The sequence below is a fragment of the Vulpes lagopus genome, chromosome 2, assembly GCF_018345385.1.
Source record: "Vulpes lagopus strain Blue_001 chromosome 2, ASM1834538v1, whole genome shotgun sequence".
Classification (NCBI taxonomy): domain Eukaryota; kingdom Metazoa; phylum Chordata; class Mammalia; order Carnivora; family Canidae; genus Vulpes; species Vulpes lagopus.
Window position 1 is genome coordinate 123530220 of NC_054825.1, and position 1153433 is coordinate 124683652.

The window sequence follows — 1153433 nt, forward strand, 5'->3', positions numbered from 1 at the left end:
TATTCTTTAGAGTTTTCCTATTTTCTCTACTTTTTTTTAGAGACTTTAGACTTAGCTGTACTACCTCTAAAAATACTGTTAATATTTCTCATTGTGATTGTGTTGAATTTATAAATTAACATCTTGATAATGTTCAGTTTTTTCATGTAAGAACATGACATGACTTAAACTTGTTCAGTTTTATGTCTCTCATGAGTGTGTCTAAAGACTTTTTTCCATATTAATCTACACATTTAAATTTATTAAATTTATTCCTAGATATTTCAGTCCCTTTGTTGACACTTTAAATGGGAACTTTTCTTCCAATATATTTATCCCTTTATGCTTCAGATTGTTTTTTACATTAAAAACTACTTATTTATAGATAGTAATTTAGTACATGGCCAGTTTATGAAATTCTCTTTTTAAAAATTTTCTAAAGAGTTTTATTTTTTACAGTGTATTTTACTTTTTAAAATTTAAATTCAATTAATTAACATAAAATGTATTATTAGTTTTAGAGGTAGTGGTCAGTGACACCCAGTGCTTGTTACATCACATGCCCTCCTTAATGTCCATCATCCAGTTACCCCATCCCCCAACCCTTTTGTCCTCCAGTGACCCTCAGTTTGTTTCCTGTGATAAAGAGTCTTTTATGGTTTGTCTCCCTATCTGATTTTGCCTTGTTTTATTTTTCTCTCCCTTCCTCTATTATCCTCTGTTTTGTTTCTCAAATCCCACATATGAGTGAGATCATATGATAATTGTCTTTCTCTGATTGATTTATTTCACTCAGCATAATACCCTCTAGTTCCATTCCACATTGTTGAAAATGGCAAGATTTCTTTTTTTTTTTTTGATGGCTGAGTAGTAGTCCATGATAGAAATATATACATACCATATCTTCTTTATCCATTCATCTGTCGAAGGATATCTGGGCTCTTCCCACAGTTTGCCTATTGTGAACATTGCTGCTATAAACATTGGGGTGCAGGTGCCCCTTCAGATCATTACATTTGTATCTTTGGGGTAAATACCCAGTAGTGCAATTGCTGGGTCATAGGGTAGCCCTATTTTCAACTTTTTGAGGAACTTCCACACTGTTTTCCAGAGTGGCTGCAACCAGCTTGCATTCCTGTCAACAGTGGACAAGGGTACCTCTTACTCTGCATCCTCACCAACATCTGTCATTTCCTGACTTGTTCTTTTTAGCCCTTCTGACTGGTGTGAGGTGGGATCTCACTGTGGTTTTGATTTGTATTTCCCTGATGCTGAGTGATGTTGACTGTTTTTTCATGTATCTGTTGGCCATTTGTTTGTCTTCTTTGGAGAAATGTTTGTTCATGTCTTCTGCCTATTTCTTGATTGGATTATTTTTCCTTTGGGTGTTGAGTTTGATAAATTCTTTATAGATTTTGGATACTAGCCCTTTACCTGATATGTCATTTGCAAACATCTCCCATTCTGTCGGTTGCATTTTGGCTTTGTCCACTGTTTCCTTTGCTATTTAAATCTTTTTATCTTGATGGAATCCCAATAGTTCAGTTTTGCCTTTGTTTCCCTTGTTTTTGGTGATGTGTCTAGCAAGAAGTTGCTGTGGTGAAACTCTCTTTTTCTTTGCAGGTACCCCTTTAGTGTACTCTCTCCCATTTTCCAGATACCATAATACCATCTGCAAAAATAATATCTCTTCCTCACTGACAATTCTATGCATCTAATTTCTTTATCTGTACTAATGTAATTGTATGGTACCTGCAAAGAAAGTTAAATGATTAAAATGATAGTGATTGTTTTTATCCTATAGTTGGCTTTAAAGGAAATGCCCTTAAGGTTTCTCCCATTAAGTATGGTGTTGGCATTTGGTTATAGAAAAATAGGTCTTGGGCAGCCCAGGTGGCTCAGTGATTTAGAGCCGCCTTCAGCCCTGGGCGTGATCCTGGAGTCCCGGGATCAAGTCCCGCATCAGGCTCCCTGCATGGAGCCTGCTTCTCTCTCTGCCTGTGTCTCTACCTCTCTCTCTCTCTCTGTTTCTCTCATGAATAAATATATAAAATCTTTAAAAAAAAGAAAAATAGGTCATATAGTATGCATCCATATATTAACCTCTTTATAAAGATATTTTCTTGAACCCAGAATGCTTGTATTCTTGATCCAGAATAGAACAGTAATTTTCACCACTTCCCCTTTATATTAATGTGTTTGGAAAGTTGAATAATCAGTGATCAGAAGAACATAAATAAAATGACAGGAGTCAAGAAGTTATATCCCGCTGAAGGATATTCAGTGTGGTCCATACCAGAAGTAAGCCTCACCTATGACCTTCTGGGAAACGGGTTTCTAATGATGCTAATAAGAAGACTTTCCAGATGTACTGCTTATATCATGAGGCCATTATTTTCACTATATGTAGGTGAAATTCAAACTGTGGTTGAAATATATAGAAAGTTGTTTCTCTCTCAGGTGGAATCCATAGGTAGGAACTCAAGTTATATCTCGTGGTTGCCCAATTTTCTGGGATTCATGCAGTCTCCAGCTCTGTATTCTGTTAACTCCAAGATGGAATCATTGCCCATAAGCATTGAGATGGAATTATAGCCATCACATCTAGCCATAGAATAGAGGAAGGGAGGAAAAAGTGGCCTATCCATTTTTTTTAAGGGATACATGGACACCATTTCCATTCATATCCCAGTGGCTGGCACTTAGTAATGTGGCTGCTTATACAAGGGATGCTGGAATTGTATCCTTAATTCTGGATATCCATGTTTCTGGCTAACATTAAAGGATGAAAGAAAACTGGGAATTAACTGGGAGTTTTTGCCAAAAGGCTGGCTTATTCTATTGGATACATAGGCACACTTCAAGCTTCTTCCTTGCAACAGAAACTTCTACTAAATGGATCATTTTTTTCAGTATATAATAATATTTACACATTATTTTAAATCCTGGTACATCAATCTTCATTATTTGTACAATACATTAAGAATTTTTTTCAATGAGGAGGGAGTGGCCCAATATCATTGGTGATATATTTTGTAATCACAGTGTAGGCTAGGAAACTCCTGCAAGCTTTTTGTTGACAGTAGTTTTATCTATACTATTATAGGCCATTTTAACCTATTTTTTAGATTCTGACACAGGAGTTCCAAAATTCAACTATTTTTAATGTTAGCTAATGTATCAAAGACTAGTTCAATATCCTCTGCATGGAGAAAATTCAGCTCTTTAAGGCATTCTATTCCTTCAAATTGTTATCACTGGGAATTTTTTCTTTATATTTTTGAAACTTACACATCTGAAATTAAAACCTATTAGACTGTGTCTTTTCCTCTAGGCTCTAGAGATATATGATTCAAAATGGGGACTAGAAGTTTTTATTTCACTAAACATACTAAATAAATGTTTCAAAATTTCTTTCTTAGCCTTTGGTGAGAGATAACTGATGGGTAACTGAAGTTTTCATTCAGGGACCTGTGTTTAAACATTTTCTAGAAGACTCACAAGATTCAGCATGCAATTCTACTCATGGCTAAGGTTCTTTGTGGCGATGTAGTAAGCATACACAGCTGAACAATAAGGGGAAAGACAGAGGCAGAGTCTGGAGGAACGCATGTGTAGATTCCCACATGCTCTTTCCTTCCAATGAGAGGTCACACAGAGTGCACTTTCCCCCAGTAACAGAAGTACAGCAATATGTGTGTCATGTTTCTGCCCAGGGATGCCCATTAAAGAGGCAATGCCCAAGCTGTTTACTGGGAGCTAGTCATGTACGAAAGTTCCAGACTCTACAAGGAAAGCAGATGTTGAGCATAAACCATAGTGTTTGCACAGTCTAGGTACAGTGAATCACTTGTCATTTTACTGTTGACTAGGAACTTTGAGAGCCAAGTAGGCAGATGCCAGCCAAGGGCCAAACTACAAGCAGGTTTATTTAACAATAGCATTCTCAGGTTTGCTATGTAAACCCTTTTCTACAGACATAGGTGACTGCCCATACCCATACATTTCTGGGTAATTACGGTCAAGATATATGTGTAGGAGGGTATTTAATTTAATAGGCACACAAACACAATGTAAACCTAATAGCAGCTTTATGAAAGGGTTTAAAATATTTATTCATTCAACAATAGAATTTTCAACAGTTTTTTTGGACTATCATGTGGATAAGAAACTTTTGATGATGCTATTCGTAAGACAGGCACCTTATTTTCATTGGTAAGGCCTTCCCATCTTCACTATGTCATTTTCAGGGAAAAGAGCAAAACATGTTGATGTGCTGAGATAAAAGCAAATACCATGACTTCTTCCTCCATTTCCCAATAAAAGCCTTGCCACAATCTCAATCCCCAGCTTTGACACAATGGCTTTCCTTCCTCCTTGGACCTGTGTACTACTTGGTTGCTTTTCTGTTTCTTTAGCAGGAGCATCTAATTTCTCAGATCTGTATCCCCCGCTGTGGAAGAAAAGTGCTAGTCAGTTCAGTGACTACAGGGTAAAGAATGGAAAGTACATTATTGATCCCTGGGTATATCCTGAGAGAATGGGGATGTACAAAATCCTAGTGAACAAGACAGCAAGATATTTTGAAAACATTCTATTAGACAATGAACAAAACATTTTATGGGGGTTACCTCTCCAGAATGGCTGGCAATACAAAACAGGTAAGAATGACTCTTGTTATCATCCTAATGATCTACCAGTATAACCACGGAGTAATAGGGAACTAAGACTCTATAGAATTTGAGAATTGTCTTTGAGAATTGATCCTTTTCTTTTTTCCTCTTCCCCCCTCATAATCATATTTCTCTACTTCTACTCTTCTTCCTCCATAAATCCTTCTTTTGTGTGCTTCTGTTTTGACTAGAAATCACAATGGTGCATCAGGCATAGCTGCCAAACAAAAAGACATCATGTCAGATCTATTGAGAATTCTACAAGTATTTATTGAACTCCTGCTAGATGCCAGATGCCATTCTAAGCACTTAGATGAACAAAACAGTCAAAAGGATATATGTTAAAAACAGAAGGTGTTGTCAAATTAACTTGAAATTTTTTGAAGTCCCAATTGTGATTACCTAAACATGGAGATAGGGCTGCTAGGCAAGGAGTGGCATCTTGCTCATGACGATGTTTCTCTGCAAATGATTGACTCATTTTGAAAATACATTCTAACATTTAGTTAGGAGATATACGCTCTGGGCCAAGGATTCATAAATTAGAAAGATATTTTTGTTCTGGCTGACAGAAGCAGCTCATGAAAGCGAGTGGTGCTTCCTTGCCTACTCCATACCGATAACACCACCAATAAGGAAATTTCATTGTTGTATTCCAATGAAAAAAACTAGAAGATCACAGTTTATCTTAAGTCTGAGCAGTGATCAGATTCAGGAACTCCTGTGGTTGACAAGTCACGCATCTTTGTCAGGGAATGTCCTGAGACCTAAATCTACTCCTATTTATCTGGCTTTCCTTGGCGTCAAAACAACCCTAGTTCAGAAGAAATCAGTGAAATTAAGTCTACTATGGGAGGCAGCCCACCCTCAGGGGAAAGAGATGGAGTCTGAAAGGGCTGGTGGATTAATGCCCTTCTGACTCACTGAATTCACACATCAGGGTCAAGCTTGGCTAAACTCTTCCACTGATGAACTGATAAGTGTCCAGCATTTGCTAAGAGCAGTGGGGAGATGGGGTGTGAATAAGGACTTTCAGACAGTTTCCCTGCCATCAAAGAATTTACAACAACACAAGTGAAATGGGAAAGATAGCAGAAATTAAGTGGAAGAAAATACACAACAACTCTTGGATAAAAGTTAAAAGTGCCAAACGAGGGGTAGAGTGGAGGAGTCAGCTGGAGTAATCAGGAAAAAAAAATGAATTTAAACTGAGGCTTGAAATGTGGCTGAAATTTTACTGGGGAAATGGAAAGGAAATCTATTAGGAAGTAAACAAATAAGCTAAAGCAGTGTTTCTCAGCCGTGGCTGCATATTGAAAATAACTGCCTAGTTAAAAAAAAATATCAAGGTGTAGGTCCACCATGAAAAATTCTATTCTAATGTGATAATATCAGAAATTAAGCCAAAGGACAGAACCTGGAAATGGGGTGGAATAGGGACATGTGATTGAGTGTAGTGTGTGTGTGTGTGTGTGTGTGTGTGTGTGTGTGTGTGTATGTTTAAGGAAGGGACAAGAAAAGGAAGGGAGAAGGAGATTGAGTGGAAGGGAGTAGTTAGGGATCAATGAAAGAATAAGAGACCAAATTAAAGCAAAATATTTATTGATACTCAAGAATGTTATTGTATAATGAATAATCCCTGCACCCCCCTCTCTCTTCTTAGGAAGATTAGCTGATCCCAGAAGAAGGACCGACTGTGGCTATGACTCTGATCCTCTGTGTGTCTCTGTGGACAGTTGGTGGGCTGGTAGGTTCATTTAAGTGGCAAAACAGGTACTAACCATCCCCCAAGGAAAGTGTTCCACCCGAAACCTTAGGGACGGAGAGAGGACAGTACTAGTTCTTTCTAAGAAGGAATCTGTTTCATCGTGCACCTTGTGGCCTTGGTGCCACATCCTCGAATTGGACAGCCGTCGTGTCAGTAATGATTCCCTGGGACACGAGCTTGTCACGGAAGCAGAGAACAAGGGCCGGGGAGGGACCAGGGCCTCTGCAAGCCCGGCCTACCAGGGAGGAGGGAGGCCGACGTGAGGGGGGGTCTCCAGGATGAGGGGGGATGAGAAAGGAGGGAACAAGTGAATAAGGCTTTTTCCTCATTTCACCCCAACCAAATGTGTTTGCCTTTCATGCTCTAACATGTCAGGGTGGGTACCACAAATCATTTTTCAAATGATTACTCATTTTATCAATCAGTAATCAAAGGCGTCTGTCAGACATTCAGTCCTAAAATAACCAGAAGACATTTTCAAATTCTTTAATTCTATTTTGTGTTTTAGTAATTAAATTAATTTACCCATATTTCATTAGAGACATTTCCCGATAAGAGACAAGCTTAGGGTGACACACACCACATACACCTTTACATATTTTTTCTTTTTCTCTCTTTTTTTTTTAACATATTTTTTCTAATACCACACACACTGGTTCTTTTCAAAGACCCACGAATAGTCACGGTTTGGAATTCAGGGTTCCTTATCCCCAGATTGATTCAGGAGTTTGGAGCATCAGGCTGCTCGACTGGGGCATAGGATTACGTTCATAAATGCGTGTCTGTGATAAAAAACATTCTGCATCACCAGTGAGAATCAGCCGAGGCTTTACAGCCCTCTAAACTATAATGTCTAAATCTGCTGGAATAGGTTATATTTAGAGAGAAATGAAAAACAGCTAATTCATTGTCAATTTAATCATCCAGAGATCTACTGTCAACACTTATCCAAAATGTGGGCTTTAAAAACCTAATCTGAAACCAGGGCTTTGTGATATCACAGTTGCACATGAAACTTGGCTAAATACAAAGTACGCAATGTCAACACTCTAACCACACTAAAATGTCTTAGAAAAAAATTACATTTTATGAAAAAACTTCAATTAGAAGTGTATCATTCTGTGCACAAGTAGAGAACTTCCTTCCTTTTTTTACTTAATGCTTTGAAAAAAAATATTAAATAATATTAAATTAATATTGAATATTACATAATATTAACTTAATATTAAATATAAGTTTTTATTTAAAATATCATAGACAACTGCTTAAGTCTATGTCTATGATTATAGGGTTATTTTTAAAAAAGGTTTTATTTATTTATTTTAGAGAGAGACAGAGACAGAGAGCACACACACGAGCCAGCACAAGCAGGGGGAGTAGCAGAGGGAGAGGGAGAAGAAGCAGGCTCCCTGTGGAGCCGAGAGCCAGACACAGGGCTCCATCCCAGGACCCCAGGATCATGACCCGAGCTCAAGGCAGACGCTTAATGCAATGAACCACCCGGGACCCCTGATTGTAGGGTTATTAACAAAAGCATATTAAAGTTATGTAGATGATCTTTAGGGAGATTTTCAATTTTTTTTTTGCTAGGTTTCTGAATGTGTGATTTTTGCCTACTGGTTTACAGATAACTTAAAAATATTCTCTATCCCATTTGTTAGGATTTGCAGTAATAAGTATTTTGCTGTTACAGATATGAATTACTTTCTATGTGCATTGCCCTTCCTTGCTGCGGTTGACTCTGGCATAATGGGGATATCATCGGACCAAGTCATGCTTTTGCCACCACCCAAGGACCAGACAAAGTTTTGTCTTAATGTTTCTAGTTGCCGGTCGTCCTTTCCTGAGATAATGAGCAAGTGGAATGCCTTTTACCAGGTTGCTTTTTAAAGTTTTGTAATTTATTTTCTTAGGAGGTGGTAAGAGAATTTTCTGTTTTGTATAGTGCTTTTTGCCTAGGTTTTTGTGTGCATCGTATATTTCCTAAGTGTAAAAACGTAAACTGTCAGGCGAATTATATTATTACATTTGCAGCGGGGGTCAGTAGGTGGGGCGTTTGTTCCCTCTGAGCCAATATGGCATTAACACAAACTCGATCCTCTCATTCCAAATGAATAATACATAAATGTGAGCGTGCATAAGATATCTGACTAAATGCAAAAGATTATTCTGTTTAATTGAATCTGCATGGCAACGAAGAATTAACTTTTAGGAGAAATACAATTATGGAGTTGGTTATTAGAAGAGTCAAATAACTTATTCCAACTGAATTAATAAATGATCATATAGGTAAAACTAAACAATTATGTGGCAATGAAAACCAAATATTCAATGAGCAAAATGTGAACATTGGTTAAACATAGATGTGGGCTAAGGTGCACAATGAAAAGATGGATTCACTAGTTCCACAGATTATTAGTTCACTACTTTAGATATGACTGGATTAAAGATTCTAATAAAAATGTCCTCCTTTTCTTAAACTTTAGTGGTAACTTTTGCTATGGTAGCAGAAAAACAAATGACAAATCAAAAACAAAATCCAGTATAAAATACTGACTCCTGGGAAAATTGTTGCAGCTCATTTCTTATAGATGTGTTCAATAATATTATTTATAATAGATATTTATTATATTCTTTTACAAAGTGTTAGTCACTGAGAGCTTATACAGTTCTTAGAAACAAAATTCTCCTCTCATGCAGGATATTGCTAAATTATGTATGGGAGTAAGATTAAATTTTAAGGAGAGAAATTGTTGTATTTTCTCAAATATGAATAAATTTCTCCTCGCTACAGCATTTACAGTATCCTTCCAGTACCTTTGAAGACCTGTTGAAGTACTTATGGGCTGCACATGTCGCAACCATAGATACTGTTGGCAAAATATTTGAAGATAGGTAAGAATGCATCCCAAATCATTTCTATTTAATATGGTAAATGATTTTGGGCCTCACTTATGCCTTTTTATTCCTCTTCTAAAGTGGTACTCAATGTTCCTATTAAATAATATTAACCATTGGGTATTTTTAATGATGAAGTATAAGTATTTTAGAATGATTAGACTTAGAAAATATTTTTTGAAGAAGCAGCAAATTTTGAGAAAAAAAAAAAAACATCTGGTGCTAACCAACTATTTCAGCTAATGAAATAGCTAGCCAACCAACAAACAAATGAAACATATGACCAATTTCTCTATATAAAAAAGGAAAGAAATTGTCTTCAATATATTTTTTTTAAAGATTTTACTTATTTATTCATGAGCGACACAGACTGAGAGAGAGGCAGAGATACAGGCAGAGGGAGAGGCAGACTCCCTGTGGGGAGCTCGATGTGGGACTCCATCCTGGAGTCCAGGATCACACCCTGGCTGAAGGCAGGCACTAAACCACTGAGCCACCCAGGGATCCCTGTCTTCAATATTTTGATCATGGGCATAGTACTGGTAGGTACTTATACTGTGGAGAGTATATACTGGAAAAAGATCAACTAGCATCAGGGTGAGCATGCAGGGTAGCTCAGAAGATTATCAAGCACTCTAGGTGTACATCTAGAGGTTATTATAGACTTAGATAAGAAGGTGCAAGAATGATTTGTGCTTAGCTGTGAATGATACTATATTAGTCAGGGTTCTCCAGAGAAACAGCCCCAATAGAAGATAGGTAGGTAGGTAGAGAGATGATAGTAGATAATAGATAGATAAATGATAGAAGATGATAGATAGATGATAGATAGATAGATAGATAGATAGATAGATAGATAGATAGATAGATGATAGATAGATGATAGATGGATAAATAGGTGATAGATGATAGATAAATAGATAGATGATAGGTAGATAGATAGATAGATAGATAGATAGATAGATAGATAGATATAGAACCAGGAAGAGCCTATGTTCCAGTTTGAAGGCCATCAGCCTTCATCAGATTTCCCCCTAATTTAGGGAAGGTCATCTTTTTGTTCTATTCACACTACCAACAGATTGAATGGAGGCGATTCGCACTATGGGGGGCAATATGTTTTACTCAGTCAACTGGTTTGAAAAGTGAGATTTCCGAAAAACCCTCATAGAAATACCCCCCAAATAATGTTGACTAAATATCTGGGCACCCTGAGGCCCAGTGACGTTGACGTATAACATCAGCCATCATCGACACTATCTGGGGGTGGGGTCAACCAATTGGAGAGAGATTTGGGGTGGAAATCTGGGTACGGTGCAAAACAGGAACCAAAAATCAGGGTCCTTGGTACTGTCTGAGTATACAGGTGAATCCAGGCAGGAACGTGGGAGTGTTTCTTACTTATTTCACTGATTGTCTCTCCCACCGACTCCGTCCTTCAGTATAGTAAATAAATCAGCTACAGTAGCAGATTCAAAACACATTTCCTCCTTTACTTATTGATATAGCTTCAAAAACTAGATATTAATTGGAGGATGGAGGAGTTTTCTCCCATTGGAGCATTTGTAATTGGATTTGGAGCTGAAGCCAGCACAGCAGTTGCAATTCAACTGTTCTTTCCATTCTGATGACAGGAAATAGGAATGAGATTATTAGACAACGATTTCTGTCTCAGATTGCCAACCTCAAGATTTGACAGATAAGAAGTCATCTCTCTAGACTACTTTTTTCATTTACAGATGTTTCAGGTTCATATCCAAAGATAATTCACTAGGGAATGCAACTTTGTCCCTTAGAAATATGAGAGTCCTTTAGCTAAAGTTCAAGGAGATTGCAGAAATTTTTTTTCTTACAGGTACATTTCTTGTGTCTTATGGGTTTAGATTTTTAATCTTTTTGTATTTATTCCTATTTATGTCATGGAACTGTTTTGAAAGAAATATATTTTTAGCAGGCCAAATTTATTTAAAAACTCTAAAATCACAGAGCATATGAATTTTTTCATGAAAAATCTTGAATAATTACATGATTAGTTTGATCACAAGCATATGACCCAAATTTTTTTTCTGATACTATTAGAAGCACTTTCCTCACTAATTATAACCAAAAAAAAAAAAAAAAAGATTTTTTATTAACTTTTTTTATTCTCTGAAATTTGACCTTCTTACTTGACCTTCTATTTAGGTGCAACAGGTGACTCTCTCGAATGGATTTTTTAAGTAGCTTCTGTTTCTCAAGTACAAGAAATTTCACGAAGTATCTTCATGTAATATCTCACTTTGAAATACCTCAATTTTTCTAGATCCTGAGTATGTGGTCGAGCTGTTTAGTAACTTGCTGAAAATCTTACAGCTAGTGAATGGCAGGGCTAATGTTTAAATTTCTCATGACTCCATAGCTCATCCTCTTACCTGTAAGCTGTGCTGCCTGCAGTGTACACGGCCTACAGACTAGTTTTACAAGGTCAGTAACTACCAAAAGATAGTAAAAGACATTAAAATGTTTTAATTAAAGAAGACTCTCACCTTTTCAATATATAAGGAAGCGGGAATAAAATATAATATTCACTTCCTTGATAAAGAATCTTTTAATCCTGGGGCTTAACAAAATATAATTGAGCTGAACAAAATATCATTCATACCTCTCCTCTCTCCCTCTCAGGTAGGTTAGCAGGCAAGTGAGTGTGACCAGGGTCTCCCTGTCCTAGGAGTTAGGGTAGTGGATGGACAGTCCTTAGAATCTTAGAATCTTAGAAGAATCTAAGATTCTTCAGAAGATTCTTTCCCTCCTTCCTTCCTCCTTTATTTCCTCCCTCCCTTCTCTCCCTCCCTCGCTCTCCCTGTCCCTCCTTCCTTCCTATTTCTTTATTTTATATATTGAACTCAGGTGTGCCTCCTTATTTTTGTTTTGGATTATTTTTAGTTTGTCTATGATCCATTTCTTATATGTCAATGATTTAAAGAGTCAAATGGAAGCACTTGAGTGGCTCAGTCCGTTAAGGGTTAAGCTACTGCCTTCAGCTCAGGTCTTGATCCCAGGCTCTGGGATGGAGTCCCACCCATTTGGGGCTCTTTGTTCACTCAGGAGCCTTCTCCCTCCCCCTCTGCCCTCTGTCCCCTCCCCGTGCTTATAATGTCTCTCTCTGCGTCAAATAAACAAAATCTTGAAAAAAAAAGACAAAGAGTCAAATGGTTCTATGAGGTTTTGCCATCCCTCCCACCAAAAATACATAAATAATTGACACAGCTGTATCCAGGGAGAATGCCACTATAACCGCTGGTTACTGTGATATTTAGTACTATATTTCTAAAAAAAAAAAAAAATCCTATAACATTTCCTGATTGCAGATTTAAGTATCCTTTTTATTACGACCATAGGAAATTACCACTCAGTTCCCCTCACCCCTACTCCACACAAATTCTTCCCACTTACCACTCTTTCTGTATAATTGTTTAATGATGTGGATTGAGTCAATGTTCAGCGGCTACATTATTTTAACTATCAATCACTATTCACATCACGCGTACTAAACTGATTCTAATTATTTTTCTCATTATCTCATTCCCTTTAGAGTTGATCATTTTTTTGTGTGAATTTTTGTTTACTTTCTATCATACACAACGCTAATTACTTCAAATTAGCAAACCAAACAAGTTTCTTCTTAAGGTGTTTAGAAGCATCCGGAATTATATCAATTTCTTCTTCTCGTAGAGGTTTCGTTCAGAACTGTGGACTTGCTCTGTTCTGCCCAGGTGGTCAGATGAGATTCTTAGGTCTCTAGGATCTTTGTACTAGATTGCCTTTGTCTCTTCTTTATGTTGACTCACCCATTTCCAGTATCCTGTATTGTTTTATTTCCTGGATTACTTTGTTGGTTAAGACTTACATACTAGTCGATTCAGAACAGTTGTATAAGAAGAAAAAATTGCAGGTAATTTGCATTCTTAAAATATCATTATTCTTTCACGATTTTTGACTGAGGTTGAGTGAATACAGAAACCTAGGCTAGCAATACTTAAGAATTTTTGAAGGCATATCTCCATTAGTTTTTAGCTTCACTTTCACTGTTGAGAAGTTGCAATTTATTAGGTGTGTTGCCCTGTATTTCATTCATTTTTTTTTTCCCACGAGAATGTAGCACGGTTGATAACTACAGAATCTCAGCGTCTATACAGCAGTGCTTATTCCTCACATGTTTAAGATCCAGTTGGGCAGGTCTGCTGATCTTCCCCGTGCTCACCTCATGTTTGCTGATTTGATTGGCAACACAGGGATGAGTGGAGAAGCTCAGCTCTGCTCCATTTGTCTCCCATTCTCCAGCAGGCAAGCCTGAGTGTTTGCCATAGTGATGGTAGAATGGCAAGGGAGAGAAACCAAATTGTGAAAACACAGTTCAAGCTTATGCGGTGTCAAGTTGGCTAATGTTCTATTGGCTAAATCAACTTATATGGCTGAGCCAGGGTAGAAAACCTCTCTCCTTGCTGTCTCCTTTCTATGTAATAGGGAAGGGACATTGAAGAGACCAAAAACCAGAGATATAAAGACTTTTGAGAAATTGAGGCCATGTTTGCAATCTACTACATACTGGGGCACTTCCTTCAAATCTCATGTGTTACCTTTTTTAGGTAAAATAATATATTAGAAAAAAAGAGAATATATTAGAGTCTTTTATTTACTTGAGACAGTCCTGACCTCTTTACAGTCTATGTCTACTTAAAGCTCTGTGGTCTTGTATCCTAAGATTGGCTGGTGCACCTATAACTGTATTTTAAATTAAAATGAGCTTTAAAGGTGTGTTTTTATTTATTTATTTATTTTTACTTGACTCTCTCTTAACTGACTTATTAGGTGAACTGTCCAATAATATATTCACTTAAATCATTTAAAAGGCTTCCATTGGATCTGACTTTGCTAAACACCTCTGTGCCTTTAAACACAGCCCTCACTTCTTTCCTAGTGTTTATTTAAGCCATTGTTCTTAGGGCTTGAAGTTTATTTAAGCCATTACAGGTTACCTAAGCCATTGTTCCTCACTTGTGATGAGCACTGGGTGTTCTATGTAAGTGATGAGTCACTAAATTCTGCTCCTGAGAACAATATTACACTGTATGTTAACCAATTAGAATTTAAATAAAGACTTGAAATTCAAAAATCAAAAACAAAAGAAAGAAAATAATGAGGCTGAAATTTGGAGTGGATTAGTTGCAATTGTACCTGTTTCTACTTGTCTCTTAGGTTGGAGTATTATTCTAAAGCCGAAGCAAATTTTGGAAGAAATTGGTGTGTGGCTGTGGATTATTTAGCTGCTTCCCTCTTTCCTACAACTTTGGTCAGAACACATGAATTCCAGGAGGGCCTGCCACCACGAATGCTTGTTAATGGGGATAGAGCCCCCTTTATCAGCGACTTTACTGAATTTCAAAACACTGTCCTGCTCCTTCTAAGTTTTCTTTCCCAAGTGGATAACTTTCCAGGTAAGGGCCTTATAAGCAATATATTTTAATGAAAATTAATATTTCATTGAATAAGGGAAGAAAAAATGATTTTATCAGATACAAAGATTGTTATAATGCATACTGTTAAAGAAAGTCATGGTTCTCCATGGGTATCCATTCCACAGTTTTTGGTCCTTCTAATCCTGGTCTGTCCCTTCTTTTTTTTTTTTTTTTATTTTTTATTTTTTTTTTATTTTTTTTTTTTATTTTTTTTATTTTATTTATTTTTTTTGGTCTGTCCCTTCTTATGCATCTTTATTGATCCATGAAGCCACCAGACTACTCCAAGTCCGCTTTTCATCTGTAAACCCATATATAATCCTTTGATGCTGTTATAGTAGTCCTTTTTTTTTAAAAAAAAAACTTATACATTGCTCTTAATTTAGAATGAAATAAATAAATCTCAAAAGAAAATCCAGCATGATTAATGGGAAAAACTAGCAAATTGACTTATGGGCGCTCCCTTCATCCAGCCTTACTAGCTGTGGATGATATATTCTGCTGGAGCTCCTCAACTATAGGGCTTCCTATCAGAATGAGAAACAGAAGGAATCTTTAGTTGTACATTTGAATTACCACATCATCTCAATTTTCCAGGTATGCTCTTATGCAGTGAACCAAGCTGAAAACAATTAAAATATTACTTTTTTTAGGCTCCCCCAAAGAATCTGATAGATAAACAAGCCAAGTAAACATAAATACATTAAATACATGTTTTTGAAATCTTATTTGAGTTAGAGTAAAAAATAAGCCCAAACATTTAAGGCCTTCATGCAATTGCAGTTTCTTCTTGCTGTAGTAGTGGTTCCAGTGCAGTATTCTCAGTCAGTGGCAGCTTCCCTTTACACAATGAGGAGAGAACTAAGTCTCCTCCCAGCCTCTGGCTTCTATATTATCTACATCTCACCAGTACAAAGATGCTGTCATGTTTGGAGAAGTGAGTGGGCTAGGGAATTAAATTATTGTCTAAGAACTATTTTGTGTGACAAATTTATACCATGAAAGGAGAAGAATGACTTTTGGTAACTCTGCAAATGATCAGATGGTGTAATTGCATTGTATGTCTGGGTTGCATAAACTGGATCTTTCCTCTTAAGATATATAAGGTGAAGAACTGAGTAGATAATGGAAGTTGAAATAACTTTAAAGTTTGAAAGTACCGTACCACAAGATTTTTACAAGATTTAAGTTTTACTGAAATCTGGCTTTATATCACTTAGTTTTGAATAGCTTTCACAGCAAAAAAATGGAAGATTAAATGTTGAAAACTATTGGTGAAAAAATGATCAGCCTTGATAGTATAATTGTGTAACGTTGCATAATAAGGCATTCACTATCATCTAGTTGTCATTCTCTTGGCAACCACTCTCCATGCTCCCATTGACACTCAGAGTTCAGTCACAGTATCAAAGGCCTTGGAGTTTTCAGATAAGCAAAGAATAGAGAAAACAAATATATTGAAAACAAAACATGAGTGAAAACCAAATATTGATATTTAAAAATGAGCATTTTCAATTAATCTTTGGTAACATATGTATACATTTACAATAAGGTTTCAGGTGTCATTTAGCTACTTTTTAGTTTCCAGAAGTGTTTTCCACAAGACACTTAAGCTAAATTCACTAGATGTAATCTACAAAATAAAATTAACCTTTTCTGGCTTCTTTAACATTTGCCGATTGTAAGAATTGGAATGGGGTTTTTCATTTTTAATTACATAAAATTCTCAACCATTTCTTTGCCTATAGTGGCATCAAGTTTTAATCCTTAGCTCTATATATTCTAAGAGTAAAGCTCATATTAAAGTTGAAAAATATTTTTAGGTATTAGATTTTATTTTATAATAATATAATATTAGGTGTAAATTAGTGAGAAAACAAAGCTTGCCTAGTTTTATCATTTTTTCCATGAGTGACATTTAAAATAAACAATGAAGACTGAGTGAAGATTCAAAACTATCAGAAGCTGATGCTTCATGTTAATGTAATTTAAAATGCTTAAGAAAACATTGGTGACATAGGAAGCTCCTGAACTTACCTCCTTTCATGAACACACAAAATCTACAGCCGCAGACAGAACAATTCACTCTGATACAAATCCAGAAACTGAGTGACTGAACATTTCTGGAAAAATGAGAGAAAAATCCACATTGAGGCAGGAAGGAGAGGCTGAGACACAATCTTGTCATAAGTCCCAGCCTTGACGAAGTGACACACTATAGGGAGGAATCTCACAATCCCTAGCTTCTCCTTAAGGAGTGGTGGTTTTGGACCTCACATCTGGCACCCCAACTTCTAAGGCTTCCATGTGAGAGATTGGCTTCCAAAACATCTAGCTTTGAAAGCCAATGGGGCTTGCATCAACAAGACCCAGAAGGCTACAGCAAATGAAGAGACAGTTCTTAGAAGGCTTGTGCAGACTCACTGTGGCAAATTCCCAAGGATCTAGATCAGAGGCTGCAAATTGAAACACACCCAATCTTTTCATTAGAGGCCTGTTTGTTCATTTCAATAGCTACGGACTGAGGGAGGAGTCTTAATACTGCAATACACTTCAGAAACCACGAACTTGATAGGTGCCATCTTTGCACTCTCCCTTTGTCTTGCTTCAGGATGGAGGTATCTCCTGTAAAGGAACTTACACACACATCTGGTGCCATGTTTCATTTTTTTTTTTCAGTTGTCACCCAGATGATACTTCTTGATTGCATGGCTCTGATGGCCAACAGGGCTTAATTAAATTCATGTGTTCCATAGGACTGTAATAAACAAAAGTTGCTACCCAAGGATGCAGCTTAAAATCATCTGGCATCCAGGTGTTGACTGAGCTCTACCTTTTTGGGACACTGACAGGTCTTGGCCCACTTTCAATGACTGGGGCCGTTAAGAGCACACTAAGCAGTTTCACAAAGGATTGAAAGACAATCAAGAGCAAGGGCAACATTGAATAAGATTTATCTATTATTCAGAGGCCTCTTCTTCAAAACTGGAAGAGGTGGCTGTTTTGTCTAATCCATAGAAACCAGCAGAGAAAGGCAAGGAAAATGAAGACCCAGAGGAATGTGTTCCAAACAATAGACCAGCATAAAGCCCCTGAAAAATACTTTAATGAAATGAAGATAAGTGGTTTCCTTTATAAAGAGTTCAAAATAATGGTCATAAAGATGCTCTCTGTGGTCAGGAAAATAATTAATGAACAAAGTAAAAATTTCAATAGGGAAATATAAAATATAAGAAAGTACCAAACTGAAATCACCGACCTGAAAAAATGTAAAAATAGAGCAGAAGAATTCAATAGAAATGTTCAACTGCAGTCTAGTGAAGCAGAAAACAGGGTCAGGAACTTCAGCACAAGGCAACATATCTCATCCAATAAGAGGAGCAAAAAGAGAGAAGAATAAGAAAGGAAGAAGATAGCTTAAAGATATTTCTAGCACAACATCAAGTGGGCCAATATTTGTGTTCTAAGGGCCCCAAAAATAGAATGGAGAGAGAGAAAGAGGCATAAAATGTATTGAAAGAAATGATGAGTGAAAATTTGTAACTTGGAGAAGAACACAGACATACAGATTCAGGAAACCTAGAGAGTTCCAAATAAGATGGACCCCAAAAGACCTACACCAAGACACATTATAATCAAATTGTCAAAAGTTAAAGACAAAGAATCTTAAAAGCAGTAAGAGAAAAACAATTCATTATGTACAAGAGAACCACCCCCTCCCCGCATAAGACTCAGCAGATTTTTCAAGAGAAGTTTTATCAGCCAGAAGGGTGGCATGATATAATTGAATGCTGAAAGAAAAAAATCCCAACCAAGAGTACTCTCCCTGGCAAAATTTTCCTTCAGAATTAAAGAAAAAACAAAGAGTTCTCCAGATCAGCAAAAGCTAAAAGGGTTTAGCTCTCTACTAGACTGGCTTTATAAGAAATGTTTAAGGCAATTCTTTAAGCTGAAACAAAAGTGTTCCTAATTAGTAACAAGAAAACATATGAAAGCATAAAGCCTACTTCTAAGGTAAAATATAGTTAATGTAAGATAATCTAACATAATGGTGGTAGATTCATAGCCTCTAAATTCATAAATTAAAAAAATAATTCCATTTACAATTACATCAAAAGGAATACAATACCTAGAAATTAATTTAAGCAAGGAGGTGAGAGACTTGTACACTGAAAACTGTAAGACACTAATGAACGAAATTTAAAAAGACAGAAATAAATGAAAGAAATTCCATGTTCATGAATTGGAAGCATTGATATTGTTGAAACTTCCATACTCCCCAAAGCAATCTGCAGACAATGCATTTCCTATTAAAATTCCACTGTCATTTTTCACAGAAATAAACAATCCTAAAACCTGGATGCAACCACAAAAGACTCTGTATAGCCAAAGCAATCTTGAAAAAGAAGAACAAAGCTGAAGGCATCTCACTTATAAATTTCTTTTTTTTTAAAGGTTTTATTTATTCATGAGAGACACAGAGAGAGAGGCCGAGACACAGGGAGAGGGAGAAGCAGGTTCCCTGTAGGGAGCCCAATGCGGTACTCGATCCTAGGACCTCAGGATCACGACCTGAGCCAAAGGCAGACACTCAACCACTGAGCCACCCAGGTGCCCCTCACTTATAAATTTCAAACTACACTGCAAAGCTATAGTTAACAAAACAGTAAGGTACTGGCATAAAAACAGACACAGAGATCAATACAACAGAATGGAGAGCCAGAAATAAACCCACACGTGTATAGTCAGATACTTTACAACAAAGGTATCAGGAATACACATGGGGAAAAGACATTCTCTTAAATAAATGGTGCTAAGGGAACTGGATAGCCACCTGCAAGAGAATGAAAATGGACCATTATCTTAACCCAAATGCAAAATAATTAAAGACTTGACAGTGAGACCTGGAACCATAATCCCCCAGGAGAAAACAGAGGGTAAGGTCCTTGACATTGGTCTTAATGAGTTTCTGGATTCTACACGAAAAGCAAGGGCAACAACAGCAACAAAATATAAGTGGGACTATATCAAATAAGAAAGAAGCAAAGGAAATTATCAAAAAAAAAGGAAATGGTAGAAGTTGTCTGCAAGACATGTATATGATGGGGGATTCATAGCCAAAGAAAATAGTAACAATCTGATTTAAAAATGGGCAGATCTGAACAGATATTTTTCCAAAGAAGACAACAGATGGCCAACTGGTGCCTGAAAATGCGCTCAACATCATTAGTCATCAGAAAAATGCACAGATCAGGGAAAACCACAATGAGATACCATCTCCTACCTGTTAGAATGGCAATTATTAGAAAAGACAAGCAGTAACAAGTGTTAATAAGAATGTGGAGAAAAAAGAACCCTTAGGCACTGCTGGTGGGGAAGTAGATTGGTGTTGCAAGTATGAAAAATAGTATAAAGTTTTCTCAAAAAATTAAAAATAAAACTACCATATGATCCCATAATTCCACTTCTGAGTATTTTTTCTGAAGGGAATTAGGTCACTATCTCAGAAAGATATTTGCAGCCCCATGTTCAGTGCAGCAGTATTTACAATAGCTAAGGAATGGAAACGATGTGAGTGTCCATCAGTGGATGAATGGGTGAGGAAAATGTGATACATACATATATATATATATATACATACATAGGTATCAATATGTATAAAATGGAATATTATCAGCCATAAAAAAATAAAATCCTATCAGTTGCCGTGGTTCATGGATGAACCTTGAGGGCTTTATGCTGAGTCCACCTTCTAATTCTAGAACAAAGTGGATTTTGCTGCCTTTCCAGGCACAAGGCTGCTAAACTAGTTAGGAAAATAATTTATTTCAGGCAGTTAAAATATATGGTAATTTAAAAGCCTCTGCTTATTAGGTTGATCAGCCGAATTGTTAAAGTCTGACATTTTTAGAAAAGGAAATAAAATGAACAATTATACAGCTGCTCTGTGGTCTGGCGGAAACGGCTTCTCCAGCAACAGTACCAAAGTAAATAATAGTCTTTTTTAGCAGGTCCACCGTAAAAGAACACATCTTTTCTTTGAGAGTCCTCGTGTTCCCAATCCCCATAGTTTGCCTATTAACATTTGACTTTCAATACATGAGTCTCCGTGTAGGTAAGCCCAAGTGGTAACTATTTCCAAAGCAGCAATTGTAGTGACTTCTTAACTTAGAGGAGTGTCTCGTAGTTGCTGACATTAACTCCCAAGAAATAACTATCTACTACTTTGAGAAGTAAACCTGTTAAAAAACAAAGTTTTGATGATAGATTAAACTAAAAACCTAGTGACATTTTAGCAAAACAGTGACAAGAGCTTTAGACCAACTTAAAAATCAACGTGTTTCAGTAAACTGATGTTTGGGGAGTCATGATCATTGTTTTCTATTTCAAAAGTATTGGGTTTAGAAAGCAGTTGTATGATAATGCCTTGATATGTTTGTCTCTTCCCATGCATTTTTAAATAACCAGTAATCAATACTTTAATAAACATTTTTCTTTGGTGTAAAAAAAAAAGAGTTATTGCCAATCTCTTACTAATAAAGAAGCGGGTTTTACAAGTTTAAATAATTCACCAACTGGTAAATAAGAAATTTGCACCCTGGTGTATTATTTTAAAGCCCATGCCCTTCTCCTGAACACACACCATCCTCTTACATACTGAAATGTATTTTCTAGAAAAGTCTGAAATCTAGTGTCAGCCCTTTGCTTTCTCTTGGAATGTGTTGACTGACTCAGCATTAATCAAATCTGAAGATTGCAAACTAGCGTAACTTGCTCACTAGTTTAAATAGAAGAGAAAAATATTAAGTAGAAGATAGCTTGGGTCTCGGGACTTTATTTTTATTTTTTATTTTTTTGGGTCTCGGGACTTTATAACAGATTAGCTGTAGCCAGAGGAAAAACATGCACCCAAGGCTCTCGCCCACAGATCAGGAAACATACTCTGTCTCCGTGGAAAGGAGTGAACACTGGTGAGAGGGATGGCTCAATATGGAAATTAAGCATCATCTGCCCATCCCCAAAGAGTGTGGGAAGAAAACAGAAGTAGACCTGGGGCCAAGCATTCTGGACACTTTCAAACCCTCACCTCCTGTACATTAACAGATCTAACCTGAAATATTTCTTCTCAAGAAAAATCATTTTAAAAACTCATTTTTCCCCTTTATTTTAAAGGCATTTTAATTGCTGTGACTTCTACTGATTTATCTTAAAGCATATTTAATATATTCAACCTTAAAAAAGCCTCAGTGTATCAACATAGTAAAATTTTTTTAAAAGATTTTATTTTATTTACTTATTAGACACACACACACACACACACACACACACACACACAGGCAGAGGAAAAAGCAGATTCCATGGAGAGAGCCCGACGTGGGACTCGATCCCAGGGGTCTCCAGGATCACACCCTGGGCCAAAGGCGGCGCTAAACCTCTGAGCCACCAGGGCTGCCCTCAACATAGTAAATTAAAATTAAAGCCTTCTTCCCCACCTCTCTTCATTTATATCTTTGGCCCCTCATTCAATTTTTTTCAAGTGGTGCAAATTTCCGGAATTTGTACATAAAACAGTGTATAAATGAATAAATAAAACCCGTGTTCTTTGCACAAATGAGATCATGCTGACCGCTCCGCACTGTTTTATTTTTTTACTGGAAAATTTTCTTGAAATTCTTTGATGTTAGGATATATTGATTTGAAGCATTCTGCTTAAAGTATATGTAGTATGTCATTTAATAAATTTACTATAACTGTAAGCATTATTTTCTGTTATAAGCTACTGGCAATAAGGCAACAATGGCATCTTAGGAATGTTTTTCAGGCAAAATTTATGATTTTACAAATAAATTTGTAGAGAGGAAATGAATTAAAGTCAATGAGTCATATATTGCCAAATGATACTTAAAATAGTTTTCAGGGGTTTATATTTTTGTCATAAAACTGAATTAAGGTTTCTGTTTTCTCTAAACCACTGTCACAGCAAACTCTATAACTTATGTTAGCTCCTTATGTAGAAAATGCTACTTCACTGTTGTATGAATTTATGATTCTTTCAGTGTGTTTATGCACTTTTCCTAGTTTTCTGATTACTTATATTTGTTACTGATTTTTTTAAAAGATTTTATTTATTTATTCATGAGAGACACAGAGAGAGAGGGAGGCAGAGACACAGGCAGGGGGAGAAGCAGGCTCCGAGCTGGGAGCCCCATGCGGGCCTCGATCCCAGGACCCCGGGGTCACACTCTGGGCCGAAGGCAGGCTGAGCCACCCAGGGATCCCTGTTACTGATTTTTATGTGAGGAATTGGTCAATAAAATTTAAATATATAAACTTCGTATGTATAAGTATCATGTAATGAACATATAATTTTATATGCAAAATACATAGAATTTGGTTGAAAAATAAACATTTTAACAACTGTGTATTAATTTGAATTTACATGTAATAATTTTATATCTTTTACAGGTTCATTTTCACAGACCATATGGGAAACTTTAATGAAGACACATTTTGTAAGGAAGCAAGTTCTAGAGCTTTCTCAAATAATCCTTGAAATCTTTAATCCAGCATTTCGGGGTGTTCCCATTTAATGAACTAAAAATCTACAATTCTAATTTGTTGAGCAACAGTAATTTCAAAATTGTAATCTGAGCATGACCATACGGTTTCCTCGCTTCTGATATTTTCGATTTATGCTCATTTGTGCGGATTTTTATCCTTGCATTCTAACTTTAAACTCAAATTAATGCTATGATTATCTTGCTCGATTAATAATTCTTGATTTTTAGGCTTATCAATACTTAATAGGTTTAGGATCTAAAGAAAATGACACCAGGCTATTATAAATCCCCGTGAAATCAATAAACAGAAATTAAATGTATTCGGCTCGTTTGTTGTTTTCCTATGTAGCTTAATTTCGTGCAACTTAGAGCAATATGTCTTGCTGATTTATAACCAAAACCCAGAAAATTTTATTTATATTTATATTTATATTTATATTTATATTTATATTTTATTTATTTATTTATTTATTTATTTATTTATTTTTAGTTTATTTTTTATTGGTGTTCAATTTGCCAACATATAGCATAACACCCAGTGCTCATCTCCTCAAGTGCCCCCCCTCATTGCCCGTCACCCAGTCACCCCCACCCCCCACCCACCTCCCTTTCCACCACCCCTTGTTTGTTTCCCAGAGTTAGGAGTCTCTCATGTTCTGTCTCCCTTTCTGATATTTCCCACTCATTTTTGCTCCTTTCCACTTTATTCCCTTTCACTATTTTTTATATTCCCCAAATGAATGAGACCATGTAATGTTTGTCCTTTTCCGAGTGACTTACTTCACTCAGCATCATACCCTCCAGTTCCACCCAGGTCGAAGCAAATGGTGGGTATTTGTCCTTTCTAATGGCTGAGGAATATTCCACGTATACATAGACCACAGCTTCTCTATCCATTCATCTTTCGATGGACACCGAGGCTCATTCCACAGTGTGGCTATTGTGGACATTGCTGCTATGAACATCGGGGTGCAGGTGTTCAACCCAGAACATTTTAAAATGAAATACTGGTGGTCGACTAAAATCTTTAAAGCTCCTACAGCAGAACTGGCACATAGAGTAGGACACCCACCTGCTTTGTGTCTTGGTGCTCGTGTGCTGCCACCGACTGCAGTTTGAAGCGCTCACACGCAGATCCCCCCTCTGCTGCACAGTTGGTAATGTAGACTTGGGGGCTCCAGCTTGTCCTGGTGCTGGCTTTCAGGAGGGGGTGACTTCCAGGCCTGAAATCAAAGTTTCATGGGCAGGTTGTCCTTAGGGCCTCACCCGCAGCACATCTACCCTCTAACTGTTGGAAAAGAAATGCTCCTACCCTCTCTCTCTTTCTCTCTTTTTAATTTATTGAAGTTCAATTTGCCAACATATAGCATTGTTATATCCCTTGCTCATATTTCCCAGTGCTCATCCCTTGCTCTCTTTCTGATGTAAGTGGTGTCCACATAATGGCCCGAGGGATCCTTCCAATTATACGTCAGATCATGTTTCTGCTCTGCTCAAACCTAAAGTGGCTTGCTACCTCTCCCAGGGCAAAACCCACAGCATTTCCACACATGCGTGTGCTCACACCACTGACAAGATCTGGGTCCCTCACTGCCTCCGCCCGGCTCCCCCCTTCCACACTGGCCTCCTTGCTCTTCCTCAAACACTAAAGCACACCCGGGATGCAAGGTTTTTGGAGCATTGTTTCCTTTGTGTGAAAAAAAATAAAATGCTCTTCCCCCGAGTCACTGCCTGTGTCACCTCTCCACCTCCTATTGGTCCTTTTCCAATGTCACCTTCTCTGACTTGTCAGGATATTCTTGGACTTTTTGTATATTTTTGCGCCCACTCAACACTCTCTATCCTTTTTATGCTGTGGTATTTTTTTTTCCCTTCATCATCACTTATCTCCACCCATCACACGCTGTGTTACTTTCTTTGTTTCTTATCTGCCTTCCTGCACCAGTGCGGGAGCTCTATGATGGCACAACTTTATTTTCTATCATAGCTGCATCCCCAGGACCCAGGCCAGAAGTTTTAGTAAGCACTCAAATATCGTCTTATTTGATTGACTAAATGAAACAAACAAACAAACAAAACCCTGAAAGTTTCAATAAATAAAAAAGAATTGATGGAGGTTTCAAATGCTACATAGAGATTTGTTTTAATAGGACAACTATAGGCATATGCTATGGATACTGGAAAAAAAGAGTGGAAATCACCTGACAAAGTGCATAACACATTTCAGAAGACAAAATCAGAGTAAGCGAGGCATTGTTGCTGTCCCATCTGATCACCAGTACATAGTTCAGGAAAATACGCAAATAAAGCAAAAGTAATAAAATGGAATAGGACAAAAAGTAAATGAATTAACTATAGTGGGTGGAGGGAGTAGCATCCCTTAGACGCCTCTAATACAGTGATCTTTGGAAAAGCGGAAAGTACTGGGGCCACGGCCACAGAGGGAGCAGCTAGGAAGTCACACTTGTCTGCGATAAGTGACACTGATGCGTGCGGGATGGGGGCCAGCTCTGCCCAACTGAGAATTCAAAAAAAAAAAAAAAAGAATCATTTTGGACCCATAATACACTTCATTGCAAAGATGCAGAGAAAGGTGAATGAATAGAAAGTTTTTCAGTAATAAAACTGTGTTTTTCAAACCGTGCTTTTATTTTGTATGTGCTATATTATTCCTACACGTATCAGCTGGCTGCAATTTGATCTGTAGACTCATTAGTACAGGGATGATTCTGTACTGCTCCTAATTAGTGTAGAGTATGTTCTTTCTGCATTTAAAGGAGGCATAGAACTAATAAGTGAGCCCCCCGTTCCTCTCTGCTCCTACGCCCCAGTCATGTCCTTACGTTCGGACTCCGCTTCCATAGGCCGCACGTTGGTCTAATGGAATCTCAAGATCCTGTATGATTTCAGTCAAAATGAAGGAAGGAGAGAGAGAGAGAGAATCACAGGAAGAGTGATTCTGAATTGGTTTATTGTTTTAGGATTTCGCACCAGAACCTCATCTCCTGAAGTCCTTTTAGTCCTGAGTTTCTGAGTGTGTGTATCTGAGAAATATGTATTTAATTAATTGGTGAACAGAGACTGAAATCAGAACCTTTACAAATTAATGAAATAAAGTCACACCACCCACCTAATATCTAAAACTGATGGAATTCCAAGGAGCAGAATGTTTGGGGTGCTTAGCCTTGCATGCTGGGACCTGAAGCCACGCACCCATCTGCAACATGCCTGGCATTTCTAGGGGTGTGCATCCCTTCAGCGTTCTAATTAGTCCTAATGAACCATAAGCTTCGAACCTATTCACTCCTTGTTTTACCTTTTGGGCTCCCTTTTGGCATTACACCCACATAGTGTGAGAATTACACCCAAACAGACTATGGGGTAACGACCTCAGCCACACTTTTGATGGAATGAGCAACAGCCTGGATTAGCAAAGAGTTCCTTTGGCTAAAGTGATGATAATCCAAATCCAACTAGCTGGAGCAAAAAGGGGGAGCTAATGGAGGGACGCCTTGTTGTCCAACGTGATGAAAGGAGAGTTGTTTGCCAACCCTGGGGCCGTGAGCACAGCCAGGGCTCTCTGTGCCAGCCTCTTGTCTCTGCTTCTCTGTTTTCCAGCTTCATTTTCTTCCCTATTAGAAGCTTTGTTTTGTTTTTGTTTTTGTTTTTGTTTTTGTTTTTGTTTTTGTTTTTATTTTTTGCCCTGTCTCCCACATGTTGCTGCTCCTTCTACCAAAGGCACTAGCTGGCTTTTCCTAATTCTAATTGGAAAAAAGCCCCAGGAAGGATACCGAGCTACTCTTCTTAGGTCATAGCTCTACCCTTGATGGATTCAGCCGAGGCAAAGAGGCCACAGTGTCAGAGTGCCCCAGTCTGAGTCTGGGGCTCAATCCTGCCCTAGTTAATATATAGGATGTGCGGGGGCTTGGAGATCAGATCTGGAACAACGTCTCTGTTCCCCTTCAAACCCTGCGGCCTAACTGCAAGGGGAGGCAGCTCCATGAGGAAGGAGAACCTTGATGTAGAAGTGCTGCCAAGTGAACCAGGCGCCTACACCTCTATGGGGAGATTCTAAGGAGAGGGAGGAGGCCTTTCTGCTTCTCTAAAATTGGGGTCTCAGGTGCTTGAGGTTTTGAAATTCCATACTAGTGGTCCATACATTTCTTCGATTCGAGGTAGCATCCAAATTAAAAAACAAATAGGGGCTCCTGGTGGTGCAGTCGGTGGAGCGTCCAAATCCTGGTTTCCCTTCGGGTCATGATCTCCGAGTGGTGGGATGATGCCCCTCATCGGGCTCTGTGCTCAGCTGTGAGCCTGTTTAGGATTCTCTGTCCTCTCTATTTGGTCTCTCTCCCGCCTCTCTAAAATAAATAAATCTTAAAAAACAAAAAAAACCCCAAACAAACCCAAACACCAGAACTAGTCTTGGAGGAATGTGCAGCCTCTCAGAGTGGCCTGCCCAAGAGTTATTTTATTCCATTCATTTTCCTTAGGGATAGAACCTGCCTTTCTTCATAGAAGCTGGAGAGTCCCCAGAATCGACCGCCTTTTTTGGTTAGTTTATGGTAGGCAGCTAGCAAATGTTGAAGAATTGAGTGGTTAATGGAGACCAGCTGCCTAAGGAGCCCCAGCACTGCACACTGAGAGGCCATGAGCCTGGGGATCAAGGCCGCGTAGTTGGGAGTCATGTGGATGTTGATTCAAGTCTCAGTTCTGATCTTGGGAAAGTCAAAATTTGGAAAACATATGCACACTCAAATATTTTATATCAAAATGTCTGGTAGAGTGTCTGGCACATAATAATAATAGGACCTAAGCAGGTGTACTGAAGAGCCCGGGAGTATGTGCTCATCCTCACCACGGGGTCGGGGTCTTCCTCCAAGCCCCGGGGCAATGGCATTGTCCTTGCCCAGGTCACCTGTGCCTGGTCCTTTCTCTTAGCTGAGCTGAAGATTTAGAAACTCAGCTGCCAAAAAAAAAAAAAAAAGAAACTCCGCTGCCTCTGACTCCTCTCAAGAAGGCCAGTATTTAAAAGGAGAGATTTATTGGGCTCACTGACAATCCTGACAGGACCCCACGCTTTAGCTGAGTTAGGTTTATGATGGGAACCACATTGGGCTCTTTCCTCAGAACCTCTGTAGTGTAATTTGAAACGGGCGGATAGGGTAGGGAAAGGCTGTGTCCTAATCCATTTTATGAACCAAATGTCTGATACAATGTGGCCTTGGTGTCCCCTCTGTGTAGGACCGTCCCAAGTAAGTAGACTCTGCTGGTGAGCGTCTTTAGATGAGGGCCCTGATACTGATAAGAACTCCCCTGTGGATCTTTGCATCGGAGACCTCACAAAGTTGCCTTGTTTGTCACATCCACTTCCCATATTTTCTGCTATACTGCTTCCTGTTGGAAACCCACAGGACCCCCAGCTTCAGGAAAACTTGCAACCTATACTTTTGTGAACATCCGCCATGCTTCTTGCAGGCATGAACATTTCTAACTCCCCTTATTCTCCCCCTTGATCTCTTCTTCCATATTAAGTGCCTGGAGCCCTTTCTAACTGTCCTCTACCAAGATGTGGAAGATTGAACAATGGAAAGACCAGTCTACCCACTGGAGTGTTGTTCTTGCTCCCAGAGCCTGAGATTAGGGCTTTTGCAATAGGCTACAGTCCATTTTTCCCATACCTAACTTTTTTTTTTTTTCTGGGAACAAGTGTAAGGCAAATCTAGGATAGAAAGTTAGCCTTAGAAAATGCAATGTAAATCAGAGGAAGAGGCAGAGATAATTTTCACATAGGAATTATATGTGAAAATTACCTTAGGAATTATACCTTTTGGTCGCTACTTGCTCCCCTGTAGCTAAACCCATAATGCTAGGTACTTAGAAATTGGTGAAATGGAACACTTGACAACTTGTACCAGGGCAGGAGAAGAGGCATGAACTTGGGAGGAAGCAGAGGAATGGAGGGACATATGGAATTATGGTCAGTGGATCCAGAGAGGAAGTTTTCTTATTCTCTAATAATTACAGGGGTAGCATCTATGTTGAGTAGTCTTCAAACCCAAAGTATCAAGCTCTTTGGGATGGCACAGGGTTTGTACAGAGTAGAAAAGCATATATCGATGTCGAAGATGTGATTAAAACCTGAATCTAAGGATTGTTTTACACATTCCTCTAGACTCTAAGTGTGTGATAAAGAAACAGATTGTTCGGGACACCTGAGTGGCTCAGTGGTTGAGCATCTGCCTTTGGCTCAGGACATGATCCGGGGTCCTGAGATCGAGTCCCACATCGGGCTCCCCGCAGGGACTCTGCTTCTCCCTCTGCCTGTGTCTCTGCCTCTCTTTCTCTGTCTCTCATGAATAAAAAATCTTAATAAAAAAGAAACAGATTTTTCAATATGGGAGTTTGGGGGCACCTGGGTGACTCAGTCAGCTAAGCAGCTGCCTTCCAGCTCAGGTCATGATCTCGGGGTCCTGGGATCGGTTGGTCTGCGTCATTGTTGTTGGGCTCCCTGTTCTCCCTTTTGCTCTGCCCATCCTGCTGATCTTGGGCTCACGAGTGCTCTCTAAATAAATAAATTAATAAATAAATAAAATCTTAAAAAATATGGGAGTCTATCTCCCCTCTTTTCCACAGTTAGTCCATGGAACCAGGTTATCCGTATACAACTCTATCAGTCGTGCACCATCCATCTCCTCTTGGGCTCTTCCAATACATTCTGTGAAGAAGGAAACTTGATAACCAGGCTTCTGACAGGATTTTCTCAGCCTTACTGCTGTGCCATGAAAGGCTACCAATAAGTTTCACCAATTCTCTTCTGAATCAGCTCTTGGACACCTTGACCTTTATGAAGCCAGACCTCTGGGGTACACCTAACCATATGATTAATAACCAAACCATAAAGAAAGAGAAACATACTCCTAGAAATTTGTGAATACCACAGGTGCCTAGAGGTGCCTTTGGTGCTCTGGTTTCTCCTGACAGCTGACGTACTAGATCTGGAATGATCTTCATAACAATCCTGAAATCATTGTTTATCTAAACAATACATTTTATGTGGCTTCCTTGCATGACCCCTGGACCAAGTGTTTTGGGAAGATTATAGCAGCACCATATTTGGGCCAACGCTGAGAAATATAGACCTGAAAGACTGTACCTGAATTTTCTGGGACTGCTCCCTCTGTTTGAATCACATGGAGAGCATCAGACAGAGTCTCAATTCACTTGGAATGAAAAGATCCCCAACATACTAAGAACGGCCCATAAATCCTTGATTTCAATAGCTTTCCACATCATTTTCCAACTTTACTTCCATGTTTCATGTTTATTTAATTTTTTTAATGAAAAAAATAATCTTGACCAGATCATAATTGTTTTTCTACCTTTGGTGACATTAACTTCAAGGGTCTCTAAAGTTGGGATTATTCACTAGGGTTTGTTCTAGTATTTCTGTGATTACATATCTTTAAACTCTCGGAATCATAAAAAAAAATTTTTTTTTGCACTGGTACGTGATTAATTTTGCTGAGATAGTGATCCACTCTGATTTTTAGTCACTTAGTCCAACACTTTATAGAAAGATCAAACTGCTTTGAAGCACTACTTTTATCCTACGCCCAATCATTTCACATACTTGGGTCATTTTTGATCTATGCTTCATTTATCTGTTCTTTCACCATTGCCACATATTTTGTCAATCTTCTGATTTCTTTCTTTAGGTTCATCTTTTTTCCCCCTCAAATACGGGAAAGTCTTAATTTTTCTATTTTGATTCTAGGAAACAGTGGCTATTTAAAATCCTTCATCTGAGGTAATGGTTCTTTTATTATCTTTGACTTCCTAGGTAAACCATCTTATCACTTGTAAATCATCACAAACTTAATTCTTTCTTTTTCATATTTATATGCTATTGGTTTCCTTCTCCCCTCCCTCTGTCTCTCTCCCTCCTTCCCTCCTTCCTTCTCCTTCTTCCTTTCTTCCTTCTTCCTTCCCTGGCTAAAACTCCCTAAATGATGCTGAACAAGGGCAGGCAGTGATATAATCTTATCTCGCTTATATTATATTCTTCATAGCTTAAATGTGTATCACTAGGTTTGGTTTTGCTTTTGTTTTTTTCCTTTACGTAAATATCTGCTATTGGTTTCATTTACTCATACACCTTCTGGGCCAGATGCAAGACAGGAGTGATAGCTTGTGAACCTTGTATCAGCATCTACGCACTTCCACTCCATGTGTGTAGGGCAAGGGTAACGCCCTTGCCCTTCTCTCATCACCTGCCCGGCTTCAGGCTCAACTTGTCTGCATTCCTTGCACCTTGGAGCTTAATTGTGTTTCAAATCTCTCTAAAAACTGTCCATTGACTCTCCAAGTGGGCAGTTTACCACTCCCCAAATGAAATTCATCAATAGCATGGCTTCTAGATTGCTTGGAGTCCTCTTGCTCTGACTTCCCGAATTTCTTTTCCTTTAGGATTTCAATGGGAAGATAGTGAAAAAGTCAGTTCAACCAACCACTTGGAACAGTTAACAGTTCTTTTAAAAATAAAATGTATTCAATTTTCTGTGTCAAAGCGCAAATGAGTCTTCTCTTAAGTAATAACAGATGGATGGAAACGACATATTAAAACTCAGCTCCTACCACAGGTCAGTGATGATAACTCCTTTGTACTTGTTATCCTGTTTGGCTAAATTAACACTAGTTAATTGGTTCCAGAGTGAGAATATGGATATGAATAGGTCGTCTCTTCCTCCAAAAATGTGAAAACTAAGCACTTATGTTGAAAGAGTGCTTTTCATTCCATTTATTCTAAAAATTCTTTTTCTTTTTTTCTTACGTTGGCAAAGAAACTTCCAAAGAAACACTGTTGGGTTTTAGATCAACACTGTACACTAATTAGAAAAAAAAACACCCAAAACTCTTATTCTTTGCAAAAAACAAATATTTATCCCACAGGACCACTGCAGGTTTGTGCAGTGGTCCTGATTTCTCAAAAGGTTTCAAACTCTGATCAGTGTTTTGCTGCATTAGGTCTCATTCTTTCACAGTGAAACGTCATCATTGTTCGGGTCACATTCTGGGCAGGGTGGTGCTGTTACATTCTCTAGGAATTGACAGAGGCTTCGAGAGAAGAGAGATGGCTCTTTTTACCTGTTTACCTATGAAGCTATCAATCTGAAAATGAAGAGCTGCAATGAGAGGCAAAAGAGCAGTTATTTGGGATTAAAGAATTGCCATTTGGGGAGTACGGATTCCCACAGAAAAGTATCTGCGTTGTGGGGTGAAAACAAGGAGTTTTTATGAAAAAAGAGGAAAGGGGACAACTATATGATTTGGATAAAGAAAAAAAAGTCATCTATTGTTAGAATTGCTTTTGGTGACACACAGATTGGATTTTACGCTCTAAATCTCTTCTGGTTTTTCTTTCTTTTTTTTTTTTTAATTGAAATATATTTGACAAGCAATATTATGTCAGTTTTGGGTGTACAACCTACTCTCCCGATTTTTCCTTATTTCACTCGACCAGTTCTCAGATTTCTATGGCCCAGGTCCCTGATTTCCAAAGTAAAAGCCGGCTGGTCTGTCAAACTGCCTTTAAATCTAGCCATAGTCTTCTTTTTCTTTATGCACATTATTGTGCATTATTGTGACTCTTTGTTAAAAATGTGATAGTGTGAGGGGTTTGTGTTAATTTTCAGGGCCTAAATACTTATTTTGATAAGACTCTGCTCTAACTAGCTTGGGCATTTATACTGACTGCCACACTTTCCATCCTATTGAAGATGATGTATAACTATTGTGTTATTTAAGAGAGAGAGAGAAAGAGAGTCTTCAAAGGTTATCTCCTTCTTGACCAGCTCCAAATGGAAGTAGCTTAACATCTTAAAATTCTAAAAGGTCTTCAAACAAATAGTCTTTAGTGACACAGACTGTGCTTGGGATTTACCGTTTTGGTAACTTGTCAGGCTGACAGAGACTTTTTTTCCAAGTGGGTAGCTGTGTGCCCCCTGATGGCAGGTTGCCTCTCTGATCTTGACATTGCTGGTAGGCTCATCTCTTCCCTAGAACTATTTCTTGGTCCATATGGCCAGAACCTTCTCTAGATGGCTCTTCTCATTTGTCCATTGCCATATAGCTTTTTATATGCAGGGCATGTAGTTTTGCAAACAAAAGTGCCAGATGAAAGGAACGGAATATCTGGGTTCTAGGCCTGACTCGATATGTGACTTTGGACAAATCAAATATGTCTCTGGACTCAACCTCAGTTTCTTAGGATATGAAATGAGTGCTTAGAACTTTATTTCATGTCATTTGCCGCTTTAAAGTTTAAAATTCTCACACATCTCAAGGTGACTACTTTATTCCTTTATGACTTATTATCATGATCCATTTGCTGTTGGGAGAGGCAGTAAGGCAGCCAGGGTAGCTTTCAGTTCAAAGTTTCCTAGACTGCTGGGAAATTTAATCCCAGACGGATATACGTGTTTTATTTTTCTCTTCTAGATGAAAGAAGAGAAAATCTCCACCCAGCGATTAAAAGTTGAAATAGAAACCCATACATGCAGAGGAAAGGAATTGTTTTTTATAAATTTATTTTTTTTATTGGTGTTCAATTTGCCAACATATAAAATAACATCCAGTGCTCATCCCATCAAGTGCCCCCCTCAGTGCCCGTCACCCAGTCACCCCCACCCCCCGCCCACCTCCCTTTCCACCACCCTTAGTTCGTTTCCCAGTCAGGAGTCTTCCATGTTCTGTCTCCCTTTCTGATATTTCTCACTCAGTTTTGCTCCTTTCCCCTTTATTCCCTTTCACTATTTTTTATATTCCCCAAATGAATGAGACCATAAAATGTTTGTCCTTCTCCAATTGACTTATTTCACTCAGCATAATACCCTCCAGTTCCATCCACGTCGAAGCAAATGGTGGGTATTTGTCATTTCTAATGGCTGAGGAATCTTCCATTGTATACATAGACCACATCTTCTTTATCCATTCATCTTTCGATGGACACCAAGGCTCCTTCCACAGTTTGGCTATAGTGGACATTGCTGCTATGAACATTGAGGTGAGGTGTCCCAGAATTTCACTGCATCTGTATCTTTGGGGTAAATGCCCAGCAGTGCAATTGCTGTGTCGTAGGGCAGATCTATTTTTAACTCTTTGAGGAACCTCCACAGAGTTTTCCAGAGTGGCTGCACCAGTTCACATTCCCACCAACAGTGCAGGAGGGTTCCCCTTTCTCCACATCCTCTCCAACATTTGTTGTTTCCTGTCCTGTTAATTTTGCCCATTCTCACTGGTGTGAGGTGGGATCTCATTGTGGTTTTGATTTGTATTTCCCTGTTGGCAAGAGATGCAGAGCATTTTCTCATGTGCGTGTTGGCCATGTCTAGGTCTTCCTCTGTGAGATTTCTGTTCATGTCTTTGCCCATTTCATGACTGGATTGTTTGTTTCTTTGCTGTTGAGTTTAATAAGTTCTTTATAGATCTTGGAAACTAGCCCTTTATCTGATTCGTCATTTGCAAATATCTTCTCCCATTCTGTAGGTTGTCTTTTAGTTGTGTTGACTGTTTCTTTCGCTGTGCAAAAGCTTCTTATTTTGATGAAGTCCCAATAGTTCATTTTTGCTTTTGTTTCTTTTGCATTTGTGGATGCATCTTGCAAGAAGTTGCTGTGGCCAAGTTCAGAAAGGGTGTTGCATGTGTTCTCCTCTAGGATTTTGATGGAATCTTGTCTCACATTTAGATCTTTCATCCATTTTAAGTTTATCTTTGTGTAAGGTGCAAGAGAGTGGTCTAGTTTCATTTTTCTGTATATGGATGTCCAATTTGAGGAAAAGAATTTTATTATGTCAAACCCAAATGATAAGATTCCTTGGGGGAAATGATACACAGTCTAGGCCATGTTTCATAACAGCCAGTTTCAGATACTGATTGTCATGGTTGGACTATAGAATGAGCCTCCTCTCCTGATCCTTGTGGAAATGACAGGGACTGGGGCTTACCTATTTGGCCAGAAAATCAGAGAGGAAGTGAAAAAAATCTATGTTCTGAAAGACAATAGAAAGAACTTCTTCTTCAGCTGACTCAAAATTCTTTCTTAATAAATTGAGGAATATTTTCCAATAACATACTAGTTTCATGCGTACAACATAATGATTTGCATTTATTATAAAATGATCACAATACGTCTAGCTAACATCCATCACCAGACATAGAATTACCAAATATTTTCTTTTCTTTTCATGAGAACTTTTAAGATTTACTCCCTTAGCAACTTTCAAATATACAATACAGTATCATCATTAGTTCTAGTTCTAGAACTCTACTGTAATTAGCAACTCCGCATTCCTCCTTCCACTCAGCCACTGACAGCCATCACTTCACTCTTTGATTCTGTGAATTTGACAATTTTAGATACCTTGTAAAAGTGAAGTCATTCAGCGTTTATCTTTCTGTGACTAGCTTATTTCACTTAGCATAATGTCCACAAGTGCGACATTTTATTTATCCATTCATTTTTCGATGGGTCCTTAGCTTCTTTTCACGTCTTGGCTACTGTGAATGGTGCTGTAATGACTATGAAAGTGCTAATATCTCCTGAAATTCTGATTTCAATTCTTTTCTATAAATTTCATGCCTAGAAGTGGGATTTCTGGGTAAAAAAGCAGTTTTTTTTAACGATTTTATTTATTTGAGAGAGAGCAAGCGAGAGAGAGAGCATGATGGCAGGGAGGGGCAGAAGGAGAGGGAGAAGCAAAATTTCCACTAAGCAGGGAGCCTGATGTGGGGCTTGATCTCAGGACCGTGGGCCATGACCTGAGCCAAAGGCAGATGCTTAACAGACTGAGCCACCCACGTGCCCCAAGCATGACAGTTCTATTTTTAATATTTTGAAGAATGTCCATACCGTTTTCCATAGTGACCTCCCAGGTTGCATTCCCACTACGTGTATGAGGGTTCCAATTTCTCCAAATTCTTGCCTGTACTTGTTATCTTTTTTGTTTGTTTGTTGGTTGGTTTGGTTAATAGCCATCTTGACAGGAGTAAGATTCTCATTATGGTTTTAATTTCCATTTCCCTGATGATTAGTGACACTGAGCATTTTTCAAATTGAAATATTCAGACAATCATAAAATTTAAAAAAATCAAAGACTAATTTATAAAAGTATTGCTCAAAGTCACTTTGGATTTTTATTTTATTTTTCACAGATTTTTATTTTATTATGCATTATCAGAAACACTTAATTAAAGGGAGGACAAATAAATTTCAAAATGTTTATAAAAAGTTTTCTTGCAAAACATGGAAGCTCATTAAAGTTTCTATATAGCCAAAGACAATGCTCCAAAAAAGATAGTAAAGATGTTAAAAAGTTACAAGTCAAATTTAATTTTCCTCTTCAAATGTTAAAAGTTTGAAAACAAAATTCAGTTGTACTAATTTAATTAGTGCAAAATTATTATAAGTTCATGCCCTTTTAAAAATAAAAACTAAATATTGATGTTTAAAATTAAGTTTTCTGCTTCAATACTCAACTTATAAGAAACATAAATAGGTAACATGAATAATGCTGTATATATATATACAATCACAATTAAAGAAATTAAAATCCATAAAACATTGAGATGCCATCTCTCACATAGCAAACCAATAAAAATTGAGAAATTTACTGATACTTATTGTCAATGGCTATGGGGAAACAACAATCTTAATAAACATTTCATTTGTAGCAGGAAAAAAAAACCCTCCTATTTCAATTTCTATTTCAATTTCTATTTGTCAAAACCCAAGCCTTCAATCTTTTTCTCACTAATTGACTCTATTAATAGTTCCTCAAATAAAGCTGATAAAATTTACATTTCAATTACATTGAAAGTCACTTCTGCATTGTCTGCAAGAGTATGGAACTGGAAATAATGGAAATCCATTTGATGAGAAGCTATATGTTCTTTTAAGAGAATGATGTATGTCAATACAGAGCAATATGAAGAACATAATCCAATTTTTGCAAACATAAAAGGCTTTATTGGTTTAAATTCATTGTGTACTCACTTGTGTGTATTTAATTTTATTTGCAAAAGGGAGCGCCAGATTTTGTTGAAAGGTATTATGTGAAGAACCAAGCCATGTAGGTCAAAAGGTGGTGTTAGAAAGGGTAAGTTTCATTTCATTTAGTAACTTTCTCTAGACTTTTATTTATTTTTTTTTTTTCTCTAGACTTTTAATTTTAAAAATAAAAAGCATTCAATATACTCTAAAATAAATAGTAAAGAATTACCACTCTTGTAAATTAGGTACTTTGGAGAAATTTCAAAAAAAAGTGTGTAGTGTATAAAGTGATTTTGAGCAGAAGAGACATGTCAAGATAGTTAATTGCAAGAAATAATAGTTCTGCAGGATACAAGACGTAGGCCTACTTCTCTTTTTTTTTCCCTCTTGGTGGAAGTAATGTTTATTTACTATTGTTTTTGTTTTTTTTTTCTGTAGGATAGTATTTCCATAAATAGCCCTGAACCCTTTCCTCATACCTCATTTCTCTCCCTGAATGTGGATCAACATATCTGTCGGTGGATAACAATTGAAGTTTACTCAATTCCAACTTACTCAATTCTGCAACTCAAGTCTCTTATCAATTCCAATGCTAAATTTTATAAATTTGGAGATTATAAAAATCAAGAGATGACCAGCAAATTACCAAATTTCGTGCCTCTCTTGTCAGTGGTAAACAGACAAAAACCAACCTCCCCAGCTCCCATCACCCACCTAAGCAATTAGGTGGTGTCATATGAATAGTTCTATACAATATTTTTATTTTTACTTTGGTTCATCTTCTACTTTTCAATTTGATTTTAAGGAAAATAATATTTGAGTATATATGGGTGTGTATATGTATAAAGTGTATATCATATGTATGTATAAACCAACTGGTCACGTCTGGTTCTAGGCATTTAAGATGAGGTGGTTGATGCTGTTTTTTCATATCAGGCAAATTCTGCTGAAATGCCCTGGATACCAGAATCACTTACCATGGAAGAAAACCTCCTGACATTGGGTAAACATCCTTGAAACATTATTTGAACCAGAACTGGAATTCCATTGAGGTAAGCCATTAAAATTTAGAGGGTTATTTATTAAAGCAACAAGTGTTACCTTAAGTATTACAGACACAATGTTTTTTAATGTAACACACAAATGCTTTTACATCCCTTTTGGTGTATCTCTTAATTTTGGATTTCATTTTGGATTTTTTCTTTAGGGAATAAGGATCATATATAGGATAGAATATAAGTATATATAATATAACTTCTAAGACAAAAACCAATCAGAGGAAGAAGCAATATGTGGGCTAGATCACACAGACACCAACTGCGAATGAGTGTGATGCCCTCCCTAGGTGGTCCCGCCGCCCTCTTTGCTGTCACAGCTGCTCTAGGTCCCCAGGACTGCACTACACCACAGTGCCAATAACAGAGAAATATCATTCTTAAAATTTAAACTTGAATAAACTATACAGTTACAATAGAATCCAGAAATTCTGCTTCTGGGGATATACTCAAAAGAACTGAAAGCAGGAATTTGAATAGAGACTTGTACATGCATGTTCGTAGTAGCATTATTCACAGTAGCCAAAAGGAGAAAGGAGCGGTAAGTGTTCATCCGTGGAGAGGTGGACTCAACAAATATGGTACATACCATGCGGTATGATTCAGCCTTAAAAAGAAGTGAAATCCTGTCAGATGCTTCAAAGTGGGGTGAACTCTGAAGACAGTCTGCTAGTGTGGAAATCGACCAGTCTTCTAGCTCTGCCCTTTCAAGACCTTCTATAGGATCAGCAGACCTACGATGCTCAGAGACTTCCTGACCGACATGACTTACCCTTCTTGGAGAAAGTGCTGAATTCATTACTGACTTCTTATTCAAAAATTGAATGCTGATCTCACCAGACTTTGAGAGTTGCTATTAGCAAAGCTATTTTATTTTGAGATTTGGTTTTGCATATCGGTGAGAAAGGCCATGAATGAAGACAATATTTTATACCCCCCCTTTTTTTTCTATAAACCGTCATGACTTTCTGTCAGTCAAGAGCTTGATGCTGACAACTTCTTGGCCTAATAATCTCGCCCATCCTTGACAGCCATCAGAAACAGGATGAACAGTTGAGTCTCCGCTATAGACGGTTATAATGGCTTCAAGCCAAATGCAGCTCACAGGCATGACAAGAAAATGAACTCTTCCATTGTCTGATCTGAAAGCTGTCTTCCAAGAGACAGCAAATGCAAAGCGTTATGAATCTTCTAACCCTGTGACTTATAGGAAATGATGTCAGTGGGAAAGACGATAGAGATTAACCAGAAGTCTCCAAACGTGAATGTTACCCTTTACACATGTTGTTAAGGTGAGTATCTTTTCTCCTTTCTTTGTCCTTCTGCCCCATGGTTCTCCTACCAGCATGACAGGTACCACTCCTTTTTATATTGATTAAATCCCAATAGTTCATTTTCCCCTTGCCTTCGTAGATGTATGTTGTAAGAAGTTGTGGCCAAGTTTAAAAAGGGTGTAGTCTGTGTTCTTCTCTAGGATTTTGATGGATTCTTGTCTCACATTAAGATCTTTTTAACATGGGGGTGGTGCGATGGGTAATAACTCTCCTCCCATTCTGGTTGCACAAGTCTGAGGACCCAACAGGCTCTTCCAGATGTTCAAGGTAGCAACGGAGGCACATTGAGATGCTGAACAAAGGATTACTGTAAAAAAATTAATCTTTAATGAATGCAAGGAATTTGAATATGTAGTAGAAGACTTTTACCTTCTTTCTTCTTTCACCTCACCCTCTGCCTTCCTTTCAATGTAAAGGCGGGGCTTCTCTTTCTCCCAGTTGCATGCGTGAGCATAGAGAACATCAGGCTGATGGGCCAGCTGCTCTCTCTCAGTTCCAAATCTGAGAATTTCAACATTCCTCTCCTGTGGTGCAACCTCACTGCGCGCTGAGGTGAACACCTGGCCCTCATTGCAACACCCCATGGAAATTAAGGCATGAGGCTCTGGCACCAAGATGTTCTATGAGTAACGAATGTCTGTTTTCTGATCCAGAGGCACCTTGCTTCCTGCCAAAAATGTAAATACATGAGGCACTAAAATACACAACTACACACATCTATATGAAATAATTTTTGGATATAAGGAAGATATTCTGCACGACACAGAGAATTGACAGGGATCATGACCCACATGCCACTTCCTGCTTAACTGACTCCCAGGTATGAGGAACACAGTCTCTCTGAAGGGTTTTGAATCTCTTGATGTCCTGAATTGAACTGATAACCGATAAATTCATAGGAAACAAACAAACAAAAAGTACATGAGATTAGGCTTACAGGACACACTCATATGGTCTTTCTTTTCTTTCTTTCTTTCTTTCTTTCTTTCTTTCTTTCTTTCTTTCTTTCTTCTTTTTTTTTCTGCAAAGTTTGCTTAAATCTATTGGTTAAATTTGGCGTATCAAATAATGCAATCACAGCTACAAAGAGATTGTGAATTTTGTGTAACTATAAAGTTTTTGTGTTCATTCATCCTTCTCTAAATCATTGCAATAAATAACTGTGGTTCCAAAATAATTTTTAAAAAATTGTCTATATTGGGGTGCTCAGCAGTTGAGCATTTGCCTTTGGCTCATGGCGTGATCCCGGAGTGCTGGGATCAGGTCTCACATCAGCCTCCCCACATGGAGCCTGCTTCTCCCTCTGCCTGTGTCTCTGCCTCTCTCTCTGTATCTCTCATGAATAAATAAATAAAATCTTAAAAAGAATAAAAAATAAAAATAAAAATTGTCTATAAACCAAAGCTCTCCTCCTACCTCCATACTCAACAGTGTCATCTTTCCTAAATAAGCTCTAACTTGCCAATTTCTTCCTCATTGAACCCAACACTTTCCACTTCTCTAAAGCAAATGTCTATGAAATGTCACTTTCCTGTGCCCATTATAGTCAACTGAGACAATTAACTTTTTCTCCCACTTAAATTCTCTGCTTTTTCTCCATTTCCAAAACCATTTCACCAAACGATAGGCCAGCTATTTGGTAAAATATTCCGCAACATGGAATATCTGATGTTTGCTCATAATTAGATTTAGGTTATGCATCTGTGGCAGAAATATCACCTAATTTGTACTGTGTTCTTTCAATGCATCAGGTAAGAGAATACAGTTTTAATTTGTCTCATTACTGATGATGTTCACTTGTTTAAGGTTGTGTCTGCCAGGTTTCTCCAATGAAATCACACTCTTTCTATTTATCATATATTTATATGCTTATTAATGTTTTATTTTATTGTTATTGTGTATGTTTCATATTGCTACACTTCTTTCACTTAATATGTGAATATAGTATATATGAATATTTTTATATGCTGTATGTTATACATATGTATTATATATACATATATAAGATTGTGTAAGTTTACGTTGTAGGTACACATTTGATTTTATAGATATGTATTTGGAAGGTGTTTTGAACCTACATAAATATCTTGTTTAAATGTATTCATTCATTTATTTATATCCCTATATATTCTTGTTTTGTTATTTTATTCAATGGGTTTTAATACTGTATGATTGATTTTAATGTTCCATTGTCTTAGTATTGGCCAGTAGAAGCCTCTGTTGACAGTATATCCATCTATTTTAGAACACTTTTCTTTCTGGAATAACAAGACATTCTAAGCTTATCTCTTCCCTTACCTGTCTCATACATAACCAGCCGTTTTTCTAAGGCATCCTCTTCCATTTATTGGAAAATGGCATTTTGAAGTCAAGATCTGAGTGGTAGATGTGTTCATCATTTTGGTGATGCCTCTACTCACAATCTCGTGTGTTTCATCTAATCACACCTATATCAAAAATCATGAATTCACTCCAATACCTCCAATTCTAATCCAACAGCATAGGGGTTATTTTAGTTGTCATACTTTTCATATTTGTAATGTCCTTCTCTAATAGTGAAAAACTCACTTCATTAGCCTTAAATATGTGTGTACTTAATTTTTCTGTGCAGGAGTCAGTCTGTCATCAATGCCGTAACGTTGTACTTTATATGGATGGATGCCCTCTTCACCCTATATGGGCTTCAATATCCCATGCCAGGTGGCTTCTATCAGCGAATTCCCTCCTCACACAATTTGAACTCAGGCTGTTGATGCTGGGCCTCTCATCTCTGGGAACACCATTCTATCCAGGCTTAGACTCTTTGCACATTAAGACTCCTCTTTGTGAGCACACTTTCGTCACTTCGCTTGGGCTTTTGACCTTCAGGCTGAGGCAATGACTCCTCTTCTTCTGTGCCCAGTTCCCATCTTGCCTTGCTTCTCTAGTTAATTCTTCACTGAATTGTTCAGGAAAAAAAGAGAAGGGAAGGGAATCATTTATAACATCTTTTTTCCTTTTATACTCCACACCTAATCTGTTAATAACATATCATGTTGGCTCTGTATTCATAATATATTCTGAATATGATCACTTATTACCTTTGCTGTACGATCCAAGATTACAGCATATTTCCTCTGGATGATCTCACTAGCCTCCTTACTGTTTTCTCATTACTTCTATAGTCTAGTTTTAACCAGAGAAGCTAGTTTGGTCATTCATCTACTCAAAAGCCTTCTTTTTGTTTTCTATTTCATTGCAAGGTTTTTTTGTTTGTTTGTTTGCTTGTTTTTTGTTTTTAAATAATAATCCTTACAATGAACTACAAGAAGCTATATTATTTGCCCTTGTATCTGAGTCCTAGCCCATGGCCTCCCAAATGCAATATTACCCTAACTATACCTTCTACTTCTTTTCACCTTGTTTAATGGCCTTTTTCTGCTCTTCCAAAAATACCAGGCCTGCTTCCAACTTCCAACTTCCAACTTTTGTGCTTGCTCTTCCTCATGGTCTGGGATGGTCTTACACCGGATATCCTCAAGGCTCATTCCCCTTTGCCTTCATCTTTGTTGAACTACCTCCTCCTTAGCAAGAGCTCCCTGATGAATCTTTTTAAATTTAAGATGCTTGATGCATTTTAGCACTCCTTATCACTTTCCCTAAGCTATTATTTTTTCTTTGCACTAATATTTACTAAGGCTATGAGGTTTGCTTATCATCCAATTCACAACTGAGAATACAACCTCCATGGGGTCACAAATTTCTACTTTTTCTGTTCCTATATAAGTATGGTTAAGGACAGTGTCTCTCGTGTAGCAGGCACAAATAAGTATTTTTTGGAATGAATAATTTTTGTGTGTATTAAATGAAATAAAAATTTTGATGCATAAAGTTTTTAAAAAAATACAAACTATAGTCTAACTAATCTTCCTTCTTCATTAAATCATAAATCATTCCAGATAAGGGAAAACATATTATTCATTCCTTCCCCCCCCCCCAAAGTTGCCATAATTAGAACTACACTTTGCTGTTCAACAGCATTTATTGTTCTCTTTATTTATTTGTCAGTCAATCTTGAACTAGTGACATATCAAAACAGTGTCTCCTAAATTCTGTCGCATTTGCTAAGATTTCATGGCTGTGTTTTCTTAAAGTTCTTGTTTCTCTGACACACTGTGGTGTCAGTGAGGGTCCAAGGATTTTCCCATAACTGCTAATTAATAATAGTTTTGATGATGCAAGAAAGACTCATTATTTTGTTTTCTTCCTTAAGTACCTTCTCCTTTGTTTACTTTCACACCCTTCGTCAGATTACTTTCTTATTCTAAGTTGTATGATTTTCAGTAGATCCTAGTGTCAGAAGAATCAGAAAAATTTCCATTAAACCAAATTCCTAGAAGGGTTCAGTTTTGCTAGGGTATAGAGGAGGCAAAGATATTTGCATTCAACAGTACTGAAAAATGGAAATCTTCAACTTTAAAAATATAATTTAAATTTTTTTTTTTTAATTCTAAGAGTATTTTGAGTTGAGTCTTCTGGATTTGTATGCCGAGGTGGAGTTTGGGGGCACAACATAGTTATAGAGATCAACAACCTGGAAGGAAGAAGGGAAGTAAGTAGAATTGGACAGAGATACTGGTCAAGCTGTGGTGCAGGTCCTACAAAGCCACAGCCAATCCAACAGGGATCTTGGGAGGGAATATTGTGGAGAGGATAGAATCCATGAAGCCTCAGATTTAAAGGCACTTCCTATGCAACAGAATGTTCTTCTTCATGGATCTTCCTGGGTATTTGCTAAAATTTGGGGACAGGGAGGAACTGAAAAAGCTCCATCTTGGTGTGTGCCTGGAGGACAGGAGAGCAGCAAGAAAGGCACACCTTACTCAGAGCTTTCTCCTCATATCTACGCAATGGTACAAAATCCTTAATCTGCTGGTAGAGAGACAGCAAGTCTGACTCCCATGTTCAGCTGGGAGAAAGTACAGGAAAAAAATTCCTAACCCTGTGGGAGAGGCAGGTAATCAACCTGTATTTAGATCATTAGAAATCCCTACCTTTAGGTGGGATTGCAGTCATTGCTAAAGTGCTAGCTTGGAGACCCAGCAAAGCAGGACCTTCATTTTTTTCCCCATAATTTTCATTTTTTTTCGATAAGTATATTGAGGTACAGGAGAATTTTATAAATTGCTTAGGATTAACCAGTTGACATTGGCTGGAAAATGACAGAGCTTAGATGTAAACTCAAGTCTTTCTAATATCAGTGCCATGTTATTTTACCATACTATCTGCCTTTTGGCCCAATTTATTCATTTTATTTTTCCAAATAGTTTGTTAGTGGATATGTTTTGCTTGTGGTTGAGGCCCTATGTAAAACCTGCTATCAAGTTGCATAAAAGCTATGGAAGGGAAGTCACCAAGAGGATAAGCAGGAAGGAGTGACACCTTCCTATCAGTGCACATTGTATCCTCTGAAAGGAGAGAAATTTGAAAAAAAAGAAAAAAAAAAAGAGAGAGAAAGAGAAATTTTGCCCTCTGTGACCCGAAGGTCCTTCATGATAGGTGTGGACTAAAAAAAAAAGAGAGAGAGAGAGAGAGAGATGTTCAGAAAATAATTTTTCTAACTTTGAGAAAACTAACAAACCTCCAAGATATTGATGGATCAGGTAATGCATTCTAAAACAATAGTTCATTTTTAAATGCTTTAGAAATCCAAATTCATCATCCAAATTTTATTTAAAATCTTTTGCCTCCTGTCTATGGACCATGAAAATCTATTCCTCCAAATTCATAAAATTTATTTAGATAGAAGAACATCCAAAATTTCAATCAGGTTTTATGACCTTTATTAAATCATCAACATTTGTTTGTTATTCAACTGAATCTACATTAAAAAGTACACATTTTAATTATTTATACTTATTCACTAATTATTAATTAAGCAAATTAATAGCAATATATAAATTCAAACTTTTAAATATAGACATAGACAATGACAAAATTACGCACACATGCAAGGACTAATTTCTGAGATTATTGTTCTTCATAAATTATCATTGTGGATTTTTATTTTATACAGATTTCCAGAAGCATTTAATTAAAAGAGTGAAGGATGAATTCCAAAATCTCTAGAAACAGTTTCCTTGCAACTGGTGACTTCATTAAAGTTTTCCATAAAGTTAAAGATAGTGTCCCTAGAAATATAGTAAAGATATGTAAGAGTTTTAGGTAAAATTTTAATTATTATCCTAAGTGTTAAAATTATATAAAACAAAATTCAATATAATTCAATGAAATTAGCCTGTTTTCATGTACATCCTTTAATAAAGCAATATTTTGCTCTTTAAAATTATGTCTTAAATTTTTCCTTCTTATTCAAACATGTATACAGAAGTAACTAAAGAAAATAATGAATACAGTAGTGACTGAAGCAATGAAATCCCACAAAATGAAGTGTTATTTTTCACATATCAGACTCTTGAAAATTAGAAAGTTTGCTAATATTCATTTTTGGTGTCTATGCAGAAATATGAACTTTAATAAATAATTTGTGTTTCTTTTATTCTTGTTTTGACAAGAATGTAATCAATAGCACACTGTGAATTGCTGCTTGGCAAATCAGATCCATGAATTCACTCCTAGTAATATAATCTGTCACTATCCCAACAAATTAGACTAAAAATCACACAATGAATGCCACTTTTACATTACCTAAAATTAATAAGAATATCAATCCATTCAATGAAAAGTTATATATTATTTAGAAATAATGTGTGTCAATATTTGCTGACTTGTGAATATCTCAAGTATAAATGACTAATGAACAACTTGTAGCACTGAGCAGTGCCATATATATAATCTTTTATGCAAGTTGCACAGTTTTTAATCGAATTATTTATTTATTTTATATTTACTCACTTGTTCATATAAATTTTTTTGTAGGAATAGGCCTAAAACTTAATATATATTTTAATATATATATAATAACTAACTTAATATATATATTTTAATATATATTTGTATAATAAATAACTATCAGGCTAGGAATTAAGGTGTGGAAGTTAAAAGATGATGGAGAGAGGGGAAGTTTTACATGTGCTTAATAACTCTCTGTAGTGTTTTAATTTTTACCAAGAGGCATATATTGAACATATTGTTAAAATAAGTGTAAGCAAAATTATAGCCACAAAATGAAATATTATTAAGAAATGGAGAAAAAGTGAAACGACAAATACCCACCATTTGCTTCGATATGGATAGACCTGGAGGGTGTTATGCTGAGTGAAATAAGTCAATCGGAAAAGGACAAACATTATATGGTCTCATTCATTTGAGGAATATAAAAGTTAGTGAAAGGGAATAAAGGGAAAGGAGAGGAAATGAGTGAAAATATCAGTGAGGGTGACAGGACATGAGAGACTCCTAACCCTCGGAAATGAACAAGGGGCAGTGGAAGGGGAGGGGGGCAGTGGGTTGTGGTGACTGGGTGATGGCCAATGAGGGGGGCACGTGGCGGGATGAGCACTCGGTGTTATGCTATACGTTGGCAAATTGAACTCCAATAAAAAAATTTAAAAAAAAAGAAATGGAGAAAAAGTATTTAGTACTGGTATGAATTTTCAATAGGACAAGTGTATCAGAAGGGGTTGATAAGACAATGAGCAAAAAAGAAATACACAGAAGTCCTGAGTCTGAAGCTACTGCCCCTTTTCCTCTATTGATTCCCTGTTAGGAAAAGCATGTTTATTTTCCGTTGCTTTATTTCATGTACAACTATTTCTATTAAAATTCCTAGACTCTTGCCCCACTGTTAATTCCTCTCCAGGGAGGTCCCTAATTGGTGGCTGACAATTGGTTGGAGCTTACATGTCAATAGTTTCAAGAGTCAGGAATCGCTCGCAGAGCACAATGGCTAAAATATACAGAAACGCAGTCCAGTTTGCAGTAAAGCAAAAGCTGAAATTTTCTGATGTCAAAAAAGTAGCCAAATGTCACACTAAAAAGTTTGTGCAAACCTATGTTTACTGACTATAAATCAAACATGCTCAACTGTGAAACTATTTTTATTAACGGTGTGCTATTTTTTTCTATACTCGAATAATTAAAAATATCTGCCAGGTCTTTGAGCAGTTCCTGAATTCTGAGTACCAGTGAGTGCATGCAGTTAGTAGAGGAAGCCAGGAAGCAAGGTAGCTAGTTTAACTACATTCTAAGTTTTCTTTTTTTCCCTTTTTATTGTAGCGTATAGAGTCAAATCAAAACTCCTTTACAAATCCAAAGCCTATTTTAGTAACACTGGAACTTACAGAAATCTAGAGATCTGTTGTGTGCAATCTTTAAAATGTAATTAATTCTAACCAGCCATTCAGCGCCTCACTCTACATTCTAGGCTAGTAGAGTTTGTTCGTATCATCTGAGCCTGGATTGGACTTTCTGGGTCTGACATTGTGGCAGCGATGACTGCCAATCAACGTAATTTATGATTCTCTTAACAGTGGGGGTCAAGCAGGAATGAACTTTCCCAATTCCCTCCTATGCCCCATCTAGTTAGGCTGGAGGACTTTTCTTACCAAAGGTATGTGAGATATAGTTAAGTTTGTCACTTCTAGTCTAGGCATTCCAAAGAGGGTCCCCTTCAGCTCTTTCATTCCTGTGAATTACTTTAGAAGGAGGATACAGTAGTGAAGCTTGGAGCCGAACACAGAGATATCCTAGGTTTCTGAATTACCATGAGGAAAGCCATTTACCAATTGAATAAATATCCTACATCATTACAGGGGCCAGAATTTGAGTCTTGCCATTACAGTTTGAAGAACTTATTCAAAGGTTGAAGATTTGCTTATTAAAACAGTGAGTTTTACCCTAAGTAATACACATTTAAGTATATTTAAAATATAATGCACTCATCTTTATTTTGACTCATATTTTATTTCTGAATTCTGCTTTAAGGAATCTAAATTAAAACACACATATGTACGCACACACACATAATTTTTTTCCCTCAGTAGAACAAGGATAAATGGTATTTGGGAAATTGAATGATATAGTCATTTTCAAATTTACCATTATGTAATTTCTTCTATGTTTTCCACTATTAGTAAACCTAGGATTTTGAAATTTTGGAGAAATATATCTTCTTCAAAACTAGAATTTGGAGAGGGGAGTCAAAATTTTTGTCTTTGTGTCTATAATTATAGATGATGAGGATGAGGAGAGTTCATATAACAATTTATTTCATGGTTCTGCTAGCCATGGGAAGTGTCATTATTATGTTTATTATCTGTTGCATTTGAAAACAAAACAAAATAAAATAGCAAAATGTGTCCAAGAAAGAAATAGAGATTTCCATCGTCTCCTTGTGAAATTAACATATGGTGGCATTGATATGCTTTGTGGAAGGGTCGCCGAGGAGAGGACATGCTAAACAAGGAAGAGCCTGTAGTATGTGCTCATTAAATGAAGCCAGTCATAAATCCATAAGGATTATTGTTAAAACGTTGAAACAGATATCTTAAGAAGTCAACATTTTCTTCTTTAGACAGTCTGTTGTAATGATTTATGATTCTAATGGTATTTAATTAGGTCTGAAATCAACACAACATACAGAATTTATAGAAAGAAAAAAGGCCTCTGCGTCTCTTACCTGTATATTTATGCACTTTGTGGAGAAGATTCAAAGCAAACAGGACTGTGTTCTGAAAGCCACTAAAATCACTGATGAAGGGGGCTCGATCTCCACTAACCAGCATGCGTGTTGGCAGCTCCTTCTGGAATTCATATGTTCTAATTAAGGTCGTAGGAAAGTTTGGTGGAGCTAAATAATCCACAAATAAAGCCCAGCTTCTTTCAAAGTCAGCTTCTTGTTTAGAATAGTATTTTAATCTAATAAACAAGTGGGGAGAAAAGGATACATTTTGAATTTGTCTTCTCAGAATTTTGCCAATTCAATTTTCAAACCAGATAATTTGTTAAAAATGGCATTATTCTACTTTTTAGAATATAGATTATAGAAACTTGGCTTTGATTTTAGCCCAGAGATTTGAATTTTTTTTAAAGATTTTATTTATTTATTCATGAGAGACACAGAGAGAGAGGCAGAGACACAGGCAGAGGGAGAAGCAGGCTCCTCACAAGGAGCCCGACGTGGGACTTGATCCTGGGGTCATGCCCTGAGCTGAAAGTAGATGCTCAACTGCTGAGCCACCCAGGTGTCGCAGTTGAGATTTGAAAATTTGAAGAGATGTCATTAAATTTTTATTTTTAAATTTTTAAAAAAGGTTTTATTTATTTATTCATGAGACACAGAGAGGGAAAGAGAGAGAGAGAGAGGCAGAGACACAGGCAGAGGGAGAAGAAGGCCCCATGCAGGGAGCCCGATGTGGGACCCAATTGCGTGTCTCCAGAATCAGGCCCTGGGCTGAATGCAGCCACCAAACTGCTGAGCCACCCAGGGGTCCCCTGTCATTAAATTTTTCAACTTGAAAATTTTCATCTGAGAACATGTTTTTTATATCACATTTTTCCCCTTTTCATAAAACATTTATTTACATTACTTACATAAACTCTGAAATGTGACCAAGTCTCATTATTTTAAAATGTAAAGATGGGGCACCTGGGTGGTTCAGTTGGTTGGGCCTCCAACTCTTGATTTCAGCTCAGGTCATGATCTCAGGGTGGTGGGATTGAGCCCTGCATCAGGCTCCACACTCAGCTGGCAATCTGGTTGGGATTCTCTCTCTCCCTCTCTCTCTGCTCCTCCTCCTTCTCTCTCTCTCTCATTCTCTCTAAATAGAATAAATGAACGAACAAATTAATGAATGAATAAATAAATAATAATGAAAGTAAAGACAAAAGTCAAAGAATATTGGCAAAATTTCTGCTGAATTTTGTTCTTAAAGAACACATAACTTTCATTTCAGGCAACAACTAAAAATGAAGTAACATTTTTTCTTGCTTTTAGGTAGCTTGGTACTTATTTTCGGGTGATATATACTAGAAGGCTAACTTGTCTTTGTTTTTTTTTCAGGTGTATAATGTAATGATATGATATTTGTGTATTTTTTTAAATGTTCATCAGAATAGGCCTAGTTAGCATTTGTTACCAAACATAGTTACATTTTTTTTTCTTGTGAAGGGATCAAGATCCACTCTCCTAGCAACTTTCAAATACGCAGTACAGTGTACCAACTATAATGACTATGCTGTACATTACAACCCCATGAACTATGAATAACTGCAAATTTATACATCTTGACTGCCTTTGCCCACTTCACCCAACACACACACACACACACACACACACACATATATATATATGCCATTATACTATATGATACCAGTAAAATATATATGATGATATTACATATTTTTTATCCATTCATGTGTTGATGGATACTTAGATTGTTTCCATATTCTGGCCATTGTAAATAATACCAGAATGAACACGCATACCTTTTCAAATTAGTGTTTTCATTTTCTTCAGAAAAATACCTAGTTATGGAATTGCTGGATTATATGGTGGTTCTATTTTTAATTTTCTGAGGAATCTCTACACTGTTTATCCCATGGTAGTTGCAACAATTTATATTCCTGCTTTCTCACTAAGAAAGAAATTTTAATTTTAAATTTTTAGTGAATAAAGTTATTATTTATTTATTTATAGCACACTTACAGGGTTGGGGGGGACAAAGGAAGAGGGAGACAATCTTAAGCAGGATCCTCATCCAGCAGAGAGCCCAATGTGGGGCTTGATCTCACCACACTGAGATCATGGTCTGAGCTCAAATCAAAAGTTAGATGTTGAACCAACTGAGCCACCAGGCACCCTTGTAGAGAATAATTTATATATATATATATAATTGTATATATATACACACATATTCATACATATATAATTGTATATATAATTACATTATATGTACAATATACACATATTGTATTTGTATAATTATATATATGTGTGTGTATATATATATATATATATATATATATATATACACACACAAAATCTGTATCACTTGTTTTAGCAATCTTCTGACCATATAAGCAACTTGCTATTCTGAAACACTTTACTTTCTATTTCTTGCTTATCACACCCTATGTCCTTCAAGGCTTCTTATGGAAGTTATATGGTTTGTTATATTCCCCCGGGAATTACTCTAAGTAATACAGACATCAGGGTCTAGGTATTATGAATTCAGAAAGTAGTTGGAACATGTCCCCTGGTTAGCATCTGTGAAACATGCCTGTATACACATGGTTCATATAGTGCTATGGGAATACAGAGGATGAAATAACTAACCTGTCCTTGATTATAGAAAAATTTGTTGGCCCTCCATGGTCTTATCAAATCACAGCCAACTCTCAAGTTTAAGAAGGAGAAAACATGAATATATAAGGATATTCAGTAGGGGTCACACAATTTTAATAACAGCACAACTAGACATTGCACAGATTGTAGGAGAGCTAATAGTACGTAAAAGAGAAAAGAGATAAGTTTTCAGTTCTCTCTGATAGTTGCCTAGGAGGGGAATTGCTGAGTCACATAATAACATTCAGTTAACATTTTGAGGAACTGTTAAACTCTTTTCCAAAGTGGATGTACCCCAAAGATGCAGAGGGATGGAAACAACGGGACACCTGCATCCCCATGTTCAGAGCAGCAATGTCCGCAATAGCCAAACTATGCAAGAAACCAAGATGACCTTCAACAGATGAATGGATAAAGAAGATGTGGCTTATATATGCAATGGGATATTACTGAGCCATCAGAAAGGATGAATACCCACCATTTACATCGACGTGGATGGAACTGGAGGGTATTATGCTGAATGAAATAGGTCAATCAGAGAAGGACAACTATCATATGGTTTCACTCATATGGGGAATATAAGAAATAGTGAAAAAGACCATAAAGGAGGAGGGGGGGGAGGGAAACTGAGTGGGGAAAAATTAGAGAGGAAGACAAACCATGAGAGACTCCTGACTCTGGGAAAAACACCAAACTGTTGCAGAGGGGTTGTGGGTGGGGGATGTGGTGACTGGGGGACGGGCACTGAGGAGCACACACAATGAGATAAACACTGGGTGTTATACTATATAGTATATAGTAAATTGAATTTAAATCAAATTTTTAAAAAGTGGATGTACCATTTTCCATCTTCACAAGCAATATGTGAGAGTTCCAAATACTCTATACCTTCTTCAAGACTTGTTACTGTTTATCTTCTAGATTTTAGCCATTCTAGTGCTTGTAAAGTTGTATCCTATATTTTTGGTTTTTATTTCCCTAATGGCTACTCATTTTAGCATCTCTTTATGTACTTATTGGCCATTTGTATATTTTCTTTGGAGAAATACCTACTCAAATCAATTTTCCATTTTTAAAAAATTGAGTTGTCTTTTAAAATTGACTTGTGAAAGCTTTAAAATATAAAATTAAAGTGTTTCAGATGTAAATCTCTTACAGATATATGATTTGCAAATATTTTTCCCATGCTGTACCTTGCCTTCCACTTTCTTGATGATATCATTCACAGCACCCAAACCATTTAGCTTTTATGAAATTCATTTTATCTATTTTTTTCTTTTGTCTCATTTGCTTTTAGCATCTCATCTTAGAAGAAAAGGCCTAACCCAAAAGCCAAAAGCTTTAGTTTGAATTCTATAGTTTTCGCTCTTACATTTAGGTCTATAATGCATTTCGAGTTAATTTTGTTGTTTTGGAGGAGATAAACTTCATTCATTGCATGTGGATTGCCAGTTCCCCCAGCACCATTTGTTGAAAAAACTATTCTTTACCCACCAAGTTATCTTACACCTTTGTTGAATATCAACTTTTGTTTCTGGACCCCAATTCTTTTCTACTGATCCGTAAGTCTATCATCATGTAGTAACAGTCTGTTCTTGATTACTGTACTTCTGTAGTAAGAGATTAACAGAGATTACTTGGAATCTGTAAATGAATTTAGGGAGTGTTGCCATTTAAACAATAGTGTCTTCCAATCCACAAACACCGAGGATTATCCTTGAAATAATTCTTTCACTTCTTCCAAAATATCTTGTATTTTTCAGCGTAACCAAGTTTTACAGTTCTTTAGCTACGTTTATCCCTATATATTTTATTCTTTCTGATACTGTTGTAAATGTGTTTGTTTTCTTAGTTTCATTTTAGGATTTTTTTTATTTCTAGGACACAGAAAGACAATTTTTGCATGTTGATCTTTCATCAACATGAACTCATATTAATTATAATAATATGGTTGATGAACTCATATTAATTATAATAATTCTTGTTTGGATTTCTTAGGGAAAAAGTATTATTTCTTCTCTATCTAGATTACTTTCATTTCTATTTACCCTGGATGGAACCTCCAGTACAATCTTGAATAGATGTGGTAAGAAGGGACAACCTTGTCTTGCTTTCCATTTTAAGGGGAAAGTACTCAGTCTTTCACTGTTTGATGTTGACTCTAGGTTTTCCTAGATGCCTTTTATCAAGATGAGAAACTTTTCTTCTGTTCCTAGTTTTTTAAAATGTTTTTTTTTTATCAAAAAAGAGTTTTATCAAATGTTTTCCTGTCTATTCTGATAATTTTGTGATTTTTGTCCCTTATTCTACTAAAATATGTTGTATTATATTCACTGATTATCTGATACTAAACCAACCTTGCATTCTTAGAATAAATCCTGTATCATCACAGTTTATGATCCCTTTTTATATGTTGCTGGATTCTGTTTACTGGCATTAAATTAAGGATTTTTGTGTTATATCCATAAGAAATGTTGACATGTAGTTTTTGTGTAATGCCTTTGGTTTTGCTGTCAGAGTAATATTGCCGATTTGCTATCTATTCTTATGTCTTATGTATTTGTTCTCTTTTTCTTCATTACTGCCTTCTTTTGTGCTAAATGGATATTTTCTAGTGTAAAGATTTATTCCCTGTGCTTTTTTTCTATCATCTCTCTCTTTAAACTATCTAAATATTAATTTCTTAGCTCTTCCTCTTCACTGATAAGGTTACAATTACTATGTCTCTTAAAACAATGTAGTGCATATTAACAGTAATTTATTCTAACCATTTACATAAAAGTTGGCCACAATATAGTTCCATTCCTACTCTCCTGCAGGTCTGCCAAGCTCTAGTAATCTTTCTTCATCCTTTTTTCTTTTTGTTTCTCACACTGGGTAATCTCAATTTACCTATATTAAAATTTACTGATTCTTTTTTCTCCCAGCTTAAATCTGCTTTTGAATCCATCAAGCAAATTACTCATTTTTGCTATTATAATTTTCAACTGCAGAATTTCTATTTTTTCTATACATTCTAACTCTATTCATAATCTTTTTTAAATTTTTAAAAATGATTTTATTTATTCATTCATGAGAGACACAGAGAGAGGGAGGGAGAGGCAGAGACACAGGCAGAGGGAGAAGCAGGCTCCTGCAGGGAGCCCAATGTGGGACTCGATCCCAGGTCTCCAGGATCAGGCCTTGGGCCCAAGGCGGTGCTAAACCGCTGAGCCACCTGGGCTGCCCTATTCATAATCTTTACTTAGTAAAACATTGTTGTCATACTTCTCTTAACTCTTTAGATATGGTTTCTTTACTTTTTTAAACATGCTCATAAGAAGTGATTAAAAAATTTTGTCCATCATCTGAGCTCAGAGGAACAATTCCTATTGACTCATTATCTCTGTCTAAGTGTGTGTGTGTGTGTGGTGGAGAGGCATGCATGCACTACGTTCCTGGTTCTTTGCATGTCTCTCTCTCTTTTTTTGGACACTTGGACAGTTCAGACACTATAAAGTAGAAAGCATTAAAATCAGATTCCCATCCATACCAGGGTTTGTTGCTCTTTGGTTTTCTTGTCATTATTTGTTTATTGCTTTGCCTGGACCAATTCAGTTATTCATTCTGTGTTCTCTGCAGTGAGTCATCACTGAAGTCCCTGCTCAGAAGTTTAATGGTCAGCTAATGATTAATGATTTTCTTTTTTTTCTTTTTTTCTTTTTATTAATGATTTTCTTAAGTTCTTTCAACCAGTAAGTCTTCCACCTTTTGCTAAGGGGCTCTGTGTAGGTATAGCAGTATACCTTCAATGCTGAGGCCTTTTACAACTCTGCCTAAGCCCTTACTTCCTATTTATTCAGGACCTTGGGGTAACCAGAGGTGAGACATTTCAGTCCTCTCGGTTCTTCGGTTCTTGCCTGGGTATACCCTCAGTTCCATTCATGTTAGTGGGTCTTAGAAAAAGACAAATACTTTGTAGACATAGTAACAAGTAGCCACCAAACTGTTTTCAGATTGACTTCAATCCATCAACAAAAACTTGCTTCAGTGACCAAGTTTTTGCAAGCATCCAGTAAGTGAATGCCCTCATTTCTGAAAGTCAGCCAGTCAGGAATGGACTCCTCCATAAACATGCCCCTAATGCCAATTGACAGCTATCTCACCTGTGTAACCCTCTTATACTGATGACTCAACCCACTTAAATCCCTAAGAACTCAGCATCTCCTAATAACCCATCTCAAGATGAGAAGAATGCTCTGCTCAGTGATACTGTGCATGACAGTGTAGCTGCCCCTTCCTAGAATTGTATTAAATTCAGCTTTGTTGTTCAGTTTCCAATATTGAGGGCTGATCTCATCATCCTTTGAGGGTTGCTATGAAAAATGCTATTTTTCTAGAAGAATTTAGTTTTGCATGTATTTGGGAAAGTCTACAAAATAATATTTTATAAACTACTTTCTATGAACTATAATGACTTAATCTCAATTTCAGTTTTGATGTTGACAACTCCTGTTTACTTTGTTGATTAATAATCTCTCTTCCCCTTGGGAGTGATCAGAATCAAGCAGCTGAGTCACAACAAAAAGATATTATGATGGGTACAAACTTAATTCTTCTCATAGACATGCTAAGAGGATGAACTCTTCCTTTGACCAGTAAAAATCAGCCTTTGAAGTAATATTAAGAAATAAAATATGCCAAGCAATGTAAGTTTCCTGACTGATTTATCTTCACTGGACATGGGATCAGTGGGAAGGATAACAATATGTGGTCAACAAGAAGTCCTCCAACATGAGTGCTTATATTTTTATGTGTACTTCAAATCAGTCACCCATCCTTTAGTTCCTTTTACACCACGTCTCACTCTGGGTGGCAGGTACCACCCCCAATGCAGTGTCATTTGCTTCCATACCAAGCCATACTCATTCAATCTCGTTTGCTATAAGATGGGCAGAGTTCTGACATTTTGACTATATGGCATGGTAACCAAGATGCTTCTTGGATGCTTGCCTCCAGATAGGTGTCAACCATGCTATTTTTTTCTGATTGAAGTAATGCAGAGGTTCTATAATTGGGTTTGCCATCACATCCATTTTGTTTACAGACACCATTTTTTGTTAAAAAAAGCTTTAAAAAATCCTCTTGTACTTCAGAATTCATTTTGTTTTATTGCTGTTTTGTGGTACAAATGCACTTTTCTTCATATTTTCCTCTGATACTTGTGACATAGTTTTGAGCTTTATCTAGTAAAACATTTCCTGTCAGTTTTTTCTTTGTCATAATACTTCCTCATATTTGACATATTGGTGAATAGGTAAGTTAAAAAAAGATTTCAACGAAAAATATAGTATAAGATGGAAAGATTGCTAACCATATTTCAACTTAATTATTTTATTTTATTTTTAGAGAGAGAGAGAGAGAGACTGTGAGCGGGAGGAGGGGCAGAGGGAGAGAGAGAGAGAGTCTCAAGTAAGCTCCATGCTCACCATGGGGCCCAACACAGGGCTTGATCTCATGACCCTGAAATCCTGACCTGAGTCAAAATCAAGAGTCAGGTGCTTAACCAACTGAACCACCAAGTGCCCCCAAACAAAACAACTTTAGATCCATTCTTACCTATTCTGAAAAATTTTACGAGCAACCTTCAAAGATGAGACATGTGCAGCCCATAAGTACTCCAACAGTTCATCAAAGCTACTAGAATGTGACTTTACATGCTGTCCAAGACAAACAATGTTACTGATATTTAGGCAATTATAATAATCTCCTTGAAAATCAATTCTATTTACAAACATAATTTTTCAACATTCTAATTGAGGGGAGAACTTTTTTTTTCTAAGACTTTATGAAATATTTAGTGCTTAACACTCTCTACAGAGCTTGATATCAGGTATTTTAATTACTAGTGATACTGAGTTCATATGAAAGAAATAAACCAAGTGTTTTAGAAATGTTCAGGATTTTGCACTGTTCAGAACCAGACCTTTAGTATTTTATGTATGTTTTTTTCTCTTGCCATGTAATGAACTTTCCACCAAGTGTTAAGGTTAAGAGTGTTTTATCTAATAATATGCAAATATGATGAGAAATATTCTCTAAAGGGAAACCCAGTCTTTGGTCATGTACTCTTCGCCCATGACACCTTACTGTGGACATCAATATTTGATTCCGACTATCAAGTGCTCATTCAGTCAACTCATGTGATTTATCAAGACAGTTGAAATAAACTGATCAAATTGACTACAACCTATTACACAATTGTATTTCTATATCAATTATTGCTCAGGTGACCTGAAATTATGATGAACTAGGATACTTCATGCACTGTGAAGTCATAGTTTCTCTGGGCCCATGTGTGTGTATATAATTTATTTGGAATGAGGATAGTAGATAGTGTGGCCTCGATACACTATTAGTAAAGAGGATGCCAATAAGGTATGATGTCATACAGCAATCCACTCATACTAATACTGTTGTCACCACAATATTTTCAATTGGGAACTTTGTTCCTTAGGAACACATTGCTCAATGCATAAAAAAATATCTATGTTAAGTGCTCTTCAAAACTTATCTGGTTACCCTTGAAGAGTATTAATTAAAATAGTAAAAAAAAAAAAAAACCTGGTAAAATTCATTCCACTTTTTCATTGCTTCTGGAAATGATGAATGACAGCTAGAAACATTGTAACAAAAATTCATCTGATCCTTGGATGGTGGCAGAAAGGTGACATTGTCTGATGATATCCCCATTATGCCAGAATCAACCGCAGCAAGGAAGGGCAATGCAGAAAGATAATAATTAAGGTCTGTATAAATAAAAAGTTATTAATAGTGTTAGCATATAAATGATGTTGTTTTCAAAATAAAGATATCTATCATAAAAGTAAACCTAAAGATCTAGAAATGTGGTAAAACTTTAGCAATTTAGGGAGCTTTGGAAATTTTATATGCAACTTGAATATGCTTCTCTTAAAAATTCTACTCTCATAAAGCAAAATGGAATTATCTTGTAGACTTATTATTTATTTATTCCAGGGCAGATAATCATTGCACTGGAATTCCAAAATGCTAATTAAATTCTAAGGCATAGTAAGTGAAAAGTTTAGAAATTAGTAATAGAATTAACTAACTAGAGTTTAAAAACTTGAAACCAAAAAATAGTAACATAATTCTGTACTTTCCTAAGTTTTTATCCTAAGTCTGAAAATCTGATGCAGCTTTAAAATATTGTAATATTTAATCTAAGTATTTCTCTTGTTAACAAGGTTTCATCTGATAATATAACACAAATTCTTATTTCGGTCTTATGTATTTAAGTTTTGAGGTGACTAACTTTCCCTAATTGATATTTTTGTAATTGGATAAACTAATCAGTAAATTTAAAAAATATCTATCTCAAAACCCATTTCAAAACACCCAGATTTGGGGCAAACAGATGTTTTTTGTAAAAGCAATGGTCCTGGATTTTCCTAATCAGGATCCCAGGTTAAATTGATTTTTTTGTGGAAAGATCATCAATTTGAGGTTTGGTCACAGTGAACTCACCAGCCCACCAACTGTCCACAGAGATACAGAGGCGATCTCCAGAATTATGGCCACAGTCTGTATGTTGGGTAGGATCAGCTAATCTGCCTAAAAGAGAGGAAATCCAGAGTTGGGTTCACTAGGCCCCTTTCTAAGCTGTATGTACGAAATGGAACTCGGTACATTATGTGTATAGGCATAAAGAATTTTGTCAGCCTTCCCATCATTGTCTTTCCTTCACTTCATGACTTTCTGCTTCCCATCTCCCATTCATATTTTTTCCTTTTCCTTCATATCCCTACAATTATCTATTCTCTCTCGTAGGCCCTGTGTTTTCAACCTCTGTAGTCTGCGTGTCTTCTATTACTAACTACTCCTTGTCTTCAATATCAAGGAGTGAATATTCATGCATAGTAAACAAGATCCAGGCTCTATTTGCTTAAAAGCAAATCCTTTTTCATTGCTTACCTACTTACTGCTTGACCCTGGATAAATAACATAGGCCTGCCTCAATTTTATCATATACACACTTGGAGAGACTAGTAATAATCACTTCAGAGAGGCTCTGGGTTGCTCAGTGAAGAAGGGTGCAAAAAGTGTTCAGCTCAGAGAACATGTGCTTCTGTAAATATTAGCCATTATTCTATTTTTATATATTTTTTTGTCATCCCCTCTTATCTCCTACTTTTAAAACAACCCTTTCTGTTTCTTTCTTTTTGATTTTTCTGTACCGTCTGCATATACTCCCCGCATATCCCTTCAGCTGTCTCTGGCTCTATGCCCATCTCATGCCCCATTTCCACCATTTTCACACTGGCTTATTCTCTTTACTCCTGCTAACTTTCTCTTTTCTCTGGCTTCCCCCTCATACTGTTTAGGTTCTTCACTTGCCACTCCAGCTTCTCTCTTGCCCAGTCCTTGCTCACCTATCAGGTGCCTCTCTTTCTTTTCTTCCAATGCTCTTTTCCTGCAACATTCATATTTTCTTCTTTCTCGTTCCCTTCCCCTACATTCGCTGTGTTATTTATTTTCACCAGTTCTGTGTTTCCCATAAACCTTTTCTGTTTCCCTCTTACATCCTCATTCTAGTCTCTCATTCAGCTTTTCTTGACCTGCTTACCCTTTGGGGGGCAAGAGGAAAGACCTGGGTAGTTGTGCTAATGCATGAAAATTTCTCAAGATTGTTACTCCTTGTCTGAACTGGAATAATACTCAAGTATGTGAAACATGCCTCTCTCTTGGTTCTTATGTTTTTGCCTCAGTTGGAAGTTGTTTTACATCTGTTTCTAAGACTCTCTGTCCTTTTAAAACCACTCAGTCTCTGAGAACATTCGCCCATGATGCTAATCTAAGGATTTCTTTATGTTGCCAACTTTCTTGTCTTCCACTCCAAGTATTCCGCTGCGCTCCAGTTCCATTCTTGGCAAATTCCCACAGAACTCCTTTATTAGTGACTCCACGTCATCACCCCCAAGTGTGTGTGCTTGGAACCAAGCCCTTGATCTTGACAGTCAAGGAACATTGCATCACGAACTTTCTGTTATTTGTCAGAGGAGTTTCACTACTGTTCCGGACATCTTCAGCACTTTCTCTTTCTTTACAGCCAAGCTGCACCTGCTTACTGCTGTTTTATGTTCTAAGGAAATGTTTTTCCTTGCCTTCCCATAGCAAGAAATACCTCACCCTCAATAACCTTGACCAAAATTGTTTTCTGTCACACTTGTTTTTCCAGAAAAAAATAATGTTATGTTTGTCACTATTAAAATAAAAAAAAATTTTTCCTGAGAATTTACCATATTTTCCAATTATATTATTTCTGCAGCATACAATGTATATATCCTGTCCTCCCAACATTTCCCTCTCTTTTTGTCTTTTTCTCTCTCAAATACCAAACTAATGTTAAACTCTGTCCTTTAGTTCACTCTCTATCTTTCTTCTTGGATTACTTTTTGAAAAAGCCCATCAACACTCTGCCTTTTTTTCAAGATTAACTCCAAATGTTACTCTATTCCCAGATTATTCCAGTTTACAACATTCACTTTATTCTAGTGTCTTAGGATTCAGCTCTTTTTTTGTCTTATGGTTGTATAATTTCTAATTCTCCTTTTTAAAAAAGATTTTATTTATTTAATCGTGAGAGACACACAGAGAGAGGCAGAGACACAGGCAGAGGGAGAAGCAGGCTCCTTGCAGGGAGCCTGACGTGGGACTCGATTCCGGGCCTCCAGGATCGCACCCTGGGCTGAAGGTAGGTGCTTAATCACTGAGCCACCCGGGTGTCCCTCTAATTCTCCTTCTTAACCATGTTGCAAACCCTTCAAAGGAAGGCAATGACATGTACTATCAATTTCTTGTACGCTTGCCACAATCTTCCCTTTTTTAAATCTATGTTTCTCTTTGGTGTTGCTTCCTTATCCTGCTTCAGACTCCCAGTATTTTCATTCAGTTCAAACATTATTCCTTAAAAAAAAATTATATATATATTATATATATATATATATATATATATATATAATTTAGATAGATAGAGAGAGAGCAGAGCAAGAGAGCAGGGGTGGGGAGGGGCAGAGGGAGAAGGAGAAGAAGATGCCCCACCGAGCAGGGAGCCTGACGAGGGGCTCGATCTCAGGACCCCTGGGTCATGACCTGAGATGAAGGCAAACACTTAACTGACTAAGCCACCCAGGTGCCCTCAAACATTATTCTAATTAAAATCTTGGCTAGCCAATAAAAGTGAATAAATATTAACATCTGCAACTAGATAGATGAATCTCAAAATAATCATGACAACTGAGATAAACTAGACTAAAAAGAGAGCACCCAACTCTCTATATGGAAATTCTAGATAATGCAGTCTAATCTGCAGTGATAGAAAGTGGATCAGTGGTTACTGATAAAGTTGGGGAGTGAAGGGCATGAGAAGTTAGGGGAGTGGGGAGGACTGGGAGTGACCAGACACAGGGAAGTTCATGAAGATGAGAATACAAAGGAGAAAAGAGAATTTGTAGAATGACATGTATGTCCTTTATCTGTGGTGATGAGTTCAAGGTTATGTACATATATCAAACTTACCAAAAATACATTTTTAAATGTGCTGTTTATTGTATGTTTATTATATACAAATAAAATGATTAAAAAAAAAACCTCTGCTAGGCAATCTAGTAGCAAACATTTAGTGTTTAAGTATTTTGTGAAAAAAAAAAAAGTATTTTGTGAGCATTAGACACTTGTTCCTAAACTAAACCATGTTGCTTAAGGGCCCAATTAAAACTCCCTAGCCCAACTTTATTTTTATTTATTTATTTATTTTTTTTCCTAGCCCAACTTTAAAGACATCTCTTCAACAGATCCTAGTTTATCTTAAAATTACCACCCACTGCTCTTTCACATTCGGGTTCTCCTGCCAATATGGTAGTCTTCGTCTGGTACAACTTGCTATCATTGCCATTTTTGTAATTTGTATTCCAGCAATTACATTCTAGCAATGATTCCATCAAGTTCTTTGGCTCTACTTTCTTCCCATAATACGCTCAGCCCATGGTTGTCACTCTCTTTCCTGAACTACTCTTGTACTTACAGTCCTTACCTCATCTTTGAGAGACTTAGCATACTATTGGTGAAATACTTTTATGGGTTACTTTCATAATTTGTAATTCTGTATTGATTTTCTCTAGTTATATTATGGAGTCCAACTCAATGAAATACTAAATAAAATCAGCCACTTAAGAAACAATAGAATCCCATTTATTGTATTCTAGAATGGAAATGAAATTTTGAAAGTACCTTGTCCAATATTCTACTTTGCTGTTCATTCATGACTGGACCCAAGACTGAAAATTTTCCTAGAAGTAGGTGTGTGACCCCTTGGGGAAGTTGGTTATTGTTTCCAGTGGAATTTATCTTTGGGCTCCTCCAGAACCATGTCTCAGGGATTCAAATATTGTTTTCCATGCCATGGACAGTCTAAGAATGGAAATTATACTGGATGCTGGGAAATTCCCTGACAAGCTTGGTTGTAACATCTGCTTGGAATGTCATCACAGTCCAGACCTGCAGTCTCTTCTTCTGTCTTTTCTATAATGCTACCAATTTTCTCACTGATTCCTTTCTTCCAATACTGTTTTCTAGACATTGATAGTGAAGGTCCCTTATTTCTTGAAACCCGTTAAAAAAGATACCTTGGCACTTTCAATATTTTTGTTCCAAAACATATTTGCTTTCATTCCTCAGTGTAGATGCTATTTTCGGTAGGGAAAACAGAGGTTTTTCTTCTCCTTTGTCATTCCAATCTATATGACTGCAGTCCAATCATGTTTAGAACTATAGATAATGCAAATTAATTTTATACACCCATGTGTATTTAATGTATATCACCTTAACTTTTTTGCTCCTGGATGTACACTTCCTTGCTTAGAACTAAGTTTGGTACCAATAGCACATCAGTTAATAGTTATTGATAGTGAATGAACTAGGTCTAATATGCTGTGCCTCGGTCAATGTGGTAATCACTAGCCATTTGTGGCTATTAAAATATGTAAGTTAGTTGAAATTAAACAAAATTAAGAATTCAGTTCTGCAAATGCATTAGCCATTTATTTTTTTCTTTTAAAGACTTTATTTATCTATTCATGAGACAGAGAGAGACAGAGAGAGAGAGAGGCAGAGACACAGGCAGAGGGAGAAGCAGGCTCCATGCAGGGAGCCCAATGTGGGACTTGATCCTGGGACTCTGGGATCATGCCCTGAGCCAAAGACAGACTCTCAATCGCTGAGCCATCTAGGCATCCAGCATTAGCCATTTCAACTGCTCACTAACAATATGTAAGAATATGAGAGCACAGTATGGCTGTTACTATCGTACTGAGTATAGAGCAAGTTCATCATTGCACACAGTTCTTTTGGACATTTCTGTGTAACAAAACCATGCATGCAGGAGGGTATTCCATAAATACTTGATAAGGATTTGACAAGAATGCAAACAGTGGAAAAGTAGTAGGAAAGAGAGAAAGAATCAATTTCAAAAAGATGATGCTAAATGTGCAGATACTACTTCCTAATAAGTTCACACTTAAATCAAAGGATCATTGTAATGAAAAAGAGACATTCTTACCTGTATGATATTGCCATCCATGATGTACAGGCAGTCCCCATAAAATATTTTGTTCATTTTCTGGTGAAAATTTTGCAAAATACTTGGCTGTCTTGTTCAGTAGGATTTTATACGTCCCCAGTCTCTCAGGGTAATGCCAGAAGTTGATGATATACTTTCCATTTTCTATCTTGTAGTCACTGAACTGACCAGGACTCTCCTTCCACAGAGGGGGATACACATCTGAGATATTAGATGCTTTTGCTATGGAAGCAAAAATACAACCAATTATTACACAGGCCCAGAAAATATTGAAAGCCATAGTGTTTAGCCTGGAGATTGAGGTTATGGCAAGATGTCTATTGAGAAGTGGAGGAGGAAGCTGTTTTGTTTTTTTGCACCTAGGCTAATCAACTCTTTAAATTCCCTTCCTTGGCAGTAGGAAGGTGGAGATAAACAAATGTCTTACCAAAGAGATTAGGGCACCTCCCTTGTTAATCAACTCCCAAATTAAAATAGTTGATAATGTATCAGCCTCTAGAACTTTTAGTAAGACTGGATATCTTCCTAAGCTTATTTTTGTCTCTATCTTCTGATATGTCTCTCATATTAATTATAATAATAAATTGTATGTATTTCCTGGAGTTACTTGAATTTTAAAGGTCAGCTATTTATCCAATTTAATATCTAATTAGTGAGATTTCAGCCGTATAAATGGTTAACCAAGCAATTTTAGATAGAATTTGTAAGAAATTTTAGTGTTATATGGGACTTTACCAGATCTCTTTGAAATTTTAGTCCATGTGTTAGTCTAGACTTGTATGTCAGACATGTCAATTCGAATTCCACATAAGCAGGATCTGAGCCAAAGGCTTGTGTGCAGACATTTGATTTATTGTTATAGAGTAAAGTAAAAGAGGGAGAAAAAAAGAAAGAAAGGAATAAAAGTGAATATAAGGAGAGACTATCAGTTTACCTCCACTAAGTTTATCGGGCACTTTATGTTGTCTAGGAACTAACCAGGAACACTATCCTGAAAGAACCACTGGCTTTAGGGGATGGAATTGTAAAACATTTGTTCTTTTGTAAAAAATATTTTATTTATTTGAGAAAAGGAGAAAGAGTACAAGTGGGGGGTTACAGAGCAGAGGGATAGGGACAAATGGACTCCCCACTAAGTTCAGATTCCCACTAAGCTGGATTCCAGGGCCCTGTGATCATGACCTAAGTCAGGGTCAGATGCTTAACCAACTGAGCCACCCAGGCACCCCAGAGAAACATCTGTGCTTATCATTCACTTGTCAAAGGTGACTCAATGGTTGGGAATTCTCTTGCAATTCAGGTTACACAGACCTGTGTGCCAAGTGGACTCTTGCAAGTGCCTCAGGTCACAGCAGTGTACAGAAGCCCAGGGCGGTAGATACAAAGGAAAAGCAGATACTGAAGCTAAGCTGTACATTGCACTTGCATGAAGCAGGTCAGAGCTCCAAGTGGAACTGTCCTTGTAGCAGCGGCCACAGTCAGAAGGGAGGCCAAGAGGATTCAGGAGTGAGGCACAGGAGACGTCCTTTCAGAGCCCCTGCACTGTGACCTGAATCATGGGCCATGATTGGGAAGATGCCGGCCATGGCCTCATGCAGGCCCAGCCCTTCTCTTCCCGCATGTGCTGTGTGTTTATTATAACCACAGTGAGTTGACAGGGAACTCTTTATCAGATAATTAATCCCAAACCTCAGACTTCATTCAACAGATATTGATTGAGCAGTGTCCCCATTGCTGGTGCTGCATCACCCCTGCTCTGCCACGGTGAGCAAAACAGGAGAGATGCTTGTCTTTGAGATGCTGAACAAAGGATTACTGTAAAAAATGAATATTTAATGAATGCAAGGAATTTGAATATGTAGTAGAAGACTTTTACCTTATTTCACCTCACCCTCTGCCTTTCCTTCAATGTAAAGGCGGGGCTTCTCTTTCTCCCAGTTGCATGCGTGAGCATAGAGAACGTCGGGCTGATGGGCCAGCTGCTCTCTCTCAGTTCCAAGTCTGAGAATATCAACATTCCTCTCCTGTGGTGCAACCTAACTACGCGCTGAGGTGAACACCTGGCCCTCATTGCAACAGCCGGTGGAAATTAGGGCATGAGGCTCTGGCACCAAGATGTTCTATGAGTAACTAATGTCTGTTTTCTGATCCAGAAGCACCTTGCTTCCCGCCAAAAATTGTAAATACATGAGGTACTAAAGTACACAACTACACATATACATATGAAATGATTCTTGGATCTAAGGAAGATATTCTGTACGGGACAGAGAGTTGATGGGCATAGTGGACATAGTGGCCAAACCATATGGTCAACTGGGAAGTATACAAGACTACTTTTTTTTTCCTTTTAAGAAAGTGGTTGGAGGTGGTTGAAACAAGTAGCCTAAGTGAGACTTTTGGTTTTGTTTCCAAGTGGAGCAATAACATGTCTACAGATATTCAAGTTAGTGTTGGTTTTGTGCAGAAAGAAAATATTAGAAGTTCATTATTTGTGTTCTTCCCCAGGCTGGAGAACGGGTCAGGGAGTCGCAAGAGCTGGTATGAGGATTTATATCGACCACAACATCAAAAGCCAATGGAGGTGTTTGCTTTTGTTTTTGTCGTTTTTTGGTTATACTTTTTTTCCAGGTAGGGAAACAGGTCAAGTAATTCAAAAGCTAATGGAGAGCTTTAAGTGGCCTTAAAACTATGAGTGTCCTACCACCTTGAAAACAAATATGACTTCTTTCTGATTTGGAGACATATACCCTGCGGCCCTGCAATCCTCTGCTTCCTCTGCACAGACCTCAGCTGCTCCAAGGGTTCGAGGTGAGGCCTAAGTCTCCTTCTCCTTAATAGAACCGAGGGCCCTACGTATGCTGAGGAACTCCAAAGGCAGGGAGACATGGAACTCTTTGTAGCTCTTTTGGATACTGGGGCCCAAGTCACTATCTCGCTCAGCTCCATATGAAAAAGTGACGCTGAGCAGAGGTGGCCAAAGCCATGAATTCTAGAGTAGAAACCACAGTAGCATGTGAGGGGGGCAGAAATAAAGAGCTTCTGAGCCAGAGAACTTTCTAGACACTGAGAAGGACACAGTGAGGAATCAATGAGGACAAAATGCTTCTCCAACAGCTCCAGCCATCACCTGTAGTCTAACCCACCTGCCACTTCCTGCTTCCCTAACTGCGAAGTAGGAGGTCACACAATGTCCTGAAAGAGCGATTGGATCCCTTGAAATGCTGAATTGAACTGATAACAGATCAGTCTGTAAGAAACTTTCTTTTATCAGAACATCATTCTTAAGCCTCACGCCTAATTTGACAGGGATTTATTGAGCAGTGACTTTTATTCTTGGTGCTATATCAGCACTGGCTCGCCATGGTGAGCAAGGTAGCAGAGATGATGGTCTTTGAGATGTTGTTGGGTCACAACCCTTTCAGGAGCTTCCCTGGTGGTCTTCTAAAACATACAAGGAAGGCAGGGAGAGATGGAATAAAGAGACAAGCCACTCCAGGTTGGCAGATGGCAGCTTTCCTAAGCACCAGAAACTTGCCTGGGAGGCTTGTTATGAACAGCAGCAAGATGAATGTATCCCTGCGCTCACCTACCAAATCTCAAGATTGATAAAGAGGCCTTAACTGTATTTAGTCACATATATCATGGAGGTATTTTCAATGCCACATCCCTATCTCAAGGCAACATCCTTGGAGTAGTAGCTGGGAGTGGGAAAGGCAAGTGGAATCCATATTTCAAAGACAGAGGGACAGAGGTGGGGGTGAGGAGCCTCTGGGGGCCAGAATCCAGCTCATGGGTCAACTAGTGGTCATGTCTGTTTTTCCCCCATGTCTTTTTGATGTTTTGCCTCAACAGATGTTTAACAAAGGATCATTATAGAAAAAAGAAGGTAATTCTCTTTGTGATAGATGAATTTTACCTTCAATTTGATTTTTTCAAGTTCTATTGAAGTATAATTGACAACATTTGTATATATTTAAGATATGTGATGCCTTGATACACATATATATTATAAAATGATTACTACAATCCAGCTGATAGCCCTTCCAGCACCTCCCATAGTTACTGTTTCGTGTGTGTTTGTGTTTGTGTTTGTGTGTGTGGTGAGAATACTTAAGATCTACTTTCTTAGCAGATTTCGAATATAAAATGTACCATTGGCTATACTTGCCGTATTGTACATTAGATCCCCAGAACTTATTCATCTTATAACTGAAAATGTGCATCCTTTGACCAAGATCTCCCCATTTTTTCCACTCTCCAGTCCCTGGCAACATCATCCTATTCAGCTTATGTGAGTTCAACTTTTTTAGATCTCACCTTTAAGTGAGATCATATATTTGCCTTTCATGTGTCCAGTTTATTTCACTTAACATAATGTCTTCCAGGTTTATCTAGGTTGTCACAAATGGCAGATTCCTTTCCTTTATGTAGCCAGGTAAAATTCCATTGATAAGTTCTTACAATTTATATTTCATTTTATTTTATTTTATTTATTTTATTTTATTTAATTTTTTTATTATTATGAGAGAGAGAGAGAGAGAGAGGCAGAGACACAGGCAGAGGGAGAAGCAGGCTCCATGCACCGGGAGCCTGATGTGGGATTCGATCCCGGGTCTCCAGGATCGCGCCCTGGGCCAAAGGCAGGCGCCAAACCGCTGCGCCACCCAGGGATCCCCCAATTTATATTTTATACATAGAAGAGAACTAGGTGCATATGCAAGGCTAGAAGACTGCAGAAGGGGAGGAAGTATCTTAATGTCTGAGAATTCTGACAGTGGAGTAAGAAGCGTTATGCATAATTTATGAGGTCAGAAAAATATTTTTTCAATTATGATATATTTAATAATATTACTTTAGTCTTTTAGGCAATGTTGGCATTACTTATCCTAAGAACTCAGGATGGCATTTTTAAAAACATATTTTATTTATTTATTCGTGAAAGACACAGAGAAAGAGAGAAAGGCAGAGACACAGGCAGAGGGAGAAGCAGGCTCCATGCAGGGAGCCTGACGTGGGACTCGATCCCGGGTCTCCAGGATCACGCCCTGGGCTGAAGGCAGACGCTCAACCGTTGAGCCACCCAGGCGTCCCAGGATGGCATTTTTAAACTGTTTTTGACCTTATGAATCTAGATGTAGTGGAAAGTTTAACATTTTATTTTTTCTGGAAGAGGGACCACATGTACATCACATTATATATCTTCTGGTTTATCCATTTTTTCATAGATTCTTTGACTAACTATCCATTTACTGAACATCAAGTAAGTGCAATATACTATGGAGAATGAAAATTTTAAAGGAAACATTTCATATTTTTTCAAGAAAAAAGTCTCAAAAATTATGAAGTTACAGAGGTTCAGAAAAGGGAGTAATATTTGTAGGTTTCACATAGCTATGGAATCATCAGATAAGAGAAGGTTTTAAAGAGGAGGTGGTGTATGAGTTGGAGCTCATATACTGAGTTCTATGAGCAATGAATGGTCTGTCTTCTGATTCAGAAGCATCTTGATTCCTGTCAAAAACTGTACATACACGAAATAATGGAACACACAATTGTACACATATATAAATGAAATAATTCTTGGGGACACACATAGCTTTATCTTTATTTACACACGTAGCTTTATTTAATACACATAGCTTCTCTTTCCATGTAAGTTTTTCAACTCTAGTAAGACATGTTCCAGAAGCAGTTGAAAATAGATTGTGGTGAGAAGAATAAAGTGATACGCACAGCATGAGGGAGAACTGATTTATATGTACTCAGTTGAATTTTAGGCATAAGTTGGTAGTATGACTAAAGGCTACATCTAAATTTTTTTATTGCCCTTCATGGTTATTAGTTCTCTTGAGTATATGCCAGTTTCACAATTCTTGAAATGAAACTTGATGTCTGTCAGTGCTCCTTGCATTGGGTAAAGAGAGAGGCCTAGAAAAGTTTGGCTACTAATTGTTACCTCCTTACTTATGCAGAATTTTAATATAACTTGGCAGTGAAATCAGTTGAAAGTTTGTTTAATTGCCAATATTTTTTTCTTGGTTGACTATCAATAAGCATCTAATAAATATTTTCAAATTGTTATTTGTCAAATACAATAGGTCTCCTATCACTGATTTTGTTGAAACATCTTCAGGTTTACTTGAAGTTGATGCTTTATATAAAGGGGATGATATAGTGATATAGATTCTTGCTGACACTGAAACAGAAGTAGCCAAAGAATTATTTAAGGACATCACTGTAATTTTCCAGGACATGAGGTGGTTTACTCCATCACAGACACCAGGCACAAAACTAAGATTCCTTCACTTTTGCTATATTTCTGTTGTAAAATTCAATAGAAATAATATAAACTAATTAACCTGCTTGTAGCATGGTGTGGCCTTCCATCAGAGGTGTGTGCAAGTGTGTTTGTGTGTGTTACCATTTTGATATGCTTCTAGGTTCATTTGTATATCTTAAGATTCAATTTTGATTTTAACCTATATTCATTGAATTTTATTTTTTAATTTAATTTCAATTAATCAACATATTGTACATCATTAGTTCCAGATGTAGAGTTCAGCGATCTATCAGTTGTATATAACACCCAGTGTTTGCCGCACCATGTGCTCTCTTTAATGTCCATTACCCAGGTACCCCAATCCCCCACCCAGCAAACCTCAGTTTATTTCCCACACTTAGGAGTCTCTCATGGTTTGTCTCCTTCTCTGATTTAATTTATTTTAATGTAATTGCTAACATTTTAAACACCAAAACAATACAAAAGATAGACTTAAAATTTCATTCCTTTTCCTACCCCTTCCCAGCCCATTTCCATACAAGATGGATGAACCAATTGCAAGAAGATGAACCAACTGCATAATTTCTGGTTTATACATTCTCAGGAGGTTTTATCTTTTTGTAAAAAAATCAACCTATTTACCTATCTCTGTATTTATGTATCTATCTCTACTTCCCCTTCATTTCTTCTATGAAAGATAGAATACCATATATACTCTTTATATACTGGACATCTGCAGGCAGTCTAATACACAGGCAGGAGCAGTGGCTGGAGAAAACCTCAGGCCGTTCCAGCTGCCACTCCACAATTAAGGCATGAGTGGGTGGTCCCATCCTCCAACAGGCCAGTGACATGAAGACCCCCTGTGTCTCTATGACCTTCACACCTGCAGCATTTGCCCCTACCTAGATGGTCCCTTGGTGACATTAGGTGCCTCAAGAAAGTGACTTCTGCTCCTGCAGATGGGACCAGCAGAAATTGAATGGAAGCCCAATAGCAAGAGAAGAACACAACAGACCAAAATAACTTTGTAAGACTTGAGAAAGCTAAACTGTCATTGGAACCAAGCCCACAAAAGTTGACTGGAATCCATAAGCCAAGCCTACACAGAGTGATTCCCTGCAAAAATGATTTATATAGGATTAAGAGTATCCTAACATGATAATCAAAATGTCTAGTATACAATCAAAATCATTGCACATACTAAGAACCACAGAAAAAGCACCATTTTAATGAGAAATTACACTTAACAGATGCCAAAATTGAGATGAATCAGATGTTGTAATTATCTGCCAAGGATTTTAAAACAGCTATCATAAAAATCCTTCAGGACTTAAGGGACATTTATAGACACTCCGCCCAACGGCAGTAGAATAAAAATTCTTTTCAAGTGCCAGTGAGAAAGTCACAAAAATAGATCACTGCCTGGACAATAAAATTAACCTTAACAAACTTAAAAGAATTTTTAAAACAGAGTATGTTCTCTGACCACAGTGAAATTAAGGTAGGAATCAATAACAAAAGGATAATGGGAAAATCACCCAGGATAGAAGATGAACAAGCAAAAATCAACTGCATTTCTATATACTGAGAAATGTAAAGTAAAATTTCTGTAAAGTACCATTTACAATTGCTCTAAAGAAGATGAAATACTTAGGTTTACATCTTAAAAAAAAACACTATGCATAAACAAAGGAATTCTTAAAAAAAAGACATCAATACCCGTAAAGATATACCATATTCATTGTTTGGAAAATCCAATATAGTAAAGATGTTAGTTGTCCCTAAATTTATCTATGGGTTTACCACAAATTTCTTTTAATATATCAGTGAGTTTTTTTCTAAGTATAAACAATCTTATTCTAAACCTTAGATGGAAAGGAAAAGGCCCTAAAATAGCTAAAAACTATTTTGAACTAGAAGAGTAAGTGGGAGAAATAGTTCTTTCTGGCTTACCACATAGCCACAGTAATCAAGTCAGTGTGGTTCTATTGGAGGAATAGACATATGGATCAGTGGAACAGAACAGGAAAACTAGAAATAAATCAGCACAAATATGTGCAAATAATTTTCAGAAAATTGCAAAAGGAATTTATTTATTTTTTATTTTTTATTTATTTTTTTTTATTGGTGTTTAATTTACCAACATACAGAAAAACACCCAGTGCTCATCCCGTCAAGTGTCCACCTCAGTGCCCGTCACCCATTCCCCTCCAACACCCGCCCTCCTCCCCTTCCACCACCCCTAGTTCGTTTCCCCAAGTTAGGAGTCTTTATGTTCTGTCTCCCTTCCTGATATTTCCCAACATTTCTTTTCCCTTCCTTTATATTCCCTTTCACTATTATTCATATTCCCCAAATGAATGAGAACATACACTGTTTGTCCTTCTCCGATTGACTTATTTCACTCAGCATAATACCCTCCAGTTCCATCCACGTTGAAGCAAATGGTGGGTATTTGTCGTTTCTAATTGCTGAGTAATATTCCATTGTATACATAAACCACATCTTCTTTATCCATTCATCTTTCGATGGACACCGAGGCTCCTTCCACAGTTTGGCTATTGTGGCCATTGCTGATAGAAACATCGGGGTGCAGGTGTCCCGACGTTTCATTGCATCTGAATCTTTGGGGTAAATCCCCAACAGTGCAATTGCTGGGTCGTAGGGCAGGTCTATTTTTAACTCTTTGAGGAACCTCCACACAGTTTTCCAGAGCGGCTGCACCAGTTCACATTCCCACCAACAGTGTAAGAGGGTTCCCTTTTCTCCGCATCCTCTCCAACATTTGTTGTTTCCTGCCTTGTTAATTTTCTCCATTCTCACTGGTGTGAGGTGGTATCTCATTGTGGTTTTGATTTGTATTTCCCTGATGGCAAGTGATGCAGAGCATTTTCTCATGTGCATGTTGGCCATGTCCATGTCTTCCTCTGTGAGATTTCTCTTCATGTCTTTTGCCCATTTCATGATTGGATTGTTTGTTTCTTTGGTGTTGAGTTTAATAAGTTCTTTATAGATTTTGGAAACTAGCCCTTTATCTGATATGTCATTTGCAAATATCTTCTCCCATTCTGTAGGTTGTCTTTTAGTTTTGTTGACTGTATCCTTTGCTGTGCAAAAGCTTCTTATCTTGATGAAGTCCCAATAGTTCATTTTTGCTTTTGTTTCTTTTGCCTTCGTGGATGTATCTTGCAAGAAGTTACTGTGGCCAAGTTCAAAAAGGGTGTTGCCTGTGTTCTCCTCTAGGATTTTGATGGAATCTTGTCTCACATTTAGATCTCTCATCCATTTTGAGTTTATCTTTGTGTATGGTGAAAGAGAGTGGTCCAGTTTCATTCTTCTGCATGTGGATGTCCAATTTTCCCAGCACCATTTATTGAAGAGACTGTCTTTCTTCCAATGGATAGTCTTTCCTCCTTTATCGAATATTAGATGGCCGTACATTTCAGGGTCCACTTCTGGGTTCTCTATTCTGTTCCATTGATCTATGTGTCTGTTTTTGTGCCAGTACCACACTGTCTTGATGACCACAGCTTTGTAATACAACCTGAAATCTGGCATTGTGATGCCCCCAGCTAAGGTTTTCTTTTTTAAAATTCCCCTGGCTATTCGGGGTCTTTTCTGATTCCACACAAATCTTAAAATAATTTGTTCTAACTCTCTGAAGAAAGTCCATGGTATTTTGATAGGGATTGCATTAAACGTATAAATTGCCCTGGGTAACATTGACATTTTTACAATATTAATTCTGCCAATCCATGAGCATGGAATATTTTTCCATCTCTTTGTGTCTTCCTCAATTTCTTTCAGAAGTGTTCTATAGTTTTTAGGGTATAGATTTTTACCTCTTTGGTTAGGTTTATTCCTAGGTATCTTATGCTTTTGGGTGCAATTGTAAATGGGATTGACTCCTTAATTTCTCTTTCTTCAGTCTCATTGTTAGTGTATAGAAATGCCATTGATTTCTGGGCATTGATTTTGTATCCTGCCACGCTACCAAATTGCTGTATGAGTTCTAGCAATCTGGGGGTGGAGGCTTTTGGGTTTTCTATGTAGAGTATCATGTCATCGGCGAAGAGGGAGAGTTTGACTTCTTCTTTGCCAATTTGAATGCCTTTAATGTCTTTTTGTTGTCTGATTGCTGAGGCGAGGACTTCCAGAACTATGTTGAACAGCAGTGGTGAGAGTGGACATCCCTGTCTTGTTCCTGATCTTAGGGGAAAGGCTCCCAGTGCTTCCCCATTGAGAATGATATTTGCTGTGGGCTTTTCGTAGATGGCTTTTAAGATGTCGAGGAAAGTTCCCTCTATCCCAACACTCTGAAGGGTTTTGATCAGGAATGGATGCTGTATTTTGTCAAATGCTTTCTCTGCATCTAATGAGAGTATCATATGGTTCTTGGTTTTTCTCTTGCTGATATGATGAATCACATTGATGGTTTTACGAGTGTTGAACCAGCCTTGTGTCCCAGGGATAAATCCTACTTGGTCATGGTGAATAATTTTCTTAATGTGTTGTTGGATCCTATTGGCTAGTATCTTGTTGAGAATTTTTGCATCCATGTTCATCAGGGATATTGGTCTGTAATTCTCCTTTTTGGTGGGGTCTTTGTCTGGTTTCGGAATTAAGGTGATGCTGGCCTCATAGAACGAATTTGGAAGTACTCCATCTCTTTCTATCTTTCCAAACAGCTTTAGTAGAATAGGTATGATTTCTTCTTTAAACGTTTGATAGAATTCCCCTGGGAAGCCATCTGGCCCTGGACTCTTGTGTCTTGGGAGGTTTTTGATGACTGCTTCAATTTCCTCCCTGGTTATTGGCCTGTTCAGGTTTTCTATTTCTTCCTGCTCCAGTTTTGGTAGTTTGTGGCTTTCCAGGAATGCGTCCATTTCTTCTAGATTTCCTAATTTATTGGCATACAGCTGTTCATAATATGTTTTTAAAATCGTTTGTATTTCCTTGGTGTTGGTAGTGGTGTCCCCTTTCTCATTCATGATTTTATTAATTTGAGTCTTCTCTCTCTTCTTTTTAATAAGGTTGGCTAATGGTTTATCTATCTTATTAATTCTTTCAAAGAACCAACTCCTGGTTCTGTTGATCTGTTCCACAGTTCTTTTGGTCTCGATATCATTGAGTTCTGCTCGAATTTTAATTAACTCTCTTCTTCTGCTGGGGGTGGGGTCTATTTGTTGCTTTTTCTCTAGTTCCTTTATGTGTAAGGTGAGCTTTTGAATTTGAGATCTTTCCAGTTTTTGAATGTATGCTTGTATTGCGATGTATTTCCCCCTCAGGACTGCTTTTGCTGCATCCCAAAGATTTTGAACGGTTGTATCTTCATTTTCATTAGTTTCCATGAATCTTTTTAATTCTTCCTTAATTTCCTGGTTGACCTTTTCATCTTTTAGCAGGATGGTCCTTAACCTCCACGTGTTTGTGGTCCTTCCATATTTCTTGTTGTGATTAAGTTCTAATTTCAAGGCATTATGGTCTGAGAATATACAGGGGACTATCCCGATCTTTTGGTATCGGTTCAGACCCGATTTGTGACCCAGTATGTGGTCTATTCTGGAGAAAGTTCCATGTGCACTTGAGAAGAATGTGTATTCAGTTGAGTTTGGATGTAAAGTTCTGTAGATATCTGTGAAATCCATCTGGTCCAGTGTATCATTTAAAGCTCTCGTTTCTTTGGAGATATTGTGCTTAGAAGACCTATCCAGGGTAGAAAGAGCTAGATTGAAGTCACCAAGTATAAGTGTATTATTATCAAGGTATTTCTTGAGTTTGGTTATTAATTGGTTCAAATATTTGGCAGCTCCCACATTCGGGGCATATATATTGAGGAGTGTTAAGTCCTCTTGTTGGATAGATCCTTTGAGTATGAGATAGTGTCCCTCTTCATCTCTCACTATAGTCTTCGGGGTAAATTTTAATTTATCTGATATAAGGATGGCAACCCCTGCTTTCTTTTGAGGACCATTTGAATGGTAAATGGTTCTCCAACTTTTTATTTTCAGGTTGTAGGTGTCCTTCTGTCTAAAATGAGTCTCTTGTAGACAGCAAATAGATGGGTCCTGCTATTTTATCCAGTCTGAAACCCTGCGCCTTTTGATGGGGTCATTAAGCCCGTTCACATTCAGAGTTACTATTGATAGATATGAGTTTAGTGTCATCATATCTATTCAGTCCTTGTTTTTGTGGATTGTTCCTCTGAACTTCTTCTTAAAGGGGAATTTTAAGAGTCCCCCTTAAAATTTCTTGCAGAGCTGGTTTGGAGGTTACATATTCTTTCAGTTCCTGCCTGTCTTGGAAGCTCTTTATCTCTCCTTCCATTTTGAATGAAAGCCTTGCGGGGTAAAGTATTCTTGGTTGCATGTTCTTTTCATTTAGGACCCTGAATATATCCTGCCAGCCCTTTCTGGCCTGCCAGGTCTCTGTGGAGAGGTCTGCTGTTACCCTAATATTCCTCCCCATAAAAGTCAGGGACTTTTTTTCTCTTGCTGCTTTAAGGATCTTCTCCTTATCTTTGGAATTTGCAAGCTTCACTATTAAATGTCGAGGTGTTGAACGGTTTTTGTTGATTTTAGGGGGGGATCTCTCTATTTCCTGGATCTGAATGCCTGTTTCCCTTCCCAGATTCGGAAAGTTTTCAGCTAGGATTTGTTCAAATACATATTCTGGCCCTCTGTCCCTTTCCGCGCCCTCGGGAACCCCAATTAAACGTAGGTTTTTCTTCCTCAGGCTATCATTTATTTCCCTTAATCTATCCTCATGGTCTTTTAATTGCCTGTCTCTTTTTTCCTCAGTTTCCCTCTTTGCCATCAACTTGTCTTCTATGTCACTCACTCGTTCTTCCACCTCGTCAAGCCTCGTCGTTAGGACTTCTAGCTTGGATTGCATCTCATTTAATTGATTTTTAATTTCTGCCTGATTAGATCTAAATTCTGCAGTCATGAAGTCTCTTGAGTCCTTTATGGTTTTTTCTAGAGCCACCAGTAGCTGTAAAATAGTGCTTCTGAATTGGCTTTCTGACATTGAATTGTAATCCATATTTTGTAACTCTGTGGGAGAGTGGGCTGTTTCTGATTCTTTTTTTTGAGGGGTTTTCCTTCTAGTCATTTTGCTCAGTGCAGAGTGGCCAAAAACAAGTTGTATTGGGAAAAGGAGAAAAAGAGAGAGAAGGAAAGAAAAGAGAAAAAGAAAAAAGAGAAAGAAGAAAAAAATAGGGGAAAAAGAGAAGAAAAAGAAAGAAAAAGAAAGAAAGGAGAAAAAAGAAAAAAGGGGGGGTGGGGGAAGCAATCAGAAATCAAGAAGAAAGAGAGAAAAAAAAAAGCACAAAACAAAACAAAACAAAAAAAAAACAAAAAAAAAAACAAAAACAAAAACAAAAAAACAAAAAACAAAAAAAACCACGGGGGAGTATCTTCCGATTCTGTGTACTTTAAGTCCCTTGACTTCCCTTGGACCTGGTCCGTGTCGCTGGTCTTCTGGGGGAGGGGCCTGCTGTGCTGATTCTCAGGTGTTGGCACTTGGGGGAGCTGCTCTGCCCCTGCCTGGTGCAGGGCTCGGTGGGGGTTGTTGACCCCGTGAGGCCCCGGGAGGAAGCCACAGTGGCGGGGGCAGCTCTGGGACCCTGGAGTCAGCCCCCGCAGTAGCTCCGGGGCTCTCCTTCTGCAGGGCCTGGGGGCTCCGGGGCGGGGCCGCTGATCTGCTCAGTTCCAGGCAGGAGCGTCCTTGCTGTCCTGGGCCCTCCCGGCCTCTGCCTGTCCCGGGGGAGGCCGGATCCTGGGCTGTGTCCCGGCGCCCTGTGCTCCGGGGCCTGCGCTGTTGGATTCGCGCTCCCGGCGGTGCAGCCCCCTCCGCGGAGCCGCCGCCCGAGCCTCTCCGAGCTGTTCCCGGAGCCGCGCAGCCCCCTCCGCGGAGCTTCTTCCTCTGCCCGAGCCGCCGCCGCTGAGCTGTTCCCGGAGCCCCGCAGCCCCCTCCGCGGAGCCGCCGCCCGAGCCCCTCCGAGCTGCTCCGGGTCCGCCGAGCGCTGCAGCCCTTAGGGAGCTCGGGCACTCTCCGGGGCGCAGTTCCTGTGTTACTGTCCCCGGGAGCCCGAGGGCATCCCCGCCTTTCTGGGGATCCTGCTCCAATTCCCGGGGAGCCCCTTTCCGCGGGGAAGGTCGGTGCAGCTCCTGCTCCTCCGGGACGGGGCTCTCCTGTCCTGGGGACACTCGCCCCGGCCTCAGCCCGGCTCCTCGCGGGGCCCCTCCCCCTTGGAGGCCTTTTGTGTCTTTATTTCTTTTTCCCCGTCTTCCTACCTTGATAGAAGCGCGAACTCTTCTCACTGTAGCGTTCCAGCTGGTCTCTCTTTAAATCTCAGGCCGAATTCGTAGGTTTTCAGGATGATTGGATGGTTTTCTAGGTAATTTGCTGAGGACAGGTGACCTGGAGACCCTACTCCTCCGCCATCTTGCCCCTCCCTCGCAAAAGGAATTTAATAGGGATAGCTTTTTGGATAAATAATACTGAAATATTTGGACGTCTATAGGCAAACAAGTGAACCTCCATCTGATCTACATACCTTATACAAAAATTAAAGTAGATCTAGGACATAAATATAAAACCATAAAACTTCTAGAACAAACAGAATAAAATCTTTGAGACCTAGAACTAGGCAAAGAGCTCTTAGACTTGACTCCAAAATCATTTAAAGGTGAAAATCCATAAAAGGAAGTTGAGAAATCGGATTTACCAAAAATAAGAAGGATTGTGATTCAATTAAAAAGATAAAAAGAAACAAAAGATAAAAAGATAAGCCATAAAAAGAAAAATGATCAATTGGATTCACCAAAATTTAAAAAGATTCTGTTATGAGGATGAAAAGATAAGCTACAGACTGAGAGAAAACATATGCAGATCACGTATCCAACAAAGGGCTTGTATTGAGAATATATACAAAAAAATTCTCAAAGCTCAACAACAAACAATCTCATTAAAAATGGCCAAAAGACATGAACAGACATTTTGTTGAAGAAGAGATACAGATGTCAAATAAGCACATGAAGAGATGTTTAACATCATTAGCCACTGAAGACATTGAAAATTAAAACCACAATGAGGTATCGCTAAAAGCCCATTATAATAGCTGATGTAATAAATAGCAATAACATAAATGCTAGTAAGGTTATAGGAAATCGGATCATTCATATGCTGTTGCTAGAAGTGTAAAATGGTGCAACCCCTTTGGAAAATAGTTTGGCAGCTCCTATTATAGTGAAAGATGGACTTACTATAGACATATGACTCTTAGGTACAACTAAACTTTTAGGTACACATACCAGGGAAATGATCATTTATTTTAACACAGAAAATTGGACACAGATATTCACAGAAATTTTATTTGTAATAGCCTCAAGCTATAACAGCTAAAAACCCAAATAGCTTCAGTCGATGGATGGAAAAACAAGCTATACATCTCTGCCATAGAATATTACACAGTAATAAAAAGAAATCGTACTTGACCTTTGAACAACATGGTTTGAATTGTGCAGGCCACTTATACGTGAATGTTTTTTCAAAAAACACATTGGAAAAAATTTTGGAGATCTGCAGCAATTTAAAAATCTTCACAGATGAACTACACAGTCTAGAAATATTGACAAAAATTAGGAAAAAGTTAAATATGTCATGAATGTATAAAATATATGTAGATACCAGTCTATTTTATCATTTACTCCCATTAAAATACACAGATCTATTATAAAAAGTTAAAATTTAGTAAAATTTACACACTTATCCACTGTTCATGGTGCCCTTCCCAGAAGAGAGAAATGTAAACAAATGTTAAAATGCAGTATTAAATCATAACTGCAGCTATAAAGCTACACAAGCAGGAGTGAAAACCTTGCACTTTTGGTGAAATACCTTTTCTATCTCGTATTGAAAATGAAGTTTTTCATTTTCTTTTCAACTTTCATTTTCGTATTGAAAATGAAGTTATATAGGTGCAGGATTGCTATAAGAAAGGAATGTCTATGGAATCTAATTTGATTTGGAAAAAAAAGCAAAGTTATTACATGACACTTAAACAAAAGGAAGGTGAAGGATCTAAAACTAGAGAATTTAATGCCAGCAAAGATTGTTTGATAATTTTAGAAAGAGGTTTGGCTTAAAAAATGTCAATATGACAAGAGAAGCAGCTTCTGCCCACCAAGAAGCAGCAGGCAATTCCCAAGTGCTACTAAGAAAACCACTGAGGGAGGGGTGGGGAAAAAAATAAATCATTGAGGAGAAGGGATATCTGCCTGAAGAGGTTTTTAATACAGAAAAAAAAACCCTATACTGGAAAAAATGCTACAAAGGATATTTGTTAGTAAGGAAAAGAAGTGAGCACCAAGATTTAAGGCAGGAAGGGATAGGCTACCTCTACTGTTTTGTGGAGATGTGCTTGGGTTCATGATCAGGATTTTCCTTATCTATAAAGCTGCCAACCCCTGAGCCGTGAACAGAAAAGATAAACCCCTACTGCCTATTTTGTGGTTGTACAACAAAAGGGCCTGGACAACAAGAACACCTTTTCTGGATTGGTTCTACTCATGCATAGCCCTGAAGTCAAGAAGTACCTTGCCAGGAAGGGACTGTCTTTTAAAGCTCTTTGGATGTTGAACAATGTCTTTGACCACTCAGAACCTTATGAATTCAACACCAAGGGTGTCAAAGTGGTCTATTTCCCTCCAGAGATAATATCTCCAGTTGGGCCTCTAGATCAGGAGGTCATGAGGACCTCATTCTACACAATACTCTATGGAAAGGATTGTCAATGTTATGGAACAGAACCCCAGTGGAGAGAATATCATGAAAGTCTGGAAGGATTATAATATTGAAGATGCCAAGATTCTTATAGAAAAAGTCGTGAAAACCAGCAACCCCCAAACAACAAATTACTACTGGAGGGAACCATGCCCAGATGCTGTGCCTGCTTTCCCAGTATTTATGATGGAGCCAATCAAGAATATCATGAAAGAGGTCATGGATATGGAAAGAAAAAAGGTGGATTGGTAAAGAGTTTCACAATATGGATCTTGGAGAAATTCAGGAGCTAATAGACACCACATCAGAGGAATTACCAGGAGATGATTTGATGGAGATGAGCACTTCCAACCCAGGGCCAGGAAGTGAGGAAGGAGACATAGGACAGACAGTGCCAGAAAAAAATCGGCATTAGACTTTCTGGCAGAAAGGTTCTGATTATTTGAGACAGCTTTTGGTTTCTTCTATGGCATGGACTCTTCTATGAGGTGGACACCGAAAGTAAAGCAGGTGATGGAAGGATTGGTAGCATCTAGGCACATTTTTAGAGAAATCAAAAAGCAAAAAAGTCAAAGATTATGATTGGTTTTTGGAAAGTTACACTGAATGTGCCTGCCCCTCCTGCCTCCCCTCCTACCTCTTCTCGCCCGGCCATCCCGGAGACAGCAGCACCCAGCCTCCCTGCTCTTCCACACGGTCCTTCTCATCAACCCACTTGCTGTGAAGATGAAGAGGATGAAGATCTTATGATGAGCCACTTCCGCTTCATGAAGAGTCAGTGACCATCTTGCTGGGCTCATGAGTAAATGTATCTATTCGTAAATTTATCTGTTGTGTGTGTTTTATTCTCTTTGCATGAAAATCTAATCACGGTAGGGCAAGAACTCTATGGGACATTTTTGTGTTATCATCATTTTGTCACCTGAGAATTCACCATGTAGAGCCTCATGAGTAAGGCTGGTGTGGAGTGGACAGCCTGCCCTTTCCTATGCACATTTAATACAAAACTGATAATATATTCATTTTCATACTGTTTTACAACTTTGCTTTCAAAGAATGACAGTACTGTGCAGCACACCCCTCTCTCATCATTGGAGAAACTGGGTATCAGCCTATCAGAGCAGTTAAGTGGTTTTTTTTAAAAAAGTGTAATAATGTTTCCAATACTGTATCAGGAATATGACTATAATAGTGCACGCCATAATGACCCGTTCGTTAGTTCACAGGCGAGGCTACCATGAAGAAATTGTGCAAATTACACTAGGCTACCATTAGGCAATGACATTGCCTCTTCTTCATTTTCAATGCATGAATCATTTATCTGTAAATAAATTTAAATTTCTTTTTCATACTATCTTCCCACTGACGGTGTTTTGTATCCTAGACAATACTGATGTAGGCACTGACAGACGATTCATCGTGCCAACAGAAGATGTAAACTTACGTATGGATAGAGAACGGTAGATGTAAATGTATTTTTTCTCCCTTATGACTTTCTTAATAACCTTTTCTTTACTCTAGCTTACTTTATTGTAAGAATACAGTATTTATTACATCCAATATGCAAAATACGTGTTTGTTAATTTACTGTTGATGTTATCAACAAGGCTTCTGGTCCACAGTGGACAATTAATAATTAAGTTTTTAAGGAGTCAAGTTATAGGGGTGCCTGGATGGCTCAGATGGTTAAGCGTCCAACTCTTGATTTCAGCTTATGATCTCCTGGTTGTGAGATGGAGCCCCGCCCCCCCATGTGGGGCTCAGCACCGGGCATGGAGCTTGCTTAAGATTCTCCTCCCTCTGCCCCACCCCACTCACGCTCTCTCCCCTTTCTTTGTCTCTCTAACCACAAATAATAAAATTTTTAAAAAGGAGTCAAGTTGTACATGGATGTTTAACCATGCAAGGGATTGGCGCCTCTGGTCCATATGTTGTTCAAGGGTCAACTGTATGTATATACAACAAAACTGTAACAAAAATTAGCTGCCATTCATTTTTCCCGACAGGAACAACAACAACAAAAAAACCCAAATGCATCGAAATTTCTTTTGTATTTAAGAAAGCAACTGTTTGTATATAAAAATAAGTAAGGCATTTGGTGTATTGCACTTCACATTTCTAAGAATTGAGATTCCCATAAAGAAAATGTAGGTTATTATTATAATATCGTTAGTATAGAGTGATGTATCATTATTAATTATTTTCTGCAAAATATTAACACATACTCATCCATTCTTTTCTTCACAAATTAAACCTACAGCCACACATCTTGAAGGATGGAGAAAGAGGTGCTTAGGTTAATTGAAATTTCAAGACCGCCAAGGCTAACCCTCTTTGTATAGATATGATTGTGAAATTGGTTGATCAGAAACAATTTGTGGTATTTAAACCTGAACATTTGTTGGTCAAAAGTAGAAAGCAGACATGGTCTAAGTTTGATTATGGAAAACACAAGTTTACTGCACTTTTATGTAACTCAGTTTTGAGGGAATATTATTAGATTAAAAGCTGTATTTTTTCCTCAGTTCTCACAAGTGCTCTCATTCTAGCAGGAAAAAAAGCTTAAGCACATCCCCCAAATCTGGTTTTATCCTTTATGAATACTGATCCGCTTTGAAAGCATTTCTGCTCATTCTTCCAGATATATATCTAATACTACTGAAACTCTTTCCTGTGCTTTACACATGAAAGATTTTATATATATATGTGACAACCACAAACGGTGTTCTTCCCTCATTTATAATATTGTAAAATTATATGTGTAAAATTTTCAGTGAGAGGGATTTTACTGATGCATAAATATTAATCAGATTCTTCCCCGTGGTTTAACATTTACAAGCATCTTCTAGGAATTTGATTACCTATTAGGAACTAATGGACTGCATATAGTTTGTCCCTGGAAGTTGCTGGCAATATTTTTAGTGATGGGTAATACTGGATTTTTATATTACTCTAGATCATCTTTTCTACTTGATAAAAAAAAATACTTTCATTCCTAAATTTTCCTGTAGAAATATTAAATTTTCCAATTTACCTATATAATAATTGTTGAGGAGGCAAAAAGCAGAAAATATTATATAGCATTCAAAAATTAAAATAGGCAGAAACCTATGTGTAAAAAAAAAACCAGTCATATACTCTCCCTCCAAACGCAAACAATTAGAAGTCCATTTATCACCAATTTCTGTGTACAACTCTTGAAGACGCAATGGAAAATAAATGTCTATACATCTGAATATTTTTAATCACAGAACTGAAATATGATTGGATCACTCTCGAATCAAAACTAGCATTATGATATGACAAACGAGGCAATGCACAAGAGCCAAACAGGGTTACCTGGGAAATCACTCCCCAGCTGGGTGTTATACTATATGTTGGCAAATTGAATTTTTTAAAAAAAGAGAAGAAAGAAAATCACCCCTAACATACAACATATAAGCACAATACAAAGGTATTGATACATGACCTAACCTGGAGCAGGCCATCAACTATCCAGAGTGAGATGGACATGCATTAGGAATAGAGTATCCATAGATAGTAGTTTGCTTGACAGGGAGTTTGCCTGGCAAATTTTTACTTACAAAATATCCAGGTTTGGAGGAGAAATTACGACACTCTAGACCATAACCTGGATGGAAGTACAAGAAACAAAGAAAGAAGGTATTACTGTTTGTATGAATATATAAATCCAGGCATGGATGTTTGAGGAATGTCGATACATGCTATTGTTTATAAACAAGCTGAGTGATTATATAACATGTTTAAATGATAAAATCAATTCATAGAAAACAAGATTAAATCCATGATAGAAATTAATAGTTTATAATACTAAAACACAAAATGATAAAAAATGTTAATTGAAAAACATACCATTCATAAATTCAACTAACATAAAGAAAACCAAAGCAATAACAGTTGAAGTGGAAATATTTACCAAAAGGAATAAAGGAATGACAAATATAGGCACCAACACAAAGTTAAGGATGAACTTACTTGAGTAAAAGACACTATATAGATAGATATACAGCTTCGAGGCTAAGGGATCTCTGACCTGGATGCCTTTTGAGGATGAGATTTATCGCACCAGGTTCATGGGGGCTGAAATCCAAGTTCAGCTGTCCCCGAAATATAGAGCAAAAGTTAGGGTGCAAAACTTAATCATAACCATCAGTCACCAGTTTGTCCTCGCTCATTAAATCTACCAAAAAAAAAAAAATGTACTTACATTGAATTATTGTGCAAGTTGCCAGGGAAGGATATTGTGCAAAACAAAAAACAAACAAACAGAAGTCTCTTTCTGCAGTTCTTACATTTCAGGTGGCTTTCTGAGCCTATTTTTTAAAAAGGATTTATTTATTTATTTTTGAGGGGGCAGGGAGAAGGAGAGGGAGAGAGAGAGAGAAGCCCAAGGTGACTCCCCTCTGAGTGCACAGCAGGTGGCGGGGTGCTATCCCATGACCCTGAGATCCTGATGGGAGCCAAACCCAAGAGTCAGACGCTCAACTGGGGGAGCCACCCAGGCACACCTTCGAACCTATTTTTCAATGCCAATTTTATTTATTATAGGTATAATTTATTTAATTTAATATTTAATATTTAATAAAATATTCAAATATTTTATACATGGATGATGCAATGTGTTCTTTTCCCCAAACTCTGGAAAGTCAATAGAAGAGAATTTAAAAAAAAAATTCTGTCATATTAAAAATAAACTACAAAAGTTTAGGGAGGGGGATTCTAGAAGGATCTTGCACTCAGATTACTTTCGAAGGATCCTCAAACTTTAGCTCATTTACAGAAACTTATACAGGAAATTATAGGCGTTGTGTGGTTAAGACAAAGACAAAGCTGAAGTCTAACCAACCAAGCCGAGGGAAGGCTGTGGCTAGGAGCTGAACACTGGCTAGTACACAGACAATTTTAAGTTAGAATAAAATAGTTAAGTCATGTTTCTATCTATGTGTTTTATGGTTCTCTCTCCAATTTCTTCAAATCACAGATCAACTCCTTATTCATCCAATTGTGGCTGTAGGAAGACTGAATTTCACTTTTGCTTTTCTGTGCTCTGCGTCTTAATCTGTGTCATCCTTCCTCTCTTCCTCTTTTTTTGTGTTGCCAGCAACCCGTGCAACTTACTTCATGTCTCGAAATCCTTTTATGCAGACTCTGCAGTCCTTACTAAATTCACTTGTAGACTCACTATTCTACTCCCCTGTGTTTGATCAGTAGCTGTGGTATATTGAAAAAAGCATTGGCCGACACCATATTGGGGAAGAACAAAGTTGGAGGACTGACACGGCCTGACTTCAAGACCTACTCTAAGACGGTGTGGAATTGCTCAAAGAATAGACAAATCAATGGAACAGACTAGAGAGCCCAGAAAGAACCATACAAATAAAGTCAACTGATCTTTGATGAAAGAACAAAGAAAACACAATGGGAGAAAAAAAGATTGCCTTTTTTAAACAAACAGTGCTGAAATAACTGGACATTCACATCCACAAAAATGAATCTATCAACTCAGAATGGATCTAAATGTAACACACCAGGGGTTAGGGTAGAAGGCAGCATGAACAGTTGGAGCACAGGGAATGTTTAGGGCAATTAAACTACTCTATACAATACTGTATTGGCAGATGTATGTCATTACACATTTGTCATAATCCATAGAATGTACAACGCCAAGAGTTAACCCTAATGTAAACTATGGATTCTGAGTGCTAATTGTGTGTCCACGTAGGTTCATCACTTTGGGACACAACTGGATTTTGAGTGATGATGATCTATCAGTGTAGGTTCATCAACTGTAGCAAATGTTGATGGTTCATCAACTGTAGCAAACGGGCACAGGGTGTAGATCACAGGGGAGGGTGTGCAACTATGGGATTCGGAGATAGATGGGAACTCTGCACTTTCCAAACAATTTTGCTGTGAACTTAGAACTATTCTAAAGATAAAGCCTATTAAATGAGCAAAGGGGGAGCACTGAATGCTCCCCAAGGGCCTCCTGGGGGGAGGCAGAGAATGTGTGCTATTAGCATCAATTTCCAAAGGGAAAGCAGGCACTGCCATCTGGGTTATGTTACTGTTTGTTCACCATTAAGAAGCAGGAATGAAGCAGCTACTGTGTAAGGGAGTCAGTCTGGCTAGTTAGGGACTCGGAGATGTGGAGAGCAATGAGAATCGAGTCCTGGTTCACTGCATGGAATGGTGAGCATCAGGACACACTACCCCCCAAATGTGTCACCTTTGCAACATTTGTTGTTGAATGCAAATGTTGAATATTTCAGGCGGAAGGAATCTGAAAAGTGGCTGTGGCAGGAAGGACTTTCTGATGCTTCCCGAAGCAGGTCACCCAACCCTCACATGAGAGGTGCCCTTTCTACACCAAGAGGAAAGGAACATCCTGATCTCCCAGACAAGGGGAATATGAACAATCCTATTAAGAAATTTCCCTCAGTTTAGTATATTTACCTCTTATCTTTTATCTTATTGTCTTATCTTATCTCTTGTCTTATTAAATCTTTCCATTCTTCCTCAAACCCAGCGTAAAACCACTTAGGTTTAGCCAGCTGGATTTTCATTTCCTGATGAAGGCTCTCATGTCACATAAAACTTATATTAAATAAATTCGCTGAGGCCTCTGGGTGGCTCAGTCAGTTGAGCTTTGGACTCTTAGTTTCAGCTCAGATCATGATCTCAGGCTCTTAGGTTTGAGCCTCCATCAGGGAGGCTGGTGGAGAGTCTCTCTCTCTCTCCCCTGCCTCTGCCCCTCCCCTTGCTCACTCTCTTTCTCTCTTTGTCTCTGTCTCTCTCAAATAAATTAATACAAAAATAAATTCACATGCTTTTCCTTTGTTTTCCTGTCTTTTGTTACAGGGGTTGCAGTCGAGAATTTGAAAGAGTGGGAGGAAAAAGATTTTTTTTTTACCTCCTATGGGAAAAATAAACAGGTAAATAAATAGTCCTTAGGGGGTGAGAAGTATGGCGGAAAAGGAGATGATTAACTCAGCTCTGGGGGCACAAGGAAGCCTCCTTAAGATGACATAGATCCCCAGTCTTAAAGGATGGATAGGATTTAATCTCATGAAAAAAAATTAAAAAAAAAAAAGGATTTCATCTCATGGAAATTAGTGTCAGAAATAATAGGACGCAAAAACAAGGGCAGGGAAAGCTCCTGGTGCATGCTGGACAGCCGACAGCACTGGCATAAGGATTTACCCAGTTGCAACACTATTCACTCACCTTAATAGTTACTTATTTATTTTTTTAACTTAAAGTCTCCCTTGAAGAATCCTGTCCTTTGGATCGAAAAAGTTAGCTTTTGGGGGAATTGCCACTTGAAAACTGTCACACTTTTAAGAAGGAATTCAAGTTCTATCTCAAGGGTGCTTCACATTCTACATGCTCCTTGATTTTAGTAAAACAGCTCTCCTTGAAAGGTTGCCGGATTCTAGCAGAAATTTTGCCTCAGTTTCTTTGCTTTTTGACTCTGTTTCCAGCATTGTTTAGTCATGGCTCTAAACGTTGCTTTTACCTGGTATTGTGTTATACTGAGCATTATTACATGGGGGAAAAATAAGTATAAATTAAACATTCGATGAGAAAATCTTTAGAAATTTAAAATTCTGATAATTTCATTTCATATTTTCAAAGAGTGAAGCTTAAGTCACCAATGTCTCCCAAAGTATTTATTCTACCGAGTGAACTCATGTACTTGATTTGATGGCAGATGCTATCTCATTATCCTAACTCGAAAATTAAGGAAGGTAAGACTCACAAAAGTCAATCACTCTACATTTATTTCCACCTTATCTTTAATATTTTAATATTATGAAGCTGAACAAGCAAAATGCTGGTCCCTCTTTGTGAACTGCAACACTCATTCCTGTAACGTTGATAAAAAAAAGTTCTCCTAAAAGACCTCTCAAGGTGGGTTCTTATTACTGGAGATAAAGACCCCTTCCTAGTGGCTTTGCTACCTTACAGGACAGCGTTGTCTGATTTATGTTTTCCCCACAAAGCCCCTGATTTTACAGGTTCTCCAGATTCTTTGATACATTTTACATTGTACAGCCTGGACTGGTAACAAATTAAGATTTATACAGATATAAATCACTGTGATACATAATTTAATAAAAGGAAGTGTGACTTGCTCTAGAGATGTCATCTAGTGTTTCTGCAACAAAGGTACTGGGCATCTTCACGACCTTCCTACACCCATCCTGCTCTTTCCGTGGGGTTTTCAGGCAGTGGACCCTTTGGACTTTCACTGACCTGGAGGTAATAGGAAGCCTCTCTATTCCTTTCCTGGGGTTCATGACTTTTGCTGCCTCTGTTTCTGTTGAATAGAAAAAAGTCAAGCGCAAATCCTTGCCTGACCAGTGGAAACAATAATTACAATAGTTTTACCAGAATTTTGCCTGTCAAGTTCTGTGGATTTCAGACATAGCCCCAAATCCTTTTCCCAAATCCTAACGTTCTGTACCAGGCCTTCCTCAGCTCCCGGGTTATACAGAAGCACGCTGCAATTGAAAGTTTGAAAGTTACTCATTTAGCCTAGTTCCAGAATAAATAGTCCTGCTGGACCAACTTAAAACATTATTATTGAATCATTTGTAATCCTCAAGGCAAAAGTATCCAAATTAATATGGGTATGGAAGGAGGCAGGTTATACCCATTAATTAAAAATTATGCTAAGAATAACTTCATAGAAATCATCCCTATATTCTAGATTGAGGTTGTATAAACTAGTTATTACCTTTTAAGATATAATTAAAAGAGATTGAGTGGTGAGTTCAAAGCATTTTTTTTTAACTTGGAGATGGTACAAGTTTTAGCTTTTTATAAGCTCTGATTTTACTGAAAGTTAGCATTGGATTAGATATTGTGTCTGGAACACATTTGTGAAGAAGCATAAGGTATAGGATTATCGAATCACTATGCTGCACACTCGAAGCTCAAATAACATTGTATGCCAACTATACTTCAATAAAAAGAAAGAAAGAAAGAAAGAAAGAGAAAGAAAGAAAGAAAGAAAGAAAGAAAGAAAGAAAGAAAGAAAGGAAGAAAGAAAGAAAGAAAGAAAGAAAGAAAGAAAAGTATTGGTGCAGAAAAGGGAGAAGCAAGCTTTGGAAAAATAGAGCTGCTTAGATTTATAAACTAGATGACTAGCAACATCTAGTGGTCATTTCTATAATCAAGCCCTTCTTCATTTCCATTGTTGCTTAGCATCCAGTCACATGACAAAAGTTTGGGCAGGGATTTTGAATTAAATAAAAATAAAATAAAAAAATGAAACAGCTTTTCACAAGCTCTGTAAATTGCCCTTCTTCTCAGCTATCTGTCCAGCTGTTGATGATGGTTCTCAAGGGCCAGCATGTCTGCCATCTGCCCCTTTACCAGGACTCCCTCTTCTGTACTGAAAGCTCTCCAGGCTCAATGAAATATTACACACTGCCTCGAAAAAAAAAAAAAAAAGTTAGTTAATTCCTAAGATATTTTATTTATAGATAAAATTATAAATTTTTGCATCATATTTTAAAATAAGAAAAAATTAAATAGGGGCACCTGAGTAGCTCACTCAGTTAAGCATCTGGCTCTTGGTTTCAGCTCAGGTCATGATCTTGGGGTCATGAGATTGAGCCTCAGGGGTTGTGCTCCTCCCCGCTGGGCAGGGAATCTGTTTGAGATTCTCTGTCTCTCTCCTTCTGCCCCTCCCCACCTCTCTAAAATAAATAAGTAGATAAATCTTTTTTTAAAAATAAAATAACAAAATAAATATGGGAAACAACGTAAACCTCAATCTAAGCATTAGTTTTAATACATATGTACATATAGTATACACATACACTACAGACACCATTATTTATAACTTTGGGTATATGAGCTATAGAATTTAAAATATTGAAATGTTAAAGAGTGTTCAGCTGCTTTACCTGTCATTAGAATGGTGGTAACTTTGCTAAACACAGGAGACTGGACTTAATTTTGCCAACATTACCCCTAAAAATTAAACTGATATTTTAAGATTCCTGCTACAGATAATGCTCCATTATTCTAACTGATAAAAATGTCACAGATTTCAAATCATTGTTTATTCTATTCAACTGTTGGAAATCAGGTAATAGGAATAACAGGTTTCGATCCTGGATAACACATAATCCGCCAATGAGGGCTCATACACATACAAAGAAATAATAATAGCTAATAATCACTTGGCACCAAAGTATATTTTTGTGTTTTTCATGGTCAATCTACAATTAAAAATCAAAAGTTGGATAGCAATTAAAAAGTGTCAGGAAACAAATGATTGCTACTAACATAATTCATGCTCTAAAAGATTATTTCCAATATTGCTGATATATATGTTATTGATACTGAAAACATAAGCAGGATTGCAAGCTAAAGACAGAAGGGAAGTGAAGAAAAGAGGAGAATGTTGACCGTGTACATTTCAAGTGCCAGACACTGGGTGGTGTCTATCTGCATCTGCTGTCAGTCCTCATCTCCATGACAACTCTGGGGATAGATGTCAATAGCTCTTGCCACCCACCCCATTTTATGGGTAAAGAAATGGACTCCCACTCCTGTGATCATGCAACTAGTAAGTGACAAAGGTGGATTTGAATTCAGCTCAATCTGACTTCAAAATCAATGCCGTTGTAGACAGTGCTGCCATAAACATCGAGGTGCATGTAAACCCTTTGAATTAGTATTTTTGTATTCTTTGGGTAAAATCTTAGTGCAATTGCTGGATCATAGGGTAGTTCTATTCAATCTTAGCACAATGAACACATTCTGTATTATTTCAATCCTTTAAAAGATTTGCCTTATGACCCAGTATGTAGACAATTGCACAAAGAACATGTTCTCAATAAGTCCATTTCATCAAGTTAATGAAAACTTTTTTTAGGGGCACCTGAGTGGTTTAGTCCCTTAAGTGTCTGCCTTCTGCTCAGGTCATGATCCTAGAGTCCTGGGATCCAGCCCCACTTTGGGCTCCCTGCTCAGTGGGGAGCCTGCTTCTCCGTCTCCTGCTCCCCTTGCTTGTGTTCTCTCTCTTTGTCAAATAAATAAAATAAATATTTTTAAAAAACGTTTCTTAAAAAATCAGCTTCTTCTACTATAGATATTGGTATATTAAAAATCTCCCATTATAATTGTAGAATTTCCTATTACCATTTCTGCAAAATCTCTTGCTTTATCTATTTAAATCTAAGATACAGAAGGTAAAAAACTTACAGTTGTTAAATATCTGTCAGTGTGTTAAATTTATAGTCTAATATTTCTATTATAACATATAACCATTTTATTTTTGGCACTCATTTGGCCTTAAATCTTTTTTAAAAATCTGATTCCAATAAAGCCATACTAGCTTTCAAACTAAAAAAAATCAAACAAAACCAATGCTCTCAGTGCTTATCAAATTTTCATATATACACACTAAATTTATGCCCTGGGCAATATGTTCTAAATATAATATCAACAATTTTTTAGTTCTCTCATTTTTTCACATGTCTTGTAAAAATGAATCCAGGATCACACATTGTCTTGAACAATGCCCCACTGGTCGAGTTTGACTCTTATTCATCAGGGAACAAAGTTCTTCATTTCACACTTTTGTTCAACTATTATGTTAGGCCCTCGAGACAAGAGAAAGCTCAAGATACAAATCTAAGTTAAAAGCAACATACTATATTGAATTTACACAGCATTAGAGATTCATCTATTTAAAAAAAACGTGTATTGTGCATTTTACAATGTGTCACTGCAGATTCAAAGACCTAACTACCAGGAACCCAGTGAAAATATTCACAAGTATTCACAACACTGAAGACACGTTATTGCACCATATGTACTATATTTAATGGAAGGGAAGAGGTAGGAACGATGGTGTCTGCTTGAATGAGTCTTGCAGAACTTACTGAAGAGAGGTTTGACCTCTGCGGTGCACTAGCCCAACTGAGATGGGATGAGAGGAGTGGGTGTAAAGGCAAGAAAGAGATGGAGAGAAGTACATGGACTTCAGAAGGTAATAATACATCATGGGTAATGACTCTTTATGGCGTTAGAATAATGGGAAATAGACATCGTCACTGGGATGCGGGAGATTTTGGTGCAGAGAGAAGGAGCTGTGGACTCCTGGACATTAGTCGGTCCAGCCTTACATGTTCCCTCCCACGGTATCATTCCCAAAGAGTTATTAATCGTTCATCTCTTATTTTGGTAACACTTTCTATTTAATATAGTTGTACCACTGTCCCTTAGTTATTTTTGACACTGTGAGGTATTTCTTGCCGAAGTTGAACTATATGCCTCCATAATTTAGATCCTCAGTCCTTGCTTTGCATGGTGGCAAGGAACCATAAAAATGATTGTGTAAGCTGGGATTGTGCAGTGACCTTGACAGTCAATGAGAACCTTTAAAATGGTCCCATAACCTTTGCAAATTTTGACTAAACATGCAAACAACTTACTATCTGTCATAAATGTATAAGGAAATGAAAATAGCAAAACTAATATTTGTCTAATACACCGTTAAGTGAAAGCATTGGGAACCTGGGGAATTAAGGTGTCGTATTTCTTTGTAAAAGAATCATGTGGCCGGTCCTTGCCTCTTTCTCCCGGTGTCTCTTACAATACAGAGTGAGCAAACCTTGGTGAATTGTCATTTTCCTTTCTAGGTTTGGATGGCTTCCAGTGTCGCATCCTTTCAATGTTGTGAAATATCTCAGAGAGTTCCTCTAACGTGCAGACCTGTGCAGTCACCACCTCCTCCGCTTCGTTCTCCTTCATGCTGTTGGGGTGGCCTTCACCAGGTTGCCTGGTTGGGTGCTTACAGTCTTTGATGGCAGCCACGTCGACCTTCCCACCCTCACCTGCTGTTCCCAACTGCATTCATGTCCCACTCAAATTTCACTGCCAGTGTTACTGTCTTTCATTTCTTTGATGAACATGCATTTTTGTTGGCCCCTTTGACACCTATTTTGAACTATCTAATTTTCTAAAGTGTCAGATGAGTTTATCACTGGGGGACCAGGAAGCAGCACGATTACATGCTTTGCTGTCCTGTCCTGTGTGAACACAAGGAATAACAGATGTGCAGTGTGTGAGCGGCCACCAGCATACTTCCAAAGAAGTAACGTGATTAGTCACTGATCAATATATACATGTGTGTTCTTTACATAGAGATTTGCAGAATGAATAGCTGGCAGCCCTGTTTGCACTTTGTACACTTAGCTCACTTACTGTGATTCTAAAATTTTAACCATGTTGTTAGGGGACTGTTATTATTTGGTGTATTTAACTAAATCATGGTAACTGAAAATTGTGTATAGTGGCAGCATGCAAGACACACACATACAGAGGATTGAACATACACCATGATATGGAACAACTGGAAATCCCATACGCAGCTGATTGAAATGAACATAGGATAATTTTGGAAAAATTATTTTGAGAGTTTCATAAAAAATTAAATATATACCTACCGTATGACCCAGACATCTTATTCCTAGATATTTATGCATTAGAAATAGGAGCACAGGGATCCCTGGGTGGCGCAGTGGTTTAGCGCCTGCCTTTGGCCCAGGGCGCGATCCTGGAGACCTGGGATCGAATCCCACGTCGGGCTCCCGGTGCATGGAGCCTGCTTCTCCCTCTGCCTGTGTCTCTGCCTCTCTCTCTCTCTGTGACTATCATAAATAAATAAAAATTAAAAAAAAAAAAAGAAATAGGAGCACATAGCCACAAAAGGGCTTGTAGACAATTGTTCCTAGTAGCTTTATTTTTAATAGCAAAAAACTGGAACTAATCTAAATATTCATTAGGAGGTGAATGAATAAACAACTTGTGGTATAGCCACACAGTGGAATACTACTCAGTAAAATAAAGGTTAAACAATTGATACATGCAATACAGCATGTATGACTCTCAAAATAATTATGCTAATAAAAAAGTAAAAGAAAAAAGTATAGACTCTATGACTCCACTTATTTCACTGGAATATACAAACTGACTTATAGTGATAGAAAGAAGACAGAAAGGAGGGACAGAGAAAAGTAGGGGGAGCAAATGTAAAGGTATGCAAGGAAATTTTTTGGCACTATGGGTATGTTAATTATGTTTATTGAGGTGAGGGTTTTAGAGCTTAAACATATGTCCAAATTAATCAAACTTTCCATTGTAAATATGTGCAGTTTATTGTATGTCACTTACATCTCTACGAAGCTGTTGTGAAAGTAAGTAAATACAAAAATATATTCCATTTTTCTTTGTTTTTTTTACTGTTATTTACTTTGCATATACTTTAAAATTGTATTGCTTTGTACTTGTTCAATGGTGATAAATTAATTAAAATAAATTTATTTTAATATTATTTTTCAAAATTTATTCTGAGCTTTTGTATTATAAGACAAGAATTAATTGATTATTGACACAATATGTTGTAAGTTCCATGCCATTCTTATTGTCCAGAAAATTTCTAAAAATAGGTAATAAAAAAATAAATGAAGAATAAAAATAGGTAATGAAATCTAAAATATTTTTAGATTTTTTTACCCTAATTATGTGACTGATAGATTAGTATAATTTTATCATTAAAAGTACTTAATGAAATCTAAAAGATTGTTAAACTTTTTATCTTAATTGAATGGCTAAATAGATCAGTGTAATTTTATCATTAAAAGTAATTAACATAGCTGCCAGCTGTTAGACTAGGAAGCTAATTGGTCACAGAAACACTTAAAAATAAAAATTGAGCTTCCTTTTTTCCACTGAGGAAATTTTTCATTTAATTTAGAGAAAATAAATTAGGGCATTTTAAAAGATGGATTATAATTCTGGGCATATTATTTATTATAAAAATCAAATTTAAAAAATTTTACTAAAATTCCCATTTATGATTGGTTTAAATACACTCTGTAGAAATGACATAATAAATGGTTGGTATCCTGAAATGAATTGATTGAGCAAGACATCTGAAATAATCTTGAAAAATAAATACCATTAAGCTTTATACTTGCAGAAATCAGGGGAAAAACGTAGGCCTTCTCTTTCCTTCTTCATAACTTATATTTAAACTTATGTTTTGCCATAACTGAGTCAAATTTTAAGCAGGATGTATCTATGAATCAGAACAGGAGCATATAGGAGAGAAGTGACCAAATCTAATATTGATGTTTTCTTATTGCTGTTGTTATATTGTAGTTGGGTGTTTGTGGTTCTCATTGCTGTTCCTGATGAGGCATTCTTGCTAAAAAAATAAAATAAAATAAAATTAAGAAGTTTATATGTGTGGTTTATTTTACACAAATTGATGAATAATGTTCCAAGAATATCAAGTTTCATAAGCAAAAAAGCCTTTAGTTGTCAATTTTGCCACATGATTCTGTGGAGGAGTACTGTTGACCTCGCTCAGAGGCTGGACTATTACAGTGTCTTAGTAACACTGCCTGGCCTTTCCAGGGATTAAATATTTGCTCTAAACTGTAGCTCTTTGTAGCTACGCTAACAGAAGAAATGCACAAAAGAAGACAGAAATGTTGAATACCATGACATGAAATCAGAACCTGAGCTAAAATCTAATACAGCCTAAGCAATATCAATGGCAAGACCAAAATCCAGCAGACAAAATATTTTCACTGTTCAAATGGAGTCAATAGGAAGCAAAATGTACCCTAACAACTCATCTTAATAATTCAACCAACATCGATGTAGCATTTTCTATGCCTGGAAAATTTGTCTCAGAACAAAGATCAAGATTACGGATGAGGACAATTACTGCCTTGTGTGTTGTAAAATTTTATTTTAAGAATTGTTTAAGAGTTAAATAATAAATAATTGTGTTATTATCATTTAATTTTTGATGATTTTTATTTAACATTTATTTTGTTAATGTTCCCTTCTTTAGTTTTGTTTCTAATAATTAAATATCTATTTCAGGTAGACATCATTTTTACATTTTATCACAATATATTTTCTCTTAAGAATAATAACTTGTGTATTTATTATCATATCTTTATTGTTGAACTGAAAACCTCTGAAACTAAAACTCGGTCACACAAAATGATTCACTATTTATTATTATAGACATTCATTATTATTTTCAAGCATATAAATTGCCATTTTAAAATATAAGAAAAACTTATGATTTGGAAAATTTCCCAGATTTCCCACAAATTCCAATTTCCTGTGCTTAAACTCCCAGTATTAGTGTCTATAGGGAACTTGAAAGCACCTGGTTAGCGGTTTTATTTATTCCCTACTTTAACAGTCCTAGGTATATAGATTTATTTGAAGTCTACCTTCACCTCTAATTTCCATGTTTTATGGGTTACCAGTCCTGAGTTATCAAGTTATTCCAAGACTATAAACCTATGTTAAAAATTTCCCTTCCCCATGACTTTGTTGTGAGAATAGGACATAGTGGTATTTTGAGTATATCTTTCTATACACATACCAAAATGAAATAATTCAATTACTCAAACACAAACTGCAATGACAAAAATCACCAAGTAACATAAAGCAAAATATATGGTCTAATTCCCACTCTCCTAAGGGAAACATATTTGTAAGTGAATTAATATTTTAGACTTCTAGAATCTAAAGGAGAAAAAAATATATGGCTACTTTTTACCTTTTTATACTTTAGATGTAAAAACCGATAGTCCAGCTGAAATTATCATCAGGCAATTGTTTCCATGTAATGAGAGATGAGAAATGATTCGGCCATTCTCCTCCAATAGCTCCAATTACTCTAGTCAAGGATATGACCACTTAAAACATTTCTGCTACTATTTCACTATGAACCTCTAACTTAGAAATCAGAATCCTTCATTATCTTAACATGCGATGTAAGCATTCAACCCAAGCTTGAGGTTTCCTTAGGATACACAAAAGGAAATCAAATCAGATCAATTAAATATCAGGGTGTCCAAAAAGGCATAAATATTGTATTTATTAAATACCTTGATAACACTGACTAAAGAGTTCAGCTTTTGCTTTTGAATACTGCATGAGATAAGAATTTGACATACAATGTAGAAGGCATTTATTTTTAACAAAAAGATTTGGGGGCATTTTAAGAACCATGCTGAAGAGAATGTGTTTCTTATCTTTTATTAGTATGTGGGATGAATACATGAAAATATTTATGAGATTATCCCAAGGGAAAAACGCGTTCCAGCAAGATAAAAGTATATGCCTACTCACACAGTAGTCGAGCAAAAGCGGAGCAAACATATGTGCCTCCTTACGTTACATATGATTAAATAAAGTGCTCACGGGGAATTTTAATGTCTACTTGGAAGGAGGTTTGCTGACTGTGTACTTCCTCTGTTGGCCAAATCAAATAGCAGTGTTTTCCTTACATCAGTTTTCTTATATTCATCATGAAATATTTCATATATGTAAAAACATAGACATATAACATATGATATTATATACATGCCATATACATACATATAAAGAATAAAAAAACATCCACAGACCCACCAACAGGCATAAGAAATAGAACATTACCAATATATTTGAAGGCCCTTAGATTCCCATCCCAATCCCTCCTCAACTTTTACCCCGGGGGTAAGTACTATTCTGAGACTTATTCTCATCATGTTCTTGTTTGATCACACACATGAGTGAAATGCACCACTGCTTCATGTAAAGCTGGATGACCTTGTGCCTATGTGTATGCCCACGTACCCAGGCCATAGATGAAGATTTGTAACCTTTCTGGTGCCCCCGAGAAGTTCTCCTGTACCCCTCGCAGTCACTCTCACCCCCAATGCTGCATACTTCCTCCTATTTAACAAAATGGTATTGTCTGTTCTTAAAATGAACATAAATGGAATCATACAGCATATAGTATTTTTTTCAGAGGTACAGGAGGGGGAGTCTAAAGCAGGTTCCGTGCCCAGCGCAGAGCCCAGTGCGGGGCCTGGTCTCACCAACTTGAAGTCATGACCTGAGCCGAGATCAAGAGTCAGATGCTTCACCCACTGAGCCCCCCAGGCGCCCCCAGCTTATGCCATTTTGGTGTCTGACTTCTACCATTCAGCATTATGGCTTTCCAATATCTTCATGCTGTTGCGGTATCATCGTTGCTGCCTCAATTTCCACAATTTGTCTGCTCTACAGCTCGTGGGCATGGATCGTTTCCAGTTTGGAACTATTATGAGCCAGGCTGGTACGAACATCTCTGTGCAGGTCTCATTGGTGAGCGAATGTGTCAGTATTGCTGGGTTTACACCTAAGAGTGGAAATTCTGGGTCACAGGTCAGGCTAGGCTTCGTTTGAGGAGGTTCTGTGATTTGCCAAAATAAATGTATCAGATTAAACTCCCATCAGCAATAAGTGTGAGATCTGATTGCTCCACACTTTTTTCAAAACTTATTATTTTTTTACATTTTAGCCATCTGGTGGGTTTGTAATGGTATATGTCATTGTGGCTTTAATTTGCATTTCCCTAAAGACTGCTGTGATTTTGAGCACATTTACATATGCTCATTATCCGTTTGGATATCCTTGTATATGAAATGCCTGCTTAAGTCCTTTTCTTCTCTTAAAATTAGGTTGTCTGCATTTTACTTAATGGTTTGTAGGAGCTATTTATATGTTCTGGATATAATTCTTGTGTTGGATGTATATATGGCAAAAATCTTCTCTCATTCTGTAAATTCTTTTAATATACCATTCCTTCTTGATTCTTAGATCTTTATTTCTGGATGTATTTTCCTTTTTGGAGTACATCCTTTATGTAGCTTTGTACTGAGAATTCAAGTTATGGCAAATCCTTTTTTTTTTTTAAGATTTTATTTTGTTTTATTTTATTTTATATTTTTTATTTTATTTTATTTTATTTTATTTTATTTTATTTTATTTTATTTTATTTTATTTTATTTTATTTTATTTTATGTATTAACGAGAGACACAGAGGGAGAGAGGCAGATTCACAGATGGAGGGAGAAGCAGGCTCCCTGTGGGGAGCCGGATGTAGGGAATCATCCCCAGGCAGGGATCAAGCCCTGAGCCAAAGGCAGATGCCCAACCACGGAGCCACCCAGGCGGCCCAAGTTACTGCAAATCCTGTTTTTTGGTTATTTGTGAAAGCCTTTATTCTTCTTTTTAAAAATTATTTCATTTGGTTCAAAGTTCTTGAAAATCAACCCCCCCCAGAACCCCAGCTTCTAGCTTCTGTTTTGACCTTAGAAAAGTCTAGAGTTTTCCCAATTATTGCCCTAGCCTTATCTTTGTATTCATCTTCTCAAATTTCACTATCATATGATGTGTTGGGAAATTACTTTTTTTTATCTTTCTTGAGATAAGCTATACTTTTAAAATCTGAAAATTAGAATCATTTATCAATTCTAGAAAATTCTCACATATCATCTCTGAATATTGCTTCAGCTCAGCCTTGCACGACTCTCTTTATTTCTCCTGGTTTAATTAGATAAATGCTAGGTCTTCTTAAACTCATCTCAACCTCTTTTAACATCTCATTTATATATTTTATTGTCTTTCTTTGATGCTAAGTGAGAACTTAAGGTTTACCATCTCATCAACGATCTCTTCGGTTGTGCCTTTTTTTAAATTATTAATTATTTATTTTTATTTTTTTAATTATTAATTTTAAAAATATTTTTGTTTCCTTTGTCCTCTTGCAAGGAAAATACCCCTAAAATGAGTTTCACGTTCAGGTTGTCAATCAAATATGCTAGACACAATAGGCTCACCCAGCATTAAGCTCATTTAGCTTTAATAAAGGGAAGAAAGCAGATTGGAGCACTATGCAGGGAAGATAACCCTGGAAGCTTCAGACATCCAAGTGCAGCATCTCATGTGCCCAATCATTGCATTGCTCTAAAAAATGACAAAAAGGTGATAAGAGTGTCAGTCACATCAGAATAGAGAAGACAAAGAGGCTCGACTGCCCCTCAGTACAAGTATGTTTCCAGTCACCCATGGGGTATGTAGCTAACTCCCATTCTTTTTGAGGCTTCAGAACCCTAATGATAGAATATGTAATAAACAACAGTAACAGTCATGGACAGAGTGCTTGAATTGATCCTCTCATAAAGTAGGTCAAGTAATACACAGAGCCTTTTGGGCCAAGTTTATCTCACGGTAAGTCTACTGGTTCCATAGACAGTAGCAGTGGCCGTTACCTCATTTCTCAATTTATAATAAAAACAGACATATATAGTGGCCCTTGGAAGCATAGCAGAGGTCCCTTGGCCTGTGGAGAAAGAGCTAGTCTAGTCGAAAGAGCTGAGATGAATCCTTTGAGTCCCTTCTTCTCTTTCTTCTGACCAATATAGAGCACATAAAACAAATCATATCCCAGCTGTATTGGCATAAACCAGTGCCCCCCCTCCAGGATTTGAAGATTTATAGTATGTTAGGTAGAATCAATTATTAAGGAGAAAAATAAAATAAAATGTGGAAGGAGTTAGGAAGAACTAGGTAGAGTTGAGGTTATGATTTGAGGTAGTGTGTTCTGGTTGGGCATTCGCACTCTGAGGGAGTGACCTGTGTGGATATCTGGGCAAAAAACATTCCCAGAGAAAGAAAATGCAAAGACCTTGAAGCAAGACCATCCTGGCGTGTTTGATGAGCAGTGGGGAGGCCAGCATGACTCGAGCTCAATGAGTGAGAAGAGAAGAGGCCAGAGAGGTGACAGCAATAAATAATGTAGGACTTCGTAGATCATTTTAAGAATTTTGGCTTTTACTCTTGAGTGAAGTGGGAAGCAATGTGGCGTGACATAATACGTGTTTTAATGAGATCGTGATGGCTACTTCATTAAGAGTAGATTGATTGGCAGGGAGAATAGGGGAAGGGTTAGTACAAATCGAAGCAGTACAAGTGGTAAAATTGTGGAAATATTTTTACACTTTCATTCTATTAGATTCAGTTTTTAGTATTCCAGCCTATCAGGATATATTCCCATGAATTTTATATATCCCTTTACTTTTAGAAGTACATGTGTCTTAAGCCTTTGGATAGACATCCGGAAGTGTCATTATTGTGGACTTTGATCTTAAAACATACACTTTGTATATTAAAGTCCTGATTATAAGAGCTGAACACATCTCCAAAAAAAGAATACTTTCCTTTGTCCATTTCTCACTCCTTTCCATCCCCCTCCAAAACTATTTGCCTGATTCAGTTAGGAGGAAGGCAACATTAATAATTGGGAATCTTGGCAGCTATCTCTACAGCCTCACCATTCTGTGAAATTTGGTCATTGTGTCCAGTATTACAGGTCCCTGCTTGTGGCCGAAGGGCAGGAGGACAGTATCTCTCTCCTCTTGGCTTCTTTAGCACGTGTGGCCTTCTTCTTGATAGTGAAGAACTGATTTCAATTGCAGTTCAAGAATTTTAACTTAGTTTTTATGAGAAGAGAATTATTCCATAGTTGGACATTAATAAACACACACACACACAAACAAGTGAAAATTAGAAAATTTATTTTGAACCTTCTAAAAATCTTCCACAGATGAGTGAAGTTGATGAACATCTTTCAATAGCAAGAGAGCTGGAAAGCAAAGTACCTAAAAGGATTTGTATTAAGTTTAGGGTGTTTATGTATGATGTCCACGAGAAAGACCCCGAGGGTTTCCAACCAAACTAAGACATGCATTCTCTTGATTTTCCAATCAAAGAACTGGGCTTACTAAAAGTAACAAATAAAAACCACTAATTATTCACAGTTGTTTGAAAAATAGAAAACTGGCCTGTGAGTTTCAGGAGTTTGCCAACATTGCTGAATCAGGAGAGGATTCTCTATGGAATTCAATAATTAAATGTGAGGACATAAGCTTTGAAAAATTCTCGTTATAGGCACAAGCCAGCAAGAGAAGTAAAGGTGAAACCATCTCAGAAAATTTTTGAAGTTGTAAATAACAAACTATAGCATCGCATCAAGTCACTAAACACTCTTTAGGGTTTTGGAAATCAGGATTCATTTCTGCCTAAAAAGAAAAAAAGGTAAGAGGATGTAAACTGTCAGAATATAAACATTTTGAGAAAGATCTCTTACTGTAGGCTTTTTTTTTTTTTTCTGTTGAAAGATGTTTCATCATTTGTTTTCTTTAGAAATTCTTTGGTACCAGACCAATGAATAACTTTTATATCTAATAAAATTATGAGATGGAAGATTAGCCAACAGTGTTTTGTACAGATATGACCTATGATCAAAGCCCAAAGCTTGCCATTAAATTCCTGTGTAACTAACAAGATAGCTCCTCTCTCTCTTCATTTTGCTAGAGGCAAAATAATATTGTCCCTGCATACTTAATACATAGTGATACATAAATGAGATGATTTTCCCATAATCCTGACAAGCATTGGTCTAAAGGGTTATCTGGTATACAGTACATAAAATACTACAGCATATTGTCAGATCTTTGGTGATATTTCCCTCATGAACTCTGGTTGTTAGGATGCAGGGGAGAAAGTTCTAGAAAATCCTTGTGACTCAGGGTCCCTTTGGCTGTTAAGCCTCAAACACTTATTTACAGACAAACTGAAAATGTGAAGTCAAACTCGTTTTCACAGCCCCAAGGAAATACGATAAGAAAGTGGGGTATTTTAAATCACTCTCAGATATAATTATTTTTTAAAGTTATTTTTAGCAGGCATGATGACAATTCTGGCAAAACGGCAAAACAAATTCTGAAAAACTGAAAATATTTGGTGAGCTTTTATCCTATTTCCAACTGGTTTTTACTCAGGAACTGAAATATAAAATTACTGTTCAATTGCTTCATGGTTGGAAGGGGAAACAAGAACCACAAGAAGTATGCACATTAAATAAATATGTCCTAAGTAACAAAAAAACATATATATACAAATTTGGGCACAAAGGAACAGACCATGTGAATTCCATATCGTAGTTTTCTGTTAAGTATAATCTGTTAAAACTTTCAAGGTTGGTTTTTCCCCTCCTCTGCAGTGGCCAGTTTCTACTGAGGTCTGTTGAGGAATTGTTTTCAGCTTGAAGGTGAAGCTTACTTTTCCATTGCAACATTTATGTTCACTGCCCAGCTGGCTTCAGTCACATCTCATTATTTTTGATGTTTTTTGCTTTTGGAGATTTCTATAAGTAAAGAAAAAACAGAGGAGTTCATCAGAAATGTGTATTGGAAATAGCAGGAAAGAAAACCATGTGCTTTCAAACACCGTTTAACAGTACACTCGCATGCGTGTATGTTTTTTGAAAAATAATTGGGGGCAAAACAAGAGGAGGCAAACACACACAAAAAAACAAAACAAAACAAAACAAGGAAGAAATATAAATTCTTTAGGAATAAGACAGGTATTTCTTCTTCTTTTTTTTTTTATATTTTTTTTTACTGGAGTTTGATTTGCCAACATATAGTGTAGCCGCCAGTGCTCATCCCGTCCAGTGCCCCCCTCAGGGCCATCACCCAGTCACCCCATCTCCCGACCCACCTCCCCTTCCACCACCCCTTGTTCATTTCTCAGAGTTAAGTCTCTCATGTTCAAGACAGGTATTTAAGAAATAACTGTCTTAAATCTGTAAAGTCTTTCTCAATTTACAAAATGTTTTTCTTTGCATTTTAGTATCTCTTTCTAAAATCTCTAGAACACAGGCAGTGAAAGGTAAACAACTGAATTCGCAGTGAAGAGACTTGCCCAGCAATCACACAGCGAGTAAGAGACTGAAGCTTGATTGTGCCCTCAAAGTGTCTGATCACAGACCCAACACCTCGGCTGTGAGCAATGCCTGCAAAAAGGAGCCCAAACCTGCTGGCGTTGTAAAGACTGCAGAGGAGGAAAAGAATATCTATAAATTAAACCAAAGGAAAAGCAACAGGTTTCGAGCCTAAGCAGAATGACCTATAGCTTCTAATGAGCATGTGCGGATTTGACCTGAACATAGAATAGCCTCATGTCAAAGCCTCGAGTAAAGCGAGCTGCACTGCAAGTAGGACTTCTGTGTTCAAGCAGGACACCTCATTCCTTTCCATTTGGCTTTGTGGAAGCATGGCGGGTGCGGGGGGGTTGCTGAAAAATTCCTGACAGCATGCACTATAATGGTCAAGAGGTGCAGAAAAGCCATCCTCTCTTGCTCCCCCATACGTGGTCTCTGAATGGCTACCACGTGGCCTGAAGAGGAACACTTGGAGGCTCTTGACATTGAGTTCTCACTAGCCTATGACTTCCTTCCTTCATTCTTTTCCTCCTTTCCTCCTTCCTTCCTTCTTCCTTCTTTCCTTCCTTCCTTCTTCCTTCTTTTTCCCCCTTCTTTTCTTCCTTCCTTTTTTCCTCCTTCCCTTTCTCTCTTCTTCCTTTTGTTTTTTCTTCTATCCCTCCCACTCCCCTCCTTTCTCCTCTTTTTCCTCTCCCACGCAGCCTCCCCTCCCTCCTTTCCTTCCTTCTCTGCTACATACTAGCTCTGTAACCTTAAGGAAGTTACCTAACCTTTATGCACCCCATTTCCTCATCTTTAAAAAGAAGAGAAGAGAAGGGGTAATACTTCCTATTTTACAGGCTCATGATGAGGATTACGTGAGCCAATAGATATAAAGAGTTTTACATTTAACACTAAAGAGCTTTACTGTCTTACCAACTGTTAGCTATTTTTATTATATGTGTGAGATACAAAGACAAAAGAGAGTGTTGTGACCTCTGAGGAGCTTGCAGACTAACTGGGAAGGAAGACAAGAGATGTCGAAGCAGAAAGACGTGGGGTTTCCCCACACATTGCGTTAATTTCCCTGGAAGTCTCAATTTTCATTCCTGTATCAACATCTCTTAGAGCCAAGTGGGGCTGGGGGTTGGAGATGCGGGGTGGGGTGGGGTGGGGTGGGCTAGTCAGTGGCCTAATGAGAGAAAGCCTGGATTCCGTGCTTTTCTTGATTTCATCCTCTCTCATTATCCGTTTAGCCCCAACTGCTGCCTTTATATTTTTAGGTCTTCCTCACATCACAAACAACAAAAAGATCACCCACTGTCGAATATACATTATAGATGAAAGAACACAGACTTTTTAGGCAGTACGCCCAGATTTAATTCCCACTTCTATCACCTACCATCTTTGTGACTTTATCTGTAGAAAGGGCTAACAACATTATTTCTCCCTCACAGGATCGTTTTCCGTGGGGGGAGAAAGGGGTGAGGGCAAATGACATCGAGATATTGTAGTAGAGAGAAAGGGACTCTGAAGAACTGGGTCTGATTCTTGATTCTAAGACTTCCAGACCGTATGTCTGGAGGAACATCTCAGTTCCACTTCTCTATCATGAAATGAGTTGTGATAGTAATAACTGAATCACAGAGTTGAGGAAATATCAAACGAAATAATGGCCCTGCAAGTGCTTTGTACAATGGAAACTGCTACAGAAATATTACCTGTTACTGTCATCTCATGTTCACATAAAACTATTATAAGCCTGTAGTCTGAAAGTTCAATCTGTCATCTTGACAGTTATTAGTCTCACTCTCCCTTGTCAATAAACTGATTTAAGGTAGGACATAGTTAAGCAGGAAAATGGGAGGTGAGGGCATTAGAATAATCAGATTATCTCAGTATAAAATAATAGGATTTAAATAATCATATTTTTGGAAGGGACCTTAGAAGTTGCCTTTCCTTGCCTGATCTGGCCCAATTTTCCAGCCGGTATAAGAAGACCCCAAATAACACCTGTGTTCTTGTGGCCGGTTGGAGTTGACAGAGTGGATTTCACATTGAATAGGAATTGAGTTCTTTGTGGTGTTACCTTTAAGAATCTCAAAATGTGTAGGAACTGATTTTTCTGACAATAATTTAGATTTTAAAATTGAAAATGCTTTAAAAGCTTCAACTCTTTTGGCATTCATCAACCATTCCTTTTGGAAATGTCACAAACTTAATATGGAGGTGATGTTTCTTACATTGAACTGAATGTTCACTGATTGCTTCTGAATTCACATTTACTCAAATGATCAAATTAACTGAGGGGCATAGCATCTCACACACCCCTTGGAGACCTAGTCAAACACTCCATCCGCAGGAGAACAGATAAACAATGCAGTTTGGTTTTGTTTTTCTCTCTAAAAAGTATCTTTTCGTGGTTAAAATCGACATCCTTGTAAAAATAGCTTACTATTCAATCCACAAAATAAAGCTTTACATACGTAAAATAGGATGAGTTTTTTGAATGAGAAGATAAAGATGAGAGGAAAACTTCCATTTCCTCTTACTTTATAGGAATCCAGTTCAAGTCTATCTAAAATTGCTTTACATTCCCTTCTAATACTGATGCTTCCTAAAGAGTGAATTTGAACCACCACTAGTCACACCCCACTCACTTTCCCTTTCCTGAACTTGGGGATCCAGTCTCTTCAAACTCCCCAACCGGTTGATGAACAGTAGAACCTGCAGTGAGCATATCCACTTCTGGCAGGGAACAGCTTGATTGTGAAATGCAGTTTCCTGGAATCTCTTCTGTACATTTTCAACTGGATTTTCACTCATGTACCCACTCTCACATCTGTACCCATCCTCTCCTCTCCTTCCCTTAAGGCCTTTTGTAATTAAGTCATTGGAGAGATTGCAATAGCTGCTTTATTCTTCCTCTCATCACATTGCACCCCTTTCCAGAGGCGGGTCTTATATTCCTACTCCTGGCAACTGTTTCTACACACAAGAAATGCTTGATAGTTGTCATGTATTATCTGTCAAGTACAAACTGGGAGTCTGGTGCTCATTTCTTTGGTAAAGAAATATTTATCAAGAACCTACCACCAGCCAGGCACTCTTTTAGAATCTAATGATAGAGCAACCTGATAGAAATCCCTGCCTCCATGGTGCCTTCAGGTGGGAAAGGTGACCCCTAATCAAAGTAAAGAAGCAAAGTGTACAGCATGTTGGAAGGCATAAGGGAGACAGGTAGCCCCAAACAGGAAGGTTACAATTTTAAATGAAGTCTCAACAGAGGGTATCACTAAGAAGGTGGTGGCTAAGGAAAGACCTACAGAAGATGAAGCTGGAAGTCACGTCACTCTCCAGGGGAAGATACACCACTTGGAGAACACAGTCTGTGTAGGTGTTGAGGATAGAGTGCGTGGGGAGTGTAGGAAAAACAGCTGGAAGCCAACGTAGCTGGGTGGTGAGAAAGGATGAGGAGTAGAGAGATCATTGGAGGGTTTGGAGGAAAGGAGTTACATGAGCTAAGGTTTTCACACATTCTCCTTGGCTGTTGTGTTGAGAATGAACGGTATGAAGCAAGGGCAGAAGCAGACTGACCGGACAGGAAGCCAGTACAAGAATCCAAACAAGAAACGATGATGACTTGGATTAGGTTGACAACAGTAAACATGGTAAAAAAAAAAAAAAAAAAGGCATGTTCTAGATATTGCTTGAGGATAAAACCAATAAGATTTGCTGATAGAGCGGGTGTGACAGTGTGATGAGTGGGAAGAGAAAGTTGTTCATAGTTCCTGCAAACTGCCTCATAGTCTTGCAAAAAAACATGTCAAAGTTGATTCCTAGTTTCCATCTGAGAGCTACCAAATCAGACTGTTTAGAGCAGAGGTTAGAAGATTTTTATTCTAAAGAGCCCGATGATAAGAGCCCTATTTGAAAGAGCCCTATTTTAGGCTTTGCATATAGTCTCTGTCAAAACCACTCCACTCTGCTTAGACAATATGAGAGCCATCATAGGTAACATTAAATAAATGAGTGTGGCTTTTGTTGCAAGTCAACTTTATAGGACCTTGAAGTTTGAATTTCATGTAATTTTCATGTGTCAGAAAAGATTGTTTTCTTTTTTTTCAAATTTTAAAAAATGAAAAAAAATATTCTCAGCTCGTGGACGTGAAAAGCAATGGGGACAGACTCTCTTGTTGCCAGTTTGCCCATTTGCTCTAGAGAGCAGATTCCAAGAAAATGTATTTTTAACACACTCATGAAGTGACTTTTTTTATATACAAGAAGTTAAAGAATCACTGCAATGAGTTTTGAAAGTTATTGTCATCTGTTCCTTTTTCCTTTGCTTTGTTCATTGGTCAGAATAAAGACAGGTTTCTTTAAAAAAAATGAGAACCAGAATTGGTTTGGAATAACGGATACAAGCAAGATTCTCACCTGCCAACCAGAACAAAGATTAGGAGAAAGGAGAAAGGAAGCTTAAAATGATAAGATTGAAGGTTATTTATGAGGGTAAATAGGGAATTAGGGAAAGACTCCAAAGCTTATTATTTAGAAGTAAACTTGAGTTTAAAATTGCATTTACCATTAAAAGGGATCAATCCATGATCTGTGCACGATTCCGTAACAGTCAGAGGCAGAGGTTACCGTACAGATGCAGTTCTCTGTTCTACACAAGTTAACATACTGTCCTCGGTCAGGAGAACAGTATTATTTTGTCCTATGAAAGAAAACCACCCATCATTTGCTTCGACGTGGATGGAACTGGAGGGTATGATGCTGAGTGAAATAAGTCAATCGGGAGAAGGACAAACATCATATGGTCTCATTCATTTGGGGAATATAAAAAATAGTGAAAGGGAATAAAGGGGAAAGGAGAGAAAATGAGTGGGAAATATCAGAGAGGGAGACAGAACATGAGAGACTCCTGGCTCTGGGAAACGAACAAGGGGTGGTGGAAGGGGAGGTGGGGGGGATGGGGGTGACTGGGTGACGGGCACGGAGAGGGGCACTTGATGGGATGAGCACTGGGGGTTATGCTATATGTTGGCAAATTGAGCACCAATAAAAAAAAGCTCAAAAAAAGGAGAAAGAAGAAAGAAAGAAGAAAGAAAGAAAGAAAGAAAGAAAGAAAGAAAGAAAGAAAGAAAGAAAAGAAAGAAGAAAGAAAGAAAGAAAAGAAAGAAGAAAGAAAGAAAGAAAGAAAGAAAAGAAGAAAGAAAGAAAGAAAGAAAGAAAGAAAAGAAAGAAGAAGAAAGAAAGAAAGAAAGAAAGAAAGAAAGAAAGCCATCTATTGTAAGCTGCACACCACGCACGCAGCTCACCTCTGCTTGTAAGCAACCCTGTGGTTTAGGTCTGAGTTATTATATGAGTTTGCACCATAACATATCTTTTTTAAATTCGATCATCTGATGCTTTGATTGCTCTCTCTCTCTGTTGTCTCACACTCAAATCATAAAAAACATGGGGGAAACAAGAAAAAATTAATTTACTTGAACAGATCTCTTAATCATAATCATAGTACAAAAATCGTGATCATTCTAGGCTTAAAAATTTGACTTTGATTTTTCACTTAGTATTTCTCAACTTCATCGCTACTTACTGGCACTTTATTATCTTCTTTGTCTTTTATATATTTTTAAAAGATTTTATTTATTTATTTATTCATGAGAGATGCAGAAAGAGAGAGGGGCAGAGACACAGGCAGAGGGAGAAGCAGGCTCCCTGCAGGGAGCGCAATGAGTGACTTGATCCTGGGACTCCGGGGTCACGCCCTGAGCCAAAGGCAGGTGCTCAACGCCTGAACCACCCAGGCATCCCTCTTCTTTGTCTTAAGGTTTGATTCATCCAAATTTTATTTCTGAGACTGAATCAAATAGAAATTGATAGTTTTTATTTCAGAGAAAATATTTTTTGAAAATAGAACCCAAATGCAGTGTCAAGTTCTAGGGGGGCGGGTTCCGGGATCGAGCCCCGCATCAGGCTCCCTGCAGGGAGCCCGCTTCTCCCGCTGCCTGTGTCTCTGCCTCTCTCTGTGTGTCTCTCATGAATAAATAAATAAAACCTTAAAAAAAAGAAATTTGGTGAAAAAAATGATAAGTTTTCAAGTGTTAGTGAACATTATGAAAACTATATGAGTAGAGGGAGCAGGAAAAAGAAATGGAGAGTAAGCTAGGACTTCAAACAGGCTACCTCAATAAACCATCTTGGTTTAACACTCCTGACTCCTAACTGCTGGAAAACATATTTCTTCAAATTTCTAACAGATTCCTCAGTAAGCCCATATGAGAAGCGGTTAATATGATGCCACTGCCATCAATACGGTGCTGAACAAAAGCTGTTGATTGACTCTGTAATAATAACGTTTTTAGTGTCTGCTCTGTGCCAGTCTCATTACACAATTTCATGTGAGGCAGGTATTTTAATTCTCATTTTACAGATAAAGAAACAAAATCACAGGAAAATGTGACACTCTTTGAAATAAGAGTTCAGGCCTGGGTCTGCCTGGGTGCAAAGCCTGCCTGCTTCCCTCTGCGCCTCCCCGTCCTGCAGGAGGCTTCCCCTGGCCTTGGTGCCCCAGTCCAGCCACAGGCCGAGGGGAGAAGGAGTGAGGAGACAAGAGAAGAAACAGGTTGCTTTGCCTGGAGAACTGCTTTTCCTTTTCAACATGGTATATGATTTTGCTTTTATAATTAACATTCTGCTGATGAGATCTCCCATTGGCGAAGGCTGACGAGTCAGATTTTCCGTGAAGAGCAAGCACTGCAGGAAATAAATTAATCTCCAGGGAAGAAGAGGGGCAAGGCTGTCAGCCCTCACACAACTGCCTGATATTTCGAAACTGTTGAAAGAATGAAAGGACTGTGGGTTCTCCTTCCAGCATGTTCTTAAACATTTAAACCTTCCGAGAAGAGGGAAATAGGTTGCTATAAAATGAAGAGCGATCTTAGAACATTTCACTTTAGGCTGTCAGTACTTCCAAACTGAGATAGTATTCCCTGGAAATGGGAAAGAACTTCTGTCAGAGTCGTTGTTTTGTTTGTTTTAATGAAAAACCTCCCTGGTGTTAAATGGGAGGATGAATGATAGTCCAGATTTTCTGATGACCAGGTTGGAATGACCCAGTATTTTATATACAACCTGTTCTCCAGGCTTCGGAGTAAAAGTCATTGTTGTGCCTGGAATTACATACAACTTACAAGAATGCTGAATTATTGGAGTGTTCCTTTATTAAAATTGAGGAACAGGAACATGTTCTATGATACGTGAAGGACGTGTCTCTTGATGGCGTGCATCCTGTCATTCGCCAGTCAAGGTCTTTAAGACAGAGCACCAATGTTGTCTAATTCTCTAAGTAGTTCTGATAGAGAACCTCCCCATGTTCTATTTCTCATAATAATAATATAAGGAAAATCTGAAGTTTAGATTAAATATTAAGCTTAAAAGAAAACTCGGTATAAAAATTCCTTGGGACATCTGAGTGGCTCAGTCAGTTAAGCATCCGACTCATGACTTTGGCTCAGGTCGTGATCTCAGGGTCATGGGATGGAGCCCCAAGTGGGGCTCTGCTCTGAGCACTGAATCTGCCTCAGATTACCTTCCTCTTCCTCTCCCTCGGCCCCTCTCCCGGCTCACACTCTTTCAAATAAATAAATAAAATCTTAAAAATTTCTTGATTTCCCTATAGATCCGTTCTTCATTTGTAGCTCCTACTTTGACCTCAGTGATGAGTTTTTCCATGGAGCTTGTTTTCTCTCCCTTGTTGAATTTAGTGCAATATGTAGGTTCCTACGTGCGGTCAATCACTTCTATGTGAGTCTTGCTTAAAGATGATCAGCAGTTTCATTGCTTGATGTTATCAGAAGAGGCCAGACTCTCATGCTTTCAGAACTGACAGGGCACAAAGATTACTTGGTAGACTTCCTATTTTGGTGAGGAAAGCATAACTTAGGAAAATGAAGTGGCCTGTGAAGGGCGAGACCTCTCAGTGTGGTGAGCTGGGTCTAGACCTTAGGGTACCTGCTTTTTGTTTTCTGGCCTTGGGCTCTTCTCACTACTCGACAGGTTGAATTTATGGAGGAAGAGTCATGGTATGAATTTAATCTAAAGATGGAGGAAGACTTAGAAGGACATAGCTGAAACGTCCAAAGAAAGGAAATCCCATTAGATAACTTTCTTCAGGAGGCTATAAAATTTGCTCGGTAGACAACAGTCATGTAGGGCAAAACCAAATAGGCATATTTACAAGATTGTCCTTTCTGGCTGAGAAGAGACACATGATGAGGAAACCCCAGTTTAGCCAGTCAGACCACCAGAAGCAATCTCTGCAATTAATGAGTGCCCTACGCAATAGCCAGAGCCTCTTCAAAACTGACCGACCATCTCCGGATCCCAAATGGCTTTGCTCTCAGTTGAAGGAAGCCACCTCACCCCCGGTTCTGCCTCCTCAGGAGCCACAGTACCCAATGCCTGACCCATGCAGGTGCTACAAAGGCCTGGCCCCTGGCCCCTGGCCCCCAGCACAGGACAGCTCTCAAGAGCCACACCAGCTCCAGGGCTTCCGGTGGCATCAGCTAAGGTCTCTGTTGTGACTGTATTATGATTCAACTTTCCCCTCTGCCTAGACCTGCTTTTGTTCCTCAGCTTTCTGTGCTGTTCCTGAGGTCACTTCCCAGTAAATGTTCCACATGGAAGTCCACCCAGGGAACTAGACATGAAACAACTGAAAACAAACATTTGCACTTAACACGTGTTGTCTACTAAAAATAGAGCTTAAACTGAATAAACAGTGAAGGCCTGTGCTCTTCCTTGAGCTGCCGCAGCTGAGGTAAGATGGCGAAGGTGTCCATCTAGGGGAGGCCAGGGCTTCCAGGCCTCTGCAAAATTGCACTATTTCTTGGACTCAGAGGAGTCAGTGACTCGTCTCCAAAGAAGGTTTCCAATTGACTTCCATGACCATGGCATTTTCAGGGGCCATGAAGTTCCCAGGAAGATACAGTTTTCAAAGGGAAAACAAGTGGAAGCAAGTAGAAACCCAGAAACTGTAGGAGCACAGCAGGTGGTCATGGTCAGCACTTTGCAGAAGGTGCTGTCTGGAAGCAAAGTTTTTCTTGGCAATCAACCCCTGGAGATGCAGAAGTTAGTTAAAATGGCTATGGTTCAATTGGAGTTTATTATGTCCTGTACCAACTTTAACCTATTTCATCTAATGCAGTCCTCAAAATAGCCTATGGTCTGGCACTATGATCGAGCCAATCTCAGAAAGAAAGAGACGGAGACATCAGCAAATGGCTCGTGAAACAGGTGGGAGTCACGATTTAAACCCAGTGGTTGGAGTTCAGACTCCAAAGGTTAACCACTTAATCAACCTGCTTTCAGGGGACTGTTCTTTTAGTAATTTATGGACAAAACAATGTACAGACCTAATAACAAAGCTCCTAAAATAAGACGTGGGCTTTGCCAAGCTGCCAAGTGACCAGAGCGAGATCGAGGACCCGCAGAAGAAGGTCGAGCAGGAGACTGGGTGAAGTATTTTCATTAGCTGCTCAGAGAAGAGGAGTCGGGCCTGAAGCCCCGACCCAGGGGTACAGGTTACGGCTCCTGCCGCAGAAGAGCAAACTCTCATCACATGGGGTGCATTCAGCCGTTCACGGCGAATCTTCTAGTTATTTACGTTCAATTCCAAAATAAAGAATTCCCTTGGTGTGATTATTAGACACATGTTTGAATTGGTTCTACTTCATCTAACCGGAAGAATAAGATCTGGGTGCCCAGAAGGAGCAAACCTGGAGAAGCAGCACCCCAGTCTTTTTTTTTTATTGGAGTTCAATTTGCCAACATATAGCATATCATCCCACCAAGTGCCCCCCTTCAGTGCCTGTCACCCAGTCACCCCACCCCTCACCCACCTCCCCTTCCACCATCCCTTGTTCATTTTCCAGAGTTAGGAGTCTCAGACTGGATAAAAAAGATGCAGTGGAGCACCCTGTCTTAATAAGATTTTTGTTTTTGTTTTTGTCTGTGACTTACTACACAGACTCTAAAACTACCATTCTTACCCAAAGAGAATGTAGGAAATGACTGACTTATGTCTAAGCACTCACAGACAGGAAAGTTCAGAAAATTGCCCCCTCCTGAGTTCCATGGGTGCCATGGGCTATTCAGAGGTGAGCTAGCTACGCTACATGGTAAATGTTAACTAGAGATCCAATGAGTTTTTTATTTTTTTCAAATAAAGAGGCATCTATTGCACAAGATAAAAATGAAGTCTGAAGAATTATATTCTTGTGACACCTAACTTTTGCATTTTTACGTATGGAATTGTTACACACTCTAATTCATAGGGAAGACAGATTCTGTGATTGATTGTAATTACAAATGAGAAGCTAATGAAGATATTTCCCAGACGAGCATACTAAACAATTTCTCAATAAATGCATGTTGAAATTCACCTGAACTCTTCCTTAATAAATTTAGGAGTCTTACTTGCTTAAGGCCACTACTTCTAGGGGCGCCTGAGTGGCTTAGTCACTTAAGCATCTGCCTTTGGCTCAGGTCATGATCCCAGAGTCCTGGGATCCAGCCCCAGCCTGGAGCCCCGCTTCCTCGCTCGGCAGGGAGCCTGCTTCTCCATCTCCTTTGGCTGCATGCCCTGCTTGTGTTCTTTTTTTCTCTCTTGTTCTTTCAAATAATAAATAAATAAATAAATAAATAATAAATAAATAAAATCTTAAAAAAAAAAAAAAACACTACTGTAATTCCAAGTCTCCTTTTTCTTAAGCTATCACTTACAGGCAACACATCCAAGCAGGTGCTGCCCTGGTCTGTAATATACTCTGCACTATTCATTCAGGGTACAGAGCTGGGGATGTCCCGTACCATCCCAGGAAGATGCACACGCAGGAGTAGATCAGATAAGGTGGTTGTTGTTGTTTTTCCTATGATCGAAACAAAAACTTTGATCTCAGGAATTTTGTTATCTGGTACTTTTTCGGATCCCATAATCTTAAGGAGGAAAAAAAAGTTTTCCATGAATTAATAATGGCTTGAAATTCAACTCGCTGTAGCAATATTTAGTGCAGTAGTTGTTTCTTTATAGTCACGCTTGATTAGTATTTGAAATTTGCAGGAATTGCAATATGCATGGTTTTCAAAGCCCTTTGCAGAATTTCATTTTTATCACTCAGCAAGAGTCAATGAAAAGGCAGTAAGAAAAGCTCTATGGGATATTTTTATAGGAGTGTCAAAAGCCAGTAAGCTAACTACATGAAAGAACCCAGATTGTACAGACAGAGTTTGAGCAGAAACACTTCAGAGGCTTTATATCTAGTATTTTGACTTTTACATGCCCTTGGAGGAAAAAAAAAAAGAGTGCTAGCTACAAAACCAAATAAGGAAGGGAAAGGAACAAACCATATGCTTAAGAATAATTACAGTTTCCATTTTCCTACAAATGAAATGTAAAGTTTCAAAGATAAAGTGTAATAGAAATTGTGCTGCTTTGGTGTGTCTAAAATATTGCCAAGAAAGAAAATTCTCATTTCCCTTGCTAACTCATCCCAGATTTCTACAATATGGAAGTTAGTCTATCAACCTCTCCACAAGCCCATTTGTTCTTGTTTTGCTTTTAGTAGAGATGAAAAATATCAGATCATCATCTCTAGAAACAAAACTCTCATAATTCAAAGGTACATTAGGTTACTTATCTGATACATCTTTAAATTAAAGACATCTCAGTTACTGTAACCTCTTCTCAAGACATTAATCCTTCTTGTTAATTCTAGCAAAAATGTAAAAAATATTATTCTCTTGATAATACAAGCAATAGTAAATACTTCCTGGCCATGAAAACCATAAATGAAGAGAAAACTCTAATAAGAAGGAAAAGTGAATGGACCTATCATTATTGTGTTTATCATTTCACTGTAGTTAAGACACTACATTTATTTTTTTTTAAGATTTATTTTTATTTATTTGAGAGAAGGAGAGAGAGAGAGAGTAGCAGAGCAGGGAGGCGGTGGAGAAGGAGAAATAATCCTGAAGCAGACTCCCCACTGAGTGTGGAGCCCCACACAGGGCTCGATCTTTAGCACCCCAATATCATGACCTGATCCAAAATCAAGAGTCAGCTGCTTAACTGACTGAGCCATCCAGGAGCCCCCAGAACTACATTCCAATGAGATTTGCAGCTGAGGCAATCACTTTTTTTTTTATTTTTTTTTTGAGGCAATCACTTTGACGGAGCCTTATGTTCCAAGCAAAGCGGAAGTAAGAATCTGTAAATTAGGCCTGTGGCACGTAGGCAGTTAAAACCAGTATTATGTGGCTTCACCGACCTGTGGGTACATTGGTGGCTGCTAGTTGAGTTGCCCCACTCTTGCTTCTCTCTTTCTCCAGATTGGGCAAATCACTTTGACAACCACCTGGTGCTTTTGAATCCAGGCCAGCTTGATTTGAGTGCAGTTTCTTGGATATGTCTACATGGAGACTCTGAAATGATACAGGACAGGCCAGAGTGAATGATTTCACGAGTAAATTATCAGTCAAAAACAAATGCTTCCCAAAGATAGGACAAGGATAAACATTTATCATATGGCAAGTTATGGTTTGTGTATCTGAATCAGAATATTCTTTATGTCAAGGGGAGTTACAGATTACATTTTCATCAATACATTTTGGTAATCTAGGGGTGGGATTTTTGAGAAATTCACCCAAGTGACTAGAATAAGTCATCTCAGTCTCAGAAAATCCGCTTCAAATTCCGTTTGTGCATATCATTTTATTCTTGTGAAACATATTTTTCATTTAAAACATTTTCACTCAGATTTATTATTACAGTTGAATGATCCAGCATTTCATTATATATCACATAATTATATATCATATAATGAAGAGCAGGTTTCATTTTTGCATTCTCTGTAGCTTTTATATGAAACAAATCATAACATCTACTTGAAATTAACCTACATTTTTATCAGCATTATGCAAACTTGACAAAGCTCTTCTAGTCAATTTAAGAATAATAATTCATCCTAACAATGAATTATTAAGGCACAACATCAATGGACCCTAAAACACGTCTCCCATATAAGAGATGTCATAGTATTTGATGTTAGGCTAACATTGTATGCTTCAAAAGGATCATCAGATAGGAGCAAAAACTAAAGACCTAAATAAAAAGTTGAACTTTCAGCACTTTGCTTCTATTCAAATTCAGGCTAGCTTTGTTGTTGTTGTTGTTGTTGTTGTTGTTGTTTTTAGTTTAATATGGATGCATAAAATTCAAAGGTTCATAGAGTCAAAGTTACCCAGTCAACCATTTTGGTTCACTAAAGGATAGGATGATTAACAGTTTTCCTTAAGTTCCTCCTACAGACTGTGTATAGCATTAAATTTATTAAAAGCTTCACTGAAAGCTTGAATCAAAGGCTTTTAAAGCTTATAAAGGGCCAGTAAGGAAATTGTGGTCTATGATAATTAAATAATTGGCCCAAATAAACACAATGAATGGTGCCGAGCCTCAGGGATATGTCTCCTGACTCTTAGCCCGGTGCTCTTCACGCCACTCTACAATCCATTTGTTCATTTATCCATTCAATGTGGTGCAATGGTTGACCTGATGGCTCCCATTCTTCATCTCTCTCTGTGTCTATGTCCTTCCCATGTAATCTTGCCATGCCCTCCTACTCTGACTTTTGACTCATCCATGTGACTTCTTTGGGATCAACAGGATATTGGCATATGCGACACAGAGACTTGAAAGATAATTGTACAATTGACTTTGGTCATTTCTGTCCTTTCACTACACCACGTAGACATGCCTAGACCAACCTCCTGGAGGTTGAGCAGGACAGACAGTAAAGTCAGGTTACCCTAGTCATCAGGGCTGAGATAACCAAGAGTCAATAGAAACCCAGACATCTGGGTGAACCCAGACTACATGAGTTGAAACTAAGTCAAGTCAGCTGAACCCCACAGCCTTCATGAACTAGGTAAATGTGTTTTTAGCTATATGCATTAAGTTTTTCTGGTGAGTATGCAGCATTGTGTGACTAGATAAATGATATCTCCAACAGCCATTTATCTATAGAATCCCAGATACTGGGTATGTGTGAGAATGCAAATCTAAATATAACATAGTCTCAGATTTCAAATTGTTCAAACGTAATTTCTTTTTTTTTGTAATTTTTTTTTATTGGAGTTCAATTTGCCAACATATAGCATAACACACAGTGCTTATCCCTCCAAGTCCATCACCCAGTCACCCCAACCACTGCCTACCTCCCTTTCCAAACATAATTTCTTAAATTGTTTAAGTGTAGAATTAATATAGAGTGTGGTAAGTCATTTGTAGATAATTCTCAAATTCCTTCTTTAATATCAAAAGATGGGATCCAGGTGATAGATACTATAGAGGGCAACTGAAAAGATCAGAGTTAGAATGTTAATATTAAACAAAACAAACCACGACTCCTGTTTACATGTGACTCATCCACAGCCCACAAAAATGTAAGTCCATCACTCAGTATGAATTTTTAAATTTATTATCAGGCCTGACACATAGTTTGTCTTAACACATATCTTTGAAAAAAAAAAGCAGATTCAACCAGCATTTAAGTACTTCCCTGATTTTGATATTAGATGCATTTGGAAAATGTATTATTATTTCAAATTATTAGATGACTACTAAATCATAGTTTTTCAGGACTGAGCAATAAACTGGATTAAAGAAGAAATGTAGCTTCTTGCTTTTTCATATCAAATCCAATTGATAATATTAAAACATTGAGGGGAAATATAAGGTCATGAAAATTATGTGTAGGATAATATATCCCAGATTTCAAAGAAGAAACACAGAATTTGAACAAAGCTCTTAAACCTGAAATCTATAACGTGAAAGGCTGAGCAGATCTAGGCTGATGGTTTGATCATAATGGGTCAAGTAACATCCCCGGTGCATCTTGGCAAACCCCTGGAAGATTGGGCATTTTTTTTAAATTAATTTTTATTGGTGTTCAATTTACCAACATACAGAAAAACACCCAGTGCTCATCCCGTCAGGTGTCCACCTCAGTGAAGATTGGGCATTTTATAAACACATTAGGGTTTCACTAAGAACCACATTTTGCTAGAGGCACTCCCCACACTGGGCTCTCTTCTATCTAGTCAAGCCATGCCAAGTTTTCCAACCTCTCCTTCACTTTACTTTTTATAGCCAGGCTCCTATTCCCTAGTCCTTCACATTAGGACTAGGGAACAGGAAGGTAGATGTTTCTTAAGCTACTGACCCTGCCATAGTCTCTCAATCTTGTTTACTTATCATCAGTACCTCCCTCCAGCACCCTGGCTCTCCAAGCCATTGACAGGTATTGACCTTCCCTACAGTACTCCATTCTTCAGTGCTCAACTGCCATCCATTAAGCATCAATCCCTTCCTTTTCCTCTCTCTCTTCCTTGGCTCTCAGAGTCCTCCACCTTGCTGAGAACTCTGCTCCATAGTGTGCATTTTTCACTACATATTCAGCTTCCTCTTAGAACATTGTCTCTACCTCCCTACCTTGACTAAAATCCCATTCTCTATTGAGGATAGCACTTCTCCCGCAAACAGAGATGGCTGCTTAGTCTCCCACACCCTAGATACCCTCAGGTTGGTGCTATTCTGGCCCATAGTACTGTCTGTTTCATCTTTACCTCCTTGCTAATCCCTGCGGCTTTGATATCCCTGCCCGCTAGCTATGCTTCATCTCCTCTCTTGTTGGAATCACCCATCTATTAATCTCTAGTCACAATCCATCTTTCACAAAAAGACTGGGTTATTATTTGCCCTGCCAGCCCCGTTGCCTGGTTGGTGTTCACATCTTCACAGACATTCTTTTCAGCACCTTGACTGGATCTCATTATAAATGAACTTTTCATTTCTCTACCTTAGACTTTCATTCCAAGAATCACACCTGAAACCTGTTATGACAACCTTTTCCACCTCCAAAATCACCAAGTGTCTTTCTCTCTCACCTCATCTCCTATCCTTTATTATCTATAGCCCAGCCAAGCTCCACTGACCCCTTGCTTTCTCCGTACCCACCAGCTTTCTAGGCTCATTTCCCTTTGTTCTCTACACAACATCAATCCCAATTTGAAAACTTCAATCTGGCCAGTAGCATGTCAGACTTTATTTACCCTGCTTTACCCCTCAGCAGCATGTGATGTGTCTAGCCACTCCTTTTCCTTGGCCCAGCATCCCTACTACCACTCTGACTACTCATTCTTGCTCAGCCCCCTTTGTTGGGTTCAACCTTATTTACCTAAACATTAACTTTTAGGACATTCTCAAAGTTTTGTCCTTGACCCAGTTTTCTTCATACTATCCTGGATAATTCCAACAGTCACGTGGCTTAATTTACTGTTTATGTGTTTACGTCTTCAGAAGTGAGGGGAGATTTATTAAATGCGATGACTATAGGCCTGTGTGCCATGATCAGCACTCTAGACTCCCATTTTTATGTCCTTTAGCTCTACAGTTCTACCACTCTTTCTTCCTATCTCAAGGCTTAGCTCTTCTGTTTGACTAGAACATTCTTCACAAACTCTTCTTCCTTAATTTTACTAAGTCTCAGGTTCCTGCAAGTTTTCCCTCACCACGTAACAGTTTTGCCAGCACTCTAATTCTCTAGTCTTTGATGACCTTGAAGTTTTATTGGGATGCAGTTTTTACAATATAATTAAATAATACCTGGTATTAGTGTTTAATGTCTCTCTGTTTCAAATAAAAACCTACTGAGAATAAGGACTATGCATGTCCTATTCATTGTTCTCCTTATCTCAGTGTTTTAAATATAGTTTGTATTAAATAACTACTTACTAAATTAATGGAGAAATGAAGGAGTAAATACAGACTTAATTTTTAAGACTTTTTCTTTGGCTAGCTTATCAATGGCTACTACATAGTTACATTTTGATATGTTAGAAGTGATATCCAGTCACTTTTGACGTAATACTTAGTATATATTTGAAAGGAACACCTATTTTAACTTGTTTTATCCGTAAAAAAACACACATTGCAAATTTTATGCTTTTAAATAAATTAACTGTTGCAATCACTACAAACACTTTAGTTATATGGTATCCCATATATTTCTGTGGCTCAAGTTAGATCGGTTCCTATCTATGGAAATTATAAATCCAAGAATGGTTATGCTAGGGAAATTGAGAACTTAGTGTGTATACACAGTGGCCCCATATTCCCCAGGCATGAGATTGTGACCTGATATTAATGGAAGAAATAAAACTCTGTCAGGTACTGCTTCAATGATATCAAGCTTTCAACCTGGATATCAGACCCAGAGGAAAATGAGAAAAATAAAATGCGTGTAAAGAATAGAGAAGCACACGGATAAATTTGAACTGGCATGCATCAGGCCTTTTTGACCACTCTACAGTTGCAGTTCAAAAATAAACCCTGTTTATTTTGTATAATTTCCACTTCACTTGTCATTGAAAATGAGTCATTATAATCCTGTCTGCTAATATAAAATGACTATTAAATCATTTTTCATGTTATTCTTAGCTTGTAGTGTGCGTATTGCTTTTAGTTCCCGCTGAAAGCTGTGATCCAATTACAAGACGCTGAAATTTTTTCTTATGAACAAAGAAAAGAACAAATAAATATTACCCCAAAAAAGTATTTTTCTTTCTTCAAATCCGTCTTTCATCTCATACCTAAGGCCATATGGTTGGGGGGAAAAATAATCCTTTTCCAAACAATCCACTGAGATTCCTGGTTTGTGATTACATTTATTTGTGTTCCTTCTCCCAAGGGCGAGGCTCGCTTTTCTTTAGAAAGTCACATAGGACCTGTCTTGGCCCAGGGACTAAACATCACTCACATTTTAAACAACATGAAGTATCCCAGATAACGTCCTTTACTTTTTTACTTGGTAAAAAAAAAATATAAAAAAGAAAGAAAAAAATCAATCACTCTCCTAACAGACTAAAAAAAGCATCCTCTTCTCAGCTTATATAAACAACTGCTTCTTTCCACTGCCTGTACTTTTTCACTTCAGAAAAGTGAATCCAAGGGATACGTGGGAAGACATTTCAAGTGATATTTGGGAAGAAATTTCCTATTAAGTAACTTTCCTCCTCAGCATTAAATTACGCTTAAAACAGGAACAGTAGTAATAGCAATTCAGAAGCTATACATTAAAATAAAGAAATGAGGTTCCAAATCCAATCATAAAAAACACAGGTTTGCATATTCAAATTATCGTTCCAAGAGAACATGTAATCCTCTATGCCATCTGTCTTTTAATGTGTGTGTGTTTTCTCTTTTTGTTTGTTATCTGGTTGAATTACCATAAATAATTTAGAAGGTTATTAAGTGGTTTTGAAAAAACTAATACATTTCTTATTGTGCATTATAAAGTCTCAATTAAATGGAGGCAAATGTTTGGTTTTACTGAGGAGAATATTTAAATAAGCAAGAATATAAACTGAAAAATAATTTGAAGTTGATCATCCATAGAAACACTCCTCTCTTTCAGACAATAATCTGAGGTTTCACGTAATCATTCATCTGTACTAATAACCTGCCTTTCTACACAGAATACGTTCTTTATACCAACTGCACGAGAGGCCCTTTGAGCTTGTTCTATCCAATCCCAACAAACCATCTTTGACCCCTTGCCTGTCCCTTGAGGCCTTCGTGGTTTGCAGGGGTTTTGCCCAGAGCCATGGTTGGCAGGCCCCATCAGAAGCCCACTGCCTCCTCTTCTGCTCGCCCCAGGGTTCCAGAACATGGCCTTCCCAGGTGAGACTCTGCTGGCGCCCTTTACCCTCTGCAGCAAGCACTCTTCCTCCCTCAACCATGCACACCTTCTTCATACGGGACCATTCTGGGTGGGCTCTGAGCAGTTAGCTAACTGGGACCTGAGGAGTAAAACCAGGTGCTTGCATATGGCTTGACACTTAGACACTCTTGCCCCAATTATAGCTAACATGGGGGCAGATCCTTCTCTCGCCTGCTGCAAGTACACCAGAAGTTCAGGACATCTCAGAGTTGGGAGTTTTCTATCTTTCCTGCCCTTTCCTTTGGACAGAGACCAGGCAATAGGCCCATGGAAAAGGAATGTGCCTACTCTGCTTCCCTAGTTGTTCTGATAAAAAAAAAAAAAAAAAAAGACAACTTTCTATCTCAGCCCTCCAATGCTGAACTTACTGGGACCAGATCCAAGAAGACAAATCCCTGCTGGAACTATTAGAGATCTTATCATGCATCATATATCAAAGATTGTTCCTTGTTCTCTGGTAAAGAAATCATTTACTATTAAGATGACGTTAAGCCTTCATTTTCAAAGACATCTTTCCAGAACATATTATGTATTAAAGAAAGATATCATAAGTATGCATGTATTTCAGTGGCTTCTTCCTATTTCTTCGCTGCTGAAAACAGGGAACTTGACAATTTGACATCTGCAAGTGCTACCATCCTGATTTGATGTTGATTTGACCACCCTCTTGGGAAAAATCAAATCCTAGCTCACGAGAGCAGAAGAACTCAATACAATCACCCACTTTGATTTAAACAAGTTTAAGAATTTTCCTTCAGAGTACTCAGGGTGAAGAACCTCTTCACACCCTTTTGTCAAGCTCAATCCAATCTGCTTCTTGCTATTCGAATCTTCCATAAATGTAGCCCAAAATGAAATGGACACTTGAAGCAAGGCTTAGCCAATATATCTTTATTGCAAAATGAGGCCAGAAGCGACAGCTAATCTGTACATTTGTTAATCGTAAGGAGATAAATGAGAAGTCCGGCTGCCCTCCAGCCCTCAAAGACGTTAGCGGTGTCACTCCAGATAACGGACAAGCACGCACAAGGGTTTGCTGTTTTAGAGCTGCTCCGGCAAGGGCATCCCCTACACAACACCAAGGTCGGCTCACTTATAATGTTGATGCATGGATGATGGAATAATTCTGTAGAGAAATAAATTTTCTTCTTTCTCTTTATTTTGCCCTCCTGCCAATTTTAAGATTATTAATTCATATGACTATTGTTATGACTTCCATAGCTCCTGCTTTAATTGGAAAATCATAACTCTTCGACTCCGTGGGGGCAGTCTGTGACCAAAGTACAGGAAAATTAATCTTAGTTTGAATTATAGAAACAGAAATTACAGTAGAATAAAGCACGTGACATATTTTTTTGTTTAGTTTTTCGTGAAATTAGTTTTTAATCAGTAGACATATGAATAGCATTTGAAAAGTGTCCAGCAGAGCAACGCTTGCTGCAGATGGCAGATGGGAACTGCAGTGTACCATATAATAGTTCTGTATCGAGGAAAAGTACTCTAAATTCATTTCTTAAAAATTACATTTGAAATCATTTTAACCTTGTGGGTATTAAAGCACAGCCTTCCGTATAAGTCTTTGAAAGGTATCCATCCTGGCAACCTGATATAAAACACTGCCATATTATTATTTGAGCTAGAAGTGATTTTGATGAGTATGATTCATCTCACTGTTTCTTTAAGTATTCCCATTATATAAAATGTTAAATGGCATGTTTGCCACTGAGGTGTTGCTAAAATGTAAAAATCTCATGCTATTTTGAACCAGCCTCTAACACAGGGTGCAGTCCTTGAAGGCTGCTTCCCACCTCTTCACCTCAACTCAAGCCTGGCAATAATTCATGCAAACCCTTTCCATGAAGGCTGTTCTTCTCTTACACCCTGTTTCCCGTGCCCTTTGTAAAGCACCATCTGGGTCTACCGTTCCACACCTTCTCTAAATTTCTACAGAATCCTGACATGACCCTATAGTCATCTCCAGGATCCCACTTTGCTCATAATGCGCTCTTCGGCTCACGTCCTCCTCTTGGTCATTCCTCTCCCGTCATGACATCAGAAGGCCTTAACGTTTACATCTCTGCAGAACTGTTTTCCTCCTCTTTTTTTTTTTTTTAAGCCTCTTGTAAAAACAATCAGAACTTGGATCTCATGGTCCCTCAGAATTGCTCCGTCATCAAGATTATGGATTTTACCATGCTCCTCTGTGCTCCTACTTTCTTAATACCAGTCATCCCTCTCAATTTGCAATCCATTTCTGCCTCCCAGCCTCCTTGCCTCACTTTGTCTCCCCACCCAAAGGATCCTTAGAATATCTTTGTTATCATTTTTCTCACTGTGGTCGTAAGATCCTCACTTCCCATTCTATTCTCATTGCCAGTCCTCCAACGGTGCTTATTGCTGATTATTTTTTTTAAAGGCTGATAATTTTCCCATTTGTCTCTAAAAAATTTATGTTCCCTGGTGATATCTAGGTCCTCAAGTTTGCTCAGTTATCTGAGGATCTCTGTTTCGGTTCCTTGTGGGGGGTCCAGAGATGATACTTCAAATTTTTTCCTCTTTTTAGCAAGCTCGCAGTCACAGCCTGGCATTCCTCAATCTTAGGAGGTCATTTAATCATGTCATTGATGGAGATTGTGGACATCTGAAATCAATTCCCACAGCTTTCCCTGTTTTGTCTTAGAAATGCACTCGAGCTCTCATCTTTCTTAGGAAGGGTCCTGTCCTCTTTCTAAAGCCAGTGCCTCCCCCTTTTGACTTCATCCATTATTCTACCCACTTGCACTGTATTCTCTGACCCTGCTCTCCATTGCCTCATTCATTTTCTGCCAAGCTTTAGTAAGAGTGATCTATTCTTATTGCTCTTTTTCTTTCCCTCCCACTCACTTATTATATGGGTATTTACAGAATGCAGTCTGGTTTCTGTTCTTACCACTTGATTGAAAATATTTTCACCAATAACTTTTTAGCCATCAGTCATAAATCCCATGGCCTTTTCTCAGACCTCACAGTTCCTAAGCATTCTGCTGAATGTAACTCTGATAACCATCTCATCATCTGAAAAAAATGATTTTCCTCTCAATCTCCAGTAACATTGTTCTCTCATCTTCCTTTTTATCTCTTGGATCCTTATTTACTCATCCGTTTTGCCATCTTTTCTCTTTCCTGCCAACCTCTACATTGGTGACCTCCGAGCCATTCTGATTGCATGTTCTTGATGAAAACTTGAAACATTAAACAGAAATATCTCACGTGAGATAGTTTTATAAAACTATGTGTGTGCTCTACTACCATGTATGTAACTATGTACATTTACTCTACTAATAATATATCCTGTGCATTAAAAAAGCAGACATTTTAAAATGATAAAGTTGAGGTAAAAATATTTTAAGCAAAATTATTTGTTAATAATATTGAGAAAAATGGTTGAATCATTTTCATTACTTTTTAAATCTTGATTAATGTGATACAGCAATTCAGTTGTTTGTTTCATAATTCAGCCAATTGATACACTAAGTTTTAGTGGCTCTCACTGCTAAAAATGATATACTTCACAAAGCTACATGGATCCAAATGAAAAAGTACATTTTCAGTTGCTCCAAGTCATGATACATATTTTCAATGATGCCTACTAATTTTGCAAAGATATTGTTGAAATTGGCTAGTAAATTCCTATCTTCCCTGATGTCAAAGTGATAGTTAATATTTCAATATTGGATTTTTTTCATTAATTAATTAGTTTATTTGAAAGAGAGAGGGAGAGAAAATGCTCATGCAGGACGGGTGGGCAGAGGGAGGAGAGAATCCACAAGACAACTCCCCAGCTGAATGCAAAGCCCAATGAGGGCCTCCATCATGGGACCCCAAGATCATGATCCGAGCTGAAGTCAAGAGTCAGCTGCTTAATGGACTGAGCCACCCGGGCGCCCCTCCCTATTGGATTTAAACACACAGATATTCTGTGGAAGCTTTTATAAATGGTTAGAAATTTTGTTTGCAAGTTTTTAAAGTTTGCAAGATGAGAAGTTGCATTGTTTCCAGCAATGGAAGCATATAACATCAGAAATATTTTTAAACAATCCATTTTCAAAATATTCTATATAGGATGATTCTTTTGTTACAGCTATTTTTGGTCCTTTTTGATCGAAGGACCAGCTCAAGGACGCACGTGGGCATTCCTCTGGTGGCAGACTACTGATGGGCACTTAGGGCGTAGATTGACAAATTTGAACTCTCAACTCTCAATCAGGGACACCTTAGTAACACTCTTACTGAAATTTAATTTTTTTGTAAAATGAATCTTAATATTAGCACATCTTTAACTTGGAGAAAAATGACTTGTCCTAAGACAATCAGAAAATCTTTAAATGGTACAAAAGAATACCCCGGTCATTCCTCATTTCACAAGGTATTATGAAGATCCTACTATATTTTATACTTGTGTTTCTATGAATTAATCTCATATTTAAAACACCATTCAGAACTTTGTAAACTTCTGGCTACAGGTTCTTGGTTGCCTAACCTGCCTACAGTGACAGTGGGAATCTATTTCACAGGTAGAGTCCTATCTTTAATATTCCTTTAGAATCACTTAGAAAAGTCTAGACAATGCAGTTGCCCCATGAGTAGTTGTACTTACTCAGTTCCTCCATGAGGCAATGCTTGTGCTAAAGAGGTCAGTAAGGGATAGAAGAGTGGTTTCTCCCATGCATTAATAAAAATACTTCATGGATTTTATTATCAAAGCACAGTTTAACAAATACAATAGGCACGTATGTTGGGAAAAAAGCAAGCTCTAGTGCAACTTTGCAGAAAATCTCCCTTACTGAGTCATTTGTCCATACAAATAATGTTAACAACTAAGATTTATTTTGTGCTTAGCAAGTGCCAGGTACTACTTTATGCCTGTTACATGTGTTAGCTTATTGAATTCTTCAGCATTTTTTTCCTAATCACCTTCCAAGAGTATTTTCAGGAAAAGAAATGGTTTTTGTTTTTCACCATATTGCTTCTTTATATTATTTTAGCCATTTTTAGGGAAGACTGGTATACCTAATAATATGTAGGGTTTCTTTTTCTTTATCTCTGTTACAAAAAAAAAAACCCTAAAAAATGTTGAACATTAATTTTAAGGAGGTTTATTTTTTTTTTTAAGATTTTATTTATTTTCTCATGAGAGACACAGAGAGAGAGGCAGAGACACAGGCAGAGGGAGAAGCAGACTCTATGCAGGGAGCCCGATGTGGGACTTGATCCCTGGTATCCAGGATCACGCCCTGGGCTGAAGGCAGACGCTCAACCACTGAGCCCCCCAGATGTCCCTTTAGTGAGGTTTAAAGGTAATGACGTACTGTTGCTTATAGCATAAGAATAAATAGCACTGAAAAACTGTAGACGATTGTCTTCACATTCTTTTTTGCTTAGTTTTCAAAATACATTGTTAATCATGAAGGCTTCATCTTCCCAGTTGCTAACATCACATAACACAGTATAAACTATGGTGAAATTCACTGTCACTTAAATCTTCATTTCAATTGTCTTGAAAATTTCAAATTTTTGGCTGACATCTTGATGGGTATGATTAGTTCATCTTCTCATTTTTCCCCTCCTAATGTGGCTGATAGAGAAGCATGAGAAGTGTAAAAACTGTCAGTTCTACTTTTCTTTTTAATCTCTGTTGTCTTTTGCTCATATTATAAATATAATATTTTGATAAATTTATCTTCTGAAGTATGTAATAGTTTTAGAAAAAGGCACAAATCATAAGGACAGCTCAATGACATGATATACATTGAATGCATCTATGAAACTACTACCCCGATTGAAACGTAGAATATTAATAGGCCCCCTGCAGCTCCACCCTGCCTAACCCATCACATTTCCAACCCTTCTTCCCAAAGCTAACCAGTATCCTGACTCCTACAATCATAGACTAGCTTTCTCTCTTGTTTGGAAGTTTTAAATACTTTAAATCATAGGGTATGTCTTCTTTTGTGTCTGGCTTCTTTCTTTTTATCCCTAACTTCAGAGCATCCTATTGTATGAATATACTAAAATTTATTTATCTGCTCTACTACTGAAGAACATTTGAATTGTTTCTATTTTTTTAACTATTATAAAAAATGCTGCTATTAATATTTCTATACATGTATTTTTGTGCATGTATTTTGTCCCTTTTCCCCCCACATGTGCGTATGCTTCTGTAGGCATTTAATTGTTGGGTCATAATGGGTATGGATGCACATTAGATTGCACAAAGTGGTTTTCTGGAATATATTCTCAGAAGGAGTACACAAACTTCCAGTTTCTCCACAATCTTGCTATGATTTGGTACTGTCCATCTTTTTACTTAATCATTCTATGATTCTGTAGTATCACCTCATTGTGGTTTCCATTTATATTTCCCAGATGACAAAATTAAATAGTATTTTAGTGTTTTATTGATCTTTGTGAAACATCTATTTTGTGAAGTAACTATTCAAGGATTTTGCCCATTTTCTCTATTGTGCTGTCTGTATTTTTGTCATTTATTGGTAAAGTGTTTTTTTTTTTTTAAATTTTTATTTATGATAGTCACAGAGAGAGAGAGAGAGAGAGAGAGAGAGGCAGAGACACAGGCAGAGGGAGAAGCAGGCTCCATGCACCGGGAGCCCGACGTGGGATTCGATCCCGGGTCTCCAGGATCGTGCCCTGGGCCAAAGGCAGGTGCCAAACCGCTGTGCCACCCAGGGATCCCGGTAAAGTTCTTTACATATCTGAATACAAGTCCTTTTTAGTATCCTTTCTCTGTTTCGCAAATAAGCTTCCCCACTCTGTAGCTTGCCTTTTCTCTCCCTTAATGGTGTCTTTAGTAGTATAATCTTTCATTGATTTTTTTTTAATTAAAAAAATATTCGTCCATTTTGTCAGATTAGATTTTGCTTAAAGTAAAAAATACAATTTTCAAACAACTTGACGAGGCTCATTGAATCTACAGCACAGTGCAATGCTATCCAATGAAGGGTGCCTAGTCAGGGTCAGGGTCCCATTCTCAGAAATATTCACTCTCTGGAAGGCCCTGGGCTGAAGGCAGTGCTAAACCGCTGAGCCCCCCGGGGCTGCCCTGGTAGCTGCTATCTTTATAAAAACAAACAAACAATAACAAAAAACAACCATATGCTATGTATCTCCTGATAGAAAATACATAGTACTCATGATGGAGTAGTTTTCCCAGAAGTTCAGATCTGAATCTTTGAAGCTTCAAAATTTAACTATCAATTCACAGAAAAACAAGTCCAAAGGACATCTCGATAGGAAGCAATTCACAGGCAAAACAATTCTAGAATATATGACATAAAGAATATATATTTTCTAGAATATATGGCATGTGATAGACCAGGAAAGAAACTGATGTACAAAAATCACAACAGTCCAGTTTCTACACAAGTTTCTCCAAATAACTAACAAAAGGAAACCATTTCTAGTCCTCCTCACTGGCAATCACAACCAACATGACTTATGTTTTGGGAAATTCTATAGAATTCTCAATTCTATGGAAGTAAGTCAGTTTCTCCAACAAATTTGAAAAAGAAAAACAAAACAGGAAGAACCTTTTACATTATTATTTTTTTTGGAAAAACCTTATACATTAAAAGACACTTAAAACATATCATTCAGATGCAATGTGTGCACCTTAGATCCTGACTCAAACTGTAAGAAGACGTTTATGAGACAAGCAGGCAAACCCGAATCCTAACATGATATTTGATATCCTTAAGGAATTTTGTTTTTAGGGATGATGACTATATTGTCTTAATAATCTCTACCTTGCAGAGAGATTCAATGAAGTATTTGCTGATAAAATTAAATGAAATGATGTCTGCTCTTGTTTTCTCCCCAAAATATCCAGTCGGTCTGAATAGTGAGGGATCTAGGCAGAACAAAATTAAGTCTTGAGTTGATAGTCAATGAGGCTGGGTGATGCATGTCTGGAGGTTCGTTACGCTATTCTCTCTACCTTTGTATGTACTTGAAATTTTTGAGAATAAAAAGTTAAAAAAAATAGCTTGGTCTACTTGAGATCAAGACAATAATAGACTTATGTACATCTGAGAACACACAAAAAGTATAGTGTATTCCAGAGAATAGGCTAGAGTTTCTTAAATCATCTCATCTGCCTAAAATTGGAGTTGGTAGTTAGCACTTACTTGGCTGGGAGGACATACATAGCTGGATCCCAGAGACTTGAACCCTACCTCTCCAGGCAGTCTGGACAATGTTGCAGGGAGTTGAGGAGGGGGGTCAGAGTCAGGAGTGGGGATGCAAGCTAACAGCAAGGCTGAAAGGCCTGGAAGCATTTGATGGAAAATAACACAGACCAGATCCTCCCATGTGGCCAAACTCACCATTCAACATGGCACTTGCTTTTGGTTAACTATAGGGAATAAAGAGAGAAAAGAAGAAGGTTTGAGTCCAGGTGTCTTGTCCTTCCATACGTGAAATTTTCACTTGATAAAGAACTGAGAATTTAGATGTATCTCTTGATGGTTTAGTAGTAATGCACATCTAAGGTATTGCATTGAGAGGAAATTAGTTTTATTCTCTATAACTTGTAGATTGAGCAGAGAGATTTTGAATTCATACTTAGAAAATACTGAATATGAATATCGTTCACACACACACGCAAGAATGCATATATACATTGCATTTAAAATCCTACAGAAAATGCCTCAACTCACTCCCACGTTACTTTGAAAAGAGAGAAATCTGGTGGATAGTAAATTGATAATAAGGGGTATGTAGGAGCTGAGCATTTATTGATATCTTTATAACACTGAAATCTAGCCTCAGGATCATATAAGCACCTCAACTGCGTTGACATCTCTACCTAAGCACGTGCGCATCTGCCAGTATTGTCTCCAAATGAAAACTCAGCTGACAGAGAAACAAAGCATCAGAGCTGAGAAATGAGACTCGAGGCCTGAAGCAGCTGACAATATCCTCAAATGCAAACCGGGCTAGAGTCCAGGCTAAAGGCTCACTCTTTTCAGACCTGTGTCCAGATTCTTTTTTTCCCTTGCCATTTTATTCATTTCTCTAAATCCCTGACTTCCCAAAGTCATCAGAGCTGCGTATGACGTTGCCCCTCTTGTAATTACAGAGTTTATGCCCGTTTCTGAAAACTAGGAACTGACGAGTAGGGAAAACTGAGTGACCAGATAGAATGAAAGCAAAATATCTGTCATTTGTCATTTTCTTCTTCTTCTTCTTCTTTTTTTTTTTTTTTTCACCTGCCAGACAAAAGGTAAAACAGAACAAGAAACACGATAGCAGGGATAATCACATAGCTTTTGATGCAATCATGACTCAGGCGGTGTTTGAGTTAAAATATCATTTCATTTTGCTCTAAAGGGTAGGCTGTAAACAAATTGGTGACAAAGCAACAGGGAGCGTGGAACCGGATTTTAGCAGTGATTTCATTTTCCCACCAGATGGCAGGTCTTCCCCGGATCTTTGGAGCTGCTTCCAGAATCTAGCTATTTCGTTGCTGACAGAGCAGTGAGATTATATCTATGGACTCGGTTTGAATTTGGGAAATCTGCCAGGACTCTGTGGCTCCAGGATTAAATGTCTCTTATTTGAAAAGAGACTTCCACGGGCAGAGGTTTTTTTATTTATTTATTTTTTAAGTCATACATATATCTTCAGGACAAAGGCTATTTACATAAACTCCCGGCTTAGGCTGAGCTTCCCAGGATCTCTGCTGGCACTTCTTCCTTGATGTTCAGCACCCCAAGAGGCTGGTAAATGCACTAGCGAGTGCTTCAGAGTATTGTATTTCTTAAAGCAGAGCCAAGTAAGAAGTATTCAAATGCCACCCGTATCTCAAGCATTCTCATCTAATCTCAGCTCCTGGAGTATTTACTTAAAACATTTTCATTTTCCTGGCAAGGAGCTATGTAAATACATTCAATTTTTTACCTTTTTAAAAAAAAATATATATATACATATGTCCTTGAGACATTTTGACTAATGTGTTACTTTGGAGAATTTTACTCTCTAACTACATGTGCACAAATATATCACAAACTAATTCCAGAATAAAAGGCTTATCTCAATGATCAGTGACATTTGCATTCAGGAATTATAAGCAATTGAGAATTCATCTACTCCCTGTGTTGCTAGAGAGACACTTGATGCATTTTCAACGTATATATTTTTAATTTGTGTTTCTAACAAATTCACATCCCTGACACAGATCAATATTAGTGGACTACTTTTTCAATACACAACCCTAGATGCCATCTGCACCTTCCATAGGGAGCAGGTAGGGACATTCTCGCAGGGGGCCTGCATAAGGCAAAAGGTGTGGCTTTGGGGAGACTTCCCAGGAGGGGAGAGCATGGGGGTGACCCAGGGAGGCACGCCTGAGGTGGGACTCTTGTCCTTCATCAGTCACCTTGGCTTTTTCCTACTGGTGGGCAATAGAAGATGCCTTCCCCGAGCATGACGACTGTAGGAGTCCAGGATATGCCACCCCCAAAGAGGCCGCTTTGGGATACTGATTATTTTGAGCTGTAGGCATTGAAAAAAAAAAGCAAACTGCAAGGAAAGACTGTCCCTGCACCCCCTTTAGCTGCCTAGAGACAGACCCTCCATCAATCAGAAAACAGACTCCGCACAGAACAGACTAGAAGGTGACATCACACCCAGACAAACTTTGTCACATATTGCCACATGTCCCATCTACTTTTCTAAAGGCCCATTCGTTTTCCCAAAAAATTGTTTTTAGAAATCATTCTTCCCGAATAAGCCTGCTTCCCCCAATCCCTTTGGCCATTAGGATGGTATTTAGGACTAAATGTAAAGCTGCCTCTTTGTGTTACTCAGTTCCCCTGGGTGTCTCCCTTGTATACATGAGGTCTACGTGTCAGTAAACTTCTGTCTTTCTCTTGTTAATTTGTCTTTTAGGATATGAGCCTCAACCAGGAACTCAGAAGAGGAAAGGAGAAATCGCTTTCCCTCAGCTACGCTTGTACCTAACAGAGACAGGCGTGAGCTAGTGAGCAAAACTGTGGGTGAGTTGTACCCTGCCCTAAATCCTCATTCTCTCATTCTCTCCTCTCAACCCTACGCCACACAACGCAGTCTGCTGCAGACCTAGAGAATCTAAACTACTTTGCATAGTTCATACGCATTGCAAGAATTAGAATTGACTATAACTTTGGTTTAAAAAAACCCCCTCATTATCTGGAACTAAATTCACAGCCATTCACAGAGAATAGGTCTGGAATCCAGTTGCCAAGTAATGTAGCATATGTGGATACGATTATGCATAGAGAAGGGAAATTTTCTATGGATGGGGAATTGGGGACAAAATTATTTAAGTAAACAATCCAACAGGGGGAAGCTGCAAGTATTATTTGTGCTAGTTGAAAACAAAGAGTTCTATTTCAAAAGTGAAAAGTCCTTGGTTTTTCATATAAAATTAGACTTTTCAAAAAAATAAAAATAAAATTATAGTTTTCAATTTAAACTCTTTTTGCATTTTTATAAATTTATTTTTTACTGGTGTTCAATTTGCCAACATATAGAATAACACCCAGTCCTCATCCCATCAAGTGCCCCCCTCCATGCCCGTCACCCCGTCACCTCCCCTTCCACCAACCCTAGTTCGTTTCCCAGAGTTAGGAGTCTCTCATGTTCTGTCTCCCTCCCTGATATTTCCCACTCATTTTTTCTCCTTTCCCCTTTATTCCCTTTCACTATTTTTTATATTCCCCAAATGAATGAGACCATATGATGTTTGTCCTTCTCCGATTGACTTATTTCACTCAGCATCATACCCTCCAGTTCCATCCACATGGAAGCAAATGGTGGGTATTTGTCATTTCTAATGGCTGAGGAATATCCCATTGCATACATGGACCACAGCTTCTCTCTCCATTCTTCTGTCGATGGACACCGAGGCTCCTTCCACAGTGTGGCTATTGTGGACATTGCTGCTGTGAACATCGGGGTGCAGGTGTCCCAGCGTTTCACTGCATCTGTATCTTTGGGGTAAATCCTTAAACTCTTTATTTAAAATTCTTCTGTGGCCCAAAGGATTAATCCAGACCCCTTTCTGTGACCTTTAAGATTAGTACACAGCTCCATTTCAAGGCTCCCCTTCTCTGCTTTGGCTCAGTCGTTTCCTGAGTGGGCTATGGGTTTCTTATTTTCAAGTCCATCCTGCTAGATAATATGCTCCTGGCCATTTTTCTGCTTGCTTACCTTTGACATTTTCAGTGAGTCCTTGATATATAGGTGATGATGTAATCAATCGATTAAGCAACCCATGGTTATTTTTTTGACTATGCTGTCTCTGTAAAATTCCAAAATGCCTGGGAAATATATGCCTGTTCATTTTCCCCTGGAAAACCCTAGACTACCTGTGGATTATATTAGTTCCCTAGGGCTGTTGTAGCAAACTACTACAAGCTGAGTGGCTTAAAGCAGCAGACATCCGTCCTCTAAAAGTTCTGGAAGTTCAAAGTTTAAAATCACAGTGTCATTCCAGGTGCTCTTCAGAGGCTCTAGGGGAAAAACCTTTTTTTGCCTCTTCCAGCTTCTTCTGGTTGTTGACATTCTGTGGCTTTCCTTGGCTCCTGGCTGCACTACTCCAATCTCCGCCTCCGTCTTCATATTGTCTTCTCCTCTATGCTTTTGTTTGTCTAAACTACCTGTGTCTCTGCCTCTCTTTCTGTGTCTCTCATGAATATATAAATAAAATCATTAAAAAGATTGCATAAATGGCAATTAGGGTCCACAAGTTAATCCAGGATAAAATCCTCTTCTCAAGATCCTTAGCTTAATCACCTCATTGCCAGGTAAGGAAATAGTCATTCTTCTGCCTTATAAAGTGATAGTCAAATTTCAGGTGATTAAGCTGCTTTTTAGGGGCCACATGTAGCCCACCACAACCTGGGAGCAAATAGTTGAGGCCATGAGAATACAAGGTCAAAATTGGGTCCAGGGTATCTACCACCAATGCAGTATTTTCTTGGCGAGACCTACACCAGATGTTTGTATACCTCTGAGATGGAACCTTTACAGCTAGTACTCAGGTGGATTGCTAATGCTGAGTGAGCTTTAAATAAACAGACATTTCCTAAGGAACAAAGGGATGCAGCAGGAGACAACACTGAAGACGACTCTGGTGATAAAAAGGTAAATTGGGAGACAGACCTGGGAGGCAGGCCCAGGTGTTGTGAACGTCAGGGGATGGAGACCTCAAACGCATAGAGTCCAGGAAGAATCATTTGGAAGCTAGATCCAAAAGGTGGATCAGAAGCCCAAGCAGAAGACTTAATTTTCACTTCCCAGTAATAAAGGAATTGAGAGAGCAACAGTGAGCAAATAAAAATTACTTCCAACTACCTCCAAGAGCTCAGAATAAAGGAAGCACCAGTCAGTGGGAAGGACGAGGGGCCACGTGAAATGGGGAGGGCGTGGGCAGCCTCCTCAATGCTGTAAACCTCACAAACTGTTCCAAATACGTAAACTAAAATAAAGTTTTTATATGAACCTGCAGTCTGCCTGCCACTTTACCAATATTCTTCTACTCTGAGATTCCATGATACTGATCGTTAAAAACACAAAGGGCTCACATCATTTTGCCATCATTAGCTGCAGGGCTCACATTCAGCTGGTGTGCACCAGTACTGAGCAGACCAGCACTGGCTCAAAGCATGTTCTGAACAGTTAGCTCCTGTATTGATTGTTTTCTGGTATTGTCTCTGGTTGTATGCATGGGCGTGTAGGGTAGGGTTGCAGAAAGAACCACTGGTGAAGGGATCCCTGGACCTCAAGGAAGAGATTCACCCCTGACTCCTCCAGGGACAGAAATACAAAAATAATCAGAGTATTGGCAATAGGAAACTCAATTTTTCTTTTTCCTGGGCAGGTAGGAATATTTTATCACAATGGACATCTAAAATCATTACAAATGCTTGTCAAATTAGGTGCTGGAAACTCAAATATGAAGCAGGGCTCAAAACAGAAAAAAAAAGTGAGGACTGTATTTGTGACTGAATCCAGGATTGAAGTTACCAGTTTGTCACCCCTGATTAATGAGAGTATCTTGTCAGACAAACCTACTAGTTTGGAAGGCTCTACTGGGTTTGAACAGTACTAAAATCTTTATTGGATAAAGTTCAAAATAAATGTTCATAGTCATAGCCCAATGATTAAAAAAAAATAGAACAGAAGTGATTAATTAGGTGATTTTAATCAAACTCAGCTTCCTAGCCAATCCAATTGATTCTTTTAAAAGTCTCTTAATTGGGCTAAAACCTCCCAGTGTCATTAAAAAATGGTGGCCATATGTAAGGGCAGCCCCATTTTGCTAAGTTGCTGCAAACAGACATGAGATCATAAACAACTTGACCATTTTTTTTTTCTGTTGCTATCAGAAAATAAAGCTAGTATGTGGTTACAAATGGCTGTGGAGAAGGAGATTACTTATTTATGGAAGCAACCTGTGATGGACGTAGCATTATTCCTCCAGAGAGCATTTATGAGTTACTAGGACTCCAATATACAAACTATAAACCATTTACTACAATATTTTTTAAGAGAAAAGAAATAGGAATTTAGGGGGTATATATATATATATATATATATACATAAAAACATATATATATATATGTTTTATTTTGGCAGCAAGTGTTCAAACTAAAAATCAAAAGCCTTTTTAAATTTTCTGCTCTTGTAATCATGTTTGAAAATATTTCCACCCCTTTCTTCCTCTCATCAAACATACAGAGACATGCACATTTGTTTGCCCATACCTGAAACGTACTTAAATTTTATATATACCATCTATGAGAAACCAATAAAACCCTACAAATACTGTAGCTCTGTAGAAAATTCAGTTTTAAATCTGTAAACTACTACCCAGCTTCACTATTTCTCAACAAACATGTAGTTAATAGACACAGGAGAAGCAAAAGATAATAGTGTACAACACGTAAATTCTAAACCTATAGGAAAGATTACCATTTTCTTTAAACTTTGCCATTAAGTTTTCTGTTGTGTTATCTGAACTTTTAAGGGTCAAATAATGACCTTCACCTCATTTAAATATGAAATTATCATTTTTATTTCCTTTTACGTTTCTTCTGATCTTGAAAAGAGCTCCTTGAATCACATTGCTGTTGCTTATCAAATTTCATTTGCAATATTATAGACTTATAATCATTGAGACAGAACCTCCCAGATAGGATAAGTGTTTTATCCCATAATGGAATAAAGATGCAAAATGAAGTGAGGAGGATAAGTCATGTAAGGAATGATTTCTCTTTCTTTCTCTTTCTTTCTTCTTTCTCTTTCTTTCTTTCTTTCTTTCTTTCTTTCTTTCTTTCTTTCTTTCTTTCTTCTTTCTTTTTTTTAAAGATATTATTTATTGATTCATGAGAGACCCAGAGAGAGAGGCAGAGACACAGGCAGAGGGAGAAGCAGACTCCCTGCGGGGAGCCCGACGTTGGGACTCGATCCCGGGACCCCGGGGTCATGACCTGAGCTGAAGGCCAACGCTCAACCCCTGAGCTCCCCAGGCGCCCCAGTAAGGAATGATTTCTCAGGGCTTGAAGCATAAAAAAGTCTAGAGACACAGCAGAAAGTGTTCTGCTAGGAATTTAGAAACTATTATAACCAGCTTCTCTACTTTCTTAGGTGACTTGTGGACGTCATGTGTGTTTACTCTGCTCTCCAGTTAATCCTTTACTATACCAATTCTCGTAATAGACCTGCTCATCTAATCTATTTCTTAATCTGCAAAATGGGAATCACAGCTACCGACTGGCCCCAATGACAGGTCCGGGTGACATGAGGCTGCTCAGGCTCGAGAGGAAACAAAGAAATCACTGGAGCTCAGACACTTTCTGTCAGGTGACACTTAATCCCCAAGCAAATAATAATAACACCAGTGAAAAATGACAAAAGAAATGACTGCTGCAGAAAAACAATTTAAAGAAGATCTTTGCAAGACAGCCAGGACAGACACATTACACATGGGAGGGAAGGGGGAAGGGATATGGATCATTGTGGAAAACACAATGGTTCCTGAAGAACTCGAACATAGAATTACCATACGAACCAGCAATGCGACCTCTGGATATTCGAATCCAAAAGAATTGAAAGCAGGGACTCAAAGAGCCACTTGTACACCAGCGTCCATAGCCGCGCTATTCACAACAGCTAAAAGTGGAAGCACCTCAAGCATCCATCGACAGATGAATGGAAAAACAAAATGTGGAATATCCACACAGTGGACTATTGTTCAACTTTAAAAAGAAATAAATTGATGACCCATGTTACAGCGTGGATGAACCTTAAAGACTGTCTGCTAAGTGCAAGAAGCCAGACACAAAGGGACACAGAAATACTGTGTGATTTCACTCATGTGGGGTACCTGGAGTCATCAGATTCATGACAGACAGAAAGGAGGTGGCCAGGTCTGGGGGAGTGGGGGGATAGGGAGCTACTGTTGAATGGATACAGAGTTTCAGTTTGGGAAGAGAAAAAAAGTTCCGGAAATGGACAGTGGTGATGGTTGTACTACAATGTGAATCCACTCACTGCCATTGAACTTTACACCTAAAATAGATGAAAACGGTAAATTCATATTATATTTTATCACAACGAGGGATATTTCTTCCTGAGTTTTGAAAAGCTGATTTATGAAAAAGGGCCACCATGTAAAAGAACAAATTATTTTAAAAATAATATGCGGGATAAGAAAGGTGATTCATAAAAGAAAAGAAAATGGGCCATTCTCTTGAGGAAGTTCAGCAAGCTAATAAACGGTCCAGAGAGGGGTACAGTCACCCCCAGGTGACTGTCTTCTCCAGATTAAAACAATGATATCTCAGTTCTGAAGATAGTTTTACATTACAGCCTCTTAATTTCACGTTTATCACTTGGCTGCTAATCTTCAGAGCACCAAACACTCCAGATATGAACTCTAAGCCTGAGAAAATGTCATCACCCTCAATTTTTCTCCCACCCAAAGCCTACTTAAATGAAAAAGCCGGCTTGGCATTTAGAAATTTGTGGATGTGAATGAAATGAAGGAAGTTCATGTTAGAAATGTGCTTGGTGTTTAAGAGAAGTTAAAGGATGAGATGTATGGAAAAAGAGTAGAGCAGGATTGAATTGTTCGGAGGATCAGCTATTCAGTCCTTAAATGTAATGGGGATGGAGTATAAAAGGTTTCATAAGATAGAATCTCTTAAAGAAAGATGTACTCGTGCTTCTTAGTTGCTATGGTATTGGCTTTGTGGGCAGATGCGGAATTCAAACAAAACTACAGACATCTATCTACCTTATTATGCCCCAGGCTACTTGACATACATGGTGATGAAGATGATGATTCAATGAATTCCTTTCATAAATCTTAGCTCAAATTTCCCAAGTACATAGTCACAAAAAAGAAAAAATATCACAAAAGCAAATCTCATATTTAGAATAAATTCTATTGAAAACAACGTATAGTGAAAAGCAAGTCTATGTTTTTTAATATTATTTTAGTCATTTCTGTATTATGCCTACAGGTCTATCCTCAGGTAAAAGAACCACAGCTCACTAGTTTTACTTCCAAGAATCTAATATGTTACCCTTTGAAGATTGCTTTTGGCCCAGAAAAAAATAAAGCTAGACAGTAAAGGCAAGTAACTGAGATTTCAAAATAAAACTTTTATTACATCATTGAAATTGGCCAACCTTCCAATATCTGACACAGGTACATTGACCAGAGTTGCCTCTACAACAATAGATTTTTCATTGCCTGCTCCAGGCAATTATCCTCCAATAAGTTATAGAAGCTGCAAATGTCTTTATTGGGTTTGCCGGGATCATCTGGACTTAGCTCAGGAAGTTAAAGAGGGGTTGATCTTTCGGAAATTTCAGTGGAAACAAAATTTGTCTTTAGTAGTCTCTCTTGCTTATTTTCCCTCTTTCAATTCCCCAAATCCCCATATTATCTTCATGTTATCCCAGACCCTTCATATTGTATCAAACATATAATTTAAAAGCATGGAAGGAAAGACTAACGCAAAGAAATAAAACACAGTGGTGCTTACATCACGATGGCTCCTGAGCTGTAGAGATATTCAAATAGAAACCTCTCTTTAACTTCACAAAGAAATCAGCCAAAGTGACCAAAACAACACTCTTATACATTCTAGCTTGGGAGAACTTAAGTTATTCCCCAAACCTTTATGAAAAGCAATTTGTAAATATGTATTAAGGCCTTTAAATATTACTATACCCCTTGACTGATAATTCTACTTGTGGGAAATATGCCTCAGTAACTAATCTTAAACATAAAATGTTTTATACAGAAAAATAGAAAATAATCATTCAAAAAGCAATTAAAATCCCAAGTAATGCAGAAATAACTAGGAAAACTGTAGTGAATCTATAAGGTAGATATTCAAAGCCATTTAACAAGATGATCTATAATACTTATAGATATCTTCGTGCTATATAATTCATATGGAAAAAAGCAAATAACAGTACAGGTATATTACAGAATGCATTTGCATTACAGTATCAAATTATATGTGCTGACCGGTTGATGTGAACATAATAGATTAGTCATTTACCCTATTATTTGGATTTGGGTCCCAATTCTGATTCAACATATTTAACTATGTTCCTTAAAGTTAAAAGTGCTTAACTGATTGTCTACATCAATTTGTCTGTATTTGTATATAGAAGAATATGGGTGGAATGTATATGGGCATACATTGTATATGGGTAGAATGGTCAAAGATTGTTCATACTACTAGAATAAGATCTGAAAGTATAAAATCCCTAAAGGTAACACCCAAACATAGAACATTGAAGCTGTTTGTTTCAAATTTGGTCTCTATCCAGCTATTTCTATCCAGCTATTTCTTCCCAAGTTATCCTTTTACCCTCTTTTATTTCCAGCAGGTAACATTCTATCAAAAGCTACTAGGTTGGGCTACATGTGAGAGAAAACCGAAAATATTAGTAGCTCAACGGAGAGATTGTATTCCTTTTCCACAGCAAAATATAACAGAGGTACACTGTCCAGGGTTGGTGTGAACCGACCAGGATCAGGTTCGCAGGCGTCTCTCTCTTTCCTCCTCCTTCTCCTTCTCCTTCTCCCACATCTAACACACTCAAACTCTTGCTTCCTCCTCAAGGCCATGATCACTGCTGAAGCTCTCAGATGTCACCGTCACCCCAGTGACCAGTCCTCCACCCTCCATTGTAGGGACACTTCTTGGCGTTTATGGTATCATTTCGTGCTTATACCTGGCTGGTTATACCTTTGTCACATAACCAACGTAGATGCTAGGAAAAGCTGGGAAATATAGTGTTTAAACTGGCAGCCATATCCTAAAAACCAGGGATTCTAGATTACTGAGGAAGACGTACAGAAGAACAATTAGAAAACAATTAGCCATTGGCCACATAGCCTTACTCTCCATTATATTCTCAAGGCTTCTATAACAGTGCTTTGCACAAAACAGATGTACAATGAGTATTTCATTAATAGCATCTTTAAAATTTAATTCAACTGATAGAGATTATTCAGCCACAAATTTGGGAATACGATCTAGAAATGCCACTTCTAGTCATTTATACTAGGTAATAAAGCAAAGATGTGCTTAAGGATTTAACAAAATACACTACTTATTAAAATATTGTCTTCAAGACTAAAAAAAATGGGAAATAATTAATGGCCAACAATCCAAGGCTGATTATGTACATTACTATAGATCCCTAAAACATAATACTATACATGGAAAATGTTGGCTTGATATTAAATTAATTGAAAAGAGCTGATTACAAATCAGACTGAGCAGGGAAGAAAAAATCTGAAAGAAGATTTATCAAAATTATTAAGGTAATTAACTAAGTAGTGATTGATAGGCAAGCTTATGTTCATGTTGGCTTATCCCGCTTTTAAAATATTTTTCTCATATGTGTGGAATCCAAAAAAAAAAAAAATCAGTACTAAGCTCATAGATACAGAGAACAAACTGGTGGTTGCCAGCATGGGGGTGGGGGGTGGTGCAATGGGGGAAGGGAGTCAAAGGGTGCAAACTTCCAGCAATAAAATCCATGACTATGATAGTTCTGTGTTGCTTATTTGAAAGTTGCTAGGATATTATGCTGAGTGAAGTAAGTCAATCAGAGAAGGACAATCATCATATGGTCTCACTCATACAGGGAATATAAGAAATAGTGAAAGAAATTATAAGGGAAAGGAGGGGAACTGAGTGGGAAAGATTAGAGAGGGAGACCATGAGAGACTCCTGACTCTGGGAAATGAACAAGGGGTTGCGGAAGGGGAGGTGGGTGGGGGGATGGGGTGACTGGGTGCACTGAGGGGGGCACTTGACGGGATGAGCACTGGGTGTTATACTATATTTTGGCAAATCGAACTTCAATAAAAAAAAAGACAGTTTCTAGTACAGTAGGTCTTCATCACAAGAAAAAAAATGTGTGACTATGTATAGTGATGGATGTTAACTAGACTTATTGTCATGATCGGGTCACATACACACAAATATCAAATCGTTGTACTGTGCATCTGAAAATAATATAATGTTTTTGTCAGTTATACCTGAATATAAAAAGGAAACAAGGATCTCAATCTCAATTCTGTTACTACGACTACATAACCTTGGGAAAGTCACAATTTTTCAGATACTTAGTTTTCATGTTAACCAATTATGATATATGGTACTTAGCTTAAAATTTGAGATTTGCACTTGAATTATTTCATAGTGAAAAGCAGCCTTGGACTGAAAGCCAGGAAATTAAAAGTCCATTCTTAGTTCCGGTTCTAATTTCTTATTGATTCCAGGCTAGACAAGGTATCAGGAGCTAAGAGCATATCTGTAAATGAAGGTGTAGGATATGATGGACTCCAAAGTTTCACTGAGTTTAATATCCCATGATTCGTTGAGCATCGCCTCTATAAATATTGCATATGTCAGAATATTGCCATTGGCAAAAATTTCCTCATGTGTAAAACCTGATCCAGCTCTGAGGATATTATGCATTGACTCTAGAGCTCACTACAGTGTGAAACCTATTCTTCCTTTATCTGGAAAAGCATATAATTATTCAGTCTATGCCCCGCACAGGGTGGGTAACTTCTCTAGTCTCTCTTGTTCAAAGGTGACAAGAGCCTAAAAATATATGGTGATTGTAAACCAAGCAACTGAGTTTGATATTCATTCAAACCCCAGGATTGATGTTTTCTGTGTTAAGTTAATGGGGGAAGAAAAGTCTTCACCAAACTAGGTATGAAGCATTGCGCCTCAGCAGCTTATTTTGAAAGAAGATCTGAAACAGAAAAGAATGATTCATATTCACAAAATGGCTTTATCACATTTTCATTTCTCTCTTAGGATTTTTGCCGCATGTTCCATTTGCCTTCCTGGGAAGTGGCGTCTCTAATGTAGCAGGAAACCTACAGGTGAGTCTGTGATAGATGCTGTGATAGGACCAGAGACTTTTTAGAGAATTTGTGAAAAGAGGTTAAGACTCCAATTAAGTAGTCGTATTTTGTAAGGCCCGGACAAAGCATTACCAGGCCATAGGGTTAAATGTTCCTGGACCTTACTAGATTGAAGATGAGGTTTAAGCCATAAAATAGGCCTCCTCCCCTGCACATGTAGCTGAACTGGAAGTTTATTAGAGCATCATACATCATGGAGAATTGCGGCCAGCTCCACTGACCACAGTAATACCATGTCATGAGTTTTGCAGAATATAGAGATGAATTTGGAATTTTGAGTAGATCAAGGTATTAATAAAAAAGCACTTTGCTTGATATTTTCTGGGCCACTAATAAAAAGCCATTCCTAACCTGTGTTCATTTCTTTATAAAATGAGGACACTGTTGCCTAGGGCACTTGAAAACACTGATCAGAAATGTTCTGCATAAACAAAGCACCAGTGTCCTCATTATAATCCTTGTTATTAAAGGGTGTTACCATAGGTCTGTCTAGGTCTCACCCAACAAACTTTATTGGACCTGGGTTGTGATAAGAAAGCTGTCCTCACAAGGAAGAGGAAAAATTACAGATGTCTTTTCTCAACTAATAGCGTATTCTTATCACCGGCAGTTGATTTTTTTCCCCTTAAGTGGGAGAAAACAAGGACATGTTATAGCTTATATATCATTATTTTGAGTCAGGAATACATTTTTTTGTCAAAGCCTTGGCCTACATGGACAGTATCCCTTCATATATGCATTTCAAGCACTAATTCTGTTCATTGATGTTTATATACACCGCATACAGTATTTTGTACTGTTAACGTGAAAAGGAAAACATGAAATAACTGACTAATTATAGACATAATTTCGTGAATGCCTGATCACAAATTCTAAACCAGGATGCCAAAGTATTATTAATATAAGAGCTGTTCTTCCAACACCCTGTCTGGATGTGGATTTCCAAACAGTGGCACAAGACATGGCCAAACTAGACTTTTTATCTGATTGAAGGAGGGAAAAATTTGTTCATTCTAAGACTGACTGGATAATTACTCGTAAGAACTTAAGTTAATGGTTAAAATTTATGCAAAAGTTAAAATATAAAGAAGCTGCTTAATATTTATTTCATATTATTTAAATGCTTTACAAATTTTTGATTACTTAAATGCTTTACAAATTAAATGCTTTATAAAACACGCAGTCCCCAACCTGTGAAGGGATTGTATTTCCACATTTGAGTAAAGTGATTCAGAGAATTTTTCCTTAAAAGCATTCTCAAGCCTATGCTTAGGCTTTAGGACTTCTTCACAACAGTTGCTTTAATGTAATTGAACTTTAGTATCAATAATATTTTTTAAACTTATATTTAATATGTCATTCTTATGCTGAAATGTGTATAAAGTTGAGGCACGATGCTGTGGTCCAGTGACGCTGTCATGAATCCATAAGAGTCTCCCCACTCTGTCATTTTTAGCATGTCAACTGGGTCCATCAGCCATCTCCTCCATGGCTAGAAGATAGCTACCAGCAGAAACTCAACTAGATGCTTCTTAGTTCACATCCACAGAAGATGGAGAAACCTCTCCCTCAACTAAGGAATATAATGTCCTCCCTTCAGTCTCACTGGGCAACCTTGGATCAGGTGCCCAACTCTAGACCAATAATCATTGTTAGAGAAATTGCCTTAACTTAATCATGAAATAACCCTGGAACTTGAGACAAAGGTATGAAAAAAGAGCAGGTTGGGGTTGTATGAAGAAGAAGAAAAACAGCAATGTATTCTGGGCTTTGGGATTTGGGGTGCAGCTTTAGGGGTCTGGGAAGAACGGCACTAGAGACTATGAGAACAGATGAGGAAAGAATGGTGAATGGTAAAAACTGTTCAAATTACTGAATTCTTTATAAGTTATCTATTGACAATTTAGGGAATATTCATATTTTCATAATTGAATATGTATGTATTCATGTTTCCAGAAATTATTGCAACCCATTGGAGAATCTTCCCAAGAAATCAGGCTAACGGTTATCTTAAAACTCTATCACATCTGTTCTTTTCAAGAGATCTCCTTAAAAAAAATTCTAGTTTCTGGTATGGAAGGCATCTTTCCTTGCAAACTGCCAACATCTAATGCACATTCCTTCCAGGAACACATAACACTCCAAAATTATATCTGGCATTAGCATTATCATTACCAATTAGACTCAGACAATACAATTTGAGCCATAGCACATGATGGGCAATCACTCCCTAAGTAAAAAAAGACCTACATACTTTGCAAATTAAATGTTATAAGGAACTGATTCGTTTGGCTTCTCAGTCTAAGCAAATTTTGGATTTATACTGAGAAACCAATGGAGATGTCAATGAGCAAGAATTATGAGGTTTCCAATACAATGTTTGACATTCATGTTTTGATTCAAAATATACATTTTTTCCATCATCCTACAGAATGTTGGAAAAAACCATAGAGCATAACAAGATACCATTTTTAAAGGCTTTTTTGTTGTTGTTGTTGTTTTGTTTGTTTTGTTTTGGTTTTTACCTTCAGTGTCAATGTACTATAACTTTAAATTGTGGGTTGGGCAAACATTCACAATCAAAGTAATAGCAGGAAATAAGCAATATTCTCATCTTACATGTGATGCTTTAGCAATCAATATTCAACACTACCTCATCCAAGTACAAAAAAGGACTCATGATAGGTAACAAAGGTGTGTCCTTAAATCATACCCTCCCCCCCCTTTTTTTTAAAAAAACAGAAAGTTCCATCATCATTTTCTTTTTTTTTTTAATTAACTTTTATTGGTGTTCAATTTACCAACATACAGAAAAACACCCAGTGCTCATCCCGTCAAGTGTCCACCTTAGTGCCCGTCACCCATTCCCCTCCAACACCCGCCCTCCTCCCCTTCCACCACCCCTAGTTCGTTTCCCTGGGTTAGGAGTCTTTATGTTCTGTCTCCCTTCCTGATATTTCCCAACATTTCTTTTCCCTTCCTTTATATTCCCTTTCACTATTATTCATATTCCCCAAATGAATGAGAACATACACTGTTTGTCCTTCTCTGATTGACTTATTTCACTCAGCATAATACCCTCCAGTTCCATCCACATTGAAGCAAATGGTGGATATTTGTCGTTTCTAATTGCTGAGTAATATTCCATTGTATACATAAACCACATCTTCTTTATCCATTCATCTTTCGATGGACACCGAGGCTCCTTCCACAGTTTGGCTATTGTGGCCATTGCTGATAGAAACATCGGGGTGCAGGTGTCCCGACGTTTCATTGCATCTGAATCTTTGGGGTAAATCCCCAACAGTGCAATTGCTGGGTCGTAGGGCAGGTCTATTTTTAACTCTTTGAGGAACCTCCACACAGTTTTCCAGAGTGGCTGCACCAGTTCACATTCCCACCAACAGTGTAAGAGGGTTCCCTTTTCTCCGCATCCTCTCCAACATTTGTTGTTTCCTGCCTTGTTAATTTTCCCCATTCTCACTGGTGTGAGGTGGTATCTCATTGTGGTTTTGATTTGTATTTCCCTGATGGCAAGTGATGCAGAACATTTTCTCATGTGCTTGTTGGCCATGTCCATGTCTTCCTCTGTGAGATTTCTCTTCATGTCTTTTGCCCATTTCATGATTGGATTGTTTGTTTCTTTGGGGTTGAGTTTAATAAGATTTTGGAAACTAGCCCTTTATCTGATACGTCATTTGCAAATATCTCCTCCCATTCTGTAGGTTGTCTTTTAGTTTTGTTGACTGTATCCTTTGCTGTGCAAAAGCTTCTTATCTTGATGAAGTCCCAATAGTTCATTTTTGCTTTTGTTTCTTTTGCCTTTGTGGATGTATCTTGCAAGAAGTTACTGTGGCCAAGTTCGAAAAGGGTGTTGCCTGTGTTCTCCTCTAGGATTTTGATGGAATCTTGTCTCACATTTAGATCTCTCATCCATTTTGAGTTTATCTTTGTGTATGGTGAAAGAGAGTGGTCCAGTTTCATTCTTCTGCATGTGGATGTCCAATTTTCCCAGCACCATTTATTGAAGAGACTGTCTTTCTTCCAATGGATAGTCTTTCCTCCTTTATCGAATATTAGATGACCGTACATTTCAGGGTCCACTTCTGGGTTCTCTAATCTGTTCCATTGATCTATGTGTCTGTTTTTGTGCCAGTACCACACTGTCTTGATGACCACAGCTTTGTAGTACAACCTGAAATCTGGCATTGTGATGCCCCCAGCTACGGTTTTCTTTTTTAAAATTCCCCTGGCTATTCGGGGTCTTTTCTGATTCCACACAAATCTTAAAATAATTTGTTCTAACTCTCTGAAGAAAGAAAGTCCATGGTATTTTGATAGGGATTGCATTAAACGTATAAATTGCCCTGGGTAACATTGACATTTTTACAATATTAATTCTGCCAATCCATGAACATGGAATATTTTTCCATCTCTTTGTGTCTTCCTCAATTTCTTTCAGAAGTGTTCTATAGTTTTTAGGGTATAGATCTTTTACCTCTTTGGTTAGGTTTATTCCTAGGTATCTTATGCTTTTGGGTGCAATTGTAAATGGGATTGACTCCTTAATTTCTCTTTCTTCAGTCTCATTGTTAGTGTATAGAAATGCCATTGATTTCTGGGCATTGATTTTGTATCCTGCCACGCTACCAAATTGCTGTATGAGTTCTAGCAATCTTGGGGTGGAGGCTTTTGGGTTTTCTATGTAGAGTATCATGTCATCGGCGAAGAGGGAGAGTTTGACTTCTTCTTTGCCAATTTGAATGCCTTTAATGTCTTTTTGTTGTCTGATTGCTGAGGCGAGGACTTCCAGAACTATGTTGAACAGCAGTGGTGAGAGTGGACATCCCTGTCTTGTTCCTGATCTTAGGGGAAAGGCTCCCAGTGCTTCCCCATTGAGAATGATATTTGCTGTGGGCTTTTCGTAAATGGCTTTTAAGATGTCGAGGAAAGTTCCCTCTATCCCAACACTCTGAAGGGTTTTGATCAGGAATGGATGCTGTATTTTGTCAAATGCTTTCTCTGCATCTAATGAGAGGATCATATGGTTCTTGGTTTTTCTCTTGCTGATATGATGAATCACATTGATGGTTTTACGAGTGTTGAAACAGCCTTGTGTCCCGGGATTAAATCCTACTTGGTCATGGTGAATAATTTTCTTAATGTGTTGTTGGATCCTATTGGCTAGTATCTTGTTGAGAATTTTTGCATCCATGTTCATCAGGGATATTGGTCTGTAATTCTCCTTTTTGGTGGGGTCTTTGTCTGGTTTCGGAATGAAGGTGATGCTGGCCTCATAGAACGAATTTGGAAGTACTCCATCTCTTTCTATCTTTCCAAACAGCTTTAGTAGAATAGGTATGATTTCTTCTTTAAACGTTTGATAGAATTCCCCTGGGAAGCCATCTGGCCCTGGACTCTTGTGTCTTGGGAGGTTTTTGATGACTGCTTCAATTTCCTCCCTGGTTATTGGCCTGTTCAGGTTTTCTATTTCTTCCTGCTCCAGTTTTGGTAGTTTGTGGCTTTCCAGGAATGAGTTAATTTCTTCTAGATTTCCTAATTTATTGGCGTACAGCTGTTCATAATATGTTTTTGAAATCGTTTGTATTTCCTTGGTGTTGGTAGTGATGTCCCCTTTCTCATTCATGATTTTATTAATTTGAGTCTTCTCTCTCTTCTTTTTAATAAGGCTGGCTAATGGTTTATCTATCTTATTAATTCTTTCAAAGAACCAACTCCTGATTCTGTTGATCTGTTCCACAGTTCTTTTGGTCCCGATATCATTGAGTTCTGCTCGAATTTTAATTAACTCTCTTCTTCTGCTGGGGGTGGGGTCTATTTGTTGCTTTTTCTCTAGTTCCTTTATGTGTAAGGTGAGCTTTTGAATTTGAGATCTTTCCAGTTTTTGAATGGATGCTTGTATTGCGATGTATTTCCCCCTCAGGACTGCTTTTGCTGCATCCCAAAGATTTTGAACGGTTGTATCTTCATTCTCATTAGTTTCCATGAATCTTTTTAATTCTTCCTCAATTTCCTGGTTGACTTTTTCATCTTTTAGCAGGATGGTCCTTAACCTCCACGTGTTTGTGGTCCTTCCAAACTTCTTGTTGTGATTAAGTTCTAATTTCAAGGCATTATGGTCTGAGAATATACAGGGGACTATCCCGATCTTTTGGTATCGGTTCAGACCCGATTTGTGACCCAGTATGTGATCTATTCTGGAGAAAGTTCCATGTGCACTTGAGAAGAATGTGTATTCAGTTGAGTTTGGATGTAAAGTTCTGTAGATATCTGTGAAATCCATCTGGTCCAGTGTATCATTTAAAGCTCTCGTTTCTTTGGAGATGTGCTTAGAAGACCTATCCAGGGTAGAAAGAGCTAGATTGAAGTCACCAAGTATAAGTGTATTATTATCAAGGTATTTCTTGAGTTTGGTTATTAATTGGTTTAAATATTTGGCAGCTCCCACATTCGGGGCATATATATTGAGGATTGTTAAGTCCTCTTGTTGGATAGATCCTTTGAGTATGAGATAGTGTCCCTCTTCATCTCTCACTATAGTCTTTGGGGTAAATTTTAATTTATCTGATATAAGGATGGCAACCCCTGCTTTCTTTTGAGGACCATTTGAATGGTAAATGGTTCTCCAACCTTTTATTTTCAGGTTGTAGGTGTCCTTCTGTCTAAAATGAGTCTCTTGGGGATCCCTGGGTGGCGCAGTGGTTTGGCGCCTGCCTTTGGCCCAGGGCGCGATCCTGGAGACCCGGGATCGAATCCCACGTCGGGCTCCCGGTGCATGGAGCCTGCTTCTCCCTCTGCCTGTGTCTCTGCCTCTCTCTCTCTCTCTCTGTGACTATCATAAATAAATAAAAATTAAAAAAATAAAATAAAATAAAATGAGTCTCTTGTAGACAGCAAATAGATGGGTCCTGCTTTTTTATCCAGTCTGAAACCCTGCGCCTTTTGATGGGGTCATTAAGCCCGTTCACATTCAGAGTTACTATTGATAGATATGAGTTTAGTGTCATCATATCTATTCAGTCCTTGTTTTTGTGGATTGTTCCACTGAACTTCTTCTTAAAGGGGAATTTTAAGAGTCCCCCTTAAAATTTCTTGCAGAGCTGGTTTGGAGGTTACATATTCTTGCAGTTCCTGCCTGTCTTGGAAGCTCTTTATCTCTCCTTCCATTTTGAATGAAAGCCTTGCTGGATAAAGTATTCTTGGTTGCATGTTCTTTTCATTTAGGACCCTGAATATATCCTGCCAGCCCTTTCTGGCCTGCCAGGTCTCTGTGGAGAGGTCTGCTGTTACCCTAATATTCCTCCCCATAAAAGTCAGGGACTTTTTTTCTCTTGCTGCTTTAAGGATCTTCTCCTTATCTTTGGAATTTGCAAGCTTCACTATTAAATGTCGAGGTGTTGAACGGTTTTTGTTGATTTTAGGGGGGATCTCTCTATTTCCTGGATCTGAATGCCTGTTTCCCTTCCCAGATTCAGAAAGTTTTCAGCTAGGATTTGTTCAAATACATATTCTGGCCCTCTGTCCCTTTCAGCGCCCTCAGGAACCCCAATTAAACATAGGTTTTTCTTCCTCAGGCTATCATTTATTTCCCTTAATCTATCCTCATGGTCTTTTAATTGCCTGTCTTTTTTCCTCAGTTTCCCTCTTTGCCATCAACTTGTCTTCTATGTCACTCACTCGTTCTTCCACCTCGTCAAGCCTCGTCGTTAGGACTTCTAGCTTGGATTGCATCTCATTTAATTGATTTTTAATTTCTGCCTGATTGGATCTAAACTCTGCAGTCATGAAGTCTCTTGAGCCTTTTATGTTTTTTTCTAGAGCCACCAGTAGCTGTAAAATAGTGCTTCTGAATTGTCTTTCTGACATTGAATTGTAATCCATATTTTGTAACTCTGTGGGAGAGTGGGCTGTTTCTGATTCTTTTTTTTGAGGTGAGGTTTTCCTTCTAGTCATTTTGCTCAGTGCAGAGTGGCCAAAAACAAGTTGTATTGGGAAAAGGAGAAAAAGAGAGAGAAGGAAAGAAAAGAGAAAAAGAAAAAAGAGAAAGAAGAAAAAAAGGGGGAAAAGAGAAGAAAAAGAAAGAAAGGAGAAAAAAGAAAAAAAAGGGGGGGGGGAAGCAATCAGAAATCAAGAAGAAAGAGAGAAAAAAAAAGCACAAAAAAAACCAAAAAAAAAAACAAAAACAAAAACAAAAAAAACAAAAAACAAAAAAAAACCCACGGGGGAGTATCTTCCGATTCTGTGTACTTTAAGTCCCTTGACTTCCCCTGGAACTGGTCCGTCTCGCTGGTCTTCTGGGGGAGGGGCCTGCTGTGCTGATTCTCAGGTGTTAGCGCTGGGGGAGCTGCTCTGCCCCCTGCCTGGTGCAGGGCTCAGTGGGGGTTGTTCACCCCGTGAGGCCCCGTGAGGAAGCCACAGTGGCGGGGGCAGCTCTGGGACCCTGGAGTCAGCCCCCGCAGGAGCTCCGGGGCTCTCCGTCTACAGGGCCTGGGGGCTCCCGGGCGGGGCCGCTGATCTGCTCAGCTCCGGGCAGGAGCGTCCTCGCTGTCCTGGGCCCTCCCGGCCTCTGCCTGTCCCGGGGGAGGCCGGATCCTGGGCTGTGTCCCGGCGCCCTGTGCTCCGGGGCCTGCGCTGTTGGATTCGCGCTTCCGGCGGTGCAGTCCCCTCCGCGGAGCCGCCGTTCGAGCCCCTCCGAGCTGTTCCCGGGGCCGCGCCGCCCCCTCCGCGCGGAGCTTCTTCCTCCGCCCGAGCCGCCGCCGCCGAGCTGCTCCCGGAGCCGCGCAGCCCCCTCCGCGGAGCCGCCGCCCGAGCCCCTCCGAGCTGTTCCCGGAGCCGCGCCGCCCCCTCCGCGGAGCTTCTTCCTCTGCCCGAGCCGCCGCCGCTGAGCTGTTCCCGGAGCCCCGCAGCCCCCTCCGCGGAGCCGCCGCCCGAGCCCCTCCGAGCTGCTCCGGGTCCCGCCGAGCGCTGCAGCCCTTAGGGAGCTCGGCGCACTCTCCGGGGCGCAGGTTCCTCTGTTACTGTCCCAGGGAGCCCGAGGGCGTCCCCGCCTTTCTGGGGATCCTGCTCCAATTCCCCGGGAGGCCTTTCCGCGGGGAAGGTTGGTGCAGCTCCTGCTCCTCCGGGCCGGGGCTCTCCTGTCCTGGGGACACTCGCCCCGGCCTCAGCCCGGCTCCTCGCGGGGCCCCTCCCCCTCGGAGGCCTTTTGTGTCCTTTATTTCTTTTTCCCCGTCTTCCTACCTTGATAGAAGCGTGAACTCTTCGCACTGTAGCGTTCCAGCTGGTCTCTCTTTAAATCTCAGGCCGAATTCGTAGATTTTCAGGATGATTGGATGGTTTTCTAGGTAATTTGTTGAAGACAGGTGACTTGGAGACCCTGCTCTTCCGCCATCTTGCCCCTCCCCCCCCATCATTTTCTTTTTTAAAAAAGCTAACTGTTGGGTTCCCTGGGTGGCGCAGCGGTTTGGCGCCTGCCTTTGGCCCAGGGCGCGATCCTGGAGACGCAGGATCGAATCCCACGTCGGGCTCCTGGTGCATGGAGCCTGCTTCTCCCTCTGCCTGTGTCTCTGCCTCTCTCTCTCTCTCTCTCTCTCTCTGTGTGACTATCATAAATAAATAAAAATTAAAAAAAAAAAGCTGTTTAAGTTAGCTTTCGCAATATCTAAATGTAAAACAATCAATATGCAAAAGGTAGACATTTGTATGATTTCTACCAGAACAATTGTACAGAGCAGCCGCCAGGTTATAAAGGTAGCACGTGCACATCTCATTAACTCGTAGATCAATGTCACAAAGGCCACTATACTATCATGGACAACTTTTACTATACCTAAGGTTATTACAATCAATTTCACTTTTGCAAAAGCACAAAAGATGAAAACCCTTTATGACATTCTCTAACAGAATGTTTCCATGACCAAGTTCAATGTTATTCAAGATGGTTGTATGCCCACTGCTTCTAATGACTACTTCTTACAAGATGATAAAAATAAAGAGGTCAAAATGATCAACATACAAAACATTTCAGAAAGCATTCAGGCATTTTTATTTTTTATTTTTTTGTTTTTTTTTTATGATAGGCACACAGAGAGAGAGAGAGGGAGGGACTTGCATTAATTCTTTCCCTCCCATTTTTAAATGAAGCTTTTGGCTTTTTCCTCTGACTCTGTCACTCAAATGCATCCTCTAGTATTTTTCACTAATTATTAGTTATTTACTAATATTATAGCTACTTTATTTAGCTGAAGAAATAAGGCCTAGAATGATAGTGTATTTTCTAGTGTTTTAATATGCTAGCCGAATTAATTCCAAAAGTGAGTTTCATCAGAGTGGTTCATTGTTTAGCCTTTATGAGGGAGCAGTGACGTCACTTTGAACCCAAAATGTGCGTGCTCTGCCGTCCAATTATTTATATCCCAGCAGGAAATGCTGCCACAATTAATCTTGGGACTTTTTTTCCTGTTAAGTGGACAATATATAGTGACTTTTCTCTTTTTTCTTTTTTTTTTGGTCATGTTTAAAAATTTTATTTTTATAAATTTAAATTCAATTTGCCAACATACAGTATAACACCCAGTGCTCATCCCATCACATGCCCTCCTCAGTGCCTGTCACCCAGTCACCCCATCCCCTCGCCCACCTCTCCTTCGGCAACCCTGTGTTTGTTTCCCAGAGTTAGGAGTCTCTCATGGTTTGTCTCCCTCTCTAATTTTTCCCACTCAGTTCCCCTCCTTTCCCCTATAATTCCTCTCACTATTTCTTATACTCCCTATATGAGTGAGACCATATGATGATTGTCCTTCTCCAATTGACTTATTTCACTCAGCATCATATCCTCCAGTCCCATCCACGTTGAAGCAAATGATGGGTATTCATCTTTCCTGATGGCTGAGTAGTTACAATGACTTTTCAACTCAGACATTTCCTTATTAGAATGTTCCTGCCAACTTGTGATTGTTGTGCAATAATAATAATGAAATAGTTCCATAATTTAAAAAGTAATTACCACCTTATATTAGAAAGGAAAAGCAGCAAATCAAAATAATCTGTACTGCAAGTAAAAAAAAATCTTCTATTAAATGTTAGAGCTTTCTAATGGAACTTTCTGGGATGATAGAAATGCTATATATCTGTGCTATTTACTACATCAGCCACTGGCTCCATGTGGCTATTGAGTTCTTAAAAGGTGACTGTTTGAACTAAGGGACTGTATTTTTAGTTTTAGCTAATTTAAATTTAAATAGTCTCACATGACTAGTGGCCATGTAAGCCAAAATATATGGTGTGATATGTTATTAGGTTCTACAATTATTGTCAGAGTTACTGATATATCTAAGCCTTTGATAATATATATACATTTATTCTTGAAAAGACAAAAATGTACTAAAAATGTGACAAATTCTAAAAGCACCAATGTTTAGGTACTTTATATTTAAAGGGACATCAATGTACTCATCACATAGATTTAAACATATATACATACATAGACATGTATACACACTTATATGCATGTATGTATATATATTAGTATCAACTGTATTTGCTCAAATTAGTTAGCTGTGATATCAACAACCACCAATTCTTAGGAGTTTACAACAATAAGACTTGTTTCTTACTACTGCTTCGCAGGATTCAGCTATAACTAGGCTCTGGAACCAAGCTAAAGGAGTGGCTACTATCAAGAAATTATCAATTTCTTGGCAGAGAGAAGAAAACAATGGTGGAACCAAGAACAGGCTCTTAAAGCTTTTGCTAGGAAGCGGCGTTTGTCACCTATGTCACGTTTCATCAGCCAAGTCAAGACATATGGACAAGTCTGATATGAGTGGTGCTGAGAATATTATCTTCCTTCAGAAATAACCTAGCAGAGAAGGATGTGATAGAGAAGGGCAGGAAATATATTATTGTCAAAATAATATATATGTGTATGTATATTCATATAGATACAGATATAGATACACCACAATAAGTATATGTATATACATACACATATATGTATCTATACATATATCTTCATACAGCTTCATTACAAAAGAGATTTAAATCACATATGTATACATATATACAACAATTATATATAAAACCACTGGAATACAAAAAAATGAAGACTTCAGAATACAAGAAACATAAGGTATAGTCAAAAAAGAAAGAGTATATAAATAGCAAATCATAGATCCTTTACAATTGATAGAGTTGGATTGTAAAATGGATTCTAAAGTTTCTAGTATACCAAAAAAGGGATATATAATAAATCCTTACATTCATATTAATCATAAAATAAAAATAAATTAATTTCCTAGAGAAACATAGCTTTTATTGGTAAAACAATTTACAAAAGCACTATGTGATAATGAAAGAAACTACCTCAGAATAAAGGTATATTATAAATATATACCAGTCCAATAAATAAATAGCCCAGATGCCTAGTAGGCATTTAGTAGATACTGAATGAAAAAAAAAAAGGATGTTACGTTTCCTAAGACAGCATGATAAAAAGTCACTTAATGTGTAATGTTAAAACTCAACAAAATAAATATCTTCTATAAGAAGGCAAATATATAAATAATTATGTGACTTGATACAAGAAGCTTAGAGTATAAAGAAGAAAGAATGGGTAAGATTATTTATGTAAGAAAGAAAGAATTATTAGATCATTTCATGGAAAAAGAAACTGGTTCTTTTATTAAGTAACATCAGAATTATAATAAAAGTTTACAAGAACTTTTAAACTAAGTTGTGTACTTTAAAGTGGGTACTTAGGTAGTTGGTGCAGTTCTATGCATGTTTTAAGGACTTATAAAATACCTAATAAAAGAATTCAATGCTAGGGATGCCAGGAAGTCTCAAAAGAAATATACTGAAGGATTGAAATCACATTAGATATTCCCTTTTAAAATATCTATGTGTCACATACAGAAATTGGTTATATTTTCAGAAATTAGAAATTTCCTAAACTGAAAAAGGAGTTTAACATATAAATAATAAATTTACATGTTAAATTATAAATGCTTATAAGCAATAAATTATGATATGCTTATTTACATTATATTATATTTATTCATAATAAATTATAAATAATAAATTTATATGTTAAAGTATGAATTTATATAGGGAAGCTAAATGCATACTAAAGGACTAGGGTAAGGGTTAGGATGAGGGTTACAGAATTAGAGATTTCTTCCTTTAGCTTAGTTATTTCTCTCTTTCTATAGATCTGCATTATCCAATATGTGACTACTAGTTGCATGTGGCTATTGAATGCTTGAATGCGAGTCTGAACAGAGATGTGTGTAAGTGTAAGACACATGCTACATTTTTTTAAATTAAAAAAAATTTAACTTAAAAATATAAATGATCACATTAGTAATTTTATACTAACTACATATAAAACAATGAAATCATTCATATTTTGTAAGTAACAGACTAAAGTATATAAACCAAATTAATTTCATCTGTTCTTTTTTTGTCCTTTTTTTGATATGGTTACTAGGAAACTTAAAATTGCATGTATGATTAACATTTGTGGTGTACATTATAGCGCTATTGGATAGATAATTCTCAGAGGAGACATGCTAGAGCAATCTTATACATTCCTAAAAGCTGGCTCAACTTAAATTTAATTAAGAAAGAGATAAAAGAGAGCACAAAGTTATCTATCACCAGTCTAGAAAGACACAGGAACAAGTGTGCACCATAATCTGTATCCCAAGATTCTTTGATAGAGGCCTTAATTATTGACAACGTTTACTGAGTACTTACTAAGTACCTGACATAGTACGTAATTTATCCCATTTAATACTCATAAAACTACTATGAATGAGGTAGAGATGAAATCAGGACCAAAGGCATTTGCTGTGTATTTTTCCATGGTCATCTGCCAAAAATCAGCTTGTCTTTCTTTTGTGTTTCATTACAGTCTGCAAACTTGGGGCTCTTATATTTCAGTAGTTTTCCTTTTGTTTTCTGGTAGAATTAATAGTAAAGAAATGTTAAAACATTAAAAGGTAAAGGTGGTTATGACATGCGTGTATGCAGAAGGACCCTGTGATTAATGAGATTAAAATACAAAGGAAACTAATTGGTAGGTATATATATAGAGAGAGATCATAGCCTCATCATGGGACTGGGGGGGCTAGTCCATGGACACCTTCCCTGATCTGCCCCTAGACTTTTTAAGACCCGTGGGTCATCGTGCTGTGATTCAGTAACAGACTGCACATTTGCCTTACTCTTGGCATTCTCCCATTCCATTTTGAGGACCTTTATGTTCTCACTTCTTATTTAAAATTTCCATAAGTTCCAATCCTGCTTTTCCCGAAAAGTTTCTTATAAATGTTACTGTTTGTTTTGCTCTCTCTCTTCTATGTATCACAAGATCAGACCCCCCAACTGCAGTCAGACTTCATTCTTCGTTTTGTCCTGACATCTCCTCTGTACAGGACACCACCAGCGAAACCTCATTACCTGTGAATTTTAAAGCTTCGTATAAACTACAAGTATCTCAGAAATCTAATCCTGTTAGAGGAGACCTGTGCACTCTCAAGGGATACCCCCTGAGACGTTCAAAAACTCTCAAAGTCAAGAGTGCTATTATAGTACATAATTTCTTCCTTAACAATGCAATAACGCAGAATGAAAGAAAATATATATAAGTGGATCTCTTCAGACTCATAACAGTTCTACAAACACAAAGCCAAAATCATGGAGAAAGCTATTTGAGAGATAAGAATGATTACTTTCTTAGCTCTCTATACTGCTCGGCAACATTATCATCCAGTTACTTTCTGGGAAATATTTCACAAAGCAGCAAAGTTTGCAGTATGTCACAAGTGTAAGTATTTGGAAGATGATGAAGAGAGAACAATAAAGCCCAAGTTCACATAGATTGCCAGCTAGAAAAAAAATGGATGGGGAAGTTAACTTTAGCACCTACCTTTAGAACATGAGATTCAATTTCAGTTGTGGTGAATTACAAATTATTCTATGTTATTTTGCACGAAGATTGCAAAATAATGAAAAGAATTTTGTAACGCCAAATGTAAAGGATTGCTCAAGCGATTTAATTGAAACTGGATTGTATTGGGGTGTATTTGGATGCTAGTTGACCACTGCAGCATTCCTTGGAAAACATCTGTCGTTATTCTTAAATCCTTATTTAAGCATCCTTACGTATGCAGTCTAGAGCAAGGTTTTATTGAGGGGCTAATGTAGAAGCACACAGACCAAAATTTAGCACCCAAAATTCGGAGCACCTGCCCACGTGACTTTCAATTTGTGGGACATATCTGAAATCACGGTTTCATTTTCTCTGTCCATGGCAACTTCATATGAGAATTCCAATAAAGTCTTGATCATCATCCAATGAGCTCATTACATTTCTAATTTAGCCCTTGTAATGATTGCTTCTGTCTTTGTGATGCCCACCAGGAATCCCCTAAGTGAATTTCACACATCCCATGTAGCTTTTCTGTTTGTTTGAAGCAACAAACAACAGATTTATTGAATGCAGCATGAACTGTGAATCAATTTTTGGAAATCTTTGTTTTTAAAAATGTTTACTGATACTCTTGGTAAAATAGTTGGCTATTAGACCCATATTTAGCTTCTTTTCTATTCTACTTCTAGAAATAAGAGAATTCCCTCCCTCAGGTAAATAAAAATGCAAAAAAATAAGTTCAACAACTCCAATATCACAACTGATGGGTTCTTTATTAATGGCTTATGATAGAGCCTCCAAATATTCCAGAGTACATCTTCCCCGTCCTCCTACCATCTCTCTGCCCTGTAGCACACAACTGCACACAAACACACAATTCACTCTGTTTAATTCTAAGCCTAGGTATTTAATGATTTTTCCGTTCATGCAGATTATAAATTGGTAGAATATGATGTTTCTTTCATTTAATTAGAGAATTACACTTGCAGAGCAAAATAAATGTTAACGAACATTATTTGTATTCCAGGGATTCATTTCCCATCCCTTCTAACTAACTTAAATGCCATGCTGTGTTTCTGGATTTGTTAACAACTCCAGGCACATTTCCCTCCACTTGCCTCTGTCAACCCAGCAAGCTGTTCCTTCTGACTTCAAAGTGTGATATTTTTTGCTTCATCATCAGTTTTGTAGTCTGAAGGGAGAGTTGGCTTACCTAAAAAGAAACCATACTTTCCAATGAAAACAATAGACTAGGGACGCTAATTACCACTTCCTTTTAAAATACGTATGCCTTTTCCTCCAAAAAGAAAAAGACAAGGGAGCTCTCTCGTAGAAGAATAAAAGCAAAGTGTAAAAGAGATCTCCAAACAGTCTTAATTATATTTTTTAAATTCAAAATATTAAAATCACAACACAATGATGAGCTGAATTATTTATGTATTCAGACAATTATTCCGACCAGAAATTGAACAGTTTCAAAAATATTAAAATGTTTCTAAACAAAAGTTCCCGAGTTGTTCATCATTTCTACAAAGTTACCTGAATATAGCTCAATGCTGAATGCAAGCGTATCACGTTGTATTCATCCTCTTTGCTCTGCTTTCTTCTAGCAGCTTCTAATCCCATTGGCAGTCCTGGTCTTACCTGCCTATGGCACATAATCAATCTTGCTTGCCTACCACATAGCCAACCCTGAAGAATCTTTTCTCCCTAAATAACAACACAAAGTTGAGCTCAGTCTAAAATGCAAATATTACTGTTTCAAATACAACATCAGAAGACAACTCATTTCCAATTCATTCTCCTGACTTTCCTAAGTGGCTCTCTCACTGAATTTTAGTCAACTCGTGGCTCTGGAGGGAGATGGAAACATTAATTATATTCGGAAAAATCGTTCAATTTCTTAAAGCTACGCTTCAAATGAAAGGTTTAATAAGGAAATAGACTGAAATAAAACTAATATTTTTAAGCATCCCATTAAGTTGGGTAAATCATTAGAGTTCGTGCTCCTTGGCTTTCTTCACTTTGTTCTAATCAGTGATTTAAATTTCTAAGTTAGTAGTATTTATTGTGAATAAATGAAAACATGCACCAGTATCTGAGGACTTATGTGCTTGGTAGTGTGTGAAATGTTTTCCTACAATATCTTCTTTGATCTCCCCTGGGCATTTATAAGGTATATATCATGTCTTCATTTTATAAGTGAAGAAAGAGTGGAATTAGAGGTGAAGCAATATGTTCAATGTCACTAAGCCCATACACTCAGGCGTTGGTCTCCACTGCCAATCATGCTTATTTCCCTAGCTTAAGAAGATTTTATTTCTGCTCCATTAGATAAAGGACCTTATAAACTACCTTTATATTCCATAGCAATTACTAACATCACATTGAAATTTGGAACTGAAAAAGTGTTTAATTATTTATGGTTCACCTAAACATAGTTTAATTACGATTCACCTAAGCATAGTTTAACACCAAGGATGCGATTCTTTTAAGTCGCACATTGGATTTTTCCCCATTCTTTTTATATCTGCGTAATTACAAAATGAATATATGCATAGCCCTTACTTCACTATTTCTCCCTCCTCCCTCCCCACGGTCACTATATTCAGAATGACATGCATGTATCATGTCACATATGTGTATCAGGATATAAGAAAGATCATAAACAAATGAGTAGTTTTGTGATTTTTTCTTTTTTTCTTTTTAAAAAAATATTTATTTATTTATTCATGAGAGACACACACACACACACACACACACACACAGAGAGGCAGAGACACAGGCAGAGGGAGAAGCAGGCTCCATGCAGGGAGCCCGATGCACGACTTGATCCCGGGTCTCCAGGATCACACCCTGGGCTGGAGGTGGTGCTAAACTGCTGAGCCACCGGGGCTGCCCAATTTTTTCAATAAATGGAAAAATACTGTGCATTTTGTTCTACAATTTTCTTTCTTTACTTCATAATACATCTTGGACACTTACTTTTCACTGCATCTACATCTCATTTTTTTAAAATGCATAATATGGATATTTTTAGATTATATAATCATTCTTCTATTAATAGACCATATATTGCTTCCATATGTTCATTATTTGAAACAATGCAACAATGATTACTCTTATGAATGCATACAAGGAGGGATTTTCTAAGACATATAATGAGAAGTGGAGTTGCTAGGTCAAAAAAGTGTTCATAGAGAGTATAAGAGAAGCTATTTCCTCATACAATCTGATTAACTTTTTTTCTTTCTTTTTTTTAAATTTTGCCCTTGATGAATTAAAATAGCTTATTTTAAAATTTGAAAAAAATTATCTATAGTGGGATTAATGGCTGCTTTATGTACTTATTGGTCATTTTTATTTCTGTAAGTGTTCTATTCCTATAATTTGTCCATTTTTCAAAGACAGTTTTCATCTCTTCATGGAGGATTCTTAAGGAAGAGTCCTTATATTTGAGCTAATAAGTATTTTATTAAAAATTTAATTGGTTGAAGATTAGGTTCTTGGGGTCATTTTCTGGGAAAAAAAAAACACTTGGATGTGATGGTTCATTTCTGTATATCCAGAATCATTCAAATATCTTCCATTCCATAGATTATACTCTCCTTTTAATAAGTATTTGTGCCAATGGATTCTAATTCCTATGGCCTTTTTTTTTTTCTGGAAACAATAGCAATATCTTTGAATTCTAATGTGATTTTGATGTTTCTACTCCCAGAGAAGTCTAAAAATGTAAGCAGTTCTAGTGAATGATTTACAGGTCCAATCTTTTTGCTTGGGTGGTTCACTAAAAGAGGAGGAAAACTCAGTCTTCAAGGAATTCTATAAGAAGTACAATGTGTTTATTAGACTCCTCTTGGCCCTGCCAGCCATCATGTACTTAACAGACAAACAAAGTTATACTAAATCAAGTCGATACCACTGGATAAGTTCCAGAATTCAGTCTGTCTGCGTATAAAGATATGCTGATTCAAATGATACACCTAAAGCCTTGGAGTTACTTGTAGCATGATTTTGATGATAGAAAAATAATTAAGAAGCTATAAGTAATTCTAAGATTCTGCTGATAAGAGAATAGAACTTTGACCTAAAATGCACTTCCTTGGGGGAAAGGCAAAAAAAAAAAAAAAAAAAAAAAAAATGTAGCTCATTAAAACGGCCTCACATAATTAAGCTAATGTGGAAGCCTCAAGACTTAGAATGTTTCTGTCAGGGATCACTGTTTCTGATCATCACACATACTCTGGATATATTTCAGCACTACTAGTATGCCAAGTTGTACACTAGAAATTTCCAAAAGAAGAATTTACATTTTTAGAATGCTTTTGAGCCTCTTTATCCCATTTTCCACCATTAAAAAGAGAACAGTTAAAAATACTCAGAGATATCTTAAAAGATCTTTATGTATTATTTTTAAAAAAGCCAACCTGCTTTCCTATGACTGATTAGTAGCTACAAATTTAAACTTCCACTAAAGGATTTTAAGAGATTTTTTAGTGACAACGAGAAGATTATGGATAGTTCCATCACACACATGACATCTGGTGTCTTCTTCCTTGCCAAGATCTATAAATGGCTTAAACTGTCACTTAACTTCGTAAAAAGCAAACTTTTTTTTTTGAAGCCAAACAACCTAAAGAATAATAATCAATACAGCAACAACTGTAAAAGCCTCTAATATTAGTGGTTATGCAATCACATGCCAGAGTAAAAGGCTTAAGATGAGCTCAAGTTCAAAATAAGAATACTACAGTAGCCAATTTATCGATTTTATTCTGTAAAATCTTTCATGTTTATACATGGTGGCTTGTGTACATGTCCTAGCTATCTACCGCTGCATAACAAGTCATCTCAAGAGGTAGTGGTTTAAAATAGTATTTTAGGATCTCTCCGTTCCGTGAATCAACTAGGCCTCGTTTCCTGTGCTGTTGTCTGGGTCTGCAGTGTCCACGACTGGCGTGCCTCACACTTTGGTGGAAAAAGCTAGACTCTGCTGGGATGCTATGATGATGGACATCCCAGGTGTCTCTCCAACAAGAGAGCATTAAGTTCCTGGTATGACTTCCCCAATGGTCTTCATGACAAACAGTCTCCTCTGTCTCCCAGAGCCTTTCCCTCATACACTCCTTAGATAAAATTCCTGCGAAGCTCACCAAAAACTCACTTTTTTTTTTTCCCGTTTAAATTGACTGATTTAATCTTAGTCTGGAAACCCCAAAGCACTCCACCCTAGGGCCCTAATTGAGGCAGGTGCACCCGGTCCTCCCCCCTTTGCTGCACCTTGCCTTGATGTCTCCGTGTTGTCTCTCCAGATTTGCCCCGTATTTTCTCCAAGACTTCTCTATTTCCGTTCTCTTGTGGTCTTTTGTTGCACCGCAGCTCACCATCTGACACCCCAGTGTTTAACTTAACAAATGTTAATCTAAAAAAATTAGGACAGGGGCAATCTTTGGAGACTAACTACCACAGTTAGTCTTCTGGTCAAAGATGATACACATCCCTCCCATTTCCAACTGACACTTACTAGACTCCCTAAACTCTCAAGGTTTCATCCCATTTCAACCTCAGGATCACACGTGCACTCTGGGATCCCATGATGTAAATCAGGTTCAGGTGCAGTTGAGGTTACTTGTGGGGGGCCACCTCTTGATCAGAAGACAGTGAAGTAAAGAAACAAGCTATGTGGCGCCCACATACCCGACCTACAATGAGGAGACAGGATCAGGAGAACCGCAATAGATGCTTCCACTCAAAAAGAGGAGGAAAAATAGGAGCAACATAGAGTCACTGGCCTGAAAAATTACTGAGATGTAGCAAAGCACAGTTGTCATTTCACTTTGCTCAGAAGGCAGGGGCATGTTGCTTAGGATCAGATGATGCTCTCTGGGTGGTTCTCCATGGCCGTTGGCCTGCCCTGGAGTCTGGACACTACCCTCTCACTCATCTTCCTTCCTTATGAACTAGGTCATGTTTGCAGATGAGGAGTGTTCTCAGCCTATTTCCTGCCAGGAGGAAGTTTGGGGTTCAAAAGTCTTTTTGTTTTATTTATTTATTTATTTATTTATTTATTTATTTATTTAGCCTTTTTGTTTTAAATGCTCTGTTCTTTTCTGTCCCAAGTTTTTTAATTCCTTAAAACCTGAGGGTTTGTTATATATAAATTATAATGAAATTATCACTAGACAACAGTGATAGTCACATATTTTCTGAGTGGGGTTTTTACTTTGGGTCATGGGAGGAGCCACAGGCTCACAACAGAGAGATTTTAAAAGCCTTACATGTGATTTCTACCGAGAGAAAAAATGAGACAGTCTTTTACGATTTCCTGAAGCCTCAAGAAACTTCCAGCCACCCTTTTGGTCTCATCGTGAACTACACAATGCTTTACTGGTAACACTGTGGCTTTGATTTTTTTCCCCTAAATTAAAAAAAAAAAAGTTCTATTACCCCCTCACCCCCACCTCAAATAATTTCTTGCTCCATTACAGTCAATGTCTCCTACCCCTGGCAACAAATGATCTGCCCTCTGTTACTATAGATCCATTTTGCCTTTCTAGATTTTATAAAAATAGAATCATTTACTGTTTACCCTCTAATTGCTCTGGCTCAGCTTCGTGCCTTTGAGATTGATTCAGGCCTTTGCATTCTTTTCTATTGCTGAGTTATATTCCATTCGATGGCTCTACAACAGTATGTTTATCTATTCATGTGGGAAAGATATTTGGTTGTTTCTTGTTTGGAGTTACAATAAATAAAGACTATATACATAGTCCTGTACATGTCTTTGTGTGGATGTATACTTTCATTCCTCCTTGCTAAGTTTCTTCCAGTGGAATGGCAAAGTCTTACAAAAGATTTATAAAGAATTTCTTTTACAAATCTGTCATACAGGGGCACCTGGGTGGTTCAGTTGGTTGAGCATCCAGCTCTTAGTTTTGGCTCAGGCCATGATCTCAGGGTTGTGAGCTCAAACCCCACATGGGGCTCCAAGCTCGCGCATGGAAGGGGGGGGGGTGTCTGTTTGAGATTCTCTTTCTCTCTTCTCCCTCCCCCAGGTGCCTCCCACCTCTTTCTCTCTCTTCTCTCTAAAATAAACATAAATCTTTACAAAAATCTGTCATACAGTTTCTTTTTCAAAGTTGTATCATTTAATTCCCATAAACAGTATAAGAGAGTTCAAGTTCCTCCACAAGCATACCAAAAGCTGATCCTGTTCATCTTTTAAACTTAAGCGATTTGCTAACTTGTGATTTAATTACTAGTAAAGATGATTTTAAACGTAGAGCAGGTTTTTTTCAAATACTTATTGAGCATTTTGAATGACTTCCTTTGTGAAATGCTCAAACATTTTTTCTTTTCTTTTTTTTCAGTTGTGTTGTCTTCTCATGGTTGAGTTGTAAGTTTTTTTTTTTAACATACAACAGATATAAATGTTTTGTTAGTTATATGTATATAATATTTTCTTTCAGACTGGGGCATTTCTTTTTTTTTAAATTGTTTTTATTTTATTTTATTTTTTATTTTTATTTTTTAGATGGAGGTATTTCTTTTCAGCTTTGATACAGTATCCTGAAAAAGAAGTTTTTGAATCTGATGTCATTCAATTTTACTTTTTAAAAATGATTCATTCTTGTTGTGTCTTAGTTTTAAAAAATCTTTGCCTTCCCAAATTGTAAATATTTTATCTTTCCTTCTAAAAATTATATGAATTTAGCTTTTTGATTTGGGTCTATGATTCATCTTAAGCTATTTTTTTGTGTGTATGGTGTGAATTTAAGATCAAGGTACATTCTTTCTTCCCAATTGATATCCAGTTGTTCTGTAAATACTAGTTGTTTCAAAACCTTTGATAAAAAGATTATCTATTTCCATTGAATTACATTGACACCTTTGTTGAAAATTGGTTGACTATTTGTACGTGCATTTATTTCTCTGCTCCTTCATGCTGCTTTGATCTTAGGTTTATTTTTATTCTAGTCCTACAATGTTTTGATTGCTGTGGATTTATTAGTAGTTTTGAAATGAAATAACATTTGTTCTATAACCTTTTGCTTTTTAAAAAGAAAGTTGCCTTGGCTATCTTAGGTCTTTTGCATTTGCATATAAATTTTAGTATTAGCTTGTGAATTTCTATTTTTATGAAATTAGCTGAATTTTTATTGGAATTGGGTTAAACGTATACATCAATATATGTTATATATTATAAATTATCTTTTCAGAATGATAAATCTTTGAAAGTTTTGTATCTAGTATGTCCTTTAGATCTGAACTGGTATGATCTTTACTATATGAAAGATTATTAAAATGCAAAAATTAAAATATCTCAGTTGAACATTAGAGATGAAGAAAAATTGCTGAACCAATATAGGCATTTTTTATTGCTTATTAAAAAATCAGAGGGTTTAGAATACTAATACACACAGCCCCAAACAAAAGAATATCTTTAATGAAAGGGATCACTAGGAGTATTGTGCTTAACATATGTATTTTTTAACATTATATTTTATATATACATTTTTTTTAAATTTAGGCTGCATGCCCAGCATAGAGCCTAATGCAGGGCTTGAACCCATGACCCTGAGACCAAGACCTGAGTTGAGATCAAGAATCAGATGATTAACTGACTGAGCCTCCCAGGAACCCCTATTATGCTTAATATATTCATAGAATACTGAGCAAATAACTAGTTACATTTCATAATTAATTACTACTGCTAAATATTCTGAACTAGCCATTTTGGTTTTACATTAAACTTATTCATGGAATTCCCATGTACTTTCTCTGATAGGCTGGAGTTTGCTGACATTTAAGGCACTGAAAGAGCACTTCTAATATCCATTCTCCCCTAGTAGGGGATGTCTTAAGGAAACATCTTTGTCATCAAAATTTAAAACATTTTATAAAAACATCAATAACTTGGAAAATTCTAGGTATTTCATAAAATATCATAAATTTTATATTCAATCCTAAGGCAATCCTCTCAAAAAGTCCTATTTTATAAACCATGTTTCAAAAAAAGCACGGAGGCACCTGGATGGCTCAGTCAGTTAAGTGTCTTCCTTTAGCTCAGATCATGATCTCAGGGTCCTGAGATGGAGCCCAAGTCAGGCTTTCCACCCAGTGGGGAGTCTGCTTCTCCTTCTCTGTACCCCTACTCCATTCTTCTGCTCTCTCTCTCTCTCTCAAATAAATCTCAAATAAATAAAATCCCTTTTTAAAGAAGTACACGCATAAAAAGGTTTATTTTTCTGAGATAACAAAAGGCAAGATTACCCTGTTTTAGTATGGTTTTCAGTCTGAACAGTTCTGGGAATATTCAATATAATAGAATGGAAAACCGCTGCTGTGGTCTGATACTTTGTGGAATATAATCTAGAAGTCTGCCTACCCAGATAAACCAACTAAAAAATAAAGTGTGACTTATCTTGTGAATATTAGACCAAAATTTAAAAAAGTAATAATAAAAAGTAGGTTTGTTAACATCTTAACTGATGTATTTTTTTTTTTTTTTTGTAATGATAGTCACAGAGAGAGAGAGAGAGAGAGGAGCAGGCTCCATGCACCAGGAGCCCGACGTGGGATTCGATCCCGGGTCTCCAGGATCGTGCCCTGGGCCAAAGGTAGGCGCCAAACCGCTGCGCCACCCAGGGATCCCTTAACTGATGTATTTTAAATGAATCTCCTTGATTTTAATGGCAGGTGTTTATTGGGTGTTTGTTATGTGCCAGGTACTATTCTCGGTGATTTTCCTAAAATAAACGTGTTAATCCTCACCACAACTTTCTGAGGCAAGATATGATCCCTGTTTTACAAATGTGAAAATGGAGAAAAAAGGAGGTTAAATAATTTGCCCAAGGTCAACAATTAGGAATGATGGACTAAGGGCCTCCGAAACTCCACTCATCTATAGAAGCAATGGACATTGGCAAAAATCAATAGGATTAATTTTTTTCAGAAGTCTAGAATTAACTAAATATCTTCACCAACCCAAGAATATTTTATTCAAAAAATGACTTAATCTTGATGAGAACTGCAAGCTTTGTGCTGTCTTGACTTGCTTTCCTCCCATTCCTTCCCCCAGCTCTGTCGTAGCCTCAAAACTCAGCCAACTTGCAATCACCCACTGGCACACTGAGTTTGGAACTCCTTAGAGAACAGGACAGAAAATTCCTCAAGCAATTAAAGACATAACTACCATATGATCCAGCAATCCCAAATCTAGATATTTAGCCAAAAGAATTGAAATCAGGATCTGATAGAGAAAGATGCATTCTTATATCCATTGCAGCACGAATCACAATAGCCAAGATGTGAAAACAAGCTAAATATCCATTAGCAGATGAATGAATAAAGAAAACGTGGTATATGCGTTTAATGGAAAACTATTTAGCCTTAAAAGAGAAGAAAATCCTGCAATATGCGAAAAATATTGTTGAATCTTGAGCACATGATACTAAATGAAATAAGCTACCATAAAAAGACAAATACTGCATGATTCTACTTATGTGCAGTATCTAAAATAGTCAGATTCATAGAATCAAAGAGTGGAATCATGGTTGCCAGAGGCTAGAAGGAGGGGAAAATGGACTTATTAATCAATGGATATAAAGTTTCAGTTAAGGAAGATGAGTAAGCTCTAGGGATCTGCTATACAACATCGTACCTGTATTCAACAATACTGCATTATACACTTAATTTGTTAAGAGAGTAGATCCTTTGTTAAATGTTCCTACCACAATAAAAAAAAATTTTTTAAAGCCTCATTCTCAGATTATTATCACTCTTACACCAATCTCTCAGCTCCCTGGAAAAGCTCCTTTCATAGCCTGACTCCAGCCAGTCTGGGAACAACCCTAACATGAGGCATTTATAGAAAACAATCAGCAGCAATTATTTAATATTGCATCTTCCTAAGGCTGTGATGCTAGTTGTAGCAATCAAAATGTAAGACATTAGGTTAACTCTCCATATTATAAATCCCCCCAACTTACTTGTTTTTTTTTTTTTTAACTCTGACTCTCTCCAGCACTCTTGCATGTATACAGCCCTCCCCTCCGCCACACACACCCTATATTTTTTCTTTAGCCAGAAAGGAAAAACCTTACATCTATCTATCTACTCATGCAGATAAAAAGCCCCAGAAATCACCAATCCATGGCATGTGCCAACATGACACTTGGCTATAGTTGCCATGTCCTTTGTATGACATCATCCTTCATAGCATGTTTCAATGAAATTCAGACTTATCACTGCTGCCAAGGAAATGCTTTTGCCTATCCATCTCAACAGCCCTGCCAGCATGTGTGTGTGAAGGACTCCATACTTATACATGTGCTACTTCTGGGATCTTTGTTAAATGTATCATAGAGAACCGATGACATACCGAATATCTTGACAACTAACACAAAATGAATTTCATTCCCCATTAGTATGAATATCAAAATGCGTGAGCCTCATAAAGGGAAGACATCAGTGTTCAGTCTGAAGTTTAAGGGTCTGAGACAATGCTTGTAAGATAAGAAGTCGGCCTGTCACACTCTCTGGTAGCTAGGTAGATGGAGGATAGATGATGATTGATGATTGACTGATTGATTGATAGACAGATATCCTGACAGGAAACATGACATTTCTAGATCAGAGCACAGTTTATTATCACAGAGAATCTCAGCACTGGTGAGGCTATAAGAGGCATCACTACTAAAATTCTGAATAAATGGCGTTGATATAATTGGCTAATTATTTGGGGGGAAATGAGGATTTTGTACAAATAGGATTGTACCACGGACTCACAAAAGTATGACACTCAGAGGTTGACCAGCACACTGTCCCCTCTTCCCATCTGGAGAGGGAGAGGCTTTTATTCTGGGATAGAAGCAAATACTACAGGAGAGGGACGTCTCTGAATCTCTCTGAAGTAATAAACTATCTCTATCTTGCAGAACATGCTTCCTCTTCAGTCATCCTTTAACCAAATTTGCCAGTGGTCATTCCCCAGAACATTGAGACCATGAGGGAACATGAACGTATTCAGAGAGAATCGCCTTCTAACAGTCAGACCTAGGGATTGAAGCTCAACAGTCTAGTGACCTTCACTGATTTATTTTACAGCTTTCTAATCCTGAATAATGAAAAGATGGGTAGACTAATGTTAATGGGGAAAAAGAAAGCAAAATGTCTTCTTCACCATTATTGGCATCTTGATTAAAGAAATCAATGACATTCATAATTATTGTCTTGCTCTACACCACCCGAACCTTTAGAGTAATCACTTACTGACAGTCACATGGCACTAAAATATATTTTCAGATTGTAGTTCTCTGAAAGGAAGGATGTTTTGTTTTGTTTTTACATTTTTATCCCTAAATCTTTTCTTGAAAACATACGACTAAAACAATCGTGCTTCAGAGAGTCTCCCTTGATATCACTGAATAGGCAATAAATTTTTATATCTTACAAATTCTGTTCGGACCAGGTTACTTTACTTAATCCCCATTACTTTCTGTCCACTTGCCCAGAATACAGCAAAAGATTAGGGAAATAAAGCTGACTTCATTTACCTTGATATAGCAAAGATATTTCCAAATAAATTTCAAAATCAAAACAAAATGATCCTAGTATCTAGATCACACTTTAGAAACAAAACTTCAGTGTCCTGAGCATTACTAATGTTAATCATTTAGGACCCTCTCACAGCCATTGTGATTTTTTTAAAAAGGTTTTATTTATTTATTTGAGAGAGAGAGATTTATTTGAGCACAAGTTGAGGGGAAGAAAAGGGAGAGAAGAAGCAATGCTCCCCATTGAGCAGGGAGCCTGACTAGGGGCTTGACCCCAGGACCCTGATATCATGACCTGCATCCAACACAGACACCAAGGTGCCCCCATGATGATTCTTTTCTTTTCTTTTGTAAGATTTTATTTATTTATTTATTTATTTATTTATTTATTTATTTATTTACCAGAGAGAGAGAGCACACACAGGGGAAGCAGCAGAGAAAGAGAGAGAGAGAAACAGGCTTCCTGCTGGGTGGGGAGTCCTACTCAGGGCTTAATCCTAGGACCCTGGGACCATGACCTGAACTGAAGGCAGGTGCTTAACCAACTGAGCCACCCAGGCACCCCTAGTGATTCTTTTGAAGTATAAATCATGTCATGCCACATCTCTGCTCTTCCTTTTGATGGCTCCTTATCTCGGTCATAGAAAAAAATCAGAGTCCTTTTATTTTTTTTTATTTTTTTTAATTAACTTTTATTGGTGTCCAATTTACCAACATACAGAAAAACACCCAGTGCTCATCCCGTCAAGTGTCCACCTCAGTGCCCGTCACCCATTCCCCTCCAACACCCGCCCTCCTCCCCTTCCACCACCCCTAGTTCGTTTCCCCGAGTTAGGAGTCTTTATGTTCTGTCTCCCTTCCTGATATTTCCCAACATTTCTTTTCCCTTCCTTTATATTCCCTTTCACTATTATTCATATTCTGCTCACACTATTATTCATATTCCACTCATATGAGAACATACACTGTTTCTCCTTCTCCGATTGACTTATTTCACTCAGCATAATACCCTCCAGTTCCATCCACGTTGAAGCAAATGGTGGGTATTTGTCGTTTCTAATTGCTGAGTAATATTCCATTGTATACATAAACCACATCTTCTTTATCCATTCATCTTTCGATGGACACCGAGGCTCCTTCCACAGTTTGGCTATTGTGGCCATTGCTGATAGAAACATCGGGGTGCAGGTGTCCCGACGTTTCATTGCATCTGAATCTTTGGGGTAAATCCCCAACAGTGCAATTGCTGGGTCGTAGGGCAGGTCTATTTTTAACTCTTTGAGGAACCTCCACACCGTTTTCCAGAGTGGCTGCACCAGTTCACAGTCCCACCAACAGTGTAAGAGGGTTCCCTTTTCTCCGCATCCTCTCCAACATTTGTTGTTTCCTGCCTTGTTAATTTTCCCCATTCTCACTGGTGTGAGGTGGTATCTCATTGTGGTTTTGATTTGTATTTCCCTGATGGCAAGTGATGCAGAACATTTTCTCATGTGCTTGTTGGCCATGTCCATGTCTTCCTCTGTGAGATTTCTCTTCATGTCTTTTGCCCATTTCATGATTGGATTGTTTGTTTCTTTGGTGTTGAGTTTAATAAGTTCTTTATAGATTTTGTAAACTAGCCCTTTATCTGATATGTCATTTGCAAATATCTTCTCCCATTCTGTAGGTTGTCTTTTAGTTTTGTTGACTGTATCCTTTGCTGTGCAAAAGCTTCTTATCTTGATGAAGTCCCAATAGTTCATTTTTGCTTTTGTTTCTTTTGCCTTTGTGGATGTATCTTGCAAGAAGTTACTGTGGCCAAGTTCAAAAAGGGTGTTGCCTGTGTTCTCCTCTAGGATTTTGATGGAATCTTGTCTCACATTTAGATCTCTCATCCATTTTGAGTTTATCTTTGTGTATGGTGAAAGAGAGTGGTCCAGTTTCATTCTTCTGCATGTGGATGTCCAATTTTCCCAGCACCATTTATTGAAGAGACTGTCTTTCTTCCAATGGATAGTCTTTCCTCCTTTATAGAATATTAGATGACCGTACATTTCAGGGTCCACTTCTGGGTTCTCTAATCTGTTCCATTGATCTATGTGTCTGTTTTTGTGCCAGTACCACACTGTCTTGATGACCACAGCTTTGTCGTACAACCTGAAATCTGGCATTGTGATGCCCCCAGCTACGGTTTTCTTTTTTAAAATTCCCCTGGCTATTCGGGGTCTTTTCTGATTCCACACAAATCTTAAAATAATTTGTTCTAACTCTCTGAAGAAAGAAAGTCCATGGTATTTTGATAGGGATTGCATTAAACGTGTAAATTGCCCTGGGTAACATTGACATTTTTACAATATTTATTCTGCCAATCCATGAGCATGGAATATTTTTCCATCTCTTTGTGTCTTCCTCAATTTCTTTCAGAAGTGTTCTATAGTTTTTAGGGTATAGATCTTTTACCTCTTTGGTTAGGTTTATTCCTAGGTATCTTATGCTTTTGGGTGCAATTGTAAATGGGATTGACTCCTTAATTTCTCTTTCTTCAGTCTCATTGTTAGTGTATAGAAATGCCATTGATTTCTGGGCATTGATTTTGTATCCTGCCACGCTACCAAATTGCTGTATGAGTTCTAGCAATCTTGGGGTGGAGGCTTTTGGGTTTTCTATGTAGAGTATCATGTCATCGGCGAAGAGGGAGAGTTTGACTTCTTCTTTGCCAATTTGAATGCCTTTAATGTCTTTTTGTTGTCTGATTGCTGAGGCGAGGACTTCCAGAACTATGTTGAACAGCAGTGGTGAGAGTGGACATCCCTGTCTTGTTCCTGATCTTAGGGGAAAGGCTCCCAGTGCTTCCCCATTGAGAATGATATTTGCTGTGGGCTTTTCGTAGATGGCTTTTAAGATGTCGAGGAAAGTTCCCTCTATCCCAACACTCTGAAGGGTTTTGATCAGGAATGGATGCTGTATTTTGTCAAATGCTTTCTCTGCATCTAATGAGAGGATCATATGGTTCTTGGTTTTTCTCTTGCTGATATGATGAATCACATTGATGGTTTTACGAGTGTTGAACCAGCCTTGTGTCCCGGGGATAAATCCTACTTGGTCATGGTGGATAATTTTCTTAATGTGTTGTTGGATCCTATTGGCTAGTATCTTGTTGAGAATTTTTGCATCCATGTTCATCAGGGATATTGGTCTGTAATTCTCCTTTTTGGTGGGGTCTTTGTCTGGTTTTGGAATGAAGGTGATGCTGGCCTCATAGAACGAATTTGGAAGTACTCCATCTCTTTCTATCTTTCCAAACAGCTTTAGTAGAATAGGTATGATTTCTTCTTTAAACGTTTGATAGAATTCCCCTGGGAAGCCATCTGGCCCTGGACTCTTGTGTCTTGGGAGGTTTTTGATGACTGCTTCAATTTCCTCCCTGGTTATTGGCCTGTTCAGGTTTTCTATTTCTTCCTGCTCCAGTTTTGGTAGTTTGTGGCTTTCCAGGAATGCGTCCATTTCTTCTAGATTTCCTAATTTATTGGCGTACAGCTGTTCATAATATGTTTTTAAAATCGTTTGTATTTCCTTGGTGTTGGTAGTGATGTCCCCTTTCTCATTCATGATTTTATTAATTTGAGTCTTCTCTCTCTTCTTTTTAATAAGGTTGGCTAATGGTTTATCTATCTTATTAATTCTTTCAAAGAACCAACTCCTGGTTCTGTTGATCTGTTCCACAGTTCTTTTGGTCTCGATGTCATTGAGTTCTGCTCGAATTTTAATTAACTGTCTTCTTCTGCTGGGGGTGGGGTCTATTTGTTGCTTTTTCTCTAGTTCCTTTATGTGTAAGGTGAGCTTTTGAATTTGAGATCTTTCCAGTTTTTGAATGGATGCTTGTATTGCGATGTATTTCCCCCTCAGGACTGATTTTGCTGCATCCCAAAGATTTTGAACGGTTGTATCTTCTCATTAGTTTCCATGAATCTTTTTAATTCTTCCTTAATTTCCTGGTTGACCTTTTCATCTTTCAGCAGGATGGTCCTTAACCTCCACGTGTTTGTGGTCCTTCCAAACTTCTTGTTGTGATTTAGTTCTAATTTCAAGGCATTATGGTCTGAGAATATGCAGGGGACTATCCCGATCTTTTGGTATCGGTTCAGACCCAATTTGTGACCCAGTATGTGGTCTATTCTGGAGAAAGTTCCATGTGCACTTGAGAAGAATGTGTATTCAGTTGAGTTTGGATGTAAAGTTCTGTAGATATCTGTGAAATCCATCTGGTCCAGTGTATCATTTAAAGCTCTCGTTTCTTTGGAGATGTTGTGCTTAGAAGACCTATCCAGGGTAGAAGGAGCTAGATTGAAGTCACCAAGTATAAGTGTATTATTATCAAGGTATTTCTTGAGTTTGGTTATTAATTGGTTTAAATATTTGGCAGCTCCCACATTCGGGGCATATATATTGAGGATTGTTAAGTCCTCTTGTTGGATAGATCCTTTGAGTATGAGATAGTGTCCCTCTTCATCTCTCACTATAGTCTTTGGGGTAAATTTTAATTTATCTGATATAAGGATGGCAACCCCTGCTTTCTTTTGAGGACCATTTGAATGGTAAATGGTTCTCCAACCTTTTATTTTCAGGTTGTAGGTGTCCTTCTGTCTAAAATGAGTCTCTTGTAGACAGCAAATAGATGGGTCCTGCTTTTTTATCCAGTCTGAAACCCTGCGCCTTTTGATGGGGTCATTAAGCCCGTTCACATTCAGAGTTACTATTGATAGATATGAGTTTAGTGTCATCATATCTATTCAGTCCTTGTTTTTGTGGATTGTTCCACTGAACTTCTTCTTAAAGGGGAATTTTAAGAGTCCCCCTTAAAATTTATTGCAGAGCTGGTTTGGAGGTTACATATTCTTGCAGTTCCTGCCTGTCTTGGAAGCTCTTTATCTCTCCTTCCATTTTGAATGAAAGCCTTGCTGGGTAAAGTATTCTTGGTTGCATGTTCTTTTCATTTAGGACCCTGAATATATCCTGCCAGCCCTTTCTGGCCTGCCAGGTCTCTGTGGAGAGGTCTGCTGTTACCCTAATATTCCTCCCCATAAAAGTCAGGGACTTTTTTTCTCTTGCTGCTTTAAGGATCTTCTCCTTATCTTTGGAATTTGCAAGCTTCACTATTAAATGTCGAGGTGTTGAACGGTTTTTGTTGATTTTAGGGGGGGATCTCTCTATTTCCTGGATCTGAATGCCTGTTTCCCTTCCCAGATTCGGAAAGTTTTCAGCTAGGATTTGTTCAAATACATATTCTGGCCCTCTGTCCCTTTCCGCGCCCTCGGGAACCCAATTAAATGTAGGTTTTTCTTCCTCAGGCTATCATTTATTTCCCTTAATCTATCCTCATGGTCTTTTAATTGCCTGTCTCTTTTTTCCTCAGTTTCCCTCTTTGCCATCAACTTGTCTTCTATGTCACTCACTCGTTCTTCCACCTCGTCAAGCCTCGTGGTTAGGACTTCTAGCTTGGATTGCATCTCATTTAATTGATTTTTAATTTCTGCCTGATTAGATCTAAATTCTGCAGTCATGAAGTCTCTTGAGTCCTTTATGGTTTTTTCTAGAGCCACCAGTAGCTGTAAAATAGTGCTTCTGAATTGGCTTTCTGACATTGAATTGTAATCCATATTTTGTAACTCTGTGGGAGAGTGGGCTGTTTCTGATTCTTTTTTTTTGAGGGGGTTTTCCTTCTAGTCATTTTGCTCAGTGCAGAGTGGCCAAAAACAAGTTGTATTGGGAAAAGGAGAAAAAGAGAGAGAAGGAAAGAAAAGAGAAAAAGAAAAAAGAGAATGAAGAAAAAAAAGGGAAAAAGAGAAGAAAAAGAAAGAAAGGAGAAAAAAGAAAAAAAAGGGGGGGTGGGGGAAGCAATCAGAAATCAAGAAGAAAGAGAGAAAAAAAAGCACAAAACAAAAGAAAAAAAAAACAAAAACAAAACAAAAACAAAAACAAAAACAAAAACAAAACACGGGGGAGTATCTTCCGATTCTGTGTACTTTAAGTCCCTTGACTTCCCCTGGAACTGGTCCGTCTCGCTGGTCTTCTGGGGGAGGGGCCTGCTGTGCTGATTCTCAGGTGTTAGCGCTGGGGGAGCTGCTCTGCCCCTGCCTGGTGCAGGGCTCAGTGGGGGGTGTTTACCCCGTGAGGCCCCGGGAGGAAGCCACAGTGGCGGGGGCAGCTCTGGGACCCTGGAGTCAGCTCCCGCTGTAGCTCCGGGGCTCTCCGTCTGCAGGGCCTGGAGGCTCCGGGGCGGGGCCGCTGATCTGCTCAGTTCCAGGCAGGAGCGTCCTTGCTGACCTGGGCCCTCCCGGCCTCTGCCTGTCCCGGGGAAGGCCGGATCCTGGGCTGTGTCCCCGCGCCCTGTGCTCCGGGGCCTGCGCTGTTGGATTCGCGCTCCCGGCGGTGCAGCCCCCTCCGCGGAGCCGCCGCCCGAGCCCCTCCGAGCTGCTCCGGGTCCCGCCGAGCGCTGCAGCCCTTAGGGAGCTCGGCGCATCTCCCGGGGCTCAGCTCCTCTGTTACTGTCCCAGGGAGCCCGAGGGCGTCCCCGCCTTTCTGGGGATCCTGCTCCAATTCCCGGGGAGCCCCTTTCCGCGGGGAAGGTCGGTGCAGCTCCTGCTCCTCCGGGCCGGGGCTCTCCTGTCCTGGGGACACTCGCCCCGGCCTCAGCCCGGCTCCTCGCGGGGCCCCTCCCCCTTGGAGGCCTTTTGTGTCTTTATTTCTTTTTCCCCGTCTTCCTACCTTGATAGAAGCGCGAACTCTTCTCCCTGTAGTATTCCGGCTGGTCTCTCTTTAAATCTCAGGCCGAATTCGTAGATTTTCAGGATGTTTGGATGGTTTTCTAGGTAATTTGTTGAGGACAGGTGACTTGGGGACCCTACTCCTCCGCCATCTTGCCCCTCCCCCCCAGAGTCCTTTTAGTGGCCTATAACAGCTGCTTTTTTGCTTCCTTTGTTTTGTCTTGTTATATCTACATATTGGAACTAATTGATGGAGGATTTGATAAATTCAGTTTGATTGGCATGTGGCCTAGAAATAAGTCCTAGAGTAATGTAGCTTTGTATTGAAATTGGATAAATTCTGTATGTAATCTAAAGGGTTTTCCCTGGGAGATTTTTTAAGTGTCATGGAAATGTGCTCTCTTGTTCAGCCCCAGACAAAGACTTATTAAACTTCTTTTGAGGACAATCATACACTCATGCAAGACACAGTATCTGCAGAACAGACTATCCCAGGTCTCACAAAGGAGATAATCTGTGTACACCAATATCAATATTGGCAATGTAGCAAAAGAAAAAAAAAAAAGGAAATCCTAAGGAATTCCAAGGAAACTAGTCAAGATCGCTCTATTACTTGCCAAACTGAAAGATTCTCCTGAGTGAAATGAGGAGTATCTAGAGATTTAATTCTGCTCGATCTCAGAGGAAGACAAAGCAGAAGTAGGGTGACATTAATTTTATAAAGTTTAAGCAAAAAGTGGGTACGGATGCCTGTGCACTATTGAGGTATATTGACTTAGCAGCATCTTTGCTTACCTGGTTAGCACAGAGAACTACAGATTGAGTGCAGACCCAGCCAGGAATATGGTTGCAATACCCGTCCCTCCAACAACATCTCAGCAACGCCACTTTTGTACAAAAAGAAAAACAGGCTTGTTTCTAGACATATGCTACTAATTTACCTAATCGCAATGCCTTTCAATGAAAGCAAATGACTTTATTTCAGATCATGAATGTTGCATACAAAATTGAGCTTTTAGGTGAGGTCACGTTAATCCCCTTTAGATAGGGCTTGTTTTTTTTGTTTGTTTGTTTTTGTTTTTTTTTAAGATAGGTGTTTTATTTCTTTGGATTTTGTTTTTCCAACCATCCTATGATGAAAGTGCTATTGCTCTGTTTTGACAGTGACAGAAACAATAAGCATGGATATAAAGCAAGGAGCAACAGAGCAGAAGAGTTGCTAGAGACAATCCTACACCACCTTTCTGGGAGGTGACATGAGACCATGAAGAGCCCACCAGAAAGGCCCACCCTGACATTGACTACAGTCTAGGAACTTTGGGCAACTCTCTTCAGCTATAGTGTGGAGACAAGGAGACCTCCACCACAAGGTTGTGTTCCAGGAGCTAAATGGGATGAAGTACACAAAGCCACCGTGTGCTGTTATCACAGTTCCTAGGAAAGTACAACTTAAAAAAAAATTGTTATATATCTATCAATAACCCAATGTTAGAAAATTCTGAGAATCATCATTTTGGATTGTGTTTCTGGCTTTCTCAAAATGCTTCCCATTTTGAACTATTCCCTGAAAAACCTATGTTGCCAATCAAATCTGAATTACTGCTGACCCCTGCAGACCACTCTCTTGAAGACTGATTACCTTTTAACTATGATTTGAGATTTAGTTTTCATAATAGGAAATAACAGTTTTGCAGAGTGGCCTGGCAGGGCTTTATAGAACAGCTTCAGTCAGGCTGACATGTGCTTTTATTAACCATATTTCCTGTAGCTGCACAGACAATGAGAAATCCACTTCTGTGAGCCGAACCAATTATAACTGAACAGGTACACTTTTTCCCCAGCCTGGTCATGATGTCAAATGTTTGATTAGAAAGATCTTGTGCTTTTAGCAAAATGGGGGTGAATATCTTTCCATTTGCAAGAACAACCTATTTCAGCCTTCCATTTGGTAGTTTCTTAGTATCTTAATTTTGGTCTCTCGATGTCAGATAGGGTTGCAAATGCAACGCCCTTGAGATGGGAGAGAAACAATATTGTTTACGCATTTCAAAACAGACTGAACGAGCTTCAAGGAGGAAGAAGTTGCACCAGGGCACAGAACCAGATGTAGTGTGTGATATAAAAGAGAACAGAGACAAGGTACACATGAAGAATATATGCCCCAGGGGAGGCAACAGGAGGACAGACCTGGAAACCCTAGAAAGCTCTTCTCAAGGAGAAGATCAGATACAGGGAAATGTTAAGATGAAACAGATAAACAAGTGGATGGAAATATTGCCTTGTGCATACGTAATACAGTGATCCAACCACCACAGATCAGGTTTTAGAAGCACAGGACTGAAACAGGAAAGGATAATCCTGAAAAGACGCAGGAAAATCCTTGCACAGAAGGTTAAAAAAGAGAGAGAGAAAAAAATGGGAACCCAGTTCTCTCTAGCTGTAGGATCATGAAGACAGAGTAGGCCCCGTTAAATCAAGCATTACAAACAAGGGCCTGTCTTCAGCTGCCAGAGAGAGAATCTTGCAGCAAACGTCAAGGGCAACCACCATCCCTTCAAAATACTGTAAGTTGGATACTTCCCATTTCTTAAAAATTCTTCAGTTATAGCAAAGCATTCTGTTGATATTTCAAGGATCTCCAAGGAATATTTGTCAGTTACTTTTAACTCTTTACTGACCAGACTACAGAGACAGAATCACAGATTGGTAGACTATTTACGCTAAAAAAAATTAACATCACTCATTATACTCTAACCTTGTTTTACAGTCAAGAATGGAGAATGCCGGGATCCCTGGGTGGCACAGCGGTTTGGCGCCTGCCTTCGGCCCAGGGCGCGATCCTGGAGACCCGGGATCGAATCCCACGTCGGGCTCCCGGTACATGGAGCCTGCTTCTCCCTCCGCCTGTGTCTCTGCCTCTCTCTCTCTTTCTGTGACTATCATAAATAAATAAAAAATTAAAAAAAATTAAAAAAAAAAAGAATGAAGAATGCCAAGATTGCCTCATACCACGTGGCAAACTAACAACACAGCCAGGATGAGAATCACATTCTCCTGATTTCCAAACAGTATTTTTTCCCACCACAGCTCTCTAAAATTAAATTTTCAGTATTTTCAAAAGAGAATTGCACCTATATAAAGTCCAAGAGAAGAAAATTCTGTGAATAAGAGAATCAGATCGGAATAAGCTAAACTGAAAAGTTCAGCAGCAGAGAGTTATAAGATGAAGATTCTTTAATGGAAGTAGAAGGAGAAAAATGCACCCCAGATAGAAGTACCTTTTGCTTTGCCCCCTACAACTGACCATTTTTTTGTTACCCCCATTGTTATCCTGTTGGCCCAGGGCAGCATCATATATAGCAATGTCCCCCTACTGGTTTCTCTGTTTCCATCCTTGCTCCCTTTCTAGCAGCAGCACAGAAGTCAGAGTGAGTCCTGTAAAGTGTAACTGTCATTCCCCCACCTGTTCCTCCAGGGGCTTCTTGTCTCATAAAAGGTTAAGCCAAACTTCTTACAATAACCTACAAAGACATACACAATTTGTCTCCCCCATTTCATCTCTGAAATCATCCCCTTTTGTCTCTTTCTTCACTATATCCCAGCCCTCGTGGCCTTCCAGCCAAATTTTGGGTACATTAGTCACACCCTTGCCTTGGGGTTTGTACCATCTCTTTCTTCTGCATGGAACACTTATCCCATCCTCTGTCTGCATAGCTCATCTTATCCATTCAAGTCTTTGAACAAGTGTTCTGTTCCCAGCAAAGCACACGATGACCACCCTATTTAAAATTGTTCTATTCATCTTACACTTTTTAAAAAGGATTTTATTTATTTATTCATGAGAGACACAGAGAGAGAGAGAGGCAGAGACACAGGCAGAGGGAGAAGGAGACTCCCTAGGGGGAGCCTGATGCAGGATTCAATCCCAGGACTCTGGGATCATGCCCTGAGCTGAAGGCAGATGCTCAACCACCGAGCCACCCAGGCATCCCTCTTCTTACACCCTTGATCCTACTTATCTTGCCCTATTCTTTTTTATATAGTACTTACCATGCTCTACATTGTATGTACTTCCATTAGAATCCTGAAAAGATGCAGTTCCTGGGAAAATCCTTGCACAGAAGGTAAAAAAAGGGTAGAGAAAAAAAAAGGGAACCGAGTTCTCACTAGCTGTAGGATCACGAAGACAGAGTTTCAAGCCACATACCAAGATGTTTTGTTATTGATGCATGTGCCGCATCTAAAACAGTATCTAATATATAATCATCAAGAAAAAGCCTCTGAGTGACAGACTTGTCTAAAAGTAAAAGTCATAATCTCTGGTTTTATTCAAATGGAAATACAGAAGTTCTACATTGGAGAGAGTACCACACAACCGAGTGTTCCTATCTCTGAAGGAAGGAGTCTAATATGAAGAAATGGCAACTTGAAGAAATGTCAGAAGTACATCAGAAATTATTATAAAGACAGTGCTCACTTCAGCAGCACATATACTAGAATTGGAACAATATAGAGATTAGAATGGCCCCTGCACAAGGATGACAAATTTGTGAAGCATTCCATATTTTTTAAAATTGTTATAAAGATATATAAGAATTTAATTACAAGATTTAACTAAATGGAATATCAAACCATTTGCCAAGATGGTAAAATAAAAATTCATATTCTTCTAAATTAATATTTAAGTTTAATAGAATTCCAACCAAAATCCCCCCTAGATGTCTTTAGAAAAATTAATGAAATGGCTTAAAAGTTCATTTGAAAAATAAGGAGCTGAGAACCTAAATAATTAATGCCAAGAAGAAAAAAAGTATACCAATATTATAACATATTAGAAAATACTACTTGTGAGCTACTCGTTTAAGAAAAGCCAGATAAATAAAAAAAAATAGAATAAAAAATTGGGAAACTGCCTTCAGAACAGATAAGGAATACTTAAGTAAATATATGGAACTGGGAAAATGTTTTAAGCATCTACTTAATTTTTTTAATACAATATACAACATACAAAATAAATTCCTCATGGATTAAGCAGTTAAATATGAAAATAAATACAGATTTAGAAAAATTATAAGTGGGTCTGATCGGAAGGCAAATCAAGCTCTTCAAATTAAGATTACATAACTAAATTATAAGATGAGCATTTTTAATGCATTAATAATACTAATGTTGTTATTGCTGTTACTAAAAAGCAAACAACCAACAATATGAGATGGTCCTAGAAGGAAAGGCATTAATTCTGTGAGATGAAAGCCTGAGGAGGGTTATGGGTCAAGGATTAATTATTATTATTAGGGTTTAGAACTTCTATTTTCATTTTTTTTAACTTTTTATTTTTAATTAAATATCCCAGGAGCCTGAGATCATGACCTGAGCTGAAGGCAGAGGCTTAACCAACCGAGCCACCCAGGCGCCCTGGAATTTTTGCTTTCTGTTCCTAGCTGTTATCACCAGATCTTCAGCAAATTCATTTTACACACAAGTGCATTGTTAGTAGCTCCCTGAAAAACCAAAGAGAGTAAATTGAATTCATGGTTTGGGGCACTAAAGACCAGAGCAATCTGATGCAAGTTGCAGCACCGGGACTGAGACAAAAAATAAACATGAAGTAAAATTGAAAAGCAATAATAAAGGGGATGGCAGGGGATCCCTGGGTGGCGCAGCGGTTTGGCGCCTGCCTTTGGCCCAGGGCGCGATCTTGGAGACCCGGGATCGAATCCCACATTGGGCTCCCGGTGCATGGAGCCTGCTTCTCCCTCTGCCTATGTCTCTGCCTCTCTCTCTCTCTCTGTGACTATCATAAAATAAGAAAAAAAAAAATACCTATAAAGGGGATGGCAGGAAACTTTTGGAGGTGATGGACAGTTTAACGCCATAGACTGTGTTGATGGTTTCATGGGTGTATACTAATTACTAAATTCACCAAGTTATGTACATTTATCATGTATAGCTTTTTGTAGATCAAAAATATAAAATAAAATAATAAAATCAAGAAAAAGAATGAAGAGCAAAAGAACAAAGAAGACCAAAGGGGAATATATAAATCTCCCACATAAATTTTTGAAAATAAAGGAGGAGGACACTGGAATGTCAAAAATTATATGAAATTGAGCACTTGTTTAATTTTATTTGGACCTTAAAAAAAAACTTGATATCCCAAAGAATGACTGGAAATAACCACATTGCACATACCCCCATTTACCTATTCATATACAGAGACAATACACACATGGGTGGACAAACACACATAGTTATATAAACAATTTATTGAACAAGTTGGACTTGATAGAATATAAGAACGAACCAACTTCCTTCTTAAATCCCTTCAAGGTTCTGTAACCTGGTGGTTGTTGTTCTAACTCGGCATAGAATCTTAAGGCAATCCCATAGCTTTTAAGGAACAAGTAGTTCATAAAAATCCACGTTTGCATATTAGCCACTTAGATCCAGTCCAGTTTAGTATAATAACCAAAGCTCAGAGAGCTTCTCCAAGGCATACAGCTTAATCTCCCTTGAGGCTTCCAAATCTACAAATAGAGAAGAAAGTATGGCTGACTTCTTAATTATTATCTCTTTCCATTTCCTCCCTCTACTCACTAATTCCTTTATTACTTCTCCAGCACAGGGTCTAAGGAGAAAAGATAATCGGGAGAAAGGGTACACAGTCTTGGGTTGCTCCTAGCTCTGTAACTTGGGCGTGGCAGATGTGACAAACTGACCCTACCCATTCCTGGGATACTTTAGCATATCACTTGGAAACCATCCCAGTTGGGAACCACACTGTAACATCTTTGCCCAAGGCTAGCCACGTACAGCCATCACCCTCAGGTCCTGGACTTCGGGAAATGCGTCTTTTGTTTAAGATCCCCTCCTCTCCCAAGGAAACACACACTTGCTCTGCCATTGATAGAAGTGTAGTTTACTCTCAATATCGCTTAACCCGGAAGGGGAAATCTCCAGTAGTAGCCTCTTACCTTTAGACTTTGTAGATATGGGTCAAATGTCAGTTCTCATTATGGGTCAAATGTCAGTTCTCATTATCCTCAAATTCCCACAGCTCAATGACAAGGCCCTCAAATGGTCCCTTGAAGACCCCATTACATAACTTGCGATTAGAAAGAAAAATTCAACTTTCTTTATTCATATTGTCGGGGATAAAATCTTCACAGGGTATGATTAACTCTGAAAAAAAAATATTTCCTTGACTTGCTAAACTTCTCAACCTTTCTCTTTCTTGACTTACGATGAGGAGACAAATGCCCTAGCACTTAGAGAACATTTGCTCCTGGCTTCCAAGATGTAAGACTGCTAAGACTGTTGGCACCGAACGTAGGACCTTCGTCTTTCAAGCCCTGCATCAATAGTTTAGCAACTCACTTTAAACTCTGGAGGTTCATGGGCTCACCCTCAGGTCTGGGGTTTGGGGCCTCTGGAATAGTTGCAGGACAAGGAGTCAAATGTAATGATCTGTTACGCTACACACGTGATTACATAGGCGTGTATGCCCATATATCACTTTATCACAGACAAAAACAGAAGATAAATGTATGTGTGCCTGAGGCTAATGAATAACGTAAATATAATGTTTATAGGAAAAATATTAAAGTGGTAAGATTACTGGTGATTATTTCTTCTTTTGTTTTTCTCTATTTCCTAAAATAACATGCCTTACTCATAAAACCATTTAAAAAGTGTATCTATAGACAAACACATAGTAATGTATCCTATTTTAAAAATGTAATCTTGATTCAAAAGTAAAATAAAAGATCACTGAAACAGGTTTTTATATTAACAAAGTTATTACATGCTAAAAAAAACATCCAAAAATTGGGAAGAACTACTTAACAAATGGTAAAGAGATATTTTGGAATTACTTTCATAATAAAAGTCAGATGGGAGCTCAATAGTGTATAATACATATTGTAAGATATACACACATGCACACATGTATAGTAAGTATATACAAGAAATCAAATTTTAAAAATATTAGAAGTAGAAGCTCCTGGGTGGCTTAGGCAGTTAAGCCTCTGATTCTTGATTTCAGCTCAGGTCCTGATCTCAGAGTTCAGAGATCAAGCCCCACGTTGGGCTCTAAGCTCACCTTGGAGTCTGCTTAAGATTCTCTTTCTCTCCTTGCCCCTCCCTCCTACACATGCACTCTAAATAAATAAATAAATAAATAAATAAATAAATAAATAAAATCTTTAAAAATATATTAGAACTAAATAGAATTTTACAGGATCAATTTAAAATCAATAAAAGTAAGTTTAAAGGCAATAAAAATAAGCACAAGTGAAAAGTTAATGGGTTTGGCTTCATGAGAATTTCAGACTTCCACCTAGAAGTATTAAGAAATTTGAAAATACCCCAAAATGTGACAGGTTTGCAGACTCTTTTTCATATATGGACTAAAAAGTTTACTTGGAGAAAAATAAAGTTTCTTCCGTCTTCCCTCCTCTCTTTCCTTCCTCCCAATAAGAAATACTTATTGAGTGAGTGCTCTGAACCAAGAACTTTAATAAAACACCAGGGAAAGGGGTGCCTTGGCGGCTCAGTCGGGTAGATGTCTGCCTTCGGCTCAGGTCACAATCCTGGGGTCCTGGGATCAAGCCCCCCATCAGGCTCCCTGCTCAGTCAGCGGGAGAGCTCACATGCACACACATGCTCTCTCTCTCTCTCTCTCAAATAAATAAATAAAATTTAAAAACCACCAAATAAACAAGTATGAATGTGTGTGTGTGTGTATGTGTGTGTGTGTGTGTGTAGATACATCTCCATATCCCCAAGCCTAAAGAAGTGCAGTAGCTCATTAGTATGACAGATAAGTAAGAGAGCCAGTGTAACACTTTATGGTAAATGGAAACCCAAATTAGGAGCACTAAACACAAACTTGTGAACTAGAGGATGGAGGCAGAGAGCCAAGGAAATTTCCTTAGAATAGGTAATGACAGAGTGTAACTTAGATGAAGGATAAAGGATAAGTGTTGAATTCTTGCTCTAACAGTTACCGAGGCTCTCTTTCCACGGATAATTATTCCCTGAGCCTCAGTTTCCTGGTCTATGAGTTGGGAATGATGATAACATTTACACGGACACTGAAAGGATTAAATGAGAACTGTTTAGTTATTTAGAATTTAGTGAGTCCCCAATAAACAGTTGTTAACTATAAACAAAAATAACAAAATTCATTTGGAAAGTTGGGAACTCAGGAGAGAATAAAGTCTTTGCAAACTGCAAATTCAGTACCGTGAAAATATAAATGTGAGGTCTGGTATGGAGAGAAGTAAGGCTTGAGAAACAAATAAGGGACAGATGATTTTTAAAAAAAATGTAAAGGAAAGCCACAAAGAATTTTTAGCAAGAGACTCACACAGTAAGATTTTTCTTTTATAATGTCAGTGATGTGAATAATTAATTTGAATATAGTAGGACCAAACATAAAAAGACTAGTTGGGAGATGATCTAAAAAATCCAGAAGAGAAATGATGAAGACCTGAAGTAGAAAGGTATACATTCAAAAATGGTAAAGAAGTAGAATCCATAGGATTTAATGACGGATATATGGGAAGAGGGGGGAAAAATTGGAAGAACTGGTCTTTGATGTCTGCTTTAGGCTACTCAGTACATGCTGGTGGTCTATGCAAAGATAAGAACCACAGAAGGAGCATGAATATGATTATCTTTTAAAGATGGTATAGCTGCCCCTTTATGGTTCACTATTGTTTGATTTCCCTCTACTTTGAGGAAAAAGGGAAGGCTACACTCATCCCAAGATTGACATAGACACTATAATTTTACATCATATATAAATACAGTGGATATAGCTAAGTTCACGGTTCTCTACCTTCTCTTATGCAATGAAAACTGGCCAAGTTCCAGAAGAAAGAGACTCCCTCCATATGGGTCCCTAATAGAGGATGCTATGTTTCAGAAAATTTTCCTTCGACAGTATATAGTTCAATGAAATTTTAATTCCACACCAAATAAGAATATTGATGATTTCCACAATTTTTTTTCATGAGGAGAAAAATAAGCACCAATCAGCTGTAACTTGAATTTTGATGCTAATCACAAATATTCTCCATGGCACTGAGTCTCTTAAAATATTGCTCCTTAGGGGTGTCTGGGTGATTCAGTCTGTTAAGCATCCAACTCTTTATTTCAGCTCAGATAGTGATCTCAGGGTTGTGATATCAAGCCCCACATTGGGCTGTCACTGGGGATGGAACCTGCTTGATTCTCTCTTTCCCCCTCTCTTATTGTCCTTCCCCCAAAAAAATAAAAAATAAAAAAAAATAAAATAAATTAATCCTCATTATTTCTACTGAAGGCCAATAATACAGACATTTGGCCTTGGAAAGTTACCCAGTGTTGATAAAGCCTTAATCACCTGTAGAACTGGGTTATAATCTTGAAAATTACATTTGGGTTTTCCTGAGGATTGAATGAGTCTACACATGTAAAAAGCTTAAAATAGCACCTGATTCACTGTAAGCACCTAGTTAATTAAGCTCTCCAGCTGCTTATTTTTATGCTTTTTTATGTATTTCTTTTATCCCTTATATTTCGGGTTTCCCCGTAGAAGTACCTCTTTTTTTCCCCCCTCATAAGTGATACACTCTCCAGCTTCATCTCATCCTGTCACAGGACATCATTTACCATTTATATTTGCTGACACTTGAAACACCAAATTCAGCCTGGAATTCTCTCCTCAACTGTAGACCATCATTAACTTCATACTAGACATCTCAGCTCACACGTCTCACAGACATTTTAAACTGATGGTACTTTAAACTCTTATCTTCTGCAAAACCACCCTTCTGTCTGTTTCTTGAGCTCCTGATTTAATGAATTTCACCAACATCCATGATGATGGTTATGTCAGAAATCTGGATATTTTCCTTATTTTGTGACTTTCCTATTCCCTACACTTCCTCCACCATGTATCATACAAATACCACCTCCTAAAAACCTGAATATTTGTCTTCCACTCACAGAGGCCGTCAGCGCTCTCACTGATATTAGTACATTAGCTTTCTAACTGTTCTCTCTGCTTCTATTCGAATTCATTATCTGCTCTATAATTAGATTTTCCAAAATGGACATTTTAATAGATTTATTAAGGTATAATTGATGTTTTCACCATTGTAAGTGTACACTTCAGTGAATTTAATAAATTTAAAGGGATGGGCAAGCATCCAGATTTAGAACTTTTTCATCATCCGAAAAGTTCTTTCATGCCTGTTTGCAGTTCATCTCTGCTCCTACCCACCACTCTAGACAACCACCACTCTAGGCAACCACTTATCTGTTTTCTGTCTCTATAAATTTGCCTTTTCTAGATGTTTTATATCTAAAATAGAAATTTTGTTATTATTTCCTTGCTGGAAACTCTAAAGTACCCTCAATTTTTCCTCTACCCTCTGTAGAAAGTACAAATTCCTTAAAAAATAGACCAGCTTAAAGAAGGACTAGTCTTTTTTTTTTTTTTTTTTAATAGGAGTACAACTGATTTTGTTAGTCTTCATTCTTTTCTGTGCTAGAAGAATGAAATCCAATATTTCCTGTAGGATGGTGAGGTGAAAATGGGAACTAGCTTGTTTCAGGAACTAATGCTTTAGCTGTGGACTTAATGGGGCACCTGGGTCTATTGTTAAAAAAGGAATGGAAGTACAGAAAATAAAATAAATAAAATAAAATAAAAAACAGTACCTCTTGGCAAAATAAAAAGAAAGGAAGTAATAACTAAAAAGAATAAAGATAAGGGATGGTATCAAGAACATAGTTGCAATCTTTAGGAAATTAGCCAAGGAGATACGACAGGTCCACAGTCATGCAATCACCTGGTGGCTGAACCAGGCAAAGAAGAGATGCAGTAACGTGAAGACTGAGGCCTGAGCACCGGGAGAGCATAGTGTGGCAGGGAACCTAGCAAGCTGATATGGAGGAAGTCGCATTCCTCATTTGGGACAGTATGACTAAGAAGTAAACCAAACTACTAAGGAGCCTGAGCTAAGAAATTTGGTAATTTCCACGCTTTTCCTGATCTGGCCCTCTTTGCTCTTCCACCCTCACAATATTGCTATGCACTGCAGCCATTATAAACCTCCCCAGGATCCTGATAGAGTTACCTCTAGACCCTATCACCAGCCCCTAGTGCTCCTTCTGGCTACATCACACTAAACATTGCTCTGCATCTAACCCTAATTGTCTAAATTCACTCACTTCAACTGGGACATCTAAATATCCTTTTTCTGAGCTCAATCTCAATTTTTGATAAATCATAGTAAATTGTCCCCCAAGTCCGTGCACTTTCCATCTAATAGCACTCTTCTCTCTGGTTTTCATACTGAGATTATTTTCCTGTGTCTAATCCATTAGACAGAAAGTCTCCTGAGTTTAGATACTGTGTTTCATTCTCTTAATGGGTCCCCAGTGCTTATCACAGCAAATGGCATGCAATTAAGGCTTTACCTCTAAGGAGCTGAAAGAAGTGTAAATAATTATAATAATAACCATTATTTTAACATTTTAAAAAATAATTATAGGTATAAATAATTTAAAAGCATTTTACAGGGGAAGTCCTGGTGGCTTAGCAGTTTAGCATTGCCTTAAGCCCAGGGCGTGATCCTGGAGACCCAGGATCGAGTCCCGCGTCGGGCTTCCTACATGGAGCCTGCTTCTCCCTCTGCCTATGTCTCTGCCTCTCTCTGTGTCTCTCATGAAAAAATAAATAAAATCTTAAAAAAGGTCATTTTACATACAATATGCAATTTTAAGTGATATCTAAAGAAATGCAAACAATAGATTTTTAAATCTTTCTCCTCAATCTTTATTGCAACCATATAATTCTAGTTTTCCTCGATGTAGCAGTAATATACTCCAAATTTTCCTTGGCTTATTGTCCTTATTCTGAGCTCTTTAACATATTGATATTTATTACTCCTTTCTTTGATAGGGTCATATCTCCCTTGATGAAGAAAAGGCTTGACAGCCTTTCTCGATCTTGTGTTATCACCTACTTGAAGTGGAATTCCAAAATTATTGGTCCTAGTCCTTGTTTGAGGTCCAGTTCCTTATGTTGATTTCAGTGAAACTTGAATTGTTACTAACAAGCTTCTTTCTGCTGATGCCAGGAAAGGCCTTAGGCCTTCCCTAAAATTCTAGCATCTCTTACATAGTTTGTGGTACTCTCCAGCTTTTGCCATCACTAGAGCAGTTTAAAAAAAATCCTAAGCATGATAAACCTACATTTACAAGAATAACATCAGAAGGAAGTGTCTGTCCTCAACTGATCACTTCTCTGACCTCTGATATCTGCAACAGACACGACACAATGTCGCAGGCTCCTATCTCTCAAAGACTCAACTTTCTTTAGAAGATGACATCTAAGTACCTTAAAGTCGATTTTAAAGGGAATGGATGAGTTCATTTCCGGTTGCTTTTCTTAATCAATCCATACATCATGTGACTAATTCTGAATGCCGTTTTACAGGTATAAAACAAGGAATCTGTGAGTAGGGACGGGGACTTACAAAGTGGGCCTGGATGGAGAAGATACTAAGGATTAAGCTCTAAAGCACTCAGATACTTACAGTTAAGGGAAACCACCAGGGAGAAAGTCAGTCAAAAAATTCAAGGAGGATCAACCACTACAGTACAAGAAAACCAGAAGGGCATGATGTCCCAGAAAACAAAGAAAGGGTTTCAAAAATGAGGGAGTGTTCAACTATACCCTTTACTGCTTAGTATTCAAGTAATAGGACTTTGAAAGAAAAAAAAAAAGAAAAAAGAAAGAAAAAAATAGGACTTTGGATACCAACCCTCTGTTGGATAGGTCATTTGGAAATCTTCTGTTCAAGAGGTTACCTTTTAGTTTTGTTTATTATTTCCTTCACTGTGCAGAAACTTTTTTTATTTTGATGTGGTCCCAATAGTTTATTTTTCTTCTATTTCCCTTGTCTCAGGAGACATTCTAGAAAAATGTTGCTACAGCTAATGTCAGAGGCATTACTGCCTGGCTTACTTCTAGGATTTTTATGGTTTCAGGTCTCACTTTCAGGTCTTTAATCTTTATTACATTTATTTTTGTGCATAGTGTAAGAAAGTGGTCTAGTTTCATTCTTCTGCGGCAGCTGACCAGTTTCCCCAACACCATTCATTGAAGAGACTTTTTCTGCTTGTCTATCCATTCCTACTTTGTGGAAGATCAATTGACTATTTAATTGTGTGTTTATTTCTGGGTTTTCTATTCTGCTTTATTGATCTACGTGTCTATATTTGTGTCAGTGCCAAACGGTTTTGATTACTAAAGCTTCATAATATAACTATCCTGTGATCCAGCAACCACACTACTGGGTATTTACCCAAAAATTCAAAAATACCAATTCAAGGGGATAAATGCACCCCGATGTTTATTTTAGCACTATTTACAATAGCCAAACTATGGAAGCAGCCCAAGCGTCCATTGATAGACAAATGGACATCTTCTTAGATGTGGTGTATATACACAAAGGACTATCATTCAGCCAGGGTAAAAGAATGAAATCTTGTCATTTGCAATATGGATAGAGCTAGAGAGTATAATGCTAAGTGAAACAAATTAGATTTTACCCATATGTGGGTAAAATGAGCAGCTTTTTTTTTTTTTTTTGTGCTGCAATAAAACTTTATTTACCCCAACAGATGGTGACGGGATTTGGTCCGTGGACTATAGTCCCTGCCCATCCCTACCCTAGAGGAGAGAAGGGGGGGCTTTCCTAAGTCACTCCTTGAACACCTCTGTATTTCCCCCTCCCAACGCAAGAACCCTCCTTTTGCAAATCCATTCATAAAATTCATATCAAAATGAGCCAGCAGGCAGGTGTCCAACCAGATGGGCGGGGGCAGGTTCCTGGAGTTGGATGCAGGGCACTCAGGGGCTCACCCCAGGCATGTTTCAACACTTTCCAAGATACAAGGTTTAAAACATGAAATTTTATAGAAGAGGGAAATCCCTTCACACACACACAAAAAGCACAAGCAGAAGCCAGCAAGAAGCTGGGGAACCTGGGACCCAAGTCGGCGATGTCACGCGTCTCCTCCCGGGGGGATGCACCCTGCAGAAAGCGTTGGCAGATGCACAGGCGGTGAAGCCTGTGGGGACCGATACTCACGACCAATAGAGCAGCATGAGCAGGAAGGGGCAGATGATGAGCAGCATGAGCAGCATGAGCAGGAAGGGGCAGATGTGATGATTTTACCCATATGTGGAATTTAAGAAATAAACCAAATGAGCAAAAGAAAAAAAAAAGAGAGAGAGAGAGAGAGACAAACCAAGAAACAGACTCTTAACCATAGAAAACAAACTGAAGGTCACCAGAGAGGAAGTAGGTGGGGGGATGGGTAAAACCGGTGCTAGAGATTCAGGAGTGCACTTGTCATAATGAGCCCTGGGTGATGTGGGAAGTGGTGAATCACTATATTGTACACCTGAAACTAATATTACACTGTATGTCAACTGCACTGAAATTGAAAAAAAAATAACATGTGGACTGAGCATTGACCACAAAATTTGTCAGACAAGATGCATTACATAACTTTCAGCCTCAATCGCCTCGTCTGCCAAATAAGGATAATAACAGAACCCCTTTCATGAAGCTGTGTGAAGGATTCAATAAGATAATAATACGTGAAAGCACCTAGCATCCTGCCAGTCATGGGCAAGTACAGAACACTGAGTAGCTTGGATCATAGACCTTATAATATTTTATTGAACACAGGATGCCTGTCAACTGCATGAGAGCAAATTGGGCTTGAGAAGGGTCTAGTGCGAAGGGAAAAATACAGAAGTGATTATAGTGCAGGGGAGAAGCTAGAACCAAAGACAATGAAGAGAAAAATATCTTGGGTAGGGTAAGTCCCATCCTTGGATTATACAATTCGTATGACTTTGTGTTATATCCTATTTCACAACTAGTAAGCATGCACTATTTAAACATTAAGGTTTGGAAAGCATTTGAAAACAACAACAAATTTCCATGAAGAACAAATGGTATATGAAGTTTATTTTTCTAAATAAGCTTAACATCACAGATTAAAATTACATTCTGATCTCTTACACTAGCAGAACAGATATTTCTTGCTTCTGATACGTTGTGTAACTCCACAATTTTATGATCAGGCCTTTTCAATTCTTTGCATAGATAATGATAGATTTATTATATAGTTCTTGTGGTCTGTGATATACATAGATTTATTCCACTTGGCTAATTTTGTAGCCAATGGCCTTATGATCTTATAGGATTTCCTCTATTTTTTTTTTCTCGCCTCACCAGATTTTCAATGAGCTATGTGATTGGTCCACGGTAAATGCCTTAACCAATGGCATATCTTACAAAATAGCTCAAAGCAATTTGTTCTATTAGAAGTGCGTATTGATAATAAAGTACTGGGTAGAGATTTTACAAGACATCATGATCATATTTAAGTTAGATTCTGGGTAAAGTATGATAAAAAATAGAATTCAGTGCTGTAATAAGCTGAGTTTGTCCTTAAATAATGCATTAGTGTGAATCATTTCCTTCTCTTTGAATTTTTAGAGTTTTTATGGACTCTCCAGTCTTTAAATTCTCTGTTCATTTTTGCTTACTACTCTCTTCTATTATTGAGATAAATCTCTTAAGTTTTCTACTTTTCCAATTTAAAAAAAAAAGTCCTGATTTTAGGAAGCCTATCCTTATGCATTCTTTCATAGCGCTCTTGTGCTTATTTTCTGTCTTAACATTTACCCAGGAAATTTGGTTTGGGAAGCAAAACATAAATGCTTTCATTTATATAGGTCTGGAAACACGACCAAAAGATTAAAAGTAATGGTTCACTTGCAAGAAACTGAGTTGTAGCAAAACTTATTTGCTCAAATATATAGCTTATGTCTTATCAATTTATTCTAGGTAAGGTTTTTATTCTAAAATAAATTCAGAACTGATATAGTAATGGAAAACTCAGATAAATCAGTTTCTGAAACTGCAAAGCCAGCTGGAATTTACCTCCTCTACATTTCTCCAACTACTCTTTTAGATTTTTTTTTTTTTTTTTTTTTTTTTTTGGAAAATTTAGAAAACAAAACTGAAGGTAGTGAGTTCAAAGAACAGAACTTAAATACCTAGTGAGCCCACACTCACCTCGGTGAATCAATGAATCCCTGTACGGATTATAGGAAGTTGGCAATTCAAATGCCCTTACTTTATACATAGTGTGTGCTGAACATTCCAAATTACTGATTATTCAGTGATAGCTGGCCATTTCTAAACAGAGATTTCCAGGTTCTGAATGTTTAAAAAAATGAAAAATATCCTAATCTTCATACAAGCCAGAAATCTAATGCTAAACGATTTCCCACAAATATCATTCAGTCAATTGCCAATCCACTGGGAAAATAAACAAAATTTTTAAATGACTTTTTTTGCAGCTAAAAACTAATAATCACTAACACAGACTCGGGACATGTTATCACATGGGACACATCATATGTGTCCCAAATCACATATTTGGTGGTCTATTTTAGTTCTTGACTCCACAGACGGGAGAGGGAGGCAGGGAGGAGTATTCACTAATGTTTTTCATCAGTCTTTCCTCACTCCCCTGTTGAGAACATTGTCAGTTGAAAACTCAGAGAGGGTCAAAATTTTAGTTAATTCAAGTATTTCCGAGTAGGAGTACACTTCAGCCTCCCAGAAGGAAAACAGGGTTCTTTGGACATAAACTCTCCAGAGAAAATGAGCATTTTATTATTATTATTATTATTTTATTATTAGTTGTATAACTTTTGGTAGCATTTATTTTTTTGGTTGACATTTCCTGAAAATCAGGCCATGTCTCCTAATACTTGATTCTAACCATTTTTTTTTTTCAGTTAAAAGTCATTTAAGCCATTCTTTGACTATCCAGCTACAAGTATTAGTATAGGACATATTATGCCAGAGGAACACTTAAAAGTTCTGTTTACCCTCCTACTTCCAGAAGCACACAGGGAACGTGTAACTATTCCACACTTTCCTCTGGGTACAGAGTTCTGTCTGCAAGGTTTCAGCTGGAACTTGACTTTGGTTGATTTTCAACTTAGCACTTCCTTTATTCATCCAGTCCCCTCACCTCTCCCCTTTTTCACTTGCTCCTACTACAGTGGGCTGTTTACAGGCTCAGGCCTCAACTAGGCTACAAATCTTGGGCAACTCAACACCCATGGCATCTTAATCTGTATGTGCCTTAACCTTGAGGACAGCTCAATGTCTGCTAAAACTATGCTAAATTTGTCAGCTTTTTAAAGGATGATCATAAGTTCCCTCTTTCTTATTTCTCAGATTTAAAATCCCAATTTTTCAGGTGTGTCCATGTTCTGCCATCTTTGCCTTTGGCCTCCGAAGGCTGCCAACACATTACTTTTCCCTGTTCTCAGGGAAACAGCCTTACAGCTTGTACGTCAGAGGGAGAGAATGCATCGTGAGGAGACAGATAGCAATCCTGGGAAGTGCAGAGTTGCTTACAAATCCAAACTACATCAGGTCAACAAAAACAAAAGCAGAGGATATAGCACTATTCTCTAAGGATCTAGGTTCACCCTGGGAGCGTAGAGTTTTCCTTTTCAGCCACTAATGGTCTCAGCAGGTCAGAAGCGAGTCCTGGCACCAGCAGCAGCTGGTGAGCGTGCTCCCTGCACCTCCCAGGAACTACTGCCTTCCTCTGCCTTTCTCAGCCCTCACTCTCATTCTGGTACCGGGTTTGTTTTCTGCTCAATTCACACTACCCTGCCATACTGCCTCCCTTGCTCTTTGCCTTAATGTCTCCTGTGGGTGTTCTTGTCCGACAGAAATCTAGAAATTCTGGCGGCAAAGTGGGCACTTGGGCATTAAATGGCCAAACAGAGTTAGTGAAATGCAAGATTTCTGGTCCCAGGTGCAGTCTCTGAAGCCGTGGAATATCTCATCTTTCAACCAAAGGTTTGTTTTTCTATCTGGTTATAGGCCCTTTCATCCGAATGCAGAAGTTACATTTCTCCTGTGTGGCACTCAGAAGTCATAGCCATATATATCTATGACAGGCGAAACCCCCAGTGAGTCCATGTTCTTTCAAAGTCTCTGAAACTACTTCTGACATAGGAACTAACCCTCAGGAAAGGAGAGTCAGCCCCAGAACATTCCCATTTAGGAAACAACTTTCAGCCCATTTATTGAGTCACTTTATAAATTGTTTTCATCTGATTAAGAAACAGAATGCAAAGATCTTACAGATATGATGTCTACATTGTCATAAGCCCAGAAGGAACTTGGACAGGTCACTCAGGATGTTCTCATCCCTTTGTTCAGTCCCCATAAATTATTCCCCCCTCACAGCTACCACATTTTCAAAACGACAAAAAAAGTCCTTCCACATAAAGCTTCCTAAGCCCTGCACTGTACTGTCATCTCCTGGCATCTACCCCACACCCCCCTCACCTGCCCCTGCTCATATCCATATTGCGATTCTCAAAGTGCTACTACAATCGATTCTTTGTTTTAGGCATTGCTAAAGGTAGAGAGCAGTTGGGATCCTACCCAGGAAAACAGTTCTTTCTATGTAGCCTCGTTTCTATAACCTGTCTCCATATATTCTCAATTTCTGAACTTCTTAGATGAACCAGTAGGGTTTATAACTGATGATGGATACCTGTGCTCTTCGGTGGCACATGCATCCATCCTGTGGTTTAACACTGCAAGAAATGATCTCGTAAAACTAATGGCCCACTGGGAAGGGGCAGGTAAACTTGCATCATGAGGAATCTAATACTCTTCTCTACATATATAATAAGTTATTTTAATGAGTGAAGTGGGTTTGAATACTTAAACTCTGAATAGGCCTTGCAAATTGTTCCCTGAATTTAAAGCAATATTCCATATGCAATTCAAAATCTTAGAGGCTTGTTTTCAATGGCTGCTTCCTGCCTGTGGAGTATAAAAAGTGTTCGAACCAATCACTTCTAAAAGCACACATAGATAGAAGGGCTTTAATGTAGATATCAGAAGAAACATAAAAGAAATATATGAAAGGATGACATTGTGATGATAAGAAATAGTTGGTTGCAAGACTTTTCAAGTAGATTATGCAGAAGCTGGCAGAGCTTCTGTTTATATTCCAAAAATGATCCACTAAGCAGATTTCTATCTTCATGGTAAAAAAAAAAAAAAAGTGTTGAAAATGAGGTCAGTAGGTCCGAGCACAGGTAAATTATAGCATTCTCTGACATTTTAAAGTGATTTCAGAGAAAATACAGTTCTTTATCTACCACAGCAGCATCGATGAAACCAATTATAAACAAAGAATTATAGACCTTTCTCAACTGACTGATAAACTTTCAACCAAGCAGAAGCGTCCTGATAACATCACTGACTTAGGGTTTCCTAGCTTCTTTTTTCACCTTTTCAGTGACAAGAAATCTGTTCCAACATATTATTTCAAAATTGTCCTCCCATTGACTCTCAGTCAAAGTTGTAATGGAAAATAAGAATGTGCTCTTTGCCACACAGTGGCTCCTTAAATGTGTACAATAGTACCGGCCAGCACCGAGTCATTTCAGTTTAGACTGTCACCCAGATCCCTCAACTGTTTCTCAGGTGAAAGTAGCTCCTAGACTTTTAAGCATTTTAACAAATGACTCAACATTTAACAAACTTCTACTAATCAATATTCTTTAAAATGGGGCTCAGAGGGGCTCCCGAGTGGCTCAGTCAGTTAAGTGTCCTACTCTTGGTTTCGGCTCAGATCATGTTCTCAGGGTCACGAGGTTGAGCCCTGTGTCAGGCTCTGTGCTGGACACGGTCTGCTTGTGATTCTCTTTCTCCCTCTGACCTCTCACTTGTGCTCTCTCTCTCTCTGAAATAAATAAATCTTTAATAAGAAAAAAAGAAATGAGACTTAGACGAAACCATGTGGGGTCTAACCAACCAGTGAAAAAGCAATTAGGAATTATCAAGTCGATCTGGAATCCTACACGTATGAATTCAGTCAAAGGTTGCATTAGTTTCATTTTTGTAACTGTGAGATCCTAAAATATATATATATATATTCTTGGTGCTTGACATGGGTTCCTAAATTCCTTGGAATTACCTAGGTGACAGGAATATACTTTTGTTCTACTGAGGTGACTCTGAGTGGGCTTCTGCATGGGAGCTGGTCACCAGAAAAAACCACCCCACAACCAGAAGCTTAGAATTTTCAACTTCTCCCCCACTGTCCACTCTGGAACTCTCCAGAGAAGGAAGAGGGACAGGAAATGGAGTTAATAATTGATCATCCCTCTGTTAGAAAGCCTCCATAAGAATCCCAAAAGTATGGGGTTTGGAGAGATACACCAGGAGGGTAGAATGTCCAACTGTACAGGACACACACTTCTGTGCTCAGGACCCTACCAGACCTTGCTCTGCTTATCTCTTCCTCTGACTCTTCATCTGTATCCTTTACCATATCCTTTAATAAACAAGTAGGGGATCCCTGGGTGGCGCAGCGGTTTGGCGCCTGTCTTTGGCCCAGGGCGCGATCCTGGAGACCCGGGATCGAATCCCACGTCAGGCTCCCGGTGCATGGAGCCTGCTTCTCCCTCCGCCTGTGTCTCTGCCTCTCTCTCTCTCTCTGTGACTATCATAAAAAAAAAAAAATTTAAAAATAATAAACAAGTAAATGTAATCCCTGAGTTCTCTGAGCCCTGCTTAGGGAACTCATTGCACCTGAGAAGGGGTTGTGGGAACCTCCAATCTGTAGCCTTCTTAGACAGAAGTTCTAGGCAACTGGAAGACCTACTACCTGCAATTAGCATCTGAAATGGAAGGCAGTCTTGAGGGACTCAGCCCTCAACATGTGCAATCGGTTGCTAGCTCCAGGTAGGTAGTGTCAGAATCGAATTAAGTTTTAGGACATCCACTTGGTGTCAACAAATTGCTTGATGTCAGAAACCCCACACATCTGGTGCCAGGAGTATTATGAGTGTGGCAGTTGTGTGAGAGTAAAGGAGAAACTCAGGAGAGGCATCTGGAGGGCTTTCCAAATCAGTAACCTAGGCATAACTGGTTGTTCTGTGAATTTCTCTCCTAATAAAACACTTTGATCGTTTTCATTTGACGTTCTGTGAAATGACATTTTAAAAACTTTTAACCTGTTTTTTCTATGACTGTGTTCTTAGTAGTTGAGAATTTTCGACTCCTTCCTTTCTGATTATAATGGACAGCTCCAGATCTTCACGTACTGTTCCATTAAGTCTACAGCTTGAGAGAGCCAGTCCTCGTTCCCTCCCCCATTGATCTTGGCTGTAGTTGTGGCAGCCAATGAATTGATTGAACCAGGAGATGGGCATATGCTCCGAAGTCCCAGTTGTTTTTTTTTTTTTTAAAGAGATGCTATTCTCATCAAGTGGTGAAACTATAAGATGCTGGACCCATCATTGTAGTATGCCTCGTATGAATAAAACCAGTCTGTGATGAAAAGCAAGACCTGCTTTGGCCATGTTCAACATCCTGTGTCCAAGTGTCCCTGAGGTTTAGCTGCACCCTCAGGTTCTCCAAGGGTGCATGAACTCGGAAATTCATTAAAAAGAAAAAGAAAAGCCACTTTGCCAAAAACAGCAACAACAACAACAACCCACAAGTCCTAACTGATATATAGATTTTTCTATGTTAAGCTTTTACGTATTCCCCCCCACTCAACCGATGTCCTGTATGAGCTTTCTGCTGCTGCTATGACACAGACATGGTGCCTGGAACAACACACACTCATTATCTTACAGTTGTCCAAGTCAGAAATCCTACCCAAGCCTCCCTGGCTAAAGTGAAGGTGTTGGCAGGACCATGTTCCTCGCTGGAGGCCTTAGGGGAGAATGTTTTCTTACCTTGTCTAGCATCTGGGGACCATCTGTACCCCTTGACTCAACTCTCCCTGCCTTCATCTTCAAAGACAGCAACCCGGCCTCTCTGTGACCATTCCTCTGAGTGACATCTCTCGCTGGCCCTGACCTCAACTGGGAAAGGTTCTTTTAAGGATTTGTGATTCAGTGGGACCTTTCTGGTTAATCCAGAATAATCTCCTCACCTCAGAGTCCTTAATTGTAAGCACACTTGCAGAGTCCCTTTTGCCATCTCCTGTAACATCCTCACAGGTTCTGGAAGCTGGGCATGGACATCTTGGGAGGGTGTGGGGGAGGATTATTCTGCTGATCGCTAAAGATGAAGCCAGTATTCCATCTCTCACATCAGTCATTCAGCAATGCGAATATATTAAACAGGAGAAGCCAGACACTCTCCACATTAATAGCAGCCTGTTAATCAACATTATTTGAGACCAACTGTTCAATTTAAAATGACTCCTTCAAGATCATTTTTCTGGAAAGGCAGTTTCTGCTGCTTTTATCTTTTTTTCTGAAGATGAGCTGGAAGGTTCTTACTGGATGTATCCGGCCTACACTCAGAATGCAATCTTGGAGATGTAAAATTAAAAGTATTTTCATACCCACAGACTTGAAGCCTGCGGCTGCTATCATTCCTAAGTATAGAGAGTAAACACAGCATCTCTCTTTGTTTTACTAATTGCTTTGTTTCCCCAAGCTGCTAGCATAACATCTGCCGGGCCAGAATGCACTCCTTGCACACACCAGAGAACCACTGCCCGCCAGATAAACGACCTACGCTCCACGGTGTGAGGGCAAGTGCTTTCCAGGCACTCAGCAGGCAGCTATCAAGAGGCAAAAGAAGAGAGCTATCAAGTAGAAATAAAGCTGACACCCCCACCCCTCCCCAGATCTTTACAATGGTTATGGAGCTGTTGATTCTGTTAGGATCTCACACTGTCTGCGATTTTATTGATTTTGTTTTTCAATAGAACTGTTAAAGATTACAATCCTCAGATAGGCAGACTGTGGGCAGATGCTCATATGCTCACACACAGTTCTGCCAAGATATTTTTACATCTTTCTGCACATAAAACAAAATGAAGACATGTGTTAGAGATGAATGCTATTGGTAACCCCCTCGAAGATAGGAGTTTGTTGTATGCTCATTTCCTGGAGGAATTACTAAAACAACTCCACCTAGGAAAAAGAAGAGCACTTCCAAAGTAAGACAGATTAGCTTCGGAGGCACCTTATAAAACATCCCTAATTACTAAAAACCCATCGAGACTGCAATTTGGGTCATCATATCCAAATGTCAGCCCTGCTATTTCTAATTCAATGTAAACTTCTTGTCACATCTACTGGTTAAGCATCAAGATACAAAATGCTGCAACAGCTTATGCTCTATTGATGTTCATTCATCTACTGGGCATCAGAAAGGCTCATTTCAAATATGGCATGAAAGAGAGAAGTAAGCAAAAAAACACAAACTTGAAGGAGACTTGGAATAAATTGCCTCAAGAAAAATGCTAAAAAAGGAAAAAGCACAAAACCATAGCCTTACCTTGGGAGACTTAGGCGGTCCCACAGCCCTGTCTTCGGGGAAGGTGAGTGGGGTTAACTTTGTCTCCTCCACTGAGGGATGTTTGGGAGGGCGAGGTGGGGGGTGAGAGAAAGAGCTTTCATATCTTCGCATCATGTAATATTGTTCTTCGGTGATCTCTTCTACCAAAGTCCTGACGAGAAATGATCCTGTGTCCCTAGAAAAACTATTGACTAACTGAACAGTCATATTTAAGCGGCTGACAGGAATTTCCCAGCACTCCCTGGGGTTGGCAAAGCCACTGATGAGTAGGTAAGAGTCTGTGATAGCTTCCTCCAATCGCAGTCCCGGGGTAGCTGCCAAAATGTCTTCTTCAATGGAAAGGTCTCTCACAGATACCTTCACGTTGAAGGGCAAGCAGAACTGTGCACAGAGCTCAGAGATCTGGTACTGTTTCTTATCATGAATCACCTCTACGAAACCTCCTTCCATGTACAAAGGGAGCAGTGTTGCCTCATAGGATTTTTTGAGGATTTTTTCACAGGCCAACACATTCACCACTTTTTTGATTCCCTCACAAAGGACTTCAGTCGTCTCTGAGTGATGCACTAGGAACTGGTCCCCAACAGATACGGATGACAGCTCGTCATGAGGGGGATGAAAGGCTTTGGTGGCCACCACGTGGAGAGGCTCCTTTTCACTCTTTGCTATCTCAAGGTCATAGGCAGTTGGGAACTCCCGAGGTCGCCGCTTGAATTTGCCTTTATAGCTAGTGGGGATCAAGAAGTGCCTTTTAGGAAAATTGCTTCGAATTTCTGAAGCTAAGATCCTTGATGCCTGGTACTTTTTATGGATCACAATGGTTTTCCCAGGCTTTAAAATGCTTCTGGGCAGCTGGTTTCCTTGAGGTGCCTCTATGACTTCAGCCACTATGGGGAACTCTTTACTGGTCATTTCATAGAGATCTTGTGTAGATAATAGCTGAAGAAACCAGTTGGCATCATAACTGTCAGTAATGTCTTTGACTTCAACATCTAAACTGGGGAGGATGCGGACTATATCCTTTCGGACTGAAAAAAAAAAAAAAAGACTATGATATTTTGTCCACCAAAATGTTGCTCTGAGATAGTATTAGAACCTCTCCTGGTGCCATAGATAAATTCCATTAAAACAAAAGTCAGATGTTCATTATATAACATTTCTTATATATGACTCTCTTCATCTCACATTTTAAAATGAAGTAGGTCATATGTAAAATCAACACCCATAAGCTCACTTGTGGGTGAGCTTAAAAAAGAGGTATTAACTGGTCCCTTGGAGCCCTGTGAAGCTTATCAAAATCTCAACCTCCTCACTACAACCTGAGGGTAACCATTCTCCTGATTCTAGAGTTGATCATTCCCATTTTAAAAATAGCTTTAGCATGCATGACATAGATAAATATATGTGCATGTGTACAAATGCATATCTTTGTGTGTATATATCTCTTTCAGAAGGTTTATAATATCATTTGAAGTCATGCTCTTGAGGTCCAGCCATAACCTATGAAAGTATCTTAGAGGACGGTTTCAGTACTTCGAATAAGACCCTTCCTGCATAAGGCCAAAAACATGCATTCTTTACACGAAATTGTAACCTCTTGCAGAACAACACTGCAAGATCAGGGGATATAAGGTACTTATGATTAATATATGGAAGTGAACAAGATGAAATCCTTTTCCAACGTGATAGTTATTCTTTCTCTGCTAATGTTCCATTAATACCTGGATAAAAAAGGAATGTCACAAGATGGGTCACAGTCAGAGGAGCCATTTAGCCATTTAGATATGCTGGTGGGGTGCTTACCAAATGTATTCTTTGCCTAATGTGGCACGGGGGACTAATAAATCTCGAATTCTTTCTAAGCACCCACTATCCTAAAAGTCTTTGTTTGAGACTACAGAGACACTTAAAAGACTGTCCTAAAATTAGTCATCTGCTGTCTATGCACTATCCCACATGGATGGTTATGGTAGTTTTGAATTAGAAATAAAGTTACTATTAAGAGGATTGTATAACAGTTTATATTTTCTTGACATTTCCTACCACCAGCATTTTCATGATCCATTGTCTTTTCCCAGTATCTCCAGCCACCCTTCTGTCAGCACACTTTCTGCCTTGCATGCTTTTGGAAACAAATAATTTGAGATTTTGAAGACAGAATTTTCTCTTAAAAAGCATTACCTATATTATTATTTCTTATATTATTAACTTTATGCACCATTTGGAAACTATAACTTTATAATTTGTCATATTACTTGCAGATGCTGTGTAAGAGTTCCTGAGGACATAACACGAAAAAGCATTATTTTATTTTCTTGAATAGAGAACAGAAAAAAGAAAAAAAATCAATGATTGTCCATAGGGTGAAAGTCTGTAAAAATTCTTCATTTAAAAAGATAAAAAGAAAAAAATAATAAAGAGAGAAACGCCTGGGTGACTCAGTGGTTGAGCATCTGCCTTTGGCTCAGGGTGTGATCCCAGTACAGAGAATTGAGTACTGCATTGGGTTCCCTGCGGGTAGCCTGCTTCTCTCTCTGCCTGTGTCTCTGCCTCTCTCTGTGTCTCTCATGAATACATAAATAAAAATAATAATAAAATAAAAGTACAAAGATAAAAAGAAGGCTAAAAGAACACTTCTTACCTTGGTCAATTCATTGTAGATAGTCTAGTATACCCAAACTATTAAGATCATTGATTGCTACAGACTACCTTACCCCCCAAGGTAATTAAAAAACTCTAAACTCTCAGCAAGTTGGATAGACACGAATGAGATTTAAGAATTGTAGAACTAGCACTAGGTAAGGATCATAGCCTCATGCCGTTTCTCAAGTTGAGGAAACAGCAAAACACTGGCAGAACAGATAACATTAAGGACTTTCTATGGACTCTAAATAGATCTATCAAAACACAGGGACCCTAGTGTAACCTAGACCCCAATCTATATTTGAGCACTATAGGTATTGTAGGTACAAGAGTCTTTGATTATTTTGTTGACCAATATAACACAACATCGCGAATGGTGCCTGGTACATAGTAGGTATTCAAAAACTGAATTGAATAAATTAAAAACTATTACCAGATCAATGTCCATGATTGAGTATTAAAGGATATGACCTGTTAAATAACTAGGCTTCTACATAACATTTCATTGGTAAAAAATGAATTTCTATGGCTAATACATCATAGAAAGTATTGTATATTTAATTTAAAGCCTATGCTCCGTTAGGTTGTAGTTTATCTTACTCAATGGCTTATTCGGTGCAACAAATATTTTTACTATTTAATTTCTACGAAACAACAATCTAGACATTTTAAGGTATGAAAATAATCACCATGAATATACCTTAGTAGAAGATTCAATAAGGAAAAAATAGTACATGCAGGAAAAATAAACGATTCTTCTTAGATCCACTAAAGAACTGAGGTTACAGGGCAAACTGTCACCCCCAAAATGAGAGAAATAGGTGAATATGGACTTACAGCTTATTGGGAGCAGAAAGTACCACTGGATCCAACAACTACTAAGAACACATTAAGGGTAATTAGCTACTTGCCAGAGACAAAGCCTAGACAACCTTGAAAGATAAAGCTTCTGGGGTCCAGGTTTAGGGGGATCCTCCCACACTTTCTTGAGTTTATTCCCAAGAGACCCACCAGTTTCTCAGTGTGAAGATCAGAGAAAAATCCCCTCATGCTTCTGGCAGAGTAATGGAAAAAGCCATAGCATTCAGTTTTCCTTAAGAAAGGTCTACCCTCAAGCAAAACTTTTTTACCACAGCCTAACCAACTTGGGTTTTACCAGAGTTTAACTGATGTAGAGGAAGGGAAATACCCAATTATAACTTCTATCTTTCCACATGAGGGAAGGGAAATACCCACCTCCAGCCCCCACTTGCCATATCCTATCTCATCTAAGGAGGCATGGGGAAGAAAGCGGAGAAGCACTTGTGAAGGGCACAGGGCACAGGGCCACTAAAAGAGCAGACTTAATTACAGGATTATAGAATGCATCTCCTCCCCTACACCTTCCTAATCCTATCAACAAAACCTCTGTATAGTAACAGGGGATTACAATCGAAGCATTTACACTTCTGTTTAAGAAGAGATCTCTAGGGAAAGACAACAGGGGAGACAAAAAACAAGGACACTGCATAAAATTTTAGCCTCTGACATCTAAAGCTACAGAAAACAGTAAATACAGACTAACTCACAGCAAGATAAACATAAAGCCTCACATTAAAGGCCTATTTGTCTCGTTTTCTTTTATCTGATACATCATGTCTAGCTTTCAACAAAAAATGATGGAGTATATTAAAAGGCAAACAAACAGGGTAGTCTGAAGAGACAAAACCAAACTCAGATATGCAGGGATTTTGGAATTTTCAGATTGGGAATTTAGAATACGATTAATATGTTAAGAGCTCTAATGGAAGTCATGGCAGAAAAGACGGGTAGCGTAAGCAGAGACATGGAAATTTTGTAAAGAATTAAAAGGAAATGCTAGGTATTAAAAACGCAACAGATGTGGTGAAGAATGACTGATGGGTGCGTCATTAGAGTGGACATGGCTAAGGAAAGAATCAGTGAGCTCGGAGATATACCAAGATATATCAATACCTTAACTGAAAAAGCAAAAGAAAAAGAATGGAAAAAAAATGTACAAAACCAAAAAAAAAAAAAAAAAGAATGAAAAAAAATGGAGGCTACCTAAGCATTGTGGCGTAACTACGAAAGGTGTAACATGCATACCATAGGAATGCATACCAAAAGGAACACAAGAGAGAAAGGAACAGAGGTGATATTTGAACTAATACTGATGGAGAATTTTTCCAAAATTGAGGAAGCTTAGAAAACAGTAAGCTTGATAAATACCGAAAAAACCTACACCGAGGCATATCATATTCAAACTGCAGGAAATCAAAGAAAAAAGAGAAAACCCGAAGGAGACAGAAGAAAAAAAAAAATCTTACCTCTAGAGGAAGAAGGATAAAAATTGGATTGTACTTCTCTTCAGAAACCATTCAAGCAAGAAGAGAGTAAGAGGCATATTTATGGTGTTTCCAGGAAAAAAAACCCCACTAATCTAATATTCTGTCTCCAGCAAAATTATCTTTCAAAAGTCAAGGGTGACTGAATATGCCAGCCCCAAGTAAATCACTTTGGCACAGAGATTATTTTAAGCTAAAAGCACCTGAAAAAAAGCAGGTGCAAGAAGGGTATTCTAATTTCTCTTTTGCTTCCTGAAAACAGAGATAAAGCTCCCATGTGAGAGATGCCTTCCCCATTCCAGGAGAGAAGAAATCTCCTTCTACAGAGAGTTAGAGCCCAGCGAATTCCGTCCAAACAGACCTGGTTAAAATAACTCTTACCTTCCGTTAGCCTCCTCACGTAGTTAGTTCAGTTACTTCACGGTTGCCTCTTTTGTTCAAACCAGTATAGAAGGATGTAGGTTTTGCCCTTTTGGGGGCTCCCCTTTCACATAAACATATAAATCCGTCTACTTTTCTCTACATCATCTGACTAATGTCAGTCTAATTCTCGGGCCCAGCCAAAAAGCCCTAAGAGATGATTGTCTCTACATATTTCCTTGAAAACGAGTTTTGTCAATTCTAGGCTTGCAGTTTCTCAATTGCTAGTTCCTCCTACATTATTATCTAATAATAATAATAATTCATATATCTGTTGGAAATTGTCACTTTCTACGTTTGATTTCTCTGTCATTTACTTTCCAAGATTATACTTATTTTTTCCTCAAAAGTGTTTTCACATCAGATTGCTCAGGCAATTGTTTTGTTTATATTTTTGTATCACATTATACTCTTTACTATATAGTGATTATTAGATGCACTAATAATTTCCAAGCTTTGCCTTATTCTAGGCTTTTAAATTAAAATTTTCTTTATAGTTCATCCATTTGGTCTCAGTTTTCTTTACAAATATTCTGTGAATTATCTTTCCCCCCATTTATTCAACTTCATTTCAGCTTAAGAGAAACTATACTGTAAATTTCCATTTTTGTTAGCTAGTTCTTCCCTGGTCCTACTGTTGTTTGTATTTATGAATAGAGAAAGTGCCTTTTGGGTTGCTCTCTAACATTTGTAGCAGAAAAAAAGTGTCATTATGACCTTCACTGAGAAATCAAGAGTCATTTAAAATAGATAAACTTACATTTAATATGGGTTTATTTGTAATACTTTTTCTTATATATTTTTATATAATTTATAAAAAAATGACTAGCCGTTTTCTTATACTGGATGATGCATGTTACCGAGTGTTCTTCATTGATTTTCATGATGGTTATTTTTATGTATCAACTTCACTGGGCTCTAATACCCAGTTTTAATCAAACACAATTCTAGGTGTTTCTGTGAAAGTATTTTGCATATGTGGTTAACTTCTAAATCAGTTGACTTTGGGTAAAGGATGTTATCCTCCATAGTGTAGGTAAGATTCATCTAATCAGTGGAAGGCTTTAAAAGCAAAAACTGGCATTTCCCAGAGAAGAAAAAATGCTGCCTCAAACTACAGCATCAGCTTCTGTATAGCCTTATAGCCTGTCAATCTGTCCTCTGGATGTTGAACTTATTAGCCCCCATAATTACATGAGCCTAGTCCCTAAAATTAATTAAGTAAGTAAGTAAATAAGTAGTACGTAATTTTTTCTTTAGTATACAATATAATTATATATAATATTATAAATATCTTCCGTTTCCCTGGAGAAACTTGACTGGTAAAATATTTACAGTTGGTAGTATAAGAATAAATATTTATAGTCGGTAGTATAAGAATAAATAAATACATATCTAAACTGTACCTTATACTGTTTGCTGTTTGATATTTCTATTAGCAATAGAATTACTTGCCTAAAGGAAGAAAATGAAATGGAAGCAGGTTAAAGTACTCAGTGGTTCTAAATATCATATTAAGTCACAATATTTTCCTAGGCACATTAGGAGAAGCATCACTAATAAAAATTGAACCTATTATACAAACATAAATGATATCAACTTTGAAGTGATATATTCATTCATATATTCATTCACTTCAATGAAGTGAATATTCATTCTCCTTAGCTATTAAATTCGTAAATATGTTATCATAATAAATCAAATCTCGATATGGTGAGTGAAAAAGGAACTTTGTACTATGTAGTATATATACACAGAAACAAGTATTTTAGTTGCTTCATTCATTAATTCATGTATTTGATTTGTTCAATATTGAACACTTATTTTATCTCATGCATTGAGAAAATAAAAATAAATACATCAGAGACTGACTCTCATATAAATTATTGAAGATCATGTTTTGTTAAAAATATTGTTTATAAATTATACTTGGTTTTTTTTTTAAGACTTTATTTATTCATGAAAGACACAGAGAGAGGGTCAGAGACACAGGCAGAGGGAGAAGCAGGCTCCCTGTAGGGAACCCGAGGTGGGACTCGATCCCAGGACCCCGGGGTCACAGCCTAAGCCAAAGGCAGGCGCTCAACCACTGAGCCACCCAGGGGTCCTTAAATTATACTTATCTTTTAGCAATATTAGCAACCAGTTCTTTGAAGATTAGGTCCAGGAAAAGCTCTAGGCTGGGATTAGTTTAAGTAAGTAGTGAGGTTTATAGTTGAAGTATGTGGCTTTCCAACACTTTTTTCCCTCAAATTTACCATGAAGGCAAAAAAAAATAAAAATAAAAAAAGAGAGAGAGACAGAGAAAGAAGAAAGAGAATGAGATTCAATGAATCTATAATGGACATCTGTAATTCTCACACTGAATGAAGATAGAGTTCAGATGAAAGGATGGTCAAAAATTTGGCAGAAGAGAAAAAGGAAAGCTACGGAGCCACAGTTCAGTGAAAAGTCAGCCTTTTTTGCCCCATGGGACCTCCAAAAGACCCATAAATTGGAGGCCTAAGGCCCCTCTGACTGTGGATGAGAAGCTAGGAGTTGCCTGGATTCTGGAGAGGGCTTAACCACATGCCTCCAATTCTCTCCTGGGGAAGACAAGTGGTCACCCCCCCCACCCCTCTTTGAAGGAAACCGTAGATACAGAGTCCCAGAATCTGGAATCTAGGAGGGGATGGGCAGAGGAGAAACAAGGGACTGAAAACCAGGAAGTCTAACCCTGTGGGGGAATGGTGAAACCCCAAGCTACTACCCCACAAGTTCTCAGAGAGACTCTTCTCCGCTGAAACTGAACAAGTCCTAGAAGAGAGGCTCAGGAGCCTGAGTGAGGGGATGCTCTGTATCAGAACTGGCACAGGGAAGCCGAAATTTCAGAAACAAAGAGCTTGTATGTAAATAGCACCTCACTTGTAATTAAAAAAAAAAGTGTCTCACCTATAGATATGAACAACTGGTAAATAATCATCAGGCATTTTAGGAAAACAGTCAATGAGAGTAACAGACCAAAAAAAAAATTTTTTTTTTTGAGAGAGAGAGAGAGAGAGAGAGAGAGAGAACGAATCTTAAGCAGGTTCTATGGAGCCAGGATGGAACCTGACTCAGGGTTCAATGTCATGACCTAAGCAGAAATCAAGAGTGGAACACTTAACCGCCTGAGCCACCCAGGCACCCCAAACCTTTTTTTCGAAAGCCCAAAAAGAGGCAGATAAAAGGCAAGGAATACAGAAAACTTTAAGAAATTGTACAATATTCTCAGGGAGATAAGATATTGCATTCTGAAAACAAGAACAGAGTAACATTTAAAACATGATGTAAGATATAACTCTTGGAAATTAAAAATATGATAGCTGAAATTAAAAATTCATTAAAACGGTTGGAAATGCAGTTGAGGAATTTTCCCTGAAGGTAAACCAAAGACAAGAAAGATGTAAAATAGGGAAGAAAATAGTCCTAGATCAGTATGGGAGCTCCAACACAAGATTAGAAGTTACAGAAGGAGAAAAGAGGGAAAAAATAGTTGAAAGGAAACTATCAAAGAAATTATCTTAGAAGTGAAATATCTGAGTTTCCATACTAAAAAATGCCATCACAGTGAAAGAGCAGACCCAACCAGATGGTTTTGAATGGAAGTCCCAGGAAAACACTAATATAGATTAAATGCTTTCATCCCCCAAGTATTCATATGGTGAAACCTTACTCCCCAGTTTAATGGTATTAAGAGGTGGGGCCTTTGGGGAGTGATTAGAATTTGATGAGGTCAGGAGAGTGGTACTTCCATGAAGGGGATTAAAGTCCTCCTAATCCTGTAAAAAGTCAATGTCTTGAAAAATAGCAATATCTTTATATTACTTGGAAATTTAAATGCCAATACAAAAAGCAGGGACAAAATATTTAAAGCAGTTACTTCAAAGTAGCAGAATGTGGGAAAATTTGGGAATGGCCAGGGACATAAGATGTACTAATCACTTTTCTATAAATCTTATTACGACTATTTGACTTTTTGACTTTGATAAAAATCTAGATTACTTTTTTAAATAAAATGAAAGAAAGAAGAAGTATCAGAATACTGAAAGATCAGTGTTTGGGGGGTGGTTTTTGCTATTGATTTATCATTTATCGTACAATATTCGGAAACTGCTCTTCTGATACCACCTTTCTGCTTGGGTAAGATACGTCATGTATCTAAGCAAAAACGGTACCCTTAAATTTTGGAAGGCATTGAGGTTTTTACTTGAAACGAAATGCAGATTTTCAAGTCTTAACATTTTCATCAGGGGAGAAATGATTATCAATCTGTGCATCAAAACATAACACAATTACTAACTTTCAACCAGCTAGACTTCTGATTTTCAGAAGCAGCTCTAAATAGCTGACTCAGTTTTTCATTTGTAAATATTATGCATTCCATTTGCCACACTAATATGAATGGTATCTTCCCATGAAAGGCACCAACAGATCCTGCTATAACTTAGATGAGACTAGTAGTTAAAGGTCTCGCGTGGTTATTTATATCTATTTTCCAAAGACATAGAATGTTTTACACATCATGAAACATACAGTGAGAGTCAGAAGGGCTTCAGGCCTGTAATGGGGATTATGAACAAGAGTTTCCAGGAACTAACATTTCATTTAAACATATCCTGCTACTTTTTTATGATGCTTAAATTTTCACATCAATAACATACTAAAAAACTAACACCAGGACTAGAATATGGTATATTCCTTCTTTTCTCTATTTACTTACTATGTTCCCTTTTCAGCAAATCAATTTTTCAAAGCTTTTTATAGTTCTCAATCCTTTTCATCTTGCATCCACCCCTAAGGTTTCTCTAAAATAGTCTACCCCTGTCTCAGACCTATTCTTTTTCTTGTCCCTTTAGAAAGGAAGGTCTTGAGACAAGAGGGTTCTCAACTATGCCTGACACTCAAGGCCATTGGAAAGTAACTTAGCAAGCAATATGCGACTTCAAGGCAAGTTTGAATCTTTACTATAAGAAAGAAGAAACTAAAACAAGACCACAATTGATTTAAAAAAAAAAAAAGCCTACATTTATATTTAGAAGAAAACTTCCTACAACCATAATTTTTAAAATTGGACTGTTTGTGTTGGACACCCATCCTCCATTTCCAGGGAATATTGTTCAGTCAGTACACATGCAAAGCAGTGCCATATAGCGTCTGTCCTGAAGTTGCTATACAAAAAGAACTAATGTTTAAAATAATCCCTAAGAAATTAAAGATCCAAAAAAACTTAAATTCAATGTTAATAGCATTAAAGAATGGAAATTGAACTAAAGAATTTTGGAAAGGACTTTATTTCAACCAAAGGCTTTCTCCTGGGACCTTGGTTAGCATGAAATCACATATAAATCCCTCTAAGCAACTGTGTTAATATGTCGTGTTCATCTGGCAATGTTTATATTTAGTAAACCGTATCATCATCCAACTAGATCAAGCCAGAAACCTGGGATCAGGTTGGCTTTTTTCTTCCTTCCCATAGACATCCAAATCTTGCTGGTTGTACTACTTAAATACCCATTAGGAGCAAGTGTCCTGCTGATATCACTGTTGTATTAACCCCCAATAACCTGCCATAAACCCAATGGCCTCCTTACACTCCTTTGACCCTGTCCCTTTGACTGAAATCCTGTATTAATTTCCTCTTTTGACAAGTATTAACCCCTTAACATATATTTCAGTCTCTCCATGACTGATTCCACTACTCCGTTGCATGTTTTGTCTCAACCTGTCCTCTCTTTTCTCATACCTGCTACGCTGGAGCTCCAATATCTTACTTACTTGCCTTCCTGAAAACTGCTATCACTTCCTGCAATGTTGTGCCCTCTTTCTTTACCTGATAATCTCCTGTTCATCCGCCAGGTCTTAGTTTAAATGTCATTTCTTCAGAGAAGCCTTGTTGATCCCTAATCTAAATTCATTAAATGCAGCAACCACCTTGTTCGCATGCTTAGGTTCTGGGTTGCTCTACATTTGCAGCTATATAATAGGAGATGACAATGATTTTTAAAAATTAACAAATTTTAAAATGAGAAAATGCGATATCCATTATTTACAAAAATTGAGGAAAATTCAAATATCAATTTCAATTACACATTTTGGGATAGCTAACAAAACACTAACGTGAAGTCTAAAATTTGCTACAACTTCTGTTTTTTGCCATATTAAAAAATGATCGTGCTGTGGCCTCAATTTTTTGCCATAAGTATTAAAATATAATCACTATGGAATTCCTTACTTGTACCTTTAATTCAGATAAATTAATTAATTTCTGGTTAAATTACTTACATGTAACAAAATTTAACATGTAGTTCTAAAACCTACACAAAGGTTCACATCAGGTTTTTTTTTTTTTTTCATATTTATGTAAGTGACCAACAGTATCTATGGGAGCAGAGATAAATAGAATTTGAGAGAGCCAAGAGATACCCTCTGACCAAAAACATTTTTGCATACTGCTTTTTTTCCTCCAATGTCTTATATTTAGTACCTTAACACAATCTTATTTCATTCTCAAAACAACCCTTTGTAGGCAAAGAGCTGTCATCATCCCTTTTGCAAAGACACAGTTTAAATGGCTCAGCCAGAGTCACCACCGATTAAGTTATTGACTGAGAGTTAGAATCCAGGACTTTTTTTTTTTTTTTTTTTTTTTTTAGAATCCAGGACTTTTGACTGCAAATGCAGAACTCTTTGCTCCATGGTTGCCCACTGATGTACCATAATCTTGAAAACTCAAAATATTAATTCCTTTAGGGTAACAATGCTCTCTCTGGCTATTCCTATTTTTAAATGCAAACAATCCTATATAGATTACATATTAAAACACACACTTATGTGTCAATTAATTTGTCACATCATTTCCTGTAAGTCAGAGGGACTCCCAGCTAATAAGATCTATGACCAGTGATGAATAGCCCGGGGATAAAAAAAGCTATCACAAAAATAGCAGTAAGGGACATATTAAGGAAACTATGTATCTTTATCACTTTGTTGACCACCTCCATATGAGAAAGTCTCTTTCTAACCAAATAGGCTCTATCTTTAAAAGTGGCTCTTTTCTGACCATGTTTAACCAGCAGTGATAGAAATGAATTGGTAGTTTAACCTGTCTGCACCTGCCAATTACCGCAACTTGCATTTGGGTAGCACCTCACAATTTACAGTACGAATTTATACACATTATTCAATTTGATCCTTGTGCCAAATACATGGTTTACTTATTTATAGATCAGAATCTTACTCTCAGGAGGCTTAAAGGACAAGTCAGGGACAGGGTCTCATTCTTCAAACTCTAAAGCCTTCCTCTTTCCCAAAACCCACAGTGCTCACCCTCGTAGAACAACATTCTCAGTGGATACTTACATTTCATCACACCTTGAATTTCATAAACAGGCTTGAGAATCAGAGCACCATAAAAGCCTTTAGGGAATGGATTTGTTAAGTCCCACTTATTTGAAAAACCTGTAAGCTTCACAGTCCGTGTTCTGTTCTTGGGTATCTTCCATTCAACAATCTCCTTTAGGGTATAAATATGTTCATCTTCACACTCATAGAATTCTCCTTCTTGTGACAAAGGCAAAGTAAACGAGTGATTTTGGTGACTCCTTACCACTCCACAGTTCACCATGATTTCTCCACTGATCTCTTCAATTGAGTTGAGCGTGATTTGCTCACCCTGCTTTATAGTGAGATTCTCTAGCTTTAGGTCCTTCTGATGATAGAAGCAAGGATGCCCTAGTCTACTTGATCCAATATGAATGGTCCGTGTTATTTCTTCCATAGTGAGGTATGGAGTTTTATCAGCCACAATCTTAAAAAGACCTAAGAACAGAAGAATTATGTAAATTAAAGAGTTGTGAGTTACAAAACCAGTACAATGTAGCTTTTAAAAAGTAATATATTTGTTTTAATCCTGAATTCCTCTGGTTACCATGGTAACGCATCATTTGTAAATTACTGGATCATCAGATGGAAATAAGGGGAAAATACCTAGAAATAGAAAAGCCCCTGTTCTTGAAGTGGGAAATAAGAACGAGATCCTGACCTGCTGTATCCTGACTAGCTGTGTCATCTTGAGGAGGGCATTTAATCTCTCAAAATCACACTTTCTATCTTTAATTTTTAAATTAAGAGGATTGGATTAGATCAGTATTTCTATAACTATATTTTCTGGACATATTCTGGAAGATATTCTGGAAGAAAACTGTTTCATGGTCAAATTGACAAGCACAAAGTTATCTACCTGGAAGGAGACGGTAATGATGGTTATACAACATTGTGAATATAATTAATGATGCCAAATTGTACATTTTTAAATGGTAAATTTTATGCTGTGTGTATTTTACCATAATAAGAAATACCTACATATTTCTAATTAAATACTTCTCAGAAAATTTAGATGCAGCACTGCTCACAAGAAGAGACTATAACGTGCAGGACTTTGCAAATTTGATTATAAAATTCTTGGGGAAACATCCATTGATAAATTACAGCATGCCATACCATAATATATTGGTGCTCCATATAACTCTCCTAGGAAAAGGCCAGGTTAGGTAGTTGTTCTGGATTGAATACTTTTGGTTATATATCATTCTTCTCATTGCTTCTCTAATTTTGCTAATTTTCACTACTGGAAAATTTTTCCTCTAATACTATTGGATAATCACTAATACAATTAATTTTTTACTATTTAAGATATAGCTTTTTAGGCTTCTGTGTTTAATTCTCTTTAAATTACTTTTATTTTATGGGCACATCTGCCTTGTAGCATTTTCAGAAATGAATTTATTGAAAAGTTTTTAATAAATTCCAGAGAAAATAAGAACAAAGGAAAAATTAGGTAATTGCTTTCTTAACACGAAAGTAAATGATTATATTATATACTAGCATAAACTAAGAAGATAATCTTGCTAGATACTCATTAGACAATGAGAGAATCTTACTACAATTGGATATAGCTTGAGAAATCATTTATTACTTTACTCAACAAATATATTCCAATTAAATTCATCTACATATCAAATCATTATTAACCAGATTATAATGTCGCATGTCTATTCTGGGTCGCTGCACAAAGGTTTATGATCCATTACTATTGTAGCTGATCTTTGTTCAAACAAAAAAGGATTTGAGTTATTTTTCGACAGAAACATCCTGAGAAAGTACGTGTCATGCAATCCTGGCAAGAAGTAAGGTAGCATGTGCCACCTGTCCTGAAAAGCTTCAGAAATTGACTAGTGTTCACTCACTGTGTGGTGTGCCTGAAGCCAGTGTAAGGCAAGAAACATTGACTTCGAAGGAATTTCTTTTTTATTAGATCTTGCATCAGGGAAAATCCAATAAAAGAATATTCTGGAACTCTGCACAGTAAATGAATCTGTGTGTACGTGTGCTTGCGCATGTGCATACATATGTTTTATCTCATTTGTTCACGAAGATTTTTTGCCAATCATTATCAGGGCATAAAAAATTCACCAATGTTTGTGGAAAGTTAACAAAAATAGTTAGCTACCTAGAATCTCACAAATGGCACATAGTTTTATTTCTATTCTAGATATATTGATGATATAAGTCACAGAAGAATTAATTCAGTATCTTCTTTCTTGGGGAATTGGGTTCACCTAAGGTAATAACAGACCTAAAATGCTATGAAGTAGAAAAATCCTGAAACCCTAAGGGCCACCGTTATTTCAAGTTAATCACACACTTCAGAGCTGTCTTGTTGGATGTCTCTATTGCAAGAAAAATCTATGAATCTGTGTATTTTCACTTAGAAGATGATTAAGTACACAGTTTAGCATACTAAGTGGAAGATACAGGAAAATATCTTTGATGAACTTATTTCTTCATCTACTACTGCAGCCGATCCAAAGAGCCCCCCCTTATAAGCAGCCAGTTGATACTATATAAACTAGGGCAAGTTTATATCATATATATATAATGCATATATATATATATAATATCATACTGAAACTTCAATTTCATAATAAACTAAAGCACCATAGGCCTGATCAGCTTTAAATTTTATCAAGTTTTCCTATATCTTTTCACAAAGAGTACAATAGTTTTACACTGGAGAAAATGTAATTTGCTGCTCTATCAAAAAGAAAGCCACACATTTCAGGAGCTGAGTGATCATAATGGTGATTGGAAAATAAGGCAATAAGTAACTTTCATAAAGTAAGCTAAGAAGTAGAAATAAAATATATTTCAATGTCCAGATTCGACTGTCACCTATTAAGAAGGATATTATTACTTTTAAATTAGGAGAAATTATTCATAAAAAGCATGCACTTGAGAAACAAAATAATTAGGAAATGCAATTAATTGACCTATTGAAAATTAACTGATGAGCGAATTTAGTCTTTAAGATCCTGTCTCTGAATCTTAAGTTTTTGGAGAGTTTATAATTTTAACCAATTCTTAATGATCTTCAATTAGTAGTAGTAGTAGTAACGATTGAAATTTGTTTGGAAATTTAGAAGTTTGAAAGATTTTTTTCATGCATCATTTATCTTGACAATAATCTTTTAAGGACAATAAAACCAATGTTATTACTAGAAGATATAAAAATGGTCATGATTTTCATCGTCTTGGCTCTAGAATCTCAAATCAGGTCTTTGACATCCAAGCCTTATGTTCTTGCCACCCCACTTAGGTGCCTTCCTGTCCTGCATATAACTTACAAGGATTGCTCAGGGAAACATGTTTATTCCAGTTCACAAATTATGTACATGAGTCTCATTAGCCAGTTCTCCCTTTGCATGAATCAGCCTTTCCAGAGCCTCCAGTGTAAGAAGAACAAGAGCAATTTCCTGGTTCACTGTGCATATTTTATGCTCATCAGACTTTTTTTCTACTTGTTTTATCTCATCAGTTCCCACTCAAATAGGAAGTAATTTTAAGAATTAATTTTTTTCAATTTAAAATTACAATATTCTTTCCATTCTTTTTATTTTTTAAGGTTTTTTTTTTAAGTAGGCTCCATGCCTAATGTGGGGCTTGAACTCATGACCCAGAGGTCAAGAGTTCCATGTTCTAGCAACTGAGCCAGCTCAGCACCTCTATAATATTCTTTATCGTGTATGACATAAGATCATCATGAAAATCTTCACAGTCTTTTTCATAGACTAATCTCTAACTTGCTTTCCCAGTTCCAACCAAAGATATTCCCTCCCTCTCTGAGATAAGGAATCTTAGAGTGAACTTTGCCTACTAATTCTCTGAAAGTAATGGCCTAACACAGTGTAAATGATCAGATATTCTGTTCTATAGAAGCTTGGATTTGTCCCGTTGTTAATCGCTACATCCCTAATTCTAAATCCTATGGTTCGCTCTTCTCTGAAATATCCAAGAAATTAAAAATTAACATTCGGTAACAGTCATAAGTATTTTTTCTCCTATTCATTCAAACACACTATTTATTTTGTTAAAGTCAAGCCGAATGATCTGTTGAGAGGTAAATGATAAATGTCAAGCATGAAATATGTACACATTTTCCACAGTGGATGGCAGCATAAAAGTCACAGGCAATACCCCTGACTGAAATCTCACTGTACAGAGCATAACACGGCAGAGTTATGATGTACGGGGAGGAATCAGCCACCACTTAAGAATGCCAAGGGCAAAACATTAACACCAGATTGTTGTTGTATGCAGTAATATAGCTATGTTATATACACTGACTAACTGGAATCTTTGGGTCCCCACTAACCAGACATTTACGAGGCAAAAAGGGGAATGCACAGAACAGTGGTGAGGATATGTGCTTTGCTGAAAGGCTAAAGAGCACTATATATTGCTAAGGGATGAGAAAGTCTTCAAAAGACTGCATACAGATATGTAAATTTTACTATTTACATTTTACACATATATTATCAAAATGATCACAAAACTGTATTTGAGAGGAAAGGCAGGTACCCAAAGAGGTGAAAGACCTACAGTCCAAAAACTATAAAACACTAATGAAAGAAATTCAAGATGATGCAAAGAAATGGAAACACATGCCATGCTCATGGATTGGAAGAACAAATATTGTTAAAATGTCTATACTATCCAAAGCAATCTACACATTTAATGCAATCCCTATCAAAGTACCAACAGCAGTTTTCACAGGGCTGGAACAAACAATCCCAATATTTGTATGGAGCCACAAAAGACCTTGAATAGCCAAAGCAATCTCGAAAAAAAAAAGAAAAACAAAACTGGAGGCATTACAATTTGAGACTTCAAGTTATATTACAAAGCAGTAACAATTAAAACAATAGGATGCTGGCTTAAAAACAATGCAGAAATCAATATAACAGAAAAGAAAATCTAGAAATAAACCCACAGTTATATGGTTAATTAATCTTCAAAAAAAGAAGAATATTCATTCATTAATACAACAGGGAAAAGAGTCTCTTCAATAAATGGTGTTGGGAGAACTGGGCAGCCACGTGCAAAAGAATGAAACTAGACCACCTTCTTTCACCAGACACAAAAATAAACTCAAAATGGATTAAAGACCTAAAAGTGAGACTTGACAACTACACAGGCACAGTACTGTCTCTGACATCAGCTGTACCAACGTGTTCCTAGCTACATATCCTGAGGCAAGGGAAGTAAAAGCCAAAATAAACTATTGGGACTACATCAAAATAAAAAGTTCCTGCACAGCAGAGGAAATAATCAACATAACTAAAAGGCAAGGAGAAGATATGTGCAAATGATATATCTGATAAAGGGTTAGTATCTAAAATATATTTAAAAATGTATACAACTCAACACCCTAAGAACAAATAATCCAATTAAAAATGGGCAGAAGGCATGAACAGATGCTTCTCCAAAGAAGACATACAGATGTTCCAAACACACATAAAAATATGCTCAATGTTACTCATCATCTGGGAAATTCAAGTCAAAACTACAATGGGCTGTCACCTTACCACTGTCAGAATGGCTAAAACTAAAAACACAAGAAACAAAAGTGCTGGGAGGATGTGGAGCAAGGAACCCATTGTTGGTGGGAATGCAAACTGGTGCAGCCACTGTGGAAGACCACATGGAGGTTCCTCAAAAAGTTAAAAATGGAATTACCTCCTTACAAGCCAGGAATTGCACTACTGGGTATTTACCTAAAAAATATAAAGATATTCATTCAAAAGGATGCATGCATCCCTATCTTTATAGCAGCCTTATTTATAATAGCCAAATTATGGAAACAGCCTGAGCATTCATTGATAGATGAATAGATAAAGAAGGTGTGGTGTATATACATATGTTGGAATATGTATAATACATACATATATCATGTAATATCATTCAGCCATTAAAAAGAGTGAAATCTTGCCATTTGCAACAACATGGATAAAGCTGGAGTATAATCCTCAGCAAAATAAGCCAGTCAGAGAAAGACGGATACCATACTATTTCATTCATATGCAGAATTTAAGAAACAAAACACATGGGCAAAGGAAAAAGAGAGAGAAATCATAAAACAGACTCTTAACTATGGAGAACAAACTGATGGTTACCAGAGGGGAGGTGGGGAGGGGGAGGCGTGGGGGAAACAGGTGATGGGGATTGAAGAATACACTTATAACAAGAAAAATGAAAAAACGGACAAAAAATAAAATTAAAATATGCAGCTTAGAATGTGCTGGAAATGTACATGTATGATATTTAATTTTCATAATTATAGGATGAGGTATAGCTAAAATAAGATATGAGCATTTCACAGATAAAAGGACATGAAAGTTTGAAGAGATGCCATAAATCTTCTATCACGCCATAGCTCGCAAAATACAAAGTAGGTTCTTGTGTCTCTAAAGTTCAAGGGCTTCATCACAGAGTGACCCATTCAACCTTTCATTGGTGTAAATCATAAACTGTCTAGACTTTCATTAGCTGGTGGAGAAGTTTCCCTCCTTGTGGGTGCAGACCTTTTATATCAAGCAACATAAGAAAGTGAACTTCACTGGTATTTGAGGTGTTGACTGGCACCAGTCTCACTGCCCATGTGTCAGAGGGCCAGATGCCTGTAGGCGTAAGCGAGGCCCCTGAGGGGGGCCTGCAGGCGACAAGGCGACACCCAGTAAGTGCGTGGACAGAGCTGCCCGCACAAGCTCATGCACTCCCCGTGCGCTGCGGGTCACCTGGCCATAGATAAGTGGGTTTTCAAGATTCATTATCGTCGTTTTTAAAGAAAGCAATTCTCACAAAATGGATAAATGCCTTTAAACATTTCCTACAAAGAAACCATGTATGAAAATAAAACTAATAGAAACACGGGTGAGCAAGAAAGAAATGAAGGAGTTGACATTTCTACTCCCACTCAAGCTTTGCTTCAGCCAGATTTGGAGGTAAAACAATGATACTCTAGTCTGACAATATACAAAAAGTGCCTGAAACTTCTTTAACATCTCAAAGTTACCAACAATGTGGATTCACGTCCATTATTATTACAAAGAAATTTGCCTTTAAAATGCAGGTGAAGATATGTCAAAGACACACATACAATTTTAAATAAACGCATAGATACTTGGGATGAGAGTTCAAAAATTTCTAATGAACTGTGCTACGTGAAGAAGAAGACTTGGAGATGAATGAGACCGCTGCATATTTTGATTTTGTGTCTTGTCTCTCTGCCAATGATGCCAAGCGTGTCTCACTTATTTCTGTGGGTGTGTGCTTCTGGCTCTTTAAAAATTTTAACTGCGCTCTCTTCTGCAATCAAATTCCTAAAGAGCCTTGGTGTTTTATACTTGTCCAAATAGACTTCCCATTTCACATGCTTCCTGTGGCTTTTCTATCATTTTTGTTACACGTCCAAGACACTTTTTAAGGTTAGCATACCCTACAAAAACTTTCTTAAATACCCCAAATCCAGTATTTCCATGAGAAATTCCAGCTCAAGCATCTCAATCCAACTTCAGATTCAGATTGAAATGGGGTCCATGAAATACCTTATCAAAGCAAAAACTCAAAATTCTTGAGCAAAGTATTGAGATATATAATGATAATGTCCAAACCATGAGAAAATCCTCCAGATTTCTCAATAATAGGATTATTATTAAACATCATCAACAAGTGAATGACTCCAAACATCTTGTTAGAAGAACACAGAAGAGTCTTGCCAGAACAGCAGAAACAAGAAATGTTAAGTGAAGTCAAAGTTCACGATAAGAACATTTTGCATAGTGATTCTCCGAGTATTTGGGGGAGCCGGAGCCATGTTAAAGATCGTGACCACATTTGTTCAATGTTGGATGATATCGAGTGAGACTGCGGGCTTCCTGTGTCCACACGCCTTTACATTCACAACGGGCTCCAAATAGCCTGTCGAAGCTTCTAGCAGTGTTTTAATAGTCCTTTTATCTGGAGATAACAAAGAATAACTCCTAAAGCCTTTTGATTCATCTTCACCTTTCTGGTTCAAACTTTGTATTAAAAAACAAAACAAAACAAAAAAACAAACAAACAAAACCAAAACAGAAAAGCAAACAAGCAAAATATTTTCCCAATGACATTTAAACTCCTTGAGAGGAGTGGCCACATAATGTTTAACACATTTGGGTTGTTTAACAAATAATTTACACGAATACTGTTAGGTCTTGAAATCAAATAATAGAAATTGGTGTCCTGCCTACGGCGCTGGAATACTCTCAGGTTCCCAACAAATGGGTTATGCCTGTTGCTGGGTCCGAGCTGGCTCAGGCCTAGGTGGTGAGGACCAGGGGCAGGTGGGAGGAGATGAGAGGACGTGAGAGCGCCGGGGGAGCCTGGCCAGAGCCTGGCCCCTGGACTGCAGGGCACTGCCCCCTGAGCTCTCGGAAGGCTCAGGAGCTCAGGCCTGAGAAGCACCCCCAAGGGCTGCACGTGCTGCACCATCTCTCACTGGGCTTTTTTAGGAAGTTCTACAAGAACGCTGCACATCTACTCTTTCTGGCCTCGGGGACTCAAGGCAATAGAACTTCAAGGCGAGCAATGCCCAACTGCCCCAAGAGTAAGATGGAATGGTCTTAAAAATATTAATTGTTCATTTCAACAGCCTGGGTTTAATTCTGGCTTCAGTCCCTTTCATCACTGTGTAAACTCAAGAACTTACACCCTCAGGGCCACAATTAATTGCCTTTTCTGCATAATGGAAAAAACTCTATCATCTACCTCATAAAATCATTGTGATGATTAAATGAGTTAATATGTGTAACTTGCTTAGACAATACTTCACACGTACCCAGAGCAAGCGCCAAAAAAGCAAAATAATAATATTTCGAATAACATTATTCTCCCTCCTTCTTTTCTTTTTACTCTGGAATTCTAAACCTTTGTGCGATGCTTATAAGGTCAGAGAGATTAGTATCTCCAGTGCCAAAGAGGACAAATATTCCCATCTGGATCAAATTAGCTGAGACAAGATATATAGAATCTATAATTGAGTATCTGACACAGACCGAGCAACAAAACCCTAGCGACAATCATTTCTCCAGATTTTGCCAGAGTGTTGGAACATGGAAATGAGCCCCAGGTGACCTCTGAAGGTGGACTGCCTCTGCTTTGAAGAGCTGTCTGACCCCGTGCTTTGACAAATTGCTGAGAATTTAACCACCATAATTTCATGCCCATAATGAGCAGATTATAGGGAGACGTAAACACATTCTAAATGCAAATATTGTGCCGCTTGTAGTTTATTCACAAGGTATGCATTAAACACAGTTGCTGAAGTTCCCTTGAACAAAGGAAACAGCAAAATGCCAAAGCATTTTTGAAAATGTGTTTTATTCATGGCCCTGAAAGGTAGTCGAAGCCAACTGACTGAGGAGTATCCCCTCCCTCTATTTTAATGATCTTAATCCCGTTAATGGAATGTTAGTGGAAGGAGTTGGGGAGCCATGTGGCGCTGATTGCGTTTTTCAGTATTGCTGTTGCCTGCAAATTAAATGTACCTAAGTAGCCACCTGTTTATGCTTACGATTATGTAAAGCCCCATATGTTTCCCTCTCTGCACATGGGAGGTAAATATTGAAAAAATTATTCTGGTGTGAAGGGTGAAAACAGCAGCAATTCTTCTATAACTGTCAACATATGCTGCGGTATTTCCTTTAATGTTGTGCTTTGTCTGACATATTTGCTGATTTTTACCACGCGGTGTTCAAAAATATATGTGACTTGTGGTTATACAAAACAATTAAAAATCAGTTTACATTAAATTCAAATTAGGAAGAGATATAATTTCCTGATGTAACCATAAGTTCTAAATGGATTTCAGAGTTTAGGATTTAAATAGATTTTGATTTGCACGGTAAAGAAAACTGATTTTTTTTGTTCTTCTAAATCCCCCTGCGTAAAAAAAAGCAACATTTTCTTCCTAGGCACATCCTTTGGACTCCTTATTACGAAGCAACAGAAAATTAACTTGAATAACGTGAATGTGAAAACTGTCACTGGGTTCTTGAGATGGCTGGTCCAGCTCTGTGCCCACTGGACTTGCTCTGGAGGGGAGCTTGCTGGACCCCATGCAGAAGATGTGACCTGGAACCTGTCAACAAGAGTTCCTGAGACGTCCTGAGAGAAGTTTCCTTACTGTGAGATCTGGTGCAGGAAATGCCTGTGGAACTGCCTCAGGCTATTCAGAGATTGGCCCAGACGGAAGCTTGTGGGGAAAGACCAGAGGGACTGGACTTGCTATTGTTGATTACTTTAGACACTGAAGATAAATGAATTAGAGTTTTATATGGTTTATATATGATCAAGAGGGATTTAAATATCAACTGTCTAGCAGCCTAGACATGAAAGTCCCTAACTTCTCTTTCTTTTGCAAAGAGACGCAGAGTGTGATAGAAAAAGATGAAAACTTATCTTGCCATCAAAAACTGAGAATAATACACTAACTGCCCCCAAAAGGCAGAAGAGTTACTTTCATAATAAGGAAGACAGAGCTGAAATAAGAACCCCATACTCAGTCTCCTGAAACAGAGGAGCCCCTCTAAATTTTTTATTTTTATTTTTTATTTTTTTTAAAGATTTTATTTATTTATTCATGAGAGACACAGAGAGAGAGAGAGAGAGAGAGAGAGAGAGAGAGAGGGGCAGAGACACAGGCAGAGGGAGAAGCAGGCTCCAGGCAGGGAGCCCGACGTGGGACTCGATCCTGGGTCTCCAGGATCATGCCCTGGGCTGAAAGGAGGCTCTAAACTGCTGAGCCACCCAGGCTGCCCTAAATTTTTTAAAGGTAACAAGATTAACAATAAAGAGAATTAAAATCATAGAGTAGTTTCTATAGACCAATGTCTATAGTATGCACTTAATGAGCACTTCATTTATTTAATTCTTGGAAGAATTTTAAGACATGAAGAACACGAATATTTCCTGACTTTACAAATAAGGAAAGGAAATTAGTAAACGAACGCACCAAAACACATTAAGGAGATCATCCAATCTTTTAAAACCTTCGTACTTTTTTCGTTCTTGACATACATATCAATAGAGACAGAAATGTTTTAACAACATTGAAACTATATCATACACATTCTTTTGGATTCCACTTGTTTCATTAAACATTGAACCATGATTAAACCTCACATTTTAAAATATTTTTTGTAAATACAATTTCTAATGACTGTAATAATATGTAGTAAAGAATGTATCATACTTATCTTTTTCTGCACTATTGGGCATTTAAATTGATTCCATTATTTTGCTATTACAAATAATTCTAAGATGATTATTCCCTTAGAGTTCATTTTAATATGTGGAGCCACTGAAGAAAAGGCCCTTTTGCAGCTAGACTACTAGCTCCAGGAGACCAGGGATCAAGACAAAAGTGTATCTCTGTCATCAATCACTATCTCTGTACATGCACAAAAGAAACATTTGCCAAGTGAGTGGCAGATGGCTCTCCAAATAGAATATCAAATTTAGGTTCAGAAAGGTTGTAACATTCTATACACCCTTCAGCTGGGTTTGAGAGTAACCATTTGACAGTATCTTTCTCCATTTTGCTATCATAATTATAAAGCTTAGTTAATAAATACATGGAAAATTGTCATTATTGTTTTAATTTACACCGAGTCCGAACTAATTTCTATGTGGTTATAAGCCATCTGGGTTTCTTCTATCCTTTGTTCAATTCGTGTTTTCCAATTAGCATTATACTAGACTATTTAATTGATTTGTTTTACGTTCAGGGATATCTACTCTTTTGGAAATTGTGTCAGTTTGTTATTAACCTTTTTTTTTTTTTTTTTTTTTTACTGTTTTTACTTTTCTGATATGCAGAAAGTTCCATTTTATGCAATAAAATACACTGTTCCTTTATGGTTTTTCATTATATTTATGATCTGAAACTTTTTTCAAATAAAATAGTTTTACTTAAAAGGTAACTTTTTCATCTACTTCAACTTTCCTTTGCTATATGGTATTAAGATGATGATCAATTTCACTTATTGTTTTCTAAATTGATAACCATACTACTAAATATTCACTAAATAACCTTTCCCTAACCCCAGACGTGTAGTACCAGCTTCATCAAATACAAAGTAATATTCTATACCAAGGTCTCTTTCATAGCTATAAATGAATGCTTAAGTGCAGAGTCACTAGAGTCGAATTCAAAGCATTGCTTTGGCGCTTCTACAACTAGTACTACTGCTATTAATTCAGCTTTTGATTTTCTATAAGTGACATTTAGTATAATTTACTATGGCTTCCCATATTATAATCATAATTATTATAATCACAATTATTATGTTGGCTCTTAAGAAAGTAATTCTAAGGCTTATTTGGGGAGAATAAACAAGTGAAAATATTCAAGAAACTATTTTAAAAAACAAAACAATAATATGATTATAATATGGGAATTCTGTTTCCATTGTGTTAATGTCACAAATTAATTCATGTCTGATTGAAATATACATATATATATATACAAAAAATTCAGTTTTCTGATTCAAGCACTTAAAATGTCTTTATTTTTAATAAATAAGGATTTACAATATTTTTAAGTAAATAAGTAAATCATAAGTTAGTCTTATATTATTTCTTATGCTGTGTTATAAAGATATTAAGCCTAGTTGTTCTATGCTTTTACCTTGATATTTTAAATAGATTGTCCTTAAGAATTCTAAATGGTTATAATAGGGACATTATTACTATGTTACATATTCTTCTATATATCAATATGTATTTATTTATGTGCATATTTTATATATATTTGTTTTCTAGACATTTTTTACTGTCATCCTGCTAAACTCACTTGTACTGAGGACGGTGTGACCTTCTGACACCCTGTGTCAAGCCCTCCATTTTCTAGGATTTTAAAGGTTTTTAAACTCATGTTGCTAAAAAACAAAAAGAAAAAACAAAAAATGAAGCTGAGATAGGGATACTAAAAACTACTGAATTGCATGCTTTACACAGCCGAATTTTATGCTATATAAATTATAGCTCAGTAAAGCCATTAATTTTTAAAACTTGAAGGGGGAAGGGATAGTCAAGTAGCAGATTCAAATAAGCAGTAAGATTGATCCTTTCATTAGGTCCTGGCAGAATGTAAATTGGCAGAGTGCTTATGGAATGTGATTTGGCAATACACATCAAACCCTTTAAAAACATTTTTATTTCTGAAGTCATAATTTCATGTATATGAAATTATTATAATAAGCAGACCTACAGACAAAACTTCAGTTAAAAGGCTGCTCATAATAGCATAAATTGCATAAGTGAACATGTTTGGGTTGGATTTACTAATTACAGTATGTACATATGAAAAACTATTACACAGAAAATAAAAACTACATTCTAAAGAATACTGAATGACACGGACAAGTCCCCTGAAACAGGCCCGTTTCCCATTACGTTGGAACATATGTCTATATGCATGCTCGTGCACAATGTACTGGAAAACAAAGGAAGGAAGTGTACCAAATACTAATGCTAGAGAGCTCTGATGATGACATGATAGGGAGCTTTAATTCACTTCCCTGCATTTCCTTCCACTTTCTAACGTTCTTCAAGATATATGTGGTGTTTGTAAAATTGAAAAGAAAAATCAATGCATTTTGTAACTTTAAAAAGTTGTGTTCCTTATGTCCACACAAAAAAACTTGCACATGGATGTTTACAGCGGTTTTGTTCAATTGTCAAAACTTAAAAGGAATCAGGGAGCCCTGCAGTAGGTGAATGGATGAATAAACTGTGGTACATCTGGACAAGGGGATGTCATTCAGCTTGACAAAGAAACGGGCTAGTAAGCCATGAGAAGACATGGGGGAAACTTGAATGCGTAACACTGAGTTTAAGAAGCCAATCTGTAAAAGTCTACATACTCCAGGATCCCGACTGTCTGACATTTTGGAAAAAAACAAAACTATGGAAACTGATCTTTTGATGAGTGGTTGCCAGGGGTTGTCAGGGAGGAAGGATGAACAGGAGAAGCACAGAGGGTAACCAGGGCAGTGACAATACTCTGAGTTACTTCTGTAATGATGGATGTAATGGGTATATATCATCATACAAGTGTCTAAACCCATAGGATGTGCAACCCCAAGAGTGAACCATAATGTCAACCATGAACTCTGGGTGTTCATGATGTGTCAGGTTAGGTGTGTCGATTGTAACGAGTGTGCGGCCCTGGTTTGGGGTGTTGATAATGGGGATGCTACATCTCTGTGAGGGCAGCGGGCACATGGGAAATCTGTGTGCTTTCTCTTCAACTTTGCTGTGAACCTAAAGCTGTTTTTCCAAATAAAGTCTATTTTTTAAAAAAGTTTTCATTCCAAGGGCAGAACCTCTAAATCGCTAACACATAGTATTTGTATAAACCTGGTCCTGTGCTTTATCACTGTTCAGTTAAGAGTCAAGGAACTGAAGACCTGGGTAAACAGTTTAAGGACCACCAGATTCTTCTGGTGAGAGTACCTGTCTGGCAATACAGCTGAGATGGCACCGCAAAGACCGAGGGAGGAATTACGCACATAGACAAGTGGGTGGTAAGAGCGAAATGTGAGGAGACAGATTTTTAGAAGATGTACATAAAATAGTAATACAATGAAAACTTATAGAACAGTGCCAGTTGTAGAAAAGCCTATCTTAAAATCATCTTCCTGGTAGAATTCAGGTGTGATGCTAAAATGTCCATAGGTGAGTGAAAAGAACATATTAACCTCAAACCCTCTCTTTGTCTTCTTCCAGATAATATACATTTTAGTTAATCCAAAGAGCACAAGGCTTTAGAGAAATAATTTGACCCCATGCTAAAGAATAGAAGAAAAATAACGCCTCCTCCTCCAGGAACTGGAAATTAATGTGAAAGTCTGAATTTCTTGTGCACTTAGATTACTTCAAATCTTCTTGCACAGTTTATCCAGAATATTCCTTTTTGTTACAAAAATATTTTGTATAATAGACATAGTTCAATTTATTTTGCTTAAGTGAGCACAGTGGGAAGAGATGCCTTAAGAGAAGTTGACCCAGAAAATTTGGAAGACTACCCCATGATTCTCGGAATAGCAAATTATCCAAAAGGCAAGAAGCCCTATTTAGGGCTTCTCTGAATCATATGCCATTATAACATCCAGATGGAAAAAATAGGAGCAATTTATGCCCTATATCTTGCTTCTTTTAACAAAAGTCCTTCAAATAAACAAACAAAAAAGATTAAAAACGTTATTCAGCCATAAGTCTATTAAATACATTTTAAATATTTTTCACATGACAATTTTTCCTATCAGGTCCTTTTAGAAACTGATATTTTAGTCAGATAAAAAATACCTACTGTCATAAAATGGCCAAACCTGAAAGATTTAGTCATTTCAATGGTATATAAAACACAAAATGAATGACCACTGAATGTGATATTATATGTTGTCTAGCAATTAAGTATGTAGTTTCACAAATGAAACAATGGGAAAATCCATTTTAAAAAAGTGAATGTATTAAGTATTTTTCATAAGGCATAAAGGAGCAAGTTTTATAAATTCTAGGCATTTGATCTTAATTGATTTCTTGAATAAATAATTATATTATTAATCCAAGTTTTGCCACTGATTATTCTAAGCACTTTTCCGTATTTTTCACATTTATATTTAAAATGATTCTGAAAAGAATCTTACTGTTCAGAAAAGACAGAGATCCTTTGGGAGCTAATTCTCCATAGCATGTCAACATCTTCAGAAGATTGTTTGGTTTCCTGACCAGTATAAAAATGGTAGGGAATATCTGTCTCCTGAGAGACATTCGAGGATAGCAAAGTCTTCTTCCTTCTCCCTAAAGGAGAGTTTCTTACATTCCAGGATAATAAAAATGATGTTTTCTAGAAGGCAAGATGGGCAGGTTGGCCAGCAGCCCCTCACACATTTGGGACTTCCCACATGTAGCATTTCTCTGCTGTGCATTTAGCACCCACCTGCCCTACTCTATCATCGCCCCGTGAGACATGGGGCTTAGGGGACAGTAAGACACGAAGATGATGCAGACAGCATCATCTGGGCCATGGGAATCAACCTGCTGTACTCGTCCCTGACCGCGTTTCTGGAGGTGTGGGAACTCAATGTGGCAGCTTCGTGGCTGCTTAGGAATGCAGCCTGGACAGGTAAAATCCATTTATCCATTTATCTGATATGATAGAGATTCTTCTAAGTAGGAAGCACCGCCTGAAGCTTATCTTTAAACCATGACTGAAATCCATTAAACATACGAAGGAAATTTTATATTTACTATCAGTCATCTATAAATTTCTATTTCATGTTATTTTAGGAGAAGGATCGACTTAGATCATTTTAATATTACAATGGTTACTGCATATACCAGGAAAATTAGGAAGGATGCCACATATCCAAGAAATCTGTGGATCTTCATCCTAACACTGATGTTGGTTGACAAAAAGACCATTTCACTCCTTTTCTATGATTAAGCATGAAGTGCTTCGGAGCACAGGCTCTGCAGCCGTACTGTTCCCATCTGTATTGGTGCTCTCCCACACGACACCACTGCTGGAGGTGCTGGACTGAGCATTTGAGATGTGGCTACTTGAATTTAGCATAGCCCCAATCGAGATGGATCTAGGAGTGGAAAGCACATCTGGATTTTAAAGACTTGGTATGAGAAGAATGCAAAATATCTCAATTTTTTTCACGATTACACATTAGAAGGATAATATTTGAGATATATATTTATAATAAAATGTGTTATTAAAATTAATTTCACATCTCTCTCACTCTCTCTGTGTTGTCTTGTTTTGCTTTTTATAGATTCATTTATTTATTTAAATGTCTGTGTCAGGTAGCCTCCAAGATAGCCACCAAGAATTCCTGCCTCCTGTCAGTCACACTCTTGTGCAGTCCCCTCCTAGAGCATGCCAGCATTTGTCTGGGCGATCAAAAGAATACAGCGGAGGTGATGGTCTATGTCATTTCTGAGATTAGGTTATAGAAGACTGGAATTTCCATCCTGAGCGTTCTCTCACTCTCAGGATGTCCACTCAGGAGGGACTTTATGAAATGGGCATGTGCCCAAGAACTGAGCCTCTTAGAACAGCCTTGTAAATGAACTTAAATGAAGGAACATGAATGTGGCTTCACATTATATTTTATATTATATTAGATAATGCTAGCATGAATTCAATGAAACCACTTACCCACTGTTTGGCCTTGGGCAAAGTTCCTCATTTTCTCATATGTAAATGTGAATTCAATTCATTATATATACACATATATACACATACACACCTATGAATAATATATACATGTACATAAAAGTTTTTAGAACACTTTTATATGTAAAAGTACTTAGAACAGCGTTCAGCAAGTTATCCGGGTTCTAATTTGAGTGTATGTAGAGTAGTAGAGAATGTTCCATCTGTAAGCTTTACTATCACATTTCTTACACGCCTCCTCCTTGCAGCAATATTATTCCTATTCCTATTTAGTAATAAAGTTCACAGAATTAAAATTCATGCCTAAAATTTCAGTCTGTCTATGTAATTTTAACAGTGGTTTTACAGATGTAACCACAACCTTTCCTGGACACGGTTTAGAGACACTTATGTAAATTTGCTGTTTGGGGGGGGGGGTGGGTTGAGGGGACTCTGATTATCAGAAAAATGTATTTTTTCTTTGTAACACTTCTTTCCAGGAAATTTCTTATGTCTAAACAGAAGGCATTTAGTATTCATGCTTCATAATGGTCTTTCCAGGAAGTAATCCAGAAAGCTGGAACTTCACTGCAACTCAAACATTACACAAGTTACCAATCTATAATGTAATCCACTACCAAAAATCAGAATACATTTTTGTTGTACTTGGCAAAAATGGCACATTTTCTGGCTCAGAAAAAGGCTTAGTCAAAAGGGCTATCTTCTAAAAGAGCAAATTGTACTTCTAAAGTAGTATGTCTATGTCCATAAAGAACTTAAATAATTGCTTTTTATTTTTTAAAAATATACTCAACAGTCTCTGAAGTGACAAAACAGAGATATATGGAAATATATCATTAACATAAAATGCAACCAGTGACATATATTGCAAGTTTAGTTCCTCTTTTTTGGTAAAAATCAACTTCCAATTTGTCCCCTAAAAGTATCCTCACCAAATCTCTACAAAGCTTTCCTTTCTTGACGGTTACTTGAGCTTCCACTTGCTAGAGCTGCATCTATGAAGTTATGTTTACTGATCAAAGCCTAGGTATTTTTTTCCAGTAGAATATTGTTATTTACAAAAATTATTATGGGAACCCTTATCAAGGTTTTGACCATCTTTCTCAAAACTTTTAAATTACAATGAGAAATTAAGGATCTCTGTTAATACCCTTTAATATAGTAGGGTAGGTGTTGTTAGCAAATAAGGTTGAATAAGGACCTCTGAAAATCATCTCCTCTTTTATAAGAGCAGTGGAGAAACTGGTTAAAAATAAATGGTCAGAATTAATTTTTTCAGAACTCTGGAAATTAGCCAAAGGATTGCAGTAATCTGGGGGGGCTTTATTGACCAAGAAAATGACTGAGTCTTGGTAAGATCAGCAAACTTTTTGACATTTTAACTTGTGGTATCTCACTCCTCCCACCCCATTCAACTTCGTACTGAAAACTAATAGCTTGCAGTCATGGCAAAACCAACACTGCTGCCGTCACAAGAGGGAGCAGAAAGGAGGTGGAATGGAATTCCTTGAAAGTTCATTCTCAGGGAACTGTTATTTTTTTGACATTTCTGATGACTCCCTGGAAGATTCTACTTGCAACATTGTCTTTATTTTATCTCATTTTGAGCTCACTCAGTAGGAAAAGACTTTTCCTAGGGAATATTTGTCAAAAACAGGAAGAGATAATTATTTAATTTCTGAGGCTGCCTGCAGTTATGTGTAACAGTTGGGGGGAAAATAGGTTAACCTAAACAGTTTAAAAGGAAAAGCTGAGAAATGAGATATCCATAAGAATTTTGAAAAGTTCTAATATATTCCTGGATCTAGAAGACCATACACATGCGTAGGACTGTGCACATGCTTCAGATTGTGTGTATGCTCAGGAAAGAACTGAAAATGTTCTCAATTCTGGCTGAGTTTGAGGCTCCACATGAACGAACAACAGTTTTTACCTGCCTGATTGAGTGTTGAAGGCAGCCCCCAAATGAACACTGAGCCCCTCGACAAAGACTGGGAGATTTTCTGGTTCCAGTTGTTTAAGGAAATCTTTGTCCAGGCATTACTTGCCCACCAACCCACCTGAGCAGAGATTTCAAAGGCCCCACATGACAAAGAATACAGATTTTACAGATACAGTTCAGAAAAGTTACCCAATAACCAGCAATAACAACAAATCCTGAGGAGGAGAGAAAATCAAATTTCTAGATTTACCACATTATCTTGTTTAAAATATCAAGCTTTGAACAACAGATTATGAAACAGGCAAAGGAACAAGGAAGTTGGACCCATCCACCGTGGGGTGCAGGGGGGAGCAGTCAATAAAAACTGTTCCTGAGGAATGTTCTAACAGACATTAGATTTCCTGGAGACAGGAATTTATGTATTTATTTTTAAGATTTCATTCATTTATTCATGGGAGACACAGAGAGACAGGCAGAGACACAGGCAGAAGGAGTAGCAGGCTCCCTACAGAAAACCCCCCTCCAGGACTCAATCCCGGGATACTGGGATCACAGGGAGCCAAAGGCAGATGCTCAACCACTGAGCCACCCAGGTGCCTCGAGAAAATAATTTAAATATGCTATTTTAAATGTGTTCAAGGAACCAAAGAAGACTTTGTCTAAAGAACTAAAAGGAAGTATGAAAATGAAGTCTTACTAAATAGAGAATATAAATCAAATTTAAAGATAGGTCAGTCGAGATTATCCGATCTGAGAAATAGAAATAAGAAAGTATAAAGAGAAATGAACAGTCCCAAAGATATATGTGACACCATCAAGCATATCAATATGTGAATAATGGGTGTTCTAGAAGGAGAAGAGAGAGAAAAGCATAGAAAGAATATTTAAAGAAATAATAACTAAGCCACCAGTGTGACTCAGTTGGTTAAGCATTTGCCTTCAGCTCAGGTCAGGATCCCAGGGTTCTGGGATTGAGGCCTGCATCAGACTCCCTGCTAAGCTTCTCCCTCTACCCCTCCCTCCTCTTGTGTTCTCATTCTCTCAAATAGTCTTTTTTTTTTATCTTAAAAAAAAGAAAAAGAGATAATGACCAAAACTTCCAAAATCTGATGAAAAACATTAACTTATACATTCAAAAAGCTCAGCACATTCCAACTGGATAAACTTGGAGAATCATGCCATTCTGATCAAACTATTGAAAACCAAAGACAAAATAGGGAACTTTGAAAATAGCAAGAGAGAAGAGACTCATTAAGTACAAGCATTTCTCAATAAGATTAAAAGCTACTTTCTACTCTGAAACTATGAAAGCCAGAACTCACAGGGATGACATGTTTAAAGTGTTGAAATAAAAGAATTATGAACCAGTTCTCTATCCAGAAAATTTATCCTTTAAAAATGAAAGTTTCTTTAAAAATTAAGAATGGAAATACCACATGATCCAATAATTCCACTATTTACCCAAAGAAAATGAAAACACTAATCTAAAAAGATATGTGCATCCCTATGTTTATTGAAACATTATTTAAAATACCCAACATATGGAAGTAAACTAAGAGTTCATCAACAGATGAATGGATAAGAAAGATGTGGGATGGAAATATATATGTTCATATATATCTGATATATATATTATGCAGCCATATTATGCATATATTATGCAGCCATATGGGATTGTGCCATTTGCAACAACATGTATGGACCTAGAGGGTATTTTGCTAAGTGAAATAAATCAGATTGAGAAAAACACATACCATATGATATTGCTCATATGTGGAATCTAAAAAACAAACAAACAAAGAGCAGAATGAGACTTGTAAATATAGAAAACAAACTAATGGTTGCCAGAGGGGAGGAGTAGAGAAGGATGGGTAAAATGAGTGAAGGAGAGTGGGAAATGCAGGCTTCCAGTTACGGAATGAATAAGCCACAGAAATAAAGGGCACAGTATAAAGAATGTAGTCAATAATATTGGTAGCTATAGTTGTTGCAAGCACAGCATAATATGTGAAATTGTGGAGTCACTACATTGTACACCTGAAACTAATGTAGTATTGTGAGTTAACTACATTCTGATAAGTAAATAAATAACAAAATAATGGGGAAATTAAAATATTTCCAGAGAATGAAAACTGAGAGAATGTATTATTATCAAACCTGCCACACAATAAATCTTAAAGGGAATCCTTCAAGCTGAAGGACATAAGACAGTAACTTTATCCTGTGTCAAGAAATAAAAAGTAACAGCAAAAAGCACTATAAAGGTAAATATAAAAGAAAGCTTACATATACTTTTCTATTTTCAAATATTTTTTCCTAACTTAAAAGATGATTGCATAAAGAATAATCATAAATCCAATGTTGATGCACACATAATGTACAAACATGTAATTTTTATGATAATAACAACTAGAAAAATAGAGTAGGGAGTACAACTATAAATGAGCCAAATTTTACATACTCTTGAAATTAAATTAGTTAATTCCAACTAGGTTGTTATAAATTAAGATACTAATTATAATCCCAGGCAACTACTAAAAAAAATAGCTAAAATTATATTTGAAAAAGAAAAAAGCATTGGACTTCTGGTTTCTAGTCTGGTACATAAAATGTTTATAAGTTGTTATTCTGTCTTGACAAAAAGTAAAAAGCCAAACAAACTGAAAAATCAACAACTATTCATAAATCCATTAAAGAAATGAGGTCAGAAGATAAACTGATACCTCCAAAATTGGAGAGACAGATAGGCAAGTACAGAGAACCACAATTTACCAAAGAAACCTCTACAAGGACCAATACCAGACTAGAGAAATCTGAACTATAATTGCTGAATTGCTAGAAGCTCAGAATGGACAACTCCAAGAGTAAAAACTCCAGGGTCCTAATCATAAGGGAGCTCCCATAATTTTGTAAGTTTTACACTTAAGACTTGACAAGGCTCTCACAGTAAATATCAGAGAAAAATCTTATGTTTCTGGCATGGGGAGGGGAAAAAAACCCAAGCATTTCAAAATAGGTCAGAACATTCTATTCTTCTTAATAAGTCCTGCCTTTAAGAGACATCATTGGTGTTTTATTAGGACTAACTGACTTGAGGAAAGGAAAATATACAATTAACACCTACTCTAGCCTTCCACTCAGAGGAAATGTACAACTAAAGCCCACTCTAGTCTTTCCATTTAAGGAAATGGAAACATGCAGGTCTGGCTTGCTCTAGTCTTCCACATATGAGAAGGTAAATACTCAACCTACCTTAGCCACCTTTTCCCAACTAAGGGGTGGGAAACAAGACTGAAAAGTTCTTGTGAAGTTCACAGTTCAGGCACACAGATCTATAAAAATACTGATACCTAATCAGAATGTTTCCTTTCCTACCACAACTTACTGTTAGATTACTAAAGTCCTATTAACCACACTGTCTTCCTACACAGTACATCACTTCTGGCTATTAAGAAAAAATTACCAGGCACACTAAAAGACAAAAAAAGACAATTGAAGATGGGACACCTGGGTGGCTCAGTGGTTCAGTGGCTGCTTTGGCTTGGGTCGTGATCCCAGGGTCCTGGGATCGAGTCCCTCAATGTGCCCGAGTCCCTCAATGTGCCCCCTACAGGGAGCCTGCTTCTCCCTCTGCCTGTGTCTCTGCCTCTCTCTTTGTGTCTCTCATGAAAAAATAAATAAAAGCTTTAAAAACATAAAATAAAAAATATAAACCCACAAAAGGCAGAAAATGTATAGAAGACAAAAATAGGAACAAAGAACAAAGGCAATAAACAGAAAATGGAACCTGCTTGAGATTCTCTCTCCCTCTCCTTATGCCCCTCCCCCTCTGCTTGCTCTCTCTCTCTCAAATAAGTAAACAAATCTGAAAATAAATAAATAAATATAAGGACACATATAGATTAAAGTAAAAAGATGGATTACGATATACCATGGTAACTCTAATACCAAGAAAGCCGAAGTACCTATATTAATTTCAGACAGGGCAGACTTCAGAACAAGGAATGTTATTAGTAATAAAAAGGGGCATTACATCTTGATAAAAGGCCACTACTCCAGGAAGACATAGTAATCCTTAATGTGTATAGGCCTACCCAAAGAGTGTCAAAATATGTGAAGCAGAAACTGGAAAAACTGCATGCCAAAATAAAGGAATCTAATATCATAGTTGGCAACTCTATATTAGCAATGGATAAATCCAACAGGTGGAGAACAGTAAGGACATAGTTGAACTTAACAGCACCATCAATCAGTAGATATAATTGACATCTATCGACACTTATCCAACAGCAAAGTACACATTCTTTTCCATCTCACATGAAACATTCACCACATGCAGGGCAACAAAACAGACTTTGACAAATTTTTAGAAATAGAATCATACAATATCTGCTCTCAGACCAGAGTGGAATTAAACTAGAATCAATAGCAGAAAGATAACTGGGAAAGCCTCCAAGTATGTGGAGATTAAACAACACTTGGGGTCAAAGAAAAAAATCTCAACAGAAATTTTAAAACACTTTTAACCAAATAAAAATGAAAATACAACTTACCAGCTGTCAGAGGGAGTGAATGTAGTGCTTAGAGGGAGACTGAATTAAATGTATATATTTAAAAAGAGAAAAGATCTAAAATCAGTCTCTAAGCTTCCACCTTAGAAAACTAGAAAAAAAGAAAAACAAATCAGAAAGGGAGACAGAACATAAAGACTCCTAACTCTGGGAAACGAACTAGGGGTGATGGAAGGGGAGGAGGGCGGGGGGTGCGGGTGAATGGGTGACGGGCACTGAGGGGGGCACTTGATGGGATGAGCACTGGGTGTTATTCTGTATGTTGGTAAATTGAACACCAATAAAAAATAAATTTATTATTAAAAAATAATAAAAAAATAAAGGGTTAAAAAAAAGAAAAACAAAGAAAAACAAATTAAATCCAAGTAAGCAGAAGAAAGATATAATAAAAATTACAGGAAAAATCAATTAAGATGGAAAAGAAGAAATCAATAGGAAAAAAAACCATTGAAAACCCAAGATTTTTCTTTGGAAATATCAATAAAATAGATAAGCCTCTAGCCAGGCTAAGTAGGAAAAGAAAGACAAGACATAAATTACTAAAATCAGAAATGAAAGAGAAGGCTGCATTATCCACCCCATGGACATTAAGAGGATAACAAAAGAATATTATGAACAACTCCATGCCTCAAATTTGATAACCTACACAATATGGACCAGTTCCTTGAAAGACACAATGCACCAAAACTCACACAAGAAGAAAGAGCAATCTGGCCTAAATCTACCAGTGAAATTGAATCAATAATTAATAATCTTCCTAATCAGAAAGTGCTAGGCCCGGGTGGGTTCAACTGTGAATTCTACCAAACACTTAAGAAAGAAGTCATACCAATTCTTCACAATATTTTCCAGAAGATAGAAGCAAAGGGAGTACTTCCTAACTCATTCTATAAGCCAGCATTACTCTGATACCAAAACCAGACAAAGAGATTACAAGAAAAAACTACATACCAATATTTCTCATAAAGGTATATGCAATATCTTCAACAAAATATTAATGAAGCCAACCCAACAATGTATAAAAAGAATTATACACCACAACCAAGTGATATTTACCCCATTATGCAAGGATGGTTTAGCATCTGAGAGACAATGTAATCCATCACAGTATTAGGCTAAGGAGAATATATGATTATATCAGTAGATGCAGATAAAAAGTGACAAAACCCAATATTCATTCAAGATAAAAACAACATTAACAACAAATCTTTCAGTAAATTAGGAATGAGCAAAACTGCTTCAGCACAATAAAGAAAATATTTTTTAAAAACCCTACAGATAACATCATACTTAGTGTCAAGAAACTAGTTTCCCACTATGTTCACGAATACTATGGTTGTATATGTATAAGATCTGAAAGAATTGACAAAAAAAACCTCCTCAAGTTAATAACTGAGTATAGCAAAATTGTAGGATAAAAGGTTGATATGCAAAAGTCAATCACTTTCCCATATACAAACAATGAACAAGTGGTTTTAAAATTAAAAACAGAATACTATCTACATTAGTGCCCCAAAATAAATCTAACAAAATATGTACAAGGTCTATGTGAGGAAGCTTACGAAATTCCGATGAAAGAAACCAAAGAACAGATGGATGTTACATGTTCATAAAAAGGAAGACTTAATATTATTAAGATGTCAGTTTCTCCTAATTGAATCTACAGATTCAATGCAAAGGCAATCAAAATCACAGCAAGTAATTTTGTGGATATTGAAATTGAAGCTGTATTTTATATGAAGACAGAAAAAGGCCCAGAATAGCCAACACAATGTTGAAGAAGAACAAAATCAGAGAACTGAACTACTCAGCATCAAAATTTAATATAAAGCTACACTAATCAAGATAGTGTGGTATTGAGGAAAGAATAAACAAGCACATCAACAGAACAGAATACAGAACCCAGAAATAGACCCATGTAAGTACAATCAAATGATCCTTGACAAAGGAGTAAAAGCAGTACAATTTTAAAACAAAAATTTTACTAGAGACAAGGAATACTAAGTAACAATAAAAGGGTCGCTTCATCAAGAAGAGATTACAATTATGAGCACATATACACCTAACATCATAGCTCCAGAATACATGAAACAAAAGTTGACAGTAATAGTTGGAAATTACTTTCAATAAGGGATACACCTAGACAAAAGATTCTCAAGGAACTAGAAGACTTGATCAACACTATAAACCCACAAACATCTGTAGGGCACTCCACCAAACAACAGCGGAATACCCATTCTTCTCAAGTGCACACAGAACATTCTCCAGGATAGGCCATGCACTAAGCCATAAAACAAGTCTCAAAAAATTTCAGAGGATTGAAGCCATACAAATTATGTCTTCTGACTACAAGAGAATGTAACTAGAAGTCAATAACAAGGGAAAATTTGGGAAATTCCCAAATAAGAAAGGATGTTTAAAATATATATTAAAGTACTTTTTGATTTTAATTTCTGAGAGTTTAAAGTGACAGCTTTAGAGTATAAATAAAGAGATGTTTCTGTTGAAATCAATATAAAAAAAAAGTTACTGGCCTTAATTTCTCTTTCTCCCTGGTGCTGAGTCTTCTTTGAAAGAAAGTATATTGTAATCATCACCATCATTTTATTCCTCCACTCCATTACATGTAATCCCTGATTCTTACATTAAAACTAGTTTTGTAAATAAATTTTTCTAATTGTGCTCAGTTGATACAAGCTTATCATGTCAACTGAAAACTCAAAACTTATTCTAAATAGCAACTCCCTAAATTAAACTGTTAGACAAAAGCTAAATGTTTCAGAGGGAAATTTGGCTCTGCAGATTTTGGATTTGCCAATCTCCATAATCATGTGATCTAACTCCCTATAATAAATATATAATATAATATATATTCCCCCAAAAAAGCTAAGTGTTTTCACTACTCTCACAAGAGATACTCCTTCTACTAATTATACTTCTACTAATAAGATTCTAATTATTTTAACTTGCTAATTATTTATTATATACATCTTCTCCTAAACACTGTGGCGATTATTCCAGTAAATGAGATTCAGATTTTGTTGTCAGCAACGTTGTAATCTGTTAAGCAGTTGGTCTTCAAAAGACAAGCATACAAATAACTTCAATTATATTCAAAATGTGATAAATGCAATCATTATGACGTGAAAGACTGTAGTTATTCAAAAAAGGAATTGTTACATCCAACTGGAATACTTAGGGAAAGCTTCTCATAAAGCAATGGTTTGCAACCTTGACTGCTCATTAATATCACTCTAGTATCCTTGAGAAACTTTGGTAACCAGACTTCATTCCAGAATAAATAAATCAGAATATCGTAGGCAAGTGGTCTGAGCATCAGGATACTTTAAATCTCCTTAGGTGATTCCAGTATACAGTCAAGTTTGAGAACTATTTCTGTAAAGGATGGCAGGTAAGGAAGGAGTTAAACAGAACTGAACAATGGGTAAGATTCCAGTTGAAAGGAAGAAGATACTGGAGAATCTGGAAGAATGTTCTCTAATTTATTTTCATTCTCCAAACCTGAGCTCGAGTATAACATCCTTTCAAAAGCTTTGAAAACCTTGAATCCACCAATGATAATAAAGGTAACAAAACCTGACACTTTTTATAGCCTTTTCTATAAGACAAGTACCATTCTGAGCACTTTAAATATATTTCAATATTCAATCCTCCCTGAAACACTAGAAGATAGAAAGTATTATTATTCCCATTTTACATGAGAGGAGAGTAGGACACTTGGCAAGGTTATGCAAGTAACAAGTGGCAGAGTTGGAATTCAAAAATAAATAATGACTCCCAAGCCATGTTCTGAAACATGACCAACTAGAGTTAGATATTCCTTATCAAGACTCTCATGGAACCCATGCATGTTTCTCCTCCTCCTCCTGCTCCTCCTCCTCACCCTGCTTCTTCTTCAGGAACCTATGCATATTTCAGTCACACCATGAATCACATCATACTGTAAGTGTTTGCTAGACTTTTCTCCTCCACTAACCATTTATTCACTCAACCATCCATTCAAATAAATGACTACTGAATAAGTGCTTCGTACTAGATATACAAAGTCATATATGTTATACTTCACATGTCAAAAAATTTAATCTTAAGGAGAAGTCACCAAACTATAGTTCACAGGCCAAATTCTGCTGGCCACCTATTTTTGTAGATACATGTTTATTGAACCACAGCCATGTTCATCGGTTTATGTACCATCTATAGCATCCTTCACGTCATAGCATCAGAGTGAAACGGCTGTGACAGCAATCATCTGGTGACAAAGTCTAAAATATTTACTATCTGTGTCTTTAAAAAAAACATTTGCCAACCCCTGGTCTAGAGAATAAGACAAATAAGAGAATCATCAATGACTACCCAATAAGGTACATGCTATTGGTGACCAAGTTATTATGGAAACATAAAAGAGAGATATCTAGAATAGGTTAGGGCATCAGCAAAAGTATTCCAGAAGATATTAAGCTATGATATTTGAGCTAATTTTGGAAGGGTGAGTAGAATTAACTAGACAAAGAAGAACAACCAGACATGTCAATAAGATTAGACTGTGAAGTTTAGCAATTACCCAGGGAGCTAAAATATTTGCAATAGAAACAAAGAGCTTACATATTTTTAAGAGCTATTAGTCCTACATAATTTTGGAAAACATCTTTGATTTCTCCATTTTCACTAGCATAACAAGTAAAGCATACAGTTAGAACTCATTAAGTATTTGCTAACAGTATTTGCCAGTAAGTTCTAAGTAAGGGATATTTATTAAAAGGAGAGAAAATATTTGTCTTCTATTGGTCGTTAAAATCACTAATGTGGAGAAAAACGAACTCTCCTGCAATATTGGTGGGAATGCGAATTAATGCAGCCACTGTGGAAAACAGTATGGAGTTCCCTCAAAAAATTAAAAATAGAACTTCCATGTGATCCAGGAATTCCACTACTGGTTATTTATCCAAAGAATACAAAAATACCAATTCCAAGAAATGCATGCACCCCTTATGTTTACTGAAGTATTATTTACAATAGCCAAACTATGGAACTATGGAATCAGCCCCAGTGTCCATTGATTGATAAATGGATAAATAAGATGTAGTGTACATATACTGGGATATATATATATATATATATATATATAAATTTATATATATATTTATATATATGTAAATTTGTATTTGAATATTATTCAGTCATAAAAGGATGAAATTTTACCATTTGCAACAGCATGGATGGATATAGAAAGTATTATGCTAAGTGAAATAAGTCAAAGAAAGGCAAGTACTATATGATTTCACTCATATGTGGAATTTAAAAAATAAAACAAGTGAAACAAAGAAATAAGAGAAAAAGCAAAAAACAGACTCTTAACTATAAAGAATAAGGGGGAGGTAGAGGTGGGGGGGTTGGATGAAATAGGTGAAGGGGATTAAGAGGACACCTGTCAAGAGGAGCACTGAGTAATGTATGGAACTGTTAAATCACTATATTGCACATCTGAAACTCATATAATACTGTAGATGTAAAAAATATATATAAAGAATTCTAATTTTTTTCACCCATTACCCTAGAGTGAAAAAAAAGCTACCACTTTTTTTATTATTTTCAATTGTATAGATGTATATTAACAATAGTTTTACAAATGTGAAATGGTTGCAATATACTGTACCTGGAAAATTCATAGGCAGCTCAAATGGTTGTAGAGACTCACAACCCTCAGTGTGCTCACAAATTTCAGCTATGATCTTCTTAATTTTGAGACCAGTAATTTTAATCACTTCTCCTGTTGACAAACAGCATTCATTTCCAAACATTTCATAAATGGAACCTTAAAAAAAAGGAAGAGTTAAAACAGCGTTTTAAAAGAGAAGTTAATAAGAAAGAACAAAGTAGGAGCCTGAAGCCTCATATAAAGTGTTTTTATTCAGTTCCTCTCCTAGCTACCTACTAAACAGAAATTTAATCAAACTTGGCAAAAGGTACAGCATGTACGAAGAAAAATATTAGATTTTCACTCCATCCACTGGGCAAAGTATAAACAACCTTATTTTTGTTATTATTGTAAATTAGATTTATGGTTTCTTCAGCACCTTTAGCTCATCATTCCAAGGTCGCACTACAAACATGTCTTCCGTGGCTGGGATTTATGATCTATTTTTGCTGGGTCACAGAATTAGGCCCATATGAGTCAACAATAATCTAAGTACGTCTTGCAAACAAGGTTGTAATACAATCCAAGATCCAAAATCAGAGTCCATACACCAGGGCCTTATATTAAGAGCATCACATCTATTTATTAAACCTGTTTCTCTTCATCATCATAAATATAAGACTTTCTGTCCATTTTATCTCTTGATTTTTGAAAAGTTGGAAATATCTCTTGGTATCTTTATGGCAATAGGGGGCAGACCAGCCCAGATAAACTGAAAAGCTTAATTTTAGTTCAGAATTTCAGTCTCTTTCCTAATAAACCTCTTATCGTAGACACGAAAGCTAAGCTTCATCCATTTATTTTCCTATGTATCTCCTGATGGAAGAAGAGTGAGCAGTGAAATAACCAGAAAATGAGCAACAGTAAAGAAGAGAGGCCAAAACTCTGGATGCTCTACCCCCAAGTAAAAACGGAACAACCCCAAAACTACACTTCTAAGATATTATTACTTTACAACTGAACAGTAAATGAAAGGCTGATGTAAAAAAATAATTACAAAACCGTGGAGATTTAAACATATCCATTTCTCCCTACCTCAAATATGATGTATATCTTCTTTACCACAGTAAGATGTGAACAATAGAAATATGAGATTTCAGGTAAGTTTGCTTTCCGAATTCTTCTCTATTGAACCCCTTCCTCATAGACTCTTACCTGATACATAAAAGATTTTTGTAGCATTAATGGTTATACCATAAAAGTTATTAAGCCTGGCATCCAATCTAGCATTAAACAACTCCATGATTATATCAGAGTGTCAACAGGGAGCAGGGGCCACACTCAAATTAGAATAATTTAAGGGGATTTTAACAAAGGGGCAATTTACACAGAGGCACAGCCAGTTCTAGGTAGCACAAGAAAATAAGTATCCTGACCTCACCCCTCTCCCTCCGCTTGATCCTCTGCCAGGGTATCTTCCTTTGGCCAAATTCAGCCAGAAGCCAGAGGACGAGGGAGCTGCGGATGCCACCACAGAAGTCAGCCTCTAAGGTGGAGAGTGGGAATGGAAGTCCAGCACACCATCCTTACTGCCCACTATTTAATGAGGACTATTTTTGTAAATATGCTAGTATATCCGCTCCTCCAGTTCTGGGTATGTACTTCCATAGCTCCCTTCTTTTCTAATACTATTCCCTCAACTCTATATGTGTTTATGTCTTTCATGAGCTCCCATACGTAGTGCTGTTAGCTATCTCAAACCTTTTGTGGAACAACCGGGATATTAAAGACATAGCAGTAAATCTGTAGTGCCATTTTCTTCCAATGAGCTTAGAAGAGTTATTTTCTATGATCCTCATTTGGCAATCAATCACGTACTAACGTTTTATATCTTCAGTATTATTTCATCCTGTATTTAACTTTTTATGACTCTAGTTTTTATTACCCACAATTCAAACTTCATGAAAGAAAATACTGCATTATGCTATTGCATAACTACAACACATCAACTGTCCTTCCTCATCCAGTCAGCAAACTTTAATGGAAACCTACTATGTGTCAGGCATTGTTACTGGCAGTAGGTAACAGAGATAAAGTGCATAATCTCTTCCTCCCAAGGAGCCCTGTCTTGAAGCAAGCAGATAAGTACACATACACTACAATAGATCATAAAAAAGTTATAACCTAGGAAATACAGGGCATTGTAGGAGACTATGGGAAGTATTTAATTACAGGGTAAAGAGACTAGGGAAGGATTACTGGAGGAGACTACAGCTGAGCTGAGTTTTTTTTTTTTAAGATTTATTTATTTATTTGAGAAAGAGAGCATGTGAGGTGGAGGGGGGTGCAGAAGGAGAGGGAGAGAAAATCTCAAGCAGACTCTGTACCCAGCGTGGAGCCCGCTGTGGGTTGGGTGCATGGGCGATCCCATGACCCTCAGATCACAACCTGAGCTGAAACCAAGAGTCAGATGCTTAACCGACTGCACCACCCAGGTACCCCTAGCTGAGCTTAGTTTTAAAGGAAGCAACACAAGATGTTGAGACAGGCAGAGGAAATAGTATTTGAAAAGGTACCAAGATGTGAAAGAGCCTGATACATCCTGGAGATTTCAAGTCGTTTGTTATACCTCAAATGTAAAGTAGGAATGGGATAAAAAAGGAGACTAGAAAAGGAAAGGAAGTCCAGATCATACTGCGTCTTTACGAAATTGCCAATAAATAAAAAGGTCAAAGTCTGATGCAACCTCAAAGTCAGAATCTTAATTTTCAGTCATAGTGGTCCAGGAACTAATACCAATTTAACGAGAGGACGTATGGGTGCTTGCTATCCAAAGTGTGGTCTACTGTTTCACCTGGGAGCTTGTTAGAATCTTGGCCAGACCCCAGATCTGCTGAATGAGAATCCACATTTTTAACAAAATCTCCAGACGACACATAAATACAGTAACATTTGGAAAGCAGTGATCTGGGCCACAAATGTATAACTGAAAATGTCTTTGTCCTGAGACTGTTGCAAAACTACCCAGAAAGGGAAGGACATGCCATATAAAAGCATTTAGTGTCACTGAGGCAGAAGATGTTATAAGTAGGGATGGGGAAAAGGTAAGATTTTAAGTAGGGAAGTGACATGGTAAGCTATTTCTTTGTCACATGAAGTAGAATATTATTAGCTGAAGCCCATCAGGCTTAATTTCAACGCAATGAGAGCAACATACATCAAACTGACTGTCTTGGATTCCTGCCTTTCCCTCAAAGGTTCCATTGGAATTCAAAATTAAAAGATGAATGTATGTGAGATTACATGTCAGTTTACAGGAGTAGAAGTCAGAGGATTCTATAAAGAGATAATTCTGTGAGTTTTAGTCACCACATGAAAAGCTTTTGACTCTTAGGTCTCCTTCCAAGAATTCCTCCTTTTGAAAAAAAAAAGAAGAAGAAGAAGAAGAAGAAGTCACTTCTTTCAGCCATATAAGGAAAAGAACCTCATGCAAATACTAATCTTTTACAGTTATCCTTAATTATTTGTGACTTTCTATTTTTTTCTAAACCAAGAATGCTGTTAATTCATTTTTTTAAAGGTTTTATTTATTTATTCATGAGAGACACAGAGAGAAGCAGAGACACAGGCAGAGGGAGAAGCAGGCTCCCTGCAGGGAGCCCATGTGGGACTCGATCCCGGGACCCTGGGATCACGTCTTGAGCCGAAGGCAGATGCTCAACCACTGAGCCACCCAGGCGCCCCAATGCTGTTAATTCATTTTTAATGAACAAAGTGGTCACTGACTCAAACACTAGGAAGTTATGTCCATGAAAGGTGACAAGAACATACAGCAAATCTCAAATCCCTGAAACTTGAAGGGTTTCTGTCCTTCTCTATCACCAACATAATGTCTCCTACAATATATTTTGTCCTCAGAGAAAATATAAAATGGTTAATTTTTAAAATAGCCAACTTTCATGATCTCAGAATAAGCAAATATAACATATGTAATTGCCTTTTAAAAATTTGCTGAGATATGCCTGAACACCATGTTTATGTATAATACAGATGTAGATTTTAATATCATTTTCATTTCATTTTAACCATGACATGTATTTTGAATATGCAAATCTCGAATCTATTAAATCTTTATAGACCGATTCTTTCCAAGTCAGAGCATATGTATTCGGGATAATGCCAAACATCAGAGAAAGCTGGAACAAAGCAGCCTGTTTTCAGTGATCAAACATTGCCCCTGAAGGCTGTAATGAAAGAGCCGTGTGCCTTTGAAATCACCTTTTCTGTAATGCTACTTTGCTCAATAAAAACGACACATTAATATCCTTTTATGAGCTCATCCCTTATTTGACAATCTATACGAACAATGCTATGATCACATTGGAACAGTCAAAACAATTGATTTTCTTCCATTTCCAATAAAAAGTTAAAAATTTATGTTGTTTAGAGGCTGTTTTTCTCTTTACTCAAGATGTACCCATTCCCTCCATTCCCCCACTTCCTTCCCCTGCCCTACCAGGCCACTCACTTCCCCCCTTACCCCCACACCTCTCAAAGTTCAGCCAATCCTAAAGATTCAGCTCATATCCATCATCTTCTTCAAAGTCTTTTTTTTTTAACTTTATTTATTTATTCATGAGAGACAGAGAGAGAGAGAGAGAGGCAGAGACACAGGCAGAGGGAGAAGCAGGCTCCATGCAGGGAACTGGATGTGGGACTCGATCCCAGGTCTCCAAGATCAGGCCCTGGGCTGAAAGAGGTACTAAACTGCTCAGCCACCCAGGCTGCCCCAAAGTCTTTTTTGATTCCTACACCTACGTGAGAATTAATTCTCCCCTCTCTTCTCTAAAGCAGTTTGCATGTATCTCCATAATAGCCCTTGTGTGATTATTAACACAGTCTGTTATTGGGATATCATTTTCTACCCATTAATATTATGTCTATTTTAAAATTTATCATGAATTTCTAGAGGTATCTCTTAACTATATTTATACCCATCCTCACATTACACACAACCAGAAATACAGTTTTTGCCACTTAGTAGATAGAGCCTTAGTGAATGTTGAATTCTATGTTGAATTATTATATGTTGAATATATGAAATATATAAAGTGTTGATTTTTTTATGTTGAAATATGAACTATATGAATATATGAAATATTATATGTTGAATTAGTTTTACTGTAAAATGACAAATTATTGTGAATGTAGTAGAAGGCTTAGTCAACCAAAGCTTTTGCATGAGTTATGTTTTCATTTGGTATGTTTTTTTTTAAGATTTTTTATTTTTTTATTTAAGATTTTATTTTTTTATGAGAGACACAGAGAGAAAGAGGCAGAGACTCAGGCATAAGAGAAGCAGCCACCACGCAGGGAGCCTGAAGGGGGACTCGATCCCGGATCCCCAGGGTCACACCCTGGGCTGCAGGCAGCGCTAAACTGCTGCACCATTGGGGCTGCCCTCATTTGGTATGTTTAATAGCAAATGTACAAGCATATATAAGATTAGCTAGACAGGGCATATTAGAATGAGTAATTCTATAATCTGAATCCCTTACTTGTTGAGTTTCCCACTTTACCATTAAGTTTACCATTTTTATATTGCTGAGCTTAAGGGTAGCGCTCCTGAGATAATCTGAGCTAGATGTAGAAGAGCTAAGAAATCACATGTACAAATTTGATTGATATTGTATGATAGTGTATGTAGAGCCATGTCAGGTTGGGGTTGCCAGTGAAGATGTGTCTTTGCTCCTCTTACACAGGTGTGATTACTCTTTCTTTGCTTTAGGATTGTGTAAACTACCAAGATGCATTCCCACAAAGGAAACAGGTAAGTGTGAAATAATCTTACTAGCAATGCTGTCACTAGACTTGGTGCTTGATAAGGCATTCAGAGACCATTAGGTGATAAGTTCAATTTTCCAAATGAATCTCTAGGTAGTTTACCATAGACATTAAAACTTGAAGTGACCTATGGCTGTAAGAGACATTTTCATGCCTTGTCTTCCATAAAAAGACTGCCTCTATCCCCTGCAGAGCAAAGTTATTCCCACTATATGAAGAATATGCCTAAAAATAGATGAGAATGATAGTAGAATAGCAGTGTGGAAATAAATAGGCATGAAAAAACAAACTTAGAATTTTACTAGGGTTGGATCCTACCAGTTTACATTGCATATGCCACAGAGAAATCTGACGTTGACAGGAAGTGATACTGCAAGGTCATACAAATTCTCTTAAGCCGTTGCCAAAATATCAATATAAAGAGGGCAAAACATGGGCATCAGGTAGTAAGGAAAATGATGGCCACACTAAGAAAAATTAAGGTGTACTCCCTCTCACCTATAAAAATATAGGGTTCTTCTTATGAAGAGGGAATTTAAGTGTTATTCAGGAAGTCAAGCTTAAAAGCAGGAATATGCTAGAAATTATAGTAAATGTTGGTGAGTCTTAAAAAGAATAAACATGGAGGGATGCCTGGGTGGTGCAGTGGTCAAGCATCCAACTCTTGGTTTTGGCTAAGGTCATGATCTTAGGGTTGTGAGATCAAGTCCTGCATTGGGGTCCACACTCAGTGTGTGTGTTGCGGGGAGAGTTTGCTTGAGATTCTCTCTCTCTTCCTCTCCCTCTGCCACTGCTCCATTTGTGTTCTCTCTCTCTCTAAAAGTAAATAAATAAATCTTTTTTTAAAATAAGTATATACATGGAAAAGCAATGAAAACCACAATAGGTTGGAAAGGCTGAAACCTGAGAGCCAATATAGCAGATTAAAATAATAGTGAGGCCAGAAACCAGAAAATGTCCATTTTTCAACCACTCTGTGTGAGTGTGTGTGGCATTTAAATGAACACTAAATAAGTTTTAGTGGCTGAGGAACAAAAATGCATAGTTTCCTATGCTAGCGAAAAACTTGATGCTTGTTTAATGGCAGAGCAATTTAAGAGATTCAATAAAACTGTAATGAGAGTTTGCAAGTTGGGTATTAGGCTAGAAGTCATCATTGTGACTCAATTATCAGAGCAAAGGGATTTGGGATGTGTATATATGAAATGAATATCCCTCCTACACACTGATGAAATATTTCCCTATGATGATGAAACAAATCAGTGGTTCTACATCTCCTGACACTACTATTGACCAATTATCCCCACATTTTACCCATTTTTAACCCTCAAATTGATATCATAAATAGTATTGTAATATTTTTTACATAAACAATGTTGCATTGAGAACTGGCTTATAATTTACGAAGAACTTGGTTTCAAGTATGTTGTATATATTTTAATTTAATTACCTTTGCTTTATATCCTAGATATTTAATATAGCTGTGACAGACCTCTGTAGCCATTTAAAATAATAAACCTGTTCTCTTCATCTCATTTAATGAATATAAATATACTGATTGAATTGATTATACATGGGCTCCAATGCACTATAATGTGTTCATCCAATGCATAAAAATTAAGCTCCAATGTATTATAAATTCTCCTTAAGTTCATTAGCATTGAGTACTTCATTAAGTATTCTGCTTATGAAATATGATTTAGATAATAAAGTTTTAGAAACTTTTTAAAGAATTTTGAAGTCATTTTATGTCCACAGAATTAAATAGTAAAGAATATGCTTGTATTTTGTATGTCTTTCATTTTTTAATATCATTTTTACAATAATTCATTTATATTGCATTTTATTAAAGTACCAGTCCATAATGGATTGGGAAAACAAAAGAAATTGGACCTTCACCAAGATAATTTGTCCTAAACCATTGAGTACATATGTAAGACCATAGTCAGTGCAAGGAGCCAGGATGTAGACCTAGGAAGTTAGAAAGTTAGGATGAAATTTGAACACACTGGAAAAAGAAAGTTATAAACTAATCCACTAAGTCTTATGCAGTATTATTAACTCATCTATCTCAATGTCACCAGCAGCCTGAATGCCCTGACTAAAAAACACAGGAATTTTAATCAACTTGACAGTAATTGTCCTAATTGAAAATTATTACATTGGCATTCTAATTTGTACATTATAATCTTTTATTGTATGAGGCAGTGCTTGAACCAAATTGACCCTGGATGCTTTGAGTTTTTGAACCTACATAGCAAAGGTCCAAAGCCGTGAGCAGGTGAAGTGCCCTAGAAGATGAATGCCAAGAGTTCTATCTAACTAGAGTGCCAAGTATTCTGCATGAGAGAGATGGCAGATATCTAGACTATATTCTAAATATAGAATTTTCTCTTCTGAGCACTAATCACCCATGGCACATTTCCAGCTGAATCCACGTGAGGTCTAATAACCCTCCCCAACATGAAGTTCCAGGTGACTGTGCATTAGCTGAAGATGGCATGCCAGGTATGAATCACTTCCAGCCCAGTCCCACACTATGACTTAACTTGTTTTAAGCCTCCTTGGTTGATATTTATTTATTTATTTATTTATTTATTTATTTATTTATTTAATATTTCTAAAGATTTTAATCCTCAGATCAAGATAATTTGCTACAAAGGCTTAGTTATAAAGAAGAATACAGACTCCCTGAACCCATCTTTTTTTTTCCCCCTAGAGCATCTGTCTGAATTGAGGCATAAAACCCTTAACTTGATAACAATCACAACTTCGTATAGCTGGATGACAGCCATAGGATGAGTTTCAGTTTCATTTGCATCCCTAAGCACAGTGTGGCTAGTTCTAGTGATCTCTTGCCTCACTGAGTTTCACTGTCAGACAGGAGCTTTCATGCCATCTTATCCTCTTGACGTATTACAATGACTAAGTCTGTAGAGTATCTCTACCAAGTAGTTGTCCGGACCATATTTGAACACTTTCACTGATTGAATTCCAATTATTTCAAGGTAAACTACTCTACTTTTGAGCAATTCTCACTGTTATAAACCTCTGCATGTTAGTAAGTTCAATATGCTGTCCTGGAGGATATGCACATTAGAACTATTTTTAGCCACTGGAATAATACAGTAAACAATTCCTTTTTTTCCCCTTATGTTTTATTTACTTAAGTAATCTCTACACCCAACATGGGGCTCAAACTCACAACTCTGAAATCAAGAGTCACATGCTCTTCCAACAGAGCCAGGCAGGCACCCCACCCCCCAACTGGATTTTCTACATCGTCTTAAACAGTCTTAAAATGTTTCAAGATAGCTGTCACAGTTGTCCTTTCTAACAAATCAATCTTTCAAACAACTGACATACGTTCTGGGCCACTCCTTGCAGCATAGGTTTTCCCCATGATAAAACTACTTATAGCTCAACTTACATAGAGGTAAATGGCATCCTCAGAGTTGTGCGACATGGGAACATGACTCTCAAAAAGTGTTCCCTTGAGTGTTCCAGGGGAAAGTCAATAGAGCCTATTTAGGATGAAACTTGCCATGAAACTAAAAATCTTTGTAGGAACAATAAGGCAGCCATTTCACACTAGTAACATTTGACTTTGCCAACCAGTGATTTCTATAAAAGCAAAAGTAAAAATGTTCTAAAGCTGAGTAGTAAACTTAAGGAAATAATACCTCATCAGTAACTGGATTCTTCTCGGCATTTCTTCCACCATGAAAGCCAAGACATGAAGTTTATTTCCCCAGTCAAGGAAAGAGATTTAGTCATTATTTAGTTCTGAGATCCAAAGACTATTGCAGTATTGGGGAGATCATAGTCCTGAAAAGACAGATTTTCTTGGATTGGGACAATGGTGTGCTGTTGTTGTTTTTTCTGTATTTCACAACTGCCAAAATCCTTTTATGTGAATATAAGAATCAAATAATGGGAGATGATCATATAGTAGATTGTAGACAAGGAAGACTCACCACATGACATAAAGGAATGGCCTGTCTGGTTGCAAAAAAATAGGATTTTTTTTTTTAAATTGCAAAGATGAAAAAATCCAATGTCCTATTTTTTATTTCCAAAATTTACACTTTGTGCCGTACCAGGAAAAAAATTAGTTTTATAAGTCAAAGCTTTAGATTTATAAGAGCTGTTTCTTACTGAGAGAAGTAAAAGCCAGGTCCTAAAGAAGAAAGTCACAGAATTTATGCTTCAAAGTACAGAATAGAAGAATCTCAAGCTATCTTTTGGGAGGCCAGCTGGGAAGGGGAGAGATGAGTTCAATGGAGAGTCATCTTGGAGAATATTAGTTGGGGAGATGTACAGAGACTGCCTAAATAGTCTACACAACATCCTCTATGATCAACTCCAGAAATCTGTGACTGAAGTCTGGGACATTCGGCCATTCCTATAAACACTACATTAACATGAAAAAAATAAGCTCAGTTTCTCAGCTTCTCACTTCTAAGAGCCTCCTTCAATAGCTTCCTGAATGTCCAGCAAAAATGAAGTCTATCCATTTATATCAGAGGTCTTTTTTTTTTTTTTAAGATTTTATTTATTTATTCATGAAAGACACCAAGACAGAGGCAGAGACACAGGCAGAGGGAGAAGCAGGTTCCATGCAGGGAGCCTGATGTGGGACTTGATCCCAGGACTCCAGGATCACACCCTGGGCCAAAGGCAGACGCTCAACCACCGAGCCACCCAGGCGTCCCTATATCAGAGGTCTTTACATCCACCTTCAGGTTTGACAACTTACTAGAAGGACTCATGGAATTCAGAAAAGCTGTTGTACTTACAACTAAAGTTTATTAGAGACCAACGATACGGATTAAGATCAGCAAAGGAAAAAGGAACAGAGGGCAGACTCCAGGAGACAAGTTTCCAGTTGTCTCCTCCCAATGGAATCACATGAACAAAATTTAATTCTACTAGTGGATGGCAGCATATACAAATTATTGCCAGTGAAGGAAGTTCATGTGAGCCTCGGTGTTCAGAGATTTTATTAGAGGTCAATCAAATAGGCATGGAGTCTCCATATGACTGACCCTAACTGCTCAATGTTCAGTACTCCCCTCAGAGGTCAAAGTAATACGGCATGGCTCAGGACCCCAGCAAAACAGTGACTGGCATTTACCCTAAGTCACATCATTAACATAAGCTATCTATAATAGCCCAAGTTCCAAAGTATAAACTCTTACCAGGCAGGATATTCCAAAGGAGCCAAAGGCCAACCCTTTCTTTAGATTGTGCAGAGTTTGAACATCTGAAGACTGCAGAGTTAACCCTTTACTATACACCATTATGTCAAGACTCTGTTAAAGCTCGTCAGAAAAAAAGTTGTCCAAGTTGTCCTGGGTGGCTCAGTCGGTTAAGGTCTGCCTTTGGCTCAGGTCACAATCCCAGGGTCCCAGGATTGAGCCCCACATCAGGCTCCCTGCTCCATGGGGGGGCTGCTTCTTCTTCTCCCTCTGCCTGCCTCTCCCCTTGTTTGTGTGCCCTCTCTCTGTCAAATAAATAAATAAAATCTTAAAAGAAGAGAAATAAAAAATTTGTCCAAGACTTGTAAAAGCAAAAAAGGATAATAGTTGTCCTTTTAGTGGAGAGCTGAATATCATCTAGTAGACCTTTTAGAAATGGTCTGAGTCTATAGAGATATGCAGATTTGAATGACATTTAATTGACTTAGAGAAAATTGACAGAAATGTAAATGATATTTAGCTATCATAATGAGTGATTATTTTCCATTGAAATAAAAATAAATTTTTCCACCACACATAAAATTGACCTATGCCTCATAGAAAAGATAGCCCTAAACACTACATATTTAAGGATGATAATCAGATCTGAATATTGGAAAATTCATTTCAGTATTTCTTTTTTTTTTTAATTTTTTTTTTTATTTATTTATGATAGTCACAGAGAGAGAGAGAGAGGCAGAGACACAGGCGGAGGGAGAAGCAGGCTCCATGCACCGGGAGCCCGATGTGGGATTCGATCCCGGGTCTCCAGGATCGCGCCCTGGGCCAAAGGCAGGCGCCAAACCGCTGCGCCACCCAGGGATCCCCATTTCAGTATTTCTGATTGTATTTTTGCACATGTGGTTCTCTCATTTAGTGATTTAAAAAAATATTTCATGTGTTCATCTTATGTTTATATGGGAGTGATGCTTTTATCTTTGTGAAAAATTTGTACTGCATCAATCTCACATTAGTTGCACAGTGTTTGCATTCTCTTTTTAATATGTCTAGTCATTTGTAACAGAGTGGGATCCTGGATTCCCAGAAGTGCATTGATAATCAGATATGGAGAGTATTCAATGTCTATATTTGGTGGAAATGCAGTGTTGAAACTCATGCCACTTATATTTGTAAAGTGGTGTATATGACTTACACTGCAGATTTCTTCTCTTTCTTTCTTTCTTTCTTTCTTTCTTTCTTTCTTTCATTTCTTTCTTTTTGTTTGCCCTGCTTTCCCTTCCCCTGTTTTCTGATTTACTGAAGAATTAAAAAAAATAATTGATAGGTGAAGAGAGAAGATTAAAGATCTATATTGTCTTCAAAATATATTAAACCTACTCAAGTCCTTCTGTAAAGTACAATATGCATTATAAAGTCCCTACTCAAAATGTCTATAGTTTTATTCAATGAGAAAAAAAATTATTTTTTTAAGTTTTTATTTTAATTCCAGTTAATTAACATGCAGTGTTGTATTCGTTTCATATGTACAATATAGTAGTTCAACACTTTCATATATTACCCTGGCTCATCACAATAAGTGCCCTCCTTAATCTCCATCACCCATTTGATTTACACCCCACCCCCACCTGACTCTCCTCCCCTCTGATAGCCATCAGTTTGTTCTGAATAATTAAGAGTCTGTTTCTTGATTTGTCTCTCTTTCTCTATTTTCCCCCTTTGCTTTTTTGTAAAATTTTAAAAATAAACACTGATTAACATCATTATATAGTTATGTGACTTAATATAATTTATTTTTGGAGATCAAGTTATTTTTCTTTTGTCATTAAAATAAATCTGCAACAGATAAAATTTCAGTATCATTTTTTAAGAATGGCATTTTTTACGGAGTGTTACATGCAACTGATGAATTATTGAAAACTATAGCTGAAGTTGATATACTATATGTTGGCTAATTGAATTTCAATTAAAAAAAGAATGATGTTTTTAAATTTTATGTTCAAAAGACTCAGACTGAGAAATTATAAAACGCAATAGAATTCTAAAGTCTATTCTAAATATTAAATCACTATGTTAAAGAGTTCACTGTCCTCATAATTTTATAAAGTTTTGAGAACAATGAGGAAAGTTTCATACTTAACTGAGCTAACAGGCATAATATTGAAGAATTTCCAGTATTCAATCTTATTAATTAGTAACTATCATCCACTGAGATCCCGTACAATTCAGAGAACAATACCAAAAAATAAGATACAAAGAGCCAACCAACTAACTAAATAGACAAAAACAAAAGATTTATTTTCTTTGAGTTTACATTCTAGGTAACTAGAAATCGAAGGCACATACAAATGGTAAAGAAGGAAAACAAGTAAGCTAGTAGACACTAGTGCTAGGCATGAAGAATTGTGGTTAAGCCTCCAAAGTTTTTTTGATATTTAATAGAACAGATATTAGGTAAGAAAAAAATGAGTTTCTGTGCTATAAAAAAGGAAATGTGACTACGCTCTTTCTGAAGACTATTCCTTCCTTCTGGATGGAAATAAAAACACGAAGAGCTCCTTTTATTATATAAACCATTATTGTTGAAAAAACTCTGAGGCAACCACTGACTTCCATTCAGCTCAGCTTAGCTGAATGATTTCTCTGTAATATTAATTGATTATGTTTGAGCCAAAAGTCTTTCTCTACACTGAGAAACAAGATAATGAATGGTTGTGAACCCACCCCAAGAAACTCAGTTCAGCTGCTGACACAAACTGCAAAACAGCTGCTTAAACAAACAAACAATATGTATACTTCTCTCTCAAATAGTAATTCAGTGTTAACTTATCAGGATTCACATTTACAGTCTTTATTGGTTCCAGCTTTTCTGTATGTTGCTGTTCTTACCTCTTCAACGTGAGACTTCCCTCATAGGTTCTAAGTTGGCTGCTCCTGTTCCTACTACCATGTCTAAAATTCAATTAGTGAGAAAGAAAAACGAGAAAGAGAGATGGCTTGCAATATATATTTCCTTTGTTTTAGTGACTTGCAATAGAAATTTTACACATTGAATACTTTCACAACCCACTGGCCAAAACTAATCAAATGGCCAAAAATAAACTTCAGAAGACATGTGCAATGTCCTTTAAATGGACAATTGTGTTCAGAGCCAAGACCTTTGTTACTACAAACAAAGGAGAGACTAGATATAGTTAGGGGGACAGTTAACAGACTCTCATCCAAAAGGTGAGGGAAAGGTACTTATATTTCATGATTTAAATTAAGCTGCACTGTGCCTGTAAATCTTACATTTCAGGGGTGGAAGGATGTATATTTTTCTTTGAAACACCAAAGCCAGGAAGCCTGTTGCAGAGGTGAGAGTGCAGATTGGGATTCTAGGGCTGATCTTGATCTCTGCTGAAGAGATAACAGCTATCAAACCTACACACATACAGACACCAACGCATGCATAAAATTCCTCTCTCCATTCATTCCTAGGCATTTAACTAGGTAAATATCACAGATAAGAATGCCTCTCTAGAGTCAGATTCAAATCCAGGATCTACATTTAATAGATGTATGATCTCAGGCAATATCTTCATCTGTAAAATGGAGATAGTACCTCAATTTCCTATCTTTAATATGAGAATTGTAATATTACTTTAAATAGCTACTCTGAGGATCAAATAAGATAATTTTTAAAGGCATATGGATCAGGCACCTGGCATCTATATAGTGATAAATAAATATTAGCCATCATCGATATCATTGTTATTATTCCATGTGATGTTAAAATCAAACAAATCAGTATAATGTTATATTATTATAAGCTGGTGTGATTTTCTTGACCAAGATAAAAGTATGCTCTTATGGATGAGGGTAGGATTTTCCCTGAATAAAAGATTGATACTTCTTTGTCAGTCATTCTAAGAAACAGAAGATTGTGGAAGAAAAGATAGAAATTTTGAGAATTGAGAATGGCAATGAACTTTATTTCCAACTTTACCAATAAAACTTAGTATGCCACAGATGGGTTACGAGGGTACCAACACACTAAACTCCTTATTCCTTGAAGTGACCAACTGAGGTAGGTCTGGGATGACTAATGACTTTGGCTGGTAACCTCTGGCTGTAAGTCGCCTTATCTATTTACCCATGTGCCAAATAAATATTCCTATTATGTATACATGTCTGACATAATTTAAAGAGTTGGGAGGAATGGTCACTCCTAATGGAAAAGATAAGTGCTTTCTTTTTATGGAAGTTGGCTGAGAAGTAACTATTACAGCTAAAACATTCAAAAAGGCACCCTGAAAGGCACTTTATTTGTATATTTATCAAATTATTCATTTTTTAATCTATTCAAAAACCTAACTGAATACATGCTATATGCCAGACAAAAGAATTACGGTAAATGCTACTAATATAAAGATGAGTAAATGACATGTGGACTCAATCTTCATGAAATTTTTAATATACTAGAATGTAAATATTAATAAAAACATCACACAAATACATGATTATAAAATGATAACTACTATGAAAGAGAAATTCATAATACTAGGATATAGGGCCTGGGCTTCTGGGCTCCATGAATAGTACATATGTATTATATTTATTTATTAAACCATTCAACAAATATTTATTGAGTATCAGGCATACTAATCTCAAGGTTACAGTAAAGGTTTATTAAAAGATTTTAACTGGGACTTCTATTTCTGGGAAAATGAAGCAGACATAAATTTTCCTAAACTCATATATCCCAGTCTAGAAGGTAAAGAAGCTGGCAACCTAGAAATGCCAATGGGTACAGACAAAAATAAAGCAAAACAAAACCTCAATAAATCTTGTTCTCTCTAGCTAGATAATAAGGAAAGGAACAGCCCAGTAAGAAAGAAAACTTTTTTTATGATTACCATTACACCACAGAAAATAATTTGGTTCCAGGAAAGGATGAGTGGAGACCTTAGAATCCCACCCTTGATGAGTATAATTAGATACTCACCCACCCATTGCTGGGATGGTATCAAAAAAGGCAGAGTTGAGATAGGACTTACATCTTTGTAAGCCAGTAATAATCCCCCACCTCCTGTAAGGGAAACCTTGTAGAAAGAGCCTGGACTTTCTCAGTCCGGGAGTACTGAGGCGCCTTACCCCTCACCACTTGGGTTATGTCACAAGACGTCTACTGAAAAATCAGGACTTTCACTACTGTGTAATGAAAGAGGCACTTCCCTAGCATAAAGTCATATGAGTAATAGTGATGAGTCACTACCATCCCTCCCATCAAGAGTGGTGTCAGTGAAGCCCTACTGAGGAGCCAGTACTTCCACTCTGACCAGCAGTAATGAAGACCCCTTCCTCTTCACGTGTCAGTAGAGGACAAAGGGGGAGCCTGAACTTGTAAGCCCATCTGATAATAATGAAGCAGTGCACCCCATCCACTGCTGAAGAAACAAAAATTAGTAACCAAATGGAGAACTAGAGATATAATGATAGATTTGAGTCTTGATATAGCAATAGTTATATAATGTAAATAGTCTAAATATATCAATAAAAAGAGGTTGACACAGTAGATTTAGAACATGACTTGATTATATGCTACCTACAAGAGATTCACTTCAAACGTAACAATATAGGCAGGTTTAAAGAAAACAGGATGAGAAAAGATAGATCATGCAAACATTTATCAAAGAAAAGCAGAAGTAGCTATATTAACAAAAGTTATGGTAAACTTCAGAGCAAAAAACAATTACTAGGAATAGAAAAAGACATTAGATAATAATAAAAGGATCAATCTAACAGGAAGATACAGCAATCCTAAATGTGTATAAACCAAATAACAGAGTTGTAAATACGTAAAGCAAAAACAGATATAACTGAAAGCAGAAATAGACAAACCCACATTTATAACTTGGAGACTTCAACATCCGTCTCTCAATAGTTGATCAACATATTAGATTATCAGAAGGATAGAGAAGAACAACAATACCATCAAACAGGATGTAATCTATATTTACAAAAACACTATACCTAACAACAGCAAATACATATTGTTTTCATGATTTTCTTTTTTTAAGATTTATTTATTTATTTGAAAGAGACAGAGAGTGGAAGAGAGGGAGAGGAGAATCCTCAAGCAGACTCCTCACTGAGCATGGAGCCTGGTGCAGGGCTTGATCCCAGGATCCTGAGATCATGACCTGAGCCAAAATCAAGAATCAGATGCCAAACCTACTAAGTCACTGAGACACGCTTACACATGGTTTTCAAGTGCTCGCCAGGACATATACAGAGATATTTTGTGCCATAAATCAAATCCCAACAAAGTTAAAGAATTAAATCATAGTATTCTCCAACCACAGTGAATTAAAAATCAATAATAGGAAATTCTCCAAGCATTTGAAAACTGAATTCTATACCTCCAAATAAACTGTAGACCAAAAAATTTTTTTCAAGGGAAGTTTTTTTTTAACTTTATATATATATTAAATTTTGAAAATTATATGTTTTCATTCAGAATTATTCAGTTCTGAATGAAAATGTAAAATTCAACATATCAAAGTTTGTGGAATTCAGATAAGGAAGTGCTGAGTGGGAAATATATATATAGTGCCAAATGCTTAAAAAGGGAAGGGGCACCTGGCTGACTGAGTCAGAAGAGCATGAGACTCTTGATCTCAGGGTTGTGATTCAAGCCACATATTGGATGTAGAGATACTACAAAATAAACAGACTTTAAATAAATGAAAGAAGAAATAAAATAAATAAAAATTAAAAAGGGCAACAAGTCTTAAATCAATAATATAAGCTCTTGAAGAACGTGGAACAAAAACAATTTTAAAAAAATCAAATCAATGATTCAAAGAGAAGATTATTTGAAAAAAGTCAATAAAATTGACAAGTCATTAGCAATTCTGAAAAAGAAGATACAAATTACCAATAAGAACACTAAAACAGAGGAGATAGCTACATACCCTCCATCAGTGTGCAGAAATCCATTCCATTCCTATACACCAATAACAAAGCAGCAGAAAAAGAATTCAAGAAATTGATCCCACTTACAATTTCACCAAAAACAATAATATACCTACAAATAAACCTAACTAAAGATATAAAAGGCTTGTTGTACTCTGAAAACTATAGAACACTTCTGAAAGAAACTGAAGAGGACACAAAGAAATGGAAGAGCATTCCATATTCATGGATTGGAAGCATAAGCACTGTTAAAATGTTTATATTATCGAGATAAATCTACATATTTAATGCAATCCCTATCAAAATATCACCAGCATTTTTCAGAGTCAGAACAAACAATCCTAAAATTTGAATGGAATCACAAAAGAACTAATAGTCAAAGCAATTCTAAAAAAGAAAAACAAAACTGGAACCATCACGATTCCATATTTTAAGCTGTCTTACAAAGCCATAATCATCAAGACAGTATGGTACTGGCACTAAAACAGTCAAGCAGGTCAATAGAACAGAATAGAGAACCCAGAAATGGACCTACAACTGTATGGTCAACTCGTCTTTGACAAAGCAGGAAAGAACATCCAATGGAAAATAGGACAGTCTCTTCAATATATGGTGTTGGGAAAACTAGACAGTGACATGAAAAAGAATGAACCTGGACCACTTTCTTACACATTACACAAAAATAGACTCAAAATGGATGAAAGACCCAAATGTGAGACAAAAATCCATCAAAATCCTAGGGGAGAAAACAGGCAGCAATCTCTTTGACCTCAACCATAGCACGTCTTACTAGGCACATCATCAGAGGCAAGGGAAACAAAAGCAAAAATGAACTATTGGGGCTTCATCAAAATAAAAAGCTTCTGCACAGTGAAGGAAAAGCTCAACAACACTAAAAGGAAGCCTGTGGAATGGGAGAAGATATTTGCAAACAACATATCTGATAAACGGTTAGTATCCAAAATCTATAAAGAACCTAAACGCTTTACCCAAAAAACAAATAATCTAGTTAAGAAATGGGCAGAAGATGTGAACAGAATTTTTTTCCAAAGAGTCATCCAGATGGCCAACAGACACATGAAAAGATGCTCAATATCACTCATCATCAAGGAAATACAAATCAAAACCACAATGAGATCCCACCTCACACCTGTCAGAAGGGCTAAAATGAACAACTCAGGAAACAACAGATGTTGATGAGGATGTGGAGAGAGGGGAACCTTCTTACTCTGTTGGTGGGAATGCAAACTGGGGCAGCCACCCTGGAAAACAGTGCGGAGGGTCCTCAGAAAGTTAAAAATAGAGCTACTTTGTGATCCAGCAATTGCACTATTGGGTATTTACTCAAAGGACACAAAAATTCAGATTTGAAGGGGTACATGCTCCCCGATGTTTATAGCAGCATTATCAACAATGGCCAAACTGTAGAGAGAGCCCAAATGTCTACTGATGACAGCGATAAAGAAGATGTGGGATATACACTTACATTCACACACGCACACACTTACACACACAGGAATATTACTCAGCCATCCAAAAGGATGAAATCTTGCCGTTTGCAACAACATAGTTGGAGCTAGAGTGTATTGTGTATTGGGGTAAGCGAAATAAGTCAGTCAGAGGAAGACAAATCCCCTATGATTTCACTCATATGTGGACTTTTAGAACCAAAACATGTACATATTGCGGGGGGGGAATAGAGGGGGAAATGAACCATAAGGAACTCTTGATGATAGAGAACAAACTGAGGGTTGATGGAGAGGAAGTAGGCGGGGGTGGGGGGGTGGGTATGCTAGGTGATGGAGATTAAGGAGGGCACTTGCTGGGATGAGCACTGGGTGCTGTATGTAAGTGATGAACCACTGAATTCTGCTCCCGACACCAATACTGCCCTGTATGTCAACTAATTAGAATCTAAAAAAAAAAATGTGAAAAACAAAACCAGGAAACAATTTTTGAAATGAGAAAATCATAAAAATGCTTAACGTATTAGTAGTTGAAAGGGCTTAAGGAGGGGATGGGGGAAGTGGGAAGGAACTGGGTGTGGCCACAAAAGGGCACCATGAGTGATGAGATGATAGAAAGGCTCTGTATATGGCACAGATCCATATCAACCCCCACACGGCGGGAGTGTGCAACCGTTGTACGAGATGTTACAACTGAGGGAAACGGTGAAGCACACCTGGGATCTCTGTCTCACTGCTTATGGCTGCAGGTGAATCCACCATGATCTCAAAACCAAGAGTTTAACTCAAGTGTGTGTTTACTTGCCATCATCTCAAAGGAGTTCAACCGAGTACGTGTGTGTGTGTGTGTGTGTGTGTGTGTACCATGCAGGCCCTGCAGTGCACCTTTGCACATTAATGACAGAGAAAGCCTGAGTCAAACCCAGAAACACATCCAGACAAGGTGGAGGAGCAGAGGCAGCCTGAAGCAAATGTGGGGCCGCAGAACTGCAGGCAGCCTTGGGGAGCACGCCGAGCCTGGGGCGGGGGTCCCCTTGCACCGCAGAAGACCTAAGCCTCATGCACCTCTGGGTCCCCCTGAGGCCCTCAGGAGCTGCGGCCAGCAGACTGTTCCACAGTGAACTTAAATTTTAAATTTACTTACTGTATTTTCTGTGCAAATAGCCACACACGGCTGGTGGCTACTAGACGCTACAGAATTGTCTTTTTCTACTGAAAAATGGGGGAGTAGGGGGGCCGATGTCTTAAATGAGGGCCTAGATTTTGTCAGGGGGAAAGTGCTCCCGAGCTCTGCTAGCTCGGACGCCCTTGCAGCACCTCGATTGCCCTCTCACGGGGGTGAAGACACCTTCAAGTGCAATCCCAATCCCACAAGTGTGCAGCAGTCCCCCCGCGATTGCGGCCCAAAGGATCTGGGCGGCTGCTTAGTGACAGTGAGGGAAAGGGCACTGCGGGAAGAGAACAGGTCGCTCTCCAGATTGCAGTGGACGTGTGCTAAGGATCATCGGACAGCAAGTTTCTTTTTAAGGCGGTGCGACCGCAAAATAAGAAGTCAGTGGCGGGAGAAACCTGGACAGTAGGTTGGGACTGCGGGCCCCACACGCCTAGGCCCTGGGCAGAGGTGCTTGCAGACCCCAGGGCCAGGCCGGGGAGATGTGACCAGGGCCACTGCACCAGAGCCTGGGCAGGAGGGCCAGGGAGGCAAATCGGCCACGGGAGCTGCAGGCTGTGAGGCTCCCTGGATGCTGACCTACTAACAACACGAAACCCCAGAGGGGACAAGGAGCTCAGTTCTTGATATGTCGTTTCTGTTGCCAGATGCTCATCCTTAAGCAAAGACCGTCCCCTCCAGTTCCTCTCAGACCACTCTTTGCCGAGAGGCTGCACAAAAATTAATTGGGAAAAATGTAAAAGGCCATACTCTTGCGCTATACTTTAGAAATTCTAAATCTGATCCTCCAGGGTGGAGCCCAGGAATATGCATTTTTTTTTTTTTAAGGTCCCTAGTAGATCCCAACGTTGACTTAGGTTTGAGAAATACTGTTACACATCAGTTAAGGAGGTAGGGAAATGAGGACTACCTAAGTCCCTAAGTCAGCCTGAGAAATCACACCAATTTGGGACTTAGGGAAGACTGGAAGAGCAAACACAAAACAAAAGCAACTCTAAGGGTAAATCCCCACTGAGAAGTAGAACAACAAAGCAGCTGGAGCATGTGTGAAGATGAATGTTTCACATTCCTGCCCATAGCTCCTCTAGAGAAGAGATGAGGAACACGCTACCATCTGAAGTACAATAATCAGAAATATAATATATAATCAATAATCAGAAACATAAACCCAAGGCGACTAGTTAATACTCAACAGGGTGATCAGAAGCCCACATGCTTTAAACAACTACCGCATGTCTCACCTACATTTATCTCCTATTAACACAGAAGTTTCTTCATTAGAATAGTGAATCGGTAAGACCATGTCAGCGGTGAAATGAGTGATGTTGAAACTATGTTGATTAATTCTAACGGTGACACGGGCATGTCTGCCTTGCAAAGGGGCCTAAGAATCTAGTAAGTTCTACATAGGCCCTGTTTTGCGGCCCTGATTTAGTGTCTGATTCAAAGCAGTTTTGACATTAATCGGAAAGGTAGCTGGATTCTACTTCTATGTTTTTTTTTTGTTGTTTGTTTGTTTTTTGTTTTTGTTTTTGTTGTTTTTTTTGCTGATGCCTTTAATGAACCATTCCTGCAAGGTGCTATCAGAGCTCCTAAACAAGACGGACAACGGGGATGACGTCATGCTGACACCCAGCTTGGATAACTGCTTTTTTCTTTTTTAAGATTTTTATTTATTTATTCATGAGAGAAGAGAGAGAAGCAGAGACACAGGCAGAGGGAGAAGCAGGCTCCCTGCAGGGACCCCGACGTGGGACTCGATCCCAGGACCCCAGGATCATGCCCCAGGCGGAAGGCAGGCCCCAAACAGCTGAGCCACCCAGAGATCCCAGGATAACCGTTTTTATGCCTGGCTGCAAAGATGTGTTTTACATTTGGCAAAATTTGAGCTAAGGGTGTCTTTTACTGCACGTGACCATGTGTTTCCAAGGGTGGAAGGCAATCCACATCTGTCAAAAATAACCTAATAATGGTATGTGGCCAAAGCAATTCTGGTCAGTTTGCAACAGAAGTCATATTCTCCAGCAAGTTTGGCATGATTTTTTTTTTTTTATTCTTATTACATAGCATGAAATTAATATTCATCAATGGGTTACTCTAATAAATAGGAGTTACTGAATTTTAACTGAGCAGTGAGCCTATATTGTTGTTGTTGTTGTTGTTGTTTTAATCATGGTGTTTTCTTAATAATTCTTTTTTTTATTAAAAGGAATATACATCAGAAAAGCAACCAGCACGAAGCCCAGCAGTAAGAATACTAGGCCACAGGTCACTTGCTAGATGAATCTATCAGTAGTTAGTTTCACCGGCAGATTTTTAATGAGAATTTGCAAGTGACCAGCTTAGTCATCCAAGTAAGAAGAAAATGGGCCTAGGAGCAGAGGCGGAAACTTCCCCCGAGACCTCTCTCCTTGGGGTTACCCCGAGCGCTCATTCAAGCCGCGAAGCCCTCACCCGCAATCCTGATGCCACGTCCTCTGGAAGACACGTCGGCTTCAAGGTGAGCCCGTCCACACGGAAACAGGAACTTGTCGTAGGTAGAGCATCTGAAGCTCAGGCGGCCCAAGGTGGGCTCCGCCGTCGGGGTGGCCGAGCTGTGGGTCCTGCCGCCCCAGAGCCGCCGCGGGGGGGGGGACAGCGGGGGGGACATGGGGGGACATGGGGGGACATGGGGGACAGCTGGGGGGACATGGGGGACAGCTGGGGGGACATGGGGACAGCTGGAAGGCAGCTGAGGGGACATGGGGGGACATGGGGACAGCTGGGGGGACATGGGGAGGACAGCTGGGGGGCATGGGGACAGCTGGGGGCAGCTGGGGGGACATGGGGACAGCTGGGGGCAGCTGGGGGGACATGGGGAGGACAACTGGGGGCAGCTGGGGGACATGGGGGACAGCTGGGGGGCAGCTGGGGGACATGGGGAGGACAGTTGGGGCAGCTGGGGGGACATGGGGGGCAGCTGGGGGCAGCTGGGGGGACATGGGGGACAGCTGTGGGGACATGGGGGACAGCTGTGGGGACATGGGGGACAGCTGGGGGCAGTTGGAGGGGACATGAGGAGGACAGCTGGGGGGCATGAGGACAGCTGGGGGGCAGCTGGGGGCAGCTGGGGGGACATGGGGGGCTACGCGGGAACAGCTGGGGAGACATGGGGGGGACATGTGGGTACAGCGCCGGGGGGCTGCGCCGGAACAGCTGGGGGGCCCCTCTAGGCAAGGCCAGCATCGCCCCTCCGGGTGCCGCCGCAGCCCGTAGGGGGCAGACTTACTGGAAATGCAGAAGATTACTTTTTCTCATTAAAGTGGACTCATTATTGGGGGTGCCGCTTCTGCCTGCTGCCGCGGCTGGGCTTGCGGCGGGAGGGGCCGGGGCCGGGGGTTGGGGGGCGGGTGGGGGCGGGCGGGGCCGCGGGGTGCTCCGCCATCACCTGCCGCGGGTCCCGAGCGGGGCTTCCAGGGTCTAGAAGCGCGTCCGCAGAGGCCGGGCCTGCGGCTCACAGGCCACCCCCCTCCCGGGACCCCCCGACCCCCGGGGACTCGGAGGCGCCCCTGCATCAGCTCGCCCGCCGCTGCCCCGGCTCCACCGGGTCTGATGCGGTCACTAGGGTCACAGGCGCCGTGTTCCCTGATGTTTCAAAGAGCGCAAGCCTCTAGCGGATGGGGCTACACGCGCACACACACACGTACAAGTCCTCTCCAGTATCGTGCACCCCCACCTCGTGTTTTACTACGGTACATACGGGAGAGCATCTGTAGGGGCGGGGCGGGGGGGGCAGGGCGTGACCCGGGTCACGGGATCGAGCCCCGCGTCGGGCTCCCCACATGGAGCCTGCTTCTCCCCCTGCCTGGGCCTCTGCCTCTCTCTCTGTGTGTCTCTCATGAATAAATAAATAAAATCTTAAAAAAACAGAGCGCCTGTAAATGTACCCGATGTGATTCGACTAACCTACAAAAGGGAATGGAAGGGAGGACGGGAAGGGTAAGAGCGCCTGCTTCTGACCTCGGTCAGGTTCAAATTTCCGCTATTGTCAAGATTCTATCAGTTCTTTTATCCTGCTAAATGGTAGCAGATTTTTTGACTTCTGAAATAAATGCACACACCATATTTAAATAGAAACATGTTTGGATTACTACGGTATCAGTGTTCAAGGGCAGAGTGGTGTCTCTGACGACGCACAGTTAATTCAAAACTCACATGATTTGATTTCAGGAGTTCTGGAAAAAATTATTTAAATATGTTTCGAGCTTTTTCTGATGTCAATTGAGAAGTAAAAAAAAAAAAAAAAAAAGTGTTCTTGAGTTTGTGGTTAGAATTCACACATTGTTTATGGGTCAGGGGTTCGTTCCCTAACCGACACAAATGCTGAATCACTAAAACCAACACTTCTAACTAACCTGGAGTAAAACTCCCGAAACCTAATTACTGTTTATAACAATCAGAAAATTGGATACCCAGTTCTATCACACAGATTGGCAGAAAACTTAATCCATTTTCCAATAAGCTATTTTTCTTTAAAATAAAATCTTGCTAAATAATGGCTGTTCATTACCATTTAAAAAGCATTATTTCATGGAAAATAGATACATGAAATTTAAGTGAATTTCATCTCATTTAAGTAAATTTCATCTCATGGTTTTTGCTAAAATCTTAGTTTTAAAATGGTGCAGTGATTCCAAATATTTTTTAGGAGTAAAAATAGATGTCCCAATTAAAATGAAAAGTTTTAAAATTCAAGAATTTGGATGTTGCATCAAAGACATTTCTAAATATAATTTTTCTGATTTTTTTACACATTACTTGAAGTTACCTTCTCTTCCATCCTCAATACTGCCTAGGGGTCATTGAGCAGTGTCGAACAAAATCTATCAGTCTCATACTTCTTTTTTTTTTTTAATTTATTTTTTATTGGTGTTCAATTTGCCAACATATAGAATAACACCCAGTGCTCATCCCATCAAGTGTCCCCTCCGCACCCGTCACCCAGTCACCCCCACCCCCACCCCCACCCCCCGCCCACCTCCCCTTCCACCACCCCTAGTTCGTTTCCCAGTTAGGAGTCTCAGTATCAGTCTCATAATACACAGAAACAAACTACTGCACTTCAGCCAAAAATTTCTATATTCTTTTCCTTTTGCAAATCCCGTTCAGTGTGAAATAACTGACCCATAATTGGTACCTATTAAAATGAATTTATGTAATTAATATCCCAAACCAAAATGTCCATTTCACAGCATTTGAAAAGCTAGCAGACAATACAATTTTTACTTAGCTTCTTGCTCAGTCATTTCTTTATTCTTACAAAACAAAGTAAGTATATGAATAATCTATATTTATATGATTATATGCAAAACATATGCCAGCATTCCATTTTTTTTTAACTTTGTATTGCACAGTCCAGGTTGGCACTTCACAATAAATAGGTTAGAAGTGTTTAAGTGTGAGCACTCCACTGCAGATGTGAATAATGTACTCCATTGTACAAAAATGTCCACACTTTGGAACGTCTCCACTTAGTAAACACCACAAAACATTTTCTGGCAGTCATCTGCTCTGCACCTTTTGTATATAATACAACTGAAATTACTCTTTTCTGAGCTGCTTTGCTTGTTGTTAATGTACCTATTTTAGGACTTTTTCCTAAAATATAGCCTGTTTGAGCTAAAGTTTAGGGGGGAAAAAGTATTCCATTCAAGCACACAAACAAAAAAGCATTGAACTTGTAAAATTCTTTTCATTTTTTAAACCTCAAATGTTTTTATTTTTTTAATGTAATGTTTAATTATTCTGAAAGGGGAACTTCTTATTGATCGGTAGTGTAGGGCCTGAAGGCATTCTAGGAGACAAATTATAGAGTAACTGGAATGTCAGGTCTGAGATAACAAAATATGGTTCCAAAATTTTTACAGAAAAAAATTAAACATCATTTTAAACACTATTATGCCCTAAAAGAATGTAACTACAAATGGAGTTTTTGCATATTATCAAATGTAATTTCAATATATATTTTGATTTTGATTTTTAAAAGATTTTATTTATTTATTCATGAGAGACACAGAGAGAGGCAGAGACATAGGCAGAGGAAGAAGCAGGCTCCTTGCGGGGAGCCCCATGCAGGACTCGACCCAGAACCCCTGATCACAACCTGAGTCCAAGGCAGACACTCAACCGCTGAGCCACCCAGCTGCCCCTCGATATATATTTTTCAATGAAACCGAATATTTAAGTTTTCCGAATTCTGTTCTGGTAATAATTTTAGTTTCCAACCAGATGCCACTGACACAACAGAGCACATTTATATTTATTTAATAAATCATTATCAATTTTAAATTTGAGATGTAACAAGCTTTACTTCATTTTAAAGCTCAGATATAAAAAGTTTTACAATTTTCAACATCTGTGAACCTAGGCTGTCCTGAATCTCAGCAGCAGTTTCATACCTGTGAAGCTCAACAGAACATGTTACAAACATGCAGAAAAATTCTACTTCAGAAATGCAATCCCTGTCTTTAATACATATTTATAAATGTACTGGGGTGTCTCGGGGCCTCCATTAGTTAAGCATCGGACTCTTGGTTTTGGCTCAGGTCATGGTCTCTGGGTCATGAGATCTAGCCCTGCATTGTGCTCCCAGTCAGTGGGGAATCCACTTGGGATTTTTTTACTCTCCCTCTTCCCCACCCCCTCACCATGCTTTCATATGTGCTCTCTCTCTAAAGTAAATCAATAAATCTTTTAAAAATATGTAAATAAATAAAAATATAAATATATAAGTTCATGTAGATAAATACTGGTATCCCGTTTTCATTTAGCTAAAATTTGTTTCTAAAAATGTGGCAGGAAAAAAAAAAATAAAAATAAAAAATAAATAAATAAATAAAAATGTGGCAGGCCATATTTCATTAGATTTTTACATAATGTAATTTCTCTAAAGTTCACATGAACCAGTATCGATGTTGTGAATACATATGAAAAAAAGAAAAAGAGGTTTTTCTTATCTGAATATTTAAAGCCTATGAAATATGAATAAATGCAAGTTGAAGGCTACGCTATAATTTTCAAATTTGCCCTGATTTTACTACTGTGTCCCTAGCTGAGTAAGCCTGAAGAAAATTAAGTTCAATTAGCTGTAAAATAATTATGTTGGCATTAAAACAGGTGTAATTTTTTGCCATATGAACTCTTGTATATGCATCAAATCCATAAAAGTCATGTTCATATAATGCACAATTCACCAAGTATCATTATTCAGGGTACTTATTTAACCATTTTTAGAGTTAATTATTTAATGTCATACTGCTCAAATTATAATCATGGTCATTAATCAGTAATAAGTTATTAAAAACATTGATGATCTATAATGATAGGATTCACTACAGAATTTCATAAACTCTTCAGGTGGGCAGAGCAAGAAAAATTTTACTCTAAATTTTATCCTTGGGCCGGAGGTAGGTGATACGACAAACAGGTGACCTTGAAAATGGAAATAATAATAATAATAATATCACTAGATACCTCCAAGGATTAAGTATCTTTGTAACTATAATGAATTAAATAATTTAAATAGGATTACATGTGTACATGTATACATATGAACACTAAATTTGTGTACAGATGAGCATATATAAAGTTTCATTTATTTATATATGTTGTGCTAGATATATTTAAGTAGAGACAATTACATGCATAAAATATGTTTATTATATGCTTACACACCCAAACCTATATACAAAGGGCATAGTACAGTGCCTGGCTCATAATAAGCCTTCAGTATATAGGGCTATAATTATAATTAATAACCTACTGTATACTATGTACCAAAAGCAAACATTTATCCCTGACATCTCTTAATATAGGGCTGTATGTCATTTCTTTTCACCACCAAACTACCCTACTTGTTCCTGCTTCTCCTCCAACAAACAAGAAGGTTCAGGGGTCCTGCGGGGGGTGGGGGAGGAGGTTGTTGTTGTTGTTGTCATTTGACTTGACAGGTTCCTCCTCTGTCTGTACCTCCAATGTTGATGTTCATTGAGACCAACATATTTCTTTGGACCTGACGTATGGACTATAGGGTAATCCCTGAAATGACAAGTCTTCTTTCATCCATTTACAAATTTGTAATGATAAGCCTGACAAGTTTACTACTCCTCTTAAGACAGTTTTGGTGGCTCAATGTTCATTTGCATCTGAATCTTCTACCAAAGGCTTCAAACTCATTGGACTATAACGGATTCGTGCCTCCATCTCCAAAACTACTGCTGCTCTTGTAATAACTCTTTAAATTAGTATTTTTTTAATCATCTACTACATTTACTTAATACAGAAAGTTCAGGTTTGTCGTCACCTTCTGCCTCTTGCTCACTGCTTTTCATAAATTGTCACATTCAGAAGATTCTACCCAAAAAGACTATGGATTCTGTTTCCTAGATCTATAGCTGCTTTTAACTTCTGGTGTTTGTCTCACATCTGGACAAACTAGCATGGATGTGAGAAGATTCTTTTGCCTTAAACATCTCAGAAATTCTTCAGCTTTTTCTGCAATTTTCAGATTATTTATAATGAGTATGTTCTACTTTTGTAATCAGAAAAACACACTATAAAAATAACAACTTTTTATAGATCCCTATTGATTACAGAAAAATCCAATATCCTTATTACAGTTCAGAAGCCATTTGAAATATGTCCACAAATTACCTGATTATCTACTATTCCCTGAGCTGTTCTTTTTTATATATATATAAATTTATTTTTTATTGGTGTTCAATTTGCCAACATATAGAATAACACCCAGTGCACATCCCATCAAGTGCACCCCTCAGTGCCTGTCACCCAGTCACCCCCCCCCCCCCCCCCCACCTCCCTTTCCACCACCCTTATTTCGTTTCCCAGAGTTAGGAGTCTCTCATGATCTATCTCCCTTTCTGATATTTCCCACTCATTTTTTTTCCCTGAGCTGTTCTTGGACATTTTGAATGTTCAGACTTGTACACATTCTAAGCACTTTTCTCTGATTTTGAGAACTTCTTATGTATCTGATTATCTTCCATACAGGCTGCAGGCCCCAGCAAAAAATACCACAACCTCTTGTCAAGCTTTCTCTGACTTCTTGGGTAGTAAGCTCTGCTCTCCCCAGTGTTTTCAAAATAGTTCTTGTCTAGTAGAGCACATTTTGCATTGCTTCATAAATACTGATTTTAAAAAATCAATATCCTTTTACTGACCTATGGCATTCTCAAGGACAAGAACCAGACTTTATTCATTTATAAAGGAAGAAAAGAAAAAAGAACAGAGGAAGAAATGAAGGGAGATAAATACGTACTTTTAAGGAATAATTTCCATGATTTCAACACATTTTGGAAGGAGAAAGAATATAATATTTAATATACTCAAAACATGGTACTTAAAATTTTTACCTCCCAAAGGGGAAAAACATCTTCACAGTATTTTAGATTTGGTCTAAAAAACACTTTTGAGCATTATATTTATGGACTCACTGAAGCAAAACGCAAAACTATGCTTTGGCTTCTGCAAATGCATGGTTTCATCAGCATTTTCCCTCTTGATAAACAGTGAAAAAAATGAGTGATGGTGTCTAAATTCATTGTAAAGAGGAGAATCCTAGCATTGTTTTAGTTGTTTTTTTGCTAATTTAGATCAGTATCTCCACGTTCCCAGTCCTTTCAAGAGTAAAACTTTTGCAATGTCCAAAAGGCCCTTATATGGTTCTCCACAATTTCTTCTCTGATATAATTTCTGATCACTCCCCCCTTCCTTCCAGTCTCACTGGTTTCTCACTTTTCCTGAAATACGTATCCTTGCCATAACATTTGGCTAAAAATGTTCCCTCGAATTGGAAAGCCATTCATCCAGATATCTGTTTGAATAACTCCTCACCTCTCTCAACTAGAGAGCCTTTGACCTGAGTTGTTCCCAGCATGCTTTGTAACTGTGAAGAAAGTGAGATGGTTCTTCTGTAACTTGAATTTAAGGCCTTAAAAAACTCTGGCTAACTCAACTAGATTTTAGATGTAAAGATAAGAGATAAAATTCTTCTAAAACTATGCAGTAAAGTGTTGGAATGATCAAACCCTCGCATTCTGAAGAAAGGACTAGCTCTTTGACAGACTTTTAAGAGCTAACACCTAACTCCTTGGAATGCCTTGCTAGAAAACAGTATTTCTGTATATCTGGGTTCTTGGACTAGACCAGATAGCGTATGATAACAATGTGATTTTATGGTGAATGCCTGTTTTTATTCACATGAGTCCTGGATTAGACTTGACCTCTTGGAGAGGCTGGAGACTCAGTCGCTAAGAGTCTGTTACACAAATACTCCATGCCTGTGTTACTGCTCCAATAAGAACCCGAGACACAAAGGCACAGATGAATTTCCCTAAATTACAAATACTTTGCGTTGTGACATATTAGTGCTAAGAGAATTAAGCATACTCCATATTGTCTCCACTAGGAGAGGACAACTGGTGCCCTACAAGCCTTTTCCTTTGCTGACTTTAATCTGTATCCCTTCCCTGTAATCTGCCACAACTCTGAGTATAACAGCTTTACCGCGCTCTGTATTTCTAAAAAATCATCAGAGCCAGGGGTTATCTGGGGAACTCCCCCAACACAAAGCACAGGAAGAGACTTTTGTGATCTTGGGTTAGTAACATGAGAATAAAAGCAGGAGCCTTAAAGAAAAAAAAATTGATAAATTAGACTCCATCAACATTTAAAATCTTTTTGCTTCAAAAGATAACATTAAGAAAATGGAAAGACAAACCACAGAAGGAAAGAAAATATTTGCAATTGTATATCAGAATACAGAAATAATTTTTATAACTCAGTAACAAGAAGACAAACAAAGATGGGCAAACAATTTGAAGAGATATTTCATTTTTAGAGAAGGACAAGTTGCTATTAAGTGCAGGAAAAAAATGTTCACCATTTGTCATAAGAAAACTCAAATTAAAAATGCAATGAGATACTATTGAGCATAATGTAAAAGACTATACCAAGTTTCAGTAAGGATTTGGAGAAACTAAAATCATAACACATTCTAAATGTAAATGTAAAATGATACATTATTTATAATATCCCCAGAAGGGAATAATACAAGTGTCCTTTAACTGGTGTTGGATCAACAAAGGTAGTATATCCACACAATAAAATACTATTTAGCAATAAAAAGGAGCAAAATACCTACACATGCTACAACATGGATGAACCTCAAAAACATTATGCTAAGTAAAAAGAGCCAGATGCAAAAGACTGTATATTATATGATTTATTTTATACGAAATGTCAGGGAAGGGCAAATTTATAGACCCAAAGCAGATCAATGGTTGCCTGGGGCTGGAAATGCAAGTGACAGTTATTGGCAAAGAGACTTCTTTGAGGAGATGGAAATGGCCTACCATCAGTGGTGGCTGCACAACTCTATGTTACCAAAAAATCATTTAATTGTACACTTACAATGGATGAATTTTACAGTTTAGAATATTATACCTCAAATAAACTGTGAGAAAAACCTCATAGAAAAAGACAGAAAAACAAACAACAAATAACTTACATAGGAACGTAAGAAAGAGATAGGTGTTTTGCTACAAATAAAACGAAAAACATAAGAAGGATAGGGAGTATAGGGGAGGAAGGTAGAAAATTTTCAGTATCATATAGGGTGAGCAGGGTAAGTCTCACAGATAAAGGAGTTAGCCGAGATGACTTCTGGTAGAAGAACTTGCCAGCCCACGGGAAGAGCATGAACAAAGCTCTATGTCAGGAGCATACCCTCAAGTTTGAGGAATAGTGAAGAAGCTGATGTGGCTGGAAGGAGAAGACTGGTAAACAAAGAACTCAGTTAAATAATGGGAGCAAGGATAAACAAATACAGGGCCTTGTTACCCACTGTAAAGTTTTTATTTTAAGGAAAAATGGAGAGCCACCAGAAGCTTTTTAACCGAGTGGCATAATCAGATGTACGACTTCAAAGGGTGACTCTGGATGTTATGCTGACAATAAATTTTAGGTATGAAAGAGTAGAAACATGGAGGCCAATTAAGTGTGTATTTTGATAATCCTGTTAATAAGTTATGGTGGCTTGAACCAAGGGGGTAGGAGCTTGAGGGGGGTGGTGGGGAACAAAATATGGGGAAAGGTATTTTGGCATCAATTTTTCTCTTTTTAAAAAGTTAACTCAGAATTTCATAAAAATTAGAAGAGAATACATCAAAATATTAATAGTATTTCTCTGATGAAGTCATTGATAATTTTGCGTTTCTGCATTTTCCAATTCGCTAGCCACGTGTGTGCAATATTTCTATAAAGCAGAAAAAGAAGTGTTTCAAAATCCAGTTCACTAGAACATGATAATAATGCAAACAAACTTTCTGTTTTGCCAAACTTTTAAGTCAAAATGGTTACATATGTGAAGCGAATGGTGATAAATGGTAATGTTAGCAATACGGAGAGTAGTTAAAGAAGCAACAGGTAATGTTTCCTGACCACAGAGCAGTGAATTCACTTTCCCATGAACATGCAGTAGCATTATTACCAAGTAACCTTCCTGGCATTACAGGACTCTCCAGTGTATATCTCTATGTCTAATTATTTTAACTGATAATAAGTACAGTTCTAATCATAATAAACATAACCTGTATCGATCAGGAAAGTCAAGGTTATGCTCATATGACGAATAGTCTCAAAGTCTTAGAGATTTAAACAATAAAGGTATATTTCTTATTACACTACTTGTCCACTACAGTTGGAGGAAGGCAAGTTATCTAATAATTGCAGTCATTTAGGAACCTAAAATGTCCAAGGCTCCATGTTGACATGATCTACCATGATAAAATGTGTTAAATCATGAACTGGTTCGTAAAACGCTTCCCTCCAAATGATATACATTACTTCTATTCTTATTCCATTGGCTAACGAAAGGCCTGTGGCTATAAAAATCAGGAATTGCAATCCTATGAGGTACTCCAAAGGGAAAATGAGAATCAATGAACGCTAGTTTTTTTTTTTATATATATTCTTCAAATTTGTTCCTTGGTGATAAACTATTCTTTCAAAGAATTGAACATGATATGATGACACAGGTCAAGTTATCTACAATTATAATTATTCACGAACTGGCTTACCTACTGCTTTAATCTGGGATTTGTGATGGTAATTATGTTATCTCCTAACACAGATCTCTAAAGTCGGCTACATGTTCCATAAAGTATTATCAGATGTGAGATAAGAGAAGAAAATATGAGCTTCAATTCATGTTCATTTCTACATAAAATAAGAAAATTAAGCTCTACTACTAGTTAATGTAAATGTTTTCTGAAATTTAATTTTAGTTTTTTTCAAGTTTTATTTATTTAAGTAATCTCTATAGCCAACATGGAGCTTGAACTCACAACTTGAGACCATGAGTTGCATGCTTTTCCACTTGAGCCAGCCAGGCATCCCTGTAATATTTAATTTCAAACTTACTAATAATTACTACTAAGAAATCCTAATTTATTCCTACATCAGAGGGTCACATGGCATATATAGTTTACATTATACTGAATCAGATTGGGAATTCCAAAAAATGAGCGCTAAAAGAATTGTTCTAATCAAGAAAAAAGAATCTTTGTTCACCTTTGGTGAGAATGCAAACTGGTGCAGCCACGGTGGAAAACAGTGTGGAGGGTCCTCAAAAAGTTTAAAATAGAACTACCCTATGATCCAGTAATTGCACTACTGGGTATTAAGCTAAAGAATACAAAAACACTTACTTGAAGTGTTGTATATGCAGCCCTATGTTTAAAGCAGCATTATTTACAATGGCCAAGCTATGGAAACAGCCCAAGTGTCCATCAATAGATGAATATGGTAGAGAGAGGCAAAATGGTGCTAGAGCAGGGTTCCTCCTTTCATCTGATCCCCCAAATTTAGCTAGATAACTTTTAAACAAGATGTGGTATATATACAATGGGATACTATTCAGATTTCAAGAATGAAATCTTGCCATTTGCAACAACGTGGATGGATCTAGAGAGTATAACACTAAGTGAAATAAGTCAATCAGAGAAAGGCAAATACCGTATGATTTCACTCACATGTGGAATTTAAGAAACAGAACAAATGAACAAAGGGGAAAAAAAGAGAGACAGAGAGACAAACCAAAAAACAGACTCTTAACTCTAGAGAACAAAACTGATGGTTATCAGAAGGGAGGTGGGTGGGGGGATGGGTGAAATAGGTGATGGGGATTAAGAGCACACTTATCTTGATGAACACTGAGTAATATAGGAAACTGTTGAATCACTATATGGTACACCTGAAACTAATATAACATTGTATGTTAACTATACTGGAATTAAAATTTTATTTTATTTTTTTTATTTGTTTATGATAGTCAGAGAGAGATAGAGAGAGGCAGAGACACAGGCAGAGGGAGAAGCAGGCTCCATGCACCGGGAGCCCGACGTGGGATTCGATCCCGGTCCCCAGGATCGCGCCCTGGGCCAAAGGCAGGCGCCAAACAGCTGCGCCACCCAGGGATCCCTGGAATTAAAATTTTAAAAAAATTGTCCTAATCATTCATTTACTTGCATTACTTCCATACAATGAATTTTATATGCATCAAGTTAAGTTGATTTAAGAATTGTTATAACCTGATTTTAACGACGCTCTCACAAAATAGACAATAACTTTGCAAGATGCTCACAAAGACACTTGAGAGTTGAAGACTGCAGAGCCTACCAAGAAGAAAATGGCAGAGTGACACATCTATTCCTAGTACAAACCTGTCATCAGCTTCATACAGTTGCTATCTAAAGAAACTGCCAAAATCAGATTTATGAAGATTATTTCACATATAGATTGATAGCCACCAACCTGAGGAAAATCTGCTCTAAGTATGTATGATATATTCTGCATATTGTCAATTTGATCCTCACTTTATTCTCTTACAATTTTTATTACTGTGTGTGTTTTGGAATGGCCATCAATAGCAATAAAGAAATACATATAATAAGGATACGTGCTCATTTTTTTTTAACTGATGAAGTTTATGATCAAATAAAGTCCTGATCAATTAGGTCACAGATGGGGCATTCCAGCCGTGAGCTCCCTCTGCAGCCAAAACTGGTTTTTCAATTCTCTGCTTGAAATTGCTGCTTGGATAAATACCAGATATTTCTATTTCATGTGACCAATAAAGAACTGCTGTATCCAGCATGGAAGGTCCCTTCCCCTGGTCTCCACAACCACTCCGTCGAATGCACATCTATCTTCTCTTATCACTTTCCTTTCTGCTTTCTTCTATATGTTGGGGGTGACAGGAATACTTTTCTCTTCCTCAGACAGATCAAGCTCTTTTTGGTCTCTAGATGTTTACATGAGCTTTTCACTCATGAGTCTGGAACCTCATCTCCCAGATCTGTTCTTGGCTAATTGCTTCTCAACACCGAGCCTCTGCTCCTAAATCAGCTGTGTAGAGTGGCCTTCCCTGACCACCTTATATACAGCCCTCCCCCCGCCCCCCGCTTCCTCACCCTGCAGAAGGTTAGGGATAGCCAGGGCCTTCAGAGCCTGCAGAACCGGTGCCTCCCCACGTCCTCAGCCACATCTCCCAGCATCCTCCCCTCGTTGCTCTGCTTCATTTTCACTGGCTTCCTCAGAGTTTCTCAATTAGATGAAGAAAGCCGTTATGTGGTTTACGTGTGCTCAGTCTCTGCAGAAATGTTCTCCCAGATATGTGCAAGGGCTCATTTCCTCAGTTTACTCTGGTCCCTGCTCAAATTTCATCTCATCAGAGATACCTGCCTTAATCACTCTACCAAAAAAAAAAAAATCCCTTCTGTCCCCCTCAGTTTACTTTCTATTTACTTAGTCTTTCATGGCCCTTGTATATATTTTAAATCTTGCATTTGTTTGTCATTTGTCCCATTCACTGGAATAGAGGCTCCAATAGGATAGGGGCTTTGTGTTTTTCCCCACTAAAATTCACATTATATGTTGATGCATATTGCTCAACTGATTCCTAGAAAGTCTATAATGGTTTACATACCCACTGATCATGCCTTCTCTCATTTCTGTACATTCATGACTACAGGTTTTGTGAATCTTTTAAATATCTGTGATCCAGGAGGATTAATAATGATTTATTACTTATTTGCATTTATAAAAAATTAATAAATAATAATATATTTATATTATTATATAATTTATAATAATAAATTAATAAATTCAAAATGTTTATATGATTTCTAGCATGTGAATTGTCTTTTATATATTTCTCCCATTTTAAAATTTTTATTCTTTTATATTTATTGTTATTAATGATTTTATTCACATTTATATATTTTTTAATAAGAAAGTTTTCTACTCTACAAGTTCAATTTTTCATTTTTTTAAAAACCCCTAGTTAAATATATTCTTCTACGGTTTCTCTGAGTGTTTTTATTGCTAATATTTTAACTTTTAATGTTTTTTCTCCATATTTAATTTATGTATGTACATGTAACAGCAGTGGAATTCAAATTAGTTTTATTTTATTTTTTTAGAAATTGTTGATCAGTGTTCCTCATTATATACCAACATTATGGTAATCATAATAATGGTTAGGATTTCCTATAAGATTTCTACAGGCCAGTCATTTTGCTAAATATTTTACATACAACAGCTTAATTAATCTACATATCAATCTCCAGGGTTATGATGAAGCCTATTTTTCTTAAGAGAGGGACATAGCAAATGTCAAATGCTGTAAGTTGACCATGAAATCATCTCTCATTTTGAACAGCTAGGAGGTACAATCTTGAGCTTTAATCCACAGTTTTATGTTTCATATCAGTAAGGCCATTTATAAGTTCTTGAGCAACATGTTATTAGAGTATCATCCTGCCTATTATTCCTGTGTTAAGTTGGGAGCATTCAAACCAGTAAGAGTGAACTGCATGTCAGCCTTTCTCAATTTCCCTCAAACCTTCCTTCCCCCCAAATCTCCTCTCATGGAGTCATGACCACAAGATGGGCAAAATCTGGTTCTGCTTTCTATACTATTAGCAGAAGCAAAAAGAAGATAAAGAATATGTTTCAAAAAAAAAAAAAAGAATATATTTCCTTGCACTAAAAACAAAAGACACTAAAATATTCAAAGTAGATGCTTAGAAAAAGATAGTTCACAAGAAAACTAGAGAAGTAATAATATTATCCAACAAAATAGAACTTAAAAAAATATAAGAAAAAAAGATGATAAAAATAGGGTCAGAATATATAACCCTCATTAACATGAAACAACTCAACTTCAAAAACAAAAGACAGAAATGAGGAATAAACTAGATAAGTGAACAACTGTTGAAGGATTTCTTTTATATAATCCTCTCAGCAAATGATAGGTAAAGCGGATGAAAAATAAGCAGTGAAAGCGAGATTGGGACAAAACAATTAAAAACTCAAGCTACTTGGTATATATGGAGCAATCTTATACCAAACAACAAAACATATGCTTTCGTTTAGCACATGTGAAATACTTCCAAAGTAGGATATATTTCATACGATAAAGTAACGGAAGCCTTCATCAATTCCAAAAAACCCCCAACATAATACAGACTATTGCTTTCTAACAACATACAATAAAATTACTAATTAAAAGCAAAAGAATACCTAAAGAAAATCCCATAGTATCAGTAAATAGATAAAATAGTCATTAGATTGAAAAGGAATAAACTGTACTATGAACCTCATAATAGAACACTACCTGACAAAAATCACTAGAAACATTTAAAGAAGTACTTAGAAGAAAAATTACAGTTTTAAAGTATAATCAAGAGAATCAAGAAATGTTCTAAAATGACTACTGATTCAACCTAGGATACTAGACATAATAAGCAAGGGAACAAACAGAAAAATGAAAGAAAATAATGAAAATCAAGTCAGGAATCAATGAAAAAAGCAAAAAAGGAGAGCATATTAACAAAATCAAATTCTGATTTTCCTCCCAAAAAATTCTGTCATCAGTCAGTAGTTCTTACAGGAGAATTCGTCTAAATTTTAAGGAAGAATTTAAACCTTTTTTTTTTTTTTTTGCAAATTATCCAGAAAATAGAAAACAACAAAAATCTCTATAGCTATTTTTGGGAAGCTAGTGTTGCCTCAAATCGAAAACAGATGAATTTATTGGCTCATTTCAAATATGAGGGGCTCCTGGGTGGCTCAGTGGTTGGATGTCTGCCTTTGGCTCAGGTCATGATCCTGGGGTCCTGGAATTGATTCCCGCATCAGGCTCCCTGCAGGGATCCTGCTTCTCCCTCTGTCTGTGTCTCTGCTTCTCTGTCTCTCATGAATAAATAAATTAAATCTTAAAAAAAACCACCAAATATTATTAAATGCAAAAATCTTAAATACATTATCAAACTTCTACACTGTATTTTGAAAATGTATATATAACATGAAAGGATTCTTCAACTCAAAAATTCTTTTTTAAAAAAGATTTATATATTTAGTTTTTAGAGAGAGAGAGAGTGCAGATGTAGGAGTGTGCAAGTGACAGGGCAGGGGCAGAGAGAGAATATCTTCCAGTAGACCCCTGACTGATTTGTTTCGAGAACTCTGAGCTCATGACCTGAGTCAAAACCAAGAGTCGGACACTTAATTGACTGAGCCACTTAAGCGCCCCTCAACTCAAAAATTCTTTAAAGGTAATGTACATTAACAGACTAAAAAAAATCAAAGTACATTATTATCTTAATCAACGAGGGAAAAATTGAGTTCAATACCTATTTATTATGAAAACACCTAGAAAGTAGGAATGAATGAAAACCTTCTTAATTTAGTGGAGGTTAAATACCGATTTAAGAATATCACACTTAAAGAATTTTTTAAAAAAGATTTTATTTATTTATTCACGAGAGACACAGAGAGAGAAGCAGAGACATAGGCAGAGGGAGGAGCGGGCTCCATGCAGGGAGCCTAATGTGGGACTGGATCCCAGAACTCTGGAATCACGCCCTGAGCTGAAAGGAATTTTTGATGCATTTCCTTTATGATTAGGAATTAGACAAGGATTTCCATTACTGCTTGTATAGCACTGGAGGCCAGGCCTACACTATAAAGATAGGGAAGAAAAAGTTGTAAACATAGTAGGAAAGAGATGCAACTCTTGAAACTTTCTGATAATATCAATATCTATTGGTTATAGGAAACCAATGAAATAAAAAACGTAAGCTATTAGAATTAGTAAGAGTTCATCAGCATTGTTGATATTTACTTGCATTCCTCTACCTCAGTGATACCCAATGAGAAAACAGAAGAAATACAATTGTAGCTATATATATATATATATATGTATGTATGTATATATATGTATATATATATGTATATGTATGTGTGTGCATTCTAGGAACTAGTCTAGGAGACATTTTATTGAACTTTAGTATCTAGTCTAGAAGATAGGTTTTCTGTTTTTGTTTTAATGAGAGAAAAACTATGCTCATAGATAAGAAACCTTACTGTTTAAAAATCTGAAGTCATAATTAAAAAGATCTCTATGTTATAAATGCCAGCTTGGAATGGTTTCATTTGGAAGTCTACTAAATATTTAAATGAGAAGTAACTAAATTCGCATATTTTTATAAGAATATGACTTTAGAAGAAAAAGACTCTAGCCATAAAGTTATATTAAGTTCAACATAACTCAGTACAAAAATATGGCTAGGACATTAGAAGAAATAAAAATTACATGGTAATTTCATTCCCTAAGAGAGATACAAAATAAAAGAATAAGAATAAGAATAGAATAAGAATAAGAATAAAAAAGAATAAAAAGAATAAGAATTAGTAAACCATATTTAGTGATCCCAAATTGGTTCTATTCCATAGGGAAAAGGCTTATTCAGCATTTTAAAAATCAATCAATATGAAAAAATATAATCATCACAAAAGTCACAGAAAGAATAAGTGATAAACATACATTCATGATTTTAAAAAATCTATTTTTAGAAAGTTAGAAATTTCTTTAACTTATAACAAACATACTTCAAAATGAATTATTGAAATCTTCTCTCTGGTTGTGAATGAGATAGGGAGGCCTTTTATCATTACTCCTATTCAGTACTATAGTAGAAGCACTAGTCAGTTTTTTTACTGAAGAAAAAAATACAATAATTGGCAAGAATAAATGAGATCCATCAATATTCATATAGCACATGAATGCATACATAACAAATACAAAATAATCTAAAGATATTATTTTGAGAATTCAACAAAAACAACAAAGAAAATGAAAGTTTCAAAAGGTACTATTTATAATGGAATGAAAAAAAATTAAATTAAGAAAAAAGGAAGTACAAGAACGCCACACAAGAAAAGCCATAAAATGAAGAGATCTATATAATAACTAGGTAACTGTCTCAGATTTATGGATCAGAAGACTTGATGTAAAGTGATGCTAATTCTCTCTAAACCAAGAGCAAAATGCCAAAAGAACTTTTATGAAAGTTCATAAGTTAATTCTAAAATGTATATGAAAATTCAAACTTCCCAACTTGAGGGAGAATAGTAAATTGGAAGAACTTATTCTACAGTGTAATTCTCAAATTTGGCTGCATGTTATAATCATCAGGGAGACTTTTCAAAACCTGATGGTGATACCTTATCTCTTACATAATTAAATCCTTATCTTTGAGGAGAGACCCAGCATCAATATTTTTTATATTTCCCAGGTGTTTCATGTGCAACCAAGTTTTAGAACCACAGCTTTTGCAGCATCATTATCATATCATTATCATATATAATATAAATTGTATATTGTTCCAAACCTGTATTAATTAAGAAGGTAAAATTAATGTAAGGATAGTAATTAGTTGAATGGACAGAATAGAATGGAAAGAGACCCACACAGGTAGGGACACTGTCTATTACTAATGTAATGCAGTAAGGCAGTAGGAAAAAGGTAGTTTTTCAGTCAAAGTTACTTCACCAATTGGTTCCATAGAAGAAAAAAATAAACCCTGATCTCAACAACAACAACAAAAAAATCAATTCTGGTAGACTGCAGATCTCTACCAATAGAGTAGATGCTAAAAGAATATCTTTATGAATTTAGGATAAAGAAAATCTCTTTGACAACCCACAAAAAGGAAAATAGTTATAAATTAACTACATTAACACTAAAATTTAAAACTTCCATCATCAAAAGTTGCCATTTAAAAAATGAAATGTCAGTCTAGAAGAGAGGATATGTGCAATATAAGTAACTGACAAAAGATCAGTACTATACACACACACACACACACACATATATAGTCTAATCGATAATAAGAATTTATAAAACCCAATAAAGAAATTAGCAAGAGACACAAACAATCTCTTCATAAAATAGCATTTCTGGGGCGCCTGGCTCAGTCAGTAGAGCATGTGACTCCTGATATTGAATTTGTGAGTTTGAGTCCCATGCTGTGTTTGGAGATTACATAAAAATAAAATCCTTAAAAAATAAATAAAGTAGCATTTCCAAAAGGCCAATAAACACAGAAAAGGTGCCCAACCCCATTAGTCACCAGGGAGATGCAAACTAAAACCACGAGCAAACCATTATACTCCAACCAGAATAACTGCAATTATGAAGACTGATAACATCAAGTACTGCCAAAGACATGGATCAATTGGGATTCCCATACATACACTGCTCTGGTGGGAATGCAAATTCGTATAACTACTTTGAAAACTTGTTTAACATTATCTATCAAGGCTGAACATACATGTACCACGTGACATGGCAATTCCACTTATTTATATACCCAACTAAATGCACAGAAATGTGAACATACGTGTATATACGTGTGAACATACTCGTACAAGAATGTTCCTGACAATGTTACTAGGAACAGCTCCAAACTGGAAATAATCCAAATGCCCATTAGCAATAGGATGGATAAATAAATTGTGATATAGTTAACCAAGATACTATTATACACACTGAAAGGAATAAGCTATATAGAACATTGTGGATTAATTTTACAAAGGTAATATTGAACATATATGCCAACCTGATAGTATGATAGAATACAACCATCTGATAGTATGATAGAATACATACTATCATTTTTCTTTTTTTTAAAAGATTTTATTTATTTATTCATGAGAAAGAGAGAGGCAGAGACACAGGCAGAGGGAGAAGCAGGCTCCATGCAGGGAGCCCGACACGAGACTCGATCCCGGGTCTCCAGGATCACACCCTGGGCCGAAGGCAGCACTAAATCGCTGAGCCACCTGGGCTGCCCCATTTTTCATTTATATAAAGTTCACAAATGGACAAAAGTCAGGATAATGGTTACTTTTGGGGAAGCTGGTGGATAATAATTGAGAAAGGGCACAAACTAGGGCTTTCAGAATAATATTTGTAATTTTCTATTTTGTGACTTGTGACATATAAATGTGTTTATTTTGTGAAAATTCATCAAGATGTACACTCCTGTCTCTTAATTGAAGTATAACATAGTAGTAAAGTATTAAAGAATGAAGATGATCAGAACACGTGGAAAGACATGCTATGTTCTTTTGTAAGGCAACATAAAAATGCCAAATCTTCTCAAGTTAATCTATAAACTCATTACAATCTGATGCAAAATCTAGTAGGATTTATTCTTTTTTTAAAAGATTTTATTTATTTATTCATGAGATACACACAGAGAGAGAGGCAGAGACACAGGTAGAGGGAGAAGCAGGTTCCATGCAGGGAGCCCAATGTGGGACTCGATCCTAGGACCCTGGGGTTATGCCCTGAGCCTAAGGCAGACCTTCAACCGCTGAGCCACCCAGGCATCCCTCTTCTGGATTTCTTAAGTAACAAATTAATTTCTTTGAAAACTGATTAAAAGGTCTATGAATAGCTAAGTCGATTTAGAAAAAAGGAGTAAAAAACAAGGGGCTGGTCTATACATGAAATATATTTTAACATTTAGCCCAGAACCAGCATTATACTCACAGGGTGATTTGGGCACAACTAAAAAAAAAATAGAGCAGTGGAATAGGAGAAATATTTCAGAGACAGACTAGTCCAGATGTGAGTACAAAATAGGATTTAAAGTAGCAACACAAAACAATTGGGAAAGGATGACTAGCTTAGTAAATGGTCCTGGGAAATCAGGTTTTTTTATATGGAAAAATCTAAAATTGGATCCCTCTACCTTGCATCATGAAGCATCCTCCAAGCGGGTTAAAGACTAAGTGAGAAATAAAAAAACTGTAAAGTTTATATACAGTAATAAAAAATATCTTTGTAATTTCATATGCAAAGCTTCAAAAGCACAAACTATGAGATAAAAAATGATTTGGGGCTTGCTTAGGAACATAGATAGATTTAATAATATTGTATAGATTTCAAAATATTTCACATAATTTACAAATGAATTAAACAAAACTGCATTAAGCTGATGATGACAGCAGGTGAGTGTGTGTGTGTGTGTGTGTGTGTGTGTGTCTGAACTAGATGTGACAGTTGTCAATCTTTATTTCATAATATAATATAATATCTAAAACATTACTTTGTCTATGAATGGGAAAGATTTGCCTACCAACAGCTCTTTGACTTAATTTCCCAGTAGTTCTTCTGGATCTAATTCTACCACTATTGTGACCAGAAACGTATTTTCCTAGAAAATAACTCTTTGTCTTGCGTGTATTCAAACTCACTCCTTAAAGATGCGAGGGTATATTTTGTAGGTTTTATCATTCTTTTACTTACTGAATTTACATAGTAAGTCACATCAAAACACACTAACTCATTATTTGAGAATCTTAATTGAACTCTGACTTTTTAACATAGATTCTTAAAAATTATCTTGTGATTGGTAGACACTAATTTTTATACCCTCAAATAAGAACATCATTATTTAAGGAATTAGGATTTAGGCCACTACAGAAAAAGTGAGAGAAACATTGGTATAAGCACATTGGTATAAGCAACATTGTGAAGTGATTAAGAGGCTGGTTAGTTTTTCTTCCTAAGCATTGTGGTTTTAATAATTGCTTTAAAAAGATCACTAAATTTTATTTTTTATATTTTGGAAACATAAACATGAATAGTAACTTTCCACTCCTGGAGTAATCACTCATTTCAAAGAAGAGACAAATAATCCACCATTCATGATAGACTGTTTGAAGGCCTACAAAAAAACCCTCAAAAACCTTCACTCAATTCCTTTTCCCTACCTACCCCAGAATCCTATCTCGCTTCTTCTCTGGAGCACTCTTGGATCATAACCCTTCGTCAGTTAATTACTTCCTATCTTGGGTGATGATGACCTTTCTTCCCATGGAACTCATATATTTTCTATTAAAATTTCCCCCCTCCAGATCCCAAGAGTGCAAGCCTTCTAAGCACTTTCTTGCCAGCCAAGAGATGGGAGGAATTAGACAAAATAGATGCCTTACCTTCAAAATAGATGCCTGACTGGACTTCTAGGACTCTTGGCAGGGTCCTGAGGTCGAGGGAGTGAACGAACTCTTCCAAGGACAATGCCATTGCTCTGGCTTGGGTCTTGTGCAGACCTGGCACTTACAGAAGCTTCTGGCGTCGGGGGGTCACTTGTTGGCAGGTGTCCTGGCTTATCATTCCTCTTTCAGGCAGGTGAGGATGTCACGCTTGAGTCCAACTGGGGTGGAGTAGTTCGATGTGGGGAGGACTGTGAGGAGGGAGGAGGAGGCAGGGGACAAAAGGTGTGATAGCTCTTTTTGTTCTCATTGTGGCTTCATTTCCTTCTGACACTGAAGCAGAACAGGATGGGGGGGGGGGGGACGTGGTAAGCACGTCTGAACAGACAATGCCAAAAAAAAAACCAAAAAAAAAACGAGAGTTGATACAAAGCTCCCTCTGTGTGTGGCGAGGCCAGGTGTGCATGCACAGCACGGGCCACACTGTTTGGAGGTGGGGCTGCTTGTGGCTGTTGAACCAGGAAAGAACAGGAGAACAGGCCTGGAGGCTCATCTCCAAAATGGCACCATGTTCATTCCTGATGTCTTTAGCTCATTTCCAAAGTCTGGCTTTGCGCCTTATTTGCATACTCTCAGTGCTTTCATATTAAATTTGGTTACAAAAGTGCCTTGTGTCAGCTCTTTTGAGAAATCTGATACTCTGAGGAGAGAGGATCGAAACCACTTTTTATTCTTCTGCATTAGAAATATTGCTGAATCTTAAAGGAGGTGGGGGAAGGGCACAATATGCAAAGTGATGCAGTAAATTAATCCGGCAAATTAACATGAATTTAGTGATCACCACAGTATAGTGAAAGTGTCTGAATCTGTTGTAAGGAAACTGGGTTTCCTGGATCTAGCTCCGCTTTTGGTGTACACACCAAGGTGATTTCAGCCTTGTCTTCTCGGTTCTTCATTTGGGTCAATGATTAAATGAAAAGAAAAACAAAAGGAGAAGGAGTCCAATGAATCCAACGATTTGTTCCCAGGCTGAAATTCTGCACGTCTGATTCTGTGGCCCAAATTTTCGGGAGAGGAAAATGCCCAAAGTCAAAGGAAGCAAGAGAAGCCTCGTTGAAACAGATCTCAAAGATCTCCTCCCTCTCGGCCCTTTGCCTTTAGCTGAAACAACGGGTGAGACCTAGTGTAGACAACTCAAGCTGCTATTTTCCAAGCCTCTTTAGGGACGACTAAAGGAAGACTAGTTGGTAGGGATACAAGTGAAAGATGCCAAAAAGCTGCACATTCTCCTTATAAATTGGACTCCTGGCTCTCGGTTGAGCAGCTGTCACAGCCTCAGGCTGCAGGGAGGATACCCAGACAGACGGGGTCAGGGCTCCCCAAGCTCCACGTATGCTTCACACAAATGACCAAGAGATAAAAACACAGCCCTATGTTGGTACAGAGCTTGCAAGACACTTTCAGCTCTTATGATCATATTTGACATTTGCAGTAAGCTGCGTGGCTTCATTTCTTTCTTGGCGAAATAGGAATTTACTTAAGGGTCATGTTAATGGTTTTTCACTAGTAGCTTCCTAATCCCTCACTTGCAACTATTTTGTCCCCCAGAACTCCTCAAACTCGATCAGTGTGCCTCCCGAGCTCAGGCTCTTCAAATTGGCTGCAAATACTGTTTACAGCCTAACAGCACATCTCGCACCATAGAACAGGTTTAAGAAAGGCTGCTGGGTGTGGTCTGGTCCTTAAAAATCATACATCCTTTGGAACTGGTGTTATGAGAAATTTCATTTCATACCTACTCCACTTGCTTCACTTGACCTCACTTGCTTTTTTTTTTTTTTTTTTAATTTTCCCAAGTCAACATTCTTTTCTACCAGCCAGTAAAGCTTTTTTTTTTTTTTTTAATCACCAATATCTTACCATTCTCTATGCTACCCCTGCTTCTGATCTTTCAACACATGACCCTTGGTTTCTGTTACAACCCAATTCTCTTAGATTATAAATCTTAGTTAATGATGCTAACATTCTCTCAGTTTCCCAAACCTGAAGGCTACATCATGGGAGAGGCCATTTCTGGCCTCCAAATCCCTCAAGCCCTATACTCGGTCTCACTCATTCTGCTCTTGTTCAGTATCTCCACTGTTACTACTTTATTTATTTATTTATTTATTTTTCTGCTGTTACTACTTTAGTCTAGATGGAAATCACTTCTAACCTGGTAAGCAAGGAAATCCTGACCAGAACAGCCAAGACAAAACTGACAAAGTATGAAAAGGTACTTGATTCACCAGGTAGTAAAATAGATGGCTAAAGCTGAACTTAAATAAAATCTTAAAAAAAAAAAAAAATCTGGTTTAGACAGAGGAATCTTTAGCAAGGTCACGTTGGATGGCTTATCATTAGTAATTGACTCAGTTGGGATCCCTGGGTGGCTCAGCAGTTTAGCGCCTGCCTTCAGCCCAGGGCGTGATCCTGGAGTCCTGGGATCGAGTCCCAAATCGGGCTCCCTGCATGGAGCCTGCTTCTCCCTCTGCCTGTGTCTCTGCCTCTCTCTATGTCTCTCATGAATAAATAAATAAAATCTTAATAAAATAAAATAAAATAAAATAAAATAAAATAAAATAAAATAAAAATAAATAGGGATCCCTGGGTGGTGCAGCGGTTTGGCGCCTGCCTTTGGCCCAGGGCGCGATCCTGGAGACCCGGGATCGAATCCCATATCGGGCTCCCGGTGCATGGAGCCTGCTTCTCCCTCTGCCTTTGTCTCTGCCTCTCTCTCTCTGTGACTATCATAAATAAATAAAAATTAAAATAAAATAAAATAAAATAAAAATAAATAAAGCTGAACAACTTAGGGGCATTTGAGTGACTCAGTTGGTTAAATGCCTGTCTTCAGCTCAGGTCATGATCCTGAGGTCCTGGGATCCAACCCCACTTCGTCAGGCTTCCTGCTCAGCAGGGAGTCTATTTGTCCCTCTCCTTCTGCTCCTCTCCCCTGCTCATTCTCTGTCTCCCAAATAAATAAAATCTTTAAAAAAATAAATCACAAAAAAATAAAGTTGAACAACTGAAACAGTAAATTACAAGTGCAATAATAACCAGTTTAATGAGAGCTTAGAAACAAAGCAGAATGCAAACAAGAATGTACTAAATGAAAAAGGTGAAATTCCAAAGCAGTAGAAAAGAATGTCCTATGCAACAAACAGTTGTCAAATAAATTTTTGAATACAAGTTAGTTCCCTAAAATCCTATGCAACAAAATTAAATTTAAATAAAAATTTAAAAAAGGAAAAAATAGAAAAATGTCTGGAGAGAGCAAGGCAAGAAGCTTTTCTAAGTATTAATGGAAGTCTTAAAGGAGAAGACTAATAGATTTGATGACAGACCTAGGAAATAGGTCTCTGAATCAAAAAGAAGCCTTAACAAAATAGGAGAAAAGCACATACTTCAAATTAAGAGTTGGCATCCTGGATGTATAAAGAGCACTTATTAATCAATATACAAAATAAAAATATTCAAGGACTTCTGCTCCCGACTACCAGCTTGTATCTGACCAACTCTCCAACCAAGGGCAACTAGAAAAGTAAATGATTTTTTGACACTGTTTGAAGGCACCGCAGAGCTATCAGAGCAGGTGGGACTGGAGAGGCCAAGACCAGAAAGCCAGGGAAACACAAGGAGGGGAACCCAACCTTCCGCATCTCTTTGCATTTGTAGATTAATAATTGGCATCAAGAGAGGAGCCCAGGAGCAGAGCCTAAGTGATGGTTGAGGGGGAAGGAAGTTGAATGTTAAGCAGTTTCACACAGCCAGGGAGAGAAAAATTGGAAAGTGGGGCTAACAAGGCATCCAGGGAAACAGAGATATGAGTGGTTCAGTACCACTTTTCCCCTTCAGGGTTTGGCTTGCCCATTCAAAACCAGTACAGGGTTGGTTGTATGAGACCAGTTAGAAAGTTATCGCTAAAAGGCTGACAAAAACTAAGCAGCACTTCCTAGCGGTCTCTCTGGTGGGAAAAGAGGGCCTGCTAAGGGGGAGGAAGGATTCCGGTAAGTGCCCTGGGTGTTCAGCTGGGGCCCCTGAGGGCTACTCGCTAAAAGGCAGGGGTGACTATTAATAGACAGGCCTTGTGAACACCCGGGGCCCAGATCAGTTAGCTCAGCCCCCATTGCAGGAAGGTGATCTGCCCCATTTGAGCTGTGGGACAAAAGCAAAAGGCAATCCTGTCAGTGGGGAAAGCCACCAGAACCCTATAGTATTTTTAAACACAATGTCCAAGATCTAATAATTCAAAAAGCTCAGATACGGAGTCATGAGACATGCCGTTTAAAATCATTTAAATTAACATGTGGGAAACTAGAAGACAAGAAGGAGAATTTCAGTGGAGAACTGCCATCTAGTTTTTAAAAAGTAGCAATTGAGGGGCCCCTGGGGGGCTCAGGGGTTGAGCGTCTGCCTTTGGCTCAGGTCATGACCCCAGGGTCCCGGGATCAAGTCCCACACTGGGCTCCCCTGAAGGAAGCCTGCTTCTCCCTGGGCCTGTGTCTCTGCCTCTCTCTCTGGGCCTCTCATGAATAAATAAATAACATCTCTTATAAAAAAATAAAATATAAATAAAGGTATCAAACGAAATTCTAGAGTTGAAAAGTAACAATAATTGAAATGAAGAACTCAACCATTGGCTCTCACAGCAGATGGGACACATAGTGAGAGAGGGTGCTTGACTGGCCATGGGGAAGAAGAAAACAGCCTGTATTGACAGAGAGATGCAGAGAGGTCAGCACCCCATTCCGGGATGACAGGGGAAAGTCTCCGGGAAGAGATGGGGGCCACCCACCCCGGAGTCCCCCACAGGCTGCCAGGGCCTTCTGTGTCCCAAGGCTCACTGTCACCCGAGGGACAGAGCCCACCAGCCCTCTGAGGTCAGGGCTCCTGCAACCACTAGACAGCTTTCTAATGACCCTGGAGCCCACTCCTTAGCCAGGGACCAAATGCACACAGTGAAGCTTTTTGCAGCCAAAAACATAAAATACAATAAAAGCGTACAAGTGGACCAGTGCAGTTCGAACGTGCATTGTCCAATGGTCAATTGCACCCAATAGGTAAGAGAACTACCATACATTTAATTCATCAAACCCATGGATGGCTCAGGGTGGAGTAGGTCATCACAGGCACTGAGAAGTGAATCTATCCTGAAATCAGTTTAATCGAGTGATTTTACATCTAAACCTAATCAGATACACCACACAGAGTTATTTATACCATTGATTGAGGCATTTATTACTTTGACAAAAGAAAAGGGGTGGGGGGGAATCTAAAGTGCAAGAATGGAGGTTATCTACATAAGTTATCCCCATGATTGTAGGCTGCGCTGCCACTAGAAAGCATGTTTTCAAAGAAAAGTGTTGACATGAGAAAAATGCCAACAACATAATGTTAAAAATTAAGTAGAAAGGAGAAACAGCACAGGAAACAAAGTCTAGAATAGGTACCAAATGTTATATGTTTAATATGCTTGAGTGGTTTTATTAGAAAAATTAAAAAGATTCAAAGCCAATGAAATACTGTTTTCTTTTGCATAAAGAAAGATTACTTTTTTAATTCTGTCATTTCTAACACTTTCATTTCACTGCTCTCACCTAAGCTGCCTATTACTCTATCCCTCTTTATTATCTGGTGGACGTTTTCATTGTCTTTATCTTACCTTTATACTCATGGCTACGTTCTTTTCCTTGAAATACTCTCTTTACTTGGCTGGCCTCAGTTTTCATTCTATTTTTCTACTTGCTCCTTCTAGGTCAGATACATAGCTTCCTTTTTCCCTTCCTTTTAAATATTGTCTTCTTGCTCACATTTATTTGGGGTATTAAATGCAATTTTTACCTTAAATGCAATCAATGTATGATGTAAGATGAAGCACCAAAAGGGCCAAGTTTAAGAAAACAAGGTTTCTTGGACAAAGGGCCCAATGGAGAGCAGGCTGTCCCATCTCTGGCCAATTGTTGTCAGGAAAAATGATAAACCCTGTGGTCCTGGCTTTTAAAAATAATAATAAAAAAAAGAATGATGTTTTCTTGTGAAATTACCTTCACATGCTTGCAGTTAATTCGCATTTTTAAAAGTGATGGCCAAATTAATACTTTTATGTGAAATTACCTGATGTTTTTACCAAAAGTTTGTGACTTACTCTCAGAAAAGGAAGTATTGACCAAAAGTAAATCAATTAAAGGGCTCTCCATTATGACCTCTGACCTGTACCAGAACAGCGATGGCTTCTAAATATGTGTCTCTGGCCCTAATTCTTTACTGAGATCCAGACCTATATAAGACTTTTTGGATATTTTTCAAATTTTATATTCAACATGCCCCAAATTGAATGTTTTGTTTCCTCTGCTCACCACCCTCCACCCCCAATATCTGTTCTGTCCTCCTATACTCTCTCTCTCAAAATAGCAACAACCTCCATCCAATTTTCAAGCCAGAATCCTAGGTCTTCTCAGTGACATTTTCCTCTCCATCATACCCTCTATCAAACAATCAGTGACGACATCCAGGTGTATTGCTGGGATATTTCTCCCATCTTCTACTTCTCCCCAAGGCTATTTAGCACCTACGTGATGAAGGCCACCACCATCTCTTGCCTACATGAGGGTAAAAGCTCTTAGTTCCTAAACAGCCTTCCTCACTGTGAAGTCCACTTGGCCTTTCTAAAGTATTAATCTGACCAAATTCCTCCCTTCATTAAAACACTTCTCTGAAATGAACATAACATTTTTTTTTTTTTTGTCAACCATACCTCAAACAACAAAACTTTAGCAGTTTACTCTTCAGCGGTTATTATTTGGGGACTCTCTGTTGCAAGAAATAGATTGTACGTGACAGGAGCTCAACTCAAGCAGTGTGCTCCACAGGACTTGTGGCCACATCCTGTAAGCGACATTTGCCCCTTTCTTTTAGGAAAAGTAGGAATAAAGACTTGTGGCTGAAAGCTTTTGTAAGCATCGCCAGTGGTTGAGGGCATCTCTCTCAGAAAGATGCATTTCACGTTATTCCAATAACTGCAACATGCTTGGAAAGTTTCCTGCAGAGAAGAAATCTCTGTTTAAACCCTGAGCTTGCCTCTCGATGTTTCTACCAAAGACCAGAGATGGCCTTGCCCATTAGCCCACCTAAAAGGAAAGAAAAGACAGAGTTACAGCTAATGCTATGGTTGCTAATCATATCTGCCCTAAGAGAAGTAGCGTTGGAGAAAAAAGAAAGAAAAGCTAAAAACAAGCTTTGCTCAAGGTGTCCATTCCTTTGTTAAACGCTCAGCAGCTACTTCGCTAAAAAGTGAGCAGAACTAGCTGAACATAAAGACCAACAGATAAACAAACAAAACCTCCTGAGACTAAACTTAGAGATGGATCGTCCTGACTGGCATCGAAATCCCTTGATTTTCTAAAACATTCTCCTCGTTGTTTATTTCTGAAGTGGCAAGAAATGAGGCCTTTCCTAGAAAATAGGAATCGCTCCCTAATTTCGGCTTAGCTAAAATGTGGAATTTATTGCTTCAAGTCATTGGTGAGTTAGGAAGCAGTTGTAGCTACAGGATGAACTGCTTCTGGCTCCTGGTACCTCCTCAGAGCTCCTTCTGGTGTTGGGGGTGCATTTCAGTGAGTTGGTGCTGTAGGGGCAACACCTGACAACTCAAGCCCTCTATCTCCACAGACCCAAGGGTGATGGAAGGAGCACTCCTTTCTCCTAGTTGTGCCAGCGGAAGTACCAGGAGAAGCTCTGACCGATTCCAGCTGGGCCGCATGTCCACCTCTCAACAGGACACTGTGGCTCAGGCATGGGAAATGCGCTGGTTGCCCAAGTCACGTTCATGGATTTTTATTAGGCTGTTGTCCCAGATAAGTCACGAAAATAGAGTTGGGAGAAGAGAGGTCTCAAAGGAAAATCGGTGTGCTGTCACCAACAAAAGGAGACAGAGGTGCTTGAGGGGCAAGCTCCTGGGGTGCCCACCGTCGGGGCCCCAGGAGCGATACCTGGTTCCCCACCTGCAGTGCTCGAAGCACCTCCTTCTCCCATCTCCAGCTGGAGAGAGGATTATGCACATTTTAAATTTATAGCAAGTATGAATTATTTTAATAATCTAGAAAGTATGTTAATAATTAAGAAAGAAAATTAAAGCCTGCTGCAAAACTACCTCTTCATATTGTCCAGATCCACAGGGCACGTCATTAAAAGGCTTGCTCAATCAAAACCTCTCCCTCCCTCCTCTGGGTTCTCTGCATAAGCATCTCCCAACCGGTGGGTGTGCACCTTCCGCAGGGTCCCGGTGTCAAAGCCCCGGCTCCCAGCCTGCTAATTCATCTTTTGAGTGAAGCTCAATGCAGGGCTCACGTTTCTTCCCAGGTAGCTTTCTCCTTGTGGTTATCCTTTTCTCTACCCTAAGGCTTAATTGTCTTTTTCTGTAAACATTTGTTGAACCTTCCTCTGCATCTGTCATCATAAAAGGCACTAAGGGCATAAATAGCCCTCAGGTGAAGTTGCATTTTAGCAGAGCATGCACAGAGCTTGAGAATCCGAGTCTAGTGTATACAGCTCTCCGTGGGGGTGAACAGGCTACTCTATGGGAACACACAGGAGGGACACCCAGCCCGGGGGCTGGAGTACGGGATGGGGTTCCCCAGGGACAGTGTTCCTGAGGCTAATTTTGAGATGTAAGTGGTGGTTGGGTAGCCAGCCCTGCTCACCCTGTGGAGGATTTCCTCAAAGGATGACTACTTTTCCATGGACTTCGGCCCATCGCCAGGTCGTGCAGAGCCAGGGCCCAGGCTGACACGTGGATGCTGCAAAGAGGGACCCTGTGGATGGGGGCACCCCGCGAACCCTGCACTGACATTTTCCTGGCTGCAGAGCTCAGCCCCTTCCTTCAGAACCGTAATGACGGATCAGCATGAAAACTCCTTCCTCATAAAAGCTATATTCCATTTTCTCTCTCCAAATGCTGAAGTTTCTGGGATAGAACTCTACGGTTTTCTCCTGACATTTACATGGCATTATTCAGCAACTGCAGGATGCCTGTAGAAAAGACAGTCACGCTTTACCACTTCTTTTCTCTTTCTCACGTACTTGTTCTATGGGAAAGATAAGCAGGGATGTCGTTTACATATCAGTGGGAGAGCAGAGTCTCTGAGAAACAACTCAGTCTGAAGCATCCAAAAAAAATACATTTTAATAGATTCAAAATAATTTTGCATTACAAATTAAATATTAAGTTCCAGTTTCTTTAAAAGATCAAGGTTTTCATTTCAGACTTAAAAATGTTAAATTATATTAAATATAAATTATAAAATAAAATCTATTAGAAAAATGAAATACTAAATGCATGTTACATGTGAATTATTTAGTTTGGTAAATTTAACTGAGGCTGTGTATTTCTTTAATCCAAGCCAATTTTGTGAGCAATAGACCCTCTTCATAACCTGCCAGATATACATATATTGTTCATTTTAAACTTTTTTCCAGCTGGTACCACCAGACTGAGAAAGGGACCAGTTGACTAAAACTCTGGAGTATCAATAGCAGATTGATTATAGGGAGAGTGATAGAGACACCAACAAAGATAAGCAAATATCTAAATATAACATAATGACCAATGCCTCTCTCTCTCTCTCTCTCTCTCTCTCTCTCATATATATATGATATATAAATATATCATATTATATATCATATTATATATGATATATAAATATCATATTTATATATATATATATATATAATATGGTGAGTGTTGTAGGTTGGTCAGGATTCCTACTTCCTGAAGTATTTTAATAACTGAAGACAGTATTTTGCTCACTTGGCAAATAAGCAATATGTATGGTTGAGGTTATTATATTTCTCAAAGTTCCCCTAGTCTACAAACTAGGCACATAATAGACGAGCTGAGATAATTTCTGAAGTTACAAAAGTTATATATCTAGTGACATGATAACCTGAGTCAGGAACTACTTATGGAAAGAAACCAATTTGTTGAGAAACCATACCTCCCCCTACCCCAAGTAAAAGTCTCAAAGAAAGGGATTAAAAGGATAGCAGTGTGAGACATTTACAGATTCACTTTATATAAAAAGAATGACTTTAGATTTTTTTACTTTTTAGCACATCCAATTTCTTTCCCTTTCTTTCTCTGTCTTTCTTTCCCTCTTTCTTTTCTTCCTCTTTCTTTCTCTCTTTCTTTCTTTCTTTCTTTCTTTCTTTTCTCTTTCCTTCTTTCTCTTTCTTTCATTCATTCTGTTTTTTCTTTCTTTTTTTCTCTTTTCTACACATGAAATCCTTAAGAACAAATGAAGTAAAAGGCTTATCTTATCTTCATCTCCCTCAGTATGGCTATACTATTCATTCATACATAAATATGTGATACAGTTATATAATCACTGTGTCCATAATATACATATTATTCATAATAATAGAGTTAGATTCTTTTGTCAAAGTGTGAGTTCCATCCTGGAATTCTTGAGGAATTATCACTTTTACGAGCTCTTTATCACCTAGCAGTGAGATGCCTCATTATCTTTTCTGAGATACAAAAGAGAGACTGAAGAATACATATGAGTGCTAAAGTCCAAGTTAATAATTATGTTCTGCTGTTGTGGAAGTATTCAAATACATGCTAACATATGAATATGTACAAGAACTGGAAAAAGAATTTTAAACAATGGTAGAATGAATAAGTGCATCAGGGTCTATTCCTGCATTCAAATACCATGCAGAGTGAAAAACAAATTACATACAAATGTACACACCAACAGGAGTGAATTTCAGAGATGAGAATAAAAGAGGTCACGAAAAAATACAAATATAATAACATCTAATGCAAATGTATATTTCAATTAATATATAGTGTTATAAGCGAAGAAATAAGAAATACAAGAATCAGAATACTACAAAAATTGTAGAGAAGCAGGAAAGAGATGTGTTGTGTTCAAGGACCTCGAAGTTAGTGGTAATGGACTAGTCCTTAAGCTAACCAGGTGTTCATTATGATTAATATAATTATTATTGTAATTCATTAAATTTATTAAATAAGTTCATAAGCTTATGGACTTAGTTGTCTAAATAAAATTATAAAGTTGAAATAACCAAAGCAATATACTCATTTATTCATTTATTTGACAGATGTTTGCTGCACTTGTACCATATGCCAGGCCCTGAGCTAGTTGTTAGAGATTCTACTAACCCCAAACAGGCCATGATCTCTTCACTCACGGAGCTAACAGACTAATATTTGTTTATTTGCCAGCAGTGGACAGTCAGATATGCTCGCAAAAAAATGTCATGAGCTTAGCAGCCATGGACAAAGCTTATTCCCCCTGTCTCACCTTCCTTTGGAAGCCCTACTCCAATCCAACCCTGAAGCATGTACTTAGCTTAAAAGGATGGAAGAACTATGGAAGTCACCTTGCTGTTTCCAAGCTTCCATATCATCCCAGAATCCCTTATGTCCAGGACTAGTCTGGAAATCTGAGCCCTCCTTTGAGAAAGCTTAGACATCTAGACTATGACTTGCTTCTGTGGTCTAAGTTGAATTATGAACAGACACAATATATGACTGGAAAACATTGAAAAGCATTAAGCCAATGTAAAAAGAAAAGCTATGATCTTCCTGAAAATATGACAAGTGTCATATACCTTTTGGTATTCTAGAACTTTCCTACAAAATCTTTGTTTGTCTCACTAAGTCCAACCTGTTTAGAATGGAAGTTAAGGCCTCCAGAACCCAGCCTCCAGAACTCCAGGGCTCCTGCCATGAATCCCGTCATTTTGGCAAAGTCACCCTCACTCTTTTGGAGCACGTGTCCCTTATGGGGTGGGAAAGATGGCAATCGCCTGCATTTCTCAGCAACCTGACCAAGTTAGGCATTCACCCCGGAACAACCTCGGTGGCCACGTGACCGCAGCCCTATGGCCAGGTCGGGCCCCAGCCCCATTCCCACCCTAGGAATGAAACAGCTGGAGAGACGGGGAGGTAAGAATGGATTCCTTAGAGAAAGGCAAAGAGATTCTGGGTGGGAATAAATAATGTCTCCTATTGTTCATCATTTTAGTTCCAACTAGGATTCTTTTACCTCCATGAAGTCTTTTTTGACATTTAAACTATTTTCAAAAATCTCTTCTTTCATAGAAGTCTCAGTAACTGACCATCTCTTATTATGCGGCCTCTTGTATCCTTTTCTCAGTTTCTGGATTTAAAATTCTGAAGGGAAAGGTCCACGTCCAGTTCAGCTGCAAGCACTTCACAGCTCCAAGTACTGTACTAAGTATATTTTCTAAAAAACAACCCAAATAAATGGCCTTCATGTATTTGTTGTACCTAATTGAAAAATTTGAAACTGATCCAGATGAGGTTGTGCCTCCACCCACCTCTCTTTTCTTCAATAGGAGAAAACAGAGTGAAGTTGTAGCCACATCTGGCCACAGGTCAATGCAGGGCATTTGTCTCATCGAGAGTCTTCTCTGTTGAAGCAGGACTGGAAATTCAGAATCTTAATCCGCGGAGCATTATTTACTCTGTATTTGAAGTAAATATTGACCACATAAAGAGGCTAAATATTTTTTTTCCTGAGCAAGATTTTATAGCTCATTCCTGAGAATTCAGCCATATGTACTGTATATTCCTAGACTACTGCTATTGAATTGGTAATGACAATCAAGGACTGTGTTATTTCCTTGGACTTAGTCTAGAGGAAATATTGCTCTCAAATTCCTTACTGAACAGTACAGAGAAATGATAGATGGTAAATCTTATGCTGTGATTCCTCTAAGGGCATATCTGTGAAGATACTAGGGAAAATGTATATTCCTTTTTCTCGTCACTTTTTAAATCTCTACAACATGAATCCCTTATTCTGTGAATTATTTCACATAACGACAGAGTTTAAGGAATAAGTAGAACCTCAAAACATAACTGTATGACCTCTACAAAGTCATATTTTGCTTGAAATAAAGTATAAAAAATCCCAAGTACAATATTTTATAAATGCACGTAGTTTGGTTAGAAGAGCAACTGACTCGAAACATGATTTGACCTTCTTTATGCATTAGTGAACCTAAAGAATTGTTACATTTTGGCATTGGATTATTTTGAGAATTAGCTATGTATTATTTTTTCCAGCTTTATTGAGGGATGATTGAGATATGAAACTTGAAGATGGGCAATGTGATGTTTTGATAAATGAATACATTATGAAATGACTAAGGCAGTCATTAATGCAATCACACAATATCCATCACCTCAAATAATTACCTTTGTATGTGTGTGGTGAGGACACTGGAAATCTACTTTCTTAGTAAATATCAAGTATACAGCACATTGTTATTAACCAGAGTCACCATGCTATCCAGTAGGTCTTTAGAACTTACTCATAACTGAAAATTTGCACCTTTTGATCAATATTTCCTCTTTTTCCCTTACCCTCCCTCCCCCAGCTGATAACCATCATTCTACTCTCTTATATAATCACTTTGCCTTTTTTTTTTCCTTTAGATTCCACATATAAGTGAGATTATGTGGTATTTATCTTTCTGTTTCTGGCCTATCTCACTTAGCATAGTCTATACCAGATTCATCCCTACTGGCATAAATGGCAGAAATTTTCTTCTTTTTTGAGGCTGATTCAAATGGAACATTCAAATGGAATATATGTGGAATATCTCACATCACATATTTTAATCCATTCATCCATCAGTGGACACTTAGGTTGTTGCCATATCTTGACGGTTGTGAATAATGCTGCAGTGAACATGAGAGCACAGATATTTCTTCAAGATCCTATTTTTATTTCCTTTGAATATATACCCAGAATTGGGATTGCTAGATCATGTGATAATTCTATGTATAATTTTTTTAAAGGAACTTCTATAGTATTCTTTAATTCTTTTGCCAATTTACATTCCCACCAACAGTGCACAGAGTCCCTTTTCTCCACATCCTCACAGGCACTTGTGACCTTTTGACTTTCTGGTAATACTCATTCTAACAAGTTTAAGGTGATATCTCATTGTGGTCTCCATTTGTATTTTCTGATAACTAATGATGAGCCTCTTTTCATATACCTGTTGTGCATTTGTGTGTTTTCTTTGGGGAAATGACTACTGGTTCATTTACCCATTTTTATGTTTATTTTCTTCTTCTTCTTCTTCTTCTTCTTCTTCTTATTATTATTATTATTATTATTATTATTATTATTATATCTAGTAAGCTCTATACCCACTGTGCGGCTTGACCTCACAACCCTAAGATCATGAGTTGAATGCTCTACCAACTGAGCCAGCAGGTGCCCCTCATTTGCCCCTTCCTTTTTTCCCTGAAATATTTATTTATTTAATTTTAGAGAGTGAGGAGGGGCAGAGGGAGAGGGAGAAAGAATCTCAAGCAGGCTGCATGCGCAGCACAGAACTGGACGTGGGGCTTGATCTCATGACCCTGAGATCATGACCTGAGCCAAAATCAAGAGTCAGACAGTAACCAACTGAGCCACCCAGGTCCCCCTCATTTGCCCATTTTTAATTTGAGCCTTTTTTGTTTTTTTGCTATTGAGTTGTCTGTGTTCCTAACATATTTGGCATTATTACCTCTTGTCCAATTTATGATATGCAAATATTTTCTCCCTTTTTGTAGCTTCCCTTTTCATTTTGTTATGAATCCTTTGCTATGCAGAAACTTTTTAGTTTTAAGCAGTCACGCTTATTTATTTTTGCATTTGTTACTTGTGTTTTTGGTGTCAGATCCACAATATCATTGCCAAGACCAATAGTGAGTAGCTTTTCCCCAAGGTTCCCTTCTAGGAGTGTGATAGTCTCAGATCTTTTTTTTTCTTTTTCCTTTTTTTTTTTTTTTATAGTTTCAGATCTTATGTTTAAGTCTCTAATTCGTTGTTAGTTGGCTTCTGTGTAAGAGAAGGATCCAGTTTAATTCTTTTGCATGTGGATATCCTATTTTGCCTACACCATTTATTGAAGGGACTATCCTGTTCCTATTGTGTAATTTTGGCCCCTTTGTCAAAAAGTAGTTGACTGGATATGTCTGGGTTAATTTCTGAGCTCTCTATCTTGTTCCATCAGTAATATATATATATATACCTTTTTATACCAATATCATTCTCCTTTGCTTACTATAGCTTTGTAATATAATTTGAAATCAGGAAGTGTAATGTCTCTAGCTTTGTTCTTCTTGTTCAAGATTGCTTTTGCTATTTGGAGTGTTAGGTGGTTCCATTCAAATGCAAGATTGTTTTTTCTATATCTGTGAAAAATGCCATTAGAGTCTTCATAGGGATTTCATTGAATTTGTGTATTTCTTTGGGTAGAATGGGCATTTTAACAATATTAATTCTTCCAATCCATGAACATGGGGTATCTTTCCATTTATGTGTGTCTTCTTTGATTTCTTTGTGTTATAGTTTTCAGTATACGAATCTTTCGCCTGCTTGGTTAGGTTTATTCCTCAGCATTTTATTTTCAACCTCATGTTACTTTAATTTTACATATATTGAAGTCCCAGTATGATAGTACCTTACTGATGGTACCATTTTTTTTTTTTGTCCTTTTTATGGGAAATCTATTTTTAGAAGAACCACAGAAAAACCTTGTAAAGCTTTCTTTGGAATGTTGAATGGAGCTTATCGTACTTTCCCTTTGGGAACAAACAAAATTAAAAACAGACATTAGATGCAACATGATGATGCTAGTATTTATTTGTTGTTGTTTGTTTCTTTTAGTATAGCTGGGCTTGAGAACATATGTGTGACTATTAGCTACAAGCGGAGCCTCCAATTACCTTCCCCTAAATCTAGAGTTTGGAATTGACAGACAAGTGTTGAAGTTTCAGATTCTAAATTTAGGAAAATTCACAGCCCCCTTTACAAGTCAGGCTTTCAGGACTATCTCTATAAAACAGGCCTTAGGCCTTGACTTGATTATGCTTACCAATTAAAGGCAAGGCAGAGAGACAGTGATCTGACTGGGGGAAGGACAGAGAGACAGACAGAGGGGGAGAGAGAGAGGTAAAAACCACACATGAACCTTTATCCCAATCTAACCAAAAATGAAGCTGCTTTTATGGGAGGAGCAAGCAAGTAGGGGAGAAGAATGGGCAAACTTTTCTCCCAGCATTTAAAATAGAGTGCAGGGGATCCCTGGGTGGCCCAGTGGTTTGGCGCCTGCCTTTGGCCCAGGGTGCGATCCTCGAGTCCCAGGATCGAGTCCCACGTCAGTCTTCCAGCATGGAGCCTGCTTCTCTTTTCTCCTGTGTCTCTGCCTCTCTCTCTCTCTCTCTCTCTCTCTCTCTCAGTCTATCATAAATAAATAAATCTTAAATAAGTAAATAAATAAATAAATAAATAAATAAATAAATAAAATAGAGTGCAGAAGTTCCTACTCTACATGAAATGGAAATCTGGAAAGTCAGAAACTCAGCCCTACATTTGCTTAATTTAAAAATTATTTTATATTTTGAAACAATGAGAAAGTGTTAGAAAGAATATCTATATTGTTTCACATTGCAATTAAATTCCTTTACTGAAAAAAAAACAAACCTAGGGAAAGAGAAGGATGACCAAAGTTAGAACCATATCCTCTCTGTGGAAAACGTAAATGTTGAGAACAATAAGACAAAGGGAGTAAGAGAAATACAATGGATGGCCTTCATTTCAGTGGTTCAGACAAGATAGTTAATTACTTCCTGCTGCACTGTTAGATTCTAAATCTTATACTTTCAGCTTCCGGTAGAATCCACTAACTCTTCAATCTGCTTAAAATAAAGTTTCTTTTTGCCCAAACCAGACTATATTTCTGTTGCTTGTAGCCAAGGACCTTAAATAATATACCACCAGGCAATTGTTGCAGATTGTGACATGGCACAGGCCAAGATGGAGGCCATTCAATTGACGGACAGGTCAGAACACCTGATCTCAAAGCCACTGATAAGAAATAGACTCCCAGGACTAGAATCAAAGGATTTGTTTCTATAATATCACTCATTTTGAAATCTAGTCCACAGGTCCAAGAAATAGAAATAGAATGCAAACAATGGAAAATTTCTTAAAGAATTGTATTTCTGGTGAAAACAAAGCCTGGCAACACATTAGATTATTCAAACTCTAAAATAACCCCAAATCTCACAAGCTGTAGGGTTACCAAAGTGGAATAGGCCCCACAGCTATCTCAGAAATGGGCTAGAAGTCACAGTCAAGAGAGCAGAATGGAGTCAGTCCTCCAGTTATATTCTGGGACCAAAACACACAGCAGCCACTCCTGGTACCAACCTCTGTGTTACTCAGAGTCCTTCAGCTGCAAGCAACTGGTAAGAATACTAATGAAAATAAAAAGGTGGGATTTATTAGAAAGATAATGTATATGAAGTTGATAAAATCCCACCGCAGCACAGGAACCAGGGAATCAGAATCTGGAGTGTATGAGCACTGTACCTAGTCTTCCACACTAATCCTCAAATCAGCAGTTTTAAGTGTTTCCCTAAGTCAGTTCCTCAGGATGACCATTGTTCCACATATTTTTGATTTGCCCAGCCCCTAATTTCCTTTCTCTTGGAATCATCGTCAGGGGACCCCCCCCCCCGCCCCCAGCCATATTGTTATGATCACTTTGTGGACCACAGCTGATTGAAGAGGGGTCCACACCTAGACAAGCTGTGTTAGTGAGATTCAATTCATGAGAAATTCAGAATTTAAACTAAAAGATGTGCTGGAAATTGGGAGTTGTCATTAAAATGAGAATTTTTAAAGAACTGGCCACAAATCTCTGCTTCCAGGTTTGTCTTTCCTGGTTCCCACATTCAAAAGGTTTAATGGTTCAACATTTTCATGGACTTCATGAGATGTCATAATTATTTCAAAAAAAATTTCCCTGTCTATGTAAGTTAGCATGAATCAGTGTATCTCATTGATATCTGGAGAAACCTCACCACCCCACTGACTACTTAAGGTCCTTACTGCAAGATTGGGTACTGATTTTTAAGCAGCATAAATGGCTGGACTAACCTTTGAAACCAGCTTCTGGGATAAGCCCTAATCCCAGTAGAGAGAGTGCCTCATCGTTAATTCCATACTGGTGCTCTGAAGGATGGACTCCTGCCATTAAAAAATAAATGAATAAACAAACAAACCTGTGTATAGCACATTTCCTGAAATTGGCATTTTAATCCTAAAGGAAGAGGATTATCAATCTGATTCTGCAGGTAACAGTAAGTTTTTTTAGAGAAAAAAAACTTTTTTTTCTAGACTAAATCTCCTTAATTGACTATGGCCAAGAAGAAAACTGAGAGATCAGTGATAACTGTGGCCCTCAGAAATCCTCAGAAGAGAAGGAGTATTCCACAAAAAAGGTATATGTTTCATCAGAGACTGCTGTTAAGGATCATTATCTGCATAAGGGCATGGGAGTAGCCGAAGTCTTTCTTTCTCTGTCCTGCAGGAAAGAAGGGAGCCAGGAAGGACCCCTTACCCCCACCAGCAGCAAAGGAGACCAATTAAATATAAATCCTATAAATGCAATATAAATTTTGAGTCTTCAGAATGCTCCATTTATGAACCTGGTCTGTCTACAAAGGGGGTGGAGCTCTTAAATCTTGATGTGGTTAAACACAGATTGGACCAGACTTGGTATTTCCTGCTGTGTTAGCTGAAAGTAACAGCCACCGATTCCAGCTAGATTAATCTGAAGAGCAAAATCATTACAAGTTTTCAGAATTGTTTAAAGGGAAGCTTGCAGCTGGGGATCTAGTGAAAACTAGAACCACAAATCAAAAGCCATCTGGACCTTAAAGTGTTCTCTCTCCATCTTTCATTTTTATTTTCTCTGCATGTCATAGAAGAGCTAAGTAACCCTCCCACATTCACTTAGCTGGTTTGCTATAGAGGTGGAACTGCAGTTCGAACCTTCTGACTTCTGGTTTTGAGCAATTTCTACTTCACTTTACTCTGCCTTGAGAGCAACTAAGATCAGCCACGCAAATCTAACTCCTTCCGTGTTTTACCGGTTGGCAAACTGCACCAAGTGACTAGGTATTAACTGAATTTGATGAAGAGTAGCACGAAGGCCCCTCTATCTCCCTCCTGCCACCCATCTGCTGCTTTTCCCACATTGTGTAGTAGGCGGAGTCATTGACCAAGAAGTCACATGGTCCCTCCAGGCTTTGCACCTCAATAGACAGACCACAGGCAAGTCGTTTCAACTCTCCAAATCCTGGCTTTCTTGTCTTTAAAGTGAGATCGTAATTGTATCACCCACAGAGCACTGCTGTGAAGTAAAATATTGCACATGCGTTACATCCACTAGCGCCCAGCACATGGTAAACCTGTCGATGGTACCAGAGCTACCGATTCCCAGGTCAGCCCTCCAGAGACTCTGCTGTCCCATCTCTGGTTCTAAACATGAACACATGGTCTTGAGCATTCCAAGAGCAAGACATTTATATTGATAAAAACAATCTTTCAGTGCTTTTGTGGAGGAGGAAGTGAGAGGGAGAGATGAACTGACATTCAATCTGTGACCACATCCAAGCATCAAAGTCTGGTTTCCCCAAGAGAATGGCCAGTGTTTCTGGGCAGCTGGCGTATCCTCCCCTATTTCCCCAGCTGCATCAGCACCTGCTGAGTTAACCTGTGGCACGAGTCAAAGCCAATCTCTGCCAAAAAACAAATCTCTTTCCTCCTGGCATGTTGAATAAGAGATAGGAGTGCATTAAACATTTAACTGAGACACTTCAAGAGGGTCTCAGGTAACAGGACGTGTTTTGAGATTTATTTGGCATGCGTTAAGTGCACATAAGATACCAGGAGATACACAGGGAATGTTCCTGAGATTTTTTTTTTCTTTTCAATCAGCTTCCTCTGTGACTTTTACAGTAGAATTTATTTTTAAAGAGGCATCATAGTTTTCAGGGTGCCATAATAAAATCTAAAATAAATGTTTTCACCCGGATAAGCACTATTAAAAGGAAAGGATACTGAATTCATTTAAATACATTTGCAAAAGATTGATTTTCCCCAGAGAGTGTACATAGTCTATTTCTTTAATTATTCTTGAAGTTTTGCCTATCAACTGACAATTTCCTACAGAAGGGAAGCAACACAGCCTGGCTTTCCTGACAGCAAAGAGCTATAATAATACTAGAATGAAAATGGGTTTGTCACTTTCCTTATCGGTTCTAATGTTGGAGTTCTGGGAGTCAGAAATGAAATAACCCCCACTCTAGCGAACACAATTGCTAAGAATATATTAAACTGAAAGTTAAATTCAAAGTCAACTTTCTCTAGTTTCTGAAGCTTAGGATGCTCACCTTTAACTCTAAGCAACGGTAGGGTAAGCTATACAAAATTGGAGTAAAATATGGTCTTATTTACTTTTCTAAAAAAGATTTTATTTATTTATTCATGAGAGGCACAGAGAGAGAGAGAGAGGCAGAGACACAGGCAGAGGGAGAAGCAGGCTCCATGCAGGGAGCCCAACGTGGAACTCGATCCCGGGTCTCCAGGATCTCGCCCTGGGCTGAAGGCGGCTCTAAACAGCTGAGCCACTGGGGCTGCCCTACTTTATTTACTTTTAAGCTTCTCTAGCCCAGCCTCTGCCTAGGTGGCTGCTAACAGCAGGGTTTCTCAGCAATGCATAAGCAACCCATTCAGCCCTCCCCAACCCTTTGCTTAGCCTAGGTCACCAACCCCAGGTCTCCTATTTTAGCACGCACGTCTTCCTTAGGAGCTGCGGTTTCATTCTTGTCATTGGGTCATAGCTTCCTGAGCCCCATCCTCCCCTCAAAAGCCACCATCTCTGCTGAAGAGTAGTGGTGGTTATATAACACTGTGAATATACCCAATGTGCACCATTGTGATTTGTTCGCTTAAAAATGGTTGAAAAGTGGTCAATGTTACACTGCATCCTTTTTACCATACACACAAAGACTAATTGCCTCTAAGTTTACTCCTAGGTAGCAGAGGGCCTTGCATCCCGGAGGACCCTGGCCTGTTCCCAATAGGTCCACCATCTCTATCTTTTTTTTTTAAATATTTTCTTTTCTTTAAGACTTTATTCATTTATAAATGAGAGAGAGAGAGATTGAGAGAGAGAGAGAGAGAGAGAGAGGGGCAGAGGGAGAAGCAGGCTCCATGTAGGGAGCCCGACATGGGACTCGATCCCGGGACCCCAGGATCAGGCCTGGGCTGAAGGCTAAGCCGCAGAGCCACCCAAGCTGCCCCACCGTCTCTATCTTTGCAGGCCAAAGGCAAAAGCTTTGTGGGCTAACCATAGGTACACAGAATACAACCACGTGTGCATACCCCTCCCCTTCTCCTTCAAGAGTTGGGATACAATTTGCCCCTTGAATCTCTGTGCGTTCATGACTCTCTTGAAACCAATTGAATGTAGAAGATGCTGTGTACAATTTTGAGGATAGATGACTAAAGGCAATTCATCTTTCTTGCTTGCTCAAGCCCTCGCGGGGGCCCCCTCAGCCACCAGGTGGGCAGTCCCGCTACCCTGAGGCTACCAGGCTGTAAGGAAGCTCACACTGACACAGAAAGACCAATGGAAAAGCCCAAATGCTACATGAAAACCGAGGGAGGCACAGCCCTCAGCTGCTCCAGCTCCAGCCACGCTCCGACGGCCTTGCGGGAGGCCCCGAGCCAGTGCTACGGGCCAGCCCTTCCCAGACCCCACACTCACCGACCTGCAAGAGGTAGTAAAATTACTGCTGTCCACTTTGATCCAGAAATTGTTATGCAGCGAATAGAGAACCGGGACAGAATTTGGTACCCGAAGGTGGGTGCCATTAAAAAAACAGGTGACATTGGGTTTAAGACCAAACAGACATCAAGAGAGTCTTGATGAGCCTTTTAAGAAAAGCTTAAAGGGCCTGAAGAAAAGTTTAGCAGAACCTTAAAGATCTCATGAAGGCTGTCTGTGGAATTGTGAAGAAAAGTAAGGAACGTAATATGGAATACTATATTCCATGTGGCAACAGAAAGTTGAGCAAAGCTGTCATCTGAGGTAACATGGAAAATAGCAGATGTACCTAATGAACTTGATGATCCAGCTAAGGAAACTTCTAGGCAGAATGTTGAGAGTGGTGCCTGGTTTCTCCAAGCTGCCTATCCAAAAATGAGAGAAGAGATGAACTAAAAAGCAAATTCTCCAAGTTTTGAGTTGGACTGAGAAAAGACCCCGAAAACAGACTTTTCTTTCTTTTTTTTTTTTTTTTAAGATTGTATTTATTTATTCATGAGAGACCCACAGAGAGAGAGACAGAGACACAGGCAGAGGGAGAAGCAGGCTCCATGCAGGGAGCCCGATGCAGGACTCGATCCCGGGACTCCAGGATCATGACCTGAGCCAAAGGCAGACGCTCAACCCCTGAGCCTCCCAGGGTCCCAAAATAGGCTTTTCGGCTAGCAACAGCTTCTCAAAATAGGAAAGGATCTCAGGTCATAGATTAAATCCAAAATATGACTAGAGGATTATCAGAAAGACCTAAGGCAGTGCCTCCTGGCAACTTTTTGACAGGCAGAAGGGCCTCAGAGGACCGTAGGGTCATGGCTTCCAGTCAGACAAAGGGATTCCTAAGAGTCTTAAGAGCATTGTCCCTCAGTAGCCTTCCAGGTAAACTCTCAGTGGAAAGGGGCTTATCCTGAAGAAATCTGTGGGCATGGCTTTGCTGAATGAGGTAAACTAGAAATGAATAGCCAGGAACCCCCTCCAACATTTTTAAAAAAAATAGTATTTGCAAAAACTGAATGTGAAAAAAAAAAAACTTTGGAGGTGATCCACCTGGTATAGCCTTTTGTCTTTGAGATTTTGTGTGTCTGTGAGCAGGAGCCACAGAAAGGCCCAGCTTATGAGTGAATGTGTCAGGAGATGCCCCCAAAAGGATCTGGGCCCCTCTTGTTGACCGGGTCATGCAACTGGTCACTGTCCAAGGTCAAGGACGTCTCATCCACATTCTTAATTAAAAAGGCACAATGAGGAATTGGATTCAGTTTGGAGGCCCAGATACCTGAATCTGAGGGGGACCAAAAACAACAAAATAGAAACATACTGAGATTAGAAATAGAAAAGCAGAATGTGACCACCAAATAAAGCTCATAAGCCCAACAATGAAGGTATCGTGAAGCAGGGGGTCCTGGGATGTTAAGAAGAAATACCTAAAAACAGATCGCTGTGGGGAGGATGCAATATGTGTTACCTTCTGGTTATAACTCACCCTAGCAGCCCCCGCAGGTCATATCCACCTCTTTCCCCACAGGGTTTTAATGAAGTGGATATGGAGGTATAATTTTGATCCCTAACCTTGAGGCTCTAGGCATGGAGAGGGCTTTAGGTACAAACTTAGCATTTTTCTTTTTTTCTCAGAAACCCCCAAGTCTGATTTCATAAATACAAAACTTAGCATGATACATTTAATTGTAATTTCTTCCCCGGCCTAGGTAAAGTTCAATCTGAAACAATTTCAGAGCATTTCATTTTAATGATTGAAATGTGTATTCAATTCCTATAAAAATCCAAAGCTCCATTCTGAATGCAGTTGACATTCTCCAGCACATCATTTAAATTTCTCCTAGTAATTTTCTGCCTTCTGTGAGACAGTGATATTACATTGCCTCAAGGCATTTTGCATATTTTGTTGATTTTAACATTTAAAGTCCTGGTGGTTTTTACTCTCTCATTATGTCCCTGTTCATGTCCCATATTTCCCTCTACTCCTCTCTAGAGAGCAGTGAGAGAGTTGAAATAATTTGTATGAGTTTAAAAAGCAATTTCTCTGAGATGGGGACTGATGAGGGTTTGAGACGGGAGCACTGATGAAGATACCAGGAGTAAAGGCAGCTTGCTCTGGTTATGAGGGCTAGGAGGATAACATGATTGAATTTGTCTACTGATGATGTAGAAGTCATCAAAATAAGAGGGAAACTGAAGACTATGGTCACTTGCCCTACATTTAGGGAAACAAACAATGAATTTGTTAAACCACTATATTATTTGCAATTTCTTAGGCAAAAAAAAGAGAAAGTCATGGGGTAAAATGGATAAGGTATACCAGGTCTCTCACCTTTCAAAGGTAAACTCTGTTGAGTGGAGAAGAAAAACTTGAAGGAAAGCAGGGGAGAAGAATAAGCTCATCTGATCAAAAAGCAATGCCAAGAACCATTGTATCTTTCAAAAATTTCCAAACACCTCCCTTCCAATGTATTGGCATGAAAAAGAAGATCTTGTCTCAGATCAAGTGATTACTATGTCTATATATTATATATTTTCCTTATGTAATTTATATCGTAATGTCTAGACTATGATGTATAATTCCAGGAACAGTTAAACTTTATAAATATTTTCATTTTTAATCTTTACCAATCATTTCCTCTCATTAATCTGCTTTTTTTGGCCTACATCTTTTCCATTTATCTATCCAACCATCCACCCATCCATCTTACACTAATGAGAAACGCCGGTGTGGTAGGTTCAAGATGGTCACACATTTTGACACTTTCCAGTTGAGAGCTAGGATCTATATCCCGTCTTTTTGAATCCAGTTGGGTTTTGCAACTACTGCAACCAATTAGAATGATTGATCAAGCTGAATTAAGGTTTCTCCATTTTTTTTTTTTTTTTGAGCCAAGACTTAAAAGATTGGAAACTTCTACTTCCTATTTCTTGAAATACTTGTCCTGGGGTGAGTCGGTCACCTCAAGACAAGTTCGATGCCCTTGAGTCTACCATCGTATGAAGTGGCCGAGGCTAGCCACATGTGGAGGCCCCATGGAGAGAGATGACCAACTAGCTCTAGTGATAGTCATGTGAGTGAGGAAGCTTCTTGACTCCAGCCACAGGTCATCTGATTGCAAACATGAGTGACCTTAAGAAACAACCTACCACTGAGTCCATCAACACACAGGAAAGATAAAAATAATATATTGTTACTTGAAGGAACCAAGTTTTGGAATGGATTATTACATAGCAGTAGATGACCAGAACAACTGTATACCACGCTGAGTATTGGGAGGCTGCAAAGAGAAAGAAAATAAGAACCCCTCCCTCAAGGGAACAATAGAAAAAAAAATTTAATTCACATTATAAGAAGAGTTCTTCTTCTTTCTTCTTCTTCTTCTTCTTCTTCTTCTTCTTCTTCTTCTTCTTCTTCTTCTTTCTTCTTCTTCTCTTTAGAGAGAGAGAGAGAGTGTGTGCAGACATGCAGGACAGGGGAGAGGCAGAGGGAGAGAATCTTAAGAGGCTCCACACCCAATTGGAGCCCACAGCTCCATTTCCTAACCCTGAGATCATGCCCTGAGCTGAGATCAAGGGTCAGACCTTAACCAACTGAGCCACTCATGCACCCCAGTTACTCTTACCGCGGTTAACGAGGGCTAACATAAGGTTTCATAGCAGGATCGCTACTGAAGTAAAAGAGAGGTGAATTTCATTATGTGCATTTAAAAAATTATCTGAGCCTTGGCTTCTTTATCTGTAAATCTTGTAAAGATTAAATAGGTTGACCACGTAAAATGCTTAAACGATGGTCTGGCCCCATAGTAAACAATCAATGTGTGTTACCTGCTATTATTATTACTATTCCTATTTTTATCACCAGTAGCAGCAGCAAACACCTCCATCCCAAGATGAACTGAAAAGACAATAATTCTCTCACTTTAGTTCTGCCGGCCTTGTTGGGGGACAAGTCCACAGCTACACTTCTGCCTCCCATACTAATGATCTTTTGAGCATCTTTGGTCTTCAACAGCCACCAAAGAGTTGTATTGCCATACGTCACACCAGTCTGTCTCAAATCATCGTTTCTCAGTAGCACCTAGGGGGAGACATTATGGCATAATGTTTAAGAGGGAGTTCAAATCCTGTTTTGAAAATACACTGGCTGTGTGACTCTCTGTGCTTCAGCAGTCTCATCTTCAAAGCAAAATATAATTTTTTATCTACCTCAAGCAGTTGTGGAGACGATGCAATGGGATAATATGTGTAAAGCCCTTGGCACATAATATGGAATAAATGTTGTGATTGTGATTATTATTCATATATTCAAAACTGAGATTCAGAGATAAGTTGCTTTCCCACTGCCCCTTGCAACAACCTTAGAAAGTCAAACTTGAATCCGCATCTGTCTGATTTCAAGCCTCATACCTTTGCTGCTTTGTGATTCCCTCTTGAAAAAAAACATTAATATTTACCATAAGTGGGAATTAATATACATTCTTACTTTATGTGGGTTGCTAGATTTATCAAGTAAAAACTTTAAAAAAATATTCATTTTTATCTGAAATTCAAATTTAGCTGTGTGTCTTATCTGGCAACCTGGTGTTTTTCTGTCTTTCTGGCTGGTAAGCCTAAGAGCATTTTTGCTTTGTTGATGGCCATTTAAAACCAGATATCTTGCCTTTTGTCACTTATATTTTCATTTTCATTTCAGACGAAATTTGGTTGAGGGAAGGAGCACATTCTTATAGTGCATATCTCCTACTCTTAAACTCATGGGTTATTACCCAAACAGATTGAAGGTGCTCCTTGGAGAAAAAGACTTTGTCTCTCTCTCTCTCTCATGTTTGTGTTTCCAAACACTACATATAACACCTCTGGACACTCAAACAAGGCTGTGGAATGAAAACAGCAGTCAAGGTTCTTAGGAGTCCTTCAGAGGGAAGATTTGAACTGTCAGAAAATGTTTAGCAAATGGTGTGCACAGCAAATATGAAATCGCAAGAACTTTCTATAGGTGTTGGGCAATTTAGAAACTAACACTTTTTTTTTTTTCTTCCACAACCAGAAGAAACTCCAAACCCACTCATCCAAACCCTGGGTAGATGCTTTGATGACTTGCTTATTCATGTTGAAGCTCTAAACAGATGAAATGGACCAATACTAGCATATCTAAAATGCTAAATACTTTGGACCAAAGTCTGATTCTAAATGTCATTATACCGGGAAAGTCTCATCATCATCATCATCATCATCATCATCATGACGCTACAGCTACTTGCACACTGTGTATCTTCAAGAATCCATTCAGTGAGAAAAATCATAAACTAAGAAAACCCTTTGGAGCAAGCAAGGGAAGTACTGATTAAGTTTCAGTCACAGGAAAGGACAATGGAGCCCCTGAAATAAAATTACCACAAGGACCAAAAGCAGTGTGTTTGGAATGCAGGAAAAGGAAAAAAAAAATAAAGTTATTGATCCGTGAACTGGAAAATATGGGAGAACTGACTCAGAACAGATCAGCATTCCGGGGAAGTACATGCATCTAAAAAGCAGTAACCCTGTCAGCTTTGGGTAGCTTCTGCGTGGGGATCTGGTGACACAGTCTCCCTGGAGGGGTGGAGTGATCCACCCTGCACAGGCCAGGAATCAGAAGTAGCAGCCATCAGAGTGGAAGAGAAATGGAGTAATCCAACCCATCACTGTGAGCTTGAGCGGTGGTACAGTTGACCCTTGAACAACACGGAGGTTAGGGGTGCCCATCCCCAGTGCAGTCGGAAATCCGTGTATAAACTTATGACTCCCCAAAAGCAAAATGACTGACAGTCTGCTGTCAACCAGAAGCCTGGCCAATAAAATAAGCATTCAGTTAACATATCTGGACGTATTCTTACAATAATGTAAGCTAGAGAAGAGAAAACGTTATTAAGAAAACCACAAAGAACAGAAAATACATTTACATCACTGCACCGTATTTATAAAAAAAAAAATCCACTTGGAAATGGACCCACATAGTCCAAACCCATGCAGTTCAAGGGTCAAATATAATTATTTACTGTGGACAGTTCTCTGCCGTATATGACTTTGTATAATTTACTTAACATCTCTGTGTCTCTATTCTCTCCTCTGTAAAGTAGGGTTAAAAATAAGACCTGTGTCATGTCTGTCATATATGCTAGGGTCAAGTAACAATATAATCAATGCTTACTGTTACTATTACTCTTTTCCTGTACCGCTGTAGCAGGTAGTGATAATGCTTTCTTACAGCTATTGCCTTGGGAGCCCAGAATAGTTTGGACCTTGAGTTTCTCTGACACTGAGGGGTTGAGAGAGAATTTCCCTTTTGTGGGCCCATCTATCTCAGGCAGTAGAGGAAACACCCAATCCCCTCAGCCTACCCTGGAATCCCGACACCAGTTCTCCGGCCTCGCAGTCTAGCAGAACGCCAGAGCTCCTCAAAAGAACCAACGGGACAGTGGGTGAGAGCATTCTCCAAGCTCAGGGCATGCACTTTGGGGCCAGGACCAGCTCTGGGATCCGGGAGTGAAGAGGATGGGCAACCTGGCCAATGCTACACACACAGGAATGCCTATGTCCCTCATGAGGGCCTCTATCTGGCCTTTACCCTCTAGTCCGCCGTCCCAAAGTATGACACTGCTCCCCCAAATACAAAGGTACAGAAAAGAAACTAATACTATCAAATCTGTATTTTTCTATAAGAAAAAGAGGTACTGGTGGAAAAGGGTGAAAAGATACATATTGCTGGGGTAAAGAGGGAAGAACAAAATATATTCCATAGATCACTGATAGGAAAGCTTCCCTTGTTTTGCATTTCCATCAAGGAAAAAAGGGACACAACCCTCATGTCTCCTTTTTCAGGACCTGAGCCATTTTTTCCTGGGTTCTGGATGTTAAACCTACATGATTTTTATTCTTTCATTCATGCGGTATAGCCCATGTTTAATCATTAGCAATTCCTGGTGTGGCTGGCGTCAGGAGTTTGATGATAGCAGGGTGTGACATTGGATTTATTTTTTATTTTTTGAAGAAATTTCAGAATGTTCCTTTACCCTCTGAGTAGACTTTATTTGTTTAAATTCCAGAGAATTTATTTGGAAAAATGAAAACCAAAAAGAACAAAAAATAATCCTATATCTGTTTCTCAACATTTTTTCCTCCTGATGATTCATCTTATTTTGGTTTTGCTGACTCACAATTTCTTTGGGGGGGTTGGGACCCTACAGCAACGAGCTACTTTAGTGCTTCTTTGCTTAAGACAAAACAAAACAAAAAATCCAAAAAATGAACAAACCACAGTCTCCTGGCTAAAGCACATTTACAGGGATTTATTTATTTCTTTTCCCCCATCAGTACTCAACACAAATACGGTACTTACAATTCATAAAATGACAGCATGCAATGCTCTTTTCAACACTTTCAGAAATACATTTAGTGGTGTGCTTGTGGATGGCAACATGATGTCGATGCATTTATCCATCTGCCTTTTTACTAAATTGGAGATCAACACAGGGTAGTTGATGTCTACCGTGGATTATAAGTGCTGTCCTCACCACTTCTGAAAATGAGTTAGACCAAAAGCTATAAACATGAATCCGTGATATTTTATTTGGAATTGGAAAACTACAAATATCAAAATAGCTTATTCTATATTGCTTCTTCTGTGGAAGAGATATCGTCTGTGGAGACTATGTTGGCTAGAATTTTCTCTCCAAAGACACGAAATAAACAAACAAAACAGTAAAAGTCCTTCCCTTATAGAGAAGCCCTTGCCAGTGTTCCTAGGAACCAATGAGTAGGAGCCCATCATGTAAGACTTTCCACTTCTGTCTATGGTCTGTGAATATATGCATAATTCTGAAGGCTCCGGGGAACTTGCCAAAGCACCTAGAATGTGAGGCTCCAAGCTGCTCAGCCACCACATCCGCCGTCCGAGCAGCCTTAGGCCAGCAGGCCGTGAGAAGGCCCCAACTAGAGCCCAGCTAGGGCGGCTCTCCATGGAGATGGAAGCCTCCAGACTGCATGAAGGGGGACACCCTCAGATCACATGACAAGCCAGTATCCAGTGGTGCCAGCTTCACATCACTGACTGCAGTTGCCTGGAATACCCTGAGCTGGGATAAGGAACACAATTAGCAATGTGGTTTTAAGCCACACACACACACACACACACACACACGTGTGTGCACAGAACACGGAACACAGCTGTTCCCCCCGGGTGTTTGCTGATTTTTGGAGCATAGGGAGAGACCAAGAATCTGGCTGCAGGGTTCAATCCTCACATTGCAAGGAGGCCGAGAACGCAGAGAACTTTCGAAAAGTCAAGATGCTGAAGAAACAACACTTGGAGAAGCACTTGTGAAAGTCAAAACACAGGAATATGGGCCGAGGAAATGGCTGAGATTTAATTTTAAGATTATGGCTGACTTTTCCTCCCCTACACCTGCCACCACAGCAGCAGGGCTGTGACAGGAACAGGAGATCACAGGTAAGAGTTGCAACGTGCAGACGGCATCCGAGGACTTCTTACAGAAACCCCAGACAACCGGAAGGGCGGACCCTAGAAAAATCGGAAGCCAAGGGCGCCTATGTCTCTGGCTACCGTTAAACGGCCTATGGACTAAAGCCTGTTTACCTCAGGTCCTATTACCTCATACCGAGCCTTCAACAAGAAAAAAAAAATCACAAGACATGTTAACGGACAAGGAAGACAAAAGTCTCCAGGCCAGACCAAGCCGTAGCTCTTATATGCGGTAGAAATTGTCTCCAGAACAACTGAATTAATCTACCTGAATTGAGGTGATTTTTCTTCATTGCACATACGGCTTGGTGACCAGATCACCTGTTTGACTTATAAATTGTGCTAAACTTTTTAAAGACTGTAATACTGAGTTTAATTAACACATGTAACCTGCTGAATAATACTCTCTACCTCGGCTTTGGGCTCAAATGGCAGGTCGTCAGTGAGTCTTTCCATCACTTAAAGCAGCAGCACCTCCACACGCTCCTGATCTGTTCTCCCGGCTTTCCTTTTCTTCAGAGTATTGACCTTTGTCCAACACACTGTAGAGCTCGCTCAATTGCTCATTATCTGGCCTTCCTCCACTCAAAGGTCAGCTTCCTGAGTGCTCTCTGCTTTACTCATTACCCTTCGTAAAGTACCTACAATGGTTAAGTGTTTGGTAAATGTGTGCTCAAGAATGGATAAAGACGCACTCCATCAATATTTATCTACAGTCACGTAAGTATAGCAGACTCCATGATCATAGTTAACATTGATTGAATTCTTGCTCTGCACCGAGAACTGTGCTAGACAACTCTGGATTTTACATGGATCACCTTAGTTAAGCTCTACCACAACACTGTATGTCAGTGCTATTATCTTTTCCCTTTCGCAAATGAGAAAACTGAAAACAAAGAGATAGAGTAAATTATCCAACATCCCCCACAGATAAATTGGACGTTAAGAAAACCTCTTCAAACTTTAGTTAAATTAGCGATATTATAAGCCATAAATGATAGGAACCCACTCACTCTAAAGAAGAACCAATATACACATCTCTATAAGATTTCTTCTTTTAAGATTTATTTATTCTAGAAAGAGCATGTGAGCAGGGGAGGGGAAGAGGGAGAGGGAGAGAGAGAGAATCTTAGGCAGACTCCCTGCTGAGTGTGCGGAACTTATGGAGGGCTCAGTTCCAGACCCCTGGTATCAGGACCTGAGCCCAAATCAAGAACCAGGTGCTCAACCAACCAAGTCATCCAGGTGCTCTTCTCTGCAAGATTTTCGAGAAGGTGTATAAAACATGGGCCACCTGGGTGGAGCAGCTGGTTAAGCATCTGACGCTTGGCTCTAGCTCAGTAGTGACCTCAGGGTTGTGAGATTGGGGCTCCTTGCTTAGGTCCACATCTGTTTAAGTTTCGCTCTCCCTCTGTCCCTGCCTGCTCTCTCTCTCTCTCTCTCTCTCTCTCTCTCTCTCTCTCTCTCAATCTTTCTCTAAAATAAATAAATCTTCAAGATAAAAGAAGGTATGTCAAACAATCCTGCCATCATCAGGCCACTACGTATGTCCAGTATAAATAAAGGGAAAACTAGGAATTGGAAGGGATTTCTCAGAAGTAACATAGTTGTCTTTTTAGGTGGCCATTATTAGATTGGTAGAAAGGGTTATGGCTTTATTCCATCTGCCTTCCTCCCTCCCTCCCTCATCTCTACTCCCTCAAGGGCTCTGCTGCCCAAGGGAACAATCTGGAGAGGATCTCTCACTTGCACACTTGCTGGACTTCAGAACCTCACAGACCCTCCTTAGTTCACGTACCAAGGTGAGGTGTAGTGAGAGGATCTGCAGTAGCTTTACGTGGGTGAGGTGTAGCGAGAGGATCTGCAGTAGCTTTACGTGGGTCCAGTTTGGAGGCGTGCATGGCCATAGCAGCATGTCTCTAACTCTCACCTGGATAATACTGAAGCTCGACTGAAAAATACCTGGAGTGGCTTCTGTTGGCAGGGCCCAAACACAGGGAGCCACATGTAGCCCTCACTCCAGGCCATTTGCGAGGATAGAGCAGGGGTTAGGGATCAATCCATGTTGAAGGTCCCCATTTCTGCCTGGGGGCTTCTAGGGCAGAAGCTCGGCCGTCAGAGACTGTGGAATAAACCCAAACCCACCAGATGAAGGACCTGAGTTGAGGATGACCAGGTGTTAGTGAGAGAGGGCATCACAGGCATCACAAAACCAAGACGAAGTCCCCACGAGTTCCGTAAAGAATGAAATGCACTACATACTAAGTTTTGGATGCCTGCTCCAGAGCAACTGTTGTGAGCTTTTCAGCAGTGGCCAAGAGAATATAAAATTATAAGACCAAAGAAGTAAAAAATAAATGTATAAGAAGTTTATACCTAGTTCTAATTTCTTTTCTCTTTCCCTGTGTTGCTTCGGATTTCTTCTATGTCGGGCAAGAGGGAAGAAGAGTAAGTGAACAGACTCTACACTCATGCAAGACCACAAGCCCAGGTCAGCAAGAGTTGGAATAGGAAAGGGAGTGGCTTTTAACTAGATTAAGATTTAAGTCAGTTGTGGTCTGCTCTGGAGTTTATAACTCATGAACTCCTTTTAACTGAAAGTTCTCAAGAAGCTATGGGATCTGTGTGTCTTGGATTTCATCAAGAAACAAGAGGGCAAGATCAAATTAGACATGTCGAAAACAATAGTGGAGAAAAATGAAAGTTTCCTGTTGTCCTCGACTGAGATTAGATGATTCTATAAATAAATTACAGTGATAGTGCTCGTACTATATATATTCTTAATATATCAGAAAATAATTTAAAAGGGGTATAAAATAATCCAAAAACACTAAAATATGGCAAAATCAGGGGTGGAATCAACTTTCTATTTTGGTACGAAGGGTCTAGGCTTGTAGCGTCAGTCCTGTCATAAACAGGTTATTTTTGACATGGATTCCGCACTTAATCTCAGTCAACAATTTTGCATTTGCTCCAATAGCCGCATGTGGGATTTCAATTCGTAGTAAAGACCAATACAGTAGACAGAGTGGCATATCCAATCTCTAAGAGACTGTAAGATTACCAAAATTATGTGTGAAGGGATAGCAAAGGATCGATTTAGATGAGAATATAACAACCATGATCATTTTTTTTAATTCAAGTATGATTAACACACAATGTTATAATAGTTTCACATTTACAGTGTCATGATTCAACAGTTCTATGCGTTTCTTGGTGCTCATCAAGAGTAAGTGTCCCTAATTCCTTTTGTCTATCCCACCCAACTGGTCATCCATCTTCCCTAGCAACTAGGAGTTAATTCTCTGCATTTAAAAGTCTGTTTTCTTTTGGGATGCCTGGGGGGGTTCAGCAGTTGAGTGTCTGCCTTCGGCCCAGAGTGTGACTCCGGGGTCTTGGGATCGAGTCCCATCTCGGGCTAGCTGCATGGAGTCTGCTTCTCCCTCTGCCTGGGTCTCTGCCTCTCTCTGTGTCTCTCATGAATAAGTAAATAAAATATTTTAAAAATAAATAAATAATAAAAGTCTGGGTTTTTTTTACTCATCTTTTTTTTCTTCATTCGTTTTGTTTCTTAAATTCCATATATGAGCGAAATCATGTGGTATTTGTCTTTCTCTGACTGAATTTTTTTACTTTGCATTCTATCTCTAGTTCCATCCATGTTTGTTGCAAATGGCTAGATTCCCTTTTTAATGGCTGGGTTTTTATATATATATATATATATATATATATATATATATATAATATAGCAATATATAGTAATATATTAGTATTAATAATATAATATATCATATATTAATATATTAATATAATTATATTATATATAATTATATATTATATATAATATTATATTACGTATTATATATTATATATATTATAACCCTCGTCTTTTTTATCCATTCTTGTCAATGGACACTTCATTTGGTTGCTTTCATATCACACTTATCATAAATAACACTGCATAAACATAGGGGTGCGTATATTTTTTCTAATTAGTGGTTTTATTTTCTTGTTCTCAACACCCAGTAGTAGAATTACTTGATCATATAATAATTCTATTTTTAATTTTTAAAGAACCTCCATACTGTTTTCCATAGTGGCTGCACCAATACACATTCCCACCAACAGCACACAAGGGTTCCTTTGCTGCATATCCTCACCAACACTTGTTATTTCATTTGTTTTTTATTTCAGCCATTCTGACAGGTGTGACATGATACTTATTGTGGTTTTAATTGACATTTCCCTGATGATCCGTGATATTGTGCATCTTTTCATGTGTTCGTTTACCATCTGTATATCTTCTTTGGAAAAAAAGGTCTTTTCAAGTCCTCCACCCATTTTTAAAATATTTATGTATTTATTTTAGAGAGAGAGCACAAGGGGGCAGGGGAGAAGGAGAGGGAGAATGAGAATCTCAAGCAGACTCCCTGCTGAGCACGGAGCCCCACTGGGGACTCCATCTCATGACTGAGCCACACAGGTGCCCCCCTCCACCCATTTTTAATTGGAATTTTTTTGATGTTGCATTGTATACATTTTTTAAATATATTTTAGATATTTACCCTTTTATCAGATATATCATTTACAAATATCTTCTCCCATTCAGTAGGTTGCCTTTTTGTTTTGTTGATAGTTTCCTTCATTGTGCGAAAGTTTCCTTCATTGTGCGAAAGTTTCCTTCATTGTGCGAAAGCTTTTTATTTTGGTGTAGTCCCAATAGTTTAATTTTGCTTTTGTTTCCCTTGCCTGATAGTTAGAAAAATGTTTCTATGGTGGATGTCAAAGAAATTACTGTCTATGTAGGAATTTTATATATTTTATTTACCATGATCATTGACTGAGTGATGCCAGACCCTGTACAAAATACTTGACTCATTTAATCTTCACAATTGACCCATGAGGTGGGTTTATTATCATTCCCATATATTTCACATATGAGGAAACTGAGGCATGGAAAGATTAAGAAACTTGTCACCCATCTAGTAGGTAGCAGACAGGACCTGAACCCAAGCAACCTGAATTCAATGGATGCTTCCTTTAATATTTATGTAAAAAGAAGACCTCTAGTGGCAAAACAGAACTGGTCAAAATTCTGTAAAAGTCGTTACAAAATTATAAGTGAGTTGTTCCTCTGTGTTTCCTTGAGAGCCCAGAACTCCTAATGCCAGAGGTGTCAGTTTTGAAAAATTTCCTCTGCCCAAAGTTGATTATAGCATTATTATAAAATTCTCAGTGCTTGTCTCTTTTGGAGCTTCAAACTCAGTATGGTGGACAGGGATTTCTTTAAAGTCAAATTTAGCTGGAGGGTAAATATTAATCATTAAAGGTGCACTGGCCCCAAAGGCTTAGTGTTTCTGTTCTTTTATCTTTACACTTACTTCCTGTAATACAAATAGTACAAGATTATATATTTTCTTTTTTTCCTTTTTTAAAAGCCTAAATATATATTGGTTTCATACTTTGTATTATTATTTTAGCAACTCTCTAGTTGAAACAAATGTGAAGTGCTCAGAAATAATGTATTCACTCCCTCAGCTACTAGCAGTGTTGCTGGCAATGGTTCCCAATTGAATTCATCTCTAGCAATTATCCTTGGCTGAAAGAAGTAGGCTCAGTCAATATTAAGACACTTCCTTGAGGACTGCTGGAATTTAATAAGTAGTCAAAGTTATGGCACAAAGCTCTTGATACCCTTGACTCAATTGAGACAGTTCTGAAGGACCATCTCAGCTTCAGAAACCCGAGAAACAGGTAAAATCAGGTGAGGCCTGTGCTGCAACTTACCACAATTCAGTTTTATCCTCTGCCCTATTTTGTCTCCCTCATCCCTCACTTGTGTTGTTCTTCAGTAAATGCACTCCCCAATAAACCTGCATGCAAATCCCAGAGTCTGTTTCCCAGGGAATCCAGCCTAAAAGAGTTGGTACAGTCAGCAAACAAAAAAATTGATTTTTGAGCTAGATCCGCCACTGGCCACGTGACCATAAGGAGCCCATCCCTGGAGGTAGGGAGTGTACTCATAGCCCCGACATGCACTTGCACCATAACTCATACAATTTTTACCAATCAGGTGAACTAGAATGAGATACTGGTGAAATGGGATGTGCTGGCAGGTGCAGTATCTTAGGATTTTGAGAGACTTGGGAAAAATAATAATTATAAGAATGATGGAATCAGATGGTTGTTGCTGGGCTAATGGACATATTGGGGAAGATCATGAAAAGCTAATGATGACGAATCACCAACATGAGAGTGTGGCAAAATCAGTGAGTCTCCTTGTCACCACCACACAGAGACTCTCTTTCCTTTAGCTATAAAGAAAAAGCTAAAGATCAGACCCGGGCTTAACTATAACTATTGCTCCAGAGTAGGTTGACTCCTTAACCCCAGCAGGTCTGATATGCCAAGGTCAGGGTACTGATGAAGAAAGAGTGGGACTCTGAGACATGCAATGGGCACTTCTGGGAAAATGTACTAAAGGATCCTGACTCTCCAGAGTCCTCGAAACCACTAGGCTATAAAAACATCTCATTCCTCCTTTTTAATGATGCTCATTCTCTCCTTGTTGGAAATCAAAGCATAGGTTTCTGACCTGAAAGACAATTAAGATGTTTGGAGATGATGGTCCATACAAAGTGAAGTGGAAATATCAAAACTATCAGAACAAGTAATAAAGCAAAAAATGAGTTTAAAAATGGGGAAGCTGAAGTTGATAGTCTACCTAACTCTGAGAAAACTAGCGGAGAACCATATTCTATTGGAGGTCCCAGAGAGCACTCCATTTACCGAAGTGATAAAGAATGTGCTGGGGAGGAGGGCAATGACATTTTAGGAGTTTATTGGAGACTGTCCTCTGCAGACCACGGCTAATGGTAGGGTACGCTGGGGGAGGAAGGAAGCCTGACACATGGAGAGCTATGGAGGGAGTTAATAGAACAGGTATTTCCAGAGTAAGATAAATGGACAGTCCACAAAGGCGTTCGAACCAAGCAACTAAAATAAATCAATGGTGAGCACTCGTAGAAGGCCTCCCCAGTCCTAAATCGTGACTCACCATCCAGTTTCTCAGAGCTGCTTCTTAGAGCTGGTAACTCACTGACCGCAGGAGAGGCTCATTAACCATGAGAAAGGAACCTATAGCACCATGACAGGTATCTAGATAAGTCCCTCAGTCCTTCTCCAAAGGAACCCTGACACTGTGGCTATATATTGGAAAAATAAAGAAATATTTAAACACGAGGCTTCTAAGGAGAGTCAGATTATTAAAGAGTCCTGGCCTAAATCCAACTCCCAGTGTGTCTGTGATTCTGTGGATATATCCAGGGCTCTCACTTGGCTAACCTCCTTCCTTTTGAACCTCCTGGCTCAAAGGGATACCTGGTGGCTCTGCAGAGTCTCTACCTGGATTCCTTGATCTGTGATGTAAGAGCTACCACAGCAGTGAGAACAAACAGAAATCTTCTGAAACTTCCTCACAGGATGGTAAGTCCAAAACAATATTGCCTACATCTGTGAATATAATAAAAAATATTGAAGTGTGAAGTTTAAATGAGTGAATCACATTGTATATTAATCATATCTCAATAAAACGGTTTAAAAATGGCAACATTGGGAAAGAGTGGACGTTAAGGTCATCCTTGTCATATCCTTCCTTCATTCACCGACCTGGCATCTAGGGAAACCAAGTGGATCTTTTGGGTAACAGTGGTTTCCACCAACTCGAGTAAGGAGTAGCTCCGATTACACTTGTCACTCCAGGTAGATTATCTTTACCAGAGCAAATTAACATGGCCTTGGGAACGTGGCAGATAGCCACTGATCTAGAAGATTAGTTCTTTCCATCCCTGTCAGGAAAGAGGACCTCAGCTTGTTCACATTTATCTGGGATGAACAGCAGCATATATTTATGGTCTGGTCCTAGGGCTGCAGTACTTCTACTGTGCATCATAACATGGTCTAAGGGAGGACCTGGCCATTTGGATATTTTGCAAAAGATCAAATTGGTTCAATGATAAGATGCTATCCAGACCTTGTGAGCCCAAGTGGCAAACACATTGTAGGTCTTGGTAAGCAATACACACTCCTGCAGGTGGAAGATGAACTCCACAGAGATTCGATGACATAGCACATCAGGAAAGTTATTAGAAGCCCAGTGGCCTAGGGTGGGCTGAGACATTCAAAAGTAAAGAACAAAGATTTCACCTTTCACCCCCTCCCATATAAATTCTAGAGACAGCATACCCCATGCTTGGGAAACTATATCAACCCATTTACTGAGAAACAAAGAAGCCTACTGGCTTTGAGGAGGTCCAGAGCAAGAAGGGGCGTACCAGCAGGTACAAATTATAGTGCACGCATCCCTGCTGCTTAGACTTAGGACCTGCAGACTCATTATATGAAAGTTATCTGAGAAAGATTTCATGTGACGTTGGGGTACCTCCTTTTTTTAAAAGTAGGTTCCACATCTAGCAGGGCGTCCAACTTGGGACTTGAACTCACAAGCCTGATAGCAAGACTGGAGTCGATATCAGGAGTCAATGCTTAACCAGCGGAGCCACCCAGGTACCCTGCGGTACTTCCTAGTAGGAGAATCACACTGTGGGTTCCAGAACGATGCCATAGTATCCACAGCAAAGAATTAATTGTTCTCTGTATAGCTGTTGGTACACTACCAGGCCCTAATAGAAATGGAACTTGTGACCATGGGCATGAAGTGGCAAAGAGGCAGACCTACACACCTTGAGTTGGGTTCCCCCAGACCCACCAGTCCCAAGATCAAGCAGGCCTCGCCATGACCAATCTGTTAGAAGATGGAAGTGGTATCACTTGGAACAAACAACAGAAGACAAGTGAGCTGCAGAAGACATAGTGCAGACCTCCAAGCCACGCAGGGCTCTCTCGCCAGGACTCTCATGGAGAGGCTGTTGTTAAATGAGAAGGGACCAGTAAAATGGGGGAAAGGCCAAGCTAAGTTCATAAGTTGCTTGGTTCAGTAGGTGGCAGCACACTGCACTTAGCCTGGCCCTTTGTGCCCCTGGGTCATAGCCCTTAGTGGTGGTTTCTAAAGGCGGTGGCAAGATGACATGATAGCAAAGTTTTGGGCACCACTCAACCACATCGACCATCCTGGCCAGCAGAGGAGCTAGTCAAGAGTGAGGCGAATCTAGAGTGAGTAGCAGAGGAGGAAGATGTATGTCCCAGACGGTGGTGCCTGCTGTTTGCATCGTCCACCTTCCTCTTGCTAGTTTTCCTGCTATTAGAAACCAACCAGAATCTTGGAAGAGCTGATTCCAGAGTGGACAGATTCACTGTATGGAGTAAACGGATCCAAGAGACACGTTGAGGATAGACCAATGAACGCTGTGTATACCACCCACATCCCTTCTCCGAGCCTCGGCGTCTGTTCTGCAGTTGTCAGAAATATTGACTATTGGCAGCTCTTATTCGAGCCCTTCTTTTGGAATTACCCTTGGTCCATGCAAGCTGCCTCCCTGAGGGTTACATCCCTTCCTTCCGGGTAATCTGCAGCCAATGACTGGTCAAGGCAGGTGTGCAGGGCCTCTTTGGCTCAACTGGAGCAACTCTGCAACTCCGAAGGGCCGTCTCAACTCCGTTGCAACTGTAGCATGGTTGAACTCTTCCCTTTGCCCAGCCCTGCTTTCCTCACCCCTCGAGTATGTTGTTCTCACCCCCCACCCCCAATAGATTGCCTGCATGCTTATCTCCACTTCATGCACTCTTTTTGGTGAAACTGAGCTGGAGCATTGACTGTTAAAATGATGCTCCTTTCCCCTACTGAGCTGTTGTGAATGCATACTAAATTATTTTGTTGACGATTTTCTTTCTAAGACAAGAAAGGGTACTTTTACACATATACTTAAATGATGCTTTCATGTCTCTTGGAGGCCTGTGTGTCCGATTTCATCTAGCATCCTTTTCTTTGCCTTCTCCATAGGCGAAGGTGGCCAGAGCTGGGTACCCGAAGGCGCAGCCTAGGAGATATGACATTTATTCATCTGATATTCAACTGTGCCATCATTTGTTTTCTCTATTTCTCTAGCCTTGGTGTAAAGGAAACCCCTGCAACAGCTCCTTTTAATATGAAACCATGCAAAATCTTTACCAAAGCCACCAATTTCCTGTACCTTTAAGCTTCTTCGTCTCATTTCAAGAACCACAAAACACTATCATTAACAAAAGCCAACAGCATTTCTCAACCTAAATTCAAATTTGATATTTCAGTTTAAGTTTACTACAAAAAACATCTTCAGAAGAGTGTTGTTAAGTTTGCCTGGATAACTTTTCATTGACAACAAAATAAAGTCCAGATTCCTGTCGTGTTAGGTCCTCCATACCTTTCTTTAAGTTAATCTCCCCTAATGCTCTCCGGCTAAGCTGACTGATAAACTGTTCACTGATAGGTCTTGTCCAAAAAAGGGATGCCCTTGGGTTGCTCTTCTCTATCACAACTCTCTCACCCATTAGTCAAGCCTGGCTCTCGAATCTTCTCTTCTATAAGGAGCTCATGAAAGTGTTTCTCATTGCTTATGGGAGAAAACCCTAATCCTTAACCCATCCCGCAAGGTCCTGTACAGCATGGCCTCCCCCAAATTCCAGCTTTCTCTTGAACTTTGCCAAGGTTTAGCTCTCCCAGCATTTTTCTCTTCATACCACCATGTTCTTCCTCCTAAAGGGTTATTTGCATACCGGCCCTCATCCCTATAACACTTTCTCTGGCCTGAAAGCTCCAGTCCTTTGCCTAGCTAATACTTCGGATCTAAGATCAGCTTTCCTTTCCTCAGGAAAATTTTACCTGGTTTTCCAGAATACACAAGAATTCCTTTATTTTATATTCTCAGAGAACACGTCATCCCAGTCATGGCTCTAGCTAGGCAAGAGTTAAGCTCGTTTACCTTACCGATTCAGTGCTTTTCTAATTGACTCAGCCAAGTTCTTGGTAGATCAGATATTCCCACTTGAGGTGTTTCTAGGAGGAAGGGATGAAATATAGGAATGGAAGGCTTATACAAGTCTTTGGAAAAGTGGAAAGAGTGAAGCCTGGGTGTGTGTGTGGGGGACTATCATCAGAATTCAGGAAATCATAACATGTAATAGTTGCTTATGATCTCCACTAGGCTTCCTGACTAAATCACAAGGGGATGCCCAGAAGCTGTTGGCAAAACCTACTACCAGCTGTCTGCCAAAGCTCTGAAGTTTCTTACATCCCTTAGAAGAAAACTGCCTTCTGCTTCTTTCTTCCTTCTAAATCTCTTGTGAGCACCCCTCATTAGTGGAATCTAATCTACTAGGAACTTGGGGGCAATCCAGTTCCCAGGCTTCTAGATCACGGTTGACATATTTTTTTTCTATAAAGGACCAGATGGGCAAATATTTTAGACTTTGTCATGGTAGCACAGAAAGTACACAGAGATGCTGAAGTTTGAATCTCAGATAATGTCTACATGTCATGAACTCTTAAATTTTTCTTTAGATTTCTCCCCAACCATTTACAAATGTAAAAACCGTTCTCAGTTTGGAAGCAGTAGGAAATAGAAGGTAGCCTGAATTTGGCCCACAGGCGCTTGTCTGCCAACCCTTGTTCTAGATCCTGCAAAACAAGAAGGGTGGATGTGGTGACATGCCAACAGACAACCTAATCGCGAACTCCTAAAACTATGATGACTTTAAAATCTCAGTGAGGCCACAGGCATGAGTTTGAGAGGGGAAGTGAAGAGTAGAAGCAGATGTCAGGAGAATCGGAGCCATCACTTCTGAGATGTACTCAAGGCTTCTTGACCTGCTCAGGCTCCATCTTGCACATACCAGTCACATTTCATAATGGGCTGCTGCTGCACACACCCAAATTTGTCATTCCTTGGGTCAGAGGACACTCGCTTTTTTGATGGTAACCATTCTTACACCCCATTGTCCAAGCCAGTTGGTCTTCCACACCATGGTGGGCTGCTCTTTTTCTATAGTTGCAAACTCAAAGCATCTCTACTAATGGGAAAATAGTAGTTGACAAATGACGAAACAGCCTTTTTTCAAAATCTTGGGGATTTCCATTATGATGTTACCGCTGCCGGCTACATGCTTTATCCCTTTCTGCCACGGAGTCTCTAAATACCGCTCAGTCTGCTGGATCAGAGGCCTAGTGGCAAGTTAGTCTATGTGGAAGCCGGGACCCAATGCAGACACCTTCTCGCTGCACATATTTCTTGGAAAAGAAGCCTTACAGGTCATCTGGTAGATGCGCCAGAGCAGTAAACCCAAATACAAACTCTTCGGTACACTAAGTGCTAGGGCTGTTTTTGCTGTCATTTGTACAAAGTGAGGCAGCTTATCTCTCATTGAAGAGAGAGTATCCTGACATTTTTCACACTATTGTCCTATTAGAAATTTCATAAATATCACAGGTCTGTGAGCTTTCACATGTTTTTTTCTTTCTCTCCCTTCCTCAACATGCTTTTTCTTTCTAAGGCATCTATCTGGTTGTTAGCTTCTTCCTAATGACATGGCCAGATCAGTACGCCCTGACATGAGATTCTGTTGCACGTCAAGATGATCAAGGTCTGTCTAGACCAGAATAACAGCCATTCAAAGTACCTGCCTGCAGCAATGAGTTAAATAGTTTGCACCCAATGGAACTCAGTGTATGATGCCCTCACCAGAAAGACTTGCTCAGAAAAAAAATTTGTCACTTGACCTAAATAGGCCACATTCTGGTGCATACATAGTTCACATTCTGGTGCAAACTTCTTAATTCACTGGGGATGGGCAAGACATGGACCAGGAACCAGTTCACAGATGACACCCGAGACCACAACCCCTATAGATTATAATGTGATAGAAATTAGAGCTTTGAGAAGAGACAGCCCTGTGTAGTGCTGAACCACTGGGGAAAGGTGAGATGTGGCTGGTTGCATTTACTGGTGGAAACTAAAGGGAAAGCATTTGTTAAGGCAATAGGTTCCCATCACACGCCGGGGGAAGATTTGCTTTAGTAAAGATACCAGCTATTGCTTGCCCCAGATTACCAGGGTCCCATTTCCCGGTGGGGAAGGATGCGCTCATTCAATGTCTGCATGACTCAATTCCATAATCTACTTTAATGGACTATGTCTTAGGGACACTTGTGGAACCAATTACTATATTAGTCAAGATTTTGACAAGGAATGGATGGTATACTTGAACAGTAAATTGAAAGATTAAAAAAACAAACAAACAGATTATTTGCAGTGGTGCCAGAACTTTAGGAGAACAACAAAGGTTGGTGAAGCACCCCGAAGGTAGCAAGGGCGAAGAGAGTCATTATCATTCACAGACCTGAAGGGATAAGAGGAGGGAGCAGTGTTACTGGAATCAAGAGAGCAAAACCATGGGGTGAGGCGCTACCCTCCTGGAGGCTGGTAGAGGAGTGTGGCCACCATATAAAATGTGAACCAGCAAGGGGGAAGCGCCATTGCTCCATCTTTCTGCCAGCTGATCTGCTACGGGAGCCTTGCAAAACTCCACTCTTGAGTCAGAAAGCAAGGGACAGGTCCTGGGGATGCAGCCCCGGGAGGTTATCCTCCCCATTGCACACAGCCAGGCAGAGAAGAAGCCAGGAGAGAAAGACGGACACTCATGAGCAGCAAATAGAGAATAACTTATTCACAAGAGGAAGTTTTGATGATAAAATAGGTTATACCCCTACAATCGGGCGCAGCAATTAAAAAAGTGAACTCGCTTTCCAACACAAATACATCCCAAAAACATAATGCGGGAAAAACAGAAAGCACCAGCAGGATGCCCACACTTTAGCATTTATATGACATTTGAAATCCAATAAAATCATATTTTATGGAATCATAACTATGTAGAAAACGATGTTCTGGCAGTAAACACTGGGGATGCATGGGGACATCGCTGCTGTGGGTTAAACGTGCCTGAAAATGCCCTCTGCCCCGTCACACCCGAACACGTAGGCAGGTATACTCATCACCTTGTGTGTGGTAGGGTCCAGCTGCGTCCCTCACGAGCTGTGTTCAAATCCTAACTCCCAGCACTTCGGAATGAGAACTTGCTTGGAAATAGGATCATTGTAGTTTAGTTAATTCAGTTAAAAAACAGGCACGTATGGGAGAGTGAGGCCTGGGCCCGGCAGGACTAGCAGCACCAGAGGAGGAGCCCCGGGGCGCCACGACAAAGTGGGGGCCGAGCCTGGGAGGACAGCAGCGAGTCCCCAGGAGCTCCACGAAGCTAGGGGGGCGCCTCGCCTGCAGGCGTCAGGGGAGGCACCGGGGGCCCTGCTGACCCCGGACCACGCACTCCTAGCCTCCGGCGCCCAGGCGGTGGTTTTCTGTTGTTTGTCACCAGGCTGTGGTCCTTACCGGCAGCTCTGGGCCTCTCATTCTAGAACCTGAGCTCAGGACTCTTCCCTAGAGTTGGTGACGGGCTTCTGGGCTCCAAGACTCAGGGCGGGGAGGTGGCCCCTGCACCTCTGGGCCAGGGTGGCCTGCTTCCCTCCCGCCCCACAGACCGGGCCTGGTGCGAGCCGAGGCCCAGCTCAGCCCTGGGCTTCTGTAGGCTTCCGGGCCCCCCTCTGTTTCTGACTGATGGGAACCCCAGGTCTGCGTCCATAGAAGGCTTGGTGTTCATGCAACAGGTGTGTACGCTGCTTTCGCCCATCTGTTTGGACCGTGGCCCAGAGGATCTTGTGCACATTCAGTCCCCGCTACTGAACTGGGTGAACCGCATGGTCGGCTCGGACCCAGGTTTACTTTGGCTGCTGATGGTCCCAAGTCCTCCTGGTTACTCAAGAGCCCCCTGAATCCCTGAGCGTAGAGGTGAGGTGCCAGGGAGCTCAGGAGGGGGAGCCACCCGGGACCCCCCAGGATGGTCCTGGCAAGGGCCCAGGGCCGGACGCCTGCCCGTCCCACTTGTTTGTCTGCTCTTTTAGAATCAAAGACACTGTCTGATGTTGTGGGGAAAACACAGGAGAAGAAAGAAGAGCACTGCAGGCTGGCTCTGGCTGAAAGCACGCCTAACACACATTTGTTGAAATCCGCCATGTGCACTGTGGCGCATTCAGCCCTGGATTTTGTGACGTGAAGGTAAAAGAATGGAGGTCTCTAGATGAATAATATGAATAATATGCAAACCCACAGGCTGGACTCTGGATGAGCTCGCGTGGCGCACCTTCCTCACTGTGCCTCCGCCGCACTGGCCATTTTCCCATCACTGCAAACACCCACCTTCTTACATCTGGGGGCCTCGGATGGAAAGGCCCCCCCCCTCCTGTGTTCTCTCTACGAGTACCCCAGGGCACTCGTAGCATCCTCCTTTCTAATCCTCTGCATAGCGCGTAGTGGCACCCATTCGTCTTGATTATTTGTGTATTTTGTTTTTCTGTCTTCTCTACCTGGTTTCACTCTCTTGGGCAAGGTCCAGGAAAAACAAGATTTGGATTAAAATTCCGTCTCCTATTTCCTTCCTTTCGGTGCTATTGCTGTTACCCCAGGAAGAAGGGGAATACCCTGCAAAGGGGTACTTTCTCCACTTGAAAAGGAGATTACGGACTCAGGGGTTAATGACTGTCCAATGTTTTCCTCTGGATTCAAGAAATGGGGAGATGGCCTTGGATAACTTGCCACCGGGGAGTGGTTGAGACATTTTGTAGGTACAGTTGTTGGGTGTGGCTGGACCACACGGTAGGTCTTACGTGTGCTGCGGCATATCCTTTGGTCAATAGAAGAATCTCTCCCTTCAAGATTCATCCTCAAGGAAGCTTTTCTTCTTATAAAAAAAAAAAAAGATGCATTTGATTATTTTAGAGAGGGCACATGTGAGCAGGGGGAGGGGCAGAGGGAGAAGGAGAGAGAGAATCTGAGGCAGGCTCCCCACTGAGCATGGAGCCCAGGGAAGGCTCACTGCAGGGCTCAACCTCAAGACCTGAAATCATGACCCTGAGGCGAAACCAAGAGGTGGATGCTTAGCTGACTGAGCCACCCAGGCGCCCCTTCAGGGAAGCTTTTCAAAACTAAAGTACAGCATCACAACCAGGATATAGACATTGAAACGATCCACCAATCTTACTCAGAATTACCCAGTTTCGCTTTTACTCAATTGTGTGTGTATTTAGCTCTATGCAATTTTGTCACATGAGTGGGTTCTTGCATCACCACCACAGACAAGGTACAGGATGGTTCCATCTTCACAAGAATCCCTTGTGTTGCCCTTTATAACCACACCCACCTCCCATTTACTCACCCCCCAACCATATTCCTAACCCCGGCAATAACTAATCTGTTCTCCATGTTTAAGATTTTGTCATTTCAAAATGTTACATTAAAAAAATCCTACAGCATATACTCTTGGGATTGGCTTTTTTCACTTTGTATAATTCCCTGGGTTTCTTTTCTTCTTTCCTTCCTTCCATCCTCTCTCCCTCCTTCCCTCCACTCTTTCTTTCTCCTTCCTTCTTCCTTCCTTCCTTCCTTCCTTCCTTCCTTCCTTCCTTCCTTCTTCTTTTTCTTTCTTTCTTTCTTTTTCTCTTTCTTTCTTTCTTTCTTTCTTCTTTCTTCTTTCTTTCTTTCTTTTTTTCTTCTGTTTTCTCTTTCTTCTTTTTCTCTCTCTCTTTCTCTCTCTTTTCTTTCTTTCCTCTTTCTTTTTTTTAAATAACTAAGAAAAATGTACTTTAATAGCATCCTTGGCATGTCCCACAACAAGGTCTTGAAGGGCCCAAGCAATCCGCCTCTTGTAGAAACTTCCTTGATCAGACTTCTTAACTTTGACCATCTTCACCTGCGCAGGGCATTCAGTTGTTACTGAGGCACACAAGAAACAATTCTTTCTTCTTTCTTCCTGCTTTGCAGATATTGACAATAGCAGCCATTCAGCATTTGGCGAGAAATGTGTCTTTGTAACACACACTTGATTACTGTCATTTTTCCCCAGTGCAATGCCGGACAGAGCCCAGCTGTGCCAAGGCAGGTCCTCCAAGATGGAGATGGGATAGGGCTGGGGGGCCACCAGCACTAGGGTGAGCCCATCAATTTCCCAGAGATTCTTTCAGGTTGTTGCCTGTATCAGTAGTTTTTTCCTTTTTATTGCCGGGTGGTATTCCATCTTACAGATGTATAGCAATTTAACTGATCACCTATTTTAGGATCTCTGGGGTGTTTGTAGTTTGAGACTAGCAGAGATAAAGCTGCATTCACTATTCTGATACAGGGTTTGTGCGAACGTAAGTTTTCATTGTTCTGGGGTAAATGCCCAGGAGTAGAACTGCTGAGTTGTATGTGTTGCATGTTTAATTTTATAACCATCTGCCATAGTCCTTTCCAGAGGGACTGTACTGTCTTACCTGTCTGCCAACAATGTGTGCGTGATCCAGTCCCTCTGTATCCTTGCCAGTGTTTGGTGTTGTCATTATTTTTTGTCTTATTCTGATAGGTAGTGATATCTGTCATTTTAATTTACATTTTCCTAATGGCTAACAGTGTTGAACTTCTTTTCTTTTTAAAGATTGATTGATTTATTTTAGAGACAGAGGGGTGGGGAGAGGCAGAGGAACAGAATCTTCAAGCAGACACCCCCCAAGTGTGGAGCCAGATGTGGGGGCTCCATCTCACGGCCCACAGGATCATGACCTGAGCCAATCATGAATCGGTTGCTGAATGGACTAAGCCACCTAGATGCCCCTGTTGAACATCTTTCATATGCTCATTTGTCACCTGCATACCTTCCTCAGTGAGCTATCTGTTCATTTGCGTCTTTGACATATTTTCTAATTACGTCGGGTTTTTTTGTTTTTGTTTTGTTTTGTTTTGTTTTGTTTTTACTGAATTCTGAGAGGTCTTTATATATACTAGATGCTAGCCCTTTTACCAGACATAGTTTGCAAATAATTTCATCTAATTTGCTCTTCATTGTCTTCATACAGATTTTCCTAGGGCAAAAGATTTTAATTGTGATGAGGCCAATGATCAATTTTCAGTTTTAGGGATTATACTTTGGGGACAATTTTAAGAATTCTGCTCAGTCCTAAGTGTGATTTTTTGGGGGGCCTAAAATCAATAGTGCACTTCTTTGAATAGTATGACAAAATAGTAAATGTTGGGTAATTTCTCCTCCTTTCTTATTTCTTTGTCAATATTGCCTTTCTATATAAATTTTAGAATAAGCTTGTCTACACCTATAAAAATTCTTGTTGGGATATTTATAGGAATCACATTAAACTTGAAGATCAATTTGAGAAAAAAATCGTTTTTACTCTTTAAATCTTCTAACTCTCAAATGAATATATCTCTCAATTTATTTAGGTATACTTGATTTCTTTTATCAGCTTTTTATAATTTGAAGCATGTAAATCCTACACATATTTTATTGAGTATATATCTAAACATTTCATTTTCAGTAGAGCGATTGTAAAGGTATTACATTTTTCAGTTTCATCAGGTTTATTGTTAATATATAGAAATGCAATTGATATTTTCATATTGGTTTTATATCCTGTGAACGTACTGAACTCATTTATTAGTATTAGGGCTTTTTTGGTAGATTCTTTGGGACTTTCTACATAGTCAATCACGTCATATACAAATAAGGGCATTTTAACCTTCAAGTCTGTATGTCTTTTCTTTCTTTTCTTTTCTTTTTCTTTTCTTTTCTTTTTTCTTTTCTTTTCTTTCTTTTCTTTTCTTTTCTTTTCTTTCTTTTCTTTTCTTTTCTTTTTTTCTTTTCTTTTTTCTTTCTTTTTTGTCTTATTGCAATGCTAGAAATTCCCGTGCTATGCTGAATAAAGTAAACATACTTGCCTTGTTCTTAGTAGTAGAGGGAAAGCACCCAGTCTTCCACCATTTATTATGAAGTTAGCTGTAAGTTTTTTTAGATGTTATCAACTTGAGGAAGTTTCCCTAGACAATTTTCCTCATGAATAAATGCTTTTATCAAATGCTGCTTCTAAGTCAATTAATTATGATCTTTTTTCTTTAGCTTGTTGATACGTGGTATATAACATTAATTGATTTCTGAATGTTAAACCAGTTTGCATACATGGAAAAATTCCACTGTTACGTGCATAATTCCATTTTACTTTTTTAGATTCAGTTTGCTATTATTTCATTGAAGAATTTTATATAAAATTCATGAGATATATTTGTGTTTTTGTTTATTATTTTTTGAGCTATCTTTGTTGGGTTTTTCATATTAGGTTTAAGTTGGCCTCATAAAATAAGTTCAGAAGTGCTCTCTCCTCTTCTATTGTCGGAAGGAGATTGTGTGATATTGGTGTTATTTCTTTAAATGTTTGATAAAATGTTCAAATAAGCCACCTGGGCCTAGAGATTTTTGTGGGGAACTTTTAATTATGCATTCATGTTTTCAATGGTTATAAGATTATTCAGAGTATCTCATCTTGGATGGGTTTTATTGGTTTGTGTCTTTTCAGGAATTGGTCCATTTTTCCTAAACCGTTCAATCTGTGAATTTTTTAATAGTATTTCTTTTTCTTTTCGATGGCTGCAGGATCCGTAATGATGTCCCATTACAATACTGATATTGGTGATTTATGTATTCTTTTTGTTTTTGTCTGTCTTGCTAGAGATTTATCAATTATATTGACTTTTTAAAACTAGATTTGTATTTCATTTATATTCTGTATTTTCCTATTGTCTTTTTCTGCTTATGTCTTATTTTATAAGACATAATATTTTATCTTATATTTATTCTTTTTCTATTTTCTTGAGGTAGGAACTTATATAATTGATTTGAGACCTCATCTCACTTAATTAATATAAACATTTAATTCTGCAAATTTCCCTCTCAGTCCTGCTCTAGCTGCATCTTGGAGATTTTGATATGCTTTACTTTGCTTTTTTTCAGGCCTATTTAAATATTTAGGAGTGTGAAGCTTGTCCTAGGAAATATTTAGGAGTGTGAAGCTTAATTTCATATGTTTAGAGATTTTCCTATTGCCTTTGTTATTGAATTTTGGTTTGATACTTTCATGGTCAAGGAACAAACTTTATAGAATCCTTTTCAGTTTGTTGAGGTTTGTTTTATGACTCAGGATATAATCTCTCTTGGTGGTGTCCCATGGCTGCTTGAAGAACATGTGTTCTGCTGCCCTTGGGTAGAGTATTCTAAATCTTTCATTTGGACCCTGTCTGTTGATTGTATTTTTCAGACCTTGTATGTCTTTGTTGATTTTCTATCTACTACTCTATAGGTTGCTGGTGGTAGGGAGTGTGGGGCATGAAGTTTCCATACATAATTGTGAATTTGTCTATTTCTCCTTACTGCATGCATTTTGAAGCTCTGTGTTTCGGCGTGTACACATTTAGCATCATTATGTCTTCTTTGTGGATTGATCTTTTTTTTCTTTTGTAATATCCCTTTATGTAGTAATTTTAATTGCTCAGAAGTCTATTGGATGTTAATAATAGCTACTTACTTATTTACTAAATTGAATGCTTGCATGACTTATCTGTTTCAATTCTGTTACTTTCAGCCTACTTATTTCATTGAATAGATGCTGAGTTTCTCGTTTATAGTTAGCTTCCATTTTCTTAATCCAATATGACAATGTATTTTTTTTTATTGGCATCTTAGACCATTAAAAGTAATTATCAACATGCTAGCATTTAAGTCATTCAATCTTTATCTGGTTCTCACACCTATTTCTCTTTCCTTAATTTTTGGTGTTATGTTAACATGTTTTAAAATTCATATTGATTCATTTATAGAGTTTTTGAGCATATATCTTAATAGAATGCATTATAATATATATATGACTTATAATCTAGTGGTATAATTATATTATCATTTTGAGTAAAGCATGGAAATCTTATTTCTATTTAGATCCCCTTTTTCTTCCTTTGAAGTAGCATTTTCTTAAATATCATATGGTGTTATATTTTTTGCTTCAATCACCAAATAGGATTTATAAAACAGATATATGAGGGAAAGCATTTTCTATTGCATGTACCCATAATTCTGTTCTTTCCATCGTTCTTTCTTCCTTTCTGATGCTTGAAAATTCCTTCCATCATTTTTGCTTGTATGAAGAACTTGCAAAAGGTAAGTCCTAGCAACAAAGATAACAGAAGCCAATGATCTGGAAAACTTACAATATTCACTATCAAACCTTTACTGATAGACACATGACATCTCTTGGTTTTAATTTCTTAAATTTAACAAGAAGGGCCTTGGATTTGATAATCTTAAATATACCTCTAATGTCTTTCGTTTATGAGGAAAATCAATCCTGATTTCCCAGATGAAAGTATATTTTCTCCCTCAATGACCACATTTGAGCTCAGAGAATACTGAAGTTGACATCGAAAAGTAAATAATTAAGGAATACATATTCACTTTACCATGCTAAGAACTAACATGAAGGTGAAAAGAAATCAATTTCAATCTGCTGTGTTTCAGGTAATTAGATTTATGGAACTGGAGTTCAAGTTCCCACAGTGGGCCGGCAAGAACCCATACTGTTTTGCACCTGCCATGGAAATCAGCGTGCACCATCACAATCTGGAAGTGTGGTGTTTCCACAGATGCTTTTCTGCACTTGTGACTCAAACGGTTCAGGCCATCCTATGGCTCACAGAACAAGCACTTCCCTTTTGAGTTCTCAACACTATTATTTCCAGAAGACTTATTTTCTAGTCATCATTTTTGGGGTGCTTATTCGTTGAAATGTGTGATCTACCTTCTGGAATACATTTTTTTTGAATTTAGTCCAGGTAGGAGGGAGCAGAAAGAGACATTGACCTTGGGTTTTTCTTTTTTTTTTTCATCTTAGGAGTCAAGATTCATCCACACATATTTTTAAAACAAAAAAAATATGTAAGAAGGGCAGCCCTCGTGGCTCAGCCCAGGTGGCTAGCCCTGCCTTCAGCCCAGGGCCTGATCCTGGAGACCCAGGATCGAGTCTCACAGCAGGTTCCCTGCATGGAGCCTGCTTCTCCCTCTGCCTGTGTCTCTGCCTCTTTCTCTGTCACTCATGAATAAATAAATAAAATCTTAAAAAAAGAAAAATATGTAAGAAGAGAAGGTAAATTGGAAAAGAATATGAAAAAAAAACTGTTTTAAGAGAACTAAAGTTCACATTTCTTTAAGAATAATTTTTAGAAGATCAAATGGTAAAGTAACAGTTATTCTCCAATGGAAGTCATGAACTGAGAGACTGTGGCTCTTACAGACCGCATAAGACGCAGCCTTCTGACAGGTTTTCTTTTTTTCTCTTTTTTGCACAGGGTTGGGCCAGAGGTTTTATTTGCTTGCTTGCTTTTGAATGTAATTGGTTGTTAAGATTCAACAGTCTTTACGAGCCTACATAAAAATGCAGGGTTCCACACTCTTGAGAGCCGAGACACTGTTGGGTCCATGTGCCCACGCAGCAAACTCTGCTGGGAGGTACGTACCAGTCTCCTTGGGCATCACATATGCTCTGGAGTCCAAGTGGGGGTTGCCTCCCGCACTGTTCCCTCTGGTTCCTGGCCAAACAGCAGTTGTCGCTTATCATCAATCCTGCTATTGTGTTTTTTAACAGTAAAACTGAAGATGGCACAGTATCTAGTATCCATTTTTCAATCAAAATTGGAAAAAGGTTGGGAAGCCCCGGTGGCTCAATGGTTTAGCGCTGCCTTCAGTCCAGGGTGTGATCCTGGAGACTGGGGATTGAGTCCCACATGGGGCTCCCTGCATGGAGCCTGCTCCTCCCTCTGCCTGCTTTTCTGTCTCTCGTTCTCTGTGTCTCTCATGAATAAATAAATAAAATCTTTAAAAAACAATTGAGAAAATGCAAAATTGATGAAAAAATTTTTTTAAGATTTTATTTTTTTAAGTAATCTCTACACCCAATGTGGGGTTCCAACTTATGACCCTGAGATCTAGAGGTGCATGCTCCAGCAACAGAGCCAGCCAGGTGCCCCGGGGTGTTGTTTTAATAAAAATGGGAGATATATTTTTGTAGAGATGAGAAGTATTCCTATTAGGAAATGCACAGATTAAGGATGTCTGTTGTAATAATACGTGAATGACCATTCTGAAATACCTGTCCTCCATTCCCCACCCACGGTGTCCACTGGCCCTGCTGGCATCGGAGTTTGCCTCTCCTTTTTCTCCACAAATTACAAGGGGATGTCATGGTGATCTTATTTTTTTTCTGCTTTCCCAGTTTGCTTTTGCCGTAGACCAGGCAAGTAGTGGGAATATATGGCCTGTGTCTGCACATTCTAACATCTATTTAAGAGAGGAACTCTTTGGCCACTCAACTTAAATAGTCTTGTTCTTCGTATTCAGTATCTACTGAGGTTGCATTTAAGTACTGAGAGGCAAAAAAAAATTTTTTTTGGTCTCCATGCTACATATCTCCTATTTCAATCAAATTAATAAACTTATAAGACTGGAAGACAAGACAACTACACATCAGAATCAGCGCTCAGTGTTGTGTTAGATTTCAGGTATTGTAGGTTTTCTACAACTGGCAAGTGCATCATGACATGGTTGTCTGTCGCCAAATCTCTCTCCTCCGCCCTCTCCCCCAAGCAGACTTTAACATTTTTTAAAAAATGGGGGCTTTCTGATATTCAACAGGGACTTTATGTTTACTTCAATGGTTTAAAAACCTTCTACTGGTTTCTTGCAGGATTTGATTAACAACAGGATAGCCTGGTGTTTGTTCTTTTCCAGGTCAGCATTTCAATTCACTTTGGAGGAAGCTGAAGTTCAGAAGTGTTATGTATCTACCGCCATTGATTTTTGGACAATTTGTATTCCAGAAGCCACTGTGAGCTTACTTAAAGTAGATCCCAAGACAGAGCTCTTCCTTTTAGTTTCAGAGAGATAATAGTCTAATACTCCATAGGCCTCTTGAATAGACCAGAGTTATGAACACATTCAGATGCTATTGCTCCAAGCCTCCCGAAGCTGTGGGCAAACTTTATGAAATGATATGTAAGTAGAAATCATTCTAGGGGGCACAGCTGGCCTCCTTCTGTCTTCACTCGGGAAAATGTTGGGTAAAATAGCATCTGGCCCCTACACGGAGTGGGGGGATCTGCGAGGACACTGACGTAAGTCTCGGTAGGCTATGGCGTCTCTGCCTGCAGAGAGATTTTCTGAATATTCTACATATTACCCTGGGGCATGAGGTAGAATTTTGACTTTTGGTTGTTTTGTTATGGAGAAAGACTGCTTGCTGAAGTGCATAGATATTGAATTAAAAAATGTAGACTTGTTACTCCGCTATGTTAGGCAAGTCTCAAAGGCCTGCTTCCAAAGCTAACAGATTATCTCATATTTCTAGTGCAGCTACAGTCATTTCTCTCCTGTATTCTGGTATCTCTTGTCTCCTACATTCTCTGGGTGCAACAGAGCGGATCTGAGAGGGAGAAGCTGTTGACGTCTGAATTCCGAGCTCACCGTGGGCGGACCTGGAGCCCAGGAGGTTCTCCGTAAGGGGGCACTAAGTGGGCACCTCAGCACATGGGCATAGACATAAGCATGCCTCTTCCCCCTCCCTGCAGAAAGACCTTCCTTTTGATCTCTCGGGGTCAGATCACTTGGTTGTGACACAGCAAGACGTTCACGTGAAAACCTTTCTCCAAAGACCACACAGTAGAAAAAGGCTGCACCGGTCAGACCAGAAGCCTAGCACGTGTTTTCAAGAGTACTTGGTGAAAACTCAGAAATTCCCCGTTGCTTGTGTGTGTCTGGTGCACATGCTTCCAGCATGTCCTTAGTGAAAATATCCCGGAAGGGCATGTAGAAGATTCAACTTCATGACAGCCCTTCAAGGAGCGACCAGTGGAGAGATGAGGCCTTTGGCTGTGAAGAGCGTGACCACTTTGAAAAGTGGTGCCTGGACACTGCCTGCCCGGGGGGACACAGCCAAGTCCTTGCCCAGGCACAGGACAACTCAGGGAGGGCCGCCAGGTGTGATTACCTGGGACTCTCTCCCTGTGAGTTCTGCAGAAAACACATTTATACCTCTCCCTACCGTCTCCTGAGGAACTGGCCTCTGTGGTGTCCAGACAGAGCAAGCACGACACCGTTTCCTGTTGGAGACAGGTCTCCTTTTGTTCCTTGCCTAAATTCTAGAGGCCACAAGGACCTTTGAGCTTTGCAAAAAGTAGTATTTATGGTGATTTCAGTGGCATGTGGACACAATCACGTGAGTAAAAGTGGAGTCAGGGTCACGCAGCAGAGCTGAATCCTCCATAGGATTAACATCCTGACTGTAACTGGGTAAGAAATCTGGGGTGAGCTCGTGGATTTTTTTTGATAAATGCATCCACGTTTAAATGGAAATTAGTCTTTCTAGGAAAAGATGAAGTCTCTCTATCTAAATTCTTACTAATGAAAGTCACCAATGTTCTAATAACATACACAGCAAATAGAAGTTTGAAGATACCTGTAATGAGACTTTATGAGAAAATCAATTAATGAGGAACAATAAGAATGAAGCGCTAAATCAGAGTCAGATTTGAATCTGTTGACAAATCATTTACTTTCTCCTTAGCTTCAATTGCAACACTCATAAAACAGAAATGACACTTCTTTGTCAAGTTTGCTATAAGGAAGAAGTATGAAAATGTATATTACGAAAAAAGACAGTGATGCACATAAGATAGCAATTTTAAAAAATGTCAATAAATCATCCGGCCTTTCCCCCTCCATTCATCTGGACTTGCTGACATTCAATTAAAAAAAAGAGAGAGTGATATTAGTGCTTGGACATTCGTTTTACTTTTAATAGAATTTCTGAAGTCTACCAGTATCAGTGAGAAGAAGCTATTAATTTGGGAATGAAGCCATGAAAATTAAGAGAAAATATGTGCCAACACTTGTAATCATAAAAACTTTATTTCACTCTTACTTTAGTTGAATCTTTATAAGCACCATGTCATGGACTGGCAATCTAGAACGAGGCTACTGGAATGCTTTAGTCAACAACAAACTGCAAGCCGATGATGTGCCGTCATGGCTACATGGGGCATATGAACAAGAAAGGTTCACTTGCAGATCCCATGACAATGCACAAACAGGAATCTGGCATCGATCTGTTCTCACCTCCTCTGGTCAGAACCCAAAGCTTGTGCGTGTAAACATCAAAAGAGACACTTTATCACCTTGACAGATCACAGTTTGCTAAAATTTGACTCTGAAAGCCTAGATGCTGCCATTTGTTGACAAGAATCAATTCCTCTAAAATTTAAATGATGCTTAAAGGTACGTTCAGCATTGTGCAAGTCATCAGCAAGGCCTTTGAATGTGTGCAATTCTCCTGTATGATCACCAAGCCATTATATACCTAATGAAATTGTGAAAAATTACACATTTTCAGCAAAATGTTTTAATTTGGTCCTATATTAAAAGACCCAAATGCCAAGGTGTTTTACATAAATTTAATTCACAAGCATGTACACAAGAGAATCACTATAAAGAACATTGCTTCCTGGTTTATGAATAAAAAGTTTATCCTCTACTTACACTAAAACATACAAAAAATAATCTACAATCTACAAAAATTGTTTACAATTGATTTTAGTGAAAGAAAAAGCTTTCTTCAGAAAAGAAATGATTGTGTGGTGGTAGTATTTTAGCCATCAAAAAAGGAATGTAAGTAACCAATAAATATAATGTGCTTTCTCCATATAGACATATTTACACTTGAGTCTTTGGCTTATGTTTTTTTTTTTCTAAAAAGAACTTTAAATGATCCAGCCATCATTGCACATTAAAAGAAAATAAGCCAGTTATATATATTTATATATTTATATAGAGATCTGCTACACTGGAAACATATAAAAAATGAACTTTACTATGAATTTGCACAGCTTTTCTTACTTCTTCCTTAAAGATTTAACATCTTTTATCTAAAAAAAAAAAAAAGGAGGAGAAAAATGCCACATAGAAATTATTCATTCATGCAACATGAGGTGGCGAGAAAAAGCTGCATATTCACTGTACAAACACCAATAAGTTCTCATCTGAATCTGTTCTTATTAAATATAATTTATGTGGCACGAAATGTCAATGCTTTCATACGGTAATAGAAACTAATTGAGTCCTTTTTATTAAGATACACAACTTCATAAGAAAAATACTTTTACTTCTCGAATGTAAAAGCCTCCCACCCCCCACATTAAAATCTTCCTGCACGGGTGTCACAGGTACGGTAGGTAGCTGCTGGCTCAAAAGACGCACAGGCCTCCGTGTGGATGCACTCTGAGCTCTCACCAACTAAGAAGATTCCAGGTACTCCAACGCGACATCGTAGCAGAAACGGTACTGCTCCTGAAAGACGTTAAAGCACAAGGGTTGAGAGATGTTAAGAAAAGGGGGGCTAATGGCCAACCACCTCCAGCAGCACTCGCCCCCACGCACAATGATTCCAGAGTTACCCATTAGTCCTTCCACACAGGAGTTTAGTTTCTGGGCACCTGTATTTCACATTTGAGTCCGATGATTGATGTTTACAAGAAAGACACTTGATGTACAAAGAGATGTCGTCTTTGCCTCATATTTTCTATCAATTTTTTTGAAAATCTTCAATATTTTCTAATCTAATTATAAGAGTAAAACCTGATCATGACAGAAAAATTGCCCAGGCTTGAAAAATACAAGGAGTCAGAAAAAGGTTCCATGATTCTGTTACTAGAAACAATTCTTGGCTGGGACGCCCGGGTGGCTCAGCCGTTGAGCATCTGCCTTGGGCTCAGGGCGTGACCCTGGGGTCCTGGGATCAAGTCCTGCATCGGGCTCCTTACAGGGGGTCTGCTTCTCTTTCTGCCTGTGTCTCTGCCTCTCTGTCTCTCAGGAATAAATAAATAAAACCTTAAAAAAATAAAAAAAGCAACAATTCTTGGTAAAATCCTGCCTGGGTTTTGCTCTAGTCCTTTTTAAGGCATGGTTGAAGGAATAATTATTTCAGAATAAATATAATTACATACAGATATTTGAGAATATAAGTTCATATTTTATTTTCCTTTGAATTGTTATTTAACATTTCTTTTCACACTACTTAGAAGTCTAACATATGGATTTGACTATTAGACCGCTTTTATTTTTTCTTTAATATAAATAAGTGCTACAGTAAACATACGCAAATATTCTTCTCCAAACTTCAGATATTTTTCTGTAGCAGGAGGAAAAAATCCAGTCACTCACAATTCCAAGTTTTTAATTTTTGACACAGCTTTTCATTTATCAGAGTATCTAGGTAAATTTTTCAAAAATGGTTAGTGGTTCTTAAATTTTTTTGAGCTTATATATATCTGAAAATTTGTTTCTGCCATCTTTATACATTTTAAGACAAGTCAGTTGACAAAGTCTGAGTTAAAACTGTGTCTCCTCTAAGTCCATCTATGCGCTTCTCCATTATCAAGAGTTATTACAAGTTATGACATATACTATGTAACTCATTAAAAACTTCTCAACTCAGTCCAAGTGGGTAAAATTCAGGCTGGAATGGAGAACAATCTAAAATGCATATTATTTCTAAAGAGAACTTCCAGGTGTCTCCACCAATAGATGAGGGTAATAAAAACATTCCCTAAGAGGTCTTTACCAATCCTACCTTTAATTGTCAAGTAGGTGTGATTTAAATTAGCCAACCGCTGTGGCAAGTGCATCTGAAGGGCCAAAAAGAGCTTGAAAACAGTTATGTGTCTTTAATCTGTCACTAGCAATTTTGTTTACCCTCTACATTTTCTTACCAAGCTTGTCAGTTCAATTCAACAGTACACTGAATTCATCATTAACACTGATTAAACACAAATCAGAGGGTAGGTGTTCAGTCAGGGTTAATGGGACATGAAATGTAAACATAAATAGGAACTTTCTGGAAGGTTCTAGAAGGCTGAGTTCACCCATAGATTTTTTTTTCTCCCCTCTACATTATTGTAGGAAATCAGAGTTAAAATTCGAATTCTGATGGTAGAAGTGACCCCACTGATGAATTTAGGAAGACGTAGTCTAAGAGACAGAGGCAGCGCTCACGCTAGGAAATCTTCAGACAGCAAAGAGTCAAAATACATAACCACTACATGTTGTAAAAAAAAAACCCTGAGAGTTCCACCTCAAAAATCCTTCAAATCCATCCCCCATTCTCTATCTCCATTGCCAATACTCCATCAGAATCAACATCACCTTGTCCAGACAACAGAGTGACTTAAGGGAAGGGCTGGAGTGGGGGTGGTGCGAGGGGACCTGCAGGAGGGCAAACGTTCGTCGTCACTTTGAAAAGTGAAACGGTATAAATGTAGCTCTTCAGATTTTGTCTCAGGAAGCAATGTACGTTTTGTGTGAACAATCCATGGGCAGGAAGTGGTGAGAATATTTTAAAGGTTTATTGAATTGCTCATTTTAGTTATCTGATCATCTTGATAAATGTAGGGCAAGCAACAATTTTGCCTTGTTTTTTTCTGGTTTACCTTTGTGTGAACATCAACTACACAGCTGCTCCTGACCTTATCCCACCTTGCACATACGTGTAACCCACAGATCTCTGCCTTCAGAAGTAAAATGTGCTCGAGGAGTTTAACTTTTCTTTCTCACTGTTCATACAGCTCCACCCAGGTAAACTCCCACAGATACATTCCTACCAGCTTTCATGTCGTGAGCTGTGTTCTGATTTTATGAACCCTGGCAAATTCAGGTGGTGTCATCCGAACCACGCACGATAATCGGTAAAAGTTGGAAACCATCAATGATGAGGGCTTAAAATTTATAATTTGACCAGAAATGAAGAATGATAGGTCATGACCGAAATAAATTCCATTTGGTGGTTAGGGACATTCGGTGTCTAAAGTGCTGATGATACAATTTAGGAACATATCCGTTGGATCGATGCTTTACTAGTTAAGCCAGAGGTTTTAATAAATAAAAATAATCGAGAATCAAGACGAGATAGTGGAATTTATTCTTATTATGGAACTATTTATTGATGTTTATTGCAGCAAATATTTATGGCCTCTCACAGGGAAAAGAAGCAACCCTCCACATTTCCCAAATTACGTGAAAATAGTTTTCATCGCTAACAGTTCCTGTGCTATGTGAGTAAGTTTACGGGGGTAGAGAGAGATACTCAGCAATCCATCAGTTAGGCGGGAAAGTCCCCACAAAGACTCATTGGCACGTCCTATTCCCTTGGGTGTATGAAGTCAAGCCAACGAGCAGGTCATGGTTGTCTGATCTCTCTGCTCCCTTCCGTGTCTAAGGATCTCTCTGCTCCCTTCCGTGTCTAAGGCTCTGTGACTCACCGGGGCTTCCACCATGTTGGGCTTGCTGTTCCTCAGTGTCTTGACCGCGTGGAACACGTCCACCACATTTTGCCGCTTCACCATTTCGACCACAATGCCTATGGCGCAGAACATACCACTTCGCCCACCACCATTTCTGGAAGCAAAGAAAGCAAAGTCCTGTTTAGATGGCAGCTTTTATTCACCGGAGGCCACACATCTTCTAAGTTTAGAAAATGAAAGCAGGATCCCTTTTTCCCCCCATTTTGTATTAATTTTGCTTTGTACGCATGTGCGTGCAGAGGGCAGAGAGCAAGGACACGTGGGGGTGACATTCGCACCGTAGCTTATACTTAGGAATATGCTGTAGGTGCTGGAGGCCGCAACTTAGCTACCTTGACATTGTGGTACATTTGTAAACTGTGTACATCAGAAAAGTGGTTCTGAGGGGTGTTTGGAAGAGTTTAGGTCATAGAACAGCCATATCATAATCAGTGTTTCAAAAATTGTGGAAATGAAGACGGGGAGTTAATTAGAGACTCGTGAGACGGGAAGATTCTGTTAAGATGGTATCCACGGAGATCCCTAACATGTGAGCGGACTCCTTCACGGAGAAAATACGAAGGCTACTGAGGATCTGAGCACCGAGTCCCCGCTGGGCGGGCTGAGGCGCCATACTCACAGGCAGTGGATGATGGTTCGGCCTTCCCCTTCCTCGCACTCCTCCTGCCATTTCTCCACCTGGAGTATCAGTTTCAAAAATGACCGTTTGGAGCCAGGCACTTCTCGGTGAGAGGCCCACCCCAGATACTGAAACTGCTGTACCATCAGGTAGCCTTCCTGTGGCTGCAGAGGGAAAGGTATGTTTCTGTAAATAAGTTGGGACTAGAATTTTTACTAAAAAGCGGAGGTGCGTACAAATGTACACCGTGATATACATGCCCTTTACCCTGGATTGAGCCTAGCTGGTGGGCCCAAGATACGCACAGAACCAGTCCAGGTCACAGAGGCAAGAAACATGAGAATTACCTTTATACAAGCTTCTCCCTCACACCCCATATCCAATAATCGGTCACATTTCTTAAATAACTTTCAAATTCTTCTCCTCTTTATCACCGCTGACATCACTGCATATGCCCAATCACCAATTATGATAATTACTTCCTAGTTGATCTCCTTGAAACTTTGATCTCCTTCCAAACCATTCTTACTGCAGTATCCTGATTATTTTGAAATGCAAATATGATCTTGTCATTCCCCCGCTTTAATGGCTTCCAAATGATCTTACATAAACCAAATTGCTGCAGTGGCTGAAAAATTCCTATAGGGTATGGCTCCACTTCCTTTCCCGACCTTCTTCTTTTTATTATAATGCATTCTAACACATTGGCCTCTTTTTTTTTTTTTAAAGATTTTATTTGTTTATCCATGAGAGACACACAGAGAGACAGAGACACAGGCAGAGGGAGAAGCAGGCTCCATGCAGGAAGCCCGATGTGGGACTCGATCCTGGAACTCCAGGATCAGGCCCTGGGCTGAAGGAGGTGCTAAACCCCTGAGCCACCCAGGCTGCCCCCATTGGCCTTCTTTCAATCCATCTATCAGGTCATTTATTGCCTGGGGAACTTTGTACAAACTTTCCATTTGGCCTCCAAGATCTCCTTCTTGTTTGTGCCTCTCAATCCCAAATGCAGTAATCAAGTTGTCTTGGCTTTGTCTGGGACTCTTCTGGTCTTTGAACTGAAACTCGTGTATCCTGGGAACCCTCTCTGTCCTGCGAACACCAGCATAGCTGGTTCTCCCAACCCAAATAGCTCCTACCGATCCTTCAAATTTTGCCTCAAAGATCACTACCCCAATGAAGTCTTCTCTAGTCACCCAGCTACGTCAGGTTACCCAAACACTCTGGATTTTGTACTTCTCTAAAATTTCTCATTTTTGTAAATAAATGATTATACGATGAGATGTTCAATGCTTGTCTTCCCTGATAAAATGTAAGTTCTTTAAAGATGAGGAAGTTTCTCTTTCTTCCCTAAACTCTACCACTAGAACCTAGCAAAATAGTATCCAAAGAATAGTACCGTTGAATGAATGAATCAAGACACTAAGATCTCAGATAAATGTAAGAAAGAATTTGTAATACAGGAGTGAGCTGTATCATTAGACATCCGATCTGAATTTCCATATGGTAAGGGCTCACGCATCACTAGGAGCTACTAGTACAACACCCAACTTTTTCTCATGGGTGCATATCAAATGTCTGATGGAGTGCCTCATAGTAAATAGGATTGGGAATAGAAAAATAATCGTGCACTAATAAGAGCCAGAACACCAAATATAGAGGAAGATAAGTAAACAAATATGATGATTAAAAAAACCCCACAGATTTCAGTTCCCATCCTTAGAATATTTTTCATATAAGCAGTTCAATAAAAAGACAATTCTTACTTTCTTAGTTTAGCAGCTACGGTTTCTCAGCTAAAATATTACTAGAACCATAATGGAACAGATGTGCAGACATAATGAGATTCCATTTAAATTAACATCTAAGATATGCATGGATATTATGACATGATTTGGAGTTATCCTTTTTTTCTCCACTGAAATGAGCGACAGAATTGGATATGATTTTATCCTCTGCTTATAGTTATACATACAGACTTATTAGCCGGAAACACATATAGCCATTTCGATGTGAAAACACTGAAACATGACAATCTGAATCATGCACTTAAAATAATACACATACACAGAGCTGCTGCGCTAAAAAACAGAGGAATGCTCTTTAAAAACAGTGATTCCGGGCACCTGGGTGGCTCAGCTGGTTAAGCGTCTGCCTTTGGCCCAGGTCATGATCCTGGGGTCCTGGGATCCAGCCCCTCATCGGGCGCCCTGCTCAGCGGAGGAGTCTGCTTCTCCCTTCCCTTTGCTTCCCCCTCCCACTCTTTCTCTCCCAAATAAATAAATAAAATCTTAAAAAAAAGAGAGAGTAATTCCATGGACATCACTAATGATTTCTTTTTCAAATTCTGCTTACTATTTGGTTACACAATCTAAACAGTTTTTATTAGCTTTTTTGGGGGGCGTTTGGGGGGAGACCCTAGACTTAATTTGTCATTTAGTGTAAAACATATGAAGACTCATGGAAGAAAAGATTTCTGAGAAATACTTCTGCTGCTTTGCTCCTGGGAAAAGCGGTACCAGTGCTAGTTCTACAGATCTGGGCAGAGCCAGGAACTGGGACATTTAGAAAGATGAAATCATAGGTGGAAGGAGAATCGATGATGGCTGTGATTTACCTTTCCTGCTCATGCGTGGAGTTCTCCCTTATGTGGAATAGTGACTGGAGCCTTTCTATAATGGCTGATCCAACACATCCCTTCCTCCTGAGCCAAAGCTTTTTATAGTCATCATTATTAATTATTTTATTCATATTTTTCAATTATATACCTCTTCTGGGCTGGATATCAATACTAATAAAATGTGTAGTCAACTTTGATGAAAGTCTACATGTGCGCAGAGACCAGGTTCAGACAACCAAACTCAGTTGCAGGTGCATCTGAATTTCGTTTCCAGATATGATACATTAAATAACTGACTAGGACACCCAGCTTTCTGAATTTCTGCCCTCCTGTTTTTGGAATACCTTTTTCTTCTAATACTAAGGTATAAGATGATTACTAGCTTTGGGTCTGATTATATAACACGTGTTAAATTCCACTCTCCCTGTTGGCTGATTGGAATTATATACCCCAATATGGTTATGGTGAGTTGCTCTCGATCTGCTCATTTAGAACATTAATGACTTACTCTTGTTAGGTTGCATATCCTAAAAATCCGGTTTATCACATCACAATCCATTGAACAAGACATACACTCCACTTGGATAGGGCCATATCGTAACATTCCTTCTTCTGGCCAGTACTGAGGGCAGCCCTAGAATGATGAAGTTTTGGAAAAAAAAAATACAGTGAGCATTATTTTTATCTAATTAAGGTAGTACGAAACAGATTTTTAAAATTTTATTACTACTTTACTAAGTTGTGTATGAGTACACAGAAGCAACTCATAGCCATTAACCTGGGACAAGTCGACTTCATTTAACATCACGATGGAGGTACAGCCATAATCATACACTAATCTCCAGAAGTCTTTCACAGTGTTTGGCAGAGGGTATTGTGTGACGATGAAAGCAGCTGGTTGCCTGTAACTCTGTGAAGAAACAAGGTAGATGGAAAAACATAAGAACTTAAAATGAATGATTGGTTGTACAAGCACATTCGATACATTTCAACGTAGGACCAAGCAAGGTGTAACAGCTCCACATGGACATGGAGCCAGATGCTGCGCGAGCCATGGAAAAATAGCTTTGGGCCACTGGAATGGACTGGCGCTGGTAATTTGTCATACTGATGGTGAGACTTCAAAGTCTCAGCAGCAATTTAAGTCAAGAATTTAAGTTTTATTTTGTTGAGAAAAGTAAATATAGGACAGAAACAAGAGAAGAAACTAAAGAACTTCTCAAGGTTAAGATCCTCCATTACCCACCTGCAGGCTTTTTCAGGTTTTCAAAGGTAATCAATCTGAGAAACTGAAGGCACAGGATCCTCTGGTGTGTTTGTATGTATATATGGATGTCTATATATCTGTATCTACCTTCTGTCTGTCTATCAATCATTTATCAACATCTATCAGCGTATTTATATAATATATATTATATATATGCATATATATAGAACTGCTGGGTTCTCTTACATTTCAAATAAGAAAAATCACATATGCCTCAAACTCATGTGCTTTTACATTATATGGATATTATCAGCACATTCTGCTCATCTTGTGGGCATTTCTAATGTATATGAATGACCCAAATGATAGTTCTAATCACTTAAGATTTTTTAAGTGCCAAAAAGTCAAATGTACTCCTTGGCCCCATCTCTAAGGGAATGACTCCTTCTTTATTAAGTGCTCCTTGACTGGGATGTGACACATTATCTCTATCCAGAAGGAGAGGCTATGCTCATCAGACCTGGGCCATCTGTCATTCTGCCGATGAATGATCTATATTTCTATGTATTAACTCAGATAGTTTGTAAAAAAAAAAAAATAACTAGACAGTTGCCTGAGACAGATTTCCTTAATGCTGATAAAAATTGTCAGTGATCCCCTAACTCACTTGTATCATATGACTTTTTAAGGCTTTCAAGTGTCTTTTTTTTTTTAAATAGAGAGAGAGAGAGCACACAAGCAAGGTGTAGCAGAGGGAGTGGGGAGCCTGACGTGGGGGTTCAATCCCAGGACCCTGGGACCATGACCCGAGCTGAAGGCAGACACAAGTGGCAGAGCCCCCCAGGCACCCCTCAAGTGTTTTAACATCAGTGTAGAAACTGGTTCTTGAACATTGATCTGGTAAACGCTGCTAACCATGGCATTCTGCTCCATGGAAGATTGTGGGATAAATCTGAGTGCTGACAGTTCATCTGGCTGCTTCCAAATGGCCTCGAGCCTCACAAAGTTACACGCGCATCTGAAGTGAGTGTTTCCTGAGAAAGGTGTGAAGGCTTATGAAAAGGATCAGAAGAAATAAGTAAACTTTCCTTCTAATTACATGTCTGCTCCATGGGAAAGTGAGCTATTCACTCAGTTCTGAGGCACAGCAGAAGGGAGATGGATGAGATGATGGGAGAGAGGACAGATGCTTTCCTATATCCTTCTTCTGTAAGTACAGGAGTACATCTAAGGCTCCGAAATCACAGAATTCTTGGTCTTCCCTCCTAATTCTTCACAATCATGGCACAAGGGTATGTAACCTTGTGAGGATGTTGCTAGAGGGCAGGGGGCTTGCGGAGTGCTGACCAGTGAGCCCTGTTCTTATAAGACAAACCAAGCCTAACTTTTCCGAGGCCCCAACTACACTACTGAATCCACTGGACAGTCTCAATTATCAAATATATCTAAGTGGAATCATAGGGTATAAAGCAGGGAGCAGAAACAGATAGAGAACAAGGTTCGGTCTTATTGACTAGAAAACAACCTGGAAGTGAAGAAAAACTTGACAGTGATAGATGCCCAAGAGAAAAAAATGCCTCAGACATAAGCCTCATCAATCTCTTCTCTAAAAGTATTTTCTCCTTCTCTTTTTCACACAGCCTTTAAAAATTCCAAGTCCCGACTCAGAAACAAAAGGTCTTGTGTGTTTTCTCTGTGTTTTGGATATTTGTCTTTCCAGACAATTAGAATGGAAGAAAAGGTACAATGAGGATCCAGTGTGATTTCAGTGGTTATGATTAATGACTAGGCAAAACTCTGCTCATGGCAAGAATGAGAACTTTTTACTTGAGCTTGTCTCACACTATTCTGCTCTGCAGCATAAGGAGAGCAAAGTAACTGGCTAAGACACTAGTCTCAGGAGTAGACGGTGGGCTTTCTGAGTCTCTACCATCGGAAGCTAATTTTGGAAAACACAATAAGAACGATAACCCAGAAAACTTCATTAGTAGTCACAGAGGAATGGACCTGACTTCTAAGTTCTCCTCGCTGTGGTTCCACAACGAAAAGGCAAAACCTAGAAATGTTTATACATGAAGATAATGAACTGTTTAAAATGATTCTGAACCTGGACAGCCTTCTTGCTTCTCTCCAAGCTAACCATGCAAGGGAGCCAAAGACTGACTTAAAAGCTCCTTTCCATGTTGTTCTGTCTATGGGATGCTAACCTGCTGAGGACGTGCTCTACCATTTACACTTTACGATGGCTGGAGTGAGGCGAGACAATTCTCTCATTATGATGGATGTATTAACATGTATCTTCGGCGCCTTCTCCTAGTTATTTTTAAAGGGTCTCTATTAATTAATGGCCGATAAAGCAGGTTAGCTATAAATTGCTGGAACACGGAATGTCAGAGATAAAGATTTCCCAAATTAACATGAGTTTCGTAAGATAAGGCATTATGTAGTCTTTAAAATTCATCCCTCACTTAACATTCAAAATACATAAGCATGATTTTCTTTTCTGAAAATAATTAAGATGAAAAATATGACCTGCAGGTATTTCCTGTACAGGATATAATAATGGACAACCAAGCTCCAAATCTACAATGGAGCCTAAAACTTATAGTTCCCAAGAATCTCTGTAGGGGAAATTCAAGATCATTCTCATATATATATAATATATATATGTACACATATATTTTATATATATTTCAATGAACATTTCCATTTTTCCTTTCTAGGCCATTTTAACTTTCTTGAAAAGAAAACCAGCCAGTGTTCATCACATTACATAGCTTTTCATGACACTTTACGCTGACAAAGGCAGCAGTCTCTTACGTCCATAAGAGCAGCATTGATGTAGTTACTACTCTCCCCATCAATTGTAATTAAAAAAGGTAGACATCTGTCGGGTGGCAGCATGTCCATAAAACGATTCTTGTCATGATTCCTTGGCAGGCAGGCTATACTGCAGTCTTCGGCTTGTAGTCGAGGGGTGACCGAATTCAAAGTCTAAAAAAGAAAAGGGAACCTAGGTTAAAAGCAAGTGACCCATTTAATAGCATAAGGCAGATCCATCAAGTATGTGGGAGGCCAAGTACAAAGTGAAGGATTTGTCCAAGGCACCGGCATTTGCCATGATGACAGGCCGATAGACTTTGTGGTTAAAGCTAATGAAGCCTGAGAAGTGACAAAGAAACAATGTACACAGTGTTCGCTGTGTTTCCTAAAAGGGAAAGGGAAGCTAAAAGCCGTAGCTACCTGCAAAATGCATCGCTTGACCAAAGAAAACAGAAATAGAGTGGCCCATGATGACGACCCATCATCAAAGTTGGAAACCATCACCTACAATAAGGTGTTGGCAATGCCGTATTTGAAGATAGGCTGCAACACGCTAGAAAGAGCACTGCACAAGGGATCAAAGTAGTCGGTGTCCAGAGCGACTCTTAACTTCACATTCGACACCTTCAGGGATGTTTTAAGGGCAGTGAAAACATTTGGGGTTATTTAGAGACAATGTTTAGCACGAACTTCAGCTATTATTATTAATGTGCTTGATCTCACATTGTGAGTGACACAGAAGGTTAACATCCATAAGACTGCATAAAAAAAGGTTGTAAATACACACAAATCACCACCAAGCTTGACGTTTATGATACCTTTCCCCACGCTCTTCCCCGAGTCTGAACTCATTTGCCCTTCCAGATACAGCAGATAGGAGCTCATTAATACAAAAGTGACTCCATAATATGTATAATGAAAGAGACAGGTATTATATTATACCTAAAATAGGGTCAAAGGTGGTAAATTTGACTTGAAAGACCTTCCTTAGAAGAATCAATGATGCCCAGAGTGCACTGTAATAAGTTATTCATTAAAAAAAAGCCCCAGAAATAAGTAAATACCTGGAATTCATCTTTGAGATGTGAAGAGTTAGTCTGAGAGTCTATTCTAATCATATCAAAATATGCAGCTTTAAATTCACAGACAGGTATGGCAGTTTCTCCACATAAGCAGGCTTCTAAAATGGCATCATGAATAAAAATGTACTGTTCCTAAGAAAGAAAAAAATCAAACTATTTTAATAAAAACTTTCTGTCATCAAAGCTAGATAGAACAAAGAATTTTCTCTATATAGAGACATTAATAAAGATATCAATATTTTCCTATATGACTTGATTCTACACAAAAAACATTTATTGCTTTTGATGAATGTTGGAAATTAAAGAAAAAAAAGTAAAAAGCTATTAGAGATATATCAACAAGCCACTTACCTCTGTCTGGACCATATTGATACGACGAGATCTTAAGGCTTTGACACAGTTGTAGATGTCGACAACACCCTCTCTTTCAGCCATGTCCAGCATGATGTCGATCACGATGTAACAGCCAGTCCGTCCAGCACCAGCACTGAAAAGAAAATTAAATCTAAGGAATTGCAAAAAGCGTGTTCATGCAAACTTATATAAAGATCCATTCAACTGTCAGATAGGTGGGATCAAACTGATTTAGCAAACTGCAAGGTGTGATTTACAGGTTTTATATAAACACTTATTTAATGCAGAGTATTTGCTTTGGTGCAAAATGAGATTGGAACAAGAGTTTAAAATTAAAACGATACAGTTTGTAAATCAAACTGTGTTTTAAAATTACTGTACGTATGTTGTTGAAGTTCCATGGCTCTCTTATACTGTCTTCAATTCTTTGGAAATGTACTGCATAGAACTTCAAGCTCACAGAACTGACAGAGGGGTGGATTTGTGCTTTAAAATTTAACCTCAAAAATACTCTTACTCATATACTTGTGGGTCCTCTGGCCAAATGTGAGAATGCTGGCTCACTGTTCCCATCTGACAGATTCTTGTAAATGCCAAGGCAAAGGAAATCAACTCCAAAACATTGACTGGGAAGTCTGAGGCGGCACATTTCAGAGAAAGTGCTAGGGGTGAGGAAAATGGTGATTACCAACAAGGAGGGGGCCAACAGTAGAAAGGATATTTGAATGGTGGTCTGAAGGAAAAATTAAAATGGAAAGTTGGGTATAGAATTAACAGGTTGGGTATAGAATTAACAGTTGGGTATAGAATTAACAGGTCCCAAAGACAGCCACTGTCTTGCTGTATTTATTCAGCAATTCAATCTTTATATACTGTGGATTACCTGACCTCTTGGGCATGTTTCTTCAATTTTTTAAAAAAAGATTTCTCCATTTATTTTAGAGACAGAGCAGACTGGGGGAGAGGTAGATGGGGAAGGAGAGAGAATTGCAAGCTGACGCCCCACTGAGGGTGGAGCCCAACGTGGAGCTCGGGCTTACAACCCTGAGACCATGACCTGAGAGGAAATCAGGAGTTGGTCACTTCACCAACTGAGTCCCCCAGGCGCCTCTCTTCAATTCTATATGTAAAAATCAATGGCACAAACAAGATATAGTTGGGATTCTTGGGGGGGGGGTTCACTTCCCAAGGGGGAGTCAGCTTCCCCTTTTGTATAAATTCACAGATACCCAAGTGTTAGTGAAAAATGAAAGTTGTTTCAAGAGAGTATCTGCAATCTTGGAGCACTTCTATTTTTGTTTTAATTGGAGTTCTATTTGCCAACATACAGCATAACCCCCAGTGCTCATCCCATCAAGTGCCCCCCTCAGTGCCCGTCACCCAGCCACCCCAACCCCCCACCCACCTCCCTTTCTACCACCCCTTGTTTGTTTCCCAGAGTTAGGAGTCTCTCATGTTCTGTCTCCCTTTCTGATATTTTCCACTCATTTTTTCTCCTTTCCCCCTTATTCCCTTTCACTATTTTTTATATTCCCCAAATGAATGAGACCATATAATGTTTGTTCTTCTCCGATTGACTTATTTCACTCAGCATCATACCCTCCAGTTCTAAAGCAAGCAAGTCATAGGAGAGCAAACGTCCTCTATGATAAGTCATTCCTGAATTAAAAAAACTATTTATCTCATTTTCTAAATGCATAGATGGGCTATTAACATTATTTCTTTGTTGTCCAGATTTGGTCACTTCTCTTAAACTCACTGTTAATAAATTTAACTAAAAGGTATTGTGGGTATCTCTTGCTCTTTCTTTTCTTTCTTTTTTTTTTCCCCATTGCCTACCATCTTCTCAATCACTGTTCCCAGGGTTTGAGACAGGAAAGTAATTGAAGAGTACGTCAGATTTCTTGAGAAGGCTTGAACTGAAGATTTGTTTTTCAGGGGACACAGTATCTGATCCTTACGGATGCCTTACTTTTATTTCATTCTCTGTGTTTCCCCTCTTTCATATGTGTCATTTAAATTCCGAATAGGTTGGATTTTCAGGAAAAACAAAACCTAAGTACAACCTATTATGTAGCTTGGAGGGGATAGTATTTGAGAATGGTGTGCAGCATTTAGGAAAAGTGTTTCAGATTCAGTACATATTTTTCTGTTCACATCTCAAAACGAGGCCATGTAATTCGCTTTTAGTGTCTCTGAATGCTTGTTTTAAGAGAAGTGTCTAATCAGAAGGAAGCCTGGATATAATGTTCACATTTTTCTGGCTTATATTTGCTGGATCTCACTGATGTAGTTTTCAAGGTCCTCTGATGGATGGCTCCCCCCCCCCCACGCCCTAAATTCTTAAATAGCTGTTTTATAGCACAAATTCTTGCAATTTAGGCCATTTAGTAACTCTGTATGTCTCAAATTTAGTTTTAAAAGCTGGCATTCTATAGGGAATTTACTAGATTGGCAAGAAATCTCTATTTTAACCTCCCATCCCATACAATATGGGATTTGCTAAAGCGATAAAAAAAAAAAAAACAACCCACAAAACCCTAAACACAGATGTTGCCACTAAAAGACAGAGTTCCCACACTCTCATTTGTGAACAACACTACACACATCAGGATGAATGGATTTATTTTTTTTATTTTTTTAAGTCTCTGTTCTATACCCGCCTTATAGCTTTTATTTCCCCGCTATTTTATGTTACCCATAGTAGACGTGCGCTGGAACCTTGGGAGCACGCACTAGTTTTGTCTCCTAGATTAAAAAAAGAGGGCTGGAGATAGTCAAGACCATTTGGGCCAGCACTCACCTGCAATGCACCACGATGGGGCCAGCACTGGGGGGGTTGGAGAACTTGACCCGCCGGATAAAGGAGAGAAGGCCGGTAGCGTGGTATGGTACCCCGTGGTCGGGCCAGCCAGTGAAGTGGAACTGCTTAACTTCCCGGATCTCATTGTATCCCCTCTGTGCAAACACGTAAAGAAGTGTTTTCCAAAGAACCCAAATCAGGCCATTAAACACAACCCCAAGCACGAGGCCCAGGTGACAGTGAACAATAAATGAAGACTCTATCAAAGATCACACTTTCTCTGGCAAAGGACATTGGCCTGACGCGGTCCAGGAGCTTACCTGTACGGTCAGGTAACTGGAATCAGAGGTCTTGCTCAGTTCTATAACTCTGTGTAAGTTTTATTTGCCTTGACAGTATCTTCCTCACTTGAAATGACAACACGTAAAATTATGAGGAGAACGGGAAAAAAAAAAAAAAGACAGGAAAGCTAAAATGCTGCCCTATTGACCCAAGGCACTGAGTTTTCGAGTGGTGAATAAAAGCAACCTTCTGGCTTCCAACATCAAAAAAGATTTTAATGCCTTGCTTATCCATGTTGAAAATGGTTTTGAAGCACAGCATGGAGGGATTTTCCAGGACACTGCTACTTGAGATTGTTTTGTAAAAATATACAGACAGCTCAGCTCTTCTTGGGGCAGACAATTTTGTTCTAATTCTGTGAAATAATTCAGCACGGAGTATTATTTAAAGTAACCAAAATACAACATGAAAGGGGAGCGGAATTGCTGCACCTCTGTCCTAGTGGGTTAATTTAAGAGGACCTTTAAATGCACGCTTTGAAGCTGCTTCTTTTTGGTCAGAGAAGCCCGTGGCTTGTGGTAGTAGCAAAGCTTCACAAACACAGATAGAATGCTACAGATTTTATGTGTAGGAACCCACATTTGCAGCCCCCGAACCTCCCGACTCTATGCAATTCCAATGGTGCCGTGAGCTATCTGGGCTATCTCCACCTCACTTGTTCATTCAGAAAAGGGAGACAAATGCCATGAAATACATGAACCAAACTGGGAAAGTTTAGATTCAGTCCTCTATAGACAGACCAAATGTACTGAAGCTTTGGAAGCCAGGGATCGGGTCTCATTATTCTTTCTGGTTCCTACACAAAACCCTGCACACAGAGTGGGGCTTGACAGCTGATATAACGGTGAAAATGATAAACACCCTCCTGGAATCATGCAGATGGAAAAAAATCACTTCCTTTATGACTTTTTAAATTTTTTTAATTATTTATTTATTTATTTATTTATTTATTTATTTATTTATTTATTTATTTTTTCCTTTATGACTTTTCAAGTCCACTCCACTGGGGAAGATCCTAAGTTGTTCTAAGACCTGATTTCAGGCAGGTCACTTCCTCCATATCAATCCTTTTACTGGAGGTGTTTGCCGTAAGGGCCTTGTTCTTTTTAGTAAACCTCAGCAAAAAAAAAAAAAAAAAAAAAAAGAAGTTCTTTTTAATATCTCGCAAGGCATGTTCACTCACTGCTCTTTGTACTAAAATACTAAAATGCTCTTTTTTTTTTCTTAAAGATTTAATTTATTTATTCACGAGACACATAGAGAGAGAGGCAGAGACAGAGGCAGGGGGAGAAGCAGGGTCCCTGAGGGGAGTCCGATGTGGGACTCCATCCCAGGACCCCGAGATTGTGCCCTGAGCTGAAGGCAGATGCTCAACCACTAAGCCACCCAGGCCTCTCTCTATTAAAATTTTCCCAAGGAATTTTCAAATATGTGCTTTTCAAAACAAAAACAAAAAACAAAAAACCAAAGTACTCTTCACCAGTTCTAACAAGAAAACAAATTAAACAAAAAATACAATGATGTTCCAAGATGTATGCCATTAATGACATAAAGTGTTAGTAATCCAAAATATTCCCATTAGGGCCAGGTGCATGTCTCCACTTACTGATTCACATCATATTCTATGTCCTTCATTACACTTTGAGGATTTAGTCACTTAGGACCTATGTCTCTGCTGAATCTATTCCTAAACACTTTAGAATATTTTACTATTGAAGAGATTTTTTTTAATGTCTACTTCTGTTTACTGCTAATATACAGAAAAGCTATCATTTCTGAGTATTTATCTTGAATCAGCCACTTCAATGATTATTAGTTTCATTCTAAAGTATCTCTAGTTTTCTTGGTATAAAATAATCTCGTGTAAAAATAATTTTAGTTTTTCTAATAGGCAATTTATTCCTTTTGTTGTCTTATTTCATTTACTAGAACTTCCCAAAATTTTGAATGCTAATGAGACTGATTATCCACATTACACTTCTGATTACATAGCGACCCCTGTAGGATTTTTACCCCTTAATATGCATGCTATAGTTATTGTTGAATCATCTTTATCATGTTGAAGCAGCCTCCTTATTTTCCTAATATAGATTACGTCTTTTAAGAAAAAGTAAGTACTTTACACTATCTATTAATAAAATCCTATGTTTTTGTTCCTTTAAAGAAGATGTGATGAAATATTCAGCTAGATTTCCCACCACCAGTGTAATATCCTTGCATTCCTAGAACACAATCATTATAGGTCATGTTGTGACGTTTTCTTAATTCACAGCTGGGTTTCAAATTTTTGATATTTTATTTTGAACTTTTTTCGAGTATATTCTTGAATGAAATTGGTCTGCAAAGTGTGTGTGCGCGTGCACACACACACACACACAGATTTTAGAATATAGTTAGTTGGTTTTAATGGCCTTCCATGGTTTAAATAGTTTTATAAACATAGGCATTAACTATTTGTTAGAAGTTAAAGAAACCTCAACTATAAAACCATAGTGCAATTTCAATGGTAAAATTTAAGATTCCATTTTCTTCTGTCATCTGTTCAGGTTTTTAAGTCTTCTCAGTCAAATTTTGAGAATTAGTCTTTACTAGATATAAATGTATCTAGACTAAAATCTCCATCTCCAAGTTTACATGTAGTATTTCTTATAGCTTTCCCAACAGCCAGTATAAGAGTAGCTACATCTTTCTTGTGTTTACTAATATTGCACACTTTTGATTGTCCCTCATTTAGAATTGATAGTGGTTTAATATTTTATTGATCTTTTCCAAGAGCTAGCTTTTTGATTTCATTTATTATTTTCTGTTGGTTTTTGGCTTATGTTTAATTTTTCTTTTGTTCTATTGATTTTCTCTGGTTTTCTAGTTTTGTGATTTTTCACATGATTCTAGACCATCTTTCAAAACAGAAATCATTTATGTGTTTAATATGTGTCCTAAGGTTTACAAACATGCCTGGCACATGGCATGCTCTCGAAAAAATATTTGTGAAATTGAATGAATGAATGAATGAATGCATGCGTGAATGGATGCTTTTATAGCAGCATCAAAATAAATCTTGATGGGAACTCTAAGAGAAAAACAATTTCAATAAACATATTTTAGGAGAAAATTTTCGATAGCTTACCCTTTCCAGGGTGAATGTCCTCACTACATATTCAGCAAGTGGTTCCATTTCCACACAGGTTACTTTGAAGTCACCATAAACTTCAGTATCATCAGGCCAATACTTGTAGCATTTAACCTAAATGACAAAAAGGGTATGTAGGTGGGCCTGCATACATTTTAACCAAGATGGTTTAATTCCAGTGGTAGCTCTTTAGGTTACAGTAAAAATATAAAAAAACTATAAATGAGATAAAAGCATCTATTACACAATAAATAGAAAAGCTTTGTGTAGTCTCATTATAACATAGAAGCCCGATGATGCAATTAGAATCTATATAAACTCAAAGTTTCTTTTATTACTCAGTAAGACATCAAATAATTTCTTAGCTATCAAAGGTTCAATGAGGAACACTCATTTGAAATGCTATGTCTATGAATTTTTAAAACTATGGAATGAGATTCTATTCTAAGTGTGTTATGTTTGGCTACTCAACTTATGTTTAGTGAACAAGAAAAAAAAAATCTTTTTTTCTCTTACCCGGCCAACCTCAACTAAATTTGTAACCATCACAATGCAGGCAGACTGTTCTTGCCAGATCATTCTCCAGAAATCATATACTGTTTCATGAACTGGGCCTTTGAAGAAATTAATTTGAATATTTTGTTATCAGAGAAATTTTGTGATTAGAAGAACTAAGTGGTAAGAATATGCATAAGGTAAAAATCACGGTAAATACAATAAAAAATAATATTGAAGGTCTAACACAGAAATGTCACTGAAATAACTTAAATTCAGCATATATTACCAATTAAATCTACCCACATCATTTGTAAAACAGGGCACATTCAGGGGTTAATGAAGAAACATTCATACATATAAGCATACATTCCACCCTTATATTGTCATCTCCAGACCACAGAAGTGTCTACTGGGCTACACTCTACTCAGGACAAGAAACAAATAAACAAACCAACCTAGAATATTGTTCACCATGAATGATCTTTCTGACTTTAAAGAGTTTACAATTCAACTCAGGTAATCCAAAGATATGTGAAAATACTCAGAAAATTATCTCTTTCAAAACAGCAGCACTCTTGCTTTACTTTCCTCTTTTAAGAAATAAATGCATGGGCTAGGTTTCTTTTCTGATGGTCAGTGGTCAATCTGGAGAGATATCTGGAAGTGTTTTAGGATGTTCTTATTCCCTAGTGTGCTACTGTAACAAGACTTCTCTGCCTTTTTCTTATTTTCTACACAGAATGAACTTGATGAAGTCCCCCTTAGCCCTTGAGACAAATTTTTTTGTAAAAAATATTTTGGAAGAAGGTCTAACATTTCATTATAACATTATTGGTCTTGGGCAATACTCCACTCCAGGATCACAAAAAAAAAAAAAAAAAAAAAAAAAGACAACTTATACCAAGTGAGACCTTTCTGGCTTCCCTCAAAAGTAATTCCTGTGTCCAGCACTATTGACTCTGGGACATCAGAATACCAAAACCCAAAGCACAAATCAGCAGCTGCTCTTTTATTTTAATTAAAAAATAAATCAAGTTTCAATTTGTATATGTTTTACACAGATAAAACGAATCCTATTATACAAATGAATAAAGAGCAGTCTCAGAAGATGTGATTTTTTTTTTCCAGTTAAGTCAGATAAAACGGCAAATAAACCACTAGATGGATGAATATGCAAGTTTGGTTGCTCTAAAACATTTAAAAAGGCAATGTTTTACCTTGAGTTGCAATGTAGTGGCTTGGTCTCTGGTAGCCCTAAAATAGGAGAACAAATTGGTTATCATTTTACATCAGTATTAGAAATAAATGAATGAAGGCATAAAAAGATGAAGACAACCACCTGTTAAGATTAAGTTATAGTAAAAAGTCCAGAAATGAGTAGTGAACTCATAGTTCACTTCTCAAACCTAGGTTATCTGAAAGGTAAACATAAAACAAAAATTAAATGTTTTAAGGCTCAGATTAGAATATGTATTGCGTAATTGAGTTTTGTTTGCTAGGGAATAACCGCGTAGATATTGTTTGGTTTTACTAAAATGTTTATGCCTTCATGTTAATCTTTAGTCATTCATTCCTGGCAAATCGTGTTCAAAAATATTAAATCTCATTGTATCATCCAAAAGTACAACACACTGCATTACAAATGGACAACGACATATTAGAACCATAAAATAATAACAGAACATTCCAATGTTAGAGCTGGACAATGCATGAGTGCATTAAGTCAGAGTCCTGCTGAGATATTTTAGAGAATATTCCCGTACTGCAATATGTTCAGGAATCTGCCAAAACTATTTTGTGTGTGCCGATAGTATTAGTTTACACACACATAATTACAGGTACACACATATATATATAGGGAAGGAAGAGTTTTAAATAAAATGCATCTTATCCTGAACAAAAAATTTAGCGCTTTTTCCTTTTGAGTGTGCCAAGAGCTTTAGGTGGTCAAGCATTTAATGCTAGGTCAACAAAGAAATTATTCCTGATAAGAAATAAGTTGTTAGTTGCTCTCAATTGATTTGAATTCCAGGACATCATGAATATATTGCACGAGCGTTAACGGTATCATAGGGTTAAGCTTCAAATTTGTTTTGTCTTTATCAAAGGGCTTTGGCAAAAGCCCGTGGGACAATTTGCCCACATTTGCTGTGGGCAACTCGATGTGCATACAAACGCATGTAAGCTGAAATCCCCAATCTAATATTTAAGTGGCTGAGCATCATACTGCTGCCAGTTTGGAAGTTTCCTACCTCTTCTTATACCAGATAGTACAATTTTTCATGGAAAGATTTTTCTTCCAAGCTTTATAAACATTTCATCTCCCGATTTTCATGAAAAAATTTACCAATTGCAGAAGAGTCTTACGTATAATAAACTAACGGGAAAGGGAACGTTATAGAGTTGTATAGTCATCGGCCAAAATACACTGGGGTCTTAACAGCACGACTGGGCAACAACACAGTCTCACTTGGAACACGGGTTTACCATACGAAGCATAGAGTAGTAGTATGACAAGGCTCCAGTGTATAGGTCTTGGCAGAGAACCAAGGTTAAACTGAATAGGCAAAGAACGAGTACATATTTGTCAGAAAACTGTTGCATTTTTTTAAAGAGTGGACATTAGCTTAGCCTTCTCTTTTGAGATGTCTGATTAATTTAAAATATTGAGTAAACTCGAGTCAAATGATGACCAGAATTTTCACCAATATACTCAGAGACTATACGTAATAAAATTAATTCAAAGATATCAATGATGACAGTTCACAAAATAACTATAAAGCATGAATTTAATAAATGTGACAGAACTAATTTCCTATTTATGGGAATTAGACAAAGTTGGGGCCTGATTTTCCTATGTTTTATGCAACCATAAATGCATACGACATAGATGCTGCAGTATTTGATCCTTCTACCTTTTGCCTCACAATTAACGCATGTTTTGAACTGATGAATCTCAGCACACTTAGGATTGAATTATTTGAAAATAGCTGAAGTTTCGTGAGTGCTTTAGATGTGCTAGGTATTGTGCTGAATGTTCAACATGCATTGCTTTATTTAATTCTCATAACGATGAGGTTAGAACTATTATTATTATCCCCACTGTACATGTAAGGAAATGGAGGCACAGAGGTGAAGCGACAGTCCCAAGGTTCCCGGCATAATTTTGACCAGGGAACATGAATAAAGAGCCTGTCCTTCTTCCATGTAATGCAGTATTATTGTTTCCTCGACAATGTTTTATCTTTGAATTGCTAATCACTTTCCATTAAATCAACAATTTGCACGTAGATAACGTTTGTAACCAAAATGTAACAGTGGAGCATATGATCAAAACAGACTTTTTTTTTTTTTTTTGGTTTGCACAGTTCGATATATATGTGTGATATGTGTCTTTTACAAATGCAATTTAGTAATGCTTTTGCCTAAGTAATTTTAATACTTTAACAAGCCAATACCACACACCACAAAATAGTCTTCCTACCCATTTTTAACATCAGAAGTCAAATGTAAAAAGTAAAATTTCAGAAACGCTAATACACATCATACTATCCAGCTTCTCACATGTTTGGGGAAAGGGAAGAATAAAAGCCAGAAACAGAAATCATCAACAAATAAAACTCGAGTACAGAATAACTTGTCAAAAGCTAAAAATGGTCCTGTGTTTCTAAACATAGCAAAGGGAAGGAGGTAAAATAGATCTTCACACATGTAAAGGAGTTACGAAAAAATGAACATAGATATACCGTATGAGGCTAATTAGGTGAAGCATGCAGAGGTAACTAGTAGTAAGCATTAGTAATAACTGTAATTAAGAGTAGTTATATTAAATATTTATAATAGGGTGCTGTTATTTACATATAGTGGTACTTACATCCCTGTACAGCCAAATCTACAGCCCAAACCAAAGTCAGGTGTGAAAGAAAGCACAACAACGTCAGTAAGTACTAGGACGTAGAACAAGGAAAAGTGTACAGTTTGTTCTTTATTTTAAAAAGCTAGCAATCACTTTATAGGTAATAACAAGCAAAAAGATTCACATGTATAAGCCAACAAATTGGGCACACCGAACTATAAAAATACTTACATCTATATAGTTGGCATTAATGTAATCGGAAGAAGGATCATCCTCAACAGGTTGCAGAATTACTCTGGAGTGGTCATCTAAAGGTTTTGAACAATAAGATGAACTTATTAAAAATTTCCCCTCCGTTCTGAGACAATGACCTCTGCAGACACCAAAAGGAATCCAGTGGTGGCTGAGAGCTTATCCATAATACACTACTATTCAAATCTCCTTAAGGAAACACAAGAACTTTAATGGGCTCATGACTTATTACACTATCCCATCAATAAAGATTCGATGGCTAGCATCTTCATAGTGAGGAAGCTTTTCGGGAGCGTGGTAATCAAATGATGAGTCATCATTTGAGTCATTCTAGTCCCGCCTCTTAGACCTGGCTCTAAATGGGGGGGGGATCTTTCCCTGCTGCATGTTACAGCACACGAGCCACAGAACTGAGAGGAAGTTTCAATCTCTGCTCCTGACATCTTATTTCTCGAGACGTGAGGTTGAATTCTGACGTATTCAGAAGACGTTTTAAAATAATTTAAATTGGGGACTGAGTGTGGCACTGTTACAAACTAAACGTGTTCCTTTCCTTACCGTTCCTGCGGTTTCATAGGATAACCAATTGGTTTATCCCATGTAGACACCTTGAAGCCTTAATGATGTCCCTGATGACAAATAACAAGGAGCAACAGGAGTCAGGCACTGGCTCCGAGCAAGAAATAAAGGTTCTATGGAAAGAATAACACTCCCACCTTGAATACGCTTGGTAGAAGCGTTTTAGCAATTTATCACTGAAAAGACCTTTCTTTTTCATTATCCTGGTCCTCTCAGCTGTCAGTAACACCTCCACGCATTTATGTGCAAACATAAAATCAAAGAGCACGTTATCTCCACAGGGTGAAGAGTCTGAGTCAATTTAATTAACAAAAATGACGACAACTTCAGAGTCACTGCCAAGGGCCAATGCTGTTTTGATATTATACAGATTACTTTATAAACAGCTGCGATTTATAAACTCTCTTAAAGTTTAAAACCATATAAGGAGGCCTTGTCGCTTACTACTTAGCTGCTACACACAATATTTACATTCACCAAGAATTGTAGGAGAACTTACATGCGATAATGTTTCCATATCGATTTTTTGCTCTATTTTGATCTTTTTTAGCTACATCCCAAGATGCGGACTGTCCTTCAAAGAAGCTCTGGAAAAAAAAAAAAGTAACAAGAAGACTGAATTTAACTCTTTTTCTTGATTCAGGTTTTATCTGTTCTGAAGACCAAAATAATAAAAGCCACTTTTCTCATGGCGGAAGGGAGTCCTAGAGTAGTAAACAAGTTCTCTTTTCAGATCTCAAAGTTTGTTGGACTCTTGTTCATCTAGGACTGGACTGAGTTCAAAATAAGGACAAGAAACAACTTCAGGGGGAAAAAAAGGAGCTTGAAACGATTTCAAATCTAAGATTGCTACAACTTTGAGAGATGGAAGTAGGGAAAGCATCACAACTTCAAAACTATTTTTAATGAGTATCTTTCCAATGTTTTTACTCTAGCATTTATAACAGGAAAAAAGAAAACCTGTTTTCCCCCATAATTATTCATTAAATCGTGTGCAATACATCACATGGCAGTTTCTTTGAAGATCATGAAAAGGACTGAGTCTCTACAAGGGACCATATGAAAATTAAAAAGAGCCACCATATCCAAGAATCTTGGAACAGATGAATTTGCTGATTGGTTTAATTACCATATGCAGCAATTTAAAATATGCGTATAGATTTCTTTTTGCAGTAAAACTTAAACTTTGCTCAACACAGGAAATGGGGTCTTCAAAGAATCAACGGTCTTTGAAATGAGGTACACAGGAATACACATGAGATGAACAAAAAAAACCCCCATCTTTGGCAGGATATTATAATTCCTTGCACTATTTTGTTGCCAGAGCGTAGTGTTTCCGGTACTTGTCTACAACCGACTCTCAAAACTCCCAGCTAATTTTATTTGCTCCCAAACTCAGGTATACAGGCAATCTGGAAATAAAATAGAGTTCAGAAGATTCCTCGAGAAGTTGAATGCATTTCAGATGGTCTTTCAAAGTCAAGTACTGCTTGGATCCTTTCACTTTCAGTGCGTGTACAGGGTGGTACCTACTTGGCTGTGGAGAAACTTCCTTCCGTGCCCGAGGCGGACACCTCTCAGGAAGTGTGCAGAGTGGCGAAGGAACTTTTTCCTTTCTGCTATATTGTGTTTATTGAGATGACAAGTTTAAATCACTCCCTGTGCAGTGTGACTTCTACTTGTATTTTGGATTTAGTAGGAAGGGGAAGTAAGGTTGGAAGAAGACTTTCCCACATCCTTCTTTTGGCTTCTTAGCGTTGTCTGGATTTGCAGTGATCTGTTTTTGTTCTCAGCCACTTCCAACCAGTAAGCCACAGAGAAAACCGAGAGTGACAAGTAGGACATTTAGAACACAGAGATGGACCCCAATTCTCACCAGGGGGTCCACACGCAAGGAGGCAGAGAGGTAGCCCTACTGCTTAAGGCATTCAAATGGTTGAATCTGTAATAGTAACAGTGGGACTCAAAGGATCCTGTTTAATGGATTTTTTCAGTGGGGGAGATATGAGGTCTAACAGAGCAGTTTTTAAATAGCACAATAAAATTCTGGAATCCAAGTTTTAAGAATTCTTCAAGTGAGTTTTGACCCAGAAAGTGTCCCTTTCTTTCAATTTCATCTGCCCCTCCCTTCTTCCCACATACACATTTGAGGATATTCTCATAGACACACGTTTATATATGCGTCTACGGAGTAGACGTCACTCCTTATTATGCTAAAGGGAGGAAAAGACATTAAATCACACTATTTGATTAGAAATAAAATGTAACATGGTTTAGTAACTTTCACCTCATACTCCTCTTTGAACCCGTAGCTGTCTGATGTCTTCATGAGATTAATGTGCTGCAGTAGGTCGGCGACCCTGATGGCTGGGTGCAGCTGTCCCGTCTGGTAAGGGGATTCCGTTCCCTCACAGAGGTAGCGAGGTACGTCCAGTAGACGACTGGATTCCGCTGTCGCACTGTGGTTCTCATCTGGCATTTTTCGGATTCCAGAAGATTAAAAGAAAGACAGAGTTACCTTGTTTAATACATATCTATGCAAAGAAAATTATAAGAACTTCAGATTTTTCTGATCACAGGAGGATGAAAAAGAAATCTAGCACAGGTCTAGGGCGGCTTCCCTGTGAGGACAAAGCCTCTGACAGCAGCTCAAGATCTGAGGTCAGTTTACTACATCTAGGTCAGCAAGATACTGGGTGCTGTGAGATGTAGACATCTGATCCACTCTCAGAAGGTGTTAGTGGGAGATTTTGTGGGGTTCTCCTGTTTCTTGAACCTGCAGTCACAGCAGCACAGAGATCCGGTTGTCAATTGTTGGAGAGTTTTGTTTTTTTTTTTCACTGTCCAGTGACCTGAACAGCCTCCTTCCCCACCATACCCCAACCTCGCTCAGACCCAGTCTAGGCAACCCGTCCCCACAGGGCTGCCACCTGGGGCTTCTGAGCATGGTGCATCCCAGACTGGGAAACGCGGGCATCCTGCAGAGTCGTGCCCTGGCCGCACTAAGTCTGCTGGCTGGGTTACACATGCGTTTAGACTCCGTCTGTATGCCCTCGGGTTTATTATGATTTTACCTGTTGATTTTACCATAAATATGTTTTGACTTTTGTGGCCACTGCGTGAAAGCAAGTAGGGTATGTCTCTGGGACAGAATGGGCAGGTAGTGTAGGCAGTTCCTCTGGATCTGATCCATCCAGGCTGAGCTACCCAGCTCCTTCTTTACGTTCCCGTGACCTCCTGTTCTACACCATGTCCTTTCACTTTACTCTGTATTTCAGTCATTTCTTTAGTAATCGATTTCTTTTCACTAAACTCTGAACACTCAGGGCAGAGACAGGGTCATAGTTGTCTTTTTATTCCTAGCGACCGGTGCAAAGCTGTCATTCAATAAAAATTTTGGTGAATGAATCAGTTAAGACAAACGGAAGCCCCCACCACCCACATTACAGAGTAGGCCCCACCCCAATTGTATTATGAGCTGAAAATGAAACTTTTAAGTCTCTTTATGTCACAAGGAAGAAATGAACAAGAACATTATACCTATGAAGAATAAATATTATTTTAATGACCACAGCACTAATCATTACAACGAGAAAAAGCATGCTTATATTTACCACATTTAAACTTACCACTTAAAAAAAAAACAAATGTTTTAAGGGGTGTTACTTTGGAAAGCATTATACTGCCATATTCATTAACAGAAGAGAAAGTACACTCTTAGGGAGAACTTTTGTTTTTAATGATAATGCATACTGTAGAGAACGATATTTAATTAACAGTCAAACATATTTCAAGTGCTGATACATTTGCCTGTTCTATCACCAACTCTACAAATAGGAAATGGCAAAAAATGAATTGTTGTCCCCATGATAAACATTCTTTCTTCCTGGAGAAGGAAAAAAAAAAAGAACCCCACAATCAGATTTGTGTGCGTCTATAATTTAGTTTGATTGCATTATTTTACTTTCTCTTACTAGGCTGAATGGTTTTTTTTTGTTTGTTTGTTTGTTTCCTTTCCTTTTCTTTTCTTCTCTTTTCTTCTCTTTTCTCTTGGCACTTATTTTTAAAAATATGACACTGAATCCAAAAACCCCAACTGAACTAATGTCCTTTCGTTGGGTGTTGCCCATGCCTCTACACACAAACATTTGCTAGCAAACACGATTCATGAATACCCTTTACTTCCTATGAGACTACTCTCAACTGATCTATCTTTGCTAAAATATTACAATCAATAGATTGACATAAAGGTTAACATATAAGTTAAACTGAGAAGCCACTGGCTTGGGCACTAGCACAGAATATACAGCTTAGGATGAGAAGCAAAGAGGACGGATAATGTTGGAGAGGCAAAACGCAATCACCCAAGCTGGAATACGGTAGCCCGGGCTTTACGGGGCAGCCCCAGAGCTCATACCATACCTGCTGGAGCAGCAGAATATTTACAATTGTAAAAGGCTCAGTGAGAAACAGAGAATTCACTCATATTCCAAATCTTACATGGTATTGTCCAATATGAAATAGACAATGCTTTCTGTTTTGCATTAAGCTTGAACACATTAATACAATAAGCATTATTCATTAAAGTAATCACAGATGAATTATTAATCTCAATACATTTCCACCTCATTACACCACCTAATAATGTCACTAGCAGTGAGAGTACATGTTCTAATCATTGTCCTTATTACACATTTAAGAATAATAACTTCGAATATTTCCTTGATGGAAAAGTTTTCTAGAATTCTTTGCAATGCACTTACCAGTTATAGGGACTTTAACCCAATGAAGCAGTAAAACACAAAAAAACAAAAATATGAATCAATATGAAAAGTTTCTAAGCGCTTTTAAGATCAGTACGTAGGTATTAATACCAAGCAATATTTGAAGCGACTTCAAAAATTGCTTTACAAATACAAAATCAAATGGATGTACAGCAACTATAAACACTATGATTCCAAGAATGATGAAAAATGCAACAAATTATTTCTGCATCTGATATGACTGATGGGATTTAGTTTTTAAAGAATAATTTAAAAAAAAGCCAGCTTGACTTTCAAAATGAAATAAGATACATAACAATTGCTTATATGAATAGATTTCACAACTATTGTGTTAACTGTAGGCTTCCTTAAACATAAATACCCCTTTTCACAAGGCAAACTATTGCAATAATCTTTTAAACTTTATAGTTTATAAAACTCATCCTTATTATTTCATTTTCTTTTTATAAAACCGGGAAAGCAAAGACTTATATAAGGCACTTTCATGGGTTCATATCATGAGTCCTCAGGAGAACTAAGAGTTGGACCCAATTCAACATTTTCTTAGAATATTACTGTAATGAAACTTGAACACTTAGGTAACTAACTTTTCCTCGGTGAGTTTTTAATATTTTAATTGAATTTTACTTATTAATTTGGTGGTGATAGCATTGTATAGTATTCTGCTCAAAAGAAAATGACATTTTCTGAGGCATTTGGTGCCATTCCAATGATCATGATTCCCGGTTCCTCCTTTACATGACTGAGCTACCCATTGGGATGAATTCCAGATTTTGTCAGGATGTATATTCTTTATATTATAAAATTATAAGTTTAAAAATTATTTTAGTAAAAAAAGAGGTATATTTCACTTAACTGAATTAGTTGTATTGTTCCCAAATATTTAAAAAATGTATTTTAAATATTGAACACATGGATAATAAAAACATGCACAAAATATAAGATAAAGTTTTATGTTCACAGGGAATTTGAATATTTATATTTCATAAGAGAATTGGGAACGTTTAAGATACGTTTGTATGGCAATTTCCATATATCTTTGGTTACATCTTAAATACTAGAAACATGAAGGTAAAACTGATAATAGAACTTGTTAACATATAAGCAAGCGGGTCATGAGTCATTGGTATGTAATTAGTCAAGGAATAGAGTACAAATTGAAATGAAACTCATTCCATTCTTAAATATACAGTTAGATTAAACATTAATTTTACATTTGAAAAGGTCTTATTTATCACTAGCAACACCATTTGTCTTAGATGTTGTACAGTGGCAAACCTTGGCTTATTCTAGATTTCTTGAAGGGTAACACATCACACAAGATGCATGTAGAATGCAAAACCCCACATCAATATTGTAGCAACTTTACCTGCATTTATTAATTCTTTATAAAGACAAATGCAAGCAAATATACACATCCTTAAATATTTACTTGGAAATGTGTTCTTTAGTTGCTATAAACTTAGGGGAATTGTAAAAATATTTCCATCAAGTAGATTTTTATATATAAACTAATTATTCAGGTAGCACTGGCCCCTGAGATGTGTGCATTTGGGTTCATTCTGCTAACCTGCATATATAAATGTTAGTGATATACTAAGGGCCACTGTACTTTTGTTCCAAATCTAACAGAACCAAGAGTTTAAAGATATGTTGCTTTGAAAAAGCATTTTACTAATTTGAAATCCATTAGATCTGACTGGTTTCATGACAGTTGCTCTCTTTGATAAAGATCATGGCTTAATTTTCAAAATCAAGCTGCTTCCTACACTGTAAATCATTACTGTATAGACAAAGCTATAACTCATGCAAGGATGTGTGATCCATGCAAGAAAGAACGGTAAAGAATTAGGGCCTCACCTAACACAGCAGTCGGCACAAGTGGATCATTGGGCACTGCAGGAAAACAGAGCTCATGAAGGAATATATTGCCCTAAAGTTATATTTTACATTTTTCCTTTAAAATAGATTTATGCTTTCTCAAGAACTATATTAAACTTTCTTTGATTATTATAACCTGCAAAGGTAAAATTCTCTTTTTCAGCTTGGGTTATCTCAAAATACCAGGAAAGGTGCATCTATAATTAAAGTTCAGCATTCTGTTCAATTTTAACAGCCAGGAAGATTCAACTTGACATGATAAAGATTATAAAATCGGTGGTGGGGTGGTGGTGGTGGTGGAGACCCATTTAGATCTATCAAGTGCAAAGTACTTAGAGAAGTAATTATCTCATTTTCATTCCAAATAATTTTTTTTCAGTTAACTCGAAGAGATTTAATCCTCTTTCCAAATTCATAAGTGGATATCAATAGTTACACTGCTGAATTCAAGCTTCTTAATAAGGTACTAACATCGGCAATAGGCAGAAAAGTTTGGGGAACAACAATGCTTTCATATCATTTTTGGCTAAGTATTAAATCAGATGGTTAGAGAGATGGTATATCTATATTTTCAGCAAAAATTACTTTCAACTAAAATTATATTTTATGTTTTTCTCTATCATTTATCTTATAGTGAAGTAAAAGTAAAGTAAAGCAAAAAGGCCCTATTAATGATTAAAATTAAATTTCAAAATGACTCATACAGCATTAGAGCTATTAATTTGCTGTAGATATAGATCAAGGGAAATTATGGGCTGCTTTTAGGGCCAGTAATTATTGAAAATTTTCACCAAGCTGAACATTTCAGGAAAAAAAAAAAAACACTTTCCCTTTCTATAAAACGACATAAATGCACACAACCCGCAAATACTTTATTTTCTCCTCACCAAGGCATACATGTTTAACCTGTATAGGAAACAATACTTCTTTTGTTTGCTTTTTTCCTTATATACATGTTTCAAACCAGAGGAAGCAAACCTCTGGAATCTGTGTGGAATGCCTTTGCACATGCATGGCCAAGGATAAACTTGGTTTGCCTTCCTCACGCCTCAATTTTACGGGAGGGTTTGAAGAAACAGGCAGGGAATTTAACTTAAAATTTAAGTTCCAAAATAAACACCATGCTATAGAACAAAGGATATGAAGTTCACAGGAAATTTGAAGATAAGCAGTAATATTGATTGTGGGGCAATTATTCAAATCACCTGCCATTAAGGAGTACTTCAGTATAAACGTCTCCAAAGCCCTGCCTTTATAGATCAACATTAGGAATTTTTAATGTGGATGAACAGATGGATGGATGGATGGATTGTACGGTTCCCTGCCAATTCCCCAATGCAAGTAAACTTTGGGATTTCACATCAGATGCTAAGAGCATGCAGTCTCTTCTTTCCCCCTGTTAATGTTTTATTACTGAGATTCTCTAGTAGGAGTCTTTAGTAGAATAATTGAATAATTTTACCCATGCCGATACTTCCTAGAAAGAATTACGATGTTAAAGTTCTAAAGGGACTTTATCTTACACAAAAGAAGACTCAAATGGCAAAATAATTATAAATAAATTCTGAAGTGAAACCATTTTATGTGGGTAATCAAGTATTTCAACTTAGAGCAATGATGTGTGATTTGGCCTTAAATAGCATATGAATATCTTTTATGATACAGTAATATAAGTCACACAGTTTGCAGTTAGCCTAAATCCAGTATCAAGACTGAAAACAAGTCTCCCTAAAAATTCCATAATATCCTCTACACTTTTTCTCTTTCTGGTTGCTTCTTCCATTTCTGTTTTACTTTTTTCTCACTATTCAAAGGTAGTGTGTTGAATTCAAAGTGATTTAAAGGGCTTCAAAACCACTTATTAAAATTTTAATGAAGAACTTACATCTTGGACTGAAATTATGCTGGTCCATGAAGGTGATGGAAAGAGGATCTTCTGCGTGCAGAGTGCTCTGATCAGCATAACTTCGGTCCATAGCATTCACCATGTGAGTCATCTCCTGCCGGGTGTTCCCCATGGCATCTTTGCGTTTTTTAGCAAGCTTGCTGCCAAGGCAAATACAAAAGGGAGACTTAGTGCGAGGCTTGGAGGAGAGACAACACCAGCAGTAAGCAGTGCAGGAAAGCCCAAGGATAAGAATACATATAGATGTGGTTTGGTATCTCTAAGTTTTATCATTTCAGGAATTAGGTTTGATATTCAAACAACATCTGCTGGTAGCTATAAAACTATTTGTCGTATGGATATTTCAACATTTTTAGGCAGTCAACTGAAGCCTTTCACGTCTTGTATCATTAAAACCGTCATAAATTATCACTATGCTTTATTAAAGCAATAAATAAATACTTCCTTAGTACAACTGTTCAAGGAAAATTTAAGCTAAAGCTACATTTTGGCTTTCCTCTTGGGCAATTAATTCTTTTGATCACCTTTGAGAAGTTCTTCTAGGGAATAATACGACTAGTTTTTAAGGTTTATTTTACTAGAGTCACCCAAATAAAATGCACAAAGAAATCCCATTCTTCATTCTCTGTTTTATTATTCAGTAAAAATGCAACATGTGTAGCATTAGCATATTTAGCAGCAAATTTATAACATTAATCCAAACTTAATCTGGAGAGTTATAGAACTTACCACTGCTGGATTTAATGCAAATACACACACATATATATGTATATGGAAAAATTATATACTGTGTAAGAAAAGCACCCTGAGAAGAGTTTGGAAAATACGGTGTTGACATACGCTACAAATGATCATAATCTTGAGTTATAGTCATGGTCAAATCGTAAAAATGTGTTCTAGAACCAAAAGGCAGAGTATTTACTGAAGAAATGCCTTATAAACACAGCAGGGCAAGTGGCTTAGGGGATTTAGAAATTAGTAGAGGACTTTTGAGCTACTCAAATATTGACATCTTTATCTTATATATCAAGGACGTGAAACACATTCTGGGTCTTTGTGGATGTTACACATAAAACATGCAATGAAAAACTATTAAAGGTATATAAAACATTTACATCACATTAACAAGGCGATTTATATATAATATAAATAAAGGCATTCTAAAAAGCCTGGAGTAGCCAGATTATGTTTATGGCAGCGGTTTATGTTGCCTTGGAATTACTCCTTAGTTGTCTGGAGAATGCCATTTCTCAGCTAGATTATTAACTAGGACATATTCTTCTGATTCTCATTAGTATCTGTACTAGAGTAAATGTGCTACAAATATTTTTTAAAGCCTCATTTAATGCTTGTGTTTCTATCCAAGGGCTTTTCCTTTATAAAATTAATGTGGCAATTTGAGAGCTACTCTGGATTTTCCTTTTCTGAGAATTATATTACTCGGCCTCCAGGGGTACAAACTCAACACACTCAATATACTGATACAATGGATTTGACACTTAAATAAGATTGTCATAAACTAGGCTTTAGGATGCAAACAGCATTAATTTTTTAAAGAAATAATAATAATGGTAATGACACTACTATTAATAAGACAACAGTTACAAAAGTATAACAAGAACTACCACCACCACCATCACTACCACGACGACCACCACCATCATTTATTAGTAATATTTGCTGTATTCATTGAAAGCGTTACCTCATTTTTCTAGGTGGGTAAAAACCCTGCAAAAAGCTTACAAATTTCAGATAGGGAGTAAAACAAGTGCTGCTGCCAGTGGAAAGACACTGTATGGAAAGGTGGGGACCTTGGAGAACTGCAAAGCCATTGAGGGGGCAACTTGCCTAAGTGACTATTGGCATTTGATCCCAGGATTGAGCTTCTGATCTTAAAACTTTTTAAAGACAAGTTATGAATCTGAATATTTATGTTAAACTTCCTGACTTTTTTTTCAAGTGGTTCTATTTTTTTGGAGACCCTGCATGGGACAAATTAAACATCCGCAGGTTATATTTTAGACTATAGACTTCACTTTCCAAACTTACCTCTAGACCATCATAGAAGGTGTTTGTTCTTTGACCTACAATGTTCCTTTCCCTCTAATATCAGGTTAGCTTCCATTCTGTCTCACTGCATCGGGGAGGCTTCCCTGATCCCAATACAACCTTCCTCAGGTTAGGTTTCCTTGATAGGTGTTGTGGGTTTGTGTGGGATGTGTGTGTGTGTGTGTGTGTGTGTGTGCTTTAAGCTTGGCATGGAGCCCAACACAGGGCTTAAATGCATGACCTTGAGATCAAGACTTGAGCTGAGATCAAGAGTCAGATGCTTAACCGAGTCACCCAGCTGTTCCTCTGATAGATATTTTGATGGTGCCATGTTTTGTGCCTTTAACAACACTCATCCTACATCAGTGCAAGTAACCTTTTGTTTCCCCGCTGTGTGTTCCATGGTAGGAAGAACCATTACTCCTAGTACTTAGACCATCTCTGGCACATAGCAGGCACTCAATAAATACTCACTGAATGGATGATTTAGGCCTATTATATGCTTTACACTTTTCATTTGTTAATTCAATGAATTCTTAGATCAAACCACTGAAAAAAGCATGAGGATTCTAGTTGTATAAATGAGTTCACTGAGGCTCAGACAAGTTAAATAACTTGTCCAATGTTATCTGTCTAATAAGTAGGGAAGAATGGCCTAGTTCTGAGCCTAAGCTGTTCCACTATATGCAGTTGCTGCCTTTTGTTTTTTTTTTAATGACACATTAAAAAGTGTACCATAATATGAAGCATCTACTTGGCTCTAGGAATTAAACATCAGTTGTTATAAATTTGAGAATATGAATATAAGCACAAATGTTTTGCCCCTTTAAAGTGTTAAAACAGAAAAAAAACCTTAAGAAATAATTTCCAATCTTTGTTTCTTGGACAAGAAGACTGGATTCATCCTTCAAAAAATTTGAGATTGAACTCAGAATGAAAATAACACAATTGAAATGTGGATTAAAAATAATGTTAAAATTTTGAGGATGGGCAGTTCAAAGCATTTAGAAAAGACAGGTTTAAACTTTGAGGATTTACTTTAAAATGTACATAGTTTATATGTATATTTTGTGGGTTAGGAAAGTTAAGAAGCAATTAGCTTGTCAAATGTACCACAGATAAAAGTTTTCATGGCAATGAAAGACTTTTCAGATTCACAAACCTTTGTTAGATGACAAATTATTGGGGGATATACATAACCTTTGTTACTATTTGCCAGCTATGTGTTTTCAACTTGGTTTTTATATTTGAACCCTCACAACAACCCTGTGAGGTAGGCTTTAATTCAGGTTATTATGAAATAAAAATTAACATTAGAGTTAAGTGTTTTGATCATGAGTGACAGTCACTATGACAATGTGAATGGATGTTTGCTCAAAGATCACAAATGGTTTTCTTTTAAATTGTATTTATTTACTTTTATTAAAAAATCCCCAATTCAGGCTAGGTATTGTTTAGATTTAGATTAGGTATGTTTAAGCAGCTTTTAAAATCATGTATTTGTGACATTCTTTCAAATTATGATTGATAATGCTAATAGCCCTAAGAATTCAGTAACAGCATCATAACCTACCATATAGCCTAGAATAAAGAAATGTTATCCATCCACTAAGAAGGCAATCCCATTATAATATTGCAATGGTTTATGGTAAGCTTTCTGACATTCTCATAAATACTGTTTAATTCCTATGTGTTTGATGATTTTTCTCTCTTTGAGCAAACTACATATTTATATACATATGTATCTATGCTCTGTATATATCTCTATATATCTATCTATAGAGAGAGAAAAATATATATAGTATATATATACATGTAATATGTATGTGGTGAACTTCAGGGCAGTTAAGCAATTCATTTTGCAACTATTTGAGTTTGACAGATGTGCAAATGACTTTCATTATCAAAGCAGCCAACAGCATAAACTTCTGCAGGTGGATATATGGGTGGGCTATAAAGAGGAAAAGTGCTCCATAATTGTATGAAATGGTACAGTTAATTACCTTTGCCTTCATCAAATGTGATTTAACAAGGATATTATAATTCATCACAATAAGCCATGAGCACTGTTAGTTTACACGGGCTTGTTTTAGCAGATTGCAGGAAGCCAAGCGTTTGCAATATTTAAAATATTGGCAGACCTCTGCTATAGTCATTGAGACTCTTACCAAATTTTATTGTAAAGCTAGCTTAAATTTACCTAGTAAAACAAATACTGTGGGATAAATGCCCCCAAACATACTTAATCACAGTCCTTAAGCTTTAAAAGCTGGCAAATCAAAATTGACCAAGCAATGTCCAAGGATACCATCATTTCTTTGGATTGGATGAATGCCCTGGCATCTAATGTAATAAACTGAAGATGACTAGAGAAATAGAGAAACAATATTCTCTGTCCTTATTCAAACTAATATTCCATACCTAAGTACAGGGTGAGCTAAGAGTTTGGAAGAGAAAAGGAAATAGATGAGACTTAGGTGTGTTCTGTGTAGGATCACAGGGTTCTTTTTGGTCTTGGTTTTATAAAATTATTGTTCTGTTTAAGTTATAGTAAATTGACTCAATTTTTCTTTTCTAAAAAGATTCTTTGTTTCTTTGTCATTGCAACATTATCATTTTATCCATTTTTTTTCTTTTATAAGAGCATACTCCTTGCCTAGATGGCCAGACCAAAGGTGTTCTGAAGTTATAACTCATCCTGGATTCCTGGAAATGTGGAGAAAGATGTTATCACAGTTAGACCTGACCTGATTTGTAATAAGAAGTACCATGTTTACAAGATACAGATTTGACTTAAGTAAATAAATGATGTTTTGGGCTGTAGTCTAAAGCTACTAATGGAAAATTATAAATAAAATTAAAAGTAGCTGAACATACAGAAATACAATATCCCTTTTTAAAAAGATTAACAAAATAAGTTAATGGTTAAACTTTATAGTTTTAGAGTCCAGAAAATATCACCAAAATCACAAACATCTTTAAAGTTTTTGTTCTTGTTTTTTTGAAAAGGGATACTGCATCTTTAACACATGTAAAGTTGTATATCACCCGTTTTTTACTTACAGGTAGTAGGAGTAAGAATAGTAGCTCCTCCTGGCAAGCAAATCACAGACAGTGGAAAAAGAGAAGCAATGGTGAATGAAAAGCGTGACTCTGTCACATTCAATAAAGCAGAAAAATGTGCGTTAAAAAATAAAATAAAATAAAATAAAAGTCATGTTTTTTTTTTTTTTGGTTTGCATTTCAATTTGCTCATGCATTTGGTTAGATTTTTTTTTTTTGCCATGCAATTAAACAGACAGATATGCAATAGAAAAATAAAATTTTAAATACATAATTTGGAAAAAATAGCATGCTGATATTTCTCTTGCTGCCAAAAAAATTTAAAAATTAAATGGATTGTGTATTTCAACATGCAGTTAAACATAATATTATCTATTACCATCGAAAAGCCATGACAGATGGAACTGCTGTGTATAGAACCTGTTCACTAAATTGACTATTTTTCTCTCAATACAAAACATAAATATCTATTAAGTTAATATAGAATATATGCAGAATGACATCTAAATTTCTAAACAAGTTGTTATATCCTAATGGTACAGAGGTACATACATATATTATGTGAATATACATATGCCCCATGCACTATATATACATGGAGATATTTCCACAGTAGATGTATGTGATCATGATATCATACACAAACATTTACTGTATTGAAACATACTTTCAAATTTATGTTGGGAACTAATAATGTATTCATGCTGCACATTTAAAATATAATACATAACCAATGAAAAATGGCATACATTTGGAAATAATTCAACAGTGTTTAAATTAAAAAAAAAAATGACATTGAGCTTTGAAAGATGCACTATCCCTTTTCTTAGCCTAAAAACTTACTTTACATATACCCTCAGCTGTAGAATTTTACTAAATTGAATTCCAAACCATATCTTTACACAAAACTCAAAGATACATAGAACTTTCTTACGTGAGAAATATACCTAGGTATATTATTCCCAGTGAGGGATAAAGTCTTGAGAAACTTAATTTCCCAAAAAAGTAAAGATCATAAGAGACTAAAATAGTTTGATTTTACATTATTTTTATTATAAATTTGTGTTTTAAAAGGGAAACAGTATATACTAAAATTGATTAAGCTTGATACTATGCAATACTGTTATAAAACCTACCCCTTTGTGTATGTATAATAAATATATTTGTTACTAAATCATACACGATACATTTGAGACATACTACATATGAGTCAAAGTCATTACAAAGCTGCTTAGATAAGGGATTCAAGTAATTGTTATAATATTATATGTTGGAAGGAGATATATCTAAATATGTAACTTTCTGTCTATAAAATTGCAACTTTTCCTAGTCCTAGAGGTAGTGGTGAGGAAGAGAAAGGAAAGCCCTGGCATACTTTCTATCAAAAGACAATCACTTAAATCATAATTATGAAAAGTCAAACATTAAGCATTTTAATAGAGAGGCCAACCATTTAAATTATGAACCAGAAAAAGAATTTGTTACATTATGCAATTTTAGACAGTTGTCAGAGCATTTTACCCACACAAAAATAATCGTGCTTAGAGCTTGTTTTGGTTTACTTTTGGAAATTTGTTTCAATGTTTTGTTGTGGTGGTTATTTCTGAAACAGAGGGCCATGGATAAGGAAGGTTAAAATAACAAATAAGTGTTGAATAAATAACAAATAAAACCAGTAAGTTTAACCCAATTCTAACAGAGTGAGGACATAGTCAGAAGCCAATTTCATGCTCTCATTTCCAATCTGAAGGTACTAGAATAGTTTTAATGGTGAAGCAAAGTTTAGTTAACTCTCTGAACAGTTTAGTCAACTCTGCAAGTATAAATTTAAACTAAATAGAGACATAAAATCTGAAGGTTACAATCAGCCATTTTATTGATCTCGATTGGCAAATTCGTGTTACTAAGATACTTAAATCTTCCTGTCTCGATTATGATGTATTCTCCAACCACAGAGGTAGACAACAGCAAAAAGAGGAAGCACTATTAGGGAAAGCACGTATGTAGCTAATTTAACACAAAACACTATAATGCATACCTAATGTTTCTAATGCAGATGTGTCTTCTCCAACATATATATCTCCAGGGGATAATTGTAAAGAGGCAATACATTAAAATAAACTCTGATGGAATGATTAAACATGTACTATGAGTCTTAACTATATTGTCAATGATTTATTTTGCGTATAAAACAATCCTAATAGTAGATGATTAAATGTTATGTAAGCAACATCATTTAGTATGCGATATAATTCATAAATTTCAAACACTTCTATACACAAAACTATTATAGGACTGTACTCTGCAGGTAAAGACTTGTTTAAAAAGTCCTTCTAAACTGCGGTATCATCTAAAATATATGATTGGAAGGACAGGAGAGTTTTATCAGTTACTAAGACAATGCCTTGCATATAATGACATTTTATAGAACAGAAAGCAGCTCAAGTTATAAAGGCTGTATACTTCGAAATGTTTTTCAGCAAGCGTATACTTTAATCTCCTGTTCAGTTTAAATCCCAGTACATCTTAATATCTTCATAGAATTCCAGAAGATGGCGATATTGGTTGATATTGGATAAAAGACTAGCGCTCAATTAAAAAAAAAAAGACTCTTCATGTTAATGTGCTGAAATATTTAGTCAGTGAATATTTAATATACAATTTCACAAAATAATATTTAGATTCTTCTCATATCTTACTAGTAGCCAACATTTAGAAAAATAGAGTAAGTACAAAAGAATTCACAGACCATAGTCCAAGTATCATAATAAATATTTTTGCCATTATTAGTAAATAATATTTCAAAATATAAGATAAAGGAGTATCTCAAGTATCTCTGCATTTGAGAAATTTAAATTCATACATTAATTTCAAAGCTAACTGGACAAAAAAATACACGTTTATATCCAAAATTAAACTGCAAAGAACAGATAGGAATTTATTTAAAAACCACGAGAAACAGACTCAGATGCTGGCAACACTGTCAAAATTCTATTATTCTTGTTTGTTCTATTTTAAAAGAGCTCAAGGAAACAAAACAGTATTTGAAAACTAGTGACATAAATGGTAGGTGATTGGGACAGAACAAAACCAGGTCTTACCTTTTTTTAACAATTAGTATGACAACTAGGAGAAGGAGGATGAACACCAAAATTCCAGCACTAATTCCTGCTATTTTCACCACTCTGTCTGTCTGTTTGGCTGGGTCTGGAATCACTTCTGGTTCTTCTGTTGCTGCTGCTAAATGAATTTAAAAAATAAGTTACTGAAAGGAGCTGATTATCACAGAAATGAAAATTAGTCCCAGCCAAAAATTGCTACAAAAAGACAATGTGTTTATTTTATTTGAATAAAAATAACCTGGATATATAAATGCAAAAGCATGCTACACTACAGCCTAAGAGATTCAGGGTAGAGATAAAGGGAAAGCCTTCTGAGCAGGTTTTTTGTTAATCCCCCAAACGAAAATCTAGTAAAGACTATTAAAGGGAATGCTGAACTATTTTTCTCCAAATGTCCTTAAAAGTCAGATGCAAGGTTTTTAGCAGAGTACATGGAAAGAGACGGTGTCAGATTTAGGGATGCATTTGTTTGCTGGCTTGTTCGGCAAACACTTCTGAACTCAAGCACACGGTGCTGTGCTTGGCACCTCGCGGTAGTCGTCAATGGTACTTGTCTGGGACCCGAGAGGTTAGGTTAAGTAACACCTAGTCTAACTGGAGGAGGTGCCAGCTTGTGATGTGATAGGGAAGGTTTGAAAGGAAGAGTTGTTTTGGAGGAACAACAACAACAACAAACCCTCAAATACATTAAGGAATATTTCACATTCTCTTTAAAAATAAAACCCAGATTATAAACTTGGGGAACAGGACATTGTATAGATAAAGTTGTTTTATTATTATAAAAATTATTTTCTTTTTCAAAAAATTCCTTCCCTCCCCCTCAAGTTTTTATTTGAATTCTAGTTAATTACCATATAGTGCAATATTGGTTTCAGGAGTAGTATTTAGTGGTTCATCACAACAAGTGCCCTCTTCTTTTTTTTTTTACTAAAGTAGGTTCCACGCCCAGCATGGAGCCCAACACAGCCCTTGAAATCACAATCCTGAGATGAAGACCTGCGCTGAGACCAAGAGAAGGATGCTTGCTTACCTGACTGAACCACCCAGGGGCCCACAACAAGTGCCCTCCTTGGTACCCATCACCAGGTAGCCCATCCCCTGCCCACCTTCCTCTAGCAACCCTCAATTTATTCTTTATAGTGAAGAGTCTCTTATGGTTTGTTTCCCTCTCTTTTTTTCCCCCTTTTCTTATGTTTATCTGTTTTGTTTCTTAAATTCCACATATGAGTGAAGTCATATGGTATTTGTCTTTTTCTGATTTGTTTTGCTTCCATTATACACCTTAGCTCCATCCAGTGTCATTGCAAAATTTCATTCTTTTTGGTGACTGAGTAATATTCCAGTGTGTGTGTGTGTGTGTGTGTGTGTGTGTGTCTCACATCTTCTTTATCCACTCATTATATACTCTAACTTTTCCTTTCTCAATGCTACCATCATGCCCCACATATCACACAATCAAAAGCATGAACCTTATTAGTCAATTTAAAAGTTCCACTAATCCTCTGAAGATATTTTCCTTTTGCCTTATTAACGTTGAAAACAAACAAGAAAAGTATTGTTTTACATTTTGCAGATATAAAAACCGAGGCTTACAGAGATAAGGATAGATTATAAATTGCTCAAGGATAGTGACAAAATCAAACACATCTTCTGTCTTCTAAAAGAGCATTTCTCAATGTTTTCAGATCCATGGTCCTTCCTGCTAAGAATCTGTGTGACAGGACTCCTAGGATGAGGTGTATTTGGGAAACTGCCTTAAAGCATCCACCCCAGCGTGAGGAGATGGTGGCTGAATGAACAAATGAAGCTCTAAATTTAACCTCCTATATCTCCAATGTATGATTTACAAATTCATTTTAGAAATCACCTATTTTTCTATATTTCTATTCTTTCTTCTTTAGTGTCTCTGTCTTGGCTTCCGAACCCCACCTCCTCTTGCTTGCACTCCAAGTTCTGCACATCTGCATATCTAAGTATCTGCTCCAGTCTCTCCCCAAAAGAGACAGAGGCAAGGTTACCAATTTTTAATTTTTCCAAATAGGAAATCAAAAGTAACTGACATATCTACTATCAGTATCATTTCATAAACACAGTCATCTAAAGGAAAACCAATAGAAAACATAGTCTGAAGAAAAGTGTTAGAGACGCAGTTTACTTTGTGAAACAATTTGCTAGAACAGTCTTAATTTATCTTATTTCAGTTAGATAGGATAAAACTTCCCCATGGGTGAGTATTTGATACCTGTTACTCTCAAGTAGGAAAAGCAAGCCTTCAGCTTGTTTCTTCTGGTAAGCAAGGGAGTTTTCCTTTCTGATATGACACTTTCCATATATATCCAGGCTTCAGGAAATTTCTAATCTCATTAATTACCTCAATTAATGAGGTAGTTCAATGTTTACCACATTTCAAACCATTAATTATAGTTCAATTCATCAAGGCATGTATTAAATATACTGGCGATCTCCTCTTTCTCAAGAACAACTTTAGAAACACAAACCTATCAGAGTGTATGAAAACAGGTGGAATAGATTTCAATGTTAGATATAAAGCTAAAGAGAATCCATGCTGTTTGTAATTCTCAATTGAATTCATTTAAACAGTTCCTGCTTCAAATAGGAAGACAGAATGTTTAACGTAGAAATCCTAAAAAAAAAACTTTAGTGCATGCAACAAATCATCATTATTCATTAATTAATGCTGATTCTCAATAGGTTCTAGGTTATGCTTGGCTTTCAGAAGGTCATGATGATTCTTTGTGATCTGACATATCTCACAGAATTAAATGTTTCTGAAACTCTTTGAAAGATCAGTTCTTATTCAATGAGGTAAGTATATATTTAATATACCATTTTAATTCAATAAAACAGATTATTATGGGATACTTTTCTAAAGATATCATGCCATGAGTAGCATATATTTCCCCCAAATCTTCAGAACTGCTAAGTCCACCAGACAACATTCAGAGCAAACACAGATGCAAATATAAACTCTGATCACAAGGTGTGCACAGCCAGTCTTAATACTAGCTGCATTTACAGTCAGAATAGCTAAACTTAACAAGTTGGGAAACGTTAGATGTTGGTGAGGATGCCGAGAAAGGGGAACCCTCTAACGTTGCTGGTGGGAGTGCGAGCTGATGCAGCCACTCTGGAAAAGTGAGGAGGTTCCTCAAAAAGTTGAAAATAGAGCTACCCTACAACCCAGAAATTGCACTGCTGGGGATTTACCCCAAAGATACAGATGTAGTGATCTGAAGGGGCACCTGCAACCAAAAGTTTATATCAGTAACATGCACAGTAGCCAAACTGTTAAAAGATCCCAGATGTCCACTGACAGATCAATGGATAAAGAAGATGTGGTATTATATAGAATGGAATATTACTCAGCCATCAAAAAAATCTTGCCATTCGCAACAATGTGGATGGAACTAGAGGGTATTATGCTAAGTGAAATAAGTCAGTCAGAGAAAGACAATTATCATATGATCTCACTCATATGTAGAATTTAAGAAACAAACCAGAGGATCACAGAGGAAGAGAGGGAAAAATAAAATAAGGCAAAATCAGAGAGGGAGACAAACCATAAGATACTCTTAGATATAGGAAACAAACTGAGGGCTGCTGGTGGGAAGGTGAGGGTGGGGATGGAGTGACTGGGTGATGGGCTTTAAGGAGGGCATGTGATATAATGAACATTGGGTGTTGTATGTAACTGATGAATCATTGAATTCTACCTCTGAAACTAATAATATACTATACATTAATTAACTGAATTTAAATAAGATGAAAAAAAGAAAAAAAATACTATCTGGGGTTAGTAATTAAGTAACAAAACTGACATAAAGGTGGTGGGTAAATAATTGCAAATTCAGAGATTGAGGAATATTTTTTAGGTCTTATTAAATAATTCATCAGGGATCCCTGGGTGGCACATCGGTTTAGCGCCTGCCTTTGGCCCAGGGCGCGATCCTGGAGACCTGGGATCGAATCCCACGTTGGGCTCCCGGTGCATGGAGCCTGCTTCTCCCTCTGCCTGTGTCTCTGCCCCTCTCTCTCTCTGTGTCTCTCTCTGTGACTATCATAAATAAAAAAAAATAAATAATTCATCAGCAAATCTATATTAATCTAAACATATTTTCAGAAACAGAAAGCCAAATATAAGAATAAATTTCTGACCAAAGACATTGATAACCTTGCAAGTAAGTGTATTCAGGGTGTAAGGTAATAAGACTTCCATAACATTATGTTCAACAATGTTAATACTTTAAAGTCATACTCTGTATGTCTTTATTAAACACTAGACTTCAATTAATTTTTCCCAAACAGTTAAAGAAAAAAACACCAAATTCATCTATTTGGGTTAAGTAAGGGTACTTCTGTCATGATTACAGCTCTTGTACAGAGTTGTTCATCAAAGATGCAATATCATTATTAAACTTGAGTATAAATAGTTAATAAAATTCTCCAGGAACATATGATTTGGTGGCTGTTGTCCCTTGATTGTGAATCCTTCCCTTAGAGTCTTCAGCTGTGTCATTTACTATTATTACTAATATTTTTTTATTGAATGTCCGTGTAAATTTATTATTTTAGATACTTTTAATCACACAAAGTTTTCTAAGTTCTTGGCCTACTAGAACCAAGGAACATAAATATCCTATTTAAAATCATTCAAGCTTAGAAGATTCATTAATGGAAACACAGAGTAGCCCCTAAGTGAGCATTTTCTATTTTCTTCAAAGAGAGCAGAAAGCTATTATAGTGACTGCACCCTTGAGCCCTGTTTATAATTTATGCACATACACAAAGGCAATGTGGAACACCTCTTTCAGAAATGCTTTCCTTTGCCATAAATCTTTACCTTTTTTATCTGCCAAAGAATATTTGAGGAGTCCCCATTGTTCTGAAGCCAAAGGCAGCAGAATTCTTCGGACAGTGAGAAAAACTAAGGCAGTATTTCCTTTTTATTGAGAAAATTTATATGTTGCATTTTTTTTTTTGCAAAACAGTTCAAGTAACCTTATAAATTGTGTCCTTCCTCCCACAATATAAAAATAATTTACCTAAAAATGTATGTAAAAGATTTAGATTAAAAATATACAAATACCCCCCAAATACACAAATTTACTTAAATTTAAAAGCTGTGACCACACAAAAATACTCTTCCATTTTCATGATGGATGTTAGAGATGGAAGTCTCTATAATGTATTAGGTGATCTTATAGCAGCTTTAGAGACACCATCATCCTGTAAATTCCACAAATTTCCCGGTATTTCACTAGTGCTTTCTTTCCTTTTCAGTTGTATTTCTGAAAATTGTTTACGCTCACTTCCCAATCATTAAATGCTATAATCAGAGGGAGGAAGATGGTGGAGGTCTAGGGGACCTAAGTTTCATCTGGTCCCAGAAATTCAGCGAGACAGCTATCAAGTCATTCTGAACACTCTGAACTCAACTGGAAATTTAAGAAGAGAATTGCTGCAATTCTCCAAATGGAAAAGCGACCACTTTTCGTAAGGTGGGAGGTGCGGAGAAGTGCTATATGGGAAGATAAAAGGAGGGGGGTGGTCTCCAAAAGCCAGCTACTAGAAGGTGATAGTACAGTGGAATGCCAAATCAGAGCTTTTAGAAGCCTGCTCTGGTGTGGGATGTCCCTGCCTGGAAGGCACTCAGGTGGTGAAGTGGGGTGGAATCCTAGGTGGGGCAGTGTGGCTTCAGGATCCCTGGGGTCACAGGAAGACGGCGGGTGCTTGAATGTGGCAGAGTTTCCAGGCATCCAGTTGGGAAGCTGGCTGAATCAGGGGGCCCAGGAGTGGACTCAGTGTGGGGTTGCCATAAACCAGGACCTGCTGCCCCATTGGGCAACCGCTCTCTGAGCAGGGGCCCAGCAAGATGCAGAACCCTGGAGCAATGCCCCTCCCTCCCCTGGGAGGAGGGGTACAGGTGCACGCCGCTGGAGCCTGCAAAGATTGGAGACTCTAAATGGGGGTTGCTTGCCTGAGATAAAAACACTTGGTTACAGGCTGGGTGGGCATGGAGTGCAGTGGGAGACAGGGAGACGGAAGTGATTGACTGTTTTTCCCCAAGGGTGCACTGAAGAGTGGGGGGGGCACATTTTTGGCTCCAGGGCTGGAGGCTGGGAGGCCACTATTTTCATTATACTTATCCTCTGAAGCTGCGTGGAAAGCCTTTAGGGAACAAAAGCTGCAGAGCGCAATCCAGAGATTACTTAGCCTGGCCCCCTGGCAGGGCAGTGCAGGTCCACGAGGGGCAGACACCTGAGAACCAGTGCAACAGGCCTCTCCCCCAGAATATTAGCAGGAATATCCTGCTAAGACCAAGTTTACAGAACACTGAGAACTGTAAAAATCCAGTACTAAGGGGGAATTAGTATATAGAATTCATAGTTTTTCTCCTCATGATTCTTTAGTTGCCAGTTTAATTTTTTTTCCTTTTCAATTTCTTATTTTGTCAACTCTTTTTCTAAAGTCTTTAATTTTCATTTTTACAGTTACATTCTATTCTTTCATTGCCAGGGACCTAATCAGTACAGCTATAAGATGTCAGAACTAGAGTTCAAATAATGATTTATAAAGATACTAGCTGGGCTTCAAAAAAGCATAGATGACATCAGAGAATCCCTTTGTGGAGAAATAAAAGAACTAGAATCCAATCAGGTCAAAATCAAAAAGGCTATTAATGAGATACACTAAAAAAATGAAAGTTTTAACTGCTAGGATAAATGAAGCAGAAGAGAGACTTAGTGGTATAGAGGAGAAAATGAGTTAGAATAAAGAAGCTGAGAAAGAGATAAACAACTACTAGATCACAAGGGGAGAATTTGAGAGATAAGTGATACCATAAACTGAAACAATATTAGAATGATCAGGATCCCAGAAGAAGAGGAAAGAGAGAGATAGAGATAGAGATAGAGATAGAGAGATTGAGAGAGAGAGCACAGAAGGTATACAGGAGCAAATTATAGCTGAGAAATTCCCTAATCTGGGGGAAAAAAACTAGGCATACAAGTCCAGGAGGCACAGAGAAAACCCCTCAAGATCAATAAAAATAGGTCAACACCATGACATATAATAGTGAAGCTTGTAAATTTCAGAGACAAAAAGAAAATCCTGAAAGCAGCTTGGGGCAGGGGAAATGAGGCCCTTAAGCTACAAGGGTAGAAACATTAAACTGGCAGCAGACCTATTCTTAGAGACCTGGTAGGCCAGAAAGGACTGGTGTGATATATTCAATATGCTAAATGAGAAAAAATGCAGCCAAGAATACTTTATCCAGCAAGGCTGTCATTCTGAACAGAAGAAGAGGTAAGGGGCTTCCAGGACAGATAGAAACTAAAATAATTTGTGATCACTAACTAGTCCTGCAAGAAACATTAAAGAGGATCCTTTAAGTGAAGAGAGAGCCCAAAAGCAATATAAAACAGAAAGGAACAAAGACAACATATGGAAACAGTGACTTTATAGGTAATAGAATGGCACTAAATTTATATCTTTCAATAGTTTCTCGGAGTGTAAATGGGCTAAGTCCCCCAATCAAAAGACACAGGGTATCAGATTGGATTAAAAAAGCAAGACCCATCGATATGCTGTCTACAAGACTCATTTTAGACCTAAAGATACTGCCAAATTTAAAGTGAGGGGGTGGAAAACCATTTATCATGCTAATGGACATCAAAAGAAAGCTGAATCAGTGATCCTTATATAAGACAAGTTAGATTTTAAACCAAAGTCTGTAATACGAAATGAGAAAGGGCACTAGATCATAATTAAAGGGTCTATCCAACAAAAAGATCTAAGATTTGTAAATATTTATGCCCCTATAACAGAAGCAGCCAGTTATATATGTCATTTAATAACAAAATCAGAGAAACACATTAATAATACAGTAATAGTAGGGGACTTTAACACCCTACTCTGCAATGGACAGATCATCTAAACAGAAGATCAACTTGGAAACAAGGGCTTTGAATGACACACTGGACCAGATGGACTTCACAGATATATTCAGAGCATTCCATCCTAAAGCAACAGAATATCTATTCTTCTCAAGTGCACATGGAACATTCTCCATAACAGACCCCATACTGGGTCACAAATCAGGTCTCAACCAATATCAAAAGACTGGGATCATCCCTTGCATATTTTCAGACCATGATGCTTTTAAACTGGAATTCAATCACAAGAGGGAAGTATACGGCAATACAATCCTTTCTCAAGAAACAAGAAAGGTCTCAAATACACAACCTAACCTTACACCTAAAGGAGCTGGAGAAAGAACAGCAAACAAAGCCTAAACCCAGCAGGAGGAGAAGAGAATTAATAAGAGCAGAAATCAATGACATACAAACCAAAAGAAGAGTAGAACAGATCAACAAAACTAGGAGCTGGTTCTTTGAAAGAAGTAAGAATATTGATAATCCCCGGCCAGACTTATCAAAAAGAAAAGCGAAAGGAACAAAAAAATAAATAAATAAATAAAATCATGAATGAAACAGGAGAAATCACAACCAACACCAGAGAAATACAAACAATCATAATAATTTAATATGAGCAACTATATGCCAACAAGTTAGGAAGTCTGGAAGAACTGGATGCATTCCTAGGGACGTCTAAGCTACCCCAACTGAAACAAGAAATAGAAAACCTGAACAGATCTATAACCAGCAATGAAATCGAATCTGTAATCAAAAATCTCCCAACTGGCAAGAACCCAGGGCCGAATGGCTTCCCAGGAGAATTCTACCAAACATTTAAAGAAGAATTAATACCTATTATTCTGAAGCTCTTCCAAAAAATAGACATGGAAGGAAAACTTCCAGACTCGTTCTATGAGGCCAGCATCACCTTGATTCCCAAGCCACAGACCCCACTAAAAAGGAGAATTACAGATCAATATCCCAGATGAACGTAGATGCCAAAATTCTCACCAAGATACCAGCCAATAGGATCCAACAGTACATTTAAAGGATTATTTACCACAACCAAGTGGGATGTACCCCTGGGATGCAAAGGTGGTTCAACATCCACAAGTCAATCAATATGCTACACTACATTAATAAAAAAAAGAACAAGAACCATAGGATCCTCTCAATAGATGGAGAGAAAGCATTTGACAAACTACAGCATTCTTTCTTGATTAAAACTTTTTACAGTGTAGGGATAGAGGGAACAGTTCTCAATATTATAAAAGTCATATGTGAAAAGTCCACAATGAATATCATTCTCAACGGGGAAAAACTGACAGCTTTTCCCCTAAAGTCGGGAACATGACAGAGATGTCCACTTTCACCACCATTATTCAACACAGTACTGGAGGTCCCAGCCTCAGCAATCAGACAACAAACAGGAATAAAAGGCATCTGAATCTGTCAAACCCTCACTCGTCGCAGATGACATGATATTGTATGGAGAAAACCCAAAACACTCCACCCTGAGATTGCTAGAACTCACACAGGATTCAGCAGCATGTCAAGATATAAAATCAAAGCACAAAAATCAGTTGCATTTTTCTACACTGATAATGAGACAGAAGAAAGAGAAATTAAGGAATCAATCCTATTTACAATTGTACCCAAAACCATAAGATACCCAAGAATAAACCTAATAAAAGAGGTAAAGGATCTGTACTTTGAAAACTATAGAACACTTATGAAAGCAAGTGAGGAAGACACAAAGAGATGGAAAAAATGTTCCATGCTCATGCATTAGAAGAATAAATATCACTAAAATGTCTATTCTACCTAGAGTGATCTATACATTCAAAACAATCCTTATCAAATTACCATCAACTTTTTTCACAGAGCTGGAATTAATGATTCTACATTTTGTATGGAACCAGAAAAGACCTTGAACAGCCAAAGGAATGTTGAAAAGCAAAACCAAAGTGGGTGATATCACAATTCCAGACTGTAAGCCCTATGACAAAGCTGTGATCATCAAGACAGCATGGTATGGGCACAAAAACAGATACAGGGGTCAATGGAACAGGATAGAGAACCCAGAAATGGGCCCTTAACTAATGGCCAACTAATTTTTGACAAAGCAGGAAAGAACATCCAATGGAAAAAAGTCTCTTCAACAAATGGTGCTCGGAACATTGAACAGCCACGGGCAGAATGACACTGGACCATTCTCTTACACCAGACACAAAAATAGACTCAAAATAGATGAAAGATCTAAATGTGAGACAGGAATACATCAAAATCCTAGAGCTGACCACACACAGCAACCTCTGTGACGTTGGCCACAGCAACTTCTTGCTAGACCCATCTCCAAAGGCGGGGGAAACAAAAGCAAAAATGAACTATTGGAACTTCACCAAGATACAAAGTTTTTGGACAGCAAGGGAAACACTTGGCAAAACCAAAGGCAACCTACATAATGGGAGAAGATATTTGCAAGTGTCTTATCAGATAAAGGGTTATTATCCAAAATCTATAAAGAATTTGTCAAACTCAACACCCAAAGAATAAATAATGGGCAGAAGACATGAATAGACATTTCTCCAAAGAAGACATACAAGTGGCCAACAGATACATGAGAAAATGCTCCACATTGCTTGACATTAGGGAAATGCAAATCAAAACCACAATGAGATACCACCTCACACCTGTCAGAAGGGCTAAAATGAATGAGTCTGGAAATGTTAGATGTTGGCGAGAATGAGGAGAAAGGGGAGCCCTTTTACACTGTTGGTGGGAATGCAAAGGCTGGTGTAGTCACTCTGGAAAACAGGGTGGAGGGTCCTCAAGAAGTTAAAAATAGAGCTACCCTAGGACCCAGCAATTACACTAGTAGGTATTTACCCCCAAATTACAAATGTAATGATCTGAAGGGGTACCTGCATCCTGGTGTTTATAGCAACAATGTCCAAAATAGGAAGGAGCCCCGATGTCCATTGGCAGATGAATGGATAAACATGTGGTGTATATATACAATGATATATTATCAGATATAAAAAAAATGGAATCTTGCCTTTTGCAATGACATGGAGGAGCTAGATGGTATTATGCTGAGCAAAATAAGTCAATCAGAGAAAGATGATTATCATATGATCTCACATGTGGAATTTAAGAAACAAAATAGAGGATCATAGGGGAAGGGAGGGAAAAATAAAATGATGAAATCAGAGATGGAGACAAACCATAAGAAGTTCTTAACTACAGGAAACAAACAGGGGTGCTGGAGGGGAGGGGAGGTAACTGGGTGGCGGGCATTAAGGGGGGCACGTGACATGATGAGCACTGGGAGTTATGTACGACTGATGGATCACTGACCTCTACCTCTGAAACTAACAACACACTATATGGTAAGTAACTGTATTTAAATAAAAAAATACTATGCTATAAATACTAAAAAATAAAATACTAAAGCTATAAAAAATACAAGCTTATGTCTCTCAAGGTCCCCAATCCACCATTGCCGATGTTGTTAATGACTCACAAGTCACTGAGCTCCATGCACACTTTCCTCACCATACGGGACCTCTTGATAGCATTTGCTGCTGCTCTCTCTCCTTCCCATGGGCTTCCAAGTACTTGCTCATCTCCCAGTTTTCTTATGACCCTGGCCTCTCCTTTCCAGATCTCCCATGTGAGCCCCTCCTTGCTTTGCTTCCCATAAAAATAGGTGTTGCTTTAGAGTTCCTCGGGGAAGTGGACCTCTTGACACTTTCTGGCTCGGTGATTACATCCACTTCCATCACTTTGGGTGCCATCCATGCTGATCGCTCCCAAGTCAACAGATCTCTAACCCTGGGTCGGGGCTCCGAGCTGAACTCCTGACCAGGTCGTCATCTGGTCCTTGTTATATGCCTTGACTTCAGCTAAGGCAGCTACCTTAGACACACCATAACCCAGTCTCCTCCTCACTGCTTTCTCCTCCAGTGAACTCTCTTTCAGTATATGGCACAACTATCCACACAGGTGTTCAAGCCAAAAACCTGGGCAAAATTCTTGAATCTTCCTCTCATTTCCAGGATCAGCACTTATTTGTCAACCAAACTTGGAAGCTTTTGAAAGTAAAAGGTGATACTCTCGATAGTCATCATAGGATAGGAGGCAAAAACTGGAATTGTCTGGGCACACAGGTCAGATGCTGATTACTACACTTGTTTTCCTCATACAATCAGTTACAGAGTACTAGTACTTCCTAAATATCTCTTGTGCCTTTTTTTCCCATCTCCACTGCTACCACCTTAAGTCAGGTCAACATCATATCTCACCCAGTTTACAAAGCCGTCGCCTATTTTATCTCCCCAATAAATAGACTTGATCAGATATGCATATCCTGTTTTGGATGTGGGCATATGTTCCTGAATTGTCTCTAGACATTTCTAGCCCTGTGTTAGCCACTCTTCACAAAGTTAACTGTTTCTACCATCCACCACCATCTACCACCCAATCAAAGTGTAGGAAAATTCCAGAGTCATGGAAAGTACAAGAAACTTGGTATCAGTAAGGCTCTATTTTAACTCTCAGCTCCTTCTCTTACTTGTGCAACAATGAGCAAGTTGGCATCTCTGAGTTAAGACTTCATTTATAAAATAACAGTAGCTATATTATATAGCTTTTAGGAATATCAAGCGATACAATGATGGGAAGAGTTCCTATAAGATGTGGAGCACTGGTACTAAAAGAAATAGTAGAGGTGCCATTGCCCTGGACGTCAGCCCTTTGGATCCATCGCACAAAAATCACGAAACTTGGGGAACTGGCAGTACTAGAAAACAGTTTGTTTGTTAGAAATCTTAAGTCTAATGTATAAATATATAATGGTGAGTTTTGTGAAGTACATGTTATTAATTAAACAGTCTGCCACAGTGGACTTCTCAGCCTTACGGGCATCTTGAAATGTGCATTATTTAACTCCATGATTCTTTGAAGTCCTGTGGCTTCATCATATAATCTGATCTTATGGAACTCGTCCAGTCTCAGATGGCTGGCAGTAAAAAACAGGGTCTATCGAAGTTTTATATTGGCAAAAAAGTGAGAGCAGCTATATAGCACACCTTTTGTTCAAAAGGTTAACTAAAATACGGTTTATGCTTGTTTAATAAAGATATGGGTATTACCTGACAATTTCTGATATGGAAAATAATAGCTCAGAAGTCTATGAAGCCCTTAAACAACTATGAAATAAGAGTATAGATTAACATTACAAAGATCTAAAATTCATTTCACACGGCTTACACACTACATCTTCTTGTAGTCTGTGATTCTCTGATTTTCTTTGATTTTAAAACCGCAGTTTAAGTTTTACCCAAAATCCTGAAGAAATGACAGAAATGCTTTTTAAAAAAACAATAAAATAAGCATCACGTTTTAGGAAGGTACTTGAAGGTGAAAAAAACACGTTCAATATTTTTTGCTTCACGGTGACTTAATGAAGGTCAAATATTTTACTTACGAATTTTTCATTAAGCCTTCCATTCAGTTAAATTTATTCAGTTGGGTAAAATAGAGCCTTAGTGTGTTCTCTTATTTCTTAAACACAGTTAAGTCTATCTGCTGAGCTAGGGCCTTACACAAGACCCCGTTGTCTTGCTTTCTTGGGAAGCCTTTCTGCTTCCCATCCTGGTCTCCTCTGATTTCTCCTCTATATTGCCACAAGAATGAGTTTTCTAAAATGCAAATGTGATTAAATGACTTTTTTTTATTGCTTTCCATGGAAAAGGAAAGTCACAAGTTCTTGGTATGACATATAAAGCCTCTAAAAACTAGGCTCTACTCAACCTTTTGGATCTCACCTACTGACAATTCCTTTAGGCGATCACATATGCTAATCATACAGAGCATCAGTACTTCCCCAAATACTCCTCCATCTATTTCAGGGTTTGGCAAACTGTGGCCCCATGGGCTGTATCTGCAACTACTACACGCTTGCAAATATTCAGCTTTACAAGATAATGCTAAATCATGACCAATTTATATACCCACCAGCAGTGTACGTAAACTCCATTTGAATTTCATCTTGTATTACCAGGCTTTGTGATTTTTTTTTTTTTTTTGCCAATTTAGTAGTAGAGAATGACATCTAATGTGCATTTGATTATTGAAATTATTTTTTGAAAAAAATTATCTTTTGAGATATTTATTTGAAATATTTATACCTATTTCTTCTCTGAAAGGCATGGTACAAAACTTTGGCCTATTTTTTTTTTTTGTATTTAGTTTTCATCTTTTTCTTATTGACTTATAGAAAATATTTTGTGTATGGATACTAATATTTTGTCAGCTATGTGTTATATAACTCCTATTGGGTGGTGTTCCTTTCACTTTATTTATGACAGCCTGACGAACAGCAGTTCTTAATTTTAATGAAGGCAAATAAATAAATCATTTACTTGAATTCATAAAAAGTCTCTTTCTCTAAAAGTTTTAAAACTCTGCATTTCATCCTTATCCCCAGATTCACCTGAAATTGCTTTCTGAATATGATATACACTAGGAAGACATTTCAGGTGTTCCCCCCCAACCCCTCCCAAATATCCAGTTAAATCTGGACAGTTTTTTAAATTGATCCAATGGCCTACAGAACCACTCCTGTCCTATATTCAAATTATACAAATGCATGAAATCAGTTTCCAGATTTTCCATTATTTTGAAAAAGGCAATATATTCAGTCTGTGCTGATATGAGGTGGTTTTATTTTATTATTATTATTATTTTTTTAATTTTATTTTATTTATGATAGTCACAGAGAGAGAGAGAGAGAGGCAGAGACACAGGCAGAGGGAGGAGAAGCAGGCTCCATGCACCGGGAGCCCGACATGGGATTCGATCCCGGGTCTCCAGGATCACGCCCTGGGCCAAAGGCAGGTGCCAAACCGCTGCGCCACCCAGGGATCCCTGAGGTGGTTTTAATTACCACAGCTTTACAGCATGTTACACGATGGGCATGTTCCCATGCCTCGTCCCTGTCTTGAGCACCTTGGCTTATCTTTACACTTTGCTGTAACTTCTTTGGATTAAAGTTCAGCCGATAAATTATCTTTTCACTTCTGTCAAAGCCATTTCATCCCAAGAGTCTTTAAAATTCAAACAATTGTGCGTTTTCTTCCTAACAGTTCCGTTTGGTTCTTTGCAAATTGTTCCGTGTTTGGTTACTCCTAACAGCTTTCTGCCAAACTTTATGGTTTGCACTCTGTATCTCTGAGTATTTGTACACGGCTCTCCTGGATCCTGAGCAGGATGGTAGCCTTCCCGGCAGTCCCTGGGGGGAGGCAGATCTGTTGTTTCTGCTGACGCTAGCAGTGAGTTACTTTCGGGAATGCTTGGTGACCTCTGGTTATGAGCTCCTTGCTTTCTACTGGTCTGTGGGAATCCTGCAGGCCAACGGTCATCACGCTTTCACCTACGAAAGAACCCGCATTCCCTTCTGCCAGTAACCCTGAGGTACCACAGGAGTCAAACCAGCTGTGCACTCCTCAAGGGTTCCAGCTCATACGAGAGTTCCAGCCAGGGCAACCCGCTTCCTACCTGCCTGAGCACCTGTGTTTCCAGGACAGGATAGCTTCAGCGCCCCTTCAGGCCCACAGCCTCTCCTTCTCCCTCTTGCTCACTGGTCTTACCTCCCGTCACCTACTTTATTTTGAGATGGGGGAGAAGCACACCAGGGAGTCCTTAGAGACCTAGTCTAGGTGCTGTAAGCCTGGAAACATGCCGAGAGATGTGTCCTATCCAGGTAGGATTGTCGGGCAGAGATTCTGGGAGCACCTCATCTGCCAGGCTTCCCAAATGGAAGTCAGATCATGGGGTTTTGTTTTTATTTTAGAGCTTATTCAAGACCTTAATCCTTAACTACCCTCTCTTCTAACTTTCATAAACTAACTCACTTAACCTAGCGTTAATGTATCTATATCAAAAATGTTAACATTTTACATATGCTTTTATGCTACATTAGAAACTAGTTGAGGGGAGATATAATCTCATTCATCTCTTATATCCAATGATTTACAGCGACCAACAGTTTGGCTTAAGGAATGAGTCAACAAAAATGTTAAGAATTTGTCAAAGTATACCTCATACATAAAAGCCTATATAATGTAGCATAAAAGCATATTTAAAATGTTAACATTTTTGATATAGATACATTAACTCTAGGTTAAGTGAGTTAGTTTATGAAATCTATTATCGTATTTCAAAAAAAAAAAAATTGTCCAACAGGGTGGAAACTGCTAAGGAGCTTCAACATCTGGAAGAGACACTGACAAGGAACACTCAAAATCAGGAGGCATTAAATATTTTTGTTATAACAAAACAACCGATCTGGGTGTGAGTTCTAGCTCTGCCACTTGCAGTTCAGGGCCCTTCAGTAAGCTACTCAACCACTTTGTTCCTTGGTTCCTATATGCCTCCTACATATTATAGAAGGTTCCTATATACCTTCAGGCTGACTGAAAGACTAAACATGTTAAAATATGTAAAATACTCAGGATAATACCTGGTGCCCAAGAAGACCTCTGTGTTAGGATAAATATAATCAAATCCAGATAAAATTATTTTTCACAATCTAAATTTCTGAACCGTAACTAATATGAGCTCAGATAAACAGCAAATGGAGAGAAGTCTGATTTCTGAAAATCCAGAGATATTAATGTTACCATTAGTCATTTATCTCATATTTGTTGAATAGTAAAAAAAACCTGTACTAGGCTAAACACCAGAAAGAGGAACAAATGCTCCTCCTCCAGAGCATGTATAATCTAGAAGCACAGCCAACTACTTATATAATCGTACTCAGTAGCAGAACATGGAAAGTACTAAAAAGAGGCGCAAGTGGGACTCTGACACAGGGAGATGCAATTGTATCTAGCTTGTCAACATCCTCAAATGTCTCTTAGAACCATTCAACATCAAAGTCCACCTCTGATTTTTAGATAAAAAACTCAGAGGAAGTATATACCTTTTTCATGGTCATGGTATTAGTTACTGACATGATAAAAATATAGCCCATGCTTCCTGGCTCCCATCTGGTGCTTTCACTTGGGAGAAATGTGTCTAGCTAGCTATTTAGGAATATTTTTTATCACTGTCTTCTCAGAGAGAAAGATGCCAGAGAGGTATCAGCCTCGATCACTACCTAACAAAAAGAAACAAAGTTGGGGAGATAGAAATACAAATAAATTGGTATTTTGGTCAAATCTTTCCTATAAAAGGATTGGATGGATGGATGGATGGATGGATGGATGGATGGAATCTGGGAGGATTCTTTGAGGAAGTTATAAGGGCTTTTTGAAAAAAAGAAAATAGAAACTCCATGACCCACCTCAAATCCAGGAAGGCGTGGGTTTCCTTCCTTTCACCAATAAATAAATTATCTGTTGTCCCTGGCAGTTCCCCATCCATTTCTAGGCTCTGAATAATTGTCACTGCAAGACCGAGGGTATCTCTGCTCTCATGCAGTTTACATCCTGTGTTGTAAAGCAGATGATACATAAGCAAACATGCACCTGTCAGTGACAAGTTCCTTGCCAAGAATAAAAGTAGGGAATGAGATAAAGCACCACAGTGACATCTTCAGGTTTGAAGGTGAGGGAAGCCCCCTCTTAAGAAAACATGGAGGTGGACGCTGTGGCTTTTTACTGAGATAACAAAGACTGTAGCATATCAACTGCAAATGCTTTGAGTGCCTATGTACTAGGGCATTAAAGTGAGTCCAGAGATTATGAAGATGTCTAGCAGATAAAATAAAAACAGCTTTTTGAAAGTAATAAAAGAGATCAGAGAATAACAGTAGAGTAGTAAGGGGCCGCTGGCTGGCTCACTTGGTAGAGCATCGTGATTTTAGGGTCATGAGTTTGAGCCCCATGTTGGGTGTAAAGATTACTTTAAATAAAAGACACACTAGAGCAGTAAAAATTAACTTGGAGAAGTAAAAATAAAAATAAGGCAAATAACATAAAGCTATAACCCTGGCCCACATTTATACCAAAGATACAGGAAAGGGAAACAGTAAATGATTAGGAACTACATCTTCCACGTAGCGATTAGTTCGTGTGGGACATCCAAGCAGTAATGGCCTATTAAAAGTAAAATAGGTTGAGCTGAGGCTTACTGAGAAGTCGAAGGAGTAAGTTCAACCCAATGATGCTGAATCACATATGCACACATAGTGTTTATAGCAAAGGGGTCTATGGAACAACAGCATTTGAATCTTAAAATGTTTATGAAATGATAAATACGGATGTCTGGAGATGTTAGGTGAAAAAAAAGCTTCATGATAATGTCAGTGATTTTCTTTTCTCCCATAAACTATGGGATCAGAAGAGTTTCTTCTTCAGGGAAAAATCTGGAATATTAAAATCCAGGCAATGCCTGTAATTAAAAGGCAAATAAATGCACTTGACATTTTTGTTGGCACAGAACTCAGAATGCCAGACCTAGGCCAGGACCAAACATGCCATTCAAAGCACAAACAGGAAAAAAGAAAACACCACACATTTGAATGTAATATAATTTGAAATATTAGAGAAAAGAAATAGAAACCAAACAAAACCTTTAAGAGTGCTCAAGTTAGAAGGATGTGGTGTTATCTAAAATAATAAGTATGACTTAACTTTTAACCTATCTCTACTTTCCTTATTTGCAAAATGAGGGGTTAAGATCAGCTGCTTTTGGGGCTGCTTTTCATTATGAATTCCACTTTCATTTTCAGCAGGTCATTTTCCACTAAGGCTTGGATAATTCATTAATCTGGCATATCTCAGGAGAACACACACATGGTTTAAATCATATTAATAGAGGTTGCACTGCAATTTTCACAGGTGTTTATTTACTAAATTAAAGACTGCCTTAATATTGTACAGAGGAGCCAGATGAAAAAATGATTTTATCTCAGTTCCAGCTTTTCCAGGATAGTTTAAAGTGTAAATTATTAATAAACATTTTAGAATTTGAGACTGGGTTTTTAATCCTAAAATATCTTTTGGCCTTGAGTGAAGAGATAGGAGCCACATTTCTAAATGGTTCTTTTGAATCTAAAATGATCTATGCATGGACTCAATTTCACGATTTCCATTAATCAAAACATCTAGCAAATATATCCAAGCCACTTTAACTGACCACATTTCGCCTATTTTTAGGTAATGAACTTTTTTCCCCCTTTTTTTAAACAGTCAAAGCCCTTCCCTTGTCTAAATAGGACCCTTTCAGTAAGAAATTTCAATCTGTTCAGTGAAGCCTTTCCCGATCCTTTCACTCTTACTTGCCTCTTCTTAGATTCCTATGTACTTACTGGTCCTATTTCTTATCTGTGCTTTAAATCCTGGCCTAAAAAAGGTAGGCTGCTGTTTTCAGAGGAACAAGGCCTTCTGAGGTCACCATTCACCGAGTATATGGACTTGGGGGGCAGTTACATGACATTTTTGGATCTATTTCTTTATCTATAAAATGGGCAGTAATATTCTTCTATACCCCCTCTAAGTATTAAGTGAGATAAGGAAAGCTCCTGAAGGTTTGTTTCCTGTATTTTCTCTGTTTTTATTCTTTGTGAGCACACACCAGCACCTGACCTCTCCAGCACAGCTAGGGATTCGGGAAATATCTGACCTTCAGATTCCTCCTTTACGGTAGCGACTTAACCACCAATAATCTGCATGCTGCTCCTTGGGAAATAGTTTCACAGTATAAATGCAAATATGCTACTTAATATTTTTCCCATGGTTCCAAAAGCTAAGTCACTGGTATAAATTCACTCACACAAGAAGAATGCCCATCAGGGGTGCCTTCAGCTCTCCCAAACTCTGAACAAGATCTTTTCCTCTTCCATCCCTGCTTCACCTACTGCACCCAAAGTTTAAGTTGGGGTTTTTTTGCCTTTTTGCCCTCCCAACGTTTCTTCCCTTAAAACCTAAATCTCAGCAGCCTTCAAACCAGTGGCTTCATTTTTCTTTGACCTTTGGCATATTTACTTTTTCAATTACCTTCAAACTCAACTTAATGTACTGTTCACTCACTTCTTCCACTTACTGCCTTGAGTTCCTTACAGCTGGTTTCTAAGTGTCTCACTTCAAACAAGTCCTGCTATGCTCAAGGCCCTCTAGTTGATGGACAGAGAGACAGACTCATATACATTCTGAAGAGATCTCTGAGGATCTCTGAGGTGCTGTCCTCGACCTGTCCTATCTGATCACACAGCCGTGGCTTCCAGTCCTCACTGTTCCCCGGGAGATCTAACCTTTCTTGGATGATATGGATTAATCCCTTTCCACTAGCTTCTGTGTGAACTTGCTCTTTCTTATGGACTTGAATAAGCCTTAGATTTTATGAGTATATTTCTTTTCTTAACCCTCCCCCCACCACTACCTCATAGGTCTTCATATTTGGGGAATATAGAAAGCCATGCTTTTTCAAAGAAAATTGTTCGCTTTTACAAAGCTGACACACACTTGGTAGACTAGGTGCTGAATCCTCCCTCATCTTAATACTTGACGTCACTGCATCAACTAATGCGCTCTGACACAGAGATTATAAACTTGTATTACAAAATCCTATCCTCTACACAATTTTCTGCTTTAAAAATACTGAACTTCTCCTCTCTGTAATGAATGGAATAGTGGGATCTGCAGAAGCAAGGAAAAAGAAAAAGAAGCAAGGCAAAGACTGAAATCTGGAAAATCAAGGATAATTTGAGAAAAAGATCTGTAAAGATATTCAGTAATTATTAATAACAATGTCACGTGCCTGGATGGCTCAGTTGGTTGAGCATCCAACTCTTGGCTTTCGTTCAGGTCATGATCTCATGGGTCATGAGATGGAGTCTAGTGTTGGGTTCTGTGCTCAGCGGGGAGTCCACTTGGGGATTCTCTCCCTCTGCTCCTCCTCTGAGCTCTCTCTTGTTCTCTCTCTCTCAAATAAATAAATATTTTTTTTTAAAATGCCATATGTGCATATTAACAATTACTCCAAAATTCCTAGCCAAAGACTGATATCTAACTACTTTGACAAAAAATGAGCTGAAGTTACAAATAGAAGAATCAGGTGAAATCATAGAATCTACTCTTTTTCTGAAGTTTTAATTTAAATTCCAGTCACTTAACGTACAGAGCAATATTAGGTTCAGGTGTACAATATGGTGATTCAGCACTTCCATACAACACTCGGTGCTCATCCCAGCAAGTTCACCCCTGAATCCCCATCATCTATTTAACCCATCACCCCCCACCCACCTCCCCTCCTTTTTTAGCAACAAGATAATTCCTTTACTTCTGCAACAAAATAATTCCTTCAATTTTGCATGGATAAAGATTAGCCTTTCTTCTAATTCTTTCCTTTTCTTAACTTTTTTTCCATTTCCTCTTCTAGATTATGTTCACTGTGTTTGTTCCAACTCCTTTCCGCATCATACATCTACGAGACGTCTCCAAACAATCTACTTGTGTCTGCAGGAAACAAGGACGGTAGTGTGGAGGGGACCCCACCAGGCTCTCCACATTCACTTGCACATCCACGTTGCATCTGTGGTTTCAAGCTGCATTTAAGGAGGTCTGGGGGATGAACGGGCAAAATTCCACCACCCCCCCCCCCCGCCTTCATCAAGAGTGGACCCAGAGTCAGAGAAACTCAATCCAAATTGGCACATGAAGGCTGGCCCCATCTCTCTCTGATAGCGAAATGAATGGGCTTTGACAAAGGGTGTGAATTTTCCTGTGAACAGGCAGGTGTCAGGTGATGTGAACAGAGCCCACTGTTTTGTTTTGTTTTTTTTCTCAATGGTGGACATGTTTAACTACTAATGGACAGTAGGAATGAGCAGGTCTTACTAAATAGTGATGCCAAGCCCATGCTAATTGGAGACATATTCTATCCTGGGTTTCAATTTTATTGTATTCAAAGAAAAAATACTCTTACCTTTGCAAGGTATCCTTATACCACAGGGGGATTTAATAAAGGGAGCCAGTCACAACATACTCTCCCTGGAAAGGAAACCACGCTGGATGTGGTCCCTCTAGTCATGATATTATAACCCACCTCAGTTTCACTCCTTAACCTCCTCTAACCTACCCCACAGACCTAAAGAAATGGAACAGCTGGCCGATGACTGGGGGCTCCAGTTTGAAACATGAAAGGATCCAAAGGGTAACACATTCTTCTGAGGGGACATTTGATCGTTTCGAGAAGGAGTGAGAGTCTGAAGACTCTCAGGTAGCTCTGAGAAAGAAGGAATGGGGAAGGAAGGAGGAAGTGATGTCCTTATAGAAAAACTTCTTTTCTTGAGGTCTAAGAAGAGAAAGATAGTGTTGGTAAGGAACTGTGAGCTATTTGAATCAGCGAAATTCCTTAATGCGTGTTCCTTTTTCACATACTTATTCAACCTTCCTTCAGGACAAAACCTCAGATAACTATGTTGTTTTTTGAATCATTTGGTCTCGTGGAACAAAATGGAGCTAGATAGGAGGCCAGAAAGGGATGGGCCTGATGTGCTTCATTTTCTTGGATTTGGAAAACCATCTGGCTCTCAAAGTAGATCAGCAAATTATGATCTTAGGAATCCTCTTGTTTCCCAGAAACATTTTTTTTTAAGGAAAAAGATAAGTGCTTCCCTAATATATGTTTGCAATACAATAAATATACAACTTTAGTATTCAGTTTTAAAAAGTGATAATATTTTTATAGTGTGCAAAACTACTAATCTCTACAAACTACAGGATAACTAAAGAATTTACAGAGCATTCTAGGCAGCCCCCCATAGTAAGGACAAACATTTTTTTATTTTTCAGCATAGCTAAGTGAAGATAACCACTCTTGGACAGGAACAGAGAGGGTGCCCGGCTATATTTGTGTGCCAACTAAGATCGGAGAGGACAGTGGGGAACCTTTATCTGAGATCAGTGGTCACCACTCTTATTTGTGAGACCTACACATGGATGTGGAAAGCAATTCCCTCTTTAGGGAGCACCAGACAACCTCAGATCTATGGTCCACCTGCATCTACTAACTTCTGACTTTGAACTCACACTTTCCTAAAGTCAAATTTTATCTGTCAAGTCTATCTAGAAGATGGATTCATGGTCTTAACCTCAATACATTTTCTCTGTTTTGCTTCAGCTATAGCCTTGGTGTTTCCCATTTCTCTTCCTACCTGTGGTAGTTATTTTGTATCAATTATGACTGGGCCAAAGGTCCCCCAATTTATGCTTAAACATTATTTTGGGTGGATCTGTGAGGATGTTTCTAGAGAAGATTGGTCTTCCTCAATGTAGGTGGACTTCCAATCATCCACTGAGGGCCTGATGAGAACAAAAATGCAGAGGAAAGGAGAACTAGCTCTCTCTGACTGTTGAGCTGAGAAATATAGAAAGGCCTTCTGCTGTCCTTGGACTGGGCACCAATTCTTGTGGTTTTTAGGTCTTTGGACTCAGACTAGAACTGCACCAACTGTCTCTCTTGAGTCTTCAGTTTACAGATAATAGATGTGGAACTTCTTGGCCTCCATAACCATGTGAACTCATTTTTCATAATGAATTATGATAAATCCCCTTTTGGTTTTGTTTCTCTGGAGAATCCTAACATAATACGCATTGTATTTTTTTTAAAAAGGTTTTATTTATTTACTCACGAGAGGCACAGAGAGAGAGAGAGAGACAGAGAGAGAGAGAGGCAGAGACACAGGCAGAGGGAGAAACAGGCTCCCTGCAGGGAGCTGAATGTGGGACTCGATCCCGGGACCCCCGGGGTCACGCTCTGGGCTGAAGGCGGCGCTAAACCGCTGAGCCACCTGGGCTGCCCCTATGCTGCTTCGTATTAACTTCACCACTGGATTGGCCCGCCCATCATGTTTATATGTTCTACATTTTGCTATGGTTTCCCATTAGAATTCTGCTGGAAAATATTCTTTTCACAGATAAGATAAAAACAAAGAAACAATCACTTTTCATCTAGTCTATTTTAAAACAGAACTATTTGATCCCTTAGTTTTACAAATAGAGAACATCCCTAGGGCAATCAGATAATCCACAGATTTTAGTCTCTGTCCATCCATATTTTTCTTTGCAAAATAGGCATTTAACCTACTCCTGAAGTTCAAAGCTACTTAAATATTCGAAGTCCTAACAGTAACTCGATCCTTTAAGCACGAAAACATTTCAACCCCAAGAACATACTAAAATAATTCCTTGAAAGCAGTGTGTAAACATCTGGACAAATCTTATCCTATCCCATCACCATGTACTTCAGCAATGGAAAGTCTATTCTAAGCACATGACCACAACTACTTGCATTGTAACAGATGATGTTCTCAATATAAGATTATGTTGCTATGGTATCAGCAAACCATGATCTTATGAATTCTTTTGTTTACCAGGAACATGAATAATGGAAAAAAATTAATGGTTCTCCATTATGCCTTTGCATTTACAATAAATGTAAATTTAGTATCAACTATGGACATTCATTTACTGTTTTATCAGTGTATGACACCAAAAGTACATTTTAGCTAATCTGATCATTCCCAGAATTTACCAGTAGACTCTGCAGCATTATCACTATTATTTTTGCAGTTCATTAACATACACGAACAAAATGAATATGAGAGAATAATATGTGAACTGCAATATTTACCCTTTCAATTAAGGTCACATGCCGTGCTAGTTTATTTTGCAATACAATAAGTATATCTTTGACATATGTGGAATAAATTCTGTAAAGCTAAAGGAATTTGCCAGTCTTTTTAAATTAGATTATCTCCAGCTATTTCCAAATCCTCAACAAACAGTGACACAGAGTTTTGCATTCTGCATGTATGAACTTGGCTGACAACAGAGATTTGCATAAGACATTCTTTCCCTGTGAGGCCAAGTTCCGTTTTTCTTCATTAGTTTCTATGAATTCACATTCCAAAGTCTCTGATTCAGACAGATTGTTTTCTCCAACTTTTGTTATATCAAAGTTATTTAAGCTGAACCTCAAAGGAGGCAAGGCATTCTTATAAATCTTTTGCTAAGTTTTCTACCTTATAGAGGAAGAATAAGTAAACTCATTTAAAAGAAGACGGAAATCAATGGTTTGTTGATGAGAAAATCCTGGTTCTATTCTAGCTCAAATAAGATAAAAAGCTGACTAAACTGCTACACCTCGGAAAAAAAGGTCATAAAATAATTTTCTATCTACATATTTGTTTCCAATTGCCACCGAACAAATCTACACAAACTTGGTGGCTTACAGCAGCATGCATCTATTCTCTTAAGAGTTCTGGGCACTGGAAGTCTAAAAGCAGGCTCACGGAGCCAAAATTAAGGCATCGACAGGGTTACACTCTCTCCAGATGCTAAGTCCCTTCCTCTGCCTCTCTCGCTTACAACAGACATGATTGGATTTAGGGCCTATCCAGTTAATCTAGGACAATCTCCCCATGTCAAGATCTTTAACTTCATCCTCGCATCTGCAAATACACTTTCCTTATGAGGTGACATTTACAGGTTCCATCTGATTGGGTGGCCCTTTACTCATGAAGTCTACTTGCTTTCCAATGTGTCTGCATCAGAAATTTTCAAGGTACATACGTTACGTAATCAAGAGAATCTCAAGGGAGTGAGAACCAAGTGATGGATTGGATTAACTTGCCTATCCAGTTAATCTAGGACAATCTCCCCATGTCAAGATCTTTAACTTCATCCTCGCATTTGCAAATACACTTTCCTTATGAGGTGACATTTACAGGTTCCAAGGATTAGGAACTGCTAATCTGGTTGGGTGGCCCTTTATTCATGAAATCTACTTGCTTTCCAATGTGTCTTCATCAGTAATTTTCAAGGTGCATATGTTACGTAATCAAGAGAATCTCAGGGGAGAGAGAACCAAGTGATGGTACTGAGAGACAGGAACAAGGAAAGACAAAGATTACTGTTTGCCACATTTGACAGATCTTGCAGGCAGGTCTGCTTCTCTTTATTCCCGCATTGTTTCTATTGATAATGCTCCCTCAGGATGCTCCACATCCTCATATGCATGGTAGCTACAGAAGGCCCTGTGACATGCTTCAAAACTTTACTCTCCTATGTGTATTGTGTGGATGTATTTAAGTCATCTTTCCTTTAAATCAGGTAAGATTACACGATATAACAGTCATAATAGCTGTTGCTCAGCAGCTGAAGGAGTCCCACTGGCTAGGGGATGACAATCCCTTGTGGACTCCAAGCTTATGCTCATAAAGCCCTTACTGGGCTCACGGCATCCCAATACTCCAGGTTCATGGGCTTCTTCATCTGATCCAAGCTCTTCTGGATATCCAGACCTTAATGGATCTGCTCTGTGGCCCTATCTCTCTCTCTTCTCCAACTCCAACTAAGCTCTTTGGTTCCTTCAACGTCCACCTCAGGTCTATTTCTTCCATAAAGATTTCACCACTTGCCCTAGTGACATTCATATAGCAGAATCTCATGGTCTTTTCAAACACAGTCTTGATTATTCCTCATGTTATGCTTAAATATGCATATATTGCCTCCATGACATTATAAGCTCCTTCAAGGCATGAACGGTCTCACTCAAACTGACATTCTCTGCCCTGGTGCCCATCCCTACCTGTCTACCTCTTGTGAAAGAGACTTCCATCTGACCGAGACTAACAATTAACTAAGCTTGTTATGGACTTTGGGCAAAGTATTTCTGACTAAACGACTTTGCTTACCTAGTAAAATTATAAAGCAGAGAGATGATCTCTTCTAATTCCTGGTTAAAAAAGAGGTTTTTAACCTCTTTATTTATATTTATTTTTTTTAAATAAATACATATTTATTTCTTAGGAGTTTGAATTCCTGAAGAGGGACAAGCTTTAAACTTGAAATTGGTATTTTAGATAGCTACCCAGAATGAAAATTACCTTTTCAAAGCAAGAGGAATAACTGCTAAAGAAATGCATTATAGCGTATGCTTTAGTCTTTCACATGACAGCATTTCTGTGGAAACATAAAACTATTTTAAAATGTATATTCAAATAATATGTGGTATTCACATAGCAAGCCTTACTTTTATTTTAACATTTCAAAATATAGGAGATCACAGATAAATATATTTTATCCAAGCCACGAAACATAGAATCATTATTTGTTAAGCAAATACTTGAGTGTTTTGACATGCCAAGCGCCGGGTAGATGCTGGGGATGTATCACCCAATAAGATAGAGAACCTATCCTTTTAACTTAGAGATGGAAAGAGACAAAAAGAGATTATAATGAATTGTGGTAAGTCCTCTAACATGAAAGAGAGGGTACTATAAGAACACACAAGAGAAGACTCTAATTGAGTTTGGGAATAAGAAAAGATAATTCTATTGAGGCCTCAAGGATGTGTGCCAGTGAGACAAAGTTGTTGAATATATAGATATTACAGTCAGAGGGCTGTAACTCTGAAGAGAGGTCTGAGATAAGAGAAACAGGTTTGCAAGCCATTCTAAGCGTACAATAATGTGATTGCAACCGTAGTGAATCCTGTAGCGAGAGTACAAGAGAGGAGGGTCAGACCCAAGTTCTGAGGGGAAGTTACAAATGAAGGCAAGCGGGTGAGTAAGCATTTCAGACAGGTTCTAAGGTCTTTTTGCAAGAAGCAGTTAAAGACAGCTTAGTGTGGCTAACTAGTGAGGCTACACTTAAAATCCAGGGTACAACCAGATAATGCAGGACTTTGCAGGCCAGACTGAAGACTTTAACCTTTACTTTAAGAGAATTTGGAACTCAGTATAACAACTGGAAAAGAGTACTGACATTTTAGGCAAGGCATATAATCAGATTTGGATTTTTAAATGCTTTCTCTGGCTCTCATTATGGAGAATTTAAAAAGAAGAGGAAGAGGGCAATGGTGGATGTGGGAGGACGGGTTGCAGTGACCAGGTGAGAGATGAAGGTGGCTCACTCTTAACTAGCAGCAGTGGAATTGGCGGGGGGAGTAGACAGATTTAAAAAGTGTAGGCAGGGGACTCAATAGTGACTAGTTGACTAGTTGGCTAGGAGAGGTTAAGAGAAGAGAAAAATCATCCATCATTCCCGAGTAGTTGAGCTACTCAGTGGGTGGCAGTGATAGAAATTGAGATGAGAACAGCGAAATAGGAACATATTTTAGGGGAGAAACATCAGATCAGGTTTGAAGTTCTTAAGTCTAATGTGCCAGTGAGAAGGAAATACTGCAGAAGCAGGGCTTTAACTCAGAAGAAGTGTCTGAGATTAGAGAAACAAGTCTGCAAGCCATCCTAGTACAGAACACGATGGCAGCTGTGGTGAAATTTTAGAGGGAATCCAAATAAGACAAGAAGAGGGCCCATATTCAAGCCCTAAGCAATTCTGAAAGAGGAGCAAGAGCTAGCAAAACATGCTAAGAAATTGTGGGTGGAAAACAGAAAAACCCATGATAGTAGGTTACTACCAAAGAAGCCAAGGAAAGCAAAACTCTTGGTTTTGTCCTATTCTAGGTCTGGATAAACAGGGGAAGTGTTTACACAAAGGGCTATTTTTAATTGTTATTTTTAAGTCTGAGAACTAGAGGGCAAAGAACATGTTTATCTGGACATTGTCAAATTGCACAAAAGACTTAAGTTTTTTGTTAAGTAAAAATACAGATGTTGTTTTAAATCTCATGCACTGGACAAGTCACTAAGCACCATGTATCTCAAGTGTATAATCCACTTACAGATTCCAACTAGGAACCGACATGGAGTATTTTGGGGGACCAAGTTGAAAACACAGTGATAAATTATCAAAATTCTCCAACAAAAGTTTATGGTCTGTGAGAATTTCATCTACCTATGTACTTTTGTATCTAACACATTACATCTAGCTTGGATTTTTCTAAGACCTCTCCTAAATCTCTTATAAGTATATAGGTTTTTCTGTTGTTACACTTGCCAATGGATCCGGTCTGACACTGTTTCCAGATCAGAGAGGCAGCAGGAAAAACCTGAGTCAGGAAAAATTGCCGTGTACTCTGGAAAGTTACTCTGCTTTTTTGAGGCCTACTTTTCTCATCTTTAAGTGGGATAATTCTTGCTCTCTAGGTTTCTTTTGCAGATTATTGAATATAGATTTAAAGGGCCTGGGAATGCTTGGCACAAAAGACAACTTCATACAGAGTTATTAGCATCACTATTAGGGAGTAAAAAAATTGCTGGCATGCGACACATCATATACTTGGTCAGAACACATAATTTTGAAAAAAATATTATTGGCACCTATTATTGGCACCCTCTTTGCATAGTATGTCCCATGCAAATCTTGTTGTTGTTTTCAGGACAGAAAAAGGATTCAGCAGCAGGTGAGAAAGTTACTATTCATTTCATGTAGCTTATTTCCGTTGCAACAAGTAGAACATATCCTCACACTGAAATCGTGGCTGACCCAACACTGGCACCAGGTCCCACAGCATTTACTCCGTTTGTATTTGCTAATTTATTTAAGAAATGTTTTTGAGCATCTGCTATGCTAGCTGCTGAAGGCAGAGTCCCATCCTACCCAAGCCCTGCTCTTAGGGAGCCTGCAAGTAGACAAAGACAGAAGCAAATAATCAAGATTGAGCTCAATGCCACAAAGAAAAAAATTATTCCTCTTCTAGACTTATATTTCAGAGTGCCCGGAGAGCTTGTGGACTCTTCTCGATGGACCTCACTGCTTCATCTCATCATTCACACCAGTTACTTGCCTGGTCCCATGAACCTAAGTGGCTAACACAGACCCACTGACAGGAGAAGAAAATCCCTATCGCCGTGTGATGACTGAAGTATTCTGACTTTCCCATCATTTCTTGGAATGATGGGTCTACTATTTCCTTTAAAAGCAGACTTTGCTAGCTGGTGTCCCATTAGACAGAACTGTTTGTCCATTGGGCAGACAGGTAATTACTGCCTGGCTGTTCATTAGTTTATTCACTGAAGAAATATGCACGTTGGGCAATCATGGAAGCCAGGCGGTGTAGTTGGCACATGGAGACGAGTAAGACAGCGCCTACCTTGAAAGAGTTCAAGAAGGCTTTCAGGAAACTGCTTAAAAGTCAAAGTGACCTTTAAAAAAATTTTCCCCACAACTTCCTCTCTTGAATGAGTAGTTAAGAGCCTCATAAATGCCAAGTTCTTCTAATACACTAAGTTTTCAGTTAACTTTTGCAAGCACCTATGAGGCAGGTATTTGTACCTTTTCTTCTAGATAAAGGTGAGGACACAGAGGTTGGTCTTACCTCCTTCTCTCCTGAAACATCTGACTGCAAGTCCCACTCATCTGGATCTACCTGCGATTACATGTGTGGTTCTTCTAACCCACAAATACAAGCCTACTACTGCCCTGTCGGATAGCCTACAAAACTTATTTTCCAGGGAAAATAAAAATGAGAATCTGAATCGAATAAAATATTTCTATCGGTGTTCACTTAAACACTTAAAACAAACACACATAATAATGTGGAAAAAACTCATGATATAATAGTAACTATAGATAATTACAAATTCCAATCACAATTATGGAAACTATTTCTGTAGGCATTTGATATGAGAAAGGAAAAAGGCAATAGTTGTTCCTCGGATATTGTTTTAAAAACACTTTTTAATGTTACCATATTGTTTTAACAGTTTTTAAAGCAGAAGAGAGAAAATGAAACTGTAAACTTCTGTTGAGAGTTGGTCCATTTTGCAGATAAAGTTTACCTCCGAGTCTTACTGTCCGTCTATCGTCTATCACCCTGCAGCGGTTTACCTTGTAGTCTAATGTCTCATCAATTTTTCTACATATTCTTCTCTGAATATCTCATTAACTTTCATGTCTACATACTTTTGCTCATGTCGTTCCCAAAGTCTCCGATCCGTCCCATGAGCTGGTCTCACATGTCATTTTGTACAGAGTTCTGTTCTGTGTCTGGGTCTCCATAGCACACCCGGCAGGGTTCTCACTACTCAACCCCTTTAAAACATGAGCTACATCTTATTCCTTTTTATTCTCAATATGGCAGAGAGCAGGTGTGCCACCAAATTTGGCTAATTATTCTTGTACGTTTCAAAAGTGAGAACATTTTCATTTCATATGATTTTTTTTCCCAAAAGCCATAATTACTTTTATTAATTTCAAAGCCAGAAATGTGGAGTAAACAAATTAGACATTTTCCTTCAACTGTCCACCACTCTGAGTCTGGCCCAGAAGTCGATCTGAAACTTCAGATTATCTTGATAAGCTGCTCTCACAAATTGAACAATCAGAAACATCCTTCATGACATCTTACAGCGAGCTCAATGATCTAAGCCATGTGTATGACATTTTGCTAAGTAAACACAGTTTCTTTTTTTCTTTTATATGATGTTTGGATGGTTTCTGATTTCGGGTTAGGATAATAGATGGATCCCGTCTAATATCATCATAAGTCTGTTCCCTAATCTTGTCACCATCCTAATTCTCCGGTGAGCTGAGAATTCAGATTCAAAGTAAGGCTGGCATTGTGCTGGACCACTTGGGAGCAGTTAGCCAATAGAAAGTCAGACTTCCTACCTTTCCCACACTTCAAAATACCTGTGAGTATCATGTTCCAGATGTGCTGGAGATGGGAGGACGAAAAATAAAAGATGACAGGATCTACACTCTCAATAAGGTCACTGCCTTAGCTTAGCTTCCCTAGAAGCAGAGCCTGAAACATGGGTTCAGGTGCTCGTGATTTAAGGGAATGCTCTCCAAGGGAAGGAGACAGGGAAGGAGCGCAGGACTGGAAAAGCAGTGAAGTGAGCATGTGGTCTCAGCTGGGGTGTGACCTCAGCCTCATCCCATGGGGGAGCTCTGGAGCATGAACTGCTCTGGACTGGACCTCATCCTGAATGAGGGCTCTGCACCCCCATGTCATTAGCTGTAGGCTGACAGGGGTGGCAGGTGCACATGTGACCTGAAGCAAAGCAATTTTATTTATTTATTTATTTTAGTTCTAAGTGATTCTGAAGAACAGGGAGGAGCTGTGAATCTTTAGCAGCTGACACCCACAGAAACCGGGGAATGGGTCTGTAGGCTTGGTCAAAGACATCTGGCCAAAGCACTGGAAATAAAGTCACACAAGAGCACAACCTCCGAGTGACAGCCTAACGGGCTCTTTAAAAAGAACAGAAAAGCAGCAAGAAAAGAGACACTTTGAAAGACACACATCGTAAGATTTCTACCGTAATGAGCAGTGTTTCCAGCTCAACCAGAAGTTGTTCATATTTATCTGTACGTCCTGCCTTTTTTTTTTCTTAATAATAAATTTATTTTTTATTGGTGTTCAATTTGCCAACATATAGAATACCCAGTGCTCATCCCGTCAAGTGGCCCCCTCAGTGCCCGCCACCCGTCACCCCCACCCCACTGCCCTCCTCCCCTTCCACCACCCCTAGTTCATTTCCCAGAGTTAGGAGTCTTTATGTTCTGTCTCCCTTTCTGCTATTTCCTACCCATTTCTTCTCCCTTCCTCTCTATTCCCTTTCACTATTATCTATATTCCCCAAATGAATAAGACCATTTAACATCCTGCCTTTATGTCTGATTCTTCCATTAGCCGACTGTGTCATGTGACACATGGATGTTTCTTAGTTGCTGGTTTCAGCTGTGCGTCTTGACATGGCTTCCTTGGATTATTTTAATCTTATCAAAATGTCTCAAACTGAAAAAGGTTGGTTTCTTCATTTCTACAGAACAGTCCCACATGACCAATCAGACAGCTGCTGGATTATTCTCTAAAAAGTAGCTCATTATTCTCTGCACAAAGCATGTGCATGTCGGGTTTGCTTTTTACTTCCGTAGGTCAGAAACCAAGTTCAAGAAGAATTTCAAGCTGCCATGAAAAGAATCCTCACAAGTCAAAAATGTATTTGCTAAACTTTTCACATGGCAACTATTGTGAACGTCTGAACATTGCATGACTGGGTCACAGCATCCTCCCCCCTACCCCACCTTATCGAATATTTTTTTCCCCAAACAAATATTTATTAGACAGTCCAAAGAAATACAATGAGAGATATGGCAGAGAAAGTGATGAAATAAAGTGAAACTTCAAGTTTGGAAGAGATTTAGACAGTATCACATCAGTGAAACTTTTTTTTTTTTTTGAAGATGGGCTCCACGCCCAATGTGGGGCTTGAACTCACAACCCTGAGATCAAGAGTCCCGTGCTCTACTGACTGAGCCAGCAGGGGGCCCTAGTGAAACTTTTAACAACAAGAGAAATTGAGAAAAAGAATATATTTTAAAATTTGATGCAGAAGCCCAAGATCGGAGATCAATGAGAGGGCAGATCCAGTGGCCGAAGCAGGGGTAAGAGACCCAAGCCTCTGACTTCAGCTTGCCCCACGTCCGCAAGACGCCTGGTCCCCCTGGAGCTACATTCAGGCAACCCAGATGCTGACCGACGCTCTGGCTGTGGTCCCGCTACCAGTTCAGAGAACCCAGGTCATCTGATCGCACACCTGGGAGGTTTCCTCTGACGCCACAGCGAAAAGGATGGCTCCTGCCCCCTTAAACTTTGCACTTCGTCTGTAAAGGAAATAAATGTACAAAATGATATGCGATGTGTGACCTTAATGCCATGTAAAGGCTACAGAGTGACTGCTGCCAATTCAGGAGGGAAGGAAGGGTTCAGGAGAGAACCGTTCTCAAGAGAAGCTGGTGAAGCGATCTCAATGTAAAATTTCGGGATGTCCTCTGTAAGGACAGATCATGGCAGTTTCCTTTTCCTTGGGGGGTGGGAGGGTGGCTGGGGGGTGGGGTGGGCAGAGGGCAGCTCATGAGAAAAAGTCAGGTAACCAAGACTTGAGTTCCATTTTTAAAATCACCCGTGCTCCTGTCCCCGCCAGCCACCCACCCCAAGGTCAAAGTGAGCTTTGCCTTCTTTTCTCTTCCTTCATCTTTTCTGATGAATTTCAGTTTGTAAATTTTGAACTAAGGCAGCTTAAGAAACATAAGAATTTAAGGATGGCAAAGACAGATGGTGTTTCTCTCTACTCTCTTTCCCCGTAAGAAAAGGATCCGGCCGGTTGGTCTAGTCACTCGCCCGAGTCCACGTTCATCCTCACCCTGGCGTGCCCCCGCGGTGTCCCAGGTACTAACTGGGTGTGGCCAGGTACTAACTGCACTGTCCTGGGCCCCGCCGGACCACAGGCGAGCAGCCGTCCCCGGAACAAGGCCTTCCTGGGGTGGGCAGGTGTGGTCTCAACAGTTCAGTATGTCTGGTCCTTGCACCTGCTGTGCTCTCTCAGAATCCTGCCTGCTTCGGACCTCTGCCCCGTTCCTGACTCCCAGCTCCTGCACCACGCAGACCGCAGAGGCTTCTTCTGGCTGCTGCCTCTTGCCCCCAGACGGCTTTTGAGCTCTGCCTTCGGCTGCGTCTTCCTCCCAAGGCAAGTCTGCTTGGCTTCTGTCCCAGCTTACCCCTGCTTCTGGATTCTGGGCTGTGTTCAGGAGCCTCCGCGTGGTTTTCTTCCTTCTGGCTCCTGGCTCTGTGTGAGGGGTCACACTGCTTCCCACCAGCTTCCCCAATCATCTAATTCAGCTCAGTTAGTAGGAGATCTGCTGTTTTTGCTAAAGGTCTGTAAAGGCCACCGTTCTGATAGCTTCAGCAAGTCATACTTCTGGGGGACGAGGAGAGCAATTCTAAACTCTGATTATAACCCAAGAAATTCCCAGCCAAACATATGGGGCATTCACAGGGTCTGACTTGCCCATAAGTTGATGGTAACCAGATTTTTTTTTTTAATCAAATAAACATCAAACATGAACAGTCAGATTAAATGCTCAGGGTGAGAATATTCACCTCTTTAAGAGGATGTCTAGAGCAGCAATTCAGGTTTCCAAGCGCCGAAAGGTTCTGGGGGTCTACAATTTGCTTTTGTTTTTAAAGTATCAATCCCATGAAGAAAGGGGTCGGATGGCAGTCTGGTTACCGGAAGAACATGAGGCACAGGGACGCCCATCATGTGAAAAGCCAAAGCACAGGACAGTATTGCCTGGACCTGGTACGAGATCTTATCCCCCTGGAGGATACATACTTTTTCAAAGTTTAATTTTGATTCCCCCTGAGTGTACCCTGAATTGGTTCTAAGCTACGTGATCTTCCCAGGGAAAAAGCAGTGAAGGTTTTACATCAGAACCGCTGATGGGAAGTTGGGTGAAGACAGCATGGGCTCTTGGGAAGTGAAGGGGCAGTATATGGGGAGACCTCAGAGAAAGAATGAGCACATTGTTAGTACTTCTGAATTGTTTCCAGTCCTTCATATTCTCCGAGGAGAAGCCTGGAAAGCACTACCGATCCTGGTACATCAGGGTAACACCTGGGGCCTGGCGCAGACGCCACAACTACACTCTTAATTTCGAAGTGGATTTTGTTGGGGGCATGTCTGGAGATGCTGAGGTACGGGGGGTAGATAAATTATGGTAGGAGGTAGCAGTGGTTGAAGTCAGATTGAGAGTATGGGAATCTAGCTGACAAATCTCTTTCCGAGGAATGTATGCTCTGTTCAGACTTCATGAGATCACGGCTCTCCTCACCGTGTTCACCTTGCCAGATTCTCTGAGGATTTTTCAACAGCACGTGTCTGCAATTATTGCATGCAGATGAATTTTCGTTTTACTGACACACAGATGTAGAAGTTCAGTGAAATGGTGGTTTTTATGTTGAATAGAACATTATGTATTATTAAGGAAAACGTGGTGAGTAAGGGTCAATTTCACAAGTCAAGAAAGGTTTTGTTGACAGTATTGGGTCTGACCAGGGTCCTACCAGGGACACGAGGATCTCAGTGTCTCATGGATCACACACCTTCATGTAGAAAGGAACGCTCCTTTACCCTTGGGACCAGCTCCCCGAATGAAGACCAGGCCTCCAGTACCAGCTCTGCCCCGGTCCACAGCCATGTAGACAGGGTTAACTCGATCATCCTCAAAATGATGTCATCCATATAATGTTTTTGATACCAAGAGCAGTGCATTAAAAAAAAAAAAATCAGCAGAAATAACTATATGCACAGCTGAAGCAATTAGAGTCTAAATGCAATTAGAGTCTAAATGCACCTTAAAAAATTTTATTTATTTATTTGTGAGAGAGTGAGCGAGCAAGAGAGAGCATGAGCTGGGGGAGAGGCAGAGGGAGAAGCAGACACCCCACTGAGCAGGGAGCCCAATGCAGGACTCGATCCAGGACCCTGGGATCATGACCTGAGCCCAAGGCGGATGCTCAACCACCGAGCCACCCAGGCATCCCTAAACGCACCTTCTTATAGAGAAAGGCAGGCAAGGCAGCTCAGTCCACTTTCAGAAATAACCTAACAACATGATAGGAAGCGATAACCTCCATTCCAATTGATAACCGATTTCTGATCAGCAGCAGTTCAACCCAAGTGCTCGGTATGAGCTTCCCTTGGACAAAGGGAGAGAATCAAGATCTTCATCAACAAAATGTATCTGCATGGTTGCGTTCTTATATTTTCATACTTAACAGGTTGTATTCACTTACACATTCACTGTTCACGCAGTCGGTGCAAAAATATTAAATATCTAGAGCACTGTGAAGTCAGCCAGTTGGTGTAGAGACGGACACAAAAGAAGAAACCGGTCTGAGTTCTGCGAAACCTCCAGGCCCCAGAGATTTTAACACAGGCCGTCAGCGATGTTTCACTGCTTTGAATACTGAAGACGGTTAAAGTCTTATATTTTAGGATTCCTCTTTGGAGGATGGAACAGTTGTGTCAGATACTATTTCCATTTTGTTTTTATTTTTTTTAAGATTGATTTTATTTATTTATTTATTTATTTATTTATTTATTTATTTATTTAGATTTTTATTTATTTATTCATGAAAGACACAGGCAGAGGGAGAAGCAGGCCCCATGCAGGGAGCCCGACGCGGGACTCAATCCCAGGACTCCAGGGTCATGCCCTGGGCCAAAGGCAGGTGCTAAACCACTGAGCCACCCAGGGATCCCTCGTTTTGTTTTTAATTTGAACAAAAAAGGCAGGGACATCAGAAGATAAGCAAGATGTGCTGGCAGAGACTTGGAGTTAAGTATTTAGTCAGGTCTTGAATGAATACTTGGGCATTAACGGAGTCAACCGTCTACATCGAAACAGCATACGTGGGCACACGCACTAAGGAAGCCCTGTCTGAAGGAAGGCTGTGCTTCTGAGCCATGGGGGCCACGGGAGAAAGACCTACCATGAAGAGAAGGATGCGAGTGGGAAAGACGAGAAGATTTTGAAATGACTGCGTGTTGTCTGTGTTGAAGAAAAGTCAGGGCTTATTGCCTGCTGCTTAAAAAGCTGTCCTCCCACTCCAAGGACATTATCGATTAACGAACAATTACGTTCTTTTTATGAAACATTACCAAATCCTTGGTGAGTGGCTTTTGCCACTGTCCGCCTGGATACAGGATGGCAGCAGGGTCTTGCTAGAGCATAAGGAAATCCAGATTTCCACTTTATAATTTGCCACTTGAAGATATACTTATTAACGTATGTCATGCCCAAGTGTGGCATGTCAGAGGTTCTGTTTTAGGGACTTAAAAAAATATACATATATATACACACACATATATATATATTCTGACCTTTCTGTGCTCCTAAAAGCTCCTCGGCAAGATTTTTCTTGGAAGAACCCAATACAGACGGATGTCCAAAATAAGCAGTGGTGCCGCAGATCCAGTTCCACGACGGGGGTTCTCAGAAGGGCAGATGGTGACCTTGGGAGGCATCCAGAAGAATGTATGGGGAGATTTTGGCCTCCCAATGATTAGAGTCGAGGCTCTATGATATCTCAGGGTGGGAGAGGGAGTCCAGACAGTCTGCATTACCAGTTGCTGCATTTTCAGAGTCTGAGAACAACAGCAGAGTGTTCCTTTGTCTTCCATGCAGTTGTGTCCAACCATTTACGCAATGAGGTTCACCTTATTTGAAGTGATTTCCTTTAGCTCTTCTCCTCATATTAAGGTAAGGAACTTTATTGCTTTACGTATGTCGGCACACGGAGTGGGTTCTGTTTCACGAGAGTGAAGGTCTTACAAGAGTTGTATGTGGGGACGGGCAGGGCTGCAGAACCTCTGCCCTCAAACATGCCTCAAAACGTGAACATGGGAGACAGAAGCCAAGAAAACCACTGAGCTTTACAAGATTGATATTCTGCGGGGGGATCATCCTCGTCCTGGGAGCAGCTACATCTGGGAAATCTTTGGAGACAAACACCTGAGCGTTTTGCATCCCCCGAGTGTGGGATGCTGTTTGCAACATCATCACGTAGGGAGCACGGACTTTACAGGTGAGCAATGATTACTCAAATAAAATTCAAAAACTATTTAAGAGAAGTGATGCTGTTATCCATACAGAAAGGAGAAAAGTTTCATCAAGAAAATGGCCACAGAGAGACTGTGGAAAGGTAATAAGGGGGCGAGTCTCTCGAGACTGCTGATGCTTCATGCACCGCGTGACAAGGATGGAATAAGATTATCAAATAAATATGGGAAATAAAAAGTCAACAAGATGGAGCCAAACCAGATCCATCCCCAAATTATAGGGGATCCTTGAAAAGGACTACCAATCATCCCTGATTTGATTTTTTTTTTGTTTGTTTTTGAAAGTAAAAGTAAATGACCCCATTTCTCTCTGTCTCCTTCCTTACTCACTCTTTCATTTGTGCTTGGAAGGGAGTCTTGTTCCCACTGCCACCACCTCCCCCACCCTTTCATTCTGGACTAATCAGATCCCCCTACCTCCTCGCAGTGAGCAGCAGTCCTGCATATCTGATCAGTAGGGCTGCGTCTCCATCCCTGATAGATCCTCTTTGAGAGGAACAAGAGACATTATATACTAAGTCATTTAAGTCCCTCCAGATAAAGACTGAACTAATTTACATCTCGGGGGAAATTTGAAACTGGAATCTCCCATACTGAGGTCCCTCTACTTCCTGCAGAAAGTTAATTTAGGTCATTTTCCGATACCCTGCATGACGAGCGACTGTTCCTGTGAATGGACCCAAAGAAAAGCATGATGCAAATGTGGAGCAAATCAGTCCCCTGAGAGGGTGACCCGGCCGCGGCTCCAGAGCTCTCGGCGCCTCCTGGAACACCTCCCTATCGACGTTTAGGAACCCGTATCTTCAAATAATGCTTAGAAAATCAAACTGAGCGTTTCTTATTCATACGATACTTAAACTTTAGAAGGTCTAGGGTAATTAGGATTTTACTCCATATTTCTTTCAGTCGAGTCTTTATTTAGAAGAGGAAAAATAAAGAGAAGACAATTATATTTTAATCATCTACAAAAACCTGTTTAGCATCATTTCGGTCAATACGTGTCTCTTGATCCTGACAGGTTGTGCCAGGGAGATGAGCACATCACTGGTTCCCTGGTCAGTTCTAAACCTGAATTCTTCTGAAACTAAAACAGAAATGATTAATAGGTTAGCAATGTGCAATAGGCTTCTGTTTTCTCTGCGATGAAATACTTTAGATGGCTGTGTGTATTGTGGTGAACTCTTCTTCCTTAAGATTTCTACAATTGAGAGTAAACTAAAAATTTTGCTTCACAAAAAATCTCCATGTGGCTTTAACACTGGTTTCTGAAACCATATGTTCTTTATCAACAAACAGGATATATAGCTTAGATGTTTCCCAGACAGCATTATATTGGACACTGAAAAAGGACTTCTATCAAAACATCTGGTAAACAGAAGTCAAAGGGAACTTAAGTGCCAACATGCATATTTTCCTGACTTTTTGGTTCCCACCTGGTTATGCATCTTAAAAGAGAGGTAACTGTTTTTTTTTTTTTCCAGGAGAAATTTAAAATACTGATGCACTTTATGTATTTTTCATGATTGCTGCAGCATTCATCTTGTTGTCATTCTGCAAAGTGCGTGAATTTTTCAATTAACTACTTAACAAAAAAAAGTTATCTTAGCAATGAGTCTAAAAATACTTTCCACATTTGCCTGTGGCTTTCTTGATGAATTCCAACTTATTCCTCTGGCTACTCATGCTTCCCTCCATCTTGATAATTTTGATACACCTTGTTTGTTGTTAAAAAGCAAAGAGTAAAAAAAAAAAATAAAAATAAAAAAAATAAAAAAAATAAAAAAAATAAAAAAAAGCAAAGAGTACAGTTTTATAACCTCTAGGGATGCTGCACTACTCAACGTAAGAAAATCTAAAGAAATCTGAAATCAGAGACTGCCAGTGATTAATAAGAGCTTATCACAAACCAAGACGATTTAGAATCCGTAAGAGCTCAGGAATTGTTACAGAACCACTTTGCACTCAAAGATATTCCAGACCAAACTAAAGTACTTCTAGGCTTTCCCTAAGCATCGGACTCCAGTAGAAGCAAGAGCTTGGGATTTGTTAGTTTTTTTCATTCACCAACTTGGAACAAAATGCTACCTATAAATTGAAGAGTTAACTACATTCAAGCGATCGTCTCCTCATTCTTTAAGGGACAGTTTTAAAACACATGGTGGTGTCATTATGTAAATCACTTGAGAATAAAACGTAATAAAATGTTAACCACATTTATTTACCCAGTACATAACCAAAATCTTAGAAGACTGGTATCAGTTTGTAGTGATAAGGGTTGGAGAAACAAGCATTCTTCTATATTGCTTGAAACATAAATCTGTATAATTCTTTTTGATTCTAATTTGGCTGTAATTATTTTAAAAGATATACACATCATAAGACTTAGAAACATTGCTTCTAGGGTCACCTGGGTGGCTCAGTGGTGGAGCGTCTGCCTTGGGCTCAGGGCCTGACCCCAGGGTCCTGGGATCGAGTCCTACATCAGGCTCTCCACAGGGAGCCTGCTTCTCCCTCTGCCTGTGTCTCTGCCTCTCTCTGTGTGTCTCTCATGAATAAATACATAAATAAAAGCTTTTAAAAAAAGAAACATTGCTTTTAGAAATTTATCCTATAATAAAGAATGTAATGATCATCACCAAGGATGTTTTTTCCATTACTGCACGTAATCGCAAGAAACATAAACAACCTTAAATGTCTACCAGAAGAGGAAGGATTAAAGACACGTTTATACAACAGCATATCTGTATTCTCTAACATGAAAATATTTTCAAGACCTGTTAAGTCAAAAAAATAAATAAATAAAAGCCTTAAACTCTCTTAGAATGTCAGCAATTTCAAAAATCTCTATATTTTTACTCTATAGGTAGAAATAGAAGTATATAGATATACCTTGATGATCATAAATAAGTCTGGAAAATATCCCACATTAAGTAAAGGTAAAAATTTTTTACAAGACAACATCAGACTAGGGATTTGTTTTAAAAAATCTGGACCAAAAAGCCTACATAATTTTCACACGAGAACATATTTACTTAAGGGAAGTCATTAGGACATTCTAGATAATAGCTGATCTGTATACAGGCTGTAAACATTCCACCAAAATGAAAAGGGAAGCATCCTATTTGCAAGAATACATCTCGGCAAGGCCGAGGAATCTGCATGAGGAAGAGGATATTTCATGATTGAGGACAGATGCGGCCACCGATGACTTTTGTCCCCCAAATCACCATTCATCCCGCGCAGTCAGTGCACACGGGGTCACGCCTTCCACCCCTCGAGCGCCTGGGACGCTCGGCTTGGAGCCGGCGGGGACTGAGGGCAGCCCGGACGCTGGCCAGTGAGGCCCACCTTGCCGACTGTGCAGTGTTGGCAGCTGGAGACACGGCCGGGCCAGGGCGGCCAGCGACGGCCCGGGATGCATCTGAGGGGTGACTGCGGGTCACCACGATGAAGACATGAAATTTAAATGAAAAAAAGAGAAAACAAACACCCTGACCACAAGCAATAAAGCAGCTGTTACCATGATCACGTAGGAAAAACTGATGAGCCAGGGAAGCCTGGGGCATGGCCTGCGTCCCGGGAGAGGACGTCTTGGCCACACGACCCTCAGGACCTTTGCTTTCTCCCTTTCTCAGCTCGGCACAGAGACCCCTGGGCGCCCGGCTGGCCCAGCAGCACCAGGCAGCGGGCCCTTGGCCACGGGCCGATGCTGCTCACGGCCGGCGGGGGACAGGGGACACCGGCCCCGAGGGCCTGGCCCGCTGGACTGGCCCCTGGGGCTGGAGCGGCCACCACGAGCCCCGGGCTCCTGGGGACACAGGTGCACGGCCAGGGGGAATCGTCGGGCGGCAGGCAAGGCCTCGGCCACGACACTAACGGCCACCAGGGCCACGAGGGCCACCGCCCGGCCCCGGCCTGGCCCCGAACCGGTGTCTTCACAGACGAGCGGGCTTCTTCGTGTCCGTACTGGCTGGGGGGTGCCACTCGGTGCCACCGGGTCAGCACGACGCTTGGATAAAGGGCAACAAAATCTCAGAAGTGAACAAGGTCCCAAATGTTGAGGCTCCGTCAAGAGAGGGAAAGAGAGAGGGAGAGAGAGAGAGAGAGAGGAAGCTCGATCCTGGTCGAAACGGGAGGTGGTAAATCTAGAACCATTTAGGTGTTCGGGCGACAGCATCCGCTTTCTGTTTTCAAAACGAACAACACGTTAAACTATGTTATATGCTCTACTATGTGACTTTTTTTTATATCTCATTTTCACAAGCCCCGAGAACTTTTTGTTTTTGGAAGAAATGAGGAATTCTCCATGGTTTCCGTAAGAGTCATAGAGGCTACACGTTTCCTTGAGAAAACCGATCACCAAAAATGTTAATCTAAAAGTTTGACTTAACATAAATTAAAAAATGTGTCATTCAGTATCTTTTCCTCCTATCAATCACACATAGTGGTCACTGCTTATTCAAGAAAGATCCAATTAACTTTCCACTCTAATGCCATTTATTCAATCAGAGAGATAATCTTTAAAGTAATCCACATTTCATTAAAAATTGAATAGAATGCATAATATCAGACACTAAAGTGGTAGAGGACAGAGCATACTTTGTCTACTAAGGAACAAAAATCATAAACCAATGCTCTGAAACACATTTGCTGAGTGTTATAATAAGGCCAAACTGGATTTTAATCTTTTTTTCCCCCTACAATAGGATAAAATATAGAAAAAAAAAAGAGAGAGGCAGAGCTCTTGTTACCATAATATTGCAATAATCCTTCCCATGTGGGGATTATTAAACAGGTCTCTAAAAAAGACCTGTTTTTAATTGCTAAGAAGAAAAATATTTTAGGTTTTCTGTAATTTAGCATTTGCTTTCTTCAAAATCAAAAGATTAAAATAGGGAATCTTACCGCCACAATATAAAGATACTAATAATTATCTATCTATCTATCATCTATTATCTATTATCTATCAATCTATCATCTGTCATCTATTATCTATCAATTATCTATCATCTATGTATCTAACATCTATCTGCCTGTGTCTCTGTCTCTCCACATATATGTATACATACATGTGTGTTTCTAGAAAGGCCACACTTCAACACTGCTTGGAAAACTCCTCACCTACATATCCAAGTTCATTGTTTATACATTTTGCTTCCCCCGCCACAGTAGGACATCACTCAGCTACATTTCTGCCACATAACAAAGACCCCCCTTTGCTTTGGTTTCCAATAACATGGTCCTTATTTTCCTCTGAGCCCTTGCTGCCAGACACTTTAAACATTCATATTTCTACTAAGTCTGTTAAAGGCAATCTAGGCTTTTTCTCTTATGCCCTCCAAAATTCTTCCAAGCCTCTGCCCACTGCCCAATTCCGAAGTCTCACAGCACTTCCGAGTGCCAAAATCTGCAGTAGTTACTTTTTACGCTGGAACAAATTACCACAGAGCTGTGGGTTAAAACAACACGAATTCATTATCTTACAGTTCTAGAGGTCCCAAGTCCTACATGAGCCTTGAGGGACTAAAATTAAGGTGTTGGCGGGCCTGTGTTCCTCCCGGAGGCTCAAGGGGGAAAGTGGTTTGCCTTTTCCAACTTCCTGAGGCCACCTGCATTCCTTGGCTCAGAGCCCCTTTCCGTTTCCACAGGGCACATCCCTCCAACCCGCTTCTGTCCTCACCCGCCTTCTCCGCGTCTGACCTGCCCACCTCCCACCTAGAACTCTTACGATTACACGGCATCTACCTGGACCATCCAGACTAATTTCCCCATCTCAAGATCCTTAACTGGACACATCTGCAAAATTTCTTTTGCCATGTAAGGTAATCTGGAGATTAGAGTATGGCCATCCTTGGGAGGCCATGGCCGTGCCGTGTTCCACCATAGAGCCGCCAACCAAGGATTACTGTGATTACAAACCACTCTCTTACTTAATACGACATAATTCTCTAGAAATGATAACAGGTTCAGTTTTGACGGACAGCTTGCAAAGAGGGATGGTGGGGAGAGATAATCCTATCACCAGATGTTTTGCCCTCTTTGCTCTAACAGATAATGTTGTTTCCCATCCTTCCCCATCAGCGTCTCGGGAATGTTACATGAGTAGTAAGGTTACTTCATTCTCTTTAGTGACCGAAGCAATATTCTAGAATTAAAGGCAACAATTAAGACTTTGCTGTTGATAATATTTGAGTGAAACTCTAAATTATAAAATTCTCCCTGATAAGCAACTTAACGTCCTCACTTTGATGCCATCAGTATACACTGCCAAATAAATGTCTCTGAATTATTTTTAATTACATTACAGAAATGATTACTATCATGGACTTCTGGTAATCATATTGCCTTGGCTGACACGAAGATGGGGGCTGAACACATATTGGTATTTAAACTGGTGATTCTAGACAGGCTGTGCGGAATAAGGGCGCTGTATTTAAAAAAAAAAAAAAAGCACAGGGGGTTGGTTCCTGTTCCTTTCAACAATCTATTCTACTTTGGAAAATCAAATCCTAAATGAAATCAGTTTTCTCATCTAAAACGTGAGGGCATGACTCAGATCAGGGATTCCAAACATTTTAGTGTAAAATCATTTTACAAAACATACTAAATGGAGTATGTTTCACTAATGTAAGTTTATAAGTTCACATTTATTTACCAATACCATTTGCATCATTTATAAAACCATTCGGTAAAAAGAGAAGAACCATTCACTGTTAAATTTGAAATCGGGGGTTATAAGTGGTAGCTGCAGTATGTTTGGGACGTATTTATTTTCATATTCTTTTCATTGCATGTAATCAATATCCGCATTTGCAAATGACACTATCACTTTAGATACTCATTTTGCAACTTCCAGATATACTTAAAAACAGAGGCAGAGGAGAAGTTTTATTTTTACATTATATGTAAAATAAATATATGTACAATATAATGTACATATATGCATTATATATACATTATATGTATATAATATACATGTAATGTATATAATATACATGTACTATACATGCAATGTACATTATATAATATACATCACATGTATATTATATGTGTATTATATGTACATTACATGTATAGTACATGTATATTACACATATAATATACATTACATGCATATATTGTACAATATAATATAAAAATAAACTTAATTTCTTTCAGAAATAAAGAAACTGAACAGTAAACCTTAAGGAAAGATATTAGGTAATATTCTGCATACAGCAGATTGGTGTATATAAGGATTTTTTTCAGCTTTAAAAGTACTTTATTACAAACATAGAGTACATGCTCTGGAAGTCCCTAAAATGGTTGCAAAATGAACTAGGAATATCTTGGGAATATATAATTGCTAAAAATAATAATAAATGAATATACTAATTAGATAAATAAATTTTAATTGCCTTAAGACCGAGATTAGAATTTATCACTTGCCAGAAATTTCCTATTTATAACCTTTGCTGTTTTTGAAAATTCTCCACTGCTTTAGTAGAATACTTGCATAATACGCATATTATGCATACAATTCATATTGTATTTTTTCTAGTCTTTAAACTTTTCTCAGGCCATTATATGTGTCATGAATTGTACCATAAGTTTTTCCAAGCCAGGACTTCTATATCACATGCTTCCTCTGTTTATAGTAATGAAAATACTTTCTACCCAGTTGGGGGCGGAGGGTTAAAATTTTACTTTTTAAACTTGTTCTCCTTATGAAAAAAAAAAAGCAAAAATTGATATAAGAAATAATGAAATTTATAACTCAGGCAAAACTTTCAACATTTTGACTATTCTAAGAGTATAGTCTAGTTTAGATGGACGGGAAGCAAAAGCTGACTGGGATACTAACAGGGCAAGAATTTTATTCCTATTAATTTTTTCTTTTTCTGTAGAAGCTTAAAAAGAAAATAAGCACTCAAAATTATTTCTAAATTATTGCCAATAAAATAAATGTAGCAGAAAAAAGAAATTAATGTATCTTTAGGACATTAAAAAGTAAACAATTCTGGACAACAGTATTCATCCACCCATCTATCCATTCTAAAGAGATTTATATTAAGCATCAGGCACAGATAAAACAAATATAAACAGATTATCACCTCTAGCCTTGTAAACCTTATAGCCCCTTCAGATGATTCCTCATTTTACAAGATATCTGAATAATAAACAATGTGGACAATGTCATTAGACTTTGAATCCACCATAGAAATATTACATTTTTATTCAACTCTGGTTTTGCAAAAACAAAAGGTTGTCTTTGTTTCTCAAACATGTTGAAAAATCTATTAGCTATCAATTTTCTAGTAACTTTCTCTATATTAAAAAAAGAAAAAGAATAATTTACAATAAGGCCTTTGACAAAGCACCAGGAAATACTGGTGCCAGCAGAGGTGAGTTCCAAGCCATGAATCACTGATTTAAGCTTTATTAAAATTAGACTTGTTCCCAGCTTGGTTTCACTTAGATATGCTTTCATGTCTCTCAGGCTGTAGTCTATTACTAACATATTTTTCTGTAATTTCTTCCCTTCTGAGTTCAAGAAAAATGAAACCCCAAATCAGATTAATTTTCGAAAGCTAGTACACAGATCGAATAGGTGGGAAGAATGATGGACACTTGTTCTGTTGCAGGAGAATGGGGTTTGAGTGCCAGCAGGAGCACTCAGGCATTCAGATGAGAAACAAAGTCATTCTCACGGATTGCAATTTTTCAGGAGAGTTTTCTGAAAGCCTCTTCCATCCTTGCTTGGGACCAAGAAAAGCCACACCCCTACCCAGAGTTTCTTAACGGCCAGACTTAACTACCATAGTTGACCTTGGTTTCCATCAGCTTAAAAAAGTGGCATAAAAGAATCTGACATTTCTTCCTGATGCTTTATCACTTCCTTCGACGTGTAGCTGGTGAAACATAAAGCATCTTAGTACAATTTTAAAAATTAAGGTTAGGATTTTGGACCCAGGAGCCCAATTAAATATATTTTTTTCTTTAGATCTCACCCCTGCTTTCACTCCACCCTCTGCCTCGGTTGTGAGCTAAGAGATACAGCACAGAAGTGCATTTTAAGAGCCGAGATTAAGCTCTACACAAGTTCAAATTCATCTGTGGGAAATATGGTGGGAACAAATTCAGTCGAGTAGCTTCTACGCACATGGCCCAACCAACTGGAGCTTCTATGGCTTTACTGCAACTTCTTGACAGACTAAGTGTTCTTTTTCTTCTCATGTTTGTTATTTTTGAATGTCTGATCACTTAAAAAGGCACTTTTATCCATCTGCACACTCAGAGAGAAAAGGGCACAAAGAAAAATTTGACAAAAGCAGCATGAGACAGAATTAAAGTTATGAATATGCTTTAAAAAATCCTACTTCTTATCCAGTAATTAGGCAACAGACAGCAAAAGAGGAAAGAACAAAGTAAATTAAAATATTACCAATGTCTGTATATTCTATTACATATTTTGAGTAAAATCTTCCAAACATACCTACTCTTTCATGACAACTGAATTTTTCTTAAGATTGGAATGCATGTTTAAAATGCATGCTAGCAATGAAGCAAAGATATTTCTGAGAGATCAGGGAAGAAGGCATATCATCATTGTTTAAAATAAGTAATATGCTGAGTTAATGATCATCTGACTCAGACCATTCCCTGGACAGGGATACATAAAAGGAATTAAACCCTGGTTACAGCCATCCCTCACAACCACACGTCAACTTTAGGTTTATCAAAAGGATGAATAAGCTGGTAATAAGTAAATGGAGGAACGGAAATATGTATGCCTTAGCTTTCGGGATTCCCCTCTTTCCATAGCTTCTGGTGAACTGTCTGGGTTCTTCATTTCTAGCTCTCTCTGAAGGCCCGTAAGGATGTATTCCTAGTGTTCTAAACTGACACCTAAAAGGGATTCCCTATTTCTTTTAAAAATATTTTATTTATTTATTTGAGAGAGAGTGTGAAAGAGGGAGGGGGAAAAAGAGAGAGAGAGCACAGGGGGAGGGGAAGATGAAGAGGGAGAGAAAGAGAGAGACTCTCAAGCCGACTCTACACCAGTGCGGAGCCCGACCAGGGCTCGATCTCCCAACCCTGAGATCAGAACCTGAGTCAAATCAAAATTTGGATGCTTAATGGACTGAGCCACCCAGCAGTCGCTCCAGGGAACTCCGTATTTTTAAAATACCACTAGCAATGATTAGGTTACATGGATTTTAAGTGTTTTCTTACAATCATTGTTTGAAATAATTGGCCCTTGATGTATCCCCTTGGATCCAAACCACTAGTTTCAAACATACTATTACCAAGGTAAAATATGAATCTAACATCAGCTCAGACACTATTTGTTGCTGGGAACATTTTACCCACAAGTAGTGGTTTTCATAAGAACTTTTGTTTTTTCAAACATAAGTATCTGGGATTAAGGAGTTCTATTGATGGGTCATCCAAAAGCTCAGAGCTGTTTGGGCTTAGAATCGGCTTATTAATCTTCCTTGACTTTACGTTTTTAGTCAATTTGCCTCCCAATTTTCTAAATATCACCCCTTTACAGAACAATGCCCTGAAACAATAAAGATGGGTTAAAGACTGTTCTTGCCATCTCTCTTTTTAGAACTCAATTTCTTAGAAGACCCAACAGAAGACATATCCTTAGCTCTCCCTGACCAAAACCAGCTTACATACACAGCCCCAAAGGAATCCCTGGCCAGGTGCATGGGATTTGTTTGGATCAGTGATTCTCAAAGTGTGGTCCCTGAAGCAATAGCCTCAACAGGGAACTTGTTAGAAATGCACATTCTTGGGCCCCGCCCCAGGCCTACGGACATTGAAGCTCTGGAGTTAAGACCCAGCAATCTCCTTAACAAGGCCTTCAGAAGCTGAGGTTTGAAGACTGCTGATTTAAACAAATCTGATTCGTCCCCTTGGTCTGAGCCCAACTTTCTTGAGCAGCTAAGGACACATCATTTTCAAGACCTTTGCACTTACTCCCTCTGCTTTGTGTGATCCTTCCCTACATGGGTTACTGCCTCCGGTCCTTTACCTTACCAGAGAGTCTTTTTTATGATAACTGTGCGTGAATAGTTATGGTCTAGACACGTACCCCAGCGTTTCCCATCCCCCCTTACTGCTTTATTTCTCGCCAAAGAAGGTATCACCCTCTGACATATTTTTATTTTTATTTGTGTCTGGTCTGTTTCTTCTACTGGAATTTAAGTTCTACAGAAGTAAGGCCTTTGTTCTCTTTATTTCACTGCTTTATCCCCAGGGCCTAGAACACTGCAAATTATAGGCATAAAATAAATATTTGCTAAATGAATGATTTGAATACTGATATCCAAATGAGATCGGAAGAAGTCAAAGAATGGCTAACGGGTAGACAAACAACAGTCTGCCAAAGCAAACTATATACAAATGGAGATTTGGGATACAATCTATTCGGGAATTTAAATGTTTGTCATGATATAAAATACAGCTTTATTTTGTTAACTTAAAATAAACCCCTCCTTTTTAGCTTAAATGCTATGTTAAATAAATTTACATATACTACACATGTTTCTGTTCTACCAAATGTGATAGCTTTTATCAGTAGAAATGTCACTTTTCTGAGAAAATAAACAAATTTGAACAACACAGGAACTTCCATTAAAATTAAATTTTAAATAACCAGCTTTCTTTCAAAAAATCCTGCAATTCAGATGAGGGAGAAATTTAACACAACCAAAATAGTTTCAAAATTTAAGCTACTTATACAAACAGATTAAAACACTTCCAATTCCTCAAACTAAAGATTTTGTTTTAGGATAATTTTAAGGAAATTACTTAAAATTTGAATTTCTTATCAATTCTTGCTTTACATTAAGAATAACTTTATATAAATGAATAAATACATGGTTCTATTATTTGTACACAAAGAAAATTTTAAATGCTATAATATGCTAAATATTATTGAACAAGAGAAAATAAAAATTCAATTGAAATGCATCTCTTGTTAGTTTAACATGGATAAAGCATATTTCCAGAAGTACTTTTTGAAAATTCTTTGAGTAAATTTTCTTATAATTTATATAGTATTTGCATAAATTGGTATGTTTAAATCTAGCCGTAGAGGCATTACTCATTAAGATAATTTCCTTAAGAAAAGAATAGTGCTTGCAGGATAAATTATCTATGGCAACAAAGCTCAAGATCTTAGCTACTAATATGCAAATGATTGTGTGCGCCTGTGTATATGTGTGTATATACAGACTTAGAGCACTGGTATAAATTGTATGTAAAAAGGCAGGGAGCAAATCAGCATTCAACAACCGAAAACATTTTTTTAGTGGAGGTTGGAGAGACTCGCCTCTAAGCACGCTGAGCATGCAAGCGGCACAGTGCTCCTACGTCACTGCACAAGGGACTTTCCAGGGTTGTCCTGCTTCCTTGATGTACCACCAAAACCTTTCCTGAAACTTACTGTTCTGCTTTTCGAAGATACAGCAGGTTAAAGTCCTTTTCATAGGTTTACAGCAATTCTAGTTTGAGACGAAATATTGTGTAAATGGACTGACTTTCATGTTTTTCATGATTTAGATCAACCCTTCCATTTCATTCCTGCCACACATCTTGCCAATGACTTCTTACCTCCACACGAATCAGAGGGCAGCACCACTGACCTCGACTGCAATGAACACAACTTCCTGGACACCTCTTGTCTCGTAACATGTGTTCACATCATTCTTCATTTTAGACATTATAACCTTGATTATTGACTTCATATGTTTGTTTTCTTTTAATAATCAAGCCAATGTCCATATCCTCTTTATGTCTTGGCTGTCATGAGTATTGCATTCCAATAAGACAGGAACCAATCTATTACCCTGGAAATTTTTTAGGACAATTCTTGCATGTCAAAAAATTTTCAAAATCATCATTCTATTGTAATATGTATGCTAATTTTTCTTGGCTTTTATATTGTCTCACATTCCCACAAGAATTTTCAGTGCCCAAATAAGCACAGCGCACACATTTTTTATTTTTAAAGTAGACTCCACACCCAATGTGGGGCTTGAACACACAACCCTGAGATCAAGAGTCACATGTTCTACCGACTGAGCCAGCCAGGCGCACCTATACACATTTTAAGTATATATTTAATGGGTTTTTACCTGTGTATATTTTTATGACATACTGACCCATTCCTTACCCAGAAGGTTCCTTCCTTCATGCCTCTTCCCCTGTCAACATGCTTATGCCATTCTGATCATTAAGTCTGTCTTCAATATGTCATGTGAGAAACTTACTTATTTTCACACCAAAAAAATTATTTCAAAGCCGACTAATACTTATATGGTGTTAGTTCAAAATGTAGTCAGGCAATAAATTGATTTTAAAGTAAAAAGTGTGGGTTTCTTTTTTGTAAATAGAAAAATGCTAAATGTTCAAAGAAGGAATTAAAATTTAAAAATCAACTTTTTCCCAAGTAAGCTCTATCACAAGAATTCAGTTTTGTTTCTATGCATATATCTTTCATAACTGCATAACACAAACTATAGTAGTTCCCCCTTATCCAGTTTTGATTTCCATGGTTTCAGTTACCCTTGGTCAACTGTGGTCCAGACAAATGATCCACTTACTGACTTGTCATCAGAGGCCAGCAGGAGCTCACTATCATTCACCTCACTTCATCTCATCAAGTAGGCTTTGTCAACCCACATCATCACAAGAATAAGAAGGGTGAGTACAGTAAATTAAGATATTTTGAGAAAAAAAGAGAGGAATCACAGTCACATAACTTTTTTATAGCACATTTTCACAATTATTCTATTTTGTTGTGATATTGTTAGTAATCTCTTACTGTGCCTTCTTTATAAATTAAACTTTATCCTAAGTATGCACAGATAGGAAAAACCATAGTGTATATAGAGGGTTTGGTACTGTGATTTCAAGCATCCACTGGGGGTCTTGGAATCTAATACTCCACAGACAACAAGAGGGGGACTACAGTTTATTCTTCTGAAGTAAGATACATAATGATTCTACTGATTATGATGATGTTAAAACTGCAATTAAATTTCATGTAATAGTCACAATATACTAGGCATTATTGAAGCATTTCATAAATAAATATATATATTATATATATAATTACATAATATATATTATATACATACACACACACAGAAACTATTTTAATCCTCACAATAATAGTAAGGGAAGGGTACTCTAATATTCCTATTTTGGGAATGATGTGCAAATAATTTGCCCAATACTAAAGAATAGTAAGGGGCAAAGTCAGGACTTGAACCCAGATAGCCAGGCAGCCTGGGTGGCTCAGCAGTTTAGCACCGCCTTTGGCTCAGGGCCTGATCCTGGAGACCCGGGAATGAGTCCCACATCGGGCTCCCTGCATGGAGCCTGCTTCTCCCTCTGCCTGTGTCTCTGCCTCTCTCTCTCTCTGTGTGTCTCTCATGCACCCAGACAGTCCAGGGCCAGAGTCTTTTTCTTTTACTCATGAAGCCACACTATCAACCGGAGGCTCAGAGTATAGCAGGGATAGATTACTACCGACCAATGAGCTCTTTCTCACTGTCTCGCAGTTTCTGGCAAATATTGTATGCCACATGGTAAGTTCAATTTCCATAATCTTGCCTCTCCTACCATCCAAGTGTCATGTGATATTTGTCATTATAATTTTATATGTATTGAGAGAGGGACAAAATGACATTTAAACAGCTTGTGTAAGTGCAAATAAATCAATAATCAAATAAGAAAATTTAAAATTTTAGAATCACTTATAGCCTTCTTTTCTCACCTATAGAAATGCAGAATGACAATATCTAAAGAACCTCTCAGAGGATGATGCAAGGCCCTTCTGTATTTCTGGCTCTATTTTAAATCTGCATAAGCATAGGTGATATATATCTAAATGCCTTCTGACATTATCTTCTAAAAATTTCAGCTCTAATTTTTTGACATATAAGCTAAGCCTTTAAAATAAAATAAATGCCTATACAGTATATGTATCTGTATATGTTTTCTCTCCCTCTTCATTAAGGATTGGCTAATTTTTAAAAATATTATGAGGAATCTTAGTATTTGAATTGAAAAAAGTTTTTTTTTTCTTCTCTTCTGTAAAGCTTTTTTATTACTTCTCATGAGTCAAGGGAAAAGTCTTTCTTTATTGCCTTTACAAATCATGAGTGAAACACAAATGCTTAATTGAGCAGATTGATGATTAAATGAAGAAAAATGATGAAAGGAAAGATGCCAGCACAAACAGAATATGGCCATTCATTTCTACCCCAAATGAATCAACCACTGCTCATGAATGTGGGTTTAATACTGATTTTGGCAGAAACTACCCGGAGCAGCAACCCTCCGTGGAGTCCCACGTCTGCACGGGGACAGCTTTATCCTGTTTCTTTTGCTAGAATATACCAAGTGGCTCTCTCTCTCTCTCTCTCTCTCTCGTTAGCATAATCAAATAACTCTTAAATGAAGGATTATAAACATAGTGAATGCAGGGGACTTTCTCACACCTGAACTCCAAACACTCATTCCAAGATGAAATGTTTCTCCTTAAAGACACTAGGCAACTAAGCTATAATATGCAACGTCAGCAGGAATTACCCTGGTCATCAGCCACCAGAGATCTAATTTCTTGGCATCTACTGGATTAAAACAATTTTTTTTAAGTTCAAAAAAAAAAAAAAGAAAAACATGTTGAAATGGGAAAGGACAAAGATTATTTCACGTTCTCTTTTCTTTTTTAAAAAAATGTTGTGGTGTGGCACTACGGGGTGCACCCCTAGGCCCACACCACGCACCTCCGGGACTCAGTTCCTATCTTTGATGTTAAGATAAAATAGCTTCAACTGAGTTGCACGACTCCTGCCGGTACTCTGACACACGCAGGGACTAGCTCTCTTCCTATTTACGTCTGATGGTCTACCCAGGGGGTAACAGGTCTTTAAACAAGCAGCTTGCTATTTTGAAAGGATATGACTGAGCCTTTCCTAATATGTTGGTTGATCAGCAGCGTAAGACCTTTCAGACACCCGATGGCAGACATAAGCCCTTCGAAGGTTTTCTAAATCCTTCCAGTCCTCCTAACAGCAATCGTCCAGTCAAGTGCTGGAGGATGGGCAGGAGCACCCGTTAGGTTAAAGACACCCGAGGGAGCCAGAGAACTTGGCTGGCAGTTTGGCTGGGCCCTACTACACATACTCTGTAATAGAAGTGCCGCATTTCATTAGCCAGGAGGCAGGAAACAAAGCTCCCTCAATTTAGAAAGCCAGTGAATGGAACCTCAAGAAAAAAAATAAAAGGCAAAACCTCTTACCTTTTGTAGCGATTCGTACACACTGGGTTTTAGTTTCCTGATGGAGTGAAACATGAGAGAGAACAGTCAGTGTACAGGCAGGGTTTCCCATTTTGTAATCCCGGGTTATACAGTAGGTTTATGAAGAGCAGAATTGCAGTATTAAGGAACCTTTTTTTTTTTTTTTTAACTTTTTAAAAACATATCCTCAGGGAGAGCTTTAAAAAATCTGAAGTAAGAACTTTTAAAAATGTTTCCCTATTTTCTAAAAGCTCAGGTGTCTGTTTTCCTCTTGCAATGAGATGGGCTATCTTGCCTGGGCCAGCAGCAGAGCTCTGTATTTTTGTACTTACCGTACTTTTTAAACAGAAAGAACAATGTGTTTGCATGCCTCACACACATCGGAGCTGGACACAAACTCAGTTTTCACCACACAAGGTAGACTCAGAGCAACACCCAACGCCACATACTCTCACCTGGAGCCCAGCTCGACTATCGAGTTAAATGACAGCAGTTAGAAAGATCACCCGAAAGTTGTATCACAGTTGCAGTAGGATTTATCTGTTTTGTTTCGTTTTGTTTTGTTTTTAGCTGTTAGGGGTTAAATATTTCTCATTGGGACTATTTTCCTACCCCTGCTAGACAGATGGAGTCGAGGAAGGAGAAGCTGAAATGGGAAAAGATGAAGATTATTTCATGTTTTTTCTTTCTTTCTTTTTCTTTCTTTCTTTCTTTCTTTCTTTCTTTCTTTCTTTCTTTCTTTCTTCTTTCTTTCTTTCTTTCTTTCTTCTTTCTTTCTTTCTTTCTTCTTTTATTTTCTTTCTTTCTTTCTCTTTCTTTTTCTTTTCTTTTTTCTTTTCTTTTCTTCTTCTTTCTTTTTAATGTTGTGCTGTGGCACTACTCAGTGAAATGCACCTGTAGGCCCACCCCACACAGTTCCGGGACTCAGTCTGTATCTTTGAACACAGGAGAGGTTAGAAAAGATGGGGAAGCCAGGGTACAAAACGAAGGCTGTTTGTTTCTAGGATGTATTTGTGACTCATATTGAGTGGCTCCACATATTGACAGACCAAGAGTTTATCACTGTCTCTTAATCACACAAAACAAAGCTCGGAGGGGGTGGTTAGTAGCTAAAAATCAAGCTGTGCATCCTATACTTACTCATGACCTGAGGCCTTTCAAGTCCCAGGGGACCCTCTGGCCTTCCCACAAAGGCCCAGAGGCATTCTGAGCTCCTAAAAGCAACTGCTGTTGCTTCCATCAGGATCTCTGGCCTCCCCCGGCAGGAACCACACCAATTTTGAAAGTATCCACCTAGAGAACCGTGAGGCATGTTGTAGCGGCTCTGGGCTTTGACCAAACCGCACGCAGACACATCAACAGTGAGCAAGCAAGGCCGTTCACATGGAGGCTTTCACCGGGCCTCAGGCCTCTGCAGGGTCTGGGAGGTGACGGCTGCTGCAGTGGTGAGCTTGGGACCCGGTGACTGCGCTGCTCCGTGGGGTCTGCACCGAGGAGCCTCTGCAGGGTCTGGGAGGCGGCGGCCTGCAGGGGTGCGCTCAGGACCTGGTGACTGCGCTGCTCCACGGGGTCTGCACCGAGGAGCCTCTGCAGGGTCTGGGAGGTGACGGCCTGCTGCAGGGGTGCGCTCAGGACCTGGTGACTGCGCTGCTCCGTGGGGTCTGCACCAAGGAGCCTCTGCAGGGTCTGGGAGGCGGCGGCCTGCAGGGGTGCGCTCAGGACCTGGTGACTGCGCTGCTCCACGGGGTCTGCACCGAGGAGCCTCTGCACCGAGGAGCCTCTGCAGGGTCTGGGAGGTGACGGCCTGCTGCAGGGGTGAGCTCGGGACCTGGTGACTGCGCTGCTCCGCGGGGTCTGCACCACCACCTCCGCCAACCCCCTGGCTCGCAGCTCTCCTGCCCGAAGTGCGCAAGGGACGCAGGGCTCCTGGGCCACACCCACCCGCTGTGCTGGGGCTGCTCCCCCCTCCCCCCTCCTGCCCCCCCCACGCCCCACCTTGCTCCTGCACCCCCCTTCCTCCTGACAAATGTTACGGAGCAAGCAGAGGACCCCCCGCAGCTTTGCTCGGTGGTGCAGAGGCACGTGGTGCAGGAAGCTCACCTTCTCCACGCTGCTCATGGCCTGGAAGTAGATGTTGTAGCCCTTGCGCGGCGCCAAGGGAGGGTTCCAGAAGCCCTGGTAGGTCCGGTTGTCGCCCACGGTGAACGGGGCAGGTTCCGGGAGGTTCCCAGGGGGCAGTTCCGCTGCGAAGTAGTAGGGCGCGCCCCCGCTCAGGGCGCTTTGGTAGGTGACAGGCACCTGGTAACACTCCATGGCGCCCGCTTCTCTCTTGGTCCGGTGCGGGTGCAGCTCCTCCACCACAATCTGATAGGCACTGTTTGGAAAAAGACAAAACAAAACAAAACAAAACACCACAAACAAACAAAAAAAGCACACATTTAGAGAGTCTACATACGATGTCTCAAAAAAAAGAAAAAGACATATTAACATCAACCCACATTTAAAAGCTTTTAAAATCAGTCCTAACCCATTGCATTCTTTTATTTCCCCAGCTACTTTGCAATAAAATACAATTTCGCGTGGTTGCTCCTTCCCCCAAACTCAACAGGAGTCACTAAGGAGCTGGAAAAAGAACAAAAGTAAGGAAAAGCACCCCCAAACTCTGGGCAGGCTTTGAAGGCCGAGAAAGGGGCCGGCCCCCTTACAAAGGGATGTGACAATACCTAGAGGCACGTAACAGATGGGGGTCTTGGTTCTGGTACTTTTATTTATTTTTTATTTTTTTATTTTTATTTTATTTTATTTTATTTTATTTTATTTTATTTTATTTTATTTTATTTTATTTATTTTATTGGTTCTGGTACTTTTAAATGTTTACAGTTAAGGTTTCCCTCTGAAAGGACAGGAGGGGAGGGACACCTGAGGCCAGCACCGGGGTGCCCTGGGGTGGGGTGGCCGTCAGGCTGGGGCTCCTGCACCTGCTGCCCCCGGGGCTGCACTGCGGCCCGGGGCTCTGTCGAAGCCCAAGGGGTGCGGGCGACGAGCACAGATGGATGGAAATATGTCCTTGCCCCTGAGATAGGTGGCTTCCTCTTTCCAGACGTGTTCCTAATAAAATGTTATAAATTGTAGAAACAGATGGCATTTTCCCTGTTAAAGCTGGAACCTCAGCCTTCTAAGACCTTCTTGAAAGTCTTAAAACTTTCCTGCAATAGCTATGATCTTACAGAGCAAAGCCGAGGATACCTAACAACTGTGCAATGCCTGCCTAATCACTAGTAACTTTGTTTTTGATCAATTGCTGAAACGGGCGTATTCATCACTTTCCTTTGTTGTAGTATATTCTTCGGGTAAACGTTTCTTAGGTGATGTGGTGCACCTGAGAAGGCTGGCATTATTAATAAATTGTAAATGTTTCTGGTGAATTTAACGACCCTGAAAATTAAGAAAGAACGCACTGTGGTCGCTTAAATAAATTGAATAGAAATAAACTGTATGTAGGGCTGTTGGAATCTTGAGTGTCTAGGCAAATATGCTCACTCTATATAGGGACAGCCGTCACTGAGTGACTCTCCAGCAGGAATAGAATCTTTTCTTTAATGAACTTCTATAAAAAGAAAGAGGAGGGAGAGACAGAGAAGAGAGAGAGGCACACCAAGAGAGAGACGGAGAAAAACTGAATTTACATCTATGATAATTAAAAGTTAAATTTTATATTGGTTTAGAATCTGGTATAAAATTCTAACTTAGGGCACCCGGGTGGGGTGGCTCAGTCAGTTAAGCATCTGCATTCAGCTCAGGTCATGATCCTCGGGTCCTGGGATAGAGCCTCACGTGGGGCTCCCTGCTTAGTGGGGAGTCTGCTTCTTCCTCTGCCTCTGTCCCTCCCCTCTGCTCATGCTCCCTCTCTTTCTCTCTCTCTTTCTCAAATAAATAAAATCTTAAAAAAAATTAAAAACAGGTCAGCAAAAAAAATAAATAAATAAAAACAAATAAAAACAGGGCAGCCCCGGTGGCGCAGCAGTTTAGCGCCGCCTGCAGCCCGGGGTGTGATCCTGGAGACTCGGGATCGAGTCCCATGTCAGGCTTCCCACAAGTAGCCTGCTTCTCCCTCTGTCTGTGTCTCTGCCTCTCTCTCTCTCTCTCTCTCTCTGAATAAATAAATAAATCTTTAAAAAATTAAAGACAATAAGATTCTAACTTAATATAAACTCTTTTATACCTACAAACAGAAGACCTTCATAGATTAAAAGAAAGAAGCTTTACAAAGGTTTTCTTTTCTTCTTAATATTTCAAGTTCCCATTTTCCATTAAAATAGTGCTAAGAACTTAGTAGTTTGCTATCTCCTTTCCTTTAGAAAAAGGACAGAAATTGTATTACTGTCAGAACTCTAGATGTGGGCAAGCCGCTAAGGCAGAGGAATGTGTTCCCTGAAATCACACCTAGTCCATCATTCTCTCTACAGCTGCCAACCTGGGCCTCTGAGCTCCCAGGAAAGCTACAGACGGATACATCTCTCTGAGGGGTCCATGGAGCAGGCGCTTGCCAATTTTAAAATATGAGACAGAGGGGCGCCTGGTGGCTCAGTCCGTTGGCCTCCAACCCTTGGTTTCAATCAGCTCATGATCTCACGGGATGTGGGACTGAGCCCCGAGGCAGGCTCCGGGCTGGACAGGGAGTCGGCCTGAACGATTCTCCCCCTCTGATCCCTGCCCCCCTGCTCATGCACCCTCTCTCCCTCTTTTTCTGTCTTTCTAAAAATAGATAAATATTCCAAAAAATTAAATACAGGAAATACATAAGCACAACCCTTGGAAAGAAAGGGGAATCATAGCTGACATAGGCTATGTTAAGCAAACCTCATCTCTTTTTCTTTTTATTTTCAACTTAGAATCCATATGTTATGTTACACACCCGCATATCCTGTAGATGCACACTTTTAGGTGGACAAGCATACACATGCACGTTCCCCCAACAAGTCAGAGCTCACATTCTTGCCCTCCTGGGCAATAATGATAATTACTCATACTCGTTAATCATTTACCCTAATCCTTAAAAATAAATTCCTCACCCATTATCCCATACCTCTAGAAAAGTCCAGAAAATCTAGTAAACAGTCTTAATTAATTCTGTCGAACTGACATAGGTTGTACATTCCAAATTAAGGAACTTGGTGCAAGACAGCTTGTCTCTCCACATATACTCGGAGCAAAACAAACTGACGACACTGGAGAGGAGTAAAAGAAGAAAAGGAACAATCTGGTCTCGGGGAAAGATCTCACTGAATTTGAGATGAAACCTCAAACTAAAACTTATAAAATTTAGTTTTTAAAAGGAATTAGCCTCCCCTCTCTGATTAATCTGTGTGAGCAGGCTGATGTCCAGCCACACACTTCCACTTTTTTAAAGTCTGTTTTTTCCCCTGCTACTTTCTTATGTATCAATACAAATTAACTAAAGGACAGAAATGAAGGAATGAGAAATCAAATTAGAAGTGATTTGACTGATTACATGAAACAGGCCTGTGCTTTTCCATCCTTGTGATTGTCTAATTACCTAACGGTACTTAACTCTAGCTGGATCTAAATATTATTTGAGTTTAGTACTCTAGCAATTTAAAATATTCCAAAGCCACTTAGATAGCTGTACTTCACTCTGCCCATATTTCATATTTCCCCATTCCTTTTAATTAAAGTTTTAAAATATTTCTATAATTAAGTTAAAATCAATATACTGGCATCATGAATCTTCGCTTGATACTGAAAATATGGTTTCCTTATGTTAAACTAAAATTGATTTCACTTTAATTTGATTAGACATTGGTATGTAGTCATTTTTAGTTTTTTGGGACGCCAAATGATGACTTCTTATCATACGATTTTCCTTCAGTTACAAAACTAAAAAAATGTACAAGGGGATTTTACCATTAGCTCGAAAAGTGATTATATGGTACATATAGTAGATGGTCTGCTTGGTTTCATGCTTAAAATTGTTGAAGCTGAAACCAAAATTACCTACAATAGCCTGCTGTGTTGTTTTTGTTGTTGTTGTTGTTTGTTTTTTTAACCCATGAGTAAGTAAGACCTCTGAGAATCTGGTCTTAGTTTTAGGCTGCGTAACTTTTTAGTGACAGCAAACAACAATTACACAATTGTACACTTCTCATTTCGTACCTAAAATGTCTCCTTAAAGCTTCAGGAGAAATTCCCTAGCCCCAGTGTTTTGCTCTTTTTCTTATGAACAGACTTCCCAAGATCTCACAGCCTCCGCTGCTCCTGTGGTCCTAATGCAAACATTTTCATGATCCAGAGTGGAGGTTTAAATATCGTTTTGGTGACCATGATATTCCCTGTGCTTCATCTCTTCATTCCTTAAACACACAAGCCACATCCCTCAGGACTTCCTTATTTCTGTAAGAGGAACGATCAGTTTCTGAATCAACAGAGCTCAAATTCTGGCATTAACTTTAATAACTTCTATTTTTAGCCACATTCTACCTCCCTTGTAATATACCATTTCTTTTCGCTCCCACCACTGCCCTCTTTAGGGAGGTATTTATATCTTTAGGTTCCTATTACTGATTTAGTTTTCTTGCTCCTATTTTTTTCTTCATATACTCCAGACACCTACCCATCCATCCATCCATCCATCCATCCTTCTATCCATCCAGCTACCCATCCACCCATCACTCTATCCATTTAGTGGTTTTTGAGTATTCTTTATATGCTGCGAGCTGTTCATGGAGAACACAAAACACAACCACTTTTCAAACTGCTGATACTTTGCTAAGACACCGCTTTGAGCATTAATTACTCTCCTCCAAATTTTACTTTGTCAAAACTATGTGCAGCTCTCCCACGGTCAAAATCCATACTTTTTACACTAGGGTCAGTATCTTACCACAACTTTTACCTTATACCTCCACTCTTGCTCTCTCTACGTCCTGACGTATAGACTCCACCGCAAACTTGAATGACCACTGTTACTAAACATACCAAACATACGGTGAGTTTCTAGCTTTTCTACTTCTGCTAGAAAACCTTCTCAGACTAGTTCACATCTTAGTGTTATTTGGTCTTCTAAAGCCAATGGAGGTAATTCTATAGGTGGAGCTAGACAATGGAGGGATGAAATGGGGCAAAGGAATCAGAGTCAAGTGACATGCTTTTTCCATTCAGTCCAAATTATAATGACAGATTCATTGAGGAAAACCATCAAGTGTATGGCTCAGGGATTCTGGGCTTGAGAAAAAGCCCCAAACTACTGTCTTATAATATTTATTGTGCTTATCACTAACATGCTACATTACAAATATGATCTGGTATGCAACTAAAGAGGGTGGCTATCGTATTTTTAACTCTAGGGCCATTCATTCATTCATTCATTCATTCATTCATTCATCAACTATCTGTTGAGGGCCTATGACATGCACTGCACTATTTTAAGTGCTGAGTTAACAGTAATGAACACAGTAGTAAAAGTCTCTGCTCTCATGAAGTTTACATTCTAGTGGGAAATGCAAATAAATTTAAACAAATACATAATATGTCAAGATGAAGTAAGCGCTCTAAAGAGAAATAAAGCAGAATAAGGGAATTAAGGGATAATAAGATTGAAGACTTCTATTTTATATGCAGGGGTCAAGAAAGACCTATGTGATAAAATGCCTTTTAAGGAGAAACCTGAAGAGAAGGTTTCAGCTATGTGGGGTGCTTCTACCGGTTGCCTCCTCCTACAAAATAAATGACCCTAGAACTGTGGCTCAAGACCATATATGTTTAATACCGCACAGTTTTTGTAGGTTGGAAATTTAAGAGTGGGTAGCCAAATGGTTCTGGCTCAAGATTTCTCATAAGGTCACAATCAAGTTACTGGCTGGGACTGCAGTCATCTAAAGGGCTGGAGACAATTACACTACTAGGTATTTATCCAAAGGATACAAACATAGTGATTCAAAGGGGCACCTGCACTGCAATGTTTATAGCAGCAGTGTCCACAGCAGCCAAACTATGGAAAGAGCCCAGATGTCCATTGACAGATGAATGGATAAAGATGCGAGATCAATACATATGTATTTATGAATAAAACAAGAATTAGGAAACAAAACAGTCATCATCAGTCGAGGGACAGTTAGGCTGTTTCCATAGCTTTGCTATTGTAGAAGATGCTGCTATAAACATTATTGTGCATGAATCTCTTTGAATTAGTATTTTTGTATCCTCTGTGTAAATACCCAGTAGTGCAATTACTGGATTGTAGGGTAGCTCTGTTTTTAACATCTTCGAGGAACCTCCATCCTGTTTCCCAGAGTGGCTGCAAGGAAAGGGTGGTTGTGACTGCATTTCATGACTATCTCCTAATTACCTAAGAATACAAGGCAGTTAATGTTTTAAAGTGAAAAATTAAGTTTTACCCACAAAATAAACCCACAAAATAAAATAAACATTACCCTAGAATAAATAGGTAGCTTTCTGCCAGCTTAAAATAGGTAAGGTTTTTATTTGGAAAATGCTGCAGTTACATATGCATTCACTTGTTACGTCTTACAATAAAATAAACCGAGTTCACCACTGAGGGACTCTTCCCCGTTTCTGCAATATGCTGCTGCTGCTATGTTCATTATTTGAAAACACAGCTACATTGGGTCAATCTTTTAATAAGTGGGACATTCTATGCATTATAATTTATGATTATATCTACTCAGGTTAGAATTGGAATCCGACTATGAAAAACAGAAAATGTTTTAGAAAAAAAAAAGGGGGGAAATAAATTATGCATTCTAGGGAACTGGTTCCAAATGTGGGTAATAGTCCTTCTGAATCATACTAATAATAATTGTCAAGTGATGCCAGTTTTAGGGATAGATCTTAAATAGTTGGTAAGGAGACTCAAAGGTCTAGGTGAGTCAGACAGCAGCTTTTGGCCATTAGAATAATCACATATTCAAAAATTAATTATCTCAAAAAACCCACACTTGCCAGAATTGCACTGAACATGTTCACATTAGCGTGTGGACACTTTAAGGCCGGTCCTAAAGGATAACAGAAGAACAAAGTGGTCGGTGACCCTGAGCGCTGCCTTATTTAGAACAGGATGTTTTTGCTGGAGTCTACATTATTTGCTCCATGTACATCACGATAGCTTAGCAAGCAAAACAAGAACTAGGTAACACACATTATAACTTCTCATATACAAAAGAACTCACAAAGAGAGAGCCTGCCTTCTTTTTGATTCAGGATAGCAATAAAATACAACATATAACAACCTTTGTGATTACTTAATAACCTCAAAAATTTATCTTGGATTCTTAGATGGCCTTTGGCTTTGCTACCACTTATAAAATAAAAACTGTCGTCACCTCTCATCTAAAATCTTCGTCTCCTTCCTCTTCTCATGGAGCTTACTCATGGTCCCCATGAGGTCCCTTCTCATGGTCCCCATGGGGAACATGCTGCATTCAGCCTGGTTTATTCCCAGCTCATCCTCTCTATCAGGGTGATCTTTCCAAGAACATAAAATTGCTCATGACGGTTTCTGCTTACAGTCATTCTGTGGCCACGTTCAGTTGCTGGATGGGCACTAAAGAGCCTTCTCCTCTGGCCCCCACTTACTTCTCTCGCCCCTCTTCTCCCACAGACCCTTCCCCCTCAATGATCTGAACTACGGGCAGTTCTGGAATGGACCACACTGTCACGCATCCAATTGCTCGCTTCACAATTGTCGGGGAGGACCACGTGCCTTCTCTTCTTGGCAACCTCTCCCCTTCCAAAGCAACCCTGACTGAGTTCAGGCTTACATCACCTTCAAAACTCAGCTCTAGTACCACAGCTCCTAACTGCTGTCTTTTCACTTCTTATGCTGCATTGTTATTCCCTGATTTATGCGTCTTCCATTCCCAACTGACGGCACCTCTGTGATCACCTTCCACGGATTTCTAGTCCAAGTATCCAGTCCAGCCCCTGGCGCATATTGAATGTAATTGGAATCAATGAATTTCTAGGAACCGTTGGTAACTTTAGCTTTCTCGATAACACTAACCTGGCCTCAATGTACAGACTCTATACGATGAGGTGCTAGAGGCTTTACGAATTGGAGTTCGTCAGACATAAGGAAAACTGGAGTAGAACAACTTAGATATTTCGACTGGACTTGGGACAAATGGATGGCAAAATACAATCTGGCAGAGGGTAAGAATGTGGTAAAGTAGGGCAAGACAGCTCCTAGTAGTGAGGGCCTATCGTAGCAGACAAAACTAACAGACAAGATGCTCTCAGGAGGTTTAGCTGGGTGGTAAATAGGCCCGGCTTTCACTGGGAGGAGAGAAGATGGCCACAGCCCAAGCATTAGCAGGTAAGAGATCTGAATGGGCCAACATAAATAAGAATCTGCCTGAAACATCAAAAGTCAAATTGTTTCAGGAGTCTAAAGAAGTGATGGGCATCCAGGCAAAGATTTGAAGCACAGATCTATGAAAATGGATTATATCAATTTGGGTCCTCAATTTCAAAGAAATTAAAGCACTGGACAAGATAAGCCTTAGGATTAGGCTCTGGTTATTGGTAGCATTATCAAAGGTAGGGTTGTGGTCCGAGGAAAGAAGACAGGATTATCTCCTGGGAAGATTCAAAAAGCAAAAGAAGCTGGGTACCTGGGTGGCCCAGTCAGTTGAGTGTCTGCCTTCAGCTCACGTCGTGATCCCAGGGTCCTAGGATGGAGCCAGGGGAAGAGTCTGCTTCTCCCTCTCCCTTTGCCTCTCCCCCTGCTCCTGCTCTTTCTCTCTCTCTCTCTCTCTCTCTCTCAAATAAATCAATAAAATCTTAAAAACAACAACAACAACAAAAAAAAAAAAAACAGCAAAGGAAGTAGAGCTCATAAGAAGCCCAGTTGCCCAACTAGACCAGTCTGGTCCTGCCACCTGGTCCCCACCTATGGGTAGTCCCACATAGCTGGGCAAGTCATTGTAAAAAAAATAATGATGGGCAGGATGGATTAGAATATTATTTGGAAACCTATTTTTTTTTTCCCTTTTAGTAACATTCTTTTAAAATAGTTATTTGTTTATATATCATTTAATTATTTTTTTTCTTATAGCATTCCTGGCTGTAAATTAAGTTTTTGGGGGGCACTAATCTCTTACAATGTAAAATTTGGAGTTCTCGGCCACTGAAATCAATTCCAGAAAAGGCGAAAGGTCTTCCCAACAAATACAAAGTACATTTCTGTGTTAGAGAAAAGAGGATACAGGATTATCAAGGATGATTTCTGTATAACCACTAGTTCAGACTGTATGAATTTTTGGAAATCAAAAATTTTGTAATAAGTAAATGTCAACAAAGTACTAGAAAGGCCTTTGATTTCAAAACATGTTATTGATAACATACTCACTGATTCAATAAAGTTCCTTAACACTGATTATGAGCAAAGGGTTTCCAAGCCTGCAGACCCCTCTGATGGTCCGTGACAGATGTGAGCACAGGCTGTGTGTTCAGTTATGATCATTTTGTCTTTGATTTACACAGCTGAGCACAGTGCCAGGCACAGAATACACAGTCAGTTACTGTTTGTGTAATAAATTGATTACATGAATAAAGAGCTGGTGTAAGTGACAGTAATTAGCATGAGGATACAATAATAATCATACACTTCTGGGTGCAGCTTACATTAAGTAAAGCTGAATTCACTCAAATATCTAACTCTTACAAGATGAATGCAAGTACCTGGTAGCTCATTTAAGCAGCCATAGCAGAACTGAGCACCTAGAAAGTAAATTTTATCACAGGTAGGAACATGTGAATGACCCTGATTACTTGTCAATAGAAAAAGATGTTGAATGCAGGCATTTCCTCCTTCTCCCCTGGATCAGCAATCAGACTCACTCACAGATCACTGATTCCTGAATAGCGCTATATACGTACTTTCCATTTTCAAGTAGCTCGTGCTTCCTAAGTGTTTATATCACAAGTCTATTTAGTCATCCCTCTAGCTCTCCAGCATGGTGTTCCTGTGACTTTTAGCCAGAACAGAAAGGAGTTTTCTTTATGAATTCAATTTCTTCTTTTCATTTTTTTTTTAAATTAAAAAAAAAAAAAACTTCCTTCTCTATCATGTAGGGACTGGTCCAATGGTTCATTTGTGCTTGCAGGCTAAATGTATTTACTTTCCACACAGAACAAAGATTAATTTTATTTTCTTAGTGATTATGTAAACAACCTGAGTTAATTATGAAATACTTTCACTGGTTTCTGTGCCTTGATTTACTTCTGGAGGTAAGTATAAAAATAAAAGTATTCACAAAATCTACACGTTCCATAAGGAAATTTGCTTAGGCTTTGGACATTTATCTAATTACAAATGTGAAGAATTAAAATCATTGGGATAATTCAAATCAATTCTTGATAACAGCATGGCTCATAATCTGCAAGATGAGGGTAATATGGGAGATTTTAATATAGGACAGAAAAAGGAAATGGCAAATTGAATTTTAATATTTACTAGGAATTCCTGATAAGCAACAATTTAGGAATTAAAAGGTCACATAAGCTGCATTCATTATAACTAATCTCCTTTTATTTCCTCAAAGCTTCCTATTTTTCAATCACTCATATGAAATTATTCAGAACAGATTTAATGCATTGGACAGGAGTTATTTTCCTATTCTATTTCTGACAAATACCTTCAAAGCTCATATCCCATAGACACAAACAGAGGAGGTGGAATGAAATGGAACTAGAGGAAAGTAAAAATCAAAGAGCAAGGCTCTTAAACAGTACAGAGAATGGTTCAGTTCAGGAATATCTCAAAAGCCCCCTTAGAATTTTACTCTTAAAAGTCTATTCGTAGGCTTTGTCCAAATGAAAAACAGACAAAACCAAAACAACACAAAAATAAAACCTTTCTGACAGTCATCGTCAAATGAACATCTTTAGAAATGAATCACTGTATCAACCACCAAGCAACTATGAGAAAACATCTCTCCTGCTGCTGTTTTCCCCTGTTACTATTATTTTCCCCCTCTTACCTGATTGGTGCCCCTTTGGCCTGTGCTGGTCTTAACAACACGGTTATCGTGGTGGCCGTTTCATTGAGAGAGGCATCGACTCCTTCATAGTCAGGTAAAGTTGGAGCTGGAAGGGATTAATGAGAGAAGAAATAAGTTTCTGTCAACAGAATGATAGTTCAGGATGAATAAATGGTGGGAAACCAATCTCATATTTAACTTTCTAGGGACACCTGGGTGGCTCATGGTTGACCATCTGCCTGTGGCTCAGGGAGTGATCCCGGGGTCCTGGGATCGAATTGGCATCGGGTTCCCCACAGAGAGCCTGTCTCTGCTTCTGTCTCGTGTCTCTGCCTCTCTCTCTGTGTGTCTTGTGAATAAATAAATAAAAAATCTTGATTTTCTAAAATATATCTTATTTTGTAGAATAACATATACTACTGAATGTTAACCTTGGGAATCAAAAGCAGCAGAAGATATGAAGCCACAATTTGTTGTTGAAATTTAAATCATCACCTGGTGACCTGGACATACATGCCAGACATTCTGTGAAGGTGCTTTGGCTTTTAGTTTCCTGAGACCTTGAAACCTGCACTGATGGTATGGGAGGTGAATAGTGTCGACCCTGGAGAGTCCTGGTTATGGATCCGCACGTGGAGATGTGGAGACAGAGAGGGTAGCAAGTGAGCCCGAGGCTGCCTGCTGAGTGCTCCTGTGTGTGATATAAAGGTTGTGGAACGGCCCAGTGTTCGTATCTGGACTGCGGCCTGAATAGAAACATATCAAGGAAGTGTGGTGAATGGGAATGGGAACTGCAGTTTTTTTTTTTTGTTTGTTTTGTTTTTTTGTTTTTTGTTTTTGGAACTGCAGCTTTTAATTAGCATGAACTAGTGCATTAGCAGCCAGATTCCTGAAAAGAAGAAACTCCTAAATTTTCAAAATATTTGATAATAGTTGGGGGTACAGGAGAGGCCTTCCCAATCTTGACCTGGGCAAAAAAGTGACCTCAAATGTCTTTCAATTATTTCTACGTAGAAAGATAATTTAGGGAGGACATAACTAGGAAAACTAGTTATCAGAGACACTGAGAACAAATGGTATCTAATATAAATGTCAAAGTATTTCATTCATTCATTGAACATTTACTGAATATATACAACATGTCAAGTGTTATACATGCTATGAGTATAAAGACAAAACAGTTATAGTATGAGTATAACAAAACAGTTATAGAATTAAAAGTAGAGATTCACATTTTATCAAGAGTGAGAATCTTCTTTTTTCTTTTTAAGGATTTATTTATTTTCTTGAGAGAGAGAGAGAGAGAGAGAGAGAACGAGCAGTGGGGAGGAGCTAGCCAAGGGAGAGGGAGAAAAAGAAGCAGGGAGTGGCACTGGATCCCAGGACCCGGAGACCACAACCCAAGCCAAGGGCAGATGCCCAACCGACTGAGCCACCCAGGCACCCCAAGAGTGAGAATCTTATACAAAGAAAAAAATTATAGCCAAATTTTAAGTGATGAAAAGAGAAATCAGTTAATTCGCTAAAACGGGTTCTTAAACTAGTGAGATCAGAAGCCCATGAAGGGTTTCTTATAACTCAGACTGCTGCCCCTTTCTCCTTGAGTTTCTCATTCGATAGGCCCAGGGAGGAGCTTGATAATGTGCATTTCTAGAAAATTTTCAGGTGAGGATGATGCTGTTGGTCTGTGGACCACACCTGGAAGAAGAACCACTTCTCTAAACCAGGGTTGGGAATTAGAAAAATGAAACAGAGACAACTTCAGGATTTAGACGATGCCTGAGCTGAATGTTAAAAGGGAAGTAAAAAACTCGTCAGGACAAGAAAGCATCCAGTGAGATGGAAAGCAGATACTAGAAGACCTCATCCACGTGAAAAGAGACGTGTTCTGACGGCTAGAAGCAGGCTACTAGGCCTGGAGCTTTGGGTTCCTGGGTGAGAGTGGTGGATGGGAGGAGCCATAAATTTAATGGGCACAAACACTAATCATGCATGGATGTTTGGACTTTGTCCTACCAAACACAGTTTATTAGATTTTGAAAAAATTTAGGGAAGAAATATATGTTGTGTAAATATCCATAGAAAAACACATTAAAGCAAGGTAAGTCTGAAGGTAAGGATAGTGCCTGGAAAGATATTTCAATGGTCTGTCTAAAATATGATCTAGATGGAAAGGACATCAGAAAGAGACAAATTATCTGAAGAGTTATTTAGGAAGTAGAATCAACAGATATTAAATATATACAATGTGTATACACATGTGATTGTATATATAATATGCGTACTAAAACACACATACACCATGCCTCCAATAACTTGATTTTAATTTTATTTAAATTGTTTTTAAGGGATCCGTGGGTGTCTCAGTGGTTGAGTGTCTGCCTTTGGCTCAGGGTGTGATCCTGAGGTCCTGGGATTGAGTCCGGCATCGGGCTCCCCACATGGAGCCTGCTTCTCCCTCTGCCTGTGCCTCTGCCTCTCTCTGTGTCTCTCATGAATAAGTAAATAAAATCTTTAAAAAAAATGTTTTTAAAATGGCAAGGGATATAATTTCTGCACTCAAGGAATAAATAAACAATAAATCACCTTAAAATTTCAATTGATATTGAGAATCACGCTACCCATAAATTTTATTAGCCTCAGCTTGATTACTACATGTCCTGAAGACACAGTGATTGCAATCAAGTTTTTAAAGTCCAAATCAAGTACCCATGTACATAGGCTGATTCAAGTAAAAATGCAGTTAAATAATTCAAAGAAAATGCTAGATGGGTATTCTGGTCTTTAATTATACATTTTTTATTCAATAAAAAAAAATATGTCTAAACCATAATAAAGTTTGGTTCTTGACAATGCCTATTTGTTTAATGTTCTCAGTTTTACAAGTTCATGTAATTTTGTAACTATCTCTATTGAAGGATCTTACTCAAATACAGCACTCTGGCTCATTCTAGAGGGCGGGAGACATGTTTCACTGTACAATGATATCATTAGATCATGTTTTCTAGTGATTCAATAAATATTTTAAATGGATGATTTAAAATTGTTTCATTAGGAAGTCAACTGGCAACCTCAATATATTGTTATTTTTCTGACATAATGGATGATATTTTAAAATTCTTTTTTGTTAGAAAAAGATAAATAGCTCATATTGGAATAGCTAATATTTTTAATGATATAAACTTTCAAGGTTTTATATTCAAAATGTTAACAAATGGAAATGTTACATATATAATATGTATTTATTTTAATCATTTTAAATTACTAAAATAAAACATTACATAAGCTAGAAGAGCATTAGGGCATATTACCATGCTAATTGCTGGCCAAATTTAATCAGGTTTTAACTGATGACTTGACTGAAGGAGAAATCGTATCTGTAAATAATCTAGGCAATTACAAACTGATATTGTGAACATAAAATAATGTGAAATTTAGCTCTACTTGTCTATCAACTTAAATTCTCCAGTACCCTAAACCCACTCTAAAATTTAGATGAATATACGTGTGATTTTTTTTTAAGAGAAAGAATGGCTTATATTTGCTTAAAAATATCAGCATGTCAGGGAAAATGGAAAAGAGACAAGGTATGTGTCATTATAACAGCAGATCAAAGATCTCTATCATTCTTTTGATAAAATATACTTAGTAAATATCTGATACCATAATAACTACCAACTCCTCAAAGGTATAATAAGTCTGTTAACATTCATAATAAATTTTTACGTAATTCTAATTAAGATAAAATGACATATTTAAAAAGACTGTTGTCAATTAAAAGTGACTATCTGAGATATTTTGGGGTTTGGACGTGTAACCAATTGTAATCCGTATTCACATATCATTGTTTGAATTTTTTTTATTTTTATTTATTTATGATAGTCACAGAGAGAGAGAGAGAGAGGCAGAGACATAGGCAGAGGGAGAAGCAGGCTCCATGCACTGGGAGCCTGATGTGGGATTCGATCCCGGGTCTCCAGGATCGCGCCCTGGGCCAAAGGCAAGCGCCAAACCACTGCGCCACCCAGGGATCCCCCCTCTTTTTTTTTTTTAATTTTTAGATTGTTTGAAATTTTTATTTAAGTTCTAGTTAGTGAACAGATAGTGTAATACCAGTTTCAGGAGTAGTATCCACATAATTCTTTAATGAACCTTCAATCAGGAATAGCTAACTATATTAAAGATTTAGTAAGTGAGATGACTACCCTGAGTATATGATTTTCTAGAACATGCCATTACAAACCAATCCTGTTTGCATTTTATTCCTTTGCATACCTGAGATATTGGTGGTCACATTGATGGCCGTGGCTGGCCCAAAGCCTTTGACGGTGCTGGCTCTTATGAAGAACTGGTAGGTAGTTCCAGGATGCAGATGCATAAAGACATGGTGTGTGCTGTTCCATAAGTTTGATACAGTCTGGGGAGGTCCAGCCACTGGAACTGCAGGATCAAACGATCTTATGCTGCTGTAGCTGACCTGTTTTAAGAAACAGATTCACTATTACACTTCCAATATAAGTCATGCTATAATCTAAATAAACCTCTTTTAAATAAGGTAGCATTCAAGGGTTATCTCTGTGGAGTGAATCACATTTTTCTTAAATTTCTTCTCTTTCTCATTTGGATATGTTATTTCATAGTCAGTCTATATCTGATGTCTGTCTGTCTATCCAGCCAGCCAGCCAGCCGGCCAGCCACTCAGCCATCCATAGATATACCTAGAGGTATCATATCTGACTGGACCTGTATACGTGTTTTCTTTCATCAAAAGATAAATTAATTTACTTAAATATGGGTACACAAAAATACACAATCTTATGGTTATATATTTGAATGTACATGAAACACAGAAAGTGTTCAACAAATGCTTGTTACAAGTCACATCATCCTACTTTGTCTGAGTTACATAACAGAGTTCATGTAAATGGCACTCGAGTGCTCATACAGTCACATTTTGTAAGACTGCCCTAGTGATTCCCATTCCCATGATGCACTTCGTAGCCACGAGAAATTTAAATGTTTTGTGCTCTCATCAACACTGACTATGCAGTAACAGAACTACACATTTGTGCAATTAAGATGATCTTTTCTTCTTTTCAGCTTCTCCTATTTAAAAATAAGATAATGATTTGTAATCAAAATTGAGATAAAGCTCTAGAATAGTCAGGTTTGTAATATATTTTGCTGTTTAGATAGTAATTCTGAATTTATTCTGAAATAACATTCAGTGGCCTCCCCCAAATACAGTATAAAGCATGAGTATCTTAATTTTATAAAAATTCATTCTTTACAATCATCAGTAAGTCTGTTTGAAAAGCTCCATCCTGCTTCCCTAAAACAACAACAGAAACATACATTTAATTTAAGAATTAGAAAATTCTAGGTGCTATCCAATATTTTTTTTCGAACTCAATTTCGGGATCAAGGAATTTGTAAACTAAAACAGAAGAGTAATAAAAATGATTGCGATCCCCTAGTCCTCACTTACTTATTTTCCATTATTTCTCCATAACTTTTTCCTTTTACTCTCCCTTCAACCCACATTTCAGTGAACTTCCTTATTGTCCCAATACCTCATATTGAGTGATGATTCCATTTGGATCCAAAGGTTCTTTCCAGTTCAAGAAGATCTTATTTTCAAAGGATGTTCCCTGAAGAGAATTGACTGGTACAGGGCCAGGCACTACAAGAATATACATTTTTGGTTAGAAAGATCTTTACGTCAGAAACAGAAAAAGTAAATACTGTAAGTTATACAAGCTAAATTAAAAACTAAAAAAAAAAAATGTGTTCTTAAAAAGAAAATAAGCTATGTCACCAGTTTTCTGATTTTAACAAATGGGAATTTCAAGTAATCTATAAGCTTCCAATGGAGAAAATGTACAATTCTAAAGTTATTTTTATTCAAAAGAATATTCTATCCCCTTAGAGAGTTGAATAAATTGTGTAGTCTAGTTTTCTCTGTTGTATATCTCTAATAACATGAAGATCTCATTTGTAATTTGTGTCAAGAACAGAGCTATATTTCCCTGAAAGATATTCTGAAGATTATGATAAGCCCAAGTGTCTCCATAAACAAATGTCATTAAATAATTAATTATAATAATAATTAACATTCCTTGGACTCAAAAGCCAAGTCATATAATACTGACTTGAAATGCCCATTAATAGTCAATCTGACTCTTTGTGCTATCCTCATTAAATATCTATAACTTAGAAAGGACAGCATTGATGATTATAATTTAAAAAAAACACGAAGATGAATAGGTTCAAATATCATTGCTTCGGTCTTTTTTTTTTTTTTTAATTAATTTTTATTGGTGTTCAATTTACCAACATACAGAAAAACACCCAGTGCTCATCCCGTCAAGTGTCCACCTCAGTGCCCATCACCCCTTCCCCTCCAACACCCGCCCTCCTCCCCTTCCACCACCCCTACTTCGTTTCCCCGAGTTAGGAGTCTTTATGTTCTGTCTCCCTTCCTGATATTTCCCAACATTTCTTCTCCCTTCCTTTATATTCCCATTCACCATTAAATGAAATTCCCTTTTGCAACGCTAAGCATCAAGCCATTTTATAACATCAGACTTGTTTCGAACTCAACAATCAGCATAACCAGTGCTGAAGTGTCCCCAGGTATGACAACAGTTGAGGAACCAGCTCCTTATTTGCAAATGTCATAGAACTGACAATGCCCAGTGACAGCGGTGAACAATGTGTCAGTTTCTATTGACAAAATATAAAACATCAGATGCTTTTGCTATTTGCTTTTGTGTGTTTTATCTAAATACACAGTTGCTATTCAGTCACACAAATATATAGTTTCTCGTTCAGATAATGTTTAAATATGTACCCTATCCATCCTACTTTGCTTTAAAAATGTGTTTTCTTTTGAAATACTGACCCAATATTGGGCAAGTATGGTTTTTAATTAATATTCTTCCTTAATCTAACGTCTCAGTGAACTTCACACATGGCATTATCTGCAAATGTAGTTGCGGAGTATACAGCAATTTTGTGAGGATTGAAATAAATTAGAAATCACCGGATCAAAGGGAATGTGTTTCCTCGTCGCTAGCAACATCAAGAAATTCTGAATGATACGTCAAAAAAGGAAGATTTATTTCACACCACAAGCAGACGACGAATGATGTTATGACCTCTGGGACAGCTAATCTAATTTGGCACATTAATAATAAATTCATAAAGAAAAAACCAAAAAGGAAAGAAACCCATAAGCAGAGAAGATGCTGGCACTAAACTTCAGAAGCTTGCACGTGCAGTGGTCAGCTGCGGGCACGGGGAGAGGCTAAGCGAAGTCTCCACTGCCTGCACATCCCAGGCCCCATAAGGGCAGAGACTGCACAGCTGGCCAGGGCAGATGGGTCCTCACGGCCTTGGGGGCCCTCGGGGGCACTTCTGGAGGCTGCCGTGGGCGTTAGTTAACCAACAAGGGTGATATGTGTTGTGTCATTTGAGGAGAGTAAAAACAAGCTTATGATTGTAATTAAGGAAAAGCATTTCTTCACCTTTTTCATAGATGGTAGACGCGGAGGCAGGACCCCAATTAGGGAGAAACTGTTTATTTGATGGCATTATAATTACTACCTGTGTCACCAACCACAATATGGCCAACAAATACTATATAACACAAAGTGGATGTATTTCAAATGGTTTACAAATAAAGATAGTTAGAAACGTCTGCATAATTCTGCATCGGAAGAGGAGTAGAATTGAAGAGTAGCCTTCCTAGAATTTGTGTATTTCTCTGCTTTTCTTCCCCACCCCCGCCTTATAAGTGGGCTCCACACCCAGCAAGGAGCCCACGGGGCCCGAACTCACGATCCCAACCTCAAGACCTTGAAATCAAGACCTGAGCTGAGAGTAAGAGTTGGGACCCTACACAGACTGAACCACCAGCTGCTGCTCGCTCTCCTGCACATACCCTACTTTGTCCATAAAATGCACTTAAGAGGACCTGCAGGCCATATTTGTAAGAGGGAAAAGTTTGTGGAAAACTCCTGGCCCGGACAGTAGCATGCTATGGATCTTGCACCAGGGCTAGTGGAGTGGACGAGAGAATTACACGTCGGTGCCCTACAGAGCACACATGGACGCAGGTGGGCTGGAGTGGAGAGCGGCCGCAGGTAAATTATTTTCAGGAAATCTTCACCTTTGAAGGAAGAAGATGTTTACATATAATGTCTATATGTACTTTTGATTTGTGTGAATACAACACAAAGTTACTAAGCCCATCATTGTGGCATCTTTGTACTACAGGGAATGTCACTCTACATTTCCACATCAACAATTTTTAATGGAGACAGAATGCTGACTTTCATTCCCCTGCTTGTGATTTATTTGAGAGCTGTTTCAGCTTTTTTTTTTTTTTTTTTCGTGTAAGAAAGTCCTTTAGAATATAACTTTCAAAATAGAAGAGAGAGGAAAAAGGAAATGTGGGTGGGGCAAGATTATATTAAATAAGCACTGCAGACTTTAAAATATAATAAATGTACATTTAAAAATAACTCTGTATTAGCAAAAAATGTCCCCAAACCTGGCTTTTCTGCTGAGCTAACTTCATAATATTGATTTTTATAAATGCGAGGATAAAAAATGAAAACAAAATCTCATACAAAAAATTCTACCCATGCATTAAAAAATGTATGCGATAAATTAAATATAAATTCTACCTTAGGGTTCTGGTGGGAAATCATTTTAGCTTTGCTCTCATGATTTATGGATGTCCCTAGAATTCTTTTCATGAAATTATATTCTTTTATTAGATGGTTGATAATTTATTCTTTTTCTATGTATATAGGGCAGCAATAATTTAGTAAGACTGACTTAATTAGATCATCATAACCTATCGATCTTTGCAACCATAGATTATGATTTAGATATTTTGTCCCCCTCTTAGGAACACTGAGTCATATCAAGTGTTCTATGTAGAAAATGGAATTCATGTGGGCATATCTGAAGACTGCGTTACTCGAAAATACTTTATATGAAGTTTGTCCTTCAGTCATTTAGTTTTACATATAAAACAAAAAAGAAAAAACTCTCACGGTTGAATTATTCCGTGACCTTGCAACTCAATATAATTATAGCCGATAAAAAAAGGTTCTTCAAAGCATAGATGAAAATAAAACTAAAAAAAGAAATGATATTGAAATTGCATACTATATAGTTAATTTCGTTTTATGTTTATAAAACTGTATCTCTATAAAATAGCACAGTCATGAAGTTGATGAATTTAGGATATAATTTAAGATTCCATAGCAATTCACCTCCCGATTATTAATTTGGTTGTACGTGCACCCAAAAATACATTTAAAAATTTAATGAAATATGAACAAGTTATATGAGCCTGACTATATATTCTTTGCTTTATGGGGAAGAAAGGCAAACTAAAAGCCATATCAAAGTACACCGCCAAAATGAATTATATTATCAGAGAGTGACTGCCAAAGAAGCACAAATGTAATTGAGTCTAAAACAACCAATTAAGAATCCAAGTTTTTAAAATTTTAAGTGTAGGCAATAAAGTGTGTGAGTACATTCTTATTACTAAAGACATGGCTTACACATGTGTAGTGTAATGCAAATGTTTTAATATTTATCTCACGTTATGAAATGAGGTATTTTTCAGCGCTTTTGCATCTGTGCTTAGACTTTCCGTTTCTATCACCCATCTAAGAAGCAACTATGCTAATTATTCTTTTTTATACAATCATGTGTTGGGGTGTGTTTATGTGTGTGTTGGGGGGGTGGATGAGTGTGTGTTTATGTCTTAGAGCAAGTTTTACTGTTTGAAATATTAGGAGCAAGTTCAAGTATGATAGTTGAGGTAATCATGTTTGGTTACCTTACACATGGACAAAGTACATTTACCATAAATAAGTCTTAGGTTTGTTCTTTGAAAATTTTAGAAACATGAGAATAAATCCAGGCAAATTTTAGGACAATATTATTACCTTCAAAATCTGAGCTAAATGAGGTTGAAAAGTACTCACTTCTCTTTATGACAACAAAAATAATAGAACAAATCTGGGTGATTTCTACTTTCCAGAGTGAGAGAGCTTGAAGTGATACAGAGAAACTTCTAGAAACAGTGGTATACTGACCTATCTTAAGGCAATTTTATACTTGATAGTCATCAAAATATACAGCTGAGCCTGAAGCTGAGAACTTGAGGCAAACTGGAAACACTTGTGTATGAAATGCATCCTGTTTTCTGAAATCCAAACAAAAATATGGCCCTACTGACAGGTGATTCAAGGAGAATTTTAGAAGGGGATGGAACCTGAGAGAACATCTTATTTAAACTTTCATATAGAGATGAAAAATGGAAACCTAGCTGAGTAAATAGATTGGGGAAGGTGATAGAGTTACCAGGGCCAGGACTGAAAACTCAGGAGTCCTGACTCACAGTCCAGCTTTGCCTCCATTCACTAAATAGGCCATGTTTTTTCCCCAAACACTTTCATTCATAGTGGTAAATTTTGAAAATGAATCATCTTAGGGATGGCTGGGTGGCTCAGCGGTTGAGCATCTGCCTTTGGCTCAGGTCATGATCCTGGGGTCCTGGGATCGAGTCCAACATTGGGCTCAACGCAGGGAGCCTGCTTCTCCCTCTGCCTGTGTCTCTTCCTCTCTCTGTGTGTCTCTCATGAATAAATAAATAAAAATATTTAAAAAATGAAATATCTTACGTCTTACTTTTATTATCAGAATATCATCATTTGTACTTTTAATCAAGAAAGGTACTCATTCACATTAATGATGAACTATCGTGCTATAGCAGGTGTGTGCAAATTATGATATTAATATAAATGTTTGTTCCTATGACTTAATAATTCTGAAGTGATACACATAGAAATTGGACATAATATAGTTAAATTCCTTGGGTGGTAATTAAATGGATAAAAGATGACAGCTTGCCGATATCTGATAAGGGCCTTTATTTAGACTTAAAAATATGAACTTCAAACCTTCTTTTGTATTTAAACTTACATAAGACCATCTAAAAATGAGTGGAACAGGCAAACAGTGCTCTTTTCAAATATTAAGGAAAATGAAAGCTGCTATTATTGGTTTGTAAAATGCAAAAACCTGAATTTTAGTCAAGTGTATTTCACCAATAGGTAAATGATGTAATGCCATGAATAGTGAAAATTACTTTTGCACATTTGATAGGAAAAACTTAGTATTTAAAATTTAGTGTAGTTGTTACTTTAACATATAAAAACAGAAAACACTAGGGGTACATTTCATCCAATATTAGATGCTACTACGAAGGATATTAATAAGCTTCTTTGTTTAAGGAAAACTCTTTTCAAAGTTAACCTTGTTAAGAGTAATTTTGGCAACTCTATAGAAAACTGTAACCAATTACATAATCCCATTATATAATTCCCCTTTTTAAAATAACGAAGTATGAACATACCATCTTCATCAGTTTGAATAATCGTCTCTTCACTCTCCTTCCTGCCTTCTGGATTGGTTAGGATCATCTTGAGGCTGACATTTGTATAAGGTGGCAGATGGTTCACAACATGCTGAGGGGCTTTGGGGTCCATGTCCAAACAGTCTGCCTTGCTCTCGTTGTGACCACGGAAGTAATGGTAGCAGATAGTGACATTAAAAGTGTGGCAACGAGTGATGTTATAACCCAAGGATTCCCAGTCCACGGCAATGCGTCTTGCCTGTATCTCAGCAATCTTTAACGTCTTCGGGGTTCGCATAGGTTCTGAAAAATACATCAGAGATGCAGATAGCTGTCACCTTTATAACAAATAGTCCTGGTAAATTCAAACACTGAGCATGACACAGCCTGTGTAAACCTAGGAAAATCTGGAAGTCATCTTTTATTCTCATTTTCTTTATTTACTCATGATCTTATATTCCTGAAGGATTCAGTCAGAGACTATCATGTACCAATGGGAAAAGAAATGGAAAATGTTAATGATCCATAGGACTCAGGAACATGGCAGAAAGACAAAACCCTGAAAATGTGCCCACAATGCCCTTAGAGTCGTTGCTGTTGTTACTGCCCAATTCCCTGTCTCTCTTTTCTTTTGTTGTTACTGAGCAAGTGAATTAGCTAATATATCATAATGGATAAGAGTCAACACGTTCTGCTCCATGATTTGTCATGTCACCAAGCTATGGTGTATACTAATTAGTCTAATTGTAATACTAAACTACCATTTACCAAAAAGTGACGCAGATATTAATTAACATTTATTATTTCAATAATGATGTTGTTCATCAAAGCAGAAAAATATCTGGGAAAAACTGCAAGAACACATGTGGATATTCACACTGTCATCTATCCTTCTTGATCTCTATCTTTTTCTAGGAAACAGTCAGGTCTGACAATCCATTCACTGTCACCCAAACCAAACTGGGAGGTGAATGTCCATTCAACTGGAAAATGCTGGCAGGACTAAACACTCTGCAGACTGGAGTCCATCCATCATCGCTTCCCAAGTGTATTCTTTCTCATGCAAGACTAACTCTCATCGTTGAACTTAATCAAAATAATTACTCTATGAAAGTCATGGCCATGGCAAAGACTACATAGTAAACAAACCAATACACAGCTAAGCTTTAATACACTGATTTGACGATCAAGGCCAAGTTCAGTGCCATCTTGGTACCTCCCTTAACTCAGTAAGAATAGTCCGTGCTCTTGCTAAGTGGGAGTCAGTAGACAAAAAAGAAGGAAAATAAATAATACAAAAAGCCCAGTTTGGGTGTTTTTATAAATTTTCATTTTCAAGATCAAAATCTCAGTTCTGTAAAAATAATCAGCATGGTACACAGATGGCAAGCCCAAATTGGGATTCCAGTTCAATGTATTATGTGTGCCATCTGAAATACACTCTGGTGGCCATTTAAAACCTCACAACTACAAAAATACATACATATACATGCAAATTAATCCATCGTAGAATCCAAAGCTTAGATTTTAAATGTTGTGCGCCGGTCTTCTGACTACTCACAGTATCCAGTCTCCTTCTTTCATCACTTTTGTTTTATGTGTTTTACATTAAGCACTGTAAGTAGGTTGGAAGAAAGATGTGGCTTCCTAATCATTAAAAAACAAACAAACAAACAAACAAAAACCCTCTTTATATGTCCAGCTCTCTGCTCACATTTTCCCACCAGGCACAGAAGGGAAGTGATGACACTGAAGTTAAGTCTACACAGTTCAGTGAAAATACATTCTTCGGCACCACTGACCACCAAGATGACCAGGCAGTTGTAGGTAGTATCATCCCACAATGTCTAGATAAACCATGATTTTACTGTCTGCTAGGTAGCAAACTGATAAACTTTAGAGGTAATGTTCAGGTTAGGCCATACTTTGTGACAGAAGTATCTAGAATAAGAAAGTAAGATTTCTCCCTAAAATACTTGCAGTATATGAATGAAAATCTTCCATAAAATGATGACAAACACCAATAAATACTTACTCCTCTGTTTTAGTATTTATTTTTAGATCTATTTCTATACTTGAGAAACCTTTTATTTTGAATCTGAAATTTCCCCCTTTATAAATTTCTGTATTTCTTTTTTTTTTTTTTTAAGATTTTATGTATTTATTCATGAGAGACACACACAGAGAGAGAGAAAGAGGCAGGGACATAGGCAGAGGGAGAAGCAGGCTCCATGCAGGTAGCCTGATGTGGGACTTGATTCCGGGGCTCCAGGATCACACTCCCAGCCAAAGGCGGTGCTAAACCACTGAGCCACCTGGGCTGCCCAAATTTCTGTATTTCCAAGTGATCACCCTCTTTCATTCATCTTTTCATTTCATCCTACTATTCAGTTTGCACTTACCATGCATTTTAAAAACAATTTTAAAAGCATAAGAAAGGCATTAAAAAATTGAAGACGATGCAAATAAATGGATATTTTGTGCTCATGAATTGGAAGAATCAATATTATTGAAACGTCCATACTACTCAAAGCAATCTACAGATTCCGTGCAATACCTATCAAAATTCCAGTGGTGGGACACCTGGGTGGCTCAATTGGTTAAGCACCTGATTCCTGGTTGTGGCTCAGGTCATGATCTTAGGGTCATTAGATCAATCCCCTCATCTGCTTGAGATTTTGTCTCTCCTTCTCTCTCTGCCCTTCCCCATCTCTCTCATGCTCTTTTTCTCTCTCTCAAATAAATAAATACATCTTTGGAAAAAGTACAATGGCATTTCAAAAAGAAATAGAACAAACAATCCTAATATTTGTATGGAACCATTAAAGACTCTGATAAGTCAAAGCAATGTTAAGAATGAAGAAGCTAGAGGCACCACACTCCCTGTTTTCAGATTACATTACAAAGCCACACTAATTAAAACAGTATTGTATTGACACAAAAACAGACACACAGATCAGTGGAACAGAATAGAGAAAATTATTTATGGCAAAGGAGCCAGGAATATACAATGCGGAATATACAATGCGGAGAGAACAGTCTCTTTAATAAAAGTGTTGGGAAAGCTGGACAGCTGCACAAAAAGAATGAAAGTAGACCACTAGTTTGTACCATATACAAAAACTAACTCAGAATAGATTAGACTTCGATGTAAGACCTGAAATCATGAAACTCCTAGAAGAAGACATAGGCAGGAAACCCCTTGAAACAGGTGTTTGTGATGATTTTTTGAATGAAACAAAAAAGTGAAAGCAAGAAAAGCAAAATCAGATAAGTGGGACTGCATCATACTAAATAAAAAAAAAAGCTTCTATAGAGCAAAGAAAATCATCGACAAGATGATAAGGAAACCTACTCAATGGAAGAAGATAATTTACACCTCGTATACCTAATAAGAGGCTAATAACCAAAATACGTAAAGAACTCATACTACTCAATAGCAAAAAAAAAAAAAAAAAATCTAATTAAAAAATGGGCAGCAGATATGAATAGACATTTGCCCAAAGATGACATATAGATGGCCAAAGGGTATATGAAAAGATGCTGAACATCATTCATCAGTAAGGAAATGCAAATGAAAGACACAATAAGATGTCAGCTCATACCAATCAGAATAACTACTATCAAAAAGAGGAAAAATACCAAGTGTTGGCAAAGAAAAAGGAGCCCTTGGGCACTGCTGCTGGAAATGTAAACTGGTGCAATCACTATGGAAAACAGAATGGAGGTTCCTCAAAAAATGAAAAATAGAACTACCATATGATCCTGTAATTCCACTTTTGGGTATTTACACAAATAAAACACTAACCTGGAAGACACATGCACTCCCATATTTATTGAAGCATTATTCATAAAGCCAAGATATGGAAACAACTGAAGTGTGCATGTGTATATACATATAAACAGTGGAATATTATTCAGCCATAAAAATAATGAAATCTTGCCATTTGTGGCAGCATGACTGGACCTCGAGAGTTAACATGCTCAGTGAAATGTCAGGCAGATAAAGACAAATACTGTATGATTTCTCTTACATGAGGAATTTTTAAAAAATTTTAAAAAAGTAAAAAAGAAAAAAAAGTGAACGAAGTTCATAGGTACAGACAATAGACTGATGGTTGCCATAAGTGGGAGTATAGGGATGCATAAATTGTAAAGGGGTTATACATTTATTAAAAATTAAATTAAAAATGTAATTATGTTAGAGATGTGTGACATAACTTCATTTAAGGGAGTGGGGAAAAATTACCTAAGTAACTTACGAGATGAGTAGAGACAATGAGACAATAAACAAACAAAAACAAAAACAGCAGATATTCCTAGTAATGATCTAAAGTTTACAGATGACTTTGGGGTGCAGTCATAGAGACATGATGTTTCTGAACAGCAAATGCAGAGGCCTGTTCAAAGAAAAAAAAAAAAAAACCTGTCAGAAAACCTGTCACACCTGTCAGAATGGTTAAAATCAAAAACAGAAGAAACAACACATGTTGGTGAGGATGTGGGCAAAAAGGAACCCTCTTGTATTGTGGGTAGAGATGCAAACTGATGAGCCACTCTGGAAAACTGTATGGAATCTCCTCAAAAAATTAAAAATAGAGCTACCCTATAATGCAGCAATTGTACTACTAAGTGTTTACCCAAAGAACACAAAAATACTAATTCAAAGGGATACATGCACCCTGATGTTTATAGCACCATTATCTCTAAAAACCAAGTTATGGAAACAGCTCACTGTCCATCAGTTGATAAATGGATAAAGAAGATATGATGAAATAAAATACTATTCAGCATAAAAAATAATGAAATCCTGCCATTTGCAACAAGAGAGATAGAGGTCGGGAGTATAATGCTAAGTGCAACAAATCAGAGAAAGACAAATATTATATGATCTCATTCATATGTGGAATTTAAGAAATAAAACAAATGAACAAAAGTGAAAAAAGGGGGGGGGGGGAGAGAGAGAGAGGCAAACCAGGAAACAGACTCTTAAACACAGAGAACGAACTGATGATTAGCAGAGGGGAGGTGGGTAGGTGGATAGGAGAAGTAGGGGGATAGGGATTAAAGAGTATACTTATGATAAAACAAAGAAATAATAGAAAAATAATGAATTAAAAAATAAAATAGACATATGAATGTGAAAAAAGTGGAAATGAGAAGTAGTAAGGACAAAAGGAAGCTATTCAACACTTTATAGACTAAGAGTCTTAAGCAAATCCTAAATCTTCTTGTTATATTATCAACTATATATTTCTACATTTTCTCCCAAGCTAATCATAAAATAGAAAATTAATTTTGCTATTTACAAATTTAAATAATTATAGAAATAATTATGAAATGTTCTTCTAACTAATCTTATTATATCCAATTTCTTTTTGCCTTCTGGCTTCCTCTATAAAACCCTTCTGTGGAGCACTGAAAACAGGGAATGTACGTGCTATTTAATTCTGTTCTAGATGAATAGCTATTGGAACTGCTTGAAGTTCTGAATAGCCCTAGAGCTAAGGCAAAGTATGCACGAACGTGGTGTTTCTCTAGGCTTGGAAGGACAAGACCAGATGCAAGTGTAGCCACACAGAGGGACCCAATGTCAAAAGCAAAAGCAACTTGGAGGCAAGAGAAAGAAAAGCAAAAATGAATGATTAGGACCTCATCAAGATAAAAAGTTTCTGCACAGTGAAGGAAATCACCAACAAAACTAAAAGGCAGCCTATGGAATGGGAGAAGATAGTTGCAAGCTACATATCTGATAGAGGGTTAGCATCCAAAATCTATAAAGAATTTAACAAATTCAACACCCAAAAACCAAATAATCCAGTTAAGAAATGCCAGAAGACATGAATAGATATTTTTCCAAAGAAGACATCCAGATGGTCAACGGACACAAGAAAAGGTACTCAATATCACTGATTATCAGGCAAAGACAAATCAAAACCACAATGAGATATCACCCCACACCTGTCTGAATGGCTACAATTAACAACACAGGAAACCACAGATGTGGAGAAAGGGGAACCTTCTTACACTGTTGGTGAGAATGCAAACTGGTGCAGCCACTCTGGAAAACAGTGTGCAGGGTCCTCAGAAAGTTAAAAAAGGACTACCTTACAATCCAGTAACTGCATTACTAGGCATTTACCCAAAGGACACAAAAATACTGATTCAAAGGGACACAGCACCTGGATGTTAATAGCAGTATTATCAACGGCAGCCAAATGTCCATCGACTGGTGAATGAATAAACATACACATTACATATGTGTGTGTGTGTGTGTGTGTATATATATATATATATATATTATATATATATAATGGAATATATATTAGAATATTACTTGGCTATCAAAAAGAATGAAATCTTGCCATTTGCAACAACATCTAGGGATGGCACTAGAGTATATCACGCTAAACAAAGCCAAGCAGAGAAAGACAAAGACCATATGATTCCACTCATATGTGGGATTTAAGAAACAAAACAGTTGAACATATAGGAAGGGGGAAAAGAGAGAAGGAAACAAACCATAAGAGACTCTTAAAGACAGACAATAAACTGAGGGTTGATGGAGGGAGGGGGTGAGGGATGGGCTAATGGGTGATGGGGATTAAGGAGGGCTCTGGTTATGATGAGCACTGAGTGTTGTATGTAAGGGATGAACCACTGAATACTACTCCTGACATCAATATTACACTATATATTAACTAACTAGAATTTAAATAAAAATTTGAAAAAAGAAAAAAGCAGAAGTAATTCACTACTTTTTACCTTCTTAATCTCATATTCAATAAATAGGTACATAGATAAATGCTACACAGCTTGTGGGAAAAAAAAGTACCTCTACATCCTCAATTTAAAAAGTTATATTTATTATGTAGTATGTAAAAAAATACCTAGGGTTCAACTTTGAGAGTGAGAATTTTGTTTTGGTGTATTTAAGTGCTGCTTACTTTGACCCTCATATAAGTCATATTTTAAAAATTCACATTTAAAATTAGGGAAGGGTAGCTTTATAAATTCTACATATCTGTATATAAACCACTACCATAATTTCAGTAACCAGTACTTTATTAACTGGTATATAACAACAAAGAGTTGTGAAAAAACTAGTTTTCTGAGAGGCAAAGATTCATTCTACAAGGTCAATATAGCATTTCAAAATTTGTATTTTTTTACAGTTGCTTAAATAAATGCACTGTTATTACTAAAATAGTGACTTACAACATAATTTTACTTTCACCTAGTGTAATACTCAGAAACACACATTCAACAAAGTAAACACATACACATGCAGCACAAAACTCAATTATTTTGAGCTCTCTGGCATCTGCAATAACTCAGACGAAGTCACTGTCTAATTACATTCTTTCTGAATTGGCATGTGCCCTTCTTTTTTTTTTTTTCCAGTTTTTATTGAGGTGGGACCTTTTCAACTACAACACACACACATACCTATTCACACATGTACGTTTATATACACGTACTTCCCACATGATAGGCACTCTGCTATGCCACTCCTCTGAATTCTCTGAGGTCTGATGTGGGTAAGCAACTACATATATACACAGGGATTTATATATTAGAGTATAAATAGCAAGACTCAAGTCTGTTCTACTACTATGACATTAAATGAGAGAAAATTCTATCAACAAATTCAGTGATAAAATGACCTAACATCCTTACAATGATCAATTATTCTTGTGCCTCACCAATAACTTCGTTGTATTTCTAAGATATGAATGTATATAAAAAATTAATTTTTTAAATCAAAGTAATAGTTCTAGAATAATCTGGGGTAGAAAAATATTTCCAAAAACTCATTATGTTATATACAAACTGGGTATAAGTGCTGTTTTGAGGACTAAATAATTTAAAGAAATGGCCTAGCACAGGGAATGGCACATAGAGGCATCATAGTAAATAGCATCAATAGCGAACAACATAAATAACCATAACGATGATAAAGCAACGGAGATCGTATTCATTGATGCCCTGCCAAGTGTTCTGAAATTTAGTAAATGTTCTTTCTTTCCAATTTTTTACTTTCTGTTTTCAAATCTTTATTAGGTACTCCCACACATGTGATTTTCTAAAACTCTTTCTTTCTCTCTTATTTTTGCTTTTCTAGTAAAAGGACATTTGGGAAAGAAACAAGAAATTGAAGAGATTGAATTTTGTGGGGCAAAATTTTGGCAGAAACTTAGGAAGAGGCACAGCAAGAGAGCAACCTTCATGCAGCAAAGGATCACATTAAAATATTTTATATAAGTCATTTACCTGTTATAAAACAAAAACAGATTGCCTATCACATAAAGTGCACAACACCAGATACCATGGAGAAGGCTATGAAAGAAACAATAATAGGCCTCAGGGAGCTTAACATGCATTAAGTAAAGATGGTAGTTAAGAAAAAAAGATAAATAATTAAAATAGGATGATATAAGTGGTATGTGAATAGAATACAATACTGTGGGAATTCAAAAGGGAGAAAGAACTTCCACTTGTCAAATGGAGGAGACATTTGCATTAGATCTCAATGGATAAGGCAAGAAGATCTATAGATGTAGTTTGGTAAATAATACAAAAGGAGAGGAGAAAATGCAAATCCCATCTGGTTGCTGAACAAGTTATCCAGGAGGAGATTAGGTAGGAAAAACTGACTGGAAAAGATTGGGAAAATGTTGGATGGCATGGTAAGAGATTGCACTTGATCCCAAAGGCTACAGAGTCACTGAATGGCCAGAAAATTGATATAATGAATTGTTTATGTTAATTTGGAGGTTGTATCCAGTGTACATGACTAGAGGCAGAGAAATCTAACGATTGCAATATGTTAGGGAGAAAAAGGGACCAAGAAGTAGAGTGACTTCAATAGAGATAGAGGTAACTTTGGGTTGGAAATTGGTGAGCCACGAACAGTTCAAAGTTAAGTTGGTTAAAAAAAAAAAAAAAGTCAAACTTTTAAATCATTCTATGTTTTGAACTCTGTGTTTCATATATACACTGTTCCAACTCTTTCTCCTAAGTCATCAATCAGAGGGGGATTCAGAGGAAATTAAAATGATTTATTTATTTATTATTTACGAGAGAGCAAGTGCATGAGCGAGTGGGGGGAGAGAGAGAGAGGAGGAGAGAGCCTTAAGCAGGCTCCACATCCAGCACGGAGCCCAACACAAGGCTCCACCTCTCAGGACTCTGAGATCATGGTCTGAGCCTAAATCAAGAATCAGATGCTAATGGACTGAGCCACCCAGGCACCCCTGGAATTAAAAAGGTTTGAGGCCATTTGTGATATACCTGGAAAACAGGGTTGGGGGTTTACATTAAGAAGTAGGTGAAGAGGGCAGCCCAGGTGGCTCAGCAGTTTAGCGCTGCCTTCAGCCCAGGGTGTGATCCTGGAGACCCGGGATCAAGTCCCACATCGGGCTCTCTACGTGGAGCCTGCTTCTCCCCCTGCCTTTGTCTCTGCCTCTCTCTCTCTCTCTCTCTCAGTGTCTCTCATGAATAAATAAAGAAAATATTAAAAAAAAAAGCAGGTGAAGAAACTGGAACTATAAGCAAAATCTGGTCTTTTCCCATTCTACTCTTCAGCTGATGAATCTCAACTCTCTTAATTAACTGCGCTACGGACAAATGTGCAACCAAACTGGGATAAAGCCCTCCTCCATTTATTCATTTCTAATAAATCCTAGGAAAATACTAATTTGTAAATCGAAAAAGAAATATGTGATTAGAAATGTCAGTATTATCTGGTTTTCTTTGTTTTCCCTGCAAAATGTTGATCAGTCGATTTTACTAACTTTTCCCATTCCCCTTTTCCATGTATTGCTCCTCCATTTCCTCACTGATCCAGTGAAAATGGCCATATAAAATCAAGAAAAAAAATAAGAAAAGAAATGGTAGAAAATGTACATACACACTTATTGCCAACACCAAACAATTAGCAGGTAAATAAAGAAGTTAATATATCACTGCCTTCACATAAATTTTAAACAGATCAAGCCTGGGATTTACGCCTGTAATAATTTTTGTGTCAAATACTTAACCCAACCTGATAGGAGAAAATGAAGAATTACTTAATAATTCTCTGAAGGTTAAAAAAAAATAAAGGCGACATGAAGAGATAGAACATGTTGACTTTGAGTCCCCTCTCAATGGCAAGATGGTTTAATAAGCAGTTCTAGATAATGGATAAAAGGGAATTCAATGTTTTTGGTACTTGCTAAACAACACGTGACATGACAGGTCAATATCCATGTCCTTTTGCAGTGATAATCTCCAGTTATTCTGAAAGAGTTGTGAAAACAAAAGCTTTAGCAGTTACAAGAGAATCAAGAGCAAAGATCATATTTCCTGAGAATCAGTTTCTAATGATAAAACTTATTATCCAGCTGTCAGTCAGAGAAAAACAGAAGATGTCCCAAAGCTCATGCCAAGGAAAAAAAAAAAAAAGAAGAAGAAGAAGATCTTGTCAAAAATGTACACAACTAAGAACACTGAAGCGTAACATGGAGCTCCTGTGCTCCGGGCTGCCTTCTCATCAGAACTCCTCGAAGCGGACTGCAGAGCATAATTTTCATTCCAATCATCAAAACAAATACAGGAAAAGTGAATTTCCTGACTGCCAGGGAAGATACTTGTTAGCATAAAGTAAAAAATAATGGAGATGAAATTTCTGAACAAAGGGGAATTATAAATAAATAAATAAATAAATAAATAAATAAATAAATAAATAAAATATAAATAGGAAGAAAACCCTGGCAGGCCTTGGGGGAGGAAAAACTTAAGGTCTTTGGGAGACACTGCCGTTACTTCTCCCTACTGATGCTTGGTGTTTTTCTTCTTTTCCATGCGCTAAGGATGGAGGAGGATCAAGGTTTTACATTGCACATCTTTTCAATCTCACAGCATCATTAGTCTTGCCAAAAAGATTTCATCTCTGCTCCCATGGGTCAAATTGAGTTAATGATAAGTTGGCGAGATGACTTGATTAGTACGGTAACATGAGGGAGCCTCAGGTCCAGGAATAATCACAAACCAACTGTCAGCTCTTCTGGCTTCCTGGCTGTGTTGTGAAAATGACAAGCGCACACTCAGGGGATGGAGAATGACAGGGTGTATGGCTCACTCAGCCCTCCCACAGAGTCACAGTAATATTTACCCAGCGCCATCAGAACGATACTAAGCACATCATCAAATTAACCCAAAACATGTCATTTCCACTACTTTCAGAAGTCTGAAGTTTATCAGATAATTCTAATAGCCTTACCATTTGCATCTTCTCCAAAATAACACTCAGGAAAGCATTTGACTTTTAGAGAACCAGAAAAGCAAAGTGACAAGGGAAAAAGACAAAGATCATTCTTTTCCCAATAGATACATTTTCCTCAATGTCTTGTCATGAATCCTCATTTCCAAAACAGGAGTAGTTGAAAATCTGGGGACTCTTTAAATGTTTTTTTTTTTTTTTTCCTCTTATATGTTTATGTGACAACATTAGACTGTGTTGGGAGAAACGTGATTACCACCAATGAATCCACTTCAAGTCATCTCTGATATTGCATATTCCACTTATGTGTCATAATTTAAATAGAACTTAAAAAATAAAGCAGTCTCTATAGATACCTGCCTACACTTGAATAAAGCAAAAAAATAGAAAAAAAAGGGAAAAGGCATTTTCTTAATTTATGGAAGAGAAAAATTGACTCTTCCTTTAAAAACAAGCTTTATCTTTCATAAAAATATTTAGCAACAGTGTTAATCAGACATAAAAGGGGGAGTGATTTGTATATAATCCTAAAAAAAAAAAACATAAAACGAGAACATAGTAGGTAGTGTAAAACATAAGATGGCTTGAGAGGTCTTGTCTATAGAACTCCAGAAGCGATTTTCAATGCCTTTCCTTATCCCTCAAAAGAAGATAAACAACACACTTCTTAGGTTGTCCGAAAAAAATGAGGGAAATATTTTGTACGCCCAGCACACTGTTTGGCCCATAGCATATGCTTGAAAATTTTATTTTCTGAACAGTAAGGCAAATAGTGCTGATAAATTTTTATATTTGAAGTTAAAAGCCTAATGAAGATAGAACCTAAGAACCAGTTCTGTACAGTAGTTGCAATGCCGATTCTGATCCCTCTTGTACTCACACCGTTGGCCCCGTGACTTTGCAACCTGGAGAGGTGGGGCCTCTCTGTGCATCCTTCGGTTGGGGGCTTGCCTCGCCACTCGCTTTGGGCACAGAATTAGGCCCAGGGTGATGTCGGGCCGGTGGTCAGCCTCTCCAAGGTCCCGGGAGCTGCTGCTTGTTCTTACACCCCCACCATCTCTTCTAGAATGAGACACGCATGGAGCGGAGCCCGTTGCCCTCGGGGTCGAGAGGTCAGTGCAGCCCGGCCAGCAGGCAGCCCCCCAGCAGGCCCGTGAGGCAGCCGAGGCCATAGGGCGCCCAGCGGCCTCTCTGGGAGGCTACTGCCCCACTAGGGCCCGGTCAACTCCTGGATAATCTTGGGGAGGTCAGCTCAGTGATCTCTCCATTGAACAGCACTTGACAAACCTTCCTGCTCCACGATGGGCTGCACAAGCTACCACGTGCTGACGGAGTGTTCCTTCTGTGCTTGCCACGTGCCAACTCGGTGCTTGACACATGCTCGAAACATGATCTTAAACGAGGGGTTTTGTCTTCATTTCCTGCATGCCCTCTGAGCATAGGGTCATTTGCCCACTGTGCTCCCACAGATCCTAACACATTGAACATGGAACTAATAATTCTGCACAGGACACATCAGTCTCTTGTCCTAAGCTGTAGTGACCCAGCTGGTTGGTTTCTGGTACCTACTCCATTGTCGTGATGTGATATTTATTAAGACTGCTTAGTCTTACATATCAACATGGCTTTGTAGGTACATAGAAAAGTGAATCTGTAATGCGGTTTAATTATTTTCCTTCTGAATGGATAGGTCTGACAAAAAATGCATTTACACGCATATTTTCATCCCAACAGTGCTAACGATGCTTTGATGCCCAACTAGTGTTTTCCTCAATGATGTAACTCCCTTGGAAGCATCTCACACCTGTCCTTGAACCAGTCAATTCAAACTAGAAACATTATTACAAAGTATATAATTCATATAGTTAATGGAATGCTTAGGGACCATTTTAAGCGAAGCTGTCTCATGACACCAAAGCCTCCATCCCCCCGATCCCTGAACAACAATCACATTATAATGATATTCCAAGTACATATGGGCCAATTTGCTCCTTACAAAGGTTATGATTTTACTACGTCAACTTAGGTCCTCCCTTTATTCTTTCTGTGAACATATTCAATAGACTAATTTGCTTTTGATCCCATTTCTGAAGAAGAGAAACCTTTTAAATTATACTAAAAAAAAGAGCTATAGTACACAAATTTCAAAAATGATAATGGCTGTTGATACACTTTAACATATTTGATTTTAAAATTCAAGTGTCTGGTAACATGCTTGCTTCAGGCGAAGAGAAAGACAGATTAGGACTGCAGGGCTGATGATTATTTGTCCATTTCCTTTTCTGAAGCCGCCATTTATTCTCTGCTTTCATGCATGATTAACAGCTTGCAGATCCTTTGCTTGTAATCAATAGTTGTGAAGTTTTATATTAGGTTTAGAGATTAGACAGCCTTGATTATAAATTTCATCGATTTGTACAGCTTAGCTGTAGAAATCCCTGTACGTTTTTCAGAGATTAAATTAAAAGGAGATATATGGCCTACACACACCAGAAATGCCAGTGCGATTATAAGGTGTGACCTCTTTATACTCATTCCTCTAGATGAATAAAACCTATCCAGTGCACTAAAACATGAATCAGCATGTCAACAAGCATCAAGCTGAGATACTAAACACAGTGAAAATGTGACAAAAAGAATTACAAAACTGCAAGGAAAACTGCCCAAGACTATAATTAATACAGGAGACTTGCAGGGATTAATTGCTGCAGCTCATTTGTAAATCAGAAAATTGACAGAGATAAGAAGAATGAATTCCTTAACTTCTACCTGGAAAATGGGAACCTATATTAAAACTGAAGATTCATGATCTCCTAAGATAAAGGAACAAGGGCAAAAATTAAATACGGTCATTTTAAAGTTAGTGAATGATCTAATGACTACAATATTCGTACTCAGATCAGCTTTATGAATATTTGCCCCTTAAAAACTTTTAAAGCACTGCTATACGTCTTATGTACATTATTTTAAGGTCTGAAAATGTCCAGGAAAAAAAAAAACACACTAACTAATAAACATCTTTACACTCAACAAATGTGGGGAGGGGGCGCTAATATTTTCCAATTTCAAAACTTTAGTCTTTAAATGTTTGGTTATGGCTTTTCTATTATGTTCTATCACAGTCCTTGTTCTTTTGTGAAATATCTTTTATTATCCTATTTGATTTTGTCCCCAGATCTGCATAAGTCCCATATATGAAGACACATGTAAGGCAGAAACAGGTGATAGGCAATTTATCTTGACATGTATTCTGAAGCATTCATTGCCTTATCTTTGGAACAATTAGGCTTAGAGTATGGACTGAGCCTTGAGCCAATCTATAGGGTCAGAAAAATGTTCCAGTGTGTTTTATACTGACCTTGAAAGCAAATGAAATCCCCTTAAATCCTGTAAGTAAAAAAGTTTCCAATTTATCATTACACACTTTATTGTAAAAGATTTTATGAAGCGGTTTTCTATTAAAAGTTACTAATATTTTCAAATGTTTCCACAGGACAACACGACACGGTGACACTACATGATAATGATGACGAAGGACATTGCCTTCCTTTGTTTCTATTAGCCAGTACTAGTAAGGCTACATTTTGAAGTATTATGTAGAAGCTCCTAATTTCACAGAAGAACAGTAAAAGAAGAAGAAAGTATGTAAAAGTGCAAAAGCACTAAGGAATTATTTTATATTTGTTCTTAGTGGTCCTAAAGGCCTTAGTTCTTCTACAAAAATCTTGACAATATCGTTGGCTTCTCTGTGCTTCAGTTAGCCCTGAATCTACTTACTGCATCTATTTACAATTATTTACTATTTACTATCATCTCTTTACCGCAATCTATTTACTGCATCATTTCAGAAGATCTATGGCATTTCTTGGTCCCTCTCTTTAATCCAGGGCCTAACCCTCTCTCACCTAAACTCCTGGAAATTCTGGTTATTACCAATACTTTCCAGTGCCTTCTTCACCCAGACCTTCCAAAGAGCAGTTCTAATTACATAACTTGTTTATTCAAAACACTGTGGAAGGTTTCCTAGGCTAAACAACTAAGTTAAACAAACAAACACTCTTTCCCTAGAACCCAAGGGTCTCCTAATACACCTTTATCTCATATACTTCTCCCAAGGACTTGTATTCCTTGGAGAGTACAAGCCAGTCTACCTGTCTGATGCAAAAGCTAATGTGAATTGCCCAATATATGTATTATTTTTCATTTCATTCCATATATTTAGAATATCTTCCTCCTGTAGATGTCCACATGGAAGTACCCGGATGCCCAGTTAAAAATATACTATTTTCCCAGTTAAAGCCTGCCCCAGGACTCCTTACAAAGTAATAAGTGATCTTTAATTCTCAAAGGCTTTTATCTGCACTTCTCTGAAAGCATTTAATGCATAATATCTTCCATTCACCTTGTATGTCTGTGTGTTCAGGTCTCCCATATTAACATGCAAACCTGAAATTGGAAACTATGCCCTACGTGGAGATAAGCAGACATGTAAAATGGGCCTTGAGGTTGAAATAGTGCTAAATAAATAAATGTTAGGATAATGAATCAGCAAATATGTTTGAAGCATATAGGCAATTTTTAAAACACAGAATAAACGACAACCTAAGTTTTTACTAGAACAAGCAACTTTAACAAAAATTTAGCTAGTAAATACAAAGGGGCCAGATTAATTCTATAGGATATAAAAATAAATAAGACATGACCCCTTTCCTTGCAAAACTCACAGTGTGGTGAAAGAACAGGCCCACACACAGGGAAGCTGCACTTTAATGTGGTTAAGATCAAAGCACTATCGGACCAAAAAGGCCCGCGAAGTTTTACTGATGAGGAACAAGAAGTTGTTTCACCACAGTAAAAACGATCAAGCTCTTTTCCAAAGGATGACGAGGTGTTTTCATTGTGAAGGGGGTCAATATGAAGAACCTCCAGAAAAAGTAAGGCTGCAGGGACCCCTCATGCATTCCGGACAGCAAAGGGGAACCTCCACTCGTGCTAAGGCCTGTTTCTCCATCACTGTAGTCACGCCTGCCCGGAGCAGCAAAGCGTGCACCGCGAAGGTAAGCGCTTCTGGGTATTCATCTCCAGCTGGATCTCTCCCTGAGCTCTGGATTCCCATATCCATCCCATTGCCTGTCAGACATCTCAGCTGGGCTGCACAATGGGCATCTCAAACAAAATCTGCAAGACCACAGCTGTTCCTCCCCTCCCTTACCATCTCCATAAATAGCTCCGCATTCCAGTTCTCCAGGCCAAAGCTCTGGAGTCATCCGAAGGCCACCCTTCATCTGACGCTTCGCATCCATTCCCTCATCAATTCTCCCCTTTCCCTCTGCAACCTATGTTCGAAGTCTGACCGCTTGTCACTACCTCTGCCACTATTTCTTTAATCTCAGCCACTATCACCCGCAGCTGTAATCAGTGCAGCGGTCTCCTAACTAAACTCAAATGAACCCCTGTCTTCCCTTTTTTCTTTTTCCCTCTTACACACAGTTGTCAGAGGGACCCTGAAGAGCCCCTCCTGCGAGTACCCACCTAGAAGCTGGAGGAGCGAGTCAATCATCACAACGGGCTTCTAGGTCCTGCACATGGTACTACCCCCTGTGACACAGTAGGCCGCCAGCCTGATGTGAGCAGGGAATGGGACTGTCCAGCTGCTGAAAAACACAGAAGGCCAATCACCTCCAGAACCCGAGCAGTTGGGGGGAGGGGGCCCAGAACACAAGCATGTGCTCTTCCCTAAGAACTGCTGCCCTACAGCAACCTGTGGCTTGTCATAAATCATTTACATTGTGGTTTTGACCCCCACCTTGGGGGAGGCAGCTGCCAGGAGCCTTCCAACAAGAACCACCCTGGACCAGAAACTGCCCCCTACCCACAGGTAGGAAGAGTCCCTTAGATGACTGGAGGCAAACTGAGTCACAGACCACCCTAGTTATCACCTAGAACCCATGTAAGTAGAAAGACAAGACAGCCCTGGCTCCAGGCACCTCTGGGCCTGCCTGCCCTCCCTCCTTGAGAGCGCACGTTCACTAGTAAATGCTTGCTTATAAGAGCTTGGCTCTCAATTCTTTCTTGGAACTCAAGAACTGAGGTGGGGGAGCAGGACTCGATGCTAACAGCCCCACTCCCAACTTTGGGTCTTCCTGCCTCGGACCCACTATCCTCAGTCTAATCTACTCTTTAGGTTCCACTCAAACAAGCCAGGCACGTTGTTGCCTCTGGCAGGAGCTTTGCACTTCCTCTTCTTTCTGTCTAAAATGTTCTTCCCAGATATCCAGTTGTCTCACTCTCTCTCTCTTGCTATACAGTTTTGCTCAAATGTCACCTTCTTCGTCAACTTTTCCTTAACCATCTTTTTAAAAATCCAGGAACCACCGATGCTTCCTTTTTCTCCCTAGCACTTATTGCCATCTAATATCAGCCATATTTTACTTACTTACATTTTTTATTTACTGTCTCCCCATACTAAAATGCTTGGTACGAAATTATTATTCAATAAATATTTGGGTTGATAAGTGAATGAATGGATGAACATATAAATTAAATGGATCTTAATGCAATCAGTAAGTTCCTGGAACATAATAAATGAGCTACAATTTTTTTTTTTTTCTGATTGAAGGTTACTTTAATAGCAGAAAAACCACCATTAAAATTCTATGTCTGGATTTAGTTATAAAATGAAATTTAAACTACTGACCATATGTATCCTCTGGAGATAGCATTAACATATTTAATGCTTTAGAAGCAGAGTAACAATTTCAATTTGAATAACAAAAATGTCAAATTACTGGGAGAAATCAAGTGACAGGAGGGGAAAAGGTTATTGGAGAACCTTTGAAACACGAAGGTGGAAAATCTTTGACGAAAGGAAGTGTACGTATAATGTTGGAAATTTGAAAAGTGCTTTAAAAGTTCATCAATTATGAATATCAGGCTAGCATAATGATATTCATTTTGAACTGCCTTTTATTATTTTTTGATCTTTCAAGTATTTTTCTTATTTTCCCAACTAGAGAGCAAGTTTCTCCAGGGCAAGGAACATATTTACTACTTCACTTATTTCTTATTCAGTGCTAAGCAGAGTAAGAAAGCGATGAATATATTAACTTTAAGCAATTTTACCCTAAAGGAGTTGTTATGAAATCTAAGGACTTTGAACATTAAATATCAAAATAACCCTCATCAAGGCAGAGAAAAAAAAAATCCATGAAGTCAATGGATGTTATTTTCAAAGTGTAGAAAGAATAAACTTTTGGTATCTTAGATTATTTGATATTCCAACTTAAAATTTAGATGTTCTATATGAGTTTAATTTGTAAAGAATTTATTTTATTTTAGGTTACCCTGTAGAACAGATGGTGTCATCAAACGCCTATTAAACATCTTTTTCATTCCATGGAGACCCAAAGAATGCGTTTTTTAATTAGAACCTGCATCCATACTGCCTATGTGGGTTTTGCTGTCAATCATGTTCTGTGATTGCTGTGGCCAAGAACCTTTGAGCACTGCTTTTATTTTACAGTAGCCCGTTTCATGGGCCTAGAACAAGTTTCACAAGCATATTGCCTAGCCTCTACGTTCTATACCTGGTGCATTACCTAGATTATTGAAGGTAGCCAATAGGAGAGTAGAGACTTCTATTTGTGAGACCATGCATGTGTATGAAATAAGGTAAACAGAGTGAGCTGTGGAACGGGCCTGCTGGGTACTTAAGTGCAAATGACTAAACATCCGCATGCACCGATTCCTGAATCCAAGAAAAGGGGGAAAAATAATATCTACTTCAAAGAGCCATAGTAAGGATTAAATAAGATGCTACACGTGAAGTGCTTAGAAAACTACGTGGCACATTATATGAATGAAATGTGGCTATTAAGTCTATTGTAATTCTGTAGTAGGGGTGTAATAACGTTATCACCTTCAAGAATAAAATCCTGAAGATGGGGAAACCGAAGTGGTACGGTCGGTTAAGTGACCAACTCTTGGTTTCAGCTCAGGTCAGGATCATGGTTGTGAGATGGAGCCCTCCTGTCCAGCTCCGTGCTCAGCGTGAAGTCTGCTGGAGTCTCTCTCTCTCCCTTCATCAGCCCCCACTCTCTCAAGGAATAAATAAATAAGTCTTTTTCTTAAAAAAAAAAAAAAAAATTGGGCAGCCTGGGTGGCTCAGTGGTTTAGCGCCGCCTTCAGCCCAGGGCGCATCCTTGGAGACCCAGGATCTAGTCCCACCTCAGGCTCCCTGCATGGAGCCTGCTTCTCCCTCTGCCTGTGTCTCTGCCTCTCTCTCTCTCTCTCTCTGTGTCTCTCATAATAAATAAAATCTTAAAAAAAAAAACCTGAAGATAGTTGGGAAGAGGTTTTTTTTGCTTTTGTTTTTTTCCCCAAATTGGATTACTTGTTATCTATGGCTATGTAATCCATCGTCTACCTCTGTATAGAAAATAAAAGCATTCATCTATAATTTTCAAAATGTAAAGTCAAATACTTTTTGGATAAAAAAAAGTACATTTCTGAATTACTTTGTCCGTTTTCAGGTCCTTGAAGAATATGTGTGTAAGGTACTAGGGAAAACAGCCAAGTAGAAATAAAAACAGCCTCCCAATCTAACAGGAATCTAACAAATAAAAAACTAAAAAGAATAGATAATGCTGTTAAGCATAAAGCTTTTCTGCTAAACTGAATCCCTTGAGCCTTCCCACTCATCTTTGTACATGAATGCAAACTCTTTCTCTGCAAGTGAAGTTTCGATGTATCATTAAACACCACTGCTGAAAATTTCGAGAATTCTGGTTTTGAATTGTAAAGCTAAGGGGAAAGCTGTTTAAAGGGTTTTGTTGTTTATTTATCTTCCACATGAATGGTTGCTCAAGGACATTGCCAGCAACCAAATGTCATGATCAAGCTGTAGCTATTTATAATATTCTAATATACTCTAATGCTTTCTTGGAGCATTTCAGTATGAATTTTAAAATGTAAAAAGAGTATCTGGTAAGTACAAACCATTTGAGCACCTAAGAAAAAGTACCTTACTATGAATTCTTCAAAACTGGGTTTCATTTAAAGAAATATCCAAGTGGCTAATTTTTGATTCTTCTGAAATCATAATGATTTTTCTTGAATTAGTACTGTCTATCCAGTCATCTACTAATTCTCATAAGTAAACTCATTTTAAAAACTTAAATAATTACACTTCAACAATTAAGGTTACTTATACTTCACTAGCACATAGGATTTTTGCTTGCTTGTTTTATAAAAAAAAAAAACATAGTTAAGTGGAAGGCCTTAAAAAATCATTAAAATGTAGTGCTCAGCAACTAAGGTATGGCAGTTCCATCCCATTTCTTTTTCTTCTACATGCTTTGAGGGTGCAATTTTGTATGCATTTTCTGAAGTAAAGTAGAACTCATTTGTCTGGTTCATCAAGGAATGAAGAACATCAGAAATATATATTTTAAAGACATTTTGTAACATTTTTCTTAAAACATTCACAGTGTGATTATAATTATTTAGGGAATCCTTTTTCAAAAATATCATTCACGCCTTCTGACATATTAAAAATTGCATATTGAAAATATTAACTAAAACAATTATTCAAGCTCATCATCGTAACTGTGGCTTTTTATCTTACTCTCCCGGTAAAGGCAACATGGTCTACTTTGAATGTTTCTTAGGGTTTAGAATGTCATTTCTCTTCCAACAGGACTGTGCATTTTGCAAAGACAAAAATTATGCCATATTTCTTTGCATTGATCATGGATTTAGGCACAATGGCACATTTGTAGATGCTCACTTAAAATTAACCTATTGAATGAAGAATAACTTCATTAGTTTTCACTAAATGAACACATTAAATCTGTTTATTTTAAAGATAATCATCTCATCTTTTTGATGTTCCTTGGATGAGCTTAGGTCCTCCAGCCCAAAGGAGTACAATGCACAAAGTGATGGGGAAATAAATGGTATTTATCCAATGCCTTTAAGTACTAGTCATGTTCCAGTAAAAAAAACAAACAAAAAAAACCCAAACAATTATAAATTTGTAACTATAAATAATTACAAATAAATTACAAGTCATCAGTTATCTTACCAAAACCTGAAACAAAAAAGTGTTCTTAAATTTAAATGTTGCCTATTTAAGTTATACACATCACCTCTCTTTTCAAAATATAATGAAAATATCTCTGTTAAATAATAATACTATGACATTTTGGAAAAGCAGGATTGTCAAACTTCTCCAATGGGAAGCCCGATTCCCTCACTGCAGCTCCGCATCACGGGGTGAAGACTCACATAGAGAGACATAATTGAGATGACACTGCGTGCTGAGTGAGAGAGCAGCCCCCTTCGTGGACGCGTGCCAAGGACCCGCAGCCAGAGGCCTCTATTTTTCTCTTTGACACAAGTGCATTTCTTTTCATTTGTCAACCATCTCATCATTGCAATTTTCTTTTCATTTCACATAGATCTGAAAGTGATCTCAACTGCTTCATCATGTCACCAGGTCATGCCAAAATCAAACCAAAACCCTTAATAACAGAGGAAATATACTTCACTCAGAATTAGTTGTTCCAGGAACCTTTTTAAGAGCCTGTATTGTTTCAGTGCCAATACCAGACTGTTTAAAAATTATACTAACTTTATTGCTTCCTCTATAGGATGCTAACATAACAAGCTCATCTGATTATTTTAGTGAAGAAAAATTAGCCTAAACAATTAAGTATTGTCAGTAAAATCCCACTATAAAACAACAGAAGAAGCAAACCAAAATTTTAACTTATTGATGTGATTACATAGTGCAGAGAAAACATACAGGCATTTAAGTATTAAATCCAGAGTGTGTGTGCTATGGAAAAAGTGTTAAGTATAATATTTGCTTTAATGCTCAGAACAACTCTAAAAGACTGGTATCTCCCCCCACAATTTTATAAAATATGAAACTGGAATAGGAAGGGCTTGAGTAACTTATGGATGGTTTGGCCAGAATTAAAACCTAATTTTGGCAACCTGGAAACAATACTCAAGTTTCTAACAGCGTACAGAATTTGTATTAAGAAACCTAGAGAACAGAAGTAATGAAGTGTGTGTGTGTGTGTGTGTGTGTGTGTGTGTGTAAAATTTTCCACCGGAGATTAAAATTTACTAGAACTAACTAACTAACTAAATAATAAAGAAAGAAAGAAAGAAAGAAAGAAAGAAAGAAAGAAAATTTACTAGGACATTTTTAATGTAAAATATCCACTAAGTTCCCATAGTTACATTTAATTTATTTTATTGTTATTATAGCTCTTTAAATAAATTCAGAGTAGGGGCGCCTGGGTGGCTCACTTGGTTCAGTGTCTGCCTTCAGCCCAGGTCATGATCTCAGGGTCCTGGGATCCAGCCCCATATCCTGCTCCCTGATCAGCAGGGAGCCTGCCTCTCCCTCTCCTTCTGCCCTCCTTCACTGCTCATCCTCTTTCTCAAATAAATAAAATCTTTAAAAAAACCCATCAGAGTAGCTAAATGCAAATGAACAGCCACATCAACCTTCTAAATGAGCCCCACCCCTCCCATCTTTGCCCTATTCTACATGTTTCAGAAGTTTAAAATGTAAGTTTAATTATGATTTTCAATGAACCCACTTACATTCTTAATAATTGTTACATTATTAATAGCACACAGCTTCCATAAGGACTGTGCTGGTCCAGTTCTCTCAACTAACCTATTTTCAAGCTGTGTTACTATTCACACATGTTAAATTTGCTTTCTTAATCTGTACATTTCTGTTGCTAAGTAGCAACAATTAAAAATGTATCAGTGAAAAAAAAATGTATCAGTGTCACAGAACTGGTTCATCAAAGCCTAAAACCAGTGATGAACATATCCAGGTCCTTAACATAAAGAATGAACAAGAATCAAATGCCAAAATATGATGTGATTCTCTTTGTTCTAGGACGAGCAGTAATAAAAAAGGACCCGAGCACAAAAAATGAAGCACAACTTGAGTACTTAATTTTCGTATACTGGGGATCCATCCATCTCTAGGTCTCATCATACTGTCCATAATAAATTATTGTTAAATAGTGGCTTACATCTATTGATAGCGTCTCACCATTTTCAAAACAAGCTCATTCACCTTTTTAGTAAGCCAAGCAAGTTTTTACTTTACAGAAGGAGAGCAAGTAATATTTTCCATAATAAAATTAATAACTTTAGTTAACCCAGAGAAGGAAAGACCAAAGGTAGATTTCAAATTCATGATATTCTGAGAGGCCTAGAAAGGCACTGATAAATATTATGCACTCAAAAAAATCAGGAAAGCTATTGGCAAAATGTCTGCATCAGTGAACACTGTTAGACATGACATAATGCCAACACGGACGCATGTATGATGTAGAGCAGGTACGGTCGTCTCTTGTAAGTAGTACCAGACGCTCCATTTAACAGTTGAATAAATCACTGATGTACAGAGGATGTGCTCTTGATGAATGAGTGGGAGAAACTTGAGGGCACGATGCTCCATAAATTTTGGTACCAGTCATTCCCCAAAACCAAGACTACATACAGATGCAGCAACAAGACAGTGAATTCAAAACTGAGAAAACACAGCTATTAATGCAGAGGGGAAGGCTGGCACTTGGAAATGAGAGTTAAATAAAACTCGAATGTCAACATAGATGCTAGGAACATCTTCCCCTTCACTGGGAACAGTCAAGAGTCAAGCATAATACTACCTGAGCTTGACTCACTATTGAGGGAAATCATAAAATGATGACTATAATTGCCTTCTCTTTTCCATGTGTTGAGTGAAAAAAATGGGCAGTGAATAGAAGACTGCCTTTGCCATATTCAGGTCTGTTGATTATGGAGGTGAATGAAGCTCACGTGGGTTTTCCAAATGAAGAATGCAATAAACATATTTTTTTTCTGACACTAACCATGCTATTAAAGAGCATTTCAATGATTTTGAGTGGCATGCCCAAATAATCTGATTTCAGCAATATATTCAATTTATTCAATAGTCTAAAACTACTACATCAAGGCTAAAATATCACCATACTTTATCAAAAGGATCAGAAAGACTTCTTAGGATGACGGAACAGGAGTCCAAATGATACAATCACAAGCAAGTTTACATAATGGTTTTCTGTATTTGTAGAGGAAGAGATTGGTATCCTATCAGCAGGTTATTTAAAAACACACCCACTACTGCAATGAAATATAAAAACATAATTTCTAGTGCTGAAAACAGAAAAAAAAACATTAAAATCAAGTATTATTAAATCCTAAGTTAAAATATTTAACTCTAGCTTCTGAGTAGGATATGCTTGCCAATTGAGAATCTGATAGTTCGGTAAGAGTACTTTCCAATAAAACATTGATATTTGTCATTTCTGGTTCCACATTAGATCCAAACATTCAGATTATACAGTCACCAAATACTTGCCAGTGGTCATTCCCATTGACCTATAAGATATGACTAAGTTATAGGAAATAAGGAAAAAAGAAAATACAGAATAAGACATTAAGACATTTTTGATATTTATTTTTAAATCTACATACAAGTAATAAAATTTCAATTGGTGACATTTTTTTTCAAATATGAAACAAATAACACTTTCAGGTGTTTTTTTTAGTTTTTTTTTTAAAGATTTTATTTATTTATTCATGAGACACACACACACACACCACACACACACACACACACACACACACACACACACAGAAGCAGGCTCCATGCAGGGAGCCCGACGTGGGACTCGATCTCAGGACTCCAGGATCACAGCCCGGGCCGAAGCCAGGCCCCATTAGCTCAGATATTCTCCAAGAATCCTTCCCTTATGCTGCATACAAAAGCACAAATGCTCTTATAATGCCTTTTGATTACTGTTACCATAGAATTTATACTTCTAAATTACTATTGTAGATGCTTGTCTCTACTACTGGAATGTGAGCACTGCTAATGGTTTTGCTATTTTATTTATTTATTTATTTATTTATTTATTTTTTTTATAAATTTATTTTTTATTGGTGTTCAATTTGCCAACATATAGAATAACACCCACTGCTCACAAATGTTGGAGTAATGTGGAGAAAGGGGAACCCTCCTGCATTGTTGGTGGGAATGTGAACTGGTGCAGCCACTCTGGAAAACTGTGTGGAGGTTCCTCAAAGAGCTATTTTTTTTTTTTAATTCCCAGAATCCAGCACAATATCTAACACATAGCATCTATAAATGACTTAGGATGAAATGAATGCTCAATTCTACCTGTGAGGTTGGAGGAGAGGGTATTGATTAAAGGTTTCTTTTTTTGTTTGTTTGTTTAATATTTTACTTATTTATTCATGAGAGACACAGGGAGAGAGACAGGTAGAGACAGGCAGAGGGAGAAGCAGGCTCCATGTGGGGAGTCCACCATGGGATTCGATCCCAGGACCCCGGGATCATGACCTGAGCCCAAGGCAGAACCCCAACCGCTGAGCCACCCAGGGGCCCCCTTGGTAAAGGCTTCAGAGCTGTAACGTATTTCTTCTCCTAGTGTCTAGTCTCACTATCCATGTTGGAACACGGTGAAGTAAATCTTGAGGAGCCAGACAGCTGGTTATGAGGATAGTTACAGATTTGCTTGACAAAGCAATTACTTTTGGAAATGGACTCTAGCTTAATATGCAAAATTTTTAATATAGCATGCTTCATTTGTATTTTATTTGAATGACACCATGCTCTTGCTTTCTGCACTTAGTTTGGATTACATAGAAATTTCATGAAGAAAATGGGGTAAAAACATGCAAAAATAATCGCATTCACGACTGTATATATGATACGGCTTTCTAATGTATATATTAGGACTTTTTTGGATGAAAACACAGTACATGGAAAAGGAAGTCATTGAAAAATCAGTACCTTTTTAAAGTTAACATGAGATTTGGCCTTGAATTTTATGACGGAGAGAACACACTTTAGTGAAACACAATGGCTTTTTGACTTAGCGAAGGGAAACCATTTGCTTCTCAAAGTCGTGGTACACCAGAAGCATGTGACAGAGGCAACATAAGGATAAGCGGATGGCGGTTTCAGAGCTCTGGGGGAGTCCTGCACAGGTGAGCGGGGCTGGCAATTCCCTTGCCTGGGCAAGATCATTTTCAAAACACAGCAGACAAATGCATCTGTGTACTTAAAAAAAAAAAAAAATGCCTCTAGGGGAAGAGGAGTCCTAATCTCCCTTAATAATTCAGTAAGCCTCTTCTAAACTTGGCGCCTAAATATAGTTTGGCACATACAGCTCAGAGGTCATATTCTTCTGCTTTCAGTTTAGTGATGGATTAGAAGAACCCGTTTCACTGGGTGAGTGCAGTCTGATTTCTGACAGGCAACTGAGAATCGTGTGGGTAGCTGAGATCATCACTGTTCCTACCTCCCTTCCCCACTGGCGCCTCTTTCTGTAGTCACCTGCTCATTTGCTCAAACCCAACAGATGCCGGTTTTCCCCTCCTTCCGTACACTCCTATCAATCAAGTCCCCAATCTTGCTATCTCCTGCTCCGAAATTTATCCCGTCCTCGGTATTGGGGGCTCGCCCAGAACAAGGCAATAGCCTCCTCAATAACCTCCTCATTCCCAACGCTATATGCTCGTTTCCAGGTCCCCAGGCAAAAGCTCCTGCTGCAGCAGTCATGCTGGAAGGGGCCCAAGCCCACGCGTGGTGCTTCCCCAGTTGATTCCACCAATTACATACCAGGCGCAGGACACACGCACCCCCAGCAAGCAGGAAAACACGCAGAGCTAAGAGGTGCTGGTAACTGTTTTTGTGTACACACAAGAGGTCACAGCCACACACATATAAACACATACACAGAGGCCGACTGCCCTTAAGAGCCGACCGTCCACGGCCTAAGGCCGTAACACGGTGCTGAATTCAAGCTGTGGGAAGTGTGGTCAGGAGCCACCGGGAGCCAGGACCACGCAGGGGAGATGTGGGGGGCAGGAGGCATCGGGAGGCCCGAGGCAGCCCACACACCCCGGGCATAAAGGCGGTGGGAAGGAGGGGCTGCGAGTGTGGGCCGGGCAGGGGGTCTGGGGCAGCCGGTGTCCCCAGCGGGGCCCTCGCGTGAACAGGTCGCAGGCTTCACATTGGTTGCATCCACCAAGCTGGTCATGAGCGCATCGTAAGTTCATGGTTGAAAAACTTTTTTTTTTTTTTTTAAAGATTTTATTTCTTTATTCATGATAGACAGAAAGAGAGAGGAGAGAGACACAGGAGGAGGGAGAAGCAGGCTCCATGAAGGGAGCCCGACATGGGACTTGATCCTGGGACTCCAGGATCAGGCCCTGGGCCAAAGGCAGGTGCTAAACCACTGAGCCATCCAGGAATCTCCATGGCTGAAAAAACTTAAACAGAAATATCGTCCTCTGGGGCGACAGTCCTCCAACACGGCCCTCCTGTGCCCTGCCCGTGCCCCTGGCCCCTGGGCCAACGCAGGCAGCTCCGGGCCCGGCAGGTGCCCCTCAGGGGGCCTAGGCCTGGCCAACCCCCACCCCGAGATCACGGGGGCTCTGGGTGCCCAGGGCCCTGACCCGACACCATCCCTCATCCGTGGGGCCTTTGGGTGACATCCGCCCCCACCCCAGGGCCCCTGGCCCACAGGTAGGACAGTCAGCACTGAGGTCCTTCGGGGACACACTTGTGCCCGAGTCAGGGCTCTCCTCCAGGCCTCTGCTCGCACAAATGGCAAACAGAAGTGCAAGTAGCCACAAGGAACATGGATTATAAAACTGAACTTTGGAAGCATCTGATATAGACTAGAGATCATTTAAGATTAACTATAAGAGTGAAGGGAGAACTTTCATGCTACGGTTTTATGGGACCATTTTGCTATTAAAAAAATGGGAATATTAATATCTACCTTACAACAGCTCTCAGGCTTGATGGGACTATGACATGAAATGATATATAGGAGACAGATTTGAAACACAAGTCTAAAAGTGGGCTTTAGGGGCGCCTGGGTGGCTTAGTCAGTTAAGGGTCTGCCTTCGGCTCAGGTCATGACCCGGGTTCCCAGGATCTACCCCCGCGTTGGGCTCCCTGCTCCATGGGGGGCCTGCTTCTCCCTCTCCTCCCCGCTGGTGCTATCTCTGTCGCTGTCTCTGTCTCTCAAATAAATAAAATCTTTTTAAAAAACATAAAAAATAAAAATAATTAAATTATTCAATTAAGACTGAAAAGGAAGTCCATAATCCTATACCTAAACTAGCAAGCAGCAATATGTTGCAGGAGATAAGAGCTGGGTCTCTGGAGCTGGACTGCACGGCTCCAATCCAGACCCACGACTAGCTGTGTGATCATGGAAAAGTTACAAGCCCTTCCGAGGCTCTGTTCGTGTGGCTCTTAAATGCTGGTAGACAGAGGATCTTGTGTTGAAAAACAGAAGAAGAAATAAAGCTGCTACTAAAATCTAGTTTTATTTTTTATTTTTTTTTATTTTTATTTATTTATGATAGTCACACACACAGAGAGAGAGAGGCAGAGACATAGGCAGAGGGAGAAGCAGGCTCCATGCACCGGGAGCCCGATGTGGGATTCGATCCCGGGCCTCCAGGATTGCGCCCTGGGCCAAAGGCAGGCGCCAAACCGCTGCGCCACCCAGGGATCCCTAAAATCTAGTTTTAAATCTCAAATTTATAACACTAAATTCTTAAGTATCAAATAATTAACAGAAATAGCAAAGCTGTTTTGCTGAACAATTTTATCTGGATTTCAGAATCATGGATGGCAGTTTTCACGATCCCCTCAAGTTCTTCCAGGAAAACAGAGTTTTGTAAAATGCAGCTGGGAAACCAATCTTCTATACTAAGCTTTGTGTGATTGTAACTTACAGTAATCATAAAAATACATTCAATAACAACCAAGCAAAACAAATTGATCAGATAACATTGTTGAAAAGAATGTAACATTTTTAGTTGTGCAGACTTTCAAACTTTAGAAGGAAGAACCTCAAATTAATACGTTCGACTATATTGGCCACAGAAATAGGTATTTCCCAAAGACGACATTGTATAATCTGCTACGTGTGCATTCTGCAGCATTCTGTATTTTAAATCTCCCAGGCAAATTTATTTTTATCCATTAAGATTGACATAGCTTTCTTTTTTAAATGTAGTCTAGTTTTCAGGATATAAGTATTTACAGTGTTCTAGAGATTCTTGTATTTTCATAATTTAGCTATTTATTTGTGATTGAGTAAATACGATCCAAATGCAAGAAAATGTACAAATTCCACAAGGGCCTGCCTTAGTGCAGAAAGAAGAAATACAGGAATTATCTAAAGGTTCTCTTATTACAACAATATTCACAGGCAAACAACAACGATGATAATATATAATAGTCATAGGGACCTTATTCCACTTATTCTTCAATCCATCAGATTTTCCAGTAAAGGGATCTTTGACTCAATATGCACCCAATGGCAATACATCTAGGTAACCATGGACTTGCATCATGGCATGTGTGTGTTGAGCAAATACCATAAACCAGTGTCAGCTGTCCAGTCCCAAATCTGGAAGTAAAAGAAATAAGTAGTCCTGCCCTATGTACAATTTTGGTGTATATATTATTTTCCTTTGATATGGATACTTCTTTTGATGAAGAAAGCTGAATTACACATCATTTCTTCTCTGATATTAATAATAAAGCTTGAAATGTTTTTCCCAGTTGATTTTCTTTGAGCCATTAACACGTAAGTACAAGATAGTCAAAAGTTCAGGATTGACTCTTTTGATTTTTTTTTTATAATGGCCAATAGATTTTTTAAAATGTATGTTTTTCTTTTAGCTGTGCTCTTAATCTTTCCCTGTTTTTACTACGAAAAATGAAATGATGACATTAGCAAAACTCCATCTCGTCTCCTAAATCTTTGATAGATTTAATACCATCAGTACTAAAATTGATCTTGAGGGCACCCCTATTAACCTCTTTCCATTGAGAAGCCAGCCCTTTCTTTCTGGGCTAGTTTTCTACCGATTATATTTTTAAATCTGAGAAGAAAATTTCCTGTTAATCCTTGGTCATCAGCTTTCCTTAGCTTTGTTTTGTAAAAGTTCAAACTTTAACAGAAGTTCTGAGCCACACTAGCATTTCCCTTCCCCGTACATAACTTTTGTTAATCCACTTCACTTATTGGATTTCACTCAGGTAAAGGTCTATTTAGTCTTGAACAGAACAGTCAGAAACATTATTTAAATACTCTAATAGAACAAATCAGCTGCTTTGAAACAGCCAGGCGAACAAATTAAAGTGACATGAGTAAATTTAAATTTCACCCATCTGCTAGACTAATGAATAATCCATTAATTAAATGAAATCTACTATGAGTAAAACATACTTTTATGGGCTTGATTCTCTCCAGTAATAAAAATGTATTTTTAAAAAATTTTAGCATGAACATATAACTAAATAAAAATAAACTGACATGCCAGGGATCTGTTTAAAAAGTTAGACTTTTTGATTGTTATTTTGTATGTTGATTTTCAAAGCTTAAAGTGACATTCTGTTTTAGATGATTGTTAAGTATCAACTGTATTCTCCAAATGAAGAATACAAAGTCTCTTAGAATATAAAAGGTTTTGTGTTTTTAACTTGTTGCTAAAAAACATTTCATAAACTTCTTTAGGTATATTGAGAAATTTTGGAACTATATGATAGTGGCTTGAAAATATTTTCTCAAAGGATTTATTTCTAATAGTGCTGCTGGCTTTGGCAATTATTTCCAGGAATAGGCTAAAGCTTACTGTAAGAAAATAATAGCTAGAAAAGTAAATTTACTCAAGGACCAAATTGACTTCATCCCTAAAGAGAAAGACTTCAGTTCTACATAGGTTTCTCAATCACAGTTTTTTTTTTTTCTTTCTATTTCCATATTATTTTCACAACACTAGAATGAGTGTAAGTGTAATGGAAAATGAGTCACTACAATGATTATGAGAAAAGCTTTAATATATTTGTTAGATATTCCCCATGGACATATTTTAAAAATTAATGAATGAGAGCACATATTAAGCAACAGTTCTGAGCCGGGCACTTATTTAAGTGCTTTATTTGTCATACTCTTTAATTCCAACAATAACAAGAAGACAAGATTGTTCTTATTGCTATCTCTATTTTAGAAATAAGGTAAAATCTGTTGTCCAAGATTATAGTATTGCAGAAAGAAGACTATATCATAATCCAATGAAATCTGAAAAAAATGTTATCTGAAATAAATATTCCTAATTAATTTACTAGAGACTTCGCAGCTCTGATTATACAATTATAGCCTTCATCCCATTTTTAAGGATGATGTTATTTGTTTTTTTTTTTTCTCAAACCAATTCTAGTTTTTTTGCTATGCAAATCTCTTTTCATAGAAATGGTTAAAAATTGAGATTATATTCCCAATAATGGTAGTTTGTTCTTAATATTAAGAAATATTTGAAGATATTATTCTTAGGTCTCCTATGCGTAAACACAACTTTCTTCTTTTTCAATGAGCCACGAATCAGAAACTTGTAAGCTGTTTCCACCCTTAAACAAGGGTGTCATCGCACATATATCTTTCTGTCAATTTTGGATTGTTTTGAATACAGTGATTCTGCTATTAGAAATCTATCAAAAACACACTGAATACACATTGCCATGTGGATAGCGTGACTACTGTTTAACGCTAATACACTACTACAACCTGGAAACCAGGTAAGAGGGAAGATATGTGCCAACGATTGTATTTTATGTATGTAAGTGCTTGTGGAAAAGTTTGCTTATTGACTGACAATTCACCGTGATCAGGGCAGAACTGCACAAGAAAAAAGGAATATTAAAAGCATCCTGTTTGTTGATGAATATTTTAGACAACAGGAGCCAAACCTGCTTTTCAGCTTAAATTAAAAAAAAAAATTCATACTTGATTTCAACTGTTATCAGAGGGAATATAATGCTAAAGGAAATTATGACATATTTAATAAAATAATATTTACATTACCAAAAATCAAGATTTTAAATACAAAGGAAAAAAGGATATAGCACAATAAGTACTTGCCCCCATAACAATCTATTAGTTGGACAAATTAATGCTACCAAAAATATATCTTAGGGTACTAAACTCATTGAAGGAATATTTTCCCCCTAATCTGTAGGGGAAAAACTCCATTCTCTTTTTCTTCTTCAGAATTGGAAGCTAAGAAGTATAATAAAAAACTAGTTATTTAGAATAGGTTTTTCTCAATCAATAAAAAATATTTATCGAGTAATAACTACTGTCCAACAACGAATAAAATACCTGAGAAGAGTCACACTCAGGTTCGAAGACTTTACAAAATCATTATAAAATTACTACTTTGTAAAACAAAACAATAATCTAGAAAATACAACTTCAAAAAATAAATGAAAGTAATAGCAATAAGCATGAAATTATGGTGCTGAATATAGCACACATGCAGAGATTAAGAGTTGGCTAGAAGGGAAGTGAGGCAATTTCTCAGTTTTATTTATTTTTTTATTTTCTTATTTTTTAAAGATTGTATTTATTTATTCATAAGAGACACAGAGAGGCAGAGACACAGGCAGAGGGAGAAGCCAGGTCCCTGCGGGGAGCCCGATGCGGGATTCGATCCCAGGACCCCGGGGTCACGCCCTGAGCTGAAGGCAGACGCTCAACCACGGAGCCACCCGGGCGTCCTGCAATTTCCCAGTTTTAATCAGACAATTTCCGTGCCAGTGGGGACTGAGATTCATTTGATCCTTCCTGAGGCTGACAGCTGCAGATGACAGAAATGTTAAGTGGAAGAATCAAATATTTATTCTTCACAATACAAAAAATAAAAGTGATGACTCTTGAATGACCTAATTTGCGCACGTGTCTTGTTTATGTCTGTTTTCAAGTATCTCTGGTCAAAATGATTAAAACATTAGAATGCTAACATTAAGAATTATATATGCATTCTAGGATAATACTCTTCAGGTAATAAAGAAACATATACAAACTAATCTATACAGAAGCTTTTTGTTTTTTGAAAACAGTGTTAGAATGCCATTTTGCATATAAAACTCAGGTAATTTTTTAAAACTCAAAGGAATACTTTTGTAACAGCTGCTTCCTTCTCCCTAAACTATTGCCGTTTGGACTTTGTACCTTCCAAATGTTGAGTGAATTTTAAATGTCTCTTAATGTTCAGGGCTTTTTTCCCCCACCCCAGCAATCAACATTAAGATTACACCGCACCTGCTCTCCTGTTCAAGTTCCACTTTTTCTGAATTTAGCACTAGACTCTAAGAACTGAATTTAGCTTTCTGATTCATGTCTTTTTTAAAAAAATGAGCCAATAGGATTTTTACTAATCTGTGGCCATCAGTCATTTAACTGCGCCTCTCTAGTGTTCAGAGATGTCTCATTCCATGATAGAAGGGCAGTTAACACCTGTAAGGTAATTATATCTACCAAATGCTGTTGGCCAGAAATATGAATATATAATTGTTCCTGCCATCTGTTAATTGTTCTATTTGAATCACTTATTTCATCTTATACATTTACTTGGCATCTCCATGCTTTCACCAGCCTTTAGAAATACTACATTTGCTTGTAGCAGAGTTTATAAGTCTTTACATCATTCAGATGGGATTTTTAACTCTTGGGGGGGAAGACACAAATTAAACGGATGAAAAAGCATATGTGTGCGTGCATGTGGGGGGTGGTGGAGGGGGGCGGAAATGATCCTAGTGAGAGGGAAGCCTAAAGGCAAGTAAATCCTTTTCAGAGGGTAATAGAAATTGAAAATAGAAGGTAAGAGTCGATGGGATGATAGCTAGATAACGGAGATGCAATCCTACCTGACATCCTATAAATTAAAAAAAGCACTACCACTCTCGGTCATAAGGAGCCCCCAGCTAAGGGGACTGATAAATTTTCTTCACATCAAGCAGCTGAAAAAACATTCAATGCCCCCCAGGAATCTAGGAAGCCTTGAAGTGGAATCCTGAGGTTGCACAGAGGGATTCAGAATTTCTACAAATGTTTGATACACATTTTTATCTTGCAGGATTTTAACTACGATAAATATTATTAACAGAAGGCTGAAAATTACTAGCTGTGTGACCTTAGGCAAGTTTCTCCACGTCTCAATGCCTCAATTCCATCATCTATAAATTCAAGGAAAAGTGAAATATGAAGCATAAGAGAGATGATATAGGAAAAATGGTCATATGGGTACCCGGCATATAGGGAGAGCTCAGTAAGATCACCTTGTTTAGGGGTGCTCGGGTGGCATCTGGCTCAGGTCATGATCTTACCAGTCATGGTATCGAGCCCCGAGTCAGGGCCTCGTGCTCAGCAGAGAGTCTGCTTGACATTCTCTCCTTCTGTCTCCATCTGCTCCTTCCCTTCACGCTCTCTCTCTCAAATAAATACATCTTTACAAAAATAATGATTACCTATTATTATAATCATCATTAAGACAACTCTAACACTTGGTGGACCACCAGTATGTTCATTTTTACTGCAGATTAATTAATTTTTCGACAGGCTTCTTTAGCCATCCAAGGGTTTGGATATCTTAGGCTGATGGCATGGCTAATGGGCTGAACAGTGACCCCCAAGCCAGATATCATTCTCTGGAGCATCCCAATGGAGCCTAATTTGCAATTAAACTCCTTGAAGAGGTCATTAAGGGAAGAATTTCAACATGAGATCACCTTGGATTAGGGTGGGCCCTAAATTCAATGGTGAGCATCGTCAGGAGACACACTAGGAGAAAACAGAGAAGCACAGGGGAGAGGGCCTGTGGAGACACCTGCAGAGACTGCAGCTAAGCATCTGTCAGTCAGAGTGCTCCACGCAGAGCGGAAGTCACCAGACACTGGAAGAAGCGAGAAAGGATTCCCCCCCCCAGAACCTTCAGACATGAGCATGGCCCTGCTGACACCTTGAGTTTAGGCTTCTGGCCTCGAGAACCGGGAGGGAGAAACCTTCTGCCATTGTAAGCCACTCGGTTGGGGTAATTTGTTAAGGCCCCAGGACATTAGCACGCATGACTGAGAGGCAGTTTGTTTGCACCAGGCTTTTCCCAAGTCAGCCCCAAACGTTCACCCCAGTGACACTGCACACGCAAGATCACTGTTCTTTTTTTCTTAATAGATGGTGTATTTTACTTGACTGGTTATGGACACGAAGGAGGAGCGCACATACAGCCCAGGGTTGCCGTGTACCCCCTGCCCAAATCTCTGCTATGATTTACCTCTTACACTGATATGGAACCTTTGCCAATTAATGAACTAATATTTATACATTAAACAACTAAGCTCTTTACTTTATTCAGACTTAAATCGATTCACTTAACTTTGATCCAATGTCATCTTTCTGGCCCAGGTTCCCAACCAGGATACCAGGCTACATGGACTCATTACATCCCCTTCAGCTCCTCAAGGCTGACTGTTCCTCAGCCTTTCCTAGTTTTTGATGACCTTGACGGTTTTCAGAAATACGCATCGGGTGTTTTGAAGGATGTCCCTTTACTGGAGCTTGTCCGATGTTTTTCTCAGGATTAGACTGGGTCTGTGGTTTTGGGACAGGAGACCAGAGAGGCGAAGTGCCATTCTCATCACATCATATCAAGGGTACAGAGTACAGATGTGGCTTGTCGCTACTGGTGCGGACGGCACTCATCTGGCTGAAGTCGTGTTCGTCGGGGTGCTCCTCGGCGGGGCTACTCTTTTTCTCTCCACTTTGCAAACTATCAGCTCTGGAAGAAAGTCACTATGTACAGCTCAGCCTCCAGGACAAGGGAAATTATGTTCCACCTCTGTGAAGGTAGAAGAATTACCTACACGGATTATTTGGAATTATTCTCCATGGGAGCTTTATTCTTTCTCATAGCATTATGGACTCGTGAATTCTCTATTATACTCGGGTTATAATCCAAAGCTACTTCGTTTTACTCAAATTGTTCCTGCTTTGGCTATTGGGAGCTTTCTCAGGTGCATCCTGTCCCTTTGACACACTCCCCTCTCCTTCCCCTCTTGTGGGTTCTCTTGTTCTTTTCTTTTTTTTTTCTTCTTCTTTTTTTAAAAGCATTTCCTTACCTACTGACACTGTAAGATGCTCCAGGCTCATCCTGTATTTTTCCTGCATCATGACTAGAATCAGCCATTTCTTCAAGAAGCTCTGTTTCTTGTTATTGAAAATCAGTATTGAGTGGTAGTAGGGATGCTCATGACTACTGGGGTGCTATTACTCCGATGCCCTCTCAACTGACAACCTGTATACAGGCTATTTCTTTTTTTTTCTTTTTAAAATAGTATTATTTTTAAAAAAGATTTATTTATTTCATATGCATATAGATAGAGAAACAGAGAGAATGAGCAAGCACAGGGAGGGGCAGATAGAGAGGCAGAGAGATTCTCCAGCAGACTCCTCAATGAGCACAGAGCCAGATGCAGGCTTGGTCTCAGGACCCTGAGATCATGACCTGTGCCCAAATCACGATCCAATGTTTAACCAACTGAGCCACACAGACACCTCTTCCTTCCTTCCTTTTTTTTTTTCTTTCTTCTTTCTTCATCTTACAGCACTAGCTAGGACTTCTAGTATAATGTTGAATAGGAGTGGTGAGAAAGGACCTCTTTCCCTGTTCCCAGTCTTAAGGCAAAGATACTACTTCCATATATGTTCTGTGCTTTCGGTTAGACTTCAAACTAAGCTGAGGTACATATCTTTGGCTTACGGTCTTCCCATGGTGAATTCATTCCCTGTTACCTTCCCACATATTCTACGATTGCCTTATTTACTGGGGTATTGCCCCCATAGAGCAGGGATCTTTGTTTTGTGCACTGATGTGTCCCAATCACCTTGAACATCTTCCTGGCACACATCAGGGTGCAATAAATACTTGTAGAATGAATGGAACCTCTTGGGTTGTTTTGGGTATCGCTTATTTTAAATTTTAGTATTGAAACATTTCACGTGAGTTGAAATAAATAAATAAATACACTCGAGAATTTCTAAGTAAATTTGAGGATAGGAAGAGTCAAGGTCATAAAGATCAAGAAGTAACAAATCGTATTTGGACAATGTGATTTTTCAACCTGTGCAGACAATATTGACAACGGCACAAAAGGCAACATACCCAAAATAATCACTCATAGCCAAAGGCTCATCTATAATATGAAAAATTTTTATGATTGCTTCTTGTCATCTGTGTTCACTATTTATGACAATAATAAGTGTCTGAGACCTTGGTGTGTAGAATGCAATGAAAATCTGCAAAATTATTTCACGGAGGAATAAAACTGCCACGTGACCATGAAACAGAACAAAGTTCTAAGTTTGCTTTAGCATATCTGCTACCATGTGATGTTATTAAAAACAAAATTTATGTCTGACATTAAATATGCACTGGATTTCAATAACAAGGCCGATAATAATAGCTACAATTTGTTGATTACTTACTGAATTCATTTCTAGGGGTGCTCTAACAAATCACTACAAAGTGATGGTTTAAAAGAACAGAAATTTACACTTTCACGGCTACGGTTTTGTAACCTTTCAGACTTGTGTCTGAAAGCAAGATGCCCAGGGAGCGGGAGCCCCCGAAATGCTCTCTGAAGGTTGCAAGCAATCCCCGGCATTCTTTCCCTGGCTGTGTCAGCAGAACTCCATCCTCTAGCTCTGTCTTCACACGGCCGTCTTTCCTGTCTGTCTGTCCTCTTCTTCTGCGGATCTCAGTGACTACGTTGAGGATTCACACTCATTCACTATGATGTCATCTTAATGTATATCCTTATTACACTTGCAAAGGCCTTATTTCTACATAAAATCACTGGCACGGGGGGTTAGGGTTTGAACCTCTGTCTTGGGGGGATAGAATTCAACCCTTTATACCTACTATCTGCCACGAACTCAGCTAGTTATTTAACAGGTGTTAGTTCTTTTCATCCTCACAACTATGATTGTGAAATAGTACTAAGATTATGAATAGGACTAGGATTATCATATTATCCCATTAGGGACCTGAGATATGGAGAGGTCTTACTAAGTTGCCCATGACCACACAGGGAAGCCTCTTAAGAGAATGCAATGGTGGTGGCAGGAGAAACCACAGTGGCAGCTGGTATGAAGGAGGCCTCACTGTGCTCAGGCGGCTGTGACCAGCTGCACTAAGCACGCGCTGTTACGTGAGCATAGCATCACCCCCAACACCCAGAGATGATGGCCTACGACTCATATTTCATATTAACATACGGTCTTTGCAATAGAACAGTGACTTTTCACCCCCACTGAGGGGGGGTTTCATCCCCACTGAGGGGGGCACTTGATGGGATGAGCACTGGGTGTTATTCTATATATTGGCAAATTGAACACCAATAAAAAATAAATTTATATATATAAAAAAAAAGAGCAGTGACTTTTACAACATCTTGCTACAAACCAAAGCTCACTGTTGGCCACGAGGCAAGCTGGTAGTGGACTACTGGGAACAAAAGAAATAATTCCTTTCTTATTTTTTGCTGAAGAGACATAAACATCTCAACGAGAACACAGATGTGGTATTTTGGCTTGTTTTTGGCTGAGGATTTTATCCAGTTGAACAAGGTCACCTCCTTGACGCGAGGCCAAAATGTTACCTGAAGGGAACGTGTCTTCGGTGTACCTTAGTTTAGACTCAACACACAAAGTAAGGTAAAAATGACGTTGCTAACTCATACTAAATATCAGACTGAGTAGAACATTAACATGATTGATATTTTATTTTTAAATGGTACCTTACAACATTTTGCCTTACTTCACCCAAAATGAACTCTTCTGGTAAGCACCGAGAGCAGCAGATAAGGTCTCTTAGTATTTCAGCACTAAAACAATTTCCAATGATTCTTTTAAGCTTCTAGATCGGCTTTATAACAGATCATCCTGGGATTATAAAATAAACCATTAAAAGAATTTTTTTTTCCAATTACATGAATTATCTACAGGAATCAAGATTTTTCCTGACACCATGAAACCCAAACAACACACGACAATTAGCTGGATGTTGAGGCTAACAAGACAGCAGCTGCCCTCTAAAACCAATACAGTTTAGCTTTTTTTTTTTTTTTAAATCAAAATATTTTTGGCTTATAAGGAAAGTTCATAATTTTTGAAATAAATATATATTTATAGAAGTTTGGTTGGGCTATCATATTGATTGTATTAAAAATGGCTCTCAGCGCTGCATCACTTACATACTACATGTGGACCCGATTCCCTGGTTTCCATAGCTAGACAAATAGGTGATGGTTATTCATCTTTTCAACTTCATCTTTAGATACTCTCACCCCAACCTCCTCCACTATACTGCTTACACACCTATAGGTACCTTCCTTCGGGTTGGAAGGTCCTCCTTTCTTTTTTTCTCATGCTACCAAAAGCACTCCCATCTTTCAAGTTCAGCTGAAAAATCTTTCTCAATGGACGCAGGGCCAGCCATCATCACCTTTCCAGGGTTCCCATAGTAAGCAAACATCATTTCAAAAACTCACAGCAAACTCCTTAAAAGTAGTATCTGTACAATATTGTGTTTCTCAAACAAGGGTCTGCGTGCATCCCCAGGAGACAGGAGAAACCTCAAGTTAATTGTGGCCACCTTCCCCTGGATTCTAAAGACGTAAGACTTTATTTTAAAATGAAAAATGAAAAAATGTAAAATTGAATTTGAAATTTAAAAAAATGAATTTTTAAGATATAGCAGAAAATTCCAAAGGAATTGTCCTGTTGGAGATGAAAAAGTCAGGCTATACTCACAGCAACTCCCAGAGGTAGTCCCTCCTTCTCTAATGCTAGAGACCTTTTGATGGGAAAGTGGGACAGTGAAGTTATGCTTTTATATATTCACAAGCTAATATAAAGCACCATGTTTGTGGAATGAGTGATAAATGAGAGCTAAATAAGCCACTGCCACAAACCACTACTGCAACGTACTGCAGCAGAAGTTCTATTAAAGCTCCTGCTGGTGCCCAGTTTTGAAAAGTGAGGTGAAAGGGGGCTCATTGATTTCATCAGGAAACATTTCTACTAATTGCATTTACTGCTTTTTTGACTCATGATTTGTAGAGCCAGAGATCTTGGCTTAGTATGGGTCTTTTCTCTTGCTATGAAAATCACACAATTTGTCTTGATTCATCCTTTATCTGTTTAATTTGGACCATGACTTTGCCTACACCTATTTATTTCTTTTAGTTCTGATTATTCCACACTTAAGCCCAATGTCTCCACAGTGATGTTTCCATATCTCTCAAAATAAGCCATCTCTTCATTAAGATAAAACAGCCACCAGTAGTGGTCATGGCTTATCAGATAAATTTAAAAATATATATTTCTTGCCTTATTGCACTGAATCTATTGCTTCCATGCAACATTGCTAGTTAATTTGTTTTCTTTTGATCATTGATAAACTTTGATCGCCAGAAATTAAATATTTGCCTAAATTACATATTTGCCTAATTAATTTCGTGCTCTCGGATTCTTCTCTTCTTTCTTACTACATTCATGCAAGAGGCAATTTCACAGTACCTTACTAGAGAAATTACTCAATAAATGTTTGCTAAAATGAACCAAAGGGAATAAATGCTGTCACTTTTCTGAGATACAGGAGTCAAGGCAAAAGTGAGGCGATCTGTCACTGCTAACAAAAACAGTGTATGCACATAAATGTAAAAACATAATGGCATATTCAACCCATTTACAAGTTGAACATCATTACCTTCAACACAATCTCAAACTAATAGTATTTAGAAAATAATTAAGGTAGTGCACTTTATTAGGCAGGTCCTTACTCCCATTATGTACACATTTCATTGTCATCTCATGACTGGATGTGTCATCATGTCAGTTGAGAACATTAATCTTGCTTAGGTTCAAAGGGGGAAAAAAAAGGTGCCATCCAAGTAAAGCAATGAAGCATCTCCCCATATCTTTTATGTTTAATGGCTTTCTGAGTTCATCAGATAATGTCACATTCAGACAATCATCTTGCCAGTTCTGAATATACAACTCTGCTCCTATTGCTGTGCAAGAGGTTTTGAGTAAGAGTTATAACATGGCATATAACTGGTTATAACACGGTCTAAATCAAAGAAACTTTTTAGAGGACAATAATGCAGGAATTAAGCAAATGCTTAAGTTGAAAGATTAAGGCATCTTCATGTGGAATAAAATGTGATTTAATTACTCTTATAGTCTTTCTATCTCATATTTTTAATTCAATTTTCTCACTTAGCTAGAATACCAAATCTATTACTGCAAACATCACGTTTCTTCTAAAGATGGGGTCTCAATAACAAATCTTGAAATGTACTGTTTGATGTGCCTTTCTTCAAAGCGAGTTCGGTCCCACTTTGTTGCCAGGACATAGATGAATGTCATAATTCACACCCGGCGTCCACTCTCGGGGAGTGGTGCCATCGACTACTGAGTTGTAAGTTGGAAACCTAAGAGCGTAGCTCCCTTTACACCTCCATATTCTTCCCGCAAGGCCTATAAATGTTTCCTTCTGTGTCTTTTAAATCTAAGCAAGTCTCTTACACAAATTTTGATCTAAGACAGTGAGGTAAAAATAGGTATTATGGGGTAAAAGTGTTTTTATTTAGGAAATGCTGGGTTAAGCAAATCAAGGCTATTTAACATAAGACTTATTGAGCACTGAAAGTGTTTATGGTCTATTTAACACTCCGTGCCACATTATGAAAATTCATTTGGCTGATTACATTAAATAACTGGGAACTATCTGAACAAACAATGCACTATTACGTCAAAAACAAAAGGATAACTGTGGTTTGGAAAGTATATAAAAAAAGGGAGTCATTTCACCTCGACTTTAAGATCCCTAAAACTCTGGACACAGACACATTAATGAATACGGAGACACTTGATCTGAAACACATTCAAACAAATGGATAATTGAATTATATTTTAAAGAACTTGGTTTGAAAGCAACAAGGTTGGAAGGTCAGCTCCTTCACTCCAGAATTATATAATTTGCTGTTGCATGAAAGAGCAATTGTTGTTTTCTGTCTTATAATTTCCATCCATTTCACATCCTCATGGGATTATAAATGCCTACTCTCTGCTCCTCTTCCCAAACACCCTGTGCCCTATTTTTTTCTTTCTTTCTTTCTTCCATTTTAAGACAAGAGAATTGAAGGGAAGGTGGTACATTGAAAAGAAAAAAATCAATTCCCTAAGAAGCAGTAAAAAGCATAACTGAAATAATACACCACAAATTGTGGCAGGGATGGAGCTTTGAGCATTCAATTCATGCCGTGGCTTCCTTTCAAAGTCACTGGAAGATAAAGCAGCAATTGTGACCCTGGCAATCTTCCAAATCTCAGCTGTGTGCGCTTGAAAAACTACTTCCGTGGTGACAAAACATGGGTGGTCAGGTGGGAGCTGAGCAGAGGACACCCGACCTAATAAAAAATCTGTGGGGAGCCATGTTGGATGCGAGAGCACCACTAAGAAAGCTCTAGTCTGCATCTGTTTGTAGTGGGACGACAGGTGTGCATTTGGACACAGGTAGTCTATTAACTGCTGTTCAATAGTAAAATTAGCTCTTTCTGGTCTCAGGCATCTCAGCATCTCAGTATAGAATAGATATCCAAGTCTCACTGCAGTTTTGGCTGAAAAATCATCGAGTGCCCCACAAGCCAGAAGTGAAATTAGGACACCTGCAGAATAAAATGCCCTCCTTCAAGTCAAGTGGAGTTGTATAATAGTGCTTTTATTTCCCCTTAATAAGACTGAGTTTTAAAAGGGATATCCCCAAACCACCATCTCCTAGTTGAGGAGAAAACATGATTAACTCTTCAAGGATTAGTGGGGTTTTTTTTCACTATATTTATATAATATTAAGTTAGAGGCAGCTAATGCTGTGATACTATAATTCAAAAGTTGCAAAATGAGTCCTTAGTGTTTTTATTTGAGCTCCGATTACTGCCCTAAGGAAAACTATTACACTGATTAATATTTTGTATATAAAATATTTAAATGATTATTGCCACTGATGTACACAAATTAGGTCTTCAAAGGCCAAATACATTTTCCAGGCAAATAATTATAAAGCTCTGTATTTAAAAACACAAACAAATAACTCTATCTGTAATCAAAGTAACAGAATGAAATGCATACTAAACATATTATAGGAAAGGTCAAGTATGGAAATAATGACAGGAGTGTATTTCTAGACCTAGAACTAGTGTCATCAGTTATAGTTGCTTCCTCTGATTCTCTCTTTTCCCAAGGAAGGCCCACCCTGGAGAAGAGTGCTGACTGATATCGTTTTATCACGGATCTTTCCTGAATCACACAGATGGTACCCCCAGGACAGGGACACAAGAGAAGAGTCATTAGTTACGTGTATGGCACACAGGATTCTCATTTCGTATATGAACATCATATTCATTCTGTCTTCCACAAAAACCTTCCCGCCACACACAGTCTGAGATCTACCTATGCTCCTACTGGCCTACTTGATCCAACAGCCATTCTTCGTGTCATGCTGTAAAGCTTGATGCCATATACACCAGGAAATGGCCATGACTTTCCCATTGGCCAGACTTGAGCCCCTGGGTGTCGGCCTCTCCCATTCCAGCAAGAGAGCCAACTCTCCACAGAGAGACACTCAAAAGCCACTAAGACTTTCACGTTTACTCACATTATCACATCAGTGAGAAAATTAAGTGGAACTGATACATTTCTAGCAAAGTGTCACGAGTCAGAAATTCAATCTTAAGGGAAAGAGAAACATATTGAAACTTTTATCTAAGGGTATTTATATAGAAAGAGATTAAAAACATCTATTTAGGGGCACCTGGGTGGCTCGGTCAGTTAAGTGTCTGCCCTCGGCTCTGGTCATGATCCCCGGGTCCTGCCCTGAGTCAAACTCCCTGGTCCAAGGAGAGTCTGCTTCATCTCTCTCTCTCAAATAAATAAGTTGATAAAATCTGAAAAAAAAATAGCTATTTAAAGTCAAATATTGAAAAATTAACATTTAGGGTCCAGGCAGATAATTTATGAATCAGTGGGATTTTCTTTGCTCTATATAATACATTTATTTTGGAAAACACGAGTAGAATGATGTGATTTACAAGAAACGATACTGACAACAAACCTAAGGTCACTTCCACTTCAAAATATGTATTGTTCTGATAGCTAATGTAAACATCAGAAACAAAACTTTTTTTGTACGTGACACACACAGATCATAAGCTAAACAAGAATATTAGGAACCTTGATATTTCTCATTTTTATAGACCAAATTTTCAAAACAAAACATGCAGATACATTTTTTTGAAACATCCATACAAAGTGATCACATTTGACTTATGGGCATCTACCCATAATTGAGGTGCAAAATTATATCTGAGATGACATTGTTAAACTTTCTTGGAAGGGGAAAAAAAGGTAAGAGTTTCTATTTTGAGGAAATATATTTCACAATGTAAAAATTCACACTGGATATCTTAATTAGCATGGCTGTTAAATAGCACAGCCACAAGCAAGTATAAAACCCTACTACTTTCAAAGCTATTCATATAGAAAAATACCTATAGAAAAACTTTCAAGATAAAACAATAACATATTTGCTGTTTTGGATCTCAAATAGTTACAGCAACTCTATGCCTTTTATTTCCCAGAATGGTCCCAGTGCCAAACATTCTAGCTTTTTGGGCCTATAAGTCATTGGAATTGTATAAAATTCCAAACATTTTAAGATGCAAGCACTGCCCTTTGCAACCAAATTAGCAGAAGAATTTTGGCAAACAACAGGCTCTAATATTTTTACATTAAACGGTTCCAATAACTGTATGATTGCCATGCCCACTAACAGAATTGTTCACCAGTGACTAACAGAGAGAACTGCACGTGTGGTAATGCATATATTTCTATTTCCACGCTTAAATGCATCCACACGACGCCAAAACAAGCACACGTGCCTGCTTACAGCTCTTTGGCATGCGTGACCTGAGAAACGACTCCTGAACTCTAACTCCTCCTAGTCTTAGAGGCTTTATCTTTTTATTTATTTATTTATTTATTTATGATTTTATTTATTTATTCATGAGAGACACAGAGAGGCAGAGACCTAGGCAGAGGGAGAAGCAGGCTCCATGCAGGGAGCCGGAGGCGGGACTCGATCCAGGGACCCAGGGTCACAGCCTGGGCTGCAGGCTGTGCTAAACTGCTGGGCCCTCCCGGGCTGCCCTTGGGGGTCTTTTTGTCTTTTTTTTTTTTTTTCTTTAAATAACTGTGCCATAATACAAACCTGACGCTTTCCAGGGGTGCCGTGTAAGGCCACGAGCAGTGTAGCGACCCCAGGGAGCCCTGTGCAGGCGCAGCTGCCAGCGCTTTAGTCCGGGGTTGGCAGTGACCCGGGGACCCTCCCGCAGGACACTCCCCGCCGCTGCGGCCCAGGCACGTGTTGCTCGCACAAGGCCTGGGCCGCAGGGAAGGTTGGGCGCCCGCCAGGAGGCCTGACACCGGGCTCCTTCCCGGGGTGGCCCCGGGGCTCGGGTGGAGCAAGGCCTCCGGCCCAGATGTGACCCGGGTCACAGGGTTGAGCGCCCTTGTCTCCCTCTGCCTGGGTCCCTGCCTCTCTCGTGGGTCTCTCAGGATTAAATACATAAAATATTAAAAAAAAAAAAAAAAAGGAGGCACCCGGAGGGGCAGCCCAGGGGGCTGGGGTGGAGCAAGGTCACGGCCCAGGCGTGACCCGTGTCACAGGGTCAAGCGCCCTTGTCTCCCTCAGTCTCTCTGTGTGTCTCTCAGCCGCACAGGGTCCCCGAGCCGCAGGGCGCAGGCCGTCCTCCCGGACTCCGCTCCTCTCCTAGGTGGACCCCAAAACAAGCAAAGCCGCTCAGGAGGCGCGTGTGCTCGGGGAGCAGAACTGCACAGGGGAGCAGCGCTGGCCTCGCTCAGAAGAAGCCTTTCACCTTAAGCTGGTTTCAGAGGCCCTTTTACCTCTTGCTTCAGGCGAGCTCACCTAGCGGGTTCCAGACGCACAGCACAGGTGACCCAACAGCTGGGCTTTGGTTTTTTAAATTTTTTTTTTCTTTTTTTTTTTTAGGACTTTATTTATTCATGAGAGACACAGAGAGAGACAGAGAGGCAGAGACACAGGCAGAGGGAGAAGCAGGTCCCATGCAGGGAGCCCGATGTGGGACTTGATCCCAGGGCCCCAGGGATCACTCCATGAGCCAAAGGCAGATGCTCAACCACTGAGCCCTCCAGGGACCGCCCCCCCTACAGTTCTGTACCTTATTCATTGTTCACCATGATAAGTAGGGCCACCATCCGTCACCATACAAAGCTCACAGAATATTGACTATGTTCCCTGTGCTGTACGTTTCATCCCAAGGCTTCTTTTACAACTGGACGTTTGTACCTCTTTGTTTCCTTCACCTACTTTATGTCCCCGCCACCCAACTCCCCACTAGCAACCACCAGTTTGTTCTCTACATGTATGAGTCTGTTTCTTTTTTTATTTTGTTATTTGTTTATTTGCTTTGTTTTGTAGATTGCACATATAAGTAAAATCCACCAACTGCCTTTTAAAATGCAGTTTCAACAATAGAGATAGTTATATATGTGTCACCAAACAAGTAGAATAAAATGATAAATAAAATATAGGTGGTGGGTATGTAGTCATTCACAACAAAGTTACTTCAATTGCTGTATGCTTTGAATTTTATGTAGCGGAATATAGGAAAAAGAATCCAGAATTCCTTCCAAATTCTGGCAGTAAATTGAAATCAGTCTGTTTTCCATATCATGAAAATATTTTATTTATTTATTCATGAATAATAAATGAATTCTTTCTTTCTTTCTTTTCTTTCTTCCTTCCTTCCTTCCTTCCTTCCTTCCTTCCCCCTCCCCCCCCCTCTCTCTTTCTTTCTTTCTTTTTTTCTTTTTTCCTGGGGTCTTCATAATCAATGTGGTGGCAAGTTTAGGGATATGATGTAGGGTGCTAGCCAAGCACCGTTTAAAATAGAAATCTCTTAACGGTAACAAATACCTATTTACCGAATCCAAATAGCATCCGAGATATTTTTTTGAAGCAAAGAGAGGTTCACAATCTAAGGAAGAGGAGCCAAAGCAATTATACTAAATGTTCCCACAAGCTAAATGATACAGTGACACAGAATTTAGTAGATCATATGAAGCTTTCCAAGCCCTGAATGCAAAGAGTATATATCTCTTATGAATCATTTCAGAAAAAAATATGAAGTATTAATCAAGAAAAATAAATGGGAGTTATCCCACAAAACTGGTGTCTCCCCTTCAGGTATTTTCTTGTACATTTAAAATGTAAACACCTGCCACACAGTCGTTAAGAAACTGGTATTTCATTTTCATAATAACTGTAAAAATAAGGGCTTATTATTATCAATGGCAGATATGTATCTGGATCTGTGCGAAGTTACTTTTCTTTAAAAGAGCTAATATGGGGATCCCTGTGTGGCTCAGCGGTTTGGGGCCTGCCTTCCGCGTGATCCTGGAGTCCTGGGATCGAGTCCCACACCGGACTCCCTGCATGGAGCCTGCTTCTCCCTCTGCCTGTGTCTCTGCCTCTTTCTGTGTCTCTCATGAATAAATAAATAAAATATTTAAAATAAAATAAAATATAATAGCTAATATACAACTCAGTGCAAGATAAAAATGGTAATCCTTTACATGTTCTCTTGTTTACATAGTAAGACACAGAAAATACCTGTTGACTATGTCCTGTCACTGTAAGTACCAAAGACTCAACAATAATTTTATCTTGCCTAGTAGAGATTGTTTTTGGGCTAATCCCAGATGAACATAAAGTAGTTACAGAAACGATATAATTAACTTCCATGTCTCACTTCTTTTCTTGATTCCTACCTGCCTTTCAATTGGGAAGAAGAGCTACATAAACTGGGTACGGATTTCTGAACAGTGATCAACAAATATGGGAAACCTCATGAAATTTCACTAATTTTATATCATTTCCATAATTTCCTTTCTTATTTAAAACAGTCTGACGCTTCTGTTACATCCACGAAATTAATGTACAACTGACTTATCCAAAACTTCCTAAATTCTCCTTTCACCGCCTTGTGTTTGTTTATTTATTTATTTATTTAGTAAACACTAGTTGGATTCTTCTCACTGCTTCTCCTTCAATTAAGTAAACTCATCCTCATTTTTTTTTATTACTTTCGATTTGTTAATCAATCTCATTTTTATACAGAAACAATTGTTTTTCCACTGTTACTGAAGACTTTAGGGAACTGCCTGCCCTGTCTTTGGAGCATCAGCAATCCTAAGCCTTTCAGACCTTCGGTGTAGTTTTCAGAGCGGCAGTCTAATGGGAGACAAAGGTCTTGAGCTGGGGAAACTTAATTGAGACATTCTACGATCACTGATCATTAGGGTGCCTTCTCTGCAGGCAGCTCTCCTCACTGCAGCTGTGATGTGAGACACACAAGAAGTGACAAGGCTTCTCCTCCTCCAAGAGTCTATAACCAAAGCAGGTAAGTGGTAGGCAACTGAGCAACATATTCAGGGGCATCTATCAGTGAAAATTCAGAGAGAGAGAGAGAGAGAGAGAGAGAAGAGAAGAGAACAGCTTGAGTGGGGGTATCCTGAGGACAGAGTGCGAGCAAGCCTCGTGGGCAGAGTGAAGAGAACGGATCTAGTGAGAGTTTAGACTCTGGTCAGACACCAATGGGATGTAAGAGGAGAAAGTGAGCCGTCACATTATCGAGAATCTTCAACACTAGATGAAGAATCTGGACTTGCTGCACAAAGGGATAAGCCTTTGTAGATTGTGAGCATGGGAATCAACCCTTATTGAGGGTTGATGCCTGAAATGAGGGCATCCCTCATTTCATTGTGCTTCACTTTATTGGGATTCACAGATAGTGCATTTTTGTTGTTGTTTTGTTGTTTGTCTGTTTTACAAATTGGAAGTCTGTGGCAACCCTGTATTGAGCAATTCTACTGGCGTCATCTTTCCAACAGCATTTATCCACTTCATGCCTGTGTCATATTCAGGTCTTTCTAAACAAATTTCAGACTTTTTCCTTATTATAGTGGTTATGGGGATCTGTGATCAGGGATCTTGGCTGTTCCTACTGTAATTGTCTTGGGGCATCTTGAACTGCACCCACGTAAGACCTCTGACTTAATTAAGTCCTCTGACTTAATAAATGTGTGCTTTGACTGCTCCACAAACTGGCCAGCGGTTCCCCATCTCCCTTCCTCTCCTCCTGGCCTGCCTAGTCCTTGAAACACAGCAGTGATGAAATTAAGCCAATAGGCCTACACAGCTGTTAAGAGTTTGGGTGAAAAGAAGAGTCACACGTCTCTCACTTTAAATCAAAAGCTAGAAAGGATTAACGGTAGTGAGAAAGGCACACTGAAAGCTGAGGCAGGCTGAAAGGCGTCCTGAGAAGCAGATATGGAAAGAGTCTGAGTGGGCCGCGCAGAGAAGCCACAACATTCCCTTAAGCCAAAGCCTGGTCCAGAGCAAGGCTGTAATTTTCTTCAATTCTATGGAGGCTGAGAGGGATGAGAAAAGCCGCAGGAAAAAGTTGAAAACTAGCAGAGATTGGTTCATGGGGTTTAAGGAAAGAAGTTGTCTCCATGACAGAAGAGTGCAAGGTGAAGCAGCAAGTTATTTCAGAAGACCTGGCTCAGACCATTAATGAAAGTGGCGACGCTAAACAACAGATTTCCAGTGTGGATGACATAGGCTTATAGGGGAAGAAGATGCTGTTTAAGAGTTTCATGTGTCCGTGCCTGGCTTCAAAGCTTCACAGGACAGGCGGACTCTTGCTGGGGGCTAATGCAGCCGGTGACTTCAGCTTGAAGACAATGCTCAGCTACCATTTCAAAACTCGCAGGGCCCTTAAGGAGTTATGCTAAATCTACTCTGCACTCTATGAAGGAAAAATGAAAGGCTGGATGACAGGACATCTGTTTAGAACATGGCTTGCTGAATTTTTGAATATTTCAAGCCCATTGTTGAGACCTACTATTTAGAAAAAAAAGATTGCTTTCAAAATATTACTGCTCACTGGCCATGCACCTGGTCACCCAAGGGCTCTGGTGGATATAGACCAGAATAATGATGTTTAGATGCCTACTAACACAACATCCATTCCGTAGCCCACAGATAAAGGAGTCATTTCACTTTACAAGTCTTATTATTTTAAAAAAATACATTTTGTAGGGCTACAAAATGTAGAGGTAGTGCTTCCTCTGGTGGATCTAGAAAAGTACACTAAAAACCTTCTGGAAAGCATTCACCATACTAAATACCATCAGGAACATTCACGATTCATGGGAAGAGGTCAAAACGCCAACCCTACAGGAATTTTGAAAAAGTTGATTTCAACCTTCATGGGTGACTCTGAGGGGTTCAGGACTTCAGTGGAGCAAGGGCCTGCAGGTGTGGTGGGATTATCAAGAGAACCAGAATTAGAAGTCGAGCCCTAAGATGCGAACGAAATGCTGCAGTCTCATGAAAAAACCTGAACAGGCGAGGAGCTGATTCTTATGGATGAGCAAAGAAAATGGTTTCTGAGATGGAATCTACTCCTGGTGAAGAGGCTGTAAAGATAGATGAAATGACAACAAAGGATTTAGAATATCACACAAACACAGTTGATTAAGCAGAGGCAGGGTCTGAGAGGATTGACTCCAATTTTGAAAGAAGTTCCGCTGCAGGTAAAATCTTCCACCAAACAGCCTTGCATGCTAACGAGAAATCATTCGTGAAAAGAACAGTCCACTGACATGGCAAGCTTCACAGTAGTCTTATTTTAAGAAACTGCCACAGCCACCCCAAATTTAGCAACCACCAATCATCAAGCGGCCATCAAAGCAAAACCTGCAACAGCAAAAAGAGTATGATTCACTGCAAGGTCAGGGGTTGGTTCACATTTTTTTTTTCTTTTTACCAATACAGTACTTTTTAATTAAGGTATGTACTCTTTTTTTAGACATAATGCTCTTACACACTTAATAGACTATAAAAGAGTGTAAACATAACTTTTATATGCACTGGGAAATCAGAAAATTCATTAGACTCACTTTATCGTAATATTTGCTTTACCGTGGTGGTCTGGAACCAAACGCACAGTTTCTGTGAGGTGTATGCCTGTATGTTAAAAGCAGTAAGGAAATGGTAAACCTGTTGGTGTCTAGAATAAATTTTATTTTTGAAGAAAAAGGTTGCCTTGGAAGCAGCTGCAGTGGTCTGTGTGTGAAACAATGAGAACCCAAATAGTCATCTCAGACATCTTAAGACTAAAATGTCACAAAAAGACATGGGCCTAACATCTGAAATGTGGAATTTCAAGAAAGTATAAATAAAGAGCTCCTATGTGCTTTCTGCTCTCAAATGTCCCCCTCTTTATATCATCATAGCTTTAAAAACAAGCTTTTTAGGCTAACAGAGAAATACACAACTTTGAGGAAGGCCTTTTTGAATAATTAGGGTTCCTTTGGATCATACAGTGAATGCAGTCCATAAATCTCTCTCCTCTCTTCTGTTCTCTCCCTCTTTCTAACTCTAACCCTAAAATACAAACATATCTCAATCGAGGTTGCCCTTGACCAAGAGTTCCCGATGAGTGTCTGGACTCTGGAATCAACATCCAGGGGATCTGGGTAAACAGTGGGGGTACAGAAGAGCTGATGGAGGAGACGCCCCAGGTCTCCAAATTCAACGGATGTCACATACCAGTGGTTTGGTTTGCATTTCGTACTTCAGGACACAGTGGGTTTGCTTCTGTTTCCCAAGCAACAATTTTTTAACCCAAATAAAATGGCATTGAGTAATTAAAAATAAAATTGGGAGGACAGAAAACAGGCTGCCCACAGATGCTGTCAACAGTCAGGGGCTCCTCAGCCGCTGTCATCTCATCATCCCCTTTTCTGCAGTCGAGGAAGACATTTCCTCACTTCCTGTGTAAGGGCTGCTGCACCCTTGGGGCTTCCGTGCAGACGCCCCTGCTTCCTGCCTCTTCAACACTGGCAGGATGTAGGCCTCATTGTATTCCTGGCAATCTAGAAGCAGACGAGTGACACTCATGACGCTAAATGCAGCGCTCACACACTTTTAAGTAAAACCCTAAACATATTGTTTAGAGTTGGATGGTCACAACGAGGGGACTGTATTACAATCCTATAGGGGTCAGACAGGATTTGAAAAGGGGGCCTTTGAAATTGGTAAATTAAGAAATGTCTAAGTATTGCTCTTTTCCGTTAATTTCAAATATTATATTTGAAATAAATAACTCATAGTACATTTAACGCTAGTCAAATACCTTACAAAAAAGGTCAAGAGTTTGCCTAAGACATCTCTCCTTCATCAGTCCCATATTCAGCCTGAATTACTGCTGTGGCACGTCCTTTGGTTCTGTAAGTGCAACAAAACCATTTTGGATTTAAAAAATAAAAAATTTTAAAAAAAAATTTTAAAAAACCCAACAAACCGTTTTGGATACACTGAGTCATATGCATGTGCTTTCGCTACAATTTGTGGGAAAAAATGAGTTTTTTTTTTTAAGGATAAAGTGATTATCTGAGCTACTAAATACACTCCCAGAATCATTATGGCTAGAATTTAGGATGTCCATTTTACAGGCAAACATTTTCAGGGGAATAGACCAGATCCAAATGATCTAAGTTGATAAATGCAGCTGGCCTTTCGGGTTTAATTTCTTCCTTGGCTTCCGCAATTTAATACACTTTTAAATTCATACAAAACCCTAGTTTTCATTTTAGTGAAACAGTCCTACGTCAGCGGAAGTGATCTATATCCCTCAAATATGAAGGGTAGTTACCTCAAGAGCATCATGGCGTGTTGCTCTAAGCAGCAGAGGACTATTCAGAAGCGGGTATTAAGGAGAACTGTTTCTAAGGCTTTCAGCCCATCTCTGTGTCTGTTTCTTTTCTTCTAGAAAAGTCTAACGACCCGCACTTTTACACTCAATGCATTTTGGCCATCTATTAAATGCATCTTGGTTTCTTGATTGGTCAGAAAAAATTAAGCTCTCGAAGGCTTGATGCTTGATAAAATCAAAGTACAAAAAGGAAGATTTAGATTATTTTATTTTGTGTGGTATTTTACTAAATCACATTTAAAATTGTTGTATCATAAGCCAAACTTTGAAAATGTGTAACTAACATTTTATCCTGTTAGTTCTAGTAATTCAGATTTACTTATAGCTCAAGGGAACAATTTTGACAAAGCAAATTAAAAGTTCAGTACAAATTGTTGACTATGGGGATCCCTGGGTGGCGCAGCGGTTTGGCGCCTGCCTTTGGCCCAGGGCGCGATCCTGGAGACCCGGGATCGAATCCCACATCAGGCTCCCGGTGCATGGAGCCTGCTTCTCCCTCCGCCTGTGTCCTCTGCCTCTCTCTCTCTCTCTGTGACTATCATAAAAAAATTAAAAAAAAAAATTAAAAAAAAAAATTGTTGACTAGTATCATATCTCCAAAGATAAAATAATATCCTTCTACATATATTGAGGAAGGATACATATTAAAAAAATGAGAAAAGTCCTTATTTATATCTTTGACTACTACCATAAAAGTCATAAAAAACATACTGAATAATAAGCTTTTCTGAAAGAAAGGAATAAAAGGGTGATTTTAGAAAACTTTTCATCACTAAATATTACCTTAGAAAGAAAAATAAAAGCACACACAGAACAAAACAACTTTCAACTAAAACCCATGAGAAGTCAAACAGCTAAAGCAGTACAGATACAGGCCTGAGTGTCAAGTTGAGGTATGGGCTCTGACTACCTTTTAAAAAGCTTTTCTATGAGCTAAAGCACAGTTTTGAGTGGACAGAGACATATTAATTCCATTTGGCTCCAAAAGCATTTTGCATTTATTTGTTTTGATTATAAAACCCTTGTATATCATCTTGGCCTTGGCTCTCTGATAAGTTGCCCTTTTTTTAATGCACTGGCATGAGTTTTAATCATCTGTTTACTTCCCGCTTTCATGTAGATGCCAGAAGAAAAACATTCACGTGACCTTCCAATCTTACCTTCAATTTTATGTCTGTTCATTTTTTGGACACATTGTATGGTATACAGCACATCGGCCCATCCAAATGAAGAGACATTTTTTTCTTCTAAGCATCAAATTCTATAATCAATAATCAGCTCTTCTCCCTTATTCCTTAGATACCTCAATAATTCATTAACCTAAGTGTGTGCACATAGTTATATATTATTAATGTGTGTATTTATACATATAAGTACTTGCATATACAGACACGTATGTGGTATGCGTATAAAGACCATAGAGATATAATACAACCACTGTAAACGACAATCCATGAACTCGCTTTCTATTCTTTAGTTATCACCCAAGAACCAGAGAGCAGGGAGAGCTCAGGACAGGGGCTCAACAAGCAACACAAATTCATTCAATTTTACTTTAAAATTCAAATTGAGAAGCCTGCAGAGAGGCTGATAAGCTGTCTAGTAGAGTATAAAGCCGACCACAGGCCTTAAGATCTTACACAGGTGGATTATGTGTAATGAAGTAAAAGGAATAAATGTCATCTAAGGTGAACAAATCCATCACAAGTCCTACCCAGGCAAGTCAAACACTGGAAGTATATTGGAAATTATGAATATAACATTCCACTGAAAGTTACAAATATAAATACCACAGAGGATATATACTCCTTTCACAGATATGTGTCTTCCAAATGCAAATAGACTTCTTAAAGAGATCATAATACAGAGGAAAATTCTGAACTTTTTTTTTTCATAGAGAAGTGGACTCAAGAAAATCAGAATGTGTAAATAAAAAGAAAATACCAGTGAGTCTTACTTTTCAACAAAAATAAAGCCTATGTTTAAAAAGGTGTGAATGCTCTTCTATTTGACAACACCTCATTTAAGTGTCCTGATACCATACATGCATTTTTCACACACAGGAGGGTTTTGGCACGATCATATATAGGATAGGCTATATTTTAAGCCACAGCAAAAGAGAGACAATTTGGTACATCGCTTCTTAATATAATTTTATATTATCGTAGCATAACTATTCAAGTGACTTATGGTCTCTGCACTAAAATACTGACTTCTCAAATGTTTTTCAAAATTTCTCCATATGAAAGGAATCAGAAAATTCAGCATTTTTTCCCCAAAGTTCATTGGTCCTGAAATTCATTACTCTGTCCCTTCTTTCTCCCATAATGCAGATCCTTCCCCTCTAAGCGCCTCCCCTCCATCTCCCAGATATAAAGGAGCTAAAGGAAACAGCAAGGAAAAAAAAAAATAAATAAAAAAAAAAAAAAAAAAAAAAAAAGGAAACAGCAAGGGGTTGGCATTGAGCTACATGAGAGCACACACATGTGTAACTCCGCTCCTTGCTCTCTTTCCTTCCTTCCAACACTCTGCCTTCTCACCAAACACAGAACGCAGCCCGCCTCTCACAGAAAAGGAAGGGAACTATACGTTGATTTAATAAAATCATTTGATGACAACCTTATAATAATTATTGGATGGGAAACCCTAAATCTCATTAGTACACATAATGTTTTTAATGGTGACCGACTTCACCTAAAACGTGATGGTGTAATGCTATGCTCTTCAACACACGTCTGAAAATGAGGCTGTCCATGAGCATTTCAGCACAGAACCACGATTATGGTGACCTCTTTCCTCCCTCGGTCATTACCAGTTATTGCACTGTTTTCAAAACACCAGTTTGGGCGTCCTTCTCATTGACTTACTCTCCTCAACTTTCAGATCATGGTCTCCAGTGCTCCCGTCCCAGGATTTCTCTGACTTCCCTGGAACTTCTAGTTCACTGATACAACCATCTTTTCATTGGCCACATCCTCTTATGCCCTCTTTTCCCTCCTTACCCAACTTAGATTCCAAGAGCATTATTATAATCACATCCTTTCATGAGCTCTCAACTCCTTTGTTCCTCTTAATACTCTTCTGGAGCAGTCTCAACTCACAGATAAATCCTATCCTTGGCCTGTTCGGCACTGCAATGAAGTAGCTAAAAGTTGAAGGAAAAAAAAAAGTATAGCCATGACAACTGCTTTCACATTTGACTTTTGATCCCAAACCTGAGGCAGGCCGTCAGCACACCCATGCAACTACACCATTCCTTGATCTATTCACGCTCCTGGAGGACCACTTCACATTTCCCCTATCCTCACGCTCACTCTTAGCTTAGCTCTTTTTCACTCAGGGGAGGACCTCTTTCTTCACTACTAAGTGATCCAAAGTCCTCCTTCCCCCAACTCACACCACTGGCTCCTTGTCTTCCTGTCACAGCGCTTCCCAGATTCTGTGTGCTGAAGGACCAGGACCAGCCCCAGTACCCCAGGCTCCTGTGAGCCTACATTCTTATGAAATACAATAAAAATGAACTATTAATAATGAAATAAATAGTAAAGACATTCAAGCATTCACCATGTATCAAATACTAGATTTAACATACACAATCACTACATCTAATTGCTATGAACTCTTACTCTCAAGTCTGTCTTATCTTACTGCGCACCAGCAATAAATACCTTGCACAGGCACGAGGCCAGTGTCACACTTGGAGTAAAGCTTCCCATTTCAAACCCGGCTCTGGATGCTTCCTTTGCTGGGACAGCCCTTCCTCAGAGAGCCCCCATGGCTTGCTCGCTACCTTATTCCCCTCAGCTCCTAATACCACCACCTGGGGAGGGCTTCCCTGGCCATCGGGTGTCACCCAGGAAAATAAAAGCTCACCATCACATCCCATCCCCTTGCATTACTTTTCCTCCAAGCTTTTATGACTTCAAGTTGCCATTCTTACACAATTATTTTGTATTGTTTGTTCTCCCCATGTAAGTTCAATACCATGAAGTCAGTAGCTACTCTTTGTGCTGAGTTCGCAGCATTTAAATTCTACATGGCACATAGTAGGTCTTCAATGGTGTTGAATGAACGCATGGATTCCACCAAACATATAAATGAAGATAAGCTGTATGGTCTCATCACAGGCGTCTGGATCATGGTGAAAGGTTCTACGGTTTTGTAAATACTCCTGTGCAGCTTCTTTGATAATAATATACTCTTACTGCTTCTTTATACCAGGCCCTGAAATTGGGGCGGGGTTAGGGGAAGCAGACATCAGCTCTCTCTCAGGAAAGGCAATGCCACATGGCAGGGGTTAAGTTTTAGCTCTTAGATGTGTTGCTTAGAATAAATTTTACTAAAAAACAAAACAAAACAAAACAAAAAACAAAACAAAACAAAACAAAAAAAACAAAAACAAACAAAAAATAAATTTTACTTCACAAAAGCCACACAAGAACAAGGATCTACAACTTTAGGATGCCTGGGGGAAGAAATCAATGGTAGTGAGCTTTTATGCAAAAGAAGCACCTACTGAAATGAAGGCATGAACAATTAAAACACACTGTTTTGTAAGAAAAGTAGAAGTGAATTCATAAGGTCACTGCTCCTTAGGAAGGGACCTGAGTATTTGACTTCAATTCAAATCTGATTGGAAAGTGTGTTCATTACATAAACAACAAATATACTGATGTGAAATTCAGAATATTAGGAAAACAAATTAAAAGGGAAAATCGTATTTCTTATTCTTGAGGTAAGCAAGTAATAAAAAAAAATATTATATTTGGAGGAGTAAAAATAATAAAAAGAGTACCTTATTTTTAATAAACATTAATTCTTTCAGATTATATTTGCATTATAAATAAATCTTCTTTTACATTAGATATAATGTGTATTCTATTACTTTATGACAGATATTTTATAGTTAACATACTAAAAAACCTTTCCTATTAAAAAAATAATTGTAACTAGTCTGTTAAAAGCTAACTTTTACCAAATTAGCATAATAATTGACATTCATTATTTTATATTTCCAGAGCTCCAAGCTTGTGCCCTCAGGAACAGCAACCATCTTTTGGGAAATTCTCCTCCTCACTTCTTTTTGATTTGATGGGTGCTCACCGCTGGGTCCAGTATGGTACCCGGAACCTCCACATATGGTTGCTGGGGGAAGTGTGGTCCCTGATCCGGGTCAGGCAAATCAGGGCCCTTCCACCGGAACTGGAGTTAGAGACTCCTTTTTTTGCAAGATGGGAGAGAGACAGCAAGCTACTGAGGTTCAAGTCTGACTACAAAAAAGGCAAGAGGTACCTTTCTGGAGTGATGGAAATGTTCTATATGTTGATTATGTAGTGGTTTGTGTAAGTCATATAGCTATATACTGAAAAAGACAAATTTTACTCTATATAAATTATACCTCAATTAACCTGATTTAAAAATTTAAAAATCCAATGTACTTCCTTTTACGGAAATCTCTTTTTGTTGTTATGTTTTACCATATTGTCTTGACATATATATCTATATAGACATATAGATATAGATGTATATATATTGATATATATGTATATATCTATATCTATATCTATACGCCCATTTGATAAAACTGTATTTTCCTACATTCTAATATGCAAATATGATATGAGGCAATGACAAGGTATTAAAATTAATACTTTAATATCATTCTGTGGAGCAGTGTGTAGTACTCAATAATTTCATATCTCATTTGCAATAATCTATAAGCATCATACAATTGTTTCAATTAGAAACATGTTTTAATACAAATGAATAGCTTGAGAAAACAGGCACTAGAGAACTAAAATGGGAACATTTTTCCTATTCCAATCTAATTAGCTCATTCTTCTACTTCAGTTTGCTTTCCTGTTATCTTCTGAGGTATTGCTTTGTATAAAATGTTTATTACTTCCATTTTTAACTATTTGCTTAAAGTAGTAAATATATTGTTATTTACAATATATAAAAATATATACAGTATAGAACATAGAATATATACACAGTTCATCCAAACTGATACAGGAAACATTTATGAATAAAAATAATACTTAGAAATGATTAAACATTCTAGTGAAGTAATAATCTGCTTAAGGCTAAGCAGCTAGATTTTTTCCGTAGTTCTTATGTTCAAAATTATAAGAAACCAGGGGTCTTTTATGGTTTCAGAGAAGCCATCCTTCTGGCAACAAAAAGCAAAACCGTAATCTTTTTCCAGGATGGTCCTTCAGACATTCATCGCTCAAACAAGTTCATTAGTGCCTCTCTTCCAGCAGAGGAGTTTTATCTAAATACCTATGAATTTGGCAGAGTCCTAAGACTATACTATAGAGAAAAACATAATATTATTAGGAATAAACACCCAGCTTTGAAAAGAAAATGGATGTCATAAGTAAATGTCAATAGTTTTTTTTTTTTTTTCTTAGGTCAATAGTTTTCAACACTCATACAGAGAAATCTTCATCGGCTCTTCATAGAGGGCAGAGCACTACAGTTGTGTTTTTAAAATTCTCTCAAACACATAAATGTGTGGAAGCCCTGGCTTAACAAAAGTTCATATGGAAACTACGTAAGATAAACACAATCAATAAAACCTGAGAAGTGACAAAGTGTCATGCATAGGAAATTATTTAATAGACCCCAAATCACTAGCATTTATAGTTTATAGTCATCTCTCCTTCCTCCATCCACTAAAGCAAAGGAATTTCTTCCTTCTGGGTTTCCTCTAATTTCACTGCTCTTAAAATGTATGGAATTTTCGTTATTGTAGATAAGGTTAAAAGGAAAATTTACATAATAATAACATGATGGAGAGAAATAACAAAGGACATGCAAGAATTTAAGCTGATGTGTAAACTGAGCCATAAAATGGCTGTAGCCAATTACAATGTAATCTTAGTGACAAGAAAAAGGGAGGAGAAAAACCCGTTACATCCAGTATGGGTTGAACCACTGCATGAGGACTGCAGTTCTCTGTATCGTAGTTTAAGAAGATTGCTGATGAACTTGCTTGAATGATGAACACCTGCAAGGCCATCTTGGAAGAATTAGAGTTGTTATTTAGTGCCAGAAGAATGAAAGAGAATAAGAACACATTTTCCTTAAGTAGGTAGATGTCTAAAAATTTAAAAAAAGGTTGTTTTATAAGGTAGAAAATCCAGATTATTAGAATTTAAAATATGCTTTCAAAATTTTCACTAGCATATATTACATACAGGCTAGGAGGCAAAGCCAGATTGGAATTACAGTAAGTAGTAACAATAAAAAAGTTCTTCTTGTAAAGAATTTCTTTTATTTATTTATTTATTTTTAAGAATTTCTACTCCAGGAATGATGTGGGAGGTACCAGTGATTCCTGTGCTGGGTAACTTTCACAGGTAATCCTCCCTTTGTAAGGAGAGACACAAATGTTCCTCTGTAATCCATTCCAAATCAAATGGTTAATGATGATCATCAGTACTGATTATTCATTTCTTGAAGAGACGTGATATTCTTAATGGGTTCCTGACATATTATTAGCATTTCTTCAGTGTACCAATTAGGGCAGAAACCAAGAACTGGCAAATTGTGCAACAGGAATACATCGGCCTTCCATTTCTATCTTTGCCAATTTTCCAAAACATTTTAATATTAGGAAAAAAAGTGTTTTAAAGTTCTGCTTAATATGTTTCTAGCTACACTGATTTACTTACTGAGAACAATCAGTAGTGTGTAGGAAATTTATTTGCATGTTAATTAACTTTGGGGGAATGAGATCTGGTTTACTCTACGGTTATATAATGGCTTTCCAGAAAAAGAACAAAGCCAAAGTTTGGGAAAAATGACAGAATTTAATTACCTGTCTCCGTGATTTCAAGGGGAATTCATCTACCATATCTTACATAAATGACTGATGCATTTTAATCAAAGGGAACCATGAACCGAATCAGCCTGCCTGGTATCATGGCATAGGCAGTCACTGAATATCATTTAAAATCTTTATGAAATAATACCATTGATTATAATAATAGTAATCACACTAAAATAAATATATTAAATGTGAAATATCCCACAGTGGTGTTTTAGATTTATCTGGCTTAGGTACAATATTTTAGTTTTTGAATGGGTATTACGTTGCAGTAGCAATACGGTGTTGCTCACATGCAGCGGGCACTTTAGAATGTGACGAGCACAGGGTCCAATCTCAATCTACTACACTCTCTGTGATACTTCTCTAATCTCTTGAAGGTTATATCTTCATTTACTTTAAATGAGGTTAATAATACATACATCATAGGGCAGTTATGAAAATTAAAATAGATAAGGCACTTGGGTAAAGTCTCAGTAAATGGGAGCAAAGTCTCAATACATGGAAGCTTTATATAATACCGGTAGTATAATTTTCTCTTTTGAGACACTGAAGCCCATTACTCTCATCACTTCTCCCTCCTCCTCATTTCTGCCCAAAGTAAATCAGCTTTGGACCCGTGTGCAAATAAATGATAGGTAAGAGAAGAAATACTCATCGCTGAATGTCTTTAAAAACAGATCACTTTGAGCTACTCGTAGGCGTTGACTATGTGGAATGGTGTTCTGAGCATCATCACATGCCAGGATTTCATAAGAATTCTGAGATCTTCCTCAGTAATGCTAAGTGATTCTTATCATCCCCCTGGGTGAAAGAAACAGAATGCCTGCTCTGGGGCTAGAAGCAGGATGTAGTCTTAAGACTTTCATTAGCACCAATTTGGGTTACAGGGAATGCCAAGAAGGTCAGTGGATTTGGCTGTGATTTTTTGCTACAATCAATATAGCAGCAAGCCAACAAGTAAAACCCCCAGGGGCTGGGGTCAGGATGAGGTAACTGGTCTATAATTACTACATGGGGCTGAATCCTGCTTTTTTAAGCTTTATAATATCATATAAAATCATTTCTGATTTTTATTCCCTTTGACTTTCACAAATAAAAACAAGGCAATAGGCCCAAAACCTTGAGTGTTAAAAAACAAAAACAAAAAAAACCTCAAGCAACTAGATGTGAGAGAGGAGTGACATAATTCTTCCATTGTTGGTGCAAATAACCAAAACAACTGAATTGGTATATGGGTATATGTCCTATATTCTAGGTTCACTGGACTCTGAAGAATCTGTACTTTGCACTCATAATTCTTTCCAGGGGGAATATGTCACCCCTTCCCTCTCCTTCCTGCCTTGCTCATCTTTCCAGAGGCATCCCAAATGCCACTCCTTCTGTTCAGCCTTCCCTGCAACTTTCAAACAGTTGACTGCTATCAATGCTCTGAAAATGTGCCCTGTCATCACATTACATAAACATCTGTTTATCTGTCCCTTCCTTCCTTGATCTCATATTTTTTTATTGAGGAGTCACAAGTTTATAAATATATAAACATGGGAGGAAGGAAGTGCTAAGCTGGAAAACAGACAAATTCAAGGTCACACAGTGACTGCGCCTAGGTGATCTAGGGGAATTTAGTTAAACTTCCTGTGTTTACTCTGAATCACTCTGGGAGGACAAAACAACATCAACCATTCAGGTCTGTACTAAGGATTAGACGTGATGTATGTCAGGTGATTAGCACAATATTTGGGAAGGAGAATTAAGTTTTTAAATGTCAGTCATTATTATAATCAGTCAATAACTCAAATGTGGACTATCGTGTAATAGTGCTTTGGTTGGAGCAAAACAAAATACTAAAGGAATGCAAGGTTAAAATAATTTTGATTGAGATACCAGAAGTGTGTAGGCTGTCATTTGGAAATTTGATAAATGTTTGTTAAAGTTACTTGAATTTCCAGATCTCTTGAAAGCTGAATGGGAAGTTAATGGATAGACATAATTTTGAAAAGCCCAAATAGAGAGGAAGATATTTTCCCCAATTTTATGGATTTCAGCTTCATTCCAATCCATTTGTCGGGTATTCTCAACAGTCAGAACTCAAGAAAGTCCTATATGTTTGCTATACTGTATCATTTAATAGATTTATATAGCCACATAAAAAATAAATTCGGGAAAAGTAGAGAGAGAACAAATTAAGGTATTCTTTTTTTTTTTTAACCTTACCTTAAACTTTATTTTATTTTATTTTTTAACCTTTTGGTCAAATTTTATTTTATTGTATTTTAATTTTTTAATTTTATTTAAATTCACTTAATTAACATATAATGTATTATTGGTTTCAGAGGTAGAGGTCTTATATAACACCCACTGCTTATTACATCATTAGCCCTCCTTAATATCTATTAAGTTACCCTATCCCCCCCTCCAGTGACCCTCAGTTTGTTTCTTATTGATTAAGAGTCTCTTATGATTTGTCTTTCTCTCTGATTTTGGCTAGTATCCAAAATCTATAAGGAACTTATCAAACTCAACACCCAAAGAACAAATAATCCAGTTAAGAAATGAGTAGAAGACATGAACAGACATTTCTCCAAAAAGAAATACAAATGACCAACAGACACATGAAAAATGTTCCACATCACTCGGCATCAGGGAAATACCGATCAAAACCACAATGAGAAACCACCCCACACAGATCAGAATGGCTAAAATTAACAAGTCAGGAAACAACAGATGTTGGTGAGAACGAGGAGAAAGGGGAACCCTCTTACACTGTTGGTGGGAATGCAAGCTGGTGCAGCCACTCTGGAAAACAGTATGGAGGGTCCTCAAAAAGTTGAAAATAGAGCTACCTTATGCCTCAGCAATTGCACTACAGGGTATTTACCCCAAACATACAAATGTAGTGATCTGAAGGGGCACCTGCACCCCAGTCTTTATAGCAGCAATGTCCACAGTAGCCAAACTATGGGAAGAGCCCAGATGTCCACTGACAGATGATAGGATAGAGAAGATGGGGTGTATATGTATACAATGGAATATTACTCAGTCATCAGGAAATGAAATATTGACATTTGCAACGATGTGGATGGAACTGGAGGATATTATGCTCAGTGAAATAAGTCAATCAGAGAAAGACACACATATATAATAATTTTAGCACATTATTTGTACTATTAGATACATGAAGGAAACGCAAATGATAAAAGAACCCAGACAGAGATCAACACACACCTAATGAGGTGATCCTCATCAAGTAGTAGGAAAGACAATAAATTCTTGGCAGATAAAATCTTAGATCAAATCTTCAAAAATCCATATATGTATGGGTTGACCCTGTGACAAGTGGGACATGCATATTCTACAAAGCTATGCTTATTGTATGTTACACAAAAACTTTTACTCTAGGGAGAATGGTATCTAAGAGGAATGGCTTAAGGTTTACCTTTTAACGGAATGGTCAGAGAAACAGTAATAGATGATGAATGAGCATGTAAAAGCTATAAGAGACAAAAAGAGACAAACTGTATAATATAAAAGGAAATTCCTTTGAGACTTTTATTAGTGAAGAAAGAAAAGGATAGAGCACAGTGAGGAAAAATTGGGGTCAAAATAAAAGATTTTTTTTCATTGATAAAGAGATTAGGAACATGAATATTTGTAGGCTGTTTGGAAGAGCTGGTGCAATGGATGGAGAAAAAATAGCTAAGACAAATTATTTGAAGGAAACGGTCTCTGGAAAGATATAAGCAGCTAAGATTAAGTGGATTTGGGAAGGGGTTATTACACCTGTAAAGCATATAGGATGCATGAGCCACATGGTCAAGAGGAAGGGAGGAGGAAGCAATTCCTGAAAAATGTTTTACTGAAGATAGGGAAGTAGGAATAATCAGAGATGAGAACAGATGGCTTTGATTTTTCCCACTAGAATCAAAGGTGAGATTTTCAAGTAAGATTTAAGAGAGAGCTTAGATATTTAAAAAGAAATCAAATACAGATGAATGAAAGTGCTGATGGTAAACTGGTCTTTTACCAAAGCCAGTCCATACAGTGCAGGCACTTCCAGTCACAAGGTATCAGGAAGGGGGCCTGATGGAAGGATGAGGCCTGGAGAGAAGGGGCAGCAAGCTAGCTAGCCAGAGGGAGTTCAGCAGAAAATAGTCAAGTAACAGAATCTGACCGGGGGAAGGTGTGCAAGCTGAGAGAAACTGAGGAATTGGCGTTTATAAATGGGACTAGGAAAAAAACCGGAATCTGAGTAGTGTAGAGAAAGACCTTGAGGCAAGAAGTTTAGATACCAAAGGGTCTAGGAATGCATGGGGTCTAGGAATGCATGGGTGGATGCATTAAAAAACAACTACTCTAAGAAATGAGTTTTCTCTTTGGCTGACTTCGTTAGATCCCCTACGACAGTGGTAGAGGAAAAAGGAAAAAGCATGACCTTCGTGGCAAATGGTCACGAATGAGTTTGCGGAAAGTTGGCAGGATGATAAAGACAGCAGCCTTTCTATGTTGTGACTGGCAAAGCTGGAGCGACTCAGACAGAAAGGTGACAGAATTCTCGATACGCCTCGCTCCAGTCTGAGGGAATGTGCACTGGTGACCTGCCTGCCTGGGACGGGGTGAGAACTGACCCCCCAACACCAGTACACCAGCTGATCTTCTGTAAAATCAAATAATCCAACTAAACTAGAATCTGTCACATGCCTTCCAACACTCGAAGTTGATTAGCATGAGTTGATAATAAGAAAATATACATATATATATAAATAAATAGTATGTATTATATGTGAAATCAAAATCAAAAGAAGATCAAAGACATGAGAGAAACAAAATAAGTTACCATGGCAAAGGTGAAAAAATGGCAAGAAGGTGAAGACTCTATGATTAAAAGAATTTTCTCAGTAAGGTACACAGAACAATGTGCAGCAGCTCCTGGGACACAGTTGAGAAAGCTATTAATATATAGTGTAAGAAAAAAATAAGTAAATCTGTTTAATCATGTTCATCTTTCTCTAGCTTGTGGGTTTTCCTATTATGAGTTAGAGCATATTATGTATTTGCTATCAGAAGAAAGAAAATGTTCTTTCCAGTATTTGATTTAAATTACTTGGGTATAAAAAGGTACTACCAGAAGGCGACGGGACCATTCAAACTACAGTTAGCATGACATTTTTTCCACCACAGTTCTACAGATTGAAATCCATCTTTCAGGTTACAATGAATATAAATAAATATGCTGCCCCCTGCCCCTTTTAAGAATCGGTAGGCTTAGAAAGATTTTAAGGTAAAGGCATTATTACATTGTCGTTTTGTCAGACAATGACGCTTTAGATACAATGCCTACTAAATGAAAAGTATAAAATTCAGCAAGGCCTTGTTAATCATTTCATTTGATGGAAATTTATTCATTCAATATTCCCATGAAAAAATGGCCCTTTTTCCTCTGAAATATTAAAAGAGCTAAAAAAAGGGTTTATGACAACCAGTATAAAGGTGTAGTTAGGGCCTCCATTTATCAAAATAAGCTTCACTCTCCATGGTCCCAAGAAAAAAGTGAGACTCCATAAATACTATCAATAATGATGATGGAAGATTAGGGATTCAGAGGCATGTATTCTTTAGCTAAGAACTGATTTATGACCGGAGCAGGCTATGAGTATGATGAAAAATTCTGTAAGAAAAGAGAAAGTTGAGTCAGGGTTGTTGGCTAAGATTTAACATATAGGTCATAGTATGTATGATTTAGTGATCTCACTAGCACATCATATCTCTTACAGGCATTTGCAAATAATTAATGATAAATAACATATTTTGAAAAGAGACTATTCAATAATAAATTTGTGTTAAATCATGAGTATTTATGTAATGGAGATTACAGTATCAATATCAACAGCAAAAAATTAGTGAAAAAGGAAGAAATTAATTAAAATTCATTTTTATTGATAATGGTCATTAGGATCTCTAAAAGATCACTGTATTCAAAAATGACATAGCTGACCTGAATAATATGACAAAGAAGATTGAATAATGACAAGATACCATCTTTTACAAGAGAGGAGTGTACATATCCATGCCAAAAAAAAAAAAGAAATATCATTTACTTGGTTAATGAACAGGTTTAATAAATTCTGAAAAGGTGTAAGTTGCACTATCTCATTTCAACCAGAATGAAATACAAGTAATTAAAACCAACTGGAGATTTGAAAAAAATAAATGATTCACCTAAGGAATTACTTCATCAAAGAGCAAATAAACATGCAACTAGAGATCATTTTAAAATAATGAAAATGATAACCCAATTTCCAGCTATTATAAATTCTCAAAATGTGCTACTTGGGTGGTGGTACAAGAGGAAAATACAATTAGATGCATAAATTATATTTCATTTTTATAATTATCATAGAAATGATAAGCACATGGAAAAGTAGAGAGAAAAATGTAACAAACCCTCATATACCTAGTTTTAACTAATTATTAGTTGATGTGTTCATATCTGGATCTATATAATGTCTACACATTCTGTTTGTTAATACATGGTTTAAGACCACTTTAATATACAAGTCCTCTTTTATATCAAACCTTAGTAATTAAAGAAACTAGATCATTTATCCTATAGAGTTTCCTACATTCTAGATTTTTCTGCTCGCATATGCTTAGTATTATTTACACATCTCTCAGTGCCCAGAATTTCCTATGAACTGATGGTTAGCTATAGCAGCTCATTCAGATTCAGGCTTATATTTTTTGGCAAGAATTTTTCATAGGTATCATGTATACCTATCAGAGGCAAAGAACGTTTAATGGCCTCTCCTTGTGTGATGTTAATAGTTATGAATGACCATCAACTAAATCCATTCTTTCTTTGAGTTTTGCAAAGTGGAAATATCATAATTCTATTTCTTCTTTATTCAGTAGTTGGAGTAATCCTATGAAGAGATCCATCTCTCTTCAGTTGGTTACCCTGAATTATAGTTAATAAAGGAAAGGCATGTTAAATGTTTGATGTGTTCCCTATATTTACCAGTTTGGAGAGTATTATGTTGGTTTCCTAATATCATCCAAAGATTATCAATGTCAATTTTTAAGTATTATTATGAACTTAAAATTAACATATTTCATATGGTTCAATCTACTATATTTCTTGCCCTCTCTGCTTTTTATCCCCTTCCGTTCTTGTATTATTGTATTATTCTTTCCTTCCTTCATTTTTTTTTCCCTCAAAATATCCTAATTTTGGCCAATGGAAGCAACTTCAAGCTCTGTCACTGTGATACAACCCTAGCAATCTTTTACAGCTTCCTTAATTTCTGGTGTTACAAGATGTTTCTGCCTCAATCTGTATATTTCCTCCTCCAGATGTGTTATCCAGTCATTCCTCCAAAGGACCACAAAAGTTTGGATAAATTAAAAAGTGTAATTCCAGTAATATATTGCTACAAACGATATGATTATTACAAAGCAGTCCTCAGTGCTGAGATGGACATGAGTAAGCACAATACAATTGTCAGTAGAATTAGTCTTATTATTTTTGGGTGTGAACACCAGGTTTAAGAACTACAAGTTCTGGGATCCCTGGGTGGCACAGCGGTTTAGCGCCTGCCTTTGGCCCAGGGCACGATCCCGGAGACCCAAGATCGAATCCCACGTCGGGCTCCCAGTGCATGGAGCCTGCTTCTCCCTCTGCCTATGTCTCTGTCTCTCTCTCTCTCTGTGACTATCATAAATAAAATAAAAAATTTTTTAAAAAAAAGGAAAAAAAAAGAACTACAAGTTCTATGCCCATGCAGCAATTATTATAAAGCCTTAAATTTTATATTTTTATTATTTTTTTCTCATGATTTACTATAAGTGTATTGTTCTTGCTCATCTTGAGTATTTTTCTGTAGTCTGACACAAAGTTGTAATTCCTAATACTAGCTAACACTTTACCAATTGTACCTGAAATTAAAAAAAAGAAACAGACATGTCTAATTTCCAGAAGTCCAACCTAAATATAAGATATATACAAGTCTCAATAAGATTTATTAATATGGACAACAGAAAATTTACTTAATGTCCATTAGCAACAATTAAATGCAACATAAGATAGCTGTTATAAGATTATAAACTTAAGATAATTCCTTAAGTGTATAGAATTTTCAGGACTCATTTTTAGATGATTCTTAATTAACTGCTTGCTTATTATGTGTGTCTCGGCCTGTATACACACGTGCACGCCTGTATGTACGTCAGAGGGGCTGTAGAGCATCATGGTTGAGAATATGGGTCATGGAGCCAGGCAGCCTTAGTTTAAATCAGGGCCTCTTCTTTTAGTAACTGTGTGACTCAAGTCACCTAACTCCTCTCTGTTTCAGTTTCTTTGCCTTGAAAATGGGGAGAATAACAGCTCATGCCATTATTGTGAGAAATTAAATGAATACGGGTCTATAATTGCTTATCCTAATTCTGAAATATGATGACACTGTGTATAGTATTTCAATATCCCCCCTGGTGTTCCTGCCAGGGTATTCATGTGTCTGAACACAGTATGTTGCTAGAGACACCCTGGAGAATTATTACGCTTTCGTGTCTGAGCACAGGCTCTTGATTTTTCACATTCTCCTCATCTTCTTCATTAGGACTGCATCCTTGGGACACCTGCCACTTTCTCTTTTTAAATGGAAAAGGTGAGGCTCCTGGGTGGCTCAGTTGGTTAAGCCTCTGCTTTCACTCAGGTCATGATCCCAAGGGTCCTGGGATCCAGCCCAGTTGTCCTCGCTCCCTGCTTAGCAGGGAATCTGCTTCTCCCTCTGCTCCTCACTCATGCACATGCTCTCTCTCTCAAATAAATAAAAATCTCTAAAATAAATAAATAAATAAATAAATAAATAAATAAATAAATAAATAGAAAAGGTACTTCAAGATGGGTCAGGATGATCTCATTTCTTAAAACATATATATTTCTTTATTATCATTCATTGGTATCTATTATATTTTATTGGTATGTACATGTAAGCATACGAAGTACATCATATTTGACTAAAGCACAAGCAGAACCAAGAATGATGTTCTTGTAAGATCAATAACCTGATTATCTGTTCTGGATGATTATGCAGTTCGTGAATGGTCAAAAACATTATACACATATTTGAGTATCTGATTTTTTAAAAATTTCATCCAAAGACATTAAATATAAATACTCAAGAAAAATAAAATTTGAGGCATCCATGACAAAATGTCAACTTTTTAAATGAATGGCCTCTCTGTCTAGTTCACCCTAGACAGAGGCTGAGCTGCATTCATCCTGGAAAGTGAACAAGGTACACATTTAACAGCAGAGGAACAAGGCCACTGAGGGAAGCCTGAATGCTTTATCCACAACACACAGACATTTTAAAATAAGTCACCAGAAGTTAAATTGCAGAGGTCTACATAAATGCCCCAGTTTCTAGTTCCCATTTCTCATTCCTTTTCTGCATCTAAACCCACATGAAACACCAGTGCTCTCAAATACTTGACTCTTTAAGTAACTCAAAACATATTCGCCCAGTGGCCACTTCAGATTTCTACTTTCCTCTTCATAGACCTTTATCAAACAGTCATTTATTATAGTTTCTTTCTTCCCTGCCATTTGAAATGGAAACCTGTTTTTCTTCAATTTCTTTCACTTAGATGTATATTATCATTCTTTTCCATATGCACCTGGAAAATGTAATAATTGGCAGAAGTCTCACCTCTCAGGTGATCGTTTCTGAAGTTCTTCTGAATTCCTCAGGACTCATATACATGAAAAACCATTTTTAGGGCAAACGTCCTGCTCTTGATTTACTATACAGCATTCCTCTTAATTTCTGAATGTATATGGAGCTGTCAACGAGGTCAAAATTAGTTTTGGGTGACAAAAGACGCTACTGAAATGGCTCTCTTAGATTTGAAGAGTTGTAAAATTCAGTGGAGAACAAAAATAACTTTCATGAAAAAAGGAGAGACCATGATAGGAAGAAGAGACTCTGAAACCTAAAGGTTGTCAGTTTCATCTTACTGAGTAACTGAATATTGAGTGTACTTCCCAAAAGGTATGAAGATATTTCAAGATATAATTTTTCATGTTTTTGATCCAATGAAGTAGATCAAAGTCCCAGACTACAAACTTTCCACAGACTACCTATAGAAGCTCCAAATAACTTCTGTTACCTGGTTATTTTCCTGGTGTAAGTGTAACAACATACTAATGAGGTTTACTCTTAACTGCTGTATTTTTGTAGAACACGATAAAGCTGGATCAATCCAGTTAGTACAGTTTCTTAGCCAGTGGTGCAAGCTAATTTTATATTTAAGATATAAAATAAAAATTGCATAAAACACTTCTCCTGAGTTATTTTTATAAAATATCATAATCCAATATGATTTTTGAAAGAAATCACAGAATGAAAAGCAAAGTTTATGCACTTTCTGAAAAACCAATCTAGAACTTGTGTATTTTAAAAGAAAATGAAAATAAAATAAAAAGAGGCACAATATCTTAAAAGTCCAATGGTGCCCATAAAGTCTATTTTCTTCCTGTCAAGATCCTTCTCAACCTGCTGTGAAGACAGCAAGATAAATGTAAGGTGTCAATCATTTCTATGTCAATACACTGTGATGTCAAAACACAGAAGAATGTGGATTTCTACAAAGAATGGGATGCTTGTAAGTAAACACAAAATTTGACATAATGTCTACAAAATGGACAAAACAGGCCAGATCACATTCATTTATAACCTGAGTTTCTCTTTTTTCAAAGCACAAATTATATATTTTTATAGAAGCATTAAACTTCACTTGTGCCGCAATATATGACTCTTTAAACTTATTCTTCATATTTCACAACACTGAAAAGCTCACTGATGTTTAAATATACCTCATATTCTAACAATTAAACATTACCATTCATATTAAGTAAAAGCAATGTACTTAAGCAATCAAAAAGGTAGAAATAGGGATATACTTCATTCATTCTCAAGCACAGAAACCTGGTACTTGGAGGGGACAAAAATATTACTCCTTTTTTTATATATAGTACAGAAACAGATATCCAGTGTATATGTGGAATTCAAATTTTATGCAAAGAGATTAAAAAGAAATTCTGTAATGTCCCTGGGGAAAATGGGTGATAATGAAAAAGGTTGAGAAACATTGAATATACCCCCATCAACTACAGAAAGAAGTCAGTAACAGAATATAAGTGGAGGAACCATGAAACGACAGAAATTTAACTCAAAGATGAAAGAAGTCTGAACTCTTAACACTGTGGAGACAGGTCAGTGGAAAAGAGTCGAGTTAGAAAAATTGGGATTTAAGTTACAGTTCAACTTCACATCAGACGTGTCTTTGTCCAATTATCTCTCCTGAACCTCATTTTCCTAAATCTGTAATGAAGATACTACCCAAGCTTATTTGATATTTTTTAAAGCCTATTTAAAGATTTTTTAACTAAGATTTGTGAACTATTTACAATAATGTAAATAAATAGTGCAGCATCTAATACATTGACAATAATCAATGGTATCAAATAAATATTAAGCACATAGTACTTATAAATTAAAAATTTACATTGACCAGGTGAAACACCAAGGAAGGGGCCCCTGGGTGGCTCAACAGATGGGCGTCTGCCTTTGGCTCAGGTCGTGACCCTGGGGTCCCAGGATCGAGTCCTGCATCGGGCTCCCCACAGGGAGCCTGCTTCTCCCTCTGCCTGGGTCTCTCATAAATAAATGAATAAAATCTTAAAAAAAAAAAAGAAAAAGAAAAGAAACACAAGGCAATGTCTAGTCCTCAAAAGTTTACAAGATGACATTAGAAGATAGATTCAAATTAAAATAGTTTGAATAAAAAGGAGTTCCTTAGCAATCAGAGTGATCAGACTCAAGTTAGCGAAGGAAGCTTTGGAACCTCTGTTTCTATAAAATTTTAGGTGACTACACCTCCATCTGTTCAAAACGATTTATACATTCATGAGCCTTAAGGAGAGGAGCTCGACCAGATGGTCTGGAATTCTCTTCCTTCTCTATTATCTTCAGACCTCAAATAGTTTGTGTTAAACACACCAGCTTAAAATCATCTATCATGGATCTAATGGAAAAGATAGGATGCTAGCCCACGTTCCAAAGGACACCATAACTTACATTTTGAAACCATTTGTTTAGCGTGTGAAATTTTGTCAGAAATAACAAATGATGACTGCATTCATAATTAACAGTTCCAGGGCTATCTGGAATATAAATCAGAGAGAAACAATATTTGATGAATGCATTACTGAAAGTTCATGTTCTCGTAGCCCTATGTGAATTGTCAGTGTGTGTTCCGTGGCTCGTTATGATTTATCTTCATCAGCCATAGGCCAAAATTACCAGACTCCAATTACTTTGCTTCCCAGTTTCAAGAGAGAGGGAGAGAGGGAGAGAAATTATGTCCGTCTACCACAGGAGATGGCTTAAAATGCCCGAGGTAAAGAAAGTAATCTACTGTTCTCTGACATTCACTGCCTGAAAGTCGTTCACATTAACAACCATTCAAACTTGTTTAGTGCAAGCCAATTGCTTCTATTTCCCTCTTGTCAGTTACATTAGCTTCAATTCAAATTAGGTCTTATAAAATTAAAAAAAAATAAAATAAAATAAAACTTTGAGCAAAGCCTGACAGGGGCAGATATGGGTCCTGACAAAATGTAATGCCTCTGAATTTACCGACTTTAACATAACAATTTTCAAATTTTGATTCTCCCAAACAACCATCTACCCATTTGAACATACGCTCAATTTTATTCTCTTATTTTTTGCCCTCAAGTCAGCGTGTGATGATGGGTGATAAATATGTTTACCAAGATAAACTGAAAAAAAGAAAAATCCTTCACTTATACTAAGTACAGCAGCAGCAGGAAGAAAAAAAAAAACAAATATCCTTAATTTCAACAAAGACTATGCCGTTATTTATGGTTATGAGATAGAGATCAAGTTACATTCCAAACTGCATAATATAATCTAATATTCTATCACTAAGAACTATTATGCTCATATAACAGACCATTAACTTGCAGACAATTCAGAGCTCACAAGGTTAACATCAGCCCTACGAAAACGAAATGGGGTGACATTTAAATAACGGTAAGTGCCAATATACTATTACACAACCTAATGGAGATATTAGTTTTGATGTTTATCTATTATGTAGCACTGCAGGGCTCTGATGTTTGACAAGTGGATTCACTAATTTTTGGTATGATTCAAGGCATCAGTCTTACATGTGTAAATACAAATGTACAGCATATAACGCGACTCCCAGTGAACTGAGTCTCACCCTTTCTCCCCTCCTACTTTTGCTATATCCTATCTCGTTTACTCCTCCATGTTGGTAAGTTTGCACTTAAGAGAGAAAAGGCGTTGGGGCAGCTATTTCCAGGCTTTGCCAAGTCTGTATGTGGTGGGAAAGCCAGAATGTAGGCACAGCTGATCCATTCACTGAAATTGTTTTATGCTTTTCACGCATAGAGAAAGAGCCCGAGGTAAAAGCAACAGATCCAATTATATTTAGAAATAATTAATTGTCAAATCTGGGGTGAAGGCTGCATGTCAATTCAAGAATGAGTCAAATATCTCATTCTGTGTTCAATTAATAAAAGAAAGAGTAGGGATCCCTGGGTGGCGCAGCGGTTTGGCGCCTGCCTTTGGCCCAGGGCGCGATCCTGGAGACCCGGGATCGAATCCCACATCAGGCTCCCGGCGCATGGAGCCTGCTTCTCCCTCTGCCTGTGTCTCTGCCTCTCTCTCTTTCTCTCTGTATGACTATCATAAATAAATAAAATTAAAAAAAAAAATAAAAGAAAGAGTAGATGCTTTCCGGTGAACTCTACCCGGGTGAGGTCCATTAATGTTGAAAATTGAGCAGTGAGACGTTAAGGAATCTGCAAATGTTGAAAAGATCTGCACAGTAGCCTTCTCAAAGGTGATGATCAAGACCTCAGAGAAAAATAGAACATGGACATCAACACTGACAGGCTCTTCTCTTTCCTCTTCTATGTGACTAGCACAATTTCAGGTGTCCTTGATACTTTATCACTGTTACCACTTTTCTTCTTAAAATTACTTCAGACCATAGACCAGCACCATGAAACTTAATTAAGGTACTTGTGGTGTTTCTCTGCCATCATTTATTAAAACAAATCTTTATTTTTCTCATGAGAAACTTTTATAAATGCGACTACATTCTGCTTTTCCTTCACTGTGGTGTTTTGAATGTCTTTGGGCTGGAGCAAACGTAAATGACTTAACAATTTTTCTTTCCCCCATTGTGGGGGGTACATTTATCCCATAAAATGAGACAATGTGATTAAGTAGCTCAATAAAAAAAAAAGTACTACTCAACTTCCCTTAAAACTTTATATGCTTGGATCCCTGGGTGGCGCAGCGGTTTGGCGCCTGCCTTTGGCCCAGGGCGCGATCCTGGAGACCCGGGATCGAATCCCACATCAGGCTCCCGGTGCATGGAGCCTGCTTCTCCCTCTGCCTGTGTCTCTGCCTCTCTCTCTCTCTCTGTGACTATCATAAATAAATAAAAAAAAATTAAAAAAAAAAACTTTATATGCTTGATGGCAGAGAAAATGAAGAAGTGTCATATTTGAAAAAGGTTAAAAGCAAGCTGAGTTAGCTTAACAATTACAGAAAAAGAAAAAGATTCTTACAAGTCTGTTATGCTGTGACTCCCTCTGACAATCTACTGAAGTCTTCTTATTAGAATGAGGTTTACAAATGCATAAAATGCAGAGTGTTACACCGGGAGCCAGTTATAATGAACAACAGCTACCAAATTATCTTACAGATGTGATACAGTAATAAATGTATTAATTTAGTAATGCATTGCAGACAGGCAGGTCTAATAACCACTGTAATCCCAAAATGGTGATAAGAGTAAATGATATCTCATGCTGTCTGCAACACCTGTAATACAGTATGAAAATACTTGTGATGTGTGTTGGAAACCAAGTTATCAATGTTAACTAATACTGTCGTAGGCTATGGCCTTTATTCCCAATGAAAGGAAGCACTGAATTAAAACTGGAGATTAATGAAAAGAAGATGTAATTTTTTTTCATGTGCAGATTTTCCAGTGGTCTGAGTTCAATTCAAGAACACCTGGGTTAAGAACATGTTTGAGAGGAATATGTTCCAATCTCCTCCATCATCTTCTCTTGTATAGCTCACTCCCATCACACACACCAGTACCTTACGCCCACCATCTTCTGGAGCACACCTGTCACCAACTCTAGTTATCTTTTTCCAGTAATAGCCAATGCTGAAGTTATTACATGGAAATATATATATTATATATATTATTATATATTATATATATATAAACATCCACATATAAATGAAGATATTTGAAAGGAAACATTAATGATGAACCAGAGATAGAGCTAAGAGTCCAAGACAATAGTTGAAATCCAGGGGTATAACTCTTATCATGGAGACATGGCTACTATTTTTGAATGAAACATGATCCTACTCTCAAGTTATCATAAGTTGTGACCCTATGTTTATCTCTCAGCTGTTTCCTCCATAGAAGAAGATCCTCATCCACTGGATTACTAATTGCATTATACTTTAATTGGGTTTTGTGTATGACATTACTATGAAATTGGTTGTCCAATATATTATGGTTTATTCTGGTAAAACTACAACTCTCCAACCTCTCTAACTTACGGTAAAAAATATGAATCTGTTTTGACACCATTAATACAGAATTAATATATTCATTTAAATTAACTTCAGCATCTTAATAATTAGCTGAGATGAACTGGTTTTGCTGATGTGCATTTAATAAATACTGTCTCAAAAAAGCATGGAATAAAGATACAGTTGGGGATTGCAGAGGATTAAAAAAAAAAAAGAAACTTAAAAATCACTAAAGGTGGGAGGAAGGCCAAAAGAAAGGAATATGTGTAAAAAAGACAGACAATATATATGAGTGAAATTTGCTAAAGAAAAATAGAGAAACAGTCAATTGTTCTGCATATTTTCAAATATATCTCAGATAATAAAAATGTTCCAATTATAAACAATGACAGTTCAAAGAAGGGAATATAAAACAAAAGGAGATGAAACTTAAGTTGCCACAATACATTAAGAAGAAAATCCAAATAGCCGACAACCAGATAAGATGTTTGAACTTGGGATAATTAGATATATAATTAAAATAAACAGATATAGACATAGTTTTATACTCAGGCTGCCAGAAGTGGACATATAGCAATACTGAATATTAGTGAAGAAGTATAGAAACTGGGACTTAAACAATTTTGATGGTGAGTATTAATGAATTTTATATTTAAGAGACTTTGGAATGCAATTTGATAATTTCTAGTAAAGGTGAATATGGATATATCATATAATACTGCCATTTCAATTTTAGTTCTATAACCACAGAAATACTTGTATATGTTTCCAAGAAGACATAGATGGTATGAACAATGTTCATAGCAGCACTGTTTATAATTGAAATAATAATGGAAATAATTTAAATGACCATCTATAGCAGAATGACTTGTTTAGCATCTAAACAAGTCAGATTTTTCAATTTTTCAGCTACAAAACTGACACACTAGATTAATATGTTTCTACATGGATAAATGTTATAAATAGGATATGAATAGGATAAAAACTAAATAAATATTATGAATAGGATAAAGCTCTAAACCAAGAGAAAATGTTATTTTTTCTGATTGTTTATGTATTTAATGCATTTTTCTAAAATGCCTTCGAAACACTGCATTCTCCAAAACAACATACTGGAAAAAACCCAGTCATAAGAGAAATATGAAATAAAAGATACATGGGCCAATAAGTCATGGTAAAAGGACTAATTAAAAACACTTAAATCTGGAAGTAGGTTGAGACAGCTGAGAATATTGGCTATAAAATGGATGACAAATGTTATATAATCTCACAATATAAAATAACAATGTTTCCAAAATACATTATTGATTACTAATCATGTAGTAGTGAACTAGAGTGTTCATGTTTATAGCAAAAAGTTATCATCCAAAATAAAAACTGAATTTCAAAAAATTACCATTCTAACCACTTATTATTTTTCATAATCCATTTTTATAACGCATGTAAACCTTAAAATATACTTGACCTCACTGCTAGATCAGTTTTCCCACATGATAACAAATAATGTTCTTTCATACAAATCTCACAGATGCAATTCTACATTCTACAGGTTTGCGTGGAGGTGTATATATCCTGCAAATTCTATGCATGCAAGGTTTAGAATTGCCATGAAATCACCTAGGACTTGTTGGCACATTGCATTAATAAAATTTAAATAAACGAAGAAACCAAAAGAGGGAATGAAAGAAACACTCATGATGGGAAAATTTTACCTAGCTGACGCCATCACTTCAGTTTTACCTTAGTTTCACATTTTATCGTTAGACGAAACAGATATTTGTTGTGAGGAACTAGTACACACAGAATACATTTTGGAAATTATTTTATCTGACCACTCACCTTTCTCCTTTTTCCTCTGTACACACATACACATACATAATAGGCACACACATGCACATAGAAAAATATGTATAAAATGAAGTTCACCAAAAGCATTTTTTCTGCATGATAGGACTTTTAGATGATTTTGATTTTTTCTTTGTATGCTTGCTTTCCACCTTTAAAACTATGACAGAAATGCAAGAAAAAAAAGTCCAATTAACTTTGGGTACTGAAAACAATTAGTAGATACAAACTTTTTTAAAAAACATTTGCATACATAAAGTGATACAAAGCAGACCCAAAACGTTATACATGGCTAGGAAGGTAAAATAAGCAAGATTTTCATAACAAATAATAAAATGATTAAAGTGTTTTTTATATTTCCCCTATCAAGACAAGTGTTCAAAAGTATCTCTGCCTTAATAAAATTCATAATAAAATTTATTACAGATTCATATGGTACAACGAATGAATATTCAAGTATTTAGTGAAAATTAATGAACTAAAACCAAACCTAACCTCTTTGAAAAAGTTTATATCATAAAACAAGTGCAGGTAATGGTTAGACAAAAGATGATAAAAAGTAAAATAGATATGTAAAAAAAATAAACTATGTAAAATATCACTGGATATTTATCAAAATTTTTGGCAAGATAAATGAATTTCTAGATTTAGTTCTCAGTTGTAAGAGTACTTCTTCTAGATCTTGATAAGGACAAAGCTAATTCTGACCAACAGGTCTTCCTTCTGGCTTTAATATTAACTGTTCATAGCAGACATAGCTTTTAGAAAATCAATTTGCTTACAGCCTGAAGACAAAATAATTTAGTAACAACAAAGAACAGAGAGATATTCACGAGGATTGCCTGAAGGATACGCAGTTCAGACATTCCCCTGGACGGGCACCACTCTAGCCCTGAAACAAGCTGAGCCCCAAAGAAGATTTTTTTCTCTTATCAAAGTATATTTTTCTGAAGCAACTGATTTATCTTTTGAAAGCTGGGTAAGATTATAGATTTTGGACCAGAAGTGTCTGGATTCACATCCCACCTCAACCAGTTAATAATCACATAAATTCAGACAAAACATCTGACTTATCTGAGATTCCTTTTCTACAAATATAAAATAGAACACCACCACCACTTTGCAGGTTCATTGCAATAATTAAATAACATAATCATATTGTAAATACTGAGCATAATTCTTAGAATACTATGTGATTGATAAACATTAATTCTCTTATTATAAATAATATCATAGCTACTGATTGATACAGATTTTGCTTGTACTACTCATCAACTGAGAACACAATCTATGATCTCCTTTATTAATAGTGGATTCTACGACATAAATGATTTTACCTATTACTCTCTGAATTTATCTATGTTTTTCTCCCCTAGGGTCCCTTTTCTCTTATGTTATTTATCAGTTTAGCATTCTGTTCAATCTTGTATATTCTAGTAATTATTCTTGAGATTAAGAAGTGTGTACCAAATACACATATTCTTTTATAAATATATAAATAATAAAATGAAGACTGTGTGTTTTTTTTTTCAATTGTAAGTAAGCCCTATCCCCAACATGGGGCTCAAACTCACAGCCCCACCATGATCAAGCTTTGCATGCTCTACCAACCAAACCACGTAGGCAGCCCATAAAGACTATTTGGATAATGTTTTATATCCTGTAAAATTAACATTGGTATTAGGTTTTCTGTTACCGAAGTTGACTTGGGTTGTCAATAATATCAGGAAACAACTAATAATAAAGTACTATCACTTCAGAATAAATATTCAACTTGCCCCAAATTAATCAACATTGGTAACACAAAACTTCTTTGGCATCAGTCCAGTGTTTTCACCTGAGACATAGCCTGTGCTGTGCCTTATACATAAATATGGATGAAAAACTCACTGCAACACAAAATACTATTACAACTTGGTTGGTGAAAAAAGCAAAATGGCACAGAAATACAGCCAGCAGAAAAGAATTCTATTTAATAGTAAAGATTGCATTGACATATTATTTGCTGGTAAGAACTCTAACAAATGGAATAAACTTTAAACATACAAGTTTAAATTAAAAAACAAACTACAGGGGCAGCCCCAGTGGTGCAGCGGTTTAGCGCCGCCTGCGCCTAGGGTGGGATCCTGGAGACCTTGGATCGAGTCCCACATCAGACTCCCTTCATGGAGCCTGCTTCTCCCTCTTCCTGTGTCTCTGCCTCTCTCTCTCTCTCTCTCTCTCTCTCTCTCTCTGTGTCTCTATGAATAAATAAATAAATAATCTTAAAAAAAAAAAAAAAGAAACTACACCAGAAGTTTAGGAAAAAAAAAAAAAAAAGGTTCCTGACATTATTATTTGCCACTGAAAAAGACTGGTGATTCATTCGAAATTGAACAATATAAAAGTATTTTTCAACTTGTTATTCTAGTGTCTTTTTCATCTGAGATATTTTGGCATTCACCTTGTTTTCCATAATATTTTTACCTGTCCCCAGCAGGGGTAAGTTACATTTTATAGTCCTTGGTTACTATCGAAAGGTAAATGGGTCATACAACTAGGTGGATTATGGCAAAATTTCCTGAAAGAAATTTCTCCTAGGTAATTTTCAAAGAGATTATATATCACCAAGCAATCCAACTATAGTACGATTCAGAACTAGTAAGAATTCTACTAGGGCAAAATTTAAAAGCAGAACGGACATTTCATAAACTTGATTCTTGCTATAATCACATGCTGCAGTTATTAATAATATCACCATTACGTGGGTGAAACATTCACTATTTGTATATTATTTCTACTTATATGCCTTCCCCAAATATAATTTAAGGACTGATTTTACTAGCTGCACCTGACCTAGCAACTGACTCAATTAAGTACTAAATAAAATTTGCCAGTGCAGTTATTGTCAAAAACCACCTATCTTTAAATGACAACTTAACTGAATTCTAGTCCAAGGCCAAATATTTTCAGTTTTGAAATTTTTAAGAAATCTAATTTAAAACAACATTCTAAAGGAGCAGAGCAAAGTGATTTTGTTTTTTAAGCCTGTAAAAAGAAAATGACACTCACAAGTAGAAATCCCCTCCAAACTAAATTGCTGGAAGAAAAAAGCTGCTGAATGATCCATGAGTGCCAGAAAATATGTTCTCACATAGGCGCAATCTTAGATGGAAATCTAGTGATACATCCCAAAATGGAGCAGTTAATTTCATTCTCTCATCCATTTTGATTGAAAAGGAAAAAGGTTTCTGCTTGAAATCAAACTTCCCAAACCTAAATTAATTGTATAGTTCAAAGTACATGCTTTTATAAAACCCTCAACTATACCTATTCACAGAAATATGTGTGAGTGTGTGTGTGTGTGTGTGTGTATCCCGAACTGAATTTTCAATATTCACTTGCAACATCATTAGCACTTTTAGTTTTTACACGGATCCTTTCTTTTAATATAATTGTCCCAATTTTAAAGATACGGAAAGCAAGGTAAGAAAGTCTGAACCGTGAATTAATTCAGTCCATGTGCATCGTGAAACACCAATCTCTTCTTTCTACTCTGTTTTTGGTAAATTTCCTTTGTAGTATTTATTTTTGCAAATAAATGACTTTAAATAATGTCGAGAAATGATAAAACTTGCTGTACAATTATCTGATTTTTCTTATTTCATCATACTTTGATTTTCTCACCATATTACATTCAAATTAAGACTTTATAATTTCACTGAGCATGCAATATTTGCTACAGAGAGGGCATAACTTATAAAATCATTCCCTACTGTTGAGCATTTAGTTTCTTTCCAATTTCCGCTACTCTATATAACGTGCTAATTTAAAAATATGTGTGTGTTGGGGGGGTTGTTTTAAGATGAATTATCACAACTGAGATGACTGATCTAAACATTTTTTATAACAAGTGTCACACACTGTCCGGAACAACATGGGAGGAAATGATTCAGGTGTGTTTCGAAACACAATAAATTAGCAGTGACAAAACGCCGAAATCCTACTGGATGAATCTTTTCAGGTGATCTAAGGTTTCTTTTGTTTCCTATTGCTTTGTTAGTCAAAATTATTTGAATTAGACTGTGAACAAACTTTTTAAATGGCAGATAAATTTCCAGAGGTATTAGCTCAGATGTCATAATTAAAATTCTAATTTTGAATGACACAAAGATTTATTTCTTTTTATTTTTTTTTAAAGATTTTATTTATTGATTGATGAGAGACCCAGAGAAGGAGGCAGAGACACAGGCCGAGGGAGAAGCAGGGGGAGCCCGACGCAGGACTCGATCCCAGGGCCGGGTCATGTCCTGGACCAAGGGCAGGTGCTCCACCCCGAGCCCCCCAGCCCCCAGGCGCCCCCAACACAAAGTCCTGCACATCGTCGGGAAGTCCAGGCCAGGGATGCCCCCCAGGGGTGCCCGTAGGGACCCAGTGCGGGGAAGGGTGCAAGGGCCCTGCCGGCCACCAGCAGGCCAGCGGGAAATGCCCCATTGGCCACGTTCAAGGTCCACCCACTCATCTCCATCTCCATCTCCATCTCCATGTCCATGTCCATCCCCAGTGTCTGCTTTCCTTAGCATCACCTCCTCTGCGGGCAGAGAGTGGCAAGGACTGAAGGCTTGGGTGCTTCCCGGCCACCTTCTCTGGGCAGTTAGGAAAACTCTGAACTTCTGTGGGCATTTTCTAAAGACAATGTATCCTAATTCGATAACCTTACTTAAAATACAAACAGACCTTACGTGCCATTATTAAGTTGCCAGAGAAATGACCTCCTTCTCAGGAGTGCTACTTTGGGAGCCAGCGCTGAGAATTCATGTGCCATCTTTTAAAGAAATAAGTAAGAGGCCTTTCCTGAGAGGTTCACTTCAATGTAATAAACCTTCACTCCAGGAGATGATACAGATGTCTCAATTAGAGAAGAAGTCATTCAACAACTACTTTGGAACCATCCATGACTACAAAGGACTTTTTCAGGGAACAAAACTTGTAATCATACGATTACAAAAGCAAAAAAGCGCAAAACATTCATGTTTGACACCAACTGACAGATCATGAATAACTTTAGTGAGGCTAGGGTTACAAATGTAGGTCTTTTTACAAAAAGAGCCTTCAAAGAAAGCAAGAATTGTGTGAATCCCTTAGACTGTGCACTGGTGCGCACGGACACATACGCACACACTAATTGAGAAAAATAATAAAACAAAGAAGCAAGCTACACACTTGTAAGAGAAGCTTCCTTCGGTCTCACTATAAGGTATTTCCTTGGTAGTATGGTACAGCTCACGAAAGAACAAGGAAGAAGGTCAGATCTAAACTCAGGGCAAGAGTGAGGGCAGAGTGAGGTCAGGAGGGAAGGAGAGGGGAATAGCAAAATAACACCTTAAGTAAGACTTTACTTTTCCTCAATACAGTTAATCCAAAGTCATTTCAGCCAGCATGTCACAACCTACTTCTACATCAACTAGGTTTGAGTGACAAAAATTTGCCAAGCCAAAAGTGATGCAGTATTTGTCAAGAAGATTGAATTGCACTTTCATATTAGTACAAAAAGCGGCAGTGCATGATGATTTGCCACAAGTATGAGGTTGTTTAGGGGATAATTCGAGCGCCTTAACAGTAGGTAGTAATGGAAAACGTCTATCTCTTTTTCTTTCCTTTCAAGGTAGGCACTTGTAATGTGCCTTGTTACACTGCCAAACCGTTTCTCACTCCAGACTCCTTAAATACCACCTGTCCAAGCCGAAAATATATTTTTTAACTGAAGACAAATGCACTATTCCTTGCTAAAAACCACAATGTAACAAATGCTTTATTGCCCCAGGAAAATTAAAATATCATGTACTATCTGTAATCTAGGAGCAGCTCTGTTTCACTGTTCTGCTAAAGTAGGAACACATTTATTTCTCTATTTTTCAGAATTTTGAGGACTGGTGTATTAAAGGGCTGTAATAATACCCTTTTACTTTTTGAAAGAGTTATTTCTAACTCTGAAAGAATTTCTTCATCAGGTCAGTTCTTGATTTTAAATTTAAGGTAACAGTAATATTATCCGATCTTAACTTTATTATATTTGTACACGTTTCTGTCAAAACATATTTCCAGGAATTCAGCAGATTTCCAAATCTGACACTTTCTCTCATATAGCCAATTTCACATTAGAGGTGATACTAACCTATCTCTTTTTTTTTTTTTTTTATGATACTAACCTATCTCATTAAAAATCTAATAGGGGATCCCTGGGTGGCTCAGCGGTTTAGCGCCTGCCTTTGGCCCAGGGCGTGTTCCTTGGGTCTTGGGAACCAGTCCCGCATCCGGCTCCCTGCATGGTGCCTGCTTCTCTCTCTGGTGTCTTCTCTCTCTCTCTCTCTCTCTCTCTCTCTCTGTCTCTGACTTTCATGAATAAATAAATAAAATCTTAAAAAAAAAAACTAATAATGGAATTGATCGACCAATTTTAGAATGTATTTTAAGCCTTTTTACTAAAATTGCACACAAGTAAATAACTGATTAGACTAACATGGCTTTCAAAAGGCTTACTGATTACTTATAAAATTGTAGTTATAAAAGTATTATAACCAAAAGAAAAAGTAGTCAGCTAAAAAAGTAGAAATCCAACTTAACTAGCCCATATGATTAACATTATAGTCAAAGACTCATGATCACTCATGATCATGATCAAAGAAATGAATCACTAAAGATTCCCCATTTTCGTTTTAATACTGGGAAATTGTGGATTCATTTCCTTAAAATGATATTTGTACAGCTGTTTTATAGTATAGTCTCAATCTTGCTGACCTACTTTTTAGTTTTTAAGAACATTCCACTAAAATCTGACAGAGTAGGAACACTTATTTTCTGCTCTTCACTGACATAGGTGTGTGCTCCCCACCTCTGATGAACATCCTGGGATGGTCTAGATAGTTAAGTCTATCCTACAGAATCTTCTGATTTAAAGGTTTACACAACCAGACTAATTATTTGTAGCTCATTTTCAAACTCCAGTGTAGAATTTGAGACAATACTGGAAAAAATTAGGTGTTACGACTCGAAGTTCTAGTAAGCTGGCTGTCCAACACTGCTTGTCCTACTAGCCCTGCAACGCATGAGCACGCCAGTCCTACTGTTATTCCCCCGTGCACAGGACCCTCTCCTGTCATGGTGTGCGGTCCCAGAAGGATGCACATGCTGCAGAAGGGTCCTGTGGATCGCTGAGGTGAGGCATCAGGAGAGGTCAGCAAGTGACACAGGAAAGAAGATAGAAGCGAACTCAACATACATTAGCCTATTTGCTAGTCTGCCTGGAATCAGCTGGTGGAAACCCACACTAGACCACATTTTGATTCAGTCCTTGGCATAGTGCTCTGGGCTACCCATCATGGGGGACACTTCTATTGCATCTAAGGATGTCACAATTAGACAAACTCATCAGTGTCTATAAAACAGGAACAAGCTTAATGAATTTGTAAATATAAAACGCTGTATATTTCAAAGTCAGTTCTTTGCAAAAATATTAATAGTTTCAGTGACCTGGACAGTTCATGCAATTAGATACTAATGGAAATAGTATGAAATAGTATAACAGTATAATCCCCCCCAAGAGAATATAATTTTTTCATGTAGTTGAATAAAACAGGGTTGACTTTCTAATTCAAGAAAAGCATATCCATGACTCCCAACAACACGAATGACCATGTGATGACACCCAAATCCACGTATCCCGCTCTCTACCTTCTCTACTTACTGTAGAGCCACGAACGTAACAGCCTACTCAACATCTCCCTGAGAACGCGAAACACGGGTGACTTTTCTTTTAACATTTTCCCCCAGGTTTAACCCCTTCAAGTTAAGACCTGTTGCTACACCTTATTTCCCAAGGCATGATTCACTTCCAGTGTGTCACAAAAATTGACCGATGGCACCTCTCAAATCTCTCTTGACTCTGTCTCCTCATTGGAATTCTTATCTCCACGGCTTCAGTTCAGGCACTGATCAATTCTTCCTTAGACTGAGGTAACAGCCTTCTAATCTCCCTGAAATCTCCTTTCAATCTTTTTCCTAAACCACCACTAGAGAAATATTTCTTTTCTTTCTTTCTTTCTTTCTTTTTTTTTTTTTTTTAAGATTTATTTATTTATTTGGGGTGGAGGTGGCAAGGGAAAGAAAATCCTGAAACAGACTCCCTGCTGAGCATGGAGCTGGACATGGGGCTGTATCCCAGGACCCTGAAATCATGACCTGAGCCAAAATCAAGAGCCAGCCACTTAACCGACTGAACCATCCAGGCGCCCCCACAAGAGAAATATTTCTAGAAAACCTCACACCACTCTACTAAACATTTCAAAATAAAAAAAATCCAAATTAATTATTCTTTTAAAAATCACTCCCTACAACAAAATATTTTAATATATTAGTTGAAAAAATTAAGATGGACAAAAAATGGACTGGTGGATTAATACATGATACAGTGAATAGAGCAAAAGGTGAATTGTAATGGTAGATGTGTGGGTATTCACCACATAATTCCTTCAGATTTTCTGCAAATTATGATTCTTGAAATACCAGAGAAGAACTGTTTTTAGTGATATGGCTTGTAATGTAGCAATGGCTAATATTTATTGTGAGCCTCCCATGTGCTAAGTGAGCATTTTCCATGCATGGTCTCTGGTGGTGCACAATAATATTTAACATTTTGGCATGTTTTTGGCTCTCCAAAAAAATAGAGGAGGCGATGAGGGGAAAAAAAGCTCTGTTTTGTTGCATTTGCCAACATCTATGTAGTAACACTCTGGCTATAGTTTTAAGCTTCCCAAGACCAAACCGCAGGAGATAAACCTGAACGTATCATTCTATATTATCTCCAACAAACAGAACAGGCATAAATAGCTGGAAGAGCACAGATAATGGTACAATATATTAAGTAGAACGTTCTGAGAACACATTACTTTTGTTTGAAATATAATTGGCATAGTATTGTTTGTAGATTTTAATATTGAATAATAATTTAACAACTGGCTGGCAAAATTCCTTAAAATCTAACAATCAATTCTCTGCTTTAGCACATCATTGATTATCTCACAAATATCAAATTGGGAAGGTTCAATTATCAATCATTATTTTACAGATGACAGCATGAAACATTAAAAAAGATTTAAGCTACTTGCCCAGAAGTAATTATTAGAGCCAGCTTTCAATCTAGATTTTGCTGACTCACAAAACCCTATTCTTACAGTCTTCTGACTGATGAAATTCTACTCATACTTCAAGGCCCCTTTGTGTTCCCAGAAAGCTAAAAGCACCTCGATTATTCCACTTATCAGTCTAATTAGGTGCCTACATGCCCATCTTCTAACCTCTCCAGGCAGTTCTGTGTAGAGATTCACTCAGGCAGCCTGGATGTGCACCCACGAGTTCATTCTAGTAAGTACTCACTACATGAGAACTATGAGAACCAGGATTCCTCATGCTCCAAGAGGTTACAGATCAGAGTCTGTGTCTTCGAACACCCCCAACGGACGGCAGTGTCTAGGATATAGGAGGACAGTCACATAAAAGAAAACCAGAGAGTACAGCAGGGATGACAGTCTCGGTTTTCTCATCAAATAGCATTTCGATACTGATCAAATCGCTTCACTACTGTGTGCAAGTGCACAGAATGGTAATTAATGGGGAAATTGGACTTGATTAATTCTCAATTGCTGTCTTTCACAAAAACTTCGTGGCTGCATGTATGCCCTTGCAGCTGCCAGGAAACCGCGTGGATATACTACCTACAGAGTAATTGAGCAATGTGTGTCAAAAAATTTTGAGCCACATAGAAGAAAGATATGTGCAAACTTCTTAGGGCAGCATTTACAATAGCCAATCATGGGAGTACAAAATTTCAGTCATAAAAGAGTGGTTAAATCCGTTCGAGTACATAGATCCAATAGAATATTGGTGATCGTTAAAAATGATGGTTAGAACGTCCTATAGAATGACTAGAAATGAGTGACTACGGTGGCAAATAAAGTAAGCAGGATGTAAAATTGTATACGTCCTGTACCTACAACTTCAAGAAAAAAACACAGGCATAGAGAAAAAAATAATACTGCATCTACAAAAATGACAATAGTTGTATCAACACTGTGGCACTTTAAGTGCTCTTTGAAAAAATTCTGCGTGCAAAATTTTGTGTAATACTTTGTTACGTACACTTTATTTAAAAAATTGGGGTGTATGGATTCTAATGAAGTCTTTACCAAATCTGGGACTTCCAGCAGGGCAACTCTAAAAAAACAAGCCTAGGGATAGCTAGTGCACCCCTGGCACATTTTTTTTCTCCTAAGTAGAGTAGAACTGGTTGTTTTAGAGAGCAGACACAGTCTTAAGATGCACACATGCATATGCTGCAGAATCCACCAAAGGAGAGAAAGAGAACTCTGGAACAATGATTGCACTTTTTAGCATGCCTCAGAAATGTGATTTTTAAGGTAGCAGTTTGGAAACTGCTAAAATTGACTGCAAAATTTTAAAAGAAAATCTGAATCAGTTCAACTAAACTTAAGAACCAAATATTAATTGAATTCAATGAACCCATCTTTTCCAAAAGTAACCAGTTCCCTGATAGAACTGAGTCCTTTTTTTATTTTTTTTATTTTTTATTTTTATTTATTTTTATTTATTTATTTTTTTTATAGAAATGAGTCTTAAAAATGAGTTTTTCTTGGGCAGCCCGGTGGCCCAGTGATTTAGCGCCACCTTTAGCCCAGGGTGTGATCCTGGAGTCCCGGGATCGAGTCCTGGGTGGGGCTTCCTGTGTGGAGCCTGCTTCTCCCTCTCCTGTGTCTCTGCCTCTCTCTGTCTCTCTTTCTCTCTCTCTCTGTCATGAATAAATAAATAAAATATTTTTTAAAAATGAGTTTTTCCCCCAGTGGAGAAGGAAAGAGGAGAGAGAAGTTAAAGGACTACCTGAGCCAGCTGGAAGGAGCATTCAGAGAAAATCTGTTCCCAGTTGCTTCCAAAAACGAGCAGAGTTCTGTATTCCGACAGATTTAACGTGAGGTGGAACATAGGAGAAAAATAAACAACCCCACTGAAGTGAAACTGCATTGAATGAGTTGGTTCCCATAACCTGTCACCTGTTAGAAGGAGATCTACATATTAACCAAGTTACCTGTTAAAACCACCTTTGAAAATGAGATAAATGAGAAATGTTGTCTTCTCTTCCCAAGTTCATGTCTAGCTCTCCCATGGTGTCTGGTAGGGGCTCAAATTCACTGATTAAAACCATCAAGGAAACCTAAACCCCTGGCCCAACCCGTCAGAGAGTCTGTTAATAATCTGATATAGATCGATTGCTCTGGTTTAAAAAGGACAAGGCTTCATACGCTACAGAGTATTGTGTCTCACGATGGCACCTGGAGGGCTCCTCCCCCTAGCAAGAGAACAGCTACTGTTGTCTTCATTGTGCAGTTGTTAAATTACAGAGCAAGTTGCAATACACTTGTCCAAATGCACAAATTCATCGATATACCTACTTGTTTTTCAGTTACATTAGCTTTTTCCCCAAAGCACGGTGCTTTAAAATGCCATCAAATAAAGGTGGTAGGATGAATGACAGCTTAAGATAATATTATTATTGGAGAAATTAAAAATTTAGAACATTTTCTTAAATTCCCTATATTGTTATAATGTGATGAATGGCAAAAAAAAAGAGTTAAAAGTCAATAACATATCCAGGGGCACGTGGGTGGCTGTCCCTTATGCATGTGACTCTTGGTTTCAGCTAAGGTCATGATCTCACCATCATAGGATCGAGCCTTGTGTTGGGCTCTGCGCTCAGCATGGAATCTGCTTCAGATTCTCTCTTCCCTCTCAGTCTCTCTCTCTCTCTCTCAAATAAATAAATAAAATCTCTAAAAAACAAATAAATAAAAAATCAATGAAGTATCTGATGAAAACTTTTTAAAGACTAGTGCCATTTATATTTCAATACTAGCTATCCAAAAAAAAAAAAAAATACTAGCTATCCATTCCTTTATTCACCTGTAAGGTCTACCATAGAGTAGGAAAACTTCTAGGAAACCTGTATATTATAATTTCAAATAAATGTTACCCTGGTTAAGCAAGTACTTTAAGCGCTCCTGACTTCAAGAAATACCTAATAATCGGTACAGAAATTAATTACTGTTCAAAGGGGTGCCTACTATAACCTATATTTTTGATAATAAATTATCACAGATGCACATGCAGTATCAGTGCAAAATGTATGATGCCTGTAAATTTTGAGGGGTGGATATAACATAACTGAATATAGGACCTACTTAGAAATAAAATAACAGGTAAAATACAAACTTTCTTTCTGAATGATTATTATTCTTTATTGTGGACTATGGAGAGGTGGGAAATAGCGACAAAGCTAGAAAAATGACACATGAGTTATTTAAACCCAAACTTCACCCATATGATTTGGCTAAGACAATTAAAGTGGACATCACTCAGTGATTTCTAGGCCATATCATACGTAGTGACAGCTGAATTTGCACAGATCTTGCTTAGGGTGACATGAAAGGCATGAATTTCTGCCCTTTGAAGTTCACTTTTTATTGGGTTCACAAAGTGTAATATAACTTACAACACCCGAGATTAGAATTCACTCATTATCTCTCTCCTTTGAATGTGCTTTTTCCCCTCTGCAGTTTATATGCAGGCTGGTGGAGAGGAAAGAGCACAGGAGAACATCGCTACGGCAATTATTAGCTATAATAAGGCCATATCTTACAGGAAGACAGTAAAGACCAAGAAGTGAGATTCTATGATGACCCCATCTTCACATTTAGTTAAGAGTCAAGTTAAATGATGAAAATAATGAGATACATCTTAATAAAGTCATTTTTTCTATACAAGAAATTGTACAGACCTACACTCTCCAAAAGCACTAATTATAACTAGCATGAGTCTAGATAAGTGATTTCCAAAATGATTATAAAGTGCATCCTCCTCCCCACCCTGTCCAGGAAAATGTGACCGCATGTTTGTTTGTTTGGGGTGGTTTTTTGGGTTTTGTTTTGCTTTTTGGCCAGAACTTGATTTAAGAGTTTTGTTTCTTATTCCAAAGCAGAGAAAATAAATTATGACTCAAATAAAGAAGTAAACAGGGAGTGATAATCAAAGGTGGAGGTAGATTCTCTGGGTAAAAATGGATTATCAAGGACAAGCCTATGCTCTAGTGCGACCATCTAAGAGAGGTCTGAAGCTTACAGGCCATCTCTGGAACCCATGTTCATAGTTAACACATCCCTTACTGTTTATCTGGATCTACAGCTTTTTTTTTTTTTAACCTAGGTCATATTCTTCTCCAGACACTGTAGTGTTATCATTCAAGACATTATTAATATATCATTTTATTTTTATATCTATTTCCTGATATCAAATAAAAGACCTAGGACTGGAGGAGAAAGCCAGGACATTTAATGGGACTGATGCTGTTATTTAAATCATTTCCACTGGTCAGCTTTATTGTAGTATGCAAAATTCGCTAAAAATAAATGAAGCCAATAAAAGAGTAGTTAATGATACCGTTAACAGACTCAGCATGTGGTAAAGGACTATGGATAAATAAAAAGTGTCATTTCGACTGGTTACCAAATGCTTTCTAGCCACAAAGTAAGTCAGAAGACAATTTTAAGCCAAAAGCAATGCAACTCTATTTAGTTAATTATACAGCTACTAATCATGTTCCCTATAAGGAAATGTGCCATGACCTGTATGTATGGTTAACAGTACATCCCATACAGGAGGTGAACAACAAAAGACATAGTAGAAAGAGGATTTAATGTTTGTTCAACTTTCATGACCCTTATGTTGGGGGTTCCTACATTATAGACCATTGGAAGAGTCACAAAAATTATATTATAAATTTATTATTTATAAAAAATATATAAAATTCATATTATAAATTTATTATATTATAAATTTATCTCTCTTTTTCTTTTCCACCCTCTATGGAAATTTTGAATATATATGCCCCATGGAAATATTCAATAACAGTTCTATAATCCCCGTGCCCCTGACAATTCAAAACAACCAAATTACTTTGATGATTTAAATCAGGGTGTGACTTATATTTCCCATTTAATATCTCCATCTGTGCATATACTTTCCCTATGCGTTGATAGAAAGGAAAGAGAGAAGGCAAATAATCCATACGGGGACTACTGGCCATGCATTGTTTTATGCATTATTCCACTAAAGGAATTAGGGATAAGGTTATAGGCTCATCTATCACAAGTGTTAATCCAGCGCTGTTCAGAAAAGAAAGATTGATACTGTTTTCAAAGACATTGCTTGAAAAAAAATTTTTCTGATCAGAAGCTATCCCTCTCAACCCTGGATTTCCAAAGTACTTTATATTTCTATTCTATCACTTAGTACATTCTTATTATCACTATGGTTCTAAAACTTATCACTATGGTTCTAACTCTATCACTATGGAACCTAACACTAGATTGTCGGTTCCCCAAGAGTAGGAATCCCGTCTTATTAATATACCTTCTGCAGTCTTAAGTGTGGCAATGCATACAGCTCTGGCCCTCATAAAAGTTTATGAAATAAATCAATACTCCACCAAATACACAGTAGCTCTGGAATGTCTGCATAATCTTTCATAATTTCTCCTCTAAAATAGTGTGTTATGCTATGGAAATTGCATGTATATTAAAAACATTGCACCGCCAACTTATCTGAAAAAGAAAAGTCAAACAATAAAGTAAGTTTTAGATCACTTATGAAATATCTGTAATATTCCTTTAATAAAAAGGAACCTCTTCATTATTAAGAATGACAATATTACCCAGGAATTTACAGATACCCTGTTTCTGACCTAAGATGAGAGAGAAATGCTATAGAGAAAATTATGGCCAGTATTATTATTTTATTATTATTATTATAAGCATGTTTTCATGCTCTCTCTGCCTCCAGTCTTTCCTTAGCTCTCACCCATCCTCCACAGAGATGGAATAGTCTTTCTGAAAGCAAACCTAGGAATGTTAGTCTGCCTCTTAAAAACAACAGGAGCGCAGTCTGGATTAGCTTAGACCTGGCCACATGCCATCTGCAGGGTTGGATCTACCGTAGTCCAGAGTTACCTAAAACGCTAACTTGTTTTCAGAACCCAAAAAGCATCAACAGTGTTTACAATTAGGTTAAACATAGGTTTCCTCTGTTTTTAAAGCTACTCTCTGATTTTTTTTCTGCCTTAAAAACACAAAGTCAACTTTTAAGTTTTTTAATGTTTTAAAGCCATTCTTTCTTGGTGACAGCTTCTCTTAAACACTCCCTTGAAAAAGAACAGCTTCTTCTCCTACATTCCTATCACTTTGCATTTCACTCTTTGTTTATAGGTCTGTCCCTGGAGACTACAAGGGGCTTAAGTGCAAGACATTGCTTGTGTAACTGAAGACCTAGTACTTAACCCAGTGCTGTTAACAAAGAAGCCACTATAAGTTTTTCTGAATAAATGGTTGTTGTTCCAACTGAAATACCCTCTACGAAATCTGAACAGAAAAAAAAAAATTATCGTTCACTAAAAAGAAAGACATCTAAGAAAGGATTTTAGGCAAGAAATAACAAGTGTTGGTGAAGTTATGGAGAAAAGGGACCTTGTGTACCATTGGTGACAATGAAAACAGGTGCAGCCACTATGGAAAATAGTACGGAAGTTCCTCAAAAAGTTAAAAATGGAACTACTATATGATCTAGCAATTCCACTTCTGGGTATTCATCCAAAGAAAACAAAAAACACTAATTCAAAAATATATGGGCACCCTTATGTTCACTACACTATTATTTACAGTAGCCAGGATATGGAAACAAGCCAGGTGTCCACTGATGGATGAATGGATAAAGGAATTGTGGTGGGTACATATGTACGCACACACACATACACACTCACATGGGTACCACTCAGCCATGAGAAGAACGAAATGTTGCCATTACCAACAACATAGACAGAACTCAAGGGTATTATGCTAAGTGAAACAAGTCAGAGAAAAACAAATACCACATGATTTCACTTATATGTGAAATCCAAAAAAAAAAAGTCAAATGAACAAACAAAGCAAAACTCATAAATACAGAGAACAGACTGATGGTTGCCAGAGAGGAGGTGGACAGGAGGGTGGGCACCATGGGTGAAGGGGATCAAAAAATACAAACTCATAGTCATGCAATAAATAAGTCATGAGTATGTAATGTAGAGGCTGGTGACAATAGTAAATAATATTTTATCGCATATTTGAAAGTTGCTTAGAGAGCAGACCTTGAAAGTTCTCATCATAAGAAAAATCTGTAACTCTGTATGTTGATGGATGGTAACTAGACTTCTTGGGGGTTCATCTCACAATTACATACAAATATCATTATGTTGTACATCTGAAATTAAATATCAATTATACTTCAATCTTTAAAAATTTTTACTCTTTTAGATTTTTAAGAAAATTGAAGAATTATTTTCCATTACTTTTTTTATGGGTTTTTTATCTTTAGCTTTTTTTATGTCAAAATTTTCCATTACTTTTTTTTATGGCTTTTTATCCTTAGGTTTTTTTTTTCCACTTCAATATTAATAGCATTGCTTCTTTATTAATAGCATTCTTATTAATAGCATTCTAAAATTCTTGCTGAAAACAAATAAGCTGCGTAAATATCACATAAGAAACTAATAGGTGTGGGCAGCCCGGGTAGCCCAGCGGTTTAGTGCTGCCTGCAGCCCAGGGCCTGGTCCTAGAGACCCGGGATCGAGTCCCACGTCGGGCTCCGTGCATGGAGCCTGCTTCTCCCTCTGCCTGTGTCTCTGCCTCTCTCTGCGTCTCTCATGAATAAATAAATAAAATATTAAAAAGAAATAAATTAATAGGTGCACTTTTAAAAAATTTAAAACAGGCGTTAACACAAGCCTTTAATTTAAATCAAACAGTATGTCACCCTTACACTGTTAAACCATACAAATTCTTAAAGAGTTGTTTATTTTGTTTTAACCTCAAGGCTGAGTTTCAATGATAACTAGTCTTTGTGATTGATAACTATCTTACACCACAGTAAAAATCAATATATGGTTCCATTTTGCTGATGAGGCTGTAGCCAAAAGGCCAAAATTTAATTCCTCACCTTGTGGATTCCTGAATAAGCCTGAGTATTGCTTTGTTTGTATTATTTTGTTTTCCAGTGTGGATTTATAAGAGAAAAAAATGCATTTTTAGTAAATGTGTATGTTTAAAATAACACACTCTCCTTGTCAATGCTTCATAGATCTACATGTTTCACTAAAACTTGCCAAGAGCGCTGAACTTCAATGTAAGAGTAAAGAATAGTTTTCCCAACTGTGTAAATATATTATGCTCTGGACACCCTGAACTCTTGACCTTCCCCATGAGGGAGACGCTGCTAAAATGTCAGTTAATCATAAAACAGTGCCACAATGGGTTACCCAGAAGCAGTAGGCAATTTAAAAGAGCAATTTTAACGTGCAATTGCTAAAGTATGCAGTGAAGACAATTTCTTATGATGGTATATTTTATTTCCATTTAATAAGAGAGAAAGAAACTGTATTTTCTGAGCTTCTATACCAGATGGTATACCCAGAGGAAACTGACACACAGAAGAAAACACACACACACACACACACACACACACAAGCATACTTTCTTTGATTGTTCAATGGAGTTTTTGAATTACTTCCCATTTAAAACAACTTCACATTTATACTTTTTTTTTAAATTCATAAAATGCCTGAAGAAGCATTATGTGAACAATAACATGGGTCAGGCTGTAAGCTAACACTTCAATAATCATACCCCTCAGGTGCACAGAAAAGCGTGAGGCAAGCGTAGGTGGCCACAGCCACGAGAGGCTGTAATTACCACCTCTTCTAACTTGAGAGACCCTGAAGCAGGTAATTGCACTTACCAAATGATTTAAATGTACTCTAGAAAGAAAACAAAACAAAAAAAAATAGCTTTGGCAACTAGGCAGGACATTTTCAGAAGAGGATAAAATAAGGCAATATTTTATGCTTCTTTAACTTTTTAAAACACTTAAAACACAGCATATATTTGAGTGTAGGCACACTAATCAATTGCACTTTCAATAAAGAGAAGTGGCAAACATTAAGCAGTGTTTCTCAGGGAGTTGAGTTAGCCATGCTGATACTATTTTTAAAAACATACATTCCTCCCAGATTTTACCTGTTACACTTTCATTTAACATGCCATAATCTTCTGAAAGGGGAAAAGAAATCACCCACACTAGGAGAAAGAGGGAAAAGAATCCAGGCTTTCCAAGTACCAGAAGATGTGTTTTGAGTCCTAGCTGCTCAGTTGTCTGACATTAGATAAGTCATTTTTGCTTTGTTTTTCCTGAGTCTTAAATTCACCAGCTACAAAATTGGGAAAATAATATATCTAACTCACAGGTGTGAAAATAAAGTATCATGATAGAGTCACTTCATATGCTGATTATAAAGCAATATAATAACCAATACTTCACTATGAAAATCTACATTTCCATTTTAAAATATAACATTTACTCATTAATATACAAAAATGAAACCATTTGGATTAATTTGCTGTAAAATTATTTATTGACAGATTTCTGCCAAGAAAATGAAATCTACTACTGCCAGAAATAAAATTTCAATGACTTAATAAGCACATTAAAATGGAATATTTGACTTAGAAAATAGTAATAAATACACTCTTTGATTGTTACTTAGTAGTCAAAGATTGTTCCTCTGTGATACACCAAAACAAAATAAGAATTTCTAAGAGGCAGAAAATAATCATTCCTTTGTTATTTTACAAAAAATTTATATCAGACACAAATACATAGCTGAGAAGCTTTTATACTTATTTTTAAGGCTTCCTGATTGTCATCATGCAGCTATTAAAATAGCTGTCATAGCAATCAGCATTTATTCAACCATATGATATGAATACTACAACTAGAGTGTAGCATTCTCTCAGTCTTGATTAAAATGGAATGTGGAACCAGCACTCAGAGCTTGCACAAATTAATAAAGTGAGAACTTTTCCACAGGTTATTTTTGGGGTCTCAAAGGAATCATTTCCCCAGATGGTGACAAAATTTTAGGCTTCTGAATTCACCACTGGACACTAGCTAACAACACAGTCAGCTTAAGTTGTGTTCTATTCTATGTTACAGGACAGCAGGCTGAGGCCAGGGAGGTGCTGGTTAAAGCCGAGAGATATTAAACTTGGGGAAAGGGGTATGGAACTTGAAGAAGGGAAGAAGATGGATGTCACACTTTCTCAATCAATACTGACCCTGTATTTAGATATACAATATTTATCAATTATATCCAACTTCTGCTTTTCAGAGATTGCTTAAAATGAACACAATATATATTTCCATAAACTTTCCCTCCATTTCTAATAATAGAACAAGATTAGTAGATATTCCTAATAAAACAGTAACCAGATTCTCTCAAATCCACAATCCACTTGAAAGTCAAAGCACTTTCCTTAAGCCATCAAACTATGCACCAAAGGCATCTCCTGTGGACATTTATAAATGAATAAACATAGGTGACAAAGACTCAAAACATGTGAAAGATAGTTTTAAAAACAAATATACTTTCTACAGTTGGAAGTAAAACTACAGGTGTCAGTGAGCCTGACACCATTTTATGTCACAAGGCCCACAAATTAAATGTTTCTCAAATAAAGAATTAGAAAAAAAAGAACACTATAATTCCAAATGTCAAGACATTTATAAATTTGAAAGCAACTACGAGTGTAAGTTATTTTTACTCTATCCCCTCCCACAGATACGGTTATTCTCAAAATACCTCAAAGCAGTTTATAGTCCTATTTTTACTTATTGCAGTCAATATGCATTCTCAACATAAGCATTCAATAGGGATAAATCAATGTTCATTAACATGCTGTTTTCATCCACTTAATGCAGCATAACTAGCTTTAAAACACAATCTCATATACTTGCAATCTCCATTGGCTTGTACACCAATGACCGATTTCGAGTAATTCCTGGTTAAACAAAAATCACATTATATTAACAACATATTGTGTGGTTCTGCTAAATTTCAAAGGTCTATTTTAACGAAAACCTTTAAAAGATAAGAAAACAGATGAGATATTTAAAAGAGAGAAGTTTGGGCACAGAAGTCAACAGTAAGTCATCAGTAAGAGCTAAATGATACAAAGAGCCCAAATGTCCATCGACTGATGGATAAAGAAGATGTAGTGTATATACATACAATGGAATATTACTCAGCCATAAACAGAATGAAATCTTACCTTTTTTTTAAAGATTTTAATTATTTATTCATGAGAGACACACAGAGAGAGACAGAGACACAGGCAGAGGGAGAAGCAGGCTCCATGCAGGGAGCCCGATAACGGGACTCGATCGTGGGACCTTGGGGTCATGCCCTGAGCTGAAGGCAGGTGCCACACTGCTGAGCCACCCAGGGATCCCCAAAATCTTGTCCTTCGTAATGATGTGGATGTAGCTATGGAGTATTTTGCTAAGTTAAATAAGTCAGTCAGAGAAAGACAAATACCACATGATTTCAATCATATGTGGAATTTAAGAAACAAAACAAATGAACATAGGGGAAAGAAAAAAAGAGAGGCAGACCAAGAAACAGACTTTTAACTATAGAGAACAGGCTGCAGGTGGCCAGAGGGGAGGGGGGTGGGGGGATGGGTGAGATAGATGATGGGGATTAAGGAGGGCCCTGGTGATGAGCGCAGGGGTTTTTACCTAAGTGATGAATCACTATATTCTGCACCTGAGCCTGGTATTGCACTGTGTATTTACTTGCTGGAATAGGACAAAAACAAAAAACAGAAAACAAAACCAAACAAAAACGTGGGGAGGGAGAAAAGAGATCAAAAAGAAAATATTCGAACAGTAAATCACCGTTCATTTTTTTAGTCGGTATATACCTTATAGAGATCAAATGTAGAAAGAAAGGTCATTTTATTGGAAAACATGTGTGGGCAATATCCTCAGTAAAACGAACTCCACTGTTCATCTTTTTACGTTAACATGGGGTATTTAATTTTGGAAGACAGAGTGAGCTATCCTCCAGTTTCCACAAGGTCTCCTCCTTTTCAGATTAGTTCTTTGACAAGCTGAGGTTGTGGAGGCCACGTGTCCCTCCCTCAGAAAAGTCACCTACTACAACCAGAACAACCTGCCACATAACCCAGAGTGAAAAGACTGAGTTGTACAGAAACTGTCAAAAGCGAATTGTGTGAATTAGGTTGAGCCATGGAGACGTAAACAATGTCTTCTAGGTCAAGCTGCCTATCAACCACACAATCGATGTACGATACCAAGCAGCAAATTAGTAAACTCTCTGCTGTCGAAATCTCAGACTAACAGTTGAGCAGTTAAACTCCCGGTGAGCATCTTTCAATATAAACATATAAAATGTATGCAGGTAAACATTAATATATTAAAATTGAGCTGGATTTTAAAATATTTAAAGATGGCCGGATATCAGGTAATTTCAAGGGTTTTGCTTTGATTTTAGATCAGTTCTCTTGGTGAGTAGCCCTGGAATACTGTAAAAACAAAAATACTATAAACGTCAAACACATGTTCAAGGAACAAAAGACATTTTATAGGCATTTACATGTTCATAGTTCCCTACAGTATTAGTTTTCGATTTTCAGAGCCTAAATCATTAAATGTTCAAGACACACAGATCCATGCACCAGCTCTGCAGGTGTTTTAACATAACGCTTGATGGATTAAAAAAAAAAAAAAGGCTCTTTCTACTAAACTGAAAATCAAACTACCTTCAATAGCAAAATAAACAATACACTAAAAAACGCACTCTAATAACTGAAACAATTAAACTCGTCAGTGGCTTTTAATAAATAGCTAACAATTTCTCCCACTGTAACAATACGGCATAATTAGGAACTATGATATCTATTTTTGTTATAGTTTTTATTCCACTTTTCATCCTTTCTTTGTGCTTGGTCCACATGCTATTATTTTCATCACTTTGTCTCAGGCACGGAGGGGGCAGTTAACAAGCCTCTGTACGTCCTACAGCTGGGTTCAAGCTGCTGAGTTCATCTTCGACGACAGGTTTTGTGAACAGTTATCCCACCAAGGCCTTGTTCACGATAACTTTTTAATCTCTATTATCAGCTTTGGCCTCTGCACTGACCATCACAAAATGACCAAGGGAGACATTTCCATGTAGCCAAAAGGTATTGAGCATTTGCTTGAACTGCAGAAGTTTTCTCTCTCAACAGTGATAGTACCTTCACCGGCATCCATCAGAGATTTTGGACATGCAAGCTGAGCAAAACTGGTGCACGAGGAAGGATCACGGATTCATAATAATACTGAATAATAACAGAGAAACACTGCTCTTAAATAAGTCCAATTATGACACAAAGCTACGATTTGCCAAGTTCAATGGGACTCTTCGTGGGACTACATCATGTGCCACATAATAAGAACATTGGATATCGCGTGTATTTTGGCCGTCTAATGCTTGACTCCGCCCCTAGGCAGAGTGGCCTGCTAGCCAGTCTTACCTGCACATTTGGTTCTGGTGATTAGTGGAGGTCCTGGGAGTCCCGTCCCACCTTCTCCAGGTCTCGTAAGCAGTACGCGGATCTCGTATTCCGTATCTGGATCCAAATGCCACAACTTGTAAGTTGGGGCATTGACCGCGTGCGTTTCTGTCCAGGATCCCGATGTCATCCGGTACTCCACTTCTTTCAGAATAATGGGACCATCGCCAATGATGGAGTTGGCATTCAGCTGAATCAGCAAATATGTGGGCCCCACACCTAGCAGCTGAGGAGGAGCAATAGGTCTGGGTGGTTCTACGAGAGATGAATGTGCAATCGAATTAGTTAAAAATCCAAAATACTAAAATACCTAGATATATTAATGTCTCTCAAAGCTGAAGGGTTTCATGAATAATTTACTTAGGAGCACATAATAAGTACTTAAGGAAAACCAGAACATAAGTGATCTGGAAACTACTTTTAAAGAGCAGATACTTTCACTGATGGGCTATGACCCTTTTTACCACAAGTTTTCTTTTATTAAAAACATGTTTCTCCAGGAGATAAACTTGTACAGGCACAGAAACCAAGGGGAATAAAGGGGAAATGTTTAAAGATGGATAGCTCTGATTAGCTACTAATAGAGACAGTTGATCCCTGATATTCTGGAGGTCCTAAGACCTCTTACAAATCTCCATATTAATGAATACTGTTGTAACTCTTTATTTCATTCATGAAATATGGCAAAGGAGTGTTTTTGGCTTTGCTTTGTGTTTCCCTTCTACAGAGCTCTGCAGATGAGATAAAGAGGAAGGAACAGCAAAGCTGAACTTAGAAGCCGATGCCAAGCACTGACTTGTCTCTACACACCCACCACAGAATGTAAGAAATCGAAATTTACACCGAGGCAAAACCACAGGCATTGTGGATCACCAGCCTTTGGGAGAGCAGGTGATAAGGCAAATGAATCAGACCTTAAACCCCAATGTCAAAGATGCACTACAACTTAATTTCGTAGACCTTAGATATTTGCTTGAAAGAAGCTTTGGCAAACATTAATGTTTGAACTTATAGAAACGATGAAAGATGAATGAGGGTCCTCCGCCTTTTTTGTTGAATTTAACAAGGATGGAGCTGAACTCGATACTGGACTTTACGGAGGACTGCGTCGCTCTAGCTCTGTCCGTGTGGCCTGTCCATGGGGAACCCCATGTCAGGAAGATGCTCCCGTCACTACACTGGGGTCAGATCCTTCCTTGAATCTCTTGAACGACGCTTCTCGGGGAAGCCAAATGACTTTAAAAGAAACTGTTAATGTTAACAAAGTGGTAACTGCCCAACTATTGCTTTAAAGGTTTGTGTGCTCATATGTAGAATTTGAGAAACAAACAGATGAACATATAGGAAAAGGGGGACAAAAGAGAGGGGAGAAAACCATAAGAGTCTCCTAACTATAGAGAACAAACTGAGGGTTGATGGAGGGAGGTGGGCAGGAGATGGGCTAACGGGTGATGGGCACTAAGGAGGGCACTTGTTGTGGGCCCCTGGGTGTTATACGTAAGTGATGAATCGCTAAATTCTACCCCTGAAACCAACATTACGCCATATGTTAATGAACTAGAATTTAAATAAAAATAGGGGTAACTGTTGGCAAGGCGAGAAATATATAGTCACTTTCTATATTTTCTGTTCAATTTTCATATAAACCCAAAAATCTAAGAAATAAAGTCGATTATTTAAAAAAAAAATATTTGTGCATGTGTGTGTTTTAAGAACTAAAGCCAGGGACCCCTGGGAGGCTCAGTTTAGCGTCTGCCTTTGGCCCAGGATGTGATCCCGGGGTCCTGGGATCGAGTCCCACATTGGGCTCCCTGCATGGAGCCTGCTTCCCCCTCTGCCTGTGTCTCTGCCTCTCTCTCTCTGTGTCTCTCATGAATTAAAAAAATGTATATATTAAAAAAATTTCCTTCCTATAATTTGCTTTAGCTTTTTATTTTTTTTAAAGTTTTTTTTTTTATTTTTTTTATTTTTTTTTATTTTTTATTTATGATAGTCATACAGAGAGAGAGAGAGAGAGGCAGAGACACAGGCAGAGGGAGAAGCAGGCTCCCCACAGGGAGCCCCATGCGGGACTTGATCCCAAGACCCCCGAGGTCATGACTGAGATGAAGGCAGACACCCAACTGCTAAGCCACCCAAGTGTCCCTAAATTTTATTTTAAGTAATCTCTACACCCAACGTGGGGCTCAAACTCACAAGCCCAAGATCAAGAGTCACTCCACTAATGTGAGCCAGCCAGGTGCCCCAAAGGAGGGCTATTAAACACAAGCACACACTGCTTCCTCCTTTCCTTCAGTAGGGATGGACTGGAGAAGATACAGAGAGAAGGAAGGTATAAAAGGACAGCCAATATCATTCAAACTGGATTTTCTATTTTAACGGCAACACATGCTTGGACTATACAATGCAAAAAAAAAAAAAAAAAAAAAAAAAACCCTCATCGACAGGTTTTACGTTCTTCTGGTACAGGTTTTTTTTTTTTTTTTTTTTTTTTTTTAATGATAGTCACACGGAGAGAGAGAGGCAGAGACACAGGCAGAGGGAGAAGCAGGCTCCATGCACTGGGAGCCCGATCCCGGGTCCTCAGGATTGCGCCCTGGGCCAAAGGCAGGCGCTAAACCGCTGCGCCACCCAGGCAGGGATCCCCTCTGGTACAGGTTTGAAGGAAGCAAGGGTTTTCGGCTATAGCCCAGGATTTCCTTTCAAACCCTAAGACTAAAACAAGTATAGTTTCCATTTTATGAACCTCTGAATTACAAATATCTCTAACATAAGGAATAAGACCAGCTGGACGAGATCTCTGCGTACTAAAGTCAACTTCAATAGTGTTCCTCCAAAATTCATATGACAAATATTTACTGAGTGACCACTAATCGCTAGTCCGTTCTCTATATACTGGTTATTCATATACTATGGCAAGGGAGACATCGTAACAACATATCAAAATATTCATTTTTTTGGAAATGAGAATTATGTAGAAAACAGCATTTTATGGTGAGAGATGGTAGCTACACTTGTGGTGAGCACAGGATAAAGTGTAGTGTAGATTTGTGGAATTGCTCTTTTGTGCACCTGAAGCCAATAAAACATCGTGTGGCAACGATACTCAGATAAAAATTAAAATTAAAAAATAATAATAACATTATAATAATTGAGTAACATCAATTTTTTTCTATCCAAAATCATTTGAAGCATATTGTTAGTCCCATCAGTAATTATAGCTCATTATGGCAATAGCTTTCAAACTAGTTATCAGTAAAACCATAAGAGCTTGTGCTTCACTATGCTCATGTTTAAAACGAAAATAAAACTAAGATTATATAAGATAATGTATGTACTACGGAAAATCTACACGTAGAATGATTTCTCTTTCTATGAAAAAGTAGTTTTTAACACCCGGTTTACAAACTTTACAAAATAATCTGTTCTTGATGGTCTAAAGATTACTTCAACAATATAGGGTCAAAATTGTGTAGAGGGTGAAGCATTCCAATCTTCACAACTGACTTCAATTGAGAAGTTATAACATGAAAAGTTTAAACAAAACCAAAATAGTGGGGATCCCTGGGTGGCTCAGCGGTCGAGTGCCCGCCTTCGGCTCACAGAGTGATCCTAGAGACCTGGATAGAGTCCCCCATCGGGCTCCCTGCATGGAGCCTGCTTTTCCTTCCTTCTACCTGTGTGTCTGCCTCTCTCTTTCTCTCTCTCTGTCTCTTATGAATAAATAAATAAATAATTTTTAAAAAAAACAAAATAGTTAGAATTTTCCTTTATCTGCTAAAGAATGACAAAACTAGACATTTCCTATCGTGGAATTTTACCAACTAACCACTTTTATATTTCAAGTTTACAAAAGTCTTAGTAGACAGAAAGAGAAAGTTGATGTATTTTTTCAAACCTTATACTCAAAGGAAACTGAATAAAGAAATGAGCATAATAGAAAAAATGCAAATATCTTCCCAGACTATCTAAATGTTGCACATATTTTAAGAAGCAGTCTGTGTTTTGCGAATAAACTGAGTTGCCTCATATGTGCAATGTTTGTTTTCATTCCAGATGGCTCATATACTGACTAATTTAAGTAGTAAATGAAGTTAAATCCACAGCCTAGTGGGGTTCTAACCCAGAGCCGCAAGGCCTCACACACATCACAGCAGAACCACAACCAGAAGAGGTCTCATATTTAACATGATGGAGTGATTTGTCAAACGAATTATGAATAGCAAACCTTGGTTACTCTATAAATTTACGAGTATTCGGAAACCTGAACTAATAGCTGTATGCTGAAGGATTAATCTCAGCCACCAAAACTCTGCCCGCCGTTGCTGTGGAAAATAAGAAGCGAAAGAGAAAGCAGAGCAGAAGGGAGAGAAGGAGAGGGAAAAAGCTACAACAAAACATATTGATAGAAACAAATGAAAAAGTGAAGTGTAGTATTTCTTCTGTCATTTCTGTCCATTAAGGAAATGACACCTAAGAGAAAATGAAATTTGAAGTCAGGAGATTCTAATTTCACGAAATGCACACGTGAATAGCTGGGTAAATACGAATGTGTTATTTAACTCCCTGACATTACAGTTTCTTCATTGGTAAACCGGGTATTACTCTAAGAAGTGCTAAAGACTTACATTTCTAAATGTGTCAACAAGCCCCATATTTGCTGTTATTTTGCTTTGTTTTTCCAGAGAGCATATAAATTTTAAAACCCAAAATTAATATTCATCACTAGTGTTTTGTGTACATGAAGAAATGAGTTTGATGTAATCAGGTGCTTAGCCTGAAGAAGGGTAATAATTCACTCTGATTAGTTTTACATCTCACTTGCTATGGTCAAATAAACAAAAGGGCAAGTCCAGTTGTCAAAGCAGTCGCTCAAACTTGGGACTGTGACAGTGTTCAGAGAGGCTCGGAAGCATATAGCTTGATTAACAGCACGACTAGACGTGAAATCTAGCATTAAGGAGACTAATATACCACTACATACTAAATTTTTTATGTTGGAAGTAAAAAGTAGCCTCATATTAGCATACGTATTTTGTTTCTAGGCCCTTGAGAACAAGGAGACTTATTTATAAAATCTCTATTCATTTCAATAAATTATGCATGAATTTTAATCAGCCAGCAAATGAACAAGTAATTGTTCTGCAGCAATATTAATATTCTTCATAACTTAATACACTATCAGACCCAGAGGTGTGGTGCAAATAAATCCCAGCTGTACACTAGGTATCAGCTAAAGCAAGCAATCCCCAAAATACAGGATAAACTTTGCCAATGTTACCAATTAACTTTCAATTAATGACTTACATTCATTATTCTAGATCTAAACCTATTATACAATCGTAATTGTACATTCAAATTGCTTTATTTATTTTATTTCCGATAATTTCAAAAAGTGCCTTGAAATCAAGATAAGTCATTATGAAACTATATCCTCATCCAATTATTCCTATTACAATGCTCTTTTGCAAACATATGTGTCACTTATTAACATTTGGTTAATTAATAAAATGCAGAATCAGAAATAGAAGCGATAAAGCTTGAAAAATGTCAGTTAACAAAGTAAACATCAAGGCAAAATGGCACTTCTACATTCATTCCCAAATAAATAAACCAAAAACCTCTCAATCCTATCATTTTCCAAACTGTTTTATTTACTTGTCAAAGAAGGCTGGACCAAAAGTATCCAGAGATTAGCACCCTCACCATAAAAGCAGGTGGCGGCACTGCACTTGTCCCTTTCGGCCACTGTAACAAATACCAACACCCAGACAGCTTAAAACAACAGAAATTTATTCTCTCATAGTTCTGGAGGCCAGGTATTCAAAATCAGTAACGTTGGGTCAAAATCCAGGTGGCACCAGGCCACACCTCCTCCAGGTGACCAGGGAAGAATCAGTTCCTCTCCTTTTCCAACACTTGCTGGCTTTGGGTACTCATTTCGTGGCTCGGGGCCACATCACTCCAATCTCTTTGCTCATCCTGCCTTCTCCTCTTTGCCCTGTTGTCAAATCTCCCTCAACCTCCCATTTCAGACCACTTGTGGTTGCATTTAGGGTCCACACTGATAACCCAAGGTCTTCCCATACCAAGACCCCTGACTTAATCACATCTTCAAAGACCATTTCTCCAGGTAAGACAATTGCCATGGGTTCCAAGGATGAGGACCCGCGATCTTCGGGGCCATTTCTCAGCCGGTCCCAGACACGTACTAGGATCTCAGCCTCCTTCCTCAGAAACAGCTCACCTCTACCTTTTCTCCAGTTGTTAAGAAGCTCATGAGCGGAAAATATTTCTCCTGCGAGAGTTTCATAGTGAGGTTCAGAGCAGTGGGAGTTCTACAGAGCAAATAGTTTATCTACACTTTTTTTTGCTATTCCTATTTCTAAGGGAATAAAAAATAAAGATGAATATTATTACTTCAAATGGCTGTGGGAGTCAATGTTGCCCTACCATCTCCAAATTCCTGTAAAAATCAATATTAGACTGTTTGCCTTGGAGATAGAGATTTTATTTACTATCACATATTTTCTTAAATGAACGGATCACTTCAAAATCTATGTTATTCTATTTCTTTATCTTCCCTCTCTTTAAAATTCTGGACCAGTTCCAGTTAAAAAAGAAAATTCAGTAGTTGATGCTTCACATTGTTTCATTTTCTTCCTCATCAGCTATTAAATGCTGAAGCAAAGACCATAGAGACTGTGAACATGAAGAATGACGTCAGGGCACCAGATACCTCAAGCACTTATTTATCAGCTACCTTATAATAATTATCAATTGTTTCAAATTATGCCCTAAAAGGATAACAATATAATTGAAAGGTACTGGAGTGCTTCAAGAAACTCAAAATAGTTAACATGGATGAATAAGAAGATGACCTTTCTTCCCATAAGAAATGGAGAGCAAGGTATGGACAATTAGCAGCATTTTCTTTGGGCATCTAATATCATATGGATGACAACATAATTTGTTTCACTTTTCCTTAGATGTTGAAACATGAAGTAAACATTTGAAAATTTTCAGATTCAGGGAATAAGGTTTCTCCTGGACCCCCATTTCATGAACTGTAATGCAGACCTATTTACAAGAGGAGTAATAGTTCCTTCATGGTTTTTCCACTCCATGATTTCTCGGATACTTCAGATTTCCAGTCCTAATAAATTCCTTAACGAGCTAAATACCTCTCCATTCACTCTTCTGGCTGTTATCTCATATTTTTTTGCTCGTATCAATGATGCAATTAGTAAATTCTATATATTACCTTTCAGATTAATTACTACTTTATGTTTACAATTTGTGCACTGATGGATTTTTTTAAGCAAAATAATCTTAAAATGTAATATATTGAAGTACTTTTTTAAATCCAACAATCTGATTGTTAAGACACTTTTTTCCAAATCATATCATTCAGGAAGCTCCTAAGCTTGACCTGGTCAAATAAAGCTAATACTAGGACATCACACAGTTTGGATGTTGTTACCCCTTAGGTTCCGATGCCAGCACCTGGACCAAACACCAGTCAAAAGGAGCAACTGTCATCTATTATCATCTCCATGAAAATCAGATGAGTGCTAGCATGTAGTTGCCGTAGATTATGGAAAGAGTGTGTACTGTGACCCACTGCCCATATGCACAATATTTCACATACAAAAAAACTTCTGGGAACCATGAAGTAAATGCACATGATTTCTGTTAAGTATATAGAAATACTTTAAAGTGAGAAAAAATTTCAACTGGATAGCAAAGCTCTCAGTGATGTATATGTTTGTTTATACTAGGTATATTTTAAAGATTTATTTATTTATTGGGCAAGGGAAGAGCCCCGTGGGGAGGGCCAGAGGGAGAGAGAAACTCAAGCAGACTCTACACCAAGGGAAAAGCCCCACTCAGGGCTTGATCCCAGCACCCCAAGAGCACGACGGGAGCTGAAACCAAGAGTCAGTGGCCCAACCGACTGTGCCATGCAGGTACCCCTATGTTATGCATTTTTAATTGCTTAAGTTAAAAACTTTTTAAAAAGATTTTATTTATTTGAAGTAGAGTGTGAGACAGAGTATGAATAGGGGGCAGAGGGAGAGGAAGCGAGTCTCAAGCAGACTCCCCATTGAGCAGAGAGCCCCATGCCGGGGCTCCATCCCAGGACCCTGAGATCATGACTTGAGCCCAAGGCAGACAGACGCTTAACTGTCTGAGCCACCCACACGCCCAGTATGTATTTTTAATCACAAATAATTATGTAGAGCTAAACAAGAGTTTCTTCATTCCCACCCAAAGGCTCTTCCTTAAAGGCAGTTGCTCAATGATTGAAGAGTGGTAATGGCTTTGAATGGGCTGAGAAAAGATTACTTAAGATTACGAAATGCACAGGATAGTCCTATACAATGAATTTTCTAGTCCAACAGCCTCCTCTAGAGAAACATCACACCATAAGCAATGTCCATGGCTTATGCTTACCTAAAATTCTATCACATTTCCATTTCTCAAAAGAACAATGGAGCAGAATTTTGAAGAAGAGGTTGAAAATCCTGAACAGGTGACCATGTATTCACATAGGCTTGACCACGGTTGGCGAGGAACAGTTAGATGGCATTTGACTACACAGCAGGCTTACAGGCAAGTGAACTGATAATGTTTTTGGAAAACAATCTACCAATACAATATCACAAAATAAAGATGTGTTTAAAGAGTGAAGTAATCCCACTTCTGGGAATTTAGTGTAAGAGGATAATTTACATCTCTGTTTAAATGAGCAAAAAAGCAAACAATCAAAATATTCAACAATAGGAAAATAGAGACACAAATTATGGTTCAATAATTATCTGTTCAATAGAACTTCACACAAACTTCAAGGACTCAAGTTGTTAAATTCATAGAACAATTGTTGGGGGATATTTAAATACTTAAGTCTATTAGAGCTTACATTTTAAAAAGTAAAAAAATATGTCTCTAAGGTAAAAAAAAAAAAAAAAAAGAAAAAAGAAAACCAGCAACCATTGCCACCAGAAGGAAATACACCAAAAAGCTACTAGCAGTGACTGGGGAACTTTGAGACCATGAATGATTTTACCTTTTTCTTTTATCTCTGTTTTCAAATAAAATTTGTAATGTGCTCATAAAACTTTTGCATCATTACATTCTCAGTATTTATCAGTATCTAACAAAGTTCAATAATATTATAGGAGAATGAATGGCTGGCTAAATTACACCTTGAGGAAAAGAAAAAGCTGTCACTGTAAGAAAAAGTAAATCTACATAAATTCTATCTACCCCATACAAGAAAATGCAGACTACGACTTCTGTGTGCGAGCCATCATCTGGGGTGGCAAGAGTAAAACTTTGGGTATTTGTTTACTAATTTGCTTTCAGATGATGAAATTAAGTCCTCAAAAATTTACGATTTACCACCTTGAGCTCTGAACCATGTAGGTGGCAGATTGCTCTGACATTGATACACAGCACCTACAAAATGTTACTATTTAATTAAAGGAGTTAGTTGACTGGAACAAAAGAACATTTTCTAAGCAATTGCTTGGTAACCAAGTGGCATCAAATGATTTATCCAGCTTGTAAAAAGGGGTGGGGGTGGGGGATGCTCAGCTACAAACATGTAATAATTCTTAGCCTTTCAGTCAAATTAATCAATAAATTTTTAAAGGATTTTTCTTGTGAAGAAAAAGTACTTCTATATATTAAAAATCTGAATATATAATCCCACTTAGAAATGCTATCAAAATATGCAATTGCACTAATATCAAAATACACCAATAAGTTGAATTTCTTGAACAAAATTTAATTCAGGGTAGGAAAATTCTGAAATTAAATGTGTCACTCTTAATATTAAACAGCTACTTTGTCTTTCAATTCCTGTGTGATATGTATTCTCTTTTTTTTTTTTTTAAACTGCAAGATCTGTAGAATTACAGTATTTAATCTCAATGACATGGCTCTTTCCTGCTGCCTAAGTGCTGAAATAAGAAGAAGCATTTCAGCAACGAAACTGCAAGTTTTGCATACTGAATTTTATCTCCTATGCATTACCACGGCATTTTATTCATCTTGATTTGAAAACACTGCTGCAATAACTTTATTACCTGCTTGAAATCAAAAGGCACAGCAGCAGCACACTACTTAAGATCTGCCAGCAGAAAGTAAAAATAAGGTTAAGTTCATATTTAACGGATATGAAAAGGCAGAGGACTTTTGAAAAGTGAAGTTTATCTGCCTTTAAACCCATGTAATCTAACTGTGAGATAACTGAATTTTTCTCTCTTATTGTCCAAAAACCAGACTCTGCCTCATTAATATCTATGCAATGAACTGGTTCAGAATCATGAATTATTGCAATGATTTAACAACTTTACAAAAGCCTCCTTCAGTTCCGTAATACACATGGCAGCAAACCACCTATGGTATGATAAATATTAGGGATCCCCTTGATTGAGTCAGTAGCCGATACAAAAGATTTCTTACGGCCACTGAATCCCTTATTTCAGCTTGGTCAGAGTTAAAACTGTTCACGCATTTAGAGGAAAGAACATCCACTCCTTGATTCCAAGAATAACGATCAGGTAAGTAGTAAAACTGGAAAAGTGTTCAACTCTGTTTGGTTCCCTCAAGTCTGGGGCCATAAATAGATGGTAATCATATCACCAGTTCATCAGTCCCCTTTATGAGGTAGAAGAATAATATACATACATACATATTTTTAAGAGACAGGAGGGGAACTGCATCTGTCAATGACAATAACATGGTAAATATGCTTAGGTCATATAAGCTGTTATTCCACTCCAGGTGACAGGCCAAAGGATTTAGAGTAATACCATTTATATTCATTTCACATTAATATGCACTAAGACACAATGGCTGACTCCGTAAGCCAAGAGGTAGCAAATATAAAGGAAGGGAAAAGAAATGTTGGGAAATATCAGGAAGGGAGACAGAACATAAAGACTCCTAACTCGGGGAAACGAACTAGGGGTGGTGGAAGGGGAGGAGGATGGGTGTTGGAGGGGAATGGGTGACGGGCACTGAGGTGGACACTTGACGGGATGAGCACTGGGTGTTTTTCTGTATGTTGGTAAATTGAACACCAATAAAAGTTAATTAAAAAAAAAAGAAAAGAAAAAAAAAACTCCATTGCATCATTTCCATGTGGAGATGATGATATTTCTATCTACACACAAAGGTTCACACATGTATGTATGTACATGTACATGCAATCTGCTTAATGTAATCAAGCAAAAAACAGTATTAATTAAAAATATCCTGACTCTTCCACAACTAGAATATAAAACACTGAAAAATCTCTTGAGCCTAAATTCTAAATTTTAAGGTATTTTAACACTATGCAATTTTCCAACATTTAATTGTAACCAAACACAATCTATGTTTGCCAATGTGATCCCTAGGTCTAAATACTCTGTTGCATTGACTCTTATAATACATAATAAGCACATGTTCACTATGAATATGTACTTTGTAATTATTCCAAGTCAATTCAGAACAATGCATGGAGTTTTTATGTGCATGTAGCGAGCAACAGATGGCCATGCAACTAATGATGTAGCACAGTAATGGTATCAGGAGACATAATTCAAGGATCCTGGTTCCCAGGCATGTAAAATCCAAGATTTTACTGACCCCGAGTTAATCAGGAGAACTATTATTTACCTGTTATTTCTACACAACTCTTCAGGGTACAGAATGGCAATCTTTTAGCTACGCATATCCTCTACGTACACAAGTGATAGATTTATTTTTTTATGAAAAATAATTTGTGATGACAGTATAAACAAATGAGTAAGACTTCAGTCACATAGATACCGCCTCTAGATAATAGGCTTCATATACGCACTACTAACTGCAGAACAGTCATAATTTTGGATGCTTTTCTGTTCAAAAAGCATAAATCTTTGGAGACTTTCAAGATCTTCCAAGCAAAGAAAGTGTGTCATTAGCTTAAACAGATGCTACTCAGTTTTATAATGTAAAGATTTGCAATATAGACTTATTTCAAAGGACAAATGATGTAACTTAGCAATTATAGAGCATTTCCTCCACTTTGAGATAAAATAATACAAAAAAACAGTTCTATGTCCTATTGAGTTAGAGGTCAAGAACTTTTAATGTGAACAGAGTTCAGAAGACGCGGTCAGTGGGACCAGATCAATCGTCCCTGATGGTGACTAGGTAAGAATCAGGCAATCCCAACCAGGGTTTAGAGGACAGATTTCTGTGCATTTCTACTTAAGTCTTTGAACTAAGAAAAGCAGGTTTCCATGGGTAACTTGAGAGTCAACAGGTATAATGATTGAAAAAAAGGCAATGCTGTAAAAATAGAGCCATCAATGTGGTCACTGTAATTACAAGGACTTGTGAACACCTATTTTAATCATAGAGCTCTATTAGCCTTCCTTGAGGGGACAAAATGCCTGTCTCCCACAGTTAAAGTGCCATCAAAAATAAAATCACCACACCTAGTTTTATAATCAAATGGAAATAGGTAGACAAGAATAATTATAGACCTGTCTAATAAAATAACAAGACATTTAACCATGTAAATGGTTACCATCCAAAAGACATTTTACACTGCTGCAACAGCTCAACCGGAAAGAGACCTTTGATTTTCATTCCCTTAGACCACCCCTATGTCCACACTATAATGGGGGTACCTAGATATTGAGAATATCAAAATAAATTATACTATATAAAACATAAAGCACTGGAAGGCAGCCCAAGTCGTGAACCACCAATGCACAGAAAGAGAAAGTTTCCAGAATAGTAAAATGAAGTGTGTCAAGACCATAAGTAACACAATTATACAGCTAAGGGACTGGGCTCTTCTTTAGCAGCTACTGCTGCTAAATGGCAAGAAATCTCACTATTCTACTCTGACTAAATATCATGCCTTTTAAAAAGAAGGACATGAAATGGCTACTGACCTAGACTGTTCATATATTCTTTCTGTGAACTTCAAATTTTCCATCCTTCTGCAACATTAGCCAGATCAACTGAAAACTTGCTAGGGGAAAAAAATAATGCGTAAAATGTGCATTTTCATGGACATTGAAGAATCTTGTAAGCAGTACTTTCATCAGTAGACTAAAGATAACTAAGAATTGGCTAAGGAAATCTTTAAGTATTATAAAGAGGAGAAAAAAGTACCATGCTTCTTTGGCATCCATTTTTATAAAATGACACACTTACAGAAGTTGGTAACTGAGACATCTCCATATTGGACCTGAAGGGCATCATTTCTTGTTCCAAAGCCATATACTTTTATTTTCAAATATGTATGTTTTGTCTACATTCAAGAGTTTAAGAGTTTGACATTGGGCAAACGTCAAGAAGATTAGTTTAGAAAGTAACCATAGAGGTATACCAGATGTATCACTGCTATAAGGCATAATGGTGTGTTGTAAATGTAGAAACACTAATTTGGGCCTAGATTTTTTTTTTAATTTATTCATGAGAGAGAGAGAGAGGCAGAGACACAGGTAGAGGGAGAAGCAGACCCCCTACGAGGAGCCTGATGCAGGATTCAATCCCAGGATCCTGGGATCATGACCTGAGCCAAAGGCAGACGCTCAACCACTGAGCCACCCGGGCATCCCTTTTTTTTTTAAATGATTTTTTTTTTCTAATTTTTTAAGAGACAGAGCATTAACAGGGTGGTGGGGGTTGGGGGCTGAGGGAGAGAGAATCTTTTTCTTTCTTTTTAAGATTTATTTTATTTATTTATTTTTGGGAGAGGGGCAGAGGGAGAGGATCTTAAATAGACTCTGTGCTGAGCATGGCATCCCAGGGCTAGATCCCATGACACTGAAGTCACGACCCCAGGAGAAATCAAGAGTGGAACGCTCACCCTACTGAGCCACTCAGGCACTGCACAGAGAGACAATCGTCAGCAGGCTCCATGCCCAGAGCAGAGCACAAGGTGGGGCTCAATGTGGGGCTTGATCTGACCATACTGGACTGTGACCTGAGCTAAAATCAAAAGTCCAACACTTAACCAACTGAGCCACCAGGTTCCCAGGCCTGGATATTTTTAATATTGTTTCAAAATTAGTTTATTTCAATATATAAATGTACATCATATTAAATACCTACTTTACTGATTGTGATTTTAATTTTTTAACATTTATTTTATTTTTTGTGTGTGTGATTTTAAATACTCTTTATAAATTTAAGTGGCAACTATGTGGTGAGGAAAAGGACGATGGTGAAGCCTGCATTCCCTAAGCCATGGCCCTAGCAACTTTTCTTAAAAGAGATTTATTTCTACTTTTTTCTCTCTCTTTAGAGATGCCAGGGACAGCGGTTACCCGGGGGGTGGGGGGTGAGGCTGGCTTCTGCGGGGCTGGTGGTATTTTTTTTTTTTTTTTAAGATTTGGCTGTTTATTGGTTGGGGGCGGGGGGACATTCACGCCTCTGCACATGAGCAGGGGGAGGAGCAGAGAGAAATCCAGAAGCAGATTCCCACTGAGCGCAGAGCCAGGTGCAGGGCTCAATCCTAGGACCCCGAGATCATGACCTGAGCGGAAACCAAGAGTCAGAAGCTCAACCGACTGAGCCACCCCGGTGCCCCAACATTCTACTTCTTGATATGGATGCGAGTATACGTAGTTTGTGAAAATTCATCAAACTATACATTTATCAAACTATATTTTTTAGTGTACAGTGTTCTGTATGTCTTATTATACTTAAATAAGAAATTAAAACACAGATAAGGAGAAAGATAACTGTGTATCTAACTGGTCCAAATCTCCTATTTGCAAACACACCCCCAGCACACAACTCAAGAGATCATTAACACAATGTGAATCTCATCCTGAGATTTAAAATTTTAAGTCAGTATTTATGATAAAATTCAATTTAGTCCAAGTTTCTCTTGAAAATACCTAATCACTAGGAAAAAAAAAAAACTAATACATGTTTTTCCTTCTACACTTTAGTGCATCAGCTCTTTGACTTCTAAAATTTTAGAATATCTGTCTTCCAAAGAAAAAGAGGAATGTCCATCTGCAAAAGTTTGGGCATTAAAATATTACAGCCTTTAAGATGGGTCAAACACATCATGAAGGGAGTAACTGAGTTAACAGTCACCTTTGCATATTAAGTATATTTAATGAATATGTTAATATATCACTCCATCATATAAGGCATCCAGTAAATTTACTTTCTGCTTTGTAGCTATAAGTTCTTGAGAATGATTTGAACTCATTTATATATGAATATTATTTTTGCACAGTTCATACATTTTCCACAGCATCTCTCCATTATCATCTCCTGTAACCTAACATTATTCTGGAATCACACCAGTTTTAGGTCATCATTAGTGTCTTGACAGTATTTAAACCTGGATGGCATTGCCACTGTCCGTTCACAGAAAACACTCTGTGAGTTCATCCAATACCATTTCTCTAGATTTTAACTCAGGTGGCAAGCACAGAAACGGAGCCACTCTGCAAGCAAGTTGTGTGAAAAGGGGAACTTGGCCCATGATTTGACTTTCCACATAGAGTCTGAGGCACATCCCTACCTTGGATATAAAAATAGACTAAGTGGAGGAGAGAACTTCCTCCAGAGAAGACACTGAAAGTTTTCTAATCCTATTACAACCAAGCTGAAAATAATAGAGGTAACCTGCAAAGAAAGGAAAATGAAAATAAAAAATAAGCCAGAGAGTCTGAGATTTTCATGAGACTTGATCAGAGATGGCTGGACCACAGCAAAGCCTATCGTGCTAAGTGCCATCCGGGAGACGGTCTGAAGCTGTTTAATATTCAGATGAAATTAATATTAAGTACAGATGGACTTTCTTTGATTACCAAACACTGTGAGACGAGCAAGAGGATAGGTTACTGAACCCTGAACGATTCCCATCCCCCCAAATCAGGGAGGCTTTGAAATCCAAATCACCATGTATTATTAAAGACATGTTAAATATTTCCAAAGTTTTTGTACAGATACAGAAGCAATGCATTATTCTTGGTATAAAATCCAAGAAGAATGCCCATGGAAAGGGGACGAAGAAGGCAGCAGGAATATTGGAATAGTTTCTTGGCTTTTCAAAACCACTCAGGTGCCAGCTGTCTAGACTCTAACAAAACCTTGGTAGGCTTGCTGGAATCTAAGTCGAGTGGGCACGTACACTGGCTTGTGTGTGCACATTTCTGTTAGCAGGTCAGAATCTGGGAAAGGGACCTGTGGGTATCACAGTTTTTGAAAGATCCCATATTTGATTTAAAGAGGGTTATACCTCTCCTGCTCCTCTATTGAGAGCCCCTACTTAAAAAAAAAAAAAAAAGGTAGGTTCTATAAAAATAAATAAATACATACATACAAATAAAGTGGTGGGTTATAGCTACAATGTTACTTTTTGTCAGGGGAAGATGTAGTTAAAAACAGTAGGCAAGCTGAGGCACCTGGGGGGCTCATCAGATGAGCATCTGCCTTCAGCTGAGGTCGTGACCCCAGGGTCCCGGGATCGAGTCCCACGTCAGGCTCCCTGCAGGGAGCCTGCTTCTCCCTCTGCCTGGGTCTCTGCCTCTCTCTGTGTGTCTCTCATGAATAAATATAGAAAATCATTTTTAAAAAAGCCAAGCAACTTAAAGCAAACGCACTATTGCTAAAATGACAACTGAGTAATCGCAGTCACGTAGCAGTTAGAATGACTGACACTTAAGAAAACCCACCAATCTACCCAAATCTTGCTTCAAGTAGTATTTTTCTGAATGCTACTATGTAAATGCAGTTACGTGGTGAAGGAAAGAGCATGAGCTCTAGAGTCAGACTTGGGTTACAGGCGCTTAGAGCCACATGGTCTAAGCAGCCCTGCCTACCAGCCTCAGGTCTCCTGGGGGTACAATGGGGATATGAAGAGTCGTCAGGGAACTAGAGAAGTAATGTATGTAACCTTCTCTAACAGCACCTAGCACACTGTAGAGGTACTATAATGGGTGCCTTATTTTTTATTACAAGTTATATTAAACATTTATATCCTGTTTTACTTAATTTATATTTACTAGAAATAATAAATGTCTTAATCATGTTTACTATGCCCCATTACAGCAATCAGTTACCAAAACAAGCTTATGAGTTGGTGCTCAGCTACCTTCCTCACCAATATATATGGAAAGGACAGAGAAATTTTATGTGTAAAATTTGAGAGGAAAACCAAACCTCTAGGGACATGCCCGCTTACTGACATATTTCACTTAAAGGCCATCTTTCCAGATAACTTTTTAATTTGTCTTCCTATTAACTACATCTGAAGAAGTTCCATTTAGTTGGGAATGGAAGGAAGAGGCATAAACAGAAGTTTTCTTACTCCTCATGGAAAGAAAGTAGAAGAGAGGAAGGAATTAATAACAGGTATAAAGAAGACATTGTAGAAGGTTATAATTTCAAGTCTCTATAGTTCCATGGCTACATATGGACTCATAAGACCCTAAAGATCATGCGTCTTACTTATTTTTATTAGAAACAAGCACAACAATTAACCTACAACTGCTCAAAAGTGTTACTCGAATCAGTGAATAAATTAAGACTGCTTTTATTTTTATAATAAAACGATTTTAGTTATTTAAAGTGAATTGAAGAGGAGCAAGAGGGAAGGTGTAAAACTGGTGATATTCAAAACAAATTATGTTTTGTTTTGGTATTTCAGATACATTCCCTTATAAGAATCAAAGAAAACACACACATTGAGCAAAAGGGCAAACTTTCAGAACCCACCAGGGAGATATGTGCTCCTAATAACAAAAGATATTCATAAAAACAGGTTCAATTATATTCGAGGCATGGGCAACAACGAAATGTTTTATTTTCAGTATCCAAAGAAGATTATCAGTATCAAGCAGTTAAGCCCATGGTAGATAAACAAGATACTTTCAAAATACAGGCAAGTGAGGCAAGAAAAGAGAAAATGGACAGTGTTGGACATGTTTTAAAATAATTGTTATAAACATTTTATAATCAATTTAAGAGTAATTTCATTTAACACCTTACGTTCAGGATGGTGAAAGGTCACTAGAATATTGCCAAATGCATTTTTATGAGATCAATTCAATTACAACTGTTGCAACTATTCCATCCACAATTTAGACATAGAATCCAATTATCCATTTCATTTTCATTTATACCTCATGGGCTAGATCATTTATCATGTTTCATGATAATGATCAGAAGACACATGGAAAGTGATTTCTGGAGGTAACAAATTACCTACCGTATTAGCATAGCTTACAAGATCCTGTCAACAACTACTATGCATAAATATGAGGTAATTAAATTTACAATGTGCAGGAGTGTTTGATATGCTACTTGCTTCCTTCGCAGCTGCCAAAAATCTGGGTTGCTAAATGCAGCAAGCCTGTTTGGTTGCAAATCAGGAATCATTATGCCCCGGAACTCCAACAGGTAGCCAGTATGCAGTGGCTCAAGATGCTGAGATGCAGCTTTCATCACCTGTTATTATTACTTACCACCACACTATCCATCATCCCTTCAGAGACAGGTTGGAACGATGGTCCTGGACCTTCATGTTACTGCTCCTTGAACTCCGCCTCATCCATCTTTTGCATCCTTCCTGACTCACAACTAAGTACCCTCTCCCGGCTGCAAAACCAAGTATGAACTCGTAATACCTTAAACCTACCATGCTTCCCTAACAGTAACTGATTTCTCCTTATTATGGAGCCACTGTTCAGAAAAGACTACTCATGCTTTCTTGCTGATGCCAAAAGGTGCTTTTTGAAATACCCGAGTTACACAATTCCACAGTTGTAGGGAAATGGTATTGTTTGGTTTCATTTTGTTTTGTAAGTTAGCCCTCAAAATTGCATTAGAATTTTAACGTTATTGATATTTATTAATATTTACCCATAAAACTCAGAAATACAAACTTATGTAAAGATAGACAATGCCTATGCCTGCAAAGGTACAAACACTGAAAAGATAGCTGGAACATGCGTACAAATGCAGATTTCAACTTGAAATCTATTACACGGTTTCAAATATGTTGGATAGTCAGCACCAGAACTTTAAGGTACTTAATATGTTGAAATTGCAAAACAGGTGTTTATCTTTAACACAATATAAACAAAAGAGAAGGGCTTAAAGTTAGATACAATAGTATTTGTGAAAACTGCCATTTAAAATAAATCTCTCACATTTTTTTTTTCCTTCTTCACCAATTGCTAAGAGAACCTTCAAAAAACGATACCAGTTACTTGGTGCTTGGCATGCCATAAACTATCCAAGACTAAAGGGTTTTAATTCCGCTCCATCTGAATGCTGTTATAAAAGTTTAATAAATCAAAATGATCAAAATGTTCCCAGTGGCAGATTGGGATTCGGTTTCCAATTCAAATTCTCTTTAATATATGGCTTCTCTGACACCTTGCATTTCTGCCATCTACATTGAATCCCAAACACCCTGCTTTTCATCATTACCATGCATCAACCAGTCTGGTCATGGTAACTACTTTTTAACACTGCAGCACAATACAAAGAAATGTCATACCTGGTGGGGGTTTTAAGATAGGAAAATTGTAGCAGATGAGAACTCTTTATCTACTTGAAAGTAAATATTTTTAAACCACCTGCTGCAGTGAATGACATTCCTTCAGGATTGAGAAATGCTGCTGGCCAAAAGTCTTAGAAAGAAAATCTTCCTCCTCCCAATGTTTTTAAAAATTGATGCAAGGAAAAGGTGTGTCGAGGAGCATTATTATCAGGGGCAATCAAATCCTGAAGAGCAGAGAAAGTGAAGTCTTTAGAGAGCTTGCCTTGTTTCTATGAAGTGCAAAGTGCTTACATGCAACAGGGAAAGAGTTTCACCTAGCCTCGGATCCAATCAGAAATCTACACTGAACCAGCAGCCAAAAAAGAATATTTACACATACTACGTTTTACATGTATTTTTTCATACATGGATAATGTCAGGAATAAAGAAAAAAAGCTATCTTTAACAGGGTTCTCTTTCTAAATTTTCCATTTGATTGAATACATCTGCCTTTATCCATAAGTTTAACAACATGAAAAACTATTAAAATACTGGCTAAAGGCTATGAAATGGGAGCTTGCAAAATGCACAAGTGTTTCTATGCACTAAGCACTTAGTGCTTCATTGATCTTGTGTCGAATCCCTATTCAAGTAACATCCTACAATTAGTCAAAACCTTTCCTCGAATCCCTAAAGATTTTAAAACTGGGTCTCTAGTAACACAACCAAAAGTTCACAACTGAAATTGATCTGTGCTGTTAAGTAAGTTTTTCTACAAGTCCTGATTTCTTTCCATTCCGCCGTGTATTTCCCTAGTATCTCATGCTGACCCCTACCACTGTCATCATCTCTCACCTGTGACTTGCTCTTTGCCCCAAACACTCCCTCAAGGTCATCCCAGCATCTCAAGCTCTTCTGACCCTCAGAGCCCCCTAAACTGACTCGCTGCAATTTTACCATTCTCCAAATCACTTCCCATCCTGGTTTTCTGAAACAGATACCAAGACACGAGTAACCTACTTCGAAACCCCCCAAAAGTCCCCAAATCGGATTACAAAATGTAATAGTAATGAATAGTCTAGATTCACATTCCTCCACAAGGAGTCTCACAGTGCACCTCCGGGCTCATCTCAGACTTTCCCCCTGGAGAGCACGATGCTACAGCCAGTATTTAACACTGTCCACAAGAACATATGTGTTCCCATGTCCTCTGTTTAAAATTTCCTTTCCTTATCTTCAACTATCAAGATCCCGCCCTTCTACTATGATGCAACATTGTGTCCTCCTCCAGTGCATTCCTGCCGCCCCAGCAAGGCAATAATGAGGCTGTCCTCCTCTGCTCTACACAGTAATTCTGCGCCTTTTGTAAGGCATTCTGCAACCCATGTTCTTTCTGTTGTCCAACAATTAAATGATTACATCTGCTGGGTGTTGGCCATGGCGCTGGCTACAGAGACACAATAGTGAACGAGCAAAGGGAATAAATAGTCCTGGACTCTGCCAATGTAGTGATGGAGGCAGATGTTAAGAACATAGATATAGCTTTAATACTGATGAAGAAACACTACAGGCGGAAAAAGCAGAGGTCGTAAGATAGAAGACAGCATGCTGTGTAAGCAAGTAAGGCAACCCAGTGCTGCTAGAGTCTGGTGAGCAAAGGAGAGTCTTGTGAAGCTCCGCAGAGGAGGGCAGAACCAGAAGAAGGCAGGCCTTGGAGCTGGGAAGAGACAGCTGGAATTTATGCCATGCCAACCAAAAGCCACCCGAACCTGGGCAGCACGGTCTTACTTTGTGTAGAATGAGCAGTCTGCCTGCCAAGGGAAGAGTGACTTGAAGGGGGCGATGCTGATATGGGCAGAGCCGTGAGGAGGCCTTTTAAAGAAGGAGGTGACACGATGAAAGTGAGGGCGGTGAAGGCCAAGCAGGTGCTGGGCACCCAGAGGAATATGTAATAAAATTGAGACTGATGAATAAACTAGGCCATCAATATACATAGTTCTGTGTACTGTAGCTCACTCGAAAGGCAGAGATGCTTGACACTACTGCCCTGTATAAATACTCATTCTGCACATACTAATGGAAGGCCTTACGCAAAGATCTTCTGAAAACTTAGAGCTAAATAGTTTTGGAGAAAAAAAATTTGTAAAACAAAATTGGTAATTCTCTCCCATGCTAGAAAATAAGTATCATTTGGCCTTCGGATATTTTGGGAAAAAAAAAAAAAACTGAGAAGAAACTAGAATGAAGTAAGAATATGAACGCATGCATATCTTTGAGAAAAAAAAAAAGAAGTGCAAGTGGAGGAAAAGCAAATACAAAGGCCCTACGGCAGGAGAGTGCGTGGAAAGTCAGTTTGCTGCACATTGAGGCAGGAGGCGAGTGATAGAAATAGATTTTGAGTGATACTCAGGGGATAGTTCATTTAAGGCTTTTTGTACCAGGAAAGAGATTTCATTTCTTTTCTCCCTTAATGTGAAGGGAAACTGTGGGAGGAGTAACACGGTGCCATGAGAGTAGCGACGGTTCCTCCCATATGTATTTGAAGATGAATGAACATGCCAATGGCAATTAGGAAAATGTAAACAACCATGTCGGTAAAATTCCTCCCTAACAAGGGAGCAGGTAACTATTCATTTGTTGTTTGTGTGTTTGTTTTAACACAATGACAGATTCTGTGCCGAAATCACTATACCCGATTCCAAATTATGTAATGCTGCATAGAGACAACAGAATATTTTTAGTTTAAGGCTCAGAAAGCAGAAAATGGCGAGCAAAACAGTTAACTTCCAAATTATATCCTAAATTTAGAAGTAACCCTTTCGTTATAGCTGGTAAGAGATGAGAACACATCTGTAAAGCCACGATTTCACCAAAAACGAACATCAGAGCTAAGATAAAAGTTTATATATATATATATATAAGGGGAGGTTGTCGCAGACTTATGTGTTAATAAAAACTGCCCACATTTTGTCACAATTATTTAGTCTCTGTCAGCTCTTAGTCCTCAAACCCGACTTTTAGCACCAAAATGGTACAACTTTTCCTTTTTTTTTTTTTTTTAAATAAAAGCTAGTAACTATAAAGGAAACACTGTCCATTCTGAGGATTAACAAAATAGAAATGTTTACCTGTTCTTATTTGTGTTGACTTTATGATTGTTTTTCATTCTTTCTTCTAGACTAAATGTCTCTTAGAAAAGGAAATAACATAATTTATATTAACCCAGATGGAAATAAAAGTGCTTTCTGCAGTACGATGATCCACTTGGTTGAATGAGTTGGTTTTCACTGCTTCACCGAGCATCTGACTTCTACCGAACATTCTCTAAGTATTTTCTGTTTGCTGCGTATTTCTTAGTTGGTTTTCTTAGTAAGTCAGGTTCCTGATGACATTGTACCGGTCAGGATGTGTATTACCTGGCTTCAGTGGTAAACAGTTTATTCTAAAAAGCTAAGCTCCAAAGCCCACCCGTCAGTCATACGCCGGTCAGGGAGGCCTATAACTACTGACTCTCCAGATGGTGAAGTCGTGGGAGAGAACAGACCAGAACCCAACCTACTGAAGTAATGTCCCAAGTCCCTCTGCAACACTTACATTGCCATCCTAAAAATACTAGGAGTTAACTCCCTGCCTCACCGACTGATTTCAATCTGTCAGCCAAAGAGCTTCTGTTTAATTGACATTCTAGAAGACTCCCCCAGTCCAACATTATTTACTAAAATTGTCCTTAATAATGGGCTTGAATGGAACAGCAACTTAGGTATGGTATTTTCTATTTGTTACAAGGCCTTATTTTTTCCTATGGAATTAGAAATGCGACCAAAATCAAAGTCAAAAATCTGTGCCAAAATATTTGGCAATGCTACATTCCCCTATAAAATTAATTTAATTATAAATTGCTTGAGAGCTGGAATGATGTCTGCTGTTTCTTCATAATTTCCTGGTGCCTGTTTCTTAACCATTTTCACTACTCCATAAAGGCTGCTAGCTGATTTTCCAATATAGTTGCAAATTGACTTCATTGCTTCCTTTTTGGTTTGGGGTAAGAGAAAGAAAAATAGTCAGCAGGGAGGGGAATATAAATTACAAAGACACTGTTAGCTCTTGAAGTTGACATAACTCCTCTGGAAGAAATGGGTCCAAATTACATTTATCACAAACTCCAAGAGAACAGAACTGAGAGAATCAGAAGCAAAGTACAGGCCTAGGAACAGGGCTCTGAAATCAAATTCCCTGGAGCTCACAGAAAGAATTATTTGGCATGCAAATCATCCTGCTTCCTCTTTGATCCTTCTCAAATTCTTAAGAAGTAAGCTCCAACAAAAGCAAACTACAAAAATTCACTACAACAAACAGTGACCAGCACCTCAACTGCTAAACATTACTTGGAGCTCGACACATGAATCACCTATGAAAATACACTCAAAAATCCTCTGGGAAAGAACTCTGACTGCATTTTTATTTTTAAAACAAACAAAATAAATAACAGGAAAATAACCACATGGGCAAAACAAGCACGGCACTTTGCCATTTTCATGAAGTTGCCTAAGAAAACTCAAGAGGAGAGAATTAATAGGAAAAAGTATTTGAGATAATGGCGTACAAAAGGAGACAGAACAGTCTCTGTAATAACATACTACCTGAAATGAGGACATTGAGGATCCTTTTGCTCATTTAGAGTTTAAAAATGTACCAGACACCTTGTACATTGAATCACCTGCGTTACAAGTAGCTACAATGAATGAGAGGAGACTCCAAATGTTTCTTTTATCATACTCAAGGGTAGCAAAGTAAAATTTTAAAACATGCAACATTTGGACTCTCCTCCAAATTTGAGACATTTGGTTACCCGTCCCCCCCACCTCCCTCCCCCCACTGACGACATGTGCTTTACTAACTATACAGGGATAGTCGGGGGAAATTAGTGGTTGTCAGTTCACGTGTTCTTAGATTTTCATTACAGGTCGGAATTTATAAGATAGAGATATTTAAACTGAATTCTCCTAGATAGCTCCAAGTTTCCTGTCCAGGTGACTAGTTTTCACAACAGAAGCAAAGAAAAGGGATCTTCTAGCCACCGTTAAGAAAAGGGATCCTCAGGCAGCCCAGGTTGCTCAGTGGTTAGCACCTGCCTTCGGCCCAGGGGGTGATCCTGGGGTCCCGGGATTGAGTCCCGCATCGGGCTCCCTGCATGGAGCCTGCTTCTCCCTCTGCCTCTCTCTCTCTCTCTCTCTCTCTCTCTCATGAATAAATAAAATCTTAAAAAAAATCACTAATATGTGGTATTGAGCAGCATGCTGCCAGACTCAAGCTAGACGCTCCATGGCCTTTAACCACCAAAGAACAGAAGTATTAGTACGTGATGTTTTCCACTTCCCAAATGTCCTTGCTTCTAATATAAAAACATTAAAAATGAAAGATTCAGACCTGATTGAACATCATATACAAAAAAGGCTAGAATAGAACGTATTGGTCCAAATCAAAATTCACTTGTCCATTCTTCTAAGTTCCTATCTTAAGAGAATAACTCTCTCTGAAGAACACTGTGCCCTGGAATCCCACGTACAAATGTTCTCTACTGGATATTCCAGTTGTCTCTCCATTTGCAACCATCCTATTTCTGATACTTGTGGGAGGTGCTAACCTCTCTATCCCCAGGTAGATGAGACCAAAGGCGTATGTAAGTTCACTGCTGTCCTATGATCATGGGGAGACCCTAGTTTAGGACAGAAGACAAAACTATGCACTGCGGAGAGAACTGGAAAGAACCCAGATCTTTCATAACTAAATGAACCAACCCCCTAAAGCCTATCTCTGTACCTTCCAGGTACAAAAGTCAGTAAATACCATTATTTTTAAGCTAGGTGTCAGTCATTGTTTTACAAAGGGAAGTAGCAACAACAATCCAAACCCCTAGTCATTTTAAACACCAAAATTCATTTTAGAGGTCCACTTACTACGCAGAGGAAGTAGATGGACATCCACCCTACCGACTCTATGGCTAGAGGTCGCCGGGACTCATCAGGAAGAGATAAAAATATAAACTGAATACTCTTTGCACCCACAGCATTTTGATGATGGCTGGTGGTTGGTATTAAAATTCAAAAAATAAGCCAACAACAGAGACAAAGAACAACAACAACAACAACAACAACAAAACCTGTGTTTTTTTCACATTAAATAACTTAAAATGTGATTGGAGTTTCACCAATAAAAAAAAATAGAGAATCCTAAGTAACAGATAAGAATAGAAATGGAGTATCAATGGCAGCAGACAGGACTTCACAGATTTGGTGTGGGTCAGTCGGTCAGGATGGACGGGACCTTTAATTTAGAGACACGGAAAGGAACGCAGAAGATTGCAAATAGGGTAAAGGATGAGACTCTGTAACACAATTTAGGTCACAAAGTCAGCACTTTCCGTTGAGAGCTTGTGAACACCATTTCAACCTGTATTTCACATTTTCTACCCTTCAGTTTTGTAGAAACATGGAGCAGAAACATCTGTTCTTCATCTCATCTCTGTAAAAACTTTTTGTCAATGAAGATGGGCTTCCACATGCTGAAGACATTATCATTACTCAAAATGGGCTGGAAGCAATGCTAATGTCATGACAAAGTAAAGTCTGTTCTGGCATACTTTTTATTTTTATTTTTTATTTATTTTTTTTTTTGTCTTCTGGCTGTGGGAATGCAGAGATCAATACTCTCCAACACAAGAATTTTGCAGTGAAATTTTCATTTGTAACAAACAGAAGCAAAAGGCCCTTAAGCCTGCCCTGTCACTTTCAGTTTAGGAGAAAATGCACTAATAAACTCTTCCCCTTGGGTCATTTTTGACAACAGGCAATACTATGCCAGCTCTTATTAAAGACTATTCATGTCACTGCCCCAAAAATTTCCTTTAAAATTACCATCTTTTGTATCGAAGTAACAGGATGTCAGCTTTAAAAGTGCCAATGAGAGACAGGACCTGTCACCACGGTTGATTCTCAGCACTGTTTTAGCACCGGGATCGCTGACCTCAAAGGGCAGGTTTTTTTTGGTTAACAATATTTCTTTGGTGGTTTATCTAGACAAACAAGAAAATGCATTGCTTCATATTCGCTTTCAAAGAAAACAACGAGTAAAATATCACCTCTAAGTATTAGAGATATAACCACCTAAAATATGTTGAAAAGAAAAGAAAGCCCCCAAAATTATCAAAGTATGTTTCTAAAAGGTTACTGGACTCCGGATAGCAAAACTGAAAGCACCACTGTATTTCAAACCCACAGGTATCACAGAAAACCTGAAATAAAATGTAGGTTAAACGGCCGAACTTTGGAAAAGAAAAAAAGTCAAACTTTTCTATGAAATCCAAAGATTCCCACTTGTCAATCTTCCTGAACTAGGCATTGCACAAGTAATGCTCCTAGAGCAGCCTTCATGCATTTGTCTCCAGGAAAAGTAAACCACGCGTTGATAAAGTGATAAAATCTACTTTTTGATTCAGATAAACAAGAGAGATCTTGTAACGCCAAAATAAATCTCTTCTTTTAAAACACACACACATAAGACATCTACCCAAGAAAAGGAAATGGAACTTTAAAAGGGAGCACCCAGATAAAAAGTTCAACTGTTCTTCCTATAAAGTGCTGAATACACTACAAGACCACTGCCTCATAAAGGAGTGTGCAGGTGTATAGAGACGCACACATATACACACCTGTCTGCGTACACGCACGCACATACGCGTAACCGCGAGGTGGTCAAGTGCGCTCTGCACCATTAAAGGCCCCCAGCCCCTGCAGGGCCGCCGTCAAATGCACAGAAGAGCACCCTTCAGGATCGTCGAGCCCCGAAACTCAAGAGCACCCCCAACGTCCTGCCCCCATAGCCTAGTAACCACTTGGAGCACCACCCCGGGACCCTCAGGCCTTCCACCGTGGGCTCAGGTGAGAAAGAGGCTACAGCAGGCTCAAGAGAGACAGACAGACCAGCATCTCACACGTAACAATTGTCTCCCGTGTTCCTTGCCTCATTGCTGATCACCAAGATACTATCCTGTTTTCCTATTACTCAATTATCTGTGACTGTGATTTCATGAAGTTGAGCAGATGAGAGGAGCAGACTCTAGAGACACAAGAGAAGTGTTATTTAATACAAAGTCAGACCCAATCTACAAAGATTGACTTCTAAAAAAAAAAATAATGATCTACAGGATCTCTCAAGACAGAAGCCTGACAAAGGCCGGTAGCATTGTTTAATCTCGAGAACGTGAGATAAAGCTGGGGTGGACAAGGAGGAGCCCAGCATCAGGACTCGAGAAAAACAGGGTTAAGTTCTGGCTCAGTCAATTATGAGATTTTTGTGGCTCTGGGCAATTACCAAATAGTCTGAATTTCAATTTTCCTCTCTCTAAAGCATTAAAGGTTAAAGTATTAAAAATCAAGTAAATCTTAAAATGAAATAATGTGTGTAAAAGACACTGGATGTCAAGCATTTAAAATAGATTAACTTGAAGATGGATAGATCGGATGTTCTCCTTCCAGCCTCCAGGCCCTGACATGTGCCTTGGTCTCTGCACGGCAAGTCTGCTGGCCCCTGGACCTCTCATTCCTGCCCCCACATCCACATCCCTCACCTGGACAACCTTTCTCAACCTTCAGATCCTCTCTCAAAGAAAACTCACTCGTGAAGACCTTCCTGGATGCGTCGGATAAATCTCAGTTCAGGTTAGACCTTCTTGTTAGGATCTCCTAAACTATCTATCTATCTATCTATCTATCTATCTATCTATCTATCTACCTACCTACCTATCTACCTACTTACCTATCTAGCTAGCCAGCTAGCTGGCTATCTAGCTACCTATTATCTATCTACCTACCTATCTACTTACCTATCATCTATCTATCTATCTATCTATCTATCTATCTATCTATCTACCTACCTATCATCTATCTACCTATCTATCTATCTATCTACCTCTATCTATTTGAGAGAGAGAGAGAGAGAGAGAGAGAGAGAGAGAGAGAGAAAATGAGCACAAGCATGGGGACGGGCAGACGGAGAAGCAGAGTCCCCGCTGAGCAGGGAGCCAGATGTGGGTCTCGATCTCAGGACCCCAGAGTCATGACCTGAGCCGAAGGCAGACACTTGAGTGACTGAGCCCCTCAGGCGCCCCAGGATCTCCTAAACAACTTGAGGAGACCTTGGTAGTTTATACTTATTTACATCTGTGTCACCATTGCTTGATGCTGACTCTGCTGAGTCTACTCAACAGAGCTGTATTCCTCTAAATTTTCACACAGATAAGCGATCCCTCATGTCTGAGGGTTCCGTTCCACAGTCACCGGACCACCGTCACTAAGATTGTAATCGTCATCTTTTTTGAGTGTTTATTTTTCTTTGTAACACATACCATAATTTGCTGCTACATTTTCAGTAGTCTTCCACATGGTGTGCCTAACACCCCTCAGGGCTGAGCTCTACACAGTCGGGGGCTCTGCGTTTTATTTACAATTTTATCTCCACAATCTGGAACAGTATGTATATTCCATAATATCAGGAACCCAGTAACTTCTGAATGAAGTTAATACACATTGTGCACTCGGGCTTGTTTCCCAATATTCATCGCAGATATATACTGATATGTGATAATCCCTCATAATTCCTCTGGCAACTCTAGTGTGCAGGAATGTCAATGAGGCGGGTGCCTGGGCGGCTCAGTCGGTCAGGCATCTGCCTTTGGCTCAGGTCATGATCTCAAGGTCCTGGGATCGAGTCCCACATCAGGCTCCCTGCTCCGCGAGGAGTCTGCTTCCCCCGCCCCCTCTGCTTGTGTGCTCTCGCTTGCTTGCTATCTCTATCTCTCTCTCAAATAAATAAAATATTTTTTTTAAAAAAAAAGAATATTAATGAGGACCACTTAGCAAGTCTAACTTTCTAAGATCCTCGAGGGGGTCATAATTGGTGAACTTCACATCCACCACCACTGGGTTTTGATTCTGTTAAAATTTACGGGTCTACATGGGTATAGAAACTCTGGCCTTGATCTCATGGCTACAGTGCTTTGAAGAAAAACGCTGTACCTGTAGAACTATTTTAAACAAGAAAAGCAAGCCTAAATTAACATGAAAACTAGACGGTAGCAATATGGAATAAGGGTGTTTTTTAAAAATATTTTTATTTATTTATTCATGAGAGACACAGAGATAGAGAGGCAGAGACACAGGCAGAGGGAGATGCAGGCTCCCTGCAGAGAGCCCGAAGTGGGACTTGATCCTGGGACCCTGGGGTCACGCCCTGAGCCAAAGGCAGATGCTCAACCACTGAGCCACCCAGGCATCCCAAGGAATAAAGGTGTTTTGCATGGTTCATCTTATTAGAGCTTTTTAAAATAGATTCCATTCTATGGGAAACACTTGTTAAAACCTTGTTCGACAGATAATACAACGGTCTTACTTTACCTGAGGACATCAGCAGAACTTTTATATAATTTTTTTAGTGACTTGAGATGAAGAGCAACAGGTTCAAAAATCAGTCAAAATATCTACAAGGCTGCTTTTGTTCTAACGAAGCCAAGCAATTTCATGAAGTGAAAGCAAAGCAACCAACCTTACCTCTTACAATAAGTTGAGCGAAATTGGACACCCCGGAACCTCGTTCTGACTGAGTTACACAGCGATACAGATCCTGGTCAGTTTTTGTCACTTCCTGCAATCTAAAGGAAGCAGCAAATCTTCTGTGATTGATGTTCTTAGTCTGGGCTACTGGGATATCTTCTCCATTTCGTCTCTGCAAGCAGAAACCAATCTTTAAGAAACAGGTTCTTAACATTTCCATAAATCTAAAGCATCTTAGCAACCAATTTCTGTGATAAATTATCCTTGTTCCTAAAATAGGAGGAAAACGTCTAGGTAGCCCCACAAATTTTTACCACTATCATTCAACCCCCCAAAAGCATGGAAATAAACTTTGGTATCTGTTAGGGGCATAGCACTGGCATTATAGCTTACTTCTATTTTCCACGAAATTGTTATTAGCTCAGAATATATGAATTAACAGAACAGTTAATGGCCCCTTGGCATATGATTCATTGCCCTCCTCCTCCTTGAGTATACGTAGGGGGACTTCTTTTAGGCCTTATTCTATACTGCATGTGCTATGTAATAGGTTTGTCCCCATGGGAAGACCAAGACGATGTCCAATGCAACTTAGTATTCGAAATGTGTAGCATGTGATCTGCCACAGAATGACAATAAAATACTGATGAATAATTTAGAGTCAAACCAAAATCCGTACTCTGCAAACTTTATCTCTTTGGCACTAATGACAGCCAATTTATACCATTTAAGAAAAGTAATCAAAAGAACCTAAATGCTAATAGCATATCTGTCAACTTACAAAATGAAATACTGAAAAGCATATTTATGATATCAGGGTACCTCACACAAGACCAGTAAGTTTAAGCTATAAAGGAGATGGTTGAAAAAGTCAACTATAATAAAATTTATAACTTCTGTATGTTGAAAGACATCATAAATAAAGTGGGGGAAAAAACCCCACGAACTGTGATAAGATATTTGTCATGGAAATAATCCATCAAAAGATAAATAGCCAGGTTATGTAAAGATCTTCTACAGTTCAATAAGAAAAAAGACAAACAACCCTATCAAAAAGTGGACAGGCTATAAAAAGAGAAAATGTGTTTGTCTAATAACCAAGAAAAGAGATCCTCAGCCTAAATTTTAAAATGTCCATATGTCAAAGACAGCACAAAGGGCAAAGAAAAGTTGTAACGATGAGAAAGAATGAGTCAGGAGCCTCAACCTCATCTCTTGTTGGTGAAATGCTAAATATCCCCGGTGTCCTTTCATACAACTTAAAACATCAATTCCTATTATTAGATGTGGAAAACAAAACCCCTAAAATTATTAATGGAAGTTCAAAATGTTAGACTCATTTTAGAAGATAATTTGCTACTATCTAGTAAATCTGAAGACGGAAATTCTTTAGCACCCAGTGGTCCCACTTCTGCATTTCGACATTTGAAACACTTTTGCACATGTGATCAAGGAGATACGCACAAGAATGTTGAACTCAGAAGCATTGCAATATGGGGACAGTTCAATATGTGAGAGATCCAAATTTTCCTGAATAGTGGATAAGTCAACTGAGATTTATCCATTCAATAAAATACAACGTAGAAGTTTATGCAAACTAAGACCACCAGTGTGCTGGCAAAATGCTGAAGAGCTAGCTCTTAACCAAAAATAATAAACTGTTGATTTGTATCGTGGCTCAATTTCTGTGGTGTAAATACTCCCACTGTGGCCACTTTCAAATTACCTGTGTAATATCATTTGACTCCTAAATTTACTGAAAAATCAGCAATAGCAATCCCAACCAGCTCCACTATTCCTCTGGTGTGAAATACACATATACATGTTTAAACACCAGATAAAATTCCTTAACAAAAATTAATACATGAAATAAAAATGCAAAATATCAACTTCTTTTAAATTTGAGTGGTGGGTACATTAGTGGTCATCTTACTGTTTTCCATAACTTTTTCATGGCTGAAATACATTTTTTTAGAAGAGTAAATAATAAAAGGATCATTCTATTACTTTCATGATTAAGTTTTAAATCCTAAAACCCACTGAACCTGTAAATTCTCCTCTCCACATCTGAAACGATGCGTTTGTGCATACTATATGGTATATATGTGCGTATGCCTATGCATACACACACACATTTACCTAAGGACCCAAAGTTCCAATTTTAATTTTACCATATTTTATTCATTCAGCTTATTGTTAATTCTTTCCTTAACCACCTATCCCATGATTTCTGTACTAAGATCTCTGATCATTCTCCTGGATAATAGTGAAGAGAAAACGCAGCTTATATTCAGAAGCCCTAAGATATAAATCCATAAAATCAAGTCTAGATTCTCTTTCCCTACAAACCATACAAACAAGGCCCATTACATATGCACCTTTCTGGCTCCCCTTTTTTCAATTACTACATCCCTTGATAAGGTCTTTCTAACCGGAAGGCACTCTTTATACCTGCAAGTACTCTCACTTCCTCTTCCTCTAACTTATCCCTCCAGTGGTGCCCTCAACCTTTGGCCACCTTCCTCTCTGCCATTTATATTTCTCAGCTCTTCAAGACCAGCCAAGTCCGGTGGCCGCCCTACCTTCTGAATTACCTTATGCATGCACACACCCCCCCATGTCTTTTAATGCTGTGCCTTTCAAAAGCCCATCTTCTTCTGGGATGAGATTCTAAGTACCCTCAGTGTTTCCGTCTCAATCATCATTATTTCATCTTTCCACCTTAATTGCCATTCATCTCACAATACCACTTTCCTCCAAGCTTTTCTTCTATGGCCTTATTCTCCTTCAGGGAAGGCCACCATTAACCAGTCCATCCCTTGCGGACCACTCCACCACAATCCCACTCACCTACGTCTCATCTTCGGGAATTCTGAGCATGCCCAAGTATCATTCCCATCACAATTATCTACCGGGCAAAAATGTCCTTTCCATCATAGTCCTGTGAATATTATCATGATCCCAAAACTCACCCTGGCCTCAGTGATGCCCAACAGCCTCTTTTACTATCATAGAACAACCAAGTTCCCCTGCTACGACAGTTCCCTCTAGAACCACAACGGACCATGTGGTTCTCCCATTCCTTCAATCCTCTGCATTTTCAATGAGACCTTACTTGATCCTTTACTTTGCAACCAGACATCAAAGCCTCAATGACTGGCTTTTCTATTTTGAATTTCTTCTAATATATTCTTTTTCTCTATATATGTCTAGGCCTAGATCTAGATAGATATAGATACATACTTTTCCCCCCTCTTTGTATACTGAAATCACCCTAAAGATAGGTTTTCTAGTCTTATTTGTATGTATATACATATATATTTTTTTCCATGCCATCATATATATTATCTTTATTTAATAAGTGCTCAAGTTCTTGGTTAAAATGAATTAAATTCATTGATGTTTTCAGACACAGGGATCATATAAGCCTTCCTTAGGCTTTTATAAATTATTCTAACAAAAATATACTAACCATTAATTAAAATAATAATAAAGAGAAGCTACATAAACAGAGAACCTCAAAAGCATCTGGAGATCATTTATGCCAAGCTATTTCTGAACAATACCTTAACTTCGAGACATTTACGGCCTGCTTAAGATGATTCAGGAGTACACAAAGCCGATTATGTTACATTATGTCTATATTTGTGTTTATTAATATGTTAATATAACTTCAAAATATATAAACTTATATAGGATATACATTATTTATATAATTAAAGGGCACAGTAGCTATACATGGTATTCATTTTTTGAAATAACAACACCACTCATCATACCGTTATACCCTCCTAATACTTAGGCTTATCTTCAATACCATTTAATAAGTGCCTCCATGTGCCAGATGGTATATAGGCTATTATCTTGGTTCTATTGCTGCTATCTCAAAAAAAAAAAAAAAAAAAAACAACCTATGTGTAATTATTCCCATTTAAAAATCATAAAATCAGGATTCAGAAAGATTAGAAATGTGATATGTAGCCTGTTAGTAGTGGGATTAAAACTCAAAACCAGGCTTAATGACACAAAATCCAGCAGTATTTCCTCTAACCTAAACCAAAGCTGCTTTTATTCACTTATATTATAGGCCTAGTCCAATGAATTGATTGTTTATTATAAAGCCTTGATTAATGCATTGTACCAATGAGAAATATAATCTACTATACTAGGCATTGTATTATTTACTCAGCTTCCAGTAATGCATTACAGTTAAAAGTAGCAAATGATGACATGTACGTTTGAGAAGTCAAAAATAATGATAACTTTTCTTTTATAATCCAAAATAATAGACCTTTGCCTGACTACAAACTATCAATTTAGCAGAATGGGCAGTGCTATGAAGGAAGAAAAAAAGAATGTCAAATTTCTCCCTTATGCAGCCGTGTTTGCATATAGTTTTCTGCTTTTATATTCTTCAGTTCCAGGCTCTTTAGCTTGCTTTGAAGTTTTTTTTTTTTATATGATTTCTTCATTTTAAGTATCCCCAACTCTGAGAAATGAACCACAAAATTATATGATCCAAGGATTATGACCTAACACGTTGCCTTTTTCTCTCCCCGACTTCCCATATCCTCATAATGCTTTCTTATTTGCTAGGTCTCCAGTACAGGTTGCTGAGACTTGTCACTTACCAAATAAGCCTGGGCAAGTCATGACATTCCCTAGTATTATTACCTCTCTCTTTAAGTAAGCTTCCTCATGCAGGCCATAGGCAGTGTTTATCTGACAAGTTCAGTTTCTGGCTTAAAGTAGTGTAGTGATAATATTGGTTAATTCTCAACATCTATAATAGCCAGGTTATTAGTCAAACCTCTTATACTCAAAGTATGCTCTGCAGACCAGCAGTATCAGAATTACCTGTCAAACTGTTACAAATACTAAGTCTAGAGATCACTCTCAATCTACTGAATCAAAATCTACATTTTCACAAGATCCCTAGGTTAATGGGTCAAGACCTTACAGCTTGAGACACACTGGTAGAAAGCAATCATGGAGGTCCTATTCCTAATAATAGTGAAAGTGTTAAAAATGGGTGTGTACCCTGATTCTGGCCAATGAGATTCGACAGAAACAGGCCAATTCACTTCTAGAAAGGTTATCACATCTCAAGAGAAGACACAGTGGGTCCTCTTTCCTTTTTCTCCATGTTATGCCTAAAACTACAAGAGCGGACTGGTCAGTGTGAGAGAAAAGGTGACACACTGAGGATGGCACATTGAGGAGAAAGACAATCAAGTTCTTGATCAAGTGTCTGAAATGGTATCAACCACTCCTAGAGCCCCTTTCTTCTTTCTGGACTTCCTGTTAAGGGACACAATACACTTGGTTTTATACCACTTTTGGCTTGAACTCCTAAAGTTAAAAATATGACACAGTTTCTCTCAGCTTTTCTTTTCAAAGCTTGAGAAACAGAATTAATCCAATTTAATTTAAAATTAAATAATGTGGCTTTTCGAATACTTGCAGGGATTATTTCACTCTGTTGACTTGAAGAAAAAATTAAATTACATTTATCGTTTTATTTATTTTTCACTGCCTTTTGTGGGCACATGATGATATATGATCCCTCCATCCTCTTAGAGCCAGAGAAACTGTTAAGAGGGAAACTGTTTCCCTACATTTGGCATTTAGGTTCCTGTTGAATACATTAAGAAGACTAAGAGGATGGCATATGATTTGTCAGTACTTGCCCTTTTGTCCAGAACTAAACTCAAAGTAAATTTGCACAATATAATTAACTAAGGTTGAAGTGAATCATACAACAATCCAGCCAAATTAATCCCAAGGAACTGAGGGTTCCTTACCAGGACTTGTCTACTATATGAATGCTTTTTTCTTTCTCATGAATTATTATTGTTATTATTATTATTATTATTATTATTGAACAGTTAAACCAAGAATTTTAGAAACACAAAAGATTTTAATGACAAAATTAAAGGCTTAGAAATTTAGACATTTCTCAAATTAGAAACATTACTGCTTTGAGATAAACTTATTTATGTCTATTAGAAATTATTATATTTATTTCAACAGATTAAGCATTTAATAAAAACATAGTGTTCTTCTAGGAAAATTACACTAAAATAACAATACTAAGTTGGCCAACATATTTGCCATTTGGCAATGAAAGGACTGAAGAAGGCGAATGGTACTTGACACAGAAAAAAAAGGTGGCAAATATAATTCTGACTTTAAAATACAGGGTAAAAATGTACTGGGAATAACAAACTACTAGAATCAAGCATTAACCAAGTGTAACAAAATGTAAATTCAGCTATTAAATAAGAAAAAAACATTTTAATCTACAAAGCACAGGTGTCTTTGCAGCCTTGTGGTATGAGGAGCAACATACAGGGAACATGAGTAAATGGACTGAACCATGCCTGATGGAAGATGACCCCTAGGTTCCAGTCCTGAAACAATCATTTATTAGCTTCACAATTCTCATTATATCTCACATCTCCACTTTTAATCTAAAATTGAGGGGGGGGGGAGCGGGTATTTATTTGTACCTGCTATACAACACACATGGTGAAAATATTAATGAGATAATTGTACAAAAGTTCTCTTTGCAAATCCTAATAATAGCAATATAACGAAGAAAATAATCAAAACAATATCTAGGTACATAACACATTTAATAACTGTGATGGTCTTTTGATCATTCAACTTGTCTAGGCTACACACAGTCCCAAGTTATTCAATCAAACTAGGTGTCCTGGCAAAGGGATTTTGGAGATAGAATTGAAGTCTATAACCGAATTGACACTGAGTCAAGGAGTTTATCCTAGATAATCTGGGTGGACTTGATTCAATTTGTTGAAATGTTTTAAAAGCAGAGCTGAGGCTTCCCTGAAGTTGAAGAAATTCTACCAGTTAGCAGCAACTTGAGTTTGTGCCTGAATATCCCTCCCAAGGGTTTGACCTGCTAACTTCAGACTTGCCTCACCAGCCCACAGTCACATGAACCAATTCCTTGTAATGAATCCTTTTCGGATTAAAAAAAAAAAAGAAAAACGTATGTGTGTGTGTGTGCGTGTGTGTGTAGACACACATAGGCATATGCGTTTAATGTCTGAACACTGACTGATACAGATGGCTTTGTTACCAGAAATGCTTCTGGAAGACAGATTTTTTTTTTTTTTTTTTTTTAAGGATGTGTTTTCTGATCTGGTTTGGTTCTGGATTTCCTAGAACTGGCTCTCTAGACCTGATTAGATTTAGAGGCAATAATAATCCATGGCATGATGTAATAAAGAGATGCAAAATATTACCATGAGATATCCCTAATCAAATATCTATAGAAGGTAAAGTTCTGGATGACTAGGTATTTGTGACCTTAAAATATTTTAGACAAACTAAAGAATATAAAGAATGGTATTAGCTGGTTGCCTCAAACTACACCAGAGAAAATGGAGAATATAAAGCTTGTGAGTTTACAATTATAAAACTATACCATTCATATTAAGAGGGAAGTCGAGTAGAGCAAAGAGACCAAAACAATTAAAGTATTACATTTGAGGGATTCCAGCAACTTGGTGGCAGTGGGATGACTTTTCACTCTTCCTGAATCTGCCACATAAAAAACAGAAGAAACAACAAGGGAAGGTAAGGGGAAAAAAGGTCCAGACAAAGTAGAGATGAGAACAAAATCAAGAAATCCCAGAAAAGCAAGACATAACTCACAGAAACAAAAGAGGTGATTCTTGAAATCGGTGAAGTTTTCCTGAACTCCACATCTCATTTTTAAATTTCAAGACAACACAACTCACATAAAAATGAACAACTTAAAAGTACCAAGGTCAAATCAACATAAAATTATTGTAAGTCTAAAATAGAAAAGGAGCAGAGTACAAATCCCAGAGTCCCTGAAAGTCAGGAAAATATGCCCACAAAACATCAAAACTGAAACCTAATATTTCAAGCCATGCTATAACACATTAAGAAAATGACTCATGACATGAAAGAATAATATAAACTAATACTATTAAACTCATAAATAAGATGACAGAACTCAAAAAATTAGAAATGAAAGAAAAAATGAAATGAAAGAAAAAAAGTCATATTAGAAATGTGATTAACCAGAGGAAATAAAATCAACAGGTGATGTCTTAAGCAAAATAGAATGTGGGGGAAAAAGTGACTTCATTTAAAATGAGAATAAAAAGGATTTCAGAGAAAGAGACTATTAATGATGGAATGCAAAGAAGATCAAATATAGAGATAACACAAGTCCATACAGAAGGAAGGAAACAAAACAAAAGTATGAAAGTCATAATTAAGAGCACTTTCTGAAAATTGAAAAAGAAGGTTTTGTAAATACACATTGGAAGAACATACCCCATACCTGAGAACAGTAGCCTAGAATGATACACAGTAATACATATTCTGGTAAAATTAGAATCTTTAAAAAAGAAAAACAGGAAAAAATCCTTTGAATATCTAGAAAAAGCAGATAAATGAATTAAAGGAAACAAATATTATCAGGCTTTGATAGCAAGGCTTTATGCCAGAATGAAATGAAGTAACATACTAAAATTACTCAAGGAAAGAAAATGTGAACAAAGGATTTTATATCCTGCAAAACTGACTTAAGAATCAAGGGCACAGGGACCCCTGGGTGTCTCAGTCAGTTAACCATCTGACTCTTGATTTCAACTCAGGTCATGATCTCAGGGTCGTGAGATCGAGCCCCGTATCCAGCTCACACTCAACACGGAGTTGGCTTGGGGTTCTGGCCCTCTCCCTCCACCCCTCCCCCTGCTCACGGTCACACACATGCACTCTCTCTCTTTCTCAAATAATTAAATAAAATCTTAAAAATGAAAAGAATTGAGGGCACACAAAAAACTAATCAAAGGCACATATAAACTGTTATCAACGTCCCAGAACTCAGGGAATATTAGTTTCATGGGCTAATCCTGAACCTACTAGAAAGTAGGCTAATCCTACTAGAAAATGACCTTCAACCAACTAACGTTACTGGGAAAACATGAGGTACAGGCTGATGGTGATCATTAAAAACACAGTTGCCTGTGGAACTAAGTAAACAGGGGCTGTACGAAAGACAGTATAGAGGCAATGGTTCTACGCTAGGAGTTAGATGGTACGAGGATCCAAAATGACATCAGAGTCTAAAAACGAGAACTACAGAGTATTCTAATTCTCCCTTCCCCTGTGTCACTGAGAACCAAGAATAGTAGCAAGGGAAAAAGAAGCCAAAGCTGACAAATCGTAATAGAGAAAACATTAAGTGAAAATCTTGAGGCTTGAACTTGAAATATCAATAAGAACTCATTGCTCTTTTATCTTTAAAGACACATTCTACCTTAGTTCTGTTCACAGAAAAGGTCTAACAAAATGAGAATCCACATCACGGAATACAATGTCTTTACTAAAACCAGACCAGGGCACTGGGTCTGGTGAGGAAAGCATACAAAATGACAATGCAGCATCTCACAACATCAGACAGCAGGAAATTACCAAGAACTACTGACGTCACACCAGGAGAACTCTGGAGCCAGCTTGAAGAGGTTCTCACTGCCTAAAGATGGGGCCGTCTGAGTTTTAATAGTAGTAATAATAGTAAAAATTACAAAATATTGAAGTCAGTTAAATAGGTTTAAGTCCATGAGTTTATAATAAAATAATAATAATAATAATAAAAGAAGAATCCATCACCTTCAGAGAATGATAATCAATCAACTCATGATACTGAAAGCCAATAACTAAAGCAAAGATGAGAGCCTTTATCCTCCCTTTCCTTAATGAAGTACGTCACCAGGTAGTGACAGGTAGATGAAAAGTATCTCTTCCTTAACTAAACTAATACAAATAAATAACAGAATTAGCATATTACAACTTGCAGCCTGCAGCAATTGATAGAGGCACAAAGCATCGATGGCTATGAAGATCACAAAGAAAAAAAAAAAAAAGTGAGAAGGAGAGAGACATGGTGTGCCTCCTGTAACCATACAGGTGCCCCCTCCAACACTGCCAAAGGATCAAACTGGACTCTGCGTGTGGCTGCCAGTTTACAAGCAAAATCGGAAGAGTGTGTTTAGGTGAAGAGGACCCTGGTACACCAACCCTAAAATGCAGACAAGAGCAAAACAACAAGTCAGGGATCCGGGTTCCTCCTCAATAGACAAACTGTGAGGAAAAGAAAGGGGCAGAGGACAAACCCACAGTTGAAAAGAGACTTTAAGACACTTTTAAGCATTAGGCAAGACTAATTTAGAGCATCTAGGAACGCTCATATAAGTGGGAGAAAAAAAATAAAACTATGACCAAAACATACAAGGGCTAAAAGTTAAGAAGACCATTACTCGTAGAGGAAGCGAGCTGGCCCAGACGTGCGGGGACGAGCCCTCGGGGGCCCCGGGGGTGGCTGGCGAAGGCCCTGCCTGTCCTGGGTGGGGTAAACTCCATTATAAAAATTCATTCAGCTGCAGTTCCTATTTGGGGGTGGTTTTCTATGTTTTGTTTTATGATAAAGTGGGCTTTATGAATATTAGATCTTTCTGGCAGATCGCTTTTCCTAAAGAAGAAACCCTGCCTGCTAGCGGAGCCCCGCGCTGTCAGCACGGGTGGCAGGAAGCCAGTGGGAAGCTGCGAAGTGCTCCATGTGACACGCTCAGAGGGCACCGGAGGGCACCTGGGGGCACAGCAGAAGAGTGAGTTATTCTTGCACAGAAAAAAGCGGTAGATTGTTATTTATAGATGTCAATAGGAAGAAATCCTTGAGCTTCTATGACTGCCGGGCTTTTACAGTCCCGCTCCAGGGATGGATGACAAAGCTAAAGTATTTCCCACACATTATTCATTTATAATCAATTATGTAATCTGCAGACAACAAACTCAAGAGTTTATAAATTATTGAAGAAGGAAAAGAATTCACGCTATCTTCAAGGCATCGAACGCCTTGTGGTGGAGAGCCACAGAAAGCCATCCAAAACGACCCCGGGGGTATTTAACAATCCTAAAAATTAACTATGATTAAATGTTCTGATGCTCACCATTTACACACATACCCGCCCCAAATGCCACAGGTAACAGGCAAACATCACAATCCATGATACGCGGTTAATGATTTTCCTTCGAGACCCCAAGCCATGGTTCTTGGAATGAAGCCACGAAGGGAGGATATGATGCCCTGAACTCAAATAAACCAACATCCTGAGGAAAAGCAGCAGCCTGACGAGGACTGACGAGTAGCTTAGCCACCGAACGGCCCATGGGCTCTCGAGGAGAACAGAAGTAACTGTACATCAGCATACAGACAGGGAAAAAACAGATCACCACTGCTTAAACTAAGAATAAACGGAGACAGTTAGAATTCAACAGCAGGCTAGTGTGCATCAGCTCACAAGAGATCAGGGAAGCGCAGTGTGCTTAACACCCCTCTTGGACAGAACTCCCTGAGCGCAGGCTGGAGGGAGACCCGAGGCTGAGGCACCAATGGTCTTCGCACAGATACCAGGACCACCCAGAGGTTGAATTTGGCCACAAGCGTCAAACTGTCCTGGCAAACTTTTGCTAAAGCTCAAAAGACCTCAAAAGAGCCAATATCTCCTACCATTGATTCCTACGTAGGATGACTTACATGAAATTATGAAAGAAAGAAAAATGGAAACAGTTGGGTCTCACAGACCAGTCAGTCCCAAGACAGACAATGGGAAAACAAACTCACGGCTCTAAAAAATGACCTTTAAAAAAATAAAATAAAATAAAATAAAAAAATAAAAAAAATAACCTTTTGAGCAAATTTAGAAAGCAGTCTTGATCATTTCACTCACATCCTCCCCAATTCCGTCAACTGGTGCCACCAAAAGCTACTTTCTTCTTTCCTCTGCCCCTCTCCTTCACTACTCATGTATTTTTTTTAAGATTTTATTTATTTATTCATGAGAGACACACACAGAGAGAGAGAGAGAGAGAGAGAGGCAGAGACCCAGGCAGAGGGAGAAGCAGGCTCCATGCAGGAAGCCCGATGCAGGACTCGATCCCAGGACCCCGGGGTCACGCCCTGTGCCAAAGGCAGACGCTCAACCACTGAGCCACCCAGGCATCCCCGACTCATATATTTTTCGATTCCTCCAGCACCGTCCAGTCCCAGGCCCTCCCCACTGGGTATCTGCACAGCTACCAGTAGGTCCTTTCCATCTTGCGTCTTCGTCATGGTCTGCTCTCAACCCTGCCCCAAACCCCATTTACCCCGACTTCGCATTTCAAACCTTCCACTTCAGCAGGATCCTCCTCCTGATGTTCTGCCCTTACCCCCCACACGTGCACTGACCTGCAGTGATAACCACGCTCACCCGGTCTTTGCTATTCAAGTCCTGTACAGCCTTCGAAGACCCAATCAAATCTCCCTTAAGGATTTCACCAAACATTCCAGTCTACGCAGCGCTCTCTCAACTCGGAAACAGTATAGTGCTTAGATTCTATACGGTCTTTTCTTACTCAGTTACAGAGGCACTTCTCCGGGCCGAAAGGATCTTAAAAAGCATTCAGCCTCATGCTAAACATCCCCCAGAGCTCCAGCGAGTGCTTATCCAGATTATGCTTGGATACTTCCACTAATTGTAGTTTTACCACCTCCTGGAATAGCTCATACTAGGTCTGCACAGCCCTACAATTACAACGTTCTCCCTTAATAATCAGCTTCTATCTCTCAGCATATAGCTTCCAACCACTAGTTAGTATTGTACTTTAGACCCTATACAGAACAAATTAAATCCCTCTTGAATATTCCCAACCATCTAGATTGTAAGAAGCTCATCAAGCCTCCCACGAATCTCAAGGTAGATTCACACGGTGTCACTTGAGCCATTCTGACATCACATCTTCAACTTTATTCACTGGCCAAGTAATTACACGCCGCCTTTTGTTATTATTGTACTATTTTGGATACGTGTCAGCTGCTCTTAAGGCCAATGAGCTAGAAAATGTCAGGACTTTCACGAAGTCCAGACAGAAGGACAATTTTCAATATCTCTCATTCCTTTTCTCTTCTCTTCTCTTCTCTTCTCTTCTCTTCTCTTCTCTTCTCTTCTCTTCTCCTCTCCTCTCCTCTCCTCTCCTCTCCTCTCCTCTCTTCTCTTCTTTCTTTTCTTCTTTTCTTTTCATGGTACCCAATGTAAGCAAATCACATATTACGTGTTTAGCCAATTAGGTTTGGAGCTATTCCTCTCATATTAGTTTCCAATAAATTACCCACCATAAACTGCATCATTTTAGGCCTCGATCAATTTCCAAGAATTTTCCTTCATTATCATAAATGCAAAATAACCAGATTTTTTTTTCTTTCTCAAACGGGCATCGTGTCAGGGATAGTAGAGTGTCTCGTGGAAATGAAATATGCCGCGAGCATCAAGGCACTTCATGTGACAGTATAATTAGGCCTGGAAAAATACCGCAGGCATGGATGCGTCAGAGGGAGCTCCGTGAGCAAGGACCGTGTGGCATTTGAAATTGTGTAGGGACATGTTTCAGCCGCTAAAATTTTTATACTTTCAAATTAACACATCTTTAAAAAAAAAACCCATGCTTCTGGTCTCCACCACTCACACGATGATATCCGCGTGCGGGACAGGAACAAGGCCATGACATTCTCCGGCTACACACAACACGAGAAGCCCAGAAGCTTCGGCCCACCCATCTTCACTGGCCCTCAGCTGACAACAGCTGGTATCCTAACAGGTCAGCCTCTCTCGGGTTGTTTTTCGAGAGCAATCTGCATCGCATTTTACTAATTTTACTCTCCAGTTATGACTCTCAATCCATCGCTTGAATGATCCATTGCTCCACGCAGAGCGACGTTGCCCGTGGCTGAGAAGGCCGCCGGCACACAGGTCGGCGGGGCCACCCCTCACGCCCCTCCCCTTGCCTGCCACCGAGAGGCATGGGCCGCACCTGCCCAGCCTGGCCCAGCTGCTGGGGCTGGAGGATGACCGCACGGGGCTGCCAGCCACTCATCCCACAGCCTCATTTCAGTTCACCGAGACCAACGGTGTCACCGATCTACCCACAGGACTCCCCCCTTGCAGTGACCCCACTGTTGCGTTCTCCGGCCGGCCGATGACCCGTGCTGGCCATGCCGGCAAAGACGGATGGGGTGGTTAGCAGGTCAGGCCCTACCCTGGACCCGGGGCCACAGCCTACACCGGACAGCTGCCCCCCACCCCCGGGCTCCCTCTGCCTTCCCTGCAGGTGCTCGCTTTCACGGGGCCTTCGCCGGGGGTGCAGCCCTCGGGTACAGCCCACCCCGTTCAGTTCCTTTACGGAACCGCAGGACTTACCCCTGATCCGGCAACGCAACACTCAGAGCCTGCTTCCCTGCATCTTCCAGCACAGACCAGTAACTCAAAATCACCACGAGCCCCATCAAATAACCTCAAATGGACACGATGGACAAAATGCAAGGCGATGCCTCCAGGCTACCGCCGTCTAAGGCTTAGCGGCACCGCCGGTCCCACACACTCCCTTTTCCTCATTTGTTATCGAGGGAAACTGAGTATATAGAAGTGAACTGGATGCAGCTTAACTTCTAGTAGGTGTCTAGGCGCCCACACACCCAACGCCCCGATAGACGTATATGACACGGACAGTCCCATAGAAAGATGACCTCCACCCGCTGCCGGCCCAGCCTCATCACCCACAGGCACATACTGTTCTGGTGTCTATCGCCAGGAGTTAGCCTGTTCCTTCTGGTTCTTACTGCAAAGCTAACCTCGCAGGATGCATGCTCTTCTCTATCTGTCCCCCTTCTGAAAACATTAAAATTGCTGGGGTTTCTCCGTATCGGTGCGTGGATCGGTAGCCCACTCTTTGCTCCTGCTCAGTTCCACTCCACTGCTTGAATGAGCCGTGCCCTGGGTACCCATCCTCCTGTGGATGGACCCTGGGGTTCTTTACAGGCATTGGTTATTATGAATGAAGCTGTTACAAACATTCCTTACACAAGTACTTTGTACACACGTGCCTTCATCTCTCTTGTGTAAACATTTAGGAGTGGAACTGTCGCGTCACGTTAGTTATTTCCTTAGCTACTCACTCTTTTTGCCACCATCCCTTTAGTCTTCCTATCAGCAAGCACTGCGAGAAAAGGGCATGACTAACACTTTTAACCTACAAAAATGTATAACCTAATTTTTCTTCTCCTGTGGGAAAATTATCTGACCCTTCTCAAAAATATAACCAGTTGTTTTTATCATTTTCTTTCAATATAAATTGTACATTAAAATTTCATTCATGATCTTATATCCTATACGCTGTGTTTTACCATAAGCTTTAAGTTATGATCCACAAATTCCCTACCACTGAGGGTTTCTTGGAAACACTAAATAGTATAGTTCTAAAACTTGTTGGAAGCACCGAAAAACATCTGTTCATGTGGGAAAAAAAAAAAACTGCAAATCGTAACCTGACAACAAATGTTGTGCTTATATCTGGAATACACGCTACTTCGTTGGGTTTTATGATCGAAAAGAAATTTGGAAATTCTCTACAAGCAACTCAAGTCTTTATTCTAAGTGCCTTTTCCAACATGCATGAACCTCATAACACACCATTTTAAGCTATGGTCCAGCAAATCTCATAATTTTGCCATATAGCTAGCCTGTTGCCACTAAATAGACTTCTAAAGACAGTCACCCATGTTGTTCTATGCATCAGTAGTTCTCTGAGCATCTACAAGGAGGTTAATTTGGGGACTGTATTTTGTCATTGTTTTCTAAATGTGTAGAGCCAATGACCTAATTCTGAGACTTGGTAATCACATAATCTGAGATCTACAGGAAAGAACTCTCCTTAAAGATACATCCAGACCCCCCTATGATGTGTACCTTACGAATGATTCTAGATTAGCTCAGGTAACTCAAGCGTTTGCTTTTGTGAGCTCTGTTCTGTAATTCACCCAAGAATTCGTATGTCATTTTAAAGAATAAAAAAGATGGGCATTATCATTGTAAGCTAGACACAATAAACAAGTGGAAAAATTTAGTTTTTAAAGGTATTCCCATACACTAATTAATTTAATTAATTAATTTGTTCGTTTTAGAGAGAGAGAGAGATCAGGGGAGGAGCAGAGGGAAAGAATCCTCAAGCAGGCTCCCTGCTCAGTGCGGAGCCAGACACAGGCTCTACCTCAGGGCCCTGAGATGGTAGGTACCCTGAGGCAACACCGAGTTGGACACCTAACCAACTGAGCCACCCAGATATCCCTCCATACATAAATTATTTTAAACGTCCGATGTTATCAGGTATTAAGGTTAAAGCGGTTGTACTATATCATTTTTTTCCTTTAAAACAGAAAGTTGGCTGTTCTTCTATTTTTTTTGGTTTTGTACCCCGTATTTAAATATTTATCAATTGACAATACTGTATAATGTCAGTGATTTAGGAAACATAAAAAGTTAATCACCATTTCTTTTTTTTAAGATTTTATTTATTTATTCATGAAGAGACACACACACAGAGAGAGAGAGAGAGAGGCAGAGACACAGGCAGAGGGAGAAGCAGGCTCCATGCAGGGATCCCGATGTGGGACTCGATTCCAGGACCCCAGGATCACGCCCTCGGCCAAAGGCAGGTGCTAAACCACTGAGCCACCCAGGGATCCCCTCAATTACCATTTCTTAATGACACCTACCATGGCAAGGCTAACAGCTACTCCATTATCCCACTACTTCTGTGACAGGATGCAGTGACCTATCATTTTGAGTTGCTTCCAATACATTCTCAGTACTGTGAGCAGATAGTTTAAGCAGTTGTTCTCATAATGATAATTAATTTAAGGGACCATTTTTACCCATACAAGACCAGTAATATTCACAGTCTTCCATCAAACAAAAAAGGTAATGAAAGCCATGTCTCAGCCATCAAAAATAATGCAAAGACCTAGTTTAGCATCTACAGCTGGAAGGGATCTTAGCTTCTAGCCTCATCTCCTTTTCTAGAAAAAGAACTTCTCTATAGAATAGAGTCAATAGTTCGTGAATTCTCTCAGCCCACACACTTAACTGGGTTGGAAGGGTTATAGGGTTCAAATTACGGTTAGAATTAACAGTTGGAAAAAAAATAAATTAAAAAAAATAATTAACAGTTGGGCCTCCTGATTTTTCGAAGTCATTCTGCACCAAGTAAACAGGACGTGACATCCATATTTAAGGGTTGGCTTGCAGATTCATATGGAATCAAGATTCTTTCTGCTCTATTATACTTTTACTACTTTTAAAGATGGATTTTTAAAAAATCACTGGGCACAGTCTGATTCTCAATATATATTTATATAAAATAATCAGTCTTATTCATTTGAAAACATCCCTCAACTAAGTAATGGATAGTTTTCAATATTTCTTAAGCACGAAGAAGGATGATTTAAAAGAATAACTTAAGGTAAATTAGGTGGTATTACTGAAAAAGTAGAAAAGCTTTTTCAAAGAATATGGTAAATAGGTAAACTGCTGAGGAATTGGGTAGCCTCACTGTCAAAACAGAAGAGAAATACACAGATAGATCCACCCTGGGATGTGTAGAGAAAAGAGGACAAAAAGGAAAGCAGAATAGATGTTTAACAGAATATTTTTATCTCTCATCTTTCTTTAAAAAATGGCAGAAGGAATTATTTTTTAAAACTATAATGAAATGGGCCAATCTACAAAATAGGAAACAAACAATAAACGAGCAGTATTTTGACTGCAACCCACTCAGACCAGCAGGGCCAGAAAGTCTTTGTTGCCACAAGGCAGCTGGTGTCTGAGTCCACAAAACCCTTTTATTTCAATGTCACATTAAATCCTGGGGCATAAAACCAGAGGCAGACTGCAGAGTCTCTGGTTCTCCAAGACAAGACTGTACAGATCACAACTAAAGTCAAATGCCAACTAACGTTCTCACCTAAATGGAAAAAACAATTTTAATTTAAAAAAGTCTAAAAAATTAATTGTTTATTTAGACTGAGAGAAAAAAGACTGATTCTGACTTGATGTTTACTGATAAAACAGGCTGCTTATTATACAGCACCCTCTCTAGAAAGAATTATCTTATATTTTAATATCTATAGGGGAAATTCGCATAATCACAGAAAAAAAAAGTAGGGGCTTCATTTCCTTTTCACATATTCAGAATGATATCCCAATACTTACAAATCAAATAAATTATAGAAGCAGTGATAATAAAGTTTGTATGGGTACATGTGTTGTAACATCCATGTGGATGTGAGAATTTAATGAAATAAGAAATTGATAACATCTAGGACAATATTAGGCATTATACTAGGCATGATTTCAAAAATCACTTATTCTAATCATGACCTCAACGTCCCACAACCTAATGATTATCCTCAACACTAATTTTACCTCTTTAAAAATATGGTAAAAATAGGGGATCCCTGAGTGGCTCAGTGGTTTAGCACCTGCCTTTGGCCCAGGGCGCGATCCTGGAGGCCCCAGATCAAGTCCCGCATTGGGCTCCTGGCATGGAGCCTGCTTCTCCCTCTGCCTGTGTCTCTGCCTCTCTCTCTCTCTCTCTATGTCTATCATGAATAAATAAATAAACAAATCTTTTTTTTTTTTAAACAAATCTTCAAAAAAATTTTAAAAAGAAAAATATGGTAAAAATAAATGCTGAGGTCTATGTTCAAAAACTATGCTAATCTTGCAGTGATTTTTCGCTTTTGGTCTCCATTGACATTTTCAGGAATTTAAAATTCTAACTAATTAAATCCCTTCATTCTGATACAAATAGAACACAAAATAATAATACAAGTGCTCAGAGAGCATTATTACTTAGGTTCTAGCTTCAAATATTTTGCTCAATAGCCATCACCTTCCTTGGGCCTGCCCTCCTGACTTTAGAGCTGATCTAAGCCCCTCCCTCCCCCCCCCCCCCCCCCCGCACTGTCCCAGGATTGGGAGGTATTTTCTAAAGACATGGTACCTTCTTTAGTTTCTCGTTTAATTCTCTGGCGTTTTCAAAGGTCTTGGTATGTACTGTTTGCATTTCCTCAATATTTTGCCAAGTCATTCATTAAATACATATTTACTGAGGATTTAATATGCGCAAAGCAAATGTCTTGACCTCAGAACTGTCATTAACCCTTATGCACAAACACTCTGAAAAGAAATTTAATTGGCTCTCCTCCCATTCACATTTCCAGAAGTACTTCCAAAACTTTCTTAAAATGTGTTTTAAAAAATTGGTCAGGGTATGACAGTTCCTACTTAAGTACTATGCTCTTGTAAATTTGGGTTTTCAAAATATTTAACGAGGAAATTTGCCATTTTTTCCTACTTTGAATGGATCTCGAAAAAAATTCTTAGTTTTGCATAACCTTAGAGAAACATCAGCGCTCACTAGAAACTGACCTGAGTATTTATTAACTATATACTGTCATGTGTTTATTCATATTCCCAAAATGGAAATACCTGAAACGAACTGCAGTCAATGAAGACAAACCTACACAAGAGAACTGGTCTCTTACTCCCTCACACACACACATACTAGAATATCAGCAGAAGCAGTACCTTGTGATTTTTTAAAAATCAGGTGTATCTGTTCGCCCAGCGGCCCACTTGGCCTTACCTGCAGCCACAACTTGTTGTGCACAGCATCTCTCCCTGTGGCGATACACTGGAACGTAGCATTCTGTCCTGCGTTGACCTCCACGTCCCCCAGACGGAGAAAATGAGGAGATTTATCTGTGAAGGCAGAAAAAAAAAATTAATCTTTTCACACGAAGAAAACGTTCCATGTGACTTTTTCCCAAGAGAATAATGTTGTTAACACTTTTACCTTTGGCCGAGACTAATACCATATAGAAGAAAATGGGAGTTTTCTTTGTGCTGAAAACCCCACTCCCTCTCACAGTTCTTTTTTTTTTTTCCCCTTAATAGCACTATTACTCATTGCCCCATAATTACTAGAACATTCTTGTATACAGAGAGGGCACTCAACAATTACTGCTGAAGGTTGGCCACAGCATGTTGCATATGGGTGATAACAAAACAGTTACAAGTCAAAGAAAGCAAAAGAGACCGAATAATAATAATAATAATAATAATAATAAAAGAGAGACCAAATAAGCAGAAACCAGAGCACGACAGAGAAATGTGACAAAAACATATAGTGGTATCTAACCTACCAACATAGACATAGCCGTTGAACTATTAATTTACAATGTAAACTGTTAGGTCTTTCTTTTCATCTTTTTTTCTTTTTTCTTTTTTTGGTCTTTCTTTTAAAAAAAAAAACATTTCAATAGGTATAATTCTCTAGTGCTTCAAAGAACAAGGGAATGTATTTGTTTCTCTCAAGGAGAGTATCAGTTTAATCGCTGCAAAATCCACCTCGGACTCCTTCATCGTTGGAAGAAAAGTTACCCAAAAGCAATATTGGACCCGACGAAAAGTGATGACTGCGGTCAAAACCTACACGACTTACGTAACTGTCAAATCAGTGTTCTCTATGATCCCCTTGTAAAACTGGAGCTTATTCATGTTTTCAACTAAAAGTAAATACATGCAGGAAAAGTTAAGCCTCGGTAAGTAAAAGCAAGCGCATAGAGGGCCATATCACAGTGAAACCGCTCTTGGGCTTAATTCATATTTTTATTTTCTTTACTCCTGAGAGCCTTTCTTTCAAATTTCTCTTCCACTAAGTGTAAATGAACAGTAGACGGAAACATCATGCTCATGTACTGGTGGACTGAAAGAACTTATTAGGAAACCAACGTGAACTTTGAGGGAGACGGTTTTGTTCCCCTTTTTCTTAGAATGGACTGCCTGGGATAAATGGTCTGACCACGGGCCTGTGACCTCTTTCTTTCACCTCATCTTAGCATCGGCTTTAAAAAGAGAGATGCTTGAGCTAGAACATGAACCAGCACAGTGGTCCTCCCTCTGTGAGCTCCCGGCCAGCAGCAGGGGCATCACCTGGGAACTTATTATGAGAAATGCACATTTTCAGGCCCCACCCCAGGCGCCAGAATGAGAACCGAGGAGGGGCCGCACATCTGTGATTTGCCACCCCTGGTAGGTGACCCTGATGCACCGCGGGGTTTAACACCAGCGCTCACAGGAGCGCGGCCTTGGCCGCCCCCTCCCCCCCGCCCCTGCACAGTGCTCCCCTCCACGCACACGGTGCTTACAACAGGTGAGAAAATTTCCACCAGGAGGATTACTGAACAGACCATCTAGAGTTCATGGGCCCTGTAAAATGCCGTTGTTGGGAGATCTAGGTAAAGTCTGAATTTATGCCAGCTGTTTTGCGTCTGGCTCTACTGAGTGCATGTAATGAATGTCTTTCAGGAAATGTGATGTACACACAAAATTAGTTACACCATCTGAAGACCAACCAATGTGCATCTAAAGACATAATAAAATTATGTGTTAATAAACTGAGTCCTTGTTTTGTCTGATTTCTATTATTTTGTTGTTTCAGATGGATTAGCCAGATATTACTAAAAAAAATTTAGTCTGAAGTTTGGAATACGGTGACCTAATTCATTCTCTTTCCTTCGCGCCAACTTTCAACTAAGCAGATCACATAAGTTAGTGAGGTTTCTTTTGGTTTCCTTTCAGTGGAGCTCTGATTTGTTATTCTTTTTTGCTTTCCAAGACTATTTAATAAAACCAAAAGATGGAGCATGTCCTATCCAGAATTTCATTTATATTCACATTTTGTCCTCCATAGTTAAAGAATTAAAAGAACTCCTTACTGGTGTACCACTAGGTACAATCCTGAGAAATATTTGACTCAAAACTTCTAGAAGGATTTCAGTGTTCTTTTAAAACTGAACGGAAGGCTAGGAGTAACAACAAAAGAGACAGCCACAACCAAGTGATAAACAGTCAACAGTCCTTGCCAATGTACAAGTGTTGAAAGGACACAGAAAAATACAATTCTTAATGACAACCTACCACAAGGATAACTCAGCACTTGGATGTCATCAATGGCAATATAACCACTCCTCCCTCCTGAGACTTCAGCTTCAAATATTACCTGTCAGGAAGAAATAGAAAACATTACAACAGTCATTTTTAAGGAGTTTTCGCAGGTCACAGAGAACAGCTATCGCACACTTATGAAAATTAAATTTGATTTTTACCTTCCAAGAATTAAAAATTTCGCCTTTACTGTAATTTCTTAAATTTTGTCTAGGTAAACAAACAAACAAAAATTACTGAGGTCAAGCAGCTGAAAAATCATTTCAGCAACTGCTACTGTGTGTTAGAGTTCCCGAACGGGCACCCACTAAGCAGAATGAAGAGGCAAATACAGCTAATCGCCTATCTCTAAATTTTCTCTTGTTGATTTTCTCTGTTTTCGTTATTTAAAATACATTAAGCACTGACAATGTACCAAGCAGTGGGCTAACTAGTGAAAATACCAAATGATCTAAACTTTTAAAAATAGCTAAATTTTCACAAAGGCCATTGGCGAGATTAGCAGTATTCACGGCAAAAGGAACAACACAGTGGAATAGAACAGAGCTGTGTGTTTGGGGAACCAAATGCGTGTAATCTGTATGGCTACAAAGGTTCAAAAAGGAAGGTAAGATTTCAGGGCTGGGCATGAGAGGACCTTGAATACCACAGGACCAAAATCAGGACGACAGCCTGCCAATAATTACACATTAATAAATATTTAAAAAACTTTCTATGTTCAAGTATCAGCTCATGTTATAGAGTTTTGTTGTACTATCAATAGAAAGACTTCATATAGCCTTTTTTAAAAATAATGTGTAGTGTGACTTTCTAAGAGAAACCATATTTAGCGTGCACATCTCAATATTCTATTTGACTATGGGCTCCTTTATTCATGGAGATACACAGATTATTCTGGGAGTTTTCTGCATGACATTTTAGGAAATGTGATGGAAATGGATGTCTGAATTAGGGATATAGTATATTCAAAGTGATCTATTAGAATCACACATGCCAAAAAAATAATAAAATAAAAAATAAAAAGAAATAAATTTAAAAAAGAAAGAAAGAAACACGCATGCCAATAAGGTAGAGGGTGGACTAAAAGAAATTCAGACTGGAAACAGGTGAAAAGCTAGTCGTAGTGAAAATAGAGAGGTACGAAGAAAAAGGGAAGATAAAAAGAATGCTAATGAAACAGACAAATTAAAATTTATTGACTTTTTAGATGTGGTGAAACACAGGGCCATTCTGGCTCCAGGCCTGCACCACTGGGTGGCTGTGCTATGGGGATCCCGAGCCGGGACTAGTGATAAAGAAAAAGGTACAAATCTGAGGGAGAAGACTACGTACCTTTCAAACCTGATTTGCCTACGGTACACCCGGGGGAGACCTACTGGGGCACGAGTGGACAAACCGATCTCAAAAATAAGAGACAGGCCCACCATAAAGCCGTATCATCTTCATGGAAGTGAGTCAGTCACAGAGTTAAAAGTTAACACGACGGGTGGGTAAGACGTTGCAGGAAGATAAAGAGGAGAAACCCAGTAGCAGTGTCCCCAGCATCACCCCTTCCCACGTCCAGGCGATCCTCCTCCAGCCGCCCCGAAGGCGACGACGAGGGGGTGCAGCACACCAGGTGCCAGTCCACACCCCCCCGGTCCCCCATCCTGTCACAGACCGTCTCCGGGGCTACTTCTCTCCTACTCTGTCCTTTATGACCACTGATCTCACTGGAACAAGCTGAAGCTGAGAAGTAGGACAGGTTCTTTGTGGGAAGAGAAAGACTTCCCAGTGGAAAGGACGGCCAATCTATGAGCACAGAGATGTGTGTGTGCATGTGTGTGCATCACACTATTTACATCCCATGTAAGTGCATCTGATAGGAAAACAATGGTCATGTCATTTTCCAAATACTGGAACAGAGGCTTAGCAAGAAATAGAGGTGAGAATTAGAGACATTAAATAAAGTATGACTTGGAGTGGCTGTGGAGGAGGCCCCTCTCCTGGAGGTAAGAAAACTCGGACTTGACTCCCGCCTCTCCTGCTTACAAATGCTTGAGCAAATCCTATAACCTTGTAGAGCCAAATCCCAAATCCTTAACATGGGTATAATGCAGCTTTCATTATAAAGTTTTATGAGGATTAAATGGTAGCAGATGTAAAAATGCTATATATAACCCAAAAGGTAAGCTCATCAGCATTGTTAGTATGAGAGACTCGTGCAAGAGTATCCCAGGAAAACACGTTTTATTTGCTTGAATGATAGTTCAAGAAAAGGGAAGGTACAGAAAGAAAAAGTGAGAAAACCATTTTTGAAGGGAAAAAAAAAACCTACATTTTTGTGAACAGACCATATATCGCTGTAATTAATCACTGTTGGTTATTCCACTTCCGCTGTAGCCAACACTAATTCAATTATTTTCATCTCTTAGGTTTATCTTAGTTTCCCTTTCTCCAGTTATTTTGCTTCTTGTGCTTCACACTGGGATAAGCTTATACAGGTCTACTGCGCCCCCTGAGAAAACACTTCTTACTTGTTCATCTCAATTGTGCTCTTATTCTGGACAGTAAATGCAGCCCTGGATTTAAAAGGGGAGCAAAAGAATCTGTTCTTTATTAAAGGAAAAAAAAAAAAAAAAGAAATGTTTCTCTTTTCATTGACCCCGTGTTCTCTGCTAAATGTTGTCTTTGCCTCATTAACAGGAGCCGGAGGAAATTTCTAAGATCAGATTCCTTCACGACTAAGGATCTAATCAGCTTTATCACCTCAGCAGAGCCCTCGCCTCGTAAGGCTCCTCGGCCCTGTCGGGGGAAGCGACTCTCAACAGCTTAATTACGCCAAGTTTGCTTGAGCAGTAGCTCAGGTCAGATCTAATGCCTGGTGTCAGGTAGTCAGCCAGGGCTTCCCACAAGGACAGGGCAACGGAGGCCAGGCCAGCTGTCACCTCCCACCCCCTGGGAGGCCAGCCTGGGGACAGGGTGGACGGGCCCTGCCCCGCAGGCTGGGTGCCCTCCACTCCATTACCTGAAATACCCAAGGTAATGAGTCCAATCAACTTTTTGCTACTCTAGCAACATTCTTGGATTATTAGCTAAACAAGTGAAGTATGGTTGAATGAAATAGAGGTGGGGAAAGGCAACCCATAAAAAACAAGGATCTCATCCTTTCCCAATTACTGCAGAGAATGTACCTCGTGTAATGAGGGAAAGCGGGACTCGTGGTCAGGAAGCCTGGGATCTAACTGCTGCAGCCTGGGATCTAACTGCTGTGGCCTGGGATCTAACTCCTGCGGCCTGGGATCTAATTGCTGCAGCCTGGGATCTAACTGCTGCTATCACCTGCAACCACAGTGACTGATTCAGCTGCATTTTCCTATAGCCTCATCTGGGAAATACTGGCCTTGCCTACATCACATTTTTGTTGTGAACATTGTATAATATGTACACAATGATTTTTTTAAAAGATTTTATTTATTTATTCATGAGAGACAGAGAGAGAGAGGCAGAGACACAGGCAGAGGGAGAAGCAGGCTCCATGCAGGGAGCCCTGACATGGGACTCGATCCCAGGACTCCAGGATCACGCCCTGGGCTGAAGGCAGGCGCTAAACCGCTGAGCCACCTGGGCTGCCCTGTACACAATGATTTAATGATACACGAAGTACACGTAATACAAGATATTGTGGATAGGAGAAAAATCTGGAAAAAAAAAAAAAAACCTTTGTTCTTAATTTTCTTTGAGTATAGTCATTATTGAGTATAGGCTCCAAACTCAGAGACACATTCAGTTTACTCAGTTTTTAAGGGTAACTTTAACTTTTTTTTTTATTATTTTAAAGATTTTATTTACTCATTCATGAGAGAGAGAGAGAGAGAGGCAGAGACACAGGCAGAGGGGGAAGCAGGCTCCATGCAGGGAGCCTGTCGTGAGATTCGATCCAGGGCTCCAGGGCCATGTCCTGGGCTGAAGGCAGCACTAAACCGCTGAGCCACCCAGGGATCCCCAAATATTTTTTAAGGGTAACTTTTTTAAAATTTTTTTAAGGGTAACTTTAATTTATGGAAAAATGTACGTAAAGTTGTACTTTTGCAACTCTGTATATCAAGTTACTTTTGTGACTTATAGAAAATCTAAGCCGGTTTCCTTTTCTAAGGAAAAGAAACTTGTTAGTGTCCACTCAGGGAGGGCTTGAGGGAGGATTAAATGAGATATGCTCAGGAAACATCAGCACAGCCCTGGCACCCAGTAAGCACGCTGTTATGGAGCACCACCATGGAAGAAAGCGTCTATAAAGAACATAGGTACTGAAGTGAAACGTCTTCTCTTTCTTGTCGAAAACTGCATCCTCTGCCCCAATTTGGGGGGTGGGATGAAAGAGGGCCCCTGGCTGGCTCAGTTGGTAGGGCATATGACTTTTGATCCTGGGTTGTGACTTCAAGCCCCATGTTGGGTGTAAAGATGATTTAAAAATAAAATATTTTTTAAAAGTGGATGTATTGTATTTTTATAAACAAAAGTATGTCAGCATCATTAAGTATAATTGACTTCTCTCTCTCTCATGTGAGCTTTAAAACTGCAGTTTCTCAAGGATACATTGTAGGCCGCCTTCTCTCCTTTTGCCATATTTTCTGCCATGATAGAATTGAGAATGACAAGCCTGCAAAAGGATGAGGGGATTGAAGAAAAAAAAAAAGTGTGTAGAGATATTAAAGGGAAATGAAAGTATACGGTGTCACAAAATCCAATGAAAAAAGTCGGAAGTGCAAGAGATGTCAGGACCAAATCCCAGTAAAACATTAAGTAAAATGGAGATTAAAAATACCCTCTTATACATCTTATAACTGGAAGCTTGTACTCTTTGACCAATATGTCCCCAACTTCCCAAACCCTGGTAACCACCATTCTAGTCTCTGTTTCTAGGAGTTTGGCTTTTTTAGACCCCACAATATCAATGATATCACACCAAAGAGTTCAAACTTCCAGTTATTACATGGATAAGAGATCTAACTTATGGCATGGTGATTGTACTTAGCAATGTTGTATCATATACTTGAAAGTTCCCAGGAGAGTAGGTCTTAAATGTTTTCCTCTCAAAATTAAACGGTATTACGTGACATAATGGAGGTATTAGCGAAGGCCATGGTGGAAATCATTTGGCATCATATATCAAATTAACACACTGCCTTAAACTTACACAGTGTTATATGATAATTATGTCCCAATAAAGCTGGAGAAAATACCCCTTATATGTGCCATTCAGATTAGGGATGATCAAAGAAAGAGCCACCTGTATGAAGTAACAGAAATGGAAACCATACTGGACAATGATGAAGACAGCAGAGGAGGGGAAATGAATATAAAGACTCCCACAGGAAGTGTGCCTGAATTGGTAGAGAGAAATTTAACTAAAAATGGAAGAAGAGGAGTACGTGGCTGCTCTGTAGAGCACACAACTCTTTTTTTTTTTTTAAGACTTTATTTATTCATGAGGGACACAGAGAGAGAGAGAGAGAGAGAGAGAGAGAGAGAGAGAGGGGCAGGCAGAGACCCAGGCAAGGGAGAAGCAGACTCCATGCAGGGAGCCCAATGGGGGACTCGATCCCAGGACCTCAGGATCACGCCCTGGGCTGAAGGTGGTGCTAAACTGCTGGGCCACCCGGGCTGCCCAAGCACACAACGCTTGATCTCAGGATTGTGAGTTCCAGCCCCCCATTGGCTATAGAGCTTACTCTAAAAAAAATAAAAAAAATAAAAAAAAATTAAAAATTAATTAAAAAAATAAAAATAGAGGCGATCCTCCTCCAGCCGCCCCGAAGGCGACGACGAGGGGGTGCAGCACACCAGGTGCCAGTCCACACCCCCCCGGTCCCCCATCCTGTCACAGACCGTCTCCGGGGCTACTTCTCTCCTACTCTGTCCTTTATGACCACTGATCTCACTGGAACAAGCTGAAGCTGAGAAGTAGGACAGGTTCTTTGTGGGAAGAGAAAGACTTCCCAGTGGAAAGGACGGCCAATCTATGAGCACAGAGATGTGTGTGTGCATGTGTGTGCATCACACTATTTACATCCCATGTAAGTGCATCTGATAGGAAAACAATGGTCATGTCATTTTCCAAATACTGGAACAGAGGCTTAGCAAGAAATAGAGGTGAGAATTAGAGACATTAAATAAAGTATGACTTGGAGTGGCTGTGGAGGAGGCCCCTCTCCTGGAGGTAAGAAAACTCGGACTTGACTCCCGCCTCTCCTGCTTACAAATGCTTGAGCAAATCCTATAACCTTGTAGAGCCAAATCCCAAATCCTTAACATGGGTATAATGCAGCTTTCATTATAAAGTTTTATGAGGATTAAATGGTAGCAGATGTAAAAATGCTATATATAACCCAAAAGGTAAGCTCATCAGCATTGTTAGTATGAGAGACTCGTGCAAGAGTATCCCAGGAAAACACGTTTTATTTGCTTGAATGATAGTTCAAGAAAAGGGAAGGTACAGAAAGAAAAAGTGAGAAAACCATTTTTGAAGGGAAAAAAAAAACCTACATTTTTGTGAACAGACCATATATCGCTGTAATTAATCACTGTTGGTTATTCCACTTCCGCTGTAGCCAACACTAATTCAATTATTTTCATCTCTTAGGTTTATCTTAGTTTCCCTTTCTCCAGTTATTTTGCTTCTTGTGCTTCACACTGGGATAAGCTTATACAGGTCTACTGCGCCCCCTGAGAAAACACTTCTTACTTGTTCATCTCAATTGTGCTCTTATTCTGGACAGTAAATGCAGCCCTGGATTTAAAAGGGGAGCAAAAGAATCTGTTCTTTATTAAAGGAAAAAAAAAAAAAAAGAAATGTTTCTCTTTTCATTGACCCCGTGTTCTCTGCTAAATGTTGTCTTTGCCTCATTAACAGGAGCCGGAGGAAATTTCTAAGATCAGATTCCTTCACGACTAAGGATCTAATCAGCTTTATCACCTCAGCAGAGCCCTCGCCTCGTAAGGCTCCTCGGCCCTGTCGGGGGAAGCGACTCTCAACAGCTTAATTACGCCAAGTTTGCTTGAGCAGTAGCTCAGGTCAGATCTAATGCCTGGTGTCAGGTAGTCAGCCAGGGCTTCCCACAAGGACAGGGCAACGGAGGCCAGGCCAGCTGTCACCTCCCACCCCCTGGGAGGCCAGCCTGGGGACAGGGTGGACGGGCCCTGCCCCGCAGGCTGGGTGCCCTCCACTCCATTACCTGAAATACCCAAGGTAATGAGTCCAATCAACTTTTTGCTACTCTAGCAACATTCTTGGATTATTAGCTAAACAAGTGAAGTATGGTTGAATGAAATAGAGGTGGGGAAAGGCAACCCATAAAAAACAAGGATCTCATCCTTTCCCAATTACTGCAGAGAATGTACCTCGTGTAATGAGGGAAAGCGGGACTCGTGGTCAGGAAGCCTGGGATCTAACTGCTGCAGCCTGGGATCTAACTGCTGTGGCCTGGGATCTAACTCCTGCGGCCTGGGATCTAATTGCTGCAGCCTGGGATCTAACTGCTGCTATCACCTGCAACCACAGTGACTGATTCAGCTGCATTTTCCTATAGCCTCATCTGGGAAATACTGGCCTTGCCTACATCACATTTTTGTTGTGAACATTGTATAATATGTACACAATGATTTTTTTAAAAGATTTTATTTATTTATTCATGAGAGACAGAGAGAGAGAGGCAGAGACACAGGCAGAGGGAGAAGCAGGCTCCATGCAGGGAGCCCGACATGGGACTCGATCCCAGGACTCCAGGATCACGCCCTGGGCTGAAGGCAGGCGCTAAACCGCTGAGCCACCTGGGCTGCCCTGTACACAATGATTTAATGATACACGAAGTACACGTAATACAAGATATTGTGGATAGGAGAAAAATCTGGAAAAAAAAAAAAAAACCTTTGTTCTTAATTTTCTTTGAGTATAGTCATTATTGAGTATAGGCTCCAAACTCAGAGACACATTCAGTTTACTCAGTTTTTAAGGGTAACTTTAACTTTTTTTTTTATTATTTTAAAGATTTTATTTACTCATTCATGAGAGAGAGAGAGAGAGGCAGAGACACAGGCAGAGGGGGAAGCAGGCTCCATGCAGGGAGCCTGTCGTGAGATTCGATCCAGGGCTCCAGGGCCATGTCCTGGGCTGAAGGCAGCACTAAACCGCTGAGCCACCCAGGGATCCCCAAATATTTTTTAAGGGTAACTTTTTAAAATTTTTTTAAGGGTAACTTTAATTTATGGAAAAATGTACGTAAAGTTGTACTTTTGCAACTCTGTATATCAAGTTACTTTTGTGACTTATAGAAAATCTAAGCCGGTTTCCTTTTCTAAGGAAAAGAAACTTGTTAGTGTCCACTCAGGGAGGGCTTGAGGGAGGATTAAATGAGATATGCTCAGGAAACATCAGCACAGCCCTGGCACCCAGTAAGCACGCTGTTATGGAGCACCACCATGGAAGAAAGCGTCTATAAAGAACATAGGTACTGAAGTGAAACGTCTTCTCTTTCTTGTCGAAAACTGCATCCTCTGCCCCAATTTGGGGGGTGGGATGAAAGAGGGCCCCTGGCTGGCTCAGTTGGTAGGGCATATGACTTTTGATCCTGGGTTGTGACTTCAAGCCCCATGTTGGGTGTAAAGATGATTTAAAAATAAAATATTTTTTAAAAGTGGATGTATTGTATTTTTATAAACAAAAGTATGTCAGCATCATTAAGTATAATTGACTTCTCTCTCTCTCATGTGAGCTTTAAAACTGCAGTTTCTCAAGGATACATTGTAGGCCGCCTTCTCTCCTTTTGCCATATTTTCTGCCATGATAGAATTGAGAATGACAAGCCTGCAAAAGGATGAGGGGATTGAAGAAAAAAAAAAAGTGTGTAGAGATATTAAAGGGAAATGAAAGTATACGGTGTCACAAAATCCAATGAAAAAAGTCGGAAGTGCAAGAGATGTCAGGACCAAATCCCAGTAAAACATTAAGTAAAATGGAGATTAAAAATACCCTCTTATACATCTTATAACTGGAAGCTTGTACTCTTTGACCAATATGTCCCCAACTTCCCAAACCCTGGTAACCACCATTCTAGTCTCTGTTTCTAGGAGTTTGGCTTTTTTAGACCCCACAATATCAATGATATCACACCAAAGAGTTCAAACTTCCAGTTATTACATGGATAAGAGATCTAACTTATGGCATGGTGATTGTACTTAGCAATGTTGTATCATATACTTGAAAGTTCCCAGGAGAGTAGGTCTTAAATGTTTTCCTCTCAAAATTAAACGGTATTACGTGACATAATGGAGGTATTAGCGAAGGCCATGGTGGAAATCATTTGGCATCATATATCAAATTAACACACTGCCTTAAACTTACACAGTGTTATATGATAATTATGTCCCAATAAAGCTGGAGAAAATACCCCTTATATGTGCCATTCAGATTAGGGATGATCAAAGAAAGAGCCACCTGTATGAAGTAACAGAAATGGAAACCATACTGGACAATGATGAAGACAGCAGAGGAGGGGAAATGAATATAAAGACTCCCACAGGAAGTGTGCCTGAATTGGTAGAGAGAAATTTAACTAAAAATGGAAGAAGAGGAGTACGTGGCTGCTCTGTAGAGCACACAACTCTTTTTTTTTTTTTTAAGACTTTATTTATTCATGAGGGACACAGAGAGAGAGAGAGAGAGAGAGAGAGAGAGAGAGAGGCAGGCAGAGACCCAGGCAAGGGAGAAGCAGACTCCATGCAGGGAGCCCAATGGGGGACTCGATCCCAGGACCTCAGGATCACGCCCTGGGCTGAAGGTGGTGCTAAACTGCTGGGCCACCCGGGCTGCCCAAGCACACAACGCTTGATCTCAGGATTGTGAGTTCCAGCCCCCCATTGGCTATAGAGCTTACTCTAAAAAAAATAAAAAAAATAAAAAAAATTAAAAATTAAATTAAAAAAATAAAAATAGAGAAGATATGGGATCAAAGAAGTGTTTTGATTTGTATTACTGTTAATACTTATTTAAATGGGAAACAAATGTTTAGAGACTGATGAGGATGATTCAATTTAAAATGGTATCTTTGTGTGTAAGAAAGAAATGATAACTCTTAGCATGACATAGGAAAGGACAGGATCCAAATAATAGATCACACTAAAGGGCCCTAGTTTTTTGTAATACAAGGACAGGCAAAGATGAATGAAGATATGAGTAAATGTGTAGGATTGGTAAAGGGAGTTTCTACTACTTGGCCTTAATCCTCTCAGCTATGAGGGATAGGCTGGTAAAAAGAAGACTGGTTAGAAATTGGAGAGATTGAATGGAGGAGAATAGAGAGGAGAATCAGAAAGGGAGTTGAGGGATCCCTGGGTGGCTCAGCGGTTTAGCGCCTGCTTTTGGCCCCGGGGCGTGATCCTGGGGACCTGGGATCGAGTCCCGCATTGAGCTCCCTGCATGGAGACTGCTTATCCCTCTGCCTGTGTCTCTGTCTCTGCCTCTCTCTCTCTCTCTCTCTAATAAATAAAAATAAAAATCTTGAAAAAAAAAAAAAGAAAGATAGAAAGGGAATTGAGGGATGCCTGGGTGGCTCAGTGGTTGAGTGTCTGCCTTTGGGTCAGGTTGTGATCTTGGGGTCCCGGGATCAAGTCCCCCATTGGGCTCCCTGCAAGGAGCCCACTTCTCCCTCTGCCTGTGTCTCTGCCTCTCTGTGTCTCCCATGAATAAATAAATAAAATCTTTAAAAAAAAGAAAGGGAATTGAACAGAAAAACATAGTAGGATTTCCAGGAGTGTTGTGGGTCCACTGGCAGTTGGTGAACCATGATTTTCTAGTGCTCCCAATCGAACATGGAGGGTGTGTGTGTGTGTGTGTGTGTGTGTGTGTGTGTGGTTGTGTGGTTGTGTGTGTGTTTTAACAGAATTTGCTTGTTTTAAGCTTATAAAAGAAATAGTTCAAACGAAAAGCAAGTAAGGAGTTTATGGAAATGGCAAATGTCAAAAATGATTATGATGAAATTAAATTTTCATAAGATAAGCAAGTTGGTGAGCTGGCCAAAGACAGACGGTTTGATGATCCGGAGCTCCCCATGAGGTTGATGGAAGAGCTCAGTAAAATGAATGAATGAGAAAAAGATGAGTTTGTGTTATGGTCAGAGCGTGAGATGCTAACACATTTGTGACATATTACGAGATCCATTCAACCAGAGCAGCAGGTTAAAATCAGGTAGATGATTTTGGAGATGAAGAGGTGAAGAAACTGTCACTGGACTTTCCATAAAGACAACGAAGTCATGAGGATGAAGGTGGCTGTGGCAGTGGGGAAAGCAACTCTAAATGATGCCAGTACTAAAGTTTATGATGAATGGAAGAAAATGACTTAGGATCTATTGGAAGGTAATAATGAAGATGATGGCATGTTTGAAAGAAGGGAAAAAAAAACCTCAAAGGGTAGGAATGTTTCCTATCCTTTGACTTAATCTTAAATTACACGGGGATTAATATCTGCGCAATCAGAGACTATTTGGGAAGAAGTATCCCCAAACTAGAGCTACAAACAGAGCACAATCATAAACACATAATTCAGTGTACAAATAAATTTCTGAGATACATCTCCCCTATGAAATATAAATCCATTGAAGGCAGTGACTACTCTTGTTCCCCCACAGCCTCAGTGAACCAACCATCAGAATCCTATTGAGAACTGAGGCTAGAAAGAGTTCTAATGTGTTACAAAACAACTAAGTAATATAAGTGGATTTTAGTTAATAGTTTTGCCTCCCAGGGAAATATGAGATAAGGTATTTAGTTCACTTTTACTTAACTCATAAAATTTTGTTGGCATAATAAAATGACTCTCCCTTGAGAAAGTTCCAAATAATTTTCCCAAGCTAATTTATAAATCATGAAAACATAATTACTTCCTTTGAATAGTTAAATAATGCTGTAAGGAATAAATTTCTGGTGATAGGCCCCAGAAGATCTTATATTGCATAAGTCAAATGTCTATGTGGAAGCTTCAAAATCTAGAATTTAGTTGCTTTTCAAAGGTAGGGATATTCTATTTCTGCTCATACTTAAAGATTAATATGCACATAACTGGCAGGTGGTAGCAAAAGTCCAATGCACATTAAAATGAGGTGTGGATAGATAGTGGGTAGATAGACAGGCCTGGGAGAGGGAGACGGAGAGAGAGAGAGAGAGAGAGAGAGAGAGAGAGAGAATATCTAAACCCGTAAAGCGGCTTCTGCTGAGTGGAAGACCCTGTGACTGTGCAAAAAGACCGTGTGCATTCACGCAGCACAGTGTGGGTTTCAGAATCTCTAGAACCTTTATCACTTGCTGTCACCCACCGCAGCTCCTTTCACAGGCATCGTCAATCTGGAATTCAGCTTTCGAAATTCCAGGTTCACGGAGATCGCTGGAGCAAAGGCGCTTCTCCCATCAGCCCTGTGCTGGCAGGCGGCTTCTCCTATCAAGTCAGGCAATCGTCTAGGAGCCTACCTAACATGCACAAATGCATTTAGAAAAGTCTTTGGGGAAAAAAAAATAGAAAAGTCTTTGGGGCTCTCCGAAACTAAAAAAAAAAAAAAAAAAATTCTTTTTTTTCTTTTTCGAAGTAATGAATTCTTAACAGTCCTTCCCTATTGGTTTGCTTACTCGCTTATTTAGTTCCTTGCAGAAGAGAAATATCTTCCATTGCAACAGGTACGTTGATAGAACATGGGAACAAGGGAACTGCTTCTTTGGCTTTTAAAGCTGCTTCCTAGAACAATTGGGATTCTCATTATATGTCAACTAAATGTGGGAGAAAACTAAGACATATAATCAAGCCCTAATTGATTTTTCATCTGAAACTATTTCATATTTCATATTTCATTTTAGAGACCGTTAGTGCCTCCATGAATTACGGAGTGCATAAGAATTCAAAATCAGCTCTTTTCCTTAAAATGTCCTGACATTAAATATGGCCAGTGTCTTGGGAGGACTGGTCCTGTCAAGACTTTACATTAGGACTTAACGGTTTGCCAAGACTCATAAGGGTTCCAGAGATTCCAAAACGTATATGCAGTTACCTGAATACATAGAGGCTTTTTGTATAGTTACAGGGTCTTCCACTCCACAGAAGCTGTTGTTTGGGTTCAGATCTTCTCTTTCTTGCATGCGTGCGCACGCGCACACACACACTATATCACACACTCCTATCTATCCACACACCATGATCATAATATAGTAAAGACTTGAGTTGATTTTAGGAAGCAGATTCTATGTATAGTGTAGCCAAGTATTCTTGAATAAAATGTATTACAAAAAATATCCTGAGGTTTAGCAGTACCAATGTCTACGTGATGAGAGGGCCTGCTACACTACCTAACGTGGAGGAAAATATTGGGTGTACCAAGACCATACTTGCATGAAAGGCAACTATACCATCCATCCAACTGCAACCCTTTGCAGAGTGAAACTGCATCACAATATCATACATACTGTGTGATCCACAATAGATATTAGTCCGAGCACATACCAGTGTCCAGGAAGTGGTAAAAATGTAGGACCGGAGCTCAAAGGGAGAAAATAAAACTGAAGAGAATTTACACCAAAGTAGACCGTATAGGAGAAAAGCCCAAAGAAGGCAATTTTCAGAAAGCTCCACAGTGAAATGGATATGGGAACCTAGTACATTCCTATACTTCAAATTTTAGCCCAGGGAGTTGGCTACCCCTGATGTAATCACCACAGTATCTAGAAGATCTAAATAAGGAACTAACAATAATTATTTTTAGAACTTATGCTAGAATATTTAAGTTGATAGTAAGTCTATTACTTACTTAAATTGATTTTCACTCCTAACATCTAACACTTGCAAAAGAACTGTCAATGGTCTCTTTAATTTGAATAGCTATTGATGTAGGGTAAATATGTATCAAAAACACATGACTCCAGAATGTGGCTAAGAGAAACCCAGACAAACTTTTCATCCAAAAACAAACTCCAAACTTGAACCCAAAATACATAATACTCACAATTTAAAAACAGAGGAGTTTTTAAATTGTGCTCTCTGCATGGTTCCGGTATTATTAAGATGCCTTTAGGGGGAAGAGGCATTTATTGCCTCCCCGAAAAGATTTTGGTCTAAGTGCTTGGTCATAATGGAGTCCTACACATACACACCAGAGCACACCAATGGGGAGCAGAGCCTCAATTCTACATGACAGAAGGCAACTCAAAGCCCTGTGAGCACCTCCTGGGGCCATTGTGAGGATTAAGAGATTATGCACAATCTAGAAGGTTCTCCATAAAGGTTAATCCCTTCTTCCCTTTCTGGTTCAGGGACTGACCGTCACAGGTAATAAAGAGGCAAGAAGGCAGTTCCAGGTGGCGCTGATGCTGGAGACCAGGAGAAACCCCTGCTAGCTCTTCGGTACTGCAACAAACTCAGCACGCACACCACCCTCCTAATGTCTCCCACAACACACCTTGAACAGCCCTACACCCAGCTCACTAGCCCACCCTTACCTGACTCCTCCTTCATTCCAATTCAAGGCCCAGCATGGTAAGAAGGCTGAGATTACAGACTACAGAGCCCACCGCCCCGCTCTCTCTATGCAGGCATCCCCAGCTCCCCCGCAGACAGGTGGACGGAGCACAGCGGAATATCCTAAACGCCTGTGATGTGTTCAAAAATAAATTGAAACAGGGCCGCCCGTTCATGGCACAGCCTATTTTATGTTAGGGTATAAGTTTAGCAAAAGAGGAAAAATCAAAAAGGCAATTAGAAGAGGGAAGTGAACAAAAGTTAAGCGAAATAATTCAAGATCTAAAAATGCCATGAAACTCATTCTTCATCCTGTGGGTCTGTCCTGAGATACATAAGCAAGCACCCTACACCATAAAAGATCTGGTATAAAACTGAACGTAGAGAAGCAAAGGGCTGCAGAAAATTCATCAGCAAAATGTCATTTCTGTATCTTTACTATCATAGCTCTACCATCTGGGTTATATTTTATAGTTAGTTGTCTGAGCCAAAAATAAAAGATGACTGGTTAAGGTTGCTATTTCTATCAACATGACACTGAGTTACAGTACTATTTTTCCTCACTTCTAGAGATGTGCCATTTGTCTTCCTACAATCCACAAGCAGAACCTTTTACATTTTAGCACCAACAGTCCAATCTTACACGAAGCAGAAGTACATCACTTCACTTGCACAGCGATATTGGGGAAAAAAATGCTCTCAAACTACATTGTAAGTCTGTTCCTCGCCAAACTTGTGACTCAAGGGCTTCGACTGATAATTGTGGAGCTCAATTAAAAAAAAAATTAGTAGTGAAACCCACACATACTGTCACACTAAGTATCTATTACACAGGAAATCTGTTGGCAGCACATACTATATCCCAGAGGAAAGCAATCTTTAAGGGAACCAGGTGATTACATGCCACTCAGCTGATAGTATAACCAGATCCGACTACCTCAAGGCAAAGTTCAGCTGGAGGCTAAAGTTGAGTTCTCTTATTAAAATTAATTAATTAATTAATTAACTAATTAAAAATAAAATAAAGTTGAGTTCTCACATCGCACATGAAAACATATTAATAAATACTTGTTTTTGCTAAGACCACATGCCAAAAAAGAACTCTTTGCTTTCATTATACCGGTCAAAGAATTAGGTAATTTCAAAAAGTACTGTATACATTTCCTCCTGGAAAATAGGTTAGGGTTAGGGTGGGGAGAGATTATGAAACAAAGTTAATTAGAGTAACCAGTTTGTGAATTTAGGGATGTTTCAAAAAAAAAATTCATGTTTTTTTTGTCCTATTTTATTTTACAAGTAAATGGCTAAGTACAGTGACATCTTTGACTATAAGCACTATATAGCAAAAATAACTAGCTATTAGTACATAATTTAAGATGTCAGTGCTTTTAAGCTAGTAAAAAGCCTAGTGAGCACTCAAAAATATTTGCTAGGGGAAGTACTCAACAAAACATTTCACAGCCAGCTTCTATAGAAGACAACAATGGGGAATTTAGAAGATACTCTAGCGCTGCAATAGAGCCAGGCATCCTAGCTTTGCTTAAAAAAAAAAAAAAATGGGTGCAGACACCTAAAAATGAATTTACACATTTACCTCAACTTTTTAAAAAAAATTCTTATTTGAGATATTTAACTAAAAGTATACATTTCATTGAATGCTTTGCAAAATATCAACTTAAATATTTAGTGATATATATATTAACAAAAGAATCATATGTTATAAATCAGCAAAGGAAATGATCTTCCTTCAAGAATCTTCTTGTGCTAAAATCTTAAGACAAAAAAATTGTTATGTAGGATATTCAGAGACTGCAGTTATCTGGTATGGAAGCCTCAAATTTCAGTCAAAAAAGGAAAATGACATCCCATATCAGAAAGTCAACATCATTTCTGAAGAACACCTATAACCCCTTTGGGTGTCTGGCAATCAATAAGAATGGTTCATCTGAGGCAGAGAATTTTAGAAATTACAATACTGATGAAAAGAAATCCTAGGAACTCTGCACAGTTACAAAAGCCTGACACCATACTTTTTAAAAGTGACTGATTCACAAACCATTTTTGTTATCCATAAAAGACAAAAAGAATGGGATAGAAATGGACTTGGGGCACCTGGGTGGTTCAGCGGTTGAGTGTCTGCCTTCAGCTCAGGGTGTGATACCAGGGTCCTGAGATCAAGTCCCACGTCGGGCACCCTGCAGGGAGCCTACTTCTCCTTCCACCTGTGTCTCTGCCTCTCACTGTGTCTCTCATGAGTAAATAAATACAATCTTTAAAAAATAAAATAAAATAAAATAAATAAAATAAAATAAACAAAATAAAATAAAAATGGACTTTAAAAATAGATAGGAGAGAGATAAACTCTATCATCCTTGAGAACAGGAGATGGAAAAGGACGAAAAGCCTGAATTTAATTGGCAAGATTTAGTTTAAAGTGAGAAAAAGTGAAAGAAACTGCCCTGACCAAGTGCCTTCTTTAAATAAAGACCCTAAAGAATAGAAACCAACTTCCAGTGACTTAGGTGACCTGAAAGAGTCACTCAAATGATCTAGAAGTACCCTAGGAAAATCAAAGTTTTTTTCCAGAGACTTCAGAAGGTACTTAACCTACTTCAACTTAGCATTGCTTCTACATATTGACATGAAAGAATCAACCAATTAGAGAGACCAGGCCATGGTTCTCAACATGTGGTCCTGGCAACAGTAGCATCAGCAACATCAAGGCCCTTGTGGGGGATGCAAATACCTGGGCCCTACCCACAGTTTCTGTAAATGGGGGCCAGTGGTCTACAGTGTCTCTAGGTGATTCTGATGCAAGCTGACATCTGGGAAACACTCACTTAAGTTGATCTACCTTAATTTAGAGATAAATCAGGCCAGAAGTCTTTACCCTCATCCTATAGTTAGTGATAGAACTGTCGGCTCTAAAAACCAGGCTTCTTGCTTCAATATCTTTCCATTTGCACAGAAAATCACTCTGAGTGGTTGTGTGGACAAAGGATTCATCCTCAACCCCCAACCACTTGGTGAGCACACTCTCAACACCCTAGCCACTAGGGATATCAAGACTGAAAAAAGACGGAGCCACAACAGCTAGGAGGGGAAGATCTATAACTAAGGTAGGGCACTAACATACGACAAGGGAAAGGGCACATGAATTATGTTCCATCTGGGAGAGGAAACGGTGATTCAAGGAGGAAATGACTCCAGAGTAGAGTTTGAAAGCATAAGGCTAACAGGGGAAAAAAGGGGGGGGGGCTAATCACAGAGCAAATGAGGTGCATTTGCAAAGAGCATGACAGTAGGAAACTTCTTGACCTTTTGATACAGCAATTTATAGAACATTTAGGGACACTTAGAACAGTAGAGATAAGGCCTGGGAAGTAGGAGGCGGGAATTTATGTTGCAGGGACTTTCATGCCAGAAGCAGGAGTCAGCCCTTTCTCCTGAAGCTCCTGTTATGCCTTTGAAGAGTTTTACAAATGAGAGGATGTGACGGGTTTTTGCCCTCCTCCCAAAAAAGACACTGTGGAAGCAACAAGTAGACGGATGGACTGGAATTTCACTGAAGGACCTAAACATCTCACATTGCACCTTAATGTGCTTGAGTGTTCAACAGCCAGCCAGTCAAGAAATATTTATTGCACACTGCTTACGTAGGATGATGTGAGAGTTTATCCCTACATTCACATACATATTTATGGAGGGAACAACACGGGTCTCTAGGAAAACACAGGTCTGTGTGCGGCGCACATGCGTGCACGTGTGTGTGTGTGTGTGTGTGTGTGTGTACAGTCTATTCTTCTCTTAAATCCAAAATTTTGCAAAGTTATTGTGCTTAATGTAAATAATCTTAGAGATTTTACTTTTTTTCAGTTTTTGTTTAAATTCTAGTTAGTTAATACATAGTGTGATATTGGTTTCAGGAGTAGAATTTAGTGGTTGATCACTTAACCTTAACACCCAAGTGTTAGAGACTTTAATGTGAGACCAAAAATAATGTCACAAACATTGTTAAGATTGATATAATAGTAAGTGAGATTAGGTTATTAAATAAAACTCTGTATTCCTTTCATCCCAACAGAATTAAATAAAATTCTGTTTCCGTAGGAGAGTGGTAAAAATTAATCTTTCATTTTCTGTACGTGTCACCAAAACCCACTATGACTTGCCGCACTCACCCAATTCAAACTTCTAAGTCTCAAAAACTCAGAAAGATCTCTGATGTGTTAATAGATCTAAACTTTACTATTGATAAACTCATAACAAATCTTGGCTGAAAGAATATTAGCCAGATTACAGTTTGTTCAGAAATCAATTAGGACCACTGAAAACTATTTAAATATGATTTTAAGGAGAGACACAGGGAAGAATGTTAGAGAAAAAAAAATCATTTCCTTTTTATTTATAGTTCCAATTATTTCTAAAATAATCCTAGTTTAGCTATGTCTGTACTCTTTACACCTATCTTCTTCTGTAAAAAAACTGAGGCCATGGGAAAGCCCGTAAAATTTCTATAGTAAGATCGCTACATAATGTTAAATTGAGCAAAGTAATAATTAAAACTTCCATTTGATTATGTTAAAAAGATCAAAATATTTTACACACTCAGTGATACCAAGAGTTAATCATGCATGAATAACTTGACTAACATATTAACTAAGTCTTGAGTTTATATTTTTTTTTCCTTTACCTCTCCCTGAAGTACCCATGCTAACTAATGCTAGAGAAATCCAAGGCCATGGGGAAAACAAAGTGAATGAATCCAATATGGAATGCAAAGATCAGTTCCATTGTCTAAGACCCTGTTAACACAGCATATGCATTTCTTTGTTATATCACTATTTACTGAACAGCTTATCTGTAAGGAGAGATAAACAACATCCCAAACAGGAGGAAAGACGATAAATAAGCAAACACAGGATGGTAAAAAAAGTTTTTTGGAGGCAAAGAGCTAAAGAACAAAACAGGAGGGACCCCAGAATCAGGGACACCTCTCAGAAGGTAAAATATGAGCAGAGGCCCGGGTGTAAATAAGGAAAGAATACCTTTCAAAACCGAGGGAATAACAGGCACACAGACTTTGAGACAAAAACGATCTTGGAACATTCCAGAAACACAGGGCAAAGTGAAGGAGCCCACAGAGGAGCAGCCAAACTCACTTGGAATTCATCAGGAGTTGGATCCATGGTAGAGATTTGGGTTTTATTCTAAATGCATTGAAAAGCCATGGGAAGATTTGGGGTAGAATCCTTAATATCTGACATGTGTTTCAAAAGACCAATGTGCTGTGAGAACAGCCTGCCAGGGACAAAACTGGGAGAACTGTTGGGAGGAGATGTTGAGGTGAGGGGGGAGGAAAACCTAGATTTTAGTAGTGCTGCCCTAACATTTTCACATTATATGGGAAAAAATACATAATTATCTGTAAGGCATCTTGGAATAAATGGGCAAACCTGTTCATACTCGGGTCTCCAGACTGTAGGCTAAGCTGTGCCAGTAACACACTCGATAGAGAGGTAAACACATGTGTATATTGCACATAAATATATGCGTGTATATATAAGACATATACACACATATATATAACTAAAATATAATATGGATGTAATTTCATAAAAAAAAGTCTTAATATAGACCCAAGTAAAGGTAGTTACCTTGAGGGAGGGATTGGATAGAAGGGGGTGGGATAATACGATGGAGAAGTTTCACTTTTTACTCCATTAACTTAATGTATTTTAATTTTTATAAATATTTATCAAGGCATTAGCTGTCTAATGGAGAAAATCTTTTTTTAGGCCTCCATATTATATTACTATTCTTTGAGCTATACTTTTGATGACACGGCTTCCTCAAAAGTGTATTTGAAATTCCATTAAAAAGAAAAAAAAAAGATTGGCTTTTATCCTAAGTGTAACGGGGCAGGCTTACAGGAGAGGAGTGACATAATCTGAATCATGATCTACGGCAGCTTATTGTGATGACTAAGGAGAGGAGGGGTATGGGGGGCGACAAGAGCCAGAAGCAAAGATAATACTAAGGAGACCTCAACAGGTGTTCACGGGAAAGAGGATGCCTCTCTTATGGGGATGACCTAGGAAATGGAGAAGACAACCTTATCTTTGTCACCCCTAACATCTAACATAGCAAGTGGTCTGCAGCACGCCTTTCACACACAGGTCTTCGGGTAAGAAAGAAGGAGAGAGGGCAAAAGGATGGCCAGCCAATCGCAGGGCTAGAGTGTACTGCTTTTCTAATTTTAGGTGGAGGGGTGAAACATTCTTCTTGGGGACACTTACATAGTGTCCATTTCTGAAAGCAGCTCACCAATCTCCTAGGTAATTAAAGATTTATATAACCACTAATCTAACAAATCAGTGTTTGGAAGCAAGTAAGGTGGAAAGTATTTTAAAACAAACCTCTTTCTCAGTTCAATTCCAGTATTAAAATACGCTGTCACTGAAGATTCAAATATGTTGGAAGATATTACAAAAATATGAGGTCATAATGAGTTACTCTAAAGACACCTAAGAAACGGTACTTTAAAAGTTTAACATTTAATGGTACAGTTCCTCTCTGAAATCTGAAACAAAATTAACCTAAATTACAAAACTGATTTGCATTCTCTTAGCTTCTCTCTCCTTCTTTGTAAAGTTATAGGCTGAGATCTCTAATCAATTTTTTACCCTGAGCTGGGTTAGCAGTAATTTCTACTTTATATCACTTGATCTGTCACTCTGTCCAGCTCTGAACTTCATTTTCTATTTCACCTGCACAATTATAAACCCCACCTTGTCATTACTTTTTCTACATATCAAACCCAATGCTTAAAATAAAAATCTCCAAAAAAATCATTTCAAGTTTTGTTTCAACATATTAGATGATTCACTGTTTGATTTCTTCGGATCCTATGATTAAAGATGTAAAAGCAGACATCAATATCCATATGGATTTTTCAATATGTTATATGGATTTGAAATTTTCTAGAGAGGGAAAAAAATGTTACAAATAACAAATGACAGTTAATTTCCCAAGTTAGCCCTTAAAATGTTTCAGTCCATAATATGGCTGAAACACTCTACATGTACTTGGATTAGCAAAATGCTTACAATACAATATAATCTGGCCGCATGTCTACAGTTATTGAAGGGCAGATGCTATATGGGGTACTTCAGAGTCTTGATCAAAACTGTCAACACCACTATGCACCACAAAGCAAGTTTTCTGTATCCATTCTAGAGGGTGACCCAGCAGCATGCGGGCCTTGAGCTCTTGACATGTGGCTAGTATGACTGATGAAAAAAATTTTCTAATTTTCTTTAATTTCTATTAAATTTAGATGATTACATCTCAATAGAGGCTACACCTCATTGGACAGTGCAGGTCTGAAATATGAATTTCAACAAATTTGGATAAAAGCATTTAGGAGGTCTATTAATGATAGTGAAATCAAAAGTAACAAAAAGCAGCCGGAAGGGCACCTGGGTGACTCAGTGGGTTGAGCTCCAGACTCTTGATTTTGGCTCAGGTCATGACCTCAGGGTCCCGAGACAGAACTCCGCCTCTAGCCTGCACTGAGCATGGCCCCTACAGAAGATTATCTTTCTCCTCTCTCTCTCTGCCCTTCCCTTGTTATCATATGTGCACATACACTCTCCCCCCACCAAAAAAAAAGGATAAGAAAAAAATTAAAATTAAAAAGAAGCAACTGGAGCATCACTGGAAATTTTTATGAAGAGTAATATGAATTCACTAGAAATCATAAAATTAGGTTCTACTCTTGAGGAAAGCTTTGAGTTGGGCACTTACATGGTGGACTAACTATCGAATGGTCCCAACAAGCAAGAGTGTCATGGCTAAACCTAGAACCCAATGCCAGTAGGAACTCGGCCTAAGAAGAGTCTCCATGTGTACAAATGACAACTGATCACAGGCGCTTTATTCGAACAGTGTGATACATGTGGTTCCATTACAGACCAACACCAAATGCAAAGATGTGAGAAGTGCTCTAAAAACGCAAGTCGTCATGACCAGGGAAAGTTGCAGTGGAGTATCTGAAGGCGCCTTCTCTTGGGTGATCTGCGCAAACTAGCAGCAACGTAGGTAGGACAGTTAGTAGTAGGTGCTCACGTCACGTAGATAGTAGAAAGGAAGCTGAGAGAGATGAAATGACCTGCTCCCTTAAAAGCCAAACCTTAATGCACTTGAAGACCTAGACAATCAGGTGTCAGCTAAGGAGTGGTGGGGCTCTCCACGTCAGGCCCAGGTCCTTTATTTTATTTTTTTTTTTGAAGATTTTATTTATGAGAGAGAGAGAGAAAGAGAGAGAGAGAGAGGCAGAGGGAGAAGCAGGCTCCATGCAGGGAGCCCAATGTGGGACTCGATCCCAGGTCTCCAGGATCAGGCCCTGAGCCAAAGGCAGATGCTTTAACCGCCATCCAGGTGTCCCCAGGCCCAGGTTCTAATCCTGCTTATGCCACTTAGAGTTCTAGGATCTGGGTCAGACGTTCTCTCCGGGCATGGTTCCTTCTACGAAATTAAATCACTAGACCACGACATCTGTAGGGTCTCCCCTAGAATCGGGGTACTATTTCATCAACAGGAAAGGCCATGTGACTGGAGAGCTGGGGTAGGTGACACAACTAAGCACACAGCGATGCCAAAGGAAAGACCTGAGGACAGGCTTACGGGGTGGAGGAGGGGGGTGGCGCAAGTCAAACCGACTCGTGCTAGACCAGCTCTCAGGTCAGGCTCTGATGTGCTTCCTCCAAACGGAGCTTCGGGGCATTGCCAAGTTTGTCGAACCCGCAGGACTTACACGTGGAAGTAGACACACAAAATTGAAATTGAAAGTGAAGGAATATAGAAAAGGGTAATTTCTGAAGGGGAAAAAAAAAAAACTGCTAAGCAATTCATGGGAAAATGACCTCACTCTATTCCAGAAACTGCCAAAATGTATTCTAATGAAACATTTCATTATTTATTGTGATATTCACTCTGATGTTATTAATGTTATAAAAGTATGGCTAATTATACATGCATTTTGATATTTGGGTTTCCAGAAACAGGCAGAAACAAAATATCCACACACTAATGCTCACCCAGAAAATAACAAATCGGTATCAGTGATGAGTCAGTACAAAGTAAATGGAAAAAGGAAGAAAGTCTCTGATTTATCCGCATGCCATAAATGCATCTTTGAACAGGCCAAAATGTAATGCATTTCTTCAACCAATTTACCAAGAATAGAAATTGCTAGGTGAATCAATAAAATATGAATTATTTTATGTTCTCTCCCATACTTCTCTCTCATTTATGATTTCACCAAAACCTATTAACTGTTCTATTATTTAAAACTCACGCATTCTATGGGGGAGGTGGGAGGAAGGAGTCTCTCTCTCTTATTTATATTTGTTCTTCATATCTGTAATGAAATCGGGAGAAAGACACGTGGGCATATGCATAGGTAGCATATAAATCAAAAATAGCCACCGTTAGCTAACTCGGTAAACATGAGATGTTGTCCTGTAAAGGGATGAGAGTATTCTAACCAATCCTGTAACATTGGCCTTGAAAATGGATCCGAGCTTTTCTACTAAGTTTACCATCAATCCACCCCTGACCCTCCTAGGCTGGGATCCCAGGTCATCGCTTACTGTGTGATTCTGGAAAAGTCACAGATGCCTCCCACCTCCTCCTTCACTCTGTGAAACCCAGGCCTGCTGACAAGAGAGGGTCCCAGTGACCCCGTTCAGGAACCCGTGGGTTCCTCGTGTCATCCTCAGAAATACAAAGATGACTGGGTGTCCTTCCTGCTCACCGGACGAACCATCCACACCACCCTGAACCCCCCCCACCCCCACCCACCACACATACTCCAACCAGACTTATGGGCACGATGGCAAGCATCAGGAAAGACAAACAAGCGCTCCTCGCCGAGCATCCTTCTGCCAGACAGCGCCCAGGCCCTTCTGAACAAATCTGCAGCCTGGACCCAGTAAGTAAGTTGTACGAGGAAAGAGACAGCAAGGGATTCAGCTGGGATTTGGATATGACCGGATCTGATCCTAAAGCCCAGAGTCCCTAAGATCGTCCGACTCTTCCTCCGATATTTACCTACTACCAATAATGCACAAAACAGCTCCCCAGAGAAGTGTATACTAATTGACCAACCAAGACACAAAACTGTACACGTACCACTCCCTGGTCTGCGGCCCTGGGACTACGGCCATGCACAGCCCTTTAAACACGGAGTACGGATTCAGTTCCAGTTTAAATATTCCAAGAATAATCCAAATCTACACACACACACTAGAACGTATTTCAAAACTGTCTGTTGCAGCAGAATATGAATTCTAATTGAAGATTCCTGAAAAAAGATTCGGCGAGTCTTATTGGTAAAGGCATGAACAAAAAGAGCTTATGGGACATCTATTTTCTCTATTATATCAACTACTGGGGCTAATGGACCATTCTGATTTCCTCGTGATTATAAGGAAATGTACAGTTCAGCTCAAATATATACTGAACCATCACAAAACTTCCAGCATCATATTTTAGTGCATGAGAAAAATTCTATTATTCCTCTTTCAGCCTAATGGAATAGGGGAAAAATGGGACAGTGTTGGCAGAGAAGACTGGAATGGAAGCACTCGGTTATTATGAAATAATCATTATGTCAAAGGAATAGATACATTTGCCGGTACCTTCCCCGTGCTTATGCCCTAGAGGTGTGTGATTATCTTATAATCATTGCTGTTTCCCAGAGAAACACATTTTGCTTCATGATACAATTTTTTAAAAGTAAAAAACAGACTACCAGAGGTGCTTTTAAAATTGATGATGATGACTTAAATTAACCTATATTTGTCACTAAATTTCAAGGGTCATCCATTATTGAGTACAAAGTCATATTTCCTACATGAGGGGAAACATAAAATGCAAAGAAAGAGCGAGAACCATTAATTAAACTTTATATAAAAGCAAACAGAGAACTATTAGAAATACCTGTGATTGCAGCCTTTGGGGGGGAACGGGGTCCCTACTCAGAAAGACAAAAGCATCAATGGCAGTCAAAAAAGTAAGGTGGTTTACTTAGATTTGCTGTTTGCTGACCGCATTACCAACAGAAAATCATTATTCTACAATAATCGCTGTGCCTCAGTGAGCAGTAAAATTATTTTTAACATTTCATTTGTTTTACAATCTCTAAAACACAATGGCCCCAGTTAAATTACTGTACAATAACCTGATCGTTTCATTTTAAATCAGTATTTTATCCATCGTACTAAGTCCTCTTTCGATACAAATGTTATCTAAAGTAATATATTTTCAATATATTGAACGCATCCTTACTATTTTATTCTTTGTTGGCCACATATTCTCTTAAGACAAAATAAGATAATTAAAGCGTTCAGCAAGGAGTCTATTAACAAAAGCAAAAGATTTAACATATTGCCTTGAGAGAGCCTTTTCAAGTTTCCTTCCTTATCTTGGTAGGAAAGCGAGAACTATATTTTTAACACTCCTGAAGGGGATAATTATAAGTCTTACCATTTGCTTTCCACCGATAAAAGGTATATACAAATTCTTAATGAAGAGGACTAGGACTGTTCCTCTGTTCTGTGATCCTCTTCGGTCATTCCCTGCTCTAGCACCCTCATCACAAGAAACCACCCAGGTGAAATCATAAGCAGAAAGCTCTCACTCTGATGTCACACCCAGAAAGAGAGACCCCAACAATCACTAATATCCTTGTCAAGTGAGAATCCAACAAGAGAACGACGTGGTAATAAGTGGCTCATACCTCACACGCTAAGGGCTAATTATAATTAGTTCAAGAAAGGTCCCAGAGGGCAGGGATTTATTTCCGTCAATAAAATAGACAGCTTAATGAAATACCCTCTAAAATTCAGCTCTAAAATTCCAGAGTTTATCAATCTTCTAAGAAAATGAAACTGGAATCAAATCGTCCTGCAAAAGATGTAACTGCCTCATTCATTAAATTTATTAATTTCTCCATTAGGGAAAGAACTAAATTGCCTGGTTGTAAGTCTGCAACTAACTATAAGTAAATGCTATGAATCTGTTATTGAAAATACATGATGAAAAGCTAAATTCCCCCAATTATACGTATAAAAAGTATGATGTGATATTTTCAGAAATAAAGTTAACAACGCTCTGAACTGGTAAATATCTGTGAAACAAAAATCCTTACCTAGTATAAATCAAGGATACATAAATACTTAAAATGAGATAACTCAAGGGGCAATTTTTAATTTTAGCACCTAATTTTGTGTCCATCACTGTGCAAGACAGTACAGAGAAGAGGGGTTAAAGTAAAATACAGAGAGCCCGTTCTCAGGAGCAGAAAATTTATTTCAAAAAGCCTCTTTCTATAATATGCCATCCAGTGCATCAGGGCATTGGGCTACAAAGCTAAAAGAAGGACGAGCCCAACAGTCAGAAAAGGCAGGGCCCAGGTAAAATGAGGGTAGTTACCAAAGGACATTAGATGGGCTACAACTGATGTAGCTGCATAAATCGGCTGAAATGCAGAGGAAACACTAAATGGCAGGTGAAGCTGGCTGGAGAGGCTCAAAAGAAGGTTACATTTTAACTCACATGAAAGCAAAAAAGGGTATGATTACAGGCCCCAAAATCAGGCAAAACATTTCAATTCTCCGCAATATTTGCAGGATGCTCCAACTCTGGATAATGAGGCCAACGAGGCCAGGTTATCAAGAGAATGGCACATAGGGATCTACTGAAACGGTGGGAAGGCGAACTTTACCCATACGTGCACCATACTGCAGAGACAATGAATTCAGTGACGGGCTTTGATATGGAAAAATGGGGAGAGGATGTGGCCTGCATGAAAGTTGAGTCAGTCACAACTACAGAGTCTCCAGGCAGAGGCATTCTGAGAATGCAGTCACCTCACCGAGGGAGCCTGGCGCAGAGTTGGAATATAGAGAGTAAATATCAACAATGCCTAAGCTTCTGGTAGCTAAACACATTTCTGTGCCAGCTTTATTTCTGCAGAATCTTCCTTTACTCACAGCATTCCTTTGACTACCTGCCTAAGCTCTAAGGGGACAAACCGACAGGCGTTAAATGTGAAAGAGTTGTTTTCAAGTTTCTCAACATCATCAGTGTAATATGTAGAAGGTGAAATAGTCTCCCAAAGCAACTCCTCCTGTATAATGAATGTGCTGCACTTTTTCTATGTAAGAAGGCAAAATCAATTTAGCATGCTCTGTGGCTGCAAGAAAGTCTTTAAACCAATTAAATTAACTTTCCCTTCTGCTGATTGTACTTGCTAGTCGATTATCCTCAACCCATAGAAGACAGTCTTTACTTTCGGTCCAAGACGGTTTCCTGGAAACATCTTACAGATAACCGTAAAGGGGGTTATGCGTCCCCATAGAGATGACATAATCCGAGTCGGTTTTTTGACATCAATAAATTATGATGATGTCAATCATGTATTATTAAAACAAAAGAATCATGCAAATTGCATTCATGCACAAATGTAATCATTTTAAATAATAAAATTATGTTCTAGGTCATCTCCTGGAATTTCAGTATGAAGAAGCCTTAGAAAACTTCTAAACTGAAAGGCACCTGGGTAGCTCAGTGGTTGAGCGCCTGCGTTCTGCTCAGGTCAGATCCCGGGGTCCTGGGATCGAGTCCCACATCGGGCCCCCCCACAGGGAGCCTGCTTCTCCCTCTGCCTGTGTCTCTGCCTCTCTCTCTGTGTGTCTCATGAATAAATAAATAAAACCTAAAAAAAAGAAATTCTAAATTGAAATACTGCATTTTTTTCAGACAAATAAAGAGACACACATACCTTAAATAGGAATCTTTATAAAAGGCTTCAGTACATTCTATGACACTTCACCCCCCAACTTTACCAAGTCACATACAATGACCATAAGTAGTAATTACCACTGACTCTAAGAGGAGAGCTAATGGCAACACCACCATATTCAACTTGAGCAATTTCCACACACGGTACAGATGCTGGGAATCTCAGAAATATCGTTGATATATGCTTTGTTTTTTATTGCATATACGCTATATAAGACAAAGAGGACAGGACTGAATAGCCAAGGCCTTTTTTTTTTTTTTTTTTAATCTGAAAGAGCTATGATTCTAATTTCAATTGTCAACTTTTGGCAAGTAAGATTTGCTTTGTTCAGGTCTTTAACATCAAGAGCAGCCTTGAAGCAATAAAAAGGGACAGACAAAAGGCTGCCTGAATACTGTTGTCCATGGAAGAAGGGAATAGAAGCTGCAACCCTTTGCCTTGCTAGTAGTGGGAGAAACACAACCTTAAAAAAAAAAAGAATTAAAAAACTAAAAAAGTCTTCTGTAGTCAATCCAGGGGAACTGAGACGGCTGGCAGGAGACCAGGTGCAGAAGAAACCACGGCCGTGGCCAAGTTAAAAGCAAAGGAAACATGGTACCCTACTGGCCCAGAGTCAGAGCAGTGATTACTAGTTAAGTGCTTTACACTTTGACAGGGATAGAGAGGGGACTGACCAGGTGTCCACACTGTAGACATGGTCCTCCCTGGTTCTTAAACAAATCAAGATGAAAGCACCACAGGGAGGTTGAAAGCAGATGATTTTATTCACCCCCACCCTGTTATCAGCTTTATAAGAGTGTAGCCGGAAAATGGCTGATAAAACCAATGTAGTAATCTCTCCTGCTAGGCTTTGATCTGGTTTTCTGGCAGAAGCAGCTATTATCTACTCAAAAAAAGAAAGGTCTGATCAGGTGCAAATCTCTAGTGGCACCCTAGCTGAAGCCCAGAAGCGCCCCCCCACCTACCCCCGCCGCCCCCCCCCCCCCCCCGCCCCGATCAAAGTTTAAAGCATTCACAAAACACTAGCACACTGGTGTTCTCAACTTTGAAGAAATCATTACTCAGATTCTGCAAACTGTGATAATAATCCCTCTGGTTCTCTTCCAAGACGTTGATGCATAATCTCTGGCCAATGCTGTGTGTCCGTAGCCAATTTGACTAGATTATTCACTTTATTTGGAAGAGCTGGGAGAAATGTATGTACTTAAGCTCCACATTAGACCTTTCAGTTTGGTTTCAGTTTTAAGTAAATGGAAAATAAGTGTTATCATACTAATAGCACTCATGATATTCATAGTTCCATTTCCTAAAGTAAGAACTCGATATCAATTATAATGTTTGGGCATGGGTTGATTATAATGGATTTATTCAAATATGAGTTAGCCATTAAAATATGAGTCAAAAACAACAGACAATGGATTTTTTTTTTTAGTACAAAGTTAAAGAAAATATCAAATGCTTACAGAAAGCAGTAGCATTTAATCTTTGTGAAGTCCCAGAACTCGGTCTATGAAAACCAAAGATCCTCCACCCTAATAGAGTATGTAAAACTGAATTTACAAGTCTTTGAAGTTCAAAACTGGACAGCCTAATGAGCCACAGACCCCAGATTATGAACCTAAATCTCCAAAATTCCTTCGAATTTTCAGTCTAACACACAGTGTCTTCTGCTGTAATCTCTTTAAGACTGAACTGTAGACCAAAGCATGTTTGAGGGTCATGAGCCAAAGATCCTTCTATTTTGGATACAGGAATGTCTAGGGTCATGGGCCTTGAAGATACTTATAGAATTTCCAATTAAAAAGCTTTCTAGTAGAGGACATGTGAATATTGGTCAATGCCAAAGCAGCAATTTATTACTCTAATGGCTCAAAAACCTCATAATAGTATGATGCTTACAAGCACTCTTCTGATTATAAAAATCAAACATTGGTTCAGCAAATAACACAAAAACTACTATTATGAAGTTACACCTCCTCTTTAACAAATGCATCCATAGATAAGTTAGGATTCTGTTTTATTATCATTAGTGAATGTAGTTTATTAAATTCATTATGCTAAGAATAAAAACAACAGAAACTACTTAACTACCATCACTAAAAGATCAAGATCCCATTATGCCAGATGCAAATTTCCCCTCTTCAACATGTTTAAATTCCACCTTCACAATAAAATTATAACCTTAAAAGTTAGCCAACAGAATGACAAGGCTAGATAATGACCCACTATTTCAAATAAATCACAACACCAAAATGTGAAAGAACTGCATTCCTAAGACACAGGACATAGGGCTCATTCCTCTTGCCTAGACTCTGTCTCCAATAAACGAGATCACATCTTCCAGCTGTTAAAGAAATCCACATTCTGTAAAAATCAGAAAACTACAATTCTAATCAAGTATTGGGCTAAGTATGTTTATACTATGGGCCTATAAAAATAACTTAGTAATCACTAAAAACATGATTGGAAAATACTTTTGAAAGTATTTTAAAATTTACTATCTATGTTATAACAAACTATTTCCTATGATTTACAATTCTCCTAAATAAATTTAAAATTATATCTCAGTCCCATGGGCAGATAAATCTGCAGAGGCAATTACTGACATTCACACCCATATAAAAAGCTCAGGTTGCTCCACTGATCACCACAGAAATGAACCTGAAAGCATTTTTATTCTGGGTCCAGACAAATAATTCAGAAATACCTCCTAAGAGTTACAAATAGGTTGTCTCACTATTAAATTTGTAGGCCAGCTCATGGATGAATATAAAGTAAAATAGCCTGATTGAGCTAAAATGAATGTCTCTCTCTACCATTTTAGATTACCATGGAAAAAGTCAAAAGGCAAACCTCTGGTTTGAGCTGACCAACAAAAGCAATACGAATGAACATGGCCTTTTTGTTGCTGGTGAGGTCTGATAACTAAAATTGTTCAATAGAATCAAATTTGAAAGCATCTTGCAATACTATCAATTCAATTATACCGTAAACCAAGTTACGCTCCTATTTTCCAAAGTGAGGAGTAAGTAGCTCTGTGTGATTGCAGTATCTCAGATGCCATGCATATTACACCTTGTGCTTCAATAGCATGCCCGACACACACCACTACTCCATTGTATTCACCACAACACACTCAGGATGCCGGTATTATCTCTATTTTAAAGATAAGACAATGAAGCTTCATGCTGACTAACTTGACCTAACTCACAGTAAATGAACTCAAATGATGCCAAAGCCTGGGCTCCTGATCGGTGTGCAATGCTGCAGGTATTATTTCTATACATATTTGTTTACATTTTTCAGGAGTGTTCACAGCCTTGAGATGGTTAACACTCTATTTATTTGTTTGCTTACAAAAGTTTTTTATTGTTCATTTATTTACAACCAAAGAAACAAATTCCATAATGTTACCTGGAAAGAGTAAACAAAGAGTTCAAGGACCTAGGGCCTCCTCTGGGCCTATTTGTCTGCAAAGAGGAAAGGGCCAATATATTGATAAGCAAGGGCAACAGCATTTAATTTTAGGAATGTTTACAAGAATGAGGGACTGAAAGAAGGAAACCACGCACCAGGAGTTGAAGTCCCCGATGTTAATCATTGGGAATAAGGATTAGACTACTCAATTCTATTTGAAGTTTTGCAGGTGGTGCGCATGGTCCCAATGAGTAGACTTTACATAGAGATTTCATATTTACTTGAGTGTTCTGCAATAAGAATGGACTATGACGACAGGAGATATGGCAATACAAAGAGAACTAAACTGGTTCTCCAGAGATAGGACTTTGAATCTCCCTATCAGTAAACTAATTGCATAAAATCACGTAAGTGGCTAATTCAGGACCATAACTATTTTCACCCATAAAGTGAGAAGGTTGGCCAAATTGCTTTCCAAAGCTCCTTTCGGTATGAATATTTAATCAAGTTAAGACAATTTGTTACAGGTGATGAATTATAAGTAACTCTTAAGATTAAGGATCTTATTTTTCTTAGTCACATGATATATTTTCCTTTCTTTTTTTTTGGCAGATTAAAATGCAACATGCAACCCTGAAAGGCCCTGAAATGGGATGATATTATATATATATATTTAACCCTATATTTATATACATGTACATATATACATATATATATATAGAGAGAGAGAGGGAGGGAGGGAGGGAGAGAGAAAGAGAGGGGGCAGGCTCTAGGCTCTATATACCATTTATATATAGTGTCTACTTTGTAGATTTTAATCCGCATGATGGTATATGTAAACCTTTTTAAAATTTTAAATACGTACATAAGGCAAGTATTTAATTAAATACCAAATGGTTAAATGTTAAAATCATTTGTTAATATAAAATAGTATGTCTTAATTAGAAATGTCAATGTACTAAATTATTGAATAAACAAGAGCATTAAGATTAGCTCTTAAAGCAACATATGTAAAGTTTTATGATATCTCTAAGTAGTTTAAACACAAATTTCTGTATTTATGTCTATTAATAGCATCTACCAGGACATCTCACTTAAGACAGCAAAAATATTGTCTTTAACCACTGAAGTTCAAAAGAAGTTCAAAAAAAGAAAACAAATTTACTTCTTTCCTAATTATTCTTTTCTGCTTACAGATGTTCTGCATTCGTTTGTTTAGATCCCACCCCCTTTCTAGAAAAGACTAAAGGCAACGGAAAGAATACATGAGTGTAAAATCAGAGGGAGAGGAGGAGGGGAAAAAAATGAAAACATCAGTTAAAGCCGGGAACAAGGCTCAGATATGTTTGCTATAGACATTTATATTCTTCACAGTAGAGAGCCCTACATTGGTTTGAAGCTTTCCAGCGATAAATGCCGCATGCAGCTCCCGGGGTCATCCAATTCAGTAAAACAATTCCCTTGGGAGGCAAACGGATGCGTTCCTTGAGCTGGTCTCCACAGAGATGGTCTGATTTGGGGATGCATTTTAGAGAATATGGGAAAGCTAGAGGAAGAAAGGATTGCATACCTTTCAGTCTTCTCCAAAGAGTATTTCTTTGAACTATGGACTCCAATGAGTTCAAGACTGCTCCCTTTCCAGAAAGCTCTGTGGCATCAAACTATTCAATCGTGCCATTTAAATCCAGATATGCACGTTTCCATAACTCTAAATTGTAAGAGACCTTGTATTCAGAGTTCAAATGTTCTTAGGAGAATCAAGGAATGTAGCCTTAAAAATACCTCACCGTGTTCAAAAGGGTATCCCTTTTTTGTGGGGTGCTACAGCAAAGGAACTGATTTGCTCAGCAAAGTTGTTCTACATCTTCTCCAAATGAAAGAAAGACCACGCAGAAGCCACCACCCGGAAAGCCTAGTCAGTGTAGTCTGGCACAGTGGGAACCTGAAGAAAAGTTCCACTCATGGAAAAACCAACCCACTGACTCAGTTGATTATTTAAAAAAAAAAAAAAAAAGTAATTCGATAAACCCAAAGTTTCGCTTCGAGTTAAGCTTAGGAAATGCTACCTGCGAGGCAGAAAGCAAGGCCCAGGAGGGTCCTTAAAGTAGGAGTCAGCGAGGACACACTGAGAACAGAAGATGACCCGGGAGGGCAGGACAGCTGTCCCTGGATGCCATTCGGGTTGAGATCATGGAACTACGAACCAGTCTATCAAAAAAAAAAAAAAAATGCTTTTACCCCTTGTCCTCCCTGAGAGAAGAGGCATGCACGAGCCCTGCCGAGACCCGGATCCCACTTACAGACAAGGGAGGTGGGAATGCAATCCTATTTTACCCCTAATGAAACAGGCGACCTCTCTCAAAACAATATTCCCACCGACCGTGATTCTAGAAACAGTAATAGAGAGACAGACTGAAGTGAGATCAGTAACGGGGGTGGGGAGTCTACATGGAGCTTGGCGGCCTAGCTCACAGACCTAGCTCACAACGGAGTCCCGACCAAAGAAGTAAAGGTTGGGGAAAGGACAGACACCGTCTGTGTGGTTGGAACAACGTTCCTGCATGATTCATGAAACGGCTGCAGCCAATCGCTGGGGCTTAAAGTTAATAGCTATCATGAATTAGTGCCAGCCTCCTCGTCCAAACAAATCATATCCTAAGTTCTAGAGAAAACTCACAGAAGAACTTGATCCCCTCTCTCGGACTTAAAAGCTATTGAAACAAATGGCTGCATGACCCAGTGCACTCTTCCCTAATATTGAGAATCACAAAAATGAGCATGGTATGTGAACATGGGGACAAATACAGCCCCGTTGTTTCAAAAACTGAATAAACTGAGTTAAAAAAAAAAATCCGGACAACCCGGGTGGCTCAGCGGTTTAGCACTGCCTTTGGCCCAGGGCGTGATCCTGGAGTCCCGGGTTCGAGTCCCACATCAGGCTCCCTGCATGGAGCCTGCTTCTCCCTCTGCCTGTGTCTCTGCCTCTTTCTCTCTCTCTGTGTGTCTCTCATGAATGAATAAATAAAATCTTAAAAAAAATTTTTTAAAAATCCTACCAACTAGTGTTTCCAAGTTCCCAGTGAAATTTATTAATATTTTAAATGGATGTTTTCTGAATATTTCCCAAGAAAAGTCACAAGTACCAGAATGATAGAAAAAGGAAATGCTGCAGTTCTTAATCTGTCTACATTTCAATAAAGCATTTGGCAAAATCTCTGGCACTCCCCTTAGGGGCAAGATGCAGAAATGAGAGATGGGTAACATCTCAGCAACAGCCATTTCGATAGGGATCAATGCAGGTGAAAGCCAAGTAGATATATACTCCAGTGGTAAACCAGAGTTGGTTTTTTTTGTTGTTTGTTTGTTTTTTGTTTTTTGTTTTGTTTTGTTTTGTTTTGTTTTAAATAACAGAGTGATGTTACTTTCTGACTCATCTATCCTCCAAACTGGAAAAAGAGTTGATTGATACATTGTTATCAACAGGAGGAAGCCAACCTCCACCAGGCCACAGGGCTCAGTTTTTAGCAGTAGCCTATTTATTATTGTCATCAAACACTTGAAAGACAACACAACCAGCTAATGCCCGTCAAACACACACAAGACCAGGACGCATATCTAACGGGCTTGGCCGAGAAGAGCAGGACAAGGAGTTCTTAACAGGCTGTAATGACCAGATACCTCCAACGAGACAAAAGGTCCTGGGGACAATGCACGATCCTTGGTTTAAACACAAACCTCCTTATTTCGCAAACCATGGGATCCCTGGGTGGCGCAACGGTTTGGCGCCTGCCTTTGGCCCAGGGCGCGATCCTGGAGACCCGGGATCGAATCCCACATCAGGCTCCCGGTGCATGGAGCCTGCTTCTTCCTCAGCCTGTGTCTCTGCCTCTCTCTCTCTCTCTCTGTGACTATCATAAATAAATTTAAAAAAAAAAAATTAAAAAAAAAAAGAATGTTATTTCGCAAACCAGTGTTCTTTTTACACTCTAATACATCCAGACCTTAAAAAAAAAAAAAAAGTGGAGAATTCTACTTGGTCCTAAGAAGAAGCCAGGACGGGGACCTGTGCCAAGAGGCCAGGGATGGGGGTAGAGTCAGCGGGGCTGGCTCTGGTCTTCAGGCCACAAAGTGCTGTGTTTACCTTTCTCACTCGGTCATTAATCACCCCGAGATATGGCCCAGGCACTTATTTAGAGAAGGAGAAGTAGCTCACACTGTGAGCCATTACAAGTTGAACATAATAGAATTCAGAGCTGGAGATCATACCAGTCCCTGGAGGAACAATTCTCCCAAATTTCTACCGAGGGCAGATTTTTAAAAGATGCCTAGAAAACGGCTTAGTGCTTAAGTCTGTTTTCTGAATGCGTAACAACCTGAATCTAATTAACAACAACAAAAAATTAATATAAATCAGACCCTAGATTAAGAAAAATAAAAAAGTAATTGATTTGTGATGTTTGAGAAAACAGGAAAGCAATAGGCTCTCTAGCATTAGACACCTTTAATTAAAAACACAAAGTAAATGGGCTCATTCCCCAGTGAATGGCTTTCCTTAGCGACTACAGAATTGCTTATCAGTTAAATCTGTTACAGCAACAGCCATTTTGATAGGGATCAATGCAGTTGAAAGCCAAGTAGATACACACTCCAGTGGTAAACCAGTATTTTTTTTTTTTTTTTTTTTGCTGCTGTTGTTTTTTTTCCCTTTTTTAATTGAAACCATTGGAAGAAAGTACTCGCCCCAAGTTTCTTTTGAAAACTTTGAGGTCATTGGGCATAAACAGAAAAATGCTAAGATGCATCCCCAAAGCAACTATTAAAATAATCATTCATCATAATTTTTTCAAGAATAGTTATGTGCGATCCCTGCTACATGTCTCCCCACCAAATTTTGTTTGGTGGCCAGAGGAAAGAATTCATGGACAAAAGCTGAAGTCTATTACAATCACTTCTCACATTCCATCCGCGCCATAGCCAAGCATCTCGCTGCCAGCGTATTTGTAAATAATAGTGACTCATTCATTTGGGGAATATAAAAAATGGTGAAAGGGAATAAAGGAGAAAGGAGAAAAAATGAGTGGGAAATATCAGAGAGGGAGACAGAACATGAGAGACTCCTAACTCTGGGAAACGAACTAGGGTGGGTGGAAGGGGAGGTGGGCGGGGGGTGGGGGTGCGTGGGTGATGGGCGCTGAGGGGGGCACTTGATGGGATGAGCACTGGGTGTTATGTTATATGTTGGCAAATTGAACACCAATAAAAAATAAATTTATAAAAAAAAAGTAGTGACTAGCAGCCTGAAAAGCCCATGGCCAGGCTGTAAAGGCTGTATTATTACTGACTTATCAAAGACCCAGAGAGAGAGAGAGAAAAAGAGAGAGAGAGACAGGGACAGAGACAAAGACGAGGAGAAGGAGGGAGGGAAAGGGGAGAGAAAAAGCACTTGATATTTTCCTCTATTAGTAGCAATAACTTTTCGAGATCATGTCAAATATCAAGGATTTTATTTTATTATTATTATTATTTTTTTTTAAATAACAATACTTTTTATTTTTGAAGATTTCATTTATTTGAGAGAAAAAGAGCATGAGAGAGAGCAAACATGAGTAGGGAGGAAAGGCAGAGGTAGGGGAAGAAGAGGCCTTCCCACTGAGCCAGGTAGCCTGATGCACAGGGCTTGATGTCAAGAGTGGGGTCATGACCATAACCAGAGGGAGATGCTTGACCCACTGAGCCACCCAGGCTCACCATAATACTTCTTCCTTCCTTCCTTCCTTTTTGTTTTTAAGATTTTTTTATTTTTTATTTATTTATTTATTATTATTTTTTGTTCTTCCTAATATTTTATTTCTAAAGTCACTGAAGGAGGATTACAATTTCTTTTTTTAAATAAATTTATTTTTTATTGTTATTTTTTAATATCAAGGATTTATTTTATTTTATTTTATTTTATTTTATTTTATTTTTTTTTAATATCAAGGATTTTAAAACCTCAACCTCATCTCCTCTGGGCTTGCAGGGGGAGGGGCCGGCTCTGCAGACTCATCTCTGGGCACCTGGCATCCAGGACATTTCAGCTTTCCAGCATCTGTGACGACATTTTATACCAACTGCTTCTCTCTGCCCTGAGAGGCCATGAAAGGATCACCATCCTTCTCTTTGTGAATGTCCCAGCAGGAAATTTCATCAAAGAAGAAAATAATACTGGGACACCGGGGTGGCTCAGTGGTTGAGCGTCTGCCTTCGGCTCAGGGTGTGATCCCAGGGTCCTGGGATCGAGTCCCGCATCGGGAGCCTGCTTCTCCCTCCGTCTGTGTCTCGGCCTCTCTGTGTCTCTCATGAATAAATAAATAAAATCTTTAAAAGAAAAAGAAAAGAAGAAGAAAATACTACTATCTAATAAACCAGAGGTTTCAGAAGCAACTTGGCAGTGGACATTTTGAGAAAGAAATTTAACAATACGGTTAGTTTATCAGGCATTCTCTGAGTCCCAGTGCATCCTTGGGGTATTAAGGTCTAAGGAAATAATACAGTGTATGATAAAATAAATACACGTGTAAAATTTAAGAGGAAAATAAAGCCACATGGAATCAACAGATTAGCTAAGTCAATTATGAAATTATCTTAAGTATGTTTTCTGAAAATTATGATCACACACACACACACACGCAAAAATGTCAAAATGAGGGAGTAAAACTTTATCATACTCAAACTTTTAAATTTTTAAACAGGATATGATCATATACTATGATCACAACTATATAAAAAACATACTTAGAAAAACCCAGAAGATGCTATTAATTATAGTTGCATTATGAGATGTTTGGAAGTTAAAATAGTCTTACAATCTGTTTTCCATCCTTTTTGTAGCAAATTACTTGAATGATTCTTTTCAGAAACATACTTTGTACTAGAAACTTTTGCGAAAATATCTAGGTAATAGCAATTTCCTATTTGATCCTTTAAGAGGATTAGAGGTGGTAAAATAAATCTATATTTGCAAACATTCAGACACGTTACATCACAAAGCAGCAATTCTTTCTCTACATCACTAACATCAATACAGGAAGACGGTGTGACATCGCGCTGACCCCACTAGCATGCTCCCCGCTGCGGCACCCTGCCGAGCTGGGGGGGGGCGGGGGCTTGGCCTCTACCACTAAGGGGGTGGACAGAGAACAGGGCAGCCCAGATGGGACTTCTCCAAACACGAAAAGGCAGGAAGCAAGGACTGAGCTTTAGGGTCTAATGGCAAAGAAAACAATCTTTGGTCTTTTGTCCAAAAATAATCAGGATCTTAAGCATACTTAGTAACCAACATAACCCTTTTCGCCCCTCTGCCCAAATATTCACTCCAAATGGACCCTGGAAAGGAGTTTAGAAGACCAACAAGACGGTCCTTTGAGGGTAAACTGATGATAAATCAGTTTTCCCTTCATTTCAATTTCATCACCACACTATTATCAACCTTAAGAATGTCCAGGGTCTCCCCTATGCCTGGCACTAGGTTCTCCCGAATCAAGGGTCCTGGAACACTGAAATCTGATGTTCCCTAGGTTCCTCCACTTTACCTGGTGATAAAAGAACACCTCCCTCCCCAAAGCCCAGGTGCTTAAGAATTACAACTCCTTATCTCTGCCCTTATCATCCCATCACAAGTCCCTCTCTATTGTAATCCCATTAGAAAACAGAAAGGTACTCAGCAGTCAGACCCTTAGGCGCAAACTTAATTTTCTTAGAACCCCCAAGCTTCTCTGATGCACGAAAGAATTCCTACCACAATGGACTTGCTGTCTTTTTGTGTTTAGACCCAATGGGAACCTAAGAAGAGTAGGTTCCTTCAAGAAATGGAAAGGGGGTGAAGTGGGGAGAGAAAGGTGACATGCATAAAGCGAGCAAAAAGAGAAGAGAAGCAAGAGGAACGATCTCCCTCCCCAGCCGTCCCCCCACCCTCGTAGTTTCTGGGTTATTTTGCCTGTGAACGTGGGTGACAGAGCGCGGGAAACACAGGGGCGCCTCGGGACCAGATCTTGCCTCCGGTTTAGAAATCGAGGGGAGCTCCCCCCTTAAGGGGAAAAGTCTTCGGGGTGTTTTGTTTTGAAGGAAGGGTAATGTAGATGAGCCACATCAAAGTCTGTAAAAAGCAGCTGCCTCTGTTTCAATAAATATTATCAGTATAGCAACATAAAAATACTAATTACATACGGCAATTACGCTATTATAGACACGGATCTGAGTCACACACGTGCCGGCGGGAGCTCGCTGTAAGTTTTAAATAATGTCTCGGGAAGCTGAGCTCGTCACTGGCTGAAATCCTGCTTCAGTTGCTCGCTGCCCCCCCCACCTGCCCCCCAAGGGGTAAAATAAAGGAAACAACCTTCCCAGCCCAGGTCCAGCATATGGATCTGGACTTTAAACACCAGAAGTTGGTAGAGTCCATGCTCTATGACCGCTATTCTGTGCCACGGGTGTGTTTGCGCTCCTGCCGAGGGATCTGGCGGACGTCAATGTCTACAGGTTTCTGTTCTCATTGTGTGTATAGACATTTATAGACAGTGTATAGACATTTTAGCATAATAACAGTCATCTACCGTAACAGAGGCCGCGCGGCCTAGCGCACCGTGTGCTGAGCACACCATCCACCCCGGCCTGCCCCGGGCCTCGCAACGCAGTGGCCACTGACCAGTAGGTGCCTCCAGGGAGCACTAGGACGCTCTTCCCCCAACACCTGACGAACACGGTGTATTCATCTTGATGGAAAGAAAAAAAAAAGCGGCAATAATACAGCTATGAGAGTAAAAAAGAAATGGCAGTTGGGATCAAAAATGAGTGAGATATGGGCAGCCCGGGAGGTTCCGCGGTTGAGCACCTGCCTTTGGCCCAGGTCGTGACCCCGGGGTCCCGGGACCAAGTCCTGCGTCGGGCTCCCTGCATGAGGCCTGCTTCTCCCTCTGCCTGGGTCTCTGCCTCTCTCTCTGGGTCTCTCATGAATAAATAAATACAATCTTTAAAAAAGAAATGAGTGAGATAACTGTTTAACAAGATTAGAGGGGACCCTAAATAGAAGAAATGCAGGTGTATTCATCCCACAGATGTAACAAAGGCTGGGGCTTCCCACAAAGGTGCTACAACAGACCCCCCCCCCTCCAGGGGATTAAAACAGGCCTGACCTTCGCTCAGCAAAGTATCCAGATTCCTCTGGAAGGCGGAGGGCGAGGGTGGGCACCCCGCGTGGCTTTGACCTGCGTGCACCCCTAGACCCACCCCCACCTGCCCTGGTGGCCAGAGCCCACGTGTGCAAACACCCTCACACATCGCGTCCTGCACGGTGCCCCAACCAGTCCAGGAAAGGACGACGGTGACAGGGAACCAAGAGTAAAGAAGCTCTGCCCGAGGGCCCCGTCTAGTCCACAAACACGAGCCAGAAACGTGTGTTGACCTGGGAGTAAAAGCTCCACGGGAGAGCTAAAAATCCAATCAGTACATTTTTGATTTATGAGAAGAGCTTCCCAGGCACATAAAGCCGTGTGCAACACTGTTCTTTCTTCTCATATCAGTAATACAGCTTGGGTCGGGGGATTTAAGAGCATGCTTTAGTACAAATCATTATTATTACTATAAATTCACAATATATTGCTAGGTTAAATAATCTCTAACATTTTACTCCATAAATCAATCATTCCTAAGTGATTATTTTCAGATACAGAAGAATTGACCAAAAGACAATATAAATCGAAGCAACTGGCATATTTACACTGAAATTAAAATCAGGGGTCCCTGGGGGGCTCAGCGGTTGAGCATCTTCCTTTGCCCCAGGTTGTGATCCCGGGGTCCCGGGATCAAGTCCCATGTTGGGCTCCCTGCATGGAGCCTGCTTCTCCCTCTGCCTGTGTCTCCGCCTCTCTGTGTGTCATGAATAAATACATAAAATCTTTTAAAAAAATTAAAATTAAATTAAAATCAATAGTCTTTCCTAGGTAAATAGACTACACAGTTACAGAAATAATTGAACGGCCCTTCAAGGAAGCACCACAGCAGCACCTCCAAGGAGGCACCCAGGGCCCCACGCCGTTTGCCGCAGAGTAGGGCAGCTCCTAACAGCAGCTTGTCCTTCGCCCTGCATTTCAGTTTTTAGGCCAGCAGCATGTTATACCTCGCCTACTACAACGGCCTACTAACCAGGCCACATGACTCCCTGTGGCCTAGATATGGCAAAAATTAGATTTCCCTAAAGCAAGGCTCTGAAGATCCTCATTACAAGGAAACCTTCCGAGTGGTCCTCCCTTTTTTTTTTTTTTTTTTTGACTGCTTCAGCTCCAACTTGTTAGCCTGACGTTCACATGTCTGCACAATCTGACCCCATTCCACCTGCTAGGTTGCCTGCCCTCTGTTCCAAAACTAATCCTAGATGGTATTTTGTGTGGGCCTCTATAATCCACTGCAAAAGCCTATCTCTCAACTCCCAAAACATCTTTTTTAAATGCCCCTCTCTGTCCTAGGAGTAAATCCTGACAACCCAAAGGCCTCCTCACCTTGAGTCTTGCACAGCGGTGATGTGATGACATGTCCACCTGTGTACTGGCCTCCCTCCCCTCTGGCCAGAGCCCGTGTCCTGAACTCCGCACGTGTTATTTCACGCGCCGAAGTGGCGGTAGGTTGTCCCTGTATGGGTTTGGACCGGATGGAGGGAGGCCTTCCACGACGCAGGGCCTCACACGGGGCCTGCTTATGGTGGTGACTCCATGCACGGCGCCAGATGCCACAAAGGACGCTTCTACTTTGCACCGAGACTTCTAAAGGTCATTCTCAATTCCGCTGGAGTTTGGAAGGACAAAAGCACAACGCCCTAGTTTTTAAAAATCTGCATGATATTTATAGGAAAGGCACACTTACTGGACATTTTATAAAGCACATGGCGTTTTAGAATTGTCCATAATACTTACAAAGTAGGTCAAAAGCATCATCTCCCCTTAAAAAAACGAAGGAAAACAGGCTGCAAAGAACATTTCCATGCGCCCTACTATACAACTACTTGACGGAACTTCGTGGCATTGCTATCGTATGTGGGATCTGTTTTACATTTTTTTTTTTTTTGAAATTTCAATTGATTTCTGGTATTAAAGATTGTCACCAATTAAGAGAGGGATGGAAAAGTCTGTTAAATAAGATATTGATTAAGTATCTTATTAAGACCTAACTTATGGGCCAGGCATTGTGCTACGCAGTGGAAATAGACTTGAATTAAAAACAAATACAAAAAAAAAAAAAATACAGTCTTTTATCCTAAGTCTGCATATCGACACACACAATAGTAAGAGGAGGATAGTTCTCCCACCAGAATCTTACAAGAACAGCTAAGAACTGGTTTTCGCCTTCCCTGGGCAACCAGAGCAAACCACACCCAGTGTCCTAAGGACACGCAGGTCACTGTCCTAGCATCTCAGCTGCTTCTAACGTCAAAAGGTCACAGAGTGAAGCTAAGAATGTGGACACTGTTCACACCCACGTGGGAGACCTGCAGCACCAGGTGTGACCCACCCCGCAGCCCTGCCGGCCTGGCCCGTGACCCCGGTCCACGGTGCCCTGAAGTCCCTGCCATCCTGCCTCCCCTTCAGTGTGGGCCAGGCCTCCCCCACACACACCCAGGGGAGACTGTGGTCCAGCCTCTACTGCCCCCTCTTACGGCTCTCCCTTTACCCCGGGCACCCACTCGCTTCACTGTGATGCACCTTAGTGCATGGGCTTAGTGCATCAGTTTAGTGCATGGGCTTAGTGCATCGGCTTAGTGCATTGGCTTAGTACATGGGCTTACTGCATCGGCTTCAGTTATATTCAACCTGCTTGGAGTTCACGGTGCTCTTGGGGCTGGAGGCTCAGAGCGTCCACCAAATTTGGGAAATAGTTGGATGTTATTTTCCCTAATCCCTTCTTGTTCTCTTTCTCCCGCCCGCTGGAACCCCACATACACATCACACTCCTCGCCAGCGGCCCACTCAGCTCACGGACACACCGTTCAGCTTCCTCTTCCACACTGTTCCCCGCCTCCCTCGGGGGGCTTCTGCTGTGGCTCCAGGAAGGGGCAACACCCCGCAGGTGCCGGGCCGCTGCTGCAGCCTCCAGCGCCGTCCTTCGCGGGCCCCCGCTCACGCGTGCACACACCAGCTGCTCAGCACCTTTGCTTGAGAGGCCCGTCCTCTCTGCCTATGTTTCCGTTGGTTAGTGCTTCCAACTACTCTTTACACTTCGGATTTTCCTGCTTCTTTGCGTGCAAGGTAACTTTTTAATGGGATGCTAACCGCCGTGGATTTTACCCTGTTTGGTGTTGGGTTTTGTTGAATCCCATTGAAGAGTCCTGAGCTGCGTCCAGCATACTCTTCTGGGTGGATCAGCACGATCCTCTGGCGGGCTGCTCTCAAACCTTGTCATGGTGGCTCCAGAGCAGCCTCTAAATAAGGCAATTTACCCCCTTTAATAAAGCAGTATCATCCTGAGGACTCTACCCAATGCTGCCTGTGAAGGCTCTCCATCCTGGCTGTGGAGAATGCAAATTCGTCCCACCTGTGAATTCTGAGAATTCTTTGTCCTGCAGCTTTCCAGGGGATCCTCATCCTGCCTCTTTGAGTTGCACCTGTGCAGCTGCTCATTTGAAAGGACCTACACTCTGCAAACCTCCGGCGCTCGCTCTTTCTGTGCATGTTTTTCTGCACTTTCTGCCCTACAAATTCTCACCGCCTTAACTTTCCCAGCTCTAACCTTGGATCCGCTACTCAAAGTGCTGGATTCTGTTGTGGTTCTCCCCTCCCTGTGCTAGGCTCGCATGGATACTAGCTCCGGGCTGTAAACTGGAGCAATTGGATGGATCACCTCATATTCTCTTGTAGCTTGCTAAATACGGATGTCACTCAAGACTCGTTTCTGTGCCCTCCCACCCTCCCCTCACAGAGGCACCTTTTAAGTCAAGCCCCTGACCTTTCTTTCTTATCACTAATATGTTGACTTTTGTCCATTTTCCTTCTGAACCCCACCTGCAGTGATCCATCCTTTCTGCCACCAAACGTATGCCCCAGCATCACTATAACCCAGACCAGTGCTTCTCAAAGTAGGGTCTCTGCATCATTGCATCAGAGCCATCTAAAATAAATAAGTGATCGGTGTCCATCAAAAGATGAATGGATAAGGAAGCTGTGGTCTATGTATACAATGGAATATTACTCAGCCATTAGAAACGACAAATACCCACCATTTGCTTCGATGTGGATGGAACTGAAAGGTATTGTGCTGAGTAAAATAAGTCAATCGGAGAAGGACAAACATTATATGGTTTCATTCATTTGGGGAATATAAAAAATAGTGAAAGGGAATAAAGGGCAAAGGAGAAAAAAATGAGTGGGAAATATCAGAGAGAGAGACAGAACATGAGAGACTCGTAACTCTGGGAAACAAACTAGGGGTGGTAGAAGGGGAGGTGGGCGGGGGGTGGAAGTAGCTGGGGGGGGCACTTGACGGGATGAGCACTGGGTGTTATTCTATATGTTGGCAAATTGAACACCAACAAAAAATGAATTTATAAAAAAATTAAATAAGTGAATATTTTCAGGTTCTACTGAAGATCTCCTGAGTTATTTCTGAGGGTTAGGGCCTCTCGGGCTTGCATGTTTAAGGAGCAAACCAAGTGATTCTTAAGCACTCTGATGCTTACAAACCACTGGGGTAGGCCCTAAATTCTAAAGTTTCCTGTTCCTATCAAAGTTCTAGGAGCTGGGTCGACTTCATGGTACAGAAATGTACAATTACATATTGTCTCACCAGGATATTTCAATCAACACTAACATCAGACTGGCTATAGCTCATTAATTCACTGTCTGTTTTAAGCAATACCCTTCTAGGAAATGAGCCACAAATCGAATTTATAAAATCTAAGCTCAGTCTAAGTTCAAAAGTATTGAAATAGAATGTCTGACTTAATAAATCACCCAAAAGTTCAAAGTACTTCAACAATGCATTTGATTCTCTATTGTTCAATCAGTGCGATGACATTAAACTTCTTTAAAAAGTTAGATATATTTTTAAAGAGCAATTGATTCTGTAGGGCTATACATTTTTAACAACATACTTGAAAGTTTTAATGAGACTTCCCCGAGATCCTTTTCCTCCCTTTAAAATATCAGCCTCTTACCACATAGATAAATACAGAAAATTTGACCTATATCACCTTAATATACTATATAGAGATGAAATAACTTTTGGAAACTTATTGTAGGGTTCTATATCAAAGTAAATCCGAGTTTTAAAATGGCACAAATTGTTAGGTATTTTATAGTGCTATATCCCAAGGACAATTTCAAGGATGTATCAAACATTATTAATTTAACATTTTATTTTTTCATGCATAAACATCATGTTGCAAAATACTAGCACAATGTTTAGTAACCTCAAGACAGTGTTATTAAAAGACACTTGATTTGTGAAGTGGTGACATAACCAGATAGAGAACCATTCAGTTTCATGATTTTCACATTGAAAAACAGCCTGCCATGCTGACTAGAACAAAAAGATGGAGAATAACCAAAATATCCATATGAACCCTCATCAGACACTCTTCCTTGGCTAGAAAGAAATAGATTTTTGATATCTATGGTTAAAATTTGCTTTATTTCAAATAACAATGTTTTAGATGGTGGATTTTCATTTTAGGATAGACAAAAATGTTCTGCATTTCCATTAAAATTAACACTTTCGACCACTACCCAGATCTTTTCAGTATTGAGGGAGGTTGCAATTAAAAAAATAACAAAAATATTGGGATCCCTGGGTGGCGCAGCGGTTTGGCGCCTGCCTTTGGCCCAGGGCGCGATCCTGGAGACCCGGGATCGAATCCCACGTCGGGCTCCCGGTGCATGGAGCCTGCTTCTCCCTCTGCCTGTGTCTCTGCCTCTCTCTCTCTCTCTCTCTGTGACTATCATAAAAAAAAAAAAAAAAAAAAAAAAAAAAAAAAAAAAAATTTAAAAAAAAAATTAAAAAAAAATAACAAAAATAAGAAACACAGAGTTGCATTTTAGTGCACAGGGGCATGAAGCCAATTTAACCCCATTTTCTTCATGGTTATTTTTGAGCCTTGGTTTCCAAAGTGTGGGTACGGATCAAAGCATTCAACGTGCCCTGGGACTCTGTTAGAAATGTGAATTTTCGGATTCTTCCCTAGTTCTAATGAGTCAGAAACTCTGGGGATGGGGCCCAGCAATCTAAGCTAACTGAAACCTCCAAGTATTCTAATTCCTGCTCAAGTCTGAGAACACTGGTATGGAGTTTAGTGGAACCGGAGCTGTAGGGTGAAGGACAGAGAATTAGAGGATGCTTGAAAAGGATTCCACCTATAACCAATTTAATTTTTAAGCTCTCAAATTTACTAAATTATTTAAACCCCTCTGTATGCTTCTTAGTATAAAAGCAACATATCTGAAACTGTTCATCACCAGAAAAACCTCTTAAGATCAATTTTAGAAATGGAGAGCTTTTGCTTATTTTTCAGGAAGAAGGGGGAGTGTAATAAATAGTAAAGGAAATTCAGGAAACAAGAAATAAGAGCAGATACCACTGACTGAGTTCCTACCATACACCAGGCCCTAGACGCGGCACGTAATACACTTTATCTTTTCTGTTGTCAATCTTCACAACAGTCCCATTTTACAAACAAGAGAACCGAAAATAAAAGATAAGTATGCAGAATAACGGCCCCCAGAGAACATCTGCCTACTAACCCCAGTACCTGCGAAGATGCTGTTACCTGGCAAAGGGAAATTAAGACTGCATAAGAAATCAAAGTTGCAAAAGGAGCTGAAGTTGCTATCACCTGGCTTTGAGATGGGGCGGGCACACTGGATTACTCAGGAGGACCCAATGGAATCATAGAGTCCTTAAAAATGGAAAAGGGAGATAGAAGGGACCAGAGGGATGCAATGTGGGAAGAGTTCAACCGGCTATTTCTGGTTCTGAAGATGGAAAGGACGATGAGCTAAGAATGCACATGAGCAGCCTCTTAAAGTTGGAAAAGGCAAGAAAACATTCCTTCCTAGAGCCTCTGGAAAGGAACACACTCCTAAACAGAACTTGATTTCAGCACCGCGAGACACGTCAGACTTGACCTACAGGAACAGTAATAAGGTCATGCACTTGGTAGTTTTAAGCCATTAAATTTGTGGCTGATTTGCTATGGAAGCAATAGAAAACTAGCAGAGTAAGCAATGTGTGCAAAGCCACAGCATTAGGAAGGGGCTGACCTGTATAATTTGAACTCAGATTCTTTCCACGGGATCTTGTTGCTTTCCCGACAAGACCCACTGATGTCAGGTCCTACAGCCTCGGTGCTATTGCCAATGCTGCCCGGGGTGCAACGCGCCGGGTCCTCGGGAGGACTGGACAGACTCCCTCCCAGTGGGGCTCACCTGTCGCAGTCCTTAACCTGGATCAGCCTTGCAGATGTTTGTGACTGACTGACACGGTGTTTCAGAGGACTGACCGCACTCCCTCGTTCTCCCAGTTCTGCCCTTTACACTTCCTCACAGTTGGCCCGTTCCACATTTATGCTACCAGCTTGGCATGGGATGCATTTGTTTTTACCGTTCTTGTTAAAAGGGTGAAGTTCTCTCAGCACAACTTTCAGCCCCTTTTACTACTTGGGAAAAGCCTATGGTTTTAGAGGCTCACACCAATGTACTATAACAGGAGAGAAAAATAAAATATGCTACTGTTAGAAAGGAAAAGATCTATATGGCATTTCCCTGCAGGGATATCCCTGGCTCCCAACAAAGTACCTTAAACATTTTTTGGAATAAGTAAATTGATCCATAAGAAAAGTCAATTAAAAAAAAAAAAGTCAATTTATATTTCATGAACTTGCAAAAAGCAATTAAGAATCCACAAAGAAATAAATATATACTCCATATATTTCATACCTAAATACACTGGTATTTACACCAAAATACACTAATACAAATATTAGTTATGCATATACAAATAAATTTAAGATAATTGTACTGTTGACTTCATGATTGTAATCCATACATTTCTCATGGAAATTATGCCATGTTTTTTATTTTATTTTTTTAATATGCCATGTTTTTTAAACATAAATTTTTTAATATGATATGTGAAAAAAATCCAAATACACTTTTTTTAAAAGACTTTGAAAAATACTGGCTTCGATGAAAACCAGAATACTTTTTAAAAATATTAAATGCCATTCCTGTTGATATTCTAATTGAAGTTTTATCAAAACTAAAATTTGGCATGTGTATAATTGAGGACTTAATTTATCTTTTCTCTTTAAAACACTGACTTCTTTGTCTAACAGTTTTGCTTTTATTTTTCCCAGGCTCCAAACACAAAGAAATACAATTGCCAAAATATCTCTTTCGTAACTCTAGATTTTTCTGTTATATTCTGTCTATATATCTGTCATGAGCTTCCTCCTTTTCCCAAAAAGAGAATGCAATATTCCTTTTAGGATAAAGTGCACCTGCCCTATCAATTCTTCTTCTGCCCATCTCAAGCCACAGGCCATGCTCCTCTAGGTTCCCTAGTACATGACATACATCTAACTTTAACTTTTGAATTTTGGTATAATTATTTGCTGACTCTTTTGCACCCCTCCACGAGACAAGAAGCTACTCCGGGACAACACCCGTGGGTGATCTATATTTCTATCCCATCTAAAAGAATGCCTATCTGGCATAAAGAAGTCCAAAAACATGTGTTAAAGAAACAAAAAAATGCTTTGGGCGGGGGAGGCAGTCAAAGAAATAGGCCCTGGAAGGAGACGGTTTGGGGTTCAATGCATGACTAACTTTCACTAGTTTGGTGACCCTGGTTAACTAAATTGCACCAAGTCTTCAGTTTCCTTCTTCATAAATTGGACATGATATTTCACTTCATCCATTCTTGTGAAGGTCAAAGCAGGTAACCCAAGTAAAGATACTGATACAAAGTAGAGATAGTTGCTGTTATGATAATGACTCCGTAAGGACAGAGAACAAACTGAGGGCTGATGGAGAGGGGTGGGTCAGGGACGGGCCCAGGTGGGTGATGGATGCTGAGGAGGGCGCTTGTTGGGAGGAGCACCGGGTGTGGTCTCTAAGTGATGAATCACTGATTCGACTCCAGAAACCAATACCGCACTGTATGTCAATTAAAATTTAAATAAAATAATAATAATAGTAAATGACTCTGTATTCCAGGCTTTTATAGATTTTTACTTTGTTTCATTTGGCTGAGACTTCTGAAACCTTACCAGAAGTACCAAACATCATTTGCCAGACTATCTCACTACAGAAGGAAAGCGCCTTATAAAATTTTAGGGAAAGCAAAACTCAGGCTTCCCCATGGAAATGTAACAGGCCACAGCATTTTTCCAGAAACTTCCTGACTTTTACAAGTTGTTGGGTCTGCTAAAATTAAATGACAATAATGATTAAACTGCCTGAGGAAAGAGGAGATACCTCATTGACTGAAGTCGAATTCAATCCATTTCAGCAATCTTTCTGGGACAGCTTGGCACGGGGAGCTCCTGCACACAGGGCGCAGGGGGGACGCACAGAGAAGGCCGACTCCGTTCCCTAACCACACCCTGTGGGTAGATGAACTCAGGTGGGCGATGGTGCCTACTGGGTGTGCCAGTGATAGAGCTTACAGGTGCTTACAGGTGTGGATGGCGCTCTTTTAATCCTTGCTTTACCTGATTTCCCAGTCTCCATCCTATTAACATGTTTTCCACAAGGACAATTAAAGATATTTCTATTGTACTCAGCAGTATACAAAGTACATTCCTGAAATTTAATTTGTGATTTTATTTTACTAAATTGAAGTATAAGTAAACAAATATTCTTTTGAAAGGGCAACCACTAAATGCCGTGCATGCCACGCTCATGAGCAGAGCATTTCGTTATTCCTAACCCTGCTACTAATCATCTTTCTAGGGGGACCAAGGCTGATTAAATAATCCTTTCCTCAAGACACAGTTTTCTCCCCACATCTCTTGGTATATGATGTATAAAGAAATCTTTCAGGGCCCCGGGGAGCTCAGCGGTGGAGCATCTGCCTTGGGCTCAGGGCATGACCCCAGGGTCCCCGGATCAAGTCCTACATCCGGCTCCCTGCAGGGAGCCTGCTTCTCCCTCTGCCTGTGTCTCTGCCTCTCTCTCTCTCTGGGTTTCATGAATAAATAAATAAAGTCGTTAAAAAAAATCTTTCTCTTTTTTTTTTTCTTACCCAGTGCACCCTGAAGTTAAAATGCTGTTTGATGTCTATTTCTCTTCTGTCGCTTGAATTACCAAACTAGTCTTCTTTGGGGACCCCATGGGTCTCAGAAACTCTAGCTTCTTGATTCTGTCCATAATTAGTGAATTTTGTGAATACTTGCCTGCATTTTGCATAGTAGATTTTATTAATAAGTCAACTCACTAAATTAAAGTTTTAGAGCAAGAGATAAAGCCTGTTGCTTTTCATCTCCTCATTTTGGTAGACAGAGAGGATAAGTGAAAATAACCGTAAATATACCTACGACAGCCAATAAAATTTTAAGAGTTAGCTAAGTAATACATTGGCTAGGAGCCCAAATTTTAGTTTATCCATTATGATGGCTTAAGACACGCTAAGTGTAGAGTTTACATAATATTCATATAATATATTTTGCCTCTGCTTTATCCTAAATTCAATTAAGCTCTCTTAAATAATTCATGACTATAAAAATTATTATAATTTTGCAAATATGTATAAATGACAGAGGGCTGATCAACTCAAAAAAGAAATCATAGGCCTTTTGGAACAAAGCCAAAGTCATTACAAAATATATTTGTGCAGAAAAACAGTAAGAAACAGGAATATATATATAATAACCGACATAAACAGGTATGAAATCACATATGTGATTTCACTATACTGTACAGAAATCCTTAAGTTATTAACACAAAATTTTCTTCCACAAGTAACCATATGATTAATCTGCATTTAAGGCACAGACTATATAATAAACTATGTGTATGTCACCATATGAGTATTTTCAAGTACTATTCTTCAAATTTAAAATAATTATTAACAACTTTACAGCAACCAGATTGCATTTGCTGCTTAAAAAGACAAAAAGAAACAAAAACAAAAACAAACCCTTGACTGGTCCAAGAATAATAAGATAATTCAGAAAAATGAAATGAATGAATAAGTAAAGTGCCATTAATGTGACTCACCATTCTGTTTAGCACTCATTTATATACAAGAGCACATAGAATACTTTATGTAGGAAGGACAGAGTGGAAAAGGGGAAATGGATATTTTTATATTAAAATATACTCAGATATATGTTAAGAGTACAATATACATCTGCATAATTTTCTGAGATCCCACATGCTTGGGGTAGGTCTGCAGCTTGGAGGAGACTGCTTCCAGGTTCATTCAAAGACAACTCCCTCTACCTCCTTCTTCTAAAATCGGTTAATTATCCTGAGACTGGGAAAGATAAGCTAAGCCAGACCATAAGTCCAAGAAGGACCACTTTTAGGGCAATGCTGCTGAAGTGCTGTCGGTGTGTGGTCTGGCTGGGCCTGGACCATCGAGAGAGGAATGCAGTCTTGAGACCCTCCTCATAATGACAGACTCCCTGGGAGCAAGGTCTAGGATGAAGAAGCCCCTCCACCTCCATGCAATTCTACACACACAGCAAAGATTGAAAAGCACTGCTCTAGGACAGGGGTCACCAAACTTGTTCTTGAGAGCATCTGACAGAAAATACTTAAGGCTTCAAGAGCCACATGCTCTCTGTCACTTCTCAAGTCTGTCACTATGGCACAAGGGCACTGCAGACAACAGGTAAAGGAATGAGTATGGCCATGTGCCAGTAAAGCTTTATTCGTGGAAACTGAAATTTAATTCCCTATCATTTTCCCATGTCATGAAATCTTCTTTTCTTTTACAAAAACCATTACGGGATTACGAGGTGCAAAAACAGGCCATAGGCCAGGTTTGATCATCATTTGCCAACCTCTCTGTAGAATATGGCAAAACCATAGGGCAAACATCAGTGTGTACAGAGGACAAGAAGGTTTAAAAATTGGTCCTGAGGAGGAAAAAAAGAAAAAAAAAAGAAGAAACAAACCAAGTGATTATAATATCTTAGGCAAATTCGTTTTCATGCTACACATAAAGGTGACTGTTTCAAACCACTCTTAATTCACCAAAATGAAACTTTTTTAGAATTCTGAAAGCAAGGCATATGTGAAGCCAAAATACCTGAAACTTCAGGACCCTATAGCGTCACATGGTAATTCCATCCATTGACAGTAGACTCCATGGAAGCAATTCTTTTTTTTTTTTTTTTTCAAGGAAGCAATTCTTTGCAGCATGGTATTCTAGACATTAATAATACGTAAGTAATGTCAAGCTTAACTTTGAGTCCTTCTACAGTGTGTGCTAAAGAACGTGGAAACAATTAAATCCACCAACATCAAGCGTCTCTTCTACCCAGAAGCTCCAATCAATCCCTATGTCCCCTGAGTACAAGTCGAATTCCCAGGCACTATGGATTTTCAGGTAACTTGACCCAACACCCTCCTTGACCTCCTTTCTGCTCGTTGCCCTCCAGCCCAGGGGCCTCCACAGTGGCTACTCCTGGACACACTGGGTAGGTCCGCACCACATGGCCTGCACCTGGCCTCCTCCCTTACCTGAACCGCTCTTCCGGCAGATGTCCACCTGCTGGTCCCCTCCCCTTCCTTGTGCCCTTGCCCAGGAGCCCACTGGGCCCAACCCACCCCGACCATTCAATGTCAAACCACAACCTGCCCCTGCCCCTCACCTCTCCACGGCCATCACCATCCTGCTCAGCTCTCTTTCCCCAGCCGTTACTACTTTCTGGTCTTATTTCAAATGTGGGCTGTGGATTGTCTCCCATAACCCCCTACAAAAGCAAGCTTCTTCACAGTACTAATTAACCTGTTCCTTTTATTCACTGGTACATTGTTAAGTATCCAGAACAGTGCCTGGCATGAAAAGGGTACTTGAAAAATACTTAGCAAACACACGAATTATTGTTTGCCCTTGTGGAAGGCAAATATGACTACTTTTTAAACTATAGGCATAAAAATATAACTGACCCATTGTAAAAAAAAATTTAGTATCACTTTTAATACAATTCTCTTTCCCAAAATAACAATGTTTTTACTCACAGTGTATTTTTTAAATACAAAAATGAGAAATTTTCTTGTCAATTTTCTCAAATATCCTGATGCTTGGTGCTAAGTACAGAAACTAAAATAGTATTTTTCATCACCCTCAATATTTTTAAAATGTTAAGTAAAAGTATGTATCACATTCAAGTGCAGGAAAATTGTATGTCTTAATTGCTACTTGCTTTAAAATATAAAACATAAGAAGTCAAAAAAATGTTAAACACATTATTATTCTAAGTATTGTAGTATCTGTATTTTAAAAATATTTCTTTAAATTGCAAAAGCAAAAATGTCTTTTTTCTTTTTTTTAGGAGAAACCACAAATTTTTTTTTTAAGATTTTTATTTATTCGTGAGAAACAAAGAGAGGCAGAGACACAGGCAGAGGGAGAAGCAGGCTCCCCCAGGGGGCCTGATGCGGGACTCAATCCTAGGACCCTGGGATCACGACCTGAGTGGAAAGCTGACGCTCAACCACTGAGTCATCCAGGTGTCCTGAAACCACAATTTCTATAAATGTACATCTAACTATTATAAATATCATTTATACAATTTTGTATTAATATGCATATACTTTGGAGTTATCATTGCTGATATATTCTTTGATCACTAGACTGCCTTGTTTTTGCTGCTAGGAAAGTATATTATTATATTCTTCTTTTAGGATAAGGATATTATCTCAATGATTTATGTTCTAGATCTACCTAAGCTAAAATAAAGTGGTTTACTTGTATTATCTTGCCTGACACAGATAGGTTATTTTCTAGCACATTCAAAAATGTCTTTTAAGAACAGTGGGCAATGCAGCTAGTTCCAATCATGCTAAGTCCCTACTACTAAACTAAAAAGCAAACAGAAACACACCAACTGCCCCCCCTCATTTTTAAATATGCTAAAGGGGGGAGAAAAAACCTGAATACCCTCTGCCCGAGAACTATTTATCCTCCTTTTGCTCTATTCCAGTTACTTGAAACATGGATTTGGAAGAAGTTAAAACTAAAATCTTCCATGCAAATGCCAATAAACCCTTTTACTTGAGCTTCTTTGAAATTTCTTCAGGATCTGATATTTTTCTAATTGCCCTTCTTGCAGTGTTCTCTCCCCTTAAATTTCCTATCACTCAATTTCATAGTTTTTCTCTTAATTCTGTGTTCCTCCCTTCCGTCTCCTGTACAGGCCTGACTTGCTGGACTCTTCTACAGACTATCATAAGTGCAGGAGTTCACGAGACCCTCTCTTTACTCTCTTTATTGCCCCTGGGCAATACTAGCTTCCTCTGACTTCTATCAACATCTTCACGCTGATGACTTTCAAATCTGTTTTTGTAGTTAAGATCCTTTTCCTGACCTTTATGATATTCAAACTATGGGTCAACTCCACATGGATGATCCACACTCCCCTAAATCAGCATCATCCACACCCCTTTACACACACATACAATTTGCCTCCTCCCAAATAACTCATATCACAATAAATGCCATCATAATCCACTACACCTGCACAATTAGAAAAGAGGGCATCCCCTCTGCCTTCTTTCTCTGACCCCACATGCCAAACCAACCCTCAATTCCTATCAATTCCATCTCCACACCGTATCTGAAATCAGTTGATTTCAAGTCTGCCCTACTGATGGCCTAATTCATCCATCCCGCTTTCTGCCCTGAACTACTAAAAGAATCTCCTAAGTTGGCAGGCTGATTCCAGCTCTGCATTCCCAACTAAGTCTTCCAAAGTTACCCCCTTTTTGTCCATTGAACTCACCTCTAGCTATATTGGCTCTTATTACTATTGCTCCCTATTCTTGGCATTCCTTTAAGGAGTAGAGGTCTCTTGTCAGTCTACAGAAGATGCCCAGCTGGGCAGAGAGGGGATATGTGTGAAGGTGTCCCTATGGCTAAAGAGTGGGATAGAAAATAAGTACTTAGAGATCACAGCCATTAGCATCTCTGTCCTTTTACATTTCCCATATCCATGCCACTGCCTGGGTTATTTTTGTAACAAAGTGATTTAATATGGATTGGATACCATTCAGTGTTCACTTGTCTTACTCTGTTATAAATCGTGGATTCTCTAAGTAGAAATGACTCTTTTCTACCATGAGAGGTTAACCTAATCTCTTCTAAGAGTGATTTTCTTAAGCTGGAAGACTTAAGTTAAAGCTGTGGCATGAAGAGTCCTTGCTTAATTTTATCCCATTAAAATAAAGTGTTCAAACAAATTTCTTTCTAAAATGGAAACAGCTTCCCTTAAAACACTTGGAATATTTTTACACAGAATTTAAAGAGCATAGGATTTCCACTGTCACTGCAGTTCCAAGAGCTGATTATCTCCATTACAACACTCACGGAATAATTATTTGAAGCCTAGGTACCTGTTGAAACAACAGAGGAGTTTATCGTCTGAAAACAAAAACTGCACTGTAGTCAGAATACAACACAGTCATGGACGGTCCTATCCCAGCCCATGACTTACACAAGCATTAAATTCTCTATGAATGTATTGCATATTTTGCCTGTGGCTTACTTAAAAAGACTAAGAGAGCAGCACTGTGCCTTCTGCTCTTCAGTGGTAAACAGGGGTGATGTAAGAGCTCTTTCCACATAATCTTGTCAAGCAAAACCAAAGTATGACACTATGAAGGAGGAACATAACTGCTCTATGAGAAAAAAAATATCTTAGGATAATCCTCAAAACAGCAAGTTTTCTTTAGTTAATATAACTACTGAAGAGAACAGCATTTATCATCAGGGAGGCAAAACTTTACCAAATATATTTTAACTTCTAAAACTACTCCTGATTCGTTATATTTATAGAACAAGTAATTTCAAAGGATACAGATGATAAAATTATATAAAACAGTGTTGTCTGACTTTAAGGGAAAACAAAATTATTTCATTGTGAAATGCATAAAATTTGTCATTTTAAAAGTAGCTGAACAGAAAGGAAATCCTGACACACACCTCTCCACAGATTGTGTGGCCTCTGTGAGTCTCCAAAACCAGGGGGTTGAATAAAATAATCACCCAAGGCTTTCAGTTTACAGCATGCATAACACTACCAATTGATAAGGTTAAAAGCCATCTTTATTTCTACCGACATGCAACTCTGCACAAAGAAAAGCATTTCAAGATTTACTTATTCAAGAGAATTTAAAAGAATGTTAAATTCCCACAGAAATAATCTTAACATAAAATCAGTACATGACCCCAAGTCCCACTGTAAGGATACTAGGGACAATAATCTAGAGGGGAGAAGACAAGAAATGCAGGTTTTATAAAATAAAACTTATGAGAAACACGTCTTTCTAATTCACCGAAGGAGTGTAAGGAATGGATTAGATAGCACACCTCTATGCCTATTTCACTATGTCTGTATTTCTTTTCTTAAATAAATTGTTTCCAAATGTAAAAATGGCTCTTTATTCTACTCGTCTTCTAAGTATTGTCTTCTTGATTGTTATAGAGGAGACTTAAACACTAAGTTCGAAAAAGAAGAAAAAAGAGGTTGATATGCCTTTTAGTAGATTTGTAAAGAACTTCCTTCTCAAAGCCAGCATTTCATTGATTTATCACTGTCGTTTTAGTGTAGACAAATTAGCAGCTGAAATAAAGTTGACTAATGGAAAGGCTTGAATCACATTTTCCCTTTTCTTTTTTTCCCCCCAACTTCACATGAATCACCAAAGAACACTGGATTCACCCTCTACATCATTAGTAGCTTAGAGGATTTAAAGTTTCTGACTTGAACAGTTAGTCTAGGCAGCTTCACTATTACTTGGCCTGTTTATAAAATGGAAAGGGAAGAAAATAAGTCTGCTAGAATCTGGAAGAATTATTTCTATAGAGAAAGTGAGAAATCAACGAAGATATGGAAACAAAAGGAGAAAGAAAAGTTGAGAAAGAAAAAGAGAATTAACTACTTATATACAGTGAGCGTAAAAAGATACATGCAGTTTAGGATGAAAAGACTCTCCGTGGAGATTGGAAATTAGGATCTCTCAGAAAAATACAGATCTGCCAATTATCCTAAATATAACTTTTGACATAGGAATGCTTAAAATCCAACTCCCCAATTCAAATAAAATTTTAAAAATTCACCCAGGTCAATCCAAACAGACTTGTATTGCATAATATTAGTATTCTTCTCCTAATCAACCTACTGATATTTATTAATTACCTATTATATGCTAGGTATTGTGATAGATGCTACAGAGAATACAAAAAAATATACATAAGAATTGGTACCTCAGTTCAACAAAAAATAGTCAGGAAATTATAATTCAGTTGATGATGAATGCCAAAAGAATGACAGCAAGGGTTTGCTTTAGATTTTCCAGAAAGGAGAACAATAAGTTCAATGGAATGAAGTAATTGGCACAGAAAGTACAAGTCAATTTAAAAAGAAACTAATTTAGAAGAGAGATTTCCCAGTGGAAGATAAAGGAAAATAGAGTTGAAAGTAGACATAAGACACTGGACAGCAAATAAATAAAAAAAAAAAAAAAAAAAAGACACTGGACAGCAACAGAGACCAGACACTTTCACATAAGGACACTAAGGAGTTAACAAAGGTATTTTAATATTTTAATTTGAGAGAATCAAAGTCCTTCTTTAGAAAAATTAATAGTGACATGGTGTCAGTGTGGAAAAAATATATTCAAGGGACTCCTGGGTGGTTCAGTGGTTGAGTGTTTGCCTTCAGCTCAGGGTGTGATCCCAGAGTCCCGGGATCGAGTCCCACATCGGGCTCCCTACATGGAGCCTGCTTCTCCCTCTGCCTGTGTCTCTGCCTCTCTGAGTTGTCTCTCATGAAAAAAAAAAAAATAAGGTCTTGAAAAAAAATAGATTCAGAAAGTTTTGAGATGTAACAAAGGTCTGAGGATTAGGTGACATGGTATGAAACAGTTTATAGTAGAAATAAAGTAAAAAACTCCATTCAAAAGAAATATTTAAAGGACTCAGGAACTCGTTAGATGTGGGGGTGAACAGTGGGATTGAGTTTGGGTAAAGTTCTATTTTATAAGGTTAAGATGATAGACATCAACAAGACAGTTTCTAGCAGGCAGTTAAAAACTAGAGGGCTCAGAGCTAAGGAGAAAATAAATACATATATGTACACAAAATGCAAATATATGTTAAGTGCACACACATGCACACACATGCACACACGGAAGGAATGGAGAAGGAGGGAGGGAGAACAATGCACATGCATAAGCGAGCACTAAGAAGACTATTATAAGAAGCCCTACCTCACACCATTTATAAAATCAATTCCAAAGCTATTAAATACTTAAATTTGAAAGGCAAGTCATTATTTTTTTAAGGAAACATAGAACAGGGGCATCTGGGTGCCTCAGTGGTTGAGTATCTGCCTTTGGCTCAGTTTGTGATCCCAGGGTCCCGGGATCAAGTCCCACATCATACTCCCTGCAGGGAGCCTGCTTCTCCCTCTGCCTATGTCTCTGCCTCTCTCACGAATAAATAAATAAAATCTTAAAAAAAAAAAGAAAAATATAGAACAAAATAACCACAGAGTTGGAAAGGTTTCTTAAAATATTTTTTAAATCTGTGATTTAAAAAAAAAATCAATAAAATCATCAACAGTAAAACTAAAATTTTGTCCAAAGAACTGCAATAAAAGCCAAGAAATAGATCCAAATCCGAAAAAGACACATTTTGTCAAATGATTAATATCTAGACTAGATTTAAACACACACACACACACACACACACACACACACACACACAAACTACCAACTGATAAGCAGTAGAGAAACCGATAGAAAAATGGACTAAAGACACAAACGGACACTTGAAAAAAGTAGAAATAAAAATGTCAAACATTTGAAAATATACTCAAACTCAAGAGCAGTCAGAGAAATTCAGATAGTCGAAGGAATGCAAATTTTTGCCACAATTTTACACCACCCAATGGGGAAAAAAATCTGAAAAAGCTAAAACTACCAATCTGAAAAATCTGAAAATATAACAGTGCCAAATAATGTTGCATCTGATAAGAATATGAAATAAAAGAAATTACATAGTGCTGATTGAAGTACTAACTGTTCAATCATTTTAGCAAATAACTTAGTGGCATCAAGTGAAATATGTATATCCTCCATAATTTTGCCATTTCACCTGGAGAAGATCCTAGACATGTGCAAGAAGACACATGTACAAGAATGTACACAAAGGAACAATACTGTTTCTCCCCCAGCCTCTGTGTGCGCTCTCTGTCAAGTCAACAAATTTTTTAAAATCTTAAAAAACAAAAACAAAACACACACACACACACACACTGATAGCCAAAGTTGTGGTTTTTGTTTTTTTTATAAATTTATTTTTTATTGGTGTTCAATTTGCCAACATATAGAATAACACCCAGTGCTCATCCCGTCAAGTGCCCACCTCAGTGCCCGTCACCCAGTCACCCCCACCCCCCACCCACCTCCCCTTCCACCACCCCTAGTTCATTTCCCAGAATCGTTTCCCACAATACTGTTTTTAAATATAGCAGTTAGGAAATCCAGGAACAACACAAATGTCCATAGGGAGAAGACTGTATATTCAAAAATGTAATACAGCAGAGAAAAAGAATTACAGTTCCACAAAAAATATGGGAATGGGTGTGGGTGGAGATGGATCAAGTGGCCAAAAATGTACAAAATGTGATATAATTTACAGAATATCTCAAAAACATACGAACGTTGACAAAATATTTAAATAAGGTAAGGAACTAGGAAGAAAATGATGACCATAAAATTCAGAATACTGTTTTCTTTGGGATAGAAGAAAGGTTTTAATAGAAAGGAGCTCTCAGGCGATTCCAGTGATGTTATTTTAGTGTCTTGGTACATGTACATTTATTTATTGTTCTTTATATCTTGTACACAGTCATACATTCATAAAAATACTACTTTGTATATATTATATAAAACTCTATAAATTTATATATTCATTAAATATTTCTGTTTCATATTAAAAATACATTATTTATAAAACTAATACTCTGGATGAGAAAGACCAGAAAAAGAGAGGAGGGATAAATGGTCAGAGTTGGGTTTTTTGTTTCTAAATACAAGTAGATACAGGTGCTTAGATCTAAGGAGGGAGAAGAGGGTGTGGTCACGTCACTGTTGCGGAGAAGTCAAGAGCACAAAGAGTCGATAAAAGCGAGGGGCCTCCCGTCGCCTGGAGACGGAAGCTCTCAGCGGCACGGAAGGGGTTGGAGGGGCCTCGGGGGAGGGAGGCTCCAGAGAACCCGCGGCCGCGGGAAGGCCCCGCACAGCCCCCAGGTCACCCCGCCCCCGGCCTTCAGATCCGCAGGCAGGGGGCCGTTGGGGGGTCGGGGGCAGTAGGGGGGTCGGGGGTCGAGGGACATCGGGGGCAGTAGGGGGTCGGGGGGCGTCGAGGGCGCCGGGGGGTCGGGGCCGTGGGGGGTCGGGGGGCGTCGGGGGTTCGGGGGGGTCGAGGGGCGTCGGGAGATTGGGGGCGTCGGGAGCGGTAGGGAGGCGTGGGGGCATCAAGGGGCATCGGGAGGCGTCGGGGAGCGTGGGGGGATTGGGGGCGTCGAGGCGGTCGGGGGTGTCAAGGGGGTCGGGGGGGGCGTCGGGGTGTTGGGGGCGTCAGGCGTCAAGGGGGTCGGGGGGAGTCAGGGGTGTGGGGGATTGGGGGCGTCGAGGGGGTCGGGGGTGTCAAGGGGGTCGGGGGGCGTCGGGGGGTCGGGGGCGTCAGGCGTCAAGGGGGTCGGGGGGAGTCAGGGGTGTGGGGGATTGGGATTGGGGGCGTCGAGGGGGTCGGGGGTGTCAAGGGGGTCGGAGGGCGTCGGGGTGTCGGGGGCGTCAGGCGTCAAGGGGGTCGGGGGGCGTCAGGGGCGTGGGGTATTGGGGGCGTCGAGGGGGTCGGGGGGTCGGGGGCGTCAGGCGTCAAGGGGGTCGGGGGAGCGTCAGGGGCGTGGGGGTATTGGGGGCGTCGAGGCGGTCGGGGGTGTCAAGGGGGTCGGGGGGCGTCGGGGTGTCGGGGGGCGTCATTCGTCGGGGGGGTCGGGGGGCGTCAGGGGCGTGGGGGGATTGGGGGCGTCGAGGGGGTTGGGGGGCATCGGGGGGCGTCGGAGGCGGTCGGGGGCGCCGGCGGGCAGGCGGCACAGGCCGGGCGGGGCGAAACGCGCGGGGACGCCCAAGGAAGGAGAGCACCTCGGGATGCCGCGCCCTCGGGGGATGGTGCGGTCCCGGTGGTGGTGCGGACCCACAGCGGACCCCACAGCGGACCCCACAGCGGACCCCACAGCTCAGCCCTGTCCCCTCCGCCGCCGGCACACCGCCGGCGACAGACAAGCCTGCCCCGGAACCTGCTCCTTAGGCCAAAGGGTCAGTCGCTCGTTCCACGGGACCCACCCGCACACCCGGCAGACTTCTCTCCAGGGCCCGGGTCAAGGGTCCCGCGGGGGGCGCCCCCACCCCCACCCGCAACCCCGCCCCCATCCTCGGCCGAGGGCAAGGTTCTTGCTCAGGAGCGCGGCTCCCGGGGCGGAAGCGGGAGGGGACGCGCGGAGGAATCGGCCTTCTGCAGGGCCCCTCGGGCCGTCGGGCCTTCCGTCCGTCCGTCCGTCCACGGCGCACAGCGGCCCAGGCGGGGCGCAGCAGGTGCAGGTGCGAGCCTGGCAGGTACAGGTGGGAGCCCGGCAGGTGCAGGTGCAAGCGTGCAGCAGGTGCAGCTGAGAGCTCGGGCAGGTGCAGGTGAGAGCGCAGCAGGTACAGGTGCGAGCGCGGCAGGTGCAGGTACAGGTGCAGGTGAGAGCGCGGCAGGTGCAGGGGCAGATGTAGGAGCAGGGGCAGGTGCGAGCGCGGCAGGTGCAGATGCGAGCGCGGCCGCCCCCCCTGCCCCCCGCAAGGCCACGACCAGTCGGACTTCCTGCCTCCCAGCTCCGTGGCAGCGAGAGGCGGGGTAGCCCGTCTACAGGTGTCACCGCCTCTGTTGCTGGCGAGGAAACCCGGACGCACAGCCTCTCTCCAAGGCGTCTTATCCAAAGGACTCCCTCCAAATTAAGAGTCATCTATATTTTTGTTATTATTATCATTTCTTCTCCTTCCCCTCAAACCTGACAAACACAATTCTCCCGGGCAGCGCCTCCCTCCCCGGGCACCCGGCCCGCCCTCTGCAGGTAATCCCAGGGCAAAGGTGAGGCTCGCCGTCCTCGGGTCTTAGCGGTGCGAAGACGGACACTAGGGAGGCGGCTCCAGCCGCGGCTTCTCCAAACCGTCGTGGTGCATTCGCACGACGGCTGATGCGAGGTGCAAGGGTCCCGGATGGCAGGGCCCACCACCCCCAGCCTGGTGAACTGGCCCCTGCTTGGCCACCCGCATGGAAAGCAGCTCCCGGTGACCCTCCCAGGCTTTCCTCGGAGAACACGGGCCAGGCTGCACCTCCCTGCCCCCTTGGTGAGCGTCTGGGACATGGGACCCCATGAGCACGGTCCCCACCTGATGGGCGGCCTCCACGGCTGAGGCTCCAGGCTGACCCGGCCTCAGGGCGCGAGCACCCGACAAGGCAGCCCATGGGGGCGCTGGTGCAGCGGTCACCACGCAGGGCGGCCTGCCTCTGCCTCCTGCACCCTCTGCCGGACTCTCCTCCCAAACAACCCAAAGACCCCAAACCACACTGACCTCAGACTTCTGTGCCTCACAAGTCAGGCCCACGACTAAGTAACCCACCTGGCCCCAAACCAAGGAGCAAGTGGAGTAAGTGGCCGCGAGGAAAAGAGCGAGGACCTCAGGCCCAAGGGAACCCCGAGGGGGCAGGGGCCCTCCGGCCGCCGGCCACCGTGCAGGCAGGGTGTGCCATTCACCAACTGGGTCGCATTAAAACTGCCAAGGTCATCTGCGAACGGCAGTCGCTCTACTATCCGGGACGACTTGGGGCACAGGATGCCCTTCTCCAGCACGAGGAAACTTACAGGGTACGCCTGACACAGGACTTGGAACCACTGGTACCCAGAGTGCATAAAGGATTAGAAGCCACCCAGGTGTAGGAGATTAAGGATTTAATGGGCAGATGGAAGAGAAGAGCATCATCTGGACATCCTTCATCCTTTATAATAAGGGAACATTCCCCAGCGATCCCAGCAGAAAGAAAAGGCTTTAAAGGAACAAAATTTAGCAATTCTGTTGACAAAGGAAGAATCCTTGAATCCTTTTCTTTTTTTTTCTTTTTTCCTAATGAGAGTCTGTCTGCCAAAACCTGATTACCTTTCATAACAAATAAATCTCTACCTAGCAGAAAGGGAACTAAGTAACAAAAGTAGGCCTTGCCCCCCACCCCCCAACAGGCCATCCTCTAAACTGTCCAATGTCACAACATCAAGAGTCTGGTGTGAACAGATGGAGCTTGGATAATAGAGGTGAGCATGGCCAGCAAATGCTAAGTCAGGGCCCACCTTTGATCTGCTGAGCTCAGTCTTGAAAAAATGAGTGTTAAAAATCATTAGTGTCATCACGCTGATCTGCTAAATAGACTCTTCTTCTGAGTGAGCCACCAGCAGTTAGGAATCAAAATAAAACAAACCCTAAAACCTGGATTCGGATACTTCTCAGTATTGGGATCTAAGCCATTCCATGGAATCTATCACCACTCCCAATTTCAAGACCCTGACTTCAGCCAGACCAGTGTGACTGTCCCCTCTGAGTACCTGAAGGCACTATCTGTGCCTTGTAACTGGGAAACCTAAACCCCCTTCAACTCCGCCCTTTATATTCCCAGATACAGCTCCATTTTTGTCTGACCAAAGAACCCAGGTGTTGCTTCCTTCTCAGAGTTCCATTGATAGTATGGTTTTCTTCACTCCATTGGACATTTAATTAAATAACAATACAAGACAGCTGATATGGATGTTCCATTTCCCTCAAAAGTCTTGTTTTTTTCCTATTATTTTATCACAGTATTTCCAAACATGTATACATTTTGACATAATTATGTAACAAAATCCCATTTAATCATCACTTACCACAAAAACTTATATAAACACATGGGCAATCTCCTTGGTGAACTTTATATTCCCTAAACAAAAGTATAAAATTATTTAAGATTTTATTTATTTATTCCCGAGAGACACAGAGAAAAAGGCAGAGACACAGGCAGAAGGAGAAGCAGGCTCCCTTGTAGGGAGCTCCATGTGGGACTGGATCCCAGGACCCCGGGGTCACGACCTGAGCCAAAGGCAGAGGCTCAACCACTGAGCCACCCAGGCATCCCTAAAACTATTTTCATACTTGTTTGGTTTCTCCCCAAATTTAGCATGTAGTAACAACTCAATAAATACTTGGTTGGTTGTGAAAATGAATTGAAATCCAATCCACCAAAGTTCTGAGTTGTCCCTTAAGCATTAAGTTTACTTCATCCAATCAATTCTTAGACCATAAAAGTACTTATTTTTTAAAGAAATACTACCAAGTAATATTAAGAAAATGTCTCCTGGGGTGTCTGGGTACCTTAGTCAGTTGAGCACCTGACTCTTGGTTTTAGCCGGGGTCATGATCTCAGGGTCGTGAGACTGGGCCCCACAAGGAGAGGTTCTCGCTCTCCCTCTGTCCCTCTCCTGCTCTCCCTTTCTCTCTCTGAAAAAGGAAGAAAGACAAAAAAAAAAAAAAAAAAAAAGAAAAAGGTCTCCTGAAAAACTGCATGAAAATGAAAAAATTATAACCCTAGTCTCATTCCATCGCTTAATATTTCATCAGCAAGTACAATTGGCTTTTGACACCAAGACTGGAAAGTTATTATCAATAAACAAACAGCCCAGCACACTAGAGAGATACTAGAATTTATCTTTAGGGAACCTAACTCAATTCTAGCTAGTAAGATGACCCTACACAAGTCACTTATATCATCTGTCAGTCCTTACCACTAAAATACAAATCATCATACTCTTCCTTGTGACCTCGTATCATTGTAAGGCTGATTTTTTTAATTTTTCAAACTGCTTTATAAAATACAAAGCACCACGTAAGTATTACACTGTCCTCAGGGCACACCCCACAGTCTACTTGGAGGCACAAGACACAAAACTATATGAAATACTAAAACCTAATGTCTAGCCATGTAAGCAACACAGATATGAGAACTGAAGTGCCTAGCAAAGGCTTCGTGGTGACAAGGGAAAGAAAGACACAAAGGCACTTGAGAAGATAGATATACTGTGTGCAAATTCACACACATGCACACACACACGCACACACACACACACAAAGTGCCTAAATTATCCAAAGCACAGCTAGAGCAGTTTGCAATTTATTAAGCAGATGGTGCCAAGAAAAAAATAATGATGGTAGAGAGATTTGAAGCAGTTGACTGAAGCTAAATTATGAAGGGCCTCAAATGATGGCTAATCATTCGAAGTTCAAGGAAACACTGGCAAAACCTGGGCAATACAATTATCAGCAAATTAGCATCCCAAGAAAAGTAACTGATTTATAAGAGTCAGGAGAATGTTACCATTATCAAGATGGAAAACCACCAGAGCTGTGACTGGAGAGTAAGCACTGGAGAGACCAAAGAGCATACATGTGGAATGTGGATAAGAAGAGACCCAAAGTGAGTAAATAGAAGCTCTTGATGACAATCTTCAAAAAAAGACTTCAGACTTTCCCTTGGATTACAGAGCTCCACATTACGAGAATCTCCCCATCTCATCGTTGACCCCTAGGCCTGTCTCTGTCCCTCCACCATGCCAATCTCCTTCCAGATTTAAAAGCCATCATTTAGCTGTTTTCTCTGACTCTAATGCATTTCTTTATGATCTTAGTGTGCCTACGTCCTTTTTGCCATTCCGATCTCCAGGTTGAAGGTCATCTTCTCAAACAACCAGCTCTCCCTAAACCACCTGGTCCAAGGTGCTTTCCAAGGCCTGTCATTATTCTATCTTAGTTATCTGTATAGCACTTCTTGGATTCTAATCTTTTTCTCATTTAATTACTTATCCCCCGCCCAAAACTGGAATTCCAGGAGAACGGGAACTTTGAGACCTCAGCACGGTGCATCCGAGCAGCCAGAAGAGTGCCTGGCATAGAGTAGGTTGCTTGATAAATATCTGTCAAACTGATAGGGAAGTGAGTTGTTCACAGTTGACCTTCACAGAGGAAGTCAAAGTTGCTGTTGTCCTCAGGGCTACTATGGGTTCCAGGTCTTCTTCAGGCTTCTTGGATCTTCCACTTCCCTTATGCTGTGACCGAATCTCAAATCCTTTCAAATCTGTTCCTTGTGTTACTTTGCTAGCTTTAGTGTGAGTCTCCCATTTGTAAATACGAGCTTTACATAGATGCCTTCACAGCTTTCATTACCTCCTTAGAACCTCATCAAACGCATGTAAGACCAGCTAACACCCCATACTTCAGGGACTGAAACTCAAAAGATCCCACAAAATAGTCACTCAGTGGGCAAGGAGGTATTGACCACTGGACATGGAATCGAACACAGGCCAGTGACATGCAGCTCAAACCTTTACCCGGTATACAAAGTGCCCTCCATTCTATATTATACTGACACACACACAAAATAAAACTTAATTTGCATGTAGCATGTCACAATACTAATGTAATATATATACATATAGAGAGAACATATAATATTCAATAATTCAATATCATATATATTCAATAATATATATTCAATAAATAAAATTATTTGGTAACGTGTTTATTGTTCTGCTTGCAATTCCCCCCCACTGCCAAGAGGAGAGAAAACCAGGAAGAGGTGAAAACACAGCAGAAAAAAGATGAAGAACAACCAAAAAATAAATAAATAACAACAACCACAACAAAGAAAACCACCCTGGTATTAATGGTGCTAAGCGGACTTCATCCCCTTTGAAAGCCTTCTATTATGAAGCTCACAACCAAACCAAAAGTGGTTTTCTTTTTTAAATAAATATTAACCTGGAGAATCACTGTATCTATTTCCAAGTATTATATTTGTGCTGTTGTTGCAAAATACTCAGATCTAAAGATGTTGAGGTTTGAACTAAACTTTGATCTCCAGGTGCTAGAAATTTTCCATTCTTTATTACCGTATTGAATTATCACTTGGTATAAATTTATGACTACAGACCTTATTTTTGAACATAAAATGAGAATTGATTTACTCCTTCCAGAAGAATTTACTGCTGAGAAGAATGATTTTTTAAAAGATCATTCAAAGAATATTAAGAATCTAAATCTCATCAGGGAATTCCAGTGGTGTGTGCAACGGTTATTTATAAAACTAAATGCAGAAATAACATGTAGCAGCTAGTTTTATAATGACAGTTTTAAAAACACCTTTTGAAAATGATAACAACTAAAATTAATCATAAATTTTCCACTAGATTACAAAAGTGGATGTTTTAATTTACAGCATCCAAAGTTTGTTTCCCTTCATATCCCAACTTCTATTACTGGCAACAGAATAGATTCTCTTTAATATCATCTAAAGAAATAGTAAAACAGATACAAACTATAACCAGGCCTGACATTTCCTTTAGATTTCCTTCCTACAATATTCTCTCTATTGAAAAACTCACAGTAAAATAGATAATTATATCCTTTAATTTTTCCATCATGGTCTAAGAAACTGAAATCCCCGCAGCATACAAGTTAAATTTTAAATAAAAACATAATGTCACTCAGTTTTGTTCTTCCTGTGAAGAGCCAGTAATTTTGTTCACATACCGCAAGTAGCCTAAAATAAGAAAAAATAAATAAAAAAGCACTCTTTGAAGTGGAAATGGACAAACAGGGCACATAAAAATTCAAGTTGTACAGAAACTTGAAAGCCCTAAAAAAAAAAAAAAAAGGAGAACAATTCCAATTAACTATCAAAGTCTGCAGACAAAAATAACTGAATAAAGAATTCATCTTAAATTGTTGTCTCTGCTTTCTTCCATGATATGGTGGTGCTGCATGGATACGTGGCACAGCATTGTCAGAGGCATCATTAAACTGATGAGAAGGAAAAACTCAGGGTTTTTTTTTGTTTTGTTTTGTTTTGTTTTGTTTTGGGGGGGTGGTGGTGTTTGGTTAGGAATCCTGCCCCAGTAGATACACTTTTTAATCTGGGTACACAGAGATGAGCCCAGTAAACGTATGCTAAATAATCAATAAGGAGGTGTGGAGAACAAGGGAGCAGGGGGTGTCCGTGCACACTCAACGAGCCGGGCTGGGTGCAGGGGAGCAAGCACATCCCTTCCACCCCCTTTGGGGTACCTGTGTCCCCAGGCCTCCCGGATAACACCATCTCCTGAAGACAAAAAAAAAAAAAAAGTCACACGCTGAACACACACTAGGCCACTCTCCTTACTGCTCATTACTCGCCAACCCGCTATTAAAGGAGAAGTGAGTTCATTCCTGGGAATGGTTCTCGGGAGCATCAGTGACAGGCCATGGCCTCCCGCCCGCCAAGGCAGGTGCGCGCGGGACCCGGGGCCTCCGTGCTGCATGCCAGGGGGGTCAGTGTGCTCTCGGGCAGGACCCCCCTCCCTCGTTTGTCTGCATTTATTTGCAAACTGTGGGTTTCATCAAGGAGTCGGCCAGAACCTAAAGGGGGCGGGAAGCAGATGCTTTTATAAGAAGAGCAGATCGCTGCGGGGCTCAGGGAGGGGGCGTCCTCACAGGCTTGCAACTTTCACGAAAACAAGGACTATAATGACACGGGAGGTTGTCCAAACCCACTTGGAGCACTTCAAATGAAACGACTAGGAAATCATTAGGATTACACATTAGCAGCAAAAGGCTGCTTCCTTAAGAGCCCGTCACACAGAGGGTGTGGAGAGAATGTGAGGAGGAGCCCGAGCGCCCGCCGCAGGCCCGGGGCCGAGCCCAGACCTCAGGACGGGCCAGAGTCTGCGCCCGGGAGCAAGGCTGGATGCTGAAGAGGAAAAGGTGGGAACGGTTCTGCAACGTAGCCCATGCGTGAAGACGAGGAACGTTCCCTTAGCTCCTGATCCAATACCAAATCCAGCGGACACCCGAGTCCGCACGCAGCCCGCTGTCCTGGACAAGCAACTGACCCGACGGGCCTCGCGGTCACCCAGCGCGGCCTTCTCCCTCCGGCCACGGACTCGCTGCCTTACAGCCCGGTTTACACTTTCAGGTGTACAGGGCTGTCTTCTCTGTACAACGGGACTGGAAAACGGTCTCCTCCATCGGCACAGGTGTGTGCTTTTAATCCAGCCGCAGGCCTCACGGGTGCCATCCCCAAAGGATAGCGGCAGCACCCTCCTTGGCAGCTCAAAGATGTGACACGGGCTATTAGGATGCCTCTGTCCGCACAGGAGAATACTCATCTAAAAGTTGTTTCAAAATAGTTTTTATTTGGGCAGGCTGGGTGGCTCAGGGGTTCAGCACTGCCTCAGCCCAGGGCATGATCCTGGAGACCTGGGATCGAGCCCCACGTCGGGCTCCCTGTGTGGGGCCTGCTTCTCCCTCTGCCTGGGTCTCTGCGCCCCCCCCCCCCCCGCCTCTCTGTGTGTCTCTCATGAATGAACAAATAAAATCTTGAAAAAATAAAATAGTTTTTATTTTAAATATTATTGTCGTTATTACTTTGCCAGAGGTAGGGCCCTGGCTCCTTCCATCCCCTGTGCTCTTACCCTCAGTTCATCTCCTTCCTCATGGTTACAGGATAACTGCAATAGTGCCAACTATCATGCTCTCATGAAAAAACAAGTCTTTTTTTTTTTTTTTTTTTTTTTTTTAAATCAGGGACAGCCCGGGTGGCTCAGTGGTTTAGCACCACCTTCGGCCCAGGGTGTGATCCTGGAGTCCGGGGATCAAGCCCCACATCAGGCTCCCTACATGGAGCCTGCTTCTCCCTCTGCCTGTGTCTCTGCCTCTCTGTCTCTCTCTCTCTGTCTCTCATAAATAAATAAATAAAATAAAAATGAATTTAAAAAAATCAGGGACAAACATCTTTCCCAGAAGTACCCCCGGCAGATTTGCCGTCCTAACTCATGGCTGGAGTGTATCCTAGGGCCACCCCTACCTGCAAAGGAAGACAGGGCAGTAAGGAGGGTGGGAGAGATTCTTTGCAGTGTACAAAAAGGAGAGGGGAATGAATACTGGACAGATAACTTTTGCAACACTGTCATGCCAGATGATGAGCCGGGTCATTTGTAATGCTTCTACATAAAAAAGTCATAGGTGCAATATACATCTAGTTCCATGGACTGAATTCTCACCTCCACAATCCCAAATTCATGTTGAAGCCCAAATCCTGTCACTGTATTTGGAGACGGGGCCTTTGGGAGCTAATTACGGTGACATGAAGTGATAAGGGACCCTAAGCTGATAGGCCCGGTGCCCTTAGAGGAAGAAGAGGAAAAGCTGTCTCTCTCCAACAGGTGAGGACACAGTGAGATAATGGCCATCTACAAGCCCGGAGGGGAGCTCTCACCAGGAGCCAGAGAGCCCAGCATCCTGCTCTTTACACTTCCCAGCAGGAGAGAAGAAAATTTCTGTTGCTTGCGCCACCCCAGGTCTGTAGTGCTTGGTTATGGCAGCCAAGCAAACTAATACTCGAGGAAAGAAAGACCTTGCCTCTCTCCTTCCTTCGGGGGGACTCTACATGGTTGAATGAGGACGAGTATGAACTGGAAATGTTCCAAGAGCTCTTTTCCTCACTCTTTGCATGGCTGGTTCCTAAGCATGCTCCTACTTGAGCCCATCCCCAAAGATCAATCTTTGAAAGACTTTTTATTTAAGTAAACAGTCACTTGCTTTAAGTCCTAATCTTCTTAGATCCAAAGCCAGCAGTATCTCTGGAGTGTAACAATCACCCCATTGCCAAAACATCAGTGCAATGCACGTTAACATAAAGCTTTAAAAAGGAGACAAAAACAGAAAATCTCATGCCTGCCTGTCCAGTTCTTCCATTTTTTCAGGCCAACAGAAAATGTGAAGAAAATGAGTTGCAAAAGTTCAGTGTTTGTTACTCAGTGAATCAGGAGAAAAAAAGAAAAAAAAAACCAACCCAAGAAACAAAAAGACACATTGTGCTACATTATCACTTTCTAGTCTCTGGCCAAACCCCTGTAGTTTTCAACATGCATCATTTTTGTGATTAATGATGTGCACCCAGTTAATGGAAAACAGCAGATTAGGTTTCCACTAATAGTTCTGGAAGTTATGTCTGCCTGCCTCATTTGGTAACAACCTCGCTGTTCATAAGAAACTAATGGATTTAATCCCAAAGCAGGACTGAGTTTTATGCATACAACACAGGTCAGATTTCCAGACTGGAGAAAATTATACTTTTAGAGGTGTGTTGATCTTCTGTTGAAATTTAATACTGAGATAATGTCTCATAATGTTTTGGGTGGTTTTATTTTATTTTTTTTTCTTTTTACTTCTACTTGGTGATCAATTCGAAATTTTACAGTACTCACTTGAGGCCTAAAAAAATAGGTAGAATTAGCAACTTGCAACCATGGCAAATATAAAAAATATATAAGGATACTTCCTATAATCAGTATACTGAGCCAAAAAGACATCTGTTGCTCTCAAGACACAGGTGAGAAAGGGTTCCTTATATATTAATATATCAATGCAATGCTTATGTCTTAAGCAAAATTTACATTTGCTTGTTCTCTCTCACCATAGAAAGTGTTGGCTTCCAATAACTGGTTTAGGAAAAACAATGTGGTGTGGTGAAAAGCATACTAATCCAGAAATACAGGAATCAAGAGGCAAGAATGATAGTCCCATTTATGCCTCAAATTACTTTGGAAACAAATCTATCTTTTGTTTTCATTTTCCCCACCATATTTCACATTTATTTCCCTTAAGTCATTTAACAAATGCTATACTGTCTCAAGTTTTATCTGTGTGTATCTCACATTTCCCATCTGGAGTAGGCTCCCTAAAGGCAGACTCCACAGCTGATTTACATTTTTATCTCTGCCAGTGTCCAGCTAGAATGTAAGCGTCCGGAGAAAAGGGACATCGCCTGTTTGCCCCTTAGAGGTTAGAGGGGGGTAACTTCATGATAATAAGCTGTCAAGGAAGCAGACCTTTTATTTATTTTATTTACTTTATTTTATTTATTTGAGAGAGAGCTAGAGCACGAGAGAGAAGGGCGTTGGGGGGTGGGGCGGCCAGTGGACTCCCTGCTGAGCCCAGAGCTCAAGGCTGAGCTGCATCCTGCAACCTTGAGACCATGACCTGAGCCGAAGTCAGACTCTTAACCAAATGAGCCACTCAGGTGCCCCCAGTAGACATTTTAATAAACACAAATCGTAGGGTCTGGAGATGGAGCCCTGCAACAGGCCCTCATCCCTCTCCCTCTGCCCCTGCCCCTACTCATGCTTGCTCTCTCTCCCAAATAAACAAGATCTTTAAAAAAAGAAATAAAGAAATAAGCACAAAACCTGAAAAGTACACCATGGAGGAGGAGGGATGGATAGGCAGAGGAAAGAAGATTTCGAGGACAGTGACAATCCCCGGTGATGCTAGTGATGGCTGTCTGCCATTAGACACGTGTGCGGCCCCAAAGGTGAACCCTGTGAACTGCGAGGGATGAGCGCATGTCAGGGCAGGCTCGTCCAGTGCAACCAGTGTCCCCGTGGTGGAGGATGGGGATAATGAGGGAGCGGCCCCTGTGTGCGTCCACGTGGGGTATATGGGGAATCTCGGCACCTTCCTCTCCGTTTTGTTGTGAACCTAAAACTGCTCTACAAAAATGAAGCCTTGAGAAAAAAGTGACCGTAAAAAAGACCAGCACGCTTTCAAAACAGAAGAAAATGCTGAACATGCACTAAATCCAAGAGTTTGCAAATTTTGTATTTACCCATCACGTTGATCTGACTTTATGATCAACACATAGTATGTGTCAGACACCCTTCTAAACACGTGTATGTGTGTGTGTGTGTGTGTGTGTGTGTGTGTGTGTGTGTAAAGGTAACTCAATACAACAACCCAATCAGTTAGGTACTGATTTATCAAATAAGGAAACTGTACTCAAAAAATTAAGGAATATACTCCAGGCTGGACAACTGCTACATAGTAGAGTCGAGGTTCTCTAAGGAAGAGCTGGCTCCAAAGTCCATGAGCCGTATATTGATTTGGCAGGTCACCAAAATTCATAATTTTGCCTTTGTTTCATAATTTCATGTATTTTTTTTTCCTTTTTCAAATAAGAGTTCACGTTTCTTGGGGTCAAAAACTGCTATCTCCTCGTTATTGAACAGTCCACAGCATGATCAATTTCCTGTGGGGACATCTTCTGTTTAGCATCTGGCTGGATGACATTTCTAGGAAGGGCAAATCACACCAAAGATATACTACATCTGTTTCAGATTCTTAGTTCTACAGAATAGGGAAGAAGAGAAGAGCTAGCTTATGGTAGAGGTTTGGATTTTTTTTTTTACCCTACTTCTGGGAATATGATTTTTACATAAAAATTATCCTATACTAATTAAAGGTAGTAGCACCCTGGGATAATTTTCTTTTTGATTGTCGTTGTTGTTGAAGCTGGTGGTAAGGAGTGTACTGGAGCGATGGTTGGGTAAGGAATGGCTCAGGCAAATAAAGATAGGAATTTCCACTAGAAATACAAAAGAAAAAGGAATTTTAAAAAGTGAGAAGGTTACACAAAAACTTAAAGAAGTTTTGGAGAGTGTAAAGTCTCTGGAGAATTGAAGAAACTGTGGAATGAAGAAGAATAGTTTCTGTGCATATCACACGTCTATTTAATCTAGAGTCTAGGAAAATTTTTAAAAATATGCAGTTTCTTTAAGAATTAAAAAGTACGTAGGCTTCCTACATAGCATAATGCAATGGCTACCTTTTAATTTTAAAAATCCATAAAGACTCTGCATTAAGCAACAGTCAAAAGTTTTTCATGTTATTTCCTAATAGCAAAAATGCTACATAAATATAGTTTACGTCATGCTGGTGTTTCTAATAACTGATATAAGGTACAAGCGGGTATCTAAATGACTGAATCAATAAAATCATCAATCAAGTAATTTATTGGGCACTAAGCACATGAATAAAAATTATTCTACTCTGTGTTTTGCTCTCATTGATTGTTAAGTTCTGCAGGTTAAGGAAAAACGATGTGAAAAGAAAAGTAATTAATCACTTAAGTAATGATCTATTGCTCAAATTTCAATCTGCAAGAAAGAAATGTTTACCCACAGGTTCCAAGTTACGTAGTAATCTTCTTCTCTGTCAGAAGATCCCCAAAAAGATCTCACTGGCCAGGTTGAAACTTGCACACGCACGTTTGCGCATCTTGCTTAAAACACCAAAGGTCTACGTAACCCTAGGGAGCTTTGTCAGGCAAAATGAGACTGAATAAAGAATCATCCAGTCCACGGAAGTGTAACTCAACATGAAAATTAGCATCGCAGCAATGTGTGCCCTAAGAAAATGGTATTAATATCAATGACTCAAAGACAGATCTTGCGAAAAACAAGAAAAGGTAATTAATTATACGGATGCTACTTCTTAGTTGTGAAGGCGTATTAGCATGACACCCAGATATATTATTTGTTGGATTCATCAAAATCCACATCTGTGTTTTTCTTAAAAGACAGAACTAACAGTTTGACTCCTTAATGAACAGATAGCCGATAGCAAAGTGTTGGACATGGGCAATCTGACTCTAGACACCAAATTTCTAACAATTTTGCTGATTTGTTATTTGGGATTACATTTATCGTAAGGAGGCTGAATCCGCTGGCAGTTTTCTTTTGTTAAGTCAGAGCTTTTTTCTTTTCAGGGTTAAGCTCCAATGACAGGTTCTAGCGAAGTCAGTGTGATGACAACGCGTTGTGAGGGTGACCCAGCACACGAGGACCCACCGTAGCCAGAGATGAGCGTCCAGGCCCTTAGCATTAGTTTCCTACCTTCCAGCCACCCGCCAGCAGCATGTGCCCCCTAGGAGGGCCCTGGGAGGACAGACACTGAGGAATGACATCCTGCAGCTCCGGGATAATGGAATCAACACCCCCTGAAACCTCCACAGATACACAGCCCTGAACAAAGAACCTTCCCGGTGAAACTGTACCTATGAAGTGAGAGGCTTTTTAATAAAACAGAAAACCAACACATGACAAAGCAATTAGAACAATGCATTCTGTCTCCTAACCCAGGACCTAAAGACAAGTTTCACCTGAAGAAATTGTTCATTTTTAAGAAGCGGAAACGAACTGCTTTTAGCTTATAAATCACCCACTGACCAACTTAAAACATACTTTTACATATGTGTTCTCATTAGGTTCTGTAAATGAACTACAAACAGACAAGTCTTTTAAAAGTTCGAATTTCAAGACCTGACACAAAAATGAATTTTGGCACGTGCCCAGGGACAGGTTTCCCCAGCTATCGCAAGCACAGGGTTCTTAGGAAACTTTTCAGAAACATAAACAGGGGAAAATGAAGAAGCAATTATATTAATTTGTATGGAAAAATTTTTTAACATCCCCTGACCCCCAAAAATAAGCTTTTTGCCTCTTCTGATACCTTAGGTAACACATCTTGTTAACAGATGCACAAAAATAAATCCAGATAAAGCACAGATGCTCGCACAGTTCAAAGCTACGGTAGCCTGATGCTAACATGTTGAATGTAGTTCCTGGAGAAGGAGCTTGGTGGGACGCCTCTTGCAGCTGGGCTGTGTGCTGCTTCCATAATGGCTCGCTGCAAAACAGAGTCTGCAGGCAATTTTAGCTTTCCACCTTTTTTTTTTTTTTTTCAGAAAAGCGGAAATCCTCTTTAGATTTCTTTCGGTTAGCATACGGTTTACTAAAACTTCACTTCATTAAAAGCAAAGTGGTGTAAGGTGATGTTTCAAAAAGCAGGGGATAGTGGTACTGCACCTTATGGGGAGGATTCTGAGCAACTCTCCAAACTGGCAAATGATCCTTTTTTTTTCTTTTTTTTTTTTTTGTTAAACTATATAAAATAAGTCTTATGAAACATAAAGGAGATACTGATATTATTCATTGTCTGGTTTAGTCATAATTATATTAAGTATTCCTGGGGGGGGGGGGAGACATGGATAGCTTTTCCTTCTCTGTTTGCTTATTTTGAAACTCCATGTAACTGACAAAAAATGTAAATAACTATTCAAAATACCTCCCCCTTAGATGATATAATTCATGAAACACTATTTCATGTTTATTTTCCAAATGTTATTGTCAGGAAGTCAGCAAACCCATCCAGTTTGAATAATGCACTCAAATCAAAAAGGACATTTTCTTCCCAAACAGAAACATGGAAATAGATCTGTCAATAAGCAGCTCTTCGTCAAATAACCAACAGACTTTGTACCTAAGACTAGTGTTTTTTTTCAGTTCGAGTAAATATTCTCACTACTTTAAAGGTTGTGTGCCAATGTATTTAAACATGTCCTCAAGAACGGGGCGAGAGGAAGGGGCAAAAGTGACCACCTCGGTTCCAAAGGGCTAGGTCTCACCTCTAAGTATGACGCACAATGAGGTCCAATGACACTAAACCATAAACCAAAAAAGCGCAGATGCTTACCTGATATTCATTGGGCCAGAAGGTGCTCACTGCTAGCTCAGCCCGAAGCCAATCTCTGCCTGTGAATCCAGTCACATTCCAAATTGGATTGGCAAGAGGTCCCTTATTCACCCTAACCAGGATGTTCAAAGTGCCAGGATTTAACCCTTTCTGGCTGTATAACAGGTAACTGAAATCAATACAGTGAGTGTCGTTCTCCTTCATTGTAGGCAGCTGAAGTCTGGCTTTTTCTCCAGGGTCATGATCTGAGGAGTCCACTATCATATAGGAACCTGAAATGACATTACGTGTAACAGAGCTAAGTAGACATATAAACAAAAGGGAGTACCTAATAATAGGAAAAAAACGCTAAAAATAATGCCAATGCATTTTGAGCATTAAATGTACCTCAAAAGGACTGACTGTCTTCCAGAACAGATCCACAGAAAGAGAGCAAACTGGTAAGTAGGGGAACTCCATTTTTAGTAAGCCACAGATATTGTTCAAAGTACGTAAGACGCATCGATTCATTTCCTCTCTGAAACAATCTGCTTTACATAATCAGTCAACTGAAGTACAATTAGTAACTTATTCGAAGTCAAACAGAGTAGGTAGGGCCTGGTTCAAATCCAGATCCCAATCCTCTAGTCTTACTAAGCAAAGGTCTTTTATTATCAAACAAGGAAACAAAAAGGCCCAAGACTTGATTGGCCTCATTTACGGGGAGGGGGCATCTTCCCTTTTCCCTATCATCCTTCCCGTGCGGGGAGATGGGTTAACTAAGCTCAGGCACCATCCGTTCTGATTTCAGATCCCAAGATCCTCATTTGCACAAGCTGGGCTGCCGGACCACTCTGTCCTAACCACTCTGAACTTAAGCTCGGGGAATAAGGGTATTTGGCAGTGTAAACATAAGGACGGGAGTTGAAAATGTCCATTTTGTTAGGCCTGAGACTCTGACACAGAGTGGATTTGCCTCCTTGGAGCCCTGCCCACTAAGCTACCAGCTCATCACCTCAGCTGCTGCAGTCCTGCTCCCCTGGAGCTGCGAGACAACTGGTCCAAAAACACTAGTCTAACCTCATTACCTTTCATTTCATGAACATTTCCTGGTTGTCTGTCATAGGACCTAGGAAATCCCAACGCCACGGCAGCTAGAGCTTCCACCCTCCGACACAGTCTCGGTGCTGAGTACAAATGTGGGACTTGTACACCAGTTGCTGCTACCAGCCTAGGGACCTCGGCAGAAAGACCAGCAGGTTTCCTCACGTCAGCGTGGACTTGAATGAAGATCCACATCACTAAAATGTTGGTACACCTATTTGTCGCACTGAAGGTGGAACACGTTTGATTGTAATTTCCCCCCCTAGAATGTAATTTATCCAGAACACGTATGAAGGGCATTACTACAGAATCCAGTGTTGCAAGGGTTGCACCAGGACATCTCTTCCTGACTGACGACTCTGCTTCCTCCCTAAAACCTAAGAATGTTTGCGTAACACACTCAGTACTCATGGAGCACTAGTCTAACTAGTTCAATTAACCCCCAAAGCAAGCTCAAGTCACGGCAGGTAAGGGGACTCTGACTACCTAAGAAACTGAAATTTCAAATCTGATGAATTCCACTCTAGAGTTCAGAACGTATGTAAAGATTTCACATGACAAAATGATCAGTTATCAGGCAAAGTACAGACTACGCTTACTATACCGATGGTTCCTGTTATTTCTTCCACTTCATTTTTTCTCAGTATTCATCTCCTCTTGTAACCTCAAATTCTCTTTCTTTTTTTCTCCCTGATTCTCACAGATTGCATGCACATTAATAGGATAAATCGGTCATGTGTATTTTTGGAGAAATTACATCTTTTTTTTTTTTTTTAAACAGGATATCCTGGATCCCAACCCTATTTATACAAGCAGGATGTTTCTATTCTTGGTTATATACTCACGTTCTGAGGTCCATGGCTGATTTGCCAAGATGTCTTTCAGATTCACCAAAGGAGAGCAGACTAATGGTTGCTTTTAACTAAGACCAGGCCTGAGATCTTAGACGGGTTACAGACTGTAACTGGGCCTCAGCTTCTTCACAAACCTGTGACCTATTTCTCCACTGCCAGAAGAGGGTTGTTTTTTGTTTTTTTGTTTTTTTTTTTTCAGTGATATATTATGGCAGTAGTGAATTTAAATTATTTTTTACAAGTCTTCATCAATTATGGCTTCTGATTGTCAATTTCAAAGTAGTGCTCTCTAAATGACTTACAGGCTTTCAAGTGGTTATTTTCTTCCATTATAAAATAAACTTTGGCATAAACTATGCGCTGTCCTACATCTTAATTACATACGGTGATATTTGCCATTAAGACCATTTAGCAATTTTCATCCAGTTGCACTTTTAAGCTATGATAATTTTCTTATTAAGGAAATGGGATGAGCAAAGTATATTAATTTGTAGGGATTACCAATCAGATCATTAGAAAGGACAAAAGTCACAAAATAAAAGCTTGCTCAAACTATTCCAGCATTTCAATACAAGTTAATTTGGAAAAAAAAAGTGCTGATATTTCATCTCTATAGAATGTTTTTGCTAAATGGGCTAATCAATGCAGCCTAGTTAATGCTAGTTTCTGAGTGCAGTGAAATAACATGCATTTATTGCATGGCTCCAGAAAGGAAGAAGCAAGCACTCGCACCAAAGGGCCAACCGAATACTTCTGCCAACAACTGGTTCCATATAGTGGCAATTCACCCAGTAGACACCATGGAGTAGCTACCTATCTGACATGAGATTTACTTTCATCACCCCAAACACAGAACACTGTGCTATTCCTAACAACTTCTAAAAATTACTTCTACAGTCTTCCAGAATAACTGGCTGTAATGCTTAGTGTCAGGAAATTCTACGCTATGCATTTCCCTCATTCTTTATGTCCGAAGTTAAGCGTATTTACTATAGTTCTGTCACCAGCTAACTAAGAACTCAGATTCCTAATAAGAGGTTAGTTCTATTTAGTTGTGATTTACCCATCACAAAACTTAATAATGAAACATCTGTGTAGTAACTTGTAATTAATGTAATTTCTTTAATGTGGCCTTACAAGTATTCCTTACAGTCTCTTGAGCAACAGAGGTCTCAAATACATCATTTAAGAAATAAAAGAAAAAGTTATGAGGCTTATGATATGTATTTTTTAGGATATAACTTTTCTGAGGATTCTGACAATGAGAATCAAAACCTTGAAAAAAACCAAAAACCTTGAAAAAAAAAAAAACCAAAAACCTTGAAAGAGATAGATACCTTCCAAATTGAAGTATGTAAACTAGATAAGCAATTTCTATACGTACAAAGCTTAAAAACAAGGAAAAAAGATGTCCATCTCATCAATACATTATTCAAAACAGAGAAAAACAGGGAGGCCTGGCTGGCTCAGTTAGCAGAGCATGCAACTCTTGATCTTAGCGTTCTGGGTCTGAGTCTGTGATGGGTATAGAGATTACTTTAAGTAGAATCTCTTAAAACCAATAAAATAAAATGAAAAAGAAAAGAGAAAAGTATTTCAAAGGTCCAATAATAGGTAACTTGTAAAATTATGGTAAATCAGTTTGATGAATAAATAAAGTCATTAAAAATGAATTACTAAAACCACTTGATGGAAGATATTCACAATGTTAAGTAAAATAAGCAAGTTATAAAATACCATACTCATTTTTTAAAAAAATATATACGTAAAATAAATACAATCACGCAGATGTGTGTATTCATATAGGTACACATAGACATGCACATATGACTGGAAAAAAGTAATATATAACAAATAGTTAACTGTTTTCAAAGGGAAGCTATAATTGTCTTCTCTTTTCTTATTTTTATGTACATTCACTGAATGTTCCATAATAAACATGCATTAGATTTATACTTTAAAAAAAAGAGAGCAAGACTGCATGAAGACCATCTTATATAAGTAACATCAAATAAAAAATGATAAATACTTCAGAAACAAACATAGGTATTTGCCTTTTAAAACTAAATCCTATTTGCATCCTACAGATTAACAGCATCGGCTTTCAAAAACACACAATACAAACATCAGAAACTTCTTATTTCAATTCACGAAAAGAAGGGGGGGCGCTGAGTACTTAGACTACATAGCAGTTTTTTATTTAAAAAAGAATAACCAAAGAAACAAGTCCCATATTCATAAATGCCATAATGTAATATCTAGATGAGTAAATAATGTCCTATGGATTTTATGGATTAATGGAAATTTTATCTTTAAGATATACTTCTAGGAACAACATAATAACACAAGAAATAGGATTAACTGCACAGAAAACAATGAACGATAAATAGGTTTCCATTATTTTATTTTATTTTATTATTTTATTTTATTTTATTTTTTTTTAGGTTTCCATCATTTTAAAACGCCTTTATTTTTATGTATCCTTAGTATACCAACATAATATTTTTATTAATTCTTATTTAAAATACACTGAAGGGGGGATCCCTGGGTGGCCCAGTGGTTTAGTGCCTGCCTTTGGCTGGGGGCATGATCCTAGAGTCCCGGGATTGAGTCCCACATCGGGTTCCCTGCATGGGGCCTGCTTCTCCCTCCTCCTCTGCCTCTCTCTGTGTGTGTGTCTCTCTCTCTGTGTGTCTCCTCCTCTGCCTCTCTCTGTGTGTGTGTCTCTCTCTCTATCATAAGTAAATAAATCTTTAAAAATAAAAAATAAATAAAATAAAATACACTGAAGGTCTCCTGTTAACCAAACTGGAAGAAAGTTCCACTCCTCTGCTTGGTACCGATGGCCCTCCGTGACCTTTGCCAGTGCACCTCCTAGGACTCCTCGAGCCACCCTCTCCAGGCCGACGGGGCCCTGGCGACTTTGCCCGCACACCTTCCAGAACAGACTCCCGCCTCGGTCAGAAGGCCTCCCTCATCTTAGTCCCTCGCCAATGCTCGCCGTCGATCTTCCTCAGCCCCCACCCGTGTTGGGCTTCCCCTGGCTGGAAGCTGGTACAGGCCTGCGTGCTGGCTCTGCACCGTAGTTGTGCTACAGCCTTTGTACACATTTTAAATAATCCACGCAGGTGCTGTTTACCCCCTGGTGAGGAGAGGGACAGAAAGCAGCCAATCGCTCAACGTCCCATCGGAATGGAGGGGCCGCTCGGGAGGTGTCACACTGGGGCTGCGAACTCTGAGACACGGCCGGCCGCAGCGGGGAGGGCCCTGAGGAAGCACCACGAAGCCAGGAGGGGCCGCGACCAGGTGGCCGGGCCAGGGCTGGGCCAGAAGCCACCGATGGGCCGCACGTGCTTGTGCCTGCCCAGGGATGGGCAGCTGCCAGCTATTCGGGATCCGCATGAAAAAGCTAAAATAGAAGCATAATTGCCACAGGAGTAGAAGCACCTTCGTGTTCAGGGCCCTGAGCAGCCGACGGACAAACTACCGGACACGACAGACACCCGTGCAGTGGGACCCCGCAGGCCGCCCAGAGAAGGACCTGTGGGTGCTCAGCACCGGGGGACCGGCCAGGGCCCCGACGCCAGCCCCCAACACAGCAAGGGGCAGCTTCCCGGGCGGCGCCAACCGCACCTTTTCGGGAGAGAAACCACCTGATGGCCAAGGGTCAGAAGCAAAAACCAACAATAGCGACTGGTTTGTGGCGCTTCCACACGCGATCATTTGATGAAAGGCAGTAACGTCTGGAGGTGCGCGCTGAACAGCCTTCCGAGAGGCACGTTTGGGTACAAGGAAAGCCTTGTAAGAGCAAATGTCCTAGTCTCAGGACCCCTTTTACACTCTTAAAAATTAAGAGTGCCTTCAAAGAGCTTTTGTTTCTGTGCGTTGGACCAATATTGACCACATTAGCCATTGAACCTGAGACGCTCCCAAAAAGCTTATTCATTATCTAAGGATTAACAACCATCAATCCATCAAATGTTAATCTAAATAGCATGTTTTTATAAAAATTACAGATCTGGGTGCTGGTTTGGTTATCTTTTTGTTTTCTTTTAAAAGAAGCTTTTTTTTTTCTTTTTGTTCCTCCCCTATAAACATCTTGCAGTTACCCTGCCCTTGCTCCCTCTCCCCCTGTAATTCTCCTAGATGGGAAGGCCGGAGTGGAGCTGGGCTGTCGAAGCCTTGTCCACAGAGCCACCTACCTGCCCATTTCCTTGCAGGCTCCTTTTAAAGTTGTACTTAAAAGACTGCCCTCAGAAACACTTCTGTTTGGCAGAACTTGTATTCAGCTTGGCCCTTTTAGGCCAGGAATGAAGCCTCATTTGAAAGAAAACAAAATGAATTTTAGAAATTAAAAAAAAAAAAGCACACTTTTTTGCTTTTAGAAAAATCTTTTCTAAAGCAAACAAAAAATTATATGAGGAGGGGTGTCGGGGTGGCACAGCTGGTTAAACGTCTGCCTTTAGCTCAGGTCGTGACCTCAGGGTCCTAGGATGGAGCCCTAAGTCGGGCTCTCTGCTCGGTGTGGGGTCTGCTTCTCCCTCTCCCTCCGCCCTCCCTCCTCACTTGTGCATGCTCTCTCTCTCTCTCTCTCTCTCTCTCTCTGTCTCTCTCAAATAAATAAATAAATAAATAATCTTCTAAGAAATAAAACAATATGAAGAGAGCATTGTTTTACATTTTTGCAAATCTATTTCACGTCTGAGTTAAAAGAAAACAACTAGGTTCTCATTTTTGTTTATTTGTTCAATCTGTTGTAATATCAGGTACTGTGCAGCCTCTGGGAAATTGTACTATATACTCATGAGAAAATAGAAGGAAAAAAGGGAAGACAATAGTGCTAGTTTGACCATGTTGATCCCAAATAGTCTTAGAAACCCAGGATTATGTGTAGAGAGCCACTAAATATTCATACACATTATTCTTTTTATCTTTAGGCTCTAATGAGAACATTATCAGTGATTGTATTGAGTCCACCTCACTCCTTCAGTCTCTTCGGGTATAAAGGTGTATTCAATGAAGTGAAAGTCTTCACTGGGATGATAGATGGTTGAAGACTGAAAGTCAAAAAGTGCTGAATTTTTCTACATTAATATAAAGAGTGGGTTGGGCCTCGCCGGAGAAACACAACCAATAGGACAGACACACAAGGAATGAGATTTATTATAGGGGATTGGTTCACATGATCATGTAGGCTGAGAATTCCAGACCAAGGATAACCAACGACATAGTTCTAGCCAGCATCCAAAGGCTTAAGAAATATTCTATCCTAATAAGAAAATAATTTTTGTGTGTTCTGAAGACCATTTTGAATAGCTACCAAAGCACCAACGTACTGCGCAAAACAGTTATTTTTTTGGCATTGGGTGAGATTTTCCTAGTAGAAACAAAGAACATGCCAGAAACCGTTGATGTGAAAAAACCAGAGACACGGTACAGTAATAAAGTTTCGTGTCCCGCCAGCCTATGAAGAGGTAATTGGGATCTCTGGGCAGAGAGAATGGTGACAACTGAATTTTATTTTGGGGTCTCAGCCCATCCGAGACGATTTTTTTTCTTTGTTGTAAAATTAATGCCTCTTAAGCATTTCTGTTGCTGTTGCCTTTGTGCTAAAGACAAAGCCCTTATCCTACTTTTCAAGTGTTTCAGCTTTTATTTCCTTTTATTCAAGCTTCTCCTCCTCACCCCATTTTTCATCTGATTAGGTGGCAATATAACATACCAAGTGACTAAAACTAAGAACCTAGGGATCAGTTTGATTTTTTCCACATCCTTCACTTTCTTCCTGTCATCGACTAGCAATTTCTTTTGTCTCTATTTCCAAACTCTGTCCTCAGTCCATCCACACTTCTCTTCATCTTCCCTAATTTCCAACTCCTCCCATGTCTCAGGACGACTAGACCCACTCCTAACAGGTTTCATGATTTCTGTCCTAGCAGACTTACAAGAGCTGTCTACAGACACCCAGATTAAGTTTTTTTCTAGGCATACAAATAATCTTTTTTTCATCTACACAGTGCAATGAGAATTAAATCCAGACTCTGTACTCTAGCCTCTCAACTTCAGTATAACCTGGCCCCTACCTTCCTCTCTCACATTATCTCCTTCCCCTTCCTGCCCTTACTCAACATGCTCCACATACACTGAGCTTCTTTCTGCCCCTCAAAAATCCAAGTTTCTGCCTGTGTCAGGTTGGAGTACCCTCCCCTCCACCAGATTATTTTCATCATTCAGGTCTTGGCACAGAGGCCATTTATTGGTGAAGCGTTCCTTGGCCTGTTAACTAAAGTAGTTCCTTCCAAGATTTTTTTTTTTTTTTTTTGAGAGAGAGAGAGGAGAAAAAGAGTGTGTGTACTTGAGCAGGGTCGTGATGGGCAGAGGGAGAGGAAAAGAGAATCTTAAGCAGGATTCACACTCAGTGTGGAGCCCAACACAGGGCTCGATATCAGGACCCTGAGATCATGACCTGAGCCAAAACCAAGAGTTGGATGCCCAGCCGCCTGAGCCACCCCGGCACCCCCTTCTAGGATTTTTTTCTAACGTGTCGCTCTTTGTCATTTCCTTCACAGCACTTGCTTCTTACTGAATTTGTTTACTTGAAAGACTCCCACAAAAAATTCAGAATTCATGTTACCTTGTACATCTAAAAATCTCGAACAGTTGTCTGAAACATTCAGTGTGAAACTGAATGTTTTTATGACAAAATCTGACAACTGTTTACTGGTATTTCCTGTTCTGCATATCCTTAGCACTTGTACAATGCTCTCTTATATACCAAATATACAATATCTATCTGTGCATCTTCCCAGTCCCAGGGTAAGCTTTTTAAGATCAGAAACCTTTTTTTCCACCGACTGTACCTAACAGAGAGATTCTGGGTGAACTGAATTGAAGGCAAGCAAAAGATGAAGAATCTCAAAAATGGTAACTGTATTGGTTTTACTTCAAATATAAAACACAGAGGAAAAAAAATCATAGAGCCTGAAGTGACTTTAAACAATGTTCTCAATCTTGACAACTCCCCCCAAAGATTCCATCATTTTGGTAAGGTTGAGACAGTTGCCCTCATCTTTTTTTTTTTTTTTTTTTTGCAGGGTCTATTATTAACTCTTCAAAGTTTTACATTCTATTATTTCTCAAGACTATGCCTTTATTCTAAAGGACTTCACTCTCTACACCATATAGTTTGTTTCTAAAAAGACAGAATGTGACACAAAAACGTCACGGCGGGAAAAGTAAACCTGTCCCTCAAACTCCAATACAAAAGGACTGAACTTGCGTCTTAGCAGAATTCAATCTCCAACAACTTTTCCCTCCCTAAAATGTCCCTCCCGTTGCCTTGGCAAAATATAAAACTGTTTAATTAACATTCTGCAGGAATAAAAATTCTTGTAATCCCTGAGAGGAAAAGCTTTGTGTTTGTTCTAGGTATCCAACTGACATTTGAAAACAGAACAGCTTCTAAAACTTTCAGACAACACAAAACTCTAAAAAGAAGCCTTCGAGGAAAATTAGCACAACATTTAGCCTTCTTTGACGCCTGGTCTCCTCAGGGAGCTTACCTGCTACATGGGAAGATTTAGGAACCAGACCGAACATTGCGCCGTAGTTTAATCTCCTTCCTCTACAACAATCTTAGTTAGAAAGCAAAAGCATCAGCCTACCTGGCACTTACTTTGACCACCAAAATTTTCACTTTCCTCCATTGACACAGAAAACCTGTGCAGAAAAAAAAAAAAAAAAAGAAAAGAAAACCTGTGCAGGAGGCTTATTAGAAGGGCTCATTGCCTTCTCTTTGGAAGAGGCTGCTTTTACAATCTGCTGTGCTTTTCTCTCCAGGGTCTTTCAGGACTCCAGCTTTCCCTACCTTCTACCCATCTCTTTAACTGTTTATTGGGCAAATAGTTTAGTCTTTCTCAGTCTTATTTTCCTTATCCTGAAATCCTTCAACCCAAGGTCTGCTCTCAGGATGAAACGAGATTGTCTACATGCACCTTGACTAGGTAGGTCCTCAATATCTGTTCCTTTGGATATATCCATTCCTTTCTCCATCGAATAGTAGACAAAATCAAACTGGAAAATATAGGAAAAGAACATTTTCAAAGATAAAAAAATGAGATAACAATATTAAGGAGTGGTATACTTAAAATCTTTAAATTCCCAGGTCCTTGAAACTTCTCAACTCTTCTGTTTACAACCCACCTAACCCCTTTTGTCCCAGTGTGTCAATTCTTCCCTCCCAGCTCTTTCCTTCTATTCCTCTCTGATCTTCTTTTCTCACTTTTTTCTCTATTTTTTGTTTGAAATCTCACATAAATATAGAATACTTTCCCCAGGAACACACACACACACACACACACACACACACACACACACACTCCTTTACCGACATCTGTAAAGAACCACAGATCTAAGCTTAAGACCTCCTGTTCTAAGATTTGTCCAATTTCTGAAGTCCTGGCACTCCTCCCATGGCTCTCCAACCTACATAGCTTTTATGTTATGTGATGCTGAAATGTTTTGAGAAGCAGTTGCTAAAATGAAAAGCAACTTTAGAAAGAATAATCAGAGTTACATTACCCCAAAAAGTAAGGGAGTCTTTGTCCTATAGCCAATTTTGTAATCATCACCTGCCTTTTCAAAGGAACCCAAATTGCAAAGAACAGTAAAAGGTAAGAAAAGGTAGTACAGCCTGCTGTCTCTGGAAACTGTCTAAAGACTAAATATCTTACTAACAATTCCAGCCTGTTGTCTGGATATACCGTAACCCTGTTAATAATAGAAGGCCAGAACTCAGGGTCAGTAGAGAATGAGTGTACAGTGCTCTGTATTTGCATATAAATAGATATTTCCAAAGTCAAAATACTCCATAATCACAGTATGTCTGAAGGTAGCAAAAATTTATTTTAATATATTAAAAGAACTGGCTTTATTTTGATTCAACATTAGTAAGAGACAACTATTTCTGAATAAGCAATTGGCAAGAAATGATCAATTAGAGAAGAATTCAGGTTGAGAAAAATTTCTCAACTGGGTTCTCAGGTTCAAGGGGAATCAAACTACAGGAGCAACTCAACTGGCAAATCAAGTCCTTTATCAAACTACAAGGACGATGAAAGCTCCCAACCACATTAGAAGATGCTTCACGAAAGGTTCAAAAGGAAAGAATAGCGTATACCCCAGTGTCATCCAAATAAAAGCATGTTCCTCACTATGAAATGGTTAACAATTCATGTTCTCAGGTCAAAGACCTGATTTTGCAGCCAGTCTCTGACATTAACCATCCCGACCATCCCCCGTCTCTTCTAGCATTTTACTGGTGAAAATCTGAGGCCTAGAAGAGATTAAGTATTTTAGATATAACAAAAATACCATCTGAGAAGATTGTTGTGGGGATTACAGAAATGGGAAATAGCAAGGTAAAAACATGTTTCTACTTTTTTTTAATTTAAAAAGTATTATCTAAACCAAAACTCTGTCTACTTGTTTTTTGTTTGTTTGGTTGGTTTTTTTTAAGATTTATTTATTCATGAGAGACACAGAGAGAAATAGAGAGGCAGAGACACAGGCAGAGGGAGAAGCAGACTCCACACAGGGTCTCGATCCCAGGGTCTCCAGGATCGTGCCCTGGACTGAAGGCAGGTGCTAAACCGCTGAGCCACCCTGGGATCCCTGTCTACTTGTTCTTGAAAAGGGTGCCTGTCTTAGAAGCTCAAGATAAACAAAGAAAAATAAAACCAAAAGGGAATGAAAGCATAAAATATGAGAAAAAAATAAGAAACTGCATAAACAGAATGAAGAAAAGAGTCCAAGTGAGAGAAGAAAAAGGTACATTGCTTACACTTTAAGCTGCGAAAAGACAGGACAACAGGGAGAACATTGTTACAGAGAATGGGGTTATATTTCTTTTCTGTTTCTCCAAGTAGCTTCATAAACAATTCAAATATGATAAAATAAACTGAGATTAAAAAGGCAAAAGAGAACAGTATCATCAGCTCCAATGTTGAGATTGGTGTTTGTGTTCACAAGATAATTGATTATCTATAATTTGAGGATTTAATATAAAATAAGATAATCCCAGAGACCCATTAATGAATAACTGGCTCTCCAGGGTCTACATTATTTTAAGGTAGCTCTAGTGGGATTAGTGGCTCCCAATACTAGAGCAAAGTAAAATCCCAAATCATATGACCATTCTAGCCTAACCTATTCCATCTCTGGTGCTGCCAATCCAGCTGTTATTAAAAACAAACAAACAAAAAGAAACCAAACAAACAAAAACAAAAAATCAAACACCACCTGATCAGTTGTGAAATGCTATGTTGGCCAAGGGTGAGGAAAAGAACAGCACACAAATTTTTCTATGATTGTTGGCAAACCATTAATTCGACTTCCTCTTAGCAAATACAACCACCCAAGGATATTCCTCCAATGAAATACTCCTTTTGAACATAAGCAGAAAAGCTGCATCATGCAAGTGACCTCCATTCCAACAGTGCTCTCTTTGCCCCAAGAGCAACTTAGGACTGCACTTTAATGTTTTCATAAATACTAACTTAAGGCTCAATGGATGAAGACAAACATTGAGAAACTGCAGAGTTTCAGTTCCCACACTAACTTTTTAAAGCTTCCCTCTGGGGTGTACTGTAGAAGCTAAAATAGAAAATAGTTTCGGCCCAAATAACAGTGGGAACGCTGACCAACAATCAAGCACAGGTGTTTCCCAACCTCCCCCCAACGAACGAGGGTCTTTCTTTTATGGAAAAGAAGGAATTTTCAGTAGTCTCAAAAATTTGATTTTCAGATCTTTCTACTACCAAGATGTATTTTCAGCAGGTTAAAATAAATGGAAACACTGCAAGTACACAGAATAAGATCAAATTTTTCTCCTTTGAGACTAACCAGAAGAACATGTCTCCAACAGTTTTTTCGTCAAACCATAGTATTATCATGTATCTCTCTAAGAACTCTCTACATGACTTTAAAAAATAAAGTATTTTTTTTAAATAGTCCTACAAAACAGTGACTATAAACTCTGCAAGGACCATGGACGGCAGTGCTCACTCCAACCCTGGTGATCTATAGCTCCCAGCTGCAACGCAGTTCTAGTGGTTAAAGAATCAACTATATGCCCAGACAGAGGAAAGGCAATCTATTCCATCTGGTACTCAACGTCCTCCTATCTGATTCACAGAAATCTTGCAATGCTTATTTGCCATGAATTACCAGCATGAACTCAGAGCTCACAGTTCATAATGATAAAATATCCATTTTTTACTTATTTTACCCCTCCTTTTTGCTTCGAAGGCTTGTAGTCTCTTTTTCTTCCCTAGTGAGCTCAATCTCCACTTTCTCCATGAATTCCTATGATTAAAGATACAACTTCGTAGGTGATTCACAAATGTTACATTTCCTACCTTATAGTGTTATGATGTGTAGAGTTTTCCCAAACTCAGTAGTAAACTTCTTAAAGCCTATTGCCTATTATGCCTTTTTGCAAAGTGATCTATACACAGCAGATATTCCATTAATGGAAATGATGTTGGAGTCTAACTGGAATATATTAATTAATAGAACTGCTTACTCCTGTAAAAATATCTAATAAGATACTACCCAACCCTCCAGAGAGAAAGATACTGAATATATAAATTGTTAAGCATTATACGGAATGTCAGGTTTAGAAAAGTTAAGTAACTTTCTCGAAACTCAATCCAAATCTAACACTGAAACCCTTTGCTTCTGTATTATACTGACTATAAAAGTGAGTAAGAAGTTTAGTTTACAAAGAAGTAATAGAACTCAAATATTTTCAAACTGCATGGAAAACCTAGTACAAATATTTTCAAACTGCATGGAAAACCTAGTAGCACAAATTTAAAGTTCTCTAACAGATACCATTTTAGTACTTTTCCTTCCTGGGGCTTCTTCCACATGGATGAAGTATTACACAAATCGGCAAGCATCAACAAATATACAGCAAAACAAAAACTGTGCTAATCTTTATAAAAGAGAGGCTGGTTATTGGATCATATAATGCCAAGCTATGACCTCATCTGAAAGGCCTGAAGAATATACGACCTCATTGAAAAGACCTGAAGATCCTTCTAGCAAAGAGAAGTTGAAGCTGTGATCTGAAGAAGGAGAGTTATTAGCTGACAAGAAGAAAGATCATTTCAGGTGGTAGAAACCAATAGTGCAAAGGACCTGGAGCAGGGAAGATTAGAACAAATAAGGACTGAATATTTGGTTGGTTTGGAGAAAATGAGAGTGATAAGGATGGAGATGAAGAAAATAAAAAGACCAACAAGGACTTATAGGCAAAGACAAGGAAGTTTAAATGTTATAGGAAGACATTGAAAAAAAAAAAAAAAGATTCAAGGGCAGCCTGGGTGGCTCAGCACTTGAGCGTCTGCCTTTGGCTCAGGTCGTGACCCCAGGGTCCTGGGATCAAGTTCCACATCGGGCTCCCGGCAGGGAGTCTGCTTCTCCCTCTCTGTCTCTGCCTGTGTCTCTGCCTCTCTCTGTGTGTCTCACATGAATAAATAAATAAACAAAATCTTAAAAAAAAAAAAGATTCAAGCTGGGGGAGGCAGAGGGTTCTGTCCTAAATAAGATTTTGGAAAATCACTCAGGCTATATCTACATAGAATAGATGGGTGATGGGTGAGTGAAGACACAGCTGCAGCATGCTGGTAAATATATATATTTAATTCAGGTAGCAGATGATGGAGATGATGTGAAGCAACCATCCGAAACCTACAAGATGTAAAAATCAGCAAGAATTGGTGTTGCGTGAGATGTAGATGTGAAGAAGAGAAGGTGTTCAGAATGTATAACCCTACTTCTTGCTCACATACCCAGCTAGACAATGGTAGCGTTCCCTGAGTCTTGGCACACTGGATAAATAAGATCAATTTAAGGGGAGGGGGAGATCAGTTCGGATTCTCTATTGTGAACAGTAAAATCTACTGTATCATTTTCAGCAAAAAAGAACATTAGTAAAGGATATGAGGAAGCCCAAGTGATGACTAAGATACCCTCTAGAATCCCTCTAGTGGGGGGACCCACTACTGGGCCCAGACAATATTGCTCCCAATACCCAGACTTTGCCTCTCAGGTCTATGCTTCCACTTTCTGCAGAAGGAAAACCCCAAGGTGCCTCCCTTCTGCAGTCAACAGTTTCCTGATCAAAGCTCCTTTGGGTTGTCTGAATGGTGCAGATTTGGTCACCTGCTGGTATCACAGCTATAAGGATGGTTGGAAAGGTGAGCATTTCACTCATTCCTGAGGCCATGAGAACTCAAAAAGCAAGAAATTCACCACACATAGGGAAGGCTGCCAAAAAGAATAATAAATAGCATATGAGAAAGAATGGGCATTAATTTTGTTGATACATACCAGAGAAGATGTCAAGTAGGCAGTTGGATATATGATTCTCGATCTCAGAGGAAAGATTTTGGCTATGAACACATTTATGAATCATCTGCATGTATATTCCACAGCGCTACCGAGGAGTGGTTTGGGGTTTGTTTTGGTTTGGGTTTGTTTTTTTTTTTTTTTTTTTTTTTTTTGCTTTTTTATAAACATTTCAACAGGATCTTAAATACTTTAGAAACATAATAACAGTACATGCGATTAATCAAATTAATGTCACACTGTCCATTACTATGCAACACAGAATACAGCAATCTGGTTGGAAATCTTTTCATCAGTAATAGGGACAGAAGTACTATGGGGGGCAAGGGAGAAATTCATTCTAAGCCTCTAACTTATATGGCTGGCTCTGATAACTAAGAATGTTCTTACCAACTTTTACCAAAATGTTATTTCAATAGCAATTAACCATTTGGATGACTTCCAAGACCCCACAACAGACTCGGTCTGCCGCTGGATGAAAGCCACTTAATCTTGCCACCCACAAGTACACATAACTAGTTGGGGAACCTCAAATGTGTTTACCCCTTCAACGCTCACTAAATCTAAACAGCTAGCTCCTGATTTATTTTTTTTTTCAAACCCAAAACCAAAATTCCCTGTTGAGCATGTGTATATGGAACTCTGATCAGCATTCAATTTAAAAGACAATGTGTTCCGGAAAATTTTTAAAAATTGACAAGATGAGAAAACAGACATATGTATCCGGAGGGGCAAAACTGGAACGAAATAGGATGGAAACATCATTGTGATTATCCTCTTCACTGTAGCTTTGGCCCAAAATTGCTTCCTGGAACACAGAAAAGCACATAAATACCCGTCTACACCTGAGAAATGAAAATAAATCCATGAGGATCCAACGCGCACATCCATGGTGATGAAACAGCTGCAGTGACATCTGCTGCCTGAAGAAATGCAACGTGATTATCAACACTGGGCTTCCAGGGAGGACGTGGGGCTAAGGAGTTCCTCAGGTTAAGAAAAGGTCCCACATGGGTGGCAGTCACAGCACCAGTCCTCTGACTCTCCTTTTACAGGTAGAGATGGCCTCAGGGTCATTTCCGCCGGGTGGTGATGGAAACCCAGGATGGTATCCGGGAGGCAGGGCGAAGGTCACAGTTACCAGCCTAAGGGACCCCCCCCCCCCCGGGGGCGGGGCGGAAGAGCCAGGCCTGCAGGTGGGGGCAGGGAGAGGTGGGCACAGGAGCTCCCCCAGGGGAAAGGCAGGAGCCTGAGCAATGGCACTCAAGCAACTGGATAGATTTGTTGGGAGGGCCTACCCGAAGGATAAGGCTTCTCCAGTGGCTGGGGTTCCCTCTTGAAGGAAGTCATTTTGCTTAAGCATGAACTATGTCTGCGTTCTCTATCCGATCAGTAAAACTAGCTGAGAGCATGGGTCTGGGGTGCCGGAGCAACCCCGCAGGGCTCGTGACACAATCACGGGGCCCCCTCAGCGTGTCCAGGCTTCAAGCACTCCCTTAGGGGAGCCCCAGCGCCTGGGTGAGCAGTAGGACTCTTATCTTAAGATCCCTAAATGGGCAAGAAAGCAGGCTCTGTTCAATCCCCAGGGGCCTAAAACCGTTTAAGACTAGAACTCCTGATTCAGTGTTTCTCAAACATGAGGAAAATACTAAGCTTTAAAAAGGAAAACTTTCTCACTGTTAACTTGCAGACAGATCATCTCAGAGGATTAGCTGATTATGATAAGAGTTTGTTCATCCAAAGATCAGTGATCGATAAAATCCAATTAACATCTATTTAGCATAATAAATTATGTTTTGTGCAATCAGTGTTGCAAATATTACATGTACTAGTGAAAAATATATACTTGGTTGTTTCTTATTTTACATCTCACTTTGGGGTTGGAGTCTTTTCATTTTGATCACGATGGAACATCATTTCAGTCTCTGCTACAGTAACCCTTGCTGCTCTTCTTCAATAGTCGTTTTTAGCCCCTGATCCATGCTTTTGATGGGCCCAAAAATTTAGTAACACATTCCAAATTACAATAATAAGGAAAATGTAAGGTCACTTACTAAAGTTTTTGGCTGATTATTTATATTTATTGTTAACAAGGTTTGTCAAATTCATGTGTCTAAATTCAGGAGCTGCACAAGATACATGGTAAAAAAAAAAGTATGATATCAGCTAATATAAATACCACAGTTTACTCACTGTAAGTCTCCTACGCTTTATAATATGTATTAGCTGCCACATTGCACCTAAATTCTCCCATCACTTTTATCTACATGAACTACTTTTAAGCCTTCATGAGGACTACAGTAGGATGCAATTCAGACGCTCATTTAGCAAAGATATACCGTTAGCACAAATGCAAATAATGTCTCTGAACTATTCCTCAATGATCCAGGTAATCTTAAATATATAGGAATTTGGGACTCACCAAAATAAAAGCATCCAATTCTTTAAATTTTCAGAGAACTCAGAATATGCCTACAGACTGTAGCTTGAGCAGCACGGCCTTGGCTCACCTAATGCTAATAAATTCAGCCTCGAAGAAAATTTATCATTTACAATACAGATAACTGTAGGCAAGTACCGAAAGGCACACTGGAACAAAATTATGTCGACGCGATCCTCAATTCATTTTCTTGGGAGAAAATCCATAACTCTTACTTTTTCTGAAGAAAAACATTTTTCTAAAAAAGATACTTGGATTAATCCCCTTAAAATAAGAACCACCACTTTATATCCTGTGCCTTCCTCTTTGACCCCAGCTTAAGAATTTAATACTAAGTAGGAAAGGCTTTGCTTCCACTTAAAGCAATGGGGTAAAGGCAAGTAACTAATTTATGTGTTTCCTTTTCAAGCTTAGCATCTAATCTGATGTTCAACTAGAGTAACAGTGTGGGCCTCGGTGGCAGAAAAACTTAGGTTTATTTGCCACAAACTGGCTTTTCTCATGATATTTGCATTCTTACTTACCAGGCGTCTTTTTCCCTATTTTTTTCTTTGCCATTTGGATAATTATCTTTGAGGTAAGTCACCTCCACTTATTTGTGTAACAATGCAAGGTAAAAGAAAGTACATAAATTAAGCAATGCATGATCAGTAAAAGAAGATAGCCCCCACTTGCTACTCAGACCAAGATTTCCCTAAGTGCCTACCTCACCTTGCCAAAAGCCCAAAAGCCAATTCTATATAAAACTGTGAATAGACAAGTTAGTCGATTGTGATTGCCTGCTAAGCTCTATCTAAAGTAAGTAAAACCATTTCCTGGCTCTTCATCTCAATATTGAAACACACTTACGAACATAGTTACTTTAAGAAAAATTGCCCATTAGGTAGTTACACCTCCGCCCCCACTATCAGATCATCTTCCCTGACTAGTGTGTGCTGCCTGTGGAATAGGGTATATTAAACTGTATCAAAAAGTGTATTAAAAATTGTAAATTGATCCCCACTTTAGAAGAAATAGGAAATCCGTATCATGAAGAAAAGGAAAATAGTAGAACCACAGGGGAAAAAAATGTTATAAATTCAAAGGACACTTAGCAAATTTTCATAGAAGAGATCTTTTGACTAGAAGAAATCTTTTAATTGTGAAATCTTCCTATGGTACCCCAATCCACATCGATCATCTTTTCATTGGTGAAACCTCACAAATATTCCTTTTAAAATCAGAAATCAAAGAAGCATGTCCCCTACCTCTCTAATGAATGCTCTGGATACCCTGGACGGTGCAGTAAGATAGATGACATAAGCGTCTCTATATTTTTTATATCAGTAGATAGTTTGTTATCATTAATAAAAGCAATACAAGGTTTTCTGTTTTCTAACATGTAAAGAACAAAAATAAGATAAAACAGAAGATGACTGGATTTACATTTTTTAAAAAGGTTATTCATAAGGTTAACTCTATAGTACAGTGAAATAGCTATTAAAAAATTCCCTTAGAATAAAAAACTAAATAGAAATTCATCTGTTTAATCCTTTGTCCAAAAACATTTTATAAATTATGTGAAACATAGTTGTTTGCATTTTTAGCTGCTTGATAAAATACACAGGGCAAAGTTCTTACTTCTTCCAAGTTCAGCTGAAATAAACAGGACAGATCTTAAGCTAAGAAACATCTGCAATTTTGTCTATTTTTCTAAGCATATAGTTAAAGAAAATGAACTCTGAAGTCACATCAAACTCGGTTCATTCAAATCCTAATTCTAGCACTTCAAGTGATTTTCCTAACTCAGTTCCCCTTTTATAGAACCCGGCTCCTAACTTGCAGAAGAGACTTAACACCACTTACCCTACAGAATTTTGGAGAGGCACACATGGACTGCATTTATCCTGTTAAATGTTTCATAATATTGCATAGAAAAACAACAAATTTCTGTATTTGGTTTCTTATGTGGAGACCTCACTCTTCTCACCAAAAGGAAGCCCAACTCCTCTCATGCATGGATCCTCTGCTGCAAACAAGTCAACAACTATATTTGGATCAACAGTAGCAAGGGGAATGTGGTCCTCATGCCATTCTCTCCACACCCACCTATGCTGCTCCTCCTCTTAGAAACCCCTCCACCACAAGGTCTCCAAAGAAATCACACTCATCTTTCAAAAACCAACTCAAGTTACATAAGGATCCATAACCTGAATTCATTAACAACTGGAGACGTGTTGCCCAAATACATAAGGTGATGCCCCACACATACAGCCTGACAATAAAATTAAACAGAGATTGTTCAGTCTTTCTCCCAGTCTCTCAAATCGAATCTTATTTCTAAGAGGAGCTTTTGTTTGTACTCCTGGGGAGTACCTGGAGAACAGAAAAATATTAACCTGAATGTATAAGAAGGAGTGGACGTGGGCTGGGAGGGGGCAGTAGGTCTCTAAATATACAGCCAAGTGATCTTTTTTTTTTTTTGCAGAGTTGCAGGAAATTAGGGCAACCATTATGTGATGTGGAAGAGAGAGGAGTCCTATAAAAAGTTTTCTTAAGCAAGTTTTCCAGTTACTGGGATATATGTCATATGTACAAATACAAATACATTAATACACACATACCCATAAATCCGCAGAAGTCTTCAGTGAATGCATGCTATTTTCAACACTTTTTGATACTGAATATATGCTTCTCTTGTAGTGACAACAAAGGGAACTAAGCTTTCACGTGTGGGCAAGAAGATGCATTTGTGTCTCTATTATATACATGGCAACACTTAAGTCTGAGATTAGCACAGAGTATCCAGGGAATGGTGGCTGCTTTCATCCCGTTGTCTATTCTTTATTTATCCTCTGTGTGTTCCCAGTATCCCCAATAAGACAGGTTATCTTGCTGATGACAATACCCTATGTTGCTACAAGCCACAGCATCCAGCGCTCTACTACAGAAGGGGTCAGGAATCAATAAGTATTGGATAATTGAATCACTGACATTTGAGAAAATCCAACATCTGAGACACAGATAATTATGTTATGATGTGAAGCTCAGCTTCAGGAGAAACAAGAATGTTTTCCAATTTATTTCTCCCCCAACACTGTCTAGGTTTCCTCTTCTGTACATGAGTCAGACTGGAGAGATTATATATGTGCTAATCATCGTGCAAGAGAACACACTACTTGCATTTCTATCCCATCTCACTGATACATCCTGTTACCATGAAGGTGTTTTTTGCGTGTGTGTTTTTGTTTCTTTTTTTTGTTTTTTTACTATGAAGGTGTTTAATACAACCTTGCCTCTACACCAAGAGGCAGTGAGATAATGAATCTAAATGTATAAGCCAAAAAAAACCCAAAAACAAAATAAATAAATAAATAAATAAATAAATAAATAAATGTATAAGCCTTTTTTCCATTAGAAATGTTATATATATATATATATATATATATATATATACACACACACACATATGAAATACATATCTCAAATAGAAGCATTCAATTTTAATTACAAAAAGAAGTGGTAGGTTTTTTTCTTTTAGTACCCACTGTATCTATTTTTTAAAGTTATATTTTCAAAGAATATATATCAAAGGCAATAAATGCCTTATTTATCTACTTTCACCTTTGTGAAAGGTGGAAAAGAATGTGCTTTCACCTTAGTATACGCCTAGTCTCAAAAATGTTCCAATGAATAACAATCAGAAGCAGGAAAGAAAAGAGAAATGCAAGGATATTATACTGCTGTGTTTCCCTGTTAGGCTCTGAGTGGCTGCCATCCCACAAAATTATGTGGGTTTGAGAGGCCTTTGAAATCACTCCATTTGCCATTTGTTTTATAGATTAAAAATCTGAAAAACACTGACTTTAAGTGACGTGACTAAATGACAAATATTTTAAATATTTAAGGAAGCAAAGGAAAACAGAAAGATGAAAATTGAGAAGCAGGCTTTTATTTCTGCCTAATGGTGAGTAATCGTGTCATAAGAGTTGAGGTTCTGAGCCAATCTTCTGGTACATCCCTTGGTATAATAAAGCTTCAATTAATTAATTTCCTGAGTACAATGATCTTATTAAGAGATAGTCTGTTGTAAAGTCCCAATCCAAAATTTCATACATCATGTGAAATAGAATTGTTTTCCTTTTCGGCTGCCTGACAAATTAATCCAGTACAAATTCTATTTCTCTCAATAAACAGATCATAGGGAAAGATAAAATACTTATGAAGCTTATAATTGTCCCCAACAATATGGATGGGGTCAGAGAATCAGACCAACCTAATTTAATCCATGTTAAGGGTGTGATTTGTGTACATCACTTCTCCTTTCTAAAACACAGGTCCTTCGCCTATCAAACAAGTAGAGTACAGAATATATTGGAGAGCATTAGCAAAGCACGCAGCATAAGGCTTGGCATATAGTAAACTCATAATAAATGATAATTCCATGCTTTCTATCCCTGTAACAATTGGAAAGGAATGATAAAATATTAATTTTCATGCATCAAAACCCTGACCTTAAGTGTTAATACCTTAACGCTCAAGCACTCTAAATACAGTAAATGAGGATCCTAACAAATGACTATTACAATGTTATCTCACTAGCAACAATAATATAAATAGTACTTTAATCTTTAATCCATGAAATAAATCTTCGTCACACCCCAGCAAGCTTGGTGGGGCCCTGGGAGCAATGGGAAGAGAAGGGAGAAGAGGGATCATCGAAATCACGGCGGCATTGTCTCCTGACCCAGAGGGAAGTCTGATTTCATCCTCTCAAAACAATGAGATATCATTGCGCCTTGCCAAAATGATACCATGCAAATGTTGCTGAGGCAGGCAATGGAAATATGAACTAAATTCATTACTGAGTCAACACCTAGCATTCTGAGGGACCTCCAAACTTGTAGAAAGTGGAAGTAAATCTATAGCAAAGAAAGAAAAACAATAATTTTAGATTATTTATGTTTTTAAGAAACACAGAAGTCAACCCTGTGTATCAAAGGCCTTTAAGTTTTCCATTTCATCTGTGAAAGTTTGTATAGGAGTCTGTATGTGAGAGGGTGGAGGACAATGGGTATATGCAAAGGTAAAGCAATTTCTTATCCCATATGTTTTTAGCTTAATTACTGTTCTTATTCTCATGTAAAATACAGTTAAAATATATGTATACTAACACTTAGCTATTACAAATTCAGCTAGCGAACCCCATTATTTGGAAATAAACTCTTTAAGAAGTTTAAAAGTCTCCTACATTTAATGTATTTATAACACTTCAGTCTTTACATTGTAGTTATAAGCACAACCCAACATCAAGATATAATATTCCATGAATTAACAGTTAAGCTCTTAAAATCTTGCTTGGTCAGAAAGATAGTAGCCACAGAAATTAGATTATGTCAATAGCACAAAGATTATGACAGAAAATATTAAGACATAGCTGTCAATATATAGGTCATCTATTATAGATTTCACACAAACACAGATGTTTTGATAAAAAGTTGTGAAGAATAATGGTCAAAAATCACTATAGCATTAGTAGATTGGAAACATGAAATGAAGCTATATTATTTCCAAATATGTACTGGCTTATATAATTTGCAAAAAAAAAATTCTAATTGACTCATATACAAAATAGATGGCTAATATAAACTAATAGCAAATTATAAAATTATGCCAAAATGAGTTATTTTTGTCAAATACTAACATAACACATCTAAATAAAGTTTTTAATTCAATAGCTACAAAATCTAGGTCAATGAAAAAAAAATCTTCCACTTGCAAATAAAATGGTTGTTAGATATATTAAAAGAATTTCTCTTATTTACATTGATAAGATCTTTAAAACATGACTGAAATTAAAACCCGCCTTTATTGCATTTGATTCATAGTGAATACTAAAACCATAACAATTTATTTTAAAAATTCTATGGGAATTACAATCCAAATATCCCTTTGTAAATTGAAATATTTCAGTTTATTTTAACAAAATATACAGTCAATTCCTATTTTCCTACTTTCGTTATATGAAAAGTTTTACTAGAAATATAATCCTAACAGCCAAATTGAAGAGAGTTATTTTTCGGTGAGTTATTAAGTATGTTTAGCAATGCTTTTAATAAGTCATGTATGAAAACTTGGAAGCTCTGTAACAATTTGTTTAACTTTGAAATTGGAGGTGGAGCAAATCAAACATCCTGTTGAACACTGATAAGAAAAATAATCACTAATTTGGCTACTGATGAATAAAAATATGTGGGCACCACAGCATACGAATGACTGTGTCCTTATTAAATAAGAAAGTAAATGAAAACCCACCTATCTAAGAATGTTAGTAATTGCTATGAGCTTTTGCAAACAGGGATTTCTATGCCACACCCAACCTGCCTTATACTACACAAGAAGGCAATTATGGATAAAGAAAGAAATGAAGGTATATGAGAAATCATGAAAAGAAGTATGAATAGGCTTAAGAAAAAATTCTCAAAAAAAAAAAAAAAAAAAGAAAAAATTCTCATGAGACCACCAAAGAACTCTAGGGTAAGATACAGAAAAAAAAAAAAAAAAATCCACATCCAGCCAAGGACAATGGGAAGTACTATAGCAAATCTAAAGATATGCGACGTTACTATTCCTCACACTCCTTAGGCTCATTCACTTAATCAAATGTAAGCAGGAAACAAAAATGCAGAAATCAATTTGCCCATAAATATTCCCCAGTGGATTTTTTTTTTCAAGAATTAAATCCCTTGGACAGTGGTTTATAATTGAATGTACAACTGCAGATGAATGAGAGATTTTATCAACAGGAAAACACAGAAATTCATTCTAGCTTTATGCTTTCATGATCCCTGCCTTCTTATCTTCTTTTTATTGTATCAAATATAAATAAATGAATAAATGAAACGTGCGGTGAATTGTCCACTGGGACAATTTAGGTAAGGTGCTTCTGCTGTTTTACTGCCTTGGTTAACAACAAATATGCATATCTTCAGAAGCTGATACTGCTAAGAGGTAAAGAAAGGTAACCGAGTTATATTTACATTACTCAGCGAAGATCAGTGTACATCACAGGCTTTATTGGGAAGATACATGTAGAATTTTGAATGAAAAGAAGTGCTGTTGAATAAGTGTTAGTGTTATAGTCTGTTTTGTTTTACTTGAGTAATAAGGAAATTTTATGCATCTGAAGTCTGTCTACTCAAGCATTGGGGTTTGGGTTAGGTTTCCAAAAATGGAGACACAGTGATAATTGTAGGAGAAAAGGCCTATGGGTGGGGTGACCATATATGTCTTCCTCCAGGACAGTACCAATAACTATGCCAGGTAACAGGGACAAAGCAGGACTATCCCAGGAAAATCACAACACATGAGCCATCTACTCACTGGTTTCAAAACATAAAGCAGCCTTTTCCCCGGGGCCAGTACTGAGAGAAAATCATGTACTAAATCCATGTAGATGGAACTACCCATGCATCCGCTTGATGGGGATGGCAGAGAGGAAGAAGTAAAAACTTCAGGCAACAATATGGGAGACAGAAATAACAGACCAGAAGGAGTCAGTAGATGATTGAAGACACTTAATTTTCAGGCCACGCCTCGCTGGCTCAATCGGTGGAACATGTGACTCTTGAACTCAGGTTTGTGTGTTCAAACCCCACGTTGGGTGTGGAGATTACTTAAAATTAAATCTTAAGAAAAAGACAATTTTTCATAGGGCACTTATGGATTTATTCTCAGCCTAGGTAGAAGCTACCCAGGGGACCAATCAGGGTCAGATATTAAATGTTCTGAAACTTCAAATGCTTCAGTGTGCAAGTCATCAATATTATACACGTTGGATGTGCAGAGCTAGAGGATGGAGAGGAAGCTAACTTCGTTAAAATTCGAGAACATGCAGACTCATCAACACAATCAAAACACCTCAAGGAAAGGAGGACAGAGGGTAAGGATGAGCATCCAAAGAGGTAGCATCAATAAAACAAACCTTGATTCAATCCAGTAAGTGTATATGAGGTCAAGGTTTTCAATCCAGTAGGCTCAGGGGGCAAACCTCCCGCAGAAATGTTTTGCTTGGCCTGAACAATGTTTTATACTTATTGAAGCCAATACTTTCAAATGAAAAATTTAACATAAAAATCAAGATTTGTAGCTTCTCTAGAATATCTGAAGGTAACAGAAACACTTCTGCGTAGCAAAAAAGTGTGGGATCAGAGGACTCCTTAACCTTTAACCTTCAAACGAAGGAAGAATCACAAGGTCAGTTTTTATTCCCTACCAGCCTAGTAGATCTTTGAATGTGTAAACCCCGTTAGCTCCTCTGGAGCCAGAAAGTTACTCTTTCATCTCCAGTTTAACGTGGTACTCTTCTGCCCCTGGCTCTCTAACCCAGAAGAAGTTGTTTTTTGTTGTTGTTGTTGTTGTTTGTTTTGTTTTGTTTCGTTTTGTTTTTTAAAGAAAAGAAAAGAAAGAAAAGAAAAAAAGAAAAGAAAAGAAAAGAAAGGAAAAGAAAAGAAAAGAAAAGAAAAGAAAAGAAAAGAAAAGAAAAGTAAAAAACAAGGTGACAGAAAAGATGAATTCAGGTGTTTACTTCTTCAATTCTCAGCACCCTCCATATAGGGATATGCCCGATGCTTTCGAGGTGCCGAATCGTACCAGTGAGGTGTGTCTTGAAAGGAGCCAGGAGCCTGTAAGAGAGGGCGTCTAGTCTATGTTTAAAAAAAAATCGCGGGCAGTCCTGGTGGCGCAGCGGTTTAGCGCCGCCTGCAGCCCAGGGTGTGATCCTGGAGACCTGGGATCGAGTCCCACATCAGGCTCCTTGCATGGAGCCTGCTTCTCCCTCTGCCTGTGTCTCTGCCTCTCTCTCTCTCTCTCTCTCTCTCTGTGTTTCTCATGAATAAATAAATAAATAAATAAATAAATAAATAAATAAGTAAATAAATCTTTTAAAAAATTGCTCATTCCATCTTGGAGTTGTAACTTGTACCCACGTGCTTCTTGAAGTCAAAGGATCTCAACAGAGAAGAATCTAATCAAGAGTGAGGAATCTCAGCACTTCAAGGAAATAAAAGATAGCATCATTATGTCAAAATTAGCAGTGACATGATATAAATATAAAACAAAGGCATCTGAAAATGCAAAACAGCAGCAGTCCTATTTTATATAGGCAAGGGGACTCGTGTGTTTTATGTGGTAGAAAATGAAGTGTGAATTTAAACACATGTTTAGACAGGTACAATAGAGTGAAATCATCACTCTAATTCCTTAAAGATCTGAAGAAACATTTGATAGATAACTGTTAAGGACATGAGAACTTAAACTTCAAAATCAAAGAAAAATATCTATATCTCTGAGGATAGATCGTCAGGTTCTCACATAATTTTCACAAGTCAAACTGATTAAATGAAAATTCCTGATAGTTCATTTTCTCACCTAGTTCTTACTAAAAATGTGCCCTAGAGTTTAAAATTTCCCTTCTCTAAATTAGAATTTACCAACCTGAATTCCCCAAACCCTGAGGGTAATAAAGACTTTCAAACATTTTTTTTTCCACTGAGAATTTTTGTCAAAATGAAATCATGCAGTGAAACTTACACAAAATAAAAGCTACACTGTCGTGGTTAAGGTGGTAAAGGGTCTCCTTGCACATGCCCTCCAACCTACGGCAGACCCACGGTGCACAGAGATGGAGTCAAAATGAGGTTGGAAGTAGGAAAAGGGAATTCAGTGGTGCTCTGGCATCTGTTCCATGTATTTGAAGCAGGGTCCCTCAGCTCTCCACATTCTTACAGTTTGACATGGGCCCTGCAGATTAGTCAATAATCATTTAAACCATAAAATAAAACAAGAAAAACATAAAACCTAAAAATCATCTGCTACCCATAAACATCAAAACAAACACAAACACCACAACATCTTTGAGTAGAAAACACTTCTGCAAAGTAATAACGCATTATTTGCATTTTCCAACAATTCACTCTCCAAACTACAGGCAGAGGGATCTCTATGAATTACAGATTTAACTGGGTCTCTCTCCTGGCCCTAGGATAAAGACCCTGTGTTATCTCAAAAGCAAAAACTGAATTAAGAAATTGTCAAAAGTAGTCTGAATAGCGCCTGCCCTCCTTCCTTCACAGGACTTACCATCTGGAACTAGCATCTTTCCAATGCCTTAGCAAATTGTCACTTTGCTTTCTAAATCTGGATTAGCCTCCAACCTTCCTCCTTTGGAGTTTTCATTATCATGAAATAACTCTAAGGATTCCTTTACTGTGAATATTTGGCCAGGGCCACTTTTTCTGGAACAACGTTTCCTTTTGATCACAACCACTTCCTTCACAGATGCCGATAAGCCCACCTTCCCTAAGTTTCCCTGGCCACAGATCTAGAGTCTCCTAAATAGTGGGAAGGTCAATATCCCCAGGGTCAAAAACGTCTCCTACAGCTCCATTTAGGTTTGGCTCAAATTGTACTTCCAGCGTGATCACTTAGTTTCTTCGCTGTACTTTCACCTTTGTCAGCCAATTCCTCTTTAAATTACCCATTTTCATAAAACATCATGCAAGGAGACAAAGAGACAATACAACCCCATGTTTTCTGGCTGCTTGAAACGCCCAACAGATGAGCAGGGACCACTCGCCAAAAGACTCGGAAAGAAGCGACGTGAGTGCTCGCTCATCATGATGAACACGTGTCCTACGTGTAGGGATTTGGGAGCCGACGACCTCACAGTAAGCTTCATCCTTTATGCAACTACTCATAATTAATAGACACGGTGATGGAAACTGAGCCACGTCGCTAGGGGACTGTACACAGAAGTACCAGTGAGGACGCTTGCATTTGGTCTATATACTACTATACAATCCCCTATTTTCCGAGCATTCCTACCAAAAAATTCTTTATTCTATCCTTTATTTCCTCACCATGTAAATACCCAAATTTATGTAAATATGTAGAATATCTAGAAGTAACTCTCTAGATTGACGAGTGTTCCCAATAAATGTGAACTCTCATAACTATTATGAACACATATGCCTGAAAATAAGCAAGATACACAATCATACTGGTATTAATCACTGTGTTAACACTAAACTCTAGTGAAAGAACACTATATAAATTCTGGAGTCTAAAATCATCTCATATTATCCACCATTAATAAAGTAAGAGACAACAACAACAACAACAACAAAAAACTCCCCAGAAATAATTTATATGTGTTTGGAGGTTTTTTGGTTTTGTTTTCTGTCATTTTCACTTTACTTCTCTTCACCCAGCAATTTCCATGCTAAAATGCTGGTTTTCACCCCTTGAACAGACGCCCACCAACATTAGGATGAGCCGTCTCAAAAGTGTGCCGCAGTGTGATGAAAGACTCTTATCCCAGGATGTAAAATTGGCTAAAAATGTCCACTTAATTACTATGCTCCTTGATGATATCCAGAAAGGGCTTCCACTTCTTAGAAGAGAACTGTATCCCCCCCCAAAAAAAACAAACCAAAACTTCCTTTTATCCTCTTACTAACTTTGTATCTAATTTCCCAATATTTCATATTTAGAATGATCTATATGATTTCATAACATTTGCTATATATTTTTATAAGTAATACACATTCCTTAAAATATGAAAAATACAAAAATAATCTAAAAGAAAATTAAAAACACTCATACCACCCACAGATAATCACTGTTTACATTTTAACATTTGTTTTTTGTTTTTTTCTCTGTTCATGGAAAGAATTTTTCCCCCAAACAAATTAGACTCCTAGGATACTCATTCTTATAAATCGCATTTCTTTACATAATATATTCTGAATGTGTTATATCTTTTATTCAATTTCCTTTTACTACCTAACATAGGAATCAATATAAATGGCAATAAGAGTGGCTAACATCATTAGAAAGAGTAGGGCAATGTGCTAAGCGGCTTATAAATATTAACTGATCCAATTCTTATGACACTGTGAGGGTACATACCATTATTCCTGTTTTATATGGAATATGAGGCCTAGAGAGTTTCACTTGCTCAAGATCACAGAGCTCACACCTGAGGGAGGGCAGATCAAGCCTGGGCCACTTCCATCTAGACTGCCCCGGAATCACACACACTTGGTCTCCGATACTCAGCCCCCACTGATTCAACATCAGTCTGAATTAATTAGGCCCAAACTATAGCACTTTGTAAAAAAAAAAGAAAAAAGAAAAAAATATACATATTTAATATATATTATACATTTTTCCTGGTAAACAAATAATGAAAATTAAGGAACTAAACATAGACATTTTCATGAATTTAACCTTTTACTGGAGAATTATTTTTACAGAAATAAAAAGCTGTTTTTTCCTTAAAGTAAGAGCTAACTCTGAAGTTCTTTTTTTTATTTTTAAAGATTTTACATGTTTACTCATGAGAGACACAGAGAGAGAGGTGGAGACACGGGCAGAGGCAGAAGCAGGCTCCCTGCAGGGAGCCCAATGCGGGACTCCATCCCAGGACCCCGGGGTCACAGCCTGGGCTGAAGGCAGACGCTAACCACTGAGCCCCCTGGGCACCCCCAACTCTGAAGCTCTTAAAGGTATAATGACTTCACCGTTGTGCAGCATGGAAACCTTCCCTCTTTATTGGTGCAGACAGCCTGAGTCTTACGTTGTGAGGACGCAAGTGTTCCCCTCCACCTACGTGCAAAACAACCGAGTTCAGTGAATTACACCAGGTCCAAAGGCGGGAGGGTGCAGGCTGAAGCTGCTTAGCAAACCAGTTTAACAAAGATTATACAAAAGTACATTTCTAGCCATGATGCTCCAATTATTTGAAATTTAAAATAGTAGAACTGAAAGACGTAAGGTTTAATATTAAGTCAGTCCTTTACTTTCCCTTTCCTTCCTTATCTAGAGGAAGAAGGCTTTTCATGCTTTTAACAAGGTACAGCACAAATATTTCTACAGAGGGCCTGGCATGTGTGGAGTCGCCTCTCTTTACCAACGCTACTAAGGGGTGTACGTGTGTGTATCATATTGCACAATTTTAGCATCTGTAGGGCAAAGAAAAAGATGCAGGCAATTTTTTTAAAAAAATATTTTCACCAAAGTGCCCAATTCTTCTACGTGTAAACATTTTTACCTACAAGAATTTCATAATTTGAGAATGCAGAAGTCAAGGTTTCTCTAGTCATTCTCAAACCATCCTCTCTGAAGTCGTGACGAATCAGTGAGCCAACCAAAAGGTAAATTGCTTTGGGATAACTAAGTAAAAGGAAAAATCAGTCCCCACACTGTATGTAACTTAGTCAAATAAAGAAATGTCTAAGCCACAGGTTGTACTCGCCCTGTTCAAGGCTAAGCCTTCTCTCCAAGTGTAGGATCTCATCCCTTTGGGGTCCCCTTGCCCATCAGTGACTTCCCTTCTCTCCTGTTACCTTAGGGAGGGTAACTCTTTTGACCAAACTAGACCCTGCAGAGAGTCTTCTCCATCTTACCAGCAACAACAGCGCCTCCCCACCCCCCATTTAGGTCCAGATTCCTCTCTCTTTTTCTCTACCACCTTCTCTCCCCTCCTCCGCCCAAGATAATTGGAGGCATAATCAATGGGGTTCCTCACTTGCACAGCAAACTCGCTTCACTGCAACCTAGCTTCTATCCATCCCCTCCTGTGGGTGAAACGAGTCCCAATTAAGGTCACCAATGAGTGAGTCCTTAATCCATTAATCTATCAGGCATTTTTCATTTCTCATCTCAGCCACATCTTCCCATACAACAAGAACCATTTACTATTCTTCTGCCTTCTTGAAACTCTCACCCCCATGCACTTCCATTCACGACCACTGCTGTTTTCTCCTGCTACCTCTCTCGAGTGCCTCTTGGAGTTTCTTATGGACTCCTCTTTCTCTGCTGACCCATCCATTAAAAAAAAAAAAAATGTTATCTGGGTCTCTGCCTTCACATCAAAAATTGAGAAGCTTTGCACACAACCTCCCACACCCACGGCCTCAGCCATCGATTGGTGCTGATGACACATAAATCCATATTTCTACTTCTGATCACTTTCCAAACTAGTACGCACAAGGGAGGCCAGGAAATTCTTCAGCTCGTTCTACATCACACAGGTAACTAGAATCAGAGTTGAAACTGAAAGCCGTGCCCCCTGACTCCACTCTAGTCAGGCTTTGTCTACCATGGTGCACAGCATCTCCAGTTCACAGGGAGGAAAGGCCACATCACAAAGAAGAGGTAGAAAAAAGTCTGAACTTCAGGACTTTACATAAGGGTAGTGCCTCATGGTGAAGTGTGTGTGTGTGGGGGGGGGGCGGGGGTGGCTTAGAAATTAGGAAGGTTTAAACTTTCCAGACACAATTCAAGAATGAGATGGAGCCCTGAGGCGTTGGGAAAGAAGACAGAGCACAAGGGTCCCTCTCTCATAAATCAAGACACTGCGACAGTTTCTCATCTTCCACGTTGTTCTTTTCGCTCTATTTTCAATTACAGAATAAAGTAATGCAAGGTAGCTCGTATCAGGCTGTTAAATCTGGGCTTTAAGCATGATCATTCTATAGCTTAGGAACTATTTAATCAGCTATGGATCAGAGATCACATTTTAATAGTCTCATCTGATATCACAATATTAAGCAGCAGCAAAGAGGCAAAGCTCAAGATCATAGCCTGCGATTCCTAGCTGCCTTCTACAAGCTGCATGACATGATCCCGGGGGAGTGTGTTCCCCCACAGGGCAGGAAAGGCAAGAGCGGGAAACAAATATGTAGAGATCTATCTCTCAGGGCCCAGGCCGGGGGAGCCCCAGCTCCCAGATATCTGGTTCTATCATGAGCGTTAAGAATTCAGCATTTCGGGATCCCTGGGTGGCGCAGTGGTTTGGCGCTTGCCTTTGGCCCAGGGCGCGATCCTGGAGACCCGGGATCGAATCCCACATCAGGCTCCCGGTGCATGGAGCCTGCTTCTCCCTCTGCCTGTGTCTCTGCCTCTCTCTCTCTCTCTCTCTCTGTGACTATCATAAATAAATAAAAATTTAAAAAAAAAAAAAAAAAAAAAAAAAAAAAAGAATTCAGCATTTCTGGGCAGCCCGGGGGGCTCAGCGGTTTAGCGCCGCCTTTAGCCCAGGGCGTGACCCTGGAGACCCAGGATCGAGTCCCACGTCGGGCTTCCTGCACTAAGCCTGCTTCTCCCTCTGCCTGGGTCTCTGCCTCTCTCTCTCTCTGTGTCTCTCATGAATAAATTAATAAAATCTAAAAAAAAAAAAAAAAAGAATTAAGCATTTCTGGCCATTGTCACAGCACACCTCGTTCCCAGCCTGTCTATTTATATTTATAGAAGAACCAGCTCTCTGTAGCCAGAAGACAAGACCAACACCACCCAAATAATTATAAATATTCATACTTATTATTCATAATTATGATGAAATATAAATATTCAAGAGCAACTGTCTTTATTTTTCAAAGTGATAGAAAAAATGGTACAATATTTCCATTTCAAGCCCTTTACTACAATTACCTTATCGCTGATCATATTATACTGGTACTATGTTTTACTAAACTGTAACTATCGCTCATGTCTGTCTGTTTACCTGGACTGCAAACACCTCTCTCACGAGCCTGTTCTTTCCTAGGAGTGTATGATACAGCATCATCGTATTTACGAACAGCTGAAGTACTAATATATTTTAATAGTAACTCGTGCTGTTGTTCCACAGCCATTATTCTCGTCTCTCTATGTCTACACGCTTATCAAAACTTCCGTGATATACATGAATAATTACACAGAATAGGACCATGCAAAGAGCCTATACCAACTATAATTTTATTTCAGACTTCTCAATTTATCTCAAAGTTAAATTCAATGCATTTTTATAACTGTTAATCCTCAAATACATCAAAACAGGTCTCCCGTTCAAATGGTAAGAGCTAAGTGCAGCCAAATGAAATTCTCAGCAGTTGTGATAGAGCAGAGACCTGATTCTATTTGATTCAAAATAACCATTATTTACTATACTTATCCCCAGCCCTGAAGGAGGGAGCATACTCAGGCTGGAGCCTCCGACCCTCTTCAGACACAATTAGAGGAGGAGGCTGGTGGTGCTCTCTCACACCTACGTGTGCAAGCTCACCCTTCCTCTCCGTGCACCACAGGCCAAGACTTCCACAGAACTCGAAGAAGTCAATACTTGCTACCTATTCAGAACAATCCAGCCGTGTGCAACTGTCCCAACCACACAGACATCTTTATTAGAAGGGGGTCACACGTCCCTAAATTTCAGCCAGAGTAGAAGAACAAGAAAAAAAAAAAGATGAAAGAGGGAACCTCCAGCACAGCTCTGGAGCATCTCCCAAACTAGGAGGTTTAATCTGCCAAAACTTGTCACTGGACGGTGAGACAACTCAATGACACGGTGCTGTCATCCAGAGCAGACTACCTGCAAGTAAGGCATCTTTCTAAATCTGTTTCAAAGCAAATAATTAACCTGATAAGTCATGCAAACAGCACTCTTGTTCGGCCTAATGGCAAAATATCCAGTGCATTATCTCAGCACACGGCTAGGCAGAAAGATAATACAAAATGAGATGCTTATTTCCATTTTTAAAAATCTGCAGGTGGCAGCTGGAAAGCAGCAATATATTTCCATGGTGAGGAAACAGTTCTGAAATTATAATAGACTGATCAGATTTGAAGGCAGAAGGAGAAGATTGACATACATACAGAGGAGAGTCTTTACCTATGTAATATTTATACTCATGGCTTCCACCAGGTGAGCCAGTTAGAAAGGATGTGCGATGCAGACCGATCCTATTTAGCTTTGTTTTGACTGAGATACAAACTTCTCCAGGATACTGGCACTCAGAGGTGGCACAGGATTCCACCAGAAGGCAACTGCACAACCCAATGGGTACTTATCATGAAATACAATTTTCAGATACTCCATCCTAATTTGGGGGCCCAGGTGTCTCCCTTTTGAAATAAGCACCCAAAGAAATCCTAATGTGTGAGGTCCTTGGGTCACACTTTGAGAAACAGTAACATGATTTCCTAGTACTGTGTACTTTATCACTGGCAGCCTAAGAAAACAAATGGTGTACAATTTAAAGAAGTCTTAGGAAAACTGGCTTATGTAACACTAGAAAAATCACTACCTTGCTGAGTTTTACCAAGGAAGAAAGAGTTAATTTTAGAAATGATTTCCATCTTCCAGTTTGATAGCCACATGACAGTTTTTCATTTATTCTATGCTTGCATTTTGTGCCTCCTGGATTAATATATTCTATTATATTTTATAGACATGATTAAATATTTAAGAATCATGCATCTCAATTGCTTGCAAAAATTCTTGTTATAAATTTGCAACAGTACCCACAGTCTATAAATTTACTAATATTTTCATTATATTCAATTTAAAAGTGTTTTCTACTTTTGAGAACATCTAATATTACTCTCTATATAATTCAATTTTCCCTAAAGAATAAAATTTTTATAACATTTAATAATAATCCCTAAGTGGAGTGGCTGGGTGGCTCAGTCTGTTGAGCGGCTGCCTTCAGCCCAGGCCATGGTCTGGGGTCCTGGCATAGAGCCCAGCTGTCAGGCTCCTGCTCAGCTGGAGGTCTGCTTCTCCCTCTCCCCCCTCCCTCCCTCCCTGCCTGTACTCTCTATCTCTCACTCTGTCTCTCTCAAATGGATAAATAAAATCCTTTTTAAAAAATTAAAAAAAAATTCCAAAGTGAAAAATATTTTTCTTTTGTGTTTACAATTCAACAAAGAGTTTACAACACGTCGGCCAGTGTGTGTCTGCCTGTTATCTCAATTGGTAAATGAGGAATTAGCCATAGGCTACACAGTACTATGTCAGGAGATTGCTTCGCTGGCATTATCCTTTAGACCAGAATCAAGGAAAGTTGGTCTTTTTCACAGATATTGTCCACTGCTGTAGTTCTAGTCACTGTTTCCTGAGTAACGCAAGTTAGGAGAAGACCTTCATTAATATAAATATATATATTCAATTTATATTTACTTATATTATATAACAGTAATATTAACTAATTTATAATTTAATTAAATATTAATGTTAATATTTATATCATATATTTAATTGATGTTAATATAAATATATAAAAGACAATTTAAAAAAATTTCTCCTCAAATATAAGTACTTTTGCATTGCTGCTCAAAGTTACATCCTACAAAATTTTTACAATAGAAAAAGCCATCTGAGACCATGTATAATCTTTTGAGAATGATGAAGCTCAAAGAGAATAGCTCAGAAAAATTCATTGTAGCATAAATATAAGAAAGTTTAAGAAACTTACACTCCTCTTATTTCCCAAAGTTTGTTCATTTTGCTATCAGAAAAACAAGGAATGATTTTTGATCTCCTAATACATGTAAGGCAAGACTACTAAACCTTGACATATTATTATTTCATTTAGTCCTCACTTAATCTCATATTTGACATGAGGAAGTGATGATAGTCTTTAAGTCTCAGGCCTGTAAGTGACACAGAATGGATTCCAAAACTTTGCTCTATTCAAGATCATCTTCATGAAATTTCATCAAGTAGTGTCGCAGAGGTAGTGAGACAGCGCTGAGACGTGATGACAGCTGCTACTACTTAACGTCAAGGTGAATCACTAATTAGCTTTTAAGAAACACATCCGGAGCATTAACCTAATGTATATGGTGAATATAAAGGCAATTCACCTCGAAATACATCCTTCTATGTCTTCTACTGCCCTTGGCAGAAATCCTAGACTAATTCTCCAAAATGTTCATCATCCAGAGGACCCAAGTGACTCCTTTCACATTGATCTGAGCATTGATAAAACTTCAAAGTGCTTTTAATATGCTTTTAGATAAACACTGATAAAACTAATAGCTAAGAAACCAAGCTAGGTTGTATGGAGATGTTATTCCACACCCCGTGACCAAAATTAGCCCAGGCTTGTCTTCAACATAACATCGTTGCCCTAAAGTGTTTTTTTTAGTTTCAGATGTATAAATACAGCCAATCCTGAGCTTCTGAGTAACAGGTAACTTATGTCAAAATTTTGAAATAATATACTTCTAATAAAAATCAGAGAACTATGGTGTCAAATTCACAATGTAAATATACAATAGCTTTTAGGTTTCTAAAAAATATTGAACATGGGACATTGGATACCCACTGTCCCTATCATTGCCTGCTTACATGTAAGCATCCAGAGCAAATAGTGAATCATTAGGTACGTGAAATAGATATCACCAAGTGCCAAGTATCCAAATCTATAAAGACTAGCTTTTCAGTTACTTAGAATGTTTTATGATTAGCACGGTTTATAGGGATTCCAGAATTTATTATTTTTTTATAAATTTATTTTTATTGGTGTTCAATTTGCCAACATATAGAATAACACCCAGTACTCATCCCATAAAGTGCCCCCCTCAGTGCCCGTCACCCAGTCACCCCCACCCCCCGCCCACCTCCCCTTCCACCACCCTTAGTTCGTTTCCCAGAGTTAGGAGTCTTCCATGTTCTGTCTCCCTTTCTGATATTTCCCACTCATTTTTTCTCCTTTCCCCTTTATTCCCTTTCACTATTTTTTATATTCCCCAAATGAATGAGACCATATAATGTTTGTCTTTCTCCAATTGACTTATTTCACTGCATCATACCCTCCAGTTCCATCCACGTCGAAGCAAATGGTGGGTATTTGTCGTTTCTAATGGCTGAGTAATATTCCATTGTATACATAGACCACAGCTTCTTTATCCATCATCTTTCGATGGACACCGAGGCTCCTTCCACAGTGTGGCTATTGTGGACATTGTTGCTATAAACATCGGGCTGCAGGTGTCCCAGTATTTCACTGCATCTGTATCTTTGGGGTACATCCCCAGCAGTGCAATTGCTGGGTGGATTCCAGAATTTATTTCAACTATTTATAAATTCTACATATTCTACAAGGTAGAATATAAATATAAATATAAATATATAAATATATTAAAGAATAATAAATAATATAGATAATATATTATATATATTATAGATATAGATAATAATAAAGAATATAAATATAAATCTATAAATTCTACAAGGTAGTTTCTGAACAAAACCATACACATAAAATGACTATCTCTAGAAAAAAATACATTTATCTATAAGAAAATCTGCTCTCTCATTTTATGCTCATGAATGGTTACCTGTTTTCCTCTGTGCAACTAAATTCGTTTCTCCATTAAAAAAAATTAAAGCCAAGGGCACCGGAGTGGCTCAAACATCTCCCTTCAGTTCAAGTCATGATCTCTGGGTCCTGAGATCAAGCCCTTGTCTCCAGCTCACGCTCAGGTGAGTCTGTCCTTCCCTCCCCACCCACCACCCTCCACCGCCACATGATCTCTCTCTCTCTCTCTCAAAGAAATAAAAATAAAATCTTTAAAAACAAATTGAAGGGCAGCCCCGGTGGCTCAGCAGTTTAGCACCACCTTCAGCCAGGGCGTGATCCTGGAGACCCGGGATCGAGTCCCAAGTCGGGCTCCCCGCATGGAGCCTGCTTCTCCCTCTGTCTGTGTCTCTGCCTCTCTCTCTCTCTCTCTCTGTTTCTCATGAATAAATAAATAAAATGTTTTAAAAAAATGAAGCCAGGATCTAACTACTTTTTGTTATTTTGTTTGTATTCTTTTATTGCAAAGGTGTGACCCCTGTAGGTCATTAAACACACTGGGGAAGATTCTTTGTGTTATAAAATGTATAATTTTCAATTAATACATTAGAAATATTTTATTTAAGTAATATATTAAAGAGGTTGTTTAATTCATCCAAATAATGATAATTTTATCATTCAAATAAATGCCCCAAAAATAGTAAATTTCATAGTTTCCAGTTCATTCCCACCTACCCATACATTATCTTAACATTCCAACAGAATATGATATAAACCGGATGCCTAATGAAATAAATCTACTTTTTATATCTTAGAGCACAAAAGGGAACTTTTATGTACTTGATTTGTCTTCAAATCTGTAAGTCTACAGATATCAGCAGGTAATTTTAAGTACGTTTCATTCTAGAGAGGATTTATAAACAGGGATCTAAATTATACTCTTAAGGTGACTTATCAAGATCAATCTTTTGATTCCCTGTTAGCCAAAAAATGAAGAGAAACAGAATGGCTGAGTAATTTTTGCTAAAGCAAAACAGAAATCCTGGTTTCTACATTTTAAAAGGCAGACTGAGAAGCTCTAAATTTCTCATTTTACTAAAATGAATTTTAAATGTTGAATTAAAATTTTAAAAGGGCTAGTAACAAATAAAATAGTATCTACAAATGGAAGTAAAAAGCACAATTAATGCCAAAATTGCAAAGAGAAAAATTGCAAAGTATACATACAATCATATGTGATATTTTTCTACAAGAACACAAAATACAAGTTGAAACAATGCATTTAAATATGTTTCAAATGTGCATATACTTTCTCCTTAAAGAGATGTCAGGCAGTGTGCTAATGATATACTATGAATTGAAATTTAGCTGTGACAAAATAGGCATCATAAACCTGAGAAAACTGGTACCAAAAAAGAAAAGTCAAGATAGAAAGAAAAAGAATTACTGCAAGTACACTAATAAAAATCAAATTTGTTTTAGCTAATACAACTCTAACCTCTCAAAAGGTAGAAAGAGGTAGAAAACCTTCTTCTGTAGCATTTCTTCGTATCACAGGCAGTTATGAGTATCAAGCATTCCATTTGTTGCCCACATATCCCATCCTGTTTATAGTAAAACGGTGTAATATGACTTTTTCTGGCCAATGAGCTGGGACTTTTGTCATTTCCTGCAAAAGGCAGCAGAATGCCCATGAAAATGCTCTAATCCCTGTCTTCTCTTATCACTGAGATAAAGTTCTGTCTTCCAGATGCAGAGCCTCAGTCAACATGGGTCTCTGAGTGACTGCAGGACACAAAGCCCTCAGTGATCTGCTATGGACACGTAACACCGATAAGAAATAAGTTTCTATCACCTCACATGTCACAGCTAATTAGGAGCTACAACGTAATCGAGTCCAGCTCTACTAAAAGACCTTCCAATAACGAAGAGATGATTGTAACAATGGTCTATTCTAAACTATTTGGTAAAACACTGTATCTGCTTCCAAACACATCTGCATGTCTGGAAGCCTCTTTTATGTCCCTAATATTTTGTCTCGTAAATTATAGTTTCATCAGAAACGGGTATAAACCAGCCTCTCCATTATCTGGAACCAGTTTCCTGATCATTTATTTCTATCACTTCCACCACTAATGGTGAGCAAACCACGGCAAAGTAAAAATATTCACAAAACTCTGTCCCAAAAATGCCCATCACGGAGGAAGGTCCTCTTTTGTAACTCTCATTGGAGGAGTCCCAGTGTGCTTCTTTCAGACCTAGAATTAAAGTTCCTAACCCAGTTTGTTTGCATGTTGCTTTTTAATAAGTTAAGACCTTTCCAAATGGCAATCCCCTAGTCACATTCATGGTTAATTATCTTATCAAAGTTACAGCATTTCAGAAGTATGAAGAGTAGATTATTTAGCCATCCCCTCCCCTTGTATAGATGAGGAAACCAAGGCCCCCAGAGGTAATAATTAGCAGAACAAAAACTTGAACTTTATGGTGTTATTTTAAGCTACAATTTGGATAGCTAGTGATTTATCCAATAAAAGGATTGTACTCAAATTGTATTACCTCAGTTATTATATAATTATAGAAGTCTAATGTAAAAACTTCTTTTATATTATGTTATAGAAGTCTAACATATTGTGATTCTGAGTCATGACAGGTTTGTTCAAGGATTTTAAACATGCTTAAACATTCTCAAACATTCTCAATTTTAAGTTGCAAATTTTGATATATTTCTTAGAAGCAAATGGCATTCAAACAATTGCATTTTATTTCTTGTGCTATTATGAGGGGCAAATGATCTATGCATAAACTCTCCAGACTATTACAGAAGTTTGCATTACTTCTACTGAATTCATTACATATTGTGTGTTAAGACCAAATAAGTATAAAACAATATCATTAGAAACACATCACTGATTTGTCACCTGCATGAAAACGGGTTCAGTTTACTGTCATGAATATCTCTGACACCTTGATAAGCTATATTGACAAAAATCGAAAAGGAAAGTGAAGATATCACAAGTAAGCTTTATCAAGAGTCAATAATGATCACTGACTACTTCAAAACAAATTCAGCATATAAATAAATTACCTCCTCCTAAGCAGCAATGCTTACAGATTTTATTTTAAAGTATATGGGTAACAGTTATCTCACTTCTTTTTTTAATATTTTACTTATTTATTCATGCAAGACACAGAGTGAGAGAGAGGCAGATACACAGGCAGAGGAAGAAGCAGGCTCCATGCAGGAAGCCTGACGTGGGACGCGATCCCAGGACCCCGGGGTCACACCCTGAGTCAGAGGCAGACCCTCAACCGCTGAGCCACCTACAGTTATCTCACTTATCCATTTCACCTATGTAAACACAAGTTCAGTGCACGCATATTAGTTTAAATTAAGTAATGCACAGTCACAGCCTTTCTACTATATATGGAGTTTCCTAATATGGTGACCCACAGGCCTACAAAGTCTTTAATATTCTGAATCCATGAAAAGAAAAGAAAGGAAAGAAAAGGAAAGGAAAGGAAAGGAAAGGAAAGGAAAGGAAAGGAAAGGAAAGGAAAGGAAAGAAAGAAAGAAAGAAAGAAGAAGGGAGGAAGGAAGGAAAGAAAAAAGAAAGAAAGAAAGAAAGAAAGAAAGAAAGAAAGAAAGAAGAAAGAAAGAAAGAAAGAAAGAAAAAGAAAACAGAAAAAAGAAAGAAAAAGGAAAGAAAGAAAGAAAGAAGAAAGAAAGAAAGAAAGAAAGAAAGAAGAAGGAAGGAAGGAAAGAAAGAGAAAGAAAGAAAGAAAGAAAGAAGAAAGAAGAAGGAAAGAAAGAATAGAAAAAAGAATGAAAGAAAAAGGAAAGAAAGAAAAGAAATGAAAAAAGAAAGAAAAAGGAAAGAGGAAAGAAGGAAGGAGGGAAAGAAAATAGAAAGAAAGAAGAAAGAAAAAGAAAGAAAGAAAGAAAGAAAGAAAAGAAAGGAGAAAGAAAGAAGGAAAGAAAACAAAGAAAGAAAGAAAGCAAACAAGCAAGCAAGCAAGCGAGAGAGCCCTTCCCTCTTCGTGCCAGCTCATCTATCCAAGTCTGAGTTTATTAAACAGGAGTACTGAGGGGGAATCGCGGACTTCCCCGTCAACTAGTCACGTATGATTGCGACGAACCATACTTCGGTACCGCCACTGGTGAATCTGAAGGCAGGTCATTATTAACCTACCTTTACACGTACCTACATTACATATGTTTGGAAAATGGCAAAAGAATGTCTAATAAACACTGCGATTCGAGCCTATCGCTGATTTCCTCAAAGTGTTCTAGAAAACCTAGCACAATATGCCACGTGAAGCAGATACAGACACGAATGAGAACCAGCAGGCATCACGGGTCAAATTCAAGTTCTAATTAGGGTTATAATACACACATGCGGTTTTCTTTCTCTTCACGATCTTATCTCCATCTCCATAGCCAGGAACAATCAAAGATATTTAGTTTCAAGTCATTTCTGAGCTTAAAGTTCAAGGGCCCTCATGTGTCATTTGTGACTTTCTTTCACTTGAATATGGACAGAGGTGAAAGGAAAATTGAGGCCACGTTTAACTATGAACAGATTTATTGGAAAGAATGAAAGTACTTTCAGAGGATCGAAAATTAGATTATAGACGTTCTTCCAAAGTCTTTTTACAGCTAATCTGAGGTGAAGCCGGCACTTCACGGAGCCAGTGATCATTCACACTCCAGGCCACAAGCACTTCCATGGTTCATACCCACCAGCCATGGCGTCCCTATCTTCAGCTACCGATAGCATTTGGACACTCTGGAACTGTAAACTTGGGTTTTTTATATAATCTGTCAATATTAGTCTTTTATCACAGAGAGAACAGGTCCCTGTTCTAGTTCAAGGGTTGGGCGTTTTCCAAGACTAAAGACTTATGTAATGTTTAAGTTAAATCAAGAACAAGGAAAACCTGTTAAGACTGGTTTAAACCTTCACCAGGTTTGATATCTAAATGCTAAGCCATTCCTGAGGACTCTCAAAGCAACTACCAGGAGGGCCATAACCAGGGTAATCATCCCCACATCTCAAGTCACGGAGAGTAGTGCTTTCCTACTCTCTCCATCTTTTTGCAAACACTATGGAAAAAAACTGAGACAGATTTCTTCTGTGTTCAAATCACTCAAAATAAATGAGTTCTTTGAGTAGAAGACAGATAAGCCTTTCCGCAGAGTGCACCCGATGGACTAACCCTACGAGAAAAACTTGTCACCACAAGGGGTCGAACAGAAAAGCCCAAGGTAAACACATAAATGAAATGGACCCTAGATGCTTCTGGAAGGAGTTTATCACCCTCAACAGCTCTCTCACTGCAAAGTGTTGATGTTAGGGCATACATTTGGAAAAGTCTGCAAAAAAAAAAAAAAAAAAGAAAGAAAAAAAGAAAGAAAACTTGACTCACTTAAGCACTCACTCGCCATCCAAAGCAATTCTAACACAGCAGATTTAGAAAAACGCTTAAGCCTTGAACTAAAAGATTCGCACCCACAAATTATGTCTCCCATCTCTTCTCTTGTGATGCATTAAAGTTCCTAATAGGGATCCCTGGGTGGCGCAGCAGTTTAGCGCCTGCCTTTGGCCCAGGGCGCGATCCTGGAGACACGGGATCGAGTCCCACATCGGGCTCCCAGTGCATGGAGCCTGCTTCTCCCTCTGCCTGTGTCTCTGCCTCTCTCTCTCTCTCTCTCCCTCTCTCTGTGACTATCATAAGTAAATAAATAAAAAAAAAATAAAGTTCCTAATAATTTCTCTGTTTCTCAATTTTAAGTATTAAAGAAAAACTGCCACTCCTTTGCATAATAAAATATTTCTGTGTACAAGGCACCTGAATACAGCAAATACTAGACTCAAGGCTTGACAGATGTCAACTGGCACAAGGTGCCTACAGAGCGGACAGCATTCTATCAACTACGGCTGAGCAAGCAAAGGCTTAGAGAAGTTGGCAGTGGGCAGCCTGGGGGGCTCAGTGGTTTAGCACCTGCCTTCAGCCCAGGGCCTGTTCCTGGAGTCCCAGGATTGAGTCCCACATCGGGCTCCCTGCATGGAGCCTGCTTCTCCCTCTGCCTCTCTCTGTGTGTCTCTCATGAATAAATAAATAAACTCTTAAAAAAAAAAAAAAAAAAAGAAGTTGGCAGTGAACTTCTCCACCACAGGAGACCCGGCTGGGAAATGAAGGTCTCCAGAGGAGAGCCCCTGCATCCACAATGCCTCGCACCTATACAGCAATAACAAGATCGATGCGGATGTGGGGCCCCCTCGAGTTAGGGCAGATGGATTGTGTGGGTTAAAGCAGCAGAAAGGGGTGAGTTACAATCACAGCAGCGGTGTCCCTGCAGGGGACAAACACAGCTGCGTCCTCCCTCCTGGGGACCCCAGGTCTGGCCCATGCGGCCCAGGCTCTGGCCTCGGAGGCCGTGTCTGCACAGCCGCAGGCTCGCCTCGCAAGCACAGGGCTGCCCGAGCCCGCCGGGTGCCCGGCCACAGCAGCCGGGCAGCCCCACTGTGCACCCACCAGGTGCAGTGTGGCACCTGCCTCGGGGCTCTAGACGCCGTTGGAAGGCGGCTTCCCTCGGGTGTTCGTGTCTCTAAGCCGCCTGCTGTGCAGTGCCAGGGCCTCGTGGATGCTGTGCCCGGCAGGCAGGCAAGGAAATGCAATCCTACCCTGCGGGGTACTCTCCGGGCGGGTTTTCTAACAGTGCTAACAGGTGATGCTGAGTTCTCCAGGACTCCCCACAATCCACCCCCTCTATTAATTTGTCCAGTTCGATGGCATTTACGTAAAATATTACCAATATCACAGGATCTTAGAATTTTAGAGATATGTAAAATCACTCCTTAAAATACCCAGTTGGCTCCAAAATACCCAGTTGAGTTCCTGAGTCTCAATCTTGTTGAATTCAGGGATTCCCCTATCCAATCATCTCCATCCTGACATGCTTTGGAGTACTTTGAAAACTACCAGTACTCTGGTCCTATCCTTGGGGATTTGATTTTAACTGGTGTATGGTGGAGCCAAAGGTGATAATTAAAAAAAAAAAAAAAAAAAAAAAAAAAAAACCTCCCCACAGAGCCTAAGACTGACTAGATTTGATCACCTCTGCTCTTTGCTGAGTCTCTGGTGATGCTGACACAAGGCCTATATTTAAAAAAAATGATAGTACTGGGGCACCCGGGGGTTCAACTGGAGAAGCATCCATCGTTTGATTTCAACTCAGGGTCATGAGACTGAGCCCTGCGTTGGGCCCCATGAAGAGCAGGGAGTCTCCTGGAGGTTCTCTCCGTCTCCCACTGACCCTCCCCTTGTTCGTGCCCTCTCTCTCCCTCTCTCAAATGTATAAATAAATCTTTAAAACTTTTAAATAAATAAATAAATGATGATAGTACCAAGGATAGCCATGGAGAATTGTCTCTCCTTCCAAGTTGTTTCATATCTAAATCAAACCCTTAACTTGGGCCCCATTAATACCAGGTCCCAACAATCAAACATGGATCTCTTAGTACATAACAGCAGTGCCAAAATGGAAACCAATAACTATTTTAAAGAAATACAAAGTAATGCCCTATTTGAGATTTTGAGAGAACCTTCAGAAAAAAAAATATATATATATATATACTCACTTTAATGAGTTACAATGTTAGATCAATTTTTTAAAGCAATTAAGTGAAGCAAATCCAGCACCTAATTTTTGAGACTTGATTCTCTAATGTGCATACATAGCCTTCCCCACTTCTACAATCAAAAATAATGCAAAATGCATAGATGTCACCTCTAGTAGAATTGCTGAGCTTACTTTGTAAGTCACTGGGCTTACATCTTCCTTACAGAGATCAGGAAATGATGAAATTTATTTCACTGAAATTTAGATGTGGAAAGGAAGGGTGTAGGGGGTAGGCAAGGAAAACAAAAAGCAGAGACTGAAGGAGAAAAATAACCAAGTTCAGGATGACAGAAAGCAGAAAAAACAAATTGAAAAAGAATCTGGAATGAAAAAGAAAGGGGGGCGGGGAGGGACAGGGCCATGACCCATACTTACTCTACTTAAACAAACAAAACAAAATCAATTGATGTAAGAGAATTCCAATAAAGGGAGAGATGCCTGAACACTTAAGTATTCTGTTTAAAAAAAAAAAAAAAAACAAAAAAACGCCAGCAAATCTGTGACAAGGCCAATGAGCAAGATCCTGTCTTCACCGGTTGCTTCCTCTGACTAGCTGCAGCTTCCTTTGAGTAATCCTAATTTTCCCCAACAAAGCTTTCCCATTCTTTTCAAGTTACTTCCAATTTATTTTTAACATACAGTTAAGTGCTACTGACCCAAGATTGCTACTAACTGGAATGAGGAGTGTATGAATCAGAAGTCATTTTGTTTAACTCTTGAGGCTCACAGGACCAGAGTGAGGGCCCAGCCACCCCAATTATAACCTAACTCCAGGTAATTCTATGATCTTCACCAAGCAATTACTGCTAATTCTCTGGGACTGAGGTTTCATATCTGTAAAGTAAGGAAGTGGAACCGGTTTCCTGAAGCAGTGCCCAGTTCCAAAGTACTGCAAGCAAGATTAGAGACTACAATAATGGTCTTTAAGATTCAGGTACCAGAAAATCGTTCCATTATTCAGGGAATATATAATAAAACTCTTCACTTCTTCCCAAAAGAACAAAAATCACCGCAGAACTAAACTGCTCAGGTGACTCAACTCACTTTCTTTTAAAGAGCCTTGGCTTTGTGTGCAATCCGAATCCCATCAGCCCTTCAGGAGTCAAGCTTTCTGCCTTGAAGATAGAGTAGGCATTTCGCCAACAGGAAAAAAAGTTAGCCTAAAAATATATTTCTATACTGATTTTGCCTCCTCCCTGTCCCACCACCCTTAAAGACCAAAGTTTCACGGAATCATTTCCTACTTTCATATTCCTGGGGAAGAAATGAAGTTTTCAAAAGTGCCACAATAATGATGTTAGAAAGTAGGCTCTTCTCCAAAGTAGAAAATGAAAAGGTGCCATATGGAAATAAGGTTCAACGACTGAGCGCTTGATCCATAGAACCTTAGTAAAAAAAAAACCACCGTAGAGACAGACACCTTGTAAGACATTCAAAATATACCAGTCCCCAGTCTGATAAATCTAAATTTAATTCTGTCTTCCACCAGGTGAAATAAAACTGACAATTCTTCATCCTGAAATGCTTGACGTGGAGGAGGATAGTTGAAAGAAATCTACATGTATTCCATATCCAAAAAAACTAAATGTAGTAGAATAAATTTTGATAAACTAGTAGAAACTACTTCCTTTCAAACTCAAAGTACAATTATTGAGAAGTTGGACGGACTATGAAAATTTAATAAATTAAAAAACTAATTTTTAGGGACCCCTGGGTGGCTCAGCAGTTGAGTGTCTGCCTTCAGCTCAGAGTGTGACCCCAGGGTCCTGGGATTGAGTCCCACCTCGGGCTCCCTGCAGGGAGCCTGCTTCTCCCTCTGCCTGTGTCTCTGCCTCTCTCTCTCTCTGGGTCTCGAATGAATGAATGAATGAATGAATGAATGAATAAATAAATAAATGCTTAAAAAAAACCTTTAGAAGTTCTTAAGAATTTATTCAGTTTATATACTGGCACATGCTGCACAGAGGAGGACGCCAAGTTTCTGTGGGTTATTCTATGGCTACTTCTGTGAGCAAATCTATCCTGGGGCTGAGCACTGTGTTCTGATGATGGGAGATAAGCAGAAAGTAGGAATCATGAGTCCCTTTCCTATGGCAGCCTAGTAGAGAAATAAACCATTCAAAATTAGAAAAAAAAAAAAAACTCAATAAAACAAAAGCACATGGGAGACTGAAAATTTGATGGGAAAACAAACAGTTCAATCATAAAGGAAGTAACAGTGAAGGCAAATAAAGTTTAGGGCTCTCGTTCAAAATAAGAATCCCTCCTATGTCAGCCTGTCTTTCCCCCACCCCCACACACGCACACACACTTTATGTTTTAAGGCATCCTTATAAGACTGCATCCCTCATATTTATGATCTAAATAAACATTCGCTGATTATTCCCATGTTGAAGATTCAAAGTAAGGTCTTGAATACACAGGATACAATAATGAGTAAGATATGGAAGCTGCATTTCAGGGGCTTAGAATCTATCAGGATGGACATATCATTTGGTCCCTTGCACATAACAAACCCAAAATAAACATCTTTCCAAATAAACATTTTAAAGGACCCCAAGCAGTTGAATGGTAACAGCTTGTGCTCGTATCACAGTACTTGCCTTCCCACCTGCGGAGCTTAATGCACTAAATAAACATCATCATCCACTGGGGCATCCCTGTTATTGATGTAGCTGGAAAGTATTATTCATTCTTTATCCAAATGAGGAAAAGGTTTTGGGAGGTTAAATTAGTTGCTCATAGCTACGAGAATTAACGGTATAATAGGGAATAGAATTCAGAGTTCCCTAAGCTATTGCTCCAGATTTTTTTTTTATCTCCTAAAGAAAATATTTCTATTTTACAGGTCTTTAGGGGTCTTAAGTAGTTTTTCATAGTAGTATTATTCATTAAGCAAAGTCTTTTGAACATCAAGGTACTTCATTTTAACAAGTTTGCATTTTTCTATTTTAAAATCGACTTAAATGAACATTATTTTTTGATGAAAATTTTCCACTCATGAAAACTCCAAGTTTTAAGTTCTAAATTTTCATCTAAAATTCCAAATTGTTGCATAAAAGTCCCACCCTCTCCCCCCAAATCATCATTTTGTAAGTTAGTCTTAGGTATTTGTTACAACATCTCTTTAAGAAAGGAATTGATTGGCCTCATTAAAAACATTTAACTTATACTTTAAGTTTAAAAAGATGAACTTCATGATTCATAACAAAAATATTCACCATTCGAAAGAAATCGTTTGCCTTGGAAATAATTTGAAGCATTTAGTTCCAAGAAATAGCACCAACACTTAAATACAAATCCTGTTTTCCCATTTTGCCCTTTGTTAACATGGCAATAACTTCACCATGTCTTGTGGCTATTGTTTCAGTTTAATTGAATTCTTAGAAGATTTCATTTGCCTCAAAACATTTCAAGAGCACAATATGAACAACTCAATTATAATCAGACAACTCAGTGAATTGAAACGGAATAAACAGAAATACTGGGATTTGTCTGAATTGCATCACACTTTTGCACACTCTAGCACTCCCACCGCCCCCATCAGCAAAAAGCCCAAAAAACACTTGCTTTTTCTTCGATTCTTCCCCCTTGCAATTATTATCCTGCCACTACGTTTTATGAATTAGATCTGTTTAATCATTTTGGACTCTATCTGTACTATACCATGAAGTTAGTGAAAACAAATGTCTACTTCATCATCAGTCACATGAAATAACACTTTTATTACAAAGCATTTCTAACCCTAACTGGATAGCTTGTCAGCATATGTTGATTTTATATATTCTCATTTAAGAAAAGTATTTTAATGGGAATCTATTTAGATTTTGACTACAGCTTTAACATTGTCATGACTCTTACAGGTCTGAACTAGTAGTTACTTATAGTGACTTGGAACACCTCAAAATCTACTACAACCTACCACTGTCCTTCTCATATCTCATCAGTATATTTCCACCCTAACTCATTTCTTGGCTAAGCAGGCTTCTCCATTCCAAAGGACAAAATGGGATACTGGGAGCACCCTAACCACTAACTCACTCAACCAAGCACCAACCTTTGCTTCCCTGAATAAGAAGTAAATGTGTATTTAATCCCCTAAAAGACAAGCCATTCCGGATTTCATTCTTCATCCCAAATTCTGAGCTGTTTAATGAATCTGTTTAAGCTCTGAGTTCAATGGCCTTTACTGCAAGGAAAAATGCTTATAGGTTAAAAACTGGGGACTCAGAGCTGTATGGGATGAACATTCGCCCAGTTGTCCTAGATTTGTCCCTGTTATCTCAGGTCTATCCAGTTAGCTTTGTATGTGGTGGTTACAATTATGCGCATCCACAAGATCAAAAGAATCAAGTCAAATATTAGGCTTCAGCACATTTGAACACTCAATGGATCCAAAAAGACCAAATGAAAAGTGACAGCGGTACAGCAGGCACACTGTATACATTGTTTATTTAATCCTTGAAGGGAATTTCCAGAGTTGAAAAGTTAGCCAGAAATAAATAAGGACAAAAAAAGACTATCGGCAGTTGATTTTTCCTCCTGAATTTTAAGTTATTGAGGACAGATAATGATAATGGGGACAAACAATTTTAGGCTGTGTTTTAAGTGCTCACACATGATATTCTGATGAGCATGACTGGTATGAGTGCCAAATTCTGAATGGAAATATGGAATAGGAAAATGAACAGTACATGTACATATAGTTTGGGTGTGTATACAACACCATATGGAAGTACCATACACTATATGGGTTGGAAAACAATGAGAGAGATAATTTCAAGACAGGAAATGTTGACCCAAGACTCAAAATATGATAGTACATTTTTAGTTAGTATTTCCAAGTCAAAGTAAGGTGAAGAGGGTACACCATGACTTCCTCCCAAAATTTTTGTACTAAGGCTGATAGTTTACCAATTTAATGTATTCCTAGTTTTCACATATATTTTTTTTAATTTTTCACCAAATGATCATATCCTTAAATATAATTTCAAGACTTAAGCTTTGGTCCTTATCTCTATGGAGTTCTGTTAATTTGCATTTTGATGTGCAGTACATATACATCCATCAAGCACTAATGCATATTCAATGCGTCTATAAACACAAACAGGATGATTCGCGCTATATGACAAAGTTCTAGAAATGGTTTACACAAAACACACATATAAGCACTTTCTTCGCTTCCCTCACTTCGATGTTTATTCCTTTGGTGTTGCCCATCAGGATCACCTGGGGGTGATTAAATAAATATCTATGACCTGGCCCTAATTCAAACCAATTAAACAAAAGTTTTTGGAGCATGTTTGTTTGTTTGTTTGTTTTATAAAAAAAACCCATGATTCTAAAATGCAGTCACCTCTGAGAACCAACAACATTCCATAATTGTCTTAAAACATTCCCTAAACATTACTTAAAATCATCTTCCCTTCTAGACCTGGTATCCTATTTTTTTCTTTATGCTAATAATAATATAACACTATAAATTATTAAAGGCAATTAAACAATACATAGATATCCAGGTAGAGTGATCTAGAATGTGGGTTTCTCCACCATCCACTCATCCTTATGTTAATGGTAAATCCAAATTTATTTTGAGAAAAACATTTTGCCTAACTACAGGTACCCCTAAGTTGCTTAGTATTTCTTTTTTTTTTTTTAAGATTTTATTTATTCATTCATGTGAGACACAGAGAGAGGCAGAGATACAGGCAGAGGGAGAAGCAGGCTCCATGCAGGGAGCCCTACGTGAGACTCAATCCTGGGAATCCAGGATCATGCCCTGGGCTGAAGGCAGGCGCCCAACCACTGAGCCACCCAGGCGTCCCTGTTGCACAGAATTTGAAGTGCTTATCATTCTTTTAAGTAATAAGTGTGTTTCTATCGTAGGTTTATTTTTTATCATATGTTGCAATTAATTATATTTCATTTTTCTCTCATGCTACATTAAAAAAAAGACTCAAACAAATATGTAGTCCTCATCCTCCAATTTTCCAGGACCTCTCCGGTCTAGGCTTAAAAATTATTTTCATACCTTATTTTATATTACTTTCCTTCTTTTACTGAGAAAAAAAGAAAAAAGTAAATTTTTTAATTCTACACTAATTTCATCTGCAATGTTTCAATATCCATTGCTGTATTTGTCAGGATGGTACATATTCCATTGATGACACAGGCCACTACTGGTTAGTTTCCACTATGTATTTCTCATCTTTGACTCTAGACATAGAAATATGCTTGGTTCAAGTTCTAGGAACTCTTCTGCACTATTCATATGTACCACTGTGCTCTCATCTAGTTTCATGGTTTCACATATTATCTATATACGAAAGACTCCCAAATGGTCCTCTCCCCTGAATACCAGACTTGATATCAAAAAAGTATTTTAAATATAATATCTCTAAGACTCAACTCTTCTCACCTTCATGCCCATCTCAGTTCATGTCCAATCCATCCTTCCAAGTGCTCCAGCCAAAAATTTCTTATTTATACTCAATACCATGACTCCAATCCCATCAACCCTAATGCTGAACCACCTCCTTTGATGACAGCCTAGTTCCAAGTCACAATCCTCTCACCTGGGTTATCACAACAGCTTCCTAACTGGTCTCCCTGTTACTACTTGCTCCATCACCATTGTCTGTTCATCACATCCTAAAGCCACTTTGACTCTGTTAAGGCAGAAGTCAAATCACGTCACTCCACTTAAAACCTTGCAAAATCCTACAGAAGAGCCCATTCAATCAATGTCACTATCCTGACCCCATCTCCTACCACAACCCTCAGTCTCACTGTTCTTCAGCCAATCTGGCCATGTTACTGCGTCTCAAACACTGGCACGCTACTCCTTCAGGGATTTCCCACTGGCTAACCCCTCTGCCTGCAATGCTTTTCTCCTAGACATCTGGATCTTGTTAAGTCTTTCGTATTCTGTAGGGCACTCAGAAATACTGTGTATTTTACTTCTCTAACTTTTTATTATCCTTCTTCCCATCAAAATAAAATCTCTTTGAGGGCAAGGAATCTCCTCTGTTTTGGTCATGAATTTTCCAAATGCCTGCAAGAATGGCTGGCACATATACTATTAAATAGATATTTGAGTGAATGAATGAATGAATGAACTGGCAAGTAATAGGTTAGTAAAACTGACTAAATTATCTTCATCATAGTATTTTGGTTTGTTATTCAAAATCTTGAGGAAAGTTAAGAGGAATCTCAAAGTGGCCAACTTCATTAAAGGAAGAAGTCAAGGAAATAGAATCAAAGTTTACTAGACAAAGAAAACGTACTTAGCTCCCAAATAAATGAAAAAAAAAATGTCCTAATTACCATGGAAGGTCAACTAAAATGAGAACTACATGCAATTTTCAATCACTCTACAGACTTTAATCAACTTCAGAACTGTTATAAGCATATAAATTAGGTTGTATTTTAAACATATTAAAACTCATCCGTTCTTAATGTGAAAAAGAACTCTTGTTTCTGGCTCTGTTTAACTCCAGCACAGTCGGGAATCATGTAATCTGCGGATACAGTGTTGCTTTTAGGATCTGCAGCTTCACAAATCTTTGTAGAAATACAACAAATTAATTACACATATTAAAGTGAAAGTTATTTCAATAAATATTGATTATAAATTACTTTCATTTATACATATTAAGAAATTATTGCACCTATATAATAGAGAGTAAGTATTGTAAAATAAGATAAATAAATATAAGTTATCCTTTGCCTCTGGACAAAACGAACTAGTTCGTATTGAACCAAACTTCTTTCTTTTTGTTATTTTCACTTTTTTAAAAGATTTTATTTATTTATTAATGAGAGACACAGAGAGAGAGGCAGAGACACAGGCAAAGGGAGAAGCAGGCTCCTCACAGGAAGGCCAATGAGGGACTCGAAGAGAGGACCCCAGAGTCACGCCCTGAGCTGAAGGCAGACGCTCAACCACTGAGCTACATAGGTGTCCCTGAACCAACCTCCTTAAAAATAACAATTAAAAACTATAGAAGTTTTGGATATTTATTGCAGCATTAATTATGATAGAAAAAAGAAGATATATGTGCCTATGGCATCATGATAATTTTTAAGATGTATGCCACTTTTATATGATAGGAAATGTTTATGTCACCCATATCAAATTACCTTGGAAGTTGAGGAAATAATAATCATGCATTATCTAATAAAAAAGGGGAAGAATCATATATATGCTATATTGTCATGATTTCCTTACATAAACATACATGTACATACATAGAGATATACACACAAACACCACATACACACAAATATAAGCTCTCATGGGGGGGGGTGAATAAAAATAACATCACAAAAAAATTAAAAAAATAAAAATAACATCACAATATTGATAGTGGTTTTCTCTTGGTTTTGAGGCTTATGTGTGATTTTTAAATGGTCTTCTGATTTATTTAAATATTTGTACATTATACACATACCAGCTTTAAAATTAAAGGAAAAGGAGTATGACAAATTTCTAGAACTACAAATAAAAACGAAATCTTGAAAAAAATCTTTCAGGAACGTGATAACAGAGATTAGACACCAACATAATTAGTATTAATGTTTATGAGAATCTCTCTTTTTTCAAGGAAGCCCAAAGTATTTCATGTGAACTATGCTATATAACTAGAAATGTTATATATATTATGAAATATATATATATATAATATATTTCACTTTGGGAGAAATTTTACTGAGAAGAATTTTGTCACTTTCTCATGTCATCTATTTTCTCTTTTCAAATGCTATTTTTACCTGTGTATAATTATCTTCTACCTCTACCTCCACTCCAGTATAATTGTTACACCAAGATCATATAAGATGGAAAATAACAGAATGACATGATGAGTTACTTGCTACGGCTAAAATGACCTTAGAGGCTAAACCTTAAGGGGCTATTCTAATTGCTGAATGTGGATCACAGAAAGTACTACTGCAGGGCACCATGGTGGAAAGACAGTATAAAACACGGTAGCTAGGGGATCCCTGGGTGGCTCAGTGGTTTGGCACCTGCCTTTGGCCAAGGGCACGATCCTGGAGTCCTGGGATCGAGTCCCGCATCAGGCTCCCGGCATGGAGCCTGCTTCTCCCTCTTCCTGTGTCTCTGCCTGTCTCTCTCTGTGTGTCTATCATAAATAAATAAATAAATAAATAAATAAATAAATAAATAAATAAATAAATCTTTAAAAAAAAAAAAAAACATGGTAGCTATTTATTGGCCACTTTCCTCCTGTCCCTGATATTCTTCTATTAGTCTGTCTCGTGTCAGACTAAAAGCTGGACTCTTCTTTTTGGAACTTGGTCCGCTCCCTATTCCAGCCACTTTCCCCCCACATACTCCAGTGTCCTTTCTTGCCTCCGGCCCTCTCCAGGCTGCTCTACCTATTATCATGGGACAAAATACTGTGAATCAATTAAATGATACACAATGCACGGCTGTGACCATGTAATTCACTCTCATTCTTTGAAGTATTGACTAGTAACATGATGAGGAATAATTAAAGATACGAGGTCCAATCCATTCACATCACCAACAATACCCTTGTTATGTGTTGCCTCCGATGATCTACTTTGTCGATTTTCAAAGTATGTTCGCAACCATATATTATGTTGGTCTTTACACACGTACCCTCTGGGATAAGGAAAGGCAATTATTAACTTCTTGATTTTTATCCTCAAAAAGAGAACCTTTCTTCAAATCACATGGATGTATATCCAAGCCCTAGGTGTTACTCAGACTCCAGAGCCTGAGTCTTCCGAAATAATCTCCTGATAAAATGTGCTTCAATCACTTCCTTTTCTTCATAAGGCATTGGGTGTATCTCCCCCAAAATATCAAATCCTTGACAGGTGGCAGATATTCTCCAACTCCTGGAAAATGCTTAGTAAGTCGTATGTTCTCTGACACTATTTGGCTAGATTAGGGAGGAAAAGGTTTGGGATTCCAGGGTATTCACTTCAGAGAGTGGAGAGAAAATTCCCTGCTGCTTATTTTGTCATGGAATATTTGCTAATATTTTGTTGCCTAATGATGTCTTTTGGGCTTGCTCATTTTGTGTGTTTATACTTGAGGTTTTTACTGAAACAATCAACAGTGAGTTATAGGAAATGGGGAACACAATGAAACTCAAAGGAATTTATCTAAGCTTTCCAACGGACAATGGGCAAATGCATGGAAGAAAAAATAGGAAAGCTATGTCCTTACTCCAATTCATCCCAGATATTAATCTCTGCAAATGGGACTTCAATCCCAAAACTGTGTGGCAAAACGAGTATCAAAAAATGGGCTAATCTAGTAATAGAAATAACTTACAAATATTATATTCTTGGGAGTGAAAATATTCAGAGAAAAATCCTTTGAAAATAAAGGATTTTAAATTCTTTAAACTCTGGATATGATTCTCTTTGAAGTAATGGGGATGAAATTAAAAGGATATAGGAGAGGTCTCTGTAGAAACATATAATTTTTGAGTCAGAATAAGACACCAGACCACAGGAGTGAACAAAGCATAAATTTTGCTCTCCATTGATTAATTCAACCTTCCCCTGAGGACTGTGCCTTACAGAACTCTCCAATTCTGGACTCTAAAGAATTCTGTACTATTCTGTGTGATTTCTCTCATATTCAGTGCCTAATATGTTCCTGGAACATAACATACATACTTGCACCCAGATGGATGGAAATACACACATATACAAGGTTACAATTTTCAAGGGTTCAAAAACCTCTAACATCTCATTAACATAACATGGAGATGAGATATATCAAGGACAGAGGAAACTGAACTTACCCTTTCCTTGTTCTTCAAAGAGGAAATGAAAGCAAAAGAACCACTATAATCTATTTTTTTCATTAGAACAAGAAGTCACAACTAGTAACATGGATATACCTTCAGGGATAAAAGGTTAAAATGTTTCCCAAATATGTAGATACCAAATGAGTACTTCTTATATACCAGTCCTATGAAACCAAAAGAAATCATTCAGTTTGCATGATTGAAAATACAGATTTAAAATAATTAATAATAATAATAATATTAACAACAACAACAGGCCTTATCAGACAGATTTAGATTCAGATTCAATTTTTCAAATCTGGATAGTTGCTGGTACTTGTTTGAAGATACTTATACAGTAACAGACACACTCAGTTTTTGTAGCATTAGATACATTTAAGAATTTTTCCAGTTTCTCCACTTTTCAAATGTCAAATGTTGCTGCATGTCTTCTTCCCATGTTTTTATGACATGATAGGCTGCAGCTACTCTCAACAGTAAATAAAATCAAAATTAAAATAATGCATTTAATTTTTTAAATGTTGAAATAATTATCTCAAAGCAATTCAGTAAGTCAAATTTTTTTAAAAGTATAAAAAGGCTTAAAGAGCTAAGAAAAAATAAGCCTTTTTTCAAATTATCTCCATGTCTAAATATCCTATCTTTGTGAAGAATAATATTTGAAAAGTTCAGGTTGACCTACAATACTGTTCTATGGAAATCATTTTCAGACATCATTATGTGTCATAGTGCAAAGCACCTACATTCAATGAATAGTTATGTAAGAAAGGTAATTTTCTGAATTGGACATAAAATAATTCCTAATGAGCTGCTGAAAAATTATAATTGGGAAATGCAATTTATTTCTTGCTTAAAAAAAAGTAAGTGGAAAGAATTCAAATCAATTTCTTACAGACTAATGAGATTACTAACCAGCCATGTCACCTTGGGCCAGGGGAAAGAAGAGCAATAATATTTATTCAGTATTAACTACACATAGATACTAACAGATACTGCACAAACATTTCCTTTCCTGGTACAACAAAATTGAGAGAGAGATTTTATTATCCCTAATTTACTGATGCGAAAATGGAAGCTCAGAAAAATTATTATGTCATAACCAGATATCAAGCAATAGAACCTGGGTTTGAATTCAGGTTATTCTGATTCCTGGGTCATTTTACCTACTTTTACACTATTTTATTTGTAAAATGAAAGGGTAAATTAGAGGTAATCTCTAAGGTCTCTTTTAGACATAATGGAAACTCATTTTGATGATGTTAAGGGTACTACTGTTCTGGTGCTACCACCCAAACAGTTTATACAACTTGCTGAATTTGGGGACTTCATGTGTCAAAATACAAGGAAAACTGAATACAAAGGAACATGTCTTCTATTAGGGTGTCCCATTATTACAGTATAACCTTGTATAGCCAAGCGTCCACAAAAAAAGGTGGTACATACTTAAAAGCACCATGAAGGGGATGGGATGCCTGGGTGGCTCAGTGGTTGAGCATATGCCTTCAGCTCAAGATCATGACCCCAGAGTCCTGGGATCGAGTTTTGCATCAGGCTCCCTGCACTGGAGCCTGCTCTGCCTGTGTCTCTGCCTCTCTCTGTGTGTCTCCCATGAATAAATAAATAAAATCTTAAAATAAAATAAAAAGTAAAAGCAGCATAAAGGAAATCTACATGAAAACTATAAATTGCTTTTGATGACCTATATCCCTTTATTCATTCTACTCAAATGATTTCTTGGGGCCTGTAGGTGTCGACTTTCTAAACATAGATATAGAACATTTAAAATTCCAAATTCCTTTTGGACAATTGCAATTAGTCCAGTAAAAAATTGGTCAGCCTGCAAAAATCAAGAATTAACATGAAAGTCTGCCCTACTTTTTTAAAATGGGAGTCCAGTACAAAGGGTATTTACATAAACATTGTGACCAGAGAAATCTGGATTTATTATTTTTTTTTTTTGAGAAATCTGGATTTAGGGTGAGAAATGTGACATATAATAGCAATAGTCAGCTTTTCCAACTGGTTTATCGTCTTCATTGATTTTAGTTTTGAGTAAAAGAGGACAAAAGAAATAGTCACCTCTACCAAGCTAAGGAGACTCTAGCTTCTTGATTTCACTGGTAATGAATCTACCTGAATAATCCAGTTTAAAAAGAAAACAAAAACAAAATCAATGTCTGTCACATAAAGCAAGATTTTACGGTCACAATTATACTCTCAATAGCCAAGTTAAACTATAAAGCATAACATGAAATATCACCTTCCACTGCCGCAAAAAACTTAAATTCCAAAGATTCCACATAGCACATCAAAAAAGCATGCACAGGAACAATGAAATATTATTATACTGTTAAGCATTAGAAAATGTTTAGTAAGAAAGATGATAAGAAAAGGTAACTAGACCAATCCCATTTCTCTTCATGGAAATGCTTCAAAGGGCCAATTTAGAAACAGTACAACATGTTAACAGAGTTAATTCAAATCATTTCATAAAATATCCTTTTTTTTCTTTTTCATCAATACTATCATTCCTTCTATTTCTTCATTCAAAAACAATTTGAATTGCAAGGGAATTAATGGACGATCTCAAGAAAACAAGTTGAGAAAAATCTCCTTTACACTTTTAAGAGATTTTAAGTCATTCTGTGTTGGTGGCTGTGTTCTTAATATAAATACACCTTGTCACATGACATATTCATTCATGATGGGCTCCTTCTCTTGTAGAGTCAAAAAGCAAGGAAAAGTATATGCCTTTTATATTCTCAACTGTATTTTTGCTCTAACTGGACTTCCTAGGAGCATTTTGTATTTCTTTTGAACTATATTAAACACATAGGAACAGATCACTTTCATCTACGTATATTATAATACCATGTAAGTTCAGCTAAATTGAGAAGCATTACAGAGTTTCAGTTTTGAGTAATTCAAACATAAAAACAGAGTGAAAACCACCATTCTTGGGGAAGAAAACACTCTGAGTTATTTGCTCAATTATTTATTACAAGTCTAAGTGCCCAACACAGTGTTAAGCTACACAAAAGTGAACATGGTATTGTTTCACCTGATTTGTAATTTTAAGTACCAATCCCTTAACTATTTCATTTTATTAACAGTAGCATATCATTTAGCATTGTTTCAGATATCATTGTTTTAAGCCACAAAACTGAGTCAAAATCAATAGTAGGATTACATTAAAAAGTGTTTTACAGTTTAAACAAGTTTTTATTTTCTATGTAATTCTAAGTTATTTTTTAGCCCTGTATAGAGCAAACAATAGAACCTGAGACAAATTAAATACCCAAATGATATCTACAATTAATACTGAATTTATTTGTTAAGCATTTCAGGGAAGGATTATCTATTTGTTGCAGTAATTACCAATTTAGGGAGCATATTCATATCCTAATAGGCTGGTTCATTACCAACAATTAGATCAAGAATTTCAAATTAACTTTTTCCTTTTTTTTTAGACTTACTCCTTTCTCATTGAAGAATAACTTTGTCTTGGCAACTAGTTTCCAGTGAAATTCTAATTGATGCACTCCATACACAGGTATATCCCCCAAAATGTTTCCCTTGTTAGTATCTTTATCAATGCAATGATTTTGGGTTAATACCCAACTTAATAGATATATCTCTCAATATACAGATTTTTGGCCAACATTTTTTATGAAAAAATATCTTTATTTATTACTCAAAAATTCAATATAGTAAACAAATTGTGAATTACATTCAAATACAGTTAGTAAAACATCAAAATTATATAAAAGTATTTGGAAAGGACAGAGTGACTGTAAGTGGCAAGTGTGCAGATATAGTGAATACAAAGCAATGTATTCCATTTGAAGAAACTATAATAAATTTAATTATCTGGATCATATTAATTGCTGGGACCACAAAACTATGTTTTAAGCATTAACTTTAGCACCCACTTTGAAAAACCTACTCTGTATGCTGTGTTTTAGATACGCTTTAATTAACTGGTCAGGCATTTTGGTTAGCAGTCTCACACATGACAATTTTTCCCACTTAAAATAATAAGAAATTGACTCCTTGTTAGCACTTTCACAGAGAACATTTGATTTTTAGAAAAAGGCTTTGATATTAAGAGGGAGAAGCTTGTAATTAATGATGACCTATTATGTGCCAGGGAAAAGACAGTTACTTTGTCTTAAAGGAAAAAAAATGTATGATTATTTCAGAATGTGACAGAAAATAGTCAAAAGCAAAACTTCAATGGCTATAATAAATTGTAGCAAGTGTTCAGAGAGAACTTTATTTATCTTAGAGTATAATATGTACAAATAATGAGTACTGAAAAGAAGCGGTGAACTGTGTTAAAACTTTTGTCAGAGTTGACAAAGTTTTGATAGGCTTTTTTACAACATTTTTTAGAGCTTTTAATGTCAAATATCACATTAATGCCAGATTGGAATTATGTTTTCTTTCTGTTAAAATAATGAATTGATCTTAGAATTTCAATATCCTCTGAACAAGAGGCTATAAAAATCATTCCTGACCTTCCGTTTAAGGTTTAAGAGGTTCTATATCTGTCTAGAACAACTTTCTGTGCATTATGTTGATCTTATTGTGGTTTTGATTATTAAGAACAAATACAACTTCATTACTTCTAGAAGAGCTAAGTTTTCTTATGATTGTGTTATCTTGTTATTTTATTCTAAATACTAAATATTATTACTATTATTATTTTAATGCCATTACTATTATACTAAATATTAATATTAGTATATGTACTAGTATATTGATAGTATTCCTCGTTCTCGGGCACGTATGCTACTATCTTAGTCCAGTGACCAATCTCCTGCAATTACTCTTTAGATTTTGCCTGCTAAAGGCCCTAAATTCAGAAAAATTAAAGTGTCAAGAAGTCTTCTCTTATAAACTGTGGAACTTCCTCTAGGGCTTTGGAAAACCACAAAGATACGGCCCTTTACCCGGTAAGACCAAGGAAACTAAAACTCATTAAGTGTGTTTGGTATGGGCGCTCCAAGTATTTTAACTAGCTCAACATCGTTGTTAACCGTTGCTAGAAAGAGCTTCAAATCAGAGAAGTTCAACATTCTGTACATTTTCTTCAGGGAAATGTAACTAAACTAAAATATGTGCCCAAGATAAAACAATTTATAGGAAGGACCTGAGATCTGTTACTCTCCTCACTGTCCATATATCCTCAGCCTCAAGCAGGACAACTACCAAATCCTTATGAAATAGGAAAGTCCAGTATCTCAATGGAGAACTGATCTCTTCTCCATTACTATAAAAATCACAGCCATTCAGTCTGACTAGCAAGTGGTTTCTGCTTTCCTTCCATACTTTGCCTTTGCTAAAAACTATAGGCTCTAAAAATTGGGTCAACTAATGGCCTCAGTGGAACCAATGGACTAAGGAAGATCTTCTGAGTATGATGTCTCCAAGGACTAGCCTCATGGGTCTAGGCTTCAGCGCCCCCAGACCACCAGGACTCAGAGCCAGAATCTCCAAGAATAGTGACTCCCTGAAACAGAGAGCAATCCTGAAATTCGAGAGACAAGGAATTAGTTAAGCATAACTGAAAGAACTGATGAGGGAAATCTAATTGGAACTATTTGTTTGGAAGATTATTGGTATATTTTTAATGGTCTTGATCGCTAATCCATATTTTCATAAAACCTGACATGGTATCTTGTTTCCTTGACCCCTAAGATTTTCAAGAATATATTTTTTTCTTCATTTTTTTTAAAAGATTTTATTTATTTATTTGAGAGGGAAAGAGTGAGTGAGAGAGAGAGAGAGAGAGAAAGTGCATGAACAGGGTGAGAAGCAGAGGTCCCCACTGAGCAGGGAGTCCAATGGAGGGCTCGAACCCAAGACCCTGGGATCATGACCTGAACCAAAGCCAGATGCTTAACTGAATGAGCCACTCAGACACCTCTACATTCTTTTTCTAAGTTTCTTCTTTTTTTTTTTTTAAAGAAAGGTTTTATTTATTTATTCAAGAGAAACAGAGAGAGAAAGGCAGAGACATAGGCAAAGGGAGAAGCAGGTTCCCTGCAGGGAACCTGATGTGGGACTTGATCCCAGGCCCCTGGCGTCACCACCTGGGCCGAAGGCAGATGCTCAACCCCTGGGCCACCCCAGTGCCCCTTTTTCTAAGTTTCTTTATTGTTTCAAGGCAAAGTAGTTAACATGGTGGATACAAGAAGAATGCGCTCTTCTTTTTTTACTGAAATGTAATTTGACAAATCAACTCTGTAGCCAAAATGTTTAAATTTTATGAAATGTTATATTTAATATTGTTTATTAAAACACACATAATAAGCCCTCCAAAGTGATAATATGTGGATATTACCTAATTTCCAGTAATCAGGCCCATTACTCAACCTAAGTTTATAGGTTCTCTGCTTGAAAGGATGATCAATTTCTAGCAAACTAAGAATCTCAGCTAATCTGAGAGACACAGATAGAAATCCATCCATATTTACAGGTATTTCAGGCGATACCTAGTGGAGATGAAAAATTTCAGTTTGGTTTCTTAGTTTCTGGATACAAGAGTAAACAAGAGAGATTAAAAAAAAACTTTCAAGTGATAGAAGTTTTTATGAATACAATCCTAGATTTCTAATAACATCCCCAAACAGAAGTTAATTTTCTCACTCCCTGGTACTAGATACTAGATATTTTTTATCTTTCTACAAAGCTTATATTTATTAATAAACACTTCTTGTTATACCTGAGTAAATGAATCAGGCCAAAAAAGGAAAAGAACAGGAAGAAGGAGAAAAAAAAGAAAAATCATCTTTCTTGTTGTTTTTCACAAGAGTGTATCATTGGACAGTACCTATGATCATAAGAGGAATATAGAGGGAGAAAAGGTATAAACCTTGAAAGTAGGGGGGAAAAAAGAAAGTAGGGGAAAAAATAATTTTATCTTTCACTTTAAGAGCATGTACCTTTGTCTGAGTCAGGATTGATTAAGATAGTCAATAAATCTGTAAGAGATGTGAATTTGTAGAAGTTCGTGGTGGTACAAATGATACTTGTAATAATTATCCTGCAAGTAAATTTCATCTAGTAAAGAAGCAAATGTTTATTATAATAAATGTTTATTATAATAAATGTTTATTATAAGCAAAAGTTTATTATAAACTTTTGTTTATTATAAAGATAACCTTAAGAGTTTCAGATTTATTACCCTGTTGAACGTTAATTTATTTAGTATAAAATTAGGAATCTTATCCCAGCATTCTTTCTTTCAGAGAATTATAAATGCTCCCCTTGTTCCTATGGTGTTTTGAACCAGTTATACTATACTGCTGATTCCCTCATTAATAAAGTAAATATATCTTTACCATGCATTCATCCAATTTTTATGTAACACCTGACTCCTTTTTAGGTTTTCAGTTTTTTATAAAGTCCCCTTGCCTTATTCCTTCTATGTCATAAAAGTCAAGGGCAAAACAAAAGAGAATTAAAAAAAAAAATTCTCAATAGTAACAACTGCACATGAGAAAGCTAAAAAAAAAAAAAAAAATTACTGAGGGCATGAAGATTTCCCACTTCTCAAGTTACAGAACCAACAAATGCTTTGAAATCCAGGAACCCCTGACACTGGGCTGACAATGCCCAGTGAGAATGCCACGCTGCTCCAGTAAGGGCTTTATTCATCCAGTCTTCTACGTTCCACAGCTTCCAACTTCTACTACCTACAGAGCCACACGCATAGTCCTGCCCCACACCCACCCCATCCTTAGTCCCCCCCCCCACCACAGTCCTGCCCCACACCCACCCCATCCTTAGTCCGTCCCCCCCCCCCCCCCCCCCCCCCCCCCCGTCCCTGCAGCCACATGCCTCCGGGGGCTGGGGGAGGAGGATGCCTCTGAAAGGATAGGCCGGTCCCCATCACCCACTGCTTTAGGCATGGCTATGTGACAAAGTTTTGGCCAATTAGACAAAAAAAAAAAAAAAAAAAAAAACAGACATAATGAAGAGACAACCTGTTTTTCCTCATTTCTGAAGTCAGTACCTAGAACACCTGCAGACCGGACCCCCAGGAGGGGAGCTGGCCCGAAGCAAAAAGATGACCTATCAAAACGCAGGAGCAGATAGACCAATCCAACCAAGACAATGCGGGACCTCGTGGCAGGTAAAAGCAGCTTCCTTACTGCTTAAGGACATTCTAGGTTGGGCTCTTCATTACCCGGAGCTGAAGAACACGGAAGAGATACACCTTTGCCCACGCTTCCACGTCAGCCCTGCAATCTCTCCAGAAGCATCTCTACTCACACTTGCTTACAGAGACTTCACAAGTGGGATCCTTTTCTCCTCCATCTCTATAGACCTGGATTCCTAAGGCATGAAACCTCTGCAGACTTACTTGACCTCTCTGAACCTCATCTCCCTCATCTATAGAGTGAGGTTAATACATGCCTCAAAAAGGGCTTTTTAAAAATTAAGTGATGAGGCCCCTGGGTGGCTCAGTCGGTTGAGCGTCTGCCTTCAGCTCAGGCCATGATCTCAGGTCCTGGGATCGAGCCCTGCATCTGCTTCTCCCTCTCCCCTCAGCTCCTACTCCCTGCCCCCCGCTCATGCTCCCTCTTTCTCTCTCTCTCAAATAAATGAAAATAAATAAATAATAAATAAAGCAAATAAAAATTAAGTGAAATGCCATATTTTTCAAAAATGCCTGAGATTAAAGAAAAGTGGTCAGAAAAGCATCTATCCTGCTTGGATAAAACCTCCTCTTTGTGGAAGGAGGAAGAGGTCTGTACAACATACCACGGCTCCCTCAGCAGAAACTCGGTTTAAAAACTGACCATCTTCCAAGATTTTACAAGTATCTTTTTAATGTCCTGATGATGAAGCACATAAACACAGCTCTATATTTTGCACAATATCAACTATGAGTTAAGTAACATTACATATTCTTCAAATAATCTCTAATTAAATCACTTACCTTTTGCATTTTTTTTGTATATGTATTTTTCTTTTCCTGGCATTCTTCTTGTGTTCGAAAGATAATAAGCCTTTCAACTGAGACTAAGAGAATTCCTCAGCCACCATGAGGCAAGTTTATTTTGGGAGAAGAAAAGTATAAGGTCATAAGGGCGCTTTGGTCACACTCCCCCCAAGGAAAAGTAATTTTGTCTCTTTGGACTATGTATTGATTTTAAGGGACATGTAAGGCACCTGTACAGTCTTTGAAATTATTCTGTATTCTTATCCTAATTCATTTAAGAGGTTGAAAGTTCTCTAGCTCTGACACCAGTATTAATTTTTTTCCTTTTTTTTTTTTAATACTGACCTGTTTTTTTCCACTGAGATATATTGGGATATATCTAACTTAGATACATTATGTACCTGAAATATCAGGAAAATATTCCCGTCTCAGCATGCCATCTCTGTCCACAGTAATTTAGACATTCTTCATGCTGCATTTATGTCCACAAGGGTAATAGTCCTTACATTAAAAACCAGCCTTCAAGAAGTGTTTCACCCTTCATGTAGTCCATTACTGCCTTTCCCTCTCTGACCCTGCGCTGCCTCCAACTCCCACTGTTTTTAATAAGCAACTCAAATGTGGTAAACTATCTTCTCTGTGCTAAGGGCAAAAGCACCGACAGATACGTGATAGCATGGTTCAGAAGAACACACTGAAATAAGCCCATAATTCTAATCTTAAAATATCCCATTGCAAACAAAGTCTTAAAGTTATTTTCAAGCCCTAAACTTTAGTCTGATTCCTGTAGTCCATGAATTTTTCTTCAGCCGTACATGCTCTAATGAGACAGCAGATAATATATGTGTTTCTGAAGGTCTGCTTAGATAGACATGTGGCAAGTGTTCATCAAATAACTAAAAATAACATACAGGTAAATCAAAGAAAGGGCAAAGTATCTCCCTAGGGGTTGAGAGTATCCTGTAGGAAACCCTGAAGCTCAGCAGCAATTCCAAACAAGTCTCAGGTTCCATTTCTTTTTTCTCTTCTTTTCTTTTCTTTTTTTTAGATTTTATTTATTTATTCATGAGAGACACACCAGAGAGAGGCAGAGACACAGGCAGAGGGAGAAGCAGGGTCCGTGCAGGGAGCCCAATGGGGGACTCGATCCCGGGTCTCCAGGATCACGACTTGAGCCAAAGGCAGATGCTCAACTGCTTAAGCCACCCCAATGTCCCTCAGATTCCATTCCATGCAAAAATTAAGAGTCACTTGTAGCTTTTCAACTTTGGAAACAGTATTTTAGAGGAAATAGCAAAAAATCCAAAATAGATACCTCACTATCCAGTGGATTTCAACATCTGTGAGTGACTCAAGGAAATGCATCAGCTACACTACAAGTATGAAGCAGGATGGTACTGTGGCAAGAAGGACTCTGATACTAGACGAGTTACGTTCGAAATCCCATCCCTGGGTTGCTTTAAGAGAGTTATTCACTCTAATCTCTAAAATGTCACTAATTTGTAGGGTTCATGTGAGGATCAAGAAAATAGATCATGTCCCTGGTATGGTAAGACCCAGTAAGCCAACCCTAAGGCAGAGCTCACACTACCAAGTACCTTCATCTCAGAGATGCTTATGGGAAAGTGTTGAGTGTGCACCAAACCATTGTTTTCAAAGTGCCCCTGGGACACTTCTATCTCTTGAGTGTTTTTAACAGAAGCCGTCCTGACGGAGCTGGGGTGGTGGAGAAGAAAGGGGCAGGGGCAGGGATGTGGGCAGTTCAAAGCACACAGGTTCCAAGGCTATTAGCTACTAGTCCCCTGTGGCTGATTTTACATATCTGAGTACTGAGAAATATTATTTTCAAAAAAAGAATTCTATCATCAAAAAAACGATTTGCTAGTTTTCAAAAAAAGAATTCTATCATCAAAAAAAATGATTTGCTAGATCCTCTAACATCAACTAAACCAACCATCATACTGCAACTTAATGACTCTATTTGCCATCACTCTATACACGTAGCTTCATTTTTCCATCTCTGCCACCTTTTGACTCTGCTAAATCCGCTGCCAAATAATTCTGTTCATTCAAATGTGTGAGATTTTGGCAGTTATGACCTTGTAGAGACATGTATCTTATTACCCATTGTGTATAACAGAGTGACGAAAAGATTAGGCAAGGTGACCCACTCATTTTAATGACTGATTAAGGTTAGAAATGGTAAGTCAGTGCATAAACTCCCATGACATTTCTCCTGAGGTATATCAAAATGTGATATACTGCAGACAGAACACTGTTTAGTAAATTATGACTGTAAGTCTTCTCTTACAAAACGAAGACACTATCAACATAGAAATTTAGCTGAAATTATACAATCTATAAAATGTTTTCATATGAATCAAATTGTGGAACCCAACATTATATTTGACTTTTAAACATCACACGCTCAGGGCAGGCCTGGTGGCTCAGCGGTTTAGCACTGCCTGCAGCCCAGGGTGTGATCCTGGGACCCGGGATCGAGTCCCGTGTCGGGCTCCCTGCATGGAGACTGCTTCTCTCTCTGCCTGTGTCTCTGCCTCTCTGTGTGTGTGTCTCTTATGAAAAAATAAATAAAATCTTAAAAAATGAAAAAATAAAATAAACATCACACGCTCAGAAGAAAGCCAGGCACAAAGTCATGCGACCCATGCACACTCCCTGCTGAATACACAAACACATTTAGTCTCTCCAGATAAGTATTTGAAGAAGACACCTTTATTTTAACAACCTGGCTACTAATTCCTGTTTAAACTCTGATATTTAAAAAAAATTTTAAAGGATACACAGTTCCAAATGTAATAAGTTGACATAAAGACACATTTCTTTTTTTTTTTTCTCTCTTTTTTTTTTTAAAGACACATTTCTTAACAGCATTTTTCATTTCTCATCCTTCTCTGTGTAATGCTATTTGTTCTCTACATTCTAGTTTGGGGGTTGGACAAGAGGACAGAACTGAGATCTAGTAGGTTCTTAAACTATTAAATCATACCTCACTAGGTTTTATAACAAAGGAGGCATGGTGTTTTACTCCAATCTTCAGATTAACTTAATGACAGAGGGCTTTATTTTTTACTGTATACATAGCATGTGTGCATTTTATGGAAGGAAGTCTGTATAGTGATTTACATCATCATCAGTGCAAAGTACCAGACTGAAGGCGGGATATGATATAGTCATAATTTTAAATACTATCAACTAGGTACTCTAGAGACTCTAAACTAAAATTCAATTAGTCGTTTTACAAAAGGCTGTTAAATAAAAAAAAGCAGTTATAATTATAGCAGGTGATAAGTATATTGAGATGTCAATCATGATCCCCAATCTCAGATCTAGGACAGAACGTATAGTAAAATGGTCATGACTTTTATGTCATAAGCATAAAAGAGTATCTGACAGACAAGGTCACAGACACAGATATATTTGAGATCAAAGAATAATTTCTAGTTCAATGCAACATCTCTCATTTTCATTCCAGGCCTCTACGGAATAAAAGATTGAGATTAATTCGACAAGCAAAAGACAAAAGGGAGAGAAGGAGAGAGGGAGAGAAACCCTAAAGGGAACCCATCTTGGTAGTATTAAAAACATTTAAAATTATTTTTGAAATAAATAAGTGAAATCATTTATAAAGGCAAAAGCCAAATATTAATAATTATGTGAAGATCTTCAAATTACATTAAAATATGAACTAAATGTAATATTCCAGCAATGGAGTATTTGTTTCATTCAATTAAATTTTTAGCAGGAGAAAGAAAAACTTTTTTGTTTAATCCTTGACGAAAGTATTTAAAAGTACATTCTATAAGTTGACATTTCTGCCTATGTAAAATGAAACAGTGTCTTTGGACACAGAGGAATAAAAATACAGTTCATGTTCACGAAGAAATTATACCTCAGAGGAGAGAATGACACATCACGGATGATACTATAACAGCTACAAATGAAATGTGTACCAAGTACAGGTTAAAACATTCAGATATGAGGATAGAAGAAATATAAAAGTTCTAAGTCAATTAGAAAAGTCTTTCCAATGCAGATGATACTTGAGTAGACACAGTAAGAATGGGTAAGAGTTTGTGGAGTGGACAAGTGGGCAGAGAACTGTCTAAGCAGAGGGAAGAGAACATACGAAGGTGGAAAGATGCTCTGAGACCACAGTGTCTTTGAATGTCAGGGCACGGATGCAGAATGGTGGGAAAGGGTTTGAGCCCATTTGAGATGTCCTATGATATATCTTTATTTTAATCCATGACATTTTTAGGTATTAGTTTAGTTTTCCCATAGCATCCCTGTGAGCACTGGCTTTAATCTGCTTTATTTTCTGCCAATTTTTTAAAAGATTTTATTTATTTATTTATTTATTTATTTACTTACTTACTTACTTATTTTTTTTTTTTTTTTACTTATTTATTTGACAGAGAAAGACAGCACAAGCAGAGGGTGAGGGAAAAGCAGGCTCCCCACGGAGCAGGGAGTCTGATGCAAAACTTGATGCCAGGACTCTGGGATCATGACCTGAACTGAAGGTAAACACTCAACCAACTGAGCCACTCAGGAGCCCTGCCAGGTTTTACTAATAAGTAAGATATATAGAGAAAAGTATCGAGCTCACATTTATACAGCCCAGTGATTCCTCAGTTTGGGCACACCTGTGAAAACACCACCCAGACCAAGAAATACAGTATTACCCAACCAGAAGCCCCCATGCCACCTTCCAAGCACTAATAAACCCTCACCCCTGCCGGCCCCTCCAGCAAGTACATACTAGCCTGACTTCTAACACCATCAATTGTTTTACCTGTCTTTGAAATATATATAAATGAAAACAGCACATATTCTTTTATGTCCACTTTCTTTCCTTCAAGGTAATGTTTGTGAAATTCACTCATATCATATATAGCAACAGCTCGTTGGCGTACATTGTTGTGTAATACTCCCTTCGAGGAATGTATCACTATAAATGCATACTTATCCACTGCAGTGTTGACAGATACCCTTGGATGGTTTTCAGTTTGTACCTATTATGAGCACTGGTATGTCGTTTGGAGAACATGTGTACTCGATTCTGTGGGGCTTGTACCCTAGAATGGATTTACTAGGTCAGTAGGTTGTACAAAGTACATGCACAAAGTTATACTCTGACCAGTAGTTTATGAGAGTTTCATTTGCTCTACACTCTAAAAAACCTGAAGTTTTGATTTTCATCTTTCTGTTGAACATGTAGCAGTTTCTCATTGGTGTGTTGATTCACATATCCTTGGTGACTAAGTTGGGGAGGTACTCATATTTTCCTGTGATTTCTGGCCATTATCCTAATACTAAATGGCCTAAATTGTTTGGCATACTATTTTTAATGCACTTAGCAATATATCTTTGAGAAATAATCTTCTTCTCTCCTCTTTCCTTGTCTTCTACCCATCTTCATTTTTCAGTTATCCTAACCTATTTGTTCACCCTCTCCTCCTTCTTACCCTCTATGTTTCCAGTCCAAAAAGGTCAATGTAATGGGAAGCCCGGGTGGCTCAGTGGTTGAACGTCTGCCTTCAGCCCAGGGTGTGATCCTGGAGACCCGGGATCAAGTCCTACGTCAGGCTCCCTGCATGGAGCCTGCTTCTCCCTCTGCCTGTGTCTCTGCCTCTCTCTCTCTCTCTCCCTCCATCTCTCATGAATAAATAAGTACAATCTTTTTTTTTTTAAAGGTCAATGTCCCAGTAACTGTCTAGAGAGTTCAATAGATCAAAAACAACTTTGCATCTGAGACCTAGCCTTCTTACTTGAGGGCTGCAAAATGCTTGAGGGTGTTTGTCTGTTTATGAATTAAACAAGTAAGCATGCCTATTTATTTGAAAATAAATAAATCAGTCATAAAATTTTAAGAGGATAAATGTAAATGTCTCCTTTTGTTATAATTCATGAACAATGTGCTAAAGAAATATCCAAAGCATTTTAAAGAAATCTGTGAAACAAAGTGGAAAAAAAATGGCATCTAATGAAAAAAGAGACCAATAAAAGGAGACAGATGCACAAGGGTGCTTCGTTTCCCTTTCCTTAAAGACCAACTGCAAGTCACACTGGGCAAAACTAACGTAGCCATGACCTTTTCCCTCCTCTGCATGATTAATTACTTAATGTCCTATTAATTGGAAGACGTAGCTGAATTTCAAACACTTTCATTTTCTGTGCACATCACCCTGTCCTGTAACTACCGATTAAGCTGTTCATCAAAGGTGAACCAACAAGGTCACCTGAGCAGCCTCTCTTCAGCGATTCATTATCCATCTTCAATGGCAATTAACAATGGTAACATTTCCATAAATCAACATCCTTCTGATTATTCTCTGATTATAAACAGTCAAAATGTGTGCATCCCAGCCCACCCCTTTTAATTTTATATGAAAAAAATTCTAAATATACCACAGAGAAAGCTCAGGTGAAATATTACAGGAGTTTGTTCAATTAAAATGTATGAAGAAAATAAGGTTATGCACCTTTGAAAGAGAAATACAAACTTATGCACAAAACTAAATGGGCCTGCTGGCACCACAGGGGGCAAAGATAAGAAGCAAAGGCTGTCAACCACCTAGTACCAAGGTATTCCTCTGGAGAGAAAATTATGGCTCAGTTCAGCTTCGGAGATGACCATTTGCCTACTCAGCCATAGAAGCTGACAATTTTAAATGGAAAGCAGATTTAATTCACCTTACCCTCAACACACACATTACAGGGTGCACCAATAAAAACTTTTCAAAGGATATAGTTACTGTATCATAATTCAGAAATGTATTTTTTTAGGTTTGGTTTGGTTTGGTTTGTATACTTGCGATCTGTTGTTGTTTATTGTTGATATTTTAAGCTGTTTAGCTCTTTATATCAGATTAGTAAATTCAGAAATGCTATTGATAAAACTTGTTTCCTTGGTTCACTTGAATTTACATTTTCATCTCCAATGGCTAGTCTAAAATTTCATTTCTAAAATTCACTCATTACAAGAAGGTGTTTCTGAATTTGTAGAAAATTAATTATTGTTTTTAAAATGTCATCATAAAAGTACTGAAAACGTGTTAAAACAAATTATTACTAATAGGTAATCAGTTTATCAATTATATGTGATTATACATAATTACATAATGATTATATAGTACTGCATAGCATATTAACACATTACATTGTATATTATATATATACATGATTATATATAATGTATAGTTATAGGCTGCATTTATTTCTAAATATTGAAAGGAAAATAGTTCATGCTTTTTACTATTGTATTTTAATTTTCCTGTTAACATTTTTAATTTTAATTAATTTTAATTTAACTTATTAAATTTAATTTAGTAAGTTATTGCTAAACATACATATGCAGAGCTTGGAATTAGTTCCTAATTAATATGTAGACTTGAAGGCACATATATTATTCTGATACTACTAATAAATGATAGCATTATAAAATGATACATATATATTGCTACTGTACATTAATGTGTTTTTCACAAGAGAAAACACAACTCAACCTGGCTTAACCAGTAAGAAGATGTATTATTTCACAAAACCAGAAATCAAAGGATATATGAAGGTCTAGGTAAAGAATGAACAGGGCTTAGCCCTAGTTGTCTAAAATTTTCCCAGAAAAGACCTTCTTCTCCATTTGACAATTTTGTCTCCAGGCTGCCTTTCCTCAGAGCCAATTGCATGCTTGAGAGCAGAACGACAATGAGATAAGCATTCTCCCCATCATGGAATATAAATCCTTCCTTTCAGTCTGTTTGGACTAAACCTGTGTAATTTAACTGAATAGGTTTCAAGTAAGCTGATCCTACATTTTAGATTATTTTAAAAGGATTTTGCAAAAAAAAAAAAAGGATTTTGCTTGTTCTGCTTTTATGCATTTTTTTTCTTGGTTTTGTTTCCATTTTGCCTTTTTATTAAGTAAGAAAAAAAAGCCACACAAATACTTTTATCTTTCCAGTCAGAGATAACAAAAACATAGTGAGCATTCTTGAAGAATACAGGATTATAGAAAAGTTTTTGAGGGAAAGGCAAAGACAACAATAAGGTTGTTGGATGTGGTCAAGTAGCTTGACTACAGTCATTGACTGTAACAAATGATTGTTACACCTAAAGTAAGAAAATGCTACAAATTCCACAGCCATTCCGCCAACATTGGGTCAACCGAACTGTTCTCACCTTGAGGCATCTCAGGTGGCAGGTAATGAGGTTCCTGGGCACTAACATGTACCCACTCAAAGTCATCATATAGATCCTGGTGGTAATCACAGGCCCCTGGACCATCATCAAAGGTACAGCCACCTAAAAGAAGAAGAGAAAGATTACTGTTGCGTTCTACACAGGTTTGCTAATAATTGAGAATGTGCTGGAGAAGGAAAGATTTATACTGAATATACAATATGTCACTCTGGTTTGTTTGTTTGTTTAAGATTCTATTTATTTGACAGAGAGAGAGAGGGAGAACAAGCACAAGCAGGGGGAGCAGCAGAGGGAGAGGGAGAAGCAGGTTCCCTGCTGAGCAGGGGACCCGATGCAGGGCTCCATCCCAAAAGCTTAACCCACTGAGCCACCCAGGTGCCCCATAATACGGCAATCAATGATAATTGATACTCCTGTATTTTACTATTCTTGTTAAATTTTCACATAAAATGAATTTCTCTTAGTGTCTGTTTGAATAGAAACCAGTTTGAGGCTCAAAAGGAAGACAGAGGCACAGATTTTGAAAGATTAAATACAGTAGGAGATACTTATATAGTGAAGCATTCCTGAAAAATACAAACCATCTAAAATCTAAAGAGATTTTAACAACTTCAGTGGGGAGAAGGGGGGGAAGGGAAAAAGTAAAAATTATCCTTTTTTTTTTTTTCAGAACACAAGTTCAAAAAGGTGAAGTTAATATTTAAGTCTTACCAAATACCTTGCTTGAAAAGCACACTTTGAAAGAACATTTCACATAGCAAATGAAACATATAAAGCTTTATATGGTCTACAAGTGTTTGAGGTCAGTGATACAGTCTTTCATACTTTATTTAGATTGCTTTCATACATACTTATGACTTAAAAGGAGGGGAAAAACTAAAATGTAAAACTGATCAGATTAGCCTATAATCACTCTCACCACTTCCATTTTATTTAATAACTTTTTTCTTTAATAAATGAAGGTAGCCTCTCCTTTATATCAGTCTTTTTCCTGTTTGTTTTTTTCCCCCTGAGGGGTAATTTTATGACAGAAGTAGAATGATCACTTTTGCTTCTCAACCCATATATACAGGCACACAAAACTCAACATACTTCGTTTATTCAGCTCATGAAAATAAGAACTGGTCTGTATGTCTAATCTTGAAAGAAAATGGATTAGAACTAATGAAAATTCAGCAGCGGGTTTAATGAGAAAAACCAATAACCTGTCTCCTTTCAAGTAACTTATTTGTTTAGTTTCCATGGGGATCTTTGAAAAGAAATTCAGTGAATTCTCTGACCAAACAGCAGACTATGGAATGGTAAACTTTTGGCCTATAAATTCTTCTCTGTAAACAAGAAACTCATTTTTTTAAACAGAAATTTGTCAGCTTATATATGAATAGAAATTGCATTCCTCACCAATGACCGAGATAAGCTTGAATCAAAGAAGGCAAGATCAGAGATGTTCAGATGACATTATGGCCCTAATAACCATTTCCCAAAGTAGAACATGTATGTGGACATCCTTGAATCATTCTTATGACTACATCAATCCTGTAACATAATCACACTTCAGCAGCTTAAAAGCTTAATAATGTCTCTTAAATATGCCTAAAATAGCCTCTTTATAAATGCTTTCATGGAAAATGATGTACATCTTAATCAATGAAAGAAGGTTGCTAGGAAATGCATCTTCACATAGCAAGGGGAAAGTTTTTCTCAAAATATAATTTCCTATCACAAACCCAAAGTGACTTACTGCTTTGTAACACATGCACTCAGGGCCCCCACTGCCCTTTATGACAGTGTGAGTGGACCCCGTATATAAATTTAAACTACCAATGGAACCTACATTGGCTCATTTGGAAGACAAATGACCTTAATTGCTGCCCTTCATAGCCACTGTTAATTTTAGACTCCAGGATTCTGATTAGCAATAACCACTAGAAGTATCTGCACAAGAAAAGTGGGTCAACCCCTTCTATCTGTTGTTGCCTATCAATGCCATTATCATTCAAGAGTTTTGGAAATAGTTACTGGGTCCATTTGACTTGATTGATAAGAAATTTTTTAAAAGATTTTTTTTTATACTACAGCTCACAGTTAATTTTAATCTAAGAGGTACCATATATCTATTCACAGCATATAGGGCATATCAATAAATCTCTGATAAAAGATTTTTTAAAGTCTTTTCGTATTTTATATCTCAAGGGTAAGTACTATTACTGTATACTGAACTAGATGACAGGAAACAAATAACTGTTCCTGGCCTGATAAATAGCATAGGGGCATAGACAGACATGGGGAGATATTTATATATATACAAAACACACTATATATATAGCATTAAGACCAAGGTCATAAAGAACACAAATGACAAATGAATTGGCTACTTACACTACAGTTGGTTAAAGAAGGCTCCATGTGTTTAGGCTTATATGAGTAAAGATAATGCTGGGCTAGAATGGAGATAGCACTAAAACTAAAAACAAAGCAAAAGCAAAGGCATGCAACTTTAAAGAAACATGAGATTGCGGGGGATATCTCAAATATCCTCAAGAATTTCTGGGTTATGGGGGATCCCTGGGTTTAGCGCCTGCCTTTGGCCCGGGGCATGATCCTGGAGTCCCGGGATTGAGTCCTGCGTCGTGCTCCCTGCATGGAGCCTGCTTGTGTCTCTGCCTCTCTCTCTCTCTCTCTCTCTCTCTCTCTCTCTCAAACTCTCTCTCTCTCTCTCTCTCTCTCTCTCTCTGTGTGTGTGTGTGTGTCTATCATGAATAAATCAATAAATAATTCTTTTAAAAAAGGATTTCTGGGTTATGAATATGAAAAGAAACAAAACTAAATGTATTTTAGATATAAAATGCTTAGATTTTATTCTGCAGTTGTACTGAAGCCTTTAAAGGATTTTATCCAGTTGTAGGACAAATTCAAGCCATGCTAAAAATAATAGATAACAATAAGAGGGGGCGGCCCCGGTGGCGCAGTGGTTTAGTGCTGCTTACAGCCCAGGGTGTGATCCTGGGGACCGGGGATTGAGTCCCACGTCGGGCTCCCTGAGTGGAGCCTGCTTCTCCCTCTGCCTGTGTCTCTGCCTCTCTCTCTCTCTCTCTCTCTGTGTCTCTCATGAATAAATAAATAAAATCTATTTTTAAAATAACAATAAGAGTAATAAGAACTCTAGTAGTCATGTAGAGTTTATTTTTTTAAAGATTTATTTATTTATTTATGATAGAGATAGAGAGAGAGAGAGTGGCAGAGACACAGGAGGAGGGAGAAGCAGGCTCCATGCAGGAAGCCCGACATGGGACTCGATCCCGGGTCTCCAAGATCATGCCCTGGGCTGAAGGCAGGCAATAAAACCGCTGAGCCACCCAGGGATCCCCTGTCATGAAGAGTTTAAAGATGGAAAAGGAAGGTAGAGTGTTTGGTTCAACCTTACAACAGATAACACGTAATACATCTTGAGCTAATCCCATTATAAACAGTCCCTGTTTACAGTTTTCGGCTCACTAGAAAGTCTTGCAACCAAGTCTTCTAACACATAGTCTTCTATAGACATGTTCCCAAGTTCAATATATCCTCACATATACATAGCATTAAATCTGCTTAAAGGAGAAGTATCTTTGGAAGATTCTACTTCATAAAAACATAACTCATGAAGTCAAAGTTTCCCAGAGCTAGACGGCAACATAAAAGGAGGCAAGATGTTCTAGAACTTTTGTAAGGTAGAGGAGATGAAAAATCAGCCAGGAAACCACTTACATTTCAGTTGTTGTATCTGCCACCAGCAAGATTACAAATGAGAATCCGCAAATCATGTCAGAGAAACAGCAATCACTAGTTCCTTGACCCTTGCAGGAAAATTACTTCTGAAGAGCCATTTCACAGATTGATAGTTCCTTCATTCCAACCCACCAGCTAAGGGACAGATCAATCATTGCAGTGGGCTGCTTCCACTATGGCCATCCACCTGTGGGGCTTTGCAAACTGTGCATCTGAAGATAAAAATCAAGCTAATTTGGATTTGCCTGAATTTCTTTCCATTCCTAAGCCACTCACTACAAGGAGTGGTGTAGGAAACATTAGTGGCCCAACCCCAAAACTGTATTGCCTAAACTTCCAGCATTTGCGGGATCCCTGGGTGGCGCAGCGGTTTTGCGCCTGCCTTTGGCCCAGGGCGCAATCCTGGAGACCCGGGATCGAATCCCACATCAGGCTCCCGGTGCATGGAGCCTGCTTCTCCCTCTGCCTGTGTCTCTGCCTCTCTCTCTCTCTCTCTGTGTGTGTGTGTGACTGTCGTAAATAAATAAAAATTAAAAAAAAAAAAAAAAAAACTTCCAGCATTTGGATCTTGAGCATTTATCTAATGGACAAATGGCAGTAGACTCTATAAGAGAGCATGGAAACAGAGACGCTTTCTGCACAATCATGAAAGAAAGAATACTAAACTCAAAGCCTTTTTTTTTTTTTTTCTTATTGGTCCAAATCACCATTTTATGTCATTTCCTTTCGGCATTCTCTTTATTTTTCTAATAAATTTATTTTTTATTGGTATTCAATTTGCCAACATCTAGCATAACACCCAGTGCTCACCCCGTCAAGTGCCCCCCTCAGTGCCCATCACCCAGTCACCCCCACCCCCGCCCACCTCCCCTTCCACCATCCCTAGTTCATTTCCCAGAGTTAGGAGTTTCTCATGTTTTGTCTCCCTTTCTAATATTTCCCACTCATTTTTCTCCTTTCCCCTTTATTCCCTTTCACTATTTTTTATATTCCCCAAATGAATGAGACGTATAATGTTTGTCCTTCTCTGATTGACTTATTTCACTCAGCAAAATACCTTCCAGTTCCATCCACTTCAAAGCAAATGGTGGGTATTTGTCATTTCTAATGGTCTGAAGTCATTTTCAATAATCAGTGTTGGCTTAATTTTGAACAAAAATTGGAGAAAAATAAATTTCAAAATATTAAAAATAAATAAATTAAATTTTGAAAATATAATTTTAAAAACTGGAGAAAAATAGAAAGTCAGTTGGGCCCTGGGCAGCTCTGAACATTCGGTAGAGGACGTTCTTTTAAAAGATACTGGACAAGGGGCGGTGGAATGGTTCAGTCACGTTAGCCACCAAGTCGTTATTTCAGCTCAGGTCATGATCACAGGGTCCTGTGCCCAAGCCCTGAGTTGAGCTCCCTGCTCAGCGGGGAGTCTGCGTGAGGATTCTCTCTCCCAATTCTTCTGCCTCTCCTCATTCACTCTCGATCTCCCTCTTGCTCTCTCCCAAATAAATAAATAAATAAATCTTAAAAAATAAAATAAATTAAAAGATATTGTACTAGGATATTCCACATTCCCCTATCCAGGGCACTTACGCAGTCTTAATTTCCTGACCGAGTACAATAGCAAGAAACCTATAGAATTCTCTTTCATGGCTCTTTACTATATATAAAGAACAAGCTTCATTTAGTTGAAGACAGGGATTATTTTTCTTTATGTTTCCTTAAATAGTTTGGAATAACAAGGTTTTAAAAAGAGAAAGCCTTCGACAAAATATGTTGGCAAATACAATATCCTTATTGCATCTGTTTTATGATCTTGAAAAATGGACATTATTAATCTTTTCCAACTGTGAATTAAGCTGTGATATACGAATTGGCTCAAGTAAGTGATCATCAACTTTGCGATGATCTTTCTTCCATTAAGAATGCACAGAAAGATCAACACGTGTTACATTAGGACACAGGCAATACTGAATTAAACTAACTTTGAACAGGTCATCCTTATCTATGCTAATCAGAAACCATAATACAAAAGTTTACTGGTATAAGCCCCAAAACTCATAATATGGAAGCCAATACATTTCACCAAAAAATTCAAAAGAACAAAAAAGGAATTCATTACTAAATATCTTAGATACAATTCCACCTCTATACTGAGTCAATATAGTCTATTCCCAGAGGAACAGGTTATTGGAAAAAGGGTAAAAATTACTTTTATATAAAGTTCTTATTTCCTCTGAAATCTACTGGGTCATCTTAATGTTTTTGTTCTGTTTTCTTTCCTTTCAACTCTATAGTTCTGGGAATACTAAAGGTAGAAAATAGGAATTAACAATGCCATGATCAATGTTCAGGTAGTTTATATCTGTTCTAAAAAATAAGCAATTTTTTTTCTCAATTTAAGTACTGGAATTCAAGCAAGAAAAAAAAATCCAAATAGATGCAAAGTTCAAATGCTTTTGTGGGCATAAGTTAGAGTCACTGGTCATAATACATTGCTCTGATCCAATACTACAGAGGATCTACTGAAGACAAATTAGGAAAGTCATGAATTAGAGTTGCTTCAAAGATAATCAATTCAGGGACGCCAGGTGGCTCAGGGGTTGAGCATCTACCTTCAGCTCAGGGCATGATCCCAAGTCCGGGGATCGAGTCCCACATCAGTCTCCCGGCAGGGAGCCTGCTTCTCCCTCTGTGTCTCTGCCTCTCTCTCCCTCTATGTCTCTCATGAATAAGCAAATAAAATCTTAAAAAAAAAAAAAGATAATCAATTCAGATAAAAAAAAGTCTTTTACCCTGCTAGTAACTAATTAGTATGTGAAAATACTATTTGAGCCTAGCTCTTTCATAAAGGAAAAGAACTTGAAACACATTTGTGGAAATCCAAACCCATCATTTATTGATAGATACAAATGATTCTTAATGATGAGAGAAGAGCTCATTTCAAACACACCCATAAATTATCTAATTGTTCATCCCTAACGTACCATTTCTAGCCAAGAATATATGTTTAATATATATAATCCAACATTATTTAGCTCCTAAGATTTCTATTCAAATTGTCTATGATTCAAAGCAAATGCTATCCTCCATCTGACTGAATAATCTTCCTTTAATAAAACTGAATTAGCCAGAATAGAAAATACACCCAAATTCCCTCCCTTTCATCCTTGCAGAAACAATATTAAAATCTCCTAAACTTCAACTGGTAAAACTTAAGGAATTTCGAGGAACCACCACGTAGGTAGTAGAAGAGAGACTGTTTCTAGACATAGCAAGAGCACGCGCTAAGCACATACACAGCTTTGCTATTTTTCTTCTATGAGCTTCAATCTCCATCCCAGTAAAAACAAGACAGTAATAGCAACAGTGCAGTTAGTTGTATGGGTATTAATGATATGCACATAAAGCCCTAACGTTCAAGTTTTCTTAACCGTAGCCTTATCTTCTCATGTTCCTTTTTTTTTTTTTTTTAAGATTTCATTTATTTCTTCATGAGAGACAGAGAGAGAGAGAGAGGCAGAGACACAGGCAGAGGGAGAAGCAGGCTCCCTACAGGGAGCCCAGATGTGGGACTCGATCCCAGGACCCTGAGATTACAACCTGAGCTGAAGGCAAATGCTCAACCGCTGAGCCACCCAGGCGTCCTTCTCATGTCCCATTCATGACAGTTCATTATCTATATACACTATACAGATGCAAACCTATGCACCTATCCAAGCACTAAAGCCTAAGTGAGAAACTTACGGTTTCCCTATAATTTACCCAAAAAGTCTAAAGCATTTCCATAAAGGCAATATTATATTACCATCAGCAGATATACCCTCAGTTAGCAAATACTTCCTTTAGATCAGGGGGTCAACAAATTTTACCTGTAAAACACAAGTTAATAAATATTTTCGGTTTGCAGGCCATACCATTTCTTTTTCTTCTAAGATTTTATTTATTTGCGAGAGACAGAGGGAGCACAAGCAGGGGGAGAGGGAGGGGGAGAGGAAGAAGCAGACTCCCCACTCAGTGGGGAGCCCAACGTGGTGCTCAATCACAGGACCCTGAGATCACGACCTGAGCCAAAGCCAGACACTTGACCAACCGAACCACCCGGGCGCCCGCAGGCCATACCATTGCTGTCACAACTATATGTCATTGAGGCAAGAAAGCAGCCACAGAGAATGCCCAACAGATGGGTATGGCTGTATTCAAATTAAATTTCTATTTACAAAAATGGGAGGCACACTGGATTTGGTCGGAGGGCCATAGTTCACCAACCCCTGGTTTAGATCAATCTCATCTTAAGTATTCTTGAAAATTATAGGTATATATGGTCTGGTTAAAAGCTGACAACCAAGGGCCTTTCACTTCTGCACCACCTCCACAGGATTCAATTCCTTCCCCCATATACTAAGACAAGGAGCAGCATCCCCAGCCAGGAAAGCGAACTGGGCGGAGTCTGAATCACAGACCTCCATCTGAACCAAATCGGATGACATGGTGGGCAGAGATTCAAGTCCGAAAGTGAGAATGGGGAAATGCAAAAGAAACCCTCCAGGTCCTCTAATCTGGGAACACAAAGGGAAATAAATGTTAGACATCATGACTCAGCACGTACATGCACACATGCATGCACATGTCCACGCACAGTATGTGTGAACAACCCACATTCCTTCAACACATTCGTTATCTCATTCCATGGATCACTAATCCAGTGCTCTTTCCATAAATGAAATAAACTGAAGAGTAGTTGTATGAATCAGGGGGGTAGATACGAGGAATATATTAACGAAAAGCACCTCACAGTAGGAAAAAATAATAAAATAATTAAATTGCCCAGTCACAGAGCAAGAAACTACCACGATCTGAACCTGGGCCCTGTGGGTTCTTTACCCGCATCCCCTACACTACGTGGCTCCTCAAAATCAGAATCATCTGGTACATCTCCCTCAAACGGTCTTTTTCCCTCACGGAGTTACTCAACACAGAGCACACCGTCTACCCCACCGAGGGGAGGGCATGCCAGTCTCCATCATCCATCACTTGGGAATAAAACATAAGCGAACTTTGAACCACACGACACATCAAAGTCTCTGAGGCGTCATGCCACAGGTAAGAAAGGGTCTTCAGTGGACAGAGCTGTAACAGCCTCGCTGATTAAGTGGTAGTAACTCTGGCAAAGAATTTTATTCAAATAGGGTGACTGAAGGCTAAGAATTTGTATGTTTGTAACACTGTCCTATCATCCTTGCTTGACAACCTTTACTTTTCACCTCATCTCCCCCAAAACATGCATAAATAAGTAGCTTTTCAATCTTTGAAAACATTAAAATAACATAAAAGCAATTTGTTCTGGCAAGTTCTACAGTAGTCTTCACATTAAGCCTAGTTTTAAAACCAGGTGTTTTTTCCCCAAGATCATTAATGTATTTACACAAGTTTCTCTTCCTATTTTTTCGTCCTTTTATTTATTACAGTAAAATTTCATCTTTTCTGCTTAGCGCTAGGTACACAATCTAGACAAACCCACTGAACAAAGTAATGGAGAGTAAATGTACTGAAAAATAAAATTCCCAACTGAAGCCATATTTACATTTCGGTAAAATTGGAAAACCACCCAAGCTCACACTTAAACATTTCTTTGTTTTGTTTTGTTTCTCATGAAGAGCTTCCTGGTGGGCTCAACTTCACCCAAATCAGACACAATCTGGCTCATATTTCAGCCATTGCTCTTGACTTTCAGTTCAAGCATTGTGGGTAATAGACCACTTTTCATTTCTGAAGGGAGTTCTGTAAAATGCTGAAGCCATGTAAAACGGAATTCCACAACCCATCCTCCTAGAGGAAGGGTAAAAATCTGTTTTGTGGCTTTGAATTTAAAGATTTACATCAGATTGGCAAAGGGACCTTATATATACTCAAGTGCGTTCTAAGAAGGTCAACAATTCATTTTGTAAGACTTTGAGATACACTTCAAGAAACTGATAATCAACTAATTTGGTAAGTAATTAAAATGCAACTCAAAAGTATTTTTTTTCATCAATACAAAGCCCCTTGCCTACCAGAATGTTTCTAGACTTGGTGTAATGTGTAAGGCATACAAGCCAACGTTGGGTTTCCCAAACCCAAACATTCATTCATTCATTCATTCATTCATTCATTCATTTATGTGAGGAGCGGGGGGGAGCACAGGGAGAGGGACCATCAGACTCCACTCTGAGTGTGAGCCCCGTACAGAGCTCCATCTCACAACCCAACATCATGACCCCAACACCATGACCCGAGCCAAAATCAAGAGTCACATTCTTAACCAACGGAGCCACCCAGGCACCCCACGTTTTCCATAGTTCCTAAAACACATTCTTAAAAGTCAAAATTATGTTTCTTTCTGCCACTACTTTATTTAGAAAAGGAAAGTTGGATGTCATCATTTCAATCAGTGTATGAACTACTGATACTGGATGTATTCACCAGTTCCTCCCAGTCTGAGCATTGTTCATACAGTTGGCTGGGCCTCTTGCCAGGATCCGCAGCAAACAAGCCACTCACACAAACCACAAGCAAATCATTCTTTTAATGTTGAATGATGTCAGAAACCATATGGCCAGGAATCTAGGCCCCTTCCCCATAAAGTAAGCATTCCGGGCTCTAACCAAAAGTCTGGTGCAAATTTTACTATAGTCTTTAAAAGCATCAACTTCTAACCAAACCAGAACTGCAGCCTGAGTCACGCTGACTTCCTCTTCTCCAGGTTCCTTTCTCCGGAGAGTGCAAGTGGTTACCATTTAGTGGCATCACCACATAAAACATGGATTTCTCAAGTAGCAAAAAAATGCTGCTACTCATAGACATTTAAGTGGAATGAAAGTCAATGGCCATTCTGACCAAATGGAGAATTTTGTTTTGTTTTGTTTTGTTTTGTTTTGTTTTAAGATCTCATCTCAAGGCGCCTGGTGAAGGGGGGGTGTGCTCAGCCAGTTAAAGCATCTGCCTTGGGCTCAGGTGATGATCCCGGGGTCCTGCGATGGAGCCCCACATCGGGTTCCCTGCTCAGCGGAGAGTCTGCTTCTCCCTCTCCTTTGTCCCTGCTCTTGCTTGCTCTGGCTCACTCTCTCGTGCTTGTGCTTTCTCTCTCTCAAAATCTTAGAAAAAAAAAAGTCACTTATTCATTTGAGAGGGAGAAGGAGAAGAAGCCTCCTTGCTGAGCAGGGAGCCCAAGGTGAGGCTCGACCCCGGGGCCCCAGATCATGACCCGAGCCACAGGCAGATGCTTAAACAGACTGAGCCACCCACGTGTCCCGAAGAAGAGAGCCTTAATTGGGAAAATATTGAGCAAGGTTTTATATAAGGCCTCACCAAGATCCAAGCCTGCCTGTATCTTCATTTTCTCATCTCTATACCAACAAAAAACCAATCTGGCCTCACTACCCCACCTCTACTTCCACTTACTACATAGGAATGCTGTGTCAATTAATCTGAAAAATCTCTCCACAATATTCTGTGGCATTAAAGCTAAGGGCTCTACACATCGAAGGTATCATTAAGTTGGAATCTTAGTTAGCAAAACATCTAGGTGAGATCCTGATTCTTTGTTTCACACTGACATGAAATTTTTAGAGTTACATGACCAATACTTTGGAGGATTAGATGGGGAAGATGAGCTTACAACAGCATCCCATCATTCATGGGCTTTTGTGAAAAGATAGAGCAGCTCTGTGATTGTAATTCAGCTGGATGTCAGAAATTCATGCTACCATTGGCTCTACTCCCCAGTAGAACCCCCAAAATGTAAACTACCACGATCCAACCACTCTTCTATAACAGAAATATCTTAAAGATGTTGACTCTGCCTCTATTAGAATTTCCTATGAAATTCAAAACTATTAGAAAGTGTTTCGGTGCAGAAAAGAGGGCTGGGCCTGCAAGAATAATCTAATAGAGATAAAACGTTAACTTTCTTTTGTTGCAAACTCTAGGCATATCGGGGGCTCCTAGTGCCCGTGAACAGTAGATCCAATACCCTCAGACTTCCCGTGGCCTTGTCTCACCATGTTCAGATCAGCGGAAGCTTTACACCCTATTATTTAACATTCTTATTTTAATTTTTCCTCCAGTTCTTGCTCTGAAACAAAATGACTGACTTTAAATCTATCCAACTGTACAGTTTACTGATTAAAGGCAAAACACACTTCTTCTAAATGAAACACAAACACCTGGAAATTTCTAATTTCAAATAGGAGAGGGTAAGAAGCTGGCCAATAAAGATTTGAATAAGAGATTGGAAGCACTGTGACGACAGTATTTGAAGTCTGGGATCTGCTGTCCAGTAGGACAGCTTTCCTGTCTCACTTTTCACCTCAAGCCATAGCTTATATTTTGGAATTTTCAAATCTCTAAAAATAGATAAAATAAAAGGCATTATTACAACATGGAGCTGACAAGGCCATCCTAGCAAATAACTAGTAAAAACTAATTGTCCCTACATTAACTTCCCAATAAACTTAAGCAAAGCCCATCACGCTCACTATTCAACTAAAGGCAAATTACAAGAAAAGGGAGCATTTATTTGGCCATAGCATTTGCAAAATGTCAAAGGACTGACAATATCTAGGACTGATAGTACATGGGGTAACAATAGGGAGGCAAATGGCACTTTCTTTGGGGAGGGAGGAAATTTGGTTTTATTTATCAAAGTTGTTCATCACTTGCCCTTTAAACCAACAATTATACTCCTAGAAATTTACCCTACATAAATGTTCACATATGTTCAGTCATGAGTCCTACAAATAAAACCCAGGACTACCAACTCCCCCTAAAACCAAAAACAAATGATCCGCGGGCTTCTCAATGAGCCCCAAAGACAACAAGACTACCTCCAAGCCTGAAGGGCACTTCCAGCAACGGTGCTTGCAAACAAAATCCCAAACTTTGGACGAATGAACACTAGTAAGTAAGGCATTATCATCATTCGTTCACACAGGGAAGCAAAATGTTCAACCTTATCAACTGGTAAAGATAAAAACAAAGCAAACTTTAACAAGCAATACAGAATTTAGCAATCACCTAGCAAATGTTAAGACAATAAAACTATCCAAAAATATCAGAGGCAAGGAAATGTTGAATCAAGTGCACAAATGGAAAGAAGGGAGGTGTCATAGGAGATCAATGATATAAAAGTAACCCTCCCTAGCTACCAGTTTTCACCCGGCTATTTAAGCACATTGGGAAAAACAAACACTGGGTAATTACTTATGAGAAGTAACATTTTATGATAAACCATTCAAGATAAGATTGATTACAGCAATAGCATTGTAAGGCAGCCAAAAATAAAATCATCTAAAAGAATGGCTTTGGGTATAACTTCCTGGTATTTCCCTGACATCTAATAACATCACTTAGCTCCTTTTCACTTACCATTTCAGCAACTTCAGGCCTCATCTGAAAGTACAACCAGGATGCAAAACAGATTAGGGCATAATCAAGAGCTAAACATGTCAAAAGCATTTCTGATGCTACTTTATCTGCAAAGAATAAGTTTGTGACGTTGTCAGAGAATGCATTTATGGACATGTTTCCACAGGAAATGCTTGGACCATGATTGGGACGATCTAGCTACTACTCATAATGTTATTTAAATCAAAATTTTTCTAATAATCTATAAAATCTAATACAATAAATAGCAGGGTAATTGGATAAAATAAAACCTATTCCTAGAAACAGCACTTTCAATTTGTGGAACATAACAGAATCAGCCAGAGAAATCACGTGACACATTTATCAGGGGAAATAGAAAAACATCCTCCAACTTCAAGTACTTTCCTAAGTCCTCTTATCTCTCAATTTCATGTTAACTTTTAGTCTACAACTGGGATGTTATGGGAATTTTTACTTAGATCAATATGATGCACAAAGGAAGTAGGGCATGAGGATCATGGCACAGAGCAACAATCAACTGATACTCCTGGTAGTTGTATTTGACTGAGATTCTTCTGAGATTTTACTAGTTATTTGCTAGAGTAGATAGTAACAGGAAGAAGGGCTGCTGGATTAGAAAAAATAGGTGACAGGGCGCCTGGGTGGCTCAGTTGGTTAAGCATCCACCTTTGGCTCAGGCCATGATCCTGGGGTCCTGGGATCGAGCCCCACATTGGGCTCCTTGCTCAGCGGGGAGTCTTTCTCTCTCTGCCTATCACCCAGTTTGTGCTCTCTCTCTCTCTCTCTCTATCTCTATCTCTCAATAAATAAAGTCTTCAAAAAAGAAAGAAAGAAAGAAAGAAAAGAAAGAAAAAGAAAAGAAGAAAAGAAAAGAAAAGAAAAGAAAAGAAAAGAAAAGAAAAGAAAAGAAAAGAAAAGAAAGAAAAGAAAAAAGAAGGAAGAAAGGAAGAAAAAGAAAAAATAGGTGATAGAGACCTGGAGCAATGAAAGCATCTCTTGGGGAAGCACGAGAAGGGGAGAGGTCAGGGGCTGGGTTAAAGACTAAGAGTCCAAGGGCTTGGAAGGTGGGACTCAGAGATCACTGAGGCGAGGCCTAAATGGAGAGTGAATAGAGTCTGTGACCTACTCAATCTAAATGGCGAAGCCATAATCCAGGTAGCCATAACTGGCAGGCCACCCATGATATCATGAATTGTGTAAAGTCAAGGATTATAAGAACTGCCTGTATATACACAGCAGGTTTTCAGATAAGTGAGAGGCATTCAGATTCTTGCTCAACAGGTTTCACTCTCCACCCTGTTAAGGACTGCCCATATATAAAAGGCAATGTGTGAGGTTAGGATCCTTCTTCCTGCTGTGATCAGATGAACTAGCAAGTATGCCTCCCACCAAAGGAGAATCACCCATTTATAGGATTCTGTGGCCCACCTCCACCCATCCCCTAAGTAATCCACAAAAGCAACTGGCTACGTTTCATGTTGGTTTTTTTTTTTAATTTTTTTTTTGGGGGGGGGGATTTGTTTTTCACATATTTGAGGCATCTTATAAAGCCAGACAAAAGGACTTCTTTTTGCTGCGGAAATACTGGCAATAACATGGTCATGTGTTCAAGAAACATCAAAACATCAAAAGGCATTAAAAGTTAGTGACTGGTCATGTGGCCTCCCTCCCACCACGCTGCAGCAACGTCTACAAAATACAGTCTTGAGCTGGGAGGTATGTGTGATTTCTTTAAGACCACAGAAGCTCAATGAGTGAACGGCTATCAAGTCTGATTCGGTGGCATTAATTACAACTCCAAGGGTGAAGTGAGAATTGTGTGAGTGAAGGAATAAAATTTTATAGTACTGTAAAACACTGGTCTGGAAGTCTCAAGGGAAGGGAACTGCAGGGTAAGTCATTGAAGGCAGGAGAGTTGACTTCCTGCCCAATCACTAACTTGGCTGAGCCTTCGGTGGTAAAACTTTCTTCCCAGCCTTAAATTTATAATCACAGTAACCACCATGGCCCCCAAAGAAAATCAAAGGAGCACACTCCTCTTCTTAAGCATTTAAGATACAGAGTAAATCTCTCCAAGGACCCAGGGTGCCAGGCGTATCATCGTGCCTTTTCCAAATCTCAACGTTGCCATGGAGAAAAGTCAGATCTAAGCCAGTCAACACTACTGCAGACATTGTACACACCGGAACATACAAATATGTGTTTTCATTCAGAGAAAGGAAAAGGAGATTTTTTTAAAAGTCTCCACTCTTATTAAATTGAAAGCAGTTTTATTTCAGTTGTAGGATCCAATCTATTCATTACATACAGGCGGCTTCAAGTAGATATAAGTACCAGCAGACCACGGCATGTGTCATTTGGTATGCGGTTGTGCAATTACAATCTTTAGATGCACTGGAATTCACAAACAAGACTCGGAAAGGCTTTGTGAACCTCAGAGGGGATTAATGAAAACATCTGGTCAGAATATAAAGTATATCAACAAACGGTTATTATTAACACAAAAAAAATATTTAACACAGTTCACGGCATATCATACTCAACAAACATTCGTATTTTTTTTTAATTAAAAAAATTACAAAAGAAAATCACATATATTCTCACCAACTGGAGGGAGATGAGCAGTGCCAACATTTTGGTGCATTTCTTACGAGACTTCCCAAGGCCGTATCCTCTTATTGTGTATTGATAACATTTAGGAAAGCCACTCACTCTTGTGAAATTTGCAAGTACCCAATCATCTTGATGTTACGAGGGCTTCTAAGTATAAACTCATAATGTCTAAATAACGCTAAGTGCGTTCTCCTTTGTGTGTATTGTTATCTAAATCCATAAGAATCTCTAAAACAGTATGGGTAATGGTGATATTGAACAGACGCTAATTTTTTTTTTTTTTTGAACAGACGCTAATTTATTAATGCTCCTCCAGTGAGCTGGAGTGTTACCCTTTCAGTAGGTCACTACCTCTGTCCACTCCTCTTCAGTGCTATTCTGGTCAGGGGGATATTCTTTAGGCACCAGGCATGAGTAGTGATAAAAGCAGAAGTGAGAGGTAGGGAGGGATGGTGCTGTCACTGCAGCAGCAGGAAACTACAGACACCATGGCAGCTCATGAGGACCGAGCGGCCACCACGTACCAGGCACTGCTCCAAGAACTTCATCCGAAGTAATTCCCATGATCCTCAACTAAGACCTAAAAAGGTGGCATTATTATTACGCCCATTTTATAGATGAAGAAACTAAGGTAAGCTCACAGTTGACCTGAGCTTATGTGATCTGTTCAAGTCTCACTGCTAGCAAGGCACCAACGTAGGATCCAAACCCAAGCAAAGTGGACGCTTCTGAACTTCCTTCAAATGGATGGAGGTAACAAGCACTTCGAAGGGGAGAGGAGCACTGAGCTCGAGGAGCAGAGCAACAAGCAAAGCTGGGTAGGACCAGATCAAAAGTGCAGACTGGACAAGCAGCCACCAACTGAGGGCCGGACACCACTGCATCCTCCACGTGCCGGATGGACACGAGATGCAAGTGCATGCACAAACTGTGGCAAATCCCAGGAGTTTCCCTAGGAAAAGCAGATTTCATGCTCCAAACACCCCAAAGAGTTGAGCAATGGCTTCTTCTTGGGTCAAGCCGGTGAATTTTAGATAAGCGATGGGCACTGGCCCTGGGTCAGCCCCTTGTCCCCGATCCTTCTGGAGAGGAGGAGGAGGCCTCGTCTCATTCCAGCAGCTGCGTCTCAGCTGTCTGCTGCCCTCCATGCCTCCAGCAGGAATGTGGACATCCTTTCCGAGATGCCATTGACAGGCAAGAAATTGTTGGGAGAGCAAGGATACATGCCTCTTTCGGAGCCCATCTCTTTTGCGTGATAAATATTTTTAACCCAGTTTACGTGAGCATCTACAACCCCTTCCTTTCCTCGGTAGTAGGGAGCATCTAATTTACTAGAACTAGCTATTTGAGGCCGGTGACTATATTTAAGCCCGCCTACATAGCGCTGGAGCAGGCCAAGCAGGGACATTCTAACCCGACTCCCCATAGACTTCAAAGCAACCCCATCAAGAAAGGGCAGCCCAGGATCACGGGTCTCTGCCAAGTGTCCATCTGCGTGGAGCATACTCACCCGGAATATAAAAAGAACCATCACCTGTCCCTTAGCTCAGGGAAGCCCACCTGAGTCCCGTTTCTTTGTTTTTAGCAAAATGCCAGGCTCCATTTGCTCTAAACGTTCATTTATTTAAAAACGAAGGAATCTGAAAGTGTGAAGAGTCGCAGAAGATCCTGAAGCCCATTGAGTACGATTCTCCACCCACTTTAGGAATGTCCCCTAGCGTCTCAGGACAGATGGCCTCTCGGCATCTGCCTGGGTCTCTTCACACCCTTCATGGTAAGCCAGGACCTCTGTGGCATCAATGGCATTCCCCCACGATGGCTTTGAAATCGCTTGGCCACTGGGATTGCAATGGTGTGACACTCGTGAAAAATGGCATCTTTCCAAAGGCCACAGCCCATGGAGTGTAACACAACCCTTAGACCTCAGAACTGGGGAGCAGACTTTTAGGGATCGCTGAAGCACAGGTCACTTTTTGCTTAATCGAGACCACGGTCTCTGCTGAGCGACGCAGGAGGCCTAGAGGTGCACGTCTAGGATGCCTGACCTGTACCAATGACTCCCCCAAGGACTACCCTCCCACTCGGAGTCAACCTCTCAAAACAAAGCACCATTTCTGCTGACTCTGTCTTATTCAAACTGATATCCACTTGTAACTTTTCTCTTTCCATCCTATTTAAGTAACCTTAAAAACCCTGACCGCCCCCTCCCAAAAAAAACCCACAAAAGGATTAATAAAACTTAATCGGTCACTAAAGGAGGTGATGCTCGGGTTGCACGGTCACGACGGGGATCAGCCTTTAAGAGGGACCACATGGAGAAAGAAGGTCTACGTGCTGCCCCCCCCACCCCCCCAAAGCACAAGCCTCTTCGTACTAAACGCAGCTGTAGTAATAAATAAAGGCTCGCAGAAAAAGGCCGCATTTTCTCCAACATCTAGTGTTGGGACTAAAAGGAACAGCAAGGTTTTACCGAATTCAGCTCCCTTATCTCCAGATAGAAAAGATATTGTGGCTTCCAGTTATACTGCGGGCCCTTCTAGGATTACTTAACTTTTTTCCCAGACTCCGTAAATGAAGAAAGAGAGACTCTATCTTAGGGCCCCTCTCAACTAGCGCATTTTCGGTTCCCCCACGGCACACTCACTACCTTACAATGTTTAGGGTTCACCTTGGCTCCATCAGCCAATGTAATGTTTGATTTTTTTGTTGTTGTTAGTTTACACAAATGAAATTTCCTCGGAGCAGAAGATTTTTTTAAAAAAATAGTAGATATTGTATGTTGGTCTCCTAATTTTAAAAAATAATAACAAATCGAGTCACCAAGACTCGACTGGATTGCTTTGCTACTACTTCTTTTCAAAACCTCATTTTTCTGAGAGAGATTAGTTCTTTCATTGCTCTGTCCAGATGATCGAATGCAATAAAGCCAATTCCAAGTTTTTCTAAGTGTGGTTTAGAATATGAGAGACCAAACACTTCAAGAAAAGAGCAAAGTTTTTCTAAAAGAAAAGAAACCTAAGTATTTTTGGTAAATCACATATTATGTGTCAGACAACGTAGGTATTTTCATTTAATATTTACAATCATTTCATTTAATTTTATAGTATTGAATTTAATATTTACAAATGTTAATTTCTATCGTTTTTCATTTAATATGAATATTTAATTTCATTTAATATTTACAAATACAGTAAGGGAAACTGTTCTCATTTCACAGTTCAGAAAACTCGAGAGGCAGAACAATTCATTGATTTGGCTCAGGACACATAGTTATTAATTGATAAATTGAAACCTATAACTGTCTGATTCCAAAGCTTGTGTACTTTTCAAACCATCTGAAAAACGAAAGCAACCAGGGTCCTGACGACATACAGCAGGATGAGGAAATAGCAGGGACTCTTCAAAAGCACCCAGTCTAGACTAGGTAAGTGGTTCTAAATCCAGGAATCTCAGTTTTTCTCTGATAAAATGTCTTTAATTTCTGCTCACTTGCTCACATGATTCAAGGGTCAACACAACCTGCCAGAGCTATTCTCTGCATGTCACCTTCCAAATCCCCTTCCCAGCCACCTCCTAATTTTCCAATGCCAAGGCTTCCATGTGAAAAATAAAAGGAAGAGTGACTTTTAAGAAATAATTGCATTTATTCTTAAGAAAGATCTAGATGAGGCCACTGTATAAAAACTTGTGCTTAATGTCCAAGGCCACAAGACAATTGCCACAATTAAAGAATGCTTTCCCTTTTAAAGAACAGTGGTTTACTATTTTAATAAGCACAAAAGAACTGTACTCATATTCCCGTAGTGAAAAAGGTACTGTTTGAAACATATACTGAGAAGTAAAAGAAAAAAATTTTTTTTTTCACATATCACTCTCACAAACTACTTTGGCAGAGATGACTCTTGAGGATAATTTCCATTTGTCAAGTCCCCTTCTCTTCTGAAAAGGACAGACTTGAGCTAAGGAGCAGTATCTGAAACCAAGAGGCCACAGATAAGCCTTGCAAAAGAGAATGCCATGAAAAAAGAACCTTAATCCAATCATTGTTATAATTACAATTACATTAAGTCCCCATCTATAAAAGACTCTTAATGTGTATTTGCTCAATCACAGTAGCCTGTGTGAATACGGCAAGATCCAAGGCACACAGGAAGTATTAATGAAAACTGTTGCAAATAATTGAAAATATAAGATGAAAAACTTCATTCCTATGTATGATTAAAAAAAAAACTTGGTTGTATTAAATTTGTGATGGTTAGGATTAAATACTCGGGGCTGATCGTATCTTTACAGGTGACATCAGAACTCAATGAATAGTCCATCCAGTGACCGGTAAAGAATTCAATTCAATAAGCATTTATTGAAGTATCAATAGTACCAGTGCTATACTGGACATTGGGAATACACAGACAAGTGAGTACCTGACATAACGGGGGCTAGAAAAATACAAGTAAATGATTATAATATAAAAATTACACACCGCGTGTAGAGCAAAAGGATGATAAATGATTCATAAACACTATATTCAGGTAGGTGGTCAACAAAGACTTCACAGAAACTAACGTACTGAACTAAGTTCTGAAGGAAGGACAAAGACCCTAGTACAAAAACAAGGATGACCCAAACTGGATTAACTTCATTTTATGGCCGTATTAGGCTCCAGAGAGGGATGTTAAGAGGAAATCTGGAGGAATATGCGATACTCAGTAACAACTGGCATTGTAGGTCATGCTGGGTATCGTGGACCTACCTTTATAAGTAAGGGACAAGTGAAATTTGTTTTAAAAAGATCACATTGGCAGTAGTGTAATGAACAGATTGCAGAGGGCCACACACAACGGAGAAAGACAAGATTTAAAGAAGTGAATACAATGGCCTGGGTGAGAGTTGGTGATGGTAACCAAGGCTGAAAATCAGATCTACTACTAGGACAGTGGTACAGAAGTGTTTCCTTTTATGCAAGTGCCGGGGGAAATCACAGTGGGGCGTCTGGGTGGCTCAGTCAGTTAGAGCATCCTAGTCTTGATTTTGGCCCGGGTCATGATCTCAGGGTTATGAGATCAGGGCCTGTGTCAGGCTCGGCGATGGGTATAGAACCTGCTTAAGATTCTCTCTCCCTTTCCCTCTGGCCCGCCCTCTGTGTAAAAAAAAAAAGGAAAGAAAAAAGAAAATCATGTAAAACTCTAAAATGATAAGAATCGCTTTTTAAAAAAATTAAAATCAGTTTACATATTCAATATGTCTTGGCTTTCCCTTGGAATTAAAATCAGAGGAGAAGGCACGGATACACAAACACATACATATGCACGCACACATACGTGCACAGAAAAAAGTCAAAAGGGACAGGTCAAAAATTCAGCAGTATCTCTTTCAAACTAGGGGACTACGAGCTTGTATATATTTTCCAAATTCCTTAATATGAATTATTTTTCTTAAAATATGGATGCTATTTATTCTTTTCACTTTCTAAAGGAGGAGAGAAAACATTTTAAAGCAGATCAGAATTTCCCCCGTCATTCAGCAGACATTCATTCACTAAGGATAGACAAATCATATAGAAGCAGAAAATATCTAAATTTCTGATAATTTTAGAAATATTTAGAAATATTTAGATATTTTTAGATATCTAAAATATCTAAAATTCACAGCTTCCCCCTTTTTTAATAGTACTCTAGCACGCAAAAAAAAATACTCTTTTTCCCCCCATGTAAAAATATCTAAAATTCATATCTTCCTCTTTTTTTAATAGTACTCTAGCCGGCAAAGAAAAAATACTCTTTTCCTCTTCGGTTAATGTTGACATCTGCAGAATGTAAAACTAGTAAGGTTTATAACAAATGGCCCAGGATTAAGGCTAGGTGGTACATGTAAGGGATAAAAGAGCGTAGGAGTTACAATAGTCAGACAAGACGAGCCATCATGGTCGTACGGAGGAAAACAGCAGAAAGTTCACTCTTAGGGCACCTGCGGGCTCAGCAGGTTAAGCGTTTGCTTTCGGCCCAGGTCCTGAACTCAGGGCCCTAGCATCAACCCCACACTGGGCCCGCTGCTCAGCAGGGAGTCGGCTTCTCCCTCTCCCTCTGGCCCTCCTCCCTGCTTCTGTTCTCTCTCTGTCTCAAAAAAAAAAAAAAAAAAGAAAAGAAAGAAAGAAAGTTAACTCTAACTTCAAAATTGCTCTGTGGATAACATAATTCTTGAACCATACACCACGGTAGCCCATTGGATATCAGCACCTCCAACAAGAAGTTTATAAACTGTTACATACACAGGAAAAAAAAATAGTTAATAACACAAATTCAGAAAACAATAATGTTACAGTGGGAAGCATGGGAGTCATTTGATAATACTAACAGGCACGATTCACTTTAATACAAGAAAACTAATTTGTTGGCATATCATTAGAGGTTCTTTCTGAATCTATCACTATTATAAATCACCCCAGCTTCACCAGCAAATATTTAATACTAAGGCAATAATGACTGAGCCTTCCATCTTGATTTGCTTAATAACAAGAAAAATTCCAATGATCAGAGCAATATTTTTGCCTCTCAGCCCTTCTTCCTTAATTTTCTCACTCCTGATAATATCACCACGAATTCAGGGTCCACCTTTCCTCCCTGAGGAACAAACAGCATTCCACAGTGAATCACACCAACGCGATGTGGATGAGAAAAAAAAAAAAAAAAACGGATATGGTCCTTTCATCTCAAATTCCCAGAGACGTTCTCGGCAACTCCGCTCCCACTCTTCACAGTCTGGGGTAATGGAATGTGCTACTTCCTACCCATACCCACGAGATGAAAGGGAAAGTAAAAATAGTTCAGGTGCAAGTGGGTGTGTTTTTTTTTTAATTAAGATTTTTTTAAAATATACATATATATGTAAAGGATAGATGCCAACATTCCATTAGATACTGTATCTGCTAACCAGAAACTCAATGCATTTTGCCAATAGTACATTCTATGAGCTCTATTGATCATAAAGTCATGACCATTTGGAATCCATTAGGTGCCATTTTCTCAACAGAGTCATGGTTCCTTCAAACTCTCCCTCCTCAAAATTCCAAACACCCCAAACAAAATTTTTTCCTTTAGGAAAAAAATGTTCTTTGAACCAGAGACCACAGTCCTTATGAGAGTGTTTTTCTTGCCCGTCCTGGGCACGCACGCACAGCAAGCGTATGCCTGGGCTGCTATGTCTTGCAACACGTCCTCGGGGATGGGCCTGTGTCTCCCTCCGTGCCAGAACACTGCGCAAACGAAGCAACATGGAACTAACCTGGGAATACCATTAGTCTGCCAAAGTTCAAATGTTCCACAGTGTCTGACTTTTTAATAAAACCAGCTTCTGGCCCACTCCATTCCCCTTCCCAATGCCCGCTTTCCACACCTCCCCCTGCTCCCGCTAACGACTCCCTCCTGCTCTGTAGGGCACTGTCACCAAATCCACACTATGCCTTCAATCCACCCAATTAACTACACAAAAGCTTTGACCTTATTCCCTCCTGACACTCTTATCAAAACTTTGTGAAACGATCTCCAAATGCCTACAAATAACTAGGGTCCGATAACCCCAAATAAAGTATAAATCATAGTAGCAGGGTTCTTTCTGATATTACTACATGAAGTCCCAGAAAACACTTGGGGGATAAAGACAATTAGGGAGGGAGGGGTCATTACTTGAAACATGAGACGCATCCTATTCAATGTGTGTATTCAGATGAATGAAGGAGGAACATGGAGGCTGAGAGGACTAGATGTGACCTTTGGGTAGTTGGCTCTTTCAAATAATGAAAAATCAAATAAATAAATAAATAAATAAATAAATAAATAAATAAATAAATAAATAAATAAATAAATAAATAAAATTCAACGGGAAACCGACCTGAGAACCTCCTGAAGACCTCAATTTCCAGCAGGATTGAGGCCGTGGGTGCCCAAGGAGCCAGGGCAAGACCAGTTCTGGGGTGGGGAAGGGTCCCTCACTGCTTGTGTTCCCCCCAAAAAGAAATCTACTAAGCGAAAATGGTGAGAATAAAACATCTGTTCCTCCAAAGCCTTCCCTCCAGAAAAGAAGGCCCCAGGAGCTCTAGAACCTGTGTTTCCATCCTTCTTCCCACCATCCTCCTCTCGCCCCGGTGGAGTCTCAGGAGGTTGTCTGAGGGAGGTACACGGCTGATGCACAGCCACGCAAACCCCCAATGTGTATCCCATTCACTTGCCGCGACTCTCCACCACCGCATTTCCAACCTGCATGCATGTGCACTCAGGCCACCCTGCACGTGGCTTACAGCACGACGGCCCGCTCCTCCGAAAGGAGGAAGGCGAACGCGGCCATCGGCTATTAAGTTCACACGGGACAAAGAAAAGAGTCAACTCAAACAACTAGAACAAATTCAAAGAAAAAGATATAGATTGTTCCAGGGAGGTCGAAGTTCTGGGAACGGTCTTTCATTCCTACACATGGTGAAATCAATCATTTAACACAAACACAAGTCTCTAAATTGATTTGTACAATTAGGCCTGAAAGTCTTCCCGGCAAAAAGCCAAAAGGTGTATTTTGTCCTCCTCTGATCTGCGAATCAACGGTTGTTCTGAATCAATAAATGTTTAGTGACCACCTACTATATCCAAGACTCTGTCCTCGGTACATGGAACACGCGCTGACCAACGAGACCTCGTTGATGCCCTCTGAGAGCACAGAGATCCGCGGAGCAGCCGCGGTGGGGGGTGGGGGGCGGGCACCAAACACAACCACGCGGGGCAAGCAGTAGCAGTTAGAACAAGCAAAATGAGGTCAGTGCCCAGAGGAAAATGGGGCTGCAACACTACATGTGCCACTTGGGGTCCAGAAGATTCCATGGAAATGGCACAGTTACGGAAAGCCATAAGCATCACTACCGATGGCAGCTGAAGGACAATGTTCTAACTGTGGGAAGAGTGTGGGGCCAAAAGCCGGGGCGCCACGTGGAGTGGGGCCTGTATCTGAATCAGAAAAACAGCGGTAAAGACAGAAATTAGATGGTTGCTCGTAGCACAATCATCTTCAACTCTGGGCAAAAGTGACAAAATCCAATTTTGGTTTTGGAAGAGGCCGTCTATGCTCAGGTGTGACACCCTCACTCCCTGCCTCAGTGGCCCACCTGCGTCTCTCAAACGTCATCACTTTTCCTACCTCCGGTTCTGGCTGCTTGTCTGTGATAGCTTTTCAGATTCTTAAAAATCATTATACATCAATTCCAGCAGGTTGAGCTTTCCCGCTATCATCGTTCAACAAAAGTTTGCTGTATTTTTAAGTACGTGGACAGACAGGTGGAGAACACCATTAGAATATTTTGCCTTTTTAAAAATGATAAAGCAACAGAGTTTGGGGTGGAAGAAAAATCTCATCATATAGAAAAAAAACTGGAAAGTATAATTTTTGAGTCTATGAGCTTGGAAAGTTGAAGCAAAAGGGGGAATGAAAGCAGAGGGGAGAACCAGTTGTCAAGAGACCTTTTGTACGTATTATCCTCCCATTGGTGATTGCGTCAGGATACGTCGGTCGGTCTTTTATCCAAAAATGTCGAAATAAGATAAGAGTGGGGAATGAGAAATTATTGTGTGGTGGGGTATTTTCCTTTCCTTCTTCTTTTTTAATCTAACAGGAATACTATTCTGATAAAGATTCAAAACCAGTTGAATCAGAACAGGATTTTTTTTTAAGATTTTATTTATGTATTCATGAAAGACAAAGACAGAGAGAGAGAGAGAGGGGCAGAGACCCAGGCAGAGGGAGAAGCAGGCTCCTTGAAGGAAGCCCGACATGGGACTCGAACCCAGGACCCTGGGATCACGCCCTGGGCCGAAGGCAGGTGCTCAACCGCTGAGCCACCGGGCACCCCAGAACAGGATTCTTTACAAAGCATTCAAGACTGTCCGGCAAAACACAGGGTTACAATCCCCTTCCCGCAGCAGGACCCAGTCCTTCTACAGGGCACCCCTGGCTTCCCACCCCGCACACCAGAAACCCAGAGGGAGTCGCTACATAGTGGAATTAGTCGGGACTCGGGACTCTGTCCTCCCTCGCTGGGACCCCAGGGCCTGCGTACAGACAGCCCAGTGAGAGGCTGATGGTGGTGCCAGAAGGATCCTCACATGGTGCTGCCCCAGGCTCCGCCATAAGCGTCAGAAGCTAAAATCCTGTTCTTAGAGTCCCCGGGGTATAAGGGCTCAGTTCCCAGCCGGGGCTGTAAGAACACCTGGCACTTGTGAACTAACAATTCATGATTCAGGAGGCTGGGTGCAAACACACTCACACATGCACACGCATGCACACGCACGCACACATGCACACACGTGTGCACACATACACACATGCACGCACACATGCACACACACAGGCACACACGCGCACACACATACACACATGCACGCACACATGCACACGCACACATGCACACACGTGCCCACACATACACACATGCACGCACACATGCACACACACATGCACACGCACACATGCACACGCACGCGCACACATACACACATGCACACACACATGCACACGCACACATGCACACGCACGCGCACACATACACACATGCACACACACATGCACACGCACACATGCACACACGTGCGCACACATACACACATGCACGCACACATGCACACACACATGCACACACGCGCACATACACACATGCACGCACACACGCACCGCGAAGCAAGCTGCAGGGCTTACCCGGCTCAGGGCTAGGCCGGGAGCTGCTCGGTACCCGCACCCGCAGCCTCAGGCCTCCGCCCATTTCCGTCGCCCATGAAGCGGCACGTGTGCCTCGTCCCGCCCCACCACCCTCCCCTCGCACGTGTGTCCGCCGCGAGCTCGCCGTGTGCACGCGCACCGAGGGTCTCACTACCGCCTGCACCCGGGGCCTGAGGACGCTCCCCCCGCCCCCCGCAGCGCACTCGGCGGTGCAGCCTCGGCCGGGCCCACCACGCGGAGCAGCCCCGGAGGCCCCCGCACCTCGGCCGGGGCCAGGCTGACCCCGGCTGACCCTGCTGACCCCGGCTGGCCCCAGCTGACCCCGGCTGACCCTGCTGTTCCCGGCTGACCCCGAGTGGCCCAAGCTGACCCAGGCTGGCCTAGGCTGACCCTGGCTGACCCCAGGCTGACCCTGGCTGACCTGGGAGCCCCGCCACCCCCATGCCCCCACCGCAGCCCTCCAGGGCCCCTGCCTGGAATGCCGCACTCAAGCCCAGGGGACTAGCAACGGTCGTGCTGTCGGGAGACACAGCGTGTCCCTCGGAGAAGGACAAGGAAGGCAACACACAGAGGAGCAGGAGCAGGGGCAGGAGGGGCTGCGCTGGGGGCTGTGTGCCGAGGTCCCAGGGTGGGCCCAGCAGGCACGGGCCACTTGCCTGTTGATGACTCAGTTCACCCCCAAAGGCATTTCGTTCCCTGCAGCTCTCTCGCCTATTCCTCTCCCCTCTGAACACTCACACCTTGGTCTACAACCAGATCTTGACTGACACGTCGGTCCCATTCATTAAGAGCCCAGAATGCTTTTTCCCAAGGAACTCAAACTAAAAGGTATCACAGATGTCTTTTAAAAAAACAAACTGAGCGTTGCTGCTCTTTAGAAATGTTGAAAAGCAGAGGTCAGGAGGTCAAAGTGACTCACTGACCACCTAGGCAATCCATGGTACCTACGGAGCTAAAATCCAAACTTCCAAAATTGCCCTTTTCGTTCTCTAATCTACGTGGTTCCAACACAACAGGAGGACACGGCCTCCCCAGAAGAGGCCCCGCTCTTTCAGCCAAATGCAAACCCTCCGATGAGTCAAGTTGGGTGTGGTCCTTTCTGAGCACCTAAGATCAAATTAAAACGTCTGGCTGGAAAGCCATGGGGAGCCCAGCTTTTCCGATTTTAAAAAGGGGAAACTGTGAATTCTTTCTCACTCCTTCCCACCAGCCCTCCATCAGTCAGTCTGTCTGTCTCTCTCAAGGCAGGATCTGGTCATTGGTTAGTAATAACAGCTCTATCCAGCAATGAACAAAAACTACTCTCAGACTCTTCCTGTGACCTAGGAACATCATCAACCTAAAATTTAAAAAAAAAGGGAAAAGTAGAGCTTAACATTTTATGGAGTGAGTCTCAAAACATTATGGACAGGCTCTGGGACTTTTTTTTTTTTTAATAGTTTTGTTTCATCAAAGCAGAGGAGGCAGGAGAGTAAGAGAAGAAAAAAATACAAGCATGAGTTTCATGACATTAACTTCCATGCAGGTGTAAAAAGTCAAATAATACATTTCAGAGCAATTTAAGAATTGTATATTGAGGGGATCCCTGGGTGGCGCAGTGGTTTAGCGCCTGCCTTTGGCCCAGGGCGTGATCTTGGAGACCCGGGATCGAATCCCACGTCGGGCTCCCGGTGCATGGAGCCTGCTTCTCCCTCTGCCTGTGTCTCTGCCTCTCCCTCTCTCACTGTGTGCCTATCATAAATAAATTTAAAAAAAAGTTAAAAGAATTGTATATTGAATAGACCTTTTGCCTTTTCATAAGAATCTACTGGATCAATATTTCCGGAGGGGAGGGAGCTGGTGTTTCCTAATAAATATTTCTTGAGTTTTGTAGACTGTAGGACTAGAACGCACGGGAGGCAACACATATATTTTCATTTATTTGAACGTTTAAGAAAGAAAATTACAGACTAAAGAACCACAGCAAATAAATGCTGTGATACAAAAGGTTTTATTTCTACAGCTAGAGTGTGAAGAGCTATTAACGAGAAAGAATGGCAGCCAACGAGAAATTCTTTTTAGTTTGGGCCCACTCACCTGGACAAGTTAATACCTGGAAGACTGAGGGTAAGGTCTGCATCTTTCAACAAAGCAGCATATTGCTTGACATCACCCTATCCACAGCTGGATAAAACAAGCCTAGGTCAATAAGGGAGAGTTCGGAGGGATTCCCTCCCTTGTAGGGCCAGCTCTACCGAGCCCATGGCAAAAGTCACAAGGGACTCTTGGTTCTATGCCTCGGTCACTCACCTTCTCTGACACACATCACATTTCCTTTGGCCCCAGTGATGACAAGGACATGCTTCTAGTGTCCCTTCTCCTCCAAAAAAGCAGTGGCCACTGTCATCCTGTTAGAAACTAAGCCCCCAAGCTCTTCTTGGGCCAACGTATTCCTTTATCTTAAGATAAAGCACCCTTGACAACAGATAGGACGTTAACCATCAGTTTTTGAGTGGTTCATGTGCTGCTTAGAAGGGCACTAACTGCTAAAAGTACTTCCCGATTTCAAGGATGGTCAAATGGAGGCTGGGAGAGACTTTTGGAATCCAAAACCCGGTCTACAGACTCTCTCATAGTTGCCACAGCCCATTGACGCCAAAGAGCCGCTGGCTCTTCCTCCAAAGGACTGTCCTCTTTCACACCATCCAGGAGACCTCCCGCACCTCATAGCTGGCCTGCTGAGTCAGCCATAGTCTGGAAAGTCACCCCGCAACTCCCTTCCCAGCCTCAAACCCACCCCATTCCATATGCAGGCCCCAAGTGAACTCCCCTGAAGAGTCTACGGGCTCATGGCTCAGCCACGTCGTGGCTCTGATGTTCAACCTTCCACCACCTGCACCCAACCTACCTTCACAGACCGACATTTCCCAGTAAGGGTCCCTGGGAACCCTAGCATTTGCATGCAATTCACTGAAAAGGAGGGCTTCGTGATTCAATAAGCCCCTATGCATGATATTAAATGTTTGTTTTAATAAAGCCATCTCAGAATCTTGAATGCCAAACCATCTGTAGGAGGCGTAGACAGCATACAAAGTTTCCCAAACAGATGTCACCATAGAAACCTCTCTGCACAATTCCTTCCTCAGATCAGCATCCCTGAGAAACAAACTATGACTTACTGCTTCCCATAATCAGTCCTCTGACTCCTACCTCTGGTCCTTGCACATTCTAGTCCCTCTGACGAAGATGCCTTCCCCCCTCGTGACCTCTAGTGTGCCTGTGTGTTGATCCATCTGTCCAGCACAAACACCTGCTCGTTGTCCAAGCCCCCCTGAGATCCCTCGCCGGAAGTAACACCTCCCAAAGATCGCGGATTCTACTTTTCTTTCAGTATCTACCACCTTCTACTTTCTATTAAAGCTATTTTTCTAGTATTTTATTCAATCCCTTTAATCCCTTTGAAAGCAGCATCTAGGCCTCATTCATCTTTTGATTCTTCTCAGCACCCAACGGTGGGTTTTAATTATTTCTTAAGTGAAAAAATTCAAATGTAGCCTAATCCTTATAACTTCTTATAACTCCCTATGACCCCTGTCACACACCGTGCTCCTTCCAATGCTTTTTGCTTTGAGAAAAATGAATTAAAAAGTCAGCAGTTCTAGGACTCACATCTTTAAGATCATATAGGCACAAACTCTAACATTTTCAAAAGAAAAGACTGTGCTGAACATTTTGTCACCTCATCTTGTCATTTGTAATGAAAAGGACTTTACAACCCATGTTTTAGGGGAGGCACTGAAAACAATGAAAATCATTTGTTTCTGCGTGCGTTAGACAGCCTTATTAAGTCATTTTTTTTCTTAATTTACCTGAAACTAATACACACAGTTCCCATTCCAAGGCAGAACTGTCAAGGAAACTTTCCCCCCCCTTTTTTTTTAATTTTTATTTATTTATGATAGTCACAGAGAGAAAGAGAGGCAGAGACATAGGCAGAGGGAGAAGCAGGCTCCATGCACCGGGAGCCTGACGTGGGATTCGATCCTGGGTCTCCAGGATCGCGCCCTGGGCCAAAGGCAGGCACCAAACCGCTGCGCCACCCAGGGATCCCTTTTTTCCCCTTTTTTAAAATAAACTGATACACTCTGAACATTTCAGAGCCTTTACTTTTCCTGGTATCCATCAGGTTCACTCTTTCATTAGGGAGTTGTCCACCCAGCCAGCACGGCTGAGGGGAGACACAAGTTCTCCTTTCAAAACATGAAATATCAGGAAGTTGAAAGACGATGCCTTTCCTCTCATACATGCCGTGTCATGTGTCCTAACGTGCATTAGTACTGGACAGGCCCGCGTGACGTGGGAGGAGCTAGCACTGATTGTATTAATAACCGCAGCAATGAGAGCAAACACTTAGGGTCACTTATGTACCAGAGAGTGCGTGTGCGTTTTCCATGCATTATCTTATTGAATCCTCACAACAGCTCTCTGGAGTAAGCACTATTATTACTTCCACAAATTAGAAAACTTAGGGAGATGTTATATGACTTATCCAAGTCACACTGCTAGTCATGAGAGCTCCAGGATTTTAACGCCGGGAGCCTGATTCCAGAGCCACTCTCACCCACCAGCCTCTCCCGCTTGCCTTCTTAAGGCCTACAAGAAGCACTGGGAAATCCTATTCATGGTTGGAGAGCTACTCCTCCCCACCAGCACACTTCCTCTTGTCATTATTGACAGCCTGAAGGTACGTCAAGATACTGGAAAGCAGGGATCCCTGGGTGGCGCAGCGGTTTGGCGCCTGCCTTTGGCCCAGGGCGCGATCCTGGAGACCCGGGATCGATTCCCATGTCGGGCTCCCGGCGCATGGAGCCTGCTTCTCCCTCTGCCTGTGTCTCTGCCTCTCTCTCTCTCTCTGTGACTATCATAAATAAATAAAAATTAAAAAAAAAAAAAAGATACTGGAAAGCAATAACGTCTTCGTGCCTTCCTAGACGAGAGAAGTATGTCTGCTAGAAGGAAGACACAGGGTCAACTATGAATATGATCCTCAAAACTTTGTGATTTAATTAACAGATGTATAGGTCAATTAGATAGATTGAATTAATTTATTAATTACCTCTGTGTTCCTCAAAATAAAATTGGAAATCTTTGTCAATTCCTGGATGACCACCACACCGGTATTAGTCCTTTCTCAGAACTTCTCCATCCGCCAGCCTCCCCACAACCATTACCACCTGCCATGGTCAGCTAACAAGCCATTAAACAACAACATGGTTAGCGCTGCCTTTTCTATATACAAAGAAATAAATTGTAAAGAGTTCATAGATACCACAGACCGACGAATCCTTTTCAGAAGAATTTAATGCATTCACTTGCTCAGGGATAACACTGAGTCCATTCAACTGAAGAATTAGCTGCTTAGGATTCTAAAGCAGGACTGCCCCATCACTAAGCACTGTACCCCTGGCCCAGCGGAAAGCAACTCCAGCCATCGAAAAATGCAGACTATTAGTAGACTACTGAAAAGACTATAAGCCTACAATTAGATGTAGGAACTTCCAGTTTGTCCTGGAAATATTTATTAAGTTCTAGGCACTATTCTAGGTATACCAAGATCAACAAGACAAGGCGATGTTCAGCTAGAACAAGGCAGGTAGATCTGAGAACGTAATCCCAGGCAGTAGAGGGGATACCTCCCAAAGGAAGGGCTGGAATGACTGCAAGAAGAATGACAGTGTGGAGATCTGTGGTTGACTCATTCCAGGCAGAGCAAAGACAGAGCACCTGACCTAGGAGCAACCTTTCAGGAACCACAGGGTGTCTATCGGTTATAAACCTAAGACTTCAAACTGACAACTGCCTTATTCCAAAAAACTGAATGAATTGCCACCATCAAAATCTTCAAGGCATTCCTGATAGATAAAAAAAAAAAAAAAGATTTATATTCTGTGATCCTGTCCTACTAATAAAAAAATAACAATAACCTGGAAATAAGGTAATACAGTTTACCTTTTTACCAGCAGGAGCTAGACTATGATAAAACAAAGGTAAAAGTACCAATTCCAAAGTAATAGCAAAATAAAACTTGACAACCAGAAACCTATCCCATCCATCTCATCTATGAAATATATCCCCTTATAATGCATTCCAGGGCAAGACATGGGCAGAGAAGGGTTTGAAAGAGAGAATATATCTGTTAATAAAAGAAAAAATTTGTAAAGTCCTTTCTAGAAGTGGACTTTAATGTTCAGAAAGCAAACTTATTCTTCTCAATGAGGTGTGCATTATTAGATGAATTCTGTTGAAAGACAAGAATAAAGATCAAATACAACTGAGAACACCCACCATGATGAGCCATGTCTGCATGACATCCAAAGCTATAGAAGGCCTATTTTGCATGGAAGGTATAGTTTTCATGTTTTTAATTCATAAAGGATCAGAATTCAAACCTCAATAGTTCATTGGATTTTTCAAGTAATTGTGATAATAAACAGGTTACTCATAGGAATAATGCAATCACCTTGTTAAATGAGTGCAAAATTGGGGTATATTTTTATACTGTAATTTAGGCAAAAACCTTAGATTTGAAAATAGTAGACTCTACTGTCTCAGCTTAGCAATGATTTAAGAAAGAAAAAGGGAAAAAATCTGCAAAAAGAAAATCTCTCAGGAGACAGCGTAATACAGTTTGGTAGGAGATATAAGAAGAGAGCGCCTAGTTCTGCTCTCTTTAGTCTCATAGTTCCTCGTCTAAGGTAAAATAGGTAAAACAGTGATAGTACCTCCCCTCTCCCAAAATTATGTGAAATAATACAGGGGCTCTGAATTCAAAAGTAACTGGACAAGAGCTGAACATAGACTATATGTAATCGATACACGCGAGTTCTCTTTCCAAGTCATCCTCTTTTGAGCTCTGTTTGATTTTATTGAGCATTTACTGAGTGCTTATAAATGAATTTGATTTATTTATAAGTAAATTTGATTTACTCAAGTATTCGCTGAGTGCCTATCATAGGTCAGAGAGTATATTAAGTGCTGGTGATGCAATGATAACTAAAACTAGTCACAGACCTTTAATGACAGCAGAAAAGATAGAAAGGACAAAATAACTAATGCAGCATGCTATGTACAATAAGAGAATGTAAATAAAACACAAATATATATACACACAAACAAAAAATAAGGAAAGCCACAAAGAAGTGGCTTTTGGATTTGACCTTGAAATATAAGCAAGAATCTGTCATGGCAAAAAGATAAGAAAGGCCACATCAAGAAAAAGGAGACACAAAATCAGTAAATATTGCTTAAGCAGCCTCATGTGTGCTAAGCCCTGGTCTAGCAGCAGGTATGCCTAGGCAAAAGTTTGGAGATGTGAATACACATAGCATCTTCCAGAAAGAACAAGTACATACTATGAACTCCCTCCCCAGTGCTTATCCCACAATCTCACATAAAAATATTAATCAGCACAGTAATCTTTTAAATATCCTTAATTATTGTTCAAATGCTCAGATATTATATTGTGGGCAGTGTTCTCCAGAGTTCTTTATAAATGCTAAATAAATGCACAGTCTTAAAACACAAGTGTCTACCATATCTGAAATATATTTTGAAGAAGAATATAAACTAACCTTGGTAACCAAAACAGTCTGAAAAAAATGTTTTTTTTTAATAGATAATTAAAAGAACAGATTCCAATCTTTCCAACTGAACTAGTGGTCATAGCTGATGATGTGAGAATGAAATCAGTTTCTTAAATATGCTTTAAAACTTATCAGATGCTACAAATAATGCCAAGAGTATATCAACCAAAATGAAATGCCATTTCAGTTAGGGCAGCCTCATTATAAAGCTCAAGACATGTTCATGTTAAACCATCAAACAGTCTAGCCTGCTACTGGATCTAATTGCTTGTTTTTCTTTCCTTTTTAATGAAGTAACCGTCTCTTATAAAACCTCATTTAAGTACATAGAACAAACTAAAACTTAACATGAGATCTCCTTTTAAATTACAGATATCTAACAGTAAAACTGTTTCCTTGTAAGCCAGGAGAAATACCCAAAATGAATACGACCTGCCCTAAGGATGGGGTGTAGCCATCATGGTATCCTGACATTTTCATGAAAAAATGTACTGTTCTCCATTCCCAGGCTTTGTAGAAAGATATATCTTTTCTTACCTCTGATGAAGGAAGGAAGGAAGGAAGGAAGGAAGGAAGGAAGGAAGGAAGGAAGGAAGGAAGGAAGGAAGAAGGGAGGGAGAAGGAAGGAACAAAAGAGGGAGGGAGGGAGACAAGGAAGGAGAGAGGGAGAGGAGAGAAAACTCTGTTGAAAACATAGCTCCTTACAGTTTTATCTAAATACAGTTTGTCAGAACTGTCATAAACCACCATGGATCAACACTTATATCACTACCATTTTCAAAGGATTTTGTTTTTAAGAGCTCAAAGAGAAATTCAAAGATCCCACAGAGGGATCCCTGGGTGGCGCAGCGGTTTGGCGCCTGCCTTTGGCCCAGGGCACGATCCTGGAGATCCGGGATCGAATCCCACATCGGGCTCCCGGTGCATGGAGCCTGCTTCTCCCTCTGCCTGTGTCTCTGCCTCTCTCTCTCTCTGTGTGTGTGACTATCATAAATAAAATAAAAATTTAAAAAAAAAAAAAAAAAAGATCCCACAGAAAATAAATGTTATTCCTTCCTCTACAAAATAGGTAAATTGTGATAACTTGTTATTGTATGCATACTCTGGTATTTTAAACAGGATTTGTTTTTTTAAAAAATAAACTGATATAAATAAACCTTTTGAAGAATTACTACTGCAATATACAAAACCAAAGTGCACCTTTGGTATATTTACAAATGCAGTAATGTAAGCGAGAGCCGTTCTTAGAGATACAGCTAAACAAATACAAGCTCTTATTCTAGAACTCTGTGCATTTATTGCAAGCAATGGGCCTTGACAATTTAACATGCTTTATTTTTTTTTTTTAATTTTTTTTTTTAACATGCTTTATATGACACTGTAGAACCATTCACAACCCCTTACAAATCACTAAGATTATCAGCTCTCACCCAAACCATACAAAAATATGACTATGTCCCTGTTACTCCTCAACTCTAACTATTTCAGGTAGGCCATCAATTCGAGATTCTCTAATTTTATTAAAGATTTTTTTTTTTATTTGTTTGTTCTTGAGAGACACAGAGAGAGAGAGGCAGAAGGAGAAGCAGGCTCCACACAGGGAGCCCGATGGGGGACTCGATCCCAGATCCCCAGGACCACATCCTGAGCTGAAGGCGGCGCTAATCTGCTGAGCCACCCGGACTGCCCAAGAGTCTCTAATTAATACTTTGACAAAGAGCTCAGTTGAGTCATTTGACCAGAAGCATGAAGCATAAGATCAGTCTAAACCAACGCTGAGTTCACAAATATGTACACATGACTCAACGTGATGTATCCAATTTCACTTTCATATTCTAACTCTAAACTCTTATTTAGTATTTATCTTGTTATTTTAAATTTTCTTTCTTAACCCAACTATATTCATTTAATTGTGTTCTGACTTTGTAACCCTGACTTTAATATTATTTTAAATGTTTTTTTTTCTTTTTTATTCCCGCAGCATTTTCTAATAGTTTTTGTATGTCCGTTTTTAGACATTTCTAAGTAACTTTTATTCCCTTTTGAGTAAGTATAGAGAAGTGACTGGGGCACAGCAGATAACAGTCACAGAAACACAATGCATAAACCGTAACGGAGAAAACAGGAGGACGGCTTTCTTTCAAGAGGTTTTGTAGAGAGCTGCCCACGTCCCAAGTCCGAGATCTCCGAGGCACTCTCGGAGAGGCTATTTGATCCCAACCATCATCAGCCAGTCTTTACCAATAGACTATCTTTTCAGTCCATTTAGACCACAGCCTGGGAACCACATGGGTAAAACCTCCCTTGCAAAAGGATGGCACACTAGCCTCGAGAACAACCCAGATGAATCGAAGCAAAGATACTATCTTGTCTTTGGGACAACTCACCACCTCTGCGAGCGGGCTGGCGGACGGAGTAAACACCACGGTCTCTGAGCACGATCGTGGCTTTTCCTCCTGAGCAAACCAGCTGTGGAGGGAGAAGGCATATGGCACATCCTAGAGCATGACCAAATACTTCTTGACACCCTTCCCTCTTTTTTGGAGAGATACACAATACAGAGGGGAAGCAGAAGACAGCTGGGAGCAATAGCAGAGCAGATCCATCACCTGATCTCAGTTTATTTACTTGCACAGAACCTGCCACATAGATTCAGCACACACGCACACATATAGATAAAAGTGTTAAATGAGATCGTACACGAGACCATACATCATGAAGCGCCATGAGTGGCACTTCAAAACTCAATAAATGTAAACTAATTTAAAAAAATAAGTCCAAAGTACTGGAATCTTTCTTATGCTGCCCCATTCCAAAATTAACTTGGAAAAATAGCTTATTTCACTTCATGAATGTAATGTAAGAGGATGCCTGGGGGGCTCAGTGTATCCACCTTGGGCTCAGGGCATGATCCCAGTCCAGGGATCAAGTCCCACATGGGGCTTCCTGCAAGGAGCCTGCTTCTCCCTCTGCCTGTGTCTATGCCTCTCTTTCTCTCTGGGTCTCTAATGAATAAGTAAATAATTTTAAAAAAATGCAATGTAAGTATTCCTCATGTGTAAACCTCACCAGTCTTCTGGTTTCATCATGAAAATCAAGAAGATGCCCAAGGATGAGATTCTCCCAAAAAGGTTCTATAGTTGTTTAAAACCATTACAAAGCTTAGAATTTCCAAAAGCTTGGTTTACAATGGTCATCCTGATAGGGATAATATTATGAGCCCCGCAAATGCGTAATTAGCTTCTCCTCAATTCGCTGGTCTTCTGAGTATGAAAAGTTTGACTGGAGGTACATTGTACAACTAATAGTAAGGGACTATTTTTTTTTTTTTTTAGTTTTTTAACAACCTTTTTTATTTTGATGTGAAATTGATCACGACATAACTGGCCAGTGCCTGAGATCTGAATTTACTAGATGGTATTTAGGGAGAAGCTGGGCAAAGCCCAAGAGTCAGTCACACAGAACAGCCTGGGTCAGCTGATGAAAGGAGAAGAAAGTGATAGTTTTCCATCTTGCTAGTGGGTCACTTTAAAGTAGTTCCTTAACTGTTACTTGAAAGAGAAATGCTGACCCAAACAATCATTAGGGCCTACTGTGAAGGGACAAGTCACAAAGAGTTGATGGATAAAGGGCAGGACAGCAATCATGACTGCTTGTGAAGAGATAAACCCCACTGTATCAGAATAACTTGGCCCCTAGGCGAAGCTGGACAAAAACTTTCAGAAGACTCAGTCCTCAGAAATTATAATGAAAACAAGCTATTATGTTTTTTCTGGTCATCAAAAGTCTTCTAGTAAAAATTGAGCTCTCAAATAAACCATACTAGAAACAAACATTTTGGCATTAAGACTGCAGTCTAGGAAAAGAAGCCAATCAATTGGCTTGCCAAAAAAAACAAAAAACAAAAAAACAATATGAAAGGCAAGATTTATACTTCTTAGGAGTTTTGGAGAATAACAGGTAAAGGGACAAAGGATGTAAATGAAAAGATAATCTGTGAGTTCGATCAACTTGGTTGGTTGGGGTCTCAACCAACATCCTTCTCATATAGTGTTTAAAATAATAATTAACTTTTCAGGATAGCCCCCTAAAAATTGGTAGGTAGTTTCTATAAAAGATAAGTTTTTAAAATTCCGTATTTAAATTGGAAAGTGGCAAAGTAGCAACCTTAGCAATTAAAACACTAAAATGATCCAACTGAAGGAATCTTTTAAAATATGTCTCACCTGCTCAAGCTTAAAGAAAAGCAAAATTGAAAACTTGTGGGGGAGGAATATTTAGAGATATATGGAGTTTCTGAAGACAACTTTTGACATTTTTGCTCACTTGAGAAATTGATGTAAAGCTACTTTCTCTAAAACACCTCTCTTTTCCATGCTCTGAGTCTATACTGACACTAATTTCATCAATTGAGATTATTTATGGCACATAAATGAAAGGGCGCAGTGGCAGCTAAACAATAAAAGCTAGCAGTCACCAAGTAACTTTTTCACATAAAATGATTCACTGAGCGCTTCACATGCATTATTTTAGCCTCACAACAGCCCTGTAAGGGAGGTGTTACGCTGTCTGTGCTGCAGGAGGCAAAAGTACAGGTACAAGCGGACTTGCCCAGCATCCTCAGGCGGGAAGAGGTCTACAGCCACGCGGTCAGGCCCCACAGCCCTTGCTGGCCCGCTATCTTGCTTCTGCCAAAGCCCTTCCCAGAACTTGGCCAGCGGGGGGTCAGAGACAGAAAAGGCTAGAGATAGAGACCCTCTTACTAGCGAGAAAAGTAATGAGATAAAACGTAATGAGCAGCGGGTGCAGAAATAACAAAGGCGCATCCAAAAGGACCCAGACAGGCGGTGCGGGGCCTGCACAGGCCACAATGACCGGGGCCAGAAGTGACGCCCCTTGCTGAGCGCAGAGGCTTCCGTGGGCCCTGGTCAGCTAGGGTCCCCCGATCTACTTCATGAGCACTCCACAGGACAGCGGTGTCTTGGGTGACCCCACTACCACTTCCCACTCTGCTCAGACTGAAGAAAGATACGGATTTCTGGCAGGCCGCTTCTGAGAGGTGCCAAGGCCTGACCTCACCCCACCTACTCCCACACATGGACCCTCTAAACCATCGTAATTCTTCGACTGGAACTTTCCTCTTTTTTTGAAATGGCACTTGGCACTGGGGAATTTTCTAAGAAGCATGTGTTTTAGCACTGCCTGGGTGCAGAGAAGTTTGAATTAAGGAAACAGCTGGCTGGAGGGGGCGGCGGGGGAAGAGCCGCTCCGGGTTTATCTCCACTTCTGTCCAGCCAACTCCTAGCTCCCGACATCTGCCTTCATCTTACACCTCCTTTGACTCAGGGGTCAAATCAAAGAGCTGCTGCTCACCTCAAATGCAATGCTTTATCGACCTCCAGAGAGGTAAGAAGGACTAACTAGGGCTGCCCCAAGTGCCGAGTTCTGCTGAGAAAAACCTAAAAAGTATCCTAAGTGCTAAGTTAGGCTGAGAAAAGCCTTAAAAATTAGGAGTCAATACTCCAAGACGGAAGGTTGAACACACCACCCAACACTATCTAGCATTACAGAGCTCCCACTGTATGCCAGATGCACTGCAGACAAGCCTCCAACTTCTGCATCAACTCTGGGAGGTGACTTCTGCTTTCCTGCTGAAACTGAACTTTAAAGAAAAAGTAACTCAAATGTGATCGTTTAATTATTATAATGGATCAGTATTCCAGTCAGATCTCTAAATCTTAGTTCTTTCCATTATACCATGATGTATTTTTAATACCAGGAGTACACTGAGACTTGCTCACAAAGGAATCAAGGAATTACTTTAAGAAATGAAAAAAAGATTTCTTAAAAGATCAAGATTCCAATAAATGATAATAAAGTTATTGACTAAATGGGAACTGAATGTTTAGGAGAGAAACAACAGTTGAACAATTATCCATCTTTCTTCTCTCCTCCTTCTTTAAAATATTCTTGACACTGAAATTATAAAAGGTGGCATGGAGGCTATGAATGAACAAAGTAAACAACACCTTTTTCTATAAGACCACGAATTCAATGAAGACAGAAATTTTGTCTAATTCACCAGTGAATTCCCAGAGCCATAAATAAATCGTGGCACTCGTCAAATGGTCAATATTTTTTTTAATAAAAGAATTAAGAAAAGTGGAAACTACTCACCCTGATAGCACAATGGCTAATTCAACTGTGGAATGATCACAGTAGGTTTATGGTAATAGGCTCTCCTTTAACATACTATCTTCATGATTTCTGCTCTAATTTCAGAATTCTAACGTCTATCCTTTAGGGTAAAGAGAAAGCACTGAGAAAATAGGCCAAACACCACGGAGTAAAGTCCACAAAGAATGGCAGGGTCTATAACCCTTCAAATGATTATGTGCTGTTCCTAATTAGTATTTCAAATGTTTGAGAATTTGTTTGTTAAAAACGAAAACTCAGTTGCAATCAGATACAGACTTCTAAACATCAGTAAGGTTCCCAGAGTAGATAATTAAACATATTTGGCCTGTAATAAACCTCAACCACGTGCTAATATAAAGCATTATTTTAAATTCTGCTTCTGAATTGGATTTAAATTCTGATTCAAACAAGAAGCAGGCAAATGGAAATAGAGGAATATCTGCATCCTAGCTATTGGCTTTGTTTGGAGTTTGTTGGCCGTAGGCAAAATGTGCAAGTAGTTTAAATTAGCCTTTGGCATCCTTTGGCCTCCAATTTCTTGCAAAGCTCCTACTACCTAATTTTCAAATCTCTATAAATAAAAAATTAAAAAAAAAATTAAAAAAAGGGATCCCTGGGTGGCGCAGTGGTTTGGCGCTTGCCTTTGGCCCAGGGCGTGATCCTGGAGACCCGGGATCGAATCCCACATCAGGCTCCCGGTGCATGGAGCCTGCTTCTCCCTCTGCCTATGTCTCTGCCTCTCTCTCTCTCTCTCTCTGTGACTATCATAAATAAATACAAAATAAAAAAAAAATTCAAATCTCTGAAGGGCATCAAGATGTCCATGTTCCAGGGTGTGGAGGTATCCTGCCTCCCCTGAGGATTTAAGGCCCTGCCATGGTTCAGGTCCTCCTTCCTTTCCAATCAACCACACCCCAACCCCTCCCCACCCGAACAGACTTCGGATGAGTGCTACGAGGGAAACAATGTCATTAACGTGCACTAACATAGTTTCCAGGTTTAATTTTCAGTAGATAATGTATCTGCATGTTTCACAAGTAAGAAAAAGTAAAAGAACACAGTGAAAATCCCCCCTTCCTCCGATGCTATGTTTTGTGGATCCTTCCTAAACTTCTTTATATGTTCATATGTGTGAATACAAACAAGTAGGAATTCACTTTACTTTCTTATTTATTAGAAAACCTAGAACACTGTATACACTATTGAGCACCCTTTTCTCCATCTCTTTTTTTTTTGGGGGGGGGGGGTACAGAGTGGGAGAGAGAGACAGAGAATCTTAAGCAGGCTCCACACCCAGCGCAAAGCCCAACGTGGAGCTTAATCTCATGACCCTGAGATCACGATCTGAACAGAAATCTGGAGTTGGTCACTTAACCAAATGAGCCACCCAGGTGCCCCCCCTTTTTTTCTATCTTTAATAAAATCTCTTGAAGATCTTTTTTAAAAAGATTTTATTTATTTATTCTCAAGAGACACAAAGAGAGGCAGAGACACAGGCAGAGGGAGAAGCAGGCTCCATGCAGGAGCCCGACATGGGACCCGATCCCAGGACCCTGGGATCACGCCCTGAGCCAAAGGCAGACGCTCAAACACTGAGCATCCCCAGCATCCCTCTTGAAGATCTTTCTGTATCAGTGTATATATGGGACTGCCTTTTTTTTTTAACTGTTGGAGAGTATTCCATCATATGAATGAACTAAAATTGAGTTAAGTAGTTCCCTATTGGTGGACATTTCATGGCCTTCAATCTTTTACTATTGAAAACAATAATGTAATGAACATCTTATATATAGATATTTTGAATAAATCCCCAGGAGAGGTATTATTGGCCAGACACATCTACATTTATTTGATGGACACTGCTAAATGACCCTCTGCAGCGTGTGTTCTATTTTTCACACCAAACAACAGCATGTAAGAGAATGCCTACTTCCAAAACCTGTGCTTACAGACAGTGTTATCAAATTTCTGGATATTTGCCAATTTGAAGGGTGAACAAATGGCATTTCTCTGTAATTTTAATTTGCATTTCTATATTAGAAGGGTAATTGAGCATCTCTTCACCTATCTAAAGGTTTGTAATTCCTTTTCTATAAAGAATCTGTTCATATATGAATTTGGGGTAGCCACTTAAGTCCCTGAAAGGCATTTGATGTTTTCTAAGGAGACTTAATCACTGAAATTAGTCCTCAAGTGGTACTATTTCCAGAGAAAATGAAAAGGTGAAATGAAAATCTTAGGCAGTGGGGGCATCTGGGTGGCTCAGTTGGTTACACATCTGCCTTTGGCTCAGGTCATGATCCCAGGTCCTGGGATGGAGCCCCACATTGGGCTCCTTGCTCTCCCTCTGTCGGCCACTCCCCCTGCTTGTGCGCCCACGCTTGTGGGTGCTCTCTCTCTCTCTCTCTCTCACTCTTTCTTCTCTCTCTCTCTCTCCCCCTCTCTGACAAATAAAATCTTAAAAGAAATTTTTTTTTTAAAGAAAACTTTAGGCAATGCAGGGAAAACATACTATTGGGCAGAAATCATCAACAATGAGCTAGGTCAGTCTGGTCCAAGCGTTCGAAGGGGCTCTTTGATGAATAAGAAAGCCAAAGATTAGAAAATTAACCCAATTGGAAAAGAGCATTCATTTTCAAGCTGGTGAGGACCACAGCTCACACTCAAGGCTCCTCTCCCCAAGACCAGCCCTTGTTCCCTTAAATGAAGGCCTTGTGTTTCTCCTCTAAGCAACCTAGTAAAGTATTCATTTGTGTAAGCTTGGGGATCAAACAGATCTATCTTCCACGAATAAGACATAATAATAAAGGTATAACACAGCTTCCAAAAACAAAGGATTAAAAAGATAGATCCACACTAAAACTGATCTCCTAAGAGGTAATCACAAAATTGGTCACTGAAGCAGGTATGTCCAGGGTGGTTATGCAGGAAAGCCAGGCAGCTGGTGTTATTCACCATCACAGTAATAAGAACGGTTAGGAAGGCACCAATAGTCTGCACCCTCACCCCAAAGAGAGGCCTTCAGAACAGAGACCCTAAGAACGCAGCTCAGAAGAAACCTCAGCCCAGTAACTACAGTAAGCCCCACTTTGAAAGAAGAAGCATAACTAACCCTCCAGTGTCATTCAGACTTCCAGGCCCAGACTGACCAACAAGTCCTTAAAAACCAATACCGGTACTCCATCGATATCTGAACAAATATCAAAACAGACAAAGACGAATACTGGTGGGTGTGTCCTTCAGACACCTCACTGGGCTATCAACAATTCTGAATAGAGACGCAGCTCTGGAAAGTTTAAATATGCAAAAGTTAGTTCTGGAGCCATAAATACACTAAGCAGGCGGGCAGTCCTTGCTGGATGCTCTTTTACTCTGCTAGAAAAATCCTCCTGGCCCTGCCATGAGTCCCCTCATTTCTGTCTACACTGCCTACTTCCTTCTGTACGATAGCCCCTTTGTAGCTACCTCTTTCACTATTTTCTGTCTGTATTCTCGTCCTTTCTTCCAGCATTGGTGGAGCCAGAAAATACTGGGGACATAGGGTCTCACATCCCACCCCCCCTTTACTCAGGTCCCCCAAATCACCCCAGGTAAACTACATTCCAAGTAAATGACACATTTGCTTGCTATCAAATGCAGCTTCAGAACAAGCCCCTTGGCCTCCCACCCACAACCACACAGCCATCCATAAGCCTCTCCTTTTGAGAAAACTGGGCCACCAGTGCCCATAAAGTACACCTACTTGGTTTTAAATCCAGATGCATGTATGCTACCAATTACCTGAGTCATTTCTCCCACGCAGTGGTGACAGTCTAAAGAATAAGAGTAGGTCTTTACAGATGGAAAAAAAAAAAAAGAAAGAAAAAGAAAAGAAAATTCAAACTGAAACTGTACAAAAATGGGGAGGCAGTCTCCACTCTGTCCTGAGTAAAATAACTGAAGATGGTCACAGACACATAAAGGGTTAAGGAAATAGCTCTAATTTATACATTAATTGACTCTTGCATTTTCATGGCTCTAATTAGTATAGCCAGTACATTAATACAGTATCAGTTAAGTAACGATCAGGAAACTTAATGACTAATTAAGAAGAAAAATCAAGATTTATTGTAAAAGCAATTCAAATTCTGATAGCATTAGGGAACAACACCCATATGTGTATTTTTAGCAGAACTATAAAGCCCAGAACTTCAGGAGTTGCAAGTTTAAAAGGAAGCTAGCAAATCAAGTTACGATAACATAGTAACAATAAGAGAAGCTCATTTCCCAGAGGGAAAAAGAGAGAGAGAGAGAGAGAGAGAGATTTTCTTTAAAATGATGACAGTAGAAAACATTCTGGTCGTTCTTAAAAAAGAACAACAGGGGGGATCCCTGGGTGGCGCAGCGGTTTGGCGCCTGCCTTTGGCCCAGGGCGCGATCCTGGAGACCCGGGATCGAATCCCACGTCGGGCTCCCAGTGCATGGAGCCTGCTTCTCCCTCTGCCTGTGTCTCTGCCTCTCTCTCTCTCTCTCTCTGTATGACTATCATAAATAAATAATAAAAAAAAATTAAAAAAAGAACAACAGGTACATTTGTACGTTGTCTTCACGTAAGTCCCATCTACATCATTGATGAGCACCAGGGTCCTTAAACCCGAAGTCTTCCTCACTGCATCTGACAGGCCCTTGGAGAAGGGGTGGCGGAGGGGCAGGCGGGGGCAGGGATGAGGACGGGGAGGCAGGAGGCCAGGGGGAGGCAGGAGGGAAGAGAGAAGCAGCCTTGACCATAATTACAATTCGGAGACACAGGCCCTGTGAAGAGGGCATTTGGGGGATCTCTCTGTGAATCAGGGAGCAAGTCCAGTAATCCGAGAGGCACAGACCACACCGGTGAGGTTGGGCAAATGTAATAAAAGGAGAGAGATGTGGTAATAGAATAAAGGGAGCCTAACAAGGAGAGGGACAGGGCAAGAGGGGCTCTCAGGCTTCGGAGAGAAGCCACCGAGGCCAGACTAGCAGGGAGGGATGGAGGGAAAAATGAAACACAGGTTTCTGCAGGACTCTGGCTACTTCAGTTTGCCTACAAATAACCAAGGAAAAATATGGAAGGAGTGAGGGGAAGGTCGGGACTCGCCCAGGGCTACGGCCAGACCAAACTCGAGGAAGGCTCCTCGAAGCCCGCCTCTCTACCGGGTTACACGTTCGTCACCCTGCGAGGTCCAGTTTTCTCGAAAATTCTGCTGAGTCAGTTTATCCAGAATCCCAACCCTCAAAATCAGATCAACCTCAATATCTGATCAAATTCCTCAGCTCCCACAACCCTCCTTGGGGGTCATCTCAACGCCCGGCCCGCCGTGGGAATCCTGTCGGGTAGTTTCAACCAGAATCCCCCTTATGCTGTGATGTCCCCCTTAGTAACCTTCCCTCCACTGACCCTCACCTGCTCCACCATGAGGAATCCTACTTGTCTGCACTCAGGAACTGAGACCAGCTCTATATGGAGGTCTCTACCTCCCTGCAGCTCTACCGGAGTTCCTGCATAAAGTCTCTTTCCACCACTTTAAATATTGTCCAGCTCTGGTTTTCTTCAACAGCTCAGAAGAGAGGTCAGGACTTGAGTTATAAATTTAGAGTCATTAAACAGTTTGTAGATGGTACTGGTAGCTATGGGATTAGATTTATTTTTTTTTAAGATTTTTTATTTATTCATGAGAGACACAGAGAGAGAGGAAGAGACACAGGCAGCGGGAGAAGCAGGCTCCATGCAGGGAGCCCGATGTGGGACTCAATCCCAGATCCCCAGGATCAGGCCCTGGGCTGAAGGCAGGCGCTAAACAGCTGAGCCACCTAGGCTGCCCAGGGATTAGATTTAAAAATAATAATAATAATAATAATAAATAATAAATAAAAATATCAAGTAGAGAGCATAGAATAAAAAAGAGAAGAAGACCACAATGTAGCACCAAGAACATCAAACTAAAATTTCAAGTTGCAGAGATAATAAATTTCCAGTTTGAGCCAAGCATAGTGGTCAGAAAGGTGGGAGGGAAAACAAGAGAATGATATTAGGAAAAGCATGGGAAGTAGCTTTTTAAGGAGTTTGAGGTTGAGAGTATTGTCCATTTGGGGAAAAAAAATAATAATTTTCTCCAAAACCAAGCATTTTCACATATGACTTAAATAGGCAGGTAATTACCGAGCATAAAGATAAAACCTTGAGCCTCAGTTATTTGTGTGTAAAGAATACGTCATTGGACTGCTAGGAAAATGTGTATATATATGTATATATACAATGTGTTGTACATAATGTGTACATAATATCTGGCACACACTGAGGCTCAAAAATGAGAATCCCTTTGAATTATAAATTGAAAGGCTGAAAATAAAAATGCATTAAAATGAGTGTACATCTATTTCTGGGATACATTTTTTTCTTCCTAACAATGGGAAGGTCATCCAAAATATGCCACTTTGGAATACTGATTATTTGGAATTAAGGTTACTAAAGAAACAGCCAGTGGGAGAACATGGGACCCTCCTCTGTCCTCCTGAAAGCAGAAAATCAATTTCCCGACATGAAGGCAACAGCCCTGCACCTGGAGGGTAAAAGGCATCTTACTGCCAGAGATCAGGGCTGTAAGGCCAACAAGGGTGCCTAACAAACCCCATCACTCCTTTACGAACTGACTACCCTAAGTCGAATTGCTTATCAATTCTTCGCAAATGTATGGTTTCTTTGTCTAAAAAGATATAAAAGTTGACTGCTTTGGTCACTTCTTTGAGACTCCTATTTCTACAAACTCCTATTCGTACTAACGAAATTGCTCTTCTCCCGTTAATCTGTATTATGCCCACAAATCAGTAGACCAGCCGAAGAACCTGGAAGGGGAAGAAAGGAAAAGTTTCGCTCTCCCCTCCATCACTGTGTGACCGAGCTGGGAAACAAAGCAATGGCAATAGACACACGTTTCCCATACCCTGATTTTTTTATTAATGCTTTGAAATTTTTAGCTTTGCCTTAGGAATGTATACGGATGTTTATATTACCACTACAGTTGTATGGCCCAGTCGGGAAAACTGCAGTAACAGTCAGATTGCTAATTCTAACTTGAGAGGGTCCCCCAAATAATGATTGTCGGCGGAGTAACGCACTCCACACAACGCCAAAGTCTTTGCCTCTCTCTCTCTGTGCTTTTGAAACTGAGCAGCAATTAACCTTGGTGCCGCTGCCAGGAACGTCCCCGGACAGATAGGCCTAGCACGTTCCATCTTGCCTTGGTGAAGCCTGGGCTAGTTTTCTTCACTGACAATCCAAGGCTGGTCTCTCACCAAAAAGACACGCAAACTGAAAGATCAGACCAAAAAATCAAAAAAAAAAAAAAAAAAAAGAAAGAAAGAAAGAAAGAAAGAAAGAAAGAAGAAAAAAAAAGAAAAAACCAACCCTGCAGATTTCTCTAAGTAGCGGCGATGAACTCACGTATGACTCTGTAACCTACAACTTCTCCGTGATGTTTCGAGATGTCTGGCTGGATAAGCGATTTCCAGATAAACAACAGAAAGGGTAAAACCTCTCCCAGAAACTCCCTCAATTAGCAATCACCTTCATTTAGCAGCAGCACCTCCACTATGCCAGCTGCAGGGGAAATTAATTAAATTTAATAGAAGCCACGGGGGAAGTAATTAAATTTAATAGAAGTCATGGATTCCAAATGAAGATAAACTGTATTTGTAATCAGACCTACTGTGTCACTTACTCAACTTGCAGGTCTGTCTGTAAAAGCGTGAGCCAAGTGCAAGCCACCTTCCACCAGAACACCGAGTTCCCTGGAATTGCTCCCTCATTCTCACCTCAAAACGTGAAATGATTGATGCAGTTCGCTATGGAAAGCATCCCTCATTTTTTTTTTTGAAGTTCTTCTTTCAAAATAATAAAAAAAAAAAAAAACCACCCTGCACCAGCCTAACAAGTCCATTATGTGTAAACACGCAGACCTGAATAGCGCAGAAGCCATAGCACAGACAAGAAGTAATGAAAGGTTGGCATGTTTGCTCTGGGAAGCAAAACTAGCGGCCCATTCATCTAAATGCAGTTATGTTTCAATTTAACTAAATTACAAGGTTTGAAATTAGCAATGCTTCAAGCGCTCCGGGCTACCGCTCCCACCAGAACACTTCATCTTTAATACCTGCTCCAGCTTGCAAATAAAACTAAGGAAAACAGTAGGGGAAAATGCTCAAAACCTCTTTTTAACAAAGGCCTTTCTAACAACTGCAATCTTATGTTTTTTACCCCTCGGAAAATCTAAAGCTTAATGGAGTCAAATCTAAGTAATACTGATCCTTTACTATTTTTTTTTCTGTATGTTCTATGCATGGTTATTTAAATATCTTATTTATCATGATAAATTATAAGCTACTTAAGGACAAAAAATATTTTCAGTTTCCAGTTTCTTATCTCTCGAATACTTAGCACAGTGCTTTGTACACAGTGAGGGATTAGAAAATATTTATTATCCCACTTTAATGAGAAAGAGTTGGATAGCATTACTCTCCATGAAATCATTACCAGCACTGGTTTGAGCAAGCATGCTTCTCCTGGTTGCTAGTACAAGACCCGGCAAGAATGCCAGAATTTCCACCTGACCTATGAAATAAGAAAGAATTCTATTTCAGAGTTCTTTTGAGGACTAAATGCTATGTGGCTTATTAAAGCACTTTGTTTAAGACAAAAATACCAATAACTAACATAGAACAGCATCTATCACGTGCCAGGCCCATGCTAAGCACTTTACATAGATTATCTCATTAAATGTTCACCAAAATCCTAGAAATTAGCCACTATTTGCATCTCTCATTATAGTCGTTACCATTTAGAGGAATTACGTGACCAATTCAAGAACCTAAATAGCTAATTAGTGATGGGACTAGGGTTTGAACCAAGCTTAACCCGGTATGGGTGCTTGAAGGTAATGGGAAAATCCGGGCCACTTTCCAATGTGCAGAATCAAGACCATGCTCCTTGATGATAAGAAACACATACAGCACAAAGATAAGGCCTCTTTTTATTTAAAAGTATCAGTGCCAAGTACATAAAAAAATTATTCTATGACTCAGTGAACATCCATCTTTACGTTGTGATGAATATAAATATCTTGGGGACATGTACCACATCACACTGAAACTATGTGACTCTCCGCTAGACTGCAGCCCAGTCGATGATAAGGACCTCGCCATTAAAAATAAATAAGTAAATGTTAAAAATAAATAAATAAATAAAGGACCTCACCATTAATGACAGCGCCCACCACATAATAGATGCTACACATGCTTTATACACATTTGTGGGCTAAATGAAGAACTATTACATTTTTTATGTTAGTTCTAGAGGTCTAGAGAATTAATAAATGAATGCTATTTATAGTCATTAAATTATCTGAGTATAATTCCAGTTGGCCACCTGTTCTAGAAGAGACTTCTCTGGTCTTTTCATGTCACATACTCCTTTCTGCATAAAATCATATTCTTACTGAGTTCTCTGTACATATTCCTAGTATAGACCTCCTAACGCTTTTTCTCACTTAAATTCCCTACTGTCTCTCTATGTTAAACTACAGAGTTCTTATATTATTCCTTCTTTATCTTTAGCTCCCAGCACGGTACATGGCATATATGAGGCACTAAATAATTATTAAGAATAATTATTTATGTAAGCATCTCTTTATGATGCTAGCTCTTTGCCATTGGGAATCAATTTTTTTTTTTTTTTTTTTTTTTTTACCTTGTGTGTTTGGAGCGAGTGCGGTAGAGGCAAGAAATTACAAATATCATTTACGACTTAAACTGTACACATTAACCTAGTGCAAAAAATATTAACCAAGCACAACCTTTAAACGTGGCCCCTAACAAAATTTTTTACCTTGTTTAAGTAGCAAAGATCACATAGGTTTCTTGCACGTCTCTTATGCCATCCCAGTTTCACCAAATATGTTTCAGCGTTTTCACTCAAGTAATTTTTAAACATAAACACACACAGGCACCAGGAAGGGGCTTCACAGAATCTTACACCGGACATGGTTGAAAACAGGCTCCTTTAAAACCCTGTTTACAATGTATTCCTTTGTCTACAGAACTTTGCATCATTTAAAACAAGAACTAAACCTAAACTGTATTAATTACAATTTACTATTTTAGTCACTCCCAGTACTTGGTATCAAGCTATACAATGGTTTTAAGTTCTCAACACATCTAAAGCACTTAAAAAGAAAATGTACTATAAGGTGTTATTATCACCAGAAGGACTCATCTCTAATGGTTCCATATAACATTTTTGTGTTGCTTTTTTTCCCACAAGGGGAACCTGAAAGAAAATGGGAAACCCAGGAAATACTAGAAGTTTAAATAAATAAATAAATAAATAAATAAATAAATAAATAAATAAATAAAGTTACCTAACCTAATCTGTTTCCCAGGTGAAAAAAAATGGTATTTTTCCCAACATGAAATTTTTTTCTAATTTTTTTTAAATTTTATTTATGATACTCACAGAGAGAGAGAGAGAGAGAGGCGGAGACATGGGCAGAGGGAGAAGCAGGCTCCATGCACCAGGAGCCCGATGTGGGATTCGATCCTGGGTCTCCAGGATCACGCTCTGGCCCAAAGGCAGGTGCTAAACCTCTGCGCCACCCAGGGTTCCCCCAACATGAAATTTTTTAAATGGACTGTTAACCCAAAATAGGAATAAATATTTAATGCTTGTATGCAGAATGGACTCTTTAAGAGTCAAATACATTTACCCTTAAGTTATTTTTGCCCATATACTTAGTGTGTGATATAAAAATAATAAAAAACAAAAACAAGAACTCTGGAAACAGAAATGATTATCACTTTGATTATTAAAAGTATGTCACCTGCTCAAATTGTACTTGCTTCTAAGGATACAGTTATAATAATAATGATTGAGATCACTATTAAGAAATTCACTGTGAGGCATGATTGTACTTAATTTATTTGAAAATTAAAAACAAATTATCCTCTTCTCTATAAAAGCAATTTAATTTTTTCAAGCTGTTAATGAACCAATTAAACAAAACCATTTATTCTAATGCATGGAAGAAATTCCACTGTTAGAATTATATACCAAGAGAACTTTTTTACATATTGCTTTATGTGTGTATGATGACCACTCCCCTAAGCCACCAATACTCAAAGTATGAGTTCCAGGGACCCTTCTAGGAACCGTAAGGTCAAAACTATTTTCATAATAATGCTAAGACAGTATTAGCTTTTTCACTGATGATGCTGAGGCAATGGCGGGCCAAGCTGTTGATGCCATTAGCATGAATCAAAGCAGAGGCACAAAATTTTACTAGTAATCATTTTACTCTTTATTGGCATGCAACCACAGTAAATAAAATACAGTTTCACTTTAAAATGTCTTTGATAAACCTGTACAAGCTAATTTTAAAAATCACAATCCTTGAGTACATGCCATCCTGTGATAGAGAGGGAAAGCATGCATAAAACATTTCTACTGCAAATCAAAATACAACGGGATAGCTGTCTCAAGAAACAGCACTTCTGTGACTGAAGTATGAGGTGAACTAGCCACTCTTTTCATGAAACGCTTTTTATTTCAATGAATGACTGAAGACAAACTATTCAGAATTGGGCATTACTGACATTTGTGGGGAAAAGGGCAGGTTAGCCTGTCACTTCATAGAAAATAACTGACAGTATCTGTTGCCAGTGATAAAAATTGAGCTTTTAAATGAAAATTAGTATCTTGAAAATTTTATCCACCATCTCGAGGTTGACAGTTTTCCAGCACTTTAAACATTCTCTGAGATTAACAAACATGATTGTTTGATTTTATATAATGAAATGTGTCAACATCTGGAAGGTCTACAAAACTTAGTGGACCAATATTTTCCAACTGACCAATGCATGATATTATAAAAATCATGTGTGGATAAAGGATCTACACAAAGTACAAAAAAAAAAAAACAATATATTTTAATGTAACAAAGTACAAAATGTTCACTGATAAAGTTATCAATTCCTCATTGAAACTAAATTTTAGGAAATTACAATCCATAGATTTTTAGTGTAGTATCAAAGATGAATGTCTACGTCATGTGGAAAGTCTATTAAAATACACCTCCTTTTTCTTTCATATACTACACCAAAATGATAGATCACTAGAAACTGATTTCAGAAGCAGACCCAGAAACTTACTGTCTTCTATTAAACTAGAAATTAAAGGGAATTGTGAAGTACGTAAAGAAATGCCAGTCTTCTCACTAAATATTTTGCTTTGGAAATGCAGCACGTGCAGAGGGTTCTCACAAAAACATGTTTTATGTTAACATGTAATGGATGTTTTAGTTACTGGTTTTTAAACTTCTCAGTTTTAATTTTTTATATGGTAAGTATCGACAGATACTTATACACCACATAAAAAGTTCTTTTGCATCCTCAATAATTTTTCAGATCATAAATGGGTCCTTGGTCCAAAAATATTTGATAGCCTTTGACCTAAACTAAAGCAAAGGCTTGTTATCTACTTTATAGCATTATTTTCAAAAGGATTTTGATCAAATCCTTAATCAAATTAAAATATGCTTTTCCTATGCACACTGAGAGCGACTATAATAAATGTCAAGCATCAGGTGAATTCCTCATGATATATGATGCAAGTGCTTAGTCCTTGCCCAGAAGTTACTTATAGTCTCGCAAGGCGATGTCTTAGTTAAAGACTATTTGAGGACAGGCCACGTGACAGCTTGAAACCACTCTCGAAGTCTGCACCACTGTTCTTCTAGTTTAAAATGTTTGTTACCAGTTCCAGCACCACCATTAATCCCTGCTGATTATATTTCCTGTGTCTTTTGTTTGGCCTCCTTTTCTTTTTCTGGGCTTTCTAAATCTCACATCAAAGGTCCCTTTATAAAGAGGGTGCCCTTTAAATAAGCAACGCAACCCATCTGAGACTCCGCCCTCTTTTCACTTAAAGTACACACAAGTGTGTTTGACACAACTTTCCGATCACCTTTTAGATCCTGAGTTAATTTGTTGCTGGCTACTGATTATGTCTTTACTACCAAAGAATGTCGTGGGGATTCATTTTATGAGCTTTTAGATTTTTTTAAGAGCTTTAGATGAGGGGAAATTCTATACCCATAAAACCCAAGCTCTAATTGCTGGAGAACATAATATAAACTTGCTTGTCTTAAAAAAAAAAAAAATAAATAAAAAAATAAAAAAAAATAAAAATAAAAAATAAACTTGCTTGTCTTAAGTTCAAATTCTACATCTATAGTGAGGCAAACCACACAAGAATAAGATCGAGCAAGATCTCTTATTGAGATCCTTCCCAAATAATAAGTAACACCTACTGAAAAATCACAGCAAAATTCTAAGTTGATCATGATTAGTCAACCCATCATTCTTTCACTGTTCAATACTAGGGAGTAACTAAAAAGTGAGAACCGACTACAGAGATAGGACCAAGATCTAACACTGGGAAGGTTAACCGGACCATCCTCGCTAAAATGCATGTTGTTTGTTGCTGTGTAGATCTCCTATATCGGCTGAGAAACCACCTTAAATGACTTCTGGAGAAGGTTATGTGCTACTCTCCAATCCACTCTTCGTTCTTATGAACTTTTGCTCCATCTAGTCAGCATAATATGGTGAAGAATAGCCCTGGTTCAAAGTTCTCTATGTGACAAGGAGCACTTATCTTCCTTAAGCCTAGTTCCTCAGACATAAGAAATGAGCTAATAACTAACCTGCAGATTTTGCGACTGAATGACATCATAAAAGTAAGCAACCACATTTTAACCATTTGGAAAATGCTAGCTATAATGGTCTTGTCAAAATTCCAGTCATTATGTACAACTCTACATACGTCCCTTTTCCTATGGCAGAATCTGAAGACTAAAAGTAATCATTCCATTTCTTTGCCCTGGAATGAAAGCAGAAAAAACCCACACAAAGGGTGGAATTAAACACACACCAGTGTTCCACTCTGAGAGAAGAGTATTGGGATCCATGCATAGGCTCTAGGTCTCCCAACCGTCTGCACCCCTCAAGCCCAGCCCCACCCTTTGCTAAATCCCATAATTAGATTATCCAGTTCATAGGGTCAAATGAGCCAATGATTGCAAAGCGCTAAACTCAACGCTGAATACAGAAGGAGCCCTGAATAAATGTTAGCTGTCATATTATTATTTTCAGACTGCCTTTGTTCTACGGTTCATTTACTTTAGTTTATAATTTAACAAAAATAGGCCGGCACCTCCCAAAACACTCCTACATAAGTTGCTTTGAATGAAATCCAATACTGTGATAAAGTTTGGCAAAAGAACATATCATGTAGCTATCTTGTTGTAAACTTACTTTTATAATATGTAATAAAACTTGGGGGTTCGGGATATCTTTAAGCTCTAGCTTGCTGCTTCTTTCTACCCTCACTCCATCTAAGAATCACTTGGAAAGATTTCTAAATATTAAAAAAAAAAAAAAGAAGCCTACTGAGGACTTCACTTGGTGTGCTAAAAATTAATACAGAAAAAAACTGTTCCTACTGTCCCATTACAAACTGTTTTTCAAAGTGACCAAACAGCCCTATTAGATAGGAGTTCTTCTATATAAAACAATTCTAGATAATACATGGAGAAGGAGTAATATAATAAGTAGATCTCTATTTTGCCCTTTTAAAAATATGAGGCAACTGTCCTCAATGAATGATAAAACCATTACGTGTAAGGTTGATGAGGAATCTTATAACAAAATAATTGGGCTTTTACCACTTGCAGCTACTAGTCCACCTTCCCTCCACTGCATGTGAGACCCTCAGTCCAATATTCCTTGAGGTATGATGCAACAGAAGTAGTTGAGGGCAGGGGAGGTGGCAGGATAGGAGGAGGGGTTTGGGGAAAGGAGAGGGACAAGAGAAAGAGAAGAAGGAAAAGAGGAAAGGGGTAGAGAAAGGGGAAGAGAGGAAAATGAAGAGTCATGAAAAAAGAGGAGGAAGGGGATGGGATCCCTAGGTGGCGCAGCGGTTTGGCGCCTGCCTTTGGCCCAGGGCGCGATCCTGGAGACCCGGGATCGAATCCCACGTCGGGCTCCCGGTGCATGGAGCCTGTGTCTCTACCTCTCTCTCTCGCTCGCTCTCTATGACTATCATGAATAAATAAATAAAATCTTTAAAAAAAAAAAAGAGGAAGGGGAAAACACAGGAGAACAGCAAGGATGCAGGATGGGAAGAGTAAGTGGAGACTGGGGTGGGGAGAAGAAATGAGAGGGTATGCTTGAAGGAGAGAAGGCAAAGAAGCAAAACAGTCAAGTTCCTGATGCAAGTTAATCCTGAAACTCACCATGTTCTTGTCCTTTGGTAACTAGGCATCCCAGGTGCCTTATACTCAATTTTTTGGTTCACTAAAGATAGCCAATGCCAGTTATATTACTTAAAATCTTCAGAGTTCTAAATACAAGTAAAATTTAGAGACCAGAAGAGGGATCTACTTCATTCCTAAACTAAAATACAGCAATTCTAGGGCCTATTTCAGGTTGATTATTGATAGAGATCCCAAACAGCAAAACAGAAAGCAAATGCAATCAATAATTTAACCACATTGTGGAATGATTCAATCAAGTCAGTCTAAGTTTGAACTGTAATAAGAACTTAACAAAATAACCATCAAAGGAATTAAGAAACCAAAAATATACTTAAGACAAACATATTGTCTACTTCAGAAATATAAATCTGGATTAATGGATCGATCAATGGAAAGAAAGAGGAAGGAAAGGAAGGAAGGAAGGGAAGAGGGAAGAAGAGAGGGAGAGCAGGTAGGGAAATCATTTAAGTCCAGACGCTGTTTAACAAACTTTAATGATATTCAAAAAGGATTGTCTAGCGGTAATTTGGGTAATGACAATAAAATGCTTCAAAAGACACAAGTTCTAGACCGGGCTCTGGCTCACCAACCACAGTATTCTGAAGAAATCACTTTACTGTTCTCCTTTCACATCATATTGACCACTCTGAAAAGCAAAGGTTCTTCTGAAGCTTCAATGTCTTGCTATACCTGAAGCCTTTTGCAAAGAACTGATCCCTCATGTAGAAAATATTAAAGTTTTTTTAAAGTCAATTAATAGCCTAAACAAGATTGAAAGTAGAGTACTAATGTAAAATAAACTATTCCAGTAAGTAACTCAGAACCTTAGTTTTTTTTTTTCAGCTCCTAAATGATAGGCTAATTCTATGCATCAGAAAAATAACAAAACGTAATTTCTATAAAATTATTTTATAATTCAGACTTTGTTAATTCAAAACAGGTGTTGCCCACAATTTATCTAAATTAGCAAGTTTTTACTGCAATGCTATTAAGGTGAATGGGAAAAAAAAATAAATGAACCCAAAATGGGTATATTTGCTCATTTGAAATCTCATTATAAATTCTTATCATTAAGTACACTCATTTTCTTCTAGCCTTATGCCAATCCTCTGCTGTTGTGACCTTGAGAGCAGGACTACTACAGATAGGAAACTACCATTCCCACTTAGGTGCTACAGTAAGACATTCTCAGAATTTGAAAACAAGCTCACCTTCCAAAATTGAAAATAAAAAAATAAAATATAAGCGGCCTGTCCCACCTTAAAAATAAATAAATAAAATTTTTAAAATAAAGGTCTATCACTCTAAGTGCCCTGACTCCAGAATGAGCAGAATCAGATTCAAATCCCAGCTCCTCCACTTGTCTCAGGATGCAATCCGAGGCAAGTTCCTGCCCATTTCTCTACCTCTCCTTCCCTCTCTAGTCCACGAGGAGATCGAGAGTAGCTACCTCCTAGGGTATTAAAAAAATTTGGCTGTGACGATGTACATAAAGCACTTGGCACAATGTCAAGCACAGAACAAACCTCCGACCGACGCCGGCAACCATCATGACACAGTCCCACAGTGGATTCTCACGAAGGTCAGAACAAGTTTTTACAAGTTGACTCACACCCTATTGTCTATAGTAATAATTAAGGTAGGGAAAAGGTACATAAGCCCTCTTGGGAGAAGAGAAAAACACAACTATCAGTGGTTATGTGAGTCAGGGATCTCCAACGACACACAACCACTGGGGATGGATAATATAATATCCATACATACACTTACGTAATGACAGGACGACCCCATGGGTGTGCACAGGTACATTTACAAAAGAACTTACTATAGGAATTGGCCTCCACAACCACCGAGGCCGAGAAGTCCTACCACCTGCTGTCTGGAGGCTGGAGAACCAGGAGAGCCAGCGGTAGGAGTGAGTCTGAGTGTCGGAGGCCTGAGAACCAGGGCGGCCAATGATTTGGGTCCCAATGTAAGCCCGAGACTTGGGGAAGCAACAGTGTAAGCCCTGGTCTGAGGTGAAAGCCCAAGAGGAGGAGAAAGATGGAGGTCTCGGCTCAGGCAGAGAGTAAGCTGGCCCCTCTGTGCCTCTCGATTCCTGTCACGTTAGGAGAACACAGGGACCACCTCTCCTGTGCCTCAGGCCCACCACTTGGCCGCTCGGCGTGGGCGCATGGAAGACCCAGGCCACAGGGTCCAGGCCAAGGCTGCAGCGGGCTCTCCTGGCAGGGCCAGGTCCGCGGGCAGCCAGGGGCTGTCGTCCACGGCACACAGGGCGGCTCGGACCCCCCACCTGCCAGGCTGGACTCAACGGGTCGACACTCCATGATGCAAAGTCTACATTTAAAACATATGCTGGGTTTTGAAAGCAATCCGGGAGAGAGAGAGGGAGAGAGCGCGAGTTGAGTGCGTCTGTGCGCGTGCAGGCGGGCCAGAAGGGAACAAATGCCCTTCGAGTCTTCTTCCTTAAGCTGCTACTAGAACTGCAGCCTTTTTCCTGAACTCCTTGAAAGTGGTACAGCTTAAAATTCCTAGGGGCTAAAAAATAATCATATCATCAAAACACCACTTGCGCTGCGAGCCGGGCTCCTCCCCGGGCTGTGCTTCGGCGCTCTCCGGAAGATGACCGATGGGCCGGCACAAAGGGATGGGGGGCCGAAACCAAGGCAGACCCAAAGGCAGGGTGATCACAACAGGTGGGAGGGAGGACACCCAAAAAAGCACCACGACAGAGCCAGGGGGAAAGTCAGCGGGCTGTGCCCAGCCCGAGTCAGCCTATCCTCTGGGTCCCGACCACACGTTCCTTTGCTGGATGAAACCCTTTGCCGCCTTCGCCCTGGCGCGTCTCTCCCCGAATTCTTCCCCTCAAGCAGGCAAGCAGGGACCTCCACGCCCCTGCCCCCCAGTGGCAGGCTCTCAAAGCACTGGGTGACAGTGGTCTTCTCCACTCGAGCCGCCGAGTGAAACACAAACCTCCTCTGCAAACAGTCGCAAGGACACAGCGGGCGACGTCTCAGCAGCCGGGGGGCCACAGCCTGGGCCCGGTCAGGCGGCCACACCAAACCAGCTGTCACTGTGGGATCTGTCGCCACAGCGCAGAGTGACAGGGCTTCTCCACCCTGGAGATGGCTCTCAGATAGACATCAGGACAGCGCATACAGCTACCGCTATGTCTTTGAATATGTAACTCACAAGCTGCAGAACATGCTCACCGGGGAGCCACCTGACACGGAGCAGCACACCTCCCAGGGCCTCAAAAGAAGTAAATGAAGACAACAAGGGAAGTAGTTCCAATTTATACATCGTAAGTCATCCTCTTTGTTTGTTTGCTCATGATGAGTCATTCTCCTGAAGACAGATGAAAACAAAATGCTAAACCTATGAAACTCAAAATCTGTTCTGAGAATCCAGAATGCCTAGACAACCCATCAGGACCTAGGGTGCCCGGGATGGGGCGGACCCTGGGAGGAGAGGGACAGGCCCGTTCATGATCCACTCAGACAGGCGGAAGCTCCAACACACACACAGGGACGCAGGCTGCATGACAAGTCGCAACAAGGGCCTATGGCACGGGGAAGTACTAGAAGCTCCCTTCCACCCACGAGGGAAGTCGGTGCGTGGCAATCAGATCGACCTGTTTCCCCGGAGCGTGAGCCACAAAGAGTGGGAGGGCCACACTGGGAACAGGCAACAGCACACGAAGCGCTGTTCACCAGAGCACAAGGTAAGCTAAGAAGGAAGGCAGCGTGGTGCAAACCTGTGACACTGCCGGCCATGTGGTGAAGAGGAGCACGTGTCAGTGATGTGGGATCCGAACGCTGAGGCATTGCGCAGGAAAGCACCGCACGGCCTGCAGTTCGGTCGTACCCAGGACTTCACAAGTGAGACGCCTCTGACTCTGCCCCTCTGGAGCACTGATGACTGCCTGAGGCTTCGCTCTTCTACACTTTTGGGTGAAATAGGGACACCTGGGTGGCTCAGCGGGTGAGCATCTGCCTTTGGCTCAGGCTGTGACCCCAGCGTCCTGGGATCGAGTCCCACATCAGGCTCGGAGCCTGCTTCTCCCTCTGCCTGTGTCTCTGCCCCTCTCTCTGCATCTCTCATGAATAAATAAAATCTTTAAAAAAAATAAAAATATAAATAAATTTCTGACTGAAATGAGATTCAAACCCCTACTTGCAACTCTCACAGTGTATATGTGTCTTCGTGCGTGTACGTGTATATATGCATAAAAATAGAAGAGCGGTATTCATATACTTTTATGTATAGTTTATATTTTCACTTTAGAAGTATGAATAATTCCTTTTTTAAAAGCTTAAAATGATTTCCCAAAGATATTTCCATGTCTCTTTCTTAAGGACCGGTGCCTTCAGTAAGAACTCCCAACCACCCTGTAATCCAAATTCTATCTGGTCCTGCAGTGAAGTCAAATGTGAGATCCTGACATCAATTTGTTGCCATGGAAATAATTGAGATGTCAATGTTTGTGCATTATGACTGTACTATAGGAGCAGATGGGCTGACAAGGAGGAAAAAATCTTTGCAAATATCTCTCCAATAATTAACCAAAGTGTCAGGTATTACTTTAAATTCACGTTATTATAAAAACTTGAGAAAGATCAAGTTGAACAATACAAAATACAACCAGTTTCAACTTCTGAATTTTTACTAAGGAAGAGATTTTTAAATCATACCAATGAAAGGGCTTGCATATTCTTTTATCCAGTTGATTATGTTTTCTTGCTTATTGTACCACTTTTGTGGTGCCTAAAAATACCCGTAACCAAGTAACTCATCAAGCCAACCATTTACAATATAATTTTACTAGAAAAAAAATGTATGTCTGGTTCTATATCTGTCAATGTCCGATGAATTTGTTCCAGAAAATTAGCTATTTGAATACAAAGACCAAACTCCTCTCTAGATCCTCCACAGTACTTAGCCATGTCTCCTGGGTTAAGCTGAATGAACAGTCATTTGTGCATTCCCTTATAGAGGATTTTTTTCCTTAAAAGTAACAAGTAGCAACATACCCAAGTAAAATAGGCTGGGCCATTGTGCATAAGTGCATGCAGGCATCACCGGCACTCTCCTAATCTTCACAAGGTATTGTCATTTGGAACCTCTTACTGTGCCACCCACGGTGAGCCCTTTTTATCCAAACATAAAAACGTTGTTCTTCCCCATTGTGGGCTAATTATGCCATCTGTTTAGCCACAGCACTATTAATGTCACCTCCTCAGCATTCCCACACGCACTGCCCTCCGACACCTTCTACTGTCAAACGTGCAAGTGGTAGACAAGGCAAGGAAATGTGTCCTCATTTGTATTATCAATTTTCTGTACCTGGGCGACGCTACGGTCTCCATGGGGAACCCGAGCATTTGGTTAATTCCTCTCCATCCCACCTTAGTTTAATGGTGCTAGATGTAAAGATAAACAATAACAACAACAACGACCATCAATCCCCTTCTCTCCACCAAAATGAAAAACTGGAAAAGACATAAATGTTTTGGGAAACAAACTGGGATCAAAGTCAGGAAAGGGAGGGAGATGAAGAGTAAGTCATCTGATAATCACTGCTGAGCTTTGAAATTAAGTCTAGCAGCTTATTTTTTGTATTATAAAATAAAGACAAAATAAAGTTAATAAAAAGGTACAGGGATCCCTGGGTGGCGCAGCGGTTTAGCACCTGCCTTTGGCCCAGGGCGTGATCCTGGAGACCCGGGATCGAATCCCACGTCGGGCTCCCGGTGCATGGAACATGCTTCTCCCTCTGCCTATGTCTCTGCCCCTCTCTCTCTCTCTCTCTCTCTCTCTCTATCATAAATAAATAAAAATTTAAAAAAAATAAAAATAAAAAAATAAAAAGGTCCAAATACCCTCATAGATTAGAGGTATGGAGCCCTATGCCTACTATAGATAAATCAGATAATTCCACACTAAGAAATTAAAAATATAACCTCAGAAAAGATCATAAACTAGATATCTGATTGTTGACTAGAGGTAAATGGCGACCTTATTTAAATTGCTCACAATAGGAAAGCATACCATTTGAAAGAACCAGCACATTTTAAAATGTAAAACCTTGTTAAATTTATGAAAGAAATCCATTATGCTCATCTTCTCCGGAGCTCTATACCTATCTCTAACACCAATAAAAAGGCACACACAGAATAACTTCTCGTGGCCATTTAAAAATAAATACATTCTTTTGATTAATAAAGCTCACAAATTTTGGAAATATACACATTTACCTTAAAAATTATATGCACACAGCGGTGCCTGGATGGCTGTCTGTTAAGCATTCTACTCTTGGTTTTGGGCTCTGGCTATGATCTCAGGGTTGTGGGACCAAGCCCCACATCCCCGCACCCCTGCATCCCCCCATCAACCACATCCCCCCTCATCTGGCTCTGTGCTCACAGGGAGTCTGCCTGAGATTCTCTCCCTCTCTCTTAGCCCCTCTCCCAGCTCCTGCACCTTCTTGCATATGCCCTCTCTCTCTAAAATAATAAATACATTGTTTTAATAAATTTGTTTTAATAAATATATTGTTTTAATTATATGCACACAAAAAGCTATCCTCATAGCTTAAAAACTGGAACATTTAAAGATGTGTACTAGGAGGTAAAATGATCAGGAGTGTGTTACAAAGGAAGAAAGGGTATTAATGCTAAATGTGCAGAGAGCTTTGGTAGAGTCCTCATCTGAAAAATGAGGAGGATGGATTTCATTAACTCTATGTTCCTTAAACTAGAATATCCAAAAACATCAAAACAACTCCTTATAGATAGGGTGCCATACTAAGTAACAGACCTAGTTTCTACAAGGGACAGGACACGGTACCAACACTTGGCAGAGTTCAACATGTCCTGTAGTTTTTAAGCCCACTGCTAGAATGGGACAAAAGAACAAAGGATGAAGGCAGGACACCCACAGCCACCAGTGCACCTTGTTCCAACTCACACCTCACCAAGACCCACCCTGGAGGCAAATGATACATACAGGCCAACCTCCCACTCTCCAAGTCCTTTCTTAGGGACTCCGGAAACATGGCTTTGAAACCACTCTACCCAGAGCTGCCATCACAAAACAAACTGACATCCACAAACACAACAAATAAAGTCATTTGGACCAAAAAAGAAGCACAGGTCCTCAGGTTGGCTCCATCCTCTACAGACTACAAGAAGCTACTATTATTCTTTAAAATTCTGCAAGTAATAATCTTTTACAGGTTGCCATTTCTAACAAATAAGTCATTGGTGGTGCTTATCTATCTAATGAACAGCATCACATTAAAGACAGTAGTAGAGTCTTAGTCCATTTGAGCTGCTATAACAAAAGACCATAGGCTGAGTGGCTTATACACAAGAGAAATTTATTTATTTATTTCTCACATCTCTGGAGGCTAAGAAATCCAAGAACAAGCCACCAGGAGATTCTATGTCTGGTGAGAGCCTGCTGCTGGGGTCACAGATGGTTGTTCTTTTCATGGTGTCCTCACATGGCAAAAGGGGGCAAGGAAGCCACCTGGGTCCTCGTTAGGAGGACACTGAGCCCAATCATGACAGTTCTACCCTCATGACCTAATCACCTCCCAAAGACCCCACCACCAAATACTGTCACACCAAGGGTTAGGTTTTAGCATACAGATGATGTGGCGATGTCAACATTCAATCTACAGCAAACAGTCTATAACTAGTTGGGAAATATACAAAGAAGTAGAGACTCATAATATATAATTGATTACATATTTGTTATATGAGCCAATCATGGCTTGAAAATCATGAAGAATGATTTTTTTTCCTTCCAAGATAAGTAATCATCAAGGATAAATAGAGTTGCAAATTTGGGGTTCCTTGCCCATTAAGTCAGGGTACAATTTGGGAGATTACAAAATTCTTTAGGAGAAACAGAGATTACAAGATTCTCTAGGAGAAACAAGTCAGTCCTAATTTAATTGAGCCACAACCGCAGCTGATGAAAAACATGTACAAAAAAAGCCTCCTCACTGAAAATGCTAAACATCTGTAATAAATGATAAAACTTATCAAATCTTAATTTCTTCATTTTTTTGCATAAGTTCAGAAGGATCAAAGGGGCAGATGGCACTTGTCAAAGTTTATATTAATTTTATAACTATTTATTTATATATTTAGTTCCAAGATAAGGAAAGGAAACATCTCAAAATGGTGGACAAATATAAAAAATGAACACTTAGGGATCCCTGGGTGGCGCAGCGGTTTGGCGCCTGCCTTTGGCCCAGGGCGTGATCCTGGAGACCCGGGATCGAATCCCACATCAGGCTCCCGGTGCATGGAGCCTGCTTCTCCCTCTGCCTGTGTCTCTGCCTCTCTCTCTCTCTCTCTGTGACTATCATAAATTTAAAAAAATTAAAAAAAAAAAAATGAACACTTAGAGATATAAATAAAAAATATTTTTTTAAGATATTGTCATTTGCAGCCATCTTTAAATGAAAATGGTGAAAGGATAAATACAGCTTGAAAAAAGTTTTTCCAAAAGTACTTTCCCGGTAATCTTTTACATTTCTTATAATGGACCAATTTAATCAAAATGTTTCTCTTCGACACCCAGATCCATGTATTGTCCAGGTGTTAGGAAAAAAATACTTATATGCACTGGTAATATAAATAGATATGTGTACCATCTGAAAAAAAAAGGCATTTTTCTCCTTTGTTGTAAATATATGCATATGAAACCCAGATGTCCTAATGAAAAGCCACAATTCATCAGATGTTGGAACATCACAGAGGTAGAAAGGAACAAATAAAGACTATAAAAATGCATTAAAATGACATTGAAATACATTTGCCTAATAAGTCCCCGTAGGGGGAAAACTGCATTAAAATATCTGTTCTGCACATACACCAATTTTAAAAAGGACTGTAACTGCTTACAACAGTCTCAACACGCTGATTTTTTTTTCATTTTTTTTATGATGAAAGCACCTGACTACTACTAACATTAACACGAAAATACACTTTATTTCTAGGAAGGCTAGGCTGATTAATAAAGATAAGGCAAATTTGCCCCAATCAGCAGAAAAAGGGGAGCAAAACACCAAACAAAACCAACCCCTAAGGCTGTGATGTGACGAAATGATCTAGCATGTATTAACAGCTTTACTGACATATAATTCTCATAACCATAAAATTCACCTTTTTAATATAGTGTACAATCTAGTGGTTTTTAGTATATTCAGAGTTGTGCCACAATCACCACTACAAAATATTACAATTTCATCTCTTCTCCCAACCCCCGTCCCCACCCCTACGTAACGACTGATCTCTTCTCTGTCTCTACAGACTTACCTATTCTAGACATTGCACGTAACTAAAATCATATAGTATGTGTTCTGTTATGACTGGCTTCTTCCATTTAACACGGTGTTTCTGAGGCTGATCCATGTGTTGACATGGATCAGTGCTTCATGGCTGCTGTTGCTGAATATTCCAACTAACACTGATTTGTGAAGGCAGTTTCAAGAGATCTGTTGGTTTTCTAATTTCTGGACTCTGAAAATATTGCAGGCCAAGAGATGCGAGGACAGAACAGGAAGAAAGGTGTCCTATGAGCATTAGTTTAAAAAAAATCAATCAATAAAACAATCTAGGGCAGCATTCTCCAATAGAAACATAATTAGATCCATGTATGGAATTCTAAATTTTCTAGTTAGCAGCATTTTAAAAGTAAAAAGCAGATGACATTTAATTCAATCTTTTATTTAATCCAGTATACCACAAAATATTATCATGTCAATATGCAATCAATACAAAAATTGAGACATTTAACATTACATTATCTTCATTTTCTTCAGTAGGTATATAATTATATACCTATTATAATATAATAGGTATGAGATGAAGAAAATGTAATGTAAATTTATAACTTATATATTTATTAATATAAATATATACAAATAGTAAATATATAACTAATATATAACTTAACTTTGTCACAAATCTCACTCGACACTAGCCACCTTATAAAGGGTCAGAGGACACGTGTCTAGCTGCTAGACTTACAAAGTGGAGTAACAGGAGACAGACATCAGGGATAAAACACAATGGTTAGAAAGGATGAAGAATGAGAACCAAAAAAGCAAAAATAAAGTGGAGAATTTAAGAATATCAAAGGCAGAAAAACCAGTAGATTTTAATTCTTGCATTCAACACACTTTGAGCCGCACAGCTATGGCCCCTACATCCACACATGACTTGTGTAGAATTAACTCACCACCTGGGTTACCGAGGAGACTCTACTGGAAGGTACAATATACACCCGTCCTCAACAAGACATCATCGAGAAGTAAAGAGAAAGCGTTCCTTAAAACCCTAAGTAAGAAAAGGGTGCCTCCTACATGGCAATTTCAGACAAAGTGATATGGAAAGAGTCCCAAGGTAGAGGAATTCATTTGCAAGCAGAAGGACCTAGGACGGACCTTCCAAGGCCATCCTGGAGTCTATGCTCTTTTACACCTGACACATGTGTTATTTATTTTTAAAAATTTTCTTCATTCCTGAGAGACAGAGAGAGAGAGAGAGAAAGAGCACAAGCCAGGGGGTGAGGAGAGGGAGAAGCAGACTCCCGGCTGAGCAAGGAGCCCAACACCAGCCCCGTCTCAGGGCCCCGAGATCATGGCCTGAGCCGAAGGCAGACAATCCTCTGAGCCATTGAGGCACCCAAAGTTTACTTTAAATAAATGACTTTGTCCTTGAATTCCATGACAAACTTAGAGATAAACTAAAGTACACCTGGAATGCAAGCACCTCTTCATTACTAGATAATATTTTAGGCCAAAGGCCAAATTACAATAAACACGAAAGTTTTATATAAACAGTTGTTTTGATGTGGAATCATTTAAAAGGTCACAAATTCAACTATTACATTGGAGACGCAATCTAACCTCTAGATGGGAAGAAAATGCTAGCTCATAAATGAGGTAAATACTGACATGGAAACCAAAACAAATTCCTTAAGATCCCTAGGACTTCTGAGAAAGAAAGGAGTATAGAAAATTGTGGGATCTGCCTTAGCAGACATTGAAGAAAGCTAAAAGTAAGTTTGGATAAAACCAACAAAGCAGATCTCTGAAATCTCAAAAAAAATTTTTAAAAGATGCTCTACAGATAGAGCTGGAAATCAAAAGTAATAAAGTAGCAATCTTTGAACATCTCATTACATATTTCACAAAAACCCCCTTAGAAGAAGCTTTATTTTAAAGAAATATAAGAGATAGTTCGAGCACATTCCCCAGTGAGTACCTGCAACACCAGAATGATCAACTCTTCTAACTCATGACAAAGAAGACAACTCAAACAGTGACACCAATATTTTTTTTAATTTAGAAGAAAATAAGATCATTGAGGTTTGTTTTCTTTTAAAGACCACAACAACAACAAAAATATTGCCAGTTCACATGTGTGGGAATAAGAGAGGTCACAAAAGCTATGGATGGAAAGATTAAATCCAATTTGTTCTCTCCATCTCTTGGGTTTGATTTTTATGCTGAAAAAAGGGGGGGCTTTAGAATTTGCCCCAGGCAGGCCTACACTACTTTTATGTATTAAAAGGCCCTGTGCAAAGCAAATAAGGCCCTCAGTAAAACAATCAAATAAAACTTATATTTTCCAACAAATCCAATTGCTAACTTAAGTCAATTGAGGGTAAAAGAACAGCTGAAATGTGAAGCGGGGGCCAGGGAGAGGTTGTGACGGTACAGAAAAAGCTCAACTTAAAACAAGTCTCCAAATATAAAGTAATAATATATAATCATAACTTTTAAAAGATCATGAGAAAGAATCTTGGGTAAACAATTGATATCCAACAGCTTATTTTCCAACAAAGAGTAAAAATAATTGTACAATATTTGGTATTTTCTAAATTCATATTTGAAATTCAAATTCCATTTGTCACTACTATGAGGGTTTATAAATAGCTCAATTTCAAAAAAATTTTTTAATAAAAAATAAATTTAATGACTAAGAGCACGATCTGTGGAAAAACAGTTTTAAATATTTGGTTCTAATTACAACCAAATCCATGTCTATACCATGTTTCAAAAAAAACTAAAAATTCTGAGAACTTTTACCTGCTTTCTAATACAATCAATAAATTGCAAAGGTGAAGCTGGTTTCTAAGCACTAGTTCACTACTAGTCAGGGCCAACTACATAATGTGACCAAAGCAAGATGAAAATGAATGCCCCTTCTTTATACAAATAAATAAAAGTCCTGTTACCTTTATCTTTCTTTTTTCCTGAAGGTCTCAACCTGTTGTCATATTTTTCATTTACTATTTAAGTCAAACTCCCAGGTGTGCGAATACTCATTACAGTGATTACAGACCCTCACAGGTGTCAGAGGTCCTGTGCTATACACTCCAGAAGCAGGAGGCACATGCTAGAGTCAACCATTGCACGTCTATACTCCCTCCAGGGTCAGAGGAATCACTGGGCTTGGAAGAGGGCAGGAGAGCAAGGGGTCAAAAACCCATCCCAAAGAGGATGGGAGGTACTGGCAGGTGGACCACATGTCAGGTGGGGGTACCATTCACAAAACCCAAATCAAAGGAAAAAAAATAGTAAAAATTTCAGGACAGCAATCATGGGTCATTAACTCCCCGTAAGGGCGGGCCCTCTTCTGAATTTCAGATCCTGTGTGACTACTCTGCTTACTTGCCCATCAAACAAGGCTTGGAAATGGTTACTCAAACCAAGGGAAAAAAATGACTAAATGTTTTGTTTTGTTGTAACAGCTCTCGCCAGTTTACTTGGTCGAATCTGCCTTCCTGGTATCCCCCTCCGTCTTCATCAATGCCACGATTACAAGTGATGTGAGGAGTATATGAGGATACACTGGATGTTCAACATCCCAGCCACCATTTCATGTGTCGGACCAGCCATGAACTACAAAGCAAGGTAGTCCTAAAATTTCATGAAGATCCTAGGGCTCCTGAGTGCCTCTCTCAGTTAAGCATTTGGCTCAGGTCATGATCTCAGGGTTGTGAGATCGAGCCTTCTGTTGGGCTCCACACTGGGCATGGAGCCTGCTTAAGACAGGCTATTTCCTTCTCCCTCTGCCCCTTCCCCGCTTATCTAAAATAAATGAATAATAAGACCGTAGTATATAGGCAGGAAGAGTGATGATGATGAATATATCAACAAAGAGTTTTGCATTTCTTAATTTAGAAAACAAATCAACAATTTATCTATAATTACACAATTTTAGCTGAAGTACTTTCTGTGCGGAATGTACAAGGGACTCCTACTGACCCTGGGGTAACAGCTGACGTGAGGTGCATTTCAGGCCTTTGGAGAACATAAAACGACCATAAATTTTTGAGAATCCTTTAAAGGCAAAAGACCAGAAGGCAAGTAGGTTCTTTCCTAATAAGTAGGGAGAAGAATAGTATGTAAGGTCAGATATGGGGACGTTTAAAAAATAAATTATGTTTATTTGGGGGTGAGAAAATAATGATTTTATGAGTTCAAGGGAAAGGGACTATGGCTCATTCTAAAAGAACACACAACTGACTATGCAAACTAAGATGAATCAACAAAAAAGGCAGAACCTGCCTAAAAGCAATGTGCGTGGTTCTTTCCTACGGTATTTAATATACATAAAACGTGCATAACACAAAAGAACAAAATAATACAAATGAAATGCACCCTCAAATAATGTCAGGGAGACTACAGCTGAGACTAGACTAAGACGCAAAAAAGATACTAAAAGCAGCAAAAGAAGCTTTTACTATGGTATTTGACACAAGAGAAACAAAGATGTTCCAAAAAAAAAAAAAAAAAAAAGAAAGAAAGAAAAAGGATGTCCACATCAGGACAGAAGTATTGTTCACAACAGCAAGTCCTATTTTGCAAATCTCATTCTGTTTGGTTTTGAGAGGGGTAGGATAAATATTCACAACAAATGAATGAATGAGTGAACGAATGAATAACAAGACAATAAATCCTGCCTTTAGATGAGAATTCCATAAAATAGCAAATGACCACTTCTGGTAAGTTTAAGTATTCAAACGTAAGGATGGCCTAAGTATCCGATGAAGAATTATACCTACGATTAGAAAACTTGCAGGTTCACGCCACGGAAACCATTTTGCCTAAAGTCACTGATGACTTTCATACCATTTGTGCCACAGACATTTTTCAGCCCTCACTATTCTTCTTGCTTCATCAGAATTCAACACTGATGATGACTCCCTCTTCACATTCTTGGTTTCCTTGATGTAAATCTACAAACTTCTTCCAAACGTTCTGGCCCCCCTTAGGTCTGCAGATTTATCTGCCTCTTACTGGCCACTAAGCGTTGGAATTTCCCATCGGTGTCAACAGCTTCCATTTTAAGCCAACGTAGATACGCCATAAATTCTCTGACCAAACATCTCCTCCACACTCTAGATCTATGTATCCAATTGCCTAATTGATCTCTCAACCTACCTGTCGCAAAGGCATTTCAAACCCATCCATATCTGTGCCTCTGAGCTGCACCCCCATCCTCACCCTCAAACACGGTCCTCTTCCAGACCTCCCTCTCTCAGTAAAATATCTCCTCTCATCCAGATATGAAAGCCAAGAAACAAAAATGCCTTCTCACCCCCAACCCATCACCCAATCTTGAGATTTTAATCTTGTAACTTGCCCTTAAATCCATCATCACCTCCTCTCCACACCCTCCAATACTAACCCAGGGATGAATTTCTCTCACTCAGATGACCCCAGATGGCTCCATTCATCCCCCTATGGTCAATCCTACCTGCTCCTGCTCTACGTTGTCACCAAAATGATCTTTTGAAACAGAAATCCACTTTTATCACCACCATGACCAACCTTGTTAAAACCCTTTAATGATACAGTCCTCATCCGGTACACCACCTTATTCTCCAACCTCATATCCCTCAGCACTTTCTCCCATTCTACACTCCGTGAACTCCCACACCCTCCAGCCACATAGTCTTTGTAATGTTGTCTCCTCAAACGTGAATGCTTTGCCCTCCCCAACCCATCTCTCTCCACTGTATCGCATCCTAGTTACCCCTCTGATCACAGCTCACCTTTTGGGGGAAGGTGTCCCAGATTCTCACAGCTGTAGGTACCTTAATGTGGTCTGATTAACTAATTAAAACACACCTTCCCAGGGCGCCTGGGTGGCTCAGTTGGTGAAGCATCTGATTTGGTTTCAGCTCAGGTCGTGATCTCAGGATCATGAGATCAAGCCCCACGTCAGGCTCCACGCTCAGTGTGGAGTCTGCTTAAGATTTTCTCTCCCTCTCCCTCTGCCCCTCCCTCCACTCAGGCACTCTCTAAATAAGTGAATACATACATATATACATACCTAAATATTTAAAATACTAAAACTAAAATGAAGCTTCCCCATTAGACACACGAGGTCAGGGACTGAATTTTCTTAGATTCTGTAACTACCACGTAATGTAATGCCAGACGATTAGCAGACACTCAGGTTCTTGTCAAGTAAGGAAAGGCTGTTCTAATTTGAAAACTCTTACTCGACGATAAAGAGAATGAGACTTTTTATTGGTGGCTGAGTCATCAGGGCAAACTCCTTTGGGACTCAGTTTCTGGGAATATTAACAGATGAGTCTTTCTAGATTTACTAAATATATATATGCCAAACACACATACCACCTTGGACAAAATTTTGGTCTGGCAGCATCACACAAATCTTGAATTCTAAGCTTTTAGTTAACTATAGTTTTCAGCATTAGTTTATTGGGCCCTTCATTTAACTGCCTGTCAATACCCCACCTTGACACTTCCTAGCATGAAAGTTTATTTTCAAGCAGTATAATTTACCTCTATTTGGACTGATACCCTTTTCAGTGCTCAAGTTTATAATATCGTGGAACCTATTTTCTTTGATGTAAACTTTTGATGTAAACAAAATCGTTCTGTAGCAGATTTATAGACTCCCAACAAACTCATCAGTAATTCCAAAACTTCCCTGGACAGCATCCAAACCTCCCCGCTGGCCATTCGTTTATAGATGTGTCTGTTTATTCCCACCCCAAGAAACAGACTTGCTAGGGGCGTCTAGGTGATTTAGTTCATTGGGCATCTGCCTTTGGCTCAGGTCATGATCTCGGGGTCCTGGGATCGAGCCCCACATTGGGCTCCCTGCTCAGCAGGGAGTCTGCTTCTCCCTCTGCCTCTGCCCTTCCCCACAAATGCTCGTGCACTCTCTCTCTCTCAAATAAATAAATAAAATCTTGAAAGAAAGAAAGAAAGAAAGAAAGAAAGAAAGAAAGAAAGAAAGAAAGAAGCAGACTGCTATCAGTTCTGTTCTACTTTCTTTCAATTACCTTTTACCCAACAACTATTTGGAACTTCCTTTTAATCAAAGATACCTCCAGCCCTTTGAAAATTTGCAGTGTTTCTATTGCAATCAGAAAAAAAAAAATTTCTAGAATCTTTGGACCAAACAGAAACACTACCTCAGGCTGGGGAAATTCAATACGCACATGAAACACCTTTACAAAACAAAAAAGACTAATGTATCTGATTCAACCAATACGGTGCAAATTCCTTTCCCACACAAGTTCCCTTTGATAAATAAATCTTACAGCTTTGAAACAAGGTAGTTTGTGGTTAGAAATGATAAATGTACTTTTCATATCTGTAGAAAAACAAGATCACAACACCCACGGCAAGATGAGCACAACCAGACCAGTATCTAACCTTGTAAAAAACAGAAATGACCACTATAAATGACCGTGTTCCTCCATTTATTTTATCGAGCTAGAATGCATATTAAGCCATCTATCAAGAAACAAAAGGTTATCTTGTGTATTTAGCTGGACGTGTATGCCAGGAAACGTTGTCGTTACACATTAATACGATAAGAATGTGCACAAGGAGAGCACACCTGATTTGCCTAACTTCTAAGGACTTGAAAAATCCCTCGAAAATAATTTATATCCTGACCAGGAAAGCCACTTCCAATACAGTAAAGTAAAATGCTAGCCATTTCTTATAATGTTGTTATTTATTAATGCCCTAGAGTAGTAGAGGAGATGTTCTAACACAAGGGCTGAGGGTAGGGGAAGACACAGGAACATTAAACAATCAAATAAATTCATACCTGTTCCTCCCAAGCATCCACTCATATTTTTATTTTAACATAAGTATTCAGATTATTACTTGTGACAGATTATGAGACAAAGAGGAGTTAACGTTGTGGATGAGGTGGCTAATCGGCTGACTTGGAGATGGGGAGATGATCCTGCATGGCCTGGGTAAATCCGATGTAATCATCCGCGTCCTCACACATGTTAGGAGGAAGCAGCTGGGAACCTGAGAGAGGGCAGTGCCTGACCTTGAAGGCTTTAAAAGATCAAGAAAAGAGCCCTGGGCCAAGCAAGGTTGGCTTGGCTTAAACTTGCAAAAGACAAACCAATGAATAGAGCCTCCTGAAGAAGCCCAACGTTGATGTTAGCCCACTGAAACCACCTGACCTCTGACCTCAGGAAACGTAAGTTAATAAATTTCTGTGGTTTAAAGCCACCACCTTTATTGCAATCTGCTGCAGCAGCCATAGAAAACGAATACAATAAATTGCAATGAACAAAAATTTCATATATCCTGTCATACCTTTTTTAAATTTTTTTATATATTTTTTATATCCTGTCATATCTAAGCACAATAATAAATTAACCATTTTACTTTATATACCTTGTAGTTAAACAAAAACAAAAACAACAACAACAAAAAACCTCGCAATCTACTTCAGACCTCATGAAAACACTTACTTCTACTTAGGTCATAGTTTCCTTCTTTTTAATATAATGGAATTTGTTAGAATGTTGTAAGGTTCCTTTGAGCTCTAAAGTTCTTTGTGTCCTTGTCTCATAAATGCTAATTATGAACAGTTGTCTGAGCTTTGGCTTTTTCTATGAAATCATTTTGTTAACCTCTAATGAGCTTTTGAACAAAAGTAGTCATGTTAAAATAAATCTCATGTAAGTTCACAAAATTATTCATAATAACCTACTGCTTTTCACTTTAGGTCCCTAACAATTTCTTTGCTTTACTATGGCACTTCTCTCATCTTTCAAAAAGACCAGTTCCAGTGAAGGAATTCTTCAGTTAGGAATTGCTTGCAGCTTTTTTGTTATCTCAAAAAAGACAAGGAAAAAACAAAACAAAACAAAAAACAGAACAGGGCAGATTTTTGCTTATCAATAATTCTTAACACACAGATTTTTAGGGGTTCAATAAAGCAGTATCCAGAGATGAAACAACATGTTTCCATTTTAAATGGCTAAAAAGCCTTCCCTGTAAACTATTATAAGTCCTGATTATATCACTTTAATGTGTACAGTTTTTTTTTTTAAAGTACTCATTTTCACTACATTTAACCATTGTGAATTTCTTTCTCTTAAAAAAAGAGTAAACCACCCAACTGTAGAGAAACCAAACTAGGAGGGTTAAGCCACATTACCTTAAGGGGTAACTTAAGTGTCTTTTTAGTTGGACAGTCAAAATATCATTAGAATACATGGGAGTGCTTTCAATAAATACTATTGAAGGACATCATTTGAAAGTAAATTTTATGCAGCAATATTCTCTTGGCGTTAAATGAATTTAATGCAAGTAACTGTTAAGTCCAGTAGTTGAAAAAATTCAGAGTACACATATGCAACATTTTCTCATTCACTGTCATAAATATAACCAAATAGTAAAGGTATTTACAGGATATCCAGTTTTCTGATAACTGTCACATTCGCTGTGTAAAATTTTACTGAACAAAATAAAATGCTTGATTCTCAATATATTTGAGAGCAGCAAATGAACACACAAAAAAAAAAAAACCGTTGGGCAGAGGATTCTAGATATTATGGAAAATGAGCAGAAAAGGTTGAGACAGACCTCTCGCAGAAGAGCACCAAAGATGATTTGTAAAAGATCAAGCTTACAGAACCAGACTAGGACAGTGGTTTCCAGAGGCAAAGGGGTAGAGGAAATGGGGATATGTAGGTCAAGACATATAAACTCTCTCTTTTATTCTTTATTGAATCTCAGTTCGTTAACACAGTGTCATATTAGTTTCAGGTGTACAATATAGTGATTCAAAAATTCCATACATCACCCGGCGCTCATCACCAGTACCCTCCTCAGTCGCCCTCACCTACTTCACCCATTCCCCCACCCACCTCCCCTCTGGTAACCATCACTTTCTGCTCTATAATTAAGAGTCTGTTTCTTGGTTTGTCTCTTTTTTATCCTTTGTTTGTTTGTTTTGTTTTGTTTTGTTTAATTCCACAAATGAGTGAGATCATATGGTACTTGTCTTTCTCTTACTTATTTCACTTAGCTTTGTACTCTCTTGCAGATGCCAAGATTTCATTCTATTTTATGGCTGAATAATATTCCATTGTATATACAACCACATCTTTATCCATTCACCTATCCATGGACACTTGGACTGCTTCCATAATTTGGCTGTTGTAAACAATGCTGCAGTAAACATAGCGGTGCATGCATCCCTTTGAGTTCGTGCTTTGGTATTTTGGGGGTACCTACCCAGTAGTGTAATTCCTGGATTGTAGGGTAGTTCTAGTTTCAACTTTTTGAAGAACCTCCACACTGTTTTCCACAGTGGTTGCACCAGTTTGCATCCCCACCAACAGGGCAAGAGGGCTCCCCTTTCTCCACATCCTCACCAACCAATACCTCCTATTTCCTGTGTGGTTGACTTTAGCCATTCTGACAGGCGTGAGGCGATAAGTTTGATTTCTATTTCCCTGGTAAGTGATATTGAGCATCTTTTCATGTGCCTGTTGGCCATCTGGATGTCTTCTCTGGAGACATGTCTATTCATGTCTTCCACCCATTTAATTGGATTATTTGGCTTTTTGAGTGTTGAGTTCTTTATATATTTTAGATACTAACTCTTTTTAACAGATATGTCATTTGCAAATGTTTTCTCCCATTCTGTATGTTGTCTTCTAGTTTCCTTCGCTGTACAGGGGCTTTCTTGTGTTGATGTGGTCCCTTGCCTCAGGAGACATAGCTAGAAAAAAAATTGCAAGAGCCAGTATTTTTTTTTAAGATTCTTATTTATTTACTCATGAGACACAGAGAGAGAGGGGGGCAGGCAGAGAGAGAAACAGGCTCCATGCAGGGAGCCTGACGTGGGACTCGATCCTGGTACTCCAGGATCACGCCCTGGGCCAAAGGCAGATGCTCAACCACTGAGCCACCCAGGCTTCCCAGCTAGAGCCAATATTACTGCCTATGTAGGATTCTCTTGTAGGATTTTTATGGTTTCAGGTCTCACATTTAGATCTTTAATCCATTTTGAATTTATTTTCATATATGCTATAAGTAAGTGGTCCAGCTTCTTTCTTTTGCATATTGCTGTCCAGTTTTCCCAACACCATTTGTTTAAGAGATTATCATTTTCCCACTGGATATTCTTTCTTGCTTTGTCGAAGATTAATTGAATATATAGTTGTGGATTTATTTCTGGGTTTTCTATTCTGTTCCATTGATCTATGTGTCTATTTTTGGGCCGATTCCATACTGTTTTGATTACTATGGTTTTGTAATATAACTTGAAGCCCAGAACTGTGATACCTCTAGCTTTGCTCCATTGCTTTAGCTATTCAGGGTCTTTGTTCTACACAAATTTTAGAATTGTTTTAGTTTTGAGAAAAATGCTGTTGGTATTTTGATAGGGATTGTGTTAAATGTGTAGATTGCTTTGGGTAGTATGAACATTTTAACAATATTTGTTCTTCCAACCCATAAACATGGAATATTTTTCCACTTCTTTCTGTTATCTTCGATCTCTTTCATCAATGTTTTACAGTTTTCAGAGTATAGGCCTTTCACCAATTTGATTAGGTTTATTCCTAGGGGTCTTGTTATTTTTGGCGCAGTTGTAAATAGGATAGATTGCTTAATTTCTCTTTCTGCTACTTCATTATTGATGTATAGAAATGCAACAGATTTCTGTACTTTGATTTTGTATCCTGAAACTTTACTGAATTCATTTATCAGTTCCAGCAGTTATTTGGTGGTCTTTCAGGTTTTCTTACATAGTATTATGTCATCAGAAATAATGAAAGTTTTACTTCTTCCTTACTGATTTGGATGCCTTTTATTTCTTTTTGTTGTCTGATTGCTGTGGCTAGGACTTCCAGTACTATGTTAAATAAAAGTGGTGAGAGTGGACATCCTTGTCTTTACCTGTCCTGAGGGGAAAAACTCTGTTTTTCATCACTGAGGATGATGTTAGCTATGTTATTTTCATATATGGCCTTTATTATGTTGAGGTATGTTTCTTCTAAACCTGCTTTGTTGAGAGTTTTTATCATGAATGGATGTGGTGCTTTGTCAAATGCTTTTTCTGCATCTACTGAAATGATCATATGGTTCTTACCCTCTTATTGATGTGATGTATCATGATGATTGATTTGCAAATAGTGAACTACTCTTGCAACCCAGGAATAAATCCCACTTGATTGTGGTAAATGTTTCTTTTAAATGTATTGTTGGATTCAGTTTGCTAATATTTTGTTGAGGATTTTTTGCATCTATATTTTTCATATTGACCTGTAGTTCTCTAATTTTTTAGTAGTGTCTTTATCTGGTTTTGGTATCAGGATAATGCTGGCCTCAAAGAATAAATTTGAAAGTTTTCCTTCCTTTTCTATTTTTTTAGAATAGTCTGAGAAGAATAGGTGTTAACTTCTTTAAATGTTTGGTAAAAATTTGCCTTGTGAAGCCATCTGATCCTGGACTTGTGTTTGTTGGGAGGTTTTTTGTTTTTGTTTTGGTTTTGTTTTGTTTTGTTTTGTTTTGTTTTTTGATTACTGATCAATTTCTTTGCTGTTTATCAACAAACTTTCAATTACAAGATGAAAAAGAAGTTCTATGGATCTAATGTACAACATGGTGACTATAGTTAATAATACTGCACTCGTCACCTAAAATCCATGCTAAAAGAGTAGATCTTTTTTTTTTTGAGAGTAGATCTTAAATGTTACCATCATACATACACAAAAATGATAACTACGTGAGATGATGTATATGGCAACTAACTTGATCATGGTAACCATTTTACAATGTATATTAACATCATCACACTGTACACCATTAAAAAATAAAATAACACTGCTTCACATGCAAAAAAAAAAAGAAAGCTGTTAAGTTTGGGTTAAGGTGCAATTGGAGTAGCAGCTGTAATAGGGGCTATATTATTGGAGCAAAGAGATGTCTTAAAGGGAAACAATTACAAATAAGTGAAAATAGAAATCAGAAAAGCACTGAATAGAAAAAAAAGCCCTCCTGAACTACACACACACACACACACACACACACTCCCCAAAAATCAGGCCAATCAATAAGTAGAAAATGGCCTAAGAAATGGACCAAGCTAATGGAAGGTGAATCATATTCTTTCCTATTTTTAATCATAAGCTAAAGGTTCAGCAGGTATATGTGAGTATGTGTGGAATGAACCCTGGATATTTCTTATTGAGGTTTTGGAGCTGGCTTTCAATGATTTGAACATAGCTGTACTGATTATGATTTCTCTACAATGATTTTAACTCAGTTGGTGTTTAGTAAGAATATACCAGAAGCAAATCCATGTACTACTACCTATCTTAGGAGAGGGAAGTAAAAAGTAGAGGAAGAGAGAGAGAAGACTTTAAAAAGGCCAATGAGAGAAACAAAAGGAGAGAAAGAGGAAGAAAAAGAAAAAGGGGGGTATTGAGGGAGGAAAGGATTGAGAGGAAGGTAAAGAAAACAGCAAAAATATCACCAACACATCCACATTTTGCTTTCTTCCCACAGCTTTGTCCTTCAAGAGAGCTCAAAGGCCAAATGAGGTTCTGCTGAGCCTTTGTTCCTAATTCTGTACTTTGTTTTCGTCTCTCTCATGAATCCTGCCTTTTATATGAATAGTCAGTCCCCAGAAGCCTAGTTTTGTAGCTTCTTTTTATTCACATGGTTCAGTATGTCACAGATGGCGCAACACTGGGAGGAGGTGTGTGTGTGCGCATGTATGTTGATCGTTAGTTTTGTCTCTTGCTTCCCTACCCACTTTAAGCAGAGGGAACTCTTTTAATTTGCTTTTATCTTTTTTATTTAGAAAATATCTCAAACTTACAGAGAAGTTGCAAGAATAATACAAAGAATTATTTGTATCCTGTTCTTTGTATTATTGGTTAGTCCTTTACTAACCAATTTTCAACACGCCATCACATTTATTTTCTCTTAATCTTTCCAAATGTTTTAACATTTATTCTATAATCCTATCCAACTTATGTGTGTTTCCTAAACAATTTGATAGTAGGTAGCATACAACAACATGCCCTTAATCCTCCAGTGTTTCCGTGGTATGTATTTCCAAACTACAAGAACATTCTCTTACATAACCTTGACGCTGTTAGCAAACTTGGAAACTTGAACATTGACACAATATGATTATATAGTGCAGGGTTCAGCAACCCTAAGGGTCAACCCCTGGCTTGCCAACTGATTCTGTGAAGACAATTTTGCTGGAACACAACCATGCCCATTCTTTGTGTGTTGCCACGGCAACAATGTGAACAATAACAAAGCTGGAGAGTTGGTACAAGAGAGCCAAGATGGCCTGCAAAGCCTAAAAAAATTTACTATTTGGTCCTTTACAGAAAAAAAAAAAAAAAGAATTGCCAGTCACAACATAATACATAGCCCATATCCCACTGTCAAGTAGCTCAAGTATGTCCTTTTTAACTGGATTTCCCAGTCTAGGATTCGATCAAGAGACATGAATTGCATTTAACTGGCACTTCTCAGAGTCTTCTTCTATCCAGCACAACTCCTCAACCTTTCTCTGTCTTTCATGACATTGCCATTTTGAGGAGAAAAGCCAGGTATTTTTTTTAGAATACTCCTCTATTGGGCTTTACCTGACACTTCCTCATGATTCCATTCAGATAATGTGTTTGTCAGAATGCTACAAAAGTGATTTTACATTTCTCTCATGGCAGCAAACCCAGATCACACATCTGCCCCTCTTTAATGGTGGTCATTTTGATGTTCCATTTCTCCACTATAGGCACTATTTTTTGTCTTTGCAATGAATAAAAAACCTATAAGGAGATGCTTTAGGAGCATGTAAATATTTTGCTCTCCCTCAAACTTCTCCTGCCCCCAATTTGGCATCAATTGGTGATTCTTTCCCAAATCAATGTTTATTCTTATTAATGCAAAATGAAAATTTTCCTAACTTGTGGCATCACAGAATCCAAGATGGCATCAGTTCGTGATTAGAAATCAGATGTTCATAAATACTAAACGACTCATCTATCGCTCCCTATCTTTCAAGTACTCTTTAGGGAACTTTAGAACTTTTAGGACTCCTCAACTGGCATGGTCCTAAAGTCTCTCAGGCTACAGACCATTTACTCAGGCAAATGTTTTCAAGACTCAAATCATCAAAATTTCTTTCTCATCCGTATACAAAACCTATCCTGTAAAGCTACCACTTCTGTTCAAAAGCTGTGTTTTTAAACTTTCATTGCTTTTACTTTAGAATGAACATTCCCTTCTATAGTAAAAGTAGAGAAGAAACACCCACAACAGCTAACAGGAAGGCACGTGGCCGGCTCAGCCAGGGGAGCGGGTGACTCTTGATCTGAGGGTTGTGAGATCGAGCCCCACGTTGGGTGTAGACATTACTTAAAAATAAAATCTTAAAAGAAAAAAAAACTAACATGTTTTGGATAATATCAATTTTCAGTCTGCCCATAAATCATCCCTTTCACTTAATCTACCAAGGCTACAAATCAAGGTTCAATAATCACTATCTCAGGTTTGAGGAATTAAAGCACGAAGTTTACAGACTATCTTAATTTGCTGCAGCTGTCATAACAAAATACCACAGACTGGATGGCTGAAACAACTGAAATGTATTTTCTCACAATTCTGGAAGCCAGAAGTCTAAGATCAAGTTGTCAGGAGGTTTGGTTCCTCCTGAGGCCTCTCTCCTTCACTTGCAGATGGCAACCTCCTCACCGTCTCTGTCTGTGCCCTAATCTCTCCTAATAAGGACACCAGTCATATGAGGTGAGGACCCAACATATGACCTCATTGTCTTTAAGTATCTCTCCAAAGGCCCCATCTCCCAATATGGTCACATTCTGACATACTGGGAGTTAGGACTCCAAACACATGAATTTTGAGGGGACACAATTCAGCCCCTAAGATGGTTCTATTTAAGATAACCGCCACTGATTTTCTAGGACACAAAACGATACCTGCTTATATACATGGGTCTTCTAATTCCAAGTGGAATCATAATGGTGAAATAAGTGAAAGTCATGTTCTGGGTGGAACCTGAATATTTAAAGGAGAGGTGACGTAGGGGGACGTGATGGCCATTATCAAAGAGATGAAGGCTTCTCACATGGAAGATGCATTTAGAAATTTACCCATTTTAATTTATTCACCAAAGTTTCAACCATGATCAAGAAACAATACATGTTTCAATGGATAAAACTATTTTCCAACCTATCTGACACTAGAAGGAAAATGAATGACCTCAGAAAATAGGATAAATGCTCAGAATAAACTATGGGTTGAAAGAAGGGTAGAGAGTTAGCAAAATGAGGCTATGCATTTGGATTTATATGTTCCCTTTCTCAAACAAAACTTAACTTTTGGACAGAAAGCTTTCGATGGCTCCATCCATAAAAATTTTAAAGTTTTCTCAACTTCTGCAACAGCTGACAACTCAGGATTGCCTCAGGCAGAAGCAAGAAGTGAAATATCTTCATCCCAATGGCTCAGCGTCATTATATTTTTCTCTGGAGCGAAGTGTATGCCCCACACCGTCCAGGATACAGTGGCAAGAAAAGACCGTGCTCAAGAAAAAGATCATGTCTGAGTGCTGCAAAAACATTTAAAAGTGACTCAACTAAAACTGAAGCCACACGAGGCACTAACAGCTTAAGAGCCACTAGTGCTTATGACAGGCCAGCACCCAGGCCAAGATCGATTCCTCGCCTTTCCACGTTAACCTTATGCTGTAAAACTTAAAACGGACTCCTTTCCAGAATGTGGCAAGGCGACCCCACACGTGGGCAGGTGATGATACAGAACGAGCGCATCCTCTCTGGTCGGTTTGACTTTCAAGCCTTGCCTTTAGGGGAAGCTGAGTCAGAAGCACCAGCGCAGTGTCTACAAAGGGGACCCAGCATCAGGCCCCACTGTTGTCCTGCGGCCTCGTGACCCAGGCCAGGCACACAATCCCTCCGTGTCTGTTTCCAAGTTTGAAAAATGGAGATAATAAGAGGTGGTAAGCGCCTCACTTACTTGCTGCAAGGATTATACGAGATAATATATTTGAAGAGTGTCTTGTGCATGGAAACCGTTTAAGAAGGAAAGCTGTGTTCTGTGGGCAGCCGGGAGGCAGCGAACATGTCAGGCGGGGCTCACATGATCAGATTTTTGTTTCAGATCAACCACTTTGAGAGCCCAGCGCGAGGTGGATGGATTAGAGGTCACTCCTGCAGCCCAGGCAGGCGACCCGGTAGGGAGCCTCCTGCACTGCCCACTGACCCTACCCCGAGGGTCTCAACCAAAGCATCACTGGAATAGGAGGGAGCCAGAGACAGGAAAGAGGGACTTTAAGGAGACAGTGCAGGAGCTGGTGCAGGAAAGGAAAGAGGGAGAAGGATCAGTTGGGTACGTGCAACCAGGGAGGATTATAATCAAGCGAGCTTGAGAGCAAATAATACAACTGCTTTTAAACACGGTGAGCTTGAGGTACACTTCGGGGCACCCCTGCAGGATACCGTCTTTAAAAGATCTGAAGCATCAAGAGGGGACCGAGCTGGAATACCACTTTGATTGAGAGTCAATCGTATTTTACTGATGAGGACAACAGTTTAAACCTATTTTAGAGAGGAGGCGGATTGCACTTCCTAATGCAAGAGAGCGTTTGCAGCCGCATCCTAGTATAAAGGCTGGCGTCAGGTAGTGGTGTTCCGTATCTCGTGATTCGATCAACATCGCATTCATTCCTCAAAATCAGCACTGGTTCTGACAGACCAAGTCCTTTTCTTCAAAAATGCAGAAAGGATGTTTTACAAATCGAAGTTTTTGCTACATCTCATTCGTTATTTCATTCTGTAATCCCCAAAAGAGGACAGTCATAGTGCAGATCTCATTCTGCTGCTCAAGAACCTCACCTCCCCACGGCAATCCTTCTGTGCACCAGCACCTTCTCCTCTCCTACCAAGAAGGGTTGTAGTTTTTATTGGGATCATATAAACACACCCTCAAAAACACGTCACACAGTATCATGGTCACGAATCTGTTCAGCATGTCCCGTGCACTGGGAAGCATCCTTTCAGCTCGAGGTCAACTCACCTGAACCTATGTCAGCAGTATCGGCAGTTAGGGGAGAATCTTTGGATAAAATATGTATAAATAATTCACTGGAGCACCTTAAAGTGATTTTAATAAAGCAGGTTTAGTTGAATAAGTTTCTAAAATATGTAGATTTAGGTTTTGGTTTTCAACCCTCTTTTTCCTATAATTTGGTGGTCTTTAAATAATGTAGCTTTTCATTCACGGGTAAGAAGGTATAATTTTATTTTGGTTTGATTCCACAAATTACTGTATATTTTTCAGGTTTATGGCTTACTATTTATTTAAGTCCTGGAAACCTGCAAATAATTACTGAGGAACTTAGACAATATGACATTAAAATCTACAAGATGATAAATGGCATCAAGTATGGGTTCTTTCTAAACGGTTTTAAAAAATCAATCTGGAGACTGAAAAAAATCAAATTTGACTAGGCTGTTACCACGACCTAGTAAAAATCAAGATGCTTCCATGTGCTTAGCGTTCCAAACACTTAATAAAAAAAGGCAATGAAAAGTTAAAATGTGATTTCCAAATTTTATGAAGAAGTCAGAGCGACGAAGCCAAGAAGAATAAAAATGTTTACCCATTTTGGTGTGAAACTACCCCGACTTAAGTTTTAGGAAAAGTAACATACTTATGAATAATAAAGCAAGCTGATTTTATTTCAGAAAAGAAGCTAACAAATTCTATTAAAGAAAATGCACACAGTTACACTTAGGAGTCTCTAGCAGATGTAGCCAAGGGAGAGAAGGTAATAATGTTATTTTCACGGTTGCATTCAACATTTACCATAAAGTTGCCATCTCTTTGCTACAAGCTATAAATTAAAATCTCAAAGCAAAACTTCCAAGAGAAGTCACCACCACCAGTCAACTAATATTATTTGAAAGCACCAAAGACAAGGCTACTGTCCCCTAGTCGTCTGCACAGCACTCAGAAATGAAAAACTCCCATGTGACGTGTGCTTGACACACGAGGACGTAGTCAGGGACCCCAGGGAGCCGCTGACAGTTCTTGTCCCACGAAGACCAAGCAGAGGCGAGGACACTGAAGCTCCTGCCTCTTCATGGGCCTGCAACACCAGGCCCGGCTTGTGTCCGGGCGCCACCTGCCCCGGCGGTCACTGCAGGTGCCACTGCCCAAAGGGCCTGGAGGCAGGGGCGGGGGGTGTCCAGGCAGGACCCTGACCCTGAAACCCAGCTCCTGGCCTCGTGCCCACGCTGTTCACGAGCTGGGAGAGGTGCGGGCCTGCCGCTGCTTGAACCGGGAACAAAGGCATGCAGCCGGTGTTTGCACACGGTGCCCGGGTCGGCAGCAGGGGCAGGAGATGAGGCCTGGGGCTCAGAGTTGGGCCGTGACCTGGGGCCCGGGATCGAGCCCACATGAGGCTCCCTGCAGGTGCCCCCGGCTCCAGGGTGGGCAGCGGCCCAGGCCATGACCCCAGGGCCCGGGAAAAAGCCCTGTATGCGGCTCCCTGAAGGTGCCCAGGCTCCAGGGTGGGCAGTGGCCCAGGCCGTGACCCCATGACCTGGGGCCCGGGATCGAGCCCCACGTCGGGCTCCCTGCTTCTCCCTCTCCCTGCGCCTCTGCCTCTCTCGGTCTCCAGTGAATAAATACACAAGATCTAAACAAAAAAGAAACAATCTGAGGGGATCCCTGGGTGGCGCAGCGGTTTGGCGCCTGCCTTTGGCCCAGGGCGCGATCCTGGAGACCCGGGATCGAATCCCACATCAGGCTCCCGGTGCATGGAGCCTGCTTCTCCCTCCGCCTGTGTCTCTGCCTCTCTCTCTCTCTCTGTGACTATCATAAATAAATAAAAAAATAAAAAAAATGTTTAAAAAAAAAAAAAAAAAAAGAAACAATCTGAGATGCGTGGCCGGAGGGTCCCGGAGGCTCCCACCTCGGCCTATGTGCCCCCCCCCCCAGCTGCTGAGGGCAGCTCCCGCACGGCCTCCCGGCCCGCTCACTGCAACCCCCGATGCTGCCCGGGCCACTCGGCACTGGACCCTCCTCTGGGGCCTCGGCCTGACGTGCCCCCCACAGGGAGCTGCTCGCGGGGGGGGGGGGCATCCGGGGCATCCCCCCCCCAGCCAGGGGCATTCCCCCCCCCAGTCCGGGGCTCCCCAACCCTCCACATCACGGGGGTTATTTCCTACTTAGAGCTCCTGCTTTCTGTCTTGAGGTTTCAATAGAGTCTCACATAAAACTCGTTCCTACACTAGAGTATTCTAGAAGGCCCCAAGAAAGCTGCGGGAGGCCACCTGGGACCACAACCGCCATCAGTGGCTCTCTGCACCTGTCAGCTCCCCGTGGCCTCCTGGGGAGGCACATGGGGGGCACACGAGGGCACAGGGGGGCACAGGGGGCACAGAGGGCATGGGGGGAGGGGGCACACAGGGGGGCACAGGGGGCACAGGGGCACTGCCATCGGACCTCACTCCACCCAGGCCTCTGCCCATGAGCCGAGGCTGACACCCAGGAGCTGTGGCCGGGCTCCCCCCTGACATCCGGGTCCACCCGCACCCTGGACCCCCAGTTCTGCAGGGCGTCTCCCTCGGTGCCGCACCCCCTCCTGCAGGTGAGGGCAGCCCTCTGCAGACCCCCCGCCCGCCACGCTCCCCGGCCTCCCGCCCGTGCTCAGGCCTGGTACTCATGTCTTCCCCTGTGCCCCGACAGTCAGCCGGCCTACAAACCGCCCCTTTCTACCTCTCCTGTCCTCCTCCATCCATCCTGTCCTCTTCATTCTTCTTAAGGCTTTTATTTCCTTATTGGAGGGAGAGAGAGGAGAGAGAGGAGAGAGGGGGGACAGAGAGGGGAGAGAGAAGGGAGAGAGAAGGGGGAGAGGGGAGACAGGAGACAAGAGGGAAGACAGAAGGGGGACAGAGTGGGATAGACAGGAGGCAGAGAAGAGAGAGAGGGGAGAGGACAGAGAGGGGACAGAGGGGAGAGAGGAGACAGAGAAGAGAGACAGAGGGGGGACAGAGGGGGCACAGAGAGGGACAGAGGGGGAGAGAGAGGGAGGACAGAGGGGAGAGAGAGGAGGGGGGAGAGGGGGAAGAGAGGGGGTTAAGGTGGGGATAGAGAAGGGAAGACAGGAGTGACAGAGGGGGGAGAAGGGGTCAAGAGACGGGGAGGGTGGAGAGATGGGGGAGAGAGAGAGGGAAGGGGGGGAGAGAGCACAAGCACGCCGTGGGGAAAGGGACAAGTGGAGTCCGAGCTGAGCATGGAGCCAGTCACGGGGCCCAATCCCAGGGGTCTAGCCCGGGGCGAAGGCAGACACTCTGCCTGCTGGGGCTCCCCAGGCGCCCCAACAACCTCACGGTCTACAGCAGGTGAACCGCAGAGCCGTGACGGGATCAGAATGTGTGTCAGGCACCTGAGGGCGACTTACTGAATCAGGTCAAGGGCAAGAGCGCGGGTGAGGGCGCAGGCGGGCAGGGAGAAAGGTGTGAAATGTTTTGTTGATAGAGGGGGGCCTTGACACCCCACCCTGGCAACACTACTGCCACGCGCTGGAGAACCAGGGGAATCATGGATGAGGCCACTGCTGAAAAGGCACGTCGGGCCCACCGTCCTACCACCTGTATGGGTCGGTCTGGGTGGTGGCCACACGTTGGACGCATCAAACGCTATAAAGCAACTGAGAGGCAAAGCATCTGGTGGGCAAAACTGCCAATTTTTAAAAAAGGTTAATGGGTCTCACATCCTGAATCCGGGCAAAGCCCCTGGTAAAGGAGGTGTAAGGCCCACGGCGGTGAACAGGTGAGCTGAGTAACTGGCTCTATGTTTAGTCTTAACGGTAGAACAAAGTTAAAGACCATGGAGGAGATGAAAATACATTTCAAAATTACTTCAAAAATAGGATAGTTAATTCGGCCTTTTATTATTTTTTTAAAGATTTTATTTATTTATTTATTTATTTATTTATTTATTTATTTATTTATTTATTTATGATAGAGAGAGAGAGAGAGAGAGAGAGAGGCAGAGAGAGAAGCAGGCTCCATGCCCGGAGCCCGACACTGGACTTGATCCCGGGACTCCAGGATCACGCCTTGGGCCAAAGGCAGGTGCTAAACCGCTGAGCCACCCAGGGATCCCCTAATTCGGCCTTTTAAATAAATCTTTTGTTCTCTGAAACTGGAATTAGAAATGGAAGTCTATTTGACTCCCATATTTATCTTAAAACTGCTGTTAGGAGTTTACGCATCAAAATTAGAAGACTGTGCTTGCAGGGCGTTTCTGTTCAACGAGGCAGCTCTGGGCTTCGAAGTTCACGCTGGCATGAGGTTCTTCTCCCTCGGCCTCCCCCCACTCGTGCTCTCCCTCTCTCTCTCAAATAAAACCTTTTTAAAATAAATGAATTAATAAATTGCAATATTGTTAACTTAGAGGTAGTCCTCAATTTCTACCAAGAAATTTTTATAAATACGCATTTCAAGGGCCTCCAACAACAAGATTTACCTGCTTGAAGGAATGGGGGTCTTGCGGGTATTTTCTCTCTTCCAGTACATACAGCATCCTATTTTCCAGAAGTCAAGCACTCAATAAAGGCTTGTTAACTCACTCAAGAGGGGTTCTAAAATGGACCATCTGGCTGCTGTGTATTTTCTTCTCAGATTTTAACTTGTTCTCATCGAATCATTAATAAATAAATAAATAAATAAATAAATAAATAAATAAATAAATAAAATGTATAAAAATAAATGAATATGTAAATCCTGCTTATATGGATTATAGGCATTAACACAAATCAGCAATTCACAGGGTTTCTTTAATGTTGTGGCTTGCTTGCTCTTAACACTTCACCCCGAGTGGCAGGAAGCACGTTCCTGCTTTCCTCAAACAAGAAGACGGACGGACGGAGCCCGGACAGGGCCTGTGCTGGATCATGCGGAACAGTACAAACGCCCTTGAACAGCATGGGTTTTAACTATGTACAGTCCACTTTTACCTGGATTTTCTTTTTCAATAAACACAGTACAGTACCCGAAGGGCATTCCTTCCTTCTTGTAATTGTCTTAATAGCATCTTCTTTGCTCTAACTGTAAGAACACGGTGTGTAATGCCTATGATAAAACAGGGGTACTTTTGGTTGCTGGGAAGGCTCCTGGTCAACTGCTAGCAAAGTTTCTGGGGGGTCAAGAGTGAGAAGTGGATTTTCAATGGCACTGGGAGGTCAGTGGCCTTAGCCCCTGTGTTGTTCGACCGTCAGCTGTACTTTCCAGCCTGAAGAAGAGGTGAAGCTCCGAGTCAAATAGCCCGGACCATACGCCGAACCTCAGCCTGTAAGTAAGACTGAAAATAAATCTATTCAATGGCCCTGGGGCCCAGCTCTCTCTCTCTCTCTCTCTCTTCATACATCAAACCGCACGATAGTAGATTTGTTTCCAGCACCAATGGATTGCTTAAGGTACCCTGAAATGGGTGCAGAGCTAAAGAAACTTGTGACTGTGAATGTTTGGTCACCAAGGGGAAGGTGATGGAGAAGGAAGACTGGAAACAAAGATTGGTTTATATAGTGTATACATTCAGGGGCGCCCGGGTGGCTGTCGGTTAAGCGTCGGCCTTTGGCTCACGTGACCCCAGGGTCCTGGGATCGAGTCTCGCATCAGCCTCCCTGCTTCTCCCTTTCCTCCTCCCCCTCCCCGACCATGCTCACTTGTACAAGGTCTCTCTCAAATAAATAAATAAATAAAATCTTAAAAATAAAAGAAATAAAGTGGGTACATCAGAAGACAAAAACAGGAACACCCTGGGAGACAGAGCTGCTGCGGATGAACTAGCCGTGGGGCCACTTTCAGATACAACGAAGCTAACAGCCAAATCACAGAAAAGCGGTCTCTCTTCCAAAGCCACCAGTGTGCCACTTGAGTTAGTCAGTGAAGTTTTTGCTACTGATGGACACACATGGACGATAAAAAACAAAACAAAACAAAAAACCCACACAAGGTGCAAGAGAATACAGAGGATCCCCAGTGTTTGCGATCAACAAGACACTGATTGTTCTTGGTTGAACGGCTTATTCTGGGAATTCTTCTGACAGGAGAGACCAGATAGCATCTGTCTCCTACAAGTAAAGGCATTGAGCCAATGAGCAGCTCTCGTTCCCCCAGACAACAACAAATGAAGTCAGAGCAAGGAGGAACCAGGTAGTAAATCCTATTCACGCCCCGATGCGTCCACTCCGTGCTTTTCCTCCAAGCTGAGCCAAGGCAGGGCTCACTTCCTTAGATAAATGATTCCAGATCAAAATAAAATTTTACTAACCTGAAGTCTAATTATTAAGTATTTAGACACAGGCCCTTAATGATGTAGTAATGCCATCAACACTGGGTCCAGCTGTGTCTCTATTCATTTTTAAATGCTTGACATACATTATATTATCAATAATTACATTATCAAGACCTACAAGAGCAGCACTTTTTTTCTTCCAAAGTATTTTATTCTATTGACTCATTTAGGTCTCATTTTCTGCCACTCAGAGTGTTTAAGTGGGAAAAAGCAGTAGTATGACTTACATAAAAATAATATAATCCCAAAGTATTATAATTCTGATTTTTCAGCTTCCTTTTCCTTCTCATCTCTCTTCCTTGGATATTATGAATTAGTACACTGTAAGTGTAGGAATACTGAGCCGGATTCTCTTCCTGAGTAACGAGGAAACAGAAAGGTAATGGAAATCGAACGCACTGAAGGAACTCCCACTTTTCCCTAAGTGCTCAGGTCACAGAGCCTAGGCTGTGCAGTCATGTCATGTTGAGTACAATCACGGCTACCACTTGAGGAGTCGGTCCTCCATCTCTGTACTCTTATCTTCACACAGCGCCTGCAACTAGTTTAGAATTAAAGCATAATTAAACTGAAACCCTAATTAAAAATACTAGACTAATGTGATATGAAATGTCCTTTATTACCACAGGCCAATTATGTCTCAGTTTGCCATTGTCCTCAAATGTGTATGAATTTTATCTTTTCATAAAAATAATGGAGCACAGATTTGGTAATGACATCCTGGGCAGGATGTCCTGGTAATTTCCAGAATCGGTCATTTCCTTTTCAATTAATTTCCCCTCTTCATGGCTCTGTTATACATCCCCAGTGTCCCTTGACTCCACAGAACCTATCTTAGCTACTGACCAAAGGGTCCTTCGAATACAGTAGCTGGTGAATTCAAGATATACACGTTACAATTGCCGTGTGTATCAAAGAAAACCAAAGATTTTTATTTTTCTCGTTTGGTATTAATGGGCTTACCCATCACTCTCAGTCTTTTAACAGACCTATATTGTCCCCAAGAATAGTGGGTTTCAGTTCCACTAACCTTTCTTACTATTTTATTCCAGAGAAGTCCTATCAAATAAATGCCTAGCAGCATTCTGAACTCCTAACAGTAAAATTAAGATTTAATTTTTTTAGAGAAGTAATGCTTTTCTATAGGTCATTCATTCTCAATCCTGTCTATAACCATAGGTAAATTTTCAAGTGAATAGTTAGCCTTCAATAAACAACTGTCTCCAAGTTTTAACAAGTTAACAGTCGAATACTAGATATAACAAATTTGAATAAGACTGACTCGGTGCTGCTAATTTCATTGCTATTGAGTCAGTTATCAAATGATAATAGCAACACCTATATGTTCCCATGATCAGAAATAAACTGAGGAAGAAAATATTTCCTGAGTGATCCTTTACAAGGTAATAAGGCACTTGTATATGACTTTTTGTTACTGCCCTATTTTAAAAATAAAGGGTTAAGGAAATATTGAGTTATGCTTCTTAAATGCAAAGAGAGTCAATGAAAATTTATCTCCATTTATATTTTTTCTGATACCGTCCTCAAAAACAAATTTAATTAGCATGGTTCATTCAAATCAAATCATATTTTTAAACTTAATACTTTGCTTCCTTTCATAAAATACAAATCAAATCCACAACCCCAACTGCTCTAATTTTAATTTGCTTCAAAATACATACAAACCTCATAAAAATTAAATTTCCATTTTAACAAGCAGACAATCTCAACAGGATGCTCATAGGATCAAAAGCATTAGAGTGGAATCTCTGAACCCACAATAAAAAGGAAGAATGATCTACATATAACAATGTTGATTATGTGAAGTTTTAACACTACCCACAAATAAACACAAGCTACATAATTACAATTCAACTACTATACGATAAGGAAAATTATCAGAAAGACCTGGTAGTCTATAAGAACGTTAACCTATGGTTTTGATGAAATCAATCCATAATGACTTTTTTAATGACTTAAGTAATGACATTCTAAATACAAAACCATTGTTTACAATGGCACAGATCAACATTTATCATCTGGTTCTAAACAAATCACCAGCACTCAGGCTAGTTAGTCTTCATTCAGTTCTGCGGCAATCAAATTTCTAACAATTCCCTTCACTAAGGGAAAAATAAGAGTGAAAAGAGAAAAAATTGCCTGGCATCAGAGAGATCCATATCATTAAAATGTTATATCTAACAAATCATTCACTGGAAATATTTGCAGATGACTCTACTTAATATTGTATTGAACGCTGAAAATATGCAAAAATAGTTGATTTCAGGTGCACTCATCACACACACAATTACAGAAGGAAATGATATGATAATTAGCTTAGCTGAATTACCACTATATATATAGGTATATGAAATCCTGTTGCACACCTTAAATATATACAATTTTATTTAAAAATACATTGATAAAGGGAAAAAATGCACATACATACACACACACAAATAATCCCTCCTCTATGGTAACCATTATTATTACAAAGACAAGTTCCCATTCATGGAAAAGAGACACAGATCTAACTCAATGCATGTTGCTACAATTAAAAAAACAAAAATGAAATAAAACAAAAGGAGAAAAGAAAAAAGGACTATTTGGGCTACAGTAGGGATGCTAGTAAACAAAGGGAGAGCCCACGGAGCAAGGTAGAGGAGCTCTGCAAGGGGACCAAGTCTGGAGGTAATCACTACAGAAAGAAAACAGAAGCTGACCAAGTCCAAAAAGAAACAGAATGTTGCTCCTGCTGGAAACATACTATCACAGAATACAATCACAATAACCAGATAAGCAATAATGCAAAATACCTTCTAGGAATGAAGAATAATCAGCAGTTTTTCTTGAGCACTAAACATACTTTAAAAAAAAAATCTATGTACCATTTTCTTTTTCATTTCATCTCTGTAAAAGCCAGAAGACCGGTATTATCCTCGTTTTGGACAAAGAAGTTAAACAATGGCTTTAACTAATAGAACTTAGATTGCAACTGGCAGATTTTGAATTTGCATTAAGTTTAATTGGGCTTCAGAGTCCACAGTTCATTATTCTGAATTCTGTGACAAGATCAACAAACGCTCGCTCCCTAACCCCAACAATGCTGTGCCACACATTCGTTTTTCTCACTAAAGTCAGTATTCGTTTGGGGACAGAACATCCCTAATGTGAAGGAGGACTCTGTCCAACTAATAGAATTCTTAAGTATTCTACAAATTTAGCACTTGTCTCATATCTATATTCTCTTTGTCAGTGAATCTTTATCCTCCAAGTAACTGACCAAGTCTACCCAAAAAAAGGGAAAGGGAATTACGTAAGAATCCTGCCTATAAAGAGAAAAGATATTCCCTATAAAGTAAAAGATATTTACTAGTTACTAAGGGTAACTAGTAAAAGTCAACAAACACAGATCCTCAAAAGTAGGCAAATCACACTGGTTTCAAGGGAAGGATATACCCAGTGCATACATTTCTCATAATTATCTTACATCTCTGTGCTGGAAAGGGAATTTCCTCTGTGTGGAAAGGGAATTAGTAAGAATCCTGCCTGTGCTGGAAAGGGAATTTCCTCTGTGTGGAAAGGGAATTAGTAAGAATCCTGCCTATAAAGAGAAAAGATATTCCCTATAAAGTAAAAGATATTCCTTCAAGGGAAGGATATACCCAGTGCATACATTTCTCATAATTATCTTACATCTCTGTGCTAGATACCCTGCTAAGCATCCTACATGCATTACACCACTCTAAGGTGAGTACCATCATCAGCTCCATCCTCAGCACTTAACTAAAGATTTTCTATCTTCTTCAAGGTTGCATACTGAATATGTGATGGAGATGAATTATGACTGGCCAAGGGAAAGACCAAATACACAAAATGTTAGCTAGGAATTTATTCCAATAATACAGGAGTAAATTGATAATGGGCTGAAATAGGATAAAAGTAATAAAAATTAAAAGAAGGGGAGATCGTAGAATCTACACAAAAACTTGATAAATAAAAGTTAAAGAACTTAAGTAATTAAATACAGAATACATATTAAAATGTATTTATTGGGGGGGGCACCTGGGTGGCTCACTTGGTTAAGCATCCAATTTTGGCGCACGTTATGATCTCAGGGTCATGAGGTTAAGCACCACCTCAGGCTCTGTGCTGGCCATGGAGCCTGCTTAGGATTCTCTCCGTCTCCCACTGCCCCCACACCTTTCTCTCTCTAAAAAAAAAAAAAGGTAACGTATCAATTTTTTTAATTATAATAAAACTGATGCAGTTCTGAATGATGAAACAGTACTACTGTCAATACAAATGTAGAATATCTATTTAGGGAACAAATATGAATTTATATTAAAGAGTATTAAAATAGTCTCATGGCACTGGGGTGGCTCAGTTAGGCCTCCTACTCTTGATTTCAGCTCAGGTCATGTGATAGAGCCCTGCATCAGCCTCTATGCTCAGCAGGGAATCTGCTTGAGACTCTCTCTCTCCCTCTCCCTTTACTTCTCCCCCGATTCACTCATGCTTGCTCATGCCCACAGTCTCTCTCTAAAATAAATAAAATCTTTTTTTTAAAGAATATTAAAATAGATTCATCTTTTTCTTGATACTACAGCATTTAGAAATTAACTCAGGGAATACTACTCAAAATGCACAAAGTTCCTCATTATTTTTGTTTAAAAAAAAAAAAACTTCAAAGATGTAAATGGAAACCTAAATATTAAACATAAGTTAAATGGCAAACTAAACTACAATACAAATTCATCTGTGATACAGGTCATAATAACAAATAGAAAATATTAGGGAAAAAAGCATGCACTCATTAGATGAATGAATTGGGGAAAAAACAGAAAAATTATATCTGTGCTATGATTATAACTGTTGAGAATAATTTATGGATCAGAGAGAAGAAATATGAACATGCACACACACACACACACACAAATAATATGAGATGATTATCAGTTTGGTTGTAAGTGACTGAAATTAAACCCAAACTGGCTTAGGCTAAAGGAAAAATGCATTGACTTGAGTAATCAAAGGAAGTGACGAATAATTAAATCATGAATATGCAGGGAAGACAGTAGTTTCTCCTAAGTGATTGAGTTAGAAAACAAAAATCAGGGCTGCCTGGGTGGCTCAGTCAGTTAAGCGTCTGCCTTCAGTTCAGGTCATGATCACGGGTCCTGGGGTCGAGCCCCAGTGCCAGGCTCCCTGCTCAGGGGGAGGCCTGCTTCTCCCTCTCCCTTTACCCCTCCTCCTATTCATGTTCTCTCTCTCTCTCTCTCTCTCTCTCTCTCTCTTCAATGAATAAATAAATTATTTTTTAAAAATTCAACTGAGTACATTTAAAAGCTCTTATTGGCTTTATTCAACAACTCATGAAACTGGCAGCACCCAATCTAGCAGAAAGAAAGGAACTCCAAAGAGCCATATGAAATGAAAGACTTGTACAGACAGAAGGAAGCAAGAACAAGGAAGTTGTACTTGGCAAAGAAGTGGGCCAGTCATTGCAAGGTTACTTTCCTTTAAGGGATGCCAAGGCCATGAGGCAGATTACCTAATGCTGATCAGAGGCTTCCTGGTTGGCTGGTTTAAGAATCCATTTCTGGGAGAGCCAGAACTGTAATTAGGTTTTGGTTTGGTAACACAAAGCTTATGATAAGCAAGTCCATTTTAGGCCTGGTGTCTTGTTTTTTAACAGTTGGAACCATGGGTTTTTAAACATGGCAGGGGATCTCCAGGTCCTCTCTCTAACACCCTTTTCTTGCTTTCTCCACAAGGCAAAAAAGATGAATGCCACAAGCGAATCTTAAAATTTCTTCTACCTGTTAGCAAACGACTTTCTTGGTCTGTCAAACAAATCCTAAGGTAACAAGAAACAACCAGCGTTGGGGAGGATGTAGAGAAAAAGGAACGCTCTTGCACCATTAGCGGGAATGCACATCGGTGCAGCCACTGTGAAAAACCATATGAGGGTTCCTCAAAAAACTAAAAACAGAACTACCCTATGACGCAGGAACCACATTACTGGGTATTTACCCAAATGCAAAAAAATAAAAAACAAAAAAATACAAAAATACAAAATACAAAAATACAAAGACACAAATGCAAAGGAATGCATACACTCCTATGTCTATCACAGCACTATTTACAACAGCCAAACTATGGAAACAGCCCAAGTGCCCATTGATAGATGAATGGATAAAGACACACACACACACACACACACACACACACACACACACACACATGAGGAATATTACTTAGCCATAAAAAAGAGTGAAATCTTGCCATCTGCAACAATGCAGAGTTAGAAAGTATTATGATAAGCAAAATAAGTCAGAGAAAAGACAAATACCATGTGATTTCACTCATGTGGAATTTAAGAAGCAAAAGAGATGAACATAGGGGAAGGGAAGGAAAATAAAATAAGATGAAAAAAGAGAGATAAACCAGAAAAGACTTAACTACAGAGAATAAACTAAGGGTTGCCACAGGGGAGGTGGGTAAGGAATGAGCTAACCGCGTGGTGGGCATGAAGGAGGGCCCCTGTTGGGATGAGCACTGGGTGTTGTACACAAGTGAAGAATCACTAAATTCTACACCTGAAACCAATACTACAATATTTGTTAACTAACTTGAATTTAAATAAAAACTTGGGGGGGGGGAGAAGTCAGAGAAAGAGAAATGCCATAGGACTTCACTCATGTGGAATTTAAGAAACAAAACAGATGAGCAAAGAAAAGCGAAGAGAGAGAGACAGAGAGAAACTACGAAATAGACTCTTAACTCTTGGGAACAAACTGATGGTCACCAGAGTGGAGGCAGGTGGGAGGATGAGTGAAACAGGGGATGGGCATTAACGAGTACATTTATGATGAAAAAATAAAATGATTAAAAAACTAAAACATTCCTATCTTTAAAAAGAAAAAGAAATCCTAGAATAGGGCTTTTATTTTCACAATAGAGCTAAGCCACCTACCCTAAAGCCACCTACCACGCAGGACACCATGGCTGAAAGTTCCTCCAAGACTACACACTATGAGGAGGGACAGTTTACCAATGTGAAAGCTGGATGCTGCTATCGGAATAAGGAGTAGATGCTGGGCATCCCCCAAGCACAGTTGCCTACTCTAGGATCCAAGATAATATGGTATTTGTAGCCTAAACAAATGCAGATAATTATCTTTGAACCACGCTGAGCATTTTGATATTGTGATTTATAAAAAAAAAATATATATAAAATCTTCATCTCTGTTTCTGACACAGAGCTTCTAAAACCTTTGGAATTTCCTACGTTGTAAGAGTAATAAAGGCATCTTGATATTCATCAAAATCCCCTTCCAACCACACCTGAGCTGAAGTTAATGAGATCACCTTCGGGGAAAACTCCCCAAGATGGGGGCTGGTTGCCAGGAGGAACAACCCCGCGTCTGGAGGGGTAAGCTTTCAATCACACACCCCCACCACCTCCAGGAAGGGGAGAAGGGCGGCAGGTTGAACTGATTACCCAATGTCAGTGATCCAGTCAACCATGCCTCCCTCTGTCATGGATGCTCCACAAAAACCCAAAAAGGATAATATTCAGAGAGTTTCCAGGGTGGTGAGCATGTGGAGGTTCAGGGAGAATGGCAAGCCCAAGGAACACGGAACATCCTTGCCCCTTTCTCCATACCTTGCCCTATACTTCTCTTCCATCTTGCTCTTTTTGAATTATATCCTTTCATAATAAATTGGCGATCTAGTAAGTAGAATGTTTCTCTGAGTTCTGTGAGCCATTCTAGCAAATTTGACAAGTATAAGGAGGAAGCTGAGGGAACCTCCCATCTGTAGGTGGTTGCTCAGACGCAAGGGTGACAACTGGGGCTTGCACTGGCATCTCAAGGGGAAGTAGAGACAGTCGTAGAGGACTAAGGCCTTAAGCTGTGGGATCTGATGTTAAGTCCAAGTAGACAGTGTTAGAATTGAGTGAATTGCTTGGTGCTGTTGAAAGAAACATACATGGGAACTGGGGTCACAATCAGAAGCAGTCTATATAATTCTAGAGAATTAGAATTCTAGAGAATTAGTCTAGATAATTCTAGAGGATTCCTTTGCATTCTCTGGAGAGAATGCAAAGGAAAACCTCCTATTACAGTTAGTTTTGCCAACAGGTAATCCAGATTTAGCATTTCTGGGAGTTGGTACTGAGGGGATGAGGTTCAAGAAGAAAATCATTATAGCCTATATTAGTGTTAGTGCTATTGATGTTTTTCAATAAATAAATGTAAATGTCCTTCAATTATTTGAAATCTGATGAGAATTCTTGAAATAAAAGTGAATTTCAGCTATCGTAAAAAATGCAGTAACTACTTTCTTTCACTTTTCACTGGCAAATGGGATCCTGTAAAACTGGAACGAGTTTACGGACATAAAAAAAAAATTTACACTAAGACATAAAGCCATTGATCTTTAATGGGAGAGAAAAACTACTCTATATGAAAAAAATATTTCTCATAAATTGCATTCTCTTATTTTATTGCGAGTAGGCATGAGAAAAGAGCATGCTTTAAAAAGAGGGAAAAAGGGATCCCTGGGTGGCGCAGCGGTTTGGCGCCTGCCTTTGGCCCAGGGCGCGATCCTGGAGACCCGGGATCGAGTCCCACGTCGGGCTCCCGGTGCATGGAGCCTGCTTCTCCCTCTGCCTGTGTCTCTGCCTCTCTCTCTGTCTTTGACTATCATAAATAAATAAAAATTTAAAAAAAATAAAAAAATAAAAAAAAATAAAAAAAAAAAAAATAAAAAGAGGGAAAAAAAGAACAATTCACGTGATTCTCTGATACACTTTCCACAAATCATAGAGGCTTAAGGTTCCGAAAATATTTCCACAGCAACCAATTTTGGTGCCGTAAATTGAAGAGTACACATTCAGGTATTAAACAAACTTATAAAGACAATTGTAACTTATAAAGACAAATGTCTCTTTCTGAAAATAAAATGTATTTCCTACTCAAGTGGACACAGAGAAATGCAAAAAATAACAAAGAGGTTCCATGATAGGAAAAACATTTTCATAAGTCATTCCGGAGGCAGCGTGTTTAGAGTTTCACACACAACGTGCATCAAGTGCAAGAAGGCATACGCCCCTGTTGCTATTGATCCTGCAAGAGTCCTGCATGCGGAGCAGGTGAGGAGCTGGTCCCTGAGCAAAATTCACTAGAAAAGGACGCCTTCTCAAGGCTGTGTCGTAACACTAAGTGGAATAACACTACCATGGTTTCAGAAACTAAGCCATGCTTATCCTGTGGCTCTAAGACATATAAAGTCAAGTAAAATATAAAACAATTATCCAATACATATAACTTTATCATTTTTTAAGTGTCTCAGTATTTATAGCAAATGGCACTATGATATAAAAGGCACCGGGGGGGATGCCTGGGTGGCTCCGTGGTTGAGCGCCTGCCTTAGGCTCAGGGTATGACCCCGGGGTCCCGGGATCGAGTCCCACATCGGGCTCCCTGCCTGGAGCCTGAGTCTCCCTCTGCCTGTGTCTCTGCCCCTCTCTGTGTCTCTCATGAATAAATAAATAAGATCTTTAAAAATAAATAAATAAATAAATAAATGGCACTGGACAATGCACTCCAACTGTTCTTCATTCAATTACATCATACGTGGAAGATCAGGAAAGGAGCCCAAGTATTCTTTATAAGTTCTATTTTCTTGGGGCCCCTGGGTGGCTCGGTCAGTTGGGCCTCCCACTCTTGGTTTCGGCAAGGGTGGTGGTCTCCAGGTCATGGTCTACGGGTTGTGGGATAGTGTCCACGAGTACAGCTCGGGGCGGGGGGTCCTGCTTCCTCCTTCTCCCTCTCCCTCTGCTGCTGCTCCCCCACTGGCATCCTCCCTACAATTTGTCTTTCAGATGAATATGTATATGTAAATAAATCTTTAAAAAAGAATAAGTTTAGAGACACCTGGGTGGCTCAAGGGTTGAGCATCTGCCTTGGGCTCAGGGTATAACCCTGGGGTCCTGGGATCGAGTCCCACGTCGGGCTCTCTGCGTGGAGCCTGCTTCTCCCTCTGCCTGTGTCTCTGCCTCTCTGTCTTTCATGAATGAATAAATAAAAAATAAATAATAAAAATTTTAAAAAATTTTTAAAGTTCCACTTTTTTATACAACCTGCATATTTACAAATTCATAAGAAATGTTTAATGAGCTCAGAGGTAAACTTTATCATCCTCCATACCAATATACATATATTTTCAAGAAAGATCCCACAACTCGCCCTCGAGGGTCACTGTATTGCATTTTTACAACTGCATGATTTCTTTAGGTTTACTGAGGCCTAAGATCATATTTACCAAAACCACTACCATATTTTAAAGGCTATTTTAAAACATATAAGATTTTAAACATATTTTTAGGTGGTGAAAAAGTGCTCAATTCACCAGTTAGAACAGTTCGGGGCATTAACAGTCATTTTAATTCCAAAACCCTTTCTTTTCTCTCCCTGTCTCTCATGCCTGTCCTTCCCCAGAAACCCTCTGCCAAAAGACAGCAGGCAGGGAAACGCCACAGAGGCAGCCTTTAACAGAAATAATGAGACTGATAATGCTGGGGGCAGCGGAAGAAGGTGAGTTTTGCTATTATTTGAAAAGTTAACGCATGACAAGAGAAGTCCTCGCAGTGTTTGCCGACCCCGTTCACTCTGAACCATGAAACTGCCCGGGGCCACACACAGCAAATCCCCAGTCGTGGCCGGGGGAAGGGACCGTGCGGATGCACCAGGGCCCGAAGTGGACAGGCCGTGCATGCTGCGCCCCAGGGCAGAGGGTGGGTGCAGGCCAGGACCACAGGCACCCAGGGCCCCCCCACCCCCCGCGGCCCAGGCCTGGGAGGCTCCATCCCCAGGAGATCAGTAGGTGCGGTGCTTAACCACACGTGTGACGTCATCACTCCTCCCAAGGGTGAGTCTTGACTCTCTCGAGTTTTCTAGTCGTATGACCTTGAGCCGGTGGCCTCTAGTCTTACGACCTTGAGCCGGTGGCCCGATGTGTCTGCGTCTCCCTGGGGGCAAAATCTGGGCGTATCTTGCGTGAGGGCTGCCGCTGCAAGACACTACAGACCGGGGAACTTGGGGAACAAATGCCTTCCCTTGCCCTTGGGAAGCCTTCAAGTCCAGGATCACGGGGCTGGCGAGGTTCTCAGGAGGCCCGTCTCTGGCAGGCAGAGGGCTGCCCCCCGGTGACCCCCCGTGGCCTCTTGCCCGTGCACGCCCCCGGCCGCCCCCTCCTCTCCCTCGGAGGCCACTGGGCCTACGGCCGCAGGCCCGCCCTGAAGATGTCCTTTCAGCTCAGCTGCCCCTTTGGAGGTTCTGTCTCCAATACAGTCACATCGGGGATCAGCGCTGGGGCACAGGGTCGGGGGGGTCCCCGTAACTCAGTCCGGAAGAGCGCGCAACCCTGATCCCTGCCTCAGACGGCGGTGGAGGTTAAACGTGTTCCCTTCCATAAGGTGCCTGGCCCCTGCGAGGTGCTACCCGCGTGCTTCCTATTAGGCTAAGCTCCGTTACATTTCCATTTCTAACAAGTACCCACAAATCGCAGCATCAGGTGGATTAAAAACAGACATTTCTAGTGTGTCTTTAAGAGATCTTGTATCGGAATGGTGATGTCTTCGAGAAAAGAAAAATGTAGGACACATCTTGCTGGAAACATTTATCTCCATTCAAAGCCTGGGTGGTTAACACAGAAACGTTAGTGGTTCCTAACCAGGAGCACAACCAATACGGAGGCTTGATTTTCTCACATTCCCAGTGGGACACAAAGGCTTTCTGTGTCTCAGGATCATGTGCCGATAAACAATGGGGAAAGGATGTTTACGAGGGAGCAGACAACAGCAGCCGGGCTCGCAGGTACCACAGCTGGCGGCTGCAGTGTGGTGTGGCTGATGCCGAGCATCTCCAGTTGTTCTGCCTGCGGTCAGTGCCCGAGCCTGGAAACCGGAGGCGGTCAGGCTACTTTGCACAGACTCCAGGCCCCGTGCGGGCCCGCGGGGACACCGAGACCGCCACCGAGACCCACCTCGGCCTTGCGGCCCTTCCTAATGCTTTTGTTCTCTTGTGTGGTTTTCACTCGCCTTGCACGAGCGAGGCAGGCCCGAGCGCCGTGCACACCAACAGGATGTGTGCGGGGTGGGGGCGGGGGGAAGCGAGGGTGCGGGGACTCCCCGGGCCTCGCAGGCTGCTCTGGCCCTGCCCTTCCCAATCCCCCATGCTCTCCCCCACCCAGGGCCTGCCCATCATCCATTATCCGCAGGCCTCTACGCCTCCTGAGATCTCCCCACTTCCCAGGTTCACCCCTTAAACTCCAGCCACCGCCTCCCAATGAGGCACAGGCCTCCGAGGTGCGTTCCCACATGGCTGAAACCTAGAAGTACCAGCAAACGTATCACACGGTCACTCTGCAAACACTGAAGCCACTCGACTGTCCCCCACCCCCCGGGAACTCTCCAGAGGTAAGATTTCCCCCAACTGGATGCTTTTCCCATCCTTTCCCAGGTGCAGCCAGTTCCCACCACCTCCTGCCCCAACCCCATGTGTCTCGTTCAGCACTTTATGCCAAAATGAGCTGTAACATTTCTTTTATTTTTTTTTAAGATTTTATTTATTTATTCATGGGAGACACAGAGAGAGGCAGAGACACAGGCAGAGAGAGAAGCAGGCTCCATGCAGGGAGCTCGACGTGGGACTCGATCCTAGGACCCCGGGGTCACTATCTGAGCCAAAGACAGATGCTCAACCGCTAAGCTACTCAGGTGTCCCCAGCTGTAACATTTCTCAAGTCCACATTTAAAAAAAATAAAAAAATAACACCTGACTCTACTGGAAGGCAAAGTCTAAACAGAAGGAAAGAACCTACCCGGCGCCCAGCATACACTGAGCTTAATACAGGTGTGTTGATGTACCACACTGCCGTAATGAATGTAACTACTGCTGGGGAATGAATACTGAGTAGGGACCAGGACCTGCTACTTGATGGATCTGCTTGAGGTTCCTTGGACTAGGCTTTCTGCTGACGTTCACTATAACCCTTTTTTTAAAGGATGTAATTCTAATTAAATTAGATTCTATACTAAAAAAAAAAAAAAAAATAAGCTGTACTCTGGTAAGTTTTGACAAAGATTTCCTGCCAAAATACATCCCTTAAAACCAGTATATTATACTTCAGATAAGACTGAGGAAGTTTTCCCATCAGCCGGAATTACAGTGTGTAAATAAGGAACAACTTTGAACCGGCTGCCCAACAGCTGGAGCACTCAGCAGGAACACCCGAGTAAGAAAACACTTTTGTTTCCCGGGGGGTAAAAGGTGAGAGCCAAACAGAATGGTACAACAGAAACAACAAAACGAGGGGAAAAAAAGGTTTATAGAATTTATCCTGACTCTTTGGGAAGGAAAATAAAATATTACAAGCCTTCAATCGAAGTGGCACCATGCCGTCATGCAATCCAAAAGCATTTTAAAACCTGCCCACGATGTTTTCTAGTAAACATTTCCGAAAGAGCCTGAGACTTGATTTATGTGCCTGAAAGGGAATTAGAGTATACCTCCTACATTTTACAATTCACATTAAAACTGTCATAATGCCCTGCAAGTATGTGGTGGGGGGAGGGGGGAATAAGAGTGGAGTTCCTATTTTTCTGACCTTAGTAATCAGCCAAGTGGTACAATCTTGGCTATTCTCTTCAAAAAAAAAAAAAGGAAAAGGAAAATATTATTCTCAGTTCTCAACTTTCTATGTGTCCATTCTCTAATGCAATCCATTATTTTTTTAAATTTTCTTCCTTTCTCCATATTTTATTACACACCAACTCAGTGCAGTCTAAAAGAAACTGCATGTGTGAATGGGCGGATGTGCACATATACATATGCACACACACACACACACACACATATATATATATATATATATATATATATATATATATATATACTTTTCTGTATTCTGAGAAGAGAACAGTAACAGGAAAAGAACCTCAAAAATAGTGAAGTTTATTACTCAGGGAAGCTAAAGCATGAAGGAGAGAACCAATACGGGAAGGTACCTGAGGGTTTGGGACTGAAACGGGTCATTGTAAAATGACTGGGTTTCCAACAGATACTCACACATACCTTCAGCGGTAATTGAAAAATAAGAATATTTCATCCTGATGCCGAAAACAGAATTATGCAGGGGAAAAGTAGCATGCAGACTTGTTTTTAAATTCCCGGGGCAAAGGCCCCCCAAAACCTACCTTTACGGTTCCCCATATGGGTAAATGTCAGAATTCAAACCCAGAGCTTCAGACAGCGCCTCTCCTCCTTCCCTCTCACTACCTCTCAGCAAGCCCCACCATGCCTGCCCACTCCTCTCCCACCTTACCCTCAACAGGTGTCATCGCTCCTTCGGATTCAAAAGACGTCCTCCTAAACGCTCTCACCAAAATCCAGATGGCTCCCTCCAAACCATTTTTTTTTTTTTTTTTTTGGTACGGTGCTCAGAGTGATCCTTATAAAACGAGAATCTGATCATGACCTTTCTCAGGCTTTGGTTCCACCTTCTTCTCATAAAAAAAAAAATCCCATTACTTAAAGTCAAGCTCCTCTTCCTGGGCCCCTCTCCAAGAATGGAAGATTTCTGTCAGTTGCTAAAATACACCATATTCTCTGCAGTCGCCATGCTCTTTGCCTAGAATCTTCTGCCCAGGATCCTTCACACCAAGAATTCCTGTTCATAGGGCGCCAGGGTGGCTCAGTCAGTTAAGCCTTTAGCTTGGGTCATAACCTCAGGGTCCTGGGATCAAGCCCTATGTCAGGTTCCCTGCTCAGCAGGGAGTCTGATTCTCCTGGTCCCTCTGTCCCTTCCCCCTGTTGTGCTCGCTCCCTCCCTCTAAATAGATAGATGGATGGATAGATAGATAGATAGATAGATAGATAGATAGATAGATAAATAAATAAATAAATAAAATTAAGGAAAAAAAAAGAATTCCTATTCACTCTTTCATGCTTAGCCGCTCCACGGCAAGGACAATCTTCCTAAGAGACATTCCCCTAGCTCCTTTAAGTACTTTATACACTTAGGATTACTTCATTATTTACGAGTATCTGTTTAACACCTGTCTACCCTAGATTGTAAGGACCATAATAAAAGGTTCATGCTGAGAAGGATCACGTCCTCCATCCCTAAAGCATGCCAGAGTGATTGGGGTGCACGATGTATCTTTAAAGATTCACTGAAAATGTCCTCCAAAATCTTGGAAGAAGCAGACCCAATAAGGAAATCTCATCTTAGGCTCGGCAATGTGACCCTTAGGGTCTGTGAAAAAAAAAAAAAAAAAAAAAACGCATTTTCCTCAATTGTGAGTAGAATGTAGGACAGAAAAGTGGCTAGTCCTAAAACCCTACCCAGTGTAAGGTGGAAAACAAGTATTAATTATAAAACTCTACCTATGCTTGTTATTTATTAAATAATTCATTGTATGCTTGGGGCGCCCGGATGGCACAGTTAAGTGTCCAACTCTTGGTCTCAGCTCAGGTCATGGTCTCAGGGGAGTGAGATCAATCCCCTGACAGGCTCCACGCTCGGCAAGGAGTCTACTTGAGATCCTCTCTCCCTCTTCGTCTCCCCCATCCGCCCCCCTTTCACCCCTATCCCCCCCAAATAAATTTTAAAAAAATTTATCATATACTTTATATCCTGACAGTTTCTAGCTAAATGTACATATAGTTAATATCTAATAAATGACTGGGTTTTTTTTTTTCTTTAATGTAAAATATCAGGCCCGAATGAGGTACTAGAACTTAAATCTCATTTAGGTTCTTAGGATGTAAGACCAGGCCTGGAGGTTGAGATTTAATGTTTAGATGGTCTTGTCCTGGAGGATCAGGAGGACAGCAATCTCTGAAATAATAGGATTTCCTCCGGCTTGACCATTCGTAGTAACATACACGGCCCTTCAAATTATTACTGCCCTTTAAGACTCATTATTTTCTAAACAAATAAGTATCATATAAACCAACCTTAACTGTTTCTAGATTTATAAGAAGCATAAACGTTACACAAGGTTTGATAATGAACTAATGATGATGTCAAGTGACATTTTCACGTGTGGCTTATGGAACCGTTCCTTTTTTTCCGTCAAGATAAGGTCAATGATCACCCACCCCTCCCCTCTGGCAACCATCAGTTTGTTCTCTATAGAGTCAGTTTCTTGGTTTGTCTCTCTCTTCCGCTGTCTTTTTTCTCTTTCTCTCCCCACCGCCCTTTGGTGGAATCATTCTTATTTTATAAAATTGTAAACAAAGAAGACCATGGTTTCCATCAGAAAATTGTACTCAAAATATGATTATAGTACTTGGCATCACAGTAAACGAGGGAAGGTCAAGGTGGCTCTGGAATGTGTGAGACATTATGTTCCCCATAAGTCTTAATGGGGAACAAACATTAGGTTACTTGTAAGCTAAAAAGGGGAACAAAATAAATCTATGCCATAAGCCTCCCACCTACACAGTAATAGCATGTGATTAATCACTTATAAAACTGCCTTACAGCAATTGTCAGAATTGAGGATGGCTGAGCTCTGTACCAGCCGTTAAGTAACTTTCCACTTGAGAGGGACAAAACAGGCCAGGGAGAGTCAGCAGCCAAACACTAACCTTAATATTGATAGTTTCAGGGTTCCAGGGAATGACAGAAATAAGTGACATTAAAAAATAAGCTCCATTTTAAATATTTTCAGTTTAATTATCCCTGGCTATTCGTTAAAAAAAAAAAAAAATACTCTTTCACTCCAACCAGACAGAAATAAAATTGCTCTAAATACTTGAGATTTTTTATCTTGCCTTCAAATGAGTAAAAGCAAAATTTCACACTTTATCAAATGTACATCAACAGGAGTTATGCATTTAAATACCTCCACTTTCTTGTTTTGACTGAATTCTTCTGTTTTCCTCCTTTCTTTCTTACTCCAACAGCCTTACATATTCTCTCCTAATTTTTATCCACCCATATTTTAATGATCCCTGTTCTCTTAGTTTGCATCTAAAGTGTACAGGCCTACTACCACTTATCAGAACCCCCCCCCCCCCCCCCCGCAGTGCAGCTAACACACAAAGTAAAATCTCATTATCTGAAGGTGGAGTAAGGTCACTCAGTGAATTATCTTAAAATCTGAATCACAGAACACTTTAAAAGAATATGTTTTTATACTTTGAAGTATTTTTTTATACGTTTTTTTAACATGTTGACTAACAGAACTCCTCTAGAGAATTCTTCCCATGAATAGGTATGGATGCTTTGCTCTTAGCATACTGTTCATCCCCGAAGTGTGAAAAAAGTAAAACGATTAGTTCTCTTAGGAACCGTCAATAAATCCCCTGAAACTAGTCATCTTACTTCCTTAACACTCTGTTTCTGTCCAGTTGTTAAAAAAAATAAATAAATCACAGCCTCGCTTCCATTCTAAGGAGCCTAACCTCCCAGCTGTGGGCAATTCCCTGATGCAAAACAGGTCACCTTCCCACCCCGGGGCTCCTGGATGGGGGCGGGCCCAGGGAATCTATATTTGGGGCACTCCTTTGAGCATCCTTGCTCTTCCCGCCCAGTTAAACTACCCAGCTCCCCCCAACCCACTGGGAGGACGTTTACTCTGTTCAATAAACAACACTTGGCAAAGAGCAACTCCTCTACCTAATTTGCATCCCGGTACTGTCCTCTGCTTTTCCTAGGACTACGTCAGGGGGCTGCTGGTGAGGCATCAATGCTCCTCTGTCCCGATAACTGCCTGTTCTCTGAACGTCTGATTATGATCATGTTCATAACTCTAAGACTTCAGGACGTATACCGAATCATGAGGTCACGCCACACTCACATACAAAATGCAAAATACGCATATTTTTACCATTATATCACATAAAATGCGAATATATATTTTTACCACAAAAATGCATATTTTTACCATCATATCCTGGAATCAGGCCGTGGAATAAACAGGGAATAAAAACATAATATCTTAAGAAGTTTGGCTAGATGAGTACATAGAAAGATGACCGAGCAAAAGACCGAAGACAGGACAAAGACAGCGAGCTGTTTTCTAGCTTTTATTTGTTGAAATACCTCTACTCACAAGTTTTACAATCAATTGAAGGTTTCATGTTTGCTTTTTGTTCCATTGCTGTCGTTTTTCATTAAGTGTTGGATAGGCTTTTATTCCGAAGTCTTTAGATGTTCCATTGAGTATCACCATTGGTATTTATTTTTCAATCAGATTTTATTTACATAGTGTTTTCTTTTGAAATCAGGATGCAGGTTTATTTGAAGACACGTGGGAATAATGAGTTTGTACAGGTATGTCCAAAGTACATCTGCCTTCTGTTGTTTTGTCAAGAGGAACACCAAAATAAGAAAAGTAAATATACATAAAAATCATAGCTTCTTCATTCACTACAACAGTCTGTCATCAACAGGAAGCAAAAGCTATAAAAGTACCCAACAGGAATGATCTTGACTCCTGAAACGCTGAATAGTAAACTTACGAGTTTGAAAAATACCTTTTTTTTTTTAAGTAATCTCTATGCCCCACATGGGGTTCGAACTCACAACCCCGAGATCAAGAGTCTCATGCTCCACCACCTGAGCTAGCCGGGAACCCCTGAAGAATACTTCAAAAGACACTTAATCCACTCATCTCTAGTCAAACCCGGGAGTCAGTTAGTACTTGAAGAGCCAAAGAGCAAGTCATTATAATAATAACTTAACGTTTGTTTAGATCTTTGAAGGTGGAAAAGCACATCCACATAAATTACCTTCTTTGATCCTTACAACGCCCTACATAGTGAATGTGGTAGTGGCATTATCCCCAAACCCAGGACAAGGAAACAGACCTGGTTAATTAAGTCACTCATTCACCAAATTAGGCGAACCTTGTGTTCTTCACACCCAAAGTGCCGCCAATCATAGTCAAAGACCAGCCTTGGAGTTTACAGACTGGGTGACCTCGTGCACTCCACCGACCCTGAGTCACTCCTTGAGATCACTGGTGCTTCCCCGCTTTCTGGTCAGCCCCACGGAGAGAAATTCATTTCATGCTGTGACTCAGGACACAGAGAAAAAGATACAGAAATCTATTTAACTAAAACCAAAGTTTCATGACATACTACTTCCTCCATGGTACGCATGCCTATTTTTATTACTGTTGTTGTATTCTCCTCAATTCTGTGGTTTGGTTTGCTTTGCTTTTATTTTTATTTTTTTAAAGATTTTTATGTATTTATGAGAGACACAGAGAGAAAGAGAGAGAGAGAGGCAGAGACACAGCCAGAGGGAGAAGCAGGCTCCTTGCAGGGAGCCTGACGTGGGACTCGATCCCAGGTCTCCAAGATCATGCCCTGGGCTGAAGGCAGGCGCTCAACCGCTGAGCCACCCAGGGATCTCAAGGTTTGCTTTGCTTTTAAACTGGCCACTACCTGCCAAACCGAAGCCCTTATCCCCAAAGTGGGTGGTTACAGGCAGGTTGGAAATACTGACCTGATGCCTATAAAGTACTTGGCCCAGGGCTAGGCCCAGTACACACTAAAATTTTAACTACTGAAAATAATGTTTTTTAAGTTAACGTCACTCTAGGTTAAGGGGCCTAAAACATTAAAGAAGGATTATCCCCCTTTGAAATGACACGTGAACAGCCCAGAGAAACACACACCAATGGCTTCAGTTTCTGACACAGTATCAGGTAAAAGCCTAACGCCCACGCACTGCTGTGTCATGTCATCAGGCTTCACCTGGGGCCTCAATCGGTCAAGCATCGGACTCTGGACTCAGGCTCAGGTCATGATCTCAGTGCAGTGAGACTGAGCCCGCATCAATCCCTACATGGGGCGCCATGTGGGGCATGGAGCCTGCTTAAGATTCTCTCTCTCCCTCTGCCCCTCCCTCCCTTCCCTCTCTTAAAAAAAAAAAAAAAAAAAGGACTCCTGGGTGGCTCAGTAGTTGAGCATCTGCCTTTGGCTCATGTCATGACCCCAGGGTCCTGGAATCAAGTCCCGCATCCTGCTCCCCACAGGGGCCTGCTTCTCCCTCTGCCCGTGTCTCTGCCTCTCTCTGTGTCTCTCATGCATAAGTAAATAAAATCTTTAAAAAAAAAAAAAAAGAAGAAGAAGTGGTTAAGACAGTGAGAAATTACAAATCTTTATCAGGCCCTGATGAACAGTGTTGCCACAGAAAGTAATACTAAGTAGAAGTTGTCTACTAAAAACAAATGCTAAAATGGTTTGTCCTGGATAACAGAATCATTTGATTACCTCAGAAATGGGGGGGAGGGGAAGTACTTTCATTTCAATCACTGTGACCACTATCGGTGAGCCTTCCAGCCTTATGCATTACTACAGTATACCTCCCATAATTAAATCTTCTATTATGCTTAGCTAATTCAGCCATCATTCTGAATATCAATTAATTGCTCCAGTATTATAGGCATAAAAGTAAGAGACGGAGGTTAACATTTACTGATCCCGCTCATACACTTGAAATTCATTTATAAAGTAAATCCCTGAGAGTTTATATGAACATATGCCTCTTTCCTATAACCACGTTTAAATGGAAAAAAAACAAAACTTCGAGCCAATTTAGTACTACACCTTTATTAATAATACTAAGTAATACTTGTCTGTATCTCTTCTCCCTCTTGGTTTCTTCCAGGAGACAGACCCCTAATTAAGAATTAAAATCTGTATTTTGTTTTTGAACAAACGAGGAAAAATTGTTATGCAATCCAGTTTTAAGTTGTGAAGCTTGGAATCCTTCCAAATTCTTGAAATGGTTCTTATGTGAGAGAGAAAAAGATTTTTCCCCCCAGATATGAAAGGTTTTATGTGAAGATATACAGAGAAAAGTCATACAGAGAAAAACCCATTTTGCCAACTGAAGTCACTTGGGAGCCTTGTCAGCACCTTGTCATTATATTACTAAACTAAAGTCACACACACACAGACACACACATCTTCCTACTAAAGGGGAAAAAAAACATATATACAATCTGCCAATTTCATAAACTATCTTACAATATACTCCTAAATATGAACAGCTAACTTTTAGACACCAACTCTTCATGGGCATAGCTTAACAAAAGCATATAGGGCACAAGAATTTTTCATTTAACACTGTAGGATTAACGTACATGGTGTTTTTCAGAACATGAAATATTCTTGGGCTTATGGAAATCAGTACTGTAAGAGAGAGCACATGTTAAAACAACATTCCACAGGTATGTGGCACTGGTCGATATCAGAAGATGAAAAAGAATTTCAGACAAGTAAAATAATCAGAAGTAACTTTGGCAAACAATTGATAATTGATCATTCAATGGTGAGAAATAATAACAAAGGATCATTAAATCAAGAAGTCAAATAAATTTTAAAAATATATGCTTTATATAAAAAAAAATATAGATTTGGTAAATGTTAATCTCATTACATCCAAAAAAGTCCATCAAAGCAACAATGTAAAGGATGCAAATCCATTCACTTTCGCTGGCATGTTTAGGCTTCAAATATTTCTGAATAAGTTAAATGGTATCATTCACTTTCGCTGGCATGTTTAGTCTTCAAATATTTCTGAATAAGTTAAATGTTGGGTGTTCTTCTGGGCCACAGTGATATATTATTATAAGGATTACATAATAATTTTAAAGCTATCTTGGTTGGAAACCTACCCCTACTGTGAAATATTCTGGAAAAGATGGTGCTTAGCATGAAAATGCACATAATTCAAAAGCACTGAAAAACTTACTTAAGCATACTTAGCGCGGCTCTAAGTTAACAGCCCTTAAGGAGAGTGACTACTCACACCAACACTTACAACCAAAGATACTCAGCCTGTGCAGTGAGAAAAACTCCAACTCAGCAGGAAAACAGTCTTCTTAGGGCTTTTCCCGAGAGTAGATTCCACAGTGGTAGATGGCTCCCAAAGCCTTCTGAGCTGAGCATTTCCTATCCATGAACCTAAGCCTTGTTGAAAACTAAATCCTCGCTCATGAGTTTCAGTGGGAACTAGACTTTCTCAGACTAAATTCTGCTTTATTGGGAGAGTGTTATAGAAAAAATCTCGTAATTAAAGAGGAGGCACTCGCTGTACCCATCACCCCCATAACCAAGATTATAATGCACCGAGTAGTAGAGCCAGCCCATACAGCTCCTGAGCCACAACGGTTAAAATTTCCAGCAATTTTGTGAGCCAGTTATTTAACACTCATTTTCAAGAATTGTACAACCTTACAGTTGAATAAATTATATTTAAAACAGAGGCATTTAAAATACATAATATCCTAAATATTTTACTTTTACAATATTATCTTTATGTTCTTAAAGTTATTTACTTCTCTTGTATTTATTTGTGTGGTGGCAAAACATTATATAAAGGTGTGCTACTACTCATCTCTTCCCAACTGCGTTCAGTGACGTCATTCACATTGGTAATTTGGTATCAGTCATAGCGATAGCATTTACAACTATGGAAATTGGCAAATGGTTAAACCTGAACATGGGTCTTTTTCTTTTTTCCTTTTAAATCCCATTTTAAGCATTTGTCATCATCACTATTACTTCCTCAGTTTTCCATGAGCATTGTGTGGCCATTATTCTTGAGGATTCGCCATGGATGACCTTCTGATCCAGGAAAGCCCAACTAACCAACAGTGAGGGACCATCCTTTTCCCACATCCAGATGGTACTCTCTCGTTGTTCCTCCCACTCTGAATTATAACTTACCTATTTCTAGATCTTCCAAATAAAAAAATAAAATAAAATAAAATAAAAAGATCTTCCAAATAGTCTGTGAGGTCCCTGAGTACAAGGACTTGGTCACTTTTTTCACCTCTTTGTCTTCTATGCAAACACACTGCCTGGTGCAAAAATGGACAATCATTCAATATTTAGTGAACTTATCTCAATTAACAAGAAATGAGATAAACTCTGTCATACATATCTTATGGAGTGAAGAAGCCACTAGTTTACCAGCCTAACAGGGATCCTCCATCAATCATATGAATGCACAAATCAGTCTTGTCTGTCCCAAAAATGGTGCCAAAAATGTGCTAATAATTTAAACTGGTATCACCCATCTTACCAAGGTCATAAGAATGTCATATTCAACACGCTGCCCTATAAAGTTCAAGTCTACTGCCATAATGCACACAATAGATATATCCTTTTCCTCACTGTTCACATAAAAGAGTCTCACGCTCTTCTGACTGAGCCAGCCAGGCACCCTGAAAACTATTGTTTTTATTTTTATTTTTTTAAGGAATCTCTATGCCCAACGTCAGGCTCGAACTCACAACCCCAAGATCCAGCAAGAGTCACAAGCTCCACCGACTGAACCAGCCAGGCATCCCTAGGCTTTTCTAAAACGTGCTGCAACTGGTACAAGTATGAATAAGGGATGGGAGTAAATAAAGTGCCTCTTTCTGCTGGTCTCCCGACTCCAAACTGTGAGCAAACTGCTGAGATCTGGAAAGATCTTAAATGGCTATGTAAGTGAAGAGCACGGTCACTGTGGGAAATCACTGTCCTATAAATTCCTGTACCTAAGCTGAATTCCTGTACCTAAGCTAAAAGAGTGAACAACAGACCTCAAAAGAATTCCCAGTCCTCACCTGGGATCTGTATCCATGATAAGAATGAGCCAGAAATCTACTTTGCAAAATCTAAGCAAGAAATCAGAGCACATGGGTCCTTCTGGATTTATCTGCTTCAACATTCCTTGGTTACAGGTTTCTCTAATTTCATCATGCCAAAGACAAGAAGCCAGTCTGAACCACACTGGTTAGAATTTACAGTTCTTATATACACCAATATATATGTATATATTTTAAGCAGGTTCTATGCCTAACATGGGCCTGAACTCAGGACCCTGAGATCAAGAGTTGCATGCCCTACCGACTGAGCCCGTCAGGCACCCCACTTCCTATATACATTATATTCAAGTACACTGTCTATTATATAGTGTTTCCATTCCACACACAGGTCTGCCATTCTCAATTTTTTTTCCAATTCAGTATCCTTTAGGTATTTGTTGTGACATATTTAAGAACCAGTCTGCTTTCCAAATAATAACTGGGTCATGATTCTAGAGCACAAAACAAGCAGTCCAGTGTGCGTCCCCTTTTGTTTTGGAATGGTTCCATATTTAAGTTTACAAATGCTACAAGTTTGTTCTGTTGTTTTTTTATGCTTTTTATTTTTTTTAATTTTTTTTTATTTATTTATGATAGTCACACAGAGAAAGAGAGAGAGAGAGGCAGAGACATAGGCAGAGGGAGAAGCAGGCTCCATGCACTGGGAGCCCGACGTGGGATTCGATCCCGGGTCTCCAGGATCGCGTCCTGGGCCAAAGGCAGGCGCTAAACCGCTGCGCCACCCAGGGATCCCAATATGCTCCTTTTTATTAAGGCTGATTTTGGTCAAATGTTGCATCAAAATGATAACATCTTAAGAAAGTCTTTCAATGGTGAGAAGCTTAGGAAAACACCCTCGGCCGCCACTATCTCAAAGACCTATGTTAGGAGGAACATCCAGTCAGAATACAAAAATCACATTATTATGGTAAAGTGAATATTATAAAAGTATTTATGTTGACAAGATTCAAACCTACAGTGCAAAGAGCTTCTCTGACAAGAAAGTTGACAGGAATTTTTAATTCTATCTGGAGAGCAAGCATTTTCCTTGGTATAACTTAAGGAAAAGGGAGGTTCATTTCAATTAAAGCTAAAAGAAGTACAGAAAGAAATGAGAACATGAGAAATCTAAAGCTTGAGTAGAACATAAAATCCTTGTTGAAGTTTAGAGAGGCTTTCCTCTGCAGCAAGTGGCCAAAGAGCAACTCTATAACTGAGAGAACAATTGTCAAAGTTTAGCCAGACCCTCCAACCATATGCCAAGATTCTAAAATGGCTTTGCCCTGTTGACAATGGCTTAAAAAAGTCTTGGGGTTTAAATGGATTTGAAACTACCTGAGCTAGGAAAGATTAAATATCAACAGCAACCTGCAAAAAGGAAAACAAAAAAACGTTATCTAGAATTCACAGGGAAATAGATGTTCCAAATGCCAGGAATTCATTTACTCAGCATGTGTCCAATGTAAATGGCACAGTATAGGTACCCTCTTCTCATCCTACAACCTTTGGGGAAACAATACTCTTTAGGGGCTAAGGAGGCATCTCTTCATCTTCTGCTAATGCTTATTATCTCATTTCTAAACCTAAGTGCTGCTCCAGACTGGACGATGCCCATTTTAATCCTATTCCCATACTTGAGTTTTCGTATTTTATCTGAGATTAAATCTGTCCAGGCAGTAAGCACGCTTGTTTCACCAATGCCCCCAAAATCTCCTACCTTCTCCAACTGGAATAAGAAATCCTAAATGTATCTTCCAAAGGTTTCTAAGGTATTTTATACCTAAAAATTAAAGCTTCTGGTACTCTCACTCTGTATATGTACAGTTGGGGTTTTGTTCATTTGTTTTGGGGTTTTTTTGGTCATGCATCCTGAGATTCTGATTCTTTAGGAATCCGTGTAAATTTGCCACTTGTTTTCATAAACATTGAATGATATTACTCATAATGTTTGTTGTGGTCTTTGTTAATCCGCATATTGAGTTATTTAAGGCATCCTATTATCTACTGCTGGTTTTAAAGTAAAAGATATAATTAAGTAAGTAAGTAAGTAAGTAAGTAAGTAAGTAAAAGATATGCCAGGTAGAGATTTTTAAAGAGAACAGCCTGGGATAGAATACTATGCAAATATGGGTTAATTTAGTCCACTCATTAGGATGATGATAACAAAAGCTAAAGTGAATGAATTTTATTAATGTGTCAGGCACTCTTCAAATGCCTTAACTCAATATTCTTCAAAAAAAACATCCAGGACAGGTAGGTAACTGGTCTCATCTTGTTATACGATGTGATGCCAAAGCTAAAGGAACATGGTCAGGTCCCATAGCAAGAAAATGTTGGAATTCATGCATAATCAGGTTCCAAAATCTAGGACTGTAAACATTATGCTATAGATAAGTGGAGTCCAGCATTCCAGTGTCCCTTGCTTAAATACAAAATGGGGATAAAATGTTAGTGACTCAACCAAATTAAAATAAGTTTTTGATATTTGGGGGTTCCTGGCTGGCTCAGTTGGTAGAGCATGCGACTCTGGGTCTTGGGGTTGTGGGTTTGAGCCACATTGTCTCTACATTAAATGTAGAGATTACTTAAAAAAATAAAATCTTTAAAAAAAATAAAACAGGTTTTCTAAATTTTCAGTTTTGAAGCTTGGGTCTATAGAATTTGGGATTATTTTTCTTTAGAAAAATGTCCACATCCAGAATCACTTCTCTCCTTCTGTCACACACTGCAGGTCATCTGGGCCTCCTTTAATCCAGAGGTTCAAAATCCCCATTTCCTGGTGGAGCAACAGGTGTATTTCAATGACAATACTGTTGCCTCCTCCAAAATGAATGACTAAAGCACGGGGAATTGAATCTGCCTTATCAGGGATGCAGGTGCAGGGCCAGCCTGCGGATTATCTCAGACCACAGATCCCGGACTGTCGCCTCTCCGAAAGCCTCTGGCCTCCCTGCATAGAGGCTGCCCGCTACTTGGGACAACGAAGTCCACTGCTGCAGCAGCAGCAGCAGAGAGGAGAGGCAGCTGATACACAGCCCCAACAGCCCTAGGTGACAGCAAAGAAGAATCTGCAGCCGAGCCACCAGGGCCTCCGCATCCAAAGGTTCACGCTGCGAAGGCACATTTACGTACAACCTGGATGGGGCTGCCCTCCAACCTTCCAGCTCCTTCCAGAGGGAGAACAGGGACTGTGAGCCTCTGTAAAAACAAACATGCTTTCTCCTCTGCCCAACTTGTTTACACTTGCTTACACTTCCGATTACTCAACTTTTGGGAAATTCCACTTGATGGAATTTTATTATCATTGCAGCAAATCTCTGCATAATTCTTTTCTGGGTAGGCTCCTAGCTTTCTGTGTGTAGACTCAAGGAGATGGAAAGATTGCTGACACGCTGGACTCTCCCAGGCGACTTCTAAAGTGGACCAGCAAATTGTGAGGGACGGCCTGCCCTTGAGAGATCTGCATGGGTCAAGGGGCATGGCCGGTTACAAAACAGCCCCAGGCTTCACCCAGGGATCGCTAGATACAAAGCTATGCAAAGATAACCACTCCTTAATGGTCATAAAAGTCACATAGATCTACTGCCAAAGTGCAGGGACAATGCCTGCCTTGCCTGCCTGTGTACCCACGGCCTGACACAGCACAGACACTTACCAAATGTCAAAGATACGCACAGTAGAAGAATTAAATAAAGCACACGAATCTTATTCGAACCACGCTCTTGGCAGCAAGGCACCCCAGTTCAGGTATCAAGAGCGTTTTCTATTTCTTCATGAAAATATTCAAAGGAAAAACTATACTGCACATTAAATGTGCTATATGATTAAGACATTTGCTTAAAAATTTTCAATAAAAATATTTGATCATCACGTAATCTTGACTGACATATCTGGAGAAAATACAAATATTATTTGGTAGTGTTACCAAAAGTAGTAATTGACTTATAAAAGTAGTAAAGTTGACTTCTATGTAAGTGAAAATGAACATGAAGGGCTGCATTTTATGATATAGGATAACAAATTTACTCAAATTTATGTTCACAAGAACCATACCGACCTCTTTCCCCAAAGCCTCGATATGTAAACAGATATGCAATGTATAACTGCAAACATACAAAGCATCTATTGGTTTCATTGCCATTGTTCGGCATATTATTTTTGCCCTCAGCAACGATTTATCAAAAATAATTGATATTTTCATGGTAGTTTGCGATTTAAAAAAATGCTTTCAAAAGCATTTATTAATTTTACCTTTCGAAATTGTCCTGTGGAGTAACTGGAGAAGATATTACAATCACTCTTCATTGTAACAGTCCCTTCTTAATGACAAGGAAATTAAGGATTCAGCAGAAAGGAACTATCTCCAAATCTCAATACCAGGAAGTAACAAAACTAAGGCGGGCACACGGTCATAGCAAGCATGCTCCATGCACTAAAGGGACTCGTAAGGAGATCTCTAAAGGAAACTCCTGCTCTCTCTGAAACAGGTCGCTGCCAACCCCTTGACCTCATATATTAGCTAAGTATTTAAATGTCAGTTCAGATAAAAGGGCAATAACGGGCCAACCCTAGATAACATCCTGCCTCAACCGGCCAGGCTGTTAAGCAAATTATTACAAACCTCATCATTCAGGAATCACGCCTGATAAGAATATAAATAAGGAATTAAAAAACAGTCATAGAGAAAGCAGGAAATAGCAGGGAAGAAAATAATAAGTCTGTAACTTAATAGAACACTCAAAGCTATGTGACTAGAAGCCTCCAGTGACAGAAAGACACACGCTCCGGTCAAGACACCTTCCTCCCCAACCACTGCCTGCACCCCTATGTTGCCGGGCCAGCTGCTCTGGCTAGAGTAGGGCCATTACCAACCACAGACATGCCTGGAGATGACACCTGGTCTAACGTGGCACAACCACACCTGAGCCCCTGATCCTCAGTCACACTCAGCTTTAGGCCACCAGCCCAGATGTGTGTCTGACAACACAGGCCGTATACACCTGGGGGAGGCCGGGCAAACAGCTGCTAGTCCCTACGTATCACTCGTTATCGAGTACCCCAGCATATTTTGTACAGTCCCCCTCTTGAATGCCGCATGCTGCTCACATATGCAACATAAAGTTAGGCAACAGAGGTGAGAAGATCAAAGCGGTAAGTTCACCTTGGCATCTCGAGTGTTTCAAAATCAGTTTCCAAAGTGAAGAGTTACTAGATCCTATTTCTCTGGGTCAATTAGCATCATTTACCACTGCTTAGCTTACCCTTTGGCTTCTATTATAAATAACCAAATGCATGCATGCCAACACCTATCCACGTACATATGTAGGATACGTAGGACAACTGAAAACCAAGCACTAAGATGGTCTCTTTTATTCACAAACATATCATCACCTCATATTTGGATAATTTTAATTAAAGCCAATCATTAAGTCAGATTTGCTTTTGAAAACAGTTTTTTCTTTTTTTCTTAAAGAAGCTGAACCCATATTTATTCGCTAGCACTGTTAAATGTGGAAACACAGTTTTAGAACTTCAAAATGCAAACCAAAATAATTAAAGGAAACTCCAGTAAGTTGGACTTATTCAGGACTGAGGCAAAGAGAATAAAATAATGAAAATAATAAAATCCATGTTTTAAAGTACAGCTTCATTTCAAAAATTATGAACCACTGATCTGCAAGGCACCCAAATCAGCCAGGTGCAAAGTACCTCTCCCCCCACTCCATCCCCTACCCTCTTCCACTTAGAGACTAAAGGCTTAGGCCTCTATGTCTTCCTACTGTTCCCGCTAAGTGGTCCAGCGCTGGGAACCATCTGATGCAACTGTCTTTTCCTCACCATATACTTTCTTCCCCCTCAAAGGAGTGTAAACACACATACGGCTGCACCCTGCTTTGCTTTTGCTTCTCCTGCCTCATTTAATTCTATCTTGAGCAAGCACATTGTAGTTTGGTTGTCTTTCTAGAACCCATCCCCATGTCTGTTGATAACCTATGGTTTGATGCCAGGGCCCCCACCCCTCCTCGTGACTTGAGTGGGGATCTAGAGCCGAACCTAGAATCCTAGCAAACTACACCACCCAGTGTACTTCCTTCCTTCCTTCCCCTCAGGCAGAGTCTTTGACTTACTGAATCTAATCAGAGTGAACCTCAGTGCCTTCACAGGTGCAACCGCCACCTAAAGTACGCATTTTCCTACTAGACTTGAACTGAGAAGCTGGTGGTATGGGAGCTGCCAAAGCTATCATGCCTCTGTATGGAATGAAGTGCCCCAGAGTGCCCCGTGAGGAAGAGGAGCAAGCAGAAAGAGATGATATCCTAAAGGAATGATGTGAACACTTTAAGTTTCACTTGAACCATCAGTCAGGAGAAAAAAATAAATTCCTCTTTTGTTGTAACCAGCCTGAGTTGCATTCTCTGCCAACATGCAACCAAAAAATTGTCTCATTGCTACCTCTATGTATATATTCCACAGTGAATTCTGGCTCTACTACTGACTCACACTGTCACCTGAGGCAAGTTACTACTTAGCCTCTGGAGTCCTCCTCCGTGGGCAAAGCAGAGAGGATTCCAATCTTCAGGGATTACTGGGAGGATTTCAATTCCTGTGGAGCACTGAGCCTAAGGCCTGGCAGGCCGTCAGCCCTCAGTTCATGGCAGCTCCTATTGTTTTTGCAAGTGCTCTTCTCCAGCACGCGAGAGAATGAGTGAGCCTAAATACTGCCGACAGGAACAAAAGTAGAAGTGGCACAAAGGGAAAGCTCTAGAATTCGTAGTAAAATTAGAAAACGTAACAAGTCAAGTTCTTCAGACTCTAAAGCTCTTTAAGATGATGGAAGTACCTTCCAGAGTTCCTCTCCGTCACTAAGCTCCGCGCCAGCACTGATCCATCTACGGCCAAACCTCCTCCTTTAAACACCAGTGCCTCGTATAAGCAAACGTGAGAATCACTGATTTGTAGTTTATTTATGAATCCAGCAACTACGTATTTTGTATTTCACACAACACAGGTTAAGAGACGTTTCATTTCCAGCCAAACGTGCAGAGAATTCTGTTGTGTGTTGCCCCAAACTCCCGCTCCCAATACCGTAATACGACCAACTCTTATGGGTTAACATTAATTTATATTTCTTGTTTTCCATTAGTCTCTGCCATAACCACGTTGTTATGCCAGTATTTTCTGAATCACCAGTGAATGGCAAAAACAAATACGGCAGTCGTGATTTAATCAGAGACTTCACTGTTAAAACAGCCAGCCAAAGTAGACACGTTTAGAATAGTAAATGGATAACAAAACACACTTACAGGCTCATTAATAAGAAGGCAATTAGGTCTTCTGGGAAAATTCATTTTCTAAAAGAATGCTAAAGCAAGCTATAAAATGCGAGTAAAATTGTGTTTTGACATGAATACCGTACACTGTCTATTACATCATAATTTTTCTCTTGAGAAAACTGACAAGAATCTGTTCTTAAATATGAGCACAAAAGATAGTAAAAAGAACACCAATGATATTTAACGCAGTCTAGCTAACTCCCATTCATTAAATTTGACTGTCCTATAAATGAGCTCCTTATTACCCAGATCTTTATAGTATGCTTAGAAGAAAAAGAGAAATATAAAACAAGAAACTGCTCCTACTATTACTATCAGAGGGAGCATCGTTTCCTGTATCAACATATCAGTACGCTAGATAAAAACTACGGGCATATATCAGGTTTGGCTCCCTGATAATCTCTTTACCTTTAAGTCTGCTCACACAACACGTTCACAGCCAAAACTACTTAGCCTGATTTTTACTCCCTTATGAAAATACTTCTTTCAAAATCGTCTATTTTATTTAAGAAGTCACCAGTACTGTTGTCTGGGGTGTTAGATTATAATTAAGTAAAGACTGATCAGAAATATAATTTCGGGGAAATTTGTTTCGTCCTGTAATTAATCCCTTCACAATACTCTCACAATTCCACAGTAAAGTACCTGTGACCAATCTTCTCGAGCTGAGCCGTCTTTGCCCTGAAGCGGTGCTTCTCAAAACTGCACGCTCAAGCAAATCACCTGGGGATTTTATTAAAATGCAGATTCTGCACCAGTAGTTCTGAGAAGAGCTCTGACAGGTGACCACAACATCTTCACAAGGTCCCAAGACCGATGCTGCTGGTCCACGGACCACAATTAGAGCAGCAAAATCCTAGGGCGCCTTGGAGCCGATGAACCCAATGACCATGAAGAGTCCGACATCAAGGCCTAGGCAGGCCGGAGGGCTCTTCCTCTCCCCGCTTGAGTCTGCTGAACGACCTAAGGCGAATCACATCCAGGAGATGGGCCATGAGAAGCAGCTGCTGGGCCACCCACCACCCAGCGAGCATCAGGGGAATTTCTGGAGCTGGTCAGCTGCCGCTCTGGACAGGGTTTGGAGAACCGGCCTGCAAGCAGCTGCTTCGGGAGGCAGGCTGCACTGGGAAGGGCTTATATAAATAGGCAGCAATCTGGAGGAAGATTTAGTATCTTCACACTAGAAGTACAGTACAATACATTATACGCTCTTTTATTCATTTATCCATTTCATCTGTGAAACAGGCAAAGTAATTATTTGCAATACTCTTTCCAAAATGTAAGTACAGGAGTTTGATTCCATCTGTGGGTGTCCTTAGCTTCCTTCTCACCAGAACCCGTGGACAACGAAGCTCTATCACGGTTAGGATGTATGTGGGGGTGTGTGTCTCCAAGATACACACTTAGATCTTTCAGCTTTCCCAACAAAATAAATAAGAACTCACCTAGACACTCTTTTATGCGGCTTTATTTCTATCTGCACTCCTCTTAACAAGATGACTCCTAGAATGACTGACCTGTAGAAAAATGCAGCCAACACCGCCCAGCTCATCACTTTTATTAACAGAACTCTGCAAACACATAAGGTGGAAACATGGATTACTTCATTCAAGACTACTTAATGTGCTCCTAAAACAATTGTTAAGTGACAAAATAGGCCACTCGTAATTTTTATGGATTATCAACACACAACCGAGAAAGCCAAAAACTCCACACAGAGTTAAGTGGTGAAATGGCAACGTTCCACAGGATCGATGCGGTCTTACACACCCGCCACCCACCCGGCGTGTTCCCAGGACCTCAACACCCTGCAAAACCTCACAAAACTGGGCTGAATTACGTACCTTCAGTTTTCATTACGAAAATATTAACTACAAAGCAATTACTGTAAGAAAACTTCACGAAAATCAACATCCCTCTCTCAACAGAATCTTCATGGAACTGAGGAAAACTTGCACCTGGGACGAAGTGTCTTTAAACGCATTGTTCATAAAAACACGTTTCTCCGAAGATAGAGTTTAGAGTGTATAAACTACCTCCAGAGTTCTCACCGACATCAAACATTCGAACATATTTTTTCCATTTTTTCCATTTTCCCAAGCATAGTTGTATGCAACTTATGTCACTTATTTCAAAATAACAAGCAATATGGTCCTCAAATGTGTTCCATCCCCATTTACAAAAAAAGGAACTTAAAGTCTCACTTCCATTCAGAGATACCTAAGCACAAACACTCCGTGACATTAAAATACCATTTCAGGGATTTACAACTTTATCTCTGGCTTTCATTAAAATTAACATTAGCCTGACGGACAGACGTACTCACTTAATAGGTTAGCAAGTACCAGTTTAAGACACGGTGAACCGGGGAGACCCCACCGCTCAGCAACTATGACAAACAAGCATGAGTTTGGGTGAAGAAACAAGTCATGTTCAATAGCAATTATAACCTTTTTAGGCAAAGAGAAACACCATTTGATAAAAGAACACAAAACAAATACAGCTGATCAAAGGATAGAGTCTGAGAGGCATCCATGGAGGGAAATTCTTGCATCCACAGAATGAGAAATGAATGCATCTGGACGGAGGCAAAGGCTGGCTCCAATAAACAACTCAAAAATAAGGCGCTTTTTTCCCCTCTTTGGAAAATTAAATCAAAGATCAAACGCACAGCACACACACACATACACACACACGCAGAATCCTAGGGTTCTTTGTCTTCAGAGCAAGCTGGAAACTCTCCTGGTGCTCTGTGCCCTGGTCTGCAGCTCTCCCCGTCCCGCGGGGTGAGGAGCGAGCGGAGGCGGGGACAGTGCAGGGAGCACGGGGGCAGCCTCGCCAGCCTCTGGCCGCCGAGCACACTGGACACGGGCCCCGACGCTGCCTCCAGGGACAGAGTCCCAGACTTCAGGGGGGCCGGGAGGCAACGCATGGCAACGCATGGATTGCCCGTGGGGGGTCCCCTCCCAGGGATCAAATGCGTTTTCAAGGCCACAAAAATGTGTAGAAGGATGAGCCGTGACGGGGAGACCGGCTCTGAGCCACAGCCGAATCCCATTTCCAGCCCGGAGGACACAGGCGCGGACAGAGGGGCTGCCCCCTGGGCTGGGGGCTCTGCGGTCACTGGGCGCAGCGGGAGAGGGCCGAGGGGGGACCCGCTGTCCAGCTGGCACTAGTGGACACAGGGAGTATGAGCAGCACACGGGCCAGCGCCCAGCAGCAGCCCGACCTGCCTCCTCCAGGAAGCCTGGGCCAAGGGACGCCTTGCGTCCAAGAAAACCAGCAGAGCCAGGTGGGAGGGGGGGAGACAGGGAGGGGACACCGGGCCTGGGAGTGTCTAGGCCCCAGCCGGCCGGTGCCACAGTCCATAGTTTCAACCGACCGAGGGCCCGAGCGGTGCAGGTCAGCCGAGGCCGGAGAAGGAACCGAGGCCTCCCCCGGAGGCAGGAAGCATGAGGGGGACGGACTGGACCTCGGGGACCGCGGGGACCGCGGAGACGCCGGGCGGCCTTGTTCACAGGCGCGGCCTGACCCGGGCGCAGGGCAGCATGGACTCAAACAGCCACCGTCCCCACCGTCATCATGCCCACGCCCCGTGGCCCGTCCCGGGCAGTGAGGGCACCGCCCCGACGCGACAGTGTCCTCCCCTGGCTGCTGGCAAGGCCCGCCATGCCACCCCGCCCGGCAGACTGGCCACGCGCCTCTTCTCCCCTCACGGGACCAAGGTCGCGGGTGCCGGCCCCGCCACGCACGGCCCCACAGCCACCCACAGGAGGCCAGCGGAGCAGAGCCAAACACCTCGTCAGGGGTCACTTGTCTCCCCGCACTGCCCATGTCCCCGCACGGCCAGTCTAGGCCCCCGCTCACCACCATGACGGTGACCGGCTGGTCAGGGAAAGACACCCCCAGACACCCAACAGCTGCCACGACAGGCGGGCGTGGGGTGAGCGAGGGAGCCCACAGTCGGGGCCGCCTTAACGCAGGGTGACCGCAGCCGGACAGTGCGGGGCTTTATCACCCACAGGGCCCAGGGCCCCTCACGTGGATCATCCCACACGCTCCTCATAACACCAGGTGGAAAGGTGTAGACGGGGATTAGTATTGCTCCCACTGTACAGATGACAAAGCTGAGTCCCAAGTTCCTTCTCTGTGACTGGTCTGTCAGTCACCTGAGTCCCCGCACAGAAAACCATCTTGCGCTGTCGCATCAAAAGATAACAGCCGCACAACCCCGTGAGTGCCGGTGCATCTTTGTGCATCTGTGCCTCAGTTTCCCCAGATATGATAGTACTGGAATCGTTTTAAGCGAAAGATGAAGCTGAAATAACACAGGCTGATATTTATAGGCTGTTCTGGTTTTAAGGAGGTTCACCATGCAGCATTTTACACTTTAATTCCAAAACCTAAGGAAAAAGTCACAATGATAAAAATACTCTTAAATTTGTGGTTTAAACAAAGCATATTGGGGCCCCCGGGGTGGCTCAGTGGTTAAGTGCCTGCCTTCGGCCCAGGCCGTGACCCCGGGGTCCCAGCATCGAGTCCCACATCGGGCTCCCTGCAGGGAGCCTGCTTCTCCCTCTGCCTGTGTCTCTGCCTCTCTTTCTCTGCATCTCTCATGAATAAATGAATAAAATCTTTAAAAAAAACAATAAAAATAAAAAACAAACAAAGCATACTGATGAGTATATGACACATCCAAGGATCTTTAGTGTTTCAAAATTTGCTTTGGAAGTGTACTACATTAGAAACCACATGATAATATCTAAAAGTGGTAAACTGGCCTTAATGGATATGATTTAAGAGGATATTTAAAAATTCCAAACATTTATTTGTTTTGGTCTTTTAGACCATTATATTGAAATTTCTCAAAACAAAAGTTCATTATTTAAAGTAGAATCCAGGGATCCCTGGGTGGCGCAGCAGTTTGGCGCCTGCCTTTGGCCCGGGGCGCGATCCTGGAGACCCGGGATCGAATCCCACGTCAGGCTCCCGGTGCATGGAGCCTGCTTCTCCCTCTGCCTGTGTCTCTGCCTCTCTCTCTCTCTCTCTGTGACTATCATAAATAAATAAAAAAAAATTTAAAAAAAAAATAAAGTAGAATCCAGGAAAAAAAAAAAAAGAGCAAGAAAGAATCCAACTCCAACCTCTCTATATATTTGCAATCAATCTGACTGCCCTGAAATCTGATGACAGTAGGATACTGAATGCTTTAGGATAATCAGAACGTGACAATGTTCACAAAACTTTCAATGTGTGGAGAAAAGCAGATTCACAAATTTGACTTTAAATGAGGGGGGAATAAAAAGCATTCCTATCTGGGCATATATGTAAATCCTGAATGGCAAAATTTACCCGATATGGTCCTGCAAGAATAGCATTTATGAGGACTGCACATCCCCTACCTCTAACATAACATAATGTGAAATGTTTTGCTTTGTCACTAAAGCAAAGCCCGGCACGTTTGCTTAAATTACTTAGAGACCTGCGTGTCCAAGCACCCAGCCGTTCATTAGAGATACCTAAACTCCAGGGATCAGAAAAGCCCATCTGCACGTTCTGTTGGAGGAAATATAAGATTCACTAAAGGGTAAATAACATTCGAAACAAGAAATACGAAAGTTTCTCTACTGCTGAAAATACAGCCATCAGCTGCTGCGACACAGAGAGCGGCAACCCTGGAAGACAGGAACGGCTCAGCTCGCAACCGGTAGAAGCCAAAGTTTCAATCAGCAAACTACACGCCAGGTGGAGCGGAGGCTCGCAGCGCTGGCAACACACACTGTCCGGGAACCAACAGCACCCTAACGTGCCCACATCTAAGCACTTAGAGCAGCACGGCACCTAAGCACTTAGAGCAGCACCGCATGTAAGGACTCAGAGAAGCAGGGCACCTAAGCATTTAGAGTAGCACCACATCTAAGAACTTAGAGCAGCACAGCACCTAAGCACTCAGAGCAGCATTGCATGGAAGGACTTAGAGCAGCACGGCACCTAAGGAATTAGAGCAGCACCGCATTTAAGGACTTAGAGTAGCAAGGCACCTAAGCTCTTAGAGTAGCACCACATCTAAGAACTTAGAGCAGCTCCGCATTTAAGGACCTGGAGCAGCACGGCATCTAAGCACTTAGAGCAGCATTGCATGGAAGGACTTAGAGCAGCACGGCACCTATGCACTTAGAGCAGCATTGCATGGAAGGACTTAGAGCAGCAAGGCACCTATGCACTTAGAGCAGCACCGCATCTAGGGACCTGGAGCAGCGCGGCACCTAAGCACTCGGAGCCGCGGATCTACCGCCTTAGAGCAGCGCGGGTGCAGCTCCGGGCGGCCGGGCCGGCGGCGCCGCAGCTCAGACCTCGGGTCCCGCGCCCCCGCCACGGCGCACGGCTGTGGCTCTGCACGCGCACTCCTGGCGGCCGGGGCACCGCGCCTGCAGCCGCCCGAGCCCTGGGTGAGGGGCCGCGGCGCGGGACGGGCTGCGGGGAAAGCGAGCCCGCTCCCATCACCGCGAGCGGACTTTGCTCCGGGCACCGGGGCCGCCGCCACCTCGCCGCCCTGCCGGGGTCGTCCGAGCCCCCCGGCGCCTCCCCCCGCACCGCGCTCGCGGGCCGCGCTGGGCCGGGAAAGTTGTGGGGACCCGCGGGGGGCGCCCGGGAGCCCGGAGCCCGCCGCCCCGTGTCCACCTGGTGAAACTTCAGCGCCCGGGGCGGGGGGGGGGCGCAAGGTGCGCGGCCCGCGGCTCCGCCGAGAAGCCCACGCGCCCAGCTGCCGGCCCCGGGGTGGCCTCTCCCGCAGCCCCCGTCGCCCGGACCCGCTGCCCGGGGCGGCTCGGCGTGGGCGCTCGCGGTCCTCGGTCACGACGCGGTGCACGCGGGGCAGACGGCGCCGCCGGCGCGGGCGGAGGAGAGAGGCCGGGCCGGGGGGAGGGGGGGAGGGGAGGACGGGGAAGTAGGCACACAATGGTCCCGGGAGGTTATTCCCGGGCCAAAAAGCACCTGGCACAGCGCGCCGGGGTCAGCCGCTTCCAGTCTCCACGTTTCTGACGATGGCTTCCCGGGGAAAAGAAGAAAAAAAAAAAAAGAGAGAAAAAGAAAAAAAGAAAAGAATCCCCCCTCCCCCCCTGCACGCTCCTGGGGCGGCCGGCCAGCAGCGGCGCGGCGAGCGGAGCGGCGGTCCCCGCAGTCCCAAGTACTTTCCCTTCCGTCTCCCCCGGCGCCGCGCGGGGGCCCCCGATGCCCGGGAGCGCAGGGTCCCCCCCCCCCGCCCCGGCCGCCCGGACGGACAAAGGGTCGCGGAGGTGGAAGCGCCCCGCGCCCCGCCCGCGCCAACTCCGGGGCGCGTCTGTGCCCCCGCGCGCGCCCCTCCCCGCGCCCCCCGCGCGCTCCGGGCCGGGCCCCCGGCGCCCCTCCCCGCGCCCCCCGCGCGCCTCACCTGCCGAGAACTGGCCGCGGGCCGACCCCAGGGGGGACCAGGGCGCCGCGAGCGAGAGCGCCGCGAGGACGGGCAGCGCCGCCGCCGCATCCATGTCGACTTTGGGAGAAGTTTGAAGCCGCTCGGCCAGGCGCGGCCGGGGCCCCGGGGAGCCCTCCGCCCGCCGCCCGCCGGTGCCGGTGCCGGTGCCGGAGCCCGCCGCCCGCCCGACTAGCCCCGGGGCGCCCGCGTCGCCGGCCGGCCGCGGCGGCAGCTCTCCATGCTCGGCGGAGGCGGCTCCCGGGAGCCAGGAGTTACTTTGCTCGGGGAGGGACGGGGGCGGAGCCGGGGGTGACGTCGGCCCGCGGGCCCCGGGAGCTCGGGAGGAATGCGGGCGGGCGCGGCGCCGGCCTCCCCCTCCCGCCTCGCCCCTGCGCCCCCCGCGCGCCCCCCCCCGCGCGCCCCCCCGCGCCCCCCGCCGCCGCCTTTGTTCCCCGCGGCTCGCGGCGGCCCCGCTCCGCGAATCCGGGCGCCGCACGCGGGTCCCGGGGAGCCGAGGGGCCGGACCTCCGAGGCCGAGCGCGGACAAAGCCCGGCGCCCGCGCGGCGGCCTGGCCTCGGGTCCCCGCGCCCCGCAGCCGCAGCCGCAGCCGCAGCCCCCGCGCCCCCGGGGGCGCCTCTCGGCTCCTCGGCCACCCGCGGGGCCGGGACACCCACCCCGGAGGCCGCCCGTGGGTCCCCATCCCGGAGAAATAAAACTTGGGCCGGAATAAACGTCGCGCAACTTTGCAGGGGGCGCCGCGGGCGCGTCTGCCCCTCCCCTCCCCTCCCTCGCCGCCCGAGGTCTGACCCCCCCGCCCCGCCTCTTCCCGCGGGGGCGACCCCTCCCCTCTCCCCTCCCCCCCCCCGGTTAGGGTCCTCGCTCGCCGGCGCACAGGTGGGCTCCCGTGGGAAAGCGGCCGAGCCCCGCGGCTAAGACCCGGTTAGAGACCTCAGACCCAGGGCTCTAACGCAAGGACTTGGCGCCGACGCTGAAAACGGCAACCGAGGATCTGAACCGGAGGAAAAAACGATGCTATATTATGACAGGAAAGTATGTTACAGTTTGCTAGCTCCTCGGCAGCTTGAAGTGGTTCCACCATATGCCACATTCACTCGCTTCCGTAAAAAAAAAAAAAAAAAAAAGACGGTTTGGTGCGCATCATATTCTTTTTTTTTTTTTTTTTTTGGAAACTGCCCAATAAAATAGACGTGGTCACAACTGAATAAATACTTTTTATTGAGGATTAACGTCGTCTTTGCAGTGGCTGGAACGACAGAACCATCTATGGATGGACATCTGTCAGGTACTCAGATGCCTTTATTTAGCCTTTGTAAACAAGACCATGTGAAATTCAATTGGACATTCATATAAATGTGTTTACCGAGCCATATATTCCTCCTTTGTACAAATTAAATATATGCTGTTCATGACCAAGTTATGATAGAACTTGAAACAAATAGACAAATTAAATATATACTGTTCATGACCAAGTTTATGATAGAACTTGAGATAGACAGATGATAGATAGATGATAGATAGACACATAAAATCAGGAAGAAAAAGACTTTTTAAAAATTTTTGCTAAGAGTAGAAGCTCGATTAAACAGAATTTGGAGTCTTCTGGCTGGCTCATTAGTGCACTGACTAGCCCAACGCTTGTCAATCCAATTCAGCACAATAAAAGTCATTTTTCCTTAGGGTGCAGGGTAAATTTTTTTTTTCGACTCACTGACCTATAACTGGTCAGACATCACTGTTCCTATTTCTTTGAGGAATATTCCTAAATCCTAAATCACAAAAAAAAAAAAAAAAACTGAAAGGCACACTTTTCTTGGGGGGGGGTAGTGTTAGAAGAACTTTGTAAAAAAATTTTAGCAGGAATATGCCTCAGGAAAAACAAACAAAAACCTACCATCCATATACTAATTCACCTGTTCTTCTATTCTTGAAAGATGAAGGGAGTTCATAACCTGGTAGATTTGTTGGTTTAAACACATAAAATGCTTGCTTGAAAAAATTGACATATGGTGCCAGGGGGAAGTCCACACACCCCGTTCTTACCTTGCCTATTCCTTGGGTCAACTGATAGACGATTCATTTCACTTTATCCTGGAAGTAATAACAGGTAATATTTACAGAGCGCTTTCAATGTGCTTGGCACTGACCTAAGACATAGTGTCTCACTGAGTTCAGAGGACAGTCCTTTGACATTGGTAAAATTATTACTCCCTTTTGACAAGTGAGGAAGCAAGAGTAGAGGTTAATTTGGTCATCAGCACATATAGGAGTAGAAAGTGGGTGAGGGGAAACAAAGAAAGGCAAGAAAATTCTCAAAAGGAATCAGCAAACCAGCAAGAACAACTCTCTAAAAGTCAAAGGAATAAAATAAAGCTTTTAGACAGTAAATCAGTCCTTTTGTCCTTAGCTGTCATGAATGCTGGCCATAATAACTAATGCTGGCCAGAGTGGGTTGAAATCCTTTGAATAGAGTATGTTTGTCTCCCACTAAGTTATTTGGCAGGTATTTAGAACTTACTAGATCTCTATTTCACAGAAGATAGAATGAAGGAATATATCAATAAATCCATAGGAGAAGTATGAATTTGGTATGACTTTTAGAAAAAATTAGTCAACATGCATTAAAAATCACTAAAATGTTCATATTCTTCTATTAGCTATTCTAAGGAAATAATCCAAAATATGGAAAATGTTATATACACAAAGATATTTGTCATTATCAAAAGAGAACAGTGGAAATCATGTAAATATTCAACAGCAGGCAGATTCATGAACATTATCTAGATAGAGTATCTCACAGCCACTAGAAATAATAGTTATTAAAAAAGAAGCACGAAAAAAAAAAAATAAAATAAAAAAATAAAAAAAAAAGAAGCACGTTGCAACATGGGAAAATACATATGATCAAATGATGGGTAAAAAAAGAAGACAGTGCAAAGTTTTGGTTTGCGAAGATGAAAACTTTTTGGAGATGCACTGTAGGGGTGGCTGCACGACAAGGTGTGCTTAATGCCACTGAACTGTATATTTTTTTTTATTTTATTTTTTTTTTCTGAACTGTATATTTAAAAACGGTTCAAGCGCTAAATGTTTAGGTAATATACGTTTTACTACAATAAAAGAAATAGAAGACAGAAATCAAAATGTACTATGATTACAACTAAAAAGTAATGAAAAATGAAAAAACCATAAATGATAATATTGGTAAATTTAATAGTAGATATAGAATAATAAAATTTAATGATTGACCTCCTCTATTTTCCTACCATTTGGGTAGAGGGTGAGAGTATATCTTTTAAAGAGGACAGGTTTGTGTTCTAGATTGCAGATTTACCTCATACTACCTCCAGTCATGAATTCGGATCTGTGTTTGGGAAAATGTTTTCTGTAGAATCCCAATTTTATCAACATTTCATTAAGTATGATGGAAAATAGAGTCTACAGTTCAAGTAAGCTTGGAGAACCCTGAATTGTGCAAAGGTGAAAGGTTCCTGTACCAAAACAGTCTTCTTTACTATATAGCACTTTTTCCACGGTTACCATTATGGTATTATACACCCTGAATCTGGAAGGGGGGAAGGATACAAAGTTTCTCAAAGTTTTAGACCATAGAACTCTTTGATAAAGAAGTATTTCTCACGATTAGGATTTCAGGGAACAGAGGTGGGGAAGCACTGCCAAGTAACATTTAATATCTCTGTATCTCAACTTCCTTCCTCTGAGAATGAAGCTAAACAGATCTTCAGGTAACTAAATGAGATACGATTGACTCAAACAACACCAGGGTAGGGGCGCTGACCCCTGCACAGCCATATAACTTTGACTCCCCCAAAACTTAACTAACTTAACTAGAAGATTTCCCACTGTTGACCAGAAACCCATGGACAACATAGACAGTTGATTCACATATGTTCCGTGTATGTATTGTATAGTGTATTAATGCCATAAACCAAGACAATGTTAAGAAGAGCATAAGAGAAAATACATTTACAGTAAACTGCACTGTATTTATATTTTAAAAATCTGCATACACGTGGGCCCATGCTGTTCAAACCTGTGTGGTTTAAGGGTCAACTGTATAGAGTTTTAATATAGATGTCAATTCAATTATAGTATAGATATGAAAGGGGCTAGATGGTACGGGTCACTGAGTAAATGTTATTTTTCTTCTCTCCTTCCGTGGAAGGATTATGCACAAATTTGTACCCAGCAGGAGCAAAGTTTTTTACCCGATGACAGACCATGAGTACCCACAGCATGTGTTTATAAGCAATTAGATAATATCCTCAGCTTGTTAATAAGAACTAATTGCTTACATATGCTTTTCAGTATGGAACGCCTATTCACCCACATGATCACAATCTTTCCTCAATGTATCAAACCCTAGGAGGATTGAAGCCAGGGCAGGTGGTAGTATTAATTTCACTTAACTGAGGAAGAAAACCAAAGCTTAGAGAGATTAAGATTGGCCAAGGTTTGACACTGGTCAATAGCAGAGCTGTCTCTTTGATCTGGGCATTCTGACTACGAATCTCCTTCCCACCTTCCTGCCAATGCCTATATACTTAATTCTCATCTCTAAAAATGTTCGAGTTGGGTGCAAAATTCTTAATGCCAATTAGCCAGACTGAGCCTCTTGGGCTGGCAGGTGGAAATGAGCTTCCATTTTCTCTTTGCAAAAACAAAAAAGAAAAAGAAAGAAAGAAAGAAAGAAAGAAAGAAAGAAAGAAAGAAAGAAAGAAAGAAAGAAAGAAAGAAAGAAAGGAAAAGAAAAACAACTAAAAGCATTTCCTTATTGTAAAATTCTTGCATGGGTATGTATGAATCCAGGAAAGTAGGGGCAGGGAATTTCTGACAACAAAGCCCTTGAACACAGCACAGACTTCCAGAAAAGAAAAAAAAGAGGGGGGGAGGGAAAGTGCCTGTTGTGTCTTTAAAAACTGTTGTTCTGGGTGGGTGTTGGGTCTTCCACTGTAGGGCAAAGCCCAATTGCTCCCTGGAGTAGTGCTGGGACCTGGCCAATCACTACTTAGAACTTAACATCGGAGCATCCAGGAACAAATCGAACAGTGATGGCTCTGTGCCTAAGTCTCTACAGAAATCCTTCTCTCTATATGTTCTTAGGTCATTTGGGATCAAATGGAAAGAAATGCACTGTATTCAAAACCAAGTTATTTCGTGAGTCCCTTGAACCCTTTAAAATATCCATAACTGGGGATTAGTTCAGAAACACTAGTCAAGAAAATGCATGCTCCAAAGGTTTTATCCAGGAGAGAAAAAAAAAAAAATTGAGCAGCTTGAGAGCTCGGTGTTGCCAATTTGGAAGAGCAATTTGCCTACAGCTGGATATAATTAACAAGCATGGGTCAGAAAGGAAGCCAATCATAAAAGTGTGAATTGGATTGAGGTGGAGGGATGGGGACAGTGACAGTCACTTCCACAACTGGTGTAATTCTGACTTCAGAGTCTCTCCTCATTTTCAAAAAGCCTAGTCTAATGACGTTGATAAAAAATTGAACTTGGGGGGGGGGGAATTAGGGTTTTCCTAGAACCCTAGTATGTGGTTGATAAATTACTTTTTCTGGAACACCACAGGGTGCCTTATTCACTCTTTATACTAGCAAGTAATTTCCATGCAAAAAAAAAAAAAAAAAACTTTTTTTTTTCCCTTGGCTCACTAGAGGAAAAAAAGTATAAAAAGGTACAAGCACTGTAGTATCCCATTGAATACTGTTTGAATTCTTTGGGTCTGAATGGACCAATTATCCCGAGGTATTTTGTTTGTTTGTTTGTTATTTTAGTAAAACCAGGAAAGAGGATAACTCTTACAACTAATTAAATTCATCATGTACTCAATAATACATTTTGCAGGGTTAAGAGCTCATATGCAAAGTTGCCGCCGGAGGAGAATTAACACAGCTGAATGAGAAATCCTCTAATGATTATGCTCCTTCCTTCCTCCCACTTACTTCTGAAGGGGGTTGGGGGCTAGCCTCACATATGGAACCCTGTGGATCTTGCCATCTTTCTTCTCGGCTTATTCTGATCTTGAGACAGAATAAAATAGAATTCTGAACACACAATGTGGTGCTTCCAAGGCTCTGGAGATTTTTCTAATCCTCCAAATGTTCTCCAATAAAATCTTCCCTTTACACTGTTGGTGCTGCCACGGTGTTCCTAACCAGAGGAAGTCTGACAAGAAAATGAGCCATTAAAACCTACACACAAACACAGGGGCTCATTTCGGGGCTGAAGTCCTCTTCAACCAAAGCAAAGAATTCATTTTGTCATGTGCAAGCGTTTATTAAGTGTGCGCTACAGTGCTAGTTACTCTATGGGGGATACAGGAGAATTGGTAGTTTACATATGAATTTAACAGACAAAAAAAATAAGAGACAACACAGCATTTTTAGTGTGTGTGTATGTGTGTAATACATATGTACAATCGTGTACATAATAACACACACGCACGTACACACACACGTCTCCTAAGTGTGAGAGGATAGAAGACAAGAGGTTAGGTCATGGTGGGGGACAGGTGGAGGGAAAAGCTGCGGGGGGATGGCCAGTTTTGATCTACATCTTGAAGAAAGTGATGTTTGTGGGGCACCCTGCTGGCTCAGTAGGTGGAGCATGCAACTCTTGATCTCAGGGTTGCCAGTTCTAGCCCTACATTGTGGGTAGAGGTTACTAAAAAAATAAATAAATAAATAAAAATTTTAAAAAACTAACAAAAAGAGAGCGATGGTTATGACTGGCAGGAAAAAAAAAAAAAAGATCCTGATGCCTAAACCATGTTTTGGAGCTTGAACTCCTTTCTCAAACTGGCTTCCTATGAAGTAGTTTGCTCTTGATAACTGACCAGTATGTGTCCCTCGTTGACTTCCTTAGCTGTCTATCCTGGAGACGGGCTCTTATTTTGTTGTTGAATGTTTTCACATCACCTAAGCAGCCCTGTTGGAAGATGCCCAAAATACAGATTTCTCATAACATCGGTTTGTGTGCTTTTAAAGCTTCACAATTGCCTAAACCACATAAACCCAAAAAAGAGTTTGTTAAGAAATAGCCTTGCAAGCCCAGTGGAGTATTAAAATCACATGCACTTTCTTTGGGGCCATAATGAAATAGTCAATTAGCTCTTTTCCCTGTTGACAACTACCACTGATATAAACTAATGGTCCACTGATCTCAGCAAAAAGTCAAAGAACAATAAGCCACAATAGTCTGGGGAAACAATCAGAAGCTGAGTTGGTCTAAACCTCATTTTATTTCAGTTTCTTCATGTGAAGTGGCCACATAACTATTTTGTATAAACTTTAGAGAAATGTGTTGGCCAAGGGGAGCGTACATAAGAAATAATAATATTAGGGGCACCTGGGTGGCTCAGTGGGCTAAGCATCTGCCTTCGGCTCAGATGATGATCCCAGAGGCCTGGGATCCAGCCCCACATCAGGCTCCCTACTCAGGGGGGAGTCTGCTTCTCCCCTTCCTTCTGCGTGCTCTCATTCTCTCTCTGTCTGTCTCTCGCAAGTAAATAAAAAACAAAAGAAATAATAGTATTAGGTGATTTTTAAAAATACATGGGGCAGTAGGAAGAATAATGACAACATCCTATTCCACACTCCCCCCCCCCCGCCCCAAATATCCATGTCCCCAGAACAGGTGGATATGTGAATATGTCCCCTTGCGTGGCTAAAGAGACTTTGCTGGTGTGATTAAGGTGAGGATTTTGAAAAGGTAATACACCCAAGGAACATCTTGGTGGGCTCCTTGTAATCCACAGGGTCCATTTAAGAGAGAGGCAGAGCAGGGTAAGGGAGCTGGAAGGATGGAAGCAGAAATCCGAAGGAGAGAAAATGCTACGCTGCTAGTTTTGGAGATAGAAGAGGGGACCGTGAGCAAACGGCCTCTAGAAGCTAAGACGTCAAGTGAATGGATTCTCCTCTTGAGCCTCCATATGGAATGCAGCCTCGCTGATGCCTCAGTTTTAGTTTGGTGAAAAACACCGCAGACTTCTGACCTCTAGAACGGTACGGTAATCCATGATGTGTGTAGTTTTAAGCCACTCCATGTAATAATTTGTAACAGCAGCAATAGGAAGCTGATGCACATGGATTATCCCACTTGGGCCTTCTAGCAGTTATACCCATCGTACAGGCTCACATGAGGAATGAGAAAACGGATACTCGAATAGATGAAGCGATCTGCTTAAGGAACTAAGTGGTAGAGCTAACGGGCAGATTCAGGCCCCGACTCCAGAGTCTGCAGGGTTAAGTATGCTGTGTCAAAACACTAAGTTTGAATAGCAAAAGTATACTGAATTGCCACAAAAGCACATTGTGATAGAAAATTTATAGAAATTTAAAAATGTATCTCCAATCTCCTCTTCTGCATTTGCCATGAATACAGTTCTTAGCATCCTGTTACTGTTCCTTTACTGTAAATGCTAACAATCACATTCTATCCTGATATAATCATATATTTAATCAGAGAAACACATAAACTGGGAGATAGCCTTTGTCAGTAGTTATTTGGAAGATTTAAGTATCATTTACATTTGGTATATTTCCTGCCATAACCATGGTTTTGTTGTCTCCTATAGATTGTAAGCTATTGAAGGGCTGAAACTATAGTTGCTATTTTCTGCAAGGCCCACACCCATGTCATCCTACACACTTGTTTAAATCTTTTATATGTGAATCTATTGGTCATTAACTCTGGGGATCATTGCCTCCTTAGGAATCGAACTTGAATTGGTGCATAGGCCGTCACTCTAATTTCCTGGAAGTTAAGGATTTTTTATTGTTTGTCATTGTATCGCTGCCCATAAAATAGTTACTGTCATAGAGGCGTTCAAATTATGATAGTTGGGGAATGGATGAATGGATGGATGGATGGATGAGAAGACTCTTCAAGGTCAAGCAGTTTAACAGTCCAGCAGAAGAAGGTGTAGAATTCTGAGACAATGGTGATCCCTGGGTGGCACAGCGGTTTAGCACCTGCCTTTGGCCCAGGGCGCGATCCTGGAGACCCGGGATCAAATCCCATGTCGGGCTCCCGGTGCATGGAGCCTGCTTCTCCCTCTGCCTATGTCTCTGCCTCTCTCTCTCTCTCTCTCTCTCTCTCTCTCTCTGTGTGTGACTATCATAAATAAATAAATAATTTAAAAAAATTCTGAGACAATGAAAGAACAAATCCCTTGAGATAATTTTTTTTAAGAAATAACAACAGAACAGAGTAATAAACCTTAACTTGCCATTTGATGTTTCAAACATCATTATGACACAAGATATTGAAGACCATTCTTTCCCTTATTCCTTTCCTATTTTTTTTTTTTTTGCCTATAGCATCAATATTGATCAAGAATGCCAACTTATTAGTTTATATTGTTGTGTTCTTTCTGCTGATGAAATATTTTCTTTTAGGCATGACAAATAACTGTCAACATTATTTATTTACACCCAGAGATATTAAAAGTTTATAATCACAACTCCTCGTTTGAGACTCAGAACTCAGTTTCTAATGCAGCAAGGAAATCTGTAAACCTAAATTCCAAGACATCCTGGATAAAGTGAGATTGCACCCTGAAACAGTTGAGGAACTTTTTGTTTATGTAGGCTCCATGCCCAACATGGGGCTTGAAGTCACTGCCTGAGATCAAGAGTTGCATGGTCTACCAGTGGAGCCAGCCAGGTGTCCCCAGTTTAGGGCTGTTTCAGTCATCTAAGATCTGAGTGCTTGGAGTTTTACCCTTCCTACGTAGGTTCAAGAAGGCAAAGCTAAGGTCACAACGCTTCTTCAAAATGCTGTCTTTTAATCATAAAATACTTCAGGAAATCATAGTGATCAGGCTTACGGCCTATGATCCAGTTACCGGTTATAAACCCTCAATTTCGTGGTTTGAGTAAGATATCTCTCCTGCCAGCCTGCTCCACACAACCTAGTTTTTTTTTTTTTTCGATTACTTAATAAATATTCAATGTGCACCTCACAGTGCTGGGTACCATTCTAGGTATTGCTTGTACAGGAAGGTGCAAACTAGGCAAAAAAATAAATCTGTGCACTATGTTTATACTCTAGCAGAGAGAGATAGACCATAAATAAATAAAACATCATTACAATTATTATTGGAATATCTGAAAAATGTCAGAAAAAAAAGACTTTTACTGCATTTTGCTTTTGAAACCATGACTAGGTTCAATGTAAAGTAGTATTTTTGACTCTGTATAAGAAAAGAATGTATGGTTAATGGATAAGAAAAAACATTTTTCTAAACCATGTGTATTTATATTTCATGGAAAATTGTGTACTATAGGGGTTTTCTTTTTTGCTTTGGCTGCTAGGAAACACAGAGCTGAATTTGCAGTTATATTTAGTAATTGTACACAGTTTGTTGGTCTACCTTGTTATATACTAAATTTCTGGTGGCCTTATTTTACTGGTCTACCCTATTTTCCTTTCGCTTTAATTTCTTTACTCATTTATATTTTAATGTACTAGTTTCAATTTTGTAAACTAAGACCTACGTCTACCACTAAATAAGCAAGCAATCAATCAATTGATGGATCCATCAATTGATCTACCCCAGGGGAATGAGTATTTAGGTTTCGTAGATTCACAGAATAGATAGAAAGGGTCTTAAGTCTTGCTTCTTAATTCTTTCTACATGAAAAATGCCAGGTCACAGAAAGGGATCTACAATTTCCTAGTGCGTCCTTAAAGTCATGTGCTAATTAACCGCTTCTCGGGGCGAAATGGGAATGGGGATGGTTTCTGCGTTATGAAAAGCTATTGGTTAAGGTGTACTCTATGGTCATGCATCTCTAAATCACATAATTCCACTAGTTTTTGAGTTTCTATCTCCTCTATGTGATATGCTGCCAGTTATCCTTGGATTTTGGAAAGAGAAAGAGATTAGGATGACCCACCAGGTCCTCCAGATTCTTAGCAAAACTGTCAATAAAAATAAATCTTGGTAGAGAATCTATAAATCTTAGCAAATGGACATGTTTGAGGAGGCTAGGTAAGGCATTAGGAATGCCTTTAAATCATTGCAACCTACTCCTGTATTAAAAAAATTACGTGATTCAGATCTAAAGATATGATTTCTCAAGAAGAAAAATGACACCTGAGTTGGTAAGTGACAAGACCCATCACGGAGCTATTTTGTCCGGTAGTGATACAGCTGCTGATCAGTTTACTAAGGAGCCCAAGGGCAGATTAATTATTTAGCAGTGGAATAAATTGAAAAGTTGGCCCTAACTACTTCAATACAAATTGAAACACCAGACTCTGCAAAACTCTCAGCAATAATCACAGAAAAGGCAAGTGGATTTGAAACTAGGTTTTGCAATTGTTCTGTCATCACCATCTCCTTTTGCTGCTTCTTCACCCTCAGCCTCCATTTCCCCCACCCCAGGCCATCCCATGACCTCCAATCCCCCTACCCACATGCCTGCTTCTTGTTGACCAATACCCTCCTAACATGGCCATTCCTCTCTGCATCTTTCCCTCTCTCCTTTCCTCCTCCTTCCTTCCTACATTTAATGCTCTGTGCTGGGCATTGAGGGGAACAGAGATGGAGCACAAGGTTCCATACATCTGAGAGCCTAAGTTGCCATCTAATGTTGAGTATGGGGCCAGGGAGGATGACGTGGGGGAGAAAACAATTAGAAATAAAGGCAAATAGGAGAGGCACAACTAAGGTTCAAACAACCTGCTGTAAAAAGCCAGATGAAGAAGCAATTAATTTCTGTCATTTTCTAGCAAGGATGGGTGACAAATATCTTTACTTTGTGTACTCCCCTCCCATCTGTTTCTCTCACTTCTAATGGGGACAATTTGGGATCTGAGTTGTCAGTTTCTGCTACTGAAATGTGAAACTGGAGGATGAAATTTATTCTGATGTCACAGAAGAGGCTGTATTTAACTTAATACAGTGAAAGAGCAGTTTGGTGGCCAAATCTCTATGAGCAACAATGATCCAAGTTCCCTGTTGCCTGTTTCTGCTTTAGGCCCCCCCCCAATACTAGTTGTTTTCCATCATGTTTTCTCATCTCTCCCTCTCCTCTAACTTCCCAATGCCTTCCTAGGATTTCCCAGTGTTTTTTCTTTTGCTGCCTCACTAGTTCCTTGTACCAGACTCTTCCAGTTGCTGCACACTTCAAGTACAGACCAGCCTATGTACCAGGGCAACCTTCATTGCCTATATGTTATGAATTTAGGGGCATTCTTTAGAGTCCCTAGGTCTAAAAATGCCATCATTTCATGTGTCTTGCCAAACACTCAAATATCCTGTGAGGGTAGAATAGAAGGTCTATGCGTCGATTATACATCCGTTAGAATTATTTCAAAAATCTAGTGGGGATGAGCTAGAATTCACCTTCAGAGGTGAATTCACTCATCTAGCCACTATTTATTTAGCATCCTCTTGCAAGTTAACCTCTTACAAAAATGAGTAAGACTTGTCAGTCTCATATGCTGGTTGGGGAAAGAAACACAACTTCGATTTTAGTAAGTGATAATTATTAGGAGGAGGAATCACCAATGTGGCCTTGGGAATTGGGTAAAAGTTTCAGACAAAGGACCACAGATGTGAGGTAAATCTTGAAGTTTAAGTTGGAGTTGGCCAGAGCTAGGGAAGGAGGGGGAAATTTTGGAATTATGAAAACTTTAAAATGGGGAAGTTTTGGGTGAAGGCCAGGATAGAGACTTGAAGCAGCCAGGAATAGCATAAGACACTGTGGGTAGGGGAGAAGAGATAGATTCAGAAACTGGGAAAAAATGCCAGAAGGGAGAAGGGAATAGGGGAAGATTATAAGACAGTCTGTGACTATTTTAGACATTTACCATTGAGAGCTTGTTTTAAGAGGCAAAGAAGCAAGGCAGCTGGGATTACATTAGTAGGATAATTTGGAAGGAATTCGAATATGAATAATGGAACTGACAGTAGTGAATTGTCAACATTCCTTTTAATGGACCCTTCCCCTAGTGACCCAAGATCTGTGTTGTTTGTTAAACAGAAATATGTGGAAAAGCACACAAGTCCTGGTTCTATCATTAACTCACTGCTTGCAAGTACCCTAAACTCCCAGGGATCCACTTCTTCAGATTGCACAGGAAAGCATGGGAAACGATGATCCCTAAGATCTCTTTTTTAATCCTAAAAAAGAGATGGTTATTTTTAGGTCTTGGAAGAATTGTGCTGTGTATAGCACTATCTAAATAGACACAATCTCCTCCTACCAGGAGCATGAGCGTTACCAGAACTTTGGCACCAAGGAACTCAGGGTTTTATTATTTTAAATTTTAAAAATAACTTTTTCCTCATTACAAAAATAACACAGAAAAATTCAAAAGAAGAACTTTGTGAAACTTACAACTCCTACCCACTTGGACACAACCATGGTTAATACTTGGTATATAGCCTTACTAAGGATACTGTTATTTCCATATCAAATCAATAGTGGATTATTCTCTACTAGAGAAAGCTGTTTGCTTCTTCTAGAGCCAAGAGATTTTTACACACAGAGACACACACACACACACACACACACACACACACACACACACAATTGAGCACTTCAAGGGGCTCAACAAATCCAAGCAGATTTCATTCTCCCTAAAAAGTCACTCAACGTACATTAATAAAAGCTAGAAGGATTACAACTCAATACAAATGTCTTCCCTGTGATTTCAGACTAATGATGCTTCTTTAAAGTCCTTTCAAGGAACACACTCAGACATTAACAGGTGTGATCTATGGTGCACGTACCATGTGTCAGGTACCGCACAAAGTACTTTCTATATGCTACCTCTAAGCCTCATAATAATACACTGGGGCAGGTATTTTGATCCCAGTTTTTACAGATAAGATTTCAAAGGCCTGAAGGGGATAATTGACTTCACTATGGCCGTATTGCTAGCAAAGAGCTGACACAAGATTTGGACCCAAAACTTCCTGGTACAAATGTCATCTTCTTACCACAATACCAACATTCACCAGGCTGTTCCCTAAATAATACTAGTGTCCAGCGAGATAATAAAGAGAGTTCCATGAAAAAAGACCTTATTGTCAACTATGTTTGCAAAACACTACACAGGAAAGAAACCTATTTAACTTAACTCTTAGTTATATATGTATATATATTCTTTGTAAATATTCATGTGTACCATTTATTTATTTATTTCTATTTTAATTTTTTAATTGTTTAATTTCTTAGAGCATGCAAGATGGGGAGGGGGAGAGGGAGAGAGAATCCACACTGGGCGTGGAGTCTGACCCAGGGCTCGATCTCACAACCTCGTAAGTCTTAGTCTGTCAATCCTATTTGGCCGCTACACATATATTTTCCACTGTCGGACGTTCGGCACATCACGCTAGATACCGAGGCCAGAGATAATGACTGAGGGAACCCAAGAGCCATTCAGTGATCTAGGTTTTTCCTATTCAGTACAACGTACACAACTATTGCCCACTAGGGGCACTTCAGACAAGTTCAGGGAACCCTGCGTAACAGAGCATACAAAGACTAGAAGTCCATATTTTCCTCAAAGTCTCAAGTATAAACAGAAAGTGATTTATTGCAAAGTTCATAAAGTATGAACCCCGTTACATGGAACCCTTCTGAACCCCTGTGAGGGCCCTAACAATAGTTTCTGTAATCAGGAGCTTTTTGTAACATTTGCAGAGAAAAGATATTATACCCGCAATTGCTTGAGACCTCGTCTCTTTCCTCTTCAGCTTGCCCTGTGCCATGTTGTGCCCCACTGAGTAATACTGGAATAGGGGTAGACTTTTTGGGTATTCGGTTAACTAGATGAGTTCAGGAAGCAATGGGATGTCTCATGCCTTGATTCTGAATTGGAGACAACTTTGCCTGTCAGGGACACTCTGCAATGTCTGGAGACATTTTTGGGTATCAAAACTGGGATGGGGAGTGGTGGGAATGTTGCTGGCACAGAGAGGCCCAGGGGGCTGCCAAACACCTGGAATTTACAGAATGACCCTGCCTCCCACCAATAAAGATTTATTGGGCCCAAAATGTCAATAGTGTCAACATTGAGAAATCCTGGGTCAGCGGAATAAATTTCTGTGGTTGGTTTGCAATTACGTTCATATATAGTTAAGTTATTCCTGGTTGTCCTTTCATGAATATTCTGGGCTGACTCACCGAGGGTCATGCCAGGGAGCGAGAAGACCAGAGACGACTCTACGGTAATTGGCACGAGAGGATATCAGTGATGGAAGAGAAAAAGGAATTTGGAATGTATGGAGCCAGAAGCTAGTCTGGGATAATTTTTTTCAAATATTGAACATTTAAAAGTTAAAAGTAGACCCCCGTTCAAAACGGAAGTCCTTTTCTGGGAGGAATAGACTCACCAATGCAACATGTACAATTATAAATGCAGCATACATTTTTTTTTGATGAGAATTATGCACGATGGAATTTATAGAACTCCTCAGATGGTAGGGCACATGCCTAACGCAGTACTATCAACATTGTATATGTCTGTTTTTAAAGTCACCTATTTTTAATGCAGAACAACATAGGAGCATCTTGGCATGACATTGCCAACCATGACTTAAAAGGTGGAAATAAAGTCTTCTAAATTAACATTAATTTAAAACTCATGGGATCCACCAGACTAGAAGACAGATTAGGTTATCTTTTCATTCCATTTATAGAAAATAGAGGAATAGGGGCACCTGGGTGGCTCAGTGGTTGAGCATCTGCCTTTGGCCCAGGGCGTGACCCTGGGTCCTGGGATCAAATCCCGCATCAGGCTCCCCACATGGAGCCTGCTTCTCCCTCTGCCTGTGTCTCAGCCTCTCTCTGTGTCTCTCATGAATAAATAAATAAAACCTTAAAAAAATAAAATACAGGAATTGCTATATAAAGAGGTTCTGGGAATGGGGTGAGTTAAAATTAGGCAGTAATTAATAAAAATGTGGTTTCCTTGAATTTTTTTTTAGTTTATTTTACTTGTCAGCTTTTAAAAATATTTAATTTGTCATGATTTGTTTCATCAATATTCACTTTGGAATCTAATTTTTAATTTTAATTTCTTTTCTTAAAAAAAGTATTCACAAAGTTGTGTTAAACTTCAGACCCTGCAAAGCCTAGATATTCTCCTATATACGCACTTTATTTTGATATAAAATCCTGAATTGGTATTTCTTTGAATTCTTTAAAGACAGTGTTTGCTTCCTACTCATGGCTCATTGCATAAAGCAGCCCCACTGAGAAGTCCATTTTTCCCCCCTTCTGCTCTGTCTTACTAGGACTGAAATATTCTCTTCCATTTCCTTTACTTAATGGAAAATGAAGATGCAAGAAAAAAATCCCATTTCCTCTGTGAAACCTGCTGCCCTAGAGTCACAAACATAATTTATGGATTCTAGCCATGCTTGCATTCCTTGCCATGCCAATAAAGTTTATTGAAATTGGAATTGGAATTAAAAAGCTTAAACCAAAAGAACCATTCCAGAGGTCAGAAAAATATATATGTGTAGGCTATATCTAAATAAGAATGTTGCTCTTCCTTCAGCCAGACTGGAATGCAAGTCAGCAAAAGCTATCCTGTTTTATTTTTTAATCCAAACTAATCATGTTAACATTGAGGAAAATTTTCATTTTTATTTAATATTTTATGATCTAATACTTGTCATTCCATATTAGAATGGAGATCCAAGAAAAAAAAGATTTTTTTTTTTTTTTGCCTTATGGCTCAGAGTTCTAGGGCTTTAAGATTTATAGGGAACGTGACAAAAAATATCTGTGGTGAGGCTAAAATTACTAGTCAGGGTGAACATTATAAAAATGTAAGTAAAAATGAATTTAAAAGTGATATGAGTACATTGAATTGGTTGAAACGTAAAATCCCACAGAGAAGTATTTGTGGATTGCTGCAGGAAATCTACATTAAAGTACATTATTTCATGCAGAGAGAATCTTACTGAAATTATAAAGTACTCCTATGGCAAAAAGGAAAGAACAACCCACAGCTTTATAGCAGCAGTCGGGGTAACAGCACACATCTCAAAATAAATCTCTCACACTTGCAGAGGAATAACTTCTGCTAATCAAATGTCTCAAAACATCTGGGAACTACTTGAAGTTCTTGCACATTCTGGCCGAAGAGACAGAAATGTAGGTTGCAACAGGCCATAATAGTATTTCAGAGATGCTGTTTTTGGGAACATTTCTAATTTCATTCATTCTTAAAATGCCCGAGTCTGAGGGGAAGACGCAAAGCTGATGGACACCAAAAGCCCTATGTTGTGGATTAGGGAATCTGGAAAGCTAAAAATAATTCATTGGCTGGATCTGTGGGAATAATAGGGCACATCAAACATGTGAGTTCCCGATGCAACTTCTTATACTCTACTTGGTGTAGCTCTGAAGCGAACGGGTAGGCTTGGTGCCAGAAACTTCTGGGAGCAGAATGTGTATGCTCTGATGAGGTAGCAGGATAATTTGGTCGAGAATTCTATCAAGCTCCCTGCATTAAGAAGAAAATCTATGTGGCTCTATGGACTTAATCTTTTGCACAATCAGGAAAAAAGGGAGTAGTCCAATACAAAGAAAAGCCTAGCGACCAAGAGCCCGAGAACTGTACGTCACTGTGACCTGGTGTGTTTCTTCACCTCACCTGTCACATAGATAATAGTACACAGCTGAGGTCCTCCTGCTAAAGACGAAGTGACAGGGACGTACGGTGAAGTGGCTTCCCATGACACCTGCCACAGAGTGATTTTGTTTTTGTTTTAATAGTTACATCCTTCTCTGGGCGCCTGGGTGGCTCAGTCGGTTAAGCGTTGGATTTCGGCTCAGGTCATGATCCCGCACTGGGCTCTCTGTTCAGTGGAGAGTCTGCTTCTCCCTCTCCCTCTCCCTGCCACTCTGCCTACTTGTGCTCTCTCTCTCTCTCTCTCTTTCTCTCTGGCAAATAAATACATACATTTTTAAATAAAAAGTAGTTATATGCTTCTCTTCCTTTATTTAAAAAGTTTTTTTTTCTTAAGATTTTATCTTTAAGTAATCTCTCACCCAACATGGGGTGTGAACTCGCAACCTCAAGATCAAGAGCTACATGTTCTGATCACTGAGCTGGCCAGATACTCCTCCTCTTCCCTTATTTAACCTCAGCTTCTTTTAGGGGATTATGTTTAAGAGTCGTTTCTACTATATTTTGAAATAATCATTTTGTTTATATAGGTAAACATTTTGAAATTCAAGGAAGAACATGTCAACAAAATGAAGAAAAAGACTTACGTATCGATGACTCACAGCATAACACCAGAATTCATACTTGTGAAGGTGTGGAAAGGGGGACGTGACATTTTTTTTTCCCTTTCATATAATATTCTTTCTGTTTTTTTTTTAAATTGAAGTTCGATTCGCCAAAATATAGTATAACACTCAGCGCTCATCCCCTCAAGTGGCCCCCTCAGTGCCCGACACCCAGGTACCCCAACCCACCCACCTACCTTTCCACCACCCTTCATTTGTTTCTCAGAGTTAGGAGTCTCTCATGGTTTGTCTCCCTCTCTAATTTTCCCCACTAAGTTCCCCTCCTTTCCCCTATAATCCCTTTCATTATGTTTTATATTCCTGTTAGGAGTAAGACCATATGATGCTTGTCCTTCTCGACTGACTTACTTCACTCAGCATCATACCCTCCAGTTCCATCCATGTCGAAATAAATGGTGGGTATTTGTCGTTTCTAATGTCTGAGGAATATCCCATTGTATACATAGACCACAGCTTCTTTATCCATCATCTTTCGATGGACACCGAGGCTCCTTCCACAGTGTGGCTACTGTGGACATTGCTGCTATAGACATCGGGGTGCAGGTGTCCCGGCATTTCCCTGCATCTGTATCTTTGGGGTAAATCCCCAGCAGGGCAATTACTGGGTCGTAGGGCAGGTCTATTTTTAACTCTTCGAGGAACCTCCACCCAGTTTTCCAGAGTGGCTGCACCAGTTCACATTCCCACCAACAGTGCAAGAGGGTTCCCCTTTCTCCACATCCTTTCCAACAGTTGTGGTTTCCTGCCTTGTTAATTTTCCCCATTCTCACTGGGGTGAGGTGGCATCTCATTGTGGTTTTGATCTGTATTTCCCTGACGGCAAGTGATGCGGAGCATTTTCTCATGTGCTTGTTGGCCACGTCTAGGTCTTCTTCGCTGAGATTTCTGTTCACATCTTTTATCCATTTCATGATTCGATTGTTTGTTTCCTTGCTGTTGAGTTTAATAGTTTCTTTATAGATCTTGGATACTACTCCTTTATCTGATATGTTCTTTTCTTTTTTTTTTTAAGATTTTCTTTATTTATTCATGAGAGACACAGAGAGAGGCAGGCTCCATGCGGAGCCTGATGCGGGACTTCATCCCAGGACCCCGGGACCACGCCCGGAGCCGAAGGCAGATGCTCAACCACTGAACCACCCAGGCGTCCTAGATAATGTCATTTTCAAATACCTTCACCCATTCTGTAGGTTGTCTTTTAGTCTTGTTGACTGTATCCTTTGCTGTGCAGAAGCTATTTATCTTGATGAAGTCCCAATAGTTCATTTTTGCTTTTGTTTCTCTTGCCTTCATGGATGTATCTTGCAAGAAGTTGCTGTGGCCAAGTTCAAAATGGGTGTTGCCCATGTTCTCCTCTAGGATTCTGATGGATTCTTGTCTCACATTTAGATCTTTCAACCATTTTGAGTTTATCTTTGTGTCTGGTGTAAGACAATGGTCCAGTTTCATTCTTCTGCATGTGGCTGTCCAATTTTCCCAGCACCATGTATTGAAGACACTGTCCTTTTCCAGTAGACAGTCTTTCCTGCTTGGTTGAATATTAGTTGACCATAGAGTTGAGGATCCACTTCTGGGTTCTCTATTCTGTTCCATTGACCTATGTGTCTGTTTTTGTGCCAGTACCACGCTGTCTTGATGAGCACAGCTCTGTAGTACAGCTTGAAATCTGGCATTGTGATGCCCCTGGCTCTGGTTTTCTTTTTCAATACTCCCCTGGCTATTCGGGGTCTTTTCTGATTCCACACAAATCTTAAGATGATTTGTTCCAACTCTCTGAAGAAAGTCCATGGTATTTTGAAAGGGATTGCACTGAATGTGTCAATGGCCTGGGTAGCATTGACATTTTCACAGTATTAATTCCTCCAATCCACGAGCATGGAATGTTTTTCCATCTCTTTGTATCTTCCTCAATTTCTTTCAGAAGTGTCCTGTAGTTTTTAGGGTATAGATCCTTTACCTCTTTGATTAGGTTTATTCCTGGGTATCTTATGCTTTTGGGTGCAATTGTAAATGGGATTGACTCCCTAATTTCTCTTTCTTCAGTCTCATTGTTAGTGTAGAGAAATGCCACTGATTTCTGGGCATTGATTTTGCATCCTACCACTCTGCCAAATTGCTGCATGAGCTCTAGCAATCTTGGGGTGGAGTCTTTTGGGTTTTCTATGTACAGTGTCATGTCATCTGCAAAGAGGGAGAGTTTGACTTCTTCTTTGCCAATTTGAATGCCTTTTATTTCTTTCTGCTGTCTGATTGCTAAGGCTAGGACTTCTAGTACTGTGTGGAATAGCAGTGGTGAGAGTGGACATCCCTGTCGTGTTCCTGATCTTAGGGGAAAGGCTCCCATTGTTTCCCCATTGAGAATTATATTTGCTGTGGGCTTTTCGTAGATGGCTTTTAAGATGCTGGGGAATGTTCCCTCTATCCCTACGCCCTAAAGAGTTTTGACCAGGAATAGATGCTGTATTTTGTGAAATGCTTTCTCTGCATCTATTGGGAAGATAATATGATTCTTGTTTTTTCTTTTGTTGCTGTGATCTATCACGTTGATTGCTTTATGAGTGTGAACCAGCCTTGCATCCCGGGGATAAATCCCACTTGGTCATGGTGAATAATCTTCTTAATGTATTGTTGGATCCTATTGGCTAGTAGCTTGTTGAGAATTTTTGCATCTGTGTTCATCAGGGATATTGGTCTATAATTCTCCTTTTGGTGGGGACTTTGTCTGGTTTTAGAATCAGGGTGATGCAGGCCTCACAGAACGAGTTTGGAACTATTCCATCCCTTTCCATCTTATGGAACAGCTTTAGTAGAGTAGGTATTATTTCTTCTTTAAGCATTTGATTGAATTCCCCTGAGAAGTCATCTGGCCCTGGACTTTTGTGTCTTGGGAGGTTTTTGATGACTGCTTCAATTTCCTTCATTGCTATTGGCCTGTTCAGGTTTTCTATTTCTTCCTGCTCCAGAAATATACCCATTTCTTCTAGATTTCCTAATTTGTTGGCGTAGGGCTGCTCATAATACATTTTTAAAATCAATTTGTATTTCCTATTTGTTGTGATCTTTCCTTTTTCATTCATGATTTTATTAATTTGAGTCTTTTGTCTTTTAAATAAGGTTGGCTAATGGCTTATCTATCTTATTAATTATTTCAAAGAACCAACTCCAGGTTTTGTTGATCTGTTCCATAGTTCTTCTGGTCTCTATTTCATTGAGTTCTGCTCAAATCTTTATTAACTCTCTTCTACTGTCTGATGTAGGTTTTACTTTCTGTTCTTAACCCAAGTCCTTTAGGTGCAAGGTTAGCTTGTGTATTTGGTTTTTTTTTTTTTCCCCAATTTTTTGATGGATGCTTGTATTGCGATGTATTTCCCTCTTAGGACTGCTTTTGCTGTATCCCAAATATTTTGAATGGTTGTATCTTCATTCTCATTAGTCTCTATGAATCGTTTTAATTCCTCTCTAATTTCCTGGTTGACCTTTTCATCTTCTAGCAGGATGGTCTTTAACCTCCATGTGTTTGAGTTTCTTCCAAATTTCTTCTTGTGATTTAGTTCTAGTTTCAAAGCACTATGGTCTGAAAATATGCAGGGTACTATCCCAATCTTTTGGTATCGGTTAAGACTTGATTTGTGACCCAGTATGTGGTCTATTCTGGAGAAAGTTCCATGTGCACTTGAGAAGAATGTGTATTCAGTTGTGTCTGGATGTAAAGTTCTGTAAATATCTGTGAAATCCATCTGGTCCAGTGTATCATTTCAAGCTCTTGTTTCTTTAGAGATGTTGTGCTTAGATCTGTCATTTGCAGAAAGTGCCATGTTGAAGTCTCCCAGTATAAGTGTATTATCTAAGTATCTCTTTACTTTGGTTATTAATTGTTTGATATACTTGGCAGTTCCCACATTAGGGGCATAAATATTCATGATTGTTAGGTCCTCTTGTTGGATAGACCCTTTAAGTATGATATAGTGTCCCTCTTCATCTCTTACTACAATCTTTGGGATAAACTTTAGCTTATCTGATATAAGGATGGCCACCCCTGCTTTCTTTTGAGGACCATCTGAATGGTAAATGGTTCTCCAACCTGTTATTTTCAGGCTGTAGGTGTTCTTAGGTCTAAAATGAGTCTCTTGTAGACAGCAATTAGATGGGTTTTGCTTTTTTATCCAGTCTGAAACCCTGTGTTTTTTGATGGGGTCATTAAGCCCACTCATGTTCAGAGTTACTATTGAAATATATGAATTTAGTGTCATTGTAATACCTATTCACTCCCTGTCTTTGTGGATTATTTCTTTGGGCTTCCTCTTTCTTTTACAGGGTCCCCCTTAATATTTCTTGTAGAGCCGGCTTGGTGGTCACATATTCTTTCAGTTTTTGCCTATCTTGGAAGCTCTTTATTTCTCCTTCTATTCTGAATTAGAGCCTTGCTGGATAGAGTATTATTGGCTGCAGGTTTTTCTCATTTAGGACCCTGAATATATCCTGCCAGCCTTTTCTGGCCTGCCAGGTCTCTGTGGAGAGGTCTGCTGTTAATCTGATATTTCTCCCCATATAAGTTAGGGATCTCTTGTCTCTCGCTGCTTTAAGGAATTTCTCTTTATCTTTGGAATTTGCAAGTTTCACTATTAAATGTCGAGATTTTGAACAGTTTTTATTGATTGGGGGGATCCCCTCTATGTCCTGTATGTGAATGCCTAGTTCCCTCCCCAGTTAGGGAAGTTCTCAGCTATGATTTGTTCAAATATACTTCGTGGCCCTCTCTTCCCCTCAGCATCTTCTGGAACCCCACTTATAGGATTCTTCTTTCTCAGGCTGTCATTTATTTCCCTTAGCCTTTCCTCATGGTTTCCTAATTGTTTTTTCTCTTTTTGCCTCAGTTTCCTTCCTTACCATCAACGTGTCTTCTATGTTGCTCACTCTTTCTTTCACCTCATTAACCCTCTTCGTTAGGACCTCCAGTTTGGATTGCATCTCATTTAATTGATTTTTAATTTTGGCTTGATTACATCTAAATTCTGCAGTAACAAAGTCTCTAGAGCCCTTTATGCTCTTTTCCAGAGCCACCAGTAGCTTTATATTTGTGCTTCTGAATTGGCTTTCAGACATTGAATTGTAATCCAAATTTGTAATTCTGTGGCAGAGAGTACTGTTTCGGATTCTTTCTTTTGTGGTGAGTTCTTCCTTCTAGTCATTTTGTTCAGTGTAGAGTGGCTGTATGAGCAGGCTGAGTCAAAAATATCAACCACAACCTAAGTAAATTCCACCCTAGATGATTCTGATGAGGTCAGAGACCAGAAAATGAAAAAGAAGATCAGAACAAAATAAAACAAAAGGACCACTAAAGTGAGAAACAAATTTTAATAGTAAAAATAAAAGGCCAAAAACTCCAAAGAAGAAAAATGAAAAAGAATAACAGAAAAAAATGTAAAAAGGAAAAACAGAAAAAAAGGAAGAAAAAAAGTGGGGGATCCTGGAGGATGATGGTAGTGAAGAAGTGGTAGTTGAGAGAGAGTGTAGTCTACTTGAGGGGTCCTAGAGGGTGATCCTCTTGGTTCTGAGTGTATTAAGTGCCATATGTTAGATGCTCGGTTCCAAATTTATATAAACCAGCAATACTTGTAGGAAGCGCCAACACTGACCACCAAAACATAAAGGAGATTAAAGAGGGGGGCAGAATGGAAATGAAGAGAGAATATAATCTCACAGAGTGAACCAGCATGCTGTTCCACTTGGTTCTGGGTGCTGCTTGTCATGTTTTAGAAGGTACTAACTTCCATCATTGTTGAACAAGATGAGGCAGAGAAAACAAACAAAAAAAACAAAACAAAACAAAAACCCATACCTCATACAGCTCCCAAAATTAAATTGAATACGTTGAAGGGAATCCAGAAGTGAAAACTATATCTAGGACCTGTAATTGTAGAAATATGAAAGTCAGAAAGGAAAAAAAAAACTTAAAACTAAGAGCTTATAAAATATTGTAGTTAAGGTGGGAAAAGAGAAAATATATTGGAAATTTTTCGTCTGATATAAAAAAGAGTTGTCATGGAAAAAGGAAAAAAAATTAAAAAGGGAGGGGAACCCTCTGGTTCTATATACTGTGAATCCCTTGGCCTCCCCTGGAGCTTTCAGCACTGCTGGGTCCAGAACTCACTCTTCCCCAGTCCTTGCAGCTGGTCTCTGGGGGAGGGGCTGCTATGCTGACACTCAGGTGTGTGTGCACCTGGGGAGATGCCCCCCCACCAGGTGCCGGCTCAGGTGAGCTGTTGACCCCTTGAGGCCCCTGTTCCCTGGCGGTCCCCAGGCACGCGGTGGAACACGAAGGAGGACAACACTGGCAGCCGCTAGGTCTCCAGCCCTGGAGTCAGCTCCCCCGGTAGCCACCTGCAGTTCCCAGTCCGCACTGCCCTGGATGTTGGGGGTGGGGGCGCTGACCTCACAGCTCGGGGCACTGTGGGCAGGACGTTCCTAGCGGTCCTGTCCTCTCCCTGCTTCTCTCCTCCCCCAGCAGGGGAGTCCTCCCCGTCCTGTACCCCCTCCCCTCCTCCCCCACCTTCCCCCTCCCCCGACCCTCATCCCCCCTCCCCCCTCCCCCCTCCCCCCCTCAGGAGCATCCTCCCAGACCTGTGCCCTCCCCCCTTCCCCTTACCCCCTCCCCCTTCCCCCCCAGGAGCATCCTCCCCGACTCGTGCCCTCCCCTCCCCCCTCCCCTTCCCCCTGCAGGAGCGTCCTCCCCGTCCTGTGCCCTCCCCCCTCCCCCCCGCAGGAGCGTCCTCCCCATCCTGTGCCCTCCCCTCTCCCCCCGCCAGGAGCACCCTCCCCGACCCATGCCCTCCCCTTCCCCCCTCTCCTCCCCAGGAGTGTCCTCCCTGTCCTGTGCCCTCCCCCCTTACGCTCCCCGCAGGAGCCTCCTCCCCGACCTGTGCCCTCCCCCTTCCCCCCTCTCCTCCCCCCGCCCAGGAGCCTCCTCCACGTCCTGTGCCCTCCTTGCCCCTGCCCCTCCCGGGGGGACCGCAGGATCACAGAATGTGCCCCTGGCGCCCAGGGTCCGGGCCTGCACCCCTGGAATCACTCCCCGGGCTCAACACCCTCGGCCCGGAGCCCCCCCCGACCCACCCGCATGTCCCCGAGGCCCAAGGGCTGCGCCCCATAAGGAGATGGGTACCTGTCGGGCCTCCCCCACGGAGTCTCTTCTATTTATTTATCCTCTCCTGCCTTCCTGCCGCGCTGGAAGCGAAACCCCTCGTCGGTAGCCTTGGGCCGTGCTCCGCCTCCCGCAGCTCGGGCTGGCACTTGTCCGCCATGCGCGCGCAGGTGCGCAGGTGCGCAGGTGCACAGGTGCACAGGTGCGGCGGGCTCCAGGCCCTGCTCTCCCGCCGTCCTGCTGCGCTGCTCAGACGCGACAGTTTAATAGTATTTCACCTTTTTAAGAGCTCAAACTTAAGTACATATTCAGAATTTCTTTTCAGTTTGTCAAATAAATCCAACCTGAGCTGAATGAAAATGAAAGTTTCTGAGAAACACTATTACATAAGTGAACCATGACGAAATTAAGTAAGGGCGTCTTTAGGCGGGAAGGTCCAATGGACAATTCCTACCATAACGCATGAAATGTCTACTACATTACTCACCAGAAGGAAATCCACTTAGGTTTTCCCCTCCCTTCTTTCTTTCCTTCCTTCCTTTCATTCATTCATTCATTCATTCATTCATTCAGAAGTTTCAGATGAAACCCAAGTCCCTTGGACCTCAGGCTTCAATGCACCACGTTAAACCCTAAAAGATCCCACTATGCTGACCTGTAAGGTTGTTCTACGTAGACCCTGATGAGAGTATTGTGATGAGGTTCCAATGTAATAGGCATTTAATTTACTCTCTTAAATAGAAGAAGTACATATGAAAGCACGTTTTAGGTGTCCTACCTTAAATATGATCTATTACAATTTTTAGAGTACTGCCCACCACACCACTATATTCATAATTCTTGAGTTTTCTTCTCTAAAGATTACATTAGTTTCATGATTCACAGCCACGCTTTTCAAAAACTATGCAGCCATTCTGTTAAAACTCCAGAAACAGGAAGTTGAAGTAGTTGAATAGTTGAAACCTAACAGCCATCTATCCATATTATCAACACTTGGAGAGTTGGTGGGGATCTGTTCAAATGCATGCATATACTTTCCCATACTGAAGCCCGTCATCTCCAGTACTGCGTCACCACTTCCTTCTTTTCAACATATTGAAATTTCAAAATTGAATCTGTAATGTCTTCCCTGTATATTGGAAATCTAAAGTAGTGTGAATACCCAAGGGTGTTTTGAGACTCAAATGAAGGCAAAACCTGATTAAACATGAGGTTATTGATTATCTCTGTTGGACACATTTATGGATATTAACACATTTCCCTCCAAAAATAGCTGTGTCTTTCATTACAGTGCTTCCCCAGACCCTGCTATGGAAGTATGTAACATATGGTATGCGTACCTCATCACTGTTCTGGAATCCTAAAAGTTCTTGACTTTGATATGCACCTTGCTCCACGGATTTCAGGAAAGACATAGTAGACCTGGACTTCCTTCAGGATTACTTTTGTTGTATTGGTTTTCAACTTTTCTTCCTTATTTCTATTTATTTATTTTATTTATTATTATTATTTTTTAGATGATTTATTTATTTATTCATGAGAGGGGGGTGCAGAGACACAGACAGAGGCAGAAGCAGGCCCCATGCAGGGAGCCCGACATGGGACTCCATCCCGGGTCTCCAGGATCACGCCCTGGGCCGAAGGTAGGCGCTAAACCACTGAGCCACCCAGGGATCCCATCTTATTTCTATTTTTAAAAATCCAATAAACCTGGATTAGATGATAGGTCAGTTATGTTTAGAAATTGATCAAGGGTTAATAAGTCACGGCCTCCTCTGTGAGCTATTAAAAGCAGAATTAGAGTGATTTTTATGAGAGAGCGGGAAAGAACACTAGATGTCAAACAGGATTACGCATTTGAAAACAAACCAACAAAAGGATATGATTTCTTATCGTGAAGGAAAATAAAATACTAAATTCTAGGTAATCTTATTTAAATGAAACTACATAAACCTTAGTTTCATTTTTTCCAACTCATCTCAAAAAGCAGATGCCTGGCACGGTACACTGCCACCAGTCCTTTGAGTTTCTACCATGATCCAGCTGTTTGCAAAGTTTTTGATAGATGGCTCTCAGTGTTCCAGCACCGTGCTCCGTGAATCATGTAATTGTTTACTGTACTGGTCCATTTAACTCCCATTTACCACCATATCTCATACAAACCCACAATATTTATATTTCCTTTCTTTGGCGGATAAAAGAAAACATTTTGTATTTTGTATATATGGGATTTCAGAAGTCAAGTTATTAATGCAAAAGAGATAATGGGGGGGGTCTATGTTAGATCCTTTCCTTCTTTCTTCCCTCCTCCCTCCTCCCTCCCCTAATTCTTTCCTTCCTCTCTCTCATTTGCTCTTTCCTTAAGATGAATATTATTTTTAAGAAACTCTTATGCAAAAAAAAAAAAAAAAAAAAAAGAAACTCTTATGCATGTGGAGCTCTTCTCTGGTAATACATGCTTTTTTTTTTTCCTCAGGTGGAAGTTAATCACGTAAGTATTGCCCTGTTGAAAACAATTGTAATGAGCTTTTGTCTTCAATTATAATAATGCTATTAGCACTTGATCAAGTGATAATATGATTATATCAATTAAACAAACATAGATCCTCTGTTAATGACATTTGACCTGGATAGAAAAATACAAATTGGATAGTGAACTTCTCTAACTTGGTAAAATTTCCAAATCATCTCAGATAGATGGAAATATACAAAAACTGCATATATTTAAAGTACACAATCTGATGAATTTTGACGTACGTAAACACTTGTGAAAATACCAACACAATCAAGATAATGAACAATTCCATCACCCCTAGGAGTTTCTTTGTCACTCCTTCCTCCCCCTCCTTTTGGCCTTCTCTCCACTCTTGTCCTCAGCCACTGATCCACTTCCTGTCACTAGAGATTCATTTGTGTTTTCTATGATTTTACATAAATGTAATCATACAATGTGCACTCCTTTTTTGACCGACATTTCACTTAATATAATTATTTTGAAATCCATTCATGCTGTTATGTGGATTAATAGTTTATTCCTTTTAACATTGAGTAGCATCACATTGCATGGATGTGCCACAATTTCTTTATCAATTTACTTGTTCACGAATCAAATTGGCTATATTGCAGTTTTTGATTTTACAACTAAAACTGCTGTGAACATATTTGTGTAAGTCTTTGTATAGATCTAAGCTTTCTTTCTTTTTTTTTTTTTTTTGGTAAATATCTAGAAGTAGAATAGATGGATCATATGGTAGGTGTATATTTAACTTTTCAAGAAATTGCCACATTGCTTTTCAAAGCAGTTGTACCATTTTACATTTCCTTAGGTAGCTTAGGAGAATTTTAGTTATTTTGTATCTTCATCAACATTTGGTATGGTCATCCTTTCGGTCTGGGATAATCAAGTAAGTATGCAGTGGTATGCAGCTATGGTTTCATTTTGCATTTTTCTACTGACTATGATGTAAAGAATCATTTCATGGGACTATTTTCCATCCATATATCTTATTTAGTAAAGTGTTTTTTCAAAATTTTTATCCAACCTTTAAAAATAGACCGTATTTTCAGAACAGCGCTAGATTTACAGAAAAACAGAGAAAATGTGAATTTCTTCATACCCTGCACCAGCTTTTTCTAAGATTTTTCATTAGTATGGTACCTTTGTTACAATGGATGAATATTGCTTCATTATTATTAACTAAACCTTGGACTCTGTTTAGATTTCCTTATGTTTTAATACATGTCCTCTATTTGTTCTAGAATCCCATCTAGAATATCAAATGATGTTTATTTGTCATGTCTTCTTAAGCTCCTCTTGTCTGTGGCAGTTCTCTGACTTTCCTTGTTTTCAATGGACAAGAGCATTTTATAGAATGCTCCTCTCATTGAATTTACCTGGTATTTTTCTCATGGTTAGACTAGGTTATAGTTTCTTGGGAGGAAACGCAAAGATAAAGTACCATTTTTATCATATCAACAATACGTACTATAAGCTTTATCACTATTGATGTTAACCTTGATCACCTGACAAAGGTAGTGTTTGACAGATTCATTCACTGCAAGGTTACTCTTTCTATACTGTGCTCTTTGCAAAGACAGTATTACATGCAGCCTATACTTAATAATTGGGAAGTTATACTTCCTCTCCTTGAAAGTGAAGTATTTATATTTATCATTTGAAATTCTTCTGCAGAGGCAACTTGTCTCTTTTTTTTTCATTTATTTATTTGTATTAACATGGAACGACTCATGAAAATTTATTTTACACTCTGAGTTATTAATCAATATTTCTTTTTTGTTGTTGTGATTGTTCTAGATGTTCCAGCTTTGGCCATTGGGAGCTCTTTCAGTTTGTTTTTGCATCCCTTTGACATGCTTCCATTTTCTAAGCATCTCTTTACTTTCTGGTGATACCTAAAAAATGCTCCAGCTTAATTTTCCTTATAAACATTTTTTAAAAGACTATTTATTTATTTGAGAGAGAGAGCACACAAGTCGGCAGGGAGGGCAGAAGGAGAGGTCAGAAGCAGGCTCCCAACTGAGCAAGGAGCCCAACGAAGGGCCCAATCCCAGAATGCCAGGATCACCACATGAGCTGAAGGCAGATGCTTAACTGACTTAGCCACCCAGCCGCCCCTCCTTATAACCATTTTCAAATTAGTTGAAACACAATCGTCCATATATATATGTTTCAATCTTTATACAATGTTTTCTTCTTTGGGTCTGTATTTTCCTTTTTTTTAAGATTTTATTTATTTATTTTGAGAGAAGAGAGAGTGAAAGCATGAGCAAAGGGGAGAGACTGAGGATGAGGGAGAAGCAGTTTCCCCACTGAGCAGGGATCCAGACGTGGGACTTGAACCCAGGACCCTGAGATCATGGCCTGAGCCAAAGGCAGAGACTTAGCTGACTGAGCCACCCAGATGCCCCTCTATATTTCTATTTTTACATCATTAGCAAACTGTCTTGATTACTGTATCTCTATGCTGCCTGGAGAAAATGTGATATAATTCTTCTAGTTTTATTCTTCTTTCTCAAAAGTTGTTTTGACTATTCTAGTTTCCTTAAATTTCCAGATAAATTTTAGAATCAGTTTCTTAATTTCTACAAAACAAAGGCAACTAGAATTTTTAATTGGAACTGCATTGACTCTATACCTAGAGCTGGGGAACCGACATGTTAACAATATTGAACTTCTGATCTATAAACCTAATAGATCTCTCCATTCGTTTAGATCTTTTATTTCTCTTAGCATTGTTTTGACGTTTTTAGTGTCCATGTCTCACACAACCTCTGTCAAATTTATTCTTAATTATTTTATATATTCTATGCAATTGTAAAAGTTATTTTAAATATTCCGTTTCTGATGATACATTACCAGCATATAGACACACAATTGATTTTATATCTTGATCTTGTATACTTCAAATTGCTTAATTAATTTATTGATTCTAGTGGCTTTTTTGTAAATTCTAAAAGATCTTCCTATGACCGTGTCATCTGAAAATGAAGAGAACTGTATTTTTCCTTTCCACTCTGAATTCCTTTTATTTTATTTTGTCTTATTATGACCTAAAACTTCATGTCTATATTAAATACAAGTGGCGAGGTGGTCATCCCAGTCCTATTCTTAATCTTAAGGAGAAAAAAAATTGTCTTTCTCCACTTAATATAATGTTACCTATTCCATATCTTAACCAGAAAGCATTCAACATTTTACTTAAAGTAGTTGCAGGTTAATTATACATTGTGGCCTTTATCAGGTTGAAGATTTCCCTTCTATTCCTGGTAAGTTGAGAGTTCTTACTGGGAATGAATGTTGGACTTTGCCAAATGATTTTTTTCTGAATGTATTGAGATGTTCACAGAGTTTTTCTTTTTTAGTCTGTCAATATGGTGAATTACATGATTGACTTACACGTTTTTTAATTTAAAATTTTGCAAAAATTTTAAGAATCATTTCATCTATGTCTGTCATAAATATTTGTCTCGTTTTGGTATTAGCATAATAGTGCTAGTATCATAGAATGACATAGGAAGTATTTCTTCCCCTTTAATTATCTGAAATAGTTTGTGGAGGATTGGTATTATGTCTTCAATAAGTGTTTGATAGAATTCACCAATGAAGCTATCTAGGACTAAAATTTTCTTGCTGAGAAAGTTGTTAACTACAAAATCAATTTTTAAGGTACATATAGAGTTATCCAAGGAGGTAAGTGAAATCTGAATAGGACAAACAGAAAGAAAACCAAGTGTACAAAGTCATATCAGTGTCAAAACTCTGAAAAATAAAGACAAAACCTCTTGAAAGCAGAAAGAGAAATAATTTTTCACAGTGGTTTTCTCATCAAAAACCACAAAGACCATAAGAATGTGGCACAATAATTTTTCAAGTGGCTAAGGAGAAGGACTATTAACTCACAGGTCTACATCCAGTGGATATATCCTTCAAGAATATAGTAGAGATCAAGAAATTTCAGGGACACCTGACTGGCTCAGTCAGTAGAGCATGTGACTATTGATCTCAGGGTTGTGAGTTTGAGTCCCTCGTTGCGCACAGAACCAAAAAAGAAAGAAATAAAAGAAATTTCAAATGAAGAAAAACTGAGAGAATTTGTTGTCCATAAACCAAACTTCAAATAATGGCTAAAGAAACTTTTCTAACAGGAAGAAAATGATTAAAAATTGCTGAAATATTAGGAAGAAAGAAAAGACAATGGAAGGGTAACAATATGTTGTTTAATTATAATAATTTTTTCTTCATTTCTTGAGTTTTTGAATTGGGTCTGATAGTTCAAGTAATAATTATAAAAATATATGTAGAGGAAATATTCTAAATTTATATAGAGAATATATTTAAGATAATTATGTTACAAATGTGTAAAGGACTATAAGAGAGCTAAAGTTTCTACACTGCCATTTATCTAGTGATATATCAACACCAGTAGGCTGTGATGTTATGTATATATAAGGTGATAACTAGCACAACCAGCAAGAAAAACGTACAAAGAGATATACTTAAAAGCACTATAGATAAATCAAAATAGAGTTCTAAAAAAATGTCTATGTAACTCACAGGAAAATGGGAAAAAACAGAAATAAAAAAAAAAAGAGAACAAAGAGAGAACAAAATTAAAATGTCACACTTAAACTGTAACTCATTAATGATTGCCCTAAATGTAAATTATATAAACATGCAATTAAGAGACAAATATTGGCAGAGAAGATAAAAATACATGGCCTAATTATATCCAGTTGATCCTTGAACAACACAGGTTTGAACTGTGGATCCATTTTTTACTGTACGGTATTATAAATGTATTCTCTCTTCCTTATAATTTTCTTAATAACATTTTCTTTCCTCTAGTTTGCCTTATTTTAAGAATACAGTACACAATACCTGAAACATAAAAAAATGTGTGTCAACCAACTGTTTATCTTATTAGTAGGACTTTCAGTCAACAGTAGGCACAGTAGTTAAGTTTCAGGGGAGTCAAAAGTTATACACAGATTTTCAACTGTATAGGAGGTAAGTACCCAAACCTCTATATTGTTTGAGGGTCAACTGTATTGTCCACATGAAACTCACCTAAAGTATAACAACATAGGCTTTATAGAAAAAAGATAGAAAAAACTTCACTATACAAACCTTAATCAAAAGAAAGTAGTAGGAGCACCTTGCTCATAATTGAAATAATATAAAGTATGTTTTCTAATGACAATGGAATCACAAGCAGAAATCAAAACCAAAAATGGTAACAGAAAAGTTTTGAACATTGGAAATTAAATAACATACTTCCAAATAATTCATGAACCAAAATCTCAAGGAAAATAAATACATTGAACTGAATGAAAATTAAAAAAACAAAATCAAAATGTTTGGGACATAGATAAATAAATGCTGAAAGAGAAATTTAATGCACTAAATTCTTATTAGAAAAGAGGAAGAGTCTCAAATTGATCACCTAAACTCCCATGGGGTGCCTGTCTACCTCAGTCAGAGGAAAAAGCGACTCTTGGTCTAGGAGTAATGAGATTGAGCCTCATGTTGGGTGTAGATATTACTTAAATAAAAACTACTACTACTACTACTACTACTACTACTAATAATAATAATAATAACTCCTCAAGGACCTAGAAAAATAAGAAAAATAAACCCAAAGCAAGCAAAAGGAAAGAAATAAGAAGAAACAAATAATAGTAATGTAAAGAGCAGAAATAAGTGAAATTGAAAACACAAAAACAATAGAAAAACTAAAGTAAGAGGAAATAGTTCTTTAAAAGATCAATACATTTCACAACTCTAGCAAGACTAACAAAAAAAAGGTACAAATCACCAACACTAGTAATGAAATGTAATATCACTACATATCCTGCAGCCATTAAAGGTTCAGTAAAGGAATACTACAAAAAAACTTTGTATTCATAAATTTGACAGCTTTGCCGAAGTGAACCATTTCCTCAAGAAGCACAAACTAATTCAACTCAATGTGAAATAGATAATTTGAATAGACTTGTAAATATTAGGAAAATTAAATTTGCAATTAAAAACCCTCCCCCCGGGGGATCCCTGGGTGGCACAGCGGTTTGGCGCCTGCCTTTGGCCCAGGGCGCGATCCTGGAGACTCGGGATCGAATCCCACATCCGGCTCCCGGTGCATGGAGCCTGCTTCTCCCTCTGCCTGTGTCTCTGCCTCTCTGTCTCTCTCTCTGTGTGACTATCATGAATAAATAAATTTAAAAAAAAAAAAACCCTCCCCCCAAATATTTAGACTCAGGTGGCTTCACTGCAGAATTTTACCAGACATTAAAAGAAGAGTTACCGTTAATTCTATACAGTCACTTCCATAAAATAGGAGAGAGAGTTATACTTCCTAACCCATTTTATGAAGCTAGTATTTCTCTGATACCGAAAACAAAGATGGTATAAAAGAAGAAAAATATAAACCAATACCTCCTGCAAATATAGATGCCAAATTCTTTTTTTTCTGATGCCAAAATTCTTAAGACAATATTAGTGAATAGAATTTAGCAAAGTCATTAGAATTATACACTATTACCTAGAGGGATTTATTCTAAGAACATGAGGCTAGATAAATATTTGAAAAGTTAAAATACGATTTACCATATTAACAAGATAAGCTAGAAATATCACGATATATCAATTAATATAGAAAAACATTTGACAAATTCAAAACCTATTCATGATAAAAAAAACTTTTAGAAAATTTAGAATAAAAGATCACTTCTCAAACTGATGAAGAACACTGACAGAAACTCTTCAATAAATATCATACTTAATATTTAATGGTTAAAAATGAATGCTTTCCCAGAAAAATCAAGAACAAGACAAATGTATCCTCTCTTAGCATTGCTATTCAGCATGGTACAGGAAGTTCTAGCTAGCACACTAAGTTAAGAAAAATAAAAGGCATATAGATAGAAAAGGAAGAAATAAAGTCTCTATTTGCAGATGTTCTACATGATGTTCTACATACACATTTCTAAGGAATATACAAAAAGCAAAACTTTTAGAACAAGAAGTGAGTTCAGTAAGGACACAAGATACAAGACAAAGACACAAAATCAGCTGCATTTTCATATTCTAACAATGAATATGCAGACACTGAAATTAGTAATATAATACCATTTATAATCACTCGGAAAAAATCATGTGAACCTTAACAAAACATACGTAAATCTTGTAAGGTGAAAACTACAAAATGATGAGGAAAGTAACTGAAATTTCTAAATAAATGGAGAAATGTATTTTTTCATGGATTGGAAGTTTCAATATAGTAGCTGTTAATTCTTCCCAAATTGATATATGGTACAGTGCAATTGTGATCAAAATATCAGTAATATTTATGCTTAGATATGGACAAGGTTTTTATAAATTTGTATGGAATGCAAAGAGACTAAATCGGCTAAAACAATTTTTAGGAAGGATAAAGTGGAGAAATCACTTTACTTGATTTTAAGGCATATAACTACGGTAATCAAGACTGCGATATTGGTCAAAAGATAGACACGTAGAACAATAGAACAGAATGAAGAACTCATACATACCTCTAAAGTATGGTCAACTGGTTTTTTACAAAGATGCAAAAGCATTTCAAAGGAGGAAGGAAAGTGTTTTTAACAAATGATGGTGGAGTAATTGGATAGCTATGGGGAAAAAAATCCTCCACCAAAATGTCACAATTTATTCGCAAATTCATTCAAAATGGATCATCAATTTAAATGTAAAACATAAAACTATGAAATGTTTTAAAGATTATATAGAACATGATCATTAGGACCTAGGGCTTAGTTAAGAGTCTTAGATGTGACTCTGAAAAACATGATTCCTGGATAAAAGGAAATCCAACAAGTTAGTCTTCATCAATATTAGGAACTTTTCAACAGATCCTATTACAATGATAAAAGGACAAGCTACAGACTGAGAGAAAATATGTGTAAGCCTCACTGGGAAGATGACTCATATTTGAATATACAAAGACTTCTCCTAACTCCCCAGGGAAAAAAAAGGATAGAAATAAAAAAAATACAATTAGAAAATGGACAAAATACATAAAGAAACATATTACTGGAGAAGATATACAGATGGAAAATAAGCACAAGAAAAGATGTTCAGCATCACTAGCTATTACTGAAATAGAAATTAAGACCATGATGAGATATCACTTCACATATATTAGAACAGCTGAAATAAAGAAAAAATAGGTATCTAATGCTGATGAGATTATAGAGAAACTCAATTTCTCAAGTTTGTTGTTGGGAATGTATAATGTTATAGCCTCTCTGGAAAATACTAGGACAACTTCTTTAAAAACTACATACATTTAATGAGCACTGGGTGATGTATGGAATTGTTCAACTACTATATTGTACACCTGAAACTAATATAACACTGTATGTTAGTGATACTGAATTTAAAATTTAAAAAATAGAAAATTGATAACTATCTCCCTCAAAAAACAACATACATTTACTATACATTCCAGTAATTGCACCCCTGAGCATTTATCACAGAGAAATGAAAATTTGTGTGCACACAAAACTTGTCCATGATTGTTTATAGCAATACCATTCACAATAACCGCAAACTGGAGCAAACTAAAATGTCTCCCAATAGTTGAAGGTCTTTCAAAAGTATATTAATTCTGTAGACTACTACTCAATAAAAAGGCATAAAGTATTGCTATATGTGACAATATGGATGGATCTCAGAAGCATTATGCTGAGTTTAAGGAGCAAAATTCAAAGGTTACATATTTTGTGATTCCATTTATATAACATTTGCAAGTGAAAAATTATAGGAATGGAAAGTAGATTAGTCCTTTTTAGAGTAAGAGATGGTGAGGAATACGGAATACAGGGTAAATATTGACTATAAAGTGGTAGCTGGAGGGAGATCGTGGAGGTGAAGAAATAGTTCTGTATCTTGATTGTGGAGGTGGTGACATGAATCTATGGGCATGATAAAGTGAAAAAGTACTATACCCATAGAATGCACTAATGTCAGTTTCCTAGTTTATATTGTAGTATCATTGTGTAAGATGGAACCATGGAGGAAATTAGGAGAATTAGACATGGAATCTCTCTGTACCACCTTTGTAACTTTCTGTGACTCCATAATTATATGGAAATGCAAACTTTCTTAAAGTCAAAGATAATAAAAGAGCAGCCAAAACACAACAGCAGAGTACACACAGCATATACCAGAGACACTTCCTGAAATGCCAAGCCCTGGGGAGTGTAGGACCTCTTTTTAATATGGCATTACTCTTAGGTGCAGGAAACATACCACACTTTCATAAAATGCAAAAAAAAAATAGAAACCTAGCCAAAATGACAATATGGAGGATTGTCTCCAAAAGAAAGGACAGGAATATATCACAGCAAGGGATTTGCTGAAACTACAGATGAGCAATATATCTGAACAAGAATTTAGATCAACAGTCATAAGACTACTTGTTGGATTTGAAAAAAGCAGAAAAGACAACAGATAAACCTTGACCCTGCAGAGATAAAAGACCTAAAACCTGGTCAGGCTGAAATAAAAAATACTGTAACTGGGATGCAAAACAGACTGGATAAAATCACAATGAGCACTGAAGAAGCAGAGGAGAGAATAGGTGATATAGGAGATAAAGTTATGGAAAATAATGAAGCTGAAAAGAAGAGGGAAAGAAAACTATTAGATCACAAAGATAGATATAGGGAACTTACTGATTCTCTAAAGTGAAATATATCTGTATCCTAGGAGTCCCATAAGAGCAGGAAAAAGGGGAAGAAGGCTTATTTGAACAAATTATAGCTGAGAATTTCCCTAATCAGGGGAAGAAAACAGACATTCAAGTCTAAGAGGCATCCAGTACTCCCCTCAAAATCAATAAAAACAGATCAACACTGTGACATAGCATAGTTATATGATATGTATAAAATACAAATATAAAGAGAGAATTCTGAAAGCAGCTAAGGACAAAAGTTTCTTAACCTACCAGGGTAGACACATAAGGCTTACAGTAGACTGTTCATAGAGACCTGGCAGGCCAGAAAGGGCTGGCATGTAATTCAACATGCTAAATGGGAAAAATATGCAGCCAAAAATACTTCATCCAGCAAGGCTGTCATTCAGAATAGAAGGAGAAATAAGGACTTTCCAAGACAAGCAAAACTAAAAGAGTTTGTGAACCATAAACCAGCTCTGTAAGAAATATGAAAGGGGACCCTTTGAGCAGGAAAGAGAGGCCAAAAGTCATCTAGAAAGGAATAAAGACAATCTACAGGAACAGTGACTTTGCAGGTAATACAATGGTACAAAATTAATATCTTTCAATAATTACTCTGTAAATGGGCTAAATGCTCCAATCAAAAGACATAGGGTATCAGAATGGATTAAGAAACAAGACCCATCAATGTGCTGCTCAGGAGAGACTCATTTTAGACAGAAAGACATCTCTAGATTGAAAGTGAGGGGGTGGAGAACCATCAATAATGCTAATGAACATCAAAAGGAAGCTCGAGTAGCCATGTTCATATTAGACAAACTAGATTTAAATCAAAGACTGTAATAAGAGACGAGGAAGGACAGTATATCACAATAAAGGGGTCTATCCAACAAGATCATCTAACAATTGTAAATATTTATGCCCCTAAACTTGGGCACAGCCAAAATACTTAAATCAACTAATAACAAACCCAGATTCATTTATAAGAATAACATAATAATAGTAAGGGACTTTAACACCCCACTCACAGCAGTGGACAGATTATTTAAGCAGATCAACAAGGAAACAAGGGCTTTAAAGGACTCACCAGTCGGACTTAGCAGATGTATTCAGAGAATTTCACCCTAAAGCAGATGAATACACTTTTTTTTCAACTTCACACAGAACATTCTCCAGAATAGAGCACATATGGGTCACAAATCAGGCATCAACCTGTACAAAAAGATTGAGATAATCCCATTCATGTTTACAGACCACAAAGCTATGAAACTTGAAGTCAACCACAAGAAAAAATTTGGACGGACCACAAATACATGGATGTTAAAGAACATCTTACTGATGAATGAATGGGTCCATCAGGAAATTAAGGAAAAATTTTTTAAAATACATGGAAGCAGATGAAAATGAAAACATGATAGTCCAAAACCTTTGGGATGCAGCAAAGGCAGTCCTAAGAGGGATGTATATAGCAGTACAGGCCTTCCTCAAGAAGCAAGAAAAGTCTCAGATACACAACCTAAACTTATACCTAAAGGTGCTGGAAAAAGAACAGCACATAAAGCCTCAATCCAACAGGAGAAGGGAAATAATAAGAACAAAAATTAATGATCTAGAAATAAAAACAACAGTAGAACAATCAATGAAACTAGGAGCTGGCTCTCTGAAAGAATTAACAAAATTGATAAACCCTGAGCCAGACTTATCAAAAAAAGAAAATAAAGGATCTCAGTAAATAAAATCAGAAATGTCAGAGGAGGGATCCCTGGGTAGCACAGTGGTTTAGTGCTTGCCTTTGGCCCAGGGTGCAATCCTGGAGACCCAGGATCGAATCCCACGTGGGGCTCCTGGTGCATGGAGCCTGCTTCTCCCTCTGCCTCTCTCTCTCTCTCTCTCTCTCTGTGACTATTATAAATAAATAAAAAAATTTTTAAAAAATTAAAAAAAAAGAAATGTCAGAGGAGAGATGACAACCAACACGGAGATACAAATAATTATAAGAGAAATATATGAGCAATCATATGCCAACAAACTAGGCAATCTAAAAGAAATGGATAAATTCCTAGAAACATATGAACTAGTAAAGCTGAAACAGGAAGAAATAAAAAATATGAACAGACCCATAACCAGCAAAGAAATTGAGTCAGTTATCAGAAATCTCCCAACTAATAAAAGTCCATGGCGGGGGGTGGGGTGGGGTGGGGGGCATCCCAGGGGAATTCTACCAAATATTTAAAGAAGAATTAACACTTATTCTTCTGAAATTGTTCCAAAAAATAGAAATGGAAGGAAAACTTCCAAACTATTCAATGAGGCCAGTAGTACCTTGAACCCCAAACCAAAGACCTCACCAAAAAGAATTAGAGACCAATATCCCTGACAAACATGAAGGCAAAAATTCTTTTTTTAAAAAAGATTTTATTTATTTGACAGAGAGAGAGGGAGAGAGAGCAAGTGCACAGCAGGCAAAGAGAGGGGGAGAAGCAGGCTCCTCGCTGAGCAAGGAGCTTATGTGGAGCTCAGTCCCGGGATCCTGGGGTCATGACTGGAGCCACAGGCCGATGCTTAACTAACTGAGCCACTCAGGTGACCCATGATGCAAAAATTAGCTAGTCTCAACAAGAGACTAGCTAATAGGATGCAACAGTACATTAAAAGGATTATTCTCCATGACCAAATGGGATTTATTCCTTGGTTACAGGGTGATTCAACATCCACAAATCAATCAGTGTGATACATCACATTAATAAAAGAAAGGATAAGAACCATATGATCCTCTCAATAGATGCAGAAAAAGCATTTCACAAATTACAGCATCCTTTCTTGATAAAAACCTTTAAGAAAGTAGGGATAGAAGGAACATACCTCAACATCATAAAGGCCATGTATAAAAGACACACAGCAATATCATTCTCAATGGGGAAAAACTGAGAGCTTCCCCCCTGAGGTCAGAAACATGACAGGGATACCCACTCTCCACTGTGGTTCAACATAGTACTGGAAGTCCTAGCCTTAGCCATCGGCCAAGAACAAAAAAGTAAAAGGAATCCAAATCCACAAGGAAGAGGTCAAACTTTCACTCTTAACAGATGATGTGATACTCTATGTAGAAAACCCAAAAGACTCCACCAAAAAATTGCTAGAACTGATCCATGAATTCAGCAGTCTTAGGATACTGAATTAATGCACAGAAATCTGTTGTATTTCTACCCACCAATAATGGAGCACTAGAAAAAGAAAGAGAAACCAAGGAATTTATCCCATTTACAATCACACCCAAAACTGTAGGATACCTAGAAATAAACCTAACCAAAGAGGTAAAAGATCTGTACTCTGAAAACTATAGAACATTCATGGAAAAAAATTGAAGAGACACAAAGAAATGGAAAAACTTTCCATGCTCATGGATTGGAAGAACAAATATTGTTAACATGTCTAACTGCCCAAAGTAATCTATGCATCCAATGCAATCTCTATCAAATTAACACCAGCATTATTCACAGAACTGTAACAAATAATCCCAAAATTTGTGTGGAACCAGAAAAGACCCCAAATAGCCAAAGTAATGGTGAAAAAGAAATCCAAAGCTGGAGGCATCACAATTCTAGACTTTAAGCTCTATTACAAAACTGTAATCGTGAAGACATGGTACTGGCACAACAGCAGACACATAGATCAATGGAACAGGACAGAGAACCCAGAAATGGACCCACAACTGTATGGTCAACTCATCTTCGGCAAAGCAGGAAAGGCTGACTATCCAGTGGAAAAAGGACAGTGTCTTCAACGAGAGTTGGTGTTGGGAAGACTAGACAGTGACATGCAGAAGAATGAAACTGGACCACTTTTTTATACATTACACAAAAATAAACTCAAAATGGATGAAAGACCCGAATGCAAGACAAAAATCCATCCAAATCCTAGAGAACAGAGGTAGCAACTTCTTTGACCTCGGCTGCAGCAACTTCTTGATAGACACGTCTCCAGAGGCACAGAAAACAAAAACAAAAATGAACTACTGGGACTTGATCAAGATAAAAAGCTTCTGCACAGCAAAGGAAACCGTCAATAAAACTAAAAGGCAGCCAATGGAATGGGAGAAGGTAGTTGCAAATGACATATCAGATAAGGGGCTGGTTTCCAAAATCTATAAAGAACTTATCAAAATCAACACCCAAAAAGTAGAAAATTCAGTCAAGAAATGGGGATAAGATATGAACAGACATTTCTCCAGAGAAGACATAGAAATGGTGAACAGTCACATGAAAAAAGTGCTCAACATCACTGATCATCGGGGAAATACAAATCAAAACCACAATGAGATCCCACCTCACACCTGTCAGAAGGGCTAAAATGAACAACTCAGGAAACAACAGATGTTGGAGAGGATGTGGAGAAAGGGGAGCCCTCTTGCCCTGTTGGTGGGAATGCAAGCTGGTGTAGCCACTCTGGAAAACAGTGTGGAGGGTCCTCAAGAAGTTAAAAATAGAGCTACCCTAGGACCCAGCAATTGCACTATTGAGTATTTATCCAAAGGATACAAAAATAGTGACTTGCCAACAAACTAGGCAATCTAAAAGAAATGGATAAATTTCTGGACTTAAAAGGGCACATGCACCCCAAATATTTATAGCAGGCTCAGCTGGAAGCCAGCTTCCCCTCTGCCCCTCCCTCTGCTCCTGCTCTTTTTCTGACTCTCAAATAAGTGAATGAAAAATCTTAAGATAAATAAACAAATCTTAAGAAAAAAGCTAAAGATAATAAATTTTTGTCATATTGGCAAAAGATGATTTTGTTAAGTGGGAAAATGACCTATATTTACAAAAGTAACATTTAAATGCATCAAGTTTTAACAGTATCGGGAGGAAATACAAGAGAGTATTTGACATAGTCCTGATGTGGAAAGTGGGCTTTTTCAAAAGACTGGGCCGAAAAGAATACAATGAACTGTTAGCAATTAAAAAAAGATGGACAAATTTAAATATCTAGAATTAGTCATCTACACAGCGATAAACCAACATATTTATCAATATCAGAGTTCAGAGAACAAACCAAAAAATGGAGAGTAAAATGCATAATTTTGAAGAACATGAATTGCTAAAAGCATCAGCTCTGGAAGCTAACGAGCAAGGTTCAGATCCCACCTGTGCCTCCTACTTTATTCGTTATTAGGCTTTAAGCGATTTATCCAAACACTCTGCCTCTATCTATCATCTATCTATTATCTATGTATCTATCATCCATTATCTATCTTTACCTATCATCTATCATCTATCATCTGTGTCCACATCCCATATATCCCATATATCCACCATCTTTTCCATCATCTATGTATCTATCATCTATTTTCTTTTTTTTAAAAAAAGATTTTATTTATTTATTCATGAGAGACAGAGAGAGAGAGAGGCAGAGCCACAGGCAGAGGGAGAAGCAGGCTCCATGCAGGGAGCCCGACGTGGGACTCAATCCTGGGACTCCAGGATCGCGCCCTGGGCCAAAGGCAGGTGCTAAACCGCTGAGCCACCCAGGCTGCTCCTATCATCTATTTTCTATCATCTATCATCTATCTATCATCTATGTATCTATCATCTATTACTATTATCTATCGTCTATGTATCTATCATTTATTTTCTATCATCTATCATTTATGTATCTATCATGTATCTATCATCTATCATCAATCTATCATCTATCTATTATCTATCAGTCTTATCTATGTATCTATCTATGTATCTGTCACCTATCTACCTACTTATTTACTGATTCATTTAACTTATTGTGGTAAGACAGTTAACAGGAGATTATTTCAACTATTAAAAATATACAAGACTGAAGAGGGCATGAGAAAAAAATACTGCTGATGAGGGGGTAAATGGTCGAATTCGGTTTCATCCCCACCTTGAGCATTGGGGGTCCTCCAGCCCTGCCCAGCGCCTCACCTCTGCGCCCCTGGGGCACCTGCACCTCCTGAAGGGGGGACAGAGGGTCGGAGCTGGGGGCTCAGGGCACCTGTCTGCCTTGCCCGGGACTGGGAGCAGCTGTGGCCCAGGGCTGCTGGGATCCTAGGGGCGAAGGGCAAGCACGTTACCATCCTCCCCTGTGAGTCTTGGAGGACATCTTGGTCCTGCTCCACCAACCGGATTACTCTCCTTCTGCTTTCCTGCCCTAAAATGCATCCACGCCCCTTGCCTGCAGCTGCCTTCTCTCTAACTCTCCTTGTCCTTGCAGGTTTATTCTTTTATTAGCATTACTTTCATATCTAGAGGCAGTGGAGATAAACACAAGAGTTCAATCTCTGCAGCTCGAATGCTACTTGTTTCTAAAGTTACCACAAGAAATGTGACTTAATTTTAAATTGAAAACTGAAGGGTGCCTTGGTGGGTCAGCCAGTTGAGGGTCTGCCTTTGGCTGTGCCAGGATGGAGTCCTGGGAGTCTGCTGCTCCCTCTGACCCTCCCCCTCTTGTGCTCTCTCTCTCTCTCACGCTCTCTCTCAAATAAATACAATCTTTAAAAAAATCGAAAAGTAAGATGAAAACTTAAAATGAGTGCCTTCCACTGGGGTCATGATCCCAGGCTCCTTGGATTGAGGGGAGGGTAGGAGGCCACCCTGCTCAGCCGGGTGCCTGCTTCTCCCTCTCTCCTCCTCTGCCCCCTACTTGTGCTTTCTCTTGCTATCTCTCTCTCTCTCTCTCAGATAAATAATAAATAAATAAATAAATAAATAAATAAATAAATAAAATCTTTTAAAAAATTAAAATAAAATGAGTGTTGAATTTGGTGGATGAGGCCACCTCCATCTCTATATTTCTATGATTCTTCAGTTAAGCATGAATCAGACATAGAGTAATTGGACTGTTTTATAATGTCCACATCCCCTATATCCACCAGAGCTCTGTCAAGTATATTTTTACAGCTCCCTTTTCCTTTTTTGATTGAGATTTGCTTCTCAATTTGTCTCACCCGTTGCTTCTGTTTGATGTGGGAGCGTGGCCTGCAGAGGGGGATTTGCCACAGTGAAGAACTCTCAGCACACTGTGAAGGAAATCTTCAGGGTCAGGCTTGGGGACTATCTGTCTAACTTGTATTTCTTTAAAGTCCACATTGCATGGAATTTATGGGAGAAACAATTTAGTGACAATATTAGAAATGCAAAAACACCAGATAATCACTAGCAGTTCCAGGAAAACATTAATTGGAATAAAAAAAAAGATAATAAAAAATGTCCTTCACTTACATAGGATGTTACTGATTTGTTGGCATGGGTCGACTTTCACAGATGTTTCCTACAAGATTTGAACATGGAAATTAAGGTTAACCAGTGTCACGTGATGTGTAAATACCTACCTTAGGCACATATTCGTCAGTTTTTACCTGTTGCTGGACTGTAATACAGTCCTCTCAAAGGGGAGCTTTATCTTTTCTGCTCTGTAATTGTTTTCATTTCCATTAAAAGAGAAAGATACCAATAACAGATAGAATGAGAGCATGCAATCTATGTTATGTCAGTAAATCCTTGGTGTCTCTTAAAACCTCACCTAAACTTGCAATTCCCTTGACAGAGCACGTAGCAAGGCCTTTCTCCAGCTGCTGTTTTTGCTGATGAGATGCCAAATGTCTTTACAGATACATCTCAAAAGAGAGCGAGAGAGGGAGAGATGGGAATGCAATTATAGGAACGCTGTTCTCAAAAGAAGTAGTTCAGAGAAGGTAAGTGGTTTTTATACTTACTGGATCACCACACAAATGATGTTCATTAACAATAAAAGATGATTTTATCTGCTTTTTAAGTGTCGATTTATATCCAGTAAATAATGTGTGAAATGTCCATCAATTGCTACTCGAAACTACGGAGCTTCATCCTGTCATAGTTTTTTTGTTGTTGAGAAAAATCTCTAAATTTAAACTTTGAGCATTGTTTTCATTTACCTGGAATCCAATTTATGTTTATACATCAATACTCATGAGTTATACTCTGAAGACTCATTGTACCACAATGACTGTAGAGGCAATCGATATGTAAATATTATTTGCATGTACATCATGATTTTTATGTAAATGATGTAAGAAAGGTAGTATTAGTGTTCTAAACTTAATGAACTCTAGAGTCTGCAACTAAAATTTCATCAATTTCCTCTCCTGTTTTCAATTTTAAAAAAAACAATATCCAAATAATTTCTCTTATTTCTACTTCTCACACTGGATTCCACCTTCCAGACTTTGCTCTTTATATATAGGGATGTTAGTTTGGATGAATATTCATATGTGTGTGCATATTATTTGCATTAATATTCTTTAATGAGGATTGGCACATCAAAAATTTCTAGTGTCAAATTTGAGGTTTCAAAAGTATTGACTGTTTGCTTATTGCCATATTCTCCACAAGTTTGCAACCAGCATTCCAACTTGTTATTGTTAGGGCCCGGTAAGTAGAAATCTTGCAAGGTAACTACAAAAAAAGTAAAATAAAATAACTTGTTTCTCTCTCTCTCCCTCTTTCTTTTTCTGTCCCATTCTCTCTTTCCTTTTACTCTCTCTCCCATCTTTCTTCTCCTTCTTCTTCTTTTTTTAAATAGTAAACATAGCAAATTGAGTTCACAGTTATTTGAGATTAGATGGTCTTTCTTATTCATCCCTTTCTAAGTTAGCTTACACGTCTCTTCTTTAAAGCATCAAATTGTTACAAAAGTATGTAGAAAAAATAAAACCGCTTTTGAGGCTGGGTGATACATTTTTAGTGTTCTTGGATATAGGTGTAAATTGAAATGGAATAAAACAAGCAAGAGCAAACAGGGTAAGAATTAAAAGCACTTTATCTTTGTTCTTTCATTTCCTTTACTACTGAGTGCAATCAACACTTTACAACAGGGTTAATACACTCTCTTCAAACATGCTATTATTCTTTCACAAGAGCACAATAACTTTATTAGTTATGCTGTCTACAATCTTTCCAAAGTGACAAGACTGTGTGGGTAGATCACAAGCACTTCTTGGTACCCTCTGTCGGGGTGTTTTCAGTATATACCAACAATAGCAGTGAGAGCCATACAGCTGCAGGTACTCTTAATTGTGGAAGTTCTAATTTTAATTAGTATAATTAACTAAAAAAAAAGAAAAGAAAAAGAAAAAAAAAACCTAGAGGTTTACTCTTTCTGCTCAGCAGTTATTGAATATTCAGATCTACATCTGCTTTCCATTCAAGCAAAGTTGGAGTTGCATCACTTTGTTTTAAAACAGTCTAGTTTTTATTTATTTATTTATTTATAACTCTTTTTAAAGATTTTATGTATTTATTCATGAGACACACACACACACACACACAGAGGCAGAGACACACAGTCTTAGTTTTATTTCATAGGAAGGCAACTTATTCCTGGATAGTTTGCTTTGGTGTAATTTGCCCTCAATGGTTTTCTTGTGTTTCTAAAAACCCTTTACAAAATAAAAACACAAAAATGTGATCTGAACAACATATAGAATATTGGGTAGCATGTCATTATTAAATTTTTTTATTTCAACCTGGTTTTTTTACAGATATAAACAGAAAATCCTTTCTTGTTGATGCTTTTCTTGCTATTACTACTACCTTCAAAAGAACTGATAGCAGAAAGCATTATAATTGTAGAAATCAAAATCAAATAATGTGAATTAAACATTTACAGTATAACATCATATTGGGTAATTCATCACTGTGGTTTCAAATGGGAAAAAAATTGCAAAGGTATCTGTTACGGGCTGAATTGTGTCAACAAAGTCCTAACCCTGGCAGCTATGAATGTAACCTTATTTGGAAATAGGATCTTTAAAGATGTAATCAAGTTAAGATGGGATCATACTGGATTAAAGTGGACACAAATCCAATGGCTGAGGTTTTTATAAGAAGGGGAAATAGACACACAGGAAGAAGGCCATGTGAAGATAGAAATTGGAGTTATTTATTTATTTTTTTTTTAGGATTTCATTTTATTGGGAAGCCTGGGTGGCTCAGCGGTTGAGCATCTGCCTTTGGCCAGGGCCTGATCCCGGGGTCATGGGATCAAGTCCTGCATTGGGCTCCCTGCAGGGAGCCTGCTTCTCCCTCTGCCTATGTCTCTGCCTCTCTCTCTCTGTTTCTCTCATGAGTAAATGAATTAGAAAATCTTAAAAAAAAGATTTAATTTTATTCTATTTAAATATGATTCATTAATATAGAGAGTATTAGTAGTTTCAGAGGTAGAGGTCAGTGACTCATCAGTTGTATATAACACCCAGTGCTCATCACATCACATGCCCCCTTAACACCCATCCCCTAGTTACTCCATCCCCCGAGCCTCCTCCCCTCCAGGAGCCCACTGTTTGCTCCCTATGGTTAAGAGTCTCTTCTGTTTTGTCAAAATCAGATCTATTCTGCATAAATCAAGGAATGCCAAGGATTGCCACCTACCATCAGAATCTAGAAAGAAGCAGGGAAGGATCCTTCCTTATAGCCTTCGGAGAGATTATGGCCTTGCTGACATCTTGATTTCAGACTTTTGGTCATCGGTACTGTGAGACAATACATTTCTGCTGTTTTGAGTCCAGAGTTTTTGGTAGTTTCTTACAGTAGCCATAGGAAACAAACACAGTCCCCTTTGACTAAGTGAGATTGCTTCTAATCAAGGAGATTCTGTTATAGGAGAAAAGCCTTAAAGCCCTACAAACCACACAATTTGTCTGGAAACACAGGCAATGTTGAAAGAACAGTTCGTAAGAGGGGAAGACATAGAAACTGCTTTTGTGCACCATTCCAGGAGGACAATTACCTCCAGGCAACTGGTGAAGCCACAGCTATTCCACAATAATGGGGCACATCCTGAGGCTCTTGGAATACTGAATTTCTAAGAAGGGAAAAGGTAATATGTGTATCATCACTTTATCAACTACTTCACATAGGTGATGTTCTCTTTTGAAACCATTTTTTGAGCAATTAGCAAAGTAGAGAATTGTCAAATATAATGAATGAGAGTTTCAAATAAATTTAGGGCTGGAAGTCTTAGCACAAATCTCGACAACTTATTAGTCTGTTTGCCTCTTTCCTTGGCTCTTGCTTTTCTGTGTTTTGGCCCTGGCTTAATACAGCCTAGCATCAGCTTCTGATATTATTTGCAAATACTAGGAATCCCCTAATACTGAGAGAGCAAAACATAGATGATCCAGAGAGGATAATGTATTAGATAAAGAGAATAGAATAAAAAGATAGAAACAAAATTTTTACAGATGGACTGGATACAGAATAATTAAAAGATGGCACATTCCATCAAGGAGAGGAAGTAACCCTTGGAAAGGAAGCAGGAGAAAGGAAGCACAGAAGTAGTGTCCTGGAAAAATAAGGAAGGTTGAAATAGTATTAGAAGCAGGAAAAAAAAAAAAAAACCCTAAATTGCATTTGAGAGCAATATTTAAGAATAATATACAGGACTATAACTTTCTAAGTATCTTCATGAAATGAAATGATAACCTGATTCAAAACAACTATTTTTTTAAAATCTTTTTTTCTTTTATTTTTTATTTATTTACTTATGATAGTCACAGAGAGAGATAGAGAGACAGAGACATAGGCAGAGGGAGAAGCAGGCTCCATGCACCGGGAGCCCGACGTGGGACTCGATCCCGGGTCTCCAGGATCGCGCCCTGGGCCAAAGGCAGGCGTTAAACCGCTGCGCCACCCAGAGATCCCTCAAAACAACTATTAAATAATTATGTAAATACATATCTTGATCAAATATATGATTGAGGTTTATAGTATATTTGTGAGAAGATATTTAGAGGTCATAACTAATAATTGGTGTCTTTATATTAATAGAAGTCCTATTGCTAATAGGAGCTTCTATGATATTTCATTAGTATTTATAAAATACTTCAATCATTTCCACAAAATGTGATATAGAATATTATCAGAGTTTTGTGTATACATTGTGTGTGTGACACTGTCTCTGGATAAACAATATAACTTTTTTTTTTCAGAAAGCCTTATCTGCTCAAATAACGTTCACACTCGATTACTCATATGATGAGAACAAAGTCCTCCACTCCTGTGAATAGATAAGGGGCCCAGAGGATGTGAGAAGAAAATGCAGTGGAAGAAACATTTCATAATTTATCAAGATGTGCTGTAAATTATTTAAAAACATAAATATTATCACTATATGGTTATTCCATCCTGTTTGCTCCTCTCTGTCTATGCTATTTTTCCCTTTTCCCAATTTTTTTCCCTCTTCTACTCTTTGTTAACTTAGTCTTTAAAATCATTAAGTTTCCAAAGTACTATTAGCCTGAAAAATGTACATTCTCACTACCCAGATTAATCTATTAAGCCACTAATCTCATCTCTCCCTCTTTGAGCCACTGTTTTCTTCTTTCTATTGCCTAGAGAACTGTCTGTGATGTCAAAATTCTCTCTACTACTTATAATTCCACAACGGTAAGAATGGGGATGAGGGATGATGGATATTAGGATATTAGATGTAATTAAAATCTCCTACATTTCCTTTAGACTGTGAGGATATACGTATTCCTTTGGGAGGACAGAGTATATATATAATTATATATTGTATAATTGTATATAGTATATATTATTGTATATATATTGTATATAACATATATTATATTATTATATATTGTAATATATATGCAATATGTGCAAAACAAATAAACCCAAGACCTGTCTTTCAGGGCCCAGGGCAGACCAGCATTTTTGGCATCTCTAACTCTGACCTAGTCCTTTCTCTGAACACCCACTGCTAGCCATCTTTGTCTAGCTGTCTAGAAGGATCTGTACAGGCGTTTTCTGTTTAAATGCAAAACACATTGATCTATTATCAAATAACATTTTGGTGGGGATTATCCATTATTATCCAATGGCAGGCCCTGGAGGAAGGAGATAGGGCCCTGAGAAGGCAGAGAACCTGTAAGATAAGGATTCCAAGGGAAGAAAGGTAAGTGGAAGGTGCTAAGAGCAAACTACTTTGTCATTTTGATAGCCTTGCAAACTGAAAAGTGCTACAATCGCCCCATTGTCCAAAACTTTGCCAGTTTCTTGAACATTCCATATTTAATTCTCATCTGTTGCTTTAGATTTGAGTTTAGAGTTTAGAGTTTTAGAGTTTCTGTACGTTAGATTTGAGAGCACAGATAGGTTTTTCCCTGTTCGGTGTCCTCCCAGGTACTTTTTCTCTGATACCATTGAAAGCCTGTATTTGTTCTGTACCCAGATGTATTCGACAGATTTGCTAACTGGAGCTATGATATGGGCCCTGTGTGGCTCAGTTGGGCAAGCATCTGACTCTTGATATCAGCTCAGGTCCTGATCTCAGGGTTGTGAGACTGAGCCCTGCATAGGGCTCCTGTTTAAGATTCTCTCCCTCTAACTACCCCCACTCCCCAATAGCCCAACTCTGTATCGATCACTCACTCTCGGAAAAAAAAAAAAAAGGAAACATGAAAAATTTGTCTTAAATACTTGTGTCTTCCTTTTGGGTTTTATCATAGTTTGACTTCTCTAAAAGATTTTTTTCTTTCTAGGTTCAGTGATCATTTCCATACACAACCCTTAGTTCTGTTGCAATAACCTTCACACAGTGACTTTAATTTTACTAATTATGTCTTTTAGTGACTCCGTTTCTTACTATTTTTGCTTGTTTTTTGGTTTTTCACCTTTGACCAGTATCTCCTCAGATTCCCCACTCCCTAACCCCTGGTAACTAGTATTCTACTCTCTGTTTCTATAACTTTGATTCCACGTATAAGTCATATAATACAGTATTTTTCTCTCTCTTACTTATCCCACTTAGCATAACATCCTCAATTCTATTCATGTTGTTGCAAATGCAGGATTCTCTTCTTTCTCATAGCTGAATAATACTCTCTTCTTTCTCATAGCTGAATAATATTCTCTCTCTCTCTCTCTCTCTTTATGTATATAGACAAACCACACACCACATCCCTATTCATTTGTAGAGAGACACTAAGTTATATCAATAGACAGCATTAGGTTGTTTCCATATCTTGCCTATTGTGAATAATGCTGCAATAAATATTTTCTGAGTTTAATTATTTTTCTTTTCCTCATGAAATCTCTATTCTTCATAACTTTTGTTAGATGTTCAAAGTCAATTAATTAGTGATCAGACCTTTGCTTCATTCTTGCTTGTCTCTCTTTTTCAAGCTCTCTATAATCCATCATGCTTTTCTTGGGACTTGAAAAGCTTGAATATATTAATAAGATAAAGCCCTGCTTATTTATACAAATTTAAAAAGTATTGATTGAAGTTTCTTTTTAAGATTTTATTTATTCATTTATTTGAGAAAGCCAGAGCGAGCAGTGGGAAGGAGCACAAGGAGAGACAAACCGACTCTGTACGGAGCATGGAGCCCAACATGGGGCTCGATCCCATCATCCTGAGATCATGGCCTGAGCTAAAATCAAAAATTAGATGCTCGACCAACTGAGCCACCCAGGTGCCTCCATTGAAATTTTATTATCTACCTGAATATACTCCTATGTGATATGAAAAATATATGTGTTTGAGAAACTATGCATATCTTATAGAAACGAACAATTTAATAGCTTTATCTTTGGACTTCTTATATTATTATGCTTTCTCTTATTACCTAAATCAGGGATTAGCTGGGCTACAGAGTCCGTGTTCTGGTTACTACATTACACTGCTCATAGGACCTGTTGATTATGTTTTCTAAGTATTTTTCATCTGTACTGTTTTTACTATTCCACTGTTATTACTTCATTCTGAGCCTTCTTTAGTAATTAACTAGATAGTTACATGGTAGCCCCCCTTCTCTGGTCTTCCTGCTTTCTATGTTCTTTTCTTTCTGTCTCTCTTTTTCTTTCTCTCCATCCACCCATCTATCCATATATTTATTGTTTGCTATTTCCCATCTTCTTGACGAATCTCTGTTGATACTACAGAGATACCAAAGTGGTGCCTCCTTTAAGGAACTGACAGCCTAGTCTAGTTCATTACTGTCCAGTTGAACCTCCTATTTTTATTCATTAAAAACCTTTAACTCTTCCAGTGACTTTTAGTATAAGGTTCAAATTTATCGGGGCTTTCAAGACCCTTCACATTTTTAGCACAATGTATTTTAATTGAGAAGGAAAGTCAGGAGCCGGGCTGATTGATGTCCTGCAATATGCAGGGCTGTTCTAAAATAATAATAATAATAATAAACCCAAGGACTTCTATAACAAAGAATCTTGCATGACATTCAAATGCCCACAAGGTGTTCAAAACTCCATCTGAACCCAGAACCTAATTTGGTTCCTCATTACAAACAAAGCTTTTATTTTGTTTAGTTTTTTGGGAATGGTTTTAATAGGCACCATTTTGATGGTAATTCCCACCAAGATATTAAAGGAGCTCAAATTCTAGAAGCCTCTCCTATTTTCAATTTCCAGGAACCAGAACAAGAAAATGAACAACACTATGAGAAAACCCTGGGGTATTTATTGCCTCTGTTGCCTTCCTGGCAATTGGTTGGACTGAGTGAGTGAGTGAGTGAGTGTGTGTGTGTGTGTGTGTGCATGCGCACATGCAGATGGTTTTAGCCTGGGATAGGATGCATCCCAATAAAGCAGTTACAGAATAAAATAGAAAAAGAAGAATTGGAATACTGTTCTTCCTCCCCTGCTCCCCACACTTATTATCTTAGGACAGACAGCACCTGCTCCAAACCCCTGCCTAGAACTCTTGTCCCAGTATCCTTAAGAATACATTTTGGGCAGTAAAACAGCTCTTTCCTTCTGAGGAAATTAAAAAACAAAACAAAACAAAAAACAGGTGGAGACAATCTGATTTTAGGCAGTTGTGTCTCCACCCCTCATTCTCCAAATTTTTGGGACAGTGGTACTTAATCTTAGCCATAAAGTGGTTCCATATCTATGGAACTCTAAGAAATACTAATACTTTCACCCTTAACAGTTTTAGACTTAATTGGTTTAGGGTGTGGCTTGATGATTCTGAAGTAGTACAGTTTTGAACTAGGGCATTATAGTGTAAGGAGTATCTCCTCCTCATGCTAGAGTGAAGCTCTGGCCTGAGGATATTTTGGGGGTAAGGAGTGATTCTGGTATTTGGAGCTCTTCATTTTAAGAGTCATTAACTACCCCCCACCCCACCTTGCACTCCCTGATTCATCAAGCTGACACATTGGGACATAAACATTACCTGGCAGCATTGCAGATACTTTCAGAGCATTGGTTCCCAAATTTTGTGGTCCACTGCAATCAGCTGGAGATATTAAAAAAAAAAAAAAAAAACAACACTAACATCTGGTTCCCACCATGAGCTATGCGGATTTAATTGTTTTGGAGTCAGACCTGGGTTTGGGATTTTTTAAAGTTCCACAGGTAGTTAAAATGGGCAGGAAACCTTCAGAACTAACCCTTGTGAAAAGAGTTCACAATACAAGGAGCATAGCCACTTCTGGATTGTAGATGTCCATAGGGTAGAAATATTAAGAAAAACAGATTGTCGATTTAAAATTAGGGAAGAGGGGCAACAGGCTAGCTCAGTTGGTAGAACATGCAACTCTTGATCTCATGGTCATTAGTTTGAGTCCCATGTTGGGTGTAGAGATTACTTTTATTTTTATATTTTTATTTTTTTTTGAGATTATTTTTAAAAACGGAAAAGGAATACAATTAGGGAAGATATTAAAAGATGGAGAAGATTTTAAAAAGAGAGGGGGTGCATCTGGGTGGCTTCGTCAGTTGAATGTCTGACTCTTGAGGGCATGGTCTCAGGGTGATGGGCTGGAACCCCAGGTCAGGCTCTGCACTTATCTGGGAGTCTGCTGGGGATTCTCTTCCTCTCACACTCTGCTCCTCCCCCATTCATATGCATTCTCTCTCTCTCTCTCTCCAATAAATAAATAAATAAATAAATACATATTTTTTTAAAAGGAGAGAGAGAGAGAGAAGCCAAATTCACACTATATACATATATAAAAATTTCTGGAGCAAAACACCAACAAAGAATCTAAAATCAGATTTATATATCTGATTTTTCAACAGAAAACACTACCTGCAAGAAGATAACAGGGATGTTTTCATAAGCAGTAAAAGAAAATCATTAAAAATATAGACTGTTCAAGCCAAACTGTTTTCAGATATGTCAGCATAATAAAAAAAAATATTCTCAAGCATGGAAAGCCTTAAGAGAATTGCTATGCAAAGACTCATGTAGACAAGAGTTTTAGGCAAGGTAGGAGGAGAGAAAAATCAAAGAAATGCTGCAACAGATATCTGGTCAAAGGTGATTAATTAGCTTTCTGAAATTTGCTCTTATCGTAGCCATTTATTTAAGACAAAATAAAAAGAAGAAATATATCCACAATACTCCAGAATTAAAAGTCTAGGGGAAAAAATTACATGATGGGCATTGTTGTGGAGGAAAATTAAAGAATTTGTTAATTTTTTGTCCTTTTAGGGAGGATTTTTTTTCTTTTGAAAAGGATAAATCAGGGTGGCTCAGTCAGGTAAGAATCTGCTTTCAGCTCAGGGCATGATCCCAGGGTCCTGGGATGAAGCCCCGCATTGGCCTCCCTGCTCACTGAAGAGTCTGGTTCTCCCTCTCCCTCTGCCTGTTGCTCCTCCTGCTTGTGCTCTCTCTCTGTGTGTCAAATAAATAAATAAAATCTTTAAAATAAATTTAAAAAAATAAGTAAAAGAATGAAGCATTAAAAAGAAACAGAAATGGAAAACAAAAATAAAGTTGGGGAAACATGCCCAAGTATATCAGTAATAATGATGACAGATTCATGAATTTAAATGCTAATGTTGAAAAACCCATACATATTACTTATAAGACACATCGACTTTGTGTCCAAGATAGAACAAGAACCAGATTTAGTCTTCCATCTGAAACAACAACAACAAAAAAGACAAATGTAGAAAAGAATGGTTTTTAAAACATTGGCCTTAAACAACAAAGGACAATGATTTCTGGCAGATAGGAAACAAATGAGATGGGTCCTATGATCACTCCAACCTTGAGAGAATTTCCATATCATAAGGAGGCTAAGAGATCAATGGACTCCCTGATTTGAAGAGATTGAGCTAAGAATTCAGGGAGAAGAATGAAGGTAAATTTCACACGGTAGCTAGGGGTACCTGGTGGAGCATACTACTCTTGACCTTGGAGGACTCTTGCTCTTGGGGTTGAGCTTGAGCCCCACTTTGGGGATAGAGTTTATTAAAAACAAACAAACAAACAAACAAACAAACAAACAAACAAACCAGAAGTCCACATGATAGCTAGAGTACCAGAGAGGAGACAGCCACACAAAGATAAAACTCTGGACAACTACAGAGAATCATTCTCTAATATTCATCAAAGTACTGATCAGGTCATGCATTTAAGAAAACTACCTCACTCAACAGTAATTGAGGACCACTCAAAATGATAAAGAGAGCAGGAGCCCACATTCATGAAGGAGGAGGAATAATGCATATTACTACCAGTCACACCAGAAAACTATACAATTCACAAAGCTTTGGGTATCGGATCTAGTGTTAGTACTGGGAATATTTAGACCACACGTGGCTCGAGTCTTGCATAACAGATCTTAAAAGCAGGACACCAAAGGATCAAACTTTTTCTAAGAGACTTAATTTTATCTCAGAAGAAGCTCAAAAATATTTTTAGAATGCAAAATATCCTGTACTTTGCAAGGTAAAATTCATTTTGCCTGATATCTAATAAAAAGTTACCAGATATAAAAAAGAGTGGGAAAAAACACAACCTATAGTTAGAAGAAAAATCAGGTGATCAAAAATCAATCATCAATCAATGAGAGCTGCCAAAGATGTCATAATTAGCAGACAAGGACATTAAAACACTTATAACCCCATTCTATATTTTGAAGTAGCTAGAAGATTGAATATTGAGAAAGTTGGAAGATACAACAGTGAGCCAAAGAGAATCTCTGCCGATGAAAAATATAAGGCCAAGGATGAAAAAAATATACTAAGTGGTATTATTAACTGGATACTAAGTTCTGCAGAAAAAAATAGTGAATTTATAGATAAAGCCATAAAAAATATTCAAATGAAATAGGTAGAAAAAAGACTTTAAAAGAAAAGGAATGGTGGACAATTTCATGTGACCTAGTGTTTAGGTAATTGGAGTTTCCAAAGGGGGAAGGAAGAAATATTTGAAGAAATAATGGTCAAAACGTTCCAAATTTGATGAAAGCTATGAATCTGCAAACTAAAAAAATCGTGTTTGGGGGAGAACACAACTTAGTCCACAACATTTTCCAACCTAGGTATTTTTAATTGATTCTGTAATCTTTCAATAAGAAATCTGTTGTGAAAAAGCACAGCGAGATCATTTATATAATTTTAGGTTGTCCATTTAGGTTTTTCAAATTTTGATACTGTCCCTGGAGATAATTGTCCAATGTCTCTATAGACTCTTGTTCTATAGCTTGTTTACTTGCTTACTTCATCTCAATCCACCCTTTATTTCACACAACCAATAGAAGGATGTACTTCAAGTTGGACCTAAAACATGTCTTGGCAGGTAGCAGACTACCAGGAAATGAGAGGTATTTTCTGTGACAATATGTCTCTGTCTCATTCCATGCCATAAAAAAGGACTTATTTTGACTCCATATTTATAAAGCTCAGGCCATTTGTGAGGGTAGCATATTTCCTTTTTTTTCTCTCCTATGAAAGTTGGTACTTTGTCTTGACTTATTATCCTTATTTGATTTATTTCAAAAGATTTTGTTTATATACTTGAGAGAGGGACAGAGGGGACAGGGATAAGCAGGCTCCCCAGAGAGCAGAGTGCCTGACGTCAAGACTTGAACCCAGGCCCCCAGGATCATGACCTGAGCCAAAAGCAGAGGCATAACTGACTGAGCCACCCAGGCGCCCTAATGACTCTCATGATACCCAGACCATCTAGGATAATCTCCCTATTTTAAGGTTAGCCAGTTAGCAATCTTAATTCTGTCCTGGTATTTCTTTGTTGTGTAACTTAATATATATATTTGCATGTTCCAAGGACTAGGATGTGGACATCCTGGGGGACGAAGGGGGCATTATTCTGCCTAACAGTGTTTTTTCATAACACTCATGTTTGTTCTACTGTCTACACTTATTGCCCTGTTTTCATTTTCCTATATTTGTACAAAATGAGTTCACCTCACCCTGCCTGTCATAAATCATATCTTATTCATTTCATGTATGTGCAAGCATCTGGCAATTTTAATGTCTTCTGGTGTATTTGTACCTGAGTTCTTACATGCAGAAATAGAAGTGATTTTATTTTCCTATTATGACTCTAAAATTTTATACTTCAGACTCCTTCCTCCCTTCCTCCCTCCCTTCCTTCCTTCCTCCCTCCCTCCCTCCTTTCCTTCCTTCCTTCCTTCCTTCTCTCTCTCCTTCCATACTTTTTTGAAATTGGTTACATTCCCATGAATTTTTTTTTCAGAACCATAGATTGTAATGAAATAATTACAATAAGAAGGGAGGGTTGGTTACCATAAGATTGAAAGCCATTGTGTTAGAAGTAGGAAGCTGACTCTAAACAATAAACTGAAACCTCTCCAAGACTAACTGAAGTGCCCCTATCCAGAAAAAAAAAGCAAAAAAACTCCCAAACCAAAACAAAACAAAGACAAAAACAAACAAAAAACCAACGTAAAAACATTACCCACCCCCAGCGCACACCTCCAAACACTATGGATAGTCGAGCAGATCTAGGGCTACTGTCAATCAAAATATTGACGTTGGTTTGTTATTTATTTTAGTTTTATAAAGAATCTCTGCTTGCAGACCTGTGACTAAGAGTAGAAACAGAGCTGATCTAATACGTTTGTTAAACCCTTCACAAAGCAATAGCAGAAGACTAAGCAAATTAACTGAATAGCTCAAGCCAAAAATGGGCTAGTTTAAAAAAATTGTTTAGATGAAAACTTAAAATATATCTTAATAGTGTGACTACCAGAGGATAATATGCATACATTTTCAAAGTTAAAATATTGTATTCTTGGCAACACTTGTTATGATTTTATAATAAAACTCATTACCAAAGGATTCCTTAATTTAATGGGGATAGTTTATATACAATTATATATTAAACTATAAAGGTTTTTAAATTCTCTGTATTTTCTAATGGAGTAAATCTTATCTTTGAAGTTATAAGCCAAGTATGAGCCTTTCACAGATTTCTTTGGTTTACTTCATAAAGACAATAGAGGGACTTGATATTCTGCTTCAGATTTTTTTCTCCCAACTGTTTCCCTTCTCTGGCTCTGTAGTGATGGGGTTGATGGTAGGATAGGGCTGAGCATAAAGTCCTGAAAATCCGATCTCTGTCATGAAGGTTTCACAGTTGGTTCCTTTAAGGGAACTACAGGAAAAAAAAAACAAATAAACAAACAAAAACAAAACCCAAACAAACACTGTGGGAGCCAGGGGTTGAATAGAGGCATTTCTTGGGAATCTATCTTTGGAATGTCCTGAGGGAGAAGGAATTTCAGTGATCTCCTGCTTCTAGAGACATGTGTGCACCTTCTAATCAAACTGTGGCTGAGTAGATGGTGGTCTTCTGCCTCAAAGAAACTGTCAACCAATAACTCAGATTGCCCCCTTTGCCATTAGTGTTTATACAATGCCCAATGTGTGCCTGGTTGGGTCCACTCACTGCCTATCTCTGCTCCCCTTTCTGGTTTAGGCAATAACAGATAATTTGTAAATTCTTTTTTAGACATGATGTTCTTTTTCCCCATTGTTCCGTTTAATGCTCACAACATCTCTATGTGGTTAGAACTATCATTATTGTACAAAGGAAGGAAATCAAAGGACATTAAGGAAGTAAATCACTCTCAAGATGACACAGTACATAAATCTCAAATCCAGTAAATGAACTATGATTGTTTAGTACTAGTTTGCCCAATTCATTCATTCAGTCAACAAAATATCTGAGTACTTAATATATGTCAAGGAGACAGCTGAGTGTTGAGAATGCAACAATCCACAAGACAGAGAAGGTACTTGCCTTTTGGGAACATAAATTCTACTGAGGGGAATAGATGCAAGCAAGGAAATACAGTAAATAGTCAACAATCCGACGATGAACACTGATCCAAGTGATGATTCACTGATTCTACCCCTGTAGCCGATATTGCATTGTATGTTAACTAACTAGCATTTAAACAGAAACTTAAGAAGAGAACAAAAATAGTTAGTTAACAATTCATAAAAATTTTTATGAAAGAACCCAAGGAACCCCAGTAGGGAAGAAAGGTATTCTAAGTAGAAAGTTCAGGGAAACAGGGGCACCTCGCTGGCTCAATTAGTAGAGCATGTGACTCTTGATTTGGGGGTTGTAAGTTCCAGTTGGGTGTAGAGGTACATTTTTATTTAAAACTGAAATCTTTAGGGGTGCCAGGGTTGCTCAATCAGTTAAGCATTCAACTCTTGGTTTCAGCTCAGGTCATGATCTTGTGGGTCATGAGATCCAGCCCCAAGTTGAGCATGGAGCCTGCTTGAGTTTCTCTCTCCTCTCTCTGCCCCTCTCCACATTTGTGTGTGTGTGTGCACACACTCTGTCTCTCTCTCTCGAAATAAATAAATAATAAAATCTTAAAAATAAAATCTTAAAAAAAAAAAAGAAACAGAAAAAGTTCAGGGAAAGTGTACCTAAGTAGGTGCCAGTTCAACTAAGTCTTTAGGAAGACAAAGAGTGGGGCAGAGGAAGAAAGCAGGGGCACCCATGGCCTCCGAGGCCTTCACAAAAGCCAATGTGACAGATGAATGCCATGTGACTTGCAAGCCTGGAGAGGTCATGGAGGTAAAGCCTTTTTGGGGGAAATATAATTTGAATATACATTAACACACATTTTAAATTTGCTTCGATGTTGTACTTTCCTTTCTTGTAGGCTTATAAAAATATTCTTGCATATGTGAACTAAGCTACTTCAAACTCAAATAAATCTTTTCCTTTCTTAAGGGTAAGGAGGACATGGGATCCCAGGTTGTGGCTGCTGTTTTTTCTTTTCTTTTTCTCTTCTCTGGGCTATAAGTTATAATGCTCCCTTTCGGATTTTTTTCTCTACTCTGCAGGCAATCACTGATAGAGATCTTTCCTGGAATAGTAATAGGAAAATAATGTACAGCAAAGCTGACGCACCACATTCTGGGCTGTATTGAAGGTGCAATCATAACTTTCAATAAAATAAAAAAAAAGTTTATTTTGGTAAGATAATATCTTTCCAGCTGTCCTAGCAGATACCAGCGAGAAATGCCTGCTGTGGACCCAGTGGTGGTGGGAAGCCATCCCAGAGCCCCAGGGCTGAGCCCTTGGGGTGAAATCCCAGAGCGCTCAGGTTGAGTGGTGGTGAGATCGCTGCTATACTAGTAAAACCTGCTCGGTAGGCCTGTGCCAGGCTAGCTTTTTATTTGTGCTTTTGTTTTCCTTTAAATCACTTTTCAGTTTCTGTTTCTCAAGTCTGGAAGCAGCAGGCATGTAATTTTGGTAGAACCCTTCTCAGAGAGTTTCTAGTTGTTTTATTGTTTATTTAGAGTGTGGGGGGTGATTAATAATGAAGAGATGAGTACCCTAGGTTAAGACTGGGCAAATTTCCATCTGTAGGCCTGCCAACTCTCCACATTCTAGGAAAAGTGGAGTGGGTAAGCCAATTACCCAGGTAGTTTAGGCAGAAAGGTATAAATAGAGGGTGATGATGTACTTCCTCCACCTCTTGCTCCTGTCTTTGAGGTAACAGCCACAGTGCTCTGCTTTAGTCTGGTTGTGGAAGCTTGAGCCTCTCATGGTTCAAGGTGACTTGTATTGTGAGACTAGATAGACTTTGTCCAGCTCAGTAGTCTGTGACTTCTTTTTATGTGGCAAAAATAATATATATATTAGAATATTTCTGAGAGTGCTTTTATTAATATATATATATATATATTTTTATTTTAAGTTTTTTTAGAAAGGGGAATAGGGTAGAGAGAGAGAGGAGAGATCCTGAAGTAGGCTCTGCACCTGATGTGTGGCTCAATCTCATCACCCTGAGATCATGACCCGAGCTGAAATCGAGAGTCCAACATTTAACTGACTGAGCCACCCACGTGCCCCTGTGACTAAAAGAATATATGATGTGTCCTAAGGAAGGCATGTAGATTGACATGGTCTGATTCTTGGTATAAAACTTACCCCTATAGACTTGTCTCTTCTGCTTTCTTATATTGTTAAATCTCTAGTATAATCTGGCATCAATATATTTAGCTCTATTAAAAATTTTCAAGGTTCAGACCACAGGAGCATTTGTAGTTAACTGTGACAGGTATTCACGTGGCTTTCCATCCTCTTCCCTTCTTCCTTCCTTTCTTTTTTCCACATTTATTTAGTATATATAATATTCCAGGTACTGTGTTACATATTAGAGAAACAAAATCAAACAATAATCCATATCTTAATCAACTCAGACTACAGTTGTTGGGGAGACAGACAAGTAAGTTAATAGTTATGATAAACTGTGGATGAATATTTGGATAGAAGCTGCTAGAAAACTATACATGATAACAGGATAGTATTCTGAATAAGACACTTATGCATTGGGAAAATACAAAAAGCCATACAAAAACAAGCCAACAAAACTAAGAGTAAATAGCAAAACTTCCCAGAAAGGAAAATCCAGAGTATCGACCCAGATGCATATAATATGATTTAGTTGTTTTTAGTTTTATAGAACATGATTTATAATTATTGTTGGTCTAGGAAAGTAGATTGACTAAATAAAAGAAGTTTAATCTCTCCTCTTTCGTTGAATTATAAACCCCATTATAATATTGGACATATTTATTTCTTTTTTGAGTAATCTATATTTTATGACACATGATGGACGCTTAATTAAAATATTTAGAGGAAGGAAATACCACAACTTTAAAAAGCAGTGATGCTTTTAATGAAGAAAAAAGTATTTATGAAACATCATATACCTCTCTGTATCAGTAAGGACAACACTGAATATAACATCATTTCTTTGAGAATCGAGACTCAGAATTACAAGTAATAATTACTTGGTTGAACTTTAGGTGTACATGCAGATAGATATAGGATGGAGGAGCAAATGTGTAATAATATAATAATAATAATAATCTAGGGCAGCCTGGGTGGCCCAGCGGTTTGGCGCTGCCTTTGGCCCGGGGTGTGATCCTGGAGACCCGGGATCGAGTCCTGCGTTGGGCTCCCTGCATGGAGCCTGCTTCTCCCTCTGCCTGTGTCTCTGCCTCTCTCTCTCTCTGTGTCTGTCATGAATAGATAAATAAAAGCTTTAAAAATTTTTTTAAAATAATCTAATTTTCTTTCTTGAAAAGATCCCTAGGTTGCAGAATGATTGCTTCTAATTTTTTTTTTCATGGATTTGTTTTTCTTACTCATGTATGTAGAAGAGAACTGGTGTATCACTTGGCCCCAAGGGAAACATAATATGGTTATTCTTTTCCAATGTTTTTGTTTTAAGTAGGCTCCACTCCCAGACTGGAGCCCAACACGGAGCTTGAACTCACAACCCTGAGGTCAAGACCTGAGGTGAGACCAAGAGGGGAATGCTTAACTGTTGAAGCCACCCAGATGCACCCCCAATGTGAATCATGGAATAAAAATACATCGCCTTCTCTCTGATGATTTCCTTACCTTCCAGAAAATTCTTCACTCATTGCCAGCTGATTGCTCAGTAGCACACAAATCATTGTCTTTTTTTTTAACCTGTCATGACTAATACATAGACTAAAATATTTTTCTATATATTGATGTTAATATTTGTTGAACAGCCACTATGTATCAGGCCTTGTTCTAGGACTTCAGGATACATCAAGAAACAAAACAGTCAGAATCCCTAACTTCATTGAGTTCATAATCTAATGTGTATCACTAAAGTCTCTCTCCATTTATGGATTTATATTAGTGTAATTGGGATAAGAACACCTATTATTTAAAGATATTATAATGTTTTACAATTGACAATGCTTTTTTGGAGAATATAATTTCATTAGAATCTTACAGATAAGATAGGTGGTTAGGTGTTATTACTATTTTTTTCTTTTTTTGCAATGTACAACTGCAGAACTTGGTCTTTAACAAAGCAAATTACTTCTCAAGGTCACATAGGTATAAGTAGCAGAGCTGCTTGAATCTAGAATATTTAAATATTATAAAGCTGCCTCAGTACTTTTTAATTTAGAAAATACCTCATATTCATCATTAATGTGTTCTTCACAAGGATCTATGTGGCACTAATTGATCCCTCTCTAATTTTTGCACCTGATGGCAGGGATTTGGGTTATTTGTCCAAGGTCATCTAGCTAGTAATGGGAGAGCTAGGAATCAGCCATGTTCATTGAAGAAAGTAATTTCTGTATGTTAAACACCAGACAAATATTTTCCTTAATCTCTTTGTATTCTTTTAGGCGAGTGGCATCCTAAAAGTTCATATAGATATTATATAAATGTTTGAATTCTTTATGGATTAATATCCCATTAAATTGGTCTTTGAATAACATCTCATATTCTGAATAACACCCAGGTATACAGTTTGAACAATGAAGTGACAGCAGCAGGCAGCAAAATCACAAAAATGTTATGCAACACATTCTGTTTTTCAGAGTCTATTCTACAATTTCCTTAGGTGAACCTATCATTCAGACAAGGCTTTTCAAAGAGTACATTTCAGACGCCAAAATAAGGTTAAAATACCCAGAAACAACAATAATACAACAACAACAAAAAAAAAATCCAAACATAACTCTAGCCACCTATCCATTAATACAAACCTGTAACTATAGAGCTAGAAATGTACATTTTAAAAAAAATTTAATTGACATATAGTTGACATATATTATTAGTTTCAGGTGAACAACATCGTGATTCAACAATTATACACATTGTGAGATGCTCACCGTGGTAAACGTAGCTACAGTCTATCACCACGCAAAGTTACTACAATGCTATTGAGTATATTCCCTGTGTGCACTTTTCATCCCAAACGTACGTATGTATATTACTTTTCAATGGGTAGGATTTCTAATAGTGTTTATTACATAAAAGACAGTAGGATTGAGATATGCAAAAGCTTTTTGGGTATCTTCTTGCTTCTTTTTTTTTTAAAGAGTTGTCGTGTGAGTGGGGGTGAGAGGAGCAGGGGGAGAGTGAGAGGAAGGATCTTACACAGGTTCCACGCTCAGCACAGAGCCCAACTGGGAGCAGAACCTCATGACCCTGAGATCATGACCTGAGCCAAAATCAAAGGTCCTAGGCTTAGCCAAGTGAGCCACCCAAGGGCCCGGTATCCTCTTTCTGCTTTCACTCAGCGGTTTGACATGATTACTGCTGGAGTAAACAGGACCACAATCTCACTGCTTTGTAGAATTCCAGGAGACTGGCTCCTAAACAAGTTCTAAAATGCCATGTGATTCTCCTGCAACTTCATTGTTTGATGGCTTACTTTCCACAGACACACTCGGCCCTCAGCTTCCTCCTCACTCTGCCAGATGCCAAAGCTGCTTGTGGAGAAACACGTAAAGAGCTTCTGCGTTTTTGTTAATTAGAAACACTTTGTTTCTAAGGAACTATTTGTTATTCTTCTTGTATATACATATGCATGTTGCCCTGGTTGCCCTGAATATTATTATGGTTTCCTTTGCCAGCAAATACCCCAGGGGAGGGCCCCTGGCCCAATGCCGTTTAGGACTAACCTCAAAATAGCAATATAGCAATGCCCTTGAGGCTGTATGGTCAGCAGGACTCAGACTGGCCTCCTCCTGAACAGCCTAAATGGTCTGATGGAATGCAACTATCTTATTCTTTGTTCTAAGACGCTATTGAGGTAGGGAGGGTAAGGGTGAGGTAGAAAATCATCATGTATTAGGCACCTAATATCTATTGGGCACTGTGAGGTGCTTTTCATGTGCTATTTGTCACACACACACACAATCCTCCATAAATTACATATGATCCCCATCTTCCAGATGAGAAATCTGGGACTCCAGAAAGTTAAATAGCTTGTGTAAAGTTGAATAACAGAAGTGGGATTTCAAACTCAGATGTTTGTCAATCCTGAAATAATGCTCTCCCACTCGTCCTTTGGTTTACTGGCCTTGGTTTGCCCTTAGACTAAATGAAAGTGAATTTCTCTTACGATAGGCAAACTGGTAAAGCAAATATACTTTTCTTGAATGCATTTTTCTTTTACTCTTCATGTCTTTATTGTTGTTTGTTTTGTTGGTAAACATAGAGCAGATCCAGATAGGAGTCAGTTTGGTTAAGATAAAATTTTGTTAAGTGGGGCGAGAGTAGGACCACCTAATTGGTTTGCTCACTCTTTGCCCAAGACTCTGTTATAATAGGTAAATTGTACTCAGTCCAGGTATCAGATGTAAGAATACGTTAGAACGATTCTTCTCCTGGAGATGTTATGATGTTGATCAAAGAATTAATGAGAATAGTAACTACACTCTAGACTGGGGACTATATTCATATTCTTTACAGATAGCTTCAGTCTAATTAGGGGACCATGGAAATAACTTCTACCTTTAATTGTTCTGATGCTTCCTATCCTTCCACCCTTTGGTGATTTATCCAGGTTCTACTGCCTGAAATCAATACTTTGCTTCGGAATGCTTAGGAACAAGAGCTTGGTGCTTACATGAAAAAATAGCCAAAAAGCTCACTTTAAATAGAATGTTTGTCAGCAGTTTGTATGGGGACTTTACCTCCAATGTGCTTGCTACTTGGTTTACTTTTCTTGTCTTTTCTTGCCTCTGTCTGTGTATATTTAGGTAGGAGGCTTTTTGTTCCTTTTTTTTTTTTTTTTGACTCATATATTTGTGCTTTTGTGTGTGTGTGTGTGTGTGTGTTGTTTTTTTTTTTTTTTATGTTTGGTTAAAGTTATAAGGAGCCCAACTCCAAATGGCTTAAAAAGAAAGTGGTTAATCCATTCTGGTAAATGAGAGTTTTAGTAGTAGTGTGGGCTTCAGGTTCTGTCCCATGAAGAATCCAATTCTATTTTTCTGTTATTTTCTTGGCTCTGGTTTCCTGCAATTTTAGGCTTGCCCTCCGTCTGGCTTGTCTTATGATTATTAATGGCTGCCAGCGGCTTCTGGGATGACCTGCTTCTCCATTCAGGTTTATAGAAAAGAATGAAACCATTGCTTTCCAAATCATTGAAATTTTCCTCTGAATAAACCATGGATGCTCAGAGGGAATGAGTTTAACCTAACTGATTTATTCTAATCAAGCTCATCCTTGGAGGAAGTTAGTTGCACCAGAAATGCATGGTTTCTCTCTCATGGAGAATGACAGATGCTTGTTAGGAAGGAATCCAAATGCCCGACATACTGCATGAACTTAAGCAGTAAATTTGTTTATATTTTCTCCTTTGTTTTGCTACTAACACTGGGGCAAAGAAAGTTAGAGGAAGGTTATTGGGATCTTCTGGATGAGAAAGTTACATTCTTAATGGTAACCATAATGAAAACAGACTTTCTCCTTTCTGTAAGTGCTGAGACACCTTGTTGTCAAATGCTTTCTGCAAAAGTTGGTATGGTATAACTGAGTGATTTCCAAAATATGCACAACCCCCCTTCCCTGGTCATGGCAGGCATCTCCTGGGAATCTTTAGAAATGCAAAGACTAAAACAGAAACTCCAAGATTGGGGCAAATCTGAATTTTAACAAATGATGCAGTCGATTCTGATCAAGTTAAAATTTGAGAACTATTGACCTAACAATACGTCAACAGTCACTATTGTGTCGTTTCTACGTGTACTTGATGGGATCGTACTCTCATTTAATTCCTATTTGAGATATTGGGGTGGATCAGACAACTGAGTCTCAGATGAATTTTTTTTTTTTTTTAGATTCTGGTACACACCAGTAAGATTTTGGATTCAACCAACATTATACAGCCAGTTCTGCTATGATGGTTATGTTTTAAAATGCGAATTTGTTCCAATGCAATTGATATGCTAAGAAACAAGTTTAGGGGCACCTGGCTGGCTCAGTTCTCTGGCTCTTGGGATTGTAAATTCTAGCCTCACATTGGGTGGAGAGATTACTTAAAAATAAAATCTTAAGAAAAAAAGTTTAGCATGAGACAGGTTTTGCATTTGCTGATACATTATTTCATATTCTAGAAAAGTTAGGTTGAATGCAGGTGTGAAAGTTAATAAAGCAAAATCTCACTAAAATAACATGCGGAGGCCTGTCCAGGGCAGCTCCCATGCCCTACACTCCTAGTCAGTTGTAAACCCACCAGGAAGAGGCAGACCTTGCAGCCAATACTGCTTTACTCTCCCCAAGGAGGAAGGCATGCTTTCCTCCTGCCCTGGCAATACCCCAGCCAACAGAGACGGTCACAGTTCAGCCAACCGGAAGCCATCACACCTCAACACCCAGTTTACTCCAAGGATCTTGTTGTTGATAACAGCCTCCCCCACGTCCCACTTTCCTCTGTAAAAGAGCCTTCTTCTCCTTTGCTGGGTGGAAGTGCCGGTGGTTTTGGCCGTAGCTTGCTCATCCCCAGTACCACTATTAGTACTATTAGTACTACTATTCCCCAGTAAACCCATTTTTGCTTGTAAAAGGATTGGCCATTTTGTTTTTAAGGTTAACATAAGAACCTCATAGGACACACAAAACGTACACACCTTCAGCAGCTCACCCTAATCCACATCTGGTGTTGCAACTTCCATTGATTCAGAAAACCTTTCCTCCGATGCTTCACAGTAACTATAAGCTGCAACCCCTCCACAAACAAACTTGAGGGCATTTCCTTGGAAAAGTGCCATATGTATTGTAGTATATATGCATCTCTTATCTATTTAACAAGTATAAAACTGTGCTGCCATTTTTACTAGGTTCTTTTCTTTCCTTTTTAAAAAATGTTCTACTTGACGATTTTTTTGACCAATTTTTTGAGTATCATGCCCCAATTGCATTCTTTTCCATAGTGTGGAGATTTTTAGAAACACAGATGTTGCATTAAAACAGAACTGAATGTAATTTGAAGAAAACTTACCAACTTAGAACTGTTGCAATCCTTATTTCAGGGCAAACTTTTTGTTTTATAATCATAATTATCTTGTTTCCTTATTAATAGGCTCACAACACTGAATTTAACTTTTTCACCATTAGAGAATAACAACCTTAAAAATATTTACCACTTTTTATGTTGATATATTTTGTTTGAATCTAAAATTTCAAGTTTTAGATACTAAAACTGTATTAGTCTACATTAGAAAACATTCTGAAAACATTGCATTTCTCCTTAGTTTCACCTCTTTTTGATAATCAGTTATCATTGCAATATGCAAATACCTGAAAATGCTCAATTATTTTATTTTTTTGGGATAAACATTTGTTGATAAGAGCCAGAAGGTATTTAAATAATATTAGGAGTTTAACATAACATTAGGATGATTTAATAGCAAAGGCTGCTATTACTATCATTATTACTATTAATATTTCCTTGGCTATATTTCTTTGTGTGACTTACCCTTTTCCAAAAGATGTTTATTCTTTTATTTTTAAATGAGTCTTTAAGAAATGCAAAATGAAAATGCTTGTCAATTGTAGTCATCTGTTATTGTATGAAGGAGGAAAGTTCTTTGGTAATTAGCTGTGTATATGTTACAGGCTGTTAAAACAATTAGCTTAAATGTCATTGTTTGAAAGTGACTCTTTGGATTTATTTATTTTTCAGTATATGCCTCACCCTCTCTGATCCCCCTATCCAGTGATTCAGTATCAGGGAAGCATGATTTTTGGAGTAATGAGAGTTCAAGGAGGAAATAACAGCATCTGATGGCCCTTTAAAGCATTGAACAATCAAAGGTGGGTTGTCCAAAATGTACTTACCCCGAACAGAAATACAGTGAAACTGCTAAACTTTATCTTTGTAATTATTCATTGCTTATTATTTTGTTGTTTGCATATCCTCTATTTTTTCTAGATCAGTATTAACTCAGATTACAATCTGTCTTGATCTAGACTCTGTTGCCTAAATTGCTCTGTCAATTAAATGCTTTGTGATTATGATGAAAAGCATCATTATAACTGTTAGAACAGAGGTCTGCAAACAAAGCTGTACCCAATGGAGAGCAGCTTCCATCACTGTGCCACGGCTGGTACAGTCTGTGTAAGGGCAGCGCTGACGGTCACTCAGTAGAGAACAATCACGTATATACATCCTTCACTACAGAACACCAGGCCGTGTGTGTTTATGTATGTAATTTGCCTCTTAATTTATAACAAGAAAATAACAATTAAATTACATTATACAGGATGATCAATGAATGAATTTGTTAATTGGGGAAATTTTGATGGCTTTGTTGATCTGCTATGATTTGATCTCTTAAATCTGTAGGGTTTTTTTTTTTAAGATTTTATTTATTCATGAGAGACACAGATTGAGGCAGAGACACAGGCAGAGGGAGAAGCAGGCTCCATGCAGGGAGCCCGATGTGGGACTCGATCCCGGGACCCCGGGGTCACGCCCTGAGTGGAAGGCAGGTGCTCAACTGCTGAGTCACCGAGGTGTCCCATATCTGTAATCTTTACTCTCACTAGTGATGTATAGTTAAGTATCGAGGTATTTGCATCTATAAATAAATATTTTAAAATATCAGATTTTATATTTTGTACAATGAAAAAGTTCCCTGCAGTAGTCTCAATAACTTCCATTAATATTTGCTCAGAGTCTAATATATCATTAGACATAGGGTCCAATATCACCAACAAACTACTCTTCTCTAAAATAAAACTAACAGAATTTACAAAGACGTTCACAATTAAAAAGTAAATTGAGCACAATTATGTAAATCAGGTCAATGGGCCAGAGTTAGTTTCCGAAAATATAAATTTGTGGCTTCTTCTTTAAATGGTCTATAAAAACCTCCAAGGAAACATCAAGTCATTAACTTCCTTATTTTGTTTTCATTTTTTAAAAAAATATTTTATTTATTTGAAAGAGACAGAGAGTAAGAGAGAGCATGAGAGCAGGGTGAAGGGTAGAAGGAGAAGCAGGCTCCCCGCTGAGCAGGGAGTGATGAGGCTCCATCCTGGGACCCCCCAGATCATGACCTGAGCCAAAGGCAGACGTGCAGCTGACTGAGCCACCCCAACACCCCTAACTTCCTTATTTTTGAAAGATTTTTTTCCTCACTGAATTTGTAATCTTCTACTTGACACCAAATACCAACTGGGCTTTATAAAAGGAAAGGAAAAACACCCAGACACAAATGTCAATCATGCATGTAAACTTTTGGCATTCTATAGTGAAGTTCCCTTAACCTCTTGGTGAATAGACAAACTTCTTGAATGCCAAATAGATTTTCAGGGGACACATACAGTGATGTCCATAAAGTTCTAAAGTGAGTGTCCAAATTCTAAGTAATTCTTTCATAATGTACAAAACCCTTAAGTCTTCAACAGGAAGTCCTTATTTTAATTAAAAAGAACCCCTAAGGGGTGCCTGGGTGGTTAATTTGTTAAGCACCTGTGTTGGGCACAGGTCATGATCTGGGGTCCTGGAATAGAGCCCCACCTTGAGCTTCCTGCTCAGTGAGGAACCTGCTTCTCCCTCTCCCTCTGCCTGTTGCTCCCTCTGCTTGTGCTTGCTCTCTCTGTTAAATAAATAAATAAAATATTTTAAAAAATAATAAAAGTTAAAAATTAAAAAAAAAAAAAACCCAAACCTTGAAGTTTGAAAATAAAAGCTTGTATTTTAAAGAGTTGCTGAGGAAATATCCCATGAAAGGCTGCTTTTGTAAATATAAATTGTTGGAGGGATGTCTGGCTGGCTCAGTCAGACGAACATGCAACTCTTGACCTTAGGTCCCTAGGTTTGAGCCCCACACTGGGGGTAGAGGCTACTTAAATATATTTTCACTTTAAAAATAAATAAATAAATACATACATACATACATACATATAAACTGTTGGGTAGAAAATAAGAATTTTAAAAGACAAGGAAAACATTTTTTTTTTTTTTTTACAAGGAATACATTCTGACATCTCAACATGATGTAGGGTTGATGAATATGTGCTGTCGTGGAAGTCTTTGTTTTCTGGTTCTGACTTGTTAACTAGCTCAAGCTTTGACCTTGGATGGATCATTTCATTCATTTCTTAGGTCCTTGTTCTCTCTCTTTATGTCAAAAGAAGAGAGTTGTCTACAAAATCGTGAAGTCCTTTTGTTTCCAAGATGTTATAAAATTATCATCAGACCTATGATATTATTTTTTAAAATCACTTAAATGTTTACAGGAAGATTTTTTTTTTAAATACAGGAAGATATTTTGAACGCACACTGTATACTGAGCTGTTGTGTTGAAAGAACTGAAGACAGTTTCAGAGGTGTCACTTAAGGCGCTATTGCTGTGAATCGACCACTACCAGAGAGGGATACAATTTCTCTCTTAAAACTGGTATATTTGCCTCACATACTGATGGAGGAAATAGTACAGGAATGTCTGTTGTTAAAACACAGACAATTAGATATAATTTATCATAATAGATCTGTAGATAACATGGACCATTACCTACATATTACTTGTTAAATTTAATGCCCTCTAGCGCTCAAGTAATTGTATTGAGCCTCTCATTTGTATATGTTGTTTATCTTGAGTAAAGTTTATTTCAAAGATCAGTGCCCCTGAGTTAGTCAGGAAAAGGTCAAAGCTCTTAAACCAGTCTGATGTACATCAACTAAAAGCCTCAGAGCTAGTGGCATTTCTTGTTAGAGTCTTTCAATTCATGGTAGAAAGAGAGAGAGAGGGAGAGAAGAACCACAGGGCTGGTATTTTTCTATAGTAGTTCGATTTAGTGATTGTGAGACTAGTAAGCCATTAATTGAATATAAAAACATTGCAAATACATATTTTTGTGCTTGTTTTTTGGGTTGTCTGCCACCTTGACAACTAAGGGGAAAATAATGCATCTGTAGGAGTGGATAAACCTTGTGTCTCTGAGTTTCCTGGGCCTGAAATAATTGGCAGCATGAATCCGAAATGCAGACACAGAAAGTCACCTTTGATTTGATGCCTTTTTTTTTTTGGCTTTTCATGTTTTTATTTTGGTGCATTTTCCCCCCCTGATATTTCAAATATTACCTTGGTGCTAAAAAATCAAGAAGGAAAATGCAGGCAGAAAAATGAGAAAAATCAGCTCATTACTTCTTTCCCATGTGTGATTCGGCTTATACGATTGGTGTGTTGGACTTTGTACTGTCATTTCACTCCTTTCTCTGCTGACATCAATACTAGGAAATGAAAAGCAAAACTCTAAAGTGTGGGGGAAAAGCACCAATTATTTATGTATGCACATAGTTTGTGAGGATTCCTATCTATTGATCTGCAGGTAGGTGTCTAGGCTGAAGTAGTTTTAAATGTGTAGGTGGCTGTGCTGTAGTTTTATATTTATTGTAATTAATATCTAACGCAGGAAGGCAGAGACAAATTGTCACTCTTCTTACTTTCCCCATTTGCCTCTGCAAAAGTAGGAAAGAGAGGGGATTGCTTTCTATCTACTTGAAATAAGACATTTAAACTATAGTGAACTCAAAAATCCTTAGGCATCTTCCTCAAAGTTTCCTTCAGTGAAAATTGATAGGAATCAAAAATTAATATTAAAAAAAATGGCAAGGCCATTGCTCCTAGCAGAGTTACCTGAATGATATGCTAGGTCAAGCAATCTGTCAACTATTTTCCTCTAGATCAGAGGATTAGTATATCAGGCCAGATTCTTATCCTGTATAACGTGGAGCAAAGTTATTTTTGGAATCTGATAGAGTAAATGATTTGACACTCCTAAAAGAGACTTCTAAGACTTTGCTTCTAAAAATGAGTGGATATTATAGTAAAATATAATTCCTATGCTAAAGTACAGCTGTAAAATCTAAAATGCAGTTTGAATACATTCAGAGTGAGTCTTCAATGCTTTCTCCATTAAATAAAGAGATTGCAAATTAAAAGTACTCAAAAAATTGCAGTTGACATTCAGAAACTCATTAACTTCATTCTTTCCCAAAATCACCATAGCAATTAGTCTAAACTTTAATTGACCAAAATTGTTCATCATTAAACCACTGATTTTTAAAAGACTATTTTTTTTTCTGCCTTGGACTTACATTTTTTTAGAATTTTAAATCCATTACTCTGAAATGATCAAGCATGTTTGCATTTGCATTTTATTTGTCCAGAGAAGACCCTTTCACGCTGCTCTCTTCTGCTTGACTATTTTTAAAAGACTATTTTTTTTTCTGCCTTGGACTTACATTTTTTTAGAATTTTAAATCCATTACTCTGAAATGATCAAGCATGTTTGCATTTGCATTTTATTTGTCCAGAGAAGACCCTTTCACGCTGCTCTCTTCTGCTTGGTCAGATGTGGGTGAGCATTCTGTGCCAATCAGCTATAGATTGCATGACAATATATCATTCCCCTGATAAAAGGGAAAATTTGTACACAGGGATCCAGTTTATATTTAGAAGTCTCCGTAGGGTCTTCTTTGTTAATTCTTAGATATTTCTTTACAATAGAATCTTTACATTTCCATCTCAGTTTAACTGTTTCGGTTTAAGATGTTACTTCCTTATGAACAGACTTGACACCTTAAATTGCCCACCTCAACTTAAAATAGACGAACTTTTCCACTCCTTCCTTCATGTGGTCACTTAGTCATTTGTTCCTTCAACAGCATCTGGTACTGACCCTGTACTAGCAACATGCAGTAAGAAGAGGCAAGGGATGTGTTCAACGTTTTAAAAGTGCTTATAAAAGCCAGGTGAGCAAGTACACACATATAAATGTGAAAATGTGCAGGTCATGCTTGGGACCCAAAGGAAGGTATGGTTTTTACCATGGGGAGGGAGAGAGTGACACAGAAACCTGTGGATGTAGAGGATGTTTGACCTGAGTATCCCAAGGTGTTTTCGCCATGTGGTCAATGGATGAAAGTGCTCTCCCTACAGAAGGAGAGCCAGAGGAGAAGAACAGTCGTGAGACTACAGGCTGAATTCAGGAGACCAGGCGCTCAGCCAGGCTAAAGCAGAATGAGAAATAAGACACAACAGTGAGGCAGGGCCCAATTAAATGGATGCTACCAAGACTGAGAGTGCAGATTTCAAACAGCAAAATATAGGGCAGGAGAAGAAGCAGCAAAGTTAAGCAAGAAAAAAAAGGCGTGATATATATATATATATATATATCTTTTTTTTTTCTTTTGAAGAGAACACACCAGATACTGGAAGATATGGAAATAAAACATTTCGGAATCTAGCTTTTGCTTCTTGTTAGCAAAGTCTCCACTGAGGTGGAATAAAGCCAGAGGTATGGAAGACTGGTAGAGATATTGTTTTCCTTCCTGGGATGACAAGAACAGTGGACCCTAGAATTCTGAGAGTGTGAGGACCCAAGTGCGGGTCCTTAACTCTGCCTCTTTCACCAGCACTTGATAAATATGTGAGTGAACGTAAAATTTATATTCAGTTATTTTCTGTAAAAGTCATATGGCAAAAACAAAAACTATAAACCTAAGGTAAGAAAATTAACTAAATAATTGAAACTATAAACTATATTTTTGAGGAAATAATATATATGACAATAATTGCAAAAAAGGATAAGGGTAGATAAATGGAGCTCTTATTTTGTAAAATTCTTACATTTTACTTGAAGCATTATAAAATGAAGTCTAAGTAGATCATGTTAAGTTAATGATGCACGTTGTAATCCCATAAACATCCACTGAAAATAATGCAAAGATGTATATTTTTTTAAAAAAAACGCAATCAAGGAATTCAAAACGAAGAACAAATTCAGTTAACTTAAAAGAAGATAAGAAAGAAGGAAGATGAGAGACTCCTAACTCTGGGAAACGAACTAGGGGTGGTGGAAGGGGAGGTGGGAAGGGGGTGGGGGTGACTGGGTGACGGGCATTGAGGTGGGCACTTGATGGGATGAGCACTGGGTGTTATTCTATAAGTTGGCAAATTGAACACCAATAAAAAATAAATTTATAAAAAAAAAGAAAGAAGAAATACAAGAACAACAACAACAAAAAACCCTAGTGAGACAAATAGAAAACAAATAAAAACTTTGATCTGATTTATTTATTTTTTATTTTAGGCTAAGAATCTGTCTTTTAATAAGTAATTCATTTGTATCTAATATGATCATCAATTTTGTTAGGGTAAAACCTTATTAAAAAACAGAAATTCTTGGGATCCCTGGGTGGCGCAGCGGTTTGGCGCCTGCCTTTGGCCCAGGGCGCGATCCTGGAGACCCGGGATCGAATCCCACATCGGGCTCCCGGTGCATGGAGCCTGCTTCTCCCTCTGCCTATGTCTCTGCCTCTCTCTCTCTCTGTGACTATCATAAATAAATAAAAATTTAAAAAAAAAAAAAAAAAAAAACAAAAAAAAAAACCAGAAATTCTTAACCTGGATAAAAATGTAAGGCCCAATTATATCCTCCCCAAAAGGGAAAAACTTTTCATTAAAAAATACACATTGATTGAAGCTAAACAATGGAAAAAAAAGTATACCATGTCATCAGTAAGCATAGGAAATACGGAGTGGCCATATTAATGGTAGACAAAATAGATTCTGGGACAAAAGTGTATTATCAGATATAAAGTGGAACATTTTATAATGAAAAACTGTTAATTCATTAAGGAAATATAACACTCATATATAAGTATGTACCTAATATAGACCTTTAAAATTCTTGAAAAAGCACCTGACAGAACCAAGAGGGATGCCTGGGTGGCTCAGTTACTTAGGCTTCTGCCTTTGGCTCAGGTCTTGATCCCAGGGTCTTGAGATTGAGCCCCAGTCGGGCTCCCTGCTCAGTGGGGAGTCTGCTTCTTGCTTTGCCCACTGCCCTCCTACTCATGCTTGTGTGTGTTCGCTCTCTCATGTAAATAAATAAAATTTAAAAAAAGAACCAACAAGAGAAATAGACATAGCCAAATATCATACTACATTTCACTCCTTAAGATAGAACAACTAGACAAAAAAAAATCAGAAAGTCTATAGAAGATCAGAATAATATCAGCCATCTTGAGTTAGTCGACATCAAGAAAATACACCCAGCAACTGCAAAGTATGCATTCTTCTTAAGTGCACATGGAACATTCACTAATATAGTTGATATGTTAGGCCCTAAAATGAGTCTGAATAAACTTCAAAAGATTGCAATATTCCTGAGTATATTCTCTGGCCACAATGAATGTAAATTAGAAATAAATAACAAAAAAAAAAAAGAAATAAATAACAAGATGTCTAAAAGAGTCTGAAATACTTGGAAATTAACGGATTTTAAATAATAGGTAGATCAAAGGTGAAGCTATGGGGATTATTAGAAAACATATTTAAATGCATAATAATTTAAGTATAATACATAAGCATTTGTGGGATAAGATGGCAAATTTTGTTTTCTTCCTTGAGGGAGGAACTGGTACAGCACTTGCCCTTTTTCTGTAAACAATTTGAAAACTGGACCAAATGTATGAAACAATTGTTTTTAAACATTGGCCAACAGATAGCACAGGATTGTCTTTCCTTAAAATTGAGTTAAATACTACCAGTTAGAAGGAAATAAAAGGCACAATGACCAAAGACTTCTCTTCAAAAACAATGCAAATCCAAAAGTAATTAAATAATATTTTTAAATCACTTAAAGAATTTTACAACCTGTAAACTAGCAAAGTATTTTCAAAAAAAGCAGGCAGATAAAAACTTCTTTAAACAAACAAAAACTGGAAGAAATTTGTTGCCAACAGATTTTTAACCAGAAGAAATATTAAACAAAATTTTTCAGGCTGAAGGAAATACCAGATGAAAACATGTAGGTATGCAAAGGAATAAAGACTGCCAGAAATGGTAAATATGCAGGAAATACAGAATCTTTTTTTTCCTGTGGTAAAATATACATAACATAAAATTTACCTTTATAACAATCTTCAGGTGTGCAGCTGGTTGATGTTAAGTGCATTCACATTTTTGTGCAACCATTATCATCATCTACCTCCAGAACTTTTCATTTTCCACGAAATTCACTTTTTTGTTTAGCTTTTATATTTCACTTTTAAAAAATATACTATTTAACTCAAGAAAATGACAGTGTATTTTGTGATTTAAACATACATGTGGAAGTAAATATATGACAACACTAGTACCAGGTGAAGGGAGATGTAAGTTTACAGTTGCCATGTCTTTACAACATAAATATGGCACACGGCACCATATTATTTGAATGTTGAATGAATCATTTAAACTAGTAACTTAAAAAAGCATATTGTGAAAAAATACATATTGTAAACTGTAATGGAACTACTAGAAATATAAAACAAATAGATACAGCTAATAAACCAAAAGCAGAAATGAAATGGAATACTAAAAAATACTCAGATGATCCAGAAGAAGAAAAACAGCAAAATAAATAAATAAATAAATAAATAGATAAATAAATAAATAAATACACAAAGAACAAAAGAAACAGATAGAAACTAATTGCAAGACTGGACTTAAATGCAACCTTATCAATAATTGCATTAATTCAAATGTTTTAAATACTCCAGGGACGCTTGGGTGGTTCAGCCTGTTAAGCATCTGCCTTTGGCTCAGGTCATGATCTCAGGGTCCTGGGATAGAGCCCCACATGGGGGGGGGGGGCTGCTCAGTGGGGAGTCTGCTTCTCCCCTTCCTTTGTCCCTCCTCCTGGTCTCTCTCTCTCTCTCTCTCTCAGATAAATAGATAAAAAAAAAAAAAAAAAGAATTGCCATCAAAGGAAGCAAGCGGGCTGGTGGAGGAGACCACCCACAAATACTCAGGGCTGCTTGTGTGGAAGGAAGGAAAGCAGAGAGAGGTGTATAGGGAACAGTGGAGCTCCCCAGTTTTGGAGAAGGTATGGCTGACATACGGCCTCTTTGCTGTTCCCTGCGTTCTTGGGGATGACATTTCTGGGATGAATCAAGCTCCCACCGCATTAAACTATCCACGGGAGATAAACCACTTAGTACAAAGTTGGCCTTTCCCGGGTTTCTACCTTGGCACCAATTTAACACCTTGGTCCTTTCTAGCAAGGTTATTTTTTATTTACGTTTTCGATTTCCTCTGCATTTCGGTGATAGTTGTCTTGGCACACAGTCCCAGCTGCAGACAGCCTTTATTTTTAAGCTTCCCTATTCAGAAAGAGTGGTCCCTGTTTAGGGATTTTGCTGTCATTCTAAGCTTTCCGTGGAGCTACGACCCTGCAGCTTTCTTCAAATTCAAGTCACTGGGGAGGCCTTTTGAAATGCCGAAAAGACAAGACAACATTTTGTACAAAAGAGAAATAGCAACCAAAAAGAGATTCCAGAACCAAGTAGACACCAGAAAAAGGACAGGGAAGTAAAGATAGTGACAGGAGCCAAGAGGACAAAAGACAATACATCAAATCCTTAATAAGCCAGCCAGAAGCATCAAGACCAAGGGCAATAACAGAGCTAGAGGTTCGCAAACAGGGAAGGAAATTCTTGTTTCATAATTCCCAAAAGTACCACCCAGGGTACTGCAGGTCATAAAAGTGCTTCCTATTGTTAAAACAAGGAAGTTATTCTCTGGTCCACAGTATTCGTGAGCTGGTTCATTTTGAGGACTCTCCTTGAAACTCTTTCAGGTTATAGATCTTCAAAGGGGCAAGTACAGTTTTTGAGTGAAACCATCTTACATGGAACCTATGTTTTAAAAAAAAGGAATGGTAGGCTCAGGTAATGTGCCTCGATGTTAACAATGTATTTGTCTAAGTATTGCCATATTTTGTGAAAGCTGTTAGATTCCCTTTTCCCAATACTTAGCAATCCTGGCTGTGACACAGGCTGGATGGGCCAATATGCTGTAAAGCGACCGGGGCAGCACAGGAAGGTGCAGGTCAGGGCATGTTAACTGGCCTTGACCTAGGAATGTGAGGACACAGTCCCAGAGAGGCCGCCTTGTGGCCTGCTAGAGGGGGCGTGAGAGCAGCGGAGCCAGGACAGGACGCAGAAAGGGACTTACACTGACAGGGCAAAGCTGGGCGGGGGGGGAGGGGGGCGCAAAGTCCCAGCTGGCCTCCATGGCTGCGGCCCCCATTGAGCCTCCCTTGATCCTGGGAGAGGTGGAGAATGATTGTTCCATCATTTCTTAAAAATAACAGTATTATAGTCTAAGTGACACCAGCCATCTGGGGTGATTCCCAAGAAAGGTGGAAAGCCCACCTTTGTGCCTCTCTTCACCATTTCAGCTCACTCAGAGCTCCCACCCCCACACACACGTTCACCCTGGCACTGGCCTCTGCTCCCTGTGGGCAGTAGCTGTGGGGTCACAAGGACCCTCAGAGTCCAGTCCCGGCCTCAAATCCAACAAGCCCTGCCTTGTCTCTTCACTGCATCTACATGTTTTTGACACTGGGGACAGTTTCGGATGGCCTGCTCATGGGCCCACAGTTTGCTTTTTCCCCTTCCATTTCTGCTGATTGTCCAAAAGCTGTTCGCTGGGTCCTCCTGACTTGCTCTGATTTCCTGTATTTATTTCTGTTCTTTTGATTCTTCTCTGTTAACCCATTTTCTTGATTTTTAAAAAAGATTTTATTTATTTATTTTCATGAGAGACCCAGAGAGAGGCAGAGACACAGGCAGAGGGAGAAACAGGCTCCTCGTGGGGAGCCCGATGCGGGACTCAATCCCAGGACCCTGGGGTCACGACCTGATGCTCCACCGCTGAGCCCCCCAGGTGTCCCTCCTTGATGTCCTAAAATGTGTTCAAGTGCTTCTTTTGACCTCCACATTGGCCTGTCCCTGGATGTCCTGTTGTAATTAGTGGTTGGATGAAAGAAGCTAACCAACCAATACTTGAAATTCATAAAAACTTTGAAGTGACAAAAATCTTGCTTTTTTTCTTCAACATGTTCCCAAAGATTTGACTGTCATTCCTTACACAGGGACATCAGTGGCATCACTAAGTGATGAATAAGTTCCGGGGGTTGTTTGATCATCATGAGTCAAGTTCTCCATTCAGATCCAGGTAGTCACTGGTTCCTACTTGTGAACTGGTGTTAGTTTTACCTCATTTGCCAGTATCAGCAAGAATTTTGGAGATGAACCATAGTCACTATGAGATGCAGCCTTGGAATAAACTAGGTTTATATCTACCTTTACTGTAATTTTGATCAAGATAACAATAATAATGCCTCTTCCCTACTCTTATCCCAGGGCTTGGTACATACAAACTGCTCAGCATGTATTACTATTAGAGCGATGAGTGAAAATGTGTCAAATATTGCCAAGATTTAGACTGACTTTTAGAAAGATCTTCCATAGCAGATGCCTGGGCTTCTCATTTTCTCCTGTCTACGGCATTCTCTCTAACCCAGAACAATGAATTCGTATCCTCTGTTGGCTGTGCTGGTCTCTAGAATGTCTGTGTCCACACTTCTGGCTTCCTAGAAATACTGTCCCTTCCAACAGTCCCTGCTGGTATCAGGTCCTATCAGGTCCCTGCCCATCAGATGCTTGCTTTCTATGACACATGGACTAAAAGCAGGTCTCTCACAGTCCATCAGCTGGTTTTAGGAACCACTTGAAAAGGTTCCATCCTAAACATGACAAGGCTCTGGCTGAGCCATTCATTCCTCATCACCAAAGACCATCAGGAACAAGTTCAATAGGAAAATGGCACTCGCTTCCTTTACTATCTTCATCTTTTGATGTGCCTCATGTTCCTTGGGATAGGGGGACTCATGCTGTCCTGGCCTGCAGCTCTTCCTTGGCTCTTAGAGCACTTGCCACTTGACATTGTAATTGTTTCTTTTCAGCATGTCTCTCCTTCAAGGTGTGAAGCTTTATAAAAACACAGAAAACGTATGTCCCTCTGGACTGTTTTTGCATTCCTGATTTCTAGCCCAGGGGTCAGCAGTCTTGGGAGGTGGGCAAGAACTTGATCTAGAGCTGGGCTGCTTGGTTCAATTTATAGCTCCACCTCTACTGTCTGTGTGAATGTAGGCAAGTTACTTAAGGGACTAGTGCTTCAGCTTTCTTGCCTGAACAATAGGTCTTTTAATAATGGTGCTTGCTTCTTAGGGAAGATTAAATATGTTAATATGCATAAAGCACTTAAGATAGTGCTCAGCACAGAGCAAATAGCTATTAAAGTAGGTGCTCAATAAATATTTGATGGATTAATAAATGCCACAGTAGGTCCAGTCATCAGCATTCTGCGGACATCCTATAATCAATCTGAATAATTCGGGCTGCCTTGAGAGACCCTTGATTTTTTTCACACATGTTTTTCATTTAGCCTTTTAGGCATTATTGTATTTGTGTCACATCCACTTGTCTAAACATTTAAGGAAGCAAAACAGTGCTACCTAGTTTTAAATACCATTATAATTTGACTTTATGGATTTCTAGAACCTCATATACAAGGTGTCTAATTGCTTCATCTGAGGTTTTATATGGCTGATCTAATCCATTTATTTACTAGAAATGTAGTCATGTGGTGTGTGAAGAAGGATGCTAGACTGATGTGTGTGTGTGTGTGTGTGTGTGTGCCCGTGTGTATTCATCTGTGTGTGTGTTGTGGGGGTGGAGCTGGCAATGCCAAACATGAACGAGATGAAGCTTCTGCTCTATGGAATCCTGAAATTTAATAACAGAGATAACCATGCAAACATGTAACTAAATCACAAAGCCTAGTCCTCTGAGAGCTTGTGAATCTCTGCATCCTGCTCTGGGAAAGCATAAGCTCTGTGCCTATGATTCCACGCAGACGGGCATCTGAGCTGGAATGTAGGCTCCTAACAGGCCACGTTATCCCCTGGTACAATGTACTACATATCTGAGCACCCAAATGACACGTTGCCCTAGTAGCACACTGTGAAAAGAATATTATTTTTTTTCCATGAAAGGAACAAACGTGGTGCCATGAAGTGACCGAAAAAGATAAGTCCGTAAGTGAAAAGACTTCTCCTAAAAGGACTTCCTAAGAAACAATTTATAGTATTTAAATAAACAACCTAAACAAGTAGAGCATGGTGACTGAGGAGAGTTTAAGAGTGTGCCCCTCCTGTCTTCTTCCGTCATGGTTCTATTGACCTTTAGTGAGTCACTTCTTGGGTTATTTATTTCCACCCCCATTTTAGTGTAATATTAAGAAGATTCCCAGAGGGGAGACTACAGAAGTCTGTCAGCAACAGGGTCTACTCTGGCAGGAAAACTATTCTATAAAAGAGAAGAGGAATGGATTTCCTTTCCCTATAGTTCAGTATTTTCTTCCTCCACACATTGGCTGAATTCCTCTATCCTACTTCCTCACAAGGGTTCGGGGTTAGGTTGCTCCACTCTCAGCTCTCTTCATTATGATTATCAGGGTTAAGGCCGTGTTGCTAATCCTCACAGGCGGAGGGGCCACGGCCTGAACTGATGCGGAAGGTCACCATGGAAACAACTGTCCCCAGAGCGACGCTGTGCGGCCCGCTGCCCAGCCACGTCCTGTCTGCACTCCGAGTCGCCTTGGAGGAAGCTACCAACCCGGCATCTCCTACAGGACCACGGGCTTCACAAAAGCCATTAAAAGTCCGTGCCAAGGAGACATTCCTCGGACTCAAGGTAGTAATACCTCTGGGTTGAGTGGCTGATGTAGGCAGTTAGCCCTTAGCGCCGTTGAGGAAACGCATGCGGGAAACACAACCTGTGGGTTTTCAGCTCCCAGTCACCGCAGGATCCTGGGGCCGCTGGAGATGTGCCCTGGCCAGGGGCAAAGGTCCCCGCTGGGCCGTGAGCAAAACCCCTGCTTGGCCCCCTTCCACAAAGGGCCCCCCTCAGGGCTGCTGTGACCTGTCCACCTGCAGCACACCAGCCAGGGCGCGGTCTCCGCCAGGGGTTCTCAGGCTGTTGCAATGAAAAAGCACCCAAGGGAGGCTAGGTCCCCGGATCCCACCTGGGGCTACAACGTCTCACCTCGCCTCCCACGAGGAGGCTGGAGGGAGTGTATCCTGGAGGGGAAATCAGGTCTGCGTCGGGAGGTCACATGCTTCGCCCACCCCACCGGGCACCACAGACAGCACCGCGTGCTCGGCAGCCCCACGCCGCAGGAAAAAGGGTAAGACATCTTACAGTGAATTCAATCAATCTCTCTTTTTTTGAGATGTTATTTATTTATTCATGAGAGACAGAGAGAGGCAGAGACACAGGCAGAGGGAGAAGCAGGCTCCATGCAGGGAGCCTGACTTGGGACTCAATCCCAGGACCCCGGATATGACCTGAGCCAAAGACAGACGCTCAACCGCTGAGCCTCCCAGATGCCCCGATCTGTTTTTAGTAAAGTGTTCTCATTTTTGAACATTTGCTTCTTCTATTTACTTATAATTTAAACTATGAAATATACCATACATGGTGCAATGGACTGAAATGCGTACCCCTTCCCCCATATTCCTACGTTGAAGTCTTAACCGCCAATGTGACAGTGTTTGGAGATACGGCCTTTTAAAAAGGTAATTAAGGTTAAACAAGGTCACAAGGGCTTATTCCAATAGGACTAGTGTCCTTACAAGAAGATGAAGAGATCGGAGAAAAGGCCATGTGAGGACATATGGAGAAGTCAGCCCTCCACAAGCCAAAGGGACAGGCCTCTGGAGAATATTGTTGGTATCCTGACTTTGGACTTCCAGCCTCTCAAATTTCAAGAAAATAATTCCCAATTGTTTAAGCCACCCTATTCTGGTATTTTGTTATGGCAGCCCTACCAGACCTTTACATACGGAGAACACAAATCTTAACTGTACGGCTTGACAGATGTTTACAGATTTCTTTACTCATGAAATCACTGCAGATCAAGAAACAGACTATTTTAAGTACCTAAGGAAAGGCTAATGTTCCTTCCCACTCACTTCAGTAGCTTGTGCCCGTGTTTTCCGAGCTGCCAGCCTACAGAGAGGGTGTGCTTAGGTCTATCCTCTGGGATGGGGTGGGCCTCTATCATGGGCGAAAGAGTTGATTCCAGGGATCAGGGTTAGCAAGGCACTGGGCTCAAGATTTAAAGCAACATTCTTTAAGCTGTTTTACAAATGATAAAGATGATATACTCTTCATCTGATTTCTCTGTGTATCTTCAACTGTTTCTGAATTGGAGAGGGAAGAGGGTTCCTTGAATTCCTTAAAACCTAGCATCTTGGTGCTTAGATGGGTATAATTCCATCAATAATGGGTGCTTAAATTCCAATTTTGGGATTTTGAAGGAATACCTTACTGTTCTTATGATGAAATGTTTCAAACAGTCAAAACCAGATACTGATATAATGAACCTATCATCTGCTTTCAATAGATTGAGACAATTTACTGTATTTACCTCTGAAAGATGTTTTAATTTAAACTACTCTAGGAAATCACAGTTTCTTTTATTATGCTTGGAGTCTAAAGGCTTTGGGTCTTGCCAACAAAGAGTGCCCTTAGCTGAATCAAATAAAAAACACAACACAAAACTCCCATAATTGCCAATTCCATTTCTATATCTAATGTAGTTTCCATTGTGTTGCATGTCATTTGTTTTTTTTTTTTTTTGCATGTCATTTGTTAATCTGATTAAATGTCCCAAGGGTTAAATTGGTAAACTCTAAAACTTCTCACTTTCTTCGAAATGTGATTGAGGATCCTGTCTTGACTTGGATTAGACCTCTGATGAAGAAATTGGAAATGACTGGAAGTTTCAGCAGATTTGAGACTGACCTGCATGACTAGTGTCTTTTGTCTTAATTCCCAGACAACAGGGAGGAATGGTTTTGAGATCTATGTGTGTACTTATCAATCACTATAATGATACATGTAGGAGGATCAAGTGGTGAACCAACCCTTGAAGATGGGGCAGCTATTCCAAGTGGTTACAGAAAATCTGAATAGATTTGAGAGGGGATGAGCAGCATAAACGCAAAGAATTGCTGAATGAATTTAGAAGGAACGAAGCTATTATTCTGCATGAAGAATCCTGTGTCCAGAGGGAATATGCTCAACAAATGAGAAAATTGGGACTGTAAGGGAAGACAGACTAATTGAACCATATTAAAGGTAAGGCAGCAGAAGATTAAATTCAGGGTGGGTTTTTTATTTTGGGGGGATTATCCGTTCTAGGGTAGCGAAGGTAAACTTCACCTGGTGGATGGTTTTGAACATTAAGAACTTAATGACTTCCTATGCTTAACCTAGAGATCTCAAAAGGATGTTGGAAAATCAAATGGCATGGCCTGGAGAGTGAAATTGAGAGATCATGAAAACAGAGAAGAAATTAGTCTTCTAAATCCTGCAAATGATAAGAGCCTTACATAAAATAGAAAAGAAAAGAGACCAAATTAAGAAACAGGTAAAACTGTTAAAGGGTGCACGCCTTGATTACCTGTGCAATCATCTGTTAACTCTGGATTTGTCAAGGTGAGTGAGAGATCACATGTATTTCTGTACCAAGAAACCCCAGGCTATAGCTGCTGAAGAACTTAAAACCCATCCTAGTGTCTGAGGAAGATGCTTCTGCCGAGACATAGCAGTAATTGTAGAGAAATAAATATGGACTCTAATTTCTTTAAAAAATTAACTTACAAGGGGAAGATAATTGGATTTTATACTTTAACTCTTTGGACTCCACTTGCAAATAAATTTAACTTTTTGAATTTAGTTTCTTCCAGGGTACTTCATAAGAGAAGGAGACCTAAATTTGTATATTCCTTCTTTGGTCTTAGTGTTGGAGAATCTCTATGTTGCCATTTAATTTTACTGCAGAAGATCTATGTTGAACATTTGGGCTAGAAAGAACTTGAAATAGGAGATGACATAAGACGTGATTAGGGTATGGTGTGATTTGGAGCTACTTTATTCAGTGAATCTGACCCGTTGTAGACCCTTCTTGGATATAAAGTCAGCTATCCCTTTAGTGTTCACAGGAAAATGCCTACATGAGCTATGGTTGCTATTAGGGTTAGGCCTTTGAACTTGGACTGAATTATACCACCAGCTTTCCTAGTTTTTGCAGATAGCAGGTCATGGGACTTCTCAATCTCCAAAACCACAAGAGCCAATTCCTAGAATAAATATCCTGTAATAAATCCCTAAACAAATATGTATATGTAGCCTATTCTGTTTCTCTGGAGAACCTTAACAGATGATCTGAACTCAGAGTGGTACTTTTAACTTACAATACACTGGAACTTTATTAAAACAAATTGGGCTTTGAACTCCCTGGAAAATAAAACTTTTGGTTTTTTTGCCTTTTATATTAGGATAAGGTACCAGGAGAAAAATGAATAATTTCATAGTCTCTTAGGACATCTTGCCAAAGTTTATGCAAAAAAGTTTACCCAATTTTACCTGCCAGTAACAGTATATAAAGTGTGTGATTTTAACACCCCTGGTCAAAATTGGCTGTTATCACTGTTTTACATTTCTTTTCACTCAGGATAAGCTACATCATCCATGTAACAAACAGCTACAAAATCACTTACAACTTAGGTTTCTATCTTGCTCAAACTACATACCTTTTGTGGGCTGACTGGGCACTCTGCTATGTGTCATCCTTCCTGGAATCTTACCCAGGGGACGTAGAGGGTTTTGCATGATCAATTAAATGTCTTGGGCTAGAAGTAAAAAATACCACTTAGTGTTTATGATCGCATTTGCCATAACTAATGCGTGAAGCCAATCACAAGCAAATCTACCATGGGCTTCCTTATAAGAAAGAGAGCTAGAAAATTACTTCATAATCAATATTAGGATTGTTACAAATTTCACAGATTTCATAGCTGAGAAATGACAAATTACTTTGTTTTACATTCATATTATGAAAGAGGTTGAGACATTTTTCTCTGTGAAACTTTTGTTTGCTCTTTTGTCCTATATATTAAACTGAGTATGTTGGTGCAGTCCAGTAAGAAAAGTTGATTGAGGAATTTAAGTTGTTCCCAAGTCAACATCAAGAATTTGCTATTCTCCCACCTTGCCCAAGAAATTCCATCTAGGGAAATATCCTGAAGGATAGGGATGGCTTGATCTGCAACACACTATAAGATATAAAACACATCTTCGAATTGCTTCTCTAGGTGCACTGACTACTGACAGTGTTTGGTAACCTATGACTGATTTATGTTTACATCAATATAACATCAGCCATTCTATGTTACTCACTCTGCCAAAGATACCGTTTCTTCCAAGCTGTGTTTGTTAGGCCTCTTTGAATTGAAAGTGACTGAACTCTAATTCAACCTGGTTTAATAAAACAAAAACGTATGGCCTCAAGTAAAAATTAAGGGCGTTTCCTAGGTTTAGGCATGGCTGGATATTTGTGGTCAAATGACATCATCAGAATTCTCTCTTCTTTCCATCTCCTATGTTTGCTTTTCTCATGTTGATTCTTATAGGTTTTCTCCACATGGCTCCAAAGAGAAACCTTCAGCTTATGGAGAAGCTTCCAAACCTGTATCATCTTCAGAACTAGGAATCACAGAGAGTAGGAAAAGACCTTCCTTTTTCCACATTCTTATCAATTCTCAAAAAGACAAAGCTTAAACTTGCTTGAAGAATATACCCACAGGACTAATCTCTCTCTTTAGGGGCCTGGACTATACTGATTGGCTAATATTGGTTATAATAAAATTTGTATATTGGCATTCTAACTCCTAGTACCTCAGCATATGATTGTACTTCTTGAACTATTTTTTTTTTAGGGAAGTTAAAATAAAGTCATCAGGGTCGGTTCTAATCTAATTTGACTGACATTCGTATAAAAAGAGGAAATTAAAAAAAAAAAAAAAGAGGAAATTTAGACACATCCAGAGGGGAAGACCACGTGAAGGCACAGGGAAGAGGCCATCTGCAACACTAGGAGTGAGGCCTAAAAAGAAACCAACCCTGCTGATACATAGATCTCAGATTTCCTGCCTTCAGAAGTATGAGAAAATAAATTTCTATCATTTAAGCCACTCAGTCTTGGGTACTTGGTCATGCAGCCCTAGCAGACTAATTCACATTCCCAGTCCTGTGGTGTGAAAGGATAGGTGGGGCTCTTTGATTGCCCACCCACTGCAAACTCCAGAATAGGAGACAGGCAGTCCTCAGGAGGAAAGGAGAGGTCCCAAGACCCGAAAACAGAGGCACTGGTGCTGGGCACACCATGGTTGCTGATGTTCCCACAGATGGAGGGTAACCAATCTGCCTTGACCCAAAGGTCATGATTCCACAGTAGCATTCTGGAAAAAAGAGTTTACTGTTTCTGATAGATGTTTCATCAAGATGGTTTAAAACTTTTTGATCTCCGCTTCAACCACCACAATTTGGTATAGGTTGGAACGGCAGGAGGGCATAGTGTTTGCAAGGCTTTTGGATCAATCATGTCTGGATTTGGATACTGAAGCCATCTATTTACTACTAAGATTACTCTGAGAACTTTTTGAATCTATGTTTTGTCATTTATGAAATGGAGATAAAGGAGTACTTTTCTCCTACAGTTGTTGTGAGGAATTGTTATTTAAGTTAATTCATGTAAAACTCTTAACACAATGTTGAATAATGGTAATAGAAATAAGAGATACTGCCTACTGTTGTTTGCATTATATCTACTCTTACTGTTGCTACATATAGATTGTTCCACACACTAAAATGGCCTGATTGCATATAAGCCAGTCAGAGTTCTGAATTTTAGCTTAACCTTATCATTGACATGCAAATGAAGGTGATAGATATAAAATCTCTGAAGCTCATTCTAAAGCATTTTTTGGGAAGATAATAGAAATCATACTTGCCACATTCCACACATCTCAGTGTTGAATATCTTGAATTTGAGGTGCCCATGTGATAACAAAATGGATCCAGTTTACAGCTAGAGCCCTGATACTGGACCTAAGAACAGAGGTCGGGATAGTTGATATTTATTCAGGAGTCATTTGTTTATGCCAGAGATGGTGGTTTAGCAAACTTGAGGAAGGCATTTTTTTCTCCCTCCAAAGTAGGTTAAACAAATAAATGAGCTATCACTTATTATTGTCAGGGAAGAAGAACTACTTCAGCCCTATGGTCCTTCTAGCTGGACTTAGAATCAGATTGATGTGAGGCAGATGAACAGGAGAAAAATCAAGTTTAACAGGTGTATGTGTGAGGTGTCTGTGTGTTTCAGTTGGTTAAGCATCTGACTCTTGATTTTGGCTCAGGTCATGATCTCAGGGTCATGAGATGGAGCCCCATGTAGGGCTCTGCTCTGGGCCTGGAGTTCTCTCTCCCTCTTTCTGTGCCCCTCCCCACTCCTCTTAAAATAAATAAATAAACGAATGGATAAAAATAATCTTTATGCTAAATTGGCCTTTCTTGGGACAGCCTACCCTGGGCCCTATATTCTCACCCTACATTCAGTAAATAAATGGGTTACTATTTAGCATTATATTACATTAAAAAAAGAGACTGGGTAGACTGGGTGGCTTTTCTTAATAAATCAGATGATCTGAGCACAGGGCTTGCCATTTTCATATGGCAAATCTCAAAGGGAACTGAGGAGTAGCTGTTCTTTTTGGTTATGAATCCAACTCCTCACTCAGGTTGGCATGTGCATATATTCCCCATTCATTAGGGCCACCTCCCTACTTTCTGGGGGCAGGTGAGTTAGACCCTATTGAAAATGAGAGTTGAGGACAGAGGTGTGGGTGAGATTGCCACATGGATGAAGAAGGAAGAGGGGCCCGTTGTGGGAGTACAGCAAGTCAGCCCAGAAACTGAACGATTAGTAAAAATGTCTAACCAGTTAGTAAGAAGCTAGTCAGTTAGGACAATGGAAGAGAGCGTTGTCCTTACGCTCAACGTGGCAGATAGTGTTAATTAGAGGAGGGGTGGTCAGATGGTGTCATATCCCCCGAGGTGTTTGGTGGGAGAATGAAAAGCATCTCCTAGTTTCGTCACTTAGCCCGCTAGTGCCATACACTAAGAACGTAGTTGCATTCTTACAAATGGGCAGAAATCTACAATGGACAGAGGAAGTGATAGCTCATGATAGCTACATGAGGTTTTACGGGAGGTTAATAACTATTATTATAAAATAAAATAAAAAAGTGTTTATTGACCAAATGAAAAGTAGTTCAAGTAGGAGATGCAGCAAATAGAGCAAAGGGAGAAACAACTGATGGAGCCTGGTTCTAGCCAGCTGAGACCAAAGAAGAACATTTCATTTCAGAGACCAGGCCATTCTTCTCTCTACTGTTCTAATTTTAGGATGCATGGTGCTCATATATGTGATTTTGAAGACTTGAAGTGAATGTCCCATAAGTCTACGGTGCTCAAAAAGTTTAAAATTAATTTCATTAATTGATCCTACTCATTGTCAAACATACTTCTATTCTTATATTCTCTCTCCTAATTACTCAGTGTCCCAAATTAGAAGTCTGGAAGTTAGTTTACATTTCTTTTTCATCACTAGTCAATTCTGCTCACCTTTCTTGCCATCTCTTACCCAATCAGACACAAGTTCTGTTGATTCTTCTCTACGTTCATCTTTTTCTTAGTCACAGTTCTCTGTTTTGTGATATCCACTGAACTGGAGGCTCTTTGAGGATGAGGCCTGTTCTTTATGTTTTTCCTCATTTCAACTCCTAAAAGTATATATAAAACATATTATAAATGTTTGCTAAGTTTTATGGAGATAAACTAAATGATCCCCCAGTTTCATGTCCTGCTGCCCTTAGGTCTTATACTCCTGTCAGACCATACAGCCTAGTCTTCCTCCAATTCCCTGAACTATTACATGTTTCTTTGTATTACTTCTGTCCAGGATGCTCTTCACAATACATTGTCCACCTGGAAAGTGGACCAAGTTTCTGAAAAGTTAGTAGAAGAATTAGTGCCTCTGTGAAATTGCCCTGTAGTACTCTATTTTTGTGCAGGTCTTGCAGCAGAATGCTAATTGGATTTCTTTTTCTGTCTAACACATGATAAAGTATTTCTCAACCTCACTTGTTTGCCAGGGCCATAGAATGTGAGTGGAAAAACTGTGGACACTCTTAGCCTTAGTCCATAAATTCCTGCCTGTTGTCATCCTCCATACTACTTTCTACTTTCTGGTAGTTAGGTAAAAAAAAACAAAACAAAACAAAACAAAAAAAACCTTAAGGGGATCTCAGTAGCTGTGTATTGAAGATGGTAGAGCTATTGTAAAAAGGGAACCCAGGTTCCCGAATTGTTGGTTGGAGGAGAACTGCCCAACCAGCCTCTCCTGCCTGGGACCATTGTGAAAATGAAAAATAAACTTTTATAGTGTTAAACCACTGAGAGTTTATCCAGTACAGCCACTATAGGGGAGTACCATTTGCTACCCCAAAATATGTCTCTTTGATGTAAGGATTATTTTAGATTGCTCATCATTATTTTTTTTAAGATCTTATTTATTTATTTGACAGATAGAGGGAGAGAGAGCACAAGCAGAGGGAGTGACAGGCAGAGGGAGAAGGAGAAGTAGGCTCCCCTCCCCGCCCCAGCAGGGAGCCCGATGTGGGGCTCTATCCCAGGACCCCGGGATCATGACCTGAGCTGAAGGCAGACGCTTAACTGATGGAGCCACCCAGGTGCCCTACGCTGATTATTTTTTAAGAAACTGCAAACTTAGGAACTCTGAAAACCAAGTAGAAGTTACCTTTTTATAAGAGACTTTTACATGGCTAAGGAAAAATCTCTATTTGTTAGGGCGTCTCCCTTGCTGTACCAGGAAAAGGGAGATGACGCAATCTTTAGGAACTCTTATCAATGGGGAAAGCAAGGACTTCGATGTGCATGGCAACCTTACCCTTGTTTACTGTGCTCTTCTGGGTGACCTCTCATAGCTCACTCTTCACCCCCAATGTCTTGTTTGGTCTTTGGCTGAAGATGGTTTTAAGGTTATGGCTTTGGCCACTCCATTTTTCTGGGTGTCTCCCAGGAATATGTGTTACTAAACTTTTGTTTGTTTTTCTTCTGTTAATCTGTCGATATCAGTGTGATTACTAGACTAGCCAAGGAACCTATAAAGGAAGAAAAATCTATTCTGTCCCTACAGATTTGGCAACTGGGATGGGATCTTCACTGGCTGAACATGACCGGCTGTGGGGCTGCTGCAGCCAAGAGATCCTGGGACCTCAGTCTCCAGGATCTCGGCCTGTAGAATCCAGTGGAAGTGAGAGGTTTTTTTTTTTTTTTTTTTTTCTAGCTTATCTGTAGATAATCGAAACAGGAGAAAATATTTGTGGAATTGGCTCCTTGGGTACAGTGACTCTGGTAAAGATTTGGTAACAAGTATTTTTGTTTCCTATTGTTGTTTTTCTTCCTGGAAATGGTCACCAGTTTCTATTTTCTCCTCTATGACCTCTGAGAATATTCTCTCTGGTCTTTGCCAGTTGGAGGATGCATATTGATCTGAGGAGGAGCTGAAGAGACTGTGGATCCAAACTTAGGAAATAAAAAGAAGGTCGGGGGGAGGGAGACACATGTGATTCTCTGTGTTTAGAAAGCTGTTTAAAACTGGGCCTCTTATAATTAGTGCCTGTGCTTTCTTAAGCTGACTCTGGAAGCAACCTTTCTGGATCATGTGAGGCCTGCATCTCTGGCATTCTCCTTTGGGATGCCTCTTGCGTCCATGGTTAACTCATAAAAAGGCTTATTGGTTTGAGTCTCTATTAAGATGAATAGGTCCTAGTTATCAATGGCCGGATGATTGAATCTTTGGAGAAACTTCTAGATTGAAAAAGTTTTTTAGGCAAGCCATCAGAAACTTTATTTATTTATTTATTTATTTATTTATTTATTTATGATAGTCACACACAGAGAGAGAGAGAGGCAGAGACACAGGCAGAGGGAGAAGCAGGCTCCATGCACCGGGAGCCCGACGTGGGATTCGATCCCGGATCTCCGGGATCGCGCCCTGGGCCAAAGGCAGGCGCCAAACCGCTGCACCACCCAGGGATCCCAGAAACTCTTAACTTAGGAAACAAACTGAGGGGTATTGGAGGCGAAGTGGGTGGAGGGATGGGGTAACTGAGTTATAGGTATTGGGAAGGGCATTTGATGTATTGGGCACTGGGTACACATGATGAATCACTAAATTCTAACCCTGAAACTAACCCTGAAACTAATAATCCACTATATGTTAAATAAATTGAATTTAAATAAAAAAATTTGAAAAAATATATTTTAAACAGAAATGATTTGACACACACACACAAAACTTTTTAGAGTGCTCTCACCTAAACAAGTCTTATAGGTGCTTATGGAAAGGCTAAATCAAAAAGAAATATAATGGCTAACCTGAAGGACTCTTTTAACAGGATGAAGGAACAGAAATTAGACAATTTTAGGACAAAAATTAACATTCCCATCCCTCCTCAAAATTTGGCCCTGATGCAGGCAGACCAAGTCCCAGGACCCAGAGGCATCAAGAACCAACCAAGAGAGTCCTTGGCTATGCTCAGAATAGAAATGAAATACAAGCCAGCAGGAGGTGAGGTCAGAGATTATTGAAGATATAAAGAGAGCAGATATAGACAGAGCATTGGGCAGACTCAGAAAGGAAAAGAAGAAATGAGTCTCATCTTTGCTTATGGTCTAGGGTTTTTACTGAGAGCAGTGATATGGTGGCCATGTCCTCTCTGGCATCCAAGAACTGGTTGAACAAGGACAAGTGCTCAGGTGTCCTTTGTAAGTCACTTATGCCCTGGAGCCATGGGTCTTGGTGAGTCAGTGGTCTTGGAAAATATACATTAGGACCTGGCCTGGTCACTCCTTAGATGTTATCTATTGTGCCGGAAGACTCCGAAGGAATCATTCACTTGACCTGTACAAGGAGGACATACATTAAGACCTGTGTGAGGTTGGAGTGCAGGTCCTAGCAAGAGTAGAAGCAGGAAAGAGAGCAAAGAAAAAGAAAAGCCTTTTTTTTTATGGGTTCCCTTCAGTTTCCTTGTCTTGGTTCCATCTGCCTATTTTAACTTCCCTTTCCCTAAAAGATGTGTAGAGAGCACTCCAGCCTGATCGCCAGGTCCAGGTACACAGGTTGCTCCTGTAAAGACTAAGAGCCAGGAAGTGAATTTAGCAGAAGCACCTGAGACTGGTAGCAGTTGGCTCTGCTGTTACTTCCAATCCACCCTGCTGTCCAGGGCTCTGTACCCAGGCTCTGCCTCCTTCAGGCCTTCCCATACATACTTTGTGGAGGTATTCTGGAACTCACCACAAAGAACTCATGTCCCTTGGATTTCAGCAGTTCTAAATTATAAAGACCTTTTGTTGGAAATCTCCTTGATAACAAAGAGTTTAAACTGAGTTGGAAATGGGGGTCAGTCCCTTGATGTTCAGGCTATAATCCTGTACTTCGGGGAATGGAAAACAATTGTTTTGTCTTGCAGATCTTTACAAAACCAAACATGTGGTTCTAGAAGCAGTTCAAAGCTCATCTATCTTTACCAGTTTCAAATCTCCCTCCATTTATCTCAAAATGCTAGTAGGTATTGTAAAATATCAGAATATTGGGAACAGAATTGTTTTTCAGTTAAGGAAAGGAAAAATTTAAAGAGTAATTACCCTCGACCTCTAATAATAGACAAATATACCCCAAAACTCCTGGAAGAAAACCAGTATATTTCCTCTGTGCCTTTGTGATATATCTATTTTCTACCCCCTTTGCTCTAGGACCTCAGAGCCATTCCTTGAAATGCAAACATTAGGGAGATGTTTCTTATTAGAAAAAAAAAAAAAAGAAGGCAAGGGAGCAGGAAGGTATTTGGAAATGAGGCTAATGAAAAATCTCAGGTTTCTTCTCCACAAATATTCATAGAAAAAGCTTTAGCCATTTGAGCAAGTGGACCTATTCCAACTGCCAAAACGCACAAAATAATTGGATTCAACTGTTTTTTGTAAACTAGTGAGTTTTGTGTTGTGCCTGACTCATGGCTAAAATTTTAAGGTAATGACTGTTGCATCTGTCTATATGAGTATGTCTCCCCCCCCCCCAGTGTACATCATGTGTATATATGTGTGTTTATAATTAGATGTGTTATATTTTTCTACCTCTGGATTGTGTTGCCAAAGTTAATTTGTAAAGAGCTCTATTTAATTGGCTTCAAATTAAGTGCTTATAAATTAAATATTCCTAAAGTTCTCAGAAATCTAACAAACTGACCCAAACATGTTTCATGTTTATGTGATCTGGAAATATATTTGGTATTAGAGCTAGCTTAAGTTTGTTGGTTTAATTAAAGTAGACGTGTCCTTGGAGTTATCAGCATTGAATGTAGTGCAGACATACAACTTTTATTCGGCCCAGGTTTACTGGTCTATGTTTATGTTACATCTCTGTTTCAAGGTTGTCAGGAGGCTTGGGATGATGGTGGACTTCGTCTAATGCCTCCTGAAGTTTTCATGGGTAGTCTAAATGTAATTTTTGGGAGCAAGTGATTTAGATAGATGTAAGTGGGATAAGAGTTTTTAGGTGAACTTGTTAGCCTTAATTATATTGTATGGTAGGTATGCTTAAAAATAGCTTTTGTTAACCTTAAAAGTTAAAGTGCCAGTTATTTTACCAGCAAAAGATGAGTTTATTCAGGAATAGCAAAGAACTGCAATCTGGGCCAAGCAAGCTGGAAGGAAACCATTGGCAAGTCTGCCAAAAAAGGGAGAGGAATGCTTTTTTAGAGGAGAGTGGGAAGTTGGGAAGAAGGTTATCCACCAAAAGTCCATTAGAGTAAATGAGGCTGGAGGTATAGTGGCTTTTCACTGGCCGGGTTGTGACCATCTCTCATTGGCTGGGCTATTGCTGGGGGTAAAGAAAGCCTTTCTCCCTCCTGCTGGATGGTTAGGTGGTATCTAAAGTAGCGTCCATGTCCTAGGTCTGTCTCTGGGTGGGTTTGCAGGTGAGGATGTGTGGTGAGGCAGGAGAGCTCCCCCTGCAGAACCTCCTAACTCGATTTTAGTGAGGTTTCTCTTAATTAATTTTCACATTTTTTTGTTTTAATTGAGATCTCTTTTTGAAAGTACTGGTGATTAGTAGTCAGATTCTTTATATTAGTGGTTTTGTACCTCAGTGCCAGGAAAGACTTTTGATGGTTGTGTCCTCTGTCAGAAGGAAAGTTCTTAGCAGTTGGAAACCACTTAAGGTCACATTGGAGTAACAAGGAAGAGTAGGAGGGAGAACTCTCAGGTACTTCTTATCTAAAGTCTTTTTCTCAAGGTCGTAAGTATTGGGGATCATCTTGAAACACTGAGCTAGCATCACCTTACTGGGTACATCTTTTAAAAAAATCAACAGGCAACAAAATATAAAACTTAAACTGGTTTTGTGAAACAGAAGAATAACATAACAATTCAAAATTGAATGATGGTCCTAAACCAGGTCTCTAGCTCTGAAAGTAACCAACTGAAATATTTACTGGCACTTATTCCAACATAGGGGAGAAAGGTTCTCCCCGTAAGGGCAAACCTAGGGTCCCGAAGGCTCTCAGACCAACCGTGAAAGCAGAGTAGTGAATACAGCAAGAGCACACTGGAGGAACTAACTGGGTGTCTTTGGGAAGATACAATGTGGATATAAATATGAAGCAATAGCTGATGAACTTCTGATAAGGCAGCAAAATTTCAAAGATGGCTTAAAATAGTATTGCTATTTCAAAAGAACTATTTGGGAAGAAATGTGTTATTGATAATACAGCCTGTAAGTTTGCAAATTCAGAGACCATAAATTTGGATAAGAATCCAAAGTCAGTTTATAGTGTGGATGAGAAAAGATTTTCTTGTAAATTCAGAACCTTCTAAGCTTTCAGAAAAAAGCAAGTGAAAAAATTAACTTGTTTGGAGATCATGATGAGACCATTTCCAAAGTTCATAATCAAAACACAAAGTTTCTTGGGGCGCCTGGCTGGCTTGGTTGGTAGAAATACAGCTCTTGATCTTGGGGTTTTAAGCTCCACATTGGGTGCAGAGCTTACTTGAAAAAAAACACAGACACACAAAAGAAGAGGCTCTCCCTTTCACAAGGGCTTGGGGAACACAGAGAAGAGCCTATCTTTCCATGAAGGAGAAGCAGAAGCAACAGTGAGAAGAAGGCCTGGTCTGAACATCTTGGGAAAGCTGTCTCGTCAGATGTCATCTGCTTCAATTCCAGGAAGTCTTTACTTTCAGGTCACCAGATGGTGTGCAGGTTCTATCAGGGTTCAGTGCTTTCTTTACATGTGTCGTGTGAATCCAGTCTCTTCCCTGGAGCTTGGCAGCACAAAGTTTGGTTAGGACCTTTCCAGTGACATTGAAGTGTCTTTCTGGAGACGTCTTTTCCAACACATGATGCTTCCAGGTTGCAAGGTGTGATGCTTGTCATCCTCTCCCAAGAGTGCCCTGTAAAAAGATTGCGCTACCAAAGCACGGCTATTTTTAATAGATGCAACTAGGCCTTCATGCTAGTGAAGTACATCTCCTTTTATCAACTATGGATAAAAGGAGGCAGGGGCCAGGCATACTGGGTGTCCTGTGACCATCTCAAAGGCTGAGAATCTCTGTGTTCCAAAGGGGGCGATTTTGACATTTAGAGGACAAATAGTAATGCTGTAGTCCAAGGTATGAAGGGTTTCTGCGAATTTTGCCAACTGAGTCTTACTAATGCCATTAGTGCATTTGACTAACTCTGAGGATTGAGGATCGTATGCGCAGTGAAAGTGGTGTGAAAGTAGCATACTTGCCAAAGCACCTGACCAGGGCATGTGTTCCCTGATCACTCTGTAGTTTGAGAGGGGTTCTCTGGTGGGGATAATCTCTTCTAACAGAATTTTAGCTACAGAAGAAGTACTGGCTTGTCTAAAAGAAAAATCTTCAGTCCAGTCCAGATAAAACATACAACCCATGACTAAAACATATCTATATCCATGAGATGAGGGGGAGCTGCATGGAATCTACATGCCAAACCTCAAATGGTCCATTGGACAATTTAAAAGACCCACCGTAAAAAAAAAATAAAAATAAATAAAAATAAAATAAAAGACCCACTGGTGTTATGGACAGGTTTCCCGGAGGTGTACTTTGGACAGGTGCACAAGCAAAGGGAGATAGTTTTTGTGGTCTTATTAACTTTTCCAACCAACACTGGTTCATGAATGTCACAATTTTGTCAGCAGACCAATGGCTTAATGCATGTACAGTTACAAGTATTGAGGGAATATTAGGATTTCTGGTAAGGCCAGATTGTTATTTAGATAGGTCTTTATTTCTATTGAACCAACAGTTGCTAGATTTTCTAATGGTGTTTCTCCTTTCTGGGGCCAATTATTGGGCAGCTGTTGTCAATTTGTCCAAATTGTCATTGAAGAGAACGTCCTCTTGTACTGTGTCATAGGCTTGGCTGTTGGTTTCTGTGAGAGTAGCATTTTTTTAGTGGAAATATCAATGAGTTGGGTTTCTCTGGCTTCTAGGAAGTTGAATGTGGAATGCCCACAAACCTTAATAATAGCTAGAGCCACTGGCAAAGGTAAAGTTTCGACATAGGAGCCATTTTAAATCTTATTCCCACTGGAGATAAGTAAATCTCATTTCCATAACATTCCAAAATTATGAGCTACCCAAAGGCATACTCACTATCAGTATAAATGTCAGCATTTTTCCCCTTGGCTAGAGTACCAGCCTGGGTAAGGGCATACAACTCAGCCTGTTGGGCTGCAGTAGCCAAGGGTATAGGTGCTGCATCAATGACTTCAAAGGAAGCTGTAATAGCATCCCCAGTATGATGCTTACCCTTTTTATCTTTTAAATAAGAACCCTCAGTAAACCATGAAAAATCTGCATTGGTTAGAAAATTTTTTATAAATTGTCATGGAGAGTCAAAAGGTAATCTGTCAGTGTTAAGCATGTATAAGGGGTTTCATCTGTGTGCAAATGTAGCTCTGTTCTGAGATCAGATGCTCTAAGTATCTAATCTGAGCTTGAACAAACTGCAAATTTTTTTCAGGGACTTTATGTCCCTGTAAGGCCAAAAGTTTTAACAGATGGATGTTGCCTCCTGTGAATAGGTTTGAGAAGGGGAGCAGAGAAGCAAATCATCTAAGTGTTATAAAAAGGTAGATCCTGCAGAAAACTTTATGTCCTGAAAATCAGCTACTACATTTTATGAAAAATAAGGACCCCGTGGAGCCCCCGGGCATTACTGTCCAGGTGTATTTCTGTCCTTCCAGGTGAAAGCAAAAAAGATGTTGGCTATCCTTATCAACTGGAATACTAAAAATGCATATGGCACGGATCAATTACAGTGAAAAATTTGCTTTCAGTAGGAATGGATGTTAGTAGCACATGGGGGTTAGGGATGACACAATGCCAAGAGGAAACAGTGTTATCTGTTGCTCAAGGGTTGTGGATGAACCTCCATCATCAGACATGGAGTTTTCTCACATGTAAAATAAGAGTATTATAGGGAGGAGGGCAGGGGATAATGAGGCCCTGCATCCTGTAATCTTCTATTATGGGCTTGATGCATTAAAGGGCTTCTTTACCACAGGGCCTTGATTAATTATGAGAAGAGGTTTTGAGGGATCTATTTGAATCTTGATGGGAGGTGCACCGTGGATTCCACCAATATCAGTTGAAGATTTTGCCTATAAAGAGAATGCTGGTTGTTCCAATAGGAGCAAATGATCAGTGTCCCCAGACTCCTCTATAGCGCCATCAAAGGGGGAGCATAGAAGAGATGCTGAAGGGACATTTCATTCTCCTGTTGGTTATTGTGATTACTACTGCCAGATTTAGCAATTATTTCTCCCTTTTGGAAGAATACTGGAATGGGGGTTTTCTATGAAATCTCAGCCCAATTAGTTCATCGGGATGGAAGAATTAAGGAGAACAATGATGAGCATCTCTCCAAAAGCCTAAACCAAAGGGAATAGGTTCAGAAACAGGAACCTGTTGAAGTCTATTAGAGACCTCCATTCTTGAACTGTTTTAGTGCCCTGAGGCAGGGGAGGCTTTACAGCAGTGGGGTTGTGCACAGAGAGCTGGCTCCGGTGTCAATACAAGCAGAATCATTTGCAATCCAGAGAATAGTTTCTGTAAAATGATTAAGAGAAAGGACTGGAAAGAACCCCTGTTGGGCTTGTGAGACTGAGCCATGTGTTGGGCTCTGTGCTGGGTGTAGAGCCTGCTTGGGATTCTCTCTCTCCCCCTCCCTTTTCCCCTTCCCTGCAAACGAATAAAATAAATAAATAAAATATTTTTTAAAAGTAAATAAAACAGCCATCCTATTCAGTTTTTTTTTTCCTTTTCCTTTTCCTTTCTTTTAAGGAATCATGGCTTTTTGATTTAATTTTGAGTCAAACAAGAGGAGATCAAAATTCCCCATAATAGCTATTGAGGTTTTAAATGATTTTTGATTAAGTCAGTCTACTTAGTTATAAATGTGCATGCAGAGCGACCATAGTTCTTAAACATAAAACTGGCCAGAGTCCCAGCAAGGGGTGGCGGTTTGGGGGGATGTGATCAAGGCATTTTGATGACCAGGATCCCATGTCTTAGAGGTTTTTTAGGAACAACCTGATTCTAGAAGGAATCAGACAAAAGGCCAGCACGGTTCCAGTAGGGCAATCCAATCCCAAGCAGGAGCTGGATGGAGGACTAGCACACTTCCACCAGGCACAATTCCAACTGGAATAGTCCAGTCCCCAAAAGGAGTCAGATCAAAAGCTAGTGCAGTTCCATCAGGAACAGTCTGATTCCAAAGAGGAGTTGGACTTAAAGCCAAATGAGTACTCCCAGAGATAAAAACAAAACCGAGGCCTTAAAACAGATCCCAAATAAAGCCTGCATGGCTCAGACACAAAGCACGTGGCTCAAAATCTGGAAGAAAACTTACCCTCAAACCCTAGTGTCAGTGAGAAAGCAGTAAGCCCAGTTGGCTCTTGGGTATTGTAACCTGTCTGTGCACCAGCCTCAGAGCTGTTGGGGGTCTTTCTGGATCCCGAAGGGCCAGCAAACACTGTTAACCTTAAACATCATACTGCCACTTATTTTACTAGCAAAAGATTTTTTTAAGTCAGGAATAGCAGAGAATTGTGATCCAGGCAAGCAAGCTGTGGCAACACCATGGGCAAGTTGGTGCAAACCAGGAGTGGAATGCTCCTTTTATAGTGGAAAGCAGGAAATTGGGAAGGAGGCTATCGACAAAATGTTCATTGGACTAAACTGAGAGCTGGAGGCATCGTGGCTTTTCCTGACCATCTCCCTGCTACTCCTGGGGGGATGAGGAAAGGCCCTCTTCCTTCCGCTGGGATAGTAGTTTCTAAAGTAGCATCCATGCACAAGCTCCCTCTGTTCGAGCTGGATTTGCAATCCAGGATAAGTGGTGAGGCAGGAGGGCTCCCCCTGCCAAGTCTCCTGACTCAATTTTCCTGAGGTTTCTCTAAATTAATTGCCATACTTCCAAAATCTTTTTGGTAACTTGAAACATTAGAATTTTGCTAAGTTAAATAGTAGAAATTCATTGAATATCTAGATCATTCCAAATAAATTAAATTAAATTAAATTAAATTAAATAGGGAAACATTAATTACTAAACAAAGCTTTATCTACATTTGGCTTCCTTAATACAGAAAAACAAAGATAAACATGTTTTGTGCTTTATTGGAAGATTATACTATGGAACAGCACAGTTTTCTAGGAATTAGAAAATATATTAATAAATTTGCCAATCTAAAGAATACTGACATAATAAGCAGTTTACAATTGCTTAGTTTTTACTAGAAATTAAGGTCTCTAAGAGTTAAGAATGTCAATTAATATATGTAACCAAAAGTAATAGAAATTATAAGGGAAATGTCTCCATATGCAAGAAAATTAGGATTTGTGTTTGAGTAAAAGAAAGTATGATAAATAAAAACACACTTTCACTGAAGGAAAAAAAAAAAGTTAATTTGTCCTAAAGTAAAACTGGTTATTTCAAAATGGGAAAGTGCACTATGGGACAAAATCTGAAAGTGGTGGATTTGGGGAAAGGAATCCTTAGGAATTTTATGCATGCTCAGGACTGGCTAAAACTGGAATCAATTTAATGAGTGAAATAATTTTAATATCAAAACTAAACTGGTACAAAATTAAAATTGGGTTTTCTCTTTGTTAAAAGGACACAATGCCTTATATTATTGGTCCGCTTTTGATGAGAGACTGTAAAAGGATTTAAAAATTTTGTTAAATTTTTTTTTTTTATCTTTTAAGGTAATCTGCTTAAAAAGCAAAGATTTTATGTTTTATCAAAACAATTCCCTATGCTTCATGTTACCTTTATCATCAGGGCTTTAATTACTTATGTAGAGCAAGTTCTCTTGATATTAAAAGAGCTAAGCTTTGCTCAGAATAATATAACCTTATTATATATTTACCTGTGAAGTCTTTGTCACTTTGGTTAAATAGCTAAGTATTGTTTCACAGTGGCCTGTGATCTTATTTATTCAGTGTCCAAATCTTTTCATATTTTTGACAATCCTCCCTAAATAAATTCTATTTTTTAAAGATTATTTTTACTTATTTGAGATAGATGGATAGATGGATGATAGATAGATAGATGATAGAATAAAGCACAAGAGCAGGGGGAGGAGTGGGGGAGGGGGGACAAGTGGTCTCTATGCTAAGTCCAGAGCCCGACTTGAGGTTTGATCTCATGACCCTGAGATCATGACCTGAGCTGAAAGAGTCAAGAGTTGGATGCCCAACCCATTGAGCTACCTAGACACCCTTCCCAAAATAAATTCTAAATGAAGTCCTTTTGACCTAGAAAAAACTTTGGGATATTCTAGAGGGTTCCTGAAATATATCAAAAAACAAAAACAAAAACAAAAAAACCTTACTAAACTTATTAAGCTTATCTGGTACTTTAAACTACATGGAAACCATTGTCAAATAAGTGATATTAAACCTTCTTAGATTATATTTGTATAGATATAAACTAATAAGTGTTCTAGAAATTGTTTGAAATTCCTAAAAATCTGCTATGTTCTGGTGTAATGTTATCACGTGTATTTCTAGTTATCTTGTGTATCACGGAAATAACCTCATTTCCTTGTCAACTGCATTGTAGTGAATTCTCACTAGATCTTCAACCATGGCAATGTTTAAGTTTTTATCATCTACAGAGAGTTCTTATTTCACTCTGATGCTTTTTCAAAAGTGTTTGCCAAGTGCCTTATCTTCAAGGAGACACGTGGAAGGTCTCCTAGAACATAGGTTTCTGACACCTGTATGATTATAGAACTAAATTGGCTAAGAATTTCCAGAACCAATGGAAATGCTGGATCTAGGCAGAACAAAAGTTAACACGGGACTGAATGAACTGATGAAGGTGATTGTAATTTTTGTGACTCTTTTGCTGATTTTTTAAATGTTTTGCTTTTCCCAATTTAAGGAATTTTTTTTTCTCTTGAGCTAAGTATAATGTTTGGTAAAATACACCTTTATGAACAATCAAACATTTATGTTTTTCTCCCTACCTTATCCCTCCAGAATTTGGTAACTTTTAGTGAGGACTCTTATGTTTTCATGGTTATATACTTATTTGCATAAGTTCAGTGATGATCTGCTCTCCTTGTAATAGGACACAGTCGGAAACATCCGTTATATTACTGAGGCTTTATGGAGTCTTGTATTTGAGAGAGACATGCATAGACTCTTCAAGGAGTGAGAGGCAACTTTAAGGAATTAAGGTTGACTTTATGGAGCCAATACAGCACCTTGAAAAAACAGCCTGGTACCTTGTTTACAGGGTTTCTAGCTCCCTTACCAGATGAGGAAAGTCACTTCCTGGCAGGTGCAGGAAACTTGAGGATATTTTGGGGACTTCGAAAAGATTGGAATTCACCCAATCTATATGCACTGCATGTGAGTCTGACAGCAGTTCTTTGGCTTCGCTTCCTGGCCTTGAGAGGCTTTTAAAAGTTCAATCTGAGACACCTTATGAAAAGTTCCAGAAAAGCAGGTTTATAAAGGACCTATATAGACAATTGCTGTTCTTGCTACACTTAGATAATCAGGTCAAGTGTATTGAAACTTTAATGTATTTGGTAAACAAATTAGTCTTCATTTGCCTATTTTTGTTGCAAATGAGAATGATTTTATTTTTATTTTTATTTGTGTTTTTATAGTTCACAGGTTTACCATGAGAATCAAAATGAGAGAGTGATAACTTTTACTCAGCAAATATCAACATAGTAAAGAAATAAATTCCAATATTACAATTATGAGAAAGTTGTAATATATATATTACAAGTAACATATGCACACATAACGTGAAATATATATGTAATAACATTCTTATGTATATAGGTGTGTGTATTCTTTGTGTGTGTATATTTTTAATTTTAAATTTCTTAAATTTAAATTCAATTTAGTTAACATATAGTGTATTATTAGTTTCCGCGGTAGCAATGCAAACTGGTGCAGTCACTCCACTCCAGAGAACAGTTGGGAGGTTCCTCAAAAAGTGAAGCCATCAAAAAGAATGCCATCTTGCCATTTGCAATGACGAGGATGCAACTAGAAGGTATTATGCTAAGCGAAATAAGTCAGAAAAAGACAAATACCATATGGTTTCACTCATATGTGGAATTTAAGAAACAAAACAGATGAACACAGGGGAGGAAAAATAAAATAAGATAGAGACATAGAGGGAAGCAAACCATAAGACATTCTTAACTATAGGATACAAGCTGAGGGTTGCTGGAGGGGAGGTGAGTGGGCAGATGGGGTGATTGAGTGACGGGCATTAAGGAGGGCATTGACGTATTGAGCACTGGGTGTTATATGCACCTGAAGAATCAGGAAATGAGGATGATCTTGGAGAGAAAAGTTATTTCGGTAACACACCTTTGTAAATACTATATTCTAGTTCTGATGAGTTGTCTTTAAGCATTTATTATTTGCCTATAAACCAAAGTAGACCCTGAATTCTTCTGGTTTCCTCAAGTAGCTATGATTCTTCAAACTAAAGAACTAATTTGTTAGTTTGGATGGAACTAACATTTCCATTTTTTTTCCTCAATCTCTTGATTTGGAGTCTCAATTTCTCAATCTCGATTTCTCAGTCTCTCTCCATTTTTTTCTCAATCTCTTGATTTGGAATCACTGAGAACTAAACCTGTCCTTTTGCCTGAAGCTCTGCAAACTGAAGCTAGATGACTTCGTATGAGCTCCAGAGAAATCATCACAGAAGCTCATCTTTAGACAATCTAAGTGCTTGTTCCTGTGTGGGCCACTCAGAGTTTACCTGAACACCCAGTGACATCATCAGAAACATTCAAACTGCAGAAGATGCTTTGACCCTTACAGCTGCAACAGCGTGTTTTCGTTCCTGGCCTTGGTTCTTGAGTTCAGCCAAGAAGGATTCAGAGACAAACTCTTAAGTAAGCAAGGGTTTGTTTGTTTGTTTGTTTGTTTATTTATTTTAAAGATTTTATTTATTTATTCATGAGACAGAGAGAGAGAGAGAGGCAGAGACACCGGCAGAGGGAGAAGCAGGCTCCATGCAGGGAGCCCGATGTGGGACTTGATCCCGGGACCCCAGGATCATGATGAGCTGAAGGCAGGCACTTAACCACTGAGCCACCCAGGCAGCCCACTAGGGCAGTTTCAGGCCATCATCTAAGGGTTTCTCCTACCAGTTGGGAGGGGGAGTTTTTGGTCCATATTATATGGTCTTTCTCAGAACTATCCTGGCAGCCATTTCTGCAAGGTGGGGTTAAAACCACAATGTAAATAAATGTATTATAATGAGGCTATAGGTTACTGCAGGGCTGTGTCCCTATGGAAGAATACAGGCATATCCTCTGGGGTCTGTTCAGGCTGTTTGGAAATTGGCCTCCACACCTTTTCACAGGTTGGAAAGCATTTGTTCCCTGCTCATATCTAGCTGACTGCCTACTCTGCCCCAACTAAAGTCTTCTCTTCTCTCGGTCTCCCCTCAAGACACACACTAGATTTGGAGTCAGTTCCAATCATTAACTTTTGATTTTCTTTTGCTGCCATAGAAATACCTTACTAAATGGTGTGGGAAACAAAGGTAGAATAAAAACTATTAAATTTCCTTATGACTTATAACCCATTGACGAGTGCTTGAAACAGGCAGAGGGACCTTCCTCTAGGGACTCAACTGCCTCAATGTTAATACTTTGCTGAGGCAACCTTAGCCCAACCCCCAGGATCCTGTGAGTCTACTTTAACATATACAAATTCCTTTAGAAATTTCCTTTATCTCTAACTCCCTATGATACATGTTGGCAATCATGCCCCAAGTGTATGACTCACCAATATACATCTGGAGGGTCTCATGACTCAGATTTTATTAGACGGTAATAGGTGACCTTTTCCAGACAATAGCCGGTCCCCTCAAGGTCCACATAAAAATGAATGAATGAATGACCGAATTAATGAATAGAAAACATACTAGATGTAAGCAGTCATATTTTTACCCAGTTACTACAGACAGTTCCTTTTTTTCCAGGATAACAAATGACAGATTTTCAGACTCAAATGTAGTTTAAAATGTATAATTTGTTATTTGTATTTTCATTAGTTGCAAGTGATGGTAGTTTGTGCAAATTAACGCTCACAGTAGAAGTGTTTTAGTGCTATTGAGTAATAACAGTATGCAATTTGAAAGGTAATTCTGTTATGGCAAGCTTCCTGGGAAAAACAAGTGGCCTGACCGTTCATAAAATTTGGAGTCATTGTTAGAAATTACAAGTTTATTGAATAATAAATACAGTAGTCATTTGGCCTTTAAAAGTGGAGTTTTAAATTGTTGGTAAAAAGAGGCAGTTTCATGCAGTTCTTTTCATTACCTGTTTCTTCTTTTGTCCAAATTATCAAACCCTGGATTGGAAGTAAGAGTGAGTTGTGAAGAGAGCAAAAGGGTAATTGTTGTTCAAGTCAAAATAATAGCTCTTTTAGTTCTTTCTAAGCTTTTTCCTTCATTCCTGGGCAAATAATATATTTTCAAACCATTTTAATTATAATAAATGATTGTTAAAATAATAGAGAACAGAAATTTCCTTTGTTATTCATGATTACTCTAGAAAGTAATTAGTACAAGTAGACTAGGAAGTACTAGTTACTAAAATTTAATATGAAGATATATGAATATTATTGTTATATAGAATCTTATTTTATATTTTATCTTTAGAGTAAGATCTCATTAATTTAAACTGATAATTATTCAGACTTAATGATAAGTTAAACATTTTAATCTGAAGTTTGTTTTAAGATGTTAACGTGGAAGGCGAAATTTCAGAATCTTTATTTACTTAGTGTTTAAAAAGAAAAAAATGCATAGTCCTTTTTATGAAATTAATGTCAATTACAGTGGATCCATGGCTATATGCCAATTTAAATGTAGGATTTGATACATCAATAATTGATTTCCTGTTATTATACATACTTGGGGTGGGTACAATTGCATTTCTTTAAAAATATCATAGAGTCTTTTCTGCAATTTGTTCAAGTATTTCTTCATTAAACAACAAGGGACAAACAGTATTTAAAAGATTAACATTAAATCTTTGCTCTTGGGGAAAATATCTGCAAGTTAATATGCAGAGTTTCAAAACAGGAGGTTCTAGGAAGACAGTGACCTCAGTTGGTATTCCTCCCTTCCACCACCTACTCCATCCAAATTATCTGTCTCTCTCTTGATTCAAATGGCTGCTGGAACGCATGGAAGAGGTGGGTGGAAAGGGTTTCATCTCTCCCCTTCTGGTGAGGCAGGTGCCTGAGACTATTGAAGCAGGCTTGAACTAAATTTAAATTGTTAAAATCTCTGGAATCTGTAGAGAGCTTTGCCCTTAGAGATTAGTGGAAATCCAGTAGATGATCAACATGTTTGTGGGCCTAATGTTCATTGGTTTCTAAAGAGGAAACCATTGTTTTTTTGTTTTGTTTTGTTTTTTAAATAAAAGAGACTTGGACTAGCCTCAGACTTCTTCATGTGCCTCAGGTGCTTTAGCAAGGACTTCTTGGTGGCTGGTGAGCCACAAGAGAGGTCTCTGACATTTGTGCCACTTTTTTCACTTTGGTACACTCCAATCAGCTTTGAGTTCTACTGAGCAGGAAAAAAAATGAAATGAGCCAAAACATTGAAAAGGTCCTGGTAGCCAGAGAGAGGAAGATTAGTCTGAACAAACAAAACATTTCAAATGAAAGTAAGCTCCCGAAGAGGTAGGCAATAATTTGGCTGAAATACAGAATACTGAAGGAGATAGAAGTACTTATCAAGACGTCTATTTTTGGGGCTAAAATGAACAAACATGCAAACATAAAATCCAGTTCCTCGCCTAAAAAGATTTCCTAATCAAAGAATTTATCAGAAGAATTGGAGGAGTGGTAGTCTTTGGTGAAGGTGACAGAGACGGCTATGTCTTCCACAGAAACTGGCCTCTCTTTGTCCTGGGCCTGAAAGTAGGGAAGAAGAATTCTCCACCCTTCAAGTTCCTTCTAACTGGACTAAGAATTAAATTGAAATGAGGTAGATTAACGAGAGAAAAATCTAGTTTGAAAACGTATGTATAGGGAATCCACACAGACGTGGTTATTCTAAAGACAGTAAGAAAACAGGATGCTTATATGAGAGGGGGAAGGGCCTTAGGGAACCAAAGGAGGACAGATCATTAGTGGGAAGGTGAGAGGAGTGGTCTGGAAAATAGAAGTTGCCCTATTTTGTAAATAACTTACCTAGATAGGAATTTGTTTATAGCTTTCTTCCTGGGATGAGCAGGCAATTGAGGGGAACGTAAATAGCTTTACCTGAATCTGCTGAATTTTTCTTGCCTTTAACTCAAAATAATGTCCATGCCAAAGTAGCCCATGTTGGGACAGCCTGGCCTTGGTGCCACAGTAGATTTTATTCCCCAGCCACTTTTGAACTTACAAATGCCCTGCAGTTGAGTACTTGCTAATGGAAAGTGAGTGGAAGTGATGTGCACCAATTATAGAACTGACATGCCAAGTTCTAATGGTGATCCCCCACTCTCCCTGTGTTTTAGCTGGAGGTAGATGCCTGAGGTGACCTAGGAAGCCCGGTGTTGAAGGTGAGAAGTCTCCATCAGACCAGGTTGACTGAGCAGAGCAGGGGCGCCTGGGTGGCTCAGTCAACTCTTGGTTTTGGCTAAGGTCATGATCTCTGGGTCCTGGGATCGAGCCCATGTCAGGCTCTGTACCCAGTGGGGAGTCTGCTTGTGGATTCTCTTCCTCTCCCTTTGCCCCTCCACCTGCTCATATGGGCTCTCTCTAAAATAAATAACAAAATCTTTTAAAAATGTAAACAAGTGGAGTTCAAGAAAGAGAAAAAAGGACAGAGAGAGGAGAGAAATGATTAAACAATACTAGAAAACTCTGAGATGAAGAGACCCAAGAGAACGTAGCGATTTTCAAGTAGAATTGATGAGAAAAGACATGCACATAAAGATTTCAGGGTAAAATGTTTAAAGAAAGATCCTTTAAGCCTCTCTCCAAAAAAAGGAAAATGATTCTTACATAGGAAAGAGGATCTGACTATCAATGGACTCCTCATCTGTAAGACGTAAATATAGAAGAAATGGAATAACATCTTGAAGGGAGAAAGGCTTCAAGCCAGGAATCCTAATGTACTCATAAAAGATATTCATATTTCAGGGTGTGAGAAAGATATTTATGATTATGCAAACCATAGAGTATATGCTGCATTAGAAGAAAATAATTGAGAAAACAATGTATTCAAACCATAGGTAACATAGAAGACATAGCCTGCGATAGAGGAGAGGATATGTAGCCATATAGCTAACTCTGTATGGATAATAGGCGCCTTCTGATTTGTAAGTGTTAACTATGGAGTTTTGAAACTGAAGGGAATATGGGGCCTGAATATTAGCCTACAACCCAAAGCACTACATTATTCGAGCAAAACCTACGAATTTGCAGTGGGTGGGAGAAGAGAAAAGTAAAAGCATTTAAATAGCTTTATCTGGGGCATGCAGAAGAGGGGAGAAACTAAGTACAGCTCACTGGTGTGGGATGTGGGTTTGAGTGTGTGCGTGTGTTTCTGAGCAAGAGTAGAAAAGCAGGAGCTAGGATGGAATTATAGCATCTTGGTTGAAAAAAGACTTGCCATCTGATTTTTTAAAATCTTATTATTAAATATTCATCCTTCATTTTAGCTTATAAAGAGATACAAGTATGGCAAGGGCACAAAGACTAAATCTATGGTTTTTTAAGATTTTATTTTTGAGTTATCTCAACACCCAATATGGCACTTGAGTTTACAACCCTGAGATCAGGAGTTGCATGCTCTGCCCATCGAGTCAGCCTGGTGCCCTAGCCATCCGCTTTCTAATAGCAGAAAGATAGGAAAGACATGTGTCTGGTTAAGAGTCTCATTAATATAACAATTAAAAAGTAGAAAAACATAGACCAATTAACATGAATAAAATCGGAAATCAATCCGTAATCTAACCAGCAAAAATAAGGAAAAGGAAAAAGAAGGAAAGAGAATATAAAAATGCAGTCAATTAAAAAAAAATGCAAAAAAAAAAAAATATATATATACATAAAAAGAAATGCAGTCAATTGTATGACTCAACATATTCACTCCCAAAATGACTGCCTTAGGCAAAATCATGGAAGTGAAAACCCACAAGGTTTATAGGAAAAATGGGGTGATGACTATGGTCCTTAAAACCTTTATCACTGGTGATAAGAAGATTGTAACCTAATTAAAAATGGGCGGGACAGCTTTATACATGCTAAGTTGTTAAAATAACACGAAAACACTTTAGCAAATATGTTAGATTATCTTAAAAAGACTGCAGTTTGCTGGTGAAAGTGGGAGCTGGAGCTGGAGTGGTTGCAGAGTGACCTTCTGTGAAGGGATAGAGGGAGGGTTATCAGCATTTGCAGTCTTTGGCAGCAGTAAATCTGGAAGCGTGTTTGCCTTTGAGATGTGGGTCCTTCAAGGCACATGTTCATGAGAGATCCTTGTTTCATCAGTATTTAAAATTTCATCCGATGCCTGGCCTTCTTTTTGACTGACTTGTGTATTCCTGCTGGACAGGCACCATCTGTGGGTTTCTCACGTGCACTCACAGCTTTGCCCACAGGGGATTGCAGTGATGTTCGGAACCACCAAAACAGTCGCCTCGTAGCATTAAAAGGAGCCAAGTCTGCAGGGTTTGGTGAGTGAGCTCTTTGTATATAGTAATGCTTTGTCTTTGATTGTGAGAACTCATTGTTGTACTCTTTGATCTTTAATTCATACGCTCAACAATCTTTCAATTTCTCCTTTTTTTTTTTTTTTTTAGGTCTTGTCCTTATCGACTTTCACAGCACTTGGAGTCGTCCCAGGCACAAACACTTATTTTTGGTTAAGGCCAGCCAGTAGTTTTCTGCCTTTAAGGATATTCATGAAATGATTCATAAGAAAACATGAAACTTATTTCCAAATTTTTCCATAACATGTCAATCATGTTGGAACAAATTCATATTTTAAAATAATCACCATAGCAGAACTGACTGTATATGATAAATAAGTAACATAAGGGATAAAATGTTCTATCTGTCATTACATCAAATGTTAATTTTTTAAAAGATTTTATTTATTTATTCATGAGAGACACAGAGAGAGAGGCAGAGACACAGGCAGAGGGGGAAGCAGACTCCCTGTGGGGAACCCAATGAGGGATTCGATCCCGGGGACCCTGGGGTCACAACCTGGGCCGAAGGCAGATGCTCAACCACTGAGCCACCCAGGTACCCACATTAAATATTAATTGACTGAAATCTCCCTTTACAAGAAAGAGACCATCAAATTGAGGTAAAAAAAAAAAGCACAGCTATGTACTGACTTTACAGGAAACATTATAACAAAGGATGAGCAGAGATAGATGAGGTAAATTCAAACAATATAAAGCAAGAGTAGTATCAGAAATACCAGAGAAGCTGAAATTTAAGGATAATGCCACTAATCATAATTTAAAAAGATATTCTACAATAATAAAATTACTATTTTTAAAGGAGATATACTGATAATTTTCATTACCCAGGAACATAGGAACTAGATAGAATAGGAATAGATAAACTGAAATCCATTAGAAACTAAATTAAATTCAGCAGAATTTATAACAAAATTTTAGGATACCATTTTTAATCTTGAATAGGTCTGGTAGGGAAAAAATAAAAATTGTTTTGAATAAAACAATATTATATATATGTATATATATATACATATATATATACATATATATACCTGTACATGTATGTGACCAGAAATATAACATTTTTAAATCCCTTCAGTAAAGAAAATATTATAGATCAATCTTACGTTTTAATAGATATGTAAAAAAAATATTGGAAAAAGAATGTTACAATTTATTAATTTATGTACCATGATAAAGGTTTTATTTTTAGCAATGGGTCATGATTTATCATTAGGAAAACTGCCACCAGAATTTAATCCATGACTTAATATAAAGCAAAGAGAATAAACATCATAATAATAGATGTTGAAAATATCATTTAAAAATTTATTAGGGATTTCCAGTAAAATGTTTAGAAAAAATAAACACATTATAGTTTAAAAGACCATTTACTAAAAATGCAGCTGAAACTTATTTCTCCCTAAATGGTGAAAGCCTAAAAATCCTGAAAAAGGGTTGCCTGACCTGCTCAGTCAGTAGAGCATGTGACTCTTGATCTCTGAGGCAGGAGTTTAAGCCCTACATTAGGTGTAGAGTTTACTTAAAGAAAACAAATAAAATGTTAAAAATCCTAAGAAATCATTGAAATCCCTAAGAAATCATGAAAATGGATCCTAGGATATGAATGGACAATTCATAGGACAGAAAATCCAAAATTTCAATGGATGAAATGGTGACCAAACTCAGTAGGAGTTAGGGGGATGCAAATTAAATGAACCAAGATAGCATCATAACCTGGTTAGATTGGCCAAAATTAAAAAAACAAAACAAAGTGAAACACTGATATCTCCCTACTGCTTGTGGTGGAAAAAGAGTATTTTCAGAAATTGCTAGTGGAAATGTGAATTCTTATTTTTGGGGGAGAGGGGGTAGGATATGTAGTAATAGCTATTGTAATTAAAAAAGAAAAAAAAATACCTCATATTCCCTTTTACCCAGCAATTCTATCTTGGGTATAGAATAAAAGCACCAATATAGAAGTATAAATATATAAGGATGACTAATGAGAGATTGTTCATAATACCACAAAAAAAGCAGGAAAAAAAGAGATGCCTGAGTGGCTCAGTGGGTTAAGCACCTGACTCTTGATCTCAGTTTGAATCTTGATCTTGGGGTTGCAAGCTCAAGCCCCTCAATGGGCTCCATGCTGGATGTGGGGCCTACGTAAAAATTAATAAATTAATGAGGCATGTGGGTGGTAGAGTCTGTTAAGGGTCTGATCTTGGTTTCAGCTCAGGTCCTGATCTCAGGATGGTGGGATCCAGGCCCACATCAGGCTCTGCACTGAGCAGAGTCTGCTTGAGATTTTCTCTGCCTCTGCCTCTGCCCTTCCTGCTCATGCTCTCTTTCTAAAATATATAAGTAAGTCTTTTAAAAAAAAAATGGGGAAAAAGTGAATATTCACTATGATGGTTGAATTATTGTAGTTGCATATAACGAATCATTTTGCAGCTATTAAAAATGAATTAGGGCTATATTTATGTATATACTATATATAATAAACATATATATTTATTTATATGCTTTGTGGAATTTCCATGAGATATTATTGAGTTAAAAGGGAAAGAACCAGAAAAGTAGATATAATAAGATTATGAAAATCATGAAAATTTGTAGTGAATCATGAAAATAACCTGTCCATATTTATGCATGTATATATTGAGAAATATGGTGGAAAAACTACTGCATTTTCAACATGATTTTCTTGGAAAGGAAAGGTAGAGTAATGTTGTGAAGGAGGGAGGGTGAGAAAGCTGGTATCAAGAACAAAAAAGGTCAGCCCAGGTGGCTCAGAGGTTTAGCGCCGCCTTCAGCCCAGGGCATATCCTGGGGTCCTGGAATCGAGTCCCGTTTTGAGCTCCCCGCATGGAAGCCTGCTTCTCCCTCTGTCTGTGTCTCTGCCTCTCTCTCTCTCTCTCTCTCTCTCTCTCTCTCTCTCTGTGTCTCTCATGAGTAAATAAATAAAATATTTTTAAAAAGAACAAAGAAGAAAAAAAACAGGCAATAACAGACTATCAGAAATCAAAATGTCCAAGATAGGGTCACATTCATGCATCCATGTAGATTAGTATTCTGCTATTCTTATGCTTTCCAGAAGAAGAGATTGACATTGAACCATTACTAGGCTTACTTATAAATGCAGTGGAAGCCCCAATAATGGGCAGCCTTACTCTATCAAAATATCAGGCTCCAAAAAATGTGGAATTACATGGAAAATTCGGGTGTAAGAAGGGTGTGGTAGGTCCAGGCTACATTTATATCCTGCAGACCAGAGAGGGCAATAGGCAGCATGTGTTCTCACCTTTGCTTCTGGAATAGTAGTGATGGCTTCAGGGCTTGGGTTTCTCCCTTTGGAGAGACCCAAAGGAGCCAACAGGAGTATATTTACACAAGGGTCCCATCGTTCTGCTTCGCTTTCTCCACTTATAGCTGGAGCCAACTATAGGAAGGCTATGGCAGGTGGCCATGTACAGACAGGAGCCTAGAACATTCCTGCTTTGCAGAAAGTGTCCCTAGGTTTGAAAAGATATTCTGATGTCTGGGTCCCAAATGCAGATATTCTAACTGAATTGGGCTGGGGATTGGGGCAGGGTTTTTGAGATACAGTGATAGAGAAGTACAGAGATAGGGGGAGAGTTTGCTCCCTCGGTCATTCCACCACTCGGCGGGAATTGTAGATTTGTGCTCAATTTTCAAATCCATCTAATGTGCCCTTTATTACACACCATTCCACATGTAGTTTGGTTTCTAGAAGGACCAAGATCCGACAAGGACTCATCATTTAATGCTCACTGGTCAGTAAACTAGGACAAAACAGAGTGATTAATTATTAACTCAAAGGCACGGGCTAAAGATAGGTTAATAGGAAGGTGATGTTTGTCACCAGGTTAGTATAAATGAGGTGGGGCACCAGCCAGTATAAAGAGCTGAATCTTTTACTGTGGTCAACGCTGGCATCACATTGGAATCACCTGGGAATGTGAACGACTAATGCCGCACTTCCCCCAGGATCCTGATGCAATTGTTCCGGGCAGCTTTATTTAATTTTTTTAATGATTTATTTATTTATTTGAAAGAGAGAAAGAGTGCACACATGGGGGAGGGGGAGGGGCCGAGGGGGAGAGAGAGACAGAGAGACAGAGACACTCCCCACTGAGCATGGAGCCTGATGTGGGGTTTGATGTCACCACCCTGAGATCATGATCTGAGCCAAAATCCAGAGTCAGATGCTTAACCTAGTGAACCATCCGGGTGCCCTGGTCTGGGAAATTTTAAAGTTTGTCCAGTGGAACCTTCGTAGCCAGGGTGAAAACCATTGATCTAAGAGAAAATAGCAAGCCCCCCACAAAAAAAAAACTGTGTTGAGGTGCAAAGACACTTTGAGATGGACACCATGCATCTATTTATGCATTCCTGCAGTGCAGGCATTCAACTTAGTCATTCTTTTCATTATATTCAATTCATTCAGTGTTAAGTGCCTACCTAGGTTTGTTTTTTTTTGTTTTGTTTTGTTTTGTTTTGTTTTTTTAGGTTTTATTTATTTAAGAGAGAGTTTGAGAACAGAGAGTGAGAGAGAGAGCACGAGCGAGGGGGAAGGTGGCAGAGGGAGAGGGAGAAGCAGACCCTGCTGAGCAGGGAGCTCAATGGGGGGGTGCTCAATCTTAGGACCCCAGGATTATGACCTGAGCCCCCCAGGTGCCCCTAAACACCTACTTTGTGTTTGGCCCTAAATTAAGTGCAGAGATTCTCAATCACCACGTGATAACCAGAATGCAAATCTGTCTTCACTCATTTCTCCTGCGCCTGGAAGGCGTCTCTCATTCTGACTCTGGCCCTGTTAGAAAGAGAAGCATGTTTTCTACTCTCTTCTCTCCGTTTCTCTATTTCCCCCCTTTCTCATGTTTGGTGTTAGCAAAGTGAGCAGGACAGAGATGGAAGAGAGACTAGGAAACTCCCATCGGTACTTGCTTTGCGTTAGGCAAAGGGGAGCATCTCACCATGGGAATCCCACAAGTCTGTGGAGATGTTATTAACTCCGTCTTACAAATGAAGATACGGAAACTCAGAATGTAAGTAACTTATTCAAGGTCAAAAAGCCACCTATTTGCAAAGGTAGGATATAAACTGCAAAGTTCTTTGAAAACTTCCAATTACAGTATCTCTAAAGTCAGAGAAGAGTAAAATTATGTCTCTACTGGAAATTTTTTTGTCTATGTGTGTATGAGGGGGGTTTCTGGGAAGGTAACTTCTTTGAAGTCTCTTCATATACCTTAAACATTCATTTGAATTTTTATTTCATCCCCTATGTGCTGATTAAAATATAAAAATCATATTTAACTTAGTATTAGGAAAAAATATTAATTTTTTTAGTATAATTGACACAGAGGCAAAGACTAATCTTATAGTCCTGCTTTAATGGGTACAATTGCATCAAGTTTATTTCAGAAAACTGTGTTAAAGACAACTGACTGTACCTATAGATTTCAGTATCCAGGAAACTGTTGTGCTCTGTCTTGTTATCACTAAATTTCAGGATTTCATACTAACATAAATCTAGGGATACACACGGCCACCGATCCTTTGGTGCTGTGTTTTGAGAAGTCTTGCTGAAAGAGACTCTCACCTCTTACCTGAATTGGAAAGGTATCTGCACCCACTGGCCGGTCTCGCTCTCTGATGATGGGCTTTCCTCCTACTGGTATAATTCTCTTCTTAGGAATCAAGAATCTCAAGTGACTCCTAGTCCCTGTTATTAACTCCCTTCGTCCAATTAAAACTTCATTTGTTGTGTGGTGACCATATATGTATTTCAACCCCTCCGTTTGCAGCACTTTGAACCCTTGTAATTAGTCACCTCTTATAATTATCTGTTTAATCTGTGTATTTCCTGCTGGTATAAACTCCAGGAAGGTAAGAATTTTGTATTTTTAACTAATGCATCTCCCACACTTAACATTTTTGCCCAGTACATATCAGACATTTATTTTGTCGAATGATTGCAGTGTAGGACTTTCCCAAATAATTTACTCCTAAAATTTACTTTTTACATGCCAAGCTTCACTGAACTTGAAGAAAGCCTGAAGTAATTTTTAATCTCATTGTACTTTTTACCATATTATCCAATCCACTATTTTTTAATTGCATAATATCCTAACAACTTTGGGGAGATTTGTTTGAAGTGTTGCTAAAGGAATGATGACTGATCTTATTATTGCCTGGGAGTTTTAAGAAACAAAATCCCACCCAATATTTGGGATTATTAATATCTTTATATAAAAAAATTTAGAATATAAGTGTAGCATCAAAGTCCACCAATTCTGTTAGTATTAATAACTTCTATGTACTGTAAATTCATCAGTTTGGATTAGGAAGATACCTTTCGGTTGTCCTTCTATCAAGATCATCTCAAGGATGTGTCAGCAACAGCTGAGGGACAACAGACCAGATCGGTACACATTTCTATTTCTTTATATGTTTTTATTGGTTTCAGACATATTTTCAAATTACTGGCTTCTCAATCCCTCTTAAAATTGGCAATTGAAAATATAATCTAAAAATTATATCCCTTCTTCAAGTAAATGGAAAGGATAATACATTCACTTACCCATGATTGGGGAGTTCATAGTATCGGGATCAGGAGTGCTGTCAAACTTTCCCTGTGCGTGTCTAGTAACCAGATCTATGCACCACTGTATTTCATCTATGATATTATTTCATATGTAATTTATCATTTATTTTTTAGGGAGAGAGTGAGGATGAGTGGCTGTAGTGGGAAGGGGTGGGGGGAGAGAAGAGAATCTTAAGCAGGCTCCATGTGGAACGTGGAGGCCAATGCAGGGCTCGATCTCATGACCTCAGCCAACATCGAGAGTCAGACAGCTAACCTACCGAGCTGCCCGGGGCCCCCATACATGTACTTTTTATACCACATGTCAAGTTGCATAGTTTTACTGCACACGTGTATATATCATTTTTAGCGACACAAGGACAATTTTCTATTGTCCCATGGGGTCATCACCTTAACAGAGAGGCTATTTGTTGTCTCAAAAAAACCCAAACAGCTGAGAATATTAAGATTCAGTCTTGCCCAAGGTCACACACACTCAGACAAGAGTTGGAACCAGGAAAAGAGCTGCTCTTTGGTGCCATCCACTCTGATTTGAGAGTAGAGGCTCTTTTTCACTTTTTCCTATTTTAATTTTCAAGTTCTCGCCAAATGGGAGACGTACAATGGAAAGAGTTCACTGCTTTCTCGGGTACACACTTCATCTTGTGAGAATTTATGGAGGGTAGTACTTGAGCATGGAGCTTGCCTGGCAGTTCTGACCGCAGCTCCCCTGCTGCCCAGCACCCCATTCTCTTATCTGCCACCCTGGAAATGAGCTTTGCCAGGAGCTGCTCCTGCAGGGAAGTGACACTTCAGGCTGGATGGGACAGGACCTTCTGATCTTGCAGATGGACTAGCAAGCTGTGTCTGCTCAGTCCTCCCATTTTAGATCATCATCCTCTCTAAGCCACAGTGGATGTTAGCTGACAAGTGGTGATGGTCTCCAAACTTTTCAAGCAGAGAGCCGATGCTGCTGCTCACCACTTCGGGAGGCAGGGTGTGTACAGCTAAGTCACAGTTTTAGGCTACCTAGACACCTGTCTTAGGAGGTGGAGGTAGGAGACCTTCGCCAGGCATTGGGGAAAGAATAAACAAATAGGCAGGATGTGGTATAGTAAGATGCAGCTCAAAAATAACCTTAGCAGAATGAAGAACAAAATACAAACTAGGAGCTCTTTTCTAGAAAAGTTTAGAGCGGATCCAACTGGGTATAAGGTAGAGCTGCAGGCCCAGGGAAAGGCTCTACAGAAAGTCCCATCTGTGTCTGTGTCGGTGGTCTTCAAAGCCAGAGTGTGCTCTTTTGGCCCCAGTGTTGCTGGCTCTGGCAGGCCGGGAAGCAGCAGGCGGCCGTCGCAGAGCTGCAGCCTGAGCCCTGCAGGTCAAGTGCAGAGCTGGCCGTGGTCCTGGCCAGCGGGAGGCAGCCGGCAGCCGGGATGGGGACCCTGGAGGGACCACGGGGGCCATTTGACTTGAAGACTTGGTAGTCCAACCTTCCAAGTCAGGGAGGTCAGACAGGTGGGGTGGAGGCAACCTCAGAGGGCAAGTTGGATCTTGAAGACAGTTTTGCTTGAGGGCTGCTTGGGTCTCCACTGTCCCTGCCCTCTGTGCGGTGGAATTCCCAAGTCTGAAAGGTTCAGCATGCTGGGGAAAAGCCTTATTGTCCATCTCCTCATTCCCAGGAAGAGTCTCTGTGGCCCAGTGAGAGCTTGTTGCTGACCTTGGGCCACGGGGGGAGTTTTATGGCCAAGGACACACCTGTGCCGGAGCCATGAGTGTGTCACCTGGGAGAGGCCGGGAACTCGGCAGCTCTTCTGACTCTGTGCTGGCCTGGGCCAGCTCCTGCTTAAACCAAGGATGCAGGGCAGACAGATCAGAGGGGTCCCCAGAGGGTCCCTACCCCCTCTTCAACCTGTCTGTGGGTTGACAGTTGATGTAACAGTAACTCCGAATGAGGGGAGCTGACAGTCATCCAATTAATATTTATACAGGATTTGTTCCATATGCAAAAAGAGTCAGGCTCAAGTTTTTAAACAGTGGGCACCGGTTTTATAGTTTGAGATGCTTTAAATATCATCTCCGTATGAGCAAATCTTCACGTGGCATGGCAGTGTGGTGGTGCCAGTGAGTGTGGGGCCACGCTCAGCACTCAGTAATTATGTGTCTCCCACGAGACAACTTTATTATTATCCCTCAAGACAACTCCGAGACTTTCTAAGCTAGTCTTCTTTTTCTCCCTCATCTAGCTCCAGTCACAAACTGTCTTAGAAAGAAGCCTTAGCTAAATGTTCATTTTCCCCATAACTTTTGTACGACTCTATCAAGACTTCAGCATTTGGAACAAGCCCAAAAGCTTCCTTTAGGGCCATTCACTAACCAAAATATCTCTTCTCTCCATTTACAAGATGGACAATAAGCTCATGGTATCCCTACTCCAAGAAATTGCACAAGCTAAAAATATGTGCAGAATTAAAAGATATATACTTAAAAATACTTTTAAAACACCTAGACATGTCTAAGGATAGACATGTCTATCATTTGAAAATATTATGGAAGACATATTATTTTATTACTTTTAAGAATTTTATTTATTCATTCATGAGAGACACAGAGGGAGAAGCAGGATCCCTGTGGGGAGCCTGACGTGGGACTCGATTGCAGGACCCTGGGGTCATACCCTGGGCGAAAGGCAGATGCTCAACCCCTGAGCCCCCCGGGTGCCCTGGAAGACTATTATTTTTGTAACAGCTCTTAATGACAGTTGAATGGGCAGAGCCAACCTCTGTATCTGGACCATGAAGATGTTTGAGAAATAAGGGTTTGGTCAATGGACAGCTATTAGGCAATATCTGAGCTGGGAAATAAGACTATCAGGGGTTAAGATAATGTGATAAAGTGGGGAAGGAGATCTTTCTCTCACTTTATCATTAGGTATCTTAGTTATCCTATATATTTTTCCTTTATGATGCTTAGTGAGTTTAGAATGATGTATATTTAAGTGAATAATGAATCCCAAATAAATTATAAACTCGACGAGGTCAGGACCATTGCTTGTTTTTCTCATATTGAATCCCGTGTGTATTGTGCACAAGGCACAGAGCCTGTGCAAGGTGAGTACTCCATACATTTTTGTGAAAGAATAAATCAATGTGTGGAAGAATGAAGGAGTCTCATAGAATGAGGTTTAGACAACCAAGTGGAGGTTTAGACAATGCATGATGTTAACTCCAAGGATACCACAGATTTAGCAGAGTTGACCTTGAATAATAGGCCAAAGGTTCTGTGCCCTGAGTTACAGCCTGTTGGGTAATAGTGGCTTGAGTGCCCAGGTGTTTACCATGGCCAGGGAGCACTGTGACACCTGCAGGTGACTCTTCTCTCTGATTGTGATGGTGGCAGCAAAGCTGTCATCTTACCCCGGACTCGGATTGCACACTGTGTATACAGTAATTGTGCAACTAGCCAGGTGAGCAGTAGACAAAAGCTGTTTTTATTTCTTAAACTCCCTATGCAATCCTTTAGCATAAGAGATGATAAAAAATTTTGGCAGACAGTCAAATGTCTTAAACACATATTCAGGGTGGTTATGAATACATTATTGTAATTCCTCAAATTTTGTGGAATTTAATTGTATGTTCAATAGGAACAAATCCATGCTGATGTAAATAGTTGGTTATATAATAATAAATACACATAACAAAAACATTAAAGGACCATCTTAGCTAATAATAGCAAGTTTATCTTCCTTGAATGGACTATTTTCTTCTAAAACAATTTGCAATATAATTTATTTGGGCTACTTTGCATTCACCAAATTTCTTTATGTACTGTCTATGGGAAGCAATTTGTCTTCTTTTGTTAATAGGCTTATAAATTTGAGTTTTAAAGCCAATTAAAGAGAAAATTATGAATGAACTAAACCTAATTTATTTAGCTAACTGGCGAGCTTTTGCTTGTAAAGAATTTTTTTAAAATATGAAACTTGTGTCTTATTTTGTCTTAAAGCTTTCATCATACTTCAGACTTCAGTGCCTCTGACACATAGTCCATAGAATATGGTGAGTCATTTAGTGGCTATTCTCTGTTTATGGCGATATCGTATTATAAGCTAGAGAATATCGGTCATGAAATGCTCAAAACAAAGCTATATTAAGGAATTTGTTTACTATTTACTAAAACATTTAAAACATGTCTAAGTGGTTTCAGAAAACATTTATTTAAATCCAGGCTGGATATTGGGGACATAGGGATGAAAAATGTAATCTTTGTTCTGAGGAAGCTCACTGTCTAGTAGGGAATGTAGATAAGGAAACCAAGCATTTCATTCCAGTGTGATGGGTAATATAATAGAGGAATTCACATGATATTTAAAGATGAGAGTAGAGAGTTAGAGGCATGTTTTTTTTTACCCTGAAAATAATTTATTTTATTGTCAAAGAAGATTTTCTAAAGGCAGTTATACTTGATGAATTTCTTGAAGAAAAAGAAGATACCAGCCAGTAGGAAATTGTGTGTGTGTGTGTGTGTGTGTGTGTGTGTGCACGCACACACACACCAGCCTGTAGTTTGGGTATTTCAAATAGAGAAAATAGCATGTGCAAAGACTTCAAATAGCTCTTTATCACTTGTAGCTTTATACAGTGTTTATGTTTAGTAATCATTGATGAGAAGCTGGGGGAGGTAAATAGGAGCCAGATTGTTGAGAATCTTATAAAACATGCTAAACAAATGGCTCTTTATTCTAAGGTGAATGTGGACCCTAGAGAAGTTTATATGGTATAGGTTCTTCTTTTTCTTAAAAACAACACATGCCATTTTTCAATATACATAAACATATGGTCTTCTTTGAAATATTTTGAAGTTCAAAATAAAAATTATTACTGCAAAGAAAGAAATTATAATCTCCAATGAAATTTTACAAATTACCAGAAATATGACTTAATTAAAGAAGTCTTTCTTTTTTCATCCTTTTTCTGCAACATTTGAATGGGATTATATGATTTCCTTCCAGTCACTCCATTAAGAATAACAGCTCTAGCATCTGTGTGCAATGTATGTAGAGAAGTTTCGGAATAAACTGGGGGGATCTGCTAGGATGTTATTCCTTATTACAGAGAAGAAGTGATGAGTACTTGAGCTGAAGGAGCAGTGGTAGGAACTGAGAGAATGAGGATGATTTAAGAAGATTAAGATCAGTAGGACTGGATTGAGAGGGAATGGGGGATGGAAAAAATAAAGTGGTTGACGTCGATTGTTCAGTTACTGACTGAATAGTTAGATGGTCACCCCCATCATGGTGTTTTGAAGGAATGGGCATGGAAAAAAGTAGGAAAAATGGTGAGTTCAATTGGGGATCTATTGATTTATAGATGGATGATGTGTAATAGGCTTATGGATATAGGGGTTGGAGCTCAGGAGAGAGACCTGAGATGCAAATATAGATTTGAGATTCACCACTGAACAAATGGTAGTTGAAATCACAGATTTGGCTAAGATGTTCCAGGACAGAGAGTTAACTGGACGCAGAAGAGTACAGATGAAGGTACTTTGGGAAAAACACACATTTCCTGGGAGGACAGGAAGGTGAAACTGAAAAGAGACTGAGAAAGAGTTATCACTGAAGTAGGAATTAAACCAAGACATGCGGAATCTTGGAACTCGATAGAGGAAATAATTTCAAAGCAAAAGAAATAATCACAGTGCCAAAAGTGACTGTGAGGTCAACTAAAATGAGGGTTTACAAGTGTCCCTTCAATTTGGGAGTTAAAAAGTCATTATTGGAAAAGCAGAATCAGACCTATAAATACAGAGAACAAACTGTTGGTTGCCATGGATGGGGGTAGTGAGTGGGTGAAGGGGAGTAGGAGATACAGACTTCAGTTATGGAATGAATGCCATGGGAATAAAAGGCACAGCAGAGAAAATGCTATGATCAATGATATTGTAATAGTATTTTATGGTGATAGATGGTAGCTACACTTGTGGTGAGCGGAGCGTAATGTATAGAGTTGTTGAACCATTATGTTGTACACCTGAAAATATTGTAACATTAGTGTAAACTATACTCAAAATTTTTTACAAAGTCGTTGTTGGCTAGATTGCCTCATTTGTGGAAATTCAGGTGACCTTTCATGAATTTTTGAGGAAAAGGATTGCTCTTGAAAGGATAAAGCCAAAAAAACCAAACTAAAAACAGTCTGATACCAGTAAATAATTTCTTTGTATTTACTTTTCTAAAAGTTTTAAGACCCTTTGGTCATTTGGTTGAAAAAAAAAAAGGGGGGGAGGAGTTATAATTGCTGCATCAACATCCTCATTCAGTTAATTGTTGATTTTAGTAAATTCATATAATCAAATGACAACATTGGCCTCTCAGGTTCTATTTCTTTTCATGATATTTCTATTTCTTGTTTTGATTTAAATAATTGTGAATGTCATTTTCTAGAATAGCATTAATGTTCTAAATTTATAATGTAGGTATTATCAGGTGAATTTTTTTGAGATATAATTGACATTAAACACTAAGTTTAAGGTGTATGCTGTGATGATTTGATATGCATATATATTGTGAAATGATATGCACCACAATAAAGTTAGTTAACACATCTGTCACCTCACACAGTTACTGTGTGTGTGTGTGTGTGGTGAGAACTTTTAAGATCTCTCTGAGCAACTTTCAAGTATACTATACAGTATTGTTAACTATAGTCACCATGCTGTACATTAGATCCCCAGAATTTATTCATGTTGTAACTAGAAGTTTGTACCCTTTGACTACCTTTACCCATTTCCTTGTCCCACTGTCTGCTGGCAACCACCAATTCCCTCTGTTTCTTTGAATTCATTTTTGTTTTTTATATTCCACATATAGGTGAAATTATACAATATTTCTCTCTGACTCATTTTACTTATCATGATTCTCTAAAGGTCCATTCATGTTATCACAAATGGCAGGATTTCCTTCCTTTTTATGGTTGAATATTCCATTGAATATATATCACATCTTGTTTATCCATTCATTTATCAAGGACACTTAGGTGGTTTCTTTCTTTCCTTTTTTTTTTTTTTTTAAGATTTTATTTATTAACTCATGAGAGACACATAGAAAGAGGCAAAGACACAAGCAGAAGGAGAAGCAGGCTCCCTGCGGGGAGCTGGATGTGAGACTCAATCCCAGGATCCCCATTCACCCCCTGAGCCAAAGGCAGACGCTCAACCACTAAGCCCTCCAGGCATCCCACTTAGGTTGTTTCTATGTCTTGACTATTCTAAATAATGCTGCAATGAACACGAGGTGCAGATATTTTTTTGAAATAGTGATTTCATTTCTCAGAAGTTGAATTGCTAGATCATGTGGTAGTTCTATTTTTAATTTTTTGAGGAAGCTTTCTACTATTTTCTATAGTGGTTGCACCAATTCACATTTCCACCAACGCTGTAGAAGGGTTCACTTTCCCCCACATCCTTGTCAGCATTTGTTACCTCTTGTCATTTAGATAGTAGCCCTTCTAACAGAAGTGAGATGATATATATGCTGTGAAATTTAACACTAACTTTGGATGAAATTAAGAGAATTTAATTTTTTTTTTCAAACTCCTAGAAGCTCTCAGGAAGAAGAGCTTCCCTAAGTTTATCAGTAAATTAAAAGCATCAAGGAAAATTTATGCCCAAAACTGGTTTTCCCTCCAGATGATTTAGGTTTTTCAGTTTAACTCTTAAATGTGGGAAAAACCATACATCAAGTTTGAATCTGGTGACAATAAGGACAAGAAGGGGAAGGAAATATAACGACTCAACCTGTGTTACCTAACAGTATTGCTCTAAGCTAAAGGCTAATTTCTATTTCAAAGTAAGATGATCACAAAAGTTCAAAATAGCTTTGGGCAGTACAGGAGAGCAGAGAAAGCACTGAACTGGATGCCAAAGATGAAATCTCATGAGGAGAATAGGTGAGGAAGTGGTAGCAGGAGTGATATTTTGGGCCTCGGAATGGCTAGGATGTTTCCAAGAGGCCACCTACTCCCTGAACAAGGATTGTGTGAATTGCTTCCTAAATATACAGCATCTACAATGTAGATAGTTAGGAATTTTGGAGAGGTTGAGTTGTTTACTTATTTCATTCCAGGCTAATGCAAATGTTTCTCAATAAATAGAACATCTCTACATTTAACAAAGGACAGTTCCAGAAGAGGTAGCACTTCCTAAGCCAGGGTCTCTGTGGTGAATGAGTGGGTGCATTCTTACTTCCATCATCTCTTGTTCACGCAATGGGCGGAGACAAGACTAATGAAGATAATTTTTGTTCTCAAATCTAGCAGAGGTGGTTGAAGCTCTTGGTCTTTAGAATGTCCTCAGGGCTTTGATAGCTTCTAATCCAACTTGTGAGGAACAGAAGAGCTCTTATCTCCCCAAGGTCAGAAAGGCAATCTAGAGTTTAGGTGACAGATGCACAAAAACTTTCCAGAAATTTCTCATGGAGCTATATTTAGAAGCAGAAATCTCCTTTTTAATTTTAATTGATTTAAGAAATGGTCCATGTAGAAACCAATGAGAATTTTTACCTAAATATTTCAATGAGCCAGCACTGTGCATCTGACTTAAGATAACTCTTGAAAATCACTTCATGTGTCCACATAAGCACATAGATCACATACACATGAACATAAGATTTTCAGGGTGTGACTCAAGGAAATAAACAGTTATACTCTGTGATGGAAAATTGTAATTCCTGATGTTTAAACCTATAGCATAATTTCCATCTTGCTAGATTTGAGGAGAAAAATTTTACAAGAATTCTCCAAAGTCACTTTAGAATAAAACACACGCTTCCTTAGAAAGATCATCAACCAAAAGATAACCAGAGATTGGTTATCAAAATGGAACAGGAAATTGTTCAAATTTCCATGATCTTGTGAATTGTCAGAGGAAGAGCTAATTATTTCATATAATTTATTACCAGTTTTAAATATGTGAGGGTTGCTGGAATTAAACAGTCTTAGAAAGAGTATCAAAATTTCCTGTTGGATGGGGTACCTGGGGGCTCAGCTGGTTTACTGTCTGACTTCAGCTCAAGTCATAATCTCAGGGTCCTGGAATTGAGCCCTGCATGAAGCTCCATGCTCAGCAGGGAGTCTGCTTGTCTCTCTCCTGCTCCCTCTTCCCCTCCTCCCACAAATGCCCTCTCTCTCTCTCTCTCTCTCTCTCTCAAATAAATAAAAATTAAAATCTCCTTTTGGAATGAATAAAATTGCCACTAAAAATGTTGAGATAACTCCTTATCTCTTATTTGTCAAATTTGGGATAGAGGGTGACATTTTTCTAATGTCCAATGTCTACTATTCTTGTTCAGAAATATTCAACGATTGCATATTTGGTAGCAAATAACCCTTCCCCCAGTTTTATTTGACAAACATCTTAATCATTTTAAGGTTCTTTCTGAAATGTCCCCTCTTCATGAAGACTTTTCTGAATCTCTTCCACTGAGTATAATCTCTCCTTCCTCTGACTCTACCAATTGCCCTACTCTTCACTTTGTTCAACTGTTTAATCTGTTCATTTGCCACACTATTTTGTGGCAAATTTCCTTGAAGGACAAAGTTTCTTCTTTAGCTCCTTAGCCCAATATTTGATTGATTGATTGATTTATAGATAGATAGATAGATAGATAGGCAAACAAATAGATAATAGATACTTGGTGTTTGAATATTTTATTTTCAATTGAAATTATATAGAGAAGAAACAGTGAGACATAAAAGGATTTTGGAAGACAGAAGACAGACTTTGGACAAAAAGATTTTCATCATCAGTATACTAATGGTCTATAACTGAAAACATTATGCCAGTCCATGTGGGAACTAGGTCATTTTTGGTCAACACATGCTTTTTTACTCTTGTCACAGTAGCTTGTTTATTATATTTTGATCTTGATTCATGTGCCTTATACTGCGAGGTCCTAGAATGCTCATGTGTTAGTCTGGTCAGAGCAGGAAATGATTAAGGGTTTATATATGGAGTCCAACATATTTTAATTTCAAGATCACCTTACCCCCGAACTTTAAATCAATTATTTAGTTCCTCTCGATCTTTGACCTTTGTATACTTCCAACAGTAATGTTGCATCTCACTTTGGATCCCCTTTTAGGGCCTTCAATTCTGAGCGTTTTGGATCCCAAATCCCTCTTGGCTCTCTTATTAACTCATAACCCTGGCATTTGAAAAGAACTTTGTAAAGTTCTTTTTAGATATATTTTTTAAAAAGATTTTATTTATTTATTTGAGAGGTAAAGAATGAGTAAGGTGAGGGGCTGAAAAATAAGCAGATTGCCCACTGAGCAAGGATCCCAATGTGGGGCTCTATCCTGGGACCCCAGGATCATGACCTGAGTTGAAGGCATACACTTAACCAGCTGAGCCACCCAGGTGCCCCCTTCTTAAGTTTTTTTATTAAAGATAAATGTAAGTAGGAGAGTAGTACAAACGAAAATAAATTTGACTGCCTTTAAGCTAACTAAATTTATGTGATTTGGGGGACACCTGACTGGCTCAGTCAATGGAGCATGTGATTCTTGATCTTGGGGTTGTGAGTTCCAGCCCCACATTGGGTGTAGAGATTATTTAAAAATAAAATCTTAATAAATTTATGTGTTTATTATCATGTCGCTCTTGATGCTATCTTCGCCCTTAATATTACCTGATAGTTGTTGCTGTGCCGAGTGGTCCTGAAATCTTCTTAGGGACCCTTCTTCTTCTGTAATGATCTCCATATATCAAATACAGTTCAGAACATTCAAGCTTGGGGTTCTATTTTCTTGATTACTAATTGACTATAACTTCTAATATTCATAAGTAAAAATTCACAGTGAAGTTATAAGCAATTAATTGATTCAATTTGAGGGACATGAGAATTTATTTCCATGGAATTTCAAAATCCAAGGAGATAAAATTTCAGAAACCAGTATTTTGGCCCTCAAAAATCCTCTGATTTTATATGCTCTCAAAGGTATATAGAAACTTGGGATATTCTGTGATGATCTATGTCATAGCTTTTAGAAAATAAAGACATATGAGTAAAAATAAATTAGAAGAGATAAATTAGGTATTTAAAAAACTTAAATATGCATGGTAAAAATGATGATGTCCTTAACATCATTCTATTTAAATAAACAGAGTAAATTTATTTTGAAATAATTCTATTTTTATAACTTCTAAAGCAAATTACAAAATTAATTATACCCTAGGTGTGCCTGGGTGGCTCAGTTGGTTAAGTATCTGCCTTTAGCTCAGGTCATGATCCCAGGGTCTTGGGATCCAGCCCTGTGTTGGGCTCCCTGCATAGCAGGGAGTCTGCTTCTCCCTCTTCTTCTGGCCCTCCCCCCTTGCTCCTTGCTCATGATTTAAAGATTTAAATAAAATCTTAAAAAAATTAATTATACCCTAAAGTAAATTTCTTTATAATCTTTAAAAATATTTTATTTATTTATTTATGAGAGACACAGAGAGGCAAAGGCATAGGCAAAGGGAGAAGCAGGCTCCCCATGGGGAGCCCAATGAGGGACTCAGTCCCAGGACCCTGGGACCAGGACTTGAGCCAAAGGCAGAGGCTCAACTGCTGAGTCACCCAGGCATCCCTCTTTATAATCTTATTTAAAAATGACACCTGAATAGCACACAATTGTAAATACTAAAGCTCAGATTTGAAATATAAGGTCATATAGCATCATCAAAGGTGGACTACTTAAGTCCAAGGAAAAATGCTCAAACCCTTGTTGGTGTGTGTTTGTGTGTGTGCATGTGTTCGGGGGGTAGGGGAAGGGGAGGAGGAGAGAAATCCCAAGAAGCTTGAGTTTACTTTTTGTTGTCTGTGTTAGATTACCTTCACACTAATTATTTTTTGGGTGGATCTGAAAGTCCTTCCCAAATTGTGCATAAGGATACTTCCAAGTTCTGTTGGCTGCTACTGCAAAGTCACAAGGATATTTATAATTATTCCCAGAGCATTTAAAAATTTAGAGTTGTAGGCAAATTTGGCTATAGATTTTCTTAGAAGAGTTAGACCCGCCAGAATTTTTGTGATATTAATATTCAGCTCAAGGGAATTTTACCAAGATCCACGTAAGAGATTCCAAACCAAACCAATGGTGCACAGATCTTCTGATCCTGGGACAAAGAAAGAAATCTATTTGAACACAGACTAGGAATAATGATTGGATCTGGAAATTACAGCCTAACAAATGGCTTGTAAGGTTGTATTACAAAGGCAAAATCAGCAGTACCCTATGCTTGCTCGCTCTATCTCTCTCTCTCTCTCAAATAAATAAATAAATCTTAAGAAAAGAAAAAACAAACCAAGTGACTAAATCAAGGTCAAGTATGATAATGGTCATGGATCCATTATTATTTAATAATCATAGCACCAAAGGTGGCCAGGAACAGGTAAGTGCGAAGCTCAAGTAAATTGTTGCATGTTGTGTGTTACTTCAGCCTCCCTCCCTCCCTCCCTCCCTCCCTCCCTCCCTCCCTTCCTTCCTTCCTTCCTTCCTTCCTTCCTTCCTTCCTTCCTTCCTTCCCTCCTTCCTTCTTTTTCTCCCCCTCCTTTCCTCCCTGACTTCCTCTCTTTCTCTCTCCCTTCCTACCCTCCCTCCCTTTTTAACTTCTTTTTAGGAAAAAAAAAAAAAAAACCTAGAGGCATCTGGGTGGCTCAGTCAGTTAAGCATTTGACTCTTGGTTTCAGCTCAGATTGATCTCATGGGTCATGAGGTCAAGCCCCAAGTCGGGCTCTGCACTGAGTGGGGAGTCTGCTTGAAGACTCTCTTCCCGGCTCCTTTGCCTTCTTACTCTCTGTCTCCCAAATAAATAAATGCATCTTGAAAAAAGAAAAAGAAAAATAACCTTTACTATGTGTACCATGCTAAGCACTTATTGTAATAATGAATAAGATGTTTTTCCTGCCTAAACAGAGTTCTTAGTTCTTGAATCTAATACTGACCACATGGCTTGTGGTATAAAGAGTTATGTGCTTATGGGCAGAAACCCACCCCTGACCTTCCAACTGAAATGACTTTTCTAATTGATGTAATGTGTGTAGCTCATGATGGTATACAGCAGAACTCATATGTAATAGTGGAGCTGGGAGTCTTGGGTAATGGCCACATGCAGACTTAGTGATCAAACGAGAAAAAATCATGATGAACTTTTAAATAAGAGGACATGATTTTCTTGCAGGGTAGCTGAATCCTTGCTACTATAAAAAACATTAGGGTGAAATTTTATAGAATTACACAAAACATATTGAAGTACCTTGTAATAGTATGAAGTATGATATTGAATCCATACTTGGATAAAATACATGCGTAGCCTTAAATTATATTAAATTTCAAGTTGAACTTCATGACAGATGAATAAGGTGTATGATATTGCTTTTAATGAGATAATTCCTTCCCAATTTTAAGATTGATGAAAGGTCAGGCTTTTCAGATTGCACGGCACACACTTATATGAACCCCTTATAAATCACCCCCATGTTCAAGAGCAAGGCACCTCTAACACAACTCCATATATTAAACTAAAAGTGCTTTTCAAAATAGTGGAGAGAGGAGTGAATGTTCCTTGTGACGATACGCTGAGTGCATCATAAAATAGACAATTTGCCTTGGTAGTTTCTCGGTGGACAATATGTGGATAAAATAGAAAATTGTTCCTTAGAGGATATCAAACCACTTGGAACACTTTTCATTTGGATGTAGATATATGAGCCATGTGTTCAGGGCTGGGTGTATACTACGTATAGCATGGCTCTAATGGATCACATTTAGAGAGGAGTTGCTGAGGATTGGAACAATACTGTAAGTCGTTTGGAGAGATTAAAATATAGCAAGAGTCCTACCTGAGACCAGGTCAGAATTTGGGGGTAGGTAGTTGGTATTGGTGGATGGCCACAACTTAGAGTCCACCTCTAAATTTCAAAGGAGATTCAGAGATGTGTTTCTAACAAAACTGCAGTTAATGGGGGATGGCAACGGGAGTGTAAATGGCTACAATCTTTTTGAATGAAAAGTTATTATTAAACCCTAGCTAGCATTAATTAGTGCTTTCTGCAGGCCAGAAACTATACTAAGTCACTTATATATAATTTTTATTACTATGTGTCAGGAGTCTTGAAAGTGTTAATTTTCTTGACCTAGTATTTTTACATCCAGGAATTCATAGTAATAATTAATGATCCATATAAAGCATCATGCACTAAGATGTTTGCTAAACATTATTTATATAGCACAGGATCTGAAGCAAACGTCCAACAATAAAGACTCTTAGGTAAAGTTACATGATGGGTTAATTATGCACTCATTGAAATCATGTTTGCGGAGAATATCCAATGAAATTGGAAAATAGTCTCTATGTGGCACTAAGCAAAAAAAAGTAAGATGCAACATATGATGTATAAATTATCTTCTATGTTATAATAAACATTTTTATAAGAAAAAAAGACTTACAATGAGTAGAGTAGAACATTCATTATGGTTTTATTTGGATGATAGCAGTTCTGAATGACTTTGGTAAATCTTTTAATACTCATTTCTGCAGTTTCCAAATTTTACACAAGAATGTTTTAAGTTTGTAATCAGTAAAATAAGCTTGGGAAGTTTTCTGACAACATAATTTCTGGATTCTCTATAGTAAGTTTCCCTTCCCGGTCTCCCTGCCCAACTACCTTGTCAATGGAATCTTCTGCTCATCTGATCATTTCTTTGAGCTAATTTTTGGATCTCCAGTTTAGATTGATTTTCTTCTGGACTTAGAGCACTTGGTTTCCTTCCTCTTAAGGAACCACTCCCCATGGTAGATCATCAGCTGTGGTGCCTGAAGGACCCCTTCAGGTAAACTGTCCCCTTCTACCTTTAGTTACTCACCAACACCCTGGCTAGCTTCAAGTTTTACTAATGGTACTCTGATAGGACCTGTGGGAATGTAGTGAGTATCTCCAAAGGTATTTGAAATTTTGGGATGTCAGTAGGGGAAGTCTAGTAGTCCTCTGCTCTCAGAGTCTTGGTTATATTTCTACCCACCCATCAATCTATTTTGAAGACCTGACTGGCAAAATAGCCCTACAGGAATGTTTTCACAGAAGTTCCTAGGACTCCTGAGTAAATTAAGGATAAGAGACTTTCAGATTAAAAGTTAGTGGCTGTTGCAGATCTTGGAGCATCAGGGGGACTCAAGAAATACGTGATGAAGGAAGGAACGCAGAGGGAGATAAAGATAACCTTACCTATAATAAATATTTTTATTAATGAAAAAATATTGTTCAGAGGACAGGATGTGGGGACAACATACGAAGAAGGTAGGGAAAACTTAGGGAAAGTGCCCTTCCTGGGATAAATACTCAGGATTAATAAGGAACCATGTACCTGATATTATATAAATGGACATAGATGTTTGATATCAACTCTTCATTAAGAGAAATCATGACTTGTTTCTTCTAAATATCCAGAGAAGTACAATTACTCATGACCCAGACCTTCTACGGCTGAGTGTTGCAGATTGAGTAATGGTCACTGGAAGATATCAGTCCTAATCTCTGGAATTGGTAAATGTTCCTTCATTTGAAAAAAAAAGGGAGTTTTGTGGCTATGACTAAATGATGGATCTTGAGATGAAGAGATTTCCCTGGGTTATCCAGTGGGCCCTAAATACCATCACCAAAGTCCTTATAACTTTATCAGAGGCAGAAGGAGATTGCATGCAGACACACCTAAAAGACGTACCAAAGAGGAGTAATGTGGGCATGGAGGTGAAGATTGGAGTGATGCCATCACAATCCAAGAAAGTGCTTAGTACCAGAGAGTGGGAGAGGCAAGGGAGGATATCCTCCTGGAGGCTTTGGAGAGAACACAGCCCTGCTGACACCTTGATTTCAGACTTGTGGCCTTAAGAACTTGGCGGGAACGTGTTGCTGTAGGCCGCTGAATGGGAGGTCTTTTGTGGCATTCCCAGGAAATGAATACATGAAATAATTCTTACATTGGAGAACAGCCTCATTATGACTGGTTGGTGAGAAACATATTTCTAAACGTTGTCCTGTGATACAGTGAGAAGGAAAATCAGTTCTAAGGAGCAGGCAGGCAGTGGTGGTGGGCACCTCGGAGTACCCTGAAGCGGCAGTGACAGCATCATCTCTTGGAGGAGAATTGGAGAGTGAAGGGAAGGGAGAATAAGAGGGAAAGGGTTGGGGTACCCAGGTGGTTCAGGGGTGGAGGGTCTGCCTTCGGCCCAGGCCATGACCCCAGGGTCCCGGGATCAAGTCCCACGTGAGGCTCCCTACATGGGGCCTGCTTCTCCCTCTGCCTCTGTCTCTGCCTCTCTCTCTCTCTGGGTCTCTCATGAATAAATAAAATCTTAAAAAAAAAAAAAAAAAAAGGAAAGTATCTCCTTCGTGAGAGTGCCCCAGTCTCTCTTTCAGTTGAAACATTAAATCTAACCCCCTCGGTGAGCTGAGATTGCTCTAGTTTAATACCAGAGCCTGATCCTCTGTGGGTTATTTACTCAAATCCTGAATTATTTTCCAAAATTTCATAGCTGGGTAACTAGGATCTACGCTATACCATCAATCAACACGGGGGCCAATGGCAGGAAAGTTGCCGGCCTCATCTTTCTGGGTTTGGAGAACAATGCTTTTTTTAAGGAAATGGTTCAAGTTACTTATTTAAAAAACACAACAAAAAGAACTGTGGCTTCAAAACTCGATCTTGATCCACCCCAAAGCATTCTTTCCTCAAAACCACCTTGCCGGTGCCAGGCCTAGTAAATTTACATTCGACAGGCAAATAGAAACATTTTCCTTGCTACACAAAGGCAACATTATCATCTAGCTGTCAGGCCTTCGAGCCACCGATGCGGGGAGATGTGGGGCAGATGCAGATAGCTCAGGGAATCCACCTGCAGCCACGCTCTCAGGGAGCCCCCCTCAGTTAGTTGAAATCCCAACCGCTTATCACAAAGGTGAGAGAAATTTGATAAGGGCCTGGCAGGGATGACCAGGCTTACCCTTGCTGGGACAAGAAAGTGATATGCAGAGATTGACACTCTCTTAAAACGATCAAAAGGAAAATGCAACAGTTTTGTTTTCAGAGGTTCAAGTCCCACTGAGTTCGGTCAGATAGTGTGAGGGGCCCAGTGAAGTCACTTGTCCGAGTATGTAAAATAAGTTGGGAAAGAAAGGACAGGACTGGAAAGAATGGGGTATTTATTTACTGAAAGGATCAATGAAATCAATACCCTCTCAGTGTAAAAGGAGGGTAGTCTGGGAGGTATTTAAAGTGTGCGGACTCAGGATTATTTCCAGCGGGCACTCGGTGGGGATGTGCATTTAGCGGTATGGCCCGAAGGGAAGGAGTAGAATGGTTCTGCGACTATCACAAAATAATGGATTACAAAATCAATATCGACGTTTGTTAACGAAAGCAAAACATACCATTCTTGAGAAGTGAGGCAGTGAGAGCTGCAGTAGAGGCGCAGAATGTGGAGGGTGGCGTGCCCGGATGGGCCCCTGGGAGCCAGCCACAGTTAACAGCTTGGTGCTCAAACGTGGGGAAGTTAGAGCTGATAAGTTTGAGAATGTCATCCAGCCTGTCCCCTTGCTTCATCGTGGAGGAACAGGAGGCACAAACTAAGCTCCTGAGCTGTTGGAGTTTGCGCGGCTAGTTAGACAAAGATCTTGGTGTGCTCGCGTCACCTGAAGATACAAATGCTTTTATTCGGCTGATGTTTTTTCTTGAGCTACCAGAATGCACATCCAAGATATCCTAAACCTCCTGCTAGGTTGACTCAAATGAAGCAAAGAAGGAAATTAAAAAAAAAAAAAAAAGGAAAGCTCAGGACAGCTGAAGAGAGCATCCTGAGGCAATCAAACGAAGAGGTATTTTGTGATTGAATCATCAGTCTCAGTAAATTGCAGAGGGTTCCATTCTTATTTTCAAACTAGAGGAAAAACATAATAGACTATCTGCCAATCTCCAGAACTTCCTTTGTTTGAAGCAGAAGTATATTTTTAGCTTTTTCTCTGGGAAATCAGCCTCCAGTCTCTGCATCATTTTGGCTGATTTCTACATCCTGCTAATCTGTCTTCTGCACCATCCCCAATGCCGCTTATTTTATGGCAAATAATAAGGAAGGTTTTTTTGAATTTTTCTCTGAGATATCCAAAATTTCACTAAGTGCTGATGCTTTTTCCTCAGAAAGAATCCTCGTGAACATTCCTTTCTCTGTCTTATAAAAACCCTATTTAATACTTACCCTTTCCTAGAGAGATTGCTTACAGTACTATGAAAATCAATCCCAGAAAATTGAATAGAGTCATTTACATAGTCCTAATCTGCATCAACAAGCCTTTCTCTCTTAAATGAGTTTCCTTTTTTTCCCCCCATGATTTTATGATTTTTCAGTCTTTCCAAATAGATTGGCAGAAATATGGTCTGCAAAGCTTTCCTCCCTTCTGGTGCCTATTACAGTTATCAAAATGCCCAAGAAATTGTATAAGAGTAGATGTATTCATAGTCTGTATGCATGTTTGCTTATATATGTACATGAGCAATGATAAATATAGAACTCACAAATTTTTAAATAGCAAAGAAGCTTGGACTTTGAGCCATATAAATTTGGGATCAAGTGTTGGCTCTTCCACTTGCTGTGCGCTCTTGAGCAAATTGCTTAGCTCCTGCACCTTACTTTCTTCATTTAACACATGAAGATAGTAATGACTATCTTGAGGTGTTGTCACCAGAATTAAATATGTTAGAGAAATGAAGCGTGTGATACAATGTCTGGCATCTGGTGGGTGTCAGCAAATGGAGATTAACATTATTTTCTCACAAGTCACATTTTCAAGAAATTAAACAATATTGCCTGAAAATATCTGGGCAAAATTCCTGTACCCATGTCTGTCCTTTAGAAAATGCTGTTGATTCAGAGATCATTTGCAGATTGTAGCTTATTCGGTCCTTCTCAAACTTATGTTTTCTCCTCTGCTCCACTCTAACAAAGATAGCTGCTGTGCTATCACTATTTTCTGGCTCCTCTACTCATTCGTGCATTGTCTCAGGTGGGTGGCAACACACTCTAGAACCATTGGAGGTTGTCTGTCCTCTGCAATTGCCTTAGAAACAACCTCTCCCACGATGGGTTGTGACTTGTAACATCTGTTACCAGGTGACCAAAATGCTCAGTTGAACGTAGATTAGGTTGTCGTGCCTCTGGTGTGTCTGAGGTTCAGAACTCTTTCCTGGACATGGTCTCTTGTCACTTGATGCTGAGAGGAACATGTCAATAGTAAAACTTATCTGCAAGCTTCGTATGATGTTACTGATAGAGTTGGGTGTCACATTATGTAGCAGGCGGTAGTGTTGCCCTGATAGGACGTTGTTTGACTTTGTGCCAAAGGCACATTGGGGTCGCTAAAGCTGTCTAGCTCTTCACATATCAGTATGTCGTTTGCCAGCATGCTAAAAATGTAGCAAGAGGCCAGGATTATTTTTAGTTGGAAAAGCTTCATTTACTTCATATAGGCTAAATAGATCTTTAATGAATAACTTCTGTAATTTAACCTTGTTTTTAACAGATGAAAAGGGAATAAATATTCAGTGATTTGAATGATGGGTTCTTTGTAACAATGAAATTTTTAAATGCTCTTACCAGGAACATTAATGGACCATAACGTTTCTTTTGACAACAACAAGTATTTTCTATTAAGTGAGAGTAATCTTTTTAAAGCTGAACATAAAATCACAGAGAGACCTTCCTTTTGAACTTTTTGATGCTTGGAAGTGAGCTTTTATTCAGGTTGCTCACGGAGGTGTTTTCCTTAGCTGTTGCATGCATAAAGATATTTTCTAAATCAGCATTAGTTTTGTAATTAAGTTTGAAACAAAACTCTAAATTGTAATCACTGGCATGAAATGTTTCTTAGAGCAGGAAACCGGAATTTGTTTTCCTCTAGCACTGACTCATTCATCATTTAATGCCCTCTGATATTGAATGTCATATTTTTAATAATCTAAAATGATTCATAATTTACAAAATATTTCAAGTCTATTGTTATAACATTGAGTGTGGTAGGCTGTGTATAGTAACATGAGCCCACTGGTGATGAACTTGCTGAGGTTAATTGAAATCTGAGTGGGAGATGTGGTGAACTATTTTTCCTCCAGTTCCTGTCAAAAAATGTATAACCAGAACACGATTTTTTTGAATAATTTCTTATAGCAAATTAAGATAAAAATAGCCCTTCTATTTCCCATATAAGTAGCCCTTTTAGTAGATCATGACACAGCAAAAACCCTGATCTATGCTTCATCAGAAGGGTCGTTTTTGTTGTTTATTTTTTTGTGTTTTAATTTTCTGAAGGATTAATTCTCTGTCATTTTTGGACATATCAAACTTGTATTTTCCTGTATTGTGGATTTCAGCCAGAGGATCAGAATGCTTTCTAGATATTCAAACAGGTAGGGGTTTGACCAGGAATTAGAGGCATAACCATGGTTAGGGCTGGGGAGTGAAGGTAAGGGAAGCCAACCTGCTGGTCTGTGTGGCCAGTGGACCTAGAGTGGATTCTCAGGAGTTCATCTGGATGTTATGGTGAATCTTAACACTCTCCAAAAAGTGGTTACTAATATTTCTGTTACCTGAGGCACCCAAAGTGGATGATTTGGAATCCTCACCATGTCTCATGTCATCTGCTCCTATTTTTTAAATTGCTGCCAGGAAAGGATGCTTTCTTCTCTGCTACTTTTTTTTTTTTTAAGATTTTATTTATTTATTTATTTTTTAATTTTTAATTTATTTATGATAGTCACATAGAGAGAGAGAGAGGCAGAGACATAGGCAGAGGCAGAAGCAGGCTCCATGCACCGGGAGCCCGACGTGGGATTCGATCCCGGGTCTCCAGGATCGCGCCCTGGGCCACAGGCAGGCGCCAAACTGCTGCGCCACCCAGGGATCCCAAAGATTTTATTTATTTATTCATGAAAGACAGAGAAAGAGAGAGAGAGAGGCAGAAGGAGAAGCAGGCTCCATGCAGGGATCCCGATGTGGGACTCCAGGATCATGCCCTGGGCTGAAGGCAGGTGCTAAACCCTGAGCCACCCAGGGATTCCCCTTCTCTGCTCCTTTCTGCATCTTAATGCTTACTCTCCATTTGTGGACTAACCTGGAACCATCCAGCTAAGGGGGGAGGGCTGTCTGGGAAATGGAGTTTCAGGTTCTCTTCCTTTGAAGCGCCTGGAAGGTGAAATGCTGTCTTAGATGGGGCTGCTATAACAAAAGTACCGTAGACTTGGTGACTCCAACTGCAAACATTGATTTCTCACAGTTTTGGCAGCTGGGAGGTCCAAGAATAAGGTACTGGCAGAGCCAGTGTTTGATGAGTGAGCTTTTCCTGGTTTGCAGATGGTTGTTTTCATACTGTGTCCCTACATGAAAAGGAGACAGACCCTATGTGTCTGACTCTTTTTATAAGGGCCCCACTCTCATAACCTAATCCAATCCTAATTCTTTCCCAAAGGTTGTATCTTCAAATACTATCATATTACAGATTAGGATTTCAACATACACATTTCAGGTGGATACAAATGTTCAGTCCAAAGCAAAAAGGCCCAGGAGTGATGCAAGGTTGAACACATATCTAGCTTAGTTCATCCTTCGTCACCTCTGCATTTGCTTACACTCTTCCATCCATATTTTACCTTCAAAAACAAGTGCCACCCAACTTCAGGCTTCCAAATTATATGAAGTAAGTCTGTACTACATAGCCACATATATATATATATATGGTCATATGCAACTCACTCTTTCCTCAAAAGGGTAGACCCAAAATTCCATGAATCACTGTACTTCTGGGTGATGTCCATTCTTTTTCAAACCTGGTTTGAATTTTCCTTTGATCTCTTATAACTTACATTCTGAACTGTAAGGTTAATCTCTACTACTGCACTTTATATTAGAAAAAGAGGGATGCAAAATTTCATTTTCAAAGGGCTGAAGTAATGAGTGGCCCTGCTTATTTGGATTGCCCCATTCTTAGCCACTTCCATTGGATCTGTGAGTACTAAGATGCAACCCAAAGGATTCCTTGCATCCTTTTTGTCTTCAGTATATAGCAACAACTCTATTTATCCTTGATAATCAGGATAAGTCACGCCAGTTGGCATAGCAAACCCTTCTTTGCCTATTGTGACTTAGTGGAGTGAAGAGTTAAAAGTGACAGAGAATAGTTTAAACTTCAAGTTCAGCAGAATCATTAGGTCCCCTAGAGACAATAATGGTAAATGGGAAGAAAAGATTTTGTGATTGGGTCCCTAAAGATAACAGTAAGAGGAATGATTCCCATTCCCACTTCTTTGTTCCTCAATCCATGTCTCTTAGTTATGAGGAAAATAGCACGATATAGGTTGCTAGTTCAAAACATACACAAAATCTTGTAGGACAGCACTTAGCTGGTCAAGGTATTATTAGCTAGCACCCTAACTGGGTCTTTAATGGAGTATTCCACTGTTGTATCAGGCAAAGAAACTTGCCTGTATCAGGCAAAGAAACTTGAAGTGAAGTGGCATATAATAAGATCAACAAATTCCATGGGTCAAACTTTTCCCATTCCTTGCTGGTAAATGCATTCTCTGGTTAGAAGCAAAGTTTTGTGGATTCATGATAGAGAATCATAAATTCCATTAGCTTTTGAGTAGTGGTGCTTAGAGAGCTGCACAGACAACAATGCATATTCATAGCTATTGCATGTATTCCTATGAAACATCTTGCTTCCTCTTCCACGAGGAGGTGGGGGTGGTCATCCTGGCTAGTTGATCTCTTTGGGTATGGTGTCACAAAAGAAAAATCAGCATCAGACTCGGCTATGGCATGCTAGATGTTTATCAATAATGATAGCCAGAATGGTCTTGTTGAGGGTAAGGCCATGTTTTTAAACTCATGCATAGCCTCAATCCCTGGCGCTTCACTCCTCTGTTCATGAGCCCACTGACAAACCATAGTGGCTGAGGAAAGAGGGTGGCTAGTATCTTCAGAAAGCGTTATCTTCTTTGCTTTAATTTTATTGAGAAAATTCTTCATAATTGTTGTCTCTTTTGTGAACACTTCCTTGGTATACAAATAATTTCACTCAGCCATTTCCAGAAGTTTATCACTTTTTATTCTGATATTGCTATCAATCCATTATTTCATTTCTTTCAAAGTATATACCAGTGGGAAAACTGTTGTCCATTTCCCATAGTATAGATCTGTCATCTCAAGACAAAGTAAAAAATTGAATGCACTAATTTATATATACAAATGTATCCACTTTGGGATAATTTGGCATATCGTTTGATGAATTTCAGCAAATGCATATACTCTACCTTCCGCAAAACCCAAGACGCAGAACATTTCTTTCATTCTTAAAGTAACCTTGTGCCTCTTTACAATCCATAACTCTGCTTATCCCTTATCCCAAGCAATTGCTGATTTGCTTTACATCACTACATATTACTTTTGACTATTCTAGAATTTCATATCAGTGGAATCAAGCAGTATGTAATCTTTAGTGTCTGATTTCATTTCACTCTGTAGTATTTCTGAAATCCATGTGTGTTACTGCATGAATCAGTAGTTGGTTCTGTTTCACTGTTGAGTAATATTCTACTCTATGAATATACTTTGAATTGTTTACCCATCACCATGATGAGTTTTATAAACATTTGTTACTCATTCTCATGGGTAAGTACTTATGATGGAATTGACGATTCAAATGTTAAGTGCATATTTCACCTTATAAGAAATTCCCAAAATATTTTCCAAATGGTTGTAGAATTTCCTTTTTTTTTTTTTTTTGGTTGTAGAATTTCCATTCCTACCAGCAGCATATGAGAGTGACTATTGCTACGTATTCTTGCCAATACTATGCATTGTCTGACTTTTTAATTTTAGAAGTTTCTATTGGGTGTTGATTGGTTTTAAGTTGCATTTTCTGTTGATTAGTGATTTTTTAAAAATATTTTTACTTATTTAGAGATAGTGTGTGAGCTTGGGGAGGAGCAGAGGGAGACGGAGAAGCAGACTCCATGCTGAACAGGCTTGATCCCACAACCCAGAGATCATGACCTGCACGGAAATCAAGAGCCGGATGCTTAACTCCCTGAGCACCCAGGTGCCTCTGATTAGTGATTTTTCAAATGCTTATTGACAACCTATATATCTTGTTTTATAAAGCATCAATTCACACATTTTGCCCATTTATAATGTTATTTTTCCTATTGAGTTGTAAGACATCTTCATATATTCTGGAAGCAAGTCATTTGTCAGATATGTGTTTTCTGAATGTTTTCTCCTAGTCTGTGGCTTTCCTTTTGATTTTTATAAAGGTCTCCCAAAGGGTAGCCATTTTTAATCTTGATAAAGTACAAATATCAACTTTTTTATGATCTAGTTTTTTATGTACTATCTTAGAGTAGTACGCGGAAGTGGTAAAAATAGTACTCCAAGTTCACTTCCTGAAAGACTTCCTCATGTACTGTCCAGAGTTTAAAGTCTTAGCTTTGACATTTAGGGCTATGATCTATTTCAAGTTAATTTTTATGTAAGATTTGAGGTAAGGGTTGAAGCTTATTTGTACATTGTACTCTTCATCTCCAGTTTGGTGTAGGTATTTTTCATATTACCCATGTCTCTGTTTAAAATGCTCAATCTTATCATTTCTTGAACATATGGGACATATTCAACACATAGTTGTAATAACTGTCTTAATGTCCTTGTTTATAAATCCTGTCATCTTTATAATTTTGAGTCCGTTTTGATATTTTTTCTCCTATTATGTCTTATTTTTCTGTTCTTTTTATTTTTGGAGAACAGATTTTGTGAATTTTGCTCTGTTGAGTGCTGGACATTTTAGTCCTACCATGTTTTTGAGCTTTGTTCTAGGACATATTAAGTTACATGGAAACAAATTGGTTCTTTTAGGTCTTGAGTGTAATCTTTAGATCAGAACAGCTGATTTTGCCACAATACTAAGGAAAAAGCGTTATGTGTAAGAATGCAATGCCCTATTTTCCATTCTGGCTTGTGAAAGAAGCCAGAAGAGAGAACCTAGTGACTTTTCCCCTCAAACCGTCTTCCTCTCAGATACGTACTCACCAGGACTCTGCGGAGGACTTGAGGGAAGGGAGATCCTCTGAATCTCTTTACAGAATGTCTCTTTGGGTGCAACTCTCTCCACTCTGACACTCTGACAGAAATGTAGCCTTCTCCAGAGACCTGAGGAGTTTGTCCAGTATTAGCGTACACCTGCTCTGAAATGACGTTAACTGCTGGGGAGATGAAATGCTATCGTGGCTATGGAGCCAGGTTTAGGGCCCCATTTCTTCTGCAGGGGGGAATGTTCATTACAGCTTCCTAGAAATCTTCTCCCCTGGACAGCACTGGAGACTTCCTTGTGATTCATATCCTCAGTCTCCTTTGTCTTTGCTGCATGCTGGCATACTTTGCTTGATGAGCCCTCTTTCTTTAGGGATCGTTTTATAGCTCTCTTTGTCTTAGTCACATTTGCAATCTTGCTAAGGAGTCATCTGACTTGGAGTTTCCAGAACTCTTTACTCACATATGCTGATTGTCACATGAGTCTTTCCCATGAATGAGTAATTCAGTAATTACGTGTTGATCTTTAACAGTTTTACTTTCGAATATCAATTCCATTATAAAAACTGTGACTCTATTGTAAATTAAGAATCTTGAAACATATTCTTGGGGCACCTGAGTGGCTCAGTGAGTTAAGTGTCTGCCTTTGGCTCACGGCTTGATCTCAGGGTCCTGGGATCAAGCTCCATATCAGGCTCCCTTCTCAGCTGGGAATCTGCTTCTCCCTCTCCCTCTGTCTCCAACCTCCCAATCAAATAAACAAATAAAATCTTTTTTAAAAAAAGAATTTGGGGACCTATTCCCGATTAAAAAAAAAAATCTTTCTAATCTAAATCTTTCTAATTTGTATGAATTCCTTCATGATCTAGATTTTTTTTGGGGGGGGGGTATCATTTATTTATTAGTATTTCCTGGTTTGCTGTTTCCCTTTTTATTTCAGTTATATTTCATGGATTTACAAAACTTAAATTCTTGTATAGTAAAAGTTATTAATCTTTACATTTATTTTTTCTTCTCTCACTTCAATGCACATGAATCAATCTCTAATCCAGAGACCTGATAATAATTAGACTCTATTTTCTGCTAGATTGATTAATATTTATGTTTGCGGACATTTTAGAGTGCTGTCTCACCTCATACATTTCCATTTTTATAATGAAGCCAGTTCCTTCCTGGCTGCCCCCACCCCACCATTTGACTAATCTGTAACATTTTTGGGAGGGTCCATGAGAGCCATGTTGGCACAATATGATTCTATTTTTTTTATGATGGTTTATTACAACATGGTGGCCATCTGATTCAAGATAATCTAATTGACATTATTTTCCTGGGATTTTAAATATGGGTTCTAAAATTCAAATTGAAAAAAAGGGAACCACTTGAATGAATATAATGCATTCCTAGGATGCTATAGATTGGACATCTTTCTTCAGTGTAACACTGAGGACTTAGTGAAAAAATAATGGATGAAGTTAGTGCTTAGTGAGAAGCAGAAGGGAAAAGATAAGAGAGGGAATTTTCTGGCTTCTTGATGTCTTCCATTTTTTTATTTCAGTTTTTCTCCAAAGACAACCTACATTTCTGTCCTTGGCATTAATGAAATGTAGCTAATATATTCTCTTTTTCTTGTTTTGTCTAGCTAAATTGAGTTGATACAGAAAACACAGGAGTTCCAGCTAATAAAGTATTCAACATTTTTTCAGTAATAATATTGGTAGAAGCTGTCAGTTGTGTCATCCAACATACACCCTAAGAGTAGAAGCTGTGTAAACTATATTCCATCTCTGAGTAGCCTATGAGGGTAGTTTGCAGAAGAAGGAAGCTAGGGTCAAGTCAGAGCCTGGTTATGAAGAAATCTATCAGATTCTATAATTTCTAGGAAAAAGAAGATTATACTTGAGCCAAGTTAAAAAAGCAAAAATACAAAAAGCCCCCAAACTTCTATGTAGATACTTTAAGTGCCAGTACCCTAGAGCTGGAGAAGGGGAAGAAGCAAAATGCAAGGGAAATAAGAGAACATTGGAAGTAGCATTTAGAAAAATGAAGTAATCCATGCAGTCTCAATCTAAAATGAATCTCCACTTGACCTTAGCCAAAAGGCCGAGAAGCAACTCAATCTAGAATAAATCTCAAGGATACAGAGTTTAGTTAACCACTAATTTCTTTTTTCACTGAGCAGCTATGAATGCATAAAGCATTGGATATATAGCACAAACCAAGGCAGATACCACTCTTACCCTGTGGAGCTCATATTCTTATGGGTATGGAAAAGGAAAATCTTAAATAATTAATTACTCAATGATTTACTTCATTGTTATTGTGATGAGTGCTATTCAGAGAACCATGAAAAGAAGGAATTTGGCTAGGTCTGCATGATGTGAAATGATTTTTTGAGGAACTAAAATAAAGTGTTTTGTATATATTTTCTAAGCCAGATACTAAAGTGTCAGACTTGTTCCAATAGGCCTGTGGATTTAAAAAAAAAAAATCACTTTATAATTACTTGTAACAAAACGTGGTGGAAATGTAAAAGTGTACGAGTATAAATTTCTGAATTCTTTTTTTATGCCTTTAACATTAATTTTCTTCTTGAAATAAGTGTTAGTCTTGTGACTTAAAATGCAGAGAATAATACATTTTATCTAGTTTTGTCAGAAGCAAGTAACAAATGCAAAGACTTATCTTAGAAATCTACCATTGTGAGTGGAAAGGCTTTGACTATCAAATAAATACTATGCTGGTTATATATATTTCCTTACACGGTAGTAAGGTTTATTTTTTCTGCTACACAACTGACATTGCTCAGACATCTCTCCAAAATATCAGAAGCTGGAAAGAGAAAGTAGGAGAACTCACCAGATTTTAAGCATGAATTATGTGCCATATTGTAGAGGAGTGCTTGGCCGTTTTTGGCTGTTTCCTTATCCTTAGAAATCCATTCTTTTATTTATCAGTCTAGTCCTATTGAATCATATCTAGTCATATCTAATTCTCCAGTAAAACAGAACTATTTTTGCCAAGGCCATGGACCCTTGGAGTTTGTTTTTAGGCTTTAAGGAGTCAATGAAACCTTAGAAATTGTATGCATAATTGCAAGTGTATTTTTGGAGTGGAGATTGGGCAGGAAGACTGATCCATAATAATTACCAGTTTTAAGAGAAAGCAGTGAGTCGGAATTTTTAGGCAGCCATGCCCAAAAATCCTTGCTCTTCTCTGAAAACTCTATCCCACATTGATCTCATTCTGGAAGCAGTTCTGAAAGATGTAATGTGCTTAAACATAAACTGATGCTCTTGCCACTTACTGGCTTGAGAAATGAATGCCTTCTCAAGATCAGAGGGAAAGTTCCTAGAGATGTAGTTCTTTTATATATTTCATTACTTCCTTAGCTTCTAGCACAGGGACTTAGTCTTAAAGAGTAATTAAAAATTCTTTTAAACAGGTAACATAAATCCTTGCTCTATAGAAAATATTGAACTCTTTAGAGATAATTTATCTACCATCATATATTTCTACATTTCTGTAATTTACAATTGGATTCAGTGGTCATTTGCAGGGATATTTTTATTTGTAATAGTATCGATAAAAATGTGTTTAATTTAATGATTTAATTTAATGTTTGATTTAATGAAAAATACACATACAGCTAGTTGACTTTGTTACTACCTAATATCATTGGGTTATTTTGAAAAGAGATCTTATAAATGTCAATCTTTTCCTTTTATGCCTAAAAAAATGGCATAGTTAGTAAATCTAGTAATATTGTTTACTCAGTATATGGAAAGCAGGATAGTAGCATCCTAGTGATACTTATCTGATAATCCTCAAATCTGTGAATAAATTTTGTTGGACTAGTTTCACAGCAAGGGAGAAAGAGATTGCAGACAGGATTAAGCTTAATAATCAAGTAACTTTAGAATAAGGAAATTATTCAGGGCACCTGGGTGGCTCAGTTGGTTAAGTGACCCACTCTTGATTTCAGCTCAGGTCATGATCTCAGAGTCCTGGAATGGAGCTGGCATTAGACTCACTGCTCCGCAGGGAGTCTACTTCTCCCCCTCTTTCTTTGCCCCTCCCCCTGCTTGCACCTGCACACACTTTCTCTAAAATAAATAAATCTTAAAAAGAAGGGGAAAAAAAAGGAAATTATTCAATATTTTCAAGGTGGGTGCAGTGTCATCACAAAGGCCCTTAAATGTGCCACAAAAGGAGAAAGATAGGAGTCAGAGTGACGAGATGTAAGAAACTCACTAGTCTATGATGGGCCATGAGGATGGAGGGGGGCCATGAGCCAAGAAATGCACGTGGCCCCTAAAAGTTGGCAAAGGCATGAAAATGGACCCTTCCCTAGAGCCTCCAGATGGAATGCAGCCCTACTGACACCTTGATTTTAACCCGGTGAAACCCATTTTGAACTTCAGCCTCCAGAACACTAAGATAGTAAATAAAGTTGCATAGTTTTAAGCTATGAAATTGGTGATAATTTGCTACAGTAAGAACAGGAGCCTTAATACACATGATCTGGTAGGGATAATAATAGATTATGTTATTGTCTATATACTATGCATAGAATAATTGGTTAAATACATACTTTTTTTTAAGTTCTCACACAACCTTATATATTAGACTTTTACAGCAGAGGGCCAAAGTAAGTTTTGTATCAAGCTCTGACTTCAGAGACTATGATCTTAACTGCTTTGCTATATAATCTTCTTTTTATAAATCACCAAAAGAATGACTGAGCTATGACACGCCACCTCGCGTATATACGGAGCACATATGAAGTGCTCAGAAAAATGCTTGTGAATAATTCATATTATAATTATAAATTGAATTTTTTATTAGAATCCAATCCTTAATGTTCTAAAGTGAAGTACTTTGGTCAATAGAATATTCAGGAGGCTGAAATTCTACCTTGGACAGAGGTGTCGGTGGCTGGAGCAACTTTGAGCTTGGCTATTTCTATTTTAGCCATTCATTGCATCAATCATTTGAGAGATACTCAAACCTTTGAGAGCTCATTTCTTATAATTTTGAGAATAAGAAGATGTATGAGTCTCCTAAGCACACCCTGGTGAATCATCTTAATCTGGGTGTTTCCCTCAAGGTGTTCCAAACAGACATTTTTTATAGTATGAGAAAGTGAAAGCATATCGAACCTAAGGCCATGTTATAGATTCCCTAAAGGTAAGCATCATATAAAACAACCGATCCATTTTTTCTTCGACTTTCCAAACTTGTTTTCATCCATTTGCTTGAAATGTTTTCTCTCTCACTCTATAAGTACGTTATGTGTAGTGTCTGATTCTCCCTATGGTATTTGCTTTCCATTAACTTCCTATTGATTTTCGGTTATGTGTACACAGCACTGCACGAACATAAACTGCAAACACCAGACTTAAAGAAGTTCTGCACTGTAACTGTTTTATCTTGGTGACAGAGAACTATAACATGAATATTGTCTGTTCCCTCTTTAAAAAAAAAAAGCATTTAAAAGCAGTGTGACAGATAGGGTCAAGTCTAACCAAGAGATGATGTCTATAAATTAGAGTGGGAAGAAATTTGGCATGTGGGATGAAGGATGTTCATGTAAAAAGGACAGATCGGAATAGATAAAGATGAGTTGTTAAAAATATAGCATTACAGAAGGTGAAGTAAAGTATAAATCATTATGAAAAGAAAGGTACACAAAGATGTGAAAAGTGAGGAGGAGTGGTAAAAAAGAAATACATAGCAAGTTGAGATGACACCTAAAAGGGAACACAGTTTTAAGACAAGAGAAACTTTAACAATCATTTTACCTTAAAATGATTAATCATGCCTTTCACATTTTAAAAGCAGTCAAATTTTTAGCTTTTTGCCTGATAATCTCAAGCACAGTCGTGATACTTTGAAATCAGAGATAGAGCTCTATGTTGGGGAAAATACTTAAGTTTATTAGTTTCAGTTATATCATCTGTAAAATGGCGATAAATATTAACCTGAGTTAATTGAATGGCTTTTAACCTAGTAAAGAAACTGGAAAAGTGCCTATGAAATTTTATATTTTAAAACATAATAGAAACAACCAAGACTCATATTGATATTGAAGTAGATTGAAATAAACAGTAAATGTAATAAAAAAGACTAGCTGTAAATACAATGGACTGAAATCACCAAGCAGAAAGGCACATGTGTTTTAACTTGCTTCGATTATTTTAAAGGTTTTGACTGAAGTCCACAATTCTGATTAAATGTATATCTCTGTTAGTAGGCATTAATACAACAGAAGAAATAAACTAAGGAGATTGATGGAAGAGATGGAATTTTTTTAAAGCTGCCCTATTGTGTAAACAATCTGAAGTTAAATGCTGGTTTTTTGTTTGTTTGTTTGTTTTTAAAGATTTTATTTATTCATGAGAGACACACAGGCAGAGACCCAGGCAGAGGGAGAAGCAGGCTCCCTACCCAGAGCCTAATGCGGGACTCGATCCCAGGACCCCAGGGTCACGCCCTGAGCCGAAAGCAGATGCTCAACCTCTGAGCCACCCAGGTGCCCCTGAAATTAAAAGATTGTACTGAGATTCCTATATATTATAATCTCATGTTTCAAGAGTTTATGAATGTATTGTTGCATTAAATTGAGGATTTTTTTCTCTATCAAATCAATAACAAGTAATTTTCTATAATTCCAAGATTATATTCTACTTTGAGATAGTATTTTTAGAAATGCAACCTAAATTATAAGAAAATTTTTAGCACATTTCTAAAAAAATATTTACATAAGAAACCTGTATTGCGTGAAGAACATTTAAACAATATTCATCTACATGAACACGAAGTCTCCTCTGAAGCATCTTTCTTATTAAACAGGGGAATTAAAAAAAAATGTGTTCTTCTGGAGGAAAGATAAGCTGCCTGTTTTATCTTAGCTTTATGCTTTCTTTCTTGCATATCATTTGTACAAATATGAATTTCTATTTATCTTTTGTTAATTATTTGAAACACTATTTTTTAGCATATTTTGAAGAGTTCAAGATTCTAAAGCAAGAAGCTTAGTTACTGAATATTTTATATTGATCTTGTTTTTTTTTTTCTTTCCATCAAAAGTACTTACAAATACTTCAAGTGTAGGAAATAACACTTTGATGTTTTTCTCCTTTGGCCTGGTTGAATTGGACCTGAGCAGGTTATTGAAATATAATTGACAGAATGACTTTTTCTTGCAGAACAACTTCTTAGGCTGCTATTTGTAAAAACTTAATTGAATGTTCCTGGCCCAATTGCAAGCGTCAACCCAATTAAATATTCCTTATACAAATTATTAAAAATGGAAAAAGAGTGTCTACTGAATGCTTATTTACGCATTCTTATCTTTCTCAGAAATACCCTCCTAGTTCAGACAAACATTGGCTTCTTGATAAACTACTTTATTTTGGTGCATAAAGTCTCCTTTGGGACCATGTTCAATCTTGTAAGTCACCATATTTCCTGACTAGGGAGGAAGGGGGGTAGGTTTCAATGTGTCTTGGAAGAGAAGATGTAGATACGCAACCACCTCTGGTTGTCCAGTTATATGATTAGAGCTCAGCTCTTTTAAAAGGAACTTCCTCCAACACAGCTTCTTGATGTGGCCTCTCCTGCTGACTCCACTTCTCTAATACTGTACATCAAAGAAGAGCATGGAGGAATTTGAAATTTGAGTGAGTTTAATGTGCAGTCATCATTCTTCTTGTCTTATTTTCTCACAAATTAGTCCAAGTCCATATATGGTGGCATTGTTCTATTTTTTTAAGATTTTATTTATTTATTCATGAGAGACACACAGAGAGGCAGAGACACAGGCAGAGGGAGAAGCAGGCTCCACTCAGGGAGCCCAAAGTGGGACCCGATCCTGGGACTCCAGGATCACGCCCTGGGCTGAAGGTGGTGCTAAACCACTGATCCACCCAGCTGTCCCATGTTCTATTTGTTTATCTACTTTATCTTTCTTTGGGAAGCAAGATTAGGAAGTCAGAACATTCTGCTGAGTTCTATTTACCAAATTTATCTTTGAATCATCCTAATTTAGAACCACAACATAGTTACTCTTTGAATACAGCAATTTAGTGTATTTTTAGCTTCTATTTTCCAAGGTGAGAAAAACCAAAGAGGAAAATTCCCCCTTATAGCCTAACTCATTTATCAACTGGAACTTCAAGGCTGTATCACATAACCAAAGTTTAAGAAATATTCTCTACACTGGCAGAAAATACTCCTGATCTAGATTTTGTTTCACAGTGGGGTATTCCTCGGGCATACAGGTATAGCAACTGAATTTCTTCTTCTTCTTCTTCTTCTTCTTCTTCTTCTTCTTCTTCTTCTTCTTCTTCTTCTTCTTCTTCTTCTTTTTTTTTAAACAAATTCTTTTTAGTCATATAAACCTCAGTTCTCTCAATGTGTTCATGTCAGCCCTTTGTGTTAGAAATTTAAAGTGAGGACATTATAATACATCCAACGGTTTTTACAGTGCCTTCTATGTGGAAGCATGATGACATGTGCAACTTGCACTGAAAGAAGTTTTACTTTAAAAAAAAAATTTTAAAGATGTTATTTATTTGACAGAGAGGGAGAGAGAGCACAGGCAGGGGATAGGGAGAGGGGGAAGCAGACTCCCCACTGAGCAGGGAGCTGGATACAGGGCTCAATCCCAGGACCCTGGGATCATGACTGGAGCTGAAGGGAGATGCTTAACCAACAGAGGCACCCAGGTGCCCCAGGAACAGAAGTTTTAACAGGAGGAGAAACTAGTGCAGAAGAGGAACAAAGCAATAGCACATGCAGCCATCAGTCCCTCAAACTGTATTTATATTTGCTTCAGTCAACACTTTCTGTGTTTTAGGCAAACCGCTGATAATTTTAAGGTGGAGGAGAGAAGAAAGAAGTAGAGATGATGAAAAAAGAATATTGAGAAAGTTGATTGCAGTCTGTGTGCAATAAATATTTGGCATGTTAATACAAACGTCATTACCAGCCTCAAAAATGAGACCACATTTTTATGGTAAAAAGAAGATGGCCCCGATACTTGAGCATGGAGAACGATGTTCAGCCAGCTATTGACCCAGAGGGCAGCTTTTCCCTTTGCGCGTTCATCACCATTATCAAGTCTGTCCTGCAGCCTTTCAGGCAGGGATTCCTGACCCATCACACATCAAAACCAGCTCAGTCGCAAGCTGTGAACTCATTTTGACCAAACACACAGAAACTGTGTATAAAATTAGATTCGTTAAGGCCACATTTTGCAGAGTGTTCATTATTCATTATTGAAGGCTCTCGAAAGCATGGAAGGGCTACCTCCGAACTGCTTTACTACCTCAATATGTGGGCTGCATATTGGAAAGCTGCTATACTCTCCAGCTAAGGATGGTCTTCCAGATACTCTCTTCCTGTATTCCTCTTGAACCTGATTCCTCTTGAACCTGTTTCCTCTTGAACCTCTTGCTTCCAACTCGCTTTCTGTATTCCTCTTTGAACCTGTTTTCTCCCATCTGATTCTACTCTTCCCATCTTATGCTTCTTCCCAGGTCCCCCTTTCTGGTGAATCTCTTTGTATCGATGTTTCAGTCAGATGGCTGATTGGGCATTCTTATCGACTTTTCCTGTGGATGTTGCCTCAAGTGACTAATTTTTGTTTTCAAACACTGCAGTTCAACCCCTGTACCTATCTTGGGCTCTTTGGATACTACAACCTAGTACACAACCAGAGACTAAGGAACGTACTCGACTGGAGAGGAGAGTTAGTTATGTAATGTGGTGTTTAATGGCATCGGGCAAACAGAACCTGATATACCCGCCTGCACAGTAGTAGAGGTATACCTGTTACTGGAATTGGATAGGTCACATCTTTGAGCCATAAATCCCTTCCTAAACAATGTCTAGATGAGCATTTCCATTATTTATCTCTGAGACACTTACTTTTCTAGGATTATAGTCCTCACCATCCTCACCTCAGATGCACCCCTCATTTTTGTAATAATACCTTCAAAAAAGTGACTATCAAAGCTGGTCAATTTTGGAGTTTCTCTTCTTTTAGTTAACTTTCATCGCTTTGCTTTAATCAGTTATGTGTTGGTTTATAGTTATTCTCAGGTGGAGTTTTTTCTTCTTATATCTGATGTCTTGATGGAGTACATCATTAGTATTCCTATGTATCACCCACAATATATTATATCACCCACAAGTATATATATGCTGGTAACTGAATATGGGTTCCATATATGGAAAACACCATTCTACATTCATTTGCTAAACAAATGATTGCGATTCCACTGTATGCCAAGCACTAAAGTCATTTGTTAATGCACTAATTTATTCCCTTAAAACATACTGCGTTTATTGAGCATGTATTACTATATATGTTAAAATGTATAGCAATGGGAATTATGTTAAAAGCTTACTATTCCACAGTGAACAAGTTGAACACCGTATCTCAAAGTGTTTACAGAACAGTTGGGAAATCAAGTGAATAATAATCCTAATACTGCTGGTAGGAGAGAGCACAGGAAGTAATAGGGTCTTTTGGGAGCAATGATGCATAAATATAGTTTTTATACTGTAAAATTTAGGGATAATGTAATTTGAACAAAATGCCCAAAGTGACCCACATTGCTAAGGTAAGAAATTAAAAAACAGTAAAAGCTAATAGTAAAAGAATTAAATAGTTTAAATTTTCTAATGACATTTTCTGGGATGGAGATTTTGACACATCTTTTTGAATGCGAGGAGAGAAAAATAAATGTAATTTAGGTTTTGTTCTCTAAGAAAAGGGAAATGAAATCTAACAGCAATCTAAGAAATAAATCAGTGAAGAATAAGGCTACAAATTACCTTCTAACATTGATAAGTAGAAGTAGAAAGGTAGAAATCAGCAGAAGTTTAGCGGAAAGACAAATATAAAAATTGTAACCTTTAAGAGAAAAAAGAAGCCTAGATTTTCATGAAACCAAGCCTTTAAGGGAAAAAGTTAATGTTAGAAAATCACACAAAAACCTGAAAGCTTAGAATGTTCAGATCTCTAAAGAAATAGGGATACCATCATACAGATTTTATGAGGCATTTTATTTTCACAATAGTTGGTACTGAATGTTATTTTTTTTCCCCAAAGAGAGTCTACCATATAACAACTAGTAAAACAGCAAGAACAACAGGTAAAATTGGATAAAAGACTCCATCTTCTAGCAGTCCAGGACTTTACCCTGTAATTTGTCTTTAAGTTTTTTACTTAGCCTGTTCCTGAATGTCTCATATAACAATTGGTTTGTAGATTATCCCATCATTGAGTCGTTTGTTCCTGAATCATAGGCTGGGATGGCTTGTAGAGTCTATTTTCCTGACTCCAGGCCCAATAGCATTCTAACCTAAAAACATCACTCTTGGCTCTTTTGTGAAAGAGAGACCGCAGTCTCTCCTTTATAGGCTCTGTGGAAAGCATCTAATTGGTAGGCTATTTTAAGACACATTTTCAAAGATTATGCTTTTTCCAAGGTTTTTCTTAATATAGTACTAGTAGAGGACACAAACAGCTCATTGCTAGTATCATGTCATTCTAGCCCTTTAACGAATAGAACCTCTGAGAGGAGGAAAATGACTTTATCCCTTGGAAATTATATACATAGATTTACTTTCTTAGTTTTATCTAGAGTATAAACTTATAACCCCCGATCATATCTTTTCTTTTGTAGCCTATGCAACATGCTCTTTGGCTTTAGACAAGGTTTAGAAAAAATAGTGGAAAAGGATATTTAAAATGGTAGTAGAATTAAAGTTGAATGAGAGATTTGGAGATGAGTTGAAGGGTCTTGAGTAAGTAGCTACTCAAATAAGAGGAAGAATGGGATTTTGTCTTCAGAGGAGTTATCTTGGAAAGGCAGATTAGTGTCTTTGTCAGAGAAAATTCTGGACCAGGTGAACTGAGGGCATCAATTCAGACTGGTATAGGACTCTGAACATAGCTGTGATTACCTGATTTATAAATTGACATAACTGGGCTTTTTCCACTGACCTTAGAAAGTTGACATTATATTTAAAAATACTTATCTGAATATGTCTGCTACTGGACATCTACTTCCTTTGCTTACCTAGAACCCATTACCTTTTCTCTATCACATTGTTTTTACCCGCCCCCCCACCTTTGGAAAACTATCATGCTCTTGCTTTTAGGGCTTATATTTTGAAAGGCTTGATCACTAACCCAAATGCAGATGTGGCTGTGATTCAGGCATAGATGATTTTTCAATCTCTGTGCCTACAGAGCATGGCCAACCATGGTTGGGGAGGGAAAGAGGGTTTTGCATTTTTCAGAGCTAGTCAATTCTTGAAAAGGAGGCACTCTTTCCACTGTGGTTGCTAAAGGTGGAAAACAGGCTGGAGCTGCTAGCAGCCTTCTTGCTGTTCTTAGGATAGTGTTGATTGCACAAAGCCCATACAGAGAAAAGCAGACCTGAGAGAAAAAGAGAGACCAAGTCCTTATTGATATAACCTGAGCCACTGGATCTGGTATCTTCTGAAAGTTCAGTCTCTTGAGCCTGTAGATTACCACTCTTTATCTTCACAAGACACCATGACTTGCATGTTTATGTTGCTCATAGCTAGAACAGTCCTAGGTAATAAAATGTGTTTTGTTTCTACATCCATAAAGCACCTTGTGTGCCTCTATACTTCAAATGCTGAGAACTCTACACAGAATCTGCTTCTCTTCTGTCTTGCTTTACCATCTGAAGAGAGGACAGTGAAGGCAGCAGGAGTAGTCAGCCAGCCAGGTGCGCTCTTCAAATAGCTGCCATGGGTCATTTCTCTTATGCTGGTAGCATAATAATACATATTTCCCTCCCTTGCTCGTAAACAAGGTAGATTTATCTTCAACTAGATTTTTTTTTTCTGTAGCAAATAGCAGTGAAAGCCGATATTTTTAAAGAGCGATCACTATCAATACCCTTTGGTAGAGCCCAGGAGGCGGCAAGAATATGTGAACAATACGACACTTCTCTAATCTGCTCATCTGGAATCCTGCTTTTGAAATTGTTGCCATCTAATTCACTTCTTCCTATCCAGTAAGGCCAGTGTCACCGGGGATCACGGACACTAATCACTCATTCTTGCTAACTTTCAAGGACATGGATGAGAGAATGGAATCGCTCCCATTGAGATGGTCTAAAATATCTGTAACTGAGTGCTTTCCTTGGAGAAGAGTGTTAGATATTGGAATATAATAATTCTCTTCTGGTGGTTTAAAGAAAAAGAGATTTCAAACACTACATATTAATTATATTTAGAAGATAAGTTTCATTTGTAATGCCAGGATAGGAAAACCCATATAATCTTTAAGTTTTTGAATCATCTTTTTTTTTTCTTTTTCTTGAGATTGATGGCCATTTCCATACTGGCAGATAAAATGACAAGTTAAGACAGTTCTGAGGAGTCATGTGATGGTAGGGAAAGTGATTGGTAGGGAAAGTTTTCCTACCAGCGTTGATGGTAGGGAAAGTGTGTGTGTGTATATATATATATATATATATATATACACACACACACACACACACATATATATATATGTGTGTGTGTGTGTGTATATATATTTAAATATGTATGTATGTATGTATATAAAATGTAAACAGAAAATTGCACGTATTTTAAGTGGAGAGCTTGACGAATTTGCACAAAGTGAATATGCCAGTGTAACAAATACCCAAATCAAGATAAGCAACAAGACCAACCCCCCATAACCCCTTCTCCAGTCACTGTCTACCCCCTTCTCTATCACCATGGCATCTAACACTGTAAATTAGTTTTTGGCAGAGATTTGGAAAGACAGAATGTCCTACTGAAATGTGAGGAAAGTTACACTGATGGTTTAAACCTGAAACTGTATGAATGTATATTTTTTAATATTTTATTTATTCATTCATGAGAGACACAGAGAGAGAGGCAGCCTCCCTGCGGGGCGCCCAATGCAGGACTCGATTCCAGGACCCCGGGATCACGACCTGAGCCGAAGACAGACGCTGAACCACTGAGCCACCCAGGTGCCCCTGAATATTTTTAACAACAGTACCTATTTTCCTCCAGCCCACATAGGAACTTAGTTGTACTTACTCCACATTTCCTCTGGGGCATACTCGATATCAAATTTTAAGTCTTTGACTGACGTGGGAGGCTTTGTCATAAAGAGCTATATAACATTGGATACAATTGCCATAGGGGCCCTCTCTGCCTTAAGTACCTGTAATTGGGAGGAGGGGCAAGACGGTGGAAGAGTAGGGTCCCCAAATCACCTGTCCCCACCAAATTACCTAGATAACCTTCAGATCATCCTGAAAATCTACGAATTCCGCCTGAGATTTAAAGAGAGACCAGCTGGAACGCTACAGTGAGAAGAGTTCGCGCTTCTATCAAGGTAGGAAGACGGGGAAAAAGAAATAAAGAAACAAAAGGCCTCCAAGGGGGAGGGGCCCCTCGAGGAGCCGGGCTGAGGCCGGGGCGAGTGTCCCCAGGACAGGAGAGCCCCGTCCCGGGGGAGCAGGAGCTGCACCATCTTCCCGGGCGGAAAGGGGCTCGCAGGGAGTTAGAGCAGGACCCAGGAGGGCGGGGATGCCCTCGGGCTCCCAGGGACACTAACAGGCACCTGCGCCGCGAGCTCCCTAAGGGCTGCAGCGCACGGCGGGACCCGGAGCAGCTCGGAGGGGCTCGGGCGGCGGCTCCGCAGAGGGGGCTGCGGGGCGGGAGCGCGAATCCAACAGCGCAGGCCCCGGAGCACAGGGCGCCGGGACACAGCCCAGGATCAGGCCTCCCCCCGGGACAGGCAGAAGCCAGGAGGATAGGGGACAGCAAGGACGCTCCTGCCCCAGCTGAGCAGATCAGCGGCCCCGCCCCGGAGCCTCCAGGCCCTGCGGACGGAGAGCCCCTGAGCTACTGCGGGAGCTGACTCCAGGGTCCCAGAGCTGCCCCCGCCACTGTGGCTTCCTCCCGGGGCCTCACGGGGTGAACAACCCCCACTGAGCCCTGCACCAGGCAGGGGCAGAGCAGCTCCCCCAGGTGCTAACACCTGAAAATCAGCACAGCAGGCCCCTCCCCCAGAAGACCAGCGAGACGGACCAGTTCCAGGGGAAGTCAAGGAACTTAAAGTATACAGAATCGGAAGATACTCCCCCGTGTTTTTTTGTTTTTGTTTTTGTTTGTGTTTTTTTTTTTCTTTCTACTTGATTTCTGATTGCTTCCCCCACCCCACCCCTTTTTCTCTCTCCTTTCTTTTTCTTTCTCTTTTTCTTCTTTCGCCCCTTTTTTTTTCTTCTTTCTCTTTTTTCTTTTTCTCTTTTCTTTCCTTCTCTCTCTTTTTCTCCTTTTCCCAATACAGCTTGTTTTTGGCCACTCTGCACTGAGCAAAATGACTAGAAGAAAAACCTCACCTCAAAAAAAAGAATCAGAAATAGCCCTCTCTCCCACAGAGTTACAAAATCTGGATTACAATTCAATGTCAGAAAGCCAATTCAGAAGCACTATTATACAGCTACTGGTGGCTCTAGAAAAAACCATAAAGGACTCAAGAGACTTCATGACTGCAGAATTTAGATCCAATCAGGCAGAAATTAAAAATCAATTAAATGAGATGCAATCCAAGCTAGAAGTCCTAACGACAAGGGTTAACGAGGTCGAAGAACGAGTGAGTGACATAGAAGACAAGTTGATGGCAAAGAGGGAAACTGAGGAAAAAAGAGACAAGCAATTAAAAGACCATGAGGATAGATTAAGATAGATTAAGGGAAATAAATGACAGCCTGAGGAAGAAAAACCTACGTTTAATTGGGGTTCCCGAGGGCGCCGAAAGGGACAGAGGGCCAGAATATGTATTTGAACAAATCCTAGCTGAAAACTTTCCTAATCTGGGAAGGGAAACAGGCATTCAGATCCAGGAAATAGAGAGATCCCCCCCTAAAATCAACAAAAACCGTTCAACACCTCGACATTTAATAGTGAAGCTTGCAAATTCCAAAGATAAGGAGAAGATCCTTAAAGCAGCAAGAGAAAAAAAGTCCCTGACTTTTATGGGGAGGAATATTAGGGTAACAGCAGACCTCTCCACAGAGACCTGGCAGGCCAGAAAGGGCTGGCAGGATATATTCAGGGTCCTAAATGAGAAGAACATGCAACCAAGAATACTTTATCCAGCAAGGCTTTCATTCAAAATGGAAGGAGAGATAAAGAGCTTCCAAGACAGGCAGGAACTGAAAGAATATGTGACCTCCAAACCAGCTCTGCAAGAAACTTTAAGGGGGACTCTTAAAATTCCCCTTTAAGAAGAAGTTCAGTGGAACAATCCACAAAAACAAGGACTGAATAGATATGATGACACTAAACTCATATCTGTCAATAGTAACTCTGAACGTGAACGGGCTTAATGACCCCATCAAAAGGCGCAGGGTTTCAGACTGGATAAAAAAGCAGGACCCATCTATTTGCTGTCTACAAGAGACTCATTTTAGACAGAAGGACACCTACAACCTGAAAATAAAAGGTTGGAGAACCATTGACCATTCAAGTGGTCCTCAAAAGAAAGCAGGGGTAGCCATCCTTATATCAGATAAATTAAAATTTACCCCGAAGACTATAGTGAGAGATGAAGAGGGACACTATCTCATACTCAAAGGATCTATCCAACAAGAGGACTTAACAATCCTCAATATATATGCCCCGAATGTGGGAGCTGCCAAATATTTAAACCAATTAATAACCAAACTCAAGAAATACCTTGATAATAATACACTTATACTTGGTGACTTCAATCTAGCTCTTTCTATACTAGATAGGTCTTCTAAGCACAACATCTCCAAAGAAACGAGAGCTTTAAATGATACACTGGACCAGATGGATTTCACAGATATCTACAGAACTTTACATCCAAACTCAACTGAATACACATTCTTCTCAAGTGCACATGGAACTTTCTCCAGAATAGACCACATACTGGGTCACAAATCGGGTCTGAACCGATACCAAAAGATCGGGATAGTCCCCTGTATATTCTCAGACCATAATGCCTTGAAATTAGAACTTAATCACAACAAGAAGTTTGGAAGGACCACAAACACGTGGAGGTTAAGGACCATCCTGCTAAAAGATGAAAAGGACAACCAGGAAATTAAGGAAGAATTAAAAAGATTCATGGAAACTAATGAGAATGAAGATACAACTGTTCAAAATCTTTGGGATGCAGCAAAAGCAGTCCTGAGGGGGAAATACATCGCAATACAAGCATCCATTCAAAAACTGGAAAGAAATCAAATTCAAAAGCTCACCTTAAAGGAACTAGAGAAAAAGCAACAAATGGACCCCACCCCCAGCAGAAGAAGACAACTAATTAAAATTCGAGCAGAACTAAATGAAATCGAGACCAAAAGAACTGTGGAACAGATCAACAGAACCAGGAGTTGGTTCTTTGAAAGAATTAATAAGATAGATAAACCATTAGCCAACCTTATTAAAAAGAAGAGAGAGAAGACTCAAATTAATAAAATCATGAATGAGAAAGGAGAGATCACTACCAACACCAAGGAAATACAAACGATTTTAAAAACATATTATGAACAGCTGTACGCCAATAAATTAGGAAATCTAGAAGAAATGGACGCATTCCTGGAAAGCCACAAACTACCAAAACTGGAACAGGAAGAAATAGAAAACCTGAACAGGCCAAGAACCAGGGAGGAAATTGAAGCAGTCATCAAAAACCTCCCAAGACACAAGAGTCCAGGGCCAGATGGCTTCCCAGGGGAATTCTATCAAACATTTAAAGAAGAAATCATACCTATTCTACTAAAGCTGTTTGGAAAGATAGAAAGAGATGGAGTACTTCCAAATTCGTTCTATGAGGCCAGCATCACCTTAATTCCGAAACCAGACAAAGACCCCACCAAAAAGGAGAATTACAGACCAATATCCCTGATGAACATGGATGCAAAAATTCTCAACAAGATACTAGCCAATAGGATCCAACAACACATTAAGAAAATTATTCACCATGGCCAAGTAGGATTTATCCCCGGGACACAAGACTGGTTCAACACTCGTAAAACCATCAATGTGATTCATCATATCAGCAAGAGAAAAACCAAGAACCATATGATCCTCTCATTAGATGCAGAGAAAGCATTTGACAAAATACAGCATCCATTCCTGATCAAAACCCTTCAGAGTGTTGGGATAGAGGGAACTTTCCTCGACATCTTAAAAGCCATTTACGAAAAGCCCACAGCAAATATCATTCTCAATGGGGAAGCACTGGGAGCCTTTCCCCTAAGATCAGGAACAAGACAGGGATGTCCACTCTCACCACTGCTGTTCAACATAGTTCTGGAAGTCCTCGCCTCAGCAATCAGACAACAAAAAGACATTAAAGGCATTCAAATTGGCAAAGAAGAAGTCAAACTCTCCCTCTTCGCCGATGACATGATACTCTACATAGAAAACCCAAAAGCCTCCACCCCAAGATTGCTAGAACTCATACAGCAATTTGGTAGCGTGGCAGGATACAAAATCAATGCCCAGAAATCAATGGCATTTCTATACACTAACAATGAGACTGAAGAAAGAGAAATTAAGGAGTCAATCCCATTTACAATTGCACCCAAAAGCATAAGATACCTAGGAATAAACCTAACCAAAGAGGTAAAAGATCTATACCCTAAAAACTATAGAACACTTCTGAAAGAAATTGAGGAAGACACAAAGAGATGGAAAAATATTCCATGCTCATGGATTGACAGAATTAATATTGTGAAAATGTCAATGTTACCCAGGGCAATTTACACGTTTAATGCAATCCCTATCAAAATACCATGGACTTTCTTCAGAGAGTTAGAACAAATTATTTTAAGATTTGTGTGGAATCAGAAAAGACCCCGAATAGTCAGGGGAATTTTATAAAAGAAAACCATATCTGGGGGCATCACAATGCCAGATTTCAGGTTGTACTACAAAGCTGTGGTCATCAAGATAGCATGGTACCGGCACAAAAACAGACACATAGATCAATGGAACAGAATAGAGAATCCAGAAGTGGACCCTCAACTTTATGGTCAACTAATATTCGATAAAGGAGGAAAGACTATCCACTGGAGGAAAGACAGTCTCTTCAATAAATGGTGTTGGGAAAATTGGACATCCACATGCAGAAGAATGAAACTAGACCACTCTCTTTCACTATACACAAAGATAAACTCAAAATGGATGAGAGATCTAAATGTGAGACAAGAGTCCATCAAAATCATAGAAGAGAACACAGGCAACACACTTTTTGAACTTGGCCACAGTAACTTCTTGCAAGATACATCCACAAAGGCAAAAGAAACAAAAGCAAAAATGAACTATTGGGACTTCATCAAGATAAGAAGCTTTTGCACAACAAAGGATACAGTCAACAAAACTAAAAGACAACCTACAGAATGGGAGGAGATATTTGCAAATGACGTATCAGGTAAAGGGCTAGTTTCCAAAATCTATAAAGAACTTATTAAACTCAACAGCAAAGAAACAAACAATCCAATCATGAAATGGGCAAAAGACATGAAGAGAAATCTCACAGAGGAAGACATGGACATGGCCAACATGCACATGAGAAAATGCCACTTGCCATCAGGGAAATCCAAATCAAAACCACAATGAGATACCACCTCACACCAGTGAGAATGGGGAAAATTAACAAGGCAGGAAACCACAAATGTTGGAGAGGATGCGGAGAAAAGGGAACCCTCTTACACTGTTGGTGGGAATGTGAACTGGTGCAGCCACTCTGGAAAACTGTGTGGAGGTTCCTCAAAGAGTTAAAAATAGACCTGCCCTACGACCCAGCAATTGCACTGTTGGGGATTTACCCCAAAGATTCAGATGCAATGAAACATCGGGACACCTGCACCCCGATGTTTCTATCAGCAATGGCCACAATAGCCAAACAGCGGAAGGAGCCTCGGTGTCCATCGAAAGATGAATGGATAAAGAAGATGTGGTTTATGTATACAATGGAATATTACTCAGCAATTAGAAACGACAAATACCCACCATTTGCTTCAACGTGGATGGAACTGGAGGGTATTATGCTGAGTGAAATAAGTCAATCGGAGAAGGACAAACAGTGTATGTTCTCATTCATTTGGGGAATATAAAAAATAGTGAAAGGGAATATAAAGGAAGGGAAAAGAAATGTTGGGAAATATCAGGAAGGGAGACAGAACATAAAGACTCCTATCTCGGGGAGTTGAAGTTTCCTAGGGAAGATTCGTGAGCTGTAGCAAGACCACTAAGAGAAGGCTCTGTGTTTGTGCTCTCAGTTCCCTGACAACTCCTCAGCTTGAGGCATCAAATAATGTCCTCTGAAATGTTGCCAGCATTTATTGAGTCTTCTAATGTTGAAAGAAAGCAAAGTTTAAGTGAAGATCAAGAAAAGAGCCAGAAGCCAAGATTAGGTGAACGGTTTGAACCAATATCTAAACGGCAGATGAAGAAGCTAATTAAACAGAAACAGTGGGAAGAACAACGAGAACTCCGCAAACAAAAGCGAAAGGAAAAACGCAAAAGAAAACAATTAGAGTGACAGTGTCAACTGGAATCAAACTTAGATGGAAATGACAGAAAACGTATCCAAAGAGATGTTGTTCACAGCACACTCCGCCTTATCATTGACTGCAGTTTTGACAGCCTAATGGTATTAAAGGACATTAAGAAACTTCATAAGCAGATTCAGCGATGTTATGCAGAAAATCGACGGGCACTGCATCCTGTGCAGTTTTACTTGACAAGTCATGGAGGCCAGTTGAAAAAGAACATGGATGAAAATGACAAAGGATGGGTCAACTGGAAGGATATCCACATCAAACCAGAGCACTATAGTGAATTCATAAAGAAAGAAGACCTGATTTATCTAACATCAGACTCACCTAATGTACTGAAGGAATTAGGTGAATCAAAGGCCTATGTGATCGGAGGATTAGTGGATCACAACCATCACAAGGGACTCACATATAAACAAGCATCAGATCATGGAATTGATCATGCACAGCTCCCCCTTGGAAATTTTGTGAAGATGAATAGTAGAAAAGTTTTGGCAATTAATCATGTGTTTGAGATTATTCTGGAATATCTGGAAACCAGAGACTGGCAAGAAGCATTTTTTACTATATTACCCCAACGGAAAGGAGCTGTACCCACAGACAAAGCCTGTGAAAGTTCTTCACATGATCTGAAATCTGCCAGGATTGAAGATGGGTTGGACAGTGATTCCAGTGAGGAGGACAATAGCATAAATGAACTAGAGTCACCCCACGAAGAAGAAAAGCAGGATAAAGAAAATAGCAGTGAAACTACAGTGAACTCAATACCACACTAATGTCATTTGTTGTTTTTTGTTTTGTATTTTAGTTTTTGTTTTTTTAGTTTAAGGAAAACTTAGGAGAAAATGAGGTGCTTCATAGAATATTCTAATTGGAAGAAAATTTCATTTCTTCTTATTTCTGTTAGTGAATTTTTAAAACATTTTTCACAGCTAAGTGATAAAAAGCCCTTATAAGAAGTATTTTTTGTTTTTGCATAAAATTTAAATGTTTAATTTTTAAAGTAGTTTTCTAAGTCTCAGTGGTTTCTTGAGAATTTTACTTTATTGGTAAACTTTCATTCTCTTTTATTTACTTGATTATATTCTTTAGAATGTGCCTTCTGACCTTTCAGGTTTTTTTTTTTAATGTTTATATCAAATATCTTTCTGATTTATTGCCTACTTAGTTGTGGAGATAGATATTCATAAATCTCCTGTAAGTCTACCAAAATGTTCTGTATGGGAGGTTACCTCCTATTTGCAGCTTTTTTTTTTTTTTTTTAATTCAACTCAGTTACTTCAAAGGAATATAGTTAATTTTAGAAAGAAATATTAGATTGATAAACTCAACAAATTATTTTTGGACTATGGAGCCCATCTCTGTTCCTCCTCTATGATGCCTTTCATGGTTCTAAAGCAGTCACTGGAGAGTAAGAATCTCCTTAATGTATTTTAATTTCAGTAATGATGGTAAATTATTTAAATTACAGAATTTAATTTTTCAGGATAGATTATTTTAAAAGGCTGTTGAGAATCAATTTTGTCTTAAATTTAAAGGAAATAGCTCTTAGCTATCATTTTCTTCTATATGTACTTTTATTAAAAATATTTGTTCTTAAAGTGAATAAAGTTAACTTCATTATATGTGCATCTGTCTACTAGCATATAATATGCAAGCTAATATAAGTTCCTGTAAATAAGCATGTATGAATATATATATATAATTGTGTGTGTGTATATATATATATCTATATATCTGTATCTGTCCACAATCATGTATGATTCTCAGTTATCAATAACAGGACTGAGTTGCCAAATATCTGTGATATTTGCATAAATGGTTGTGTCGAACAACCCTAAGAATTTGATTTTCAGAAAGTGCGAAAATCCGTAACTAAACATTTGTATGAGGACATTGGCAAAGGAAGATGGGGCTAAAAGGAGATGTTTTCATTTTCTACTGGTAAATGTAGAGCAGTTTACATTTAAAGTAGTGACTGTTCTTTGTCGCAGCTAAAGTAGGGTTTCAGAAGCCTTCACTGAGTTTGTATAAAGTTTTTGTTCTTTTCACTCATTGGCATCTCAGATAATGTACACATTTGGTAGAAAGTTCATTAGATTTAGTATTGATGTTCACTGTCTCTTACTTTTGGTTGCTTTATTCTTAGTAATCTATTATAGCTATTCATTTAAAATAAGGTCTTAGAGCATGGTATATAAATAAAGAAAAGCCCCTATAATTCTAGAAGATCAAAGCTTATGTATTAAGTTGTATTTTTCAAAGGTTCAGGTTTTCCTGAGTAAATATGGTTCAGTAGTATGAAATCCAGTTGACCCTTGAAAAGTGTGGGGGTTAGGGGTACCGACCCCCCACATAGTTGAAAATCCATGTGTAGCTTTGTCCCCAAGCTTAATAGCCTACTATTGACCAGAAATCTTACTGATAACATAAACAGTGTATTAACACATATTTGTATGTTATATGTACTATATACTATATTCTTAAAATAAACTAGAGGAAATGTTAAAAAAAAAAAAAAAAAGACTCCTAACTCTGGGAAACGAACTAGGGGTGGTGGAAGGGGAGGAGGGCGGGGGGTGGAAGGGAATGGGTGACGGGCACTGAGGCGGACACTTGACGGGATGAGCACTGGGTATTTCTCTGTATGTTGGTAAATTGAACACCAATAAAAATTAATTTAAAAAAAAAAAGTATCTGTAATTGTTGTTGGGAAAAAGGGCCAAGGAAGAGGCAGCCCTGTCCTTTTTTTCCTTCATCTTGCTCTGCTCCGTAACTATCATGGCTTTGTCTTTAAGAAAAAGGAAACGAAATCAAAGTGTCATTTAAAGACTTTCAGCTTAAATCTTTTGCTTCATTCCTACAATCCACTTAATCTCTCCTGGTTTCTACTTTAAGGAGTACAAATCTCTTGGCTCATTCTGCTTTCCTCTGATTCTCCAAATTTAAAAGGTTGGACACAAGTTAACAGGTTGAGAGGGACACCTGGGTGGCTCAGTGGTTGAGCGTCTGCCTTTGGCCTGGGGCATGATCTTGGAGTCTCAGGATCGAGTCCTATATCGGGCTTCCTGCATAGAGCCTGCTTCTCTCTCTCCCTGTGTCTCTACCTCTCTCTGTGTGTCTTTCATGAATAAATAAATAAAATCTTAAAAAAAAAAAAAAAACAGGTTGAGAAACAGTCCCTGAGTGCTGGCCAGTGTGTGCCGTGTAAGGCTGGGCTAAGTGACATGAGAACGTGAGTTGCTTTGGAAGAATAATGGTCATCCCAACATCCTGCTGGCGGTCCTGAATTTCAGAGTGCGGTATTCTATATTCAGCTAAACTGATCTCTTGCTCATTTGCCAATGAGACTACTGAATGTTTAACAGAACTAGTACAAATGCAGGTTTACTCTCCCCAAACTATTAGATGTTACTCATCACACTGGGATATCAGAGCAATTTGACTTTTAGAAGCATAGAACATGATTTGGTTTAAAACTAGAGATGCTGGATTACACAGTTACTCATAGCATTAAGCAAATTCGGAATTAAAAGAATGTGCCTGGGCAGCCCGGGTGGCTCAGCTGTTTAGCGCCGCCTTCGGCCCAGGGCGTGATCCTAGAGACCCAGGACCAAGTCCCACGTCGGGCTCCCTGCATGGAGCCTGCTTCTCTCTCTGCCTCTCTCTGTCTGTCTCTGTGTCTCTCATGAATAAATAAATAAAATCTTAAAAAAAAATAACATGCCGGCAATGATATTTTATCTTTTCATCAAACAATAATTTTGATAACATTGATAGTGAGAATCTATGGATTTGGCAATTTTCAGAACAGTTATTTTAATTAGGTTTAAAAGGGATATTCTATATAAGACCATCAAAACATTTTTAGGTCATAGTGCCATGGTTTATTATGTAGGACCCATTTAAAGACACACATGCAATGTATCGTATTAATTTTTTATGATCCTGCATATTATCCATATTCCTGCAGGAAGTAATCATTGAGAAATAATAAGAACTGTTGAGAGGATGATTTTGCATTTAACAAAGACCATCTCTAACCTAAGAAGCTTGTAGTCTTCTTGAAGATGAGGACTCTGAGTCTGTGCTTTGGCTCAGTGTCATTGTTGCCTGAAATAGCATGTGGAAAACAACAGTAATGGGAGTGAATAGAGTGTATTTGAAAGTGGAGTGGACAGGTCAGTCCATCTGAATGCTATGTGTATATGTGTTTATGAACAGAGTGTAAAATAAAGTTGGAGTAAGAAAACCGAACCTATTATAGTCTTGCATAGCAACAGACACAATTATACTCAATAGATGTTGAATGAGTGAATGAAAAGAGCCTTGAATGCCTACTGGAGGATTTGAGTCTTCATCCTGCAGATGCTGAGGAGATCTCATGACTATAAAGTATTTCCCTCTTTGTGACCAGAAATGTTAGAGTTCTTTTGATAGACCGAGCAAAGTTACGAGTAAGATGGATGGGAACTGGCACAACTTTTCAGCTTTGTACATATTTAAATTTATGTGAAGTTTGTCCACAGGCTTTGGAGGGAGTTAGTCAAATAAATGATAAAGAAACTTCGAAACATCTTGTTCTTGGATATAAATTTGGTGGTTCAGTATCCTATGAACTATAACCAATCCATCTTTCTCAGGCTCAACAGCACCTTTTTTTCCGGTGACATTAAAAGCCTTTAAATTATCCCAGCAAGAGTTGTGACAATATCAAGTACTGCTAGAATTATAAAACCAAAATGCCATATATATGTACATATATGTATATACACACTGACATATATATCCACTAAAATACATTTTAATGTTATACATGTATACATGCCTGTTAATTAGGTTTTTAAAAATTCCATGAGATGAAATTTTGAAAACTTCAAAAATATTAGTTCATTCGAGTTTCTGATAGAAATTCAAATTTTATAAATATTTCCTTGAAGTTAGATCTATGACTTTTAAAATATAAACTGATATATTTTGTTTTGTTTGCTTTGTTTTATTATGATTTTATTTTCAGTAATGGGTTCTAATAAAATGGTCCACTTGTTTGCGCTCCTACAAAGCTGATGTCAACATATTACTAGCCAGATACAGATGACATATCTTGGTCTCTGGTCCTATCTCCATCAACATTGTTAGTAAACATGAGATGTGAGTCAATTATTTTCTGACCATTATCATCTACATAATTGGGTTACCTTCTAGATACAATCTTTGTAAATAGTGATGGGTTCTGAAAACTAGAATAGCAAATAGCATATGCACATTCACCAGAATTATGCAAGTATGTAACAGATACTAGTATTAAGAGGACTTGGAAATTTCTGAGATCGGCATGACGTTTTGCTCACAAGTTTCCAGTATAACACAGAACTAAAAATAGGTAAGGAAAATAAAGCTTTCAGAATGTTTTTAGCCTTTTGGTGGGGGAAGGGGAGCAACAAATGAAAGAATCTGATCATCATTGCATTTGGCGTCTTTGGATTATTTTAATGGATTGTGTCCCAGATGGGTATTAGCATATTGGTAGGGCATGGTCAAAATTTTTTAAAAAGCAACTGCTACTGGATTGCCTTGAACGGTTTCCTTAAAATGGCAGATTAGTTTTACTAGTGGTGTTTTTAATACAGCTTCACAGCAAAGCAGATTTGTGTAATTTGGCCACCTGCTATAAACATCAATTTTAATCAATCACATATATCTTTGCCAATATAGTTTATCAGTGAGAAAATGTTTGAAGATTTTGAAATGAATTTCATGATAAAATTAAGCAACCATCTGGAATTACAATATAGGTTTTTTTTTCTAAATGATTTGCAAGGCATAAATTTGAAATGTTGTATATAGAGAATATATACAAAGAAGTATATATCTACTTTGTCCCTGTTTACAGTGCTGTCTTATTGGGAATAATACAAAAAATTTACCTACTTAACAAGGACCTATAAACAGCCATGGGCAGAAAGATTCTTGGGTTCTGCTGGTCTAGCTTGTGTGCTTAGATAATGAATCCATCTGCTCTACCAAGGTCTCAGTGATTATGATCCAATCTCTGTAGCTCTTCAGTTGGTGTAAGACTATTGCAAAACACAAAATCTGCTTTCTAGTATTGATTTCAAGTGATGTTGTTTTACTAATGTGGCCTCAATCCAAATATAGTTTACAGGAAAAAAATTGTATTTGTCCTGAATATGCAAGTTAAACTTGCATCCTCAACTCCCTTTCTCTATAGTAGAAACTTCCTAAATTATTTAAGAAAGACACATTCAAAGAATTTGCATAAAGATTATATTACAGTCTGGATCTGTAAAACCAAAGATATTGAATATTTAAATTAGTAGTAATGTCTGCATGTAACCCCTCAATCCACTTATTTTGGGGACTTTTTTTTTTTTTAGATTTTCTTATCTTAGGCTTATTTTAGGTTTAGTGATTTATATTCATCACTAGTCGAGGGGAAGGTGGGGACTGGTTTTCATATCCTCTGTTTTATCCCTCTTTTTATACTCCTTTAATTACTCATTTTAACATGCTACCTATGGGGGTTTCTCCTTGAAATAACCAGTCTTCCTCCAGCTATGAACATATTTTATTAGCTTTATGGCTTATCCTGCCTTTTATTCAAAATCATAGGCCTTGAAAAAGATGAGATAGAAAATTAAAAATGTGAAATCTGAACAAAAGTATTTTTTAAAAATGACTTGGGGTTGCCAACGGAAGACTCATGATTAGCGCCGAAAAAAAAAAAAAAACTATTTAAAGGTCATTAGCAATGACATGTTTTACTTTTAAGTTCTGACATTATAGTCAACATATGGGATATAGAGTCACTACTTCACAGAGATTAACTTTGAACATGTAAATAAACCAAGCCTCATATAACCACTCCTGAGCATTCCTTTTTCCATTTCATTTAAAAGTAAAATATTTTTAATATTGAAGTATCTCCTTAGGCTATCACCTCAAAAATAGAGGTGAAAAGTTTTTTTAAATCATTTATCCATTTAACAAAACACATACAATGGGCTGGGTACTTAACCTGCATCAGCTGGTGTGAAAGGCATGCGAACTAACTGAGGGTGACTCTACATGGCTGGCTGTTGTCAGTATACCACAGGGCCTCTCCAGTAAACAAACATCCACGGCCCAACTTGCATGGCACAGTAATTATGAATAAACGTCTGTTTTGAAAGCAGAGAAGGAAACAGCTCACTCTTCTTTGAATGGTAGCTAACGATTTCAAGGAAAAAGTAACATTTATACTGGGTCTTGTGGGATGCATAAGACTTTCCAGGCAATGAAGAACATTCCAACAGAAAAAAAATAGTATGAAATAATATAGCAAATTGAGAGAAGGATGGGAAATTGAAGCCCATGGAATTGGATAAGGGAACAAGACAGTAGAGAAGTAGAATAAGGGGCTTAGACTTCATCTGAGGTCAAATTAAAGATATTATTGCCATGATAAGGAATTATTCTGTAGGTATGGAGAGCTAGCCAATATTTTAAAGCAGAAGACTGACATGAATTTATAGATTTTTGTAAATAGATTATGAAGTGATAATGTAGAGGTTCTGCTAAACAGGAACAGAATGGTCGAAGAGCCAATTATACAGAAATGGTAGGGATGTGAGATTTTTTCCAGCAGAAACTAAAACCATGGGTTTTTCTAGGAAGAAAGTTGCTATTTCTCTCTTATATGTGCTCTATACTAACATTAGTTCTTATATAGATTAAATAAAATATATGAAAATTAAAGATTACTGTATACACCTTATTTTTTAAAGTTTATCATCCTTTGATGAATTTTTGTGCATCTTTACACTTTTTTTTAATACAAGTTTTAGGAACTTTTTCATCCAAGTTACTATTTTACATGTTGCTAGAGAGGTCCATCAGGTTGATGAATTAACTCCATTATAACACAAAAAACAATTTTTTAAAGTAAATATGTGTTTCCTTTATCAATATTTTGTATCTACCCAAGGGCACAACCAATTGGTTTGTGTTTTGTCCCTTTTACTTGACTGTTCTTCAAAAGTTAGACATAATATAAGTTGGTAGATAAATATCCAGCAAGCAGCTGGATGTAGAAAAAAGGAAAAAGTAGATGAATAAGGAACATACCAAAAGATAATTTAATTCTTCTATAATTGAAAGTTGAAAAGACAAGACGTCATGGGGGTTGGAATGTAGGAAGTCCTGTTATAATTAGTATTATTACTATATACAATGCCTTTATTTCTTAGTCTTCTCTTATTTACACTGTTCAAAATCCCTGCTATCATGGGTTATGAAATAGGATTCACAAGCCTGTGAAAGTTTGTCCATGTCAAGTATTATTTGATGGTTTTGACTTGATTTGACAGGTCAGATCAATCAAAACAATGAAACAAGCCTCTACACTATATCTAGTCTAATTATACTGTCAACACATAGATGTTTTGTAATAGTAAAGCATATTAATTGTTTGCTGCAAGAAGTTTAGGATCCTTAGCTGCCCTTCCAGCATGTAAAGTGTTGTTCACTTTAAGCAAATATGTAAAGGAATAGCTGGATTAAATTTTTAGCAAAGCAATTTATTTCCTTACTTAATGCGAGACTAGTACTAATGATTCTTGTAACAATTGTCATAAAGATGATTCATATTTTTCTATGTAGCTTTATAAATGCACCATCTAGCATAAGATAGAAGATTCTAGTTTAATTGCTAACATTTATCTTTTTGGGTCTCATTTTCCCCCTGGAGTAACATTTCTAGAAATGATAAAAAAATAAATCATTACTTAAGAGATTGAGCTTTAAAAAGGAACTCAAAGTTATTAGATAAAAGTTTTCATGGATGGTAGTGGTGGTGCATGTATTATCCTAGTTTATATTATTTTGTCTGTGAGGCCATAGATATAATTAAAGACTTAATTGCTATAATTGTCTTTTGGGGGGAGTCAAAATTTAGGTTAAAAGTATAAAAGCAGTAGACATTCACTATAAGATTATCCTGTTAGATAATACCTTAACTGGGTAACTCTTTCTGTGTCTTTTTTCCTTTCTTACCCTCTGCCTCTCCTCATATCTGTCACTTCCACCTTCCTTCTTTTCCACCTACACGTACTTATTGAGCTTACTGAGTATAAAATGTATTAATGTCATGACAAATATATTGTCATGCAAACAAATGCAAATATTTCTTAGATTAAAAGTGCTGTTAAGATTAGTATTGAGCAATATTTGAAGAAGGAAAGAGCCATACTTTTGGAGGGACAGTATAAGTGCACAGTGATTGAATCAGCAAAACTGATTCTTTAAGACCAAGTCCAAAAGCCCAGTTAGGTAGAGGAGTCTTGCAGGCTCTGTAGGTCTAGAAGGCAAGAGGTCACGTTCCAGCTAGCAGAGGGAGGATCTATTAGACTAAGGCTCAGGTGAGGAAATTACAAACAAATCACAGTTTTACATGGCCTTTTTCGCAGATCTTTGTGAGAGAAAGTGCATGGCGCAAAAAAAGAGCACGAATGGTCAAAAGAAGGAAGGCACAATTAGTGATTTGGGTCTTCAAAGAAGACAAATTCATAAGAATACAAACTCTTTGTCTTCATCAGTGTGCCTTAGCTGGACCATGGTGGAGTTGGCCAAATGGGGGGACCCTTGTCAAGAACATTAAATTGATTGACTAGAGGTCACTAAGTGGTATAGTTGGTTAAGCATCCTACTTTTGGTTTTGGTTCAGGTCATGATCTCAGGGTTGTGAGATGGTGCCGTGTGTGGGGCTCCATGCTCAGGGAGCATGTCTGCTTGAGATTTTCCCTTTCCCTTTGCTCCTTCTGCTTGTGTTCTATTTGATAGGTAGGTAGGTAGGTAGGTAGGTAGGTAGACAGACAGACAAACAGACATAAAATATCAATTGATTGGCTGTGATGGACTTTGAAGTCAGACTGTCTGGACTCAAACCCCAGCTTTACTGCTTATAAATTATGTGACTTTGGGCAAATTCAACTTCTTTGTGTCCCAGTATTCTTATCTTTGGCCTGAAGAAAATAATGGTACACACCTCATAGAATTATAAGGATCAACTGAAATAATATTTATAAAGTGCTTAGAATAATGCCTAGACAATAGTAAATGGTTGTTAAATATATTTTAAAAATTATGCTATATGCATAAATAGTTCATAGCAGAAACTATAAGTACTACCATTATAAACAAAAGCAAATGCTACATCACTGGAGTTTGGATAAGTGTGGTTTGTGGTGTGTAAGGGAAGGAGTGGATCTAGAGTTTATTTCCTCTAGTTTTATGAGGCAAACCAAGTTCTTGCCCAGGCATGCCAAATTGGCCTGGATATATTTTAAACTCTGGCATATAAGTATTAAAAGAATCTAAGATTTCAAATTCTTATTTAAAGGCATAGGAATTTTTGTGACCCCCAATCCACTCTTGAGTTAGCAAAATTTGGACTGAACTTCTCTTTCCAGGACACTTAGCAATCTTCAGGCATAGAAACTTATATATATAAACTTATGACTATAAAAATACCATACCACACAGTTCACATGGGTCCATAGACCAGACAAACAGGCCAAACACAACAGCTAAACGCTGTTTAAAGCTGTTTCAGTGGCTGGTGCACATGTTTGGCTCATTAATGAATAGCTGACTCTTGTGATTTGTATGGTTTTTGTGAGTAGCACCTGGGACTTTTTGACATTTGAAAGTCTCATTCTATCTTTGAGTCCATGAGATATCCATTTGGAGAGTCCTAAAAATATGAAGATATTTTGGAGAAGCTGGAGACTGATGCAGATTAAGAAATGATTAATTGTCCTATTGAAAGGTTAGTTCATATATTCTGTAATTCTAGGGGGAGAGTTCTATTGGATGACAAAAAATGTGAATTTCTCTCTATGTCACTTTGCTCAATCTATGGAGAGCAAAGGATTATTTTTTACAGTAAGTTTTCAAATAATTTGTCGAAACTAATTTTGTATTCCAGAGTCACATATTGCTCTTGGGTTTTTCTCCACGCATTTCCCCCTAGTGGATTATTTATACTTTTAACAAAATGATGAATGGTTCTTTATATATTCTAAATGTGTTTATTTCCACTGAAGAATCTGAGTGAAACAAGTATATTCTTGCAGAAGAAGCCTAATATGGTTACCTATTCCTTTGAAATTCGCTTTATCTTTGATTCTACGAATTCTCTACAAGTTGGATGCTGTATATTAAAAGCTACAGTATTTCATATTTCTAATAGCAAAGACAAGATTGTAGAAACAGATTATAATAGAGAAAGGACTTTAGTTTCTTTTAGACAGGAGTATTTCGTAACATAAAAAAATCCATTTAAGGATTTAAAAATATATTTTCTTTTCATGTTACTATAAAACTTTTAAAGACATGAAATTATTTTTCTCTTTTCTGGTGATCCTTTCTCTTTCTGATTTCCTTCTCTAGCCCCCATCACATTTTTGTACTTTGGCACGTAAGCATTTGACTACAATTTTGACTTCAGAGATGTATTCATTTGTTTCATACTGAAGATGTGCACACACACATGCACACAGACACACACATATGGCTGATTTTGAAGAAGAAAGAATAAGGCAAAGTGAAGATTTGGGACAACTTGGCACAGAATTCTCCAGAAGACTGCTTCATTTTTCCCCCTTCCTTTATAATCAAACTGTTATAAAAAATTATATTTAAGCTTTTGGAATTTCCCAAATTGAAATGGAATTAAATATCATTTGGAGATTCTTAAAAGTGTATTTGTAAACACATATATAAGTACTTTTGCAGTAAGTAGCATGAGTAGAAAATATGTACAAGCTTATTTGTTAATAATCTAATTGAAAATTTTTTATAAGAAGGACTTCAATAAGCTACAGGTTTTTGATTTTTCAAAAAATTTTAAGCTATAACCAAGACATTATGGCACTTATATAGAAATGTACACATGTTCACAACATGATCTATACCCTCTAAGGATTTATAATTTGGTTGAGGAGAAAAACAGTTGATACCATGAAGACATGAGCTAGTTTGTGAATGGCACAGAAGACCAAAGGCATTTTTGATTCCTTAGGATATTGGGCAGATGTATATATGCATAGTTCTCTGTAGAAAGGATTCCTACATTCCTTTAGTTTCTCCTCAGCTTTAAAATCATAATTGTTCTCATTGCTTAGGGGAGTGTTGAAATAATCAGGGATGGCCTCCTAGAGGAAGTAAGATAAATGTGGGACTTAAAAGTTGTGTAAGATGCTCATGGGTAGGGACACATTCAGAGGAAAGGGGGAGCATTCTATGAGATGTCAAGAGTATGAATGGACGATATAAGGCAGGAAAGGGTAAAGTAAATTTGTTCAGAAATGATGTAAATTTGTTCAGAAATGATGTGTAGGTAGCAAGTTGAATTAGAGCTGCATTAAATTGGGCCAAATTATAGAAGGCTTTGGTTTCCAATTAAATCATGTTGGTAGAATGGGAACTTTAAATATTTTTGAAAGTAGAACTTGTGGGGTATAAAACAGAATGGGAAGTGAAAAGAGATGAAGTTGGCATATTTTTTAAAATACAGCATATATCAATGCATAAAAGATTTAATATGAAGAAGAAATATAAGAAATAAGGATGAGAGAAAATGATAAAAAAGAACTACTACAAGGACTTTTCAACTAGATGTGCATGGATATAGAAGCTATAAATACACTTAGTCACCCTAACAACAACAACAGCAGCAGCAACAACATGGTAGAGTGCCTGTGTTATAAGCCAGACACTGTTTTAGGAACTTGAAATACATCAGTGGACAGAGGAAGGAGTGTTTCCATCCTAGGGAACGATAAGAGATCCTTGGTGAATGAAACATGGTGGTGGCACAAAATACTAGCTGTGAAAGGGGAAACTGTTACACAATAGGGGAGCAATTTCAAAATTTTGTTTCCTAAAACAGTAGGCAGGAAATTTGTTGAAGTTTGAAAGAGACATATTATTTGCCATTAATATTCCATTTGAACTAAAGAATAGATTCACTCAAGAGTATTTATATTAAACATCTCGGGATCTCCAGATAAGTCCCAAAGTAGAAAAGACCATTTCAGGTAGAGAAAACTGTAGAGACCAATGAATCAAAGCAATGTAACATAGAGAATGCTAAGGAAATTGCACACTAAATGACAGAGTGCTGGCCGAACCGTCAACAGCTGTGACATGACCCTGGGTGTGGCAAAGGCCAGCTCACGAGAGACCTTGCGCACCAGCACTTTAGTTAGAGAGTGTCCTGAAGCAGAGTCCTTTGAACCCTGAGATATTCGAAGAAACAATGCTCTCGTCATAATTGGCAAACATAACATGTCAAGCGATAACACAAATCTGTGAACTATTGTGAAGTAGGGCAGTGTAGTTGAATGTACAGCCAGTGGTCATACTTGTAGGATGAATTAGGTTGAAGGAGAGTCAGACCATAAACAGACAAAGGACATTTACTGAGCTTCCAGAGGGCAATCTTCACCTAGTCAGAATATAAAAAAGGAGCACAAAAAAATAAATAACACTAATTTATTAATTTATTAAATAAATATTTATTAGCTGTTCATGAAATATCACTGTGGGAGATGAGGGTTTTCCTCTTGAGGAGTTTATAAGGTACCACAAACATCACGAGCTTTGAGTCTGAAGAACTAAAGTAATAGAATCTACTGAGTGATGTTGTAGGCCACTTCCTGCCCCCCGGGTACCTTGAGTGAATTATGTTGCTGATCTTCAAAGATTAGGAAGGTTAATGGACAATTGCATTTCTTAATGTGCTGGTAAGTGCTTCTTTTGTGAACTGAATGTTAGCCTATTTATAAGACATGCCACAAAGTGGTCTAGTGGGAACTCTTTAAGCTGGTGCTATAAACTTGGGGTTGTGAAAAATAAGTAAGTCCGTGCTTAAGTATATGATGAAAGTAAGAGAGAAAAGAATGCATGAGCAGAACAAAAAAGGAAGTATTAGAAACCATGACCATGACAGTGTTGGTTGGTGCTCTACATGCAGACCCGCACTGGTTTTGTTCTTGCTCTGTCCAGGGAGGTTGAGCATCAGGAGAATTTGGCTTCCTCCCCAACTCCAGGGGTGAAGCTTGATTAGTCCAAGCCAATTATGGAAATTCCAGACCCCTGCCAAGTGATTCATTCTGGCATGGGCATGCGACAGAATTTTGGCAAGTGAGACGTGAAAGGAAATCAGTTGGACAGCTTCTGGGACGGCTTTAGCCCTTCTTATTGAGGGATATAAGGAAGAGAATGTATCTCCTCTTCACTCCTTCTTTTTGGATATTGTTGTGTGAGGATGTGATGTTCGAAGCTACTGCGGACATCTTGCTATGCTGAAAGGACAAGCGTGAGGACATACGTCTACGTTCCAGTGGCAGCGTGGGGGACATAGAACCCAAGGTTGTTGTGGTGTAATGGATTCTTGAGTTAATCAACTAACCATTGCCCTCCCACAACTATGATCTCCTATATGACATAACAAACGTCTTTACTGAGGTCAATTGTTTTAGTGGCTTTTCCCCCCCAGCTCTTGCAGCTGAAAGCATTCCTGGGATGGGACAACTTTTCCTCTGTCCCTTTAGGATCAGAGTTTGCGGGGCCTGTGAATTAAAATGAGAAAAAGCAGAGTAACAGGAGAAAAGGCACACGTTTCTTTCGTGATAGTAATATTTTCTGTATATGAAGCCCCACAGAAAAATAGTGAAAACACAAAGAGGCAGTTAGATTTGGGCCATTTTAACAAGGAATGGTCAATTATGGAGAAGTGACTAGACAAAGGAAAAGAGATTTGGGGCTACCAGGAGCAAAAAATTGTAGGAAGATGGCTAGGAAATGTCTAGGAGATTAGGATTGTTGAGTATGGTTTCATATGCAGGTAAGAGATGTTTTCCTCTTCCTGAAAAGGGGGTACATCTACAAATAGGAATTTATGACACCCTTACCAAAGGGAAATTAGGCTCTGCCTTTAGGCATAAAGGGGAGGACAGAGTGACCTTGTCTCTGCTGCTTCTCAATTGCCTATGGTTCAGCATAATCCCTATGCCGAGGAACTATGTTGGGGGGTATATTCTGGTCCCTTTCAATGTCCTATCTGATCCAGTAAGTTTTTCATGTTATGACTGAATATTGTGTCTCCCCAACTCTCATATGCTGAAACCCTACCCCTCAAAGTGATGTATTAGGGGGTGTGGACTTGGGAGGTCATTAGAATTAGAAGAGGTCATGAAAGTGGAGATTAGTGCCCTTAAAATAGTCAGAGGAGGGCCCATTTGTCTCTCTACTTTCCACCTTGTGAGGATACAATAACAAGTCTGTAACCCAGGAGAGGGCTCTTACCAGAACCCAACCCTATCCACACCCTCTTCTTGGACTTCCAGTGTCCAGAATTGTGAGAAATAGATTTATAAACTTATGGTATTTTGGTATAGCAGCCTGAAGTAAGACATCCACTCTTGTTTTCCCAGAGGTTGAGCTTGACCCTCTTGTTTAGGCTAGTAGGTAGGTACATTTTGTACTTCCTTCAGAGCTAAAGCAGAATGAAGGGGGGTGAGTTTTCATGTTAGACATATTCATAATAATTTTTCTGTGTGTAGTCAAACCAAATTTTATTTTTTAATTTTTTTCAAACCAAATTTTAATTGTCATAGTGAAGCTGGAGGTGATAAATGAGAAATAAAACAATTGAAACAATTTATAGACAGGTTTTAAAGTAAATCTTCAATGGTTTACTACAAAGGCGTTTTTCTTATTTTTATGACTACTAAGAGTGAAAAGTGATCAAGAACTAGAGATGGGTGAGGAAGACAGCTATTGTTCGGGTATGAAAATAAATGTAGTCTGTAGAGAAATTAAAGGAAGTCGATGACCCCCGACTGACTCTTAAAACAGAAATATACATGAAACAAAGTTTGACCCTTTATAAATACAGTCTAGATATAAAGAAATTCAGATTGGAATCATATGATCAATAAAATGTCTCTTTTTATATCACCATTGATACATTTGTGTAGGAGTTTGAGTGACATTTAAGAACCTCTTGGTTATATGAAATTGAATTTCGGTGAAACTAGACTGTTATTTTATGAAGTATCTGACTTAGCATTTTTTCTTTAGGAAGATATCATTTTAATTAGTGTATTTGAAGGTTGAGTGGTGAGTTTTATCCTTTCAAAGTAGTGATTTTCTTCACAGACTTCCGTTCTATGTCATATATTACTGACCTTTAAAATGTCTCTGAATTACTTCTGTTTTCCCTTCTTAAATTGGGAGAACTTTATTCCTGATTGAGAAGCAAGAACTGAAAATGTCACTTCTCCCCTTTGAGGTATGAGGTGTGGAGGAAATCTTTTAGAAATGTTCAGTTTTCTAGTCCCACCAAGTCCAGCTTCCACTTGTAGAGAATGTTAGGTCAAACTTTTGTATTTATTGGCATTTTTCATATTCAAGTGTAAGGACTTGATGTCCATGTGAAAGCAAGAAGTAGAACTCACACACATACAAATCTCCACCTATTTTAGGGAATTCAGTACCCAAACGAGAGCAATTACTGGCAATATTTAACATATTGGCAAGAAATGTCAGAGTTCAAATGGCCACTCTGTTCACTTTTTACTTTACTTGCTCCGTGATACTGGCTTAAGAAGGGTCCTTTTTAAAGGAAGATTGTGACCTCATGTGGACTGACAGCCAGCAGTCATGGCTCCTATAATATGTATCATGGCTCTAGATTAAGAGAAAATTATTCACTCACTTGGAAAATGTTTTAAGTATTGAATTTGATGTCCTGAAGTTCATCAAATGTTTACTGTGTGATTGGCCTGCCTAATAAGTGATCACAGCACTTTAAAAATTGTTCTAACTGCTTCCTAGACTCCATGAAGAAAAGTTTCACTTTCTCAACGATTTTGGCTACCACCACAGGAGAGAGGCTTGTACCGGGTTCTTGATGGCTACAGATACTAAAAACATACAATTAGAAAGAACTAGAAGTATACATTCAGCCATATCTAAGTGTAAGAAAGAACTGCAGGTGATACGGCTGAAGTATAACCAGATGAAGGTACAATGATTAGATATCATTTGATGAAAATAAAATCATCCATTCATGCAACAAGTATCTATTATGCCTGGGACAGTGCTTTGTGAAGAGTAAGGATGTAAACAAAACAGACATATGGAGATTATTTTTGGTGAGAGATTAATTAAAACATCCCACTAACATTTAATTACAAACTAGGTTAAGTATCATGGTTGAAATGTACTGCTGGGTAGAGGTTGGGTTATATACAGGGCAGAGAATTTAACTTCTATATTGTTTAATGAGCTGGGAATCATGAAATGTGTTTTAACATTTAGCCATGTGACCCTTTGGTGCTTCATTTTCTTCAATTTCTTCTTTTTTAAAAATTTTATTTATTCATGAGAGAGAGAGAGGCGGAGACACAGGCAGAGGGAGAAGCAGGCTCCATGCAGGGAGCCCCATGTGGGACTTGATCCCAGGGCCCCAGGATCACGCCCTGAGCCAAAGGCAGCTGCTCAACCACTGAGCCACCCAAGTGCCCCTCTTCAACTTCTTCAAAACCTGGAGAAGTTACATTTATCTTATCTCACAGAGCAGATTAACATAAGTGAAGCAGCCTTGAGAAATTAAAAACGTCATAGAGACTGAAGTTGTATCTTGTACGGAATAATAGTTAAACGTACTAACTAAGGCCAAGAGCATGTTTTGCAGAACAAGATTGTTATACCAAATGAATTATGCAAGGTCGACAGATGCAACTTTTTGTTGTTGTTGCAAGTATTTCACAAAACGTTTTACAGTAGGTAGTTGACCTTTGAGAACAGTCATAGAACACTAGAGATAGGAACAGGTGTAGTGGTTTCAGAAAAAAAAAATCAGTAGGGAAGAGATACAATGTGGGGCTAGACATGCAAGTCCTTATTCAATTCCTTTTGTAGAGGCCTAAGTCAGTGGAAAGAGCCTTCTTTTGAGTTCTGATCTGTTTCCTTGGGGAGAAATTTTTCCCTCTCAACTCTTCCTCAGTTCCTTCCTGCTTTTTGGCCAGCAATGGTGTCTCCAGTGGGTAATTATGACTTTTCTGTGAGCTAACTCGGTGGAAGAGCCCCTAAATACCTATGTCTGGGCTCCTGGTATGTTTAGGTTTTGCTCCTTCTTCCTTTTTTTTTTTTTTTTTTTTTAAACAGAGTACTCTACATTGGTGCCTATTCTGTTATGTTTTTCTTCATACTTTTCTGATTTATACTATCCCAGCATTGTTCTCCTAAAGATAAATTTTTACAGAGTATTAGATTCTGTAGATCTTGTGCTTCCTTTAACTTAACTCCCTGGCACTCTGTGACCAGATTTGATTTTGCATATTTCTGACACCTGGGTAGTTGTTACAAGTGCCTAATATCAAAAGCATAACAAATCAATAGAAGGGGTAGCCTATGGCTTTCTGTCATTCTCAAGCCACTAAAAATCATGATCTATTTCAGGAAGAAAAAAAAATTCATGAAGCTCCCTGTTATCTTCCTTTATGTCAGATAAGCAAGCTTTGACAGTCTAGGTTTATATAAGGCACGTATCACGTAGAATTGATAGAGTTTTTTTTTTTCGATAGAATTGCCAACAGTGATTTTTATTTTATACATATACTCAGCATGTCAAAAATGATTGTATTATGAACATTTAATTTGGTTCTTTAATGTTTTTATATCAGCAGAAATCTCTGAAAAGCAACACTCTGGCTCCTTGTATATAAGGGTGATTTGACCCTGACATCTCTCACACCACTAATCACTAAGGGAGGTTTGGCTGATGATCCAAATTTGTTTGTTTTCTGATGATCCCTTTTCTCCTCTACTGTCCCATTTCTGTTTATTACCAGGTTAAAAATCCTGGACATTTTAATAAGAAAAAGAGGGATTTTCATCAGAGTTATGAAAATCAATTTTATAAATGTGACATCAGTGCAGTTTCCAAATATAAAGCATCATTCGATGTAAGGAAAGCTTTGTGTGTACCCCTTTCTAAAACAGCACTTCAAATTCATGAACATTTCCTCAAGCACTGAGCAACAGTGTACTTTATGCCCGGTGCTCTCTGTAAGAGGACAGTCAGGCAGGAGATGCGGGGTGGCAGGTGGAAGGGAGCACAGGTGCTGGCCCACACACAGAGGGTGCTTTCAGCCCTCTACATTCTGTATCAGTTGGCTGTATTTCCATTGAACTGTGAAGAATTTTTTTTTCTCAAATCTTCTTTTGTGGGGTGTGGTCTGTCACCAAATAGGGTGGGTTATTTTCTCTTTTGTACTTACAACAATCTCCTTCTGTAGTTGATATTGTTACTGCACTTCGCACGCCTGCTTCCTAGTGGTTTCACGCCTGGGATAACCCTCTCTTTTCTGTGTTCATGACCATTTTTTCTTTTCAGGGAAAATTGGAAGAAAGTAGAACAGGATAACCCTGTATTCTTTTGTACTCTTTGTAATATCTCATAATTTTTTTTAGTCTCTTTTCTATACTACTTAAAACAAAAATCCTTTGTCCATGCCTTTCCTTCTCTTCTGAATACCTTTTTTTGTCCTTTTTCTTTATTCCCCTTTGTCCTTATCTTAGTCAACAGTAAAAGCCTTCTCAATTTTTCTAAAGCTATTTTTCAAAGGAGTCTTATTATGTTTGTATCAAATTTCTTCTCATTCCCCCCATCGTCCCATCTTCTATAAGACTTTAATGTGACCTCTGCTCAAATGACTAGAATAAATATCACTATTATTTCTCCACACATTGCATAGCATGAAAAAGACTGTCCTTGTTTTTCCCGTCTGAAAACAATTATCCATATTATAATTCACCTGTAAGTGCCTAAAAAGTGTGCATCGAGTCTTAGCAGTAACACTTATTTATTCTAATTCTTCTTTATTTGAGTAGGGAATCCTTCTTGTGACTTCTTTCAGGGTGTGGAGACATTAAAAGACTAATGATTTAGGTGTCAGTTGGGAAAAAGTGAGGTAGCAACTGTTGACATTTGGAATTCTGGAGAAGGCACTTTATTTTTATGAAAAGATGATGGTGCCAAATAGGATTTTACATGTTTTGATTCATTTCACAAATATGAATTTAGAGGAAAGACCCAAATGAAGGTTTTAGAGTGATCAGATGATAAAACTTGGTATCTATATAAGAGGTGAGGCAGCCCCTGCCCCAAGAAGGCAGGGAGCAAAGAAAGAATGAAAGTTGAAGTTAGCACTATGAATTCTATACTGGGAATGGGAAATGGGAAAAGGGAATCAAAAGGAAATAATTCCAACTCTGAGTCCCTCATTTGAAAGTACTGTTGATGACGTATTTACTAATCTTGATAAAATGATGCCAATGTATATTTTACCCCAACTCTACCAATATTATCATTTTCATCAGCATTGTTATCATTATCATTGAGAACCCACTCCATATGGAATAAGATGCGCTGTGTTTGTGCTGTGACCAGAGGTTAGACAACAACTCTGCTCACAAAAATGCAATGATCCCGGAGTAGAGACAGGACATATATAGAGCAACGAAGAAATGCTAATAAAAATCATTAGACTTTCTGGAAGAGTGCTGAGAATTTGCCCTGATTGTGATTTTCTCCTTTACACTATTATATAAAATTCATCTATCTTTCATAAGTTGATTGACATTGGATGTTAATCAATCTGGTTCATATGAAGAAAACTTGTAATTCCTTTTTTTTTTTTTACTTGTAATTCCAAACATGATTTGTTCTCTTTACAAAACTACTCTGGTATGAACTGTATTTGACTCTCCAGAGAATATGGTGATTCCTCAAATTATTGATACCTGTTTGTATGAATGAATGTAATTAATGCTTATCATTGTAACAAGTAATCTTACAAATCTCATTCTCCTTTTTCTTCTCTTTTTTTAAAGTAGGCTCCATGCCCAGCATGGGGCTTGAGCCCTACGATTGAGACGTGCATGCTCTACTAACTAAGCCAGCCATGTACCTGAAAATCTCGGATTTTTAACCTGAGGTCTGATGGGGATTTGGGTAGAGGTCATTCCTGGATCACACCTCTAAGCAGTGACTTAGGGATGTAGTTTCCTTTAATTATGTAGCTCCGCCGTCTTGGAGTCTATCACTTCCTGCCTCAGGTAAAGGAGAAAGAGTGAACTATCAGATGGGATTTTTTAAAGAATATGTCACTTCTGTCTGTGTTCTATTGGTCTGAATTTAGTAGAGTGACCTCAACTTTATAGTAAGAGGGGGCTAAGAAGTGTCTTCTTGTGGGGCCTCCAAAGGAGAGAATGGGTTTGGTGAATCCATAGCACTGTCTCTGTGACGCTGCAGAATATCTAACAAAATGACAATAGGCATTTGGAAATTAGGAACTTAGGAGAGAGGACAGAATGATAAATACAGCTTCAGAAGACAGTGACAATGATATAGGGTTGATTAATTTGATGTTGGTCAATGAAAGCCATTGTCCAAAGAAAGATCAACATAGCAAATGATTAAAAAGGGACTTAAAGAGTGCCTGGCTGGCTCAATTGGTAGAGCATGCAACTCTTGACATCAGGTTCATGAATTTGAGCCCACACTGGGTGAGGATCCTACTTAAAAAAAATAAAAGGAGGGATCCTTGGGTGGTGCAGTGGTTTAGCGCCTGCCTTTGGCCCAGGGCACGATCCTGGAGGCCTGGGATCGAGTCCCACGTCGGGCTCCCGGTGCATGGAGCCTGCTTCTCTCTCTGCCTCTCTGCCTCTCTCTCTCTCTGTGTGTGTGACTATCATAAAAAATAATAATAAAAATAAATAAATAAATAAATAAATAAATAAATAAATATAAAAAATAAAAGGATTTAAAGAATGCTTTTAAAAATGGGAAAAAGGGACTCTCCTGCAGCATAGACTTTTAATTGCCTCTTATCGTCCATTTGTTCCTTTTTTGTAACAAAACTGATTTATTGCCCAGGTAAATGACTATTTTGTACTTTTCCTTATAATTGGGTATGATCATGTGACTAATTTTTTTCCATTGATACATACATGGAAATGTTATGTGATATTTCTGCGAAGTCTCCTTTAAAAAAGGAATTATGCTCTTCATCTTTCTTCTTTTTTGAATCATGAGCAGACCTTTGGGATGGGAAGCATATGCAGGGATGGTGGAGTAAGAAGAAAGAAGTCTCAGTCTCTAAAAGATCTGCCTTCTTTCAGAATCTTTTTACAGAAGAGAAAATTATACCACTATTTTATTCAAGCCACTATTAATTTTTGTTTTCTGTCTCATGCAGCCGGTCAAGGGGTACCAGCATTTAACACACACAAAAAAACGCCATGGCATACTGAAATTGGATTTGATACTTCATATTTCTGATCTTTCTAGATTAACATTAAAGTTCCATGATAGCAAAAGCACAAAAAAACCCATAAAAGATGTAGCTTCTGTTGTGTTTTTTTTGTCACTCTCAATCTGCTCAAATTTATAATCCATTTTAGCAAGAAAATAAAAAACATCTAGAGCTTCCTGTTATCTTTCTTTCTGTAAGAGAAACAACCTCTCTGACTTTCTAGGTGTTTAAGGAACCAATATCTTTGGAAAATCATTGTCCAAGAAGACTTTTCCTAGGTTCTATTTTTGGGTTTTTATCTCTACATGAGATATAGAAGTTCCATGAAAGGTGAAATAAAAAGAGTATGAGACCATAAAAAATCTTTTTTTTTTTTTAATTTTTTTATTCATGATAGTCACAGAGAGAGAGAGAGAGAGAGAGAGGCAGAGACACAGGCGGAGGGAGAAGCAGGCTCCATGCACCGGGAGCCTGATATGGGATTCGATCCCGGGTCTCCAGGATCGCGCCCCGGGCCAAAGGCAGGCGCCAAACCGCTGCGCCACCCAGGGATCCCGAGACCATAAAAAATCTTAATCAATTGTGATAAACCTGTTCTTCCTATATGCTAGAACATCTTGGAAAATTTAGAGGGCAATGGAATCAATGGGCAGTAAATAACATGGTTTTATAAAGGATAAATCATGCTGAAATTGATAGTTTGTGTAGAATTACAAAGTTTGAGAATAGAGGAAAGACAGTAGATTCAATATGTAGTTCCTGGAATTTAATAAACATTAGAAGTACCTGAGGAAAATTTTGAAAAATTAATTTGAATTTCCACTGTCATTTTGGCTGAGAAATGATTGGCATTGAATGAATTGAAAACTGTCTCATGGATGATAAATGCATGTAAGATTAGAATTTTGGCTAGAAACAAGGCAGGACTATGATTTTCTCTCTGTCCCTCTCTCTCAGTGTATTTTTATTAGTCTTCTGAAAGGATAGTATCATATCATGTTCTAACCAATTATTAAATCTATATTGCGTGTTGGACTGTTGTAGTGACCAAGAATTTTGGTTAATTATTATTAACTGATGAGTTGATCATAATTTGGTTGTTTTGTTTTATTTTAATGCCTTTCCTTTATATGAAGCTGCATTTTATAAATGTGGTGGTTGCAAGGTTCTTTTATAAACTCCTGATCTATTTTTTTTATTTTAAAAAATTTTTAGAGAGGATACAGCTTACTTCAAGAACTTCTTTCTTGCCCCTTTTTCTTGAATGGTCTCTTTCACCTACCCCACTGTTTATCCCTTGATATTTTTTTCTTTGGCTTTAATACTAACACTAATATATTAGATTTTAAAGTGTTTATTAGTGTAAATGAGTGATAACATATTAGAATTGTGAAGTACAAAAGTTTGGTTTTCTAGATTCAAGTTCTAGATTTTTATACTAGATCTGGTTTAAAAATCACTCATTAATTAGTAATCTTGGGAGGTTTATCTAACAGTTTCAAGCATTTTTTAATAAAAATTGGTATATAAATATCTCTGTTACAGGCATGCTGTGGGAATGACATGATATGACATATATAAAAATAGTTAATGAAAGTAGGTGAAGGTACAAACTTCCAGTTTTAAAATAAGTAAGACCTAGGGATGTAAAGTACAACATAGGGAATATAGTCAATAATACTGTAATAACTTTGTATGGTGACACAGATGGTAACTACATCGATTGTGGTGAGCATTTTGTGATGTACACGATTGTTGAATTACTATGTTTACACTTGAAACTAATATTAATGTTGCACGTTAACTATACTTCAATTAGCATTTTAAAAGTGTAAAAACAAAATAAAAAATGGTCAATGGAGACATCTTATAGACCCTACATGGTTTTTCTTTCCATGCTTCTTCCTTATATTTGCCTGCCCTTCCAGCCTCCCGCTTCCCCTTCATTTCTTGAAAATAACATTTGTACTTTAACAGACAACAGTATCCTAATCTAAGATTTAACGTAAGTACGCCTTGTAATTCACACTTGGCCAAATTTTTATTCAAATCACACTGGAGACTCAGATGACTTCTGTACAAAAACAAAGGAGCAAACAAAATATTTCTGACTATGGGTATTTTTATACTGGCATGTTCAGTGTGAACTTAGGGGAAATGTTAGCATTTGCTCTTTCTGTATCATCTCAAGAGGATTTTCTCATTCCACTCTTGATTTCACTCGCCTACACATCCTGATTAACGTCACAGTGGTGGCAAGCATGTAGATGCCTAAAACTGTAAAAATAGTAAGAAAGAGGTTGTTTCAAGGCAGGCTCTTGAAGTGGCTCTTTTTGTGGGAGTTAACTATATCTTCCTGGACAGAGTTCAAGACTTCCGTGATAGGTCAGAGTCATGAGCCATCCCACTAGTGAAGAAATAACATCGTTGACAGTGATTGCTCCTAAAGCCCTCTTCCCTGCTACTGTAGAAACTCCTAGTCCTTCCCCATAGTGTCTTTTCCCTTCCCTCACCTTCCTTTACACTGAGTGGACAACTTTAATTTGAAATGTTAAGCAGTGACTCAGTGTCCCTCTCACTATCCTGTCTGTTGGCTTCCTTCCTTTCTGAAGAAGCACATTGGGACACTAAACTATTATATAACTGATGGATACAATTTTTTAAAAAGATTTTATTTATTCGTGAGAGACACACAGAGAGAGGCAGAGACATAGGCAGAGGGAGAAGCAGGCTCCCTGCAGTAAGCCTGATGTGGGACTTGATTCCGGAACTCCGGGATCATGCCCTGAGCCAAAGGCAGACGCTCAACCGCTGAGCCACCCAGGCATCCTTGGATACAATTTTTTAAAAGCACTTTTTAAAAGTAAACTCTACACCCAACATGCAGCTTGAACTCACAGCCCTGAGACCGAGGGTCACATGCTGTCTACCAACTGAGCTGGCCAGGCACCCCTTGACGCATCTAATTTTAAAACTGATGAATTAGTTCATATTTTCTGAAGAAGTAAAACTGTTACAGGTTGATCTGTTATATAGAAATAAAGATTCCTCCAAAGAAGGCAAGTTATGATTATAGAAATTGGGTGTTTAGTGAAAAGTTTCTCTTTAACTGACCATTTTGGAAAAGAGGCACAGGAGTGGTTGACAACCCCAAGGAAATGTACAACCATTTATATTGAGTGTGTGGCTTCAGACATCATTTTGAATATCTGTATTATGAGTAAGTGGTGTGAATACAAAGACATATCCACAGTCTGTATGGAATTAAGAGGACAAGCAATCTGTTTTTTTAAATCTGTGAACAGTCCCTATAACTCATCAGAAATAGCAAATTTACAAACACAAAATTGACAGAGATATGTAAAATTTTTCCAGCAGTTCACTTCTGAATATATTACAATGTATGACAGAACATAGTAAATTTCATGTCATTTTATTTACTAAGGGAAGTGCTAGGTTTGTAAATCCTAGAATATCATCAAACCGTGTTTTGAACTTCATTTCTTTTTGAGCTAGAATTTTAAAAGATTACATATTTTCTTGAAGAAAATGTTCATCCAGTTGCTAATAATGATGCTGAAGGAATGGAAATGTAATATCTAGAAATGACCACTTTTTAAAGTTTTATAGTTCATGAAAACGGGATACTGAAGATTGAAGTTCGATTTAATATTTAGTGGAAAGAGGAGAGTTTATTATTTATATCTCTGACAATACATATTATTTGAGGCTTCTGTTACCAGACTTCATAAAATGTATTTCATAAAAATGATTTCTAAATCAGGTTTTAGAGAGGGGGAGAAAAAAGATTCACTGAAAGAAATTAGAAGTCTAACACTGTAGCTGACCTAAACTAGTTGGAGAAAGTTCTTAAACAGTTTTGTTCCATTTTCCCATCAATAAAGAGAGTGATAATAATACTTCATTATTTATTGCACAGAAGTCTTGCAATAATTAATTAATGTTTTAGAGTACTTTGAAGTTGAAAAAAATTTTATAGGCCTCATTATTAAAGGTAAATTTTTATGGTAAGTATTAACCAACCAAAGTCATGCATTTGGTCTCCTCAATTTATTTTTGTTATGCTTCATTTGGAACTCTATGTTAATTAGGACCTTAAAAAACAACACTTAAGAAAAGGACGTGAAATCTTGCTTTGAATCTCGATGTTTAGACTGTGAAATCACGGGTAACTTGCTTTTATGAATTTTGTTTTTCTCATGGTCATAAGCCTCTCTTGTATTCCAGCAAGTGAGCAAGTATTATTATTCCCAGTTCCCTATCACAAAGAGATTTGTTATGTGAGAGCTTCTAAGATTCATCTTCGATAAAGCCCTTCACTTAATGCAAAAGCAAAGTGACCATATGATCACAGTTTTGTATATGAAAAAAACATTCATTTAAAAATATTTATTGAGCGTTTACTATAGCCTACAAAAGATACATCACCAGGTACATTGGGAAATAGAGACATGTTTTCATTTTCATGGCATTTTCATTTTCGTGGCATTTTCATCTACTGAAAGAATACAAGCAATTAAATTTAAGATGGAAAGTGATGGGTGCTCTTATAGAAGGTTAAAAGTCAGTATTACAATGGCTGAGAAAAGGGAAGACACCATATATGGTTTCAGGAAAACAAAATTTCGGTAAAGGTAACATCTTAGAGATGCCTTTATATTTAGTGAGAGGAAGAGGAGGAGTATTTTAGAACAGTGGTTCTTAACAAGGAACCTGTTTCCTCCTGTCTCCCCTCTCCCAACTCCCCTGGGACATTTGGCAATGTTTGGAGACATTTGTAGTTGACACAGCTGGGGAAGTGCGACTTCTATGTAATGGAATGCTGCTAAACATCCTACAATGCAGAGGACAACCCTCTGTGACAAACAATAATGTGACCTTAATGTCAATAGGGCCAAACTTGAAAAATTTGGTTTGTAATAGAGAATAAAGAACTATCGAAGGTACCAGATGGAGAAGTCTGGGATACGTATCAGGACTAGAGAAATAGAGGTAACTGGTATTGACAAGGAAAACTAATTTTAATTAATTTATTCTTTTCACTCAGTCATTCAATAAATATTTATATCTCAGGCAATGTGGACAAGGGGAGGTGTTAGAGTTCCTGCTCTGGAGTTTGCAGCATAGCTGAAGAGACTCAGGGAAACCAGCCATTGCACGTTCAGTGAATCTTTGCCTGGTGATTTCTGTGAAACACCTATTCTGCTAAGTGGGTTTTAAAAGAGTTCCATTAAAAAGAACGTTTTGAAGATAGTACGTTCTATATCCTTCCTCGTACCTTGGGACGACATAAAATGTGTATATTTCTCTCTCTCTCTCTCTCTCTCTCTATCCATTTGGCTCTCTTTCAGCGAGCAGTTATTTGGCCAACATATCTTCTTTCTTTTTCCATAATGACTATTAGGAACCTATGATGTGTCCGACAGCTTCCGCTGTTGGCCCTTCCGAATTCACTCTCCACTCTTCCTCACTTTGTTCTGTGCTCAGGATGCTGAACCCTCTGGATTTCATGCCTGGGGGTTCCCGTGTTTGGTTCAACTGGGACATTTGCAACCTCAGGAGAGGAGAGTGAGAGGAAAGAGCAGTGAGGATGGTCTTTCTTGGCTTCCTCTTCCAAGAAACCAGGTCACCATAGATTTGCTGCATCCTTTAACTCTTACCAGATGGCCCTACTCATACAGCCACTGTCTCTGGGTTCCTGTCTCCTTACCCCTTCAGACCTGAAGAGCTGGCAATACTCCTCACCAACTATAAGCCTTACGATTCTATACTATCCCTCTTTACGAATCTGTCTACATATTGATAAAAGGCCTTTAATTAAGCCCTCCTCAAATTACCCATCGAGGACCTCATTGTTATGTATGGAACACATGACTTGGGAAATGTTCACGTGGTAGCCCCTGATAAACGTTCTGCATAGCGAGGAGTTCAGCAAAGTTTAAATGTCACATTATGACTCATAAGAAGCTATTGAAGAATTTCTCTGTTTATTTGTTGGCTCACTTTTTAAGTGTGGCAGAGCTTGGAAGTTTGGCTGTTCCACAGAACCATTTTGATATTCTCTATGTAATTCTATTTTTGGTATATTTGGGTTTAGAGCAAATTTAAGGTTTTGAAAAGTGACACAGGCTCCAAAAAGCCGTGCTTTATTCTGGTGGGTGGATTGCCAAGGAGGGAATGAGTTGATGAAGCAAGGAGAGCAACTAAGATACATAGTACTGAGAAATTAATATTTCATTCTTCCAGTTTCCTTTCCCTTTTTTTAATTCTCAAGAAATAAAGACAGTACTTTAAAAACTCAAGATAGGGACTCCATGTTAGCATCGATAGGGAAAAGCAAGAACGAACAAATGGGTATGTTAGTATAGTTTGCAATGCCTGTAAGCTTGCTGGATGGAATAGTGCATACTTCTGTATGAAAAGGTGGTAATGAAAATGTGGAACGTGATGCAAAGAAACAAACTCCACCCCCTACTTTTTAGCTACCAATTGTATCTATCTCATATGAATATTGAGGTTAGAATTTTATTTAAAACGTTTTTAAAAGATTTATTTATTTAGTTGAAAGAGAGAAAGAGAGAGAGAGAGAATGAGCAGAGGGAGAGGGAGACAAGGAGATTCCCCTCTGAGTGGGGAGCCTGACATGGGGCTTGATCTAGACCCTGAGATCATGACCTGAGGTGAAGTCAAGAGTCAGAAGCTTAATCAACTAAGCCACCCAGGTGCCCTGAGGTTAGAATTTTAGTGAGATGAGGTTAGAACTCCGGTCTTCACAATGATTAGGTAAGTAGACTCAATTAATGGGGAAAGTGATTTCTGGTGTGAATTAACTGGAGAAAAAGTGATTTTTTATTTATTTATTTTTTTTTTTTTTACGGGAAACTGGAACTTCAAAGGCAGGTCCTAAGAGTCTATTTAGGATCTGCTTTTGAAGCAGAAGCAGGGACTCTGTCTCCCTCTTTTGATCTTTAAATTACCCATCAAGAAGGACCTATGGCAGTTTGTATGGATCACATGGAGAGGGGCCACAAAGAGACTTAGGTAAAGTATCATCATTGTCCAAGAGTCCCACTTGGATAAAATAAGTATAGACTCCCTAGGGGTAGGAGAAATATATTTATTGCAATGCAGTTTAGCTAAAACAAAGATATTCTTTGTATTTTCTTTTTCGCTCAGCTGAGTTTATTTACACTCACTGGACAACATACTTGTGAATCACTGTCATCAATTCCAGGGATGTAGAAATGAATAAGAATATGGTCTCTGCTCCCGAGGGGCTGTTAATAATCTTCTTTCCAACTATGTGTCAACTCTACTCTGGGGAACCAAATAGGTTATCTATCCAACTTGATAAAAGAAAGAATCCTCCTTGATTAGCATGGCGGTAGCAGCACTAAGCTGTAAGAAAACCAAAGACCAGGGACGCCTGGATGGCTCAATGGTTGAGCATCTGCATTTGACTCAGAATGTGATCCTGGGGTCCTGGGATCAAGTCCCACATCAGGCTCATGTGGAGAGCCTGCTTCTTCCTCTGTCTCTGTCTCTCATGAATAAATACATAAAATCTTAAAAAAAAAAAAAAGAAAAGACACCAAAGACCAGTACGAATCTCAGAACAAAGTGAGGGTGGTTGGTGTCATATAATGATCCTTCCTCATCAGAGGGTACTCTCTGAGGGCCAATCTTGAAGTGTCTCCCCCACCACCACCCCCTTTTTTTTTTACTATTAAAGAGGGAGTTAAAAAAAAAAAAAAAGAGGGAGTTATTTCCTCTTAGTTAATGCTGAAATTTCCTCCCTGAGGGATTATAATAATGGCTGTATAACAAAGTTCCTATCAAGCCACTGTCTATTTTAGTTACAGAACTTTAAAAAATATTAACATTTTTAGGCTGATATATTTCTGATTAAGATGTCTGTTAGTCACATATTTTTTTAAAAAAATTGAAAACAATAATTTTTTTTATGAAAAAATACAATTGACCATTGAACAATGCTGTGTTAGGAGCTCAGTCAGAAATCCACATATAACTTGATTCCCCAAATTCTTTATTAATAGCTTAGTGTTGACTAGAAGCCCAATTGATAACATAACAATTAACATGTATTTTGTATGCTGTATTATTATGTATTGTATTCATACAACAAAATAAACTAGAGTAAATAAAATATTAAAAATCATAAGAGTGGGTAGCCTGGGTGGCTCAGCGGTTTAGCACTGCCTTCAGCCCAAGGCGTGATCCTGGAGACCCGGGATCGAGTCCCACGTCAGGCTCCCTGCATGGATCCTGCTTCTCCTCTGCCTGTGTGTCTGCCTCTCTCTCTCTCTCTCTCTCTCTCTCTCTCTCTCTGTGTCTCTCATGAATAAATAAATAAAATCTTTTAAAAAAATCATAAGAGAAAATGCATTTATAGTACTGTATTTATCGTAAAAGATCTGTATGTAAGTGGAACTGTGCAGTTCACACCTGTGTTGTCAAAGTGTCAACTGTATTTGAGAAACTGGAATTATAATTTATTTTTGAGGATATGCATTTAGTCTACCACCAAACACCATCTCCCTTTCCCAGTGATGTATGTATCCCATCATATGTCAACAACCTCATTGGAGTATAATTTACATACCACAAAATTCACCATTTAAGTGTATAATTCAATTAAGCTTAGTGAATATATATCACTATGCAACCATCACCACAATCTAGTTTAATAAGATTTCACTTACCAAAAAAATCCACGTGTCCCTTTGCAGTTACCTTCTGTTCCCACCTAGCCCCCGACAAACACTGATTTTTTTATCTCTGTCATTTTGCCTTTCTAGAAATTTTGTGTACATGGAATCATGTATTGTGTAATCTTTGGTGTCTAGTTTCTTCAGGCAGTGTTTTTGGGACTCTTCCGTACTGCTGCATGTATTAATATTTTGTTCCTTTAATTGCTTGGTAGTATTCCATGTCTGGAGATACCATATTTTGCTTATCCATCGACCAGTTAGTTGATGGATATTTAGATTGTTTAGTTTTTGCCCATTATGAATTACTCTAAATGAATGTTTATGAATAATGCTTATTTATATACAAGCATTTTATAGATAGATGTTTTTAATTTTCTTGGATAGATAACCTGGACTGGAATTTCTGGGCAATATGGTAAATATGTGTTCAACTTTTTGAAAAACTACCAAACTAGTATTTCTTTCAAAGTAACTGTACCATTGTGTATTCTCACCAACGATGTTTCTCCATATGCTTACCAATTCTCAATATTGACAGTTGTTTTAACTACTCCAGTGGATATGCAGTAGTACCACATTGTCTTTTATATCACATTATATTTTATCCATTTTGTTTTATTTTATTATTATTTTCTAGAGAGAGAGGAGGGAGAGGCAGAGGGTGAGGAATAGAGAATCTTAAGTGGGCTCTATGCCCAGAGTGAGCCTGACTAAGCACTTAATCTCACAATCCTGATATCATGACCTGAGCCAAAATGAAGAATTGGTTGCTTAATCAGCTGGGCCATTCAGGTGCCCCTCACACTGTATTTTATTTTATCTTATCTTTATAAAGATTTTATTTATTTATTTATTTATTTATTTATTTATTTATTTGAGAAAGAGAAGACAAATGGGAAGGAGGGGCAGTGGGGGAGGAAGAGAGAGAAATAAACTCTGTTGAATGGGACCTAAGGTGGCAAGACGCAATTCCAGGACCCTGAGATCATGACCTGAGCCAAAGTTGGATGTTTAACTGACTTAGAAACCCAGGCACCCCCACATTGTATTATAACATGTATTTTCCTAATGACTACTCATATTGAACATTTTTTTCATGTGCTTACTGGACATTAGTATATCTTTTTTTTTTTTTTTTTACGTATCCATACACATCTTTTGCTCATCTTTAAAATGATTTATTTTCAACTTCTGAAAAGATGGTAGAGTGGGAGGATACTGACGTTATGCCATGGATATACCTAGATAACAGTTACGTCAGTACATGGAACTCAAAAAACAATGAGAAGATTGGCAGAAGAGACTTGCCATAGTTAATATAAGAGAGTGAGGACACATAGAAAAAGATAAGAGGGCTGGAGATATGGCCATGAACAAAACAATAGGAGAGATTAACCAGAAATGGGAGATAACCACAGGCATGGAGAAGGAAGAGGAGTAGATCCCACACCAGGCACTCTAGACATGGGGGACCTGCACTAGGAAGATGGGTCCCCATAAAATTTGGCTTTGAAACCCATGGGGCTTAACTTCAAAAACATTTATAACCAGCTTATCTCCAGGTACTTTAAAAATCAATGGGCTTAGCTCTGGTAGAAACAGAGGGTAATAGGAGATGAAGTCCTTGCCCTTGAAGAGACAGTGTAACAAAAACAAACCAAAAACAAAACAAAAAAAAACACCACCTAGAAACAGCAGTTTGAAAAATATCTGGGATACACTTGAAGATTTATTTGCTAAACTTAGAATGCATGCTGGAGGAGCTGGAATTGTTAGGAGACTTCTCCGAGAATGAACAAGTTGACAGGTGCCATTTCTCTCCCCTATACACTCTACCCCCAGCTTAGATAGCTGAACACCTGAAGGAAACATTGCAAACACCCTCCACCTAACTGGATAATACTGAGCAGGAGATCCTCCAAAGCCTTGCATCCTGCAAACATCTCTGGCAGGGACTGTGCTACTCCAAAGTGGCTCTTGCCCTGGGGAGAGGGAAAGATAACCACACACACCAGTACACTTGTAGTTCCAGCAGTTGAACATTATAACTCCTAGAGTAGAGACAGCGCCCTGCCAATCAGTGTCTCTGCAGCCCTGCCAGGAATCTGGCCTGAGTGCTGGCCCCACCCACCACCACCAGCCTTTCAGGGGATAACACAGGGGCAGTGCTTTGCAGTACAGTGTGACCGCAGCCCTGGAAAATGTGCTGAAGGCAGGCTTTTGGTCTGACTGCAGACACCACACAACTAAAATCCCTCAGTGGCCCCAAACTGGTCCCTTAACAGCATGGGGACCAAACCCTGCAAACAGGCATAGTGGGCCATTGCAGCTCTATGGACTGAAGGCAAACAAGGCTTAGCCATGGTAGTAGGGCCCACACAACCCACATAAGAGCTACTTGGTTCTGATGAATAGAGGACATTCCACTAAAGGATACCATAGGACCTCTTTTTCATAAGGCCACTACTTTCAAGATTAGAAGATGTAACTGATATTACTAATACATACAAACACAGAGGCTTAGACAAGATGGGGACACAGAGAAATATGCCCCAAATCAAAGAATTTGAAGTAACAGTCATAAAGACACTCACCAGACCTGAGAGAAGAGTGGAGGATCTCAGAGGGACCTTCAACAAAGAGACAGAGATAGAAAATATAAAAAAGAACCGATTGAGATGAAGAATTAAATAACTGGCATTAAAAATACATTAGAAAGAATCAGTACTAGACTAGAGGAGGCAGGAAAACTGGTCAGTGGGCTAGAAGACAGAGTATTGGAAAGCAACCAAGCTGAGCAACAAAACAAAAGCAAAAACAACAACAACAACAACAACAACAAAAACCACCCAGAAAAGAATCATAAAAAATGAGAACAGATTAAGGAAACTCAGCAATATTGCCAAGAGTAATAACATTTGCATTATTGGAATTCTAGAAGGATAAGAAAAAGAAAAGGGAACAGAAAATTTATTTGAAGAAATCATGGCTGAAAACTTTCCTAATCTGAGGAAGGAAACAGACATCCAGATCCAGGAGGCGCAGAGAATCCCCAACAAAATCAACCTTGGGAGGACTACACTGAGAAAAATAATAATCAAAATGGCAAAAAAAAAGATAGTAATTGAGAATTTTAAAATCAGCAAGAGAAAATAGTTGCAAATAGGGGAAATCCTACAGAGCTATCAGCTGATTTTTCAGCAGAAACTTTGCTAGACAGAAGAAAGTGGCATGATATACTCAAAGTGGTGAAAGGAAAAGAAAAATCTGAAATCAAGAATGCTCTACCCAGCAAGAGTGTTATTCAGAATATAAGGAGGAATAGTTTCCAAGACTAACAAAAATTAAAAGAGTTCATCACCACTAAACTAGCCTTACAAAAAAACATTAAGGGAAATTCTTTGAGTGGAAGGAAATTTTCAAGATTAAGAAAATTAGGAAAGGAAAAAATTTCATGGGTAAATACAAACATAATAAAAATACTAGATTAATCACTTATAAAACCAGTAGAGAGGTTAAAGCACAAAAGCAGTAAAACCAAATATATTTGTAAAAATCAGTCAAAGAATTCACAAAGAATGTGAAATATGGTATATACATAAAATGTGAATGGGTGGGGAAAAGTTTTAGTGCTTTTAGAATGGGTCCAAACATAAGTGATCATCAATTTAATATAGACTGCCAGATGCATAAGATATTATATGCAAGCATAATGGTAACCATAAATGAAAAACTAGTAATAAAAATGCAAAAAAAATAAAAAGGAATCCAAAACATCATTAAAGAAAGCCAGTAAGCCACAAGGGAAGAGAGCAAAAGAAGAAAGAAATACAGAACTGCAAAAACAACCATAAATCAAGTAAGAAAATGGCAATAAGTACATCTCTGTCAATAATTACTTTGAATGTAAATGGTTTAAATGTTCCAATCACAAGACATAGGGTGACTAAATGGGTAAAATAGCAAGATGCATCTGTATTTTGTCTATAAGAGACTTGCTTCAGACTTAAAGACACATGCAGATTGAAAGTGAATGAATGGAAAAACACACAAAAATAGAAGCAAAAAGAAAGTTGGAGTAAAAATACTTATATTGAACAAAATAGACTTTATAACAAAGCCTGCAATAAGAGAAAAAGAGCACTACATAATGATAAAGGGAATAATCCAATAAGAGAATACAACAGTTGTAAATATGCATGCAACATGGGTTACCTAAATACATAAAGCAAATATTAACAGACATAAAGAAAAGTTGACAGTAATATAATGATAGTAGAGGACTTTAACATAACACTTACAACAATGGATAGATAATCCAGAAAGAAAGTTAACAGGGAAATGGTGGCTTTATTTATTTTTTAAGATTTTGTTCATTCATTTCTTTGAGAGAGGGTGAAAGAGAGAGAGAGCAGACTCTGCCTTGAGCATGGAGTCCAACGTAGGGCCCAATCCCATGACCCCAAGATCACAACCTGAGCTAAAACCAAGAGTTGGAGGCCCAACTGACTGAGCCACTCAGGTGCCCTGAAACAGTGGCTTTATTTATTTATTTTTAAAGATTTTATTTATTTATTCATGAGAGACAGAGAAGCAGAGACACGGACAGAGGGAGAAGCAGGCTCCATATAGGGAGCCCGATGTGGGACTCAATCCTGGGACTCCAGGATCACGCCCTGAGCCGAAGGTGGTGCTAAACCGCTGAGCCACGTGGGCTGCCCCAGTGGCTTTAAGTGACACATTAGACTAGATAGATCTAACATATATTTGGAACATTCCAAAATCAGTGGCATACAAATTCTTTCCAAGTGCACAAAAAACATCTCCAGATAGATCACATGCTAGGCCACAGAACAAATCTCAATAAATTAAAAAACACAGAAGTCATATCATATATCTTCTCTGCCCATGATAGTATGAAACTAGAAATCAGTCACAAGAAAACATTTGGATAGAGCATGAGCACATGCTAAGCTAAACTCCTGAGGCTAAATAGCATACTATTAAACAATGAATGAGTCAACTAAGAAATCAAAGAAGAAATTTAAAAAATATATGGAGACAAATGGCAATGAAAACCCATGGTTCAAAATCTTTGGAATGCAGCAAAGTCTATTCTGAAAGGGAAGTTTATAGTAACGCAGGCCTACCTCAAGGATGAGGAAAATCTTGGGGCACCTGGGTGACTCTGGTTGAGTGTCTGCCTTTGGCTCCAGTCATGATCCCGGGGTCCTGGGATCAAGTCCCACATTGGGCTCCCAGCAAGGAGCCTGATTCTCCCTCTGCCTGTGTCTCTGCCTCTCTCTCTGTGTCTTTCATGAATAAGTAAATAAAATCTTAAAAAAAAGAAGAAAATCCTCAAATAACCTACCCTTATATTTAAAGGAGCTAGAAAAAAAAAAAAACAAAGTTTAAAACCAGTAGACGGAAGCAGATAATAAAGATTAGAACAGAAAGAAATGGGATAGAAACTAAATAGAACAGACCAATGAAACCAGGAACTATTTTTTTCAAAGATAAACAAAACTGATAAGTCTTTAACCAGACCCATCAAAAAAAGAGGACTCAAATCAGAAATGTTGGAGGAGAAATAACAATTTATGCCACAGAAACACAAAGATTATAAGAGAATATTATGATAAACTATATGCCAACAAATTGGACAACCTAGAAGAAATGGATAAATTTCTAGAAACATATAACTTTTCAAAACTAAAGCAGGAAGAGGGACGCCTGGGTGGCTTAGCAGTTGGGACCCTGACTTCGGCTCAGGTCGTGATCCCGGGATCGAGTCCAGCGTCAGGCTCCCTGCGAGGAGCCTGCTTCTCCCTCTGCCTATGTCTCTGCCTCTCTCTCTCAGTCTGTGTCTCTCATGAATAAATAAATAAATCTTTTAAAAGAAATGGAAGCAGGAAGAAATAGAAAATTTGAACAGACTAATTACTAGCAATTACATTGAATTAGTTATGAAAAAACTCCCAACAAACAAAAAGTCCAGGAGGTCTTCACAGGTGAATTCTACTGAGGAAGAGTTAATACATAGTCTTCTCAAACTATTAAAAAAATAGAGAGGAGGGAAACCTTCCAAATTCTTTAGATGAGGCCAGCATTACTCTGATACCAAAACCAGATAAAAACAGAACAGAAAAATATAACCACAGGCTAACACTTCTGATGAACAAAGATGCAGAAATCATCAACAAAGTATTAGCAAATAAAATCCAACAGTACATTAAAAAAATCATTCACCACGATCAAGTAGGATTTATTCATTGGACACAAGATGGTTTAATATATGCAAATCAATTCATGTGATATATGACACTAATAAGAGAAATGATAAAGATGATATCATCTCAACTGATGCAGAAAAAGCATTTGACAAAGTACAACATCCATTTATGGTAACAACTCTCAACAAGATAGGATTAGAGGGAACATACCTCAATATAATAAAGGCTCTATATGAAAAACACACAGCTAACATCATGCTCAGTGGTGAAAAACTGAAAACGTTTAAGATCTAGAACAAGATAAGGATGTCCACTCTCACCATTTTTAATCATATGATATGGGATGTCCTAGTCACAGCAGTCAGACAAGAAAAGGAAATAAAAGGCATCTAAATTTGTAAGGAAAAAGCAAAACTTTTATTATATGCAGATGCCATGGTATTATACATGGAAAACACTAAAGATTCCACCAAAAAACTACTAGAACTGTAAATGAATTCCATAGAGTTGCAGAATACAAAATTAGTATACAGAAATCTGTTGTATTTATATTCACTAATAATGAAATAGCAGAAAGAAAAATTAAGAAAGCGATTCCATTTACAATTGCACCAAAAAGAATAAAATGCCTAGGAATAAACCTAACCAGGGAGGTGAATGACCTTTATTCCAAAACTGTAAAATTCTGGTGAAAGAAATTGAAGATGACCCCCACAAATGAAAAGAAATTCTGCTAATGGACAAGACGTGTCAATATTGTTAAAATGTTCATATTGCCTATAGCAATCTACAGATTTAATGCAAATACCATCAAAATACCAACATTTTTCACAACGGTAGAACAAAGAATCCTAAAATGTGTATGGAACCACAAAAGACCCCAAACACCCAAAGCAATCTTGAAAAAGAAGAACAAAGCTGATGGTATTGCAATTTCAGATTTCAAGATATACCACAAAGCTGCAGTAATCAAAACAGTGTGATCCTGGCACAAATATACAGATGCACACATCAATAGAACAGAATAAAATCGGGGATCCCTGGGTGGCGCAGCGGTTTGGCGCCTGCCTTTGGCCCAGGGCGTGATCCTGGAGACCTGGGATCGAATCCCACGTCGGGCTCCCGGTGCATGGAGCCTGCTTCTCCCTCTGCCTGTGTCTCTGCCTCTCTCTCTCTGTGTGTGACTTTTAAATATTTAAAAATATATATATTTTTAAAAAAAGAACAGAATAAAATCCAGAAATAAATCCGGGTGTTTATGGTCGATGAATGGCAAAGGAGGCAAGAATATATGATGAGAAAAAGACTGTTGGGAGAACTGGGTGCCTCCATGCTAAAGAATGAAACTGGCCCTCTTTCTTACACCCTGTGCAAAAACACACTCAAAATGGATTAAAGCTTCAAAGTAAGACCTGAAGCCATAAAACTCCTAGAAGAAAACAGGCAGCCTGTGACTTCTTTTTTTTTTTCTTTTCTTTAGAATGCTTTTTTAAGCCATGGTTATATAAACATATGTATCCATAAGCATATTGAGAGATGAATTATCTGATCTTTTTGGTTTTATTAAAGTAGAATCTGAGGCTACATGCATTTTAGCATCTGGATTATCTCACTTAACAGTATCTTACAGAAACTCTTCTGCTGTTTCTAATTCATTGGTTTTCATGACTGTATAGTATTCCATGATATGCATTCCTCTGTTGATGAGTTTTCAATTTATCTTTTTCTCCATAATAGGTTTATTTTTTCCCACCACAATAGCCAGTGAAACAACAACCATACCCATATCCATATATGTATATTTTAAGAATTGGCACCTTTCTTTCCATAGCTAGGAGTGCAGGAGTTTGAAATTTGGCTCAAAGACTATAGATAATTTTTATTTTGATAGATACTGCTGGATTGATTTCTGAAATGGATATGATAACTCATTTTTTCTACTAAATGTGTGAGCATTCTTTCTCCCTTGGTGACACAAGTTATCAGAAAGATGTCCATTTATTTTTTTTAAGATTTTATTTATTTATTCATGAGAGGCAGAGACCCAGGCAGAGGGAGAAGCAGGCTCACTGTGGGGAACCTGATGTGGGACTCGATTCCAGGACCCCGGGGTCATGCCCTGAGCCGAAGGCTCTAATATACTACTAAATAAAGATTTCTTTGGTAGTCTGCAAACATAACTTATTTTAAAATGCTTCTTGAACATGTGTGTCTATGTGTGTGTGTATGTATACAAATATATACACACCATATATATGCACATATATGCACATCCCAAGATGTCCATTTAAAAATGTTTTCCAGTGAGAAAAGTAAAATGTGCCTGGACATTTGAATTCCTATGATGACTATGAAATTTGAGCATTTTTCATGTTTGCTGCTTGACTGGATTTGCTCACTATTAACTTCCATTTAAACCTTCATACATATTTCCATTGGTTGTTTGCCATTTTCTTTTCAGAATTTAAGTGTATTTGGATATTACACATGCTATCTTTTACCATTTGAATTACAAATATCTCTTCTAGCCATATTGTTTGACTATTGGTTTTGCTTTTGGTATTCCTTAGTGTAAAAATTTTTTAGTTTTATAATTCTGGGTCTTAAGAAAATCTTCATCTCTAGATGCATGTAACTTCTTAAAATACTTGTTTTTTAAAATATATTTTAAAATCCTTTTCTAATATTTTAAGGTCGGTACTAAGTTCCTTTATTTGTACATTTCTTCTTAAATAATAAAGTAGTAACATGCAAGTAGTGATATCCCACTAGCAGATACTTAGAGCATAGATTTTGGTTTCTGAAAACCACTGACTTCTGGAGGGAACCAAAGGTCCTTGGAGAAATGGCTGATTGTAGATTGCGGCCAGGAAAATACAATCAAGTACAGATTACCATGTGGTGCAATAAAGCAAGAAGTTGTTCAGAGACTAATGGGCTTCTATCAAAAGACAGAAATCCCATTGGAGGGTCTCCCACTGATCTAATTTCAAAAAAACCTGAACATTAAAAAATAGAGAACAAATGGCAATGATATTAAATGCTTATAAAACACTTGAATAAAAAAGAAATTTCCATGAGTCAATAGACATATTCCAAAAAAGAAAGAAGAGACACAGAGAGAAACTGATAAATGTAGGGGGAGGAAAGGTAGATTAAAAAAGCACCAATATAGTATCTGGGTTAGGCAGGAACCTCAAGGGGAGCTAAACTCTGTGGCCCATAGACTGTAGGGGAGGACGATGGTTTTGCAGTGATATAGTGTCACTCCATAGGCTTCTTATTCATCGTGAAGGGGAAAAGGCACCTTTACTATGGAAAGATCTGAGTGTCACTACCCCATCCAAGTAGACAATCTTAGTGTTTGCTAATAACAGGACCACCTGACATTTGGATCTCTTGCTATGCAATACAAAGCATATAAATCATTACCAACAAAGTAGACTTGACAAAAATGTTTCTTCTGAATAAAGCATGTACCTGTAGCTTACAGATACTTGAATTAGAGAAACAAGTCAAATGATATCATTTTGAAACAATTAGACAAAGCCATAATTTGAGACATTCTCAAAGCCAATCAGTCTGGACTTTGTAGGAAAGTCAAAGTCAAGAGAAAAGAAAAAAAAATGCTCTCTAAAACAGTAGGAGGATCCTCTGGATTAAAAGTGATCTCAGAGGCATGAGAATCTTTCTTGCAATATATGACTGTTTAAGTGGATACTGGAATTAAAAAAAACTATGAAATATATTTTGAGTATAATTGGAGAAATCTGAATAACAACTGAATGAGATGACATTGAAATTATTAGTTTTTTTTCAGTTGTGATAGTAGAAGCATGTCCTTATGAGGATATGTGAGCTGAAATGTTTTAAACGTAGTTTTTACAAAAATATGGGTTGTAATCACTGAAAAAGTCTTTTTTTTTTTTAAATTTTTTTTTTTAATTTTTATTTATTTATGATAGTCACACAGAGAGAGAGAGAGAGAGAGAATAAGAAGAGAGAGAGAGAGGCAGAGGAAAGTAGGCTCCATGCACCGGGAGCCCCGAATTGTGATTCGATCCCGGGTCTCGCCAGATCGCGCCCAGGCCAAAGGCAGGCGCCAAAACCGCTGCGCCACCCAGGGTCATATTGAGTGAAAAATCTCTTACGTGTTACCTACCGGTCCTCATTCTGCCACCTGGTGCTCAACAAGAAAATACTGTCTTTGTTACCAACAAAATAATTAAAACATACATAGAAGAGAGAATTACAAACGTGGGCCATCCCGATACTCTTATATTATTTCAATGGCACTATGGTGTACACCATTTCAAATGCATGATTCTAACATATATGTCCAGGTGGAAGTCAGGTAGGTCAACCATTTCCTACCATTAGATTACAGTCAACTAAATAAAGATTTCTTTGGTAGTCTGCAAACATAACTTATTTTAAATTAAATAAATAAAAAAAAAAAAAAAAACAAAAACAAACAAACAAAAAAAAATGCTTCTTGAACATGTGTGTCTATGTGTGTGTGTATGTATACAAATATATACACACCGTATATATGCACATACAGTATATTTTTGTATGAGTATATATTATGTAATATATATCACATTATTATAAAAGAACATGGTCTGAAAATTGTACTTGAATTTGTTAAAATAGTCTTTGCCATTTTGTACTCAATATGCATTGCAAGAATTTCAAGGACATACAAAAATAATGCACATTATCTTGAGTAACTCTCTCTACTTCTTATTCTATCTTTCCTTTGGCAAGAAGAGCGACCTGGTGGTGAATGGCGAGCGTGGAACACCATTGCTCCGTGCTGCTGGGTGTTAAAGTCACTTACCCTTGAGTTCTATCTTCATAACACACCAAGCCTTTGAAGCATTGTGCTTGCAGCTATTTGGTTCGGGTGGTCTGTACCATAGACTTACGCCACCCTTTGGAGGAGTGTCTCAAAGTCGGCACTTAGGTGGGAGAACCAGGGAGCCGATAGAGTCATAGGTTTAAAATGACTCCTCCAATCCAGCAATGTTAACAACAGTGCTGGTAGTTTAATATCCATCTCTTTGATCCCTGCTTCTCTTTCTGAATTGGTTAGCACTTGAAGAGAGAGAGAAAATTTGACTTGGTGCCCACACCACAATCTCCAACACTTAGTAATATGTAGACATGATGTACTTTAAGGATGTGTGATAGCAGCCAATGGAAGCCCAGAATTGTGCTGTTTATTTGCATTTTAATTTGACTACAGAATTGTTTAGTTCAGGCCCTTCGGTCCAATGCTAACTTAAGTCACGTTCAACAGAAATGATTTTCTTCTCCTCATGCTTTACAACCCTAGGTAATAAAAGATATCATAATTTACTTTAAAGTCCATATTCTACAGGCATGACATGATTTTTTAGCTTCGTGAGGCCTTGAAAGACTGATAAATGGTAGCGATATGGTGGTTTTAGAAGCAGTTGCATAAGAGCTTGATTTTAAGTCCCATCCCTGCCTTACAGCAACTGTGAGAACAGGTTAAATTTACTTAATCTCTAGATCTCAGTTTCCTTATATGTAAAAATAAGAATAGCAATAGTGTGTACCTTATAGAGTAGTTGGAAAGATTAAATGAGCCTAAGGCATGTGCAGTGCTTACTGTAGTAAATGCCATATAATCCTCAAAAATTTAGCACCTGTTACACACACTTATTTGCTAAGTAGATAAAGAATTAGTTGGGAAATCTGGGAATTCATTCTTGCCATAATTACAGTGAATGATGGTCCATTTGTGAAGAAAGCTGAGGGTAGACTTATTCTAAATAAAAACAGGCAGCAGCAGTCATCATCTTTATCCTGTGGAACTGTAAATAAGTGGAACTACACGCCATCAAAAATAAATCAAAATATCAAGGACAGATTTCTGTGAAGAAGGAAAGAAAGAGAAGAAGTAAATTATCAGTTATGTGTGTAGGAGAGGGAGCTCAAAAGAACAAACCTCCAAAAAAGGAATAAAAGAAATAAAAAGGTGATTATTCTGAATTGATCCACCCAGCAATAGGCTAATTGAATAACATCTATGACTGCAAATTGAAGTATGTATATTTTTCTGACCATTATTTTTACATAGACGTTTCTCTATTTAACGAGAACAATAGGCAACTGGAAAATACCAATTAGCCAGCATGCCCAGCTGGATCTTCCTTGATGTTCATGATGAAAGCTTTGTTCGTGGAGAGACTACCAGACTGGTGATAAAGGTAAGACATGCATCTTCTTTGGAGTGTGGAGTTTCCGATCTAATTTTTCTGTGGTTGGTACTTTGTAGATTTGGAGAGCAGAAGTTTGGTGGGAAAAACATTAGTGTGGACGTATATTAAGATTCAGCTGCTAACTTTTATATGTAAAAATAATTCTTCAATTTTGAGTTATATTCCTTCAAGTGCGATCTGTTGTGTCTTATAGCATCGTGGTGGTATTTAAATGTCTCTAAGCCTGACCATTCACTTGGACTGATGCAGAGAACAATGAGCATTGGTTTCTAAGAAGCTAGTCAGTAATTTAAATAACAAATTTGCTTAATTTTAGTTTACAATGATCTAACATTTTGGGAAAATTCACTTATTTGAATATCACAATGACATTTCTTAGGAAAACATGCTTGTTTTCAAAGGCTTATAAGGATGCAATCTACACGAGTCTGTTTAATATATATAACTATGGATAGGGTTAACATTGGAAGTTATAAGTACTTTCTTTCAGAATTGGGATTTTTATTTTCATTCTCTGTAGCAAGTTAACCTTGAGATATGTGTGAAAACTAAAGGGTGGATAGCAAAATAGAAAGTTGTGACATGAAAAGAAATTTGATGAAAGTATAACCGATTCAGAGATTTTTTGTCGAACAAGTGAAACCAAAGATTTTTTCCCCCAGTATCACAAACTAATTGCATTTCTTTCTGATTTCCTTGGAGACACACGTGGAATGAAATGTAATAAATACTCCACTTGTGTGTTTACTTACCAGAATGTTCTCCTCAGAAAAAGTAATGATACCCTTTCATTGACATCATCCAAGTGATAATATACTTTTGTTTCTATCATTGGAGTAATAATAACCTTTCAACCACATCACCGCACAGTGCTTCTTTCTTTCATTGTACATAATGCATAAAAATAAAAAGGCTATATTATTTCTTAGGGAGAAAGATTGTTATTTAAATAAATTCACAGACATCTGAAAACTATAGTTCCTTGTTAATATGTACTAAAATTTCTATAGATACTTGTAACTTTCTACAAGAATTTAATTTTAATATTCTTTCAATTCTCGCATTATATTTCAGATCTCTGCTATTTCACATCTCAAAAATATGACTTAAAACGAGTTTTAGTTGCTTAGATCACAATGATAAGGAATTGGATTTTTTTTATTTTTTTGCCAAATTCTTCTTAAGCTGTTTCAAAGTCTGACTTGCATAAAATATCATTGGTAAATAAATTGTATGCTACTAAAGGACAGATACTATGTTCAAGCTTATGTGGATGAGTGAATTCAAAATAATTCAATGAGGTTGACACTCTTCAAGGTGAGCATTTAAATTTTTTCTTTTAAGTTGTCTTACTTAACTCATAGCTTTAATGTAAAACAATATATATTTAATCGAGTCCTTTATGAGTTGACGCCTATCAGAATATATTGCATATAGTGTACAAGAAAGGCAAGAACCATATATTAAATATTTCAGATAAAAAACTAACCTTAATAGTAATAAACAGACATAAATCTCAGGAAAGAGGCTGGAGGAATTTTGCAGCAATTGATTTTAAAATTTTACATTCTTAAATATATGTTCATTAAGTAAGTGCTTGCATCTGGTCTTACTCCATACCCCACAATGCTGCATCTGAGCTGGGTAGCACTGGTTGGAAGGCACACTTACAATCAGAGGGCAGAAATATCACCATCATTTCCGGATTTCTGCTACTGCAAATACTCTCTGGGTTAAAGCCTAACTTGCCTATCAGATTTTATTGGAACAAGGGAAACCCAGTTAAAGCATTTTCCAAAATTCATATTTATTAAGGAGAGCAAGAAAACAACCTTAAGACTGGGTTTAGTTGTTTTAAAAGTCAGCTTTTGGTTTTCTTTTAGAAGGAGAGGGATTGTTCACTGCATTGGTGGTAATAGTGCTGGGGTGAAATTGTTACTTAGGTGGTGTGACAATGTACCAGGTCCCTTTGGAAAATATTAAAAGTGATGTGTTATTTTCAGCGGTGATTATTCTAATATATATGTATATATATGTAATAGCTTAACTGAGATATAATTTACATACCATACAATTAACCCACTTAAAGTGTACAGTTCAATGTTTTTTATATATTCAGAGTTATGTAATCATTGCCATAATCAATTTTAGAATATTTTCATCAACCCCCAAAAGAAATCCCAAACCCATTTACAGTCACTCCCCATTTCTTCCCAGTTCCCCTCCTACTGTCCCAACTTCAGGCAGCCACTAATTTCCATTCCATCTTTAAAAATTTATCTATTCTGGACATTTCAGAATGACAGACGATCAAAACCAACCCCTTTGTGACTGGTTTCTTTCTCTTAGCGTACTGTATTCAAGGTCATCTATGTTGTATTATCAGTGCTGTATTGCTATCTTTAAAAATTATTTAAATTTTTTTTTCAAATTAAAGTTCTTACATATTTAGCACTGAGCCAACCTACTGGTGCAGAAGCATAGTGACAGAGAAAAAACATTTCCCTGATATGAATAATCATTTGAAGATTTGCCAGGCTGTTTTCCAAAGAGGTTGTGCCATTTTACATTCCTACTAATGGTGTATGGGATTTCTGACTTCTTTGTTTCTTCTTCTTTTTTCTTTTCCTTTTTTCTTTCTTTCTTTCTTTCTTTCTTTCTTTCTTTCTTTCTTTCTTTCTTTCTTTCTTTCTTTCTTTCTCTTTCCTTCCTTCCTTCCTTCCTTCCTTCCTTCCTTCCTTCCTTCCTTCTTTCTTTTTGTGAGGATACTTGAAATATGTTTAATAATAAAAGACATAAAAGACAACCAACATTCTTTTAATTTTTATTTGATTTATTCTGTGCAGAATTTACTTTGGGACATAAGTTTTTGTTTCTTCAGTTTCTTCTGGGATATCTTTTTCTTCTGTGCAACTGCCTCTTCTGGTTTAGGGACAATCTGCTCTTTTTCAGTAAGGATCATCTCAGTGTCGCAGGGAGAGCTCAAGTATGGGTTAATCCAATGTGAGCCCTGGAAGTTCTACATCACATCTTGGGGGGTTTGTTCACCTGGATGTGCTCAATGACCAGAGAATCTATACCTAAACCCTTTCATTCAGCATTACTCTCTTCATTTTTAAGCACGTGTAGTAAAAATTCAGCACTCTCCTTGGGCCACTGATGCTGTGTCCAACCCCACTGTTTGGCCCGGGCACACCTACAAACTCCACCGTTGTAGAGATGGAATGGCACACACTGTTTCTGCAAAGTGACATCTTTCAGATACTTGGTGGCTTTTTGGATAGGCATACCCTTGATCGCCCGGGCAGTTTCATGTGTGTTCTTCAAGTGAACATGATGATTTAAAGCTCTTTATTTGCATGATTTTGTAGGGTTTTCTGGGCCAAGTAAATACTGAACCATTTTCAGGGGTCACCTCAGGCTGCTTAGGGGAAGAGGAAGAGCAGTGGCTCCTGGGTGGAAGTTCTGATTTCTATGCTACCTTGTCAATACTTGTTATTATCTGTCTTTTTGGTTGTGGCCATCCTAGTGGAGGTAAAGGGTATCTCATTCTGGCTTTGATGTGCATCCCCTGATGATGTTGAATGAATTTTCAGGGGCTTATTGGATATTTGTATATTTTCTAGGAAAAACATCAGTTCAGATCCTTTGCCTACTTAAGCGATTATCATTAGTATTTATATTATTTTAATAATTTTTATATATTATCAATTATGCTTTCAGTGGTTTATTAAAATGAATACCTTAAGAGTGTGTGTGTGTGTGTGTCTATAAAAAGTTCTATTATTAACGAAACATTAGTTAATCAAATTTTTGGTGAACATGACATAGAAAAACTCATTTGACTTTTCTTTTATTATTCTGGAGTCTGTGACTATCAAACTTTGTAGATTTTAATCCACAAATATTTTTAATATTTCACCCAGAACACAGCTTATAAAACAATAGGATGTATTGATTGGAAATTAAGTTCAGGAAGTAAATTATTTGTTGTGTTTCTTAGAAAGATATAATATGAAGAAAAAAGTAAACTTTCATGGATTTATATATTTTTCTAATGCACTTAAGTGTTTTTAAGAAGAATAAAAAGTTTTAGCATTTGAGCAGTCATCTTTCAATTTTTTCATAATCCTTTCCTTGTATATATTATTTCTTTCAGGCTATAAATTAAAAGAACATAAATATTTTTACACTTCAACAAAAACAACCACCTCCACTCCCCACTTCCTTATCTTCAGTTGAACATATAAGGGAAAGAGTAAAATTCATGTTTCCCCATTGATGTTGCTGCTCTGGCCCATCTGGCCCATTCGCCATTCTGAGAGTGGCACAGGTAGTATAGCCCTAGCTTACGTGGAAGAGCACTTAAGAACAAATGAAGCTTGGAGAGGAAACCAGCTGGCACTACAATGTCAAAGTACTAAGTATTCACTCATGAGTAACTGAAGGAAATGGACAAGACAGCAGAGTCCTCATGATGAGGCTAGGGTCCCTGGTATTTGAAAGAAGGGTGACAGGTGCTAATGGTCCTTTCCTTTGGGTGCCTTTCCTTGGGGATGGATGTAGTATGAAAGTCACGTTATGTAGCTGGACAAAAGGAATGTGTGGCTCAACACATACTTGACCTCCCTTTGAGGAAAGGAAGACTATGAGAGGTATAAATGAGAATTATCTCAATTTGCAAACTCACTGGACAATATGAATTTCTTTTAGGACTCCTAATATATTTCAATCAAATAACAAGTTTTCACCATGAAAACAAAAAATGAATTGGATGAAAAATGTGAACAAACTAAACTTAGTTATAAATTTGAAAATTGGATATACACAGGGAACCAGCATTCAAAGTATAATCCCTGTGAGGCCCTGGGGGGCCCAGTCAGTTAAGCCTCTGAGTCTTGAATTTGGCTCGGGTCATGGTTTCAGGGTCATGGGATGGAGACCCATGTGGGGCTCCATACTCAGCACGGACTCTGCTTGAGAGTCTCTCCTCTGTCTCTCTCTGCCACCCCCCACCACTTCCACTCGTGCGTGCATACTCTCTCTTGCTCTCTAAACAAAAAATAAATATAATCCCTATTTGAACTGGTCTTTGAAATAAAGCAGGGTATAAATGTATAACTTGAAGATCTGGACACAGTGAGTAATTACTCCATACATGGGGGCCCAACAACAACATCTTCTGAGGTCCTCTTTCTTCTGCTCACCCTTCTTTACTTTTGCTTATAGACATGCAAGTGGAATTTTGCCATGTAACAACCAAGTTCTATGTCAGGGGGAGAAACAATCTAGTAACGCGAATATGGAGAAGAGCCTGTGTTAGGCCAGGAGAAATGCAAATTTTCCATATAGAAGAAGAAAAAGAAAAAAAAGGAAGAGGGAAAGAAGGAGTAAGAAGAAGCAAACATACTTAAGGCAAGAATTTTGTATTTATAAACATGCTTTCCTTTAGCTGTGGCTTTTGCAAGTGTGTGTGTGCATTTTGTAGTCTTAGTAAATCACGACTATTTAACCACGAGTGTAAAGTTATTAAATACCGACAGCCAATCCCCTAAAACTTATATGCATGAAAAGATGTAAAAATAAAATGAAACAAAGAAATTTCCTATTTAAAATTTAATGCTGATGTGATTAAAAACATATATCAACAGCTTAAAGGCTATCAGACTTCATAATCAAGGAGTAGGCTTGTTATAATAAAAACAAGCTTCATTGTCGTTTCTGGGTGCAGATTTAATTTATTCTTATTTTTTTAAAAGCCGAAAATGGTAGGAGGTGATTCATTTATTTGGATGGAAAACTACATCTGGGTCAGAGTTAATAGCTTTCTAAAAGTAAAGTATCATTTGAGAAGGCTTGTGGGTACGCCTGGAGCTTTTTACTTTTATATCATTTGCTAATAAGCTAGCTATCTGGAAGCTATTAAATTAGAATATTTGATTTTGCTGAGATTAAAAAGAAATATTGGACTCATAATATTTTGTACAGAAAACTTCCGTTACATTCTGTGACTTTTTAAAATCCAATGTCATGGCTTGTTTCTTCTGTGTTTTAGGGTTTGTTTGTTTGTTTTACTTTAGGAAATGTTTCTCTATTTGTAGGTAAAATAAAATAAGTGTGACAACTGAAGTAGGATAATATTCTTAGCTGATGTTTTACAAGGCTTCAAACTTTAGAACTATGTCTGATTTAAAGAATTTCACGGTTAATATTTGGGCTGTATAAATTCACTGGTTTTTACTAGCAGGTAGTAAATTGCCAAAACCTATCTCTGAAAGATAATTTGTTATACTCTAAGCATTTTTCCTTCTGGCTCTAATGGGCACATAGGTATAGTGTAGGGAAATGTGAGAACATTCACAAACTACTCTCTAGCAAATTAAAATTGATAAAAAAATACAGGGATGAGAGAAATGCCATCACCAACACTTGTATTTGGCAAGTGTTATAAGGTTTTTAGATTGTAATTTTTAATATGTGGTTTTTCTTTTATTTTCCTTTTTAAATTCTTCTTCTTCTTCTCATTTCTTTGCTTCTTTTCTTTTTCTATCCTACCAAAATTATTTTTTGCTACAAACAAGACATGTTTCCACTTTGGGAAGGATTTTAGAATGTCAGTGATCATCCATTTGGTTTTACAGGCTCAAGGTGCGTGTGTGTGTGTGTGTGTGTATGTGTGTGTATTAGACAAGTTTTTATTCTAAGAAAATTGTAAATATAAATTTAAATTTATTATCTTTCTCTTTGCCTAACATTTTATATAAATTATTCATAGTTTTAAAGACAAAGCTGCAGTAAATAGTTCAGAATCTTCGTGATCATAATCTTTCCTTAAAATTTCGTACTAGAAATCCCTCTATTGACTTACTTTAACTTGAAATATAGTCACAAGTGGGCCTCCCTATAATACTTTTTTGAAGGTTCCATACATGGAACTGCCAATGTGAAAATATCATAATTAATTTCTTCAAGTAGTTATTAAACATATTCTTCAAAGATCTTCTTTAGCATAGGGAGTTATTGCCTTGGGAATAAGACTTTTAAAATTTTACTTATAAGATCATTGTTTAGATATCTTGGAAATCATTTTCCCACTGCAATAATATTAAAATAATGGGACTTGGTCCAAGAGTGATCCTCAAACTGGTTGATCTTTCTCATAAAGAAGCTGAAGTGTAGAAACCTGGACTCAAACTTCCATGTATTGTTTGCAAGGAAAAAAAATGGGTTGAACACTTTTGATTTTCTGCTTTACCAGGGTTCTGCTCTATGTAATCTGATTCTTATCCCTGGCTGCACAACTCCATCCAGAGAAAACCAGGAATTGCTCAGATCTGGTTCACCGCAATTTCAGGCTAATTTTAACCAAGCCCATAACACTGCTCTTCCTTTTAAATTTATCTCTTACTGGTTCTCTAACAAAATATTCAGAAGAGAAGCTGCCATGGGTGTTTTATCTTTCCTCCCATCATTCTAATTCCATATTCTCCTTTTCCTCAGGTTTCATCCTATTCCTCATCAAATGATTATTCTTCTGACTTATTTGAAAACATTCAGATTCAAGGCACTTCCCTCCTCCACCCCCACCCCCCAGCTTGTCAGTTTGTGATTTGCTTCAGTTTTAGAGAAAAAGATGATTCTATTATAAAGCCAGCCTGGCTCTGTGTCCTTGACCTAGCTCTTTCTATTTCATGGGGGATATTATTCTTACAGATATTCTTTTCCAGTCCAGAATCTCACACCCTGCTTAGCATACATATTTATTCCCAGGTCCCTATCTGGCTGCTGTCTTCTTTCCTTCTTTCCCTTTATTGAAAAACATCTTCAATGTCGCTTTCATCTCTATCCATGTGACCTTTTAAATTCATGTAATTGTTTTCTCTCCTCCCCATTCTACTGGGAGACCTATTCATTGTCAACTCTAACTGGCGTTTATTCACTCTTGATCTACTCAATTTTTTTTAAGATTTTATTTATTCATGAGAGACACAGAGAGAGAGACAGAAACAGAGACAGAGAAAGACAGAGACACAGGCAGAGGGAGAAGCAGGCTCCATGCAGGGAGCCTGACGTGGGACTCGAACCCGGGACTCCCAACAACCTTGGGCTGAAGGCGGCATTAAACCACTTAGCCACCCAGGGATCCCCTCAATCTACTCAATTATTTAATGCATTCCACCTCCTTTTTTTTTTTTTTTGCATTCCACCTCTTAAAGTGGCTCTTTCTCAACTTCTGGGCAAGCATATTACACTGCTTTGCAGTGCTCCAATTCTTCTTCTCTTTCTATCTTTTAAATGCCGTCTTTTCCAAATATTCATTCCTCTGTTCTCACAATTGAATACTACACCTTGGGGATCTCACGTCCCCCAGGACTGCAACTCTCCCTTCTATGTGAAATAATCTTGAAATAACAATTGTTTTCTGCTTTCAAAGGGTTTTTGCCTGCATAATTATACTTAATCTCCTGTACAAACCTATGGGGTAGATCTTATTTTATAGACTATAAAGTTTATCTTTTTCAGCTTCCAACTATCTGGCCACTTTCCAAAAGTTAACTAGCTAGATATTGCACTTAGGCATTCAATATAAAGCAGTAACATATTCAGGATTAAATTTATAAGCTTTTTCCAGCCCAGTGTCCGTCCTCCCTGATATTCCTATTGGAGTTAATAATACAACTACTAGCCAAGCCATTTAGTTCAAAATCTTGACCTGAGTTCGGTTTCAAATAGTAGGGGCTTCCAGTGGGATTAACCTGGATCATCATCTATTGGTCACAGCTATGATTTGTTTCTGCCCAGAGGACTCCTGAATTAAGTGTGTGGGTTTTCCACAGCAAGCAGTTCTCCCATTCTCTGTGGACTCAACTGGGTGCCTTATGATCTAATTCAATTCTAATGCTAACTCCCTGGAGTTCACTCAGACCCCACAAGACTGTCCCCTCCACTGCAGATGGCAAGCATATGTAATGGGTCCCCAGGTTACCCACACTTTTGTCCAATGTGGCTACAGATCAGAGGTTCCCACAAATCTCTCCTCAGGTTGCCATAATGGTCACAGAATTCAAGGAAACACTTTACTCACTATTACCAGTTTATTATGAAGGATGTACACACACAACTGGCAGGAAAAGCAGCAGAAGACACAAGCTGCTGGTTGTTAGGTAAAAAGATGTTTACCCTTCCTCCTCCACTGTCACTCTCAGACTCCCAAAACCAAAGCAGTAAGGTGCGATTAAGGAGGAAGATGGATATCCCGGTATATAATGCTGTATATTCCTGGAATATAAAGGATATTAAAAAGAATATAAATGAATAGCTAGATAAAGAGGCACACAGGGTAGGGTCTCCATGAGTTTGGGGGTGCACCGCCGTCCTGGCATGTGTATACATGCACTAACTTGGAAGCTCTCCAAACTCTTCCACTTAGAGTTTTTATGGAGACTCCATTACATAGGTATTATTGATTAAAGCATTGGCCTTTGGTGATTGAATCATCCTACAGTCCCTCATCTTTCTGAAGAGGAGGGTCAGGGAGTAGGGCTGAAGATTCCAACCCTCTAATCATATGGTTGGGTTCCTCTGGAAACCAGCCCCCTGTTCTGAAGCTATTTAGGGGTCCATCAGGAGTCACCAAGAGGCCTTCTACACATGAGTACAGATATCACTGGGGATGGCTAATTATAAATAACGAGATACCGATCTCACCCTAGCATTCAGGAAATTCCAAGGGTTTTTTTTTTTTTAGAAGCTCTGTGTCAAGAACCAGGGATGAAGACTAAAGATATATTTCTCACTGCCTCACGTTATCACAGTGTCCTTCTCCATTACCTATCAATTCATCCTTTAAAAGCCCATTCAAACATTCGTTCCTTCACGTGATCCCAACATTTCCAGGAAGGGCTCGTAACTCTGTTCTGTGGCACTTGGTCACCCCCCATTCCTGATATGGCTGAATAATGTGGCTGTCAGAAATCAGGACCTTGGGTCAGCCAGGTCTGTGCTCTAATCCTTGTGGTGCTGCTTACAAGCTGGATGACTTGGTGCAAGTCACTTAACTTTCTGAAGCTTCGTTGTACCATAGTGGTAAACAATGCCAATAATGCCCAATTTGTGTGATGCTTAAGCAGGATTAAATGAGATAATACTGGGGGATCCCTGGGTGGCTCAGCGGTTTAGTGCCTGCCTTTGCACCAGGGTGATCCTGGAGTCCTGGGATCGAGTCCCACGTCGGGCTCCCTGCATGGAACCTGCTTCTCCCTCTGCCTGTGTCTCTGCCTCTCTGTGTGTGTGTGTGTGTGTGTCTTTCGTGAAAAAATAAAATCTTTTAAATAAATAAATAAATAAATAAATAAATAAATAATAAATAAAAATAATGCACAGAGCTGGAACATTGTAATTGCTTAAAACGTTACTAGCTAACTCACCTCCTAAAGCATAATATTGGGAAAGTATGCCCAATGTGGAATTTGAAAATCCAGTTCCCAGTTTTGTGCCCTTTGACTTTATAGTGCTGTGACCTGGCCATGGTAACTAAACTCGTAGTACTTTTATTACCTGGGCTACAAAGTGGGATGGATTATAGTACAAATAAATATTTGTGGGATAAGATGAGTAATTTTTCTGTTAAGATATTCATAAATGAAGATTACTGGTAAAATATAAATAATGACCAAAATGATCACTTGAACAGAGGAATCAGGTTTTGTACATCTTTGCATTTTGTTCATTAGATGAGCAAACATTAATTACATAAACAAACATGAATAATGGAGTGACTTATATATAAAAAGTCTTTGGTTGTTTGTTGATCGAATTAACTCAAATACAGACACTTTCCAGATTCTGTTGATAAAGGAAAAAAAAAACCCTTATCTTTATTATTTTCCCCTATAACCCAAAGCCACTTTCCTAATCAGGCCCGGGTCTCCTTTGAGAATAACTGTGAGCACCGCCTACTTGGCTGCCTTGCCTCCAGGCTTTAGCTCTATTAATCCATTCATTACAAGGATGTAGAAAAATCCTCCTTAAACACTCATTTGGCCATACCATTCCCTTGTTGAAGAACCTTCAATGGCTTGTTTTTTTCCTAGCAGAACAAAGCTAAACTTCTCCCCTGAATTTTAAAATCCTCCATCTGTTTCTGCTCTTCCTAGGCAATATTATTTTCCATTATTCCTTAACAAGCTTCCACTGCCCTACCGAGACAGGTATATTTTTTTGTCTCTAGTAAACTAGGCCCTGAAGATAAAAATTTGCATAAAATATTCAGTAGCATGTTCCTTATTTTTCTCTTACCTTCTATGCTTCTATGGATGCCATTTAAGTCTCCTGGAATGCCTTCTTCTCTCCCATCACTTACATAAATCTACCTAAACTCTATGAGCCAACAGATGGTTTTTTTTTTATTCCTCTATTAATCTTCCCCCTTTCTTAATATCATTACATAGTCTTTTAAAATAGTCTGAACTGGATGATTTGGTCACATGGTATGTGATTCAGAAGGTACCACAGGACATATAAAGCCTCCCTCCCTCAGTGACTACCCATTTCCTGGCTCCCAGAGATGTTATATGTATAAACCAAGATTATATATGGCCTCCCTCATCTCTTCTCCACCCTCCTTTTGAGTAAAAACAACAGGGAGTGTTGAAGCTGTCCCTAAAGAGGTCATATTCCACCAGAAATGGGAATGAAGTGATTGAGCACATCGGGTGAAGATCTGGGGAAGAAATATCCCAGGTAAAGCAAAGCACAAAAGTGAAGTCCTTCACATGACAGCAAGCTTGTTGGCTCCAGGAGCAACAGGGTGGCCAGGGTGGTCTGCTAAGGAGAGTGCGGATGAGGTCACAGGGCATGGGGAAGGGGAGGTATAGGGCTAAACCAAGGAGAGTGATATAAGCCAGGGTAAGGAGTTCAGAATTTATTCTCAACTTATTGAAAAATGCACTGCAGGATTTTGAACAGAGCATGCTATGAACTATTCAAATGACCATTATGGGGTAGTCTATGGAGACTTGACAGCAGACAAGTTCAGAACAACCAGGGAAGATAGTGGTTTCAGCTGAAAGGAAGCTGTAAAAACACTTTCTTAAATGGGTTCTGATATGGTAAATCAACTGAAATTCCAGAAGACTTAGAAATTAAGACATATATAGACATTACTATATATTGAAACCTAAGAGATACAGGCAAAGTGGAACTTGGGGAGACATTCATAATAATAAAAGCATCTGTTTAGAATGTTGAGAGTGAGCTGAACATTTAGCTAAGCAAGAGCTGGATAAAGTTGGGTAAAATAATGTAGGTGGGAAGGACAGAGAAAGCAATAAGCAGGAATTAAGCATAAAGAAGACTAAAAACTGGTTCTTCGAAAAGACAAGTGAGGAGAAAATTGGAAAGCTTGAAGAAGAAGAAGACACATTAATTCCTGTTACAGGTAATTTTTGTGTTGGACAACTCATAATTCTACCTTTTCTAGGATTGGCCTCCGACATACAGTGATTGATTCTTGGTGGCCTCATCAATGGTTTATGGGCCTCTCCCAGTGGCTGCCTTTTATTGAGCAAGGACCAGAGAACTCACCTGAGCTGGGCCAATTATGGTTTTTCCCCTCTGGAAATTTAGCACTTAAAAATACAAGAGGGATGGGGCACCTGGCTCAGTTTGCGGAGCATGGAACTCTCCATCTTGGGGTTGTGAGTTTGAGCCCCATATTGGGCGTAGAGTTTATTTTTTAAAAAATTACAAAATCTTTAAAAAAATAAAATTTTGGGAGAGCCTGAACATTATGCTTTCCTCATTTTTATTTTCACAATAGCCCCTTCCTTCTTTCTTTCCTTCCTTCTTTCCTTCCTTCTTTCCTTCCTTCCTTCCTTCCTTCCTTCCTTCCTTCCTTCCTTCCTTCCTTCCTTCCTTCCTTCCTTCCTTATCTTTCTTTTCTAGAGACCCAGAGAGAGGCCAAGGGAGAAGCAGGCTCCCTGAGGGGAGCCCGACTTGGGACTCAATCCCATGACCCTGGGATCACACCCCGAGCCAATGGCAGTCAACCACTGAGCTACCCAGGTGTCTTCATAGCCCTTTTCTTTTACAAAAAAGGCATACACTTCCCTCAGAGTGAAGTGTTTCAATGTGTAAAAACCATCAAGGTGCCAAGCAAAGAGCTGTCAGCAATTATTGTTGGTGTTGAGAAAGTGCATGCCTAATAATTGGGTAACAAATCCTCTTGCAAATCAGAGGATTACTTTTTATTGAATTAAGCAAAATTTAAGGAGAAACTAATAGAATGCCCATTGATAAATCATTAAAAATAATATTTAAAGAAATATCACTAAGTAATTTTTGTCATATAACCAATAATGAGTTCAAAGAATTAACTTCATATATCAAACAAAACTCCTTCTAGGACCAGTTATTAATGTATATGAATAAGCTTTCTCAGCACTTCTATCTATGAAAATGAAAAAGGGGTTATATGAATGTTGAGCCCTATCTCATTTGGGTAATAATAACATCACTGAATTTAAGAATTAATAAGAAATTTTAAAAAACAGAAAACCTTCAGTCTCATCCATTTCTCTAAGAAATCCATTTTCAGTTGAAATTTGCATTTTATGATTGATAATTGTCAAAAACTTGTGAATTTGTTATTTAAATCAATTGAGAGCAACTAATTAATTCTGCAATTAAGTCCAAAAGAAAAAAACATTAAACACTTAGAAACTTATAGCCAAAGGAAATTAAACATTAAACTTATAAGCATAGTTTTCTTATAAAAAATATTAAAGGCTAATAAAAGACTCTCAAGCATAAAAATATATATCACCTTGGTATAAAGTTTTATGGGGTTTAGTGAAACAGCAAAAGAACAAAAAAAGGAATAATGTAAAATTTTTTACTTATAAAAGCTTTAAAAAATGGATTGTGGCAGTGTCAAATCATGATGGTATTTAGATTCCACTGGATACATTTTAAATTGATAGAACAATTTCATTTTTAAAGTTCTTTATTTACGGTATATATCTACAATTATCTTCTTGCAATGACTTGAGTTTACAATGCGAAATCTTAATTTTCAATTTAAAAATTTCTCACAAAAATCAATGTTTACACCTGAAACTAATGTTATATGTCAACTCTATCTCATAAGACAGTTCCTACAGAGCTATGCAAATGAAATGTTTGATGACCTCTATTTCAGAGAGAAGACCTACTTCTGGAAGCTGTGCTACAGAGATTTGGGGAAAGCCTCTGACTCTGACTCTCACAAAGTGAGTTACATGTGAATGAAACGAGCCTTAACAAATGCCAGGTTTTTATACTGTGCAGGTAAGGACCAGTAGTCATTGAGTTTGAACCCTCAGGAGGCTACTTTCTGTAAGATATTGGACAAGTAATATACTTATTTATTCCTCAATTTCTTTACTGACAAGTGAGAAAAATATGGTGCCTGTCTCAAAAGTTGTAGGAATTAAGACAGTAAGAATCTGAAATATCAGTTGTTAGTATAATGAAGAAGTGGGCTCTAATTAAAGATATAGAAAAGACTATTAGAATATTTTAAACAAGTGATTGACAAAGTAATTGTGAAAAACTGAATTGGATTTGTCTTTAAGAAAATATAAATTGCTAATGTCTACTTAGCAAAAGTAGGAAGCCTGAACAGATCAACAATTATAGAAGAAACGGCTACCTAAGAAGGTGTTGGGATTTGATAATTTGATGAACAAATTCTTCTAACTTGTATAAGATATCTAGGCTTTTAAAAACTTGCTCTAAAAACAGGACAAAGAGGGGCTAGTGGTTCATTTGGTGGAACGATAACTCTTGATCTTGGGGTTGTGAATTTGAGCCCCAACCTGGATATGGAGATCACTTAAAAATAAAATTTAAAAAGATCTAGAAAAGAAAAATAAAAACAGGACAAAGTGGAAATTACCTTATTGATACCAGCATGATACTGACAGCAAAACCTGTCACACAAAGCACTCACGTACACATGCACACAAACACAACAAATCCCACTTATAAAATATTATTTAAAAATCAAGGTTTACTCTAGGAATACAACCATACTGACATATTAGAGAAACTATTGCTCTCATTGGACTGAGGAAAAAAAAGAACACCAAATACTTATATTGAGAATTGCTGTTGTGACAAATAGTGATATATAGGATATTCCTGGATAGGAAAGCTCAATATGTACAGATATCTGTTTTCCTTAAGTTAATCCTAAATAGAGTGTAATTCAAATAAAATTTAAATAAAATCATGATTTCAAATTTTATCTGAATTAACTTAATCAATGTGTGCAAAGAAATGAGCATATTCAGACACTCTTGGATGTGCCGTTTGCTACAATATTTTGAGGGGGCTAACATGGGATTATGCATCTAGATGAATAATATGCTTAGTCTTTGAGCAGTGAGGTAGATATTAATTGATTGGTGTGCATATTAGTAAGGGAAGCAAGCAAGTTGAAAACCATGTTTAATGTCATCTCACTTTGCTAAAGATCCATATTTTATATATTTAGAAGTATTTGGATATACAAAGGAAAATATCTCAAAAAATACATATCTAAATGTTAACTCATGAGGCGTTGGGACCTCTACTACTTATTGCATACAATTCTGTAACATTAGCTCTATTTTTTTTTCTCTTTCTGGTTTATGACAAATTACATATCTATCTAACTTACTGCTGAAATGGTTTCATTGTGTAGAACTAAGGACAGAGTATACTCTGAGTTTAAGTATTAAAATTCTCCTCGTTTCTTTGGTTAAGTACCTAGTCGTGGGATTGTATGGTAATTGCATTTTCCATTTTTTTGAGGAATTCCCAGCCTGTTTCCCACAACGGCTATACCGATTAACATTCCCACCCATAAGTCAGATGGAGAAAGAGAAATAGCGTATAATTTTGCTCACATGTGGAATCAAAAAAGCCAAATGAGTAAAGAAGCAAGCAGAAAGCAGAATCAGAGATAAATACAGAGAATATACTGATTGTTGCCAGCGGAGAGGGTGGTGGGGGAGAGAGAAAATGGGTGAAGGGGAGTGGGAGGTACGGGCTTCCAGTTATGGGATGAATCAGTCACGGAAATAAAAGGTGCAACATGAGGAATATAGTCAGCGAGAGCCTTCGTATGGTGACAGGTGTGGCCACACTCGTGGTGAGCGCAGGGTCACGAATACACTTGTCAAATCACCGTGTTGCACACCTGAAGTCAATGTAACATTGTGTGTCAACTATACTCATCTAGTAAGAAAAACAGTCTCCTTGTTTCAAGAATATTTGTTAAAGTCACACTTGTGCAAAACTGTGATGTCAGCCATTTATCCTTGGGATATTCCCACCTTCGTCATTCCCTTTGTTGCTCTGCCTTCCAGTCCTAGCATGAAATGCTCCGTTCCCACCCAGAAGCATTGTCCTCCCCATTGTTCCCCAATTTCCCCCCCCTAACTATTCCTGCTTCCCAACACAGCTGCAGATGTGGACTCACCTTCTGTCAAATGGCTCGCTCTCTCATCTCTCATCGATCTAGCACCTTTTTTTTTAATCCATACAGTTTTCACATGGATGTGATAAACACGTTTCTTTTAACAGCTTTACATATTATCTTTCCCAGGAGGTCTAAATTTGAACAGAGAAATTTTTTTTTTGAACAGAGAATTTAACTGCAAACCTTTCCATAGAAATATTCCAAATTTAAAAAAAAAAAAAAGATCTCTGTAAACCAAAGGACTTGGGAAAATAGCTGAAAGCACTCCAGCAAATACTAAATTTCTCTGAAGCCCCGTGGTGTATCTCAATAATTTAAGCATTGCTGAGTTCTACTTCATCAGATGTTTATTTTAATATGAAATTATAGCTTCAAATAAAATGAATCGTTTACTCCACAGAATCTTTAATAAAGCTGATTCTCCATCTCTAAGATGTGTTCTGTTAATGCCATCACTTCTCATGCTTCCTTGCACAACGCCTCCCCAAAGCACCCTATTTACACTTCACTTTCATGTGCATTCATGTTTGTGTGTGTGTGTGTGTGTGTGTGTGTAAGGAGGATATTATTTTGTATTATTATTTGGCAAGGAAAGATCACCTTCCCAATGTTTCTGAGGAGCCTGCAATGCTCGCGTGTAGCAGTTATATGTAAAAAAAAAGCAAAATGTGTGCATAAGCTCCTTCCTAGGATTCTGTGCACTTTTCAAAGCTGAATTTCAAAGAGGACATTTTGGTGTCATAGGAAATTAGCCACTGGAAGGAATTGATGCAGGTTTTAAAAGAAATGGAAGTTCCCAGAGAGTGCTAATGCTTTGCTAGAATGAGCATCAGCAGGCAGGGAAATCAGTCATACAAAATGAAATTATGTTTGCACCTATTAAAGATTACCTTCTTGCTAAATAAATGAAAATTTTTATGATAGACATATTGCTTGTAATTGAAAGTCCTTGATTGCGGGGGCATTTAATGATAGCAGAAACTTGAGGAGACCTGTTTGAGTGAATTCTTTCCATAAAAACATTGAACACACAGAGTAAGAAAGGGTATTTTACTCTCTTCCAAATGTGGAAAGTCACAGAGATAAAAGGGATAAGATAAATCTTTTAGCACTACATCATCTTAGAGAGGACGGTCGTGTTTTGGTTAATATAAATACAATTCTTTCAAAGCATTCTTTTAAATAATTCAGCGTGCCGGACCTAAATAATTTACAGGTACGAGTTCGATAACAGATGTTTACTGGGGAGCCGTGTGTGTGACGCACAACAGGGATAGCTTTCTTGATAAAGGTGATGGGCCCCACCGCGGGGGCGAAGTCAGAGGATGTAAGAGGAAATCAGAAGGAAAATCCACTTTGAACAAAACCGAGGGCCTTGGATGAGGCTCGAACAGAAATATTTCACTGCTGAACTGGTGCATGGGGAGCTTGTGGTGCTGGCCACAAGGGTGTCGCAGGGCAGGAGGTTGAGTTTTCAGGGAAACATGAGGGCAAAGCAAGATAGGGATGGGGCCATAGGCATCACCCCAAGACGTCAGCTGGGCTGCAGCGGTGATGGTGACTGATAGTGATGGTGGCAGTGATGGTGACGGTAATGATGATGATGATGTGATGTGACAGTGACGGTGATGGTGCTGATGCTGGTGATGGTGACAATGAGGGTGATAGTGATGGTGCCAGTGATGATGATGATGGTGCCGATGATGGTGATGGTAATGGTGCCAGTGCTGGTGCCAGTGATGGTGATGGTGTCAGTAATGGTGATGGTGCTGATGATGGTGACAATGAAGGTAACAGTGATGGTGCCAATGATGGGCCAATGACGGTGATGGTGCTGGTATCAGTGATGGCAATGGTGACAATGATGACGATGGTGATGGTGATGGTGCTGATGATGGTGATGGTAACCGTGATGGTGATGGTGGCAATGATTTTGCCGATGATGGTGATGGTGACAATGAAGGTGATGGTGATGGTGCCGATGATGGTGCCAATGATGGTGATGGTGCGGTATCAGTGATTGCAATGGTGACAGTGATGGCGATGGTGGCAGTGATGATGATGATGGTGCCGATGATGGTGATGGTGATGGTAACAGTGGTGGTGACAGTGCCAGTGATGGTGCTAGTGATGGTGATGGTGACAGTGATGTGACGGTGATGGTGCTGATGATGGTGATGGTGACAGTGCCGATGATGGTGACAGTGACGGTGACAGTGACAGCGACGGTGATTGCAATAGGGCCAGAGTCCCTGGTGCCGCCTGCACTCCTCTTGTCCTTCGAGGTGCAGCCGCCTGAATCAAACTGGCCACCTCATCCCCACTTTGAGCCTCCTTCCCGGTCCTCGTGCCCATAGTTGCCTGAGTCCCTGTCTCACCGTGGCCCCTGCCCCGGGGTGGAGGGCGCACGTGTGGAGTTTACAGAGCCATGTGTGGGCCGAGCAGTGCAGGGCTTCCTCACCAGCTGGATCTTTCCTCCCACGGTGTCTCTTCACAAAGAAGGTCTCCCAGCTGCCAGGTGCCCCTTCCACCAGGTGCCCTTCTATCTGCCAAGGGATCCTCTGGTCCGGTGGCCTGGCTTCACATGAGGCAGGTCACCTGTGACCTCTCAGGTCACTCCACTTGGCCACCAGTGACAGGTGCCTGAGGCAGACTGTCCCCCCTCTTCTGCAGGCCTGCTGACCTTGAGGCTGCTGAAGGTGACCTTCTGTAGCACACCCCAGGGCAGATGGAAGGGGTCTCGGGCTTTCCCTCCTGGACCCTGGGCTCTGGGCTCTGGGGTGGTGCTTCCGTGGGTGCATCGTCCTCGGGACAACGCGGGCTCCGTGTCCAGGCAAGTGTTTTACTTCCCCTGTGGTCGGTTCTCTCTTTGCTCCTTCAAGCAAAGGGTCAGCCTTTCCTATGTATCCCTTCCTGATCCCCAGGCCCACCCTGAGTGATGGGAGTGCTGTATGGCCATGAGAAAAATCTTCCTATAGGATGTTAGTAGAATAGTAATTTGATGAGACTAAAGACGCTGATGGTAAGCGACTTGGGTATTTTGACTTGCTGCTGCATTCTTCCCCACATTTTTGGAGCTTTCTGGTTTTACATGAATTTGGTTCCTCCAGGCCAACACTAGGGGGCCGCCCTTCCTTATTTTAAGGTTTTCGTTACTGCCTGGAACCCGCCGACGGCTGTATCTCTGAAAAAAAGGAAGCACTTTCCTCAAGGAAAGCAAAGGTCTTCTGGCTCAAAGAGGCTTAGGAATTTTGCTTTGCGTCCTTGCTCTGCATGGAGTCCAGACCTGGAACGGAGTTTTATGAACGGGAGAGTGCCATTGAGGTGTTCTTCAGCCAAAAATATTTTGAAAATAAGAATTAACTCAGTTGATTTTGAAGTAGGACCCTATAGACGATAAGCAATTTAGGTCTAATATACATGAGGTTTTACTTGGAACCATTACATTTAAAAATGAGTTCTGAATTTAATAATTTACTTAAAACTATGACCATAATTTTGCTTAATAAATTATCTTTGTAAACCTTAATGGAAAATGAGAGGCACTAGGTAAGTAATGATTATGCATTTCCCAACTATAGGTTTCTAAAGATTACCAAAGAATGACATTGTAGATAGAAGTATATGCTGAACCATATCATGTTGCTTGTCCACACTTCCTTTGATCGGTTCCTGTGCGTGTCCAACTGAAAGAATATTTCCATCTATAATGATGCAAAGATTGTGTAGAGTTGCCATCAGTAGTTCGTAGATTTGCTCCACAGTTCAGTTTTGAATAGAAGTCTCACAGTTTTATTAGGAAGCTCATATCTCTCAGTACCTGTCTCTTCTCAGTTGGAATATTTCAAACATAACGTGACTCTAGGAAAGACTTAGAATCAGGGAGAGTGCTGCTGCTTCTCAGAATTTTATTTCACAGCCTTAAATTCTTTTTTTCTTTCCTTTTCGACTGTTATATTTCCCACTGCAAGGTCATGAAAACCTAAAAGTATACTGATATGCCTTTCCCATTTAAGGTCTGTGTTATTGGTTTTGTGTGTGTGTGTGATCTAAGTAGGCATCCACTTTCACTTTGCTTCCACATGGACACTCATTGTCCCAGCACCACTGCTGAAATGTTCTTTCCTCACTGATGTATAGTGCTACCTTTGTCATAAGTCAAGTATCTTTGTATGTGCAGATGTGATCCTAAATGTCTCCATTGGTTTCATCTATCAGTGATGGTTTATTTTTTGTCGACTGAACTGGGCTATGCGGTGCCCAGATATTTGGTCATAATAGTATTCTCGGTGTTTCCATGACGTATTTTTGAAGGTGATTACCATTTAAATAGATTGGGTAAAGCAGATCATCCTCCCTAACACGTGTTGATTATTTCATCCAATTAGCCAAAAAGGCTAAACCCTCCCATGAAGTTTTTTTTCTGTATTGAAATCTAATAAACAATGGATTTTGAGTGAAAAAAATATATATGGTTACCTCTGCCTACTTCTCCCTGGTTGTGAGCAGCTCCCAGTGATCTTTCATGTAAGACAGCTAAGTAACAAAGACAATACTCTCCATTATTAAATGCATACTATGTGCTAGGCATTAAGTCTTCACATGGTGATGTTGTTGGTGAAGTGGAGGCTCCGTGGTTTAAGAGTGCTGGTGGTGGGCTCTGCACCAAGGCACAGAGCACACCCCTGGGCTCTAGACTATGCCAAGTTTGCCAGCTGACCACACAACTGTTACCGGTCACACATGTAGAAACATCCAAAGAGCCCATGTTGACACATTAGGAGGCAAATATGAGATAACCAGTGACCCTCGGAAGATAGTGATGTCATTTCAAAGGAATAATTCCGGGCATTTTGGATTTAGTGGTGGGACGAGAGGGGCAGCTAGCCATTGAGAACAGTTGGGATCACACAATACCCTAAGTTTCTTCCCCATCAGCTTAGAAGACAGAGTGTGGTTCGGGTGTTGGCAAGGCCAATAGCGTCCATGGCAAAACCGGGCAAAACGTTCTGCTGATGGTTTGCAGCGATGGTCCTGTACATTGCACAGGAAGAACGGAGTGGTTAAATGGAGATTTAATGATGCTTTGTTGAATCTTTAGCTATTTTTCCCCTCTGTGTAGGTTTTCCCAAATCTAGAAGAACAAATTTCTCCTTCCTCTGCGCTTCTATAGCAATTTGTGTGTATATATATATTTATTATAATTTTTCTCATTGCTTCATAATTATGCCTTTAGTTTCCTAGTTCTGCACCTAGTCTAGCTCACTGAAGCTGAGACTATGCCTTGCTCTTTATAAATTCCTGATGTGTATCATCATGTCAGACGTATGAGAAACTCACAACAATGGGAGGGAAGCAATGTGAACGCTCCATTTTCCAAGGATTCTGCTATGTTTTGCAACACGAGACCAAAACATTGCTGAGCACTAGAGGAGTGACTTGGGGCTGGGGTGCCTGGGAGGGTACAAGTGCAGCAGGCTAAACATAATTGGAAGAGAGACAGGAGAGAGAACAAGCCCAAATTAAGATTTCAGAGAGGGGAGGGAAGTAGTGAGGCTCGCTCTACTCCTGGACCAAGGTAGCTGCCCTGTGTTAATTTCTAGATGGCCGTCTCCATGTTGTACTTGAAAGGTTAGAATCATTTTTTGCCAAATTGAGTCTGATATAAACGATTAAATTTCTCACTTCATTTTCAGAGTTGACTGAAACTCACTTTGGGGCTGAGGAAGCATTGCTTTGCAATCTGATGCCAGTTGAGGGATCTCGGTCACAGCATTCACACATGCTGCGTCTGTTCTTCTGTGCCCATCTACCCATGAAATCAGCTAGTTTCCCATGTTTGCCACAAAATTTCCCTTCACAATCAGTATTTTTCAGTTTAGAAACTCTCTTTAGACTGATGAGGACCTCTAGAACGGTCACGCCCCCTCTCTATATTGGCTCAAACCCATTCCCCTCTCTCCTCTTTTCTCTGTCGAAAGCCCTGTCTCCACTAATATGGACTTGGCACCAGCAGATGGAGCTAAGACAAAAAATGAACTGGGACGATCTTACTTGGCAAATGCTTCCATGAGCTGCCACTGAACTCCCTGGGACTTGACGTGGTTTCAAACTACCTTTTTCTTATGAAGCACTTTTTGGGGTTCCTCACAGATGCCCCTCTTTCTCCTTTTTGTGAGGATCTCACACTTACAGTTTCCTTGTGAGGGAGAGTTCCTTGCTCACCTTTATATTCAGACAGGCATCACTCTGTAAATGGTTTCTTTAAAGGCACGCTCTGGTCTTGATATGAAGACAAAAGAATCCCCAATTTTCTTTCTCTTGGGTTGGGGAACAGCTCAGCAAACCAACTCTCTAAAAATCTGCCACTAAGTTTCTCCAGTCCCTTTATACACTCAGTACGGGTGAGGAATTGAGGATCCCTAGAACCAGTTCCTCTCAGCATTTTCTGCAAATCTCACTTTGGGGAGGTAGTCTTGCACCTGACTCGGTTAGGTGGTTTCAGGGCTTTGGCAAAAAATAGAGATTAAAACAGTTCAATTAACATCCTGTTAATCAAGTTAAGGCTTGTGCTAATATGTTGAAAAGGACCTAAACCTCCACATGATTGAAATGCTTTCCCAGTGTTACTATCCAGCAAATGGAACAATCTACTTATTGTGGTAAAATATGTATAAAATAAAATTTATCATTCTAACCATTTTTAGATGTAAAATTCAGTGGCATTAAGTATTTTCACATTGCTGTGCATTGAATATACTTCAGATCAAGGTCTTTCTTTTCCCAGCGTGTGTGCATATTCTGTGACTTTGGAGATTTTTGTTCTGTGTTTATGGCACTTTAGGCTTCATGAGAGGTTCAGGAGGCTCTTCAAATACCTCTTCTTCTTTCCCCAATCCTTCTCTTATACTCGAGCATCTCCTCTATGTGTAATGGATTTTCTTGTATAAATATTTCACTTTAAAAAAAATATTTCACTTTTAAGTTCTATTCAAGATCTGCATTCATTCAAAAATATTTATTGAGTGCCAATACTGTTGTAGGCACTCTCATAATGAGTGTGAGAGACAGAAACATGTGACCTCCCAGAATTTCATTCTATCAAACTTCTTGTGCAAATGCTTTGACTCAACAATTATACTTCTAGAAATGTATCCCATAGGAAAGTTTGAACAAGTGCACCAAGGTTTCTGTAAAATGATGTTCCGTGTAGTAGTATTAGTTCTGTGAAAAATCAGAAACAAGCTAAAAGTTCATCAATGTAGAACTGGTTGTATAAGTTATGGCATTCTTTGTGCAAAAGGCTCCTGTTGCTATTAAAAATAACAATATAGGTTTGAGTCTGTATGTTTAGGCATAAAAGATGATTTATCAATGGATAGACTCATCTGCATAAGAGAAATTCTAGCAGCATACATATAAAAATGGTTTCCTCTGGAAGTGAAATTATGATGGCCTGTCCTTGCTTTGCATACTTCCGTGACATGCCAATATGTTTTCTAAAGGGCATATTTTGTTTGTATCATCAGAGTTTTAGAAAGATGCAACCTTATTAGTGATTTTAAAACTTCAATTTAAGCAACATGAAATACCATTGTTGTCTTTCAAATCAGTTTTAAAAAGGAAAAGAAGAAATCGTGGTGTTGACAAAGATGTGAGGAAATAGACACCTTAGTGCACAGATGTTCTATTGACACCACGTTTTCTAGGGAGCAGTACTTAGGCGCGGTCACTTAGGACCGTCAGGCCAGCTGTGGCTTTAGGCAACACTGTCCCCTAGCGGTCACCATTGTCTGCTTGGGCAAGCCTCCTGAGCTCCAAGGCACTGGGCAGTAGTAGACGCTTACCTAGGAATCCAGGCGGACAGTCCACGCCTGGGGCATGCTTGACCATCCACTAAGCCACCAGGCTGTGCCCCCCATCCTGCCTTTGTTATCTGAGAAAAAGGCCAGTGATATGAGAGGAGAGAACGATGTTGTCAGGCACCCAACGTGAAAGAGCAAGGTCTTCAGAAGGAGAGAGTTTTCTTGTTGGCTAAGTGGGAAAAAGCACCAGTATTCAGAGATCCAGAAATAGGCAGGGTGTGGGCAGCAGAGGGGCTGCGGGAAAGAGAAGGGGGACTGGAAGACTGGAGGCGACTACTGGGGTACCCGGCCATAGCTCCCTCCACTCCTCTAGCCCAGCAATGGTAGGAGGAATAGTTAAAAGAGTAAAACTCCCTCCTAATTTGTGTCATCACACCATATTAGACACACTTATATTTACCAAAAGGCCAGTGTGAAAGAGCCACACATCAAAAGCCAAAAAGCCTTGATTTGCCTAAAGAGCCATCTATTTACCTAAAACTTCTACTTTCAGGAATTCATCCTAACGAAAAGTACTTGGCATTCCCACATGATTGTTACAAATAACAGAAACTGTCTGAAGTCCCATGCTCAGGGATTGCTGAACTGTATTTATGCCTTTATCATGTGATTGGATATTGGGTAGCCTTCACAATCACCTTAAAGAATACTTACTGTCAAGGCAAAATACTAAAATATTTTTATTAAGTAAAATAATCATCTTGCAAAGTAATACACAACCAGCTTCATAAGGAATATGATATGTGTATATTCCTATAATTGAGAGGATACTGTCTATGTACTAAAATGTTAACAATGGTTATCCTGGAAAGGTGGGATTTTTAAATGCCTGATAATTTCTTCCTTATACTTTTGCACATTTCCAAATTGTTAAAGTAAACATATATTACCTTTATTCTTAGAAAATATTGAATCCGGAGAAGTATTGATGTAGGTACGATTCATATTCTTTCTTTTATGCAGTTGTCTTCCTAATAGTTTTTTACCAGTATAGTTTAAGAGTCAGTGATTTTAGAGCCTGGTAGTCTTTGAGATTATATCCTTATTGTTTAATCAGAAAGAATGAAATGACATGCATCATATGATTTTTAAAAATTTTTAGTTTTATTTTTTTAACTAAGAAGAGTGGCACGTGTAGGTTGGGGAAGTATTCTTCTCGATAAAATGGAACTAATGCCCCTGTGTATCCTGTTGGTTCTTCGAGAAGTAAATGGAATTGATTTATGGAAAAGGCCTAGTTCATAGTAAGTACTTTGGAATTATTACCTATCATGTCATCAGCCGCAAGAAACAGTAATATAATAGACACGATGTCCTATATTCTACGTGATATTCTAATATTGTGTCTTTTATATTATTGTCTCTTCTGCTGGTTTCAGCTTTTTTTAAAAAATTATTTTATTTTATTATTTTATTGTTTTGGTTTCAGCATTTAGCCCTGGTCATGTGTGCAGAGACTTGCAGAGTTATATTCTTAGCATACCTCCAAGTAGTTGGGTAGATACTGGTGTACAATGTGTCCATCATTTAATGATTATTATTCCCCATCTTTCTTTTCTCATCAGATAAAACAAAACTGTTACCCAAATCCATATGGATACAATGCTATTAAGTTCTGTTTGGCTCTCCAAGTTGACTTCATTTTAGTCAGTAGTTGAAGGAAAGTAGCATCTTTTAGGCAAAATATTCTAAGATCTGTTGATTTTTGTTCTTTAATGAGCTTCTTGACCTAAAAAACTTTCCTCAAATTCATCAATTGAGTAAATAAACAAAGTAGAAAGCGCTTCTGAGTGGCTCTATATTCTACTCAGATTCACAGAGCGCATAACAGGGGGGGACAGATAAATTAAGGAAGAGGTGAGCAAATGCAAAAGGCACAGAGTACTTCATATTCACAGTAAAAGTTCCTCATATCCACACAGATGTCTAGGAAATTTGGAGAAAGGATGAGTTTTAACTGCTAATAATCCTATGTTATTTGAACATTGCAATATTTCTAAATAAATACAATGGTAAGGCTCCTACCTATTTTTTAATGACATCTTACTAAACAGAAATTAGGAGAAAAAAAAAGGATCTTTAAAGTCATTCAGTTTTTGTTTTTTTGTTTTGTTTTATCTTAGTATTGTTTTTGAATGAGTGAATTGAGCTTATTCTTCACAATGGAGGGTGATCTTTGTACTTGTTTTCTGCATTCTTCTCAGTCAGTGAAAACTCTTGACTGGGCAAGCCAGACTTGTTACAATAGTACAGATGTGCAAAGTTAAATGCATTTATTCAAATGCAAAACACATACCTCTATATAATTACAAGCCTATTAAACCACAGGTAGAAACACCTAATTTCAATGGAATAAATTACTAATTTTGAATAGTTTGTCATGGGAATTAGAATGAACAACTTTTCAGCCTATGAATTATTTATCAACAAGAAATAATCATCCAATGGCCTTTTCCTATTATTATGTTTATGGGGCTAGAATTTTAAAAATAAACAATATTTGAAGTGTCAAAAAAAAGTAGCAAGCTCAATTTAAATCAGTTTTACTTAGAACTCAGGACCTTTGCCTTTCATGATTTCTGATCTAGCAACTTTTACAAATCAAAAAGCACAAGGAAATAGAGTGCTGGCTTGTGAACTTCAAGGTTACTGGACTATCCAAGCAGAGCTAGTCCTTATTCTGAAAATGTGTGTTAACATTAGTTTACTGATTTTTTTTAATGTATACTTATTGAAACTCACATAATTGGAACTGGAACTCATATAATTATCTCTAGAGATTTCACTTGGTCTAGCTTATTTCAGGTTTTGATTTCCAAAATGTAAAGCAAACTTTTACTGGGAACCTAAGATAAAAAAAAAAAACAAAAACTAATTGATCTCAATCATATTACACAAATTTGCTACTAGTTCTAAAAATATGGTGGGTAAGATACCCTAAAAGATTCTCCAAAAAATAATTATTATACTTTTATAAATATTTAGATATCTTGAAATGCATTGCATAGTTGCAATAAATAGCAATAGGAAAGGAATTTTAAAAGAACAAATATAGGGATGCCTGGGTGGCTCAGTGGTTGAGCATCTGCCTCTGGCTCAGGTCGTGATCCTGAGGTTCTGGGATCAAGTCCTGCAATGGGCTCCCCACAGGGAGCCTGCTTCTCCCTCTGCCTGTGTCTCTGCTTCTCTCTCTCTCTCTCTCTCTCTCTCTGTCTCTCATGAATAAATAAATAAATAAATAATCTTTTAAAATTTTAATAAAAAGGACAAATAATAAAATGAAGGTGGAAACACCGGAAGTACAGAAGAGCCAAACTTGCTTTCACACTGAAAGATCCAAAGCATACCCTTGGAAGGGTAAACAGATTGCAGGCAATAGACTATAAAGCCTACAACCCATCAGGATGCACAGTCTCTTTAGAGAGAGACACTTGCACATGGCCAAGACCCTCGTGTAAGGGTCTAGGGTAAAGAGAAAGGAACTTGCAATGCTGAAGGGAACAATGAGGGCATTTTCCTGTTTCTCGTCTCAACCTTTGTTCTGGGAAAAAGGAAAAAAAGTAATATGAGAAATTATATCCAAAAACTATCCATCAAGCCGATTTAACGTGCCAATTCATATCGTGTTGATCTAAAACATTTAAATGGAGAATATCGTTTTAAATTGTCTAGGATTGGTGGTGCCTCCAGGCAATTTCCAAACACAAATACAATTTCTCTCTAGAGAAATAAAACTTCAAGCAGGTCCTCAAATAATTTTCTCATATCAAATGTACAGAAATATGAGTGCAAAGTTGAAAAATCTCAATCTCTCTCTCTCTCTCTGTCTCTCACACACACGCACACACACACACAAGAGACCATAGGAGAGAGCCAGGTGAAACAACACTTTTTTTTTTAATATTTTATTTATTTATTCATGAGAGACACAAACAGAGAAAGAGAGGCAGAGACACAGGCAGAGGGAGAAGCAGGCTCCCTGCAGGGAGCCGGATGTGGGACTGGATCCTGGCCGGGGATCATGACCTGAGTGGAAGGCAGACGCTCAACCGCTGAGCCCCCCAGGGATCCCTGAAACAATAGACTTTACCATCAGATTCAACACTTTAGACTTTGCTAGATATACATCTTAAAATAGTAAGGGTAACTGGAAAAGGTATACTGACAGGAGAAGGAAAAATGTGATGAAAAAAATCAAACTCTAATCTCAAAGAACATAAAAAATCAGTGAAAGCAAAAAAAGAAAACAGGGAAAAAATTCTAGGCTCTCTCACACTGTTGGTGGGAATGCAAGCTGGTGCAGCCACTCTGGAAAATGGTATGGAGCTTCCTCAAGAGTTGAAAGTAGAGCTACCCTATGACCCAGGATTGCATTACTAGGTATTTACCCCAAAGGTACAGATGTAGTGATCCGAAGGGACACCTGCACCCTGATGTTTATAGCAGCAATGTCCACAGTAACCAAACTATGGGGAGAGCCCATAGAGAACCAGACTATGTCCATCAACAGATGAATGGATAAGGAAGATGTGGGGTGTGTGTGTGTGTGTGTGTGTGTTTGTATAACAATATTACTCAGGCGTCCAAAAAATGAAATCTTGCCATTTGCAATGATATGAATGGAACTACAGGGTATAATGTTAAGTGAAATAAGTCAATCAGAGAAAGACAATTATCATATGATCTCACTCATATGTGGAATTTAAGAAACAAAACAGGGGGATCCCTGGGTGGCGCAGCGGTTTGGCGCCTGCCTTTGGCCCAGGGCGCGATCCTGGAGACCCGGGATCGAATCCCACATCGGGCTCCCGGTGCATGGAGCCTGCTTCTCCCTCTGCCTGTGTCTCTGCCTCTCTCTCTCTCTCTGTGACTATCATAAATAAATAAAAAATAAAAAAAAAAAAAAGAAACAAAACAGGACTATAGGGGAAGGGAGAGAAAAATAAAATAAGATGAAATCAGAGAGGGAGAGAAACCATAAGACTCTTTACTCTAGGAAACAAACTGAGGGGAGTAGGGTGGGGATGGGGTAACTAGGTGATGGGCATTAAGGAGGGCATAGGATGTGATGGGCACTGGGTGTTCTATGACTGATGAATAACTAACTGAACTCTATCTCTGAAACTAATAATAAACTATGTTAATTCATTAGATTTAAATTTTAAAAAATCAAGTCCATAGCAGCACATAGAAAATTAGTATAAATGAATCCAAACATAGCAGTAATCACAATAAATATAAATTTGTTAAACTCTAAGCATATAATTTCCAAACTAACAGGAGAATGTAATGACAGTCCAAGATTCTAATCCAAAAGAGGCTAGAAATTCATGAGAGGAAAAAAAAAACCCAGAAAAAATAGGAATAGAAAAATCATGTTCCATGATGAGGATTTTGTTTGGAATTGTATTGAAACTATAAATTACTTTATTGCTACTGAAAATCAAATCACATTTTCTATTATATGTTGTAGTAGATGATTACTGGTGCTTTTTTTTGTAATGCCTTTTATTATTTCTAACAATGTGACTCTAGATTGCTTTTGATTTTCTAATTAAACAAGCATGTTTTCTGAAAATATGGTCAGTTTTATCTTCTCATTAATATTCTTATAACTTTCTGATTCTTTGTCTTATTGAAATGGCTGATACCACTAATCTGATATTCAATAGAATAGTAATAGCAGGCTTCCTTGTTCTCCTGACTTCAATGTCAATATTTATTATGTTTCCTAAGAATTTTTGTAAGGCTTCCTTTATCTGGATGTAGTGCTTCTCTCCTAATTCTGTTTTTGTGTGTGTATGTTTTAAAAACCATCAATGTCGAATTTGGCCAAATGTATTTCTCTATTGAGGTTGTCATATGGGTTTTCTTTAAATTTGAGTCTATTGTATCCTACATTAATATTTGATTTTTATAAGACTGCCTTTTCCAGGATATAATAATTCTTTTTAAATTCTATTTTCTTTTTTTTTTTAAACCATTAATGTTGAATTTGGTCAGGGTACTTCTTTATTGTGATTGTCATATATGTTTACTCCTTCGATCTGAGACAATGGTATCTTACATTAATATTCAATTCTTCTTATGGTAAAACCAAACTAGACAAAAATGTATATGTGTGTTTAAGATACTGCTGACTATGACTTACTTAAATCAGAGTTTGGGGGGAAAAAGGCATTTTTGCAAATATGCTTATAAAAGATATTGATATTCAGTTTTCCTTTTTTCTAAGTGTCCTAACCAGTCTTAGCATCAAGGCTACACTCTTAAGTTAGTTGGATGGTATCCTATCTTAGAAATGTTTTATATAAGATTCAGATTTGTTCCTTGAATTATTAATGGAAATCACCTTTTTGAGTGGAAAATGAGTAAATAATGTATGTGTGTATATATTTACATATATACATATACATATATATATTTACAAAATAAAGTTCTTTAACTGTTACTGGTTTCTTCCATTTTTCTACTCTTTATTGAGTTATTGCAGCAAAAACAATTAATTCCTGTGTTCAGATAAAAGTGATGACTTTTAAAGGGAAAAGAGAAAAATTGAGGAAAATAAGTTGGGAATGCTTCCATATATTTAATAAATATTCTAAACAATTATATCAAAAACTTTTATAGCCCTTCTTATATGTTTTATGCTTGTTCTATTTATTTCTGATCAGTTGTCATTAAAAATTATATAATGTTTCTGGCTTTTTAAGGTTTCTATTGGTAATTCAAGCAGATTTTGCATTTTATATTTCAGGCCTGTATAGTTATGTGCATACAATTTCATGATTATTTTTCCTTCTTGGAAGATTATTTCTTTTATGATTGTATGCCAACCTTTTTTATTCCAATGAATGTTTTTTGCTTAAAATTCTGTTTTTCCTGATATCAATATCAATATTGCTTCAATATCTTTGTATTTGCATGCTGTATCTTTTTTAACTCCTTTATTTCCAACTATCTGTGTTATTTTGTTGAGATATGTAGAATACAGATTAATACCTACATATTCAAATATGTATATTTGTTTAAGTTTCTCTTGTATGGATTTGGCAGTTAATTTTTTTTGTTTAATCCTAAATCAAAATAAGTACAATTTTTTATTCAAACCTATCTTGTTTTTAATATTTCTATTTTCCCACCACACAATAATAAAGATCTTAGGGACGCCTGGGTGGCTTAGTGGTTGAGCTTCTACCTTTGGCTCAGGGCGTGACCCCGGGGTCCTGGCATCAAGTCCCGCATCCGGCTCCCCATAGGGAGCCTGTGTCTCCCTCTCTCTGTGTCTCTGCCTCTCTCTCTGTGTCTCTCATGAATAAATAAATAAAATCTTTAAAAGGGAGAAAAGATCTTAGCATGATTTGCTCATTGAACAACCCCTGAAATTCCTTATCTTGTTACTTTAGCAGACTTTTAATCCCCCACTTTAAAACACAAAGTTAGTATTTTTCAAATGTAGTTAATTGAATTCAGACAGTATTTTATCAATTTTAATGCTGACTATTTTTTCTATTTTCTCTAATTTATTTATCTCCTTGTTCACTTTTTTTCTGATAAAATACATAGTTTAATTTTCTTAAGAAAATTAAAGAATGGCTAGTAGGTAAATGAACCTACTGTGTTTGAAAACACCTTTATTTTGCCCTCACTCTTGAATAATAGTTTGGTTAAGTATAAATTTTGTTGACAGTTTTCTATTTTTTCTCTTCTTTCTGTCCTCAGATACAATTATTCCACCGAATTTTGAAATGCATTGTTGCAGATGAGAAGTGTGTCTTCTTTCTGAGTGTCATTTGTAAGTAATTTTTCCTTTTTGCTCTGGTAGGTTCCACGAATGTCACTTTATCCTCGATGCTTTACAGCATCAGTATGTCGTGTCTATGTATGGAAGGTGCCAACAAATCAGAGGGCACTTTTTAGTCTGAAGGCACATGCATTTTTTTCAGTTCTGGAAAATTCTGAAGCACTTATCTCTTCAAATATCACACGTCTGTCAGCTTCCCCAATTGGACAAGTGTTTTAGCCTTTCAGTCTCCTATATTCTTCACTGCTTTGTCATTTTTATGCTTTTCTGAACTGTATTCTTGATGAGTTCCTTCCTTTATGTTTATTTTCCTGATCACTTCATAGTTGTTTCCATTTCTATGTTAATCACACATATTGCATTTTATTTTATATATATTTTTAAAGATTTTATTTATTCACTCATGAGAGACACAGAGAGAGAGAGAGAGAGAGAGAGAGAGAGAGAGAGAGGCAGAGACACAGGCAGAGGGAGAAGCAGGTTCCATGCAGGGAGCCCAATGTGGGACTCGATCCCGGGTCTCCAGGATCACACCCTGGGCTGAAGGCGGTGCTAAACCACTGAGCCACCCGGGCTACCCTTGCATTTTATTTTAATGACATTATTTTTCATTTTTGGTATATTTAAATGATCTTTTTATATTCACAATTTAATTTCTTAAGGATTTATAAGTTTTGCAATTTGTTAAGTTTAAAGAGAACAATGCTTACTTTTTCCATTGCAAATATTCAACAAGTTTATTTTAAACTCTTTCCCCAATTTTTAAATACAGACTGAAATTAATTGGAATGAATTTACATTCTAATTATTGATGTCCTTGGATGTCTTTTAATGCTATATTTCTTCACGCATTTTAGAACTTCCACTCTCTCTCTCTCCCCATCCCTCACTTCTCCTCTCCTCTTTTTTTTTTTTTTTAAGATTTTATTTATTTATTCGTGAGAGACACACACAGAGAGAGAGGCAGAGACACAGGCAGAGGGAGAAGCAGGCTCCATGCAGGGAGCCCGACATGGGACTTGATCCCCGGACTCCAGGATCACACCCTGGGCTAAAGGTGGTGCTGAGCCACCCGGGCTGCCCCTCTCTCCCCTTTTTCCACTTTGTTACACACCCTGCCAAGCATTTTTCATTTACTTCTAGCCGGTTCTGTGATCCATTCTGTGATCCAGTAAATTTTTCATTTACTTCTAGCGGGTTCTCCATTTCAGAACCAAGTCAAATGATAACAATTAGCAGTTCATGGCAGACGGAAATATTGAAAATATCAGATCTATTTACAAAGCCTGTGATTAGTTTGGTTCAGCCTCCTGTAGCAAGGTTGTATATCTTTTTGTTGATTTTTCTAGTTCCAAAACTTCAGCCTCTCATGCTCTTTTGCATTCATATTCCATTTCTGGTCAATGGAAATATTTATTTTGAGTTTGAAAGTGGCCATCCCATTTTGGTTCTCTATATTTTATTTGTCATTACGATGTATCAGGGAAGTTTATGAAAGGTGGATCCTTTGTACTTTTTTTGACCTGGGCATTTGTTTTTTCAACCTAATGTTCATTTTTCTCATCATTTTTTATTTTCCTGACCCATATTTTGTCTTATTGATATTGTGATAATTTTTTAACGTGGCTACAGGTTTCCCAAGCTTCTTTTAAATTTGTTTAGCATCTGGCTCTTGAATTATGCGCCACTACCACTCTCTTCAGAGTCCTTCTATTAGAGTTGGGACTGCTACACTGCGCCTCTTCTTGGCCCTCTGCACTTTAGTTGGTACTGTGTTCCATTCTTCTCCTGTGCTCTTTTGCTATGTTCTGCATATTCTCTGAATGTAGCATTTTCTTTCTTTTTCTATTAATCACCATATAGAACTTAGTTTAAGGGCTCTCGGTTTTAGCCACCTGACAATAGGGTCCTCGATTTTATGGGATGTGTTACATTAAGTGTGACTGGATCATGTGTCGGTTATTCTAACTTTGGCTCATCCATACCCTCTTGGGGTTATTCTAACTTAGGCTCATCCATACCCTCTTGGTATTCATTCTAATGCTGAGGCTTGTTCTTTGCAAACACACATGACTCTCTCCTTGCAGGCATTTTGTGTGTCAGAGTAGTTTGCTTGGCTCCAATTCAGTACACACCTAAAGTGCTGGAATGTTAATGTCTCCAGAAACAGTTCTCAAAGATACTGGATGAGGTGATGTGGAACTTTCCCAGTTTCCTTGCTTCTCGTTTGGGATAACCCTGAAGCATGTTCTCTACCTCTCCCACAGTTCCTTAGTAGGATTTGGTTTCAGTTGCCCACAGTGGTCATTTATTCATATTGCATCTTTTATTGGCTTTCTTTTCTCTCCACTCTTCTTATAAGTGTTAACCTGGATCATTTCCCAGACAAATCACTTTATAAACACTATTACAAACACTTCTGTCTGCGTTTGCTTCAGGGATAATTCTAACTCAGATATCAACCATCTTGTCTATATACTCTATTTACCTAGTGTTTCTCCATTCCTCTTTTATCTCATAGCAGATGTTGGCAGCACATTTTGACTATCTCTTCTGAATGTTTTAGTTTTCTCTTTATACAAGTGTCTGCTTTCTCTGTGTACTGAACTATTTACCCATTCCCTAAGAGAAATCCTCTTATTTTTGCAAAATGTGCAAGATCCTAGCAGTAACATTTAGTAAAATTACCCCTACTGACCCCTAGGGCCTGATGAAGAGTTTCTCTCTTTTTTATTTTTTTTCAAGGCACATTTAATTTAATATCAAGAGTGCAATACAAAAGGCACAAATACAGTGAAGGAAATACATTCCCCTGTTAACACTAATGATAATGCTCTTTCAACATGCGCCTGTTGAATGGAATGGGGATTTAATTTCACTACGGAAAAAAATAACACAGTAAGTCTCATCATAGCCAATATCCTTATACAATCTAATAGTGAAATGAATGTTTATAATGCTTCAAACAATTTCAACCTGAAGTTTGATACCACACTTTTATGTTTGTTTGTATAGTCCTCAGTAAGATTATCTACAGCGTTAGCAACCATTCAAAGAATAACCATTGATTAAAACCACAATCAAGTAATATAGAGCCCCAAAACTAAATGGTTAAATATATGAACTACTTGTACTGACATCTATTATTTAATTCTCTCATGACTATTAAGCTGGTTTTTAGCAAATAAACTCTAATTTTTTTTAATAAACTCTTTAAAGGCAAAATTCACCTCTTTTGAGTTTTGACCCAGAAGTTCAACAATAATCCCCAAGTTCACAGTCTTATTGGCAAAACTGATAATACAGTGTCTCTAAGTCACTATGCTCATGGTTAAGAGCCATGCATATTCCATTTTTACATTTTACTGGAATTTTACATGTTCAATTCATGATTTTGAGTCTCTAGATTTTCATTCCTCCAAACTGTGTGCCACAGACTTAAGACTTCTGTTTCTCCCTCTATTTTCTTCAAACAGAAACATTGCTCAAGTGTCTACATGTTCCAAAAGGGGAATATTTTGGAGGGGGTCACTTCTTTGGAAGAGTCTGAGGCCACCAGACCTCTGAAGCAAGGGGTGAGGGGGGAGAAGAAAGCTGAAACAGAAGGTTCATCTCATAAGTTTTACATGAACCATTACAAGCTGGATAGTATAAGGATGTAGCTGGTTTTGGCTTAAAAAGTCTGAGTCTTGGTGTGGAACGAGTACTTGGCTGTCCCACCACAGCTTTCTCATAGTGGGGCACTCAGGAAAGTCTTTTTTTTTTTTTTTTTTTTTTAAGGAAAGTTGACTGGGGAGTATGATTTGTCTACCTACCAGGCACTCAGTTTGTTTTGGGCTTGTTCCAGTTTGTCTTTAGTCTCTTCCAGTTCACCTTTCACTTTTAGGAAAAACAGGTTGATCTCTGGGCCTAGTCTTGTTGATCTCAGCTGGGCAGCACTAGCCTGCTGGACTCACTTGAGGAACTGGATTTGAGCGGTACACTATTGCATCTCTTGCTCCCTGGTTGCTAGTCGGGTTACAAGGATATCTTCTCTAGGAGCAGGCCCTTGTTGCTTTCGTTTTCCTTCAGACTCTCTTAACCCAGTTACATCATTAGAATTAAGATCTAAGTACTTGCCCTACAAAGCTTGGACATATGCTTCATACTGTTTCCACCTTAGAATTAACTCCCCTAGTGCCATAACTTTGAAGTCTGTTTGACTGAGTCAGACCTTTTTGGGAATAGCTTCTTCGTTCCCTGGTCATCTTGAATCCTTTCCAGACGGAGCCCACTGCCCACTGGCTGCCCAGGCTGCCAGACCACCCTAGCCTGGGCCCCACACTCCTCCCCCTGCCGCAGCCCTGGTGTTCCCCTTTATTTGTGGGTCTCGCTGCCACAAAAAGCCACTGAGGAAGAGTCACTCTTTGATCAAAGTTTAGTCAGTTTCCTTTGAATCCTTTTCCCAAATAGGCCTTCACTTTGGACTTCTGTGATCTTTGCCTTGCCCAATGTTAGCAAGAACTTTACTAAGTTCAATTAGCCAAAATCCTCTACCTTTGCTCTCTGATCAGGATCTTCATCCTCACCACCCCCCAGGTAAAGTCTTGATCACCCTGGCCTGCCTTCAATAAAAATTCTGTTTGGTCAGCTTAGCTAGAATCCCCCCTTATGTAAGCCTCATGTTCCCTCTTAGTAAATTTCTATCCAGAGGATCTCCCTCCCCTCACTCCACCCTTACTCCTTAGCTATAAATTTTTATTTTTCTTTGTCGTATTTAGAATTGAGCCCAGTTCTATACTGTAGTCTTTTTCTCTTTATTGTGTTAGTCCTGAATAATGGCTTTTTCTACTGCTTTAATTGCTGACTAGCTCTGTTTCTCTTTGAAATTCTTTGAAAGGGTCTTCATTTTGGTCTTCCTTATTTTTCCTTCAAAATATTAAAAAGCTCCTAAAACAACAACAACAACAACAAAAAAAAAAAAACTAAATTCACAGTTTTGTCTTTACAACCAATGTTGCAGTTTAGAGCAGGTATAGCCAAGCCTATAACATTCTCTTCCAAAATGGATTCTATGAGTTGGTACATTTTGTACCAGCAAAGGTGTAATTTCATGGTATGTTTAGGGGATAGAAGACTAGACCTGCTTGATTTGAGAATTTAAGAGTAGAGTGGTGGATGCTATAACTGAATGCTGGGTTTATGGGGGTCAGAGGCAGTGATGTCTTACAGGACTACTATTTATCTTTCTCCTTTTCCTCTTCCTCCTCTCATAGAGTGATAAAATAATTGCTTAATGGGTAAAATGATAAATCTTTGTGAATGTGTTCTGTAGATATAATTTTATAATGCCTACAAGTGGTAGGAACTGTTTAGTTTCCTCTGTTTTTTTTGGGGGGGGGTCTCTGTTGTTTCTATCTTTTTTTGTCAGGGAAGTCACATTGATTTCTGCTATAGAAAGAGGGCAAGATACTGTCACAAACTACAGGGCAAGGCAATGTAATCTCAATAATCCGCTAGTTGAATGGATATTCTTCAAAGGCAAAGACATCACCATGCAAATTCACAAGCATATAAACCCAAATGACTTTTAATGTTTCCCCAGTTGGCAATAGGCAAATATTGATACTGCCCACTAAAATCTGTAAGGCAGGAGATAATTTTCATGGCCTTTGAAAAAAAATGACTTGTAGTTACTTTGTCAGTTCTTGTTTCTTTTTATCTCTTTGAATTGGCTTATTGTTTTAGGCTTTGTCCCTCACTCAGAGGCAATTTTTACAGAAAAGAGGCTTTCATTTGCATATTCTGTTGAAGAATTTGAAGCATGTTTCCTTGGAAACTTCCTTGTCCGGAACAGTTATTTACATAAACAATGTTTTCATCAAAGTTAATGTTTCCAAAGGAAGGGAAATATTAATAGTTTGTCCCAGTTAAAGCATGAATTAAAATTAAAATATTTTATGCTGAGGTTCATTATGATTAGCAGAACTTGGTAGCCTTCATCAACAACATAAAATAGTTTAAGAAAAAATAACTTTCCGAAGTGAATATTAGGTTACATGTTTTCTACATTATATAGTGATACCCTCCTACTCTTTCCAGGACTGTGAGTGAAAGTTAATTGAAATTCTTCTTTAGTTTAAATATGGATATAGGAAAAAAATAGATACATATTTTAACATTTCACTTTAAATTAAAACAAGTGAAAAAAAAAAAAAAAAACAAGTGAAGCACCTAGATGCCATAGTTGGCTAAGTATCTGACTCTTGGTTTTGGTTTTGGCTCAGCTTACGATCTCAGGGTTGTGGGATCGAGCCCTATGTTGGATTCCATACTTTGTGTGTAAAGTTTGCTTAAAATCATCCCACTCTCTGCCATTCCTGCTTGTGTTATCTCTCAAATAAATAAATAAGTCTTTTAAAAAATAAAATAAATTTGAAAAGTGAATTTGTATTTGTTTACAGATCTGTTGATGGAGACCAAAACCTTTACTTTTGATGCGTGTGCTGAGAGAAGTTTTACTTTTTCTTTTTTAAATAAATATATCCATAATATACTCTATAATTTCCAATTTTGGTTTCCTTACACTTAGAATGAAAGCTCATGTACTTGCAAAAAATTTGAGTATAAATGGCTTCTAGATTTTTTTCAAGTCTGTCAACTTTTTGCAGTTTTCTTGTCTATACTTCATATAGCACAGAATATGTGTTAGTGACTCACAATTATGAAATCTTTCAAAGTATTTAACTTAGTTTACATGGCAAACCCGTCATCAATCATATTTCATCAATTTGCATAAAGTTTAATTACATAATTGTAGTAACAAGTACAACTGACATAAACAATTTAGGAAATTCAAGTTAATCTTGGTAAGCACACAACTCTACTGGTGAGAGCATATGCACTTCAGAAATTTACTGATTACTACAGGGGGGAAAACTTTTATACCCTCTTATATTCTGAGCCTGCACCTAAGAATTAAACTGACACAGATTAACAGTAGAAAAACATACACATTTTATTTAATACCTTTACATGTATGTGGAAGTTTTCAAAAGAAAAATGAAGGCTTCAACAAGCTATTAGGCCCAAAAACTTACAAAACTTTTTAAACAAGAAAGTAATTTGAGGGACATGACAAGACAATGGGGCTTGTGGCTAGGGGCAAGTGGGACAATGGTATGACCTAGGAAATATGTGGGGGAAATTAATGGAAGAAAAACATTTTCTAGTAGGTTCTTATGTGGGTCCATTTTTATAAAAGAGTTATTTATTTATTTATTTATTTATTTATTTATTTATTTATGAGAGAGCGAGTAGGGGGAGGGGCAGAGGAAGAGGGAGAGAATCTCAAGCAGACTCCCTGTTGGACTGGAAGCCAGTCTCGGAGCTTGATCTCATCGCCCTGAGATTATGACCTGAGCTAGAATCAAGGGTCGGGTGCTTAACCCACTGAGCCACCCAGGCGCTCCTATGCAGGTCATTTTTTTGGTGTCAACTCCTAGTCTCTGGTGATAGGACTGTTTTTTCTCTTCCTGTTGCAGGGAGGTTACCTTTCCCATGGGAAACATTATGACCTGCTTTTACGTAGAAAGAAGGAGGTTAGAGCGCCCTTCCTTCACGTGCTGTTTCTCCAGGGCTTTAACTCAAAAAAGTCAACATGCCAGAGTGGCATGTTCTGAGGTGGCATGTTCTGAATCCCTTCAACCCTTAGGTGTACCAAGCTCTGTGCTTTGTCCTGGTGATACAAGAGGGAATAAAACGGATAAGAATCCCTGCCAGTGTGAAGAGATAGATTAGTAAGTATACAAATACACAGTTTAGTAAATAACTATAGCCTCTTTCATGACAAACCACCAAGTTCTCTGCCTGAATACCTCCCCATATTCACCACATGCCCATAATCCTTTTCCCTGCCTGGTGTCCCTGACGTGGAAGTTGAAAGCTATTACTGTGGCCCTTCACCCAGTCAATGTAGTCAAAGGGCTCTTCTCCAGTATTAACTTTCCGAAGTTGGAAAAGACGATCTGACTGAATATGTGACCAGTCTTTTCACTCACCTTCTCCATCCACCATGACCTCTTTTTTTTTTTTTTTCAAACTTTGGGCAAGGTAGGTAGAACTTGGCTGATGCTTTTCTCCAGCGTGAGCTCTTTGAGCAGAAGTGTAAGGCTGCTTACAGAGTAGTTGATAGCATTCAAGATGCGGTGGGCATTAGTCAGTATTATCATAGTAGGACTGGACAGAGTACTTTACTCTTGTCAAGTAGACTGAATCTTCCTCATGTACTTGTTATTACATCATGATTTAGGGGCCCAGGAATGCAGTCAAGTAGGCTATCATTTTTTTCTAACTAGTACACTGAAACTGTTTTATTCCAGGAAATATAAATGCTGCTTTTACCCTCTTTTGATATATCAGTATTATTTTATCAAAAAGCTATATATTTAGTGTATCAAAAAATATGCTTAAGTGGGGAGGTGGGGCAGAGGGAAAGGCAGAGACAAAATCCAAAGCAGGCTCCATGCTCAGCACAGAGCCCAAGGCGGAATTTGATCTTACAACCCTGAGATTATGATCTGAGCAGAAATCAAGAGTTGGATGCTCAACCAACTGAGCCACCCAGGTGCCCCTCAAAAAGCAATATGTTAAAAATAAAGAATATATTTACTTATAACTATTTTTGTCAGTGCCACAAACCACCTTTCCCAAACTTTATTTTCAATGACTTGTTTCAAGTTACATCTTTTCAGTACTTCCCTTTTATCGCATATTATGTCATAGTACTTCAGAAATAAGTTATAAAGAAATATAGAAAAAAATATGTTTGGCTTATTTTACCTTGTAAAAAAAAAGAAATGGGAGAACTAAGGCTCTTTTCAAATAAACACTAATGTTAAACATATATATAATGTGATAATGTATCCATTAGAATACTTCCCCTGTGTCAATAAATAAAACTGTTTTTCACCTTTGCCTCTTCCTGTTGTTTTGTTTTTTTACCAAAACAAACTCAGCCTAATTGTAGTTTTTCCTTTTGTTGCTATTGTGTTTTGTTATGGAGCAATTTTAGGCAAAGCAGAATCAATTGTATGTATGGGAATTAAGTGATGGAGAGAGCTTAGAATCCAAAAGAAACAGATATAACATGCCGAGTGAGGTCATCGATTTTTTTGAAAGGGTTGGAGACTGATTTGGGGCAGTTTTAATTTTCCTGGTTTTCAGAAAATAGTTTTGATAGTGTTTTCAAGTTGAAGCTAAACTTTTTATTCAAGTCCTTAACTGTTCACTAAACACTAAGAGACAGACAAGAGTCTAAGCATTCAGGATACTGCAGTGAGTAACACAACCAAGATTCTTGCCCTCTCAAAGTTTACCTTCTAGGAGGAAAGATAAATGATAAAAAAAATAAACATATGAAATGAGTAAACTATCGTGTATTAGAAGACAGGCACTATGGAGAAGGAAGAAGAGGAGAGTAAGAAGGATAGGGAGTTTGGGCAATGCTGGAGTCAGGGTAAGTCCCATCCGCAAGGTGCTGTTTGGGCAAAACTCTGAAAGGGGCAGGGGGTAAGTTTATAGGGATGGTGTAGAGAGGAAACTGCTGGAGTTTCTGAGTAAAAGTTCACCTGGGATGATGGAGGATAACAAAGGAACCAGGAGGCAGAGTTGGAGCATTAGAAAGAGAGAAGTCAGAGCAGTAGAGTCCTATGATCTCAACATTTCAAAAGGATCTCTCTTGTTGCTGTGCTGAGAATAAAGTGTGTGTGGCCAAAGAATGACATGGAAAAAACAGTTGGGAGGCTGCGAGAAATAAAACAGATGAGAAATGAGGGTGATCCAGACCCTAGGTTTTTGCGTGGTAAGATTCTAATTGTATTTTAAAGACAGAGCCTGTAAAGTTGGTACCATTGTTTTTTAGAAGTATTGTGTTTTGTTTTCTGATTGTTAACTTTGTATCCTGCAACTCTACTGAATTCCAGGTATAAAATAACTAAGTCATGGGGATGTAACGTACAGCATAGGGAATATAGTCAATAATATTGTAATAGCTTCATATGATGACAGACGGTAACTGGGCTAACATGGGGAACATTTTGTATTGTGTAAAAATACCAACTTCTTATTATAAAAAAAAAACTAATAAGATAGTGTATGTCACTTTTACTTCAATTAAAAAAATATTCTCTTTCTTTGCATAGGATGGAAATCATATATTGAAAAGATTCTATTAATGCTTAGTAGTCTTTCTAGACACAATTTATTACTCTTAACATGAGAAAAACTTGAAAGTTTATCTGGCTTATGCTCACACACAGAAATGTCATTTTGTAAATGGGAGTGATAAATGAATAGAGATATATTTCACAGATTGCACATAGATTAGTTTTTAAGGCAAGCTGGGCTCTCTCAGGGTGTATCATTTCTCAGCATCCTAAGCATAAACATCTACTAATTATAGAAATACCATAATTCATTTCAAATTTTAACTTAATATTTATTTTCAAAATAAACATCATAGATAAAAATGATATACATATGCATATATCACACTTATATTTACTTTAAAAAAATTCCCAAAACAAATAATAACTCTATTTTTTTCTCTTTTATCACCAACTTATTTGAAATGAGGAGGCTGACATTCTGAAGTGTCTGCAGATGACCTTACATTTTCCCCCTTTTCTCTAAGTGCCAGTTCTGGTCAGATATTGAAAAACAAATCAAGTATCACCAACCTATTTAACATTGTTGTCAAAATCATTCAGCTTCACATATAGCTGCTCTCTAGATCTTTGACTCCCAATTATGAGAAAGTATCTAGTGTTTTCTTTTTCATTTTTTACACTAATATCTGTTTTAGCAGCTTATTTTCTTTCTAAAAAATTGAAAATTATGTTGTAACTAGCTTATTGCCTTCTACTGACATAAAGACATATTGAAAATTTTTTGAGGTTGTAAGAAGTTGATGTGATAATGGGAAAACAGAAATGGAAATGATTAAAGTGAACATAAGAATAGGGAGCAAATGCACCATAGTGATACAATCTAGTCATCTTCCCGGTAGAAATCTGACCGTCCTGAACATCTTTTACATCAGCTTGAGTTTTACACCCTGGGTCTTACCGACAGTTAAAAAATGTGAGTTCAGGATTTCAAAATTTCTTCAGTTTGAGTACTGATGAGCTTGCTTCTTCTGGCAAAACCATTATTCTCTTTATTGGAATTTAGGCAGTTAGCTCTTCATGGACAATAAAGCCTTTAAATGATGACAGAAACAAAGAAAAAAAAAGTCTTTCAGTAAATATTCTCAATTTGATTCCATGCACTTAGATATTCTTGGTGCCGTATTTAGATCAACTTTGTTATCAGACACCACTCACAAATTTCTCTCTCCAGCCAGATCTTTCCCCTGAATATCAGTCTGTATATCTATCTGCCTACAATTAATGAATTTCAAACTGAACTCCCAATCTGGCCTCCTTCCCCAACCTTACTCTACCTAAACTCCATTAAAGTCATATATGTCTTAATTGATAGCACTTAATCCTTCCCATTTCTCTTGCCCTCAAATTTGAATTTATCCCTCATTCTCCTCTCCTTTATTCCACATCCAGTTACCAGGAAATTCTGTTTGCAATAATTTCAAAGTATCTAATCACTTTTCTGCTTGAGACTAGATTGCAGCTAGACTTGTCTATAGATTAGATGTCAACAGACTTCTTAATGGACTTCCTACCTCGTCTTGCTTTTTCACATTTTATTCCTATTACAACAACCAAGTGATCCATTTAAAACATAATTTTCGTATCATTTCTTTGTGGAAAACTCCATTGATTCACCACTTTGGACTAAAAGCCAGAGTTCTTACAATGGCCCCTAAATACCTACATGATCTGGGCTACTCTTATGTCTCTTATACAGCAATAGTGTTCAAGGTCTACCAGGAGAAGGAGCACTGGTAAATCTAGATCTCAGATGGAAATCCTGAGTGGCTCACCCTAGGAGTGAGTAAAAATCGGGGAGTCTTGACAAAATGTAATTTAGACTCTACTTAGCTCAGTGTCTGATTAGATTATGATGATAGGGGCAGCCCGGGTGGCTCAGTGGTTTAGCACTGCCTTTGGCCCAGGGCGTGATCCTGGAGACCCGGGATTGAGTCCCACATCGGGCTCCCTGCATGGAGCCTGCTTCTCCCTCTGCCTGTGTTTCTGCCTCTCTCTCTCTCTCTGTGTCTCTCATGAATAAATAAATAAAATCTTTTTTAAAAATTATGATGATAGCTATCCCATTAAATTCTATTTGGTAGGCAGAGAGAATAGACAAAACTCTTTGGAGGAACTCTGTGTTATCTGAAGTCACTACAGTTTTTTTGGTTTTGTTTTGTTTTTTTTTAATTTTTATGATAGTCACAGAGAGAGAGAGAGAGAGAGGCAGAGACACAGGCAGAGGGAGAAGCAGGCTCCATGCACCGGGAGCCCGATGTGGGACTCGATCCCGGGTCTCCAGGATCGCGCCCTGGGCCAAAGGCAGGCGCCAAACCGCTGTGCCACCCAGGGA

General features: G+C 38.7%; 5 protein-coding genes and 3 pseudogenes across 7 annotated transcripts; 3 read left to right on the forward strand and 5 right to left on the reverse strand.

The window, feature by feature from the left end:
• Positions 1-4339: 4339 nt before the first annotated feature.
• Positions 4340-23537, forward strand: C2H6orf58 (chromosome 2 C6orf58 homolog). The gene is made up of 6 exons (XM_041739307.1): positions 4340-4640; positions 6316-6399; positions 8114-8298; positions 9215-9315; positions 14554-14792; positions 23280-23537. Exons 1-6 carry the CDS (start codon positions 4340-4342, stop codon positions 23402-23404), a joined length of 1035 nt encoding a protein of 344 aa, XP_041595241.1. The 3' UTR covers positions 23405-23537.
• Positions 23538-47651: 24114 nt separating this feature from the next.
• On the reverse strand, positions 47652-65016 carry LOC121478120 (protein LEG1 homolog). The gene is made up of 6 exons (XM_041732969.1): positions 64716-65016; positions 59627-59713; positions 58703-58887; positions 57698-57798; positions 49433-49671; positions 47652-47701 (listed from the first exon to the last, which is right to left on the reverse strand). Exons 1-6 carry the CDS (start codon positions 65014-65016, stop codon positions 47652-47654), a joined length of 963 nt encoding a protein of 320 aa, XP_041588903.1.
• A 38285-nt stretch (positions 65017-103301) lies between these two features.
• On the reverse strand, positions 103302-292018 carry THEMIS (thymocyte selection associated). Its single transcript, XM_041744869.1, has 6 exons — positions 291846-292018; positions 246814-246972; positions 217358-217816; positions 204549-205597; positions 117805-117958; positions 103302-104911 (listed from the first exon to the last, which is right to left on the reverse strand). The coding sequence occupies exons 1-6, from the start codon at positions 291934-291936 to the stop codon at positions 104880-104882; spliced, it is 1944 nt and encodes a 647-aa protein (XP_041600803.1). The 5' UTR covers positions 291937-292018; the 3' UTR covers positions 103302-104879.
• On the forward strand, positions 184566-184665 carry LOC121485927 (annotated as a pseudogene).
• Positions 292019-347537: 55519 nt separating the features above from the next.
• On the reverse strand, positions 347538-900936 carry PTPRK (protein tyrosine phosphatase receptor type K). 3 transcript variants are annotated; one of them, XM_041730420.1, is made up of 31 exons: positions 900708-900936; positions 772776-772898; positions 699213-699484; positions 621644-621725; positions 619308-619423; positions 599718-599892; positions 569562-569855; positions 468461-468763; positions 462585-462694; positions 461287-461488; positions 457012-457117; positions 446093-446366; positions 443993-444029; positions 389392-389527; positions 381158-381318; positions 374895-375079; positions 373107-373194; positions 372008-372084; positions 371795-371812; positions 369138-369174; positions 367939-368036; positions 367420-367536; positions 363951-364105; positions 361145-361280; positions 360776-360925; positions 359709-359882; positions 356460-356591; positions 356190-356315; positions 353062-353225; positions 352401-352536; positions 347538-349434 (listed from the first exon to the last, which is right to left on the reverse strand). In XM_041730420.1, the coding sequence occupies exons 1-31, from the start codon at positions 900799-900801 to the stop codon at positions 349381-349383; spliced, it is 4332 nt and encodes a 1443-aa protein (XP_041586354.1). In that variant the 5' UTR covers positions 900802-900936; the 3' UTR covers positions 347538-349380. The 3 variants fall into 3 exon arrangements, with proteins under 3 accessions (XP_041586354.1, XP_041586361.1, XP_041586365.1); XM_041730427.1 differs by lacking the exons at positions 772776-772898; positions 900708-900936 and adding an exon at positions 699600-699621 and having other exon boundaries at positions 389392-389530; XM_041730431.1 differs by lacking the exons at positions 347538-349434; positions 352401-352536; positions 353062-353225; ... (13 more) ...; positions 381158-381318; positions 389392-389527 and adding an exon at positions 428140-428767.
• Positions 900937-1064839: 163903 nt separating this feature from the next.
• LOC121485231 (tRNA methyltransferase 10 homolog A-like) lies at positions 1064840-1065859 on the forward strand. The gene is given in 1 exon segment (XM_041745358.1): positions 1064840-1065859. A coding segment is annotated over 1 exon segment (1020 nt).
• A 45691-nt stretch (positions 1065860-1111550) lies between these two features.
• On the reverse strand, positions 1111551-1112119 carry LOC121478126 (annotated as a pseudogene).
• A 32267-nt stretch (positions 1112120-1144386) lies between these two features.
• Positions 1144387-1148948, reverse strand: LOC121478132 (annotated as a pseudogene).
• Between the last annotated feature and the right edge of the window lie 4485 nt (positions 1148949-1153433).

What these genes read in the sequence shown, in the direction of transcription:
- C2H6orf58 (XM_041739307.1), top strand. Translation starts at nt 4,340, where the DNA reads ATGGCTTTCCTTCCTCCTTGGACCTGTGTACTACTTGGTTGCTTTTCT. An exon ending in AGTGGAATGCCTTTTACCAG is followed by an intron (nt 8,299 to 9,214) that starts GTTGCTTTTTAA and finishes TCCTCGCTACAG; the next exon opens with CATTTACAGTATCCTTCCAG. An exon ending in GGCAAAATATTTGAAGATAG is followed by an intron (nt 9,316 to 14,553) that starts GTAAGAATGCAT and finishes CTTGTCTCTTAG; the next exon opens with GTTGGAGTATTATTCTAAAG.
- LOC121478120 (XM_041732969.1), bottom strand. Translation starts at nt 65,016, where the DNA reads ATGGCTTTCAATATTTTCTGGGCCTGTGTAATAATTGGTTGTATTTTT. An exon ending in AGTGGAATGAATTTTACCAG is followed by an intron (nt 57,799 to 58,702) that starts GTTTTTTTTTTT and finishes TGTCTTGGACAG; the next exon opens with CATGTAAAGTCACATTCTAG. An exon ending in CAAAGTGCATAAATATACAG is followed by an intron (nt 47,702 to 49,432) that starts GTAAGAGACGCA and finishes TGTATATTTTAG; the next exon opens with CCATTGTGCTCTGCGAGCGA.
- THEMIS (XM_041744869.1), bottom strand. Translation starts at nt 291,936, where the DNA reads ATGGCATTGTCCTTGGAAGAGTTCGTTCACTCCCTCGACCTCAGGACC. An exon ending in AATTCAAGGTGTGATGAAAT is followed by an intron (nt 205,598 to 217,357) that starts GTAAGTATCCAC and finishes TTTTTTTTTCAG; the next exon opens with TCCGAAAGGATATAGTCCGC. An exon ending in GACCGCCTAAGTCTCCCAAG is followed by an intron (nt 117,959 to 204,548) that starts GTAAGGCTATGG and finishes GTATCATTTCAG; the next exon opens with AGTCTCCATGTAGACATATC.
- PTPRK (XM_041730420.1), bottom strand. Translation starts at nt 900,801, where the DNA reads ATGGATGCGGCGGCGGCGCTGCCCGTCCTCGCGGCGCTCTCGCTCGCG. An exon ending in CCATGAGCAGCGTGGAGAAG is followed by an intron (nt 444,030 to 446,092) that starts GTGAGCTTCCTG and finishes TCACTCCATCAG; the next exon opens with GAAACTAAAACCCAGTGTGT. An exon ending in GGATATGCAACCTAACAAGA is followed by an intron (nt 353,226 to 356,189) that starts GTAAGTCATTAA and finishes TTCCCTCTGCAG; the next exon opens with CCACAGGAAGGCTACCTGAT.